Below are 1153433 nucleotides of genomic sequence, written 5' to 3' on the forward strand. Positions count from 1 at the left end.
AAAATTTTGCCACTCCTAGAAAGCGAATATCTTAGACTTCTCCGGCCAAATCTGGATGCCGAGCTTCGTGTCCTTAACACCGCCCTTGTTGTTAATGCGCAGCTTGATTATGATTCCACAACGCTTGTCCTAACATCTAGATAAATGCCCAAATACTTCCACATAGTTTCATGCGAGTGTAATGTAATCCTCCGAGCCATCAGGTTTAGATCTTTGTTCAGTTCGGGTTTTGGGCTGGCCTCCAGATGGTCTTCCATAGGGATCCACCACTTGAATGCATGCCCACTTCGCAGATGAACAGCCGGCAGTGTCCATGGTATCGTCTGCCAGCTTAATCCTCTTTGGTTGCGCAGGATTGTGTTGGAGGTGGAGTGCGAAAAGATGGAACAGCTGTATCGTTCTCAAGAAACGCGTAAGTTCTACAAGAAACTCAATGCATCTCGCAAAGCCTTTGTGCCGCGACCCGAAATATGCCGGGATAAGGATGGAGGTATCTTGACGGACGAACGTGAGGAGACCAATGAATATGCTAGGTAGGGTTGTTGTGTAACCAACCGTGATCAAGTTCGGAGTCGTGGCTCGCCAGGGTATATAGTCCAGACAGAAGCCACTGATGCTTCCGAACATCTAGGGGTGTTTTGAGATGTAGACATACAACGTTGTAGGCTGAGGAGTTTCTGCTGAGGAACAGGCGCACGATTCGAACTTTCTCAACACCTCAACCGGCGCTTGCGACCTTGTCTGACATGTTCCATCAATATTGTTGGTTCAACGTCAGGCAGCCAAATGCGGTGCTCACGCAACTCTAAGCGATTGCTGTACACTTCCGAATACCCTACAGCATATGCAGAGGTGCTGCCGGCTGAACTGCCTTACGCCCGGAAAGGACGTAGAGGTCGTTGGACTGACGTAGGAATTGTTCCTGAACCAGATCTTCCTACTGGGCCCTATCGGGTCATCATCGCGTCGGGCATGTTCTATAAGCCTTCAGTTTTCGAGGATATCCTTGTGACGGTTTCGTCCCTTCCAATCTCCAGGCGAGGTGTCTTTCTCCTATCAGAAACGAAGCTCGGACTGGTGTATCGAAACTCTGCTGAAAAAATGGGCCCATACCTCAAGTGTAAATGCCCTTGTTTGTGGCGTTCAGAAGCTATTCGTCGGCCATCTGTCGGGGACGATCAGCACAAAGGAGCTTCAAGTCTATTGTTCAAAGTACGGGCAAGTTCAGTCGTCGACCGTTATCTACGACACGACAATCGGTTTGAGCCGTGGGTATGGGTTTGTGGTGACCAGTAATCATCCTTCATCACTCCTCCTGAATGAACGCCAAGTCTAAGGCGTCAGTCCAACTTCATAAATGAACTTCTGCATTCCTGTAGGTCCCAATGGTTTAGTTATTGTTCAGTAAATTTTCGACCCCGCTAGTTCTCTCTGGCGTTGCAAAGCTGAGACACCCCTGGTTATCTTCGAAGACGATGGTTGCTTTACCTTCGGGTTCTCCCAACTTGGAAAACAGCCATCTGCGCTGAACGGTCTCTTGGCAAGCCAGCGAACGAGTCTTATACTCGGCTTCAATTGATGAAAGAGCGACAGTACTCTGGCACTTACTGACCTAGTTGATTGGACCGCTCCCATAGAAAAGCTATCTGATCCGACTATCCTTCTCCTGATCCCAATAGAGATCGCCAAGCAATCCGACGCTCTACGATAGGTCAGGCCGAGGCTTCTGCGCTGCGTCGGATCATCGAATCTTTTACTGTCTTCGTTAGCTAAAGTATAACTAGGATCCATCGCTGTCTTGAAGGGGCAACATTTCTCCATGATGAACTTGCCGAGCAAGGTACGCTGACAGCTATGAAGTGTAGAAGCGTCCCTCTTTCCCAATCTCGTATCCCAAGAAGTGTCGTACAAAGCCGAGCGAAGTGACATCGAATTTCTCTCGGAGACTCTCGTAAACTTTGTCTATCTAGGTTTCATTTGTGCCACCTATCAAGTCGTCTACGTAGATCAAAAGTGATGACTGCCGGCTTCTCGTATCGTGTGTAGAGACATGGATCTGCGGTGCTTGGTTTGAACTTCAGTTCGAGTCCGGTTGTTGGTAAGAACAATTTTGTTGGACTGACTGTGTACAGGTTCACGTACTCCGATCCATCCGTGCATACCAAGCAGTTGGAAAATTGGACAGTTATCACCCTGTAATTTTTAAATTAGAAACATGTTTGCTAATTTTATCGCTGGGCATCAATTGGTAGGTAGTCCATAAAGGGCAAAATTATTGCGACACCGAAAATGTCATGCCAATTTTCTTATAATGTTTAGAATCAAACCAAAATTTTAGGGTAGTTTTATACATATATTTACTTCAAAAATCAAAAGGAAAGTTAATCGATGAAGCCTTGAAATTGAAATGCATTTTCATGTCCTTTGGAACAAAATGGACAGATTTGGCCTCATATCACTCCAGGATACTTTTAGAATAGTGGCATGATACCAAATCTGGCCAAAATAACGGAGCTTCGTCGTGCTGCTGCAAGAACGGCAAAAGGCGCCTCTCGAGATACTCAGATTTGTAGATCTCGCCATTTACTGTGCCCTTTGTCACGAAAGGCTCACTCCTCAGTCCGCTAGAGCAGATGGCCTGCCATATGAGATATTTGGAGGTGAACTTCGACATTTTCTTCTTCTTAAATCTGTCGTCCACATCGGACTTGCTCTTGCCGATGAAAAACTCCAACCTCGGAATTTGCTTAAAATCGGCTTTTATATACGTTTCGTCGTCCATCACACAGCAGCCATGTTTGGGAAGTTCTGTACCTTGTATGTAAGTAGTCCTGCTCTCTTTTTTGCGTCCTGGACGTAGCTCTGCGACATGTCGATCTTTTTAGTCAAATCACGGCTTGAGACGTTGGGATTTGCTTTAATCATCCGCTTCACCTTTCCCTCCGTCTTTTTGTTCTCCGGTCCCGGTTTTCTTCCAGCTCCTTTGCCGTGGTCCAACGTCAACCGCTCATGGAATCGCTTCAACACTCTGGAGACGGTTGAATGGTGAATGTTCAACATTTTTCCCAACTGCCGGTGCGACAGATCCAGGTGTTTGGAAAGAATTTGTTCTCTCGACTCGCGTTGGTTCACCTCCATTTTCGTTGAATCAAAAAACACGACTTCGTGTTTGACAGCATGTAGACAATACACATCAATGAGAAAGTGTGCAAAATTTGGTTGATTTTTACCTAATGGTAGAAAAGTTATGCCCTGTTGAATGTGTCACAATAATTTCGTGTTCGCCCTTTAGTCTTGGATTTCAGCCCTATGAAACCTAGGTCTTCATTAGGAAATCTAGTGTCAAAGTATGTAGTCCCTCTGTCAGGAGAATGGAAGTGTCTGCGGCTCGAGCAGTAAAATGGCGCACCTTGGTAGCAGAAATGAAAAATCCGCCGGTATAATTACTGTTGTTGGAGTTGTTCATCTATATGTTGGAATCACAAACAGGGCTATCCATTAACCACGTGGTTATTTTTTTTATCGCATTTTCAGACCTCCCTCGTGGTCTTTTGTCCACACAAAAATTTTCAAATTTGTGTAGACCATGGTGTTTTTGTTACGACCTTCGACTAAGCCCCGCTTCCGCAAGGGCCTCCACCGACCTCCCCAAAAAAATGACCACGTGGTTAGTGGACGACCCCAATGATGATTGATAAAAAACAAAAATGCCCCAATTGTACATAAAATTATGTGAGGTTTTTTTTATCAGAGGCACTCTGACTTGTTGAATTGGGTGTTACTGTTCGCGGTACTATGTTTCAAATTGATAATCGTTCTAGCTGTTATGTCTGTGCTATTACTGAATACCAAACAGAACAGACACATCACACTACCGATGTGCAAGAACAACTTAAGATGACACAAAATAAACCAGAATAGGAATCCAGTATATATGTAAGCGAAACAAACTGCCAATAAATAAGAATAGTGAACAAAACAGTAGATCACTCTTCATCCCTGACTAGAGACTAGAAAAAAAAACAGTCATACAAGCTCACCACAGCATATTCATAGATTTCTATGTCAACCAGGACAAACAACTAACCATTCTGCTAACGTAATATACACAATATGAGCTAATATAACCTCTTACGAACACACCTACACCCATTCACAATCACCTTGATAGAAGCCAACTTTCTGCTCCCCAATAAACGCAATAACCTACCAACACACATCTAGATAAATGCATCTTTGTACTTGTAGTAGGCATCACACTCTTGTATACAATCAATACTTGATATCGTACTGACGAAAAGAATAACATTGTTTCTCGCCTCAAAGTGAGCTATGAACACGATTCATACCTTTGTATATTCCAGAACTTTATAATTTAAATAGTGTTCATTTTTGTAAAAAATCCAACGACAGGAAGTAATGCTACAGTCATCCCACTCACTGATAACCATGATACGTGTACAGAAACAACTGCACTCATTCAAACACACCTCCATGCATATTTTTGACTACTGTTGTACAGATATAGCTGAAATTTGATCGCCAAAATTAAACTCTCCATCCTTTTCCATTAGTTTGTATGTGTATTCTAGTTTTGGATCACCTCCCGTCTGATATGTGTTATAGTGTAATGGTGTCGCACGATGGAAATATTTCTTCTTTTTCTCACACGCAGTTTATTTCTCGCACCCACACATACACACAAATGCACACTTTTTATTTGACAAACTCACACACACACCACCACATAACCGAAAGCATACGAAGAGTAAATTCGCGAGTACGAAGTAAAACACTGTACATTTTGTCGCCGAAAAAGTAAACTGTGTAGCCCTCTAGCTTTTAAGTTTCATTGATGGATGAAAATATCGTTCTCTCACTGCGCGATCGAATTCTACACTAACCAAAATGATGATGCTAAATCGCAAGTAAGGAACAAAACAAAAACATGTGAAAATGAAACATAACAAATGGACTGTATTACTAGTAGACGTAACATATAAACAAGTAAATATTTGTAGATAATGAAAACAAAATAAACAAAAAAAAAAACGAAACAAAAAACGCGAGTCAAAAAAATAAACAGAAACTTCCAATCTTGTGTAACACACGCACCTCAGCTTATGAAATGAATAAAAAAGTGAATCACAAGGATGCGGCAATTGTTTTTTACATTCAAATAAACTACTTTAGATTTATCGGTTTGTCTTTCCGAGACTTTGTTTTCCACTTCCGCTGGACGCCTGAAAATTCCTTACAAAGGATCTTAATGTTTGAAACAGACGGAAATACTCAGCAAAAAGGTAATTTAACCGTATTTTTCGCGCCCAACTTGCACAATTTCGAAATGTTTCCTATTTTTCCACTGCAAAACCCGATGATAGTTGAAAACGACAGGAATGCAAAAGAAAATGTATAGAGTAAAGTTGTTGTGTAGAGAGATCACGAGCTAAAACCACCCGTACACATACCCAATAGTGTAATGATAAAATTGCATACCAACACACACACACAAACATAAGAAGTAAATCACACTGACACAGCCACAAAACACAAAAACACAGAAAAAAGTAAGCAAAATAAAGAATAAACGCGCGCATAATGTATTGCGCGTTCGACGCGAGACAGAGAGACATTATTAGTTTAGCTACAAAACTAGCAGCAATTGATGCAAGAAAGTGAAATGATAATGATGATGAAAAAACCTGTATTGTAAGTGAAGCAAAAAGTATGTATAGAGAAAAATATATGTCGGATGAAAACAGTAAAAAATCGTTGAAAAAATAGCTTCCGGCAGTTTGGTTTACAATGGTCATATCCGAAAATTTCCCTGAGGACTATCTATAGAAATTCATAATTTTTCCTGAGAAAAATAATAAAAAAAGACAAGCTGATGTAATTTTTGGAAGGTTTCCTGTAACAATATCATTTCAAACATTTAAAGAAATTTCTAAGTCTGTCCTACCTTTTCAAACCACGCTTCGAAGTTTCAGAATCAATTTTGAGCAGCGGGCCATTTTTTCCGGTGTACAATAAAGTTTTTTTTTCACTGATGGTGGTATAGTAAAATCGAAGATAATACGCGATTGGCGTATTAACTTCGATGGAGCTTACCACCATGAGTAAATTTCTTTACATTTTATGCAGCTCACAGACGCTCAAACGGTTTGACCAACATTGACTCCGCCCCAAGTTAGTCAAACCGATTTATGTTGCTGCAACCGTTTGACCGACTGTCAAAGTTCTTTACAGCAACACCCTATTTCTTCGTATGTTTTGAATGCTCTCGGCAAGTGAATATGTGATTGTTATTATTTTCGATTTCTGTGGCTGTGGGGGTGATTATTTCTACCGCAATAATCGTAGTGAGGAAGAGCAGAACTTTCAGGATTAAAGTACCACAAGAAATGGATATTGATGAGGAATTCCAATTAAAATTTGCACGAAGTTTTCCGGCAAAACTCTAAGATTATGAGCGAACTCTGTCAGGGATTATTCTGAACAGTCATCGATATGATGGCTATGGCAATTTCTTCAAAGATTCTATCCAGAGTCTTTAGTGGTTTCATCTAGTTATTCTACTTTGAAGTCTTTCCAGGAAACCATTGGTTGTACTCGGGATTGCACCAGAAATTCTTCCTGGGATTCTAACAGAAATTTCGTCTATTCGTCAATTCGTCTAGAAATTTATCCACAAATTTACCCAGAAATTCCTCCGGCGAAAATTCTGCAGGCATACCTTCAGGTGGCTTTCTTCCAGAGATTCCTTCAAAGGTTCCACTACTAATTATTGAGGATTTTCTCCACTGATTCCTTCAAAGATCAAAAAAAAAAATCCTCAAGTGATTTCTTCAGTAATTTTTCAGATTTTACTCTAAGGCTGGATTCAAGAATTCTTCCAGAGATTGATATAACAATTCTTCAAAGATTTCTTAAGGAATTCCTCCAAAAGTTATATCCAAGGATTCTATCATTATTCGGGAATCACATAACGAATTCTTTCAGATACTTCTTAAAAATAAATAACCAAAAATTCCCGCAAGGATTTCACCAGAACTTTTTTCAGGGCTTCTCCTAGGAGTCATCCTTAAATTCAACCAGCAGTTGCTTCAGAAATTTCAAAAGGAATTTCTTCGGCGATTCTTCATTTTTTATACAGGGATTTATGTAAAAACTTTCCAAGGGATTTATTCAGTGATTCATCCAATGCTTCCTTCAAGAATTCCACCAAAATATCCTCCAAAGATTGATTTAGGAATTCCTCCAGCGAAACTTCAAGATTTTCTATACAGATTCTATAAGGTTTTATGTTTCTGCGATTCTACCAGGAATTTATCTAGAATTACTCAATGAATTTCTCCAGGAAATTCTCTGGTGATTTCTTTAAAGGTTTCACAATAAATTGTTCCAGAAATTTTCCAAAAAAATCCTTCAAGGGATTCAACCTGAAGACATTCAGAGAAGTGCTTTGTTTAATCCTCTGCGTAAATATGAGTGGAATCCCTGGAAGAATGATCTTTGTAGCTGCCTTCCTAATGGGATAACTAGAGTAGAGAAAGGAAGAATTTCTAGTTCAATCCTTCGTCGAATTCCTGGTCGATTATCTCACGGATATATTGGTGGTTTTTAAGAAAAAAAAAAAAAAAAAATCTTGTGAGCTTGCGGATTTTTTTTTTGTTAATATTTTGGAGGAATTTCTGATAAACCTTAAAAAACTGTCGGGAAATCCTAGTCAAACCATTGAAGTATTTTCTGGTAGAACTTCTGACGTAGCTGTGGTAGCTTTTTTGCGGAATCTAGCAAAACTCTGGTGATATTCCCAGTGTTCACCCTGGAAGAACTCCTGACGAAATTCCTTTAAAAAATGGTGAAAAAAAAAAAAACTGATGAAGTCTATGAAGAAACTACTGATGGATTTTAAATAGGATTATTTGAGATTATCTTGGTGGAACCATTGGAGGATTTTTTCCGGAATGTTTTGGAAGAACCCCTAGAGGATTTTTTGAATTTCCGGTAAAATTACCGGAACGTATTGGTGAAGTTTCTGAAAGAATTTTTAGTGAAATCCCCATGAAAATTTCAGCTGAAATCCTTGCAGATTTCCCTAATTGAAATCATGGAAAATTACCTGGGCAAATTCCAGATGCAATCCATGGACGAACCTCTGGTGGAATCCTTAGGAAATCCCTGGAGGATTGTTAGTTGGAATTCTTAGAGATAATCCTTGCGGAAACTTCCTGGTGGAATCACAGAAGGAATTCTCAGAGGAATCCCTGAAGGGTTCCTTTTTCAAATCCTAGCAAGAACTCCTCATAGAGTCACTGGAGGTTATACTGGGGGATTCCCAAATTATTTGTGAAATCTTTATAAGAAATTTTTAGTAAAATTGCTGGATGAAATCCTGTAAACCCCCAAGAATCCCTGGAGAGGTTCCGCGAGAAATTCCGGAAGGAATTTCTAGAGTAATACCGGTGATAAAAATCCTTATAAGAAATTTCTGGTAAAATCTCAGGAGAAATTCCGGATAACCCTTGACGATCCTTGGAGATATTAATTCCTTGAAGAATATCTGGAGGCATCCCTTGATTAATTCCGGGAGGACTCATTTGAAGAATTCTCTCTAAAAAGATACCCCTGAAGGAAAATTCTGGTAGAATCCATTCATAAATTCCTCGAAGAATCCGTAGCACATAGCCTGATGAAACCTAGAATAACCCTAGAGGAATTCCTGAAGGAACCTTTAGAAGAATTCCTGATAGAATTTCTAACAGAACTTCTGATGGAATATCAGAAGCTGTCCATGATGGAGTCCCAGGAGGACTTTGTAATGAAATCTAAGAAGTATTTCGAAAGGAATCCATGGAAGAACTTCTGATGGAATCCCTGTGAAACTCCTAATGAAATCCAAAGAGAAACTTTTGATGGAATTCTCGGAAGAACTTCTGACGTAATCCCTGGTGTAATTTATGACGGAATTCCCAGAGAAACTCTTGATAGAATTTCTGTAGGAATACCAGATAGAATCTGTGAAGGTAGAATGCAGAAACTTATACTATTTTTGAAGGTATTTCTGATGAAATCATTGGAAGAATAAATCAAATCCCTAGAAGGACTCCTAATGTAATCCCTAGAGAAACTCCCGCAATAATCCATAGATGAACTTCTGATGTAATCCCAACTTCCAATAGAATCTCCGATGGAACTCAGGACGGGATCATTATAGGAATTCCTGATAAAATCCCTGGAGGGATTCCTGATAATATGTCTGGCGGAACTTCTTATAAAATCCCAAGAAGAAAACCTGATGGAGGAATTCCATCCCTGATATGATCTCTAAAGAAATTCCAGGTGCAATCACCGAAGGAACTCTTGATGGAATGCCCAAATAAACTTCTGAAAGAACCCCTGTAGGAATTCCAGGTGGAATCTCTGAAGGAGCTCTTGATGGAATTTTTACAGAAACTTTTGATAGAGTCCCTGGAGGAATTCTAGGTGGAATATCTGAAGGAAATTCTTATGAAAACCTTGAAGGAACTCCTGATTGATGTGTTCCCCAGAAGAACTCGTAATGTAACCCTCAGAAGAAATTACGATGTAATCCCTGGAGAAGTAACAGGTGGAATCTCTGAAGAAACTTCTGATGTAATCTCTAGAGGAACTCCTGAAGGAATCTCTGGAGGAATTCCTGATAAGCTTCCTGATGGATTCTCCTGATAGAATCCCTAGAGGAATTCTTTATGATATCCCTAGAAGCAATCCTGAAGAAATTTCTCGAGGAACTTCGGTTATAATCTCTGGAGGAACTCCTAATAGAATTTCAGTAAGAATTCCAGATGGAATCTGAGAAGGAGCCATTGATGAAATCCCGGGAGGAGCTTCTGATGAAATCCCCAGCAGAAATCTGATGGAAACTCTAAAGGTTCTCCTTATAGAATCCCTATAAAAACTTCCGATGGAATCCTTGAAGGAATTCCTAGAGATATTATGGAATCATTGGAGGAACTTCTGGTGAAATCCCTTGAAGAGCTCCTGATGGAATCCCTATGGAAACTCCAGATGAATTCTTTGGAGGAATTCCTGATAAGATTTCTGATGGAACTGCTGACAAAAAGAGGATTTTTTTATGAAATGCCTTGAAGAAATCCTGATAGAATTCCTCGTGGGACTCCTGATATAATCTCTAAAGGATGGATGATGGAATCTATGGAGGAAGTCCAGGTGGAATCTCTGAAGGAACTTTTGATGGAATCCCAGGTAAATATCAGTTCCTTCAGAGAATCCCTGGAGGAATTTCTCATATAATTGCTAGAAGAACTCCTAGAGGAGTTCCAGGTGGAATCCCTGAAGGAACTCCTGATGGAATCCCTGAAAGAACTCTTGATGAAGTCCCCAGAAGAACTCATGATGGAATCCCTAGGGAAACTTCCGATGGTATCCCTAGAAAAATTCCTTAGGGAAACCCTGATGTGATCCTTTGTGGAATTTATGATTGAATCGTTAGAAGTACACCTGATGGTATTCCTGGAGAAAATTTTGATGGAGTTCCTGGTTAAATCTCTGATGTAATTCCTGGTGTAATCCTTACAATAACTTCTGAAGGAAATCTCCTGATGGAATCCTTGGAAGAACATTAAAAGGATTCCCATTACTTGGATGAATTCCTGGCAGAAATTCATGATTTTAAGTTCATATCGCATTATTAATATCCTAGATTCAAGCTTTAGATTCAAAGCTCATTGATAGAGTCAGTTGTTCGAGAGCTTTCAAAGTCTCGTTTCCAATGCATGAACATTCCAGTCTGCTAAATATTTATTTCATCATTGTTGAAAGTAGATCCATGTAAAATCCAAAATAGCTCAATTTAAATCAAATGTTTTAATTGTCATGCTGCTATTGACAGGGCCACCGAACCGGGAATAGCTGGGAATTTGAGATGGTCAACAGGAAAATCATTTTGAACGATTTTTTTAAGCTCTAAATCTACAAACCACCAAAAGTAAGATGTAGAAAGTTGTTATGGTTGATGATATTGCCATTAAGCATCTGAAATTATGGACAAATAACTTTTAAACATTAATGAATTAATTTCTTGTAGAAATAGTCTACTTTGCTACACTACATTTCTTGGAAGTGCTTCACTACTTCACTTACTAGTTAGCAATATTTTGAAATATTTTATTATTTTTTCTCTTACTATCAGGGATTGAATTTTACTCTAACTTATCTGACTCGAAGTTTAAAATCAAAGTTTCAAAACATCTTGCAGAAATTTTAAGCACATATTGGATTATTATTTTTTCTTCAGTTACTCAATTTAATAATAAATTTAGTTAGTTAATAATAAATCCGAATATTTTTGAAAACAATCCTTCATTCATAAGAACTGTTACTGTGGCATTACCCGAGCAGAAGAAAATAACTACTGAATACCAAATTGAGGTATTCCATACCAGATAATTTCCAATACTACATACCTGAATGAGGTATGAATTAGCCCTGCATAAGAGGTAAAATACCTCAAATAATATCTCAAGCATATTCTACGAACACCAAACTGATAACTAGATCAGGTATTGTAATACCTCAATAATACTTGATGGATTTTCATATAAAAATGAAATTTTTCAATTGTAGTTCAATACCTCCAGCAGACCTCAATAGCTGTTTAATACCTCAATGAAGTATTTTTAATTGTTTTAAAGATTTTTTCAATACCATTATAATACCAAATTGAGGTATTGACAACTGAACAATGCCTAATTTTGGTATGATACCAAAAAATGGTATGCATAAGTTATTGGGGAGTTATTTGTTCCTCCTCGGGTAGTTAGAAAAAGTAAGATGATATACAAAGAGATATAAAAATTCAACATGTGGGATTTGTTTCACCCTTGTCTTAAATTCCCGTCCCTGTAAGTGACAAAAACCTAGTTGTAAAAAATCCACTTTTAAGTTGATTTTTTCAATAATTATTCATTCCAAACAAATTGTATGAGAGCCAAAAAACAAGCCAGTCTTTAACGAATAAAATTATTTTTCCTATTGGACGAAAAATACCATTGAAAAGCATGAACTACTGTTTTTTTAGTATATTCAACTTAATAGCGACCAAAATGTCACACCTCTGCGTTTGGGCCTCCAATTTAAAACCGGGACAATTTTGAAAATTATATCGACAAAAAAGCGGGAAATTCAAATGGATATATGGTGGCCACCCTGTTTTTAACCCGTAAAGTGGCAGGACGGACCTTAGTTCACAAAAATGCTGCGATCTCAGTCAATAGTCATCTGAATCCAATTCCTTAAAACGTTATGGAAAGGAAATTACTGTACCTACATTTTGGGGAATGACCCATCCCTCCATACCCCTCCCCGCTTTCCCTTGACTAAAAATACCTTGGCTTCTTAGTGTTTTTCTATAGCAATTTTGCTAAGCATCATATGAAAACAAAAATTCCAATCAGATTTTCGTTCTCCAAACTGGTCAAAATGATGAACTTAGTCCAACCATTATGGTCCTCCGGGAAAAGGACACCAGTGAATCCAGGGTATTTTTCGATTCAGATAAAGAAAATTAGAATCAAAAGGCACTTTGGACTTTCGATAGGAGTTAGTGTTAGTGGAAGTTTGGGATTCTAGTGGTTCATGGTGCATGTTCTAAGTTTTTGAATGTTGATTCCCAATTGATGATCCGAAATCCTGGACGGAACTCTAAAACTCCGGTATGAATTCTGAGATTGCAATGGAAGTTCTGAGTTATCAAAACTTCGGTTTAATTAAATTTCCGGTGATAGTTCTGGTTCTGATTTTGGTATTCTAATTCTTAAAATTTAGGCCAGGATGCCGAAGATTTAAAGAGTTTCCTTGGATTTCAGTAGGAATTCTAAAATACCTATGGAAATACCTGTGGGAACTCTGTAATTTCGATGTACCCTAAGATATATTGAAGAGAATCTACGAACCTTAAGATATATTGGGGACCATCGTTGAGTTCCGCTTGAAAATCATGATTTCAATTACAATTCCCTTGGAATTTTGGCAATTCCCTGGGACTCCAATTGGAATTCTGGTGAGAGTTCAAAGACCCTGAAAGCAATTCTGAGTTTTCTATGGTGGGAGTTTTGAGAGTTTGTAAGGATTCTGGAGGGATTTCGGCAAATTAGGATTCCTATATGAATTCTGGGTATTCGATGAAAGTTCTGGGTTTCTAGTAAAAATTCCAAAATTTATTGTAAACTACAGAAAGCGTGCAGGTTTTATTATGGGTGTTGGAATTTTTTGGTGAGAATGCTAGATTTCAATGGGTGATCAGAAATTCCAGCGTGAGTTCTGGGCATCCAATTGGAATCGTTGAATTCCTATAAGACTTCTAAGATTTTGATGGAGCTCTGGAACATCAGTAGAAATGGAGAATTCTGATTCTATGGGAAGTATTCTGAGATTTATGGGAGATTGCTGTAGTTTCAGAGATTTCTTAGACTCTGGAAAGAACTCTGGTGTTTTTGTGGGAATTCCGGAATTCCAAAGATCATTTTGTAACATTGGAGAGAATCGATTGTGCATTGAAATTTCGGAAGGAATGATGGAATTTGGAAAAAATCTTTATATTTCTATAGTATTGGTATTTCGATGGAAATTTTTAGATTTCGGTTTTAAATTCCACGGTTTCAGGAATTTCCGGGAATTTCGGTCCGTAAAAATTCTTGTAAGCTGGAAGAAATGCTGGGATGTCGACGGGGATTCTGGAATTCTGGTAGGTATTCTTGGGGTTCAGTTGTACTACACAAAAAGTTCGGGTTTTATGGGTGGTTGTCAATACGTTCGGAAGACTGCTATAATTTCTACAGAATGTTCTAGAATTTGAGAAGAATCCTGAGATTTTAGTACGAATTCTCAGATTCTGAATGCGAAAATTTTAGTTTTATGCTAAAGTTTCTATATAAACGAAATCAAGAATTTCGTAGGGTATTTCATAATCTGATCAGTATCCAGGGATTATGGAGGCATTTTTAAGATTTCAAAGAGAGGTGCGCCATTTCAATAGGAATTCTGGAACTATGGGAGAAATCCTGGGCTTTCAATATGTGATTTCAATCTTAGATTTTAGTGGGAATGCAAATAAATGTTCTTGTTTATTTTGTTTTTGGTGGGTATAAAGACATATGTTGGAATGTTGAAATTCGCATTATAACTGGAATTTGGATATTATATCGAAATCTCATCAGAATTTTAAAACTGAAATCTGGAAGCCTAAACCTGTGATCCCCACATCTTGAGGATCTGGGTTTTCGATTAAAATTGAAATTTCGAGAAAGTGCTGATAATGGTACCCAGATTCTGGATATTGTTTATTACGTCCAATCATTTCAATATGAATTTTGGAATTCCGGAAAAATCGATTGCATGCTTGGTTTCCTTATTTCAAAAGGTCCAATACTCAAACCAAAATACTGGAATTATGGTTGGAAATCCATGATTTCAAAAGTAGTTCTGATATTTTGATGGGAAACCTGATAGAAGTTCTGGATTCAACATGTGTGTTCTGAAGAATTCTTGGAATCCGAAAGTTATGCTGATATTTTGATGGGAATTTTCAGTTTCGGTGAGATTTTTATGGTAACTATGAAATGTTGGATGTTATCGTGAGTATCAAGGAGAGAATGCTGGAAATCCTATAAGCATTACGTGATTCAGGATGAAATCCTTTTATTTGGATAGAAACCCTGAGTTCTGTATAGGATTCTTTATAGGGGTTTTCAAGGGAATCCTGGGTCTAAAATTTCAGGTTGTAATAATTGGATATCGAAAAAAATATTGAATTCTGGCAGGGCGCCTAATCCCTAATCCACAAATTACGTAACGCTCAAGAGGGAGGGGGGGCTCAAGCGTTACGGCTCATACAAAAATTTAAAAATTTTCATACAAAAAGCGTTACGGAGGGGGGGGGGAGGTGGTCAAAAATTTCCAATTTTAGCGTTACGTAATAAATGGACGCCGAGACGTATGAAAATTAGATGAAAGTTCTGGTTTTTTTTTTGTAAAAGTATTCTGGGATTTCGACCTCTCTGGGGGGTGGATTCATACAGTAATGGTTTAAGTGTTCGATAGGAAACGATGGAAATAAGAAAGAATCTTGAATATATAAAAATGTCAAGAAAGTATTATGATTTAATCATTTCACCTCATGAGTTGGCATTCCAGCAGGAAAACTGGAAAATCGCTTGCATTTTGGTGGGAATTTTGAATACATTGGCAGGTATATTTTAGATGTCGAATGGCATATGAAATTTGGTGTATAACTATAATAGGCATTCCTCGAAAAACGGTCGAAATTCTGAGTCCAAGAATTTTCACCAAAATCTCAAGCGGATGCCGTTTGAATTTTCAAAAAATCATTATCATTGGGAATACAAAAATCGTATGCACGAGATTTTTCTAGCGCATCTCTAAATTTCTGTTTCATGCATGAGCATGAGCATAAATGACCGCACAATTCGTAGTTGCTACTCCATGATTGACCAGAGCAATCGAAGTTGCACAATGATTTAGTGAATGGGGCTTGGGATTAGCTTACCATTCTTCAATGTGCACAAATCGAGAGCTCAAACTTTAGAAGTCAATAACGGCGCCGGCCACGTCCTTACGGTCATCGGGGAAGGGAAGGAATGTTAATTAGACAACCATTGGTTTTAGAGACCGAAGAATCTTCTGCATCTCCATAGTTGTCATGGAAAGGATATTGGGTTAGTGGGATAAGGTAAGGATCTGGGAGTCATCTTTAGTTGATGATGCGATCCTTGATATATTCACGCCTGACCGGATTCGCGATATTATTCGATAAATGAATTGTATGCCGAACAATTGGTCATCGTTCGCCTTCGCAGGAGCAAGCAACGCGACCAAAGGATCAAACACTACTAACACTAATCACGCGATCCGCGACTCTTATATACTATCGTGCAACGCGAGCGACGCGCAACACGATTGATCCTGTCCGCATCACCCGTCCCCGCAGGAGCAAGCAATGCGACCAAAGGATCAAACACTACTAACCCGAATCTCTAAATTTCTGTTTCAATTCCAAAAACCATTACCATTTAATTTTTAATTTTTACGTTTCTGTCGAAATTGTTGTATACATAGTAGAAAACCTGAACTTCCAATGCAAAATTCCAATCGCATTCTTATCTAAATCTCACAACTATAATTTTCCCTGTAGTAACGTGGAATTATAACCAGGACTCTCTATCAAAATCCTAGGATTCCTACCACAATCCTAGATATTATATTATATTCACTACTTATTTGTATTCCATCATACCTACATTAACCTCAAAATACTCATCATTGAAAAAATGACTATCCTTTGAATTTCCTTTGAAATCGCAAATTGCAAGCGCACCTCGAAATCCTAGGAATTTTCCCAAAATTCCTGGATTCCTATTCAAATAACAGTATTCTCTTTAAAAAAAGACACAGACACCGTCTTCAGCCATTTAGCTGCACAGACTGTAACTTAACACTAGACAACGGACAAGAATGCTCCAATGGTACAGCCGAGAAATATTCCTGACGAAAAGTTTCAATGACTGCATCGGGAATCGAACCCACACCCCATGACACGATGCGCTCATAGCCTGACGACACCAACCGCATGGCCACGAAGCCCAAATCTTGGCATTCCCTCCAAATTATCAGGACTCTGATCAGAATCATAAAATATCCTGCTAAACTCTAGTTTGCTATTTATACAGAAACTGTAGCACAGAACTGAAATTTTCCACGATACACCAGGATTACTTTCGGAGTCCAGTGGTTTCCAAAGAAATCAAAGAAGCTATTGGATTTTTTGAACACGTGATAGAACTCCTTTTTGTATTACCTGAAAACTTTAAAAACAAGTTAAACAAGCTTCAGATAGAATGTCCAACAGATTGCATGCGTTTGATTGTTCTGTTTGAATTTCAAATAATGTTGCCAAGAAGATATTGATTAACTAAAGTAGAAAATAGAATAAACTTTTAGGAAAATAAATATATCTTCTAAGATTTTTTTTCTTGAAAAATTGTATAACATAAATCTGTTCCAATGACTTGCGAGACGTTCGCAATAGTTTCCTAAAGTTATGGTGTACATATTTGTTGAGGAACTCAAAAGAGATAATAATGGAAATACTGCAAAGATTTGCTGCTGAAAGTCTAAAGTTATTAATAAGTTTATATTATTATAAGTATACAGAATTATTAACATTCAGGTCGTCGCGCGGTTTGCCACCGTCAGAGCCACCGCGCTGCTGTTCTAAACGAAAAGCGAGTTTTTTTTCAGCAATTTTTTACAAAATACAACAGCGCAACGACTGTTAAATAATGCATGCGAAATTGATAAACATATCTGTCTGAAAGATTTTACAGTAAATGTTAATTTGTCATTGAATTACCCCTCTCTTTCCCAAGGTGGCTCCAGAGCTCCACTGGTTTTCGAAGAACTCGAGATAAACTGAATTAGATTAATGATTAGCAATAGTTACGAGAATATGATTATACAATCATCAGATTGATCCAAAAGTTAACTTACTGTTTCAACAATAAAACTATTGATGAACCATTAATTTACTATTGAAAACAATAAAAATATAAAGCGATTTCGAAAAATTTAGACTATTTGTAATATTGTTTGTTTAATTACTTTTCATAAACACGCTTTTTTTTTTGTAAAGAAATAGTCGATCAAAGTCGTGGGGAAGAGAGGGTTAAACATATTTTTCTAGAATTCAACCAATAATGTCTGCTTTCGGAAAAATTCGCAGCGACCCAAATATGTATAATGTTTTTGACTATATATTTGCGGGATTTTCTATAACATCTGTAGAAATTAAGACGAATTCCTGAATAGAAAAGCAGAGTTTTTGCGTAATCAACAATGTCTATAGAATTTCGCACATGGATTCTTCCACGAATCGCTTTTATAATTCGTTTATGAAGTACAGTCAACTCTCCCTTACTCGATATTCTGTATCTCGATATTTCCCCTAACTCGATAGAATGCGTGGTCCCTTCAATTAAAGCATATTTTGATCCTCTCTAACTCGATGCGATCTGTTTGAGTTTCCCATGCGAGTTTACCTCTCTAACTCGATATTTGCATAACAAGGTTGAAATATCCTGCAAATGTGAATGAATTTCATGAATTTGCATATTATTATTATTATGCTTGTAGTACAATGAAGGGTTTTAACTTGTTTAAGGATGATAAAACTTTAAATTTTTGTAGACTTTTCAAAAAGTGTAGAGAAGGTGAATGTATTTAGTAGAAACAACGAAAATGAGAAAATTTGAAATATATGTGTTCTGTATCTCAATACCTTACTTACTCGATGGTCCCTTCAATATTGGGTTAGGGAGAGTTGACTGTACCTGTAATGACAACGTCAAATTATTCTTAACTTCTGTTGAAACTGGCAATTATGCATAATTAATTAGAGGAACATTCTAACTGAAATGCCTATATAAATATCTAAAAGATGGATTTATGGATTAGCTAATTAAAGTGAGTCAAACATCTTTGTTTGCGGATGAACGAAGCCTGCGTGTCATCTGTAGTATATTGCAAAAAAAAAGTTTGGAGTCCAAGATGGCCGCCAATTATTTCACTTATATAAATGCTCTTATTCTTCACTCGACTCGAAGAAAACACCAACGATTGAAAATTTTAACTTGTTCCTTTGTTGTACAAAAAATGATGTCTTCATTGATTGCATTTGCCATATGCGTCAAAATCGCAGAACATGATTTAGAAAAACGTTCATTTCATAGGGTAAATACCATTGCTCACCTAGGTTTTGTAGCCTATCTTACTCAGTTTTTTTTTCTCAGGGGGTCGTCTCTTAATTATGTAAGGATTTAAAGGGGGAGGGGGGGGGGGGGTTGAGATTTCTTACGCGCCATACTTACAATTTCTTTTTAGTTTTCAAACAAAAATTCTTACCATGGAGGGAGGGTTTTTTGAAAAATGCTCAAAATTGACCGCCCCCAGATTTCTGATGGTAACCTCAGAATTCTAAACGAGCGGTGCGCTAATGGTAAAAAAAAAACGGGGTTTCTGGCCGCCAATTTTTTTTATTCTCAGCTTTCGCACGATGCTTACTGATTTTAAAATGGCTTACTCAATTTTCACCACCTAATAAAATTTCAATCTTGTCACTCCCTTGCGACGCCTATGCACTTATTCATTTTTATCATTTGAATCATCTATAGACTCCCTTTTCCTTTAAGTCACACGACCGATATAGCCATGAACAAAAATAATATAAAACATTCACGGTCGATACCTTTCTCCTATGTAGAAAGTAAAGCGAAAAGTTTTCAAAACTGAATTTGGTGGGCAATGAATCTGAAAAGGGGGCAAATATGCTACTATGGGATAAATTGAGAACAAACGAATTACACTGGTTTTGGCCATATGCCAATCAGCATGAAATATTTTTTGTACACACGGATAAAAATCTGATCCCCACACCATGATTTACAAATCATGAAATTCATAAATTGGTTAGGTCATAATATCAGGATCACAAATCATGGTTCCTGGAGTCATAATCATGATTCCTCATAAGCGTAACATCCAGTGTGAAAACACTAAGCGGCGCACTTTGCTTCAACTCATTCGTATCGATCACTCTAAATTCAAGACGACAAAGCGGTTGAGTGGTAGAGCACGTAGCTCACAATCGGAAGGTTCTTGGTCCGAATCTCAATGTATGCTATTTTTAACTTTTTTTTTATTTTGTCGATCATAAACGGATGCGCGACTCAGCATTTTTGGCATTTGAATCATGATTCCGAGCAATCAGTTACAAAAACCTAACGCGTGTGTTGCGTTACGGCAATCTGGCTCATGATATCATGAGTCCAAATCATGGTGTATTTTCATAAGATGAAAACACGCTGGAATCATGATATCATGAGTCATAATCTTGTTTTTGGATTCTGATTTCTACCCGTGCATGGTGGAGATATATTCAATCACTCGTCCGAATCAATTCAAAAATATCAGTTTGGTTGAAGGTTTTGAGTGGGAAACATCGTTTCATCGTGCGCTCTTCAAGCTAAAGCTCTTTTTTTCATACCGCGGAGACCCTATACAAATTAAATTAGTGGTTGTTGAAGCAAATCGTTACAAATAATTTAGCGGACTGGTCGGTGACATGGCAGAGGATTCAGGCGGCGGAGGAGGGCCATCCTGGGCGTTCGGGTCCAGGTATAATGGCCTTGATATAGATCAACAAGAGTTGGAATGGACAACAAAAGAAAGCAGTCGTGGCAACAATGGGAAGAAACGAACAGCGAATCGTTTGACGCAAAAGGAGATCCAGTTCACAAAGCTGATGAAAGTGGACAGTTACAATGGACCACGTTTTTTGACCCTGAAGCGAACGGACCAGGACGAAACTATGAAAATGGTATCCCCGTTTTTCATCAGGAAGGCAATGAACAACATAACCCCGAATATTACTATTGTTAGGACAAAAGATGGTGGCCTCTTACTCAAGACCGTTGACCGACAACAGGCAGAGAAACTGAAGAAGCAAAAGGTTTTCGGAGGAATCATCAACATCGAAATTTCCGAACACCCTACCTTGAACAGTTCTCGCGGAACCATATTTTGCCCTGATCTCAAAATGCACACTGATGAGGAGATCCTTGATGAACTGAGCTCCCAACACGTGACTGACGTGAAAAGGGTTCAGCGTCGCAACAAAAAAGGTGATTTCGAAGATTCCGGAGTGTTCATCTTAACGTTCGACCTTGGGCATCTACCAAACTCGATCGACGCTGGCTTCCATTGCTGCAAAATCAAGCAGTACATTCCTCCACCACTACGGTGCATGAACTGTTTGAAATTCGGCCATAAGAAATCAGTTTGCAAAGGAACCAGACAAGACCCAGTGTCAACAAGGATTGAAATGCGTCGTATGTCGTGGAGATCATCACACTTTGTCAAAGGGCTGCCCTGTCTACAAAGATGAAATAGAGATTCAACGCATGAAGGTCACCGAGAAGATAACTTATCGCGAAGCCAGACAAAAAAGAAGACTACAAGCACCCGACCCTAATTCAAATCTCAGCACAATGAAGCAGATTAACAAAAGAACAATGAAATGACCAATCGTTCCAACGAAGATCACATCACCTCAACAGAACGTAACTCATCCAACCATCGACCAAATCAGCAACGGCCGGTAGCAAGCCGAGCAATCAGCAGCACTCAGATGAATTCTACGAGGACCTCCGATAATACATCAATACCCATCTGTACAACAAATGAGAGAGATAACAATCTCAATGACCAAAACAGCGTACCACCAAGTATGGAACAACATCTTCCAAACCAACTTGGTATCCCAATAATGAAAAACAGTACAAACACCACCAATAACACATCAAACGAAAATGAGAAGAAAATATCTAATTCTAACACGACTAACATTATAACAGAATCAAACAATCTCAGCATACTTTCACAGTTTATTACACAATCGATCAATATCAATGAAGAGCAATTCAGTGACAACACAATGTAATTCTTTGTAATAACACTACACATCTCTTGAACAATTTCTCGTTACAACCATGGATAGTTGCATATTACAGTGGAATTTAAATGGATTCTACAACAATTTCAATGAACTTAAATTGTTAATAAGTAACTTCAATCCCTTTGCAATTTGTATCCAAGAGAGTCATTTTAATCACTCTCGAAAACCTACGCTTAAAAATTACTCAATATATTATAAACTAGACCAATTTCACATGCGAGCCTCGGGTGGAGTAGCGATTTGCGTTAAAGACGGATTTCACTCAAGAGAGTTAGAACTTAATAGAAGAATGTATTACCCGCTTGAATTCACACTTGTCTCATTGTATCTACCTCCAGATCAGCAGATACAAAGATCACAGTTAGATGACTTCAATCAACAGTTGCCGAGTCCATTCTTAGTAACTACTGATTGTAATGCACATAATACGATATGGGGTAGTGAGTTGGATAATGCCCGGGGAAGAATGATTGAATCGACAATCAATGACTGGAACCTTAACATCTTTAATGACGGTTCACCAACCCACTTTAGCGTGGCGTACAAGAGTTTCTCAGCCATAGATATTTCATTCAGATCTTCTTGTTTATCAAGACATTTTAATTGGATGGTACACACTGATGTATGCTCAAGTGACCATTTCCCAATTTTAATTTCACCACTTTTAGATGAACAAAATCCATCAACTCCTTTAGACAAACTAGACCACTTTTCTTTTAGCGTTTTACATTCAGCGAAACAAACGATCCCTCAAACGTCTAGTATAGTCAAAAAGTGTAAACCACCATGGTGGTGCAGCGAGGTCTCTGATTGTATTAAAGCCAGAAATAAAGCGCTCAAAGAATTCAATCGCACTTTTAATTCTGAGACAGAAAAAGCGTACAAAATTGCAAAAGCGAAAGCACGACGCGTTATTCGTCGTTGCCAAAGAGAATCGTGGCAAAAGTTTGTATCATCTGTCGATAACTCAACACTTATAAACGAAATTTGGTCGAAGGTACAAAAAATTTCAGGAAAAACTAGCTTCCAAGGTATAACATGCTTAAAAGGTCGCTCAGGATTAATACGAAACTATCTTTTACGACGAAATCGACCAAAATGACCTTAATAAAGAATTTACGATGCAGGAGTTACAGATTGCGCTAAAGAGTTGTAAGGGAAGTTCTACTGGTCCAGACAATATCCATTATGATATGTTGAAAAACCTTCCATTTGATGCTTACTACTATATACTTCAAACATTTAACAGAATATGGAACCAACGAGTGTTCCCTGACCAATGGAGAGAGGCATTAATTATTGCCATTAAAAAGCCGAACAAAAATCCTCTAAATCCGACAAACTACCGGCCTATTTCTCTAACATGTTGTGTATGTAAAGTTTTTGAAAAAATGGTGAATCGATGTCTTACATGGTACCTTGAATTAAATGGCTTCATTGATAGCTGCCAATCCGGTTTTCGAAAATATCGAAGTACCGTTTTGTCTCAAATTCCGAACAGACTCATATTCCGAACACTCGGTTTTTGTATGGCGATTTGGTTGAAATGTTTCGCTGAAATATGTCACCAAATAGCAAGGAAATGGCAATCGATTGCTATTCAATTTTAACGACTCCAATATAATTTATACCGCGGGAGTAGTGATGATTCTCTTGTTTGAGGCCAGTAGAACAAGCTCAGATAAATTTATTTGCAAAATTATTCATTTGAATGAGATTTATTCGTGCTGTTCGGAATTTGAATCAAGGTGTTCGGAATATGAGACAGAATGAACACAGTGTTCGGCATTTGAATCAAAATGTTGTTCCATACTTTTACGTGAAAACAATACTAAAACTAATTAAATCAACATTATTACTGGTACACCCAACACCTAATAGTTAAAATTTGCGAAGAAATTAAAATTTACACAAATATCAGCCAATTTATACCAATCAGATGCATTTGAAGTCACTGTTGGCCTTAAGTGTTCGGAATATGAGTCAAAACGGTACTCTCGATAATTTAACAATATTAGAAAACGACATACAAGAAGCCTTTTCGAAAAAGCAACATTTGGTTTGTGTCTTTTTCGACCTTGAAAAAGCTTATGATAAGTAGTATCAAAATTCTAAAAACCCTTTCAACATACGGGATTCGAGGAAACATGCTTTATTTCATCGACAACTTTCTGCAAGATAGAAAATTCCAAGTAGCAGTTGGTAATACCTTTTCGTCAAAATTTTCGCAAGAATCCGGAGCCCCACAGGGATCAGTCCTAAGCGTGACTTTATTTCTAGTGGCCATCAATTCTTTATCAAATTACATCCCAAATGGAGTTAAAAAGATTAAGTTTGTAGACGATGTAGCAGCGTATATTTCGGGATCATCTTTAATAGAAATTCAAAGAAACCTACAATCTACCATGAATCGGCTAGAAAGTTGGAGTGAAGAAACAGGTTTCAGATTCTCAGTTAATAAAACTAAAATTATCAATTTCTGCCGGAAGACCAGCTGCATCCAAGATCCTCAACTAACGCTATATAATCAACCTATCGAAGTAGTAGATACCCACAAATTTTTAGGCATGATCTTCGATAAAAAACTAAATTGGAACTGCCATATAAGACAAACCAAAGCGAAATCCATGGGAGCTGTGAAGATAATTCGAACTCTTTCTAACACGACTTGGGGATCTAGTAGAAAAACTCTTCTTACACTGCACAATGCATTAGTATTATCGAGATTAGAATATGGAAGTATCATATACAACTCAGCTTCTGCAACACGCTTGAAGTAATTAATCCTGTCCACCTTGGAGTCAGATTGGCAATAGGAGCTTATAGGACAAGTCCTACTGTAAGTATCCTTTCTGAGGCAGGTGTATTACCGTTATCATACAGAAGAAATATTCAAACGTTGGTTTACGGAATAAAAGTAATAACTTTACATTCCCATCCTTTAAATAATAAAATTACGAGTACAGGCCATTTGACTCCAAAAGCCAAAAATTCTTTTTTATATCGATTTAAGAAACTTTGTTTGACTTTCCAAATCAATACTGAAAGCATCTATAGTCGGGGATATCATCGCGAACCCCCGTGGACACTTGGTGAAAAAAGTTGATTACTCAATGGCAAGCACTCAGAAATCGAATACAAATCCAGCGCTGTTCCAAAAAGAGTTTCCACGCAAAATATCTGAGTACGTGGGATACTATTTTATTTATACTGATGGATCGAAGTACGCCAATAACATTGGATGTGCTATTTACAGCACACTTCACACCAAAAAAAATACGTCTATCGAACCAGTCCTCGATATTTTCCGCAGAATTGATGGCTATAACCAGTGCAATTGAATACGCTCTCGATGATCAATCGCATTACAAATACCTAATTATATCAGACTCAATGAGTTCACTCCAAGCGCTACAGAACCCATTTTCTGAACAACCATTAATCCAAAACATCCAAGAACTTCTTATGACAATCCGTAGAATAAATAAAATCGTACATTTTTTGTGGGTTCCAAGCCATGTGGGTATTTCAGGTAATGAAATTGCCAATCAATTGGAAAAAGAAGCCACTCAATGCCAAAACTATTTAGATAATATTGCCCATAATGATTTGATCGTTTCTATAAAACAAATTGTTAGAAACACATGGCAACACTATTGGGAAGCATTGGAGGGCAACAAACTACGGTCAATTAAACCAACGATATCCCAATGGAGCACCTCAAATTGCTCACGAAGAAAAGACTCGGTTATCTTAGCTAGACTAAGAATCAGGGATGAGAAAAGTACTGGAGCAAACATTTACCGCCTCTACATTTACATCTTTCTACACGACCATCAAAATCCAAAGCAAACCATGACCGTTCGAAGCAAAAAAATGTCATTGCTTTTCAAAACTGTAATCTTCTTCTTCCTAACGTTTTTCAACCCCGAATGCGAAATGACTCGAGCACAGTGGTGACACGATTTTTGCGGTTTTCGGGGTTTTGCATTTTTGCTCGATAAAGGCAGCATGAAGTTGAACTTGTTTATATGTATCGCAACGGAATGATTGTGCTCTTTCTGTTAGAGCTAATAGATTTCAATTAGTTGAAAACACAAGCGAAATATTAGCGATCGAATGATTTCACACTTTTTTCAATCATTCACCTTGGAATGGCTGCCCGAAAACGGTCATAGTGGAGAGACAAAAACAGTCAAGCAGTGTGTGAACCGTCGGCAGCGCAACGCCTGATGGTATTGATGCTGTTGCTGCTTTGTGTTTTGGATGAATGGCAGATTCGATGAACTGTGGTGAATTGTGGTCACAGTTCCCAAGACTGCTAAGAATTGGTCACACGAGAATAACTCGTGAGTATATTTTCAAGCGTGAGGACCCTCCACAGTGTTCAAATTGCAATACAGCACTTACTGTTGAACATTAAGTAGATTCTTGTTCAGTATATGCAACTATCCGAAGAAAATACAGTGTTAATATCCAAAATTTAGGTAATGATTTCGATAAAATTGAAAATTTATTCAAATTCTTAAAGGAATCAAAACTTTATAATGAAATTTGATGTAAAATAACATGTAGAATTAATCATTAGGCTTAAGTATGTGTTGTATATCATATGTATTGTAACGTTATATTCTCTGGAGTAGATGCAAATAGCCATTATAGTGCTATGCATCTTAAATAAACCAATCAATTAATTAATTAATTCAAAAATATCTTTTAATAATTGCTTTTCCTTATAATTTTAACTCTCATACACCTAATTTGACCAGTGTACTCCTAATTTGACCACTCTCAATCAATGTGATTGGCCATTTTAGGTCAATTTAAATCTTTGGCCGAAACTGTTTATTGTGGCCTTTATACACCAACGAGATTTTTAAAGCGAAGACAATTTCCTATTTAATAGTTTCAGCTTACTAAGTAAGCTTACTAAGTCTTCAACTTCCCATATATTTTTAACGACTTTTTTTCTTAGACTGGCCAAAACCGGTGTTTCCACTCTATTATCCTATTGTGTAATTGTACTGATTTTGTCCCTAGCCCAACGCCAATGATCGTCGCACATTTTCTATTTATGTTTTCAACTTGCATAGGATTCCTGCCCCAATCTGCATCCACCCACCCACAGTACGATTGAGCTTTCTCTCCTGTAGAGCTTTTCTCTCTCGTTCGCCCAAGCTTGCGAGAGAGCAACTCCGATCTGTTTCGTCCGGTCAGGTCACAAGAAACGCCGACTCCCAGCCAGCCGAGCCGGTTCCATTCAGTTCTCGGTAGTACCTCGTCGTAGTTGGATCGTAGTCGTCGTCGAGATATCGCCCGTTCCTCCCAGAAGAGCAGGCCCCAAGAAGGAGACGTGAGTTCCGGACGGTTGGTCGGTCTCGGTCGGTCATCGCCGCCTTCTTACCGGGCTTTAGTGCAGCAAGTCCAGTTTTCTCACCTCTTTCCACCTTTTGTTTCTCGTGGTGGCTTCCCAACGCGATCAATCGGTGCTTGTTTTTGCTCTTGGATCTTTCTCAAGTTCTTCGCGATGATGGAAGTGGATCTGGTTTCTAGAAAGAGAAGAAGCCATCGTGCACAATAACATACCTGGGGATAAAGGCAAAAGCACACAGAATACACAGAAGTGAAGCCAACGCAGATGTGAGTGTTGGTCGAAGTGATCGTTCTGAAGAATACCCCTATAGTGCCTGTAGTGGGGAAACGGTGTGCAAAACTGAAGAACGAAATTCGCGATCGCGCGCTGGATCTTGATGACGTGTGCGTGTGTGTGTTGGTGCGCGCATAGAAGAAGACGGCAGCAGTGGCAGTGAACCTAGCCAGAAGAAGAACATAGGAGGGCTCGACAAGTATTTGGCGATCGCGACTTGATCGCGTCCGAAAGTAACGAAACCCTTCTGCGACAAATTCAAAGGTTTCGCGGTTGGTGTAATTTCGCAGTGGAGTCGAGTGGACCTCGGATTTCAGTGACTTCGTGTGTTGGTGAAGGAATTTGATTCATACGGAGTCGAAGACAAATTCCTCAAAGTCTACAGAGGTGGACAAATTCTGCAATCGCATCAGTTGTCCGTTCGCAGTCGATTCTTGTTGGGGGCTGTTTTTGTTCCGCATTCTGTTTTGTTATAACATAAGCATAAGTGATATACATATGCGATCACCGCAAGTGCCGGACAGGTATCCAACGAAAGGGTGCGAAAAAGAAGAACACAGAAGAAGGAAAACCCGCAACACGAAGGTGCAGCAAGCAGGCAAACAATTCATAAGTTGTGGCCGGTATGTGCAGTGATTGTTTCTGAATTAGTGCCGATCAATAGGCGAAAAGCCGGGAGTGAGGCGGTTTTATAAATACTTGGAGTGTTTTCGAAGTGTGAAAAGCGGCAGCTACGATCACTCATTCGATCGCATTAGTAAAAGGTGTGAAGAATTTTCCCAAACAATTTGGCTGACGGGCTAGTTCGATGGATGTTTACACTAATTGGCTGATTTTGAGTGGAAATCGATGGTTTCGAGCAAGCGTAGCCCCATAAGTGGATGGTTTTGAATTCATAGTGGACTTCTTCTGCAGTGGAGACCAGATTGGCGTCGTCAACCTTGCGAGACGAAAGTGTAAGTTTCCATTCCACACTGCGGTTTATGTAAGGTTCTAATAACAGAGAATGGGAGAGTAAACGAAGCTGAATGCTTACCTATAACGTAGCTGAAGGTGGGTTCTCTATAGGCGTAGCAGCCGGAGATGCAAGGTCATACACTTTTGTTGTTTTCTTTCTTTCGGTTGTCTTCGCTGTGGTCATGGATCGTATAGGCTGTGCCCATTGGACCGCCGTGGATGTGACTGGGCACTGAGAAGTTCGTTATGATGACGGTTGGATGGAGCGATTTTACAGAGGATAGAAAAACACTGTCCTTTTATGTTGATAGAATTAGACAATTTGGGCTTAAGCTTAGGTTTGCCAAACAAACATTAGTCGATGAACGTTAATTAAAAATAGCTAGCTACTTGTTTTGCAGAAGTAATATTATTATCTTAATAATGAGATTTGCTGCCCGAGGCGGCTTTATATAAGTATTTTCGGTCGCAATAATCACGATTTTCACAAATTTCGTAGTTTTAACAGATTTGTATTGATTTCATTTATTTTTTATTTTGTCTCATTTCGCGGCACATCAGTGATATTTGTAAATTTGTTAAATGTCCTTCGTGTTTCTTCCTTGATCTTTTCAGATATTCAATCATGTGCTTTGAAAAGATTTGACTGAGAATTCCTACGGGAATTTCTTCATGAATTATGCTCGTATTTTTCAGTATTTTCACCAAGAACTCCTTTACCAGTTTTCACTGAGTTCATCCTGAAATTCCCACGGAAAATCATTCTCAGACTTTCTGATCTCACCAGAATTTTTTTCAAAGAATCTCTATCGAATTCATTAAAAAATTTCTTGATGGATTCGGCCAGAGATTGCATTGGTAATTCTTTTAATCATTTCTCAGGGAAGGTCTTCTAGGTACTTATTACATATAAATTCCAATTGTGAATTTAACGTATCCTCCTGTTTTCATTAACCTTCCAGTCGTCGCGCGGTTTGCTACCATCAGAACCACCGAACGAAAAGCGAGGTTTTTTTTTCAGCAGTGTTGTACAAAATACAACAGCGTGACGACTTGTTGTAATTTTGTTAAGATTTTCATGAATTTCTTAGGATTTCTCCATCGATCATTCCTTGAATTTTCAGAGTATTCGTCAACAGTTTTTCCAACGTTGCTTTTGAAGTTATTTCTAAAATTTCTCTACAGGATTGTTTGAAAAAATCGCTGCAAAAATAATCCAGACTTCCTGCAAAAAAGTTAGTGACTGTCCCAGGTGTCACTTTAAGAATTCCCCGTAATTTTGCACAAGAATTTCATGAGTATTTAAATAGAAATAAATTGGGAAAATGTTATACATGATTTCTCAGAGAAGTTCTACGCAAATCTATCCGTATGTTTTCACAGACTATTATTTTTTTGGATTTATCGAAAATCAAGGAGCAACATCTCGCATTCCTTCAAAACTCTATCGTATATTTTTATTTTTTCAAAATTGCTTAACAATGAAACATTTCAAGAACTTCAACATTTCTATAAAGTTCATAGCGGAATACGTTAAACTGTTCTTTCAAAAACTTTTCCGTGAAAATACTCAGTGATTCTCCGAGTGATTTGTTCAGGGATTTCTTAGAGAATTATATTATTGTTTCCCTAAAATTCTACTGAAAAATTTCCCAAAGATTCATCAAAGTATTTTCCAGAGATTTTTTTGCTTCATACCGCACTAACAATTCTTTTGGGATTTTTTTAACAAGTTTTTCACCTAATTTACTAAGATCTTGCAATTCATTTTGGAACTTTTCAAAAAAAAAAACTCCATAATTTTCATAAAGTATTCTTTTAGATTCTAGAAATAACACCATTTTTTAGCGAATGGTAACCTCAGGTTTCTTTCTTTAATAACATTTAAAAATTTATCCAATTTCCATATTTATACAAAAAGTACTCCATGAAAATCTCAATATTTTTTAGGGATCGCTTCAAAAATTCCTCTACGAATCACTCTATATTAGATTTCTAAAGAGACACATACAAAGAAAGGTTTAAAAAAACTTTGTTGACAATTTTTTGAATAATTGCAGCTTAAATATTATTCGGAAAAAAATACTAATTTTCTGTCGTAAAATTCTTGAATGTATACCGCAGAATTTCTGAAACTTGTTGACAATTTACCTTACAGAAGAGCTGAAGTGGTCCTTAATGAATTTAAATTGTTGAGAAATACCAGATGGACTTTCAGGAATCAGGAACCATACGTATAAGAATTTTGCAATTTTTCAAATCTCATATAATTTTCCTTTTTTAGATACTTTAAAGTGTTGCTTTTTGGAGAAAGGAAAGGTTTTTTTACGAAGTTCCCCAAAGCGTCATACAAAAAATGGAGGAACAACAAAATGTTGGAGCAGGTAGAACAACAGATGATGTTTTTTCTGGAGGTCAATTACAGGATAGTTTAAACATATCTAATGAATTAACGCATAAAACGAATTTCTCAAGAAGGTCCATCAGAATCTTCTTTAGAAATATTCCTTGAAATCTATCCTTTCTTGATTTCTGGTTTTTTAGAATAATGCCAGAAAGTCCCTAGGAATTCCGCCCTCGCATCGTATCGAATTCAAACCAAGAATATGAATTGCCAATAATTGTAAAATTAATTCTCGTGAAGTGTTATAAGGAAGATCAATATAAATTACTTTTGTGAATATCTTAATAAATCTTTTCATCCTCCCAGTTATTTTGCTACATGTTTCCCTACAGATTCCATTAATACCGCTATGCTAATTTCGGAATCAAAAGTTTTCCTGGGGATTTTCAACATATTTCCTCTGAAGATTCGAAGGCAAGAGACATTTGAAAAAAATTGAGGCAATATTTCTTAAAAAAAACAGAAGTATTTTTGAAGCAATTGAAGTATTTTGGAAATATTTCTTAAGGACTTTTGATGAACTTCGGGGAAGAATTTGTAATAAAATTTCTGGGAAAATTATTGAATTTCTAATAGAAATTTCAGTGAAATATCTCTCTATTAGATTTGATAGAATTAATGATTTTTTTGGAGGAATCGCGAGGGAAAACTGAACTTTTGAAAGATAAAGTAACATTTTCCAGGTAAATCCTGGAACATTTTCCGAAATCGAATTGCTAATAAAAAGTAGACATAGAAGGAACGGATGTCCACCAGGAAGAATTCGCTTTGAAAGTATGAACAAGTCCCACAATATCATTTGACTAACTTCAAAAAGGTTTGCAAAAGTTCTGAAGCCACCCTTAAATATTACTTGAGGAATTTGATTTAACTTAAATTCTATCTATCTATCATCAAAAACGGCTCTATGACACTACCTTGAACGTCACTATCCCGAATGCCATTACCCCGAACGCCATTACCCCGAACGCCATTACCCCAAAAGCCATTTACCCGAATGGGTCATTACCCCGAACGCCACTACCCCGAATGGATAACATTTTAAGACTAATTATGATTAGAAAGTAAGGACATAATTGTACGTTTTCTTTTGACTATTAAACTGGTTTACCTTAACAATGTATGCATTATTTAAATATAAGAAAATAAAAAAAGGAACAAGCTTTTCGGCAAATAATTTTTACATAGTAAGTTTTGTCTGGATTTTTTCCTCTAATTTTGGTGAGCTTTACTCAGCCACATTCAAATGCACTGAAGAACAGTCTATTTTGAAAAGAAGGGTGAATTTATTATGAAAATGAAAGCTTTAACATGCACAAAATTAGGATGTAGTAAAGTCTCCAATTGGACGCTGGTATACACTTCCTTCACTGATGTCACTAGAATTAAGATCTTCTAAAAGATTTTGTTTCAAGCGTGCCACTGTGGCCTAAAACCATTAATACAATTGTACATGTTAGAAAAATAGGGGCAAAAGTCACCGCTAGAGTAAAAACTTTCGTTGGTTCTGGGATCATTCAGCTGAATTTTGATAAAATAGTCACAAAAAATAGTTTTGTTTTATTCAACACAATGAAGAAATTATGATAGCGGAAAAGCGACCTAACTGTTACAATACAAGTAGATAAAAAAGGACAATTTTCTGATTAAAATCGTAACAGTATTTACTTCAATGAATGCCCTGGGGATACACTGCTTTCAACAAAAAAAAAAATGCTGTTCTATGTGAAAATATTAATGACTAGCTCATCCAACGAAAACATAAAAGAACAGGCTTTTTAAGAAAGAAGGGCAAATTTCTGGTGAAATGCAAGCAGTTATGACATGAACAATAACTGTAATTACGTGATGCTATGGCACAACCTATATTCATAAGAAAAAAATCTTTGTTAAAAACCAAAATTGAAATATGAACAAGAAGCCCAAATACCGATGAGTACGCAGCTGTTCAGTAAGAACATTTTGAAGGTTATGGGTTCGAATTCCTCCTGTGGCAGATCTTTTTGCATTGAAAATTTCCTTGAAATTCCTAGACATAGAGGCAGATGTACAAGAATGGCTTATTTTATTCAAAGCCCATTTACAAATTTCATAACGTTGAAAAGGGTAACACATGTTGTGGGTGGTTGTCTTCAAAACGTTACAGCTCATACAAAATTTCTAGCATTTCCATACAAACAGTGTTACGGGGTTGGTGTCATTTTTGGAGTTATGAAATTTGTGAATTAAACCTTGAACTGTGATAGTGCCCACTGAGCTAAGAAACAGTCACTGTATCAGAGAGAAGAATATATTAGCGACAAGATATTTTGAAAGAATAGCTGACATATGAAAGAAGGGAAAATATATGATGAACATTTACCAACGAATTTCACGCACCATTAATTACCATTTAGCATTAGGGACGCATACATGAATGGTCGATTCTTTCTTATGGTATGACCAACATTTTCGTTAAAGGACATTAACCACATAATTCCCTTAACGGGAAGAGTGGACGTCTGTCTATTTGGAAACAAGTGTATCAAACCATATAGTATGTTACTCTGATGGCTCCTTTCTTGAAGGTAGAGCTGGTGCTGGTGTATATTCTCGTGAACTAAGGCAGACTCAGTTTTCTTCACTTGGTAAACACTGCACCGTTTTTCAGGCAGACCTTTTCAGATAGGCAGGCTGCTCAGTGCTCTTGCTTCGGCTAACTCAAGGTCGATGCATGTTATTGCATGTCAAACTTCAATTAAGGAACTGAATTCTTTTTTTTATTAGTATCATTCCATTTGGCTTGAATGCCCTCAATGAGATTTTTGAAAGTTAAATTCTTATCTAGCATGAGCCCTACATACTTAACATCACCCCTCTCATCGTGACAACATGTCTACTTGAAGGTTTGAAATAAAGAGTTTTTGGTTTATGTGGGAATATTATTAGTTGAGTCTTGGAAGCATTCGGAGAAATCTTCCATTTTTGCAAGTATGAAGAAAAACTAATTCAGATGTGAAAATATTGTATAATATTGGTCCCAAAATGCTGCATTCTGATAATTAACCTGAAGTGTACGATTTGACAGATAACTTTGAATTATCCTAACAATGTATGTTGGTAAAATGAAGTTTTTTAATTTTATAATCAAGCCTTCATGCCAAATACTGTCGATTTTTTTTCTTTGTCTAGGAGAGCAAGACCAGTAGAATAGCCTTCAGATTTGTTGGAACGGATCAAATTTGTTACACGTAAAAGTTGATGAGTGGTCGAATGTCCTCCACTATGGACAAACTGTCCATTGGCAAAAAATGTATTTTCGTTGGTGTGGGCCATCATACTGTTCAAAATGAACTTTTCAAAAAGTTTACTGATGGAGGAAAGCAAACTGATTGAACGATAGCAAGAAGCTTCTGCAGGATTTTTGGTTTTAAAATTGGTACATCCTTAGCATTTTTCTATTTGTCAGGAAAATATGCTAATTGAAAACATTTGTTAAATATATCAACTAAGAATGATAAGCTACTTTCGGGAAGTTTCTTGATGAGGATGTGGAAAATTGCATCATCGGCAGGAGCTTTCATATTTTTGATTTTTTTAATAATAATTCTCACTTCTTCCAAATCAGTATCCCAGGAATTTTCGAAAACGTTCTCTTGTTTAAGAATGTTTTTGACATGCTGAGTTTCGTTATGGTCTTGATTTTATTGTATTTTATTGGTTATCAGAATATCGATTTTATTTTATTTTTTGATTGGCTTGCTTTTACCATTCTCGATGCTGGTTTAATACAAAAGTCAATTAATTTGTTACTTTGAATAACACTGCCAAGAACACCGTTAAAGTTTTCCTGTTCCAATAAAATTCTCCGACTTTGGTACGATTCGGTACAAAGTAAAAACCACGAAGGTTGCCTTTCGTACCAGAGAAAACTGTCGCCTTTGCAAATCGAATTTTATGGCGCATAAAACTATTTGCACAGAACATGGATTGTCCATAATACAATCTTCAATTGTGCCAGCCCAACTCCGGTGCTCTTGAGTGGTTTATTTTTATTGAAGTAATATTGCGACAAATAGCCGGCGACGAGTCGCTCGTGCCTCGGAATGCAGTTTTATGTCCCATGTCCTGAAACCTCTCCCAAGCCAAACCCCCGTCCTTCCCAATTCAGGTCTGACGTTGTTCTACGGCGCGGTTAATTCCTACATAATATACGATTCGTTGTTCGCCCACCTTCGAAAAAGCCAAACTGGATCAATGCGCGACGACGACGACGAACGAGGCGACATTCGTTTGGGATCTCGCTCGTTTGAGTGTTCGTCGTCTCGGAGGCTCCTGAGCTCAGGAAACATGTTCATTCCGAATGCGATCGGGTGAGCCGAGTCAGGGTTCCAATGAGTGCAACTTCGTGTTCTTCTTCCTTTCCGGGGCAGTCAACCACTGCTCATATTAACGCTGCACTTTAGTAATTTCGATTAAAAGCATGAAAAGTCAAAGAGCGAAACCATTCGGGAAGGACTTGTGGTGTGGTCGGATGACACGCGGCCGACAACCGCCAGACAGCGAAACATGATTTTCCAATTCGAATCGGAAAGCTTAATTTGCGCGGTTAGGCTGATGGGACCAAAACATCCTCCAAGTCTCTGGATCTCCGGATCGGATTCCGGTTCGCGTCCAGTTCGTATCCAATATGTGTTCTTGAAGGAGGAAAAGGCGTATTTGTGAACTCGCATGGGCGCACTCAAAAACCGCATGGAAAATTTATCTCGACAAGTCACGGTGCGGTGACCACTGTCATTAATATATTTTTGGAATGCGCACATGGGGTAGATGTACCAATTATGGTTGGAGTGCGCATTATGGCAAAAGTGCGAATTGAATTCGTTCGTTATGAAGTGATCTTCAACTTTATGTTATATCCACTATGACGATAATCGGTACAAGAAGTGTATGGTGATCAAGGATTGAATTCAGAGAGAATTGAGAGTATCTCTCACTCATCGCTCTTTGTATCAATCATAATCCGTAACACATCATGAGAGTCTGTTTATCATCTTCTGCTACAGCTGTGATTAGATCGGAGGGATAATACAGTTTTGATAATTGAGTTTATTTTGTGCAAATTATTGATAGTCCATAATTGGATTTTTTTGTGTAGAATTCCGGGAACACTATTGCCATAAGTGGTACAAAGAAAATGATTTTTAAAACCAGTTTTTAGAAGATTTAAGTCAATTCAATACTAAAACTGTTCATTGGTACACCTACCCTGCATATTGAAAGGTTTTCGGTTTTAACCGCACGACATCGACGAGTTGCAGTGGGATTCAGTCCGGGAGTTTCTGACTGACGCGTCACCACGAATGAAATGGGGGCCACGCCACCAGTGCAGAACTTGTTCGCCCTCACACCAGATCGCCGGGCGTTTCGGTTGGTTTGGGCATTCGTCGCAATGCAAAAGCCCATTCGGATTGGAACTTTTGTGGATGCAAATCGGCATCGGGGCAGGACCAGTTCAACCGATAAAATTTGTTGGTTTAATACTTATGAAACAAGCAACACTGAAGGAAACAGTTTCATTTGCTCGTTCAGAAAATTGTCTCGATACTGAAAATTGAGAGTACACCGTGTCCAATATATTCTCATACACTTTTTCTTTTCTTTGGTATAACTTCACTGAATGTAGGATAATCCAATGTCGTAGTATTTCATTGTAGTCTGGTAGTATTATACTAACGTAGAATAGCTTGTTTTATGAATAAGAAAAAAATAATTGCTATGATAAGTGATGAAATGTCCATTGAAGTCGTGTTTTGCACTTAAAATTAATTTTTGTTCATATTGGTCTGGTTAACAAAGTGAAAATCAGAGCATTCACAAAAAAGTTTCAGAAACTTTAAGTTAATTATATTGCGTTTTGAATAGATAAATATTGATAAAATTTGATAAATATATGTGCGATAACTGCAGATTGAAATTGGGCTCTGCCTATGAGCGTGCCGCTGGAAATATTTTTCGTAAATTCTTAAGTTGATAAAATAAGTTTATAATTGAAATATTTCCAAAATATTTCATGTAGTGAATCAGTATTATAACCACTTTCAAAAAATATTATCACCAATGATGTCAGTTAAACAAGCACAAAGTAATGTTATCTCGAATTTGTATGAGAATATACTGGACACGGTGTATCTCTCACTTATCACTCACTGTAACAATCATGATCCGCAACACATCATGGGAGTCTGTGTATCGTCTACTGCTGCAGCTATGGTTATATCAGGGTGACAGTGAATGATAAAACTCATCTAAACAAGCTCAAACCTAGGACCACAATTGCCGTAGGATCTTCGGGAAATGTATATCATGCTAGTAAAGTAGATCACCTACCCTAATGATAAATAAGCGAAAAATATGGGCTTTTTCATCGCTCTCTTTTTGGAGCTGTCTTTCGCTGCTGCTGTTTATCAAGCATGTTAAAACTTGCGAAACATTGCCGATCATGAACCGATTTGTTTTTGTTTTGCTCATTTATGACTTCTTGTGGTCTCATTTTGTTTTTTTTTTAAGTCTATACGGTAAGTTTTCAGGATAACTTCTCGCTGTTTTTCTCAATTTGGCTTTTTAAGGCCCTCGTTTTCGTCTCATTTTGGTTTTCTTGTAACCTGTTTTTGGTCTGATTCTATTAGGCCTATACCGATTTCAGTAGATTCACTTTCACTACTTCTTCCCTTAGGGTCCCTATCTATTCGGATACATTTCTGATTCTTTTCGGTTTTTTGTTGATCTCATATCGGTCTCATTATGATCTCGGTTTCCTTCTGGTCTTTTCTAAGTCAGTTAATATTGGTCACTGCTAAGTCTTTGGATGGTCACTTTTACATCTCTTGACGTTCTCTTATAAGGACTGTTCATTTTATAAAGTGGACACCTTGTTTATGCTATATCTTTTTTATTTATTGATGAAATCGTAAACGGTTTTCTGTGTATCGTTCAACTATTATTCTACAATGTTATGAAAATACAGAAACTTACAAAATGCTTTCGGTTGAAAAACTAAATAGTTTTTGCAAAAACTCCTAAGAAAAACTGTTCGTCAAGTTTAAGCATTATTTTTCGCATGAAAAAAAATCCTAAATTTAATGAACAAATTGTATGTGGGTATCCTTTACTATTCAACTTAAGGTAGAGCTTTTAAAAACATCAATAATATTCTATCAGTTCCTGACGCTGAGTCACTTTAGTGATCTATTCCTTATGGTCAAATTTGCTGATACACCATCTTTTTACTACCAGCAAAAAAGTAAAGTAATAAGCGTGTTCAAAACTGGTTTAGATTACTAAAGAAACTATATATGTATAAAAAAAAAGCAAAATCATGAGTTTTAACCGCATTCTTGGGTACCAAGTTTACTCTTTATGGTCGTTTTATTGAAAAATCCCATACTTTTAAAATTATATACGCATGTTTATCGATCTAGAGCAAACTGTAAGCGTTTTTCTCAAAATATTTTGATAGGTAGTCTCAGAATAACACATTCTGAAAATAATACATGCAAAATAAATTTGATTTAATTCAAGCAGTGTTCCCAATCTTGATGATTGTCATTGTGCTTTGAGTGGTCTTCTGAAAATAAATTATTTGTTTTTCTATTGTGCTTAAAATATGACGTGGGGACTAAATCAGCAACTCTATGAAGGCGTAAGTTATTTTCATTATAAATACTATATTATTACTTCCGTCTGGACGTACTTTGAACCTTAAAATTCTACTCATAGCAGTTCCATTTAAATTTAAGATATTTTTCTTTAAAAAAAATGATAAAAAATGATTTTATGATATCTGCAAAATTGCTTCTCCAAAAATAACTTGATATTTTTTGGCAAGCTTCTAATTGATGATGCTTTCTAAGTACAACCATTTTTTGAAAATAAAAAAATATAAATTGTCGAATTTTCCTGCCGATTTTTAATAATCCTTGATTTTGATTATTTACATTTACATATACATTTGCCTTATTAGTGTGAAATCATATTATTTTGGTAACTTTTTTATTACCACAACATTGTACAATATTAGTCGAACGATGTACAGAAAACCGATTTCGATTTCATTGATAAATTAAAAAGATATTGCATGTCCAAAGTGTACAGTCCTTATGTCTCTTTTGGGATTCTTTTGCTGCTTATCTGTTCTCGTTTTTGACTCTTGCTGGTCTATTCTGTGTTCCTTCTTTTTTTATCTTATTTATTTCTGTACTTTCCTATTTTGTCCTTGTCCTATTTGGTATTTGGTTTTGTTGTAAACAGATGTGTCTTGAAAAATGAAGAAGAAAAATGACAAAAGCCACTATACAGCGTTAATTCTTTTACAAAGTAAATAAACTTGAGTAGATAGAAACCATAAACCTTTTTGACTATCTGCTACTCAATCCAATAACAGTGTAGCATGGAATAATAATTAAATTTGTACGTTCCAAGAGAAAAAAGTGCAATTGACGTTTCAAGAGTAAACCGGTGGTAAAATGTTTCAATCAGAGTAAACATACAGATTTGTTCGTCAGTTATGCAGAGAGCAGCGACCTTTTAAAAAATCTTCAATCCATTTATGATCGTCTCCGGTTTCTCTCAGCTTTGTTTTAATATCACTGTTCTCTTTGTGTTCTAATCTTGTTATTTTATGTTTTTGAATTCTTAATTTTCGTCTGTCTTAGTTTGGTCTTTTTCAGTCTTTTATTTTTCGCTTTTCAGACTTTTGGAGGTCATTTCTAGTTTCTTTCTTATCTCGTCTTGTTAGTTCTTATTGTATTTTTTGCTGTGTTCTTTTCTGTTTGTTATGACTTTTTTTTCTTATTTTGATCTCCTTACAAGCTTTGCCAAATGTACAAATATTTGGCTAGGCATACATCAACAGACATCAACACTGACGCAAAATCTTTGCGATCCGAATCAATTCAAGGCAAATAGTTTCCATAGTGTACTGATAGTTGGTCTCTTTAGTCTCTTTTTGGTCTCAAGCAGGTCTTCTTTCATTGACTTCTTGTATCGTTTTGTTTTCTTCAATCTCGTTTTGTTCTGTTATTATCTTCTTCTGGAATTTTTTAATTATCTATTGGTCTTTTCTGGACTCCTTCTTATCCTTTTCCACTTTTTTAATTTATTTTGTTCCATTCGCGATCTCTTTGATTCTTAATTTTTGTGCGCTTCTCGGTCGCTTTAAGGTTCCATTTTGATCCTTCTTTGGGCTCTTCTTGACGTTCTTCTGGTTTTTATTTTTTGGTTCCTTTCATTTTGTTCTTTTCTGGTTTCATTTTGTTCTCTGTTCCATCGCTTATTATTATTTTGTTCCATTTAAGGTTTTCTTTTAATCTTCCATTGGGTTCTTGTTAACGCCTTTTTGGTATTTTTCTGGTTTCTTTTTGTTTTCATGTTGTTCTTTTCTGGTTCTATATTGGTCTCTTTTCCGTCGCATATTATTGCCTTCTTTACTCGATTGGCAATCACTCGGTCTCTTCTTTGGAATTCTCTCTCATTGTCTTCTATCTTGGTCTCCGTTTGATTTCAATTTAGGCATTCTTATCTCTCTTTGGATTTTGTTTTTGCTGTCCCTTTGCTGTCCTATCTTATCTTGTTGGTTTCGCTTCGGTTCTTTTTTATTATTTTAATTATATTTTTATCACTTGGTTTCATTAGGCTCGTTTTCGTTTTAAGATCTCTTATTGGTCTCTTTGTAACCTCTTTTTGGGTTCTTTTTCAATCTCTTGTTTTGTGTTTTATTTGGTCTACACAGTTTCCAGTTTATTCAATTTCAGGTGCTTCAAAACCAATTGAGAACAAATTCTGCAGTGCCTGCTCATTACAAAGATCGCCAATGTATCGGTCCATGATCGGCAATGTTTCATAAGTTTTAGCATGCTTGATAAACAGCAGCAGCAAAGGTGAGCCCCAAATGAGAGAAAAAGAGAGAGAGAGAGAGAGAGAGAGAGAGCAAAACAAACAAATCATTTATCTCGCTTACACTGCGGAACACGTTTTTGTCTCCAGCATCAAAATACTTCTATTTACTCAATTAAGGGTTGCTGAATCCATTGCCGTTTATAGAAATATCATAGCACGTCTAGTTTTTGCGATATTGTTTGTTGAAAATGTAAAAATTGTCTATTTCAGCCAACTTGCATGCAAGTTTGCCAGTTTGTAAGGCAATTGATTTGCTTAATTTGCCACAGAATTCAAACTTTATGTGTTTGTTATACTTATCATCAAAGTTTATAATACTTTATAATACGGAAAAGTTATTTGTTGATGGTTTAGAAAAGTATTGTATTTTGCCATATAAGAGAAACAAAGAATTATGTATGGAGACTGCAAGCATGTTGAAAAAATCGGTTTAATCCGAATTTAATCGTGAAATTTCAACCAAAATATATCTAAAAGGAAAGTTTAAGTCCTCTTTTGCATGCTTGGTGAATAAGATCACAAAAAAGTTGTATAAAAAATACTTCAAATTTAAAGTCAACTTCAATAAAACCAATGTTTTATACAACTTTGGCGACCTGTAGCTAAAAATTGTGACGTGCTGGGAAATTTCTGGGAACGGCATCAGATTCAGCAACCCCAAATCTACTAGAGACACATAATTTCATTCTTGAGACACGCAAAAATGTAATTTTTGTTGCTGCGCTGTGTTATTTACCACTGCACAGTGGGACGGACTGGGGTTTTAGGAGGAAAGATGGAACTCACACCTTTCCTATTTTTAAAACAATTTTTTTTTTGGTCGGAATGGAAATTTGGGTTGTCCCATGTGAAAAAAGATAATCATCAAAACTTTTTTATTTCAAAGAATATCGGTATAGTTTGTTCTACAAATATGAAGATCAGAAAATTTTAGGCTGATTTGACTTATAATGTTTTTTTCTATCTTTTGAATTGACCATTTTAGAGCATTTTCCCTAAATTGATGTAGGGTGGCCCATCAAAAATAGGTATTTGTGTTTTATTTTTTCATTTCAAGTTTCTCAGCAAAGTTGTCTTCCTATCAGCCTTAGAGCTTATTGAAACAATTTTTTTGAGCCTACAGATTGATACAAGGATCTTCTCGCAATGGAAAATTTCTTGACTTTTTGGACAGAGAGTATCATCTTACCTGCCACGCGATGAACGAATGTAATATGCTAACTAAAAAAAAAGTGCGGAGCTGTTTTTATTGCTATTACTACATGAGCCTCTCACTTTGGACGCGTTTGGTACCAAGTATTTTATATTCCAATGGGAACTCAGATTTATGCGAGTCCACAGATGGACCAGGACCAGGTTCCCGTTAACTAGAACAATTTTCTGAATATTGTTCTAATTATTAAGCTACTAGTGGCACTCCATCGCACATTGAATTTTACGGGATAAATCAACTATCTCGATATTTTCTTTTCCTAGTTCAGTTTTCCGGATGTTCCGGGTTGATTATGGAACCATGTTTGGCCACATAACCTCACATGTTAGTGTGATGAGTTGTCACACAAAAAATATACAATTTGCTACAACTCTGAAGATTAAATTATACGATAATATATTTACAATCGTACACCGTAGGAAAATCAGGTTGGTTCCGGGACTCTAACTGGCCAGGTTGAAGTCTCCGGTCAACGGGACCGTCACTAATCGATTCAGCAGGCTTTTCCCGATCTGAAATGGTTCAAACCGTTAACTGATTCTGTTACCCAGCTGAGATATTCTATTTAGTCGCGTTTTGGACCTCGTTTTTCCCACTGTGTACTGTGGCATTGGGGGTAGGTGTTTCATTTTACAGGCATGATAAACAATCCCAAAACATCCGATACTAATAGTGTCCTCCATGATTGGAACTTATTTAGATGGGTTTTACCATGATCTGCTGTCCTCCCGATCTAATCAAAGCTGTAGCAGATGATGATGAACAGGCTCTCATGATGTGTTGCGGATCATGATTGTTACAGAGAGCGATAAGTGAGAGATTCTCTCATTTTTTAAGGATTCAATCACTGCCTACATAACGAGGCTGAGTAGAAATAAGAAATCAGATTTGGCAGACATTAAAAAGAAGTATGTTGGTTGCATCTATTTCTTTCGCTGTTTAGAAACTTCCGAAATCATTGACGCGTTTCAGCTGCTCCACAAGCTGAACTCTGTCAGAATCGAACTATCGAGAGCAGTTTTCGAACTGCAGCATCAGAACCCTACTTTGTTCCGATTTTTTCCCCCAATGACACGACAAGTTCTCGCATCGCAGCTTTCGCTTCGCTGAACTTGACATCCAGCTCTCCGCGCGGAGGCTGATTCTTGGCGGGCAGCAGTAAAACCAGTCTTCGGCCGGCCAGTAACTGGCAGCAAACGGCAGCCAGTTCCAACATGGTTTCAATAAGAACCCAACCCCAATACAATCTTAGAAGTGGCAACGATGACGACGACATAGGCGTAAATAGCAATCGGACCTGGGGGCCACTCTTCGCATTGAAGTCTTATTTCAGTGGATACAGACATTTTAAATATTTGTTACATTTGGCTTGAATACCCTCAATGTGATTTTTGAAAGTTAAATTCTTATCTGGCATGAGTCCTAGATACTTAACTTTATCTGACCAATTTATTGGAACCCCTCTCATCGTAGCAACATGTCTACTTGAAGATTTCAAATAAAGAGCTTTTGATTTGTGTGGGAATATTATTAGATGAGTTTTGGAAGCATTAGGAGAATCCTTCTATTTTTGCAAGTATGAAGAAAAAGTTTACAAACTTTTTTTGCAATCGACTACAGACTACACGCAGACTTCGTCCTTCCTTTGGCGGGGAGGCCTGTGTCATCCGCAAACAAGAATTTTTGACATCCCTGAGGTAACTCAGGTAAGTCAGATGTGAACATATTGTATAATATTGGTCCCAAAATGCTGCCTTCAGGAACACCAGCTCTTACAGGAAGTCTTTCAGATCTGGAGTTCTGATAATTTACCTGAAGTGTAGGATTTGACAGATAACTTTGAATTATTTTAACAATTTATGTTGGAAATTTAAAGTATTTTAATTTTACGATCAAGCCTTTATGCCAAACACTGTTGAATGCTTTTTCTATATCTAGAATAGCAAGACCAGTAGAATAGCCTTCAGATTCGTTGGAAAGAAACAAATTTTTTACACGTAAAAGTTGATGACTGGTCGAATATACATGGCGGAACCCGAACTGTTCATTGTCAAAAATTTAATTTTCGTTTATGTAGCCCATCATTCTGTTAAAAGTTTACTGATGGAGGAAAGCAAACTGATTGGACGATAGCTAGAAGCTTCTGCAGGATTTTTGTCTGGTTTTAAAATTGGTTTTAAAATTGGAAAAATATTTGTCAGGAAAATATGCCAATTGAAAACATTTGTTAAATATATCAACTAAGAATGATAAGCTACTTTCTGGAAGTTTCTTGATGAGGATGTAGAAAATTACATCATCGCCAGGAGCTTTCATATCTTTGAATTTTTTAATAATAGTTCTCATTTCTTCCAAACCAGTCTCCCAGGAATTGTCGAAAACGTTCTCTTGATTGAAAATGCTTTAGAAGTCCTGAGTAACTTGATTGTCAATTGGACTAGTAAGTAATAAATTGAAATTGTGCGCGCTTTCAAACTGCATAGCAAGTTTTTGAGCTTTTTCGCAATTAGTTAGTAACAATTTGTTTTCCTCTTTCAATGCCGGTATTGGCTCCTGAGTTTTTTTTTCAAAATTTTAGATTATTTCCAAAAGGGCTTAGAGCCAGGGTCCAATTGAAAAATATTATTTTCAAATTTTTTGTTTCTTAATTGTGAAAATCGTTTTTTTAATTTCTTTCTGCGAATCCTGTCAAATAATTTTCATAGCAGGATTGCGAGTGCGTTGAAATTGCCTTCTCCTCACGTTTTTAAGACGGATCAAGAGTTTAAGATCACCGTATATAATCACAGGTACTTCACATTTTGGAATTGCAATGCTCCTGGCTTCAACAATGGAATTTGTTAAAGTTTCAAGAGCATTGTTAATATCAAGTTTCGTTTGTAAAGAATTGTTAACATCATGATTAGAGTGAATATATGTTTCATATATATTCCAGTCGACTAGAAAATAATTAAAAGTGGAGTTGATAGGATTGAGAATCGCTTCATGAAATATTTGAAAGGTAACAGGGACATGATCAGAATCAAGATCAGCGCGAGTAATCGGTTGACTACAAAGGTGACTAGAGTCGATTAAGGCCAAATCAATCGCAGAAGAGTTTCAAGAAGAGGAAAAATAAGTAGGGCTATCAGTGTATTGAATTCAGAAATATCCTGTAAAGCACTCATCAAATAAAATTCTGCCGTTGGAATTACTTTGCGAATTATTCCATGAGCGATGTTTTGCTTTAAAGTCACCAATGACAAAAAAAATGACTTATTGCGAGTCAATTCTCGCAAGTCAGTTTGAAGCAAACTAACTTGCAGCCCAGTGCATCGAGAAGGCAAATAGGCACCTATGGAAGTATATTTACCAAACTGTGTTTCAACAGAAACACCCAAATTTTCAAAAACATTGGTTTGGAATGACAAAAAAAGTTGATGTTTTATACGTCTATGAATGATGATAGCAACTTCACAATATGCTGCATCCAGTCGATCATTACGATAAATAAAAAGTATGGATCTCTTTGGGCTCATTCATTTATTTCATAACGCTGAAAATGGCCATTTTTGACACCCACCCACCCCTTCATAACGCTTTTTGTATGAATATTCTACAAATTTTGTATGGGCCGTAACATCGTGAGAACACCCACCCACCCCCTTCAGCGTTATGAAATTTGTGAATAAGCCCTTTTGAGTTTGGGTTCAGGTTTCGAATAAGTTTCTGTAATAAACAGCTCGTCCTTTTTATGAATAGATCACGACAGTCAAACAATGATAATCAACAATTTTTGAAAATATATACCTTCCTAGTACCTAGTTCAACTATCTCGCCTTTGCTTTTTCGAAAATATCTGGGGCCCTCCTGCCCCTCCCCCTTACTTACGCCAATGCGACCACGGTCCGTCAGCAGCTGAAAAGCACACAATCCCATTTAGTAATAGCAGGAGTGCAAAACCTTCTTTTCTGCACGATCGCCGCGAAGCGGCCAGAAACCAGTAGAAGATGATCTCCGAAAGTTGCGTTTCTGCACCACTCCCCACGTTCAAGTCGCCGAACATGTTCCCCCTAGCCCAGCAAAAGTCGCAAGGCAAGAGCCGGTCTTATGCCATAGGATGACGTTAACCCTTTCCCAACGAGCGCGCACGCTCGATCTCGGCCGGTTAGAACTCGGAGAACAAGTTGCATTGTACCAATACACTTGTGACGACTGGGGATCACACACGGACACCAACACACTGGTAGATCGCAAATGTGAGTGAGTGAGGATCGCTGCTGTTCTAAGTCCTGTCTAACCGAGTTGTTGTAGGACTTCTTCTCTGATTCAGACAGGCTTGACTTTGTGATGTCTCCAAGTCTGTCCGACTTGGTCCGTCGAAGGCATTCGAAGATCGCGCGGATGACGCAAACCGATCAAACAACTAAAGCAATAATCTATGTCTCTTTGTCTAGAAGAGTACGAAACGAGAGAGAGATAGGGGGAGAGGAAGCCCCTGTGGGCATTATTACCCATCGGGACCGCTGCTGGGTTGGGTTTGGGGCAATCAGCCAGTCATGTTTTTGATTTGGTCTTTTTTGTTTTTCCTCTCTTGTTTTCACGGATTCGGTCGGTAGACATTAGCCATGTGCCTCACTTTCGGTAGGATTTCTGATGTTATGCATAAATGACCAAATTACTAGTCGCGTTCTTGACCGGTCGGTGTGGTTTGCTTTTTGGCGGTTGATTTGGCAGACAGCCTTAAGAAGAAACATTGAAAGAATGGGGCATGGCGAATGGATATGGATGTGAACTTAAGTCAAATAAAAGGAGCATGAGGTTGATGCCGATCCGATGCGAAGGATTTAGAAATACTGTTTTAGTTTATATTCCAATTATCTTCTTCCTGATATTGTTGGGCATAGCCTGTTATTTAGCTAAGGTATTTTTTTTCCTAACACAGACGCATTTATTATGATTTTAATCGGCTCAGCGTATTTAATCACACAGTTAAAGAAGGCGGCTGCATCTAGTCTATATCTAAAGCTGAAAGAACAATTTGAGTAACTACAGTCATTATTCGATATTGAAGGGACCATCAAGTTAGGGAAGTATCGAATAACAGAACACAAAACAAGTGCAAATGTGATCTTTGAGACCATCGAGGTAGCCATGAAAACCAACTTTTACTATGGTGCTCTAACTCGATATCGAGATACGATATATCAAGTAAGGGAGAGTTGAATGTATATTGAGAAAGGTCACGACGTATACGACAAACTGGAGAAAGCTCTTTGTGACCCTGAAAATTCAGTTACCGCATCAAAATTGAGCGGAACTTGATCACCAACCTGTCAAAGCCAAACACTTTTCTCCGGGTTGACCTCCAATGAATCAACAAGATCATCGCTTCCAAATCCCCAAAGTGCCCCAATCTCCGACAGCCGCCTAATTGCCCAATTGATCCAATTTTGACCAAATCAGCATGCTGCTGCTGCCGTTGCTTTTGCCTATTTCCGATCGGATCGAAGTTTGAGCAAAAGATCTTTCCTAGAGTACGGAACAACCTTCATCATGTTCGCTGACATTTCGGCTGGCGACCATCTAAATTGAAACGCGCGAACAAACACCCACCATCCAGACCCTCGAAATGGTTGGCGGTTGCTCATTATGGACGCAAAGATCTATGATCGTCGCTACCCGAGCAGAAACGAATAATCCACACCAATCTTGGCGTACCTATATCTAAAAATCCGAGCAGGTGGAAAAAGCTGACCAAGATCATAATTTGTTGTTCTAAAATAATTACTGACGATCATAATCAGCTATTGGTTTGTTGGAGATAGGAGATAAAAGATCAAAAATAATATGGAGAAGTATTAAACAATATATAACACGTCATCTATAAGATATTATAAGATCGAAGCAATATCTGGCAAGTTTATTGATTGACCAACAAATCAATATCAAAATATGATCTGACAGATGGCGGAGAATAAAAGTAATCAAAATAATCAACCAGGACCGAACCCCTCACCTTCAGATCTATACAGGGTGTCCGCAAATTATCCGAACAGCAAAATATTAAAAAGATTATCTCGCATTGAAAACAATGAAAAATTAATGTCCATGTACCTTTTATAATACATCTATATGTTAACACAAAATACAACTTTAAAAAATATCTAAATGATTGCTTGTTACTGAGATAGGCGAATTTAAACTATTCGGGGACGTTTTGCCTGAGGGCCGCTAGTCATACTGGAGATGTGCTATCTCTAAAACCTAAAAGAAATGAATCAAAATGTCCTATTATTATTTGAAGTAATCTACAGATCAGTGGCTTCAAGTTAGACTAAAAATAGAAATTTTTATGGTTAAAATCCAGTGAGTTCTATGGACATTTCTCTTCCGTCATAAAGCTCGGAAAACAGCTCTCTTCAAGACACCTCAATACATTTGGGTTGGTTTTGCAATTATTTGAAATCGGAAATGTGTCAAACTTACTTCTTAAGAATATAATAAGCCTATGTTTAAAACCATGCAAGAATATTGAATTTATTATGCTTGATTGTATAGAGCCATGTCTTCAAAGTTTGTACGGATAATTCACGGACACCCTGTACACAGACATGCTAACCATTCGGCTATGCCTATCAGATGGCAGATCAAGGAAATAAGAGCATCATTTTCATCGCTTTCTGAGACTACATTTTGCTCCTAGAGGTTGTCCTGACGTTGCACTGTTCAGGTCCGCCATATTGCTGTCGAATGTGTTTTATTCCATGGCAAAGAACTTATTTTGATCTTGTTTACATATTTTCAGATGTTGAGCTATAGCGCTGAGATTTCTAAAATTTTCTAACATCTTTTCAATATCAAATTGAGATATGCGATCATAATGTGATTTTGATTATCCCGGGATTCAACGAGTTGCTAAATTTTCAGTGCAATCGGTAGTTTTGTTCTCTATATTTGTACTCTTGATAATTCTTGATAATTCGGTTTGCTTTGGTTTGATCAGGTCCGTCACACTCGGGCTCAGATTGTGTACCACTTCTAGTACTGCATTTGGTCCCTCGGTAGTACAAAAGGTACCCAAGTTTGACAGATCGCAGTACACTTTTCACGGCATTCTAGATTACCTTATGAGCTATAAAATTTTGGGCAACTGCATGGGACATGGAGGTCTTTAATTTGTCTTTGGTTTGATCAAAAACGTATGTATAAGCAAAAAGTTAAGATTTTTCAAAGAAGTGAAGAAAAATCGGACAGTTTGATATTCATATTGTATTGATATGGCTTAAGACAAGTTCCATATTAGCCACATCCTCCAAGGCCTCCAGATAAACTTGGAGTCTGCTATTAACTGGAAAATAACTTAAAGCTTATCTTATCTTATTTAAAAAGAGAACAACAACATTAATTTTCGGTTCCTATGTTACGGAAAATATAATTATTATTATCTTTTATTTTAATTTGTATTTTGAAAGAGGGAAAACCCCTTTGAGTGATTTCTTCTGGAAATCTTTCTCAAAAAGGTACAAAACCTCTTTATCTTTTAAACAACATTACAAACAAAATTATTAAATACTAAAGGCACATCCGGAATTGATCCATATCGGAGCCTTCGGAGTCATCATGAGGGTCCTCGTATACCGTTTTGATTCATATTACGGACACTTAAGGCCTCAGTGAAGTATAACCCAGCTTGGACCATACAAAATTTTCAAATATAATATTTTCAAATCAGGTACAAAATCTGACATACGGAACTATCGCGGAATTGCCATTATCTCATGTATTCCCAAACTCTTTGAATCTCTCGTAAACGACAAAATTTTCCAGCAAGTAAAAAACCAAATTGCTTGTATGCAGCATGGCTTTTTTAAAGGCCGCTCAACATCTTCCAATCTGCTAGAATTTGTATCTTTTATTCTCAACGCAATGGACAATGGCAAGCACGTAGAAGCCCTCTACACTGACTTCAGTAAGGCATTTGACCGAATCGACATACCATTATTAATCTTCAAATTGCAAAAAATAGGAATGGAGCCAGGACTCTTGAGTTGGATCCAGTCATATCTATCACATAGGAAACAAATTGTGCGCTTTCAAAATAAATTATCAGCACCCATTTCTGTAACCTCTGGAGTACCCCAAGGTTCTCATTTAGGCCCACTTCTTTTTATTTTGTATGTAAACGACATTTCCTTTTTACTTAGAAAAATAAAATTTCTTATATATGCAGACGACATGAAGCTCTTCATGGAAGTAAGTAATTCTAGCGAAGCAGAAGAATTCCAGAATGACATTAACTTATTCTTCACTTGGCGCCAAAAAAGTTTACTTCAGCTAAATATCAAAAAATGTAATTCAATAGCATTTAGTCGAAAATATGTAACACCACCAATTGAAGTATTTTTAGGAAATCAAGTAGTGCAGAAGTGTAAAATTGTAAGGGATTTGGGCGTAATCCTAGACTCTAAACTCACTTTTGTAGAACATTATAATTCCATAATAAACAAAGCAAACAGCATGCTTGGCTTCATTAAGAGGTTCAGCAACAATTTTCAAGACCCATATACTATTAAACTATTGTATACTACATATGTAAGACCAATTTTGGAATACTGTCACCTAGTATGGAACCCGTATCATGTCGTACACGAAGAACGCATAGAATCAGTACAGAAGCAATTCCTTTTATACGCCCTTCGGAAATTGAATTGGACTGTACTGCCACTTCCGTCGTATGAAGCACGCTGCATGCTCATCAACTTGGAAACACTTAAGCAACGCCGGGAATTCGCAATGATTCTCTTTATAAACAACATTATTTCGAACCGTGTAGACTCTGCTGCACTTCTTTCTCAACTAAACTTCTACACACCCTCTCGGCATTTAAGAACAAGAAAATTATTTTCAGAAAAATCATGCAGAACGCATTATGCTCAAAACGGACCAATAAACCGTATGATGCGTCAGTATAATGTACATTGCGAATTCATTGGCATTACTATGTCCAAAGAGCAGCTTAAAACACAGCTAAAGAACAATAGAAGTAATCCATACATGTAAGAAAGTATTGTAATTATTGTATGTAGTCTACCTATGCTTGACGAAATAAATAAATAAATCACTAAAATAAATCATTCTGTATGATTTTTTAGCGTTATCGAGCGTCGGAAGCCCTTAACTTTCGGATGGTAGGTAAAGAATACGCGTCCGCAACTTGAATAATTTTAAATAAATCAAAACATGTGGCCTTTTCATGATTCTTATTCCGGACGCTCCCTCACTTTTGCCTCATATTCCGGACGCTTTGATTCGAATTACGGACAGCTCATGATAATCATTAATGGAACAGTTAAATCATCAATTGAAAAAGTTCAACCAATTAAGAGACGTCTAAGGTAGTTGGGCATTATACATTTTAAAATATATTTATGGAAAAAACCTAATAAAACAAGCCTCGAAAATGAGAACTTTTGGACGGCGAAAATTGAAACATTTCGTGTGAAATGTTTCCCATACAAACGAGAGTGTCCGGAATTTGAAGCTGTGCGTAGTATGAATCAAAACGGTATCCAAGTTACTTGAGTTAAAACAACAATCTTGAATTTTTTTCAAAATATTTTTTCTTGTTGAATCAAAACGAGTACAGTTAAAGACAATATGATCTATATCTTCATATGATTCACCACATTCACAAAGATTAGAGTCATTGATATTTATGCGGTATAAATGATTGCTACATATATAGTGATTAAACATAAGTCTGGTATAATAACAAATACAATTACAGTGGAGCGGGGAATGGGTAGGACAGGTATCTTGAAGATATTTAGTGGCATTATTCATTATCAGTATTTAGAGCGGGTTATGACGATTTCTTAAAAGATTTCTTTGCACAATTGTTGAAGAAATTCCAGTGAAATATTTGTTTGAGTTTCTGCGTGATGAAACATTTTTAGAACATCTTCAGTTTCTCCTGAAAAATTTTGAGATTATCCGGGTTACCTCGGAACAAAAAAAAAAATGCATAATTTCACATATATTTTACTATTTATCCATTTGTTATCTAAAAATTGCAAAGGTAAGCAGTTTGGTCTATTTTTATCAAATTTGTTTAATGCAATTGATTTAAAAAGGATATACAGTGATACCTCCATGTGTCGATGTTCCATGATTCGATATCGACTCATGGAGCTATACTAGAAACAAAATTTCATGGTTACTATGATGGTTGGTAAATGGCTGGGCATGGCGTACCATTGGTACCTCGCGTATCTGAAGGAATAAAATAGACCCCTTTGTGCGGTCCTTAGCCTCTTGCCCAGCAACTCCTATCCCTACCTCCTCGCGGTACTGGCCGGGGTACGAGTAACCTTAGGGAAGATCGGGTAACCAACCCCCGGTGGGAACTTTGGTCGTATGCTGACAGGGAAGGGGGGTTTGCTTTTGCTTTTGCTTCTGCAAACCTTGAGCGTCTGTACTCCATGTTAGGAGCGGCTCACAACAGCGTCTGTTCCCCATGTCAGGGGCGGCTGATCATCATCCGAGTGCCAGAGAAGGACTCTAAGCTAAACTGCGCACTATGGTCCTCCGAACATTTAGGGGGAATGGTCCTCCGGAAATCTAGGGGGTTGGTGTCAGGCCCTGCAAGCCAGCCGTAAAAAAATCAAGCAACGAATAATCAACGAGAGAATACGAACCGGGACAATCGGCGAAGACCACAGCGACGTAAAGGGACTAGCGATTGGAAGCTCGGTACGTGGAACTGTAAATCTCTCAACTTCATCGGGAGCACACGCATACTCGCCGACGTGCTGAAGGACCGTGGATTCGGCATCGTAGCGTTGCAGGAAGTGTGTTGGAAGGGATCAATGGTGCGAACGTTTAGAGGTAACCATACCATCTACCAGAGCTGCGGCAATACACATGAGCTGGGAACAGCTTTTATAGTGATGGGTGATATGCAGAGGCGCGTGATCGGGTGGTGGCCGATCAATGAGAGAATGTGCAAGTTGAGGATCAAAGGCCGGTTCTTCAACTTCAGCATAATAAACGTGCACAGCCCTCACTCCGGAAGCACTGATGATGATAAAGACGCTTTTTACGCGCAGCTTGAACGCGAGTACGACAATTGCCCAAACCACGACGTCAAAATCATCATAGGAGATCTAAACGCTCAGGTTGGCCAGGAGGAGGAATTCAGACCGACGATTGGAAAGTTCAGCGCCCACCGGCTGACGAACGAAAACGGCCTACGACTAATTGATTTTGCCGCCTCCAAGAATATGGCCATTCGTAGCACCTACTTCCAGCACAGCCTTCCGTACCGATACACCTGGAGATCACCACAGCAGACAGAATCGCAAATCGACCACGTTCTGATTGATGGTCGGCACTTCTCCGACATTATCGACGTCAGGACCTATCGTGGCGCTAACATCGACTCTGACCACTATCTGGTGATGGTCAAACTGCGCCCAAAACTCTCCGTCTTTAACAACGTACGGTACCGACGGCCGCCCCGGTATGACCTAGAGCGGCTCAAGAAACCGGATGTCGCAGCGGCATACGCGCAGCAACTCGAGGCTGCATTACTGGAAGAGGGTGAGCTGGACGAAGCCCCTCTTGAGGACTGCTGGAGAACAGTAAAAGCAGCCATCAACGATGCAGCTGAGAGCAACGTCGGGTACGTGGGACGGAGTCGACGGAACGATTGGTTCGACGAGGAGTGCCAGGAGGTTTTGGAGGAGAAGAATGCAGCGCGGGCGGTCATGCTGCAGCAAGGGACCCGGCAGAACGTGGAACGCTATAAACGGAAACGGCAACAGCAGACCCGCCTCTTTCGAGAGAAAAAACGCCGCCTGGAGGAGACGGAGTGCGAGGAGATGGAACAGCTGTGCCGGTCTCAGGAAACGCGTAGGTTCTATCAGAAGCTCAACGCATCCCGCAACGGCTTCGTGCCGCGAGCCGAGATGTGCAGGGATAAGGATGGGAGCATTCTGACGGACGAGCGTGAGGTGATCGAAAGGTGGAAGCAGCACTTCGACGAGCACCTGAATGGTGCTGAGAGCACAGTCAATGAAGGACGGGACAACGGAGGAAATGCCTTCGTCAGTACTGCGGAAGATGGAAACCAACCAGCCCCCACTTTGAGGGAGGTTAAGGATGCCATTCACCAGCTCAAGAACAATAAAGCTGCTGGTAAGGATGGTATCGGAGCTGAACTCATAGAGATGGGTCCGGAAAGGCTGGCCATTTGTCTGCACCGGCTGATAGGCACAATCTGGGAAACAGAACAGCTACCGGAGGAATGGAAGGAAGGGGTAATCTGCCCCATCTACAAGAAAGGCGACAAGTTAGATTGTGAGAACTTTCGAGCGATCACCATTCTAAATGCGGCCTACAAAGTATTATCCCAGATCATCTTCCGTCGTCTGTCACCCGTAGTAAACGAGTTCGTGGGAAGTTATCAAGCCGGCTTCGTTGACGGCCGATCGACAACGGACCAGATCTTTACTGTACGGCAAATCCTCCAAAAATGTCGTGAATACCAGGTCCCAACGCATCACCTTTTCATCGATTTCAAGGCGGCATGCGACAGTATCGACCGCGTAGAGCTATGGAAAATCATGGACGAGAACAGCTTTCCCGGGAAGCTCACGAGACTGATAAGAGCGACGATGGAAGGTGTGCAAAATTGTGTGAAGGTTTCAGGCGAACACTCCAGTTCGTTTGGATCCCACCGGGGACTACGACAAGGTGATGGACTTTCGTGTCTGTTGTTCAATATTGCGCTAGAAGGTGTTATGCGGAGAGCCGGGCTTAACAGCCGGGGTACGATTTTTACGAGATCCAGTCAATTTGTTTGCTTCGCGGATGATATGGACATCGTCGGCCGAACATTTGAAAAGGTGGCAGACCTGTACACCCGCCTGAAACGCGAGGCAGCAAAAGTTGGACTGGTGGTGAATGCGGCCAAGACAAAGTACATGCTAGCTGGCGGGGCCGAGCGCGACAGGGCTCGCCTAGGTAGCAGTGTTACGATAGACGGGGATACGTTCGAGGTGGTCGACGAGTTCGTCTACCTTGGATCCTTGCTGACGGCTGACAATAACGTTAGCCGTGAAATACGGAGGCGCATCATCAGTGGAAGTCGGGCCTACTATGGCCTCCAGAAGAAGCTGCGGTCAAAAAAGATTCACGCCCGCACCAAATGTACCATGTACAAAACGCTCATAAGGCCGGTAGTCCTCTACGGGCATGAAACGTGGACGATGCTCGAGGAGGACCTGCAAGCACTTGGAGTCTTCGAACGTCGGGTGCTTAGGACGATCTTCGGCGGTGTGCAGGAGAACGGTGTGTGGCGGCGAAGGATGAACCACGAGCTCGCCCAACTCTACGGCGAACCCAGTATCCAGAAGGTGGCCAAAGCTGGAAGGATACGATGGGCAGGGCATGTTGCAAGAATGCCGGACAGCAACCCTGCAAAGATGGTGTTCGCTTCGGATCCGGTTGGTACAAGAAGGCGTGGAGCGCAGCGAGCTAGGTGGGCGGATCAAGTGCGTATCGATTTGGCGAGCGTGGGGCAGAACCGAGTATGGAGAGATGCGGCCACGAACCGAGTATTGTGGCGTGAAATTGTTGATTCAGTGTTATCTGTGTAGATGTTAACTAAATAAATGAATGATGGTCCCTAGAAACTGCTTTTTAAAGGATTGTTGTTCCATGACTCGATATTTCCATGAGTCGATGGTCCCTTCAATATTGACTCATGGAAGTTTCACTGTACATCTTCTTCTTCTTCTTGGCATTAACGTCCACACTGGGACAGAGTCGGCTTCTCAGCTTAGTGTTCTTATGAGCACTTCCACAGTTATTAACTGAGAGCTTTCTATGCCAAAGTTGCTATTTTCGCATTTGTATATCGTGTGGCAGGTACGATGATACGCTATGCCCAGGGAACTCAAGGAAATTTCCATTACGAAAAGATCCTGGACCGACCGGGAATCGAACCCAGACACCTTCAGCATGACTTTGCTTTGTAGCCGCGGACTCTAACCACTCGACTAAGGAAGGCCCCAACTGTACATACAAAGGATATTAATTTTTTTTAAATGTATGTTATCAAAAGATGATCTAATGAATGATCCTTCTGACAGGACTGGTAGTAAATTTCTTTTTGAAGACTTGGTCTCTATTTTAACGGAAGTCTCTAAAAAGTCTCTTTTTTTCATGTAAGGTCTCTAAAGTATTTATTTTAACAAAAATGGTCTCTAAAGCAACTTTTTCATTATTATGCTTACATGAAATCCTGATGCAACATTGTCCATGCTCTAATGAAACCTTCAGACACTATAACGGGTTCAACATCCAATGAATGATCCTAATAAAATAATTTAAGAACTTAGTCTCAGATTCCCCGAGGAAAAGCTTAAGGAATTATCATTGTAATTTTATTTAGCATACTTTCAGCGTCTCTTACAAGGATCTCTTCATCCAATTTTCCAGAGATTTCTCTACCAATTCTTCCTGAAATTCTTCCAGCGATTTTCAAAGAATGTTTAGGAGAATTTGCGCAAGGAAATCCTTGAGATCTCTAAAGGTACTACCTCCAAATATATTTCCTCAGATATTACTTAGATTTTTTTTTTCCAAAACTATCTTAGAAATTCTTCCAGATATTTTTTCACTAATCCTTCAATCGAATTATCCAGTAGTTATTGTAGGATATCTTTCAATGATTTTTGAAGTATCTCTTCCGAGGTATTTCACAAAGGTTTATTCTAGAGTGTTTGAAAGAATAGCTCAAGAAACCCTCCACCTGTTCATGTCGATTCCTTCAAAAATTCATCAACGTTCGATCTCAGAAATCCAAAATTCCCTGATGGTTTCTTCGAACAATTTATAAATATTTTAGGAATTTTCCAGCATGCAGTTTAATTAGAAATTTATCAAAAAAAAAAAAAACCCATGCAGTTTTAAAAGTTTATTCGAATATTTACACGATTTTCCATGAAGATGCTGTTCAATGTTTTTCGAGAAATTTTTACAGAAAATCCTGTGGAATACCCGAGATTCGATTGATTTTTGTTCGATTATCTTAGCAAACTATCTAGAAAATCATTCAAAACTTCCTCAATGATCCAGGAGTTATTTCAGCGATCCTTGTTCGTTAAGGTTGACTTTGACACTTACGCAAGTTTTATCAGAGGTTACCCTAGGATGTCCCTTAGAAATAGCTCTCAGATTTAATTTGCAGAAAAAATGGCTTTTCCCGGGAATCTTGGAGAATGTCCCAGGGAAATCGTTGGATAAAATCTCTGAGGAGTTAAGACTTTCTTGAAAAATGTTACAAAGATTTTTTCGAAGAAATGGGTTGTTTAGCGAAAAAAGGTTACAGTTTTTTGTAGCTTGATAGGAAGATCAAATTTTTCTAAGTGAAACACAATTTTTGTGGATCCAATTTCATAATTTTGACATTTTAAATGATAAATAAAGTTTTCAATATATGACTCAATGACATTTTAATTCACATAATGACAGCTCGTCCCGTAGCAAAATTTGCATCACCAAAAGTGATTTCCATTCCAAAAGTGTTTCGAAAATAATTACAGGGCACGGAAAATTATGAAACTTTGGATCCTGATTCAAGGTGGCATTCTTGAAGTACCCTAAACAAATTTTTTGGAGAAATTCTCTAGGATAATTCGTGGAGAAATTCTTTGAAAAATAATCACTAAATGAATTCATTTAGTAAATTGCCGGAGTTATATCTGATCATTTGGACAAATACCTTAATATATTTCTATTGAAATTCCTAGAGTAAATCATGAAAAAACATACAGTAATACTTGTCGTAATATCACGAGGAATTCTCAAAAAAGTCTGTGATCTTAGAGTAATGTTTGTTCTGAAGCTATGAAGAGTCAAACTCTTCTCTTATGGGCACCTATTAGTCTTTGTTTAGATTTTTCAGTCCCTGCTTAGTCTTTTTTCGGCTTTTTTTTCCTTTTAGGTTTCTGTTTTCTAGCTAGAGGTCTGTAAAGACGAAACGACGAATTCCATCCAGAATGAGTCGAAAAAAATGAAAATCGTGCTCGATAGTCTTCGATTTGGATTTAATTTTGCACATGTTTTTGGTATGGTAGAATAAGTGTTTTCCATAGAAAAATTGATCATTTTGACTCAAGTGTAACTTTTGAAAATGGCCTATAAATTTTCGCATGCAACTTATTTGAAAAATTCTAACTCCGAAACTGTTCATTTTAGAGAAAACTGTTCTATGAAGAGGTTGTAGTGAACCGTTTGGACTATAAGAAAAAAATATACACCGAAAAAATATTTTATTTATGTTCATGGAAAAATCAAAAATAAAATTTAAATTTTAAATTACACAAAAACCCAATTTTTAATAGTTTTAAAATTTTCACCATAGAATCTTGATAGTAAAAAGATGTTTAGGACAAAGTTTCATGATGGAGAAATTTTTAATAAAAAAATTTTTCTAAGAACAACTTTTGGTTGATTTTCAAAATTTTTGTCAAAATAAATACGTTCTGATGATACAGGAAACATCATGAAATGATTCTAAGCCATAATGATAAAGAATAATTTCTCTAGAAGTAGCCATTTTCGAATTATATCGAGTTTATGCAAAAAATATTGTTTATATATTAGAATAGGCAATTTTCATTAGTTATTCGTGATTCTCCATCAAGGAAAATAAATATGAGGAAAGAAATATGGTCTTTACTCTCGAAAACGTATTATTATTAATGGAGAATCGCGAATTAAAAATGAAAATGGCCTATATTAATATTTAAACACCATTATTTTTTGCTTTAAACTCGATATAATTCGAAAATGGGTACTTCTAGAGAAATTATTCATATCATCATTATGACTAAGAATCATTTCAAGATGCTTCCTGTATCATCAGAACGTATTTATTTTGACAAAATAATCAAAATTTTTAAAATCGACCAAAAGTTGTTCTTGGAAAAACTTTTTTATTAAAAATTTCTCCATCATGAAACTTTGTCCTAAACATCTTTTTACTATCAAGACTCTATGGTGAAAATTTAAAAAATATTAATTAGGGGGTTTTTGTGCAATTTAAAATTCAAGTTTTATTTATGATTTTTCTATGAAAATAAATGAAATATTTTTTCAGTGTATATTTTTTTCTTATAGTCTTATCGGTTCACTACAATTTCTTCATAGAACATTTTTCTTGAAAATCAACAGTTTCGGAGTTAGAATTTTTCAAATAAGTTGCATGCAAAAAATTATAGGCCATTTTCAAAAGTTACACTTGAGTCAAAATGATCAATTTTTCTATAGAAAGCACTTATTCTATCATACCAAAAACATGTGCAAAATTTACGAAGATGGTCGAGTTCTGTGACTGACCGATTTGACATAAAATCCGTCAAAAGCTTTCTTAGTATTGTGGTAACTACTAACATGAAAATAAAGGTGTTATTTTTTTCTGTTGGCGCTAGAATTGCTAGAACGTTTGAAAACAGTAGATTTTTTTCAACTCAACTAAAAACCGACCAAAATGTTAGATCCCTATGCGTTTGAACACCTCAAATATAGTAAACTTCAATTTCATGTTCAGGGTTAAAATTCTTTTTAGCTTCACTGTGCACAAAAAATATGCCAACATTTGTCCTACCCATGGTTTCGAACGTGGTCGCGCCTCTGCATACACACAACTGCGATGGAAACTTCCTTTTCAGATATTCCGGATTTCCGGAACACTGTGTCAATATGGAAAAGATTTAAGAATCTCTATTCAAAGTCCACGTGAATTGACAAAATATGAACGGTTCATGTATTTGTTTGGTTTCGGAAGTGCAGATCGTCAAAGTAACAAAGAAACTTGTTTTTTTTAGATGTTGCAAGTTCCCGGTGGTCACAGTGATCTACTCCGGATCTCCCGGAGGGTTTCTAAAATAAGACATATTTGCCTTTCATTTAAGTCCAACAGAGCTGAAATCGGTCAACACTCCAACTTTTTACGAGCACCAATGGCTGCCCTCAAATAGCCTCGCTTTCTGGTAGGGATCAAACGATATGACGTTTGGCTTGGGTCCGTTCAATGGGCATGACCCAAGCCAAACGTCAAATCGCTCGATCCCTACCAGAAAGCGAGCCTACATGCGGCAGCCATTAGTGGTTTTGAAAAGCTGGATTGCGAGCTGTTTAAATTTTCGTGTCGAAAACGACCCTAAGTTACAATTTGTAACATTTTAATGGATTGGATATTGTGACAGCATTGCTGTTCTGTCTAACACACAAATCTACGGTGGCGCTATCTATGCCTTTCTAGCGGTCATTTTAGTTATTTTAATGATCCATTCTCATCGAATGAATGTTGGTCTTATTAGACAAACAGACGTAACACTCTAATTATTTTTGTCGCACAGCAAAATAGCGCCCAATTCTAATATTTGATAGTTGACCGACGGGCCACTCGTGGCGCTCGCATCATTTTTGTTCGAGTTTGACGTTTGCTCGCTACCGCCACCTAGTTCGTGATCGGCCAAATGAAGTATTTTTAGCATTGGGCGTTAATGTTCACGTGACTATGTTTTAAATTGATAATTGTTCTAGCTGTTACGTCGGTTTGTCTGTGGTTTAATGCAGATATTGAAAAAAAAACATATGAGAACTTAAGCAATAGATTAAGATCTAGTGGGAAACAATGGAAGTGGAAAAGAAGGAGAAATGTAAAGTGATGACCTAGGATCGTACGCAATAAATTAGAAAGGTATCCATTATATTCAATAGGTTCAGCTAATTTTGTTTTGCATTGCAAATTTGAACTTTAAAAATAATATTTTCTTTTTAATTTGTTGTAATTGGAATTTTTACAGCAAGTTTCCTGAGAAAGTTTCACAAATTACCCCTTACCGCCTGAAACTCAATATAAATTTGCACAAATTATTCAATACTTTAACGACGAAATCCATCGAAGAGTATTAACGCGTTGCGTAGCCTTAACCAAGTGAACACAGTAAAAACGCATATTTTTCGCAATATCAACTTCGTGGAAAGCATCTGAACTGTGAGCTCGCATCTCGGACCGGTCGTTCGCAGTATTTTTTTTTTGCATCGTCCAAACGACGATCGCCAGCAATGATAGCCAACATTCTGGTTCTGGTTTTACGAGCGAGCATGACGGCTGGGGTTCCAACCTGGGGCTGTGTGTCGTCATCCTTCGATGAATTCATGCTGAAATTTCTTTCCTGCCTTCGTCTTTGTCGATTGTGGTGGTTTCTTAGGCCTTTCAGTTTCTGCGTGTTTAAATTGTGAGGAAGGGTTTGAGAATACCTCTCATCGGACTCAGAGCAAAGTTAAATGTTTCTGAAGTTTATTGGCCACTTGCCGAAGGCAACGACGTTATCACCATTGCTTCGCATTCACCTATATTCACCTACCTTGGAAAGGTAGTTGTTTGGGCGAATCTGACTTTTTAATGGCGAAACGTGACGGAATGGTTTTACTGCGCGCTACAAGTGAACGATTAGAGCGCTTGTGGCAATGTTCTCTACCGAAGATTTCGCGGAATGTTGGAGTTTCTGGCTTTATCTGGTGGAAGAGATACCGCGATTCTGATGAGTGATAGCGATTTTGCGCGTCTTGAAAGTGAAATACACACCGACTCTGTGTGAAACTTTAATCTTTTACCTCTGATGGCAAACGCTGATAACGAAGAGCCTTGAGGTTGCGCCTTAATAAGCTGTTGGATCTTTGATTAAGAACAGTTTGCAGCCCAAATAAAAACCAAATTCAATCCCAATCCAATCCAAATCCAATCCAAATCCAATCCAAATCCAATCCAAATCCAATCCAAATCCAATCCAAATCCAATCCAAATCCAATCCAAATCCAATCCAAATCCAATCCAAATCCAATCCAAATCCAATCCAAATCCAATCCAAATCCAATCCAAATCCAATCCAAATCCAATCCAAATCCAATCCAAATCCAATCCAAATCCAATCCAAATCCAATCCAAATCCAATCCAAATCCAATCCAAATCCAATCCAAATCCAATCCAAATCCAATCCAAATCCAATCCAAATCCAATCCAAATCCAATCCAAATCCAATCCAAATCCAATCCAAATCCAATCCAAATCCAATCCAAATCCAATCCAAATCCAATCCAAATCCAATCCAAATCCAAATCCAATCCGTTCAAAGTTTAACTACAATTTTATACTAGATTCAAACATCAAATTTAATTTTTGGTTTCTTCTAAAATCATCTTCCAATAACGCATACATTCCGCGTTTGATCCATCGGTCGGAAGCGTTCATCAGATTGTGCGTGTGCTAAATCAGTCTCGATGTGCAGCATCAGAATAACCTTTAACGAGAGGTTCTTGGAAGCCCAAAAGCTCGTAGAACTCAAGTACCCATCCGCACGCACATCAAGAAGTAGCTCTCGCGAAGCCGCCGACCCATAGCAAAGAGAACAATTTTTTAATCGCTTAAAACAAACAGAAACTCGCGATGGAGGGGGCGGTGGGGGAGTTTGGTTCCGAGTATGCTTCTTCTGCCTCCTGCAGCAGCCGTACGTGTTTATTCGAAAGATTTCTCACCGGTCCTTGAACTCTTCCATCGCTCACCGATGAATGCGCGGGTCGCGCGGCGAATTCACGTTTAATTATATAAGGCCTAACCACCTACCGGCGGGCACTGACTCGACTTAAGTACAGAGGCTTCCATGTGTGCGGCGGGGGCTCTCCCATCATTTTTTTTCCCCGCTGTATGTGGATGGAACGGTTTTCATTGTTTTTCGGTTAATTTTTATGAATCACATGTCGGGTCTCTGTGATGGAATCGCCGGCCTGAGCCCGCGCCGTGGGGCCTTGCTTAGCATAGTGGTGAAGTCTGCGACTACGGAGCAAAGCCATGCTGAAAAGGTCTGGGTTCGATACCCGGTTGGTACAGGATCTTTTCGGAAAGGCAATTTCCTTGACTTCCCAGGGCATAAAGTATAAGATATACGAATGCGAAAATGGCAACAATGTACTGAGAATCACGCTCTGTTCCAGTGGAGTCGTAATGCTAAGAGTAAAATTACTCAATTGGTCGGGGCTTCTCTTTTTGAGTGCCAATTTTCTTCTAACTGCTAGTCGGTGCCAATAAGTCAAATGAAAGTTTGGAAACCCTGATTTAGCGAGGGAGAGATCGAAATTCGAAGTAAGGTGACGAGCTCACGTGTTCGTTGTTAGAGGGAAAAGCTATCAATTTGAGAAATTTACATCGAAACAGAAATCCTAAGTCAATATTTACATAGCTAGTCGAGTTTGCACACATTAGGTTCTGCTATGATAAAATCTTCTAATATTGAATCACTTCTAGATTACTGTTCTGAAACATGTCCAGAATAGAACTTTATTCTTTTACTTAGTTTCAAATAATTCGGACAACATTCCGTTGTAACGTAAGTTATGATGTTTCTTCTTAGAAATTGATTCCTGAGTAGTGTTTGGTCCCATGATCGTGTCGCTTACACCCTGCAGGAGATCCCACTAACCCAATATCCTTACCATGGCAACTGTGGAGATGCAGAGGTATACTCGGTCTCTAATAACATTGGTTGTCTAACTAACATTCCTTCCCTTCCCTTCCTACACATTGAGCTCTTTTTTATCTCTATTCAACTGCAAAATTGTGCAATCACTAGTTATACTAGTTATGTAGAATTGGTTTATTCCTTCTACGGTAGGTAGCTTTCCTACAGTAAAAGAAAGGCACCCCTTTATCATAGATGGATTCATCCATGATCGTACCTCCTATACCTGTTCATGTGACCGCATCCCTTGTCAAGTATTGACCCAACTGCACCAGAGTGCCATAAGGAACGGCCGGACGGATCTTCTCGTTTCACTGTGCACACGTGAACAAGGATTATTCTTTTATACGGGCTCTCGTTTCCTTTTCATTCTTCCTAGAAGTCCTCCAGCACCGAATGTCACACACCGACCGAGGAGAAGGTGATAAGAGGTCTATCCGGGTTTGTGTGTTGTTTTTACGACTACCACCTGAATGGGTCTAACACAAATGCATCAATGAGGAATGCAATGCAGAATGGCCCACCAATCGAGAGGAAAAGATCGCTTTGGATTGCATTTTTTCGACAGAGAGAAAGGCTGGAAGGTTGTATAGCAATTGAGATGCGTAAAATTTGTCAGGTTCGGATAATATGTTTTATTATTCGAACTAAGAACGAGAACTGAAATCGTTTTGCGAGTTTGAATTGTTTTAGTTACGCCACGGGTAGGCATTCCCTTGAGAAAATTTATTACCTTGATGTTATTCTGTGTCTTGTTTCAGAGGAAGAAAGTTGGCGCCAGTAAAGAACTGTTCCTCTTTCGAAGAATAGGTGTGGCGGAATTTTTTAAACATGTCGATTGATTTATTTGGACAATGATAATTAAGAGGAGCTGGTGCAATAGAAATTGACGAATGAATGTGAGGTTAAATTTTACAAAGAAGATATCTTCGGCAAAGTTGTTCAGCAAATCAAGGACATCCGGAAGGCAATCAGTTTCGTTCGATATTATGCCGCTAGGTGGCGCTAGATAGCCGTAGCGGTAAACACGCAGCTATTCAGCAAGACCAAGCTGAGGGTCGTGGGTTCGAATCCCACCGGTCGAGGATCTTTTCGGGTTGGAAATTTTCTCGACTTCCCAGGGCATAGAGTATCTTCGTACCTGCCACACGATATACACATGCAAAAATGGTCATTGGCATAGTAAGCTCTCAGTTAATAACTGTGGAAGTGCTCATAAGAACACTAAGCTGAGAAGCAGGCTCTGTCCCAGTGGGGACGTAACGCCAGAAAGAAGAAGAAGGTGGCGCTAGTGAGCATGTCTAATTGAGCGTTCTAAACTAGTTCTACTAGTCTGAACAATTTTTCCGAATACTCGAACTTGCTATTTCATCAGTGACGGAGATGAACAAGCCAAGGGCTGAAAATCTCCCTAATAAAGATAAATGATAATAATTTCATCAGTTTACAATACAGAACTAGCTAAAAATTATCAATTAAACACGTTCACTACCGCTACCTAGTCGAAATATTATGAACTAAACTATCTGCCTTTTATTTTTCCAAGATCTTCCGAAAAACTTTGAACATTATTTCTTATCAAAATTATAAGATAGAACTAGTATAAAGTACTCATTTAAACATAATCAATAGCACCACGTAACGGCAAAATTATAAATCAAACTGTATACCGGATGCCCTTGACTTTCTGAACAACTTTACTGAAGACTTGAACTTTCTATCTCATCTGGTTTACAAGATTGAGTTTGTCTCATATGCTTGATTTAAATTGTTTAATAATGCCATCTAGCGACAAAATAATAAATCAAACGGCAATGCCTTTTAAATGTCCTTGACTTTCTGAACAAGTTTGTCAAAGCCTCGATCTTTCTATCTCATCTGGGTCACAAATAGAAATATTAGTGTTCTACTGAGTGGCGCTGTTCTCACAAAACTGGTTTTAACCCGTATAGGCCTGAGTGGAAGCAAAAATACTGAAACCCTCACCACTCAGGGAATTCTTAACGGATTCCAATGATATTTTGTCAGTTCACTGGCCCACATTTCTAGTTTCTGGAAGTAGCCAAAGGAACTCGGAAATATTCCTGTGGCCAGAGTTATTTCGGTGGGTGACTGGGTCAAGTCGGGTAAAAAAGGGCTATTTTTTGAGACATGCCAAGTTACCTAAAAGTAGAAATCAAATATAATTGTGCACCAAAATGCGTTCCCATAAGCTTGGCACAGATGTTCAGATACAAATTGGCCACTTTATCTTAAGTTTGAGGCGTCCCGGGATCCAAAAATGGTCATTTGTAGGATTAATCAAATGCAAAACTCAAAGTAATACAATTTAAGCGTTTCTCAAAAGGTTCACACTGATGCAATTTTCTCAAAACTCCGTCATGTAGTGGCCACATTACAACCGATTCCGGAAATTATCTGTGACATGAAATCTGCCTACCTCCAGGGGCACAAACGCACAGTACCCTTCTCACCTGACCTGACCCAGTGATCCACCGAAATAACTCCGACCACAGGAATATTTCCGCGTTCCTCTGTTCACTTCTGGAAACTAGATATGTGTGCCAGTATACTGACAAAAAATAGTTTAAATCCATTAAGAATTCGCTGAGCGGTGAGGGTTCTAGAATTTTTGCTTTCACTCAGGCCTATACGGGTTAATTATTATTAACTTTATGTGTACTTATTCATTGTCATTTTAATGCCATGTTAAAGAGGAATGTTTATTATGATTTTTAAAATTTATTTGGCACTTTGAGGCCCGGTACTCAGGCTGTCAGCGCGTGGCAAACATCTGTTGGTAACACGAACAGTCGCAACATTAACATTCTACGGTTAATGTTTCTACTGGATCACATGATAAAACTAGTTTAAAATGCTCAATTGCTCACCAGCGCTTCCTAGCGGCAAAAATTCTAATCAATCTGTTTGCATTTCGAACGTCCTTGACCTACTGAACAACTTTGTCGAAGACTGAAACTTTCTATCTTATCTGTATGATGAGATAGATAGACTCGATTTCTCTATCTCATGTGAATCACAAGATAGAACATGCCTTCAATGTTCATTTTATATGCCCACTAGCGCCACCTAGCGGCAAAATTGCGAAACAAACTATTTGCTTTTCTTAGAGTGCACGAATCTTTCTGAAAGAGAAAAAGTGTTCAATTTATTCCGTTGAACGAGTTGTTTGAGCTTTTGAGCGTGTACAGATTATTAAGCTGTGAATGTGTGTGGGACCTTAGTTATATGGGATTTGGTTTTAATAGTAGCAGTTGAACAGGTTGAATGCACAGTAGCGTTTTCCGACGGCATGTCTCTCCAACTTTTGCGCTGCTGTCTTTAGTGAAGTACCACGCTCGTGCTGTGGGTATCAAGCGAGCTTTTTACATGGTGCGAGAACTCAGCACACTACGCGATCGATCTAGGCGCCTTGGGACAATTGCTATGCTACTTTCTATGTAGTGCTATTTTAAGATTTGTTGAATTTAATTTAGTTTTTTAAATTAGTTGTACGATTTTGATTCAAATGGTTTACCTGTTCAACGGACAGGTTGACGCCTTGGGACAACTGCTATGCTACTTTCTATGTAGTGCTATTTTAAAATTTGTTGAATTTAATTTGAAATTTTTTAAATTAGTTGTACGATTTTGATTCAAACGGTCTACCTGTTCAATGGACAGGTTGAACAGGCTGACCAGACGCCTCTGTTCTTCTGAATATGTTTTGAAGATTCTTCGAGAAATCGATCGAGGATTCTTACAAAAGCTCCTCGGGTTTCTTCTGGAAATCCATCCGAAATTATTATATTAATCACTTTGAAATTTTCTCAGAAATCCTTCAGTAGTTCTTCCGTGAAACTCAATGGGACTTCTTCGAATATGCCTCAGATATTCTTTCAGAAACATGTCTTAGATTATTCCGATTGATCTGAGATTCTCTCATAAATCCGCCTGAGACTAAAATAAAAAATCTATTCTCCTGTCTATTCTTACGAATATTCCCCTGGGACTCTTTCGTAAATCCCTATGGAGTTCTTCCAGAAATCCCTGTGGAGTACTTTCGGAGATCCTGTTGAAAAACTTCCAGATATCTCTCGGGGACTTATTTGGAAAATTTTGTTCATGAAAATCGTGAAATTTCTCTGAAATTCATCCGAAAATTCTTACGAAAATCCTGCTTAATTGTCTACAGAAAACTTGTGATAATTTCGAAAATCCCTTTTAAATTTTTCCCGGAAATGAGTTTTTTTTTTCTAAGGTTCTTTGGAAAAATACCTCTAAATTCTGCATTCTGTGATCCTTCTGGAAATTCATCGAGAAGTGCTCTTAATTCTTTTTTTGTGATTTGTCAGTTAGTTTCCAATGAACTTTCCAAAAATCCTTGGTTGAATCTTCTGGAAATCGCTCTTGAATTCAAATGGAATCCCTTAAGAAAACTTCTGGACGGTCCTCGGTGATATTTAAAAAATACCTCTGCGATTCTTCCGGAAATCTTTCTGAGAATCTTCTAAAAGTTACTCTTAAATAGTTCCGGAAATTCCTTTTGAAATACTTCCATTAATCTTTCTTCTGGACATCGCTCTGGAATTATTCTGGAAAACATTCATGAACTCTTCTGAATAGCTGTGAGTTTCCTGAGAATCTTTCAGGGATTCTTGTAAAATAACTTCTGGGATTCTTTAAGATATCACTGTAAAATATATTCAAAATCCATTTTGAATTCTCCCAAACATCCTCATGGAATTCTTTCATTTTTTTTTCGAAAATTCTTCAATAATTCCTCCTTAAAATCTACCTGAAATTTCTCTGTGATTCTTTTGGAAATCGACCTGAGATTTTTCCAGAAATCTTTCTTTAATTCAGAAAAAATCTCAGAAGAATTTTCAGAAAGATATTTTAAAGAATCCTAGTTTTTTTTTCTGAAGAATACCAATAGTATTTCTAAAAAAGAACTATTTGTGATAGAATCTCAAGGAAACTTCCGGTTGAATCCTTGCATGATGTCCGGAAGTATTTCAGTCGTATATCCAGATGAATATCATTAGGTATTACGGAAGAATCCCAGCAAAATTTCTTGAAAAATTCCAGAAAAATGTCTGGGAAAATCTATGAAAGATATTTTGAAGCCCTCCAGCAGGATTTCCGAAAGCAATCTAGAGATATACCAGGAGAATTTCCGAAAGACTGCTAGGGAGATACTCGAAAGAACATTCACAGAGTTTTCTTGAAAAATTCAGGATGCTCCTGGATCCTAGAAGTAATCCGGGGAGAGTTTTTGTAAGAATCCTCGGAAAAATCTAGTAGGAAGGATTTGTAGGATCCTCAAAAAGATTTCCAAATGAAGGTTTTCTGAAAGAATCCTTTAAAGATATCCGGAAGAATTCCAACAGGATTTTTGGAAGAGTCCCAGAAGTATTTCAAGGATATTGAAGTATAAATCACAGTGGCATTTCTATAAGATTTTCGGAAGAATCCTCGAAAAATAGCCGAAAGTATTACACAAGGTTTTCAGATAGCATCTCAGATGATTTCCGGAAGAATTTGTAAGAATCTCAGCAGTATCTCCGGAAAAAATCCAGTGTTATTTTTGGAATTATTCCAGAGGAATTTCTAGTAGACTCCTAGTAGAATTTTTGGAAAAATCCTCTAAAAATATCCGGAAGATTTGCATCAGGATTTTTGGTAGAATCTTCCATAGTACTTCCGAAAGAATTTTTAAGAATTTCAAAGAATTTAATTTCCAGGATTTCAAAAGTAATCCTCACAATACACGCAAAAATCACAGAGAGATTTCTACAAGAATTCCACAAAGATGTCCAGAAGAACTTAGAGAGATAATCTTAAGATTTCCAGAACAATTTATTCAGGTGAATTTTAGCACATCTTCATCAAATAACAGTTCAAAGAGTAATATACCATTCTCATGAGTTTTCAAGAACATAGATATGTTTGTTATTTAAACACTTGAATTATGTTGTATCAATATTTACAAGTAATTATAAAAAATATGTATGTAGGGTTTTAAATTTAAGCATTAATGATTGTCAGAAATCCCTATTAAATGAATTGTATCGAACACAATGAAGATGAATAAAGAAGTTGTTGTTTAGCGTTGCGTTTAGAGTTTCCAATCCCGGGAACATTTCCCGGGAAATGAGATTTCCCGGGATTCCCGTTTCCCGGGAAATGATTTTCTGTTTCCCAGGATTTCCGTATTTCCCGAGATTTCTGTAGTTCCCGGGAAGCTCTATTTAAATACAGAATAGATTATTTATTTTCAAATAAAAACATCGCACAATTTACTTTTCATATCATATCCAATAATGTCCTCACTAGAGATGCGATGTGTTTGTAAATTAAAATTTTGGGTAAAATCAATCGAAAAAAGGGAACAAATTGGAATGCATTTCACTGACATTTTGTAGGTCATTTTTGCATGGCTTATTTCACAGCCTACTGCTTGGCAGTACAAGTTTGCAATACAATATAAAGAAACTTTTGAGGAATCTATTTCATTATTTGAGTAGGGTTATAAAGCTTTCAAGGTTTACATTTGTTTGTTTTTTATTCTAGTGTTGAAAAGATTTATTAAATGCATGGGGCAGGACACTAGATCCAGAATTAAAATATTAATATTTATTAATGATATTAATATTGATATTGAGAAGATTATCAAGTATGCATGGAGTTTTGCTGTTTACCTGTTGCCGGAGTTGCCAAGGCATATTGATTGTTTATATGAAAAAACAAGTTGTGTTCAGATCGTCTGAGCAAAATATATGAGAAATACGTCCGATGCAACATAGACCTGTTTGATGCCAACATCCATCTGGTAGTCTGGCTAGAAGGAGACTGGCACCTGTACGATGCATCACATTCAGTGAAGCTCCATTGTCATCAATGCCCCACATCATTCTACGATTTCCGGGTCATTCCGCAACTCGATTCCGATGCAATTTGTCTCCTATGGTATGTCAGATCTAGAAGATCGAGGGGCCCAGATAGCCGTAGCGGTAAACGCGCAGTTATTCAGCATGACTAAGCTGAGGGTCGTGGGTTCGAATCCCACCGGTCGAGGATCTTTTCGGGTTGGAAATTCTCTCGACTTCCCAGGGCATAGAGTATCTTCGTACCTGCCACACGATATACGCATGCAAAAATGGTCATTGGCATAGTAAGCTCTCAGTTAATAACTGTGGAAGTGCTCATAAGATCACTAAGCTGAGAAGCAGGCTCTGTCCCAGTGGGGACGTAACGCCAGAAGGAAGGAAGGAAGGAAGGTATGTCAGATCGGCAACCCGAGCAAAGCTTGAGATCAAATTGAAAACTTATTTTGATGTTGTGCTGTCGTGGATTTTGATAACTCAGTTTGTTGTCATTTTGGTCGTTTTAACGGTTAAAATATCAAAACTGACAGCAGAAAAATGTTCCCATGAAATCAAATTGAAAACTCTTTTTGCTGTCAGTGAAAGCAAATTGAAAACAGTTTCTGCTGTCATTGAAAGTAAATTGAGAACTCGCTGAGATATACATATTTTCGATTGATATTGAAACATGGCTGCGACTAGATAAATGCTTTATTTTTATATTTTCGTAGTATTTAAACATGTAGCACGAATAAATTTATAATTAAATAAAAAGAAAATATAAGTAAAAATTTAAAATGATATCAGAAAGAAAACAAAATATGATATCGAATATTTCATTGATAAATTGATATCAAATTATGATATCAACTTGATGCTGAAAACAATATATGTTTTCAACTTGCTTTCATTTTGATGTTGGACTTTGCTCGGGAAGACATACAATCCACAATCCCTAACCTCTTGTTTATAAATCCCCACCATTGACTTAAATTCAAATACTTCTGTCAGATGCCTTTAGGAAAACCGTAGGTAACTCGATGATATCATAAAAATAATATATATTAATCCGTATTAACGGATATTAATACCAATATTAACGAGTGTCTTACCCCATGATTAAATGTTTGCAAATATTATAACTTCATACGATTGGGTTAAAATGACCTCCACATATAATTTTACTTAATTTTATTATTTTTTGTTTATAAAGTCCAGCAAAAAACAAAGCCAACATTCTATAGGACATACAGTATTGGACAAAACATTTGCAACTTTTTCGATTTTCCATACAAAATGGTCAACTTTGGTAAGCTAGATCTCAGTTATTCATGGACCGATTTAAATCAAATTTTCACAAGACATTAGGCATAACTTAAATTTCGAAATATATATTTCAATGATTTTTCCAATCACGAGTTTAAAAGTAATAACGATTTTGCTAAAGAGTAATTTTCGTCGAAAAATTCGAAAAACTGTTTTCAGAAAAATTGTTCGTCTCGTCAAAATCTACAACTTTGCTGAAGATAAAGGTATTTCTTCAATTTGCTTAGTTATCACAATTATAAAAATCGTCAAAAAAATCACTTCAGATAAATCATTATTGCTTTTAAACCCGTGGTTGGAAAAAACACTCAATAATGTATGTTAAAATTCAAGTTATTTCTGAAGCACGGTAAACATTTCATTCAAATCGGTCCATAAATGACTCAGATCCAATACTCTGAAATTGACCATTTTGTATGGAAAATCTAAAAAGCAAATGTTTTGTTCAATACTGTGCTGTAAATAAATTACTCACAAAAAAAGAGAAAAACAATCGTACAAATGCAATGGGCTAAAATATAATATACATAAAATATAAATTATTTGAAAAAAAAAATCCATCAAATAAGCAGTTTATACGTTTTAAGAATTTCCCGGAAATTCCCGGGAAATGACAATTTTATTTCCCGTTTCCCGGGAAGTCAATTCCCGGGAAAATTGGAAACTCTAGTTGCGTCAGAGCACAAGTAGAAGTCTGCCCGCAATATAGAAGTTGAAATGTGTTTTCGCGTTCTATAATCCGAGAAGATGCTTGGCTGGAGCAATTTAAATGGGATCCCCACATGTATGTATGGAACAATAGCAATTCTTATTTCTACCCAAAATTAAACGACAGGTTTAATTAGAATGAGCTGCGTCTACTTCCCTCTTAGGAGGAATTTGATTTTCTATGTATTGTTTACACATTCTTTGTAGTATCCTGAGTTTGGTGAAGATCGATCACTAGGCTATCTTGACATTTCACTGGAGAGCCTGATATTAAATTGAAGTGAAATCGAATGATAATTTACACGTTATTAATCGAACGTAACGATGCATATATTCAGCATAACTTTTCCGGTCAAAATTATTAACATAATTATCCCAATTACCTGTAGCGTGAAGCAACCGTTGATGCCGGTCAGCTATTTAATCATTACATAATGAATGCCCACAAGTGGACCCTTCAATGACGCTGTTTCGCCCAACGAATTACCCATCAGAGCCACTGATGAAAGTTGATGTGCTCCAAAACTGTCGAAAAGAATAGGTGATAAATGGCGATTGATTGATGCCTTTTCCGTCTCGTTATCTTCCGTTGTTCCCCTTGTACCCAAGTGCATCTGCCTCCGAGTATGTGTAATGTGTAATGCTTAACATCGATTTCATTATCAAAAAAAAAAAAAAGTGATAAGGGGATCGATATCTCTGGTATTCATAACTCATTAATTTCCTGTCTCTCTGTTTATTTCGCAGATTGGAACAATCCACAGGACAAATATCCATCACCGTTCATAGTCGGATCGTTTTAATCAGCTTCGAAGCAAAAAAAAGCGCAGTTGGACAATTTCCTGACTCGCGTTTGCGGAGGAATTCCATTAGTGAACGCACACACACGAGAGAGAGAGAGGGGATATCAATAACCATTAAAAGTTTTGTGTGCATACATATCGGCGAGTAATTGCGACCCGAATCAATCAGCCGAAAACAGCTGCGCGGCAAAAGTGTGTGTGCGGAGTTTTTGGCCTTAAAAGCTTCTATCCGATTCGGTGGAGTGCTCTAGCCTAGGCTTATCGGGGCCAATTTTCGCGGAGTGTGGCCCCCTTGGCCAGCGTCGAAAAGAGGCGTCTCGAAGAAAGATAGGAGAAAGTGAAAATTCGCGCCATAATGCTCTAATGCTTGCGGGGAAAAGTGGTGCGCGTCAGAGTAATTAAACATTATTAACTAATAAAGAGAATAAAATTATAATCATCCAGCAAGAGAGTGAAAAACAATTGCTTTCCCCCCTTTCTGGTGTGGTATCATCAAGTATCGCGTATGGGCATTACGAAAGGAAAAGCTGTGTGGTGCCGCGTTAAGACAATAACATGGAAATTGATCTGTTATTGTTAACTAATGTCCATACGAGCAAATCCACTGAAAGCTGCTTCATCATCGCCATCACCAGAAACAACAATAGTTACAGCATTCCCAATAACCAACGCCGGTGCAGAAATTCCGAAGAGGACGGCGACGACGACGACCTCATCAACACCTAAACCAGCCTCAGCCGGGGGAAAACGAAATTACACAACCCTCTCTTCGACAACATCATCATCATCTTCATCTTCAACGGTTGGGGGCAAACAAGATCACCCCCTTTCACCCCTTAACTAATGCATAATCACAAAGTCGTCGTCGTCGTGGGCCGTGTTTGGCGGCGAAATTTGATTTAATTAAGCGCCCGCCACTCGGGGAAAACAATAGTCTCCCCCTTTTAACGCCCTCTTTCCCACCAAAACACAGAGTGGGGGGGTTGAGCGCTCAGCAATTATCACCGCCCCAATCTACCACCCCTCGGAAGATCCGCGAAGAAGTCCGGAAAGTTTCCGTCCATGTGAAGCTCTCGTGACGCGTGAGCGGCTTAAAGTGCGAAAAAAGGTCAAACCCTGGATGTGAGCCGAGTTCGCAGAAGAAAGCTCGACGTGTTTGCGTGCGAGGGAAAAAATGCTCCCCTTTGTGCAATCAACTCGAGAGTTCCCCCCAGTAGTGTGAATAGCGTGAAGCGCGCTCGAAAAAAGTTTTTTTTAAGGTTTTCTAAAATCTCGAAGAAGTAAGCAAACTGCGGAGAATAAGAAGAAGAAGCAACAGTTTGCGAATGTGTACAGTGTGGAGTGTTATAGTGTCTAGGCTTGTTCGTTACGGGAAGATATCTCGCCTCTACTAAACAATGGATCGGTTTAGTGCGAACAACGGATCGGCCAGTGCCAGCGTTGGTGGTGCGACTTCAACTCTAGGTACTCAGGCCGTCAATAGCGGTAACAATGCTGCAAGTATCCCCCCATCCAGTGCTATCACCAGCAGTAACAACGCCACTTCGACCGCCGTCGCCAATAATAGCAACAGCTCCAACAATAGCAATGTGAAGTTGCGCCCTGATCGTGGTAATGCGTCCATTGACTCGACGCTTTCATCGGCGTCATCTTCGTCGTCGTCGGTGGCGGCGGCTGCTGGGGTCGCCGGAATTGCATCCAGCTATCGGCGCTCGTTCCATCACCGGCTGGGACCGGGCAGTGCCAGTGCAACGTCCGATTACAGCATGTCCACCGTGGCCGAATCGATACAGGTAAGGGGGATTCGTTTGAGAGATGTAACGTTTTTTCAGATCATAGGTTGAACAGTGTTTGACTCATGAGATTCTCAAGTGGTAATGGACTACAAACAAATTACAGCAAACTCTCCATCTACGTGCATACCGCCCTATAACCTTCCACCGTGTTTTCTCAGTTGAATTGGATCCGAAAAGCACCTATTTTCTAATTTAGGACTTGTTGTATTTTTTGCAGCTTTGTTCTCTTCGTCTTAGGTGGTTTTTTAAAACCTATTGGACTCTAATTTTGCGCCAAAACTTTTAGCTTATTAGCTCATCTTGCAGTCGAATTTAGAAACATTTAATAATTGAATAAAATTAAATAAGTAAACCACCTATGACCAAGAAGACAAATCAACCATAAATACGTAAGTTCCCCTTGTTAGAGGCTATATGACACTTTTTGGCCAGGTAAGGCGCAGTGCGCTCCAAGGGGAGGGGTAGAGTAGCCTCAAGCGTTACGGCTACAAAAAATTAAAAATTTTCATACAAAAAGTGTTACGGAGGGGGTGAGGTGGTCAAATATTTTCAATTCTTATGGCCGGTACGCTGATCATAAGTACTGTGCAAAAGGATAGGACAAGAAACGGTCAAGGAATGATTCCGGTGCCGAAATTACTTGAGCTGTACGCTGCTGATAAGTAGAGCTGATGTCATAACGTCAGTAACGCCTGCCGTACATATCAAATGGAGCTGTCACTTTTCCGTACGGAAAAATGTGCCGCTCAATTATTCCGCAAGTAAAAGTGACACTTCGCCCATACTGGATCAGCTGTCAAAATTACTTCGGTAAAAAGGAGAAATTTTACTTGAGTGCTTTACGTTTCAGGTGCATACTACGCATTAGCGTTACTAATAAATGGATGCTGCCTGAATAGAATCATTTGATTAGAAAACAGCTAAGATACGGTGGTGGAGATAATAAATAGGTGGTACTGTCCCACATGGTGGGTTGTTTTTTGGTATAAGATACATGTTATGTTATATCATGATCATGTTATTCATGAAAACACTTGATTTAGTGTATGCAATTTTTTAGTATAATTACGTTGCCGGACTCATATACACGGGTAGAAATAAGAATCGAAAAACATGATTGTGACTCATATCGATTGAGTCAGAATGCCGTAACGCAACACATGAGTTACGTTTTTGTTGCTGATTGCTCGGAATCATGATTCAAATGCCAAAAAAAGCTGAGTCGCGCATCCGTTAATGATCGACAAAATAAAAAAAACACTGCACTCAGATTCGAACCAAGAAGCTTTCAATTGAAAGCCACACGCTCTATCACTGCACCGCTTCGTTATCTTGAGGTGATCGATGCAAATGAGTTGAAGCAAAGCGCACCGCTTAGTGTTTTCACCATGGATGTTACGCTTATGAAGAATCATGATAATGACTCCAGGAACCATGATTTGTGATCCTGATATTATGACCTAACTAATTTATGAATTTCATGATATGTAAATCATGATTTCCCGTGTAAGAATTAAAACTGAAACCGCGATGGATCGTAAAGATGATTTCGCATCTTGCTTAAGTTTATTTTATCGGATGGGTCAAGCTTTGAGTTCAAGTTACGCTAATGAAGATAACCCTTCGACTTATCAATCAGCCAAAATTTTTTTCTGTAGCAGCTTCATCGAAAATCAAACGCAGTAAAGTGGTCTCTAAGTAATTCAGGGTTGGTAGCAAAATCACTTTTTCCGACCTGGTCACTTAAAAGTCACTGTTTGCCCCATTTTTTTTTTTGGAAAAAAAGCCTTTTTTAGAAAAATGATTACAAAAGTCATTATTTTCGTGATCTAATGATAATGAAATTTAAGGCTGATTTAGCTTTTCCAATTCAAAATATTTGTTATATATAAAGACAAATATACAGTGATTGGGAAATCACAGTGTCAAGAAAAATAGGGATTCCTGGCTAATATTCTGATAGAATTCAGATAAATATTCTGAGAAAATTTTTCGAGAAAGCATCTTATGCCTGCCTTCTAAAAGAAGAAAGAACCTCTTCAAAACTCCCCTGGAAGATTAGCCAAAGCCGATATGAAACAGAAAAAAAACAATCGAAGAGATTGTGAAAAACTCGTCCAGAACTTCAATGTTTTTCTGCTATTTTTGCTAGAAATCATTTTAGAAATTACATTAGAAATCCCAACCAATAAAATATATTTTTTCATTCATTAGCCCTTGATGCTGTTTTTACACGAATTTTGTCAACTATTTTTGTACAAAAAACACGTTTCTTTAATCAATGCTTGAATATTGTTGGATAATAATTAAGACATTTTTTGAACTTTCAATTGTGCTCATTTTCGCTGGAGCCACCAAAGAGCTATCTCGATTATTTGACAAGCCATGGACGTTATTCGTTAAAAAAAAAACAAATTGTTTTCAAATTTCAATTATTTTCTTCAAAATAAAAAACAAGCTCACCGATTTCTCACCATTAGCCAACAAAAAAATAAAAGATAATCTTTCTAATGGCGTCAGAATATTTAAGATCCGTTGTCGCCTTCCAGAGATATGGACATTAGAAAATAATCATTTTTTTCGAAGAAAATCTCTGATAACTCTGCAACCATAGAACAGTAGTTTCTTCGGCAAAAGTTGAGCAAGCAAGTTCTGTAAGTGCTCGGAACTTATAGAACTTAGGACTGATTTACTGACTTAGGACTTATTTACTGAAAAAAATCACAATTTGCGAACCATAAGAGATATAAATTCGGCATTTTGGGCAAAGTTGTTCCTATTCCGTTATTTTAAAACATTTTAGAACATTGTAATGAGACCTTTACAATGTTCTAAAATGAACATTGAAATGGTCCAAAAAACTTACATTGTGATCTCGCAAACCATTCGGGCCACCCTAATGTCACATCACTCAAATAAAATGTTCGAAAAATATGGAGAATCTTTCCCGAAGATACCATAAATCTTTTAGGCGTTTAGACTCAAACATTTTTATTTTCCTGGATATGGCTTTGGGGCCAATGTGCATTGGCGATTCCCTTACGTCAAATCCACCTGTTCATGAATTTCAGCAACAATTTTGCGATTACAATCGTTCAATTGCCGCCGCTAATTTGTACATCATTCATATTAAAAATTGGTTAGAAAGCCATTCGGTTCATGAAATGGAGTAAAATGGAACGTTGTGAAACGGAACGCAGAATCGAAACAAAACAGCTCAAGGGATGACCAGAAACACGGATTTAAGGTGAAGTTCAAATTGAAAATGAAGTCCGGTGGTTTGGATGAGGTACTGTTCAAATTAGCAGGGGTGCACGGTATGCCAAATTTGTTTATTTCAGGGTCGTAGAATAGATAAAGCGTGAGGTTACAAGTCTCACGATATGTTTGTTTTCTGAAACTCATTTATTGGAACGTTCAGTTGAAACGTAGGTCTTCGCGTTATTAGTGTTTATATAGAAGCAAAAGTTTAATTGTACAGAAATTCATCCACAAATTTAGCCTGTGTTTCTATTATTTCGCTTGCTTTGAGTTTTGGATTCAGTCAGGATTTTTTTTCAGAATTAATCCACTTTTTGAAGAAAGAAGTTAAATCTCTATACACCATCTTCTAACCCATTTATAGCAATCAAGTCGTATTCTAGACAGATAACTGTTAAGAAACATTTCTGATCAGTAATTCTTCTGTTCTGTTCTTTACACTCTAACTTCCCCCAAAATGTACATTTGTTAATATCCATATAGAACGTATTTTCATTTCTAGTCTATTTTATAACTAATACTTGTAGTCTTGAAATCACTTTTAGATCACTATTTTGATCATTTTGGTCACTAAAGCCACTATTATTTTGCTGTCTGACCGCTACCAGCTCTGGTAATCTGAACTGACCGTGATATAAACCAAATTTTGGGTCTTAAAGTATACTTACTTTGTAAATTTGCAATTAGAAGACTGTTTGTGTTTCATTGACGCTTTTACCAACTAAGCTACAGTGCACCTTATGATTCTATAGCGTTCCGGAATAATATATGTAGCCTAGTTGGTTAAAGCGTGATCTAGCAAACATGGAGTCGTGAGTTCGAGTCTCGCTATAACGCGTTTATTTCACAAATTCATGACTCAATTTGTTAATCACCTTCTGATTACAAGTTACCAAAGTTTGTTTAAAACATGATTAACAAAAATAATGTATAGCATATTCCTTCAACATTAGGATTACTCAACTATGAAGAATTAATTTAAAATGGGTCAAAAATCTTGTCGATCATTCAAAAGATGCAAACTCTTCGATTAATCAGGAAAAGTCCCATTACTTTCCCATGAACGTTATGTGAACTGATCTGAAATAGTAATGATTAGTATTCTCCTGTAGATTGATATGAAACGATACGTTTATCGCATCGATAATTCTAAAAACAGCCAGATGCACAACATGTTTTGATTTTCGAGCATCTCAATTGATTATATACTGCTACGAAACTTCTAAGAGAGGCGAAAGTTTTCATAGGCTATCGAACTGTCATCTTTCTCGCTGACCTGACACTGATGTAGAAGCAAAGTATAAGTATTGCATAAAAACAATGCACATTATCACTTAATCTTTAGTTCATCCTGTAGCACGGTGTATAACCAATCATCACTCATCAAGCGTATGGTCGTATGTTCGAATCCCAGTGAATTGACAAAAAAGAGTATCATCACTAAAACATGTTAAAATAGGAAGAGCAGCGATGTGAGACGAACAGAAAGAACAGTGATAAGACAGAGAAGAGAGAGGTACAAAAGATGAATGAGAAGGAAAGAGAAAGGAGACAATTTAAGTCTTGCTCTACGAGAGACGTTACGATCTAGATGTTATCATTTTGACTGCCGGATACGAAATCTCTGAAGGGTTGGTATTTAAGCAGCCGTATATTGGGTTAAAACTTGCATTTTGATAGCATTTAAGGCGCATACACGGCTTGCTAGCATTTAATGACCTGCAGTATAGGCGCATATACTGCCAAATAAATGCTTTTTCAACTGCTTACTGGTTACCTGGGTAGCCCAAGCAACTGAAAGTTCAGATTAACGGGCAAGTTTTAGCTTAAGCAGATCACTTTTTAAGTAATTAACTGCACTTCGGTTCACAAAAAAATGGTTTAAGTTCCTTAAACAGAATGCTATTCAGTATAAAATAGAGAAAAGTACGACTCGAACTTGTTTTTAACTTTCTAGTTGTTGATAAGTGCATGGGTTACTTTTTCGAGAATCAGAACTTGTTAGTTTCCGTTATGTTTTCTTGTTCAGCGATATAGTTTCATTGAAAGTAAAAATCTACTAGAAGTGAACTTTTGAGTTCACTACTTCAGTAAAAGCCGAACTTTTGTCGATATTTTTTTCGGTCCCTTCATTCTGCATTCTTATCTCGATATATCCCTATCTCGATGTGATTTTCATTCCCGATTGTTTCTCCGTATGACGATATGTACATTGTCAAAGGTCACTAGACTAGATTTTAAAGATTCAGAACGATTTGGGAAAATGAAATGACGTCTGTTAGTTTTTAATTTTCCTGGTAACGATGTGAATTTCAATCTAGTATTCATTTAAAAATTTTCTATGTCTCGATCTCTCCCTATGTCGATGGTCCCTTCGATGTGAAGAGTCGACTGTAAGAGTGTGATGAGAATGAGTGAGCCGAGAATATATCGTATTACATGAGATGATCTTTCTCTGGAGAATGAAATATTACAAAAAAAAAATATTAAAAAGTATCCCTAAACCAAGATGTGTATCAAGAAAACGTATTTTTTATGAAAATTTTATTGCAGTGATGATATAAAGCCCATGTATATTCCCAGTGTGGCTGTTAGGCGGTTACATTTTATGATGTAACAGTACAATTTGGTATATATAACAAACAAACTTTGTGATTTGATTCAATTAGTTATGGGCAGAATCAGGGGTTGAATTCTGCGAAAATTGAGAGTATCTCTCACTTATCGTTCTCTGTAACAATCATGAGCCGCAATACATCATGAGAGTCTGTTTATCGTCTACTGATAAAGATCTGATCATATCGAGGGGATAACAGGGCATGATAAACAAGCTCCAAGGTGGTAGACACTATTGCTTCAGATGTTTGGGGATTGTTTATCATGGCAATAAAATAAAGCACCTACCTCCAATGGTAAATAATCGAGATAAATGGGTATTATCATCGCTCTTTCTTTGAGTTTCTCGTTCGCTGCTGCTAATTATCAAATTTGTTACAACTTGCTATACATTGCCGAACATGGCCCGCTATAGATGGGATGTTTTTCTCCACTTGCTTTGATCGTGCTTCTAAATCAAATAAGCACGAATTCTGCAATGCCTGGGCAAAATACATAGGACGTAAATTATCCTGAAAACGCTTAGAGTTCGTGAATAACCGAACTAGTTGAAAATGGAAAATTCCTAACTCTTTTTACAGATCAACATTCATTTTGAAACCGAACCGCATGAACAAAAGTCAAAATTTGCGTCACATCCTCATCGCCCGCGCCAAACAAGGTTAATCCCGTCGTAAACCCCTTTAGAACTGGCCCCTGTACCGTAGTTACTTTTTGCAACACATCCCACTTCCTGGCAATCTACGACGGCTACCGTGTTGTTAGTGGCTAAAAGCCTTCCCCCTTCAACGGGGCAATAACATGTTATTTGGAAACCTGCGGTGGGCTAGAATTACCCACTAAAACGAACCGAAATATGAACAGTAGTAGAACCCGGTGGATAGGTCATTCATACACCGAGGCTGAAGCATCGATGAGCTAAGAATTACACATTTTAGTTGGCCCTATGTGCTTTTCCATTCCACTTGCACACTCACCGTCAGCGAACATTCGAACTGGAAGCTAATTTCCTCCGCGAGAGCTTTTAATAAGTAGACCGTTGTTCTTCGCGTGCGCTTGGGCCGAATACGAAATGCGGTGCTCTCCAGATCGTTATTATAAGAGAAACAATTTTCATCACATCTTTTCTCATCAGTCAATTTCTATAGCTAAACTGCATGTCTGGTCTGGGCAATATTTGAAATACTTATCCCCTTTTGAAGTTACGTCCTATTGATCTACTTCGTCATAAGCGCTATTATTCGTCGTATTAAACATGAAATGTTCCATTACGGTGGATACTGAAACATACCTGCAACATAGATTCATTTTCCTAGTGTAATTTTGTGAAAGCCGTCCACCTGTAGACCAAAAATGCTATGAAACGACTGTATTTCGATAAATAACTTCAGTTCAATCATCCACTTTGCACTTTTCCACCGAAATCGCATGAACGAAGACGTACCGAGCAAAATCTAATAAGCGATCGACTGAGCCACACCACATTACGATTCAAATTTCTTCCCGCTTCCGTGTGGTACTTACTTCACCGGGCACTTATTTAAATACACTCTCGGAAACCTTCGTACATCTTCACTAAAAAATTTCATGCCGTAAATTTCGAAATTTTGCGAAATTTTCTCAACGGCCACATATTATTGAGAACGTAAACAAAGTTTTTCATCCGTCCGAAGTGAGAAAAAAAACGTAGAGAACGATTCCTTTGATTGTGATTGTTTTCGCTGTTCTCTAAGTAGCTGTCATGATTGTTCGGTCGAATTGGGCAATGAAATTTAAGGAAATTCCATACATTTCATCGTGCTGTAGGAATGGAGGGAGATGTACGTAGATCTAGATATTCAAGCAAAATATTTTATTTTAACGATGAAGTGTTGTATTTTGAGAACTCACTACATCACAATGAGCCGTTAGTTGTGAGACGAATCTGAAAACTGATTGGGACCGAAATGAAAATGGATACGACGAATAGAGGCAACGGTTTGTCATAATTGCATTGTATATTTTTTCTGACAATAGCGTTCTGGGGAGCATCGTGCAAAACCATTGCGCGAAAGAAGAGAGTCCAACGATGGTAGCGACGAAGCGAAGCAGAAAAAGTGCACAGACATGACCCAAAAAAAAAACTCAACAAACATCGACGGAATCTACAGTTAACCCCTCCCGAATTCGGCATTCCCGGAGGCCGTGGCCATTAATGCGTCGTCCATGTGCGCTCATGTTTTCAGCAGGGCTGTTTTCATAATCCAGCCATTACCCGAGCATCGCATAATGCGTTGACACGCCACTAGACCGGAGCGCCTCGCGCAAAGGGGCTCGATCGTAAATTCAGACCTTGAGCGAAGGTCTTCCGCTCGTTGGGTTTTGTTTCATTTTTTTTGGTAGCCAAATTAACGGGCATTTAAAGTAGAGGAAAACTCTTTGTTTTATTAATTTGTGGTCAATAAAATAATTATACATAAGCAATACTTTGAATAATTTTAGCATCCCAAAATATGTTAAAAAGTAGTATGGTTCGATCTACTTCGTCGCAAGCGCAATTATTCGTCATATCAAACTTGAAATGTTTCACAACAGCGGATATTCGAACTTACCTACACTATAGATTCATTTTACAAGTGTTATTTTGTAAAAGCTGTTATGGTTATCCGACTTGTCCATCGAAAATGCAATAAAAATACTGTATTTCGATGAAATCGCATGGACGAAGACGTACCGAGCAAAATCTGATTAGCGGTCAACTGAGCCACGACACTTCACTGGGCACATATATACACTATGGAAAACCTTCGTAAATCTTCACTGAACGATTTCATTCTAATCACACGTCGTAAAACTTCTATAATTCGCGAAATTTAAGGAAATTGTGGAAAAAAAAAATATTGACTGCTCTTGGCTAATTAGTGATGGTTATCCTTTTCCTATGGCATGACAATATTTTCCCCCATTTTTTTCTAGGTTGGGGAATAGCTGGCTAATGGCATCATCATATGAGTGGAACAGCATAGAAATAGGCCATTAGCGTACCGGTTATTCCGACGGGCAGATCCGAACTGAAGATCTCGATGATGATGGATCGGCGATCGCCTGTCAAAGCAAGTGCAGATTACGGCATTTGGAAGATGGATCAGGAAGACCACCTCGTCGTGTAAGGGAGGGAGATCGACGCGATCTTATGGGGAAGATCTGTCTGTCCATCTGCAAATGGGAGAAGATGATGATTTATTGCTGGATATAAATTGAAGATGAGGATTAAGGTGGCCCATTTTTATATAATATAAGTAAAACTTCGAGAATCTTTAGTTACACCCCTCTTTTATATTGATTGGAGAATCTTGAAATCAATTATTAAAGAAATTCATTGACTATTCCACCATTTATGATCGAAAATGTATTTGGAACCGTTTGGTCGATTTTCACTACACAAAACTCAAACTCGAATTTTGCTCAAATTTTCCCATGAGCTTCTGGGGTCCAATTGAACAAATTTAAGAGGTTTAACTTAAGGTTTTTGTAGTTTGGTCTCATGGACCACCCTCATCAGGATTTGTGTATATCAAATGGATCAGGCCTCTTGGAGTTTTAACCAAATGCGTGAATTTGAATAATCAATTGCCTAATGTTATCAAGACAGAATTTAGCTCTCTTGTGATGAGTTGTTGACGACTAGCGCACATTCCTTGGATTGGAATATGATGAGTAGCTTCCCCCACTATCTCCAGGCTGCAACAAAAATAACCTTGTGTATGCTAATTGAAAACCAGTTTTTGCGCTCCAAAACGTCAAAAACACTTTCAAACGTGGTTCGTCTCCGCATGTGTTTAGAATTCTAGCAACGAAACTTGTTCTGGAACACAGTAAAATTAGGTATAAAGCCGAATTTACGACCGACACTGCCGACTGCCATGGGGCAGGCCATCCATTTCGCATGGAATTCAGATTCGTTAAGAACACCTTCCTGGAACGATTCTCGAAGTACTTTGGAAGAAAACGAGATAGCTGCTGCTAGACACGACTCGGTACTTCCGGTCATCTTGCGATTATCATCTGCGCTGCCTCCTCCTTCAGCATGGTTCTGAACGTGTGTGTTTGCTGCAGGTGAACACAGTAATGAATGGGCGAAAGAAATCGTAAATTTAATTAATCTCTCCGAAGGGAAGTACCACAGTAGTGCTGTGGAAGTACACATTCAATGCGAGGATGGGAATTTCTTCGGGGGCATTCTCATACCGCTGGTGGACAGGAGAGGTCGATGATCGATAATAAGGGCACTAGGTCCGGAGTAGATCGGGAGCTTACTACATGAAATGGATATGGATGAAATGATCGGAGTAAGAGTTTACTTCAAAAATCAGATCAGAAGTTTAGATTTGAAAGTCCTAGGAAACTCATCAATCTTCAAATTTATGCCTGAAGATCACCGCAAATTTATTCGAATCCTAGTTGGCTTCACTCATGACTAAATCTGTTGATAAAAAATGGAAGTTGCATGTTTCTTAAGTGCTAAGAAGCATTCTTGAATAACCTGCTAATCCAAATTTTCAGATATTTTTTTTGAATTGCATACGTTAAATCTACGTCGTGTTCTAGTTTGTCAAGTTTTATCTCTGAGCAACCATAGATTCAATGCAAATTAGTGCAAAAACACATAATATGGTTTTTTCTTACTTGGATGAATACAGGTCGGACTCGATTATCTGGGATTCAATTATCCGGAATTTTAGACTCGATTATCCGGCATTTGTTCCTAGAAAAAAATTCTGGCTACGCCACCGCATCATATAAATAAAATAGCGAAAACAGATAATATATAATTTCTTTTATCAAAGATTTCAATTTTTTCTTAGTGATTCGATTATCCGGAGTGAAACAAAAAATCAATACTCCATATATATTCCATTTGAATTTATGTCTATTAGTGCTCATAAAAAATGTTTTTAGAATGAAATATTATTGTTTAATAATTAAAAAAGTATAAAACGAGCTCACCACTTGTTTGTCAAGTGTCCGGATTTTGTAGTGCAACGTTCTATACTCTCAATTTCCCATACTACCATGTCTTGTGTGTCCGATAACATTTCAAGAATTCTAAATGACGGGCATTCAATCATGCTGAAGATTTGTTCGATTGGTTGTTGGAGATGATAAACTGATCAAATTTATTTTGTTTTTGTTCCTAAAATTTATGCTCACAATATTCAAGATATTCCAAGATTGTTTTTAAAAGTCTTGTAGTGCTGCCTCGAATTTGTATTAATTTACAACTATCAATACCGGAAATTCTTGCTAAACTTTAATAATTTCAAAAATATCATAACTATGTCGTCGGTATCTAAACGGATGCCAATGAACTCTTTCGTAATACCGGGTACCCCCGTTGCAACAACGTTGCAACGCGTTGGTTTGACCACATTTAATCTGAACACTTTTTAATTTGTACCCCGCTAATTTGCACGTCGTTCAGATTAAAAATGGTTCTAACGTCATTTAGCTCATGGAACGGAGTAAAGTGAAATGAAACGCTGTGGAACGTAACGCAGAATCAAAACAAAACAGAGAAAGAGGTTACCAGAAACACGATTCTAGGGTGACTAGATGTTCAAATTAAAAATGAATCCCGATGGTTTGAATGAGCTACCGTGCAAACTAGCGGGGGTGCACGGTAATACAGAGTGTATCAATTGGGTTTAAGCAATATTGTTCGATTGATTACTCTTGGACCAATTAAAACAGACGAAATCGACCAGCTGTCAGCAGGTATATTTCGTGTGACGAGTTCAGGGTTAGTCAGACAGCAGAATAATAGTGATTTTAGTAACTAAAACATCAAAACTACAACTACATACAAACATAAGTTCAAAAGATGTGTTCAGAAACAAAAATATGTTAATTAACTCATTACGCGTGGTAAAGATGGACAAATTATGGGTGAAATTATGAAAAAAAAAAAAAAAAAATGGATATGGTTATGAAAGTGCACGGATAAAAATCTGATCCCCACACCATGATTTACAAATCATGAAATTCATAAATTGGTTAGGTCATGATATCAGGATCACAAATCATGGTTCCTGGAGTCATAATCATGATTCCTCATAAGCGTAACATCCAATGTGAAAACACTAAGCGACGCACTTTGCTTCAACTTATTCGTATCGATCACACCTCAATCAAGATGATGAAGCGGTTTTGTGGTAGAGTACGTGACTTACAATCCGAAGGTCATTGGATCGAATCTCAATGTATGCTATTTTTAACTTTTTTTTATTTTTCTCGATCATAAACGGATGCGCGACTCAGCATTTTTGGAATTTGAATCATGATTCCGAGCAATCAGCTACAAAAACCTAACGCGTGTGTTGCGTTACGGCAATCTGACTCATGATATCATGAGTCCAAATCATGGTGTATTTTCATAAGACGAAAACACGCTTTAATCATGATATCATGAGTCATAATCTTGTTTTTGGATTCTGATTTCTACCCGTGTGGTCTGCGTGATCTGTGGGGATTTGGCATTCTAAACTTGTAACCAACTCAGTTATTGGGTCACAAAGTGGCTCGGTAGCTTAATTGGTAAAGCGCTCGTCTAGCATACAAGAGTCCTGGGTTCAAATCCCAGCCGAGCACGTGGATTGTTTTTCATAATTTCACTTGTTCATTTTTACCACGCGTAATGAGTTAATTAATTTAATAACCATGCGGATTGGATTACCAAATAGCTCAATACAAGTGTCAATTTTAACTTTCTTGCTTAGGAGTATTATAATTGCTAATTTAACTCTCAAAATATGTCCCTCTTTTACAAAATTGCAAACTTTTTTTTAATTTAAATATAAATATAAATCCTTAAAACAGGAAGCAGAAATAAACACATAAGCAGATTTTCTCTCAAATAATTATCAAAGTTACCCCGTTTTAAGCTTTGCTATACACTCAAATCAGTGCATCTTCGCTAAGAATGTTGCAGATATTTCCGATGAAATCGGTAAAGGATCATGGGAGAAATCTGTCAAGATCTTCAGTAGCGGTTCTTTAGATCAAGGTTCTAGCTCTGATACTGGGTCGAAAAATTCCTCGGAAACGTTTCATGAAACTACTCTTTGATTTTCATTTTTTTTAGATCTTATCAAATACTTATTCTTCGTAAATCATACCAAGTTCGATATCGTTAAGATTTAAACTCGTTGGAAATTCATATCTCATCAAAAATTACAAACGAGTATCGCTTAGAATCTTTTAAGGAATTAAGAAATTAATTGAGAAGAATTTTCCAAATTTCCTGCTAGAGATCTTGCAAGCAATCCGTCAGAAGGCTCTCGACAATCATGTCATCGGCCAAGAATTTGGAAAATTACTGATGGTTAGAGGCCTTGAAATGGATCTGCTAAAAACCTTTATCAAGAATATACTAAAGACATTGAACTACTACTTTGGGGCCTTCCTTAGCCGAGTGGTTAGAGTCCGCGGTTACAAAGCAAAGCCATGCTGAAGGTGTCTGGGTTCAATTCCCGGTCGGTCCAGAATCTTTTCGTAATGAAAATTCTCTTGACTTCCTTGGGCATAGAGTATAATCGTACCTGCCACACGATATACCGTTTTGTCTCAAATTCCGAACAGACTCATATTCCGAACACTCGGTTTTTGTATGGCGATTTGGTTGAAATGTTTCAATGAAATATGTCATAAAATAACAAGGCAATGGCAATCAATTGCAATTCAATTCCAACGTCTCGAATGTAACTTACACCACGGCAGTAGCTATGATTCTCTAGTTTGAGACCAGTAGATGAAGCTCAGATACATTTATTTGCAAAATTATTAATTTGAATACGATTTTTTCGTGCTTCGGAATTTGAATCAAGGCGTTAGGAATATGAGACAGAATGAACACAGTGTTCGGGATTTGAATCAAAATGTTGTTCCATACTTTTAGGTAAAAACAATACTAAAACTAATTAAATCAACATTACTATTGGTACACCCAAAAGCTAACAGTTAGACTTTGCGAAGAAATTAAAACTTACACAAATATCAGCTAATTTATGCCAATCAGATGCATTTGAAGTCACTGTTGGCCTTAAGTGTTCGGAATATGAGTCAAAACGGTACGAGTGCGAAAATGGCAACTTTGGCATAGAAAGCTCTCAGTTAATAACTGTGGAAGAGAATAAGAACACTAAGCTGAGAAGCAGGCTCTGTCCCAGTGGGGACGTTAATGCCAAGAAGAAGAAGAAGATTGAACTATATCGAAACTTCTTTCATTCAAAATCTATTAAGTATTTTCCCATGAATCCAAATCCCAATAAGGATTCAAAACTGTTACTTTTAGCTGCTACTAGCTCGGAATGGCTCTTGCTTAGAATTCCTTACAGAACAAGCTTTAAAAAAATAGTCTTGCAATGCTTCCAAAATGAGCTTTTACTGCGATCGTCCAAGTTACGACCGGTTTTCATATTAGGAATTTTTAGATTCGTCTTTCAAAACTGACTTCAAAACCAAATTTTTAATAAGTTTCGAGTCCTGGAACTATTTTGAAAAAAATATTTGAAGATTTCGAATTAAGTTAATTCCAGACAACATGGCATTGACAAACTGCATTATGTTTGTTCAGACAACCTACTGTTCATCTTCGCACCATGACCTGGACCATGCATTGGTCTTATCCACCAATGAACTGAATTCGCTAGACGGAATAAAACACTTTACCTAATTTTTGAGTTGACTACCCAATGGGGACAGTTTGGCCCAATAAGCCAAATTTGGGTAAATGCATTATACCTACCCAAGCTTGGGTTGAATGAAACCAATTTTGCATTAAATCAAACCAAATTTAAGTATTTTTTTCTTACGGCTTCAAAGGCAAAGTACCTAATGGAGGCCTTGGTAATTTAGCCGAAATGGGGTTATTGGGCTAAACTACGATTTTGCTTTGAAACAACTCAGATTTGAGAAGATTTTCCATTGTCGTGTAGGTCCATGAATTTTGACAGCAGGGTCAGAACCAAGGGAGGTACTGGTGGCTCTTTACTGCTACCCCAAAGTGTCGCTGGTTCTAAAAAGTAAACAACCACACAAAACTACGACCAAACAATGGTTGAGGCGTAATCTATTTTCTCGAAAAAATTCATTTTGGGAATTTAGCAGAATTTGCTAATTGAATTGCCAACAGCGCACTGCAGTAGCAAGTAGCAATTAATTGCTTGCAAACAATGTCTTTCAAGCGCATTGATTCCCTGTAATTTTTGCGAATAATTATTTTTACTTTTCCAAGCTAAGTCATAAAACTGATTCTGGATTTAGATTGGCGGCTTTTCAATTTAACTCTCAGTTGACCGCCGCCCTCCACCTTTGATCAGAACACGTGGGCAGCATACAGAAGCGTGCCCCGCTTTAGTGTCACAATTCTTGGACCTAGTGAATTCAGTTCATCGGTGGAAAAGTCAATGCGTAAACAAACCGTGCATGATAAACCGAAAGCATTCAATGTTATGGCACACACTCCGAAAAAATCGTGCGATTTTACGTCTTTTGGATGCACATAAAAGAAGCGAGCCAAATGACGTGAATTTGTGTCACATTTTAAATACGATGGTGTCTGATTCGGGAAATGTCAATCATAGCGGCGTCGTTTTCATGTCCTTCATCAAGTAAAATTACATTTTTCTTTCAATACATCTTTCAGAACCCATTTTTCGTCATTTCATCACTTACATCATGTGTCATTCAGTCATAATGTGAATTACGTACGGAGTGATTGTCATTATTTTTAAGAGTGCATAAAGCGAGCTGTCATTGTGTTATCCGTCTTTCAATAGTGGTTATCACGCCCAATGGTATGGGTGCCCTAGCGTAGATGTAGTTGTGAACCTTAGAGGAAAACAATATGCACTCAGTCTCGGAAAACACCCAGAATCCGGGTTTAAATTTTTCAAATTGGGTAATACTTCCATATGAATTTTGATGAGTCTGGAAAGCGTGTGCAAGTTTCTTTGAGGAAAATAAAAACAAACTGTGTATGACGAGCGTATGCTAGTCTACGTGTGTTCAAATGTCACTAAGCTCTATGAGCGAAATTTCATTTTTGGGACATATATTGTTTTTTCCGCGATTTGGTCGGCGTTAAGTCAGAGTGGACCAAGTGAAATTTTTGATATTTTGAGAAAAATGGGTTTGAAGTCTAACGCTATGTATTTTTGAACTCGTTTAAATTTCGGTTCAATATTTTTACACGTCTTTATGTTACTTTCAAACAATATAATGTGAAGTGATAATCATGAAAAATCATAATCCAAACCTCTGATAGAACGACTTTTTGATGGACTATGTGTACTTGGTCCACTCTGACGGCTCCATCCCATTACCCCGAACGCCATTACCCCGAACGCCACTACCCCGAACGCCACTACCCCGAATGTGTCACTACCCCGAATGCCATTACCCCGAATGGGTCATTACCCCGAACGCCATTACCCGGAATAAACCATTACCCCGAATAGTATGAGATACAGTACAGTATCTTGTTTTGCGTGCAAAAATGCGTCTCTAATGAAGGCTGGTAATTATTGGCACGTAAAATTCGTCGGTAAAATGTTCATCATATATTTATTCTTTCGAAATATCTTGATGGCAACTATATTCTTCTCATTCTTTCTGAGACAGTGCCTGTTTATCAGCTCAGTGGGCAGCTTCGCAATTCAAGGGTTGATTCACAAATTTCATTTCGCCAACAATTGTCATTTTTAACACCTACCCACCCCCTCGTACTTTTTTTTGTATGGAAATTCTATATATTGTGAATGGGCTGTAACATTTTGAGGACAACCACCTATAAACTTGTTTGCTCCCTTAAGCGTTACGAAATTTGTGAATGGGCTTTAATAAAATAAGCCTTTTATTAACTGAAAGGAATTCGAATCCATAACCCTCAATATGGTATTGCTTAACAGATGCGTAATCACCGGTATTTGGACTTGTTGGTGGTGTTCATATTTCAATTTTGTTTTTGAACAAATATTTTTCTTTCTTATGAATATAGGTTGTGTCATAGCATCACGTTGTTACAGTGATCATTCACGTCATAGCTGCAAACATTTCACCAGAAATTTGCCCTTCTTTTTTAAATAGGCTGTTCTTCCACGTTTTTGTTGGATAAGCTAGTCACTAATATTTCCATATAGAACAGCTTTTTATAAAGGAATATATCTTGAAGGCATTCACTAAAGTGATTCCTGCTATAATTCGGAATCGGATATAATCGGAAATTTTCCCTTTCTTTTATCTTCTTGTATTGAAACAGACAGGTCTCTTATGGATTTACTCACCAATTTTCTGCCATCATCATTTCTTCATTATCTTGAATCAAAAAAAAAAAAACATTTTTTTGTGGTTATCTCACAGAAATTCAAATTAATGATCCCACAAATCAACAAAAGATCTTACTGTAGCGTCAATCAGAGGCCACCGATTTTTCTAACATGTACAAGTGTACAAGTCGTATAGCGGAACGGTCGTCTATTAGGTTGGTTTTTAGGCGGGTTCCATAGAAAAACTTTTGCAGCGACTATCTCAGGGTAAACTTCCATTACCATCGTTTACGAAACAAAATCTTTAAGAAGATCTTAATCTTAATGCCCGACACCTATAAAATGAGTAAAGGAAGCTGCTACCGACGTCCAATAAGAGACTTTACTACATCCTAATTTTGTACATATTATAGCTATCCATCTCATAATAAATTAACCCTTCTTTTCGAAATAGGCTGTTCTTCAGAGCATTGCAATGTGGTTGTGTGAATCTTCCCAAAATTAGAGGACAAAACTTAGTGTGTAAAAATTATTTGCTGAACAACTAGCTGCTTTTTTATCTTCTTATATTTGAAAAATACATTTTTGAGCCAAACTCGTGAAATACTCAAAAAGAAATCGTACAATTATCTCCCCACTCTCTAACTAGAATATGTCTCAAAATGTTATCCATTCGGGGTAATGGCGTTCGGGGTAGTGACCCATTCGGGGTAGTGGCGTTCGGGGTAATGACCCATTCGGGGTAATGGCTTTCGGGGTAGTGGCGTTCGGGGTAGTGGCATTCGGGGTAGTGGCGTTCGGGGTAGTGTCATAGAATCACTCTGACTGAACCTAAGACCACCGTTCAGTGAGCTGGTTCACTCTGACTGAACAATTTCTTGAAAAATAACAATCATTTAATGCTCGCATGATCAAACTGGGTGCATATCTCTAAGATAAGCAGATTATCAAGACCCTTCGACACCAGTATCGTGAATTCTTCAATAATTCATATAGTAAATACCAAAATCAGTGGCATTACGATAGCTTGAAAAGTAAGGTTTCGCAGGGTCAGGGCGTTGAAGACCAGAAATATTCAAATATGCGTTCAGTCAGAGTGGACCAAGTGAAAATCTTGAGTCCCGACCAAAATATGCTGGTCCAATAAGCGGATCGTAGGACATGCCATACATACACCATAGAACTACCGTAAACTTCTATCGGACTCTGAAATTGACTCAAAAAATGCAGTAATCAATCATGTTATTGCTTTTCAACACTTGGTCCGCTCTGTCTGCACAGAATTTGTTGCAATTTCTGACCACCCATCCGAATATGGTAAATGTTCAAAAATCAAAATCAAATGCATCAAATCATGTAATGTTTATAAATTTCTATTGATGGATAAGTAGAATAATGATTCAATGTCGAAAAATCTGACAAATCTCCTGAAATGTCTTTCATTTCCTTGCATTCCTAAGCGCGCTGATCATTTTCGCTGTTATGGTAATAAGCACTTGGTCCATTCTGTCTGCACACTTTTATCGATTTTTGTTGATCATCCAAAGTAAATTTATTACATATCTCTCGCAGTTTACATCATTCTTCAAATCTGATCAAAGTGTAACGGAGGTAAAGTAATTTTGCATCAAATGAGAGAATAATCCAATTTTCTCAAGTTTTGTACTTGGTCCCCTCTGACTTAACGGCGACCATTTAGAAATTGGAAATATGGGAAAAAATAATTGTTGTGCTCAAAAAACTACAATGTGAAAATGAAATTTGACCACTTAAAAAAAAATCACAGTCGGCATGGGCACCCTTTTTCAATCCCCACTACTATCCAATGCCCCCTAATAGATAATTTCGCCATAGCTATAGCACACTGGCACCTAGATCACCTTAGACAGAGAATGTGTACTTGAGCATTGTGCCAAATCGGTAAACTATGCCTTAGCTCCGCCAAAGGCAAGTTCACAGGAAAGCCGCTTCACCAGACACAAAAACAAACACCCGTGCGTCGCCGGAATCGGTGTGGGGGCCGGGCGGGATGCGCGACTATCGATGCGTTTCAACCTTGGAAGCCGATGATAGAGAGGCTCGTTTGATCGTTTAGCTATAGCCACAACCTCGCGATGAGGCGCATTTATTGGCTATAGCTCCAGCGTTAGGATGGGACGACGCACAACGTCAACACGGGGCGGCCAAGATCGATCGATGAGCCAAGCAAGTGCATCATCTGCGGCGGGGAGGAGGAAGGACCAGCGGACCTCTCGATTACTACTGTTACCACTCATCAATTATGGATGCGAACATTGTTTACAGTTATGTTTACCTGCGCGCCGGGCAGCCATCGGTTGAACACCGCTCACAGTGGTGCGTGGCCGGACCAAACTTTTAAAAAAATAAGGTTTTTCTTAAAGATTTCTCATTTTTTATAGATTGAAGGATCTTTCTTAAAATTTTCAAGAGCACAAATCTGGAGAACCCATCACCCGTTTAATCTGAAAACTTAATCGATTGGTCACCCCCAGCTAGTGACCAATCGATTAAGTTTTCAGCACAAACGAATGTTTGGTTTTCCAGATTTGTGCTCTTGAAGTTTTTCGATTCATCTTCACCTTAAAAACGTCATTTGCATAAAACACATCGAAGAATCTGCGATGGCTTCCTTAACCGAATGGTTAGAGTGGCTACTAAGAAAAGCCATGCTGATAGTGTCTGGGTTCGATTCCCGGTCGGTTCAGGATCTTTTCGTAATGGGAATTTTTTTGACTTCCCTGGGAAAGTGGCAACTTTGGCGAAGAAAGCTCTCAGTTAATAACTGTGGAAGTGCTCTTAAGAACACTAAGCTGAGAAGCAGGCTCTGTCCCAGTGAGGACGTTAATGCCAAGAAGAAGACATCGAAGAATCTAAATTACATTTTTTGTGTATCTCCAATGATTACTTTGAAAATCGTGTAAAGTTAGTAAAATATATTTTTCGATCGATTTGAAACACTTTTGAGGTTTTGTCCGTATGAAGGTGCACCACTGTGCGCTGGACGTGGACGACGAGCCCAGGAAGAGATATAGGTGTCGATAGGTGTGCATTTATGTGCAGTTTGTTTAGGGCCAGCTCGGTGCACTCGGTGCTACGGTGACCGAGGTGAGGTGCAGAGAGACGCATTCCTACAACTGATTACGGTCATCCGAAGCCCACGACGACGACGCGTCGGATACGTCTCTCGTAGCGGCGATGTGTCACTGCCGATGCCGGCTTGACGAGGTTGGTGGTCCATTTTTGAAAATTGACTTCTTGACGCTCGGTGGGATTACTTCTGATAACGGTTGTGGATGTGATTGGAAGTGGTTCAAGTGCATGTTCTACTCTGGCATGATGGGTTTCTACGCTGTAGATGAGCCTGCTCGGAGGCTTCAGCTGTCGGATTACCAATGGCCGAGCAAAATCAAATTACGAGCAATGCGTTGCTTGGTCAGATCTTAATCGCCCAGGACTGTAGGAGGGCTACCCGTTTTCCCACAGTGCTATAGGCATTCCTTATTACTGTCCTGAAAGGTGTAATACAGTGATGCTCAATTTGTGGCCTGCGGGATCGAACAACGCGATCAATTTAGTTAAATTGTAGCATACACAAATCAGCTGATCACCATTTAAACTTAAATAATCTTACATTTTCTGCCTAATATGTTCCAGGATCGCTTTAGAAATCCTCAATAGTCTGCTGAAAATTCTTAGAATTGCAATATTGAAGCGTACAATTCCATTATTTTTTTCAATATCTTGCTAGTATTTCTCAGGATCTCACATGCCTATGTTTGAGCACCACTGAGTGTAATAGAAAGAGTTATTTTCGGATCTCAGATCCAGGCGACCAGAGCCGGATACTTCATGACTTGCAGAATCTACTTTTCAATTTCTCCCACCATTCTCCTTCTAACGTTAGAACTCCTCATCGTATCTATGATTCTGTGATGGAATGTGTTCATTAGAGATGTTTAGCGGCAATTTAAACTTCTCACTCGCATTTCATCATCCTCGAATGCACCCCTAGCCGGGAGATTTCCTCCGTGTTTCGTCGGTTCCATTCTTGATTCGATTTCCTCAGAATCCTCCACGATTATGTGGAAGGCCATTCAGAAAGCCTCTATCGCCCTGCGCATCCGATAAATGAAATTAAGCCATTAGAGATGGACGTAATCGGGGGAGAGATTGGTTCCCCGCGTACCAACAACTTGAACGTGTTCAAACGCATTTCAATTCCATAAGGGTATGGTGGGGCAATAGTTTGACCTTAGTGGAATAATCAACATTTCCAGGAAAACTTCTTCTTCTTGGCATTACATCATCACTGGGATAGAACCTGCTTCTCAGCTTAGTGTTCTTATGAGCACTTCACAGTTATTGACTGAGAGCTTTTTTTGACGATTTACCTTTTTTGCATGCGTACGGAGGTACTCTATGCCCTGGGAAGTCGAGAAAATTTCCAACCCGAAAAGATCCCCGATCGGTGGGATTCGAACCCACGATTTTCAGCTTGGTCTTGCTGAATAGATGCGCGTTTACCGCTAAGGCTATCTGCTGTAATATGGACATTATGAGCAATTTTAAACTTTTTACCTGAGATAATATATAGCTCGAACTTTTGCCCGCTGATTTGCCCCACTTTACCCTACCTAAGTTGAAATGAAACTATTCGCGCACCTGCCGCCATCTATTCCGAAGTCCGCTGCAGCTTGCCAGTTAGAGCGGTGATTGCAACGGGCGCACAAGCTAGAACCCCGTCCACCTTTCAGATGTTGGGACCACTTCTCTCTCTCTCTCCTGGTTGTGACCTTTATCTCCGATTCCATTTGCATATCACTGGGATTTCATCTCTTCGCTCGGGTCCGTCCAAAGTGAATTCATCTTTGTTGGTGTGTCTATTTCCCTCTATCTTCCCAATGTGGTAAGACTGACAGGCTGAGTTCTGATTTTAAGATTATTGATGATGGGAGGGGGTGTGCAGAGGGCAGTTCGGCGAAACGACCGGAATGAGAAACATTCTTGAGGCTGTCGGATGTCGAGATACACAGTCGTGGGTTTGTGGTATGTGGAAGAAATTCATTTCATTATCTGATTAAGAACTGTTGGCATAAGGAGAGCTAGTTTGCCCGTTCAGAATTGGCTGCGAAGTGAACCAAGGTGTCTGTTTTTCTAAATTTAAAAGAAAAAGGCGAAGTTACGCCGAATGACATCAGAGAAGTTCATTTGTAATCGCATATTTGTTATAGATGGATATACATTATTCGACGTTTGTAAATTCAGAGATGTATTTAAAGAGAATTCTTGAAGGAGTCTATCGAAGATTTCTGTCATAGATCAATCCAAGGATTTGTTCAGAAATTATATCAAGATACCTTCTTCGACTCCCACAAGAATTGTTTCATCCCCATTTCTAGAAACTTTTAGGGATTCTCCCAAAAAATCATTTATAAAAACTGCATCAGAAACTCGTTGAGGTGTTCTTTTTGAAATCCACAAGATTTCCTTCTTCTGCTAGGATCTTTTTCTGGATTGTGCTACTTTTTCCCGAATGTCGTTTCTCCGAACGCTAGTTCCCCGAATGACCTGTTTCCCCGAAAAGTGGAGCAGTTCAAACAGATGCTATAATCGTTTTCAGTGGCAGGATGGTGAATTAGAAAGAACGATAAGCAATTAAAAAAGGAGCTATTTGGTCATTTTCGACTATACAAATGTTGCTTAAAATTCTGAGGATGGTAAAACTCGAAAGAATCGCCCATCAAATAAAGAAGAGTGCATATCAGATAACCAGTATATTCATCACTTGAAAATGTATGAAGTAATGACAAATATGAGAGCCAAAAACTTTTCGGCGAAGTGAACTGTTCGGGGAAACGGGATATTCGGGGAACTGGCGTTTGGGGAAACGACATTCGGGGAACTGATATTCGGGGAAAAGTAGCACAACCCTTTTTAGGAATTAACTACTTCAAGAACATCTTGCAATAGTTTTCTCTCAATCTCCACAATAGCATACGTAAAGTACTCTATGACGGAAGTAATGAACCAATTCCTGTATAAATCACTGTCAAATTCTCTATTTATCTCTTAGTAAGATGGATGTATCGCTGAAAAAAATACCTGGAGAAATTACTAAAGCTATTTCTCGAGAAATTCCACGCAGAAATTCCTTCAGAATTACTAGTTTTCCACAATCTTACAGCAAGACACGTGGTTTGAACAAAAAAAAAACAGTTTAACCCTTGGCTTTAATTAGGATCCCAACCGGAATAGCATATTTTTTTTTTATTGAATTTCAAGTTTTTCCTCAAGAATCGTAAAAGTTTCAACCGAAATTCAAAAGATTCAAAGGATCCCTAACGGCACTTCATCACTCCTACAAAAATTTCAATAGAGTTCAACGTAAGTACCAGGAAACTATCGAAATCGAAGCAAGCATTGCAGAATTCGGACTCATTTGGGTTTGGAGTACCGTAAAACGGGGTATCTTTGATAATGCGGGTAACTTTGATAGTGCGTAACCCACCACATACTAAACGAAATATCATAATTTCTGTTAATCGGTTAAGCAAAAAGAATGCAAAACTGAAGAATATTAGTATGACACTCCATAAAAAAAACTGTTTTCATTTGAATCGAGACCATTTGAGGCTTTTTACACGAATATTAAAAATTGACACAATTTTAGAATTTTTGAAACGCTTACAAACAATCTGTTCTACGATCACTATTTGATGTACTTTTGAATAGTTGGCCACTTATATTTGGCAGCCTAGTTATCATAGAACTTGAATATGGTCTCAAATCTCTTAGCGAAAAGCATTTTTACAAACTGGGACCATTTTTGTAATCTAAGTCAGAAATTTCCATATAACGTTATTCGCCTATAGGTATGCAATGCCCTACAAATGTTCGTAATTCATTCAATTTTGTTCGATGCATACTTCATTATCAAAGTTACCCCAAAACAGAAAACCGACTTTCGATTATATGAAAAATTATATATCCATTCAAAATAAATCTTTTGGCAATCTATCAACTGCAATCGATAGGTAGGATGCCAGTACTTGTTTTAAAAATATAAATTATGATTCTTTGAAACAGCATGCATAAATATTCAAGTTTTCTTCGAAAAAACTATCAAAGTTACCCCTTTTTACGGTACGATCAAAGCAAGCGAAGAAAAACATACCATCTGTATCGGTCCATGATCGGCAATGTTTCGCAAGTTGTAGCAAGCTTGATAAATAGCAGCAGCGAATGAGAGCCCCATAGAGAGAACGATAATAAAACCCGTTTCTCTAGCTTATTTACCATTGGGGGAAGCGTTTTATTCTACTGATATGATAAACAATTTCCGAACATGCTGTAGTAATATTGCCTTTCAAGACACTCATGATATGTTGCGGATCGAAATCGAAAACACTAGCGAGGGGCACCGACCTTTTAGCAAGGCAATAAGAACAACAACTTAGTTCAATTAGCCTATGCTGTAAAGCTGTAATTTATTAATCAGCAAGTTACAATTTATACATTAGTTATTAATTAATACTCACAACTTCGGTGTGTTTTCCCAAAGGAACAAATTGGTTCCTTTGCGCCCGTGCTGTATCTTGTTTTTACAATTTTTATTTTGACAGCACGGGTGCAGACATAAAACACACGAAAAATGACAGACACAAACATGACAGTGTACAGGGGTTCACAAAACATTTCTCACGTAACAATAATTGTTACAGAGAGGGATAAGTGAGAGATATTCTCAATCCTCTCCGAATCCAATCCCTGTTCAAAAGTCTTACAGTAATCTCAGCACTATTGTAAGAATCTTTTAGTTCCTCCTACTGAAAAAAAAACAGATTCCAATGAAAATACTATTATGCTTTTCGGAATCCTAAGGCTTTCTGTAATATCTGTATCTTTACCGAAATTTCAGTTTTCGAGCAGCAATTTCAGATTTATCACCTGAATTCCAAAATTATATTATTCTCACAAAAATTCCATATTTCTTCTCAAAGTCTCGTAATTTTACAAGAATTTTGGAAATCATTTCATTATTGATCAATCTTCATAAAAAACTTAGAATTTTTTCGTTCTGAGTCAACTTGCCCAACGTTTCGACACGAGGTTGGTGTCTTTTTCAGGGGGAAATCAGAACGAGTAAGAGTTACAGTCAAACCCCCGCCAGATCCTTGACTTATTGTAGTCTATTTGAATATTTACTTAATCATTGAACAGTGCAATTCGAAAACAAACAAAATTATTGTTATCTGAGCCCTCGAATTCTCATGGGACTTTTGGAAATCTCATAAGTCTCACGGGAAACCTAATTATTGTACGGAAATTTGAGGAAATATCGGAATAACAATTCTTGCTACTGTAATGTCATATTTCCCAATTCCCGAGTTAACCCCGAAGCTTCAATACTCCCACCGAAATCTCAAGGGATTTAATTTAATTTAATTTAATTATTCCCACGAAAATCCCGAAACGACAATCGTTATGCTAAATACCTGAATTACCAATCGAATCTCAAGATTCGTGCGGCTATGCTGCTTATCAAAATTATACAGTTCTAATTGGAATCCCAGTGGTCCCACCAAAACCCTGAGCTTTTACCCATTACCAACATTCTCACAAGTTTGAATTTTATTTAAGAATCCTGACATTCCGCATGGAACTCTGAGGCATTTTTGAGATTCCGTTCGGAATCTTTGAGATTTCAATGTGACACATAGAATTTCTGGTATGAAGCTTCTGTATTTCCGATGTAAATCATCTAAATTTTGTTGATAATCTTTGAGATTCAATTGAGACTCTGGTATAAACCTTTTGAATACCGGTGGGGCATCTTTGGGATTCTCATTTTTGGATATTTTTGTTGTTGAAACTTCTTCTCTTTTCAAAAACATGTTATTGTGAAGGTGTGTCGAAGAAATTTTTTGAGTTGGTAGTTGAAGTGAGCCTAGAATTGGGTCCTAAAATGTTTAATGAAATCTTGTTTTTATTTAATGACACGAAAGAGCATGTTACTGCAACTATTTTAGCAATTTTTCCCGCTCAAATAACGGCTACATCATATTTAAACTTTAATTTAAAAATTGGGTCCATAAATGAACCTTGACACTTTTGATCATGTTTGACGTTCGCTTAATCGACAAAAACACCACAGGGCTTATAGTTTTAACACTGGGGTTGTTTCTATCTGACATTTCGGAAGGGACACGGAAAGCAAAATACACCCAAAATTTGAGTTTAACCCAAGGAGTGTGACAAAATCTAAAAAAAAAAGTTTTTTGGACTTAAACAAAAGAAAAACATTAAAAAATTGAGTAAACATGTGTTTTTGGCCTAAACTTAAGCGTTTGGCATTATAATTGGGACAGGCCTTTAGGACCCTATTGTCAAAAATCATGTGTCCTCAATAACTGTTTCGATTGTAACTACCGATTGATTAATTGATGGACCCCTATCAATTTGACCAACCGAGTGCAGCTCCTTTGCTTACTCGACAGGAGGTTTCGAACGAGCATAAATAGGCAGGACCAAGTGTAGCAATTGTAGAGTAATATGCTAATATCCATCGTGTTAAGCTTTGATCAGTGAGAACTGGTAATTTCCCCAGTATTGCTGTGAATAATGCGGATACAAACCAATGCCAAACTATTCTTCCTTTAGATGGCTTTCGCATTGTGTAATAAGGTTGTGATAAATTTTTATCGTTTATTGGAAATAATGCAATTAATTTCGGTCACAATCAGTTTTGATTCGTCTCACAACCGAGCCGTTAGTTGTTATAAAGTGAGCGGTCAAAATACAACACTTCAACGTTACAGTGAAATCAATTTTGACGGAACAAATGCATGATAGCTCACAGTGCAGTGAAAACAATCAAAGGAATCGTTTTCTACGCCGAACGTAACTCACACATTGATGCGTACAAGTTATTTTTTCGAAGTCCGGTCGGATGCAAAACTTTGTTGACATTCTCAATTGTATGCGGTCTAGAGCAAATTTCTTGAAATTTCGTGATTTATAGACGTTTTACGGCGTGTAATTAGAATGAAATACGTAAATTATAGACTTTTTGCCGTGTGTAATTGAAATTCAGTGAAGATGTACGAAGGTTTTTCATCGCTCATCAAATTGTGCTCGGTACGTCTTCGTCCATACGATTTCAATGAAAAAGTGCTAAGTGGATAATTTAACTGAATTTGTTTATCGAAATACAGTAGTTTTATTGTATTTTTGGTGTACAAGTAGACGAATTATAACAGCATTCACAAAATTACACTAGAAAAATGTTAAGCTCGAATATCCGCCATAATGAAACATATGATCTGACGAATAATAGCGCTTGGCACGAAGTAAATCTAAACCCTAAATATTGTGCCGGTCTCAACGACAATTACTCATTGTTACCTTACCAGAAGAACAGACGATACTGTATGCAATACTCAGTGCCGTAGCGTGCGGTTGGCCAGGTTGGCACCCGCCAAGGGCGCCAGCCTAGAGGGGGCGCCAAAAAGCGTTAATCACTTGCTAAAATTTTGGAAAATGCATATAGAATTCGCCTGTCCACGATCACAGGGTTTGACGGTGCCAAAGTAGAAGGTGCACCATAATAATATTCGTCTGTGAAACATATCACCTTTCCAATACTTTGGCACACATCTAACGGTTCATGATTTTCATGAAACGCCTGCATTCAGGCGGAGGATCTGTTAATATGTTCGGCATATTATCAGGTCCTCTTCGAACGGAGGGACCGCCAGGGCTCAGTAGTTACTTATAAACCAGTGCTGGTTGTTGGTGGTTCAGTTCGTTTACACGAGCTGTAGCATTCTTTGTACTAATTAGTAATGGTGGTTAAGTTTCAAAGCTAACGTGTGATCAATCGTTTTATAATGTAACATAAGAATGGGTGATTGGTGAAATTGCGAGTTACACTCATCGTTTTAAAATAAGTGATTGTGTAAGTGCTAATAACGATATTTGAAGAAATTTATGGTGATGAAAATGGCATTAGAAGTGATTGTGACAGTTTTGTTTAAAGAACGTACATAATAATGATAATATGAAATCTACTAGTTCATTGATGGTTATAATACATTCTGCAATCATTTCTCCGAATTCGTGATAAAAGTGACAGCAAGTGCAGTAGAATCGATCGAAGTAATTTTATTTTTTCTGTAACTTTCTTAATCGTAGTTCGATTATCTTTGAATTATTTATTAATGATAACAGATAGAAAATGGTAATAAAAATGAATTATGAAAGTATTGTGACGTTATTGTGATACTAATTGTAGTTGTTATAGTGAAGTGATAAAATGGAAAGTATGCATTTATGATGTGTATTACGGTAGTTAATGGGTGATAATCGGTGGTATAAGTGATAGTGTCAAGAACAAATGTGTGGTAATTATGTGACAGTGACTGATGAAATTAAATGGGGAATGAGGAACTTTTAATAAAACTATTTCATTCTTCGCTTCAACCACTTTAGTAGCATTTCAGGTCTTATCATAGTTTTATAGTAGTCTGGAATACTAGAGTTCAAAACTACGGCAAGGGCTGATTGCTGCTAGGGTACACAGTGACCATTTGAGCAACATTTCTTAGGAACGTCTGTGTGATGAACGTAATAGAGGCTTATAAAGGCAAATGTAGGGAAGGAGCTTAGGGTAGAATAAAAGTCCCAGTACTACCCCTATCGCTACTGACAAAAAAAAGGTTTCTTATTAATTACAATTTCAAGAGGATTTCAACCATGTCTGAAAAGCTTTTTACTAAATATTCAATTAGCATCTCAAAAGTTTTTTCGAGTTCAAATAATTACACTTAAATTAAGTTTGTAAATGAGCAGAAACAAAAATTTTCATCATGCAGATGGGAGTTAGAGTGTATGTTTCGTTCACTCGATTTGTTCATTAAAAATACAAGAAACCCTTTCTCACTTACGAATCTTTGATAAATTGACAGGTAAAATAGGAATTATACTGTGCTTAGGCTGCTGCACAAAAACTAAATTCGTCGAACAAGATTTCACTGAATCTCAAGCTGGATCATAAAAGAAGTGAATGAATGAATTGCCTTTATTATCGAGATTTTCAGCCATATAAAAGAAGTTTTCATAGAATAGAAAACATGAATCTAACACTTTCCTGGGCGGGATCCATGAAACTCTGGACAGGGTTTCTACAGAAAATTGGACAAGATTCTCACATAATCAAGCAAAGGATACTGATAACTTTGACCATTATTTTAAACTGCTTGACGGATTTTTCACAAAGTTTTCAGAATTTTCGAAAATGTTAAACCTGGCCAAAAGCTTTGTTTTGTTTTTTTTTGAATATATCATCGAAAAATAAATGGGGAAATCGCATTTGATAGATCCTTGACAAAATTTCTCTCCCACCATGAAGTAAAATTTGGTTATAATATTCTTAAAAAAGTTTTTTAAAGATTTCTAAAGATTTCAATTTTCTGGTTACTTATTGTACACAAAGTTTTTATTTTCAAGAATAACAACAATTCCTTGAAAATTAATTGAGAACCCTTTGATATTTTTCAAGCCATTTTTTATTGAATAATGACATAATATATGATTTACATCAGCTTGCTATTTTGCAATGAAACAATCTTTTTTTTTTTATTTTTCCTAGAATTCCCAGAAAAATGAAATATTCTATCTATCTCGAAGAATTTTATAATTTTTACTTTACTATGTACAGTTAACTCTCCCTTACTCGATATTATGTATCTCGATATCGAGTTAGAGAACCATAGTAAGAGTTGGTTTTCATGGCTACCTCGATGGTCCCTTGAATTGCATTTGCACTGGTTTTGTATTCTGTAACTCGATACCTCCCTAACTCGATGGTCCCTTCAATATCGAGTTAGGAAGAGATGACTGTATTACCATATGAGATAAGTTTTGGTGAAACACTCTAAATTTTGAAGGAGCTATGGCTTTCAAGTTCTATTTCAAGCATTAGTACTTCAATTCTCTCCTGTTCATCCGAACAAAAAAAATTAAAACACTATTTAAAACAAATGTTTTAAAGAATATACATAATATGTATCATATACATATATCCTTTCAGGAGCTCAGTCAATACTTGAATGTGAGTTTTGACAAATGATCGATTCTTACTAGAGCCTTAAGAAAATATGTTAGCTATTTATGGTACTTTTGATGACTTTCATAAAAAAAAAACATGTAGAAGTCGTTCTAGAATTCTAGGAAGAATTTTAATTATATGTTTTAATAAGATTTGACTAAGGGGCGCTGAAATGAAGGTTTGCCAAGGGCGCCATGAGACCACGCTACGGCTCTGGCCAATACTATCGCTAAAAAAGTAACGGGAGATTTCGGGTCATCATGCTTCACGCCTAATTGAACCCAACTTAATGACACCTCGAAGGCTATAAATTACAAAATCCTCAATTGATGACATATCGCGCTTTATCCCCCGTCGGCGCAAAATCCCGGCTAAAGAGATGGAAACTTATGTCCCTGATTGTGCGGCTGAGGCGGCGGCGTCAAATAAACCGCTCGCGAACCTGAATCCATTAATTTATATCCTTCTCCGTCATATGATTGCGACGACGACGACGACATTACGCCACATAAGCTCGATGATGATCAAAAGCGAAAATCCGCGGACCGTCGAATCGAAAGCTTAATCATATTATCATAGGTCTTCTGAAACGATCTTTCTCGAAGGAAACAGAACGAGTGAGAAGAAAACTTATCTTTGGTCAAAAAACGGGGCAGGTTCTGCGGACCTCATCGATTGGCAGTCGGTATTCATCGTTCCACGCAGAGTTGAAATATGATTTATTTCGGTTGCGAAATTGATTTATTCCGCGAGAACGAGATTCCGCTCTCTTCGCGATGCTTCTGGCCTATGTCGACGACAGTCGCGTGAATGGCTCTACTACAGGGATTCCCAACTAGTGTTTCGCAGACCCCTAGGGGGCCGTAACGGGTTCTTGGGAGGTTCGCGTTTGTTTTAAGGAAGGCCATCAAAAACTAGGTTCAGATTTTTTAGATTTCAAATATTTAAAAAAGGAATACTGTCGGAAACCTGTGTATTGTTCAATTTTGTTCTATTATTAAATGAATGTTGCAAACTGGGAGAGATATGTAACAAATTTACTCTGGATGATCTATAAAAATCAATAAAAGTATGCAGTCAGAGTGGACCAAGTAATTTTTACCATAACAACGAAAACGATCGATGCGCTGAGAAAGTCTAGAAAATGCAAGACATTTCAAGTTATTTTCCAGATTTTTCGACATGGAATGATTCTTTTTCCCATCCATCAATAGAAACTCATAAACATGTCATAATTCGATGGATCTTATTTTGATATCTGGCCATTTACCGTATTTGAGTAGGTGATCAGAAATTGCAACAATTTCTGTGCAGACAGAGTGGACCAAGTGTTAAAAAGCAACAAACTGATTGATTATTGCATTTTTTGAGTCGATTTCAGAATTCGATAGAAGTTTATGGTAGTTCTATGGTGTATGTATGGACTGTCCTAGAACCCGCATATTGGACCAGTATATTTTGGTCGGTACTCAAGATTTTCACTTGGTCCACTCTGACTGAACGCATATTTGAATATTTCTGGTCTTCAACGCCCTGACCCTTCAAAACCTCAATTTCCAAGGTATCGTAATGCCACTGATTTTGAGATTGAAGATATGGATTATTGAAGAATATACGATACTGATGTCGAAGGGTCTTGATAATATGTTCATCTTGTAGATATGTACCCAGTTTGACCACGCAAGCATTAAATGATTGTTCTTTTTCTTGAAATTGTTCAGTCAGAGTGGACCAAGTGCACATAGTCCATCAAAAAATCGTTCTATCAGAGTTTCGGATTGTGATTTTTCATGTTTATCACTTCACATTATATTGTTTGAAAGTAACACTAGGATGGGTAGAAATATTGAACCAAAATTTTACTGAGATAAAAAAATACAAAGCGTTAGACTTTGAGCCCGTTTTTCTCAAAATATGAAAAATGTCACTTGGTCCACTCTGACTTAACGCCGACCATTTATGGACAATTTTGGCATTCCAAATCGTCTGGAATTCGTCAGCAAGATTAAGATCCTTCATGTGATTTTTCAGCATGTCTGCCAAGAACATCTGTTGTTTCATAATGAGATCTTTGGAAGGCTTCTTAAACTTTCACTTCGAGAATACTCGTTTTCAGGAGTCTGCGGCTTCCGAGGCTCTTAGCTTCAAAAAGGTTGGAAACCACTGCTCTACTAGAAGCGCACCGATTAGATTGTTAATACTTCTTACACCGATTCGAGCAAGCTTTCCCCTCCTTGTTCTTGATCTTCTTCTTGGAGGGAATTATACCGCGAGCCCGTGATGTCAATACTCTTTTAAGCGAATTAAAATCATCGATAAATCAAATCGAAGGTGAACGAGATGCCGGTTCTGGTTCTGTCGCTTCGTAGATTCTTACTCTCAGAACAAGATTTGCTTCGAGGACGGCGAATGAAGGGGGAACCAAATCATCTGTATTATTAGCTACGTCTGCTTAGCTCTTTGAGCCGATGGCCTGCTCGTTTTAAAAGGCGGCCATTAGTGCGAGCGGATTAGCACTGGGGCCGGCTCTAAGTGCTTCCTTAATCAGCTGATCGCCGCAAAGACCGGCGCAAAGCCACTTTCCCTCCGGGTCTTCCCCAATCTTATTGAAACGAATTACATCGCTCGGTTGGCATCCTTGCGTGAATACCGATTCGATAAGTTCCCTGACCTTCCCATCGGCGAAGCTGGCAGTCGAGACAATCCTAGAGATGGTTAGTCCCACGCAGACTTACACTGGCGGGCTGAGAGACGAAGAAGCTGATAAATCATTTTGCATGAGCACAATCTTGAATCCGCATGAATCCACATGATTTCACACGTATACGGCGTAAACATTGGGAAAGGTCTCCCCACGAGTGCACTGCGAAACGAATCGCGCCAAATTGAGCTTTTCATGAAAACACGAGTTGGTATCGAAAGGCTGCTATTTCACTTCAAGAGATGGTGAATTAGCAACCGCTAGGTGGATTATTCCGGATTCAGTTGTTTTATTCAATTCTCGTGCATAAACATACATACCAACGATCGTCTGGCTAATAACCACTTAGAGATGGTGCTAATTTATTTTCATTTGGGCGCCACCGCACCGTGCATTTGCAGATGTAGCTAGAAAAAAATAAATAAAATCGAAGGCGCATGAGTTGGGCGCCGTTGCTGAGTAGAGATTAGAGGTCATACCAGATGCACATAAATTTGCCTCAGGACGCGATTCGGGCAAATGCAGGCTGTTGGTTGGGCTGGCATTTGGTGGTAGGTAATGCAAATTTGGCCACGTACTGTGTTTTGTTAGATCCCGTTTGAATGGAGTGACGTTAGTGCTGTAACGGGTATCTAAAATGCATGCACGGTGCGTCGAACGTCTTTCACGGTTTACTAATGCTGGGTACGCGCAGTGGGGCTGTACAGTGAACGAAACTTGAGCTATTAATTGCTGTTCACGATAGGAACAAAATCACATCGGTTCTAGCTTTTGACAAGGGTTTTCCAACCGGTGGACCCCTAGGAGGCGGTAAAGACTTTTCAGGGATCCGCGAAGCATGATATTGGTTTTGCTAAAAAAAATGTGGTTTGGTTATTGAATGCTTTTATTTTCGCAAGCTCACTTACGAGATCCTAAAACAATCCTCTGTATTCAGTTATTAAGTGGATTGAATAAAAGAAGTTTGTAACTTGCCCTTCCGAACCACTGTGTTGGCACGCCACTCAGCTCGCGTGAGATATTAAATGTGCTCTAAATCTCTGAAGCCAACACAGGAGTTTGAGTTAAACTACGATCATGTTCAAGTCACTACACAATCACAACACAATACCACAGAACAAATCTTCGTCGGATCAATTGTAGCCAATTAACAGTTGATCTCACCGTAAGCCTCTCAGTCTCCACTGGGTGTATTACCACTGCTTGAAGTATATAGGTCATAGTGATAGCGATGGGTCACCACACAGCACAGTGATTTATTTCATCGATTTCACGATCAAAATAGAATAACTTCAAAACTATTGGTTCTAGATGTTTGGTGTCTTCGATGAAGTTTCTTGATATTAAAAGGCGCTTCTTTTGGTATTAGGGGTAAGATGATCAATCCACCCACAAGTGAGATAAAAAAAATATTTTTTCTATAAATTAAGTTAGAGATTTCAAGTCTTCGACAAAGTTGTAGAGTATGTAATTATAAACAACTTTGCCGAAGACGCAAAATTTCTATATATTCGCGGTAATGAGATATGGAGCATTTTGTCTTCGACACCCCTTAAAATTTGTTTTTTGTACATAACTTTTCAATAGAATTTTTCACATTTTTCAAATCTTCTACAAAGTTATTTGGATCGATAAAATACACATTTTTGCTGAACATGAAAACCTTGTATCTCTTATCGTTCAAAAGTTATAAAGAAATTTATGTTAAATTTTAGTCCACTTTCACCTTAAAAATCTCCATTCTACGCAAAATGACGCAGCTAGTTTCATGGCAACTTCAAGTTCTAACTTTCTACTTTTGCATGCAGGTAATAACTTTTGGAAACAAAAGGTTTTTTGCAGTGTTTTTCACAGATGATATATCGTTAATTTAAAATTTTAAGTTATAAACCCTCCCTGTTAACTACAATTTTTTTTGTTAAGGTACATCGGAGCAAGTAAGAATGCTGGACAATAAAGACCTTGAGACACAACTTCAGTGAAATCAAATTATCGAGTATATTTTACAAGCTTTATAAAGCTATGATCATATATTTAATACAAACATTTTTTGGTTTCAATACAATGTATAACATGTACCAGTTCTCACTGTTGTACCATTTTCAAACGCAAGGAGAATTAAAGCATTATGCGTTTGTTTGCAATGCCACTTTAATTATTTTTTTTTAGTGAGACTTTTAGCCCTAGTAAACTAGTTTTATAAGTTTCCGGGTCAGAAATTTGGCTGTGTGTAGTTATTAATTTAGTTTTAGATTCTCGAAAGTGAATTCTACTACCAAGATTCAAGAAATGGAATTAGGAAATTTTGAATGAAATGTTTGCAGGGCCCTCTTAGTCTATGTTAAGTCCACAGCTGCAAAGCGAAGTCATACTTAGGTGTCTGGGTTCGATTTCCCGTCGATCCATGATTTTTTTGTTTTAGAAATAGAGTATCACCGTTCCTGTCACATGTTGGGATGAATGGATTCAAGTAAATGCGAATAAATACTTGATACTTTTAATTCAAATAGGTATTGAATGAAATTACTTGAATCGAATGAGTACTTCCTCATGTACGTTTTTGCAAAGGGTGGTGCAGCCTTTGAAAAATCTTGTTTTATTCACGAAAGTTTATCAAGAATTTTGACTCAAAAGTATGTTTATTTTATGAAAAAATCATCAATGCGATTCCTAAAAAAATATCTATCGCAATCGTTTTAGTTCTATGTTTCCTTCATAATAAAAACTATTCAAATGATTCGAGTAGGTATCGATACATTCCTTAGGTAAACTTATGACATTGTTGACGGTGTTGATTACTTCAGGTAAATAGCAGAATTTGCAGTGGAAGCTAACCATTCAATACTATGAAAGCACAAAAAATAGTTTGACCTATCGAAAGGCCGGCTCCAAAGGCACGTTTCCCGCCGATTGGTATATTTGTGCCGTTGAGGAAATTGTGCTTATTCTGTAAATCGGGTGAGATCAGACGAATTGAATGAGGTGACAAAGTTCGGCTTGCACCCATTTGAGATCAGCTCCTCTACCTATTAGATATTTTGTAGGTATCGATACTTTTCTATGACACTTTTTTTCATATAAAAGAAACGATGCCTTGAAGATATTATATTATCCCTAAAACAAAAGCAAAAAAATAATAACTTTAGCATAGAAAGCTCTTAGTTAAGAAATGTGGCAAGTGCTCTAAGAACAAGCTGAGAAATAGGCTTCGAACAGTTTGTAACGAAATGATTCCAAAAAGAAGAACAATAAACATTCACTAAATTTCGAGAAAGTGTTTATATTGCCCCAATACCTTTTAACCAGTCTTGTTTTCGAACCAATTATAGATCTTGTTTTCTTGACATTTCATATCTTGCATATCTAGCATCTAGCATAATTGCAATGATCGATTTCTTTCCTTCGATTTTCTGTTCGGATTAGTACACATCAGTTCAATAGATTTTCGTAAAATTTTACAATGCAGTCTGATGAAGGACGATGAACTTTCTACCTAAAAAATAATGCGCTCTCGGGCTAGGCATTGGATATATATAGAAAGTGTTGTGTTTGGTTGGACATCTAATTCTTCCGAAAGAGGTGCACTTTGCGAAAAAGGACCACGTGATTATTGAGCTGAAATTGAATTCAGGTTAACTTCTGCTTCCATGAGTCCTCTAGTGGCGTAGGTGTAACGCGCCCTAACTAGAGTTCATGGAGTCGTGAGTTCGATTCACTGAGAAGACGTGTAACTTTTTCGCAAAACTTCACATCAATTTGTCCATTTAGTCCAATTGCAAAGTATATGTAATGTTTAGCTTTTCGGTAGTTGTTAAACTTCCACTCGGCTGGTTAGCCGTAAACCACGATTCATAATTAATAACAAGTAAAAACATTTTCTTAATTTTGTATACTAAATTCATACTTAAAGTTGTGACCTTTTTTTAAAAACTTACTGAAAAAACATGGCTGATTTCCTCAGCATTGGATTGGTCAAAATTGCAAATCAATGTGTCATTAGATTCGTAATGTTATATTCTTTGAAAGGCGCTTACGAAAATTTGGTGGAAAATTCTGAAAACTATTCAAATTCAATGAAACCGTCATTCAAGTCATCGTGCAAAAGTTTGGGTTCACCTGAACTTACTAAAAACACGATAGTTCTGTGAAATCTCAAGCCAATCATGAACGCGCCATTATTTTCGTTTGGAAAAGTTATGAACTATTGAAATTGGTTGAAAAATGGTAGAGATATTGACAAAAATGATTTGCGTGCGGCTCAGGTGATCCCAAACTTTTGCACGATAAGTATCATACTGAGGGGTGAACCCAAACTTTCGCACGATAACTTGAATGACTGTTTCATTGATATTGAGTAGTTTTTACATTTTTCCTCCCAAATTTCGTAAGCACTCTTCAAAGAATATAAGATTACAATTCTTATGATACATTGATTTTTTTTATTTTTATCGATCCAATTTTGAGGAAAATGGCCATGTTTTTCCAGTGTGTTTTTTTGAAAAATGTCACAACTCTAAGTCAAAATTTAGTATACAAAATTCAGAAACTGTTTCCGGGAAAATACTTACAAAGTGAGAATAACTCATTGGCTTTCAAATGCGCTATAGAGAGTTTCAATTCGACGTGTAATCACAGAGATGTGGCAAAACAATTGTTCATGTTTTTTAGAGGGTGATGCCAAACATTTGCACGGGAGTGTATCATCTGTGAAAAACACTGCAAGAAACCTTTTGTTTCCAAAAGTTATTACCTGCATGCAAAAGTAGAAAGTTAGAACTTGAAGTTGCCATGAAACTAGCTGCGTCATTTTGCGTAGAATGGAGATTTTTAAGGTGAAAGTGGACTAAAATTTAACATAAATTTGTTTATAACTTTTGAACGATAAGAGATATAAGGTTTTCGTGTTCAGCAAAAATGTGTATTTTATTGATCCAGACAACTTTGTAGAGGATTTGAAAAATGTGAAAAATTCTATTGAAAAGTTATGTACAAAAAACAAGTTTTAAGGGGTGTCGAAGACAAAATGCTCCATATCTCATTACCACGAATATATAGAAATTTTGCGTTTTCGGCAAAGTTGTTTGTGATTACATACTCTACAACTTTGTTGAAGACTTGAAATCTCTAACTTAATTTTTAGAAAAAAATATATTTTTTATCTCACTTGTGGGTGAATTGATCATCTTACCCCTAATACCAAAAGAAGCGCCTTTTAATATCAAGAAACTTCATCGAAGACACCAAAAATCTAGAACCAATAGTTTTGAAGTTATTCTATTTTGATCGTGAAATCGATGAAATAAATCACTGTGCACAGGTAGGGATCCAACACAACCCGTTCTATCTGGATTAGTAACAAACAACATCTCTTCGCACTCACTCAGAGTAGATCTCATAGTCGGACTAAAGAGAAGAGTACCATCTACGTAGATATAACCCGTACCTACGGAGCAATCAGCAGCAGTTTCTGGTTAACTACCAAGCAGAGTGCATGTAAAGTGAAAGTTGAAACAAGTGAAAAAACAAACTCTGACCAGAGTAAGTCCGTTCTAGTTCCAATTAGAAGGTGATAATAAGTTTAGCCATTTCTAGAATATAGATCTGTGGTGAACTATGGGCTAAGGCTATATGGCCAATCTGATCACCAAAAGCGATAGGATGGTGGTACCATTGTAAGATGATTAATTACTAGAGATCGGTGAGTGAGAATGACCAGTTAATAGCGAAGTTTGAAACTAGATCCGAAAGTGTGTGACCCTAGCTAAAGTGCTTGTTTTGTCGCCTATTCAGGCCTTCTTTTCTTCCCACAAGCACCATTTGGGAATGGCGGTTGCAGTAGTGCGCCCACAGCTAATGGCTTACCAAGCAGTGGAGAGGCCGGCATGGTGCCGGTGGTTTTGGTCCATCTGCCCGGGCGGAGCATGCTGGATATCGCCGAGGGATACACCGCGAGACACTAACACCACACAACAGACAGTAGGATAAGGACATCTAGGCTAAGTACACAATAAATCGTAAGTAGAAAATCTCATCTTCTTTTATGTGAAACCCAAACTTCTATTTTGTCCCCTGAATGAGTCGAATTAAGGGTTTTGGCGTCATGGTTCCGCTAATTGTTCGAACCATTGTGGATGCTGCACTTTTGTTGGTTGGTCAAAGAATGATACCATTATCGCAGCTTCTTTTAAATCATTTTTGTCTCCGTCTCATGCGGCCTTTCTTTGGAGAGGTGACAAGTTCTTTACGGTTTCCATTCACCCGTGGAATTTTCTCAAGTCTAGCTCAAAGATTTTTGGAGAGATTTTCGACTAATTATTGATAGATTTTTCAGAAGTTTGTTAACAGATATCTGACAAGGTTTTCGAAGAGGACGAAGAGAAATTTTTGACAAATTCTTCCCAATGCCGATTAATGGCTCTTAAAAATCCCAATCGACAACTAAGAATCCCATTCCTTACACTACACTCTTACAGAACAGCTTCGAAAGTTGATGCTTGCTGAATGCCCAACAATATTATTGATCAATAGTTTGGCGAGCTCTTCTTGAGTTTCTGATGAAATCTTTGAGAAAATCTCCTCAATAAGCTTCTGGGAATCTCTTATTTTCTTATTCTCGGCACTTTTGATTCACTTTGGCAGCGAGTTCTCGAAGGATTACTGGGCTCGTATTTTGCAACAATGTGCCATATATGCATCTTACCTCCGAATTCCAGACAATATTAACTAGAACAATTCCCATTGTCGAAGAGAATCATGGAGCACTACTTGCCCTGCATGATTCAGTGTTGATTTTTATCAAGATCGTTTGTTGTAACAGACTCGTGCCTAAAGTCTTAAAAGACTTCTAAAAAGGATCTTGAGGTTACAAAAGTGATGGAATCGTCACCAGGATTACATTGTTATCATTAACCTCTATGTTTGGCGATCCGTAGTTTGCTTGTAGAACTACAAAAGGAGGTTGCAGCTATAAAAAGGTTGGGATCCACTGCGTTAGACCTAATACATCTGTGTTTTTGGATGATTAATAAATCAAATGGACGATTTGAAACATAACAAATGGTGAAAGGTTTGCTTAATCTATTAGAAGCGGAACGCAGAATCACAGCAACAAATAAATTGTAATTGCACCTCAAAATTGATATGATCGGAATCACTTACGTCCGATTATTGTATATTATATACATAGACAAAAATCATGTCGACCAATATGAATTTATTTTTTGCAGTGTTTATCCTTGTCAGTTAGAGGCACGTTCATCATATGTTCCTGTTGGTATATGACTTAGTAGTATTTAACTATAGATTCCCTTTTCTTAAATTCATTGAAGATTTCTAAAAGATACAATTCTCGCATACTCTGAGATAACGCCCTAAAAGCCATTAGTAGCCACGTGTGTAGCTCGTTGTTTCTGAGCAAAAGATAGAATAACCATTCAAATCAACATCACGGGCAGTTAGATAATGATCCTTTCTTTACCATAGCGTTGTTAAATAACATGAAAATCCATTCAAATGCTCAGAAACAACGAGCTACACACATGGTTACCAATGGCTTTTAGGGCGAGATCAGAAGTTATGCGAGAATTTTATTTTTTTTTAATTTATCCCGAAACTCTTCTACGAATTCCTCCAAAATTTCCTCAAGATGTTCCAACAGATTTGAACTCACGACTCCGTGTATACTAGACCGGCGCTTCAACCAACTAAGCTACAGAACATCTTATGATTCTGTGGAATGGAAAGCCAAACGGAATCGGAGTATTAACCATTAACACGTTGCTTTTCGCAACTCCTAGTCTTTTATGGTTTAGATGCCAATCACAGCAAGCTTTTCCAAAGCCAAAGTTTCCATAGATTACTTTTCTCTTGTCTTCCGAAATTCTTCATAAGGGATGACGTTGATACTGTGATGGTCGTTCAATTCAAGGCATGTTTCTTTATACAATGTGTTATTCTCTATATAGCAATCAAAGAGGATATTCATTCAATGGCATCGATCACCTTATCATATTATATTGTATTATATTATAGACCCTTGAAATGTGGCAGAGCGCAAACAAAGGTAAACTAATATCTCTTAAGTCTCTTTTTTTTTTTACAAAAACAGTATCTAAAATCTCTTTTTCCTTTTTTTTGCATTGCAATAAACCTTGAAGAACATTTTGAAGCTCCACAAATTACTACGCGACTATTCTTTGTGGAACATCTTCAGGAATTATGCTAATGATTCATTCAAAACATTAATCAGGAATACGCACAAAAACTCCTCCACGGACCCCTTATAAATTCTTATAAAGATTCCTCAAGCGATTACCCCAGGAATTCGTCTTGAAATTCTTCAAATAATTTATAAAGACATGCTATGAGAAATTCTTTCAAAAGGTGCTCCCTAAAATCCTTCATTAGTGCAATAATTGGATTACAATAGAAATTATTTCAGAAATTCTTATAGCACTTCCAACTTTCAGAAATGTTTGTATAGATTTCTTTGATAATAAATCTTCGAGCTGTTTAGTAGAATACCTATAAAAACCGAATTTAGTACTACACCATTTAATTCCACTAGAGTTTGTGTCCTTTGACAAATACGCGTATTTCGACCTCAACTGTAAGGCCGTCTTCAGTGTCGTGTACTAGACTCGACTAGATTCCTTAGATTTTTACTCTGAGATATTTTGAAATTATCTCAGAACTACAGAAATTCTTCCAAGCAAATTAACGAAATTTGAGAGTAATTTGACATTTTTATACTTCCAATCGTTTTCAGAACCAGATCATCCCAGAGATTACTCCTTAAATTCTTCCATAGACCATTCCTAAAAATGTATTAGGTTATTTTTCCATGAATTTCACAATAAGATATCCTAAACTTTCGAATTTACAAAGATTCCCTGGATAATTTTCAGAATGGATTCTCCATGGATTCATCATTTAAAATTTATTTAGGGCTTAAAATCACGAAATGCAACAAATATCAAAATATTCCAGTCATTCCTCTATGAGTTCCACTCGTGATTTTCCAGCGATTTCCTCTGGAGAACCTTGCGAGAAATCATGCAGGGTTTCCTATTTCATATTGAAATTTCATCATGAAATCTCTCAACTTCATCGGAAGCACACGCATACTCTCCGATGTACTGAAGCTCCGCGGTTTCGACATCGTAGCGCTGCAGGAGGTGTGCTGGACATGTTCGATGGTGCGAACGTTTAGAGGTGGAAGTGTTCATAAGAACAATAAGCTGAGAAGCAGTCTCTGTCCTAGTGGGGATTTGATGCCAATAAGAAGAAGAAGAAGTAGACGAGTAAATGCAACATCCTATTACTTCCTTTCCCAGCATTGACCTGCATTCTGAATTGACAGACGTCATTGTTGTCGAGCAGGCTTCCTTCCTAACTAAACATCGAATAATGTTGTGGCTCAGAAGTCCAGAAATATATTTTTGATATTATCTTTAGATCATTTAACTATTTTACCAATCAAGTCAAGATCACGTTCTGATCGTCAGTATTTCGATCCACTTCTGATCGGGATTGGTTGCACTTGTTCACTGAAAATGCTGTTATCCGTCATGTGATTAGTTCAATATACTAAATCTTTGATAAATACTAGCCATATTTGAAATATCTGCATGTGAAACATCACTATTGCCATTCTGAAGGTATAAGAACTCCATTCTGCCACAGGTAATCAAAGTTCGCTGACTTACGTTCGCCTTCCCGTATTGTCTTAATTAAAGTACAAATCTATCGTGGAGGGTCTGATTTGGCAAACAAGTTTGCACTATTGCCATTCTCTCTTGTCGAATTAAACCCAATTTCGGACTTGAAGCAAAAAACCTTCATCCACACTGGTCGAATCCTGCTGCGTTTTGCTACCTCCCAATTAGACTGCTCTCGTTCCATCCCCTCTGGATTCTCGTGAAAAAATGTTATTTCCCCACCAGATCCAGAGCCAGCTGCTGCCTTATTGGCTTTTGATGTGTGAGTGTTTTCGATGAGATCAACTCTCGATCATCATCAACGCCTGGCGGCAGCCAGCCCCCCGTCATCAGTGTTGGGGATGCTGCTGAGATGTTTTTGCACAAAACAAAACCCGAAATAAAAAGTATATCTGCTGGTTGGTCGGTGGATTCGATGAAGGCCGGCCATTGGTTGCAATAAGCAAGTGGTTCTACTCGTCTGTTTCTCAAGTTCAATGACTGGCAGCCGCCGGCCGGCTTGGCAAGTTGACGACGCGACAGTCGCACACTGGACAGATCCATACAAAAATTGACCAAAATTATAATTCATTAAGGAAACAAGATTTTTTGGTGGCATACATATTGAAATAACCAACAATTTTGAAATAAACCAACACTTTTGAATAGAAAATCATGATATATTCAAAAGTTTAAAATTGTACATGATTGGAATGATCTGCGGGAAAAGGTATATGGTATTTTCTTTCGAATTAAACCGATCCAGCTTGAACTGGAAACAACGTTTTTACACAATTGAAATAAAAAAAAATGCAAGAAGACCAATTTATATTCATAACTTAACATTTCACATGAAAAATTAAAGTGTACATCAATCGATCCTGAACTTTTGAGAGATGCTTTTCCGTGTTGAAGAAATCAAGGAAATATATCATTGGAGACAAAGACAAACATAATTTTTATTAACTTTTTCAAATTTCTTAACCACTGTAGGTCGAGGATCATTCCATGGATGCTGTGGTGGCTCAGCGGCTGTTATCTCACCAGCTCTCATCAACTGCTTCCATGGACAATGGATAATTACAGGTCCCTTTGTGGCAAACGATGTCAACTGACGGAAAATGCACAATTTTTTTTTAAAATTGATGGAATATTTTCGAAGAACTCTCCGCCCGTCTCACCGTGACTTCAACCCGGTCAATCAAAATTGGCCTCTTAAAAAATATGAAAATTCCAGTTACGGGTCGCGAAGCCAGAAATACTTGTCGTGGAACAGCACTGAATGAAGATTGGCAGTTATAATATTCGGTTCAGCAGCCGGTTCCGCGAGATGGGCCGGTAATGAGTGTATGTGTGTGTTCTTGATCTTCATAACCGTTATTGTCCTTGCACTGGAAAAGTGGTAATGTGATCATGGAAGCGGAAATGAAGATATGAAATTGAAACTTTCAATTGAAGTTTTGAATGTTTCAATCGAAGTTCACCTATGATAATCGAGGAAAACGATGAAATGTTGAAAAAACTCCTTCAAGGTTGTAAGATTGTAATTTTACAATAAATGATACTTGTTCTCACTATAAGATCCAAGTGAAAACCACCTGACCTCTACAAAGGTGGATAGTCAAATAATGTTTCACTACAGTAACCTTGCCTCAGGCAATTTGTCAGTTGTTTTAGCTCGCGGTGCTTTCTCGAACAACGTTGGAATGCTGCTGCAATTTTCGGAAAATTTTTATGAATCTCTTCTTGCCTTTCGCCACGCCACTACTCATCATTTCACAGGACGATTTTCTTTCCGTGAAACTGAACCATTTCGGCCTCTGTCTCCTGTCCAGTTGTTTTCGGTAATTATCATCTAATTGGCTGACAGTGAATTAATGCAACTAATTGTATCTTTCGGCCTGTGGTTGAAGACGATGACCAGTGGTAATCGAACCCTAAAACGGGGTATTTCAGTTGGGCAATTGTTCAAATAACATTTATCTTTTCAGCTTGATTTCCGATTAGTTGTATTTGGAGATTCCCGAAAAAATTGCGATTGTCTCATGGATGACGTGAAATTGGGAATACAGCTTTGATTTCCTTTATTTACTATTTCGTGTCGTTCACTCTGAGTTGACTTGGTGATTGATGATAGCTTTCATCTTTAAATTATTTTGGGAAAGTTTACAAAATAGGAAATATTAACTCCATAATTCATTCAAAAATACCCTTATAAGCAAAATTCGTTCTCATTTGATTTCGAAGCACGATCAAAGCAACATCACATCTGTATCGATCCATGATTGGAAACGTTTCGCAAGTTGTTAGCAATATTGCTCCCCAGGATTTGAGCTCGTTTTTAGATGGGTTTTATCATACACTATTAGCCCTCCGATATAATCTGAGCTGTAGCAGTAGACGACAAACGGACTCTAATGATGTGTTGCGGATCATGATCCTCTGTTTTCTCAGAATTGCATCCCTGAATAAACGCTAAATTTGAAACAGATACATAAGAGATGCTTCCAGCAGTATTCTTTTTGTTTTAAGATTTCTCTAAAACTGTAATAAACTTAGTCGTTGCTGAACCATTTGGTTGTGTATTCTCCGGTATTCTTGATTTTCTGGCTGATTTTTGTATCAATCTTTCTTAATTCCCTGTTTCAATACCTTTCATTACATTCTGAGAGTTCTGGAAGGTAGGTGAATTTTAATCGGAACGTTGTGGGTTAAATTTTGTAACATTTATTAGTATTTAATAGTATTTTATGAGGCTTTTCGTAGTTGAGTGGTAATGTTCATGGAAAAAGCCATGCTCAAGGTTCCTATGTTCAATTCCTAAAATGGTTTAGAAATATCAGGTTCTGTTATTTTTCCTGAAATTCATTTGCATTAAATTTCACAGTTTCTACTTGGGGAGAAACAGCTCTTATTTATCAACTGGACAACTTATATTTAAGCAATTTTAGAACATAAAGCTGATAAGCAGGCTCCGACTCGGACGTCATAACAATCCTAGAATCTTTAGAAGATTACTCTTGGAATCCTTCTAGATTTTGTCTGCAACTTTTTCCAAGAATTTCTACGAGGATTCTCTCAAAGTTTTCTCTTGGAATCATATCTTTGAGGATTCCTACAGGAATAAGCTAAAGAAGACTTTCTGAAATTTTCTTGATATTGTTTCAGGTTTTTTTCGAGGATTATTATCGAAACTGATGTAAAGAGTATTCTCAAATTTCATCTGTGATTTTTCTTTGATTATTGTTGGTTGGAAATGTGCAAATATTTCATTAAAAAGTATTTCGGAAGATGTTAATAGTAGTTTGCAGGGAATGTCTGAAAACTCAGTGCTGTGCAAAAAATGTGCGTGCTGCTCCGAAATTAGTTGTGCGTCACCCAGTTTTTGAAAGGTGCAGGAGACAATTTGTTTTTGTGCGAGACAAAGCGAAGCACAATGCCTTCAATTTCAATCTCACTCGTGTCAGCACAAAACTTTACTCTAGAAAATTTCAGTAAGGTATGCTTTGAAGGCGGTCAAGCTTAATAAGTACTCTGCAAAAATTTATAGTCGTGAATCTTAATAGATTTCGTAAAGTCAGAATTACAATTATGTTCAAATTATGTGTTTAAGAGGTTTGACAGTCACATATCAATGAAATGAATTCAAGTAGAATTTTTGACGCGTGTACGAAGCGCAAAGAGTGAAAATGAGGCAACTCGGATACCACGACTTCATGAGATTAATTAGAGAGATTCATCGAAAATATTTTTTTTAATATTCTTCTCAAAATCGTACTGAAATTTGATGGTTTCCTAATAATTTTGTATTTGTTTTTCAAATCAAATCTCTAATTGCGTACAATATATTTGTCCTTGATTTTTTCATTCGCAATACTCAACCTATCCAATGGTTTTATGGACAAAAGGTCGAAAGACAAAAAGTCGAAGGACAAAAGGTCGAAAGACAAAAGGCCGAAATGACAAAAGGTCGAAAACAATATGCATGGTGGGAATTTTTTCCTTCTTTGAAAAAAGTCGTCCTTTTGTCCCTTCTTTTTTGTTCTTCGACCTTTAGTCCTTTCCACCTTTAGTCCTTTCGACCTTTTGTCTTTCGACCTTTTGTCATAGCTCTATCCAATGTCTCTACATCTCCAGAAAAACGTATTTCTTTCAGAATCTTCAACAATTTTTTGATAATTTTAGCTTCTTCCAGTTTTTTTTTCTGAAATCCCTCATTTCCTTTTTAAAATGCGTTTCATTCAATGAACTCGTTATTATTATTATTTTCATTTTAATCTTTGTTGGAATTGCTTAGAAGTGTTTTCCAAAAATTTATCTGTGTTATTTCTCTGATAACTCTTTGGATATCTGGAGATTATGCCAGAAGTTCTTGTTGTGTGTTCTCCATCCTAAAAAAGGCTCTGGAGACGCAGTGGATCATTTCACTATGTTCCTGTAATCCTGTGCAAGGCTCCTCTAGAAAGTTTTCAGGATTTTTTCGAGGAATTCGTCAATAATTACTGAATGAATTTCAACCATTAATACTTTTGAAACTTGTTTTTGAAATTAGTTAGAGAATTTTTCTGGAAAATCTTCCTGGGTTCCGTTTGAATTTTGGTCTAAATATCTTTCTGCTTTTTTTTTCAAAAGCTCTAACACTATAGGATTTTTACAATAACCTGATGCATTTCTGGTTGTGTAGACCTTGACTAACTTAGCCACTTTGCATACTTAGTAGTTTCCAAAATTTATCTGGACTATCTTTTGCAAAGGACCAGACTTTTTTATCCCTTTTTTTTTCAAAATAATGTAGTCGAAAAATAGCAACTCCTACTAAAAAGTGTAGAAGGGATGACTTGTAGAAAATTGCATAAATGTTTGAATAAAAATACTGGATAAAATATCATTTGAGGCCTACATTGAAAATCAAGAGTTTCAAAATTTGAGGTCGATTAAAAAAATTGTCATTTTTTATTTTTATGGATTTCAGTCTCAAGATAGGTTATTATGTTCACTGCCAAACGTCCATACATCGCAAAGTGCCCTTTAAGGAAACAAAGTTGTTCTAACAAAAATTTTGTCTTGTCTTAAAAAATTAAAAAAAAAAAATAACAAGTGGAAGTCACAATTTCCCAGAATTCAAAGAAAATTTATGAGCTAGTCATTTTTGAATGCACAGTTCAGTTTGAATTATCGAGAATTTGATATAACAATCGTCTCATTTGTGACCTACACTGAAAAAATTGATTTTCAAAATTGAATGTCGATTAAAAAAAATGTTTTTTTTTTTATTTGAATGAAATTTTGTCTTAAGATAGGTTATCGTGTTAACTACCAACCCTTCATATAGCGAGAGATGGGCATTTTTGGAAAAAAAAACTTGTCTGGTTAAGATTTTTTAAGTTTTCTGGTTAAGATTTTCCTAGTCGTAAATAATTTTTTAGTGCGTCATTTTCAGTCAAAATCCAACGAGTGAAAGTCACAATCATCTCAGAATTCGTTGGAGATCGAATAAATTTTGTCTAATATGTTTACTTTAAATTATCGAGAAATCCGTATAGAAAGGGCTCATGGCGCGTTTTTCGCTACATTATATTCGGAGTTGGCAGCGCTCTTCTAAAATACATAAAAAATGGACATAAGACCCTATCTGAAATATTCCTTTATTGTTTTCTCTCATACCGATTAGATTTCTTCAATATCGGTTTCGGTGATATATCGGATATAAAATCATCGATATCGAATCGATATCCGATTAAAGAATATCTTAAATGTTATCACATTTTCCCTCGGTTCTAGACAAAGCAATAATGGAATAATATTTTCGATAAGGTCTCATCCATTTTTTTTATTCAAGGAGAGTGCAGCTCCGAATATAGTGAAGCGAGAAACGCGTCATGAGACAACATTGACTTGCGTATTGATATTAATTAAAATCTGAGATAATTGAGACTTTCACTTGTTCACTTGTTCACTTGTTCGCTAAAAAAGTATATTCAAGACAAGACAAAGTTTTTGTTAAAAAAAACTTATTTTCCTTATCCCTTAAAAGCCCGAGACGAACCTTGATTTTTTAATTGACCACATTACGGAGACTAGTAGATCAATTAGTTTGAAATAAATTTTAAAGTAAATGCTGCTAGTTGGTCTTATAATCCTTGGCTGAGACATCCCCCCTGACCCCTCCCCCTTCTCTTGGTAACGGAAAAAGCGTGGACAGAAGGGGTCCAAAATTGGTTTGAAACGGGTATCTCAACATCCAAATGAGCTTATAGGTTGGTGTCTTCGGCAAAGTTATGCAGCAGATCAAGGACTATCTGGCGATAAACAATCTGATTGAGAATTCATCCGGTAGGTGGCACTAGTGACAAGTTTTATTGACATCTATGCCTTAAGATTTTTATTAGCTAGAAGGTCGGTATCTTTCACAAAGCTGTTCAGCAGATCAAGGGCTATCTGGCGGTGAAGTGTCTGATTGAGAGCTAGGTGGTGCTAGTGAGAAATTTTCTTCAATTGTCTGTATCTCAAGATCCTCAGTAGATAGTAGGTTGGTATCTTCGTCAAAGTTATTCATCAAATTGAAGACTATCTGGTGGTAGAGGGCATGAATAAGAATTTAACCACTAGGTGGCGTTAGTAACAAATTTTCTTCAATTGTCTGTATCCTAATATGCTTATCAGCTAGAAGGTTAGTGTCTTCCGTAAAGCTGTTCGGCATATGAAGGGCTATCTGGCGGCGATTCGAAATTCTTGAGACACAGGCAATTGAATAAAATTTATCACTAGCTTAATTACGAGTAGATGGTTGAAGTACAATTTTTAGCGAGATGTATTCTCAATCAGACTCTTCTCCGCCAGATAGTCCTTCATATGCTAAACATCTTTTCCGAAGACACCAACCTTCTAGCTTTCAAGATTCTTAAGATACAGATTATTGAAGAAAATTTGCTGCCAACGCCACCTATTGGATAAATTCACATTCAGGCCCTCTACCCCCAGATAGCTTTCAATCTGGTGAATAACTTTGCTGAAGACACCAACCTTCGAGCTGATAAGGCTTGAGGTAGAGAAAATTGAAGATTTGTTTCTACTAGCGCCACCAAGCGGATAAATTTCCAATCAGACTCTTCACTGCTGAATAGCTTTGTCGAAGACACCAACCTTCTAGTGTTTAAGGATCTTGAGATACAGACAATTGAAGAAAATTTGTCACTAGCGACAGCAAGCGGGAAAATCTCAATCAGACTCTTCACCGCCAGATAGCTTTGATCTACTGAATAGCTTTGTCGAAGACACCAACGTTCTAGCTAATAAGGATCTCATGATACAGATGATCAAATAAAATTTGTCACTAGTGCCACCTAGCGGATGAATTCTCAATCAGATTCTTTATCGCCAGATAGTCCTTGATCTGCTGAATAATTTTGACGAAGACACCAGCTCATTTGGATGTTGAGATTCCCGTTTCAAACCAATTTTGGAACCCTCCTGTCCACGCTTTTTCCGTTATCAAGAGAAGGGGGAGGGATCAGGGGGGATGTCTCAGCCAAGGATCGTTAGACTAACTAATCGCATTTAATTTAAAATTTGTTTCAAATTAATTGACCTACTAGTCTCTGAATTGTGGTCAGTTAAAAATTATACGTCTGCCTCGGGATTTTAAGGGTTAAAAGTGCCCATCTCGTGAAAATTATCAAAATATCTGATATGGCCAAATAGGGAACTACTATGGACATACCTGGTACACTTTTCCTAATTCTCTTTTAAAATCCTTAGATTGAAAGAATGTTTTTCGCTATATGGATGGAATTTTGTTACATTCATACTAATTTAGTATATTCAGCTTCTTGTGCTGTTGTTGAAATGTTTCGTTCAATTTGCCTCCTATTTTGAATCTACACCTTGCAATTTCTTCTTGGATATCATGCTTTTGTTGTCTTTAGTTTCATGTCCAAATTTGTATCTTTCTTGGGACATCGTCATCAACTTTCTTGAATCCTTTTTTCAATAATTTAATTCATTAATTCATTTTTCAAGTTGATTATTACCGCAATTTCCTTTGAAATTTGCGATACTTCACCACGAGCTCCATGATAATTTTGCTCATTGCAATGTGCAAGAATGTCATGGTTGGAAATTTCATTAGGAAATAAATTTTCAAAGGTTCTTCGGATTTGCTCCGAAATTATGCTTCTTTCCGCAATGCCTAGTTTGCTTCGTCGAATCCGTTGGTTGCTACAATCTATGATACGGTGCTCCAATTACCGTTATTATCAAATAAAATATACCATCCAAACGGCAGTCGGCAATTGGTTCCTGACGTTGTTCTGCACCTCTGAGCCGAATTTGAAAAAAATCCTTAGGCAGAATTTTGAGTTACGCCCTTTTGAAGTTTATACGACAAAAATCACATGATGTATACCACTTTAACTTGCTTAAACAAAGAGATTATTATAAAATTTTGTAGTTTTGTTTTTTTATTTTTCATCTGATTTAAGACACTGAAAAATACTTTTTTTCTTAAATTTATCTAGACTGACATGCGAAAAGGGCCAATGCTATGTTTAGTTATTACTAATCAGCCAATACTCGAAACATGATATCTAGCAATCAACTCCTGATAGTGATTTTAAGAAATGGTCCAAAGCATTCAAATATGTTTGAACAATTCTTGGACAGGATATCTAGATACGCCCTTTTGAAGTGTAAGGAAAGAATATTGCATGGTGAATCTCGTCCCATCTATAATCAACAGTTAGGTGCATACATAAGCTTTACACCTTTGCGGTTGTTCTTATTTCATTAAATTTAGCAAGTTGCAGAAAATTTACACGTACACATATTTTCTAGACTGACATTAGAAAAGGGCCAAAGTATAATTGAAATACATACAAATCAATATACCTAAACAATGACTATATCAAAGTTGATCGTAACACTCGAACTTCACATAGCTGTATGTATATCGTATATCTGTATTCTATTCAATTCTGTTTAATTCATTTCTATTCTAGTCTGTTCTGTTCTATTCAATTCTTCTCTACTTAAATTTATTTTATTCAGATCCACCCTACTTGTTCTAATACATATTTTTACGAATAGCCACTGTTGTAATCAACAACTGCGTGCGAATCATTTGAACGGTACACTTTCGAAGTTTGTACGACTTTAACACTTCAGTCGTCGCGTTGTTGTATTTTGTACAACAGTGGTGAAAAAACCTCGCTTATCGTACACAGCATCAGCGTGGTGGTTCTGAAGGTAGCAAACCGCGCGACGTCTGAAAGGTGAAAGCGCTGACAGGTCTGTGAAAAAGCGCTTCGCACAGACTCCGACACCTGCTCATTATGTCAGCCTAGCCCTCGACCAGTAGCATTGCAGAAGTATACATGAAACATGGTTATTTGATATTTCGAAGATTTCGGCAGACTCAGCTCCTCGCAGCTCCCGACAAACATGTTCATATTACCTTCAAAACTGGGATCCAGCTCGAATAAAAAACATTTAATACAAAATGCTTCAATTCTCGAAAACTTATTCAAATAGTCTCAAGTCAGAAAAGTGAACAAACTTACTTTATCGATCTACCGTGTTTCGCAGACGAAATTGCACACGTTCCGCTCTTATCCAACTAGAATTTTCACTTTTGGAACGTTTAATTCCGGAGTTACAAAACGGCGTAAGTAAGAATTTCAACTTTCAACAAAAAAACTACTTGAGCCGATTTTACATTGGTAGAAAAACGTCGAAAGTAACTGAATGAAACGGCTTATCATTTTGTAATATTTTTTTTATGGAAATAATAGAAACTACCTAGTTTTTGGATTCTACCCCATTATCCCGAATCCCATTACCCCGAATGCCATTAACCCGAACGCCATTACCCCGAATTCCAAAACCCCGAAAGACTTATCACCCCGAATGACATTACCCCGAATTCCAAAATCATGGGAAAATGTCATCAATATCATCATGTCCAGATAATTGTGAATTCGGGGAAATAGCATTCGGGGTGATGGAATTCGGGGTAATGGTACATTCGGGGTAATGGTACATTCGGGGTAATGGAATTCGGGGTGATGGGATTCGGGGAAATGGCATTCGGGGTAATGGGGTAGAATCAGTTTTTGAACGCAAGCTGATAGTATGCAAAATTTAAACGATGTACATGGCGAAAAAAAAAATTAAAAAAGTGATTCATTTTAAAACAGTGTTAAAAGACGGGATGTGATGCTACTTAATTAATTTTCTCAAAACCGTATGAAAGTTACTTACGTCGATTTGAAAAAGTAATCGAGAATTCCTTAAAATACATAAAAAATTAACATATGTAAGTTAAAACCCTTATTTCAACTTACAGTGAAATAACCATTTGAAGCTTCATTTTCTTAGAGCATATAAGAAGCACGGATGAGGAGTCAGAATCTGTGCATAGCTATTTTTCACAGACCTGGGAGCGCTTTAACCATACAAACATCGGGTATACCTTCGAATCTTTTGGGCGCAGTTGTTGATTAATACAGTGTCTATTTGTAAAAATATGTATAAGAACAAGTAGGGTAGATCAGAATGAAATAAATTTGAATAGAGTAGAATTGCACACAATAGAACACACTAGAATATAAAAGAATTGAATAGAATACAGACATGTAATACATATACAGATATGTGAATTTCGAGTGTTTCATCAACTTTGATATAGTTTGTTCAGCTATATTGATTTGTATATATTTCAATTATACTTTGACCCTTTTCTAATGTCAGTCTAGAAAATATGTGTATGTGTAAACTTTATGCAACTTGATGAATTGAATGAAATAAGAATGATGAATTGAATGAAATAAGAAGAAGGTAAAATGATTGTGTATGCACCCAACCGTTGATTATAGATGGAACGAAATTCACCATGCAATATTCTTTCCATACACTTCAAAAAGGCGTATCTAGATATCCTGTCCAAGAATTGTTTAGACATATTTGAATGCTTTGGACAATTTCCTAAAATCACTATCAGGCATAAGATTGGTAGATATCATGTTTCGAGTATTGGCTGATTAGTAATAACTAAACATAGCATTGGCCCTTTTCAAATGTCGGTCTAGAAAAATTTTAGATAAAAGATTTTTTCAGTATCTTAAACCAGATGAAAAAAAAACAAATCTACAAAATTTTATTCTGTTTGTTTAAACAAGTTAAAGTGGTATACATCATGTGATTTCTGTCATATAAACTTCAAAAGGGCGTAACTCAAAATTCTGCCTAAGGATTTTTTTCAAATTCGGCCCAGAGGTGCAGAACAATGTCAGGAATCAACTGCCAACTGCCGTTTGGATGGTATATTTTATTTGATAATAACGGTAATTGAAGCACCGTGTATGAGCTACACAACTACCAAAGCACCTTAGTGATTCTAACTGTTCATCTATAACATCTGCTTGAGATTCCTAAAATTTCGACAGCTTACTAGAGAATGTAGAGATCTACTGGTGAGGGTCGTGAGCTTGAATCCTGCTGGTCGAGGATCGTTCAAGATGGACTTTTTTCCGACTTTCCAGGGCATGGAGTCTACTCGAGTTTGCTACACGATATACAAATAAAAAACAATCTTGGCAAAGACAGCTCCTGGTTTATAACTGTGGATGGTCTCATCAGATTTGGACGTAATGTCAAAAAGAATAAAGAAGAAGTCTATTCTAAGGAAGCCCAACTATCTACGTTGCCCAATCCTCACATATCACATAGACTTGGCCATGTCAAGATTTTGATTATTGAAGAATCCGTCAATCTTGCTTAAGAGTCAGGGTTTAGTTCCAAATCTCTGACCTATCTGAATATCCCTAATATAAATAATCATAATTTTTCGAGCATATCTATAGTATAGAAGCCAATTTTTCTCTTGGAATAGTTTGTTATTGATTTCAAATTCAACAAAAACCTATTTATTGTTAGCATTCTCTTCAAAGGAACTTAGAATCTCACAACAACGCGTTAGCGAAAGTCGCACAAAGTTCAAACACCTTTCCCGTAGACCGTACCTTCCAAAGTGATCATGCTGCGAAGACAAATAGCACACACAACTCCTCTCTCTCTGCTCAACGCTGTACTCCACCTCCACCTTAGCGGGCGATTGTAAGTAAAGTACCTTACCAGCGAGAATAGTTCTTCGTTTTCACCAGGCTAAAGCATAGATGGCTGCCCAGCCCAAGGTCCCGGGAGGTTCGTGAGGTCTCAGGGGGTGGAACGATTGAAATAGGAATGCAACGCAAACCGAATGGTTACGACGACGAACCTCACTAAGAAATCGCCTGAGAATAAGAATGGGGAGAATGTGAGCTGCACTTGTTTTGCGTCCCTCCAATGTTCGATCCGGTCCAGAAATTCGAATGGCAACCATCGACCAGTAGGTAGATAGTAGGTAATACTCGGTGCAACGCGCCTGGGTCTCAGAACTGTAGACTGAATTCCATACACCGGCTCCAGATTTCCGAAAACAAAAATGTTGCCTCTCTTTCTCGGTGGTGTTTCTTTCTGGTGTGCAGTTGGACGGAAAGATGGGTCAATTTCGAAGAGGTTTGGGGAAATCGGGTGAGTGAAAGACCCGGCAAGCAAGCAAAACAGAAATGATAAAAATTGAACTCCAACTCAGTCTCAGGAGAGGTCCGAACAGCGTGGAAGAAGCGAAGGGAACCCCCGAAGGCGGGAGGAAAGATCATTCGGATGGTGGTGATCATTGATTTATACGAAAACCTGTTTTTTTTTCTTCTGTTTTTCTTCGGTGCCCGTGTGTTCTAGGCGTATTGCCCAGCCAGCGACTCTTTGGAATTGAATGCACAGTAATGGGAAATACATTTGCAACTTTTTCGATTTTCCATAAAAAAATGTTTAACTTCAAAGGGGTAGTTCTGAGTGGCTTATGGACCAAATTAAAAAAACAGTTCTTCAGACATAATTCGAATTACAGCATATATTTTTGAAAAAAGTTAAGAAGTAAGTTTGTCTTTTAATTACGCACTAATTGATTATCATTTGACAGATACACGTATTTCAACTACCACTTTTTTATTCTTCTCCAGTGTCAGCTACTCGCATCCACTAGTTCTCTTCCTTGAGATTCTGATCAAAGAGATCAAATACGTAAAAGAGATACATTTTTGAGCAGACTTATCATTCAGATTGATTCAAAAAACAGTGCTCTTGCCTGCCAGAGGTAATCTTTTTGTATGGGAAACCTAAGAAGTCGCAAATGTATTGTCCAATACTGTACCGCTACAGCACACGTTTCCCTTACCCTGATTTCTTCTGGTGGTAGTGCTGTCGGAGAACATTGCTTGTTGAACGTGTTTTTACCCCTTCGGGTGGCTTCCAGCTCTCCTGCACACCCGGGGTTAGAGTTCGATCCGTGGGCAAGTAGATTCGACTCGGAACTCCAAATTCTGACGTTCGAAACTGGAAGGAGCGCTCAGAGTGAAAGGAGAAACGGGAACCTTCGGTTAGCGGATTACGTAACGTGAAATTTTAGCAACCAGAAAGAGTTGAAAGCTTTTTTTTCAGCATCTTCGGTAGAAAAGAACTTCATCCGGGGAGTGACCACCGGTTTGTGGCAACAATGATCCATTTGTGGCAAGAGTAGGAAGAAGACGATACTCCTTTGGGATGGTACACAAATTATGTCACGCTAAAATTCGACTTTTTTGACCCCCTCCCCCCCTTTGTCACGTTTTTTGTATGAGTCCTTCGAAAATTTTGTAAGGCTTGTCACACTTGGCTTGACCCCCTCCCCCCCCTCGGAGCGTGACGTAATTTGTGCATGACCCCTTTTGGCAGTATCATAAATTTTCCGTGCCACAACAACACACGCCTGGAGCGGCGGAATTGTTGGTTTGCAACTTTTACTATGATGGTCATGATGGCAGAAGAGCTTGAGTCTGGTTTTGAAATTGTTGTTGGCGAGCTGGAGTCTTATTTCAGAACGATGGAGTGCGAACCAGCCGTCTCGGATGAGTAGGAAAAGGGTTGGGAGGGTGATCGATACAGTCTGCAAATATGAGACACTAGATAGTTATTGGTTTTATATCTATATATTATATATATTTGATTCATTATGGGCTTTGAATTATATTTTATGGGAGCGATCATTTTAGATATTCGTTCGCTGTATTTTTATTACAATAATCAAATATTTTACCTTCTGATCTAATGATTCTGGTTAAACTTTTGCATAATAGAGCGATCATTCATCTAAGTCATCTATACTCCGGGTAAATACAATTTAAAGTTGGTGAGAAGATTACTAACAGAGGGCGGATTAAGAGCACAATCAAACCCTTAAATGTGCAACGTTGGTTAGTATATAAGAATGCCATTGACGGTTTGTAATCCTCTACGAAAGTTTTCGAGACCCAACTGGGCGCGTGCATCGAGTTACGAATAGGCTGGCTTGAATGCTCCTCAAAATCACCGGAGTTCGGTTGCATGTGCTGCTGTCTTTGCCTCTTTGTGAGGGAGCGAAAAAATATTTAGCAGAGTGGCATCAAAAAACGAGCGAGGATAATGTGACACAAAACACAACGAGAGAAAATTTCATCAGATAGAAGTGACATCACATCCGCGAGGCCTGGGTGAGCATAGAAGCAAGAGAGAAAGAATTCCAAAAAAATAAATCATCGCATATCGATGCACTCTCACTCGAATCGTTTGAGAAATTCATGTTGTGAATTTTGAGTTCAATATTCACTCCTCATAAAAACCTCGAAATCGTTCCATTTTTGCATCGCAGAAGTGTTTCAGTCAATCCTGCGAATATGTTGGTGATGTTATGTGATCTAATATGGTGTAGTAGTACTATAAAGAAACTTACTCTTTGAGAATTACCTATTGAATCAGCTAAGTCCATCCATATACAAATGTCATGGCGATCGTGTGATACGTATGGTATTGATTGACTCTTATCTTATCACCACGTGGATAATTCAGAAACAAATTATTTCTATACATCAGTCTTACGATCCGAAACACTCAGCTATGCTGTAATGCAATTTCTTAGACAATAGTAGGTTTGAAAACACTCCTCAAAATCACCAGAGTTTGGTAGCATGCTCTAGAACAGCGTGCTTTGCTTCTTTGTGAGGGAGCGAAATAATTCTAAGCAGAGAAGCAACGAAAAATGAGCGCGGAAGGTGCGACACAGAACACAACGGAGGTAGATTCTATCAAAAAAGAGCGCCACCACAAATCGGCGAGGACTGTTTTGTATGGGCGGGTCACTTAAGTGTTCTTTCAAGGTGTGAGTACAGATGAGCATAGAAGCTAAAAAGAGAAAGAGTACCAAAAAATGACAAAGGGGTCATTATGGTGAAGATGAACCGAAGCCGAACAGCCGTTCAGGCTGAGAAGTTGATCAATTGGTCACTCGCTGATAACCAATCGAGAGGGTTTTCGGCATCAATGCTTGCCTGAAGAAAGCGCTAGTTCTTGATGCCAACCACCAACTGTCTGGCGCTAGTGCCCCGCGTGGAAGCGACAAATATCGTATGAAAAAAAAAAAACTATTGTTAATCGTTCATCATTTTGCCTAATGAAATGTGGCTAAATTATCTTGAAATTACAAAACACTGGATAAAGTAATACTCACTTAATACCTGAATGATAGGTAAAATACGAATGTCGCATTCCAAAACTAGTGTGTTTCGTGCCTAGAACAGTATTATCAGCACCTTCTTCAGCATCAAACCATTGGCTTCACTCCAGTTGTTCGTTGATGACAGCCGTTTCAGTCCGTGGGTTCTCTAGGTACTCTTGAGGGGTTGTGATTTGACTTCGATTCATCTTCACCGTAATTTCACTTCAAAGACCTTGAGCGACAAAAACACATTTCAGGTTCAACAATTAGTTACACAGGTAAATTACTTGATTTTCACCAATTAAGCATTTCTCCATGAAGGTCCTTTACGTACTTATTACAAATAAATACTAATTGTTAGTTTAAAATATAAAATATAAAATATAATAATGTAATAATCATCAATTTAAAGCACCAAGCAAGGATTCTTTCCACAAATTCTTCATTGATTGTCCCAGATTGCTCCAGCAGTTTTTTCCAACTTTCCCTTTGAGATTCTTTCTAATCTTTCTCTTTAGATTCCATCAACAAATCTTTCAGAGTTTTTCTCAGAAATTCCAAAAGGATTGTATGAAAAATTCACAGCGTGCAGGACTTCCAGCAAAAACAAACATTAAATTATTCTTCCAGATTACTCTATGGATTCCTCCTAATATCTCACAAAATTTTCAGAAAAAATTTGAAAAAGATTCGATTGGGAAAATGTTTGCGATTTATCAGAAAAGTTCTCCACAGATTTATCTGCATTTTTATCACAGAAAATTATCTCTAGATATTTTTTTATATTTAGGTATCTAAATATCAATTGATCATTGATCCACACATTCCTTCAATTTCTATCTCGCAAATAATATTTTAAAATTTCTTCAAAATGCCCACCCAGGAAAATTTTAAAAAGTTCAAACATTCCTATGAAGTTTATAGCGATATACGTTCAAATGTTCTTTCATAAACTCTATCGCAAAAATTATAAAAAATTTACCGAACGGTTGGTTCAGAGAATTCTTCAGAGAAATATATTATTGAATCGTACTAGGATTCTTCCGAAAAATGCACCAGTGATCAATCAAAGTATTTTCCAGAGATTTTTACTTAAAACAGCATCAGAAATTCTTCTGAGGATTGATTTAAAGAAAATGTAAGAATTTTAAAATTCATTCTTGAACTTCTCGAAAATAAAAAATCTTCAGAAATTCCATCAAATATATTTTTCTTCCAAAAATAATATCTAGAAATCTATCCACTCTCCATATTTGGTTCAAAAACTACTTCTGGAATGCCGCAATTTTTTATAAGGGATTTCTTCATCAATTATTCTACGAGCCTGTCCATACCCTTATCAAATTTATAGAATTTAGGAAGATTTTCTAAAAATTTATGAACAATGGACACGTTAATAAGGATGGAATTTTTACTGAATTTATTTGTATCTAACATATTAGAAAATGTTTTGCATAAACTCCGCAATTTGATGATACTATGGCGGACAGATTAATGTAAAAAATAATTTCTTTCTACTTTTAGAAATTGAAAACAAACTTTTTTGGACGGACTATATTCAGCTTTTTTCGGATAAACTGCAGAAGTTTGACGTGAAGACGTGAATTGACGGTATTTTTAATAACATTACCAAAGATGTCTTAAGGTAAAATTCGCAATGTGATATTTTACCGAAATTAACTCTTAGAGGAAATTTTTCCATTGCATTGAACATTTGTTGCGCAATACCTGATGGACTTTCAAAAATCATGAACCATACGTATGAGAATCCTGCCATCCTGCAAAAATGTTGCTTTTCGGAGTATGAAAGGATTTTTTGTATGAAGTTTCTTAAGAAAGCGTTTTATGGAGGAAAGAGAAACAAAGAGAAAGCGTTTTATAAAGGAAATGTTGAAGTAAGTAGAAACAACTGATGGATAACGGAACAACTAAAGAAAAGTGATCATTTATAAATTTTTATCTTGAGATGAATAATTACAGGATAATTGAAACCTTTCTACTAAATTAATAAAAAAAGTTTTTTTTTAAAGAAGTTTTATCAGGATTTTCTGTAGAAATTATCCTTGATATCTAACAGATTCCTTTACCGCTATTCTAATTTCGGGAGCAAAAATATGCCTGGGGTTTTAAGCAAGTTTCCTCTGAAGATTCGAAGGTAAGAGACATTTCAAAAATACTTTTCGTATACAATTCCTGTATGATCCGGGGAATTGAAGTAAAATTTACAGACAAAAAACATAGGAACTTGTGATGAATTTTAAAAATATTTCAGAAGGACTTCTGATGCACTTCTCGAAAGAATTTGTTATTTTTTTTTTGGGAAAACTACAGGAAGAATTAGACAGAATCAATGATTTTTTGGAGGAATTACGAAGGAAAAGTTTGATCTTTTGAAATGTTAAGATTTTTTTTAGTTGAATTCGGGAACGAATTTGTGGGTAAAAAAACAGACAAAGAGGAATGGTTGTCCTCCAAAAGAAATTCACGTTGAAAGTAGTTCATACTTTGGAAATCACACAATATTATCTGAATTATTTTCAGGACATTTTTAGCTAAAGGTATGAAGCAAGTCTCCGATATTCCTTGAGGAATTTGATTATACTAAAATTTTTAAAAACACAAAACATTTTCTTTGGAAAACGTTGTTTAAACTTTAAGCAATAAGATTATTTATGCAAAATTATGTTAATACATTGTAGCGAAATCAAAGAGAGTATTTAGTACTAGAATAAAAAAACTATTATCAACTTCTTTGGATTTTTCTTAGAAGCCTTAGCCAGGCTGAACACTTCAAGAACCTAACTGTGAAATAATCAGAAGAAATTCGCTGACTCGTTCTCAAGCCATTTCGTGAGACACAAACACCATTTCATTTTCATTTATATAGATTAAACCTTATTTTCGCCAAAAAATCCAGATATGTTTTGTCTAAGAAGTTCCTTTAGTAATTTTGCCTACTTATTTTAATTAATTTTGTCAGACATTTGATAATGTATGGATTTAATAAGAAAATTTTCATTTATTTTGCAACAAAAGTGTTGAAAAGTTACGCTTATCGCACCCAACAACCAGCTGGTAATCAACTGAGCGACAGCTGATGTTAGAACCGCCAAACTGATGCTGTGCACGACAAGCGAGGTTTTCCCACGGCTGTTGTACAAAAAAATACATAAGCACTAAAGAATATTTGTCAATTCTGTCAGGAGATTTTTCGTCATGTAAGAATCATCTAAATACACCCGATTCTACCCGATACCGTGCAAAAAAAGTTTTCAGTTCAAAATTTCAAAAAATGGGCAAAAAAGTAACACCATTTCTCGACGTTTCATGCAAAAATAAAGTTTTGGTGAAAAAAAAATGTACTAATCAAATTATTTCTTTTTATTTTCAGGTAATTGTACACATTACTCATCCAATCATACATAAAATAAATTCCCAGTTGAACCAAACCGGTTTGCACGTAAGTCGGAGCCATATTACCATTATTATCTGTTGTTTTATTTTGACCGATTTTGAGTTAAAGATAATGTTTATCACAAAACACCTGAACTATTTTTTGATTTCTGTTTGATCCTTTTTTTCATATGTGATCTCTAAGCTTCATATATACAGACACTGTCGATGGATGGAAAAATTGAAATATCTCAGCAAATATTGGAAATATTAATGTACAATGTACAGTGACGTTTGCTTTCCAGATGACAAAAACTAACAACAAAATGTAGATCTCTGAGACAAGTAGATTATCTATCTATCTATATACAGCCATTCCATGAAAAACCGATCTAGTGGGCCTCCGAATTCCGTGAAAATTTGCTATTTTGTTCATTATCCGAAATAAAGATATACGTATTTTTGGATTTTTTGATTAGGGTGACCATGTCCGAAATAGGGTGACCAGAAAAATCGCGATTTTGCAAAATTTTTATTTAAAAAAAAAATAACTTTTGAACCGTTCGACCGATTTTCAATCTTTTTGGACGAAATGAAGGCTTAAGATTTTGACTTTTAAAAAGCATAGCATAAAAAAGCATAAAGCATAGATGACCGTACAATTCGTAGTTGCTACTCCGTGATTGACCAGAACAATCGAAGTTGCACAGGGAATTAATGAATGGGGCTTGGGACTAGCTTACCATTCTTCAATGTGCACAAATCGAGAGCTCAAATTTAAAAGTCAATAACGGCGCCGGCCACGTCCTTACGGTCATCGGGGAAGGGAAGGAATGTTAGTGTGACTACCGTTGTTACTAGAGACCGAGATCACCTCTGCATCTCCACGGTTGTCATGGAGAGGATATTGGGTTAGTGGGATAAGGTAAAGATCTGGGAGTCACCAATGTTTGGTGATGCGAGCCATGATATAATCACGCCTAACCGGATTCGCGAAATAATTCGATAATCGCATTAAACGCCGAACAAGTGTTCGTCACTCGCCCACGCAAGAGCAAGCGACGCGATCAATAGATCAAACACTACTAGCGATCCGCGGCGCTTTTTCATTTCTCTGAGCAAACGACGCGCGACAAGTTTGATCCTGCACCCATCGCCCGCCCCCGCAGGAGCAAGCGTCAAGGTCGAAGGATCAAACACTACTTACGAACCGATCACTTTTTCACCGCTTCACTACCGACGCGCGACATGTTTGATCCTGCCCTCATCACCCGCCCCAGCAGGAGCAAGTGTCAAGGTCGAAGGATCAAACACTACTCTATTCAAAAGATGTTTTTATTAATGACGAAAACTGAAAATTACATGTATATATTTTAAATTATATGAAACAGGAATAATGCCGACACTTGTAGTGACGAACTATACATAATTTGTTTGAAAATTACATATGAGTATTACTGTGCATCCCGTCTCGATATGGTACAAGTTTTAAAAAATACGTCAACATTCACAATGTCGAACAATTCAAAAGATAATTTTTAATAACGTATAAAAGAGACAAATATATGTATATTGAAATTGTATAAGAAAAAAACATAATGCCGACACTTATGGTGACGAACCATACAAAGTTTGTTTTAAAATTACTTAAAAGTTACGCTTTCAAGAAAATATGTGTTATCACAAGAATGAAACGAACTCACCAGTTGGTAATCCATCCTCGACTGAACACAAAACTGATACTGACAGCAAAACTTCTTGGCGTCCCGAAAACAAACCGTCTTGCTTGTGCCCTCCAAATACCTACCCAGCAAGACGCTCCAAAACAGAAAAAAAAAATCTTAGGAGCCGAAAACTCGCGCGAAACCGTGAGCCAAATCTATCGGACGACGCAAAACCGAACTGTCCTGCTTGGGCTTCACGAAGCATTACCCAGCAGGACGCTTGAAAACACGAAAAAAAAAAAATCTCCGGCGACGAAAACATGCGCGAAACCGTGAGCCAAATTTATCGGACGACGCAAAACCGAACTGTCCTGCTTGGGCTTCACGAAGCACTACCCAGCAAGACGCTTGAAAACAGGAAAAAAAAAAAATCTCCGGCGACGAAACCATGCGCGAAACCGTAAACCGTGAGCCAAATTTATCGGACGACGCAAAACTGAACTGTCCTGCTTGGGCTTCACGAAGCACTACCCAGCAAGACGCTTGAAAACAGGAAAAAAAAAAAATCTCCGGCGACGAAAACATGCGCGAAACCGTGAGCCAAATTTATCGGACGACGCAAAACCGAACTGTCCTGCTTGGGCTTCACGAAGCACTACCCAGCAAGACGCTTGAAAACACGAAAAAAAAAAATTTCCGGCGACGAAAACATGCGCGAAACCGTGAGCAAAATTTATCGGACGACGCAAAACTGAACTGTCCTGCTTGGGTTTTACGAAGCACTCTGAAGGCTTAAGATTTTGACTTTTCAGGAAAAATATAAAATTTCACAAAAATTGTGTTTTTTACACGAAAAAACTCAATAGTTTCCGTTTTTTCGTGTTTGGAAGGCCTTGGGACCAAAGGGGCTATCGCTGTTCTCATTTTTTCTTAAAAGTTCAGAAAATTTTACGTATACTGTCAAATTTTCAGCGATGTATGTTTTTTAGTTTTTGAGATATATTTTTTGAAAATAAAAAATCAGTCATTTTTTATCGGCACACACTGTAGGTCTCAGCGCATTAGATTTGTAATGTTTAAAAAAAATTATAACTTTTGAACAGCTTAATCGATTTCCAATCTAGTATGGGGTATGCAATGAAAGCTTAAAATTTCAACTATTCAGACAAAATTGAAAAATTTGATAAAAATATGTTTAAACGTGAAAAAATATAAAAATTTCTAGTTTTCTTATATTTTAATGTGATTTTTTTTTTTCAAAGTTTTCCATTTTTTTCTGAAAAGTTGAGACCTTAAGCTTTCATTCCATAAAAAAAGATTGGAAATCGGTTGAGCTGTTCAAAAGTTATGATTTTTTTTAAACATTACAAATCTAATGCGCTGAGATCTACAGTGTGTGCCGATGAAAAATGACTGATTTTTAATTTTCAAAAAAATATATCTCAAAAACTAAAAAACATACATCGCTGAAAATTTGACAGTATACGTAAAATTTTCTGAACTTTTAAGAAAAAATAAGAGCAGCAATAGCTCCTTTGGTCCCGAGGCCTTCAAAACACGAAAAAACCGGAAACTATTGAGTTTTTTCATGTAAAAAACACATTTTTTGTGAAACTTCATATTTTTCCCGAAAAGTCAAAATCTTTAGCCTTCATTTCGTCCAAAAAGATTGAAAATCGGTCAAACGGTTCAAAAGTTATAATTTTTTTAAAAATAATTTTTTTGCAAAATCGCGATTTTTCTGGTCACCCTATTTCGAAAATGGTCACCCTAATCAAAAAATCCAAAAATAAGTGTATCCTTATTTCGGATAAGGAACAAAATAGCAAATTTTCACGGAATTCGGAGACCCACTAGATCGGTTTTTCATGGAATGGCTGTATATATAAATAAAAATAGAATGGTTTTTATATGTCACAAATTACCATCCGGACGGTTAAACTGATTTAGGGTAATTTACGGCTTCGGCACCATTTGACTATTATCGGCAACCGAATTTCAAACGTCAAATACACAGTGTTTTTCTATCAAAACCCACAAATGAAAACATTCAGATGATTCTTTGTTCTGTGAGCTTCCTGCTGACGAGATTTCAGAGACTGAACAAAGAATTTCGCCAGAAATGTCATCAATTCAAATTGCCTCAAAATGCGACTGATTTGAAGCTGCCGAACAGATTCGCCTGCAGTTCTTATGGGAAGACTGCCGTCAATAGTTACACTGACAAAATATGTTTGAAGCGTTGTAAAACGTTTCCAAAAAGCTTTTATCAAGTTTGTTGGTGTGAATCTAATCGTGATTTGTCTGCTGATGTCCGAGAAGATTACAAAAGAAGACTGCCGAGAATTACGTAAATTCCTTTGCATAATAATTCATTTACTATTGCGTTCATATGAGGTTAGAATTTGGCGAATTTATGGAAGAAATAATATAAAAAATGTTCCCAAAAACGTCGGATGAAAATTAAACATTCATTACAAATGAGAATATTTCACTCCACACGTATCACATTTCGGTTTTGTTGTGGTTTGAAGAGCAGCTTAAAATGAACAAGTGGTTTTCTAACCCATATTAAAACTAAAAATGCTTCTGGGATAGAACAAAAACCATGTTTTTTATATAAATGTCATGAAATTACTTTGCCTAGCAATATGGTGATAGACAAGATTTTCTTAGGACTCCGTACATTTAGGTAGATCCATATTAATAACAAAGCCTTGATGAACCCAAAACCGTACTTTTCAGATGTTGAGAACGTATTTTAAAAGTTATTTAATGTATTCTTAAGTAGAATTCTTACCCCTTGAAATCTGGGTGTGGACCAAACCCATCGAATTCCATCCCCTACGTTACGCTCTGTGCTCAATTTTTCATCGAATAATTCTCAGAGAGTCTTTGAAGTACTTCGTATACATTTGCCCGATAGGACGTGACTTCATATAATCAACAAATAAAAACTATAGAAAATCATCGTGACTAAACCGTTAATAAGTCAGTCAATAAATGTGGTAGAGTGCTAAGAACACTAAGTTGACAAGCAGGCTCTATACTGGTGTGAATATAATTCCAAGAACGAGAATAAAACGATATTAGGAATACTCTCAATCGCTATGATTCAAAAGTTCATCATCAGCTCGCTAGCTTTAGCACGCGGTATCGCTGACTCCAAATGGAGTTCACTGTTTTATTTTTGGAAACTGAACCTATTAGCCGAACCACACCTCCCTCAGATGGCTTCATTTCCATTCAAATTGCGCTCGATCAGCTGTCTTTTGGCATGTGGATATTGACTTCGCTCGCACTCGATTAGGCAATAAGCTGCGTGCTGCACAACCCCGCACCCCCTCGATACGGTTCATCGACATCACCGCGATACTGACTTACCTAGACTACCCAATGGCGAGGACTCAGTGTTCCTTACATGTAGCCTAGGGTGGCCCCGAACGATCCAAATACAAAAATCTTTAATTACACCCGTAAGTTCGTACATTTGGAGCCACAGAAGCTACTTTGAAAGTTTGAGCGGAAACCGTCAACCCCCCTGTTGACGAGTTCAAAGTTTGTATGTAGAAAATTGACAAAATAAACAGGAAATACTGTTTTAAATACTTCACGTTTGTTTAGCCTTAAAGGACATTAGGGATTTCACTCAAACTTTCAAACTAGCTTCTTTGGGTCCAAATGAACAATTTTGAAGGGTGTAACTTAAGATTTCTACAGTTTCATTTTTCTCATACCAAAATGGACCATCCTACTGCAGTCGTTCGTTTCAGTCAGTGTCACCAACCGGCGACCGCCCCGTAGGCAATTTGTTCATTGGTCGTCCGGTCGCATTTTGGTCCGGACGGCAAGGCACAGTAATTTCGCGCAGAATTTGCACCCGCCGGGCGGGCAGTCCAAGCAAACCGAGAGGCCCATAATATGTACCGTTAGCTTTGAGAGTGGCCGCTGGCCGGCATGTGACCCGATCGATGCACGTTTTCCCCGTCACTTTGTCGCATTTTTGCACACCGCTCGTAAGTCGTGTCCGGTTTTTCGACTAAACTGGTTGTCCTACAAATTAGTGGGGTCACTTGATATGATAAGGTTCTGGAAGTTCTGGGACTTGAGTGGATTCTGCACGTGTCAGGTAAATTATATCTCCATAAAGAATTAACGTTGGACATTACACTACAACCTCTCTTACAAAGTCTTTTTTACGTAAATTCAATTCTAGATTTTTTTTACGAAGTTTGTAAATTGAGTTAAGTTTTTCCTGAATAATATCGGTCATAACTACCCCAATCTCAAGAATACCATGGAATATTGTCTTTAGATCTGCAATTGATACAAGATATGGCTAAGCTTCAAGAATTTAAAGGAAAACCTTCACTTGCATACATTTGAGCCTGAGTAAGATACACTGAAATTATGAATATACTTAGCATATTTTTAAGCAAAAGCTCGTTTAACGAACCAATTCCCCATATAGTTTGTGAATTGAGGTTCTAGTGTATTTCTAAAACCTGTGTCAATGAGGAATAGATAGCATGTGACGGTCGCACCTTAACCCGTCCAATTGGATTAAAAGTTACGAACAAATGGCACGCGATAGGTCAATATCTATGCAGCACAAGGACAGCCTAAGCTTTGTGATTATGACGATCATACGAACAGTTCTTTTCTAGCACAGTTTGTAAATCATGTGCACAAAAATAATTTCCCGTATAATTTATAAATAAAATGCACTTTAATTGAAAACTCATTTCTCCTCGTGTTCCATAAGCTACTGTGAATGAAACAAACACTTGGCATATATCGGTCACTACTACTCGTAAAGTGGCGGTAAATTAAATTATGCAGAAATTCTATTCCACCCGCTCCTCCCGACGGAGTGAGTGACTTGGGCGGCTTTTGCTTTCAGAAAAACTTCAACACACAAAGAACTATATAGCGACCGCAAAGCAACTTGGTTGGCAGACAAATCGCGACCGAATGCCTTTTCAAAAGTCCCGTCCCTCTCATTTGAAGTTCGCGTCGCGATTAATCTGCCGCTGCTGCCGCAAAACGCACCGCTTTTAGCAGTTAGTTTATGGATCAACCTCTCCTGATTTGCTGCACCTCCTCTCTAGTCTCCGTTTCTAGTCTAAGTTAGAACACAAAGGGAGCGGTTCTGCGGCGATGTCAAAGTCGCTGATCGAAACGAATGGATCTGGCTAGTATGTGGACTTGGTGGAATGATTGGTCATGTGGCAACGGATTTGGAACCGAATTGCGTCGATTATTTGTAAATAGCTGAGCTGAGATCATTGGTTGAATATTCAAGCTAGAATTCATTTAGGATAGATGTTCCATTCGTATAAATTAAATTAAATCAATCGAAAGGCTTTGAGTACTGTCAATACGGTTCCGGGTCATTTGGCCGAACGCCGTTTGGCCGAATGCCGTTTGGCCGAACGCCATTTGGCCGAAAGGGTCATTTGGCCGAACGCCATTTGGCCGAATGCCGTTTGACCGAATTTGAAAAAAATAGTGAACTACAATTACCATGCATTTTGTAATTAATTTCAAAGCTGAATTTCAAAGAACAGTTCAGAGGAACATCCTAGATGTAAGCAATTTTTCACTTCTTTGCTAGCGGAAATAGCTGCCAGCATAGGTTTTCGCATTGCATTTCTAGTCAGTCAGCTTTTGACAGTTACTTAAACGGTTTACGACTTATTCGTCCTTCTGTAGCTTTCAGTTTGCTTCAATCATTCTGATCGTACTTAGTAAATAAATTAATTTTTAGCACCCACAAGTTTGGTTTCTACTCCACAACTGTGAAACAGTGAGCATATTTGATGTAAGTATTTTCCGACTCGTCCGGTTTACTGATATACGCAGTCAACGGTGCAGAGTTCAGTTAACACTTTGTAATATCAATCTTGGTGGAGAATGACATCACATCATCCCTTGTATTCAAAATTATATGTTTTTAATAAAACTCTTTACTTAGACTGAATTCCAATAACTATGAAAAATATTCAAATATGAAAAAACAGCATATGATCAAAAGAAGGAAAAATCTCTTATAAATTTTAAGCAAGTGTAACGCAAATAATTGTCATATCGGTATAACTAAAAAGAACTGCCGATGATTTAAAGAAGGTAAAATTCCCTTTGAAAATATAAGCTAAATAATTTCCGATAGTAATGAAACCAGTACAAATCGAAAGAAAAGCTTATGTTTGAAAGACGGAAAAAAATCTGATGAAAATATAAAAAAAACTTCAAACCCCAGCACACCGTTGGTAATCTACAGCTTAGAGCCTTGACGCGAGCTCACAACTTCGTCCGGAATGAACGGATCGTATTGATTATGCTCTTGGAGCACTTATATATCGACAAACATGATATCCCGCCTCATCGTAAAGATCAACAAATTAATTAGTTGATCAATTATTGGATCACACTTATGATAATGCTACACATCAGTGTTGAAAAAAAAAGAGATATTTTTGTTCGTTATTCGGCCAAATGGCATTCGGCCAAATGGCGTTCGGCCAAACGGCATTCGGCCAAATGGCCGGACACCTGTCAATACATCAAACAGTAGCTGCCAGTCTAGGTTTAGAAGCAAAAATATAAAAACGATTAGGAAATTTTGTATTTTAACTGAAAAAATGGTACTGTGAATCACCTGCAACTTGGCAAATTTCTGAAAGTATCATAGTCATCGTTTGCTGTTTCAAAAAATTGTGGTGAAATTCATACCAAATCATTTTGAACTCTCAACAAGATGCTGAGAGATCATATTCCTGTTGAAAATTTCGGCAGATTACATGGACAATTCTTAGTATTAGGTTCTTTGTGGACTCCTTGTCATCTGTGTCTGTAGCATACCTTAGTTCTTTGGTGTATTTTGATTTTATTCTTGGGAAATTCCAACCCAAACCGCTGACGGTTTCATGGTATATTCAATCTGGTAAACATTTTCAAAAACAGTTCTTAATTCTCGTAGTCTTAGATAGCCTTGAAGGCATTTTGAATGAAATGCATTCACTTTCCTCTATTTGAATATTTGGCAGATTACTCTTTTCGATAAAAACGCCTAGAACGTCTAGAGAAAATAAGCTGAATAAATATAATTAACTTTATATTAACCTTCACTGTACCAACATAAAAATTGATAAACAGTTTTTCTCTAACTTGCAATAACTTTGTCAATTATCAACCGATTTTGAAGATTCACCACAGTTAGATCGGAAAGCCAATATTATTTTCCGAAAGTTATGCATGATTTTTAAAAAATTGGCGTAGTTTCAAAATAGGGCCAAAGTTGCGTGGGGTATCTAAAGCAACCAAAACAGGATACTCAATATTAAACACATTGAACCACTCTAAAACATCGATTAAATCATTATATGGTGGACCCCTAGATATAAAGATACTATTTTGAGCAGCTTAGGATCATATTGGACTATTGTGGGTATATGGTCATCTGGTACAGGTTCCGATAGTGAACCCAAGGGGACACTTAGGGAATTTTACATCTATTGGTAACGTTCGACGGTTTAAATTTCATGGTTTTCATTTTTAAGTAAATAGATATGGATGTTCCGATATCGGATCCGGTATGACTCATATGGGACACTTATCTACTTTTCGGTACCAGAGTATTCTGACGGCTTGGAATTCATGATTTTTCATATTGTATTGAATATGCATGATGGTATGAATCAAATGGCGGACTTGAATCCATCCAGGTGTTCAAAATTCGGTTCCGATAGGACATTTTTTGAACCACCATCCAGAAATTCCTCCAGGACTACCTCATGAAATACCTCCAAGAATACCTCCAGAGATTCCAACAGGACTACCTCCAGAGATTCCTCCAGGACAGGGTTTCTCAACCAGTGGTCCGCGGACACATAGGGGGCCATAACGACTTCCCAAGGGGTCCGCGAAGCCATTTGTTAATAAATTAAAATAGATGAAAAACCGAATTTAGTACTATACCATATAATTCCACTAGAGTTTGTATCCTTTGACAGATACGCGTATTTCGACCTCAACTGTAAGACCGTCTTCCGTGTCGTGTACTAGACGTTTTTTTTTTTAATTGATCAATAAATGTGAGGAATCTCTTATTTTGCTTTGTTTGCTAGATCATATTATTAGTTCAAATTTTCTATGTGGGGATTTTTTTTTATTATCGGACAATTTGGGCCGGAGATTTTCCGATTTGCATGAAATTTTCACCAGAGGTAGAGCTCGTGGATACATGACCAAAAGTGAAATTCAAAAAAATTATAGTGGCCTATTTTCCCGGAAAACTCTAGATGAATTTTCACGATTTCTCTATATACCTCAAACTTTGAAAATTCATATCTCCTGAACTATGCATCGTAGAACAAAAGTTTTTTAGTGAAATCGAAAGGAAATTTTCTCAGCAATCTATTTAAAATATAAAAAGAAAAACATTTCTCGGAAAATTTTTCACCATGGAGAAAATTGTCGGGAAAATAGCGAAAAAACTATCGTCTGTATCATGAAAAATTTAAAAAAAAATATTTTTTGTTTTATCAATCCATACCCTAACTTTCGTCCATAGACGCCAAAGTGGTATCTTTTACCGTTTAGGCGACAGAACTGAAAAACCGATGACCACCCGCACGCTTCCCATAGGAAAATGTGTGCTAATAATAACCGTGCGCTAACGGCGGCAGTAATTTACACGCATTGTAAGTGTAACGCAGTAAACCATCCTTTCCTTTCCAGTCAGAAGAAGCTTTTCGTCAATCGGAGCACTCTCCTTTGGTCTGTTGGTCCTTTATTCGTAACGTTTACTATTGAGACCAACAGTCTTTAATTGAAAACGATCCTAACATTTAATGATATAGGTAATAGGAACTGACCCTCAGCAAGCATGGGAAAATTCACTCACTCACCAGAATTCCACCGATGAAAACAAATCTGCTGCTATCGAACATTCAGTCATAGCTGAACCGTCCTAGGCGGAGTGTAGCATGAAAGCGTCGAAACCGATTGTGTAAAAGCGACAATCGGAAGGAACGCGAAGAGAAGTGAATACCAATACACTTGTATCTGCGAGGCACGAGTTAATGCACTTAGCATCCATTCGCCGAATGCATTAAACTGACTGAGAGAATTCCTACTCACTGAATCATTCCGTGATGTGGACTGCCAGTCAGTGAACGCTCATTAGCACTCAAACCCGAATGCCATCCGAACAGAATCAGAATGTAAACAATCATTCCTGGACAAACATTTCAAAAGAGCACATCGACATTGGTAAACATTGGCTTTGCAAACCGCTGTTGAACCCAATTCAACTCGATCACGCTCACCAATACCACTATCAGGAAGAGCTAACACCAATCTTTCTGATAGTGGGGTTAGTTTGCGTGGGCGGGCTCAAAAGGGCTCAACAGCAACGTTTCTGAAAAAAGCTCAAGACCTCTTGGGCCCTTTTCAAATGTTTGTCCTTTGTCCGAATTTTGGTATTGCATTCGACTGATCAGATGCCGTTTTTTGTTTCGCTTAGTGCTCGCCGAAGAAGCAGAATGGGCACTGGAAATTGAAACGTTCGGCTTGGTTGAAAAAACGGCTTTCTCGCTCCCGACTGTGCGTAGAAGCGAGCGAGGGAAACACAATAACTGAGTGAGTGTTTCCCATGCTTGACCCTCAGTATCATATAGTTGCAAAGCAAAAAGGATATTTATGCATACATAAAGTGCTATTTGTAATTTTCTTGCCTTTTTCAAATTTTGTTCAATTTATCAAATGATTAGATAATTAACTAAAAACGCGCGAATAAATTTACAGTTTTGTTTTCTATACAAAGTGATATATTTGATATAAATTCTGATTGTTCCTTGGAAGAATATAGTATAGTATTTGAATGTTAATAATATCAATCAACTGTATAACACTCAGGGACGCTATCTATTGTTCCATTGATGGCTGCTGTGGAATATTCCACTGCCAGTCAGCGTGCAGCGTCTACAGTTGGCGCCAATCCAACAGCGCGCCAAACTGTATTGAGAAGCGTACGCGCGTAATGAATAATTATTGTATGTTTTGTCAGGCCGTATCGTGCGCCTATATAAGGCGCACCCATTGAATTAGTAAGAATGTACACAGTTAAAAATAATGAATATTACACGTCATGTAAACTTCATTTATGTGATGTAAACATGACGTCATGTAAATTTAAGTCTGAAATCATGTAAAAATGTGTTATATGTCATGTAATCACACAGAATCCTGCTGGATTACATGACATATAATTGAAGTTTACATGACATATCATGTAAATATCCATGATGTTCCACGCTCCAATTATGTGCATTATATGTCTCAGAAATTTACACGTTTCGTTCGAACTGTGTAGTTTCTTTCGTTTCTCCACTGAGTAGGCATGCTGCCTCTCAGTGGTAATAAATCTGTTAAAGTGAAGCCGTTCGCTTGATTTGCTGTCCGTTGTATCGTAAAAGACACAAAGTAGGAAAGACGTCCTGGCCGAAACAACATATTAACAATATATTCATAAGTTTTCAAAGAAAGTGGATCTTGAGATTTGATCCTTCAAACGTTACCATAATGATTGATTGTAACAAGAACTTCCCGTGCGGCTTTCATAGAGGCTGTTAGCTTTAATACTAAATAACAATGCTGATGAAGGGCACACAAAACACCCAACTGACCAATGGAGAGTGGTCCGATTGACGAAAAGCTTCTTCTGACTGGAAAGGAAAGGATGGTTTACTGTGTTACACTTACAATGCGTGTAAATTACTGCCGCCGTTAGCGCACGGTTATGAGGCCCACAATAGCACACATTTATTGGTGAGATATATCAAGTGGCGAACTCGCCAAGGGCAAAAAGCTACTTAAACAAAAATGAATAATAATTTGTTTGGTGAGATTTCTTGTCAGTCTTTTAAAAAGATGTTTGGTAGAGAAGCCTGATTAGATTTTCAGTGGACTTACTGGACTCCAGAGAATCAACGGGTGGCCTGCCAAGGATATCATTATAAGATCTTTTTATATACATTAATTTCAAGAACATCCATTTAAAGGAGTCCATGACATGTTTGAAATACTTCAAAGAAGGACGTAGCTTCAAAAAGGTTGAGAACCACTGTTCCAAGACCACCTCAAAGGATTCCTCGAGGACTACCTCCAGACATTCCTCCAAGATCTTTTCCAGCAATATCTCTAATTCATTCAGGAATACCTCCTTACGCTTCTCCAAGAATAACTCCAGTAATACCTCAAAAGATCTCTCCAGGAATACCTCCAGGAATTCCTCCAAGAATACTTCCAGGGATTCCTCCAGGAATGCCTCCAGGACTACCTTCAGATATTCTTCCAGGAAAATCTCCAGGGATTCCTCCAAGAATACCTCCAGGGATTCCTTGACAAATATTCCCATGAATTATTTAAGGAATATCTTCAAGGGTTGCTGCTGGATTGTCTCCTATGATTCTTTCATGAATTCCTCCAAAGATTGCTCCAGGAATACTTTCAGGCATTCCTCCTGGGACTCCATCTAGAATTCTTCTGGGAATTTCTCCAGGGATAGAGCATTTTTCAATAACTACTCAATGTTTTCTTTCTGCAGTAATTTCTTCAAAGATTTGTTCACGAATTTCTGCATCGATTCCTCCTGTAATTCCTCCAAAGATTCCTCTAGGATATCGGTGATTCATCCTAAGGATTCTTCCAAAATTCTCCTAAGAATTTCATCGAAAGCCTGAGACTATTAAAATAAGTGTTGTAACTATATTATCGGGTTTTCTTTGGAAACAAATTTTGACCACTCTGCAAAAAACCTGCTCTGGAAAGATTGTTCCAAGGTCTATAAATATGATATCATATTCATTTTAAGACATGTTTAAAATAAATATGATATCATAGTTAAAGGTTTGCCTGAAAATTTCTTGCCACCAAAAATAGTACTCTCAGTTAGTATATGCTCACAAGAATACTAAGCAGAGAAGCAAGCTTTGTCCCAGTTGGAATCGTGAATTTCGAAACGTCAGAATACTCGGGTACCGAAAAGTCAATAAGTGCCTCATTTAAGGCCTACCGGAATCGATGTCGGAACACCCGGATAGGGTCATGTCTTGTTATTGGTCTGAAGAACAATGTACAGTTTTCAAAATCATTCATTACTTACTGACAATTTCATTAGATTCCCGATCTAACCGTGGTGGAATCATTAAAATCGGTTGAGTGTTGACAAAGTTATTGCAAGTTAAAGAAAAAAAATTGATTGATATTTTATGTTGGTGAGCAATTCTCACTGATTATTTCTTTCTTATTTTATCTTATATCATGATTGTGTATTTCTATCAACGGTTTTAGACCAAATAAATGTAAGAATGAATGCTATTCCGTAACTCGAAAACATATTGAAGAATCATTCTGGTACTAAATTAGCGTTATAAAAGAAAATTTCTATTTAACTACTTGTTTTTATAGCTGAGAGGTAGCCTCTGTTCCAGTTGGGATGTAATGTCAGGAAAAAGAAGAACAAGAAGAAGAGTAAGCGTAACGGCAGCAATAAAATTCAATATGTTGAGTGCTATCAAGGTGAAAAACTCATTCTAATATTTGAAATCAAAATGGCGCCAAAATCCAAGATGGCTGCCAGATTTTTTCACTCAAAATAATATTTCTATTCTTTACTTGACTCGAGTAAAACATCAACGTTGAAAACTTGTTTCTTTGTTGCAAAAAATGATGTTTGCATTGATTGCACTCGCCATATACGTCAAAATCGTAGAACATGATTTAGAAAATCGTTCATTTCATAGAGTAAATACCATTGCTCACCTAGTTTTTGTAACTTATCTTACTCAGTTTTTTTTTCTCAGCTTTCTGATGGTGATCTCAGAATTCAAAACAAGCGGTGCGCTATCGGTTAAAAAATGTTTTTTTTTAAACGAAATTCAAGATGGTGCCCAAATTTAAAATGGCCGCCAAAATTTGTTTAGCTTCAAATGAAAGCTATATCCTTTCTATATACGATGCCATTAAGGGAAATATGAGACATATTACGCGATGAAACACCTAAGATTTATCAAAAAATGGGCTTCTCGCAAACTGTTCAGCTAGGGGTCCGCCAATTCGAGAAAACCGAAAGGACAACCCTTAAGTTTTATAAAAAACTAACGATCAGTGACATAAAATTGGAATTCTAACGATGGGTTCCGATGGCGGCTTGGTTTCAGCGAGCTAACTGTAAAGGTTAACCCCTGTATCTACCACTCAACTGCGAAAGCATCAGAAATTCTAAAACAGACCGGAATTCATCGATCAGAGCTTATAGAAGAGCACAGAAAGATATAGAAATCACAGTAAAGTACAGGCCACAGCACTGGACAAGGCACAAAATAGAACATTGATCAGAGCATAACACAAAACGCAAAGCAAAAGAACACAGAACGGAGTACAATTCTAGGCACAGAACATAACACATATCAGAGCACAGAAGAAAACTCAGAACAGAGCACATGCACAGAACACATCATAAAGCAAAGAACAGAGCATATCAAGGACCAGTGAACTGATCAGAGCACAGAATAGAGAAGAAAAGAAACCATAAAACGAATCTATGACAAAAGATCGAAAGATAAAAGGTCGAATAGACAAAAAGTCGAACGACAAAAGGTCGAAAGGACAAATTGTCTAAAAACAAAAAAGAAGGGTCAAAAGTTTAATTTCAAAGAAGGAAAAAATTCCCATATAGCAAATCATTATCGACCTTTTGTCCTTTCGACCTTTTCTCCTTCGACCTTTTGTCCATAAACCAAGAAGGTAAAATGAATGGAATTGTTCAGGAGTTTCATTTAACATTATATGATTGAATACCAAACTAAAAACCTTGAAATGATCGGTCAACAGAAATTCAAAATTATGTCAACCACTCAGAGATGGCCCACGACCCAGAAAGTTATCGCCGAAACCAGCAGCAGATCTTTCCGTTCCACCCAGTTTCAGTACACGCATTCAATGTCCCCCGGAAGACACAAACCAGCAGCCAACCGTCCGAAAATCTCCGCTCACCCAAAGACGGGACCACTACCTACCCGTTGAAAAGCGCTGTCCGCTAATTATTATTAAAAATAAAAACCTCCAACTTAGCCCCGCACCTGATTTATGGATTTGACCCAGTTCGAAATCTTCTTCAGGGAAATTACTCTTCCGGTGCACATCCACATGAACGCTGGGCTCCATGCACAGTGAAGGACAATACATTTGCAACTTTTTCGTTTATGCATAAAAAATTGTCATCTTTGGAGGAATACATCTGAGTTATTTTTGGACGGATTTGAATGAAATTTTCACTGGACTTCAGACATTACTTGGATTGCATCATATATTTTTCAATGTTTTTTTCTTTCATGAGTTGGAAGTTATAAGTCTTGACAAATATCTGTAATTGACATAACTCATAAAATTGAAGGAATAGCTTCGTGGTAATTTCAGAAAACTTGTAGAATAAGACGATATAGAAAAGTTTGCTAAAGACACTTGTTAAGGAAAAACGTTTTTTATTTTTTGGACAAAAATTGTTATAACTTTTGCACTTGTGTACGGATAAATTATTCCAAAATATATGTTGTAATTCAAAGTTGACCATTTTGTATGGGAAATCGAAAAAATTGCAATTTTTTTTATCCATTACTGTAGATACTGGCTCGCTCGTACGTTTGCTTCGTTGGCTGCGTTGACTTGTCTTGGTAATACTCTGTTCCGCCGGCTGACCACCGCCACCACGCTGCTCATTACATGCGTACTGCACGAGTGTTTTACCACCCGGCCGACCGATGTTTGAGTGGTTGTAATAATAATAAAACATTGAAATTAACTAGCGTCTAATAGATGCTGGCGCACACTGGGGGTATATCGCTGTTTTCGACGGCCAAAACATCCTATACATGCTTACTCAGCTTGACCAAGCTAAGGGTCGTCGGTTCAAATCCCACCGGTCGAGGATCTTTTTGGGTGGGAAATTTCCTCGACTTTCCAGGGCATAGAGTATCTTCGTACCTGCCATACGATATACATATGCAAAAATAGTGAGCGCCAAAGAAAGCTCTCACTTAATAACTGTGGAAGTGCTCATAAGAACAAGGCTGAGAAGCAGGCTCTGTTCCAGTTGGGGCGTAACGCCAGAAGGAAGAAGTTTTTACATAATAATTGACCGAAGACACCAAAAATTTTGTAAGTATATCCAGAGTACTAGAGATTTTGGCCGTCAAAAACAGCTATCTGTCCCAGTGTGAGGTAATTGTCGGCGTCGGCGTAGGTGCTTTTGGTGTAGATTGCAAGGCCTAGATTAGTTAGCCGTAGTCGTCGTCGTCGGTTTCCATGATCACTACAGCACACGCCTCATAGAGCACCGCTGTCCAGTCTTGTCTGGTTAGTTCACCTCGCCCCATGATCACCGCTCATTTTGGAGAGTCAGATTACTCCTACTGTTGTTGGCTATTGGCTGATTTCGAGCTCTTCAAGATAATAAGGTTAATCGACCTTCAAAAACAAAACCGTAAGCTCGCAGACTATCCGAGAAGCAGACGCGCATTCCTCGAAACAACCGAACAAGATGAAGGTTGATGTGCAACCAAATTGATTGGACCTGTCCGAATACAGTGGAAAATCGCTCGAGAAAGGCTTATGGCAGTGCGAGGAAATAATGAGACCGTTTCTGCCACGGCCAGGGTCGCGAGGGAAATTTGACGACCTCGGTTCAGTGATAATGACCGAAGATGGCGACGACGAAGACGATGATCAGGACGGCCTGGTGTCGCAAACTGCTTCATTAAAAAATGATTGCTCCCGCTCCGGTGAACAGGTTTTCTCTTTTTTTTTGGAGGTTTTTGGAGGAAAATGGGAACATTTCCGGAACAGGTGTGTTTTTTTTTGCTTTTATACAGTAATATTGAAAAGAACCTTGATACGCATAATGTACTTTCCAGTGCTACAGAGCTCGAAGAAAATAATCCTACTTGGACATTGTCTCTGAGAAAAAATTGTATAAGATCACCTCTGTGAAAATGGTTTCTGCCACTAACTAGTTCCCTCCAAGAAAGTAGTTTTGAAACTGTCGCTGTCGGAAGGAAGCACATTCGTCCTTCTAATGAAGACATGTAAAATGTGCATAATTGTATCGAACTGGACAATCAATCATATAAATTTTCCGACCAACAAATCAAAGCCTTTAACCCAGACTCTTCGATTCAGGTGAAGAAGCAAAGGGATCGACCATACGTTGTCAGTATTTCCGAATTTGGGATTCTAAATTATCAATTGTCAAGCTCAGACGGTCTCGAACTTCTACGGATCACATTTTTAAAATCATCTCAAATAGTTAGTATTTACCTCCAGACCTGAATTTAAAAAAAGGTCTTAGTTGTAACCTCTAAAATACATTTAAATCAATTTTCTCTCGCTAAAATCCGATCCATAAGTTCGGCCGCTAGTGTCCGTTATTTGGCCCAGTACCTCCATTCAGTCGACCAAATAACCATCATTAGACCCATCAATCTTCCCAGCAGCACTCCCACAAGCGCCCAATGCTTCCCGAATCCAGCAATGAAAGCGCGCTGAACCGAAACAAACATTTAATTCAACACCTTCCCCGAAAAAATGGCTTTTGATAAAGTAAAGCGATGAAAGATGTCTGATTACATTGTACTTTCGGATTTAGCACGCGCGAAACAAAATGCTCCGATCTGATTCTCTATCAGGTTCCCGCAAGAAAAAAAAGTTTTTCTTCGTACTGCAGAAGATATGACTAATGATCGAGCTTCTTCCGGACCGGCAATCCATCCATTCGATATGATGACTAATGGTGAACGCGCGCGCGCAGGCAACAAGTGTAACGGTTGAACGAACGAACAGCCAAATCTTCTCCGCGGTTCATTACCATTGGCGGCGGCGGCGACGACGGTGAAGTCTTCCCAACACTTGAAGATATGAGCTCCGAAAGTTTGCTTTCTTGCGAGCACGCAGATTGAATAATCACAATGCAAATATTTCCTCTCACTCATCATAATCATCGACGAAAATCATCAAGGTGTCGTCGTCGTCGGTCAGGAAAACATTCATCCCGCGTCGTACGGTTTTGTTTACGATGCGCTTTTATCTTCCTCAATTGTGTTTCTTACGGTTTTCGGGTGGAGGAAGAGTGCTGAAATCTGAAATTGGTTCATTCCGATTTCTTACTTTTGACTTCTGATTCCTGACTTCTAACTTGTGATTTATGATTTCTGACTTTTAACATCTGACTTCTGACTTTCAATGTTTCTGTTCTGATTTCTGACTTCTGATTTTTGTTTTCTGAGTTCTGACTTCTGACTTCTGACTTCTGACTTCTGACTTCCGACTTCTGCCTTCTGAATTCTGCCTTCTTGCTTCTAGCTTCTCGCTTTGCTTTTGAGTTCTGACTCCTGCGTTTTGACTTCTAACTTCTGGCTTCTGACTTTTGACAATTGACTTCTGATTTCTGACTTCTGACTACTGATAATTGACTTCTAATTTCAGACTTCTGGTTTCTGACTTATGGCCTCTGGCTTCTGGCTACTGGCTTCTGATTTCTGACTCCTGACTTCTGAATTCTGACTTCTGGCTTCTGACTTCTGACTTCTGATTACTGACTTTTGATTTCTGACTTCTGACTTCTGGTTTCTGACTCCTGACTTCTGGCCTCTGGCTTCTGGCTTCTGGCTTCTGATTTCTCACTTCTGACCTTCTGGCTTCTGACTTCTGAATTCTGACCTTTGGCTTCTTGTTTCTGACTTCTGATTACTGACTTTTGATTTCTGACTTCTGACTTCTGACATCTGATTTCTGACTCCTGACATCTGGCCTCTAGCTTCTGGCTACTGGCTTCTGATTTCTGACTCCTGACTTCTGACCTCTGACTTCTGGCTTCTGAATTCTGACTTCTGACTTCTGACTTCTGACTTCTGATTACTGACTTCTGACTTCTGGCTTCTGACTTCTGATTTCTGGTTTCTGAGTTCTGACTTCCGCCTTCTGGCTTTTGGCTTCTGACTCCTGCGTTTTTTGGTTTCTGACTTCTGACTTCTGGCTTCTCATTTCTGGCCTCTGGCTTCTGATTTCTGACTTCGGACTTCTAACTTCTGACTTCAAACTTCTGACTTCTGACTTCTGACTTCCGACTTCTGCCTTCTGACTTCTGCTTCTTGCTTCTAGCTTCTCGCTTTTGAGTTCTGACTCCTGTGTTTTGCCTTCTAACTTCTGGCTTCTGACTTTTGACAATTGACTTCTGATTTCTGACTTCTGACTTCTGATAATTGACTTCTAATTTCAGACTTCTGACATCTGATTTCTGACTCCTGACATCTGGCCTCTAGCTTCTGGCTGCTGGCTTCTGATTTCTGACTTCTGACTTCTGATTTCTGGTTTCTGAGTTCTGACTTCCGCCTTCTGGCTTTTGGCTTCTGACTTCTGACTCCTGCGTTTTCTGGTTTCTGACTTCTGACTTCTGACTTCTCATTTCTGGCCTCTGGCTTCTGATTTCTGACTTCGGACTTCTAACTTCTGACTTCAGACTTCTGACTTCTGACATCTGATTTCTGGTTTCTGAGTTCTGACTTCCGCCTTCTGCCTTCTGGCTTTTGGCTTCTGACTTCTGACTTCCTGCGTTTTATGGTTTCTGACTTCTGACTTCTGACGTCTGGCTTCTCATTTCTGGCCTCTGGCTTCTGATTTCTGACTTCTGACTTCGGACTTCTAACTTCTGACTTCAGGCTTCTGGCTTCTGGCTTCTGGCTTCTGATTTCTGGCTCCTGACTTCTGACTTCTAACTTCTGGATTCTGACTTCTGATTTCTGGCCTCTGGCTTCTGGCTACTAGCTTCTGACTTCTGATTTCTAGCCGAGTGGTTAGAGTCCGTGGCTGCAAAGCAAAGCCATGCTGAAGGTGTCTGGGTTCGATTCCCGGTCGGTCCAGGATCTTTTCGTAAAGGAAATTTCCTTGACTTCCCTGGGCATAGAGTATAATCGTACCTGTCACACGATATACGAATGCAAAAATGGAAACTTTGGCAAAGAAAGCTTCCAGTTAATAACTATGGAAGTGCTCATAAGAACACTAAGCTGAGAAGCAGGCTCTGTCTCAGTGAGGACGTTAATGCCAAGAAGAAGAAGAAGAAGACTTCTGGTTTCTGACTCCTGACTTCTGGCCTCTGGCTTCTGGTTTCTGATTTCTGACTCCCGACTTCTGGCTTCTAACTTCTGACTTCTGAATTCTGACTTCTGGTTTGTGATTTCTAGCTTCCTGACTTCTGATTTTCTGATTTTCTGATTTCCTGATTTTTTGATTTTCTGATTTTCTGATTTTCTGATTTTCTGATTTTCTGATTTCTGATTTTCTGATTTTCTGATTTTCTGATTTTCTGATTTTCTTATTTTCTGATTTTCTGATTTTCTGATTTTCTGATTTTCTGATTTTCTGATTTTCTGATTTTCTGATTTTCTGATTTTCTTATTTTCTGATTTTCTGATTTTCTGATTTTCTGATTTTCTGATTTTCTGATTTTCTGATTTTCTGATTTTCTGATTTTTCTGATTTTCTGATTTTCTGATTTTCTGATTTTCTGATTTTCTGATTTCCTGATTTTTTGATTTTCTGATTTTCTGATTTTCTGATTTTCTGATTTTCTGATTTTCTTATTTTCTGATTTTCTGATTTTCTGATTTTCTGATTTTCTGATTTTCTGATTTTCTGATTTTCTGATTTTCTGATTTTCTGATTTTCTGATTTTCTGATTTTCTGATTTTCTGATTTTCTGATTTTCTGATTTTCTGATTTTCTTATTTTCTGATTTTCTGATTTTCTGATTTTCTGATTTTCTGATTTATTATTTATGATTTCTGACTTTAAACATCTGACTTCTGATTTATGACTTTATTTTTTTCTTTTCTGATTTTAGAAGTCAATTTCTGTTTTCTGAGTTCTGATTTTTGCTTTCTGACTTCTGACTTCTCACTTCTGACTTTTGGCTCTTGGCTTTTGACTTCTGATTTCTGCTTTCTGACTTTTGGCTTCTGACTTCTGACTTCTGACTCCTGGCTTCTGTTTTATGACTTCTGATTACTGACTTCTGTCTTCTGACTACTGACTTCTGAATTCTGATATTCTAACTTTTGATATCTGACTTCGGATTTCTGTCTTCCGACTTCTGACTTCAGTCTTCTGCCTTTTAACTTCTGACTTCTGGATTTTGACTTTTGACTTTTGACTTTTGACTTTTGACTTTTGACTTTTTGACTTTTGACTTTTGACTTTTGACTTTTGACTTTTGACTTTTTGACTTTTGACTTTTGACTTTTGACTTTGACTTTTGACTTTTGACTTTTGACTTTTGACTTTTGACTTTTGACTTTTGACTTTTGACTTTTGACTTTTGACTTTTGACTTTTGACTTTTGACTTTTGACTTTTGACTTTTGACTTTTGACTTTTGACTTTTGACTTTTGACTTTTGACTTTTGACTTTTGACTTTTGACTTTTGACTTTTGACTTTGACTTTTGACTTTTGACTTTTGACTTTTGACTTTTGACTTTTGACTTTTGACTTTTGACTTTTGACTTTTGACTTTTGACTTTGACTTTTGAATTTTGACTTTTGACTTTTGACTTTTGACTTTTGACCTTTAATTTTTGACTTTTTGCCTTTTGACTTTTGACTTTTGACTTTTGACTTTTGACTTTTGACTTTTGACTTTTGACTTTTGACTTCTGATTTCTGCTTTCTGCTTTCTGATTTCTGACTTCTGGCTCTTGACTTCTGTTTTCTTCTTTCTGATTTCTGTCTTCTGTCTTCTGTCAACTGACTTCTGACTTCTGGTTTCTGGCTTCTGACTTCGGACCTCTGTTTCCTGACTTCTGATTTATGACTTCTGATTTCTGACTTCAGACTTCTGACTTCTGGCTTCTGGCTTCTGACTTCTGACTTCTGTTTCCTGACTTCTGATTTATGACTTCTGACTTCTGACCTCTGACTTCTGGCTTCTGATATCTGACTTTTGACTTCTGAAATCTGACTTTTAACTTTTGTACTCTGACTTCGGATTTCTGTCTTCCGATTTCTGACTTCAGTCTTCTGATTTTCAACTTCTGACTTCTGGCTTTTGACTTTTGACTTCTGATTTCTGATTTCTGACTTTTGACTTCTAATTTCTGCTTTCTGACTTCTGTCTTCTGACTTCTGACTTCTGATACCTGACTTTTAACTTTTGATTTCCGACTTCGAATTTCTGTCTTCTGACTTCTGATTTCAGTCTTCTGACTTTTGACTTCTGACTCCTGGCCCTTGACTTTTGTCTTTTGACTTCTGATTTCTGCTTTCTAACTTCTGACTTCTGGCTCTTGACTTTTGACTTCTGATTTCTGCTTTCTGACTTCTGGCTACTGGTTTCTGACTTTTGACAGCTGACATCTGTTTTTTGACATTTGATTTTTGACTTCTGACTTCTGAATTCTGACTTCCGACTTCTACATCTGTCTTCTGACTTCTGAATTTTGACTTCTGCTTCCTTACTTCTGACCTCAGATTTCTGATAGCTGACCTCTGATTTCTTACTTCTAAATTACTAATTTGTCTTACCTAAATTAACTAAATTTATTACCATTTGATATGTACAAATATAAACTTATACGAATGATTACTCCAAACAAAATGTGTGAGAAAGACACGATTCGACCGCAGTTGGATCAATCCACATTTCTGACCCATCCCGCCAACAAACACTTTTGTGGGAATTTCGCGCTTTATTTGCTTTCCAAAAACCGTACAATGAGTCGCGTATTTTGCCACGGTATGCCGTTGTTGACACAAGTGGTTCGCCGTCAGTTCGTGCAGAGGAAATTCCAATGAGCTCGTTCTAATACTTCACCATATCAACGTCGACGATTGGCCTCCGTTCTTCAAAGCACTCTCAAGAGCGCAAACGTCTCAATTAAAGTATTTAGTTCGACTGAAGGGGTCTCGTTTTTTTTTCGAGTAATCCGATACTTTTCCCCAAAAGCCACACACCGAGCTCCCGTTTTGGGTTCGTGTTTTGGGAGTTCCACCAAATCCCAGATTCGCCATATGACAGCATGACGTGGAAAAACGTCAAATTGTATCACTCGAGACATCCGTCAAGGTTGTACGAAAAAGGTTGGACAACCGAAAGAAACGAGGTCGGTTCAGAGCTGAACTCACCCCCCGTGTATTAATAATTTGCAAAAAAAAGGGTTAAAATTCCCACTCGATGCAATGGATGGATGCCTTACACCACTACCACCACTCATAACTGCACTTAAGGTAAGGTGTTTTCGTACGTCTTCGGCGGCTTCTTCCAGTCCGATCGTCGTAAGTGTTGTGTGATCTTGCGATTGCCTGCACCTGAGTGTGGAGAACCCGCTGATAATGGATCCCATTTGCAGCGGCAAGTCGCCGCCATCCAAGAGTAGCAAAAAATAAACCCGAAAATGAAACTTTGTTCAAATACTTCACTCCCATCCTCTCGGAAGCCAACGATCGGAGGGGAGGATCGGTGGCCGAATGTGGGTAACCCTTTCCCCAAAAGATGTATTTGTATGCATTTTTTCATACTTCCTGCACGTTTTGTTTGCGGTGTCAGTTTTACTTTGGCTGGTCGTTTATCTTCATTTTTTGAGTTATCGTCGACATCGGAGCTGCATTCCGGATCGATCGATCACCGAAATGAGTCAGAACCTGTTCCAGAATTGAAACTGTTACTCTTTTACGTGTGATGCTGCTCGTATTCCCTGAAAAAAGTGTTTTGAACAGTTCTAAGATTTGATACAGAATTTTTGTTTTTTTTTTTTTTTTTTTTTTAATATTTCGCTCTGTAATGCTTCCAAGTTTGACAATGACGGGTTTTGAAACAATCTTAATATTTTATATGAGCTTGACAATTCAGTTATGCTAAAAATAAGTACGATTTGATGAAGTTCAAATCCAATCCAATCCAAATCCAAATCTAATCAAACTCCAGCTATGATTCCAATCCAAATCCAACGAAAAAACAATCCAAGCCCATTCGAAATACCAAGCCAAATCCAATATTACAATCAATCTTAATCCAGCAACAAAATATAGCTAACAATCCCCTAGAAATTCAACCTATAATGCCATTTGATTTCAGTGAAAAATATTATATATCCTAATCTAATCATCGATATAGGGTAAAGAACTACTTTGTCACTTTCATAATTCTCTTGGGTTTGAGGAATTTTTCACGGCCGAATCGTCTGAAGCTTTGTAATAAGAATTTTAATACACTGTAGTGGCACACTACATTCAAATAAGAAAAAAATAAAGTGAATCAAACGTGCCTAATATAGGATCCGGCTCCCTATCCGTCCCTATTTGAAATTCTCTTACGTCAACGTTAGGCCAGATGACAAATTATGTTCGAATGTCTGCCAACCAGATTATTCAGAATGATTAATTACCTACTCTACCGTCATTTATCAAATGGATTATGATCTCAAAGATTAGCCCCATCATGAATCCGCACAGGTCGATCACCTGCGCACAAGAGCCCAAATTGAACTCAAGGTCACCGCAACGATTGAAATGTCCAGCAGAATTTAGTGAATAATTCGGCCTAATGTCATCCCAAATGACAAAAGATTCATTTCGAATCGGTGCTGAAATCGTGACCACATTGACCCCGTCCATCCGAACCGTCAACGAGCCCTCGAGCGGTCCTCCCTGTCGAAGCTAATTACCCCGCAGCATCATCTTCATCGTCATCATCTCGAGTAAAGAGTGTTTCGTAAACATTTCATTTGTCCGACATAACTGCCGGTCATCGTCAACTCTTCTTCGTTGGGTAACGAGACCGGCACGATGGCACTTGGTCTCCAGTCGAAGGTCATTCCCGGTGCTCTCCGAAGTCTTGAATCAATTTGTTTGTCCCGGTTGATCGCTCTTCGGAGTCTCTTCAGCTTCGTCATCATTGTGTGAAGTAATTACCTTTCAGCGAGGAGCAGACTGACAACCCTTTTGTCGCGTTGACGACTGTTACGGTGGTGAAGAGATCTAGATCCGAGTGAGGACGCCCTAGGAGACTTCGTCAACCCATACATTGTATTACAACATCTACCCAGAGCATGACAACTGACAGACGGCCTCTTGTCGAAGTTACGTCCCTATTCCACAGCGACTTCTTTTCTTCGGCAACAAATGAAAGTGAAATAAATAAACCACATGACGACGACCGTCGGCCTTACCGGCGACTACCTACTGTAATACCTATACGATTAATGTCTAACAAAAGAAACCATAAACAATTTGCTTCGAATAGGAGACTTTGCCATCAACAACATCCTCCTCTCGCCCGTAGACCGGAGTCTGGGTTTGCTTGGCAGTTGTTCCTCTTTTTTTTGCGCCACTTGGTTCCATATACCCTCGCAATGTCCGCTCGCTCTTGGTGTAACAAAAGAAACAATCTTTTCAGTCGTCATTTTTTTACGCCAACGTCCACGACGATGAAGACTTGGGACCAAAGATCCGAGCAATGTCACACACTGTTGAAGCTTGCTAGGTAGTAGGGTGCGGCTTATTTTTTCAGAATCTTAAGTTCTCAAAGGCAAAAGCTCTTGTGAATTCAAATCACATAAAAAGAAATATCGGAAATTTGGAATCAAACATATCATGATTTAGAAGTTGCGCAAGTGACTTGAAGAATTTTTAAATTATAAAACATGATCTCTAGTTAAATTCACATAACTTTGTTGTTTTTAAATCATTTTGAAATATTTCTTCAAAACTAGAGTTATGAAAAGTTTATTATAGAAATAGTTATCTATCAACTGTTTATCCTATTACTAAAAAAAATAAATTCGTTTGACCGTAATTTAATAAGCACTCAACCGATTAAAAATATATTTACACCTTATGAAGATTGTTTTTAAACAAAGTGAATATAAATTATTGTTAATGACGAAGTTGGTGATCTAATGGATACCGCTTATGATTCATAAGCAGAAGGTCATCACAGCTCCGTCCCTTTCCACGTACTTTGTAGTTGTATCTTTCACTTGCATCTATATTTCACTCTAGACCTATCATGGTCATCTTATTAGTTAACAGCATTTGCTAGAACCAGAAACGGACAAAACAAATTGGGGTGGGTAATGTCTGTTACATTACATTGTTACATTGACGTAGGACTACTATGGGCACAACCTCGATCAATTATGGGTCAGACTCTAACAACAGTGCAGATGATAAGATGTTTGATGATAGATGATAGGTACTGTGATTGTAAGTATTCAATTACGTCATGGTTTCAAGGGAGATCTGTCATTTGGTTTCGAAGCTTTTTCAGCGTTTCGGATTTCAAAGTAAAATACTTTAAAAAATCAGTGGGGGTTGTTTACAAGACACGACCGCATGACGTTAACTCCGCCATGTGATTTGATGCATTTGAATTTAAGTCAAATGTCATAATTGCAACCTTTCTTTAGTTATAATTCAGAATGTAATGGTTTGTGAATTTAAGAACAGTGAGGAGCTCTCCGTTTGGAGAAGTGCCCCAGTCAATTTCGATTTGCCGTATTGTCAATTCTTCTTCTTCTTCTTCTTGGCAAAAATCCTGGACCGACAGGGAATCCCTATTGGCAATTGGCAATTATTCACAACAAATCAGATATAGTATGATGCTGCGAGAAGAATGAAGAGATTATAGCAAGTATGTTGTATATCTATTAGGAAATATTACACAAATAACTCTTTAGTACACATTTGTAGGCCCTGAAAAGGGCCGATTGAACGGTGAGATTCGAATAACACGAACACACGTTTTGACGGCGCACATGTTGAAATCCTTCTCGCCCGATGAGGTTTGCGGTGGCGATGACGATGCGTGCTTCAACAAGCGGCTTTGGCTGATTTTCTTCAGCCATCTCGTTCAAATATTGCGTTAGTCCACAGATTCCTTCTGGAAGCGCGAGTCAATTTAGAAATCTTGAACGATTTCACTAACCAGATGCTGGATTTGCAGAAGCTTGATGATCAAGAGCTCTGTGGCACAAATAGCGAGGAGCTGAGTAAGTTCGGCGGAGCTCTTACCAGCTCGAAGGAAATATGCTTTATACCCTTAGAATAGCAGATGATGCTCCTCTCTTTCGTATTCTTCGCTCTCTGATTCGGTAAATAGGCTATATGAAACTGATGTCTTGGCAAGGGATGTACAAGATGAGCATTATGCTGTTATTGCATCCCGACGGCACTCCAGCAGCGTCCTCGGAAACATCATCAAATTGCCGTATTGTTGCTTATTCGTAATAAATCAGATATTGTATGATGCTTTGATGAGATTATAGCAAGTATGTGGTATACACATTAGAAAATATAACACAAATAACTCTTTAGTACACATTTGTTGGCCCTGAAAAGGGACGATTGAATTGTTGAACTCGAGTAACACGAACTCATTTTGACGGCGCACTGGTTGAAATCCTCCTTGCCCGATGAGGTTTGATGATTCACGGATGCCAGCCACAGTCACAGTTTCCCGGGATTTAACTTCAGTTGTAGTTTCCGCCGATGTATTTCTCGATCACCTGCAGGGAGGACCCGTTTCGTTCATTTAGGGCTGCGATGGCGGTCACAACGGCGACAGCGGTGATGGCTTAGGACGACATCTTCTCTCGGTCGGTCGATGGTCAGTTTGATTTGAGCGAAGCAAGACAAACGGGGGTGGGATGTCCTTTGCTATCGATGTCTGTGCCTGAGAAGCACGCCCGGTCAGAGCAAGCCGATCTGTTGCCTGCTAGGATGCGATCCAAGCGGAGAGTGAAAAGCACATGACGTCAACTTTTCTCTAGCACCCCTATTTAAAGAAACCGACACGTTAAGGCTCAAACGCAATGTTAGCGGAACGGCAACGGAAAGCGGAACCGGTTCGCCAACATTAATCACACCATCTCTACTGAGCTGTCAACGAATGAAAGTGAACCAACACTGAGTCGACAAGCATGTTTATCTTTCATGCTGGCGAACCGGTTCCGCTTTCCGTTGCCGTTCCGCTATCATTGCGTTTGGGCCTTTAATGTTTCCAGTGGACGATTTGCCCTTTGAAGGAAGCACCACACTAGACAACGGACTAGCATGCAACTACTAACCGCGAGGCCACGAAGCCCACTATATATAGATTTGCTTGAAATTAACGTTATCTTTTGAAACAGTTATTACACTATTTGGACATGGGATTAATTAAGTAAACGACATGAACTTTTGATGCCTTGTCCTTTAATTGAGGAGCTAATCAAGGAATTTCGTGAGGCCAGCAAAAAATTATAAACGTTTAAAATATGTCATGACAACATAACGCTCTTGGTTTTTAAATTCCAATTTCACTCATGTTTAGAGAAGAAAGACGTAATCCTACGTCAAAAAAAACGTTTCTCTACGATTTCATTTCATTCATAGCACGCCTTTTCTTACGCCTGATACATATGCAGACTGCTAACCAAACAGAATGGCCCCTGCCATAAAATTAACAACCCCATACCTTCTTGCATGAACTGGCGTAGAAAAATTGTCAATCAAATATAAGTGTATATATCGTACACTTATATTTGATTGACAAGCAAAATCTAAATCGCGAGAAATTAATAAAAACCACAAAAACGAAATTTCGTTCAAAATGACAGCTCACTTCTTACCATAAATTTGAGTGGTTTCGATTTATCGTGCACAGTTTATTTAGAAATTGCCAAAGAGTCCATAGTGCGAGAATGAACACTAGGTTGTCTGAACGAACAAAAATGAACTTCCTAGTCTAGTTTGAAGCAGAGTTGCTCGCTGTCACTATCAACGCTTAAAATTTGCTGATTTGCACACTTAAATTATTTTACGGATTCCTGTAAAATCTCAACAGCTGAACAGTTCGGTGAAATAAATTAACGGAGTACGGTAAATTTTTACAGTATTCGGTAAAAAATCACCGTTATCCGTTAAATTCCGACGAAATACGGTGTTTTATTTCACCGAACTGTTCAGCTGTTGAGATTACGGTGAAATTCACCGTAGTGTGGTTAGTGTGTGTACAGGCCGACTGCGATACAATTCGGATCAATCTATATAACATCAACATCATGCTGTCTACTCCATCACAAGTGCATTGATGGCGATAGACTATGGATATCACTGATGGGTTAAGTTTAGCCTTAACTTAAGCAGTTAAAATGGCAATTTATCGGTACGATATTTTTGACAGTGTTGCAGATAGATTGAAACTCTTTGTTGGTCACTGAAAAACAGTAATAACATGTATAATTACCACGTGATCACTCATTCCGTAGTGATTATGATCTAGAGTGCGATGTCGCATCACTGTTGTTGGTTGTCAAATCAAAGTGATATTGATAGCTCGCAAGTGATAGTGATAGTTTTAGACCATCAGCCATCAGCTGATATGATGGATATTAAGCAACTCTGGTTTGAAGTGGAGTAATGGTCCATTAAAATTCAACCTTTTAGTGAAATAAGGAAATTTATTGAAGAAAACTACTTTTATAGTAATAGTTAAAATCCGATTAGATGTTCAATAAATAATAATAAAATTAATTTTGAATAGTATACTGCAGCGAGATTCAAAATTGATTGAAAAAAAAATGAAAATTATTATAATCTTCATCTTTAAGTTGCTCACGTCACCTTTAAAATTGAAAAAAAGTTCGGTATCGATCATCTGGGTATATGCTCAAGTATTCATTTCAAGTTATAACTTTATCGTTTACCATAACGAATCTTTTCCCACATCCAAACTGTCACTGTTTTCTTGTGGAAGTGCAGAGGACTCCTCGGCTCCCATATAGTAAGTGTCACGCCAACTTTGCCCTCCCATCCCCAAATTGACCTGCATTTGGATGCAGCCGGCGCCATTATTGTTTGTTATAATAATGAGATCACTAGTACTTACACATTGTAGATGCTAGTGATCCTGAGTAGTGTCGGTTGGTTCCCTGTGAAAGTACAGCTATTCTCGCAATAACGGAGTACCTCATGCTCTTGCTCTCTATTTATGTGATTCAAATTCAGAAGACCACGCGAACTTTTGGTTTTGAGAATTTACGAAAAACAAGCCGCACCCTACTAGATAGGTACCTGTTGTGTGGCTCATGTTCTCAGCTCTTGAGTCGCTCAGGTATTTGTGTGTTCACCTCCATCATGGCACCGAAACAGAATGTAATAATGGAATCAATTGTTTGCTTACACAAATAGATACACTTTCGTTTTTTTTTTTCCACTGCCTCCGTCGTTCGTTTGGACAGAAACACGTGACGCAGTCCCCTTGTCTTTGTGTGGGAGCCTCCACCAAAATTTGTGACCAATAAATCTTTCGAGCAAGAATTTGACGAACGAAATCGAAAAGTGATCCATCATGGAGAGCAAACAAGGACTCCCACGCAAGCGTCGTTGAATCCGAATGCTTCTCGCGAGAGTTCAAAACCATATCATTTGGCGTTTTCACGGGCATTTGGCTGTACGCGAGATTTATTACAATTCTGCAAGTGCGAGTGGTTTGAAACATGAAACGCGTATGCCAGTCATGACCAATGTGCAACGTAGTTGCTTGTTGCGCACCATATATTACATAGCTACATTCCTTCTTCACCCATATGGTTAAGTGAAGAAGGGTACGTGCGTCATAGGAGAACTGCTACAATCGGCAGAATTTATGTACCTCATAATTTATGGGCCGCTGGCTGGAATATGGCAATGAGTTTGTACAAAAACAAAAACACACACACCAGAACGAATTTATTGCAAAGGTATTAAGAATAGTTCGATGTGAACGGCTGTTTTGATCTTCGGATTTGTGCTTTCGAAAGTGTATCCAGAACTCTAGTAGAATTAAATGGTATAGTACGAAATTCGGGTTTTCATTAACTTATAGGTGCTCCACTAAACAGCTTGAAAATTTATTATGGTTTTCATAGTTACCTCAATGATCCCTTGAGAAGCATTTGCACCGATTTCGTGCTCTATAAATCGATATCTACCTAAGTTAATGCAAATATAGTCAATTGGTGAAGAAAGGTCTCAGTAATAACAGTTGAAGTGCTCATAAGAACACTTTGCTGAGAAGCAGTCCTGTCTCAGTTGTTTGCTATTTGTGTGTCTCTTTGAATCTGTATTATATATAATCGCCTACATTTCATAAACCTAATAGTTTTGTTTTCTTTCTTCCACAGGTATGTAATTGCAGTAAAACATAAAGAATTATGCTAAATGGTATGTACTTCACTTTCAGTTTATGAAAGTTCTAAATTGTGATAGAATGCGGTTTTATTTCCATATGAGTATGAGAGTTAGATTGCAATTATTCTTTGAAGAGGAAACTTTGAGCCGTAGTTTACAGTCTGCTGTTCTAAACTTTAAATCTTGACATTGCCGTCGAAAATTTACTGTAGCACGTAGAAGAAACCACACAGCTAAATAAATTACAGTTACTTGGAGCGGTAAATGAAACTAAAACATACATTTGTTCAATTCGAACATTAACTCTAGTTTGCTATTCAGAGAACTCTGAAGTTTCCCTTTTTACTGTAGTCGACTAAAATGAATTCAAGAGCATATACCCTTGTAATTTACCCCTGCCTTGATTCCAATGTCAATATCTATAATAACTTCACATGACCATGCTGTGCCCTTGGCCGCATTCGTTTTTTTTATTCAACCACAAAATTGCTACCCAACACCGTTTGTGACTGATCTGCAGTTATTTCTCCGCCATACAAAGTAATCTCACTCTGTCCATATTCATATTAACCCCCAAAACTTACAACAATCAACCGATCAGGGCAAAAAACGCAGCTGCCCAATAAAAACATAAAATGTAACAACATTATAAAAATCGTTATAAAAATTATACCCGTCGTCGTCGTCGTCATCGTCGAGAGCTGCAAATCGACCCGACCCCGTATAATGTCTTGTTCGATGATCTGTTTTTTTTTGTGCCACAGCCACAGCAACATTCATCAGCATAATTTCGGCCGAACCGAACTAGAAATTATGAATGACCCGATGCCGCGCAAAAAAGCGACCCGACCAAGATCAGGGCAGATGCCTTTGTCCGTTCGTTCGTTTTCGTCGGCCATGCCCCGTAAAGATCAACCAACTCTGATACGGATCGCAAGCCGGTCTCTCATGATACGATGGGTAGGATGTAGGAAGATCAAGGTCAATGCTGCTCGGAGCAGCATTCGGATGGACGAAAGGCCTTCACGAATCTCCGTTCGTTGGTCGCTGCTAGCGCGAATGTCACCGAGCACAAAGTTCCGAATCCAATCCATCATCATTCCGAACACGTTCCGGTTGGCCATATTCGGCGCACAATGGAACGCGAAACCGCTTGTGTGCAAAATAAAAGAACTCGATTGTTGCGTGTGCGGACGCGATTCGATCAGTCGTCGTCGTCGGAAACCATTCGGTTTTAAGTTTTATGTTTACCGAGAATTTCTTGTTTGGTAATACTCCGGGTGTAACGGTGGATGTGAAGCAATGCAGTGGGTCAAAAACGGACAAAAAACATCAACTTTCGGAAGATGCTGGTTTAAATATTATGAAATACCTATTTGCATGTAAGAATCATGAGGAATCGATTAGTGGTAGTCATGCCTTGTGTAGACTTTGGGAAGTTTTCCCTATTTTGATCATCACTCCGAATGACATCACCCCGAATTTCATATCCCCGAATGACCCATTGACCCCGAATTCCAAAATCACGGGACAATGTCATTCAAAGTACTTATACATTCGTGGAAGAAGCATTCGGGGTGATTGAATTCGGGGTGGTGGCATTCGGGGTAATGGGGTAGAATCTCCGTAGCATCGTATCTTCAACTTTTAAGAGGAATACTCTCTTTATTTTTTCCTTAATGAGCTATGACGAAAGGTACCACTTACCCTGGATTTTCACTTTTCCCGGGGTACCTTAATTAGACCAATGAAGTATATTCAGATTAATGGTTCTCAACGATAAAATTACATACCATAAAATATATATTTTGTGTCCATCTTGCATCGCATTATGCCTGTGTAATAATGCCCCTTCTTACACCACATAACTAAAATACATGAAAAACCAAACACATTTTTTTTTTTGCTTTCTCAAGCTTTGTGTGTGTCAAGATTGATACAGTGGGATTCTGTTTTTGTCAAAATAGTGCATAAATATTTGATTATGTTCAATGTTTTTGCATTATTGCTTTATTTTATGTTATATTCTTACGTCCACACTAATACTATTATAAACCTGGTACTACATGGACACTAACACAAGCAAACTTGATGGCAGCAAAAATCAATTTATTTTAAAATTGTTTCCCATCAATCAAAAATCTATTGTATCTCTGTCTAAAATCGAATATTATTAGTTTTTTCAACACATGCTTACCTTTCAGTTCAAATTGAATGATTCACAATGAAAAATATATGATTTTTATAAATAAATACGGATATATTGGACATTGTTCACTTACCCCTACTTTTGAATAGGGTGGGGTAAGTGGATCAAGTATTATTATCATTTATTGGCACACTGCTTACGAGAATTTGAATAAGTTTTAATATCCGCAAATGTTGTTGTCCTTTAGCTATTTTCATCCCTAGCTTAAATTTGTCGAATTGACTATTGTATAATTGACTATTTGAATTTATTCTTGTATAAAACATATTGAAGAATGAATATTGCTAAATTCAAACAAAACTTTTCGTGGTTTTTCTAAGATGAATTGCAAAATAAGCAATATATACATTTTTTTCAATGGAATGTATAATATTGCACCTTATTTGATCACATAAATTGATATAGACAGATGATACAAACATATACATTAATAGAATAAAAAGCTTTAAGTTTTTAACACAAAAATATATGTAACTAATATCTTTAAACTACGAGCATTTTTCTAAAACATCGTGAGGAACAATTCAACAATACTTTTGTATAACCTATGTGTATAAATAGATAAATTTTCTCCAAATTATTCTAGCTACAATGTTTTTTTTGTTCGAATTATTGTGAACTAATGTATAAATATGTTAATACTATTTTGATGAACTAAAGATACTTATTTTAATTTTTATGGTATCAAAATGTAACAAAACAAGCACTAATAACAAGAACAAAAGTAATATCATTCATTCTTTACATAATTACACCACCATTTGTTATCCACAGAAAAAAAGTTTGAATTACATTATTCACATTAGCTGTACATAACAATGAAGTTGACCATTGATTTTTCTGTATCCACTTACCCCACGGTACCTTATATTAGATACAAACCACAATAATTACTTGACCAACTGGTCAGTATTTGCAACACCCGGTGGAGAAAACAATGAATGATAGAAATGGTTGCCAAGAGATGAATAGTGCACTGTGATCAAACAACGCCAATTGTTTGAACTTGAACACGGCTTTCGAGAGCACAAGCTTTGAACAGAACATAAACAGAACGTGTTCAAATGCATCTCTGATGACCGGACCACGGAACGGTCCACTCCGATGCAGATTTCCTTACCAGACTTCCTTAGGGTAGGACTGTTCTATAAATATATTGACATGTCATGTTAATTATGACAGACGGTCCATATACTTTTTATTGCCTATACGCCCTCAATAATATAGCTAGCTAAGCTCAGCTAAGCTAAGCCTAAGTATCCTCAATAATGTTTTATGAGCTTTATGTGAACACTCTTTGTACGAATGAGCTATTGAAAAAATAATATTCACATGAGTGGCCTTTATTCAAGAACTGGATAATTCCTCAAAACTGTGTTAGAATACAGAAATATAATAAGTGAGTTTTAATTGTGTTTAAGAAGTTGAGCTTATATGTTAACCATATGAATTCAACAGAAATTCGCCATATCCAACTGTGGAACCCCTAGAATCCGATAGGAATCTTCAGGTGATCGGTAATAACTTACAGGAACCCTCTAGGACTCTGAAGTAGATCGCTTGGAAACCACAGGATTTAACCTAAAATTCTCAAGGTCGTGCGTAGAATTCAGGTAGGAATTGACATCTGCCCAAGAGTCCGCTAAGAATTTTAAAGGTATCGTTTAGAAATTGAGGATTGCCCTGCGGCTGCGATATTGCTGAAAATTCTTAAGGAGGGTGTCAAAAACGGAATCCCACGGTACATTCTTTTCTTAGCATTTCTTAACACTAATATATTCTTGTATTAGGTCACCCTAATATCGATCAACATATTTCAAATTTCTGATGGGGTGCATAATAGGGAGTCTGAAAAATTGTATTACTGTGCACTCAAATGATCCTTTATACATTCTCTGTATTCAGATTGTTTACACCTAAAGTTTCTGTATCGTGTGTAGTAACCCTAATATTAATTAACTTGATGTTCAATAGAATCAACATCAGACCCGGATTTGGGATATATTATGGCATTACTTCATTACATTTCGATTTTTATCTGAATTTTTCAGTTTTAATGAAAATTCTTCTAGTTACTTATGAAAACAATTAAGGTTACATCAAAGCTCTTCTCGGATTAATATACAGAAAACTGTCACAGAATTTCAGAAAGATATGTCGAAATTACAGTGCTATATGTCTTGGAATGAATCTTAAAAAGACGAATATTATCGGATTCTTGATTTTATCATGAGGGGACTGAAACTACTATTCTATCAGATACAATTTAAATTCAGAAGGAAGTTCGATGTTTCCAATGCTACTGTAAATTTTAGTGAATTTTGAAATTTTTATTTATAAGTTAAAATTTACTATACATTTGATTAAAATCTTCAGAATTTGTTTAAATAAGGCAAATTTTTGTATGAGGCTCTCTGTGGCGTTGGGCAATTTAGAATCGAATCACTGAAAATAGTTTTTTACTGCGTTTAATCGATATTTTAAATCGATGTTAGGAGCACAAAAATCATTCGATCTCTTTCACTCTTCCATGAAATTAGTAAACAACAAGGCCAGTAAACGTCAAAATCCCATACCAAATCAAAACAGTGCAGAGGCCTATTACACCATTTTAAATGCTTTCTGTCAATCAAAGCAGCTTGGTTGTTTAGCCGTCTCAAATCAGCAGAAGCACTGCTATTCTAAATACAGTCAACTCTCCCTTACTCGATATTGAAGGGACCATCGAGTTAGGTAGGTAACGAGTTACAGAACACAAAACCAATGCAACTGCGATACAAGGGACCATCGAGTTAGCCATGAAAACCAACTTTTACTACGGTTCTCTAACTCGATATCGATGTATGGAATATCGAGTAAGGGAGAGTTAACTGTAACCCTGTTCTTTAAAAACATGTTAACTGCAGAAGCTTTTTTTTTGCGCTCTGAGTAACCGAGATGCTTGTTTGTTGCTACCCAAGTAACCAGTAAGCACGATAATGCGGCACGGTAACAGCATTATATGCGCATACAGGGTGTCTGCAAATTATCCGAACAGCAAAATATACGAAAGATGATCTCGCATTCAAAACAATGAAAAATCAATGTCCATGTACCTTTTATAACACATCTATATGCTAACACAAAATACAACTTTAAATAATTTCAAATTGATTGCTTGTTACTAAGAAAGTCCAATTTAATTTTATCGGAGACGATTTTCCTGAGGGCCGCTAGTCATACTGGAGATGTGTTATCCCTAAAATCTTAAAGAGATGAATCCAAATGTCCCATTGTTATTTGAAGTAACCTACAGTTTAGTGGTTTCAAGTTAGACTGGAAATAGAAAATTATACGGTTGAAATCCAGTAAATTATACGGACATTTCTCTTCCGTCATAAAGCTCGAAAAACAGCTCTCTTTAAGATACTTCAACACATTTTGCTTGCTTCTACAAATATTTGAATTCGGAAATGTGTCAAACTTACTTCTTAAGAAAATAATAAGCCAATGGTTAAAATCATGCAAGAATATTTAATTTATTATGCTTTATTGTATAGAGACATGTCTTTAAAGTTTGTACGGATAATTTGCGGACACCCTGTATAGGGTAATCATTTCATGCATGTCAGTATTATATACGCATATAATGCTATTATAATGCCAGAAAAGGCGAAATAGCGTGCCATTATAGTGCCAAGATATAACCGTGCTTCTCTGCACCACTAATGCTGATATAAGACCACGTGAGAAACGTCAGTTGTTTTCGCCAGGTTTTTAGGGCGAATATTTTGTGCTTTCGCGTACGCAGCCAGAAAGCTTTCGCGTATGCGGCCAAGCAACTGGTACACTAGGTAAATAAATGAATGAATGAAAACGGAAACCTCTAATAGTATGCAAAAAATGTAATAAAATGATACAGATAGTACTTCTCCGTATCAGACATATTCGTTTTGGTAGTTTTCATCCTTTTGAGGACTTGCAATTGCCACATTTTGATCCTCGTTTTATGATGATGAAATTCCTCATTTTGCGTCTCGAACCTGCGACACCCGTATTGTTGAGTTGTTGTCCTGCTCCTTTGTTCCTACGGCCACATAAGATGAATAGTATTGGAAAGAAAAGTGACCAATTTAAACCATCACTTTTCCCCGTCATAAAACCTGAAATTGTAGTAGTGAGAAGATTTATGTTTGACTCCCTCTTACCACTATATGCAAACACAAAACACGTGGTATATCTGTCAAAACACTGGATGGCATTTAAACATGCCCTGTATTCGAATATAAAGCCAATATAGTGCTTATTTAATGCCTGTATGCATCAGGCTTAGAAGCATTAATGATGCTGTAATAGGGTTTCTATGCAGCGGAAGTGCTGTTATAAGGTGTGGAAGCATTTGTGGTGCTATTATAATGAATGTACGCATCTATGATGCTGATTAAGGGCTTATTATTAGTGCTTATGGTTACTTGGGTATATAACTGCCAAAAAAGAAGAGTAAAGCATATATGTTACGATTTGTCAAACCATTTCGTCTCTCTCATACCAATCGCTATTTGCTATACTGTTTCGGTCATCTGACACAATTGTTCATGAAAGCACTCGAAATTACGGAAATCCTCACATCATACTGAAGAAAACGTCGCGAATGGGTCTCATGTTTTGGAGCAAACTACCTCATGTATCGTTTGTACACCCCAGACTCTCATTTTTTACCAAAAATATACACCGGTAAACGCGCAGCTATTCAGCAAGACCAAGCTGAGGGTCGTGGGTTCGAATCCCACCGGTCGAGGATCTTTTCGGGTTGGAAATTTTCTCGACTTCCCAGGGCATAGAGTATAATCGTAACTGCCACACGATATACGCATGCAAAAATGGTCATCGGCATAGTAAGCTCTCAGTTAATAACTGTGGAAGTGCTCATAAGAACACTAAGCTGAGAAGCAGGCTCTGTCCCTGTAGGGACGTAACGCCAGAAAGAAGAAGAAGATACACTGGTAATAAATACTATCATCTTCAACTCGTACTCTCTTTCTACCTTCACTTTCATCAATGCCTGTCAGTATTGATCATGTTCTGGTTGTACAACATTTCCGAAGCTACACAGATAAAAATATTAAAATTTTCAATGTAGTGTAAACTGATGCCTATAGTAAAAATGAACCAAATTCATTTATTGTTACGGCATCACGTTTAATTTTCAACTAAAGATGCTTGAATGCTACATCATCGTGTAAATTCAAGTGAATTTGATTGAAAAATAAGAATTGTATTGTTGACATTTCATTTTATTTTGATGCTCCAAATATGGGTATGAAAAAACTTATATTAACAACATTTTTTAAGTTGTGTAGCTTAGGTAGGGCACAAATTTATTGCTCGACCTTACGTAACATTTCTTACTGCGCGAAGCATCACCAATAACTTCCAATCGTTAGGTTCTAATCACGAATCTCGATCCGGGACGTGAGCAAAAAAGTCTCCACAACTACAAAAACATTAAATGACAAAAACGTCGGCACGAGAGGAAAAGAAGAGGGAAGGTCTACGTTCTGTTTTTGTTTCACCACCAAGGCGTTACACTTTTTTGACAGTTAGATGCAACGTTCTAGAAGGTGTAGAAATGAAGCGTTATTTCGCCGAAACCTGTATTAGAAAATCACTAGTGATGGCTATACGCTCGATAAGCATTTAATGCTTGGTCGTGCATATAATGCTGGATATATGATATTTTCAGTATTGCAATAAGCACATCTTGGTTACTTGGGGAGTTTGGTTTGATTCAACGCAAAATTGAGTTCATTCAACCCAAGCTTGAGAATAATGCATTTACCCAAATTTGGCTTATTGGGCCAAACTACACGGGAACAAATCCATTCTCAAAATCTGGAATCTGAGTCATGATTTTGGGAATAAAGTGTGTTTTTATGTTATGAAAATTCACCATGAATTATATTCACGAAATCACGAATTATATCTTCGTAACACGCACCGTGCGTTACGATTTTTTCCGTTGACAGCAAATCATGACTATGATTCCTAAAATCATAGTTAATAATCGAACTTGGAATCATGAACAGAATTCCGGAAAAAGAAATTATTATTCATGAATACGGGTGCAAATCGTTTATGATTCCATGGCTTTTTTGTAGGCCATGAATAAAAATCATGTAAATTGGTATCCTATTCATGAATCTGGATGGATTGTTTCAGCTGTCAGTTTGCGCGAGTGTCAAAACTCAGAGGTCGTCATTGTCGTTTACTCGTAGTGCCCCGAGCAAGATTCCCGTTTCCCTCTTCAGGCGAAGTGGTGTTTTCGACGGAAAAAGCGGTGTGGTGACGGAAAACGGATAATACAAAGAGTCACCTCCATCAAGCAGCACGGTGGCGGGTGGTGCATCTGAAAACACGGAACCCCCTGTTCAAATATCGTCAAAGTCCGTGGCAAGTGTTGGCAGTAGTGCACCGGATGAGGAACCACCACCTCCCGGAACGGAAGATACGGCATCGGTCCAAACGACGTCGCTGAATACCCTGAGGTCACCAACAGTGATGCCATTGACGATAAACATGAAGAGGGGGAATCGAAAGCGACGACGATGAAGAGGAAGGACGGTTGGAGTACGAGGACATCAGTTCCAGAGAAAAGACCAACATTCGGAAGCGAATCGCACAGCTTGAAGCCATGGATGATGAGTTGGGAAAGATCCATCAGATTACCGGTGCCAGCAGCGATGACCTGGGACATTGCGGTAATGTATTTGTGCTGTGTGGAACAGACTGTCGACTTGCTGGTGTTGTTGAGTCCATCCCTGGAAAAGATGGTCAAAACAGCATTTGGTATTTAAGTATTTGTTCGTATAACACTGCGAACATTTTTTATTTTCGTCTCAAGCACTAAAATACCGCTATCTTCCTAATTAAGGGTTGCCGTTTTCAAAAATATCACGTCTGCTTTTTTGAGATATGGCACCGTGGGGTAACTTCATTTTTATGTACAGCTAACCTGAATAATGTAATCCAAACTTTTTTTTTTTCTGTAGAAAGCAAATGAAATTTCACATTTTTTAATTCTTACGAACAACATTAATATCACCATCGACGCAGAAAATTTTCAAACCGGTTCTAACTGACAAAACTGACAGATGCGCGTAACGCCCAAAATGTTTATGATTATTATTCATGGAAACGTTCGTGTTTGTTCATGATATTTTGTATTTTCATCATGATATCATGAATTTGATTCATGATTTCATGAGATATTTCGTTTTTCTTTTCATGAGTTTTTATTCATGATAACGGGAACAGATTTTTTTTCCGTGTACCCCCATTAGGTAGGTGCAGCTCTCTCTATTTTTGACAAGATTGGTGGGGAAGAGAGAGAATACCGAGAGATTTTGGGTTGAGAGAATAATCGATATACTTAATTTTGGGTAAAGTCAACTAAAAAAATAGGTAAACTGTTTTTCCCGCGTACTGTTTTACCCAGTGTTGTAACCAATCACGGTAGTCGACACGTTTTCGCTGACAGTTGGCAGTGCTTCTCTTAAACATTCATAACACGAGCGATCAAACAAATCATCAATCAAAAAAATAAACGAGCAATCAAAGCGAATGTTGGAAAAACAAATGTCAATTGAATGCCTCTGACCACGACAGCTTCGCGGGGAAACGTTACGGTTTTGTTTGTTTCTGTTATTTTTCGTAATAGGCGCTGCTTCCATTGTATGTTTGACACATTCGATCTAGCAAGCAAGATCAAACTACTCATGTTTCTTATAGACAATTTACACCGTCTTCAGCCGAAGGCTGCACAGACTGAACATTCACGAACATTAGGCAACGGACAACACGGAACACCCAGTAGCCCAGTGATGAATTTTTCGTTTGACGAAAAGTTTCCACCGACTGGAGCGGGAATCAAACCCACACTTCGTGGCACTAACAAACCGCACGGCCACGAAGCCCACGTTTGTGATCCGATATGTCTGAATTCTATGTAAAACTTATGATTTAAGTAAATGTCATCTTGTCAGGCGACATTCAATTGACAGATTTTTGTGTTTCTCGATGTTTATTATACCGCTTGTATTGTGAGAGGTGCAGATGAATGATGAAAAATAAAATGACTGCTGACCATGGCAACGAAACGAACGTCGCGCAAGCTGTGGAACCCCTTGAGACACCTCGACGCTTGGAGACGAACTAAAGTCGATTACCCCAAAGCACATGGTATCATCTTTTCACAGTCTGAACCTCCTTCGGATGTATGAGATGTACATTTCACACATACACGATCGTGTTCGATTACGTTTGGAGTAGTTATTATTGAAACAAAAAGTGAAATCAAAAGAGCAAACTGCCTCTGCTACAAATATCTATCAGTTGGATTAAAGAAGTTACATCCTGAAATCTAAACCTGGACAAGAACTCCTAATATTCCTCTTCAAATAAAAACAGCAATTGTTTGAATAAAAACATGTGATAAAGCGAAAAAAAAAATATAATTTTGCGTGGCTTTCGATCAAAATGGGCAAAATAGTCAGAATCAAAAACGTGCAAACGTGTTTAACAATCACATCAGATAGTAGTAGTTATGTATTGCATAAAAATATGAACAAGATCAAGGAAAATTATGAAAATTTTGGGATTATTACAGTAATACCTCGATATAACGTAACTCGATTTTTATTTTCGTTACGTTATATCGAGGTTACGTTATATCGAAGCAAAAAAATTTTTTTCTGAATTTTGTTCATCATGTATTGTTTGGTGAGAAAATGGGTCTTAAATTGATGTTATTGAACTAGCAGGCATTTTCAGATTATCTCACATATTTTTTTAAAATATTTTTCCGTATGAAATTTTCTTATACTTTTCTTTTTGTTTTATTTTTTACTTTTACCTTTTTATTTCAGTATTCCCTAATGAAATGTAATCAGGAAAAAACTTTGGAGGAATCCTTGAACACTCGGAGAAACTATACAATAAATTTATAAATGAGATCTTTCAGAAATCTTTAAAAATGTTAATGTTGAGCAATCCATGAACATTTCTAGCAAGCAGTTATGGAATTTCAAGAATTTTGTTATGAGGAACTCGTGGTAAAACGCTTAAAGCAAATCTCTTTGTAATTTCTGGACAGAATTTTAGAATGAATGTCCCAAGAATTCTTTGAAAAATGTTTTTTTTTAATTCATAAAGAAATCACTAGAAAACTGTCAAAAACAAGAACTATCTTCGAGTAATTTTTCATGCGAAAGTTTCTGAACGAATACGTTGTGAATTTTCGGTAGTATTTTAGGAGAGATTTCTTGAGGATCTCCGGAGGAGGATGTTCAGTTTTTGGAATCCCTGAATATATTTTTGTAATAAAAAAATCCATAGAAAAATTTCTAGACTAATCGTCTTCAAGAATTACTTGAACAACCCAGTGAAATCATTGGAATCTTTCTTTAGAAATTCGTGTTGGAATCAATGAAAGATTTCATTTCACAAGAATCCTTGAAGAACCTAAAGTAGTATATAGAATGGTTTCTGCATAAATATTTGTAAAAAGTTCTGCAGAAAATCATAATTAAATTGGTGGAGAAATGTCAAGAAAATTGTTCTTCAGGTTTTTGGACGAATACCTGTACGGTTTTTTAAATAATTTGTAGAGCATTCTAAGAATTATAACTGGATTGTTCTTTAAAAAGGCCGCTGGAAGAATTCATGAAAAAATGCTGAAATAATTTATAAATTTCGAGACTCCGGAAAAGTATAAGGTATCATATGTAGAATTGTTTGTAGAATGCATAGTTGAATCCACTTTGTATCCTGGAGAAATAACATGAATAACATGAATATCTGGAGGGTCAACTTGTAGAATTTCTGCAATATCGCTGTCGAAATTATTTTAAGAATAGGTTTGAATACCAGGACAGTTTAAGATAAACCCATGGAGCAATTATTGTCGGAATATCTGGAGGCATCATCAGAATCCGTCGAGAAATTTCGATATCGATTTATGACTGTATTCAGCAAAGGACTGGCACGACTGTCTATATAAATAAAAATGGAGTGGTGTTTGTATGTCACGAAATGGCTCGAGAGCGGGTCATCGGATTGACGCAAGTTTTTCACTGTTGCCCTCCACAAGAGATGCGACGTGTTCGTGCGAGGAAAAAGTTCCGAAAAGTCTCTGGAATAATGGGGAAAACGGGAGAAGACTAAGGTATCATTTTGTATAGGGGATTTCTTGACATTTTCCATCAGCCTACTTGATGGCAAGACAAAGTTTGCCGGGACCACTAGTCCTGCATAAATTCCGGCTCTTCCTCACATCGATTTTGGTACTTCACGTTTTGGTACCCACTTTCTGGTCGGTTTGCCCTAACGTGCTCTTGATTTTTGAGTATACGTCTCATGTGCTGCTAATGCTAGTTTCTGGCAATTAAATATATTGCGTTGAATCGTCGTATTTGATGACGCTTTTCCTTTTTTCAACATTTTTTTTTTAATGTTTTACGCATCAGTGAGGTATCATTGATGTCTCTTATCCAAAAAATCATATGTTTTGTCAGTCCCAAAAGAATCAAAACAAAGACATTGGACCCAATGTTGAATCAATGTTGGGTAGCTAATTATAGGCTCATTTCACCCCCCTGGTATTCAGTGATAGTAAACGCACAGACAAACATACGTCACACTCTTACCGTTGTCTATCGACCACCTTTTCAACGGTCGATTCAAATATATTGTAGGTGGTCAGTCCACCACGGGCAGCGCTCGCATAGTTTTTGTTCGTGTTTGACGTTTACACACTACCGCCATCTGTTGGTCTACCGGCCAAATACATCAATTTTAGCATTGGGCGTACATGCTCTCTCGACTATGATTTTGATCGCTACTTGTTATAAGTGTTACGTCTGTTTGTCTGTGGTAAATGCTTAAATTGCTTTGATTTAGTATTGGTTGGTGTTTGAATCTTGAAAAATGTTTATAGCAGTTCATAAACCATGTTTTTGATAAAAATTGTAAAAATAAATGGGGTCAAAAAAAAGTTACGTTATATCGAGGTAAAAATTACGTTATATCGAGTTACGTTATGAAGAGGTTACGTTATATCGAGGTTACGTTATATCGAGGTATTACTGTATATGATTACTATGTTATATTACATAATGTCATTCTTAAGCGAGGATATGCGACAATAATATGAATAAGCTCAAAATATAACAGAATAATGCAAAATAAAGTACTTACAGAAGTCTATCACCAATAGATTCCTCGTGATTTTTACATGACAATAGGTTTATGATAACGTATTGAACCAGCAGCTTCTAAAAGTTGCGATGTCCATTGTGCAATCGATAAATGTTGCCTTCTGTCCAATTTGCGACTTTAGTTGATCATGAGGTGAAGATTCGATAACCTTTCATCTCATTTTTCACACTCTTCGATGACCATAATCGTCAACACCGTGCAATTCAGCCGACAGTCCATGTGCTCGGATTACACAATGTTTCCAATAATCACAGCACGGAGATGCTCAAGTCCTGCCTGAGTCGACCAAATTCGATTGGCAGAGCTGATGATGGCAATTTGTTATGCGGTCGATATCGATTCATCGGTTGATTCCGCCCCATAACGTCACATCGGCAAACGCAGCTTTGGCAGAGCACACTTCGACTCCGAAAGTGAATAATTGCATTTTGAGTTTTAATTACTGGTAAGCAGCGAGAAACCATTTTACGTCACCCGCAAACTAATGAGACAGAAACAATCGCTTGGGGGATGAATGTGGATGGGACTCGATGTGCTTGGAGGCGATGCAAAGTCTTAAGTGCTCCTCGGTCGGATTTATTTGCATTGCATCACCTAATGGGGTGTTGTTGGTCGACAACTTCCCTGACCGCAAGTTTGTCGATTCGAAATCATCAGCTCAGCAAAACGCAATCCAGGAGTAGTGGTGCTCAACGAGATGACCCGATCGAGATTGTCAACCGCGCTCGATGCAAATCACTGGATGCACTTCGAAGTGATCGTAAAATTTAAATTGGTCTATAAAACTAACTCTGTAGCCGAGCATTGCAGGTTTCATCAGAGTGTTCGCTCCGTCAATGCGCATTTCCCTTAGCGTGAGAATCGCTCATTTTACGGATTCGTGTCGATTGGGATCAGTTCTGCGTGGCTTACTTACATTGTTGGGTACTGTTAGTCGGAGTATCCACAGAGTCATAAAACAAATCGCCACTATCTTGCATTTTAGCATTGGTAATTCCTGTGATATGGCGGTGGTCACTGACTGGATAATTGTGAGACCGACGTTTAGTAGGAGATTTTTTATATGGCACTGAATTAGAAAGTATTTCATTTGAAGCTCTTAAAGAGTATTTTAACAGAATTGAAGTAAAATTGAGCCATTGGTATTTTCTGTCCCAATATCTTTTGACTAGTCGAGAATTTTATGATAGTAGGATGAGAGAATTTCAAAATTTTTTGTAAAAGATACAACTCCATTGGACTTGGATTTAAAAATCGATTCTAATTTTTGTTCATAAATCTAGCAAGCGCTCCAGCTAGATGATACTGTGAATAACCCCAACTCAACAACCGCTCTCGCAACAGCCTTCCTTCAATCTAACGGTCTCAACTGCCTGCGCCAACAGCGATCGAAACCCGACTTGCATCGACCTTGAAACATTAACCGTCCCGCAGTCGTCCGTTCCTTCATCTCCTCCCGTTCTCCAGGGTGCACCACCATATTCCTTTTCGACTATGCAGCTCCACATAAACCGCAGTAACTAGTTCTCCGAGATCTTGCCATCAAACAGATGACGAAGACGACGACGACGACGGCCATCCGTCCCGTACCACAAGAGGAAAGACGAGACAATCATGGGAAAGCCCAAAAATGGAGATGCGAGAGAAAAGAATCACTTTATTATCTCTTAATTGCATCGCGTGTTACTCGCCGTACTCGTAGAGGTGGATGGATCATATATAGAGCTTGGTAGATGTTGTCTTAACCCTACTGGCGGTTGTAGAACTCTCGCTTTGGCTACGACGAGACATGGTCGTGATATGAATAAGGTTTGATGGTATTCACCTACGGTTGGTTGTGACTTTCTTCATAATTGTTGAAACTAGTATAAACTGAGCTCACCAATTTGATTATGATTTTGTTGATAGAATCTAAAATCAATTTTCAGGCATATTCAGTGCTTGGCAACGAAAAATTGTTGATACCTAAAAAATGGTGAGCTCGTTCCATTAAAATTAATTTTTTGAAACTTATTTTGTGTCAGTTTTACACAAAACTCCTTTGCACTCCGCCCAATAGTTTTAAGAAAACCTAATACCTTTCCGAGGATCAAAACCATACAAGTTGATCCAGACGGACGGGTTATTGCTACAGTTATGTTTTGATAATGATACAGAATCTACACCGTCGTCGTCGTCGCCTTTCTCCCTCTCATACACGCATCCACAACCACATGGATCACTCGCAGCGAGAGAGCGGATGGAAGACAATGAATGCCTCTCGGCCTCGTACGAACAGCGGCCAAATCTAGTTCTGCGCCGAGAAGAGAGCCAACCCATCTGCGGAACTAGCCGTGGATGATTTATAGGTTAGGTTCGCTAGTGGGGAGATGCTGCAAATGGCGAAAAAAGGCAAGATCAACTTCTGCACATAGGACTGCCCTTTCTCCGCGCGAGACGACTTGGACCAAGACCAGCATCCCGGCATCGTTAACTGTTGGTTTATTTTATTGAATTGTAAATGTAATAAATTCCAACCATTATTGATTAATTGAGCGGATTGGCCGGCACTCGGGATGTTGGAACGGTTTCTAACGGCCGTTGCCTGTGGTAGGCCGCCATATTTCATCGAACGTGTGTAGAGGTACATCACCGACCGCGATCGCGACGAGTGGACTGACAGCCGAAGCGCAAATGTCATTCAATGCCTTACTGCTCTCTTGGACGAGCGCGCGCGCCCGCGGATTAACGGTTTCCAATCCATCATCCAATGGTTCAGACGGATGGACATTGATGGTCGTCATCGTTGTCGTCGAGGAGAATATTATTAGTTCACGATGTTGACCGTGCAAACGTTCGAGGGGACTCTACAGCACGCGGAATAAAATATGATCGATTTATTGGTGTTTGGACGTTGCTCTCGTTATCCTCAGGCGTGAGTGGCAAACTGTTTTCAGACCTATGTAGGCGTTTGCAGATCCACGAATAAGAAAACTAATTTTCAAAAACTAGGTCCATCCCAGTAACTCAAGTAAGAATTAGAATTGAGTAAGAGTCATTGAAGAATTTGATTGATATAGAATCTGATCTGGGAATTTTCAAAAAAATATTTCATTTATGTTGGAAAGCAGGCTCCGTTTCAGTTGGGACGTAACGCCAACAGAAATTTTCATTTGGTATAATTATATATTCTAACAAAAGATTTAAATTTACTTGGAAATAAATATTTTGTCCGTTTTTGTTTTGTTAAATGCCGTTTATGGCAATTATAAGGTACCATTTACATTTTTACTTTCCTTTGACCTTTTGCATTGACGGTAAGTGCAGATTGACCTACAAATGTCAAAGAGCACCGCCTAAACCCAAGGAAAACGTTCAAAGCAGCAAACAATTTATCATACCTCTGTTTACCGCTGCACCAGCACAATCAACAACCGGTAATAACTCTATTAGTCACCTCGCATTAGGTAATGAGAGATGTGGTGCTAGCCAGTGGCAAGCGCCTTCCGGATTCCGTAATTACTCACCCAAGCGCTCCGCCGGAATTAATCCTCAGCTGAACGGCTTACTGCACGTGCCACTGTTCGTTCGCCGGCAGCGAAAATGTTTAGTTGTTAGTAGCAACAACCAACGGTCTCTGAAAGTGACCTGTTAGGGGCAACAAAACAATCCGCAATTGCCCAACGACTACAAACTAGATACGATCATCTGTGGTTGGACCCGCCGGGAATGATATCCTCCCCTAATGAGCTTCTATCTGTCAATATGCGAGGCTATTGACTTCCTCCTGGTGTATTAGCATTTCAGACCCCTGGAGAGATAAACGGAAATTTCTTACCTTGCAGCTGATAGCGACTCAGTGAAGCAACGAACGGAAACACCACTCACTTGCTACCGTTGGAAAGTTGCAGGCGCAGTTTGCATCGTTGATAAGATGTACTATCGGGTCGATGACTGTCGCTTGAATTGTTTGGTTCATTGTGAAGTGGTCCGAATTAAGAACAAGTATACAGAAAAACTGTATGCAAGTTAATAATTCGATCGGTTGAAACCTTTAGAAGAATTTATGTGGTCATGGAAAGAACGACTCCTACCTTCAATATAGCTAAAGATATTCTAGAGCAGTGTTTCCCAAACTTTTTTGACTTTCGCCCCCTTGAGACCAATATTTTTTGGAATCGCCCCCCTGATATGAAATTTAAACATTTGTATTGAGCGTTAAACTTACGTTGAAGTATTTTGAGTGATACTTTTTAAGCTGTTCTGTAAATAGTCCAACTTATATTCAAAACATAAAAAAAATCAGTAATCCCAGACTTTTCATCTCTTTATTCACGTATATGATATTCAGTGATTTTATCATTGGAACCCGATTTTTGTCCACCAAAATCACATAAATTTGTTTATGATATGATTTGTACTATAAAACTGATACTGTTAACAAAATATCAAAATTACAGTCGACTCTCCACATCTCGATGTTCTACATCTCGATATCTCTCCCTATGTCGATGATTTCATAAGTCCCTTCAATCTGCATACATTTTCACTCTCCATATCTCGATATGTTTCTGTTGATTTTTCGTTCTCAATTTTCTCTCCGTATGTCGATATGACCAATATCGAAAGTTACTAGACCAAAGTTTTGGGATTCAAAACAAATTTGGAGCGCAAAATGACGTTTGTTTGTGTATTACTTTCTTGGCAACGGAGTGTTTTTCAATCTAGTATTCATCAAAAATGTGTTCTTTGTCTCGATCTCTCCCTATCTCGATGGCCCCTTCGATATCGAGATGTGGAGAGGCGACTGTAGTATTTTGACAAATTAAGCTGCCTCATTCTAAAAATCCCCTAACAAAGTTGAAGACTTTTACTTTACTTTGGACTTGGAAATAAATTTCAAACATCACCATAAGATCTTACATATTTTCTGCTTTCAAAATGCATGCAATATTATTTTTGGTAAAAAATATTCAGGTCTCAATGACAATCGTCAAACTTGTCAATCATAATTTAAAAACTAGCGCGTTTAGAGGTAAACAACTGAAGAAATAGTTAGGTGTCAAGTAAATTCTTACTCAGATGTATATGCTATCATTAAAATATTACTGTCTCTTACAAACTATTATTTATCAATGAATCTATTTTTGTTTTTCAATTGCTCTCACTTTCGCCCCCTTTCTAGCATTTTCGCCCCCCAAATTCAGTTTTACAAATTTTCGCCCCCTTGGACCTGAAAATCGCCCCCAGGGGGGCGAATTCGCCCACTTTGGGAATCACTGTTCTAGAGCATATCAGTCCTGAACTTAAGAACTTTCGGGAATTTTAGATGGAGGAGCGTTATCAACATTTTTTTTTAAAGAACTTTACGTTTTGAACACATTCAAGATTTAAAGATTTTTCAGAGTTCCTTGGAGTATCCTAGAGCATCTCCAGCGTTTCTTCAGAATTTCTCAGGGTTTCAATGCGTTACCCGAAGGCTTCTCGGGGCATCTCAAGAGGTATTCGAAATTCCCAGGATAAGGTTTAGATTTTGGGATTTGCAAGAAGTTTTCGAGAGTTTCTCCAGGTTCTTTTCTATTAAGTAGTTTTTCTAGGAAGTTTTCAGGTATTGTATAGATTCCTGAACGATTAAAATAATTTTCAACCGATTCTATGTTCATTAGAAGGACCTTTCAAAGTTCAAATTTATTTTCAGGGGTTCTAAACAGGGTTGCTTACGGGACTCCAGAGTTTCCCAGGGTTTCTTTAAGAAATCCTGGTGTATCATAAAAAAATTGCAAGATGATTCCAAGAGTTCTCAAGGGATTATATATGATTCCCAAGGGAATCCTAGATGCTTCCAGCGATTTCTTCATGATTCTCAAGAGGTTTCTTGTGCATTAATAGGATATCTTAGTGGTTCCGATTGGCAAATCTGGTTTTCAAGTGTTTTACAATACGTTGAGAATCCCTGTGCACCTCTGGAAATCCCATGAGAATCGTCAGGGATGGGGCCAATATGCGTACGTTCCAAAAAATCTTAAGAATCACATGGAAACCGTTAGGAAACCCCTGAGAAAATCTGGAACCATTTAAGAACTTGGAACTTTCAAATACATCATGGAAATTCCTGAAAACCACCAGAGAAAACTACTTGGGAACACTTCTGTACGCCGTGGAAAATCTAGTATCTTCTTGGGAACCTTTGTTATCCCTCAAAAGCCCGGGACGAGACTTGCGTGCTTCGAATGACTCGTTCTCACAAACTAGCCCACGGAATTACGAACTTTTTGAAACTACACCCCAACCTCTTTTTACGACCGTTATCGGGGGGTCGTAAAAAGAATCGGTCGTAAAAAAATCAGGGTTATAATTATGTTTTTGAAAAATGCAACGTCAAGATGTGGAAATACTGATTCGAGATATTCGGCAAAGTTGAAGTATGGGTTGAGAACTTTCCAAAGTTTTCATATTTTGGTAATAGATGGCAACACTGCTCGATTGTTATCAATAGAGCCAATTTTATGGGGGTATGATATGCAAATACCATTTTTTTTTAAGATAACGATACCGAATGTTCACCAAAGTTGAAGGAAGTGTTGCGTGTCATACAATCGGCTGAATCACAAATGTTCATGTGACTGGCAACACTGTTTAAGAAGAATAAAGAAAAGATCAAAGCCCTCAAACTTGAGCGGAATAGAAAATAGAATGCTTAGCAAAATAGCAATACTCTTCAACTGTAATCCAGTTTTTCATAAAGGGTTCATAATTTTGTCGTAGCTGGTCACACTGCTTGAATAAAATTGCGCCACAGACAGTACAAGTGTGCATGCAACTTTTGTTTTGTGGATATCTCAGGATCCTGACCACTTAGAAATATGGCGTCTTTGGCCATGTTGTTCAGTAGTTCAAGGACTATCATTATTCTAGCCAATAGATTCGAGATTTTACCACCAGGCGGTGCTAGTGAGCATAGAAATTTTGTTTTGCGGATAGCTCAGGATCTTTACCACTTAGAAAGATGGCGTCTTCAGCAAAGTTGTTCAGTAGCTCAAGGACTATCATTAGGATCCTAAGATAACCGCAAATCAATTGTTTCATGCTCACTAGCGCCGCCTGGAGGCAAACTTTTGAATCTCATAGCTTTTATAATGATAGTGATTGAACTACTGAACAATTTTGCCGAAGACGCCATCTTTTAAAGTGGTCAGGATCCTGAGGTATCCGCAAAACAAAATTTCGATGCTCACTAGCGCCACCTAGTGGCAGCATTTCGCAATTCAATGACCACCATATGTTAGCCCTTGAACTATTTTGCTGAACATTATGACCTTCTATTTTGAATACTTTTTAAGATATTGATCATTTATAAAAACGGTCGTTAATCTGAATTTCGGTCGTAAAAAAGTGGTCGTAAAAACAACCGTCGGTAAAAGAACGGTCATAAAAAGAGGTTGGAGTGTACTTCAAGGGAAAGAGGGGAACTAAAAGATGCCCGGAGTGGTTCCTTGACCCTTCCCCTTTTTCTAGGGGGCGGATGAAGGTGTGGCATGATGCATTATTTCAATTAATCTTGATTTTATGATCATGCCAACAATAAAAGATCATATTTTTCCAAAGGCAAATCATTTTGAACTTGAAATGCTTTCCTTATGTTATCAAAAAAAGATACATTTTGGCCTTCCAGAGGCCCTTGAACAGGTTTTGGATGTCCTGGAAACTTGGTCTTGGGTGTTGGTCCAGGGTGCCCAGGAACCCTGATAGAGGAGGACGGAATCTCCAAGAAGGTGACTACTTTTAGAGTAATTCCGAAACCTTCTTTGCGACACATCAAACTTAATGATTTCGCAAAACAAGTTACTTCTTTGCGACACACCAAACTGCATGGCTATGTAAAACAAGATCAATAGAAAACATTCAAATGGCTTCTGGTAACATTGGCCATCCACTGGTATATTTCTGGGATGTGATGTCGCCAGGGAAGTGGCCACTTAGAGAATAACTCTGAAGTTTTTGTGACACATCAAACTTCATGATTTTGCTGAACAAGTCAAAAGAAAAAATATCAATTATTTCTGGCGACACTGGCCACCTATTAGCTTATACTTGTTTTCAAAATCATGAAGTTATATATGTTGCAAGCAAGGCTTCAGATTTATTATAAAAGTGGCCACTTCCCTGTTCAAGCAGAAATAAAATATTTGATTACACTCAACAGTTATTTCACTTTGAACTGTGACTTTCATAGTTTTAAGGTATTTTTTTTTGTGTGATCAAAATTTTCTTTTTTATTGCTTAAACATGTTCACTGAACTGCTTTAAATAAATTGATCTTGGAAAAACCTTAATTAAACGCTTTAAATTTCCATTAACAGGCAAACAGTTTCATGAAATATTGTTGTTCGTAGTTTCTTAGATAATACAAATTTTGAGTGTATTCAAAATTTATATTTGTACTCAATAAGTTTCACTTGACTTCAACAATCAATATAATTTTAATACAAAAACTTAGATTAGATTTCGATTAAAAGGCATCAAATTTGAAAAATTGATTTTTTTATTCTATTTAGGTATAACTATTTATGAGAGCAATCAAAAGTTATATTCTAAACTTAATATCACTTCTATTAGTACATATATAACGTAAAAAAGGTCATCGCTTTGAAATATGATTTACAGGAAAATGAGCCCATGATGCAGGGTTTTTCTTAGTTTCTTATGTGAAATAAATTTTGAGTGTAATCAAAACTTCCCTTACTTCTTGAACATATTTATTTAACTTCTACAATCTATTTGAAGTTAAAAAATATTATTGTTATGATTATTTCTCAACAATCATGAATGAATGTTGGACTAGGTTTCACGTAGTTAACATGTCATCGCTTTGAATTTTGATTTTCAGGCAAACATGCTCATTAGATAGGGTTTCTCGTACACGCAGCGAACTGGACTATCAAATTTCATATATTTTGCCTTATGAAAGGTGGAACGATTATTGCAATACAAAACGCTTTATGTATTGTTTTAGCATCATTCCATATCAAGGTGTCAATAGGCGCGTGGTGTACGCTCGGGCCTATCGATCGCAAGGTTCTTGGTTCGATTCCAGGTTGCCGCGAAAACGTTTTTTGTTTTCAAATTCTGGTTTCATAAGGCAAATTAATGAGTTTCAATCCGATTTCTTGTGGCGAATTTTCATAAGGGGTCTATTTGCCTGAGTGTAGTTTCTTAGGTTGAATAAAGTAGAAGTGTTATAAGAAAACGTCTACTTCTTCTCAAACGTGTTCACTCAACTTGTATAAGCAAGTTCATGCCGAAACAATTACATCTTCTTCTTCTTTCTGGCGTAACGTCCCAACTGGAACAGAGCCTGCTTCTCAGCTTAGTGTTCTTATGAGCACTTCCACAGTTATTAACTGAGAGCTTTCTGTGCCAATTGACCATTTTTTCATGTGTATATCGTGTGGCAGGTACGAAGATACTCTATGCCCTGGGAAGTCGAGAAAATTTCCTTTACGAAAAGATCCTCGACTGGTAGGATTAGAACCCACGACCCTCAGCTTGGTCATGCTGAAACAATTACATGTTACATGGATTTCAAATTACAGGAAAACATGATTTTTTTGATGAAAAAAGAAAAAATGGAGAAAACTACTTTCAACTAAGACTAGTTTTAATTTTTGACAAATTAAATATTCTACAAACTTTTCATAAACTTAATTTTGAAGAAAATGATGCTTAGAGCTTCAAAGTTGCTTGGAAAATAACAAAGTTATGAAGACTTTACTGAAGGTTATATTTCATAACTTGAAAATTCACCTTCAAGTCGCTTGCGCTACCTCTAAATCTTAGTATATTTGACCCAAAATTTGAGGTTTCACTTTTTATGTGATTTGAATTCAGAAGAGCACTCGAATTTTCGGTTGGAAGAAATTTTGAAAATAAGCCGCACCCTAATAACGATAATGAAAAATGGTAATGAGGGAATAAGAATTAGAGAATAAAAATGAGAATGGAAGAGAAGAAGTGGATGCAGAGAATTATAATGCGAGCGAAAAATTAAATAATGCAAAAAGGAGAACGATAACAAGTGAATGAGAGAATGGATGTAATACAGTGAAGATGAGATTATAGTATGAGTGAAAAAGAATATGCAAATAAAAATAAGATTTGAAGAAAGAAAATGATAAAAGAGAGTTTGATATTAAAAGTAGAGAGTGATATTGAAAAAATAAAATTGAAAGGTAGATGAAGGATTGATGGTGACAGAAAAAGTATGATATAATAATACAACTATTCCATGAAAAACCGATCTTGTGGGACACCGAATTCCGTGAAAATTTGCTATTTTGTTCCTTATCCGAAATAAGGATACACGTGTTTTTGGATTTTTTGATTAGGGTGACCATTTCTAAAATAGAATGACCAAAAAAAATCGCCACTTTGCAAAAAAAAAAAAAAATAATTATAACTTTTGAACCGCTTGACCGATTTACAATTTTCTTGAACGAAATGAAAGCTAAAGATTTTGACTTTTCAAGAAAAATATAAAATTTCCGTAATTCGGGGTGTAGTTGATCAGTGGGGAGAAGTTGATCATTCACATACCCGCATGTATAAACTGTCAATAGAGCTATATTTCGATTTCAATTAGCACAATTTCTGTGATGTCGCATAACCTAACAGCTGCTGATGTTCCTAAATTCAATTTGACATTGAAGATAATTATACCATGGAAAAACAGATTTTTTAGGAAATGTTTGATGAACTATTGGAGGATTCTTCTCCAAACAATCGATAATTGTCAAGGTTATATGAAGCCACCATTAAAATTAACTGTTTCATACATTCCAGATATGTTCTGTGAATCCAGTTTCGAATTAGCATTGTGGATAATCATTTTCGGAGAAAAAAATGTATATTTTGTGAGCGAGTTGCAAATTTCAAAGAAAATTGCATACCTTTAGGCGTTTATTGTGGTGTATTCTGAAATTCTTAACATTCAATTCTAAAACTGACCGATATATCAACAAGTCGTAAGATTTTTGAGACTTGATTCATATTCAGTGACCACAAATTTAGTGTAAATCATATTTTTTTATTTTAGGAAACCTATCACAATAATTGATCAACTTCAACCCGGAATAAAAAACTAGAATTTTGAATTTCTAAATATTTGTTTGTTATTACGAGAACATTTCGTCAAAATTCCGTTTGTATAATTCGATAAACATCCAACCAGTACAGGTTTTAAAAATATTTGGATGACATTACACGCATCCTACTAAGAGTTACAGAGCAGAATCGCTCAAAAGTGATCAACTTCCCCCCATTTTACGGTATACAAAAATAGGTTTTTCACATGAAAAAAAAAAAATATCCGGTTTTTCGTGTTTTGAAGGCTTCGAGACTAAAGGGACTATTGTTGTTCTCATTTTTTCTTGAAAGTTCGAAACATTTTACGTCAAATTTTCAGCTATTTGTGTTTTTGAGATATATTTTTTTGAAAATAAAAAATCAGTCATTTTTTATCGGCACGCACTGTAGGTCTCAGCGCATTAGATTTTCATTAAAAAAAAAAAATCATAGCTTTTGAACAGCTCAACCGATTCCCAATCTCTTTTTTATGGAATGAAAGCTTAGGATTTCAACTTTTCAGAAAAAATATAAAACCGTGTAAAAATTTTGTACATGAAAACATATAAAAATTTTTATATTTTTTTTCATGTTCAAATTTTTTTTTTCATAGAAAAAAATATATTCTGAAAAATGAAATGATCAAAAATTATGAATATTTTTTTTTTTTGAAAAGTCGCGATTTTTCTGGTCATCCTATTTTGGAAATGGTCACCCTCATCAAAAAATCCAAAAACACTTGTATCCTTGTTTCGGATGAGGAACAAAATAGCAAATTTTTACGGAATCCGGTGACCCACTAGATCGGTTTTTCATGGAATGGCTGAATAATAAGAGTGGTAAGAGAATGAGAGTATCAGAAAGAGAATATGATGATGAAAATGGGAGAATGAAAATGAGGAAAATTAAAAGAGAGTATAAAAATGAATTAAAGAAATCGTATGGATATGAGCGAAACCAAAAAAGGGTTTAAATGGATAAAAAAAAGCAAGTGTTCTCCTACTGGAATCGAGGATCTTTGAAATAAATTCAATTATTTTCACTAATAGGTTGTGTACTATGAACTTTTGAAGAGTTATGGAAATTTGGTAATTTTAGGGTAAAGGTTTCGAAATTATTAATTGCAACTTTCGATTGATATATTGTCTTTGAATAAAATGTTGACCGATGAAGCACTTTTGAAAACCCTTCAGTATGGGCTCACACGCCATTAGGCATTAATGAGCCGAATTTTGAAACTAAATGAAATGTGAAATCAAAAATAGTAACGTTTTGAAATAAAGCGAACTGTGAAATTAAAAAGTGCCACATTGATCATATACCCATGAAAAGGACAATCATCTGGATTCACTTGATTCAATATATGAGAATGGATTTTGATACTTCAAACAATCTTAACCAACTTGCATCAATTCCTAACTTACCTAAGACTGCACTGAAAACCGCTTGTAAATCTGCACGACCAAATCAGGCCACCCATCACCCACCGTTACACCGAGATATATCATGCAAAGACTCGTCTCTGTTGCTGGTACTACCACTGCTGGGAAAAAAAGTCCATCTCGCCGAACGTGCCAGTAATTCATGATTCATTCAAAATCATAACATTGAATTTTTATTAGCTCCCATTTCGCAATCCAACATCGCATCGTCAGCACCATCTCCTCAACGGGGCCTAACCGAAGATTATGAGGAGCAGCAGCCTCACATATGGGAGCTAATGGGCAGACAGCAGAAGGGCGCGATCACCTATGGCAATCAAATAAGCAAGAATTTAAAGAAGGGGAACAGTCTGTGTTTTAGCAAACAGAAGTCAATAGAACCATTAGACATCGTTTGAATATTTTTTAATAAAAATATAATATTAAAAATAGCACAAATTTAGCAATACGAAATCTAAAATTTTTGATAAAAATATTAAATTAGTATTTATAAATTTAGGATTTAAATAACCTAAAAACTTCTAATAAAATTGAAACTTAGCACTTCAAATTTCGTAAAACGCAAATGAAAACTTAAAGATTAGCGCTTAAAAATTGTAGAAGTTGATTGCTAATAATATTATTTTAAGTGCTATTTATTGTTTTTCCTTGTAAAAAGTTCAATATTCTAGTGCTTATTTTCAGTTTTTTTAATATTCTATTTTTAAATGTTAGTTCCTGACTTTTTATTCCTCTTTTTTTGCGATTCATTCGGCGTATAACATGTTCTTTATTGCTTTTTGGAATTTTAAATTGCTTTCACCCAATTATTGCTTCTTTGGAATCATTTTTAAGCTGTTTTTGAAAAAAACTTTCGATGATAATCCTTTTCCTAGGCCATGACATTTCTCCCATAACCAACTGTTTTGTATTTGGCGCACCACATGAAACACGACTCACACACGAGAAGATGATTGTGGTTGAACCCTTTCGATGCGTCGTCGTAATTTATTCTTCAATCGAGGCTACATATCGCTCGCGAGCTAGGCTACTACTGTCTCGTATTTATTTGTTTATGCAAAAATTAAGCATCATAAATGCGAACATTTTCATAACGTGCCCATCGACCCGCATGGCATGGCGTCGGTTTTCGATGAGAGAAGTTGGGGTATTCCGCTTTTAGCTGAAGGATTGTTGCGAAACAGAAAATAATGTATGGTAGGCTGGATTGCGAAGTTTGATGGCTGATCCGATAATGTCTAGGTGAACATCCGGGGTGGAAGAACGGTGCCAATTGAAAGTTACGTACATTGTTGTGAGAAGGGAATCTGCACAATTTATCAGAAATTGAATGGATCAAATTTCAATGGATCATCAAATTTTGCGGCGTGAGATTTATTTCAATTAGTTGACCACCACGAGAATTTTCGAGGACTAGAGATGATGACGACACTCTTTGACCTGTTTATTCTGTCTTGCAATATTATAATGCAAATTATGTGACTAGATGGTTATATTCCATGACTGTTGTAGTGCTCTTCAAAATGGAAAATTTTAAAGTACATTTTGGTAAAAATAAATTTGTTTAAAAAATCAAAAATTGCAATGAAACGAGCTCACCAAATTGAAACTGTTATACTATAGTCAATTCTGGAAAAAGATGATTCCAAGTCAAAAAAGAAACATTGTGAGTACAAGAAATTATGTAAGAAATTTGAAAGCAAAGGAAAGTTCTGCAATAAATTGTAAATAGAATAAAACGAGCTCACCAAATTATAACTGTCATACTAAAAATTATAAGTATGATGGCTGGTTTCAAGTCTAAATAGTGTGGAAGAATCCTTTCGGATTAGATGATTCAGTAACTTTAAAAATTTGACTCTTAGTTGATATCTAGAGTAGTGGAAGATTATTCGAATTCAAGGTTTCTTCCATTTTTCCACTGTCTGTAAGTCTATAGATGACCGTTGCGATTCCACTGTTTCTGAGTTCGTGCCAAAATGCAGAAACATCCCGCAAGCAACTGGGCATCCTCGACCGGGAGCTGAAATCGAGAGAGAAACCGCTGCCGCTTGTCCCAGAATCCCGAATCATCGATTTCCCATTAAGGAAGAATGTGAATCGTGTTGTGGTAGTTTTTTTTTGTTTTGCGGTTCGACTCATCATCCATCCAGCGGCGGTGGAAGAGAGTGAGATAAGCTCACGCCACCGCCGGATCAGATTCAGGCAGGTTGTCCGACGAAAGACCCAGAGCGGCATAGATCAAAGTGTCGGCATTCGGACGGAATGGGGTTTTGGCTCCCGGATGGCTGGTGAGGACCTGGCCGAAGAGTGTGAATCTAATTGGTACGGAGCTCCCGGGAGTGAGAAAGCGTGTTTGATTTTTATTAGCTGAACGTTCTGTTTTCCACGAGTGGAGAGTGTGGTGGAGATTTACGCAATTGGAAAGGCTTTATCGCGCCATAAATGGGATAAATATTGATCGACGGAACAGGTTATTTCTAGGGGGTATTTGGAGTGGAATTATCCGAGAGAATAAATTTTGATAATTCATGAGGCGTAATGGATTTAACCTATGTAGAACTGGGAAAATCATCGTTAGATTTTAGTACAAAAGAAGCGAAAAATATCAGCATTGAATAATTGGATCTTAACCATCATTTATGACAAATTGCTTCAATCAAGACCATTGCCTTTTGTCTCTTAAAAAAGTAATCAGCATTTGATCATAATTAACCTTAAGGAATTATAGTAAAAATCAGACTGCTCTGATCGTAGAAAGTTCTAATGACATTTTTGATTCTATGTTGGGTTTAAATCAGTTGTAAAACATAGATAAAACCTGTTATGTTACTTGGGAGTAGCGTGAAGTAATTTGAGCGAATCAAACATGAAATTGGTGAGCTCGTTCCATGTTAACTTTTAGCTTCGAATATTTTTGATGAGTACAACAGCACAAATTGATGTCCCCAGAATTCTGAATCTTTCATGCAATAGTTTTCTGGTTCTTCTTTCTGGCGTTACGTTCAACTGAGACAGAGCCTGGCTCTCAGCATAGTATTTTGAAGCACTTCCACAATCAGTAACTGAGAACTTTCTTTGTCAAGCTGCAAATCAGTCCTCACCCTCAACAAAAGATCCGCATTTCCAATCCAGCGTCTTATCGAATTGAGACGTTACGTGACACAGCTTCGCCCCATAAATCCCAGCCCCAAATACCCTCCAATCAACCCAAAAAAACCGCAGTTCCACGGCGACTTCGTGCGTCACAAACACTGGCACCCACACCCATAACCCATGATAATGAACCCTTTCTTCGTCAGCTGCCCTCGCGATTAAGGCCGCACCCTTTCGTTAAAACGCCACACGCAGACGCCAGCAGCCCAGTCGTCTCCCCGAAATGGCCTAACGAATTAAGCTCACCGAAGTCGTCATCTAACTCGGTATCATTTCTTCGGTGTGCAACAACACACAATCGTCTCCCTCTATTTGGGTTAAGCCGACGAAACACAACAGCGACGGCCTTCATCAGTTGGGTTGGATTCGAACAGCAAAACAGGCACCAAGGGTGTGTTTATGTTATTCAATCGTCACCATTAAATTGGATTAGTGAGACACTTTGCCAGCAGCAGCCAACCCGAGGGGCGATGTGTTTCTGCCTGCCTTAGGTGTCATTTCCTGCTTCTCAATGATGGTTGAGAGCGATGATGACTAAAGTCAGTAGGATGAATCGGTGGAAAAAATGGGCAAACAGATGCTCAAAAAATGTGTGCGGTCTTTGTTACGAAATTTGTAAGGATTTTCGTAGACAAATTTAGTGCTATTTGGCCTATTAGTTACAATACTGGTTCGATTTTTTCGAAATTCTACAGAAATTTTTCGTTTGAATATTGGTTTTGATTGTATTTGGATTTGGATTTGGACTTGGACTTGGACTTGGACTTGGACTTGGACTTGGACTTGGACTTGGACTTGGACTTGGACTTGGACTTGGACTTGGACTTGGACTTGGACTTGAACTTGGACTTGGACTAGGACTTGGACTTGGACTTGGACTTGGACTTGGACTTGGACTTGGACTTGGACTTGGACTTGGACTTGGACTTGGACTTGGACTTGGACTAGGACTTGGACTTGGACTTGGACTTGGACTTGGACTTGGACTTGGACTTGGACTTGGACTTGGACTTGGACTTGGACTTGACTGGACTTGGACTTGGACTTGGACTTGGACTTGGACTTGGACTTGGACTTGGACTTGAACTTGGACTTGGACTAGGACTTGGACTTGGACTTGGACTTGGACTTGGACTTGGACTTGGACTTGGACTTGGACTTGGACTTGGACTTGGACTTGGACTTGGACTTGGACTTGGACTTGACTTGGACTTGGACTTGGACTTGGACTTGGACTTGGACTTGGACTTGGACTTGGACTTGGACTTGGACTTGGACTTGGACTTGGACTTGGACTTGGACTTGGACTTGGACTTGGACTTAAATTTGTATTTGAATTTGTATTTGCGGTTGGATATTACTCAGTGTTCTTTGGCTTTAGCTTGAGCTTTTGTTCTGCCTTTCATTTTCAAATCTGGCTCTAGCTCTGGCCCAAGGTTTGCTTTTGATTCTGATTATAATTTTATCTTTTTTGGCCATGACTTCAGCTCTTGAAGAGGAAGAGACTGACCTCTAGCTCTGCCTCTATATGTTGCGTTTGTTCTTGCTCTGGTTCTGACTCAAAATCTGGCTCTAATTTGGAACTCCAATTTGAACCTCCAATTCGGATTCCAGCTCTTGCTTTGATTGTGGCTTTTGGTGTCGCACTAACTCTATCTTTTAACTATAACCTTGGTTTTTTCTATGGCTCTATATCTGGCATTGGTTTTGCCTTCATTCTAACTGTTGCATTAATTTTAGCTCTAGCTCTAGTTTGTTTGGCTCTGACTCTGGTTTTAGTTCTGGATCTCACTTTGAATAAATTCCAGATCTTACTTTAGCTGTAACTTTGGTTTTTAGCTCTGGCTCAAATTCTAAGTTCTCGCTTTATATTAATTCTGACTTAAGCTCAAGCTTTTGGTCTTGCTCTAACTCGGGCTATAGTTTTTGCACTGACTTCAGGTTTTAGCTTAGTTCTAGCTCTGGTTACGCCTCTGGCTCTGACTTTTGTTCTGGTTATGATTTGATCTCTTGTTCTAACTCTACCTTTGTGTTTTTGTCTAGCTCTAGCTGTGGCTGTGGCTTCTAGTTTTGGCTCTATATAGAGTGTTGGCTTTAGTTCTGGCTCCGATTCTTCTGGCGCTTTCTATAACCTTGGATTTTAGTCTAGCACTAGCTCAAGCTCTTGCTTTACTTGTCCTTTTACCTTGATTTTGCCTATGGTAGAGCTTTAGTCTCTTGCTTTGGACTTTTTTGATCGTTTTGCTCTAGTTTTGGGTCTGGTTTTGCTTCTGGTTCTAGCTGTAGTTTTGACTGAGATTTTGCCTCTGGCTTTCGCATAAATCCAGCGCTAGTTTTAACTCTGGTTTTGATTTTTGCTCCCGCTCCTGTTCTAAGTTCTCGCTTTGTCTTGATTCTGACTTAAGCTCTAGCTTTAGGTTTTGTTATAACTCGGGCTATTATTTTCGCCCTGACTTCAGGTTTTAGCTTAGTTCTGGCTTTGACTCTAGCTCTTGGTATGCCTCTGGCTAACTTTAGCTCTGTTTTTTTTCTGTCTAGCTTTAGCTGTGGCTCTGCCTTCTAGTTCTGGCTCTGTATAGAGTGTTGGCTTTAGTTCTGGCTCTGATTCTTTCTTTCTATGACCATGGATTTTTGTCTAGTGTTAGCTGTAGCTCAAGCTCTTGCTTTACTTGTCTATTTTGCCCTAACTTTTGCCTTGGTTTGGCCTCTGGCTCTAGCTTCGTATTCATTTCAAGAGCTTTAGCTATAGCTCTGATTTGGACTCATCTTCTTCTTCTTCTGTCGGGTGTGGGATCACTGCGTCCATTTTTTAGGACTATTGTGATATACCCTATTACTCTATGTACACAATGTTTTCCAGTAGCAAATGTGCCTCCGGAATACTTTACGCATTTGACTGAACTTTGAACCATCTGCCATTGATGGGCAGAAGTCCTAGGTTGCAGTGTTGTAGTTCCCCCAATCTGGCGTGATCAGCCTAATAAAGCTAACCACCTCCCTGGGGGATGCGTTCCAAATATCAGCTGGCTGTAAGTAGTGCTTGCCAAACATTTTGAACCTACGATGGATGTGTGCACTGCAAGAGCAGAGAAGGTGTTGTGAGGTTTCGTCCGTCTCGTCACAGAAACGGCAATTTGTGTTTTGGACGACACCGATCTTGTATAAGTGGTATCTGCTTGGGCAGTGACCAGTTATTAGACCGATGTATGTTCTGAGATCCCTTTTGTTGAGACCTATAAGTTTTTGTGTTTGTGTCGTGTTTATTGTTACGAACCTTTTGGACTGATTCGCATTGGAAACTGTATTCCAATTTAATTGAATTTGACCGAACAACCAGTTGTTCAATTCCGTGTTTAGTGTAGAGTTTGAAATGCCAAGGAATGGCTCTGGACCAATGAACATATTGGTTGATCCATTCCTTGCTAGCTGATCGGCAATTTCGTTACCCTCTAGACCCGTATGTCCTGGGATCCAATATAGTTTAACTCGATTGCGTTCAGCTAGGGATTTCAGTGCAAGAATGCATTCCCACACAAGTTTTGAGTTGCAAGTGAAAGCCTTCAAAGATTGAAGCGCTGCTTGACTATCAGAGAAAATACATATGGTGGCATGTCTGTAATTTCTTTTCAGACACAGCTGCGCACATTCCTTGATTGCATAGACTTCTGCTTGAAATACTGTAGGCCACTGTCCAAGAGAGACAGAGATTTTGGTTTTCGGTCCGTATACTCCAGACCCTGTCAAATTATTCATTTTTGAACCATCTGTGTAGAATTTAATAGATCCCGGTGAAATGGTGGGTCCACCTCCTTCCCATTCCTCACGAGAAGGAAAGACCACCGTGAATGGCGAGTCATAGTTTACCACTTTTTCCATCCAGTCACTACATTTTTCAACAATAGGATTTATCGAAAATTCGTTTAATATACTGAGGTGACCTGTTAAGTCCCCTGACAGTAGGACTGTTGATCGTTTTAGCCGAAGAGCACTTTTCTCAGCATCCAGCTTTATGAATTGATCCAGCCGGGGCAGATTGAGTATAGCATCTAGGGCAAACGAGGGGGTACTACGAACTGCACCGGTTATGGCAATACAGGCAGTACGTTGAATTTTGTTCAGCTTAGCTCTAGCCGTAGCTTCCTTTGTCTTAGGCCACCAAACAAGGGACGCATAGGTTATTCTAGGCCGAACGATTGTTTTATAGATCCACATGATCATACTGGGTTTTAGACCCCATGTTTTACCACAGGTCTTTGAGCAAACCCAGAGTGAATTGAGACCTTTGTTTATGATTGTTTGAAGATGGGTGTTCCAATTTAGTTTTGCGTCAAGTGTGATGCCAAGATACTTGACCTCATTTGAGTAAACTAATTGTATTTGGTTCAAGAAAAGAGGGTGGAGTTGTACCTTTCGTCTTTTTGTGAACGGTACAATTGTTGTTTTTGAAGGGTTTATTCCTAGTTTCTCTTTTTGACACCAGGAGAGTGTGTGATTGAGAGCAATTTGCATCCTTGATGAAATAACGCTGTCAAATTTGCCTCGTACAATAATGACTACGTCATCTGCGTATCCAACAACTTCAAAACCCCTTCTTTCTAAGCTATCTAGCAGTTCGTCCACCACTAATGACCACAATAAGGGAGATAGTACTCCCCCTTGAGGGCATCCCCTTGTAGCCATTACAGTAATGCGCGAATCACTCAGCTCAGATGAGATCTGTCGATTTGCTAGCATAGCATGTACCCAGGTTGCAATGCATGGGTCGAAGTTTCTCCTCAACATTGCCGAACCTATAGACGAATAAGAAGCGTTATCGAACGCGCCCTCAATATCAAGAAATGCTATAAGAGCGATTTCTTTTGCATCAAAGGTTCTCTCGATCTTGTTCACTAACGTGTGCAGTGCTGAGACCGTTGATTTTCCGCTTTGATAAGCAAATTGGGATTTAGAAAGAGGCATAGTTTTCATAAATTTAGAATCTATATACTCGCATAATACCTTCTCCATGATTTTAAGCATTACCGAGGATAGGCTTATCGGTCGGAATGCTTTAGGGTTGGTTTTGTCCTTTTTTCCTGCTTTTGGAATAAAGACAACTCGAACTTGACGCCAATCATTTGGAATGTGTCCCAGAACTAAACTTGCCTTAAAAATCTCTACCATGTGTGGAATCAGTGTCTCTTCCTCTTTTTGGATAAGCGCTGGGAAGATTCCATCCATTCCAGCAGATTTGAATGGCTCGAAAGATCTCACTGCCCTAACAACCCTATCGCGAGTAAAAGCTTCTTTGGCAACCTTTATTGCGTCCCTTTTTGCTCCTGAGTCCCCTGATAGGAACCCGTGTGGAACTGAGACGTCAAGTCTGGCACCTTCAGCATTTAGACTCGTTTGTGGGATTGAATCAGGAAAGTGAACTCTTAGCATTTCACTCAGTGTTTCACGAGGTTCCACAGTGAGTGAACCGTCAGTCCTTTGAAGACTTCCCAAACCATTGGAGTGATCCTTCGAAAGAGTTTTATGAAGTCGAGCAGCTACGGGAGTTTTCTCAATGCTTTCACACATGAGAACCCATGATTTCCGTTTTGCTCGTCTCATTTCTTTGTTATACTCTGTCAGAGCCTTTCGGTATAGACTCCAATCAGAAGTGCGTTTGGCTCGGTTGAATTCCTTCCGAGCAGTTTTCCTGAGTTTATCAAGGTTGAAGTTCCACCATGGAACATCTCTGTTCGAACTAACTGTTTTGATCGGACAGCTCTCTTGATAAGCATTTAGAATTTTGTTTTTAATAGAATCCGAAGCTGCTTCTAACTGTATAATAGTCTGAATATTCGGCTCTATTATATAGTCTTCAGAACGGAGAATAGCTGAGTAGGTTTCCCAATCAGTTTTCTTGGGATCTTTAAACGACTTTTGAATCATTAGACCCCCTTCCCACTCGAAGACTATATGTTTATGGTCTGACATAGATATTTCATTAGAAACATGCCAGTTTTTTATTTTATCCGAGATGGATTGACTGCATAAAGTCAGATCAAGGACTTCTTGTCGTAAGATGTTTTCAAATGTAGGCTTATCACCGACATTGCATATGTCAATATTTTTGGAGGAAAGAAACTGCAAAAGATGCTCACCTCTGATATTTGTGTTTGTACTTCCCCATACAAGGTGATGAGCATTGGCGTCACAACCGATGACGAAGGGGATGTTGTGTTTTTGACTGTAAGAGACAAGAGCAGCCATCTCTGGAGGAGGAATGTCTTCTGCGTCGCCAGGGAAATACGCCGAAACCATAATGATCTCAGTACTGCCCCTAGCAGTAGAAACCTCCATCCTGACCGCCACGATGTCCCTTTTGATGAATTCTGTAATTGGAAAACATTTAGTATCATTGCGTATTAGAATAGCTGCTCTGGGAGAGAGCTGGCTGTCATCATATACCAACCTACACGAGTTTAGTTGAATACCTTGTATTCGAGTTTTGTTGACCCATGGCTCTTGAATCAGTGCCACGGAAAGGTGTTCTTTTGTGAATCTCCTGCAAAGCACATCTGTTGCGCACTGAGCATGATGGAGATTCACTTGGAGGATTTTAATCATTGCTGAGGCGTTCCGCATTTTCCGGAAGTTTGCCGTCCTTCTTTGGATGTTGCGGATCATCAACTTTTGATTTTGGGGGATGTCTTAGATTTTGGTTTTTGTCCTTTCCCTTACCTAGGCCTGCTGGCTTATCCGCTGTGGTCAATTTTACACTTTTGACATTTCCACTGCCTTTATTGGGAGCCATTGAGGTGACACCGCTTGGGCCAGGAAGTGAGGTCAAATATGCATCTTTTCCATCAGAGGAAGACAAGCTAGCCTGTATGGTGGGAGTTGGTTGTGGGATGCTACTAGAGGCCTCCTCAGATTTCTCTTGGGTCGGCTGTCCAGTTGGATTGTCATTGGAGTTTGGGGTTGTGCTCTTTACTTTCCTCAACTGTATTTCTCCAAAGCGGAAGTTGAGGATGAACTTGGATTGAATGAGTTTTTCCATGGACGGTCCATCTACATTAAAGACCCACACCACATGCTTGTTGTTAGGAGTGAGCCGTTGCATGACACGCCAGTTGTTGGTTATCAGATCGTTCTGACTCTCGATGAGAGCTTTGATACGATCATCGGTGTATTGTGCGCTTTGAGGGAAGAAGGCTCGAATCAGTTCTGGACGTTGAATCTTATCCTCATCCATTGCAACCAACTCAACGCCTTCCAGGGGATTTAATGCAGGTGTTATCTCCTTTACCCATTCCGCAGTCTCCTGATCCTTACAAATAAGAACCATATGGCCAGACTTGTAGATAAGGTTAGAGAACTTGGGCTTCATTGTCGCGTTCCGTTGTTGTTCAACCCGAAGCAGCAGTGCCTCCTGGAGAACGTCCAGCTGAGTCGTTGAAAGTTGGGTCGTGGGGAAGTCTTTTGGGATTATTCCGACTCTCCTGCGACTGGTAATTTCACCGTAGCTTAGACTAGTCTGTTTTTTATCTTCTGGAGGGGGTTTGTTGATCGTCGAGGCTGTTGAGCTGTTGGTTTCCTGTTGCCCAACGCGCTTTCTCGGATTCAGGTGTTGTTTCATCCGTTTCTGCTTATGTTCTTCTTCAGCATTTGTAGACTTGTCAAGGTCCTGCCGAGTGCGTTTCGAAGGAGTTGACACCATAGCCTCACCCCCCGTGATTCTGGATAGGGCCTCAGGGCGGCTTAAGCCACTTTGTCGGAGCGCTTTTAGCTGCTTCCTTTGGCTCCGAGTGATCTTTTTGGTGCCAGTAGGTTTTTGTTTGTTCGCGTCATCTGTTGGATGTTGATCGGTCTTCCCATCAATAGGACCCGAGGTGACGTTCGATCCTGTGATTGATGGCTGCGATCCTGACAAGTTTATTGTGACTGTAATTCCATCCTCTTCGTCGTCCATTGGTTCAACCGAAGGATGGAGTCCTGGGTCGTTCGGGAGTGTCAGAGGGAGGTCGGTTTCCATGTTTTCATGCGAACTACTGAGAAGCTCATCTTCGGTCAGTCCAAGCTTACCAAAAGCATTCTCTGTTTCCGTTTCGTCCGACTGGGAGAGGCAGTCGTCACCTTTTTCGAACTGAGGGAGGCAGTCGACACCTTTTATTTTGGTTTGATTATTTGCACTCATTTTTTGGTCCCACGAGTCGCTGGGGAAAGACGGTCCGCTGCATCATTGCCCCGCCCTAATGCAGTAAGAGCTACATACTGGAGAGTTCGCCCTGGTGCTCTCCAGGCTCCGTTAGCGATTGAGCATATTTTAAACCCCCTCAACCATTCATCCATCAGCACGGGTCGCATCACACCTTGGGATTGGGGTTACCTGATTAGTAGATTTTTACTACAGGATCAGGCAATCCGTAGTGTTATTCTTAGCCAGTTGAGACAACCACTACCGACACTACACGGCTATCTAGGCTGCTTGGAAAAGAAGATAACATTGAATATTAACTTCTATGAACGACCAAGCAGCCGTGACTCATACTTTGGTTTGATGTTGATCTTTCGCTCTAGTTCTGGTTTTCTTTCTGATTTTAGTTGCAGATCTGGCTCTAACTAGAGTTTTGTCTAAGAGTTTGCCTTTGGCTTTCGCAAAAATCTAGCACTAATTTCAATTCTTGCTCTGATTTTTGCTTTTGCTCTGACTTTTACTCTGGCTCATCATATGACTATGATTGTAGGTCTTGCTCCAGCTCTAGCCTTAGCTCTGGCTTAAATATTCAATTTGGCTCTTGCTCTGGCTCTTGTTTCTGACTTTGTTTATGGCTTTAGCTTTAGCTCTTTTTTTGTTTCGATTGTATCTCTTGCTCTGAATCTATCTGTGTGGATTTGTTTATGACTCTAGCTATACAATCTTACTCTGAGGCAAAACTCTAGAGCTAGTGTAAACTCTGACTTTGATTTTTATCATTTTGCTCTAACTTTGACAATGGTTTTACGTCTTGCCCTAGCTCTAACCTTAACTCTGGCTTTAATATTTCATTTGGCTCTTGCTCTTTTCTCTGTTTTGCCTGTGGTTCCAGCGTGTTTCTGACTTTGTTTCTGGGTCTAGCTTTAGCTCTTTTCATGGTTTTGATAGTATTTCTTGCTCTGAATCTAGCTGTACGTTTTTTTAAACCTGACACTGACTTTAGCTCAAGCTCTTGCTCTGACTATGGCTCTAGGTCAGTGGTCGCCAAACTGCGGACTTCTATGTTCAACTCTTATACTATCTTTGACTCCAGTTTTTTTTTGACTCTGTTTCTGGATCTAGATTTGACTATGTGTCTAGCCTTTGTTCTAAATCCGGCTTTTCTATCTAATCTAGCGTTGCTTTTAGTTCTGGCTTTGATTGTTGTTCTGAATTCAACTCTTATTCCAATTCTTGCTTTTGCTTTGGATTTGGATTTGAATTTGCTATGCCTCTACTTATATTTATAACCAATCTTTTATTTATATATAATCCCTAGCTTTTGTCATGGTTTTGCACTTGGTTCTAGCTTTGTATCTAAGTCGTATTGTTTTCTAGATCTGATTTTGCCTCTTACTTCGGTCTGCCTTTGATGTTTAGCTCTGATTCTGACTCGGGACTCGAGTTTTGGCTAAGATTTTGCCTCTGGCTCGCAGAAATCTAGCGCTAGTTTCAATTATAGCTTTGATTTTTGTTTTTGCTCTCCATTCATTTAGCTATAGTCTTAGCTCTGGCACTACGATTGGTTTTTTCTCTGGCTCTAGCGTATCTCTGGCTTTGTTTCAGGCTCTCAATCCAGCTGTATGGTTTTGTATTTGACCGTATTTTTTTTAATCTGACTTTAGCTCTAGCTATTTTTATGATTATGGCTCTTGATCAGGCATCGTACTGTGAGCTTTTTTTTGCAGTGGTCTATAGAATGTGTTGAAGAATTTGTGTTCAGAGGAATGTTTTTTAGTATTGCACTAGCATTGGAAGTTTTTATGTTTTGATTTCCTCAGATACATTGAGGCTCACGCTATGTTTTAAAAGCTTTAAAATGGTCAACATTTGCTCATGAGCTGAGGATCACTGCTCTAGCTCTAGCCATGACTTTATGACTTCAGCATTACTTATGCATCAAATTCCAGCTCTGGGGTAGGATATGCCTTTCAATTCTAATTAAAGTTTTTTTTCTTTAGATTTATTTGGCTTTACTTATAATTGATTAAAGTTTTTGAATCCATATTTTGCTCTTTAGCTGATTCTTGCTCTAGTTCTGGCCTTCGTGCTAGCTGTAGCTCTTGATCTAGCGATAGTTCTAGATCTGGCTTCGATTCGGATGTTCTGGGTCTGACTTCCAACTTTTTCTTTTGCTCTAATTTAGTCTGTAATTCTGGGTTTAATTCGGAATTTCAAACTTTGGACCAGAGTCTCTTGTCTCGGTTTTGCCTCTGGCTTTTACGTAGTTTTAGCTCTTGTATTGCCTCTAGTTCTAGTTTGATCTCTGGCTCTTGATTATGACTCGGATTCTGGCACTGATTTAAGATTTTGTTCTGGCTTTGGCTTAAACTCTTTTGATTGTGCAAATATCAGCTAAAATAAATCTAGATTCATCATTTTAAATGAAGGGTGTGATTCTAACTTTGCCTATAGCCCTTTCTAAGACTTGTTCAAGCTCTTGTTGTAGTTTTGCTCGTAAATTTGGATTTGGCTCTTGATTCTACCTCTGGATCTGGCTTCAGCTCTTGTTCTAGCTAATTCTTTTGCTCTGGATCTAGATTTGCCTTTGATCCTTGGTTCTAGGGTAGGATCTAGCTTTGGCTGCTGACTTTGCCTCTGATTCTGATTTAAGCTATGGGCCCGGTATTTATTCTGTTTGGCTCTAGCTCTTGACCTAAATCTGACTGTACCTTTAGCTCTGGTCCTATTTATGACTGGGTCCGATTCTGAATTTTGCTGTCACTCTCACTCGAGCTCTATTTCTGGCTCTAATTTTGACTCTATATCTAGCCTTTGTTCTAGCTCATGCTCTTAATCTAGCTTTAGTGTTAGTTCTGGCTAAGATTGTCATTGGATGGTCAATCGACTCGGATTCTGGCCCTGACTTTAGATTTTGTTCTGGTTTTAGCTTAAGCTCTTTTGATTATGCAAGTATCAGTACCTTTGGCTCTTGGATCTACTGCTGCTGTATGGAATAAGATGCATTATATCAAAATGACTTTTGCTCTGCTCTAGCTCTAGCTCATTTTTTGGCTCCCTATCTTGTTTTGTTTTTGGATCTGGTTTTGAGCCAGGATCTAGCTTTGGCTTCTGGCTTCTGGGTCTGGTTCTTATTCTGTTTCTTGCTCTAGTTCTTGTTTTAAATCTGACTCTAGCTTTAGCTTTAGTCCTGTTTGTGACTGTGACTCGAACTCTGGCTCCGAGTCTGACTTTTGCTCTAGCTTCAACACGACGAAGTGGTTGTGTTGTATAGTACGTGGCTTTCAACCGAAAGGTTCTTGGTTCGAATCACGCTAGAGCATTTTTTTACGATGATAAACGGATGCATGGGTCATGATATTAGACATTTCATTCATGATCCCGAGTAATCAGCATAAAAAAAAATCGTCTGTTGTGTTACAGTTATCTGACTCATGGTGTCATGAGTCCAAATCATGACGTATTTCATAAGATGGAAATGTTCTCATCACGAAGCACCTTACAAGTGTAACCAGGGTTGCGATGGATCTTCTTCGTGAACAATGATCGACGCATCTTCGCGATCAAACATTCGCCAAAATTCATTTTTCATTTTTGCGTCACGAAGAGCATCGCAAAAAGCGAACGGATGCAACGTCGAAGAAACAAAATGAACACACCGATAAGTGGTTCGCGAAGCCTCTCCCCTCGTAGGATTCATTTATCCACGTGCTGTTCATTCTCGTGATTCATTGCAAGGTTGCTTCTTCTCGTAAAGTCAAGCAAACACTCCACGCTAAGCCAGCTCCACGCAGCGCATGTGTTAAAACTACACAGAATGAGGCAACCAATGCAGAACTGGCTGACTGAGTGAAAATTCTGAGTAGGTCGCACTAATTCTGTGAGTTGCCGACGTTTTCGCCTTCTGCTGTCCGAGATCGATGGAAAGGAAACTGTCAATGATATCCCGCGTGGCAGCAAACAATTGGCCGTTGGTAAGATGGGGAGTTTTCTGAGATGTTTTCAAGCGAAAAGCCGGAAGGTGGTCGCAAATGCGAAAGTTTTTTCCCCATTTGCTTCCGCTTCGGCTATTCAAATGAAAAAATCTCTGAAAATCTTTAAAATTGGAATGTTTTTTTTATGTTTTCAGAAGCAAAACAAAAATGGAAACGAATTCCGCATTCCAAGCGTTCCTCCTCTGTGCGCAATTCACTTATTCAGTTTTGTTTACCATCCTTTGCACAAAACTGTGTACAGCCCCTTTGCACAGAATCTGTGCTGCACGAAAAAAGGCCAATTTTGTGCGCTCGGCACTCATTTTTGAGCGGAGCAAGTTTAGCGTGATTGTTGCAAGCCAACATGAAGATGATCGAAATGAATATTTTTCTGTTCTTCGCGAAGAGCAGGCGGCGTGGATCGTACCGTTCACATTACCAAGCGATGGAAAATCACCCGATGATAGCGTCGGGAGAAACAGCGATCCGAAAATGAAACACGAACGAATGAAGCGCCCGAACGGTTGTTTGTGTTTATTCGCAGATTCTGTTTTGATGCCTACGAAAATTCATCGTGCCTCGCGTTTCCGATCGTTGTTCAGCAACATTGAGTGTAACCCAACGCAAACCAAACATGTCAAAAACGCGAACAAGCTTTGTATGAGTAGGGGGGCATGGGGAAAGAGTGACACCAGGGCAATAGTGCCACCTATAATTTCACGTAGTTCAAATCAAGTTTTTGATGTTAAACTCAGGATAAGAATAAATTGAGTACTAATTGAGGGTTATGTAAATATTACAGTTAAAAATGTTTAGCACAAAAAAATAGAAAAATGTCTTTAACTCACCAACGCGAAAAATGCGAAATATTATAAGAATGTAAGACTGGAAAACAAGGTTTGACTCCCAATTAATACAAAACATATTGATTTTTCCGCACAGTATTGATGATTTTCAATTATTTAATATAGCTGTGAGGATTTTGTTTTCGAAAAAGTCCTTTTGACATTAAGTTTTACATATATATAAACAGTATATCTTATGGGGCAAGAGGGACACCGCAATTTTCTCATATAAAATCAAATGAACTTTTATTTTTCTTGTTTAATATTGCATTAAATCAATGTTTCCTACTAAATAAAATCAAAATAAACCATTTTGGACATTCAAAATGGTTTCTGAAAATTTTTACTATTATTGTTACAGTCAAATAAGATGAGAACTAAATTTATTTCGTAAAATTACTTTTTAACTATAAGTCAACTTTTATCCCTCAGTTTTTATCTTTACTTACTCTAGAATTTATCGTTTTGGCGTATACAAAATTTGTGGCATATTGCTCTGGTGGTCTTCTTGTCCCATACGAGTGGCACTCATGCCCCGTGCCTCGTTTAAAAACCTCATAAGAAGGGACATTTTCAAAAATCTCAAATCATCATTTGTTTGTTTGTTTCTTATATTTTTGAAATCTATCGATGACATCATTTAGAACAAGAGGTAAGCTTGCCCCTACACTGGAATAATCTTCAAAAATTGTGCTAATCAACCATGATTTGAACCTATATATCTTAAGGTGTCCTTCTTGCCCCCAGCCCCCCTAAGTTCGCACTTGCTTGCTCGGGAGAACACCCAAAAAAAAAAAGCAAAATGTTTGCCAACTTTTACTCGGGAGTAACCGAATAAGGTGTGATTCATTATGGTTTTGACAGACAAATCAATTGTATATCCACAAAACCGACAGTAAACTATTAGTTAGTAATCTAAAACCCTTGAAAAACAGAAATCTCGAAGGAGAGCTTTTTCTCAAAAGCGCAATTGCCTCCGAACAGCTTCGAACATGTTCACGAATGTTTTGTTTTTGTTTCGGTCATGAGTCACAATCTTGTTTTTGGATTGTGATTTTACAAGCTTGAATAAATAATCAAATGTACTCAACAATTACCATATCTCACGCGACAGACCCATAAGATAATCGGTTGTGTAATTTTAGTGCACTGCACTAAACAAATCTGCATAGTAGGTCTACTGGTTCCACTCCAGCACTACATCACATCTTCCGCACGAGACTCCAAACGTGAAATTCCCCCGGCGTTCCGGGTTGCTGACATTTTCCTGCCGATCACTCACCCGTGGTGGGCGCCCCAAATTAGTGCGATCAGCCCCTTGTTGATATTTTGATCGCTCCAACAGCAGCGCCGCAGTTCAATCAATCAAAAGTCCGCTCGATGAATGGCTGGGCAAGGAATCCTTAGAAATGCGGCAAAATGCTGAAACCTGATTGTGCAAATGTGCCGAACCAGGAAAACACCCGGAGCTCGCTCGCTCTACATTACGTCAGCGAGAGAAACAGTCACAGCAGCAGCTGTGGAGGTTTGTGCAGTTCAAGTGTTCGAGAGGCGGACATGATTTACGACATGTCACACTAACGGATGACGCCTTCCACCGAACGGACACTAAGCTCCGGGGTTGTTTAAATATGTATGGGAGCATTCGTCATCTCTGGAAGGAAAGTGGGTTATAAGACAAGGAAGGGATTCAGAGGACGACCTCTGACTTTCAAGTGGGCCCCTTTTGGGGGCTGGTTGTTGTCACCTGAAGAAGAAAAGTTTCTCACCCATAACGATAAATGAGAGCAGGGGCCCTCATGACTGTCAAATGACACCCACGCGAAAGCACGGAGTTTTTCGTGTCATGAGCCATGACTGTAGCGCGTGTCACACTCGATTGTTTACACCTCTTTGAACGGCGACGGCGACTTCGACAGCTTGGCGGCACGTGATGTGATGATGGAGAAAAGGTGCACCAGTAGGGTTACCATATGTCGAGTAAGTCGTTTTGGGATGGCCGAAGTTATTCTCGTGAGATAGGCCATTTTGATGAGACGCGTTTAGTAGGATTTGCTATCATGAATACAGTACATGAACATATTTGCACTGTTCATGAATTTAGATGCATGTCATTTATGATTCCGATTTTAGTGATGAAAAGTCACAAATCATGAAATCGTGAAGGGTCATGAATACAATTCAGTGGAAAAAGTTATTTGTGTATAGTCTAAGCGTTCAAATTATGAATTATTATGAATTATGATTATTATGAAAAATACGATATTACGTGTATCAAGTGAATTTCTGGATACCCTAACAGTGCATGGAAAATACAAAACTCAATCGCAACCATCCGCCTCCGCAACTCAATGAACAAAGTGACGACGGAGACCGACCGGTTATGCGGTCCTGCCAAACCCCCAATCTGACCGGATCAATATGTATTACCTGCATACTGTCCACCGAAAACCGACCACAATTGCATAATTCATAGCTCACTGCTAGCTCATGTTAGTAAACCAGATGTACTTCTCAGAGTTTGAACCCTTTCTATCTCTAACTTCCTCTGCGCTGCTGTCGCCGTCTCGAATGGTTGGTCCGATTGACCCAAAATTGGGTCATCCATCCACCCATGACTGACAAGTAGACAAGCCGAAGCACACGCACACACGTGCTTTTAAGGTCACTAGGCCCAAATGCCATCATCATCACCAACCGCTTTGGGGGCCTTCTACTCCCCGGGTTTCCATGTTTGGCGCTGAAACGACACGCGAAAGACGAAATCCAATTTGTCTCTCGTGTTAATTCCTCCGGTTATTTATGATTCCCGGTCTTTCCTCTAGTCACGGTCGCCAACGTTGTCGTCGTCGTCAAAGCTTAACAAATCTCTTTAGTGACCCATTATGCTCACATCAGCATTCGCTGGGTAAAATGGAAGGCAGCTACAGGGCCAGAGCTTTTACACACCTATCAATAACCTATCCCAATTTGTCGTCGTCGTCGTGATGGGCACCTTTCGAAACCAATTAGTGGAGCAGATTAGGGCTTTGAGGGTGATCTTCGGAGGTCTATTCTTCGACGAGCGATGGAAAATCGAATATTTGACGATCGTAAAGATCTCCCATTAAACTGTGGACGTTTCTAATCAGGTGACCGTGCTATATCGAACACCGGATTCTGAAGACTTTGAGTTGTGATTTTTATATTTTATAATTTGTCTCTTGCCAGACACCAAAGCTAGTTTTAGTACTAGAAACAGAGCAAGGAGTAAAATAGAGTCAAAATCAAATCCAATGCTACAGCCAAAATCAGAGAAAGAGCTAGAGCAATTAGCATTAAGCATTTCGCACAAATTCGTAGGTGGTACAGTCCTAGACCATTGTATGAGGGTTGCCTCCTTCCCGTCCGTTACCAAAGTCAGAGATTTGGGACTTACCTCTAACTCTTAGACAAGATTGACGCATCCTCCAATAGTCGAGAGCTGTCCTGGCCATGTCCTTGCGAAAGCTGAGGAATGGGAAAGGATGATTGATTGAACACCTACTTAAGACAGATGCAGAGAACTCTATGATGTCTCATAGGTGTTACGGGATGTTGTGGAATAGTGATGGAAAGGGTAGTGCCATAGGATACGTTCGGTAGACGTTCTTGCCGAAAAATGGTTAATATTTACGCATTGTGGTCATGCGCTGCTGATCAGAACAAACTCACCAAATTCCTGTTACTAAAATCCTCTGCAATCTGTCGCTCCTCTAATAATGAACAATAGCGTGAGCCGCACCTTAGCTCTGCCCATCACGCGAAACGAATTCAGTTGGTGGCACCACCAGAGCACTCTCGAGCAAAACGCAAGCAAATCGAATAAAAGTAATAAACAAAACTTCACAAAACATCTTTAGATAACCTCACTAATTTTTCCAATACTCGGATCATTTTGACACATAGTGTATTGACAAGAGAGAGATAACTTTCTTTTTTTATCGTTGCGGAATGCTGTAACTAGAGGAGCTAACGATAGAGCTAGAGCCAGAGGTAAAGACAGCTCTACAGCCAATGTCAAGGCAATAGCTAGAGACAAGGCTTAAAAGTTAAAGCCAGAGCCAGAACCAGAGCTTCAACCAGATACAATATTGAAGGCCAGGGTAGATCTAGGACAAAAGCCAGCACCAGAGCTAACACCAGGACTAGAGCCTGACAAAGAGATAAAGTAACATAAAGAACATGAACTAGTGGGCTATTGCTGAGCTGAAGTTACAATCAGAGCCAGAACTAAAACTAGAGCTAGGAACGGAGTCAGACAAAGCCAGAATTTGATCTAGAGTACAAGCCAAAACTAGAGGCACAGAGAAAATCAGAGAAAGCTCTACAGCGATAAAAGCTCTGTTATATAACAAGAGAGTCAAACCAAGAACTAAGTACAGTCAGGTCTCCTATTAGACACATGGTTGGAGGGCGTTATAGAAATACGTGTTATAGAAGACCCAGGCTTTATGGGATTTTTGGGATCAGTTTGGGGGTGTTTTTGAATATCTCGTATGTGTTAAGAAATATCCCAGTACTGTCTTCGGCGAATTTACAGTACGATCAGTTTCTATCTCTAAATTCCTTCGGAAAAGTTGTTCCGTAGCTTGAAGGCTTTGTTCAGAATCACAAGACATCACATTATATGAGCCAAAAGTTTCGAGATTTTGCCACCAGGCACCAGGCAGCGCTAGTGAGCATGGAAATTTTGTTTGTATCTATATACGCTCTAATGTGTCTTCATGGGTTCATCGAGGAAGCGTGTGAGACTCCAGAGACCCACAAAAAAGCCTCGGAATCTGCCTAGCAGTGATGACCCACCAGCCATGAAAAATACTAAGCCTGTCGCGAAAGTCTCAAAGCTTTCACCTCCTGGATTCAAACTCCAAGAGGAAAGAGACTTTCCGCCGCTACCGGGAAAATCTAAAATTCCAAATATCCCAAAATTTCAGACTGCTCAGCCAAAAGAAAATTCGCATTCGGAGCCCCTAGGACAAACTCAGGGCGTTCCTATGTTTTCGCTTTCTGGCATCGTGGATATCATCCTTAACTTCTTCAATGCTTCCGACCCAGTGAAGAACATTGTCAAAGGATTGCTTCCATGCGTGACTCCTCTTTTGTATGGAGGAGTGCTTTTGGGATCAGAAAGCATCACTCGTTCTACAGAGTCGATCTGCCGCCGATGTCAGGCATTGAAGTCGTTGCATGTCAGGTGACTATCCGAGGCAAAAGCCTCAGTGTCGCCTCCATATATCTTCCTCCGAGATCTGCGATATCTCGCAGAGATCTCTCTCATATCTGCTAAGTTATGCCTGAACCACGATTGTTCATTGGGGATTTCAACTCCCACGGAACAGGCTGGGGGGAACTGTATGACGACCACAGATCAACGTTGATATATGACCTCTGCGACGACTTCAATATGACAATTCTCAACACTGGGGAAGTTACACGAGTGGCACCTCCAGGTCAAGATGGAAGTTCTAGGGATAGCCGTTTAGACCTCTCAATATGTTTAAGCTCATTATCGGAGGAGTACAGCCCCTGACAGCCCCTGACAGATCGTTTCGCGGAGTTAACACTCAGGTTCCTCATCCGTTGTGAGGTTCTCAATCCATTGGTTATTGAAAACTACGAAAAGCTGCTGGTACATGACGCTGGAGGTTAGCCAATCTTCGGTTGACATCAATCGTGATAACTTCCTAGACTTCGACTGTTCCTCTGTAGTATTTGATTTGTCCATGAAGCAAGATATCCATGGTATTCCAGATGACTTTCGTTCAAAGTTTATCCCTCCCGTGTTTGCAAGTAAATTCGGGCATGTCAGCGAGAACCGGCAGTTCTTCACTGATGGGTCAAAAATGGATGATATCACTGGTTTCGGTGTTTACAACGTTTTTCATAGCGTCTTCTTCATGCTTCAAAAGCCATGTTCTGTATATGTTGATGAGCTAGCAGCTAGTGAGCAGAGGTCTAGTGAGTGACGTTGGTGGACTATGACGTTTGTGTGAACTGCAGTGCATCACAGTCAACAAAAAGTGCTATTTTCGTTACGTAAAATCACCAACCATCGATGAATCACTAGATTGCAACAACTTCAAAGTTGTACCGTTGAACTATACCGTCTCAACCACGATTTACGGTTTATTTTTGCTGGATTCGTTACATCTACAGCCAGTCTGGGATATCTTCAGCCATCTTTTTGTGTTTATCGCTCGTTAACATCAATATGTCCGAGGAAGACGTGAACTCTATGAGACTCAGAAGTAACTCTGTCTCACAACAACGGAATACAAGCACTCCCGACATGACTGTCGCCGATCTAGGAAACTTGTCAAATCACAGTTTGCGTCGTTCCAGAGGAGTACGAAGGATGATATACAGAAGATGGGTGACAAGCTCTCGTCACAGATCACTCAACTGCGCTCTGAGCTCACTTCTGACATAGACAAGCTTCGCGAGGAAACTAACAAAACTGTAAGTGAGCTTGTTTCATCCGTCGAAGGAACAAAAACCGATGTTTCTCACATGGTGGATAGATCTACAAAGCGAAACGATCTTATCATCAGCGGCGTCCCGTATACCAAGGAGAAAATCTCTGCAGCTACGTTCAGGCTTGGTGTCGTTCTCTGGGTTACCCTGAAAATAATATCCCACTGGTTGATGTACGTCGATTGTCGAAACCCGGATTGACATTGGGAGCGGCACCAATTATTCTGCTCCAATTTGCGTTTAACACCCAGAGAAATGAGTTCTATTCTCGCTATTTGCGATCTCACAACCTCTCTTTATCGCAAATCGGTTTTTCGGTCAACAAGAGAGTTTACATAAATGAGAACTTAACACCAATTGCCAGAGAAATCCGCTCTAAGGCCCTGCAGTTGAAAAAGAATGATATACTCCAGGCAGTCTACTCAAGGGACGGAATCGTTTTCGTGAAACCGATGAATGGAGGAGCAGGGAAAGCGATTTCATCTATACATGATCTGGAGCTGTTCACATCACGCTGATTAACCCTATCCAATGCTATTCGTTTTCCTGTCACTCCTTTCCTTGCAAATCCATGTATCCTTTTCCTTTTTATCAGATTATGTTATACCTCTCCGAAAAAGCTTTTCTTTTTCCTACCAATCCGATCCCAACTTTATTCCTTGTATCCTTCCTGAAAGTTACTTCATCAACAAGCTGTTGCTACTGGATGGTGCACTACATGGAGACAACCGTGCATGGATGACGATGACTTGCAAGCAGATATCATGTGTGATTATTATGCTATGTTGATCAGTGTTGCTAGTTTGTTGGTGGTTTTTTATTTGATTTGCTAAAGAGAATACTTTTTGTTCATGTGATTTTTGTGAATAATGTATGTTTTTGTGAATATTGTTTGTTTTTCTTTTATCAGTATAGTGCTCAAAATGTTTTTCCTTCTTCAGATTGCTGTTCATGTTTTTGACAATGGATAATCTCAACTAATGACACTACCATGCATTGGTGTATCCCCAGGAATAGTAATGAAATCCGCGTTTTATCCTGGAAAACTTTCAATTTGCTGTTTAAACGGCCAGAGTATTTGTGCCCGTAGGTTATCAAAATTGGATGAACTGCGTAGAATAGTTGCTGCATCTAATGTTGATGTTATATGCATCAACGAAACTTGGCTCAATGATAACATTGATGACAGTGTTATAATGCTTGATGGATATCAGTCAATAAGATGCGATAGAGTTGGTCGTTTAGGAGGAGGTGTGATGATGTATATAAAAAATACTATTAGATATAATGTGATCGAAACAACTAGCTGTGATAATGTTGCCCGTACTGAGTTTATTCTAGTGGAACTTATTCTAGTCAATTTTAAAATACTTTTAGGAACTGTATATAATCCACCAGACGCTGATTGTTCTCTAGTATTAGATGAACTGCTAAATAAATATGGCAGTTTTTATGACCATATTCATTTCCTAGGTGATTTCAATACAAATATGCTACTGGATTCACCTAAAGCTATGAGACTACGTGAATTGCTTGTAACACACCATCTTTACAACATTGGTAGTGAACCTACTTTTTTTCATGGAAGTGGCTCTTCGCAGTTAGACCTCCATATATCAAACAGTTTTTCAGAAGTTTTGCGATTCAATCAAATTGAAGCACCTGTTTTCTCGAATCATGATGTTATTTTCAGTTCGTTGAACTTTGACACAGCGCATATGGATAATGTAATATCCCATCGTGATTACAGTAGAATTAATTCTGATCGTTTAAAACACGATATTGAATCCATAAATTGGGCTTATTTTTATTCAATCAATAGTCCTGATACACTTACTAATTTGCTTAACAGCCATTTAGAATGTCTTTTAGATCGCCATGCACCATTGAAAAACGTTCCACTGCGGAAAATGTATAATCCGTGGTTCAATAGTTATATAGGCAGAGCGATGGTTGATCGTGATTTGGCTTTTAAGCAATGGAAGGTTACACGCGATGTCACGCATCATAACTTGTTCAAGCAACTGCGTAATAAAGTAAATCTTCTAATTCGTAAAGCCAAAGAAATTTTCAATGGAGAACAATTAAATTCTGGGTTATCTTCAACTGAGCTATGGAAGAGACTTAAATCATTTAATATGTCCAATACAACACCTGAAAGTACTAATAATTTTACTGCTGATGAGATTAACGATTGCTTTTACGAAAATTTTTCAAGTTCAATTGATTCTACCCCATGTAGTACTGGTTCAGCGTGGGGTTCTTTTCATTTTAGTGAAATCAGTGATGTTGATGTTATCAACTCTTTATACGAAATAAAATCGAACGCTGTTGGACTCGACAATATACCCCTAAAATTTATAAAAATGGTTTCACCTCTGATAATTGACCCAATTGTTCACTTGTTTAATGCAATCTTAAGATCTAGTCAATACCCCACGGCATGGAAAAAGCTAAAATAATTCCTATAAAAAAGAAAGCTTCAATAAACTCAATTAACAACTTACGCCCCATTAGCATACTTTGCGCCCTATCAAAGGTTTTCGAAAAAATTATTAAAAAACAGATTTGTGGTTATATTAACGAACACAATATGCTTTCATGTTATCAATCTGGATATCGGGCAAAGCACAGCACAAAAACAGTGATGCTTAAGGTACTGGATGATATTGGTATAATTTTAGATCAAGGAAAACCGGTGCTGCTAGTCCTATTGGATTTTTCTAAAGCCTTCGACACCGTTTCCCATAGCATAATGTGTAGGAAACTAAGACAAATATATGGATTTTCTTTTGATGCAGTGAATCTTATAAAATCATATTTAGAGAATAGATTTCAAACAGTTCTCAATAATGGAGTTTTTTCTAAATTCCTACATACTGCCTCAGGGGTACCTCAGGGGTCTATTTTGGGTCCAATATTATTTTCTCTATATATTAACGATCTTCCATCCATCTTGAAACACTGCTATGTTCACATTTTTACGGATGATGTACAAGTATACATAGAACACTCCGATGCTTCCGTTCGCAAAATCAATGAAGACCTAGATTCCATATTCAAATGGGCTACAAAAAATAAACTTTCGTTGAATACTAATAAATCACATGCTATATTTATAAGTACCAGTAATCAAAGACAAATGAAACCTGATATAAAACTCAACAATGTATCTCTAAAATATGTGGAAACTGCTGTGACTCTTGGTTTCAATATTAAATCTAATTTTGAATGGGATTCTGTTATCTTGAGTCAATGTGGAAAAATATATGCTAAATTAAGAACGCTCCAATTAAAAGCGGCATTCCTTAAAACGGAAGTTAAAATAAAACTTTTCAAAAGCTTAGTTTTACCTTATTTTATTGCATGCGATCTTTGGCTCATGCAATCATCTGCATTCGCTGTACAGAAAATGCGTGTTGCGCTCAATAACTGTGTACGTTTTGTGTACGGTCTAGGAAGAATGTCTCATGTATCTCATTTACAACATCGTTTAATAGGCTGCTCGTTTGATAATTTTTGTAAAACGAGATGCTGCTTATTTATGTTTAACCTTGTTAACAATAAAATGCCTGGTTATTTATTTGAGAAATTGTCTGTTTTCCGAGGAAGTCGATCCAAGAAATTCGTTATTCCACGTCATCGCACTGCTAAATATGGTGGTACATTTTTCGTGAGAGGTGTCGCTTTCTGGAATTCCCTACCCAATGATGTAACCATGATTCAACCTAGTGGATTAGTAAACTTTAGAAGGAGAATTTTTGAGCACTTCGAATAAGATACCAGTAATTCCATTATTTGTAAATCTAAATCAAAATTATTCAGTAAACTCAATGTCAAATCCACCATTTACCTAGAATGTAACATTATAAGATGTGAATCTTGAGTTACGTATTTGAATAAATAATAATAATAATAATAATTATAATAATACATTACGCCTTAGAGTACATCAGTTCTCTCCCACCCGAGCACTTCTTCATTTTTTCCGACAGTCTTAGCTCTCTGGAGGCTGTTCGGTCAATGAAGCCGGTGAAGCACTCAGCGTACTTCCTGAATAAAATACGCCAAGCATTGAGTGCTTTGTCAAATCGCTCTTACACTATTACCCTAGCTTGGGTCCCTTCCCATTGCTCCATTCCGGGCAATGAAAAAGCGGATTCTCTGGCTAAGGTAGGCGCTAAAGAGGGCGATGTTTACGAGCGTCAAATCGCCTTCGATGATTTTTTTGCATTGGCCCGTCGGGAGACCTTGATCAGCTGGCAACAAGAATGGAGAGACAGAGAAATGGGTAGATGGCTGCATTCCATATTTCCACAGGTGTCGAAAAAACCATGGTTTAAGGGGTTGGGCATGAGCCGTGATTTCATTCGTGTCATGTGTCGGCTTATGTCCAATCACTATTCGTTAAGCGCGCATACCCACCGTATTGGGCTCTCAGAAAGCAATCTCTGTGTTTGCGGCGTGGCTTACCAGGATATCGAACACGTTGTGTGGGGATGCAGTGAACATCGTGGCATCAGATCTGAACTGACTGAAACTCTCCGGATCCGAGGAAAACAGCAGAAACCTGTCAGGGAAGTGTTGACGGGCCTTGATTTAGAATATATGAATTTTATCTATCTGTTTTTGAAGCGTATCAATGTCCGAGTTTGATTGTCGTTCGTTCCCTGTCTTTCTTTTTCCCCTTCAAATTGTCCTCTTCTCGTCGTGTCTCCTATAAATCGTTTTTGTTTAGATTCGTTACAGATATGGACATCCTGTCCCTTCAAGCTTCATCAGCAAAGTAGTCTAAGTAGCTTAAGATATCCCGAAAAATCCTTTCCTTTCCTGATGTACAAATGTATTCCCTAACCTTAAAACTTCCCCAAACTAACATAGTTTTTTAAAATAAATACAAATTTCAAAATGTATATAATGTAAACAAAAAGTAAAGTTTTCGGCTCTGTTATGCCATACGGCGCCCGAGCCTACCAAATAAACGAGATAAGTAAAAAAAAAAGTGAGCAATTCGTTTTGATACACCTGATTTCAGTACATTTGTAGAATATAGAAGGATGAAACGATAGAAGGATAGAAGGGTAGAAGGATAGAAGAATAGAAAGATAGAAGGATAGAAGGGAAGAAGGTTAGAAGGATAGAAGGGAAGAAGGATAGAAGATAAAAGATAGAAGATAGATGCTACACACTCCCAAAAATCATGCACAAAAAAGAAGCGACCCGATTGACATAAATTTGTGTCGAATTTTAAATACGTTAATGTCTGATTCGGTAAATGCCGATCATAGTGCTCTATCTTTTGGGTACTTCAACATGTGAAATAACATGTTTTGTTTAGTGCATCTTCAAGAACTCGTTTTCTAGCAAGAAGCTAGAAACTAGAAAGTAGAAGCTAGGAAACTAGAAGACAGAAGCTAAGATTATTATTATTATTATTATTATTATCTTTATTAACGACTCAAATCCAGAAGCTAGGAAGCTAGATGCTAAATGCTAGATGCTAGATACTAGATGCTAGATGCTAGAAACTAGAAGCTAGAAGTTAACAGCAAGCAACCAGAACCCAGAAAGTAGAAGCTAGGACGTTAGAAGCCAAAAACCAGAAGCTAGAAACTAGAAGCTGGAAACTAGACACTAGAGGAAGCTAAATGCTAGAAGCTGGAAGTTGAAAGCTAGAAGCTAGGAGCTAGAAACGAGAAGTTAGAATCTAGAAGCTAGAAGCGAACTTGAAGTTAAAAGATGGAAGCAAGAAGCTTGATGCTAGAAGCTAGATGCTAGGAACTAAAAGCTAGAAACCAAAATCTAGGAAGTTTGAAGCTACAAACTAGATGCTAGATGCTAGAAGCCAGCAGCTAGAACCAGAAGCTAAATAGTAGAAGCTAGAAGCTGGAGCTAGCAGTTAGAAGCTATAAGCTAGAAGCTTGATGATAGAAGCTAGAAACCAGAAGCTAGAAAGTCGAAGCTAGGAAACTAGAAGTGAGCAGATAACACCTAGAAGAGCTATAAGCAGGAAGCTAAACACTAGAATCTAGGAGAAGATAGAAGTTAAAAGCTAGAAGGCAGGAACTAGCAGCTAGAAACCAGAAGTTATAAAGTAGAAGCTAGGAAGCTAGAAGCTAGCAACTAGAAGCTAGAAACTATAAACTAGAAGCTAGAAGCAGGAAGCTAAACGCTAGAAGCTAGGAGCTAGGAGCTAGAATCAAGAAGCTAGAATCTAGAAGCTAGAAGCTAGGAAGCTAGAAGATAGAAGCCAGAAGCTAGGAATTAGCAGCTAGAAAGAAGAAGCTAGAGAGCTTGAAGCTTGCCAGAAGCAAGAAGCTAGAAACTAAAAGCTAGAAGATAACAGCAAGTAGCTAGAAGCTAGAAACCAGAAGCTAGGCAGCCAGAAGCTAGCAGCTTGAAGGCACACACTAGAAGCTAGAAGGTGGAAGCTGAAAGCGAGAAGCTAGAATCTAGAAACTAGGAGCAAAAAACTAGCTAAAACCAGAAACTAGGAAGTAGAAGCTAGAAACTGCTAAAAACTAGAAGCTAGAAGATAGCAGTAAATAGCAGGAAGCTAGAAAGTAGAAGCTTGCAGCTAGAAGCTAGAAGCCAAAAGCTAGAAGCCAAAAGCTAGAAGATAGCAGCAAGTAGCTAGAAGCTAGTAAACTAGAAGTTAGCAGCTAAAACCTAGAAGCTAGAAGCAGGAAGCTAAACACTAGAAGCTAGAAGTTTGATGCTAGAAGCTAGAAACTAGGGACTAGCAGCTAGAAACCAGAAGTTAAAAAGTAGAAGCTAGGTAGCTAGAAGCTAGCAAGAAGCTAGAAACTAGAAGCTAGAAGCAGAAAAGTAAACGCTAGGAGCTAGGAGCTAGGAGCTATAATCTAAGAGCTAGAATCTAGAAGTTAGATGCTAGAATCTAGAAGATAGAACCTAGGAGCTAGAAGCTAGAAACTAAGAAGTTAGATGATAGAAGCTCGAAGCTAGAATTCCTTGGAAACTAGAAGTTAGCAGCTAAAACCTAAAAGCTAGAAGCAGGAAGCTAAACGCTAGCAGCAAGGAAAAGATAAAAGCTTGAAGCTTGATGCTAGAAGCTAGCAGCTAGAAAGCAGAAGCAAGAAAGTAGAAGCTAGTGAGCTTGAAGCTTGCCAGAAACCAGAAGCTAGAAACTAAAAGCTAGAAGACAACAGTATGTAGCTAGAAGCTAGAAAGTAGAAGCTAGGCAGCAAGAAGCTAGCAGCTAGAACCCAGAAACTAGAAGCTAGAAGGTGGAAGCTAGAATGTGGAAGCTAAAAGCGAGAAGCTGGAATCTAGAAACTGGAGTTAGAAGCTAAAAACCAGAAGCTAGGAAGTAGAAGCTAGAAAGCTAGAAGCTTTTCAGAAGCTAGTTGCTAGAAGCCAGAAGCTAGAAACTACTAGAACCTAGAATCTAGAAGATAGCAGCAAGTAAGCTAGACAGTAGAAGCTTGAACCTAGAAGCTAGAAGTTAGAAACCAGAAGCTAGAAACTAGAAGCTAGAAACTGGTAGCTAAAAGCTAGAAGCTAGCAGCTAGAGCTAGAAGCTAGAAGCTGGAAATAAGAGCTAGGAGCTAGGATCTAGGAGCTACGAGCTAGAACCTAGAAGCTAGAATCTAGAAGCTAGAATCTCAAAGCTAGAAGCTAGGAACTAGAAGTTAGAAAATAAAAGCTAGAAGCAAGATGCTAGAAGCTAGATGCTAGATGCTAAGAACTAGAAGCTAGAATCTTGGCGCTGGACACTAGAAACTAGAAACTAGAAGCTAGAAAGTAGAAGTTAGGAAGTTAAAAACTAGAATCTCGAAGCTGAAAGCTAGAAGCGAGAAACTAGAAGCTAGGAGCTAGAAGCCAGAAGCTAGAAGCCAGAAGCTAGAAGCTAGAAATTAAAAGTTAGAAACGAGAAGCTACACGCTAGAAGATAGAAGCTAGCAGTTGGGAAGCTAGAAACCAAAAGCTGTGAAGCTAGAAGCTAGAAGCTCGAAACTAGGAGCTGGAAACGAGAAGCTGGAAGTTCAAAGTTAGTAGTGAGAAGTTAGAAGCTAGAAAACAGAAGCGAGAAATGAGAAGCTAGAAGCCATAATCTAGGAAGATAGAAGCCAAGAGCTAGAAGTTAAAAGCGAGAAACTTGGAGCTTGAAGTGAGAAGCTATAAGTTTAAAGTTTGTAGCGAGTAGCTAGAAGATACAAGCCTGAAGCTAATTAATTACTTTTTATTGGTTTCATTCTGAGTCTATCCTAATATGTTGTCTTCTCTTTCTTTACAGGTAATGGAAAACGGCAACGATGCAGCAAATGAGGTGGTTTCATATTATTTTTCATAAGATTTCCAATATCAAACGTGATGACATAGAAAGACAGTAGAGAGATATAATTTTCATAGCTGAATATACTTGATAAAAAAAAATGCATATATTGAATGGAATTTGTATTTCATAATTAGAAAAGGATAATTGCCTATTTTGATTTTATTACTGCTGCTGAATCCATCCATCAACTTTCAATAGTTTATTCCTAAGAGTGAATCAAACTAGCAATACCGAGTGATGGACTAAAGTAGCAATATTGCGCTAACTATTTTCTAGTTCAAAATACAAAGATATATACGTTTAAGTCACCAGTCACCGTGCGGCCTCCATTCACCGTAGTAGTTTTTGTTACAAAGCGTTTTGAAATACCTAGTTTATGTAGTCAAAATCTTGTGAATTCTGTTTGATTATGAGATTTTTCAACACCCTTAGTAGAAACGTCAAAAATTCACTTCTTTTCATTTTAACGTTAGAGTATGAAATTTTCCAAAATTTCAACAAGTTTTTACTGTGCATGAGTATGAGCAATGAGATTTTATGCAATTAAGGTGAAGATAAATCGAAGCCAAAGTTCAAATTTTCAAGAGTACGGATCTGGAGAACCAAACACCCGTTTGAGCTGAAAACCTAATCGATTGGTCACCACCAGCTAGTGACTAATCGATTAAGTTTTCAGCTTAAACGGATGTTTGGTTCTCCAGATCCGTGCTCTTGAAAATTTGAACTTTGGCTTCGATTCATCTTCACCTTAAGAATTTCTTATAATATTTCAGTCGAACCTCAAATGCACGGTAAATGGACCCTTTTCAATATGTATGGTTCCTATCACCGTGCATTAGCGTAAAGGGCATGAAATTATTCGGTAATGTTATATCAAACATTACCGTAAATCAAAAATTTCCATTCAAAAAATCAAAAAGAGCAATAGCAGTAAATGCGAAGTTGCAATAAACAAACCCAACTGAGCAATTCAAAATGACAATCAATACATGCAAATGTTGTAGAAAATTCCAATATTTAAGTAAAACTTTCCATAAAAATAACGTAATTTTCCAATAATGAGTAATAATGTGTGTAATGGATCTCATAAATTTTCAGTCAAACTGAAGCATTGTTTTCACAATTGGAGCTAATTAGTCGTCGTATGTAGATGTAGTAATTGCATTTTAGAGCTCGATAATTAATTACGTAAGAATTTAGGGGAGGGGAGAGCGGGGAGATTGGCCGGGTTTGAAAAAATATTTCTTGCCATATAGAAAAAAATAATGTTTCATACAAAAAATCATACATGGCGGGGAGGCGAGGTTTCGAAAAATCACAAAAAAATGTTTTTTAATACACCCCATCGTTAGGCGCTACAATTTTAATTATTTCGGCAAAGTTGAAATGAAACATGGAACATGGGATATCTAATCTTCCAATATTAGGAACACTCATGTCACTGCTTGGGTTATGTCCAACTACATTGATGGTTATGCTTATGCTTATGCTCTCATACCCCACCAGCCAGGGAACTACTATTGAGAGAATTTTACTTTTATATGAAAATCCATCATGTATTATTTAGGTATTACAATATCTGAACTATTTATTAGTTTGATGTATGTAGAATATGCTTGATATACTATTTGAGGTATTTTATCTCTCATGCAGGGCTCATATATACCTCATTCAGGTTGCAAGTATTGGAATACCTCAGTTTGGTATTCAGTAGCAATTTTCTTCTGCTACGGTAAAGCTTCGGATAGATCATCTATCCCCCAGGGAGAAGCCAGATACTTTAATCCGCTTCAGCCCTCGGATGATGGTGACTTTCCATTTTCATGTGTCAGATAAGGTGTTGATGCGTGACAAATTGCAACCGCTGGAGCTCTCTGGGAGCAACCTTCCTACAATTACCCACCGAAGTCGTCGTCGTCGTCAGCTGCAGTTTGCACAGTTTAGGTTCACTGATAATGAAGCAAGCAAGTGGGTACTTATTCGCGGTCGATCGGTAGTAGTAGAAAGCGCAGGCTGCGGAACCCCATGCTGGTTTTGGAGTTCCTCTTGGGAGTCCGCGCGAAAGTGTCTATAAGTTTACCAGCGCAGCCCTCCTCGGAGGAGCACGCAAAATGGTTAATTGTCCGCTGCCAAGTTTGGATTGCGTGGCTAATGGCAGTGAATGCAAAATAGATATCCGATGTGGAGTTTGGAGGGCCTTACTTGGGTACTTTACTTGGTTGAAATGTGAAGAACTACTTTCAGCAGCAGGACCCATAATGCAAGCTGGGCCCCGACACGACACACGTCCGCTGTGATAAATGGTGATAAGGGAAAGTGTATTGAGGTCTTCAAATTCTGAGAAACCCACACGGCTGAGAGGCAGTCAATGGGTGATTTAAAATGCCATTTTATTGCAGGCCAGTTTCCGAGCTCCGAAGAGGCAATTAGCCCCGCACCAAATCCAAGCATCTCACCGATCGAGGTGCACTATTTATCTGTAATTATCGATTCGAGAGGGAAATGTGAGCTGGATTCGATTCGAGTTGGATTTTAATTTCGATATGTATCTATCAGGCAGATAAAGGCCTTTAATGGTGAACCGACCGAATCCGAGTGTACTACATTCCCGCCCAAATGCGCCGCCTTCGTGAATGCAAAGCAAATCGATCGCGCAGCTGGTTCGAACTTATCGCGATCGATCACCCAATCAAATGTGTGGAAATGCGCCAAGGCAGGCTATTAGTGATCAATCATTCGGCGGTCCCGCCAATTGGAGTGTTGATGCTAATTACCACATTGTTTCGCGTCTTATCGAGCACCACTCGGACTGAATTGGGTGTGAAAAAGCTCTCGGTGCACCGATAATTACATCGATAATATTGGATCCATTATAGGTCCACGGGGCAACTCCACGCCAACACAATCGCTTTGGTGAATTAAGTGTCTCCTTAAGATTGTGCGGCAATTATCGATCGGTGCCGATTTCACACCTCCCCCGTCTCGCACCAACAACTGTCCTATCGTGACGGGTGATTGACTTTTGGATTTGGGACATGGCGGATTGTGTTTTTAAATACAGCGTGAAGAAGCTTTCTTGTCAAAGGCGAGTCAGTCATTAAGTCAACAGCCATCAAGGATGCTCAAGCCCTATAACGGTACCCTGAGCGATAAATTCTCCCCTTTCCTGTACCGGTAGATTGTTTCCGTGTCAAAATCGTGTGTTCTACATCTTTCTACCATATGCAAACGAGGCGGGCTGAATTTATGCAATCTCATTCGTTTCGCGAGTCACCGAAGAGATCACTGAAGTCGTTTCTTCTACAATGTTGCATCCTTGTAGGGCGGACGCGCGCACAGACGTTAGGAGAAAGCAGAAAGTTCTCACAGCCTCACGATCATCACGAGCGACGGCGACGACGACGATCGCGACAACCCACTACTGTTTAGGACTCTCTGCCAGGGGTGCCAGATTTGAATTAGCATTTTCCCTTGAATTATCTGAATCTCCTCTCATGTTCTAAGTGTAATACTGAAGCTTTTGGGAAGATTTTCACTATAGATTGAAGGACAATGTCTTTCTAGTGTTTCATAAAAAAGCATCAAAAGGCATCGAAAGAGTTTCATGTTGGTCAGTTTTTATTTAAACAGAAAGTAAACAAAGAAAGCCTCTCAATGCTAGATAGGTCCTTTCGAAAAGTTACGCGAGAAATGTCATTCATTTGTAACTATACTAGAGCATTGTCAAATTCAAGTTTTTTTTTCGTGTTTGCTCAAAAATTTGTATAAATTTGTATAATTTTGACGAAATTGAAGAAGACTGTAATCTGTGTATACAGATTCATTGTCACAAAAAATTCGAGAAAATCTCATGTGGCAACCCTGCTCTCTGCACAACGGCATAACAATAAACTATAGCCTGGACTGGCGACAGCTCGGTTGCTAATAAAATTCAAGTACCTCATGCCGCAGTTCCCGATCGGTATGTGCACTTATAACGTAAAATAAACAAATGTTCTCGGTTTGAGTTTGAGTTGGGTCGTGGCTCGTGAGTAGAGTGTGTCTTGCTTCCGCGATTACGGTATTGTTTTTGAGCTCTAAGGTCACCACACATCTGCGGTCGGAGCTCCGCCGAGGCCAGATGCGAAATATTGACGACGCCGTGTGACGCTTTCTACAGCAGATCACGGTTATGACAGCTGGTAATGAAATCGATCTTACCAAACTGTACTTTTAATACTGAATCTCAAAACTTTTTCTCGTTTGTATTACGTCCCAATTAGGACTGAGTTCTCATTTTTTTCTATCTTTAATATCGTTATTTTTAGCCCAGAGCTAAGCTAGTTCATCTCGCGATCAACAGCCTAACTTCCCTTTCGAAGGAAGTTGTCACTTTTATCTTTTTGACATAAGTGACTATCTCGGGGATGGGGTTCGATCTCAGGTCCTCGGCGTGAGAGACGTGAATTCTTACCCCAGGCCCGTACCCTACAACTGAGTTGTCATATTATTGTTCTAATAGCTCAACCATGATATCCGTTCATTAGGCCGAATGACTTGAGGCCGAAATATGTTAGGACGAATGGGATATTAGGCCGAAGTACGTTAGGCCGAATAGGTCATTAGGCCGAAACCTTCAAAGCTCAATGTATTTTAAACAAAATGGTAAATTTTTACATAGGTTCAACATTTTTCCCTTGGAACAGTTACTAATATCTTTCGAATGAAGTATAAAGATCATATCTGGGACTTTTCTTCGTTTTTATACATCCATTTTAAAAACTGCTTCCATCCGTTGGTCCACTACTGGAACACGACGGCAACTATTGGTGCAAGGGAGCAAATTTTTTGCGTTAACTTAATTATTTATATGACTTTTTGATAAAATAAAAAGCTGAAATTTGGCAAATCGACTAAACTAGAGAAGATCCATCCACCAAAAATAGCCCATGCCGTTTTTATCGAAAAATGTACGTTTTATTCCATAGTCCAATCTACTGGTACATTACAACCATTAGCTCCGGCACCCTATCTAGTAGAATTTTATTTTATTTCTAAAAAAGATTCGTTCCAGTAGAGACAATCACTTCTATGAAGCTAAGGGGTCATGCACAAATTACGTCACGCTCCAAGGGGGGGAGGGGGTCGAGCCAAAAAAGTTGAAATTTAGCGTGACATAATTTGTGTACCATCCCTAAGTGCCAAGAACGAAACATTTAAAGGCGAGTGCGAGTCTGTTCTTGATCATTATGGTAAGTTCGCGTTTTCATCGGAGATTCTTCGTTTTCCTGGAAATTGTAAGCGCCTTCGATTTTTACTCTTGTTACATATTTTGTCCTTGTCGCCAGGTATTGTTATGTGTCTCAGTGACTTCTTTTTTTTCTTTTGTACATTGGTTATTCTTCAGAGCTATACGTTCATACTAATTGTTGAAGTTATGGCTACCTACGATCTAATATGAGATTTAGTCTTTTTATAAACATTGGTCGTTATTGCGAGTAATGTTGCTTCAATGAACAGCTTTTGGCATCAAAGTTGCCGTCATTTTATCTAAAATGTTTCCTTTTTTTCATATGCTTTTCTTTCAGATAACATTCTTACCTTAATTATTAGCATTGTTTGTACTATAAAATTGGAATCATTTCCTTTATTCAACGAAATGTATCTAATATTATTGTAAAAATTTGGCAATAAATGATTAATTATGAATGCAGATGTGTATTATCATTTTTCAACCCATTCGGCCTAATGATCCATTCGGCCTAACGTATTTTGGTCTAAAAAACTTCGCCCTAATGACCCAGCACTGCAACTATGACCTTTTTTTGCTACACTTTTTTATTAAATTTAGGGGATTATTAGAGTATGTTTAAGAGAAAAAACTACTAATCTTTCGAGCGAGAAATTAAGAAGATTATATATATATTGGGTCTTTCACGAATATTTAGATTTATGTGATAGTTTTGATATTCCTTCAATCATAACTTCGCTGCAACATTTCCCGCCGATTAGACTCAACGATTATCACAGGATAGCTGGCCAGCTGTCAAAAAGCTGAAACAACCTATCTTATGACGGATCTTGCTTGTGTACATTTGCACTGCGAAATCATGTGCGAGATTCGACTGTGATATTTTGGGTGAGTCTAAATGGGTGCAAAAGTCGCAATTTGCACAGTTTGTGGGAAGAACAGTATACTCAAAAGTTTCTTTTGAATGTTAAGGTACCACGGGCATGTGGGACCTAAAAAATGGCAGTTTAGACAAATGGTTAAATATAATTTCCAAGCATCATTTTTTTTTTTCAAATATAACGGCCCAATCATCTTACAGTAGCATATTTGTTGATGTTTGCAAGAATGGCAAATTATCTTTCGGAAATGTTGAAAACTGAAAAATGTAACTTTTTAGTGTCGGCCACAATTTTCTGCCTGCATGTACCAAAACTCAGTTTTATGAGTAAAATCGTAACTGAAGTCTCTACTTTCAAAGATCAGATAATAAAGAATCTTTTTAAGCATAAAAAAAAACAAGAAAATGGTAGATTTATATTATTCAAAAGACAGACATAGTGTTATCTGAAAACCTTATAAAAATAAATATGTTAGGGATTTCTGATTGATTATTCTTCCAGAAAAGGTGAATATTTCGTAAAAAATTCTGATGGATTATGTCAACATTTTTTGTAGTGAATCTGGAAAACATTTGTAAAAAAAATATCTGACAGATTTGTTCAATGAAACTATCTACAGTAATCTCCAACCTGCTTTCTGGAAGATTAAAAAGAGAACTCAAACGGAAGGTAAGAAATAAACTCTCAGTAATTTATACCAAAATATACTGAAGGATTACGTTATTAGTTCAGTGATAAATTTGTCCAGTAATTTTGCTAAAAATAGTTTCAAGAATTACATCACTACAGGTTTCTCCGTTGTTTTGGCCTCAATCCTGTCTCTCTCTTGGCTTTGATCGACAACTTCTTTACAAAAAAAGATTGTCTGTCACGAATGCTTTTTAAATATATACAGCCATTCCATGAAAACAGGATCTAATGGGCCAAGATAGCCGAAGCGTTAAGCGCGCCGCTATTCAGCATGACCAAGCTGAGGGTCGTGGGTTCGAATCCCACCGGTCGAGGATCTTTTCGGGTTGGAAATTTTGTCGACATCCCAGGGCATAGAGTATCTTCATACCTGCCACACGATATACACATGCAAAAATGGTCAATTGGCATAGAAAGCTCTCAGTTAATAACTGTGGAAGTGCTCATAAGAACACTAAGCTGAGAAGCAGGCTTTGTTACAGTTGGGACGTAATGCCAGAAAGAAGAAGAAGGAGAGTCACTGAATTCCGTGAAAATTTGCTATTTTTTTCCTTATCCACGTGTTTTTGGTTTTTTTTAATCAGGGTGACCATTTTCAAAATTGAGTGACCAGAAAAATTGTGATTTTGCAAAATTTCTATTTTTTTCAAAAATTATAACTTTTGAACCTTTTGGCCGATTTTCAATTGTTTTCAACTAAATGAAAGCCAAAGATTCTAATTTAAAAAAAAAAAAAAATAAAATTTCACAATTTTTTTTTACATAAACAAACCTATAATTTCCGTTTTTATTTTGTGTTTTGAAGGCCTCTGGACCAAAGAGGCTATTGTTGTTTTCATTTTTTCTTGAAAGTTCAGTAAATTTTACGTTTACTGTCAAATTTTCAGCGATGTATGTTTCTTATTTTTTGAGATATATTTTTTTTTTTGAAAATAAAAAATCAGTCATTTTCCATCGGCACACACTGTAGGTCTCATCGGAATAAATTTTTTATTCAAAAAAAAAAAAAAATCATAACATTTGAACAGCTCAACCGGTTTACAATCTTTTTTTTATGGAATGAAAGCTTGGATTTTGTTGGGCAATTTATGACTGTGTTCTTGTTGTTTTGATGTCTCTTTTAGTCACTATTTTGATAACATTAGAAACTTAAACCACTATTATTTTGCTGTCTGGTCACCACCGGCCCTGCAAGTGGGACATATCACTTGATTTTGTTAATCTATCTCACAATATTGAACGTTACTATTATAATGAGAAATCAATCATAGTATTTCATGTTTCACACATGTTTATGCTATTAAGGGGTCAATCATGAACTACGTGACGCTTTTTGACGAAAATGGTCGTTGGATGCATTGTCACATCACATTTGGTATTAGCTGAACATTATTTATAGAATGCGGCAAGAGGTGTACGAGATGGCTATAAATTGTCTTTTTTAAGTTGTATTTTAAACGCAATACTGTTCGCAACAACTAATTTTGACTGATAATACAGTATGAGCGAAATGTCACTTTTACTTGCGGTATAATTGAGCAGCACATTTTTCCGTATAGTTTCTTCAAATATCTTCAGTAATGCCTCAAGACAGTTTTTGAAATTGATCCAGAAAAAACTCATTCGGAATTTGGCTTTCGTTGTCTTCATAAAGTCCTTAGAAGTCCCTTCAAAAATCAATTTTCTTATTTTTCTCTTTCTGGAAATCCTTGAAATAATGCAACCTGCGATAATCAAAAAAAATCCTCCAGGAACTTTTTTAATAATACTTTTAGAAATTTCATTTCCGTTCTGGAATTACTACTGAACTTATACCAAACCAGAAATTTGAATTGAATAGTTTTAAGATTGAAGATTGCAGAATTCTTCAGATAATTGGGATTTGTTGAAGGATTTCCTGTATAATTTTCAAGCATTCCTTTTCAGATTACCTTAAGAATTACATTCCTGCCGTACCATAAAAATATCTCAAATCAAACCTTGAAAGAATTTCTCCTGGCTTTTTTCTGGCTTATGTCTAGTTAGGAATATTTTAAGGATTTCTTTAAAAAATCCTAAAGAAATTGTAAAGATTTTCAAAATTCGAAAATTGACAAATTTTCATTAATTTAACCAGTAGTATCTACAGTGTTATGTTTTGATTTCCTGCTGATACTATTTCAAAATTTATCTAGGTTAACTATTATCTCGCATTGATTTTTCCCGGAATTAATCCTGTGACTTTGCAAGAATAGTTTTTTCTCAGAATTGTAGTAAGTATTAGAATAAAAATCTCCCTAATAAAGATAAATAATAAATAATAATAAGAATTAGAAGGATACATCAAAGAATAGTTCAGATTTTTTTTTTCCAATACCTAATCTATTTATGAAAATTTCTAAGAACTCTATCAGAAATTAATCTGCAGAATCCAATGGAAATTTCTTAAGATGTTTCTTCTAAGATTTCATAGTTTTCTGCAGGAAACAATTTTAGGGAAAAGAAAATCTTCGATAAATTCTTAGACAACTTTTTGAAAGAAATTCTGAAGTATTGTAGGGTAGAAGCACTAGATTTCGCCCCCCTAAACCATGTAATCGCAGGAATAATAAATTTCTGACTCTATTAATCAATATCAAATAATGTTATTGGGTTTATTCAACTATTCATCTATTATTTTAGGATGATCAAGCTGCAAAGTTATCCAAAACAAAGTTTTACTATTGAAAAAAGTATAATTTTTGGATTGATGGTGTGCTTTAATTTTCGTCCCCCAAATTCAATCTTCGCCCCACCCATGCTCTAATCTTCGCCCCCATTAATTGAAGTACAGGTTTTCGATAGTTTAATCAAGTACTTATTATCTTCTCACTTTTCATCTTCACTGGTACTTATCCTGCCTATTTCCACTATGTCTTTTTCTTTTTGGCATTACGTCCACACTAGGACAGAGCCTGATTCTCAGCTTAATTTTCAAAGAGTACTTAGTTCATAACTAAATGGTTTCTTTACATAAGTTGCCATTTCTACAGTCGTACCGTGTGGCAGGCACGATGACACTTCATGGACAAGGAACTCAAATAAAAATTCCATTACAAAAATATCCTGAACCGATAGGTAATCGAACTCAGACACCTTCAGCATGGATTTGCTTTGTAGCCGCCTACTAACGAAGGCTATGGAAGGTCCTGATTTCCACTATGTATTGTTTTTATTTATTGCAAAGTAATTATTTATGCTCTTGTAGCATTTATGTGATATATGCAGGGTTCTGAATTTTCGTATCAATGATGCGAAATCTACGATTTTTCTCACGTAAGGAGAATGCTTTTTTCGCTTCCTCACGTGAACATCTTTTATCGCTCACACTAATTTTCCCTGGAGCTACGATGGTGGATAACCGAAAACCACTCCACTCCGGGGATAATTTATTTTTCACTCCATCATATTTTCGCTCACCAACTGCTCCCGAGAATTATCACTATGTGGATAAACAAAAACTAGTGCCGGCGACGGGATTCGAACCTAGTACATTGCTAAAAACAACCGCGATGCGTGCACGCTAACCATGCTACCACCCCAACTTGACGAAAGGAGTGGTTAATTTGGTGCATAAAAGCAACTGCTGCTTGTGGCGATGGATACAGGAAAAGTTCTCCATGGATCGGAGAAAGAGGAAACAAACTTCTCACAGCTGCGGAAATGTGCAATTATCTATTTTCGCTTTGTTTTGTGGACGGATAAAATCGCAAGGCAGCTAATCGCTGAAAATTGCTGTGAGGGATAAATCCATTATCGTGAGAGTGAGTGAGAATTCGGAAGCCTGGATATATGTTATTATTCCCAGGAAGTCGAGAAATTTCCCAACATGAAATAATCCAATGTCAGAATATCGGAATCAACCCCGATATGTCATACATTAAAGTTCTCCAATATTTTTTAAATAATTATATCAAGTACCGTTATTTCGGGAGAAATTTATCATATTCAGCGTTTTCAATAATGTTAGCAGTGCCAAAAACTGAATGCGGAAAAAAAGTACTGCGGTAAACCCATTAACTCATGTAGTGGTAAAAAAAATATTTAATATTAAAAATCGGTTGATCATATTTCGTTTCTATTCCATTCTTGCTGAATATGGTGGGTTATTTGATTGACAATAATAAGTTCAATTTGTTCTTCGTCACAGACTATCAGTATAATGATGAGCAACAAATATCATACACTGAAATGAATATTATTGTAGAAACTACTGAATGCATGGTAAAACTAAGAACTACACCAACAATTTTCAAGACTACATAAATCTGTTAACTTTTTTGAAGTGTAGTCAACATCAATACACAAGAAAATTTATTTATTTAACCAGAATTGCAATATTTATGACTAGAAATAAACTTGATTTGAACCACACTGTGCTGTACGGTAGGTGTCACGGATTTAAATGCTTTGTAGTTAATGCTACTATGGAAATGGTCACATTTACTGCACAGGATTTTTACCAGATTATGGTAAACTAAACAGATTTTAGTAGTTGGTTGAAAAACGTTGATGAAGTTCTTAATCCCACCTAATTCTAGTGGTAACGTCCGCGTCTACAAAGTAAAGCCATGCTGAAGGTGTCTGAGTTCAATTCCTGGTCGGTCGAAGATCTATTCTTAACGGGAATAATATTGACTTCGTTAGGCATAAAGTGTTTTTGTGCTTACCACAGAATAAAAGAATACGAAAATGGCAGCTTATGCAAAGAAACCTCTCAGCTAATAACTGTGCAAGTGCTCATATGAATACTGCTGAGAATATATAGCTAAGAACAGGCTCTGTCCCAGTGAAACGTAATACGAAGAAGAAGGAACTATTCGGTACATTTAGAAAATCCTTTAAACTTCCTGTAACCTCCTGTAAACAGTTAATAAATCAATGAGTTTGTTTTGTTTTTCGAACAATTTCGAGGAGGGGCGAAAATTAATGCACGCACCACTGAAAGAACGTTACAGGTAGTTTCGCCAGGGGCGAAGATTAGAATCGTACGAAAACGTGCTTTAGTTTTCGCCACCCTGAAAAAATAGTTTAAAACTGGTTATAATTGCTGGAATAGTTGAAAAAATCTATTCGTGTCTCTTGCTGATGCATGTCTTATCAGAACTATTCATTTTTTAAAGATGAAATAGTTATCTTAATATGTTTTCCTTGCCTTTTAAAATAGACGCTTTTCTCAATTAACGCAAAAAATAGCGTATCATTTTTTCCACATTTTTATATGTGATTATTTGGCGGTTTAGAAGATTACTTTAATTAGTAACATTTGGAAACTAAGTATATTTTATTCCAATCTTTTATATAAGTTAAAAAGTAAAACATTTTTATTTTATTACAATCTAGAACAAGCTAATGTTCTACCAGGGGGGCGAAAACTAGGGAGGGGGCGAAGATTAATACATCTACCCTACTTGTGGATCGATTTTTCAGGAGTTTTTGGGAATATTTATGTCTCTGATTAACATTATGGAAGAATCTATTATATTATGCTCAAAAGTATACCATTTTATTAGACTAACTAATAAAAACTGTGAGGAGTTTTTAAAGAAATCCACAGATATAGCTCTTATTCTTGATTCTTAGAGTAGTTGTTGGTGAAAAAGCATGTCAGAAAGAATTTCTGGCAAATAAAAAGAGAATTTTTACAGTTTTCTATCAACGATGATTTTTTTAAAAGCCCGATAAAATGAAATTCGACCTACCCTACTACTGATTAGATACCGAAATCCATTGAGGTTGGTTTCGCCCTACAGTTCAAGCGAAACCAAAGAGGAGCGCAGTTTGGAACTCCAAACCAAAACGTGGAATCGATTTCGTTTTTCTTCTTTCAAGGCGAAGTTTTCATTAAGCATCCGCGCAGGGAAAGGGCGCTTTAGTTTAAGAGGTGAAAATTTGGTGCTCCGGATAATGAAGGGAAATTTTTGTGGGATCAATGGTATTTATGCGTGAGATTGAAAGGTTCAGGAAAATTAATTGCTTTAGCTTGATACCGCTCTCGAGTGCGGTTGGATCAGCTTTCGTTGGGTTTGTTCATCGATTTCAGTAGCACAAATGACCGTTACGTTGAAGGATGGTTTTTGGCACGAAATAAGCGAAGTAATGTAAGAGATTTAAAAAGTGAGAAATTCACGGAAGCAACAGTCACTGAAAGGCAATCTAGTGCATGGTTTACAAAACGTTAATCAGATCACCAAAAAGCTGAAGAGCAGGGTTTGTCCCAGTTGGAACGCAGTTCAAAAAAAAAAGAAGAAGAATGTAATAAATTCTACAACACACTTCTAAGTTCCTAACCATTTCTTCAAAAATAATGATATCAAGTCCGTTTTGATTCTGAAGAAGAATACAAACTCCCTTTATCGAATCAACAATTACTGCACCTCAAGCAACTGACCCACAACGTCATCTACAGAATAGTTGAGGAAGCAAAAAAACCCAAATCTTAAACTGCCATTTATTAGCGTTCATCGCAACCGACTTCCACTGGAGATTTGGACCCACAAAAAATAGTCTAACACAATTCGCGTCATGCTGGACCGCCGCGCCGTCGTCTTCGTGTTTGCTCCGATTCGTGTTGACGTCTTTTACGATCCCCCCGAAAACTTATTTTCCTTGTTGTCTGCTGTGAGGAAAAAAAGAACAGCAAAATACGCCTCTTTCTTAGCCCCCTCCTCGTCTTGTTCTTTTCCCAAAGTGGGGAAATCTTTTGTTGTGCCAAGACGCTGGGGATAGGGCTACCAGATCTACTCTTTTCAAAGTAATTTCCAAACAAATTATGGATGGTTCGTCACTACAAGTGTCGACATAAACCCTTATCCTTGTGTTTGTTTTTCGTCCGCGATGAATGTGAAGATGCAGAGGTATTCTCTGTCTCTAGAAGCAACAATCATACACTACCCGAGTAACACACATGTTATAATTGATGCATATTAACTCTTATATGACAAAATCTAGTCATATAAGAGTTATTATGCATCAATTATAACATGTGTGTTCCTTGGGTAACATTCCTTCCTCATCCCAACTGACTTGTAAGGACTTGACCGGCGCTGTTTTTGATCAATAATATGGGAACTGCTAAAATGTGCACTCGAGAGTAAGCAGAGGGTCCCATTCCTTATTCATTGAGATCGAAGTGCAATTGTTTTTATTTTCATTTCAAACAAACATGGTTACCCTAGACTGGGGACGACGAATTGGGTCAGCAGTGCGCGTCCGGGGCGCTTTTTCACAATGGGAATATTTCTGTTTCTGGGCGGGGACCACGAATTTAAAATTGAATAACATAACCGAACAGAAAAAAAAAATGTGTAAGGAATGATTTCCCCCCGGGGGGAAACTAGCATCCGAAATTAGAACAACGGCCGCGAGGAGGTTTGGGATTTTTTGTGGGATAATTATGTTTTCAAATCGCATTTGACGGAGCGGTGTCTGGAAGAGTTGGACAAATGGAAGCCCGGTGAGAAGAATGACTAAACGCCCAGACGCAGACGGACTGGTCGGTAGCGATTAGGGAAATTCTGACAACTGCAATTAATTTTATCTAAAGAAAATGCACGAACCGTTTGATGATAGTGATTTTAGTGGTTTTTAGGTGTTGTTGAATTAAAGAGATGGCAGCTTTTTTTTGGAATACATTTTTAAGCGATCTTGAATTGAATTATTCTAAGAGAGATGTATTTTTTTACTAGTATCATTGCACATGTTGATTCATTTCATCTATAAGGGTTTCTAGAGGAGGAAAAACAAGAAGGACTATCAGGGTATTGAATTGAGAAATATCCTGAAGAGCACTCATAAAATGAAATTCTGCCGTTGGAATTGCTTTTCGAATTATTCCATGAGCATGAAAGTCACCAATGTCGTTTTTTTTTTACTTATTGCGAGTCAATTTCCGCAAGTTATTTTGAAGCAAATTAACTGGCTGCCCAGTGCATTAAAAAGGTAAATAGGCATCTATGAATGTATATTTACCAAGCTCTGTTTCAGCAGAAACACGCAAAGTTCCAAAAAAATGGTTTCAAATGACGAAAAAAGTTGATATTTTTCTACGCTTATCAGTGATGATAGCAACTCCACCATATGCTCCGTCCAGTCGATCATTACGATATATAAAAAAGTTTGGATCTCTTTTGATTGGGATCCAGATTTCAAACAGGTTTCAATAGGAAAAAACTACTAATTGAACTTCAACGCTTCACTTCACTCTTGCAAAATAAAAAATAAAATACTAACTGGTGATTTTAGTATTTTATTTTTTCTTATGCAAAAGTGAAGTGAGGCGAGCAAATACCTGTAAACTTCTAAGGTTTCAATAATAACTGCTTTGTGTATGTTATAACTTGTTTGTAAATATTTAGGACTTACTGAACAACTGTAGCAGTGATCTTGGAACAATAAACTCAAAAACAGGCTCTGTTTCAGTTGGGTTTTAACAGACTTTGTCTCAGCTCAGTCAAGAAGAAGACGAAGAAGGAATTCTTTACTGCAGTATCAATTTTCAAACACCCGAACTGAACCCTCAATCCAGCCGAAATTGCACTCCGCGACTCGGCACTTTCGCGATCACGTAACGATTGATCTACTTTCGGTTTGAAACTCTCATTTTGCGACCGCCCATCGAGTTCCGCCAACAACAGTCCTCTGAAACAGTCCTCCCATCATCAACTTCAACTTCAACACGTCCAATTACCAGTGACAATCGCATCCGACCCGACCCCCGATGATCAGACGGCGGCACAGTGGCCACACTCCATACAAATGTTGGCCTAAAGTGGAAATTTCAGTCGAATCGTTCAGAAATCATAGTTGACAACGAACACAATGGATCATTTGTGACGCATTGAGGGGAAAAGGACTACACTGTGTCCATTTAGCTTAAGACCACCTACATTTTAGAACAAATGATACAAATTTTGTTGAACTTCAAAGTAGTTGTGAATGTTTTATTGAGTACTTCAGTTGTACAGTATTTTGTAATGATTAACTTACGACTAATGAATAAATCTAATTTTTTAGAGCAACTTTATTGATTTCTGCTGTCCATTTTATTTAGGACCATTTCATATATTGTTCGCTTTTACACAGTAAAAGCTATGTAAACAGTGAAATTAATGTGTCAATAATCGGTCACCTTATCATTCCTGTTAATAACCTGGAACATTCGGTTCGGCATACTGTTAACCAAGTTTTCCAGTACAGTCTTCTCAATATTTCCCCATGCCTCCAAAATAGCTGATTTGAGCTCATCAACAGTGGCGTACTACTTACCTTCAGCATAAATCCTGCGTACAAGGATTCCCCAGAGGTTTTCCACAGGATTTAGGTCTGGGGAGCGCGCTGGCCAGTCCAGCAGATCGATTTTGTGGTCCTTTATCCACTGTTTGGTTTCCTTGCTTGTGTGGATAGCAGCATTGTCCTGCTGAAAAGTGAACTTTTTGCGTCGAAATCTGCGCAGGAATGGTAGAAGATGCGTTTCTAGCACCTGGATGTAGTCCTTGCTGTTCATTTTGAACGACGTGAACGCAAGGTCCAGCTTTCCAGATGCACAGAATCCTGCCCAAACCATGCATGAACCGCCACCAAAATTTCTTGTGGTGAAATATTGTTCTTCTTTCAGCAAATCTCTCCAGTATCCATTAAATCCGTCGGGACCATCCAGATTGAACTTCTTTTCATCACTGAAGATCATCTGGAAGTAAACAAAAAAGAAAACATACTTTTTAATAAACATTCCTTAATCACGCTGAAAATTGCTTTAAAATAATACGCCCTTTTCACAACTTACCATGGTCCACTGTCGATTCATGTTGGCTTTTGCAAAGTTCAAGCGTCTCTCGATGTGGGATGGAGTAAGGTTTGGAGCTTTTGCCTTTTTGGCCCTTTTTATGTACGGACTTTGGACCAAAACTTGACGAATAGTCTCCCGGCAAACGTTCAAATTCAGCTCCTGCTTAATCTGCTTCAGCGATTTTTGGGAGTTCGAAGCGGTTCTAACGATTTCACGTTTCTCTCGTCCGGAAAGCTTCGATTTGCGAGGTTTCTTCCGATTTTTGCCATATCCGGAAGGATTTTTCAGATAAGTTAGGACCACTTGATGTGACCGGCCAATCCGACGAGCAATTTCTCTGGTTCCAACTTTATCCCGGTGAAATGCTTCTATTTTGCCTTTCTCCTTATCCGTCAGTGCTTTTCCCTTCGACATAATGAACTTTTTCTTCTTAAAAATTTCAAAACACACGTAAAACACTTGTGGTCTTAACTTAAATGGACACCGCAAAAGTATGCGAAGGACGAATAAACACTGATCCTTCATCATCATCCACCACTACTCGTACATTCGACTGCTTACACAAATACAAGCAAAGTGTCATAGGGTGGGTCATAAATATAAACTGTTTTCCTATTGGATCTGAAAAAAATCAGGTGGTCTTAAGCTAGCTGGACAAAGTGTATTTCAGAGAACCTCGATATATAACGTATGATCAATAAAAGTACACAATTTTTTGAATACAAAATTTTTGGTATTACACCATGTTATACACTTGTTGACATTCTCAAATGGTAAACATGTCACATATGATCCAAAACATCTCTAAAACTATAAGAATTGGATTTTTTATTTTCAAAGAAACCGCTGGTTCAAACCAAATATAGCTTTCGTTGAAATTTAGTACAGAAAGAACGATTTCGATGAAACAATCAAGAAATATGAAAATTCAAAGGAATTAATTTTAGCTGACATCTACATCTATAGTTCACATAATGAAAAAAATTGAATTCTACAACAATTGATCTAAAACATAGAGTTACTATTGAATACCGAAGGAAAACAAGAAGAAACTTTGGATCACTGTGAGACCCTGGCCACGCGGGACCTCGCGAGCTCAATCGCTCAGCTTCTGCGCGATCAGAAAGAAAGCAACCCGGACCGTCGTCATAACAACCGAGCCCGAGACAAATTGATTTCGGCCCTCTGCCAGTGCGTGGCCAACCACTGCTTTCGGACTTGCCACCGAAATTCAACCCAGAGACGGCAGCACCACTTGTTGATCGTCAGCTTGATTACAAATCAATTTTCAGCTCAGCTGCAATTTCCCTGTCCAATTTTCGAGAGCTTTCAATTTCCTCTGCAACACGACGACGAAAATCGTTCATCTGCTCCAGTGGTGTTGGATGGACCACGCAGTGAGAGTGCGGTTGAGTCGCTGCAGGTTGTCGGGAAACTGGGTCTCCGAAAATGTGTGTCGGGAGAGTTTGAGATCTGTTAAAAGTGTTGCAAAAAGGTCAATCTAAATGTGGACGATTTCACTGGTTAGTTCAAAGCGTGTGAAGTGCAGTTGTTTTCTGGATGGTATGTGGAAGTAATTGAAATCTTCACTCATTCTGGTAGGCCTACAGGTTTTGTAGCTTTGATTGACTTTCAAATCGAACAAACTACAGTCAACTCTTCATAACTGGATATTCCATATCACGATATCATGTTATAGAACCATTGTAGAAATTGCTTTACATGGCTAACTCGATGGTATCTTGAACCTCATTTGCACTGCGTTTTTGTTCTACAGTTAACTCTTCCTTACTCCATATTTCGTATCTCGATATCAAGTTAGAGAACATAGTCATAGTTGGTTTCCATGGCTAACTCGATGGTCACTTGAACCGCAGTTGCACAGGTTTTGTGTTCTGGAACTCGATACCTCCCTAACTCGATGCCCTCTTCAATACAGAGTTTTGGAGAATTGGATGCACTGTACTTCGAAAACTTAGATTAAAACACTTTAGAGTTGATAATAAATCTTCGAGCTGTTTAGTGGAATACCTATAAGTAGATGAAAAACCGAACTTAGTACTATACCATTTAATTCCACTAGAGTTTGTATCTTTTGACGGATACGCGTATTTCGACCTCAACTGTAAGGTAACTCAACGTCTTCAGTGTCGTGCACTAGACTAGACTTTCTCAATCCTCATTTGTTGCTCGCTTTCAGCTACTTTGATTTAAACGTGTGTCTAAATCGCACGTTCCAACGACAGTAGGCGGTAATCTGCAGCGGCTCATTGGTGAGTAGATGTTAAGGGGGCAGGATCCGTCATTGATTTCGGAATTTTCATGAGCAGTTTATTCGTTAAAAATCAAGAAAATTTACAGGAAAATGTGTTCACTGTATTCTATTCGCCATTCTGAACACAGTGAACACATTTTTATCGAGTGGTTTTTAGTTTTGGACAGAAAAACTGCTTTTGAAGTTTCGATGATGACGATGATCACGATGACGGAGCGTTGAACGTTAAGCACTTTTCATTATCATCGTTGTCTATGAGCCATTTTACCAAGCAGGTCAAATGACAGGAGACCTGGGACTTTTCAATCATCGTCGTCAGTTTTCGCGATGATGATGGCTGATGACTGTGCGCATTTCTAGCGTAGCTTTTCATACAGGCAAAAACATAAATGGAGAAAAAATATTAAAATATTTCTGATCACAAACATGCCTTTTTATGTGAAATATAGGTGAGAAAGAGATAGCTTATACAATATCTAGGTGTAATGTTGCAGTAACGAACATTTTTAGATCTCTTTTTTACCATTTTCTCCATGTCCTCGTTTAGTAAGATGAGGCGTTGTTAGAGCAGGGTGGCCACCGAACCGGGAAAAACGGGAAAAGCGGGAAAAAGACGGGGATTTGAATCCACCGGGAAAAAGACGGGAAAAACCGGGAATTCGAGAAGATCACCGGGAAAATCGTTTTGAACGAACATCTTCAAGCTGTAATCTGCAAACCAACCTCCAAGATAAGTTATAGAAAGTAGTTATGTTTAATGACATTTCCATGAGACAGCAGCAATTTTGAACAAGTATATTTCAAACACCAATGAATTAATTTCTACTATGCTGCACCATATTTCTTTAAAATGTTTCACTATTTTCTTAGCAATGTTTCGAAATATTTTTTTGAATTTTTGTTCTCGAACTACCAGGGCTAAAATTTTTTGAACTTTTCTCTAACTTGTTTTACTAGACGTTTTAAACCAAGGTTTAATTACTTATTGCGGATTGGCTTAGCACTCTTCGGTAATTGCTGAATACCACAACGAATCTTGAAAACAAGTCTCTATTTATGAAAGCTTCTAATATGTCACTACTTATCTAATTGACGATGTTTTAAATATTGGCTCATTTACGATCTTAATAACGATCAAACCATTACAGCTCATATAAAATTTGTAAAATATTCATACAAAAGGCATTACGAGAGGGTGGGTGGATGTCAAAAATGATAATTTTTGGTGTTATTAAAGTTGTGAGCACTTAGCTTCTACGTGTTTGGCCTTGTTTCATTCATATCTTGAACTTATTTGCTTTATGAAACAAAATTAAAAGGATTAATAGGGTGATCAAAGTATTTTGGACAGACCGTTACGCGTATATAATTTGACCATTTACGTCAAAATCAAATGGAGGTGGCCAAATTATATACGCGTAACGCTCTGTCCAAAATACATAGAACACCCTAATTCAAATAATTTCAATTACGGCAAAGAACTACTTGGGCATCTTGATGATTTACTTAGGCACCTAGGGCTTTTGTTGGCCAAATTATCTCAAATTCAGCATTAAGATGCATTAGAAGATGATTATAAACCAAAGCCAAAACTCGAAATTTCAAGAGCATGAGTCTAGAGAGGCAAACAAAGGTTTGAGCTAAAAATTTTGATCGTTTTATCATCACCAGAATGCAACCAACCCATCAAATTTTCACAGAGTTGCACAATATCGGTCATATCAGCTGATGGCTGATGTACTAAAACTATCAATATCAGTTGCGAACTATCAATATCACTTGGATCTGACAACCAACAGCTGTGATGCGACATCGCACTCTAGATCACAATCACTGCAGAATGAGTGATCACGTGGTAATAACCCACGCTATTAATGTTTTTCAGTGACCAACACACAGTTTCAATCCGTCTGCAAGCACTATCAAGGATATCATACTGATAAATTGCCATTTTATTTGCTTAATTTAAGGCTAAACTTGAGCCATCAGTGATATCCATAGTCTATCGCCATCAATGCACTGGTGATGGAGTAGAGAGCATGATGTTGATGTGATATGGAATGATCCGAATTTTATCGCAGTCGGCCTGTACAAATCAGCAAATTTTAAGCGTTGATGGTGACAGCAAGCAACTCTGTTTTCAACGCGAACGGTTGTCAGGTTCTCTAGATTCTAAAACTTGAACTTGAAATTTCGAAGTTTGGCTTAACCCTTTCTTTCCCACAGCTTTGTTCGACAATTTAACTATCAAAATGGCGTTTCTAAAAAAAGTGCTTGAACAAAAGTTGTTCCAAATAAGCTATATTATTAAAAATCACAATAAAAAATTTTGATTGTTTTTCAATAGTTAGTTGATTGTTTTTCAATAGTTTGACCCTTAGGTCACTTATTTCGATGTTTGATAAGACAAATGAGCGTATAAATTTATTCCAATAATTATTGAGCTACTCGTACCAATTCGGTTTAGCTAGCGTTCGTTGAAAATCGGTGGATCACCTGTGCTACCATGGGAAAGAGAGGGTTAAAGGGCATATTGTTGGTAAATATGGTTCAGATAGCATTCAAATTAAACTCCTGTCGTTATAAGAGTAGGATCTGTTTTATTAGCACAATGGATCATTGAAGGTAGTTTTTGTCAGTGCTCACCGCATCAAAACAAAGGCGCCACTGTATATGCGATTGAACATTGTGACAGCATTACAGTTCTGTCAAACACACAAGGCTACGGTGGCGCTATCTATGCTTTTCATAGCGGCAGTTTTGGTTATTTTAATGATCCATTAACCATATCTTTCCCATGATAGATAGCTCCAGCGCTCCATGGATTCTCGATGAACGCGAGACAAATCGATTCAGCTACTATACTAAGCCATAGTTTTCAGAATAAGATTCTATACAGATTAGAACACTCAACATGTTTCTCCAATAGTGAAACTATTGATAAACAATCAAATTACTATGGAAAAACAACTACAGTTAAACCTCCATGAGTCGATGTTTCATTACTCGATATCGACTCATGGAACCATACTAAGGATCAAATTTCGTGGTTACTAGGAAGGTCCCTTCAAGCAGCTTTCCATAGCATTGCTGCTCCATGACTCGATATTTCTATGAGTCGATGGTCCCTTCAATATTGACTCATGGAGGGTTGACTGTAAAAAAATTTAAACAGATTTAAAAAAAAATGTTGCGGTGCTTTCCATAGAAAAGATTTTTGATATAGAAAAAGTCAATTAAAGTCGTTGGAAAGAATAAATTATAAACCGGGAAAATTATGTAAAATATACCGGGAAAACCGGGAAAAAAGCGGGAATTTCAAAACCGAAATTTGGTGGCCACCCTGTTAGAGGGATTAACAAGGTCCCCCAAGGAGCATCGTAATATCTTTAAAACCAGATCACCAATAATGAATATCGACACGGATTCCTAAACTAGAAGAGTTTTTTGAGAGCTTGTGAAAAAATGGTGCAAAAATATTGAAAAACAAAAAAGTTATAACGATTTGAATTTGAATTTTGGGGGAAAAAATGAAGCTGCCGGTAGAGGGGTTAAAAATCACGCTGGATTTAATCCCAGGTCTCCTGTCAATTGATGCCGCTTCAGCGATCAGCTGTTCCGAAACGTCTCGTAAAATGGCTTATTAGCTACTGAGTAAGATCAGTCGACAGAAGACTCCGGCATGAGGAGTTATTATAATCTGAGTAATTCGGCGCATTATTGTGGTTGGTCACCAGAAAGAAATCAACAATGAGAGCCGGCTTTCTTCGTTGATTTTATTATAGATGCCGCTTTTTTTTTTGGACGTCGGCAGAAATGATCATTTCTACGTCATCCTTCGGTGCGTAGAGTGAGTGTGCGGATGGATGGCTTTGCGGCGGACGGAGAAATTATGGAATTAATTCAGTTGATGTGCACATCAACAATACGATACAGAAATGTGATTTTGTTTTCTTTTGCTGCATCCTTGATGAATGCGGTAAACTCAAGTGGGCCATACTCAAAGCTTTTTGAGATGTCGTTTTTCGTTGGTATTTTCCAACGTATGAGGCGAATTATACTTGTAAGGAACTATAAAACTTGTTAAATTCGAGAGGGATTCGCGATAAGGGCCTATCTGACAATTCAATAACAATGAGAAAATAACCAATGAAATTCTCATGTGCAATTTTTAATCCCAATTGGAGAAAATATACTCAAACTTTAACCTTTTCACTTTAATACACATTTTATAAACCTAGTTTTGAAATCCTCATCAATACCACACACATCTCCTACAATTTCCCTAGCTATTTAGTACTAAAAAAATATTATAAGGTTTCGCCTTAAACGCACTCAAGAATGCCAGTATCGCCCAATGTTATGAGCCTGTAATCGATATTATTTTCAGTGTCGCCTATTACTTTTGCGCCGTGTTTTCATTCTGGTTTCAATTAAGCCCGCCATGTACGCCTTGTTTATTTTTTGTTTGCAGTGTCGCCGTTTACTCTCGCCGTGTTTTTATTTCGATTTCAGATGCGCCCATCACTTTGATAATCAAAAACACAGGCGTAATCAATAAAGTGTGTAGTTTGGCATGAGGTGAAGTTTCGTCTTCTACAAATTTGCGTTTTTTTAATAGTTAAATTAGCACAAATAATAATTCCAAACTCAGCTTAATAGATGCATACATGTATTAAAATAGCACTACAAATGCAGACACGACTCATAACAGCATTACGACCGCATAAAATCCTATTACTTCATCGTAATAATCTATACCTGATGCAAACAGGCATCGAATCAGCACTATACTGGCTCTATTGGCATATTCGTATTGAAACTTGAAGCTTTTTGACAGATGTACCACGGTTTTGTGTTTGCATGTATTGGTAAAACTAATCAAAACATAACCCTTCTGGTTAACGTTGGCCAATTTTCTCCACAATAATGTTCATCTTCTGTGGTCAGGCAATGCAGAATTCGTCATCAACTAATTCAGAAGCACGATCAAAGCAAGCGAAGGAAAACATCGCATTTGCATCGATTCATGATCGACAATGAATCGCAAGTTGTAACAAGTTTGGTAAATAGGATGTGAGAAAGAGAATCCCAAAGAGAGAGCGATGATAAAACCCATTTTTCTCACTTAACTATCTACCATTGGGGTTAGGTGTTTACCTTTATTGGCATGATAAACAATCCTCGAACATCCTAGAGCAATAGTGCCTTCCAGATTTGCAGATTCTTTATATGGGTTTTATCATGCACTGTCATCCACCTGATATAATCAGGGTTGTAGCAGAAGACAATAAATAGACCCTCAGGATGTGCAGCGGATCATGATTGTTATAGAGAGTGATAAGAGATATACTCTGTATTTTCGATTGTATAACATCTTGCGGTAATCCACTTTGCGGTTTCGAGAATTGAAACGGTTAAGTATCCATCAAAACTATAGCCGGTTTTTCAAGGCATTAGGTCCGAATGGCCACATCCAGTACATTCTAAATTGAGCTTAAGCTTGAGCTTGATTAGCCACCCGTGGTTGCTACTCCAGTATCGCCAGATCAGCTGCACTTACACAAGAAATTAACCGAATGACTGCTTGGGACTAACAGACACCCTCAGTGTATCCAGCTTTTTACGCTCGCCACGCTATAAAATATCTGACAAAAGCTAACTACCACCACTGAACTGAAACTTGAAAATAAATCCTTAGTAACCCATCACTCACTGAAATAATTTTCATTGCTTTTCTGTCATTCAAACTTAAATCTAATTCCGATTTGCATTGATAATGTTTTAATCGCTTAATACCTAATCGTTCCTTTTCTTTTTTAGGTTTCCTTCCTGCTATATCTTTTGAGCTGTAGGCCAAATCTTGAAAACAATATAGTGCGGTACAAATCTTCCGTAAATCAAATAAAAATCAGTCAAGGAATTGATGTCTGAAAAATTGAATGTAATTTGTCGTGAAAATTTAAATCTGTACTACATTGCAATTTGCACAAAATATTGTGAGAACATCTTCCAGGGTTTTATGATAATATAACCCACATTTAAAATCGTGCTTAATATTACACCAGACTCTAGCTCAGAATTCTAAGAAAAATTCTTGCCAATCTGTGAGAATGATTTCCAGGATTTTGCAATAATTCTAGGATCTCGCCAAATAACTTAAATAAAGCTTCGAATTTTGTAATAATATTGTAAAGAATTTTGCAAGAATCTTTTTCGTCTATTTTTCTTATTCTTTTCTCATAATCCCTAAAAACTTAAGTAACAATTTTTCTTAAGATTAGGTGAGAATCGTGTACTGGAATCTGTAATAAATTTTTCATCAGACATTGTCCAAAATTCTTAACTACAATCCTATCATGGAATTTGTAAGGATGTAATCCAGGATTTTATCACCCAGAACACACCAGAAATATGTGAAAACTATGCTTTGAACTTTGTGAGAATCACGGCATGACGACATGCTGCGTAAACTCCTTCCAGGTTTGTTTGAATGTAATAAAACTTTCAACATGATTCTTTAAGACTTCCTCCTATGAATTGGTGAGGATATGTTTGATCTATTTGATTCTGTTTTTGAAAATTTGTAAGCCTTGGTCTTGCGAAATTTGAAAAGCTAAGCCGGGTCTTTTAAATACTTCTTCTAGCTGTTGTGAGATATGGAAAACCAACTTCATCATCATCAACTCATTCAAGCCTAAAATAAAATAAAGAATTTTTTGTAACTAAATTTAACTTGAGAAATATAGCAATAACAAATCATGATTATTTTCGCAAATCAAAAAAAAAAAAATCATTTGTTTGACAGAAAAAAGAAAACAATGAAATTCGACTGTTCGTCACGGCATGCTGAGGATATATTTCCAAGTTTCAGTTCAGTGGTGGAAGTCAGCTTCTGTCAAATATTTTATAGCATATTGTTTTTATGGCGAGCGTAAAAAGCTGGATAAGTGCTGGTGATCATCTATTTTTAGGCAACAATGGCGCCTGCTACGTCAGAATGCAGACCAATGTGGGGAAAGGGGAGGAATTGATGATGCATTAAACTGGCTCCCACGTAGACCGTATATACCACTGCGTCTACACCAGTTCATGCGGAAGTTAATGGGTTGGGGAAAAGGCATGGCAGAGAGGTTTGCTCTTTAGTTAGCAGACTGCCTATGTATCGGGCGTAAGGAAAGGCTTGCTATAATGATGATAGAGTGAAAGCGTTGGGAAACGGTTTCTTGTCCGTCTATGGTTCTAGCTTTTGCTATGAACAGATAGTGAGTGTGATAGATTGAGGAGAATGGAAGATAGAAGCAAGTGAAAGATACAACTACAAAGTACGAGGGAAGGGACGGGCCTGGGATTGAACCCATGACCTTCTGCATATAAAGCAGAAGCGGTAACCACCAACCCCGTCTATCCAGTACATTCTAAATGGTGCATAACTCATTAATAATGTTGAATATCATATCTTAATGATTTTTGCAATTTAAAATGACTGTCATTACAAATAAATAAAGATAACGTGGCATGTCCCTAAAAATAGCCCTTTTTTTACCAACTAAACCCACCGGAATAACTCCGGCTACAGAAAATATTCCCGAGTTCCTCTGGTCACTTTTAGAAACTAGATATATTTACCAGTATATTGGCCAAACTTAGGCCTATAAGGGTGAAAGTGATTCCTTTTATAACTCCTTTCGAATTTCGGATGAATCTACCTGAAGAATTTCCTAAGGAGTACATGGCTTAAATAACTAAAAACTCTTGAAAAATTTTAAAAGGAATTAACGGATTTTGAAAAAAAATTCTTGATTCAAATATTTTAGAATCATCCTAAGGAATGATTGACAGAAGCCCTAAAGATATAGCCTATTATAATTTGTTAGAAACCCATGTGAAATTTTTATTCCTAAACTTTTTCCTTCCTAGAAAATTTCTTGTTATTTGTTAACACTTTGACAAATTAGGTACAAAACACTTGCTTAATTAGAATAAGTTCAGATTTCTCCACAAATCTGCTTATGTTTCATTTATCACATTTATCAAAGTTTAATCTCTTTTCAAAACCTTTAAGGCATTGCGGTCTTCGTTAGCCCGTGAATGTTTTCAAGGCATATTTCAACAATCAGCGATCACCACTCCTCCAGCGAAACACCCTCGAAAAACTCCAAACAATGCCGCTCATAAATCCAAAAAAGTAAATTTGCATTTGCGCATTGCTAGGATGCCCAAAAACTTAACGACCCTCTCGGCAGCAGTGACGGACGGTACCAAAACTAGTCAAGCCGGTCGTAAAGTGCATGCATTCTTTCCAGTTTTAATGTCCATATTAAAATATTTCGCTCACGATTAATGAGAGCCACTTGGTTTATCTGCTGTGCACGCCTTCGGCTCGGTAATGAGGTTATTGTTTTTCGGCAGCCAAATAAGCTACCGAAGTAGCTACTTCTTCTTCTGCTTCGGTAGCCTTTTATAATTGGCGTGTATGCAAAACCGGCCAAACCGGAATTGGCGATTGTTTGTTGTGTTGACAGAGCGCGTCAATGCCTAGGTATTAAGTCACACCGAAGAGGAGGACGTAATAAAACTACCGGTCGGTCGGAGACGGAAAGTGCATTGACATCTGCCGACTCCCGGAGCGAATTCCTGTACGTTTCGTTTGAATTAGCACCATTTCCCAGGAATCATAATTGCTTGGGCAGAGCGCAAAAAAAGTCAGGCCTCACCGAGCAAGCGCAATTAGCATCGATTTTCTGCACCTCGACGTCTAATTATCGGCAAAGAATCTAACGAATATGGGAATGGGCGGAGCTAGGATTCGAAGTTTCAAATTTCAAATTTCAAATTTCAAATTTCAAATTTCAAATTTCAAATTTCAAATTTCAAATTTCAAATTTCAAATTTCAAATTTCAAATTTCAAATTTCAAATTTCAAATTTCAAATTTCAAATTTCAAATTTCAAATTTCAAATTTCAAATTTCAAATTTCAAATTTCAAATTTCAAATTTCAAATTTCAAATTTCAAATTTCAAATTTCAAATTTCAAATTTCAAATTTCAAATTTCAAATTTGAAATTTGAAATTTCAAATTTCAAATTTCAAATGGCTTTAAATGGCTTAAAGTGGCTGAACATAGCTTTAAATGGCTTAAAATGACTCTAAAATAGCTTAAAATAGCTTAAAATTGCTTAAAATGGCTTCAAATAGCTTAAAATAGCTTTAAATACGGCTTGAAATGGATTAAAATGTACTAAAAAGGCTTAAAATGACTTAAAATGTCTTAAAATGACTTCAAACAGCCTTAAATGGCTTAAAATGGCATGGAATAGCTTGAAATGGCCTAAAATGGCTTTAAATGATTTAAAATAGCTTAAAATAGCTTAAAACGGCAAGAACCGTTATTGACGAAATCTTGCTTGTCCCCTTCTGACTACACCCATGAAATACGCTGCACGGTGGCCGTTAGCTGAACCAGTAGCGCAACCGAGGAGCTGGAAGGGAGCAGAACAACATCTAATTACACACGTTCAGCGTGTCTGCCCCGGGTTTCGCTCCCCGCAGTCTAGCCGGGTTTAACATATGGCAACCGGACCCAGAGAGATGTCACCAGCCCCAGAGAAGATCACATCGCTGCTATAGCGATTAAGTACAGTTCTATCGTCAGGTATACGCTTCGGACGCTGCATTCTTCGTCAAAGAACAGGTTGATTGCTGCTGGCGAGCGATCTTCAGCTGTACGATCTTGATCGCCGTTCCCGTCTGAACCAGTCGCGGTGAATTATTTGAGGAAGAAGAAGCATCGAAGATCACTCGGAAGATCTGGACGAGAAAGGCGAATCAATAATCATTAATTTCGGTAACGGTAGCCAAGGAAAATTTAATTAATTTGCGATCATTATTAGACCTTCTGGGGGCAGCCGGGACAGGTTTCCCGGGAGAAGGGCGGGAGTCTACGCACGTAGACTGACTGGCGATGATCTAAGAGTAATGATCGCGAGCACGACGGGTCCATATGTGAGAAAATTCTAGCAAAGATTACGATGTTCTGCTCTCTCAGTGGAGTCGTTCCATTGAAGTCGAACCGCAAATCGACCACGACGGTCTTCCTCAAGCCTCAAGATAGCGGACCACGAAGAGATGACCAAGAGACGGTGGCTGAGGTTCGATTGCCTCACTTAAGGGTAATTTGAAGGTGTTTGAGTAGATAATTGACCCATGGCGATCTGCTGGTATGATGCCGAAGCGAAGTCGCGTCGAAATGCTGAGTGGTAGATAGATAGAAGATGCTGTGGTTTGGCGAGGTTAGTGCGCCACTTTGCGGCTAATGCCCTTTCCGGAATGGGATAATTTTCGGGTGCGAGGAAATTGCGCGACTCTCCGGACTGGGGTGAATGACCAGAGGGCGCCGTGTCGGAGTTAGTTGGTACGACAGATGCTGGGCGATTTCTTCGCAATCAATTCGGCAATTTTCTTGCCGTATTTGGAAGGGAGATTTAAGGCGAAGTTACGTAAGAGATCCTTGATTAGATTAAGCACCTGTTTTGGAAAGGAGAAGAAAGAAGATGAATTTAAACCATTTTAAGGTCGAAGCCACCAACGAAGCTTTTTTAAGTAATTTTAAATAGCACGAATCTGGCGAACCGAAAAAAGCTTTTCGCTAAAAATTTTATAGGCTGGAGCGAACGACCATGACCAGGTTTTCAGCGCAAACAAATGCCTGGTTCTTCAGATTTGTGCTAGTGAAAAATTCGGTTTGTTGCTTCGATTTAGCTATTTTAACCCATTTTTGCAGGTTTTAGCCAAAACAGGTAATTTTGGCCATTATAAGTCATTTTTAGCCGTTATCTTTGAAGCCATTTTGACCCATTTTGAGTTATTTCAAGCCATTTTAAGCGATTTAAAGCCACCAAAAGCCATTTTAATTCATTTTAATCCGTTTTAAGCTATTTAAAACCGTTCAAAGCCATTTTAAGCTTTTTTAAGCCATTAAAAGCCATTTTAAGCGATTTAAAGCCATCGAAAGCCATTTTAATCCTTTTTAAGCGATTTAAAACCGTTTAAATCCATTTTGCTATTTAAATCCATATAAAGCCATTTTAAGCCTTTTCAAACCATTTAAAGCCATTTTATGCTATTTTAAGCTATTAAAAGCCACTAAAAGCCATTTTAAACCATTTTAAGCCATATTAAGCGATTTTAAGCCATTTGAATTGAAATTTGGACAAAATGTCAAAGTTTAGTTCCCATTTCTCCCACTTCCTCGGTGGGTTTTTTTTTGCTAATATTATTCCACACAAACAAGTCGCACTTCTTGAGGAACGCAAATGCAAAAGAATCACGCACATTGGTTGGCCCGTTCTCGAGCCATTTCGTGACATACAAACACAATTCCATTTTTATTTATATAGATAAAAAAATCATAAAACGAGCTCACCAAATTTAAGATAATGCAAGTATTCTACCCGTTTGAGTACAAACTGCCTCGACGAAAATGGCAGTCAAATTTCAAATTTCAAATTTGAACCAAATGACAAATGTATATGAATTTGGTTTAAATTATTTAATTGTTTGAAGTTATTTAAAATTGTTTCGAACTGTTAAAAATTGTTTGAATTTGTTAGAAATATTTTGAAATTGTTCTAATGTTTTGAAAAGTAATAAAATTTGTAAATAAAAACCGCTGAAAACAATAACTTCAAGACCTTAGAGTTAGAACATGTTTGAAACACGGATAAACCCACATTTGAAGCACCTGCCTCATCTGCCTCCGCAATATATGTGACGCAATATCTGCAAAACGAACATTATCCACATATTACACAATCGAGCAACACATGCCTGCTTCACCTGTTGTCGTTTTCCGAGAAACGCGCAAAAAACCTACGATGAATTATGGCAAACTACCGGCTCATAAAAGCTCATCAGTCGCTAGTTTTACCCCGACCAACTGTCGTCGTGTCGCTCTCAAGTGCCTGCACCGAAAATTAATTTCAGCTTCAGCACCGAGTTCGTAACGGTGTGACACTTCTTCGTCGTAGACCAGCAATTGCTGAAGGCCAACCTTCAATATACCTAGCTACCGGCCGGCTTCTTCATCATTTTACTCGATCAATATGTTGTCGTCGTCGACTCGCATGACTGGCACCTCGCGGAGGAAGCACCGGTAACCTGATCCGAGTAACTGCGCTGATGATGGTTCCACCGAAAAAGCGAAAACAGCTGAAACCGGACGCCTTCCTACTATGTGCTTGCAAATGTTGAAGGCATGTGGAGTAGGGTGCGGCTTATTTTTCGAAAATTTTCGAAACCAAAAATTCTTGTGCACTTCTGAATTTAAATCACACAAAAAGAGAAGCTTTAAAGTTTGAGCTAATTTAGCTTTAGAAAAGTTTTCATGTTATAAAATATGGCGTTAACTTTAACGTAACTTTTTTTCTTCAATTAATTTTGAATCTTCTAGCATCGTGTTATCCTTAGAATTAAAATTCATTTTTGAAAAAAAATGACAAAAATTCAAACTTGTCTAAGTGAACAGTAGTTTTCTTTCAATTTTCCCTCATTTTACTAGAAAATGAACTTTGTTTGACCTTAACTTCATGAATACTTCATCATTACCAATTCTAAATTTGGGGAGGTTTTTGTTAAAAAACTAGATCAAATTGACTTAAAATGCCCTCAAAAAAATTTGGAATTGTTTGAGTATTTATGAAGTTATGGTCTAACAAAGTATTTTGTGCATAACTTTTTTTTTTTTAAATAATACAAGTTTTGATTTTGACAACTTTGAAGTTTTACGTACTTTTTATGTGATTTAAATTCAAATAAATATTCAGTTTTAATAAAATATCGAAAAATAAAGTGCACTTTAATGTGTAGGGTATGTTTAGAGCAACAGTGTATGCTCGTAGTAGGTAAAGGTCTCTTAATCGGCGGAACAAAGCTGTTCATGCCGTCCTTGATTCGATCGGATCAGCACTGGCCAAAAGCGACATCACCGTACACAAACTGGAAGCATCGGACAGGAAGTAACACACGTTCGATTACGGCAATTTTGTACATATTAGCTTCGTACGAGTGGATTGGGTTGCGATGTCGGGGAACAGCTGAAAAATTAACTTTTTAAATAGTTGAGACTCATAGTTACGGTTAGTATGAATGTTGATCGATCCAAGGGAATTTGGAGAACATGCAGATGACCTCCTCCGAAATGTCAAACGTGTTATTATTTTCATTTTCGTCAGATTCGGCTTTTTGATTGAGAAGTTCAGTTTTCGTGGCGATTCAAGGCATTCAAATGGAGGTGTCCGGCCATTTGATCGAACGCCATTTGGCCAAATGCCATTTGTCCGAATGCCGTTTGGTCGAATTACGAAAAAAATCAAATTGCTACACACTGATGTGTAGGATTCATAAATGTGGACTAATAACTAATTTAATTGTTGATTTGTGTGATGTGGCGGGTCGATAATGATTAGATTGAACCGTCTATTCGGGACGAAGTTGTGGACACCAGACATCATGCAAGATTCTAAGCTTTCTGGTTGATTCATCTCTGGGTTATCCACGGTGTGCTAAGGTTTCAAGTGTATTTAATGATTTCATCATAATTTTATCCCTTTTTTTAAACATAGGCTTTTCTTTCGAGTTATACTGGTTTCATTCGTATCGGCAATAATTTAGCTTATATTTTCATTGGGAACTTCACCTTCTTTAAATTATTGGCAGTTCATTGTAGTTATACTGATAAAACGAATATTTGCTTACACGTGCTTAAATTTTCGTAAGAGATTTTTCCTTCTTTTGATCATAGGCTTTTCTTTCAAGAGTGAAGTATTTTTCATAGTCATTGGTATTTAGGCTAATTTATAAAAGTCTTTTTGAGAATACATTCTTTTAGCACAACGGTTAACTTAGGAGATGATTAAGAGAAGATTAAGATGGTGACGTGTGAACTGAACTCTGCACTGAACAAATACTTGTGGTTGCTAGAACTATGAAATATTTTACTAAGCACGATTTGAGAGATCGAAGCAACCCGATCCAGTAGAAGGACGATTAAGTTGTAACTCATTTTAGATACAGAGGCCTTCAAGGCTACAAACACAATGCAAAAACCTTTGCAGTCAGCTATTATCCCTAGCAGAGAAGTGAATGATTGCTTACATCAAAAACGTTCTACTTTCAGCATTGACTGTTTCTCTAACTAACACTAAGGAGCTAATAATTTGTATGTCAATGATGATTTATCTTTCTTTAATAATTAGCAGAATAATTTCATTGAAATTCATTACATTCGTTTCGTGCATGCCAACTGTAGTTCACTATTGTTTTCAATTTCCGCCAAACGGCATTCGACCAAATGACCAAATGAGTTGTTCTAGCAAACAACCTTCGATTGGCCCCGCTCCCGCTAGGGCTTCCACCGAACGATCGTTAATCGAAATTAATTAGTTTCGAGCTAGCCCCACCAAGCTCGATCACAAGACCGTGATACGAGAAAACGACGCGACACGTTTGAATTCTGAGTTGAGACCTCAGATGGACGGGTTTTGTTATGATAGGAATTGGAAACTTTCGGAAAACTCGGAAAAATTACTCAAAACATTTCCATGGAGTCAGTTTGTTTTTAAACGGGTGAAATAAGTGAAATTCACAATTTTGGCGAGCCTATTTTATGTTTTTTATACATACATCATTTTATCAAGGTTTGTGACGTAAATGACATTGTGAAAAATGGAATATTTTGATCAAGACATCTTGTACCAAACGGTTATAATTTCTCTTTTTAACATATTTGGTGAGCTCGTTTTATAATCATTTTTTTTTAAATTATTCATTTCTTCTAACAATTAGTTTCATTTGTTGGTACAATGATCATAGAACAAAAAGCTCAGCACACCGAGTCTAAGGAATAAAGAGAACAAATTCTTTAAGGAACAACTGGAGGAGATGTAGAAGACAGTATCACAATTTTGGGCTGAAGGAATTCCTTAAAAATTGGAATGTTGGATGGAGCTCCTGAAGAATTTTAAGAGAAACCTGGCAACATTTAAGCAGAAGTTTTTGGATAAGCTCTCAAAAGACGTAATAGATGAACCTCGGTAAAAGTCCTTGGAAGAAACTCTTAATAAAATAAAACCTATTATTTTCATTTCAGTCAGATTTGACTTGTGAAGATAATTTCTATTTTTCACGACTATTCAAGATTATTTTTACAATTAAAATTAAAAAAATTAGGAAAACTCGGAAAAATTGCTCAAAACGTTTTTATGGAGGCAGTTCGTTCCTAACGGATAAAATAAATGAATTTTACAAATTTGGTGAGCTCGTTTTATGTTTCTAATACAAGTGTCACTTTACTCAGGTTTGATGTAAATAACATTGTGAAAAATTGACCCTTCTTAAGAATGTTTTAATCCAGACATCTTGTACCAATTCGGGTTTATTTTCTTTATTCAGCATATTTGGTGAGCTCGTTTTATAATCATTTTTAAAATTATTTATTTCATCTGACAATTGAAGAAAAAATGTATCAACTATTTGTGTTTTCCTTAGCAGGCGATCTAAATCCTTCTAACAATATATTTTTTTATTATTTTGGATTTGTAACACTACTGAAACACAGTGCTCATAGAACAAAAGGCTCAGAAGCACGCTGAGTCTCAGGAACATTGAGCAGAATTTCTTTACGGAATAACTGGAGGAGATTTTGAAAACAAGTTTGCGCTGAAGGAATTGCTGAAAAATTGGAAAATTGGATGTAGTTCTAGAAAAATTTCAATAAAAACCTGGCAAAACTTAAGCGGAAATTTTTTAATGAGCTCTCGAAAGACATACGGGATTAACCTCGGTGAAAGTCCTTGGAAGAAATTCTAAACAAAATACTATTTTTTCATTTCCGTCAGATTTGACTATTTGATTATGAAGTTAATTAAAAAAAAATCGGAAAAATTACGTAAAACATTTTCATTGAAGCAGTTTGTGCTTAACCTGGTAAAATAAGTGAATTTCACAAATTTGATGAGCTAGTTTTATGCTTTGTTATTCATATAATTTTTAACAAGCTTGTGACGAATGTAACTTTGAAAATATTACATTATTTTTAATATTTGTATTGAAAGAACGGTTAAATTGTCTCTTTTTACAAATTTGATGAGCTCGTTCTATAAAAATAAAAAATAAAATTATTCATATCATTTAACAATTAATTTGATTGAATCAAATACTGTAACATAAATATATTACAACTCGTTTGATTTTCGTTACGTTATATCGGAGCAGAAGTTTTCATTCCTTGATTTTGGTGAACATGTATTCTTTTAAGAGAGAGTGAACTAGAAATTTATGTTATCTACCTAGTGGGCGTTTCTCACCCTTCTATAGTATTATTTTCCTGTTTTAGATTTTATGTTTGATTCAGGTTTTTTGATTTCCGGCTTAAATTCTTCAACTGGAGGAAATTTTGAAGAAAGTGACACAAGTTTGCGCCAAAGGAATTCCTGAAAAATGGGAATGTTGGATGCCTCTGAAGAATTTCTAAAAAGAACCTGGGAAAAATCTAGCGAAAATATTTGGAGACAACCCCGAACAGACGTGCTAGATGACCCTTTGGAGAAATCTTTGAAAGAAACCGTAAATAAATTCCTTAAGTTATTCCTGGAAATCTCTTGGGATCATTATTTGAAGTTTGATTGGAAAAGTTGAGGGATGAATTTTACGAACAAGGCTTATAAAAATTCAGCATATTTTGGAAGAATTTCTGGAGATACGCATAGAGGTAGATATTATAGGAGTGGACCTTAAAGAATTGTGTTGAAATATCCCTGGCAAAATTCTTTGAGCTTCAAGGATTTCTCAAAGGATTTTTACAGTGATGTTTCAACACAATTCTTTAAGGTTTCCTTCTATGATATCTAGCTCTATGCGTATAATTCTAGGAGTAACTTTAAATACACCAGAAACCTTTCACAAAGTTGATGTTAATGCAGTTCATGAACAATTCTATTACATTTTAGTCAAGTTGTTTGATGGTATTCCTGAAGTAAGTTCTTCAGGAATCCTGAAACAATCATGATGGAGCTCTACGAGAAACTCATACAAGAATCTATAAAAAACCAAAAAAAAAAAATTACAAAAATTTTCAATAAAGAACTTTAAAAAAAATTAAAAAAGAAAAGAATATTGGAGAAATAATAAAAAAACAAGAACTCTTTATTATAAAATAGAAACTAAGACTAGAAAACTCCAATAAAAGCTAGAACTCTAAACTTGAAAACTTTTCCATTGAAATGTTTCAGAAAGAACACTAGGTAAATTACTACCAGAGTTCCTAGATAAATTTCTGGATGAGTAGTTGATAAAGGGATTCCTACACAAATCCTTAAAAAAATGTTTTAAAAATAAACCTGTATTAATTCGACAGACTGTCGTAGGAGATATTACTTGGAAAAATTGTGATTTATTTAAATTTCTGCAGAAATTAGTTAACGAAGTTCTTGATTAAACTTCAAGTAGATTTCAAAAAACTACTGTAGAGATTCAAAATCTTCGAAGAAAATTTCTCTGGAACAGTTCCTGAATAAGATCTGGGCAAAATTGTTCAGAGAATCCCTGGTGGACCCTGGTGGAATTACCTGGTGAAAATCCTGAACCTCGAATCATATCTTGGAGGAAGCCCTGAAGAAACTTCTGACGAAATTCCTCGAGTCAAAATTGATGAATCTTCTCGTTCGCAGTCAGAAGATTTTTTGTTACGATTTAAGTACGAACATTTTGGAAAAGTCGGGAAATCGCTCCAAACATTTTCGTCGAAATAGTTTGTACTTAAAAGAGTAGAATACCTAAATTTCTTAAATTTGGTGAGCTCGTTTTATGTTTTTTTTTTATTATAACTGTTTATTTTTCTAGTTTGTGTCGTAAATAGTGTTGTGCAAAGGTAGAACATCATCATGACACTACACCAGGTCCGTAGTGGTTGGAACACACGACTCTCGCGCCGAGGACTTGGGATCAAATCCCATTCCCGAGATAGTCACATAAGAAGGGAAGTAAGCCATTGGTCCCTAGATGAACTAGCCCAGGTTTAAAAATCTCGTTAATAAAGATAGAAAAATCATCATTTTTTGTAACAACTAATATGTCTTTTTTCACAAATTTGGTAAGCTTGTTTTATTGTATTTTGAATGGTTCGTCACCTCAAGTGTCGGCAAAATTTTCCTATACATAGAAATTGTTCATATCAAATTAAAATATTACATTTACATATAAGCATGTATATATCTCACAAATCACTATTTATCATGGTCTAATCGCTTATCAAAGTGAATCCTGTGACCCAACGATCCTTACCATTAATAAACATCCCTCCCAGTAACCTTTGTGGAGATACAGAGGCAAACACGGTCTCCAAATAGCAAAGGTTACACACTAACATTCCTTCCCCCAATCCCACCTGACTGCAAGGACGTGGCCGGCGCCGTTATTGACCCTGTATAATGGAGGCACTGAATTATGTACATTGAAGAAGATTATGGCCAATCCCAGCCGAACTTCTAGTTGATTCTTTGTGCATTTTCACTGTCTTCGGTCAATCACGTTTTTTTTTTTTAATTTAAAATTCAATGTGACCTGGATCAATTCCATTCATTATAATACAGTAGATCATACCAAGATGTAATGTAAATCGATATTTATTTTGGTTGTGCCATATTAAAGTTGCGTTATATCTAAGTAGGTTTTTATTTCTTCATTTGGTTTAACATGAACCTAAAAGCAATCTTATCTACCTACCAGGCGTTTCTAATCCCTATTACAATTTTTATTTTTGGTCCTGTTTTGAGTTGTTTGCTTTGTTTTAATGTTTCATATTGATTAAAATTCTTAAAAAAAAAAACATTAAATGCGTTTAAAATTGTTTAAAACTGTTTAAAATTGCGTTAAATTGTTCAAAATTGTTAAATATTTATTAAAATTGTTAAAAAATTAAAAAGAATGGAAAGTATCAATAAAATTGTTTTAAACTGTTTGAAATTGCATAAAAATGTTTGAAACTGTTTAAATTTATTAAATTTTTATAATTGTTTAAAATTGTTTGAATGATTTAAAACTGTTTAAAATTGTTTAAAATGGTTGAAAATTGTAAAAATTGTTAGAAATTGTTTAAAATTAATAAAAATTGTTAAAAAAATTTAAAAATTAATAAAGATTGTTGAAAATTGTTTATAACTATTCAAAATTGCTAAAAATTGTTGAAAATTGTAAAAAAATTGTTTAAGCTTGTTAAAAAGGGTGTAAAACTGTTTAAAATTGCACAGAATTGTTTAGAATCGTTTACAGTTGTTAAAATTTGTTTGAATTTTTTTGAATTATTTTCAATTGTTTGAATTTTTAAATTTGTTAACAATTATTGAAAATTGGTCGAAATCGTTGAAAATTGTTCGTAATTGTTTGAAATTGTTTAAAACCGTGTGTTATTGTTGAAAATTGTTTAAAATGTTTAAATTTGTATGAAAATGTTTAAAATTCTTTAAAACTGTTAAAATTGTTTAAAATTGTTTAATATTTTTAATAATGTTTAAAATTGTTTAACATTGTTTAAAATTGTTTAAAATTGTTTAAAAATGCTTGAAATTGTTAAAAACTATTTGATTTTTAATTGATTGAAAAAAAATGACTTATTTTAAATTGCTTAATATTTTTGTAATTGTTTATAATAATTATTGGGGCCTTCCTTAGCCCAGTGGTTAGAGTCCGCGGCTTCAAAGCAAAGCCATGATGAAGGTGTCTGGGTTCGATTCCCGGTCGGTCCAGGATCTATTCGTAATGGAAATTTCCTTGAATTCCCTGGGCAGAGAGTATCATCGTGCACCTGCCACACGATATACGAATGTGTAAATGACAACTTTGGCAAAGAAAGCTCTCAGTTAATAACTGTGGAAGTGCTCAGATGAGAAGCAGGCTTTGTTCCAGTGAGGACGTAATGCCAAGAAGAAGAAGAATGAGATTAGTTAAAAAAAAATTATGTCATTTTTTTAATTGTTTCAAATTGTTTCAAATTGATTAAAATTGTTCAAAATTTCTGAAAACTGTTTGAAGTTGTTTGAAATGATGTAAAATTGTTCATTTTTTTTTTAAATCGTTGTTGTGTTTTATGTGGTCTTTACGTTTCTATTATAAATAAGCCTATTTTTCAGCTAAGTATATTTTGTGTCCTTTCATTTCGTAAAGGAGGCCAAAAACTTTAAGTTGTGGTAGTTTTCTGGATTTCCCTGGCCTAACAGCATCGTGCCTGCTATACGAGATATACAATGCAAAAATGCCAACTTTGTCAAAAAGCCTGCAATAAATGACTGTGAAAGTGCTCATAGAACAACAAGCTCAAAAGCACGTTATTTGTAAGAAATATGTTGCAGCTTGACAGAACAAATTCTTGGAAATAATTTGAGAAAAAAAATTAAATGATTATGAACCTTGAAGAATTTGAGAAAAAAACTCTGATCGAATACTCTAATAATTTTTGTCGAAATCTCTGGAAAATATTGAAATATTGAAAAATAAAACTTGTGGAGTTGGTGGAGAATTCCCTATAGGATATTTAAAACATCAAATAATTCATGGAATGGGTCCTGGTTAAATCATTGGGCAAATTCCTGAAAAATCCTGTTTTTTAAGGGTTTCGGACGATCCCCAACTTCTATTGACAGTAATGTCTGGAGGCATTCCACGATCATGGAGTCGCTGATAGAATTCTTGGAAAAAACCCTCGAGTAATTCATGAAGGGATCTTAATACAAATTCCTGCAGGAATTTCAGAAAAAAATTGAAAGCGTCGAAGGAGAAATTTTTTGAAGAGTTGATTATCCATATGAAGTACTGGAGAAATTGTATGACGAAATTCTTGTCTAAACGTCAAAATAGAAAATTCTTGAAGAGAATTCCTCGGATACAGTTTCTAGATATAACGTAGGTGAAAGTGACTAAAAAATCATAAGAGGAATTTGATACCTTTTTTTAAGAAGCCTTTTCAAAACTTCTGATGGAGTTCCTCGAGGAATCTTTTAAGATATTAATAAAGTCAAAACTACTATATATCTCCATGGGAGCCCTTTGTAAGAATCTGATGAAGCTCACAGCTGAACTTATGAAGGATTCTTAAAGTTATGGTGGAATCTCATGAACCACCTAAATTAATTAGAGTATTTATAGATGAATATCCGGAGGATTACTTAGAGGAATTATTGGGAAGAATCCCGTCGGATTTCTTCGAAGAATACCGGCTAGATTCTTCTGGGAAAATCTCTGTAACACTTCATTGAGAAATTCGTACAGAAAACACCCAGGAGGAGGTGTTATTGGAAAAGGTATTTCAAGATAAATCAAGTAGGAATCTCTGAAGCAACATCGGAAGGATGATAGATAGAATTGATGATGCGGAGAAATGCAGTACATTCACTCCAGTGCATATATTCGCAATGGGAATTTATTATCATATGATATACGTTCCTTGTACAATGATGTCATTACGAATAATATTGAATTTTCATATATATCCGAGGTAAACTTATGACACCATAATGGATTTTTGAATTATTACATATAGACGATTAGTTGGCATACTTTTCTTGCGATAAGAATGAATCAATGATGGAAGAACAAATTTTTGTCAAGAAATTTGTGAAATAAACGGGTAAAACCAATTAGTTACACAATTTGGTGAGCTCGTTTTATTTATTTTTTTTTTTTTTGTAAAAATTTTCAATTTCATCATTTGTATATGAAAATGTCACTTTTTTCAATTAATTTCAAATTTATGGTACATTTACATAGAGATCTTCTTCTTGGCATTACGTCCTCACAGGGACACAGCTTGTTTCTCAACTTAGTGTTCTTATGAGCACTTCCACAGTTATTAACTGAGAGCTTTCGATGCCAAAGTTGCCATTTACACATTCGTATATCGTGTGGCAGGTACGATGATACTCTATGCCCAGGAAAGTCAAGGAAATTTCCATTACGAAAAGATCCTGGACCGACTGAGAATAGAACCCAGACACCTTCAGCATGGCTTTGCTTTATAGCCGCGAATTCTTATCACTCGTCTAAGAAAGGTCTCTCATGTTTCATTCAATTTAATTAATTTGGTGAGCTAGTTTTATATTAAATTTAAAACAATTAATCAAATCAGTCAGATTCCTTTTCCCTGAGCTCAACAACCGCGCCAGTTAACCTTCACTTTGCGATAACTCCTGTCTACCGTTTCTAACGGTGTTGAACTTCTTGGCAGTCCGGCCCCGTAGAAGGAAGCCCTCACCGACGATCGCCTTCCCTTTGCCTGCCACACACCATCGTAAAACAAACTAAACGAGGTGACTAGGCAAATAAGGCGCGTTTGTTTTGCCGTAGTTCGTGGCTTGATTGGAACCCGCCTAGTTAGAATCGTGGATTGGTGAATTCTAGACAGCGCTCGAAGAGGAAGTCTCTCGAAATGGCCATAAAGAGGGAGTTGGGGGAAATTGATGAGAATTTCACCGGATTACAGTTAGGCGAAATTGGCGGATGGACGTGATTCGATCAGCAACAGCAGACTTAATATGGGTCAGCACACATAGGAGATCGAAATTGAATTTCGATCTCTAAGATTCTGAATCAAATTGGCTTTTAAAAGCCTCCATTTGATTGGCATCCGTGCACAAGCGGGGGAAATAACCATAAACGTGCAAACAACCCGACTGTTACTCAACTTTTCAAACATCTACAACTCGATCACAGCAGCAGCAGCAGCAGAAATCCAGCTTTGGAGCTGTTTCTTGGCGAGATCAATCGATTCGAGACTCTCGAATCCGATCCAACAGTTGTATCCAACGACATGCATCTATTTCAACATTCGACGATTCCATAAATTTGACTATCGCTTGGCGGTAATCGTGCGCGTAAGAGAAGTGATATTAATCTACCTTACTCCAATCTCGCTGCTGCTGCTCGCTATAGTGAGACGGTGACTGGTGACGACTATGGTGGCCCCCAGTCGACAGTGCACTGTGGGCGATTTCACTATGGTCTGATGGCTAAAAATAATTTTGACTTTCCTGGGCATAAAGTATCATGGTACCTGCAATACGATATACGAATGCGAAAATGGCAACATTTGCAATGAAAGCTCTCAGTTGATAACAGTGTAAGTGCTCATAAGAACACTAAGCTGCGAAGCAGGCTCTGTCCCAGTAGGGACACGATGTCAAAAGAAAAATGCACAGGTTTCTGCAAGGGATTTTCTTTAAAAATCCTGGGAAAATCCTTGAAAAGTTCCAGAAAGAATTTCTAGATTATTTCCTAAAGGAACTCTTCAAGAAATTTTCGGATTCTCCACGAAAAATATGTTGAAATTCTTAGGATGAATTTTTATACAGCATCAACAAGACTATAAAAGATTATGCTATTATATTCCAAGAATATCTTAATAAAAGCCTTGAATAAGGGATGGTGACCTTCAAAAACGACGCAGAAGATTTTTTTGGACAATCCTGACTGCCCATAGTGCAGTCGTTGGCGGCACTTGTTTTCGAGTAAACGAGTAAATCCATAACGCAGCGGGGAAAATCGATCCGCGGTGTGAATGCGGAATTTTCGTTTTGTCAGGCGTCGAAAAACAAATCGAAAAATGATTATGCAATCGGAGAGCAGCGAGGTGGTCACGGATGACCGGAGGCTGCAAAACCGTCGCGGTGGTGTCAAGATGGTGCGTGAAGGGAATTTGATTACGTTTCTCTGTTGGGCAGTCATTCGACATGAACTGCGTGCGATGACAAGGCTTCGTGTAGGGTTAACATGTAACAGTAATGAACTACATTGGCAATGCTCTGGCTACCGGAGTATCGTACAATTATGAAATGGTGAACTCGTGTAAGGAATTTTTACCTTCAACTTTATCAATCTTTTGACCTTTTGATTTACAAATATTTTGCAACGAAAATTGTGTTCGAATCATTAAATAGTTTCTCAAGATCTCATAAAAAGCTGAAGGAACTATCCGGACAAGGAAACATATGATAGAGGGTAGAAGACAGATAATATAAAGTTGGAACCTGAAAGATTGAAGGTGGAAGGTGAATTATATAGACGAAAAGTAATAAGATCAAGTCTAGAAGGTAGAAGCTGGAAGCCAATAACTAGAATCCAAAGAACAAAATTGCTTAGAAGCTTCAGTAAGTTGGAACTAAAAGCTAGAAGTTGGAAACTGAATAATATATTAATAAGAAGTAAAGGATAGTAGCTGCAAGTTGCAATGTAGAAGCCAGGAGCTAGAAGCTGGTAACTAAGAACAAGTGACTAAAGGTGGAAAGCTAGACAATGAAAGACAGGTGCTTGATACTAGAAATTGATGTTATCAAAAGCTAAAGACATAACGCTGAAGTTAGAGGCTAACAGCTTGAGGTAAAAACTGAGAGTTGGAAGCTAGAAATTGCAAGCTTGAAACTATGTACAAGCGAGGTGCTAAAATTTAGTAATCAAAAATTTTAGGTTAGGTACTTAAAGAGAGATAAAAGTTAATCAATTGAAAATACTAATATTCATTAACAATCATAAAATTCAGAGACTAATGATATTTCTTTTGTTTCTTTACAGGTAATGAATGATTGGAACGCTAGCTGGAGTAAGTAATATGATCTTCATAAATATGAAATTTCAAAAAAAAAAAACCTGAAGTTCGTAGACACAAATTTAGACAAATTGAGGTGTAAAATTGTGAAAAATAATGGAATCGTTCTGGTGGGCTTCGATCCCACGACTCCCAATACGCTAGACTGGGTGCGTTAACCAACTACGCCACAGAACAGGTAACGGTTTGAGTGGTGACGAGACCATTTATGACTCTTTTTGCTGTACATTCTTGACCATTATCAGCAGTCATATATAGTAAGATTTATGACAAACGCATTTTCCATATCTCAGGACATTTTTTTCTTTAGTCTAGGGTTGTCTGATTTTCCTTGGACATATAGAATATTATTGTATTTCAAGCAATGTACGAATGCAAATCCCAATCCAATAATTGAGGGAGAGCTCGAAGTATGAATTCTTCTCGTTTTCTACACTTTGTTTAGTTTTTAACGCTCCATTTTCTATAGCGTCTAGTGTAGACTTCCGCTGAAACTTGTATACTTTTGTGCAGACTTCTGTTGAAGCTTCTGTGAACGCCACTGCGAAGATTGTTTCGGGGACTTTAGCGGATACTTTGGTGGAAACTCCAATGAAAACCACTGTAGAGATCCCTGGTTTGTGGAGTCTACTTTTAAGACTCATGCAAATTCCCGTGAAAGCCTCTGAAGCAACATTTTGCCCTGTGAAGCTGAAGATGGAGGCTTTTGTGGAGATCTCTGAAGAAACTTCACCGCCATGCAAAGCCGTTTGAGAATCTCTGGTTTGATTTTTTGTAGTTTACAATTTTCTGGATTTTTTTTTGGACTAAAAGTATACTTCTCCGAATATGAAAAGTGGTCATCAAAAGCTTTCTACACTTTAACCTTCCTTTTTCATAGGGGTCATTTTTGGTCAATTGGCACTCTAAAGAAGCTGTAACTTTGTAGAAAAAAAATTCTGACTTTTCATAACTTCTGAAAACGAACATTTTCGTGCTAAAAACGCTTTTAGCGACCTCTAGGATTGGCGCTACAAAAAAAAAAAAATACAAAAATGACCCATGACTTTGAAATGCTCTCAAAAATCCATTTTTGAACTGGTTGTTGCTGTTATAAGGTTTTAACGTTTTGAAGTTTCATTTTGTACATTTGACACGTGTTTCGTCGTGTACATGTAAACTTCAATTCGTTAATACCTTATAACAGCAAGTATACTTAGTCGGGAATTTCCTACATAATCTTTAATTAACTGTGTAAATGATTTTTGATTTTTTACTTTTATTTGAAAGGTATGAAACCGGAAAATGGAACCCTGGACATTTTTTGTTAGTAAGACCACTCTGGACACAAGAGCACAAGGACACCTGTCACCTGTTTTAGAAGGTACATACCATACCATATTCAGAAATACTTCAAGTATTCCTTTTAATTTATCCCAGAAACTTCTCCAGACACTTTCTGAGGTTTCTCCAGGAATTCCTTCGAAGGTTTCTCAAGAGATTTTAGATTTAGTTTTTTTTAGATTCCCTAAATACAAATACAACTTTTACTGGCATTCCTCCAGGAATTTCTCCAAGGATTCTTTCAGAAATCCATCCAGATATTCCTCCAGGAATTCTTCAAGCGGTTTATCCTAATATTCTTTCAGAGATTCCTCCAGAGACTCCTTGAAGGATTCATCCTGGAAAAACTCTTTAGGAATCCAAGCAGAGATGTCTCCGAGTCTTTCTTCTGGAAATACACTAGAACAATCTCTTCAAGTATTACTCTTGACCAGTGATTCTCAAAGTGGGCGAATTCGCCCCCCTGGGAGCGGTTTTTGGGTTCAGGGGAGCAAAAATTCGTAAAACTGAATTTGGGGGGGCGAAAACGCATTGAAAGGGGCAAAAGTACTAGTACTGAAATTAAAGAATCATGCACATTACACAGCGTAACAAAAATGACATTTTTGCGTGTCTCAAGAATCAAATTACAGTATTGGACAAAACATTTGCAACTTTTTCGATTTTTCAAACAAAATGACCAACTTTGGTAAGCTATATCCCAGTTATTTATGGACCGATTCGAATGAAATTTTGGCAGAACATCAGACATAACTTGAATTTTAACATATAATCCTGGGTTTGCTGGCGGTTCGGGCTTTTTAAAAAACACTTAACTGATTTTCCTCACTAAATCACTTTATTACTTAAGCCGAAACGCAATGAAACACGGATAAAAATAAACTGAACACCGGTCACGGTCAGTCCGGTGGTTTTGTAGAATTGAACTGCTGACCTAGCAATTCCGGCTGTTGGGCATAAAGGTGTTGACGTTGCATAGCACGTGGCAGTGGTCCGATCCAAAGGTGATGACGGTGCATGTGACGTTGCACCTGTGGTGGCTGGTTCATGTCGTGACTCCTCCGGGGGGTGAAAAAGTGTCGTCCTCGATACTCAGCTCCTGGTTACCATGTCCTGGTGATTTGGTTTCAGGCTTCCTTTGGTGGGTTTTCCTCGATGTCCTTTTGTGGGTAAACCTTAAATGAATGAAGATAAGGTAAAGGGTGAAGAATAGTAGAGTCGACATCAGAGCGGTTCCTCCTAATAGACTCCATTTCCAAATCTGGTCGGTTTCGTGTTGAAGAGATACTTTTTCCAGTTTGCGTCTGTTCAGAAGGGTGGCTTTTTCTATTTTTGCAACGTCATGATTTTGCAAAATCTCGCTGTTTATCTGCAGATTGTGTAATGCTCCTTGAATAGACTCGCTTTCACTTATTTTTTCGGTAGATGTGAAGTTTTGGTCCATAAATTCGATTGTACAATTTGAGAACGATACTATAAAATTTCCAGATAAGTATCTGTCGCTAGGACCGCAATTTGAGCGTAATTCTCGGTTTTTTGCATTTGAGATAAGAATTTTGTTATTGGTTATTAGTTTGGTTGTAGTTTTTGCGTTGATTTCCATGAGACATTGTGGCTCTGTTCCCATGATGAGTGGATAAATACACAGATCCTTGAATTCTTTGATAAAACTGTGTCTTTGGACGTAGTCGTCTGGTTTTGCAGTGGTGAAGAGTTGTTTTGCTTGTTTGATAAGGAATTGAGGGTAAGTCTTAATAATCGAATCATTTTGACTCAATGGGTGGATTTGCATGATTGTCGATTCTTCTGTCTCCAATTCTGGAACATGTAATATGTAGAGTAAAGTATTTTCGCTAGTTGCCATTTTTGGTGTAACGAAATTGAGTGCTTCTTCCGGGATGTCTAGCTGGACTCCTTGATTTCTGAGTATATCCTTGATCAGATGAATTTCTTTGCCAGATAACATTCTGCTGTTTGTGACGTGCATTTTAGAAAAGAGTATCGCTTCTTGAACGCTTGTTAGAATTTTGTTGAGTGTATCTATGTTCAGTATGGTGGTGATGACGTCAAGTTCATCGAGAATGATTTGATTGATTTGTTGTTTTTCGATTAGTTCGTTGATGGTGGTTGTAAGTTCCGAAATTCTTTTGCCGATTTGGTGATTAATTTTTACTTGATGATTATTTTCGTTGACAAGTTCGTTGAGGCTTCTGTCGATTATCCGTAGGTCTTGAGCATCTGGGCTGCCCGCTATCCACTTCCACGCTGTGCCGATGATGTCCCATCTTTTGGACCGTTTGTGCGATATTGGTTTGATTTGCATAAAATTAGAGTACAATTCTCGTATCTTGTATTTACTAATTTCATATAAAGCGTTATTATTTTGTTTACGATACACCATATTTGTGAGTTGATTGATAGTAATTTCTATGTCTGTTAGGTTGATCGGGTGTACAACTCGGATATTTCCTGTCTGAATTCTACATAGGCTGTTTTTTTGCATCATTATCAAATCGTTATGAAGATTCCTGATAGTTAGGTCTTGACATGAGATGTTTGTGAGAATGAGGGTGAATGTGATAAAGTAGTGAAGCATCTGGAAGCAAAAAGTTATAAAAGTAAATGGTGTTACATTTTTTTCGGTCTTTTGATTTTGTTTTTATGTCTTTTAATGTGACGGTTGTTTTTGAATGTTCTGTCTGTGACTTCATTTGCATTTGTTTTATTGGCTCTGGGTTGAGTCTTTGTGCGAATATTTGGAATAACATAAACTTCTTGCCCATCATTTATAATTGGAGGGTCTTCCTTATTAGAATTTTGAGAAATCATTTGTTTTTGTGCTTTACCCATGTTCAATTTTGCTTTAAGGAATAGCTCTTGGGCGTCTCTTATAATTTCTTCCGGGTTAACAATATTATTCTGGTTGAACAATATTTCATTTGGGGTATATTTAGTTGAAGAGTGTACAGAGTTGTTATATAATGCAACGGATAATTTTACAATTGATTTTGTACCCATTCCTCTGAATTTGTGCTTGTTGGTATTAAAAATTTCTATTATAGTAGAATGTGTACGCTCTATTTGTCCATTCGATTCAGACGAAGCGGCGTAATGAATTTGTGCCCCTAGCTGACTAAGGAAATTTCTTAGTTGAATTGATTGAAAAGTAGTTTCATGGTCGGTGACAATTTCTCTGGGTACTCCAAAGGAGCTGAAATATTTTCCTAGTGCTTTCTGCACATGTACAAGATTTTTCGATTTCAAAACTATTAACTGTAAATGTTTAGAAAATGAATCTATTAGAGATAAGAAGCTGCATTTGTCCATGATGAATATGTCCATGTGGACTCTATCTAATGGTTTTTCTGTTATTGGCCTGGGTGAAATTTTTATGTTAAATGGTCTGCGTTCATATTTGTGAGTATTGCATATTTCACATGAGTTTATAAAGGTTCTGATTTTTGAGTAAATATTTGGGAAAAAATATGATCTTTTAATTTTGGCTTCGACTTCAGTTATACCTCGGTGAGCTCTATTGTGTTCATTTATTATTATTTGATTCTGTCTTTCTTCATTTTGCACGTCTTCGACCATATTGTTAGTAAAAACGAAATGACCTTTTTGATTGAAGTTTTCTTTAAAGGACTCCTGTACCGTCTGGATAAGATTTTCTGGTGCCATAAGGGCTGTTTGTCTACCATTGTGGAAGGTTTTCAAAAGATGTGTGATATTTTCTTTTGTGTAGGTTTTCTGAGATACTATTGTTCTATGGTAGTTCTGGAAAAGGGTTTCTTGGATAATAGTATCTATACGGGAAATACGGAATATTATCTGATTTTTGAAATAATTTAAGGGGCGTTCCGTGAAATGAATATAGTTATTAGCTGAATCATCAGCTGAGTGAACAGTTTGGGAATCAAGGGAATCATGGGATTCAGGGGAGTTATTGGCAATGGAATCTGCGTCATCTTCAAGATCTTCGGAACCTGAAAAATAAGGAATTTCATCATTATTGGTTTCATTAATATTTACTTCAACAGGCCTTCTGCTTAGTGCATCTGCTACTACATTTGATTTGCCTTCTCTGTACTTGACTTCGTAGTCATAATCTTCCAGATCTAGGCGCCATCGCAAAATTTTTTGATTTTTCTCTGAACTTTTAATAAAAGTCAGAGGTTTATGGTCAGTTACTAAAGTAAATTTAGTCCCGTAAAGATATGGTCTGAATTTATTCACGGCCCATATGATTGCCAGCGCTTCCTTTTCGTTGGTAGCGTATCTGGTTTCTGCATCGTTTAGTGTTCTGGATGCAAAGGCGATTGGGCGTTCTATATTGTCTTGTATCTGAGATAGAACTGCACCTAATGCATATCCTGAAGCATCTGTTGTTACGATGAAAGGCTTATCGAACTGAGGATAGACTAAAACTTGATCTGTGGCAATTATCCCTTTGAGCGTATCAAATGCTGTGTGATACGATGAATCATTTATATTGATTGATGAATCTTTCTTGAGATATTTGGTCATAGGTCTAGTTATTTTTGAAAAATCCTTAATAAATCTTCTGTAATAACCTACTAAACCCAGAAACTGTTTAATTTCTTTCTGCGTTTTTGGTAGAGGCCACTTCAGAATTTTATCTATTTTTTCGGGGTTAGGTTTGACACCTTCATTTGAAATTATATGCCCTAGAAATTCGGTCTCTCGCTTGAGAAATTCACACTTATCGAGTTGGATTTATAAGTTGAAATCCGATAAGCGTTTCAGAATAAGGCTAAGATTTTCTAAATGGTCTTTTAGATTATATCCGATAATAATTATGTCATCAAGATAGACATAACATTTGGTGCCGATATAATCTCCTAGGATATTGTTCATTGCTCTCTGGAATGTAGCAGGAGCATTCTTTAGGCCAAAGGGCATTCTCGTGAATTCAAAATGTCCTTTGTCCGTTGAAAAAGCTGTTTTTTCTATGTGGGCAGGATCCATCGGGATTTGATGGAAACCAGACTTTAAGTCGATCGTTGTGAAGTACGATGACTTTCCGAGGCTATCCAGAATATCCTCTATTTGAGGCATAGGGTATCTGTCGTCAATAGTGAGCTCGTTCAGCTTCCTATAATCTATTACGACGCGTACCTTTCTTTTGCCTGACGCGTCAAGTTTTTTCGGTACTACCCATATCGGTGAAGAGTATGGGCTTTTCGAAGGCCTAATGATGCCATTGTCTAGCATTTCTTCAATTTGCTGTTGGATATCGCCTTTAAAGTGGTGTGGGTAGCGATAGTTTTTTGTATAAATGGGAGAATCGTTTGTTGTTATAATTTTATGTTTTGTAGCTGACGTACATGAAAGTTTTTCTCCTTTCTTTTGGATCACTTCTTGGTGTTTGAAGAGAGTGCAAAGCAGTTCTTGTTTCTCTAGTTTCGAAAGATGATTTGTTCTAATTATAGACTCTATATCATTTTTGGAAATATGTTGAGAGTCAATCTTTTCTGGGAGAATTGTTTCAAAATTGTTTACTGTCAGTTGAAGTTTTGGAAGATTTTCTATGTTTTTGGTTGCAGAAATAACATGGATGGTCGATTTATTATTATGTGCTTTATATAGTCCTGGTTGAATGAAAACTTTTTTATGAAGTTTTTGGTATGTGGGTACCAACCAGTCTCCGTTGTTCATTGTATCGATAGTTATGAAATGATTGTAAAGTTTTTTTGCAGGGTAGAATTTTGAATATGAAAATTGTTTATCCCTTAACGTAATGGTTTCATTCTCATAGTTGATTTGTGCTTTAAGTTTTGCAAGGGATTCTGACCCCAGAATTCCATCAAAAAAATAATGAAATTTCATTACGTAAAATTGCAAAGGTTTAAACGTATTTCCGAAAAGATCGAGTTCTCCTTTCGAAGTGACGTTGTTGACTCCGCAAACATTACTGATTTGTGTATTCGGTACGGTTTTAACGGATTCTATTATGTTTGGTGAAATAATATTTTTGTTTGCCCCAGTATCGATTAATATTTTTAACTGCTTTTTTGTTTTAGGATGATTCAGTTTTAAATATGGGAGGTAATTTAGGTTGTTTTTTGTGTAGGGTTGACCAAGTGAAAATTTAGATCTAGGTCTACTTCTTCATCAGATTCAGTTTCTGAATTTAAATGTGATTGAGTTTCCTCTTCTTCCGTTACATGATTATTTATGGTTAACCGACTCCGAGTAGTTTTTGTGTCCATTGGTTCAGTTGTATCTTTATGTTCGGTTTTTATAAAAGGTTTCTTATTTTGATTGAAATTTGATGATCCTTGGGATTTATTTTCAAATATTTTGTTTTTGTTGAATTTTTGGTCTTGATTCAGGTTTCGAGCTACAACTTGTTTAGATTTGAATTTGCATAAGAATGCGTATGCATCCTCAATATCCTTTGGTCGTGCAGCTTGTGCATAACCAAAGTACGGTTCTGAGAGTCCAGATATAAAGGCTGCTAGCGCATCCTCTTCAATGAACTCGTTAATGGCGTCCCAATGATTTTTGTATGTATCTTTTTGTTTTGCTAGAGTCTTAATATTTTGAATTATTTCTTTGGATTTTTTGTAGTAAATATGGATAGACATATCTTCGGTCATTTTACAATGCCATAATTGGCTCTTGTATGTTGACAATTCGTGTCTATCTCCCAACGCGTTCGTCAATATTTCTTTTAAATCTTCAAATTTGTCCGGATTTCCGGCTAAGCAAAGAATGTCTTTTGCTTTGCCTTGGACTTTATTAGATACCGCAGTAAAGTACATTCTAAACTGCTGAGCTGATACATGTGGTTTTAAAACATTAAGGGTTTCTTCTGCTGTTTCCAGCCATGAACTTAATTGTTTTCTATTGCCGTCAAATATGGGGATCATTTTGATCGGGTCTGGAATTTTGAATAGCTGGTCGATGTTACTTATAGGTTGATGTGCGATAACGTTTTCTTGAGTTTGATTTGTTTGCGTTTGAATTTGACTGAAATACGTGGCATGTTCTGTTTGTTGTTTTGCCAGTGCCTCCATCATCTGCATCATCGTTTGCAGTTTGGCATTGACTTCTTCCATATTGTTGTTGTCGTTTAGAGAAAGGATTTCTAGTGAAGGGATGTTCTTTATTGGAATATGTGCTAAGTCTCCCGAATCGGTAGACTCAGAGCTGTCTGAATCTGAAGACACGCACGCGCTGTTTCTAATTTTAGATAACAAGTGGTGAGTTTGCTTCAGACTGTTTCTTATTTTATGCTCCTTTGGCATGACATGCACTTAGAAGATAAAAGCAAGCTATATTTTTGTTTGTTTTGAGCCGTACGATCTCTCGGAACTCGTATGACTCCCGAAATGTAATTCTCTTAGAACTTCACAATTTCGGTTGGAGGGGAAGCTCTCTTAGAACTCTTCTCACTCCAGGGGTTTAGCAAATTTTAATTTCTTAATGAGTTCGAGCCTTTCTCTTAGAACGGGCTTCAAACTCACGGAAAAATAAAACGCCAACTTAGGCGATGTTTTCACTTTCACTCGTATTTCGGTGTGGAATAGAGGATAAAGAAAAAAAACACTCACCTTGCAATCGTTGTGCGTGGGTTCTCTCGACGTCCAACTTCACGCGGTGGAACCTCAACTCCGCTGCACCCTCGATGTTAGCAAATGCTTTCGCGGGTTCACTTCGATTCTGGCTGGTAGACCAGAGTCACTACACTGTTTTTCGCGAAATTGTTTTTCGAGCACTGCACGGCTGCGCCAATCCTGGATTTGCTGGCGGTTCGGGCTTTTTAAAAAACACTTAACTGATTTTCCTCACTAAATCACTTTATTACTTAAGCCGAAACGCAATGAAACACGGATAAAAATAAACTGAACACCGGTCACGGTCAGTCCGGTGGTTTTGTAGAATTGAACTGCTGACCTAGCAATTCCGGCTGTTGGGCATAAAGGTGTTGACGTTGCATAGCACGTGGCAGTGGTCCGATCCAAAGGTGATGACGGTGCATGTGACGTTGCACCTGTGGTGGCTGGTTCATGTCGTGACTATATATTTATGAGTGATTTTTCCCATCACAAGTTCAAAGGCAGTAACGATTTGACTGAAGTGAATTTTTTGACGATTTTTAATAAATGGCATAACAAATAATATTGAAGGAATAGCTTCATGGTATCTTCAGCAAAGTCGTAGATATTGACGAGATGAACAAGTTTGCCGAAGTCACCAACTCCAAATAGCAACACGGTGTGGTTTGTGTTTGTATGCTTTTAGCTAGAAATAGAATTTTATTTTAGTATACATTTAATTGGTTGTTTTAGTTCACATACAAATTTGGTGTACTTATCGATAAAGTGGAGAGTAATCGAACGTATTCCCGCTATGAGTATTTAGGGATTCTATAAATTTTACAAGCTCATTAGCATTCCAGACAATTTTAGAGTTCATTTTCGTACTTACGATAATTAATTATGGAATTTCAATGTTAATTTAAGAAAAAATGATTATAGAATGGGAGATATGAATTAAGCCTGTAAATATCAAACGTTAAGTAAGAATAAACTATCTTATAGTAGTAATATAATCACTGTTTTAGATAATTTCTGATGAACCACGTTTGCCACTAACTGTTTTCAATTTTATCTTTTCTGTTTTTGCCACCGCTTTCTTATCACTCTTATCGAATGACATTTCTCCGCAACTTAGACCAGAGTCAGATGCAGGACCGTCCTCGTCAGTGTTGCCATGACAGTAGGGCTATCAGATTTTGAGAAAAATAGTTTGGAATTTTTCGTCTAAAATTACACTTTAGTTAAACCGTTATTACTCATAAACCCGTGATTGGAAAAAATATTCAAAAATATATGTTAAGATTCAAGTAATATCTGATATTCTGTGAAAATTTCATTCGAATCGGTTCAAAAATAACTGAGATCTAGCTTACCAAAGTTGGTAATTTTGTATGGAAAATCAAAAAAGTTGCAAATGTTTTGACCAATACTGTATGTACCTCTAGTAGATTTTGGGTCGCTGAATCCGATGCCGTCCTCAGAAATGTTCCAGCACGTCACAATTTTTAGCTACAGGTTGCCAAAGTTATATAAAACACTGATTTCATTAATGTTTACACAAGATTCAATGTATGATTTATCATACTTTTTTGTGATCTAATCCAACAAGCATGCAAAATAGGACTTAAACTTTCAATTTAGATACAATTTAGTTGAAATTGCACGATCAAATTTAGATTCAATCGATTCTTTCAACATGCTTGCAGTCTCCATACAAAATTCTTCGTTTCTCTAATATGGCAGAATACAATACTGTTCTGAATCACCAGAAAATAAGTTTTAACCATCGAAAATATTAGGAACTTCGCTGATTAGTATTGTTTTACACATGAAGTTTGAATGATTTGGCAAATTAAGCAAATAAATTGCCGTACAAGCTGACAAACTTGCATGCAAGTTGGTTGAAATAGTCAAATTTTGCATTTTCAACAGTCAGTATCTGAAAATCTATACGTGCAATGATATTTTTGAAAATGGTAATAGATTCAGCAACTCTTAATTGAGTAAATGGCGGTATTTTGTTGCTTGAGACGTGTTTCGCAGTGTTATAGGAGACTTAACTATCTTACCTCTTTATTTGTACTTTTAAATATACTCATGTTTGAATTCTGATTGAAAAAACTTTATGAATGTCAAGTGTTTGTATTTTCGAAACATGAACCAGACACTGAGATTAATCAAAAGATAACGTAAATTTGAATAGTTTAGTCACAGATATCATTGAAGTATTTTCAAAGTGAGAGATTTGTTGAAGCTGTTGGATTTTTTTTGAACGTATTTCAAAATCAGAACAAATATTTAGTAACTTTTTTGTAGGTACTTACGATTAGGCAGCGTAAGTATTTATTGGTGGAATCTGGTTTTTCACCAGAAAAAAAGAACATTATTCATTTTGGAATTTTGGTTATGTTTATGATTTATGATGATACCAACTATTCTAAAACTTATGGCAAATTTGACTGATAAAAATCGGGTGCTTTAATCACCTATTGCCAAAAACGAAAAATTTCAAATAAGGCTGATAGAAAAATGTATTTTCTTTTATGTTACACACAAGCCAAATCCTTCAAAAAGTCGAAAATTATTAAAATTAGAAAAACAAACTTCATTATGTTTTCGACTCCCATAAGTTATTTAAACTTTTAAGTCACTAAGACCGGTAAAACGACGATAAAAAATTATGCAAATAAAAACGCTTTTTTTTCATGAATTTCATCCATAGAATTTGAAAAAAACAGCTCATTGAATTAGCTTTTGTTTTCTTTTATTTTTTAGTTACTTATTTATTTTTAACACGTTGCGGAAATCTGTAATGTGATTGATATGCGGATACGTTTCGTTCCGGGACAATTTGATTTAGTGATTTTTTTTGAATCTTACTAAACAAATGTTGTGATATTGTTAGTGCAGCTGGACAATACGTTTAAAAATGACATCAACGCAATTTTGATGAAAATGCATCGGACTAATTTGTGATTCACGACCAAATTACTACATTAGTAAACCTGATAAATTGATCAACTTTAAAAATTCAACTCAGAATGGCGATTCTGAAATTAGTTGGCCTCAAGGGGGCGAAAATCAAAAAAGTTTGGGAAACACTGCTCTAGACATTTCATAAGAAATTTCTCCATGGATTCAACCAAATAAATGCAGGAATATCTCCAGGTAGTACTCGTCAGGGCTCCATGGATTCCTTCAGGAATCGCTCCAGGGATCGCATCATCAAGGGGTTCCACCAGAATTCCTGAAATTACTTTACCAATTTGTTGTGGGATTCCTACAGGAATTCCCGAAGGAAAACCTCCTAGAAAATCGCTATGTGAATTGCCCCAAGGAATTTTCCGGGTAATCTCCATGGAGTATTTCGGAAATTTCTTCAGCGATACTTTCTGGCTTTTTAAATGTTTTTCCTGGAAAATCTCTCCAGGGATTTCTCCAAAGATTCACTTAGAAATTTATTCACGAATTTCCCAACAATTACTCCAGAAAAATCTCAATATTGGTTCCTATAAAAACTGTTCCAGTGATTTCTGCAGGAATTCTTCCAGAGATTTCCTCGGATATTCATCCAGAGACTCCTGCAAGGGATACTCCTAGATATTACTCTTAAGATTACTTCCTGAAATTTTTCTAGAGGCTCCTCAAGGGATGGCTCAAAGAATTTCTCCTGCGATTCCTTTAACATTTTTTCCAGGAGCTTTTCAAAAACATCTTCAGCAAAGGAGTTCCTCGAGGAATTCCTGGGAAAAATTCCTGGAGAAATCCCTGGAGGCACTCTCAAGGTAATTTCTGATTGAATCATTGGAGAAATTCATGAGGAATTTGTACAGGAATAACGAATCTTTAAAAAAAAATCTCGAGGAAATTCTGGAAAATTATTTAGAAAAATCCTAGGAGTATTTCAAGTAGCGATTCTACGATCCTGGATAAATTCTTGGCGGAAACGCAGAAGAAGTTCCTGGTGGAATCTTCTTCTCAAGGTGACAATTTCTGCAAGTATGCCGGTAGGAGTTTATGCGGAAATCACAGAAGAAATAACAGGATTAGTTCTTTAAGATCTCTGAAGGAATTCCTGGAAAAAAGCTGGTTTTCCTGGTGGAATCCTTGGAGGAATCTCTGAAAAGATTTATAAAGGAAGCTCTATAGGAATATCCGAAAAAAAAAAAACGTTTGAAGAAATCATGAAGGAATCCCTGGAGCTTGAAAAGTTCCCGGAGAAATCTTTGGAGGAATTCCTGTAGGAATCCCATTAGAAATTATACTGGAGGAACTTATGGAGGAATCAATGGAGAAACTGCTGATTAAACCTTTAGAAGAATCCTTTTAGAGATTTTCCTGCAAATACATGCAGGGATATTTAGTCCTCGTCAGGGCTCCTTGGATTCCTTCAGAAATCGCACCACCCAGTCAACATTTTGGTTGGTATAACTTTTGTTATACATCACTCTATATGAATCAATTCAATCGTATAGAATGCACGAAAAGGCTAAATACCTACCAAAGTGGAGGCTATATGCGTACTTGGCACGACTTTTTCAGACTTTCTGCGATCAGATATACGATGCCACAAAATTTGGATGAAAATAAAAAAAATGTTCCCAGCGAGTCTCGATTACGGGACTTCTGGATCAGGAATCGGGCACCTTACCTCTGTACCACCAAGGGTTACTTGTCCGATGGGTGATTGTTTGCCAACCTTAATACATGTTTCATGTTCAGTGACACATACTTTGTTGTTCTTTGAGGCCCAGATAGACGAATTTTGGGTGGCAATTTTTGCTAAGTTATTGCGATTTCATACGATGGTTACTGGATTGATATATGATCTGTCAGTTTATATAACATAACGTGATTCTATGTTGCACTATTTACGACATGTTTTGTTGTCAACACAGATTGTCGTTTATGAATCGTATTGGGGATTTAAATACAACTTGTATTGACATTGATAACGCTTAATATGGCATATTATGCAATTCTGATTTTGGACACATGAATATGTGATTTTGGATGCACATTCTTATACGATACGTGGTTCACTGGGCAGGGATCGCATCATCAAATTCTCCGGGGGTTTCACCAAAATTTCTGAAGCGATTCTGCAAGAAATTACTTTACCAATTTGTTGTGGGATCCTCCAGGAATTTCCTAAGGAATGCCTCCTGGAAAGTCGCTTCGTGAATTGCTCCAAGGAATTTTCCAGGTTATGTCCATGGAGTCCTACAGAAATTTCTTCAGAGATACTCAGCATTTTACCAACAATTACTCCAGAAAAATCACAATATTGGTTCCTATAAAAACAGTTCCAGTGATTTTTGCAGGAATTCTTCTAGAGATTTCCTCGGATATTCATCCTGAGACTCCTGCAAGAATTGTTTATGGAAACTCACAGGGATTATGCATGGATTGCGCAAGGGATACTCCCAGATATTACTCGTAGGATTACTTATGAAATTTCCAGTTCCTCGAGGAATTCCTGGAAAAATTCTTGGAGAAATCCCTGGAGGCACTCTCAAGGTAATTTCTGATTGAATCATTGGAGAAATTCATGAGGAATTTGTACAAGAATAACTAATCTTAAAAAAAAAAACTCTCGAGGAATTTCTGGAAAATTATTAAGAAAAATCCTAGGAGTATTTCAAGTATTCTTCAATCCTGGAGGATTTCTTAGCGGAAACCCTAAAGAAATTCCTGAAGAAATCTCCTTATTAATTTCTAAAGAAATCTGGAGGGCTTCTCGAGGGGACAAATTATGCAAGTAGGAGGAGTTTCTGCGGAAATCACAAAAGAAATAACAGGATTAATTTTTTAAGATCCCTGAAGGAATTCCTGGAAAAAGCTAAAAAATTTTGTAGAGATTTTCCTGGTGGAATCCTTGGAGGAATATCTGAAAAGATTTCCAAGGGAAGCTCTATAGGAATAAACGTTTGAAGAAATCATGAAAGAATCTTTAAAGCTTGAAAAGTTCCCGGAGAAATCCTTGGAGAAATTTCTGTAGGAATCCCAGTAGAATCTATACTGGAGGAATCAATGGAGAAACTGCTTGCAAAACCTTTAAAAAAAATCGTTGTAGAGATTTTCCTGCAAAAATCCCTGGAATAATCTATGTGGGAAAACTCCTAAAGGATCACCTGACCGCATGGCTGAAGGTATTCTTGGAGCCTTGTCGGAACCGGTCTAAAAATCTGGTTACGATCAAAACTTCTCCCTGGAGGAATTCTCGGATGAATCTCTCACGCAATCCCTAGTGGAATTCCTAGAGAAATCGCTGTAGGGATTACGGTACAGATTATCTTGGAGGAATTTCTGGTACAATCTCTGGCGGAATCTTCTAAGGAATTTCTGGAGAAATCTCTGGAAGAGTGTCTGGAGAAATGGCTAGTGGAAACATTGGAGATTAGAATGGTTCAAAAAATCATTTTTGCTCCACACCGCTCATTCAATTCTAGACCAAATTCTGAGTGTCCTCCCAAAATTTGAGCTCATTTGGATGAAAACCGAGACCCTTTAAAGTTTATATGGGAATTACTATGAGAAAAGCAACCAATTCAGTCCATCGGTCATAGTGTTTGCCCATGTGCACTTGGGGATTGGAACTACGTTGATAATGTTAGATACATTCATCAGCTACAACTTTGCCGAAGACCGTTTTCAAATCGGACGACTCAGTAATTAATTATTGATTTATATCCAGTCGCAAATTCTTCAGCAGTGCTCATTTAACTTCTGAACAGGCAACATTTTTTTTTTTTTTTTTACTAGTTCGTTTATTTGGGGCTCAAATGCGTGTAACGCTTTACGGAGCCGAAGTTCATTTTTGTACTATTTACAATTTATTTACATTTTCATTACCAAAGTTAGTATGGGATGGAGCCAGGGTACTCGTGGCAACTCGAGGTTAATGGTCACAATTTTGAAAGGGAAGGACATGGTAAGGATTGGGTTTAGGGTTCTCTGCAGCTCATCCGGGAGGTATAGCGTGGTAGCTCTATTATCGTGTCATGGCGTTGGTACCAATTTCTTGCCGGTATTCGTCTGCCGGATGGCCAGGATCCTCAATCCAACACAAAAGGGACAACACAGAGAAAAAAAAAAACTGGAGAAGAGAACACAAGAGAATTAAACTTTTATACAAGACAAGCGAAGGAAATCGTAAATTGCGACCATATAAGTGAAATCGCGGGTGCCCAACACATCTCTAACTGGAACATAGGGTTGTCTACCTCGGGCCGCAAGGGTATCCAAAAGTTGCGCTCTGGAGGCGTCCATATCCGGGCACTGCCAAACTACGTGATCGATGTCATCATAACCGGAACCACACCTACTACAAATATTGCTCAGCGCGAGGTTAATCCTATGTAGATGTGCATCTAGCGAGTAATGGTTGGCCATAAGTCTTGACATCACGCGAATGAAATCTCGACTTATGTCCAAACCTTTCCACCAGGCTCGCAAGGAAACTCTAGGAATTATGGAATGTAACCACCGTCCCAGTTGGTCATTTAGCCAATCGCTTTGCCAACCGTGAAGAGAATTTTGACGTACTAAATGAAAAAATTCATCGTGTGAAATTCGTCTATCATAAATCTCACCTTCCTCAGCGCCCACCTTTGCGAGAGAGTCCGCCTTCTCATTGCCATAAATTAAGCAATGTGAGGGGACCCATACAAAGGTAATCTTATATGATCTTTCGACCAGTGCACACATCTGCTCTCTTATTTTTGTAAGAAAGTAAGATGCATGCTTTACAGGTTTCATCGATCGGAGAGCCTCAATAGAACTGAGACTATCCGAGAAGATGAAGAAGTGGTCTGCGGGCATGTTTGAGATCATCCCCAAAGCGAAGTTGATTGCTGCCAGCTCAGCAACATAAACCGTGCAAGGTTCCTGAAGTTTTCGGAAGGCGGAAGAGTTTTCATTGAAGACACCGAAGCCAGTGGATCCATTTATACGGGACCCGTCAGTGAAATATCTCCTGTAGGAATCGACATTCTGGTACTTTGCGTTAAAAATACGTGGGATAGTAATACATCGAAGTTGATCTGGAATTCCATGAATAGCTTGTTTCATGGATAGATCATATTCAACAGAGGAACTGTCATTGGTGAAGCGTACACGTGGGGGGTTGTAACATGGAAGGCTAATGTCAGATGACATGTAGTAGAGATAAACTCTCATGAATTTTGACTGAGCATTCAGTTTGAGCAATTCTTCGAAATTTTCGATAACGAGTGTGTTGCTCACTCCACACTTAATCAGTATTCTTAGCGAGAGCTCCCAGAATCGGTTCTGTAGCGGTAAAACCCCTGCCAGAACCTCTAGGCTCGCATTATGTGTTGAGTGCATACACCCTAAGGCGATACGCAAACAACGATATTGAATTCGTTCCAATTTAATCAGGTGGCAGTTTGCTGCTGAGAGAAAACAGAAAGAGCCATACTCTAGAACAGAGAGAATGGTTGTTTTATAGAGTTTTATGAGGTCTTCCGGGTGAGCACCCCACCATGTTCCGGTAATTGTTCGTAGAAAATTGATCCTTTGTTGGCATTTTTCCGTTAAATGCCTAATATGGGTTCGCCAAGTGCCTTTTGAATCAAACCAGACCCCAAGGTATTTTGAAGTCAAAGACTGGTCGATGTCTGTTCCCAAAAGCTTAAGCTTCAGTTGGGCAGGATTCCGCTTCCTAGAAAATACAACCAGTTGAGTTTTTTGCGGAGCAAACTCGATCCCTAAGTTTCTAGCCCAAGTGGATAGATTATCAAGGGAATTTTGCAATGGTCTTTGCAGGATTTCCGCTCGTGGACCCTTCATAGAGACCACAGCATCATCTGCAAGTTGTCTAAGCGTGCATGGTTCTTCCAAACAGTTGTCAATATCTTTAACATAAAAATTATAAAGCAAGGGACTCAGACATGAGCCTTGGGGAAGGCCCATATAGCTAATTCTGGAAGTTGTCAGTTGACCGAGAGTGAAGCTCATGTGTTTTTCTGACAACAGATTGTACAAGAAATTATTCAATATTCCAGGTAATCCACTATTGTGCAGGCTTTCTGACAATATTTCTATGGAAACTGAATCAAAAGCGCCCTTAATATCCAAGAAAACCGAAGCCAATTGCTCCTTGTCCGCAAAGGCTAGTTGAATATCTGATGAAAGCAACGCTAGACAATCGTTTGTTCCTTTGCCCTTGCGAAAGCCAAATTGTGTACTGGAAAGCATGTTGTTTGATTCGACCCAGTGATCGAGTCGGGATAGGATCATTTTTTCTAACAATTTCCTTAAACATGATAACATAGCGATCGGGCGGTACGAATTATGATCAGACGCTGGTTTCCCAGGCTTTTGAATAGCTATTACTTTGACCTGTCTCCATTCAGGTGGAACAATGTTGTGTTCCATGAATGAGTTGAACAGGTCAAGCAACCGTCTTTTAGCGATATCAGGGAGATTTTTAAGAAGATTGAACTTAATCATATCGCTTCCCGGAGAGGAGTTGTTTGATGAAAGAAGAGCCATAGAAAATTCCAGCATAGTGAATGGTCTATCCAAAGCATCGTCTCTTGGAGTTTCCCAAAAAGGCGGATGAGCTGGAACTGAGTCTGGACAGACCTTTTTTGCGAAGTTGAATATCCAACGATTGGAGTATTCGTCACTCTCATTTGAGGATGAGCGGTTTCGCATGTTGCGAGCCACTCTCCAAAGCGTCGTCATTGAAGTTTCTCGTGAGAGGCCATCGATGAAACGCCGCCAATAGCTACGCTTCTTCGCTTTAATAAGATTCTTCAGTCTTTTTTCGAGCTTCGAGTACTCTAAATAAAGTTCTGAGGTACCATATCTACGAAAAGCTTTAAAGGCATTAGATTTTTCTCGATACAACTGAGTGCATTCATCATCCCAACCAGGTGTGGCTGGTCGTCTTTTGAAGGATGCACTTGGAACTCGTTGCTTTTGGGATTCTAATGCACTTTTATAAATCAATTCTGTTAGGAATCGATACTCATCCAACGGTGGGAGAGTGTTGAATGATTCGATACCAAAAGTTACCGCTGATGCAAATTTTTGCCAATCGATATTCCTAGTGAGGTCAAAAGGAACCTGAATTGACTGTTCTGACCTTTCACAATTAGTTCTGATAGAGGTTATTATGGGCAAGTGATCACTACCATGGGGGTCATCGATCACCTTCCACATGCAATCGAATGATAGTGAACTTGATCCTAAAGACAGGTCAAGACGGCTTTCTTTGCCGTCGGATGAAATACGTGTCACTTCACCTGTGTTCAAAATGTTCAAGTTGAAATCGTCGCATAAGTCATAGAAAATAGCCGCTCTATAATCGTCATAAGATTCGCCCCATCCAGTACCATGTGAGTTCATATCACCCAGTATTAAAACTGGAGATGAAAGCATAGAGACTGCATTCCAAAGATGACGGCGGTTTATTGAAACTCTTGGAGGAATATAAACAGAAGCTACGCAAAGATCTTTACCCTTTACGTTTATTTGGCAAGCAACGATTTCTATGCCTGGATGAGTCGGGATGGGGATTCTGTAGAATGAATGGCACTTTTTGATCCCTAAAAGCACACCCCCGTAATTATCATCTCGATCCTGGCGTATAATGTTAAAATCGTAGAAGTTAAGATCATCTTCAGAAGAAAGCCATGTTTCACAAAGTGCAAATATATCACAATCTGAATTGTGAAGCAAAAACTTAAATGTGTCTAATTTAGGTTTTAGACTATGACAGTTCCACTGTAACACAGTGATCATATCTTGTACCTCACTCGATGAATTATCCATCGAAAGATATGATCGAAGCAAGGAGGGGCCACGAGATAGTCAATTCCCTGAGATACTCTTCTATTGCGGGGAGAAAAAGGTCGAGTATGCCTCTGAATGAGTCTGAAACTCCGAGGGCATCACATATGCGATCCACAAGGGCCGTAAAAGTTATCAGTCCTCGCTTGGCCCGGGGGGTTTTCGAGGAAGAGCGAGGAACTTCAGTAGCTTTTTTCTTGCTATCTTGTCTAGAGCATCTTTTCGAAGTATATTTAATCGGCGGAGGCGGGGGCGGCAGATCTTTGCTGCAACACGGAACGGAAGCATCAAAGACCTGTTTCTTCGGGATTTTCAAATTTGCCCCACCTCCTTTAGAATTCGCAAACTTTTGAGGGAAGATTTCATTACCTTACGGCGCAGTCCCGGAGAAGATGGAGACTTTCGTTTTCCGGGTGCGTGTACCTCCGAAGAATCTCCCCCATCGGTTTCGTCGTCGTTCGCTTCGTCGGAAGACAACTCTTGAAAAGAGTTACCAACTGGGATGGCTGATGAAGACTCTTTTGCAGGCGGATTTAAAGCTTTCACCATTTCCGCATACGTCTTCTTGGAGCGCTTCACAATGGAGCGACTCTCATTTCGAATGCGCCTTTTGTATGCCGGGCACTTCTGCAAATCATGAAGATCCTCACGACAGTAGCTGCATTTTTCAGCTTCCTGTGTGCAATCATCTTCCAAGTGAGCTTGGTTGCATTTGCCACAACGGGGCTTGTTGTCGCAAAAGCTAGCACTATGACCAAGCTGTTTGCAGTTGGTACAATTGAATACCTTCGGCACGTAAAGGCGCACTGGGTAAAAAACACTATCAATGCAAACAAATTTCGGGAGAACGGAACCAGGAAAAGTTACACGAAACGAGGCTGACGGCGAAAACACTTTTTTATTTCCTTCCATGGAAACTGATTGTAATTGTTTACAATCCAGTATAGCCACATCAGGAATGGACCGGTTCTCAAAAACACCTTTGCCAGTCTTAATGTCTTCGCATGTCAGACTCGCGTCGATAATTTTCCCTTCCACCTCGACCTCTCTGGCAGGTATGTAGATAAAATACTCCACAGTAAAAGCCTCATGCTGAGCAATCTCATTCGCTGCTTTGTAACTAGGTGCAGTTACACGCAGCTTGGATTGCTTCACTTGGTGAATAACGGTCCCAGGATATTTACGCGTCAGCTCTCTAGAGATCGAGAGCACATTCAAAATCTTATTTTTGCGCCGGAAATAGACAACCCAAGGCCCAGCCGAAGACGGTTGATAAAACCGCGTTCGAGCAACGAGATCTTTAGGAGGCGTATCGCCTCCATCCGATTCGTCCATGCGGGATAAAAATCAACCGCAACCAAATAATTATAAAAAAAAAACAATAAAGTAAAAAAAAAAAAAGAAAAATAATAATAATAAAGTACAAAAAAAAAAAACAAAAAATGCTTAAAGTTAACTTATCAGTGGGCTATTTTGTACACACCTCCCCTATACGGGCAAAAAAAAAAATAATACCAAAAAAAAAAAAAAAATATATATCGAGAAAAAAAAACTTAACCGATTAGGGCTGTTTTGTACAAGCCTCCCCTATTCGGGCAAAACTGGCACCGGGAGAGAGACAGAAGTGAACCGAAAAACAACCTTGAACTCAACCTTGTTTGTTCGGAGATGCGAAAGCAATTCAAAAGGATGTGGAGTAGGTATACAATTGATACTTATCCGTTCCCGTTCGATGACCGCAGCTGGTCTTCTACACCGTAGGTAGGCAGAAAAAACGTGTCGTCGTTTTGCTGCTGATGCAAACGGGGAATCCAATCACCAGGGGATGATGGTGACAATATCTTCTCGTGGCACGATACCAGTTGACCCTTGCCAATCTGGTTCGCTTCCTTCACGATGCGCGGTTTAAAGCACTACGGTACAATACTGCACTGGTAAAAACCACACGGGCGGTGGAAGAAAAAACCAAAAAACTACCGACTGCCAAAAACTGAACTGGCTTGTTCAAGCGCACAGCAAGGAATGAACAGGCAACATTGCTGCACCTGGCGCGAAAGATAGCACGCACAAACCATGGCTACTATGCATTATTGCATATATCCAGTGATGCCTGCAGATCAGCCCAAAGTTTTACATCTCATTCAAAAATCAATAACTAATTACCGGGGCGTCCGATTTAAAAACGGTCTTCGGCAAAGCTGTGGCTGAATATTGTATCTCACAGAATCAACATAGTTCTAATCTCCAAGAGCACATGGGCAAACACTATGATCGATTGAATGAATTGCTTGCTTTTCCCATAGTATTTCCCATATAAACTTTAAAGGGCTTGTGCAGTTTCAGTTTTCATCCAAATGAGTTCAAATTTTGGGAGGATACTCAGAATTTGATCTAGAATCGAATGAGCGGTGTGGAGCAAAAACGATATTTTGAACCATTCTATTGGAGATATTTCGGGAGGAACTCTAGATAGAATATCTGGAGGTTTTGCTGAAGGATGTCCTGGAGCTATATGTGAACTGGTCTCAAAATTGCATTTGCGGATACAAAACACAAATAATGGCTTTTCGAATGATGCCGATTCGCGGTATTACCAAATTTTCTTAGTTGAGCTAAATGGACATAGTTACGGGTTTACGAATACAAAAATGTCACGTTTGTGAGTGGTTAGCACGCATTTTTTTTAGCTAGACCAAGCTGAGGTCCATGAAATTTTAGAGTTGGGATGTTTATCGATTTCCTAGAGCATAATGTATCTTCGTACGATATACGAATGCGAAAATGGTAGCTTTGGCAAAGAAAGCTCTCAACTAATAACTCTGGAAGTTGAGCAGCAGACTCTGTCCCAATTGGGACGTAACGCTAGAAATAAGAAGAAAAATTTTGTATTTGGTATTTCTCATGATGATTTAGATGAAAAAATCATGAATTTTGAGCTGTCGCATGACGGGGCTATATTATGGTCCGAAAATGTCCACATCACACCCTACCGGAACTGGTTCCGGAATTTTATGATCAAATCCGGCTAAATCTGATTATTAGTACCCTGTGCTCTTGTGAATTGGAATGAAAAATCATGAAATTTTAACTGTCGTAGCATGCGTATAAACTACTGGATATGATTTGTACCATTTCCTTCTGAAACAGGTTCCAGGTTCCCTTGTGTCCAGAGTGGCCATACATAGGGTTCCGTTCTCCGGTTTCATATATTTCACATAAAGCTGAAAAAACAATTATCGGAGAGCGTTTCAATGTCATGGGTCATTTTTGACCCTTAATGCATAATGTGCATTTTTTCTTGATGCCTTAGGAAGGCTTAACTTTAATCACCCAACCTTTTTGACGCGCACAATTTAAATTTTCTACGCTCTGAAGAACTCTGTTGGCACTTTCGTGGAGACATCTGGGAATATTTATGTAGAGATTTCCTTGAAAACTTTAGAGTAGATTTCTGTCAGAACCTCTCTAAAGAGCTATGTGCGGAACCTTCTATGCATTTATCTAAGTAAGGAGAGGCTACTGAAAAAAATTTCTGTGAAGACTTTTGTGGAGACTGAAACCTCAGTGAAAACCACTGTGGGAAATTTTGTGTTACCGTTTATTATTTCGTGTGGAGACCTCTGTCGGTGCACTTCTGTTTCTAAGGAGACATCTGTGAAGAACATATTTGAAACCCCTGTGGAGGTTTCTGTTAATAACGGTGTGGAAATCTTTGTTGATATCACTGTGAAGATTGTTGTGAAGATCCCTGAAAAGACTCCATCTCTGAGCAGTGCTCTTCGGAAATTTTTTTCTTTGCTTAAAACATGAAATCTTACTCACTGTTTTCTTTTGGCTCAAAGCTTGTACTGACAGCAGTTTGCTTCCTTGGTTTCTTCTGTTTAAGTTGATGAAAAATCCGAATTTAGTACTATACCATTTGATTCCACTAGAGTTTGTAACCTTTTACAGATATGCGTATTTCGTCCTCAACTGTAAGGCCGTCTTCAGGGTCGTATACTAGACTCGACTTGCCTTACAGTTGAGGTCGAAATACACGTATCTGTCAAAGAGTTAATGTAACTCTAACGGAATTAAATGATATAGTACTAAATTGTTCCTATAGAAACTGAAGGTCCTTGTAGAGATACCAATGAAGAATCTTGTAGAGACTTCAACTACTTGAAAACTTCAACCAAACTTTCAAATCGAAAACTTATTCAACAGCCACATGAACCAGACCATTGAAAACCCATTGAGTTTCAGAGATTAAAATGTTCTGATAAAACTCATGTATGTCAAAGACTTGATCGAATCGATCTAATTTGACTTCGGTTCAAAGAGCATCGTCCACATGACTCAACGGTCGCCATGACGCAACCCTTCGATCACCCAAGGTGTCGACGCCATAACGGTAAATCAATTATCATTCCTACCGGCAACACCTGGCTCGACCTTGACTGTTGCTTTCGTTTTTTTCTCCCGTCCGCTAGGTAAGTGGTCCTAGTTGACAACGATCATAATTTGCCCCACCAAGGCCTTGGGCATTCCAATCGGATCTCGACAACTAACATGTGGCACCGTCAATCGTTCGAGTCGCCCCTTTCATAATTGAATAATCATAGTGATTAAAATAGGTGCTCTGAACTTGGACGACCACGTGTCTGGGCCCATAACGCTCGCTCTTCGCAACAAACGTGCTCTCAAATCTGTCAATCAGCCCCGATCAACGGCTTCTCGATCGATTGAACCGGTTCAACACGGTACCGTAGATGCTGCGCTACTGGCCACTGTGGTACTGGGTTACCCCAACATGATTTCCGAAGCCCCATAAGCTCGGGGGAAGGTAACTTTCCTCCGCAATGGCTCCGGCGTGGGTCGATGATGGATTCGTTACGATCGAATGTAGCTACAAATTTCCCTGGCCCCGGTAGCGTACCCTGTGCTACCGGGTACTCGGAGATCGTTCGGAGATGGTACATGATCTTCCATGTTCTGGCCGGATGATGGATGGATAAGACGTGACGGTGGCAACGCTATCGATTAGGACCGGTTTTCCGCGATCCGTGCCATCATTCGCCGGGAAGAGAGTTTCATTAGCGTATCTAATATGTCGAAAAGTGTAGCGAAGGGGCTTCGAAGACGACGACCACGCGATCCGATAGATATAAATGGTGGGTAATCAGTTTGGGGGAACCTGCTGGAAGGACGGTTGGGGATTAACGAAGATGTTCGCGATTGCAACGTTGTGAACTTCTGAATTGTGTGTCCGAGCAGGCAGGAAAGTCAAGAGACCCGCGCCTGCCCGAAGCGATTGCAGAGAGTGATTAACCGTGCTGTGATTTGAAGAGACCAGCGATCGGATGATCGATTGGATCGTGATCTGATGGGCTTCATTAGCTTTGACACGGAAGGAAGATCAAGATCGACACATTTTGAACGATGGATGGATGGGTTGAGCGATGGAACAATGTTTGCGGGTGTTTGATGGTGGGATGAATTTATCGATTTGGTTTTATTGAAAATCAATTTATGACAGATGTCAATTATATAACTAAAATCTGCTGATTGGTGTAGATTAACGACAAATAGTTAAAAGCAGAATCAAAACTATCTGAATTTGTTGTAAAATACCTCAAACTAAACAGTTAACGGCCTAATATCCCCGAAGGGTTAAAGTTACATAAAAAGTTACCCCTAGGGGTTATTTCCCCTAATCGGTTAAAAACCAAAGCTTGAAAACTCGTTCAAAATCTCAAATTCTCCCCATATGTTAGCACACCTTAACGCCATATGCCAAAGTCTCAAGGTTCCATTGAAATAGCCATAATTCACTCAACCACCTCAACGACCCGATACCGGGAAAAAAGAGCACGACCTTCCGACGAGTGTTTAGCAAATTAGCTCGGTCCGAAAACGGCCTCTAATTTACCCGCAGAAATTCCTGACCATCGTCGTCGTCGTCGTCGTTGGAGAAAAGGCCACCGAAAAAACGACCAAAACAAGAGACCAACCAAATCAAACCATTATTGCTATTAACCTTGACAGAATGTTTGTTGGCCGGGCCAAATATGTGAAGTCTGGGTGAGAAACTTTGTTTCTCACGTCTTCGCGTTGGTCACCGCCGTCGCCTTCCAAGAAAAACAAACAGGTAGCTAAGCCGAGACTCCACCTCCTAATGGCATTAGAAGAAGAAAAAGCAACAATTGCTCCAATATGTGTACTTAAACAACACTCAACTTAAATCGCTCAATCATGGCGCACGGTGTGTTGGCAGCGTGTGCACGTTTACTATGAAGGAAGCACGTGAAAAACTAGCACTTTCATTGAACTAATTAAATCATGATCGATTTGAATGTAAGTCTTTACGTTTCGCACGCGGGCAAGGCGCAATTTCAATGGATCCTTCGATCAAACTGATAGTAATCTCTGTAACGGGGCTGGGAAAGTGGTTCGGCGCTTCATTCATGAAGCTTTATCGAATTGTTGAAGTGGGGCTAGAGATGCACTATGGGGAACGCCAACTACAGTCGACTCTTCCTTACTCGATATTTCGTATCTCGATGTCGAGTTAGAGAACCATAGTAAAAGTTGGTTATCATTGATAATAAATTTTCGAGCTGTTCAGTGTAAAACCTCAAATGTAAATGAAAAACCGAAGTTAGTACCTCACCATTTTATTCCACTAGAGTTTGTATCGTTTGACAGATACGCGTATTTCGACCTCAACTGTAAGGCCGTCTTCAGTCCCTTCAATATCGAGTTATGAAGAATTGATTGTACTTAATTTCGCGAGTTGATTCCAGCACCGGCTTGGCTTTGGGTGAGCAATCGGAAAGGTGTACGGAAATCACTCTCGACACACGGAACGGCGATGAATGGCTTTATTTGGATTCACTTTCGATTTTCAATTGAGTGAGATGGCTGCGATGATAAATGTTTGCTGGTAAATGTAAACAATTGCATTTCGAGTGCATAATTCGATGAGTTGAAGTTGAATCAGTGCGCCGACTGGCCATAGATAAAATAAAACTGGCGTTTGATTGAGCATTAGGGAATGATCAAATGAACACTGAAGGAGATACAAAGCATTTTAAAGATGATTTGATTGCAGTTTGACAATTTATCAGATCAACAAACTTGATAGACTAAAACCTCGTTTATTCAATACTTTTTATTCGTCCATTCAATATACGTAACTACTTTTTATTTAAAAGGTAACACTATGTACAATGTACATCCAGTAGTGTACAGAGAAGCTATTTTAGTAAGGCAGACTACAATAGGCTGGTCAACAGTATAGCATGCCTTTAAGGGTGAACTATTTTTCTCGAAATGCAAAAAAAAATGCATTTCCCACTTTAGATCATTCGGATCCATAGAAGCTGCGTTGAAAATTTAACTGGAATCTGGAAGCCTTAAAAGATTGGCCTTAAGTATCTTTCAGTTTGATTTTTTGCATGTATAAATGAACTAGTTCAATGTGTAATCTTACATATTTTCCAAAATTTACCAAATCTTTTAATCTAATTCCTCAAGATAGTGAGCTGAGATTGAATCGAGAATGAGTCGATAATAAGTCGAGAGAGCTAGTTGAGAGTGAGATCCGGCTCATCGGAGAGTGAATCAAAAGCGGTCAGAAAGTGGAGTTTTTGACTCGAGAGCGAAAGAAGAGTGTGAACCAAAAATTTGTCTAAAATAAGTCAGAAACCTTCTCTAGTGAGCAGAAAAACAGTCAATCGTGGATCAAGCAAGCATCAAACATAACGCATAACACGAGATATGAATGAACGAAAATGAAGGAAAACAAATTGATTATGAGAGGATCGATACAAAACTACGAATGAGTTAAGCAGGAATTGAGAGCAAATTAACCATTAGTTAAGGAATAATCGAGAGCGAATAATCCTTTCGGAATACATAAGAGGAAATTAATAGGGCATCAGGAGAAAGATAGGTGGAGTCAATCAATCAAAACGATTGTACGAGATTTCCCCGAAAAACTGATATTGATTGTCAGAAAATCAATAAAGAAGAATGTTGTCTTATAAGGTGAAGATGCATCGAAGCCAAACCAAAAATTTTCAAGAGCTCAAATGTAGAGAGTAAAATAGCGATTTGAACTGAAAACTCAATAGATTGGTCACACGCTGATGGTGACCGATCGATCAAGTTTTCAGCTTAAACGGCTGTTTAGTTTTTTAGATTTGTGCTATGAAATTTGAGGTTTGGCTTCGATGCATTTTCACCTTAAAAGTATCTAGGAAAAAGACTCGAGGTTTAATTATTCAAAGCAAGATATGATAGATTCGAAGAATCAATGAACTCACTGTAGCCACTGTCACTGGGTATAATGAATAAAATTACGTTTAACCTAGTGAACATATGCCATGAGGACGTTTGACTGAACAAGGCATCTTTGCGTTATAATGCAAAACAATGTGAAAGAACAGCCTATTATTAAAAGAATGGAAAATTCAAATTGAAATATTATCAGCTAAGTGTCACTAAATATTGTAACAGTATAAATATAAAGAACAGCCTATTATTCTAAGAAAGCCAAACTAAGCCGAATGTTCATTCGGCCAAATGTTCATTAGCCAAATACCTATACGCCAAAGATACCACTTCCAACGAAACTGCCTCTCATGTACTCGTTTATTCATCAGGTTATCACAAAAAAATTGCACTAAGTTGTTTTTTACACGGAAGATGCGTTCCGTGCAAAAAGAAACCGTGCAAAAAGAAACCGTGCTAATTCCGAAATGCGTGTAGTAAAAAACCGTGTTAATTCTGGAATCCGTGTTGAAAGAACCACTTTAATTCTTAAATCCGTGTAAATAAGAAAAAAAACCCGTGTTAATTCCGAAATCCGTGTAAATAAGAAAAAAAAGTGGTTATTCCAAAATCCGTGTAAATAAGACAAAAAATACTGTGCAAATTCCGAAAGCCGTGTAAAAAACATCAGTGTAAGTTGTTATGTGTCAAATGCACGTTTCACTTTATTTTGAACATCAAGTACTTTAAACTCAGGGATTTTATAACAAATTATCCAATTTTCATCTAATCTCACATCATCTAGTGCATTAAATACTTTTAAGCAACAAAATCATGAATAACTTTCAGTATGTCAATTACATTACGACTTTTTTCGGGAAAATAATTTTCGGGGAAACAGTTCATTCGGGAAAACATCATTCGAGGAAACTGCATTCGGGCAAATGGTTTTCGCGGAAATGGCGGACAATCATCAAAACGGCTCCATCCCCGAACGCCATTTCCCTGAACGCCACTACACCAAAAGCGATTACCCCGAACGGATCATTACTCCGAAAGCCACTACCCCGAATGAGCCATTACCCCGAATAGTATGAGATACGGTGCAGTATCTTGTTTTGCGGGTAAAAATGCGTCGCTGATGAAAGTAGGTAGTTAATGGCGCGTAAAATCTCGTCGGTAAAATGTTCATCATATATTTTCCCTTCCTTTATATGTCAGCTTATTCGAAATATATTGTTGGCAACTATCTTCTTCTCATTCTTTCTGAGACAGTGCCAATATTTTTGACCCCTTCAGCGTTACGAAATTCGTGAACGGACTTTTAATAAAATAAGCCTTTTATTGACTGAGAGCTTTCCTTGTCAATTTACCATTCTTGTACAGTATGCCCAGGGACGTCAAGGAAATGTTAAATGCAAAAGAAGGAGGAATTCGAACCCATAACCCTCAATATGGTCTTGCTGAACAGCTGCGTGATCACCGGTATTTGGACTTGTTGGCGGTGTTCATATTTCAATTTTGTTTTTAAACAAATATTTTCCTTTCCTATGAATATAGGTTATGCCTTGTCACAGTGATCATTCACGTCATAGCTGCAAACATTTTACTAGAAATTTAGCCTTCTTTCTTATATAGGCTGTTCTTTCATGTTTTCGATGGATTAGCTAGTCACTAATATTTCCATATATAACAGTTTTTTTTATGGAATATATCCTGAAGGCATTCACTAAAATTCGAAATAGGCTGTTCTTCAGTGCATTGCAATGTAGATGTGTGAATCTCACCAAAATTAATCCAAATCCAAACAAAACTTAGTATGTAAAAATTATTTACTGAAAAAACAGCTGCTTTTTTATCTTCTAATATTTGATAAATACATTGTTGAGCCAAACTCGTTAAATACTCATAAGGAATCATACAATTATCTCCCCACTGTTTAACTAGAATAAGTCTCAACATTTTATGCAGTCGGGATAGTGACATTCGGGGTAGTGGTTTTCGGAGTAGTGTCATAGAGTCCATCAAAACAACTCCAAGCTCAAAGAGTGATTCAACCGTCTAATATCCATTTTTTTTTCTTGCGATCTGAATATTGTTTTTTTGTTATCTATAATCTAAGTGAAGAATAGATAACTATAAGGATCAATCGAGGGAATGTCTAAAGTTAGTCAAGTAGAAATCCAAAATAGATTGAGAGAAAAATCTTGATACCCAGTAAACACACCATCGTATATGATGGTATATAAGAGTACAAAGGTGGAGGCGATATACGTACAACTTGCATGCAGCTTTATGGCGCATGTACGTATATCGCCTCCACTTTTTTACTCTTATGCACTATCATATACGAGTTTGTGTTCACTGGGTATAATCTAGACTAGACAATCTAGTATAATAGGGTCCTAAAATGTTTAATGAAATCTTGTTTTCATTTAATATTACGAAAGAGCATGTTACTGCAACTACTTTAGCATTTTTTCCCGCTCAAATATCGGATAAATCATATTAAAACTTTAATTTGAAAATTGGATCCATAAATGAACCTTGACACTTGAGATCATAGGTCATATGAATAAAACCGAATACTTGCTCATGCTCAACCCGATTTGAACAAAGTAAAGTCTCTGAGCATTTACTCAAAACGGTATGAATAAAACGATACTTTGCTCAGAGTAAGTTCGAATTTCGAACTTAGCATTTACTCTGTCAAAAATGTTGTTTTGTTTTGACCCGCGAGGAAAAAGAATCCCTGCGGTGGAACAATTTAGTGCCTTTGTGGATCTTTTCCGTCTTTTTTGTTGTTGCCGGCTACTGGAGCCATACACAAAAACGGGAAAACACAACCGGGGAGAATTTCGAGCCATCCTGTGCCACCTGTGGGAGTACAAACGGTATACCAAATTCTGCAGTGTGACGGTAACTGATTCGTCCGCGCATCGATCCTACTTTGCTCCGCATAATGAATAATTTAAAATGAGTAATTCAAAAACGTTACTACAAAGATCTTGGAAAAAGTTATGGAGAAATCTTTGCAAGAATTCTTTGACAGGTAATGAATTTTTGAAGGAAGTCTCAAAAACTCCCTGAAGAATTATTATTGGAATATCTGAAAATATGCCATTAAAAATATCTAGAGGAGATTTTAGAAAAAATCCTTGTTTATTTCCTTTGGATTTTTTTAGGCAATTGATTTTTTGTTATAAAAGAAGCAAAAAAATATATTTTATGATTTTTTTCCACTGAAAAGAGCAGGTATAATCAAAAAGACAAACAATCGTTTTTGTCATAAATTTTTGAAATTATTTCTGAAGTTGTCCGCTATTTAAAAGGAAATTCTACAGTCTTGCCAAGATAACTAACGTGCTGCGGTCAAATTTTTAAATATTCTCATCGGGTTGATAGCATGAATGTAGGTCCAAAGATCCGGCATTTCCAATCATATAAATAAGTACCTGATTTACTTGCAGGTACATCAACACTCTTTCCCCTGTTGCAGAATTTGGAAATAAATCTCCATAATCCAAACGAGGAAGAAGTACTTTCAACTTTCGCGTTCGTTTGTACTCCACTGAGCATGGTCAGTAGGTGACTCAGAATTTTCTGAGCATTTACTCAGCTTTTACCACTTTATTCATACGAATTTGGATGTTCGAAAAGTACATGTTCAAATGCTCAGTTTTATCATACCAACTTGAGTAAATGCTCAAGAAAATTATTTGACAGGTGGATTTGAATAAAGTAAAAGCTTTTGCTCAGTTTATTCATACGACCTCATGTTTGACGTTCACTTAGTCGACAAAAATACCACAGGGGTTCAACTTTTTAACACCAGGGTTGTTCTTTTCTGACATTTCGGAAGGGACACGGAAATCAAAATACACCCAAAATTTGAGTTTAAACCAAGTGGTGTGACAAAATTTTAAAAAAACTTTAAAAATGTTTTTTGGGCTTAAACCATCGGAAAACATTAGAAAATTTAGTAAACATATGTTTTTGACCTAAACTAATGCGTTTGGCACTAAAATTGGGACAGGGCTTTAGGACCCTATTCAGTTGAGCCTCATTAGAGAGGTCATCAGAAGTGAATCAAAACCGATGTTGCGACGCCGCGCCGCTTGAACAAGCCTATTGTCTGAACAGTTCTAACGCCGGAGCATACACGCTCGTTCAAATCTTCTCAAAAGAGAGTAACTTTCACTCACTTTTGAAGTTTCAAGTTAGCTGTCAAAAGTGAGTAACTTTATTTTATCAAAGTGAGTAACTTTTCACTCAACCAGGAAAGAAAACGACTTTACTCACTTTTGAGTAAACACAAACATATTTGACTCACTTTGTAAACGTCAAAGGCTTGTGAAAATTTCGCGCGCTCGAACTGACAAGTCCTCCGTTGTGGTGAAATTTCTTCCGTCGACGTGATGTCGGACTGTTTTCAAAGTCAGTCGAGACAAAAGCCGAGCCGGCACAGCAATGAAGTTAGTTTGCTTGAAACTTCGCTTCCGAAGTCCAACCGGCGAATTCCAGATTGGTGCTGCGAAGTCAGTAATCCGATATCTAGTGAAGCGAGGTCGGAGTGAAAATGACCAGGTCCTGGTTTTGATCGAACAACCGCAAGAATAAATATAAACAGTAAGTTTTACCGTTGTACTTTTTAGTGGACTTATTATCAATTCTTTACAGTCTAACTGGGAAGGCTACTGGCTCGGTCAAACTACATCCTCCATGACTTTCATCAATCCGCCAGAGATTTATAGCATCCAAGGATCCATTCCAGAGCAGCGAAAATTTCAACACAAATATAATATTTTTTTCACTTGTATCATGTATTATTCATATAGTTATATAAGAGATAATAAATAAATGATATACTTTTTGTATATTTCTTCTGATTTTATGAATAACATAATACATTTATTTCCAAAAATATTATTTCCTGAAGTGAGTGACATCTACTCACTTTCGCAAATTTCAGATTAAACGAAGTGAGTAAGTGTTACTCCCATATTGACATTTGACAATGTTACTCTAAAGTGAGTAACGATGGTGTTACTCACTTTTGAGCAGTTCCACTTTGTTCCGAAGTGAGTCGAAATCTACTCACTTTTGAGTAGATCTGAACGAGCGTGTAACCGCAGCATGACAGCTCACGTGAAGTGGTAATGTAGGTGGAGAAGGAGAAGGCAAAACAAAAAACATAGTTTGTTGAAGTAGAAGATGCGAATAACTGTGTGATATTATTGCAATTGAAATAGTTTGTTGTATAGATAGTAAACACTAAACAGTTTATATATTTCGTAGTGCCTTAATTATAGTTGAAATAATTCATTTGAGCGAGGATTTCTTCGTATTATAACAAGAGACCATAGGTAAGGACCTGAAATAAGAAGAATATTAGTGAGAAAATCAAACGTAACAACTTACCAAATATCTTACTGTTGTGGTGAACTTCTGCATATCCACACTGTAAAACACCTGTATAGGAAAGGCCTCCCACCCACCAGGGTTAAACGATACCCTGTAACTGTAAGTAGAAGCGATAGAGAAATCGAGTGATTATGTAATAAGAAATCGTTACATGTAGAAAAAGGCATCAGTGAAACAGCTGACTGTTTAGGGTAACTGTACCTAACATCATCCCACGAGTAATACTGATAAGGAAGTCGAGTGAGAGGAAACCACTTCTTGTGAGTATCCATTAGATTAGTAACTGAGTAAAACTCGGTTAATCGATTTAAACATAATTTAAAATGGAGGAAATAATGTATGAGGAAATTGATACTTTACTGTGAATAAGTCAAGTAGGACTTTTTTGGAAATAATGGAAACATTAAGGTTGAATAAGTGATAATATCAGAGATTGCTTCCACCTAATAAATTATCATCCTCACTAAATTTATCATACGATACTATGCTGCACAGATTACTTCTGTGCAAGAATATACACCGAAATGATCTAACTAATGCTTGATCCTGAGCTTGACTGGTTGCATTTTCTCGCCCATTGAAGATCGTGGAGTCCACTGAATCTGCAAATTGCAGTGGTATCGAAAGTAAGTGGTTTATGGCACAGGTTTGCTTCCGTTTAGTTACCTTCATAAATGTCAGTCCCAAGTGTTCTATGGAAGTCAACAAAAGGATCAAAAATTCTAGATCTCAAGCTTCTTAAACTTTTGAAAAGCAGTGGAATAGATCGGAGGCCAATCAATCACTTTTTATAGGGACAAATGTATACGCTTATGAGCTTTTCTCGTTTGTAGTAGAATTAAATTATCTTATATATGGTTTAGTTATTTTCAAGTAATTGTATAGACATTAGAACTTCTCAGGTACCATGCAGGTTAACATTTAATTTAACCACATACACTGAACCAAGCACCCGTGAGTACTTAACATATTTTGTCACCAATTGGCCCGTCGTTGTCATGGTGTAGGTCCACATCGTCGTCGTCAGCATTCATAAGGCTTCCTCGTCACGAAATGCCATTTTCGCAATCGCCTTCACAGCCGGTATTTTACACAGACCTGTTCTGTCTCCTGCTGTTGATTGCAATTCAAACCAAACCGTGGTGGACCCCACCTCTTCTCCACACGGGACCTAAAGGTAATGGGTTGGTGCATGTAGAAACGCATTCCCAATAATTTAGTTCAACCGAGCGAGTTAATTCACCGTCGTCGTCGTCGTCGTGTAACCCGGAGTTAATTTAGAGTCAGAAGGATTATCGCATTTCATCCCGGACCAGCAACATAGCAGAGGTGCTCAACGACAACGACACGGGAAAGCGATTATCCTGTTTGGGGAGTTAGTGGGTTTCACTTTCAACCAGACGACGACAAAGCGTAAATTGACTTACTGACTGACAGATATAGCCTTTCAGCAGCACAGCAACAGCAGCGTCGCATAGTGGTTTCATTTGTTCTACGAATTGGTTATAAAGAATATTATTAAATATCTGACGAAGAATACTATGCTCATCTCTCGAGGTCCTTAATATGGACTCGGATCATTATCTCGTTGTCGCTTGTCGACTGATAGGGGCCCAACCCCAACAGAGCCCTAGTTTATATTAAAGAAATTATGTTTCTACATTCTTGAGATCATAATTTATTCAAGAAAAGGTAAGGGAGTGAAAAACAGTACAACTCATTTTTCGAATTTTGGCCTATAGGCGGTACCAATGTGCGACCTTTTTTCGCGGTCGCTGCTACGGAAGAACAAACCGCGCGGTTCGGTTGATAAACTGTTTTCATAGTGTGATGGAATTTATATTGCACAAATAAAACTTTAAGTCAAACTGAGCTGAGAGGTGCTGGATAAGAGGGTGTTTGCTTTATCAACCGCGCCCTGCAGCAGTCGGTGGTGATGGGCGGTGGACCTTGGATTTGGTTATGACCCCACCATCATCCTGGCTGGTGGTGTTCCTGATCTCTCGCAGATGGATGATTCAATTGAATCGCTGGTTCTGATTACACTTCAGCAGTCGAAGCCTCGACCTTTTCAACTGGGGGAACTCTCTGAGGGTGGTAATCAAATCTTCGGCCCAAAGGTGCTCGCTTAGCGCCAATCGACTTAGACGCAGTGGTGGTCAGTTGGTGGCTGTTTCTACTAGATCGGAAAGCAATCACCTAGCATTCAGCTTCATTATCTGAGTTTGCACGATTTCCGATTAACGCATTGCTGCACTGAAATGTCGTTGAGTGGATTGGATTGCAAGGAATAAAGAAACCTAGAGCAGCAGGATTCGGGACGGGTTTCAATGTGGACCCATGGGTCGAGTGTTACTGGACGATTAAGCTCCCACTTATCCACACTACAGTGGGTTGCCAAGTCCGGGTGGGTAAACTTGATAATATTGTTCCCCCGTCTCAGTGGGGAAGCAATCGTCATGTTTAGTGCGACGTGATGCAGTGTCCAGCTAAAGGTCGCTGCAATCAAGATGTTCTCCTGGTGAGAAGCGTGTAAATATACTATTATTCACCTCCTGAAGTGGTGAAATTAAATCTGTGTCTTTGTTGAAATCATCATATTATGCTAGAAGAAGTCTTTAGACGCCATCATTGAGCATTGCACTCGCTTGCTGTGCGTACACAGCACATTTTTGCTGACTGAAGTTTTGATACTTTCTCAAGCAATAAGACAGCAATTTTCAGTGTTACTTATCATAACTATAAATCCCTTAAACTGTATTTGTAAGGACCCTTGCCTTCGAATTTCCATTGCACCCGTTGACGGAAGAATTATTGGAAACCGCTTTAACTCGCTTCAATAACTACGGTTTTTTACGGATTAGGATTCATTTTCCGATTGCGGCCCAGACTCTTTGATTTAAGTGAAAAGCAAAGAGTTCCGCTATTTGTGGTCAGTATTTCCGAATTTGGTGAGTTTGGTATTTTTTAGGCGAATCAATGCTTTGTTCTTCTAAATTCGTATTTTGCCGGAACTCTTCGAAAATGGCGAACTACTTCTTACACATCTTGAAGAGAAGAAGTGCGATTTGTTCTCACATACTACGACAAAACTGAATGTTCATTTCAGGTCGTCTTGAAAGGTCTCGTAAGTAACTATAAATCACCAAAAGAAAGCAGAAGTGAAATTATTGATTTACTTGCTTTTTCTCCAGTCTAAGTAAACAACATTAAACAGAGAACTCAATCTGGAAATCACCGGAAAGTTCTTACTCAAGAATTTTATTGAGTTATAAGCTACATAAAAGAAAAATAATGTTGTCTGTTTATGACACAGAAACATTTCCTATAGCCTGTAGGTAATTTACGGAACCCCATTGCCAACATTGCCGCATATATGCTGAATGCGTGATTTGTGAAAGTTCTTCTTACTCTAAGGATGCTTTATGAAAGATGATTCCGAAATATTTATTTGTACTAATTGCAGAGATGACAGTCGAAGGTTCGCGCCTTAGAAGATATCTATTATACCAATAGCATTTAAGCTCCGGCTTGTATAAAAAATTATAGCTCAACGCATTACATTTTAAACATTGTACAAGATCCACTCATCCACCTTTCCTGACCCCAGAATTCCAAGATATTCCTGGTATTACGTCCCAATGGGACCAAAGGATGTTTCTTGGCTTAGTGATCTTTCAGCGCTTTCATTGACAAAGGTATCAGTCTTTTGATCCTATACTGTAATCCTGCCAAACAAGGAGTGCCAAATGAGTCAATGATCAATTTACAGGTTTTCGGGACGCCGGGAGTTTGGATTTCAGTTCCCGGTTTTGCTGGGCAGTGTTTTGTAAAGCCCAAACAAGACGCTTCGTTTTCGGGACGCCGGGAGTTCGGTTTTCGGTTTGCGGGTTTTGCTGGGCAGTGTTTTGGAAAGCCCAAGCAAGACGCTTCGTTTTCGGGACGCCGGGAGTTTGAATTTCAGTTCCCGGTTTTGCTGGGCAGTGTTTTGGAAAGCCCAAGCAAGACGCTTTGTTTTCGGGACGCCGGGAGTTTGGTTTTCGGTTCGCGTGTTTTGGAAAGCCCAAGCAAGACGGTTCGATTTCGAGGCGCCGAGAAGTGCCGCCGCGCTGTGTGAGTGCGAAAAGATATTCGTGTTCAGTCGAGGATGGATTACCAACTGGTGAGCTCGTTTCATGCTTATGATAACACATTTTTTCATGTAAACGTTATTTTTTTGTAATATTCAATCAAACTTTGTATGGTTCGTCACTACAAGTGTCGGCATTATGCCTGTTTAATACAATTCTAATAAACATAGAAACTTTTTGACATTACTTAAAATATTTTTTGAATTGTTCGACATTATGAATGTCGACGTTTATTTTGAAACTTCTACCAAAGACTTTTCTTCTTGAGGCATAAATGTTCAGTAATACTTTTATGTAATTTTCAAACAAACTATGTATGGTTCTTCACTACAAGTGTCGGCATTATTCCTGTTTCATATAATTTAAAATATACGCATATATATTTCTCTTTTCGCCATTAATAAAATCTTCGTTTGAATGGTTCGACACTACAGATGTTGACGTTTATTTCAAATCTTCTGAAAAAAACTTTTTGAGACAAAACCAAAAACTAGCTTTAAGTATAAACTGTATTTTTCTTCCTTATCCATGGATCGCATCACCGATCAAAGGTGACTCCCAGATCTTTTCCTTCTCCACTAATAAACACCCTTTCCGTGGTGATTGTGGGGATGCAGAGGTATTCTCGGTCTCTAGAAGCAACAATCATTACACCCTAACATTCCTTCCCTATCCTAACTGACTGTAAGGACTTGGCCGGCGCCGTTATTGATCAATAATATTAGATCTGCTAAAATTGCACTCCGAGAGTAAGCGGAAACTCCCATCCTTTACTCATTTGGATCGCAGTGCAATTATTACCAGTTCCGATCAATCACGGAGTAGCAACCATTGACATGTACAGTCAGTCTGTGCTATGCTATGCTATGCTATACTGTAATCCTGCCAAATAACTTTACAGAGAGAATCCATTATCACCAGGGTAGCTAGAAAAAACTTGAATTGTGATTAAAATGTTGGAATTTTTTTTTTCATTCTATAGGCGAGAGTAAGTCAGAATTAGTCAATTCAATTTACAAATTTGCAGAAACATAACGCAACTTTTTTCGTCAAATATTTCCTCGCTCATATTTTATTTGCAGTGACAATGACAATGAATCTGGACCATTTGGATGACCAATTTGACCAAAATTTCTGGGCTATAGTACAGAAGGCTGGGTAGATTGTGCCTGCATCGACACCAAAATATGTGATCACAAAATTCCATCGTAACGGTAATGAAGAAAAAAAAACGTTTTGGTATGAAGAATTCTGTAGCTGAATTTTGAAAAGAAAGAAATTGTTTAGCTGAATTCCGATAACAGCTGTTGAGCAGCTCTTTAAGAGAATTTACATATAACAAACAGAACTCTATGTTCAAAAGAAACTAAATATTTTGATCGTAAATATAATAAGCACCGAGATAAATTAATCTTAAGCTGGAAGTCTCGGTTAGAAAGATAATAACAATGACAGTAAGCACGACAAAAGAATTGATAGATCGGCCAAAGGAAAGTAAAGTCTCTGATAAAGATAATAGTGGGATGGTATCCACCTACAGAATATTTCGAAAAAACAACAAAAAATATAGGTCCGATTTTCCACATCATTACAGATGCATACATACAAACCATGCTCAGTCCCATTTTATTGTCCACAAAAATATACTATGCTAAATTCGGGGTAATGGCTTATTCGGGGTAGTGGCGTTCAGGGTAATGGGATGGAGCCAGTCGTTACCATGATAAACTGTTATTGAACAATTATTAAGTATCCGATCAGAAGAGCTCAAAACACAACTTGATATTTAATTTCATAGTGCTTTTGGTATTGGTTGAAATGGTTATGATTTTTTTTCTGTGAACAGCAGACCTAATAAGGTGTCAAACCCTTCATACAGTGTTGCCAGGATCAAGCAGACAATAATCGAAAAACTGACTGTTTTATATAGGATTTTATAGCACATCACTACATAATAAACATTTATTTAAAAATATTGATGGAATACAAGAGTAAGATCTTTTGTAGTTTCATTGATACAGTATGTCAAAGTTAAAGTTTTGAAGAAAAAAAAAAAGACAATTCAACGCAAAAAACAGGGCATATTTTGAATGAAATAAATAATTATTCATAAAACTACAACTAATAGTGAAGCAATCCTCAAAATTTCATTAAAAAATATTGAGTTAGGCTCAGTTACGAAAAAAATGAATTTTGTATGTAAGCAGGTTGAACGATGGTAGGTCATTTGGCATAAAGTCTTTTGGAATAATGGTCGTTTGGAATAATTCGTTTTTACGTTTCTATTAAATCCCTCTGACGACTTCAGGCTTATTTTGGAGTGATGACACTTTGACACTTTACTCAACAATCATATGCTCTTGAATAAACTAAAGCATATAAGGAAAATTATTGCCAATAGTATTTTATGATTATCTAGAAATTACCCTTTTTCAATTATTAATTCTTCGTTTGAGTTTCGCTATTGGTATAAATTTTTACACTGCAGATTATGAAAAATTTTGCACAAATTTACCCTTTTTTCAAATATTGGATGTTCTTTCTAAATATAATGTAACCATAATAATAGGTATGAAAACTGTTGATCTTAAATTAAAATAAATTTCACCTTCTTTTATTTATGGCTGTTGTTTGGCTCAATAGTTTTTAGATATATTTTTTTTATTGATATGAGTTATAAATCGAATACTGTGATTGCTTAGATGATTCTGAACTCAATTTTGATGATTTGATGTCTTTTCGTTTTAGTATGCCACAATAATTTTTGGCGTCAAATTTCTTTTGTTTTAATTTTTCTTCTTTTAATTATAGGTTATTCTTTATATTGATACTATTATAAGATAAAATTTAGTAAAGCTAAATGATAACCATTTTTATATTTTGCTGTTTTATGAATTCACAAGCCGTGCTGTTAAAATCATCATTAACTTAGAACCTGCTACGTATTATAAAAGCAATGACATGATCTATAGGATTTCGAAATATGTTGGAAAGATATTATTTCAATCACAAATTGTCCCCTGTTTCGATAATGACAGTGTTTTTGACGTACACTTCCAAAATTAAAATGATTATTGAATCGTTCAACAGTTTTGCACATGTATTGTTTGTTTGAGTAATGCTGTGCAAAGATTTTTAAATATTAAAAAATAAATATATATTTGAAGTACGAATATTTAGAAGACGGTATATTTCTACAAATTTATATGGAATACGACCAAATTTACGCGCACACTAGCGCCACGTGGCATTAAAATTATTAACCAAACAGTGCTGTCTCAAATTGCTTTCAAATTTCTGAACAACTTTTCTGGAGACACAAATATTCTAGGTGGCCAAGTTCATGAGTTAGAGTTTGCTGATATATGACCAAATTATAAGGACACAGTGGCGCTAGCAGCAAAATTGTTCACCAAACAGTGCAAACTCAAATTTCTTGCTGAGCACACGAACTTCCTAAGTGGCCAATTTCATGAGCTAGTCTACTGAAATATGGCAAAACTACGTGTACACTGGCGCCCCGAAGCGGCAAAATTGCTACCTAAACAGTGCTGCCTCCAATTGTTTTCAAGCTTCTGAACAACTTTCCCGAAGACAGGAACTTTCTAAGTGGTCGGGATCATTAGCTAGAGCTTGCAAGAATATGATCACACTACATGCACGCTAGCGCCACGTAGCGGCAGAATTATATTTTAAAATTTTGCCTTATGAACGCCTTAAGGCTTCTGAAAAAGTTTGCTGCAGACCGCAACTTTGTAAAAAGTAAGGATTCCGAGATATTACATAATGAGTATAATAGTTTTAGGTGATGCTAAACTTTTTGTGGGGTGTTGCAATATTCAACTGAAGTGTTGCAATATAAGGTGATTCCATACTTATGGTGGGTAGTGTATGTATACTAGAATCAACTTTTTCGTAATACAATGTTTACATGTGCAAAGTTTAACGTATAAGATGTGGTCAAATACGAATAAAACTGAACGCAATATACGTGCATATTTTATATGATGAAATACAACATATAATGCGAGCGTATGGATTTTAATGCGATCTAATATGTAACCTCATACGACTTAATGTATGATTAAACAGAAGATTTGACAGCTGCTTCGAATTGTTCCGACTTACTTTGAACATGTATACTGCCGCTCTACAGATATTGATCCCGCGGTCCATAAGGTTTACATAGAACATGGGACAAGTAGGCGTAGAAGGGCAGTATACAAATCGAAAAGAAATGTAAAATTAAAAAAGATAGCATCTTATGTGAAGAAACTCGTCAAGAAACTCGTCGTCGGTTCCATCCACTTTGTAGTGCGGGTATAATTAAATTGCTATTTATGTCAATTTGTATCCCACTTCTGATTGTTTGGGTCTTTCCAGAGATCCTTTCATTCATTCCTTTGAAGATTTGTACATAAATTTCCCAAGGAATTTATTCAGGAGTTTTATCTGGAAATTATCAACGAAATTTGTGATCATTTTTTTTCCAATTATAAAAGAAGTATTCCTAAAGAAAATCACAATGTATGTATTAAATCAAACATTTTGAGAAACACCTGCTTTAGTCTGGAAAGGACCTTGAAGAAAACAATCGCCACTTGGATAAGTCTTGCAGAATAAACAGGGTTGGTGGTCTAATAGCTACCACTTCTGCTTCATAAGCACCGTCCCTTCTCTTATTTTGTAGTTGCATATTTCACTTACTACTCGTTCATCACTAGAACCAGAATCGGACAAGAAACCGATTCCCTACCCTTACATACTTCCATCATCATAGTACGTATGTCTTTACGCCTGATACATAGGCGGTCTGCTAACCAAAAGCAAGCCTTTCTGCCATAAAACAATCACCTTACCCCTATACATTCTGGCATGAACTGGCATAGATGCAGGGGTATATCCAGTCCACTGTGGGCCAGTGTAAAGGTGCAACAGCTTGGAATACTGCTTCCAATATTGCATCAAAATTTCAAAGGCCTAATCTCTCGATGGAAGCATCCAGTAATAGTGCATATTTTTATTTATTTTGAGTAGGAGTAGTGAGTAGGGATGTGCAAGTCGGCTATTGTGACGACCATTTTTGGATTCCTGGATATTTCGCCTTGATGGAAAATCAACTCCTCCCAGTTCTCTTCATTGGTCAGCATTTTGACGTGGCAGCCCGACCAGTGGATTACAACAAAATTATAGCACAATTATATCAAGATTTGTTACAAGTAACAAATTTTGTTTAATTTTTTTTAGAAGCTTTGAGTTGATAGAAAAAAATATTACAAATTTAAAAAAAAAAACAGTTATAATAACAAAGGCTGTTTTCAAATTTGCTGCAATTCAAAACATATTTATAACACAGTTTGTTATAAAAAAAATTGAGCAATTGCCAATAAAAAATGTTGTTATAACTCTATTATGAAAAAAAAAAAAAAAAGATGTAATATTATGTTTTGATTTGAAACATAATAAGTTGCATTTTTGTATAAATTATAACATATGTTGTTACAATTTTGTTTAGTGTAGAGGAAATTGTGTTATATTTTTTTGTTATTTTATCTACTTACCAGCCAAAATTATAACATATTTTGTTAGAAAAATGACCTAAGTGGGTAACAAAATCTGTTACAACTCTGTTGTAATCCACTGGTCGGAAGGCGCCATTGTTGCCTAAAAATAGAAGATCATCAGCACTTATACACTGAGAATGTCTGCTAGTGCCAAGCCGTTGTCTGGTTGGTTCCATGTACAAGGGCAGCTGATCTGGCAATACTGAAGTAGCAACCACGGGCGGCTTATCAAACTAAAGCTCGAGCGCACTTTGAAAAGTCATGGAGAATTGTGATGTGATTATTGTAAAAAAATTCAAACGGTATTCGGGTAATATACTGGAAGAATTGAAATAAAGTTCGGGTGAATCTTCCGAAGAAACGTAGGTATTAAGGATAAAATGGAGATATCTCCAGATAAATATTTGTAAGAATTCCTAGAGGAACTTCAAGAAGAAACAATGAACGCATTCGTTAAGACATCCTGGAGCCTGTGGAAATCCTCGGAATACCTCCAAGAGTATTTACTAAAAAAAGTCATCCGTAGACAAAGGTTTCTAATTTTTTTCTCAAAATTATGCCTGGTGAAATTTTTAGAACAATACCTAGGAAAACCCGAAGACATTTTGGAAGAAAGCTCTGCGGATTTAACTGGAATAATTACTGAAAATTCCCGTGTATCTATTTAAGTTACTAGAAGAATTTCGTTACAAATCACCGGGAGACTTAAAACAGGAATTTCCCTGAATCAGTTCTGTTTTCAACAGAATTATTATACACATCAATGAAAATCAATTTTTTCCAATGAACAGTACGGAATCCGACCACTCGCCAACTTTTACGTGTAACAAATTTGATACGTTCCAATAAATCTGAGGGCTATTCAACTTCTAGACATAGAGACAGTTCGAAAGTCAACAGATTGATCATTCATAAAACTAAAAAAATATATTTTATTTTCCTATATACATTGTTGGAATAATTCAAAGTTATCTGTCAAATCGTACACCTGAGTATAATTATTAGAACTCCAAGTCTGACAAACTGCCTGTTTCTCAAGACAGCATTCTAGGATCGATATTGTACAATAATTTCACATCTGACTTACCTGAGTTACCTCAAAGATATCGAAAATGCTTGTTGGTCACAGGATTTAATCTAAATCTATTTCCACGAGAATCAATCGTGTAATTACACAGCATTCCGGATTTTTAGAAATTGAAGTCACGGCTATTACCAATCCAGTTACAAATTCCGTTACACTTCAGCTCGGCAGCACAGCACATCGGTCTCCAACTACGAATCCATTTTGCGCTCAAGCACGAGTGAAAGTTGTAATTTCCATAGCCATATCTTGCGTGACATCCACAATTAAGGTACGCATGTGACACGAACATCACCATCATTGAAAGCTCCGATTCCGGTACAAGTTCCCACGTTCATCTCCAACAACTCTCGTCTCAACCGTCGTCATTAGAATAAGTGGCCTTGTAATGTGACCTATTGAGTCGACCCGCATGGCAGTTCTCGTAATTATGCGCGAACATTAGAGACCCCAAAGCCCGTTGGGCGCCATTTGGGCGCCAGTCCCTGAAATAGAATTACAAATGAGCCAAACATGACTTCGATGACCATCGGATAGAACCTTTTGGAGAGCTGCATCGCAACGACAAAGACAGTTTATCGCACCGTCCATCAAGATACAGATCGAATCCGATAGCAAAAAAAAAAATGAAACCCCATCTACCCAAGAAGCGAACGACGGTCGTGAAAAGTAGCGAAAAATTAAAATTGCTAATAGCCAGACACCGAACGGAGCCAACCGTGTTCCGCATCCGACATTGGACAGTCGCCCCGATCCGATCCGGGATGGAAATTAATTAACCATCTCACCGATAATGGAAACAGCACCCGAACACGCGAGATCTCCAACGAAACAACCAACAGCTCAGACACAGACCCAGAAGGTCCTTCTCGGTGCCTGAGACCCCAGCGATCAAAACAGCAGCAACAGGACCACAAATCCGCCTCCGCAACAAGGTTTCAATACAAATTTTCGCCTGTCTTGTCGTCGTCGTCGTCGTCTTACACAGCGAACCGAGGAGAGATCGAGCTAAATTTATGAAACAGTTAACAAACTCGCGATAATTTATGGATATTATTCCCGAATACTTTGTGCCTCGGTGGGCAGTTGTGGCGCTTGCTTTAGTGCCATCGACCAGGATAGCCGGGCTTGTCTTGTACGGTGCAAGACTTGAACTGCCCACCATCAGCTAGCACCCGAATCCGGACTAATGGTCATCAGCTTACGGAGGGGAAGGACACGAAGCTGCTTGAAGGGACCATGTTGACGTAGGACTACGCCTTTGGTGTTCTTATTTGCTTGCATGATTAAAAATCCCCGAACATCCTATAGCAATAGTGCCCCCAGGTTTGGAGCTTATTTAGATAGGTTATATCATGCACTGTTATCCCTCCGATATAATCAGAGCTGTGGCAGTAGATGATAATCAAGCTCTGATGTGCAGTGGAACTTAATTGTTACAGAGAGCGATTAATGAGAGATACCCTCAATTTTCTCTAGAATTCCATTCGCAGTATGTGGATGGCTACAATGATGGATTATCAATTGGTGAACTCGTTTCATGTTTCCATTTCAATTGAGTTATATGAATATGTGAACAAAGATCTCTTTTGTGACGTTTATATATTTATTGAAAAAAAAAAAATGAATAATTTATCACTACGAGTGTCGGCATATTTTAATTTATGTTTAGCATCACACATTGCAGTAAACATTCTTGTTATTTTAAACAGAAAACTTTGAAAACTTCTATAATAGAAATGTCCGTGTTCTCTTTGACATCGATAAAGGGCTGTCTAATAAAACTGTGTGATGTATCTTGCGAATCCTCCCTACCAACAGAAGCCTCTTCCTGTGATAATAATGGATAACACAAACATTCCTTTCTTTACCTAACGACTGTTACATACATGAAAACTCCACACACATGTCTGTTTTTGTATTTGCAAAATATTTGATTCGTCATTTACCATCACTTACAAAGTTGTATCCAGATTATGTAGCTTCTCATCAATCCTTCTCACTAACAAAAACTCCTTTCCATGACAACCATGAAGATGCATAGGTATACTCGGTCTTTAGTAACAATGAATGTCACACTAACATTCCTTCCCTTCCCTGATGACCGTGAGGACGTGGTCGGTGCCGTTATTGAGTTTAAAATTTAAAATCGCTGAATTGTACACTGAGCGCCCAAGCTCCGTCTGTTGACTCTTTGTGCAATTTTGATAATTTTGGTCACTCACAGAGTAGCAACTACGAATTGTACGATGATATATGCTTAGGCTCATGCTCATGTTCAACGACTGTTCAAAATTGTCACGAACTCTTATAGATTTTGTTATACGTGTCCAGATGGATGTACGGAATTACTTCGAAGATTTTTTTTGTCACGAATGGAGTTTTCGAAGTTATTCTTTTGGACATAATTAATCCTACACAAATTGAACCCAGTAATTTCACGAAAAATTGCTCAAAGAGTTCTCAAAAGGGATTCTTCCAGGGATATCGCCCTTTTTTACCACTTCCAACAAAAAAATCAAGACATATAATCAACAGATTCCTATAAAACGAACCAAACTTCCTTTGGAAAGAGTCTTATCAGGGAATTCACCATGAAATTCCTCCATTAATTTGTACAGGAATTTGTTCGAAGATTTTTTCATTGATTTCACAATTATTTCGTTTAAAAGTTTTCTATATTTATTTCCCTAGACGTTCCTCGAAATAATTTCTTAAGCGATAATTCTACTAGAGGTTTCAAAAAAATCAACTTATTCTGAGATGTTCCTAAGGGTAACTTTATAAAATTTCATTAAATTCGTCAGAAGTTTTCATGATGAATCCATTAGCAATTTCATATTGGACAAGACATACATCTAAAGTTCCTCCAGAATCCTTTAATTTAATCAACGACCCTCAAAACTTCCGCCACTTGTATCTCTACCAATTCTTTTTTTTAGAAATTCCTCGAGGGATCGAGGTAGGATGTTTCCCATGAGGATGTTTCGCATAATTTATGGTTGGACGTTTCGCATAATTTTATGGTTGGACGTTTCGTATAATGGATAGTTCACATAATAAGATTTGAATATTTTATCTAAATGCTTCATGTTCTTTATTGAAACTTCCATTATGTAAAATGTCTTTATGCGAAATAGGTTACCATCCCCTCTGGAATTACTGCAGTCATTGTTGTTAACATTCCTCCACTGTTATTTTGAAATATTTCAATGAGTAATTCAGAGAATATTGTCACTTTTTGTAAATATTCCATTGCACAGTGGGTGATTTCGTCATCTATTGCGCTCCTAGCGTTTTGGTGTCTTCTATGAAGTGTTTAGGAAAAAAATCAATTTTACGTATCTTCAGCATTTTGATCTATCTCCCTAAAAGAAAGAGAGAAATTTGATTTTTTGATCTTTTCAATATACAGGGTTGGTATTTCCACAAAAAGTTGTTAAAAATGCTCTTTTGAACAATTTAGTTGAAGACACCAAGTTCATTACTTCATCACTTTTTGACATATAATAGATTTCTGATAAAACCCCTTAAAAGTGATTTTTCTACGTAACTTTTGAACTTTCGATTTAACAGTTTACAATGTTTAGGAGCTTCTATATATCATTAAAATAAACAATTTTGCAGAATATGTAATCTAACTATGTTTTGAAATGAACAAGCTATTGCAGTGTGTGTAGTATTTTTGAGTATATTTCACATACTTCTAAGTAAACAAGTGGCAAAAAGATGCAGATCAAATTATGTGCATATGAAAGTACAAGTTCTTGATTATAAGATAACGTTAAAATGATCAAACTTTAAGAGCATTTAAGGTCAGTTTAACCATACAATACGTAGTTAAGATGAACAATAAATATATCCATATGCAAAGTACTTTAAATAATTTATCAATTATACTCACTTTGAATCACTGCTGCTGAATACCTTGAAAAAGCGCATTTACTTACTGAAAAATTTTGTAAAAGACACTAAAATGGTAGGATGCAAAATTAAGGTGCTAATAAATAAGAGCGCTTAAATGACGATATCTCCCACAGTTCATTGCAATATTCATAGCAGAATCTATGACAAAAAGTCGAAAGACTAAAGTTCGGAAGGATAAAAGGTCGAAAGACAAAACGTCGAAAGGACAAATTGTGTGATTTGCTTTCGTTAGATCTTTAGATCTATTATTTTGTTTTGTCCAACGTTTTGGTCCGTTTGAGACCTTCTTCAGGGACACGATCTACCAGGCAGTTACATTATTATTATTATTATTATTATTTATTAAGGACACTTTACCACTTTAATGACATTCGTGTCAGCGAACCACACGGGACAAATGAACTGCAACAATTGAGTCCCTGAAGAAAGTTCCAAATGGACCGAAACGTTGCACGATATAAAATAACATTTTTTTATTTTGTCGAGACCAAAAAGCCAATCCAACGTCAGCAAGAAACTACAGTCAAACAATCACCTCTCGCGAAACATTACGAAAGGACCTATGTACAAATGAGAGATTCTCTCCTCTCTCGCTCTCTTTCGATTGTAACAATGGAATACTAAAGCTTTTGGGAAGTTTTTCACTACAGATCGAAAGGCAATTTCCTTGACTAGCGTTTTATAGAAAAAACGCAACAGAAGAGGTTAATGTGACTCAGTTATTGATCAAAGAGAAAGTAAACAAAGAGAGTCTCTCATGTGTACATAGGTCTTTTAGTAATGTTTCGCGATAACTATTGTCCATGAACAATTAGAATAATAGTGGTAAAGTTAATAACATGACAGTTTTCAGTATGCTACCTATGGTAGTTTTGAGCAGCTCGATAATAATATAAAATCTTCAAATAAATTTGAAAAAAATGCATTTTTATTCCAAAATTGGGACAACATAATGCTGATACTAGTTCTGGTTTGGTTTCGGTTGGCTGTGACAATTATAATTGGGAGAATAAGAAGTTTTCTGATGCATTGGTGAGTTCGTTTCATATTTTGTTATTACCTAGTAGACTTCAATTCTAAACAACAGGTGGACAATGCAATAAATTTTCCATACATTCGTTACCTTCGTTTGAATTTCGGACATTACTTTAGAGATCGTACATATTTTGGTACATTACATAGATGACGTAACATATTTTGGTGAAAGAAAAATTAAGGATTTTGTGACAAATGATTATGTATTAGATATTGTAGAATAAACTAAAATGTGGAAGAGGGCTGTTAAAGATGCTCCCCTGCAATTTTTTCTGTCTAAATTTTACAAAAGAAAACTTTTTTCTTTTTCACAAATAATGTCTTAGAAATTGTCTTAAACATGTATTTTGGATATTTCTGTATCTAAAAGGAGCTTGACAGGAATATGTAACAGTATTATCAATCAAATTTGGAAATGTTAGAAAAAAATATTTTTCAACTAATTTTTCTAATAGGCACAATTTCCGAGTTCTATATTATTAAATTTTCGTCAAAAATAGAAACACCATAAACTGGGAAAGCTTTGAGATAGGTTATTTCTTAAAATAAAATTCGTCGTGATTCATAGTGACAATTAAAGGATTTTCAGCTTATCAAAATTGTAGTACACAGCACCAGCGACATATGGATGGTTAAATACTGTAGTGTAACTGAAAACACGTATGGTCGATGAGATAACCAAACTAATCATTTTTTTTTTCTTAAACATCAATCAACGACTGTTTTTGCAAGGACTGGCAATGACAGCTCAATAATGTTCCGAGGCTTATTTTATAATGTTTTTTTTTTCATATAACATAACTTTTTTGCACCTTATGGGCTTTAAAATGACTGTACATTAACTCTTGAGCTATATATTAATTGTGTTTAATTGATTTTAAATTCATTTATAATTGTTCAAGCTCAAATCGAATCATGCTGTCTCTAAGAACTCCAAATGAATCCGCTCCCATTAGCCGACACACCGAACCCGTTCTAATCTGTGTTCTCCAAGTTCAACTGGCTGCAAATGCTAATTGAATCCCATAAAAAGTACACCGTTTCATTATTCATCATTACTTCGCTACGCACCGAGTGATTTGCTGTGTAGAAGACACTGGTTTTTCGTTTTTGCTTCGGCCAGGCGGCGGCGGCGGCGGCACCCGCCAACAAATTAGAACCGTTGAATAATTGCCACCTCTAAGTGGCCAAGAAATTAATTTCTCAATTATAGGTAGCTGGTGGCTCGCCAATGCTTCTTTTAGTCGATGGAGTCGAATGAGCAGATGATGAATCTGTCCGCACATCGGTTCCACATCTAAACTAGGCGCAGAACATACGTTGAATGCGCGCAAAAAGTCCCGGCTCTCTTTATAGCAGCCAACCAGGGCTGGTAGCGGATCTCTTTTTGGCGTCTTGGTCACTATTTTCATGCAAGTCTCTAAAACTTTTCTCTATTTTGAATTGATGATCTCTAAAGCTACTTATTTTTAAATGTTATGTTGAATTGCCTTCTGATATAATCATTCTCACTAAATTTTGTTAAGTAGGGGCATGTGCTAATATCCATGGTATTGAGCTTTGATCAGTGAGAACCTGCAATGTTCCCAGTACTGCAATGTTTGATGCTGATACAACCCGATACCAAACTATTCTTTCCCTAGACGGCTGTGGCATTGTGTAATAAGATTTTGATAAACCCTGATCATTCATTGGAAATAATGCAATAAAAATATTACTTACCGTTGCCTCTATTCGTCGTATCAATTTTCATTTCGGTCGTACTGAGTTTCGATTCGTCTCACAACTAACGGCTCACTGTGATATAGTGAGTAGTCGTAATACACCACATCAACGTAACAATAAAATGTTTAACTAGATTATTTAGATCTTTGGGCATCCCTCTCCATTAGACCTGTTCATATTTTTAAAAATGCCTGAAAATCTACCGGTCAAGCAGTATTCGAAATTCTCATGCCAACAACAATGTCTGGTAAAATTTTCAGCTCATTTGATAAAGATTTCAATAAGCCTCGGGCTGCAAATCTCGTTAATAAAGATAATAATAATAAAGATTTCAGTATGCTTCAAGTTGAAAATGTGTTTTTGGGCTTATTTCAAGGTTTGAAAAATCATAACTAGCATGTGGAAAATCAAAACCACTTGCTATTACCACTATTTGAAAGCTAATTCTATTCTGTTAAAGTTTCTCGAACACGCTAATAAGATTAAATTGAGTTTTAACATTGTTTGATCCAAATTTGTACTCCGCATTACCCAGAAATTACAGTTTTCTCAATATACATGGTATATAAAACACCCATTGGCATTATTTTTTCAGACCCTAGTCAACGGGAATTCATTGACCATCAAAAGACTACATGTTGCTTAAGGCAATAAATTACAATAAATGCCCAAAGATCGAGCACCGCGTTGCAACCTGATGATAATCAAATCATGCATGACACATGTACCGGAAACGAATGAATTGAACAAGTTAGCATTGCTTTTTCTTTCCGAGTGATGATTGTTTTGATCGCATTTCACTGATCATTTAGAACGATTTGAAAACAATCATCATCATCGACTGAGAAAAGGCAGTGCTAACGTGTTCATTTTTTGTATTCCTTGAAGCTCACGGTGGTGTTCTTGGCTCACCTACACTGCCCATAACTGCATAATTGTAACATTCGACAAAAGTAGGCATTGAGTAAATGGAATACCAAGTAGGAATTTTATGGCAGTATGGGAGAAACTAAACTTTCTAAAAATTACCAGGAACTCAAAAGTGCTTATTTGAGATTGATATTTTGTATAACTCATATCGCATACGAGGTGAATTGTCAGAAAATAATTCTGAAAGAAATTTCATTGCTATCACATTATGAGGCCCATTTATAATCTCAATGTGACTGTTATGCGGTTATAATTACCAATGTGACAAAACAACTTGGTATTTTTTTCGAATTTTCTAAAACAATCTCTAAGATTTTAGTAAGTTGATCGAAAGTATTTATCATTTGATGACTCTCCATGGTATTAACTCAATTTTGTCAAAATTGTCGAATGTGAATGTTATGCAGTTATGGGCAGCACAGTGGATTTACAAATGCGCTTTATAATTACTTATTTTTTACAATTTATTTTCGTAAGATAAATGGTAACTTTGAACGGGATTGACTGTAAGATATGCATTGTCATCATGTCTGGGAATTAAAAATACGAAATTTTCATGCAGGTATGTTTTTCAGAGAGAAAACTCCATAAAAACAGCGATTTTCAAGAACCTCGAGATACAAACCTCAACCAAACTATGTTAAAACTTGCTCCAATCATAAAATCGTGTTCGGCAAAAGTTCGTAAAATTGGATAAACTACTATGTAGAGGTATTTCCGATAAATTTTGATGTTTCGTTCGGTAGTTATGATTTTTCAAAGCTTTAAAATAGCTTAAAAACACATAATTGATTTGAAGCACAACTAAATATACTCTAAATTGAATGAAATTTTGGCCAGAAGTTCATTTCGCAATCAAAGTATTGGTTGACTGGGGAGTTTCCAGACATTTTTGAAAATATGAATAGGTCTACTCTCCATGAAATATGTGAATTTCCCTTAAAATTCATTGGCCCCATCAAAACACACCTCAAAGCACAATTACTTTTGACCAAACAAATGCATGACGATTGTTTTCCACGCCGAAGATGACGCACACATTGATTCACTCAAGTTTTTTTTCAGTCCAGACGATTGAAAAACTTTGTTTGCGTTCTCAATTATATGCGGTCATTAAAGGATTTGCTTACAATTATAGAATTATAGAAGTTTTACGGCTCGTGATTGGAACGAAATCCCTCAGTGAAGATGTACAAAGGTTTTCCATAGAGTATGTGTGTGAATAAGTATATAACAAATAAGTCCCCGGTGAAGTAAGTCACACAGGGAGCGGGAAGAAATTTGAATCGTATTTTGGCGTGGCTCAGTCAATCGCTAATCGGATTTCGCTGGATACATCTTCCTCCATGCGATTTCGTCGGAAAAGTGCAAAGTGGATAATTGTACTAGAGTTATTTGTCGAAATACAACAGTTTTATTGCATTGTTGGTCTAAAAGTGGACAAACCATAACAGATTTCACAAAATTACGCTTGAAAAATGGATCTATATTGTAGTTAAGTTCGAATATCCGCCGTAGTGGTACATTTAAAGTTTGATACGACGAATAATAGCGCTTGCAACGAAGTAGATCTGAACCCTATCCTTTAGAGATTTCTTCACCCATTTTCACAGGGATTTGTCTGAAAATATTTCCAGCGTTTTTTAAGGTATTCTTAAATAATTCTTCTTGAATTCGCTCCAAAAGAGAGATGTGTGGTCATGCAATATATCCTGGTTCCTGTTTGACCTGCTTCTGCGTTTTGGTTTCTGTTTGGTCCCTTTTTGATTTTTCTTGGTCTCTTTTTTCAGGCACGAGGAATCTAAAGTTCCTTTTTTCGGATAGTTAGTCTCTACCAGCCCTGCCACACATTGACTAAAATCTCCCTCTCTCTCTCTCTCTCTCCCATTCGCAGGACGAGCAGCACGCGGCGTCGAATAGCGCACAAGGCGTTGGGCACCACCCGGCAGTTGGACCTACCGCGGCCAACCACAACACCCCTGGGCTACCGGGAATGCTACCGCCGGGACCGCACAACAACAGCAACCTGACGCAAGCCGGCCTCGAGGAGTACAGCAGGTCCTACTACGAGCAAACCGTCCAGATGTACCACCACCAGAAGCAGTCGTCGTACGCCCAATCCGAGGGCTACCACAGCTACGTGTCCAGTTCGGATTCCAGCTCGACGCCGTTTCTCGATCGGTAAGTTGTCAATCCACCAGGAACTTGTTCCATCATTCACACTGATGCTCGCTGATTGGCAATCGTGCGTTTCAATTACATCAACATTCTTGCAAATCTCCGACCCAGCTCTTCGGAGCGTCCGTCCATACAGAACACCCCAGAAGTGAATGGTCACAGATAAAGGCAAAACATGATCATAAATCTACGTTCCGGTGAAGGTTGTTTTGCTGTGGTTGTGCTCGGGCGTTGCTGGGTCGCCCCAAGTGAGCTGCCAATTTACATACCGTCGAACCGAATCAAAGAACGAACGAGTGCTTCTGATTACACTGGGGAACAAATTTTTGTCTTAATCATAAAAATATTGATTCTAACTTAATTAAGAGTTCCTTTGGTGAACTTGCTATGGGCGTAAATCCACTTAAATAAAGATAAATAATAATAATAATTGTAATTAAGAGTGGCTGAATCCATTGCTGTTTTCGAAAATATAACAGCACATCAAGTTTTTCAGATGTAGCTGTTGAAAATGCAGAAATCGTTGATTTGAGCAAACTTGCATGCAAGTTTATTATCTTGCATGGTGATTTATTTGCTTAATTTGCCACAGAAATCAAACATTATGAGTTAAAGAATACTTATCAACAATGTTCATAACACTTTCAATGCTCACCAGTTATTTTTAGATGATTCAGAGAAGAATTGTTTTTTTTTTTTTCATACTAAAGAATCGAATAATTTGTATGGAGACTGAAGGCATGTCTTGAAAAAGTCGATTTGACCAAAGTTTTTCCATGAAATTTAAACCAAACCATATCCTACATGGAAGTTGAAGTCCTATTTTGCATGCTTGGTTGATTAGATCACTAAAAAGTTTGATAAATCTTACCATAAATTGCACTTAATTTAATAGAGGCTCATAGTTTGATCATTGAGACACACAAAAATGTAATTTTTGTTACACTGTGTTACTGGGAATGGGTATGGTTTTACAATTTATCCATAGAGGCGATAAGCGATAAAATTGGTGAGTAGTTTGCGACGGGTGGTGTAGCGCAGATCAATGTTCATGATAAGTACGATTGTTGCAGGAGGGGAGAGAGGTAGGAATGTAACTGTTGCTATTTTTTCTACTATTTAGGTGCTGTTGAGAACGATCTTATGATACAATGTTGATCTGCTGGACAATGTTGTGCGAAATCAGATAAGACAGTGGAACGTATAGAGGTGTATTTATTAGGATTGGATTATTAAATTCAGATGGATATTTCATGTTAACGACAGATTGTTGTAAATTGTAAGCCATTTCGTGGTATCGCAGGTTGATCTTATCGATTTGAAGCAAAGAAAAATATTACTGTTTCTTAATGAAATCAGAATGCACATGATTGATAATCATTCAATCAATTTCAGCAAAACTGATTTTAATCTAATTCGACCCCAATTTTCTCTTCCTTGATTGCGATGAAGCAGTTTGGAATCCCGAATTTCGAATCCTCTATTCCCGCAAAGTACAAAGCAGGAAAAAACAATTTTCCCTGTGTCGTTGATTTTGTAAGTATGATTTCTTCAGAGAAGTTGTTCGTAATTAAGTTTTGCACCTTCTAAGAAAAAAGTGAGATAGTGATTTAGTTTTTTTTGTTAGCGTTTTGTTCAGAAAATGTTGTTATGCTTATAGTTATAAAGCCTCAATCAATTGAAGTAGAAATCTTGAGATGCTAATAACTCATAAAGTTGGTTCGATTTTTTTTAATAAATAAAGCCATAAAAATTTGAAATTCACATACAGTCATCTTTCCCTAACTCGATATTGAAGGGACCGAGTTAGGGAGGTATCGAGATACAGAACACAAATTTTTCAATTTTTGAAATTTTGATAATTTCGACAAAGTACATTCAAAATAGTAAATTAAATGTGAAAAATTGTAAATTTTCAGTATAGGGAGCCGGATCCTATTCTTGGCACTTTAGATTCACTTCGGCAGTTGGTTTTTTTGAAAGCTGCTGAGCTCATATTTGGCCACAATGAGCGTCATATTGAAATGCTTCTTATTGCAAAGTTTCAGAAAGTTTGGCCGAGAAAAACCCCCCATGCCAAAGTGAATAATGAAAGTGCCCAAGTAGCTCTGCACCCTATTTATCAACGTGACACTTTTTGCATAGTCTTCAAAAATTCAATTCTTTATCATCTTGAAATGACTTGTCAACCTTCATTTTACTATCACTATAATCATAATTATCAAATTTATGAAATTTATTAACATTTGGAGGATATTTGAAAATTTTCATTGAAATATCGAGTTAGAGAGGTAAACCTGCATAGGAAACTGAAACAGATCGCATCGAGTTAGGGAATATCGAGTTAGAGAGGTATCGACTTACAGAGGGATCAAAGTATGCTAGATTGAAGGGACCGTGCATTCCATCGAGTTAGGGGAAATATCGAGTTACAGAATATCGAGTAAGGGAAAGTTAACTGTATAAAAAAATGAAATTATCGACGTACTGATATTCAGCCAATGCTTCATTAGTAATCGTGACAATCAAGTAATAAGAGAACAAGAAAATGCTTTTTTCTGGTAGCATTTTTCGTTGAATTTCTGCCAAGATCCGGATTAGATTTATGCTAGCTAGATTCATTACGGATTTCAGGATGGGTTTTATATGAGATACTTAAAAATTCATCGATAATCTTGACAATACCTAATGTGACATTTTTTGCGATGATCTTGGGCAGAATGCTTCAAAAGATTCGCTATAATTCTCCGCATAATTTTAAAAACTGAATATTTTGTCCAAATTTTATCGAGTTCAACCAAGGATATTTAAAACCATTGAAAGTTATCAATCAAACGGTCTCTGGAGTTGATTTGTTGATTCAACAAAACAATCATTCCGCTACTCTCCCACCGAAGAAACCAGACGCATTTTTTCATTAGTTCGATACAGAACATCATGGATTTGATCAACAACAATTTTGTCCAAATTCATCTAAATTATCTGGATTCCACTGTGCTTTTGGAATCTTTGTGTCTTCCTGGTGAATATTTTGCCTTTTATCGATATTTCTGTAGAAACCATTGCTTAAAATCCTTTCTATAGAATTTTTGATAAAAGCCTTTAGCTGTGAACTGTTTCTGTGAAATCCTTTTGTGAGCAGAAGTTCTGGAGCAATTGATAGCAAATATTCTGGATGAACTCCTCAAAAATTTCAGAAATCTATTTGTGGCGGTTAACTTTTATTTATTTAATTTTTTTTCAGGTTTTTTTTTGCAGTACTTGTATAAATTCTCACCAAAATTAGAATAGGATTTTTTTACAGAATTTTTCCTAAAACAAAAAAAATGTCAAATTCTATTGCTCAGAAAGACGTTGTGGAAGAAGTTAGGTGTAATTCATTGAGGACTTCTTGGCGAAATCCTATGACTTTTTGATAGATGATAGTTGCAAAATAGAGAGAATGAAAGCTAAGTTCATTCTAGAGATATCATTAAATTATCAGTTATATGTTCTACAGAACCGTACTCTGAATCTTGTCTGTTGGTTACTTCTTCTTCTTCTTTTTGGCGTTACGTCCCTACTGGGACAGAACCTGCTTCTCAGCTTAGTGTTCTTATGAGCACTTCCACAGTTATTAACTGAGAGCTTACTATGCCAATGACCATTTTTGCATGCGTATATCGTGTTGCAGGTACGAAGATACTCTATGCCCTGGGAAGTCGAGAAAATTTCCAACCCGAAAAGATCCTCGACCGGTGGGATTCGAACCCACGACCCTCAGCTTGGTCTTGCTGAATAGCTGCGCGTTTACCGCTACGGCTATCTGGGCCCTATATTTCGCTAATAATTTCTGGTTACTATATTTCTGGTTACTATATTTCGCCAATAATTTCTACTCCAGACTTCGAAACTAGAAAATCAGTGTATATGATAATCTCTTTCTGACTAATTATTGATTCTTAATAATGTTCGAATCCTCTGAGCAGATTACCTACATTTTGGTAATCGCTGTCAGATGTATCAATATTAAGTATGCTAAAATGGGTTCAGTACATTTTGACCTGAATTATATAGTATAAAAAGAAAATCGCTTCTGCTTCAGAGGAGCAGTAGTTTATAGGTTCAATCATAGACCCGTCCGTTTCTCAGAAGCTACTTGCTCTATCCATTCTCCATCTTTTTTCATTAATTTAATTAGGTTGCATCTAAACAGATAACACTTTGCCTAAAATTATATGTCACAATGATTGTTTACTACAGGAGAGACGATCTGGGACAACAATTTGCCCTATTTCAATTGAGGATCACTTCTAATTTCACCAGGGATTAAATTCGGAGAAAATTGAAAGAATCTCTCACTTATCGCTCTCTGTATCAATCATGATCCGCAGCACATCATGAGAACCTGTTTATTATCTACTGCTACAGCCATGATTGAATGGAGGGTCTAATATTGTATGGTAAAACCCATACAAACTAGATCCAAAGCTGGAGCAAACTATTGCTATCAGATGTTCGGGGAATTGTTTTTCATGGCAGTGAAACAATATACCTACCCCTATCATAGCAGCTTTTATTTGGCAAGCTCGGTACAACTTGCGATCATGGACCGAAGCAGATGTGATGTTTTTCTTCGCTTGCTTTGGTCGTGTTTCGAAATCAAATGAGAGCGAATGTTGCAATGTCTGAAATTCTCACAATACAAATTTTCATTCTCTTTGTGGATGGGGCATATTCCCCGTTTTCTTTGCTCCTCCGATAGCTGATCTGTTTCTCAGATTGAACATCATTTCCAGCTGCTTAATTGCCCTGAAAGATGTTGAACGGCATCCTTGACCTCCCTCAAAGGGGAGGTTGATTCCGCAGTACTGACTTACACATTTCCTCCAATGTTTTGATTCGATGCGATCCCAGCACCATTCATGTGTTCATCGAAGTGCTGCTTTCATCTTTAGACGACTTCAAGCTCGTCCGTCAAGTATGCTGCCATGTATCCCTGCACATCTCAGCTCGCGGCATGAAGCCATTGCAGAGTGCGTTCCAGTAAAACTTTCGTGTTCGGCTCAGCTACTCCATCTCCATGGCGTTTTTTCTCCTGAAATTACGAAATTCAGTTCCAGCAAACAAACGTGCACACGTGGGTTCCTTCATTATTGAAATCTCGCAGACAAAGACAAAGACTAAATAAAGACCGCCATGTTCCTTGCAGTAGCCCAAAATTTTAAAGCACATAAGGTAATAAAGCAAAATCTATATTTTGCCAATAATTTCTACTTCATACTTCGAAACTAGAAAATCAGTGTATATGATAATCTCTTTCTGACTAATTATTCATTCTTATTAATGTTCGAATCCTCTGAGCAGATTACCAAAATGTATATCGCTGTCAGATGTTTTGATATAAAGTATGCTAAAATGGGTTCAGTACATTTTGACCTGAATCATATAGTATAAAAAAGAAAAAGGAGCAGTAGTTTAAAGGTTCAATCATAGACCCGTCCGTTTCTCAGAAGCTACTTGCTCTATCCATTCTCCAACTTTTTTCATTAATTTAATTAGGTTGCATCTAAACAGATAACACTTTGCCTAAAATTATATGTCACAATGATTGTTTACTACAGGAGAGACGATCTGGGACAACAATTTGCCCTATTTGAATTGAGGATCACTTCTAATTTCACCAGGGATTAAATTCGGAGAAAATTGAAAGAATCTCTCACTTATCGCTCTCTGTATCAATCATGATCCGCAGCACATCATGAGAACCTGTTTATTATCTACTGCTAAAGCCATGATTGAATGGAGGGTCTAATATTGTATGGTAAAACCCATACAAACTAGATCCAAAGCTGGAGCAAACTATTGCTATCAGATGTTCGGGGAACTGTTTCTCATGGCAGTAAAATGAAATACCTACCCCTATCATGGCAGCTTTTATTTAGCAAGCTCGTTACAACTTGCGATCATGGACCGATGTAGATGGGATGTTTTTCTTCACTTGCTTTGGTCGTGTTTCGAAATCAAGTGAGAGCGAATGCTGCAATGGCTGAAGTTCTCACAATACAAATTTTCATTCTCTTTGTGGATGGGGCACATCGCCCTTTTTCTCCGCTCCTCCGATAGCTGATCTATTTCTCAGGTTGAACATCCTTCCAGCTGCTGAATTGTCCTGAAGAAGTTGAATGGCATTCTTGACCTCCCTCAAAGGGGAGGTTGGTTCCGCAGTACTGACGTAGACATTTCCTCCGATGTGTTGATTCTCAACCTGCGATCTTAGCACCATTCATGTGTTCATCGAAGTGCTGCTTTCATCTTTCGATCACTTCAAGTTCGTCCGTCAAGTATGCTGCCATGCTTCCATTTGTATCCGTGCACATCTCAGCTCGCGGCATGAAGCCATTGCAGAGTGCGTTCTAGTAAAACTTCGTTCTCCTGAAATTACGAAATTCAGTTCTATCAAACAAACGTACACACACGTAGCTTGTACCGTTTTGTCTCAAATTCTGAACAGACTCATATTCCGAACACTAGGTTTTTGTATGGCAACTTGGTTGAAATGTTTCGCTGAAATATGTCACCAAATAACAAGGAAATGGCAGTCAATTGCAATTCAATTTGAACGTCTCCAATATAATTTATACCGCAGGAGTAGTGATGATTCTCTAGTTTGAGACCAATAGAACAAGCTCAGATTAATTTATTTGCCAAATTATTAATTTGAATACGATTTATTCGGGCTGTTCGGAATTTGAATCAGGGTGTTCGGAATATGAGACAGAACGAACACAGTGTTCGGCATTTGAGTCAAAATGTTGATCCATACTTTTACGTAAAAACAATACTAAAACTAATAAAATCAACATAATTATTGGTACACCCAACAGCTAACAGGTAGACTTTGCGATGAAATTAAAATTTACACAAATATCGACTAATTTATGCCAATCAGATGCATTTGAAGTCCCTTTTGGCTTTAAGTGTTCGGAATATGAGTCAAAACGGTATCACTATATAAATCTCGCAGACAAAGACAAAGAATAAATAAAGACCGCCATGTTCCTTGCAGTTGCCCAAAATTTTAAAGCACATAAGGTAATGAAGCAAAATCTAGAATGCCGTGAAAAGTGTACTGTGATCTGTCAAACTTGGGTACCTTTTGCAGTACCAAGGTACCAAATGCAGTACTAGAAGTGGTTCCCATTCTGAATCCGACTAGTATGTTTCCATTCGTTTCTGATTTAGAAAAAGGAGGTCGAAAGACAAAACATAACAAATTGAAGGGTCAAACATAATCTTTTTGGAAGTAAATGTTCTCTTGTATGAAAAATTTTTGACCTTCTGTTTCTTCTATTTCTATTCTTCGGCCTTTTGACAAAGATTTTCACGTAACACACTAGTCCCCCATGAGCTTGAGCTTGATTTGCCGCCTGTGGTTGATACTCCAGTGTCTCCAGATCAGCTGCACTTACCTAAGGAACCAACAGACACACTCAGTGTATAAGTGCTGGTGATCTTCTTTTTTAGGCAACAATGGCACCTGCTACTTTGGAATGTTGATCAATATGGGGGAGGAGGTGGAATTGATGTTACATTTCAAACTGACCCATAGTAGACCAGATATACCCCTGTATCTATGCCAGTTCATACGGGAAGGTATAGGGGTAAGGTAATTTTATGGCAGGAAGGCTTGCGATGATGAAATGATGGAAGGATTCTTGTCCGTTTCTGGTTGTTGCGATGGCTATGAACGAATAGTTTGAATTTGATAAATCAAGAGTGGAAAATAAAACTACAGAATATGAGAAACGAGCACGGCCTGGGATTGAAGTAATAAGCTTCTGCTTTTGAAGCAGAAGCGATAGTCATTAGACCACCAATCCCGTCTCTTACAAAATTCTGTACATGAGTGTCACAAACTCTTGGAAAAATTCTCCAAATAAATTTAAGTGAATCCTATGCGGCTTTCTAACAAAGTTATGAGTAGGGTATTTGTTAAATCCAAGATACCAATTTCAAACACTCAAGGTCGAATTTTTCAAAGATTTCTGGGATAGACACTGCTGTTATCCTGAGCACATATCTCACAGAATCTTGGGATATTTTTCTAGTGAATCCTCTTGGGATCAGCAGAAATTGTAGATTTTTCACAGGTTACATATCACTGATTTAAGTTATCTTTTGCATTGTCCAAGATACTCCAACATACTAACGAAATATGACGATGTATTGTTATTGAAACCTCCCAAACCTTGAGGTTATATTTCTAGATTCCTCGCTAAACATATGTAGATTCCTTGTAACATATTTGATACATTTTTGAAGAGATTTCTGATGACTTCCCTGTGGAAACCTTGGATTACTGACAAGATTCATGGAAATATCTAAGATTATCTTTTATTAGTTTTCTTCAGATATTTTTTTCAAGATTCTTATCGAATTCTAGACAATACTCGTTCTGGATTGGTTGATAAGCGTGTAATTTGTATGAGATGTTCGATGAATCACTTTCCAAAGCGTTTGTTAATACCTGGCAAAACTTTGAGTGGTTTCCAGACATTAAGATTCCAAATAATTGTATCGTTGAACTGAACATATCATCTCGATTCTTTGGCCGATAAGGATCACAAATCCCAACGCGCATCTAAGTTTTAACCCAGTCGAAATAACAGTTAGTGTAAAAATTTACAGCAGAATGAAAGAGAAGCAGATAGAAAATTATCATCAATGCATAAATTTTAGTAATTCGGTGACTATTTTTATTTCTGAGTGTACAAACAAACTGCCTCGAATATCAATTTTACACAAGTCGATTTTCTAAGAATGAAAACACAGTAAAAGTCAAGGAAACAAATGAATTATAGCGGAGCACACAACTTAATAAGTCATATGTTTGCAGTTGTACACATTCGTCGGTTTCAGCATTGATCGTAACAAAAAAGCTCTCGGACACTCACTTTAGATTCATTGGATCATTGAAGGTTACTCATTTGGCTCTCACCGCATCAAAACAGCGCACAGTATTTCGATCGGCCGAAATCGTGAACTTAATTCTGTAGCACCTTTAAACGTGATTTTTTCGGAATGGTGTCTCCAGACGAAAATTTTCTAAAAATATAGCGCATATATTGACGGTAAATTTTAGTTCGCAACTTTGCCACGGGCGGCGCTGTGAAAATATTTTTTTTGAAATGACAATCTTTAAATATGATGTCTTCGGCAAAGTTGTAGATAATTCAAATACAAACAACTTTGCCAAAGACACCTAGTGTGTATTCAGCCGCATTTCCAAAATACGGGAGTATTTTATGAACGACCCCCTAAAACTAGTTTTTCTTCGATATTTTGAAAATACGAAGTTTCCGGTAGCAACAATGTTCTACAAAATTATGTAAACAGTCAATATGAATCATTCTCTGGAAGACACTAGTCTTCTAAAGATCAAGGAAAAGCAGTTATAACCGTTTAAGTGCAAAAATCAGTCATTTTTGGGGTCCGTGTATATATTCGGGTGGCAGCTGGTGGCAGATGAAACCTAGTAGGATTCAAAATACATCATTCGTAGTTGTAAATGTCGATAGTGTCATTAGTATCCACGAGTATCCCTTTTACCCAGAGGAAGTTTCATCAATGACTCTTATTACCCTGTAGTACTTGATTATATGATGGGTAGAGGGCTATGTGGCTCCATACTTCTTCTTTTTCTTCTTTTTGACACATTCTTAATCATTACGCATAACCAGTAGGTTCCGAATACATTTTTGAAGAAGGTTCTCAATCTCCTGAAAAGACGCTTTACGAAATGACTCGCCCTACAACTATTTTTCACTTGAGATTTTTGCGTTTTTTCGTTTATCCCAAGTAACCAAATAGCACTTTAATTCGCTCTGCGTGCTAGCATTATACAGCTGAAACGCTTAATTGGTCGAATAATAGCACTAAAAGACCAAAAAGATAAACTAGCAGGCTAGTGTTTACTACATGACACGTGCAAGAACGATGCGGTGAGTAGAAAATTAAGTGATGTATCAAATTCAAATCCAAAATCAGGCAAGTGCCTCAATATCAGATCATATTGTAAATTAGTGTCGCAGCCATAAGAACTGCGTTAACATTTAAACACTGATTTGATTCACAGAATAGTGATTCAATGATTTATTCTTTTCTCAACAGAATATTTCACCAAATTTGCATAGCTTGCACTTACTATAGTGTCTATGTACGAAAAATAGCTAAAATTGCAAGCGAAAATAGTTGTTTGGCGAGTCATTTTGTAAAGACTAATTGAGAGCTTTCTTCATAAAAGTATAGAGTAACCTATTGAGTGTGTGTATAAAGATGAAAAATGTGTCAAAGAGAAGAAAAAGAAGAAGTTTGGAGTCACATAGCCCTCTACCCATCACATAACTAAGTACTTCAGGGTAATAAGAGTCATTGATGAAACTTCCTCTAAGTAAAAGGGATACTCGTGGATACTAATGACACTATCAACATTTACAACTACTAATGGTATATTTTTAACCCTACTAGGTTTCATCTGCCACCAGCTGCCACCCGAATATATACACGGACCCCAAAAATGACTGATTTTTGCACTTAAATGGTTATAACTGCTTTTCCTTGGTCTTAAGAAACCTAGTGTCTTCTAGAGAATGATTCATTTTGACTGTTTACATAATTTTGTAGAACATTGTTGCTACCGGAAACTTCACATTTTCAAAATATACGAGAAAAACTAGTTTTAGGGGGTCGTTCATAAAATACTCCCGTATTTTGGAAATGCGGCTGAATACACACTAGGTGTCTTTGGCAAAGTTGTTTGTATTTGAATTATCTACAACTTTGCCGAAGACATCATATTTAAAGATCGACATTTCAAAAAAAATATTTTCACAGCGCCGCCCGTGGCAAAGTTGCGAACTAACATTTTCCGTCAATATATGCGCTATATTTTTAGAGAATTTTCGTCCGAAGACACCATTCCGAAAAAATCACGTTTAAAGGTGCTACAGAATTAAGTTCACGATTTCGGCCGATCGAAATACTGTGCAGCGGCACCACCGTATATGGGATTTAACATTGTGACAACATTGCTGTTCTGTCAAACACTCAAGACTACGGTGGTGCTATCTATGCGATTCATTGCAGCCGTTTTGATATTTTTATGATCCATTGTCAATTCTATCAGTCTCTCAGTCGGCAATAGCAAAATTTCATTCTCAGTTAAAAAGCGAGAACTGATTATCACGGGTTTTTGTTTTGCACAATCAGGTGATAATTAGTTGCCATGAGTGAAAAAAATATAGCTTTTGAGAGATATTGACAGCTTTTCAGAAATATTTGCTGGTTTGCTGGAAAGATTTTATATCAGATACCCAAGAGACATCAACCCGAACGACATTTACCCGAATGTAACACTCTCCCAAGTGTGACATTCACCCAAGTGGTTAAAATCATTTTGGTTTCGCTATAAATTTGATGCAATAATTACTAGCTGCTTGCGTTCAATACATAAAATATTCAGAGCAAACGACTGTTTAGCAAACAAATACTCGAAAAACATTTTCCAGAAAACCATTCACTAAAATCCGACACTTAGCGGAATACTATTTACACGAATGCGACATTTACCCGAATTATATATAAAACTGTGAATAACACACGATATCCAAAAACTTCTGCTTCAGAAGAAATGTCGCATTAGAGTAAATGTCACATTTAGATGCATGTCGCATTCGGGTATGTGTTACATTTGGATAAATGTTGTTCGTGTATTTATTGTTCGAGTAAATTATTTTCGGGTGTTTGTTAGAGATTCATTTAGTGTAACAGAAATGAGTCGACTGAGAGCTGTTGTCAATCACACTATTTGTTAGCTCAAAAACTAGAGCACTAGTTTTTGAAGATCGTGTCTGACGATACTATATATACAATCCGAGTAAATGTCGCAATCGGGTAAATGGCGTAATAGGTTAAAAGATTTACGAGTAAGTGTCGCATTAGGGTTAATTGTCTTTCAGGTAAATGGTTTCGGGTATTTGTTATATAATCGCTGGAAATGATACGCAAGATGCCTAAAAATTCCGTACGGCGAATGCTTCAGGAAGGAAACAACCGCGATTGATGAAACATCCCTATAAAATGAAGTGAAATGGGAGCAAAATCGATATGGTTCCTTCCCTCTAGGGAGCACCGCGTTTTTTTTTTTTTTTGTATCAAAAACGCTAATGTATTTACAATTTATAATAAGATCCTAAGCTATTGTGCGGCTATGAGGGCAAAATATTTCTCCAGCTAATTTTTCTGTTCTCAAAACAAGAAGCGAAGCTGAAAATCAACACGAATCTTATGTTTAATCCTAAGCATTGAACGAGTAACTCAGTAATTTACAAAAAGTTCATTCAACTGTCTCTTAAATAAACATAGGAGCTTTTATTCTTAGCATGAACATTCAAACTATTTGGCAATGATCCAAATATTGCAGCAATTGTGAAATTTATCACGTATAATCAACTTTGACCGGCAAGATTTTTTGCCGATCTACCTGAGAATTCTAAAAACCAAAACTTGTGCAATTATGGTTGCTATTCATTATAAATTTACACTGCGAGTATTTCGTAGATTGCATACTGGAAACTATAGTAATGAAATCGGAAGTCAAAGATATAAAGACATGACAACTCCAATTGCCGGTCACGCCAATCAATGTTCAATGATGGCAGCTCTTATAACGAAAACTGATAAAAATAAACAAAGCCATAGAGTAAGGTGGGGCAAAAGTTCGACCTTAGTGGTATAATCAAAGTTTCCAGGAAAATAATAGCAGATGAAACAAAACAAATACCATACAGCGAACCTTCATCATATTGGCTATAACTTTGCTGAACAAACTTGTGTCAAAATATTTACCCATTTTTAGTTATAACAGTTTCAAAATTGATTGTCTTATTCGAACTTTTGCCCCACCGGTGGGGCAAAAGTTCGAATCTAGTGTGGGGCAAAAGTTCGTTGGCTAAAACACAAAATATCAATACTTTTATGCCAGGCATACTTTCTACCGGCCGTAAACTTATGTTTGCCGGAAAATACACACTAAATTTTCATCAAAAATGCCCAAAACAGGGTTAATTGTAATACACCCAAAAAATAGCAGTTTTTCGCAAAACAAAGTGAAAATGTAGAATTTTTGTGACATTTTTCGCACGATCAGGCGAATTTCGCTAAATTTGAAGATAATATGTAGATTTCAGGAAATTTGAAAAATTTTCCGTGGGTTTATACATGGGTCGAACTTTTGCCCCGCAGATTCGAACTTTTGCCCCGCTATGGGACAAAAATCGATTCCAACTATTTATGGAAAAACTAATCCACGTCAAAGCACCCTTATGATAGGCCTAGAAACGCCCTTACATAAAATATTGAAAAATATTTTATCTTCATTTGGTTCCATGCATCGAAAGTTTGACCAAATATTACAATATTTAAGTCGAAAAACAACAAATAGCCATAACTTTTCCAAATCTCTATCGATTTTTATGATATTTGGAGTGAAAGTCTCTTACTTGAATAGCATTCGAACCAACATGACATTTCTAAGTTTTGATTTGATTTGAGCTATAAATCTTAAAAAGAAACTCTTGCCCCACTCGAACTTTTGCCCCACTTTACTCTACCGTTTTCTAAGTGACACCATCGTGGTCAGCTGCATTCAATTGATTTTTTTTTCGTTCATTTGATCGCTGGTGTTGTGAATGCTGAAGGCAAAGGCTGTTGAGTGTCACCGAAAACGTGTCGACTGCCGTGATTGCTAACAACACTGGTGAGAACAGCCACTCACAGACGCCCTCTGTGACTCTCTTAAGATTCTATGTGATTTTCTAGATAAATAAAGAAGGAAATAGATCAAATTGAATAAAAGCTAGATGAATCCCTCGCCGATTAGCAAATTATTTTTGGTTAGTATACTGGCCCACATATCTAGTTTCTAAAAGTGGCCGAAATAACTCGGAAATATTCCTGTTTCCGGAGTTATTCCGGTTAGTCACTGGGTCAGGTCGGGTAAAAAAGGGACATGCCAAGTTATCTTCATTTATCTGCAATGATAATCATTTTAATTTGCATAAATCATTAAGATCTGGTATTCAACATCATAAATGGTGCAATTTAGAATGTACCGGATGAAGCCACTCGGATTTAATGCCCCGAAGAAACGGATTTGATTTTGATGGATACTGAACCGTTTCAATTCTCGAAAACTAAAGATAAAATATGATAGTTGACTAAAATGCATTCCAATAAGCTTTGCAAGGATGTTTAGATACGAATTGGCCACTTTATCGTAAATTTGAGGCGTGCCGGGGACCTGAAAATGGTCATTTGTAGAGTCAATCAAATGCAGGGCACATGGTTATCCAATTGAATCGTTTCTCAAAAGGTTTAAGCTGATGCGTTTTCCTCAATTCCATGATATAGTGGCCACATTATAGCCGATCCCGAAAATTATCTGTGACTTGATATTTGCCTACCTTAGGGGCACAGGAGCACAGTACCCTTGTCATCCGACTCGACCCAGCGAACCACCGGAATAAATCTGACCAGAGGAACATTCCCGAGATTCTTCGGCCACTGTTAGAAACTAAATGTGTGTACGAGTATACTGACAAAACATAGTTGAAATCCGTTAGGTATTCGCTGAGCGGTGAGAGTTTTAGTATTTTTTCTTTCACTCAGACCTGTACGGGATAAAGAGTGAATAGCCCAGCTTCAGATGTGCCCACCTGCAATCTCTGCGATCATAAACCGATACCTTCATCGCTTGCTTTGATTGTTCCTTGCCCTTAAATATTGCAATCCCTGATTGTAATAAATTAATGCTTTTACATTATGCTTTTTCAGCAATTTGTGTTTAGGATGATAATTCCATTTTGTTCCAACGAATAATGAAACAAGCGATTCAACTATCCGTACTCCAGTTTCTGATTTCATTATTCATGATCATCCAGCAAAAAATAAACTGCTCATCAGACGAAATCTGAGCTTCGCCTGTCTTGTTCCTACGCTTTTCAAAGTGCAGTTTTTTGCAGCATTCATTTAAACGGCAGAAACATTTGGCTCACAGTCGGATCTAGAGATTGTAAGCCGGAGGCTTGAACTTTGACAGAAGCGATGTCTGGTTGCAAGTTTGTGATAAATGGTTTCATCAGGTTTGGCGCTTTGCGTCGGTTTTGCACTGATGAATCAACAACGCTCAGCGTTTGAGTGAGGGAAACATTTGAAACTAATTTCCGAGCATATGCGCATCAAGCGTCAAACCAGTTCAGACGCAATTGGGTTATTTTAGAGTTTCGATTACTATCTGGATTTGGATTGGCTTGGCCTCACGTATCGGAAACAGTCGACGGGGCAGCAGTTAATGATTATCTTTGTTCAGTAGTACCATCAGGTATCAGAAGGCCGGCTCCAAAGGCACGTTCCCCACCAGTTGGGAGATTTGTGCCATCGCCATATTTGAGCCTATTTCATCATCTACCCGATGGGAGAGGAAAGGGAAGGGAAAGATGGGAGGAAATAGGAGTGGGGTCCCTTGAAGAGGGAAGATCGCATAAGCGAAATGAGAGCATGTAGCTCCATACCACAATGGGTTCGAACAGCGCCCTAAAAAGGGCACTGCAAAACGCATGAGCGTAAAGAGAGTCTATAGCTCATTACCACAGCGGGTTACGAATAACAAGATGTCCTGAAGATTCAGGCTTCTGTATTCAGTTTCACTTAATAAGTGTTTACCAAGTAATTGGAATCGCATTTGCGCAAAAACTGGACAGTTACATATCAGGTGATACGAAGTTCCATAATCGGAGTCACAACTATCACACACAAATGAGTCAGCACGCTGAATATTTGCCATGTGATAGTTGAGTCGGCAGTGGCCTGTCAACGCTCTGACCAAGAGACTGCAATTCTGCTTTGACAGATTTGTTAAATACTTCGCCACCTTTGGAGATGGCTCAGTAATATACAATTTTGTTTGACGACACGACTCCAAACTATTCCAATATTGCTTGTGCTGAGTTGCTGCCCAAGAGTTTATCTGAAGCTTCACCCAGCACTTCGAAATTGGAATAGCCGGCTCAGGGCCAATGAAGTCATGCGATGCTCCATCGCGAGCTAGCTCATCAGCCAATTCATTTCCAGCGATGGAAGAATGGCCAGGTACCCATACAAGGTTTACAGAGTTGACTGAATTCAGTTCCTCAATTTGAGTTCGACATGCGATAACAAGCTTCGACCTTGAGTTGGCCGAAGCGAGAGCTTTTATAGCAGCCTGACTATCTGAACAGAAGTATATGACTTTACCCATTACGCGCTGTTGAAGTGCTGATTGCACTCCACACATAAGAGCAAATATTTCCGCCTGAAAAACGGTGCAGTTTCTACCAAGTGAGTAAAACTGATTCAGCCTTAGCTCACGAGAATATACTCCTGCACCAGCTCTACCTTCAAGAAGGGAGCCATCAGTGTAACATACTATATTGTTTGATATACTTCTTTCCAAATAGCCAGACGTCCACTCTTCCCGTGAAGGGAATTGTGTGGTAAATGTCCTGTAAGGAAAGTTACAAGCAATTGTGAGATCACTTGGAGCAAGGACCATTTTGTCCCAATTCACCAAAAGTGGAAACAACGAAGTGTGTGTAGATCTACGATTCACTGGATTTTTCTCCAGTTGATCCAGTACCCATAAACGGTAAGAGCAAGAAAATGCTTCTTGTTTAAGATATATGTGTAGTGGCGCAACGTCGAAAAGGGCCTCGAGCGCTGCTGTGGGAGTTGTAGAGAACGCACCAGACATCGCCATCAAGCACATCCTTTGGAGATGGCCCAATTTTGATTGGATTGTTCTCACTTCGCCCTTTTGCCACCACACAAGACATCCATATGCCAATATTGGTCGAACAACTGTTGTGTAAATCCATTTGATATATTTGGGTTTAAGGCCCCAAGTTTTACCAAAGGTTCGCCGGCATTGACCGAAGGCCATACAAGCTTTTTTGACTCTGAAATCAATGTGAGCTGTCCATAAAAGTTTGGAATCTAGAATGACTCCGACATACTTTACTTGATCAGTCACATTAATCTCAGTGCCAAAAAGACGTAAAGGTCGAATTCCATCGCGGTTTCGTCTTTCCGTAAAAAGAACAATAGATGTTTTATTCGGGTTAACCGAAAGGCCATATTGGCGACACCAACTCTCGACTACCTGAAGAGCACTTTGCATCAGGTCGAATAGGGTGCTTATGCACATACCAACTATCAGAGCTAGATAGTCGTCGGCAAATCCATAAGTTGGAAAACCGCTATTATTGAGTTGTCTCAATAGCGTATCTGCTACGAGATTCCACAAAAGTGGTGACAAGACTCCCCCTTGGGGGCATCCGCAAACACTCAATTTTCGAATCGCTGCTTGACGCAATGTCGAGAAGAGATGTCGGTTTTTGAGCATTTGATGAATCCAATTGGTAATCATTGTAGGTAGCCCATGGTTTCGTGCGGCTTCCAATATGGCATCGAAAGACACGTTATCAAAGGCACCCTCAATATCCAAGAAAACACCCAAGCAGGATTGCTTCTGAGCGAATGCTTTCTCGATATCGTATACAACTTTGTGTAAAAGAGTCACAGTGGACTTTCCAGATTGGTAAGCATGTTGATTCACATGAAGAGGCATGTTTGCCAAATAAACATCACGGATGTGATGATCGATAATGCGTTCCAGACATTTCAGAAGAAAAGAGGTCAGACTGATTGGTCTAAAACTCTTTGCTTCCTCATACGACGCACGTCCTCCTTTTGGGATAAACTTTACAGTAATATCACGCCAGGATTTGGGAATGTACCCGGTAGCAAAACTGCTTACAAGTAGCTTTTTCAAAACATGTTTGATAGACTCAAATCCCTTTTGGAGCAGAACAGGATAAATCCCATCCGCTCCTGGAGATTTGAAAGGAGCAAAACTATTAAGTGCCCATTGAATCGATTCAGTAGTTACGATACTGCGAGCCGAGGCCAGAGACTCGTAACTACATGAAAAGACATTTGGTTCATCCGTAGATGCTATGTCCACACATCCGGGGAAGTGTGTATTGAATAAACATTCTAAAACTTCTTCATCGGAAGAAGTAAAGTCACCATTAGGTAAGCGAATTTCGTTCACTTGGAAATCCTTAGATTTTGCAAGAATTTTGTTCAACCGACTGACTTCACTCAAACTGGAAACATTTGTACAAAGGTTTTTCCAGCCGGATCGTTCAGCAGAACGAAGAGCCTTCTTGTAAGCCTTGCGAGCTGACTTGAACGACTCTGATCCAGCTGAACGGCGTCTGTTCCAACTCCTTCTACATTGTTTCCTGAGTCTAGTCAGATCGGAATTCCACCATGGGGTCCCTCTTGTAGTCTTTACAGACCGCAGAGGACATGCTTCTTCAAAAGCTTCCATAATGTAGGATGTTGTAGTATCAACGGCATCATCCAGATCACTTGGATTTTCAATGGACGGAGAATATCCATGAAATTTGGTCGCAACCAATTCAATGTAGAGTTCCCAGTTTGTTGACCGGGGATTCCTAAAACGCAAAGTCTGCGCAGTTACATTTGAATGTTCAAAGAAGATGTAGCGATGATCAGATAATGATTCCTCATCTGATACATGCCAATTCGTCAACTCGTGACTGATTCTATTCGAGCAGAGCGTTATGTCTAACACTTCTTCTCTATTAGAAACCATGAAGGTTGGGCGATTGCCTATGTTAAGTAATCCAAGGTCTGTACTACTTAAGTATTCCATCAGACTGGAGCCTCTCAAATTGATATCCGAGCTGCCCCAGATGATGTGATGAGCATTGGCATCACTGCCCACAATCAGCGGAAGGCCTTTTGTTACGCAGTGTACGACAACTCGTTTGAAGTCATCCGTTGGGGATGGTTCATCATGTGGTAAATATACCGAACAATAGACGTATTTCCTGTTGAGGTCACCAACAGAAACATCGATTGTGACAGCACATACATCTCTGGTAGTTAACTCAGAAATGAGTGTAGCAACGATTGCTTTATTAACGAGCACGCATGCGCGGGGCATGGAGCGCGAGTTTGCCATTTCAAGCTTGCTAAAAGTAGCAAAAACTAGGTCCACAAGGTTACCTAGATAGAAGTTCCCTCTACGAAAGTAGGGTTCTTGAACTAGCGCCACTTGGGCTGCACCATTTTGCATGAGTCTGCAAAGATTGATCGTTGCTGTTCTTTTATGCTGAAGATTGATCTGAGCTAACCTAACCGTAGCCACTACCCAAACTAGGCAGGATTAAGCTTTTTGCAATCTCAGCACGAAAAAGACCAGCAACGAAAAAACCAGATCGGTATCTATTTAAAGTCGCCAAAGGCGAAAGAGCACAGAATACACTGTGTAAAACGCATAATGCGAATCCATATAGGTGATAATTTAAATTAAATGTCAACATATTCATAATCCCACCCTTATTAAGCCTCAGGATAGAGACTGAAGAAGGGCAGCCGATTATCTCGGAGAAACACAAGGTCACCTGCACCATTGCTCCGGGTAGCACAGGAAGGACTCAATACTGTGGAGGGCGCCCTGGTACCCCACAGGCTCCGTTTGCGGTTAGGTTTTATTTAGACCCCCCTAACTATTCATTCTTAGGCACGGTACGCATCACACCATAAATTAGGGGTCACCTGTGAGGTGGACTTTTACCACCGGAACAGGCAGTCCGTAGTGTTAATTCTTAGCCAGTTGAAACAACCGCTACCGACACTACGCGGCTATCTAGGCTGCTCGGGAAAAGGAGGTTAATATTGATGATTAACTCCTGACGTGCCCAAGCAGCCAACTAGATTTGGATTGGCTTGGCCTCACGTATCGGAAACAGTCGACGGGGCAGCAGTTAATGATTATCTTTGTTCAGTAGTACCATATGGTAGAGGAAAAGTACGACGCTCAAAGGGATGATTTTGCTATTTGATGATCTTCTTCTTTCTGGCGTAACTTCCCAACTGGGACAGTACATGCTTCTCAGATTAGTGTTCTTATGAGCCTTTGGGGCCTTCCTTAGCCGAGTGGTTAGAGTCCGCGGCTACAAAGCAAAGCCATGCTGAAGGTGTCTGGGTTCGAATCCCGGTCGGTCCAGGATCTTTTCGTAAAGGAAATTTCCTTGACTTCGTACCTGCCACACGATATACGAATGCGAAAATGGCAACTTTGGCAAAGAAAGCTCTCAGCTAATAACTGTGGAAGTGCTCATAAGAACACTACGCTGAGAAGCAGGCTCTGTCCCAGTGAGCACGTAAATGCCAAGAAGAAGAAGAAGAAGAAGAAGAAGAAGATGAGCACTTCTACAGATAATAACTGAGAGCTTTCTCTACCAACTGACCATTTCTGCATTTGTATATCGTGTGGCAAGCACGAAGATACTCTATGCCCTGGAAAGTGAAGAAAATGTCATAGGCGAAAAGATCATCGACCGGTGAGATTCGAACCCACGACCCTCATATTGGTCTTCCTGAATAGCTGCACGTCAATCACTACGGCTGTCTGGGTTATCTAATAATGATGTTGCAATTTATATGATTTGAAATGATTCACCTGCAAATTGTGAGATTATAAGAAAAGATGACAATATTACAAAGCCTCATGATCTTTTCCAGATCCTGCCTGTTTAATATGTAAGGTTGATTTGCTCACACGAATATTTTTCCACTCGACTCAAAACCCCCATTTCCCTTTTGTTTGTGCAACTTCCCAATAGAGAGCTTCTTCCTGCTCGTTTTCATCGTGCCCACCCACAGCACATTCAACTATGTAGCGATTCACACTATGATCTAATCCATTACGCAACGATTAAAACATCCACCTCCGCATTCACAACTCGGGGGTTGCATCGAATCTAACGCACTCACCAATGGTGGTGAGTTTAAATATTTGCATATTAAATCTCACTCATTTCCACCGCTCAATTTCCTCGATTTGTTTCTCCCGAGCGTGTGTGTTGTGTGTGAATCGTCGATGGATCTAATGAATCCGAACGGAACCCGATCAGAGGGGAATATCAAAATTATAGCAACCAGAGATATAATTTTAAGCAAGTTTTATAACAGAATGTGTTATAAGTTCTAGCAGGTTAGGTGTTTAACGAAAAATAATGTGTATGTAAGTGAAATGAGGGCTTCCTTGGCTGAGTGGTGAGAGTCCGCGGCTACAAAGCAAAGCCATGCTGAAGGTGTCTGGGTTCGATTCTCGGTCGGTCCAGAATTTTTTCGTAATGGAAATTTTCTTGACTTTTCTGGACATCGAGTATCATCGTATTTGCCACACGATATACGAATGCGAAAAATGGCAACTTTGGCAAAGAAAGCTCTCAGTTAGTAACTGTGGAAGTGCTCACTGAACACTAAGCTGAGATTCAACCTCAAAGAGATATTTTTAATGGTATGTAACATGCTACTTAACATTTTCAATATCCAATTGAGGTGTGGACAATATCTGGAATAATACCAAAATATGGCATGCATAGCTAGGTGCGCGTTATTCGTTCCTGCTCGGGTTTCCTAACGGGACCCGACTTGAACCACATAACAAGATTATAACACATTCCTATCAGCAGCAGTGAAAAATAACAGGAGTTGATATAATTGTGTTATCAATATGGCTTTATTCTCAACTCGTTATATATTTAGTAACACATTTATAACAACAGTTGTTTTTTTTCAACATCGCATTTATAAGTTTTTTGCAAATAACATCCGATGTAATAAACAGTAACATGGTTTCCCGACCAGACGGAAGAAACAAGATTATAACAGAATTCCCCTGATATGATTTTTTATACCACCAGTTGTTATAAAACATGTACCGTTAGTAGTTAAAATAACAAAAATTCTAACAATATTTGCACCAAATTAAACTAAAATATAACAAACCATGTTATAATCATATCAAAATTATTACAGAATGTGGTGCAAGGATGTTACAAAATAAGAAAATAATTTCAAACCATGTTACTGTTTATTACATCGGATGTTATTTGCAAAAAACTTATAAATGCGATGTTGAATAAAAAACAACTGTTGTTATAAATGTGTTACTAAAAATATAACGAGTTGAGAACAAAGCCATCTTGATAACACAATTATATCAACTTCTGTTATTTTTAACTGCTGCTGATAGGAATGTGTTATAATCTTGTTATGTGGTTCTAATCGGGTTGCAATTATTTTCTTATTTTGTAACATCCTTGCAACACATTCTGTAATAATTTTGATATAATTATAACATGGTTTGTTAAATTTTAGTTTAATTTGGTGCAAATTTTGTTAGAATTTTTGTTATTTTAACTACTATCAGTACATGTTTTTTAACAACTAGTGATATAAAAAAATCATATCATATCATATCATATGTTCCCCCATTGTTTCTTCCGTACGGTCGGGGAACGCGTCGAAGCAACCCTAGATCGGATTACCTCACGCTTTCACGCCGCGGCGACCAAGATGTAACCCTTAAAACGGTCAAACGATCGGGGATGCACGCTAAAAGAGCCGTTTCCGATGCGAAACCGTGCTCATCCGATGGCCGAATGGAGAAGAGGGAGAGAGTGATGATTCGATTTTTCGACCATCCGAATGGCGCCCGAGCGTGACGGCAAAGAAGAATACGCACGACGAAAACGGGAAGTGGCCGCTAATAAGAGGATCGTTGTTTATTTTTCGCGGAATGGTAGTAGGCGGTGTGGCTCTCGAAATACGGTCGATCATCCATCCACGAAGCATCCGAGATTCAAGAGTGCCATGTGGCGCGCGAAGGTGAAAATGGCGAAAATGATTGATTGAATCGGGTGATTCGGATCGGATGAATCAGGGGATCGATCGATCGATCGAGTGTGCGAGTGGCAATTGAAGTGGAAGATAGTGTGTAGGATGAATGCGGACAACGATCTCTGTTAAGGTGGTGGCAGATGGTCACTTGAACTTCCTCCACCGAAGAGCGGAGTTGGATTGAATATTTATTAGCGATGGAGGTATGTTAATGATTTCTTCAAGTACTATGATTGACTATGATTGGTAGAATTACGTCCGGTTAATGGGGGATGCGAAACTAGGTATGCAGGTTAAAATAACTTACGGAGGTGTTCAGTGAATAAATTGTTGAAGAAACTTTGTTTCTCATTTGGCGGTCCTTCATTTCCATAACTAGAATGGAAATAAGTAGGAATGGAAACAGGAATAGGAATAAGAATAGGAATAGGAATTGGAATAGGAATAAGAATATGAGAAGGAATAGGAATGAAAGAATAAAAAAAACAATTATAAATGCTCGCAAAGAATAACAACGAAAAATAAGATAAGACCAAGAAGAAGTAGTTTAGCGTAATATTTATCTGCATCTATCAGTTAATGACCATTTACCAGCAGCAAATTAACGAAGCGTCATTGAATCAAAACCAGTTGACATTACTATGCTTTTCAGCAATAAAATCCAATGACCCGATTATTAACAGTCTACCGATTATCGATCGGATCTCCAACTGATTGTTAAATACCACTTCTGATCGCTTCTTGTACCCCTGATGAACATAAGAACCGCACTTGAACCGCAATTGATCTTGATAGCTTCATTATTTACTGGCATTCTCGACCATCCCCAACGACGTCGATGTTGTCGCCCGGTGTCAAATCCGAGCAACGCTCGTAACTTCTCCTAATTGCCGCTTTCAAAACAATTTAACAGTTTGTAGCGCCTCGGAGGCATAAATTGCACTTGCGTAGGACGACCCAATCCGGACGACAATCGCACGCAATTGTTTTCCTCCTCGATTGACTGACTCAACTGGTCGTGGTGGTGCAACCGAGGAACTAATTAAACTCGATCGATCCGCACACTTCGGGGTCCCATTACGAGACGACGGGACGATTTAAGAAGCGCATAAAACTAGTCTTGCAGGGGGGCAATTCTCGATGGAGAGACACTAGATAAGCTCGATGAAGCATGGTCGTCTACTCAGGAGGCCATGACAATGTTGCAGAAGAACATTGTCGTCGAATGCTTGAAGAGTGTGGGCTGCTGGCAGCCTTGCCTTCGTAGTTTCTGCTCTGAGTTGGCATTGATTGGTGGTTCGATGACAACAATGTTGCACCGTGGTCGTTTTTGCTGGCTTTCAGTTAGATTAAAAAATAATTTACGCTTTTGATGACCCGGATTGGACGTACCAAAGAGGGTCATAAATTTGGGGGTGGAAGATCTGGATAAGCTTGGGTTCGTACTGGGCCCGGAAAGTGTGGGAGAGTGGGAACCTATTTCATACGAATAACAAAATGTTTCTTTTGTTCAGTGACATTTGTTTTACCCATGCAACACACATGTTGTAATTATATATTTCCAGATCTGGTAATGTGTCTGTTGATAACTCGCAATTGTAACATGTGCGCTGCTCGGGTACACTTCAAACTGTTCTATAAACGTTTTTTGACATTTCGGTTAACGACCACTGTTTTACGGTCGAAATTCAGAATAACGGCAATTTATATCGAATTACGCAAAATGATGCTTCGCAATGTCGTGAAAAAAGAACTTGAATTCCCTCTTAAGCTACTAATAATGGTACATATATTTGTTGTTAGATGACAACACTGTTCCTTTAGATTCAAGTAAATTCTTACAAATTGTAATTACAAAGAGAAAGTAGACTGGGATATACAGTACTGATGGAGTGGATAACCAAAAGACATAGTTGTCGGGCTATATAACTTGTGGGCTTCCTATTGATTATATTCAAAAGTTGGTAGCTGGCAACACTGCTGCATTTCATTCCGAAATATCGGATTTACCGTACAAATCTAAGGTGTGTGCCTAGTTAAGATCAGTGCTGTTGCTTTGTCCCTTCAAATTGCCATACATCATAAGTCTTCATGAGTTTATATATAGCGTAAAACCAATGTGATATAACAACACATTGCCGTAAAACGGGGTAACATTGATAGTTTGTTCAGAAGAAAATCTGGTTATTTTTGCATTCTATTTTGAAGATTTTTGTTTTGTATTTTTGAACAAGTAGAGTAAAGTGGGGCAAAAGTTCGAGTGGGGCAAGAGTTTCTTTTTAAGATTTCTAGCTCAAATCAAATCAAAACTTAGAAATATCATGGTGGTTTGAATGCTTTTCAAGTAAGAGACTTTCACTCCATATATCATAAAAATCGATTGAGATTTGGAAAATTTATGGCTATTTGTTGTTTTTCGACGTAAATATTGTAATATTTGGTCAAACTTTCGATGCATGGAACCAAATGAAGGTAAAATATTTTTCAATATTTTATGTAAGGGCGTTTCTAGGCCTATCATAAGGATGTTTTGACGTGTATTAGTTTTTCCATAAATAGTTGGAATCAATTTTTGGCCCATAGTGGGGCAAAAGTTCGAATCTGCGGGGCAAAAGTTCGACCAATGTATAAACAAACGGGAAATTTTTCAAATTTCCTTAAATCTACATATTATCTTCAAATTTACCGAAATTTGTCTGATCGTACGAAAAATGTCACAAAAATTTTACATTTTCACTTAGTTTTGCGAAAAACTGCTATTTCTGGGTGTATTACAATTAACCCTGTTTTGGGCATTTTTTGATGAAAATTTAATGTGTATTTTTCGGCAAACATAAGTTTACGGCTGGTATAAAGTATGCCTGGCATAAAAGTATTGATATTTTGTGTTTTAGCCAACGATCTTTTGCCCCACACTAGATTCGAACTTTTGCCCCACCGGTGGGGCAAAAGTTCGTTTAAGACAATCAATTTTGAAACTGTTATAACTAAAAATGGGTAAATATGTTGACACAAGTTTGTTCAGCAAAGTTTTAGCCAATATGTTGAAGGTTCGCTGTATGACATTTGTTTTGTTTCATCTGCTTTTATTTTCCTGGAAACTTTGATTATACCACTAAGGTCGAACTTTTGCCCCACCTTACTCTCTCGGTTTTCGGTTATCGGGTGACTTTGATAATGGGTATGTAAACATATGGAAGTCCACAACCAAATACTGTTTGACATCATAGCAATTGGAGCTGGATTGGAGAATGTTTATAGAGAACGTGGATTAGTTTTGATGAACTAAAGAAGAAAATGTATATAAAAGTCACTTATGATAGTGTTTTAAGTTGAGACATCTATACCAAACACCGTTATAATTTTATGAAAATTTATATAAAATAATATTTCTGCATAAATATCGATTCATTCTCATATTTTGACATTTAATTCAACATGAATCAGTCGTTTTTGGAATTAAAATGAGAATATATCGAACAAAATCGAATGAATCATGCAAAGTATATAGGGCGTATCCAACGGCGTTTATATGGAAATTTATATTTAGGAATGTTAGTTCAACGTCTACTTAAGAATGGAACCTAAACTATCTTCATAGACGTCACAGGATAGGGAGATTGTGTTAGTAGGGTAGGGTGTATATGAGGATCAGCTTAATTCGACATTTTGGAGCTTTATTGGTAATAAAAATAATAACAATTGTATTTTGAATTTACCTGATCACAAGGATGGTCGTCCCTTCAAGACTAAGGTTGCCAAACAAAGACACGTAACACGATTGATCCTACTTCTTCTGTCCAAGGGGCAAATGATAATATTGAAGGATCATTCACAACTCATAAAGCCTCAAATGTTATTGATTTCAAGAAAATAGTTCTGACATGAAGTGCTATAATTACACTATTTACCTTGCATTCGTTTTGCTTAATTGATTAACAGAAATTAAGTTATTTCGTTGAGAATATTATCAAAGTTACGCGCATAATCAAAGATACCCCTTTTAACGGTACATAAATCGATCTCTTCCCTTGTCAATATCGCGATTGAGGTTAGTTTCTCTTCATATTTCGATATCTATTTAAAAGTGCATCTTTATCTATGACTCAAAGACTTGCAAGACAGTGGACAACTAGAATGCCAGAAAGCGAAAAATGCCACAAGTCGGAATTTCAAAAGGCTGAAATCACCAGAAGACAGAAGGTACTAAAAGGTGGAAACCTTGAAGGCAGAAAATACCGTAAAGTAGGGAGTACAAAAAAACAGAAAACGTCGAAAGGCAGAGCAGACCGAAAGCCAGACAATCAATCGGGAGTATGCTTCACTTTATGGAGATTTGATATGAGATTTCCATACAGTCAAAACTCCATGAGTCGATATCGACTCATGGAAATATCGAGACGTGGAAACAAATGCCTTGAAAAGCTGTTTAAGGGGACCATCATAGTAACCACGGAAATTTGTTTTAGGTATGGTTCCATGAGTCGATATTGAGTCATGGAACATCGACTCATGGAAGTTTCACTGTAGTATAAAATATGAAATACTATCTAGTTTAATATAATCATCTGCAATCAAACCCAACCTCACGTACGCCCCTACTAGAATTTTACATAATCCCTCTGAAAAGTACCGTATAAGGACCTGGAACGCCATTTTGACAGACCATTTTGGACACTCTTACACTTTTCCTGAAGTTTATAAACCCCCTATTTACACATGGGGTCATAACGGAACATGAAAGCGCCTAGGGAGTCATAATGGAATTGAAGGGAAAGTAAACTTGAACACAATTTACGTTCAAAGTTTATATAGAGACTGTTATAACTTGATTTTCCAATAAATACTTTATATCTTTCCACAACATTTTTAAACAAAGGTTGGTTATGTTTACAAGCGTAGTGAAGAATTTATTTATGTTTGAAGTAAATTCTACTTCTTGGCATTAACGTCCTCACTGGGACAGAGACTGCTTCCCAGCTTAGTGTTCTTATGCGCACTTCCACAGCTGAGAGCTTTCTTTGCCAAAGTTGCCATTTTTCGCATTCGTATATCGTGTGTCAGGCACGATGATACTCTATGCCCAGGGAAGTCAAGGAAATTTCCATTACGAAAAGATCCTGGACCGACCGGGAATCGGTCACCTTCAACATGACTTGCTTTGTAGCCGCGGACTCTAATCACGCGGCTAAGGAAGGCCCCAGGAATTCTACTTAAATCCATCAGTTTAAAAAATTATTTTATATTTAAAGGCACAAAATACTACAGCAATTATTCTTGTAATTCCTCCAAGAGTTCCACTCGAGATTTTCAAGGAATTTCCACTGTGGAATTTTGGTTTGGTTAGTTTTTCAATAATTATTTTATTAGTCTCTGTGAAGACTCATCCATGACTTTCTCAAAGTCCAGAACAAATCCAGAGATCTTTGAAAGACTTCTCTCTTGTAGGAATGCAAGTATTTCATCAGTGATATATGATGGACTTCGTTCAAAGATATCCCCAGGATTGTTTTTAGAAGTTTGTGACGGAATCGTTCAATGTACTCCTGAAGAAATTAATATTTGAAGGAAACTCTAAACAAATGTCTGATGAAATTTCAGAAGAAAATCATTAAATTTCGCTAAAACTTTTATAAAGACTTTGAGCATGGTCTGGCCAGATTACTTTGGGAATCCTTATTGAAACGTGATTCCTGTTCATTATCTGTTAGGTCTCATTTTTCAGACATAAGGTTTCTAAAGTACACCGAAAAAATATTTAAATTTCAATGTAGTGTAAACTGAAGTCTACAGTAAAATTAAATCAAATTCGTGCGTTGTTACAGCATCATGTCAACTCCAATGAATACACATTTAATTTTAAACTAAAAATGCTTGAATATTACATGATCGTGTAAATTTAAAGTGAATTCGATTAAAAAATAATGGTTTGGTCGTTGAAATTTTGGTTTATTTTGATGCTCCAAATTTGTGCATGAAAATAAACTTAAATTTACAACATATTTTTAGTTGTGTACTACACTTAACTGCTATCCGTACTGAAGTGGGTGTACACAAAAAGAAAAATCCATGTAATTTTCAGTATAAAACCGAGATGAGCCAGCCTCGGGCTAAAATTTTCGTTAATAAAGATAATAATAATGATAATCAGCATAAAATCATGCAAATAGAGGGAATGCAGGATGCAGATTAGTCTCAAATTTACATGACATGACATGACATGACGTGGGTGTGTTCGTGTGGCTCACAACGCTGCTAGACATCCCGCTGTTTGAGTGTTAAAAAGCATCAGCATTTGCTGCCTGGCATGGCCCGCGTTTTCGACCTGTGCTGTTTGGGCCGACCCGCGTGAGAGATGATTGTTAGGCGAGCTTTGTTTGTACACAGCTAAAAATATGTTGTAAATTTAAGTTTATTTTCATGCACATATTTGGAGCACCAAAATAAACCTAAATTTCAACGATAAATCCATTATTTTTCAATCGAATTTTCTTTAAATTTACACGATCATGTAATATTCAACCATTTTTAGTTGAAAATTGAATGTATATTCATTTAAATTTACATAATGCTGTAACAACACACGAATTTGATTTATTTTTACAGTGCACTTCAGTTTACATCACATTGAAAATTAAATATTTTTTTCTGTGTAGTTCACAGCCGTACACCCACGGGTGGCGGAAACTTACAATATGTGATTGTAATTTTATACGATGTGATGTGTAAACTGGCGACAAATATGGAATTCACTTAATGTACATGATTTGTTGTGGCCAACAACAAGCCACCGGGGTGCATCATACCGCACCACACCGGTGGACGAACATGCCTCATGTTGAGGCCACAAACACACCACAAATCTGCCATACTAGCAACACTTTACACAACACTGAAACTACTTACCTGTAGAGCATACCATAACAATCGAGCATACCTGAAACAAAACAGAAAACATCAGTAAACCATTATAACTTCATCATAAGCAATCAAATTACCTTTCGATCTTTCCAGACCGAACACAATCCAACGATTGTTTATTTACATTTTCATTCTCTCTATTGTCCGACAGTTCCAGAATATTCAGTCCGTCAATTGTATAACAGTTTAGACACAACACATTATTGTATACAACAATGCACATCGAGAATATTCTATGCAAGTACAATAGGGTAGAGGACTATAAATACACCATGTGATATACCAAATCAGTCTGAAATAAACCGTGAATTCGAACACATCTCTTTCGTATAATTATTTCCTACCGGATCGTATCCGCGGGAACATGATTTGACGCTGAAATTTACATGGATTTTCTTTTTGTGTATCGGCGTATTTATTGACATTTCGATTACTAAATAAAAAATTGTAAAACGACTTCAACAATAGATGAACACATGGCCCATTTCTTTCAATCCCAAATATTCATGTTTTTTTTCAAAATTATTGATTAAAATAAATAAATAAAAACTATTAATGTTGCTTGATCAGAGGAATAAAGAGGGGATAAAAGGTCAAAAATCTTCTTTCAAAGATGATTAAATTTTCCATAATGCAAATCACTTTCAACCTTTTGTCCTTTTGACCTTTTGCGTTTTCGACCATTTGCCTTCCAACCTTTTGTTTTTCGACTTTTCGTCCTTTCAACCTTTTGTCTTTTGATCGTTTGTTCCTAAACCAAGTCTCTTGAGTTACAAATTAAAATTGAAAAAAGGTTGTTTGACATACTTAGTTGTAAAAGTAATGCAAATTTCAACAATGAATGAAGCAGAGAAGAGACAACTCTGACCCATGCCTGTGAATTTTAGGTATAGGGCAATCTAGAATATAATCTACAAGATATTGACACTAGATTTTTGCACCATTTTCATCTAAATCCGTTACAACAGTTCACCTCATCAAAATTTATTAATTTACGGTGCATGTAAAATGATATTACAAACAACAAAGCTTCAAACTTCAAAAAAGTTGCACTAGACCATAGATGGATTATTTTGATTTTATCAGCAAATGAAAGAGGAAGGTCTTGCCTTTCATCGGTCCAAATTTGAGACATGCTGATTTTTTTGTTATAAATTTACATGAAAAAGACACCGTGCTTGAAACTAAAGATTGGACTCGGAAGAAATGCGACACTTTGTTTTGGGTGTAACTTTTAATCGCGTGGGTAAAAATTAATGATATTTTGGATAATAATAGTTTAGAGTGTTATGTTTATGTGTGCAAAATTTTATCGCGATCTGTCAAGTGGTTTTCAAGATGCAATCGAAGCAAGAAGAGCTACGCCAGCAAATCTTGGGCGCGGTGATCGATAATCCTGGTCAGTCGCACAGATGGATCGATAAAAGGTTTAGAACCCACCATTATACCGTGTCCCGCGTTGCGAAGATGTCCCAGGAGACGAAAACCATCGAACGAACCTTTCCACCCGAGACGTTATTATTATTATTATTGTCTTTATTAAAGAGACTTTCAGCCCTTGGCTGGTTCGTCTCTTATACCACCCGAGACGTGGCCAAAAAGGTCAATTCGTCGAAGTGGTTCGTCCAGCAAACCCTGAGCTGGCTGGGCTACGTGTTTTTAAGGTCAAGAAGACGCCAAACTGGACAGACAGGCAAAATATTGTGGCCAAATTGCGTGCGCGGAAGCTGTACCTTGAGTGACTGATCAAGCCAAGCTGTCTCGTCATGGACGACGAGGCGTACATCAAGGCGGACACGAAACAAATCCCCGGCCTTGCGTTTTTTGTCGGTGCGTCCCGCATGGACGTTCCGAAGGAGAAAGATGGACAAATTCGCGAAGAACTACCTGTTGTGGCAGGCGATCTGCGAGTGCGGACGGTACAGCAAATCGTGTGTTACAACCGGCACCACAAACGGGCAGATTTATCGAGAGGAATGCTTGTAAAAGCGCTTGCTGTCCTTCCTCTGCTCTCACCGTGGTTCCACACTGTTCTGGCCGGATCTCGCTTCGTGCCTTTACGCCGAACTTCGTCCAATCGAAAAGTTTTGGGCGATAATGACGAGGAAGTTGAAGAAAAGCGGATAAACATTCAAAACCGATGAAGCCTTGAAAAAAATAAAACTGTGAGAAATTGTGTAAGAATGATGGGCTTATTATTTGTTCTGTTTGAACAGTGTGGCCAGCTCATAAAAATCTCTCTTGCTTTCCCAAACGCAATAGATTACAAAACATGGTTACATCGACTATGTTGAAGATTCAATTTAAATAATTGGAAAAATTTTGAAATACTGAGCTATATCGATAGTACTTGAGCAGTGTTGCCAGCAAGCAAATAAATATAAGTCCTACAAAAGAAGTTTATTATATGACCCTTCAAATGCGGTTGTAGAACGAGGTCGGAGTGAACAATGGTATTAAGAATACCACACGGTGTGTTTCGTAGAACAAGTTTATTGCAAAAAAATAGGTAAGCCTGAAACTTCTCCACAATAAAGTCTAGGTTTCTCGCGTTCATTTGCTGCTAAACCAAAATAATCGGTCGGGGGTTCCAGAGTAATTTTGTTTGTTTGATTTCGAGAGACTTGCACTTATGTTTGAATTTGCCTTTCTATGTGTTCATCAGGGCGGTTCAAAATTAAAAAAATGTTTGAGAATTCTTTACTATCATTACTATAAAAATAGTGTTCTGTGAAATTCGCAGCTTCCTAGGTGGTGATTTAAGGTGGCCCAAAGACAATGTAGGTTTATATGGAAATTACTATGAAGAAATTTTGAGGTATGTTCCAAACACGCTTGTACTGTAATGTAAGTACAAACTTATTATACCATTGTAAAAGCTCGTTCTTCAAACCATAATAAAGAAATTTGCTGAAGAGAGAAATTCAATTCGACAGATAGCAGAAGAGATATTCATGAGTTTGTTTGCTATTATTTAGCTTAACTCCTCTACCGGCAGCTTCATTTTTTCAGCACAAAAATATATTTGAATCGCGATAACTTTTTTGTTTCTCTATATTTTTCCACCATTTTTTCACAACTTCTCAAAAAACTCTTCTACTTTTGGAATCTATGTCGGTATTGACCATTGGTCAACTGGTTTTAAAAATATTTCGGTGTTCCTTGGGGGACCGACACTTCCCATATAAAATTTTAATATGATGTTTTAAGAAGTTTTCAAGATCTTGGCTAGAGTGGTACCAAAACATAAAAGCTCATTGCTCAAAAACAGTTGCACCGATTTGTTTAATTTCATCACAATCAATAGACTTTCATCAAAGTTTAGTTTTGAAAAGCGAATAACCGAATATGAGAAAAAATCTGTAGCCAGAGATAATTACGAGAGTTATGGCTATGCGTCGGTCCCTAAGGCATTTTGGAATATCTCTGAATATAGTTGACCAATGCTCAAAACCGATACAGATTCTGAAAATAAGAGAGTTTTTTGAGAAGTTGTGGAATTTTTTTTTCAAAAATATTGAGAAACAAAAAAGTTATCGCGATTTGAATATTTAAAAAAAAATGAAGCGGCCGGTAGAGGGGTTAATATGGGGTTATAGTACTGCAAACAAGTACAAAAATCCCAAACCCATTTTATCCTCATGATGTTAGATTTTGATCTTTTCATAAGCACTGTGCCATTAAGAAAATAACATAAAAAATATAAGATTTGAAACTTTTCAAATACCATCCAAATTAGCGTATTTTTCAGCACCATGGGGCAAGTATATTACATGCCTTATAACAAGGTTTACCACATGCGAAGCCCTCTGCTAGTTAATTCGAATAACTGAAATTGTGTATCTAGGGGTTATGCACAAATTATGTCACGCTCCAAGGGGGGGGGGATGGTGTTAAGTCATGTGTGACAAGCCTTACAAAATTATCAGAGGACTCATACAGAAAGTGTGACAAAGGGGTGGAGGGGGTCGAAAAAATTGAAATTTAGCGTGACATAATTTGTGTACCATCCCCTACGAGTAAAAAGAGAAATCTCGCATAATTTATGATCTCGTTCTAAAAGCCATAGCTTGATATTACTGCGCAAACGAATGGATTTACACTTTATTTCACAATGCTACGATGAAGAGAAGATCCTCCTCTGTCTCCCAGCGGTGACAGTTTTTATTTTGGTCCGTTTATCTGCTTAATAACAACGAGCTACACACTCGGTTATCAATGGTTTTAAGGGTGAATATACATAAAAGTCAAACCTCGAATTTTCAAAAGCACAAGTCTAGAGAAGCAGAAAACCGGTAACTCACTGGTCACTCGCTGGTGGTGACTAATCAATAAAATGTTCAACGCAAAAGGTTGTCAGGTTCTCAAGATACAAATATACAAACAAGCTCTTGAAAATTCGAGGTTTGATATCGATGCATCTTCATCTACTAAAAATATTTCCTAATAACTTCATACATTATTATGACCAATTTAAGTACGATTCTCAAGGTTTTTCGTGGACAATAACTAAAATGACGTTTGAGACAGTTTTGCAATTATGCGTATATCATATGTCATATATGCTTATTACAGCTCTTTTGAGCAAGAACAACTTTACCTTCCAAGCCAAGGTGTTCAAATGGTTTGATCTTGCAGTTTGTCCCGTATCTATGTTCAACGCAATGTGTGTCGGTACAAAAACACATATCCATGAATACTTCACACAAAATAAAAAAAATGTTCTAGACCCCCCGACCGATTATTTTGATTTTGGTCGCAAATGAAAAAGCAAAGTCTAATTGTTTTTAGTTCGAAATTTCAGACTTACCTATTTTTTTATAATAAAGTTACTCCACAAAGACACCGTGTACCAGGTTCAGCAACTTACTTCGCTGAGACCTTTTACAACAAACTGAAACTTCCTCTTGATTAATATTCCTTTCATTGATTATGAAAATACTTTCGATCAAACGTCATTCAACTCGAAGTTCCAAAGCTTATAATCATGGATGGATGGAAACCACCAAAACCGTTGGTTCCCAGAATTGTGCAAACGCTCTTCTGTGTGCATTTCGATCAAATCAAACCGAGAAAAGCCACTTTGCGGGACGCAAATTGCAGAACTTTCTTTCGGTGCATCCACGATGGTGCAACGAGGAAAACCTCGAGATCGAGAAACCCTTGGGGGGAGAGAGAAAGTTTTTCCGTCCATCCGTCGTCGCACGTTTGAACACCGGATTCATCTTTGATGGGTGAGAAGTACCAGAGTCAACTTTAATTAGATTTTCCTCAGGTCACGAAAACTGCTGAAGACGAGTCTCGGTAGGGAAATTGTGACGGTTTGGACGAGATGAGATTTGAATGTGACGTGAATGAACTTTCGATCTCGCGTAGGGATGACGAAGTGAGGTCTTCGTTCTGGTTGGTTTTGACAGGCTGGGAAAGGGTTGTGTAATGCTGAAAGAATCGGTTTTGGAGAATCGTGCACAGAGATAGATAGCTTCATGGTTAGAAAAAGTCCCTGAATGATGGATGAATCTTCTTTAACTCAATTGAAATTATATCTTATGCAAAATCAGTATGAATCTCACGACAAAACCAAGTTTTCTTCTATTCAAATTCACAAACCTTACGTCAATTTTCTTTAATTTGATTTTAATTAACTACGGCAGTCCTCGAATCTCTTTTTTCTCTTCGGTCAATTTTGACAACTAACCACCGCAAATTACCAACTCTTCAATCACATGTAAACCCTTACCTAACTAGTATAGTTGATCGTTATTTGCTAAATTTCGTGTGAAAGTTCCTAGGCTTCGAACTTTACATAGAAAAAAACCTTCCAAGTTGAATGGCACAATTAACCGATCGTTTCCAACTCCCTTAGGTTCAAAACCCAAAGCGAATCCATTTCAGGCCACATTTAAAACCAATCATTTGTGTAGTGTTTTACTATTATTTGATCGTTCCCCTAACTGATCAAACTGCTCCTCGTTTATGGACGAAAATAAAACCCCGTTATGTAGTTGCCCGTGCCCGTCGTCGTCCCGTATGATATAATAACAGTTTTAAGACCTAATATTCCGTGCCACACGCATCGCAATAGTTGCCTACGAATCGGTCCAATCATTTCGGGCTCTCTTCTTCCATTCGGGTGGTCAATAACTACCCACAGCTCGCTCTTATATGATGCGCCTTTTTGATCCAATGGGCAAACAATCGTTACTCGTACTCCGAAGATTCGACCCCCTCAGGCTGATTCTAGTGTTTTTCGCCGCACCGCTAAAGGGCGGAAGATGCTCTTTACTGTGCGCCCATTAGAGCGATCGTAATATGTTTTTACCCCAAAATTAATTAGCCTTTGGGCGGGCGCCCTGAGAGTCGAGTCAGTATTTGGCGTTGATGATCGTTGCTGGTCTTTTGTTTGACCAAAACTCATACAAGTTCAAGTCAAAATCACCCAATACTATAGCAAAACGAAGTAAGCATTCAAAATGTAATGGTTTGACCAACAATTCATCGGGTACACCCCGACTTATGCCGTGCAATAAAAGTATTACCTTCGATTCAAGTCGTAAATAAGCGGGGCTGCCCTGTTTAATAAACTCATAAATATTCCACATGCAAAAGTGGTTAAGTCCATCCACCTTCGTCGTGGCGCCTTACTCTCCAAAGACGACGATTCACCGTGCTGCCATAGTTAATTTGTACGCTTTTGACGTTTATTTCTGAAACGATCGCGTTTCTTTTCCGTGCTGCTAGGCAAACTAGTAGTTGCAGCTTCGTATTCCTACGCTAATTGAAGGAACGGAAAAGTTCAATAGCTGAACTAGATAATTTGGTGGAGATCGTCCCCGATCGTAGTGATCGTCGCTCACGGCGGTAAACCATGCATCGAAGACCGCTCACTGAATTTATTATGAGCTGATTTTCAATTAATTGATGTGTTTTGCATGGGAACGTGATTGCCTGTAATGCAATGCGTTATGCCTACGACTGTTGCGTATTATATTTCTGTGTCGAAAGTGAGAGAGAACGACCTTTTTCCTATTCCTATTTTAATTTTTATTCCTATTCCTATTCCCATTCCCATTTGAGTGATTCCAAGCAACAGCACCAAAATTTGGTAAATTTTTTAATTCATTTTTTCTATTGAGCTGAAACTTTGCACAGTTTTCCAGTTCCATCTAAATCGTCATTTTCCGATATCAAATCTTCAAGTTGAGTCACGACTAACTGTTCAAAAGGGTGTATGTGAAAATGGTTCAAAAATATTCAAAAAGCTGCACAGCAAAAACGGTTCGTTCGATTGTTAGACAACTAAAGAAACAAAGTTAGACAACTAAATAAAGATTCCAAAAAAATACACACAGTAAAAAAAAATTTTTTTGCATTAAAAAACATAATTTTTGACACAAAAACTCAAATATCTCAAAACCCTATCGGAATACCAACGTAATTTTTTGAGGGAAAACGGTCCATTATATTAGCTATCTACCATAAAAATTTGGTGATGGTAAGCCAATAAACAAAAAAGTTATGACATTTCAAACATGTCACAATTTTCACATTTAGTAGAAAAAAAATTTTTTTTTTCGGTGTAAATTATTACGGGAACCGCAGTTTGTTGCTGGTTTTATTGTTAAGGGCCTTGCGTGAATTAAACAAGTCGTTTTCATGTATTCATTAGTATTATGTATATTATATGTATAAATATTATGTATATGTATAAATATTATATGTATATGTATATATGTATAAATTAAAATGAATAAACAGATTACACGAAAATAAATTTTTTTTTTACCAGGATATTTTTTTTAGAGTATGATCGATAAGTTTCTAAATGTTATATATAAACTTTAAAAGTTTTGGATTTGGGTATGCGTTATGAGATCATGAAAACATTTTATTAATACTTATTTATTTATTTATTGTTATTCAATTTTTTTACAATATCGAACACTTTTGCATCATTATCAGTACAGTTCGAGTATAGTTTTGCTTTAATTTTATTTTCTGGCAATGGAATGAAACAGTGAAATTTTTGGGTTCCTTGGATCGTTTTCGCGTTATTATATTGCTCGCTGAGCTCTGATGCCGTTAATTCGTACTCTTCAGTAGTAGTAAAACAAAATGATAATTTTGTTAAATCTTCTTCTTTTCTGCGATTCGCCCAATCAAATAGTTCTTTTGCAGTTTTAATTGGATGCTCACGTTCTTTGGCTAAACTTGCTCTTGTGGCCATGCGCTTTATGGTTCCTCCAATAGCATCACAAGGACCTTTGCCATGTGACGTAGCAAAGAAATGCCATTCTGCATCAATTCCGTACTTTGATTTAAATTGACATAGGCTCGAAAAATTCTTACGGTTTTTGTACTGCGATGCTGCTCCATCAGACATGAAATATATCTTTCTGATTTCTTTATCCTTATCAACGCGTAAGAAGTTAATCATTTTGGCAATGAACAAATTTACAGATACTGAGTCGTGTAAAACTAAAATGTTCAATTTGCGTACTTCCATTGAAATAAATAACGAATGGATGAATTGTAGATTGTTGTACGTTCCAGTGATGGGACTGCACTTCATCTTGCAATACAAAGCTATAGTTTTCAGAAAAATCACAAATGACTAAAAATTCACCATCTTGTAATGTATTTTTCGTATTTTTTTAAAAAGCGGGATTGCTCTGTTTTAATAAAGTCGTGAGGAATTAAACTTTCTAATTTCAAGCAAAAAAATGACACAAACTCATCTACAGGTTTTACAATAGTTTCTAGGTCACACCTATCCGTGGTCACCCATTGCTCAAATGATAACTGATCAATATAATTTTCTTCAAACTCAGCGAATAAAGTATTTTCCAATGATGAAGAATCTGGACAATCCGAACAAGATCGTAGATAGCAATTTGATGTTGTATTTTCACACAAAAGACTACCAGTTAACATTTTAATATCCTTTGATAAATTGATTCTTTTCAAACTATGTAAGATTAGGTTAATATTTTCGTGTGTTGTGCACACACAAACATTATGTGTTCCTGAATTGGATAGAAGCTTGCATTGCCTTGGACGAAGGCTTGCAAATGAGGAAAAACCTACCTTAATATTTTCGTTAATTTCCTTGAAGCGTGTATACGCTTCTTTCAAAGTAGTCATCATTAATCGTTTTTGGATTGCTTGACGCTTTCCATCTTTTTTTACAGATACATAATCTTTTTGGCCAGGCATAGCTCTACTTACATCATCGTCTTCAAAATATTGAATTATTTTTTCTTTTGTCTCATATGTTAATGAAGTACTCGACCTAGCATTTTTGGTTGCAAGACAGTTATTTTTGAATTGTTTTGCCTCTTTTGCTGTATTTTTATTGGTTTTGAACTCATCAATGGCGTCTTGAATAGACCACGAGCTTGGCAGCATCGACAAAATCAATAATTTTTCTTTCCTTGTCGTGGCTACATTCGAGAACCTTTCCTTCATATTCATAATTACCTCATCGTAGTCTGTATTTTCCACATCCTCAGGTCCTAATTTGAAGAGGTTTCTTCGTACAGCTTTGTTGATTTCACGGTATTTTTTCTCGGGATAATTGACGTAACCCATCTTCGTCCATTTAATCGGAGTCACTTTTATTCCAGCTATCCCTTCGTTGAAGCGTTCGATGTTGACCTTCTGGATGCACTCATCTTCTGATTGATTTGTTGAAACAGATGTCGCTGATGGTACCGTGGCAAGACTATCTGCACTTGGTACTTCTGGTAACTCCTCAGTTGTTGTCGGTGCATCTAGTAATTCCTCAATTGTTGTTGTTTTCGAACTTCCTGCAACCTGATCCACCGATGATGTACAGATTGCCCGTTTGTCAACGTTTAAACGGCAGGACGTACAAATGCGTAAATTTGTATTCAATGTAGACATTGGAGCATAACCAGCCGCTTTCAGTTTATCTATGGTGCTTTCGGTGAGATTTCGTAGCTCTTTCGAACACTTTTTTTCTGCAAACGGCCTGCAACAGTTGAGAAAGCGACTACTCATGTTGCTCGTTAGATTTTAATAAACAAAATCACTTTTAAGTTTTTACTGACTAGTTTGGTGTCGTTTGCTTGACTGAAGAAAAATTTTACAATTAAATCTTTTATAACCATAGTGGTAGTATATTTTTAGCTTTTTCGTGAGTATGTTCATGGTATGTACCTATCATGTTTTTGATGTTGTTGAAGTTACTCGCTTTCTCCCAAATATGATTAACAAAGTCTATTCTCTACCAAGGCGGGTCTATACCCAGGTGTAATCAGATTTTAACTTTGTGGAGAAAACCAGCGCCGAGAAAATCGACCTGCTTTACGTATACTAGATCACCTGGGTATAGACCCGCCTTGTTCTCTACGAGGTAAACTTTTTGCAGGTAAACTAGTCGTATACCTGTATAGAAAACTTTTTTGTAGCTTTTGTCTTCAATATTAGATTTCTTATAGGTTTCTTTTATCAAAAGGTTTCAACACTATTGAGAGAATTTTTCTTCAGTTACGTACAATAAAAAATATGACACTATCAAGACTTTAGATCACAACACTGGATCGCGTCAAACTTTCTAATAGATGCTATAATAGTTATGAATAATTAAATAAAATATCATGAAAACAACTTGTTAACCTCATGTGGTACCCTTAACAAAAAATTCAGCAACAAACTGCGGTCCTAAAAAAAAAAAAATTAACAATGAAAAAAAAATTTTTTTTCACTAAGTGTCAAATTTGTGAAATATTTGAAATGTCATAACTTTTTTGTTTATTGGCTTACCATCACCAAATTTTTATGGTAGATAGCTAATATAATGGACCGTTTTCCCTCAAAAATTTACGTTGGTATTCCGATAGGGTTTTGAGATATTTGAGTTTTTGTGACAAAAATGATGTTTTTTAACGCAAAAAAATTTTTTTTTACTGTGTGTATTTTTTTGGAATCTTTATTTAGTTGTCTAACTTTGTTTCTTAAGTTGTCTAACAATCGAACGAACCGTTTTTGCTGTGCAGCTTTTTGAATATTTTTGAACCATTTTCACATACACCCTTTTGAAAAGTTAGTCGTGACTCAACTTGAAGATTTGATATCGGAAAATGACGATTTAGATGGAACTGAAAAACTGTGCAAAGTTTCAGATATTTTTGAAATGGTCGATCAGAATCGACTTGCATGCCTCCGTGGAATCCCTCATTTGTATTCCTATTCAAATCTGTCGAAAGCGTAGCATAAAAAATCTACATCACTCTCATATTTGCTGAATCAAACTTTTACTTGTCGTGAAGATTGATTTCGCATCGTCATGAGAGCCATTCACTCATTATCGTTTGAAGGAGGCGAAGGGGCAGTTGTGGCGCAAACCGTCACCTAACTGGCCAGCAGTACAACTGTTGAAAATAGTCGCTTCCTCACAAGCAGCTCGATTAGATTTGTACTAGAACTAGGTGGACAGAGAGCGAGCGAGCGAGCAAGGGGGGACCTAATTCACGACATTCTGAGTCTGTGAACCAATCGAAGGGATGGCAGTCAGAAGCATGCGCACGACTGACGGCCGATGATGACCGAGTGACGGATGGCGACTGATGTCACTCTTCTGCGGTAAACACCGAACCATCATCCCTTCGGGGCGGATGATTGGCTCATCTCCTGCCTGTTTTCGCCAGTCGGTCGTGTCAACATTTTTTTTTTTTTTTGCGATAGAGCTTCTAAGGCGCATGTCGGTCACCAGCCGCAATAGAATCGCTCTCTTTATTTGCCGCCTGTGGCCAATCAATGCAATATGCTGGACGTGGTCAATGCACATCGACGTCGTTCGTTTGTCGGCGTTGGGACTTGTCACTATGGGCCAGAAATCAAAGTTTTGCGATAAAAGTCCGAAAAGACGAATTCCATCCAGAATGAGTCGAAAAATATAAAAATCGTGCTCGATAATCTTCGATTTGGATTAAATTTTGCACATGTTTTTGGTATGGTAGAATAAGTGTTTTTCGTAAAAAAAAAATTGATCTTTATGACTCAAGAATTTTTTTTTTTTTTTTTTTATAAAAATCGTTTATTTGTCATTGGTATAATTACATTCATATTAAAAACTATAATCTACAGGTTTTCTAGGTGAAATTTGATTGCACTAGCATCTACAGTATTATTAACATTATTAATAAACTTGACATAGTTTATGAACAATTTCATCGTTTTTGTCTTTTTTTCTCTTGAAGTATTAATGTTTGAGAATAACAATTCAGAGAAACTATAAGCTCTACCTACTACGGCCTCAATCATCTGTGTTAGTATTCTCCACGAATCTCTTACTCTCTGACATTTGGAAAAAAGATGTTCTAAGTCTTCATCTGCAGAACTACAATGTAGGCATGTAGCTGTATCTGCCAGTTGCATTGATACCAGAAGAGTACGATGCATGACTTTTTGGTTAATTAGAATGTAATACAGGCTCCTCTCATCAGAGCTGAGTGTTTTAGATGCTATACTACACCAAACATGTTTCCAACAAACTTCTGGATGTTTCTGCATGATTTTCGGAATAGTTACTTTTTTCAAAAATGCGTACATAACCTTTTTTGGTGAGGGATGACTTTCTAATTGCTCTGGCAAATAAGCTGCTTCCTGCACTATTGACTGTAGACAAGGACAGTTAGAAGGAATAATTCTTACGTTAGGAGGGTTACCTACGTTTTCTAGGTATGTAGAATAGAAAGGCATCGACTCTATCTCTTTCAAGTGTCTACTTATTAGCAATGCTTTGCATTTAAATCCTGGAAGCTGTAACTTCAAACCTCCTTCCTCAATATCCAGAGCTAATTGATTGATGGGAATTCGATTCCTGCAGCCTGACCATAAGAATGTATTCATTAATGTGGTCAGTTTTGCTATATGCAATTTGTTAATGTTCACAATGGATGCGACATACCAAATTTTGGAACTAACATAGCTGTTTAGTAACACAATTTTCTGATGCAACGATAGTAGACGCATTTTGTGCATCCAAAGTTGCTGAGCGAACTTGGAGATCAGTGGATCCCAGTTGAAATTGGTCATCAGACGTACCGAATTCGTGAACACAATACCCAGGATCTTGACTCTGTCCGTTGTCGATAACCACGATATTATCAACCGATTGTTATCGCTTATTAAACCGATATCCAGCGAAATCGTTTTGGAGATGTTAAGGCAAGCTCCAGATGAATTACCAAATTGCTCGAACAGCAGTCTGGCTCTCTCGATTTTGTTTATATCAGTGGTTATTATGGTTACATCATCTGCGTATACAACCAACAGATCCTCTGGGTCGTTGAGACAATGTTCTAGCTTTGTTATCAGTGGTTGTAGGTAAATGGCAAATAAATGCATAGCAATCGGGTCGCCCTGACGAACTGACCTCTGCACAGGGAACTCACGAGAGAGATGACCGTTTACTAATATACGGGAGTTTGAAAGAGTACCTATCTTAGAAAGCAATTCTATAAGATTCGCATTAAAACCAAGAGAGCTCATGGTATCGAATAGAAACGTTCGGTTGACGCGATCGAATGCACTCTCTAAGTCGAATGAAACTAGCTTGCCGCAACTTTTATTCTCTCGGAGGTGTGCTATGCGATCTTTCAAGCTCAATGTGGCTTGGTATATGTTTCGTTTGTGATTGGAGCATTTTTGAGAGCTACTGATAACCGAATGTTGCGTCATCACACTTTCTACCCGAGTTTTCAGGATTCGAGATAATAGTTTGAAGTCTACGTTTAAAAGAGAAATAGGCCGATAGGATTTGAGTGTGTTATTGGTGCCTTTCTTTTTAATAAGGACTACCACACCGTTAGTGAAATCAGAGGTGAATTCACCCCTTAGTGCTTCGTTTAGTATGAGGTTAAGATGAACGTGGATAATATCAAAGGCCTTAGCGTAAAACTCCTTCGGCAGTCCATCTGGACCAGCGCTCTTTTTAGAAGCGCTTCCTTTTATGGCAAAGTAAATTTCCTCCGTAGAAATAGGGTCCATGCACTTTGCATTCGCCCTACTATCGTCTGGAATACATTTGACCATGTGAAATTCGGTGTTTAAAGTTTCCTCTCTTTGAGAGTACATCTCTCGGAAGTGTTCGTAGACATGATTTTCTATCTCTGTAGAATCTTCTATGTATTCAGTGTCGGATAGATCAAGTCGATTGATAATTGTTCTTTTACGTCTACTTTCTCCCACCTGGAATGCTGAGATTGGCTCACCAGATACAAAGCTTTCATTTGCATGTACGAACATTTTGCTGAACTCACTTTGCAAACGTAGCATCTTACCTTTGATAAGGTTTATTGTTGGAAGTACCGAGCGGTCGCCAAAATAGCGGTCGTATGCTTCACGAAGCTGCGAATACAAATACTGGTATCGATCGTGAAATTCATCATACTTAAGTTTGGTTTTCCATCGAAAAAAAGATCTTATCTTATGTTTTGCAAAGGTTAACCACCAGTGCATCCACGAATTATAATTGTGCCTTCGACGTGTCCAATAGTCCCATTTTAATTGAAACTCATCCATGTTTTCAACAGTTAAAACATGTGGTCTGATTGACCAGTATCCTCTGCCAGTCGCTCTACCAAGATTTGGTAAGCATAGTCTAACTGTCAACGCATGGTGGTTCGTAAATGAACACACATGTGTATCTACGTTTCTCAGATGTTCCAACAATCCAGTTGACACGTATATACGGTCGATTCTGGAAGCTGAATTATGGGTGATGTATGTGTGCTGAGTGACCCTTCGGCGCAAGCGATCCCATACATCATGAATCTGAGCTTGTTGTACTGTATTTTTGAGAGAGAGGCTGAAGTTACTTTCGCCAGTAGCGTCTTTTGGATGTATTATCGCATTAAAATCCCCGCCAATAATCACTTGCTCTGTAGCACGACGCAGATAATAAGCTAACGTTGTGTTAAAAAAAGATTCTCGAGATGCCCTGTTCTGTGTGCCAGAGGGAGCGTAAATGTTAATAATGGTTACTTTATCATGAATCCTAACGGCGATCAGCCTTGTATCTAAGCTTCGTTCTACGTGAGTGTATTTTATGTGACTTTTTAGCGCGATCGCAGTGCCTCTGCGAGTATGATCCACATTAAAAATAATGTTAAATCCTTGAATTGAAATACTACTGTTTTCCACCTCTTGGAGAAGTAGGATGTCCACATCTTGTGATCTCACAAAATGATGAAGAGCTTCTAATTTGGTTTTGTTAGTAATGTTGTTAATATTAACGGTACCTATGATGTAGCTTGAGGAATCCATTTTAGAAATTCGCGAGTGTCATGTTTTCTACTGTTTAAGTTTCTTTGAGCGACCTCGACCACGCTGCTTACCAATGATAGTGAATGCGCTAGAATCTTCACTGGTACTACCGTCTTCCTGTTTGTGCTTACCTTTCTGGGCCTCATTTTCGTTCGATGTGATACTTAATAGCGCTTGCATAACCCGACCAGGTGACGAAGGACCTGCCTCTGGTTCTGGCTGCTGTGCTGGAACGGATTGATGAGAGGGACCCGATCCTTCTACAGATCCATATTCGGACGCTGTATCAGTACCATGCTCATCAGGTACCGTGCTGGCCTGAGCGATGTTGTCGATGTCTGGAGCTTGATTTGAGCGATTGCTTGGGTCATCCGCGCTCTCGCCCGCAGCGTTGTTGGTGTTGTCCGTTTCTATTTCTACGTCTGTTCTCAATCCAACGGACTCTCCTGAAGCTTCCTGTACAGATGGAGCCTGCGTCGATGTATTGGTAGCCTGTGCTGAGATCAATGCTGTATCGTTTCCCTGATGTGTTGATGCTGCTTCAGCCGGGTTGCCTCTCACAGCTCCAGCATACGAAGCTTTCTTGAGCCGATCGTTCAAACCGGCCTTCTGTGCCAAAAGTTTTTTATTTTGGACACAGGATATTCCTGTGTGGAGGTATTCTCCACAATGGCGACACGTTTGTCTTTGTCTGGGGTAAGTGACCAGCGTAGATTCTCCGTCTATCGTGATATACGATTTTATTGGCTCTCTGAGAACCATCCTCACTAGGCGGATACCTGATGAGAGTCCTGGAAAGTGGTGTTTGTCACTCCATAACAGTTCCTGTACGGACAGAACATCACCGTAAACCTCCATATGTCTCCGGATCTGTTCGTTTGTAGTGTTTTCTGAAAGATCGTGGAGCCTCACATCCACGCATCCGTCCGCCATACGGAGCCGTAGCTTATATTTGACACCCTTGACGTCGTAATCGAGCTTGTTGTCGTATTGGTCCACTACCCGCTGAGCGATAGCTTGTTCTGTGACCTTCACAAAGGCACATTCGTCTGTGTGACTCAACTGTATACACACCAGCTGAGACCGTGTGATGCCGAGCTGAAGCCCGACCATTTTGTGTACCTCTTCCGAGGTTGGTTTTTTTGGTAGTTTCGCGAATTCCACGCGGAACGTGTTTTCGCGGATTTTGCGGTTGTTCATCTTCGAACCGTCGTCCGAGATGCTCACGCTGTGTAACGATTTTCCGGCACCGGATTCCGGGCCAACTTGCACGTGGTTCACCAACGACACTTCACTTAATATCACCGATTGACGAGCTATCAAAACGACGTGTTAACGCTTCGGTAGTCGAAGCCTTACTGAAGAATAACTTTTGAAAATGGCCTATAAAATTTTGCATGCAACTTATTGGAAAAATTCTAACTCCGAAACTGTTGATTTTAGAGAGAATTTTTCTATGAAGAAGTTGTACTGGATCGTTTGGACTATTAGAAAAAAATATACACTAAAAAAATATGTTATGTTTTTTTCATGAAAAATTTAAAAACAAAAACTTAAATTTCGAATTACACAATTTTTATTTCTAATTTTCACAATAGAATCTTGATACAGTCATCTCTCCCTTACTCGATATTGAAGGGACCATCGAGTTAGGGAGGTATCGAGATACAGAACACATCTTTTTCAATTTTTGAAATTTTGATTATTTCGAAAAAGTGCATTCAAACTAGTAAATTAAATATGAAAAATAGTAAATAGTAATTTTTAGTACATTTAGCAACGTGACACTTTTTGCATAGTCTTCAAAAATTCAATTTTTTATCACCCTGAAATGACTTGTCAATCTTCATTTTATTATCACTATAATCATAATCATCAAATTTATGAAATTTAATAACATTTGGGGAATATTTGAAAATTTTCATGGAAATATCGAGTTAGAGAGGTAAACTTGCATAGGAAACTGAAACAGATCGCATCGAGTTAGGGAACATCGAGTTAGAGAGGTATCGACTTACAGAGAGATCAAAGTATGCTAGATTGAAGGGACCGCGTATTTCATCGAGTTAGGGGAAATATTGAGATACAGAATATCGAGTAAGGGAGAGTTAACTGTAGTAAACAAATGTTTGGTACAAAGTTTCATGATGGAGAAATTTTTGATAAAAAAAAGTTTTTCTGAGAACAACTGAATTCCGAGATTTCCATAATTCAGCGTGGCGACCATCAACCCGAGATAATCAGCCTACTCCGTAATTTACTGTAAACAGCTTGAATCATGTTCCTCAATATGCAATTCATTCCTATCTTATTTATGTTTTTGTTCAATCTGTATTTTTGCATTGGTACTTCGGTATTTGTTTGTGTGTTATTTGATTATACTTGTAAGTGTTTCATTAATCAGTAGTCTGTACGATCTTGTAGGTCGAAGACGAAATGAATAAATCAACAAATACACTTTTGGCCGATTTTCAATTTTTTTATTTTTTGTCAAAATAAATACGTTCTGAATCTTGAAATTATTCTGAATCATAATGATTATCATGATCACTTCTCTAGAGGTAGCCATTTCCAAATTATTTAAAGTTTAATGCAAAAATATTTAAAATAAATTATAAAATAGGTCATTTTCATTAGTTATTCGCGATTCGCCATCAAGGAAATGAAGTAAGTGGAAAGAAATAAGGTCTTTACTCTTGAAAACGTATTATTATTGATGAATAATCACGAATAAGTAATGAAAATGGCCTATTTCAATAATTAAATCATATTTTTTTTTTGCATTTTACTTGATATAATTCGCAAATGGTTAGTTCTAGAGAAGTTATCCAGATGATCGTTATGGTTTAGAATCATTTTAAGATACCCATTGTATTATCAAAACGTATTAATTTTGACAAAAAAAAACAAAATTTTGAAAATAGACCAAAAGTTGTTCTTATAAAAACTTTTTTATTAAAAATTTCTCCATCATATAACTTTATCCCACACATCTGTTTACTATCGAAAGGCTATGGTAAAAATTTAAAAAATATTAAAAATTGAGTTTTTGTGTAATTTAAAATTTAAGTCTTATTTTTAAATTTTCCATGAAAAAACATAAAATATGTTTTCAGTGTAGGGTAGGTGTACCAATTATGGATGCAATATGTCAATAGTATGGGTAAAAATCAAATTTTTACCGCGTGTCTTAAACGTAAGCATGACTTGTTGATGTTAATTACTAGTATGAAGCGTTGCGAAACAGTTGAATTAAACAGTTTTAGTACTAAATTGACTTAGAGCTTTTAAAAAATGGTTTCAAAAAGCGTTGTCTTTGTACCAATTATGGCAATAGAGTACCTAGCATTCGACATAAAAGTGTACCAATTACGGACTATCGAATATTTGCACAAAATGAACTCCATCCAGAGCGAATGATAATGCAACGCTAATAAGTAATAAAGTGATTGCTAAAGAATTTTTCCAAGCATTTTGTGTTAAATAGATTAATAGAGTGTTAAATCAATTGATTGCAATGGGTTCATGGCAGCAAACGAATTTTCGAAAAGGAGTCAAAATGTAATGTAAATGCGAAATATGATGCAATACAGCATTAATGACCTCATATTATCTATCTAGCGCCTAATTTTAACGAAAAAAGAGCGAAAATTCGATAATAGAATATCGCTGAAAACCCCTCTCTACCATGAAATTAGCATCTTCCACTTGCGAGAGTTTTCGAACGTGTGATTAAAAAATCTTAGTAAATTAGTACAACACATGTAGATAATGCCTCACCGAACCGTCCCGTCGTGGATGTCACCCGTAAAATAGCTTTAATTCTTTTAAATCACTGATCAAAAAATGTAAACAAACTGCCTCCAGAGTATCGCCATAATTGGGCTAACACGATTTTCAACTTAAAACAGTAGATTTAGTTGCTCATCAGATAAATTTGTTCATTTGTTCTCACTAGGCAATATACATTTATCGGTTGAAGCAGTTTTAACGGAAGAAAATATACATTTCGTAACGGGCAAACTACTAGGAAGGTGACATATGTTTGAGGCAAAATATTCAAATGTTCATTTTTCGAAGCTTATTGCACGAATTTTCTTATCAAGGTTTAGTTACCGTCAAAAACAAATAGGTTTATCATTCCTGTGAATATTAGTTATATTCTAGTGAAACAATAAGAAATATCTCTTTTTGTTCCCACTCATGCCATAATTGGTGCTATAGCTATAATTTATACTTCTACCCTATATTTTTTCTTGTAGCCCAAACGGTTCACTACAACTTCTTCATAGAACATTTTTCTCTATAATCAACAGTTTCGGAGTTAGAATTTTCCAAATAAGTTTCATGCAAAAATGTATAGGCCATTTTCAAAAGTTATTCTCGAGTCAAAATGATCGATTTTATTACGGAAAACACCAAAAACATGTGCAAAATTTACTGCAAATCGAGGATGGTCGAGTTCTGTGACTGACATGGAATTTGACATGGAATTCGTCAAAACCTTTGTTTTTAGATTGAACTAAATGATGTGTAAATTTATTTATTTTTTTTTTCTAATAGATTCTTCTTTTTTATTTTTTTTCTGTCTTGAGATTGAGATTGAGATTTGAGATTTGAGATTGAGATTTACATTCAGATTCAGATTCAGATTCAGATTCAGATTCAGATTCAGATTCAGATTCAGATTCAGATTCAGATTCAGATTCAGATTTAGATTCAGATTCAGATTCAGATTCAGATTCAGATTCAGATTCAGATTCAGATTCAGATTCAGATTCAGATTCAGATTCAGATTCAGATTCAGATTCAGATTCAGATTCAGATTCAGATTCAGATTCAGATTCAGATTCAGATTCAGATTCAGATTCAGATTCAGATTCAGATTCAGATTCAGATTCAGATTCAGATTCAGATTCAGATTCAGATTCAGATTCAGATTCAGATTCAGATTCAGATTCAGATTCAGATTCAGATTCAGATTCAGATTCAGATTCAGATTCAGATTCAGATTCAGATTCAGATTCAGATTCAGATTCAGATTCAGATTCAGATTCAGATTCAGATTCAGATTCAGATTCAGATTCAGATTCAGATTCAGATTCAGATTCAGATTCAGATTCAGATTCAGATTCAGATTCAGATTCAGATTCAGATTCAGATTCAGATTCAGATTCAGATTCAGATTCAGATTCAGATTCAGATTCAGATTCAGATTCAGATTCAGATTCAGATTCAGATTCAGATTCAGATTCAGATTCAGATTCAGATTCAGATTCAGATTCAGATTCAGATTCAGATTCAGATTCAGATTCAGATTCAGATTCAGATTCAGATTCAGATTCAGATTCAGATTCAGATTCAGATTCAGATTCAGATTCAGATTCAGATTCAGATTCAGATTCAGATTCAGATTCAGATTCAGATTCAGATTCAGATTCAGATTCAGATTCAGATTCAGATTCAGATTCAGATTCAGATTCAGATTCAGATTCAGATTCAGATTCAGATTCAGATTCAGATTCAGATTCAGATTCAGATTCAGATTCAGATTCAGATTCAGATTCAGATTCAGATTCAGATTCAGATTCAGATTCAGATTCAGATTCAGATTCAGATTCAGATTCAGATTCAGATTCAGATTCAGATTCAGATTCAGATTCAGATTCAGATTCAGATTCAGATTCAGATTCAGATTCAGATTCAGATTCAGATTCAGATTCAGATTCAGATTCAGATTCAGATTCAGATTCAGATTCAGATTTTGATTTTGATTTTGATTTTGGTTTTGATTTTTATATTGATTTTGATTTTGATTGAAATTGAAATTTTACTTGAAATTGAGATTACGATTTAGATTTAGATTAAAATTGAGATTGAGGTTGAGATTCAATTTCAAATTCAGAGATTCTAAGTAAAAAAAAAAAACTCTGGCCACCATATCCATATGCATCGTTTCGTATTCACCCAACAATGGTTTATGGATCGTCGAATTTCACTTGCTTCCATCAGCAGCCTGTGAGCAAAAATTATGAATAAAGTAACTCTTCCACAAGGATGGGAATATTCTGTCAAAAGCTTCGATAGAATGAGGGTGGTAGCAGTCTTGCATTCTTTCCTTTGAGGGAAATCATATCAACTGTCATATCACTAAAATCAATTTTCTTATTCAAACACGTACACTTTCCTAGATTTGACACGACGGGGGTCTGCTTCTATCCCTTGGTTCGACCTCGAGAAACTGTCATTGTGTGACACAAATCGTACGGAATATTGGATTGGATAGGATTTCGACTCGTTTGTCACGTCCTTGACAGCCCCAAGGATCGAGATCGATCGAAAAATGGCAGTTACCAGAAGGGAAATCCCAAGATCCGACTAAAGTAGTAATAGCTAAATAATGATGTTACAAGATTTTCTTTTCACTTCTGGGTCTGGGGCTAGATTTAGCTAACCAAAATTTACTAGATACACATAATTTAATCTCGGAGACACGCAAAAAATTTTATTTTTATTACGCAGTGTTATTAAACAGCTGTGAAGTATCGATAATAAAAAAAATATAGATCCTAAGCGAGAAATATAAATTTTAGAAATTAAATTAGACAGATATTATTTAATGTTCACAATATAAAAATCAGAGGGTTTGGTAATCTTGCTTATTGCTTGCAATATTCTGAAGTTCGCTCATACTGCATTTTTTAATACTTTAAAATATATGATCTAACCTTTGTATTTCATTTTATAAAAATAAGCGAATTTCCAAAAAAAAAATCGCTCTTGAATTTATGTCTAAATTGTTTTCAAAATACAAATGACTCCAAACACTAAATCTCTATCTATATTTGAATTCGAATAAGTTTGGTTTTTGCTTGTTTTGAAAGGGCTTGAAATTTAGTCGCTCAATTTTGACGTCTGGCCCATAGTGCCTTTGACGTGCGATTCGAGCTTAGATCAAAGACCAGCTACTAAGAATTCGTCATGCCTTTGCGCAAAATCGTTGGACGAGTTTTCAATTGGTTCCAACAATGCCACCCTAAGAGACGGCGGCATCGGAGTGACCGATCGTCACTCGTGTGGTACCGATGACTCATTTTTTTGGTGCACTATTATACAATCGTCGAGAGTTTTACGTATTTGCATGCCGGGAAATTGAAAGTTCACTCGAGTAATGCCATTTTCGGTTTAAATGCGAGTTCAAAAAGTCATCCACTCGTCGTTGCAAAAAGAGGTCACATTCAGAGGCATCGATCCGTATCGAAATGACTTTTACTTGACCCGCAGTATGAATTACGACCCCAAGAATATGATATTGAGTTGAACCTCAGCGTATTAATGGTGGCACCAGGATATCTTGGATGATCCCGAACTGCGAAAGTAGGACACCACCGTTGAGTTGCAGTTCCCCAAATTTCGTGAAGGCTGCATGGATCCTCGTTTAATTTAATTTATGCCCCCGCAAATTTAAATGACACCGATACTATATTTCGATTCAATTTCACGCCACATGTAATCTGCCATCGTAATTTCGGTGTCCGGGCGGCGTTTATTTACGGCCACGCACCGGGAAAGTTCATGACCCGTTCTCACTTTCCATCTCGTTGCGCTCACGCCGGCCGTTGAGGTCCCTTCATTGATATTAATATTTGAACGAAGATTATTTTTCCTTGGAATTTCTTTCGCTTCGCGTTGGACTTCTGTGGGGGGTCCTTCGATCGCTGCCTGCCAGATTCATGCGCCCACGCCTCAGTGCGGTCAGTGCCGTGCTTTCCATTTTCAATTATTATGAGTGGACTTACACTTTCGGACGACGGGACCATAAATTACACCCGAGGAATAATATCATCGGGCTGCCATCGGAACGATTTCGATAAGGGAGTTTTTTTTGCATTGGATGGTGATTATTAGGTGCAAAAATTGGTTGGACCGGAATTTACAACTGCGTGATCACGGAGTTTTTGGCAGATTTTTGTATTCCAAGTATCGACATCGCGTACAATCAACCAACACTTTGAAACCAATTTTAAATATTTTAACCAATTTTGAAACTAATATTTAATTTTTGTTGAGAATTGATTGATATCAAAAGCGTGTTATAAACTTTGTATTTTTCAGCAGATAAATTTTTAGCGCGATACCTTGCAAAATGGTGATACTTCCTATCAATATTGGATCACTTTCACTCATGATACGGCCTCAAATTATTTTTGACTAATTCTAAACTCGCTCGAATTGCTTTCGGTCAATTCTAGCTGAACATTACCAAACTATATAAAAATGAGAGATTCTTTGCTCTCTCACTGTCTTTCGATTATAACAGTGGGAAAGTTTAGGGAAGTTTTTCACTATAGATCAAAAGACAATATCTTTGGCTAGCGTTTCATAAAAAAAACGCAACAGAAGAGGTTTATGTGGTTATTGATTAAAGAGGAAGCTAGCAAAAGAAGCCTCTCAGTGTATGATTTGAAAAACTACGCAAGAATTGTCGCATCACTTTTGTTTCATTATTGATTGACACTGGATTCGTTATCGACTCAATATACACTAATTCTCTTGAAAAAATAAATCCCTTTCATCTCAATTCTCGATCGACTCTACACATTGTTTTCATTCTCGAATTTCTCTCGACTTTCATTCTTTTGTCTCAGCATCGATTGGTTTTCGATTCATGCTTATCTCTATCTATCGGATAAAATGCTAATGCCTAAGAGAACTGGCAGTGATCTTTTATTGGCGTTGTAGTCTGTAGAAAAATAGAGCTGATTCGTTTATATGTTCAACGTTTCGATGTATTTTACACCTTTTTCGAGGATTCAAGAAGCATATTAGGAACATAAATACATATAAATTAGTCAAGGAATTTTACACACTATACACAAATATTTGCTTTTTCGTCAGGTGGTTCCAACTATCGTTCGAACTAGTCCTACAAACCTTACAGAGAATATCAATCATTTATACTAAGTTCAAATATTTCAAATTATTATAATTACTGGCATCAAAACACATTTCACACTTCAAAATCAGATTCTAATTTGGCCTCCTTATCGTAAATATACTTGTCTAACTGTCGTTTCTCTCTTAATTTACTATTGTTTTCAATATTGTATACAAGCTGGCTGTCAAGTTTGGTTGTTTGTTCTTAATATTCTTCGAACAAATGGTGTTCATCTCTTTTTCTCTGTGTTGTGTTCGCTTCTTTTGTTTTTGATTGTATGTAAAACACCAATATACTGTAAAGGTAAGCAGTCAACATCTGATCAATTGGTTACCGTATGATCAGTGTTGACTATATGGCAAAATTCCAATATGGGCAGTGCAAAGGAGTTTAACAACATTAAACGATCAGATGTTGACTTCCCGAGGAGGAACAAATAACTCCCCAATAACTTATGCATACCATATTTTGGTATCATACCAAAATTAGGTATTGTTCAGTTGTCAATACCTCAATTTGGTATTATAATGGTATTAAAAAAAATCTTCAAAACAATTAAAAATACTTCATTGAGGTATTAAACAGCTATTGAAGTCTGCTGGAGATATTAAACTACTATTGAAAAATTTCACTTGTATATGAAAATCCATCAAGTATTATTGCGGTATTACAATACCTGATCTAGTTATCAGTTTGGTGTTCGTAGAATATGCTTGAGGTATTTTACCTCTTATGCAGGGCTCATTCAAACCTCATTCAGATTGTAAGTATTGGAAATTATCTGGTATGGAATACCTTAGTTTGGTATTCAGAAGTTATTTTCTTCTGTTCGGGTTCTTATCTTCACAGTATGCAGGTGCAGTAACGCAGCCCACAGACACGGAGCCAAATGTTTGACGAACTGATCGAACTGTATGTACACAGAGAAATCAGACTATCCAAAGATTAAGTTCTTTCAACTTTAATGGGAGTGAACTGCATTTAGTTTTTACCCACGGTTGGGTTGTTTTGTCGAAAACTACCTACTGAGATGCTAGTTAAGCCAAATTTTGATTATCATACGGAACAGCAGAATTGAGTCAAAAGGAGTCAAATTTGTGGCTCCGTGTAGGGATGCTGCACATACATCGCCGTCAGCATGTTAAATTGTCAAAATGCGTGAATTTACGCAGTGTCGACGCCGTGGTGTCCTAGCAAATGTGCGCTCTTGAATTTTTTCTATTACTTCACAAGCGTTTACCCACAATCTTCATTCCATTTATTTAGCACATCTACCACCAGATCAACAAGGAAATCCATCAGGAATTCTTCCAGGTAATGCTGCAAGAATTTCTTTAGGAATTCTACCAAAATTCCTTCATAGATTTTATTGGTAATTCTTTCATGATTCCACCGGACGTTCTCCAGAAATTTAATCAAGTTTTTATCCAGTGATTTAACTAAGAGTTTCTGTAAGAATTCCTTTCAAATGTTCACCTGGAATTCCTCACAGGATTTCATCAGAAGTTCCTCTAGGGATTCCTTCAAAAGTTCTTCCAGGGATTGCATCAGGAGAACTTTAAATGTTTCCATCAGAAGTAATTGTTAGAATTCCACCAGGAATACCTTCAGAGATTCCATCAAGAGCTGATGGAATCCCGTGGAGGAAGTTTTGGAGAATTCTTTCGAAGTATTTCTTATGGAACCCCTGAAGGCTTTCTGGTGGAATCCTTGAAAAAAAAAACTCTTGGTGGAATCGCTGGAGGAATTCCTTGATGAATCCGTGGAGAGATTCTGGGTAGAATCGCTGTAATAATTCCTGAAGTAAATCTCTGCATGCATTTTTGTAGGATTTTTGGAAGGAATTTCTAGAGAAAATCGTCTAGGAATCCCTGAAGCAATTCCTGGAATAATGTTTGGGTTAATCGATGAAGGATTTTCTGAAGGGAACTGTGGAAGAATTCGTAGGGTAAACACTAGAAGAATCACTAGAAGCTTTTTGACAGGAGAAATTCCTGGTAGATTTTTTGATGGAATCGCAAGAAAAAAAAACCTGAAAGAATCTGTCTAGGAATTCCTGAAGTTTTTCCGGAGGAGTTCTCCAATCAATCTTTTGGGTGGAATTCTTGAGAAAAGCATTGGAAGAATCACTGAAGGAATCCCTTAGAGTTGTTAGATAAATCTCCGGAGGAATCTGTAGAAAATTTACTAGGTAGAATCGCTGAAGAAAATCCTGGCGGAATTTCTGATGGAACTCCTGGTGGAATTTAAGGTAGAATTTTAAATGATGGATATCGTGAGAAATCCCTGGAAATCTAGAGGAAATCCTGAAAGAATGTTCGGAGACATTTTTATAGCAATTTCTGGAGGAATTCTTGGAGGCAGCCTTGGAGTAAGCCATGATGAATTACCGAAGAAATCACTTGAGGATTGTTTTGGAGTAATCTTTGAAGGAATCAGTAGCTGAAATCCTGAATATTTTGTGGAAAACACATGAAGAAATCTCTGGAAGAATGCCAGGATGAATTCCTGAAGTATGCCTGGACCACGGAGGAATTTCTGGTTAAATCTGGAGATATTTTTTTAGAGAAATTATAGATAAAATTCCTGATAGAATACCAGGCAGAATTTCTAGCTAAATCCCTAGTATAAGCCATGGATTTCTGAAAAAAACTTCAAACTACAAAAACTAGAGGGAACTACTGAAAGATTCTGGATAGAATGTTTGGAAAATTCCCATACCCATTACCATATCGATGACTGTTCAGAATGATCCCCATTCAGAGACCTGTCATAATTTTTTTATCCATATCTTCCGATACTTAAATTTTGAAAGTTCCGCTCTCCATTGCTACAGTTATTGCCCAAAACCACAGAATTTGAAATAAATAACAAACACATATCTACTAGACTTGCCAAGATCATTCAAAACATGCGAAGAAATATAGTGTTGCTGCAAAGAACTTTGACAGTCAGTCAAACGGTTACATCAACATAAATCGGTTTGACTAACTTGGCTCAATGTTGGTCCAACGGTCTGGGCGTCTGTGGGCTGTATTGTATTACATACATTCAAAAACTAAAGAAGATAACATAATGATAGAGAAAGAGATGAACATTTGCTCGAAGAAGATCGAGAACAAAAAACAACAACCAAACGTGACAGCCGGCTTTCACACAATATTGAAAAGTAAATTGAGAACAAGACGACAGTTGGACAAGTAGATTACGAGCTTGAGCTTGATTGGCCGCCCGTGGATGCACTCCAGTATCGCCAGATCAGCTGCACTTACACAAGGAACCAACCGAATGACTGCTTGGGACTAACAGGCATCCTCAGTGTATAAGTGCTGGTGATTTTCTACTATTTTTAGGCAACAATGGCACCTGCCACGTCAGAATGCAGACCAATGAGGGGAAGGGGGAGGAATTGATGATGCATTGAACTGACTCCCACGTAGACCGTATATTCCACTGCATCCACGTCAGTTCATGCGGGAGTGTATGGATTGGGGGAAAGGCATGGCAGAGAGGTTTGCTTTTGTGGTTAGCAGACTGCCTATGTATCAGGCGTAAGAAAGGCGTGCGCGTGGAAGTAGGAAGCGTTAGGGAAACGGTTTCTTGTCCGTCTCTGGTTCTAGCGTTTGCTATGAACGAATAGTTTGAGTGTGGTATATTTAGAATGGAAGATAGAAGCAAGTGAGAGACATACAACTACAAAGTACGAGGAAAGGGACGGGCCTGGGATTGAACCCATGACCTTCTGCATATGAAGCAGAAGCGGTAGCCATCAGACCACCAACCCCGTCATCAGTTGGACAAGTAGATTACGATAAAGAAAACTAAATTATAATCAATTTCTGTACCCGAATATTCATATGTGTTATGACTACAGCTCGACAGTTAGAGCCACCTGACAAAACAGCTATAATTTGAAAAATTCCTTGACCGATTGGTATTTATTATTATACTTCTAGAATTCATGATAAAGATGTTAAATTTATCGAAACGTCGGAAATTGAAACAAAACAACTTTTGATTTCTTCAGGCTGCAACACCAATAACAGATATTCATCTCTTCCTTTACGGAAAAAATAAAAAATTCTTTGGTTTTTATACTTTTACGATATAATGGACCAATATGAAACTCGACTCATTCTTGATTCACCCTCGACTCTAACCTGTTTCACTGTGTGCTCAATTTTAACTATCTCTGGAATCATTCATAATTCGCTCTCAGCCCCTTCGCGAGTCACAATTGATATTTATTGATGGTGTAGATTTGTTGAACGATCAAAGCACGTGAAGAGAATCACACTAACTTTTTTTTGTTCAAAATTCAGGAAAGTTTGCAAATTTACAAACGTTTCAAAGCAAGGCAGGGTTTTATCGTGAAGTATGACCCCGTTATCAGTTGTCCATTGCAGGAGGACAACAAATTTATCATCGTTTCAAATTTTCTAACGACAGTATCCACATCATCCGCGAAGCAAACAAAATGACAGGTTCTTGTAAAAATTGAACAGGTTGGTGAACTCGGCGCTACGTAAGACATCTTTTAGAGTGATCTTAGATTTTGTATAGAATCATGTCAACAATCAGTATAAAAAAAAGACAGACATCTTCCAATAATCCAATTGCTCGAGAAACGTTCAAGAATTTGTCAGTGCTCAAATAGAAAGAATCCAAAATGAAATACTTACTCTTTATTAATATGCTTAGAAAAAACAATTGTAGCACAACCCGGTTTTTCTACTGTTCTATAAAAACTTTTCAATCTATTTTTTCGAAACCCACTTTAAAAAGTGCGCAAATTTGCATACTAGATTGGAACATAGGATAAGTTTATGAGCTGTGAATATAATGGTTCCCTATTTTGCCATAAGTGTTAATAGCATTTTTTTTTTCATATTTTGAATAATATTTTGTGTTTTAGTAGGAAGATATCAAATATGACTTCGCGTTAAACCATTAAAAAAGACTTCAAATGCGAATGTTTTTGAAATTTTAAAATAGGGAACTACTATGGCCAGAACTGGTACATTTTCTCTATTTGGGACAGATCTAGAGGATCACGTACATTTCAGCAAAATAAAAAGAGAATCACTCAAAAGTTAGGTTTCTGAGTGCTGTTGAGATTATTTAATTTTAGAATTCGTCGTTCAAAATTGACTCCAAAACCAAATTTTTATTGGTTCCGTACCCCGGAACTATTTTGAAAACATATCTGAAATCTTTGAGAAAAAAGTGAAATCCAGCAACAAAATATAACTTAAACCAACTCAAAAGTCCATGATCTGCTTCTTTCTTTAACCATTTTGAAAGTTATATGTTGGTATGTCAATTCGGTTAAATGCTTTACTAAAATCAGTGTAAAGTCTTCTACGTGTTTGCCTTTATTGATTGCGTTATAATTGAAAGTGAAAAATTCTTAAAAGTTCGAAGGTTGGTTGGAAATCCGTGTAAATGACTTTGGACTCACTCTTAATTTTTTTAACAGAAAAAAGAGTTTATATTTTGGGAGTCATCTTATACGAAATCTAGTCAAGATCTCAAGATAGAAATCTATCAAGCATTATCCAACGATTCTTCTAGAATTTCGCATATCACAAGTAATCTGAACAAAAATCTGAAAATTCAGGAAGAATAGATGGTTTTTATAAGCCATATGATAACAAATTACTTTGTTAACTGAGACAAATATATTTTTCCGAGGAACTTATACAAAGTCTTGAGAATAATCATCCTCGAATTAAAGAAGAAAATGGTCCGTCAATTACTTAAGAGAGAATACATCTTTCCCCAGGTATCTGTATGAATCTGGATGTAATTCACTGGAGATGTTGAGAAGAATCTGCTTATTGTGATTATGATAGTGGCTTTTCCTTGGATAAAAGCCACTATCATAATCACAATAATGATAATATTGATAGAAATCTACTTATGGTTTGTCAAGTACCCGAGCTCAAATTTTACCTTACCAAAAATACATAAGAAAAAATTTACCATGATGGAGTCCACTTTCTCGTACCAGTAATATTTCAAAAATCACGAAAGATATGAATGAACATCTCGCAAGAAATTAACTCTTTTCAACGATCCATCAAAAATCATAAAGAATTCGTTCTAGTTTCACCAGAATCTCACTAGCAAAATTGAACGAAATTCGAAGCGGTCATGAGCATTTCAATAATTTAAACCAGAAAATTGGCAATAGACCAACTAAGATTCTTAAGAGCAATTTGCTAGATAATGTGACTAAGATTTTTGTAAAGCTGTTTACGAATACTAAACTAGTAACTTTGGCAAAGCACTTAGTTATATTAGAATAATAAATATATATAAAAAAAAACATTAAGCGTACGATTTCGCTCACTAGCATGTATTTTGTTCAAGATGCATCAATTTTCAATCCGGAGTTTGTCAACTTCACGTTTGTACATCCCTCCAACACCGTTTGAATTATCTATCCTCACTGTTGAAGTCCTCGTTGAGATTCGAACAAACTGGAATGTTTTTCACAAATCATTGCTTCATGAACATCTTGGGAGCATCTTTGGAAAAATGTCTTGTCTCGAGAACAAAACATAATGCAATTGAGAATGATTATAAAAGTTTCAGAAGTTCAGAGTTAGAAGTGGAAGTTTGACATGATCCATAATACATTTCCTCAGAACAGAAATTTGTTCAAAATGTTCGATGGAAAAGAAAATACAGTAAGTCAAATAAATATCAAACTCATAAACCATTAATTTATGAAAAAAGTCTCACGTAAACTAAATTCTGTTCTCTCTTTTCATTTCAGGTACGTATAATAATAAAATACTTTGGGGGACAACTGAATTTCGATTTGGTAAGTTATTCATATAGGATGGAAAGTATATTTTCCAAAATTTAAGATAGACATAATCGTTAAGACTTATGTAGTGCAGTAATGGAACGTTATCGCCGATCCGGTTAACAGGGCTTGATTCATTACTGTTATCTATGGTCCAATCACTTTTCAAAGTGAATGCTGTGACCCAATAGACCTTCCCACTAACAAATATTTCTTCCCGTGACCTTTGTGGAGATCCAGAAGTTAACACAATTTCCACACATCAACATATTTTTCATTATTCTCGCATTCTGAAGAAAATTATGGACGCTAGCAAGATTGTCTTCTAAATGGTTCTCCGTACATTATCACTGACTCCGGTTAATCACGAAGTAGCAACCATCGATATTTGCAGTTAGTCTAAACAAATTCAGGACATAACCCTGAAGTCTAATGAATTGTTGAAAACTATACATTTTCATTAGAACACCATCCTAGAGCATCACAACAATGTTGTGAAATCACTGAGTTTGCATGAGCTGCTAAAACAAATTAAATTCAAGGTTAGACTTACTAGGTACTTCAAAGGACTTCAAAGCGCCTCAAATCTTGATCTTGGTCGGTGGCCCAGATTTCTACCACTGCACAATTAGGCGGCGCACAAGAACATAATGCTCAAATGCTCACTCGACTACGCATGTTCGTCATTATCGCCCAAACGGTGTATGGTGGTGATGGATGGGCCCCAAACCTAGGCGAAAAAATCACATTCTCCGCTACTGTGGTGGCTACCCACTTCAACGGCCCGTTTCGTCGACGGTCGACGAAGGAGCATGAATTAAAAGCGCTAATTAAATTAATTGAATTTTATTAGACCACTTTAATGGTGCTACTAGCTGCCAACTTGCTGCCGCCGGCGAAGCAATTGCAATCGCTTCAGGTGCAACCGAGCTATGATCATCATCATCATCATCATTACCGCAATCATCATTACCTGATGTGTGTAGTACCTACATATGATGCGCTATCGTCGCGTTGGACAGTAGCCCTAAGCTGGTCAAAAGTCATAAAATGAAGCTTGTTATTCTATCACTGATTTGTTTTTCTGTCTTTCTTCAGTAAAGCATCTCTTCAAAGTTTTAGATCGATTGGTGTATATTTAGATTTTTTACATTAGGTGAACAGTCCGTTAAAACTAACACTTTTGGATTTTCCGAATTTATTGTTTCATCTAAATCGCTGTTTTAGTACTAAAACTCAACCAAATATAGCTCAGCCGTTCTCATTAAAATGAAAAGTTGCTATTCTTTGTCTTGGAGATGTTTTGAATCGTATTCTACATGTTTACCATTTAAGAATGTCAATCAGATATGAGAATTTATGTTAGCAATCATTTTCATGAAATTGTTTAAAAAAAACATGTTTTGTCAATGAACAACTTGAGTGAGATTTGCACTTTTGGTCATCATTTGTATTGAGTGCAACCACTGTGCGTCCCGAAGAGACAGTCACTTTATAAGCCATATCATAGGGCTGATTATCAACTCATTTCTGACGGGGTATAAATTGATTTCATGATAGGATGCACTCGGGTGAGTTTGGGGGAAGTGGTCCACGACCAGTCGTTTGCCTTTTCGGTTCTGACCTTATTCTCGCTGATCGCTGCACGCTCGCCGCCACCATCGTTAAAGCTCAGCGTTATCCGCCCGGCAACAATGGGTAGGCCTGTGCCCAATTCTTCATGATTGACCTTTCCCGGCAGCCGAGAGCCGATCCCTTTCGCGTCTTCTACCAGTTCGCGAATCGAAATATCTGGGCACGTTCCTATTTACAGAGCTCGAGAGCTGTAATATTTGGAGCAGCACCTCCTTGATGAGCGAGCGCAGTCATTCGAAGGAAAAGTTCACTGATACAATTAGAAGAGTGTGGAGTAGGGTGCGGAATATTTTTCGAAACTAAATGTTTTGGTGCTTTTCTGAATTGAAATCACATATAGAACGAATCCTCAAAATTAGAGCCAACAATTTAATTACTTGAAATTGAATTTTCAAGTTATTTTCCAATTGGTTATTTGGTTATTTTCCAATACATTGTAAATCTTTTAGAACCATCCACTCAAAAAAACAAATAGTCGGAAATTTGTTGAACACAGCAGTTTCATACAAAATTTTCCTCATTTCACAAAAACAAATGAGCTTTGTCGACCATAACACCATGATTCCTATTTTTTAGTTTTTATAGAAAAAATTTATTTGTTTTAAACAATGTGAAGAAATATCGCATTCGTCCCGACAGACGATTTTTCATATTAGAGATCAAAATTGTCTTCATGATGTGTCATTGTAGCTCACTGGCTATATAGAATTCACGCGTTTCTCAATGCTATATAACAATAATAGATTCTCTTCTCTCTCGATCATAAGTGTGACCCAGGAGAAACGTATTTTTCATAGTTATTAAAATTGAGGCTCATACGTTCATAAAGAGTCTTATTCAAAGCATAATTTAGGTTACAAAGAAGCTCACTGTATCTCCGTTATGAAAAAAAGAAGCCAGAATGAGATGAACCAACCTAGGTGTAAAAAAAGAAAAACAGAAGCCAAATCTTCTGATCGCTAGAACTACGAAATAATTTACTCACTACGATTCGAGGGATCGGAGTAAACCGATTCTGCCGAAAGACGAATAAGTCGTAGGCTGTTTTAGTTACTTTCAGAAGCTACAAACGCAATGGAAAACCTCTGCTGTCAGTTATTATCGCTAGCAGAGATGTGAATAGTTGCTTACATTAAGGATGTTCATCTTTCAGCACTGATAGTTTCTTGAACTAACACTTATATGCTAATTTTTTGTATATCAATGATGATAAATCCTTCTTCGAGAATAAGCTGAAAATCAATGCTAACTGCATGTTAACTGTAGTTCACTATTGTTTTCAATTTCGGCCAAACGGCATTCGACCAAATGGCATTCAGCCCAATGACCCTTTCGACCAAATGTCATTCGGCCAAACGGCATTCGGCCAAATGGCATTCGGTCAAATTACTCGCAACCGTTTCAGGAATATTTGTCTACGTGGTAGTCTCTACAGAATTCTGACAGGGATCTCCTTTGAAATTCCTATAGATATTTATTTAAAAATACTTCGAGGAATTTCTACAAAAATGTTTCCAGGGATTTCTTGAGGAGTTTTATCAGAAATTTCCCCAGTGGTTCCTTCAAGATATGGTTCAAGTGTTGGTACATGGATTTTTCTAGGAATTTCACCAGGAATTCTTCAAACATTTTGCTCATATTAAGTCCAGGAACTGTTTCCAAAAAATTTTTTTCATGGATTTTGATTTTCTTCAGTAGTATCTCGGCAGATAGTTCCGAGTTACTAATAACACTACGGAACACATTTTTGTATAAAGAACCAAAATACCGCTATTTACTCAATTATGAATTGTTGAATCGCCGTTTTCAAAAATATCATAGCACGTCTAATTTTTGATATATTGAATGTGGAAAATCCAAAATTTAACTATTATAGACAACTTGCATGCAAGTTTGCCAGCTTGTATGCTCAATTTGCCATAGAGTTCGAACTTCATGTGTATAACCATACAACAAAGTTCATAATACTTTCGACGTTCAAAAGTTATTTTTCAGAAAAGTATTGTATTTTGCCATATAAGAGAAAAAAAATGTATGAAGACTGCAAAATTGGTGAAAAAATCGATTCAATCTAAATTTTATCTTGAAATTTCAACCAAATTAAATCTGATATGAAAGTTCAAGTCCTATTTTGCATGCTTGGTGAATTAGATAACAAAAATGTTTGATATGAAATGATACAAGTGTTTTATACAACTTTGGCGACATGTAGATAGAAATTGTGACGTGCTGGAACATTTTTGAGAACGGCATCCGATTCAGCGACCCCAAATCTACTAGAGACATAATTTGATCCTTAAGACAAGCAAAAATAGCATTTTTGTTACGCTGTGTAATATCAAAAAATTAAACTGGATGTTTGAGCACCAATTTCATAAAGTAATTTATCTCGGATTTCAAATGGATTCCATTATGAATTCGTTAAGGGGTGTCAGGCCTTTGGGCCGAATAATGATAAGCCGAAGTACGTTAGGGCCAGTATGACCCAGCCGAAACATTCTAGACTTCAAATGCATCAAAAAGGTTTCCTTTTTTATTATAGGTTATTCTTCCTTTGTTTTAAACTCATTTGACCGAATGCCGTTAGGCCGGAAGGGTCGTCATTTACTACTATTTCAAATGGCCAACACATTTCCTTCTTTTGATTAAAGGCTGTACTAACTCATTTGACCCAAAAAAATCTTTTGGCATTACAACTATCGGCCATTTTCGGCCTAACGGCATTCAGCCTAATGGTTTTCGGCGTAACGACTTTCAGCCTACCCAGTGAACACTAACTCGTATATGACAGCGTATAAGAGTACAATAGTGGAGACGATATACACACATATGCCATAAGGCTATATGCAAAATGTACGTATATCGCCTCCACCTTTGCACTATTTTATCATATCATTTACGATCGTGTGTTATCTGAGTAACAACATTCGCCCTAAAAGGATAGAACCTTCTAGACTCGCAATGCACCATAAAAGTAACCTTTTTTTATTATAGGTTATTGTTTTCTCGTTTTACACTCATTCGACCTAATGGCACGTTTAGCCTGATGATCCATTCGGCTTAACATACTTCGGCCTAATGACCCAGCATCTTTAAAGGAATGTCTTCCACGATACGATCAAAGTTCTTCCGGGATTCCTGTGGAAGTTTGTCTTTATGTCTGCTAAAATTACTCCAGAGACTTTTCCATGCATTCTTTCAGCGAACCCTCATAATGTCTCCTGTAATTAAGTCATTTAAAAACATTTTAAGAAATTTCATTATGAATTCCTGTATAAGTTTTAAAAAAGGGTGTATCCAAGAACTATTGCACAATCTTGAAGGATCTTATATAAAAGAAAATCCTCCACTGGTTTCGCTAGAAATGTGTTAAAGTTTCCAATGATCCATCCAGTGATTTCTCCACGAAAATTTTTAAGTTTTCGAATTCTTTATGTTTTTTTTTTTCTATTACAAAATTTGTTTCATGGATTCCTTCAAAAACTGCTAAAAATCAAAGGTTTTGGGGAATTCTTGTAGAAATTTTGCAGAGAACACCTTCATAATTGTTTTCAGTTGTTTTCAGCAGAACTATAATTTTTTTTCGTAGATCCCATCAATCAAATTGGCCAAAGCTGATTACAATTCACTTGTAAAGTTCATGAACTGTTCCACTTTAGGTATTTTAGGTAGAACTCATCAAGCTATGTCTGTGAAAGCCTGCCTGTGTCCTTCCTCAAGGATTCTTCTATTTATTTATTTTTAATTTTCAGTATACTTCTTGATGGACCACTCTAGTAAATTCTCCAGTAATTCTATAATGAGTTTTTCTAAGTTAACCTCTTACGATTCATCCCTGGACTTGTTCAATATTTTTTTCACAAATGCTACAATAGATATCCTCGGTTTTCTTGTGGGATTCCTTTAAAGTTTTCGCCCAGGAAGCATTTTTGGGATTTCTTTTATATTCCTGATATATTTTTACTTAAACCTTCTTTTCGGTGATTTTCAGGACTTCCATCTTAGATTTTATATTCCTGAAAGGATTTAACATAAATTCCTCCAGCGCATATTTCTACATATTCTTTCAAAATTCCCTCGAGCTATTCCTTAAAGAATTGTTGCTGTAAATCTGTAACTAATTCAGAAGAAAGTCATGAAAATCATAAATTGATTAGGTTATGACATCAGGACCTCAAATCATGGTTCCTGTAGGCAAATTCCGTCGAACAATGTCTACGAAGAGGAGAAATTTTCTTCCATCACTCACTACCAAAAAACATACTGAAGTCATAATTATGATTCTTCATAAGCGTAACACCCAGAGTGGCAACATTATAAAAATGGAGCAATCTATACTTTTAAACGACCTTATTTATCATAACAAAGAGGATTTGAAAGCTGCTATGGATTGATCCGACTTATATTGTTTTTGTATATGGTTTAAAACGAAATATGCAAATGAACTCAGAAAGGAGTATCTTATGCGAGAAACTGGTCTATCAAGCGATTTTATTCACCATGCAGTGCTAGTATGAAGTAATGTGTTAAAATAAGATTTTCACGTAAATTCTAGTAAGACTTTTTGTTGGAGGAGAATTACATGTACGGACCTAGTGTAGTGGTTAGAACACACGCCTCTCACGCCGAGAACCTGGGATCGAATCCCATCCCAGAGATAGTCACTTATGACGTTTAAAGTTAGTGTGACAACCTTCGGAAGGGAAGTAAAACCGGTGGTCCCGAGATGAACTAGTCCAGGGATAAAAATCTCGTTAATAAAGACAGAAAAAAAACACTACATGTAGAGTAAAGTGGGGCAAAAGTTCGAGTGGGGTAAGAGTTTCTTTTAAGATTTCAAACTTCATTTAAAACAAAACTTATAAATGTCATGGTGGTTCGAATGCTGTTCAAGTAGGAGACTTTCACTCCAAATATCATAAGAATCGGTTGAGATTTGGAAAAGTTATGGCTATTTATTGTTTTTTGACGTGAATATTGTAATTTTTGGTCAAACTTTCGTTTCACGGAACCAAATAAAGATAAAATCTTTTTCAATATTTTATGTAAGGGCGTTTCTAGGCCTACCATAAGGATGCTTTGAGGTGTATTAGTTTTTGCATAAATGCTTGGAAACAATTTTTGGCCCATAGTGGGGCAAAAGTTCGAATCAGCGGGGCAAAAGTTCGACCCATGTATAAAATCACGGAAAAAAAATTCAATTTGCTCAAAATCCACATATTATCTTCAAATATAGCAAAATTTGCCTGATCGTGCGAAAAATATCACCGAAATTTTACATTTTCACTTAGTTTTGCGAAAAACTGCTATTTTTGGGTATATTAAAATTAACCCTTTTTAAAGCAATTTTTTGATGAAAATTTGGTGTGTATTTTTCGGCAAACATAAGTTTACGGCTGTTATAAATAATGCCTGTCATAAAAGTATCAATATTTAGTGTTTAGGCCAGCGAACTTTTGCTCCACACTTGATTCGAACTCTTGCCCTACTGGTGGGGCAAAAGTTCGTTTAAGACAATCAATTTTGAAACTGTTATAACTAAAATGTGTAAATATTTTGACATACATGTGTCAACAAAATTATAGCCAATATGTTGAAGGTTCGGTTTTCCGACATTACCCGGAAAACCATTACCCGGAATGCAATTTACCGTAAGACCATTACCCGGAAAACCATTTACCGGAATGAACCATTTACCGGAAAACCATTACCCGGAAAGACCATTTACCGGAAAAATATATCTCCATTTCTCGACTGTTTCATTGCCGTCCTTGTAACCGTTTTACGGTCATTCAGGTCAGTATGTTAACTTAAAAATATTTAAAATGACTACCAACGATAAGGTTCTCATTTCAATATACATAAGCACCAGGGAGAAGTCTAAGATATCTTCATGCTTGATCATGTCAATATGCACCATCTTCATATATTTGCATTTCAAAAATGATTCACCCTTCTTTTAAAAATAAGCTGTTCTTTCAACTTATATTTTCAGCTTGTCTTGGCTGAACTGGCTAAATTTGGCTACAACTGCAGTATCGGACATATAAAATGCACCAAAGTCGTTTTCCCTTACAAAATGGTCAACTTCAGATAGCTATATTTCCGCCGTCTCTTACCGATTGTTTTATTTTTTTCTGTAACGAACTACAAATTTCCTCATTTTTTGATAACTGTTGAAAATTTTTTGTGAAAATTATTGATTCAAAAGTTACAGATAGGATTAATTTTGACATAAAAAATGCACCAAGACACAAAGTAATGTAGCAGAAAAACTAATTTCCCGTATATCCCTTTTTCTAGAATGACCTATTTCGGGTCATCTGTTATTCACCCTTCTTTATTTGGTTGGCGGTTCTTTCGAGTTCCACTGATCTCGACATTTTTTACAAAATGTGTTTAGTCGAAAATTACCAAATATCTTATTATTTTGATTGCTTATTGTTCTTTCTTGTTTATTACACTGATATTGAATTCGAGTACAGACATTCAGAGTTATGACATTCGGAGAAAAATAGCACAATCAATCAGAATCAAAGGAAAAGTAGATCTATTGAGGATCCAAAGATGGACGTTACAATGGTGAATAGTGTTCCTACTCTAAATCACCAAGGCACTCCTAGTTTTCGTCTTGATTTTTTTAACTTTCCCCAAACCATAAAGCTGACATGAGAATTGAACTGTTGTATGTTGCTTTCTTCGCAAGATAAGTGTTTTTTGACGTTAACTACGTCTTACGGCAATATACTGGGTGTCAATTGAAAATCTAAAATGTTGCGACCGTCACGAAATTATGTAAGATTTTGAATACTAATAATTCAGCCATTTATCGGTAGATTTTCAATATTTTCCCACCATTCGGTTGGAAATTTATACAACATTTTAGTCAAATTAAGAAAACTTGATTTTTGACGATAGACTGTCGAAAATTGGGAAAATGTCGACCCCTTTCTTACGCAACCAAACACGTTTAAATTGTCTTCCACGATTCTTTTGGGTTGGTCAGTGCACTATAAAAGCAGACCGATTTCTGCTTCTTTGCTCACTCTTCTTTTGACGTTAACTACGTCTTACGGCAATATACTGGATGTCAATTTAAAATCTAAAATGTTGCGACCGTCACGATATTTTGTTAGAGTTTGAACTAAAGGAAGGCTGCAACTATGACAATCGAATAAAATTAAAATGTAGAAAATCACTTGGCGTAGTTAATGTCATGCGGTCGTGTCTTGTACACAATCCCCTCTGATTTATTTTAATTTTGATACAATATTGAAATTGGATTCTGATCAGTTTTAACGTAAGGAAATAAAAAAACCATTAAAATGCTAAACATTTTTAAATGCTGGGATGTTCCATTTACTAAATGCAACCTACCTTTTTTGTTAGGCTTTTTTTGATTTCGATTTATAATTATGGTACCTTTCAAGTGGTCTCAGACATAAAATAAAATTAAAAATTCTTTTCATTCATTATGTCCTTGCCTGTAATGTTTAGTTTTATAGCCTAAATATGAAGACATAGTTTTCCGATCTATATCAGGCGATTCTTTTTTAATTAGGTCGCCAACAAAATTACATGCTCAATGAAATGTTGGTATCGTGATATTCGTAAATAGTTTAAGGCTTACGTTGCGGCAAAGAAATAATCTAGCTGAGGTTGGTAGAATTAAATACCGCTGGTTCAAAATTATTTCTGGTTGACATATTTGACAACGTTTCAGAGCTAGAGTACTTACATACTTGTCAAACTAAGAACGAATGCAAAAATGGTCGGTTGACATAGGCTCTCAGCTAATAACTGTAGAAATGCTCCTAGAACAGCTGAGAAGCAGGTTTTGTCCCAGTTGAGTCGTAACGCCGGCAAGAAGAAAAACATATTTGGTCCATAGCTGTTTGGGATGTATATTGAAATAGTGTTTATGAAACCGAGGGAGTCGAGAATGTCCATGGTTAGCGTGACATAATTTGTACTACGCATCAATGAAAGGTCGTCGAAAATGGAAGATTTGGCTTTCCGGGTAATGGTGCATTCCGGTAAATGGTACAGCTGGGTAAATGGTTTTTCCGGGTAATAGTACATTCCGAAAAATGGTCCTCCGGTAAATTGCATTCCGGGTAATGGTATTCCGGGTAATGGTATAGAATCGAAGGTTCACTGTATGGTATTTATTTAGATTCAACTTCTATTGGTTTTCTAGAAAACTTCGATTATACCACTAAGGTCGAACTTTTACCCCACCTAACAACTACTCAAAAACAAAATCCACAAAGTTTACTACACTTTCGGTACGAATGAAAAACCTTTCGAACATGTAGTACGTACTACTTTCGAACATGCGCTTGTACTACATATGGGTAGCAGTGAATGATGCATCACGTTCAGAAAAATCAATTCAGAATGCAGAGTGATGCTGCACGTTAAAAAAAATCCATTCAGAGTGCTGCGTAAAATCAATAAAATCCAAATTTGTCGCTTATTCACACGATAAATCATGTGAAAATATGAATATTACTACATTTTCACTATACCAAGTGTAACCGATTTTGGACACATTCATGTAAGTTATGTAATTTTGCACGATTTGAAGTGTAAATTTGCGATAAGTCTGTTTTTTTTATTTATGTTCATGTGAATTTTTTGATGATTTGATAACCAAGAGTTTTCTGAGAATTTTGGAATTTTAGCATTACAGCAACATAAAATTATGAAATTTCTAGACTTTTTTAGATTCCAGTATTGATATTCTGATGTAAAATCCAAAAAATCTTAGAAACACATTCTCAAAGATACAAACAAAAAGTCAAAAGATCAATAACCGAATCAAATGCCAGATTTTTAATATTATAACAAGAATCTCAGAAAGGCTTAAAAAATCCCTGAAATATTAAAATAAATCTAAAATGTCTATCAGAAACCCAGAATTCCCTCAGAAATTCTGGAAGAAAATCCGACAATCTTGGATGTCACAATACTCACGTAAAGTTCAGTATTACTATATAAATACCTGAATTCCCACAGACATCCAAGGATTCCTAAGAAAAAACATAATTATTGTAATGTCAAAACTCACGCGAAAATTTAAAATTCCTACGGAATCTTACCGGAATCTCAAAACTTTTTTTGGAAACTCTGATTTTTTTTTTAAGGAAAATTAATTATTTCATTCAATTCAACAATCTTAAAGCATGAGTAGCAGCCTCTGAAGCTAACTATCAGTAGCTTTGTAGTAAATGCTACTTTTGTTCATAACAATGCGATGTATGTTCGAAAGGAAAATGACACAAACATGTTCCACTCGTGTTCCACATGTAGCATTTACTACCGAGAATGTAATACTTAAATACAACTTTACTACACTTTATTCATACCGCCCATCAACTAATACAAGTTGAGTTGTAGACAAATCTGATGTTATAAACTTTAAATTTAATTTTGAAGAGAATGAAGCCTAGAGATTTGAAATTGGTTCTATAATTAAAGCTATGTCCTAGAATCCGAAATAATAAAATCATCTGTATCTCGGTAATGGATTGACGTACAAATAAGGTTAATACATCAAAACACTTTATTTTGAGGAAAAAAAAATATAATTTATTTTAACTTTTTTTGCGATAATTATTGCGAACCACGTTGGAAATTTATACCACTGAAAGTGGGCGCATAGGAAATCAAACCGATGTAAAAGAATTCTTGCAGCGGTCACTTTCCGCGCCGCTGCAGCACAATAAGTGATTCTGGATTCTTACCGGACAGAAGATTTATAAAATTTAACCAAATTTCACTAGAGATCTTATTTTATAATTTACCTTCAAATCGCTGGCGCCACATCTTAATCTGCATATTGTTGGATAAACTTCGAAGCTTCTCTTTTTATGTGAATTAAGTTCAGCACAGCACACGAACTTTTGGTTTCGAGAGCATTCGAAAACTAAGCCTCACCCTAGTGTTGAACCTCGAATCGGACCAATATTGGTTTTCGTTGGAATGAGAGGACTTACTATCGCTCCGAAAAGGGGAACCTCCTAGGAATTGAGGTTAGATTTTATCCCGAAAAAAAAAAACGAGTCAGGGTCTTGTCGTCAGTTCGCTCTCGTTAAGGTCACAAACCAGCAAGCAACCATGTGCTCTCGTTTTTCGTGCGCGCACAATTACAATAGCGAGGCGCACGAAAAAGTGGGCTTCGCTCGCTGCTCCCCTTCCAAGCTCCCGAGGATGGGTTCAAAGTTGATGATTTGACAATAAGGTCCGCCGAGATCTGGACCGGGGATTGTGTGCGAGGCGAGGAGCGTGAAGCGAAAGTATCTTCCATACCATCCCAGAGCAGCATCTTCGTCGTGGTTCGTCTCGTTCTCGGAGTGGAGCTGCTGGAGGATTGATACTTACTTGCTAAGGTTGGGCGGCTCGTGAGGTTTATTAATAAACGAATTGCGATGATCGCAAATGGAATCGAGGGCACGAGATGAAAGCGAAATGAGGTCAGATAGGGAAATGAAGAACCATGAGTTGAGTGGTGATGGTTTGTGAAGGTTCGATGAGCGCATATTTTGTAGATAAAAACAAATGGTGGGGAAATGCTAGTAGAGAAATTTACTATGCTTATATATCCTGCGGCTATACTTAATTACTTAAATCCTAAACAATCGCTACTAAGGATCAGTTTGATCCTCAATGTGTAAGTATTGGTACTCTCATAATTGAAACAAACAATAACGGCGCCGACTGCGTCCGAATGTAAGTCAATTTAGGGATGGGAGTTGAGTCCTCCGCGCACTTCTACAAGAAACATTAGGAGTTTGTAAATGGGAAAGGGTTGTTTCTTAGCAAGATTCGTCTAAATAAACATAATTTAAATGAATGCATGATCATGAGCAACTGGATTTCTGAAACGAAAAATAATTGGCATTTCACACATATACTTTGTGAAACAATGTGATCAAAAATAAACCTTAAGAAGTTGAAAAAAAAACAAAACGTATTACTGTTTAACTGGCCAATTTTCGTCATCAAAAACTCGATAATCCGATCGAATCATCCAGCCAATCAAACCGCCTCGAGTGCAAAATCCTACTTTTGCGGTACAATCTGCATCACTTGCAAATTACCAATCCGGCCGCGGCGACAGCCGATCGCATTCCATCGCTGAAAACGAAACTGCCCGACGAGCTCTGACGAACGTCGAATCGTGGACCCGGAGGGAGGAAGCGCCGCCGCAGAGTGATCCTACATGATCGTTAGCGCAACAAAAAACAGTTTCGAAGTTTTCCGGTTACGATTGCATTTCCATCGATGATCGTGACATTTGACAGTGATCTTCGGAAGAAAGTGATATCACGTCCAGTTCGAGAGTGAAAACAACCATTATTGGGGGAATCGGCGTTTCGTTGCTGCTTCGGCTAATGCTGATGGTTCGTGATCTATTGTATTGGGTTTGCCAATTTGAATCCAGCGGCGGCCGAGGCGAACACTAACGATCGATTGTTTTGTTATGTTTCTTGGTTTGCTGTCAGCAAAAGAAGTCGGGATCGTTGTCGATCGGTGATGGGAAAATCTTTTCGCTGGATTCCGAGGAAAAAGTGCATTCGCATTGATGGCTGGGAATGACTTCATTTTCCCTCCGAGAGGGCCATACGAAGATTTGCATCCGTTAGTTGGAAACTGGATTTCCGAATATGTCGACATGCAAATATGGTGGGAATGGTCGCGAACAGCTGTTCACTTCGGACTTCGGACCAAGCGCCAGCCGAGCGCCATATGGCACCATTTGGGTGAGACAATGGCTTGGTGCTGTCAAAATCCACCCACTCGGACTCAGACACGGGTTCAACCGGGGCGCGTCTTCTTGGCTCTCTGCTGATGCGTGGTATGACCTGAAGAGCCGCCACACAGTTTTGATTGACTGATCCGGCCAAAATCCTCTCGAACAAGACTGCAGTACTCCACTTTTGGTTCAAGAAGCGCGTTGCATAACTTCCAAGTAGAGTCTCTTCTTTTCGAACGTGCCGCTGCTTACTGCCCTCCGTCGTCTTCGTCGAAGGTGATCAAAGTTGCAGTACTCTGTGTCCCCCTTGCCAAGCTTTTAGACACTGCGCTTTCATCATCCGTTTGGAAGTTTCGGTCCAGCATCCATGGACGTAGGTAGGTATCGTAGGTATGTTGCGCCAAATTTTCACATTTTTTAAATGGAAGTTCTCAAAATCTCTCTTTTACCAAAATCGTCTCTAAAGTCATTTTTTTCTTATCGTTGTAAATAATTATGGTTCGACCCCAACCAGGAATATCCACCTATATCCACAGGGCTTGCTCTGATTATTCTACAAAATGATACTCCGGGATCCTCCAGAGCAAGGTATCTAAAAGGGAGGTAATTCAATGTGTCATTTAGGGCGCTCCGCCATATTGGGAAAGAATCTGACAACTGGCATCGGATCAGCAAGCCTTGAGATCCTAGCAACTTTTTCCCCTCAATTTTTATTTTGTTTCTTAAACGTCATTCAACAACCAAGTGTAAAACTTCACGTTCTCAAATAGATTCAAACAATTGCCTAAAATCAATGATTATATTTATCCAAAGAAGAACCCATACCATTTTGAACCAGTTGACTCGTAAAAACTAAGAAAATAATAGGTCACGATGACAATAGCTGCCTTTTTTCCTTCAGCTGTCCCTTCGACGTATCTACCGTGAAAAAGAAAAAGAGAATAAGAATCTTCTACCAACCCATCGCTTTCGGGGAACATGTAATAAAGGAGTGCTCGTCCCTAAAATTACGGAATTTTCTGATTTAATTCTGAATATAACTTATTTATTTTTACATTATGTGTTTTGGAAACATCAGTGGAATATCGCAGGAATATCACAGTCCTCCATGACATCAAAGTTTCGTTTGATCTAATTTTTGTCTTCGAAACGTAAGTTGAGGAAATGGTCTGAAAGTAACAAATGTTAGTTTTCTACTGTGCATAATACCGTTCACAGCTGAAGCTGTCCTTATCGAGACAAGAAGTGAGGCACATCGGTCTTGAGCTACGCTACGGAGTTGAGTAATTTTTTATCATTGTGGAATAATGCCATCCCGAAACAAAACTGAAATTGAATTCAAACCTAATCTGAGGCACTTATGTTGTTCCTACATGTATCCTGAAACTGTTGTTAGTATATGCTGAAATTTTCAATTCCTTTTGAATTTTCAATCCGTGATAATAAACATTTTGAAACTATGGAAACGATAGCAACCATTTGAGGGGAACATTGCATCAACAAACTTGCCAGCTCGTTGACTCGCCAGCTGTCATTTTCTTTGCCCCGCTGTTTCCGACCCCCCGCATCCACTGACTGCTTAGATTGTTGTACCTCTCTTAAAAATATCTTGCTCCAGAGATTTTTCCACTTATTCCGGTTTTCCATTGTTTTTTTTTTTGCGGTAGTTACTCTAGCAGATCGTGCTAAGTTCCCTACACAGGAGTTTTTTCCAGGAAAATTGATAATGGCTCAAGAGATTTCAAAAAAAAAATGTAAAGGGTTTTTCCAGGAACCCCTACCATGGTTTTTTAAGTAATTGCTACGCCTATTTTTCCAGCCATTTTCATATAAATCTTTTCGTGAAATTATCTAAAAATTGCTTAAAAATTCTTCTAAGGAAAGTTAAAAAATAGAGACAAAAGAAATTCTGCTTGGATTCCCTTTTGTCTCTATTTTTTAACTTTCACATGGAACTTACCATTATGAAAGGTATAAACCTGAGAGAGAGGATACAGCTGGCTTAGATTGCGAGCTCCCAAAAGTCAAGGGAACCTGTCATCAACTGTCACTGAAAAACCGCACATTCAAAGGGCAGAGCGTGAAAAACCGTCAAAATTTGGCCAAACTAAAACTGGATGTGATTTAAAATTCAAGTTGTTTTTATGTGCTCTCGCATTTAAAATCGTTGATTATTTATCTATTGTCGATTGGACTCAAATAGCTATAATTTATTATAATTTTTGATAACAAATGGGATGTGAAAATGGTTTTAACCCAGTTTGTGTTCTCCGAACCATTGTGCACAACCCAAATATGAGAAGAAAAAATCAAAGAAGCCAAGAAAACAAGCCAGTTGTCAGTGAGCTGTCTCCTCTCTCTCAGGTATAAACTCTCCTCATTCTTCAAAAGTGGACAAAAGGGAGTCCAAAATTGGTTTTGGACGGATTGGAGAAAATCTAACGAATTGATCTGTGGCCAAAAAGTTTCAAATTCAAACTAACGAAATCTATAGGGGAGATTCCTCCAGCGTTTTATCCAGTAATAGCTTAGGAATAATTACAGGAACCTTTCGAGTAGTTTTGCAACGGATTCCTCAAGGGAATTTTTCATGATTTTATATCGAGATTCCTTTAGAAACCATCTCCTGGAATTCTTCCAGACATTTCTCCAGAAAACCAACATTTTTCTATATATTCCATCAAAAGTTTTGCATTATTAAATACAAAGAATAACTATATCTATTGTCCAATGAATTTTGGTAAAGATTTCTCAACAAAATACCTTCAAGATTTCTCCTAGAATTTTGCAAAAATTGCACAATGCCTTTGTCTAAGAATTCCATTACTAATTCCTCACAGATGTATCTTATTCCCTCTTGAATTTCCTTAGATATTACACTCCACATTCCCTGTATACTTATTTTTCGAAAATATCTTCCAAAGTTAATTCAAAACTAGTCTTGGGAAAACCTCAAGACATGTCTTAAATATTATTCCAGATGATTCTTTCGAGATACTGCCATGAATTGCTCATGCAATCTCTTTCCTGAAGAAATACCTCTGAGATTTCCTTCAAGAGTTAATTTTGGGATTTATTCTCATATTCTTTCAAAATTAGCATCATAAACTATGTGGGACTTCCTTAGTCTAGTGGTAACATCCGCGGCTACAAACAAAGCCAAGCTGAAAGTGTCTGAGTTCCATTCCTGTAGGCAAATTTCGGCGCGTATTTTCTTCGAAGAAAAGAAAATTTTCTTGCTGGTGGATTATGGAAGAAAATCTCTTCTCTTCGAAGAAAATGTGCGCCGGAATTCACCTGCAGGTTGGATCTTTTCGTAATGGAAATTTCCTTGACTTCCCTGGGCATAAAGTAGCATCCCGTCTTCCACATGATATACTATTGCAAGAAAGCTCTCAGTTAAGAACTATGGAATTACATTTAGAACACTAAGCTGATTAATAAGCTCTGTCTCAGTAAAAACATAGAGAAGAAGAAGAATAAAAAAAGGAAATGAAATAGAAGAAGAACTTAGCTAGAGCACTCTAGAGAGATCTCGCAATTCTATAAAACACTTTGGAAGAATCATTAATGAATATTCAAGAATTCATTCAAAGATAATTTTGTAAACTCCTCCAAAAAACGTGGAACAGTTTCTTTGGAAGTTCCTATTGTGATTTTTTAAAACAAACTGCCAAAAATTCCATATAAATCCATTCACATTCATGAGTTCCAGCAGGTATTATTTAAATGTCTTCCATATCAACTCCATAATTCCTAAATTTACATATAATACAGTTCAAAACAAACTATTTCGAGAAACTTTATGCGCTTTGTTCAACATTTCTCCATCATGAAACTTTGTCTCAAATATCTGTTTTCTATCAATATTCTATGGTGAAAATTTAAACAAATAGTTAAAATGGCGTTTCTGTGTAATTAAAAATTTAAGTTTTATTTTCGAATTTCCCATAAAAAAAATATAAAATATTTTTTCTTGTAGTCCAAATGGTTCGCTATAACTTCTTCTTAGAAAATTTTTCTCTAAAACCAACAGTTTCGGTGTTAGAATTTTTCAAGCAAATTGCATGCGAATACTTATAGGCCTTTTTCAAAAGTTATTCTTGAGTCAATATGATCGATTTTTCTATGTAAAACACTTGTTCAACCGGATTATGAATAAAAGGTCTAAAGACAAAAGGTCGAAAGGACAAAAGGTCGAAAGACAAAAGGTCGAAAAGACAAAAGGTTGAAAATGATTTGCTTGGTGTGATTTGTTCCTTCTATGAAAAGAGATTTTCGACCTTTTGTCCCTCCATATTTTGTTCTTCGACCTTTTGTCTTTCGACCTTCTGTCCTTTCGACCACAGATTCTTCGGCTTATTCTGGATGGAATTCGTCAAGAGATATCTGCAGAAGAACTTCTGAATAATTTACTGAAATGCTTTCCGGGGAATTGAATAGGTATCTCAAATCTTGTGGTTGTATGACAAAACGTCAAAAGACAAAACGTCGAATCCCAAAACGTCGAATGCCAAAATGTCCCTAAACCGGTTATTTCATGAGGAACTCTTTATAAATTTCTAAGGACAGCAGCAGGAATAAATCATAGACGAGAAACTACAAAACCTTTGGAGGGTTTTCGTAAAAAATCCTTGACAAGAGAAATGGTAAAAATCGTGGTAGAATTTAAAAAAAAAAAATCCTGCAAGAATACTTAAACAATCTTCGAAATAGTTCCTGGAAGAATGTTCAAATGTATTCGTGTTATTTCTAAAGGACATTCTCGTGGAATGCTTTGGCAAATTTTCAAGTTTGTCTAAGAGGAACTGCTGTAAGATTATGTCAGCTTCGTTTTATTTTTTTTCCAAACCTTATGCCTTGTGGAAAACACATTTTAGAAACCCTTGTCACAAATTTGTAATGAAAAGAAGGAATTTCAGAAGCAAAATAAAGAATTTTCTGGAATCTCTAAGCAACTTCTTCAAAGAATTTCAATGGATTGTGGATTTGTTCTCTGGAAAAGAATTTTCGAAGGGATTTGAGGGAAGAATCGTAGAGATTTTTAAGCAGGAATCACTGAAGAATTACAAAAGGCAATTAAAGAAAGACATTACTTGAGATATCTTAAGAAAAACATATTTTGCATATAAGCCTTGAAGTTGCAGAAGAAACATGATTAATCACTTTAGAAATTTTAAATGTAGTTTCAGAACGAGTGAAAAAGGGGATTTTTTTCTGAAATATAAGTGAAGAATTGTCTAAAGGCAACATTTGTGGATTTGCAAGATGAATAATAGAAACAATCTAGTCCTAATCTTAGCAAAGGATAGAAATATGTAGATAATATGTAGCTTCTTTTTCTGTTGGCAGAAATGTATCCAGGAGCTCCTTGACGAATTTTCAGAAGTGTCAGCGATTTTAAGCGATTTTTTCACTACCTGTTTGTTGATGGTGTTACATTTTCGGAAGCTATCAGTTATTAGTTTTGCACAAATCGCGATATATCTGAGCGACTTTATTTTACGAAATTTATTCTAGGACACAAAGTACCGTAATCCTGGGAACAAATTGTAATGTAAACAACTTTTTGTAATGTTATCCTTAGGAATTCAATTTTTTTAAGGCGCTCTGTGCTCGTGGCCACTACTGTGGCGGAATCAGTGGATCTGTAGCTTCTTTACCGATACAGATCTATTTTCAACTTATCTATATTTACATATACTTTCACTCTCTCCTACTTTTTTACTCTCACACCGAGCAGGTAGGAGAGAGCTCTGCTGTTTGTGAAGCCTAGCTTCCTGCGAAGAGGGTCAGTTTGTCTCAGTCACCATCTGATACTGACGGAGGATGGATGTGCTCCCCAAAGCACGGTCCTCCGTGAGGCGTCTTCTGGTGGCTGGACGGGTTTTTTGTGGAGGGGCTGGGAATCGAACCCATGACCTTCCGCTTATGGAGCGAAAGCATAACCTCAAGGCTACAGTCCTCCCTAAAAATTCAAATATTGTCAAATTTATTTCGGTAAAATCAGTACTTCATTGATCTCTATCAGTTTATGTAATAAATTTTTATTAAATAAAATTTTACATATCATAAAATTAGTTTTAATATCAAAAATTTGAAATGACACATTGGGGTGAAATTGATCGCTACATAATAAAGCATATTTTAGAATTTGTAATTTACCTATCTACTAAATTTGGGTTTCCTGAATCCGAAAATGATGTCAAAATTCTTACAACTCGTGTATATCATAATTTTATTGCAAAATTAAACCTTGAAATTATGCATATTACGCCTAAATGTATGCAATTTGCTTTGAAATAAGTACATTACTCAACAATGAACGGTATTATGAGCAAATAAAATCTTGTAATGCTGTACGATTTCAAAAATGAGTTTAGCAGTTCACACTGAAGCTTACACAACATTTTTAACACTAAAAGTTTGCATACAGGCTTAGCACCAGCAGATTGTTTAGTACCGACATTTCCAAAAATATTGTTAATACCTTCAAAAACTGTGTGTGTATTTCTATGCAAAAATGACCAAAATTAAAAATAAAATAGTTTAAAATCATCATTAGACAACTATTAACTAGAAAACATTGGATGTCTGTGATGCCAACGAAGTATTAAGTATCCTTGAAAGGAAATGCTATTTGTTACCGATTTGATCAAATTCTGATCTGATCAATTTGCCCCCGGATTAGGGAACGTAAAATAAAAATCTGCAAAAATAGTTTTATCATTGCCGAAACGATAAATGATCTGAATATTTTATTGAAAATAATAAACTAAAGTAAATGAAATTTCAATAGAATCCAAAAATCCGATTTCACCTTCGGTCGATTTTTAAAAGGATCAAAACCAAGTCCTAAACAGATAAACAGTTGAAACATGTAAAAATCTTTAATTTTTGTTGCCTATCCTAAAGTATAGATGTTTGACATTAGTAAACTTGGTATATTAAAAAAAAATCTGAAAAGCTATGATTGCGTGATAGAGAGTAAAATGTGTAGAGAGAAAAACTAGTGATTTTTTAGGATTTTACCATTTTGTCGAATATTTCCTGGCAAATTAAATAAAATTTTAAACAAAAATTCATTTGGAACATCTAGTACATAGTATCTATTTGAACTCACCACACCGAAGGATTTAGATAAAAATATAAATCACAAATTAAGTTTTAACTAATCACAAAAGTATGGTCTGTGCTTGCTAGATAAGAACTGATTTTCTAGAATCAAAAATTTCTATGTTGAAGGTATTTTATCAAACACAAATTTCACAGGCAGCAATTAAAATGCCCCAAGGAAAATACAAAATTATATAATTATGCGTATGTATGAAAAAAATTGAGTTTCTTGTTATTAAAGTCGTGCCCTTACTTTCTGGGACACCCTGGACACATCTAGAAAATTTCATTGAAATCTGAGAGGGTGCTGCCAACATCTGTGTTCGAGTTGACGTTTCTTGTAGTGCGTTTTTATTAGAAGCCTTAATTTATACTCCAAGAATTTGACGCCCCCCCCCCCTCCCTTACTACGCCCATGTCCCAACATCTCGGCCATAGGTATGAGATAAGTACCGAAAGATCGAAATAAAGGGATTGGCGCAGATGGTCCCCCGCCGATTGTGAGTGTGGCGCAAGAAGCTCCACTAATTAGTTCAGTTGACCCACACTCCGATTCAAGGCACGCAAAAGTACTTGAAGCCAGCAGCAGCAGCAGCTGTGCGATAGACTGACTGACTGACTGTTTAGAGACCCACGAAGAGCCCACTTCTTGCTGAAGTCGTCGCATTCACGTTACGCATCAACCAGAGTCGACCCCGCCGATTGCGGAGTTTTATGGGATCCCATTAGGGCGGTCTGCTCGGAACTGGGTCAGACCACACGGCGACACTTTTCCGGCTTTACGACCACTAAAAGCTCACACCGAATGCTGCATAGATTGCGGCCCTCCTCGCGGGCGGATCTTCTCGTCGTGACTCTTCCGCGTAATGTGAAACCGATGACAAAAAAGCACCCAGCGCGCAGCGAGATAGGGTGTCCTACAAAAATCGATGTTTGGAAAGTCATGGTGCTTAACCGTAGAATGGAAAATTTGCTTGTTTCTAGCAATTTTGTAGAACAAGTCAATTTTCTAAAATGTTTTTTAGAGGTTCTCCCAGATCGTTTTGAGAAAAAAAGCCCAATTTTGTCATTTTATGCACATATTTTCAATGCTTATTTTTTTCAAAGGACTTTTCACAGCGTTGGTTTGTGCTAGAAAATTGCTATAAATAAGCATACCTTCAATTCTAGGATGCCACCCTAATGCTCAAGTCCCTAGTCTGAATCTATCTTAATGGTTATGCTTATGGGCTTTCGTGGGCCCACGACTTCGGTTGGACTTCATTTCCCAACGGAACAGAACAGAAAAGAAAGCACACCATTCGGAACGATTATGATCATCATCACCATCAGCGGGGCAAACCCGGGCCCGATGGTCCGGTGACGACCTCTTCTAACAGCGGTAATGGAGCAACTCTCCGAAAAGCCTAAACAACACTACTGGAGGAAAATCACGGCCATATTGCGGCTCACAGCAGTCACACCGAGCCACCGATCGTAGCCGATATTGGTAATTATTTTTTATGGACCAGCTCGGTTACAGTTCCGTGGGAAAAATCTATGGCGAAAAAAGGGCTCAATTGCTGGATCGGTTGAGTACTAGGGGTCATCTTCTCAGTGATGTAGGATAAAGCTGTCCGAGCAATGAGCAGTAAATTTGTGACAATTTATGAAATTACGCAGCCAGTTCGATTTATGTTTGGGAAACAGTGGAGAAGTTGAGGACGTTTTGAAACTTCATTTATTTTATTTCAAAAAAACACCTGGAAAATTCTTAATCCTTCTGGGGTTAATCATATTCAGAATATAAAATTGAAGTTTGGAGCATTTTTCCGACAAAATTTTACTAATCCTCAGAAAGCAAGCTCCCCTAAGCTTACTGAGATTTATTTTCCAAACTTTAAGCTAAAACAAAATATTCTTAAACTCTTTGGTGGTTTTCCAAACCACTGGAAAAAGTTTCCATAAACTACATTTAAAGCAATTTATTCCTGCAACCTAAAAATAAAAGAAAACATTTACTTAAATTAAAATTCAGTTTTAGCCTAGACTCTTACTAAAACATTTATCAAATGTATCAATTTTCTATCAGGGGATGTTCTCTTAACGTTTCATTGAAAATTTCGTCCAACTTCTGATATAATTTTCGTTAAATATTAAGATATAATTCTCCAAGACCTTCAGGGAGAGAAATCATTCCATACGTGAGGAAATTTTTCTTTACTTTCCGGAGAAGTTTCACTAATCTACCTCTCGCAGCGTCTTGAAGGTGAATTTTCAAGTTATAAAATATGCCCTTCAGTGAAGCCACCAGAACTTCATTATCTTCTTCTTCTTTCTGGCGTTACGTCCCAACTGGGACAAAGCCTGCTTCTCAGATTAGTGTTCTTATGAGCACTTCCACAGTTATTAACTGATAGCTTTCTTTGCCTGGGAATCGAGAAAATTTCCTTTATGAAAAAATCCTCGTCCGGTGGGATTCGAACCCACAACCCTCTGCATGGTCATGCTGAATAGCTGCGTGTTTACCACTATAATTTTAAAACTTTTAGCAACATTATCTTCAAAATTAAATTTATGAAAACTTTGTACAACAACAAGTTTTTCTTAAATCTGAACTAGTCTTCTCAAAAAATTGTCCTCATTTTACTACAAAATCATGTTTGTTTGATCATAACTTAAAAAAAAAAAATACAACTGCTGAGCGGTTCTACAGAAAATGACGACTTTTTTCCCAAATTTCAATTTATATTTTTTGATTTGGATGAAATTTTGCACATGCTTTCTTTATGCCCAAAAATGCCTTTTTGCATCATCGGCTCCCCATTTTGACTCTAGCCTTACTTTTGAGAAGGGCCTAAGAAAAAAATCCTTAATAATTTTCAAAAAATTATAACTTAGAAACGGTTTGTCCGATCAGTTTGGTGCCTTGCGCAAAGTTTTAGGTTATTGTAAGGACTATCTGGAAAAAAATATACACTGTTAAAAAAATGTTGTAATTTTTTATATTTCGAAAATTAAGCTTAAAAATCAATTTTCTCGAAAATCGTATATATGATTTTTTTTTTTATTTTTTTTTTATATGTTAAAGTAGACAAAAAATGAAGTCTTTTGCACAGTGGGTCAAGATGGAGAAATCATAGAAAAAAAAGTTATGATTTTTTGAAAATAGGTGAATTTTTGAAAATGGTCATAATAAACTTTTTAAATATTTTTAAACTTGATTTTATGAAAGTACGCAAAATGTACAATAAAAAAGGTATACGGAAAAATCAGGCTAACTTATACGGTTTTAAAGATACAGCGATTTTAATACAAAATTATGATATAATTTTCAACCTTCGGTCATTATAATATAACTTAGAAACGGTTTGTCCGATCAGTTTGGAGTCTTCCGCAAAGTTTTAGGTTATTGTTGGGACTATCTGGAAAAAAATATACACTGTAAAAAAACGTTGTAATTTTTAATATATCGAAAATTAAGCTTAAAAATCAATTTTCTCAAAAATCGTATTTTTGATTTTTTTTTATATTTTTATATGTTAAAGTAGACAAAAAATGAAGTCTTTTGCACAGTGGGTCAAGATGGAGAAATCATGGACAAAAAAGTTATGATATTTTAAAAAAAGGTTGATTTTTCAATATGGTCTAAATAAACTTTTTGAATGCTTTTCGACCCGATTTTATGAAAGTACGCAAAATTTTCAACAAAAAAGGTATATGCGAAAATTTTGCTAATTGCTATCGAAACATTTGAAAAGTTTATTATGACCATTTTCAACAAATTCACCTTTTTTTAAAAAGTCATAACTTTTTTGTCCATGATTTCTCCATCTTGACCCACTGTGCAAAAGACTTCATTTTTTGTCTACTTTAACATATAAAAATATAAAAAAAATCAAAAATACGATTTTTGAGAAAATTGATTTTTAAGCTTTATTTTCGATATATTAAAAATTACAACGTTTTTTTTACAGTGTATATTTTTTGTCCAGATAGTCCCAACAATAACCTAAAACTTTGCGGAAGACTCCAAACTGATCAGACAAACCGTTTCTAAGTTATATTATAATGACCGAAAATTGAAAATTATATCATATTTTTTTATAAAAATCGCTGTATCTTTAAAACCGTATAAGTTAGCCTGATTTTTCCGTATACCTCTTTTGTTGTAAATTTTGCGTACTTTCATAAAATCGGGTCGAAAAGCATTCAAAAAGTTTATTATGACCATTTTCAAAAATTCACCTATTTTCAAAAAATTATAACTTTTTTGTCCATGATTTATCCATCTTGACCCACTGTGCAAAAGACTTCATTTTTTGTCTTCTTTAACATATAAAAAATAAAAAAAAATCAAAAATACGATTTTTGAGAAAATTGATTTTTAAGCTTAATTTTCGATATATAAAAAATTACAACAATTTTTTTACAGTGTATATTTTTTTCCAGATAGTCCCAACAATAACCTAAAACTTTGCGGAAGGCACCAAACTGATCGGACAAACCGTTTCTAAGTTATAATTTTTTGAAAATTATTAAGGGTTTTTTTTCTTAGGCCCTTCTCAAAAGTAAGGCTAGAGTCAAAATGGCGAGCCGATGATGCAAAAAGGCATTTTTGGGCATAAAGAAAGCATGTGCAAAATTTCATCCAAATCAAAAAATACAAAAGTAAACCGACATTCGAATTCAAATAGAACCGCTCTGCTTCCAAAACTTTTAACATGTTTTTGAAGCAAATTTAGTTGTTTTTAAACTGTTCATACAATACGTATTTCTAAAAATGGTTTTGACTTAGTTATTTAACAAAACTACACAAAAACATAGTTTTTCAAAAAAAAAAAATCATTAATTTTTTTTTTTTCAAGTTTTTTTTTGTCAAAAATTTTACTTTTTCTATAAAACTTAAGTTTATAAAACATCTTGTTTGAATTAAGAGTTGAATAGTGCATATATTTTTAAACATGTGCAAAAATATGTTTAATTTTAAATTGTTTAAAAATTGTTGCAAAGTTCTTCGCAAAATTTTAAAAATTGAGAAAATCCAAATTCAGCTTTGAAGATAATGTTCAACTGGCGAAACTTTGAAAAAAAAACTCGCATTTTTCGTTAATTTTTTTTTTTTTTGCAGTTTTTGTTGATTAACTTGATCAAAACATTTTATTTGTGAAATGTGTTGAATGAACAGTTTGTAAACAGTCAAATCAGCTTAAAAAGCATGTAAAAAAAATTGGAATAAGTTCAGTATTCATGCAGTTATGTTCAATCAAAGATACAAATTTTAGTAAAATGAAGAAAGAATTTTGAGAAAACTACTTTTAACTAAAACTAGTTTTGATTTCAGACAAATATGGTTTTCTACAAAGTTTTTATAGGTTAAATGAATGAATCTTTGGCTCTAATTTTGTAGTTTTTTTATGTGATTTGAATGTTGAAGAGCACATGAATTTGAGTTTTTGAGAACTTTTTAAAAATATGCCGCACATTTTTCGAACTTCCAGTAAAAGCCTTTCTTACTTAGAATCTTGAATCCGATCGGATGGTCGTTTACCGAAAAAATATGTTGATTTTTTATGTATGAGTGTTTGAAAAGTTTACCAAACTTCTGAAGTATTTCAAAATTTCGATACTTTTACTTACACTTTCATTTGAATTTTTTTAAATCCGGGAAGGAGTTTCCTGAAACTCCCAGAAAAAAAGTTTTTCCAAACATTTTTTTTTCAAATTAAAATTAAATTTAAAAATTTGCATCTTCAAAATTTCAGAACAATTTTCTTTAACTGTCATGGGAAATAATGAACTTTTAGAGACATATTTCTTAAACTTCCAGAAAAAAAATCTCCAGCACTCAAAGAAAGTTTTCAGCCTTCCTGCGAAAGTTTTCTCCATTTTCAAGATGAAGTTCTTTTAACCTTTGGAAAGACGTTTTTTTTTTCAAACTTCCAGAGGAGGTTTGTTCAAACGCGAAACTTGTAACTTTCTAATTTATTGGGTCATCAAGTGGCTCGGAGGCTTAGTTGGTAGAGCACTCGTCTAGCATACAAGAGTCCTGGGTTCGAATCCTAGCCGAGCACGTGGATTTTTTTTTCCAAAATTTCACCTACAATTTATGATGAGTTGATGACGCGAGATGAGTTGATTAATTTAATAGCCATGCGTATTGGATTGCATTGGATTACCGAGCATCTCAATAAATATGCCAATCTATTTTATAGGAAGTTTTCTCAAAATTGCAGAACAAGTTTTTTCAAATTTCCAAAGGAAGTTTTCTCAAATTTCCAGAGGGAGTTTTGCAAACAACTTAATTATTTTTCTCAATTTTTTTACAATTTTTTTTTCTCTAAAAGAAATATTCCTTAACTCCTAGAGAAGTTACAAGTTTACAAGCATTCTGACAAAGTTTTCAGTCAAATTTCAGAGAATGCTTTCCCAAAAAAAAATAACGTCAATAATATCCATATTTCCAAAGAAATTTTCACGGTGGTGTTATTATTGGCTTAGGTCAGTTTTAAAACCACGACAAATCTTAAAATGTTACATGAGCTTTTAATTTGTTTTGACTCCGTTCAATTGCTCAGTGACTCTTAGAGTCAGCCCTTTTCGCCGTCCCATCTAGTTACATCAAGTCATTACAACGTCCAATCAGTGACCCACAAACCAACGCCCACCCTCAGACATCAATTCTCATTACCCACCAAACAAACGCCTCCCTTTTTCAAAGCTTCTATTGCCGATCAGTGACCACTACACGCCAGGGAACCGATTTTTGAAAGTATTTTTTCCTAATCAAAACTGACCGTGTTGCGACACACAGCGTAATGCCCTGCCCATAATGTGCATGCATGCATGCCACCACACAGTGGCCCGAAACTGGTCAAAAGTTTCGCTGATTTTTTTCTGTCTTTCTTCACTATTGAATACCAACATTTGGATGGAAATATCGATATTTTTAGCGACTATTTCTATCGAATCGTCTTCAAAAATTGTGATTTATCAATGAATAAGGATTCCTAAACGATTTGAGTGAGATTAATACTTTTGGCCTTCATTGGTGCGGCGTGCGATCACTGTGCCCCTTAACGCAAATAAACTCCTATCAAAGTGCCGCCAATGAACACGCGTGAGCACAGCTTGATCACTTGATCGGTGTGGGTTAATCAACCGGCGTAGATTGGAAGTCACGATCATTATGCGCGGCGACATTCAGATTCAGATTCAACCGACGGACGGATGAAGGATGACCTAAATTGAGCTATTGCGTGAAATGCGCGTAATAATGGCGTGATTGCAGAAACGATCTTCTCTCTACAGGAGGAGATCTTCAAGATCGGTTTGAGCATACACAAAGAAATCGCGGTCGATTTCCGTGTGCATACATTTCAATGTCAATCGTCCGGGGGAGAAAGACCGGTGCCACTCGAATTTCGCCCATATCTATGTTTAACCTCGTTATGTCAGTTAATTTCCCTCCACACTGCTCGGGCAACCTTTGCGCGTCAAATTGCAGGCGTAAAGATCAAGTCTCGCCTCACTGCTCGCCATCCGAATGGGCATTAATTTGCTCGTTCACTTAATTAGAGCATATTTATCTTTCACTCTGTGTCTCTGCGCTGAACGGCCAGAGAGATTCGTCTGTCTGTTTGTTTGACTGAGCCATTAGGGTGCGGCTTACTTTTCTGAAGTTCGCAGAACCAAAAGATGTAAAACTCATTCGCCAACTTAAAATCAAAATGGCGTCAAAATCCAAGATGACCGCCAGATTTTTTTTACTGAAATTATTACTCTTATTCTTCACTCGATTCGAAGAAAACACCAACGATTGAAAACTTGTTTGTTTGTTGTACAAGAAATGATGTTTACAATGACTCGTCATATGTGTCAAAATCGTAGAACATGATTTAAAAAATCGTTCATTTCAAAGGGTAAATACTCACCTAGGTTTTGAAGCCTATCTTACTCAGTTTTTTCTCAGCTTTCTGATGGTGATATCTGAATTCAAGACAAACGGTGCGCTAATGGTGACAAAACGGATTTTCTGACGAAATTCAAGATGGCGGCCAAATTGAAAATGGCTGCCAAAATGTTTTTAGCTTCGAATGAAAACTATATCCTTCCGCTATACGATGCCACTAAGCTTGCTATGTTTTCCAAAGGAAATATAAGACATATTACGTGACAAAATACGTATCATCGAAAAAAATACTTTTTCGCAAACTGTATAGCTAGGTGGCGTACGAGGGATCCGTCAATTTGAGAAAACGAAGAGGACCATCCTTAAGTTTTAGCATATACTAAGTTTCAGCGACAATTGCCTAATGCATGTCTCTAAAAAGTCTTATTTTAAATAGTATTATATTCAATCAAATTGGTTACTACTGCTCTTCTACTTGCTGAGAATCCTGTGAGGCACTACAAAAACCTTCAAAAGCTCTTTCATGATTATTGTAAAATTATTAAGAAGTTTCTTCTCAGATTCTTCGAGGAAAAACCTGAGGAACTCGTATAGCGATTTTCTCTGAAGCACTCAAGTAAAAGCCAGAGAAATTCTAGGAGTGATTTCTGCGAGGTTTTTTTTTCTGGATTTTTTCTAAAGACTCCTTCAGACATATGCCTAGATTTTATTATCGAGATTACCCAACAATTGTTGCAGGATTTCATCCAGGAACTACCCTAGTGATCAAGAGATGCTTAGAGGAATTTCACTAGAATTTGCTAAAGAAGATCACTGTTACCTTCAATCATTTCTTGCAGAATTTTCTCCAAATATTTTAACCCTTCAATACCCAAATTTTGATTTTCGATCTAAATATAATTTATAGTTATTTAGAATCATTCTAAACACGTTTTGGGCAATGATTTATTTTTATTCGCAAATCTATGAATTATGGTGTTGGAATTATCCGTTTGGGGCAATCGAATTATCCTTTCTAGCAAAAATTGATGTTTCCTCTCGGAGGAACTGATTTACCCTCCCGTAGGAATTGATGTAACCTGTTGGGGAATTGATTTGCCCTCTCAGAGGAATTGCATTACTCTCTCGGGGAAATTGATCTACCATCTCGGGGGAATTGATTTATCCTCTCCCTGAAATTGAATGATCCTCTCGGGGGAATTGATTAAACCTCTCAGGGGGAATTTATCTACTTTCTCGGAGGAATTGATTTACCCTCTCGGGGGAATAGATTTACCCTCTTGCAGAGTTGATGTACCCTTTCGGGAGAATTGATTTCTTTCGGGAGAATTCTTTCTCTGGGGAGCTAATTTACCCTTTCGGTGCAATTGATTTCCCCTCTGGGGGGAATAGATTAATCCTCTCGGGGGGAATTGATTTATTCTCGCAGAGAAATTGATTTACCTTCTCGAGGGAATTGCTTCACCCTTTCGCGGGAATTGATTTACTTTCAGAGGGGAATTGATTTACTCTCTCTCTCTGGGGAATTGATTTACCCTCTCGGAGGAATCGATTCACTCTCTTGGGGGAATTGATAGACCCTCTCAGGGGAATAGATTTATCCTCTTGGGGGAATTGATTTACCCTCTTATGGAATTGATTTACTCTATCGGGGAATTTGATTACTCCTCTTGGGGGAATTGATTTGCACTCTCGGTGAAATTGAATAACTCTCTCGAGGGAATTAATAGGGAATCAATTTACACTCTCGGGGAATTGATTATGGATTATTGATTATTGATTTACCCTCGTTTTCCCCACTCGGGGGAATTGATTTACCCTATTGGGTAAATTAATTTGCTCTCTCGGGGGAACTGATTTACTTTCGGTGGAATTGAATAACCTTCTCGGGGGAATCGATTTACCCTCTCAGGAGGAATTGATTCACCCACTTTTGTGAATTGATTTACCCTTTCGGGGTAATTGATTTATCCTTTTGGAGTAATTGATTTACTCTCTCAGGAGAATTGATATACTATCTCAAAGGAATTGATTTACCCTTTTGTGGAATTGATTTCCCCTCTCAGGGGAATTGATTTACCCGCTCAGAAGAATCGATTTACCTTCTAGGGGATTTACACTCTCGGGGAATTGATTATGGATTATTGATTATTGATTTACCCTCGTTTTCCCCACTCGGGGGAATTGATTTATCCTCTCAGGGGAATTGATTAAGCCTATTGATTTGCTCTCTCGGGGGAACTGATTTACTTTCGGTGGAATTGAATTACCTTCTGGGGGAATCGATTTACCCTCTCAGGAGGAATTGATTCACCCACTTTTGTGAATTGATTTACCCTTTCGGGGTAATTGATTTATATTTTTGGAGTAATTGATTCACCCTCTCAGGAGAATTGATTTACTCTCTCAAAGGAATTCATTTACCCTTTTGTGGAATTGATTTCCTTTCTCAGGGGAATTGATTTACCCTCTCAGAAGAATTAATTTACCTTATAGGGGGAATTGATTTAACCTCTCAAGGGAATGATTTATCCTCTCAGGGGAATTGATTAAGCCTCAGGGGAATTGATTAAGCCTATTGGGTGAATTGATTTGCTCTCTCGGGGGAACTGATTTACTTTCGGTGGAATTGAATTACCTTCTGGGGGAATCGATTTACCCTCTCAGGAGGAATTGATTCACCCACTTTTGTGAATTGATTTACCCTTTCGGGGTAATTGATTTATCTTTTTGGAGTAATTGATTCACCCTCTCAGGAGAATTGATTTACTCTCTCAAAGGAATTCATTTACCCTTTTGTGGAATTGATTTCCTTTCTCAGGGGAATTGGTTTACCCTCTCAGAAGAATTGATTTACCTTATAGGGGGAATTGATTTAACCTCTCAAGGGAATTGATTTACCCTCTCGTAGGATTTTTTTTACCCTCTCAGGGGAATTGATTTACCCTCTCGGGGGAACTGATAACCTCTTGAAGGAATTGATTTACCCTTTCAGGGAAATTGATTTACCATCTCAGGAGAATTTTTTTTCTCTCTAGAGGGAATTTAGTTACCCGCTCGGGGGAATTCATTTACCTTTTCGGGAAATTGATTCCTGATGAAATTCCACAAGAAATGTCTCTAGGAATTCCTTCAGTATTTCATCTAAGAATTACTTCTGCAGTTCTTTCAAACATTTTTCTAGTTATTCAAGTTAATTCTCCATAGTTTCTTTAAACATAATTTCAGAGAACACAGTACTAAATACTGCAGCATTTATTCCAGTGAACCCTCCGATCGTCAATTCACAAGTTTCTTCAAATATTCCGTCCGATGTTTTTCAAAAAATTCTTCGGAAAGACTCCGGGAATGCTGTTTATTATTGTAACAAAAATTTTCTTTGTAAATTAAACTAAAATATCCACCAATACTGTCTCAAGAGTCTAGGATTCCTTTCAGAGATCTCTGCACAGGAGTTCATCACAAACAACTGCAGAATTTTCGCCAAAAATTTCTTTTCGAAACATCTTTCAGGTTTTTTTTTTCATGAATTTCTCCAGTAATTTCTAAAAATTTCTCAGAAAAGTCTTAATTCAATCCTTTAAAGCTTTGTTGGGAAATTATCAAAAAAGGGAAGGACTTTCTCAAATAATCCTTTGAAAAAATATTGATTGAAAACTTGAAAAGAATCTGAACGAATATTTTGGGGTTAATAAAGTAACAAATTGGAGGAAATAGGACATCTCTAAATCCTAAAGATGCCAATGGAAAAAAAATCCTTGAAAGTATTTCAGGACTTCTTAAAACTTTCCTTAAAAGTAAAAATTAAAGAACATTAAAGAATTCCTAGAGAATTTTCTTTTGGACTGTCGAGAGTAATTTCTGAGGTTATTCTTAAATTCAGCTTAAATACTTGAAGGAACTTTGAACGTTTAATAGCCTTTAAAGCTCTAAAAGGCGAATCAGCGAGCTATTGGATATTTGGGTTACTGTAAATATCTCAAGCAAAAACATTTTTCTCATGTTCTGCTATTTGCTTTTCGAAGCAATTACCTAGATTATGATTAAACAAATTCGTGCAACCGTTTTCGAGTAATGAGCATTTATATTTCTGGTACCACTCCGGCCGAAAAAGGTTTTGTAAACGTAGTCTATTTTTTTTATAAACTGGATAAAAAAATGGCGGCCAAAGAATATCGGAAAAAAAATCGGAATATCTTCAAAACCAGATGACTGATGATCAATATCGACTCGGATTCATAAAATAGAAGCTTTTTGAGAACTTTTGGAAAAATTATGCAAAAATTTTGAGAAACAAAAAATGTTTTCGTGGTGAAAAAAATTAAGCTGCTAGAAAAGGGACTAAAAAGTTGGTGTCATAACTGTTTGAATAATATTTTTAATAATTTCTGAATGGCCATACATTGGTGCCAATATTTTTCACATCAAGATAGCCCTCAATCTGCTGAATATCTTTGCCGAAGACTCAATCAGACTCTTCACCACCAGATAGTCCTTGATCAGCTAAACAGCTTTGCCGAAGACACCAACTTTCTAGCTGATAAGGATCTTAAGCTAAAGACAATTGAAGAAAATTTGTTAGTTGCGTCACCTAGCGAATGATTTCTCAGTTAGGTTTTTCACCTCCAGATGGCCTTCGATCTGCTGCATATCTTTGCCGAAGAATTATTTTTAATAACGCCACCTAGCGGATGAATTTCCCATCAGACTCTTTACCGCTAGATAGCCCTTGATCTGCTGAACAGTTTTATCTGAGACACCAACCTTTTAGTTGATAAGGATCCTGATATAATAAATAAAATTTGTTACTAGCGCCACCAAGTTGATAATTGTCAATCAGATTTTTTACCTCCAGATTGCCTTCAATCTGCTGAACAGCTTCGCCGAAGACACCAACTTTCTAGCTGATAAGGATCTTGCGATACAGACGATCAAACGAAATTGTTCATTTGCGCCACCTAGCGGATGAATTCTCAATCATCGCCAGATAGCCCTTGATCTCTGCCGAAGACAAAATCCTTGTAGCTCATTTGGATGTTAAGATATCCGTTTGAAATATCAAATTTTGAACCCTTCGTGTCCACGCATTTTCCGTTACCTAGAAAAAGATGAGTAGTCAGGGGGGGATTGTAAGACAAACTAACCGCATTTATTTTAAAATTTATTTAAAATAAATTGATATACTGATCTCCGAATTGCGACCATTTCAAAATTCAAGGTTCGTCTCGGGCATTTGAGGGTTAAGACCAGCAGTCTATACATGGAAGGAATGTGAGTTTGTAATGATTGTGGCTGCTAGAGATCGAGAATACCTCTGCATCTCCACAATCACCACGGGAAGGGTATTAACCTTTCGGTCGTCGCGCGAATTTTTGTAACGCGAGTAGTCGCGCGTTGTACTTTGTACAACACCCTTGGTTTTGCAAATATCCCAGGAGTCTGACCACTTAGAAAGATAACGTCTTCGGCAAAATTTTTCAGTAGCTTAAGGGCTATTATTATTATACCCAAGAAATTCGGGATTTTGCCACTAGGCGGCGCTAGTGAGCATGAAACTTTTGTTTCTCAGATCTCATGATCCTGACCACTTAGAAAGATGACGTCTTCGGCAAAGTTGTTCGGTAACTCAAGGACTATCATTGTTTGAGCTAGTTGATACAAAATTTTGCCACTAGGCGCCGCTAGTGAGCATAAAACATTTATTTCGCAAATATCTCAGGAGCCTGATCACTTAGAAAGATGGTGTATTCGGCAGAGTTGTTCAGTAGCTCAAATTCTTTCTTTGTTCAATCCTTAAAGTTCAAGATTTTGCAAAATAATGATAGTCCCTGAGCTTCTGAACAACTTTGCCGAAGGTGCCTGTCTACAAAATCGAGATCCTGCAAGTATCCACAAAACAAAAATGTCATGCTCACTAGCGCCGTCTGGTGGCAAAATACCCTATTTCTTGGCTCAAATAATGATAGCCCTTGAGCTACTGAACTACTTTGACGAAGACACTATCTTTCTAAGTGGTCAGGCTCCTGAGATATCTGCAATCAAAAGTTTCACTGCTCACAGCGCTTCACCTCCAGAACAACTTTAATGAAGACCCCAAGTTTCTATATTATCTGGATTTTAAGATATAACGATTTCAAACTGTGGTTTCCTCGAACCGTACATAGTGCGTTCATTATTATGCGACTTCCATGTACATTTGTTGATTTTACCGTATTATAAAGGGCCATACTGTAAATAAAAACTGTCGAGTATTGTTCTTAAGAAGATTCTTGAAGAATACATTTTGGTTTGGTGTCGATAGATATCTTTGTTGCAAAATGATAGCATATAAATCACAACTGTTGCACAAAGTACAACAGCGCGACAGCCCGAAGGTTAATAAGTGAGGGACGAAAAAGATCTAGTAGTTACTTTTGATCGGTGATGCGATTGATGGATGAGGAAGAAAAATAAGACTAATGCTTAAAATTATTTTTGCATTGTTGTCTCACGGTCTACTTTCATAATATCAAACTATTCAAGGGTTATTTTTGATAATGACAATGAAAGAGGAAAGGGTCGACACTTGTGTTCATGAATCAAACAAAATAGTTTGTTTGCAAAATATATAAACCAAACTTAACGCAATGTCGCCATAAAAATTGTTATCCATAGCATGAAACGAGCTCACCGCTTGGTAATCCATCCTCGACTGCAAAAGAATGTATACTCGCACTCACACAACGCGAACCGGATACGACTGATCTTGATTCCGTCGTTCGCCCCGCAGAAGCATGCAAACGAATCAAAAGATCACTCACTATTCCCTTTTCAACCGTTTTAAAGAGTAGAATAGAAATTTTTAATATTGACATTCGACTGAGAAAAAAATGAAAAATATAACATTTTTGGTTACAAATGCCTAATTTTCGATAGATTTTACCAATTAACTAAGCTTAACAATTTTTTAAACTATGTGTTCCTTCAAACTGTTCGAAAACATCAAATACTAGTGATAGTTGTAGATAAAGGATGTACAAAATTGATTGAACGATAACAAAGTTTTTCATATTGACTAGGGACATATTTCATAATTTTTAAATTCGCCTTCCTTGCTCCACCTCTGAAGCTAATATTATTGGTCCGAACTTCGACATTTCTCTTTTTATGTGATCTGAACCCAGAAGAGCAAAACAAGTTTTAGTTTTGAAAAGTTTCGAAAAATATGCCGCACCCTAACCTGCATGCTACTTCATGCACAGCAATTCACTTTGCATACCGTCGATCGCACTCGCTCCACATGCAGCGATTATACGCGCGAGGATCGAGGGCGATCATGGTCAAACACACCCCAGTATCGGAGGCAGTTTTTCGTTTCGAAGGTCACCCTGAACCGAGAAACGTTTTTTTGATGGCCGAAAGGTGTAATTTTCAAATTGGCGATCGCTTCCGAGTTTTTTTTCCTCGGGTTTTGGTAATCGATTACGTGACTTTGAGCTGGGCTTGATCGTTTTGGCATTGCGCCGGAGGAGGTCAGATTCGAGCAGTTTGGAATTTCCATTTCAATGATAAGCAGGAATTGAATGCAGAGAAAATTAAGAGTAGCTCTCAATTATCGCTCTCTGCAACAATCATGGTCTGCAGCACATCATGAGAGTATGTTTATCATCTTCTGCTACAGCTCTGATCATGTCGGGGGGATAACAGTGCATGATAAAACCCATCAAAACAAGCCTGGGGGATAGTGTTGATATCACTAATCGCTCTCTCTTTGAGGCCCTCGTTCGCTAAAATTATTCATCAAGCATGTTACAACTTGCGAAAGATTACCGATCATGGACCGCTACAGATGTGATGCTTTTCTTCGCTTGCTTTGATCATGCTTTCGAAATCAAACGAGAGCGAATCCAGCAATGCCTGATGATAAGCCACGTAGCAACTTCTTCCGAGAGCAGAACTTTCTCCACATCGAAATCATAGAAATGCGAAAGAGTGGCGTACACGACTTCCCAGCAGCGTGAAATGGGTTTCTGTTTCATTGAGGGGTTGACCTCCAGCGTCTCACGAGTCCGTCCACAGAGAACTAATCTTGACGGGGGCATCTTCATCCGACACGACTCATGATTTTGAAATTGAAAACTCGATTTGGTCGTTCCCATCCATCCCAGTGGGTCTTCGTCAAATGCGATCCTCCAAGAATCTAGACGACTCGGGGCGTCGTCGTGGCTTTCGGACGCGTTCATCCATTCCATTCGATAATGACTGTTTTCACACCATCGCAAACTTGCGCCGCTATCGTCAATGACGTTTGTGAAGATGGTAGACGGCAGCGGTGCCGAAATTCATTCACCTACAGGACTTGGACGAATGTCTTAGGTATTGTTTTCCGTGTAAAATTATGAAACAGTAAAAGATAATATTTGAACTATCATTTTCTTTAGTATTACAAAATTTTGATTACAAATTATTGTAAATTGTAAATAGTTGAGAATAGGAAATTGTTAGAGATTAGAATTTGGAAATTGAAAGTTGTTGAAAATTGGAAAGTTTTCGAAATAGCTGTAAAATTTGAAATTTGAATTTATTGGAAATTATAAATTGGTAAAAATTGTGATTTTAAATTTTTGGTTATTCAAAATTGATAGAAACTGGAAATTTGAAATTCTAAAAGGTTGGAATTCCACCATTTAAAACATTTCTCCAACAGAGAACGCCATACTTTTCTCCACCACTTCTTCTTTCCGCGTCAAACACCGATCGATCAACGGCAATTTGGCAACATTAGCTATGTTGAAGGCGGCTGTAAACCTCCGCCACCTTCCAAGATCATGTCGAATGCGAGGCGAGAAAAATCATAAAAATCGATAATTATTCCTCCGGTTTCCCCCTGATTTTTTTTCTCTTACCGCTAGTTGGCCAATTTATGAGAACCGACGAGCGACCGTTTCGTCCAATTCGCACCTCCATCGAGTGCTATTTAATTTTTGCTCGGATAAGCTTTGGTGGCTTCGACCGCGTTATGATTTATGATCGGTTCGTGTGGACTTTTTGGGGATTTTTTCTTCCTCTATTGTGGTCCGTTTATGGTCGGTGTTCAAAGTCACTGAGCATGGTTATCATTATCGAACGGCGGCGTGGTGGTTTCTGGTGACCTTGATGAGGAAGGCTCCCAGAAATGTGTGCCAACCGTGTGTATGTGTAACTGTGTTCGATCAGCGGGGGTAATTTCCGGGCTGAGTCCCAAACGTTGAGGTGTGAACAATTTATGGCATGTGTTGAAATAAAGCATCTTCGAAGGTGGAGTTTTTGCAAGCCTTGTTTGGGGTTTTTGCAAGTGCGTTCAATTAGTATTTGTCTCGAATTGTTTGTTGGAACCAATCTTTGAACTAGTTCATTGTGGAGCAGAAATTTTTCTCGTCAATTTGCGAGCAATTTGATCAATAGTCAAACGGTGTTCATAAAATAAGTAAAGTGTCAGACACAAGGACAGGTGTACGGAACAATCGGTTGGAAAGATTATGAGCGACAAGCAATCGGAGCTCATTCGCTCGTGAAAATCGAATTCTATTTATAAAGCCAACGAAACAGTTGGCTAAAGGTAAAACTAACGAAAGCAACATTTGAGTACTTTGGATTTATTCGATCATTGTGCTGAAATTTTGATTCCATTGAAAATTCTAGAAGAAAGGGTAAGAATCTTAGAAAGTTTCTGATGAATCCTCTCACAACTGGGGATTTTTTTTATTATCGTACAAATTGGGCCGAAGGGTCTCAGATTTTCATGAAACTTTTTCCACAGGCAGGGCTCATGGATATATGAATAAAAAAAATTTGAGAAAAATTCAGGGTCGCCTATTTTTCCGGAAAACTCAGGTGGAAATTTTTTGTTTTCCCTTGACACTACTTACTTTGAAAAATCATAACTCAAGAACGAAGCATCGTAGAAACAAAGTTTTTACATGAAAATTTAAGCAAATTTTCTCAAAAATCCAAAAAAAAATATGAACTGCAAAAAGTTTTCCACAACATTTTCCACCGTTGGGAAAATTCGTAAAGAAAAGCCGAAAAAACTATGCCCGAACTCGTGGAAAATTTTCAAAAAAATATTTTCGAGAAGGTAATTTTATAAGCTTAAATCACTGAAATTTTTGGAATGCACTTTTTTTCGTTTTTGAGTTATGGCCAATTTTGTGAAAAATGTCCAGATGTGGCATATAAGACCTTCCTTTGAAAAATCATAACTCAAGAACGAAACATTGTAGACACAAAGTTTTTATATGAAAATTTAAGCAAATTTTCTCAGAAATCCAAAAAAAAAAATGAACTGGAAAAAGTTTTCCACAAAATTTTCCACCGTTAGGGAAATTCATAAAGAAAAGCTGGAAAATCTATACCCGAACTCGCGGAAAATTTTTATTAAAATATTTTTGAGAAGGAAACTTTATAAACTTCAATTCTAGTAACTTTTAGGATGTACTATTTTTTGTTCCTGAGTTATGGTCAATTTTGTAAAAAATGACCATATTAGCCTTTTCTTTGAAAACCCATATTTCAATCGAAGCATCAGAAAAACAAGGTTTTTTTATCCAGGCAACTGCAAATTTTCTAAAAGATGCTTCGTTCGTCTTTTGGAATAAATGAATGATATTTTTTTGTTCCAGGAATCGGAACAAGGTTAGAAAATCTCTCCACAAGTAGCCTCTGAATAGTCATTTTTAGTTGCATAGATGAATTCCCAATCTTTTTTAAATTGGTCTTTCACCTTTTGCGACACAGCCCAGTCAAAATATTGTTTGGCGTTATTAATTTCCGCTGACTTTCTAATACTAGCATCTCTAGCCATTCGCTTAATATTGCCACCGAGGTGGGGAAGGTTGGGAAAAAGTGCCATTCTGCTCTAATTTTAAAATCATTTCCATGGTTGCATACATTTTTGAAATTTGATTTATTTTTGTACTGCTCTCCGCAACCATCAGAAAGATAAATGATTTTTTCAAGCTCAGAAAATTTATTTTTCAATCTTGAAATTAGTTTTGTTTGAAAAGCATAAACTGATGTCGTGTTATGCTTTTTTATGTCAGCAATTACAACAAAATTTAAGACTTAAATCGAAGATTTGTCTTTGTAATAAATAACAAATGGATGTATTGTTACTAGAGGTCGTACAAAGTAATTGTGGAAAACTTTTTCCAGTTCATATTTTTTTTGGATTTCTGAGAAAATTTGCTTAAATTTTCATATAAAAACTTTGTTTCTACAATGTTTCGTTCTTGAGTTATGATTTTTCAAAGAAAAGTCTTATATGGCACATCTGGACATTTTTCACAAAATTGGCCATAACTCAAAAACGAAAAAAAAGTGCATTCCAAAAATTTCAATGATTAAAGCTTATAAGATTACCTTCTCGAAAATATTTTTTTGAAAATTTTCCACGGGTTCGGGCATAGTTTTTCCGGCTTTTCTTTACGAATTTTCCCAACGGTGGAAAATTTTGTGGAAAACTTTATGCAGTTCATTTTTTTTTTGGATTTTTGAGAAAATTTGCTTAAATTTTCATATAAAAACTTTGTTTCTACGATGCTTCGTTCTTGAGTTATGATTTTTCAAAGTAAGTAGTGTCAAGGGAAAACAAAAAATTTCCACCTGAGTTTTCCGGAAAAATAGGCGACCCTGAATTTTTCTCAAATTTTTTTTATTCATATATCCATGAGCCCTGCCTGTGGAAAAAGTTTCATGAAAATCTGAGACCCTTCGGCCCAAACCCGTACGGTAATAAAAAAAATCCCCTCTCACAGAGATCTCATCAGTATCCTCTGAGGATTCTCATTGGAATTTATTTATGATTCTAATAATAATTCATCAAAACCATCCCAGGATTGTCACCAGAATTCTCTCAGGATTCTTCAGAATAGTCTTAGGATTCTCATTAGAATCCTCTCAGGATTCGCATCAGAGATCATCTCTCAAGATTTTCGATAGAAATCATAATGATGGTCGATAGATGATCGAAATCAGAATGATGATCAAGATGTTTCGTAGAAGTCTGAAATTTTCCAGGATACTCATTATAATATTTCCGGGTTTCTTATCAGAATTCTATCAGGATTTTCATCAGACACCTTCCAAGCATTTCATCAGATGTCATTTAAAGCCCTCTTTAGAACTCTCATCAACTTTTTTAAGGATGTTTATTAGAATCCTATCAGGACTTTAATTGAAATCGTTCAAGGATTCGCACAAGGACCCTCCCAGTATAACAGGAATTAAAAAAATAAAGCTATGATCTTTCGAAATCAAAAAGTCGAACTTTGTTACTGAACACAAGATTCGGCATTATGTTCGACCATATCCTAAATACTCTTACTAAGCTTCCGAGAGTTTTACATTTGTATCCCGGAGTTATTTATCAAATCTTAAAATGGTTCCCATAAGTTCAGAATGTTCCATTTGTATAAGTTCCAATTAGCTGAAACAGTGTTATTTGATGTTTCGCATAACGGGTGTTTCCTTAAAATAAAAATCGGTCCTTTGGGCCAAAAACGTGATTCGGAAACTGGACTTAAATTGGTCAACTGTATTTAAAATTACCGGAGATGCTTGAAATGTCCATATTTTGTCGGATAAACAAGATTTTATTTGGTACAGTGTGGTAATCAAGAAGAAGAAAGGTGGGTTCTAAGGTAGTATACTAAGACTTCCGATATCAAATATCCAAGTTATTTTTGTGATTCAAAAATGTTTCACATGAGCTCGCCAAACTTAATACTTTAACATAAATACAAATTTTATCATAAATCACTGGTGAAATAGGAGGTGTACACTATATTTCCAGCTACATTTTGTACCCGGATTGGCCACCGGTATCGAAATCTTTGTGAACGCATTTAAAAAAAAATAGGCACGGACACCGTCTTCAGCCATTTAGCTGCACAGACTGTAACTTAACACTAGACAACGGACAAGCATGCTCCAGTGGCACAGTGGTGAAACATTTCTGACGAAAAGTTTCGATGGCTGAAGTGGGAATCGAACCCACACCCCATGACACGATGCGCTCACTGCCTGACGACACTAACCGCTCGGCCACGAAGCCCACAGTTTGGAGGTGCAACCAATCCCCTATACAATGCTGTAGAAATTCTGAGAATTGATCAATGGAGTCAAAAGATATGGGCAAAACACTGCAAAAAGGCCATCCACGCCTTTCATGGGTTATTATTACGAATAGTTGTATAAATAGACAAACAGATCAACCTCATTTTTTTTTTGAGGATTTTCAAATCTTTAATCAGCTGTTGAAAGTCTGCCACATTAAAGATCTGATAGCTGTATTAACTAACTCACCTTTTTTTCTCAAATTATAATTTTATCACTATTGCACACAAAACAGTATTCAAACTTTAACAAGTGGTACCGACACAAACTTTTCAAAAGGACGTAATCATTTTTATAAACAACACCTTCTACGTCGTTATAGAAGCCCACTCAAGTATAGTCTTTGGAAACTTGCAATCAGAAGACACAGTGTGTTTGTTTGACAAATTGAGACATGAATTTGCGAAAAAATACGCGTTCTAGTGAGACTCGAACTCACGACTCCGTGTACGCTAGACCGGCGCTTTAACCAACTAAGCTACAGAACACCTTATGATTCTGAGGAATAGAAAGCCAAACTGAATCCGAGTACTAACTATAAACACATCTCTTTTCGCAAATCCATGTCTCTTTCGGACTTAGATGCCAAACCCCCAACACGCTCACGTTTGTATCTCCCGATCGCAAGTCAGAGCGAATTGTTTATGGATACTGAGTTCTTACGCTCTACAGCCGCATACCTATAAGCCGAATGCTTGCAGGCACGCGTACTGAATTTCGGCAATATTTTTTCGCAAATTCATGTCTCAATTTGTCAAACAAACACACTGTGTCTTCTGATTGCAAGTTTCCAAAGACTATGTTTCAGACATACCAGCAAATCTGGTTTATGCCAGTAAAAGGGCAAACATTCATTAATGTATCCCGAGTTGCGTCCTCCTGGCGCAGTTGGTCGTAGAGCGTGCGACCGCACTGAGAGCTCAACGCATACTGAATTTCGTGCCGGCAAGCATTCGGCTTATAGGTATGCGGCTGTAGAGCGTAAGAACTCAGTATCCATAAACAATTCGCTCTCACTTGCGATCGGGAGATACAAACGTGAGCGTGTTGGGGGTTTGGCATCTAAGTCCGAAAGAGACATGGATTTGCGAAAAGAGATATGTTTATAGTTAGTACTCGGATTCAGTTTGGCTTTCTATTCCTCAGAATCATAAGGTGTTCTGTAGCTTAGTTGGTTAAAGCGCCGGTCTAGCGTACACGGAGTCGTGAGTTCGAGTCTCACTAGAACGCGTATTTTTTCGCAAATTCATGTCTCAATTTGTCAAACAAACACACTGTGTCTTCTGATTACAAGTTTCCAAAGACTATGTTTCAGACATACCAGTAAATCTGGTTTATGCCAGTAAAAGGGCAAACATTCATTAATTCATTCAAGTACTCCACATGAACTATTATAAAAGAAAGGTTTATGGACAAAAGGTTGAAAGACAAAACGTCAAAAGGAAAAAGGTCGAAAGGGATAAAGGTCGAAAGTGATTTGCATGGTGGGAAATTTTTCCTTCTTTTAAAAAAGATTTTCGACCTTTTGTCCCTCCTTGATTGTTCTTCGACCTTTTGTCCTTTCGACCTTTTGTCTTTCGACTTTCTGTCCTTTCAACCTTTTGTCTTTCGACCTTTTGTCATAGATACTAAAGAAAATACCTTCATCTTTTTGATAATAAGGTTAGATTGCATAAAGTGAGTCACAAAATCAGTTACGCCTTTTTGTAATGTTAATGCAGATACGTCCTGTCAAGTACAATATTTTTAGCATAGAGTTTTGGAAGTTTGTGATAAGATAGCGTGCATTAACTACATAACGCTCATATTTTAAATTTTTTAACACGTACCTTTCTTCCGTAACACTTTTTGTACGAAAATTTTAAAATAATATTAATATTTATATAGTGTGAACCGTAATGCTTAAGATACCGAGTGTTACGTAATTTGTGGGCAGTGCCTAACATTTCTTGCCTTTTCTCATCATTTACATTTAGAAACACTCGAACAACTAAATCCGGACCCATCACTAAATCCAAATATTTTAAACAAGCATAAAAATGTAACCCGTTTTTGGTTTTTCCTCAAAAATTCCATCAAAATCTCTCAAAACTTCTTTGACCGCCATTTTGCTTTTGTCAATTTGTCAAAAAGCTAAAATGTGGGCTACACAGTTAAAAATAATGAAGATTACACGTCATGTAAACTTCATTTATGCCATGTAAACACAACGTCATGTAAATTTAATTCTGAAATCATGTAAAAATGTGTTATATGTCATGTAATCACTCAGGATCCTGCTGCATTACATGACATATAATTGAAGTTTACATGACATATCATGTAAATATCAATTATATTCCACGCTCCAATTATGTGCATTATATGTCTCAGAAATTTACACGTTTCGTTCGAACTGTGTATAAAATCTCTGAATTTTCTCTGAAAATAACCTACAAATTGGTTGAGATGTCTCCATGAAATTTGAAAACCACAAAGAGTGTTTTTTGAAGTTTTCAAGATCTTCATATGGCCAGATTGGTATCAGATACAAAAATGTTCAATACTCTTATACGGTTGCACCAATTTGTTGAATTTTTCGTAACAGCAGATTCTTATTGAAGTATTGTTTCGAGCAGCAAATTACCGATCATGAGAAAAATTCTATAGACTGAGATATTTTCGAAAATTATGGCAAAATGTCGGTCCCCCAAGAAATTTCTGAATATCTCCGGTTCCAGATGACCAATGATTAATATTGACACTGATTCTTAAAAAAGAAGAGTTTTTTGAGGGTTTGTGAAAAAACGGCGCTACAATATCGAAAAACAATAAAATTATGGCTGTTTGAATATTTTTTGTGGTAAAAAAGTTAAAGCTGCCGGTAGAGGGGTTAAGGTTTATCATGGCTTACCAATGAAGCAAGTGTCCGTTTTTGATTAGATTTTTTTTTCTCTGTTCGGATGCGCCACTGCGACTAGTATTTAGATCTATTGTGGCGTTACCCGTATCCTTAGTGTATAGTGCATGTCGCATTACTCCATTTCCATTGATAGGTAATGAAGCATCGATTTCTGTACAGTTTTTGTTTTGATTCCTCAGAAATTGATAAAAATCGTCTATGATGAAAAGGTCCCGCTATTTACACCCTTCATAGAAATTTACATTTCAGCGAAGGTGCGCTCCTTAGCAAACATAATCGATTAAATTTCTGAGGAACCAAATCGGTACTACTGATATTTGACCATGCAATGGAACTCTAGTCACATCCTTGTTTCGCTTTTAGTTTAGTCCCAGAAAAATACTAGGGGCTTTATGCTAGCAGCAAAACCGAATCAAGCTAGAAAATTTGTTTAGTAATCAGAATTCAAGTGAATCCTTGAATTACCAGTACTTACAGTCCTTGTTGAGTTAATACTCATGATTGTTATCCTGGCTTCAAGTGTAGTCTCGGGACTGACCAACTCCGAGTCTTTAACCATCTGCTAGGTAAAATAGACTAATTTTCAGAAACTGTTGCCAGTAACAAGGACTTTGTACCGCGAATCCTTGAATTACCAGAACATATTACCCTAGCCCGACAAACAAGATGAGACTAGAGTTCAAATAGGTAGATCTTACCCCGTAACGCACCACGAAAAGGTGATCTACCCGCGTTACGGGTTTTTGATTAGATAGAGAATATTGTAAACACACAAATTTCAAAAATTCTGTGTGACCTTGGCAACCACTTAAGGCTCAAGAATCCTTTTTTCAGTGAGCTTTCCACATGATCGGAGATTCGCAATAATAAAATAAAACATAAATGTTGGATGTCCATAAAATTAAGGTAAACGTTCATATAATGTGTAACCCGTGAAAATGATGCATTAGTTTTAGATGATCTCTTAGGACTTTATTATCAAACCTGACGTTTACCAAGACGAATCCTCTAATTCTACGCTTTCCCATTTTCCAAGCTCCTAGTGTGGAAGTGCAGAGGACTCAACGGCTCCATTAAAATGAGTAACACGTCATCATTTGACCTGCATTTGAGTAAGATATTATGTTGAACTGCATTCGGACTAAGCCAGCTCCGCTATTACTCAGTACAAAGAATGGGAACTCCAATACTTGCACACTAAGGGTGCAACTAAACCCAAGAAGCATACATTGGTTCCTTGTGCAAGTATAGTTCAATTTCATCTAGGCATCCGGAGTATGTCTGGTGTGCCTTGGTCCTGAATGGTCATTGAGGTCCGGGATGTTTGTAATCGTTATTGTTTCCACAAATCATGGAGTTTGATATGTCGCATGAACAGTCAATATCCAGCGCTCATCAGCAGAAAATCAGCAGTGAAACAGAGCGAGAAAAGATAGGTACTGCTCTAAGGCGCCCCAGAAGCGGATGGTTCGACGAGAAGTGCCAGAGGGTGACGGATGAGAAGAACGTGTCCAGACGTCAGATGGTATTGTCTGGTACCAGGCTGAACAGAGAGCGAGTATCTGCCGAAAAGCTAATCCATCGCATAATGATCAGCGTTATGTTTCCTGTTCACAAAAAAGGGAATACATGGGACTGCGGAAATTATCGCGGGATTCCCTCATTAAGTGCTATCGCCTAGCTGTTCGAGCTGATTATCATGGAGCAATTGTTCTTGCACTGTAAACCGTGCAGTATCGATCAGCATGGTTTCTTGGCTAGTCGATTCATGGCTACTAACCTTTTATGCCTAACTTCGTATATCATGGACAGCATGTCTGAACGTGCGCAAACAGACGTTATTTATACGGATTTGACAGCTGCTTTCGACAAATTGAATCACCGCATAGGTATTGCAAAGCTAGATAGACTGGGAATCCACAGCAGCCTTTTGCAATGGTTTCTATCGTACCTCATCAATCGTCATCTGATCGTCGATTTAGGAAACTGATGGTCACCTACTTTTGCGTGTAGAAGTCAATAAAACACTTGTTACTTCTTAGAGCTCTGGATCTAAAGTGACATTTATTATAACATATATCTTACGTGCCTCCTATGATTGATACATGTTTCTCGGCCTACTACACCCCTCCTCAACTTTATATAATTTTAATTTATTTCAATAACATTCAATATAAAAGTGCTTAACAGTCAATTTCTTTTATATTATAATCTTTCAAATACTCAGGCATTCTTCGTTCTCGTCTTGGTTTCTTAGTTATTCTGCTGGTATCATCCCGGCCATCTTCTTCACGATGCTTAGGATTACTAGAAGCTGTGTTTTGATTCGGATCGAACAGATCTTCAGTAGCAGCTGTTTCAGAGTTCTGAAAAGGCTGCTTGATGTTATTCGTTTAGCATGGTTAACATGTCTGTCACTTTCTGCTCCGGTTTTGAGATCCTTAACCGTAAGCCTCGTCCCGTTTCGTCTTAAAACTATGTTAGGCGCCGACGTCAATTTCCGAGTATTTAGCTTTCCTTTTAAAATCGCCATATTGTTTTCCTTTATCCTTTTTAATTTGGTCAAAACTGGTTACCACATCTTTCTCATCTTTTTGCGTATTCAGCGCTTCAGGTAATTTGTCCTTCAACGTTCTACCAAACATTAGGACCACTGGTGATTTTCCAGTAATGGAGTGGGGAGTGTTTCGGTAAGCCAAAAGAAAACTGTATAGATCATTTTTCCAATCTCTTCCCATAGCTACACTAATCCGTATAGTTTTCAGTATGGTCCTGTTCTGTCGTTCCACTAGACCATTCTGAAATGGTGCATAAGGAATTGAATGGTTAATACGAATATCATTTGATGTGCAATAATCCTTAAACTCTTCTGACTGAAATGGTGGACCATTATCGCACACAATTTGATCTGGGAATCCGTATCTTGAAAAGATGGTGCGTAATCTGAATATCGTCAGATTTGCCGTTGTAGAAGTCATGATTTCAATCTCCGGAAACCTTGAATGGTAGTCTACTGCAACCAAAAGATGAATGTCATTCAATACTTCCATAAAATCTATGGTAATTTTCCTCCATGGTTTAGATGGCATTTCAATACGAGTCATAGGTTCTACCGATGGTTGCGAAACAAGCAAACATCCATGACATTCCTTAACAAAACTATCCACCATCGTGTCGATACGCACCCACCAAACTTTCTCTCGCAATCGCCGCTTCATTGCATCAATACCAAGATGTGGTTCATGGGCCAATTGTAGAATTTTCTTCTGAAGGCTTCTGGGTATAACAATTTTCTGATTCTTCAATATTATCTGCCCGTCTGTTGATAGATCATTTGCAACTAATCTGTATCTAGCTAATGTCTTCGGCCAGCGTTTGTGTGGGTAAGGCAACCATTTAATCAATTCCAGTAAGTCTAAATCTTTTTTTAGTGGCTTCGATTATTTCAATAACTGGAATTGCTACAGGGGAAACGTCAGACGAAATCAACCTTACAATTCTCTCACTTTCCTCATCGTAGCTACTTGGGCATAAGGTCTGATTTTGACACATTCTAGATAATGGATCTGCAATGTTGGATTTTCCAGGTCTATAAATGACTTTGTAGTCATAAGACATCAATCTTAACTTCCATCTGTCAATCCTAGCACAAGGTTTCGATCGGTCTCCGAATATCGTTACAAGTGGTTTGTGGTCTGTTATGAGCCAGAAAAACTTCCCATATAGGTAAAAATGGAACTTTTCTGGTGCTCATACTAAAGCTAAAGCTTCACGTTCCGTTTGGGCGTATCGTTTTTCTACATCTGACAGTGTTTTTGAAGCGTAACTAATTATGTTGTATTCTCCCGATCTTGTTTTCTGAAACAGAACTGCACCTAAGCCGACTGGGCTGGCATCAGTAACTACGAATGTTTCTAACTCCGGATCGAAATAAGCCAAGGTGTCTTCTTTTAGTAAACTAGTTTTCAGTAGTTCAAACGCTTTCTGGTGTGCTGCCGTCCAATTGAATATTGTGTTTTTCTTCGTAAGAGTTACTAGCGGATTGGCAATAGTTGACAAATTTGGAATGTGACGACTTACGAATGTTACTAAACCCAGAAAGCTTCGAACTTCTTCGGCAGACTGCGGTTCCCGAAATTCTCTGATAGCTTGTAACTTCTCTTGTGAAATGCGAACACCATTCGATGTTAAGTTAAATCCGAGAAAATCAGTTTGAGAGACACATTCTACTGTTTTGGAATCTTTTAACATTATGTTCCTTTCGGTTAGTCGATGTTTCACAATATCAGTTCGAATCTGTAAAATCAAATTATCAAAACCTAACATTTAAACATAATATTGTAAAGTTTAAAATACCTTCAATGTTGCTATATCAGGAGCATGTATCAAGATATCATCAATAAACACAATAACCCATGGGAATTCTCCCAATATTATATCTCATAAGACCCAAAGGAGAGATGAATGTGGTGATGTAACGGCAATCTTCACGCAACATGAGTTGGTGGAATGCTTGCTTAATGTCGAATTTTGAAAATACCTTGCTTCCTCGCAGTTGGCAAGCCATTTGCTCCAATGTTGGAAGAGGATGAATCTCTCTTATTATAGCTTTATTAGCTTCTCGAAGATCTATTATGATTCTCACTTCAGTCGAACTTTTCCGTTTTACAATCATTGGAGATACCCATACTGACGCATCTCGAACACGCTCTATAATGTCCTGTTTTTCTAGTTCTTTAAGCTTCAAAAGAGTTAATTCTTCTAAAGGAATAGGGATCCGACGATAAGATTGTTGAACAGGAGAAATACTTTTATCGATTTTGATCGATGCGCACATATCTAATTTTTTTAATATTTATTTCAATAATTTTCCAATGGTAATATAAATTTAAAGCACAATTTTTTTACTCACCTTTAATTGCAGGCAGTGTATCATCAGACAACGATCTGAGGAATTTTACCACTCCAAGCTTTACGGCAGTGTTTCCCGATAGTAAGGAACATTTACCATCTTGGATAACGTAAAGCGTAGTGAAGCAGGACTGATCTTCGATTGCGATTTTCACATCAACTTCACCTAGTACAACTAGGGCTTTGTTTGAACCATACGCATGAAAAATCTTATCACTTCCTTTGCGAATACCGAAAGTTTCAAATCCAACTTGCTTCAAACGTCTCCAATCCATTTCGCTTAGTACATCTTCATCAGCACCTGTATCTATGATGAACCTGATATTGACACCTCCTACTGTTGCTTGAACTGACCGTTTGCCTTCCAGATGAAAAATTTCTCGGATCTCCACGGGCTTGGTCACATCATCAACTTCGCAAATGAATTTCGGTTTTCTATCGAATCGAGACTTTCCGTTCGTCCTCCCAGTTTCTTGCTTCATCGATCTCTTGAATCTTGATTGCTGACTTTCGAATTTACGGAAACGATCACAACACCGGGCAAAGTGTCCTTTAGACTTACATTTGTTGCAACGTGATGAACGGGCTGGACATCCTGGATCTCTAGAGAAATGATTACCAAGACACCTAAAGCAAGTCCGACTAGGTTTATCTGCATTTTTGTCAATGCTCTGCATGGTGTTCAAATCACCAATCTCGTTTGACTTGCCACGAAACTCTTGAACCTATTTTATTTTATTTTTTTAATTGGTGAAATTACATATATATATATTACATGGGATACATTAAAATAATTTTCAAGTAGTTTAACATTACCTGTGCTCTTACTGACTCATGTGTTCGACCAATTTTCAGCATATCATCAAGGCAAACATCAGCCTCGAGATATTTTGCTCTCAGTTTATCGTCATTTTGTGTAGCTACAACTATCTGGTCCATCAACATTTGATCGAGCTGGTCATCAAAATCGCAAAGGGCGGCCTGTGACCTCAACCGAATGACGAATTGATCTATCTTCTCATCAGGATTGACCATCATCTGTCTGAATTTGAATCGCTCGTACCGCAAAGACATACGAGGCGCATAATAATTGTCCAAAACCTCCATCGCGATGCGGTAAGGATTGTCCATAACATTGCTGACCGCAGATGGCGCATTTTGAGCAATTTTCCGTACATCCGGACCTCCAAAACACATAAGAGCCTTGTACATTTCTTCATGATCCGTTACGTTTTTCAACGCAAGATATGCGCAGAACTGATCTTTCCACAGATCCCAGCGTGAGCTTGTAGGACCAACATCATTCTCAACAAACGGGGTAATTGTAAAATTGAACTGTGGAATAATATTATTCCAATTATAATTTATAAAATTATATTCAAAATAATCTTCTATTTGACAGTTATTTATTTTCTTTGTGAATTGGATCAACTTTTCATTTGCATCCATTAGACTCAACCGTTGCATAACAACGGTCCAAAGCGACATCAACAACAGCGTTGATTTTTTTTTCAGACGGTCTTGATACAATTCACTACGTCTTCACTAATTTTATTGGACTGGAACCTATGTTCCCTGCAATCTTTTCAATTCGGAGACAGGCTGGAAATTGATTTCCCTTTGTCTACCTGGACAGACTGGATTACCTTTAATCCCTATGTGTCAGGATTTTTCCAGAACAGACTAGAATTTTCCGAATTCTCTTTGTTTCTAGTCACTACTCAGACAGACTAGAACATTCTTTCTCTATGTCTGAGATTTTTCCTGGCCAGACTGGAATGTCTTCCCTTTGGCTCAGGTCAAAATTTGAAACAATTCACTCAATAAAACTGTCAAATATTTTTCTCCACCTGAAATTAACATAAGGTATAATTACCGTAGCCATTTTCTGTTCCGCTCAACGATGATTTCCAAATAATTCTCACTCTCGAGCCTCGCGATTCTCACTTTTTTCCTCTTCCGCGGCTGGAACTTTCTGCCGGCGGCCAAACGTCCTTCACTTTCGTCGCCAATGTAGAAGTCAATAAAACACTTGTTACTTCTTAGAGCTCTGGATCTAAAGTGACATTTATTATAACATATATCTTACGTGCCTCCTATGATTGATACATGTTTCTCGGCCTACTACATTGCGATCACATCTGGAATCCCACAGGGAAGTCATCTGGGACCTCTGTTATGCCTGATTAACTTCAACGATGTCAACTTGGTGATCAAAGGATCACGGCTTTCTTACGCAGATTACCTTAACCTTTTTCTTCGAATCTGTTCAATTGATGACTGCGGCTTTCTTCTTTAACTTTCGCTTTAAACCAGATGGATGTTAACCTTTTAAAATGGTCGATAATATCGTTTTTGCGCAAATAAACAAACGATTGCCCACCAGTATGCCTTATTTGGTCAGGACATAGAGCGTGTTAACCAAATTAAGGACCTGGGAGTTATCCTGAATATCCAACTCTTATTTAAGCAGCACATCTCGTTCGTCGTCGACACCTTGTCCGTCCGCTGAGATACAGCTAAAGCTTTGTATATTGCCGATATTCTGCAAGGACAAATAGATTGCCCTGCCCTGTTGGAGCAAGTCAACATAAATGTGTAGCCCCGAGCCCTTCGCAATAACGTAACGATTAGATTATCTCTTCAACGAACGAATTATAGCATGTTTGGCGCTATTTGGAGTTTCTGCTCTCTTTGATTTCAACTGGTCTCGCCAGCTACTTCGACAAAGATTTTTTTTTTGATAGGTTGTAAGAATGACCATTTTTAATGTGTTTAGTTTCAAGATGACTGCCAGGTGGAGAAAACACTTCGAAACGTTACTGAATGGAGGGAACGAAAGAACATCGATAACGTTGGTCAAGCTGTGGAGTCTCCATCACTAGATGAGGTTAAGACAGCGATTAAGGAGCTGAAGAACAACAAGGTTGCTGGTATGGATGAGCCCCCTGCCGAACTTCTCAAGCATGAAAGTGAGTAGCTGCATAGAATAATTCACCATATACTACTAAGGATATAGAAGGAAGAAGAACTGCCTGCTAGCTGAATGGATGGTCTCATTTGTCGGTGAATACCAATCTGGTTTACCCTGCGACAGATCCTTGATAAATTCCGAAAGTAAAACTTGCAGACTCATCATCTGTTTGATTTGAAGGCGGTGTACAATTCAGTGAAAATAAATAATAATGGAACATGGTTTTCCAGCGAAGCTGATTAGACTGATTCGCGCAACATTGGAAGGATCGAAATCAAATACACGGGTTACGGATGAGACTTGCGATAATGATATTAACCTCGAGGTAAAAAGGTGTATTGCAGCTGAGAGTAGGGCTTTTTACCGACTTCGTAACCAGCTAAAGTCCTACAGCTTACAAACGAAGACCAAACTCGCGTTGTACAAGACTCTAATTCTTCCGGTGTCTCTGTACAGTCTCAAATCTAGGATGTTGAAAGAGGTCGACACGAGAGTTTTTGGGTTCTATGAACGGAAAGTGTTGCGAACTCGGCGGTAAATTGGACAAATGCATTTGGCGCCGTCGCATGAATCGCGAGTTATACCAAGTCCATGGTAAAATGGATATTGTTGAGCGTATAAAACACGGCAGGCTGCGGTGGGCTGGGATGTAGCTCGCATGTCGGAGGAACGTCAAGCTAAACTAACATTCAGCAAAGAACCAGAAAGAGGCCGTGGCAGATGGCTTTTTGCAGTTGAAAAGGATTTATGGTCGCTCAAAGTTCAGAGCAACTGGAAGCTGGGCCAATGCACCAGGAGAAGTATTCTTCATTTGGTGTAGATTCAACGCTATAGCATTGTTGCCCACCAAGTATCAAATATCACTAGCGCGAACAAGTCTCATTTAATTCATCTTTGTCGAAGACACCAATTTTGTATCTCATCACTGGATTGAGATTGCACACTTCAACAAACATGCTGCGGAGCCCATTAAGAGACCCAAAGCACATGCTATCATAATATCACAAGTTAATGAAAAGCCGAATTTAGTACTATACCAGTTAATTCCACTAGAGATTGTATCCTTTGACAGATACGAGTATTTCGAACTCAACTGTAAGGCCGTCTTCAGTGTCGTGTACTAGACTCGCCTTGAAGCAAACCATCCAATGCACACATTATATATTTAAACAAGGTATAGCCATAATTCTCTACCCTTTTTTGTAGAAACTTAAAATTTAAGAGCTGTTAGGTACATCACGGGAACGATTAGTATAATTTCGCGGTATAATAATACTATTGAAAAACTGGTAAAAAACGTACACTAACACAAGCAAACTTGTTAGCTGCAAATATTAATTAATTTCAAAATTGTTTTCCAGCAATCAAAAATCCATTGTATCTCTGTCTAAAATCGAATTCTATTAGTTTTTTCGACACATGGTGGCCATTTCAGTTCTTATTGAATGAATCAATATAAAAAATATGTGATTTTTATAAATAAATACAGATATATTGTACATGGTACACTTACCTCTACTTTTAAATGGGGTGGGGTAAGTGGATCAAGTATTATTATCATTTATTGGCAGACTGCTTACCAGAATTTTAATAAGTTTTAATATTCGCAAATGTTGTTTTCCTTTATTTTTTCATTCCCAGCTTAAATTTGTCAAATTGACCATAGAGAATTTGAATTAATCCACCTAAAAGTTTTTTTTTACCCTTTCTGGTATAAAAAAATATAAAATAATAATAATTTCAAAACTCACACGAAACTTTTTGTGGTTTATCTATGCTGAGTTGCAAAAGAGCACAATATACTGATTTTCCAATTGAAAGCATATTATCGTACCTTATTTGACCATATAAATTATTCTAGACTTATGATACAAACATATTCATAAATAGAATAAAAAGATTTCAGTTTGTTATTCTAAAATAAATGTAACTAATATTTTCGAACTACAAGTGTTATTCGAAAACATCGATAAGAATAACCCTACAATACTTCTGTGTAACTTATGTGTATAAATTGATGAATTTTCTCCAAATTATTCTAATTACAATGATTTTTTGTTGTGCGAATTAGTGTGAACTAATGTATTGAGGATTTTGCCCTCTAATAGACTCACACCGAAATAATTTTCTCACACCAAAATATTCTCCCACCATGTTTGCCATATATTGGATGGCGTCGTAGCTAACAAAACTAACACGTAACGCACATGTAACGCATTATGTTGGATTGTACATTGAATGCAAGTTGCGTGCTTCTATGAAAGTGCCATAGAAACTGACGTGTGAGTATTTATTTTTCCACGTTCAAAATGTGCATGAGAATCTATTCCTCAACAAAACGAACAATATGCATATTTTTAAATATATTTTGATTAAATAAAGATACTTTTTAATTTTAAAGTATTAAAATGTACAATTACTAGCACTTATAATAATAACGAGAGTAATATCATTCTTACTATACATTTTTACATCACATTTGTTCTGAGAACAGATTGTTTTCTTTTGGTGATCCACTTACCCCAACATGGTGGGGCAAGTGGATCATTTGGCGCAAATTTTTAAGTCCCTCATACTCAATAAATAACAATCAGAAAAATCAAAATATTCGTTTATTTGAGTCCCTCCTTTGTAATCCACAGAAAAAAGTTTGAATTACATTATTCACGTTAGCTGTACATAACAATGAAGTTGACTATTGATTTTTCTGTATCCACTTACCCCACGGTACCTTACTCAATTTGTTTTGCGTAACAAACAAACATTTATCAAGCTTTGTTTCAATCAAACTAGTCTTTAAGAACAAGGAGCAATTGCTTTCAGAAAAACACATGAACATCACTCGCGGTGTAATAACATCTTCCAGAACTAGCTACATAAGCTTTCTCCAAGGCTCATGTTTTAGTTCTTTTCTTTATAATTACTGTTTGAGATATTGACAACAGTTTGGAAAAACTATGCTCGCTTAGACAACCTGCAGATGGTGCTATAGTTTTTGTAAATAGCTCTCGAGCAGAAATAACCTTGATATTTTATCCACTAGGGCTAGTAATTTAGGGATCGGTTTAAATATAGTTGTATTTAAATTCTGTAGATTTCAGTCAAAACTAAGGTCACTTTTGAACTTTTAGTAAAAATTGCAATATATAAACAAAACCATGAAAATAATAATGCAAATTAAAAAAAAACAGACACGAACGGAAAAGAGTAAAAGTAAAATATGGAAACATCAAATTTCTGGTACAATTTCGATGTGTTTGATAAGTTGGTAGTTTTAGTACTCTGACAGTAAAATCAAGAAAATGTATGAATTACCGAGTATCTTCGATTTTACAGGATCATTCCAGAACATAGAGCACTGTAATTTAATCCAAAAGGCTGTTACTTGCTTTATATTAACCCGAGAAGATTTTCAAAGTTTTTGATGGTTTTCATTGGATCAAGGTTTTTTTCCAGCCTTGTTTCTGAAAGTCTCGATGAGATAATCAAACAAAACATTAATGTTGCTAGTATTCAAGGGGGGTGCATTTGCATTTGCCCCCTCGCCCCCCCCCCCCCCCCAAATCCGGGCCTGCACACGGTACACTTTTCGTAAAACCAAGCGACCAAGAAAGTAATAACGTTGTTATGGACCACCCACCAATAGTATTCGAAGATCCTCCGTACTGTTCCGTCTTCGTCTTCAATCCGGTAGCACATCCACCGGACGACCGGTCTCGACTAACCATCGTTCAATACCCACTTCAGGAAGCCCACCGTCCACGTTTCAAAACGGTCCATTATTTATCTATTAGCATGCAACTATTTTCTTTTTCTCCGTTCCTCAAATCTCTTCATCCTTCTAGGGTTCTCCTCATTCAAATAACCGCCACCACTCATGCCTATCATATCGACGACGAATATTGGCATTTGAAAGAAGCTTGGATCAGCCGAGCAGTCGGTTGTTACTCGAGGAGATTGCCACTGTCCGAATCGATGTCCCCTGCGTCTACTTAAGCGCCTGTTTTGCCTTAAAATAATGGGACAAATCAATTTTCATTAAATCGGATTTTCCTCGACCCGGACTCGGGGCGGTAGTTGTCCGGCTTCTTAGTCGGTGAGTTTAGCGTAACGTTCAGTATTGTGTGAATGTCGAAGACTTCGTATCAAAAAAATTACTTAAAATTAAGTAAGCCAGAATTTCACATGTTTAATTCCAATGGAAGTCACCACTCCACCAATTCGTAGTCTTCGGTGGGAAACCCACCCGCAAAAGATTGAATGGCCTCTGATTACCTACCAAGAAGTTCTGCGGAGCGTATGTACGTGGATCAATCGATATCTATGAAGGAAGGGGGGGCTGGGCGTGCGTCCTGAGTCTTGCGAGGGGCACTGCAACCATAAAGGTGAGGGTGGTCGAGCTACTGCAGCGAAGGAAAACTCGAAACGGGGTCAGCATGTCGAATCGATTGATCTTTAGCTGGGCTCTCTGCTGGCGGCATACTGCGACTTGGTACATGCACTACCGTTCCTCGCCTGAGTACCCGAGATTAAAAATATGGCAAACGATATGAAAGTTAAATACTAGCATACTTTGGTATGCTTTTCAAAAGGAGGTAGTTAGAGACAAAATACAAAAAATCAATCAATTTTTTTGAAAAACATATTAATTTTATTATATTAAAACAAGTCGGATATACTAGCTCACTCTGGTATGTGATTGTTACAGGTTTAATATTCTCTTCCGATCGGGTAGTAGTAGCAGAGTTCGGAACTGGGCGGAACGTGATTGCGATTATGATGGCAGCCAGCCTCTACACTGTGTGCGCGATGGTTGAATTGAGATGGAGGGTGGATCACAAGGGGTCGTTGCTGCTGTGTCGTTGTCCGTTTCTGGTCCTACGCCAAGGTATCGAGTGTCAAATGAGGTCTTTCCAGTGGCCCCTAGATCAACACCGTGCGGTAGCTACCGGAGTTAGGATTTGTGCTTCGTGGCGCCAACGACGTCAACGAGGGATTTATCAGCCCTCATAATAAAGAGGGGTTTTGAGTGGGATTGACGTAGGAGCATAATTGGTGATGTTAGCGAATCAATGAGAGTCAGGCGCTATGTTGTTGTATCGATCGCAGATATATTGTGATTGAGGTATCATATCGGCAATATCTTCTCTCAACTTTAAAATAAAATAACATACCGTAAAATGGGATGATGCTGCTCACTTTTCAGCGATTCTGCTCAATAAGATCTGGTGGGAAACATGTATGGAGCCTTCCTTAGCCGAGTGGTTAGAGTCCGCGGCTACAAAGCAAAGTCTTGCTGAAGACGACTGGGTTCAATTCCCGGTCGGTCCAGGAACTCTTCGTAATGGAAATTTCCTTGACTTCCCAGGGCATAAAGTATCATCATACCTGCCACACGATTTACGAATGCAAAAATGGCAACTTTGGCAAAAAAAGCTCTCAGCTAATAACTGTGGAAGTGCTCATAAGAACACTAAGCTGAGAAGCAAGCTTTGTTCCAGTGAAGACGTAATGCCAAGAAGCAGAAGAATAAGATGTATCATTGCTACAATCCAAAAAGATTCCGTGTAGATCTCCACATAAGTCTCCAAAGTGATAAAGTGATCTTGACGTAGGTTCCCATAAACGTCAAGTCTACAGAGGTCTTCATATTAGTTTTTATAGAGAACTACCACAAAGATACCTACACCGAAGGCTATCGCAGGGGAGATCTTCGTCTTCTTTCTTAATCAGGTTGACTCGAGTGCCAACGACCCGATGCACACGGGACAGAACGGTGACAGCGCGTGGTCGAATCGATGAAAATACTGTTTGAAGCAACCGTGACCTGACAGGAACCGTGTCAGGTGGAAGTTCACTTCGCCATGCTCCTTGTTTACCCAGGTCGACACATTCGGGATGAGTCTGTGGGTCCACCTACCTTTCTCAGAGGCATCCCATTCTTGCTGCCACTTGACCAGCGAGCCGATCCTCACCAATTTCCTCACTTGTCTAGTGCCTCTCCACTGATAACACTCGATGTCTTCTCACAGGGTGATACAAATCAGAATCATCCCGGTGATCACACATATTGCCTCCGTCAATATTGTTCTGTATGCGTTTGCTACTCTCATGACCATCAGCCGAAACGTGCCGTTAAGCTTGTCCCGATTACGCTTGGCTTGCTGTGCTCCACTCCAAGCCGGAACTCCATGTCTCAGTATCGACGATGATACGCTAGCCAGAAGACGCCTCCTACTGCTTCTCGGACCGTGAGCGTTCGGCATGATCCTTGTAAGTGTGTTGGTCGCCTTTGCCGCCTTCTCACACGTATTGTCCACGTGGCTGTTGAAGTTTAGCCGATCGTCTATCATCACGCCTAGGTGTCTAAGTGATCGCTGTGATGGTATGACATGTCCCCCGACGACAATCTCAGCGTGTTGAACCGCTTTGCGATTGCTGACTAGTATCACCTTTGTTTAGTGGTGGGCTATCTTCTGCTTGATTTCATTCATCCAGTTCTCGATCGTACCCATTGCTTCCGTGGCTAGCACTTACTCTTCCTCCAGCGTTTCGCCTATTACTGTTTCTGTCAGCAAAGCCGACGATCTCCACACCCGTGGGTAACTCTAGTGATAGGACCCCGTCGTAAATCCCATACCACAGCGCAGGACCCGGTATGGACCCTTGCGAAACTCCCGCCGTTACTCTTAACTCTTTTCGGTCAGCGTCGATTGCATACACCAACACCCGATTCTCCAAGTAGCTCTGAGAATTCGGCACAAATATTCAAGAACCCGCATTCGATAGAAACCGCTGTGACGATAGCCTCCCAACTGCCCCTATTGAACGCGTTCTTAACATCTACAGTAACCAACTTCGATGCTTTCGCCGCTACTACAAGCTCGCTATCGAAGACCTGAAGGTCGTCGGCGTTTGCTTCTTCCTCGTCGACATACGGTTTAGGTAGCCACGGTGTCAGATCATGCGTTGGGAAGAGACCCTCAGCTTTTCAGCACACGTTTCAACCGGCATTGATGAACCCTTAACTTTCGCCATAACCACCAGGAGTTGGCGTCAGCTGTTCTGCGTAGCTCCTTGTAGCGCTCAAACTTGCTTAGCGTTATCTCGCATTTGAAGGCATCTCTGGCTGCTTGGAATACGACCTTTCGATCCTCCTTGACTTTTACGTTCCTTGCTCTCTGGTAACGTCTATTGACTTTTAGGCAAGCAGCACGGAGGGCGTTGAGTGCCTTGTTTCACCAGTACGCGGGACGTCGATCGTTTGCTTGTATCACATGCCCTTGCCATCGCTGTTGTCAGCCCTTCCGCATCCAAGTTCAGATCATCGCTGTCGGTGCGAAGTGCCTCAACGAAGAGATCTTTTTTTTTTCCTTCTAAGCAATGGGGGGATAATCTGCTCAACAGACTCCGGACCGAGGTCCGGGAGTGTGGGGTTGGGGACCATTTACTACGTACAAGCAGTGAACAGGACTACACCCCCGACCCACTAAACCATTTCCATTGCCGCCAAACCCTTCGTCTCTCCGGGACCACCAAGAAGGCATTGCTTCGGAGAGGGGCTATTGCACATCGCATCCTCCAGGTTAGCTGCGTAGCCATGCAGCAACGAACATCGATGACACGCTTTGGGGGGTCCACCAAGGTAGCATGCTGGGGCATTGCCAGCTTCCCGGGTGTTCCTCACCTCCCGTTGTCCGCTGAAAGCGGGCAGGGTCGACCACTAAGCCATCGCCCAGCTGCACCGCAGGTATCAAGAACTGATACTGCGGGCTTCGCAATTTGACCTACTGAAAGCTCAGGCCCTATCAGCTAGCACCAGCTGGGATTGCTGACGAAGGGGCCTCCACCTGCCCCGAACAACCAGAGGCTCGTATCCACCCAGTAGGCCGGCGCCACGACAGCAGCGCTACCAAGATGTTTTCCCCGCGGCCATTTAATCGCTGTAAGGGTCGATTTCGACCGTAGGGCACCGGTATGACCTACGTAGCCGACTGCGAACCTTTGGACCACCTGTTGATTAGCGTCTGCACTAGTCACTCCTCGAGTCCACACGCCACCTCCTTTGGAGTTCCGAGACGATGTGGGTGATAGCCGATGAAACGGCATTCCAGCCAAACTCGTCTGCACACATCCTCTGGACCAAATTGTCCGGAGTCGTGTCCCGACCGCATGTGGCAAACATGCGGTCACGCATTGTGCGGAAACGCGGGCACACGAACAAAACGTGTTCCGCCGTTTCCTCTAAACCTGCACAAACTGGACATTCGGGAGAACCCGCATGACCGAAACGGTGTAGATACTGTCTAAAGCATCCATGGCCCGAAAGGACCTGTTTTAGGTGGAATGTTAGTTCCCCATGGCGCCTATTGACCCAGATATCTAACCTCGGAATCAACCTGTGAGTCCACACTCCCTTGGTGGAACTGTCCCACGCACGCTGCCATTTGACCATGGAGGCCAGTCTGGCAGTCCTGCGTATGCCTCTTGTGCCGCGCATTTCGAAGCACTCTATGTCTTCCATGATAAGGATACCAATAGGCATCATACCGGTGATGACACAGAGTGCATCGTGTGACACGGTACGGTACGCGCTCGCAACCCTCAGGCACATTAGCCTATAAGTACTCTCTAGCTTGCTACGGTAGTTATCGGTACTCAAAGCCGTGCCCCAAGCCGGGCCACCATACCTCAGTATGGACGAGGCGACACTGGCCAGAAGCTTACGCTTACTGGCGTATACCGCAGAGCTATTGGACATCATCCGGGACAGTGCCACAATAGCTTTGGAGGCTCTCTTGCAGGCATAATCGACATGGCTACCGAAGGTAAGCTTGTCGTCGATCATCACCCCCAAGTGTTTGACGGAGCGCACAGTATTTCGATCGGCCGAAATCGTGAACTTAATTCTGTAGCACCTTTAAACGTGATTTTTTCGGAATGGTGTCTTCGGACGAAAATTTTCTAAAAATATAGCGCATATATTGACGGTAAATGTTAGTTCGCAACTTTGCCACGGGCGGCGCTGCGAAAATATTTTTTTTGAAATGACGATCTTTAAATATGGTGTCTTTGGCAAAGTTGTAGATAATTCAATTACAAACAACTTTGCCAAAGACACCTAGTGTGTATTCAGTCGCATTTCCAAAATACCGGAGTATTTTATGAACGACCCCCTAAAACTAGTTTTTCTCGTATATTTTGAAAATGCGAAGTTTCCGGTAGCAACAATGTTCTACAAAATTGTGTAAACAGTCAAAATGAATCATTCTCTAGAAGACACTATGTTTCTAAAGACCAAGGAAAAGCAGTTATAACCATTTAAGTGCAAAAATCAGCCATTTTGGGGGTCCGTGTATTTATTCGGGTGGCAGCTGGTGGCAGATGAAACCTAGTAGGATTCAAAATACATCATTAGTAGTTGTAAATGTCGATAGTGTCATTAGTATCCACGAGTACCCCTTTTACTTAGAGGAAGTTTCATCAATGACTCTTATTACCCTGAAGTACCTAGTTATATGATGGATAGAGGCCTATGTGACTCCAAACGTCTTCTTTTTCTTCTTCTTGACACATTCTTCATCTTTAAACACACACACACTCAATAGGTTCCAAATACTTTTATGAAGAAAGTTCTCAATTAGTCACAAAATGTCTCGCCATACAACTATTTTTCGCTTGCGTTTTAGCTATTTTTTGTACATAGACACTATAGCAAGTGCAAGCTTTGCAAATTTGGAGAAATATTCTGTTGAGAAAAGACTAAATCATTGAATCACTATTCTGTGAATTAAATCAGTGTTTAAAGGTTAACGCAATTCTTATGGTTGCAACACTCATTTACAAAATGATCAGATATTGAGGCTCTTGCCTGATTTTGGATTTGAATTTGATACATCACTTAATTTGCTACTCACCGCATCGTGCTTGCACGTGTCATAGTGTATATCTCAAGTAAACACTAGCCTGCTAGTTCAACTTTTTGGTCTTTTAGTGCCATTATTCGACCAATTAATCATGTCAGCTGTATAATGCTAGCACGCAGAGCGAATTAAAGTGCTATTTGGTTACTTGCGATGTACGAAAAAACGCAAAAATCTCAAGTGAAAAATAATTGAAGGGCGAGTCATTTCGTAAAGCGTCGTTTCTCGAGATTGAAAACTTTCTGCAAACATGTAGGGTCGGTGTTCCCTTAGTAAACGGTCCCCTATAGTCGCACTAGTGGCTTTTTACGGCCGTTTCGCTGGTAATCGTAGCAAAATAATTTTTGACATGAAGATCAGTAGCTATTTATCTAAGTACCATTGACACACAGCTCGATTTTGTTCAAAAAAATGATCGAAATGAATAGTTTTGCTTAAAATTTTAGCTCCCTTGCACCTATAGTTAACCTATTGTTCCTATAGTAGCACTACTAAGAGAAACTATTTTGTTATTAAACAAAATAGTTGATAAATTAGGAACTTTTTTACATCAATCGAACGCTTTTTATCCACACTTCAAAGGAAAAATATAAAAGTTTTGTAAAAATACGGTTTTGATTTGTGTTTTGCCTATTTCATGAGGCTAGTGCTACTATAGGAACAGAAATTAGGAATAGTGCTACTATAGGCACATGTGTTCCTATAGTGGCACAAGCGATAATAAATACAAAAACATGAGTTTTCGTATGTTTCATAATTTTTCCACAAAGCCAAGATAAAAAGCTTTCAGATAATCTAAAAATAATTCCGCAGACTTTATTTTTCGATTTTATACGAATATTAGTTTTTAGCTATGCGGCTATTGGTACATCGACCCTATTTGAAACCTATTGGTTGTGCGTAATGATGAAGAATGTGACAAGAAGAAGAAAAAGAAGAAGTATGGAGCCACATAGCCCTCTACCCATCATATAACTAAGTACTACAGGGTAATAAGAGTCATTGATGAATCTTCCTCTAAGTAAAAGGGATACTCATGGATACTAATGACACTATCGACATTCACAACTACTAATGATGTATTTTGAATCCTACTAGGTTTCATCTGCCACCAGCTGCCACCCGAATAAATACACGGACCCCAAAAATGACTGATTTTTGCACTTAAATGGTTATAACTGCTTTTCCTTGATCTATAGAAACCTAGTTTTATCTAGAGAATGATTCATTTTGACTGTTTACATAATTTTGTAGAACATTGTTGCTACCGGAAACTTCGTATTTTCAAAATAAACGAGAAAAACTAGTTTTAGGGGGTCGTTCATAAAATACTCCCGTATTTCGGAAATGCGGCTGAATACACACTAGGTGTCTTTGGCAAAGTTGTTTGTAATTGAATTATCTACAACTTTGCCAAAGACACCATATTTAAAGATCGTCATTTCAAAAAAAATATTTTCGCAGCGCCGCCCGTGGCAAAGTTGCGAACTAACATTTACCGTCAATATATGCGCTATATTTTTAGAAAATTTTCGTCCGAAGACACCATTCCGAAAAAATCACGTTTAAAAGTGCTACAGAATTAAGTTCACGATTTCGGCCGATCGAAATACTGTGGAGCGCTTCGAAGTGATTGTGCAGTCGCCTACACTGATCACCGCTTGCTGCACCGACTTTCGGTTGTTGACAACAACAGCCTCAGTTTTGTGGTGAGCCAATTCCAGTTTCTTGGAGCTCATCCACTCCTCCACAATTGCGATTGAGTGGGCTGCAGTCAATTCCACTTCTTCGATCGATTCACCGTAGACCTCCAGCGTAATATCGTCGGCAAAGCCAACGATGACCACACCCGCCGGGAATTTTAATCTCAACACCTCGTCGTACATGACATTCCATAACACCGGACCCAGGATGGAACCTTGCGGGACTTCTGAGGTTATGTGAAAGCACTTCCGACCCATCTCTGTGTCATAGACTAATACCCGATTCTGGAAGTAACTTCCGAGAATCTTGTACAGGTACTCGGGTATCCTCAGACGCAGGAGCGCATCAGCAATAGCCGCCCAACTGGCACTTTTAAATGCGTTCCTTACATCCAGCGTCACTACTGCGCAGTAGCGAATACCCCTTCTCTTACGCTGGAGTGCTGTCTCAGCGGTTTTCTTAACCGTCAGAATAGCGTCTACGGTGGACCTCCCTTTCCGGAAGCCAAACTGGTTGCTTGAGAGAACATTTACACCCTCGGTGTACCTCGACAGTCTGTTGAGGATGATCTTCTCGAGCACTTTCCCCACCGTGTCAATCAAGCATATTGGCCTATACGCCGACGGGTCACCGGGTGGTTTCCCCGCCTTTGGCAATAGTACCAGGCTCTGCCTCTTCCACGCATCTGGAAATACTCCCTCGTCCAGGCATATCTGCAAAGCAGATCTAAACATACCGGGAGCCTCCAAGATTGCGACTTTGAGGGCCAGGTTTGGAACTCCGTCCGGACCTGGTGCCTTCCCCATGCTTAGGGATTTTTCAATCCCTACAAGTTCCTCATCGGTTACTCTATCCTCATCGCCAGCCCCAATCCCCGGCTGTCCTACAAAAGGAGGCCATGGGCTAGGGTTGTGGCGCGGGAAGAGCCCCTCGATGATCCCCTCCAGCATCTGTGGAGATTGCTCCGTAGGAGCAATTGCACCTCTTGTCTTCGCCATAACGATCCTGTAGGCATCACCCCACGGGTTCGCGTTGGCACTCTGACAGAGTCCCTCGAAGCAGGCCTCTTTGCTTGCCCTTATCTCGGACTTCAGCGCGACTTTGGCGAAGAGATCTGTGGCGAAACCTTCGTCTTCCACTACCGGACGCCAATTGTGTTCCTCTGCATTGCCGCAGTGTTTCGTTGGCCAATCCTGTAGCGTATCGCCTGGTGATCGCTATGGGAGTACTCTTCGCTTACCCTCCAGTGATGGGCTGCAAAATATTAGATCGATGATCGACTCCCGTCCGTCCTTCAGAAATATTCCTTCGTTGCACAATCGTCCGCTACAGCTTCCAGTAGGTTGTAACCCTGTTAACTCACTCTACGGCCCATGCATTGAAGTCACTTCCAATCAGCAGTGGTGTTCGACCAACTAGCTCGTCGGTCAACTACTCCAACATTCGACTTAATTCTTCGAGCGTCCATCTTGGAGGCGCGTAGCAGCTGCAAAAGTAGTTTCCGTCTATTTTGGCGATAACGAGCCCTGTGTTTGAGCAGGCAACCACATCCTGGATAAGAAACCTACCCGTAACTTGTATCGCCGCTGCGCCTCTGCTATCCACAACCCAATTAATTAAGGTTGATCTGCGTTACCTCCGTCACTGTTGGGCTGCGATCGGCTTTTGGTTCACACAGCAATTGAAGCTGCCCGTAGAATGGGTGTTTCTTTCCTCCGGTAAGCAGAGCAAACACCTTGGTTGATTCTAGCAGTCTTTTCCAAAGTGACCTCTTTCTCCACATTTCCTACATAGTTCGGTTCTGTACGGATCCTTGCAGCTCGCCGCCGGGTGTCCGAAGGCCTTACACTTGACCACAATTCTCATCTTGCCCTTCACCACCGGAATGTTCGCCGTGTCAACTGAATCGTCGTTGACAGTGTGCCGTTGTACGACTTCCTCAGACGGATTGCCATGGGCTCCTCTCCAAGACTGTATTGCTTACGCAGCTCCTCACGCACCTCATCCACGGTTGTTATCTCGTTCAGATATCTGCACTCCACAACTGTTTCCTGAGTAAGTGTTCTAACGTACGCCTCGTTCGCCGATTTCGTGACTAGCTCCTGATAGGCCGAGCTCTTGATCGCTGGGTCATTCTTGAGCTCTTTCTGGGTGCGCCGCGTTCTAACCACGTTTTCCCCCATGTCCTTCGGGTTCGGATCGTCTTTAACTTATCGAAGGATATCTGCGTACGTTGTTTAATCGTTTGCCTTAACAATTATGGCATCCCCTTTCGACCACTCACGCTGCGGGCGCTCGCTTTCTTCTTCCTGTCCTTTCTCCACCTTCTCTTTCTGTTTTCTTCTTTATCTTTGGCGAATCCCTAATCCTCCTTGTAGTTCTTATGTCTTATAGATTCTCCGTGGTATGCACCGGCTTTCGTGGCCCCTTACCGCTTTCCTGGAAAGCGCTCGCGTCTTCGACTCCTGCTGTGTTGAACTCCATTGACTATGCTGACAGTCTAATGCTGATTCTAATGCGCTCCTGGTGATTTAAAGTATTTTGAAAGCGGTACGGGTCGCTTATACGGAGACGTGCTTGTGGACCTGTAGATTTTTGTAGCAATTCAATAGAGCCCTGCATTGAACCCGCGTCACGTCCTAGGCAACCTCCCCTTGGGCTGGCTGGAAACCGGTAAACCGGATCCAGGCCCCGGTCAAGCCAACTGGTGGTTCTACATTGGCGCTAGGGAACAAGTCCCTAGCTTCTACCGTACACACTGTGAACCTCTACAGAGATGTATCAATGACCACATACATCTTCACATCACTATAAAATCCACAGTGGTTTCCATATAAGGTACCGTGGGGTAAGTGGATACAGAAAAATCAATAGTCAACTTCATTATTATGTACAGCTTACGTAAATAATGTAATTCAAACTTTTTTCTGTGGATAACAAATGAAGGGCTTGTTTACTTCAAATCGTCATTTATTTAGATTTTTCTGATTTTTATTTATTGAGTACGAGGGACTTGAAAATTTCCGCCAAATAATCCACTTACTCCACCATGGTGGGGTAAGTGGATCATCACTAAAAAAGATCTATTCTCAAAGCATATATGGTGTAATTATGTATAGGGGAACATGGTCCAATTCGGACCTAGTAACAGTTTTTTGGCCATATCTTTTTAGTACGATAAATGGCATGAAAAGTTTTATGTTTGCGTAAAAGCCTGATTCAGTGCGCACACTTTTCTCTCAGAAAGTTTTGTGATATCTTCTAATAGGACATGACTAGAGATGTTTGAACAAAATTCTTCAGAAGGTCCGAATTGGACCAACACTGTTCCAATTCGGACCCCCCATGTTCTAAATAGGACCACGTTATATTTTATGGGGTTTTGCTTAGGTAGTAATAAAATATAACTCTGATTTGTGTGGTATCATGCTTTTTGAACTTCTCCTGTAAACGGAAGCTCAAAAAAATAAACTGAATGCACGTCAAATTTCAATTGAATTAGAGTCAAAACTAGCTCAAGTAAAATGTGGATTTTATTAAAAAAAAGAGGTGATATCCGAAACTGGTAAAAAAATTGGTATTGTGTATGGGATACTGAAGCAGACAGCATCGAATCTGGAAACATAAAGTTGGAGAAGTTTAGACTTAAATTTAGGAGTCAAAGTATGCTATATTGAAGGAACTGCGCATTCCATCGAGCAAGGGAACAAAAACACAGAGAATCACGTAAGGAAGAGTTGACTGTATTGTTCTCAGCACTCGTAAACGTGTTTTGTAACGTATTGTCATACTATTTTGGATACAGCTTGGCTGTGGTATTCATAAAGATACTCTCTAAGTAGATGATTTATTATTTTCTCTATTTTTCAGTGGTCTACCGTATTTCTTATTTTTCCGAATACTTTTTTTGACCACAAAAGAAACAAAGACACCATCGATCAATATTGCAACTTCTATGATTTTCTACCAAGTCGAAGAAACTCTCACGTGATGGAGCTCTTGGAATAGGCTGTATTCTCGTTGGAATTCGAGAGGTCCGTATTGAACCATATCAAAAGGTCCGGTTTGGACCAACACACATTTTGTGATTTACAAACTAGTTGAGCACAAACAGTGCATAGATATTTCAAAACCATATGGTCAGGTGAAAGTTTAGGCTGAGGGGGTTCGATTATAAGATAACACAGAAAAATTGAAGTATTATTGTCGCTTACAGAAGCTTGGAAAAAGTGCTAACCGACAGTACACTAGACCACTTCAAAACAACAAACTAATATAAAAAGCAAACGAAATAACTAAAATGGGTCAAATTTATTGTGTTATATCCCAGCCAGACGGTGAGTAGAAAAACAGTATACACGATCTTTACAGTAGCGGCTGTATGAAGAAATGATTGATGGTCCGAATTAGAACAGGGTCCGAATTGGACCAGGTTCCCCTACTAAGAATGATATTGCTCTTATTTTTGTTATTAGTGCTAGTTATGTCATGTTTTGATACTTTAAAAATTAAAAAGTGTCTTCATTTTATTATTGAAAATATTAATACATTAGTTCACACAAGTTCATACTTATTCAAACAAAAAAAAAAACATTGTGGCTAGAATTATTTGGATAAAATTCTTCTATACATTTACAAAAGTTAAACTGAAGAATTGAAGAATTATTCCTAACGAAGTTTTTGAAAAACACTGGTCTTTTAAAAATATTAGTTACATCTATTTTTGTGTAACAAACTGAAATCTTCTTTTTCTATTTATGAATGTATTTCTATCATCTGTTTAGAACCATTTAGATGGTCAAATGAGGTAAGATAATATGTTTTCAATTGGAAAAGTTGTATATTTTGCTCTTTTGCAACTCTGCTTTATTAAACCACGAAAAGTTTTGTTTGAGTTTTGCAATATTCGTTCTTTTATATTTCCTTGTACCAGAAATATTAAAATAAATTGTAGGTGTACTAATTCAAATTTTCTATAGTCAATTAGACAAATTTAAGCTAGTAATGAACAAATGTAAAAACAAAACAATATTTGCGAGTATTTAAACTTATTCAAATTATCGTAAGCAGTCTGCCAATAAATGATAATAATACTTGATCCACTTACCCCACCCCATTAAAAAGTGGGGGTAAGTGTACCATGTCCAAAATATCTCTATTTATATATAAAAATCACATATTTTTCATTGTGATTCATTCAATTAGAACTGAAATGTTCACCATGCGTTGAAAAAACTAGTAGAATTTTATTTAAGGCAAAGACACAATGGATTTTTGATTGACGGAAAACAATTTTGAAATTAATTGATTTTTACAGCCAACAAGTTTGCTTGTGTTAGTGTACGTATAGTACCAGTTTTACATTAGTATCAGTGTGAACGTAAGAACATAGCCTAAAACGATGCAATGGTGCGAAAACATTCAACATATCCAAGTATTTATGCTCAATATGGACAAATGATCCACTTATCTCACTGATACACTTCCCCCACTGTACCTTACATATCCACTGAGATCTTCAAAGTAATCTTCTTACAGGTCTACACAAAATTGGGATTTTTGCAGATAATAAGTAAATCCTCACTTGGACCAACATTAGTACAAATCCACTATGGTCGAATACGTTTCAACTTGTAATTCCAATTTTGTCTGAAAAGCAGATATACATTTCCTACCTTCTTATACAAACCCTAGTGACTCATATCTTCGAAGTAACAGTGCTCGTTTCCTCTTTTATTTTTCCGGAATGCATATATCTACCTGCATTTGACCATAATCAATCGCGAAATATCGCACATTTCACACTCCAGATCAATTGTCTCGTCGTGCGATCGTTCAACCGATTGGTGTAAATTGATGAGATAAATTTACTCACCGCCGTTTTCCGCGACAAACCTCTCAGACAGACAAACAGCCCCCCCCCTTATTTTATTAACACCCCCGAGAGCTGGCAGCTCTCGTTCAACAAAACGAGGGTAAATATTTGCTCACACTAAATTTGGTAAACAACAACAAATGTAAAAAATCGAATCCCACAATCAGCTCGCGACGATCTCTCGGCTTAATTGATCATCGAACGAAACCGAACAATATACAATGCGAACCGAACCGCGAAGTCGGAAACGCAAATATATGATCGCAACAACGTGGTGCACTCGGGGGTGACTTTTGCTTATCGCCCTCCGACTTGACACCCGCCCGGGATCAGGGTCCTTTTGAAGTGCAAACAATAAATATTGGTATTAATAATAATGGCCAATCCGAAAATGGTGTGCCGGGGTGAAAGGTTCCTTGGCTGTCGTTTTGGGCAATTGTTCTGTTGCTGCTGCAGCTGAAGTAAAATTTATTGGACTCGTATTCAACCAGTTATCGACCGGCGTCCTGTTTTGAAAACAAATACATTAAAAAATTGAAAATATAATAAAAGTATATTTATTCATGAATTTTTACTATTTAACAATTATTTACTTCTTTACTTAATTAAATGTCCATAAAATTTAGGTGTATCCAAATTTAGACAGTTATCAACATTTCGACCTTCTTTTTTGTTACTATTTTCTACTTCCCTATTGTTTGACTAAAACAAAAATAAATTCGTTTTCCCTAAAATTTGGGTGTTAATGGGTTACCCATTGGAATTCTACCTAAAGTTTTCCTCCATTTCTTTACTTTCAGATTGCGTCAGGACAGCGAACTGCTCCTGTCCCGAAACTGGTCCCAGCAGGACCTGCAGCAGCTGTCCTCGTCCAGCAACAGCATCGCGGACAACAACAGCTCGGAGAGCACATCGTCGACGGAGACGCTCAAGTGGCTGGGTTCGATGAGCGACGTTTCGGAGGCAAGCCATGCCACCAGTATGTCCGCCCTGTCCAGTGCCGGTAAGTGAAAGAGCCATACATTTTAACAGCTTTTATTGAAATCTTTTGGATTCTTAAGTATTTATTTTTTCATTGACGTTTTCGAATTTTTAATAGTTTGGTTTCAGTTTTTTAATGGAAAAAATTGAGTTATTTGAAATTTTAAACTTTTAGTACTTTTTTTTTTTTTAATTTTTTTGAGTCTTTATTGTCATTTTTTTTATAAATGTAGATTTATTTTTCATTGCTAGTTTCCAACGTATCATTGCTTTTTTATATCTTAGTAAATAAATGAAAATCCGAATTCAGTACTATAGCATTGTATTCCATTAGAGTTTGTATCCTTTGAAAGATACCTGTATTTCGACTTAGGCCGTCTTCAGTGTATTTCTTAGATTTTTTTTTTTTTAATTTGTTCATTGCTAAAACTGTCCAAACTATTGCTTATGTCTTATTATATTATTGGCTATCATTTGATAAAACAAAGAGTACTATTCCCCTTTTTATAATGCTTGTCGATTCGACAGCCATTACTTTTACTTTCTGTATCAGTTCGAGGGCGATTCGATGATCGTGAGAATTCGAAACCGACACCAGCGACTTTGGTGCGTCGTAGGTGCATAATCATCGATCGAGGTGTGCTAATTGACGCCGCCACGTTGACGATAGCTGATTGCCCACGCAGATTTTGCTCTCCAACAACGGGTCAAATTAGTCCAATCAGTTGCGCACAATTGGGTGGACAGTTCATTACGTTATGGCGGCGATTGGACGGTGGATTGTAGCTTGTCACCTGGGAAGACCACACACATGTGGACTGAGTTGATCGTCGTCGTCGGGTTTTGCACTGGTTTTCAAGAGGGAATGATGCTGTGGATGTTGCATCAGTGACGTAGTTAGGGGTGCTCAAAGAATTACAATATTGTCTTACAAAGTCATACTAAATTCTAGTAAGATATTATAAAAAATGTGAAGCTCAAATCGAAATTCCTCAGGATTTTCCAGAAAATATATGTTTTATCATCAGGAATATTATAATGTTACAACCAGAATATCACCAGATATTCGCAAATGTTCTCTTTAGGTATATATGATAGATCTTGAAAGGAATGACATTCTATAATATATTATGATTCATCAATAACACAACGTAACAAAAATGACATTTTTGCGTGTCTCAAGGATAATTTGATGTGTCTTTAGTAGATTTGGGATTGTTGTATCTGATGCCGTTCTAAGAAATGTTCCAGCACGTCACAATTTTTAGCTACAGGTCAACAAAGTTGTATTAAACACTATTTTCAATGATGTTTACATGATATGTTAAGTATGATTTATCAAAGTTTTCTGTGATCATTTTTTGTGAAATGTGCAAAATATGAATAAAATATTCGTTTCAGACCTAATATTTGGTTGAAATTGCACGATATAATTTGGATTAAATCAATTTTTTCAACGTGCTTGCAGTCTTCATACAAAATCTTCGTTTCTATTACATGGAAAAATACAATACTTTTCTAAACCACCAAAAAATGGCTTTGAGCTTAGAAAGTTTTATGCACTTTGTTTATATGAATTATTATACACATTAAGTTTGCATTATGTGGCAAATTAAGCAAAAAAACTTGCCATACAAGCAGACAAACTTGCATGCAAGTTGGCTCAAATAGTCAAATATTACATTTTCAACAGCCAATATCTCAAAAACTAGACGATATTTTTGAAACGGCAATGGATTCAACAACCCTTTTTTAAGTAAATAGCGGTTTTTTGGTGCTTGAGACAAAAACGTGTTCCGCAGTGTAAGCTACCCTTAGAAATGTGAAAATTACCTAGAATATACACAAAGGAACCCCCAGATGAAATCTACCAATTTTTTCATGAATTTCCTCGCCAATTAATCCACCTTATTTACGCGTGGAATCTACTAAATTGTTTGCAAAGGATTCCAGCAATACCCTCTTAAGCTCTCTCAAAGAGTTGCAATTGATAGGTGGATAGGGATGAATTTATCAAGAGTCTTAATTACAAGAATACACCTACTCGCTATCTGGTTATCCTAGCTAGATGCAAAAATATTGAAAATCCAAAAAAATCGTTTTTTTATTTTCAAATATTTTAGTTTTTAATTGTGATAACTTTCTACCTAATTATGTTCACAGTATTTTTTTTTGTAGAAGTGAGTAGGGTTCTTCTTCTTCTTCTTCTTCTTCTTGGCATTAACATCCTCACTGGGACAGAGCCGGCTTCTCAGCTTAGTGTTCTTATGAGCACTTCCACAGTTATTAACTGAGAGCATTCTCTGCCAAAGTTGCCATTTTCACATTCGTATATCGTGTGGCAGGTACGATGATACTTTATGCCCAGGGAAGTCAAGGAAATTTCCATTACGAAAAGATCCTGGACCGGCTGGGAATCGAACCTAGACACCTTCAGCATGGCTTTGCTTTGTAGCCGCTGACTCTAACCACTCGGCTATGGAAGGCCCCTAATACCTATAATCTTAACTATTGAAGATGAAAAACTCAAACTACTCTTTCTGGGAGCTAATTCATTTATCAGTGTTTTTACGGTGGTAGGTCATTTGGCATAAAGTCGTTTGACATAATGGTCTTTTGGCATGATAGTCGTTTGGCATAATGAGTCTGAAACCAAGAATTTCTCAATTTTTCGTTTTTACGTTTCTAATGAATCTTTCTGATGACATCAGGCTTGTTTTGGAGTCAATGAATACAAAATAACACTTTATTCAACAATCATTCGCTCTTGAATAAGTTTAAGAATATCATTAAAGTAATTGCCAATAGCATTTTATTATTTATCCAGAAATTATCCTTCTTTCAAATATTAATTCTTCTTTTGAGTTTGGCTATTAGAACAAATTTTTCCACTGAAGATTTTTATATATTTAGCACAAATTTACCCTTCCTTTGACTGTTCTATTTTTTTCTAAATATGATGTAACCATAATAATAGGTATGAAAAATGTTGATTTAAAATAAAAAAAAATTCTCCTTTTATGCATAGGCTGTTCTTTCGAGCTATATTTTTTAAGTATATTTTTTTTGATTCCAACTGACAAAAAAGCGGCAATAGATAACATTGATCAGCTCAAATTATCAGCGAAAAAAAATCAATTACTGCAGTTACTTCAATGGGTTGTGTTACTTTTTTCTGAGTGCCAGTTCCCCGAATATCCCGTTTCCCGACTAGCCCACTTCCCCGAAAAGTTTTTAGCACTCATAATTGTCGTAACTTTATACATTTGGTGGTGAACGAACTGGCCATCTAATATGCACCCTTCTTTATTTAATTGGCGGATTCAGGAGCAAATAAATATCTAACAAATATCAAAATTGAAAACGCAGTTTTCTCTTTTAAAATAAATAAATCGAATAAGATAAAAACAAACAGATTATTTATATATCGCTGTGTGTTTCTATTTTTCTCGATTTGTTGGTTTTTAAAGGGAAAACTGCCTTTTCAGTGTTTACAGTTGGACGATTTATGCTTAGACCTTAATACTGGTGAAATTATTTAAAAAAAAGCATGAATTGTAGAAGAAATTTAACAATGAGCTTTGGGAGCAGTCTGAAACATGCTTCTCAAAAAAAAGACTTTTGTTTTCAGGATTTCTGAGAAATATTTTAAAAAAAGTTGTTAGGTTTTAGGGGATAAATTTCTTAACGAAAACGCCTAATGTGTTTGCCTAATAAATATGCTTAACAAATATTCCGGGGAATTCCTGTACTATAATTTAAAATTTTTATATGAATCACTTAAACTTCTTAACACATTTTTTGGGGCACTTCCTGTCAATAAGTAAATTATATTGAGAACTTATTTAAATAGGGACCACAGGCGTCAAATTCAGAAAATTTTTGGAGAGCTATAGCTTACCATTCGATATCGCGGAAAAAAAAAGTTTGAGATTTAATTTAGTTTTAATTTTCGTTTTTGACAATTGTATTTATGATGTATTTTTGTCTCAACGAATGCACATTTATCTTGGAAAGCAATCATATTTTGTTCGACTCCGCAATGTTTATCTCAACTGACGTAGTAGTGGGGTAGATCATGTATTTTGGACTTGTCAAGGATATGTCTGGAAACGGCGATTGATTTTCTGCATAAGCTATTAATACATTATTACACAATGTTACGTATATTCTCAAAGTCTTACTGTGCTTTGAGTCTCTAAGGCAAAACAACTTATAGATTACAGCAATAGATTTCACAATCATTACAGCAATTGATTACAAAATAACGTTTTTAATTTGCTTGTTTGTTATATATTTCAAACATCAAATATACATTATGGACACCTTCATATGAATATAATTTAGACAGGGTGTTAAATTCATAAAAATGACGGTAATATGATAAAGTTTTGAAATTTTACATGTAACGTATGAATTTTTCCGCTTATCGGATGTGTATTTTAGTGATAATCAATAATTTCACTTAATTCAAGCAAATATCATCAGATCCACAAAAAATATTTGTGTTCAGTCAAGGATAACAAACTGGTGAGCTCGTTTCATGCTTATGATTACATATTTGTTTCGAGATAACGTTACGTTTTTTATTTTTACCACAAACTATGGATAGTTCGTCACTATCAGTGTCAGCATAAAGCCTTATTCTGTTTTAAATAATTTTTATATACATATACCAAAAATTACCTTTAATACATTCTATATATAAGTCAATGTACTGCAGGGTTACGTTTTCTAAGAGATAACCTATACGGTTTCTTTTATAACATTTTCATGACTTTTTCACTAATTAATATAGAACTGCAATAAATTTAGAAAATTGATTAGGGTTTTTAACTTATTTTCCAAAATTCTATCATTATGTTTTTTTTTAGAAAATTTGGATGGTTTTTTACTTTAAGTTTCGGCATAAACTCTTATTCTTGAACTGGCATAGACGCAGTTGTATATACGGTCTACTTTGGGAGCCTAATGCATCATCAAATCTACTCCCCCTTCCCCTCATTGGTCTCCAGAAGATCACCAGCACTTATGAGCCAGTTCGCGAGAGCCGCAACCCCTTCTTGTATTGATGTTCTTCGATCAGGCTGAAATTTTCAGGGATTGTTCTTCTATATAAAAGATGATGTTTTGCAAAATATTAGATTTTTATATTAGGGGGAAGTGGGACAAAATGACCCCCAATGATTTCATGTCACTAAACATGCAAAATCACAAAAACTGATATAACTATAGTAAAACTGCACGGATTACGTTGAAACTTGGCTTGATTACTCTACGTTATATAAACTTTGAGATTGGCATGGTATATGAATTTTAAAAGTACTTCAAATCGAGAAAAATGAGTTTTTCATAAAAAAAATAGTGATTTTCAAATCGATTTTTTTCTTACCAACCGAACTAGGTCAAAGAACTAAATATGACGTTTTGTAGGGTAACTCATGGGCTTTCATTTGAGGTGTAATCCAGATATGCCGTTTCAAAAATTTTCGAAAAAAATTTTTTTTTCGGGGTAGTGTTTGAACTTGAGCTATTTTGCGAGTACCGCAACCGCCTTAAGTCTAGAGAGGTTGTATTGATGTTCTCCGATCGAGCTGAAATTTACAGGAGTTGTTTTCCTATATAAAAGAAGATATTCCGCAAAATTTCAGATTTTTTTATTAGGGAAAAGTGGTACAAAATAACCACTAATGATTTAATATATAAAAACATACAAAATCAATGAAAGTGATATATTAGCAATAGTAAAAATGCACGAATTTGCATGAAATTTGGCATGTTTAATTAACGTTATATGCTTAGCTTAGCTTAGCTTAGCTTAGACTGACTACACATATCAATGGTTGCTATTCCGTGATTGACCGAAGTCAGTGAAAATGCACAAAGAATCAACTAGAAGTTCGGCTCGGATTGGCCATAATCTTCTTCAATGTGCATAATTCAGTGCCTCTATTTATACAGGGTCAATAACGGCGCCGGCCACGTCCTTGCAGTCAGGTGGGATTGGGGGAAGGAATGTTAGTGTGTAACCTTTGCTATTTGGAGACCGTGTTTGCCTCTGCATCTCCACAAAGGTTACTGGGAGGGATTTTTGTTAATGGGAAGGATCGTTGGGTCACAGGATTCACTTTGATAAGTGATTAGACCATGATAAATAATGATTTGTGAGATATATACATGCTTATATGTAAATATAATATTTTAATTTGATATGAACAACTTCTCTGTAGAGGAAAATTAAGCCGATACTTGAGGTGACGAACCATTCAAAGTTTGTTGAAAAAATACCTAAATGTAACATTCCTACAGCTATCAGGACGAAAGCATGATTTACTTATTTGAAAAGAAACACAAAACTCGAATGGTTGGAACATCATAGAACACTCTTATTCTTATGCCAACACTTACAGTGAAGAACCATCCAAAGTTTGTTGAATAAAGTGACCTTTCGCAAGTCTACACTTGTAGTGTCGAACCACTCAAAGTTTTTTTTAATTACAAAAATAAAGGTAAAAAAGGGGTGTTCTGAAAATAAAAAAATGTTAAACATTAATAATTAATAAATCAGAGTTTGTGTCGATACTCACAGTGACAAACCATTCATAGTTTGTTGAAAAATCATATTTACGTCCCACAATTGTAACGATTAAATGTGCAGTCATACATATTTTATAGATTAGAAATCATGAAACGAGCTCACCAATTGATCCTTGACTGAGCACCAAGTTATCCTTGACTGAGCAGCCACAATCCACTCTCAGCTTCACTCAAGAAAAAAAATTGTGCACAGTTACCAGCAAAATCCATCTGCGTCAACTCGGGAGTTGGCGAAACTGCTGGATTATCCCAAAAGTATCGTGGCGCGAGTGATAAAAAAGTTCAAGGAAACTCTAACAACTGCTCGCAAGGTGCAAGTTAAGCGTCGGAGTGGAACCGTTGATCGCCAGCTGCAGGTGAAGGTCTTTCGGATGATCAAGAGTAATCCCAACATCTCGGATTACGACTTGGCGAAAAAAACTGAATGCCGACCGTTGTACCGTGCGGCGAATCCGTCTCCGAGGAGGCTATAAATGTTACAAGGCAAGTAAACAGCCCAACCGAAGTCTTAAACAGCAAACAGTGGCCAGAACTCGGGCCCGTAAGTTGTACGACCAAGTACTCACGAAACTCGATGGATGTCTTTTGATCGATGATGAAACATACGTGAAAGCCGATTTTCAACAAATCCCGGGGCTCAAGTTCTACAAGGCTCCTGCTCGTGGCAAAGTTCTTGCACGATTCAAGCTTGTTTTCGCGGATAAGTTCGCAAAAAAGTTCATGATTTGGCATGGTATTTGTTCCTGTGGGAAGAAAACCAGTGTTTTTGTAACAGATAAAACAATGAACTCGGAAGTGTAAAAGAGGGAGTGCCTCCAGAAACGGATTTTGCCCTTCATTAGGTCCCATGATGGTCCAGTAACGTTTTGGCCAGATCTAGCCAGCTGCCATTACAGCAAGGATGTGCTACAATGGTACAAAGATAATGGGGTCCAGTTCATCCCAAATGAGAAGAATCCACCCAATTGTCCTCAGTTCCGCCCAATAGAGTAGTATTGGGCGATAGTTAAGCGGAAACTCAAGATGAAAGGTGCAGTCGTTGGTGACATTGGTCAGATGAAGAATTGGTGGAATCGTCTTGCCAAAACCGTGACTGAAGAAGGTGTGCGCCGGCTGATGAGCGGCATCAGCGGAAAAGTGCGAGAATTTCTTCGAAATAATGATGATTAATTTGTTTCAGATTTTTTTCATGAAACAAAACATTATAAACTTTGTTTCACTCTTGGAAAGTTTTTTGATTAAAAGAAAAGTTTAAGAAATACACGCATTTGAAAGTGCCCCATTTCTAAATGAACTAGGCTTTAGGGACCACAGGCGTCAAATTCAGAAAAATTTTGGTGAACTATAGCTTACCATTCGATATTGCGGAAAAAAAATGTTTGTGACACTAATTTAATTTTTTTTTAGTTTTTGACAATTGTATTTATGATGTATTTTTGTCTCAACGAATGCACATTTATCTTGGAAAGCAATCATATTTTGTTCGACTCCGCAATGTTTATCTCAACTGACGTAGTAGTGGGGTAGATCATGTATTTTGGACTTGTCAAGGATATGTCTGGAAACGGCGATTGATTTTCTGCATAAGCTGTTAATACATTATTACACAATGTTACGTATATTCTCAAAGTCTTGCTGTACTTTGAGTTTCTAAGGCAAAACAGCTTATAGATTACAGCAATAGATTTCACAATCATTACAGCAATTGATTACAAAATAACGTTTTTAATTTGCTTGTTTGTTATACATTTCAAACATCAAATATACATTATGGACACCTTCATATGAATATAATTTAGACAGGGTGTTAAATTCATAAAAATGACGGTAATATGATAAAGTTTTGAAATTTTACATGTAACGTATGAATTTTTCCGCTTATCGGATGTGTATTTTAGTGATAATCAATAATTTCAATTAATTCAAGCAAATATCATCAGATCCACAAAAAATATTTGTGTTCAGTCGAGGATAACAAACTGGTGAGCTCGTTTCATGCTTATGATTACATATTTATTTCGAGATAACGTTACGTTTTTTATTTTTACCACAAACTATGGATAGTTCGTCACTATCAGTGTCAGCATAAAGCCTTATTCTGTTTTAAATAATTTTTATATACATATTCCAAAAATTACCTTTAATACATTCTATACATAAGTCAATGTACTACAGGGTTACGTTTTCTAAGAGATAACCTATACGGTTTCTTTTATAAAATTTTCATGACTTTTTCACTAATTAATATAGAACTGCAATAAATTTAGAAAATTGATTAGGGTTTTTAACTTATTTTCCAAAATTCTATCATTATGGTTTTTTTTAGAAAATTTGGATGGTTTTTTACTTTAAGTTTTGGCATAAACTCTTATTCTTGAACTGGCATAGACGCAGTTGTATATACGGTCTACTATGGGAGCCTAATGCATCATCAAATCTACTCCCCCTTCCCCTCATTGGTCTCCAGAAGATCACCAGCACTTATACACTGAGGGTGTTTGGTTATCCCAAGCAATTATCTAGTTGATTCCTTGTGTACCAAAGTGCAGCTGATCTGGCGATACTGGAGTAAGCATTCCAAAAATATGGATAAATTTAATCAAAGCGCAATCTTATTTGCACAATCATTAGTCATTATTTTGATCATTATAACCACTAAAGTTACTATTATTTTGCTGTCAGGCTGCTACCAGCCCTGATTGTACCACTTAAAAAAAAATTGTTTAATATTAAGTAATCAACATAAAATATTAAACTTTGTCCGCCGTGCTTGACATTCTGGATGATGTTCAAACATTCCAATTAAAACATATCCTGATTTTCACATGATCTCTTCTTAACCCTTCTACCGGCATCTTCATATTTTACCGCAGAGCAATATTCAAACCTCGATAATTTTTTTGTTTCTCGATATTTTTGCACCATTATTTCATTAGTTCTCAAAAAACTCTTCTATTTTAGAATCTGTGTCAGTATTGTTCATTGGTCAACTGGATCCTGAGATATTCCGTAATTCCTTAAGGGACCGACGCGTAGCTATAAACCACGTAAATACCTCAGGCAACAGAAATTTTATCGTCTTCGGATATTGACCCATCGGAACAATAGGTACATCAATGAGAGTATGTTGTGAAGCAATGAATAAAAAATGAAGGAATGCAATAATGAGCATTCATGTGTCTGGTATAACGCTGGCCAAATATAGAACTTAAAAACTTCAAAAAAACATCATATAGTAATTTTCAGATATCTCCTAGAATACTTAACCGATATGTATGATTTTTTCAAAGTAGCTTCTTATATCCTAGCTTTGTGGAGCCCACGCCAAAGACATTTCATACGAAGAAACATCGGAATATCTTTAAAACCAGATCACCAATGACAGATATCGACATAGATTCTGAAACTAGAAGAGTTTTTTGGTTTAATGGTGCAAAAATATCGAAAAACAAAGTAGTTACCGTGCTGCATCAATACCCGGACGCTTAAGCAAGGGCAATTCTTTAATCTTTAATTTCAATATGTTTCCCATAGATTTATATGAAACCACATTATGTTACCAACAGTTTTGAACCATTTTGTTATAATAAAAAGTAATTTGACGGTGAATATTATGATTTTATCATGAACATTGTTGAATTCAAAAAAGGCATGTCTTGTCCTTAAATCCGGACACCTGAAGAAGCTTTGTTTTTAAATCCGGACACTATGGAATCAAAATCCGGACAGTTATGTAATTATATGAAATACCGTGCTGCATCAATATCTGGACGCTTAAGCGAAGGCAATTGATTAAACTTCAATTTCAGTATGTTTCATTTGGATTTGGATTGTTACCAACAGTTTTAAACTAAATCATTGCAGTAACATACAATTTAATGGTAAAAATAACGATTATGCTACGAAAAACATTGAAATAAAAAGGCTAGTCGTGTCCTTAAATCCGGACACCTGAAGCAAGCTTTGTTTTCAAATACGGACACTTTGGAATCAAAATCCAGACATTCTTGCTTTGATACGAAATTATCGTAAAAAATGATTCAAGAACATCTTCATTGAATTGATTACAACATCAATAACATTTTCATATTAATATGTGGTCTATGCTGCTTGAAAGAATGAAAAATATGCGTATTAACACATAGTTTACCTCAATTGCAGCCAAGATCCAGAATCAACTCCTCGCGGTTCAAACTACAGCAAAAATTTGAGTTTTTTCCGCAACAAAGGTATTTTGAGCACTTAAAACACTTCTTTATGATAATATTACCATGTTTCTTAAATCTCACTTACAAATATTCTTTTACATAAAAAATAATTTACTATGGTGTCCGGATTTAATGATACTAGCACAGTTTCCCGGACAGCCTCTATTCACGCTTTAAAATGCATGTTTACACTATAACCCACTACTGCCGTGTTTCCGAATTGTTAAACTACCGTTTTGTATACAATTGCTCCGAAACACTTCGTAAATATTATAAATTTGCACACATTATCGCCAGTTGAAACTTGTGGTGGGCTCGCGACGCTACAATCACAATAACTTCCACTTCAAGAAATTTACGTCTAGCTTTAGCAGCTTGTTGCTTTTTATTTTTTTAATAATTATCGGGCAATGGTTACTAGATTGTAACTGATAGTAATATGTTTGAAACTCTTGTAACTAGAAGTTATGAGTAAAATTAAACATAATAATATTATATATTTCGTTTATTCAATGAATTTCACCGAAGTGTCCAGATATTGGTACTGTCCGGATTTCGATTCACCACGGTATTCGTAAAAATGCTTAAGGCATGTCTTTATTGAATAGATAATAAAATTTATAAGATTTTAATACTCACATGTGATGCATATTGCTTCAAAGAATGATAAATATGCACTTAAACGCATAGTTTACCTCTACTGCATCCTAGACATATCCAATCAACGAATCTATGACATTTGGTCGAAAGACATTTGGTCGAATGACATTTAGTCGAATGACGTTTGGTCGAAAGTACATTTGGTCGAACGGACATTTCATCGAATGGACATTTGGTCGAAAAGGTTTAGTTGAAACAGACAGCAAATGATATTTGATCGATCTGACATTTCGTGGAAAGAATAGTGCTCGAGTCTAAATAGTATGTAGCATTGTGTCGCCTATGCAAGAATGATTGAATAATTGAAAAAGTAACAGCCATTTTACCAACAATCTATATGCGATTAGAAAACCATTGATATTCAATTTGATGGACGCTATTCCAAGGTATCAATCTATCTCTTACGTTTATTTTATGTTTCATGCTGCTTTTTCGTTCAGGCATGTTCTGAGATTCGAGATGAGCTGATCTTTAATGGAAACACGCCATCATCACCTCAGTCAACTCGTCTTCCCTTACGCGATACACAGAACTAGCACAGTTTTTATTTTTAATAATCCAAAGCTTCTACTGCAAACTCTGTTATTCACCCGAGGTCATCAACACTGTCAGTAAAGCCATATATTTGCTTGAGGAATGTTATTAAGCTGGATGTCACAATAAGCCAATTCTGATTTCCGCAATCAAAATTTTTATCCAAGACCCGGAATTCAAAGAAAAATCCCGAGCACTCTCTCCGAATGCTTTCATCAGATGAGCTGATCTTCATTATGACAAACAATGATATTTCAAAAGAATAATAAATGAAAAAAAAACATTAAGTTCACATCGATGAGTAATAACATAACTTGTTGAGCAGTTTTTCAAAGAATGATTATTATTTAAAAGAATAATAAATTATTAATAATTCTTAATAAATTAAATAAAAAAAAACTACTGATAAGTACATTTAAATAATCATTGAAATCCTAGATTTTCGCATAAATTCAAATTACAAATAATAAGGTACAGTCATCTCTCCCTTACTCGATATTGAAGGGACCATCGAGTTAGGGAGGTATCAAGTTACAGAACACAAAATAAGTGCAACTGCGATCTAAGGGACCATCGAGTGAGCCATGAAAACCAACTTTTACTATGGTTCTCTAACTCGATATCGAGATACGGAATATCGAGTAAGGGAGAGTTAACTGTATATTGAATTTAAAAATAAGACTACATAAAATGTCCCACTATTTAACAACAGTGAATGATTCAGATTATTCAAAAGAATACGTTATCTTATCAACTTTGCGAACCTTAGGAAAAAATAATCAATTTTACCAAATGATTCCGTTCAACTAAACATCATTCGACCAAAATAAATTTTCCAAAGCCATTCGACCAAATGCCCATTCGACCAAATGTCCTTTCGACCAAATGTACTTCCGACCAAATGTCATTCGACCAAACGTCATTCGACCAAATGTCATTAGACGAAATGTCCCAAAGCCCCAATCAACCGCTTGTGGTTCAAACTAAAACAACTTGCACTGTAAGAAAATGACGTCTAACTAAAGCAGCTTGTTGTTATTACTTTTTAATGATTATCAGGCAATGGTTACTAGATTACAAATGCTGATAAAATGTTCAAAACTATTGGAAGTAGAAGTTATGAACAAAATTCTAAAGAATTATACAATATTTTCCTTCTATTCAATGAATTTCATCAGAGTGTCCGGATATTGGTACTGTCCGGACTTTTATTCACCACGGTATCAAGGTTTGAATATTTTTATTGCGGTAAAAATGAAGCTGCCGGTGGAGGGTTTAATAACGCAAAAACTTAGCAAGTGTGTAATTCAATCCAAACAATATTCTTTCTCAGTAATTTCCCATACTAAAGTTCTTCTCAATTTTGGGATATTACTTCTGTGGTCTTTCCTCAGCCCAATAATAACGTCCTTAGCTAAAAAGCAATACTATGCTGAATGTGTCGTTGTTCGATCCCGGTCAAGGATCTTTTCGTAATGGAAAGTTCCTTGACTTGAGAAGTTGTGTTGTTCTGGTATGTCAATATTTTACAAAAAATCTCGACAAAAGGACCATCCCTTAGCACGTCTCTGCCCAAAACCCCATCCGAACAACAACCCTGTTTGTCGATTCCGATTCAATTGGAACCAATCAGCAAAGTGTGGCCGCCCGCCAGTTGGTATCTATAGTTGTTGTCGTTGTCCACGCATGATCGCACACCGAGACGGCCACCCCATCGCGCTTATTGCTTCAAGCAAGCTACCCGATCAGCGGATTACAACAGAATTGTAACAGATTCTGTTACTCAGTAAGCTTGTTCTTTTTGATTAAATTTGTTATTATTTTTGGCTGCTTAGTAGTTAAAATAACAAAACTTCCTCTAAAATTAACAAAATTTCTATGTACAATATAACTCAATGAGATTATTGATAACAAATTCTGTTGAAATTAAATTAAATTTGAGACATACTATGTTATTATAGTTGATTTTGTTGTAATTGTATTATAATTTGCTCAACTAACTCAAAGTGCTTCTAGCAAAAAAAGGTACAAAATTTATTTTTTGTACCTAAATAAATAAATGAAACCCGGAATTTAGTACTGTATCAATTAATTCCACTAGAGTTTGGATGCTTCGACAGATACGCGTATTCTGACGGCCTTACAGTTGAGGTCGAAATGCGCGTATCTGTCAAAGGATACAAACTCTAGTGGAATTAAATGAAACAGTACTAAATTCGGTTTATCATTTATTTATAGGTATTCCACTAAACAACTCGATGATTTATTATTTGTAACTATGTTCGATAGAAGAGTGCTTCAATCCCCTGGTCGGGTTGCAAGCTCACAGGGACTCCAACTCATTTCATACACACACACATTTTTTCCCGCCTCGTCAGGCAGTGAGATAAATTTGCATTAACAGCTCAATTCATTTTAGGTCCAGTCGTTGGTCGTTGGTCGTCATTCGAGATTTCTGTACCCCATACTCAGATGCTTGCTTTTTCCCGCTTGTTTGCGCTTCCCAATAGTTCAAGTCTAGGGGTTCCTCATTAAGCACCGCGCCGGATTGCTTCTATATGTATGTGGTGACCAGTTCAATGCAGTTCATACTATTTTATTTTTTGTTCAGAAACATGAATGCGTCTTGTTTCGTCCTCAGCGAGGGGTTTCTCGCTTTTGACCATGTTGAAGTCACTTGAGTGGGGGATATTTGCTTTTCCCGGATTGAAAGATTCTTTCGAGCGTTTTTGTCAGTTGGTCGTTTGAATTGTTGGTTTGAATAGTTGAAACGACCTTTGTTTAAGATTGACAGAGAATCTATTAGTGTTTGAAAGGATTTCTGTTTCTGAAAAGACTTTCTCTGCATTAATTGAGAAGGAAATTTCAGGCATTCAAATTACCACGTCAGCCTTATAAGGCGTGAGTGATATTGAAGTACAATGACTAGAACCTTATGCCCAGAAACTGAAAATCATACTCACATTAGCCCTAATTAGAACAGCTCCCGTCATCAGCTTGTTTGCTCTGCAGCCAATTGGACTGACCAGTGACACTACCCAGTAGGGTGAGGCTTATTTATCATAACTTCTCAAATTCGAAGTTTCGTGTGCCACACAACATTGCCAAAGCTTCATGAATTTTTAATACATATCAAATCTTTGTTCATTCTTTAGAAGATAATTTGATTAAATAAATGGAAGCCGAATTTAGTACTATAACATTTAATTCCACAAGAGTTTGTATTTTAATATTGTTGGCTTCTATGAGGTTTCTATTTTCAAGTGATTTAAATTCAGTTCGTTTTTGGGAACATTCGAAGAATAATCCGCACCCTAGTGTACAGTTGTGCTCGCGTCGGCATCGTTCGCAATATGAATAGAATTCCTCACGGGGCAGAAAAGGCGCCTTCAGGGTCGCCGTATACAATTTTGCGCCACAAAGTGCGGTTTGCGCAGTACATTTCCGAGATCACTGACACATGATGGGTGTGGTCGCAATTCCGAGCTATGTGCCATGTGGTGTGCACTATACTTGAGCTTGGTTGGGCTGGTCAGTTCGCTGGAATGTTATCAAAGGATACGGACAACGAAACGAAGAAACTTTGTGTGCTGGGTGGTGCCTTGTGCTGAAGGAACTTCAGCAGCCTTCCTGTTAGAATGTTCGAGACTGGAGTTATGATCTTGTTCATTTAAGGTTGGTTTCTATACATTGCTAACAGCAATAAATCATAAGGTAATCAGCACTAATTTGGTGTATCGGCAGGTAATCATATTTATTTTGCCACCCGTGGCAAGTGTAGCCATGAAGTAAGCTTGGGAAGTTGAGACTAATTATGACAGCCAAAAATTACACCCAGTTCCTCACCGAGTTTCCAAATGATTATCAATATGGAATGACCTTTTTTAAGAGGTATCCATTTATCGTTCATCTGAGTATTTATTTTTCAGAACTCTGTCAATCTTATTATCAACTGACCGCTGAACTGCGACTGCCCAATTGTTTTTCAGCCAAAATCTCTAATGGCATAAATGGATTGTCCCTAATGATTTGAATAGCATGATAAATTATGAAATATGTGATTTTAACGTATCAGTTGATGGATTGCAAATCTTTCTATCATTGAAGTGTATGAAAATCGCTATTCATTCAAAATTTCCATGCAAAAAGCCTTGCACCAATAATACTTTTTTTCAGAGGCAGCATGTTTTTAGAATGGTTCCTTCAATGGCACTAATCATTGATTTAATAAAAAAGTTTTTCTAAGAACAACTTTTGGCCGATTTTCAAAACTGTTCTTAGAAAAACGTTTTATTAAAAATTTCTCCATCATGAAACTTTGTCAAAAACATCTGTTATTAGGATTCTAAGGTGAAACTTCAAAAAATAATAAAAATGGGGTTTTTGTGTAATATACAATTTAAGTTTTAATTTTGATTTTTTTTATGAAAAAAACATAAAATATTTTTTCAGTTTGTTTTTTTTTCTTCTTTTACTACTTTATCATAAAACCTTTTTCTCTTAAATCAACAGTTTTGGAGAATTTTTCAAATAAGTTGCATACAAAAAATTATAAGGCATTTTCAAAAAATGTTCTAGAGTTAAAATGATCGATTTTTCTATGAAACACTAATTGTATCATACCAAAAAAATGTGCAAATCGAAGATAGTCGAGCTCTGTGACTGACCGATTTGACATGGAATTCGTCAGAAAATGATTGGTGTTAAAACGGTTCGTACTAAAAGTATTTGTAACTAAAATCTTAGATAATTTATTTTTCCTACCTATAGAAACAAACTTTTTTGAACGATCGATTATCGATTTTTTTGTAGCACTGTAGAAGTTTATCTCGAAGATATTGCCGGCATTTTTTAAGAACATTGCCGAAGATGTATTGTAGTAAAATTCATAATGTAAGATTTTAGTGAATTTAAATATAGGGGGAAACTTTCGCATTAATAAAAAAAATGTTGAGGAACTCCTTATGGACTTTCAGAAATCAGAAACCATGCACATACGCAAGAATTCTGTAATTTTTTAAAACTCTATTTTACCTTTGTTTAGATTCTTTAAAATGTTTGTTTTGAGATTTTTGAACGACATAGCTCATAGCGTCATGCGAAGGAAGGAAAAACACCAAGTTCTAAAACAGGTAGAACAAAAAATGGGCAATGGTGCAATGAAAGATAATTTATAATCTTTTCTGTAGGTAATTTACAGGATAGTTAAAACCTCTTCAATGAACTTACAAATAAAACATTTTTTCTTAGAAGTTCCATCTGCAAACATTAGTCTTGAAATATATCCTTCCTTGCCTTCCGGTTTTCTAGAATTCGGCCAGAAAGCCTGTAGAAATTCTGCCCTCGTATCGCGCAAAAATACAAACCAAGAATATGGATTCTGACTAGAGATGGGCAAAACGACTAATTTTAGTGAACGGATCCGATCCGAATCACTCATTTTAGTGAACCGGATCTTTCGAACAGTTCAGTGGCTCAGCGGCTCGCAAAAGAAGAGCATCGAACTGAGCGCACGGAAAAAAGAGCGGTTCACTCCATGTTGCGCGACGTACCTTTCTTATCTTCCGCTCTCTCATATTTCATACATTCTCCCCTATTAACTCACGGTATCCTACTCGGCTGATTTCCCCTACCCAAACCAAAAGGAAAAAGCAAAATGTGCTTTGCCATTGAAGTGGGCACTTTTTCTCTATATTTCATCTGCCTGTATGCAAGAGGGCGGGGCAAATTAGTTGCTTGGCTGTGTATGCTGAGAGTACGAAGCTGCAGCAAACTGTGTTTGCATGTGTGTCATGGCGCGCAAAGCAAGGCACATGTTATGCGTTATAATGAAGCCGAAAAACGTGAGAAACGAACGAAAGAGAACAGGAGAAAATAATCGATTCGTTCTTTGTCCGGGTCACTTTTTGTCTGATCTGTGCTGATCAAATGAACCGACTCTCGCCAAAAAAGAGCCACGAATCACTCGTTCTTTTGAGTGATCCGGATCTTTTGAACGGCTCCTATTGTTTTCGCCCATCTCTAATTCTGATAATAATTGGTGGGTATTTAGACAGACTGGACCAATTTTTTCTAAATGGTTTTTGGAAAACGTATCTCAAGCATTTCAAATAACCAAATATTTGCCTTGTTTGCTGTATTGTTGGAGTTTATCAATTTAATAATCAAAATCGTACCGAAAAGATCAAAATTTATACACTTCTTGACTCATCTTTAGAAGGCTAAAATATCATCTAATCCGGTCTGTCTGAACACTGACCAAATGGTGACCAAATCTAAGGATTTCGTGGCAGAATGTTCATTAAAGGAAGAGTACCCAATGTCAGAAAGAATTTATTTATATCGGTAAATAAAGAAAGCTTTTGTAAGATTTACCTGAAAGATAATTTCGTTGAATTTCTGAACACTTGTTGGAACTTTTAAAGTGTTTGGAAGGAGGAATCTTGAATGTCTCATGAGAGATCGAGGATACAGCGTTTCTCGTAAAGAAGCGAAGATTAAATAAAGGAGAGCCGTGATTAAGTCAAGAGTGCTTTAAAAATGATTCGTGCACAGTGGCTAGATCTCAAATACAGTTAACTCTCCCTTACTCGATATTCTGTATCTCGATATTTCCCCTAACTCGATGGAATGCGCGGTCCCTTCAATCTAGCATACTTAGATCCCTCTGTAAGTCGATACCTCTCTAACTCGATGTTCCCTAACTCGATGCGATCTGTTTCAGTTTCCTATGCAAGTTTACCTCTCTAACTCGATATTTCCATTAACATTTTCAAATATTCTCCAAATGTTAATGAATTTCATAAATTTGATAATAATTATTATAAAATGTAGGTTCATAAGTCATTGCAATGTGATAAACAATTGAATTTTTTAAGACTATGCAAAAAGTGTCACGTTGCCAAATGTACTAAAAATTTACTATGTTTCACATTTTATTTACTATTTTGAATAAACTTAGTCGAAATAATAAAAATTTAAAAAAAAAAAGAAAAATTTGTGTTCTGTATCTCGATACCTCCCTAACTCGATGGTCCCTTTAATATCGAGTTAAGGAGAGATGACTGTAATATCGAACTCTTATTATTGTCCCTAGACTAAACAAATTCAAAATTCAAAAGTCAAAAGTCAAAAGTCAAAAGTCAAAATTCAAAATTCAGAATTCAAAATTCAAAATTCAAAATTCAAAATTCAAAATTCAAATTCAAATTCAAAATTCAAAATTCAAAATTCAAAATTCAAAATTCAAAATTCAAAATTCAAAATTCAAAATTCAAAATTCAAAATTCAAAATTCAAAATTCAAAATTCAAAATTCAAAATTCAAAATTCAAAATTCAAAATTCAAAATTCAAAATTCAAAATTCAAAATTCAAAATTCAAAATTCAAAATTCAAAATTCAAAATTCAAAATTCAAAATTCAAAATTCAAATTCAAAATTCAAAATTCAAATTCAAAATTCAAAATTCAAAATTCAAAATTCAAAATTCAAAATTCAAAATTCAAAATTCAAAATTCAAAATTCAAAATTCAAAATTCAAAATTCAAATTCAAAATTCAAAATTCAAAATTTAAAATTCAAAATTCAAAATTCAAAATTCAAAATTCAAAATTCAAAATTCAAAATTCAAAATTCAAAATTCAAAATTCAAAATTCAAAATTCAAAATTCAAAATTCAAAATTCAAATTCAAAATTCAAAATTCAAAATTCAAAATTCAAAATTCAAAATTCAAAATTCAAAATTCAAAATTCAAAATTCAAAATTCAAAATTCAAAATTCAAAATTCAAAATTCAAAATTCAAATTCAAAATTCAAAATTCAAAATTCAAAATTCAAAATTCAAAATTCAAAATTCAAAATTCAAAATTCAAAATTCAAAATTCAAAATTCAAAATTCAAAATTCAAAATTCAAAATTCAAAATTCAAAATTCAAAATTCAAAATTCAAAATTCAAAATTCAAAATTCAAAATTCAAAATTCAAAATTCAAAATTCAAAATTCAAAATTCAAAATTCAAAATTCAAATTCAAAATTCAAAATTCAAAATTCAAAATTCAAATTCAAAATTCAAAATTCAAAATTCAAAATTCAAAATTCAAAATTCAAAATTCAAAATTCAAAATTCAAAATTCAAAATTCAAATTCAAAATTCAAAATTCAAAATTCAAAATTCAAAATTCAAAATTCAAAATTCAAAATTCAAAATTCAAAATTCAAAATTCAAAATTCAAAATTCAAAATTCAAAATTCAAAATTCAAAATTCAAAATTCAAAATTCAAAATTCAAAATTCAAAATTCAAAATTCAAAATTCAAAATTCAAAATTCAAAAATTCAAAATTCAAAATTCAAAATTCAAAATTCAAAATTCAAAATTCAAAATTCAAAATTCAAAATTCAAAATTCAAAATTCAAAATTCAAAATTCAAAATTCAAAATTCAAAATTCAAAATTCAAAATTCAAAATTCAAAATTCAAAATTCAAAATTCAAAATTCAAAATTCAAAATTCAAAATTCAAAATTCAAAATTCAAAATTCAAAATTCAAAATTCAAAATTCAAAATTCAAATCAAAATTCAAAATTCAAAATTCAAATTCAAAATTCAAAATTCAAAATTCAAAATTCAAAATTCAAAATTCAAAATTCAAAATTCAAAATTCAAAATTCAAAATTCAAAATTCAAAATTCAAAATTCAAAATTCAAAATTCAAAATTCAAATTCAAAATTCAAAATTCAAAATTCAAAATTCAAAATTCAAAATTCAAAATTCAAAATTCAAAATTCAAAATTCAAATTCAAAATTCAAAATTCAAAATTCAAAATTCAAAATTCAAAATTCAAAATTCAAAATTCAAAATTCAAAATTCAAAATTCAAAATTCAAAATTCAAAATTCAAAATTCAAAATTCAAAATTCAAAATTCAAAATTCAAAATTCAAAATTCAAAATTCAAAATTCAAAATTCAAAATTCAAAATTCAAAATTCAAAATTCAAAATTCAAAATTCAAAATTCAAAATTCAAAATTCAAAATTCAAAATTCAAAATTCAAAATTCAAAATTCAAAATTCAAAATTCAAAATTCAAAATTCAAAATTCAAAATTCAAAATTCAAAATTCAAAATTCAAAATTCAAAATTCAAAATTCAAAATTCAAAATTCAAAATTCAAAATTCAAAATTCAAAATTCAAAATTCAAAATTCAAAATTCAAAATTCAAAATTCAAAATTCAAAATTCAAAATTCAAAATTCAAAATTCAAAATTCAAAATTCAAAATTCAAAATTCAAAATTCAAAATTCAAAATTCAAAATTCAAAATTCAAAATTCAAAATTCAAAATTCAAAATTCAAAATTCAAAATTCAAAATTCAAAATTCAAAATTCAAAATTCAAAATTCAAAATTCAAAATTCAAAATTCAAAATTCAAAATTCAAAATTCAAAATTCAAAATTCAAAATTCAAAATTCAAAATTCAAAATTCAAAATTCAAAATTCAAATTCAAAATTCAAAATTCAAAAAAAATTCAAAATTCAAAAATTCAAAAATTCAAAATTCAAAATTCAAAATTCAAAATTCAAATTCAAAATTCAAAATTCAAAATTCAAAATTCAAAATTCAAAAATTCAAAATTCAAAATTCAAAATTCAAAAATTCCAAAATTCAAAATTCAAAATTCAAAATTCAAAATTCAAAATTCAAAAATTCAAATTCAAAATTCAAAATTCAAAATTCAAAATTCAAAATTCAAAATTCAAAATTCAAAATTCAAAATTCAAAAATTCAAATTCAAAATTCAAAATTCAAATTCAAAATTCAAAATTCAAAATTCAAAATTCAAATTCAAAATTCAAAATTCAAAATTCAAAATTCAAAATTCAAAATTCAAAATTCAAAATTCAAAATTCAAAATTCAAATTCAAATTCAAATTCAAAAATTCAAATTCAAATTCAAAATTCAATTCAAAATTCAATTCAAAATTCAAAATTCAAAATTCAAAATTCAAAATTCAAAATTCAAAATTCAAAATTCAAAATTCAAAATTCAAAATTCAAAATTCAAAATTCAAAATTCAAAATTCAAAATTCAAAATTCAAAATTCAAAATTCAAAATTCAAAATTCAAAATTCAAAATTCAAAATTCAAAATTCAAAATTCAAAATTCAAAATTCAAAATTCAAAAATTCAAATTCAAAATTCAAAAATTCAAAATTCAAAATTCAAAATTCAAAATTCAAATTCAAAATTTAAACTACCAAACTTCCAAACTTCCAAACTTCCAAACTTCCAAACTTCCAAACTTCCAAACTTCCAAAGTTCATATTTATAAAATTTTAAAAAGTCTCAGCTTTTGAACCAAATAAATTATGTAAAAATCGAGCACATATTTTGATTGGATGTTCTAAAAATAGAAACAAAACATGTAATACGCATATTCCAAAAACCATACATTTCCATACAACCCTCCATAACTCGATGTTGAAGGAACCATCGAGCTAGGAAGGTATCGAGTTGTATAACACAAACCAATGCAAATGCTATTCAAGGGTCCATCGAAGTAGCCATGAAAACCATCTTTTACTATGGTTCTCTAAATCGATATCAAGATATGGAATATCGATTAAGGAAGAGTTGACTGTATTATAAAATTCGAATTTTTCTTAAAATTTTAAGTGAGGATTTAACACTCGTCATACAAAACATTATCAAGCAGTCAAAAACTCATTTAAACTCACATGAACTTCATATGATCGCATTTCCTGTTAAAATTGAAGGGGTCAAACCTCCCAGTGCACCTTTTAAGGAACACTCTTCCACAAAAGAAGACGTTCTTGGACCGCGTAGACAGACGACAGCCACCCGCCGATCGATTTCCTTGCTCTCTTCTGACTAGTCGAACGTAGCACATTATAGATGAGGTGCAATAAAATCTGTAATTACAGTGTCTCCCTCTTCTATCTCTCTGCCTGAAGCATCCCACTGTGGTTGGAGGTGTCGCAGCGTCTGGTCAGTGACTTCGTCGAAACGTTCGACTATGCCACAGTGGTCGGGATCCGTACAAATAAGAGGTCAAAATTTTCAAAAATGATTTTGACATTTTTACGTTTCTTATTATTTAAAAACTTGTTCGATTTATTATATTTTTATGATTCTTGATCGAAATGCACTTACTAAAATGTATATGATAGTAACATAAAGTATACAATTTCTATATATGGTAAGAATTATTTTTCTAGGGTTATACACCATCATGAAAGTTTATAGTTTAACACTTTAGTGCACATCAGGACGAACAAAATATGTTGTAGCAGTTTTAGTATTCGACCAAAGAAATTTTGATATATTTTTTTTATTTGAAAAGCAACGCATGTCGCGTCATGTCTTCATCATTTTGAAATGTACACATTGAAAATCATCCTAGAAGTATTTATTCAATTTTCATACAAACTTTGATCAAATTCGACAACTGATAAAATTAATGTTTTCAATCAAATTTGATTACATTTCTAATAAAATCCTTTCTGAAACAATAAAAATAACAAAAAGCATATAAAGAATAGGTTCTTCTTTTTCTTCTTGGCATTACGTCCTCACTAGGACAAAGCCTGCTTCTCAGCTTAGTGTTCTCACGAGCACTTCACCAGTTATTAACTGAGAGCTTTCTTTGCCAATGTTGCCATTTTCGCATTCGCATATCGTGTGGCAGGTACGATGATGCTCTGTGCCCAGGGAAGTCAAGGCAATTTTTCATTATGAAAAGATCCTGAACCGACCGGGAGTCGAACCTGGACACCTTCATCATGACTTTGTTCTGTAGCCGCGGACTCTAACCACTCGGCTAAGGAAGGCCATAAAGAATAGGTATTTCTTAGATTAAGGCGACAGAACTAGTTTTGGCCAAACTTTTGTTTTGACCATTGTCCATGCGAGAGACGATAGTCTTGGCGGATGGCACCGCACATCTTGAAGAAGAATCGCGCGCGCACTACACGACACGAGACACGGCCCGAGACAACGCATGACATCCGGAGTTAAATCATCGCACTTAAATCATAAACTTTCCCGCGCGCGCTCGCGATCTTCACAGGGCGATCAATCGGTTCGAGGTTGTGTGTTGCGTCGTCGTGGTCAAGAAGGGAGATAAATGTTCCTGCAATTTATTGCCGATTTACATGAAAATAGTATTTTCTAGGATTTACCGGTTGTTTATCGATGAGAAATCACTTTTCCTAGATTGGATTGTAAATAAAGAAGAAAAAAAGCGGTAATTGTTCGAGAGGAAATCAGAGATTGATTCATGTTGAATTTGTTGTCGGTTGGAACGAAATAGAATAAGTGGAAAGTTGAGTGACCCTTCGTCAACTTATGCTCAATGTAATTAGTAATGTAATGTGCAATGGTATTAACCATGTGTGTATCTATGAACGTTGATCATGTTTCCATTGATTGGCTGCGATCCTTAATTATGTATTCAAACAAAAACTCGATCAACCTTGACCCTTGCACGTGGATTGACAAGTTTTTCACCCTCACTTACATGCATCCTTTGTGCTCTGACACAGCAAAACCAGCCTTTTGTGCGTGGCTGGCATTCGATTACCCGTAGATTAGTCACAGCGTTCTACTCGATCGCGTTTCGGTCGCACAGCCACCGAAATCAACCTCGCTGAATGATCACATTGTAAGTGGTCACTCAATTTATTACCACCTCTCGTCATCACCCGAACGGCACAATGCAATGCGCTCTCGTAAGCCATTATCTAACGACCCTTTTCTTCGCCACCCCAGCTGATCGTAGCCACGAAAAGAAAAACCATTCTCAACCCCGATCGATTTGCTCCAGAAAACTCGTGCCAATTGTCATGCCCTCGGGCACCCTCGCGAGATTGGCGCTCACGGTTCACGGTATGCAAATTTGGACCTCCGATGCACAAAGCCTCCCCCCTCTTTTCTTCACACCCCTCCCCCCAGTGAGCGGATTAAATTGGACCGCATAAATTCAACAAGTCACCGATCGCCATTCCTTGTCGTCGTCGTCGTCACCCCGCGAGCCTTTTGATTGATTCATTGTTGGACGATTTGATCATTCGGTTTCGATTTCCTTCGGATCTGGATCACTCTCTCGAGGGCATTTCGTTGTGCGAACTGAAACTGGCCGATCCTCTCGTCGACGGAGATTTATTGCACCATTCGGGTGGGATGTCTCTTTGTTCGTGCAATCGAGAGCGAGAGTTTCCGATGGTAGACGACGAATTAAAACGGATAGGATTTCGATTTCATGTCCGGAATGTTCGCATCCGATTGTAGCAGAGGATGTCAATGCCACGCGAGTTCGGCGCTCGAGGCGAATGATTTGCGTGTCAGATTCAAGAAGAGGATGTTTGGAGTGTGAATTCGACGAGTGGCTAATCCGACACGAGGGAATGAGCAGGCGGCAATAGATTTGAGCGAGCTATGCGGATTGTGTTGCGAGTTCCATTTCAATAGCATTACTGACTAGATGTTTACAATAAGTGTAGAGCGGATATTGAAAATCTTAAGACGTCAAGAAATCATCAAAATCTTGATTTTGATTCAAAGTGGGCGTTGTCTCTCAAATAATTATCATATTTTTCTTCATCTTGGCATTACGTTCTAACTGGGACATAGCCTGTCTGCTTTTCAGCCCAATGTTTAATGAGCACCTTTACAGTTATTAACTGAGAGCTTTGTTTGCCAAGGTTGCCATTTTCGCATTCGTAAAATCGTGTGGCAAATACGATGATACTCTGTGCCCAGGGAAGTCAAGCAAGTTTCCATTACGAAAAGATCCTGGATCGACCGGAAATCGAACCCAGACACCTACAGCATGGCTTTGTAGCCGTGAACTCTAATCACTAGGCTAAGGAAGGCAAAATGTAGGCTACCACAAACGAATCTTGTTTGAAGGTTACGAAACTAAAGATAACATTTAGACATAGACGAACAGATGTAACAATCTGGTAGCTGCCCATCGATCACATTTTTAACGGTCGATTCAAATATGGTAAGAAGTCACGCTTTTGCTTGAGTTTGAAGTTTGAAAACAATGTTTTTCTCCGTAGTCTTGAATCTGAGTACAACGAATGTGTGTCAAGGCCGATCCTTTCTCTTTTTGGCGATTTTTCAAAAGTAGAAAAGATGCGCAGGAAATACCCTCCGAAATGTCGTATGGCGACACATTAAGTTACGACATCGAAGGGTCAGTCGAACTTTTCGCCGACTATTTCAAATCCGTTTATAACGTTGAAACTCCACCGGATCCGCATGAGATGCTGAAATCCCTGCCGTCTTTCGACATACATTTGCCATTTCCAATATTTGCCGTAGCAAAAGTCATAAGTGCTCTCAACACTGTCGATCCTTCCAAGGGTCCTGGACCTGATGAACTCCCTCCGGTCTTCATTCAACGACTGGTTGGTCAAGTGGCTTCGATCATATCTACGAGACAGAACCTCCTATGTTAATCTACGATCCTCCAAATCAACTAGTTTCGCTACACCATCTGGCGTGCCGCAAGGTAGCCACCTCGGTCCTTTGATTTTCATTTTGTTTATCAACGACTTGAGTCATCGACTGAATTCGAAGCACCTATGTACGCAGACGATTTGAAATCATATCGTATCATCAATTCCATGGTCGACTGTGCTGCTCAACAGCAAAACATCGACGTTGTTGCAAGCTGGTGCATAATGAACAATAGAGATGAATGCGTTGAAGTGCAAAGGGATAAGTTTCACTAAATTCCGGTCACAGTTGAGCTGCAACTACACTGCAAATGGATCAGCTTTGAACATGTAACGTCGATAAAAGACCTGGGAGTGATAATGGACCATAAGCTGAATTTCGCTGAACACACCAATAATATTCCGATAGAAATTTAATAGTCCTGCTGCACTTTTACTTATACCCAGCATTAAGATTCTTGGTAGAATCATCAAGAGTGCTTCCTCACAATATTCGTAGCGGGTTATTACACCGATTTCTGACGAAAAGCTCCCCAATTTACAGCACATGTTCTTGCAGGAGTCTTTGCGAATCCCAGATATTTTATTAGACGCATTCACTGGTGTTTGCATCCTGCTTTATAGCAGATTCTCTGTCAAGATTACTAATAGAATTTGGGCCGGATCTTAAGATGATGTCTCTCGCCATCCTATGCGGATTATTTGGAAGACGTTTGGCAAATGTGAGGTGATGATTATGCTACTTTCCACGGAATGTTGTTTCGTGTTACGACCGAAAGTCATTTTCCCAAACGCCAGTTCTCCAAATGACCCGTTTTCCAGAATTCCATTGGGTTCATGCACAAACAATGTCACGCTACAAGGGGGAGGGGGTCAAGGGGGGAACGCCATTTGGCATAAAGTCATTTGGCATAAAGACATTTGGCATAAAATAGTTTGGCATAATAGTCATTTCGCATAATGGACATTTGGCATAATCATTGAAAACTGAGTTGCTATGTTTTTACCGTTACCATTGCTAACATTCTCATATATGATTTTCCCTTCTTTTGGTCATAGGCTGTTCTTTCTCATTACGTTGTTAAACTAGTGGTTTGCATTGTAACTAATAACATTTTCATTGACAATTTTGCCTTCTTTCCTACGTTGGCGTTATGACTACTAACATTTTCATCGATGATTTTCCCTTCTTTTGATAACCAGATCTTCTTTTAAGTAGCACTATTTAAATTTATAATTTCTTTTCTTTTGTGCCAAACGTCCATTATGCCAAATGACCATTATGCGAAATGACCATTATGCCAAACGACTTTAGGGCAAATGGCTTTATGCCATATGACTTTATGCCAAACGGGGTAGCCCCCAAAAGAAGAAAAAAAAATTAATATTTTTGAATAAACACATATTGCCAAAAAAATGCTAAGAACGGTTAATCTCGAAAGAACCGCCAATCAAATAAAGAAGGATGCATATTAAATAAACAGTCCATTTACCACCTTAAAATGTATAAATATATGACAAATATATGCCAAAAACTTTTCGGGTAAATGGTCTATCCATGGAAACATGGTATTGGAAGAACTGACATTCGGCGTCCTTTGGTTGGATTCTTTATGAAGTCTTAGCGAACGCCGCTAGCAATCGTTTACAGTATAGTGATGAGTTATTATTACTAGTAATACCATAGGTTAAATTGTTCTAAGAAATGATAATGAGAAAAGAAGTGTGACTATAGTCTTATTTAAACTCATCAGATAATCTCTTATAATAACCTTTATGGATTCTCTCGAATGATAATTTGAGATACTCTTATCAAGATACTCTTATCCCCACTGTACTCAACACGTCAACACGATCTGCAAATTTCAGTTTGGGGTCGTCCATAAATGACGTAGCATTTTAGGGGGAAGGGGGGTCTTTACGGATTTGTGACGTTGAGTAACGAGGGAGGAGGGGTCCCGTCTAGTGGACGTAGCATTTTGAATAATTTCGGTAAAAAGAGTAGCGCCGAAAAAACTTATTGAACTTGGGTTGTAGAATAATGATTCAGCTTCAAAAGATTAATATGATAAGATTGAAAATTTTCTGAGAAATCCAAATATTTACTTATAAATGAAGCCTTTATGAAGCTTTAAATTTTGATATGAATATTAAATTGTGCTCGTGTCTAAACTACTTTATTTATAAATCAAGAAATTATAAGTTTAATAAGTTCAGTGAATATCAATGCTTAATCGACTTGGAAAATATTAATTGATATTAAAGATATTTATTCAGTGCGTTCAATGTTGCAGGAGATCTCCACTCAGTCAACTCATCGATTTTTTTCGATACATCAATGCTCTTGATGGAGCAGCTTAGATAATAATGAGTAGGGGGGCTGGGGCAAGAAGGAAAGATATATAGGTTCAAATCATGGTTGATTTGCACATATTTTGGAGATTATTCCAGTGTAGGGGCAAGCTTACCTCTTGTTCTAAATGATGTTATCGTTAAATTCCAAAAATATAAGAAACACATGATGATTTGAGATTTTTAAAAATGTCCCTTCTTATAAGGTTTTTAAACGAGGCACGGGGCAAGAGTGCCACTCGTATGGGGCAAGAAGACCACCAGAGCAAAATGCCACAAATTTTGTATATTATTATTTCCCCGCCTAAACGATAAATTGTAGAGTAAGTAAAGATGAAAACTGAGGGATAAAAGTTGACTTATACTTAAAAAGTTATTTTACGAAATTAATTTAGTTTTCATCTTATTCGACTGTAACAATAATATTAAAAATTTTCAGAAACCATTTTAAATGTCCAAGATGGTTTATTTTGATTTTATTTAGTAGGAAACATTGATTTAATGCAATATTAAACAAGAAAAATAAAAGTTCATTTGATTTTATATGAGAAAATTGCGGTGTCCTTCTTGTCCCATAAGACATACTGTTATTATATATGTAATATTTAATGTCAAAAGGACTTTTTCGAAAAAAAATCCTCACAGCTATATCAAACAATTGAAAATCATCAATACTGTGCGGAAAAATCAATATGTTTTGTATTTATTGGGAGTCAAACCTTGTTTTCCAGTCTTACATTCTTATAATATTTCGCATATTTTGCGTTGGTGAGTTAAAAACATTTTTCTAATTTTTTGTACTAAACATTTTTAGCTGTAATATTTACACAACCCTCAATTAGTACTCAATTTATACTTATCCTGCGTTAAACATAGAAAAATTGATTTGAACTACGTGAAATTAGAGGTGGCACTTTTGCCCCGGGTGTCCTTCTTGCCCCATGTCCCCCTACATCAAATTCGAATGTTATCGAAATTGTCCTATCATTCAGTTTTCAAAGTTACTAGCTAATTCAACGAAAAGGCATCTTTATTATGTCATTTGTTTTCATTATAAGTTGTGTAAGAATATTTCAGTATAGTATACGATGCTGCAGTTAAAATCTTAATAAAAATGATTGTATAAAAATCGCTGATTTTTGAAACATTCCAAATATAACAGTTGTTATTTTTTCTCTATCTGACCACTATTTTCTGAATGGATTTGCATTTATAGAATAAAGACGAAGATCTATTCCAAATTAAGGTATTTTGTTAATCATAACCACTGAAATCTGTTTCTTAACCACGAATAATATTAAAAATTCATCAAATATAACAAAATTTCTGTTTAATATAGGGTCGATGTACCAATAGCTGCTAAGAACAAATATTCGTATAAAATCGAAAAATCACGCTAGCGTTATTATTTTTACATCATCTGACAGCTTTTTATCTTGGCTTTGTGAGAAAAATATGAAAACTACGAAAACTCGTATGTTTGTATTTATTATCGCTTGTGCCACTATAGGAATACATTTGCCTATAGTAGCACTATTTCTAATTGCTGTTCCTATAGTAGCCCTAGCATCACGGCGTTGGCAAAATACTAATCAAAACCGTATTTTTACAAAGATTTTTTATTTTTCCTTCAAAGTGTGGATCAAAAGCTTTCGTTTGATGTAAAAAAAATTCTTGATTCATTAATTATTTCGTATAATAAAAAATATTTTCTCTCAAAAGTGCTACTATAAGAACAATAGGTTTACTATAGGCGAAAGAGAGCTCAAATTTTAAGCAAAACTAATTATTTCGATCATTTTTTGAACAAAATCAAGCTGTGTATCAATGGTACTTGAATAAATAGCTCCTGACCTTCATGTCAAAAAATATTTTGAAAAGATTTATAGCAAAATGGCCGTAAAAAGCCACTAGTGCGACTATAGTGGACTGTCCACTAAGGGAACACTGATTCTATTATAAAATATTTTGAACCCTTGCTCATTGCTGTTATATTTATCAACCCGTACAAGATTTTACCTGTTTTCTACATTTTCAGCTGTAAACTTGTTTAAGGTTTCAACAACAGCAAAAGTACCACAAATTAAATTTAACCTGTATGAACTGAGAACCAAAATAAGTCAAAATAAAACAGGAAATAATTCAGTCATACTATCATTCGTCAGATTATCCTGACATTTCCGACATTAATTAATATTAGTTAAAAATAATTAATATCAAATTTTGCTTTGAATTTCTGGATTTAAATGTTTTGTTGGGTTGAGGAAAACAAATAAAAAAATCAGGGAGGGATGTACTTGACATGCTACGTATTTTCCAAGGGGGGGGTATCAGCATTTGTGTCTAAATGCTACGAGGGGGGAAGGGGGTGTCAAAAATCAGTGAAAAAATACTACGTCATTTATGGACGGCCCCTTTAGAAAAACAGATCCATGCCAAAATCAAAATAATTTTCTTAGACAAAATATTTTAGAAATCTGAGACAAGATGTGGCCAGAACCTCATATTGGTTCATGATCAGCATAAAAATCATGAACTTTGAGCCGTCGCACGATATAAGTTAGTAGGATTACAAAAGTGTCCCTCGGAGACCCTATCGGAACCGATTTCGGGGTATCCGGAAGTGGCCAGAACCTAATATTGGTTCATAGCACCATAACTATGATGTTCAAGATAAAAAATCATGAATTTTGAGCCGTCGCACGATATGAGTGAGTAGGATTACAAAAGTGACCGGAACCGATTCCGGGATATCCGTATGTGGCCAGAACCTCATATTAGTCCTTGGCATTATATCTATGATGTTCAGGATAAGAAATCATGAGCTTTGAGCTGTCGCACGGTACTATTCTCTAAGTTTTAGAAAATGTCTTCTTTGGGTACATTCATGAAATGGACAGAATCAATTTCTCACAATGTTATTCGAACTTCTCATAGCTTTTTACTAATAGAAAGTACACAATGATTTTTTTTTATTCACTTCCGGAACGAATATACTTCATTTGCATCCGAAATAACTCCGAAACCAAGTGGCCAATCCCATTTCTTCCGAAACATAGTAGATCTTGATGAGTATGCGGTTTGTCTGAGACCAAAAGATCCAAAATCGGTACATAACTGACCAAGTTATGATGTTTTAAAGTTCATTTTTAATGATAAGTTGGGGGTTTGAGAGTTAAGGAAACCCCTGGCGAAATTCAAGATGATACACACAAGACAAACACCACACTTCTCTCGGACTTCACCTCAGTACTTCGGTAATTGCTTAGTGGATGTATCGTTATTGCAACGTAAGTGAGATCGTCATGAGTTAATTGGATGGAAGTCTTGATAAACTTATTTGTAGAATGTTTTAGATGCAACCACCGGAAATATTTCTGAAGAAGCTATGATGGAAATTCAGGTTACTTATTGAGCTTTCGAAATACTTCATTAGAGAAAATCTGAAACTATTATGATTGATCTCCGACGGACTCCAAGGCAGATTTCCAAGAGATGCTTGATTTACAAGATCTTCAATGAATTCCTGAAGCGATACTCAAGGGGTCTCACTAGTCGTCAATTAACTAATCCACCAAGGATTTGTTAAGCGAATATTAAAATTTATTGTCCTTGAGTGGAATTTTTTTTTGAGCTTTCATCACAAATTTAAATAACCTTGTTCTCAAATCTTCGAAGAAACTCAAGATGGGTCTCTAAATAGATTTTCAAATAATTGCTTTAATTAGCTGTATGATTGCTTGAATCATTTGACTTCTAAAGAACTCATTTCAACTTGAAGAACCTACAAATTGCCACAATAATGTTTTAAATTCAGAAGAATAGGTGCAATTATTTAACTTATTTTGAAACAATACATTTGTAATCCTGCCCACTTACAATCGTGGACAAATTCATCTCTTCCGCAATCTTTCGACCTTCTCTAAATCATATTACCACCACATGTCTTGTTTTGCGGAAACTAGTCCCAATCCATCATTTAGTTTACAACACCTCGCAAACACAGAGCATCTAATTTGACATTTATGACTATTGGTAGACTATTGGGCAAAAACTGCGTACAATCCCCCGCCATAAGTAAGTGACGACTTTTTAAAGGGGGCGCGAAGGAGTTTCGACAACTGTGCATTATTCACTCACTTAGTTTAGTGCCCAGTTCCTTTTGCTCCTATACACGCTGTATGCAAGCGGACGTTCCTTCAACAGCGTTTACAGTTTGCAAAATCAATTATTTCGCCTTCGCACGAGACAAATTTATTGCCTTTCCTGAGTATTGCCGCGGCTGTTGGGGTCTGAGTATATTGGAAGCGACAAAACGATCCGCTTATTAAGCTCTACGCTTTTGTCGCTTTTAAGTACTCATTATGAACTGACCTTAAAGCCCAAACGACTGTTTAGCGCTAGATCCTATTATGCAAATCCGCCAATTTTATGGCGTTGCTTCACCTTGAACCCTTACATTCACTCTCCACGTCTCCAGGAAGCCCTTGAAATCGATCATCAACGCCCTCGGCGATCTTATGTCGTAATACAGCTCACTTTCAATATGACTAATTACTCATAAAACCGTTCGATTCGGCGGCATCAAAACTCGATGACTAATATCTGTCCAACCTGTTCCTCTCATTAATCATCAACAGGTTCCAGCTCGCAGCTGATTGCGCATAGTTCGCGGGTGCGGACGCCTCAACGCCACAACTCGGAAAGCATTCTGTTCATGACGAGTGACGAGCAGCAACAGCACTTGCTGCACCAGCATCAGCACCAAACCTTGCTCGGAGGCAACGGCGGAGGCAGCGGTAGTCATCCAGTGTCTTCTTCGGCGTCGATGGGATCGCTTCATCACCATCACCATCCACACTTGAGCAACGGCCTCCAGCATCAGCAAGCAAGTCCCACCAGTTCCAGCTCCGGGGGTTCTCCGGTGGGCGATGATCTCCGGTTTCAGCATAGGACGGCATCCAATGCGTCTTTGGCATCCTCGAATGGGACGGGGAGTGGCAGCAGCAATTCGGTCCGATCTAGTCGTAGCAATAATCGGCTGTTTCCCATCAGCACCTACACCGAGATTCCTAGCAGCAGTAACGGCGGCAACGGCAGTGGCAACGGTGCCAACCTTAATAGTAGTAGTATTAGCAATAGCAGTAGTAGCAACATTCAAACCAGTAGTCAGCCGGCTACCCCCAGCGGGACGACGAATTTAGCTGATGGATCCAAGTGAGTATAAGACATCTTTGAACAAGACTAGAATATCTTACTAATTTCTAACCCACATTGCATGCTCAAAGTTGGAATTACTACTATTGGTGGTATTCGGAATTAGAGATCAAATGGTAGAATCATTATTCACACAAATTTTCCCATTTTAGGCAACTCAGTCCGCACAACTGGCAATCGGTAGCCGAGCGCATCAACGAGCTTGAAAAGCACCAACAGCAGAGCCTATCCATGCTCAACAACAACAGCATCGGCAACACTGGCATCAGCAACAACGCCCACGCCAATCCTTCCAAGAATCTAAGTCAACACGCGGCACCCCTAACAGCGACAGCCCAGTCTAAACCGCCGCACCAAACCCCTCCGAAGTATACGTATTTCGATCCGTCCAAAACGCACCGGGTTTCGAACCCCTCGCTAAAAGCGTTCCAGAAAAACGCTGTGATATCCTACTTCGAGCGACAGCAGGCCCACGCCCGCGAAAGCAACCACAACCTCTCGCGACCGACGACCCTCAACCTGAACCACCATTCGTCCGGGTCGCCCCCTAATCTAAAAATGGCCTCGCAACGTTCCTCCATCTCCAGTGCGTACTCCTCGTCCGGCAGTACCATGGATTTGACCCCGTCCTCGCAATCGCCAATCGTTGGCAACTACCACCACCACCCGAGCATCGTCGTCCAGCAACAACTGGACAAGATCGCCGCCAACAATCTCCGGAACCAGCTGGCTTCCGTCCACACGATGAATCTCCTGAACAAAGTTCAATCACCGCCGTCCCAAACCCAAATGGAATCGCAAATGATCAGCAACGCCACGCTTATTCTCGGCGATCAAACCCCGGACGATCTTCATCACGTGGATGCTAATGGATCTCCACCACCGCCTCCGCCGCGATCGCGCTCGATCGGAATGCCCGGCCTGAACAGCAGCGCCACCATGTCAACGGCAGCCGCCACGCACGCAGCCCATCTGGCCACGGTTCGAAGGTAGGTTGTCTAGCTGTGGCACGAGCCTCCGCCGAAGGGGCTTATGTAAATCTACATGTCACGAAAAGTTTGTTGCAAATGTCTCTTGCTTCTCGTGCCTACCGGTTTGCGGTTCCAGACGCGGGGGATGGCAAACAAGTTGTAATAAATCATTTTTGCGACTTCCATGTTGTGGCTATATGTCGTTTCTAATTTGCTTTTTTTTCAACCGTTTTAGGACCTCCTCTGCATCGGAGTATTCTTCCGTTCGGGACAAAATGGTTCAACAGCGGCAGCAACTGTCCAAGGATCTCCTCGGACCGATGATCATGGGGCCGATTATCGCGCTAGACGACTGGGTGCCGGAACGGCCCCCGAAAAATCCCATGCTTCGGATACCAAGCCCAGAACTGCCACCACCTCCGCCGATGATGAGCCCTACCGAAGACGTGATCCTGTTGAACCAAGACGAACCTCTCCCTCCGCCACCCCCGGAAATCCTACGACACATTCGTCAACTCAGCGATTCCGGAGAACCCAAATCTCAAACAACCAGCCGTCGCAACAGCTTCGCCGGTCAAACCAACAAGAAGTCCCTCTACCGGGCGTCCACCATCGAGAACCTTTCCCCACCTCCTCCGGGAGCTCCCCCACCACAGTCCCAAATCAGTCAGCTGATCATTCCTCCCGCCGTCCCCAAAAAGCCCCAGCCGATGGAACCGCAGGTCATCTATCGACGACCTTCGTCCAGCATGGCCAAATCGCAACCTCCCCCTCCCTCCAATGCCCTTCACCAGGCGCACAGGATCATGGTCAACGGCAAAACTGACCAGCGACACTCGCTCCCTATGCCCCTTCAATCCTCCCCACCTCTCCACCACCAGCAACTGGTTCCCCGGCAGTCCGATTCGCGCCTTTCGATGCGCAAGCGATCGCACAACTCCCAGCAAATCCCGGTGGCGGAGTATCTGCTGAAAGCGGCCGCCGTTGCCGTTGCGCATCATCAAACTCAGAACCAAACCAACGGGGGTGGTGCACCTCTCGGTTCGAATGCAGTAAATGGTGGAGTGGCGATGACATCGCCTCCGCCGCCGCTGAAGCCTCGGATGTCGCTCCAGCAACAGCAGCAGCAGCAACAGTGCCAACAACAGCCGTTATCACCGCTACAGGATCTCCAGAATGGACCGCTGTTATCCATGGGCAGCAAAAGGTGAGTGATCGTTTGCTTTTTGTTGTTTAACTTGATGATGATCGTGCGTCGAAGATAGTCTAAATTTCGGCGATTTACGCCGCTCATGATGAGATGCGCGGATCACTTTGTGTGAGCTTCGGATGATTTTTCTGTGAGAATGGAAAATGAAGATCATGCGATGAGATTTTGCTTGGTGTTCCGTATTTTTCGAATTTAGGGTGCCGGTGCCATTAGTGGACGCTTAGCTTGAGGGGGGTTTGAGATTTCTTACGTGCCATACAATTTATTTTTAATTTTCATACAAAAAATCTTACCGGGGGTTGAAAAACCCCGAAAATCCGAAAATTGTCTTACGTAATTAATGGATCGCCCCTTACACCATCCTGCAGGAACGTTTTTAGTGTTTTCCCAAATAATTAAAAGTTCGAATAAAAGGGCATATGTTGGCTTAATCAGCTCACTTTTTAAGTAATTTTCTAGAACTCAATTTACGTGAAGTTCAAGAAAGAAGTTCAAATCAAACTTGTTTCAAACTTGCTAGTAGTTGAAAAGTTCGTGGTTTACTCTTCCATAGTGTTCTCTTAATCAGCGATAAAGTTTTGTTGAAATTAGATTCATAGCAAAATTGAACTTTTGAGTTCGCTGCTTAAGTACAATCCGAATTATTGGTCGCTTGGGTTCAACCAAAATTATTCCTTGGATTTCGCAGTATTTTCTGTAAAAAGCCCTTCCGACATTTCAACTACAAGCCCTGTACTGCCTTTTTAAAGAAATAAAACAACTTTATGGCAGCCGAAGGCCGGCAGGCTATGATGGTCCGACTTATTTTGTTACTTTCACAGATCGTTCCTTCAAAGCCTATTTTCAAGAATATCCAAAGGGCCGCCGGTGAGTCAAGATATTGTAGATTAACAAAAAATAGTATAACTTTTACTCAAGTTCAATGTTTTACAAAGTTACTTAGCATTATGAAGATAAAATTTCTGAACAATTTTTGTTCTCGCAAAGAAGAGCCCTGTTCAGTTCAATCGTATTAAATTTCTTCAAAGAAATGCTACAGTAATATTCGGAGAAGTCTTTTAGTCTCTGAAAGAGTTCTCGAAATACATACTATACTTAAAAAAATGCTCGAGAAGGAACAGCCAACAGATTTTTTGTTCACAAAAAAAAATACTGTTATCTTACCTGGGGCTCTAATGGAGATCACGGTGTGCCAGAAACCGTTATTAACGTAAAAAAATGTCCAAGAATTTGGCACCTACCATTCGAAAGATATAGTATTCAAGCATCTTCTCCGTGAATTTGAAAATATTTTAACGAGGGAATCGAAAGTTATCGCGATTTAAAGGGTTTGAACTGTTTTGGAAGGGATTCTTACATACTTCACAATTTTCCCCACCAGTGCATCATTATTAATTTGTAAACTAGCCAAGTAACTATCAGCTTTGCATTGAGCATTCAAAACATATGATATCCAAGCATCTTCTCTGAAATTTTGAGACAATTTCTTCGAGAAAATCAGAAGTTACAGTGATTTGTATGTTTACCATTATTTCTATGAAGATTAATTAAGAGCTTATTTATATGGCTTTGCTATCAAGGATGGAAATCTAGTGATCATGATAAAACAAATGATGCATCGTGGTTGTTCTTTATCATGCGATCATAGCAACACCGATAAACCCTTAGTCGTCAAGCCATCATAACAAACTTCGCTCCGCGAAAAATGAATCGCTCGGCATGTGTGCTAACGATCAATTGTTCGCAAACCGAATTCATAAATTTTGGAAGATTTTCACGCTTTCACTCTACGATATGACTTCTAGCATACCATTTTTGATTCTAAAGTCAATCGTGCATGGAACGTGAGAAAGTTTATCCGTGAATTTTAAATTGATTCGCATTAATCGCAACTTGTTACAATATCCGACAAACCCTTTGTCCTACGACAAACAGTTTATCGGATGCTCGATGTATCTATGATTAGCACGCGTGGTGAGGTGTTGAAATCATGTTGCTGCAAGAGCGATGGCCCTCTTGGACCGTTCAAATACCGTGTTGTTTGTCGTTAGAGCTGATTTTTTTCCATCCTTGTTTGCTATATTGATGCGCATAATTTACAAATAAAAATGTCTATAGGACTGACACTCGGTATCCAAAAGATATAGTAGAATCTTCACAGTTAGTTTGATAAAATTTTATGGAAAAACAACATAACCGGAGTACTTTGAAGGTTTGGACATGTCTTTAGGATTTATTTTCAATCATCTAAAATAATGTGCACCATACGCATTTGATCATTTCGATACAAATTAACTTAACAGATTTTTGTATTGTCTTTGTGTTGAACTTGTTTTGACTTCTTTTTCATTCAAAAAAGGCAGTGTTTCGTTACAGCATAAGCAAATGTGATCATTTTCGGCGTTTTGCTGGGCAGTGATTCGTTATGGCCCAAATACGCGTATTGGTTAATCTGAATAATTTGAAAATGGTTCTTTGTTGCTCAGTCGAGGATGGATTATCAACTGATATCGTTTTATGCTACTGTTTTAAATGTTGTAAATACGATTGTTCAGAATTTATTTGGACAACGTTTATTTTTGTTCAAATAATAGTTCAATAGTTGTTCAAATTAATTCAAATAATAAGTCGGTTATTGTAGAAATAAACCTTGTTTCATGTTTTTCAAATATTTCAATGTAACAAGTCTCATATTCGGATTTGTTTTACATAATAACACAAGATCCTTGAATTGTTAGGTACTATAAATATCGACTTTTCATTTAGATACTGATAGTTTACGTTTTAGATTGATGTTGCATGATTCGCATCATGCAAACTTTTGAATGGTTCGTTATCAGAGGTGTCGTCATATGAGTCTCAAGTCAAGCTTTGTACATATGAAAGAATTACTTTTTATTTTATTTATTATTTTGTTGAAATTATTACGCTTGTAAGGAGGTGTCACCAGTGAATATGATGCGATGATCTCTAGGACTCTTGTAATTAAGCGTTATGTTTTCCAAGACGAATCCTGTAATATAACCTCTTTCCATTTTCCAAATTCCCAATGATTTCTAGTGGAAGTGCAGAGGATCCCAACGGCTTCGTCAGAGATAGCAACACGTAATACATTTATTTCATAACCCAAATTGATCTGTATTCGAACGCAGGCGGCGCTGATATTGCTTAGTACAGGAAATGAGAATTCCATTACTTACACACAGAGGGTGATGCAATAAATCCTAAGTAGCATAGCATCCGTTGGTTCCTTATACAAGTATAGTTGCTCTTGTAATGACAAAGAAGCAGCAGAGGGCGGTCAATCACGCTCTTTTATCACATTGATTAACATATTGACAAGACTTTGTTGGATTTAGTAATAGTAAAACATTGAACATACTAATTAAAAATATTCAAAATTTGCTTTTCCAAAACTTCAAAGTACTCTAGCTATGTTGTCTTTTGATAAAATTTTCTCTAGCTAACTGCGAAGATGCTAGTCAACTAGTGTGTAGTCAACTAAATCTTCTGAATGCCGAGTGTCAGTTCTATAGACACTTTTATTTGTAAATAATGCGCATCAATAAAGCAAAGCCATATAAATAAGCTCTTATTTAATCTTCATAGAAATAATGGTAAATATACAAATCACTGTAACTTCTGATTTTCTAATAGAAATTGTCTCAAAATTTCAGAGAAGATGCTTGGATAACATATGTTTTGAATGCTCAATGCAGAGCTGATAGTTACTTGGCTAGTTTACAAAATAATAATGATGCACTGGTGGGGAAAATTGTGAAGTATGTAAAAATCCCTTCCAAAACAGTTCAAACCCTTCAAATCACGATAACTTTCGATTCCCTCGTTAAAATATTTTCAAATTCACGGAGAAGATGCTTGAATACTATATCTTTCGAATGGTAGGTGCCAAATTCTTGGACATTTTTTTACGTTAATAACGGTTTCTGGCACACCGTGAGATCTTTCTGAAATTACTCAAGAAAAATCTCCAGAATTTCACCCAAAAATTCTTACAGTAATTTGCTCAAAAAATATATCCACTGATTCCTTCATTTAATTGCTTTCATGGATTCATCCAGACATTTCTCATTGAGTTCCATCATATTTTTATCAACAATTATCCTACTATTCCCCCCAGATAACCCTACAGGGATTTATCTCTGGATTTCTATTGGGATTGTAGAAAAAAAAAAAACTTCAGAGATCACACCAATATTTTTTTAAGCGTTCAGTCATGGAATCTCTCAATAGTTTTGCTGAGAAATCTTACAGGATTTCGAAAAGTAATTACAATCATATCGTTTTACTGAATTTTCTTAATTTTTACAACGATTCCTGCATAAACTCGTTCAAGAAACCACTCAGAATTTTTCTAACAATCCCATAGGAAATTTTTAAAACATTCTCAAAGTTTGTCTATAAGAAACTTATCTATGAGTTTTAACGAGATATTTCTCTGCAAGCTTTAGGAACAGTCTCCATCACAAATTCTTCAAAGATTCTGCCATCTCTATAATTTCTTAATTGGATTATTTTGAACTAAAATCCTGCTAATATTCCTTAGGCATTATCTTCAGAGTTTACTAAAGAATTTATTCTAGGGATTAGTTCATAGAATAATTAGAGATAAATCCGTACGAAATTTATGTGCAAACTTTTGCGAAACATCGAACATTAATTTTTCGTAGTTCCTTCTAGAACATTCCCAAATAAGTCTGTCGAAGATTTCTTTAAGAATATCATCAGAAATGTTATCGGAAACAAGTGGCTAGCCAAGATCCAACGGAATTTTGGTAGCAAAAAACTTGCTTGATGCGATATGGCAACTTAACTTTCGAGATTGTAAGCTTCGTGGCCGTGCGGTTAGTGTTACCAAGCATTTAGCCGCATCGAGTCAAGGAGTGTGGATTTGATTCCCGCTTCAGGCCGGTAAACTTTTCGTCAGGAACGTATTTCGACTGTGCCACTGGGCGTTGCATGCTGGTCCGTTGTCTAGTGTGGTGCTTCTTTCAAAGGACATAACCGTCCACTGGAAGCATTGACGTGTCCCCGTGTCTTTCAAAATCGCTTGCATCACCTCTAAATGTTAATATTCTTGGCTCAAATTTAGTAGTTCAGCTTTTTATGTGATTTTAATTCCGAAGAGCACACGAATTTGTGGTTTTGAGAACTTTTGAAAAATAAGCTGCATATTTTTTTAAATATCTGTACATGGATTAAGAAATCTATCCATTTTTTCGCAAATGATTCCTTCAGGCGTATCTTTAGTGATTCTTCCAGGGAATCGTTTAAAGCCCTTTCAAGAATTATCTAACAAATTCTAGAATCTCGAATTTCTCCGTGCATGCCATAGAGATGTTTTCAGAATTTCGTTGGGAATTTTCTCAAGTGTTTCACCAGACTAACGATTTTTCCAGGGAATCCTTCAGTCGCTTCTGCACGATGTTGCTTTAATCATGTTCCATAGTGATAATGGTAATTGTACCCCTTAAAAAATATTGAAAACTAGTTGTCCCAGCGAACATTATATTGCCCAGTAGGCCGTGTAGCATGCTTTAAGACAATCATGTACATTATCGAAAACTGGGGGGAAGTTGATCACTTTTGAGCCAGTGGCGCGGGAAGTGGGTAGGACAGGTAGGACATGTACTAAGCACAAAACAACCTGGGTAGGACAGTCAAAGGGCTGTCCTACCCACAATTCAACAAAAACAAAATCAGTAAAAAGCTTGAAAAATAAATTAAATTTATCATCTGTTCAATATACATACAAACTCGATCAACGTCGCACTTATTCTTATGGAGAATGGAAAACATGAAGAGGTTTTTCATAGTTTCTCATGCCTAGTGACATAATTTTTGCATGACCCCAAAACATTCTAGCTCGTGTGAAGAACGATTGAGAACATTTATATTAAAAATCTTGGGAAACTTGTTACAACTTGTTACTTGTTGAACAGTTACAAGAAACATCCTTAATCGGCATTTCTGATTGAATCAATGGATGGTTTCTTAAAAAATATCAATGACCAACTCTGTATATGTTCTGTAGAGTATACCCAGTCAACATTTTGGTTGGTATAACTTTTGTTGTACATCATTCTATATGAACCAATTCAATCGTATAGAATGCATGAAAAGGCTATATACCTACCAAAGTGGAGGCTATATGCGTACTTGGCACGACTTTTTCAGACTTTCTGTGATCAGATAAACGATGCCACAAAATTTGGATGAAAATAAAAAAAAAATATCCAGCAAGACTCGAACGCGTGACCTTTGGATCAGGAATCGGACACCTTACCACTGTCCCACAAAGAGTTACACATTTGCCGAGTGATTATTTGCCAATATTAATACATGTTTCATATACAGCGACACATACTCTGTTGTTCTTTGAGGCCCATCGTCAGCAGATACAAAGTTTGGGTGGTAATTTTTGCTAAGTTATTGCGATTTCATACGATTTTTTTTTTTTCCCTCATCTGTAGAGCCTTTTAACCACTGCTTCCATTATTTAGGAATATTGTGGTATGACCCATATTTTATTTGGTGCTCATCAAATATCCTTTCACAATTGAGATGTGATAGACATTGGTTGATGTGTCACACTGTCCCAACTGGGCACAACTCGTTTTATAAAGTCTATTACCCTATTAGGACTACCTTGCCAAATTTCCAAGGGCTCTAATAACCCTTTTCCAAATGTTAACGTTCTTTGATTAAGCAATGCTCCGCAGTTGCAGAGTAAATGCTCAGCAGTTTCGTCTTCAGCTTGACAAAAACGACACTCAGAGGATTGTATTTTTCCTATATTTTTAAGATGATACCTGCTTGGGCAGTGACCGGTCATCAGGCCAGTTATTACCCTAAGATCTCCTTTATTAAGATTCAGTATAGCCCGGGCTTTAGCTAGACTGGGTTTTATGAATCTTTTCGCTTGCTTGGATGTATCCGTGGCGTTCCAATTGGATTCTACCATGGACATTTCCCAATTTTTCAGTTTCATCCTGAGAGTGCACTCAGGAATACCACAGAACGGTTCAGGGCCGACAAAGCTCGAAGCTGCACCCTGTCTTGCTAGATTGTCGGCGATTTCATTCCCCTCAATTCCACAATGGCCGGGCACCCAGTACAATGTAACTTCGTTCCTACTGGCCAATTGCTTCAAAGAAAGAATGCATTCCCACACTAACTTTGATCTACATGTGAATGCCTTTAGAGCATTCAAAGCTGCTTGACTGTCTGAGAAAATACAGATCTTTGCAAACCTATAGTTTCTTTTGAGACAAACATTTGTACAGTCAATGATGGCTTGTATTTCAGCTTGGAACACGGTGGGACTGCGCCCCATAGCGATTACCTTGCTGATACCAGGACCGAAAACTCCAGCTCCGGTATTGTCGCCCATCTTTGACCCGTCGGTATAAAACACAATAGAACCTGCACGTAAACTTGGCCCACCAGAATCCCAAGTATAGCGGCTTGGTTTAACCACTTTAAAGGGAACATCATAGTTGGTCTTCGTTGTCATCCAATCTTCTATTGTTTTGTTATCTGAATTCAAATTGAATTCCTTGATGATTTTCATGTGACCAATCAAATCACCATCTAGTATTTTATTATAACAAATAAACTGCAAGGCATTTTTTGCAGCTTGCAGTTTAATGAATTGATGCAAAGGCAGTATATTAAGAAGGGCATCCAAGGCAACCGATGGTGTACTTTTCATTGCCCCTGTCATTGATATACAAGCAAGTCTCTGCAACTTAGCCAGCTTCTTCTGAGCGGTTACCTCATTTGTCTTGGGCCACCATACCAGTGAAGCATAACTAATTTTTGGTCGGACTATTGCTGAATAAATCCAGTTTACCATATTAGGTCGCAGTCCCCAAGTTTTTCCTAGGGCTTTATTGCAGACCCATAGGGCATTAGTACCCTTACTTATGACCTTGCTCAGATGAGAGTTCCAGTTCAATTTCTTATCCAAAGTAACACCAAGGTGTTTAACTTCTTCCGAAAATTGAATTTGAACTCCATTCAAAGAAGGCTGTATAAGCTTTACCTTTTTCCTTCTGGTAAAAGGCACGATAGTAGTTTTTGAAGGGTTTACGTTTAACCCCTCTTTCCTACACCATTTGAGAGTAATGTTTAACGCAGTTTGCAACCGATCGGAAATCGTGTTATCAAACTTTCCACGAACTAAGATGGCCACATCGTCGGCATATCCTATTACCTCAAAACCTTGATCTATTAAATTTCTAAGGAGTTCGTCTACTACAAGAGACCACAGTAAGGGCGATAACACTCCTCCTTGAGGACATCCCTTCGTAGATCTTATAGATATTTGCGCACCTCCTAGATCAGCAGAAATTGTGCGACCCTTGAGCATGGTCATAACCCATTCGATAACACTTTTATCCAAGCCCCTTGCTTCCATGGCTGAACTCATAGAGCTATAGGATGCATTATCGAATGCTCCTTCAATATCGAGAAAAGCAACCACGGCTATTTCTTTGGCTTCAAGAGATTTCTCGATTTTATTTACCAGCGACTGCAGCGCCGTAATGGTAGATTTACCTGATTGATACGCAAATTGGTATTTACAAAGAGGCATTTCTATTAAACTTGTTGACTTGATGAAGTCATCAATTATTTTTTCCATTGTCTTTAAAAGAACAGAGGAAAGGCTTATAGGTCTAAAGGCTTTGGGAGTTGTTTTATCCTTTCTTCCAGCTTTTGGAATGAAGACAACTCGAACCTTTTGCCACGCATTTGGAATATATGAAAGCGCAACACTTGCTTTGAATATTTCGGTTAAGAGCGGACAAAGCGTCTCTTTTCCTTGTTGCAGTAAGGCTGGTAAAATATCATCTTTCCCGGCAGATTTGAAAGGCTGAAAAGAACTCAATGCCCATTCGACCCTCGAAGGCGTGAAGATTTCACAAGCTTTCTGATAGGCATTTATCGACCATACATGTCTTGCCTCATCTGAGACCTGTTCTTCATCCGAATATGGGATCGATTCAGGGAAATGAGTTCTCATCATTACTTCCAGTGTTTCAGAAGAGTCAACAGTATAACTGCCGTCTTCTTTTTTAAGGCAACCTAGACCATTTGAATGGTCTTTTGAAAGGACTTTGTGCAGCCTTGCAGCTGCAGGAGCGTTGTTGATGGTTTCACATACCCGTCTCCAGTCCTTACGTTTGGCGTGCCTTAGTTCTCTGTTGTATTCTGTTAGGGCTTTTTTGTATTCAACCCAATCTAAAGTGATCTTTGCTCTATTGAACAACCGCCTGGATTTCTTCCTCAATCCTGCCAGCTTGTCATTCCACCAAGGCACATCCCTGTTAGATGACCTTTGTTGAATAGGACAGCTAGCATGATAAGATGAGACCATTTGGTCAATGATCCCATCAGAGGCATTTTCCAGTTGTGAAACAGTCGTGAACTGTTCACCGTTATACGAATTCTTATTCGTTAAATGAAAACGATAGAGATCCCAATTGGTTTTCTTCGGGTTTCTATAGCTTTCTGTTATTTCTGATCCAGCTTTAAAATCGAACCGGATTTGTTTATGATCTGACAATGATTCTTCATCAGAAACATGCCAGTTCACAATCTTCTCCGATAACAAGTCGCTACAGATCGTGAGATCAAGAACCTCTTGTCGGATAGAGTTTACAAAAGTAGGAGAATCACCTCTATTACATATGTCTATGTTGTTAGACGACATGTAGTTTAAAAGATCTTCTCCTCTTTTATTAATATCGGTGCTGCTCCAAATTGTATGATGGGCATTTGCATCGCACCCTATTATAAATTGGGCATTAATTTTCTTACAGTAGTTGACAAAATGAACGACAGAGCATGGAGGCACATCTTCAACATCTCCAGGAAAGTAAGCAGAAGCAATACATACCTCCGTTTTCCCACGGATAGTTGGCACCTCTACTTTGATCGCAACAATGTCTCTACGGATAAATTCTGTGATTGGGACAAATTTTGTGTCCCTATTTACAAGAATAGCCGTCCGTGGTTTGGACTGAGTTTCGTCGTACAAAACTCTACAACTGCTCGAAGGGCAACCAAGTACCCTTCCATTATTTACCCAGGGCTCTTGAATTAGTCCCACATTGATATTTTCCTTGGTGAACCTTCTGCTGAGCACTGCTGATGCGCCCTTTGCATGGATAATTTTGATTCGATTCATATTATATTAACATGCTCCCACTCGTATCAAGCCTCTGATTTGAGGCTAAATATGAGTAGCCGATTATTTCGGAGAAGTACAAGGTCAACTGCGCCATTGCTCCGGGTAGCACAGTAAGGGCATAATACTGTGGAGGGTGCCCTGGTACTCCACAGGCACCGTTCACGGTTAGGTTTCTTTTGACCCCCCTAACCATTCATTCCTAGGCACGGTATGCTTTTAGCCGCATGACACCATGAATTAGGGGCCACCTGTATGATGGACTTATACCACCGGAACAGGCAATCCGTAGTGTTATTTCTAGCCTTGTTGCAATCGGCTACCGACACTACACGGCTATCTAGGCTATTCGAATATAGAAGCTGATATTGAGGATCAACTTCCATTGAGGCCGAATAGCCGTCATTTCATACGATGCTTTCTGGGCTGATATATGATCTGTCAGTTTATATAACATAACGCGATTCTATGTTGCACTATTCACGACATGTTTTGTTGTCAGCACAGATTGTCGTTTATGAATCGTATTGGGGATTTATATACAACTTGTATTAACATTGATAACGCCTTGTCTGGCATATTGCGCGATTCTAATTTTGGACGCCTGAATATGTGATTTTAGATGCACATTCTTATACGATACGTGGTTCACTGGGTATCGGGTTCAACAGGCTTTTCAAGAATTTCGTCTTAGATTCCCCGAGGAAAAGCTTCAGAAACTATCATAGTGATTTTATTTAGAGTACCTTCAGGGTCTCCTAGAGCGATATCTCGTGAAATTCTTCTAGAGATTTCTCTGCCAATTCTCTCAGAAATCCTTCCAGCGATTTTTCAAAGCATAATTTTGATTATTTTTCCAAAACTATCCTAGAATTTCCTCCAGATGCATTTTTACTAATCCTTCAACCGTATTCTCCAGTTGTTATTGTAGGAGATCTTCTGAAAATTTCTACCGAGGAAATCCACAAAGGTTTATTCAAGATTTTTAAAAGTAATAGCTTTTTTTTAAGAAATTCTGCTAGAATTTCTCCACTTGCTCATGTTTCCTCCTAGGGACCCAGAGATTCCTGGACGTTTCTTCGAACCAATTATTTTTCTTCCTAGGTTTTTTTTTCCTGCATTTCATCCAAGTCTTTTCCAGCATTAATTTCTAACATTACCCTCACATTTTTTTCAAATATTTCTTAATTTTTTCCTCAAAGCATTCCCATGCAATCTTCAAAAAAGTAAATTAAAGTTTTTATACCAGTTAATACTACAGTAGTTTCCCAATAATTCCACCAATCATTTCCGTACAATTTCTCTCGAGATGTTGTCCAATGTTTTTCAAAAAAATCCTTTAAAAAACCCTGCGAAATACTATCCCAAGATGCGATTGATTTTTTATTTCGATTATCTCATCTAATTCTCTATTGAATCATCTTAAACTGCCTCGAAAGTCCAGGAGTTGTTTTAGAGGTCCTTGTTCATTTAGGATGACTTTAAAACTTACATAGAATTTATCAGGGCTCACCTTTGGATTTTTTTTTCTCAAAAATACCTTTCAGATGCATTATTTAGAATATTTTTCTTGGAACTTTCCTGGAGACATGTTAGAAAGAATACTCATAGAGTTGGAGGAAAGTGGAGGAATTTCTGTAGAAATCTTAGAAGGAATCTCTGGAGCAATTGCTGAGGGTATCTTCAGATAAATTTCTAGTTAGTCGAGTCTAGTACACGACACTGAAGACGGCCTTACAGTTGAGGTCGAAATACGCGTATCTGTCAAAGGATACAAACTGTAGTGGAATTAAATGGTATAGTACTAAATTCGGTTTTTTCATCTACTAATATCTTATATAAATCTTGACAGACATATAGGACATAGCGAATCCCTATAAACTCCTGGAGAAGCTATCGATTTAATTTTAGAAGACCAGGAGTCTTGGAGGATTTCCCAGGGAAAACTATGGATGTATCACTGGATAAAATTGTGGAGAAATTAAGACTTTCTTGGAAAACTTCTCAGAGAGTTTTTTGAGGAATATATATGATTTCCGAAATATTCTTTAAAGAAATTCCATTTCTGTGGTACTCCTTGGGAAAATCCTTGCTAAATCCTTGAGATATCATAAGCAAAATTCTTGGAGAATATACGTGCAGAAATTCCTTGGGAAATAATAGCTAAATGTGCTCCTTTAGAAATTTCTGAACATACCTGAAATAATTTTTGATGAAACTTCTGAAGAAGATCCTATAAAAAACACATACAGTAAATAATACGAGCAGTAATAGTTTCTCAAACAAGTTTTAGATCTTAGAGAATTATCTGATGGTTTAAAGAATCAAAATCTTATTTCCTGGCTCCTTTTAGGTTTCGTTTTGTTTTCTTGCTTTCTGTTTGGTGTCTTTTTGGCCGTTTTTTGTTTCTTTTAGGTACCTTTTTTCAGGCAACAGGACATTAATATCCTATTTCTAAGGTACTCAGTCACCTTGTAAAGACGGAAAGCTTTGTCTTGTGGTAACGACTGACGCCCTTTGGGTTTGCGTCTCTTAAATACAGTAACATTCAATTTCCAGTTTAGGATTCCATAGGGTTAACATCAACTGTAAGGCCGTCTTCAGTGTCGTGTACAGTAGAGTGTAGTACATGACACTGAATACGGTCTTATAGTCAGTGTTGCTCAGACTCATTTCCCCGAAAATAACATTTTCCGAGCTACGAAGCCACGAACTACTACAACCATGCTCTATCCTCCTAAGATAGAAAAGCAGATGGTTAAGCTTGAGTACTGCACACTAAATCGATCAATTTTGATCTCAGAGAGCCACAATTCAAGTTTCGGTGAAATAAAATGAGTGAGTGCGAATCATTTCACCGAAACTTGAATTGCGGCCCACCGAGGTCGAAACTGTCGGATCCCATGTGCAACACTCAAGCCCAACCACCTTCCCCTCCATCTCAGGAATACAACGCACAGTTATAACAGTTCATGGCTTCACAATTCGAATTTCGGGGAAATTAATCTGATCAACACTGGTTAACATTTTTCTTAGCTTCACTGTGCACAAAATATTTGTCAACGTTTGTCCTACCCATGGTTTCAAACGTGGACGCGCCTCTGTTTTGAGCGATTCTGTGCTATAATTCCTAGCGGGATGCATGTATTATCAACAAAATATTTTTAAAACTTGTACTGGTTGAATGTTTAACGAATTATATAAACGAAATTATGACAAATTACTATTATAATAACAAAAACATTTTTTGGATATCAAAAAGTGGTGTTTTTGATTCCGGGGTGAAGTTGATCAACTACTGCGATAGGTTTCCTAAAATAAAGAAGTATGCTGTTCACTAAATTCAGGGTCTCTGAATCTGAACCAAGACTCAAAAATATTACAACTTATTGATAAATCGGTTAATATTTTAATTGGAAGTTTTGAATTACAGATTGGGGCCCAGATAGCCGTAGCGGTAAACGCGCAGCTATTCAGCAAGACCAAGCTGAGGGTCGTGGGTTCGAATCCCACCGGTCGAGGATCTTTTCGGGTTGGAAATTTTTTCGACTTCCCAGGGCATAGAGTAGCTTCGTCTGCCACACGATATACACATGCAAAAATGGTCATTGGCATAGTAAGCTCTCAGTTAATAACTGTGGAAGTGCTCATAAGAACACTAAGCTGAGAAGCAGGCTCTGTCCCAGTGGGGACGTAACGCCAGAAAGAAGAAGAAGAAGAAGAATTACAGATTACACCACATTAAACGCCTTAAGGTAGGCAATTTTCTTTGAAATAAGCAACCCTCTTGCAAAAAGATTTTTTTTTCTCTACAAAAAGAATTTGTATCCTCAATACAAATTCAAAACTGGGTAAATAGAACATATCTGGAATGTATGAAACAGTTTATTAAAATTGTAGCTTTGTATAGCCGTGGAAATATCCGATTGTTTGGAGAAGAACCCTTTAACAGTTGTTTGATTAACTGTTCTGTTAATCTGTTTTTCCATGAAATAATTATCTTGAATGCCTTGAATTTATGAAAATCATGAGTAGCTATCAGGTAATGCCAAAACTCAGAAATTGTGATAATTAAAATCGGGTCATAGCTTTTATAACAGTCTAAACATGTGGGTCAACTTCGCCCCGCTGATCAAATACACCCCGAATTACGGTACGTCAAATTTGCATTTCTCGTTTCTTCAGCTTTCTTGGTGATTTATTTCATATATTATTCTACACAAACACGTCGTAGCCTTTGACGAAATCAATTGTGCAAGAATTGCTCAAATCGGTTTTCCCATTCTCAAGTCAACTCGTGACACGCAAACACCATTCTATCTTGATTTGTACGAAGAAGATAGGAGAGTCTTCATGAGAAGCTTCCCAAAGATCTTTCAGCGCTCGGTTGATTCAGGCATACATACACACAGCGTTGCAAAAGTCTCAAATTCTCATTTTTCATGATTGAGCTTTTTGATACATGAGATGTAGCTCACGCAACTCAACAACCAAAACATCATGCATGATTTGTCTCATCCGTTAGACTCATTGGCTTAAATTCCCACTTTTTCACGAAAAGCACTAATTCCTTGTGTTTCAGCTAGGTATCTAATATAAACAGCATTATTGGGTTTTGACGGTTTTTCTATGAGTTTTATGATCATTTTTAACGGCATAGGTGTGAGCGAGCGATTTTGCATCAAAATCTTATGCGTGAGTTTTTCCAAGTGGATCTCAAATGAGTTTGCTCTTACGGGAGAACTCAGCGATTGAAATTTAAGTGTGAGTCTACCAAAACTGTATTCAGAGATTCGTTCAAAGATATCTTCAACGAATTCCTCTAGGGACTCCTTTAGAGCTTTTTTCCAAGAATACCTCTGGGTATTTATTCAGGATTTCTTTTGAAACTTAGGATATCCATGACCAGCGATTCCTGGAAAAAAAATCTTCCAAAGTTCCTTCACAAATTTTCATGCCTGTTCCTTCAGATTATTTTCAACTAGTTTGTATAAAAATGCTTCAAAATGCCTCCAGTTTTGGAAAGGGAGATATTTCATACATCATTTTCCAAAGTTTCTTTGAGATATTTCTTGCAGAAGTTCCAATTCAATTCAATAGAGTATACTCAGAAATTTAGGTGCTTCCACAAATTTTTTTCCAGAGGTTTGTTCAAGAGTGGATATAAGTATATTTGCTGAACTTATATATTAGTTACCTACGGAATACCTTCTGAAATAACTCAAGAATTTCCTCGCGAATTTCATTCAGAACTCGTCCAAAAAATACCTTCAAGATGTTTATTTTTTTCTGGGAATACCTCAATGCCTCAATATTTTTTACAGTATTACTCAAGAAATTCTTCCAAAGGACAGCCTCTGATATATGCTTCTGAATTTATAAGAAATACCAATAATGCAATGAGCCTTCTAAAGATACACCCTGAATCTTTCAAGAATTATTTGCGTTCTTACGTAAATCTCTCAAAGGATTCATCCATGGCTTTCATGGCTTGATGCAGAAATTTTGATTAGGGGTTGGGTAGTTCCTCCGCACATTTTTAAGATAATTGATACAGAAACGTTTCAAGGACTCTTCCTAAACTATCGTTAACTGACAGAACGACGTGATCGAAATTGTAAACTTTAGTTTTTTGATGAGTGGGACTTTAACCCGAGGGTCATTTGTCCCTTTAAATTTCAGTATATTTTGACGTATACGTGTCTGGTGAAATCATAAACATGTTTTTGTAGCTCAGAGCCCAGAGATACAGGATCTGAAATGACTAAGTAGAAGAACATGAATTAATAGTGTTTCCTAGTGGTTGAAGCTTGATATTCTGAAATGTATCAACAATCTCAATGGAGCATACGTCACTTTAGCAAATTACGGCAAAACCCCCTCTCGAGGTTACTTACAGACTTTTCAAGATATTTGTGAATATTGATAATAAAACGATGGTAATTTGAACAATCTGCATAGTTGAATAATATAATGAATCAATTTTGGGTGCATAGAGATGGATAAGTCATGAATAAGATTTAGAAAAAAGAAAATCTTGTGTTCAGATGGGATTCGAACCCACGACTCTTGTAACCTAGACGCATCCTATACCAACTAAGCTACCAACTAAGGGAAATTGAAAATTGTTTTCTTCTGAGCTATTGAATCAACAACAATTTCATCAGGAATTCATGGGGCTATTCCTTTATGACCCTAACCAAATGTATGTACCGTAAAACGGGGTAACTTTGATAGTTTTTTCGAAGAAAACTTGAATATTTATGCATGCTGTTTCAAAGAATTACAATTTATATTTTTAAAACAAATACTGACATCTTAGCTATCGATTGCACTTGATAGATTGCCAAAAGATTTATTCTGAATGGATATATTATTTTTCATATAATCGAAAGTCGGTATTCTGCTTTGGGGTAACTTTGATAATGGAGTATAAATCGAACAAAATTGAATCAATTACGGAACATTTATAGGGCGTTGCATACCACTAGGCGTTTAACGCTATATGGAAATTTCTGAGTTAGCTTACAAAAATGGTCCCAGTTTGTAAAAATGGGCTTCGCTAAGAGATTTGAGACCGCAATCATGTTCTACTATAACTAGGCTGTCAAGGATAAGTGACGAACTCATTATGACGTCATCAAATAGTGATCGTAGAACAGATTGTTTGTAAGCGTTGCAAAAATGCTTAAATCTTGTTATTTTTTAATATTTGCATATAAATGCTCAAATGCACTTGATTTCATTGAAATTAGCATTGACATGAAGTGTCATACTAATACTCTTTACTTTTGTATTCGTTTTGCTTAACTGATTAACAGAAACTACGTTATTTCGTTTAATATGTTGTGGGTCTCGAACTATCAAAGTTAACCGCATTATCAAAGTTACCCCGTTTTACGGTAATTTTTTCTCAATATAGTGGGCTTTGTGGCCGAGCGGTTAGTGGCTTCAGTCGTTTAGGCGTATTATGTCACGAAGCGTGGGTTCAATTTCCGCTCCAGTCGGACTAAACTATTCGTCAAACGAAAAATTCTTCACTGGGCTGCTGGGTGTTCCATGTTTTCTTGCTTAATGTTAGTGATTGTTTAGTCTGTGCAACTTTTGGCTGAAGAGGGTGTAAATTGTCTTTTTAAGGATTTCCTTTTAAATGTCTTCGGAAATCCTCTTTAGATTCCTTAGAGAATGATTGTTGAAGATTTAGCAGGAATTATGTTTTTTAGATATCACTTCCGGGATTCTCCAGGGAATTGATTTCTCCATAGGAATTGTTCCGAGTTTTTTTTTTCTGAAAATTTATCAGGGAGTTCTTTCAGAGATACATTGAAAAATTCATCCTTAAACTAGACTAAAGATTTTTTTTCCATTAGTCACTTAGAAATTGAAAAGATATCAACAAGAATTCAAAGAAGCATTTCTTCAGGAATCTCTGTAACCAAAATTCTGAGTACATCTCAAGATTCCTCCTGTGGAGGAATATCCGAAAAATTCGATCGAGTTCCAGAAGTTTACCATCAACCGCAAACTTCAAGCAACAAATGAATCAATGTGACTCTACCCTTACTTGCATTTACATCCATAATAGGGGAAGCCAAGTTCCGATCCAGATCGCAGTTCGATTTCTGCTTCTCTCTCTCTATCGGCAAAGTTCAGCCAAACGAAATTTATTACACCCATCGAAACTGACCCAATCTGCCGAACTCGATCGGCACGGCCGCGGGTAGGGTCTCTTTAATTGAACCACCCCCGCCATAGGAATCAATACTTTAAAGACTCCAGCAGAAAAAAAACAGTTTTTTTGCGAAGGAAAACACCAACCGTAGACCCCGCAAAAGGTGAGAGATAAAATCTGGCGGTGATTTATTCAATCAATACCAGTCGCTCTCCTCCTCGGTCGACGGTTGGTCTTTGAGGACTGTATTGAAAAGAAATTTGTACGATTTAAAATTCTTTTTGTGCATCATCCTTGTTGATACTAGTACTAACTACCGAACCACTTTTTAAAATGCTAACTCAAAAACGATCCAATTTTTTTTTTATTGAAATGACCGACTGGATGGAGTTGCTATCATCATTCATAGGCGTCAAAACATAAACTTTTTTCGCAATTTTAAACCAAAATTTTTGAAACTTTGCTTGTTCCTGTTGAAACTCAGCTTTGTTAATATACTTCCTTAGCAGCTTATTTGCCTTTTCTTGCACTGGGCAGCAAGTTAATTTGCTTGAAACTGGCTTGCGGAAATTGACTCGCAATAAATCATTTTTTTTGTCAATTGTGAAGGTTTAACTGCCCTAATGTACACAGTACTTAGAACCGTAAAAAAAAGTCGGTAAGATCGACCAAACTTTCCGTGACCAGTTGAAAATGTAGCTCAGTACTTTTCAATACAGCCCTTATGCAAACTAGGCAAAACCGTTCCGCGGACGGGGTCGACTCGCGATCTTTGTTCCGAATGGTGGATGCCATTTCAGCACACCACGACCCGTTATATTCGTTCTAGCTTTTGGCGTGTGTCAGGGCCTAATTATAGAGTCGCCAATTATTTGCTATTAACTATGGGCAATTAATCCGATCATAAGGGTTCGATGAATGGGGTACACAAAAAAAAGGTCGCCGGAGACCTTGGAGGACCTCGCCAAACCAAATCGCAATGAGATCAATTAGTGTAAATTTCTTGCGGGCGCAAATAACGCACCTTTGGGTCGGGTCATTAATTTGGTTCTCGAAGAAATCCAGGCAAAGTCCGGGTCGCATTGAACGATTGGACCAGGCACAGTCGTTCTGAGCGGCGAATTCGTGATCAATTGGCGCTAGATTAGTTCGAATGGTTGGCACAAAAAAAGAACGAACCACAAATGTTCTGGTTGTGTCGAGAGCAAACGGGTACATTTGTCAATGGGTAATTAGAAGTGATAAATGAACTGTAGTCATTCGGAATGAAAAAGCATTGTGGTTTTTATATGCAGATAAGTTTCGATTCGGTTTGGAATGGGTTATGATGTTGGACAACATTGTTGGGTGCTTTCAATGGACAATTCATGCCGAAGTCCTTCGATTTAGATAAAATCGTGTAGTTTAGGAGGTAGTTAAGTTCAAGACTAACAAGTAACATGTTTGTCCTTTATCTCAATAATCTTTTTTTATGCACTACTGCTTTGGGAGGTATGCTTGAAATCGTGATTTAGATATTGATATAGATTGATATTGCATGCTCCTGAGAACTGATAGACGGAATAAAGATCAATCGTGATTGCCAACCGGTGAGCTCGTTTCATGCTCATGATAACAATTTCTAGCGTGGCAACGTTACGTTTATGTAATTTTCAAACAAATTATTGATGGTTTGTCACTACATGTGTCGACATAAACCCCTATACCTGTTTCATATATGTAATTTTCTTTATTCATGAATCGCATCAAAAGGTGACTCCCAGATCTTTTTCCTCCTTCACTAATCAACACTCTTCTCAAGGTGATTGTGGAGATGCAGAGGTATTAGATCACTAATTGAAAACCTTCTTACCAAACGAAGTTGAAGAAACGTGACTCCCATCGTGTACCGCAAGCCCTTCACACATCTCAATGAAACCCTATTAACATTTAGACCCTTGCCATGTATCTTCTCGTCTCTCTAAAATGTCCACCACACCCGCGCCGTCAAAAAGGGCACACTCTGTGTGTCAAACGCCGCTTGCAATAAACATTTCACGTCCTTATTGGCAGCCAAACTCGCTCCCATATCCACTTAAAATTTTCTTCCATCTGGATCGGCTGCTGCCATGGAGAGTGACCGGAAAGACCTATCGATTCGAACTTTGATTGAAATTTCAGTTCGGCTTACAAGAAAAGTGGTACGATCACATATCTGCCTCGGTAGGGGAAAAAGTCAAACCCGAAAAGTTATGGCCACATTTACCTAGATGGGAGCTTGCAGCAGCAGCAATAGCAGCAAGAGAGGTGATTGAATGGCGCACGCTTTTCCGATTGACAGACCCTCAGCTTGTAAAATGTTAAGTGGTTGCAAGGCGGTCGCGGAAGAGTGACGAAAACAAGACACACGTGCCCGAGACAACAACGGCACAGTGGTTCAGGTTTAGAAATCGTGACAAAAACTTATAATTCTCAATTTTTTTATTATTTTATTATTTTAGCCGAGCGGTTAATGTCCGCGGCTACAAGGCAAAGCCATGCTGAAGGTGTCTGGGTTCGATTCCCATTTGGTACAGGATCTTTTCGTAATGGAAATTTCCTTGACTTCCCTGGGCATAGAGTATCATGGTACCTACCACACGATATACGAATGCGAAAATGGCAACTTTGGCAAAGAAAGCTTTCAGTTAATAATTGTGGAAGTTCTCAAAAGAACAGCAAGCTGAGAAGCAGGATTTGTCTCAGTGAGAACGTAATGCCAAGAAGAAGAAGTGTTTTGGAGCATGGTAAGTGTTGAAAACCATATTTCGAAAATAGTTGTTCATAAGTAATTGGAATAAGAGTGGTCAAGTTACCAGCATAAAGACAATTTTTAGTATGCGATCTACGAATGGGTAAAAACTGAAACACTGTGCGCCGGTTGATGGCCCAAAGCTTGTTACAGAGCCCCAGAAGGGTCGTTTACACGTTGGAAGACGAAGACAGCGACGACAACGACGATTGCAGCCAATCGATGGTGAGGATTTATGACCGATCGTGGTCAAACCGGAGCACGTGTTGTGTTGAGGTGCCTTATGAAGCGTCAAATGGATCTGGAATTGATCTCACGAGAACTAAAGGTCAGAGCAGTCGGAGTGAGATATTCCTAATTGGTCCCAACAACGATCCCTCACTTCCATCATTATTCTCCAATCACCGCGGTCTGTCGCCTTAGGGCCAATATTGGCATCACCCTTCTCCGTCGTCACTCCAAAGGCCATTACTGTGTGCCAAAACCCAATGTACGCAATCAATCACCGCGCGTGTAATTGGTTCGACTATTTTACGATTCCGAGGTGTACTTAGCCGGCCCAAAGGGATAGCACATTCAATTATTGCTAATAAATCATAACTGCCTTTCATTCGCTCGCAAGCTTACAGCACGGAATCGAGCAAGAGTAGGTATCCCTCAGCTGTATTGCCCGGTGGTGATGGTGATTGATAGTGATCAACACTTCAACGAAGGGAGCAATGTTTGACGATTGGCGCCCAACCAACCAACCACCATGATCTCTTGCTAGATTGGCTCCGTTGGATACAGCTGCTGTCAGTTATCACGCAAAAAGCAGTCAAACGCCTAACTCTAGACTACACGCGAAGCAGACAGCTCACGACTCACAATGGTGATCGCGAGCTCGCGATCATACAGTGAGAGAAGTCGCAATGCGAAGCGAGAGCGATGCCGATTTTCTCGTTTGTCACTCGTGAGTCCACGGGAAATCGACGCAAGGCAAAGGGTTCGTCGCTTAAATGTCAGCGTTCAAATACACAAAGCAACAGTGCACAGTGGACTTTTTTGCAAAAAAAAATTCTTTAAATTCAATATCTCTGGATGCCGCCGGAATTAAATCAATCTTTTTCCTGCAAAGAAAGATTTTTTCATCGGCAAAACGATAGTGAGGTAAGTGTTCACTACACGTTATTTTTTCGTACAATTTTGACCTATTAAAGGTAATTTTACCCTAATATCAATGGAAATGATATATTCATAATTCAATATCTTTGGATTCCGCTGGAGTAATATCGATATTTTCATGGACCAAACGATAGTGAGGTGAGTGTCAACTGCACGTTATTTTTTCGTACGGTTTTGGCATATTAAAGGTCATTTTACCCTATTGTCAATGGAAATGATACATTCATCAATCAATATCTCTGGATGTCGCTGGAATAAGATCGATCTTTTTACTGCGAAAGAAAGATTTTTTCATGGGCTAAATGATAGTGAGGTAAGTGTTCACTACACGTTATTTTTTCGTACGGTTTTGGCATATTAAAGGTCATTTTACCCTAATTTCAATGGAAATGATATATTCATAATTCAATATATTTGGATTCCGCTGGAATAAAATCGATATTTTTACCGCAAAAGAATGATTTTTTCATGGACTAAACGATAGTGAGGTGAGTGTCAACTGCACGTTATTTTTTCGTACGGTTTTGGCATATTAAAGGTCATTTTACCCTAATTTCAATGGATATGATATATTCATAATTCAATATCTTTGGATTCCGCTGGAATAAAATCGATATTTTTACCGCAAAAGAATGATTTTTTCATGGGCTAAACGATAGCGAGGTGAGTGTCAACTGCACGTTATTTTTCTATACGGTTATGGCTTATTTAAGGTCATTTTACCCTATTTTTAATAGAAATGATACATCCATAATTCAATATCTCTGGATTCTGCTAAAATAAAATCGATCTTTTTACAGCAAAAGAAAGATTTTTTCATGAACAAAACGATAATGGGACAAGTTTTCACAGTACGGTATTTTTTCGTAAGGTTTTGATCTAATAAAAGTCATTTTACCCTTTATCGAATGGAATACAGTTAACCCTCCATGAGTCAATATCGAAGGGACCATGGACTCATGGAAATATCGAGTAATGGAACAGCAATGCTATGGAACGGCGTTTGAAAGGACCATCATAGTAACCATGAAATTTAATTTTCAATATGGTTCCATGAGTCGATATCGAGTAATGGAACATCGACTCATGGAGGTTTAACTGTAATATGGAATTAAATAATATGGAATGGAATAATATATTCATAATTCAATATCTTTGGTTTCCGCTGGAACAAAATCGAAATTTTTACCGCAAAAGAAAGATTTTTTTATGGGCAAAACTAAGTGAGCAAAGTAAATGTTCACAACACTTTTTTTTCGTACGGTTTTGACCTCTTAAATTATTTAACCTAATTTTAATGGAAAAGCTTTAAACATAAATCAATATCTTCGATTTCCAGTGGGATAGAATCGATTTTTTACCACAAAAGAACTATTTTTTCATTGGCAATACGGTAGTGAGGTGACTATTCACGTTACGTTTTTTTTATGTACAGTTCTGACCAATGGAAAAACGTTTTGCCATATTATTGCTGGGAAATAGATGTTTATAAATCAATTCTCTTGACTTCACAGAGATGATTTCATGATCAAATTAATGGTTTGTTGAATAATCTCGACACATGATTTATTTGCATAAGTTTGTTCGACTGATGGTCATATTACTCTGTTTTGTTAGAACTGATATTCATTTTTCATAGAAATGAGATTTTTATAAATATTGTATTTGGTTCCGCTGAGATACAAACAAATTTTTTACCTCAAAAGTAACTAAGTTTTACGAGTAAATTTGTAATTGGGTGAGTAATTAGGGCGCGCGATTTTTCTTAGCGATTTAGTTATTTTATGGTCATTATACTCATTCTCAACAATATTTTTAAGTGCAATTATTAGATTCTTCTGGTGTATAATCGATTTGGGACTTTTAATGAAAAAATCCTTCTTATGAGTAGGTTGAGGTCGAATTTCAAGGTGCTAGAATATTTTTATTATGGACGAGTTACACACTTGCACTCAGTATTTATTATTTGCAACGAAAAGGATCAAAAAAGTTGATATGATTATTGTACCTTTTAATTCCAAATTGATTACTTATCTTTTGACAGACACGCGTTTTTCAATTACCAGTTGTCTTTTTCAGCGTCAGTTAGGCAGCGTCCATTAATTATGTAACGCTAAAATTGGAAATTTTCGACCCCCTCTCCCCCCTCCGTAACGCTTTTTGTATGAAATTTTTTAATTTTTTGTATGAGTCGTAACGCTTGAGCCTACTTCCCCCCTCCCCCTAGAGCGTTACGTAATTTATGGATGCCGCCTTCCTCGCATCCAATGAAAAAATCATTACACCTTTCTACTTTAACCTTCGGGCTGTCGCGCTGTTGTACTTTGTACAACAGTTGTGATTTATATGCTATCATTTTGCAACAAAGATATCTATCGACACCAAACCAAAATGTATTCCTCAAGAATCATCTTAAGAACAATATTTGACAGTTTTTATTTACAGTATGGCCCTTTATGATACGGTTAAATCAACAATTTAACATGGAAGTCGCATAATAATGAACGCACTATGTACGGTTTGAGGAAGCCACAGTTTGAAATCGTCATATCTCAAAATCCAGATAATTTAGAAACTTGGGGTCTTTAGTAAAGTTGTCCTGGAGGTGGAGCGCTATCTGATGGTACCTCATTTAATTCGAAATTTGACCGCTAGGTGGCACTAGTGGGCATGGTAGTTATACTTTTGTTTTTGCAAATATTTCAGGATAATGACCATTTAGTAGGATGTCGTCTTCGGCAAAGTTGTTTAGTAAGTTTAGGACTATCATTTTTCGAGCCAGTTGATTCAAAATTTTGCCACTTGGCGGCGCTAGTAAGCATGAAACTTTTGTTTGCAGATATCTCAGGAGCCTGACCACTTAGAAAGATAGTGTCTTCGGCAAAGTAGTTCAGTAGCTTACGGGCTATCATTATTTGAGCCAAGAAATAGGATATTTTGCCACCAGGTGGCGCTAGTGAGTATATCAGACAGACAGGCACCTTCGGCAAAACCGTTCAGAAGCTCAGCGACTATCATTATTTTACAAAAACTCGAACTTTAAGGATTAAACAAAGAAAGAATTTGAGCTACTGAACAACTTTGCCGAAGACGCCATCTTTCTAAGTGATCAGGCTCCTGAGATATTTGCAAAACAAATGTTTTATGCTCACTAGCGCCGCCTAGTGGCAAAATTTTGAATCAACTAGCTCAAACACTGATAGTCCTTGAGTTACCGAACAACTTTGCCGAAGACGCCACCCTTCTAAGTGGTCAGCGCTGGCTAGTGGCAAAATCCCGAATTTCTTGGCTATAATAATGATAGCCCTTAAGCTACTGAACAATTTTGCCGAAGACGTCATCTTTCTAAGTGGTCCTGAGATATTCGTGAAACCAAGGGTGTTGTACAAAGTACAACGCGCGACTACTCGCGTTACAAAAATTCGCGCGACGACCGAAAGGTTAAGTATTGACAACGACCAAGTATCGATTAGTCTTTCTAGAATGTTTAAACATAACAAAAAATCAGACCATAAACCATATTAATAACTATTTGATATATAATAGGGTGCCAAACGCTTAAGTTTAGGCCAAAAGCACATGTTTACTCAATTTTCTAATGTTTTCCGTTGGTTTAAGCCCAAAATTTTTTTTTTAAATTTTGTCACATCCTTTGGCTTAAACTCAAATTTTGGGTGTATTTTGTTTTCCGTGTCCCTTACGAAATGTGGAACAACCCCAGTGGTCGAACTAAACCCCCTGTGGTGTTTTTGTCGACTAAGCGAACGTCAAACATGATCAAAAGTGTCAAGGTTCATTTATGGACCAAATTTTTAAATTAAAGTTTAAACATGATATAGCGATTATTTGAGCGGGAAAAAATTGCTAAGGTAGTTACAGTAATATGCTTTTTCGTGTTATTAAATAAAAACAAGATTTCATTAAAAATTTTAGGACCCAATTATCGATAGTAAGGTTTATATTGAGGTATTTTTTTTTCTAACAAATACAGGGTAAAATTACCTTTGATAGGACAAACCTATGCGAAAAAAAAAAACCGTAAGTACTCACTCCACCATTAATTTACTCATGAAATTTTTGTTTCTTTCGAGGTACAAAGATTGTTTGTATTTCAGCGGAATCAAAAGAAACGATTGATGAATATCTCATTTCTATAACAAATAGGATATAAAAAATAACCTTCAATTGGTAAAAATCGTACACAAAAATCACGTTCCCCACCTTCTCACCTCAATATTGAGAATGTCTTTCTTTTAAAGCAAACATATCGGTTCTATCTCTGCAAAATTCAGAGATATTGATCAAGAAGTATATAATCTATAACAAAATCAGTAATATGACAATCGGTCGGACAAACTCGTTCAAAAAAACTCGTTTGCCGTGAATACTCATCCCACCTACCATCCATTTAAATATGGAACAATCTTTCTTCAGAAGCAAACGGATCGATTCTATCTCAGCGGAGTCTATATATCTATATAAATAAAAATGGAGTGGTGTTTGTATGTCACGAAATGGCTTGAGAACGGCTCGACGGATTACAATGATTCTTCCATAGTTATGTTCCTGAAGTGTTCCGACGTGTTTGTGTATATAAAAAGCAAAGGATATTTAACGGGAAAGTTGAAAAAAATAGGAGTGAACGGAACTTCCATTTTGCACGGAGCGTTCCATGGCGTTTTTCAACAGCCTACTTGATGGCAAGACGAAGTTTGCCGGGACCACTAGTATTTATATATTTATAAACATCTAATTCCCATCAAAAATAGGGTAAAATGACCTTTAATAGGTCAAAACAGTACAAAAAAAAACGTAAAGTGAACCCTTAGCTCATTATCACTTTGCCCATGAAAAAATCTTTCTTTAACGGTTAATAGATCGATTTTTTGCAGCGGAATCCAGAGATATTGAATTATGAATATATCATTTCCGTAGAAAATAGGCTAAAATGGCCTTTAATAGGTCAAACCCGCACAAAAAATAACGTGCAGTGAACTCCGACCTCACTATCGTTTTGCCTTAAAAAGATCGATTTTATTCCAGCGGAATCCAGAGATATTAAATTATGAATATATCATTTCCATTAAAAATAGGGTAAAATGACCCTCAAAATTGTACAAAAAAAAAAATATAATGTGCAGTGAACACTTACCTCACTGTCGTTTTGCCCATGAAAAAATCTTTCTTTTGCGGTTAAAAGATCGAGTTTTTTCCAGCGGAATCCAGAGATATTTAATTTAAAGACATTTTTTTGCAAAAAAGTCCACTGTGCAATGGCCCAAAGTTCATTTAACATGTGTGTGTTTGAACTTTGAACAAATCGCTCGACTTCTGTTGATTGCCGTTCGCGTGAATTATGGGGACATTTGCTAATAAGAGAACGCGGTCCAGTTTTGGGCATTTATGTGTCGATTGTCCGGCTTTCAGCGGAATGTCACGGAACTCTGATTCACGGCGTCATAGACTTTCCTTTTCAGCTTGGCTGTGCCACTTAAAACATAAGTTTGCGTCCAGATCTGTGCCAATCGCTAAAGAACTAATCAACCTCAATGACCCCACCAGTGATGAGACTCCGCGTTGAGGACGCCTCATCGACCGCAATGCGTAAATGGGCAGCCTTACTGTGGTGGAAGGTGGAAGAGATGATGAAAGTGATCTCTCCGGGCGATGCACATTCATTCAATGCAGTGAAGATCCTCACCTCGGGAAAACGCAATCATCTCTGATCTCTGATCGTCTTCTTCGTTGTCTGATGAATGATTTAGGGGTTAAGTGGCGTCACTTTTCCTCTACCGTTGGTAATTGTTTGGGGCGGTCGGGAAATGGCTATGTGGAAATGATCGGCACACAAACACACACCCATGCACACCGATCTTATGAAGAATCTCCAGAGAAAACTTAATTGAAATTAGATGAGCAAGCCATGAGGGGCGCACGATCGCGATCATTTCATCAAAATTGCACCGCACAGTGGTCCAGATTTGAAAAATCATGATACAAAATTACATTTTGGCTTTGTTTTTAACCAAAACTTGTTTGAAAAATGATTTTAAGATAATAAATTATTGAACTGTTTAGTTGAATACCTACAAATAAATGGAAACCGAATTTAATTCATTTATTTATTGAATTTTTGCCAACTATTTAAAAATCTGGATCTCTGTGTCACCGTAGCTTTTTATCCGGAACAGCTGTTTAACGATTGTTTCATTATTTCTCTCCTTCCAGGTATGTACCGACCAGCCGTGGAGATCACGCGTCAATTATCGGTTTTTCTATTTATGGGTCCGGTATTGTACTAATGATCGCCCGCCTCAGATGAATCGATCGATCCAATCAGGTAATGGATACTTCCATCTATGAGATCACGATTTTTGTTTTCGGGAGGGTATTATTTTATTTATTTCGGGGTGGAACTGAATTAGATGATCAATAACGAGTTGTATGCGATTAGTTTTATTCGATTTTGAGTTGCCTTGACCGGAAATTACATTTAGCTGTTTATGGTTAGTAGTTATACCGAAAACTATGATAATTGTAGATTGAATTGTTCAAAAGAACAATTGGCTCATTTTTTGGACCAAATGATTTTTTTTATAGAGTTCACACTCATTGCTGAATAACATATTTTTATATTGAGTTTCGAGGTTATGTCAGGTCTGGTGGGCAACAATCTGCAAGAGTAAGTTTGCTAAGCCTTCTTATTTTCCGTGATAAATTTCTCGAATGGCGAACGTAATCCAATAAATCAAATATTATCATCCCCTCTCACGCCGAGGACCTGGGATCGAATCGCATCCCCGACATAGTCACTAACAATTTTTCAGTGGCGTCTTCCTTCGGAAGGGAAGTAAAGCCGTTGGTCCCGAGATGAACTAGCCCAGGGCTAAAAATCTCGTTAATAAAGATAGAAAAAAAAAATATTATCATCCAAAATAAATCGAATTTGTGACAAAAATGCTCTCGTCCACCACATTACCCAACCATCGGGAAACGCCTATCAATCGACATACCTTGCCACGAACAGGTTACAAAGCCTATCGATCACATTAACCTCAATTCGTAACCATACGGACCACAATATGACCGTACAGAAAAAACGAGTAGCTGCAAGCCATAAATATTCACTTGAATCCATCTCGGAAACAATTCGCATAAATCATCGCACTCGACTCGACGCGGTTCTACGACTACACATACCTATACCGAATGGATCCTCCTCTCGAAAACCACTCAATCAATCGCGAGCTCGCGATCGCTACTCCAGAAGACTCTGTTGCAAACGCATGGCAAGCTAAACAGCATTAGAAATCGACCCCATCATCTTCGGAGGAAACATCGCCAGCTGACAAACGACCGGGGCCGCCGAAGTCGGTGCCGGTGTGATTTACGACCAACTCACCAACCAATCGGCCAATTTTATGCTCCAAGCCCCATTTTCAACACCTCAAGCAGCGACAGACCGCGAACAGAAGATCTTCACCCAGTACTAAGACAGCAACAATGCATTGGAAGAGGAAATTTGCATAACAAACCTCAGATAGAGAGAAAGAGTCCGACGAAGCTATCGATACTCTATCGCTTCTGGTTTTGATTTCTTCGGCCGCAACGGCAACGTCCCAGCGAGGTGAACCCTACAATTGCGGCGTTTGATCGGCAGAGGGACTCCCGGAAGGCAGTCCACGAAATGGTATTCCCGCGATCCACCACCATCATCATCACCACCGCGGCCAGCAATCTTCGGTGAACGAAAAGGAAATTCGTTTGTTTTGCGATCTAAATTGGCCGTTTCGCGCAGCTCAAACTAATGGCCAGGGCCTACTTTGATTATCTAAGTCAACCGGGTATGACACGGCCGTCCAAGGGGCAGACAGTAGGCTATGATGATCATGGCGGATGCTGGATTCGGTTGCGAATAATGGGACGGTAGTTCCCAACTAGCCTAGAAAGATTAATGGATATGGCGAAATCTAGTTAGTTCGTTTCCAAAACGCCCGTTATGAAAAGAACAGATGGCGGCATTGTCGCGTTCAATACTTTCAATAACCAAATTTCGCCATATTATACAATATATAAACAAAATATTACCGTTTTGATCGTTTCCCATCACCCATACCGTTGATTTTGTTTATCTGTCAAGCTCAAAGAATAACGAAAAGCATGACGAAGCCATGGGCCGCATGTTCAAAATTGAGAAACAAATCCAACAGAAGAATCCATAACAGCGGGAAAAGCAAACATCTTAATGATGGACGCTGGAGACCTACACGCGGTAACCAACGTTTGCAGCGGTCAGTAAAAGATGATCTGTTGCCATTTTGGGCCCTGCGGGGAAAGCATTATTAAGAGGAAAAGGAGTGTGCAGTATGGCGTCTCGTCGTAACCGATTGTCATAACGAGCTCATACTCTCGCTTTTCGCTGTCGTTGCTGCTGGCATCTGGATCGCGAACGAATGGCAATTAATTTCCAACACCAAATTTCTCACAAATGTCCCCCTTCAAGGAAAATAAGCATATCGCTGAATGCTGATCATGCCTATCTAGCGGGGATTGATCCAATCAAATACCGGGCAGCCATCAACAGGGTGTGGGCAACAAATTAAAACCCAATCTCAATGTCACCATGAGTAGATCAAATCGGTGGAACGCTTGCGCCTTCAATCGATCGGTGAGCAACAACGATCACTATAATCAAAAATTTGGAGTAATTCACCTAAAGATGGTTTGATAACTTGTAGCTATCCAGCAAACGAACCATCGATCCAGCATGTTTATGACAAGCATTTTGACGTCTGATTTCTATTGGTTAATAATCACTCAAAAAGTATTCCAGAAAACAAATGCAAACACGGACCTGGAGAATGAAAATGCCTATTCATTTTTTTACATCGGTTGAGGGGGGACTGTCATCTCAATAGGCCTTTTTATGTGACAGATCCGTCTATGCATTTATTTACATCGGTGGAGGAACGGTGCAAACACGAGGCTTTCTTTTCCATAGAAGATCTGTCAAAGAGCTTCCCGATCAACTGACTTGAAACGTCTTATGAAAAGGCCTTTTCACAAGACGTTTCAAATCAGCTGATTTCGAAGCACTTTGACAGTTCTTCTATGGAAATAACAGCGTCAGCACCGGTCTTCCACCGATGTAAACAAATGCATGGAAGGACTTGTCAAATGAAAAGTCCTATACTTGATCGATAAGATCGTTCTTATCGAATAACTGTCAAACGAAATAATCTAGAGGTCTTGATCGTGTGCAAGTCGTTAGTTAACCGGATTTTGAGACCCTTATTTGTTTTAATGAATTCAAAACCTTTCGGTGCAACTTCCAACCACAAATAAATAGCAAAACAAGCTTCAGTATCTCACCCACCCCTCTTCGGCAAAGTGTCATGATCCGATCAATTTTCCACCGTCAACTTTGTACCTCAATGATGACCGCGTGGTAGCGCACCAAACCGGTGGCAGCTGCGAACATCGTAACAGCAGCCAGGGTTGCCATATTTAAATCTGTATTTTTTCTTTCAATTATCTGTATTTCTGTATCCTAGAACAAAATATCTGTATTTTAAATCTGTATGCTTCAAATTTGAGATAGAAATTAAAGTTATGCAAGAAATTCGTGAAAATACCAATCATTTATAACTACATTGCGAAATTGTCACATCAAAGACTAAATTATAATGTTTTCGAAAATAAAAATTTTCATTTTACTCAACAATCTGTATAAATCTGTATAATTTTGGCCAAATTCTGTATACAGAATCTGTATATCTGTATTTTCACAAAAAAAATCTGTAATCTGTATATACAGATTCTTGGTCACAAAATATTCGAGAAAATCTGTAAAATACAGATAAATCTGTATATGTGGCAACCCTGACAGCAGCTGACCTCGCGCCGTCTCCCAAAGCGACGACGGTGCGGCAACAAAATGCTGCTAAAGGCTCACAACCCATAGCCTACTGCTCAGCAGCCTTACTGCCTGCCACTAGTTTGTATCTGTTTGTATCCAGTGGAAACCAATTAAAGAGTCTATTTACACTATCATTAGAAAAGCAACCTACGCTCGACGCCACCTTCGCCCGAGTGCTGCCACCTTTGCGTCAGGTCGTGGTCGTTGGTAAGGTCTTTCAAACAGAAAGATCCAAAAGCGCGGTGGAAACTGCTGCAGACAGCTGGTTATGAGGCTTTTTTTGCTCGTTGTCGAGGGGTTCAGAAGATCGACGTCTGTGACATTTATGAGAAAAGCATGCGGTGCACGCCCACATGACGTGGCGTTTGATTCATCCTTATTTTTTGGATGAGGGTTCTTTGTAGGCCCTTCACACGTCTCTAGCAATTTGTATATGGAAGATTGTAATTTCAGTCGGAAAGCTAAAGAAGTGAGGCTTCGAAGGTCTTATAATCGATGATCATTATAGCTCGTTTGCTATGATCTACACAAAATTTTGGATACATAAGTCTTTCCACGAGACGTTTCAAACCAGCTGATTTTGGAGCACTTCACCGATGTAAACAAATGGATAGACAGGTCCACATGAAAAACCTGAGAAAATGTCTGTACACGGAGAAATATTTTTACCTAATTTTTGAGTTCACTTTACCCAAAATTAAGTATATCGATTATAGTTTCAACCCAAAATCTCTCGGTTTTCTCTTTCTCCCACACGAATGTTGTCAAAAATAGAGAGAGCTGCATCTACCCAATGGGGGTACTTTGGCCCAATAAGCCAAACTTAGGTAAATTTAGGTAAATGGGTCGAAAGAACTCAATTTTGCGTTAAATCAACCCAAAATTGAGTATATTTTTCTAATGGAATTAAAGCCAAACTACCTAGTGGGGACTTTGGAAATTTATCCAAAATTGAGTTATTGGGCTCAATTACGGAATTGCGTTGAAACAACCCAAAATTGAGTTGAATTCCGTCTCCGTGTAGGGATCCAACGATCTGCCATCCGAGTTGCGTCGTTTAACAATTAATGAATAAGGTAACGACTGTTTATATCGTTCTAATGTGCTAACAGTTGGCGCCAGCGGCAAAAAGTACACACAATTACCTTTCGAACATGCAGTTTCTCTCACTGGCCGGCGAGCGGCGACACCGATGTTCGCATTACACGCTAAGAAAATATTATACTAGATGGCTTAAATACCATTCTAAAACCATATTCGGTCTATTCACTCATTGTAATGCATTTTGAATCATTAAGCTTGGTTAGTATAAACAGATTTTATATCCGGAAATGATTTTTCGTAAATTATTTAACTCATGCATAAAGATCTATAATCCTGTACAATCAATAAAATTATCCATTTTCTCTTGTTGTGAACAAAAACAAATAAAAATGAAACAACAATTAATATTCGCATGAAGCGCATTTATTTTCAGTCAAATCATGTGAAAAGTGTGTGAAAGGGTGAAAGGGTCTCATTATATTGCATTTGATGATCATCGTTGATTTTAATTCAGATCACTTCCACTTTTACGCCGCTTCGAACAAGATTCATTATCCACAAGCTTGCAGCTGTTCTTCCCACACATCTGTCCGGAAAACTCCCGACGATCGTAATGGACCTCTTCTGGAGAATTAAATTGAAAAAGTTAGACATAATGATTAAATAATACCGAGATCAGACAAACGAACTTACCTTCATATTCATTGCTACCACTACGTTTTTTTATTTATTAATGTTGAGCCCCCGCCGCTGGTGGCGGTCGCGGATGGTTTGCTGTGGAGCAAATTGTGTAGGGAACTTTTTCCACATTCTTATATTACTTTAAATAACTTTCACGCGAAGGAGCTTCGACTATGAGTTTAATGTTTAAGATCAAACTTCTCAGAACGCGTGCTATTCGGGAAACCACCGGAGTTCTTAAACGCGACGAGATTGCAATATGATACTGTAGAGCAAACTAAGACAAAATTATTTTGGTTAAGTCCCAAGAGTAGCGTGATTCACCGCATATGCACGTCCAAAAATAATTCATGGTTAAGCATGGAGAAGTATAAAACATAATATTTCGACGATTAATTTTTAAGTTTCTCAATGATTAAAAGGGAATAATGTTGGTGGATTAATAAATCTCATACTAATTAGTATTTTCGATTTTCTCCGTGTATACTTGCTGATCGCACTACGCTCGTTTTTCGAATTTCTCAAACTTCCAAAACAAGCGCATGGAAGTATAGTAGTCGAGAACTGTCAAAACGTATGGGAAAAAAATGGAAAACGTAAATTACAGTCATCTCTCCCTTACTCGATATTGAAGGGACCATCGAGTTAGGGAGGTATCGAGTTACAGAACACAAAAGCAGTGCAACTGCGTTCCAAGGGACCATCGAGTTAGCCATGAAAACCAACTTTTACTATGGTTCTCTAACTCGATATCGAGATACGGAATATCGAGTAAGGGAGAGTTATCTGTATTTGCAATTGAGAAACTGGATCGAAAAAGTAGTGATTGGAAATCAAACGTAATGTGAATAGATAACCTTTTGTGTTTAGTTCATCTTCCGTGGTTCTTTTTATTTTGCTTCATGATTTTGTTTTTACTACCACTGAAAACGAGCCATCAAACAAATCTTAACTCAAGCGTGTGCTAGAATAAGGGCGTAAGTCGCATGATCGATTTCTCTTCATCGATCCTCTCTTCTGTGAATAAAGGTGACAAGATGCGGGTTTGTCAGCATTTCTTCACCTCAGGACGCAAGATTGCATCGTTGCCTAGCGTCCTAAAGTGAAAAAATGCTAACAAACCCGCATCTTGTCACCTTTATTCAAAGAAGAGAGGATTGATGAAGAGAAATCGATCATGCGACTTACGCCCTTATTCTAGCACACGCTTGAACTATTCTTGACGAAATGGCTCTAGAACCATTTGGCAAATTATACTGGGATTCTTTCTCTTGAGTTCACCTAAACCCCTTTGGGATTGTTCTGGTAATCGTGGGAATATTCCCGATAGCTCTCTAAGTTTTTCTGGAATGCTCAGTATTCTTGAAGCTATCGCCCTGAGAGAATTTTATAGAACCCTTCCGGTATTACTTCTAGGACTCTTCTTGATATCCCTCTGTAATTCATCTGAACATATTTTTGGGATTCTTGTAGAAAGCCCTCTGTGATTTTTGCGTGTATCTCCATGGGATTTATTTTAAAATCCTGGAAATTAAATTCTTAGAATTTTTTTCGTAGGTATTACGAAAGTTTCTACTGCAAATCCAGATGCAATCTCTTCTGGAATTCCTCCAAACTCCGAGATTCTTCCGCATTTTTCAAGATTATTCCGGTAATACTCCTGGGATTCTTACGAGAACGCCTCTGGATTCTAACGAAAATCATCTGAGACGTTTTCGGAAATCCTTTTGGAATACTTTCAGAGAGATCTCTGAATGGATTTTGGGAGATTTCTGTAAAAATTACTTATGGATTTTCGTAAAAATCTGAAAGAGTCCCATGAGGATTTATGGAAGAATTACAAATAGGTTTTTGGATGTATTTCATAGTGATATCCAAATGAACCCCAGAACTTATTTCGGAGGAATCCCTGTAAGATTTTCAGGAGATTTCCAGGGTTTTTGGAAGAATGCACTAAGGCATCCGGAGGAATTCCTGGAAATTTTCCGGAATAATTCCAGATCGATGTTCGAACTCCAAAAAGATTTACGGAAGAACAAACCGAAATTTTCGGAACTATTCCTGGGTAACTTTTATAAGAGTATCACAAAAATTTCCGTAAGAATCTCAGTTGTATGGTTTTATGGAGTCTCGGAGAACTGTCCGGAAGTTTTCTCATGGAATATCCATTTGAACTCAAGAGGGATTTTCTGAAGTTTCACCAAGAATTTTAGAAAATTTCCAAAGAAATTAACTTATTAGTCACAAAAAAATCAAAAGCATTTCCCGAGGATTCACAGAGAGATTGTTTCAGAATATAAAAATTCTAAATAGATACTCGAAAATTTGCTACAAAGATTTTTAGAAAAACTGAAGTAAGATTTCCTTTATAATTAAAAAAGGATTTCTAGAAAAGGGCCTAGAAGATTTTCGAACAATTTCTGAGCAGTTGTTAGAAGAATTTCTGAGAAAAATTTTTAAAAATCGCATGTCTGTCCCCTTTTTCATGGGAATCTGATGGTTTTCTGGAAAAAAAATCAGATGGTTTAATGTAATAATTTAGGATGGATTTTCAAAAGAAATCATGAGGGATTTTTGTAAGGAACCCCGAAAGATTTCTGGAAAAATTTTCAAAATATATTTAGGAGATTCCCAGATCTTTTTAAAGAATTCCATCCCTCTGGAAAGCAATCATAGAAACATTTTTGGCAGAATTACAGGGAAATTTCACAGATGAAACTCGGAAGATTTCCATATAAATCCAAGAGGAATTTGCGGGATAATCCAAAAGAAAGTCCCAGGAAGATTTTCGGAAGAATCACAGAGCGATCAGAGAGATAACTATAATAATTTCAGAAGGATTTCCGAAAGAAACTAAGAGGACTTTCCGAGAGATTTTTGGAAGAATCCCAGAAGGGTTTTTTTTTCTGAAGAATCTCACAGGGATTCTTAGAAGAATCTCTGAAAGATTTTCTGTAGTATCATAAAGAAATTGCAAGAAGTATCCCAGAAGCATTTCCAGAATAATCCTTACGGATTTTTGGACGGAACAGCTCGAGATAGGTTTATGAATGAGCTACAGAGGGATTTCTTGATAAATTTTAGAAAGATTTCGTGTAAAAGATTCCATGAAGATTTCCGGAAGAACTTCAGAGAGATTTTTGGAATGATCCGAGAGAAATTTACGGAAGAATTTATGAGGGATTCCACGAAGAATCTCAATGATTTTTTTCTGATTCCCTGAAGAATTTTCAGAATTTCTTGAAGACCCCTAAAGTGATTCAATTTACAATCATAGATGTTCTTCCGGAATGGGATTCTTCCCATTAGAAGAATAAAATTAATGGATCATTGAAGGTAGTTTTTGTCAGTGCTCACCGCATCAAAACAAAGGCGCCACTGTACATGGGATTTAACATTGTGACAGCATTGCTGTTCTGTCAAACACACAAGGCTACGGTGGCGCTTTCCATAGCGGCCGTTTTGGTTAATTTAATGTTCCATTGAATGAAAGAAGAATAAAAAATAGTCATTGATGCATAAATTTTAGTTATTCGGTGACCATTTTTTTTTTTCAAAATCATTTTGGTGAATATAACAACACGGCTCTAGTGTTTCAACTAAAACCTCTGTGACGTTTTTATCGACTAAGGGCCGATTTCTTCACCTTCGCTTAAGCCGTAAACCACGTTTACCCATACGATTAAATCAGGTTTAAGGTCTAAGCGGTGGTGAAGAAACCGCTTATAAGTGAACGTCAAACACGATCGAAAGTGCAAGGTTCATATATGGACCCATTTTCAAAATTAAAGCTTAAATATGATATATGTATTCGTTATTTGAGCAGGGAAAATTGCTGAAGTTGTAGCAAGAATATGCTCTTTCGAGTTATTGATTGAAAACAAAATTTCATTTAAAATTTTAGGACCCTATTTCACTAACACTGTCTTATCACTATCCCATTTAGATGCTTAGCCTTTCGTGCAAATCTGAAACTGTTTCAAATGGTCTATCAATAAAATCCATGTCCTACACAAAGCAAATCATCGATTTAAAACGTGTCTTCAGAAAAGTTATTTGTTATTGAGCTTTGCATCTCATACGAAAAATGAGTTGAATAGAATAACGTTTATTAAAGTTTAAATTTCGACTAAATCTTTTAAATTTGTGGTTGTGCTTTTCTACCAACTTTATGTTTTTTGTTCGGACATCTTTGTCGAAGACAATTTGATCTCACTCTTCATTTGAGCTAAGTGAATTGATTCCGAATGTTTTAACTTAGGGTGGACCCGAATAATCAGTCTGTATGGTCTAACTTTTTGATTTCAGTTTTACGTGAATGTGGTCTTCAGAAGAATTATAGAGGAAGTAAAGATACACATTTTTTCTGATAATTGCAATTTTGTGATTCTTGTAGTTTTGGAGCTTTCTACGCTAGCCATAAAACTAAGAGGGGTGATTCGATTTTGACGTTTGCTGCCTACAGATTTTATGGATTTGTTCTCTCAGGCTGTTATTCAGAATTTGTTGATTTGGCTATCAACAATTTTCACTTTACTTGTTTTAGAGGGACCATTTCTGTGTACTCGAGTTATTTTTATTTATCTCATTTTTTAGGTACAAAATCATTTAATTTACTTTACGCTATTTTTGAAGCTCAAAACCCGTGAAATTGATTGAGACAACAGCGAGCATCAATAATCATAAAATCTGCTTGACTGTAGCCACTCATGTGCGTCCTGACCAAGAGGCTATCAAAATCACATTTACTTCAAGGAAATAAAGCGTTGCAAAATATGTCATATTTTGCACAAATTGCCAAGAATTTTGCAGAAAATTCTACAAAAGAAGGATGGCCTGAGGGGTTTAAAATTATGTTTAGAATATTTCTATGTAAAACGTCAACCATTGCATTTCTTTGTTTTGACAGAATATTCCTCTAGTCTGATTGGGATTTGTTTGAACATTCGGAATTTAGAAATTTACGAGAAGTTGGATATTTTATTGCATACATCGTTTTACTCCCGAATACTTTGCAGAAAAAAACGAACGTTAAAACAAAAGCAATCTCTAGAAAACTACTCTTAAACGGTTTAGCCGCGTCGGTCAATTATACTCCATAATCTGTCTTCTAAATGAATGTCACGTTTTTTTCAGCTTGATTCATGGATAATCCAATCCATAATATCTATTATTAGGATTTTGATTTACTTCGAACACACGAACATATTCTTTCGAATAAGTCTAATCTGATGCAATAAATTACTGCAGTTTTCCATTTAATTGACCTTAAATTAGGAAAATAAAACTTGAAAATTTTTGGCATTTCCATATATGGTATGGTTATGGTCTTATATGTTTTTTTCAGCTATAAAAATTTTGGTGTAGGCAAGAAATGTCAGAAAGGAATAATTCAAAATTTATAGCATGCTATCGTAAAAAGCTGGATAAGCAAATTTAAGTAAAAAACCATTTAATCTATAGATGTCCATAACTCATGGAGTTGGTTCGATGAAAACAATTCTTTTAGATTAGATGGAAGCAGCATTACGATTCAATTATCTTATAACTATCAAAGAATAAGGTTGTTCGTACAAAATAAAGGGCGAACACGAAATTATTGCGACACCGAAAATGTCATGCCAATTTTCTTATGATGTTTCGAATCAAACCAAAATTTCAGGGTAGTTTTATACATATATTTACTTTAAAAATAAAAGTTAATCGATGGAGCCTTGAGTGTAAAATTGAAGGCATTTTCGCTTGATGCCCTTCATCAAAGTCTTTACAGTGTCATCCGGTACCAGTTTCTCAGTTTTTTTTTCCATTTTCTTAACATATCCTTCTCGTCTTTGACTGTCTTCTTGCTCTTCCAAAGTTCCCGCTTCATTATTGCCAAGTACTGCTCCACCGGACGCAGCTCCGGACAGTTTAGCGGATCAATGTCCTTTGGAACAAAATCGACAGATTTGGCCTCATACCACTCCAGGACACTTTTAGAATAGTGGCATGATGCCAAATCTGGTTAAAATAGCGGAGCTTCGTCGTGCTGCTGCAAGAACGGCAAAAGGCGCTTCTAGAGGCACTCAGATTTGTAGATCTCGCCATTTACTGTGCCCTTTGTCACGAAAGGCTCATTCCTCAGTCCGCAAGAGCAGATGGCCTGCCAAATGAGATATTTGGAGGCGACCTTCGACATTTTCTTAAATTTGTCGTCCACGTCGAACTTGCTCTTGCCGATGAAAAGCCCCGGAATTTGCTTAAAATCGATTTTTATATACGTTTCGTCATCCATCACACAGCTGCCATATTTTGTCAGCATCTTCTCGTAGAGCTTCCGTGCCCGAGTTTTAGCCTTCGTTTGTTGCAGCTCATCGCGGTTTGGAAAGTTCTATACCTTGTATGTATGTAGTCCAGCTCTCTTCTTTGCATTCTGGATGTAACTCTGCGACATGCATTTTTAGCCAAATCACGGCTTGAGACGTTGGGATTTGCTTTAATCATCCGCTTCACCATTCCCTCCGCCTTTTTTGTTCTCCGGTCCCGGTTTTCTTGCAGCTCTTTTGCCGTGGTCCAACGTCAACCGCTCCTGGAACCGCTTCAATACTGGTAAATGTTCAACATTTTTCCCAACAGCAAGCAATTTCAGGTGTTTGGAAAGAATTTGTTCTCTCCACTCGCGTTAGGCCACCTCCATTTTCGTTGAATCGAAAAACACGACTTCGAGTTTGACAGCATGTAAGCAATACACATCAATGAGAAAGTGTGCAAAATTTGGTTGATTTTTACCCAATGGTAGAAAAGTTATGCCCTGTTGAATGTGTCGCAATAATTTCGTATTCGCCCTTTATTGAAATCCACACGATATTATGACTATGCATATACAATATGTTTTTGTACGCAAATTACAGCACTTTGACCAATAACGACTCATCTTTCTATACCAATCCAATAAACATGAACTAAGAACGACTAAACTTATAACGAATCCAGCGAATTACACCGCCACCGCTTAAGCTTTGTCCAGCTTGCGCCGAATCTCCGATTATCGAATTTTCTCTCTCCCTAGAGTATTCTCTCGCACGCGCTCTCTCGCGCTTTCCCGTGCATCTGTTTTCGTTTTTCTGTTTTGACCATCTTCGTCCCTGGGCTAATGACGCCTACTACCTATACCTGATGATGATGCTTCGTTCAATGATGATTGCTTGCGGCTTTGCTCTCCTCCGCACGTTGTGACCGCGCACTGCTGCGGCGCTGTTTCTGCGGTCGTGGTGTGGATAACTTTAATGAGAAAATTGCTCATTTTTAGTGCTCGCGACGCGATTTGTTTGCAGACTCGCGTGCGATTCGCGAGAGAAGATTGGAAAAATGAGCTGAGAGACATGACTAGTTCTCTCTCTCTCGGCTACAACCCTGACTTAGCTAGGGAGGGCCTCCCCAGGTCTGTGCATCGGCGAACACCTTGGATCCCGTTCGAAGTTAGTCTTTCGCGTAACTGCCCCAAGAGAGGAGGTCCTCGCTTCATACAGCGTTGTGCTGTTCATGATCCGGATGTTTCATTGTGCAAAACTCAAAACGCTCGTCGCGCCATTCGTCGCCTTCCCGTTGTCGCCGTGTTCCTGTTGTTGGAAAATGCAATCCACCGCCGCGGCCAATTATAATGCCATGAGCGCCGCTTCTGCTACTGCTGCGCACACAATACAGCAGGCGTAGAGCTTTCTTTCTGTGGAAAATGAAGAAAAAGTGATCGACTACTTGGATAGGCGGACGACGGAAATGTGATAGCAGTGTGTTTTCGTAGCCTACTGCTGTGTTTGAAGAATTTGGAGTTTTGAATACCTTGCGTGGATTGACCTTGGCGTTTGCGATATCCAGGTATCTGGGATCAGGTTGAAGTGGAGTGTGTGTGATGTGACTTCAGTAACCAAACTCCGAAGAAGTCAGTGAGCCCATTTAACTAGTCAAAACGGTGAAATATAGGATTTATCTCCTCGGAGAAGTCAGTGCCATGTGAACAACCGCCTCACGAATCGTCAAAGAGTTCGGTGGGAAAGTCCAGTGAAAAAGGGGTAAAGATCCGGAAGAGAAGGAAACCGAGTGAAGTCTGTCAAGTTCCGCTCCGGAGACGGGAATTAATTGAGCTTTAGTGTGAAGTGATTGGATTGGATCTATTTGGTGTGTTTAGAGTGTCGTCGCGTCGAGGGGTAGAGAGATATCTGGGTCATCGACGTCGTATCTTCGGGTTCCAGGTCTCCGGCTGTCGTGCGCAGGAAATTAGACACGATCATCGAGCACCGCATCAAAATGGTTTTCGGCAACCGGTTCCGTATTGGAAGGTAGGCCAACAATGCTTCCGAGTTTGTAATCCAGTAGTTGTCGTCTGTTGATTGGTTTGGGTCATGGACGTGTTCGGGACTTTCAGCAGAGAAGTGGAAGTTCGTTCACGAATTTTCCACAATAATGATCATTATACAGCCTCTCGCTTTTTAGCCTTGGCTTCAGTGCATACGTTGGCTGAAAATTATTGAGATGGTTTCTGTAGTAATTCTTCGAGTTCTGTAAGAATTTCTTTAGGAAAATTAGAGGATTTTTTTTAAAGAATCTCTTAAACAGTTCTTCGAGGAGTTCTCATTATTCAAGAATTTCGAAAAGAATTATCGAGAGCAGTTTCTCAAGAAATGCCTTGAAAATGAGCAAAGAAATCCACGGATAAGTTTTACAAGAATTTCAGAAGACAATCATCAAAGTAATCACTTAGAATCATTTTTACTAAATAGGTATGCGGGGTATAAAATTCTTGAATCCCCCCATTCTGACTACACCCATGGTTTGAGTAGTGAAATTTAATCACTCAATGGGGTTGCGTTGATTAAGTCCCTTGTCGCGGCGGCTGACTTACTTCTCAATTGTTGGACGGACCAGTTTCCGTGGCCCTGCATTCGAGGAACTCTTTTTTGTCGAACTTTTTTTTTAGAAAGTAGAACTTCTGGTTTTCCTCTCTCTCGTTAAGCGAAGACAGACGGACAGACAGACCGGGACAACCTTGCCGCCAGGCTGCACGGGTTGAAAGGAATGTAAGTACAGCGAACGAAGTCATTATGCAATGCACAACTGAAGGAAGACCTGTTGCTGCCGCCACGCAACGACGACGATGACTCCAACATTTTTTTGCAGAAGACATCAAAAGAACTATCAAGAGATGTGCAGTTTGCGCAACCAGTGGGAACCTGAACTGTGCGCTGCCTAAATATATCCTGCTCTCTAGGCAGTGGGAGCGATTGTGCGGTTCAAATTCGCTGCTAATGGATTGTTTGGCGATCGAGAGAATGCGAGTTGACGAGTCGCGTGGAGATATTGAAGGACACGAAGTGCACTTGTTGGGCCTCGATGTGGGAACGTGGGAATTCTCGCTGATTGGATCCGGATGGATGGGTTTTGGGTACAAGGTTTTGTTCCTTGTGTGCGGTAATGGTATTACTTCATTAAGTAAAAAGGAAGCAGTATAATGCCGAGTAATTCGGTGGTATTGATGCTTCGAGTATAATTTTGGACCTAGGAGAGCTAACAAATGTGTATCAAAGAAACCGTGTGAACAATTTGAAAAAAAAAAATGCCCTAGAAATCGTTTTAGCTATGCAAGAACAGTATTAAAAACAGATAATTTACCATTATTTTTTTTTCTACGCGAATCTTCTTTAAATCACAGTGCTTGTAGAATTATAATACAGTTAAACATCCAAGAGTCGATGTTCCATGACTGGATATCGACTCATGGGACCATATTTAAAACAAAATCTCATGGTTACTTTGATGGTCCCCTCAAACAGCTTTTCAAAGAATTTCTCGATATTTCCATGAGTCGATGCTCCCTTCAGGTATCCACTCAAGGAACTGGCTGGTCTAATTTGATATTGGAAGTACCATCAAGCTGATTTGTAGAATTCAAAATCAGTGCAGCAGCGATTTGAGGCACAATCGAGGTAGCTATTACTGGGAATGGTAATAGTAGTAGGCTTTAATTTAGCGAAACTCACGTGGCTCTCCTCACTACAGTAGTTTTGAAGCGTGAATCTCGTCAAATAGCCTTTTTTGGGTGAATGGATTTTCTAAATCACTTGTGTCATTACAGGCTGTAAATGCGGGAAATGCGACGGGAAATAGAACAATTTTCTATAGTAGCAGTGCTACTTTCAAGGCATTTTGTTCACAACAGCGATGGGTTTGAGTTTTACTGGCTTCTCTGACTGTGATTTGCTTGCTTGACTACTGCAGAGTGAATCTCACGAGTTTCCCCAACTTTGCGCAGAAATTAAAGCAATATCCGGTAGAATACTTGTTGGAGTCCTTCAACAAATTTCTGATATTATGATCTTGAAACATATTCAACAAGTCTATATAGCAATAACAGAATCGTTGTAAAACTTTCCTCGGGAATTCTACCTAGATTCACTTCAGAGATTCTTACGATAATTAATCAACTAATCTGTTAGTTTTTTCAGATCTTCCAAAGATTCGTACAGGATTTTTTTCTCAAGAAATCATGCAAAGCTTTATTATAAGTTTTTTTTAAATTCGGTTAGAACTTTTTACTGGTAGTTATTTAAGAATTCTTCCAATAGATCTCGTTAAGATTTTTCAGATTAATATTACAATTATTTTTACAGGTTCAAATCTTTCCAAAACAATTCCCAGGCATTGGTCCAGAAATTCCTCTAAGGATTATTTCTCGAAATCATTCACGAAATGTTTTTGGGACTTTAAACCGACTTTCCAACTATTTTTTTCCAGAATCTCTTGAAGAAGAATCTCTTCCAGATGTTACTAGGAGTTACCTTTTTCTTCTTCTGACTCGATCCCAATTCGGACGTTATGCCAAGAAGAAGAAGAAGAAGAAGAAGAAGAAGAAGAAGAAGAAGAAGAAGTGAACTTGGAGAATGATTTCTACAATGTCTAGGATTTATGTCTGAAACTCTGTTCAGATTTAAACAGCTTTGCCAAACAGCTTCTACTGTAACTTGTTTCCTGATAATTTGTTGAGAGAGTGATATAATTTTAAGCTTATTTTGGAGTTTGATGAAGGTTTCCAAAGCAAATAAACTCAAAAAGTTTGTATCGAACAAAATTTCTTGAAAATGATTTAGGATCTTGTTCTGTACAGTGAAAATGTTACTATATGTTAGCAATACTTTTTGAAGTTTGATATCTTAGGTCTTCAGAAGAGGAACATTTAACTTCTCATGAATTCCAAAGGCAACATTCAATTAATTTTCAGGTAAAACTTCTAAATATTTCATGCATAATAGGGAAGAGGGCATTATACAAAACTTTCGATGAATGTTTTTATCAAAAAAATCTGGAATTTGAAATTTGTTACTGGATTTGTACTGATTTCATGTGAATCCTTTTGACTATCAACCCCGAAAGCTGCCATTCCCCTTTTTTCTTGATAATAACCTAGTCTAGATAATAACCTAGTCCGTACCCCGACTCGAACATATTTAATAGAAATGCGAGCCTAGTGGATAGTGATTGGACATAGAGTGACATTTTACTTTGATAAAATTTGAACTCATGTCCAAACCCTTTCTTCGATTATTGCGAGAGAATAAAATGTAAGTACCTACCATGCGAGTCCACTTTCTTACTGTCCAGAATCGAGCAATGAGGGGGGACCCAGACCAATGTGGAGGTGTATGATTGATTCGATAAAGCACTTAGAGTAGATCGTATTTCGCATAGAAAATTAGAGGAGTGCTTAAACGAATAGCCTGTATGGAGCTAAGGCTATCCGTGAAAATTAAGTAATGATCATAGGAAAGAGAGGATACTCATTCTAATGCGTAATGTATAGTCGCTAATTCTGCGACATACGGTACAAGGGCTCTGATGTTTGTTAGCGGCGCTATGAAATTCGTTGAATACACCGAATCAAGTTTTTTTTCTCTTGCAAAAGTGAAGTGAAGTGTTAAAGTTCAGAGTGATAACAAAATTTGTTATAATTGTATCTGTGACAGACATGTTTGATAACAGGTTGAAAACAATTTTTTTCCATAACATTTTTATAAAGCGTGTGTTAATAAACAAAGTTGTTTTTTCGTCATACAAAATTTTGTAAAATTGTTTGCAGCGTAAGTTTGATCCAAAACACTCATTTCCCCAAAAAAATCCGTGATTTATGGCCATTATCTTCAAAAAATATGGTGATGCAATTTTAGTTATCTACTTGAACTCAGTGATAACATAATTAATTATTACTTTGTTATTCGACAAACAAATTTGAGTTCTCATTTTTGTTATGTTGGCTTAAAAGTGTAGTGCATTTGTTTTTGATCCGTCGCCCCTCCTGTCGCAACTAACGTGGCCGAACTTGTTTGTAAAAATATTTGGTGTGTGCTCCAAGCGAAGTAAACCTTGAATTCCTTGGATTTTTCACCTCATTGACCGTTCCAAATCTGCAGTTCAACTGTAGAAGTCTGGTAAATAGCTACGATTGGAAACATTCGTAGAAGGATTAACCTCCAGATTCATGTACGAATAGTACAACTTTTCAAAGTTCTCAATTGGCAATAGGTTAAACACTTTACCACGCTTGTTGTACACAACATCAGCGAGGCGGTTCTGACTTTGGTAAGTCGCGCGACAGCCGAAAGAGTAATCGTCCGGCTGTCGCTCGATTAGTTACCGCTAGAACCAGCTCGTTCTTGTGTGCGGTAAGCGCAATTTTTCGATATCTTAGTTGCAAAGGCTATTGTGATACGAAATAGTGTCAATCTCCTGGAAATGGAAACATGGATGGTGGAAACCTAGTTTGAAAAAGTTTAACAAAATCGACACAGTTTTTTTTTTTGTTATAACAATAAGATATTTCTTTGATTTTGCTTCCCACAAAAATTATTAGAGATTTTTTCGCGAAGTTCATCAAAAGTCTTCCAGAAATATTTCCAAAATATGTCACAAATTAAGTCAGAAATTTTGTTTGGTTTTTGTTTTCTGGAAATTGTGCTTCAATTTTTCGGATTATACAAAAATCAACTACGAAAAATGTTTTTGAATTGGTCGGTGTTCAATCAGACTGGACCAAGTGCTTTTCCATGGTTTCAGAAAAAACGCACGCCAGACATTCAAAATATCTAAGTTTTTGCATTATTTTCTGTAATAATGGAACTTATCTATTTGATAATATATCGGTATCAAAATAACTTCGAAAATATCACAATTCATGGAGTCTTGAACGTATCTTTAGAACGCCTAAATATCAGCTAGTCCGGTCTGTCTGAACACCGACCAATTGTCTTTTGCCTTCGAATGTTCAGAGGAAATTTTGTTAAAAAGAAGAAAAAAGTTCTAACACAACAATTTAATTTAAGAAGTTCTGAGAGTACGGAAAAAATGGTTTCTACATCAATGTGTTCGCCACAGTATTATGAACCTTCGGAAATCATGCAAAACATTTTCATAAATATTAAATAAAATTACATCTGTTTAACACCAATCATTGTTCATTATAAAAAAAACGAAGAAAAAAGAACTATTTTTTTTGTAGTAAATTCCACAAAAACCTCTTAAGCTTTTCTGTGACATATATCGTAAGGAATTTCGTCAACAAGTTTCAGAAATTCTACGGTAAATTTTTGAATTTTCCGAATACAGTAAATTTTTCGAAATCAATTTAGGCTGAAATTATCCAACAAATGTAGAAGTTTTAGAAATTTTTGTACCTGATATAAATTGGATATGGAGTAGATTTATTAAATCCCTAGAAAAAAATCTTGAGGTTTTCCTGTGACGTATTCTCTTCGAAGAAAAGAAAATTTTCTTCTCTTCGAAGAAATTGTACGCCTGAATTTGCCTTCTGGAGTAGTTTTTGGACTTACAATGGGGAGTGGATAAATTTCCAGAAGTTATTTATGGAAGAATCCCGGAATTAGTATTCAGAAATTATATTAAGTAATTTCTGAAACCTTAAACTGTAGCAAATGGAATTTTTGGATACATTTTTCGAGATTCGCAAGAACGAATTGCAAAATCATTTATTAAAATTGTTGAAATTTTTTTTGAAAAAAACCCCAGAACAAACGTTAGTGCTGTTCAACGAAAAAAAAAAACTCGGGATAATACTTGTGAATCTTGCGAATTTTTCGGAAGAACCATAGGACGACATCCCAGGGGAAACATGGACACATATAATTCTCTGAAGAAATCCCTGAAAAAATTGCTCGTACATTCGTGGCAGAATTTTCGGAAACAGTTGAACGTATTCCACTACAAACTTTACAGGAATGTTTGATTGTTTTACAATTTTCTTAGGTAGTTTTGATTTATAGAGAAAGCTTATCATTTAGAGAATTTCCAATGAAAAAATCTGTGGAGAAATTTTCTGAGTAATCGCTAAGAACATTTCCTTAATTGAAATCTGTTTAATTGCCTCTACAAAAATTGTAGAATATTAGAAGAATTCCTTCGAATAACACTTTTAAGAATCGTTTGATGTTTTTCGTAGGAAACCTTGGATAATTGTTTTAAGCCATCCTTGAAGAACTTCGTAGAGATTTTCTGAAAAAAATTGTTAAAGGAAAAGCTTTAGGAAGAACCTTATAGGCAAAGTTAGAAAAAACTGTTTGTGATCTCTCTGAAAAGTTTAGTGATCTTGAAGACAATTTTGGCGAGACTCCTAAAATTTATTGTACTCTTTCTGAGAAATCCTCTGATATTAAGGAACAAATGGATGATAGTTAAAAACTAAAAATTGTAATTTATATGCTACAAGTACGTAGAGAACCTTCCCGCTGAAATGTTCAAAAGAATTTCTAAAGCATTCTCTGGCTTTAGATTTTAGAGTAATTTGATAGAGATTATTTAAGAACTTTTCTGATAAGATCACAAAGCATAAAAAACTTCAGGGAAGTACTACCAACCTTGGGAATGGTTTCATTGGGAATCTTAGGAGAAACTGAAAACTGGTAAAGAATTTCTTGTAAAAAGCTTTGAAAAAGTACGGATATAACTCATAAAGAAATCACTGGGAATTCACAGAGGAATCTCTATAAAGCACATGGTTGAATACCTGAAAAGTTCGTAGAAGTATTTCAAGGGTATTCCTGCTGAGCTCTTAGCAAAAATTCTATTATTTTTCATTATTTTTCATTTTCCGTAGTGAATTTTGAAATTCACATGTATCACTGATATGTAGCGAAATGTTATGAAATCACAAAAACATAAAATCAGTACAAATCTCCGCAAACCGCGAAATTTGTGAAAATCATGATTATTGCGACATTACTTTTGTAAACCAGGAATTTGCTGGCCCCCAGTAAAAAATCCTAGCTACGCCAATGGTAAATAACTTGTTAACCTCCAAACATCAACCAATTTAAAATTTAGTAAGTTAAATGTATGCCCAACAGCGTTGTGGAATATCCGAAATAGGTTGAGCATAGGCTCTATTAGAAGTCTAACCAAATTTCACCTGCGAGAGCCCTCAGGTTTATGGTAATCTTCATGGAGGTTAATTATCAGAGCTCCAAGTCTGAAAGACTGGTGATAGAGCTCTGGTGTTCCCCAAGGATGAATTTTGGGACCAAAATTATAGAATATCTTCACTACATACTTACTGTGAGTCCGCAAAGTCTTCGTTTGCGGATGACACATGTCCCTTCGCAAAATGACGAAGCCTGCGTGTGATCTGTAGTAGATTGCAAAGCAGTTTAGATATTTTTTCTTCACACTTGTAAAAATGGAAGATTTCTCCTCATGCTTCCAAAACTCAACTAATAATATTCCCAGAAACCCATCATAAACCAAAAGCTCTTTATTTGAAACCTTCAAGTAGACATTTTGCCACGATGAGATGGGTTCCGTAGTATTTACTATCAATGGGATTCTCTATACGATAGGAACTCAAGAGTATCTTGTGATATTCTTGTAGTATTCTATACAAGAGATTGAAGAAATTATTGTTGAAAATAATATTGAAGGACTAGGCTGTTTGGTGTATTGTACAGAATGTCTAGCTTATTGTTAGAACATCGATAGATTACTGAAGAAATATATGATAAATTACTTGAAAGATAATATTATATTTTTCCAAGATCTTAGGAAAGTTCCTTAGGTGGAAGAAGAGTTTTTGTAGAAATATGTAAATCTTAACAATTTTTTGTACGATTTCAATGAAAGATATATGGGAAATGTCCGGTAGCAACGTTATTGGTCTCCCGGTATAAATATGTTGAACAGAAAGATGCTTTTATAGATTCGTGGTGAGGCTTTTATGTATATATTCGTTTTTTTTCATTAATAGTTGACCAAATGTTTACTTTTTTAGGTTCTTTACGAGATTTTTTTTGTAGTTTACTAGCTGTCTTGCTTCGGTTTCGTGCTTTTAGATTGTACGTAAGTTATTAATTTACTGCCTTTTGCCAAGTTCTTCAAAGACACTTAAGAAAGTTTGACCTAAAGAAAATTAAAAAAAAAATACAGATAATGTTTAAAATTATAAAAAAAACAGGAACGATGGTCGAGAACGACGAAATGTAGCAGAAATTCTTACAGATGTTTCACACTGTCAATATTAAAAATTAAAAAGGGAAGCTGCAAAATGCAATTCTTTGCTCTGGAGGAATCCCAGGAAAATATTAATTTTCTGCTGAGCAATCTAACTGCACTTTCAGTACATTTCTGGTTTCCTAGTATAATGGTAGGTTTTGTGATAGTTTGAACTGAAAATTGCTGATAAAACCATAATAAACCCAAATTTTTAACTTCGGCTTGGACAATTCTTCTAAACTCATTCGTCGCTGTCGCGAAACAAATCCTCGATTCGAATTATTACCAATTTCTTCACACATTCATGCTCGAGCACACAGTTTCTACACTGTACCACAACTGGTTGCTGGTATTCCAAAGATTTGTATTGGTGCACGCCCTCCCCAGAGAGGGTTCGCTATTTTGGTTTTCATTTCAATTATTTTTGCTGACGCGAAGCAAAACATTCGACCATTCGAGCGCACAACCAGACACACGAGATTCGCTTACTTACGAGTACTATAAGCGTTTTGTTTGCGTTTTCGTCTTCGCGGAACCATAACTCAATATTTCGGGAGATGCAGTTGTTGGAACAGCTGGAATTCGCTCGTTGGCAGAAAAAGCGAGGAGGAATGAATGTGTTCGTTTGTTGATGATGATGATGGTGTTTTCTGGTAAATTTGAAACTGGAATTTTCCAATATATATAATTGAGCCGCTACGGAGCGAGGTTCGTGTCGGAATGCTCAAGGTCGAATTGGGAGGAACGGACACTGTGCGAATTGATCTATCCCATTGTGATTCTACATATTTCGATAGGGATCTAACTGAATTGAGAATCATGTTAAGGATGACATTTAAATTCACAAAAATGACACCTACGAAGTAAAATTTACCGAAGAGTGATTCAGAAAAGACTTAGGAAATTATTTTTTCTAGCAGAGTATAACTATCTAGCTTTTTAGATTATGCTGGTCTAATTTAGTTCCTATCACCAGTAGAAACTAGGAAAATCGTTCCACCTCGACCGTCCAATATCTCTCGCTCTCACGCTTTCAACTTGGTCACGATGTTGCACCACAACATACTTTCCCGGAACGAACCGACTGGATCGGTCGAAATTTTAAATTTAAATCGAACCAATTTCCGTGGAACCATTGTTCAAACATCATCATCATTGTCCACCGAACCCGAACCCTAAACTGGAAAACTACCCGCGCACGGTCCAGCTTCAATAACGATCGCGATCGTCTCTTTTCCATCCTCGTCGTCGTCATCATCCCACAAATTGACGTATGTGTGATGCTGAAGAGCACGCTCTCGATCTCACTGGATCTGCCGATGGTGACGACGACGACGACGAGAGGTGCATTCACACGCATGTGGAAATCAGAGCGTGTCGTATAGGATTGCTCCCTCGGACGAAGACGACGAAGACGTCTAGTTTCACACGAGGCAATGAAAAGCAGCTTCGGTACGGCTTGTACCGACCAGACAATGATCTCATTATTGGCACTTTTACTATAGATATGTACGATGTCGGCAACAAGCGATCGATCGATCACGCAGCAGCTTCACGATCACACATAAATCATAATATTTTACCGGAGTTGGTAGGATGCGGCGAGTTAGTGGCAGTGATGCCAGATCTACGTAAATTGTCGTGTCTACGGATTCCATAGATAAAATGTTTACAAGACGTTTCGGAATAGCCAATCGCATATATCACGAATGAAATTTTCTTGTTGTGGATAGATCGTTAAAAGCAAAAATGTCATTACATACAATGACATGTAGGGAGCCGAATCCTATTCTTGGCACTTCAGATTCACTTCGGCAGTGGGGTTTTTTGAAAGCTACGAAGCTCATATTTGGCCACAATATGCGTCGTATGAAAACGCTTCTTATAACAAAATTTCAGAAAATTCGGCCTAAAAAAAACCCTCCTGCCAAAGTGAATCATGGAAATGCCCAAGTAGCTCTGCACCCAATGTAGTAAGATCAAATCTACGGAATCAGTGCTCTGAAAATCTGGCATCACTTTCGCGAAGAGAAGTCTTCATCTGTCGCAAAAACCAAGTCGATCGTGAGGCGATCTTGCGACAGTCGAACGCGATCGGACGCAATGCTAATGCATGCTCTGCTGTCGATCATTAATGCGGTAAGTTGCTGTCAAAACTGACCCGATTGTCAGAATCGCTTACAGTGATCGTGATCGACCTTGATCGGTTCAAATGGCAATCAACACAATTCCTGGAAGTATCCGCAATTGTGCTCCGTCGCTCGATCATTCGAGTTAGCGTCGTTGCGATCAGATGACCAGAATACCAATTTATTGATTACAGCGACAGTGCAATCGAACCCGAACCGGTTGCGCCGAGCTGCAGCCGGATCTTTCACCAGCATAAAAGACATGAGACGTGCGGTGAAGGAAAAGTCCGACCACACGATCGTGCGCGCGCACGCCTCGGCCTGTCAAGAAAGTGCGAAAATCCGAACAGCGAAGCAGTGAAACTTATCAAAACCACGCAACGGAGAGTGACACACACACGCTGCTGAAACCATATCGATCGGGGATGCGAGCGATCGAATTAAAAGAGGAAAAATCGCACGCTTTACGCGCGATTGATGACGATGGTGCAACGAAGCACAGTGGTTCCATTTTGGTCTACGAAGCGGTCATAAAACTTCTCATACAATATCCGATGCCAAATTTCATCAGAAATTATCATATAAGTTATGCTTGAATAATACCAAAATCATTCTCGAAAATAATGTCATTGTCATCACTATAACATTTTTGTAAGGATTACTTCACATATATTATCTACGGTTCTATACCATTTCTCGGAAAGACGTTTCCCGGAAATCATTTCCCGGATACCCCATTTCCCAGAAAGGCATTTCCCGGAATGAGCCATTTCCCGGAATAACCCATTTCCCGGAAAGCTACTCAATGATAAACAAAATAAGTGATTTCCGGTTCTATACCATTTTTTTTAAAGCAGAGTTATATTAGAATCATGAAAGAAATGTGGCAATCTCGTAAAAAACTTTGTAAAGACCCACCAGATTATCATAGATTAGTTTTTTGACGTTCATACCAGAAACAAAATGCATCGAAAACCCCTATGCCCAATGTCATGGCGTTAATATTTGAATGATATATCAATGCCTAATTTCACCCTCCTTTTTAAGTTGAATAAAACTATTTATAAATTTAAAAATTCACAACATGCAACGTGGTTTTAGCTTTTGTCCTTATATTTGATATTATGATTTGAAATGTTTTACCGGCTTATTTAGTAGCATATTTATTTAACATATTTTTGCGAAAGCCGTAAAAAAATATTTGCAAAAGTAATTTTGAATTAATTTGAAATAATATATAATCATGATGCTATCCACCATATTTACAGTTTTTTTTAATGGATCGAAATTTTTAACACTTAGGATATTTTTTTCAAACAATTTGACTTCAAGCTAGTTAAGTCTACTTATATATCATGTAGACCAATTTTCTAGATTTCATTTCCCTTCGAAAGGTTTCCAACTGTAGATTTCAAAACTAAATGAGCTCAATACATTTTAAGCCTCTATATTATTTTTGTGCAGCCTGTGAGAATGTTTTTGCCCGGTCCATTTGAGTGTTTTTCTGGTATAATTATTGTTGTCACCACTGTCTATATTTTCATTGGATGGTTGCCCTTCTTTCATACATAGGCTGTTCTTTCGCATTATGCTATTTGAATAATTAATAATGTTCAAACTGATAAAGAAATCCATCAACATGAATTTCATTTAAATCTACTGCGATTTTCATAGAAAATCACCCTTCTTTTGAAAATTTGCCGCTCTTCCGAATCATACCGACAGAAACATTTTTGGCAAGAAGGCTGCTAATATTACACATAATAAATTTTCCCTTCTTTCAAACTAAGGTTATTCTATTGAGTAATTGTATTATATCAGGGCTGAGAACGGTAATAGCCTACTAGCTTGAATGTCGCGAAACTCACGTAGCTCTTCTCACTACAGTAGTTTGAAAACGTGAATTTCATCAAGTAGCTTATTTTGGGTGCATGATATTTTCTAAATAATTAGTGTCATCGAAGGCTGTAAATGCGAGTAATGATCCGGAAAATATAAAATTTTTCTACACAGCCAAAAATATGTTGTAAATTTCAGTTTATTTTCATGCACATATTTGGAGCACCAAAATAAACTGATAGGTTAACGACAAATCACTCGGCTTTCAATCGAATGCACTTTAAATTTAAACGATTATGTAACATTCAAGCATCTTTAATTAAAAATTCAACGTGATGCTGTAACAATAGATGAATTTGGTTTACTTTTACTATATTCTTTTGTTTACACTACATTGAAATTTAAATATTTGTATTTTTGTACATTAGTTTTGGGTTGCCTTTAGCAACGGGTGTTTTACTACATTCTAGGCATTTTGTCTACAGCACCAATAGGCTGAATTTCACTGGCTTCGCTGGCTGCGATTTGCTCTGCTTAGCTATTGTGGCGTGAATTTCATGACTTTTTGCAATCCTGGATTTACAAATTATGTCCGCACAATGTTGACACATTGGACCAACTGTCTTCTTGTTAATTTTATAAGGCTTGTGATTCCTTCCGTACCATTGGAATGAGACACTAGCTTGAACTTTATGATGTGATAGTGTTTCAATTGGTATCATATTTATTTTTTCTTTCTGACATGACGTTTCAACTGCTTCTCGACTCTATGTTCATATTAGCACTCCCACAGTTATTAACTGAGAATATTCTTCGCCAATTGACAAAGAAATTCTATGCCTTCAAAAGAAGAAAAATTTTCCAATCCTAAAAACCCTCGATCGGCGGGATTGGAACCTGCTATACTTAGCTACGGTCTTGCTGAATAGCTGCTCGTTAATCGCTACGAATTTTCGGGTTCCGAGAAAGTTTATTTTTAGTACATTCCGGGAAGTGGCATTCCGGGAAATGGGTTTCCGGGAAATGGGTTTCCGGGAAATGGGTCATTCCGGGAAATGATTTCCGGGAAACGGCATTCCGGGAAATGGTTTTCCGGGAAATGTCATAGAATCATTATATACGATATGCAACAAAAAGTGACTACTAACATTCAAACACTTATGTTTTCTGAAAGTAAATGAAAAATATAATTGGGTCCTAAAATGTTTAATGAATTCTTGTTTATATTTAATAACACGGAAAAGCATGTTATTGCAACTACTTTAGCAAGTTTTCCAGCTCAAATAACGGCTATAACATTTTTAAACTTCAATTTTAAAAATGGTTCCAAATATGAACCTTGACACTTGCGATCTTGTTTGACGTTCACTTTTTCGACAAAAATGCCACAGGGCATATACACTGATAGGAAAAATAAAGTCCCCACCTCACCAGTTTTCGAATTTTTCTCTCTTGATTTGGTTCAAATTAAAGTTAACACACTTAAATCTTTTTTGATATTTTATTTTTGATATTCTTTTAAAGTTGCACTTACGAAAATTTGATAAAAAAGAGTTTTACTTAAAGAAAAAGAAAATCAATTTGTATTGAAAAAAAAAATAGTGACAAAATAAAGTGCCCACTTCCTTCTTGGCCCCAGAGAAGATGATTTAAGAAAAATAAAAAGCAATTTAATAGTTAATGTGTCCTCCTTTGGCCTTAACGAATTGCTGGAGGCGCTTCGGCATGCTTTTCACCAGGTTTTGTAGGTGTTGTGGTTCTAGTTCTTCCCAGGCGCGCTCCAAGGCCTCAAAATAATTATTTTTGTTGGTAACACCAGTTTTGTCAACCCTGGCATCGAGAATCGCCCACAAATTCTCGATGGGGTTGAGGTCTGGGCTATGTGGAGGCCATTCCAGCGGTTTAATCCGACAAGACCGGAAGAAAGACTTGGTCTTCTTGGCAGTATGCTTCGGGTCGTTGTTCTAGAGAAATATGAATTTCTCTTCAAGGCCCATCTGGATCAGCTAAACCTCCAGATTTTCCCGCAAGATGTTGATGTAGGAATCTGCCGTCATTATTCCGTCGGTTTTCACGAGGCTTCCTACTCCACTCCATAAAAAACACCCATAGTCGTCGTTATTTTGCCTATCAGTGTAGTTCACTGGGGTTGTTCCTATCTGACATATCGGAAGGGACACGGAAAACAAAATATACCCAACATTTGAGTTTAAACCAAAGGGTGTGACAAAATCTCAAAAATCATAAAAACATGTTTTTTTGTACTTAAACCAATGAAAATCATATAAAAATTGAGTAAACATGTGTTTCTGCCATAAACTAAAGCGTTTGGTACTAAAATTGAGACAGGGCTTTAGGACCCTATTTACTACTATACCATTTAATTCCACTAGAGTTTGTATCCTTTGACAGATACGCGTATTTCGACCTCAACTGTAAGTCTTAAGTGTCGTGTACTAGACTCGACTTACGTGTTTCTGGCCTAAACTTAAGCTTTTTTTTATCAAAATTGGAACAGAACTTTAGGACCCTATTGATGAATGAAATCGCATTGAAGTGAAAAAAAAAGTTATCTTATTTTTCGAATGTTGAAACCACTGTTCGACGGAGTGACCATAGGTAAGAAGTGTCGTCCAGCGAGTTCGGGTGACGACGATTTTTGCAACAACAACATATCAACAACCTCGCCAAAGTTAGTTGAGATGCGGAACGGGTTTCCCATCCATCCATCGAGCGAGTTGTGGAAGAATTTGATGCCAGTGCGATTTGCAGCGGCGAATTGAATGTTGTGACATGTGGTGGCGCGCAGTCGAGTACCCACTTGTTGTAGGTAGGTAATTGTCTATTGCTGTTATGTGGCGCAAATGATATGACGACGATTAGTGCGACTGAACCAGCGAACGAAATGGAAAGTTGGTAACGTTTGCGGGGAAAACGTTTAAAATGGAAATCGGACCGAATGCGATAATGTGTGCGCGGAGAAGCTGTCAAGGACGCTCCGATTGCGGTGGATTTGCGGTTGGGTTTTTGGCAAATGCGTTTATGTTGCGATGAATGTGGAATTGCAAAGAGGTGAGCCGGGGTCGTAAAGTTTGTTGGCTCACACCGTTCGTAGGTGAATACCAATCATGTGCGATTGAGACACATTGAGGAATACTCTTGAGCGCTTTGTGACTTCGAATTGTATGCTTTTCTTCTATACAAGGTTGTCAATCAAATATAAGACAAGGTTGGTGGTCAATGGTGGTGGCTATGGTTTCAATCCCAGGCCCGTCCCTTTCCTAGTACTTTTGTAGTTGTATCTTTCCCTTGCCTCTATCTTCCTCTCTTAATCTAACACACTTAAAACTATTCGTTCATAACAATCCTTAGAACCAGAGACGTACAAGAAACCGTTTCCCTACGCTTCCATTCTTCCATCATTATAGCACGCCTTTCCTTACGCCAGATACATAAGCAGTCTGCCAGCTAAACGGTATGCTGTGAGCCAGTTTTGAACTTTCAAAATTTTAAAACTTTTCATTTTTAAATGCAACGTTTATTCTTCCCGCTTCCCCGCATGGGTCTACATTCTGTCGTGGCAGGCGCCATTATTGCCTAAACATAGAAGATCACCAGCACATACACACTAAGGGTATCTGTTAGTTCCAAGCATTATTCTGGTTGATTCCTTATGTAAGTGCAGTTGATTTAGCGGTACAGGAGTAGCAACCAAGGGCGGAAAATCAAATTTGAGCTTTTTTATGTGTCATTGAAGTTTCACTATACATCAGCTTCTTAATACGCTCTTGCTACGCCAGAACCTGCTTTCCAGTGTTCATGATGTTGTCAAATTAATCGAAGAGCTCACCAAAAAGTACAATGGACATTTATTGCTATTAAAGGCCGAGAAATCTCTGCATCTTCTGAAATGTCACCGGATGGGAATGGTGTTAGCAGGCAAGATAAAATATTGAAGTTCGCCGTGATAAGAGATAAAGAGATAAACATTTTAGGTAACCAACGTCAACCAAACCATGAAGATCATATAAGATTGTGTTAGATCGAGCGATACTTGATCAATCCAGAACCTTAGCTGTTATCCGAGAGGCACCATCAATGAACAATCAAATGTTCCAATTTTTATCGAATGAAATCATATTGTCAAATGAGCATTGTCTTACTTCTTTTTTCCCAACATGTTATCAAGAAATCTACGCAGCATTCTGGTTTTTTAGCAAATATGAATGCATTATTATAGAGTGCAGACCATCGGCGCCTGCTTCCACATTTACATTAAATAATTATTTTCATCCGATAAACGTATGCTTTTAAGAACGTTGTAACGTAGTAATCTCGAAGTGAAGCAATTCCTTCAATACATCACGATGGATTAGTACAGAAATGCTTCTTCTAAGTGGTTTCTTCGTGTTAATTTAAATAGTGATGTTTTATCACCCAGCATGAAATTTTGATTATAAATTACACTTTTTGGATTATATCTGGTGATGAGATGCGTTCTTCGGTGATAGGTAATCGCCTCCTTATGATTTGATATCTACAAAGAGCTGGTAGCAGTCAGACAGCAAAATAAAAGTTACTTTAGACCAAAATGATCATAAAGTGACTTAAAACTACAAGTATCAGTCATTAAATAAACTAGAACTGAAAATTTATTCACTATGGATATTAACCAATGTCATATTGGGTGAATTTAGAATGTAGAGAACTGCAGTAATTATTAGAAACTAGGGGTTCCGGCGGTAAGCTGTTGAAAAACGCTATGGATCATTCCGTACAAAATGACAGTTCCATTCACTCTCGTTCTTCCTACTTTCCCGGCAAACATCCTGGGATTCTTATACACCCAGTATAAGACTTGCTTGCTATAAATAGTCAACAAAAGTCCTGTTTGAATCCAAAATTCAAAACAAGCAACAAAACATAGAAATTCAGGCAAAATTTGTGTCAGGATTTCTGTAAAACTTAACATTTTCTTCTATATAAACACTAATTACCTCAATAGTTACATTTCAACTGAACGTTTCACTTAATGAACTTCTGAAAACAATCGAAACCTCACGCTTTATCTGTTCTACGACACTGAAAAAGACAAATGTTGCATACCATGCACCCCCACTAATTTAAACGGTACCCCATGCAAAGCATCGGGGCTCATTTTTAATTCGAGCTTCTTTTGTTGTGATTCTGCGTTCTGTTTCACAACGTTCCATTTCACTTCATGGCACTCCATGAGCTAAATGACTTTTTAACGATATGAACGATGTGCAAATAGGGTCCTAAAATTTTAGATAAAATCTTATTTTCATTGAATAATATGATAGAGCGTCTTCTTGCTACCAGTTGGGCAACTTTTCCCGCTCAAATAACGGCTATATGTTATCTCAATTTAATGTAAAAAACGGATTCAAACATGGATTTTGCTTGGACACTTTTGATCATATATGACGTTCACTTAATCGACATAAACGCCACAGCGGTTCAACGTATCAGCGCTGGGGTTGTTCTTATCTGACGTTTCGGGCGGGACACGGAAAACAAAATTTGGGTTTAAACCAAGGCTTGTGACAAAATTTCAGAAACCGTAAAAAATTATTTTTAGACCAACGAAATACATTTAAAAATTGAGTAAACATATATATCGGCCTAGACTTCATCGTTCAATACTAAAATTGCAACAGGGCTTTAGGAACTTATTAGCGGGAGTCAAAATAAAATAATGTCAGATTAGAAGCGGTCAAACGGGGGGTAAAAGATTCAAATCGCATATGTGTTGCTGAAGTTCGTGAACAGGTGGGTTTGACGTTAGGGAATTGCCACTGATATTACGTTATTGTCCAACAATGTTCAAGCATAGGAACGTGTTTTTTGTACGGAAATATTTGAACAAAATCACGTAAAAACAGTTTTAAAGGTTAATGGATGGAAAAATATAAATTATATTGGTTTGAATTAGAAATGATTTCTAGCTTAATTAGTACCGTAATCCGGGGTAACATTGATCATTTTTTTGAATATTTCTCAAATATTTCGTTTGAAAATGCAAATGTTGCAAATTTTATATTTTTAAAACAAGTACTGCCACCCATAGCTTGTGACTTTATGCTGTATTTTGTTTTTTGAAATATTTAAGCATGTTTAAAAAAATGTTTTAAGCGATTTTTTGATTTAGCTGATATGGGGTAACATTGATCACCTATGTAAACAATGTTCGGTAATATTGAAAATGTCGTTACTTACTTAAATAATGGCCCCCAAAGCCGAATATGAAGGCCAAACGCTTACAAGTCATTTAATTTTTAAGCTATTTCAAAATTAAAAACACCTCGAACCACGGAATACGCCTAAAGGAAGGCAATTTCCTAAGGGAATTCTATATTCTTAACAGTAATTCGTTAATGTTGCCTAATTGAGCATACTTAAGAAAGTTTTGACAACGGAATCGTTTTCAGCGATGCCATTTTTAGTAAGAACCTCATTCTCCTTGCTCATATCGTTTGCAGAACTTATGTGAGACATGAATGTTCGGTAGTGTTATCCTTACCCATTGAAATAATTGTTTCGAAAAGTTGATAAATTTACGCATAAGGTAAACGCAATTTACGCAAAAATCTTCATTTTCATTAGCTTATGAATATAAGAAAGAGAAGAACCATTCATGATTTGAAAAGGTGCCATCAATAAATGGCGATACGAACTTTTTATGAGATGGGTCATTCCGATCAATGTTACCCCGCTGATCAATGATACCCCGGATTACGGTACTCACTTTTTTAGTTCTGGACGTGTTTTTTTTTTCGTTGTTGTTTTCCAGAGGAGTTTTTTTTAGAAGGCAGGCTTAAGATTCCTGCTTTAGTTATAGATTACTACAGAAGATTCACCAGTAATTTATTCAGCATCTATCAGATATTGGTCTTAGTTTTCGCCAAAGTGTGTTTAAATATTTCGGCCATCGAATTCAGTTTAAAGTCGCTCACTAAGTTTTGTCAGAATCTTATTTAGGGCAAATGTACCATTAGTGGTACACCTAAGGGAAAGCTGCTAAAACATGGCGATAAAATCATGAAATATATGATTCTAACGTATCAATCGCTAGATCTCAAATCCTTCTATCATTCAAATGTATAAAAATCACGATTCATTTGAAATTTCCCTGCCAAAAACCTTGCACCAATCATAGGAACACTGTTTCTTTAGTGGAGGTATATTTTAAGAATGGTTCCTTCAGTGGCACAAATCATTGATTTCTTATGGGATCCTCCACTATGGGTACTGATGCACCACTATAGGTGCAAAGGAGCAAAAATGTTAAGCAGAATAATTGTTTTCAACAGTTTTACGGTTAAATTTCATGAATATTTTTCGATAACTTGTATCATTTTCGCATCGTTCGTTGGCTGATTTTATGCGTAATTGTACATCTTATTTGCGAAGGGGCTGATTTACAGCTAAAATTATGTAATATTACAGAATTGCGTTCACTCATAGGATTGTGGTATTATTTCTTAATTAAAATCTTTCACGGTTATTACACTCTAAAAAAATCCCCTTGAAATGCTTCCAAAACTTTTTTTTTTCGTAAATTCCAGCAAAAAATGTTCGATTTTCTTCACATATCACAGAAAAAAATCTGACAAATTTGTCTCAACAAGCTAGAAGCTGAATTCTAACCAGAAATCCTATTTAGTCCTATTCTGCTAGATTCACTCAAAAAAAAAAAAAAGTTTAAAACTCTTCTACAAATCACACGTAAAATGTCCTCAGAAATCCGTCAGAGATGGTCATCGAAAGATCACCAAAAAATATTCAATGATTTCGCTATATTTTGTGAAGAGATAATTTCCCCATGAAGTCTACGTAACATCTTATGGCTTCATAACATTTTGAAATTAAGACATGTTTTCACATCCTGCATACCTTCCGCTAACGCTATAGATGATCATTTACGGACAACGCACACTGGGGCAAAATCGAAAAAACGCGGAAACAACCGGTAGTTCTTCGGAATGAAGAGATAGACGTTTGATGTCTTCTGCGAAAATGATCCATCCAAAGAGGTCGACGTTTTGAGATGAAGTCATATTTTTTACTGTTATTCGCATAAATGACTCAAATGCCATTTCGGTCAAATGGCCGTTTAGGTGTATGGTTTCTTCGGCAAAGTTTATCGTTATTTTATGCTGAAAATAATTGCTGAAGACGTCAAATTTCCAAGGCCTATTATTTTAGAAAAAAAGGCATTTTTTTCAAAAAATATTTGCTCAAAACCGAAATTTTTGAGTTTTGCTTGTAATTTTTTAATTAAAATACCATATATCACCTATGAATATCTCATTAATTAACATAAAGCAGATCTGGTGAAAATTTGATGGTAAAAATAATATTTTGTTTGATTTTTTTAGGTAAACATTGCAAAAACAGGGATATTGCGTATAGGCCATTCTTGCGATCGGGCAAATTTGGGCAGGTGTTTTTATCGCCATCAGAGGTCAGAGCATTCGTGTATAATTTGTTCAAGGATATGATATTTAATATATTTTTTCCATGCGATCTGGAAGTATACTAAGTTTACAAATTATTTTATATGACAATGTAAAAGTTTTCCAATAAAAACAAAAGTTCAACATAATGATGAGCATTCTTGCGGTTTACTGGTAGCTAAATGACTTAGATATTTGTTTTTTACATTGCTTGTATATTTGCTATTCGTAAAAAGGTCCTAAGCGCCTGCCTCATTATATCACACCATTTCGGTCGATTTTAAATTTAGATATATGATTTCTTCGGCAAAGTATATCGTTATTTAAGCTGAAAACAATTGCTGAAGATGTCAAATTGCCAAAGCCTACTATTCTTATTAATAAAATGTGCTAAAAACTGTTATATACATAAGTTTTGTATTTTTTTTTTCAGTTTAAATTTTATCGGTTTAAAGTTTTATCGCCTCTGATTGTTCAATTCATTGGTATAAGGCAGAGCTGTTAAAAATTTTATTGTTAAAACCAAAAGAAATATATAAAAAATACCTCATAAAAAATAACAGGTATATTGCCTATAGGCTATTCTCGCAGCAATCAAACAATTTTTTTGTTTTGCCATCAAATTCTTACCAGCTCTACCTTATGCCAATGAATGACATAATCAGAGGCGATAAATGGTATTTGCACTGAAAAAAAAATAAAACTTATGTATATAACAGTTTTTAGCAAAATTTATCAATAAGAATAGTAGGCTTTGGAAATTTGACATCTTCATCAATTGTTTTCAGCTTAAATAACGATTGACTTTGCCGAAGAAATCATATATCTAAATTTTATATCGACCAAAATGGTGTGATATAACAAGTTTGGCGCTTAGGAGCTTTTGCGAATAGCAAATATACAAGCAATGTAAAAAGCAAATATCTAGGTCATTTAGCTACCAGTAAACCACAAGAATGCTCATTATTATGCTGAACTCTTGTTTTTATTGGGAAACTTTTACATTGTCATATAAAATAATTTTTAGCCTTTTATAAACTTAGTATACTTCCAGATTGCATAGAAAAAATATATTAAATATCATATCCTTAAAAAAATTATACATGAATGCTCTGACCTTTCGTAAGTGGATGGCGATAAAAACACCTGCCCGAATTTGCCCGATCGCAAGAATGGCCTATACGCAATATCCCTGTATTTTTTTCAATATTTCCCTAAAAAAATCAAACAAAATATTATTTTTACCATAAAATTTTCACCAGACCTGCTTTATGTTAATTAATGAGATAATCATAGGTGATATATGGTATTTTAATTAATAAATTACAAGCAAAACTCAAAAATTTCGGTTTTGAGCACATTTTTTGAAAAAAAAAGCCTTTATTTCAAAAATAGTAGGCCTTGGAAATTTGACGTCTTCAGCAATTATTTTCAGCATGAAATAAAGATCGACTTTGCTGAAGAAACCATACACCTAAACTTCCATTTGACCAAAATGGCATTTGAGTCATTTATGCGAATAACACTAAAAAATATGACTTCTTCTTAAAACATCGGCCTCATTGAAAGGATCATTTTTGCAGAAGACATCAAACGTCTATATTTTAATCCTGAAGAACTACAGGTTGTTTCCGCGTTTTTTCGATTCTGCCTCAGTGTGCAACGGTTTGACTTAGAAGGACCTGTAAGGAAGAGACCGATGCAAAATTTCTGTACGTCAAAGTTAGAGATTCTGCTGTCACTGTGAGCCGGGATCTCAGACAATAAACAAATATGACAAAAGCGCGTAATTGATCGAAACAAAATTTTATATTTCATCAAAGGTGACGAAAATCTGTTCATTTTTTTTTTCAATAATTAAATGCATAGAAAACTATTGTCCTTTTCTCACGTTTGTTCGGATAGATCGAAGGTACATAAAATAAGAAAACTAGCGATTTCCATCAAGTATGCCTAGATTGTCGTTGGAAGGTTGGGTTTATCTAACAGTTTGAAAAATTGTTGTTTCATATTTTGTGTGTAGTATCTGTGCCTCACTCCCTGGTCCCGGCAAACGTTGTATTGCGACAGTGAAAGCTTGACGTCAATTTATTGGCCCGTTCTAAGCCATTCAATGACATACAATCACCGTTCCATTTTTAGTCATATAGTAACTGCACAGCTTAAAAAATGTTGTAAATTTAAGTTTATTTCCATGCACATATTTAGAGCATCAAAATAAACCTAAATTTCAACGACTAATCCATTATTTTTCAATCGAATTCACTCTAAATTTACACGATCATTTAATATTCAACCATTTCTAGTTGAAAATCAAATGTATATTCATTTAAGTTTACATGATGCTGTAATAACACACGAATTTGATTTATTTTTACATTAGACTTCAGTTTACATCACATTGAAAATTAAATATTTTTTTCTGTGTGTCAGAAATTGATCCAGGTGAATCTTTTAGACAGAAATTCGTTAGTAATTCAGTGAAAACACCATATTAGGAAATTCTCACTATCTCGGGAATGGTTCGATGACAAAACGTCGAATTCCAAATTGGAATTTCCAATACGTCGAATGCCAAAACGTTTAAAGGACAAAACGACAAAAGGCGGAACGAGGGAACGAAGATTTCCTAGAAGAATGATCCTCTTCCGAAAGAATAGATAATTCGACGTTTTGTCCCTTTCGACAGCCTGGGCTTCGACGTTTTAACATTCGAAGTTTTGTCTTTCGACATAATGTCTCTCGGGAATCCCTATTTAAAAACTTTACTTCTATATCTAGCTTCATGATTTTTTTTTCGAAAATCGGACCAGAAATGTCCAATATTTAGGGTACAAACTTGAACTCCAATATTTAGGGTACAACTTGAAAAATATCTTCGAAGGATCTTGACAACATCATAACTTATAGTCAAAATGAAAACTTCATGTATTCAAGTCTAGCATCCGCCAAGTTCGTTGTTTCCAATGCAAGTTTTCTGAACATAGTTGAGAAAATGAACACATTGGCAAAGCAAGAGAAATATTCTTCAAACGACCACCCAAATTGTTTAATTTATTGGGGTCAAAAAACAGAAGTTCTCTAGTTATCAAAACAGTCGTCTAATTATGCATCGTTACCTATCCGTTCCGTGTCAGCAATTACTCACGGTCACGCATTCACTATCTGCGAAACCTATTTCTTTAGTTATTTCTCTTCAACGTCACCACACATACGCACAATATGAGTAACAAGCGGAACAATGACACCATCATTGGTCGGCCATAAAGTCACATATCGCATGTCACTTTCTGCCGGTGGACCCCACCGCGACAATATACACTGTCAAAAAATTCAAATAAATTTTGATCTGCTCTGTTGAAATGACGAAATCTCGCGTAGCTTTCAAGAGGGCCTTTCTAACATTAAGAGGCTCTTTCTGTTTACTTTCTCTTTAATCTAAAACTGAGCCACATTGACCTTTTCTGTTGCATTTTTCTTGTATGACATGTTCCTTGGCTATAGGGACATTATTTTTCGATCTATAGTGAAAAACCTCTGTTCTTATGGAAAGAGAAGTTGAGAGGAGAGAATCTCTCAACATTAGATAGGTCCTTTTAAAAAGTTACGCAATCACCAGAAATTTTTATCCGTGCCCAGAATTACGGTACTCAGTTCTAATTAGCCGACATCGAGCTAGTCCGACCGAAAAAAAACCCGACGACGTGCGCTATGGCTATAACCCGCATAAAAATGGATCCCTTTGTTCTAGGGGCGGCGGCGGCGCAGTGGCAACTCCACCGATCTGTGACACTTTAAAGGCGGGAGCTCGTTTTCGGTAAAGTTCGTCCCCCTGGCCCTCCCTCTCATCACCACTCACCTATGTAGATCGGAAACACGACTGCATGCAGCACTCAGAGCCACACTATATTGTACGAATTATGGCACGCTGTAAAATCTGACATGCGCGCTTTACATTGGTTTTATTGTGTCGCGCTTAGTCAGCGATTGTATTGGAGGGGGAGGAGATCTGACGAAAGTTGAGTCATGGCTGCGGGGTATTCGGGACAAGACTCGGGGTAACAGAACGCTACGGCGACAATAAATGGTTGGTATCAAACAGGAGGCGATATTAGCTACCATGTACCAAACCGTGCAGATTAGGGTGGCACGTAATGATCATATTGTAAGAATCTGATATTCGGACCATTTTCTCCATACAAACTCTTAGAAATGACGAATTCTGCTCAAACTTTGAAAGTGGTCGAAATAAGTAAATTTGGGGGGTATAACTTACAATTTTTATAGTCTGATTTTTCCCATATAAAAATGGTTCACCTTAATACAGAGCCAGCAGCTGCTGAGCTCTGCACACACTTTGTGGAGCTCTTTGTTGGATGTTGGATCGAAGAAAAAGAACAAAAAGGGGGGAAATGGTGATTGGCAAAAGTAAAAACAATACAACGACGACGACGATGACAACGCGTTGAGCCGCAAGCGGTACAAAATGGATTAACCGTTAGATTTGTGGGCCATCACTCAAGTTTTGTCGGCGCTCAAGGGTCGTCGTGTCGTGCTCAGTCAGTCAGTCAAACCTGATGGATGGATGCGGTTACTTCTACTCTTCCAGTAAGGGTATGATGGGAGGAAGAGGTAATGATTGGATCACGCGTTTGCGCGTGCAATAGATCACAGCCGAAGACAGACGTGTCAATACATTGGAATTGGAGAGACATTTGACTCATAGATTTTTTTTTTCTAGGAGAACAAAAAAGCTGTAATTGGAGAAAGGATTGATCGTAGTAACCTGATCAGGGATTGAACTCAGAGACAACTGAAAATATCTCTCAATTATCGCTCTCTGTAACAATCATAATCCGCAACGCATCATGAGGAATTTCGGGGATTGTTTATCATGCCAGTAAAGTAAAACACCTACCTCCAATGGTAATTAGGCGTTTTATCATCGCTCTCTCCTTTGGGCTGCTGCTATTTATCAAGCAACTTGCGAAGCATTGCCGATCATGAACCGATAAAAATGCGATGGTTTTCTTCGCTTGCTTAGTTCATGCTTCGAAATCAATTGAGAACAAATTCTGCAACGTCAGACCCTTATACATATACATCATTTCCAAATTTCAGTCGATCTAAGTTCTATTCCTTTGATAACAAATAAAAAATACTCTCAATTTCATCGCCATCCTTCCATCTGGAATAAACTCGCGCTCCATTTACGTCAGTCGGTTTCATTTTCCACTCGCATCCATCCATCCAGCACCGAAAAGCGAACGCTAATTTTGCTTTATGACTAGTATTATTCCGACGTCTAACAACGCGAGTGAAATTGGAATCCAATTTACGACGTTTGTTCTAAAATTAACACCATGCCAAAGAAAACAGCGACGCGCAAAAACTCGTTTTCCGGCCGTGTGTGTGTCGATTTGAGTCATAAAACAAAAGTAAAGTTCTTCAAATCAAACAACAACAGCAACAAGTGAAAGAAGAAAAACTTTCGGTGCGAACTATGTGTCCATCCGATAGCGAATAACCGGAATTGTTTTACGAGCACGTACCGGTCTAATCTAACGCTTGGACAGCGGTATCGAATGTCAACAACTACATTTCCATCCGTACGGAGACGCGTGCCTCAATTTCGGTTTTGACGGACAATGACTTACGGAAAATTTTTTGTAAGATAAAACCGAAAAACGGGAATGACCCCATAAAAATTAGACCACCGCTGGGGAAGTCATTGTTCCCGCGTTGTATGGAGGAAGATCGGCGTTCCACTTTCCGGGAATCGACTGACGACCTTTGGCTACTGCGATCTGTCTGTCGTTAACGAAAAGAGTTTATGGCCAATCTCAACGATGGAAAACCGATTGCTTGGATTGCTAGTGAACACGAAATTGCGATGTTGGCGGAACAGCTGGTTTTCACGAAAAAAAAAAACAAACGGTGGACGGTCCTCTCTGGATCTTCTGTTCTCCAGGGAAATCTCTTCGTTTGGGTTTACAGCAAACCGGAAACAAAAGAAGAAAGTTGTTTACATGATTCACACATGACAGATGATGGTGGAAAATGTATGGGTGCAACCAAATAAAAAATTAATACCTCCATGTTTCTTGCAGTTGCCTAAAATTTTATGGCACAAAAGGTAATAGAGCAAAATCTAGAATGCCGTGAAAAGTGTACTGCCATCTGTCAAACTTGGGTACCTTTTGCAGTACCAAGAAATCAAATGCAGTACTAGAAGTGATACCCATTCTGAACCAGACTACTATACTTGCTACTATATCTCTATTCGTCTCTGGTGCAATTTCGATTGTTCTGGTCCACTACGGAGTAACAACTACGATTTGTTCGGTCATCTATGATCTTACTCATACTCATAACAAATTTGATTGTTAAATCCTAAAAACATAATTTATCAAAGTGCAAACTGCTGTCTTCACATTAAGTATCTGAAAGGGACCATCGAGACAGGAGATATCAAGTCACAGAACACGAAATCAGTTGCGGAATCAATAACTTTAGTGATAGACCTTAAGGATAAGTCGCCTGTCACTCATTTCAGCAGCCATGTTGACATAGTAGCTTGCTATTTTAAAGTAATAAAACTCAGTCCTCATAGTTCACATTGATCCGGAAAAGTATCACTATATCCGCTGACATGCAGAAAGTATGATGATGTATTTTACGGATGCATCAAAGCAAAACCTGCTAGTTTTTATTAATTTGAAATTGTGATATGATTTAGCAACAATCATGATTGACGCGTACAAATTTTAATGACGGCCCACTTCGCCTTAAAAGGTTCTTTAATTCGATATCGATTTGGCTGTATTTTGTAGTTAAGATACCTTAAAAATCGAAAGTTATCTCGTAGTACTTCATTAGGTGTCATCTATAATCATCCTGAAACGATATAAACTCAGAAAAAAATGTTTCTGGATAGTGGATATCGAACTATAATTTCATTTCTATACGTTTCCCAGCTGTGTGCTGAATTATGACTAATATATTCTCTTTTATCGTTTCAGGTACGTTCTTGTTACATCACGATAGTTATGGCACCGCTGGTAATTATATTCAAATCGGATGAGGAGATATTCAAATTTAAGTAATGATTGTAGTTATCGATTCTGCATCAAACTGCGATGGAAACTATACTATTCAATCATTTGAGTGACAAATCTTTGAGTAAATTAGTTAATTTAGATTTCAAGACCTAAATCTAATAATGAAGTTTAAATCTGTGGATCATACACACTTAAATTATTTTACGGATTCCTGTGAAATCTAATCAGCTGAACAGTTCGGTAAAATAAATTAACGGAGTACGGTAAATTTTTACAGTATTCGGTAAAAAATCACCGGTATCCGTTGAATTCCGACGAAGTTACGGTGTTTTATTTCACCGAACTGTTCAGCTGTTGAGATTACGGTGAAATTCACCGTAAGAGCTTAGTGTGTACCAATTTGATGATTTTTTAGGGACAATTTCTATTTTATTTTATCTTTTCAAAAGTCAAATCATGCGTTTCTGCATGTCTTTTTTTCCTCTTTGTAATATTAAATTTGAAAACTATTCATGCAGAGAACACCTTATATAAGGGTGAAAAATGTATGCTTTGAATGATTTGCTGCAATTTTTTTCTTCACTTTTGATGTGTTTTTTCTTACCCAAATAACAACATACAGAGAACACCTTATATTAGTCGTTAAAAATGTCTGATTTAAATGATTTGCAGCAATTTTTTTCCATACCCGTTACAGTGGTTCGAAAAATCGTTTTTGCTCCACACGACTCATTCGATTTAAAATCAAATTCTGAGTATCCTCCCAAAATTTGAGCTCATTCGGATGAAAATTGAGACTGCACAAGCCCTTCAAAGTTCATATGGAGTAAGGAAAGGCAAGCAAATCATTCAATCGGCCATAGTGTTTGCCCATGTGCTCTTGGGGATTGGAGCTACGTTGATATTGTAAGATACTTCTATCAGCTACAACTTCGCCGAAGACCGTTTTCAAATCGGACGCCTCAGTAATTAGTTATTGATTTTTATGTGAGTTATAAAACTTTGCCTATAATAATTGGGCTGATCTGCAGGCAAATTTGTAGCTGATAAAAGTATCTCTAATACCCATATAATAATTGATAACTTTTGATGTGTTTTTGTCTTACCGAAATAACAACAATAACGGTTGATTTACAGTTGGTTATAAAACCGCAATTAATCTAAAATGATAGTTTTGAATCTCTTGGGAATAGTCTTTTATTTTTTTACGCAATTTCCCTTTGCCTTTTGTTAAGAATCAGGATAGTTCTTCAATTGTTAAACAGTACATAACTACACGCTTAATTGGCGAGTTACTTTACAATGCATTTTTTAACATGTTTTACATGGACTCGAGCAAAAGAGAAAAGCAAACTTTTAACGAGTCCTTACAAACTATTACTCTTATTTATAACTGATTGGTAAAGTATCTTAAGCATTATCATACTCAAATCCAATGAGTTTCAAATTTTGTTGTCATAATGAAAAAAATTTACCGTTAAGGTTTTCTTGTGACCTTGGTGAAAGTCAAAGTCAAGAATATAACAAAATGTGTTTTCCTGATATGTTTTTTTTAATTCATAAGTTCTTATAAAATATGTACTGTTAGTAGTTTAAACAACAAAAATTCTAACAAAATTTGCACAAAAAAACATGAACATAACAAATCCTATTAAAATTATTTTTTTCCCGTAGCTTAGTGAGGCTAGCTGCCTGCGAAGAGGGTCAGTTTGCCTCAGTCACCATCTGATACTGACGGAGGATGGATGAGCTCCCCAAAGCACGGTCCTCCGTGAGGCGTCTTCTGGTGGCTGGACGGGTTTTTTTGTGGAGGGGCTGGGAATCGAACCCATGACCTTCCGCTTATGAAGCGAAAGGGTAACCTCAAGGCTACAGACCCCCCTAACCTGCAGTAATGGCACATATACTGCTGAATAAATGTTTTTATAAGTGCTTACTGTTAACGTGGGCCGTCTTTTACAACTATAATTTCTACAATTTTTTTGATAATTTGAGCTTATCATATTTTTTCTCGTTTTCGCAAACATCAATGAAAGAATTAGTTGTGAGATTGTTCTTCGATAATCCTAAATGTAGTGTTCTTTGTTTCTAACATATTTTCCTATGATCCAGCAAAAACTAGATGTCAGTTTGGAAACTAATATTAAAACAACAGATACTTAATGATTCCGGTATAAATATCAGCATTTGACTAGAAATTCGGTAATAAATCTTTTAGAATTTCGTCTGAGAACTTCAAATAAACTATGAAATTTAAGCAGAACTCAAATACCTTGAAAGGCTTAAAACTGAAGTTCTTCTCCTACAAAGATAGCAAGATATGTAGTGATCCCTATAGAAACAAAAAGTTTTGAACTAAACTCTGATTGAAACTGTGAGAACTTGATTTTTTTGTGACTGCTATGCAAAATGGCAAATAATGCAGTTGATTTTTCATTTGCACATTGCCCATGATTTATACATCATAAAACTAGCGGCTTAGGGTAGAAAAATATGTTCACTGCGAAATAATGGTGGATGACAGATAATGCCTCAAATGGTTGCAGAAATTCAACAGTCTTGTCCCAAATTACACGAATTAACAGAAAAATTCCAAGTGCTATCAAAGCAGGGTTTCCCAACCAGTGGTCCGCGGACCCCCGTTATGTTTTTCCAGGAGGTCCGAGAAGCCATTGTAGCAAGAGTCTCTAACCTTGCTCATTATTACCGCATTGCAATTTCTTGATACTTCACATATTTTTATATTATATATATTTTTTTTTTAACTGTGGAATATTTGTATTGCCTTCAACGTCATTATGTCAATAAAATATTTCAAGTCACGTACTTCTTCCTTACCGACGTTGTATGAATATTATTCCAGTGTGAGCTTAAAAATTAATCTTAGATCATTCCTGGAGGCATTTACGGAAAAATTCTGGCATATTTCTAGTTTTTTCTTGCTAGATCGCCCAAAAATATTTGTCGTCAACTTCATGGCCAGAAATTATTCACTCACCATTGGCGAAATCTTCTTAAATCTATCATATTTTTGTAAAAAAAAGCTGGTGGGACATTCTTGAATTATTGCTGTCTCAAGTAATATCTTCAAATATTCAAATCTATTCAAGCTGATTATTCTTGGTGAAAGAATCTTCAACAAATTTCTGGGAATACCGTTGATGAGTTGCTGACAGAATTTTTGTTAGAATTTTCCCAAGTAATCGTTTTTTTCTTTGTTTAGAGACTCTCCCATCTTTTTTTTTCCTCGCACAAACACGTCGCATCCCTTGTCGAGTACAATGATGAAAAACTTCGTCAACCCGTTTGATCCGTTCCAAATCTATTTCGTGACATACAAACACCACTCCATTTTCATTTATACAGCTAGTCCAAATGAGAAATTTATGATTACTTACAACTTCTCATTTGGAATACTTGGGGGCCGCAACTTCTAAAAAGTTCTAATCACTATATTGAAGACTATTTTTTAGAACAAACGGCTTACATTTGATTTCAAGAAGTTTCTTTCAATATGAGTTCGATTTCAATAAATAGTTAGAACAGCTTATAGTTTTGTCTCAAATTTCGAACACGAATCATATTCCAAAACCCTCGATTTCAATTCTTCTATGATTAAAGTCCTCTGCATTTGAAAGTCGTGACGAAATCAGTTCTCATTTTTGAAATCGACACTGTTCGGAATATGAGTCAAGTTCGGAATTTGAGACTTAGATATACCGTTTTCTCGCATATTCCGAACAAAACTAGAGTGTATGAAGATTTCGTTGGAACATTTTTATCAACTCTGTCATTTAATTTCCCGTAGAGGATGGTCATTTTCATCTCAAGTTGAATGCCTTTAACTCTAATGCAGACTCTAGAAGTTGTAACCATTCTGTAGTTCAAGATCGTTACAAGCAGCTGGAATGAAATTATTTGTAATATTTTTAGTTTGAATGCTAACTGTAGACAGTGTCCGCAATTTGAAGTAAAATGTCTTTTCATACTTTTAATAGAAATGAAAGAGGGGACGGACCTGGTGTAGTGGTTAGAACACACGCCTCTCACGCCGAGGACCTGGGATCGAATCCCATCCCCGAGATAGTCACTAAAAATTTTAGTGACGACTTCCTTCGGAAGGGAAGTAAAGCCGTTGGTCCCGAGATGAACTAGCCGAGGGCTAAAAATCTCGTTAATAAAGATAGAAAAAAAAAAGAAATGAAAGTAAAAGATGATAATTACCAATGAATAAAACCCATTAGGAGCACTGTTTCTGCACGAGTTCATCTAGATTAAATAAGTCTTGAAGGAAACGTTGTTTAAGCCATAAATTCACTTTGGATACAAGTTGGTCAATTGTGTTTTTAAACAATCTTTTGCTGTCGATGTTCATGGTAAGCAGAGTCGTTGGTTCCGAGATAAACTTACTCTCAGAGATGAAAATCTCGAGTTTGAGCTTGTTTGGCCGCCCGTGGTTGCTATTTCAGTATCGCCAGATCAGCTGCTCTTACACTAGATGAATGCTTGCACTTACACCAAAAGAATGCTTGGGACTAACAGACACACTCAGTGTATAAGTGCTGGTGATCTTCTGTTTTTAGGCAACAATGGCGCCTACCACGTCACAATGCAGCCCAGTGAGGAAAAGTTATAGTTGCATTTTAAGCTGGCCAACAGTAGACCAGATATACCCCTGCGTCTACGCCAGTTCATGCGGGAAGGTATAGCAGGGTGTCTACTACCTGGAAAAACCTGGAAAACCTGGGATTATCAGGGAATTTTTTTCAACCTGGAAAAACCTGGAATTCTCAGGGAATTTCGGCCATAATCACTTGAATCAGTGATACAAGGTAGAATATATCCTTTTTGTGACAGAAAATCTTTTCAATCATAAAAATTTTCGGCTGCGCCGCTATCAAGAAGCTACTAGATATGTTCAGTCCTCAAATTTTGTTTAACGATTTTTATTTATCCGACATAAAACATGCGTAGATAATTGTATCCTTATCTTAACTTCTTGCTTACCTCTAATCCTAACTTAAGATTAGAAAGTTGGGAAAGGCAAGTACAGTTCCCATTTACAGTTGGGTTTTGTTCGTGAGCATATGAAACTTGTTTGAATACAAACTAAATTTGTTCAGAAAAATGTTTTTCGACTATTCCACAAATTCTGAAGGAAATTTCCAGGAATGCTTCAGGTATTCTAGTAATTATTTATGAAAAATCTTTATAAACTTCTCGAGGGATGCTATCAGCAATTTTTCAAGGGATGCTCAAATGAATTTCTTTCAAAAATTTTGTCAAGAAAATCGTAGAGCTTTGCAACATTATTGCCTCTAGTAATTTTCACAAAGATCACTCTAAAAAAAATAACAGTTATTATCTCTGGATTTCTTCCAAAAGTTTTTTCCACTGATTCATTCAGCGATTTTTTCAGTTGTTACTTCTATGAGATTTATCACACATCTTAAGTTCTTCTACAAAGTTTTTTTTCATAGTTTCGATAACGCCGATTTTTTCATTTTTCATATGTATTCTATAAAATTGCTTAGAATTGTTTCTTTCAGACATTATTCGATGAAATATTTTATGATTTTTTTCCAAGAATTCCTCAAAAAATTTGACCTGGAATTCCTTATTAAGTTCCTCCAGAACTTTCTCTCAACATTTCTATAAACTATTATCGATGTGGTTCAAACATTTGTCTAATAATTTTTCAAATAATATTTCCAATCTCCATGGATTCTTCAAAACTTCATTCAAGGTTTCGTATTAGAAAATCCTAAGAATAATTTCATCAAGAATACATTAGTATTTTCAGAGATCCTCGTAAGAATTCATCAAGGCATACTTAGAAAACAAACAAAAAATTTCTTTAGAAATTCCATGCGGATTTTTCTCAAAATTTCTTCCAAACTAATCTGAATCAAACCCTTCACATTTACCTAGAGAAATTTCTGGAAGACAGACTAGATTTTTTTTTAGATTTCTTTGGGAAATAAAAAAAAATAACAGGAATTACTGAATGAATTTTGAATTTTGAAGATGCTCTAAACGGGAATGTTGAAGAAAGTGCTAGGGAAATCAATGGATATATTTCTTGAGAACCTCAGACTTCCTTTGAAAATTTCTCCAACGGTCTTTGGAGGGAGTCCTGATAGAATCTCTGAAGTAGTTTCTATGGTTATTCCCAGAAAAGCTCCAGATTGAGTTCTTGAAAGTATCCAAAACTAAATTCTTGGAATAGCTTCTTAGAAATTTCTTGAAAATGTTCTCTCGTGAGATTGTTGGAGTGAGATGTGAAAAAAGTCCACAGTAAAACAAGCAGGATAACTTGTCGTAACGTCAAAGGACTCCCAAAAAAATCTTAAATTCATTCTTAGAGGACTGTCCGTTCAAATGAGGAACCAAAATCTCATGACGTGGTTCAAGTTGGGTTTCTTTTCGTATTTATGATTTATGACTGTTTTATATTCATTTTGGTTCATGTCTGTTTTTTTCAGGCAAGAGGTTTTTAAAATTCTATTTCCAAGACGATCAAACGCTACCAGACCCAATTTCCCCAAGACAAAATCTAAAAAAACAAAACGCCCTCTAGAGAACTTTTGTGGGTGTATCGCTGATGTCCATAATTTAAAATCCCATTTCAAGGGAAAGATTTTTTCCCTTAAGTTCGGATAGACTATTTTCTTCATCTCTGTTTTTGAGGTATTTTTAGATCATTTGATAAAAATAATTGTTTTTTGTGAAAATAAAAAAAAAATCATCAAATTTTAATTTTGTTTTTCTGATGCTGTTTACACGTTTAGAACAAACCGAAAATAAAAATTTTGTTTATCAAAATGAAAAATACATTTTAAAAATAAATTTTAGTCATGTAAAATGAACTATTCGTTAATCAGTTATGCATTTTGGAGAATTTATACAACCTGCATTTTTTTACCTGGAAAAACCTAGAAATCTCAGGGAATTTCATTTCTGTAAATGAGTAGACACTCTGTATAGGTGTAAGGTAATTTTATGGCAAAGACGCTTGCTTGTGGTTATTAGATTGCCTATGTATAAGGCGTAAGGAAAGGTGTGCTATAATGATAGAATAATGCAAGCGTAGGAAGACGGTTTCTTGTCCGTCTCTGATTCTAGCGATTGCTATGAACGTATAGTTTAGGTGTGATAGATTAAAAGAGGTAGATAGAAGCAAGTAAAAGCTACGAGGAAAGGGACGGGCCTGGGATTAAATCTATGACCTTCTGCTTATGAAGCAGATGTGGTAGCCATTGGACCACCAACCCCGTCAATATTACTCTCAGGGTTTAAAATTTCGTTAATGAAGATAAAAAAAAGTCTTAGAAATAACTGGGAAACCCTAGAATGAACCTGGATTGCAGTTTTTATTTAGAAAGTTCAAAATATACGTCAGACTCTCATACTTCTGCATGTATTATAACTCTATTGTCTATTGGTCATAAAATTAGGAAACATGGCTTGTGAATAGATTCATAGGGCTGTTAATCTTCCGGAGGTAAAAGTATTGCAAAATTAAATTTAGCACGCGAAACACAATTGACCAAGCAAACATATCAATCTCAATTTTCACTGGCCTAAGCTTCCTCAAATAAAATCCCATGTCCATTGATCGCGGTTCTCCCACGGCCATCGCCAAAAGTGCCGCGAAAACGTCCACAACGTGATCTTCCCGATTGTGCCCTCCGCGCCAATTCGGTGTCCAATCACTGACAGAGCGGAGAGCGACGGCCATCTTTGGGAAAGTTCCTTTCGCCAGTCACGTCCGCCGAGCGCTTTAAATACTTTCGGAACGCGTCACATCGACCGCCCGTTTCGATCGAATTTCCCAAAGTCTTAACCGTCGTCGTGTTGGCCGGATTTGGACCGAACTTGACTTGGCTTGACTTGACTTGAGGTGGCGAGCGCGGGTTTCCTTCCGATTTGGTTCGGCACGAAAAGATGCGCGCGATTTTATGTCGGATCCCGAGCAGTAGCTAATAACAAAATTGTAGTCGAGTCTAGTACATGACACTGAAGACGGCCTTACAGTTGAGGTCGAAATACGCGTATCTGCCAAAGGATACAAACTCTAGTGGAATTAAATGGTATAGTACTAAATTCGGTTTTTTCATCTACTTGAATTATACCGTTTTGATTTGAATCCAATTCAATTCTGTTTAATGTATAAATTATTTTGTATTACATTTTTAGAAAAGAGCATGCCAACTGGGTTTTAAAATCTGTCACAATTATGTTATAATTCACTGATCGGGATGCAGCTTTCGCCGTCGGTACAAGTTTCGGACATTATAAACAAAAGTAACGAAGGTGAATCCGACTTGGGATCTCTCAGTGAAAACAAACGAACTCATTGTTCGGAAAATGGAGCCCCGTCCCGTTGCGGCGGATGTCTATGGTAACAAATGGTGCTCGCTTAAATTAAGTCTCGCTCGCTTTACTACTTTTGTCCGCCTGGCGATTCAATAATGGCGCTGCGGCCACTTTTTCTCTTAATTTTATTTGTTCAATCTAAACGATTGGCGGCAGGTGAGAGTCTACCTTTTGATCGCATCAATCAATTTCAAGGTAAAAGACCTTCCGAAGAGCTCGTGGTAGGCTCTACCGCCTAGCCAATCATCGTCAACACAGCCTACTTTGTTCGGATGTCAGCAAACGCTCAATTGAGGAACGTGGAGAATCCCCCGAAGGGATCCAGCTTAGGAGGACTCATCCTCTCGAGACACACGACTCCAACAAACCTAGCCTTTAAAGCGCCAACACAGCTGAAAAAAGTCTCCGCGATTAGTCGAATTGGCTGTCAATGGCAACCCTCCTGGGCGACCAGAGATCCAGAGATAACGCCAGTTGAGATGTCCGCCGGAGGCCATTGCGATGGCCTCCAAAAATCCGTTCAAGAACCAATCAATCTTTATCGCCGCGCGGACCAGAGCTGTCAACTCTCAGAATGCTTTAGCGCCGCAGTGTTTATTGGACCGTTTGAGCTGTGACGGCTTGTTAGTCGTCGTTTGGTTTTGGGGTGGTTGGTCCAAATGGGAGATTTGAATATTAAAGGATTTGGACGCAAGTCACGGTAAAGGTCATTGCAAATTGGTCGACGATCAATTTACTTGATGTCTGACGGATGTAAGAATCGCACGGAAAAGGCTCATTAGCGATGAAAAAGGATCTGTCTTTATCTTGAAAGAATTCTTTTTTAGCTTATCTAGGTAATGGTGCCTGAACGCAAGCCTCTCTGAAATGTTTAATTCTCGCATAACTTTTTAAAAGGACCTATGTAACAATGAGGAGTTTTCCCCTCTCTCGGTCTCTTTCGATTTTAACAGTGTTGTACAATGTTTAGTATAACACTCGTAAAATGTACGGAAGGTGTCAAAAAGTGTTACTATCTGAGATTGTTAGCTCATTACTGATAACACTAATGAAAATCCTAGCTACGCTCTTGGTAGCCTTTGAACGCAACAAACAGCTGACATTCTCCTCCATAGACGTTGGAACTCGACCTAGCTTACCTTTCGGTATCTCAGTCGTCATCGTGAAAGGCACGGTTCAACCCGGCGTGACAAATCTCCTGTTACACTTTTTTTTGTTTTCATTTTCAATGCCACACAACACAATCAACATCTAGTAGATCGGAGTGTGTGTGGCCCAGCAAACGGCAGCCCAGCAGGACAGAGATGAATCTCCAGCCGAGCTTTGACGAAGCGGTGGCGGCGGCTTCAGCGCATATCCCACGGTTCGCTGCCTCGATCCGTTAGAAAAGCGCTCCAAGCTGCAGGGCGGGAACTAAACTAATTACCAGAACAAGTTCACGGCATTTCATTGTGCGCTGTTCAATAGCTAGTTGGAATGTCAACGCTTTTCTGTCTGCGGCTGCGTACAATTAGTCGCGATTTGTGAAACGATTAATCCCCCGCCCTTCGCGCGCCGAAGTGTCTCTTTGCTATTGTCTCCAACTCGTCGTCGTTCACGGGTCGATATTTTGTAGGTCACAGTCACAGTCAGCACTCCACAAACATTTGAACAATCCACACAAAGGCACGCAGCAGCAATTGGAGCATCACCACCCGCTGCCGTCTTCGTCTTTGTAGTTGTCGTGGTCGCGGTGAGAGGTCTGATCTCTGCTCCATCTCTCATGGGCAGATGACGCGAGGACAGACGACCTTGACTATTTTCGGTCTTTTCGACTTTGACGCGTTGGCATCGTCCATAGAGGTATGTGATGCATTCGGACCACAGCGGAGGGGTCCGGGAAAAGGGGGGTTTGTTTGAGCGAGGTGGAGTGCCCTCTCGGGGGTCGTTGAGATGATGTTAAGTGGATGTTTCTTGCTGGAGTGGCGCCTTCGAGCGAGGAACGACGATCGGATCAAAAGTTAGGTACTCGAGGATTACCGTTTCAATGTTGGTGCATGAGGTGGATTAGTAATTGTTTGAAAGCGCAGTGTTTCTTGACCGAAGGAAAGGGTGAACTTGAGGTTTGGAGTCTGGTCAGGCCAACAACAAGCTCGAGAAGGTTGAGCCGAAGTAGAGCCCTTCTTCGATTGAAGCGTTGGCCTGAGCAATTATAATTTGTTTCAATGGGAGCTAATTTGCTTTTGAATTCGAGTGATTTGAGATGTATCTACACAGAAATGACTGTTGGGACATAGGCTTTAAGGTCCCCTTCCCAATCGCCAAACTCAAAGATTCAAGGTGAAGATGAATCGAATCCGAACCTCAATTTTTCAAGAGCACAAATCTATAGAACCAAACACCCGTTAAGGCTGTACACTTGATCGATTGGTCACTCGCTGGTGGTTACCAATGGATCAAGTTTTCAACTTAAACGAATATTCTGCTCTCCAGATTCATTCACTTGAAAGGTTTGGCTTCGTTTCACCTTTACCTTAACAGTTCTTCTTCATTTTGCCTGATCAGGGACTGGAAGACTCCGAGTCCTTAACCATCTGCTTGGTAAAATAGATTCAATTTCAGAAACTGTTTCCAGTAACAAGGACTTTGTACCGCGAATCCTTGAATTACTAGAACATATTGCCCTAGTCCGACAATCAAGATGAGATTAGGGCTCAGATTGGTAGATCTTACCCCGTAACGCACCACGAAAAGGTGATCTACGTGCGTTACGGGTTAAGCTCTAAGTTACTATACTTTGTAGCATTGTAGCAGTTTGTTTTCAAAAAGCTACTGATTTTCAATCATGAAATACGCCTTGAAAAGCTCATCAGTTTATTTCTGAAAGATTCCTGGAATTCGTCAGCAATTTTACCTAGGTTCTCTAGAAGATCATACATTCATTTTGTTCAATGTCTGTCAAGGGTTCCAGCAGAAATTCAAAACAGATCTTGTTGAGAATATTTCCGAAATTTATCATGGATCTTTTCAGGATCGATCCAGAAATCTACCAAAAATGGTCTTGCCTGCAGACAAATTCCATTCAGCACGTCTCGGAAGGAATCATCATTTACAATATAACGTTATAACACAAATTCTTATTGTTTTCGACCTTATGGATTTCTCAAAAAGGTCCTCAGATAACCTCCCAGAAACTTTTCCAATCGCTCCCTCTGTGTAAGTATATTTTTGTAGATACTCTTCTAGAAATTTCTCCTCTCGTTTCCAATGAAGAGTAAGAGAATCCCCAACTTTTTTGGTTTAACGTCTTGAAAAATCTGTCTATACCTTTCTCTGATTCCCAAATCACCAGTGGCGTAGTGGGGCCCGGTGCGGAGTCGAATTCGGGTGCCGTTCCAAATAGAGATTTGTGTCAATTGAATAGCCAATTAATCGAAACAATTTCAATCAATATTAATATTTGGGATTGGAAATAATGGACCTTGTATTCATCTATTTTTGAAGTTGTTTTAAATATTTATTTAGTAACCAAAATGTCGATCAATAAAGAGTAATATACCGATACGACTACTTCAGGGCAGATAGCGGTTAAGTGTTTAGAAAAAAAGAAGCTTTAGATACCTCATGCCTGAAAAATGAGACTGAACTGCAACCACATTTCGATTATAATTCCGCAAGTTATCTGACCAGACAACTCTCAAAGCGTCTTTCTAAAAGTTTCTGTGGGATTTAGTGATTTTCTTCAGAAATTCCATCTGAATATAATTCAGGTATTTGCTAAAAGTTTGCTTCAACTATTAATTCAAATATTTCTTCAGGTGTTCAAGACTTTCCAAGGAATTCCTCCAGAATTTTTCATCGGGGCACCTTGAAAACTCAACCAGAAGTTCCAATGGAACTATATCGCTGAGGAGAACGCAACGGAAACTAACAGAACTGTATTTTCGACAAAGTAACTCATACACTTATCAACAACTAGAAAGTTCAGAACAAGTTCGCATCGAACTTTTTGCTTACTGTATGGTAAATATCATTCTATTTAAGCAATTTCAATGAACTTTATGTGAACTAACGTTTGGTTAATTACTTAAAAAAGGAGCTGCTTAAGCTAAAACATACAATTTTTTCGGAACTTTTGGTTGCTTGGGTAGAAAATCTCCAGTGGAACTCTTTGAGGGACTACAGGAATAAGTCAAGCGTGTGCTAGATTGAGGGGCCTAGATAGCCGTAGCGGTAAACGCGCAGCTATTCAGCAAGACCAAGCTGAGGGTCGTGGGTTCGAATCCCACCGGTCGAGGATCTTTTCGGGTTGGAAATTTTCTCGACTTCCCATGGCATCAAGTATCTTCGTACCTGCCACACGATATATGCATGCAAAAATGGTCATTGGCATAGTAAGCTCTCAGTTAATAACTGTGGAAGTGCTCATTAGAACACTAAGCTGAGATGCAGGCTCTGTCTCAGTGGGGACGTAACGCCAGAAAGAAGAAGAAGCTAGAATAAGGGCGTAAGTCGCATGATCGATTTCTCTTCATCGATCCTCTCTTCTTTGAATAAAAAAGACAAGATGCAAGTTTTCCAGCATTTTTTCACCTTTGGACACAAGATTGCATCGCTGCCTAGCGGTTCGAAGTGAAAAAAGGCTGACAAACATGCATCTTGTCACTTTTATTCGCAGAAGAGAGGATCGATGAAGAGAAATCGATCATGCGACTTACGCCCTTATTCAAGCACACGCTTGAATTATGTGTTTAAACTAAATAAAATTTAAATTGAAGAATCCTAGAAGGAATAACTACAAAAATAATTCCAGAAATCTTCGAATGTAATTCTTATGTTCTTACAGGGTGTCTACTACCTGGAAAAACCTGGAAAACCTGGAATTATCAGGGAATTTTATTCAACCTGGAAAAAACCTGGAATTCTCAAGGAATTTCGATCACAATCAGGGAAATTATTTTGAAGCAGTAATTCATGATAGAATATGTTCACGACAAAGGATTTTTGCGTTATAACTCAGAGCTATCATCAATTGCCAGAAAACTATCTTCATTCGAAAAAAATTCGGCTGCGCTGCTCTCCAAAAACTATATGAGCTGTTCAGTGAGAATTCTTTCGAGTATGAAATTTCTTCAGCTTATCAAAACTTGAATGATGTTTTTAATGTATCTAAATTTATTCGGTAAACGATTAACATATCTAGGGTTGGTAGCAGGTTTCTTTTTAGGTACCATTTTTTTGCAAGTCTCTAAAAAGTCTCTATTTTTGATAAAAGGTGTCTGAAGTCTCTATTTCAACCAAAATAGTATTTGAAATCTCTTTTCTTTCCTTATCTTGCTTGCAGATAACTGAGATGCAAAATTTCTTCTCGTATTTCTCGAGAACAGCCTCAGGAAATATCCTTGTGGTTTCTCCAGAGATTTTATTATGAATTCTTCAAGAAATTGCTTCAGCATTTTTTTTTTTTTCATAGGATGCTTACAGGAGTTCCTCCATAATTTGCTTCAGGAAATCCTTGAAGATTTCAACGTTAATACCTCTAGAAATTTTTCTCAGGCAGTACTTTGAACAAAGACTATCTTGCAACATCCTCCAGATATTTTTTCACTAACTATCCAACCGAATTCTACAGTCGTTAATCAAAGAGATATCCAAAGTTTCCCACAGAATTTCTCCCAAGAAAACTTGACAAGAATTTCAACGCCATTTCGTCTACGGTTATTCCAAAGAATAGATCCAAAAGCTCCTCGAGGGGTTATTCGAGTCAATATATTGAGAACATTTCAAATAATTCCCTCGATTCGATCTGTGTTTCATTAAGTTTCTTTAGACTTTTTTTTTCTAGGAATTTCTCCAGGATCACTGGAGTTCATCCAAACATTTTTCAATGAATTTCTCAAAAAATCCCCATGGAATATTGAAAAGTTCTTTTAAGGTTCCACACAATTTAACACCACAGTAATTTTTTTTATGAAATCCTTCGACTGTAGGAATGATTATTTCTACACAATTTTCTAGTAATTTCGTCCTGTATTCCAGGAGATCCTGCGCTATATCCTGCGAGATATTATGATTTTTCTTTTTTTATTTATTATCGTAGCAATAATCTTGAAAATCTTCTAAAAGTTCTTCAAGAGTAAGTCTTCCTGAAAATCCTCTTTCATCAAGGGTGGCCTAAGAAATTACATAAGTAACTGTAACAGAAGATACCCATAAATTTACATCAAGGATTTTTTTTTTTAATTTCTCAGCTTTCTGGGAAATTACATTCAAATTTCCTTGGCGAAAACTCCTGGAAGAATGCTTGAAAAAAAGGTTTTGAAAACTTCTAAATATCTTAGAATTAATAGAAGAATTTCCGAGAAGAAATCCTAGGAGCAATCCTGAAGGTATCCTTAGAGAAATTTGTAGTCAAAATCTTATAAAAATTCTAAAGAACAATTTTGTAGAAAACCCTGAGAAATCCTTGGAGGCATCTGGATAAGTTTCTAGTTGAATATTACAACATGTTTTAAACGGGAGACTTGGAGGATGTTCTAGAAAAAACTAATTAGAGATTCACCGGATAAAATCCTCGAGGACTAAGGGTTTTTTCACAAAAAATATCTGAAATAATATGTGAAGGAATTTCTGATGCAAGCCTTGTGGTATTTTTTGTGATAATGTTTGGAAAAGTCTTGATTCTATTTTGAGGTCTAAAAAACAAAATTTTTGGAGGAATTCCTTAGGAAAATTTTTGGAGGGTGAATATTTTAAATATAGATATGAATCCATCCCTTCCGTAATGTCGTTAATCTCTTTTTTCCTGGAAAGAGGTTTCTAAATTTTATATTTTCAAGAAACTCATTCATTTTTAAAATTATTGGAAATTTATTTAAATATAAATAAATATTAAAATATTCATTTTTTTTTTTCGAAAAGTAAACTGGAACTTGAACAACAATCAATTCGAAATTTCGAATCAATCATGACTAATTTAGAACTTTTTCGAATGAAATGCAAACATTTATAATTTAATCATATTACCACAGTCAAATGTTAAACGGTCGAACGCGATTACCCAGGGGCTTGATAATCCGTGTTTCTATCATAAAAAATGGATCCGGGATCCGAAAGTTTTTCGAATTATTTGTGTTAATTTAGATTGTAGATATATTGCCACATATCCAAATAAAGATTAATTTAGCGCCCATGAAGCTGTCTAAGTTATCCAAACGACCGATGGAAATGAATGGTACATAATCTGTACAAAAAATACTTTCAAGAAGACACATACTGATGCACTTGAAAGTTCCGTTCATTAATTTGTTTTAGACATATACAATTACGATAATTCTTGAACCTGGAAAAAACCTGGAAATATCAGGGAATTTCATTTCGCTAAACGAGTAGACACCCTGTCTTATGTATTATGTATTGTTCTTATGTATTCTTATATCTAGAGAAATTTAGGAGGAATCCTTGATTGGATTTATTTGAAATTCTTGGAATTTTTTTTAATGATTTTGCGGAATAATCCCTGGATGAAATTATGGTGCAATTTCTTGGATAATCTGTGAGGTAATTATTAAAGGATTGATTCTGAAAACGGCTGGAAGTATTTCTGAAAATTTGCCATGATAGATTTCCTAGGAATTCTTGTATGATTTCTCGAAACAATTTTTACACGAATTTTACAAATCGTAATAAACCTTTGTTATTTTTGTGTTCATTTCTGTAGGAATATTTTTAGATATCTCTGTGCAATACTTGAAAAAAAAAACGTTACAAGAACAAGAATTTCTGAAAGAATTTTCGTTGTAATTCCTTTGTATCCGTGCTGAAGGACTTTCTGGAGCAAAATTTTAAGGAATTCCCCTTAGAATATCTTAAGAAATCATTCAAAAAATTTCAAGACAAATTCCTATGAGAAATTCTGGAGGCATCTCCATAATAATTCTTGTGGGCAATCCTCGAGAAGTCGTACGTATACCTAAAAAAAAGGCTCTGAATGAATCTCTAGAATGATTCTTGTAGATGAAAATCTATAAAACTATGGAGTGGTCGTGTACTAATTTCTGGAGCTTCCAAAATTTAAATAAACAATAATTGCAATACTTAAAAAGGTAAAGGATCATTAGACAGATAAGATGCTTTGCCTAAAAAAGAGTTGTTCTATAGCGTTGAATAAACACTATAAAATCAATGTACTAGATGATAGAAGGGTCCCTACTCATTAATTTAGGTCCCCTCTGAAACTGATTTTTCTGGCCCGATACATTTCAGTTTGTCAAATACTCAATTTCTTATGCTATGAGGACCGCACCAACCGCACCCCCCTAGCTACGCTACTACAAATCACGTCTACCTTTAGCTGAGTGTTTCAGAAATTCTTATAATATTAAAAAAAAAGAAATTTTTGAATTGTCAAAAAATTTCTCCAAGAGTAAGTTAAGCTCAAGTTATTACTGAAATGGCTTCAAAATTCGTAAAATTCAACTTTAAATGACTCTGCTAACTATTAGCAACAATTCCGTCGAAAGCACCTCGAAATTTTGAAAAGTATGCCTATAGATATAGATACATCTATGAGTTTTTCAAAGCTGTTTTTTTTATACACTACATTTAATTGATTTGTTCACAAAATTCCACAGAAATGTGTGAAAGATTTCCAAAGAGTCATTTGAAGTTATCTTGATAAAAGGGATAAATTTCACTTAAAAACTTCTATGACTTCTTAACGATTATCCATAAGATCTATGGCAGCAAATATTTTGAAGTATATATTGTATGTTTCTTAGAATGACTATATCTTACAATTGTTTTTAGAGATGCTTGTTTAATTTTTTATAATAGTTGAATCCCACAATAAGGCAGTATGGTAGCAACACGATTCCATGAGAACTCCTATTCTTCTTTTTAATGTTACATCCTTTCTGGAACAGAGTTTGCTTCTCAGCTTACTGTTCTTGTAAGTATTTCTAGAGTTATTAACTGAGAGCATTCATTGCCAACGATCATTGATAGCTTAGTTAACCAATGAGCCTTTTAGTGGTCTAAAATGTTGATTTGTGGCTGATTTAATGCCAATAAACCACTAAATAGCTATATAGTGACATATATAGCCATTTACAAAAAAGAATAGTTGTTAAACAGTTAGATAAGTTTTTTCACATTTTCTAGAACATCATCCAACAAAACCTAACAAAAAACGTACCTTTACGACCCTGTCCCGCTAGCTACTTAATTGGAAAACACCTCCTGCGCATTCCCGGGCGGACTGACGGGGAGGACATCGAGGAAATCGCTGCCGGGCACACTCACTCACATGTTTATTATTGAGTTTCAATTATTCGCGCCACGAAATGAGCTTTTAAATGCATCGCGTCCGAGAGTGTCATTGCAATGAATAACGCAAAGTAGGTACGAACACCCATAACTCTCTTCTGGTGGTCGGCCCGCAGCTTGCCCGAGCGAGGATGATTGGATTTACGCACTAGGTACTCGTTCGCATGATTCCCAGGTGAACAGTGGTCTTGATTTAGAAAATTATTGCAAAAATTACGCTTCCCATGTAATTTTTTTTTCTCAATAATTGACTAGTTTTGATTATGAAAAGTGATGTGAAATATGTTTTGGGGTTGCTGACCCTGTTTTGGGAGTACCACCTGTATTGAGTAGTCACCATTTTTTTTTCTGTTTTCGTAGAGCAAAAGTTTAACAAAATTTCCTTTTTTTTATATATTTTACAGACATCGATACATACATTTTTAGACTCTAAGCTATTTAAAAATACGATTGTTTTGGTAACCTTATGCAAGAGAAGTCTTCGCCAATCGATTCCTTAGACTTAAAAGAGCATTTGGGCAATATATTTTCGCAGGGATTTTGTACGATATAAAAAAATTACATGGGAAGAAGAAAAAGTTTTAAAGCAAAAATTAAGGTTCCATGGACATGTGTACCTAAATAGTCTTCCAACTGAAACACGTTTCAAAGTTGGGATTTTTACCTTTTAAGAAAACTGAACCTCTGTGAGCTGCAGAAGAAGGAAGTCTCCGGCCATTCAGTGGCCGTCGTCTTCGTCTTCGTCGAGTCGTGGTGCGATACGGACGGATGGAATTTATGAGTCGCCCTCTGCATAAGAGCCAAGAAGAAATGGCAACAGGCGTGTGTGGGATGATGATAGTCTGCAACAGTCTGAAGTCCGGGACAGGACCGTGATTATGCGAATGGCACTGCGAATGATTTACGTCTTACGTCGTCGGCGAGATGCGGGATTTCCTCGTGTTGCGGAAGTCTCAGAGCAGAATGGGAGATGCAATTCTTCATGAATTGTGAGGGCGAAGACGGCTCGAGGCGGGATTAACTGTTGTTTCCTTAGCGAAGGATGTTGGCCCATATCGGGTGACCTGTTTTTAGAGATTGCGTTGGTCTCTTCGTTGTTGTCAAAGTCGATTAAATTTCTAAGTGGTTCATGAATCATAACGATCTTCACTTCGAACATGATGGGGATCGCAGTCGTGGATGCCAGGAGATTTATCTCAATGTCTTTCAGTTGCCCGCAAAATGTTTTCCAATTTCTTCCACTTCAAAATGTTCAAAGATCAGGACCACTTCTCTCAATGATCTAGATAATGTACAAATTTTGGGTCAAGTCAGAAAATCAAGCTTTCCTTAACAAATCTTGTCGCATATTGCTTAAAAAAATCAAATTATTGTTGAGTTGAAGATTCCGATATGAAACTGGTACTCTCAGAAAGAAGAAAGGAAGGAAACGGTTCAGGAGGAAGCTATACATTTTGAATAGTTCCTTATGTTCCGGAAGACAGTCGAAGTTTTCTAAAGAATTGATGAATTTTCGGTAAAGAGAGATATTAATTCTAGAAAACCAATCGGAGACATCCGAAAAAAGCTGCATGTTCTTAAAAGATGTCTGGCTTGTTGAAAAAACAAATCAGGCATTTTATAGAAATGTATTCTGGGATTTTTCTATGGGATCCTCGAATAACTATCACAAATACTTCTTCAAGAATTATTTCAGTAAATCTTCTAGAAAACATTTCAGAAATGTGCACAAGATTTTTTGCTGAAATTCCTCTAAGAGTTAAATTTTCAATCCTTCTTCTAGAAAATCTGTTACAGATGATTCTGCTAGAACACCTTATTTTTACTCATAAAGTTCCACATTGTTTTGCAAATTTCCTCACATTTTTTAAATGTGTTCCTTTTTTTACGCTCTACACAAATGTCTTCCGCTGGGATACACGTCTCCCAACCTGGCATTGCTGACCACAGGCATACTATTGCATTCCGCTTGTGCATGTATCCATGCGGTAGATAATCGCAACTCGACCTACAAAATCCGGTAAATCGAAATAATTTAATTCAATTCAATTACCAATCAACAATAACAACAACAGCAAAACAACAACACTCGGCACTCGGGCACGGCGTCTGATTTGGCCCGAGGGATGATGCAACCACGCGCGCGCGGCGGCTGCTGATGGAAGACCGAGGTCGGTCAAGTCCGTTTCGGCAGTCATGTTTTGGGCTTCGCGCTCTGGTTGTTTCGCGGCGATACTATCGACGCTCCCCGTCCGACCGACCGACCGACACTCACTTGCTTGTTTTATGCCAAACCGAAGTAGGCACGAAATCTGGTGCAATCGGCAACCCGCGCGCGCATCGAAGAGCGCCTTGGATTGAAGCTTGGAAGCATGTTTTTTTCGGGTGCGCTTTTGAGGTTATGTAATTTGGCACAAGGCGCCCATCATCCGCCCGCCGCGCCGTTCGCAAAAGAAGCCCTTGTTCGGATTCGAAAACAAATGCTGGCACACTGGAAGATCCATTTACGTTTACTCTATTCAAGTAATTTCAATTTACGTCAAACAACGTAAAAAGAATTTTTATGCATTATCGGAACTGAGCATAAACCTTATTTTTGCATTGGAGACCGCGTTGGTTAATATAGGCCAATAGAACCAGTTTCAGTCACATTCAGTTGTGCACATCGGTTTCTTAATTAGCAATTCACATTGACTTCTCATAAGAATGGCCAAATTAAGTGTATACAAGTTTAAACTATAAGGAACATATTTTTTTTCCTTTATGTTTTGGATCATTTTGGGCAAATCAATGAATGTACCTTTCTCATTTGAATGAGTTCAACGGTGTGAATGTGTAAAACGGTGTACAATTCACTATATGTACTATTCGCGCTATGGCCAAAACCAATGCTTCTATTCTATGATCCAACCATAATTAAAAAAGTAGCTGACACTGAAAAAGACAACAAGAAGGGGTATAAAAAAACGGGAATCTGTCAAAGCACAAAAAAAAAGTTTAAAATAAATTCACTTCCTCTTATCTCCCTAATGGAATTCTGCTCAGAGTGCTCGAAAACGTAAAAGAAGTGACCTATTATGTTTTGAGTGCAATGCATAATTAACCCGTAAAGTGGCAGGCCGGACCTTACTTCACAAAAATGGTTCGATCTCAGTCAATAGTCATCCGAATCCAATGCTTTAAATAGTTATGGAAAGGGAAATAGTGTACCTACATTTTGGTGGATGACCCTTTCCTGCCCTCCCCGCTTTTGTTTTACTCGAAAAACTTTGGCTTTTTAGTGTAGTAATTTTACTAAGCATCATGAGAACAAAAATGGCATGCTGATTTTTGTTCTCCAAAGTATTCAAAATGATGAACTCAGACCAATATAGGCATTTTGGACCATTATGGTTCTCTCGGAAGAGGACACCGGTGACTCCGGAATCATATAAAAATCAGTCTATACAATCTAGAGCACTTTTTCCTAATCATCGCAGGGTGGTCCAACAAAAATAAGTTTTTTAACTCTAGTTTTTTAGTTCGTCAAAGTCATCTGTGAACGACTTAAAGAACTTAACAAAACTCAAATTTTTATGCAAAAATATTGATGATATCTATTTTAGTTCAAAAGTTATTCAAGTTTTTCTGCTTAAAATCCTTTGTTTTTCAGGGCATTTAATTAGAGTTACAAAAATAACACATCTGTATTTTTTTTGATATAATATACAATTTTATTTTGTCTTTTGAATGCCGTCAAAAGATATGTTTTATGTTTGCCCCAATCAGAGATATTCTCAATCAAAGTAGGTATGTTTTTGAGAGTAAAACAACAATAACTCCCAAACGGAAGGAGATAGAGAGTTTCTTCACTCACCAAATTACGCATTTTTCAAAGCTCTAAAAGTGTTTCACAGACTACTTTGATGAGAAATTTGAATTGAAAACTCTAGAGCCAGAATACCAGTTTTGTTCGGACCACCCTATGTAGCCGTAGGAAAAAAGCTCTAAATCGGTCAATTTAAGAGATACAAAAAAACTTTTTTTGGCAAAGTTGCTTGAAATTGAATGGTGTATAACTTTGCTGAAGCATGCATAATATAATTTCTACAAATAAGAAAGTTAGTTACACAATTTCTATGAAAATGTGGTCCACTCTAATTTTCAATAACACCAAACAAAGGGCCTTACTAATAGAAACAACTTTGTAGAAGACCGTTTTTGTCTAATGTTTCATTCTAAAGCTAAAAATGCATCTTTCCGCGTAAAACTGATTCCTAGACCACTGTGCAGTGTTTATGTGAAAATGGCTGTAACTCAGTCATATACGAATCAAATCGAATTCTGTAGCATTCGGCAGCAAACCCTTAGGCTTATGTTTTTGGTGGCGCTGGAAGTTGACGCATCCCTCCTAGGCCCATCCTCTCGATGTTTTGTTTGAAATGTTTATGATTTTTTTTTTTGCAAAACTATAGAAAATTTGCTTACAGCGCAAAGAAAGTGTTTTCAAAGCAGTTAGCATCTTCCACATATATCACAATGATGAAAGAATTGCTTCCTGGCTTACAATGTCCTGGCTGGCCCTCTGGAATTGATCTGGGCAGCAGTTAATACAATTTTTTTAGAAGGGCTTTTATAGATGGCTAAATATTGGCCATAAGTCAGTCCAAAAAGCATTCGACAGGTGCGTCGTAAGTCTACTTTTAGAAGAGCGTGATTCAATAGGGAGTATCACATCCGTTGGGGAATCTGTGATTTCAAATGAATGGGGATCCTAAGATGTTGAAGAGATTATCAAGAATCTGGCAGAAGTTTTTATTCTTGGAAATCAGTGGAATTTCTTGGAATCCTAAATCCTGGGATTTCAGTAGGAATACATTTTGGATGCATGTAGATATTCCAGGGTATTCTGCGATTCTAGTAAGAAATATTAGAATAAAAAGGAATTTTAGACTTTCGATAGGAGTTAGTGCTAATGGGAGTTAGGGATTCTAGTTGTTTCTGGTGCATATTCTATATTTTTTGGGTTCTGGATACCAATTGGTGTTCAGAAATCATGGAGAAAGCTCCAAGACTCCAGAATAAATTTTGAGATTGCAATGGGAGTTCTAAGTTATCAATACTTCTGAGTTCTCAGATTTTAGTTGAAATTTCGGTGGTGGTTTTTTGTTGGTATTCTAAGATTTGGGCTAGGATGTCGAAGGTTCATAGAGTTTTCTTGGATTTCAATAGTAATTCTGAATGACCTAAGGGAACTTTGTAATTCCATTAAACCCTAATATATATTTAAGACATCCTAGTAAGGGTACTAATGCCCTATGGGTCTGCAATAAAGCCCTAGGAAATACTTGGGGACTGCGACCTAATATGGTAAACTGGATTTATTCAGCAATAGTCCGACCAAAAATTAGTTATGCTTCACTGGTATGGTGGCCCAAGACAAATGAGGTAACCGCTCAGAAGAAGCTGGCTATGTTGCAAAGACTTGCTTGTATATCAATGACAGGGGCAATGAAAAGTACACCATCGGTTGCCTTGGATGCCCTTCTTAATATACTGCCTTTGCATCAATTGATTAAACTGCAAGCTGCAAAAAATGCCTTGCAGTTTATTCGTTTTAATAAAATACTAGATGATGATTTGATTGGTCACATGAAGATCATCAAGGAATTCAATTTAAATTCAGATATGAAAACAATAGAAGATTGGATGACAACGAAGACCAACTATGATGTTCTCTTTAAAATGGTTAAACCAAGCCGCTATACTTGGGATTCTGGTGGGCCAAGTTTACGTCCAGGTTCTATTGTATTTTATACCGACGGGTCAAAGATGGGCGACAATACTGAAGCTGGAGTTTTCGGTCCTGGTATCAGCAAGGTAATCGCTATGGGGCGCAGTCCCACTGTGTTCCAAGCTGAAATACAAGCCACCATTGACTGTACAAATGTTTGTCTCAAAAGAAAATATAGGTTTGCAAAGATCTGTATTTTCTCGGACAGTCAAGCAGCTTTGAATGCTCTAAAGGCAGTCACATGTAGATCAAAGTTAGTGTGGGAATGCATTCTTTCTCTGAAGGAATTGGCCAGTAGTAACGAAGTAACATTGTACTGGGTGCCCGGCCATTGTGGATTTGAGAGGAATGAAATCGCCGACAATCTAGCAAGACAGAGTGCAGCTTCGAGCTTTGTCGGCCCTGAACCGTTCTGTGGTGTTCCTGAGTGCACTTTCAGGATGAAACTGAAAAATTGGGAAATGTCCATGGTAGAATCAAATTGGAACGCCACGGATACATGCAAGCAATCGAAAAGATTCATAAAGCCCAGTCTAGCTAAAGCCCGGGCTATACTGAATCTTAATAAAGAAAATCTTAGGGTAATAACTGGCCTGATGACCGGTCATTGCCCAAGTAGGTATCATCTTAAAAAGATAGGAAAAATACAATCCTCTGAGTGTCGTTTTTGCAAAGCTGAAAACGAAACTGCTGAGCATTTACTCTGCAACTGCAGAGAATTGCTTGATCAAAGAATGTTAGCATTTGGAAAAGGGTTATTAGAGCCCTTGGAAATTTGGCAAGGTAGTCATAATAGGGTAATAGACTTTATAAAACGAGTTGTGCCCAGTTGGGACAGTGTGACACATCAACCAATGTCTATCACATCTCAATTGTGAAAGGATATTTGATGAGCACCAAATAAAATATGGGTCATACCACAATATTCCTAAATAATGGAAGCAGTGGTTAAAAGGCTCTACAGATGAGGAAAAAAAATACTTAAGACAACACAGCAAAAATTTGTGAATTTTAAGCAGCACGCAATTTGGACAACGACGGAAAATTGTGGCAGGCAATTGAAAATTACAAGCGTTAGCCAACAGCTGAAGCAAATATGACCATCTGTCAACCAATGAGGGCCCTTCCAACTATATTTCAGTTAAATCCGCTAGAAATTTACATGAATCTGCCACAAAACAAACCCAGCCACGCTCAACAATCACGCGACCGAGAGAACGCTCCGCATTGTTGACTGCTCCTTCAATCACTTCTCGATGAAACCGCCAACCGTCGAAGCGATTCTGTGATACACTCATTTTATGCAACAGCTGTTCAACTTTTGTCAGCCGCTTGTTAAGGTGGTGAGACAGCCGAAAAAGCTCGGGCGTGTAGCTGTCGCCCCAGAGGTCGTGAGTTCGACTCCCGTTCGGAACTTTTTTTATATATTCATCTAGTTTGGTAGCTAATTATAGCTCATTTTCAAACCAGCAGTAATGGAATTTTAAGATCGCACATAAATATCTATCTTATATGATGGAGTCCTTTTGTTACATTCGAATCGCTATAATTTTACAGGTTTCGTTCGTACTGTGAATCTACGATTCCAGAAGAACCATGATTTCAATGACAATTGCCCAATGATTTCGTATAGGGTTTCCTGGGACTCCTGGGAATTCATAGACCCTGAAAGCAATTCTGAGATTTCTATGGGTGGGAATTTTGAGATTTTGCAAGGATTCTGGAGGAATTTCGGCAAATCCTGTAGGCACTCTTAGGATTTCTATATGAATTCTGGTTTTTCGATGAAAATTTTGGGTTTTTAGCAAGAAATCTGGGATTTATTGGAAATTAGTGGTCCCGGCAAACTTCGTCTTGCCATCAAGTAGGCTGATGAAAAACGCTTTTGATCGTCCCATATAAAATGACAGTTTCGTTCGCGCTCGTTTTTCAACTTTCCCGGAGAATATCCTGGGATTTTTATACACACAAACACGTCGGAACCCTTGACGAACAAAATTGAGTAAGAATCATTCAAATCCGTTGACTCGTTCGTAAGCCATTTCGTGACATACAAACACCATTCCATTTTTATTTATATAGAAGATTACAGAAATTGTACAGTTTTATGGAGGGTGTTAGTAATTGTTGGTGCGAATGCTGGATTTCAATGTGTGATCAGAAATTCCGGCGCGAGTTCTGGGCATTCAGTTGGAATCCTTGAATTTCTGTAAGAATTCTGAGATTTTGATGAGAGTTCTGGGATGTCAGTAGAAAGTGAGAGTTTTGGTTTTATGGGGAGTATTCTAAGATTTAGGAGAGATTGCTGTAGTTTTAGATTCCGGTAAGGATTCAGGTGTTTTTGTGGGAATTCTGGAACTCCGAAGATCATTCTGGAACATTGGAGAGAATCCTGTCTTGAAGTTCTGGAAGGAATGTTGGAATTTGAAAAATGATCTTTCGATTTCTGAAGTTTTGATATTTCGACGGAAATTCTTAGATTTCAATTGAAAATTCCACGTTTTCAGTAGGGTATTTCGGGCATTTCGGTATAATTTCTTGCAATTTATGGTGGAACTCTTCGGAGTCCTTATTTATTACCAGTGAAAACCTTTGGATTCTAGAAGAAATTTTGAGATGTCAATGGGGATTTTGGGATTCCGTTGAACTTCACAGAGTTCGGGTGTTAGGGTTTTCAATAATTTCGGTGAGACTGCTATAATCTCTATAGAATGTTTTAGAATTTGAGAAGAATCCTGTTTTCAATACGAATTCTCAGATTCCGACAGAATTACTAAGATTAGAAAAAATCCATCCATTTCAATAGGAATCTTTGAATTATGGAAGAAATTCTGGGATTTCAACGTGTGATATCAATCTTCGATTTCGGTGGAAATCAATATAAGTTATGTTGCAATGCTGGAATTCCGATTATAACTGGAGTTTAGATATAATATCTAGGATTGCAGAAGGAATAATCCTGGGTTTCTGACCGATTCTTGATTTCTTCAGGAATTTCGTATTGCGGTTAGAAATCTGAGATTTCCACAAAACTGCAGCGAGAATTATGGAATTTCGGTGAGAATAATGGAAATTCTATAGATTGGAGAAAATCGTTTTGATTCTGGGGGGACAGGGACTCCTGTGATTTTTCAATGCGTTTCTTGGAGTTTTAGATGAAAATCAGGTAATCTAGTTGGAACTACTAGGATTCCAGGATCTTTGGGGTTCCGGAAAAAATCTTCGAATATGGTAAGATATCACGAATACTGGATTTTTAACATTTCAATTATGGATATTCTGAAATTCAGGAATACTGGGATTTCCATGGCATTTACGCTAGAAGCTTTTTGACTTTAGTGGTCGAGTTCCGAATTTGAAATTGTCATTGAATCAAATATTACATTCGAAATTGTTGGATTTCGATAGGAACTTTGAGATTTACAGAGATAAAACAATTCATTGCAGTATATATCTTGTACGTTGTAGCAAATTTTAGATTTCTTAGAGAAACCCCTGCAATTACAATGGATGAAATTACTGTGATTCCCATAGCTAATCTGTGAGTGGAAAGATTCCGGTAGGTGTTTTCAGTAAAAGAAATAGTTCTGAGATTTCTAAGAGTGTGTTGAGATTTAAGGAGGAATTTCGGCAAATTCTAAAATAGAAATCTCAAGATATCGAGTATCTGGATTTTCAATAAAAACATTTGGAGTTCGGTTGAACTGCAGTGGCAGTTAGATCCAGAATGTCTGTTGTATTGTATTTCGTGTCAAACGAATGCGCAAATCTACTAGCATCACCAGTGACCTATCTGACGTGAATGGAGTAGTATTTATATTAAATTTATATAAAAAAGGTAGAATGTTAGAAAGGAGAATAAACGAACATAAGACAAACATAAGGAAAAAATAATCAAGAACCGGACTAACACGACATCATTTGAACGAAGAAAACAACTTAGATTTTGAAAAAAAAAAAACGGAGATCCTGGAGAAAATAGAAAACCAGGAGAGCAGAACCATTGCAGAGGCCTTCCACCTCAAGCTGTTGGGCGATGAACGAACAGTAAACTTGCAGCGTGAATGTGGAGGAATCGACTCGGCATACAACGGTCTAGTGTGCAAGCTGGGAAGCCTTGCACACATACAATAAGCTTGAGCCCAATGATGTTAAATTGACGAACACTAGACAACTGAATATAGATATAAGGGAGATAGACTTAAGTATCGAAACCACACTGGTTAATGATCGATCGATTTATATAAAAGTGGGTGTTAGGAAAATTGTATCTTAATTTATAAATTGTATAATTATCTATATAAATAAAAATGGAATGATGTTTGTATCTCACGAAATGGCTCATGAACGGGTCAACGGATTTGAACGACTCTTTCTCCATTTTGTGCGTAAAGGGTTCCGACGTGTTTGTGTGTATGAAAGTTCCAGGATATTCACCGAAAAAGTCGTAAAAACGAGAGTGAACGGGACTGTCATTTTATATGGGACGATTCATAGCGGTTTTCAACAGCCTACTTGATGGCAAGACGAAGTTGCCGGGGCCACTAGTTCTAAATAAATATTGCAGATCTCATGATGATCGAATGTCAGTAGGCCGAAACGTCATGATAAATCGTAATCTTGTGTGTGTTATCATCACCAAAAATTACCAATAATCGAAAAAAAAACGTCAACGAAGAAGTTTTACATTCGAAAGGACATGATCATAAATGCCGTACCAAGTTTTGAGTTCAACGATTGTTTGCGGATATCCAAACACATATTTGATTACAGACGTAACCGAAGCTCTCTCGAAAATTTAAGAATAAGGTTCATGCTTAAGCAGACTCGGACTAACATAATCTATAAAATTTGAAGTCCAACAACTTTCTAGGGTTATCAAGAACTTCGTTCAGTACAAAACTTCGGATTAACTTGTATAACTGATATTCTTTTGAGGAAAAATCAACAAGGATTTTTGCCAGCTCACACCAGCTAATTTCAGCTACGCTTTCAGTTTATTCATGAACTTCAACAAATTTTTGCCTTCATCTTCAGTGTGGTTAGGTACACAGAACTGTAACAAATGAGTCCATGAAGAAGGTCTCGAACGGACCGAAACGTTGTACAATAGTAAAGAAAGAAGTTTTCAATTTTGTCGTGAATGGAAAGCAATCTAACAACCAACGATATTCAGATCTTAAAGCGTAAAAGTATAAACCTTATTATTAAATCTTAAGAAGTCAGCCGGTTACAGGGGTTCTAGGATGACTTTTATCAGTACTAGGACTCGAAAATCGAAGTAACATTGCTGTATGGCCCATTATGATTATAAACTTAATTAGAAAACCATAGAGAAATTACTAATTATGCTTGTAGGTTTTGGAACCTAGATCTTAGATAATATGAAACGGTTGTTGAATTCAAAATTTGGAACAAAACTGTATAAATTGTATGAGTATCAACTTTGTTCAAAAACTTTCAAATATTACTAGTTATGCTCGTAGATCTGAAGACCTGTACTAAAAGGAGTTATCAAATAATTACTTTATAAAAAAACGTGATCTGTTGTCATGTAATGATTACGAGCCAGGTGGGAGAACTTGCATACAAGTTGAAGGAGGTGGATACTTGTAGGCGATAGGTAAACCATGTGGATGCAAGGTTAAGGAAGACAAATAATAGTAAGAAGAAGTTGGGCACATATCACAAGATTATTGATTTTAGGCGTCCACATAACAACTCGTCTTTTATAGTAGTTGAGCTGAAAACTTGGTAGAACTACATGATCCAGTTTGGTTATTATTCTAGTTCGTAAGATTCTAAAAGATCATTCGTTATCATTGTAGATCTGATGTCCTGTACTCCAAGTTGATCTTGGATAACATCAAATAGACATTCTACTCAAGTCTTGGTAGAACATAATTTAAAAAGGCCATATAAGTTTCAATCTGGTTCATAAGACTCGGAAAGATAACTGGATACGCTAGAAGATCTGAAAGCCTAAACTCAAAAGAATTCTTGTATAATCTTAAACGGTCGTTGAACTCAAAAATTTATCGAAAAAAAAGTTCATGAAACATCGAGAGATTATTGGCTACGCCTGTAGATATGAAACCCTGTACCAAAAGGAGTTGATGTATATCCTTGAAAATTGTCATTGAACCTAAAACATGTTGGAAGTTAACTACATAAGCCTGTAGGTTTATTATCCTAGATCTCAAGGTTCTGAAGTTTTCCATATATCAAATAAGTCTTGTTTTAGATTGTTTGAATTCAAACTACGTTTTGTCATACAAACGAAATTACGAGGGCAAGAATACTATTTACGTAAAATTCTATCCACAAACCCCCGACGCATTACATAAACGAAGATTTCGGTGTACACCGTCGAAACAACGATTTTGATATGGGAAACAGCCATTTTGCAGTTGCAACACAACGCACTCATGCCAAACCAAGCTGCTCGCGTGCATGTGCGTGTAGACACAGGGGCATTGGAATGCAGGTTTCGAAAGGGAAAATCTCGGACCGCTCCGATGTCCCTTAAAAGTACACACCGAGCTTGTTCCGTGCCATACCGGTCTCGTTGCTGTCGTTGTCATCGTAGAGAACCACTCTCACTTACGAGGCGGCGACGACGATAAACTCTGGGTAAATGTAGGCCAAATCAAGGTCGTTCCATGACCACCAGCCAACTGCACCATAATGAGCAAGGGACGACGACGCGAACAGAGCAATTTCAGTTTTTTTTTCTGTCCGGTAAATGTTTGCTTTTCTACTATCTCTTGATTGCTTTCTTTTGAAACTACAACCGATCGCGACGTAGATCACTTTGGACGAACGTTTACGCAGCATTTGCACAATGGGCCACACAATGGGCCACTCTTTCCCTCGATCCCTCTATCTGTAATTCTGTAAGCAAGGTGACAAAACTTGCACACAAGTTAAAGGCGGGTGGTATACTTGTAGGCAAAAGGCAAAACAAGGCAAGGGATGAAGTAGACTAATAATACTAAGAAGAAAAAAATCAAAAGTAAATCGCACTGTACAAAAAAGTTGTCTTTGGGAGCCATGGCGTTCACATTCCAATTCGTAATCAAGTCCTACGTAATTTGGCTGATTTTTAACTTGAAAAACACATCTATCCACGTCGTGTTGCCGCTTTTTTGTAGTCATTAAGAAGCATCCTTAGATAGATCTCAAAAAAAAAAATTAAATCTGTTGCAGAAATTTGCTGATTTTCAAACAAGAGCAGCTTGATAAAAAAATCAATATATTTCGAAAATTTCAACGAAATTATTATAATAAATTTATAAAAAAAATGTTTGTTGTTATATAAATTTCGATCAAACATGGTAAAATACAAACAAAATTTATCTTTTCAATAAAATTTCTAGCATTTCTAATTAAATAATCAATCTACTGTTCAAAACAGTTATACAGTATGGTAATTACCTCAACTGAACCATTAAGGTGAAGATGAATCGAAGCCAAAGTTTAAATTTTCAAGAGCACGGATCTGGAGAACCAAACATCCGTTCAAGCTGAAAACTTAATCGATTGGTCACTAGCTGGTGGTGACCAATCGATTAGGTTTTCAGCTCAAACGGGTGTTTGGTTCTCTAGATCCGTGCTCTTGAAAATTTAAACTTTGGCTTCGATTCATCTTCACCTTAAGAACATGAAATAGCTTAACATGCATATATTCGACAACGGCAATAAAACTAGTTTTTGGCCAAATTTTATTTTTATTCCGACCATGGTGATTCGGCTAGATCAGCTCCGTTGGAAAACGGGTTCGAGAAAACGTAAACAGCGCGCCGCACTTGAAAGCAAACAACGTTTAGCGTTTGAATCGTTTCTCTTCAAAAGTCGTTTCAATAATTGATCCATTTCTCGCGAAAGACAGCGATTAAGAAATCGGTGGCGGAGACAGCTCCACGGAAAATCGCGCTCCCGCGCCCTTTTGTTGCAAGAGATCTTAGTAACCGGCGTGATCTGGCGATTTGGATGATTGCTGCCAGTAAGGCAACTAGTGGAAGAAATTGGACGTAGTAAGCTGCGCGGCCGACGTCGCCAACTGCGTTTTTTCTCTGAATAAATGAGCGTTCGTTTATAATTGTTTGTGCGTGGCTGCGTTTGAGCAATTTTTGCGACGAAATTTTTGCTGGTAGAAATGACAACCAGCCATCTTTGCGTGTTTTTTGAGAAGCTTCGAACAGATATGAGTCAGTGGCAGTTGCATTCAAAGGAAATTTCAATTCAAAAACTGCTTGATTTATGTTGCTTTCTATTATAGTTAACGTCTTAATTGAAAGATTGCTTCAATATTACCATTGTCAGCTGAATTCCAATTTCTGCTGCTCATCAGCAACTTTTCGCTAGAACTTTCAACAATTCCTTTTGCTAATGTTTGCCAAGCTTAACTGTTAATCAAACTTCAGAGAAGTTTGCTAAATTGTTATGTAACTCGTCCAAAATGTTTTGGTAATCACTACCAGCAACGTTTTGCTGAACACCTCGAGTATTGTTTTGCTGAATACTTTTAAGAACTTTTACTTGAGTTGAATTGTTAATTGCGTTAGAGCAAATTCAGCTTTGATGATCAGCAACTTTTTACCTGAACTCAGCAATTTTCGCCGACACGAGTAGAAATCAGAATCTCAAAATCATAATTATGACTCAGGATATCATGATTTTAGTGTATTTTTATCTCATCAAAATACACCATGATATGAGTCAGATTGACGTGAGATGCATCACACGCATTATGTTTTATAGTTGATTGTGCGGAAATATGAATCAAATGCATAAAGCCATGAATGATGTATCCATTCATAATCAACGAAACATAAATCAAAAGAACGGGATCCGAAGAAAAACCTTCTGATTGAGAGCCACGTACTCTACCACACAACCACTTTGTCGTGCTGGATGATCGATATGAATGAGTAAAAATTCAGTTCTTCAAATAACAAACGTAGTACCTTCCTCCTTTAGTGCCATACTCTGCTACCAAATGGCGCCTTACCTATCTCCAATCAATGACCTTGCTGAGGAGAAACCGATTGATCTTGAATCTACGCCTCCACTCTCCTTTGCAAGCCCTTCAATCGATACCTTCCAACATCCCACGCCTTCACAAATCGACAGCATATCAAATCGCGTAGCTAAACACCACACCAGTTGTCACTAATTACAACCGATGACGGTCAACTGCTGAGCTGAGAGCATCGATGCCTACCCACGACATGTTCCACCACCACTGGACCGTAAACCGTTGAGTTGTGGTCATACTCTCATATAATTAAGCCCAGCTGCGGTAATGAGCAACATTGTTGCCGAGTGAACTTCATAACCAGATGACGAAGACGACAGTGCGCATCGTACCTTCGTGCTGTGCGTACACGAATTCTCTCTGCTCTTGGAAGTTTTCTTAAAAACTACCTAAAGCAATAAAACAGTACTTTTCAGTGCTACAAAAACAGTACTTTTCAGTGCTAAAATTAAAAACGGTACTTTTCAGTGCTACTAAAACAGTACTTTTCAGTACTATTTTTCTACTATTGATCCCTTTACGATCCTTGTTTGGACCCGTGCCTTCGATTTTTCGTTGGACCCGTTGGCGAAAGCTAGCGGTGGTAATCCTTCTTGGACACCGTCTTGGGAAAAAACCTTTCGAAGGTCACGTCTTCTTTCGTTTATTAATTAAACATGGTATCAACAACTAACAAAAGGAAGGGTGAATCTCTGAATTCACTACTTCCTTCCAAAAAAGTGGGTTTTAAAACTGTCACTACACGTGGCAAGAATGGAAGAAAGGACGTTTCCCCGGAATGCGAACTTTCTTCCAAGGGTGAAATGAATAATTGTATCGAAATGAGCAATCAGTTCGATGCTCTAGACAAATTTTCCGAACACCAAATCGAAGCAGCCTCTAGCCCAGGCTCTTTGATTCAAGTGAGGAAGCAAAGAGTGCCGCCTATCGTGGTCAGTTGTTCCGAATTTGGGGGATTTAGGCAGGAGATCTTGAACTCCATTAGGGGAATCAAGGTTTCCTTCCAAATCGCAAAGAAAGGAGACTGTCGCGTTTTGCCGGAAACTCTTAAAGATCGTGAGCTTCTTCTCAAACATCTTGAAGAGAAGAAGCACAAATTTTTTACTTATGACGACAAAACTGAACGTTTGTTCAAAGTTGTCTTGAAAGGTCTCTCAAGTGACTATAAATCACCTGAAGAGATCAAAAATGGAATAAATGATTTACTTGGATTTTCCCCAGTCCAAGTAATCATTATGAAAAAGAGAACCCAATCTGGCATTGTTCGGAAAGGGCTTTCTCAAGAATTTTATTTAGTTCACTTTAACAAAAAAGAACTAAATAATATTAAAGCTTTAGAAAAAGCAAAACTTTTGTTTGATGTCCGTGTGACATGGGAACATTTCCAGAAACCTGGAGGAAATTACCAGAACCCCACTCAGTGCCGTCGGTGCCAAAAGTGGGGTCATGGTACAAAAAATTGTCGCATGGATGCTAAATGCATGATTTGCGGAGGTTCTTCTCACGCCAAAGACGTCTGTCCAGTGAAGGAAGATACCACCAAATTCATATGTTGTAATTGCGGGGCTAACCATAAGTCCAATTTTTGGAATTGTCCTTCACGCAAAAAGGTCATTGAGGCTCGTGCCAGGCAGATGAAAGATAATATCCGTTACGATAACGGTCGTTTCCGGAATTTGCCTGGTAGAGTATCGAACAATGCTCATTTTTCAGTTAACGATCGCTTGATCATGAATCATACCCATCAGGAAGATCATAATCATGCTCATTCACAAACTAATTTTATTCCGTCGGGTAGCCGTTCGAATCTTTCTATTTCGAATGTATCTACCCACGGTAAATCCTTTGCCGATATCGTAGCAGGAAATTCGATCTCCTCCCCTGTTCGATCCATGGGTACCCATTCTACTTGTTTCAAATCAAATGGAAAAAACCCTACCGCCACAGGTAATTCCGCTTCTTCGTCTACCGGAAATTCCAATGGGAAATCACATGACATGTCTGCCTCTGATTTTAATTTTCTAACTGAACAATTGAATCTAATGATTGATGCAATGTTCAAAGCCACCACTATGACTGAAGCAGTCCAAGTAGGTGTAAAATTTACAAATCAAATTGTTATTGGATTACGTTTTTCTAATGGATCCAAATAATAATTTAAATATTTTAAATTGGAATGCTCGTTCTCTGAATGGTAAAGAGGACGAGCTGTTTAATTTTCTTACGGTTAATAACGTGCATATAGCAGTTATTACCGAAACGTATTTAAAACCTGGATCTAAACTCAAAAGAGATCCTAACTTTTTTGTTTATCGTAATGATCGACTTGATGGGGCATGTGGGGGAGTTGCAATCATCATTCATAGGCGTATAAAACATCAACTGTTTTCATCATTTGAAACTAAAGTTTTTGAAACTTTAGGTGTTTCTGTTGAAACACAGTTTGGTAAATATACTTTCATAGCTGCCTATTTGCCTTTTCAATGCTCTGGACAGCAAGTTAATTGGCTTCAAACTGACTTGCGAAAATTGACTCGCAATAAGTCAAAATTTTTTGTCATTGGTGACTTTAATGCCAAACATCGGTCATGGAATAATTCTCAAAGTAATTCCAACGGCAGAATTTTATTTGATGAGTGCTCTTCAGGATATTTCTCAATTCAATACCCTGATAGCCCCACATGTTTTTCCTCTTCTAGAAATCCATCTACGATTGATTTGGTCTTAACCGACTCTAGTAATCTTTGTAGCCAAATGATTACTCATGCTGATTTTGATTCTGATCATGTCCCTGTTACATTTCAAATATCCCAAGAAGCGATTCTTAATCCTATCAGCTCCACTTTCAATTATTTACGAGCCGACTGGAATATATATAAAACGTATGTTGACTCCAATCTTGATGTTAACATTTCTTTAGAAACTAAACTTGATATTGACAATGCTCTTGAAACTTTAACAAATTCCATTGTTGAAGCCCGGAGCATTGCAATTCCAAAATGTGAAGTAAAATTTGAATCCGTGATTATAGACGATGATCTTAAACTCTTGATCCGTCTTAAAAACGTGAGGAGAAGGCAATTTCAACGCACTCGCGATCCTGTTATGAAAATTATATGGCAGGATTTGCAGAAAGAAATCAAGAAACGTTTTGCTCAATTAAGAAACAAAAATTTTGAAAATAAAATTTCTCAATTGGACCCTGGCTCTAAGCCCTTTTGGAAATTATCTAAAATTTTGAAAAAACCTCAGAAGCCAATACCGGCATTGAAAGAGGAAAACAAATTATTACTAACTAATTGCGAAAAAGCTCAAAAACTTGCTATGCAGTTTGAAAGTGCGCACAATTTTAATTTAGGACTTACTAGTCCAATTGAAAATGAAGTTACTCAGGAGTTCGAAAATATTCTCAATCAAGAGAACGTTTTCGAAAATGCCTGGGAGACTGATTTGGAAGAAGTGAGAACTATTATTAAAAAATTCAAAAACATGAAAGCTCCTGGCGATGATGGAATTTTCTACATCCTCATCAAGAAACTTCCAGAAAGTAGCTTATCATTTTTAGTTGATATATTTAACAAATGCTTTCAATTAGCATATTTTCCTGACAAATGGAAAAATGCTAAGGTTGTTCCAATTTTAAAACCAGACAAAAATCCTGCAGAAGCTTCTAGCTATCGTCCAATCAGTTTGCTTTCCTCCATCAGTAAACTTTTTGAAAAGGTTATTTTGAACAGAATGATGGCCCACATCAACGAAAATTCAATTTTTGCCAATGAACAGTTCGGATTCCGCCATGGACATTCGACCACTCATCAACTTTTACGTGTGACAAATTTGATCCGTTCCAACAAATCTGAAGGCTATTCTACTGGTCTTGCTCTTCTAGACATAGAAAAAGCATTCGACAGTGTTTGGCATGAAGGTTTGATTGTAAAATTAAAAAACTTTAATTTTCCAACATACATTGTTAGAATAATTCAAAGTTATCTGTCAAATCGTACACTTCAGGTTAATTATCAAAACTCCAGATCTGAAAGACTTCCTGTAAGAGCTGGTGTTCCTCAAGGCAGCATTTTGGGACCAATATTATACAATATTTTCACATCTGACTTACCTGAGTTACCTCAGGGATGTCAAAAATCTTTGTTTGCGGATGACACAGGCCTCTCCGCCAAAGGACGAAGCCTGCGTGTCATCTGTAGTCGATTGCAAAAAAGTTTGGATATTTTTTCTTCATACTTGCAAAAATGGAAGATTTCTCCTAATGCTTCCAAAACTCAACTAATAATATTCCCACATAAACCAAAAGCTCTTTATTTGAAACCTTCAAGTAGGCATGTTGTCACGATGAGAGGGGTTCCAATAAATTGGTCAGATGAAGTTAAGTATCTAGGGCTCATGCTAGATAAGAATTTAACTTTCAAAAATCACATTGAGGGCATTCAAGCCAAATGTAATAAATATGTGAAATGTCTCTATCCCCTAATTAATAGAAAATCAAAACTTTGTCTTAAGAACAAGCTGTTGATATTCAAACAAATTTTCAGGCCAGCCATGTTGTATGCTGTACCAATATGGACTAGCTGTTGTAATACCAGGAAGAAAGCTCTGCAGAGAATTCAAAATAAAATTTTGAAAATGATTCTGAGGCTTCCTCCCTGGTTTAGTACCAATGAGTTACATAAAATATCCAATGTTGAAACATTGGAACAAATGTCAAATACAATCATTAATAATTTCAGGCTAAAATCGTTACAATCTTCTATTGCCACGATTAATGCGTTATATGTTTAGGTTAAGTTAGGTTAAGTATATTAAAAACGTTTTTTTTCTCTTATAAGCAGGTGAAATCAACTCACCTGTAAAAAAACTGAACTGCTACGGCAAATGAAATGTAATATGTTGTTAACAAAATGTTAATTAAATCTTAAATTTGTTTTACCAAATTAGGATGATAGTGTTGTCAAATAACACAGAACACCTAGATATAAAAAATGAATGTAATGTTTGGAATGATACTAATAAAGAAATTAAAAAAAAAAAAAAAAAAAAAAAAAAAAAAAAAAAAAAAAAAAAAAAAAAAAAAAAAAAAAAAAAAAAAGATGACGAAGACGACGAGTTCACTGACAATCTTCGCCGACTCGATATCGCACTCGATCCCTTTCGCATCGCACGTTTCACTTTCACCGACTTCGGATGAAAGCCAATCAATATCGATCACAGATTAACCAGCCTAAACCAAATTTGAGCTGACAGTATGCTCGGCCGCTGTGCTGCTGCTGTGTGAGAGAGTTCTACCGGGCTGCCGACTTTACGCTTGACCTAGATCCCATACACACACCTTCCGAACGAAACACGAGTAGCGCCGATCGAGATCATTTAGAGGCGCGTGTTTTGCTCGAAATTGGCTTGCTTAGGAAAAGGCGTAGAAGAGACCACTCCCCGAACCCTAACGGCGTATCTCGTCCAGAAAAGGCCATTTGTGCACACACACGACGGCGATGACCACCGGTACCTACGAGATGCGATTCGAAGCGATGTCGTATGTGGCCAACATTAATATTAATGCAGGCGTGTGCAATAGAAGAAGCGGAATCGGCAATGGGGGGAGATGAAATATGTGTGCAGTTGGATCGCCCCCTGGGGTGGCTAAATGTCTCCAATTAATGAGCAGTTTCTAAAGTGAACGTTTAGAGTCGTGGAAGTTTGTGGAAGGTGTGAACCTAGAAGAAAACGATACTTCTCGAGAATGGCATTGGGTTGGGCTATGATAGACGTTTTGAGGATTTTACTAAACCATCAAGTCTTCTAACGCCATCAAAATCTGCTGCTAATGCAGTCATCCAGAAGTTTTAACGGTGAAATGGTTAATGTTAATAATTACATCGAAATGAGCAATCGGTTCGATGTTTTAGACAAATTTTCCGAAAATCAAATCGAAGTAGCCTCTAGCCCAGTCTCATATCAGTTAATCTGAATTTGGGGGATTTGGGCAGGAGATCTTAAACTCCATTTAGGGAAATCATGATTTCCTTCTAAATCGCAAAGAAAGGAGATTGTCGTGTTTTACCGGATACTCTCAAAGATCGCGAACTTCTTCTCAAACATCTTGAATTGAAAAAGCACTTTTTTACTTATGACGAAAAAAACAGAACGTTTGTTAAAATTCGTCTTGAAAGATCTCTCAAGTGACTATAAGTCACCTGGAGAGATCAAAAGTGGAATAAATGATTTACTTGGATTTGTCTCAGTCCAAGTAATCATTATGAAAAAGAGAATCCAATCTGGCATTTGTCGGAAAGGGCTTTCTCAAGAATATTATTTAGTTCACTTTAACAAAATTGATCTCAATAATTTTAAAGCTTCAAAAAAAGTAAGATTTTTTTCCAGAAATCTGGAGGAAATTTGCAAAATCCCACATAGTGCCGTCAGTTCCAAAACTGGGGTCATAGCACCAAGCATTGACACATGGATGCTAAATGCATGATTTTCATAGGTTCTTCTTACGTCCTGTGAAGTAAGATACCAACTAGTTTGTATGCGCAAATTGCGGGGGCATCCATAAGTCTAACTTTTTGGATTGTCATTCGCGTAGACGAGTCGTCGAGGCTCGTAGCTGAAATTCCACAGTTAACAATTACTTGCATACCCATCAGGCAAATTATAATCATTCTCATTCACAGCTTATTTTCTTCCGTCGGGAAACCGTTCGAATATAAATACCAAAGGAAATGCCTATGTCAATGTTGTTGCAGGTAATTTCAGTTCCTCCCCTTGAATTGATTTTTTTACGGGTAACAGTTTGAAAAATGAAATGGAAACCCCATAAATAGGGGTAGTCGGGGCGGTTTGGACAATGGAGTGGAATGAGCATCCCTTGAAAATTGCATAAATTCTTGAAATTTCATCTGAAATAACATGCAACCCCAAAGCTGACAAGGGAATGAAGTAATAGACACGCTACAAGTCAATATTCTAAACTCAAAAAAAGAAAAATAAATGAAGGCCGAAAAAACTGCACATATTGCCCCGAATGGCTCTTTCAAATTTCATCATTTTAGAATGATGAAATATTACTGTTTGATTTTTTTTTTTGATTTAATCTTTTTTCACTTTACTAATAAGTGTAGTGAAAAAAATTGAATTTTTAGATTATATGAGATAATTTTTTGACCAAAAACAGGGTGCTCATTTCACCCCATTAGTAAAAAATCGACTCGAAAAATTAAAAAAAAAATGAAAAATCTCTCATTCATTCGGGAACTCTATAAGGCATCAGAAATCATACAGGTCCAGTGTGTTGATCTGAGAATTGTTGGAAATCACGCTAATATTCAAAGTTTCCATAATATTTTCAGCACTTTTATCGACTTTTGGCTAAACTGATCCACTTTCCCCTATTTTAAATTTAACAGCTTATAACATACATATAGCAGTTATTATTGAAACTTATTTGAAACTTGAATCCAAACTTAAAAGAGATCCAAACTTTTTTGTTTGTCGTTATGATCGACCGGATGAAGCATGTGGTGGAGTTGCTACCAACATTCGTAAGCGTATAAAACAACATATATTTTTCCTCATTTGAAACCAGAATTTTTGCAACATTGGGTGTTTTTGTTGAAAGTTGGTAAATATACATTCATAGCTGCCTATTTGCCCTTTTAATGATCTGGGTTGCAAGTTAATTTTCTTTAAACTGAATTGCGGATACTAACTAGTAATATGTCTATTTTTTTTGTCATTTTCAATTTCATGTCAAATTCGCAAAGCAATTCCAATTGTTGAAGACCTCTGTGGAAACTTCTGTTAAAATTTCTACTCAGATCTCCGTTGAACCTTCAACGAAGACTTTTAGGGTGTTTTCTATGATGCTTTCTTTATAGACATTAATTTGTGATTTGTATGATAATTTCTATTGAGACTTGGTTTCGACTTCAGTAGAGACGTTCAATACTTCTTTTGACACCTTTTTGAATACTTCTGAGAAATCTTCTGTGATAATCTGCAGAAACCTTTGCAAAAATATCTGGAACTAGGTTCTTTTAGATTCATGTGGAGACACCCATGGAAACCTATGTAGTAACATCTGTCCTAGTGGAGACTCCTGTGAAGACCACTTTGGAGATCTCTGGAGAAAACTCGGCTTGTGGAGAAATCTACAGAGATCCAGTGCTGTACCGAACTCCTAGAAAGCCGTTGTTTTTAACGTTCTTGTTTCTTTGAAGGAACCTTTCCTGGCCTCATAAGTATTTCAATTCCCAATTGCGACATTTTCTTACTATTATTTCTACAAGCCATGTCGATAAAGTTTCTCCTTATCTGGGACATCGTGGATTGATGATGAATCTTTTCCTCTGGAAGGAGCTGACTTAGCTCAAAAATAATCCTTACAGGATGATATCTCCAAATAACAACCAGTTTTTTGACTGATTTTACTTAAGGCTACAACAGTATCCTTGAAGTACAGCACTCGAATTTTGAAACAGTTGCATCTTCAAACCCAGCTTCATTTGCTCTACTTTCCATCAAACAAGAACAGATAATTTTGGTATTGCTCTCTCGAATGGAGCTTTCCTGGCTCTAGAAGCATTCTTGAAACAAAAATCTGAAATTTCAAAACAATAATTGTTTTAACCCTTACTTTACAAGTTCCTTCCCTCATTACACAGCAAGAACTTATTCTGATTTCTCGGATTAAATGTGCCCGGCCCTACAAGGGTCCTTGGTGTTTGAAATCAAAAAATGCTAAATATCTTTTTTAGAGTAGTATTACTTTGAGCTTCTGAAATCCCCTTGATGTACAACATCAAAACTACAACTCCGAAACTATCCTAGAAGCACAATACACCCGATTCTGTTTTTGCACGGTTTGTTTTACACGGCCATGCATAAAAAGTGTCCATACATTTTTTTCTACCAAAACCCTATTTTTGCATATTTTTGCATGAAATGAGAAATGGTGTTACTTGTTTTGCACGGATTTTGAAATTTTGAACTGAAAACTTTTTTTGCACGGTACGCATTTCCCAGTAGCATCGTGAAAGAAAAAAATCGGAAAATTGTAATACTGCAAGTTTCGCTTTACATTTTCTGTTTTTTTTTTTCTGTTATAAAACAGCTAATTTTGTTCTCGTTTTCTTAGTTCCCTGGAGCTGGAAGAACCATTAAATCAGAAATTGTATAATAGTTCATTCATCTGTTTTTATTTGAGGCTCCAAAAATGTCCTCGAGGTTCAGAAAATCACATGGCTTTCTTAGACGCAGCTAACCTGATTCTGAAAGTAAGCATGAAGTTTCTTACAGCAGTTGGTTCACACGCACTGCCTTTCACGATCCGACAAAAGCTCATTTTGTTTTGTTTTTCGATTGAGCTGAACAGGCTCCAACATGATCTTTGGAGCAATAAATCGGAAATATTTATAAGATTACTTACTCATGTCTTTTCATACATAGTCTTCCTTGGATTTCTCTCGCCTTTGAAGCTTTAGAATTATTATCTTTGATAAATCATTGGTTTACATGTTCTACCTCTTATAGCACTACACAAGTGGATACTTATGTATCTTACTATCTTTAATTGAGCATACCAGGCTCCAGAAGCATCCAGAACCAGAAATTTTCTACAATTGCTTCTTTAATCCTTGTTTTGCATATACCAGTACCTGTTATACAACTTATTTGGATGGGACTTACCGGGATCAAAAAGTACAAGTTTGGCTTCAAATATTTTATAATTTCAAGACACAAAAATAAACTAATTTCGATTTTGTTTTCCTACCTGCCTCCTGTAGTATCAGTGAAATGCAAAATAAGTTGTTTTCAACCACTACCTTCCACCAGTTATGTGATGCAAACTTTTTTTACCTTATAGAACATCTAAAACTGGCTTCCCATCGAGAGAGATTACCAGTCTCCAACAGTTTCTGAGGAGCATATGACCGAAAAACTTCTAATTTTTTTTTCTAATGTTCATTACATTTACACATTCTGGTTTTCATGTTGCAGAAAGCTATTTTATGTTGCTGTTTTGGAAGAAGCGTATCTGGATCTAGAAGTATCATAAATTTTCGAACAATTGAAAGTGATTCAATTTCTTTTCTTTTGAATGACGCACTAGTCTGAAAAAGAATACTTTAGGCAAAACATCAGCAAATTTCAAACAATTCCATCTACTGCTCATCTGGTTGCTTCTTGTTTAAGTTCAGCTGATCTGGCGATACTGGAGTAGCACCCACGGGCGGCCAATCAAGCTCAAACTCAAGCTCAATTTTTATTTTCCCTCCTGGCCTGCTCTGTTCTATTGGAGATCTTGCAAAGCCTTTTGTAGAGATTGTTATGAAAACTTCAGTTGGAGATCTCCGTGAAGTTGTATGTAAAGACTAACGTGCACACGTTTGTGGAAGTTTCTATTTGAACCTCTGTTGAAACTTATGTGGAGAAATTAGAAGGGTACTCTTTGAAGTTTTCTGTTGATAGGTCTATGAAGACCTTCATTGAACACCTCTATGAAGCTTTATTAGAGATTACGATTATACGTTAGCTTCGGTTGGAGGCCTATACTGCCCATAAACGCATAACTGTCCCATGTGAATAGGATGGGCAGTATATGAAACTTCGGGTAGATACTTCTATGGAGGCTTTTGTGGAAATTTTCATTTAGCAGTTTTTTTGTGACTTTTGTAGAGACTTTTGTGGAGCCTTCTGTAGCTACTTTTATTATAACTTTTGTTGGAGAACTTTGTTAAGCTTTTTATGGAGAGTTCTGTAGAAATTTCTACTTAGAACTCTTTTGAGACTTTTGTGAAGACCTCTAGGACTCACTGGGACAGAGCCTGCTTCTCACAAGGGAAGGTCACGATGGTGTTACACGGGGTTTTCAACCGGACTATTTTTGTTAGATTCTACATGTTCAAATATGAAAAACCCCAAAGCCTTTCGGGTGATGGACCAGTCCACTGGTGTAGCCAGGAGGGGCTCAGAAAGGGTCGATTTTGTACGAATATAGTATTATTGAGTCAATTTAAAATTTGTCAAAAAAAAATTTTCTCAGTATTTATTACGATAATAATAAACAAAATTGACATTGATGTATTTTTGTAATCTATTTTTATGCCCTTGGCGTAACTAACATTGAATATGGACACCAAAACAAATTTGATTTTATTGAAATAGTATACCAACAAGAAACCCATCCTGATTGCGCCTATGGCATGGAAAAATACATTTTAAACATACATCAATGTCAGTTCTGTTCTCTACCATCACAATAAATACTAAAAAAATATTTTTGTCAAATTTACAATTAGCTTAATAATATTATATACGTATAAAATTGCCGCTTTTAGAGCCCCTCCTGGCTACACCACTGGTCAATCACTCGAAAGGCTTTGGGGTTTTTCATATTTCGACATGTTGAATCTAATAAAAATAGTCCGGTTTAAAACCCGTGTAACACCATCGTGACCTTCCCTTGTCAGCTTAGTGTTCAAGGAGCACTTCCATAGTTATTAACTGAGAGCTTTCTTTGCCTAAGTTGCTATATTCGCATTCGTATTTCGTGTGACAGGTACGTTGATACTTTATGCCCAGGGAAGTCAAGGAAATTTTCATTACGAAAAGATCCTGAACCGACCGGAAATCGAACCCAGACATCTTCGGCATGCTTTTGATTTCTTGCTGCGGACTCTAACCACTCGGCTAAGGAAGTTTTGTAGAAATTTCTATGTAGGTTTCTGTTCGAGAATATTTATTTTGAGTCATCTATAATGACTTAGGTTTAAGTTTCTATTGAAACTTCTGTAAAATCTTCGGCGAAGACATTTTTTTTTAATTTTATGTTCAGGGTTCTGTTTAGACTATTGTGGAGACTTATGAAGAGCCTTCTGTAGTGTAGATGTGGAGATTTTTTTGGAAATTCGAATTTTTTCGAACCTCTGTTGAAAATTCTCTGGGGCATTTAGTCGGGAACTCCTTGAAGAATTCTATGAGCACCTCTGTGAAGTTTTATGTATTGATTTCAATGTAAACTCGGTTGGAGACTTATTTGAAGGTTCGTGTTGATACTTCTATGGAGGCTTTTGTGGAAATTTCTATTTGGACCTCTGTTGGATACCTCTGTGGAGACTTTTGTGGAAATTCTCAATTAAATGTTTTTGTGACTTCTGTAGAGACTTCTGTGGAGCCTTCTGTAGCTACATCTATTATATCTTTTGTTGGAGAACTTTGTGAAGCTTTCTATGGAGACTTCTATGGGGACTTCTATGGAGACTTCTGTAGAAATTTCTATTTGAAGCTCTTTAGGGGCTTTTGTAAAAACCTTTAGGAGCCGCCTGTAGAAACTTTTATGTAGGTTTCTGTTGGAGAACTTCGAGAAGGTTTATGTAGAGTCATCTATAAAGGCTCAAGTTTAAGCTTCGGCGAAGACATTTTTGTGAAATTTTATGTTTAGGGTTCCGTTTGGACTATTGTAGAGACCTATGAAGAGCCTTCTGTAGTGGAGTTGTGGAGACTTTTATAGAAGTTTCTATTTGAATCTCTGTTGAGACTTCTGTGGAGAAATTGGTAGGGTACTCTTTGTAGTTTTCTGTAGATATTTCTATGAATTGAAGACTTAAATTGAACACCTCTATGAAGCTTCATTAGAGACTTATACGTAAGCTTCGGTTGGAGACCTAACTTTTATGGAAATTTCTGTTTGAACCTCTGTTGGAGACCTCTGTGGAGACTTTTGTGGAAATTTTCAGCTAAACGTTTTTTGTGACTTCTGTGGAGACTACTATGGAGCCTTCTGTTGCTACTTCTATTATGACTTTTGTTGGAGAACTTTGTGAAGCTTCCTTTGGAGACTTCTATGAGGACTTCTATGGAGACTTCTGTAGAAATTTCTATTAAGAGCTCTTTTGAGGCTCTTGTGAAGACCTCTAGGAGCCGCCTGTAGAAATTTTTATGTAGGTATCTGTTGGAGAACTTCTAGAAGGTTTATGTAGAGTCATCTATAAAGACTCAGGTTTAAGTTTCTATTCAATCCTCTGTTGAGACTTCTGTAAAATCTTCGGCGAAGACATTTTTATGGAATCTTTGTTCAGGTTCTGTTCAGACTACTGTGGAGACCTATGAAAAGCCTTTTGTAGTGGAAACGTGGATACTTTTGTAGAAGTTTCTATTTGAACATCTGTTGAAACTTCTGTGGAGAAATTAGTAGGGTTCTCTTTGAAGTTTTCTGTAGATATTTCTATGCATTGAAGACCTCTATGAAGCTTCGTGTAGAGACTTATACGTAAGCTTCGGTTGGAGACCTAGCTTCGTTTTAGATACTTCTATGGAGAACTTTGTGAAGCTTCCTATGGAGACTCCTGTAGAAATTTATATTTAGAACACTTTTGAGACTTTTGTTAGGACCTCTAGGAGCCGCGTATAGAAACTTCTATGTAGGTTTCTGTTCGAGAAGGTTTATGTTGAGTCGGTTCTAAAAACTTAGGTTTCAGTTTCTATTCAAACCTCTGTTTAGACTTCTGTAAAATCTTCGGCAACTTTTATGTTTAGGGTTCTGTTCAGACTATTGTGGAGATCTATGAAGAAACAAACTATGGATTCAATAGCTCATTCAGTGCCTGCTTGCGTGCGTTCAACGAAATCGCAGATGGCTTTAATTTTAACGTGTCGAAAACAATATTTGTAAATAGGATTAGGAATCGTTTGTAATAGTTTTACTAAGTAGTACAGTCTGTACGTAAATCGAAGACGGTGATTACATAAATAAATAAAATTTTGTGGGAGTTTCTTTTTGAAATCAATGTTTTGGGATCGTCGGGTGTTTCTGTAGAAACATAGCTTGGTAAATATACTTTCCTAGCCGCCTTTTCACCTTTTCAATGCAAAATGGAAAAATGCAATGGAAAATTACTCACAATAAGGCAAACAATTTTGTCATTGGTGAATTTAATGCCACTTTATTAAAATTTTTTATTTATTTTATTTAGAAGCCTAGGATGCTAAATTTATGACTCAAAGCTTATACCTAAATTTTGAGCTAAACACAGTCTTAAACTTACTTCCACCGGACCGACTAATTCAATTAACATGTGTGTCAAGCATTTCGCGCCATTTCCTGCCGGACATTAAATTTAACCTCAAACGAAGAAATTGCCGTCGTCTTTTCGCATCGCAAACCAAATTCCCACGACACTTTTTCGCCCAAAGCGCAATTCGCAATCACTCCTCCGAAGCAACCAACCCACGAACAATGCTATCAAAATGGAAAGCACACCACACCGTACCGTACCGAACCGCCGGTGTCTTGTACGGCCGATAACAACCAAAACCGACGGCTTGTACTTCCGTCGTTTGCCCACGCCTTTCTTCGATCGCCGTCGCTGTCTTAGGAAAGCAACGGAAAAGACGAATGGAAAACACGTCAAAACAGACCCATTTTCCGCTCCGATAGGCAACAATGTGTGTGAAAACCGCCCACTCGTCCATGGGCGGTCTAATCAGAGATAAATGGACGTAACTGTTAGAAAAATTACCAATTTAAATCATAGTACTACGAATATTAACGCCCAATGTGAAAAATACTGCGTTTGGCTAACTGAAAACTAGATGGCGGTAGTGCGCAACTGTCAAACTCGAACGAAAGCGATGCGATCGCCACGAGTGAGCGCTTACATATTTCAAAAGGACCAATTTCAAATTGTTTACTTTCTTTTTAGTCAATAACTGAGCCACATTAACCTCTTCTGATGTTTTTTTTTTGTATATTTTTGTAACATTCTCTATCGATCTGTAGTGAAAACTTGGCAGAAGCTTTGGTATTACACTGTTATAATCTAAAGGGGAGAGAATCTCCCTTTATTAGATGGGTCCTTTAGCGGCAAATGATATTAGAAACGATGAACATATTTCAAATGTCATGTCCGTTTGTCTGTGGTCTAATCGGATTGCTGCGTCAGCCTACGGGCTACAACAATGGGCGCTTCACCTAATTTCGTCGCCTGCCTTAACAGCACTATGTCATAGCAGGCTCAGGTTTGTTGCCGGTTGAGTGCAATTTTTGTGGCTTGGACCGATTAGCTCGGCATTCGCAACACAGACAAACAGACGTAACACTTAGAACAAATCGCGATCAAAATCATAGTCGCGAGAACATGTACGCCCAATGCTAAAATCACTGTGTTTGGCCGATGGGCCAACAGGTGGCGGTAGTGCGTAAACGTCAAACACGAACAAAAACGATGCGAGCGCTGTGGGTGGTGGATTGGCCACCTACCATATATTTGAATCGACCGTTAAAAAGGTGGTCGATGGACATCGATGAGAGTGTGACGTCTGTTTGTCTGTGTTCGCAACATATTTGCGGCTACTGCGATGAGAAATTTGTCGCTGGGGATGTTCAAGATTGATAGAAATGAGATCCTCTCTTTTTTGGCATTATCGTCCCCACTGGGACAGACCCGGCTACTCAGCGTAGTGTTCTATGAGTACTTCAACAGTTATTAACTGAAAGCTTTCTTTGCCAATGTTGCCATTTTCGCATTCGTATATCGTGTGGCAGGTACGATGATACTCTATGCCCAGGGAAGTCAAGGAAATTTGCATTACAAAAAGATCCTCTACCGACTGGGTATCGAATCCAGACACCGTCAGCATGGGTTTGCTCTGTAGCCGCACTTGACTAAGGAAGGCCCCAAAAATGAAAATGAAAGCTGTGAAGCGAAACTTTTAAGTACGATAAATTCAAATTTATTGATTTTGAATCTAAAATGTTTCAAATTTACTCCTCGATTTGTAGTCTCCTATGACAGGTTCATCTCCTAGGGATGTTCAATCTGTTATAGCTTTAGCATTCCTTACGTCTAGTCATTATTTGAAGGAAATTCCATGACTTTAGAGGTGCTCAATATTCAATGCAAAGATTCAAGGTCTGTTCAATGCTTATAAGACGAAGAATTTTAAAGAAGCGATGATTTTATTCGACTGAATCCATTCATTGAGCAGCTCCAACATCTAACAAACTTCAACTTTAATTTTAGAAAAATATCGAAATGTACTCAGTGATTGAACATCTATTCGGCCGGTTTGTTCTAAGAAGATAGTATGTTCAAAACATTATGACAAGAAAATCTTCTTCAAGTAGAATTTCCATAATTGTAGAGGTGTTCACAAGTCGACATTCAACATGTTTAGTTTTGGTATAGGGTTGTTCAAGGTTCATCAATCGAATATTTTCAAAAAATTAAAATTTTCTGCCAATGGTTTCTTCCACTTTTCGACTAAATCAGTTGACTGAGCATCCCTAACATCACACCAACTTATCTCCTCAAGTACCGGTACGCTCGTCTCTATCTTCGCCGCACATTTTCCCAATTCCTACTAGGCAATTACGCCGGTAGCGATGGCGGTGGCACACATCTTTTGTTTTCACAAACGTAACCGACAATCCAATTCGTCGAACAATAAACGAAACGTGTGTGTGTGTGTGCTCGGTTACAATGGAAAACTGAAATTGGGACCACACAACAGCAAAAAAAAAACAGCAAACCCTTCTTCAGAGTCGCTACAACTTGAACTAAAATCGAAACCATGTCGGAATTTGTTGCCTTTAAATTGCATTCCTTCGCCCGCCATCATGTTAGAGGTATTTGCATTTCTGCCAACTTAACAGAAACAATTCGAAACCGTGAATCGAAATACCTCTCTACTAGCATCTGCTGTTGTTGTTGTTGGATGCAGCTGCTCAGATGCCCGAACAAAAGAGGATGGTGGTGTTGATGATGATGAAATTGAAAGTGAGAAATCCAGTCCAGTATCAATTTGTGTGTAAGGAAGGTGGACCCGACCCGGAGGAGAAAGGAGGCAAAAATCTGTTTGTTTCTCTAAGGTTTTTGCATAATTTGAAATTGGCGATCGAGATGAATGCTTTTGTGTTGTTTCGTTTTATTGGTTTGACATTTCCTTGTCTAGTCCATTGTGGTGTTGGAGTTATAAAATAAAGGGTGTGCAACAAAAGATGGTCAGAAAAAAGTTATTTATTCAAGATTTTCATAGAATTTTTATATATAACAAAAACACGATTGGTCTACAACTGTGCTGAAGCATGTGTACTTCAATTTCTACTGATAGGAAAGTTAGTTATATTATTTCTATGAAAATGTAGGCCACCCTAATCTTCAATAAGGCCAAACAAAGGGTCCAACTGATACAAAAAACTTTGTCGAAGACCGTTTTCGTCTAATGTTTCATTCTAAAGCTCATAACGCATCTTTCTGGAAAACGCGTAAAACTGCTTTCTGAACCACTGTGGACTGGTGAGCTCGTTTCATGCAGTTTTTTTTTGCTTCACTTTTTCTATCAGTTCTGAAGAAACTTGATTTCTCAGAGTATGTTCTCTGCATAGTTACAAAAAATGTTCCCAACGATGCACATCCAATTCTGTGTGGATTGCAGACTGATGTACAGATCTCAAGAATGAAATAGTTTTATTTTAATAAACTCACAGTGTCGAATGGAAATTCAATCGATCCTGATCCCAAGACGCTATAAAACACGTGTAAATTAGTTCCATCACCTCAACCGTTTTTCAAATCCCAATCTCTTCTTTCACCACGCGACTCTCTGCACAGCCCCATCAAATATTATGCAATTCGCTTGCCTCCTTTTCCAAAAAAAAAAACTTGTTTATCAGCCAGTTTTTCGGGTGACAATTCGGCACGCGGTTCGCCACGGTTCACAGTGGGGAACTTCCTTCCGAGATTCGAGATCGAGGCTGCCGCGATGATCCACTGACCGACCGACCAATCGCATTTGGGCGTATTTGGCTGCGGGTATTATCTAAGACCCGGGAGAAACTCGTTTGATCGCCGTTATAATCTTGTTTTTTCTTCGGTTTTCTTATCTCCTTGTAGGTACGTAATCGGGTCCGGTTTTCGGGGAGGACGTGAGTCGGATTCGAGAGGAAATGTTTCGAGAAGTTTGTTGTCGTTTGGGGCCGGCGGATATGGGAAAGGATTAAGATTAGTATGAGGATGGTGCATTGGTAATTCGATGATCAAATTTGGAGCACATTTATTGGAAAATTGGAGGCGAAGTGGTAAACGTATTTAGGAAAAATATAGGAATCGTTGTGTTTGGATGGACATTTAATTCTTCTGGAATAGTCTACTTGAAGATTTCTATAAAGAGCTTTTGATTTAGGAGAAATCTTTAATTTTTTTGCAAGTATGAAGAAAACATATCCATTTTTTTTGTAATCTACTACAGATGGCACGCAGGGATTCTATAAGAGGAAAGGCTAGTAGGGCTATCAGAGTACAGAATTGAGAAATATCTTGAAGAGTACTCATCAAATAAAATTCTGCCTGGGGACGGACCTGGTGTAGTGGTTAGAACACTCGCCTCTCACGCCGAGGACCTGGGATCGAATCCCATCCCCGAGATAGTCACTAAAAATTTTTCAGTGACGTCTTCCTTCGGAAGGGAAGTAAAGCCGTTGGTCCCGAGATGAACTAGCCCAGGGCTAAAAATCTCGTTAATAAAGATAGAAAAAAAAAAAATAAATTTCTGCCGTTGGAATTGCTTTGCGAATTATTTCATGAGCGATGTTTGGCATTAAAGTCAGCAATGACAAACAAAATTAATTTATTGCGAATCAATTGCCGCAAGTCATTTTGAAGCAAATTACCTTGCTGCCCAGTCTATTGAAAAGGAAAATAGGCGTCTATGAAAGTATATTTACCAAGCTGTGTCTCAACAGAAACACTCAAAGTTTCAAAAAAATTGGTTTCAAATGACAAAAAAAAATGTTGTTGTATACGCCTATGAATGATGATAGCAACTCCACAACATGCTTAATCCAGTCGATCATTTCGGCAAACAAAACTGTTTGGATCTCTTTTGATTTTGGATCCAGATTTCAAACAAGCTTTAGTCACAGCTGCAATCTGTAGGAGTTGCCTGTTAGAAAATTAAACAGCTTTTTTTCTTTCCAAATAAAATAGCATTCATCAGGCTCCATTAGAGAAATGTAATCGAATAGCAAGTTTATTCGATGATTTAACATCAACTTGGACTGCTTCCATTGTTCCAATCGTTAGTTGCAATTGTTCGTATAAGAAATCAAATTCATGGAAAGACAAATTTTATTGTTGGAAATATTGCCTACATAATTTTTTGTCATAAAATCTCTTCTGATCTGACTCGTCAACTTCAGTGCCCATCTCTTCCAGATAAGTTTCAATTCCATTGTGAACATTCACACAATCATCCAACTGACTCAAGTAGCCATTCTCATCCCGATCCAATCGGTAGCACAATTAAACTTCTAACGAAACGAAGTCATTCACCCATTCGAGCTAGCTACCAACTTTTTTCCCCGCGAGCTGGTTCTGTCAAGTGGCCAAGTCGCCACCACACCACGCCAACAAGTGTATCTAATCAAATTCAATTAATCTGCTCGGGCAGAATGGTGAAGAAGTTGGTGTGGTGCCGTCAAGATTTTCAAGAAGGTGACGAATGAATACATAGTGGTCTAGATTTGGAAAAATCATGACAAAAGCTCTGCATGCGATTCCCTCAAACAGTCCATTCTCTCGTCCAGTTTTATGAGAAGCTTTCAAAAATGGTACCGGTTGCGTGCGAATGCAGGTCAATTTGTGGATGTGAGGAAAATGTTGACGTGTTACTCACTTTACGGTAGCCGTAGAGTCCTCTGCACTTCCACAAGAAGTTGTTCTTGTGGCAGTTCAGAAGACTCTCCATCTTGCATAAAGCAAGTAACACGTCAACATTTTCCGCACGTCCCAGAATTGACCTGCATTTGGACGCAGTTTTAAGGCTTAGGCAAACTTAGGCAAGTGGAATCTTGTCTAACTTCAGTTTAATAAAAGTGTTAAGGTCCAATTTCAATAAAAGTTGGCAAAACGCTACTGGCTGCGTTCGAATGCAGGTCTGTTACACGCTTTATAGAAGCCGAGAAGTCCTCCGCACTTCAACAAGTCCAACTTGTTGAAGTGTAGAGGACTCTCCAGCTTCCAAAAAAGCAAGTAACACGTCAGCATTTCCCTCACATCCCAGAATTGACCTGCATTCGAACGCAGCCGATTCCTTTTTTTTTTTGGTTTTCGCCAACTTTTCATTAATATGAACCTCTGTGCGTCTTGAGAACAGTTATCTCCTTTAGGGTCGGCGATGTTCTCGGTAAACCACAATCCAGAAGACGGAGAAAATGCCTCCAAATGACGAATGGAATGCTTCTGTTCATTTGAATCGAAATTTCTTCCGGCTGCCCAAGAATTTCCCTGTGCTCTAGCTCATTTGAACACGTTCCACTTGATTTAGAAAGGCCGAACTCGAAGCTCAAGAGAGGGACACCGATTCTCAGAAGCAAACCGCCGCGCGAATCGATAACGGGATTCGATGATGTTTGATGGACAGAAGTCGACGAACACCATTTCGGACTGGGGTCCGTTAGATTTCCCCCTGTCTGAATGTGTTCTCTTAAGTCGTTCGTTCGTTTTTTGTTTTTAGTTTGAGTGAGTGAATGATGAGTTTTTTTTTTTGTTGTTGCCAATCAAATGCGAAAATAATTGGACTCGGTTTGATTAGCCAATTGAGGGAAGGTCATCCAAACATTGGATAATCGGGATGAAGGGGTTCTTAGTTTTGGACCGAAATGTGGTTGATGGATCTATTATGATGGATTTGAAGTTGACTTGATTGAAGGATAAGAGAGTGAGAGACAGAGGAAGACTTGGATGCGGCGAAGATTTGAGTTTTTGCTACTTTGACGAGACGTCGAACGCGTAATCTCATCAATATTCATACACTGGAAATTTTTGACCCAATTAAGCTTCGAAGAGATACCTTTTGATCAGTACTAGATTTGAAGGGGTTCAAATGCTTGACCTATTGCGTTTTGTGAAGAACTGTATAGGAAAAAATCGTGGTAATGAGGTCTAATCCAGTGTCACTGACTGAAAACTGACAGAAAATTGACAGAATACTGACTGAAAACTGACGACTGAAAAATGAAGACTGGAAACTGACTGAAAACTTATTGAAAACTGATTGAAAACTGACAAAAACAGACTGAAAACTGACGACTGAAAACTGACGACTGGAAACTGACTGAAAACTGACTGAAAACTGACTGAAAACTGACTGAAAAATAACTAAAAACTGACTAAAAACTTATTGAATACTGACAGAAAACAGACAGAAAACTGACAGAAAACTGACTGAAAACTGACTGAAAACTGACGATTGAAAGCTGTTTGCAAACTGACTGGAAACTGACTGAAAACTTATTGAAAACTGACTGAAAACTGACAGAAAACAGACTGAAAACTGATTGAAAACTGACAGAAAACTGAAAACTGACGACTGAAAACTAACGATTGAAAGCTGTCTGAAAACTGACTGGAAACTGACTGAAGACTTTTTGAAAACTGACTGAAAACTGACGGAAAACTAACTGAAAACTGACGACTAAAAGCAGACTGAAAACTGACTGAAAACTGACTAAAAACTGACTGAAAACTGACTAAAAACTTATTGAATACTGACTGAAAACTGACAGAAAACTGAGGACTGAAAACTGACGATTGAAAGCTGTCTGAAAACTGACTGAAAACTGACAGAAGACTGACTGAAAACTGACTGGAAATTTATTGAAAATTGACTGAAAACTGACAGAAAACAGACTGAAAACTGACGACTGGAAACTGACTAAAAACTTATGGAAAACTGACTGAAAACTGACTGAAAATTGACGACTGAAAGCTGACTAAAAACTTTTTAAAAACTGACTGAAAACTGACGACTAAAAAATGACTGAAAACTGACTAAAAACTTTTTGAATACTGACTGAAAACTGACAGAAAACAGTCTGAAAACTGACGACTGGAAACAGACTGAAAACTGACGACTGGAAACTGACTGAAAACTGACGACTGAAAGCTGACTAAAAACTTATGGAAAACTGACTGAAAACTGACGACTGAAAAATGACTGAAAACTGACTGAGAACAAACTGAAAACTGTTTGAAAACTGACTGGCTGACTGAGTGACTGGCTGACTGACTGAACTGAAACTGAACTGAAACTGAACTGAAACTGAACTGAAACTGAACTGAAACTGAACTGAAACTGAACTGAAACTGAACTGAAACTGAACTGAAACTGAACTGAAACTGAACTGAAACTGAACTGAAACTGAACTGAAACTGAACTGAAACTGAACTGAAACTGAACTGAAACTGAACTGAACTGAAACTGAACTGAAACTGAACTGAAACTGAACTGAAACTGAACTGAAACTGAAACTGAACTGAAACTGAACTGAAACTGAACTGAAACTGAACTGAAACTGAACTGAAACTGAACTGAAACTGAACTGAAACTGAACTGAAACTGAACTGAAACTGAACTGAAACTGAACTGAAACTGAACTGAAACTGAACTGAAACTGAACTGAAACTGAACTGAAACTGAACTGAAACTGAACTGAAACTGAACTGAAACTGAACTGAAACTGAACTGAAACTGAACTGAAACTGAACTGAAACTGAACTGAACTGAAACTGAACTGAAACTGAACTGAAACTGAACTGAAACTGAACTGAAACTGAACTGAAACTGAACTGAAACTGAACTGAAACTGAACTGAAACTGAACTGAAACTGAACTGAAACTGAACTGAAACTGAACTGAAACTGAACTGAAATTGAACTGAAATTGAACTGAAACTGAACTGAAACTGAACTGAAACTGAACTGAAACTGAACTGAAACTGAACTGAAACTGAACTGAAACTGAACTGAAACTGAACTGAAACTGAACTGAAACTGAACTGAAACTGAACTGAAACTGAACTGAAACTGAACTGAAACTGAACTGAAACTGAACTGAAACTGAACTGAAACTGAACTGAAACTGAACTGAAACTGAACTGAACTGACTGATTGAACTGAGGCTTCCGGAAATACTGACACACTTGTTCATCTATTTACTTCTACTGATTTTTTACGTTTTGAATAACTCACTTGTTTTCTCATTGTCTTACTTTATTTCTTAATCACTTGTTTTGTGTTTACTACTCATTTGCTGTGCTTCTTAGCTACTTAGCTACTTGCAAATTTATTTGTTTTTAAAGAACTGTAGACCTCGCTTCCATGACTTGAACGCTCTCCAAGATCAGAAGCCTTCTGTCCTGACGGCGTCCAAAACACCCATAATATGACGCACAACTAATTGCTATTACTTCATCGATAACCGATCGCTCATTTCGACCACATTCCGCTCCGAACGTGGTGGAAACGGTGACAAAACTTTATACACTATTTTCGACGCATATAAATGAGCTTTCGTTCGCCTTCAGCTAGCAGCTGATTCCACCAGAGCGACAGCATCCCCGGCCAGCCGGTTGGCATAATCTCCGTTGACGGTAAAAGTGGTTAAACGACTCGCTAATCCCAATCTATGTGTTATGATCGGTCACCACTGAGCTTCGTACTTGTCTCTCTCTCTTTCTCTCGCTGACGTATATCTGCGTTCACGTCCACAAGAAAGGTCTTATTATGCGTCTCAGTGAATAAAGGCTCGCCAAATGTAAACAAGTCGAGTGACGTTTCAGCACGCAAACATATGTCAAACGTTGGTGCTGGAAATGGACAGGTTTCAGAAGAATTCAATTGAACTTCATTGCAGAATATAATCGTGAACTTGAATGATTTTTAATTTTCTTTGTTTTTAATATCGTTTTTAATGATTATCTTTTCGTTTTATTTGTTTCGAGTAATAATTTTGAATTGCAAATAAATAAACATTTCAAATTTTACGTTTATTACTTTTGGTTTAATTCTATATTTGGAAACAACTTTTTTCAAAACAAAAAAAAATGGATTTTTTTCAGTTAAAAAAAAAGTTTTAGAAAAATTATATAAAAGATGCATGAGTTGGGCATGTCATTTTGTATAAATTGAAAAAAAAAACGAAATAAAAAAAAAAAACGGCCAGAATACAAAAAAAAATGTTTTTCGTACTACGAAAAAAATACAAACAAACCACAAATGGTACCCTGCCAAAGGGCGGTGTTGGGCACTGGATGTTAAAAAACACCTATGAAAATGATTTGTAAAACATACATTCGAAACTTAAAATATATTAAATATTTTAAAAATTACAAAAAATACGAAAATATGATGAATATGAGAAACTGTTACTAATTGATAATTATGCGCTGCCCAAGTTTCTATGTATGAGTTCCTGTTTGCTTGTACTTCTTCAGCAGTAGCACCAGTGGACCAGTGTTAAGAGCCCCAAGCAGTGTCGTCGGGCAGCCAGCGCAGTCAACCTTAGATTGGAGGAGGGCGGGCATAGTATCGAGACAGGTGATCTAAGCATTGGTGATAATTACCATTAGTTGCGGTTTTTGCGCCATTTCTCCATTACTCCTGGCATCAGGCATCAGGAGGGGGGAATCTCCTATTTAGTAGAGTAGTGGCAGATGCAATATTTTGCTAACCACCTTGCGAGACGATTGCGACTCTCGGCCTTACGAGTTATGATAATTATGTATGCAATGTTTGAACGTTCGGGTTGGCTGCGTTTTATTGGAAGCAGTTTGTCATATGGCGGAGTTGTTTGTCTAACGATTTGGCCCTGTAAATATCCAATCCTGCCATAAGATACTACTCTTCAGAAGTTTTAAATTTTTTCGTACTACTGAAATAAAAAAAATGGTGGGATCAAAATAAACATATCACAAAATTTACTGTGCGTATTTCATTTTTTTTATCTTCAAAAATTTTCCAAAAAAAAAATGGATAACCTGCAAGAGGTTAAGCCTAAGTATCACAGAAAAATATTTTACATTTTTGACAATCATCCTATTGCAGAAGAGATGCCTAGTGATTAAATCTACTTAAAAATATATTTTTCGTATATAACACGAAAAATAAAATATTTTGCAGAAAAAATAGGAAATTCGGAAAAAAAACTCCAACTATTATTATTATCAAAAATCTATGACCAGAAGAGACTTCACGAAAAATAGAAAAGAATAGGATATTCAGAGATAAAAATTTGAATTTCCTACACATGCTGATATATTGAAAGATAACGGAAAATGATATTTTGATCCGAAAGAAAAAAAATGGTTTTTGGAGGTTATATGAATAAATGTTCCAAATCCAATCAAAAGTCAATCGTAAAGTCAGATCTCCTACTAGCGAAAATCTAAAAATGTCCATTTATTTTGTCTTCAACATGCGTAACTCATTTAATCATGATCGCGATCTGTCCCACTTTGCAAAACTCATATTTCACACAACTCATAGAATCGTTGTCTGATTTGTGGACCAATAAAAATTCAACCGCTTGATTGCCATCTAAGTTGGACAAGTTTGTGATGACTTTTCGAAAAATGTTCAATAATTCAGTAACCCAAATACTCCAAGGCCTATGTTCACAATCATTAATCTCATATGAACAGCCTGGCATTAAAAATGTACTTACCAAATATCTTACTTGGTCATAGATCACATATCTTGTCATCAAAAATATATCCAAATTTTTCCATGAGTAACACGAAAATAAAAATTTAAAAAAATCGAGGAAAAGGAAAAAAATTAAATTTAAAAAAATAGAGGAGAATGTTAGAAAAATTCAAAAAAACTTGCGTTCTAAACTAAGTATTTGAAAAATCTAAAATCGTATTAAATGAATTCGCGAATATCTTGATCGGTCTTAGATAACGAAAAAATGTAATTGAACCAATAATAAAACCAAGGTCTTCTTCTCTTGAGAATCCAAAAATTTCCATTCATTCAGCATTCAACATTCGTAACACATTCTTATCATGATCGCGATCTGTCCCACTTTGCAAAACTCATATTTCACGCACCTCATAAAATCGTAATCAAATTTACGCACTATTAACATTTCAATCGTTTGATTACCTCCTCGCCTGGAGGGCAAAAATCTGATCAGAGATCTGATGTGATGCCTCCAGCAAACAAGCAAAACAGACGGAGATTACCAAATCGAGCAAAACAAACGCCGAAAAAAAAAACAACAGGTTCATTTCGCTTCTCTTACTGAATCTTGTATCCATGTGTATGTGATCGAGTGTCATAAAACGCGAGGACCGGATGCGATTGGTTACTCAAGCCCCTTTTTATTTCGGATGACCTGCTGCTCGGCATTGATGGATCGTGTCATCGATATCTGTTTTTTTTTCGCTCTAGCAACTTTTTTCCAAAACAATTCAGCGAAACAAAACGAAGTAACTGTACTGTGCCCTTGTGTCGTGGTTACATGCATTACAACGATTTATCATTGCCGGAGTTTTCGATGCATCATTGTTGGATTTCTCCTTCTTGTGTCGGAACAGTAGTGAAAAGCATACAATTCTTTAAAAAAAATTAACTTTTTTCGAAATTCAAAAAAAATTGTTTGATTGTTACAAAAATTCTTAATTACATCAACCTATGCAAAAATAGTTGTTTCGAAGTCACAATCATACTTACTTTCAAAACTATAATATTTTTGAAATTCAAAAAGCTTTGTTTGACTGTAACAAAAAAAAAATACTTTACGCAAAAAAAGTTGTTTAAGAGTCAATTTTATTGACTTTTTTTCAACCCTATTGAAGATCGTTACTCTCGAAGAGCGAAATATCTCTGTACGTGTTTTGACCTTCCAAATGAAAAGTGATTGACTTCGATGACTTCACTAAAAAAAATCGGCAACAACCCCAACACAATACCTACCAGTCGAATGAAAATTTTCTCATTACCCAGATTCCGGCTCGCTGAACCGGATCGAAAGCTCCGTCCGACTGTGTGTGCCAGTTTTCGATCAATTGCCAAAATTGCATCCCCTGAAACCCTGCAACAACAAAAAACCACAAAAGTTATCTCACATGGTCCGTCCGTCTCCAAAACCGACAACCGACAGCTCGCGATCATTTTTCAAATTTACATTTATTAACTTGGCCGTAGTATAGTAGCTGCAAGTAAATGATCTCATCACTACTGGCACACATCCCAGCTCGGCTCGGCTCCCGGTTCGTCGTCTTGGCTGGCCGATTGTGGACTTTTCAATCGGAAGCTTTGTTGTTACCGACGGTGAACCGGCAACTATTTGAAGCGCGGATGGCTACATATAGGATGCCGCGTGTTGAACATTATACAAATGAGTGTCTAAAAAAACATAGACTTTCTTTGAGCGGTGTCACTGATCTGACAAAAGGAAAAAAAATGGCGTTTCGTTATAGTTTTAAATAACCCGGTTTTTCACACGAAAATTAGAAAATTTTCTAGTCTCGTCACTGATACTCATTCTGTTATATTTTACTTTCATAGCCCTTATGACAAATATTTCCTGTGGAATCGAAAAGTTGAACAAAGTAATGTCTTTCCACATTTCCCTTGAAGCAATAGAAAAAAAATGGATTTCGATTTTATTTTTGTAGTGGTTTCATTTGATTTGCACTCTTTGTAAACTTTCACACAATACAAATGTTTATAGAAACACATGAAGTGGTTGTTAAGACTTTTGTAATGGTCGCTATCGGAGAAAATTATGGTGTTTGACATGTTTCTAGGAGGGCAACAATTTACTGACGTGAATCAAATTAAGTCTATCGCTCCAAAATTGCATTCAAATTCGAGAATGTTGACGAAAAAATCAATTTCAATAATAAAAATAATATCTTTAAAAACAATCATGTAAAACTTTGAAATTTCTTCAACGATCCGTATTCACTTTTTTATTACATTTGTTTTGTTGATTCAAATTGCTAAAGATTTTGACACAAAAATTGTTTTTTACATAAAAAAAATCAAAAATTTCCGTTTTCTCGTGTTTCGAAGGCCTCGGGACCAAAGGGGCTAAAGCTGTTCTAATTTGTTCTTGAAAGTTCAGAAAATTTTACGTTTACTGTCAAATTTTCAGTTTTTAAGTTTTTGAGATGAGAATTTTTTGAAAATAATAAATCAGTCATTTTGTATCAACGCATTAGATATTTTATTTAAAAAAAAATCATAACTTTTGAACACCTCATCCGATTTCCAATCTTTTTTATGAAATGAAAGCATAAGATTTCAATTTTTCAGAAAAAATTCAACTCTGAAAAAAAAATACATGATAAAATAAAAAATTTCCTAGAATACTAGAAATTTTTATATTTTTTCATGTAAAAAACATTTTTGTGTTTTTTTTTTTCTGAAAAGTTGAAATCTTAAGCTTTCATTCCATGAGAAAAGATTGGAAATCGGTTGAGCTGCTCAAAAGTTATGATATTTTCAAATAAAAAAATCTAATGCGTTGAGACCTACAGTGTGTGCCGATGAAATATAACTGATTTTTTATTTCAAAAAAATATATCTCAAAAACTAAAAAAAACAAACATTGCTGAATGTTTGACTGTAAACGTAAAATTTTCTGAACTTTCAAGAAAAAATGACCCCCTTTGGTCCCAAGGCCTTCAGAATACAGAATAAATGGATTTTTTTTTATTTTTTCCAAGTTAGTAACACAATTTTGATGAAATTTTATATTTTTCTTGAAAAGTCAAAACCTTTGGCTTTCATTCCGTCCAAAAAATTGAAAATCGGTCAAACGGTTCAAAAGTTGCAATTTCTAAAAAAAAATAATAAAAAATTTGCAAGGTCGTGATTTTTCTGGTCACCCTATTTCGGAAATAGTCAGCCTAATCAAAAAATTCAAAAACACATGTATCCTTATTTCGGAAAACGAACAAAATAGCAAATTTTCATGGAATTCGGTGAACCACTAGATCGGTTTTTAGTGAAATGGCTGAATTTATGTAATTTTAACAACTAATCATCCAAAATAAAAACTTTGTTAGAAAAATCGCGCTAACAGAGTAACAAAATCTGTTACAACTCTGTTGTAATCCACTGCTCGGTTTACAACATTTCTGGCAAAATCTGACAACAGTTAGGATGCTTGGACTTTTCTACTTTCAGGAACGATCAATGTTGTATTTTCAAACTCGCGCTGGAAAACTATTTAAGGTACGCTGGTGAGATAAATTTACCTGGCCAGCATTCTCAAACATTTTCAGTAAAAAATTTGCAACTCGAAAATAACACTCTTTTGAAATACGAACAAGGTTTAAAATTCGTTACATTTAATTAATTATCAATCACTAGTGCTGTTGAATGTCAAAATTTTTGAAAATTTAAAATGCTTGTAACATCCTTCCAAGTGAAATATCGCATCAGCAAATATTGCCAATCGATAATAACTTTGAAAAATCGCCGGGAAAAACACACACATAATTACAATGGCTTCGCGGACTCCCTGAAGGAACGTTACGGCCTCCTTGGGTTTCTACGGACCACCGCTTGGGAAACCCTGGATTATTCAATTTAAGATTCAAGTGAAGGTTTAGTAAAATTATCCTATACAGAACTTGACAGAATAAAATTGGTGGGGAGCAGAGCTACTTGGGCACTTTCATGATTCACTTTGGCATGGACCCTGCCGAAGTGAATCAAAAGTGTCAAGAATAGGATCCGGCTCCCTATCGGCCGTTTTTTTCTGAATGTAAAATTTTCACTTCGGCTATGAAAGAACAAACAATTTTCAATAATTAAAGTTTGAAATCTTGTTAAATTTGGTAAACTTCTAACAATTTTCAACACTAAGCTAAGGTTGTGGAAGCTTAAGCCACATCTAAAATTTTCAAGAGCACAAGACTTGAGCATCAAATAAGGTAGAAGCACCGGTTTTGGCCATACGCCAATTGTAGCCATAGTGGATTATCCACCGTTTTACGTAGCCAATCAGCATGAAATTTTTTTTGTTCAGTAGATCACATTCACATGATAGAGCTATTTATTTTACTTGTTCAAATTGATTCAAAACATAACAAAAACAATTTATATTCCTTATAATTTTAACTCCCATACACCTAATTTGGCCAGGGCACTCCTAATTTGGCCACTCTCATGATAAATCTATGCGGTTGGCCAATTTAGGAACCGAAGTTAAATCTCTGGCCGAAACTGGTTCCGATGGCCTATATTGGCCAATGGGATTTTCAAAGCGAAATTATGTTTTAGCACAGTTTTGATATTTTACACACATAATATGGATTGATAGCTTGCATTTGACATATTTGTAGTATAAATACGGCTTTCAATTTAATTTTTATAAACGTTTTCTCTTAGGCTGGCCAAAACCGGTGCTTTCACCCTAGCGGTCCGCGTTGAAAATTTATCCCATTGGTCAGCACCAGCAAGCAAGCAATTTGATTGATTTCCAACGCGAACTGTTGACAGATTCTCCAGTTTTGTGCTCTTGAAAATTTAAAGTTTGGCTTTAATAATCACCTTAACTACACTTATTCGAGTTCATCCATTTTTGTTCATAGTTAATCATTTTTTTTGGGTGCATCAAACGGTTTTTTTGGAATTTGTGGATTTTCGACTTTGTTAATGAATCATTCTACCATTTTATCTAAACTAACCTTGAAGGATATTTTTTGGATCCAATTCACTATTAATATTGTTTCAAAATTTCACAACAAAAATCCGCTTGATTTCGGCATGATTTTTTTAGGCAACAAGATTTTTTGCTTTAAGTTGCCAAAAACCGAACGGACACTATATTGATAATTTAAATTTAAAACTTATGTAAAACTTATAAAATTCCAGTACGTTCAATAATGATTAATTCTGATTTATTTCTTCTTTTTCAGGTATGTGAGCTGCCAACTATTCTATATGATGAACTTGATAACAACACCTAGAATAACTAACCGGTAAGATGACTTCGAATGAATTATGCTACTTATTTTGTAAGAATTGTCGACGACGCATTTGGAGACACTGCCCTTTGAAAACTGGATTGAATCAATCGAAACATCGATTGAGTTTAAGCTTGCTTTTTATATGCTGGACCTCACTCAAAAAAATTTGTGCCTACAATTTAAAATAACATATTTGGCATTATTAATGTAAATTCGTTAGATTCGTTGGACGCATTTGCCATTTAAGTGTTCATTAAATCACCGTTTTCAGATTTCAATCACCTCGTGTTTTCCGTCAACGTGTCTTTAAAGGAATTTTCATACATTGTGACTCGTGGTGAGCTCCGAAGTCAGTTATTTAAAAATTCAAAATTATTGTTATTTTTTTGTGCAATTTGAAATGAAGTTTGACTAACATTTGCTTCACATGTGTTGCAATATATGCTTTTTTGGGTTTTCGAAATAATAATTTACATTGTGTTGATCCGTCAACGTGTCTCTGAAGAAATTTTCATACACTCATACACTCATCCGAAGTCAAAATTTAAAAATCTTGTTTATAACTGCAATTTTAATGGAATTACATTTTGTCAACCTTGTGTCTTGAGTTTTTTAAATATTAATTTCACTATATTTTTGCTTAAATTCAATTTAAATTTTATTTAACAGGAACAACGCATTTGGAGACATTGCCATCGAAAATGGTATTGAGTCGAACCAAACATCATTTGAATCGACGCTTGGTTTATATATGCTTGATTTTTTTTCAAATCATCTTAGATTCTCTCGTTTTGGAAAGGCCAAAAAATCATGTGCCTATAAGTACAAATAACCTTTTTTAATATTATTAACAATAAACGCTGTATCTAACAATGTATTTTTTTTTGGATTCGTTGAACGTTATTTTCCATTTAGGTGTTCAATGAATCACAGTGTCCACCTTTCAATCACTCAAATTCAATAGAAGTTTGTCTTAATTCTTCTTCCGTGTTGCAATATATGCTTCTACAGTTTAGTCTTTAATATAACTTCACTTATTTTGTGCTAAATTTCATTTTGTAAAACGGGAACGAGTCAATCCAAACATCGATTGAATTGAATCTTGCCTTATACAGGGGATAGGCAAAATGGTTGAGATAGGCAACATTTTGCCTAAATTCAAATGCTTATAACTTCATGAAAAATGGATGAAATTGGATGCATCTGGAAGCAGTCGACGCCAAATTTGGTCCAGTTTTAGGAACTTCCTTGGCCATGCATATTGGCCACTGGACACTGGAGATGTTCCGGATTTTCTGAGGTCATGTCCAAATGTCATTTTTTCTGTCGCTTGTATTTTCCTAGAAACTGGAACTAATAGGAAGTTGAATGCCACTGGATGCATTAAGATTGGTTGGAAATCTTCAGAAATATGACCATTTCCGTAAAACTGGTTCCGGAAAGCATGGTCTGTCATGTTTGTATTTCCAATCATGTAAATATTATCCAGAGCTATATCCAAGTGGACATTGACCTTAAAAATGATGTTTCCTGCAGCATATTCAGAACCATTAGATGCACAGACCATTCTATAGAAGGATCCAGGTGCCCTGGGGGAAGTGGTCAATGAGGAATATATCTGGAACCATATCAATGTGGGCATCAACCTTCATGATTTTCAAAGGTTATGCTTTCCGAAGCATTTCTAGCACCACCGGCTGCCATGACCACTTTATAGTAGATTCCAGGTGCCCCGGGGGATGTGGCTAATTCAAAACATGCCCGAAAACACATCTATATGGGTATAAACATCAAGATTTTTGAAGGTGATATTGTATAGTAGGGGCCCAGGGGGTCATGTTTCGAATTGACCACATCTCTAGGAGCCCCTGGAATCTACTATAGAGTGGTTATTACATCTTGTGGTTCTGAAAATGCTCGCCATTTTCCAAGTCACATTGATCTTACGGTTATGGTAGAATGTGATCCTAAACAGATGAACGGACATGTTCCGAATTGGCCACATCCCCCGGGGCACCTGGAACCTGGATATAGATCCGGATAATATTTACATGATTGGAAATACAAACATGACTGACCATGCTTTCCGGAACCAGTTTTACGGAAATAGTCATATTTCTGAAAATTTCCAACCAATCTTAAAGCATCCGGTGGCATTCAACTTCCTATTAGTTCTAGTTTCTAGGAAAATTGCAAACATGTATCTAACTTTACACCGCACAAAAATACAAGCGACAGAAAAAAAATGACACTTGGACATGATTTCAGAAAATCCGGAACATCTCCGGTGTTCAGTTGCCAATATGCATGGCCAAGGAAGTTCCTAAAACTGGACCAAATTTGCCGTCGACTGCTTCCAGATGCATCCAGTTTCATCCATTTTTCATAAAGTTATAAGCATTTAAATTTGGGAAAATTTTACCTATCTTTACCTAGTTCCGCTGGGTAGACTTGACATAATTGTAACATTTTTTTGGTGCTCTACGTTTAAGATGATTTTATTAATATAAGAATTGTTTTTGAGATTTGAGCTTAATATCCCTATGCTTTCCGCACCTTCAATACAAATACAATACTCTTTGGGTACCTTGATTCGGGCCAACACTCCAGTTGATTTCTATTCATAAACCAATCCGTATGACAGCTTCTGAAACCCGCTAACAGCGAATCGTCCAATAAAAATTATGATTACCATTCTGTGGCGCTAATCAGCATAAGCTCGGTTCAATCGGCCGAAGCTTTAAAATCCCATCGAATTATGCAACCTCACGCCCGGACCATTTTGACAACCGCGTCCATTAGTGCAAATTTATGTGATCACCACAATTTCCATACTATGAATGCGTTGCGAGTTCATAACATCTCTGCTCCAAGCAAGCGCCATGCCATGCCACGAAGTTTGTTTCCTCTCCTTAAGTGATGACACCACCATCGTAGTAGACAAAGGAAACCAGACTTGTCGTAGGAGATCTGTGACATGACAATGCGGGATACTGACAAAGTAGCATAGCATCATCATCATGATCGTCTTCAGCGGTGGGTGAAAGTGACCGACACCTCCAATCTCCGGTCTATGAACTGTAACACAGTGGGATCTGCTAGTCTCAAAATTGTATTTTGTATCTAAGGATGTTACATACAAACTTTTGCATGGGGAACTCTGAGAAATGACCAAGATTTTTAAAGAAAGTATGATTTGTATGACAAGTACCAATACATTTTTTTAGTTCTGCAAAATTTTATAATATACATTATTTTCAATTTTTTCGCTTGAAGTCCAAAATATCTGCACATATAACATCATTCATTGTATGATTAAAAAAAAACTCTTTTATGTCTTTTAACTTTACCTACAATTTTTAGGCTGAGCCTCAAGTTAACTTTTTACACAGTCCAGTATTGGGCCAGCCTACTTCTGGTGGCGGGCAGTTGTCATCTTGTTATATTTTGAGAGAACAAGATCCGCCTGCATCACGTCCAAAACGAGATCCATTGCGTCGTGTCGGATGTCGCGGTCTATGTTTTGGGGTTTTGTTTTTAATTTGGACTTTAACATGATAGTGGCGGTGTAGCCAGCAGCAGCGATGAGATCATGATCCATTTCGAAATAACTCACATTTGGTTGAGTAACGAACTTGCGGATGGATGGATTCTGCAAATCCATAGACCGTGAGAAATACGCCGCCGGCCGCGAAGTTTTCACTTACCCCGTTGACCTCCAGAAGAAGAATGTCTCGGTTTTGTGAAAGAAATTGCACGGTTGGCTAAACATTTCATTGCCGTTCACCATCTTTCATACCCCAGTTGAGTGCAGCAAGCCAGCGTACCAAGAGTTTGTGGTGGGGTCACGCTTCAGTGACCTTGGTCTACAGATACAGAACACTACATTCGCCAAAACGTCAGAAAGTTGGTGAGGAGACGAGAGGCCAATTAAAACCGGGCACTGTGTCGGATAGTGATTGGATTGCCTCAATAAGTACCGCTTCAGTTTTTGCGCACTCACGTACGCCGATCCACACGATGATATGATATATGAAGAAATGATGATACGGTTAACGACCCGTAGTGGTATTTGGTGGAGAAGAATTTGTTCACCGAACCGTGTTAGAATGCTTTCGTGGTTGTTGCAACGCCAATCCGTTTTTTTTTTTGAGTATGAAGAAAGCAGATGATCCTTGGTTGGAGATCTTTGCATTTTACAATACATATGCGGTGGAATACCACAAGCACATCTACACTAGCGAACCCATACCATTGAGCGTGATAACCTTTATGTAGTTCTTTATGTTATGTACCGGAAAACGGGCTATCTTTACGGGTAACTTTGATAGTGCGGAACGAAATAAGATAATATCTGTTAATCAGTAGCCTCCTGATTGAAAAGAAATAGGCAAAATTAATGAAACAATTTCTTAAATAACAGATTATGAGAATTTTTGGCCAGAAATAAGGCTTAATTCATGACAGATCTTTTAAAAGATTTTAAACCTAGCTTTCTTCAGACGGATGGCAGAAATTTACCCTGGTGTGAAAAAGTCGAACAAAATCGCCCTCAGTTTATTATTGAAGCAATAAAATTGCTTCATTTAAACTCTAAACTATTTTTTTTTTCAAGAAAACTTATAATGTTTCAAATTTTCAAGAAATTAAAAAAATGGACTAATTTTAAACAGATTTGTAGCTAAAATTTTGAAGCAACCAATCGATATTGCTGGAAGAATTTTAGTATAATTGAATTCCTCAAAGAATATCGAAGGGTGAAAATAGTCTCTTGCAAATTACAAAAGTCGTTCATACTTTCGTTAATTCTTCCTGGAAGACAACCATTCCTTCTATGTCCACAAATATGATTCCGGATGCTCCCGGGTAGAACTGAAAAAACAAATCATTCAAAGTTCAAAACTTTCCTCGTAATTCCTCCAAGAATCATTGGTTCTTTCAAATCATGTGCTGAGATATTTCGTTGTAAGACCTACTAGAAATTCCTTTGCGGATTTGTTCAAATAATTTTCCCAAAAGTTCCTAATTTTAATTTCAAAATATATTGCGTAAAAATAACTCTAATGTTATTTTTTCTGGAAATTCTAGTCAGAATTATCTGCTGAAAGTGTTTTGAATTGTTTGTTGCCTTTGTATCTTCAGAGGAAATTTGTTGAAAACCCCCAGGTAAGCTTTTGATTCCGAAATTAGCATAGTGGTAAAGCAGTGGTTCCCAACCTTTTCAAAGCTGCGTCCCCCCTTTGAAGGTCTGCAACCATCCCGCGGACCCCTTAAAATGAATATTCTTGAAATGCAATGTAATGGAAGCCATTCAAAGATCTCATTATTAATCTGAAGATATTCGCACGCTATGTTTGAACCAGACGATTATAAAAATCAAATGAACATCGTGTTTTTTCTCGCTAGAGCTCAGTATTCGGGTTATATTTTCATAATCGGAAGGTTTTAAAATATTTTATCGGTGAAATTTGGATTTTTTTTGTTCAATTTTTAGCTATTTTTCACACTAAAACTTATGAAAACCCCATTTATCGATTCACCGATAGAATATTTTAAAACTTTCCGAATATAAAAATATAGACCGAATACTGCTCTCTAGCTGAAAAAATCCGATGTACATTCAATATTTAAAATCGTCTGGTTCAGACATAGCGTGATTCGTAGTAGGCAATCCAAAAGTCACGTCTGTAATCCACTAAAAATGAAACAAAGATCTTACTATGATCATCAGAATCCAGTAAAAATCATGTCAAAAAAAATTTAGGAGGTTTGGTGAGTAATCTTCAAAAGCAAGCTGTTTTGTATATTTTAAGAAACTTTCTATTTGGCTTCTTAGGAGCCAAATAACGATTTTTGGAAGAATTCACCAAATTTATCAAAAAAAAATGTCAATTATTGGTCAAGAATTTTCGTAGAAATCTTTGAAGGATCACTACTTGAAAACCATGATGATAGATTCGTCTATATTTCGCCGATGGTTTTGGGGAAAATAGATTGTCGAATCGATTCAATTCCAACAATAATTTGTCATGCATCTTCCGAGATTGTTTTTTAATGATTTCGCCAGAAATTTTGTGGAACTCTGGCAAGGATTAAGTCGAAATAATGCAAGAATTTTTTCTAATGAACATCTCTAGTAGAGTCACACTAAAATCTCAATCAATGAGCTCTCTGGAAAGGAAAACATCATTCGAGTTGTGCCTCACAAATCTCATTATTGAGTAGAGGTGGAGGTATTTACTTCATGAGGCACCCACAAGTGTAAACTATCGCAAACATGATAGATTCGCCAACAAGCTTGGTGTGAGTAAGTTTGCACCCGTCTGCTCGTGAGAACATATTAAAAGAAATCGCGAACATTTACTCGCGAGTGACCGAACAAAAACTGGTTTATTATAGTTTTGATAGACAAATCAATTGTATATCTATCAAATCGTCACGAAAACCAGAAAAGGAGGAATAGCTTTTTTCCCGAAAGCGTAATGGATCATTGAAGGTAGTTTTTGTCAGTGCTCACCGCATCAAAACAAAGGCGTCACTGTATATGGGATTTAACATTATGACAGCATTGTTGTTCTGTCAAACACACAAGGCTACGGTGGCGCTATCTGTGCTTTCCATAGCGACCGTTTCGGTTATTTTAATGATCCATTGACACTTAACAGCTCCGAACACGTGAACGAATCACTTAAGCTTCGTTTGTTCGCGAGACCGACAGATGCGATTTATTCAGCACTCTGAGGCTCGCGAGCATTATGTTTTGTTTTTATTCCTGTTCAGCAAACATATTCGTTGTTTTCCATCACTGCTATTGAGCTTTTTATGCCAAACCCAATTATGCTCAAAACGACATTTTTTTTTATTTTAAGACAAACAAGGAATCGTTGCTTGACTAGTTCTTCACTCAAATCAGTAAGGTAAAATTTGGCTTTTATTCGCTTATCGACAGAGTGACATTGAATAATCAGAAATTAGGTAAATGAAAAAAAAAAATAGATAACGAAAGCCTGAACCCGCTAATCATAAACTTTTGTAAGTAAACGAGATAAGAGATTAATTTCACATTTATTCAGCAATAAACAAAACCGACATTTATCTGCAATGGCTTCGCGGACCCCCTAAAAAGTCGTCACGACCCCCTAGGGGTCCGCGGACCACCGGTTGAGAAACCCTGCGGCAAAGGAATCTGTGGAAAAGATTTAGCTGAATAGCTGGGATTTTTTTGTGATTCATAAGAGAGGTTTTAATTATCCTGGATTCAAAGCTGTTAAACATCATGAATTTCACGTGACTTTGACATTTGAATATTGCTAATATCATCGTTAAACTGAAACTATCCAACAAATTTCTTAAGAAAAGTTTCTTCCCAAACTTTTTATAAGTATTACTCTAAACATCTTGTTGAATATGGTTGAAGTGTTTCGTAGAGTGATTTGTGAAGAAATCCTAAAAAATATTGAGGAGTTTCTGGAGTGGATTTTGTACCAAAAATGGAGACTGGATAGATTTTTAAATGTTATTTATGGATCATTCCCGGGATTCACATTCGAAAAAAAAATATGGAGTAATTTCTAGAATTAAAAAGAATGGACTTTCTGGTGACATTTTTTGAGAAGTTCAAGAATGAATTTCATTTTTTTTAGTAAATCTGTTTATATTTTTTCTAATCCCAAGTTGAATCGCAGTTGCTGTTTAAAAATCACTGGAAAGTTCTTAGATGAATCTCTGGTGATTTTTTCGAAAGAATCCTTGGACGACATCTCAGAGGAAACAACAATAACATTCTATACAATAAAAATTGCTTTGGGTATTGTTGACTATTTTTGCGTAAGAGTTTTCGATAGAACACTTGTACGTATTTCTCTAGAATCTTCATAAAAATGTTTGAATGTTTCAAAAGTTTCATTGGCAAGCAATTTTGAAGAAATTTTCATTAACTTCGATAAAGTAATCTAAAGAAACATTGTAAGTAATATCTGTACAAAATATGGAGAAAAATAGATCTGTGGTTTGGAAAACCACTAAGAAATTTTGTCTAATTTGTCCAACTGCTTGAAATTCTCTGGCAGAATCCTTAAAAAGATTTTTCTTAGCTATTTGATAGAGATTCTTTGAGATTTTTTTGGTAAAATCATTGAACGTATAGTCTTGATGGAGCTGAGGCTATCCGTAAAAATGAAATATCGATCAGAGGGGAGTAAGGCTAATGCATGGTGTATAGCCGCTGATTCTGCGGCGTATACTGACCAAGGGTTAACCCATATCCGCCCAGCGTCCTAAAAATAGGACAGAAGCCCCGAACGCCCAGCGTCCTATAAATAGGACAGTACTTGTAGTGCAAATATCTTGAAAATAAAGAGGTTTAGGAGAAAACTATCTTCTGAAAAGTTGATCACAGGAATGCTGACTTCCACTTGGTAACTATTTTAATTCAGAATTAACTCACCAGGTGGCGCACAGACGCGAACAATGTCGCATATATAAAAATACATATGAAACAACTTTCTAGCGTACAAATATTTGCTTCGTTTATATCTCAGTCCAGCGATGAGATACAAAATTGGTGTCTTTGACAAAGTTGAACAACCAAATAATATCTATTCGCATAGAACCTTATAAATTCGGAAAACACTCCCAAGATGGCGCTAGTGAGCCAAATTTTTATTGCTTATATCTTAGTCCAGTTATGAGATACAAAACTGGTATCTGCGACGGTTCCGGGTCATTTGGCCGAATGCCGTTTGGCCGAACGCCATTTGGCGGAATGCCGTTTGGCCGAAATTGAAAACAAAAGTGAACTACAGTTAGCATGGATTTATTATGAATTTCAAAGAACTTATTCATAAAAATAGAAAATATCATCATTGATATACATAAGCTTTTTAGTGTTAGTTGAAGAAACAGTCAGAGCTGAAAGAAGAACATCCTAAATGTAAGCAGTTGTTCAATGCTATGCTAGTGGCAATAGCCACCAGCAGATGTTTTGGCATCGCGTTTGTAGTTAACTTTTGACAGTAACTGAAACAGTTTAGAACTTATTCGTCCTTCTGCTGGATCGGCTTGCTTCGATCCCTCGAATCGTACTAATATATGTCATAGTTCTGCCATCAACAAGTCTTGGCTTCTTCTTTTCACAACGGAGAAACAGTGCACTTCTTTGACGTAAGTGTTCACCGAGTTGTTTATTGCTATATTCAAGAAACGGTGCAGTGTTCAGTTCCCAAGTTGTAATTTAAACTCTTAAAAATAATGAAAATCTTTCCGGACGTAATTCACATTATGACTGAATGGCACATTTTGTAAGTGATGAAATGACGTAAAAATGGGTTCTGAAAAATGTATTGAAAGAAAAATGTAATTTTTATTATGAAGGACATGAAAACGATGCCGCTATGATTGACATTTCTTGAATCAGACACCATCGTATTTAAAATGAGACACAAATTCACGCCATTTAGCTCGCTTCTTTTATGTGCATCCAAAAGACGTAAAATCACATGATTTTTTCGGAGTGTGTAAGTTAACTTACTTGAAACCTTATTACACCATTGGTAATCCAGTGGCGAATCAATCATCACCTCAGAGTTTTAACGTAAAGTGTGGAGTTCACAACATCGTCCTGCATAAAAGGGTCGATGTTTTCATTCTCTTGGAGCTCTTATCTAGTGACAAACATGACGTCCCGTCACATCATAAAAATCAACAAATTAATTAACTTATCAGTTATTGGGTCACATTTATGAATCCTACACATCAGCGTTGTAGCAATTTTATTTTTTGTTCATGATTCGGCCAAACGGCATTCGGCCAAATGACCCTTTCGGCCAAATGGCATTCGGCCAAACGTTATTCGGCCAAACGGCGTTCGGCCAAATGGCCGGACACCGTCTGCGACAAAGTTGAACAACTTAATAATACCTATTCGTATAGAACCTTATAAATTCGGAAAACATTCCCAAGATGGCACTAGTGAGCCAAAACTTTATTTGCTTATATCTTAGTCCAGTTATGAGATACAAAATTGGTGTCTTCGGTAAGGTTGATCAACTAAATGAGACCTATTCGCCTAAAACCATATTAGTTCGGAAAACACTCAAAAGATGGCGCTAATGGTCGAACATTTTGGTTATTTATATCTCAGTTCAGTGAAGGCGGTAGTGGGCAAATATTGTATTTGCTTGCGTCTCAGTTCTGTTATGAGATACAAAATTGGTGTCTTCGACAATGTTGAACAACCAAATGATTCTTAGTCACATAAAACCTTATAACACTCAGAAGATGGCGCTAGTAGGCAAAGATTTTATTTGCTATTATCCCACTCAAGTAATTTGATACAAAGTTTGAGTCTTGGACAATGTTGAACAACTAAATGAATTCGCCTAAAACCTTATTAGTTGGGAAAATATTCACAAGGTGGCGCTATTAGTCAAATATTTTATTTTTTTATATCAGTCCAGCGATGAGATTCGAAGTTGGTGTCTTTGACAAAAGTGTTCAACTAAATGGGATCTATTCGTCAGGAAAAAAATAGTTTAGAAAACTCTCCCAAGGTAGGAGTAGTAGTAGACAAACATATTATTTGCTTGTATCTCAATCCAGTGATTGGATACAAAGTTAGTGTTTTTGACAAAGTTGAAGAACTAAATGAGACCTATTCGCCTGGAACCTTATTACTTTGGAAATCACTTAAATGGCACTACATGGCACACATTTTATTCGCTTATATATCAGTCCACTGATTCCAAAGAAAGCTATTCGCCTAAAACCTTCTTAGTTCGGAAGTCATTCTCATGATGGCGCTAGTCGGCAAATATTGAAGTCCAGTGATGAAAAAATTGGTATCTTCGAAAACGATGATCAACTAAAGGAGATATTTTCGCAAAAAAAAACATATTAGCTGGGAATAGCTTTTATATACGAAACAACAATGAAACAATCAATAAGAAATTGGTCTGCTTAGATCAAAACAATGGATACTTACTATCGATTCGAGCAACCATTGCTTATTTATTGAAGGCTAAAAAATGAAAACACGTGTTTTCTAGCCGTCGAATGAAGAAGGTGATCTTTTGAAGGGAGTGAAGAACGAAACAACCGACAAATTGACTTATCCATCCATGAACTGAACTCCAGAGGTGAAGGGCGGCTGTCAAATGAGAGTAACATTGAATAGCCGCGAACCTAAGTCCAGAACCAGTTTTATGGCTTAACATGGAAAAGTAAAAATTATTGTTCTCAAAATTACAGGTAATAAATGCGCTAGAAAGATATTGTTTGCAAGCAGTTATTTACTACGCGCTACTGCAGTGCGTTGTTGCCAATTTAATCAGAAAGTTCTATATAATTCCCAAAATGAATGTTTTCGAGAAAATTGATTTCACTTTCACCATTCTTTGGTAGTAATTTTGTATGGTTGTTTACTTTTTAAAACCAGAGACACGTTGAGGTAGCAGTAAAGAGCCTCCCTTGCTGAACTCACTAGGTCCAAAAATTATTACATTTGAGCGGGCACGCTTCCGTATGCTCCCCAGGTTTTTCTGACCCTCTCTAGTGTCAAAAATCTAGGACCGCGTGGATTCGGTTCCATCGTTGGATAAGGCCATATGCATCAGTGATGCAGTAACTTAAACGTTATAGACGAATAATGTTGCCTTCAAATATTCACGTCTGTAAGGCATGTAATAGTTGGAGTCCAATATATGACTGTCATTGGACTAAAGGACTAACTTTATATTAGCACTAACGAAATTATGATATTGCCAAATATATATTTCGATCGCTGTCATATCTGAGCCACATTGTATACTAATAACTTGACCCAGAAAAAATATTTTGATAGTTATGTTTTCATTATCAGCTGGCAAGTTTTATAGAATCTTTTTGAAGACTATTCTGAAACATCTGTAGTTTTTTTTTTTAAGTATTTGACGTTAGATTTTATTTTGTTTTTGGTATGAAGGGTGTAAGTGTGGATAATTGTACATATACATGTATGGAAATGTATGTATGTCTGTATCTTACATACGTGGTAGAGCAGAAAATTGAATTGAAGTCACTAAATGATTTAGTTCTGGCATGCATCTTTCGCCTCTGAAATTGCAATTTCTTAACCAGGGTACGTCCATAAATTACGTCACGCAAAGTTTTGCCATATTCATTCTCCTCAATTTTCCTCTATATCACACTTTTTGTATGGATTTCAATTTTTATATGGGTAGTCACGTTTCCTTGTAACCCCCTCCTTCCTCTTCTGTACGTGACGTAATTTATGAATTACCCCTCGCCTGCAGTTTTTTTTCAACTTGTTTACAATGCAATGGATTGAAGAGCATGAAAATATATTTGATTTATCTCGAAAATAAACTTATAGAACAACTAGATATGGACGGCACACTTTCAAGAATTTTTTTGGATCCCCACCATAGACTTGAATTTTTTTAGTGAAATAAGGTTTAATTTATGGGAATACGACTATGAATAACAAAAACGGAGCTGAATTCCAAATGTGAAATACCTTGGGCGTTAACGGGTTAAACGAAGTCTCTTATAAATTGTAGAGAGATTGTATTAAAATTACATAATTTTGTGCTAGAGCTAGCTACACTCCTGATTATTTCAATCCTTTCTGATTTTATTAATAATACAGATTAACAAAAATATAATCATTAGATATTGCAACATTTACCGACCAACATCCTATAAATTTCATATTTTCTGGTGTAGTTGGATATGTTCTTCAACTCTTTCTGTGCGCGTTTGCCGATGTTGCCCATTTAAAGTATTGTTCATAATATCTATCCATAAATACTGACCAACAGCGCCCTCCGACCCGACACAATCGCTAATCAGAGTTCATTCCGCGTATTGAGATCTAGCCCATGAACCGCATCCTAATCCATCGGCGTCGAACGAACGGAACAACAGTTTAGCTGCGCTTACGTTCCGTTTAATTCTGACCAGTCATGCAAAACTGACCGCTGACCAACGAGAGTAAAAAAAATCCGACAAACCAGCCAATAACGAGACATTGATGAGATTATGCGGTCAAAATAGGCGGGGTGTGTCAATTCCAAATCACAAACCAGCTCCACTGAACTGAAATCTGCATTGTCGGGGATCCAAGTAGCCTCTGGCTATCTCGTCGAGCGTGAGTGGCAGTAGTCAATAAATATTTCGATTAACGGTTTAAGGTTTGTCGGTCGTTTGTCTCCATCATCATCGTCATCATGGTCGTCGGTATCCCATTTGGCCGTAAAGAACGAACGCGATCATTCTCCGTTCGTTTGGTCCACACCGTTAAGAAATGAAGGTCACGTTCTTTGCATATCCATACAAAGTTGAATTTAGCTCGACTTTGACGTGCATTTTTATAGCCCTGACGGTTTTCGTGCAAGCGCCGCGGTTCCAAGAAGCTTTCGTGTGAGTGCCGTTGCCCATTGGTTGGCCGAACATTGGGTTTACCTTTTTCTAACAATGTGAATCTCAAGATATTGATAATATTTCAGACTGAAATGTGTGGAAATAATAAGAAACCATTCTGAACACGATAACTTTTTATTAGAAGATTAATTACAGATTTGCTATTGAAATTTCATGACTTATTGCGTTTTATTTATTAGATTTTGGCCCAATCTAGCTTAAAACCTTTATAAAACCTGATTTCCAGATTTGCGTTTGGATGTACAAGATTATCAAGGGAATTTCAAGGGATCAATTGAATGATAATATAGTTTTAATCTTGTAATCGGCTTGAAGCAATCTGCTCCGTCATACATTCAAACGCTTGAGCCTTTCAAATAAATAATATTATTTCGATTTCGAGTCATGGAACACGGTTTGATACATCTCGCTATTGAGAAAATAATGACAGCTCTTTTTGATCTAGTAGTCAAAGACAAAGAAGGTTACAATTACCTGTAGGTGAATGCATTCTAGTTTTCTTTTTCGGGTGATCACCCGAAGCAATTAGTATTCGCCATTGACCATGGTTTGGTTTCATGAATGGATCACGAGTTGCATTATTTTTGAGTGTCTTTTTCGCGAATTTGTTATGGCGTCTTTCAAGCATGATAATGACCCTTGCATTATGAAGAGGACATTTTGACATTTCAAAGCTTACCAAAACCATCTCTCATCCTATTCGATCATCCTCCAACGTCATAACACATAATAACATAGCTCAGTCCCAATCAATCAAAAAACCTCATCAAACCGTGCTTTTACAACATCCGTTTTGACATTTGACGCGTGATCTTATCACCATGGCGACGCAACTGTCAACCGAGTTACATAACCTCGATCGCGCATCGCTTTCGCAGCGAAATTATGACTCAACTTTTTTTTCTGCTGCTGTTAAAAATGCACTACAACAAGAGAAAAATGATCGCCGTCTCATCAAACAGCTAGTAATCACCTTCCGGCAGCCGATCGGCCGCTGCACCCGTTCACCATTTTTTCCCTCGAATTTTCGGGGGCTGCCGCCGGAGGGCGACCTTCGCCTTATCTCCACCATCTTTCCTCAGTCCGTCGATCATCCGACCGACGGACCGGAGCTCAGTAACCTTCCCCAATGTCGATCACCAGACACGTCAGGCGTGCACACGATCGTTCCCCTGTAAGTTTCGCTTTCAATCATCCGATCGCGTTCACGATCACGCACCGCCGCCACGAGATTACTTCATCGATCGGGCCCGAAAAACGATCGCTCCCGCCTCTTCGTTCGGCTGTCTGTTGTTTTTGTTTTTCGAATCGTCGAGCGTCGCATCCGAACTTAACAATGACCTGTGATCATCGATCCTCGATACCGATAGGTGGTATTCGATTCACGCCAAATCGGACGATCGCGATTCGGATCTCTTGTTGGTTCGTAATTAAGCGATAATCATCTTCGTTTTGGGAATGCGGCGACCAAAGACGGGTCGGGGATCGAGGCGGTAGGTTCAATCGAAGGTTTATTGAATTGTGATCCCTTTGGTTTTCGATCGGTCGTCCGTCCTCGGAAGGGTCAAGTCCAAGTGATCGACATGGGAGCCATTTCTTTGCGCGGCACTCGGAGGATGGTCGTTTTCTAAGATCCGCTTTCGTGACTAAGTCGCGCGTTTGGCGGAGGTGTGACCAATAATATTACGTGATGCCGTTGTCTGGGCTTTGTTTCCGCGTTTTTTCTTCTTTCTCATCTCCTCTTGAGGTATAAAATTTAATTATTTAATGATGCGAAGGGTTCGATGGGAATCGAGCACGACGGGTGACCGCCACCAAGAGGTTAGATAATGCAGTTTTGGAGATTGCACTTTGAAAGGGGTGTTTCTCGTTATCAACAGCTGCCAAATGGATCTGGGAAGTGTCGTTTTTACCATTTAGGTATTCCCATAGGCCTATTGCATTACGCAAAAGAATCAATGTGCTTATCTAACTAAATAAGGTTTTGTGATGGGCTCCAATCAACGTTTTTCAATAATTAATCATATTCAAATACATCCCGTTTTTCTGGCGTTGTTCTCTCCATCTCGTTTTCTGAATTCTCAATTCAATCATTGTTCTCTGAATCATGGATTAAATCCTGAGAAAATTGAGAGTATTTCTCACTTATCATTCTCTGTAACAATCATGATCCGCAGCACATCATGAGAGCCTGTTTATCATCTTCTGCTACAGTTCTGATTAGATGAACTCATTCAAATAAACTCCAAACCTGGGGGACAGTACACAATGATAAATAAGCGAGAGAAATGGGTTTAATCATCGCACTCTCTTTGGGACTCTCGTTCGCAGCCGTTGTTTATCAAGCTTGTTACACCTTGCCGATCATGAACCGATACAGATGTGATGTTTCATTCGCTTGCTTTGATCGTGCTTCCGAACCAAATAAAAGCTAATTCTGAAATTCCAGCTCTTGATAAAAACGCATTTTACAGCCACATTTTGTACGAATGGACGATGAAAACTTCATCCACAAGTTTAAAAGTCGCGACTTGATCCTTGGTTGTGTACCATTCGAAGTTGCACGTATCGACCTGATCAGAATTGGCACATGTTCGTATTTCTCATCGAATCATACGCCAAATTCGCTAGAATCTGTTATGAACTTCTAGAAATCTTTTCTATTATGGAAACTTCGTTAACTTTCTGGAAACTAACGGATATCCATACGAATTTTAAGAGAAACGCTGAGAATTTTACAAAACCGTGCGGTGTTTTAGATCATCCCAGAGATCTCCCAATCTATGTGCCTAACCAATGATCTGTTCTTGTTTTTTTATGAGGCATAGACTTTAAAAGTTACATAAAAGTTAATGGAATATTGAACTGAGTTGAACGGATGTTCTATGTTTTCTAAGGACGATATGGGATACAAGAGTCAGGATCTTCAATTACAATCAATTGACTACCTACCTTGTACCTTGATGGCTCCTGCTTAGCGTCACGTAATTGCCGGGCGTATTGTAGAGCTTCATCTTTGTCGGTCTGGGGCGATATTTCTCCGGTTGCCCCTAACGTTTAGGGTCGCCAGGTCCTCTTCCACTTTGTACAGCTAACGTATTCGTGGTCTCTCACAAAGTTGCCAACCTCTACCTGTTTATTTCTTCCGACATTCGCACTAAGTGACCAGCCCACTGAAGTCTGCCGTATTTGAATCGCTCAATAATATTCGCAATTGAGAGAACCTCTCAAAAAATCATGAAACTCGGCCCTGTGTTTCATCATGGAGTTCTTCTAGGTTTTTTTTTTCTAGAAATTTCTCCAGAATTTCATCGAAAAATTTTAACTGCAATTCTTCCAAATGTTTCTCAAAAAAAAACCATGGAACTTACAAATGATTATTGAAGGTTCCATACTAAATCCTACACATTTTTGTTGCTTTTTGTTCTCAAATTTCTGAAAAATGTCATTCACATTTCATGGAGAAAAGCCTCTAAAATCTCCTAGAAGAATACTCGAACAAATCTCGAAAGACTTTCTTGATAAATCTTAAAGAATTACTGTAGGAAAGTGAAGAAATTTCTGAGTAATTCCAGGCGATAACAAAAAACAAAAATTCTCAGTTAAAATCTTAAAGAAATTATGAAGGACATTTATTTGAAAAATCTCTAGTGGCATCTTTGGAAAAACTTCTGGTTGAATTTTTTAAGAAGTTCTAAACGGATGTCTTAAAGGATGTCCTAGAAAATCGATGGAAGAATCACTGGATAAAGTTCTGGAGGGCTTACGGCATTAACTACTTTAGAGGTTATGGTAGGAGGGTGGGTTTGAGATTTCTTACGCGCCATACACCTTGATGGCTACAGCGTAGCGTCACATCATTGCCGGATCTTCGTCAATCTTTAGCGATACTTCTCCAGTTGCCCCGAACGTTTAGGGTCGCCAGGTCCTCTCCGACTGCGTACAGCTACCGTATTCCTGGTCTTCCCGAAGTCGCCGACCTCTATCGGGATCCCTGTTATTTTTTTTGCAATGTTTTTCTTCCGACATTCGCACTAAGTGACCAGCCCACTGAAGTATACCGTATTTCACACGCTTAATAATACTCTTTGTACACTTGATACAACTCGTGATTTATGCATCTGCGCCACACACTGTTTTCGAGTTTCCCACCGAGTTTTATCCGCAGCACTTTATGCTCGAGAAAACCGAAAATCGAAGTAGTTTTTCTTCTTGGCATTAGGTCCTCACTGGGACAGAGCCTGCTTCTCAGCTTAGTGTTCAATGAGCACTTACACAATCCAATGAGGTTTATTCCAGAGTTTTTGAGAAAAATAGCTTAATAGCTATTTTAAATAAATTTTTAATAAATGCAAGAAGTTTTCCGCCTGTACATGTGGACTCCTTCGAGAATTCATCTACGATTCCTCACAGGGACCCAGCATCCTTGAGGGATTCTTCGAACAAATCTTTTTTTAGGAGTAGCAGTTCCAAGTATTCTCCAGCATTCAATCCAAATATTGTTCCTGCAGTTTTCCTATATATTTCTGAAAAAATTCTCAAAGCAATCTGCAAAAGTCTATTTAAGTTTTTACTCCAGTTTACACTAAAGTAATTTTTCCAAAAATTCCTCCAATCATTCTTGCACAATTTCTTTCGAGATTATGCCCAATGTTTTTCGAAACATTCCTTCAGAAAATCCTGTGAAATACTATCCAGAGATTCGTTTTTTTTCAAATTATCAATGAAATCTTTTGGAACTGCCTTGCAAGTCCAGGAGTTCTTTCAAAGGTCCTTGTTCATTAGGGATGATTTTAAAACATATTCAGGTTTTATCAGATGTTACTTTAAGATTTTCTTCATAAATACCTCACAGATTTATTTTTCAGAAAAAAAAACCACGACGTACCCTGAACAAATATCTGAAAACAAAAAAAAATAAGACTTACTTTAGAAAATCTCATAGAATTAGCGGAGAAAATTCTGTATTATCCTTAGAAGGAATCTCTGGAGCCATTGCTTCAGATAAATATCTAGTTGAAATTTTATACAAACCCTGATAGAAAAATCCTTAGAAATCTTGGAGGTATTTCTGGAGAAGTTATTGATTGAATTTTAGAAGATGTTCTTACCAGCAATCTTGCACGATTTCCCAGGAAAATGTATGGATAGAATGTTTGAGGAGTTAGAACTTTCTTAAAAAAAACTTAAAGAATTTTCATAGGAATTTTAATGTTTTCCGAAATAATCTTTGTAAAAATTCCATTTCTGTAGTACTCCTTGGGAAATCTAGGCTAAATTCTTGAGGCATCCTAAGCGAAATTCTTGGAGAAGTTCCCCAGTAATATTCGTAGAAAAAAATCTTGGGAAATAATAGCTGTGTGTACACCTTAAGAAATTCCTTAAGTTATATCTGAACATACCTGATTTTTTTCGGATGAAATTCCTGGAGAATATCGTGAACCTACACATACAGTAATACGAGCAGTAATACTTGTCGTAAAATCACGAGGAATTCTCAAAAAAAAGTCTTAAATGTTAGAGAAATATCTGCTCTGATGGTACAAGAATCAAAATCAAACTCATACTTTCTGTCTCCTATTACGTTTAATTTTTTTTTTTGCTTCTTGTTTGATGTCTTTTCTTCTTTTTTGATTGAGGTCTCTTTTTTTCAGGCAACAGGTCTTAAATATCCTCATTATTTTTAAGGTACTCGATTGCAGCCCTGTAAAGAAGGAAAGCTTCCTTAATTTTGTGGTAACGTCTGGCACGCTTTGCGTTTGGGCACCTTAAATATAGAAACTTTAAATTTTCAATTTCGAAATCCATAAGGTTTAATTTTTTCTTAGCTTCACTGTGCACAAAATATTTGCCAACGTTTCTCCTACCCATGGTTTCAAACGTGGACGCGTCTCTGATGTTAATTCGAAAGTGCGTCTCCCTGCTTCAATCCATCTAACGTCACAAACGATGTTGACACCTCGTCTGCAATTTGAACACTTGATTTCGAACCATCCAGCGTAGCACGTATCAACCTAATCAGTTTCGTCGGAAAACCATGTTCCGACATTATCTACCACAGCTCATTTTTTTTTCACAGAATCGTACACCGCCTTGAAATTAATAAACAGATGGTGAGTCTGTAATTTATACTCCCAGAATCATCTAGGATCATTTGCAAGGTAAACATCTCGTCCGTTGTCGAGCGGCCCTCACGAAAACCAGCTTGGTATTCGCCGATGAAGGACTCCTCGAGCGATGTCAGTCTGTTCAACAGTATACGCGACAGTATTTTGTATGCCGAATTCAGCAGGGTAATTCCTCTTTAATTGGCTCACTCTAGTCTGTGCCCTTTCTTGTAGATTGGGCGTCAAGTCAAGATCGACTGGTCAATATGCTATTATTAGTATTAATGTGTGGTAGAAGATGCATTGAAGCAACATCTCGAATCTTCAAAAGCCCAAATCTGGAGAAACTGTTCATGCTGAATACTCGCTGATGGTGAAACATCGATCAAAATTTTAGTGCAGAAAACTTTCTTTTCTCTAGATTTGTGGTCTTGGAAATTTGATGTGTAACAACGTGTTATCTCAATCTAGAAAGGTCTTTACAGAGGAGAGCACAGAAGTCCATACAGATGTCTTCCCAAAGGTCTCCACAATGGTCTTCACAGCGGTCTTGATGAAGATTTCCATCCAAATATCCACAAAAATATCAACATGGCTCTACATCTGAAGCTTCCATAGAAGCTTCTTCAATTTTTTTTATAGTAGTCTTTACAAAAGTTTCCACAGAGATCATTGTTTTCGATAATTTGATCAATGAAGAGCATATTTTTGAATTGCGTATCGTATGTTGCTTTATGTATATGCTCACGTATTAATTTAAAATTTTATCTTTATCCTTTACCAAAACGAATCCCTTTCCCATATTCAAACTTCCTGTGTGTTCTTGAGGACATGCAGAGGACTGCTCGGCTTCCATGAAACAAGCAACACGTCAACATTTCCATCCCATTCCCAAATTGACCTGCATTCGCGCAAAGCAGGATGGTACTGATTCTGAGTAGCTTCTGTTAGTTCTCTGTGTGCGTACAGCTATTTTCGCAATAACGGAGTAGCAACTACGAGCGATCAATCCTACTCATGCTAATACCTGTTTTGCAAAAAAATATTAGTCTCTTTGGTACTGATTCTGCAGTCCAAATTATATTTTTTGTAACGATATTCTGAAAGATCCTGAATTCGCACTGTTCCAAGCATCGTGTCCTTTCTCTTTCAAACGCCAACACCTAAACCAACTGCATAAATCCACTCCTCACATCACGTTCCACGTCTCCCCCGTCAATCCCCAAGCAAAGTGATTGATGACCATCGTTATTACATATGATCGTCGCCGTCATACAAACATATCAGCTGATACCCCGCCGCCAACCATTTCTCAAGAGAGCTCTTAAACCATCGCATGCTCCATCAACCCTGCGCCACCGTTTTTACCATCATAGCCGAACGTTTTGCAGCCCATGATTCGGAAAAGAAAAAAATAATGAGTTTATTGTTGTTTCACGTCTGAAATTTCACACTTGGGACTTATCGACGGAAAACTCCTCGCCGGGAGGTGGGCTTCACGCTTTCGAGACAACCGGATCGCGGTCTACCTCTATTTTTGCCTGGAGGTTATAATCAATTTATCAATTACCAATCTGCTCGGGTCCACCAGCAGATATCTGCTGCTACCTATTTGAGTGGATTTAGAGGCAATGTTGCATGCATCCGTCATCCATCCTGGCTGTGGCAGTGCGTTTGAAACGCTGAACATATCCAGTGACATGAGTGTGAAAAGTTTGGTTTTACCTTTCTTGCGCAGTGGATTTTTTTCTGGGTGCAAGAGTATAGATAATTTCCTTTCAAAAATTGTGTTAACCAAAACCTTAGGGAAACATTAATTACTTTGAAGAAACATTGTATAATCAACTTTTTTTGTACAAAAAACTTGTTTTATAGAACTTTATGCGTTCATTACATTACAAACTGAAACTCCATTTTTGATGGTGTCTGTTTTTTGTGCTTTTATTGAGTATTTTTTTAGTGCAAGAGTGATACTGATTTTCTTTTCATAGAGTTGAGGGAAAAACATAAATGTTCCAATAAATTTGCGAAAAACGTTCTTACAAAATAAGATACAAAAAAAAAAAAGAAAATTCAAAACAGATAACGGTCGAATTGAAGTGAACATCGACCTCAACCTTCTCTCAGGTGGATAGACTCCACTTTTTTCGGGGTTTTCAAATCACGCTGCACCACAATGGCCCTTGGCAGCCTCCTTGAGCTGAATTGTCCCGCTGAACTCGTGCAGCACGTAATCACAAACGGTGGTCAGGGTTGCCTGAACGATCTATCAAACCGATCAAATGTCGTCCCAGTTTCAGTGTACATTGTTCAGTGTACAGCTCCGAACAGGAAACTGCCCTCCATGTGAGATGCACTTCGTTTGACAAAGTGGTCGGTCATGTACCGGCAAGGTTGCGTAATCACTCACTGTTTGAACTCGATTGTGCAATCAATTGTGGACGGTTCTGATTCGAAACGTGGACTACACACCCGAGCAAGCGCGGCGTATTTCTGAAGGAAGCTCATTTTCATCGAAGTGCTGAATCACGGCTCATCTTCTCGAGTGTTCCACGATATACAATAAAAACAGTCGACCGAAATCAACAAATTCAAGATGATCACCGCGCGCGGAAACAACGCACTTGCTGCGTTTGACCGCTGTTGACTTGCATCCCAAAGGCGACCTGAACAACCCTCCTTGGAAGCAAGGCTACCGGGCAATCACCGGATTGTACCGTGATGTTTTCAGCCAAGCTAATGAAACAACGAAGTTCCTACCCAATACACAGTGGCGCGAAGATGGCCAAATTATCAGTGAAAAAAATTACAAACTTTTTTGACTATTCAAAAAAGATTGTAATTTTTTTCACTGGTAATTCCTTTGTCTTTCTTCAGTATTGAATAGCAACTCTTCAAAGTTTTAGATAGATTGGTTTATAATTCGATTTTTACTTTACATGTCAATTGTAAAAAGGTTAGCTAAAACAATCTTTTTTGAATTTTTCAAATTTCTTGGGTGTTGTTTTACCGAAGACACTGTTTCTGAACTAAATTTCCTCCAAATCTAGCTCGACGTGTTTCATTAAAAAAAAAAAAAAAGATTTTTTTCTGTATTTGGGAGATATTTGAGTTGTATTTGACATGTTTACCATTTGAGAATGCCAACAAGTATATAACATGGAGCGATGTCAAAAATTTTGGATTTTTCGGAGCTTATTTCAAGGAAACGATCAAGAATGATCCTTTTGCCCTCAATGCGTCACAAATATTCCTTAGTATTGGGTGTACTATAGGTTACTTTGTACCAATATAGGAAAATCCTGCAAATATCGATAGTTTTTAGCAACCATTTCCATCAAATAATATTAAAAAAAAAATCTTGTTTTGTCAATCAACTTGAATATTCGAGTTTGACTTTTTACTTGACCATGGATGTAGTGCAACCACTGTGCAATGATGACGACGCGATCGCGCACTCGATCGTCGTCGAACTTGAGAGCACCGCGCACCGCATCGCAACGCGCTGCTGCACGCACGGACATCATGTTAATTCAGAATTTTAACAAATTATTATCGTTATTGGCAGGCTTGAATTACGGTTATTGGTGCACTCGAGGAGACGGACGTGCGCGCCTGGCACTTGTCGTGGGATGGACATTTGGCATTTTGGCTGGTTTAGCGTATAAATTTACAATTCCTTTCAACCTAGGCAGTAGTGATAAAAGTAGTTGCTTATAATAGTTATGTTTATTGAAAACGACAAGTAATCGGGGTAGTTTATAAAAAAACCTCTTCTATTTATAGAAATTGTGTCGATTTCGAACGCTAATAATCTGGCTTTGCATATATTCCGAAGTTCCATGGAGTCCCGATTCCCTATATAAAGTTTCTTCGATCGACACAAATTCCCAAACGATTTAAGTAAGAGTGCATCGAAATGAGAGAATTTTGTCTGGTTCTCTTTCTCTCTTGCTGCTATGCTCACTTTTACTCACACTTCAAAAGAACTCTTGAGTGACCCTTCCGAACAAAAGAGGCCTCGCGAGTTTATGATGGCTCTCTTTTTTTTATGGAATTTTCCTCCGTTGTGTTTTGTGCCGCATCTTCCTCGCTCATTTTTCGTTGTTGCCTCTCTGCTTAGTATTTTTGCCGCTCCCTCACAAAACAGGCTGAGACAGCACGCTGCTCTAGAGCATGTTACCGAGCTATGATGATGTTTAGGAGTATTATCAAGTATTATTATTGTTCTAAAAAAATCCAATCGGTTGAGTTGTCACATAGAAAAGTATAAATTATGAAATCCCGTTTAGTTTTTGACGACCAGAGTAATACCAGAATCAAAGATGCTCATCTCTCAAAAATGATTGAACCAATGTTCTTTATTTCTTCACAACAGACTCTCATCGAAGTTTTGTTTCGAAAAGCAAAGAATAAGAATGATGCATTGACACATACATTGTTTTAAATAAGAAAAAATCGCTACCACCTGACCAATGACCAAAACCAAGACAGAATCTCAAAACAGAAAAAGTTTTGAAATTGACGGAAAACCCCAATAATGTTAATCTAATTATCATTAGTTTTGTTCATAGCCAATGACGTTGATGTTAGAGGGGTTCATATAGCTTATAATTCAACTTTTAAACTATCAAAAATGAATTTGGAAACTTTTAAAAGTATCTCTGAAAAAATAGAGGCGATTTCTGAGAGATTTTTCGTAAGATTGCCTATTCAGGCCAGCAGCAAGCTACTACTACCTTTCATCATTATTTCATGCATTTATAGATGAAGCACGCCTAGAATCATACAATAATGAGTATAACGTAAATAAAATAGTTATTCAGAAATTTACCTACCGATCTTTCCAGATCGTCTCAACAAGCTACAACATTGTTATTTACCTCTGCTACTTTTATATAAATTCATCTGATGTTTGCTCTAGAACAATCTAAAAAGAACTTTTACAAAATTTAAATAATGTTGTATACAATAATGCACTTCTAGAAAATTCTAGACAAGTAAACAGGTTAGAGCGGAGTATAAATAGGACACACTTAATTGTAGCAAACCAGTCTGAAATAAACCGTAAATTCGAACGTATCTCCTTACCTAAAAACACTATCGATAGCCTAGATCTAGAAGATCTCTAGACATATTTGGAAGATTAGGGTTCTAATTTTAGTACCAAACGCTTAAGTTTAGACCAGAAACACATTTGTACTCAATTTTCAAGTATTTTTCGTTGATTTAAGGTGATTATTAAACGAAGCCAAACTTTGAATTTGCAAGTGCACAAGACTGGAGAATCTGACAGTTCGCGTTGAAAATCAATCAAATCAATCAATTACCTGGTTGTCGGTGGTGACCAATGTGACATATTTTTAACGCGGAGCGCTGTTTGGTTCTAAAGTCTTGTGCTCTTGAAAATTTGAGGTGTGTCATCGTCGTTTTATAATCAGCTTAAGTCCTAAAAAATATATTTTCTGTGTAATGAGATTTTGTCATTTCTCTTGGTTTAAACTCAAGTTTTGGGTGTATTTTGTTTGCCGTGTCCCTCCCGAAATGTCAGATAGGAACAACCCCAGTATTAGCACTTTTTAAAAAGTATAACCCCAGTGGAAATTTATTGGCGAAATGAACGCCAAACATGATGAAAAGAGTCAAGGTTCGAATTTGGAGCAATTTTAAATTTGCCAATTTAGTTTTAATATGTTGATGAATTTGACAAAGTAGTAGCTCTGTACACGCTCTGTTATTTATCGAAATTTTCAGAACCCTATTCCTGGGAAACCAACGTTACTTCCGTTGGCTGGAATAATTCTTGAAAAATCCTCTGTAGAATTTGAGAAAATTTCGGGAAATACATTTTGAAGAATTTCTAAATCAATCATGTAAAGCATTTAAAATTCTGAAATCAATTCAAATTATTTCTGGAGGATACCATGGTAAAATTTCGGGATCAATGGCCTTAGAAGAGTTCTACAAATTCCCAGTAAAAAGTTATGAACAAAAATTATTTTAGACAATTTTTTCATACAATTTTGTATACATATTGTTAAAAAATTCGTAACTGTTTAACAAGATTTTTTACATTTTTCATGTTTTGTACAAAGGCATGTCTTGTTACAAAGCAAAACGCGTGTTTTTGCTGAACATCGAACCTCTCTATCGCTTAACGCAACGGAATTAACGATCGAATTCGTTTCAATAAGGCTTATTTGTTTGATAGTAAAAACCCATGAACAGACGCTTATAGAATAAAGTTTTTATCAACTGCCGAAAGAAAAGATATGAAACTTTCATGTTTGTACAAGTCGTGCCGAAGGCAGTTATAGGGGCTAAACTACCCCTTGAGAAATGAGTAATTCATAAAGAACTTTGTTACTTCAAAAGATAGTGTGAAGATATCTTCAGCAGGTTCAGGGATTTCCATGACAAACAACTTTGTAGGAAACATAAAAAAAGTTCAAAATCTTGAAAAAAAGTTATGGTAAAAAGTATGATTTTCAGGGGCCATTCACATACAACGGCATATATCTCAAAAAGTATAAGAGATAGAAAAATCGTGTCTTCGACAAACTTGTTTCAAGTTGTCAATCGTTCAACTTTGCCGAAGACACAATATATCTATCGAAATGTTTTGAAAAAATAGTTTTCCTTTTTCACTGCAAGGTGGATTGATTACAAAACTTTTTGCATCAAAAGATGCTCTTTAATATACCAATAAACTTTTCGGAACAAACTATATCGCTGAAATCAACGGTTTGGGCGCTATTCAAAAAGCGCATGAAATCGACAAAATCCAACACAGTGCAGTGGACGCAGCTTTCCTCAGGCTACCGGCCACAAACACTCGAAATCCACTTTATTAGCAATGCTATACACTACTTTATCATTATTTCATGCATTTATAGATGACGCATATCTAGAATATAGAAACTTACCTGCCGATATTGTATCTATTCATTTGACACCTGCTCTAGAACAATCGATAATGGCCTTTTGCAACATTTCAAACAGTATTGTATGCAACAATACACTTCTAGAAAATTCTATGCGAGTAAATATGGAAGAGCGGAGAACAAATAGGACACGCTAAGTTGTAGCAAATCAGTCTGAAATTAATCAAAAATGGAAACTCCTTTCGTATTAAAAATAAAAACCGATTGATAACCTAGAAAACCTCTCGGAATTTTTAGAAGAACCAACGGAAGTAACAGCTGTAATAATTCTTAAAGTATTCCTCTGTAGAATCTGGCAAAATTTTGGGAAATACATTTAAACATTTAAAATACTGAAACTAATTACATCAAGTTCTGGAGGACACCCTGGAGAAATTTCGGCAGAAATGGCCTTAGAAGAGTTCTGGTATAAATTCCTAAATGGAAATCTACAAATTCCCAGTGAATGGCTGGAAGTATTTTTGATCAATTTCATTGCTCAACAATCATAACAATTTTGCGTATCTCAACGATCGTGTCTCTTGTAGATTTGAGGTTGCTGAATCTAATGCCGTTCTCAGAAATGTCCCTGCACATCATAGTTTAGAATTACAGGTCGTCAGAGATGCATAAAAAACTAGTTTCATTGATGTTCAAATGAAATTTCAATTATGATTTATTTAACTTTTTGGTATTCTGATCCACAAAAGATGCAAAATAGGACAGCAAATTTCATTTAAGATACAATTTGGTTTGAATTAAACGATCATATTTTGATCAATTCCAATTTTTCAATATGCTTGCTGCCTTTACACCAAATTTTTTGTTTCCCTTATATGGGAAAAATACAATACTTTTCTAAATCATATAAAAAAAACTTTGGTGCATCGTAAGCATTACGAATTTTGTTGATAAGTATTGTGTTTAAATTGAAGTTGAATTTGAGGTTTGAATTCTGTGGCAAATTTAGCAAATAAACCACCATACAAGCCGGCAGTCTTGCATGCAAGTAATATGAAATCGCAAATTCTGTATTTTCCACAGCCAATAACTCAAAAACTTGACGTGCTATGCTATTTTGGAAAACGGCCGTGGATTGTGCAACTTTAACTACAGTAAGTAGCAGTAGTTTGTTACTTAAGAGAAGAAAAAGTTTTTATGATAGAATCTCTTAACGAATCGAACCAAAAATGTTGAATGGTATATCATGGAAACAATAATTTTTGTAACACTATAGAAGTTCTTAAATCTTTTCCCACCCAATTATCGTGTGATTGTTGTAAGAATCCCAGTAAAATTTGACCGATTGCGGAAGAAATACGTGGAAGCACTTCTGAAGAAACCCTGAAGAAATTTATTAATCCATCCTTGCATGAATGACTAGAAAAATCGTAAAGGAAATTGCTGCAAGAATTTTTGAAGAAATTTTGGGAAAAACTCTTTCAGAATCAGGGCTTTCTTGAGTTTCAAGAGGAGCCTCTTGTTGAATCCTTGGAAGATTTTTGGTGTACTCTGTACAGTAATCTCTCTAAATATTCCAGGAAGGAGTTCTAACGGAATTTTCAGAAGGATGTGGATGCAATAGCCCACTTTGCATAAAGACGATTCACAAATGGTCATTTGATATGTCTCCAGTAGTTTCCTGGCAATCACAAGATAATTTCTTTAGACGTTTTTTAAGGAACTTTTTAGAGAAATTTCTTGGAGAATCTATGAAGAAACTTTGAAGGAACCCTGAAGAAATTTATGCAGCAATCCTTGCATGAATGACTGGAAAAAACCGTAAAGGACATTTCCGCAAGAATTTTTGAAGAAATTTTGGAAAAAATCTTACAGAAGGCCCTGTTTGAATTTTAAGGGAACCTCTTGGTGAATTCTTGGAAGATTTTTGGAGTTCTCTGTACACTCCAAATATCCCTAGAAGAAGTTCTAACGGAATCCCAGAATGATATGGATGAAATAGCCCACTTCGCAAAAAGACGGTTCACAAATGGACATTTGGCATGTTTCCAGTAATTTCCTGAAAATCACAAAATAATTTCTTTACGCGTTTTTTTAAGGAAATTCCTAAAGAAAATTCTTGAAGAATCTATAAACATACTCTGAAGAAACCCTGAAGAAATTTATGAAGCCATCCTTACATGAATTACTGGAAAAATCCGTAGAAGGAATTTCTTCAATAATTTTTGAAAATAAATTGGGAAAAATTCTTGCAGAAGGCCCTGTATGAGTTTCAAGAGGAGCCTTCTGGTGAATCCTTGGAATATTGGAGTACTCTGTACAGTAATCTCTCGTTGTTTCACGAAAATCACAATATGATTTTTCAAGGCGTTATTTAGTTCTTAGAGAAATTTCTGTTGAAATATCTAAAGAAACTCTGAAGAACCCTGAAGAAATTTATAAAGCCATCCTAACATGAATGTTTGGAAAAAATCTTGAAGGAAATTTTTACAAGAATTTTTGAAGAAATTTTGGGAAAAATTCTTACAGAAGGCCCTGTATGAGTTTTAAGAGGAGCCTCTTGGTGAATCCTTGAACAATTTTTGTACAGTAATCTCTCTAAATATCCCTATAAGAAGTTCTAAATTTCACCCAAATTTTTCCATATCCTGATGAAATAGGCTAATTCGCAAAAGACGTTTCACAAACAGCGTTGATAGACTCACACTCAAATCTCAATCAATACGCTCTCACGTGAGAGCAAACTCATGAGAGATCTGCTTCGCAAATCTCACGCTTGAGATTTCGATGCAAATTCACTCAATCAATTCAAGCCGTATGTGTGTAAACTGTGGAAATATGAGACAATGAGTCAAAAAGGTGAGCCAACTCATCCATGATTTTTTGACTGCTGAGTTGCGTGATTGACAACTCACGCATGAAAAATATCAAGCGTGAGTTATTGGAAATTGCGTTTTTCACAACACTGTTCACAAATAAACATTTGCTATGTTTCCAGTAATTTCCTGACAATCACAAGATAATTTCTTTAGGTGTTTTTTAAAGGAATTTCTTGGAGAATTTTCTTGATGAATCCTTGATGAAACTCTGAAAAAACCCTGAAGAAATTTATGGAGCCATCCTTGCATGAAGTAATAAAAAAAAATCGTAGAGAAAATTTCTGTAAGATTTTTTGACAATCACAAGATGATTTCATTCGGCGTTTTTTGAATATTTCTAAGAGTATTATTATTTGAGGAATCCATATAATAACTAATTGAGATATCGTTTGCAAAATTTTTGGAATAAATGAAATTCATGAAAAAAATCTGTGGAGGAACTTCAGACATAAATTTGCTTTTAAAGAATTCTAGAGCATCGTTTCCCAAACTGGGCTTTCGCGACCCCCCGACCTTTCATAATTTCGCTCATTTTATCATTAAAAAGCGAGCTGACAAGACGTTGGGGGGTCGCGAAATACAACTTTGGGAAGCTATGTTCTAGGGGAATTCGAAGAAAAAAAAACTTCGGGGAATGCTTTATACATCTTCAAAAATTACTTAGATTAAATCCCTGGAGGAGTTTAACGAATTGATTCCAGAGATAATCTTCTAATTACTCAACGAACTCCTGCAATAGTTTTAAACGACCTCTTAAATGTGATCTCAAAAGAATTCATGAATAATATAATGAAGATTCTGTTGATTCTATTAATAATCATATAAGTATTATGGAATAATTTCTGAGGCAAACATTTTTTGGTGAATTCTGGTACCGATTCACGATATTTTTTTTTTATTTTGAAATACCTTTCCCTAAGGTGGAATTCGTTTCTGAAAAAGAAATACCTGGAGCAATACTTGGTAGAATACATGAAAACATCCTTGTTTGCATCCCTCGAAATATTCCTAAAGGAATTCATGGAAGATTACTAGAAGCATTCTTGCTCACCGTTTGTCTCGAATTCCGAGTATGACTCAATTTACTCAACGGTGTCAATTTCAAAAATAATAACTAATATTTTACAACCTTTGAATGTAGGTAACTTGAATCAAAGAAAAAATTGTCATCATAAGTAAAATTTAGAGTGGTTTTCTTGTAAAATCGCTATAAAAAGTCGAATTCGATGCAAAACGGTACATAGCTGGCACGGTTTTTGGAGAAATTCCTGGAAAATGTCTTGGAGCACTCCCTATAGGATGGAGGAATCCCTGGAAGATATCTTGCAGAAATTCCTAGGAGATATGTGGAGATATTATTTGAAAACTTCCAATAGGATATTTTTGAATGGCCGTTTGAGGCTTCTATGAATACTTTAGAAGTACTCAATGAGGTTTCAGCGAGTTTCAGAGGATTCCCCAATGTAAGCTAGAGGTTACAAGGGACATTCAAAAGATTACAGAGATTCCCAAAGTTTACAGCAATCCTTTAGGTCTACAGCGATTTTCAAGAAAATTCCGTGAAAATTAAGTGTATCTCTCACTTATCGCTCTCTGAAATAATCATGATCCGCCACAGATCATGACAGTCTGTTTATCATCTTCTGCTACAGCTTTAATCAGATCGGGGGAATAACAGTACGTGATAAAACCCATCTAAACAAGCTTCAAACCTGGAGGACAATATTGCTACGAGCCAGTAAAATAAAACACTTCTTCTTCTTTCTGGCGTAACGTCCCCACTGGGACAGAGCCTGCTTCTCAGCTTAGTGTTCTTATGAGCACTTCCACAGTTATTAACTGAGAGCTTACTATGCCAATGACCATTTTTGCATGCGTATATCGTGTGGCAGGTACGAAGATACTCTATGCCCTGGGAAGTCGAGAAAATTTCCAACCCGAAAAGATCCTCGACCGGTGGGATTCGAACCCACGACCCTCAGCTTGGTCTTGCTGAATAGCTGCGCGTTTACCGCTACGGCTATCTGGGCCCCAAAATAAAACACCTACTCTCAATAGAGAACAAAAGAGAGAGACTGGTTTTAACATCGCTCTCTCATTGGGGCTCTCTTTCTTTGCTGTTTTTTTTATCAAGTCATCGCCGATCATGGATCGATACAGATGCGATATTTTTCATCGCTTGTTTTGATTGTGCTTTGAAATCAATTGAGAATAAATTCTGCGATCTCTGTCCTAGATGCTTTTAGGGATTCTTATGAGCTTACCAGTGATTTCCACGAAATCAAACGACATGTTCTCAGGGTTTGCCAAGGATTTTCTGAAGTTTTACAAACAGATCATCAAGGTTCCCAGATTCTCATGGATTCTGAATGGGTTCTCTATAAAAGAAACAGAAAATGGGTTGAATTCCGAGTATTTACTAAGCTACTTCTTCTTCTTCTTGGCATTACGTCCACGATGGGACAGAACCTGCTCCTCAGCTTAGTGTCACTTCCACACTTATTAACTGAGAGCTTTCATTGCCAAAGTTGCCATATTCGCATTCGTATACCGTGAAGCAGATACGACAATACTGTATGCAGAGGGAAGTCAAGGAAATTTTCATTACGAAAAGATCCTGGTCCGACCGGGAATCGAGCAAAGACACCTTCAGCATGGCTTTGCTTTACAGCCGCGGATTCTAACCACTCGGCTAAGAAAGGCCCCTATTTACTAAGCTCCTACTTTAATTTTAACAGCTTCATCCTCTAAAACTGCATTCTTATAACAAATTTATTTGTAATCATAATGTAATTGCATACCATTCCCGTCAACAAGTCTTCGGTTCATCGATTCCTGGGAAACAATCGACTGCCGGACCACCTTTTCCGTTGCACTTTCAACAAACTGCAACACTGTTGAAAAACAATCAATTGCCACTATCGAGGCCAATCGCCTAGCCCCCCCTTTAATTCCTCTTTCTGTTCCTAATCCCAACCGATAGAAGTCTGCGGCACTCCCAACCCGTGGAAAATCTCGTTCTCGAAACAAATCATCATCAAACATCCGCAAAACCTACCATTAAACACACACAATCGGAGATTGCATCTCGCTTGCATCACGGGCCAGCTAGAAACCGAATCGAATCCAAGCCGTAGTTCCTTCCCTTGGCGTATTAATTGAAGTCTTCCACCCAACCAGCCGAACCCCCGTCATAGAAAAACCACAATTGTAAACTAATTTTCTTCGTTTTCCTCCTTCCTTCCAGGTAAGTCCCGAACAAGGTGCAATTGGTGCTCCATCAGCCGTCCGTGGCAACAAAGAGGTGCGAAAGGTAAATGTACTTTCAGCCATTGAGCGGCCAACCAACCAACCGACCCACCTGTTGCACGTTGGTTTGTGTTCTAGACCAGCGATTTCTAGATTTCTGCGGCTCCATGGTAGGCTTACGGAAGAATGCGCACTTCAGGAACCTCCACTACCACCACATAATAAAAAATAAATAAATTGTTAGATCACGTCGTTTGCCCGTAATATTATATCTTTCTGTGTACAACAATTTTAATTTATCTGAAAATTGAAATCTTGTAAAATTGTGTTATTTGTTACGTAATCTTACAGACACTGCTGGATTACATGAAATATTCGTGAATTTTATATGGCATATGATGGAAGTTTATGTGACGAATAATATAAAAACACAGTTAAATATTGTTACATCGAGTTGCATGTAACAAAAATGACCTGTATCACATGCAATACGTTTTTCCATAAAAAAAATAAATTACAGGTTGGCCTCAGTATGAAGCTTGAATGCAATATTCCATGCAAGAAATCGTATAAAATGAAATTAAATATAATATAAATTCACACGTTCTATATTAACGTTAGGTGTATAATTCAGACTTTTTATATTTGTGGGCAATGTCATGTGATGTGCACCAAAAACGTCGTATTATTACAATTTATTTTTCACTGTGCGCCGCGAGTTCAATCACTTTGATCTAAATTTGTTTCGTGCACTTTGGGGCTCGTTGAAAAGTGTTTGTGCACTTGAAAGCCCCCTCGAGATGTTGCTAAGTGGTGGCGCGCTATGACAAGACAATTATAAATTACCTACCTTCAGGTGTAACGGACGAATTGCGGTGCACCTGTCAGCTTCTGCCGCGGCTTAACTGACTGACTGACTGACGCGAGATGATCATCATGGTGCTGGTTGCTAATTGCTTGGTTCAGTTCCATTGTCAATTGTTGGGGCCCCTCTAAGAAGGTGCTATACTTCTTAAGGAGTGGGCTTTTAAGAGTGCGAATCGCGACATCTCAAGAAGGCCAATTTGGTGCTTAGTATGTTGGGCGATCGCGTTTTTCCGATGCTGTCGGCGGAACCGGAAGCATTATGTTAATTTTCATGTTTCTGGGAAGTGAAGTGCGTGGTTGTGGTTTGAGAGCGGGACTTGAATGCGTCGTTTAATTAGTTTTGATGGGCTTGAAAAAGGTGTCTTCATGTCCGAGTGTTATAATATTTTTTTCGGATTTAGGATCCTATGAAGCTTAGCTTGGGTCTGTGAACCTCCTTGAATAGTAATTGTTTAATGCATTCTTCATTTTGTTCGTGGTAGCATCCATATTCAGTGGAAATAGTTGTTGCAAATGGGACCAAAAAGCATCGAAGAAGGATCAAAAAGTATAAGTTTCTCTGTGTTACGGTACGAAGATAACGAATCCTATCTTCATCTTAGAATAGAAACCATTCTCCCTTACAAGCTCAGAATTTGCTTAATACCTCATTAACCATGACCTGCTTGAACTAGTTCGAACCACTTTCAGTATAGCATGACCGACGAATAATTTGTAGCATTCCAACGTTCACACGATCTCCCGCAAATTACATTCTCATTATCAATCAGACCTTGAAGCGGCTTTAAAGCCAGCTTCAGATCACAAACCGCTGCTATCCGCCGTAACCTCCAATCAACCAATTCGATCGATTGACCACTATTTCGCCGCCTCAGCCTCCACTTCAGCACTGCAAGCTCCTCCCATCCAATTTTTCACATATGATTATGCACACGCTCTACTGTTGCTGAGGCTGCATGATCTTAAATTACTGTTTGCACTGCTGCACCGTCGGGCTCATTTTTCACTCGGTGCATTGCAGTTATCTGCATATCGCAGAAGCAACGAGGTGTGTCTCAGCGCCCTCCGGCATTCTCGTACTCCGATATGCACTCGATCACAAAATAACGGACCCACACCTTAACAAGTAGCCTCTTAACCGATGCCTCCGAGTGCGAAACGAATTTGATAGAATTTTTACACGATTCATTACGAAGAATAGTGCGCGTTCTGATCGAGAAGCTAATAAGATCAGGTCTCATTTTGCGAAGGTGGAGTTTCCAGTAGCTTGCGGAATGGAATATCGTTACACTTAAACCTCCATTTAGGTGAATTCTATTCACGTGAACAGAGATCAATGCCTGTCTATGGTTAACCAAATACTCATTTGGATGTAGTACTGCAGATCTACACATGGAACCAGTGACGTTACTGACGCTCTAATACCCAAATTTTTATTTTCGATCTAAATATTTTTTTTCGTTATCTAAAATCGTTCTAAACACGTTTTGGGTAATAATTTATTTTTACTCGCAAATTTTTGAATTTTGGTTTTTAGTTTTTATAACAGCCATTCCATGAAAAACCGATCTAGTGGGTCTCCGAATTCCGTGAAAATTTGCTATTTTGTTCCTTATCCGAAATAAGGATACACGTATTTTTGGATTTTTTGATTAGGGTGACCATTTCCGAAATAGAGTGACCAGAAAAATCGCGATTTTGAAAAATTTTTATTTTTAAAAAAATTAGAACTTTTGAACCGTTCGACCGATTTTCAATCTTTTTGGACGAAATGAAGGCTAAAGTTTTTGAATTTTCAGGAAAAAATAAAATTTCACAAAAATTGTGTTTTTACATGAAAAAACTCAATAGTTTCCGTTTTTTCGTGTTTTGAAGGCCTCGGGACCAAAGGGGCTATCGCTGTTCTCATTTTTTCTTGAAAATTCAGAAAATTTTACGTATACTGTCAAATTTTCAACGATGTATGTTTTTTAGTTTTTGAGATATATTTTTTTAAATAAAAAATCAGTCATTTTTATCGGCACACACAGTAGGTCTCAGCGCATTAGATTTGTAATGTTTAAAAAAAATTATAACTTTTGAATAGCTTAACCGATTTCCAATCTTTTTGTATGGAATGAAAGCTTAAAATTTCAGACAAAATTGAAAAATCTGATAAAAATATGTTTAAACGTGAAAAAATATAAAAATTTCTATTTTTTTTTAGAAATTTTCATATATTTTAATGTGAAAAAAAAATTGAGTTGAGACCTTAAGCTTTCATTCCATAAAAAAATATTGGAAATCGGTTGAGCTGTTCAAAAGTTATGATTTTTTTTAACATTACAAATCTAATGCGCTGAGACCTACAGTGTGTGCCGATAAAAAATGACTGATTTTTTATTTAAAAAAATATATCTCAAAAACTAAAAAACATACATCGCTGAAAATTTGACAGTTTACGTAAAATTTTCTGAACTTTCAAGAAAAAATGAGATCAGCGATAGCCCCTTTGGTCCCGAGGCCTTCAAAACACGAAAAAACGGAAACAATTGAGTTTTTTTTTGTAAAAAACACAATTTTTGTGAAATTTTATATTTTTCCTGAAAAGTCAAAATCTTTAGCCTTCATTTCGTCCAAAAAGATTGAAAATCGGTCGAACGGTTCAAAAGTTATAATTTTTTTTAAAAGTAAAAATTTTGCAAAATCGCGATTTTTCTGGTCACCCTATTTCGGAAATGGTCAAAAATCCAAAAATACGTGTATCCTTATTTCGGATAAGGAACAAAATAGCAAATTTTCACGGAATTCAGAGACCCACTAGATCGGTTTTTCATGGAATGGCTGATAATTTTTATTTTTGAGCATCCCCATCCCCTTTTTAATTTATTTTTGAAGCCTCTTCCGGTCATTGATTTTTGACTTTGTTTTTTCAATTTTTATGCATAAATTTCAGAAAATTTAGTATTGCAATATACAATATGAATGGTTTATCAGTTTTGGACGTAGGTAAGAAAAGGGGGTTTGAAAAAAGGGTTTTTAGTGTATGCTGGTCAAAAGCTTTTTTTTCTCAAGACCTTTAATGTTCCTAGAAATAATTCCTGGCAACGTCACTGCATCATAGAAATAAAACAAGGAAAAAAAATAATATTTAAGTTCTTTTATTGAAGATTTGAATTGTAATTCTTTTAGGGATTCGATTATCCGGAGGATTCGATTATCCGGAATGAAAAAAAAAATCGATACTCCGGATAATCGAGTCCGACCTGTAATAAATATATAATTATTTACGATGCTTTTGAAAATATTAATTTTTTTTTCTGGAGCATATTTTATTTTCCGTGTAATTAACGGAAAAACTGGTTTGAAATTATTTGAATACCACTAGGATCTTTTTTTGTGATACATTGATTGTGAAAAAATATAAAAGGCATGATTTTTTGTATAACACGTTACATGAGCCCCAGGTTACAAAAATACAATTCTTCAAAAAAATTTCAAAAATACAAAAAAGTTCCAACAGTTATAAAAACTTTCCCCATGTGCGCGTTATGTGCCAAGGCTGAAGCCAAAAATAATATCATTTTGATTTCTGAGCTACAAACAAATATATATAATTCCATAGTGTACCCCGTCTAAAGGCGGGGTTGAGTATTATAGGGTTAATCCCTCTACCGGCAGCTTCATTTTTTACCGCAAAATAAATATTCAAATCGTTATAACTTTTTTGTTTTTAAATATGTTTGCACCATTTTTTCACAAGTTCTCAAACAACTCTTCTTGTTTAGGTATCCGTGTCGATATTGATCATTGATGATCTGGTTTTGAAGATATTTCGATGTTCCTTGCGGCCATTTTGTTTTTGGTCAATTTATCAAAAAAAAAAAAAATGTGGTCTATATAATGACAGATAATAAGGAGCTTCTCTGAAAATACCATACAAATCAATTAGGTATTCTTGGAGATATCTGAAAATTACGATATGATGTTTTGGAAGTTTTTAAGATCTTTATTTGGCCAGCGAGGTTCCAGAAACCTAAATGCTCATTATTTAAAGACGGCTTCACCAAAATGCTTCATTTTTTCAGCTCTCAGATAATAACTGTGGAAGAGCTCATTGAATATTAAGCTTAGAAGCAAGCTCTTTCCTAGTGTAGACATAATACCAATAAGAAAAAGAAGATGACGATGTTTGTTGGTCTCTCGAAAGAATTATTGAATAACCGAAAACTGTCGATGAACTTAAAACATGACAGGAAATGTTTCCAAGAGCCTGTGTGGGAATGAATACTGTTCATAGGCCTTCGGGATATTACTGGTTAGGCTTGTAGATGTGGAGGCTTATTGTGTACGGAGTTCGTTGGTGACCTAGAAGAATGGATTCAATTTACCTGAAATTCCATTTAACGCAAATGGAGCTTTCAGTGTATCACATCAGATCCAACCCAAAAAATCCAGGGCGACACCTCGATTATCATTTTTCATAAAACCCCTCGGAGCGATTTCGCGCGAGTTTCGTCACGGTTCTCAAAGCGGCCTCTAGCTAGAATGGTCACCTACCCTGTGCCTTCGCCAAATCTAATTCGAAACCAACACAGAAGTAGCACCACCGCGCGCTGCAATCATTGCAATCATTGAGTTGAAAGAATGCACCGATGCAAGTCGCTTGGACTCGTGATGCAGATTTGATTGGGTTAGTTACTGTTCATTTTCATTATTTCCATTGAAAATGGGTTGCTTTGAATTGCCGCGGCTCTGAATTCGTTTCGACTGACCATTATCACGTGCTTTTCTACGAATGCCCATTGTGGAGCAGCAGGTCGCGCTGCGGTGGCTTCTGGTCTTTCAGTTTTTTTTATTCAATTTTTTTGTGAGGGAATGCGGCACACAGAGGCACTTATGCAATTTTCCGAGTCAGTTGTACAGCTAGTTGTAAGTCTTTCAGAAGGAAGTCTCGGTGTGAATTCAATAATCGAATTATGGTTTCACAAGCTGCGGCAGGCTTTGGTTTTGGTCGGGACGTGTTACGTGGTTTGTAGATAATGAGATATTTAGTTGAGATTGGAATTGATCTGATGAGCTGATTGAATTCGTTCTAGAAGCGATTACCTAATGAAGATATTTGAGGTGATTTCATCGGATTGAAAAAGCCATGAGGAAGTTAAAAGGTCTATTATAATATTTAGATAATTTTCCAACCGCAGTTTTTTAACTGTAGGATATCGACTCTATTGTTCAAAAATCCACCAATTTGAGTTTCTATTTGCAAAACATTGATAAAGTTCCAGTGAGACAACATTAAACTGGTTTGAAGCTCAATTGAAATTTTCGTGGCATTACGTCGTTAACTTCGGTGTTAACCTGCGTGTGCAAACATCGCGAGATCACTTCCTCCTAGTGACCAATATGCAGCCTGTTGATCCACCTGCCGATTATGTTCCGTTAGAGCCACACCGTATAGGTACACTCCCGTGCAAAAGTTTGGGTTCACCCCCTCAAAAACATACAAAAGTGTTCTGTCCATATCTCTGTAATTACATGCCCAATTGAAACTCTTTAAGCCGCATTCGAAAAGCAAAGACTTATTTTTACTTCGTATGTATTTTTCCAAAAGCATTTTTTTTAATTTTTTATACTAAATTTTTACTTAAAGTTGTGACATTTTTCAAAAAAACACACTGAAAAATCATATTTAATTTCCTCAGCAATGGGTCGACCAAAATTTTAAATCAAAGTGTCATTAGAATCGTAATCTTATATTCTTTGAAGAGACTCCACGAAATTTTGGCTTAAAAATCTGGTAAGTATTCAAAATCAATAAAACAGTGAGTCAAGTCATCGTGCAAAAGTTTGGGTTCACCCCTCAGTATGATGCAAATCGTGCAAAAGTTTGGGTTCACCTGAGCCGCACGCGCATCATTTTTGTCAATATCTCAGCCATTTTTCAACCGATTTTAATAGCATGAAGCTTTTTTGAGCGCAAATAATGGCGCGTACATGATTGGTTTGAGATTTCACAGATTTAAGTAAGTTCAGGTGAACCCAAACTTTTGCACGATATACCATACTTAGGGGTGAACCCAAACTTTTGCACGATGACTTGACTCACTGTTTCATTGATTTTGAATACTTACCAGATTTTTCCGCCAAAATTTCGTGGGGTCTCTTCAAAGAATATAAGATTACGATTCTAATGACACTTTGCATCAACATTTTGGTCGATCCAATGCTGAGGAAATTAGATATGATTTTTCAGTGTGTTTTTTGAAAAATGTCGCAACTTTAAGTAAAAATTTAGTATGCAAAGTTCAAAAAATATTTTCGGAAAAATACATACGAAGTAAGAATAACTCTTTGCCTTCCGAATGCGGCTTAAAGAGTTTCAATTGGACGTGTAATCACAGAGATATGGACTGAACACTTTTGCATGTTTTTTTAGGGGGTGAGCCCAAACTTATGCACGGGAGTGTATGTGTGCATTATGCGCCTCAGCTCGGGTACTTGCACGCAACTCATCGTCGCCATTATCGCTGATCCCGTACCGTAACGTGCAGGCTAAGTACACAATCATCATCATCTTCTTCTTCGCGAGCCAAGCAACTGTTTCTCTAATGTCATCGCGTGAAATGTTTGCTTTTGGTGCGCATCAATAACCCGTGAAGATCGAACTTTCTTCCTCGTCCTAACACTCACCGTTGGATCGATCGATCTGTTGATGCAAGAGTAGGAGCAGGAGGAGGAGGTGGATATTTATTGAACGACTAAACGACCCCGTGCTCGCGACCACAACGGGACACGATAAGCAAACACAGACCCCTGTGGCACAGTGTATTATTTTGGGAGAAGAAATGGACGCAATTCAGCCGGAACTTAGTGGTAGGCACGAAGATACTTCTTATGCCCCGGGAAATCAAGACAATTTCCTTTACGAAAATACCTTTTACCGGTGGGGTTCGAATCCATAGCTTGGTCTTCCTAAATAGCTGCGCGTTTACCGCTAAGGCTATCTACAGCTGAATTGCGTCCATCTTCTCACCTAAAATAGTACACTGTGCGCTGCTTGAGCTTCTTCCTTCACGTGGTCAGCGCTGATAAGCTGCACCGTCATCACCTCTCCTCCTGGGGGCCACTTGGCCACACTCTTCAGGAAGGTGAGGAATGTGGGACAACCGCGCGCGCGCGCCGGAGAGCATATGTTGAGGTTATGCAATGTCACTTTGAGCAGCCCATCATGATGCAAGGAGCAGAAGGCGTCGGAGGAGGAGGAGTTATCTCGCGCAACTCTAGCATCGTTTGTCTGCCTCCGTATTAGCAGCGCAAAGGCGCGAGTACGCGATAGCAATGGTCGTTTGCCGAGGGTACCTTAATGAACCTAGGGCCATTAAAAAGTTGGCAAAACAGGAAACCAAAGTCCTCTGCGCCATCATCGTGCGAGGCTGCTTTTTTCGTAGTTGCACACCACTGCCTGATGAAGATTTGTGGGACTCTCTGCGAGAGCCGGTTGTCGTGGGCTTAATGTGCGTTTGTTTCCGTGCTGGTTTGATTACACTCTCTCTCTCTAGCATGGCGCTTGAACACCCGCAGGCTATCGATTATATCTCAAGGTCGAGTTAGATAATGATGGCTTCTGTGACGAATGGTGATTCCAGTCGTAGATCTTCGGGGACCGAAAGCGGAAACCCAAGGCCTCTGGCGCTTGGATTTCACTTTCGCCTCTTAATGCGAGCATCATAAACCTCGTTTCTGTGACAGTTTGACTAAGTAAAGGGGTAGACATTTAAATTACCGCTGACTTCGAGAAACTGATATGGAAATATGACCAACGGCTTCTGTTCGGATGCTACCTGGCTACTGCTGCTCGCGTAGTCTGCTATTGAAATGCCCATATCGAGGAGAGCAAGAAATCATAAGTAACGACATGACGTGACATAATGGAAGTGAATAATGGTTCGACTGCACTAAGTTTGACATACGTAATGGCTTCTGCGACGGAAGATGCGTGATCAGCCAATAACCGGGTGACTTGCCTGTGGAACGCTAGCGGTGGTGTCCTCGTCGTGGAAAGGGGCCTCAGTGGGAACTCATATCGATGTTTCCTATGATAAACTGTAAATAATGATGTTGTATAAAGCTATTTGGCTTAAACCTATGATTGCTACTGTCAAAGTTTATTATCTTCTATGTTTGGTTGAAACAAAATGTAATGCAAGCTCATAGAAAAAAATAACACCCTCTGGACTTCACCAGCATGAAACTTAAAAAAATACAGCTGAATCTCAATTTCATTAAGAAATAAAGAATCATCGTGCAGTGATGAAAAGCAAAGAATTCCTCCAACAATACCTCCAAGAGTTGTTCCAGAATTTCTTCGAAAGCACGGAGATTCCTCTAAGAATTCTTCTAAGAACCTTTCATGGATACTTGCAGGAAATCTCTCTGAAATTCCTTTCGTCTTCGATTACTTTTGCTGGAATTTCTAAAAAGGTTCAACTAAGTGTTTCTCCATGAAGTATTTCCTCTAGAAAAGGTTTCGTTTAGGTGTTCCTCTCGAAATTTTTCGTAGAATTCTTCCAGGAATTCTTGTATCCAGGGGTTTAAACTTGTCTGTTAATATCGTATGCCTCTAACGCCGTTGACTTGATATTGAGTTACACCAACGAGGTAACCATTACTGCTAGAGTGTCCATTTCCCGGCCATTTCGCTAGTCCCGGGATTCAGGACAAAAATATTAGCTTGTCCCGGGATTTATGAAATTTTCAATAAAACTAGTATTTTGGTAGAAATGAAAGTTCAAATTCAACAATACAATGTTTATAAATTGAAATAAAAAGATAAGGTAGCTTTCCACTAATTATAACAACTAATATTTCATACATGGTTTTCGTATTCTTTTGAAGTAACCTAACACAAATCAAAACTTAGCTTGACTAATTATGGGTTTGCTAGGGATTTTTTTCAAATTTTCTATAACATTTATGAATGGAAGTATGGTTAAAAATTAAGTCATAATATTAAAGCAATTTGCTTCAGACATTTGAAAACTCATTAAAACTTTAGAACAAGAGAAACAATTAAAGATAATTGAAAGTATTATTATAAGAAAATTATTGACTGAAGTTTAGATGTACTTTCAAATTTGCTTTCTCACAATTGGCTTATAAAACTGGTTAATGTTGAAGAGAAAATCATAAAGGCTAAGACGCCCGTCATTCCTTTCGGCAGCCATGTTGGTTTTGCAGCTAGCTATTTTATCAAATAAGAAAAATGTCATTGTTTTTCATTGAAATTTAGTGGTATTCATCAAATTCTACGTACATTTCGGGAATCCGTCGGGAAAATTTGTCAAAACCCGGGATTTGTTGTCCCGGGATGGACACTCTTATTACTGCTTATTGTAACACTCACATACTACCATTATGCTTATTGTTACACTTAGATTTGGATGCCTAGGGCCATTGATGGTTTTTCAAGAAGAATTTTTGGGGAAATGACTTTCATTGTTTTTTAGGAGTTTCCGAACAAAAGATCCGTTAGTGAAGGTTTACTGTTAGACATCTCTGGAGGAATTATTACAAGAGACCCGTAGATAACTCAAACAATTTATTCAGGGATTGATCAAGAGTTCCTCCAAATATTAAATTAGGACTTCTTGCTGGGGAAATCTTTTAGAATGACTTCTGTGATTTTTTCCGAGAAACCATATAAAGTACCACTTGAAGAATCGGTGTCCGGCCATTTGACCGAATGCCATCTGGCAGAACGGGTCGTTTGGCCGAATTACGTACAAAAAGTAATCAAATTGCTACAATACATCAGGTTTCATAAGTGTGGCCCAATAAATGATCAGGTAATTAATTTGTTTATTTGTATGATGTGACGAGACGTCATGTTTGTCGCTATGCAAGTGCTTTTGAAGATTGATAAAATCAACTCGCTAATTCAGGACGAAGTTATGAACTCCACACATCGCGTCAAGACTCTAAGCTGATGGTTGATTTGTCTCTGGGTTACCAACGGTGTGCTATCAAGTGATTTACAATGATTTCATTAGACATTTTCCTTCTTTTAAACATAGGCTATTCTTTCGAGTTTCGTAAATGTTGGCTATAGTTTAGCTTGTATTTCAATAGGCTAATAGGCAATAGGCTATTCTTCCAACATAAGTCGTAAACTGTTTTAGTCATTGTCAAAAGCTGACTACAAACGCAATGCGAAAATCACTGCTGGCGGCAGCTATTGCCGCTAGTAGAGAATGAGTAATTGCTCAGATTGAAGATGTTCTTTCAGCACTGATTGTTTCTTGAACTTATACTCAAAAACGAATTGGTTGTATATCAATGATGATTTATCCTTCGTTCAGAATAAGCTGAATAAGTTCCTTGAAATTCAGCTTTGAAATTCATTACAAATGCATGCTAGCGTAGTTCAATATTGGTTTTCAACTTCAGCCAAACGGCAGTCGGCCAAACGACCCTTTCGGCCGAATGACTCGGAACCAAAGAATCGCAAAAAAAAACTCCTAGAAATTGTCTACGAAATCTTATGAGGTCTCAACAGAAACTCTTCTACCAATTCCTCCAGCAATTACGTCAGGGACTTCTTCATAAGATCTTCCAAAGATACTCCAGCAGATTCTACTAGAAGTTCATTTGTAGTTCTTCTGATTTTTTTCAGTTAACTTTGCAGGGATTCTTCCAGGAGTGCATTCAAGGTTTCCACTTGAAAATGCTCGAAACATTTGAACAGCAGTTCATATGGAGTTCCTCCATACAATTGAGTTGATTATCTGTGACTGAAAGCTGCAAATGACAAGAAAGCCTCTTAAACTTGAAGTATTTCACCAGAAATACTTCCATCATTGCTGATCGATTTTCTTGTAGAATCTGTTATAAATCCTGATGGAATTCCTTCGATAATTTTTTTTATTGGCAAAAAGACAAAAATAATGTAGCATACAAACTTTCGATTGTTACGCTGATTGCACAGCAGAACAAAAATAATCTTGTTGGACTACGATCTATGGTTTTATTTTGGTAAATCAATTCTCTGAACATGCAAAATAAGAATTAAACTTTGGTTGTTTGTTATGAAACATATATACATGATATTTCCCGATTCTTTATTGATTTTATCTAACATTTGAATATGCTTGTAGCCTCTACACAAAATTCGTCGTTTCTTTTATAATGTCATGAACAATACTTTTTCAATAATCAAAAAATACCGTTTTAGTAACGACATATTACAAACTTCGTTGATTTATATTCTTCAGAACTTGAAGACTGATTTCTGTAGTAAATTTAGCACAACAATCAGCTAACAAGTTGGTAAACTTAGGAAATCGAATCATAATGCATTTTCTACAATCAACGGCTCAAAAACCAGACGTGCTATGATATGTTCGAAAATGGCGAAAATGACAATGGTCTCATCCATCGGTGTACTAAATTCACTCGGTCCAAGTATTTTGACACTTAAGCGGGGCACGCTTTCGTATGCCCCCCTCGTGTTCTGGCTCCGCTCAAGTGTCACAATTCTCGAACCGATTGAATTTAGTACACTGATGGATGGTCTAATCCACCAGTGTACTAAATTCACTCGGTCCGAGAATTGTGACACTTGAGCGGGGCACGCTCCCGTATGATCTCCACGGGATCTGGACCCGTTCTAGTGTCAAAACTCTCCGACCGAGTCAGTTTAGTACACCAGTGGATAGGACCATAAGTAAATAATGAAAAGTTCATCCACTTTGCCTGATCTATGGTCTAATTCACGCTAGAGCAGGCCAGAACAGATGAGAGCTGAATATTAGCTTATTCAGCTGAAAAAAGGCTGCATAAACAGCATTTTAGCTAAATAAGCTGTTATTCAGCTACCAGTGTTGTAAGCAATCACGGTAGTCGACACGTTTTGGCTGATATTCGGAAGCGCTTTCCTTAAACACTCTCAAAATGAGCGGTCAAACGAATGTCGAAAAGAAAAATGTCAATTGAATGCCACTGACCACGATACCTTCGATAGGAAAAGTCACGGTTTTGTTTGTTTCTGTTCTGCTTTCACTTTATGTATGCACATTTGACATAACAGGCAAGATCAGACTATTCATGTTGCAAAACTTTGATTTATGCAAATATCATCGTGTCAGACGACATTCAGTTGACACTTTTTTGTATTTGTTGACGTTCATTCCAAAGCTCGTGCTGTGACTGCTGACCATGGCAACGAAACGAACTTCGCGCAAAGTATCGAATGTTTACAGCACTGTCAGCTACAATTGTTACTTGGGTTACTGATTTTCAATATTTCGGAATATCGATATTCGATATTTTTGTATAGATATTTCTTATTCGATATCGATTTGTTCATTCAATAATATTTTGATGTAAGTTATACAGAATTGCTTAGGGATTACCAATATATTCTGTCATGGACATTTAAAGCTGATTTTTTTTTTCAGATGAAGTGCAATAGAATTCAGAAATTGACATGGTAATACTGGTGAACCTCAGCAGTTTTTGTGGATCTATACAAAGTTGGGACACGCTTCTACATGCTTCCCACGTGTGACCGAGTGAATTTAGTACACCGGTAGATCAGACCATAGAAGCGTGCCCCACTCAAGTGTCAAAATGAGACACTTGACTGAGGACTGAGTGAATTTAGTACACCGGTGGACTTGACCACACGTCCATTGACTTATCCGCCGCTGTACTAAATTCACTCGGACCAAGAATTTTGGCACTTGAGCGGTCGTTTCTGTATGCTCCCCACGTTTTCTGGCCCGCTCTAGTGTCACAATTCTTGGACCGATCAATTTTAGTACAGCGGTGGATAAGACAATTGTGAAGCTTGAAACAAAAACGCAGTGTTAAGGCTATGTAGCCCGTCATTCATTTTGACAGAAAGCTTGCAATTTCAAAGTGATAAAACTTAGTCATTATAAGTAATATTGATTTGGAAAATCACTACTGCAGAAAGTTTTCTTATACTTTTTCAGCGATGTCAGTGCAAAACCAAGTGATTTTTTTAATTCGCCTTTCTTACAGATTCGATTCGAATCACTCATTTTAGTTAGCCGGATCTTTTGAACGGTACAGGGGCTCAGCGGCTCGCAAAGAAAGAGCGAACTAAACCGAACAAAAAGGAAAAAAGAGCGATTCACTCTCTGTTGCGCGACATGCATCACACGTTTCGTATCTTTTGCTCTCTCATTCTTAGTACATTCTTCCCCAGAAACAAACTCACGATATGCTCGGCCGATTTCCCCTACCCGAACCAAAAGGAAGAATCAGAATGTGCTTTGCTTTACACGGAGCCACAAATCAATCCAACTTTGACTTCTTCTGACGCAATTCGGCTCTTCCTTGGGATAAATAAGATTTGAAGAAATTAGAACTAAATTATATTTACTTTTAATTGAGGGCTCATGCAGCATATGGCATTACGGGGCCGAATGAATTTTGATATTTTTTATATCAATCATTGTGTCATTGTAATAAACTAGAAGTATAAGCGAACTTTATACATACTCATGACGATCAAAATCAAGTTGTTTAGGACAGGCTAGGATACGAAATCAAAGATTCCAATAATTATTCTATTCTTAACTACGTACATTAAACTTATCAAATGTTTGTATAGTTTTGCCTTGATAATTGGTTCTGTTGTACAGTGAACATTCGAGCAACGCTATTTCTTTAATTGCAGTGCTTTCCATTGCAAATCTTCAACATGTTGCAATCAAAAAGTTGTTGAATGCTAATTTTCATCCAAACACAACTTTAAAATGCACTTGAATGAAGTTTCCAGGAAAACAATAGCAGTTAAAACAAAACAAATACCATACAGTGAACCTTCATCATATTGGCTATAATTTTGCTGAACAAACTTGTGTCAAAATATTTACCCATCTTTAATTATAACAGTTTTAAAATTGATTGTCTTAAACGCACTTTACCCCACCGGAGGGGCAAGAGTGCGAATCTAGTGTGGGGCAAAAGTTCGCTGGCTAAAACACAAAATATAGATACTTTTATGACAATCATACTTTACACCAGTCGTAAACTTAAGTTTGACGAAAAATACACACTAAATTTTCATCAAAAAATTGCCCAAAACAGTGTTGATTGTGATATACTCAAAAATAGCAGTTTTTCGCAAAACTAAGTGGAAATGTTAAATTTTGGTGACATTTTTCGCTCGATCAGACAAATTTTGCTGAATTTGAAGATAATATGGGAATATGGGAACGCAACGAAAGTTTGACCATAAATTACAATTTTCACGTCGAAAAACAACAAATAGCCATAAGTTTTCCAAATCTCAATTGATTTTTATGATATTTGAAATAAAAGTCTCTTACTTGAATAGTATTCGAACCACCATGACATTTGTAAGTTTTGTTTTGAATTGAGCTAGAAATCTTAAAAAGAAACTCTTGCCCCACTCGAACTTTTGCTCCACTTTACACTAATGTAATCATGTTGCAATGAACAAATGATCACTGTATCGTTATAGTTAGTAATTATGTCTACCTTTTTTAGTAATCTGCAAAAACATAAAAAACATAGCTTTTCTCTAGCAAGCTCGTTCAAAGTCGAGTACGTGTTCAAACTAACGACTAAGATGCCGAATTTGCAAAGATTAAAATAGCAATAATTTAAAAATTTATTCAGCTCCGTAATGCCGTATGTTACATGAACCCTTATTTAAAAGCAATAAAATATCCGGTTTAGGTTTCTTCAAATCTTATTTGCATTGTTTAAGATTTTTGAGGAAATTGAAAGTATTTTCATTATCTATCTGAAGAGCCGTCCACCTAAAACTTCTACATATAAAATGTTAAAACTCGAATATTTCAATTTTCCACCGATAGAATATTTTGAGGCAAGGATTTTCTGAATAGTTAGACCATAAACTAAAACCTTGCGAAGGTGAACTTTAGGTTTAGGCGCCGAAATTTGCATTGATAAGGGTGACTGCATTTTCAGAAGGTCGTGAGACGATCGAAAGGTAGAAGCAGCACTAAGACTAACATCTGAATGGTGCTGAAGGCACAGGTACAGATTAAAGTCAGCAAAGGTCTTCTCCCACTACCACTTTGCAGGAAGTTAAGGATGTCGCTCAATAGCTTAAAACAGTATGAAATCGCAATGCATCGAAGCTGAGCTTTCCGATATAGGCCTGGAGAAATAGGTCGCTTGTCTGCATCGGCTGACAGTCAGAATCCAAACAGCTACCGGATAAGCGGAAGTAGGGGATTATATGCCCTATCTACGGTAGAATGTGGACTGAGCTGCGTGAAGACCTCGGGTAAACACTACAGTTCGTACGAATTCCGTCGGGTGCTGAGACTAGATCTTGAACATCGGGTATTTTGGATGATCATGGTATGGTATGGTATGCAGAAGAACAATGTTTTACGGCGAGAGATGAATGACGAGCTTGCAAAACTCTATGGCAAACTTCTGTATGCTAAAGAAGTTACTGACGGTTTACTTCGGAGTTCCTAAGTCAATCTATCTGCCATAATACATTAAGTTTCACATGAATCTCAATTTTGCATTACGAACATATGAGATCATCGATCAAAAGATGATATGTTTGAATTGAGAGTAACCAATCTGAGAACAATGTCATGTCATGTAACACACAATGCCTCGTTGTTCAGTGTAGAATTACGCGACACCACGCCATAAATTATGTTTGACGCTCGCGGCTAGACATAAACGGGCCACATGTTATCAGTCACATGTCAAAATCGGAACCCACGGTAGTGGCATAATATATTGTAATGTAGTCAGTCGCTGGAGGCCATACGACATGTAGATCAACGTCACATCCACTCCGCGCGTACCAATCAGCAACTGTTTTGACCAGACCGCGAAACCGGGGCTGGAAAATGTCAACGGCAATTGGGGCTTTGCGCAATTTCGATACGGCTCGATCGAGTGATCGTTTTCGCAGGTTTTCCGCCAACTCGTGTTCGACCTGCCTTAACGATGTCAAAACTCAATGGACGGCTTAATTACTTTTCGGCGCAAACATTCGATGGAACAAGGGTTGATCGCGATACGCGATCTTTTGACCCCATTCGGCAAGGGTTGATAAGAGAGCAGCAAAAGGGCAGTCCTTGGCGTTATCGACCGCTGCGAAGTTGACCCCGTTTCTGGGATGGCATTTAGTCGATCGGATCGGATTGACCCATGTGGGTCATTAATCAACGGAAAATTGCAAAACGTGGGGGTTAAAATTTGATCGATGCCTCCGACTTGGGATGGCGAAGAAGCGCGTGATGAGTTCATTACCAAGCGGTGGAGCCGTGCAAGATCAATCATCTTCGCGTGTGTGCCGCGAATTCATCTTCATCGCAGCACGGAGTCCGGAGGAAGTGTTCAACGCCACACACAATTCAAACGATCGTCACGGAACATTCGTGTACTGCCAATATGCTTCAATTTGCATTGGATCGGAGGTTTTGTAGTCTTTGATAGACGTGTGACGTCTCTCTGTGGTACTCCGGAAGAAGGGCGCATCAATATTCAGAGGGCGCACACTTTGAGTCGTCGATTTGTTTGTCTGGAAGTCCAAAGAGTGAGAGTGATGGGTTCAGGCACCACCTTACATGACTGGCGTGCCGTTTATGCTGAAGAAAATCCGGCTCAATGAACTTGGTGGCAGGTGATCGCGATCTCCGTGATTCCACTTCATTAGTTCCAGCAGGTGAGAAAAATGTCTTATTTGAAGGTGTTCCATAACTTGGCACGCAACTTGACATGAGTTACGATTCCATTTGTTTCAGATGTGACTTCTGACATCGTCGTCAGGTCCAGGGTATGATCATTTGATGATCATTGTGTGGGAGTCTGCCATGAAGTGTGAATGCAACCAACACACGTTCGAGGAATTAAATAATTGCTAGCTTATCCTGAGGCTCTCTTAAAATGGAATAATGGCATACAATGGATGCTCGCTCAGACAATGAACATCGATTTGAATAGAATGCAAGGTCAAACTCTACGAGCAGCTAGACAGAGCCACTTTTGAGCTGAACGCGGATGAATGGAGATTGCTGGTGAATATGCGGCAAAGGATTGTCTTGGAATTCGTATCAAGCACAAAGTAGTGAATAGATGGTAGAAAAAAATAATTTCAATTTGAAAATATTTAAATAAAACTCCATAGACACCAATCAACCTTAAAAAAAACATTCTGTTAATAAATGTTCAAGCATATAATGATTCAAAAAAATGATTTTCGATCAATGATTTTTTCTATAAAATAATATGTTGCTTTAATCAGAGGTTTTCTTTTTAATCAACTAAATATGCCATGCGAATCTGCTTGTAGTCTGTCTAAAATTTAAGCTTCTGTCAAATATTTCACCAGATATCATACATAGGTTTCTTAAGAAATCCTTCATTATTGTAAAATTGAAAAATTTTAATTTTCCAACATACATTGTTAGAATAATTCAAAGTTATCTGTCAAATCGTACACTTCAGGTTAATTATCAGAACTCCAGATCTGAAAGACTTCCTGTAAGAGCTGGTGTTCCCCAAGGCAGCATTTTGGGACCAATATTATACAATATTTTCACATCTGACTTACCTGAGTTACCTCTGGGATGTCAAAAATCTTTGTTTGCGGATGACACAGGTCTCTCCGCCAAAGGTCGAAGCCTGCGTGTCATCTGTAGTCGATTGCAAAAAAGTTTGGATATTTTTTCTTCATACTTGCAAAAATGGAAGATTTCTCCTAATGCTTCCAAAACTCAACTAATAATATTCCCACATAAACCAAAAGCTCTTTATTTGAAACCTTCAAGTAGACATGTTGTCACGATGAGAGGGGTTCCAATAAATTGGTCAGATGAAGTTAAGTATCTAGGACTCATGCTAGATAAGAATTTAACTTTCAAAAATCACATTGAGGGCATTCAAGCCAAATGTAACAAATATGTAAAATGTCTCTATCCCCTTATTAAAAGAAAATCAAAACTTTGTCTTAAGAACAAGCTTTTGATATTCAAACAAATTTTCAGGCCAGCCATGTTGTATGCTGTACCAATATGGACTAGCTGTTGTAATACCAGGAAGAAAGCTCTGCAGAGAATTCAAAATAAAATTTTGAAAATGATTCTGAGGCTTCCTCCCTGGTATAGTACCAATGAGTTACATAGGATATCCAATGTTGAAACATTGGAACAAATGTCAAATAAAATAATCAATAATTTCAGGCAAAAATCGTTACAATCTTCTATTGCCACGATTAATGCGTTATATGTTTAGGTTAAGTTAGGTTAAGTATATTAAAAACTTTTTTTTTTCTCTTATAAGCAGGTGAAATCAACTCACCTGTAAAAAATCTGAACTGCTACGGCAAATGAAATGTAATATGTTGTTAACAAAATGTTAATAAAATCTTAGATTTGTTTTACCAAATTAGGATGATAGTGTTGTCTAATAACACAGAACACCTAGATATAAGAAATAATGAATGTAATGTTTGGAATGATACTAATAATAAAAAAAAAAAAAAAAAAAAAAAAAAAAAAAAAAAAAAAAAAAAAAAAAAAAAAAAAAAAAAAAAAAAAAAAAAATCCTTCATTAATATTGTACAAAATCTGCCATTTTTCTCAAATGTCTCTCAAGAGTTCAGCCAAAGAGATTGCATGTTAAACTATTAGTAATCTTAAGCTTGGAAAACGATTCTTCCAGAAATATCCCATTGAAGATCTCTACAAATTCTCTTCAGAATTTAGAAGATTTATTTAAGGATTACTCTAGGTCTCCTGAGATCCTCCCAAAAATTCAGTCAATTATGTCTAAAGGTTTTTTTCCTGGGGTAGCTTCTCCACCATTATTTTCCGCAAGAATCCGCTCAAATATTGTATCAGACGTTCGGCGATACTACAGATATTCTTCTATTAGGGAAAAAATATTCCAGGGATATACCATATTTTTTATAGTTCCAATAGCGATTCCTTAAAATATTTTTCCAGCAACGGCTATTAGTAATAAATTATGCGGAAGCTCTCATCTGAACTATTTTGAGGTTTCCTTCAGATATTTATTCAATGATTTATGCTTGAGTTTCTCGACAATCCTTTCTGTTCGTAAATAACAACTTTAAGAATTGCGCCAGAAAGACTCCCAGCAGCTTCTCCAAGTAGATTGCCATAAGAAATTCCTCACATTGTGAGTGACATTTTGGTCGGGTTTGAATCAGATGTACTGATAATTTCTTGTTTTATTTTAGTTTCTATAAACTGTATAGTGTAAAAAAATGCTGGAGAACTTCAAAGCCTTTTTTCCCAAATGAGAGTTACATACCCCCGTTTGCTTCAGGCCACCTCATTAATTCTGGGATTCTTTAAAATTACCCAAGAAATTACTTTAAGAATTTCTTATGGATTTTTCCAGAGATTTCTTCAAAGTTTGTCAAATTATTTCTCAAAGGATGTCTCTTTGCACTCTGGAAGAAGTTCCCAAAGATACTCCTACATTTTTTTTTATATGAAATATTCCTCTTGAGTATCTGTATATATCTTAATATATCTAGAACAGGGTTTCTCAACCGGTGGTCCGCGGACCCCTAGGGGGCCGTGACGAGTTCTCAGGGGGTCCGTGAAGCCATTGAGAATAAGCGTCGATTCTCTTGATATGAGGAATCTGTTCTTAATATATTAGGCGCCGTTCACAAATTAGGTAACTCTCTAGGGGGAGTGGGGAGCAGGCTCAAGCGTTATGGCTCATACAAAATATTTAGTAAATTTTTTATACAAAAAGCGTTATGTACGAGGCCAATTTAAGCATTACGTAATAAATGGATGCTGTCTTATTTTGTCTTGCAAATATATTTAAGCCGTAACCTTTTTTGTTTCATTCAACGGTGATAATACTGGGAAATAACCTTCCATGCCATTCCTTCGGGTTACATAGCAAGCCAGAGATGATTACTTAACGCGGATCCGTTCTACTTCAATTCATTGTAATCTTGAAAATAGTTTAATTCTTTTCAGACTTTGCCAGCATCCTGGCAAGATCCTCATAAAATTTCTCAGAACTTTGTTGGTTATTGGAAGTAGTGAACAATACAATATTTTTCACAGCTTTTACAAAAACCATTCGCGGAACTCTTGTGAATCTTTAATCAAGTTCTCAAGTAAAATTTTCGATCGATATTTGTCGCAGTAATCTGTGGTAGACTTCTGCGAAGATTCCTTACGGATATCTGACAAAGCTTTCGAAGATTTCCTGGCGAAACTTTTGAAAACTTTTCCCCACAGCAGAATATAGCAAAGCATAAAGGCCCATTTACAAGTCTTTTAAAACATTCAATGCAGCGCATCCAGAGCTGGCGATTTATGATGACATCTTCAATAAGGTCCTAAAATTTGTGGATAAAAACTTAGTTTTATTAGGTAGGGCCGAATTCTTGTTACTATTTCGGCAAATTTTCCCGCGTAAATAACAGCTATATCATCTTTGAAATTTAGAAATGGGTAAAATTTGAACCTTAACACTTTTGATCATGTTTGACGTTCACTTAGTCGACATAAAAGCCACAGGGCTGAACTTTTTAACCCTGGTTTGTTCCTATCTGACATTTCAGAAGGGACAGGGAAACGAAATACACCCAAAATTTAAGTATAATCCAAGGGGTGTGACGAAATATTATAAATCAGGAAACATGTTTTTTGGCCGTACACTAGAGATGGACAAAAAGAATCAGAGCCGTTCAAAAGATCCGGATCACTCCAAAGAACGAGTGATCCGTGGCTCTTTTTCGGCGAGAGTCGGTTCATTTGATCAGCACGGATCATACAAAAAGTTACCCGGAAAATGAACGAACCGATTATTTTCCTCTATTTTTCTTCGTTTGTTTCTCGGCTTTATAACGCTTGACACGTGCCTTGATTTGCGCGCCACGCCACACATGCAAGCAAAGTTTTCTGCTGCACCGTGCTCTCTGCGCTCTCAAAATAGACAAACAAATTTGACCCGCCCATTTGCATACAGGAAGATGTAAGATAGAGAGCAAAATGTCCGCTTGAATGACAAGCACATTTTGTGCTTCTTTCTTTTGGTTCGGGTAGAGATCGGCTGAGCGTATTATGAGTTTCTGGGGAAGAGTGTACGAAGAATGAGAGAGAAAGATACGAAAGGAACGACGCATGTCGCGCAACAGAGAGCTAACCGCTCTTTTTCGGTTAGCTCGGTTCAGTTCGCTCTTCTTTTGCGAACCGCTGTGCCACTGAACCGTTCCAAAGAACCGGCTCACTGAAATGATTGATTCGGATCGAATCCGTTCACTGAGATGAGCCGTTTTGCCCATCTCTACCGTACACCAACAAAATTCATTTAAATATTTAGTAAATATGTGTTTCTGGCCTATACTTGAGCGTTTGGTACTAAAGTTGGGACAGGGCTTTGGGACTCTATTGAATCTTGGGATTATTTTTTGTTGAGAAGCTAGTGGGTTTTGGAATATTGAAGAAAATTTATTCTTCACTAGTGTTTCACGACGGCAGGATATTTTGAAAGCTACTGAGCTTATATTTTGCTAAAATTCGTAGTTTTGAAGAAACATTTTAATTGCAAAGTTTCGGCCGAGATAAATTCACCATCTTAAAGTGAATCGTTTTGTCCCAACTTGGGAATGAACTTTTCTACACGGTAAAGCGAAGTGCTTGTATCTCACTGGATGAGACATAAACAAAATATGGGAAGGTGAATTGTATCAGGAAGTGAACGTCAATGAAAGAAATTCAGTTCCCATGCTTGGTCCCAAGTTTTTCTTTACTTTATCCTAAAACCGGACATAAATGCCATTTACTGAAAAGTTTCAGACCTTTGGATGGAGAAAAATCCACAATGTTGAAGAAAAATGAAAGTGCCCAAGAGGTTTATCTAACTTGCTCTGCATTATTTTTTGTTAGATTTTATCAACATTGAATATGCGGGTTCCTTGTAATGCTTTTTAAAAGATGCTAGTAGTCAGAATTCTACATTCCTGGCTTAATTATTAGTAAATACCACCAAAGGATCATAGCAGGATTCTTGCATTTGATTTCAAGAACATTCACTTTTGAGGGCCGCGATACGATTGTAAAACTTCAAAGGGGGTCACAGCACCGAAAAGGTTGAGAACCACTGATCTAGAAGAACTGAAAACATTTGAGTATAGGAATCTTTTTGGCTGAAAAAGTAGCTAGAGTAGGTTTTCTAGGATTTTCTGAGAAATTTGTTTAAAAAACGGTGGCTTGATTTCTAAACGAATTTCTGCAAGGAGTATTAAAATAAAGAACTTATGAAATAATTTGACTCATTGTAACTTCTAACACAATCTGAAATGTATTTTTCTACCGACCCGACATGAATTCTTAGTTTTTTTTTCAGAAAATCAAAGGAGAGAATCAAGATAAAATATTGAATACCTGAAGTAACTACATGGCTGAAGAATCAATCCTGAAAATCCTGACGCAAATATTTTGCATTATTACTGAAGTAATTCGAAGAGATAAACCGGGTATAAAACATAGATTAATCCAAGATGGAATATATGAAGTCAAATAATTTATGAAATATTTAGATGAATCTGTGGCAGTTTATCACACTGGATTTTTCTCATCTTATTTGCGATAAATTCCTGGCAAATACCTGGAGAATTGCTTAACTAATGAAAAAATATTGGCAAACCCTTCTGGAATAACTTTGGCACTGTTTTGCAAGGCCATGCTTGTCTTTTAAGGACCCATAGATTTCATTGAAATTTAATTCGTTTTATTTTTCATTTTGCATAGTATTGTGCTACAATTTTCTCATTTTATTTTTCTGAAATGTATTTCAGAAGTCATCTTTTCTACTACAATACCTTATTTTTTTACAATTAGATATAATTCTATCTCCGATTTACCGTAAATGTATCTTACATTACTAATAAGTTTGTGTCCACTTTATATTGATCATGACCGCCTCCGTTTGTCTTAAACTAAAATGCTCTAAACTTAACGAAGCACGAAGCATATGGGATTCGAACTCACAACCCTCCATATGGTCTTGCCTAATATGTGTACGTTTACCGCTACGGCTATTTGGGCCCTATTCGGTTATCGACCTCAAAAACGGAAGTGTTCCTCTCTAGACACACATGACCCGCAGTGCAACGGAACTCCCCCGCAAGGTGCTTCGATTGATAGCTACGAGCTGATCCCCAGACCCGATAAATTTATAGATAATGATCAATAAGTTGACAGTAAACACGAGTTAAGCCCATTCAAAACGGCGAATCGCCATACGTTGCCGTAACTTCACTCCATCATGGCACCATAAGATGTCGCCTTCTTGCAAGGGGGTACCATCATCGGCTCTTCGCCTACTCCGATGGGTATAGCGGCTAATTGAAGGACAACTGTCACCCGCTGCGTTGTCATCGTGTTCGTTTCCGAACGTCAATTACGATTACCGTTTCTCGGGTGATAATGGGTCTCGTCTGTCGTCATCCGTCAGTCTGGGGGAAACTATCCATGAAAAAACGTCTTGGGGATTTCTTCGCGATCCGCGTCCGGTCAGTTTGGGGTCAAAAGAACACCACCACCGAGCAATGTCCTTTTCGGTTGTTCAACTCCACCGATTCATCCAAGCAACTGGCTGGAGAACAACAGCAGGCGGAGCTTCCTCATCCACGGGGTTTGATTGAATGGAATTGTTTCAGAATTGAGACATCAACGGGCGCAATTACGCGTGGAATGTTCTCATCTTTTCTCCGGCCGCCGCGGTTGATTCATAATTGCGGCAAATTCTTGGGAGAGATCGATTTTGCGTTTTTTGTTAGCGGCGGCCTAACATAGCCTACACTCTTAAAAATAATGAAAATTACTCTGGACGTAATTCCGGTTATGACTGAATGACACATGATGTAAGTGATGGAACGGCACAAAAACGTGTCCTTGAAGATGTATCGAACAAAAAATGTAATTTTAAATGTTAAAGGACACGAAAACGATGGAACTGTGATCGACATTTGCCGAATCAGACACTAACGTATTTGAAACTCGACACAAATTTACGTCATTCGGCTCGCTTCTTTTATGTGCATCCCAAAAGACGTAAATCACATTATGTTTTGGTACTGTGTAGCTTCCTTGCCCTTCGCAGACACGACTTTGCAAGTGCAATGAGGCGGCGTGGAATTTTGCGCCATTCGCCATGGTGACGACGACAGCACAAGCGTCATCGCACGGGAACAAAGTGATTTATTCAGCTGCTGTCGGTCGGATGGAGCTTGCGAAAACAAAGATGTTCTTTTTGCTGGTTAACCATCTAGATCAAAGCACTCCGTGTGGTGGTGACATGGGCGTAGTCAGGGTTTTCATCATTCACTTTCTCCCTCTGGTTACGCCCATGGGTGGTGAGATGTGCGGCGTTGCGTGATGTGGTTCTTCGCCACTAACTAAGGCGTGAATCGACTGCGACGACGACGACGATAACAGGAATGTCATGGGAATATTCGTCAAAGACGGCGGCGGCCGTGACAGGTCGTGGAAGGTTGCCCCTTTGCTAAAAATGACGACGACAACCACGTCTGTGGGAATGAGCCAAGCCAGAAGAAGAATTGCTCAATCTTGTTTTGCTCGGGCGTTCTTGCATCGCATTATGCTCCATTTAAGTCCATACACCCCTTAATCATATGTAGATCAATTCCAGTCTACTTTGTTGCTCTTTTCATTAGCTCGATCGATGCCGCTTCGTTACTCCATAGGTATCTACGATTGCCCAATGCCCATATTGGTAGCTCATTCCGAATGGACGAAAATTGTTCCTTCAACCATTCAAAACCATTAATCATCGGGCGATTTCGATCGGACGCCATACTGCCCTCGTATGTAGCTTTGGGGGCGCGAGGGTGCATAATTTGACAGCTACTTTGCGCGCGCCACATGTGCAGAGGGCGCTCCGAACTCCGAACAATGAGTGACCGTGCGGTTATTGGGCCCCGACAGAGCTTGCCGCCGCCAATATGCATTTCTTATTCAAATTGATAAAACACGGCTAGAGGTGAACTCGAACTGGGTTACAAAATGGTTCGGCCCTTCGGTGCCCTTAGGACTGCAACTGATTGGAAACCAAGGCACCGGCAAAGTGTAACTTGAGACTTCACGTGAAGATCTTGATTCAGAGATCAAAGTAACCGGAGAGCGATTATGAGTTATGTGACACTTGTCGAAGGCCTTGGGCTCGAACTTTACACAATTAAAAATAACGACTAGATTAGTCTCGCGTGGGAATCGAAGGGTGGAGGATTTGTTTCTATCAATTCGGAAAACTGTCAAGCAATTTGATTGGTCGACGGATGATTGGTGCTGACAGATCGGTTATGTGATTTTGGGGAAAAGTTGTTCTTTCAAAACAAATCGAAGTTATAACGGACATGCTGCCTATCAAAATAAACGGAAAGTTTTGCGTTAATCGATGTTTAAAATTGCTTCATAACTATGTAGTCCTTTGAGGTGACAGAAAATTGGGTCATTTGACCTTCTAGTTTACGTAAGCTTCGAGTAGGCAGTATTAGGTGGGAGCATCATAGAAAAATACTCAAATTTCTATTTTGTATTGTTTTGAACTAAAAATATGTTTTCAATTGTCAAACATGAGTCAAATTAGAGATCACTTGAGTCATTTGAGAAAAGCATTCTATAGAATATATTCAAGATATACTTTAAATCTATCAATGTCTTATTAAAGCAAGATCAAGATAGCCTCAAGACAAAAAGACAAGGAAAATTAGAGAAAAAAAAATATTTGAGATAAATTTAACAGAACAGCTGAGAGGTTTACGCTGAACTGTTTGAAAATAAATTAATGCAGAAAGATTCTTAACAAACACTTTCCTCTATTTCATCGAATACAGTTCGAGGTTAAACTTCTGTTGGCTTCTGTAAATTTTCAAATTATTTCACACAACTCATCAGCTTCGTTGGCGTAGACTTAAAGAAAAGCCAGCTCTCATCACACAAAGTTGCAGTCAAAGACCCTTCGAGGTACGAGGTGACTGATGATACCTCTCCTTGACAGCAACAACAATAATAAAAAAAGGTCTAACTTTCATCGTTCACTTTTCCCTCGAGGGGACTTACTACCGATCACCATCACAACGTAGTAGATCGCATATCGCAGATCTGACCGTACGACCATAAGACTACCTTACTGGCTGGATATGTTGATAGGCCTAAGATTAACATCTCAATCACTTGAAAGGAAGCAGCATCGAGCAGAGTACAAACGTGTGCGGTAGCTGCAGGCTGATTGTTGGGTCTCCTCACTTGAATTACGATCATTATTCGGAGGGAAAATGCTAATTTTCTCCTTCGGCATTCATCTGGACCCGGCCGGGGCGGTTGTCCGCCGAGGGACCCTATTGGGTATCAATTAGATGCAAACCACCCATTTGAATGGGCTTTGTACGAGAGAGAGAGGGGGGCTGAATGTTGATAAATGTTGCATTGGGGAACAGGTTGGCATCGCTCAACCGTATCGAAATCGTTGGTAATGTTGAACGATTACTTTGTAATTACGGAGAGTTTATAATTAAATTTGAAGTTTTCCTATCACAACTGCGATCATCACCCAACAGTCACTAAACCTCAAATAACTGAAACAAAGCATTATCATGTTACTCATCAGCAAAAGTCACACAACTACCTGCTAGCTCATCGGAGATTAACGATCCAAATGACGAAACTACATTCCTGTTGCATTTGAATTTTCTGCCTCATTCTCGACCTTCATGTCGACCGCCGTTCGTCCAGTCATCGCCACTGCACAATGGTAGAGATCTATACAATGAGGCGACCAAAACTACCGAAATTGATACCGATTTTAAAATATATCTAATGTATTATATTCTTATGATAATTCATTCCAATTGAAATGAAATAAAAATTCCTTTGACTTGATAAATTTTCAAAGTATCTATTTATTTATTTATTATTTATTTGTCATCGTCTTGAATCATAAAAACAATTCCCCAGACTGTAGCTTATTCTAAGTTCCTTATCCTATTCTTGAACACAAACTTTGAGATATTGAAATCAAAAACAGCACTCACATTATTAAACGAACGAAAACATTTATCCAACGGATTATTATAACCGTAGGAAGTCCTATGACGTCTAACAAAGATTCGTTATCGTTATAAAATACAGTACAAAATTCACATTTTAGGTATGAAATACAGTAGAACTTCCATGAGTCGATGTTGCATGACTCGATATCGACTTAAGGTACCACATTAGAGCTAATGTTATACGGTCACTGTGATGATCCCTTGAAACAGTTTTCCAAAAGATTTATGTTCCATAATACGAATCGATCTGCCCATAATTGTTCCATGTGGATTTTTGGACCGATGCCTTTTTTCATTGCAACATTCATGATTAAAATATATACTTAACTACAAACATAAAAACTAACACACTTCGTTTGAACATGTTTTAGAAAAATATGAGATTTATGAAGTCCCATGTTGAAAAATAAAGACATAACCAGTGTTGTAAGCAATCACGGTAGTCGAAACGTTTCCGTTGACATTCGACAGGTCTTTGCCCCTAGCATTCACAACACAAGCGGACAAACGAACGTACGAAAGAAAAATGTCAATTGAATGCTGCTGACCATGATGGCGTCACCAGAAAACGGTACGATTCCGTTAATTTCTACCTTTATTCGTAATAAGTGCTGCTTCCACTGATTTTGTGTCACATTAGACATAACAAGCAAGACTTAACCATGTTCTAAAAACAAACTTATGATTTATGAAAATGTCATCGTGTCAGGCGACGTTCATTTCACAGTTTTTTTTTTGTATTTCTCGATGTTAGCTCTACCGCTCGTGCTGTGTGAGAGAAGCGATGGTATCGGATGAGTGCATAAAAGTCATTTGATTTCTTACCATGGAAGCTATATATATCTAATGTATTATATTCTTATGATAATTCATTCCAATTGAAATGAAATAAAAATTCCTTTGACTTGATAAATTTTCAAAGTATCTATTTATTTATTTATTATTTATTTGTCATCGTCTTGAATCATAAAAACAATTCCCCAGACTGTAGCTTATTCTAAGTTCCTTATCCTATTCTTGAACACAAACTTTGAGATATTGAAATCAAAAACAGCACTCACATTATTAAACGAACGAAAACATTTATCCAACGGATTATTATAACCGTAGGAAGTCCTATGACGTCTAACAAAGATTCGTTATCGTTATAAAATACAGTACAAAATTCACATTTTAGGTATGAAATACAGTAGAACTTCCATGAGTCGATGTTGCATGACTCGATATCGACTTAAGGTACCACATTAGAGCTAATGTTATACGGTCACTGTGATGATCCCTTGAAACAGTTTTCCAAAAGATTTATGTTCCATAATACGAATCGATCTGCCCATAATTGTTCCATGTGGATTTTTGGACCGATGCCTTTTTTCATTGCAACATTCATGATTAAAATATATACTTAACTACAAACATAAAAACTAACACACTTCGTTTGAACATGTTTTAGAAAAATATGAGATTTATGAAGTCCCATGTTGAAAAATAAAGACATAACCAGTGTTGTAAGCAATCACGGTAGTCGAAACGTTTCCGTTGACATTCGACAGGTCTTTGCCCCTAGCATTCACAACACAAGCGGACAAACGAACGTACGAAAGAAAAATGTCAATTGAATGCTGCTGACCATGATGGCGTCACCAGAAAACGGTACGATTCCGTTAATTTCTACCTTTATTCGTAATAAGTGCTGCTTCCACTGATTTTGTGTCACATTAGACATAACAAGCAAGACTTAACCATGTTCTAAAAACAAACTTATGATTTATGAAAATGTCATCGTGTCAGGCGACGTTCATTTCACAGTTTTTTTTTGTATTTCTCGATGTTAGCTCTACCGCTCGTGCTGTGTGAGAGAAGCGATGGTATCGGATGAGTGCATAAAAGTCATTTGATTTCTTACCATGGAAGCAAAATGAAAGTCCCGGGAAATATCGAATGTTTACAACACTGGGCATAACTGTCTCTATATGAACATTCAACCCCAATAACAACTGTAAAACGTGAATTATATACAAGTTTTTTGCTGATTAATAGTGGCAAGGAGATATATGGATGAAAATTATTAACATTTGTATGAGAAGATAAAGTTTATTTGCTCACTGCATTTTTTTTCCATATGAACAACAATTCAAAAGGGCCAATCCTTAGATCGTTAGTTCTGAGATAAGTCCATGTGCATATTGTTCATTACATTTTCAGTTCCTATTTCTCCGAATTCAAATCAATCAATGAGATTTCTTGCTCGTTGAGTGACGATTAACTATAAATACACATTAATAACTAAAAATGTGGAAAAAATATGACTTTAAATACTTAGACCATTTTCGATTTTCGACCAAACATTAGCCTTTTTTAAAGACCAACTTGATTTTTGCTAGCGTGCATTGGCCCAAGGCTTGGCCGTTTCTGTTTACTTCGAATGAACAAGAGAGAGAGAGACAGTCTTTGACCTCTCACCATGCTAAGGCCAATGAGTTTTATCGAAATTTATCGATTATAGGCCCTCTTGATGGAGAGACATTCGTCCATTGGCCGTTTTGAGCAGGGGGGCAATGACTTATATACCGTCGTGCGGGGTGACATTAGGCCATAAGGGTGACTTTGGGCCAATATTTTTACAGCAATCTAATATCAGAATAATGAAAACAATGTGGCAAACTTAAAGAATACATAATAAATAGCCAATAGATGGTCATAGATAAGTTTTACGACGTTTCTATTAGCCATGAGATGCATCTAAAGAGGCGGTCAAAGTCACCCTTTTGGCCCAATGTCACCCCGCACGGCGGTATGAAAAAAAAGCAATAGGGTCCTAAACCCCTGTTTCAATTTTAATGCCAAACGCTTAAGTTTAGGCCAAAATCACATGTTTACTCAATTTTTTAATGATTTTCGTTTGTTTAAGTTCAAAAAACATTTTTTTATGTTTTTTGTAGATTTTATCACACCCCTTGGCTTAATCTCAAATTTTGGGTATATTTTGTTTTCCGTGTCCCTTCCGAAATGTCAGTGTTAAAACTAAAAGCCCTGTAGTGTTTTTGTCGACTAAGCGAACGTCAAACATGATCAAAAGTGTCAAGGTTCATTTATGGACCCAATTTTTAAATTAAAGTTTATATATGATATACGCGTTATTTTAGCGGAAAAAATTGCTAAACTAGTTGCATTAAACATTTTACGACCCCATAATTGGTTATTTTTCAAATCGAGTTCATAACGACAAGTTTATGATTGTGTTGACAGTGTTAGCATGCTTGGTGGGTTGATGCCATGTTGATGTTGGGAGATGCAATCGAACGGTATCAGAACCCGATTTGTTTACAATTTGGACATTGGCCCTTTTGCATTGTAAAATGTGAGTTCTCGCGTAACTATTCGATAGCATTTCCCAACACCCACGAGCATGAACATTCTCAACATAACTAATCATTAAACTTACTGTTATAAACCCGATTTTAAAAACAGACGATAACCACTTTTTTGAATCTTGCAAGTAATCTGCAAAAGATTATTAGTATTCTCAAATCTCCAGTAGTATCGAGAATTCTGCCAAGATTTCCGTAATCAAGGGGTTTCTTAAGATATTCCTCCAACTTTTCCCCAGAAAAATCCTATTGATTTCTTTTTATATTTTCTAAGAAACAATAAGAATAATTCAATGAATTCTATGAAAAAATTTTAAAAATTTCCACAAGATTTTTCTAATGACTGCACATAAAATTTTTAGATGTTTTTTCTTCAACAACTAAAAGAAGTTACGTTATGAGATTATGCAATAACACAGCGTAACAAAAATGACACTTTTGCGTGTCTCAAGGATCAAATTATGTGTCTCGTGTAGATTTTGGGTCGCTGAATCTGATGCCGTTCTCAGAAATGTTCCAGCACGTCACAATTTTTAGCTACAGGTCGCCAAAGTTGTATAAAACACTGGTTTAAGTGATGTTTACATGAAATTTAAAGTATGATTTATCAAACTTTTTTGTGATATGATCTACCAAACATGCTAAATAGGACTTGAACTTTCAATTTAGATACAAATCAGTTGATATTTAATGATAAAATTTAGTTCAAATCGATTTTTTTCAACATGCTTGCAGTCTTCATATAAAATTGTTCGTTTCTCTTATATGGCATAATACAATACTTTTTTGAACCACCAAAAAATAAAATTTTACCATCGAAAATATTATGAACTTCGATAATAATTATTGTTCTATACGTGAAGTTTGAATTCTGTGACAAATTGAGCAAATAAATTACCGTACAAGTTGGAAAACTTGCATGCAAGTTGGCTAAAACAGTCATATTTTGCATTTTCAACAGTCAATATCTCAAAAACAAGACGTGCCATGATATTTCTGAAAACGACAATGGACTCAGCAACCCTTAATTTAGTAAATTGCGGTATTTTGGTGCTTGAGACAAAACCGTGTTCCGCAGTGTAATTTATGCAAAAACACCTTCGAAACGTTTTATGGTCCTTTAAACGAATCTTCCCAGTATTCGTCTCGCAATTCCACTAATTACATATTATTTACGAAGTATTTTCAAGTATTCCCTGTCGAACTCGTCCCAAGAGTAGCAGTTGGGACTAAATTTAATGTTAACAATATTTTTTTAGGTGATTCCTAGCGAGTATTGCTTTAGATATATTGCTCCTTTTTAATCGAGGACAGTTCCATGAATGGGATGTTCAATGATTTCTGACTTCAAAATTTTTTCTTCTTTTTTGTTTTATTCGAAGAATTTCGTCTTTCGTAATTTCGTAATTTTATGCAGAAGACGTTTTAATCCATCGATTTCTATAGGAATTAATAGTACATTTTTTTACGATCCAAAAACAAAAAGAACAAAAAAAAATCGACCGAAAATTCCCTTAAGGGGATCCGTTATTAATTTTGGAATTTTTAAAAGCAGTTTTTTCGCTCAAATCAAGAAAATTTACAGGAAAATGTGTTCACTGTATTCTATTCTCCTACCGCAACTTAGTGAATACATTTTCATCGAATAATTTTCAGTTTTGAACAGAAAAACTGCTTTTGAAGTTTCGATGATTACAATGACGGAGCGTTGAACGTTAAGACACATTAGAATCAAATCCAGCGAAGGAGATTCTTGTATTTCATAAAATGTTCCTTCAGAAATTCTGGAGTAATTCTGAAATAAATTCCTTAAAAAATTCTGTGGTTTTTTTATGAGTTTTTCGGAGAGTGTATGTAGAAATTGTTGTTTGGACTTTCTAAAAGTGTACTTAAAGAGGAGCTTCCATGCAAGTTTATGTTAGTACCCTGGAACACCTTAAGTTATAATTGAAGAAATTCTGGAATAAATCTCTGCAGAAGTTTAAGAGACCTAAGAGGATTATCACTGGAATAGTGACTTGTGTTAATTCTGAAAGAATTCAAGAAGTAAGTCTTAAATGTACTCTTAAGGATGTTCTCATATGTAACTTCGGACTAACGTTTGAATGCGATCTAGGATGCATTTCCGGGAGAATCTCTTGAGAAATTACTCAGGATAGAGATTTAATGAAACATTAGAGCAGTAAAATATCGTAAGGACAAGTGTTATATGAATGTTGATAGATATTCTTTAAAAATATTACAATGATTTCTGAAAAAATACCGCATGAGCGATATCTCTGACATAATTCCTAAATAGATGCAGGGTATAACAAAATATATTCGACGATGATTTTGTACAATTCTTGGAAATTCCAAAACAGATCCCTGAAATATTTTATGAAGGAATTTCCCAAAGAAGTCATGAAGTTGTTCCATCAATACCTCTGGGATACTTTGTACCTAGAATACCCTCAAATTCTTCCTTTGAAGAAATTTTTATAGCATTTCTGCAAAAGTTCTGGAACTTTTGCTGGATGATATTTTCAAGGTGTTTCTCTTGAAGCTTTTTTTTCTTCATTTCAAGACTTTTTCAAACTTTCAAGACCCTAAAAAAACAAAGAAGAATTTAATCAAGCCGCATGTTGAACTCCACTAACCCACTGTAATATAAGGGACTCATTTCCTTATGGCTCATGCAAAAGTTCAGTATAACTAGTTAACCGCAAACAAAAAATGTAAAAGGAGTCAAAACGTGTAATATTTTGTGAAACTGGCGAAAATCAGCTTTGGGGTCGTCCATTAATTACGCAAGGGTTTTTGGGGAAGGTGAGGTTCGAGATTTCTTACGCGCCATACAAATTATTTTTGTTTTTCATACAAACAAATCTTACTATGGGGAGGGGAGAGGTGGTTCTAGAAACCGCCAAAATGGTCTTACGTTATTAATGGACAGCCCCTTTGAGGTCACTTGGCTCTCCCTGATAGAAATCCTGACTACGTTTATGGTGAGAGGCCAATGAATCTCTCTTGCAAGGTCACTGAAAACCAAAAGGGCCTAGCCTTGGTTCAAGGCACGCTAACAAAATTCAAGTTAGTTCATGAAAATCGACAATGGGCCAAGCGCTTAAACTCATTTTTCCACATTTTTTGCAGTTCAGGACAAGCGTTTCAAAAGGGCATATCGACATTGGTAAACATTGGCTCTGCAAGACGCTGTTGATCCCAATTCAACTCGATCACGCTCACCAATATTACTATCATGGAGAGCTAACACCAATATCTCTTATAGTGGTGTCAGTTCGCGTACTAAAAAGGGCTCAACAACAACGTTTTTGGAAAAAAGGCTCAAGACTCTTAAAGCCCTTTTCAAATGTTTGTCCAGAACTGTTCACAGAACAAAATCGATTATTAACGTGTAGGGGAAGTGGTGGTAAAATGAACAAGGGAGGTAAAATGAACTCCGTGACTTTTACCGAGAAAAAACTAATTTCGATGATTTTTTATTACGCACGAACGATTTAGAGCATAGATCTGAGTGTTCGAGTTGACACGTAGGTCAATTGAAGTGAAAATATCAACGAAAACTAAGATTTTTGAAAATCACGTTTGAAAATTAAAACTGACGTAACTTTCAGCCCGGAAGACTTAAGGTTTTTCAGTGAGGTGAATATCGTTATGATATGATGTCAAATCTGATACCTTTAGAATTCTTTTTGAATGGGTTACAATCATTAATTGATGTATTTTCGGTGGGGCAATGAAAATTTTCAGAAATATTTGTTTTGCCCACGTTTTTTGCATGGTGTTCATTTTACCCACATAGTGCAGGTAAAATGAACATTTGCATCGCTTTTTGATAGCGATGAAAATATGTGAAAATTCTGCTATTTTAGTCTGAATCCATGTCGCTGCTATAGATTACATCCCTATTTTTGATGTTGTGCGTTAAAACTATACAAATTCCTCGTTTTTCTATCAGAAACAAGATGATTTCCTTAAGGTGTTCATTTTACCACCCCTTCCCGTATTAATAATGGTTTATGGACAAAAGGTCGTAAGACAAAATGTCGAAAGGACAAAAGGTAGAAAGACAAAAGGTCAAAAGTACAAAAGGTCGAAAATGATTTGCTTGGTGGGAAATTTTTCCTTCTTTGAAACAATATTTTTGACCTTTTGTCCCTTCATTTTTGTTCTTCGACCTTTTGTCCTTTCGACCTTTTGTCATAGATTCGAACAATCTGAAGGATTGGCCCTTTTGAATTATTATGCGAGAGTTGTGTGAGTGGAAGCGATGGTCTCTTCAGCATCGACTCATTGAGGTTAAGGTACCGTGGTGAATCAAAATCCGGACGGTACCAATAGCCGGACACTCCAATACAATTCACTGATTAAGCTATGAATTTGAATAATTATGTGTTTTAATTATTCACATCAAAGTTGTGTACCATCAATTATTACTTTAGTACGATTTATCATCTAGTAATCACTGACAGAAAATTGATAAAAACAAAAACATAATTGTAACCCCAGTCTGACAGTGTATTTCCTTAGTGCAGTTTTTGTGGTTCAAGCTTGCCTGCAAACAAATTGCAAGTTGAGTGAACGATAATTCGTTGAAAAATGCTTTGTTTGTGATTTGTAGTGAACATTAGTGTGTAAAATAGTAGTGATATACAATTAAAACATGTCTAAGTGACGAAAATAGTATAAAATAATAGTTTTTGAGCCATTAGCGAGTGTCCGGTTATGTGAACCATGGTTTTAAAATCCGGACGCCACACGTCCAAGCTAAATTTTGATGGATAAGATATCTATTCGTGATGAAAAAGGCGGTGAAAACTTAAAGTAAAGTGGGAAAAAGTGTATGAACGGCTGAAAAATGAGATAATTGCTGAAAATTGCTCCAACAATCTTGATTATTACAGGCAATCCTGAGTCTAACTACATCCACAGAAGATAAGTAAACGAAACATGAATATTGTTAACAGGTCATCCTTGAAGGCATTATTTTGTGTTTCCATGTAATGAACTTCAAAAATTGTAGTCAAATAGCCGCATTTGAATGTGTTTTTTTCAACTCTAAACAAATTTAACGAGTTTAAGTACTGGTGTCCGGAATTTGATTCAAAAGTGTCCGGTTTTTTGATTCATGTAACCGGATTTAAAAACAAGACTAATGCAACTGATTTCGTTATTTTTGTATCAAATTCTTTATTTTAATATGAATACTTGTTATTTTCATGAAAATTCATGTTGAAATGGTGGTACTTTCAAACATTCAAAGAATATTGATTGAAATTAGTATCAGAACATTTGTCACTGCTTAAGCGTCCGGGTATTGATTCATCACGGTAATTGAGGGTAAGTTTAAATTTCATTACGATCAGTGGATTAGTGTAAGCATTTTTATGTTAATTCTAGTTTAAACGTGTGGGACATTCAAATATCTAATGAATCAATTTCAGATGCAGTTAAAATAAATTTAAAACTAAATGAACTCAAATTTTAATCATATCAATTTCAAGCTTAAGGCAAATAAGAAACAAATTGAATAAAGCTAGTGTTATATTCGAGACAAATATAAATTGTGTGCTTTATATTTGTCTTAAATATGTAGCAAAATTGTGTACAAAATAGAAAGAAATTTAAAGCCAATTCAATAATAGTTCAACACAACTTAAAACAAAAAATTGTTACTCAGACCTCAGACCAGGCCTTAAAAAGATGCACTTCTGTTAAACACCATTTGCAAGCATATGGCTCTACACTGTTACTGCGCACGAGTTTAAAAAAAATTGGTCGGAGTTGTGGTTCTACTCAAAATTAACGGTTATATGGTTCTTCAGATATGTGCTTTTAATATTTTGAGGTTTGGCTTCGTTGCATCTTCACCAACAACCTTACCAATTACTAACTGGTTTCTTACTTGAAAAACAACTCATGTCGCATCATGTCGCCGTCATTCCAAATAGTACACATCATCAACCATGCTTAGGTATAACGAATTTGTTTTTTTTTTTTTTTTTTGAAGCTCATTTAATCATTGTTTTTAAAAACAATCATTAATAATCAATGATTCATCATTCATTGGTCATTAATAAAAGGCTCGTAAGTGTGCCTTGAAGTATGCAACAAATTGGTTATACACTAGATAATGAAGAATATTACTCATGATTAACGAAAAATGACCTACAAAAATCTTTTGAATAATAGGGGAAAAGCACTTATTTTCGACCCACAAAAATTCTGTGCCAATTTTCGGATTTTCATACATCGGATGGGTTGAAAACTAGTACTAGGTGCTTTTCCCCTAAAATTTTTCAATCGGATATCATCTTCAGCCAAGCCGTTATTGCTTTTGAATTCATGATTAGAAAAATCGTTCAAACTAGGTATATGTTAAAATTCAAGTTATGTCTGACGAGCAAATAAAATTTCATTCAAATTGGTCTAGGAACACCTGAGATCTAAGACGCCAAAGTAGACCATTTTGCATGAAAAATCGTAAAAGTTGTAAATGTTTTGTCCAATACAGTATATATTTGTCCACTAAATCAAACTAGATCATACACAAACACAATTTTTATTTTAAACAGTTTTGTCCAAATTTTGTTTCTTCCCCGCCCATTGTGCACTGCTGCTGCTGCCTAATCACGCGCCGGCACTTAATTTGATTTGTGTAATTCTTCATCGATTTTATCACCCTGCGCCTAACAATGACGATGACGGCGACGACGCCGGCGATGGGTCATCGGCTACCGTCAAGGTCGTAAAAGTGCTACTTTATTACAAAATTCCTAAATCAAATTATTACTGGACCTGGAGCGATTGCAACTAAGCGGCTATGCGCAAAACCCGATTTCCCGCGTCGTCTTCATCAAATTACGAAAGCGATCGTTAAAGTTTTATCTCTCCCTTCGACGACTACGACGACGACAAGATTAACATGTTCGAGAACCGTCAAATCTCGATCCACGCCATGTAATTTTAATCATCTCTTTGTTGTTGGGTCATAGATTCTAGATTCTCCCTACCGTGACGATGTCCCGCGACGCAATTGCAATTTAATTATTCCAATAAATTTCTCCAGCAATTAAATGCACGTCAGCGACGTTTGGGGTCTCTGGGTTGAGTACCGCCTAGAGGAAGCTCTGCAAAACCAGTCGAACCAACACTTGATTTTGTAATAAATATTGTCTTTCATCTCTTGACGCGATCGGTGGGGCCAATTACACGGGGTGCGTCGCTGCGTTCCATTGGTAGTGGACCCTCGGGGATCCACATTTGGTTTATGACCTATAATAGTGGACATTGATGATGCATTAAACGAGCCAATTTTATTCAATTTGTAGTCATTAATGAAGCAAAAGTAAATTGCAAGAAGATAAATAAAGAAGCGGATTCTAAGCACTTTTGGGAAAAATCACTAAGATTTACTTAGATTTTTTTTATAACATTTATTCATAGGCGAATATTGTTTCAAAACTTCTTCCAAAGTATTGAATGCCAATTCTAATAGTCACAAGTTCGCTTAAAGATTTTCGTTAAATTTCAAAAAAATTGTTTCGATATTTTTAGACAATTTTGAAACAAAAATTGAAATTGCAGAGAAAATTTTCAAGGGACCTCATGACATTCGATAGAATTGGAAATTTGGCTCATTTTGATAATGTTTCAAATTGAGTTTCAAATTAAGTCAACAACCTTCAAAACTTATTCCCATTTTCATTAAATTCGACCTAGAGTTACTATAAATTTGTTGGTAGTTCGTTTGGTTTTTAACTTTGTCAAATTATCCATGTGTAAAATGCAGAGGTTTTCTGGGGTTTCGACAGTAATGACAATCCTTGTTATTCCTTAAGCCGTTTTTATTTTGACTAGTTTGGATTAGTTTAATTGTATAAGAAAGATTAAGAGTCAATTCCCAACTCAAGTAATAAAATCATCGAACTAAATCTCGCTATCGTAAGTGCATTGCCCTCAAGCTGCAACAAGTTACGACTTTTCCTATCCGCACAAACGATAGCAAATACATTGTAACTAATTCCAAAACCCCCACTTCTAATCCAACCACTCATCCCTTAGCTTAGAAATGCACTTCTGTTTGTACTCTTTTACTCTTACCCTCGCTGTCTTCAATAACCACACGGCAAGACCCTTAATTGGGTGTGAAGAAACGTAACCAACCGGCATTCTAGGCAGAGAGAGAGTCCATCCTCAGCAGTTGCTTATCTAACTGCAAATAATCGCGCACCGAACTGCAACTGTTGCACGCCTATTCCTATGGAGCTTCGTTGGTTGCATTCTGCTGCTGTTCTTTCTCCAGTTGAACGACCAATCGACACGCCAAATAAGTATTGGTACCGTCAGGTGGGGTGAAATTGATCAGTTTTTTTTTCTCAGTTCTGAAAAAAAAATCCAATGAAAATCAAACGCTTACAAGTCATTTACTCATCAACTTATTCCTATTCTTATTATTATTTTTTTCATTATATTTATTTTACTTATTATTTTGCTTTTATTTTTTTGTTTATATTTTTATTATTCCCTTTATTTTCTTTTTTCTTTTCCTTTTCTTTTACTTTAACTTTTATTTTTTTATTCTTGTATTCATTTTCCTTTTCTTGTTCTCTTACGGGTTCGGTCATTTCATTTTCAACTAAAACAATTGTTTCCTGGCCTAATTTATTTGAGGGAATTCATGTGAGACATTAATCTTCGATACGATCATTCATAATCACTCATATCATTGTTCTAAAAAGTTAGAAAGTTTACACATAAAGTTAACTATCTAGTTTGTATCCTTTGACAGATACGCGTATTTCGACCGCAACTGTAAGGCCGTCTTCAGTGTCGAAGTCGACTCTAGTACACGACACTGAAGACGGCCTTACAGTTGAGGTCGAAATACGTGTATCTGTCAAAGGATACAAACTCTTGTGGAATTAAATGGTATAGTACTAAATTCGTTTTTTCATCTACTTAGTAAGATTCTTGTTTTAATAATATTCCAAGTTTTTAAAGTCGTTTAAAGGATCGTCATCCCTATCAATTTTACCCCGTTTTACGGTCACTAAACCTAATGCTACCATTGGTCGTCGTTCATCGTCGAAGAATGCACCACCGCTCAAAGCCCCTATTTATTTGTTTTCATTCCATTGCCGGCCCATAAGGAAGTGGTCAAAATGGAACATGGCTCTAGTTGTCCAGTCCTACACCGCACCAGTCGGCTCCGAATAGAATTCAAATGAGCCACACGAATAATTGAGTTCGCAGTCATTCACAGAACTGCAGAGAGCTAGGCTGGAACTGTATAAACCAGGTTCGAGGTGAAGGAACTCCAAACTCGTAAATTTTGCACTTAATTTCGCACAGATTCAGATTAGAACAGCAACTGTTGGGCTTCGTTGTTCTCTATTGCAGTTGCACTATGGGCAGTGAGGTGGCCAAAAATTTGAAAAAACGACTTGTACTGATCCGTTTTTCTTATTTGTCATTTCAGACTTAAGTTATTACTGAACGCTACCATTAAGGTATTATTGAAATATTGAAGCAAGATCTATTGTACTTTTGTTGGCAAGTATACGAAAGTTAGAGTTTTAAAGATATATCATGTATTTTTATTTGTTGATTAGCTATATACATAATAAAAAGGATAAAATCAACCATGGGCTCTACTAAAAACTACTACTTATCTTGGAAAATTTTTTGATCACCATTTTTGTGGAACCTGTCCACAGTGAGTTGTGGGGGAAGATTCACTAATAAAGTCATAAACTTATCACGCCGGCAAACAATCGAACACATAAAGGAACCCAACGAAACGATGGACAGAGACGCAGGCGTCATCGTAAGAAAGTTGAATGACAACAGCTGCGCTTCGCAACTAGATTAGTCACGTTTCTTTTTTCTCTCTTGGTATGGAAGCTTGAACACTGAGAAGTCTTTCGGTCGTAATTAAATTTTATTGCTTCTGGTTTCGCCGCGTTGGCTTTGTTGGGTGCAATCGAGGAGTTGTTTGATGATACTTCATTCAAGAACGGATCACAAGGTGCCAAAAAAAGTTATCCGTTGTCTGTTTAGAAGATGCTCTAGGGAGTTGTACGAAACTAAATCGTAAAAGTTTAATGTTGGATAAAAAATAGAGACAAATAAACACTAAACGTTTCCAAATTTTCACCGAGGATTATCGACTTTGTCTCTAGACCGAAAGTGTAACTCTTAAGGTAGATTGAGATAGAATTTTATGAATGGTGGTCAATCAGTCGAGGGAAATTGTTATTCATGCATCATTCCGATGCGTTTTATGATCATCGTAACGAATCACATTCCCGAAACCGATACGGATTTAAGTCAAGATTTTATGAGCCACATTAAATCGCTCACTAGAATAAACTCAATAGTTGGAGTTGATACTCTTGTATAGCATACACGAAACAAGAAGCAGGTGCTATCAATAGTAACGATTCTGGTTTTATTTCGATTTTAGAACAATCCTTTGGTAATTAAAAAGTCGTAATAAAATTAAAAATGTAATTGAGTTTCCGTTCTCTTAAAATGTTTTCCTCTGACAAATCCTAAATATTCCACCATATCGTCACGTTATGATCTAAAATCCGTTTCCAGTTAGTTGTGCCTCTTTTCTTTAAACGTAACGAACATGCTTATCTTTTGAAAGATACTTGAATTTTGACTACTACTACTCGCATTAACTCAACAAATCTAAAATGTTGTTATTTCAAGCTACATTGTATTTTTTTTTAATTTAAAACCGTGATAAAGTACAATCGTTTCCATTATTTTTATAATAAGATAATCAATACAAACTTTTTGTTTTTCTTCCAGGTACGTATCGATTTTGTACAAGAACGCTACTAAGGTGGAACACATGTATTGGTAAGGTTTTTCTATGCAGTATGCAAAATTGTAGATGGACCACTCCTCTCACGCCAAGGACCTGGGATCGAATCCCATCCCCGAGATAGTCACATGACGTAAAAAGTTATACTGACGACTTCATTCTTAAGTAAAGTGAAGCCGTTGGTCCCGAGATGAACTAGTCTAGGGCTAAAAATCTCGTTAATAAAGATATAAAAATGTATGGAAAAATCATATGAATGTTCTATAAATCGGCTTCCTTGTGGTCGTTTTAAAATTACGAAATCTTTTGGAAAGCCTTCCGAAAGATCACTGTCTTGGGAGATTGTTGAATAATCTTCCAACTCAATATCAACTGACTCTTGACTAAATTGACGCTTATATTGAGCTGTTCGGTAACTCAATCCGCATGGTGTTTAAATTAATTAACTCATTAGGCGTGGTAAAGATGGATAAATCATGGGTGAAATTATGAAAAAAAATCCACGTGCTCGGCTGGGATTCGAACCCAGGGCTCTTGTATGCTAGACGAGCGGTTTCACCAACTTGGCTCGGTAGCTTAGTTAGTAAAGCCCTCGTCTAGCATACAAGAGTCCTGGGTTCGAATCTCAGCCGAGCACGTGGATTTTTTTCATAATATCACCCATAACTTATCCATCTTTACCACGCGTAATGACAGTGGCGTAGCTAGGGTTTTTGAGGCCCGGTGCGGAGTTTTATTTAGGGGCTCTCAAAATTAAGGGGAACGCCGTCTAAAAGTAAGGCACTAATGTGAAATCGACTGTTTAAATAAACGATGACCCAATATCTTATATAGAATTATGACTAAAGTTATGGAACTAGTGTTTATATGTTTATATGTTGCAGTAGTCGATTAATGACAAAAAAGTCCCTTAAGTATTCTTAGCCTACAGTTCTTAAGTATTCTTAAATATTGTTCAGAAATACAGTATTTTACTGAAAATAAACTGGAAGACTTACAGTGAATTGCCAGGGAAGTGGAACTACAAGCTGACGAAGTAGCTCTGGAAAGCAATGATTCATATTCAGCTTTAATTGGGCATTTGTGAGATTCCGTTTTAGATACCTTCAGAAATTTAACATAGATTTTTTTCTAAGTAAAACCATAGAAGCTAGCTTAGAGATTCCATAATGTATTCCTTCAGAGATTTTTTCAGTTTTTTTTTTAAAGAAAATCCTTAGTTCTCCAGGAATGTATATTTTCTAGAATTTCGTCCAAAATTGTCGGTTAGGACTTTTTTAAGATTTCAACCAGAGAATTCCTTAAAAAATACTCCAGAGATTGTGCTCCTACGATTCCTTGATGAACTACCAAAAAGTTCTCTGAAAGAACTCGTAAAATTGAAATGCAAGATTTCGTAGATAAATTAGTTATAAGAATGCTTAGTTGATTGGAATAACTAGAATATTTACTGTATTATTGGCTGGTGTAAAACATCAGTTGAACTTTTAAAGAAGTCATGAAGATTTTACTTAAAAAAAACAAAATAAATTGTTTGAAAGAACAGCAGGAGTAATTTGGCATGAAATGTTGAAGAAATTTCTGTAGGAGCTTCGTGAAGAATCCCAAGTTAAATTTGAAGAGGAATTCTCGGAAGAGTATTAATAATCCTGGAGGAATTATTTGGAGCCATTCCTAGGGTAAATATGGGATGAATCCTTAAAGGAATCAATATGAAAATTTCTGGCGAAATTCGCGTAGGAATTCTCGTAGAAGAAAAAATCCCCATATGAATTTCTTTAAGAACTGCAGAATGTTTTTTTTATTAGTTTTTTCAAAAGAAATCCTTAGGAAACTTTAGAAGATCTCTAATACTGCCCATAAACGCATAATTGTCCCATGTGAATAGGAAATCCAGCAATCATGGGACTGGGAATTATAATTGAAATAAAATCAGTTCCATACACGATTATGCGCTCCGCACATTTAGGTAGATCCGTTTGAATTACAAAATTAAACCTAGTTATCGATAAAGAATTTTGAATAAGTATTTAGGCTACTCTTATCAATAGAACCATTGATCATGGGGCCCCTACACAATGCAGATATAGGTTTACTTAAAACTGAATTTTTATCTGCTAATTACTTACATGTTTCCAGAAATCAAATTCATAATATTTAATGAAATTCTCTCCACGATTTGGGGGCCCTCATTAACTCGAGGCCCGGTGCTACCGCACTCATCGCTTCCCCCTAGCTACGCTACTGCGTAATGAGTTAATTAATTTACTCTGGATTGTCTCTTGATTAATTGTTTACTTATTTTATCTCATACTCGATTCTCTCTCGACTCACATTGGGTTCACATTAGCTATGGTCGTTGAAGCAATATGAAAAATGCTATTCATCAGACTGACAGTCCAAATATCAGAGAAAGCCAACTTAAAACAACTTTTGAAAAACTAATTATTTTACTATTAAGTAGTACATGAGAAGTTCTTTGAAAGAGATCAACGCTACTGATCGGATTTTGGAAAGTGCCTTTTGGAGAGATAAGATTTGTAATAATTGTTTGTAAATAGGCTGAATATCAATGCATTGAATCGAATAATCATTTTAGCAGTATCTGTATGGCTCTTGTTGTTGACATCATGACTTAACACATTTATGAATTTCAAGACTTGTAAATCATGATTTAAGAATCAGGTTTGTCCATGTTAATAATGTTCGCGGAATAGATTTAATAGCAGGGAGAGATAAAGAAAAAGTGTCAAATGAGAGTATGCCACTAGCAAGTCAAAATTTAGTTGAAAGTTGAATGCCTCAATTATCAAAATTCCTTATCCTGAAATGGGTCGTTTACTTTCATTTTACTATAAGTTAAGTCAAAATATTAAAATTTATGAATTTTATTATTATTTGAAGTATATATAGAACTTTCAATGAAAATTTCGTGTTGGAGAGGTAAACTTGCGTAGGAAATTGAAACAGATAACATCTAGTTGAAGATGTTGAAACGAGTGTACTGTATTTCAGTGCCTGATGTACGCTATACACAGAGAAAATCTGTTCATTTTACTGTCTGATCGACTTCTCTTCTCTTCTCTTCTCTTCTCTTCTCTTCTCTTCTCTTCTCTTCTCTTCTCTTCTCTCTTCTCTTCTCTCTTCTCTTCTCTTCTCTTCTCTTCTCTTCTCTTCTCTTCTCTTCTCTTCTCTTCTCTTCTCTTCTCTTCTCTTCTCTTCTCTTCTTCTCTTCTCTTCTCTTTCTCTTCTCTTCTCTTCTCTTCTCTTCTCTTCCTTTTCTTCTTTTCTCATTGTGTTGTCAAAACCTGTACCAGTCTTCTTGTTCGCCACTGCAAACAATCGACAAAAATTAAATGCTGTTTTGGGAGTGAGAGCTTATCGCCCTTAATCTACTTCAAATCTGCTGGTTGAAGAATACGGATTTCTACGGAGCTCTCCGCATACAAGAAAACTAGTTTAAATGACAAAAATCTTTTGAGAAAAATCTGATGTCAGCATCATTTTGTTACTCCAAAAAAAAAAACAAACTAAACATTATTTTCGGTAAGTTCCTGAAAAACTCTTCTATTTTTCGAATCGGCCATGGTTGGTGATTTCGGTTAATCTGTTTCTGGAGATATTCCGATCATTCTTGGGGATCTTTTTTGTGGTCATGTTCTCACGATTCACACTAGCGTCTACCACTACTGTCGACCATCTCTCGATTTCTTTTCGATTCATTCTAAACTATCTTTTGACGCACCACAAAGCACTCACTCTCGACACTAATTCGAGTCACGCTGAGTGCGTTCCCAACTCCGTTGTCAACTCATCCTCGATTCCCTCTCGAATAACTTTCGACTGACTATTAATTCACTCTTGATTCTCACTTTGACCGGAGGACATTTCATAGAAAATTTCGGCGCCTTCTTTAGCCGAGTGGTTAGAGTTCGCGGTCACAATTTATAGCCATGGTAAAGGTTCGATTCTTAGCCGGTCCAGGAATTTTTCGTAATGTACATTTCCCTGACTTCCATTGGCGTAGGCAGGATTTTTATTTGGAGGGGGCCTAGGGGGCCTTGAAAATTTACGGAAAAGTCATCCAAAAACTTACCGAATTGTAATTCTTCCACGAATTATTCAGGTATCGGAGGCCTCTTCACGAATTATTTCTGTACATTTCCAGGGCATCTGTATAAAATTCTAAAAATTACTCCATATTTTCAGGGATTCTTTTACAAATAATATCTGAAAAATCTATCCACTTTCCAAATAGGCTTAAAAATTACTCCAATAACATTTCATTTTTTTAAAGGATTTCGTCACAAATTACTATGCGAATCACTCCATATCCATATCCGATTTATATCAGTTTTTTATAGTTTTGGATGAAATTCCAGATTTTTTTTTTTTTGATAAAATACTGCCCGTAACTACATATTTGTAACATTCGACAAAAGTAGGCACTGAATAAATGGGATATTAAGATTGCATTTTATTACAGTATGGGAAGAAACTAAAATTTCAAAAAAATCATTAAAAATTCAAAAGGGCTTATTTGAGGCTGAAATTTGGTACAACTCATATCGCTTATTGGGTGAATAGTCAGAAAATAATTCTGATAGAAATTTCGTTGTTACTACATTATGAGGCTCATGTATAATCTCAATGTTACTGTTATGCGGTTACAATTGTCAATGTGACAAAACAACTTGGTATTTTTTTTTTCGAGTTTTCTAGAACAATCTCACAGATTTTAGTAAATTGATCGAAAGTAGTTATCATTTGATGACTCTCCATGGTGTTAACTCCAATTTGTCAAAAATGTCGAATGTGACTGTTTTGCAGTTATGGGCAGAATAAGCTTTGAATGAATTTGGAAAAAAATACTTAATTCTTGTACGAACATTCAAAAAATCACCGTAAAATTTTTGATGAAATTTCTGACGATGTACCTCACAGAAAAGCTTAGGTGGTTTTTGTAGGATTTACTACAAAAAATCTTGTTCTTTTTTTATGTGTCTTTTAAAATAGACAATGAACGTGGAAATGGATGGAATTTTTACTGAAGTGATTATTGAGTGAGTATTTTCAACTATCGTGGTAGAACTGTAAAAGTTTAATTTGAAAATATTGGCAGTATTTTTAAGAACTTTGCCAAAGATGTCGTATGGTAAAATTTGAAATGTATGATTTTACCAAATTTAAATCTTGGACTTTCAGAAATCAGGATTCAACGTCTAAGTATCTTGCAATTTTTAGAAAATTCTAGATTTTTTTTTCCTTTAGATTCTTTTAATGTTGCTTTTTGGAGTATAATAAGATTTTTTCAAGAAGTTGCTTAAGAAACCGTAAGCAAACGAAGGACAAACAACAAAATGTTGAAGCAGATAGAAACAACAGATGGATAGCGAAACAACTAAAGAAAAGTGATTGCTTATAATCTTTTCTCTAGAGGTTAATGACATCAGGATAATTGGAATCTCTCTAATAAATTAAAAAAATAAAAACAAATTTGTCAAGGAGCTCCATCAGATTCTTCTTTGATGATTATCCTTGCAATCTAACAAAATTCCTTCTTTGACTTCTAGATTTCCCAGAATACTGCCAAGAAGCCTCTTGTTTTTTCCGCCCTGGAATTGCACAAGAATTCAACCCCAGAGTATGAATCATTGGCAGAATTGATAAAACTATTTCTAAATTAAAGTTTTAAGGAAGATCCCTACAAATCTTTTTTTTTTTTTCAATTAATTAATGGTTTGCTAAAGACGAATTCCATTCATAATGAGCCGAAAAAAAAATAAAATCGAGCTGGAAGATCTTCAATTTGGAATCAATTTCACATATGTTTTGAGTATAGTAGAATGAGTGTTTTCAATAGATAAATCGATTATTTTCTTTCATTTGAAATTCCACGGTTTCTCACAGGAATTTCCCTGAAAATTACGTCAGGTAATATTCCAGAAAATCTATTTGGAACTCTTCCAGCCTTGATGAATTTTTTTTGAAACGTCTCTAGGAATTTCTTTACCGTGCATCCCCGCTTATTTGAACGGTACCTCATGCAAACCATCGGGGTTCATTTTTAACTTTTATTTTTTCAACATCTAGTCACCCTAGAACCGTGTTACCTGGTTACCTCTCTCACTGTTTTGTTTTGATTCTGCGGTCCGTTCCACAGAGTTCCATTTCACTTTGCTCTGTTCCTTGAGCTAAATGACGTTTGAACCATTTTTTAATATGAACGATGTGCAAATTAGCGGGGTACAAATTAAAAAGCGTTCAGATTAAATGTGGTCAAACCAACGGGGGTACCCGGTAGTATTTTATCTTGAAATAACTTTTACAGTACTTCCTAAAATTTCTAAAATGGGTTATACAGTCATCTCTCCCTTACTCGATATTGAAGGGACCATCGAGTTAGGGAGGTATCGACTTACAGAACACATAACCAGTGCATCTGCAATCCAAGGGACCATCGAGTTAGCCATGAAAACCAAATTTTACTATGGTTCTCTAACTCGATATCGAGATACGGAATATCGAGTAAGGGAGAGTTAACTGTACTAAAATTTATGAGAATGTAATTTTTTTTTCTTGGTAAAATTTAGTTAAGAGTTTAAGCAAAAAGTTTATTCTTGCGATTTTTTTTTTTTAATTTTTTTTTAGATGTCTTAGCCAGATTGAAATTACTTGAGAAGATCTGTTATGAACTGGGCCTTATTTTTCACCGCAAATTCCGGTTATTTTCTGTTTAAGATGTTCCTTTAGTGATTTTTCCTATTTTTCTAATGAATTTTGTCGGACATTGTACGAGTTGTAGTTGATGGATTTCTTCAGAGAAATCTTATAAGGGCAATCATCATCACCGGACACCTCGAGCAGGGCACCCTCCAAAAACATGGGAAATCTAAGTGCAGTTAACATGCTGCTTCATGCTAAAACAATTCAAACAGTATTGTTTGTATTATTCCGAAGATACGAATTTAAGTAACCGAATTTTCAAGATACGATTAATCTTTCGATTGCCACACTGATGCTGTGTAGCGAGGTTTTCCCAATATTGTTGTACATAATAAAAGAACGTAACTACTGAACAATATTTATTCTTCACTTTTAAATCATCCACAGGGATTGATGCACGAACACCGAATTAATGATTTCTGATAATTAGATATATTTTGCCAAGAGTATTAATAGCTATTCCTTTTTCTGGAACTATTCAGTTATAGCACCTAAACTATGCATTCGACTGTTCAATATTCCTGGTGTTTAGAGCATGTAACCCATCTCATGAAATAATAAGTGAAAGACCTCTTTAATTCTTTTGAGCCATCGAAAAGCCTCAAGAATGTTAAAAAATCCATATTATTGGATCATTGAGGAAGCTACAGTGGTTCTCGTTCGGAATGTGATGATGAATTCCATAGTGGACAGTTTTCTCGCAAGTAGATTTACGAGGAAAAAGAACTTCGAACTTTGAAATAAAAAGTAGTTTGTATTAGATAGACCCTTTGTTTGGTGTTATTCAAATTTAAGGTGGTCTACATTTTCATAAAAATGGTATTACTAATTTTTATGTATAGAAGTTATGGTATACATGCTTCAGCAAAGTTGTAAGCACCTTTGCCAACAAAATTTACTTGAAAATTTGCGTTTTCTATGTTTTAAAACTCGTTCATAGACTACTTCATGCATTGTTTGTCTTCCAGTTTCAAATGGACATTATTGACACGATTGAAAATTTGAGGACCATCCATATTCCCAGACATAAGGTCGGAACAAAAATTTCTATGAACTGTCAAGACAAGAATTTGCAGAAACTCATCGAATACAAAAACAGTGGATTTCGGGGGCAACTTTAATTTGATTTTCCCACAATACCGAATTTTCGGGTAAAAGACTCCATTGACCTTTGTTAATTTGATTTAGTATTGCAAATCAATTTTCCCTGACACTTTAACGTCACATTCGAAGAGCACGATCCTCCCCTGCCGTATCAATCAAACCTCTCGACCAACCCTCTCGAGATCAATTGACCCCATTCGTTCCGGTCAATCAAACGGTATCTGCTTCCACTCACGACTCGAAATCAGATCAATTTAGCAATTTCCCTCGGTGGCAAGTTCTCGATTGAAATGACGTTGCAGAATTCTATCCCCCCTTCAAAAGAGGGTCCCAGCCAGCCGGCAAGCACTTTGCATCGAAGTACTCAATCATGACCGTTGTCATTAGCCCCTTTCGGGGTCTTGGTTAGAACCATCGCCAGTTCCAACATAGAAAGAAGACACCTGCTGTCACTACTAAAACCGCAACCGCGACGTGACTAGAGAAAGATGATGATGATGCAATTAAGATCCAATTATCGGATTCTCCACAGGAATCAGCCCCCCACTTCACCTATCGTCTTGGGGATTGCATCGGACAATGTCTCGCTGTCCGTTCTATCATCATCATGTTGACTTATCATCGGAGAACATCAGCATTAGCAACTCAGCCCAAGTCCCCAGTCATCCGTCGTCAGCTCATTTGTCCATCATCGTTAGCTTGAGGTTTTCGTCGCGCAGCGCACAAGTCACGATCTCTCCGGCTAGAATTGTGCGCAAAATCAACCGTGTAAAACGGTACCTGAGCCTGCATGTATAGCTGTTCGATTCTACCTTAATAACCGTACGGGGGGCTTCCGAGTCAGAGAGTTGGAAGAAAGCATTCCTTAGTCGGTCGGTGGGTCGGTCATTTGGTTGGGATGATTTAGAGGAAGATGGGGCAAAAAATTGACCTTGTTGGAGTAATCGACTTTGCTAGAAATCATATTAAGGTTTAAAATACATATACCACACAATAGACCTTGGAACGATCGGGGGCCTTCCTTAGCAGAGTAGTTAGAGTCCGCGGCTACAAAGCAAAACCATGCTGATGGTGTCTGGGTTCGATTCCCGGTCGGTCCAGGATCTTTTCGAAATGGAAATTTCCTTGACTTCCCTGGGCATAGAGTATAATCGTACCTGCCACACGATATACGAATGCGAAAATGGCAACTTTGGCAAAGAAAGCTCTCAGTTAATTACTGTGGAAGTGCTCTTAGAACACTACGCTGAGTAGCCGGCTCTGTCTCAGTGGGGACGTTAAAGCCAAGAAGAAGAAGAAGAGACCTTGGATCTATTGGTTTCAATTTTGCTGAACATACTTTAGTCGCAATATTTAACCTATAACAAATTTAAAATTCATTATTTGAAACGAATTTTTACTCAAAAGTTCGCTGATTAAAACACATTATTGATATTTTTGAAACTAGAACATGTTCGGTGGCAATGCTATTTACATACTCGCTAAATTTAATTCGGAAAATTTTTCAAAATAAGGTTAATTGTAATATACCTACCCAAAAAATAAAACAATTTAAAGTTTGTTTGAAAATTACATAAACGAAACGTTGCCAGGTTAAAAATGTGTAATCATAAGCATGGAACGAGCTCACCAGTAGGTAATCCATCCGTGCCTGAACACGAATATCTTTCCGCACTCGCACAACGCGAACCAAACACGATTGAACTTAATTCCGTCTCTCACCCACAAAAGCGTGCAACGGAATCAAAAAACCATATACCTAATACTGACGTTTTTGTTTTCATTTTGTTGCATTAGAATCACAATCACATTCGTAACATTTGTTTTGAATTGAGCTAAGAATCTCGAAAAGAACTTTCGCCCCATTCGTACTTTTGCCCCACTTTACTCTACGTGTGTACACAGCAGGTACTTAGGGAAGATGATGATGATGACAGAGGCCACAACAGGAATGCCAACAACAGCAGCAATAACAACGACGATTATTGCTAAGTGTAGGATTCCCAGCGCAAAGTGCAGCTCTCCTTTATCGAAAGGTAAACAGAACGACCTGCGAAATGGGAACGGTTTTGCGGAATTTATCGATTTGCACAGCAAACATTTTTGCAACTGAGATATCGATACCTGGGGAGTGAACCACATTTAGTCAGATGTTACAGTTTTTATGGGTTATTTTGAAACAAAATTTTTCAGAGCGATTTAAATCATTGGTTATTGAATTATATCTTCATAACGAATTTTAACTATTCACTTTAGGTTTGTTCCTAGGTTCAAATCACGGTCGGTTCAGAATGTTTTCGTAGTAGAAGTTTCCATAACTTCCCTGGTCATATAGTATCCTCATACTTGCCACACGATATACGAATGCGAAAATGGTAACTTTGGCAAAGGAAGCTCTCAGTTAATAACTGTGGAAGTGCTCATAAGAACACTAAGCTGAGAAGCAGGTTTTGTCCCAGTGAGGATGTAATGTCAAGAAAAATAAGAAATTGCATTCAAAACGTGTTAAGCGTCACACGCAAAATGTATCAATGCTTGTAAATCTTCCTTCGCAGTTATAACAAACATAACGAGATAAGCTCATCGAGCAGTTATCTTCTACTGCAGTCACCTTTATCGCAACACGATATCTAAATTCCAATAAAAGGCCCGCCAATATTCAGTCATAAAGCGCAGTGACTCAATCCAATCGCCTCACGTGTTTTGTTTTTGCGCCTAAACATATTGCCCATTCGATTGCATAAAGCCTCTCAAATCATCGCTCAACTTCACCCCCGTCATAGGAAAGTGACATCAGTCCACTACACCGACCGGGTGCCGCCTGTCTTCACTTATGCGCAACGCATAAAGTGCGGTGTTTACAATTCAACCGGCTTCCCGATCATTCACCACTCTCTGCGGTGACAATGACTGTTCGATTCGATTCGATTCGGTTATAAATATGCGAAATTGCGTATTTACATACGTGCAGCTCAAGACTTACCGACTCTCTTGAGCTGCCTGATTAGGATATTGATTTTGTTACGCACATCTGTCACTGGCTTCGGAATTAGGCGAGAAGAAGCGCGGTTAGTGGTGTCAGTATTTTAGGGATGTCGACCCTCTTCGTTGATTGATAGTTAGATTCTTATTGCATTAGTACTTTCAATCAATAAAAATTTAATAAAACGAGCTCACCAATTTTCAATGTATAACTTCTAGCAAATTATTTCCCGGATTCTTGACGATTTTTTTCTATCGAATTTTGATAGCAGAAATTCTGAATAGTTCATATCGTAATTCTTTCGAAATGCTCGGTAGGTGTTACTTAGATTACACCTCAGATTTTTTACGTTTTTTTTCTGAGATTCTGTTATCTCAGGATGCTGACCACTTAGAAAGATGGCGTCTTCGGTAAAGTTGTTCATTGGCTCAAGGATTATCATTATACAAGCCATGAGGTTAAAAATTTTGCCGCCAGGCAGCGTTAGTGAGCATGAAACTTTTGTTTTGCGATTATCGCAGGATCCTGACCACTTTACGCTATGTCCAAACCAGCAGATTATGAAAATTGAATGTACCTCGGATTTATTTCCGCTACAATTCAGTATTTGGGTTATATTTTTGTAATCGGAAAGTTTTAAAATATTCCATCGGTTAAATTTTGATATTTCCCTGTTTTTAGCTATTTTTTTCATATACAACCCATGAAAATCACGTTTTCCTACATATTTCAGCCCATACAAAATGTATGCATAAATTTCACCGATAGAAAATTTTAAAACTTTCCGATTATGAATTATTAGACCAAAAATTGATCTCTAGTGGGAAAAAATCGAGATACATTCGATATTCATAAGCTGCTGGTTTAGACATAGCGTGCACTTAGAAAGATGACGTCTTCGCAAAAATTGTTTATTTCAGCCAAGAAGTTCGAGTCTATTGGCAAAAAATCATACTCACTAGTGCCGTCTGGGGGCAAACTATTGAATTACATGGCTCGAACAATGATAACTCTTGTCTTAATGTACAAGTTTTCCATGCTTTATGCTCACTGTTATGCCAGCTGTTTTATGCTCACTTGCACCACCTGATGGCAAAATCTCGATCCTCTTGGCTAGAATAAATATTTTCATTCCACCACCGAATGGCGTGATGATACAGATCTTGAGATATCTGAGAAACAAAAAAAACACCGTGCTCATTACAGCCACCTCGTGGAAAAATCTTGAATCTCTTGACTAGAATAAAGATAGCCCTTGAGCTAGTGCACAACTTTGCACAAGATGCCATCTCTGTAAGTGGTCAATATCCTGAGATATACGCAAAACAAAAGTTTCATGCACACAAGCACGACGGAATTTTACTTGAGCAGTGTTGCCAGCTGCGACAAAATTTTGAATTCTTGATGAGAACCTGGATTACAGTTGAAAGGTATTGCTATGTTGCTAAGCATTATATTCTCATATTCCGCTCAAGTTTTATGATTCTGATCTTATCTTTATTCTACTTAAACAGTGTTGCCAACCACATGAACATTTGTTCTTCGGCCGACTGTATGGCACGCAACACTTCCTTCGACTTTTGTAAACATTCGGTATCATTACCTTTAAAATTTATTGATATTCAGCCATTCCATGAAAAACCGATCTAATGGATCACCGAATTCCATGAAAATTTGCTATTTTGTTCCTTATCCGAAATTGACTGTTTAACGATAAACTTGCGACGATCGACGCGCCTCCATATTTCATACAACGGAGGTTATTAGAACTAACTTGGAGGTGATGATTTGTAGGTTATTTGGCAATTTGGAGGTTAAAATCACCTCCAAACACTAGTGATTTTGCGGTGGGATGTTAACGTTTGATGACGAATAAGGATACACGTGTTTTTGGATTTTATGATTAGGGTGACCATTTACAAAATAGGGTTACCAAAAAAATCACGATTTTGCAAAATTTTCATTTTTTATCAAATATTACAACTTTTAAACCGTTTGATCGATTTTAAATTTTCTTGAACAAAATAAAAGCTAAAGATTTTGATTTTTCAAGAAAAATATAGAATTTCATCAAAATTGGTTTTTTACATGAAAAAAAAATCAAAAATTTCCTTTTTTTCGTGTTTTGAAGGCCTTGGGACAAAAGGGACTATTGCTGTTCTCATTTTTTCTTGGAAGTTCATACAAGTTTACGTTTACTGTAAAACTTTCAGCGATGTATGTTTTATAGTTTTTGAGATATAATTTTTAGAAAATGAAAAAACAGTCATTTTTTATCGGCACATACCGTAATTTCGGGTGAAATTGATCACTTTTCACGGTTTTTCTTGTCTGATTTCTATAATGTTGACAATGCCAAACAACTGAATGCAGAAAAACAAGTATGAAGGGGAGCCTCATTGACTCAAGTACCGAAATTTTCTAACAAATGTAATTTTAGTGCTAAAAAATATGTCTAAAATAAAAAATCGGGAGATCTCATTTCGGGGTGAAATTGATCACTTATCAATTCCATTATTGTAAGTTTTCAAAACAACTTTACTTAATAAATTTAAGCTCCCTGAATCCGAATATGTTTTCCAAATTCTTAACAACACAATATTTATAGAAATAATGAATGTTTAAATTTCAAGAATAATGTAGAAAACGCCTAAATGTATGCAATTTCCTAAGGAATTTCCTGGTATATAACGGAAATTCAATTATTTCAACCAAATCAACGAAATGGTACGAGTATTGGTTATGAAATCTAGTTTGGGGATATATCTTCAGTATCCTCACAAACTTTCAGGATTATACCATGTCCAAATCCTTGTCTAGAACTAGAAGTTAATTGATGTTTGTCAACACTGCACCGTCCAAGATTTTGAAATTTTTCATTATTTTCATAAAAATAAACCTTTTTGAACGCAAAAAACTTCACAACACACAATTTGGGCATACTTACGACAAACAACGTTCATTCACTGCAGGTTACATTGATATTTGTGCTCCATTAGGAAGAAATAAAATCGAGTGACACAGTGATCAATTTCACCCTACTGATCAATTTCACCCGAATTTACGGTACTATAGGTCTCAGCGTTGTTAGATTTTTTATTTAAAAAAAAATCATAACTTTTGAACAGCTCAATCGTTTTCCAATCTTTTTTTATGGACTGAAAGCTTAGGAATTTAACTTTTCAGAAAAAATATAAAACTCTGAAAAAAAAACTTTTTACATGAAAAAATATAAAAATTTCTTAAAACACTAGAAATTTTTATATAATTTTATATAATCGTTTTTCTTTTCATAGTTTTATCTTTTTTCTAAAAAGTTGAAATCTTAAGCTTTCGTTCCATAAAAAAGATTGAAAATCGGTTGAGCTGTTCAATAGATATAATTTTTATTAATAAAACTCTAATGCGCTGAGACCTACAGTTTGTGCCGATAAAAAATGACTATTTTTTTAGTTACAAAAAAAATATCTCAAAAATTAAAAAACAACATCGCTGAAAATTTGACAGCAAACGTAAAATTTACTAAACTTTCAAGAAAAAATGAGAACAGTAATTATGGACGACTTTTTATAAGAATATTGTTAGATGGCATACAAAATTATAGATAAAGTTTTCCCGAGTTTCTCGTTAAATGTTTATTAGATTTCTCATCAATACGGTTTTTGAACGTTTTAGTGGATTCTTTAGAAGAAATTCAGAGGATTCTTATGGTAAAAGATTGCACAATGTGGATAGAATCCTCTTAATTCATGGTTCTTTAGGTTAGATCAGTGTTTCCCAAACTTTTTTGACTTTCGCTCCCTTGAGGTCAATCTATTTTAGAATCGCCCCCTCTTATGTAATTTATATTTATGTATTAAATAATCGCTATACTGTGTTAAGATTCTGATCAACATCTTATCATAAGTGAACCAAAAATTTATCATATTATCAACTTTACTGGAAGAGTACAACAAAAGTGATCAAAATGTTAACAGTTTATGGTCGGTGTTCCGACAGACTGGAGAAAGAGTTATTTTGGCATTATTAATATAGTCAATAACTCCATCAATTCTGACCTCTTTGATGCCAATTTGATACAGATGTTTTATCAATTATGTAAGTTGTGATCATCTTAGGGGCGATCCATTAATTACGTAAGACAATTTTCGGGGTTTTTCAACCCCCCCTCCGCCCATTGTTAGATTTTTTGTATGAAGATTAAAAATAAATTGTATGGCTCGTAAGAAATCTCACGAAAAAAACCCTTACATAATTAATGGACCGCCCCTTATATAATTCGTAAATTTTTCATTTTGAGTCTTCTGCGATTTCTGAAATTGTTGAAAAAAGTATAAGAAACTTTGAATTTATAAAGCTTGACAATTCTGAAGACGCTTCTCATCTATTCAAAAACTTTTAAAAATACCAATATAAAAATTCAGAAAACTTTTCCACTTGTATTTCACTACTACATAACATAAAAAGATAATGTTTTTAGAAAATTCAGGAGAACTCGGATAGTATTTTTTTCCTTTCTCTAGCAATTTCAAAATAAGTAGTGTAAATAAAATTGTGCATGAAAACACGAATTCCAACAATAAGCACAATACTAAATTTTCCTTATGAGAAAGTCATCAAAGCATTTCCTACAATTTTGAAATATTTGTTTTTGTTTAAAAAAATTTCACTTCAAAGAATATCTGTAACAACAAACTATTCCGATCTACTTTATCTTTCAGTTACTGGTAAATGTTGTTTAAACCACATTATGAGAAATGTGCAATTGATAAATTCTAAATATTCTGAAAAATCTCAAACAAATTTTGAAAATTTATTCAATTTGTTTTTAAGATCTCTGGAAGGTGATACAATGAAGAATAAACATTACATCGGAATCTATGAGGCGAAGTAGGCCGTCATTGCAATTTGTACGCGTCTTTGACGATTGTCGCTAATTTATCTAACGATTGTGAGTCAAAGAAAATCAGTTGGTTTTGCACTGACACAGCTGGAAAACTATCAGCATACTTTATGCATGTTAGCGCGTAGATTGATACATTTTCAAGTTAATATTAACTATCAAGACTTAGTTTTATCACTTTGAAATGCAAGCTGAAAAGTCATCATTGTTGCCAAAACTAATGACGGACTACTTAGCCTTAACATTCCGATGTTTTGTCATGGTTTTATGACTGACTTAACTTCCAACATAGGGGTATAAGACCATAAAAGGACCAAAATTATTTCCGGATTAAAAAAATGTGTAGATATTCAAACAACCAACTTTTTTACGACATTAAATTCGGAAAAAAATTAGATACAAACAAATCACAATGAGAACCACTAACAGAGCCACACCATGACAAATGGCTCAATCCATCCATATTAACCGGGTGGCAGCTGCTAACATCCGTCTGCGGGCGCATAAGATCCGCACTCGCCGGATCACGTGGGAAATCCATAGGCAAAGGAGAGCGTTATCCCTCAAGGCTCTGGGAGATTGATGCTTATCTCTGTGGAGGCTACAGGCCCTCCCCAAGCTGTCCCATCGCTCCGTCGTCATCATCGGTCTAGATCAGAGCTTGGGACCTCGATGGAAATAGAGTCGTTTGTTCAACTACTGCTCTGTGCTCCGTTGTTGATGATGCTACGCCGTTTCCCACAGACCCATAATCTTGACAAATTTATTTTCCTGCCTTCTAGTAGCTAGGGTACACATATTCAGACCGGTGTGCGGTGTCGTTGAAGTGATCCTAAGGGTGGCAGGCAGACCGATCTTCAACCGATCAGGGGAAGGGGCATGGAGATTGCGGCGAGTGCAGTTTGCAAACTAGTGATAGACACACAGGGAGAGGCACATTAATGATAATTGCATCGATCTTCCGTGGCTTTCGGAGTCACCACATGTGCGCGGTGCGGGCTCTGAGTCGGCTTGCTCAACCAGCTACATAGAGCTAGGCAGTAGGAAGCGTTCAACTCTTCTAGTTACTTATGAGTGAATTACATACACAAAGCAGCGGCAGCTGTTTCAGGGCTTGTAGCGACTGAGAATCTTGAAAATAAGAGACCTCTTACCTTAAAATAGTGACTAGACACGTACCAAGAAGAGATCAAATGGAAACTCAAAATAAGAAAAAGGAACTTAACAGACACCGGATGACAAAAGTTTGATTGCTGATTAAGTTTGATCAGACATTTTCCTAAGAATATTCTAATACTTTTTTTGGGAATTCTTCGAAACATTATAATAATTAATAAATGTATGTAGTTTTCCATGATTTTGTCCAGGTATTCAGAAAGTAATATAAGTACTCTCCAAAGATTTTTTTCATGTATGTCTCCGAATTTTTTTTTCGTTGTTTATTTAGAGATTTTTACGGACTTTCTATAGAATTCCTAAAAGATTTTTATTTTAGATACCTCCAAATAGGGAAAAGTGACTTTACAGATCATTTTTATCTTTGGAAACCTTCCATTGAGATTGGAAACTTGCATTGAAATAGTAACGAAGTCTCTAAAAAGAAACCTGCTACCAGCCCTGTTATTACTTTGGCTTCTGGTTTGGGTCAGCTCCCATCAAGCGCCCCTAGACTGGTTTTAATTTGAATTTTAAATCGTTCCTTCACGAGACAGAACAAAGGAGGTCATCGATGTGGCTTGGCTAGTAGATACGGGCCCCTCAAAGCGACTGTATTCTCACATCGGCACCAAATAGCAAAGGTTCCGACGACCGCAGCACCGCACCCACCTCAAAGTGACACATTCTAGACTCGCGAGAGTCTAGAAATCGTCCCGTTTGTTTTATGGATCACGAACGGCCTGAGAAGCGCCCGTTTTTTTCACGTAGCGATTGGGAAAGCGAAAGTGGGGAATCGATCACGACGATCTACCAGGGGGACCAAGTCTTCATCAACATCAACTCGGTGAAATCGGATCAACTCCAAACATGAATCGGGCATTAGCCGTCGACGTCGTTTTCGTCTTAATCGAGAGCATGACTGCGGGATGAAATATTAACCTAATAATTGAGTCGTGTGTAATGCGAAGTGATACCCTCGAACCAAAACTCGGGAAGAGACTGATGATGAAGTAGTTGGTATCCGCTCGAAGCTGTTATTAGTTCATTTTTCTTGGGTCGGTGGCCGTGGGTATGAGTCGAAAACCGTATATTTAGTACGACGATGGAGCTACCCTTACCTGCCACTACTTAAGACGGAACGGATGATATTGAACAGAAATGGAGATCTTTTTCGGATTTCAATGCTGGCCCGCGTTTAACGACTTATGGATGGCGGTAAAAATGGCATCGTTAGATGATCTGCGACCTTCCAATACCATAGATAAATACATACAGCTGTGGAAAAACGTAAAATTTTGACCAAGGTCTGACTTCAAATGAGTACTGCGATACAAACGATGTTATTGAATGTAAAATTTGAACAAATTTCGAAACTGAAAAAGGATTTCCAATGGCAAAGAAAACTCTCAGTTAATAACTGTGGAAGTGTTCATAGAACACTAAGCTAAGAAGCAGGCTCTATTTCTGTGAGAACGTAATGCCAAGCAGAAGAAGAATCACATTGCACCATCCGTTTGATCAAGTTTGACGGTTATATCAATCTTTAGAAAATCAATATGTATTTAATATCGATAACTTCTAGCAGTTTTTTCTGATAGGTTCACCTTAGATTTTATAGGAATAGCTTTTTTGTTCTTTTGCAGCACCAATTTCCGTGTTCTCAACATTTATCTGAAAAGATATTCATATATTCATTTATAATCCTATTTGAAATTGTACAAAAGTTATTGTTTGGCTTTAAAGTTTTGAATTAGTACAATTTTCGAATAAGTGATGTTCTCGGTCGAACTTGTATGGTTCCTGAATCAATTTTGCAACAAAGTTCATGTGAAACTAATTGAAAGCCACAAAGTATACTTCATTTCCGAATGTTTTAGGTATAAATTTGGCAAAACAGCAGTGGCAACACTAAACAAACGTTATAGACTCGCGAACAGGCTTGTTGTGCGTAAGTTCCCGAGGAGGAAAGAATAACTCGCCAATAACTTATGCATACCATATTTTGGTATCATACCATAATTAGGTATTGCTCAGTCATCAATACCTCATTTTGGAATTATGGTGGTATTTGAAAAAAAAATGTTTAACACAATTAAAAATACTTCATTTTGGTATTCGATAGCTATTGAGGACTGCTGGAGGTATTGAACTACTATTTGAAAATTTCACTTTTATATGAAAAACCATCAAGTATTATTGAGGTATTACAATACCTGATCTAGTTATCAGTTTGGTGTTCGTAGAATATGCTTGAGATATTATTTGGGGTATTTTACCTGTTATGCAGGGCTCATTAATACCTAATTGAGGTTGTAAGTATTGGAAATTATCTGGTATGGAATACCTCAATTTGGTATTCAGTAGTTATTTTCTTCTGCTCGGGTTCGCACCCCCCGAGCAGAAGAAAATAACTTCTGAATACCAAACTAAGGTATTCCATACCAGATAATTTCCAATACTTACAACCTGAATGAGGTATGAATAAGCCCTGTATAAGAGGTAAAATACCTCAAATAATATCTCAAGCATATTCTACGAATACCAAACTGATAATTAGATCAGGTATTGTAATAACTCAATAATACTTGATGGATTTTCATATAAAATTTAAATTTTTCAATAATAGTTCAATACCTCCAGCAGACCTCAATAGCTCTTTAATACCTCAATGAAGTACTTTTAATTGTTTTGAAGATTTTTTTCAATACCATTAAAATACCAAATTGAGGTATTGACAACTGAACAATACCCAATTTTGGTATGATACCAAAATATGGTATGCATAAGTCATTGGGGAGTTATTTGTTCCTCCTCGGGCCGCCTGCTCAGGAGACCAAACTAGAGATGGGCGACTCACTCACTAATCGTTCAAAAGAGCCGACTCCCCAAAATGAGTGAACGAATCACGGTTCTTTTCAAAAGTGTCACGATTCACTGGCACCGCGATTTTTGGAAGAGAACTCAAAATAATCTCTCCAAAATGTATAAAGTGTATTCAATATTTTACCTAATATATGTTTTTCAGTTGTACTTGTCTTATTCAAAAACTGTTATACTTTTCGTTACTTAGATATGTGAGACTGAAAAATACCAGTGTGTAGTCAAAAACCCATGAAAACCATAAATCTCGGAGGGATACTAGCTGTTTTCCAAAAGCGCAACTGGCTCTCGTTTACTCGCGAGCACGACAGATGCGAGTAATTCAGTACTATGATGCTCGCGAGCATTTTGTTTTGTTTTTATTCTGTTTCAGCAGACATGTTCGCTACTTTCCATCACTGCAAACCAGATTGTTCGTATAAGCCATTTTACGAGACGCTCGATTGGCGTTTTCTGGCGGGCCGCTCATTGTTATTGTTCAAAAAACTAGCATGATATGTGAATTGCGCTAGTCACATTTTTGTTGGTGATGACGTTTTCATCTCTTCTACCACCTGGTTAAATGTTTGATGGTACCAGCAGATAAAATAAAATCTTCCTTGCCTGCCGATTTTAATTTTAACGGAGAATATTGAAAAGCTCGTTACACGCCATTATTGAATGAGCTCCTCCCAAATGTACCGGTAGAAGAAACGTAAATAAATGGTCCCGCCTGCAAGTTTCAAAGCTGGTAAACAAACAAAAAAAATGATTCGAAACGTCTCAAAAAATTCCTTTTACATGAATAGTGCATCGTAGTGCCATCTCTTTGTGATTTCTTATCGACCGTCTCCAACAGCTATCTCGTTTATCAGTTATGCATGTCTTCGTTAAAATCGTTATCTAGTCTCCCGGCAACATTCACAAGATGGGGACAGCTGCAGCACGCTCGTGACTTGCTCCCTGTTTCTGCTACTACTCGATGCCTGCCATCATCGATCAACTACGAATCCCTCACCAACAACAAATTAGATGAACTTGGAACGTAAAAGTATTGTAGTATAAGAAAATTAGAAATTAGGTTTGCTAATAAAGTGATGTAATGAAATGAACTTTCCAGTGAATAAAGTAAACTAATGAATTTAAATTACCTATGGACTAATGCACGAGTTCATTATTTGACGTTTTAACGGTCCGTGTTTTTTATGTGACCATGGAAACCAGTGATTTCGGCACCGCTCAAACATCAAATTAGTGAACACTGGTCCATGGACCAGTGCACGAGTTCATTCGTTGACGTTTGAGCGGTGCTATGTTATTCACGTAACCATGGGAACCAGTGAACTTGGCAACGCTTAAACGTCAGATTAGTGAACTCGTGCATTGGTATCAGTACAAGAAAGAAAAAAGAAGAAATTATGTACTTACCTGATTGATACCGATACGCATGTCCCCGTTACACCTACCGTGCTGTGGTAAAATTGTGATTTGAACACAGAAACACAGTTCTGCACCGAGAAGTTGAACACATATAAAGTATATTTTCAACTTATACAAACCTTTCGACAGACCTGTGAGCTAAATAACGCAGCGTCAATATCAACTATACTTGGCTTAGTGGGTTACGTTACTATAGTATACTTTTTCAAACTATGTTTCTCCAAAAGCCCGAGTAGCCTGTCATGAAAAGTTTTTGACTCACAATAGCCATAATTTCATACTTCTCAAGGTACTAAATTACAGGTTTCAAGTTTTATTATCTTTGCCGTTGCCAGGAAATGATTCGGATTTTTTTTCCTATCTTTCTTTGTAATATTCTTGTTGTTTATGTTCGGACTTTTTCAAAACTCATAAAAATATGCGATTTATGAAAATGTCATCATGTCAGACGACATTCATTCCACACTTGTTGTGTTTTTCTGTGATCATTTTACCGCCCGTGCTGTGTGTGAGAGGAGACGGTAGCGGATGAATGTAGACAAATCAATTGACTGCTGACAATGGAAGCGACACGAACGTCGTGAGAAATGTTTACAGTACCTACTGGCTGCGACTGAACAGTGTGATGTTGGGACCTCCTCTAAGAGTAAAAAGCAGTCTCAGACAGCGATGAAAATCGTACTCTTATTGCATTGCCCTTTCAGCTGCTGAGCATAGCCGAGAGGTTAGCGTCTCAAGCAATGGATCTGAAGGTCTAGGATTCAATATTAGTTGTCAACTTTTTGTATTTTTATTCTTCGTTGTCTGTTGGATCATATTTTTATATTGATTTGTTGATCAAGCAAAAAACCTGTCAGATATTATTTAAATCGTAAGATTTAATATTACAATAGCTTAACAAGATATTGATCAATACCTCTCCATACTAAATTTAGATATTATTTTAGACCTTCTATCTCCAACAAACCAACAGCTGTTCATAATCTTCAATAATTCACTTTAGAACAACAAATTATGACCTTCATCAGCTTTTTGTGTCGGCTCGATCCCAAATTGATTTAAAATGACTTGAAACAGGATGGGTCATCTAGATATTAAGATTTAGAGTTAAAGAGTGCGAAATCAGGGCAGATGCGGCTGAAGAGACAACCAGCATTGCCAATGAGGCTCGAGGATTGGTACGCTTTTGCCTTCTTACTAGAGTTTTACTACGTGATCTGTGAACAACTTGACAACGATTTAGAGGAATGGATTATATGTAAAAGTTTCATTTTTTTTATAATTTACGAATAGAATGGGGAATATTGGACAAGCACTAAGATTCTCATTATTCTATTTGTTGGATTATACCATTGGAAGAAGATTATCTTTTTACCGCAGATTTCGCGTAAGTGTCTCTGCTTACGAGTCCGTCACCCCGCTTTTGGCCCTTCATACGACGGTATTATGATTACACATTAATAATGAAAATTTACCTTGCTATCCAGTGAAACCGCATGCAGAGCCAAACTCAAGCTAGGACGGTGGCTATCTATGCACGAATTGGGTTATTCATGAAATGTGGTTGAGGAGACCATCGGCTTTGCTAATGAGTCTCGAAGATTTGTTCCTAAGTAATGGACGGCCTCAAATTATGCTCATGCGGAAAAAACTTCAATGTTCAAGTCATATTCCAAGTAACATCTTTGGCAGTTTTCAAGCTTAACCCAAGATCGATCGTATGCGTACTGAGTACTGAGTACACGCACCCTGAAAAAAACTCGCTTTTCATACACAGTTCGTCTCCAAAGAATCTGTCTGATCAGAAATCGATTAAGGGGTCGCCCATAAACCACGTTGTCATTCATGGATGAATTAGAGTGTGTCTGGCCAATGACCACGGTCCATACAAATTTTATAATTTTTGTATGGACGAAAGACCGAGAGTCCAAAATAAAAATGACCACGTGGTTAATGGACGGCCCCAAGCATTTGATAAGATATTAATGAAACATTTTACCTGAAGTCCTTGAAATTATGTTATTGTGACGTGTTTGTTGCAGTTTCAGGATCATCCACCAAGAGTTTTAGTAAATATTATTCAAGAATTCTATGGAAATGACGACATAAAACAACTCTATGAATCAGGTTTAGGGACAATGTGTCGAAAGACAAACGTCGAATGCCAAAACATCGAATCCCATAACGCTATTAACCATATCGTCCCCTTGATGATAGATAACTAGATGACTCGAAAGTTTGATTTTTGAAGCTCAATTTGTCGAAACATAAATCTTAATAAATTCTGCCAGATATTCACAGATTATAAGCGTGTACACAAGTCAAAGATTATTTTTTAATCATATTCTCTCTGAATCACGTTAAACGGTGAAACTTTCAATGTTGAATAGTTCAAAATTTGGATTTTTTGGGTAATCTAGTTGTAGCATATGTATATGAGCTCATTCGTTTATTTCATAACGATGAAATTGGCTATTTTGGACATCCACCTACCCCTTTCTCTCTAAAACGTATTGTTTACGATAGATCTTCAAGGTTTGAGAACCACCTTTATAACCTGTTTTAGATCTGTGGTGACGAGTGCCTTACATGTGGTGCATCACCTTTATACACACATGCGTCTGCATGTTGGCACCAACGAACGCTCTGCAACGCAGCAGCACAAGTCAGTCTCTCGTGCACACTGAAGCTTAACACACGCGGCTACCACAAGTGGCGACGAGGATAAAAAAAAATGTGGACAGTGTGATATACAAAAAAAAAATTGAATTGATGAATCAAGTGTGTGGAATATGAAAAGGTTTTTTTAAAGTGGAAAAATATGCGGCAGAATAGGAAAGAACAAAATATATATTTAGGTTTGTGATACACGATTTTTGGAAAGAAAACAGTTCAGTGAAAAAAAAAAACAGAGTCAAAGAGAAATTGATCTCAATTTTTGATGATGCTGTATTAAGCAGTGCAGACGGTGACCTTGGTTTTTTTCGCACGCGTAGAACAAAAGAGAATCAGTGATTGTGCTGTGTGGCTGAAATGAAAAGAAAATCGCGCATGCATTGTGGTGCGGTTTCAATTTCCAGAGTGTTCTAATGGTTCGAAATAAAATGCCTCGTTGGATGAAAGCTGATTGTTGGTTGCGTTGTGTGGCATCAAAATTTCCCTAGGCCTAGGCATCAGCTTAGATCTGGCAAAGGTATGGTAGATCATTTAGCATGCTGTACAGCGTAGATCGGCACAAAAAGGTACGTGTTCCCTTGAAATGAAATTTTCATATTATCTGTCCAAGTCATCACTGCAAAGTTACTCAAGCGTCGCATCGCTGGGTTGGTGGTTCCAACAGTTTAGTCAATGTTTTTTTTTTAGTTTTGTTTAGTGCTGCAACAGTGCATTGAAATTGTCAGTGCCGCTCGAGCATTATAATGAAAAGTCGCCATCGACCAGCGAGCTTGAAATCGCGCGAAAAAATTGTTGAGCGAAGTTGATACTTGTACGTGGTTTTATCAACACTTACAATGGCATAGAACTGCTTTGATGTATCAAACTTATTAGTATTTATACATTGAAGGATTTAAATGTACATTACTATGAAACAAAAAAAAAAATTAAAAAAAACTGAATAATGATAATGTGAGCTAAAATATACAGAACATTTCGTGTTAAAAACAATGTTCAGCAAAAAAATCGGGCGGCGAATCAGGAGTAACAGTTCTAAATCATTCGAGATTTTCAAAGAAATGTTCGACTTGTGCTACATTAAGAAAAGAGAGCTTATCATAAGAAAGATGTAGTGATTCAATTCACTGTAAATGCAGGGTGAGCGGTGATTAAATTCGCTGTTGATTTGTAATGGTGATTACATATAGAAGTCGCTAAAATTTGCTTTGAAATCTAAATTTATTACAGTAGGTATTACAAAAAAAAATCGTCAAATAAAAGAGGTTAGAATATATCTCGGGTCAAATCGTAAGAGACTACATTCTACAAGATTTTTATAGTACAACAGCTAAACGATATGAATCCAATAGATCTGTGCCGCAAGGGAGAGCTACACATTTTTATTAATCACAGTGATTATCTGTTGCAGTGTATTTTGTATTAATATTTTGTTAAAAATGAAAGCAAACATCGCAGATAAATACATATTTGTGCTATGGGCGGATAATCCGTATAATCATAGAGCCATTCAACATGATGTTAAAAACAAAATTTGTTCAATTCAATCAACTTGTGAGATTGTAAATAGTTTTATTCGATTTTAGAGCATATTAACATTTCGTTCATTAGTACCGACGAAAATATGCAGAAACGTTTTCAGCAATCACGCGATATGATCTTCACTCAAGATTCACCATAAGTATTTGTTTCGTTTCTCATATCTATCTTGTGCGTACTACCAAACAGTACACTTAATTATCAGCACACTTTTTAAAATACAACTGTTGCCTACAGTGTAAATTTTCTTTAAAATTGTGTTTTTGGACGATTTCAAAGTTTGCAAGTACCAGAGGTGTGTCCAGTGACTTCTTATGCAAGTATTCTGTCTTCTGCATGAAGCATGTCACGTTTGTTCATTTTTGCAGAAAAAAGGTTAGATACTAGCAAAGCAAAGGTGGTGTTTAGGTCTAAGATTGTTCTCGACTTTTGAATCAATAGCTGCGCATGACATTTTCTCAGATTTCAAAGGTAGAATCGGAGTTACGAAGATCCATCACTTTGAGAAGGTTTCCGGGAATGATTTTTTTTGGTCGAAGCCTTCAGTATTACATACTTGCTATACAGTGCACTGTATGTAGATGCTGTGGTAAGACGCCTAATAGGTAATAAATACGTTTTGTTATCGGATATCAGGCAGCTTTGCAAGGATTGCTATACGGGATCAATCTGTCATGTTGTAATTGGTCAAATATGCATATACGTAGCTACAAAACATGAACTTTTGAATGAGCTGTGATTAAATTCACTAGAAGCGTATTGCAACAATAGTTTTGAGCTTATCAACGAAAAAATTAAATGGAAAAGATTACTATAATCTTAATGTAATTGTATTCACTGAAGGTACATAACATATGATTGAATTCACTGAGATAGCAATGGATGAACGGTAATAAACTCTATGAAAGTGGAATAAGAGGACTGTGATATAATTCACTACATAAGGTATTATCGGGTGCAAATAGACGAAAGCACGAAAAAGTTGTGATTAAATTCACTGAGAGCGCAATGAAAAAGGAAATAAAGCAGCTGATCATAAACATGGAAAACCGTGACCAAATTGGTTAGATGCACATGAAAAGTATTGTGATTCAAATCACTTGAAAAACACAGAATGAGCTGTGATTTAATTCACTAGTACTACAATGAAATGAGGAAACAAACCAGCTGAGCATAAACATGGAGAACAGTGACTGAATGTGCATACATTGAAAAAGTTGTGCTTCAATTCACTTAGATAGCCAGAAAGAGCTGTGATTAAATTCACTGATAGCATGACGGGAAGCTAATCTGAACTGTGATTAAATTCACTGAAACTCGGAGAACTAAAGTAATGTCTAAGAGCTTTTTTTTTGCCAAAGCTACCATTCTTCTGTCGTGTGGAAGGTGCGATGATACTATATGGCCAGGAAAACAAGGAAATTTCTACTACGACAACATCTGGACCGGCCGGGATTCGAAGTCAAGCACCTTCAGCATGGTTTTGATTTGTAGCTCTTAACGTTACCTCTAGGCCAAAGAGGCATAGCATAAATTTAGATAGAATGATCTAACCCTTGTCGTGGTTTATGTAGTTTAGTTTAATTAAAAACATGGTGATAAGAAAAAAAAAATACCATTCCTGGCAGTGTTTTTGCATTAGAATTGCTTAACTTATAAACATACAGCCTGATTTATCTTTTGACTATTAATCTAAACTTAAAAAAAACTAAACTCCTACTCAGTTACCGTTTTGATTCGAATCCCGGACAGCTTCAAATTCCGGCACTCTACTTTGTATGGAAATGCTTCAAAATGCGCCGTCAAAAAAAAAAGTTGAAGTTCCCAAGTTGAATGATGATTTTTATAAACATTTTACATAGCAATCCATGAAAATTTACAATGTTTAACTAGTTTTGACGTCTTTCTTACGGATTAGTGCGTTCACGGCATAAAAATTAACAAGGCAGGCTCTTTACTGATGTAAATATCAAGTTTGATTGTAAACATGTGACGCCACTCCTATCGTACCATATACCCTGCGGATCACTAGATCATTTTTTTCGCAAATTTGTTCGAGGTAGATAGGAATGACGTCGTCTAGTAGCTGTCAGTTTTCGGATTATATCACCTTCTTAATATAGTACACCGTGAGTGCGTTTAATTAATGATTCGATTATTCTGATTGTGTTTTTCAAGAGCTGTCCGGAATTCGAAATAAAGTGTCCGGAATATAAAGCGAAAGTGTGATTGTGTCCGGGATAAACATCATGAAGAAACCGAACATATTTATCGATTAAAGTGAATTAAAGATGTGGAACCCACATTAGTTGTACTTTACTGAAGCCTTAAGTGTCCGTAATATAAATCAAACGGTACTCAGGAATTATGAATTTGTCGAAAAGGAAAATGGCCATCAAAAGTTTTTGTTTTTCCTTGCGACATGTAAGAAGCTGTGATTCAATTCACTGAAAGTACTCTAGGATAGTAGAGTATCAGAAAACTAACTCTGAGTTCGAATGAACTAGATTAAGAAAAGAGTTCATTCACATAATAAACAAATAATAGAACAAATAATTGAATAAAAAAAGTGCATTGATGGAAATTACTAAGAGCACTCAAACAATGCACGGAGGTGAATCAACGGGTATGCGTAAAACGTCGCGGAGCCTGCTATACTTGCGTCGGAAGAGGCACTACATTTTCTCCACCTCGGAAACAATATGTTTCATTGTCCGTGTTCGTGCCATGGTCATAGTTGTAGTCTAAGGTGTCGCCAAGACCTCAGACTCTTCGCTGAGGTTTTTCATTCAAAAGAGATCGTGTGTGCCTGGTTGCAGTGTTCCAAAGGAGGCTTCATTATTATTGTTTATTATTGTTTTTTTTTTTCATGAATTATTACACTTTCATGACGGAATTGAGAAGCCGTCAATAATGTACTTACGGTACATTTTCAAATACCTTTTACATTTCATTCTTGACTTCAGTCACTGCCAACTGGTTTTGACATGAGTACACGACCAGCCGGTGAGCCGAGAACAATTAGAAAATAGTTAACACTGACTCAGCCGGAGAAAACTGTCATGAACATCAGGATCCGAAAAAAGACGAAATTCATATCACTGAAGTCCAAGTGAAAAAAAATCGCAAAAGAATAAAACAAAATTTCTCAGAATTTGAATTATATTCATGTGAAATATGATGAAGCCGTACGCCACAAATCTGCATAGAAAAGGTTTATATGGAAAATTAATGGATGATGATATTACTTGTGGAACATGGTTACTTCTATAAGACATTTTGGTTTATAACTCAAAACAGAGTTGACGATTATCTCAGCAACAACTTGTACTGTAGGACAGAATTTGGCTTTACTATCGAACATTATTTATGAAATTAGTGTAATAAAATCTTGGAATGTTAAATTACAAAACCAATAAATAATTTCTCAATGGTCCGAATGTTCTATGAGCATAACAAAGCAATAACCATGCGATTTTAACATGACAATCCTTAATTTGTATAATGCATCGCAAGGAGAACCAATCCAGATCTGTAACAGTTTTTTTTTTAAAGTGAGATATAAATTTTTAATTCTCAAAGCAATGTAATATGTTTGAATTAAGTGTAGTAAGAATATCTTTATGAACAAAATTGAATTAAATTATGAAAGTAATTCATATCCTCTAAACATGTAATGAAACAGAAAGACTATGATTAAGCTTGTATTACCATTGAGGAGAGAAGCAGATTGCTTTAGTTCCTTGATAAACGAAAAGGAAATGAGATCGATAGACTAAGAGTCTTGTTGCAGCAATAACCTACAAATAGATGCACTACAATTATTTGAATATAAATCACGTCATAAGACAGTTTGCTTGTATGATTGTTAGAATAAAATCATACTTGAGTTGTTTGACATAGACAATAGAAATTTATAATAAAGAAAGGGGGATGTGGTGACGAGTGCCTTACATGTGGTGCATCACCTTTATACACACATGCGTCTGCATGTTGGCACCAACGAACGCTCTGCAACGCAGCAGCACAAGTCAGTCTCTCGTGCACACTGAAGCTTAACACACGCGGCTACCACAAGATCTACCGATCAAGTGAATGTAGCCAACACTATACCTTGTCAACAACGTCCACCTCAAACGCACCGTCGTCGTGAGCCTACGATCAAGGACCCAGCATGATAATCGGATCAGAACTTCGACCGATTTACGATCTTCTAGCACGTCATCGAGCAATCGCTCGATGGGATGGAAGTTGATACCACAAAACAACCAGATCGTTCAGGATGTGAAATTCGATTCCCCACCTTTTTTTCAAAGGTCAACCTTAGGAACCCCAACCACGCCCCATTCGATCACCTTTTCCACGAATCGAACTCCGCATTTGAGTTTGCGCGCTCGCTCTTATAAATTGACCCATTGTGTGGCAGCTCTTTATCACCTCATCGCTCATCACGTTCACGCTTCTCTAAACGGCGCAAAACGAGGTGGAGAAATGAAATTAATGCCAAGTTACACCCCCATTCCTACATATAACCAATAAACGGTGCCTGAAAGTTTTGTGTTTCTGTCGAAGAACAATAAAATAAAAGCTATCTGGACGTTGCACAGTTGCCCGAAACTGGCCAAAATAAAAAAAAAACTTGAGTGCAAATTCTTACATATTGTATATTCATATAATATCTACGAGCTGTTTAGTGGAATATCTATAAATAAAGCAAAAGCCGAATTTAGTACTATACAATATAATTCCATTAGAGTTTGTATCCTTTTGAGAGATACGCGTATTTCGACCTCAACGGTAAGGCCGTCTTCAGTGTTGTGCACTAGACTCGACTTCAACGAGTTTAGTACACGACACTGAAGATGGCCTTACAGTTGAGGTCGAAATACGCGTATCACTCAAAAGGATACAAACTCTAGTGGAATTATACAGTAGTACTAAATTCGGTTTTTGATGTATTTATAGGTATTCTACTGAACAGCTTAAAGATTTATAATCGTTCATTTTTGTTTCAGTGACTATTTATATCGAATTGCTTACAAAAATCACATTTTGTCAGTGAATTAGAATTTTGGAACGATTCATGTCAGATTTGGTCAAGTTTTATATGAAATGATACCGCTGTGCGTCGATCACCGCTCCGTTCTGTTACATGGCCAATTGTCGAGATCAGCTCTGGGACGATCATCCTTCGCGAGTTTGGGTGTGCTCGTTGAGCACAATTTTTATGTAACTCGACCTCTCTCTAGTGCTAGCGCTTTGTGCTAACAGCGGAGAGGTCTCGTCGTCTGAACCAACCGCACCAGAAGGTTGAGCCCGAAGAATTATTGCTTTCGTGTGACATTTAATCTTTGGGTTCTATAGGTACCAACTGGAGGAGGCTAGTGGGGAGATCCAGCGCGCTCGTGCCAAAGAAAGAACAGGTCTTGGGGGCCGAGTCGTGGTCGTCGGCGTCGTTGGCGATATGGCGCCCCAATTGCTCAAAGATTTCTCGTAAAGTTCAACACTCTTCATTGGTAACAGGTTTAGAGTTTAATCGATGTGCGGAGCTACTGTATTTGTACCTCAAACATATATAACCCATTGATTTATTATAATTTTCATGGTCCAATTGACAAATTTTTCATTCACTTTTGTTTCTTAATTGAGAAACCCGTTTTTTTAATTCCTTTTTGCAGATCCTGCCATACCATTTTCATAGCAGGATCACAAAAGCGCTGAAATTGCCTTTTCCTCACGTCTATAATTACGGATTCAAATTTTACTTCACATTTTGATTTTGCAATGCCCTTGGCTTCAACAATGGAATTTGTTAAAGTTTCAAGAGCATTGTCAATATCAAGTTTTGTTTGTAAAGAAATGTTAACATCAAGATTAGAGTCAATATATGTTTCATATATATTCCAGTCGGCTCGTTAATAATTGAAAGTGGAGCTGATAGGAATGAGAATCGCTTTATGGGATATTTGAAATGTAACAGGGACATGATCAGAATAAAAATCAGCGTGAGTAACAATTTGGCCACAAAGATTAGAGTCGGTTAAGACCAAATCAATGGAAGAAGAGGTTTTAGAAGAGGAAAACAAGTAGGGTTATCAGGGTATTGAATTGAGAAATATCATGAAGAGCACTCGTTGAATAAAATTCTGTCGTTGGAATTACTTTGCGAATTATTCCATGAGCGATGTTTGGCATTAAAGTCATCAATGACATTTTTTTTTATTTATTGCGAGTAAATTTCCGGAAGTCAGTTTGAAGCAAATTAACTTGCTGCCCAGTGCATTGAAAAATGCAAACAGGCAGCTATGAAAGTATATATACCAAGCTGTGTTTCTACAGAAACACCGAATTTTTCAAAAACTTTGGTTTCAAATGACGAAAAAAGTTGATGTTTTATACGCCTATGAATGATGGTCAACACATGCTCCATCCAGTAGATCATCACGATAAACAAAAAGTTTGGATCTCTTTTAAGTTTTGATCAAGGTTTCAAATTAGTTTCAGTAATAACTGATGTATGTATAATATTCGCTGTTAGAAAATTAAACAGCTCGTCCTCTTTACCATTCAAAGAACGAACATCCTAATTTAAAATTTTTAAAAAAATATTTGGATTAGATAAACGTAATCCAACAACAATTTTATTAATAAATTTTACACCAACTTAGACTCCTTCAGCCATAGTGGTGATTTTGAACATCATTTGATTTAATTATTCAGGTAAAAATTCAAAATCAGAAGATTTTCATAGGCATTTTTTGGTGTAAATTGTAATTGAAACACTAAAAATTTCGTTTTTGCCTTCAAGTGCTCAATATTCCATCGAATGCTCTTCAAACTGCATCCATCAATTACTCATCCCGTTAATTACCGTGCTCCCAGTCTCAATTGGCCCGATGACGACCACGACGTCGTGGATGGATGCCGTAATCGTAGGTCATCAATTCTTAAAACCCGGCAATTAACTTCAGTCGTCTTTCGTGACTTCTCTGTTGTGTCGAGTCCGGGGGAGACGTCACATTTCTGCCTCATTTTCACAGCTCTCCGAATCGACGACTTACAACTGTAAGCTGACGGGGAGCGGACCCCAAGCAGCAGAGTCGTCACTTCATTTAACTGCCAAACCTTTGAACCTCATTGAAATCATTTGCGACATCTTCTCGCTCGTTGCTCTCGGTGACTCCGAAGATCTTTCACTTCAAGCAGACTAAATTGGTGAGGTGGTAAGGGTTGGCGAAGCCGACGGATTACCATCGACGACGAAGTGCGATCAGTTGAAACACGAAATCTCTTCTTATAAGTGCATCAAGGAAGAGAAGGCAGCCAAGCCGAGAGTGACTTGTTTGCAATAAATAAGCAATTAAGCTTTGCACCCTCCCCTGCGAATCCTCCCGCCAAACTTACTAGACGAGGTAAAATCGAGAGTGCATCGAACGACACACGAGGATGACACTTATAGGTACCTAACTCTAGTCGGATTAGTTTTCGTGTCAAAAGGATTACGATCGGTCGATTACTCACCCGCAGTCTCGTCACTACTATAGGGCAAAGTGGTTCAAAATGCACTCTTGGGGTAAAATGATCACAGCTGATTTTCCTTTTTCTGTTCCTCTCAATGCTCCTCATGTTAAACAATTCATATTCTTTATGAAATATCTTTAAATTCTCATAAAATTCATTATGACCCCCCTTCATTTTTCGTTATGACCCTCTTTATTGGCCCCCTCATGAGGTTCTTCCTCTTCTTTTTGGCTTTACGTCCTCACTGGGACTGCTTAGTGTTCTATGAGCACTTCCACAGATGATATTAACTGAGAGCTTTCTTTGACAAAGCTCCCATTTTCGCATTCGTATATCGTGTGACAGGTACGATGCTACTCTATGCCCAGAGAAGTCAAAGAAATTTCCATTACGAATAGATCCTGGACCGACCGGGAATCGAGCGCAGACACCTTCAGCAAGGCTTTGCTTTGTAGAAGTGGACTCTAACCGCTCGGCTAAGGATGGCCCCCAAAATCCTTCTACACTGAAAACATCTCTTCGTATTTTATCCAAAATTCATTTCGTAAAACAAGATTTCGTACATATAACGCTATTTTCATTCATTGTACGAATTATTTGTACTTGACAGAATTTCGCGATTCAGTGACTTTACGAAATAATCGTAAGATGTACGATATACAATTCGTAGATGTGCGTTATCGTGTTGTTCGTATTACGAATTGTTTAGTATTACGAAACTGATCGTTTAATCTACGAAATCATTCGTTGTTTTCTGTAACGAAAGGTTTCGTAGACACATTTCGTAAAATACAACATGGCACGACCGCAGCCGAGGAAGGTAAGAAGAAGCGCGTATAAATGTTCGTTCTGAATACGAAACAAACGAATTTCGATTACGAAATGTTTAGTACATTATAACAATCATTGTTTGTTTTGATTTCGAGGTTGAATCATATTACGAAGCTGGTTGCATACATTTTACGAAACTGTTTCGTTGCAGAAAACAACGAATAATTTCGTAGCTCAAACGAACGGTTTCGTAACATAAAACAATATATAGTTTCAGTGTAATTTCAATTATGACCCCTCTCCATTTTTCCTTTATGTCACGCTTCCGAGGTTCAGGGGAACATTGTTAGTGTCCGAGAGGGTTTGTTGGCGTTTTAAGCCATCTTCCCCTACGTAACCGAGATGTGAGTCGAGTTGTGAGCGCGTTGAAAGTGAATTTCTTTCGATCACTGCTTGCGGATCGCAGGATGCCTTCGCGTCATTACCTCTACTCACTCGCTTTCGCCCTTTTTTTTCTCTCTTAGCGGTGATGCACTCTGATAATGATCTCATTTCGGAATCCGTGAGGACGGGCCTCGTTGATGGCTTTTTGGAAACGGGGACGTATGTAGGATTGTTGGGATAGTAAATGAGAGGGCTTTGAGTTGACAATTACATCATCTGGTGTAACAGAACTTTTAAGATCAAAGTTTTGCAACAAGGCGTAAATTTTGAGTAAACTGATCTGAGGCGCTCAACATATTTTGAATATGTACAAAAGTCCATTGGAGCTTTATCTGTGACACATAAATTGCTCTACAGTTTGTTAACATTTTCAAGGATATATCTCAAGACGTGCGAGATTATCCGGATTCTAGAGCGATTACTTATAATTTCGATCATATGTATGAATGTTTATTTCCCAAGTATTTTCGGAGGTTCTGATTGTATTCTGAGAGATCCTTTTTTTTCTGTCTTTATTAACGAGATTTTTAGCCCTGGGCTAGTTCATCTCAGGACCAACGGCTTTACTTCCCTTCCGAAGGAAGTCGTCACTGAAACTTTTTTAGTGACCTTCTCCGGGATGGGATTCGATCCCAGGTCCTCGGCGTAAGAGGCGTGTGTTCTAACCCCTACACCAGGTCCGCCCCATGAGAGATCCTTCTTTACAATTCTGGATCTGTCAAGAATTTCAAAATTGTAATACAATTGTTTGAGGTAAGGTAGTATATAAGAAAACCTGAGTTTGTTTTACGAACTCTTCTAATTGAAGATACAATCCCGATGATGGTTTCATGCCATGTGAAATCCTGATTTGATGATGTTTTTGTTAAAAAATGAATCTTAATCTGATATTATTTTCAACATTCGCAGTTAGGTGTGGTTCGAGATGGATGTTGAAGAATATTGTGGGATTTTTTTTTTTGGATTACGAAATTTCAAGGGACTCTTAAAGCTAAATTTTTCTCTACAATTCTTGTTGCTTGTTCAAAGTTTTTAATGTTATTTATAAATATTAAGATATCTAATGTTAATTCTAGGTATCTAAAATTCTAATCAGCTATCAATAAGATTTTGATAGAACTCATGGAACATTATTCGTACATACGTATTTTGAGTTTGTTGAAGGAGATTGCTGCAAACTTCATATTTTAATTATGACTCATGTGTTTCATTCAGTCCATACAACTCAAATTCCTTCATTATTGTGTTAACAGGGTATCTACCACTAGGAAGAACCTGGAATTATCTAAAAATCTCGGTCAGGGAAATTATTTTGAATCAGTAATACATGTCCTATTGGTTGCAAAAAAAAATCTAAGACAAAAATTTAAGACAAGTCTTTTTCTTCTTCAAGTTTAGATTCATATTAAGAGCACAAGATCCATCATTGATTTTTAAAATTTTTAAAAGCAGTTTTTCCGTTCAAAATAAAAAAAAAGCTTTGCATGAAAATGTGTTCATTGTATTCTATTCTTCAAGCGAAACATAGTGAACTCATTTTAATTTTAAGTTTTGAACAGAAAAGTTACTTCTGAAGTTTCAATGATGATGATGATGATGATGATGATGATTACAATGGCGGTTCTTGAACGTTAAAGGGCATATCTGATAATATTCGTCTAAAATTTCTGAGAAACTTCAAGGAATTTGTATGAATTTGAAAAAAATGTTCTGTACTAGCACATTAATACTAGAAGTATGGCAAATACAAGCAAATTGTACATAAAATTGATAATATTAGTTCACAACAATATTTTTTAAGCAATGATGAATTCATTCTTAAGGAAAATGTAGGCATGTTGTAACTTCAGATTACCACTGAATCTGGAATTGAAAATTTAGTGTCTGAAGTGATGTAATAAACATAGATTAATAGATGCATAAACATATTATCAAAATATTCTTTTAAAACCATTATTTTTGTAGAAAAATTGGGATTCTGGCTAGTGTTGTCTTGCCACCATTAAGTACGTTGTTGAAAAACGCCATGAAACGTCTCATACAGAATGACATATTGATTTTCTACCTATTTTACTGATTTTCCAAAGAATTTACTAAACATTTTTTCACATGAACACGCTGCAATACTATACGAATTCAACTGTAAAAGAATCCGTTGACTCTTTCTCACGTCAAGTCATGACTTACAAACACCATTTCATTTTTATTTATATAATATATTATATATAGATAAACAGACGAAAGAAGATAGACATTTAAATAAAACAACTTAAAATATGTTACTACAGTCAAACCTTCATGAGTCGATGTTTATTAAACATTATATATTAAATATCGAGTAAAGAAACAGAAATGCTTTGGAAAGCAATTGAAGGAGCCGTTATAGTGATCATTAAAGTTTGTTTTTAGTTTGGTTCAATGAGTCGATAGCGAGTCGTGAAACATCGACTCATGGACATGGTCGGTTTGACAGTATATTTTTGACTTATTTTTTTATATATTTCATATTTGATTTAATTTTTCAAAATCTATTAATGCAAATTAATTTTTAGACTCATAATATTATTTTTTTCGTTGTGTAATGCTTAAATTTGCATGTTCAATACTTTTCGCTTCCAAACTAGCACAAAAAACCTAGTGTACATGGATCTAATTTGAAACTCGTTTTCGTTAGTGTCACGAAAATTATTGCTGTGTGCGTTTGCCGCATTTGAAGCCCAGTTAGATTGGATTTGCACGTCAAACGCAAACAGCAATATAATATTTTCCACAATAAAATATGAAACCATTAAATTTTCACAACAATTTAATTACTAGATTTTTTGTCATCAAAAATCAACGAAATGGGTTCTACAAAGCCTAAAAAATACGACGTTACCTCGTTTTCTTACATTCATTAGCTATTAGAAATTGATATTTGTTCAAAAATTGCATTTAATTCATGACTAAATTCAATGATTTTTATCATTATGAATGACACTATTGAAGATTTATGTTCTGCAAACGGTATGAGCAAGGAAAATGCAATTGTTACTAAAAACGGCATCACTGAAAACGATTCCGTTGTCAAATCTCTCAAAAGTTTATTGAATTCAGCTACATTAATCAAATACTCTTAAGAATGCAGAATTTCCTTAGGCAATTGCCTACTTTTAGGCGTAATCCGTGATTCAGATTGTTTTATTTTTTTAAATAACTCAAAAATTCAATGACTTGTAAGCGTTTGGTCTTCATATTCGGCTTCAGGGGTAAGTGAGTTTAGTAAGTAACGATATTTTCAATATTACCGAAAGCTGTTTACGTGGGTGATCAATGTTACCCCATATCAGCTATATCAAGAAATCACTTTAAACATTTATCTAAACATACTTAATTTTTTTGAAAACTAAAAAACAGTATATAGTCACGAGCGATGGGTGCCAGTACTTGTTTTAAAAATATAAAACTTGCGGCATTTGAATTTTTAAATGGAAATTTTTAAAAAATATCCCAAAAACTGATCAATGTTACCCCGGTTACGAAGCTAAACATTATGTAAAGATTACAAATTTTGATTTACAGTGCGGAAAAAAATATAAAATAACATAAAACGTGTCGCAATTATTGAAGCTTCCGTGGCGATTTTACCTAGAAAAAATTTGATCGATTCTTTTATAACTCAGTTTGTAGTTTTAAAGATGAAACCTTACAGAATTCCTTAATCTAAAAAGTTACTTCCAATTGAAATTCTTCCTGATGTTGAAGCAATCTTTTGAAAATTGCAACTCTTGCTCAATCCTACACACGATCCTGTCTCACTTTCAACGCGAGAACCATTATGCAGGTAAATGACGACATTTTCGCGGTATCCATCGTGCTAAAAGTCTTCACTCCTTCGTCGATCCAGAGTTCTTTCACTTTTGTCCATTGTTGTGCGGTTTGCCATTTACATCTGCCACGAAAAAAGGCACCATCGTTGTTTGTGCTATGGACTTCAGCCGTAACTGTTTAGGCAGAGATTTCACTCAACGTCGTCGAAACCAAGTGAAGTTTCGAGTGATTCAATTGTTGTGACAACTGTTCCCATATATTACCGAATGGAGAAATATTCCTTTAAGATTTTTTGACTATTGCTAGTGTAATCTTTGGGAAAAAAGCTTAGCAGTCTTGATAGGAATTGAAAGCAAGGTTTTTGAATCTTTCATTGGGTTTCGCACTAAGAATGCTAAGCTATTTTCTCCAAAAATTGAAATAATACCCCAGTTGAAGCTTAATAAGTAACTATTGTTGGTGGACAAAACAACTCAATAATTTAGAAGGGTTAATATTTTATGATTAAGTACAATTTTACTTCATCAATCACCATCACTATAGGGAAAGTGTACCAGTTATCGCCATAGTGGTTCCCTATTTGGCCATATGCAAAATTTGGATAACTTTTACATTTTTAATCTTTTTGAATGTTTTAACATCAAGATTTATCCTTTGTTTTACTGCTAAAACACAAAAGATTTTTCAAAATGTGAAGGCATTCAAGATATCACGTATGGCGAAATAGGGAACCACTATGGCCATAACTGGTACACCTACCCTACATATTACCCGATTCACTAACGTATGTTTCTCTCTGTTTACTTTCAGGTAACGATCCGTGACTCAAATCGCCTTAATTCCTTCTCCGTGCCGCGAGGTAACAAATTTGTTTCACTTAATTTTTCGCCATATTAAGACATGAGATCCGGCGCGCAGTTCTCCGATTCCAGACTCCAGTCAGTCTCTGTTTCCCATATGGTCTTACCCCGCGCTTAGTAGCTACTGTTTCGATGTTCGCTTCGTACGGTGTAGATCCCTTGGTTGTTGGTCAGCTCAGCTCATAACCCAGTCACGATCAACTTGCTCTCATTGGCACTTAAGTCGGCGAGTATCCCGAGCTAGGCTGTTGTCAGTGGTCATATTTGGACCCATAATAGCCATAATCGCAGTTGATCCATCAATCTTGACAAACATATCAACTGACGGTTGAAGTCGGTTGAAGTAGGCTCCACATATCCCCAATTGAACTCGAGCAATAATTGCTTGACAAAGGTTTCCGTTGGGTCCGCAGTGTTTTAATTGAAATTGTCTACCTCCCGAAAGCAAGAACAGCGAGTTGATGGAATTGAGATAATTTGGATTGATTCGGCTTCAAACTGATTGAACCTTTCTTATTCATCGATTTTAAGCTTGGGTGTTCATTATTAGACTTCAGGGGTTTCAAATTGATCCAAAAAAGTTGTTTCAACGGTTATTTCAATCAGTTGAACAAATTTATGTTAGAAAACATTTTAGGCTCCCAAAGCGTTCTCGAATTTTTTAACTTCAATTAATATAACTTTTGACAGTTCAACATGTTCTCCAAATGTAGGTTCTCATAAAATTAAGATTTTAACTAGTCCTTAATTGCATAACACCTTTTTAACGATAACTATACGTTTCCAAGTTCAATCTGAAGTAAACCCCACATTTGTTATAACAAATTGACCTAGTAGCTTGTCCAAACGTGCAGCTTCCGGTACACCTGGGATTTGCCGTGCAGCAAATCGACTCCAATTCTTTTTCCAAATTTAATTGTCCTTGTCACCTATGAACAACGAACACATGCAACTCTGGTGTTGAACGCACAAGAAGTCTTTTGTTTTTTAGATCGGACCCCCTTCGGACAAGGTTTTGTTGGCACAACGGTGGAATAATAATGCAGTGTGTCCTCAAAGAGGGCACGAGATTTTTCAACCGAACGACTACTTATTGGACACCGAAGGTGTCTCATAAGCCGGTAGTTCTCGAGTAGTTTGCCAATGCATTTCAGTGTCGTAAAGTTCCGTATCATTCGATCCACGGAGTACCTCACCCTCTGAAAAAGTGAAACCGTTCGCAGCTTTAATGGCGTCGATTAACTTTGACCCGCGACGCATAAATTCGCCAATTGATTGGCGATATGGGATCATAGTGGGGTCGTTGGTGGACCTCAATCGCAGGACACGCATGTTGTGTGCGATACAAAAACGAAGAAATATTGACTCAGACGATTTGATGGAAAACCGGCGGTCGAAGAACGCCAATCGCAGTCGATCTCACCTTGGTACCGTTCGGCCACAATGAGCGTTCCCTTCACAAAATTTGTTTGTAAAGACCCCTGCTGCTACTGTTGTGGCGCTTAGGGTCCACAGTATAAGAGAATCAAAATGATCTTTGGAGTTTCAATGGGGTCTAGATAACTTATCAAGAGGTTCAATTGTAAGTTTCTGAATATGGAACATATTCACTCATTATTTCAATTGTAATTTGCTTTGTAGCCGTGGACTCTAACCACACGGGTAAAGAAAGGTCCCCATAGTAGTAATAAAACCGATTTTCTTTTATCACGACTGTAATAACACCGGCATAATTGAGGCAATATCTTCACAGAGGCTTCTGAGGTCTGTATTCACACATGCAACAATAATTTCACTCGTTGACAAACTCTCTGATCAAAAAATCTTCCCAACAATCAATCATTTTCCAGAAGATGCATTGCTGGATTGTTCAATAATGGAGCTCTACAAATGTTTCTAGTTATTAAGTAATCGAAAATTGTTCATATCTTCAGACCGTGCAGCTGCCCAGTGATTGCTCTGATGTATTTGGACGAAACATTTTAAAAAAGTTGCAAATGTCCAACACTTTACTTCCTAGCATCCTTTGCATCCTAGTGAGCTAGCTCTAGACTAAAGAAGGTTCCATTCACTGAATGATCTTAAGTAAATTTGTAACGTTCTTTATGACATATTGTTGGCTATTTTTTTGACTAGGTGACTAGGTGAAAACTCCAGTGATTCCTGGTAGCATCAAGTGTTTCTGAAGAACCTCATCCCAATTTAATTTGCGACTTGTTTGAAATTCGTGATAGACATGCTCATCTCTCCGAATATATTTGATACATTCACAACAAACATTTTTGCTAAAGAAGAGTTGAACAAATCATTTTTAAGTAAATGCCAATTTAATAAACTTTTATTCAGCTACCAATGTTACCTGGCTTGCCAGTTAATTTTTGCTGTCCTGACTGGATCATTGGGGAATTTCTGGTGAGAGATTTTGGAGTTTTTCCTTTCAAATTATCACGATGCATTCTTCATGAGATTTATAGTGAATTCTTTAGAAGACTCATCCATAAATTGAGTTCCTTTCAGTTAGTTGTTTGGTTGATTTACAGAACTTCTTCTTGTCCCCAGGTAGGGTGACAGAACGTCGTAGGAACAAAACGTCGAAGGGACAAAACGTTGGAAGGGAAGAAATGAAGAAAAAAAGAAACGATTCACTTCAGAAAGAATAAATAATTCGACGTTTTGTTCCTTACGATCTTTTGAAATTCGTCATTTTGTCCCTTATTCCCATCCCCAAGCATTCATAAGTACGTGATTTGAATAGTTTAGGGACAAAATGTTGAAAGATAAAACGTCGAATGCCTAAATGTTAAATTCCCAGGAAATGTCGAAAGGGACAAAACATCGAAAGGACAAAATTACACAGCGTAACAAAAATGACATTTTTGCGTGTCTCAAGGATCAAATTATGTGTCTCGAGTAGATTTGGGGTTGCTGAATCTGATGCCATTTTCAGAAATGTTCCAGCACGTCACAATTTTTGGCTACAGGTCGCCAAAGTTGTATAAAACACTGGTTTTATTGATGTTTACATAAAATTTAAGGTATAATTTATCAAACTTGTTTGTGATATAATCCACTAACCATGCTATTTTGCACTTAAACTTTAATTTTGGATTAAATTTGATTGAAATTGCGCGATTAAATTTGAATTAAACCGATTTTTTCGACATGCTTGCTGTCTCCATACAAAATTCGTCGTTTCTCTTATATGGGAGAGTACAATACTTTTTTAAACCATCAAAAAATAACTTTTCCGCATCAAAAGTATTATAAACTTTGCCGATAAGTATTGTTATACACACATAGTTTGAAGTCTGCGGCAAATTAAGCAAATAAATTGCCTTACAAGCTGGCAAACTTGCATGCAAGTTGGCTAAAATAGTCTTTTTTTAGAATTTTCAACAGCCAATATCTCAAAAACTAGACGTGCTATGATATTTTTGAAAACGGCAATGGATTCAGCAACCCTTAATTGAGTGAATAGCGCCATTTTGGTGCTTGAGACAAAAACGTGTTCCGCAGTGTTATTTATTTTGTTAAGATGAGAATCATTCTTTGAAGAGAATTTGTTCCTTCCCAATTATCGCCTTTAGACGCATTGTCCTTTTGACTTTTTCTCGATTCGACGTTTTGTCCTTTCCGCGCTTTGGCATTCGACGTTTTGTCACCTAACCAGCTAGAACAGCTCCCGACTGTTGGAGCATTCTTGTCAAAGAGTCAGGGTTAGACCCAAGTCTTATATTCCTCAATGATTTCTTACAGAGTTCTCAGAATTTGGCGACAATCCCTGATGGATTCTCAGAGATAGCTTAAATTCTCTGAAAGTAGTTTCTTGTCATCATGGTTGATTCCTCAAATATCTCAATATCATATCATAAATACAGACTCGCTTGAAAAAGTATTGCCACACTCAGCTGAATATTGAATCACCCGGAAAAGTTTAGCAACATCTCAAAACTAGAACGTTCATGGGACCAAATCTCGAAATGCTGATTATCTACAATGATGCTGTCTTCAGTAAACTAGTTCAGCAGATCAAGGACATCCGGAAGGCAAACAGTTTGGTTCGAACATTTTTCGCTAAAATTGAGCAATTCAAGCAAGTTTAATCTTCTGATCCATATAAGATAGAATGCTCGAGTTTTCGGTTGCAAAAAATGAAGAAAATTGGAAAGGTAAATAGCTCGGTTCGAGATTTCGTCGCTAGGTGACGTTAGTCAGCATGTAAAATTGAGCATATTAAGAAAGTTCTATCTTCTGATCCACATCAGAGTTCGAGTATTCAGCAAAATTGTTCAGAAAATCAAGAACATTCGGAAGGCAAACAGTTTGTTTCTTAATGTAGCCGCTTGTTGGTGCTAGTTGGCATGTAATATTGAGTATTTTGAACTTGTTCAACATGGTATAAAAAGTTAAAGTCTTCGGCGAAGTTACCCGAGCAGTGGATTACAACAGAGTTATAACCGATTTTGTTGCTCAGTTAGCGCGCTTTGTCTACCAAAATATTTCATAATTTTGGCTGGTTATTAGTTAAAATAACAAAAAAAAAATATACAATTGTAGAGGGAATTGTGCTAAACAAAATTGTAACAAAATATGTTATAATTTAAACAAAAATGAAACTCATTATATTTCAAATCAAACAAAAATATAACTCATTTTGTTATTTTGCATAACTGAATTGTAATAAAATTTCTTATAAGCAATTATTCTAAAAAAAATATAACAAGTTTTTTCATAATAATGTTTTGAAATGAAACAAATTTTAACTGATTTTGTTTAAATTATATTATAATTTCCTCCACCAACTCAGAGTGCTTCTAACAAAAATGAAACAAAATTTGTTATTTGTAACAAATCTTGATATGATTGTGCTACAATTTTGTTGTTATCCACTGGTCGGTTATTGTGTAGTTTTGGGGATGTGTAGATTTGGTGGTGCTATTAACCATGATTGAAAGAGTAATGTATACCAGTTCTATCCTATAATTTCAATAAGAGAATGTTCAAGTTTTTGGCAAAGTTGTTCAGAAGGCGAAGGACATCTGGTAGTGGATAAGATCTGCTTTGTGTTCTAATGATCCAGGTATGATTTCCTCCATGTGCGAGTGGGTTAATGCCTGACTAGCATCATGTTCGAATTATTCAGGTCAGAGCCACTTCATATCCAAGTTTTCCAGTATTAAAAAGACAATTTACATTTCGCTTTATATTCAAGTGATTTAGGTTTGATTAACGACATATCCAAGTGATTCATGTCAGATTCTCTTCATATTCATATTCAACTGTTTCAAGTTTGATTTACTTCATATTCAAGTAGTTCAGGACTGAATCGAATGATTCAGGGCAGATAAATCCCATAATTCAGTAATTCATGTTTGATTCGCTCTAAATCTAAGTACTTTATGTTGATTCACTTCATATTCAACAGTTTCAGGTCTGGCTCACATTGTATTCAAATGATTTAGGATTGAAATACTTCACATTCAAATGTTTCAGGTCTGATTTCCTTTAAATTAAACCAGTTTAAGACTGATTCACTTTATCTTCAAGGTCTGATTTACTTAATATTAAATACTGCAGGTACAATTCACTTCATTTTCTAGTGACTCAGGTCTAATTCACTTCATAGCTGAGGAAATCAGGATTGATTCATTGAACCTTTAAGTAATTAAGATTCGATTTACTTCGTTTTCAAATGATTCATGTCTGATTTACATCTTAAATGGATTAGAATATAGAAATAGATTGATATGGACATTTTTATATGCTCACTAGCGCAACCTAGCGGCAAACTTAGGAACCAAATTGTTTAGCTTTCGCATGTCCTTGACTTTCCGAATAACTTTGCTGAAGACTCAAAATTTCGATCTCATGTGGATCACAGGATAGAGCTCGCTTGAAATGCTCAATTTCACTTACTCAGTAGCATCACCTAGTGGTAAAATTTCGAACCAAGCTGTTTGCTTTCCAGATGTCCTTAACTTTCTGAATAACTTTGCCGAAGACTCAAACTTATTATCTTGTATGGATCAGAAGATAGAACTAGCTCAATTTTATACGCTCACTAGGGACACATAGTAGCATAATTTGGTAAAATTAGTAAATGATCATTGACAGATTCTACTAGAAACCCTTAATTTTTTATGCTAGTTTCGGATACGGTGGAGAAAATTCGTTTAAACGCATAATCATATGCGGTCATTTTATTATGACAAAATGATTGGACATGGTAAATGATGTTTCGATTGGTTAGTCTTCAAAGTTAGGGAATACACAAATATTACTTTCAAAGTTAGATAATTTCTCTACTTTTTTGAAACTAAAATTGTGTTTTATAATAGGGAAACTCGTTTAATAAGACATTTTTATTGAGATCAAATAAAAAGTCAGTTTTTCGTTTATATCCATTTATCAATACTTGGTTTGCTTTCCATTTTTCTTGATAATTTCAAAAATTCGGCTCGGCATGGAGGATACCAGATTTTCCAGTGTTTTAGAAGGAATTGATTCCCAAGCTTCTCTCATGGCTACTTCTAGTTCACGAACTGTTCTAAACTGCCTTCCTCCCTTATACACAAGTCGTGCAAGAATGCCCCAAAGATTTTCGATCGGATTTAGATCAGGACAGGACAACGTGCTGTCCATTCCAATAATTTGATGTCTCGATCCGAAAACCATTCCAAATCAGTCTTGCTGACGTGGATAGCAGTATTATCCTGTTAAAATATGAAGTCTTCAGACATAATACAATATAGTTTTCTGAAGTCATTCTCGTTGAAATCTTAGCCACAGGGGTATTTCCGGTACGAGAAAAGACAGCTCAAACAATCATTGAGTGACCACCAAAGTTCCTGCTTAACTTACGTTGCGGATCTTTTCTCAAACCTCGCATAATTTCTGATCTCGTCCTAAAAGCCATTGGTAACCGAGTGTGTAGCTTGCTGTTACCGAGCAAACGAATGGATTTACACGTTATTCAACAATGCTACGATGAAGAGAAGATGCTCCTCTATCTCCCAGTGGTGATAGTTTTCATCCTGGTCCATGCATTTGCTTAGAAACAAGGCGCTACACACTCGGTTACCAATGGCTTTTAGGGCGAGATCACAGGTTATGCGAGAAATGGTGTCAGTAATATATGCAACAAAGATCTGCTGATCTTTTTCAACTGGCCAGTCCCACGCAGTATCTATTCGATACACTTGTTTGTGATTGGAAGGCTTAGTTCTTACTGGATTCGCGCAGCAGAAAAACTACCAGTCTCACCCGATTGTGTGATTCGGTTCCGATCACGGTTTGACACCTTCAAATTTCCTTTGGTTTTCTTTTTAACTTCATACTTGTAACCTTTCTTCAGCATGTTTCTGCTTACCGCTACAGGCCTTTTCATGTGACAGATCCGTCTATGCATTTGTTTACATCGGTGGAGGACCGGTGCTAACACTGGCCTGTCATTTTCATAAAAGAAATGTCAAAGTGCTTCCCGATCAGCTGATTTGAGACGTCATGTGAATAGGCCTACTGATCTATGTATCCTACGGGATATTTCATGATTACACAGCGTAACAAAAATGACATTTTTGCGTGTCTCAAGGATCAAATTATGTGTCTCTAGTAGATTTGAAGTTGCTTAATCTGGTGCCATTCTCAGAAATGCTCCAACACGTCACAATTTTTAGCTACAGGTCGCCAAAGTTGTATAAAACACTGGTTTTATTAAAGTTTACATGAAATTTAAAGTACAATTTATCAAACTTTTTTATAATCTAATCCACCAAACATGCAAAATAGAACTTGAACTTTCATTTCAGACATAATTTGATTGAAATTGCGCGATTAAATTTCGATTAAACCGATTTTTTCAACATGCTTGCAGTCTCCATACAAAATTCTTCGTTTCTTCTATATGGCAAAATACAAAAATTCTCTAAACCATCAAAAAATAACTTTTCCGCATCGAAAGTATTACAAACTCTGATGATAAGTATTGTTATACATATAAAGTTTGAATTCTGTGGCAAATTAAGCCAATATATTACCTTACAAGCTGACAAACTTGCATGCAAGTTGGCTGAAATAGTCTTTTTTGCATTTTCAACAGTCAATATCTCAAAAACTAGACGTGCTATGATATTTCTGAAAACGGCAATGGATTCAGCAACCCTTAATTAAGTGAATAGCGGTATTTTGGTGCTGGAGACAAAAACGTGTTCCGCAGTGTTACTTTTACCATATTTCTTCAGTTCACGAACCACTGCCTCTTTCGACTCGGTCAAATATTTTCCACTAGCCATTTTTCCGAAAAAAAAAAAAAACGAAAAATCCGCGCTTGTTAACCTGTATTTTTTGCGGTGAATAATGAACAAAACAAAAGTAAAATGACAGTTCCACAAGAAAAAGCAACATAGGTGTGCACATTGTGACTTTGCAATGGTGTGAGTTAAAACGAATTTCCCTTGACAAATTACAAATTTTGATCTTATACACATGTATAAACATTTGAATCCAAATAGCATTGTTAATAATGTGATGTGTGATAATTATCTCATGATTTACCTTTAGAGTAACGGTTTCATATTATACTGTTCGTTTAAATAAATTTATCACACTGCACATTGTAGTGCATATCTGGCGAAGTCTTAGAAAGTTTGCTCCCAAAATTTCTAAGGACTCCTGGTGAGATCATTTATCAATACTTTACTAATTCCTGAGGATATTCCTCACGGATACAAAAAAAAAATAATGGACAAAGGGGTTGAAGGGGTTTTTGGCGTTATCCAAGAATAATCATAAAGGCCCTTGGTGGATTCCTGATGAGATCCTGATCAAAGCAAGAGCAGACATGCAGACACAGGTATTATCACAGAAGCTAACTCCCCACTTTTTTCTGGGACACCTACTGAGAGCTTCATCGGCAATCCAGCGAAATGCCGTTATCTTCGACTAAGTGCAATGCTTTTTTCACCACATCACCGTCATAAAAGTGTTAACTAATTAACAAAATACGAACGGTAGGGAAAGAAATCCTTAATCATCTTTATTGGCCTTATAGTACCATCTTGATCTCCCACGCATATATTGAGGTTATTGTCGTTAAAAGAACTTGCAGTAGGTTGTTGACGTGAAATGAGGTCACTTAAATCATTGATTCAACCTTCCCGCAAGTGAGCTTAGAAATAACCTCGTTCTCTGCTTGAAGAAGAGGTCTCTTTCAAGTGACATCTTCATATGTGCCATCAAAGCGAGGTCACACACACCAAACAATCCATTATTGCCCTCAGGTCTTCCTTTTCGATTGGAGGCGTGAAGAAGTTTCACACATTAGCCCCCCTTGCCATCATGCTTTGTCCATCAGCGTCAGATTTTACTGAAAGCTTACATAAAACGCCGAAGATTAATCTCATTGCTCGACACATCGTGAGCGTGTCTCGTCATTTACTAAATTTTACGACCTGGGGAGATCGTCTTCCCCAAGGGGAACAGATGTGATCGCCTTAATGGGCGTCCCAAAAACAAAACAAAAAACTACAACCATTGACGATGATGGGTCCCAAAGTGGGACATCTGATAGCGCCGAGTGACAGCTTCTCTGGAAACAAATGTGGGACAAATCGTTGTCTCCTGTGCGGGTCTAATGGGTTGTAACTGCATTTCACTGATTCGGCTGGAGCAGAGTGATCTTGTATCTAAAATGTGAAATGCGTTTAGGGCTATTTTTAATTTCAGATATAAGTAATAAAACGTTCTTTTCGTCATAAAAAAATGCAATTACTAAAACAACCTTAACTTATGTTTGATATGACTAAAAAATGACAACCACTGATGATGACATGACAATTTTTGTCACAAAACAATCATTAAAACAGTTGTAAAATTCGACGGAAAGGTCAAAGGTTAAATTTTGAGGCAAATCTAACATCTTATGGAAAGTTTTCAACTCAGAAAATCGCAAAGAAAGTGAACCTTGAACAACTTTCTTCGGTAACGGGTGTTGCCATTCTGCTCCTTTGGCTAGTGGCTCCAGTTTCACGGTAATCAGAAAACAAGACTAATGTCAGTCAGTTAGTCAGTCTGCGTCAGAGCGCCAAAGGGCACTTTAATCAAGTGGAAATGGGCCTTAACCCGACCACATGGAGGGAACAGTGTTTCTCTGAAATAATTTTCTTTTTCATATAACTATGTTATGTTAATATGTTATGAAACATGTACTGTTAGTAGTTAAAATAACAAAAGTTCTAACAAAATTTCTACAAATTAACCAAAAATATAGCAAGTGTTTTTATTATTACAACAAAATTATTAGAGAATGGATGTTCCATGGATGTCAAGGATGTTTCATAAGAACGAAATTCTTGCAAGTTATGTTACTGTTAATGACTTCGAATGTTATTTATAACAAACAATAAATGCATTGTCAAAAATATAACAATTGTTGTTATAAATCTGTTACAAAATATATAACAAGTTTGGAAAAAGACATGCTGGTAACAAAATTATATCAACTTTAGTAATTTTTAACTACGGTTGATATAGATTTGTCTTAATCTTGTTATGAGATTCTGATCGGAAAGGGATCGTTTTATTATTACGAGAGGGTCGCCTGCATTGATTGAGATATCGCAATATCGAGACGGCGCGACGGAATTTTAGGCCGCAGGAAGGAAGTCGATAAGCAATCAAGTGTGTAAATGGATTGCGATCGAAAGTGAAATGGTTGGTGGTGAAGAGCGCCACCGGGGTTAATCTGGAGATAAATTGTTTCGATTAATAGCATGGGAATGGAGAATTTGTAACAGGTGCGGGAAAACAAGTTATCTTGATGAATCACTTGTCGGCGCCGGCTTCTATCGGCACAGAAAAGGGAAAATTGGAACGAGTTGAACTGGAGTTGAGCTCTATTGTAGAAAAAATGGCTTCATTATACCTCATCCTAACGGGTGAAATTCAAGCAAAAGCCGCTAATTTTGCTTGCATTTTTGGTAACATCGTTGCAAGGTCCAAGTAAGATTCTTGGTAAGATCTTTGTCTGATATTTTCAAAAAATATTGTTGTATTCCTAATAAGTTATCCTCAACTGATTCCTGTTGATACAGGGAAGTATTGTGTTTTTTATTCCGTTGTGTCTGGTTCACGTTACGCGAAAAGATATTCGTGGATGGATTTCCAACTGGTGAGCTCGTTTTATGCTTATGATAAAACATGTGTATCATGGTAAAGTTACGTTTATGTAATTATATAACAAACTATGGATGGTTTGTCACTAATAATAGTGCAGTAATGTCGTCAGTAATGGTCTAATTCACTCAACCAACTCAGAGAGCTTTCAACACCAAAAAAAAATATTTGTAACAATTTTGATATATACAAGATGCAATGTGTTGAAATCTGCACTGGTTGAAATCTTTGTTAAAATTCAGATTCAAGCTAGCTACTATGTGGTAGTGAAGCAATCTTCTCAACTTATTCACGATTCAATCTTCAAGACTCATCTCAAATAACCCACATTAGGTCAGATAGTAAACCACACACATCGTTGACCTTTGCGTATCTCTCTGTCCGTCTTCGAGCGCGTGCCGCCATAAAACTCTCCGTTTATAATTTTTAATTAACCATCTCCCAATCCAAGCGACACGTAAATGCTTTCTTTGTATCTTCGTCGAAATTAAACCGAGTTTGGGAACGTAGGCATTCACAAGGACGTCCTCGCCGCTTCGCTTCCGAAAGTTGACATTCGCAAACGTATCTACCTACGGTTATCTATGATTTACGACTGAAGTGACCTCAAGGACTCCTCCCCCCCCCTGGTTGATGATCCCTCCATTCATCCAACTCGACCTCACTATCTAACCTACAATCTCTCTTTCTGTTTTACCGATGATCTCTGCACCATCAACACCGTCACCTCTACGTTAAAAATCTCGCTCACGATAACTATAAAGCTGCACCGGTCGGGAGCAGTACGACTACCAGGTCACCAGCACCGACCATAATAACAACGTGTCCAAAACTCCCTTCACCATGCGGCGACATGTCCACAACCTCCAAGCCTCCCAAGAAGTGGACAGCAGCGACGAGGACGAGAACGGTGTTCTGGACTGCCGCCGTCGAACTTTAGTCTTGAACGGTGGCAGTTCTAGTTCCATTTCGACCTCGACGTCCAGCAGTGGCGGAGGAGGAGGAGGCCGTTCCGGATGGTTGGAGTACTTTAGTGCCAGCAGATGGCACCTGCCGCCCCCGGTCCGGAAGACGCTCTCGTTGATGTAAGTCCTTGTTCTTGCCCTCTGTGTGTGTGGAGTTCGCTGTTTTGTTGGCCAACTTTCGCTTTCTGCTTCTCTAGTAGGGCGATTCTGATCGCGTCGTCGTCGTGTTTGTCCACTGCTGCTCGCTGATCTTGTTACTATTGCTGCCGTGTTTTCTGTCGCTGAGCAGGTCGTGGGAAAATGATTCACAATCATGCCGCGGCGATTGGCCGACACAACACCGAGATGGATCTCGGACCTCGGCAAGGGTTTGTGCGCTATAAAATAAAGTGACACAAAATCGAGTTCTTCTGGATTAACACACCATGTGTGTAATTTCCACGCATCATCAATTTCACGACACATAAATCGGCCTAGTATTGCAAAGCTTATTCATGTGTCATATACTTTGTGGAAATAGAATAAGACATCAGACCAGAAGCAGTTTACAAAATGTGTTAAAATTACATAAATGATGATGTTGATCCGGAAGAACTTGATTTTGTACGATTCGTACTCAATTCTGTATAACTTCGTTTTAGCGTGAGTGTTTGGGTAGCTAGGTATGTGAGCGCGCGCAATCCGCAATCCGATACCCCTGTGATACGTGATGGGGATCTAGATGAGCTTTCGCGAGGCCGTTCAGGTTTAGGTTTAGGTCAAACATGTGCTTGCGATTTTGTTGTTTTAGTTTTTTTTTTTTGCGTTTGTGTGTTTCTGCTTTAGATCGCTTGTGTGAAACTTGTTTTATGACTTTCCATATATCTGTGCCTGTTGACATTGGTTATCAGTTTCGTATTATGAAGCCAGAAAAGAACATTCGTACATCTAAAACTCAAAAATATCTATGTATATTATGAAAATGAGGAAAAACTATGTAAATTGTTCTTCAATTTTAAAGTATTCGTTGTCCATCGTTATGCTGTCATGCCTATTATCTAAGGTAAGTAAGATAAAACAGAAATAAACCACAGTTTCTTCATTCCCATTCATAAAAGGGATTATTCAAGATTTAACTTCTATGTTAGTTGATCATAACAATTGATGATTAATCAATTCTTCGATTCTAATTGTGAGTCAAAAATTTCCCAAAAACCTGCACAGAATCACAGAAATCGTTCTCGTATCCTTGAACAGCAGACGCGAACTCGTCAACAAGCAAAAAAACACCGTGAAATAGATCATGTTTATGTGAACCTGTTGCCTAGTTCCGAGAACGTTCATGTAAAAATGATGGTAGTTCATGGTATATTGTTGACAGTTCACGTTTTCCAGAACTCTTTTTTGAGCGTGTGGCTTTAAGGTACTAGATTCGACTTGAGTTCCAATCCAATTTTCACGAATCCGACTGAACTCTCTCAGCTTACTGTTCTTATTACCAAGTCCACAGTTATTAACTGAGACCATTTTTGCATGTGTATATCGTGTGGCAGGTTCAAGATGATACTATATGCCCTGGGAAGTCGAATTTCCTTCACAAAAAGATCTTAGGGACAGATATTCAACGGTATAGAGCCTGTTGGACATTTTAGAAATCGCAAATCCATATCCTAGAATTCCATATAATTTATTGGAAATCATTGAGAAACTATGGAAACTTTTGGCAGCTCCATAAAATAATGGGCCCCTGATGCAAAATCTAAGAGATGTATCTGTAAACTACTGTCAGCATGATGAAAATTACTATAAATATTTTGGAAATGCACAAAATCTCTTGGAAAATCTCCCCGAACAAAAGAATTCCGGGATCCTATTAAAACTTTTTAAAAATAGCCATGAGCGCCTGGAATCTACTGTGATCACTTTGTTTAATTCTGGAACTTGCTGAAGCCTCCTTAGAAGCATTTGAAAATCACTTAGAAAATCCTTGGGAACTCCTTTACATCAGTGGTGGAACCGTTCGCTTCACAGAACACCTCAGGAGTGTAAACCAACGCAAAATAAACATGACAGACTCGCAAACAGGCTTGGTGTGAGTAAGTTCGCACTCGCCTGCTCGGAAGAACATACCAAAAGAAACAGCAAAAAGTTCGCGAACATTTACTCGCGAGTGATAGAACAAGTTGTGATTTATTACGGTTTTAACAGACGAAAAGCGCACGTGAAGTCAGGGAAATTTGCATCACGAAAACATCCTGGAACGACCGGGAATCGAACCCAGACACCTTCAATTTGCAATGTCACAAGCTAACAAAAGGTATAAATATAATATGTATATAGATTTTGGCGGTCTTATATAAAATTGCCAAAAGAAGGTTTCAAAAAACATTTGCTTCTATCTATAAACCCATTATTAAAAGCTAATGGATAAGTAATCTTATTTGTTTCATGGAAGCTTTTGTAAACGATTTGATCTATTTGTACTATAAAAATCGCCTTTTTAAAGCCAACTTTCATCAAGCCTAAGCCTTTCTTCATTCATCATCATATATATAAAATCCCAGAGTTGTTTGTCTGTCAGTAACGCTTCGAAATGTTTCATAGAAATAAAGCGCTATAACAGAAATTTAAGAGCAGTCGATTTGAATGGTAGTAAAACACAACTGAAAATGTTAGAGCAATACAATTTGATGGAATATTCCTGATATATTATAATATATCCTGATATTACCGACCAAGTTCCTGGAAACGAAAACGACATATGATGGTCCCCTAGAACAGCTTTTCAAAGCATTCCTCTTCTATGATTCGATTTTTCCATGGATTAAAACAACTGTAATTTCGAAAGACGACAATAAATTTTAGAACACTTTTTAGAACTATTCAGTAGATGATTCGAGTAATTTCGGTCATATTCTATTCTCTGATTCATAGAATGTTCTTGCACTTTTGAAATGTTTCACAACATAAGAAACACTACAACAGCATTGATGACCATCATTTAAGATAAGAACATTACAACAGCATTAAATTCAAGTGCTCAATGACGTATCGTAAAGAGCATAAATTCAGACGATTTTGAGCCCCTAGTATTATGCATATCGGTGTCGGGTAATGTTGGTAAAATTATAATCATTATTCTCCACTTCCACTGGGGTACTGTCATTTTGCAGTTGAACATAGACATAACCAATTTTTGAAAGATTATACATAGTTTTTCTCTTTTGAATGTCGATAAAACGTGGCTAGCCACGTTGGGAAAGCTAGTTGGAAATAAAAATCGAATTGATGCTGTTGCGATCATAAAGTTATAAAGTATTAGTTCACTTTTTCACATTCACTTACGAATCAATGTGATTGAGATCCAAAACAACTCTAATTTGAGAAATGGTTTGTTTTTCCAAATATTTTCATCGTGTGGTGGTGCACGACATTTCTGCATAAATACGTTAGGCATAAGAAGGATAGGCATAAATATGATAAGCATAATATACGTTAGGCATAATGGACGTTAGGCGTGAAGGACGCTTCCCATAATTTTCAAAATAAGTTCATTCTAGCGATAGATGTGAAAAAAATGACTACTTGTAATGGTTTTTGTGAACGGCTTAAGAAGTCCAAAATTACCTCAGGGTCAATCTTCATAAGAAAAAAAATATGATAAGCATGTATGGTGATGTATACAATGTATACGACTAAATTACCGCTTTAACGTTGCATAATACTATGACTTTGTGAGAGATGTGAGTCAACGAAGAAGATGTTATTCTCTAACTTCGACCAAACCGCGAGTCTTACGGTTCCCCAAAACTAACATAGTATGTTAAGAAGCAATTGAATTTGTAAAACAAATCAAAATGACAATAAATCTTCGAGCTCAAAATCAAAATGAAATCGGCTCCGCTACGTCTGACAGCGCTTGAGCCTATTAAACAAACGTTTATGTGAAAAAATCGAAAAAGAATTCAATAATTATAAATATCATACCACAGAAGATGTAATAAATTTTGCTGGTCATCTTTCGAGTGTGGTAATATTATATCATTGTTAATATTTTCATCAGAGGTTTTACCTTCTTCAAATCAAAGGCTGTTATTTTATAATGAACTGTCGATGTATGAGAGACGATAGAACTGTTCATAATTCAATAGGAAGTTTTACATTCTTTGGGCATAATAAGGTATACTCATCGTGTGATGTCTGTCCAAATAATTAAGAACCGTACAAATATTGTTTGCCATAGTATTTACAACCATTTGTGACCGTAGCTGAATAATTTACAATTACATGCCAAGCAACAATAAACAATTTAATCAGTTTGGGTAATGGAGATAAATGGACAAATAACAATGTGAGTAATAGGCTGTTAAGTTTGTTACCCTTTAAAAACGACAATTTTCTGGTGGATATACTCTGCATATTTTGCCAAATCCAGTGTAAGCCAAAATGTTCAGAAATAATTCAACCATAAAATTCCACAGCAAAAGAATAACGTATTTGTAATTGTTGATTCATAGTGTTATGTGGTATTATAACCTTGTACTAGACATTACATTTTTACATTACATTTTTTTACGTTACATTTTTACTGTGAAAGAAAATATGAGGGAAGTAGAGGAAACAATGAATCACGTAAATGTGTAGAAAAAAACTCACTTCAAATATAAGATTTTCACATCTTCATCGATAGATTTTCACGATAAATACGTAATTAAAGGTTTAATTGTTTTTAGTACGAAGATAATTTACACCACACATGCTCCTAGTTTCATTGCTCATTAATCACAATATTTTTTTAATTTTTTAGCTGAATTACTATTATTGCAAACTTGTCTTCTACAATTTCTTTGTTTTTTTTTTATATTATCACGTTTGTATATAACACGGATTCAACACACTATGATGAAACCTTTATGATGGTAGTTTCTTATCTGGCAGCTTTGAGATGTCCCAGCACCATATAACAATTCCTGGATTTCGTCCGGCTGCATATCTAATGATACGTATCCGGTAGGAGAGAAGTGATCAGCAACGTCTAGGTTTCAAAAAACGGCCCTTTTTCCAGGTTTCATAAGAATCTGTAGCTTACCGCATTCCGTTTGCTAGGGTCCGTTAGTTTCGTATACAGTTCCCGTCGTGGCGGAATCTGTATTAAGGCCTGTTTGTTAAAAATGAAATGACTCGGGTGTTTCATGTGATTAGTTGGATTTATTACTTACCCTTACTACTATTAAACCATAAAATCTGGGAATCCTTCGCGATAACTATGGATATTTTTCAAATCCAAACCAGAAAAAGGATTTTTTTTCATTTTTTGTTGTTATTATTGTTTGAAACACACGTCAGAAATCTATCTCATCAGCTTTGCAAATTTTACAGCAATTATTATTGTTCTTTTTTTTTATTATCTGTTTTCATGCAATTCGTTAAAAAGTACTAGAATTCATAAAAAATGTTTTCAGATCAAGTTGATCAATAAAACCAGATGCAAAGCGGCAAAACAAGCATATCTATCTGGTTGGAGGATTTTTAAGAGTGGGTGCTATGACACGCTCGCTAATACTGCAGTGGGTAACTGTTTGCCAAACTGTAATTCAAAGGTTAAATATACAGTCAGGTGGTGGGTGGCAGCGTCTTATAGGAAAACTGGCTGTAATAACATGTACAGTGTGTTGCGCAAAAAAAAAATGTGTAAGAGCGTTGCGCAAATAGGATCGTGAATAATTTTACAGCATGTTATTTTGTATTGCTACTTACTACTTCTCATAAGTTTTCGCTCCCATATAATTTAACAATGGCTGAACAATATCATATAATGTCACTATTTTCCATAGATTACAAAAGCAGTTTCAAATAGTCTACAGTTGTGGAATTAATTTTGTCCAACGAAAAGCCTAACGTTTTTGATATATTGACAGAACTACCTGTGATTTTTATAGCGAAGGCCATTTGTTGGTGAAAAGCATAAACCTTTCAATGTTTAACGTTAAAAAAAGCAAAGCGCTTTCCACAAATAGTGTGTTATATTGGCGATCAAATGTGAGGTTGCGAAAGCTTAGCAAATTCAAATGAATATTTACGGTTCCCTGTGTTTTGAAATGCCTAAGTTATCGCTATTACTAGATTGGGATGCACTAATAACCATTCTAGAGGTGATCGGCCATTTAGCTGAACGATTCGTTTATTCGAATGTCGTTTGACCGAATTAGGAACAAGATGTGTAGGATTGAGAAGAGTGGCCCAGTACCTGTGATGGGAAGTTTTTTTTGTTACCGTTCCGGTGTGCTGAAGTTCAAAAAGGTGTTCAATTATTTCATCCGAAATTTTTCCTTCTTTTGAACATAGACTATTCTTTCGACCCAGATGACCAAAATGTACGTATAACCAAATCACCTGGAGGTCTTGCATGTGCAAAAATTCACTTATAAGATGTCGCGAAAAGGCCTTCTACGTACAGGTGTGGAGGCGATATACGTACATATATTATGTGATGAATAGTAGTATACCATGCCCACACAGTTACGGATCACCCACAGTGACGGATCACTTTGGCGCTTAACATCGGATAACTCGCTCAAAACATAAACGTTGACGTAAAACATATTTTTCCCATGTTATACTATTTGTCTTCTAGCATTTGTAAAGTTAAGCACAACATTCAACCGCTTCAGAAACCGATGCAATTTTTAATTTTTATGTAATCCCATGTAAATATTACACTCAAAACAGTTTACTAACCGAAGTTCCAATTTGAAAAGATTCAATTCGTGCTTTTCAATTACAATTTTACGTTTTCCATGTCGTTTTATTGAATTTTGTAGGTTGGACTCCACACTATTTGATCCATAACTGTGGGGTCATGGTACAATGTGAGTGTATGAATTTTCTACCGAACTAACCTGTGATCTTATGCGACTTAACTTATTATATCAAATGCTGATTTGACAACTGTTATGGATTGTTTCGACTTACTTTGTACGAGTGTACAGGACGAAATAAAATGTACAAATGAACTCAGAAAAAAAGCGTTTTTTGCGAGGAAACTCATCAATCTGACAATTTTATCCACCACGTTTTGTGGGTTTGATGTAATTTGTATGAATGAACGAGTTAATACGTTAGCTTTAATGCGATTTCTGGTTTTCTGGGGAGTTCTACAGGTTTCAAAACTGTTTTACCTTCTTTAAATCATAGGCAGTACTTTGTAGTTTTACGCAGAAAGACGAATAAGGCATAAATTGTTTTAGTCAATGTCAAAAATTGATTACCGTATTAACTCATATTCCAAACACTTAATGCCAACAGTGACTTCAAATGCATCTGATAGGCATAAATTAGCAGATATTTGTGAAAATTTTGATTTCTCTATAAAGTCTAACTATTAGCTGTTGGTTGTGCTGATAAAATTGTTTGTTCAAACTTGTTAAGTTATGTTTTTACGTAAAAGTATGGAACAACAATTTGATTCAAATGCCGAACACTGTGTTCATTCTGTCTCATATTCCGAACCGAACATCTTGATTCAAATTCCGAACAGCACGATTAAATCGTATTCAAATGAATAATTTCGCAAATAAATTTATCTGCGCTGGTTCTACTGGTGTCGAACTAGATAATCGTAACTACTCCCGAGGTATAAAATAGATTTGAAGACGTTAAAATTGAATTGCAATTGACTGCTATTTCCTTGTAACTTGATGACATATTTCAGCGAATTATTTCAACCAATCCGCCATACAAAAACCGAGTTTTCGGAATATGAGTCTGTTCGGAATTTGAGACAAAACGGTACATACGCAATGGGAAAACCCCCTACTGGCAGCTACTGTCGCTAGTAGAGAAACGAATAGTTACTTACATATAGATGTCCTTCTTTCAACTCTGACTGGTCCTTGAACCAGCACTGAAGAGTTAATTGTTTGTATATGAATGATGATTTTTTTTTTTTTAAGAATCAGCTGTTCTTCGAAATTCAACTTTGAAATTCATTGCAAATGCATGCTAACTGTAGTTCACTATTGTTATTATTTTCGGCGAAATGACCATTTCGGCTAAATGGCATTCGGCCGAACAGCATTCGGCCAAATGACCCGGAACCGTCCTAGAACAGCGCCACCTTCGATCACAAATTGAATCAAAAGCTTCAATAATCGCGATGAAAAAAGGAAGTTTCATGAGAATTACAAATGATATGATAATTATTTGAACCGTTTACGATCATTATGACAATGTTTACACAAAACGGCGTCTAAATTGAATGGCTTATTTTAAATAACCCACATTGAAAACTGTTGCATTGCATACATTGTAATCAACTGTTATCATTGTTTCAAAGGCTTCTCCACTTCTAAAATATGACCGCAAGGACATGGCCTGCAACGTGATTGACTTTCCAATTTTGATCTCTGGGTTTATGCGTATGTATCGAGAATGGTTAACTAATTCCAAGCCTCATTTATTGGATCTCTGAGCAATTTCAATTGTTCTGTGCAAACTCAGAGTGGCATCTGCGAACTCTACGATCATCAATGCTAATAAGCGTGGGATGATTATATGTAAAATATAAAGTCATTCTCCTTGGGGCCTTCCTTAGCCGTGTGGTTAGAGTCCGCGGCTACAAAGCAAAGCCATGCTGAAGGTGTCTGGGTTCGAATCCCGGTCGGTCCAGGATCGTTTCGTAATGGAAATTTCATTGACTTCCCTGGGCATAGAGTATAATCGTACCTGCCACACGATATACGAATGTGAAAATGGTAACTTTGGCAAAGGAAGTTCTCAGTTAACAACTGTGGAAGTGCTCATAAGAACACTAAGCTGAGAAGCAGGCTCTGTCCCAGTGAGGACGTTAATGCCAAGAAGAAGAAGAAGAAGAAAGTCATTTTCCAGTCCGTTACTAGATATCCTTTAGATAAATTATTCAACTAGAGTCTAAGGCGAAAACGACCCAAGCGCATGGTATTTTGACAATCATTTCTCATACATTTCTAGTGGAATTGGCTTTTCTGATGATATATTTTAGAGATTCATGGGAGTCATTTGCAACTTTATAATGAGTTTCATGAATGATAAGCTATATCATTATAAATTCACAAAAATAAATACGATCAAAACTATGAACTAATAGCATAAAAATCACCTGGTTTTCGTTTAACCTCATTCGATCTCTGCAACATACTTTTACTTGCTTGGGTCTAAAAATTTTGTTATGATTGCAAACCAGTTTAGTTTACCGAAAATCGAATGCTCTCAAAATTGACACATATCGGTTTAGAAGCTTTTTTAAAACCATAATAAAACCAGGAATATTACTTCTGGCATGATTATCTCATATCGGACAAAACCATTCCAACAACTAAATCAATCACCCTTCAGAGTTGTCCAACGGAATGGCACCGCTCACTTTTCAACCGCGGCAACCAGAGCAGAATGGTTAATAACCGTGAACTAACCAAATCCATCACGCAACTATTTCGTACGTAGTGGCAATTGGAATCGCGGTATTAATTTACTCAATCTGCCACGCAAATGCAAACCGCGCGACTATCTACTGCTGATGACTACCGTCCGTGTGGTGACATCGACCAACTTGCAACTTTGTAAATCTTTACGAGCTGCTACTAACCATGTTTGGAGTTAAGTTAAGGACCGATTAAGTGGACTCTGCCGGCTCTGAGATCGAAAAGATTGCACGCAATCGCGCAACACTAAGTAGTTGGATAGAAGTCACGCAGCTGGCACGGGAATCGATCTTAGCTACTTGTTTAATTGCTTGCCGAGCCACGATCATCACTTCGCAGGTGACAGCGTTTCATTTTACGTACGTACGATTGTGCAATAAGTTTAATTCGAGCAATTTTGTGTCGTGGGAAGATGATGATGGACCCGCGTGTAATTGGCACGAAAATTTCGACCCTCGTCCGTACAAACAGTCCAGTTCTGTGACAAGTAGCTGCAATTCGCTTAATCCCATGGGTAGGGTGATATAATCCTCACCTGAGACGGGATAATTGCAGCGACTGCGATGCGAAACAACACGAATTACTGTAAATTAGGGTGCGACTTATTCTTCTAAGAGTTTGAGCCAAACATATTGAGATTTAGAGGTGAAGCAAGTGCAAGATTCTTCACCTGAAATTATTCAACGAGTTTTATTAATAGTACATACTAATTTTTTCAAGATGTGGTTCAAGGAATTCTGTCAGAGGTACTTTTAAAAATAAGACGCACCCTATTATGCATACTTGCCAGTGGCGGTTCGAATGGCGACAATTAACTTGCACACGATAAGCCATCTGATATCAGTCGTTTATTGCGCGATTCACTTTGCCTTCATCATTGTTGTCCGGCTGTGCAAGTACGATTCAAATCCGTTCCGGGTCTAGTTCACCTCCCGTCCCGTCAGTCAGAGGAGGTTGGTTGCAGTCAGTCATCAGTAGTGGCCAGCGAGATATTACTAAACCGATCGTTTTAGCTGTTTTGCAACGATTGCGCGTGTTCACCTCTGACAGGCTCCTCTCCTGACAGACTCCGAGACAAGTGCCCCCAAAGTTTCCTCCATAAATAAAAATTCAAATTAGCCGACAGACTCACACACTCATTGGTGGGGTTGGCTTGATAACAGACATCCAACCTCGACTCAAAGTACCTTAACTGAACTATTCCCGAAATGGCAAACGCGCAGTTCGCCGTTTTGCTGAATTTGCGTTTCTAACGCGATTGGCACGATTTGTATTAACTCGGGGCCGATTTATGAACCCGCCCGCTCCAGCTGCTGGTCCTCCCTGCATCTCAAGTGGCTTACTACAATTTTGTAAATCACGCAGACATGGCAGGTAGATGTCTGTGCGACTCTTGGGGCGTAGGAAACCACGATTTGCCGGAGTGCGATTTATTACGCGCGCATGCGCACCATTTCGTCTCAGTGCACAGTGGGCAAAAATTGACCTAAAGAAGTGAAAAACTCAATATCTCGGGTTGCTTTTGAGTACATAGAGTGATTCGGGACAAAAGTTCGTAGTGGCTTTTTTTCGGCTCACGCAACTGAAATCATGGCAACACTGTGAGGGTTTGACACCTCTTAGGTCAGCTGTTGACAGAGATAAACATAAACAGTTTCATCAAAGTACTACGAATATAAAACGAAGTAGTGTTTCGAGTAAAGTTTCGTTCTGTTCTAATGATAAAAAAGTGTTCAATAAATGTTTGGAAAAAAAAAAACTCTAGTACCTACCTTGTAACCTATTCCTCTTACTGGATTGCTGTGATGAGTTATCATTGCTCGCGCATACCGGGTCCCTCTGAGTGCCCATGGCCATGCCAATCAATACAAGAGTTCCGGTCAGATACTACCATGTCAAACCATCACACTAATACAACACTCACAACAGAACATTATCATCGGATCGATCGTTATCAAGTGTCGGTCGATCGCGCCGCATGCCTCAGATGTATGCTCCGCTGGACGCATGCTGCTCTTGCCTTCAAACTACGACCAAATCCACTTCATCTAAACACACCTTACCATACCACCCGATTCTGCCAAGAGGCAGCTTGCCATAAAAACCATGCTCCGGTATCAGGAACCCTAGTATCGTTGCACTCATTCTCTGATAAGAGATCGATATCATTCTCGTGAGTATCATCACGACCGATCGAATGTAAGCTCCACACGATCGCACACCAGTCCAATGCTATAGTGCAGTTCAAGAGTTCGGTGTGCAGTGCTACGATTCGGTTTCAGAGTCTGACCGACGTAAGTGAAGACTTCATAGTAATTGTGCATATGTGCTTATCATGTCTCATAGCTTAGCTTAGCTTAGACTGACTACTCATATCAACGGTTGCTATTCCGTGATTGACCGAGGTCAGTGAAAATGCACAAAGAATCAACTTGAAGTTCGGCTGGGATTGGCCATAATCTTCTTCAGTGTGCATAATTCAGTGCCTGTATTTATACATGGTCAATGACGGCGCTGGCCACGTCCTTGCACTCAGGTGGGATTGGGGGAAGGAATCTTAATGTGTAACCTTTGCTATTTGGAGACCGTGTTTGCCTCTGCATCTCCACAAAGGTTACTGGGAGGAATATTTGTTAATGGGGAGGATCGTTGGGTCACAGGATTCACTTTGATAAGCGATTAGACCATGATAAATAATTATTTGTGGGATATAAACATTAGACCTGTTCACTTTTTCTAAGGTACCCTTGCCACATCAAATTCTGAACTTATTTATCAAAACAAGTTATCTGTCAAAAAATGAGCCGATTTGGTAAAGTTTTAGAGGTGTATCAAATCGATTTTGTGGTTTTTTGGACTTTTTCTCCGAAATGCGTTCCTGAAACCCAGAAATATCAATGAAAATGATTCGAAAATACCGTTAGCCTTTTGCTAACACAATAGTCTATCACTTTGCCGAAGACACAAGGGTGTTTTGACCGCTTCTTCATTATGCTTTTAACTTAATTAGTATAAAAATCTCGAGAAAAACTATATATTTTTCCAGTTTGCCATATAAATTCCGATAAAAATCTTATTATATTTTGTATCCAATTCAACTATCTATTTGATCTGCGGGTTACGAACATATCGTTCATACATCATTTTCATGTGAGAATTGAATTTCACTTCGAAATAACAGAAAGTGTATCACTCTATACCCTAAAATCTTATAGGGTTGCCAACACAAATACACTCTATGAAAACCACAGTTAGAGTAAGGTGGGGCAAAAGTTCGACCTTAGTGATATAATCAAAGTTTCCAGAAAAACAATAGCAGTTAAAACAAAACAAATACCATACAGTGAACCTTCAACATATTAGCTATTGCTGAAAAAACTTGTGTCAAAATATTTACCCATTTTTAGTTATAACAGTTTTCAAATTGATTGTCTTATTCGAACTTTTGACCCACCGGTGGGGCAAGAGTTCTAATCTAGTGTGGGGCAAAAGTTCGCTGGCTAAAACACAAAATATCGATTCTTTTATGACAGGCATTCTTTACACCAGCCGTAAACTTAAGTTTGACGAAAAATACACTCTAAATTTTCATCAAAAAATTACCCAAAACTGGGTTAATTGTAATATACTAAAAAATAGCAGTTTTTCGCAAAACTAAGTAGAAATGTAAAATTTTGGTGACAGTTTTCACACGGTCAGACTAATTTAACAAAATTTGAAGATAATATGTGGCTTTTAGGCAATTTGCAAATTTTTCCGTGATTTTATACATAGGTCGAACTTTTGCCCCGCTGATTCGAACTTTTGCCCCACTATGGGCCAAAAATTGTTTTCAAGCATTTATGCAAAAACTAATACACCTCAAAGCAACCTTATGATAGGTCTAGAAACGCCCTTACATAAAATAATGAAAAAGATTTTATCTTCAATTGGTTCCATGCAACGAAAGTTTGACCAAAAATTACAATATTCACGTCGAAAAACAACAAATAGCCATAACTTTTCCAAATCTCAATCTATTTTTATGATATTTGGATTGAAAGTCTCTTACTTGAATAGCATTCGAACCACCGTGACATTTATAAGATTTGTTTTGAATTGAGCTAGAAATCTTAAAAAGAAACTTTTACCCCACTCGAACTTTTGCCCCACTTTACTCTACCCATGATTTAGATGTCATGTCTTTGGACCCTACAGTCCATCGCCATCGGCTCAAAATAGAGTTGATGGTAAAGTTTGGGTCTAAGGATCAGAAGATCCACGGTTCAAGTGCAAGGAATAATCTTTTTTTCCATAATCAACAGTAATCGTAGCTTATCATCACTCCCCATCGTAAAGATTTTTGTATGAATATTCTACAAGTTTTGTATGAGCCGCAATATCATGAAGTTACCCACGACCCCTTTTCAGCGTCATGGAATTTGTGAATAAGCCCGTGCAGTTCGATCATTGATGCGATGCTTGATAGAATATAACTATTAGCTTTATTTAGGTTTTTTAGTACGATGTTGGTTTAGTCTTCAAAGACTGGAAGACTCATTAGAGCTCTAGTTCTCAAGGCTGTTGCTACGCTGATTTAACTTGAGTCATCACTTGTAGTTGCCTTTATATATTAAAAAGTAGATCTTCCTGTAACGTGCTTTGTAAAAATGATGCTGTATTAAGGAACAAAAGATTTCATCCCGTGTGAGTGAAATTTGAACATGCAAATGTTTCAAATCAGGTCAAATAATTACAAATCTTAGCTTGGTGTAAAAATAAAGAAAAAAAGATTATCCCTTGTACTTGAACCATGAATCTTCTGATCTTCAGGCCCAAACCTTACCATCAACTCTATTTTGAGCCGATGGCGATGGACTGTAGGGTCCAAAGACATGACATTTAAATCATGGGTAACTGAGGTTTTCATAGAGTGTATTTGTGTTGGCAACCCTATGAGATTTTAGGGTATAGAGTGATACACTTTCAATTATTTCGCAGTGAAAATCAATTCTCACATGAAAATTATGTATAAACGATATGTTCGTACCACTTAGATCAAATAGATAGTCGAATTGGATACAAAATATAATAAGATTTTTATCGGAATTTATATGGCAAACTGGAAAAATATATTGCTTTTTTCGAGATTTTTTTACTAATTTCGTTAAAAGCATAATGAAGAAGCGGTCAAAACACCCTAGTGTCTTCGGCAAATTGATAGACTATTGTGTTAGCAAAAGGCTAGTAGTATTTTCGAATCATTTTCAATGATATTTCTAGGTTTCAGGAACGCATTTCGGGGAAAAAGTTCAAAAAAACCACAAAATCGATTTGATACACCTCTAAAACTTTACCAAATTGGCTCATTTTTGGACAGATAACTTGTTTTGATAAATAAGTTCAGAATTCAATGTGGCACAGAGAGTCAGATAACTTTTTTCAAAAAGTGATCAGGTCTAATAAACATGCTTATATGTAAATACAATATTTTCATTTGATATGAACAATATCTATGAGGAAAATAAATATGCCGACACTTGAGGTGACGAACCTTTCAAAGTTTGTTGAATAATGTGAACCTTTCGCAAGTCTACACTTGTAGTGTCGAACCATTCAAATTTTTTTAAATCACAAAAAAAAAAGGTAAGAAGAACGTGTTTTGAAAAAAAATAGACATGAATAATTTATGAATCAGAGTTTATGTCAACACTCACAGTGACGAACCATTCATAGTTTGTTGAAAAATCATATTTACGTCTCACCTTTGTAACGATTAAAGGTGCAGTCATACATATTTTATAGATTAGAAATAGTAGCATGAAACGAGCTCACCAATTGATCCGTCATCCTTGAGCAGCAACAATCCACTTTCAGCTTTACTCGTTTGCTCTCAGCACTCAGCACTCAGAGAAAATAGGCGCGCGACCCGAGAGGGAAAACAACTGACGACTGCTCGGGCTTTCTTGACGCACTGTCCAGGAGCAAGCGTCAACGTCGAAAGATCAAAAAGGACTAATCGAACGCGGCACTTTTACACTTTACTCGACCGATGCGCGACATGTTTGATCTTGCCCTCATCGCCGGCCCCCGCAGGAGCAAGCGTCAAGGTCTAAGGATCAACCATAACATGGTTGATTCCTGAATTGACGGTTGATTTGATTGATTTCAATATTATTAGACTGGACCGAAGCGATGGCTACGGAGGGGTTTTAATTGGTATTAAGAAATGTCATTCCTTTTATAGAATTGGTGTTTCTAATAAATCCAAAATAGAAGTTATAGCATGTCATGTGAATATGAAAGGTAAGGACTTTTCTCTAGTTTCCTTTTATATACCTCCAAAAGTAACTTTTAGCTACAATGATCTTGAAACAATACTTGATACCATTCCTGCGCCTTGGGTAATCGTTGGTGATTTTATTTGTCATAGTACTGCATGGGGTTCTGACCACGATGAGAAAAGAGCGATGCCAATCCATGACATGTTAGATTGTTACAATTTATGTATTCTGAATACAGGAAATGTAACAAGAATTGCAGGTCCACAAAAAAAGGATGCTATTTTAGATTTATCATTCTGTTCTTCTTCAATGGTTTATGATTGTTCATGGAAATGACAATCCGCATGGAAGTGATCATCTACCAATAGTTATTTCAATTCATAATGATAATCAAAGAATGAGGGAATATGTGAACATTGAATATGATTTAACTAAAAACATTGACTGGAAAAAATATAGTTCGATAATTTCAGAGGCTCTTGAGAATCTGGTAGATTTATGTTTAGAGGATGAATATGATTTTATTGTGAATTTAATTATAGATAGTGCCATAAAAGCTCAAAACAAACCGATTCCAAATAAAAAAATAGTAAATCGCATACCAAATCCATGGTGGGATAAATAATGCAATACTGTTGTAAAAGAAAAATCTGCTGCTTTTAAAGTTTATCGAAAAGTGCGTTCGAGACAATCTTATGAGAAATATATTTCACTTGAACGTAAGTTTAAAAATTTAGTGAGAGCAAAGAAAAATCCTATTGGAGAAAGTTTGTCGGAAAATTATCACATGAGACCTCTATGACTGCTCTTTGGAAAGCTGCTAAAAATATGATAATGAAGATAAAGAGTATTCACATGAATGGATCAAAAAGTTTGCTAAAAAAAATTTGCCCGGATATTGTTTCAGAAACCCAAATTTGTTTTGATACTTCTGAGGATAGTGTACCAATGTTCACAATGATTGAGTTTTCATTAGCTCTTCTATCAGGGAGGAACAATTCTCCAGGGAAAGATGGTATAAAATTTGATCTATTAAAACATCTTCCAGGGGTAGCTAAAAAAAGATTATTGAATTTATTTAATTGGTTCCTAGACCATAATGTTATTCCAAATGATTGGAGAAAAGTCAAGGTAATTGCGGTCCAAAAGCCGGGTAAGCCACCTTCTGATCACAACTCTTATCGTCCTATTTCTATGTTGTCATGTATACGAAAATTAATGGAAAAAATGATTCTGAACCGTTTAGACAATTGGGCTGAATCAAATAAGTTGATTTCAGAAACACAATTTGGTTTTCGTAAAGGGACTACCGATTGTCTTAGTTTGTTGACAACTGAAATTGATAAGGCGTTTGGTAGTAAACAACAAATGACCTCTGTATTTCTAGATATAAAAGGGGCCTTTGATTCAGTTTCCCTTGACATTCTTACTCAAAAATTGCATAGGAAAGGACTTTCTCCAAAACTCAATAATTTTGTGAATAATTTATTAAGGGAAAAGCACATGTATTTTTCTAGTGGCTCAATCTCAGAATACCGAGTAAGTTATATGGGTTTGCCTCAGGGCTCTTGCCTGAGTCCACTTCTGTATAACATATATGTAAGTGAGATTAATAATTGCTTGGCTGAAGGATGTACTCTCAGACAATTAGCTGATGATTGTGTTATTTCTGTAATAGGTAAAGATAGAGAAGATATGCAAGCTCCGCTTCAAGCTACATTAGATAGTTTGTTTCCATGGGCAACTGATTTAGGAATCGAATTTTCACCAGAAAAGACTGAAATGGTTGTTTTTTCTAAAAACATCATCCAGCAAAATTTGAACTACAGCTATCAAGGAAAAAAATTAATCAATCTTTATCCTACAAACACTTGGGTATTTGGTTAGATTCCAAGTGTACATGGAAAAAACATGTTCAATATATAAAATCTAAGTGTGAGCAAAGAATAAATTTTATCAGGTCCATTACTGGAAGTTGGTGGGGAGCTCATCCAGAAGATTTAATTAGGTTGTACAAGACAACGGTACGATCTGTGATAGAGTATGGAAGTTTTTGCTTTTATCCAGCTGCACGTACACATATCCTTGTTCTAGAAAGGATTCAGTATTGATGTCTTCGTTTAGCATTGGGATCTATGAATTCTACTCATACTAAAACTTTGGAAGTCCTAGCGGGTGTTCCTCATTTAATGATTAGGTTCTATGAGCTTGGGAGTCGGTTTCTAATTCGCAGTGAAATCATGAATCCTTTTATCAATGCAAACTTTGAAAAACTTCTGCAATTAATGGTACAGTCCAGACGAATGGCACTTTATTATTGGCACATGTCTGAAGATATTTCACCTGATACAATCGATTCTGAACAGCTCAATATGAATTTCCTTCAGTTAAACAACGATAAAGTTACATATGACATTTCTATGAAACAAGAAATAAATAATATTCCAGATTACTTGAGATCCAAAATAATACCTTTAATATTTTCATCGAAATATGGAAGACTTTCTTCTGACAAATGTTTTTACACTGATGGCTCTAGCATAGATAATAATGTAGGTTACGGTGTTTTCAATGAAAACGTTTCTACATATCATCAGCTTAAGAATCCATGTTCAGTATTTGTTGCGGAGTTGGCAGCGATATGTAATGCTTTAATTATCATCCTTAATTTATCGGTTGGCAGCTATTTTATATTTTCCGACAGTCTTAGCTCTATTGAAGCTTTAAAATCAATAAAACCATAAAATGCAACATATTTTATTATTGAAATAAGAAAACTATTGAATACATTAACAATGCACTCTTTCAGCATCACTTTCATATGGATACCATCGCATTGCCATGGTAATGAAAAGGCAGATATTTTAGCCAAAAAAGGTGCCACAGTAGGTGAAATTTTTGAAAGAAAAATTGATTTTAGGGAGTTTTTTCAAACATGTCGTCGGAAAGCAATTGCTGAATGGCAAAGATCTTGGGATGAAGGATCTATGGGACGTTACTTATACGGTCTTGCACCAAAAATATCAAAAAAATCATGGTTTAAAGATTATAATCTGACTAGGGACTTTATTAAGATAATAAATCTTCGAGCTGTTTAGTAGAATACCTATAAGTAGATGAAAAAAAACGAATTTAGTACTATACCATTTAATTCCACTAGAGTTTGTATCCTTTGACAGATACGCGTATTTCGACCTCAACTGTAAGGCCGTCTTCAGTGTCGTGTACTAGACTCGACTTAGACTTAGACTTAGTCGAGTCTAGTACACGACACTGAAGACGGCCTTACAGTTGAGGTCGAAATACGCGTATCTGTCAAAGGATACAAACTCTAGTGGAATTAAATGGTATAGTACTAAATTCGGTTTTTTTCATCTACTTTATTAAGGTTATTTGTAGACTAATGTCGAATCATTATAGATCTAAGGCTCACCTTAAGCGTATTGGTTTAAGTGATACTAATCATTGTGACTGTGGTGAAGGATTTGAAGATATAGAACACGTTGTTTGGGTTTGTTCTAAATATGAAGTAAAAAGACAAGAATTGATTGATTCCCTTCCTGTTTTATGGAAACCACCCAACGCAACAGTCCGCGATGCTCTGTTTTCTCGCAATCCCAATTTCCTAAATCCTATATATAAATTTCTAAAAGATATTGACTTTCCTATCTAATTATTGCTTTTAACAGTGAATTACTATTACCTGCGACTTGAGTGATTGACGGATGTCTTAAGCCACATATCAAACCGATTCCGTGTCCTCAAATTTTCCTCAAGCCACCATTTTGAACTGCACGACGCCTCCAATAATACCATTGAGCTGAACATCACCATCTCATCTGAGCAACTTCACAAATCCATTGAGAAGATGGAGTGACAAGAGAACAGTCCTACGATGCATCCCAAGCCGCGAGTTTAGAACTTCTAACTTGTCGTGAAAGTATGACAAGATGTAGAAGCTAAACAAAATTATTACAAACATTGTATATAACGTTATTGAATCGGCCCCTAATACTTTATGGTAAGGGCCTTAATAAAGATAGGTTTGAGGGTTTTATGCCTATAGGAGAAGAGATTTTTTTTCACTCCTACAGACTTTCCCTCATTAAAAAAAAAATTATCAAATGAGCTGACAATTTGACCAGACACTGTTCTTGGCATGAGAATTCCGAATACTGCTTGACCGGTAGATTTCCAGACATTTTTTCAAATATGAACAGGTCTAGTTCAGGATATAGTTTTAGATAGGAGTGAAGATTTTAGGTCTATGCGAAAGATAATGTGAGGCTCTTGTCTAATACTAGTACCGTCAAACGGGGTAACCTTGATAGTTTTTCCGAAGAAAACTTGAATGTTCATGCCTGCTGTCTCAAAGAATTACAATTTATATTTTAAAAACAAGTACTGGCTTCCTAGCTATTGATTGAAAAATCGCAAAAAAAAATATTTTGAATAGATATATAATTTTTCACATAATCGAAAGTCGGTTTTCTGTTTTGGGTTGGCTAAGAGAATTAAGACCATATTCTATGATAATTAGGCTATCAAATATAAGTAACGAACTATTCAAAACTACATCGAATAGTGATTGTAAACGTTTCGAAGGTTCTAAAGTTGCATCAATTTTCAATATTTGTATATTAAGTTTCAAATGTTCTCGATTCAAATGAAAATAGCTTTGACATGAAGAGTTATACATATATTATTTACTTATGCATTAGTTTTGCTTAACTGATTAACAGATATTATCTTAGGCAGCGTCCATTTATTACGTAACGCTAAAATTGGAAATTTTTGACCCCCTCCCCCCCTCCGTAACGCTTTTTGTATGAAAAATTTTAAATTTTGTATGAGCCGTAACGCATGAGCCTACTCCCCCCCTCCCCCTAGAACGTTACGTAATTTGTGGATGCGGCCTTATTTCGTTTAATGAAAATTGTTCAAAGAAGGCAGGTAAAATACATAAATACATATGCAATCCATTCCCTCCAGTACAAAACTAGCCTCAGGATTGAAATTTACAGAAAGAAACACTAGCAAAATCTCATTGTTTCTCTGTGAGGGGAACGAAGCTTGTAAAAATATAGAAACACGGGTACGGTCTGGAAAAAAGCTGAAAACCTCTGATATACAGTGAAACGAAAAATTTTGGTTCCGAATCGTCTGAACATCGCCCATAAGATGCAATTTTATTTTAAAATGTTTGCTCTGCTCTGAAAAGATTATGATTTTAAATGTTTAAGGAATACAAGCTAATAAATGTTCAAATTATGATGCTATTGTCTGAATTTTCAGTTTTTTTTTCGATTTAAATGGTGTTTTGTTCCATGTTTAAGTGTCTATATCCAAATGAATTCCTTCAGTTTTTAAAAGAGTTAAACGATATACATGAAAAGATTTGAACTAACGAGAAGAAACTAATCCAGAAAATAACTGTTTCTATGATTGGATTCAGTATGTTTTGTTATCACAAAAACTGCAGTCTAAAAAGTTCCATTTTGTAAACAAAAAATCTTTCGGAAATGGGTTAAATCGCTTTCTGCACTCCACAGCAACGCAAAGTGTAGAATTTTTCCCTGCTTTTGGCACAGTTTTTAATTAGCCAAATTGACAGATTTATTTGCAAAGCACCCCTTTGGGCGGCGAAAGAGTCAAGATAAGAGTGGTGGCACGCCAACAACGCGAGGGCGAGGCAGGTGTCGGCGATCGGAAATGACAGGTTGAATTAAATTGTCTGCGGTTTGTTGAGTTGGTAGATTTGCAACGGGGACTGGCGAGGTCTAGACATGTGGATATCATGGAATTTCTCTGAAATTTACCGTTTCTCTTTACAAACTCATTTGTTAACCTTTTTGAAATCTCAATTTGCGACCCTTGCTCAGCCATTACTCAGTGGATCTCATAATCAGACCCAAAAGCATTGAACTACATACATTCGCTTCAACCCCATAAATGATTCCGATCCATCACCCCTCATAACTAACGATTACCCGAAACTGGGTCACCAGACGATGGATGGTACGTCTAAAACCCCCTCCCCGCAGGCGTTATCCCTATATTACGGCCTTACGTAGGTAGCAAGCAGTCCCATCAACGCAGGTAAACACAACCAATCATCTTCGAATTAGAATCCTCTCCGCCTAACCGTAGCGCAAAGTGCCGTAGCAGACCCTCCTCCTACTCGGAAAACCTCCGCTAATAAGCCGGCTCATTTTTCACCTATGAACCGCCGCAGCTCGTAAATTTAGGGCCCACTCCGGCGGATCTTCTGTGGGCTGCGAGGTAACCTCGTTTCACGTTTTCACGCTTCTTAACACGATCGTTAGCTGGAGAGCTCCAAGCGGTTAGCAATAAATAATTCAATTATTCTGTGAGCTGTGGATCTGATTTATGTCGGCACGATTTCAGGCGAGCGATATTTTAATTTAGAACATCTGCCCAGATGGAGTCGAGGTCAAGAAATCAATGCAGCTGAAGCTGATCAAACGGTTTGATGTTCGGCGGGGTCGACTAATTGGTAATCCAATCCTTTGGCTAGTTGGAGAATGTTGAGAATTGTTCCGGATTGAGATCGAAAGGTTTCAAAGAGACCCGAGCAAAAATGCTTCATCATTTTTAGTCGTACATTTTGGGTGAAAAATTCCTTGAAGTATAGACTCTGGAGTGTCCATCCAAGATTTTTCGTCGGCTCAAGCATTGTCTGAACCTCATTACTCTGGAAATCCAATCCAAAATGCACATTGCATTCTCACTCACACTGTGCGTGACTGAGCACCAAAACGGCCATTCCGTGGGCGAACCATACTGGTTCAATAATTGTAATTCATGCTACTTATTTCAAACCGCAGCCGTCCTCCACTTGGCACGAGATTCACTCAATTGGCGGTGGCACGGGTCAGCAGCATCACCATCAAAGGGAGCTCACATAAATAGTCAGAGTCGGCCATCATATGCTCATGAGCGTCCGTCCCTCCCATTCGGCGTACCTAAACGGTTCAAAATGTGTGTTCATAATACAATAATTATACACATTTCCCGCCGAGGATAGTGGGAGTGGACCAAGGGGCTTCAATTCACCAAACAACGCAGTCAATCAGTAGCGGCTCTGTAATGCCGAAGAAAACCCATGAGCCGTTGTTGTTGCACTGGGGTTGAACCACAGCTCACTGACTCCACGGCTGGCACGCGAGATGCGGTCGTATATAATTTAGGAGGAGATCTTTGAGGAGATGGCATTTTCGAAACAACAGCAGATCAAAGCAGGCGGGCGGACAGGCTTTGAACTTCGAATCCCGCGCTCAACTTGAATCCCATGTTAGGCGAATCGATCGATCGAAGTTGCGGCCGTCTATCGGCGGCGTGGTTAAAACAAGTCGAAGGTTACACCATTTGAGTGTGCATTTGGTGCTTCTTCTGCAATATTGAATCCAGTGCATCGTGGGGGCGCAAATAGCCGGAACGGTGAATGCACAGGTATCTAGCAAGACCAAGCTGTGGGTCGTGGGTTCACTTCCCACCAATCTAAGATCTTAAAAGAATTCGATTTCCCAGGACAGAGTATCTTCGTACTTGTCAATTGGTCAATTGGAAAAGAAAGCTCTCAGTTAATAACTGTGGAAGTGCTCACGAGAACAGCTGAGAAGCAGACTCAGTCCCAGTGAGGACGTAATTCCAGAAAAAAAACAAGAAGTGCATCGTGATCCAGGTTGAGTTCAATTCAAAAACTCGCAAATTCAACTTCCAAACCTCTGTACTTGGCTAGTTGTTATTGAGTCACTATGTTTCGCCCGTCCAAATGTTTCTCCACAGTTCTTCGCAGAAGGTGCACTGGGCGAGGGGTTCTCCCTCCAAGAAAGGATCGATTTATTTGAAAGTATAATTGAATGATTACGTTGCCGGCGTTAACGCCCCGTTTTCAGTCCACAACCAGACCCGATCGTTCGGTGGGCGATCGAGATCGCCAAACAGTAGCTGGTTCGCTGAATTGGGCGTCCGGGGGTTGAAAGACATCGTAAATGTCATGTAATTGACGTTGCTGGCGGCAAGGGTGAATAACACTGTTAGAAAATAGACGTTGGACGTTAAAAGCTTTCCTATGCAGAATTGGTTTGAAACAGATTAGAATTTTGTAGATGGAGATCAACACAGAATCGATACTTAATACACTTCCAGTATCGATAGGGGAAGACGGGGTAAGAGCGCCCGCCGGGGTAAGACGGACCACCTTCAGTTTGGTATGAAAATGGCAATTTTCTTAAAAGTTCATCAAGCACTTTCCATGAACAAAAGATTTTTGACATTCCGGAGCATTTAGTATGATATTTACATCAAATTTTTCATAACAAATGTCAAAAGTTTCTGCTTGTCGATAGTGAATTTGATCTAAATTTAACAGATGCTCACTTAAGGATTTCGGAAGGGATTGTTTTTTGGAAAAACAAAACAAATTATCCGTCCATGCTTTAACAGAAATGTGAAATATGCTTCGGTGAAGTGAAATATGAATTGTAAATATTAAGCTTTGAAATAAGGCCATAAATGTGAAAATTGCGTAAGCGGAGTAAAACTGACGACTGTTGACGGGGTAAGACCGCCACCCCTGATTTACGGCGGTTTTTACCCCGTCGCTAAAAATAATCGTGATAAGACATCACTTTTTTGAAGCTTCAAGAAATAAATATATTTTAGGAATACAACACGTGTGATATTTTTCGATCATGCCTAAGGCTTCAAAACACGATATGCTGCGTCGAAAAAGGATTTATTGATTCTTGGTTTTGACATATGAATTAAATTGCTTAGGCGGGCGGTCTTACCCCGTCTTCCCCTACTTGTTACAATTTCAGACCGTTTCCTATCATTTTTTACTTATTGCTCAGTCATTTTTAGTCCTTTCACAGTTCATATTCATTCATTTCTAACACTTCAATTATATTTTATGTCCTTCGATTATTTATTTATTTCCTTCCATTATTTAGTTTTATTTTTACAGATTTTGTTTTGATTGTCTTTGATTTATTCTTCAGTCCAATAGTGTTTGATCCGTTGAATCTGTCTGTTGCATGCTTCTGTGGTGCGAGCAACGAAATCAGGTTCATGTCCAGTTCGCTTAGTAACCGCACTATCGGTTTCGAGCATCCGTGTATATGCTTACGTATTCATTTAAAATTATATCTTTATCGTTTACCAAAACGAATCCTTTCCCATATCCAAACTCCCAGTTTTTTTCTTGTGACGAATTCCATCCAGAATGAGTCGAAAAAGATAAAAATCGTGCCCGATAGTCTTCGATTTGGATTAAATTTTGCACATGTTTTTGGTAAATTGATCATTTTGACTCAAGAATAACTTTTGAAAATGGCCTATAATTTTTTGCATGCGACTTATTTGAAAAACTCTAACTCCGAAACTGTTGATTTTAGAGAAAAATGTTCTATGAATAAGTTGTGGTGGACTGTTTGGACTATAAGATAATAATTTTAAGCATTTTTGAATTATATCGAGTTTAATGCAAAAAATATTATTTGAATATTAAAATAAGCCTTTTTTATTAGTATTCGCGATTCTCCATGAAAGTACGTAAGTGGAAAGAAATATGGTTTTTTACCAGTGTTGTTCAGACTCATTTCCCCGAAAATAACATTTTCCGAACTACAAAGCCACGAACTACTACAACCATGCTCTATTCTCCTAAGATAGAAAAGCAGATGGTTAAGCTTGAGTACTGCACACAAAATCGATCAATTTTGATCCCAGAGAGCCACAATTCAAGTTTCGGTGAAATGAAATGAGTGAGTGAGTGAGTGCGAATCATTTCACCGAAACTTGAATTGCGGCCCACCGAGATCGAAACTGTCGGATCATATGTGCAACACTCAAGCCCAACCACCTCCCCCTCCATCTCAGGAATACAACGCACAGTTATAACAGTTCATGGCTTCACAATTCGAATTTCGGGGAAATGAGTCTGGTCAACACTGGTTTTTACTCTTGAAAAAATATTATTATTGATTATTATTATTTAAATTTTGAAATCGATCAATAGTTGTTCTTAGAAAAACTTTTTTATTAAAATTTTCTCCATCATGAAACTTTGTCAGAAACATCTTTTTACTATCAAGATTCTATGGTGAAAATTAAAAAAATATTGAAAATGGGGTTTTTGTGTAATTTGAATTTAAGTTTTATTTTTCATGAATAAACATCAAGTTTTCAGTGTGTATTTTTTCATGTAGGCCAAACGATGCACTGCAACTTCTTCGTAGAACATTTCTCTCTAAAATTATCAGTTTCGTAGAATTTTTCAAATAAGTTACATGCCAAAATTCATAGGTCATTTTCAAAAGTTATTCTCGAGTCAAAATGATCGATTTTTCTATGTTTCATACAAAAAGCATGTGCAACATTTACTGCAAATCAAAGATGGTCGAGTTCTGTAACTGACCGATTTGACACGGAATTCGTCTTGTGGAAGTGCAGATGACTCCTCGGCTTCTATAAAGCAAGTAACACGTCAACATTTCCCTCCCATCCCCAAATTGACCTGCATTCGGACGCAGCCGACGCCGTTATTGTTTGTTATAATAATAAGAGCACCAGTACTCACATTGAAGATGCTACACTTTTTCGGCCTGATCACTAAAAAGTCACTATTTCCAACAAAAAGTCACTAAAGTCATTATTTTCGTGAACATATGAAACCGAAATATCAGGCTGCATTAGCTTTTCGAATACAAACAGCAAGAAATAGATATTTGTCATAATAAAGATAACGACAGTGTGAATCAAAGTATCAAAATTCTTGACTAAAAGGACTAAATAAGAAACTTCCGGCTAACTCTCTGGGAGAATTGAAATGAATATTCCGTAGACATTTGCAACGGAAAATCTTAAAAAAAATTCTGGGAAATATTGGAAAGCGAATTTGGGATGAATTGTTTGACCGAAGTATTTTAATGTTTTTTTTTAAACCAGAGCCAATATCTGACAAACTACTATTTGTATACAAAAACACGTTTCTATATAGAATGCTTCAACATTGTTTGGCAATAATACTTCATCAATAGTAATATAAGTGACTATTCCCTAACGTCAAATCCACCTGTTCATGAATTGAAGCAAGAGATATGAGATTTCAATTGTTTTATATTTGGGTCATAAGTATGCAAAATTAGTCATTTCCAGGATGTATATTAGATACGTGGGGTTAAGAGTCGCCACTGAGTGATATGATTCTTCTATATAATTCATTTATTGAAAGGGTCAGTTGAAATATAGATATATTAAGAACGCATTTCTAATTTCTTATGTATTCAGGTTTTGTCTCAAGTTCGTCAATAATCAATTGTGTTCTGGAGCTGTTCATTTGCCAAAAATGGTTTAATTTTACAGAAATTCTGACACAAATTTAGCCTGAATTTCTATTTTTTTTGGTTAGTTTTATAATTTTGAATTCTGTCAGGTTTTTTTTTCAGAACATTCTGTAATTTGTACACAATTCGCCACAATTTTTCCTACAAACAACAAATTTGATAAGAAATGTTTCAAGTAATTCGTTTAGTTCGCAATAAATCAAAATTTTCAATGAATTTTGCCAGTAAGTTACTCAATAGTTTTGCTAAAAATTCTATCTTGAGCGTTTTTCGGAGTTCATGTAGTTACCTATATCAAGCTAATGTTCAACTCGTAACTTGTAATTTTGAAGTTACTTTTGGGTCACTTTTTGGTCAATATTTTGATCATTTTCGTCACTATTTTTGCCGTCTGACCGCTACCAGCCCTGTTTGTCATTTGTCTATCTATTTTCCAGTCCACTTTCAGTACTTTTTCAACCTCTAAGCCTACTCTATTCATTTTCTAGAACCTTTTGGAGTTATTTTCTGTAGAGCTTTTGTGGTTTTTCCGTTCTTCAGCGATCTTTTTCTAGCCATTATCCCGTCCCTCCTCAGCCTTTAAACTTCCCAGTTATTATAAAAACCGTTCATACTATTATTCATTTCTGGTATCCAATCAATTCGCAGTCGTAGTACAGACCTTCTCCAACCAATTTTCAATATTTGTGTAGTCTTTCTGCCGCACTTTTCATGTCTGTCATTCTGATCCTTGTTTAATCATTCTCAGTCAATAAATAATTGCCTTCTTCGATTTTATTCTAATCCATTTTTTAAACTTTGCCAAGTTAGTCATTTTTTAGTATTATTCGAGGTCTTTGACAGGTTTTCCTGTAGTCATTTTTCGACTCTTTTGATTTTTTCGTTTTTTATTTTCTAAGTCTTTTACAAGAGGCCCTTCGTAATATTTTTCCTACTCTCCTCAGTATCTTTTCTCCAGTTTTTTTTGTGCTGTAACTTCAGCTTTAAGTTATAGTCCTTTTTCATTAATTTGTTGTTCCTTTGTTTAGTTCTTTTGCAATCCCTTCAATGTCTTTTCAAACTTACCAAGTCCTTCACTGTTGTTTTCAGTACTTCTCCAGACCTGATCATGTGCTATTCCACATGTTTCCAGTTCTACAGTAGCTTGTTGGAATTATGTCATGCTCTTGTCTACTTCTAGTGCTTTTCATTCATGAGTTCTTTTCAGAATTTTGGAGTTTTTTTTTGTGTTATTTCAGTCTTCTCTAAGTTTTTTTTATTTTATATATTTGATGTTTTGTTGTTCTTATCCCTTCTCCAATCTATTTCATAGTTCTTTTCGGACATTTTTTTTTTAATTTTATTTTATTTCATACCAATTCTTCTCAATATTTCTAATCCTTTGGTGATATTTCCTCTTGCAGATCATCTCGAGGTTATTTTTCATTTTTTGTAGCTCTTATTATGTCCTCCAAGTTTTATCTAATCGCTTTTTATTTTTTTTTTTTTATTTAGTCAAATCTCTTTGGAGTACTCTTTTAGGATTTTTTTCGGTGGTTGATACTACTACTCAATACTTTTCTCCTTTTATTTGTAGTTATTCTGTAAGTCACTCCAAATCCTTATTTTCTGTTCTTTTCAGTTCACTTATATTTATTTCAAATTCTTTTCCAATTTACTTAACAATTTTTTTTCTATCTTTTACAACTTTTTTCAGTCTCTGTCGACTGTCTCTTTTGGCAGTCGCTGTAGAAAATTTCTGCAAGGAATCGGCGAGAAATTTCTTTAGCGATTCCTTATCAGTAGCAAATCAGGCATATTCGTTTTATTTTTCGGAATGTTTTCAATCAGATTCCAGGATTTCTTTTTTGTTTATTTTTTTTTCTTTTTGAAATATTGTTGTTCCTTTAACAAGGGATGTATGTGACAAAATTTGTCGTTTCCGTTATTTTAAAGTCTTTTTTCGTTCCTTTACAAAGCTTCTACAGACGTATTTTTTCTAATCCTTTGGTAGTATATCTTCTTGCAGATCATTCCGAGGTTTATTTTCATTGTTTTGTAGCTCTTGTTATATCCTTCAATCGTAGTTCCTAAATCAAATCCAGTTTCTTTGGAGCACTTTTCTTTTTTTTTCAGTTGTCAATACTTTTTTCATTCAATTTCTAGTTGTTTTGTAAGGCAGTCCAAATCCTTATTTTCTGTTCCTTTTCAGTCCTCTCACAGTTCTTTTCAAGTTCTTTTCCATTTTTTCCAATTTATTTGACAAATCTTTTCCTAACACAAACTCTTTTCTATTTAGTATCTGTTCTTTTTCGGATACTTTTAAATGATTTCCCCAGTGTTTTTTTTTAATTTTTTATTTTTTTTTTGATTGTTATTCTTTTTCTATTTAAGGGAGTTTTAAAAAGAGTGTAGGTGAAAAAATCTTGGTGTTGAAAAAATTGAATTTGAAGCTTCTTCAGCGATTTTTATTTTCATACAAATTATATGTGAGCCTAAAAATAAGTTTATCTTCTACAAATTATGTTATTTTTTTCTTTTGTACGGAAAAGTCTTTGAAAAACACTGTAGGGAAGCTTGAAAACAGTAGATTTTATTATTATACTTTTTTTCAAAATCGACCAAAATGTCACTTACGCCCCTTTGCATTTGTGCCGCTCATCTGATTCACTTAGATAATTCATTTATTGCGTTTGTATAAAGATAAAAGAAATATGGGTGAAATAATGAAAAAAGAAACATGTTCAGGAGGGATTCCAATTGCTAGACGAGTGCTTTACCAACTAAGCTATTTGTTTACTGATAAATATTGTGTAAAAGAACTAAAAATGCACAGTCGTGCTCTTGTACAGAATATGATGCAAAGCTTTTCATTTAAATATAATGCATAATGAATCACTCAAAATTTCCCACCGTTTGCTTTCCACCGTCAAGGTGGATCCTTAAAGCAATAAAACAATGTGAAACTTTCGCCCTTCGTTACGTACATGCACTGTTCCGTAACAACGGAGGCTCATTCCATTCGTCAGCTATTCGCTGCGTAAGTGTCAATCAAAAACGCACCTCGTATTGTCGTGCAACTGACGTCTTGCATTTCCAGCATGTGCTGGGATAAGGGCGTAAGTAACATGATCGAGTTTTCTTCATCGATGCTTCTTTGAATAAAAGTGATAATATGCAGGTTTGTTAACATTTTTCCACTTCAGAACGCTTGGCAGCGATGAAATTTTCCGTTTCGATATGAAAAATGCCTACAAACTTGCATCTTGTCACCTTCATTCATAGAAATCGATCATGTTGCTTACGCCTTTATTCGAGCACACGCTTGATTTATTTGGTTCACCTAATTGCCTATCATTGAACCATTCATTATGGAGAGACGTCCACTTTTTATCTTTCTCAAGTCTTATGAAGAGATTCGATAGATGGATAGAAACGCAGCAAGCTGAGCTACAACTGTGGAAAGCAAAACTCTCGTTGCCCATGCCCAATCTAGTAGCCTTCGTCTCAATCAAATCGAGATGAATGATGTTGCGTAGCAACAGCCCTTTCGATGAAGTCTTCGATCTTTTCTGATCTCTTAATGGCTTTTTAATTTCCCAAAATTCAGTAGCTGTAGCTACTGAACCATCCAAAAAGCGACACGAGGAGGAAAAGATCATTACCAAGGTCATTGTCGCCTATTTTGGGCGTCCTCTCGTTGCCGAATTCGGTTTGACAGTTAACGATGATCCCAAAAATAAAAGTGAAACCCACAGTCGGCAGGGCAATAATTCGTGGTAAATTACCGCACCTGTTGGAAATCCGACGCCCATCTGAGCAGGTGCGGCATTTTCGATCAGATTGGGGCTAGTTCGGTCTCCACAGACAGGTCGGGCACCTGAATCTACGAAGCGGTGAACGTACTTTTAAAGTTCGATCTCCGCAATAGCGCGTGGGTTTGTAATGCCGAACCTTACTCAACATTGTTGACGGTTTGGGAGCCTGAGAGCGTGACTATCCCGTTGGCGCTGGTGGACTACGGAGAATACTGGAACTAATTCAATCATGAACGCCTTTCAGTCACACTTACCTACTAGTCAGATTAGCGGTTGACACTCAAGCACCTATTGGGCATTCACGGGATTAGAAGACGGTGGGTTGACGGATCTCCTCCGCGTTGTATGTGCAAATCTTGCGTGAAGCTTCTGCCCATGCAACCATTGATTTGACACGCTGAACGAATGTTTAGCGCATAATTCAAACATACAGACATTCACTAGTCGATGTTAATCTGTCAAGCCTTCTACAGGGAATTCATTTTCGTCATAGACTTCATTCTGTCCAATTGATTCAAAACGAAGAAAACACTATGTCCTCCGTTCTTCCGAGTCATTCATCATTCCTAACAGTAGCCAAAATTACAATTCCATAAATCGCTACTAAACGTCACCCTCGGATTCCCGAATAACTCAAACGAGACATTCCATGAGCTGCATTCAAATTTCGGTAGCCATTGCCGATCGAACCCACTCAATCATAATCGATCAATTCGGTAATTAATAACCCGGAGGCACATGCGAAAACAACCGAATCCGGCAACGCAGACGATGTACAATACAATCGAATGAAACATCGTAAACAAAACACTCACAACAAAGCTGTCATAATCTTTTATTTGGGTTTTGTTTTCGTCCCAGTTTACTCTTCTCTCCTCTTTCTCTACCCAGTTTAATAACAACAAATTTTGAATTGCTAATTCGATTGAATTGGGGAAGACCTCTCAGTAGGCGTTGATGAAAAATCGCCAAATGTATGCAACCAACGGAGCACAGACGAATAAAACGCATCAAGCATTCATCGTGTATGAATCGCAAGCGAATCAAGAAACAGACGAATGAAAGGGTTCCAACGAACGTCTTAATTTTCCCGTTCTCCTCGTAAAGCCCATAAATTTGATGTTCGACCTCGAAAGAGTGGTTCGGTTCTGTAACACCTCGTTTTGATTGGGGGCTTTCTCACCTATTTGCGCACAGGGGAACTCAAAACTGGAAAAGAAATCTGATCATGGCAAGGGAGCCCCGTTAAAACGATGCGTCATCGAAGTTGGCGGCGTCGCCTTCGTTTGGTGCCATTGTCGCATACCGATCGACGGCATCGACGAATCTAACAACAGGTTGCATGATTTGGATTTCATTCAGTGCTAGACGCGTCGAGGTTAATAAATTGGGGACAGGTTTTACTTACCATTTGGTTTGATTGGTGGGTGTTTAGTGGTGGTGCCCCAGCGATTACGAATCGATCTATGACGCTGGTGGAAGTAGGTTTTTTTGACTATGATTTCTTGCATTCGATATATCGTGTTTTGTTGAGCTGTTTTGCAGCAGAAGTGAACTTTAGAGCATGACTAGATTTACGATATTCTTCTAGAGATTTTCTAAAGTAGCTCAATACCTCAAGCAGTCATGAATAGATGTCGAATACCTCAATGAAGTATTTTTAATTGTTTCAAACAATATATTCAATACCAAATTAAATTAATGTATTATATAGTAGTCAATAATACTGAACAATACCTAATAATGGTATGATACCAAAATATGGTATGCATTGTTTTTTGCCATTTATTTGTTTTGCTCGTGTTCAAGTTCGTTAGAAAAACAGGCGTAGACAATTTGAAACAATATACTATTAGGAAATTTGTTTTCACTAGACCTTTCTTGCTTGGTTTCGAGCTATATACCGTGGTGCATCAATACCCGGACGCTTAAGTCGACACAAATCTTCAAATTCTAATATGAATGTGTTGTTTTAGAAAATTGTAAATGCCATAGTGTTTTGAACATTGTTTCAATCCAGATCTTTACGAGAGTGATGAACTTCTTGATAAAAACCATGATTTTTACTTAAAAATTATTCAAATATTGAAGCATGTCTTGTCCATAAATCCGGACACCTGATGCTAGTGTTGTCTTAAAGCCCTGTCCCAATTTTAGTACCAAACGCTTCATTTTAGGCCAGAAACACATGCTTACTAAATTTTTAGATGCTTTCCTTTGGTTTACGGCCAAAAAACATTTTTTTATGATTTTTGAAATTTTGCCACACTCCTCGGTTTAAACTCAAATTTTGAGTGTATTTTGTTTTCCAATTCCCTTTCGAAACCCCGGTGTTAAAAAGATGAACCCCTGTAGCATTTTTGTCGACTAAGTGAATGACAAACATGATAAAAAATGTGAAGGTTCAAATTTGGACACTTTTTTAAAATTAAAAGTCTAAATATGAATATAGTCGTTATTTGAGCGCGAAATTTGCCAAATTAGTTGCAAGAACGCGCTCTGTCGTGTTATTTATAAAAACAAGTTTTTATCAGAAATTTTAGGACCCTGTTCTGGAGGTTTTCGGAAATTTCCTGACGATTTTTTGATAATTCTCCAAAACGAACGGTAGTTGGCCTTCTAATAAACCCGCGAAATCTGCAATTAATTCCTGGGAATATTTTGACGATTTTTCAGGCGGAATAGGAATGTTTGCATGAGAGTATTTATTCTTTGCACTTCTGATTTACTTGGACAAGGTTTTTTTGAAGTGCTGAGCTCAATATTTGGTCACAATATTCTATGTTTTCAAGCGTTTCTTATTAGTAAGTTTCATTTCGGCCGAGAAAATTCCTCCCGTCAAAATGGATCCGGGAAATGCCAAAGTTCTTTACTTTATTCTGAACCGTACATAAATGTGACTTTATGTGTTCCTACCTGCCCTGCATTAATTGTTGATTTCTGTCAAGATCCTTTATGGAAGTTCCCTTGTTGTATTATTGGAAAAATATTAGGCAGATTTTTTTACTCAATTCCTTAGTGAACTCCTCCGAAAAATCACAGCAAGACTCTAAATTGACGATTCCTTAAGATCTGTTGTGGATTACAATCACGATTTGTGGGAATGCCTGCCCAGGACGTCAAATAACACGTCCACATTTGCATTGTGTATTTTATACAACACAGTTGAGAAAAGCTCGCCTCTTCGTTCTCAGCAGCAGCGTGGTGCTTCTGGCGATGGTCAACCGCATGACAACCGGAAGGGTAAATCATTCGGAGATATAAGAGGGGCCCGCGAGACGTTTGTAAGGTGCAAATGGGGTCGCGGCTCCGAAAATGTTGAGAAACCACTGGTCTAGTCTAAGATGCTTCAATTTTGAGTATCCAAAATATTTAAATAAATATAATGAAAAATCTTATTGTTCTCATAAAATTCCATTATATACAGAGTTGCCCAAAGAAGGGTCAATCATGCGATGAAGATGAGTAGTTCGAGACGGGCAGAATCTGGTAAATCAGAAAAGGGATCTTCATTTGAACATGAGAGGAATCATTGTGTGACGCCAAGTAGCATGAGTCAATGATGAATATGCATATAATAAGTTTGATGTTCACCTCTTTTAACATTGCAATATCAGCATCACTATGATGCTGCTGCTTGTGTAGTCATTCCACACGACCGTTGAATATCTAAAACACTTACACTCAGAAGTATTGTAACACTGCATACTGAATAGTGCCTTAACTACCTTAAACACGTTTAGAATCAATTGAAAAAGGATAAACCTCAGGATCATTATATGCAAATTGATTATTATCATGTTCATTAGCTCAATAAATGTTGTTTCATCTTCTGAACGTTTTTCTTTTCTGCAAAAAGTATCTAAAATTAGTCGTCATTGGATGATTGCAAAATTTTTAAGGTATTGCAATATTCAGTATTTCGACGAGTTCATGCTTCACTTCAAGTGGACCAAAATGCAAATAACTCGTTTTGTTTCTACTTTGATTAACCTTTACGTTACCGATCCCCTACAAGGTATTTTCAAATAGCTGGCATTTCGTCAATTTCCATTCGACTTTTTTTTAAACCACGCCCAGTTGACTTTAAAAAGGTACCAGTTATTTGTCATAAATGGACAATGCTGAATTCAGAACCATGACGGAGATATTTCAGGATGTACTGGGGTCACAATGCTGCCAAATTGTGGAATTGTGATTATTTTTTTTTATTTATTGTGGTTGAAACAACGAAGTTTTTATGTTGATCGTTAGATAATGATCAATTGTCATCATTTAAACAAAATTTGAATAAGTGGACCGTTCCGGAACACCGAAGACGGTTCTGCCAGGGCCACTTTGGAGACATTTCCGTTTTTTTATCCAAAAAATACCGAGCGACGTCTTAATCTTCATGAATTCGGGAGAACATATCAGTAAAAGAAGAAAAAACTCGGTACGAACAGATGTGGCTACTCCAGAGCTCCTGGTACAGGTTCCACGGGGGCCTTTTTGGGGACATTTCCTTCCTATGTCCAAAACATACCGTGCAACATCTCAATCTTCGAAAATTCGAAAGAACATACGTTGGATTTCTGATAACACAGCGTAACAAAAATGACACTTTCGCGTGTCTCAAGGATCAAATTATGTGTTTCTAGTAGATTTTGGGTCGCTGAATCTGATGCCGTTCTCAGAAATGTTCCAGCACGTCACAATTTTTAGCTACAGGTAGCCAAAGTTGTATAAAACACTGGTTTTATTGATGTTTACATGAAATTTAAAGTATGATTTATCAAACTTTTTTGTGATATAATCTATCAAACATGCTAAATAGGACTTGAACTTTCAATTTAGATACAAATCAGTTGAAATTTTACGATAAAATTTAGGTTAAACCGATTTTTTTCAACATGTTTGTAGTCTTCATATAAAATTCTTCGTTTCTCTTATATGGCATAATACAACACTTTTCTGAACCACAAAAAAATAACATTTTACCATCGGAAATATTATGAACTTCGTTGATAATTATTGTTCTATACATAAAGTTTGAATTCTGTGACAAATTGAGCAAACAAATTGCCGTACAAGTTGGAAAACTTGCATGCAAGTTGGCTGAAACAGTCAAATTTAGCATTTTCAACAGTCAATATCTCAAAAACTAGACGTGCCATGATATTTCTGAAAACGGCAATGAATTCAGCAACCCTTAATTTAGTAAATAGCGGTATTTTGGTTCTTGAGACAAAACCGTGTTCCGCAGTGTAATCTAGTTAATACAGATTGAGACGGAATTTTGGCACCTTCGTAACCCCAGTACAACCCGGAATATCTCCAGCATGGTTCTGAATACAGTATTGTCCATTTGTGACAAAAAACTGGTACCTTTTTAAAGTCCATTGAGGATAATTTCAAAAAAATCGAATGGAAATTGACGAGATGGCAGCTATTTGAAAATGCCTTGTCGGGGGTCGGTAACGTAAAGGTTAATGTAGAGATTAACCTGATTACGTACGAAGAAGTATGAGTAAGTCAAAACCTGCGAAGAGTGTGGTGTAAAATTTATTGATATTGAAACTTTAGAGTTTGCCTCGTGGGTTGATGGATTGAGTGACAGAACGTCGAAAGGAGAAAATTGAAAAAAAAAGAAAATTAATTGGAAGAATGATTTGTTTTTGAAAGAATTAATAATACGCTATGTGCCAAACGTTATTCAATTCACATTTAACTTTTTTGGTGAAAATAATTTCTGAAAACAATTCCACTTCGATGTTGGAAAACGGTGAATGAATGTTAGAACTATCTTACCTTGCTCGTTTAGAAAGATTAAATTTTTAAGTGAGGTTCAGATTTAAGCTGTTTTGACTTGTATATCGTTCTGCTCTTTATGAGAGTTTTTGCTGGCTAATTCGTCTGAAATTGTTCAGTAAGATCAACTTTTTTTGTTTTTGTTTTAAAAAATTTCTAGCTGTCACTGACAGATTTTACCAGCTGGCGAGACCATCGAAAAAACTTCTTGAAAATTCTTTGGCGAACTATTAACGGGATTGCAGAGTCGAAATTAATCACTTTTTCCGCCTATGGAAGAATCTTTTCGAATACATCAGTAGGATTTTTGACGAAATTTACGGCTGATATCTGCTATAGAGCGATTCACGCTGAAACCAGGCCGCCATCGGCACCCATCGTTGGAATTACAATTTTATGTTTTCGATAAAACTTAAGGGTGGTCCTTTCGGTTTTCTCAAATTGGTGGACCCCTCGTACCCTAGCCAGCTAAACAGTTTGCGAAAAAGCCCAAATCAAGATGGCGTCAAAATCCAAGATGGCCGCCAGATTTTATCACTCAAAATAATACTCTTATTCTTCACTCGACACGAATGAAATACAAAGGATTGAAAACATGTTGTTCACATTCATTGCTCTCGCCAAAAAGCCTGTCCACGTTAAATTTCGGACACCCAAATAATGGCAGCAAAAAAAAGTTACTCATAATTCAACAAAAACAATTGTTTATTACAGAATAAAAGAGTTATATCTACAAAATAAACAGTTGACAAGGATGTTAATCCTTCTTTCTGTAAAATTCTCGAACTTTCTGTGGTACACCCGCCATCCGTGTCCGAAATTTATCGTGGACAGGCTTTATACGTCAAAATCGTAGAACATGATTTAGAAAATCGTTCATTTCATAGGGTAAACATCTTTACTCACCTAGTTTCTGTAGCCTATCATACGCAATTTTTCCTCAGCTTTCTGACGGTGATCTCAGAATTCAAAACGAGCGGTGAGCTAATGGTAAAAAAACGATTTTTTCTAACCAAATTCAAAATGGTGGTCACATTTAAAATGGCCACCAAAAAGTTTTTTTTTAGCTTCAAATGAAAGCTATATCCTTTCTCTATACGATGCCACTAAGTTTACTATGTGTTCCAAAGGAAATATGAGACATATCACGTGATGAAATACCCAAGATTTATCAAAACATGGTCTTTTTCGCAAACTGTATAGCTGGCTGGCGTGCGAGGAGTCCACAAATTTGAGAAAACCGAAAGGACCACCCTTAAGTTTTATCGAAAACTAGCGATCAGTGACATAAAATTGGAATTCTAACGATGGGTGCCGATGGCGGCCTGGTTTCAGCGAGAATTGCTCAATAGTGATCCTTAAAAAATTTCAGCAAAGCATCTGGACTGATAACCGACAGGGTTTTTGAAGAGTCACTAAAGAACTTTCTTCAACGCCTCTTAACAAACACTTCAGCAAGTTTCTTAAAATATTCAAAACAGCTTGCCGAAGTGATTCTTGTTGGATGTCTAACATATTCTTAACAAGAGCTTAGGTGATTCTGGGATTTTTTATCGTACTCCTCGATAAAAAACTTTGACAAATTGCTTGCAGGAGTTTCTGCTGGACGCTTTTCAACTACTGGATTATGTGTTGGATTTTGACAAGATCATATTCAGAAGTTTCTTATCAGACTCTTGAAAGATGTTTGTTGAGCTTCTGGTCAAATTTTTAGAGAACTTAAAAGTAGTCTGATCTGAAGATCTTGGCAGAATTCTTGCATTACCTGTGGTGGATTACCGATGTGGGTTTGCTTTGCAAAGATATCTGTAGGTTCACTATTAGATCTTTGGAATATTTTTATAAATTTTCATTTCAAGAACAACTATTTTCAGGGGTCCATGAGATGTTTTGTAGAACTTCAAAGGGTATCGCAACTTCAAAAAGGTTGGGAAACACTGTTCTAGCGAATAGGATTTTTACAATTTAGGGCCATTTTAGTATTCAAAGTAAGATATTTTAGAATAACGTATAAATGCCTAGAATAAATCTTAGTTTTGTGCTAATGCCGTAGCTACAAATAACAACCCTCCTCAAGGTGTCTGACGATGCAGGATCTCTCAAAATGAAAATTTTCCCAACTTTCTGAGTTAAAAAGTATTATCGTGCCACATAGTATTCGTGTGCCAATATTTCAATTTTGGCATAGAAAAGTTTCAGTTGGTATGAGATGTGGAACAGCTTGTAAAATACTAAACTGAGCAGAAAACTCTGTCTCAGAAAAGAATAAGGAGAAGAATAAGAATATGAAGAAGAACAAAAAGAAGAGCAGCTGTTATCGTAGGAAACTATAAAATACTGATAAACAGTGGAACCCAAATGGGAGTTCAAGATTCATTTATCAGTTCCTATTCCAGAGGAAAACACCTTCGCCAAATTTCACAATTTTCACCCGCTAACCGGATAAACGGATCCCAAAATGGAGCGCAACAGATGGGCACTGCGCGCGCTCCACCAAAACATTAATCCACTAACAGCCCAAAACTCGTCTACTCTAGACGTCTCTAAACAACCCCCCTCCAGCGACGCGACGCTAACCAACCTACCAACTATCCGGTTTCCCTTCGCATATAGCGTCCGTCAATCGAAAAGCCCACCATCACGTCGCAGTGGTCCAAAGCTAGCCAAAAGGCGAAAAAATGAAGCAAACAATTCTGACTTTTCTTTTGACTGTTCAAGACTCAGTGATACTCCAAAATTTTAGTTCGATTGGTGTATATTTTGATTTTTTACATCAGGTGAACTGCAGAGGTGTCAGATAAAATTGACTATTTTGATTTTTTTTTTTAATTTCGTGGATATTGTTTCTTCAAAACCGTTTTTGAAAGTGTACTGCTTATCAAACGAAAAGTTATTATGCTGGTTGATATTGTAGAGCTTAGAGCATATCTCTCCGGAATTTCTTGGATGACTTAGAACTTTTGTTGTATTCACAAAGAATCGCAGTTGAATCTTTCAAATATTTCTGGGCAAGTAGTGAATTCTATCAACAAACTTCCTAAAAAAGTTATGATAAAAAAAGACTTCGTATCTAAATCGAGGTTTTAGTGTTCTTTCAAAAACCAAATTTGGTTAATGAATTAGGAATTTTCAACGATTTTAGAAAGATTCCAACACTGTTCCTTCTTAAAGACTTCTTCATCGATCCTCTCTTTCGCTTGTAACTTCGTCAAAATGTTGTACTTTTGGACGACATTTGCATGAAGTGCGGCCACTGTGCCAAGCCATGCCGCCGTTCATCGGGGCGCTGGATTGGAACGCAGCACTCAAACTCTGACTCATCCATTGAACTCGCGGCGGCTCCCTTCGATTTGGGGCTCCTACCAACCTACCTAATCAGATATATCTACATGTACGTGCGTCAGTAATCGTTGTGCCACAACCGCGATCGATTCGCGCCCTCCGCTCAACATATACCTAAGCCCCCACATTTATGTATTTCATTTTCGCCGTTTTGTACGTGTTGCGCTTCCTTCCTACCGCTGAACAGCTTTTATGAATAATTTCGCTTTGAAATGTATGGATTATTAATGTGTTGTTTCCGATTTATTTTCTCTCGTATTTTTGCAGGAGCAATTCCAAGGCCTCGTATCTGCCGCGGCAGCCCCGAGATAAGCTGCACTCGGACCCCGATCATGGTAGCTACAAACTGACATTGACCTCGAACGAGGACAGTATCAACCACAACGACGTCTTCCCGGAGGAAATCCTGTCCCCCTCGCCCAAGTGCAATCTACCGGACGTGTTGCCCCCTGGGGTCAAATATTCGCTCTATTCGAACAACAATAACAACAGCGTTAGTAATAATAATAATAACAACAGCTGCAGCCCCACGGGAGCCAATGGAAAGCCATCGAATGGAGGTAGTGTTGGTGTCGGTGGAAAACCACCGAAAACGATTCCCCACAGTGCGCCCATAATCTCCAGCAATAGTTTGAAATCGATGTTCAATTTCACGCCCCAGCAGTCCCAGCAAAATCAGGTCACACCTCCGAGTGCGTCCTCGCCGGTGACCTCATCGCCACCTCCCCTCACTGCCTACAAGCCATCATCGCCATCGGGAGGAGGAAGCCCCACCAATCAAGCTATCAGCCCCAAATACACGTCCCAGTCGACTTTCGATCTGAAGAAGACGCAAATTCTCGACACCAAGTATCTAACACAACAGCAACAGAGCCCGGCCCAGATCGGACCACTGCCTCCACCGGCCACCGGCCCGTGCAATGAAACGATCAATAATACCAATTATCTCAATCATCCGGCCATCGGTGGCTGCGGCCAGCAAACTGTAAATAATTGTAACGAAAATTCAGAAAAATCCGACTGCTTCGAAACGAGCACGACCACCACCACGATCACTGGCACGATCACCGTTTCCGAGCCAGCGCCAGTGGAAGCGAACCAAAACGGAGGCACCAACACCACCAGCAACAGCTCCAAACTCGATGCGTTTTCGGTCCCGGAGCTCGAAGAAGATCCGTCGTCGATCAGCAGTAGCAACAACACCTCGATCTGTGCGGAAGCAAACCAATCCACGGCGGTTGATTCGTCGATCGCTGAAGAATCGATCATCACCGCGCTAGAACGTGTCACCAAGGAGATCAACCTCGAGCCGGCTTGTGTCCTCCTCGAGTCGCCCCCGATCGCACCCAAAGTAGTCCAACGGACGGAGATCGTCCTGCGAGTGGGAGCCCCCACTTCGGAAGCATCCTCGCAAACCGACGACGAACCCGCTGAGTCATCGTCGTCCCCGTTGATCACACCTCGATCACCCACCCTCACTAGCAGCTCATCATCGTCGATCGCCCTCGGAATCGCCGAACTGGTCCTCGATCCTCACAGCACCGGCAGCAATAGGCACTCGGTGGGTACCTCGACATCCCCGCCCAGTACACCGACCGGCGTCAAATCGTCCGGGAGTTTCCTGGCCAAGGCGTGCGCGGCGGCACCCCGGAAGGTGCACCCGGAGGAAATCGACTGTGATAAGCTGTCGCACGATCTGATCAGTCAGCTGTCGCCCTCGGATAAGCTGCACACCATACTGGGTGAGTGTAGAACAACGGCGGGGAGGCCGATTGCGGCCACCTGCTGCTTTCTTTTTTTTTGCGTGTGTTTTGTGTTTGTATTTGCTAGGAGCACGTGTTGGGGGGATTGGTGATTCCATTCCCGTCATGGGTTTTTTCAAGGTCAAATTTTTGTGAAACTTGAGCTTGGATTGAATTTGAGTGTGATTCAATTACTAATCAGTTATTCTATAAGCCAAACAATTAAGGAGTGAAATTGAATGAAATTCTTTGGAATTTAGAAAATTAGGGACAACACGTCGAAAAGACCAAATGTCGAAAGAAGAAAAAATGTGTTATTAGTGTGCTTGGTGGGAAATAAAGCAATAAAAAAAACAGCTGATCGCAGTTGCCTCATGGATTGCCTTCGGGGCTAGAGAACACACTCTCTAGAAGTTCATGGCTGATTCAGAATTGCCGTATAAAGTTTTAGAATTAGTGATTAGTAAGTTCAGGAAAAATTATTTGATCAAGTTCCCACTCAGTGACATTATTTATAAAAATATTTAGAACAGATCATTAAGGTTTTCTGAAAGATTTCTGACGAATTGTTGAAGAAATTCCAGTGATACATTTGATGAAACATTTTTTAAGAATCGTCAGTTCCTTTTGAAAATCTTGGTATTAGCCGGTCGTTTCGGAGCAAAGAAAAAAAAAACTACACAAAATCACAGTGTTTTTGTTGTGCATCAATATGCTATTCAGGAAATTTCAAAAATATAAAGGATATTTATTTGTTATATGAATGATAACACTAGCTTATCCAATGAATGATCTTAGAGACATGCAACTGGCGGGGAAACTTGCCTTTGGAGCCGTCCTTCTGATAAAGACAGTGCTGGTAGCAGGTTTCTTTTAAGAGGCTCCCTATTTTAATGCAAGTCTCTGAAAAGTTTCTATTTTTAAGGGGTCGTCCATAAATGACGTAGCTTTTTAGGGGGGAGGGGGGTCTTCACGAATTTGTGACGAAGTGTGACGAGGGGGAGGGAGGGGTCCTAGCTAGTGGACGTAGCATTTTGAATCAAGTCCGTAAAAAGAAAGGCGCTGAAAAGAAATTGCATACAATTATTTTTTATGAAACTTCTTTTTTTTACTTATAAACTTGGGTTATTCAAAACATTCATATGACAAGATTGAAAACATATCTATGAAACTATAGATTTTCTTGATAAATGCAATCAAACAGATGTTTTGGAGCTTTAAATAATTATGTAAATATTATATTACATTCGTGTCCAAATTATTAAATTTATAAATAAACAAAATAAGTTTAATGAATTGATTAAAAATCAATGCTCTAAATACTTGGAGTACATTTTTTTGCCATTTGTTAAGGGGCTGTCCATTAATTACGTAAGGGTTTATGGGGGGAGGGGGGGTCTGAGATTTCTTACGCGCCATACAATTTATTTTTAATTTTCGTACAAAAAATCTTACCATGGGGGAGGGGGGGTTGAAAAACCTCGTCGTGTCTTACGTAATTAATGGACCGCCCCTAACATGACAAAAGTCAGCCGTTTTAGTTTTATCCATATTTTCTGTTGGGGCTTTATTTCTCCAAGGAAATAAAATATGCTCTTCTTGGCAAATATTACATTTAAAGCAAGATATTTATTCCGTGAATTATGCCTTCAATGTTGCAGGAGATCTCCACCCAATCAACTCATCATTTGTTTTGATATATCAATGCTCTTGATGGAATAGCCTGAATATTGATGAGGATAATAGATTCGAGTGTCAACAAAATGGCACTATCATTAAATTTTGTTAATAACTCGGTAATTTGAAGAATTTTTATTATTTAACGGTTTCATTATAGGTTGTATAAGATTGTTTCAGTATGGAACCGATAATGAAAATCAACTGAAATATTAATAGAGATTATTGTATTTGTATAATAATCGCTATAATTTTCTAAACATTCCAAATTTTTTCAACTGTAATCTATTATGTACACAGTGGCCAGTTTTCTAAAATGATTTGAAATTGGATAATATTAACGATGATTCATTTCAAATTAATATATTTTCTTGATCATCTTCATTGAAATCTATTTTCTAACAACGAATAATTAAAAAAACAATCCTCAAATATAATGAAATTTTTGTTCAATATATTATAAAATATATTGGACCCTAAATCGACAGTAACGAGCTTCATCAATCCAATCATTTTTTTTACATTTTTTTATAGTAAACTTGTTATTTTATGGTAAGAACAGAAATATTAATATAATTTAGTCTATAAGAAACTGGACACCAAAACCAAGGAAAATGTTTATTTAAAACTTTTCCAAATTACTTTTGAGCGCTACTGTATATCAAACTGTTAGAATAGATTATCCTTTCATTTCAGTCAGTAATTAATATCAAACTTTGTATTGAACTTGTCAATTCCATTTTTTTGTTTTAACCCAGTCGCTAAGGAAAACAATACTTACTTCAGAGAATTAATGGAGTTGAAATCTTGTATAAATTCTGAAAGGCAATTTTATAGGAAATCCCCAGAAATTCTTGGAGAAAAAAAGGTAATTAGAGGTTTTGACCGGGAATCTTGCAGGATGTTCCAGGGAAATCGATGGATGAATTACTGAATAAAATCTTGTAGGAATTAGGAATTTCTTAAACAATTCAACAAAGAATTTTTGGAGGAATTATGGTGATTTCTGAAATAATGTTTGAAGAAATCCCATTTATGTGGTTTTTCTTGAGCAAATTCAACCTATATTGTAATTATTGTAGTATCCTAAACAAAATTCTTGGAAAAATTTCCTTGAAAAAATTTCTTTGGAAATTTTGTCGAATTCCGGAATAAAATCTAAACATTTGATCTGAAAAAATATCTGATGAAATTCCTAGGAAAAATGATGAAAAATCATACAGTAATACGTAATTACAAAAAAGTCATACATCTTAGAGAAATGTCTGCTCTGATGCTGTGAATAATCGAATCTAACCAGGCTCCTAGGTTTCGTTTTATTCTCTTGATTCCTCTTTGCTCTCTTTACGGTCTCGTTTTGTTTCATTTTAGGTCTCTTTTTCCTATTTTCAAAGCACTCAGTCGCTACCAGCTCTGTTAAGACGAAAAGCTTTCTTAGTCTTGTGGTAACGACTGGCAAGAAAATGAGGAGGTTAGAAGCAAACGGATGTCAGTGAAAAAAAAACTAGTTTTGAGAAAATCTACTTTGTCTACTGTTTTTTCAGCATTTTTTTATTTCTATACAAATTGCAAGCTGGTCTTCTAAGAATTATGTTATTATTTCTGTTGAGCGGAAAATTCATCTAAAAAATATCGTTAGAACGCTTAGAAATTATTTAAAAATTGCTCATCTCAAAACCGATTAAATTTCACTTACACCCCTTTGCGCTTGAACCCTCAAATATAGTAACTTTCAATTTCCAGTCTAGGGTTGCATATGGTTATAAATTTTTCTTAGCTTCTCTGTGCACAAAATATTTGACACAGGTTGTCTTACCCATGGTTTCGAACACGTACACGCCTCTGATTTTGATCCATTTACCTTTCTTTTTTCCTGTTCGTTTTTTTTTATCCTTTCGACCTTTTTGTCTGTAGACCTTCTGTCCTTTAGACGTTTTGTATTTCGACCTTTTATCATACATTCGTTTTAGAGCATCCACCCTATGTATGTGAGTTTCTGAGTAGTTTGCTAATTTATGTATTTCTTTTTTCATTTTCTTAATTTTTTATTCTTTTTTCAAAGTTTTTATGCCGGTTTTATCTTTAGTTTGTTTTGCATTAAAATACCTAGAAATACTCCTCAAACAGCGTCAAAAATTTAAGCTGAACTATCTTCAGGAAAGTCGTCATAATTTTTGTCATCCTTTTTCAGAAATCCACCAGAACTTCCTTTAGAAATTCCGTTACAGATTCTCCTATGATAAATCCCCTTCCAAACATCAGGAATCCTTGATGAAGAAGTCACAAAAAAGGTGTGAGTGATCTTTAGCAAAATGTTGATGGGAAAATTCCTAGCTAAATCGCTAGACAAACTTATAAAGTACTTATTCTAGAAAAATGCTGGAAAATTATTGGTGATATTTCAGAAATAAACTATTGCATGACTCCTCAAAGTGTTTTGAAAGAATTTATAAAATAATATTTGACGTAAATCTCAAAATGACTTCCTTTTGAATTTTTCTAGCAAGTTGCGACGGCCTTTTAAAAGTATTTTCTATAATATATTTTAGAAAATTATGAACAAAATTTAGTGTTAGTACTATTGAAGGAATTTCTGTCAAAATTCTAATGCAAAACTTCTAGCAAACTTTTAAACTTTTTACGAATACATTTCAATGTTTTTCAAAATCAAAAGTTTTACCAAAATTTGTTATATTTTTGCCATATTTATCAGCAATTTCTAGAATTTAATCAAAACCAAGGTTGCAGAACGACTCACACTGTAGCCGTCGCTGAAAAAAACGTGATCGAAATTGTTTTGACCTTGAAAACATGATTTTAGTACTATAGTGTCTTCGGGAAAGTTTTTCCATAAAATAATCGCTATTTTATGAAAGTGTCAGTTTGGTGATTAATCCACCTATAAATGAGAACGAAATTTTATTTTTCGTATTTATGAATTTAAAAATAAACTTTATTCGGGAAAGTTGTAGGTAATATTAGAAGAAACAACTTTGCTGAAGACACCGTATGCATATTTTTTGATTTTCATGTACATTTGTGGAGTTTTTTGTGGAACACCCCTAAAAATCACTTTTTTCATCATAACTTGGTTGGATGATTTTGTACAATTTTCAATTGTTCTAGTGTTATTTGTTACTTGCAAAAACACATAACTTTCTCCAAAAGAGCATATTTTTATCTCTCATACTTTTCGAGTTATTGAAGGTTTTATATAAAATTTTGCACCTTTTTGACACTAAAAATCATTTGGACGCGCACATTTCCGCAGTCTGAAACATGTTCATCCAATGGTTTGAAACTAATACTATGAAATGCAGAGAAAGCCGTTTTTAGCCTGCTTTAGCCTGACGGTCAAAAGAAAGTCTGAAAAAATGTTTACTTACATGCAGATATAATTTACACCTATTCACTACCCCCTATATTGGCTTAACTTGAATATCTGGCATCACTGTATCGAATTTTATGCAATCAAATCAACAATGACATCAATCAACAACAGATCGGAATAATCTGTTCAGACAGGTTTACCACAGACAAACAGACTAAATATCATACACTCTTTTCATCGTTCACTTTTCTAACGTTAGTTTCATTTATGAAGTAGGTGGTCAATTAGGGATTCCGGCTCCGACTACTTTTGCTGAATACCGATTCAACGGTACTACATCGATCAGAATCGGTAGGGTTCATGGACAAAAGGTCGAAAGACAAAACGTCGAAAGGACAAAAGGTCGAAAGACAAAAAGTCGAAGGGACAAAAGGTCGAATATGATTTGCTTGGTGAGAAATTTTTCCTTCTTTGAAAAAAGATTTTCGACCTTTTGTCCCTTCTGTTTTGTTCTTCGACCTTTTGTCCTTTCGACCTTTTGTCCTTTCGACCTTTTGTCTTTCGACCTTTTGTCATAGATTCATCGGTAGTACTAGTAAAATACCGATAATGAAATTTTTTCCCACTAAACCAATAAAAAATAATATAGTTTTCGTTTGTTCATAAGAAATCCCTATATTTTAGTTTTATTCACAATTATAACATTTATGCATTTTACAATAAATAGTTGATGATTTGTGGAGAATGAAAAAATATACATTTGTTGAAATATTTTAGAATATTAGTAATAGTTATCGTGTCATGTGATTTGCCATCACCAGAACCGCTTGATTGATGATACGATTGGCGAAGGTTATTTATCAGCATCATACAAAATAAAACAGCGGAATTACTGAAATCTTAAGATGATCATATTAAAGATCATGTAACAAAATTTGTTCATACATTTTTCTATGATAACATTTTGTTGAATTTGTTCATTTGTGTTGATCGAACCCATGTATAAAAGGGACCATAAATAAATTACAACCTGCTTACACTGCTCATCTACACTTACTTGTCCCATTTTCTATGTAAACCTTATGAGCTGCGAGCCAAATATGCGTAGAACGGCAGTACACGAAGGCGATTGTGGATTGTTTCTTCATAATTGTGTAAATATGTTTTAATGCGAGAAAATCGGTAAGTATGCATTTCAAACTGTTTAATTGCTTTTTGGTTTATATGAGTGGCACCCAATATCAGCATCCGTACTAGCTTTGGCTGAGTTTAAATTGATATTTCGAATATTTAAGTTGTCATTACGATTAATCGAAAATATCGAATATCGAATCGATGTTTGGAGCATCTAGTATCGAATGAATTGATTTCACTGCGGAACACGTTTTTGTCTCAAGCACCAAAATACCGCTATTCACTCAATTAAGGGTTGTTGAATCCATTGTCGTTTCCAGAAATATCATAGCACGTCTAGTTTTTGAGATATTGGCTGTTGAAAATGCAAAAAATGACTATTTTAACCAACTTGCATGCAAGTTTGCCAGCTTGTATGGCAATTTATTTGCTTAATTTGCCATAGAATTCAAACTTTATCTTTATAACAATACTTATCGGCAAACTTTATAATACTTTCGATGCGGAAAAAATATTTTTTGATGGTTTTAAAAACTATGGTATTTTCCCATATAAGAGAAACGAAGAATTTTATATGGAGAGAGAAAACATGTCGAAAAAATCGGTTTAATTTAAATTTAATCGCGCAATTTCAACCAAATTTATTCCAAAATGAAAGTTTAAGTGCAAAATAGCATGCTCAGTGGATTTGATCACAAAAATTTACAATAAATTATACTTTAAATTTCATATAAACATCAATAAAATCAATGTTTTATACAACTTTGGCGACCTGTAGCTAAAAATTGTGACGTGCTGGAACATTTCTGAAAATGGCATCAGATTCAGCAACCTCAAATCTACTCGAGACACATATTTTGATCCTTGAGACACGCAAAAATGTCATTTTTGTTACGCAGTGTTTTCTTAATTCGAGTTTTTGGTTCGATTTATTTTGTAGAAATCGATAAATGTTTCTTAATGAATTGATGGGAGAGAAACCAAATTTTCAATTAGTGAATTTGTTGTATCGAATATGAAAACTGATTTTATTGAAAGATGTTGGTGTCGACTGCTAATTCATTTGATCCCATCCCAAACTTCATAAATTTCAATTCAAATATATAGATGCAAAGGATTCGATTAAATCGATAAATAGATTCGACAGTTCAAATGTGAATCGATTCAGTAACATCGATGCTATGAAGAAATTTGCTCAACGCTTTGTACACTGAATCCTTATACGAGGATGCGAGATAATTGTTGTTGTTGTTGTTTGAGAGGGACTTTAACCCGAAGGTCATTCGTCCCTTTAATACTAGTGAGGTAATTTCTTTCTTGGTCTCTATTGGACAGTTTACCGAAGAGGCTCAAGAGGATGTAACAAGGATATTAAGAATTGCAGGGAGGATCTCCAGAATTGATACTGACTAAGAATTATTACACTGTTTGTTGGCGACATCAAATCCTGTGATTACATCTATTAGAGCATTCCCGAGAAAAAAGTGTTTCCTTATCAGGATGGGAAAATCTTTTGGTTAAAAAAGATAACGAACAAACCAGTGATAGCGAAGCTAAAAATAATGATGATAATCTTAAACATTAATATTTACTGATTTATGGATTGCATATGAATTTTAAAGGAAAAAATAAATGTTTCATAGTTATATTATACATTTTAGTTTTTGCTGCGAGCTCCGAAAAATTCTTAAGAAAGGACTGAGACTTCCTGCAGAAAAAATAGCAATAAGTGTTTTTCTGCAAAAAATAAACAGCTAACGTTGGAAAGGTGAACGACGAAAAGTGTGTTGGATATGTTGTCTGTTTGTCTGTGATAAACTTGTCTGAATAGATTATTCCGACCTTTTGTTGATTGATTATATTGTTGACTTTATTGCATAAAATTCGATACAGTGATGCCAGATATTCAAGTTAAGCCAATATAGGGTGTAGTGAATAAGTGTAAATTATATCTGCATGTAAGTAAACATTTTTTTCAAACTATCTCAGGCTAAAGCAGGCTAAAAACGGCTTTCTCTGCATTTCATAGTATTAGTTTCAAACCATTGGATGAACATGTTTCAGACTGCGGAAATGTGCGCGTCCAAATGATTTTTAGTGTCAAAAAGGTGCAAAATTTTATATAAAACCTTCAATAACTCGAAAAGTATGAGAGATAAAAATATGCTCTTTTGGAGAAAGTTATGTGTTTTTGCAAGTAACAAATAACACTAGAACAATTGAAAATTGTACAAAATCATCCAACCAAGTTATGATGAAAAAAGTGATTTTTAGGGGTGTTCCACAAAAAACTCCACAAATGTACATGAAAATCAAAAAATATGCATACGGTGTCTTCAGCAAAGTTGTTTCTTCTAATATTACCTACAACTTTCCCGAATAAAGTTTATTTTTAAATTCATAAATACGAAAAATAAAATTTCGTTCTCACTTATAGGTGGATTAATCACCAAACTGACACTTTCATAAAATAGCGATTATTTTATGGAAAAACTTTCCCGAAGACACTATAGTACTAAAATTATGTTTTCAAGGTCAAAACAATTTCGATCACGTTTTTTCAGCGACGGCTACAGTGTGCGACTTTGTAATTCAACTCACAATAAATTCGAGAGAACTTTGCGATTAGGGCTTATCTGACAAAGTCACAACAATGAGAAAACAACGGTTGAAATTTACGAGTATAGATTCAAATCGTATTTAAAAACATATTGACTAATTGTAAGTTTAATACCGTGCGAAGAAGCACAAAACAGCTGTCTTATAGTTTTAGAAGAGTAATGATAAAATTTTGATCATTTACTGTATAAAAACGACATTTTTCTGATTACGCCAACAAATTTTGTTCGATTTGAATAGGCCCTTTTTCAAATTAGCCCTGTGCTTTTTCAAATCACAGTGTCGCCCAATGCTATTCGCCTACTTCTGACAGAAATGTTAATTTCGCCACGTGGTGTTCGCCCGTGTTTTGTTGTCGGTGCAGTTTCGCTTTTTTTGTCACTGTGTTTATGTTTTGCTTACGCCTATGTTTTTATTTTCATGTAGTTTCGCTCTTTACTCTTTCGCCTTGTTTACTTCTCAACTTCAGTTAAGTCTTCTACTATTTTAAAGTAAAACAGATCAAATTTATGATAAATCAATCAAGTGAAAAAATCAGCCCTGTCGTCGTAAAATTTTAGCTTCTTAGTCGTTTCTTATTGAGGGGGGCGTTGCTATGGCTCAGAGGGCGCTTTTACTCCCAGGCGTTAATGATGTCTTCGCATAAGAAATATCACAACTATTTTAATACATAGGAATCAACTGTGATGAAGGTTATGTTGCTATGGGTTTTCGACTTTCAGTCTATACAGATCATAAACGAAAATCCAAAAACCCTTAGCAACGTTTTAATATATAAAAATTACAAATATCATAAATACTTCAATATACATTCCTAACAAACGAAAACCAATATTCATTTGCACGTATTCAGTTTGTGTGCCATTTAAATTAAAATATGGAATCAAGAGATCAATCACCATTGCTTTGATCGATATTGGATCAGGTACTAAATTCCGGTGCGCAGCTTTAAGTTAGATTTCCCACCGAAAAAGCATTCTAAACTGGCTGCGGTTGTGCGGAAAAAATCGATCCACCAGACAGTTGCAGGTTCTACCGAACCACACTGGACGAAAGAACTGTAACAATTGAGTCCCTGAAGAAGGTCCCAAACGGACCGAAACGTTGGACAATAAAAACAAAAATCAGTTTTTAATATTGTCAAGACTGAAAAGCCAATCTATCAACATCGGAACTACAGTCGAACTACCAAGGCTCAAGAATCCATCATTCAATCATCAATAAAAATTTAAAAAAAAAGTTTTTACGTTCAAATTCAAATCAATCCTCATTAAAATCTATCATTGCATTACGGATAGCAAGTACAATGCAATGGTAGATTTTCATGATCATTGCTTAGATGTTGAGCAAAAATACTGGTTTTGAAAATTTGTAAAACGATGATGGTTATTTGCCTCTTAATTAAGGTATTGTGCTAGTTTGCCCTAAATATTGTTTCCTCGTCGTTTCCTCGAACGTCAGTCCCTTGAATGTCCGTTCTCCGAGTATCCCGTTTCTCGAATTTCTACATTTCAGAGTAGTGAACGGACTAGTCGTCTGGTACGCATCCTGATTCTGAGAACTATTTTTGCACCTTCATGGACTGCATCGCTTCTCGAAGTGACACTTCATTCGGAAAAATGAGATTCGTGGAAAAGGATTATTCGGGGAACTTTCATTCGCAGAAACGACATTCGAGGAAAAGTAGAACAATCGTTTGATGAATAGTATGGAAAAATCGTATGAGAAAAAATATAGATATTATAAACAACATATAAAACGGAAAGAACTTCCCAATATAATAAATGAATTGCTTGACATACACAATACGCTAATCAACATTGATCCTAATTGCATCGCTCGTTCCCACAAGAGCAGACGACGTAACTAAAGGACCAAGCAACTACTACTCTTCACTTGATATACGTTAGTTAGGGACATAAAGCAAACACAATTTAATTGATTTTCTAGAGGGCGTCAAGATGCAGCTGATCTACGTGGAACAAAGTATAATCACTTCAGGGCGTTGATACAGATTAAAAAATATTCATGGGATAAGGTCAAATTACTCCAGGGCATTGATGCATATCGGAATTTTCGATTCATGCCCTACATATCGTAAATTTGTACCTGATCTACATAGAATTAGGTCAAATTACTCCAAATCGGTAACACAGTTTGGAATATTCCCTGAAGGGCGTAAAAATGCACCTGATCTACATAAGATAAGCTTGAATTATTTCAGGGCGTTTAAAAGGCTAGAATTTTCTATTGATGTCCTAGATGACGTTAAGTTTTACCTAATATACGTGAGAAAGGAACAAATTAATCCAGGGCGTTGATATATTTTGAAAAATTCTATGACATCAATCAGAGCGTTAAGATGCACCTGATCTTCAAAGGATAAAGTCAAGTTACTCCCGGGCGTTGATTCTGCTATTGAAATTTGAAATTTCTATTGATTTTCATCAAGGCGTAAATGCCCCAGATCTCGCAAAGATCAATATGGAATAGAGTCAAATTACTTCAGACCGTTGATCTAGCTTGATCGGTTGATGTTATACAAAGCGTAAAGATTTTTCTGAACTACGTGAAATAAGGCCAGGGCGTTGCTAAAGCTTGGAATTTTCAATTGATGTCCTATACGGCGTTGAGATGTACCTGGTCTACAAGGAATGTGATCAATTTACTCCAGGGCGTTGATACGGATTGAAATTTTCAATGGATACAGGGCATTAAATTGCACCTGATCTACGTAAGACAAGAAATATAGATATCGAACAGGGCGTTAATATGAAGTTGATTTACATGACACGAGTCCAAATTGATACAGCATGGAATTTTCAATTAATGTCCTACGGTGCGTTAATATGCACTTGATCTGAAATCTACGTGAGACAAGGTCAAATTACTCCAAGGCGTCAATACAGATTGGAATATTCAATCAATACAGTGCATTGAGGTACACCTGATCTACGTAAGACAAGGTCAAATTAGTGGAGAGCGTTTATGCATCTTGACACTTGTCACACAGGTCGTTAAAATACAGCTCATTTACATGAAACATGGAACTTCCGGAATCTTGGAATATTCAATTGATGTTCAACAGGGCGTAAAGATACACTTGGTCTACGTAAAATGAGGTCACATTACTCCAGGGCCTTGATAAAGCTTACATTTTCTATTGATGTCCTACAGGGCGTTGAGATGTATTTGATCGATATAGGTCAAATTACTCCAGGGCATTAATACAGCTTTGAGTTTCTATTGATGTCATACAGGGCGTCAAGTTGCACTTGATTTACATGGGATGAGGTTAAATTAATCCAGGGCATTTATATAGCTTGAAGTTTTTAAATAATGCCCTACAGAGCGTTGAAATGTAGGTGATCTATTACTCTAGACCATCGGTACAGATTGAAGTTTTCAATCCATGCAGAGCATGGAGGTGCACCTGATCTACGTAAGACAAGGTCAAATGAGTCAAGGGTGTTTATACATCTTGATATTGTCTCACAGAGCGTTAAGATACAGCTGATTTACATGGCACTAGTCCAAACTACTCCAGGGCGTTAATAATGATTGGAATATTCAAGTGATGTGGGCGTAAAGATGGGCGTCTACATAAAGGAGGTCAAGTTACTCCTAGGCGTTGATAAAGCTTGAATTTTTAATGATGTCGCACAGGGCGTTAGGATACTACGGATCTATATGGAACAAAGTAAAATTACTCCAGGGCGTTGAAACAGCTTAGAGTTTTCTTTTTTGATCTACGTAGAATAAGGTCAAATTACTCTAGGGTATTGATAAAGCCTGAAATTTTCAATCGATGCTCTACCGGCCGATAGATATGGTGAAATCATTCTAGGGCGTTGATACAGGGCGGTAATATACTCCTGTTCTATATGGAGTTCTATATGAAATAATGTCAAACTCTTCCAGAGCGTTGGAAAGTACAGGTTGGAAATTTCGATTGATATTTTATGGGGCGCTAGATTTTTGTTGATTTGCACATTATGTTTATGACTTCGGGTGAAAAATTCTAAAAAAATCTGAGAAAAGCTTCTTAGTCGTCGACTAAGCGCGACTAAGCAGGACGACAGGGCTGGAAAAAATGATCAGCATCTTCCGTATGATAAAATCAAATCAATGCAGGTAATTTGATATAAATAAAGCATCTTATTGAATAGTGATAGTGAAACAATAATCTCATTCAAGGAACAACTTTCTACGAGGTTTCTCCCAAGGATCACGTCTAGAACCAATCGTTTCCAGTTGTTCCTCAAGGACCCTAAGTCCTTCTGAACTACAAAGAATGTCGGCAGTACTACCATACAGCTCTTTGAAATTCTTTTGAAGGATATCTTCGTTCGTTACTCCTCTGCCATACAAACTACGTGCCCAGCCCAATGCAGCCTACCGTGTGCACCAGCAGAACGCTTTCTCCCAGTTATTATACTAATGCAAGACTTTTCAAATTAACTGTTGAACGGGAAAATCCTAAATTTGTGTGTTCACCAGTTGCTTAAGAATATAATAGATGTATTTTATTTGAATAGTATGACAAAATATTATGGAAATCACTCATTGATCATGACCCATGACATCTATAGCTCATTACACAGGGGACCCAAGTAGACAAATCAGTAAAGTGCAGCAATTCAGTAAGACTAACCTGAGAGTCATAGGTTCGGATCCCGCTGGTCGAGGATCTTTTCGGGTTGTATACATTATCTCAACTTCTCAGGACATAGAGTATTTACAGCAGACCAGCCCAACCTTTCTGAACCGCGGGCCAAGAACATTTGAGGCGCTTGTAATTCCAGCATCCACTGAACAAAAATCAATCATCTCGTTCAGAATTCTACCAAAACCAGATTTGGCATCAACACTGCCCAGGTTTTAAAGACAAATGGGCCCTAAATTTAGTGGCTAGTATTCTGTGAGAATTCTATTTTACATCTTGTGAGAGTTGTGTGTCATGTCAAAAATATTGAGAAAAGTCTGTTCAGGATTTCGTAAGAAATCTGTCTTATTTTTGTAAGAGTTCCACACATCATTTTCGACAAATCTCGGGATTATATGAATTTATATATGCCAAGTTTCCGTGAGAACCCTGCTTATGATAAAATGTGATTGTGTTAATTTGGCCTTTTCGCAACATCTTTTGTTCAATCTTAATCTGAATTTAATTTTGTCTATCAAATAGTTGGAAAAGTGATGGAAGAGAATTATTGCATTTTTTTTTAGAAATTAATCAAAGTAATGAAAAACGTGTTTTATCAGCTTCAAATAGATTATATTAGTCTAGAATTTTGAGTAGAACAATTCCAAGAATGCTTAAAATTTCAAAGGAGCATGCTTTGAATTTAGCTTTGTGTATATTCAGTATTTAATATTCAGTTTTATGTTTATGTTAATAATGTTTGAAATAAAGTGTATTATGAGATTCTAAACAATAATAGAAATAATATAATATATTATATCTTCTCTTCTACTTGGCATTAACGTCCTCACTGGGACAGAGCCTGCTTCTCAGCTTAGTGTTCTTATGAGCACTTCCACAGTTATTAACTGAGAGCTTTCTTTGCCAAAGTTGCCATTTTCGCATTCGTATATCGTGTGGCAGGCACGATGAAACTCCTGGATCCTGGACCGACCGGGAATTGAACCCAGACACCTTCAGCATGGCTAATATATTATATAAGACAAAGAAAACAATCAGTTGATAACTTCGAAAGTCTCTGAAAGCTCTGTCTCACTACGAATTTATTGTGAAGTAGATTTATTGTGGTTGTCGTGTAGGGAAGGTTCGAAAATTACGTCCGTCGTTTTTCGGGATTTGTAGAATCTCTCTCCTCCCTCTGTCACGTTATTTTCAATACATACTTATTATATGTAGTGTCACACTTTCGTAGACTATCCTGCCCTAAATGATGCACGTAATTTTTGAACGTTCCGTAATCAACCAAACTCCTTTCGAAGTATATTAAGAAAACTGAAATCGCTTGCAGCTATCGAAACGCTATTTTGAATCCTTTTAGTAAATAGTGTAAGCGAACCTTCGAACAATTCATTAAATAAATACTACAAATAAATAACTCTCATGGTCTACCATTGTTTCATTTATTTTGCAACTTTTTTTAACTCTGTTCGGCAAACATTTTCATTTTCACATTCTTATAGTTCATTGACATATTGTTACATCCGAAATCATTCATTTTATTTTTTATTCGATTTAACAGCTTTTTTCTTATTTTATCATTTAACAGGTTTTTCTTTGTATAACTTTTTTTACTATAATTTTGTAGATTTTTGTACATTTCCCCTCAAATTATTTAATATTCCCTTCCATCTCCTCGTCACTAAGCTGATCTAGATCCGCATCAAAATCTCCCTCGTCGGTTGTATGAGCCCTTCTTCCCCTCTTTTTTGGAACTAGGTGCTTAAGAAATGTCTCGTAATATTCTTTGTTCGAAACGAATTTCATCAACTTTTTCAAATCCTGCAACTTTTCCTGCGAAAGTGGAAGCGGTTCCGTCGCAATCGGATTTAAAATCGGCATTACAGTAGCTGTCTCGATTTTCATTGTAAGGAAGTCTTCATCCAAATCGTATTTATATCTTATTGTCGTTGGATCGTCCGTTCGATATTCAAAGAGAGAGATTTCCCTAATTCTGATTTTTTCGCCAATGGTGTTCTTTGTGGGCCTTTTAAAAAAGTGCTCCAACTCTTTTAGGGCCACAAAATCGGTCTGCTTCATCTCGGTCACAATGAATGGAATTTTCCGTTCTATTGAGCCTATAAAAATTGCCCAATCTCTCGGGGTTTCGATGCTGACTGTAGTTTTGGACTTGGCCCTCTCAATAGCTGCATGAACGGAGTCCACTTCCATGTGGCTGTGTCCGGGAATCATCAGCTTATGTCGAATTATCAGTTTTTTTCCTGCGTGCCGTGCATCTCTCACCGCTTTTAAAAAAGTGCAGCACATTATGAAGTTCAGATTTTGACCGGGACAACGATCAGAGAAATAATTTACCTCTTCGGTTTTTGGGTCCATTTTTGCTAAATCCTGAAGAACACACGATCCTATTTCCTGCGCACCACGTTTAGCCTTGGTCTCGTCCCATAGGTAGCAGTCCGCCACACTTCGATTGCAGTCTGTGCTAAACATTGTAAAATTCAGCGTGTACAGCTGCCTCGAATAATATGCTGTTCCACATTGGAGGTGAGGGGTAGCCAAACATTTTTGCAAATCGAACGACACCGTTCGGACTCCAGGTGTTGTTTTTGCAATTTTTACATCCGTCTTCTTTTGCTGGTACATACTATTTGCTTTGGCTTGATGCATATCCCGGAGCACTCGTATCTCAGCCTTCTTTTCATCGTCTGATTCTGCTCTAAGTTGGATTGAAAACTTATCGCATTCATTGCAGGTATCTTTACTCGGGCGACGGAATGCCAACTTGAAAGAGCGAAATATCAATCTATATGAATTGTACTGAACAGGCTCCTGACTATCCTCGGCACATTTTGTTGCATACATTCTATACAACTTGGCAATGCTCAAGTCACTGCTCAAGTACAATTTCGTAGACTTTTCCCGACCATAATGCGACGTATATGCCGGGAACGATTTTATGTGGTCTTCGATGTACAGTATATGATCCTTGGGAATTCGATTCTGTCCACCGTTTTCCGCTCTTCTGTTATCGTAAGCCACTCCGGAATTCGCAATGATTTTAGTAGCTAAGATACGAGTCTTCTTATCCGTTATGTTCAATGTGGACAAGAACATCGTTTTACATACTCGCATCCTACCATTTAGCGCCGGTAGATAATATTTACGCGTAAATGTTCGACGTGAGTTTACCACCTGAGAAAAAGAAGAATTGAAACAGAATGTTTAAAAATTACAGCAAGATAATAAATTGATACAGTCAGGTCTCCAATAGACACATAATCGGAGGACGTTAAAGAAACTCGCATTTTCTTGGAATTTTGACTACAATGAGAAAAATATGTTGTACACTTCAATAAAAAGAAACACTTCCATGCTTCAACTGTTCAGTAATATGTATTGTTCAGCCTAGTGGTAACATCCACGGCCATAAAGCTAAGCCTTGCAGACGGTTCGATACAAATTTGTAGCAAATGTATGTTGTTACAAAAAAAAATCCGTTCATAGAGTACTTTAATGAGAAGTAAATATTAGTAAAACTAGATTTAAAAAACATATTTTTCTTATACCATCTTCTTCTTTTTCTTTCTGGCGTTACGTCCCCACTGGGACAAAGCCTGCTTCTCAGCTTAGTGTTCTTATGAGCACTTCCACAGTTATTAATTGAGAGCTTACTATGCCAATGACCATTTTTGCATGCGTATATCGTGTGGTAGGTACGAAGATACTCTATGCTATGCCTATGTTTAAATATCAATTAGTTTTAAAGTCAAGTTGGTTTACCGTTGGTCGAGCAGATACGTTGATTGTCATATGGTTGCTGATGAACTGATCTTGACCAGACGACGCAAGCTGGAGTAAACATTTCAGAATTTTCTGACGAGTTGGATCATCGTATTTCTCATTGCATTTCAATTTACTACAGCTACAGGAAGCCTGTACTGCTCTTGCGGGCACAGTAGAGCCGTTTGCTTTGGTATACTCGTGTCCGCGTTCTCTGGCAAGTTTATTAACTTGCCACAAAATAGGTTTTTTCTTCGCCTTTCTGTTGTTATCTTTATTGATTTCTTCAAATCCCAGATGACCAACTGTACCTGAAATGAGATGAAACAACGAAATATAATAAAATCAAGCCTCACCTAAATAAAACAAAAACAGTATGTGCAAGTCTAAGAAGGGACTTCTGAGGTTCTCGAAGCTTTTTTTTGGTCGAATTTACGATGGAGAACAGTTCGATTTTTGAAAATCTTTGCTTGTAATGCAATTGTTTTTTTTTTTTTTTTTCATTGAGTTATAAAACATGCGTAGTGGTAAATAGCAGCGTTGTTAATTGTAATTACAAAAATTATCTAATTGATAAAACATCGACATATTCCGCTCATTTGATTTTACATACAAAATGGTCAACTATAGAGAGTTAGATCCGAGGTATTTTATTTATGGACCGAGTTGAGTGCAATTTTCACATTTCTTCAGGCATAACATGAATTTCAACATATACTTTTAGTGATTTTTTCCAAATGAGGGATTTGACTAGTGATTTTCCATAATTGGCATAACTTAACAAGTTCAAGGAAATAGCTCCATGGTATCTTCGGCAAAGTTGAAGATTTTGACAAGATGAACAAACTTGCTAAAAACACCTACTCATACACATACTAAAAATACATTATTTATATTTCAAAGCTGCTGATAATAGAAGATATTTATCATTCGGGCTACTGGTGAAACAGGTTAAAATAGTTACCTTCGTTTTCCTTGTCTTTATCCGACTTCATATCTCCATAATCATTTAGATCTTCGTCACTTATTACAGATTTATTTCGATATTTTTCGAAATATTCGTTGAGCGTGAAATCTGTCAGCGAGTTTGCGTCTCCAATTACTATCTCCATAGCATCGTTGTCGATATCTTCGTCATCTATTTCTTCATGATCAGATTCGAAAATCAGATCGTTATGATCTTTAGTCGGTATAACTACTGATACCGACAAGTCTTGATCTTCACCTTTTTCGGAATCCGTATCAGTTGGAGGTACATAATCCGGGTCACTGTCACTTTCAATGTCGGATACATTTTCTTGGTTCGAATACGCAATCTTACGTTGCAACGTGCTGCTTGGACGACGTTTCGGGGTGCTGCTTTGAAGACGTTTGAACGATAAATCTTCGTAGAAAATCGAAGAAATGCCTGTTTTGTCCAGAGATCTAGTCTTGTTCTCCGGCACAGACATGGTTTGATGGTGAAAAACTGAACATTCAGATATTTCCGGTAGCAGCAACGTATTGAGCTGGTTTCTTGAGCTTAAACCTGTTTCCTGTTGATTGACATCTTTTAGCAAATCTCTCGATGGAAGGGGTTTTGCTGAGCCTTCGCTTGTTATAATCGGTATTATAGGCTTCGTTATATTCGAGTTACTGTTAATGTAAGATGCATTCACATTTCTTTTTTTTCCTTCATTAAATCGTTTATCACTTCGCTTTCTTTTCAGTAACAAGTTTCCACCGGAATATTTAGCCATATCACCTACTGGAAGCGATTTACTAAATTTTCGGCCACTCATTTGGGACAAAAAACTTTCTTCTCCTGGTTGTCGATTCAATAGTAAATTGCCACCGGAGTAATCACGGAGGATGTTCGATGGAAGTGACAAGCTAAGCCTTTTTCCTGGAGAATACGATAACTGCATGTTTTCGAGACCTCCTCGTCGTACGTTGCTTCCTTCAGGAGACGCTAGTCGTTGACCCAGGTCAAAACTAGTTGAACGGAAATAGTTGTAAACTGGTTTGGTTGCGACTTCATCGCGTGCATCATTCTGATGATCCGAATCGCCGCTTGTTGAGTGGACAGCTAAAAAATATAAAATAACGTTAGGGTCACGTAACCTAATTGGGTAGTAAGTAACAAAGTGGTGTAAGTGACAAAAAACTAGTTTTGAGAAAATTGACTAAAATTTTTGCAGTTATTTCTCATTCTATACAAATTATCTGGGAGTCAAAAAAAATCTAACCAATCGGATACAAATTATTTTATTTTTTCGGAAAAAATACCAGAAATACCAATATGTATAATAATCCAATATGTAATTAATAGACTGTAAGTAAAGAGACGTATAGTCTTTCTCGCAGTTTATGATTCACTTTGACAGGGTCCAATATAAGTGCATCTTATGTGCTTATTCTGCGAGTTGTACGAGGTAAGCTTTCATTTTATTTGGGCTTATTATATTACAGGAGTACCATAAGAGGAGGGTTCTTCGTCTCGTATAGCGAGGTGACAACATTCGACTCGGAAGAGGTGAGACCCCATTTGATTTAATCGACTAGCCACTTCATTTAAGTCGCGTATTTTCACCTCGCTAAACAAGATCGAGAGTGAGACCCACTTGAGGAATAAGCCTAATTAACATTAGTCTTACCTCACTGGAGGTGAGAGTTACTCGTCTCGACTCACCTGATTCGTCGAATAAGTCTGTTAGTATTTATCCAAGACAAATTTCCCATGTGAAAGTGAATCATGGAAAATCCCAAGTAGGGTAGGTGTACCAATTATGGATGCAATATGTCAACAGTAGTGATAAAAATCAAGTTTTAACCGCGTTTCTTTAACGTAAGCATGACTTGTTGGTGTCAATTACTAGTTTAAAGCCTTGAGAATCTGTTGATTTAAACAGTTTTAGTACTAAATTGATTTTAAGCTGATAAAAATTGATTTTAAAAAGCGTTGTCTTTGTACCAATTATGGCAATAGCGTTCCTAGCATTCGACATAAAAGTGTACCAATTATGGACTATCGAATATTTGCACGAAATTAACTCAAACGCCATCTAGAGGGAATGATAATGCAACGCTAATATGTAACAAAGTGATTGCTCATAAAACCTTCCAAAAATTTTGCGTTAAATAGATTTTGAATCAATTTATTGCAATAGGTTCATGAGAGAAAATTATTTTTCGAAAAGGAGTCGAAATATAGTGTAAATGCAAATTATGATACAAAACAGCATTAATGATCTCACATTACTTTTCCAGTGCCTAATTTTAGCGAAAAAAAGAGGGAAAATTCAAAAATCGAGTGTCGCTGAAAACCCTTCTCAATCATGAAATTAGCATCTTCCGCCTGCGAACGTTTTCGAACGTGTGATTGAAAAATCTTAGTAATTGAGTACAAAACACGCAGATAATGCCTTACCAAACCGTCCCGTTGTGGAAGTAACCCGTGAAATAGCTTTACTTCTATTATTTCACTGGTCAAAAAGTGTAAACAAACCGCCTCCAGAGTATTGCCATAATTAAGCTATCATACACTCTTTGTACCAGTTATCGACATAGTGGAAATAACACGATTTCCAACTTAAAACAAAAGATTTGATTGCAAACCACCTATGTTTATTCATTTGTTCTCACTAGGCATCATGCATTAATCGGTTGAAGCAGTTTTTCCGGATGAAAACATACATTTCGTAATGGGTGTCCCTTAGCAAACTGCTAAGAAGGTGACATAAATGTGAGGCAAAATTTTCAAATGTTCATTTTTCGAAGCTTATTGCACGAATGTTCTTTTCAAGGCTTAGTCATCATTAAAAACAAATAGTTTTATCATTCCTGTGAATATTAGCCGTTATATTCTAGTGAAACAATAAGAAAAATCTCTTTTTGTTCCCACTATTGCCATAATTGGTGCTATAGCCATAATTGGTACTTCTACCCTAGTGATTTGCTGACCATGTTCGCAAAGTCGACGTATGCGCTAGTGTGATTTTCAACATACCATTAGTGCACCATATTCCACTCATTGAAGACAAGTTAAGTGTTCAAATGTTCAATAAAAATAAGTATTGAGTCGAATCATACTATTTATATCTCCCTATGTTGCTTAAAGTATACGGAACCAGCGGCAAGTAAAGGTTAACTTAAAAAACGTTTGTTACTGTATCTAAGAGTTATTATTGGTCTTATAACACTTTTCCGAATACCATTACCCCGAAAACCATTACCACAGTTAACTGAGAGCTTTCTTTGCCATAGTTGCCATTTTCGCTATCCCCTCGGCTAAGGAAGACACACAACATCATGTGAGCGGCTATTGGATAAGTAGGGTAGGTGTACCAGTTATGGACATAGTGGTTCCCTATTTCGCCATACGTGATTACTTTAATGTCTTCAATTTTTGAAAATTTGTATGTGACGTAGTAGTTAGATTTAAGACATATCTTGATGTTAAAAAAATCAAAAAGATTCAAAATGTGAAAGTTATCAAAATTTCAATCTCCTGCGTAATGGACCATTAAAATAACCAAAACGGCCGCTATGAAAAGCATATATAGCGCCACCGTCAACCCGGTGCTAGGCAGCCATGTTTTCGTGGTCACCATCAAACTCAAGAGCAACAACGTACAATGGCCTAATCATATTAGGGATTTTTTCCTCCAATACGAAAATGTGTTTCTAGTTAATCACTTCAACCCAAATTGACTTGCTGTACTGCAATCCAATAGTTTGCAACCGTTTGTTTGTTCGAATAACTGTTGTTATTCGGGAAAAGAAATTTTTCGAAGAAAAAGATTTCGCCATCATCGTTTATTATTCCTCAAACGGTTATTTGTTTACAAACATTGAGCTGTCAGTGGGAACCATTTCCCATTAGGAACCAGAGATGTTTGCTCGTTATTTTTCAATTGGGTTGTATGGGCGGTGTCAGTAGGCTGGCCACCGTAGCCTTGTGTGTTTGACAGAACAGCAATGCTGTCACAATGTTAAATCCCATATACAGTGGCGCCTTTGTTTTGATGCGGAGAGCACCTGCAAAAACAACCTTTAATGATCCATTAATTGACGACCCCTTCACGGTGTGCTGGAACACACATATTATCGAAGCCTTGGTAGTCAAAAAAAGATTGCAGCATTTTAAAAAATCTTTCATCGGCAAAACTTTGAGAAAAGTCTTTTTTTGTGTTTTTGACCGTGTCTCATACATGGATTTATAGGAGAATGAAAGAGTCACACTAATTTTGATGAATTTCAACCGCTCAAAGCCCAATTTGACGTATCGTGAACTCACATGAATTATAAAACGTTTTAAATTGAGTATTAATTGTATTCACACTCCCATAATATGTCCAGCCCATCGCAGTATGTCGTATTTTATCGTTCAGATTTTTATATAAATTATTAGTGAACATTCTACAACACATCATCATCATTTTCATATTTTTCCTTTGTAGAAGAGGTTGAAGTCTTTGTTTTGTTGCAATAAGATCATCTATAGGAGATTTCTTTATTATTATTTATAAACATTTTTTATTATTAGATCATCTTTTATTGATACCAGCAACCAAGCTGTCCTAATATGTGAAATGTTTTTTTTTATTATGCAGCATACTACCATGGGCTGGTCATATTGTGTGAGTGTAGGTAGAATTTTCAATTTGGAATGTCTTATAATTCCTTCAAGTTCACGGTATGTCAAATTGGTCTTTGAGTGGTTGAAATTTATCAAAATTAGTGTAACTCTTTATCTTTCATTCTCCTTCAAACCCATATATGAAAAAAAGTCAAACACACAAAAAACGACTTTTTTCAAATTTTTGTCGATGAAAGATTTGTTAATATGCTGCAAGCTTATTTTGACTACCTAGCCTAGTTTTCAGTGAAAAAAGATCGGAGGTTCATGCATGGTGCCCTTACCGTGAGAGGAAATAATAACGGTACTATAACACTTCCCCGAATACCATTACCCCGAAAAACAACTCCCCGAAAACCATTACCCCGAATGCAACGTTACCCCGAATTCAACGTTACCCCGAATGACACATTACCCCGAAAACCAGTTCCCCGAATACGACACTTCCTTGAAAATAAGTGATGCACTTTAAGAAATTATTCAAAGCAGCTCGCGAATTTGAGCCTAAAAGTTTTCGGCTTAATAACTACTACTATTCCTATTAGTGAATTTTTATTCTTCAAACATCGGCTGTTTATTCGACTTTGTATAATGGCAGTGTAAAAGGAATAATCAATGATTTTCTCTTCTTTGAGTTATAGGCTATTCGAGCTGTTAAAGTTTGAGCGATAGCGGTAAGAAAATCGACTGACAAAATTGTCTTGAGCAAAATTCAAAGTTGACAGTGACTTCAGACGAGCAACCTTGAAAATAAGCCCCTGTATTACTTGTCTGTATTACATCTTATCAATATAACAATTTACAATAAGAGATTTGTCCTTCTTTCAGTTATCGGCTATACTTTCGGCTAGTGCATCATAAGGGTTCATTCACAAATTTCATAACGCCAAAAATGGGCATTTTGGATACCTACCCATCCCCATAGTAACGCTTTTTGTATGAATATTTTACAAATTTTGTATGAACAGTAACATTTTGAGCACACCCACCCACTCCCTTCAGCGTTATGAAATTTGTGAACAGGCCCTAATTATTGAATCAAAAGCACTTCAATACGACGCATGTTTTGGCCAAATATGAGCTCAGTAGCTTTTGAAAAACCCCACTGCCGAAGTGAATCAAAAGTGCCAAATACGTACGTATGTAAGAATATTTGAAATCATACGCTGCATGAAATTGTTAGAATGCTGAAATTGTTACCTGGCACTCACTTCAACTATGCGAACATGGACAGTTTACTATATACAACATTTAAAATATGAACAAAAAATATCTCTTACTTTTCGACCGGGTGTTGTTCAGCTTTTCTCGATGCTTCTGTGGTTTCATTTTCACCGGCACTGTTGTTCCTGTGTAGTCGGAAACACTGGTTGATTCATTGCTAGCTGGAACTGAACTGTCCGTAGTAAAATCGAATTTTTGAAGGGAAGGGTGATCAGCGGTGGTAGTCTCCTTTAGGTTTTGATCGGAACAAGCACTGCGATCGAAAAATGAAAATTGCTTTACGCTCCGTTGTCCTTGCGACAGATTCAATTTTGTTTCGGTAGGGCTTGGCGTGTAGGCCACTTTTTCCGATAGGCTACCGTCTTTCTGATCTTGTTTTGGTGATAATCGGTGAGTTGATGAGAATCCTGCGTTGATATGCAAATCAGCTGTAAAATATATACATAATATATACATTATATATTTATTAGAGTATTAAGATCTGGAATAAAAAGTTGTACCTTCTGATCGGTTACACAGGTTATTTCGTTGCTTTTGAGGTATAAAAGATGGCATCCGTATGATTTTGGAATTTTTCTCTCGCACGATACTACCTCCGAGAGCTGCGTGGCTCTTTGGCAAAGGTATATCGGAAGAGTCGTGAGCTGATTTGATTTTTTGATGATAGCTTGTGCCATTTAGTTCCCAATCTATTGACACGCTTGCTATAGGAAAAAAAACATTAAATTGTATTATCAATAATATCAAATAGTTTTAAAAATTGAGTACTTTTTAATCGGTTACGCAGCTGTTCTTGGTTCTTCCGTGGTGTTACTTCAACAGCAGAAAGTGTTGTTCCTGTCACGTCCGATACTGTAGTCGAATTATCCAAGGCTGAGAAAGAACTGTGAAACCCGGAATTGAATGTTTGAAGGGATGGATGTTCAGCGGTTGGCAGTGGTTTGTGTTTGCTCTAGCAGACTTGGATCTGAACAAGCACCATAACTTTTTTGACTGCAAAAGGAAAGCTGCCTATTTTCCATCTGTGCAGCCGCTGCTGCATACCGGTGGTCATCATTTCTTTGTTTGTCGTACCCGTGTTCCGGAAACCGGTTCGTTGCAGCATCTAATGATTAAAACAATCAAAATAAGATGCCTTGTTTCTCCAACGAGCAATATCAACAAACACTTACCAATCAGCAGCGAGAAATCCATATTTTTTCTGTTAGTCTGATTACATTTACAAGCTTTGAACCTTAAAAGCACTTTTTATAACGAAATAACAACGAATTAGACATTGTTTAAAATTTTACTTTCGATTACACGCGTTCCATGTTGTATTGTGATCCAGATAATGAAAATGACAACAATGACAATGAAAACAAAGAAGATAATTTCGCCCGCTCGTTGGCAAGGAACGACGATGCGCCCACTGCTACTGTAAACAATGAAAAGGGCGTCATTGAAAAAATAAATTTGTTTTGACATATTCATAATATCGCCTATTACTAAAACCCATATTATTTTTGAAAATGTTTTTTTTATTGAAAAACGGATTCTAGCTAAAGGTTTTGTAAGTCATGCTGTACACGTTGGCGTAAAAAAGAGATTTATTTACATTTTGCTAGTTACGCCCTAATCGCGAAGTTCTCTCGAATTGTGTTGCGAAAATGCAACATGAAAAGATCGTTCAATTTTGACATCATTTTATGTTGGCAACAGGAAATTTTTTGAAAGTGTTGCCAGAATCGAATAGAATCCTAAAACCAAGGGTAGAGGGCGGCTGTTAAATGGTAATAAAATCGAAAAGCCGACACCCTAAGTCCAGAACCAGTTTAGAGGGTTAACGAAGAAAAGTGAAAATTATTCTAACTAATCAATACGCTTGAACGATACTGTTCGAAAGCAGTTAAATATTTCGTGCTAGTGCAGTGTGGTATGGACGATTTTGTCAGAAAATTCTGTTGAATTTACTAAACAGATGTTTTCGGGAAAATCGATTACGCCTTTACCATTATTTGATCGTTATTTTGTATGGTTGTTTACATTTTAGAACCAGTGACAAGTTGGGGTAGAAAGAAAGAGCCGCAAGGGAGGTAGCCTAAAACTTATGATAAAACCTTGTTTTTATTGAATAACACGTTAGAGCGTGTTCTTACTACTACTTTGGCAAATTTTCCCGCTCAAATAACGGCTATATAATATTTGAACTTTATTATTAAAATTGAGTATAAATTTGAACCTTGACACTTTTGATCATGTTTGACGTTCACTTAGTCGATAAAAACGCTACATGGGTTCAACTTTTTAATACTGGGGTTGTTCTTATTTGACATTTCGAAGTGACACGGAAAACATAATACACCCAAAATTTCAGTTTAAACAAGCGGTGTGAAATAATCTAAAAAAACCGGAAACAATTTTTTTATACTTTAACCAAAGAAAAACGTTTAAAAATTGAGTAAATATGTGTTTCTGGCATAAACTTTAGCGCTTGGTACTGAAATTGAGACAGGGCTTTGGGACCCTATTCACACTAGACAATTCTTCGAACAAAGTTCGGCAGAATTTATGTCTGTTCTGGAATTTTTAAAAAGAGCCTCGAATACATCTTTAGAATTCTAAGAATACCGAGTGTAACCCGTTAAATCTCTTGAAATTCCGCCAAGCATTTTTTTTCTGACACTTCGTCGAAATTTTGGAAATCTGTAAAATTTTCCAGAAATTTCTTGAGTTCATCAGAAACCATACACATTAAATTACTGTAATTTACATTAAAATGCAGTAATATATTACAAAGGTCATTGATGCTTTTAGTTAAAAGTTTCAAAAGCTTTAGATCTTCATCTTGGCATTAACGTCCCCACTGGGACATAGCCGGCTACTCAGCGTAGTGTTCTTATGAGCACTTCCACAGTTATTAACTGAGAGCTTTCTTTGCCTAAGTTGCCATTTTCGCATTCCTATATCGTGTGGCAGGTACGATGATACTTTATGCCCAGGACTCTATTACTCTAGAAGTAACACTTTAGAAATAATAATTCAAAATCCTAAAATGTGCAAGCTTTGCGTAAGGAATTTCGTTAAGACATCGTAAATTTCAATGTATTCTCCAATTCCAAAAAATTATTACCAATCCCCAAAAATAAATAAAGTTATTTCGGTAAAACAGCAACACAACACGAACATTATGTGATGATTTACATTGTGTTCAAAATTTCTAAGGTTGTTTTTGAAATTTATCGTATATAATATGCGGATAATCTAACCGAAAATTTGCCATAGTGCTCGTAAAAAAACCTCGTCGTCTGCAAAAAAAATGACTGAGAATTCACGTCAAATCATTATGTTCAATGGAGATCAACCAACTTCTAAAATTAATAAAGGAAACCCGTGAAGTACATCGGGAGTAATGCTTCAGAAATAAAAAAAAGAATTTAAAAAAAATCGGGAGACGTGGAGGCTGCCAAAATTTCTACATTTGGAAATTCTCCAAGGAACGTTATTTTATTAGGAATCTGTATATGATTCTACCAGAAATCCATCTAAACGAAAGTGCTACAGAAGTTGGAACCACAACAACTGTTCATTGATTTGACACTACGAATAGTTCTTTCCTCTGCTGGAGAACTGTTGAATCATCTTCCGTGGAAGTTCTCTAAGCTTCTCCTATACAACTACTTCTGGATATCCTTTTGATTTTGTTAAATTTCGTCTGAAATATCTTCAGTTCCTTTTTAATTTACCCTGACTCATAATGATGATTTATCAAATGGTGAGCACGTTTCATACTTCTATTTCAAATGAGTTATATATGTAAAAATAGATCTCTTTTGTAACAACGATTTGAATGTTATGCTTATGCATTTATTGAAAAACTTTGGTTAGTTCGCCACTAAAACTGTAGACATATTCCTATTCATGTTTTACATAACAAATTGAATTGGAAAACCTTTACTGTCATTTTCGTAATTATAAAAAAAACTTTGATAGGTTCGATACTAAGAGTGGCAAAGTTTTCCTGAGACACTGATTCCTAAACTATTAAAATATTAAAACTATATTATGTAACTTGTGAATCTTCCCTACCAAAGAAGTCTTTTCCTGTTTTCCTGTTTGTACCCTTTGACAGATACGCATATTTCGACCTCAACTGTGAGGCCGTCTTCAGTGTCGTTTACTAGATTCGACTTGCGACTCGAAGTCGAATCTAGTACACAACATTGAAGACGGCCCTACGGTTGAGGTCGAAATACGCGTATCTGTCTAAAGATACAAACTCTAGAGTAATTAAAATGTATAGTACTAAATTCGCTTTTCATTTATTTGCAAAATCATATTTACATCATATTTTTCAATCCTTGATTGATATGCAATCAGTCCAGTAAAGATCATAAACTAATCAACCTCAAATATCGTTCGATAATAAGCTTATACAATTCACCATATTGCAAATTCAATTGTCGCAAAAACTACCTTATGAGTTACAACACACTTAAGTGGTCAGATTATTCCATCTCTGGGAGGGTTATTTTCCAATTTCTCCCCGTGCTCCATCTCGCCAGATTAGGCAAACCAACAACACCTTTCACTCTTCCTTTTCTCCTAGCATACTCTCCTGCTCTAACCCATAGATACCCATGGAGTATAATTCGCATTCGCCCAATCAATTTACCGATCGCCAAAAAATCAGATACCAACTCGCATAATAATGGCGCAAATGGTGGCTGCGTGCTTCCACATCTTCTAAGCTAAACCAGAGGGGCGTTAGCGTGCAATTCTCCCGACAGTAAAAAGCATCTCTACTTAATTCAATTTGCTCTACTTTTAATAAAAACGAATTAATTTTCACCCAATTTTAATTATCCTCTCTCTCCCGTGTTTCCCACTCTTCTCGAGCTTCCAGGCTGAGAGCACACTAGAGGAGTTTTCCGTATATCTGGTGGCCAAAATTATGTTTGCCATCTTCTTTATGAGTTTTGTAATATAAATTTGATGTATTTGGTTTGATGCATGATAAGAGTTTAATATTCGAGAAATGTGTTAATAGAAAAAGTCTCAAGTAACGATTCAGGCTATATATCTGACTTAAAATCAAAAATTGGACTATATAATCGTAATAAAACCAAAGTTGTTACAAGGGTTTACCAAGGAATGAATCAACAAGGAAAGCTTATTAGAGCATGCAAGTTTTTCGACTTTTGACCTCCTGATAGCCCATAGTAAAACACCCAAGTATAGTGCCGTGGAAGCATCGCTGCAGAATCTTAAGCGACGACCTTAGCCAACTTGATCGCCTCAAAGCCTACTGCTGGCTGCTGCGTGAAGCTCTCCCCGTGTGAACGTGAAAGTTGCACTCACTCGCTTACTTCGATTGATCGGCGATCTATCGATCGATCATTCACAATAACAACCTTCATACCCCATCAACCAGAGACCCGAGATAATTACTGGTCGCTTTTCAGAAAATACTATCAGTTCCGGTGGTGCTCTAAAGCATAAATGCGCCGACAAATATTTAGGTCTTTCCGTACTTTCATCTTCGATGCACGTGCTCCGTTTTTACTTTTTTTTTTCGTTTTTTATTTCTGCATTATAATTTTCGTATGTCCATTTATCGCTAATCGTCCCTCAAATCATTCCCTTTGCTTCACCCTGGTATAGCTCCCAAAACGTTCAAATCGTCCTCCGATTATGTTTCTGACCTGTTCAACATTCAAATAGCGCCCCGACCGATGAAGAAGGATGCCTCGACGGCGATGCCGGAAGTCAGTCCACAGAAAGGTGAGATTTTTACTTCGTTCATTTTATGATATTTTGCTTAATTAATTTTTCCGTGTTCACTTTTAGCCCGCTGGATATTCTGACCACCAGTTCGACCTACTTTCAAGTGTCGGAACCGAAGGCCAAGCTGATGACCCGCTACAGCCGCGAGATGACGCTAATCAATGGCGATTGCTGTGATCTGACCAAGAAGAAGGTGAGTTTTTTGTTCTCAATTGTCGATTTTAACACTAAAAGTATCTATTCGTCAGTAAACTAGCAGTCCACTGAAGCTGAATATAGGATACGTTTTAAATTAACATGAAAAAGCGCCCGCCCGTAAAAAAGATTTGCTTGCATTTTTACAATCCGTTTTTTATGGAATTTGCAAACTATTATTGCGTCAGACGGGGCAAGGTGAGCACCCCAAGAATTGCCTCGATTTAAGCCTACTTAAACATTTTTATTGTGGTGAAATTAGTAATTATCCTTAAATTTGACATCATTATTTCAACTCTAAACTTTTAGCTATTATTTAATAAGACGTCCAACTTCCAATAAGTTTTCGGATTTGATATATTTTTTTCTTCGTTAACTATCTAAGCCCCAGGAAAGACTTTTTATTGTCAATCGACTGGTGCTCCGAAACTAAAGAGTTAATTCAAATGCAGTTTTCATGGGATGGGATGAGTAAGACTTCCTACAAGTGGGGTTTTCTAACCGGAAGTTCAGGTCTGGACATGTTTTTCAACCGGAAATAAGTGTTCGCTAGCCAAGTTTTTTACAACTTCAGCAATGCAACCAATATTTTAAGACTTAAAGTAACAGAGCAATCGAAGAATAAATCATTTGGTTTATGGACCGATGCACGAGTTCACCATTTGACGTTTGAGCGGTGCCGAATTCACTCGTTGCCATGGTAACGTAAATAACACGGCACCGCTCGAAAGTCAGATAGTGAACTCGTGCATCGGTCCATTGTCTTGCATATGGTGATAGCCGGGACCTAGTTCCGGAGGTACTTTCCGGGTAGAAGCTGAGGCCAAAGAACAGATGTTAATTTGACCCGAAGCAACATATACGGCTACTTGAAAGTCTCATCTCGGAAACCCAATGCAAGACATTAACTCTTAATACTGTCAATTTTACCATATGACCAATGCTGGATTTTAGAATCACTTCCGGTATACCAGGAAACAAACATGGATAAAGCGAAAAACAAGGCATGTGACTGCTCAAACTTCATGAAATAACCTCAGCATTATTGTGAGAACATGCTTGTTGTCTGTATGGACACTCCGGCCAGAAGACCAGACAATGGCCTGATTCTGAGGTTTCCGGCCTTCACCCGATGCAAGAACATAAATTAAATGATTTCTGAGCACCAATTGATTAAAAATAAAATGAATTATGGAAAAATTGATATAGTTTTCAACTTTGATAAAAATTCTGATTCAGATTATCCACAGAAGTTTGTTCTACAACTATACAGCCAAAAAATATCACTTTCAGTTGATCAAATCAAATCAAATCAAATATGAAGAAGTAAATTTTTGGATCACTATGTATATACTCTTGACAATATTTACTTTGTGATTTTCATATTTTAGTTGAAATTTTTGACCGTCATATCAGTTCAATGTTTTTCATCAGAACCTCAAATTATTTACTCAAAAACTTCGGTAAGAACGTCACAAACAATGCGTGCTCATCTTGCTCCGCCTAATGGGTTCGAACAATTCTCCAAGAGTTCACATGATTTCCCAAGATTTTTCAAGGAGCTCGCAAGTGTTCCAAGAGGGGTAAAGAGGGATACTCAAGGAGCTTCTAGAGGTTCACATTACAAATCAAAGTGTTTCCAACATGACACTAGTTTACATGTTTTAACTTCAAGTAGGTAGACCAGCTTCGGGCCAGATATGAGTAAAGTGTTCTAACTCTTCGTTAGTCGCAAAAAATGAAGTCCCGGGTCGAATGTGGCCTTGTCTTATATGCTTACAGAGGTTTCCTAGTGATTTTCAAGTGCTTCTCAGAGCCTCCAGCTCAGAGGATTACCAAAGACGAAATAAAACCTCCAATTTTGCCACCCTTACTAATCAACACCCTTCCTAAACCATGATGATCAATTCATCTTCAACCGGGGCTGGCATTAAATTGGAGGCAATAATGTAACTGAGAATCATCGACAGAAATTTTTAGTGTAATTATTACTATATAGCCTCCAGAATACTGCCATATCAAAAAGAATGGATTTATTTCCAGTTGGATCGAGCTAGAGTATATTATGCTGTTATGGTCTAGTAAAGATAGACAGAACGCTCATTTGTTTGCTTTACCTGTTTTAGGCTTCAAATTGTTTGAACTAAAGCTCTTTTCAACACTCAAAACTAACACAAAAATGCCCGTTCGTAAAAAAGCCCTGCTTTCTTTTTTAGAAACTTGGGGAAAACTTTTTGGGGGTTTTCAACCTTGACATGGATTTCTTGGGTCAGGTCTCCAGGAGTCTTACCCAAAATTCTGGTCAATAACATCCACTCAGAGCTATGTCAAAAAGTTTATAGAAAAAAAGATCGAAGAACAAAAACTTCGGAAGGACAAAGGGTCAAACATGATTTTCTTGGTTATAAAATCTCCCATATTCTATTCTATTATATTATGTTCTAAACGCTTGCACAGCCAATGTTGAAAAGCATTCTGGAAATTCTGTAATTTCTTCCAGAATTTTCTTGTCAGCATTAATATTTGCAGCAAATCGGTAATATGATGCACATATTAAAATGGCCAGGACCACTGTGCAGACTTTGTATTGAAGACAGTTTAGAAATAGGCGGCGATCAGATTGTTCACTCATGAATAATATGATAGACGAAAATTTCAAAACTGTTCGAAGGAAGAAACGGGGACAACCGTACCAAACGATTCATTTCAGGGGATAGATAAAATCGGTGGGAGTGATTTTGCTAAGAGTGTTAGAGGGCACTCTATCGTAGTGAACTTTCCTATTCCTGGGATGGGACATAGATATTTCTGCCTCATGCCTTGCTCTAGAGCCTTTGCTTAAGCGCCATTACTCGCTCTCTGTAATGAAAAGAAAACATTCTCAAAGTAAAAAAAAATGTAGGTATGGAAAACACAGGAACAAGAATAGGTTTTCATACATAGTCAAAAATCAAAATTTAGGCTTTTCAAGTAGCAAATGTGATGCTGTCTCGAAGAAACTGCCGCTATAAAATACTAATCCACGGTTAAATCCATACACAAATTTGTCACGAAGCTAGAATTAACTTGTTCACTGCAAGCATTAAAAAAATCAAATGGAATTCTCTCACCAAATTTATGTTTAACGTCTTCTTTCTCCAATCGTAAGTCCAGGCACTTCTCGTTGATTAAAATAGGGCACCTGCTTGAAGTCTTGTTAATCAGGATCATCTGCTTCCAAATCAAGTGATTTTTTCGGGTCGGCTTTTCCCACTTCATCAAATTTCTCTAGCTCTTCAATTTACGAACAAGCTTCAACCAGCTGAAAAAGTTAAATCTTTCTTCAAATATCATATTTTCACTTCACTTTCACTGATGAAACCTTGCACAAAAATCATGTATTTTCGAAAATTGTAGGAACTTGAAATATGCATGATAAGCCAGAACTCTACCGTAACTAAATTCAACATTTAGTTCGCAAAAAAATGACCACCACATTTTTTGAACGTCCGTCCACGCGCACAGATTGCTGGGATCTCTTGATTGTAAATTCTCCCATATTTAATAAAAAATGGCCTTTTTGGTTAAAGCGAAGTACACCCGATTCTGTTTTTGCACGGGGCATGCGTTTTCAATTCAAAATTTCAAAAACCGTGCAAAAAAGTAACATCATTTCTCGACGTTTCATGCAAAAATAAGGTTTTGTTGGAAAAAAAATGTATGGAAACTATTTTTGCACGGCCGTGTAAAAAAAAAATCCGTGCAAAAACAGAATCGGGTGTATGCACTTCAACAGAAAAGTAATCGCCTATCTCGATGCGTGAGAAATTTCTTGCAAGAAATGCTCAAGAAAAGCATTTTTCTTTGATCGCAGTACGCAGTTGAAAAAAAATGACAATTCAAATGGAGCTCACTGTAGAAAATTTCTTGTCCATTTCTTGGGCAGAAATTTTTACTCTTCTTGAGCGGAACAGCATACTTAGCTTAAGAATCAAATTTGCTCATCATCTGGTAGTTCTTGATTATGGATGAATTGGTGGGCGTTAAGTCAGAGGGGACCAAGTACAAAACTTGGGAAAATTGGATTATGGTAGTTCTATGATGTATTGTATGGCATGTCCTAGAACCCGTTCATTGGACCAGTATATTTTGGTCAGTACTCAAGATTTTCACTTGGTCCACTCTGACTGAACGCATATTTGAATATTTCTGGTCTTCAGTGCCCTGACCCTGCAAAACCTTAATTTTTTAGCAATCGTAATGCCACTGATTTCGGGATTGACGATATGGATTAGTGATGAATTTACGATACTGGTGTCGAAGGGTCTTGATAATCTGTTTATCTTAGAGATATGCACCCAGTTTGACCGTGCAAGCATTAAATGATTGATATTTTGTTGTAAATTGTTCAGTCAGAGTGAACCAACTTACTGAACGGTGGCCTTTCGTTCAGTCAGAGTGGAAAAAGTACACATATTCCATCAAAAAATCGTTCTATCTGAGGTTTGGATTACGAATTTTCATGATCATCACTTCACATTGTATTGTTTGAAGGTAACACAAGAATGTGTAGAAATATTGAACCAAAATTTTACCGAGGTAAAAAAAATACAACCCGTTAGACTTTAAGTCCATTTTTGTTAAAATATAAAAAGGGTCACTTGGTCTATTCTGACTTAACGCCGACCAATTGTGAATGAATTCAACAGAGAAAATCAGACAAAAAGTTTCCATTGCATGGTTGGGTATGAACCTATGCACGAGTTCACTATTTGACGTTTTAGCGGTGCCGTGTTATTTATGTGACCATGGAAACCAGTGAATTTGGCACCGCTCAAACGTCAAATTAGTGAACTCGTGCATCGGTCCATAGGTAGCGTTATAGTCGAAGAATTCTTTCGTAAGTGACTTGAAAATTCTCCAATCAAAAGGGAAAAGCCTGCAATAAATTGAAAGCCTCTCTTCTTATCGGGAATTTTGAAATCACTAACGAAAGAAATTCATCACTGTAATCGATGTCAGTTCTATGCAAATATGTAATTATAACACAAATTTTCTCGATAAGCACTATGAAACTTCAAGCAAAGATCACAAGTCACGATATTAAGGGACTAAATAACATCAGACAGCAACTCTGTCCTGTTTCGAATTGTCCATAAAACCTGTTAATCTGATAAAACCTTTACACTGTTTTCAGAAAACTGAGCTTCTCGGGTGCTGAGCAACATTCTGAAAGCTCAGAGAAGACCTAATAAGTTGTAGATACTATTCCAATTCTCAATTGCAGATAGATCTGCTAAGTGGTACTGCTGAAATCTGCTTCCATATTGCCAAATAGTCAATGTCTTCTTTGGAACAAAAAACACGGACGAACGAAATGAAATTTAGGAACATTACATATTGCTAGATTACACTAGATTGTTTCTTGATATTTTTTACGGTGAAATCGAGATTTAAAACGGGAATTGTCAAATTTAGGGTCTAATGAATTACAGAAGCTGAGCAGATTTTGAGTTTTAGGCAATGCCATACAAAGGTCGTGCATACAAAGGTAGGTCAAGCATTGAGTGAAAAGGCTTATAATATTTTTGGAGGTTTCATACAAAAAGCGTAACAAAAAGCGTAGAAAGCATGGGGTCCCAATTGGGTTGGTTAGCGATCAAAAAGTTTCAGTTTTTCGTAATTCGTTCGAAAGAGCACATTCTTTTAAGTATTACACTATTTAATTGCACTTCAATATCTTAATTTTGACATTATAAATAATTGATGAAGATTTAAATCTGTAGACTCAATGACATTTCAATTCACATAATGACAGCTCATCACTTAGTAGAATTTTCCGAGGGGTGATTCAAAAGTGATTTCCATACTAACTTTAAACGTGTTTGAATTATAGTTCCAGGACATGGAAAATTTAGAAATTTTGGGTTCTGGCTCAATATTTAGCGTAGAATCAGGAAATGTATAAAACTGGATACCCTTAAACAAGCCAATTTAGCTTATTGACATAATGTGTGTGGAGGATGGACCGGGTCAGAGAATATTCCTAAATCTCTGCCTTTTTATATCTGCCGGAACAGCGGCAACCCTTATATAATAGACCTATAGGAGTATATTCTTCTTCAACAACACTATCGTTGCTTCTTTTATTTAAATCATTGCCAGTCTGTAAATGAAGTTCTACTATCTTAAATGATCAATATCGATAATCGTTCAATTCTTTAGCTTATCTCAGTCCCAGTTTATCTGAACACGGCGGCATTGGTTTTTGATATTATCCACCTTTCTCTAATATTTTTCGACCGCCTAACACGCGGAAGCTTTGTCGATAAATATTAAACTCTGGTATTCTTTGAACTACCGCAAAACCTGAACAGCGAACCACATTTTTCGAATGGCTGAAGTGAAAATGAACAACCCCGGGACAGTTGATAATTACATCTAATCACGTTTACGAACAAGTTTTCCCAAACACTATATCGCTCGATCACTTCAATTCGTCATATACCTGCACCGAGAAGATCATGAAGCCACACGAGAAGCATAACTGCCAATTACTAATAGTTCACCAGTTCTCTTTCTTTGCTCTCTGAAGCTTCATTAGCCATCGTTGGCAATGTCATTGGTTCAACCCGCAGTCAGCTAATCCACCTGCTGCGACTGATGGATAGCACGCTATAAGCGCGCTGATGGTGATGAAGATGAAGCTTTCGATCGCGATGGTTCCTGAATGGATTCTCACACTCCATTCACTTGTATGAGAGATGTTGTTGAACCACCCATCATCTTGAGCACATTGTCAACAGCGCGCACAGGAGAAATTTGAGTCAATCGTGGTCGAAACTATTGAAAACATTTAAAAAAGGCCTATTTTCGAAAACGTTGCTGTTGAGCCCTTTTTAGCCCGCCCACGCAAACAAACACCACTATCATGAAGCGTTGTGTTAGCTCTTCCTGATAGTGATATTGGTGAGTGAGATCGAGTTGAATTGGGCTCAAGAGCGTCCTGCAAAGCCATTGCTCACCAATGTCGGTGCGCCCTTTTCTATTGTTTGTCCAGATTTTTTCAAATCTGGTATTATGGCCATTAATTTGTTCTAGTTACTCCTATGTGTAGCAACGAGAAAAATCACTCCCATCGTCGATCGCAAAATATTGACCCAAAGCTCGATTAGCAGCTTAATGAAAGTCTCGTTGAGCATCGGCAACCCAATGTTTACCTTTCCATACTCGAACGCGTTGTGAGTGGCTCCTTAGATCAACAACAGAGCATCTCTCATAGGTAGATCGCCAAGTGCATCGATCGCCTCCTACATATTTAACACCCCAACCATTGTTTAATCACCCTCTGATGTCATAAACTTTGATTGCTCTGCGCGTTAGTCCCTTGGTACGTGGCCTTCGACGATGTACTTACTGATTTTTTGGGATATTGTCCGTGGCAATTACCACCCCTGCCGCGGAAACGTTAGATCTCCACTTCTTCGAGCCCGCAGTACAGATCAAACGCGATCGCGACCAGTCGCACACTAACCGCCGTCGTCAACGAACACGTGTTCAATTACAGTCTCGCGCGCGATCTTTTGTAAACGCATCTTCCCGAAATTGGCCGGACAAAAAAAGAGAAACACGCCGCTGATAGGTCAATTAACGCGTGCCAGCGCATCTTCGTTGAGATAATGGCCAAGATCGGCCACGATCTGCACTCCCATCGGCGACACGATCTTCCGAAGTCACCGTCCTCGTCGCCGTCATCGGCTTCGCCAATATGCAGTGCACGGGATAAGTTGGTACGAAGAATAAGAGTTTTTTCTTCGCTTAGCAGCCGAGGTTGATCGAGTGTGGGGCGGCGGGTGGTGATTGTTTGGGTTTGGGTCATTTTGGCCTAATTCGGCATATCCGAATCCAATTTGTAACAATCGTTTGGCGGGCGCGCGCGCATTCGGGTGGCGCTCTTCTTTGGAATAAAATGTGTGTCGGAAAATGTTTTGTGAATTGTTTGTGTTTGGTCGAGAGGTTGGCGTGGCGCGGTTCGTCCACTCGTAATGAAGATCGTTGAAGGAGAATTTATTGCATAATGATTCGATACGGTTCTATAGTATACTGGAGTCAATCATTTTTATGTCAAGGGAATGTGTCTTTTTGTACGGCTAGGGGATTTAACTTGTGTGTTGTGATTAAATTGCAATGAACTTGTTGTGATTTTGAAATGATCTGAAGAATGAGCATGGAAAAGATGACCAAGGTGTCAGAAAGTTGAAACCACAGGAACTTTCCCGACGATTGGGTGCCATCGCCACATTTCGTCATCTTACCAGATGCAAAAAAGAAGAGGAAAATGATCTGATATACTCTGTGCAATAATGTGACTAAAATTCAAATTCAGTAGGTACTATACCACTTATAACACTTGAATTTTAATCTTTTGACAGAAACGCTTATTTCGACCTGTAAGGCCGTCTTCAGGGTCGCGTACAGTAGAGTGTAGTACATGACACTGAATACGGTCTTATAGTTAAGATTGGAAAACCTGTATGTGCCATAGGATACAAACTCTAGGCGGATTAAAATGTAGAGTACTAAATTTGGTTTTCACTAGGTGTTTCACTAAACTGCTTGAAGTTTTGAACCATATCTTATTAAGATTACCTATAATATTATATTATAATATGTTTACTAAGCCTACAGATGAAAGGTGGAGGAAATTAGAGCATCAGGTTCTTCGCCCTCTTGGTCAATTTTTGACATTTCTTCTGAAGACACGCATACTGTACTGTTGACATGGATGACGTTGTATGACATTTTACTAAAAACAGTAAAAACATCGATTTTAACCATTTTTTTTTAGAAAAAAAATTGTTATCAAATTTTTAAAGCTTAAGCAAAATTTTCGCGCCGTGATAGGGGAAAAGCACCAATTTTCGACCCAGCTCTAATTTTCGACCCATCCATACAATTTTGGCCTACTTTGTATGGAAATCCGAAAATTGGCACAGAATTCTTGTAGGTCGAAATTTAGTTGGTTGGTTGGTTTGACTTTATTAACGAGATTTTTAGCCCTGGGCTAGTTCATCTCGGGACCAACGGCTTTACTTCCCTTCCGAAGGAAGTCGTCACTATAACTTTTTACGGCATAAGTGACTATGTCGGGGATGGGATTCGATCCCAGGTCCTCGGCGTGAGAGGCGAGTGTTCTAACCACTACACCAGGTCCGTCCGAAATTTAGTGCTTTTCCCCTATTTATCAAAATTTCAAACATCTTTCCAATCTCAGATTAAAAGATGAGATCAAAATTTGTTCGATTCGAGATACAATTTTGAAATTCTTGCCTGTCCGGGTATACTGTGTTGAACCTTATTTAATCTTAGTCTGAAAAGAATAGGAGCGAGAAAATCAGATCAGTATCTATTGAAATACACCAAAAAGCAAAGAGAACCGAATACACAGGACCCATGACGTGGTTCTGCAAAAGATTATAACATAAAATTTATATCTTACACAGATAAAAATCTGATTCCCAAATCATGATTTACAAGTCATGAAATTCGGCACGGTAAATGGCTGGGCATGGCGTACCATTGGTACCTCGCGTACCTACAGGAATAAAATAGACCCCATTGTGTGGTCCTTAGCCTCTTGCCCAGCAACTCCTATCCCTACCTTCTCGTGGTACTGGCCGGGGTACGAGTAACCTTGGGGAAGATCGGGTAACCAACCCCGGTGGGAACTTTGGTCGTATGCTGACAGGGAAGGGGGGTTTTGCTTCTGCAATCCTTGAGCGTCTGTACTCCATGTTAGGAGCGGCTCACAACAGCGTCTGTTCCCCATGTCAGGGGCGGCTGATCATCGTCCGAGTGTCAGAGAAGGACTCTAAGCTAAACTGCGCACTATGGCCCTCCGAACATTTAGGGGAAATGGTCCTCCGGAAATCTAGGGGGTTGGTGTCAGGCCCTGCAAGCCAGCCGTAAAAAAATGGACGACGACGAAAGTGGACTTGCGATTGGAAACTCGGTACGTGGAACTGCAAATCTCTCAACTTCATCGGAAGCACACGCATACTCTCCGATGTACTGAAGACTCGCGGTTTCGACATCGTAGCGCTGCAGGAGGTGTGCTGGACAGGTTCGATGGTGCGAACGTTTAGAGGTAATCATACCATCTACCAGAGCTGCGGCAACACACGTGAGCTGGGAACAGCTTTTATAGTGATGGGTGATATGCAGAGGCGCGTGATCGGGTGGTGGCCGATCAACGAAAGAATGTGCAAGTTGAGGCTCAAAGGCCGGTTCTTCAACTTCAGCATCATAAACGTGCATAGCCCTCACTCCGGAAGCACTGATGATGATAAAGACGCTTTTTACGCGCAGCTTGAACGCGAGTACGATAGTTGCCCAAGCCACGACGTCAAAATCATCATAGGAGATCTAAATGCTCAGGTTGGCCAGGAGGAGGAGCTCAGACCGACGATTGGAAAGCTTAGCGCCCACCGGCTGACGAACGAGAACGGCCTACGACTGATAGATTTTGCCGCCTCCAAGAACATGGCCATTCGCAGCACCTACTTCCAGCACAGCCTCCCGTATCGATACACCTGGAGATCACCACTGCAGACGGAATCACAAATCGACCACGTTTTGATCGATGGACGGCACTTCTCCGATATTACCGACGTCAGAACCTATCGTGGCGCTAACATTGACTCCGACCACTACCTGGTGATGGTGAAACTGCGCCAAAAACTATCCGTCATTAACAATGTACGGTATCGACGCCCGCCTCGGTATAACCTAGCGCGACTGGCTCAACCGAACGTCGCTGCCGCATACGCGCAGCATCTCGAGGAAGCGTTGCCGGAAGAGGGCGAGCTTGACGAAGCCCCTCTTGAAGACTGCTGGAGCAACATAAAAGCAGCCATCAACAACGCAGCCGAGAGCATCGTCGGGTACGTGGAAAGGAGGACATGTGACGATTGGTTCGACGAAGAATGCAGGCAGGTTTTGGAGGAGAAGGATGCAGCGCGGGATGCAATGCTGCAGCAAGGAACGCGACAAAACGTGGAGCGATATAAAAGAAAACGGAAGCAGCAAACCCGCCTATTCCGGGACAAAAAGCGCCGCCTGGAAGAAGCGGAATGTGTAGAAATGGAACAGCTGCATCGTTCTCAAGAAACGCGAAAGTTCTACGAGAAGCTAAACGCATCTCGAAAAGGCTTCGTGCCGCGAGCCGAAATGTGTAGGGATAAGAACGGAAGCATCTTGACGGACGGACGTGAGGTGATTGAAAGATGGAAGCAGCACTACGATGAACACCTGAATGGCACGGAGAACAGAGGCGACGAGGGTCACGACAGCGGAGGAAGTGACTACGTCAGCACGGCGGATGAAGGAAACCAACCTGCCCCCACATTGAGGGAAGTTAAGGATGCCATCAGCCAGCTCAAGAATAATAAGGCCGCTGGTAAAGATGGTATTGGAGCTGAACTCATCAAAATGGGCCCGGAGAGGTTGGCCGCCTGTCTGCACCGGCTGATTGTCAGAATCTGGGAAACCGAACAGCTGCCGGAGGAGTGGAAACAAGGGGTAATATGCCCCATCTACAAGAAGGGCGACAAACTGGAATGTGAAAACTATCGTGCGATCACTATCCTGAATGCCGCCTACAAAGTGCTATCCCAGATTATTTTCCGTCGTCTATCACCAATAACAAATGAGTTTGTGGGAAGTTATCAAGCTGGTTTCATCAACGGCCGCTCGACCAAATCTTCACTGTACGGCAAATCCTCCAGAAATGCCGTGAATACCAAGTCACAACGCATCACCTGTTCATCGATTTCAAAGCGGCTTATGATAGCATCGACCGCGAAGAGCTATGGAAAATCATGGACGAGTACAGCTTTCCCGGGAAGCTCACAAGACTAATAAGAGCAACGATGGACGGTGTGCATAATAGCGTGAAGATTTCGGGCGAACATTCCAGTTCGTTCGAATCCCGCCGGGGACTTCGACAGGGTGATGGACTTTCGTGCCTGCTGTTCAACAACGCGCTAGAAGGTGTCATGCGGAGAGCCGGGTTCAATAACCGAGGTACGATTTTCACAAGATCTAGCCAATTTGTTTGCTTCGCGGATGATATGGATATTGTCGGCAGAACATTTGGAACGGTGGCAGACCTCTACACCCGCCTGAAACGTGAAGCAACAAAAGTCGGTCTGGTGGTGAATGCGTCAAAAACAAAGTACATGCTAATAGGCGGAACCGAGCGCGACAGAGCCCGCCTGGGAAGCAGTGTTGCGATAGACGGGGATACTTTGAGGTGGTTGATGAGTTCGTCTACCTCGGATCCTTGTTAACGGCTGAAAACAACGTTAGTCGTGAAATACGGAGACGCATCATCAGTGGAAGTCGCGCCTACTATGGGCTCCAGCAGAAGCTGCGGTCGAGAAAGATTCACCCCCGTACCAAATGTACCATGTACAAAACGCTTATAAGACCGGTGGTCCTCTATGGACATGAAGCATGGACCATGCTGGAAGAGGACCTGCAAGCACTTGGAGTGTTCGAACGAAGGGTGCTTAGGACGATCTTTGGCGGAGTGCAGGAGAAACGGTGTGTGGCGGCGGAGAATGAACCACGAGCTCGCTAGGCTCTACGGCGAACCCAGTATCCAGAAGGTTGCGAAAGCCGGAAGGGTGCGCTGGGCGGGGCATGTTGCAAGACTACCGGACAACAATCCTGCAAAGATTGTGTTCGTGTCGAATCCGGTTGGCACAAGAAGGCGGGGAGCACAGCGAGCGAGGTGGCTTGATCAGGTGCAACAAGATCTGGAGAACGTGGGCCAAAATCGAGGTTGGAGAGACACAGCCATGGACCGAGTAAATTGGCGTAACATCGTTAACGAGGTTTCATCAAATTAATTGATGTAACACCAACAAAATAATAATTTAAATTATTTTACGGATTCCTGTGAAATCTCAACAGCTGAACAGTTCGGTGAAATAAATTAACGGAGTACGGTAATTTTTGCAGTATTCGGTAAAAAATCACCGGAATAAATTAACGGAGTACGGTAATTTTTTACAGTATTCGGTAAAAAATCACACGAAATTACGGTGTATTATTTCACCGAACTGATCAGCTGTTGAGATTACGGTGAAATTCACCGTAATGAGCTTAGTGTGTAGGTAGAGATATCGAGATGTAGAGCGATTCTACCCCATTACCCCGAATGCCATTTCCCCGAATCCCATCACCCCGAATTCCATTACCCCGAATGCACCATTACCCCGAATTCCATCACCCCGAATGCTATTTCCCCGAATTCACAATTATCTTCACATGATGATATTAATGACATTTTCCAATGATTTTGAAATTCGGGGTAATGTCATTCGGGGTGATGGGTCGTTCGGGGTTTTTGAATTCGGGGTAATGGCGTTCGGGTTAATGGCATTCGGGGTAATGGGATTCGGGGTAATGGGGTAGAATCATGTAGAGCATCTAGATGTGGACAGTCGACTGTAGTAACAAAATTAATATCATCAATGACTATCTTTACATCTTGTAAAGGATATTTCTATGTCATAGAGATGATCGTTAGTTGATGTTGATCTTAGACTCAATCGCTTACTTGTTCCCACTGAAAACAAACATCATCTGCTTTCCGATATATGGCCAACATCACGTTCTGATCGATTACCGCCGCTGTGGTTTTTGAAACATCAAACATAATTAAGTGTTGGCGATTAGATCTAGTTATGGGCCCAATAAATGTTTAGATAACATTCAGATTTATCGCCTAATCCGATTATTTGGTTGATTGAAAGTTTTTGATTGGCTATTGGGATGAAATAATACATGATACTTATAAAAATCAAAAAGGGGATGTACAATTCTACAATTTAAACCAAAAGAGATCCAAGTATGAACCATTCTAAATATCTCCCATTTCCATTCTACCATTCCAGGAGGAGCTCGTCCAACGTCTTGGCAAAAAGTTACTAGTCCTGTCGAACGAGCAAACGAGCATCGCCGAGGAGAGCAACGCCAACGACATGCTCGGCAACGACGTCGCTCTGAAGGTGGCCCAAAAGGTTCGGCCCAGCGATGCGTCCAAGTTCCGTTCCTACGTCGACGACGTCGGCTACATCACCATGCTGCTGTTGTCCCTCTCGGGACGGCTGGCACGAACCGACAACGCCCTGCACTGCATCGTTGACGATTCCCACCCGGATAAGGTTTGTACTCCTTGTCGTCAAAACTTGATCACGATCACTAAGTATCCTCTCGATTACAGAAAATCCTCGAAGCCAAGCGGGATCGACTGCTGGAACAGTTGGACGAAGCCAAACAGCTCAAGGACGACATCGACCGGCGGGGGGCGATCATCTCCAAGATCCTGGAGAAGTCCCTCACGATCGAGGAGTACGCCGACTACGACTACTTCATCAACATGAAAGCCAAGCTGATCGTGGACTCGCGGGAGATCGCCGACAAGATCAAGCTGGGCGAGGAGCAGTTGGCCGCCCTCAAGGACACCCTGGTGCAGAGCGAATGTTGACCGTTCGGGCTTCGGGTTCCGTGATCCGTGTTTTGTTTTGTGTATAGATAGGATATACAAGTGATGTTACTCATGAAGTCGTTCGTTTCACCTAGGCACTCTAGTATTAGACCAGTGTAGAATGTGTAATTTGAGTTTTTTTTATTAAGGAAAACCGAGTTAACTCTTTCGAGAGGTAAAATAATATTCGACCGGCTGTTGAGTAGAGTTAGGATTAAGGCGGAGAGGGGTCTACCCCGTTTGGCATAATGCCATTTGGCATAATGCCGTTTGGCATACAGTCGTTTGGCATAAAGTCGTTTGGCATAATAGTCGTTTGGCATAACAGTCGTTTGGCATAACAGTCGTTTGGCATAATAGTCATTTGGCATAATGGTCGTTTGGCATAATTTGAAAAAGGAAGATACTGCAGTGGTACAGTAATATGCCGTAACATAAGATGCGTCATCAAATTCCATGTTCCTTTTTTTTTTTCAAATGACATGGAATAACTTAGGCGTTGGATATATTTTTGTTAAGGTGAAGATGAATCGAAGCCAAACTTCCAATTTTCAAGAGCACGGATCTAGAGAACCGAACACCCATTTGATATGAGAACTTAATGAATTGGTCACCACCAGCTAGTGATCAATCGATTAAGTTTTCAGCCTGAACGGATGTTCGGTTCTTCAAATCCGTGCTCTTGAAAATTTGAGGTTTGGCTTCGATTCATCTTCACCTTAAAAATGCGCCATAATATCCCGGGCTTAATGACCCCGAAAGTCATGTATGATGAAATTCCAAAAGAGCTTTATTGGATATTGGTTTCCTTGAAAAATGATGATTAGAAGTATGTCCTATCACTAACTGATAACGGAATGTACGATCGTGAGCAGTTTATACACACCCCTTTGCTTAATGGAAGGAATTTGATCAAATTCAATGTTTTTCACAATTATGCCAAACGGCTATTATGCCAAATGGCGATTATGCCAAACGACCGTTATGCCAAATGGCATTATGCCAAACAGCTATTATGCCAAACGACTGTATGCCAAACGGCATTATGCCAAACGGCATTATGCCAAACGGGGTAGACCCGGCGGAGAGTCGTTGCAGTTAGAGCGACTCTCCGAAAGAAACTCCTGTACATTTTCTGTAAATTATGACAATTATTTTATTTTGTACCTATAACTTAGCTCGTTTTTTTGTCGAAGTAAGTGTCTTTCGTGAACCGTTTGGAAATAAAAATCAAAGATCACCACAATCAATCGTTTAGGCCAAAAAGAATCTAGCAGGTGCGGAATTATCTGTAGTTTATAGTGAGCAGCAACTCGAAAGGTTCGTTTCAGTGGCGATCCTGCAGACTGCTCTAAGAAACGTTACAAATTTGCAATTAACTTTTGTTTAACAACACATTTAACCCCGTTTTTCAAAGAACTAGTAATAACTGTATGATAAGGCGGAAAGTTCTTGCATTTCAATGTATGATGTTGAAATTCAAAGAGTTTTTTAGTGCACCACATTTATCAGTTTGTTTCTCGTGTACGTTTTTAGTGCATTCCGTTTCTATTTTGCACCGCTTTCCTTTGATTTTCTCCCACTTCCGACTTTTCATTATTTCTTTCTTTATAAGTTTTGGTTTTGTTTTTGTGTGCAGTGCCTTATGTTTTATTAATCCTCCCTAATTCGTGTATTTAAAACATATTTCACCAGAAACCAAATGTTGGAAATTTGGTTGAAGGGTGTGTAGAATAGTTTTTGTGATTTGTTATCTCATATAACCAATTCTGTCCTTTCAAAACTCCAACCATTTTCAATAATTACTATCCCGATAACTTCACATGTATGTTTAGAAATCAATTCAAATCGTAAATCAATCCGTCGATTAGTCCTATTTTAACAAATAATTGTTAGTACAGACAAACCTAGGTGCTTAAACGATTTACTTAAAATAATCCAATTTAAAATGCTAGCGAACGCATCGAACATACTTTATTCGCGCTAGGTGGGAAAGGTGGGAAACTTTTCTTTCCTCCGTCTCGCTCGCATGGCAAACTGCAATAATCGATTATACCCGCAATCCTCCTTCTAGAGTTACACTGTTGATTGACTTTTAGTTTCCTCATCGTTTAGCGCTTAGACAACTGTGTATAGTTTTTGAACAGTAGGAATTTTTTCAAATTTTCGCGTTCAGGCCCAACAGAGACAGAGAGAGAGAGAGAGAAACGTTGGGCTTTCAAAAAAGTATTGTGATTTTACGGTGAATTTTATTACAGTGTATCATTTCCGTTTTAGACTTAATTAGGATCTACTTTAAAGTTAAATCTCGTAACCAGAACTGTTTAATATGTAGAATGTTCTGTCCCCTTCCGGTCTGCTATGTGTGCAAATAATCAATTTACGAAGCAACTAGATTCTTCCACGGTTATTACCTAACATAAGTGTACGACGTTCTCAGTGTCGAAAGTAAAGGAATAAAAATTCGCTTGAAAATTTAAATCCTACATGTGCTCAGTTCAATCTCACATATCCTTCTTCCTCGCAGCGTCAAGCCCTTTCAAGACCCGCAGCTTCGAGTAGATCTCGTCCCAATCAAGGTACGCCCCCACGATGTGGCGGGTATTGACCTCCGTGTCGGTATACCCCGTACGTCCATGGACCATCCGAACGTTACTGAATGTCAGGATATCCCCAGGCATCGTCTTGAACTCCACAGCCTCCTGATGAATCAACTTGACAAATCGGGCCATTGCGCGGTACCAAGGCTGAACCCGATCCAGCGGCACGTTGAAGAAGCTATCCCGCTGCGGAACGCTGTGATTGATTCGCTCGAGATTCCCGTCTCGACCAACGCTGAAATGATCATCTCCAATCAATTATCTTTTACTTCAACAACAATCCCCATACTTACCAAATGACCGGCGCCCTATAAATGCTATGGAATTGTCCGCCTTCGTCCTCGCCGATGTCCGTCCAATTGACCAACGTTTCACTCAACAACCGGAAGTCCTTCGGGTACTCTCGACGCATCAGATCAGCCACGTAGAAAGCATCCGCAAGTAGATTTTGACCTCCCTGAGAACGGGATTGAACAAGACAGTGCAGCAGGTTGCAGCCCGGTTTGTAGTCGTAGTAGGGCAGATCGGTGTGCATCTGAAGCGGAGTGGACAGGTACGCAACGTTGCTGGTGCCCTCCTTGGCTTTGACGATGAATTCTTCGCTGGAATGGAAAGCAGACAGGCCATTATTGCTATACTCGCTTCAAATAATCTTATGAGTTTTATTGCTGTTAGCGTTTGACGTGCAAATCTAGTCTAACTGAGCTTGAAATGCGGTAACACAAAGTTACCAAAGGATACTTAGCAACCATAATGCATATCACCGCCAACCTACCAAAGAAAATCAAATTTTGACTTCGCCTTCCTTGTTGAAAATCTTATCGCAATTGGTGTTCCCGCATTTGATATTTGCATTTCAAACGCACACAGCAATACTTATAGCTTGCATAGACGTTCAACCCGAAACTCTTAGTATAATTGTTTTGGATTCTTAAGGTAATTCAACACGAATACAGGCAGAGCCGTAGCGTGGTCTCATGGCGCCCTTGGCGAACAACCATTTGAGCGCCCCTTATTCAAAGCAAAGTTTATAATGTTTTCCTTTATCTCTTTTTTAACGGATTCTCTGTCGAAGGCATGTTCATCTCAGCAAAACATTGTACAAGCTAGTGTTAAAAATTTCAGAAAAACAAAAAAATTTGAATGTCTATGGAGGCTTAATGATAAAGCTTAAGCATTAACTAAGAATTAGATATTCTAGAGAACCAGATAACCGTTTAAGCTAGTGATGACCAATCGATCAAGTTTCGAAACGCTAAAGTTTTGAAGTATACCTTTAAAACATCTTAACCTTTAATAAATAGCTAATAAAATTACCGTTTATATGGTCAGAGGTGAATTCGTAACAACTATTGTATTTTTATCATCGTTAAAATCTTGGTAAAACTCTTTTTCTTAAATAAATTATTGTAGACATTGCCAAACCATTTATTTTGCATAAGTATAATACATATGGTCAATATTCCAATTTAAATGTTCAATAAATCTCTTAATGTAGTTTATTATTGACATTGTGTTAACATGAAAAAAAAAACAACCAGAAAATTGTCAATGAGTTTCAACTTCTTGAAGAATGAACAATAAATAAATTAATTCTAAATTAATTTTCAAGATTTTGATTTTTATGAAAGTTGTTCAAAGAATTTGTGTAAAAAATAGTTGATGTTTTATATTTTATGAAATATCACAAAATTATCATCTAAATATTTTATTAAAAAATGAAGCATGAAATTGAAGTTTTGAAGCTAATCAGTTAAACCTTTTTAAAATATTAGAGAATTTTGCTCTGATTCCTAGAAAATTCTTATTAAAATATTTTTATAAATTCGAGCTGTTATCAGTCAGTTTGAAGCATTTGTTTGGAGGAATGATTATTGTTACGAATAATAACCAACTTTAGGTTCTTTCAATGGTAAACAATTCTCTGCGAATTTTATTTACGATTCATTTATAATTGTGCTTAGTATTTCATCTAAATTTTGAATAAGACTCTATGAGAATTTTGTACAAGTTCCATGAGAACACCGTATAGCAATACTAAAGCATCATGTTTAAATTTATTATTTTTTATCAGGGTTATGGATTATTTGACATGACTGTCAATGTGAATTGCGTCTTGAGGATTGTATGAAATTCAAGGCAAGATTTCTGTGACGTCCGCTGTATTAGCTTCGATTTGCCCGTATTCTACACACTATTTTTTGACACAGGCACAATGCGTAAACTGATTTACAAATAATTGTCATGAAGAACTATTTAAAAAAAAGACAATTTACACCGTCTTCAGCACATAGGCTGCACAGACTGAACGAACACTAACATTAGGCAACGGACAACACGAAACACCCAGTAGCCCAGCGATCAATTTTTCGTTTGACGAAAAGTTTTCTCCGACTGGAGCGGTAATCGAACCCACACCCCGTGGCACAATACGCCTAGACGACTGACGCCGCTAACCGCAAGGCCACGAAGCCCACAAAAATCTTTAATAAATTTGAAATGATTTATCTGAAAATTCTTTTCAATTAAAGCATCCTTCAACATCTTGTAGGATGCTTACAATATATTTTGTTATAATCGATTGTTATAATTCGAAATTTCTTTCAGAACTTAAAATGTTCATGTTTTCAAACATTGAATTTGAAGATGCCCTTATTTTATATGTGTTTCTAAAACATTGACCAAAGCGCCACGTATTTTGGCGCCCCCCTGATCGCTTGCGCCCTTGGCGGATGCCAACCTGGCCAACCGCACGCTACGGCACTGAATACAGGATAACTGCAGGATGAAATAGCAAAAAGTATATTCCGTAACAGAAAATTGATTTAATTTTTAAATTTATTTAAGACCATTCCTTGCCGTTTTAGACCGTTTTAAGCCATTTGAGGCTATTTAATGCCTTTGCCAACCATTATAAGCCATATTTAGACATTTTAATATATTTTGAACGGTTGGCGAGATCTGGCGGTAAACTACCATCAGTGGACCAGTAGCCGCTCATGGCCCTTTTACCGCTCACTAGTGTAAACACGGATTGTTCGTATAAAAATGCAATATTTTTCGCACGGATGTAGTCTTGCTACATCAACAACTTTCAATGAAGCCGACGAATATTGTTTTCATTAGTTAAAATAATGCTTCAAATAAGAAACACAAGACCCTGTGACCAGTAGGTATTTTTGTGTGTTTCAATAGCCGCTCATGCAAAAAAAACAAGATTTTAGAAAAAAAAATCGATTTTAGTATACAGCTTTCTTTATTGTTGTTGTAGATATGGTTGGACCATAAAAAGTACCAGGATAAACAACAAAATTCAAAATTATGCGTTATTTAGCATGTTCGTCAAGAAATTTGTTTACCGTGAGCGGAAACAGGATCACTTAGATGCACAGACAAATGCAATTTAATATTTTTTATGAAATTCAAATTCATTTTATGCTGCCTGTAGTAAATGAGATGAAATATTCTAAATTATAATATTAATAGCAACAACTGTTTTGTTTTTTTGTGGCTGCTTGGTCGTTCATAGAAGTTAATATTCAATGTTATCTTCTTTTCCAAGCAGCCTAGATAGCCGTGTAGTGTCGGTAGTGGTTGTCTCAACTGGCTAAGAATAACACTACGGATTGCCTGATCCTGTAGTAAAAATCTACTAATCAGGTAACCCCAATCCCAAGGTGTGATGCGACCCGTGCTGATGGATGAATGGTTGAGGGGGTTTAAAATATGCTCAATCGCTAACGGAGCCTGGAGAGCACCAGGGCGAACTCTCCAGTATGTAGCTCTTACTGCATTAGGGCGGGGCAATGATGCAGCGGACCGTCTTTCCCCAGCGACTCGTGGGACCAAAAAATGAGTGCAAATAATCAAACCAAAATAAAAGGTGTCGACTGCCTCCCTCAGTTCGAAAAAGGTGACGACTGCCTCTCCCAGTCGGACGAAACGGAAACAGAGAATGCTTTTGGTAAGCTTGGACTGACCGAAGATGAGCTTCTCAGTAGTTCGCATGAAAACATGGAAACCGACCTCCCTCTGACACTCCCGAACGACCCAGGACTCCATCCTTCGGTTGAACCAATGGACGACGAAGAGGATGGAATTACAGTCACAATAAACTTGTCAGGATCGCAGCCATCAATCACAGGATCGAACGTCACCTCGGGTCCTATTGATGGGAAGACCGATCAACATCCAACAGATGACGCGAACAAACAAAAACCTACTGGCACCAAAAAGATCACTCGGAGCCAAAGGAAGCAGCTAAAAGCACTCCGACAAAGTGGCTTAAGCCGCCCTGAGGCCCTATCCAGAATCACGGGGGGTGAGACTATGGTGTCAACTCCTTCGAAACGCACTCGGCAGGACCTTGACAAGTCTACAAATGCTGAAGAAGAACATAAGCAGAAACGGATGAAACAACACCTGAATCCGAGAAAGCGCGTTGGGCAACAGGAAACCAACAGCTCAACAGCCTCGACGATCAACAAACCCCCACCAGAAGATAAAAAACAGACTAGTCTAAGCTACGGTGAAATTACCAGTCGCAGGAGAGTCGGAATAATCCCAAAAGACTTCCCCACGACCCAACTTTCAACGACTCAGCTGGACGTTCTCCAGGAGGCACTGCTGCTTCGGGTTGAACAACAACGGAACGCGACAATGAAGCCCAAGTTCTCTAACCTTATCTACAAGTCTGGCCATATGGTTCTTATTTGTAAGGATCAGGAGACTGCGGAATGGGTAAAGGAGATAACACCTGCATTAAATCCCCTGGAAGGCGTTGAGGTGGTTGCAATGGATGAGGATAAGATTCAACGTCCAGAACTGATTCGAGCCTTCTTCCCTCAAAGCGCACAATACACCGATGATCGTATCAAAGCTCTCATCGAGAGTCAGAACGATCTGATAACCAACAACTGGCGTGTCATGCAACGGCTCACTCCTAACAACAAGCATGTGGTGTGGGTCTTTAATGTAGATGGACCGTCCATGGAAAAACTCATTCAATCCAAGTTCATCCTCAACTTCCGCTTTGGAGAAATACAGTTGAGGAAAGTAAAGAGCACAACCCCAAACTCCAATGACAATCCAACTGGACAGCCGACCCAAGAGAAATCTGAGGAGGCCTCTAGAAGCATCCCACAACCAACTCCCACCATACAGGCTAGCTTGTCTTCCTCTGATGGAAAAGATGCATATTTGACCTCACTTCCTGGCCCAAGCGGTGTCACCTCAATGGCTCCCAATAAGGGCAGTGGAAATGTCAAAAGTGTAAAATTGACCACAGGGGATAAGCCAGCAGGCCTAGGTAAGGGAAAGGACAAAAACCAAAATCTAAGACATCCCCCAAAATCAAAAGTTGATGATCCGCAACATCCAAAGAAGGACGGCAAACGTCCGGAAAATGCGGAACGCCTCAGCAATGATTAAAATCCTCCAAGTGAATCTCCATCATGCTCAGTGCGCAACAGATGTGCTTTGCAGGAGATTCACAAAAGAACACCTTTCCGTGGCACTGATTCAAGAGCCATGGGTCAACAAAACTCGAATACAAGGTATTCAACTAAACTCGTGTAGGTTGGTATATGATGACAGCCAGCTCTCTCCCAGAGCAGCTATTCTAATACGCAATGATACTAAATGTTTTCCAATTACAGAATTCATCAAAAGGGACATCGTAGCGGTCAGGATGGAGGTTTCTACTGCTAGGGGCAGTACTGAGATCATTATGGTTTCGGCGTATTTCCCTGGCGACGCAGAAGACATTCCTCCTCCAGAGATGGCTGCTCTTGTCTCTTACAGTCAAAAACACAACATCCCCTTCGTCATCGGTTGTGACGCCAATGCTCATCACCTTGTATGGGGAAGCACAAACACAAATATCAGAGGTGAGCATCTTTTGCAGTTTCTTTCCTCCAAAAATATTGACATATGCAATGTCGGTGATAAGCCTACATTTGAAAACATCTTACGACAAGAAGTCCTTGATCTGACTTTATGCAGTCAATCCATCTCGGATAAAATAAAAAACTGGCATGTTTCTAATGAAATATCTATGTCAGACCATAAACATATAGTCTTCGAGTGGGAAGGGGGTCTAATGATTCAAAAGTCGTTTAAAGATCCCAAGAAAACTGATTGGGAAACCTACTCAGCTATTCTCCGTTCTGAAGACTATATAATAGAGCCGAATATTCAGACAATTATACAGTTAGAAGCAGCTTCGGATTCTATTAAAAACAAAATTCTAAATGCTTATCAAGAGAGCTGTCCGATCAAAACAGTTAGTTCGAACAGAGATGTTCCATGGTGGAACTTCAACCTTGATAAACTCAGGAAAACTGCTCGGAAGGAATTCAACCGAGCCAAACGCACTTCTGATTGGAGTCTATACCGAAAGGCTCTGACAGAGTATAACAAAGAAATGAGACGAGCAAAACGGAAATCATGGGTTCTCATGTGTGAAAGCATTGAGAAAACTCCCGTAGCTGCTCGACTTCATAAAACTCTTTCGAAGGATCACTCCAATGGTTTGGGAAGTCTTCAAAGGACTGACGGTTCACTCACTGTGGAACCTCGTGAAACACTGAGTGAAATGCTAAGAGTTCACTTTCCTGATTCAATCCCACAAACGAGTCTAAATGCTGAAGGTGCCAGACTTGACGTCTCAGTTCCACACGGGTTCCTATCAGGGGACTCAGGAGCAAAAAGGGACGCAATAAAGGTTGCCAAAGAAGCTTTTACTCGCGATAGGGTTGTTAGGGCAGTGAGATCTTTCGAGCCATTCAAATCTGCTGGCATGGATGGAATCTTCCCAGCGCTTATCCAAAAAGAGGAAGAGACACTGATTCCACACATGGTAGAGATTTTTAAGGCAAGTTTAGTTCTGGGACACATTCCAAATGATTGGCGTCAAGTTCGAGTTGTCTTTATTCCAAAAGCAGGAAAAAAGGACAAAACCAACCCTAAAGCATTCCGACCGATAAGCCTATCCTCGGTAATGCTTAAAATCATGGAGAAGGTATTATGCGAGTATATAGATTCTAAATTTATGAAAACTATGCCTCTTTCTAAATCCCAATTTGCTTATCAAAGCGGAAAATCAACGGTCTCAGCACTGCACACGCTAGTGAACAAGATCGAGAAAACCTTTAATGCAAAAGAAATCGCTCTTATAGCATTTCTTGATATTGAGGGCGCGTTCGATAACGCTTCTTATTCGTCTATAGGTTCGGCAATGTTGAGGAGAAACTTCGACCCATGCATTGCAACCTGGGTACATGCTATGCTAGCAAATCGACAGATCTCATCTGAGCTGAGTGATTCGCGCATTACTGTAATGGCTACAAGGGGATGCCCTCAAGGGGGAGTACTATCTCCCTTATTGTGGTCATTAGTGGTGGACGAACTGCTAGATTGCTTAGAAAGAAGGGGTTTTGAAGTTGTTGGATACGCAGATGACGTAGTCATTATTGTACGAGGCAAATTTGACAGCGTTATTTCATCAAGGATGCAAATTGCTCTCAATCACACACTCTCCTGGTGTCAAAAAGAGAAACTAGGAATAAACCCTTCAAAAACAACAATTGTACCGTTCACAAAAAGACGAAAGGTACAACTCCACCCTCTTTTCTTGAACCAAATACAATTAGTTTACTCAAATGAGGTCAAGTATCTTGGCATCACACTTGACGCAAAACTAAATTGGAACACCCATCTTCAAACAATCATAAATAAAGGTCTCAATTCACTCTGGGTTTGCTCAAAGACCTGTGGTAAAACATGGGGTCTAAAACCCAGTATGATCATGTGGATCTATAAAACAATCGTTCGGCCTAGAATAACCTATGCGTCCCTTGTTTGGTGGCCTAAGACAAAGGAAGCTACGGCTAGAGCTAAGCTGAACAAAATTCAACGTACTGCCTGTATTGCCATAACCGGTGCAGTTCGTAGTACCCCCTCGTTTGCCCTAGATGCTATACTCAATCTGCCCCGGCTGGATCAATTCATAAAGCTGGATGCTGAGAAAAGTGCTCTTCGGCTAAAACGATCAACAGTCCTACTGTCAGGGGACTTAACAGGTCACCTCAGTATATTAAACGAATTTTCGATAAATCCTATTGTTGAAAAATGTAGTGACTGGATGGAAAAAGTGGTAAACTATGACTCGCCATTCACGGTGGTCTTTCCTTCTCGTGAGGAATGGGAAGGAGGTGGACCCACCATTTCACCGGGATCTATTAAATTCTACACAGATGGTTCAAAAATGAATAATTTGACAGGGTCTGGAGTATACGGACCGAAAACCAAAATCTCTGTCTCTCTTGGACAGTGGCCTACAGTATTTCAAGCAGAAGTCTATGCAATCAAGGAATGTGCGCAGCTGTGTCTGAAAAGAAATTACAGACATGCCACCATATGTATTTTCTCTGATAGTCAAGCAGCGCTTCAATCTTTGAAGGCTTTCACTTGCAACTCAAAACTTGTGTGGGAATGCATTCTTGCACTGAAATCCCTAGCTGAACGCAATCGAGTTAAACTATATTGGATCCCAGGACATACGGGTCTAGAGGGTAACGAAATTGCCGATCAGCTAGCAAGGAATGGATCAACCAATATGTTCATTGGTCCAGAGCCATTCCTTGGCATTTCAAACTCTGCACTAAACACGGAATTGAACAACTGGTTGTTCGATCAAATTCAATCAAATTGGAATACAGTTTCCAATGCGAATCAGTCCAAAAGGTTCGTAACAATAAACACGACACAAACACAAAAACTTATAGGTCTCAACAAAAGGGATCTCAGAACATACATCGGTCTAATAACTGGTCACTGCCCAAGCAGATACCACTTATACAAGATCGGTGTCGTCCAAAACACAAATTGCCGTTTCTGTGACGAGACGGACGAAACCTCACAACACCTTCTCTGCTCTTGCAGTGCACACATCCATCGTAGGTTCAAAATATTTGGCAAGCACTACTTACAGCCAGCTGATATTTGGAACGCATCCCCCAGGGAGGTGGTTAGCTTTATTAGGCTGATCACGCCAGATTGGGGGAACTACAACACTGCAACCTAGGACTTCTGCCCATCAATGGCAGATGGTTCAAAGTTCAGTCAAATGCGCAAAGTATTCCGGAGGCACATTTGCTACTGGAAAACATTGTGTACATAGAGTAATAGGGTATATCACAATAGTCCTAAAAAATGGACGCAGTGATCCCACACCCGACAGAAGAAGAAGAAAACAACTGTTTTATAATCTAATGGGTGTTTGCAATATGGAATATGGAAAAAAAAACTTATTTTGAGAAAGAAATCGAAAGCATTTGGCAACCTTGATTTTAGTAACGCATGAGGTTCATAGGAGGTTGAAGTTTATAGGAGTAAGGGAGAAAGAGAAAACGCAGCGCGAAAGAATCGAATAGGCAGCGAATAGACGCGTATCGGGTACCTGTCATTCTGTATACTACTTTTGTGGATGAAAGACGTTGTTCTGTGTGCTCCCAAATTTTGGATTCGACATGGCGGAGCCGGTAGGTAAGTAGAGTGCTAAATTATTAATTTCTTTTCGTTTAGAATTTGTGAACGATGAATCAGTACAAATTTAACAATGGAGAATATTGAAAAGTCTATTGGAGAAGTGATAAGGTAGAAAAAAGGCAAACAGACAAAAAGTGAATATTCCGATTGCAAAAAAAACATGGCGTCTTGGGGGAATGGTGTGGCGTGATCTCGATACGAGAATAAAAAAAATATATGTGCACGAGCGATGCGGTCTCGGCATGAAAAAAAATAAGAAGAAAAAAGGTGTTTGAGCGATGCGGTCTCATCACAAAATAATAACAATAAAGGGCAAGAGCGATGCGGTCTCTTCGCAAAAAAAAAAAAAAAAAGTATGTGCTCGAGCGATGCGGTCTCGGCACGAGAGAAAAACAAAAAATAATAACAAGGTATGATAGAACGGTGTGGTGATGGTGGTAATAATGTAGACATGACGTCAGCATTTTTCAACTGTGTAGTGAGAGAGCAAAATAAGGATTGAAGTGTATGAGCTGAGTGGACCTCTCATATTTTAACGGACGTTATCAATTAAAAACAAAAGAAAGACATTTTAGTAGATTTATGTTGAAAATGTAGCGTGACGTCAACAGAGATATAGAAATCTAAGAGCGTTTTTTTCACGTTTCGCAGAAAATACAACGCAGTGGAGAAAAACACAGAAATGCTACAAAATGAAGGATTTGACACGCCAGCCAAGGGAGGAAAACGCCTCCGGCAAAGTGCGGGAAGAAGTATCATCAGTCCAAGTACAGAAAGAGATTGAAAAGGAGAAACATTTGTCTCGGAAGCCAACGACGGAAAAAGCACAGAATATGCAACAGATGGATTTGATCCGGGAATCGGTAGAAGAGCTCGCCACCCGGCAAGTGAGTGTGGAGACAGAATCAGCGTCGGCGAATAAACAGAAAAAGACGAACAAAGCGAAAAATTTGTCTCGTGAGCTGGCGGCGGAAAAAGCACGTAATGCACGGCTTTTGGAAGAACTCAAGCGAAGCCAACAAATAAATGAGGAGCTAATGGCGAACCAAACGGAAAGGGACGGCGATGTTTATGAATTGGAAAGAGAAACGCGTTTTTCAAGCACCCGTAGGACTCCAGGTGCACCGAACTGGGAAGAATCAAGATTCTACACGTCCATGAACCAGCTATCAATTGCATCCGTCAGCATTCCAGAGTGCAAACCAGCGGAGGATGGCGAGATCCATCGTCAGTGCTTCGAAGCTTGGAAAGATCTATTGCTGGATTCAATGGTGTTGGCAGGGGTGAATGATGAAGTTACCATGTTCACGATCTTCAAGGTGAAAGCAGGACCAAAGCTGCTTGAAATATTCAAGAACACCAAGTCGTCGAAGGAAGATCCGAATGCTGATTACTTTCCATTCACAAATGCGATGTCCAGGCTCAAGTCGTACTTCGGATCAGGATCTGATGTTATGCTTTTGAGGCGCAGATTAGCACTACTGTCCCAAAAACCGGATGAGTCTGATCTATCGTATATCACGCGAGTAGGATCAATGGCCAGACTGTGTGAGTTCGACGATTCAAAGGAGTTCGAACAGATAGTTGCAACAGTTTCCGAACATGCAACGAATCGGGAAGTTCGCACGGCGTCGTTGAAAATGTTGAGTCGCAATCAAAATTTTACAGATTTGGTCGACAAAGTGCGCGAAATCGAGGCTATAAAGTTAAACGAAGATTTTGTGCGGAAGAAATACGAAAAGTCTGAGCAGGCGTTAGTAGCAACAGTGGGTGCATCCTTTCCGAAGGGCCCCAGTCGCAAATTTGATTATAAGCCTCAGAGGGTTTCACAAAACTACGGTGGCAGGTCTTTCAGAGGCAGTTTCCGAGCCCAACGAACTGGACAGATCTATGCTGGCAGCAGTCCATCGTTCCGATCAACACGTGGAGAAAAATGCTGGCGTTGCCACAGCCCGTATCATGGAGGTAATGATTGCAGCCACAAAGATAAAAGGTGTAATTATTGTGGCATTCTTGGTCATATCCAACGAGCTTGCCGCTCGCATCGTCATGTGTCAGGAGTCAAGCGTCCAACTGACTTGATGGAAGACGCGCCCCAGACACGGAAGATAGCCGCAATCGAAGAGGTTAAAGATGATGCAGAATCTGATCAAACAGTAAGTGAACCCAATGGTTTTTAAATTCCTCTTTTTTTCTCATTTGAATTCGCTTATCGGTACCTAAAATGAGAATAGAATAACGAAAAGTTAAAGACCAGAGAACAAAGTTAAATTTAACTGAAATGTTGGAGTTCCCTTTTCCTTTTTTATTTTAATCAGTTACTGATCATTAAAAATCAATATGTATGAGATCAACGTGTAAGAAAAAAAAAACAAATAAAGAAATCTATGAAACGCATTATATGTTTTTATAGACACATCTGAAGCCGGAACGAGCCATAAGACAAATCGCAAATGCACCTCATGTTAACAAAATTCCGATCAGTAACAGAGAAGAGGTAATAGTAATCACAAATAAAATTGTAGAATGTATAGTTCATCAATCGTATCTCCGTTTTCAGACAAGACAGAAATCCGTACGAATAGCGATCGAAACGGCGAACATTTTGGATAACAAGAGTGGTTTGCTAAAGTCATCCAAAAATGCTTCAAACTCAACCGCAGAAAATGATTTGAATGCTCAGAACAGCGGAAACGAACAGGTACCGTCAAACGGGGTGACTTGCAACACTTTTCAACTTCAATCTTCCAAAACCATGATCTAAACGTAATCTAAAAATCTAAATTCCTTGTAGAACTTTGAATGGCCGGCTCGCCTACAGAATGAGATGATAAAAAATTGAATCGAATTATTTTGTCATATCAAAAGTCATCAAAAAGGTGACATTTTTTAAATGTCCTTGTGCGGGGTGACTTGCAACACTCACTGCTAATTTAGTTTTTTTCCAACAAAATGTTGATATTTTTTATTAGTCACACTTGTTAAGTATTGTTATTCATGTATTTAAAGCATTCGAACTAGTACAAGAACATTTAGAATCCATTTTTGTAAGAATATAATTGAGCTATTTTTGTATGGGAAAAGAGGTGTTAAATCATCAAGGTCCAATATCTTAACTGAACAATATTTTTAACGAGTGTTTGTAGTTGATTGATGAATAATTACTCTTTTGATTATAAAGTAGATCTAACACAAAAGTTTTTAACTTTTATAAAACTCTAAAATGCTTAGAAATAAAGTGTTGCAAGTCACCCCGCATAGATACATGTGTATAAAACATATTTTTATTAAAAAGTTGTTGCTACAATTTCGTAAAATAAAGTTCGTCATATTATCACTTATTAGTTATAGAAACATCATGTAGAGTATTACTTTTGTACATTAAATCTATCTCATGTTTTCAGGTCACGATTTCGAACCTCCATCAAGTATCAGTTTTCTAGACATTTAAAAGAATTATGTTTATTGTACGAACATATTTATAATAATAGTTTTAATCGTGGCCCCTACTTGAATTGTGAGTCACACGTATTGAAGCACCGATTTAAAACGAATTTTCTATCGAAAATTGTGTTTTACAGTGAAATTTAGTTGTAAATTACAATGTGTTGCAAGTCACCCCGCCGTTGCAAGTCACCCCGTTTGACGGTAACAAAACACAAAAAAAAGGGTTTGAATGATCAATTAAACTTAACTGTTTTACAGAACCATACTGAGCCCACGAAAACAGAAACCTCCGGGCTCAGTACGGTGTTTCACATAGCATCAAATTGTCAACGTATTGGCGTAGATGAGGCTATAATCACTGCTACAGTATCAGGAATGCCGTGCGGTTTCATGATTGATTCAGGGGCGCAAGTAAACACATTTACTGAGGATATGTTTAAGCAACTGACAATGAACGCGAACTATTGTAACGAAATCCTTAACGTGCAGCACAAATCGGATAGACCACTTAAAGCGTATGCGACGGAAGGCAATATCAACGTTGTAGCAACATTTCATGCTCCCTTGTATGTGTCCAGTGACAGACCAGTCTACATAGAAAAGTTTTATGTAGTCAAGGAAGCTCGTGCTTTACTTGGAAGGCCAACTGCTTCGCGTTATTGCATATTGATGTTAGGCCTACAAGTCCCTGTGCAACCTACAACGAAGAACGTATTCGAGGAACCGTTGTGTGGTGGTGAAATCGCAGCAATAGCTCTCGATGGAGTGTTTCCCAAATTTAACGTCCCACCTGTTAAAATCACATATGACACGTCAAAGCCACCATGTAGAAATGTGTTCACGAATATTCCTCTAGCAGTGAAACCGTTAGTTGAGAGAAGATTACAGAACCTGGTGTCGGCTAACATTATTGAACGGGTGGTGGATGGAATGGACACCTCGTTCTGTTCGTCTATGTTAATAGTGCCCAAGGGTAAAGACGACATACGCCTAGTGATCGACTTGCGGGGACCGAATCGATACATACAACGAACACCTTTCCCCATCCCCACATTAGACAAGATAGTGTCTGAATTACATGGCGCAAAATGGTTTTCGACTATTGACCTCTCGAATGCATTTTTTCATATCGAATTGCATCAAGAGTCGCGCCACCTCACAAATTTTTATACCGAGTTCGGTATGTTTCGGTGCGTCCGACTTCCATTTGGTCTATGCAACGCGCCTGATATATTTCAGGAGACGCTTCAAAGAACCGTGTTGGCCGATTGTAAGGGATGCATAAACTATTTGGACGACTGTTTGATCTTCGGAAGAACTTAGGAGGAGCATGACGAGAATTTGGCGAAAGTTCTGGCATGTCTTGCCAACCATAACGTCAAATTGAACAAGGATAAATGTGTGTTTGCTAGTCAGTCCGTCAAATTTATCGGTTTCCAGATCACATCAGATGGTTGGCAAATCGAGGAAGAAAAGGTACGTGCGATTAAAGATTTCAGGCAACCAAAAAGCTGTGCTGAAGTCAAAAGCTTCTTAGGACTGCTCACCTTTGTGGACAGATTTATTGTACACCGAGCAGCTAAAACTGAAAATCTGAGAAATCTTTCAAACTCCCAAACCTTTTATTGGACCGATAAGGAGGATAAGGAATTCAATTTGCTCAGGAACGAGATCTCTAATTCCATTGAGAGGCTTGGATACTACAACGTAAATGATCGCATTGAACTCTTTGTGGATGCCTCGCCTAGTGGTTTAGGAGCGGTACTTGCGCAAGTTGACGATAATGGTGTCCCAAGAATCGTAGCTTGCGCGTCTAAAGCGTTATCTTCAGCGGAAAACGATACCCTCAAACGCAAAAGGAAGCACTTGCGGTCGTTTGGGGGGTAGAAAGATTTTCCTATTATTTACTGACGAGGCATTTTATTATTCGAACGGACGCAGAAGCCATTCAGTATATATTCAATGTCAATCACCGTTTGGGAAAACGTGCTATCTCACGCGCAGAAAGTTGGGCACTAAGGTTACAGCCTTATGACTATGAAGTCCAGAGAGTGCTGGGAAATCTGAATGTTGCTGACGCATTGTCCCAACTCATATCAGCAGCACAGGAATCAGTACCCTTCGAGGAAGAACGCGATAGCCACTATCTCTACTCTTTGGACTCCGGTAGCATGACTATTACTTGGGACGAAATAGAAACAATTTCGGAAAAAGATTGCGAATTATTGTCCGTTAGAGAAGCGTTAGCTTCTAACAAATGGGCAGCTGATCTGAAAGCATATGAGGCGCAAAAACACAGCCTTCGTACATTCGGTTCCATGGTTTTTAAAGACGACAGAGTGATTCTACCATACCCGCTAAGAAGGAAGGCACTTAATTGTGCACACGGGGGCCACATCGGAGAAGTTTCAATGAAACGCGTAATGCGTGAGTTTTTCTGGTGGCCCAGAATGTCCACCGAAATAACTCGTTTCATGAAAGACTGCACCACCTGTATCCAGCTCTCCAGACGAAATCCTCCACTACCCTTGTGTTCAAGGAAGCTACCGGAGGGACCATGGCAAACGCTGCAAATAGATTTTCTAGCGGTTCCCTCATTCGGATCAGGAGAATTCCTGGTAGTTACAGATACGTACTCGCGTTATCTTTTCGTCGTAGAAATGAAGAAAACCGACACTTCAACTACCAATTCGGCTCTAAGTGAAATCTTCAGAATGTGGGGTTATCCAGCAATCATACAGAGTGACAATGGTCCTCCATTCCAGAGTTCCGGGTTTGTCTCACACTGGGAAACCAGAGGTGTGATAGTAAGGAAATCTGTACCTCTTAGTCCTCAAAGCAATGGGGCTGTGGAAAGGCAAAACTGTGGAATCATCAAAGCCTTGTCTGCTTCAAAACTGGATGGTACGAATTGGCGTGTAGCACTTGAACAGTATGTGCACAGGCATAACACTTTAATTCCGCACTCGCGATTGTTGGTGACCCCTTTTGAACTTATGGTTGGGTGGAAGTTCAGAGGAAATTTTCCGGGCCTCTGGAATTCAAACCATTCGGATGATGTCAGCGACCTCGACCGCTCCGATATTGCAGAGAAGGATGCGGAAACTAAGCTTGTATCCAAAAAATACGCCGACCGCGTACGTGGAGCTAAGGAGAGTGAAATCCAAATCGGCGACACCGTCTTTTTAGCACATCAGAAAAAGAGCAAGACAGATCCCAACTTTTCGTCGGAACGATTCGAGGTTGTAGCTAGAGATGGAGCAAGAGTGGTGGTGATGAGCAGATCAGGACTCCAATATGCCAGAAATATACAGGACATGAAACTGGCACCAACAGCGGTACAGTTCCAACCAGAAGAGTTTTTGGACACACACATCGGAAATAGGGAGGGATCCAAGCCCCAAGCTTCTCCGAGAACGAACGAACATAAAACGACCAACGAGATTTGATGATCAGTTCGTCTATAGGGTTTTCTACTGAACTTCCGAAAACCAGCAACGCCAGCAAATCCTGTAAAGAAAAGTGCATAAATGCGGAGAACTTTTAAGAAACTTGTTAGTGCTTTTGTAACCTGAAGTAAATAATTAAATGAAAACAAGTAAAGAACATTAAACTTTGTTAAACCATTAGAAAAATTACACTTTGGAAGTTGAATTTGTATGTCAGTTGAAAACAAAGGAAACAAACGTCAATATTTACACGCTTCAATAATTTTCAATAAGATCCGTAATAAATTTACCCAAATGAGTTGATGAGAACTGGCCGAAAATGAACTCGCCGAAAAAAAAATCAGATCTATGTAAATCATAATGTTTCACACATCGGCAATTTTTTTGTCGAGTTTTACCATATGTGCGAATTATTGATCATTGCATATGAAGAGTACGGATGGGGGCAGATGTAGTAAATGAGATGAAATATTCTAAATTATAATATTAATAGCAACAACTGTTTTATAATCTAATGGGTGTTTGCAATATGGAATATGGAAAAAAAACTTATTTTGAGAAAGAAATCGAAAGCATTTGGCAACCTTGATTTTAGTAACGCATGAGGTTCATAGGAGGTTGAAGTTTATAGGAGTAAGGGAGAAAGAGAAAACGCAGCGCGAAAGAATCGAATAGGCAGCGAATAGACGCGTATCGGTTACCTGTCATTCTGTATACTACTTTTGTGGATGAAAGACGTTGTTCTGTGTGCTCCCAAATTTTGGATTCGACCCTGCCGTCGATTACACTGCGGAACACGTTTTTGTCTCCAGCACCAAAATACCGCTATTCACTTAATTAAGGGTTGCTGAATCCATTGCCGTTTTCAGAAATATCATAGCACGTCTTGTTTTTGAGATATTGACTGTTGAAAATGCAAAAAATGACTATTTCAGCCAACTTGCATGCAAGTTTGCCAGCTTGTAAGGTAATATATTGGCTTAATTTGCCACAGAATTCAAACTTTATGTGTATAACAATACTTTTCATCAAAGTTTGTATTAGTTTCGATACGGAAAAGTTATTTTTTGATGGTTTAGAGAATTGTTGTATTTTGCCATATAGAAGAAACGAAGAATTTTATATGGAGACTGCAAGCATGTTGAAAAAATCAGTTTAGTCGAAATTTAATCGCGCAATTTCAATCAAATTATGTCTGAAATGAAAGTTCAAGTTCTATTTTGCATGTTTGGTGGATTAGATTACAAAAAAATATGATAAATTGTACTTTAAATTTCATGTAAACATTAATAAAACCAGTGTTTTATACAACTTTGGCGACCTGTAGCTAAAAATTGTGACGTGCTGGAACATTTCTGAGAATGGCACCAGATTCAGCAACCCCAAATCTACTAGAGACACATAATTTGATCCTTGAGACACGCAAAAATGTATTTTTTGTTACGCTGTGTTACCTATACTTGGAGCTGCATTGTGACATAAAAATAGGATTGATCGACTCAATAGTTCTTCTTCTTCTGTCGGGTGTGGGATCACTGCGTCCATTTTTTAGGACTATTGTGATATACCCTATTACTCTATGTACACAATGTTTTCCAGTAGCAAATGTGCCTCCGGAATACTTTGCGCATTTGACTGAACTTTGAACCATCTGCCATTGATGGGCAGAAGTCCTAGGTTGCAGTGTTGTAGTTCCCCCAATCTGGCGTGATCAGCCTAATAAAGCTAACCACCTCCCTGGGGGATGCGTTCCAAATATCAGCTGGCTGTAAGTAGTGCTTGCCAAATATTTTGAACCTACGATGGATGTGTGCACTGCAAGAGCAGAGAAGGTGTTGTGAGGTTTCGTCCGTCTCGTCACAGAAACGGCAATTTGTGTTTTGGACGACACCGATCTTGTATAAGTGGTATCTGCTTGGGCAGTGACCAGTTATTAGACCGATGTATGTTCTGAGATCCCTTTTGTTGAGACCTATAAGTTTTTGTGTTTGTGTCGTGTTTATTGTTACGAACCTTTTGGACTGATTCGCATTGGAAACTGTATTCCAATTTGATTGAATTTGACCGAACAACCAGTTGTTCAATTCCGTGTTTAGTGCAGAGTTTGAAATGCCAAGGAATGGCTCTGGACCAATGAACATATTGGTTGATCCATTCCTTGCTAGCTGATCGGCAATTTCGTTACCCTCTAGACCCGTATGTCCTGGGATCCAATATAGTTTAACTCGATTGCGTTCAGCTAGGGATTTCAGTGCAAGAATGCATTCCCACACAAGTTTTGAGTTACAAGTGAAAGCCTTCAAAGATTGAAGCGCTGCTTGACTATCAGAGAAAATACAGATGGTGGCATGTCTGTAATTTCTTTTCAGACACAGCTGCGCACATTCCTTGATTGCATAGACTTCTGCTTGAAATACTGTAGGCCACTGTCCAAGAGAGACAGAGATTTTGGTTTTCGGTCCGTATACTCCAGACCCTGTCAAATTATTCATTTTTGAACCATCTGTGTAGAATTTAATAGATCCCGGTGAAATGGTGGGTCCACCTCCTTCCCATTCCTCACGAGAAGGAAAGACCACCGTGAATGGCGAGTCATAGTTTACCACTTTTTCCATCCAGTCACTACATTTTTCAACAATAGGATTTATCGAAAATTCGTTTAATATACTGAGGTGACCTGTTAAGTCCCCTGACAGTAAGACTGTTGATCGTTTTAGCCGAAGAGCACTTTTCTCAGCATCCAGCTTTATGAATTGATCCAGCCGGGGCAGATTGAGTATAGCATCTAGGGCAAACGAGGGGGTACTACGAACTGCACCGGTTATGGCAATACAGGCAGTACGTTGAATTTTGTTCAGCTTAGCTCTAGCCGTAGCTTCCTTTGTCTTAGGCCACCAAACAAGGGACGCATAGGATATTCTAGGCCGAACGATTGTTTTATAGATCCACATGATCATACTGGGTTTTAGACCCCATGTTTTACCACAGGTCTTTGAGCAAACCCAGAGTGAATTGAGACCTTTATTTGTGATTGTTTGAAGATGGGTGTTCCAATTTAGTTTTGCGTCAAGTGTGATGCCAAGATACTTGACCTCATTTGAGTAAACTAATTGTATTTGGTTCAAGAAAAGAGGGTGGAGTTGTACCTTTCGTCTTTTTGTGAACGGTACAATTGTTGTTTTTGAAGGGTTTAGGACTCAATAGTTATTTTATAATGAATATTTGAACAGATAACTTCCCTTAAATGAGCAGAATCTAGTGCACTGATGGTAATCCGCGGTTAATCAATTCGCGGTGTACCATTTCGCGTCTTTTTTATCATTTTGCGGTTTACCGTTTTACGGTATGCCTTTTCGCGGCCTGTACCATACGTTGTTTTTCTTGGGATTATAAAGTATTTTTTCAATGGTGTCCAGCAATTTGATCAAATGTCGTTTGGCCGATCGCCACCTGGCCGGAATAGTGGGTTGGTCGAATTGCGAATTAAAAATTAGTCAGATAGCTACAACGCTGATATGTAGGATTAATAAGTGTGGCCCATTGACTGATAAACTATTTAGTTTCCTCGTTTTATGATGTTACGGTCGTCATGTTTATCAGTGGGAGAGCATCAGGTGAAAGATAAAATCGAAGAAATTGTGAATTACGCACATCATATCAAGACTCTTAATCGATGGCTGGTTAGTTTTAGGTTACCAACGAAATGCTAAAGTTGATTTGTTTATAATTTCATCAATAATTTTGACTTTTTTTAAACATAGACTGGTTTTTTTTTAATTTTTTTAGTATTATTGCTATGTATTGGTAAAAATTTGCTTATATTTTATCTAGACATGGAAAAAGCATTCGACAGTGTTTGGCATGAAGGTGTGACCAATATTATACAATATTTTCACATCTGACTTACCTGAGTTACCTTATTGATGTCAAAAATCCTTGTTTGCGGATGACACAGGCCTCTCCGCCAAAGGACGAAGCCTGCGTGCCATCTGTAGTCGATTGCAAAAAAGTTTGGATATTTTTTCTTCATACTTGCAAAAATGGAAGATTCCTCCTAATGGTTCCAAAACTCAACTAATAATATTCCCACATAGTGGTTATCACGCCCAATGGTATGGGTACCCTAGTGTAGATGTAGTTGTGAACCTTAGAGGAAAACAATATGCACTCTGTCTCTAAAAACACCCAGAATCCGGGTATAAATTTTTCAAATTGGGTAATATTTCCATATACATTTTGATGAATCTGGAAAGCGTGTGCAAGTTTCTTTAAAGAAAACAAAAACAAACTGTGTATGTCGAGCGTATGGTAGTCTACGTGTGTTCAAATGTCACTAAGCTCTATAAATCAAAAGCTCTTTATTTGAAACCTTCAAGTAAACATGCTGTCACGATGAGAGGGGTTCCAATAAATTGATCAGATGAAGGTAAGTATCTAGGGCTTATGCTAAAATCACATTGAGGGCATTCAAGCCAAATGTAATAAATATGTTAAATGTCTCTATCCCCTTATCAATAGAAAATCAAAACTTTGTCTTAAGAACAAGCTTTTGATATTCAAACAAATTTTCAGGCCAGCCATGTTGTATGCTGTACCAATATAGACTAGCAGTTGTAATACCAGGAAGGAAGCTCTGCAGAAAATTCAAAATAAAATTTTGAAAATGATTCTGAGGCTTCCTCCCTGGTATAGTACCAATGAGTTACATAGAATATGCAATGTTGAAACATTGGAACAAATGTCAAATAAAATAATCAATAATTTCAGGCAAAAATCGTTACAATCTTCTATTGCCACGATTAATGCGTTATATGTTTAGGTTAAGTATATTAAGGTGAAGGTCCATTGAGCACGTAAACATAATGTTGCCACCCACTCGAGCCACCCGCTAAACCACCCTCTCGAGCCATCCAACACGGTGGAGCACAATGTTATGTGCGTCGGCCAAAAATAAATCATCATGTTCCATGTATACCTCGACCTACAGAATTATGTAGGCAGTATTACTTGCACACGTTTAATACAAATGTATTATTGTCGATATGAATTCTTCAACAACTTCCTTAAAGCTCAAAATCACAATTTATTTCATTTCGTAGTGGAAACATGATTTTTGACCAAAATTATAAGCATTTTTCACACCATGCGTGTGTTGTTTACTTTTTTTGGCAGTTTTCTCCTCTCTTCTCTCGCTTCTCACGGACGGAGAAAGTTGCCATCAGTATGCATTTGAATTCTACAGTCAATTGTACTGTATAATATCTAATATTCATTTTTGCTGTTAAATTGCGTCGTACATTGTATTTCTCATGCATAAAAATGTTTTGCAACGCTTGTGACATTGTACACCTTCTGAGTGTTGTGAAATTGTAAAATACGTGGTTGTAGCAAGTGTATGAATATCCAAACAATTTTAATTCCAAACATAAAAACTGACATCACTTCCAATCAGTGAGAGCTGCGCATCCGATTCATAAACAATGTTGGCCCAGTGAATTAGTATTCCGGTGTTATTTTTCGAGCACAAATCGGTGAATTTAAGTGTTTTATTGCTCCCAGGAGTACGGCGCGAGAAAACATAAAGTGTTACAAGTATCGCATCAGATTTTTGAATTGTCACGGTGAGTAGAAATACCATGAAAAGTGAATTTTAGAACAGGCACCGAAAAGCCTTCAAACAACAACACGGTGCGTGAAGAAGAAGTGATTCGGTAGTGCGTGATATTTAACAACACAAATCACAGCAATAACTACTTGTTTGCATTCAAAAACAGGTAATTTGTTAAAAACACATTATGGAATGCTTTCAGTTAAGAAACCACCGCTCTACAATAAGGTTAGTAGCATCAAATAATCATTTTTTGTGATCGCTCTCCAAAACACTGTGAGAAGCGTGGGAGGAGGGAGTGGAAAGTGAAGGGTGAAGTAAGGTGCCATATTAGAGGCCATTTGGGTACTGATGGAGATATGTCCTTAAAAACGTTTTTTTTTTTCTCTTATAAGAATAAGTTGTCCTATGCAATGTAGCTTCGGAACTTATTGGTAACAATTGCTGTTTTCTTCGGCCAAATTACCCGGAACCACACATGTGCATATATTCATGCTTATTTCATTGTTTAACTTGTGAATTGAAGTGTAACTATTCATATTTATTTGCCAATTTTGCCTTCTTTTGAGCATAGATTTTTCCTAAAAGTTGCATGGGTAATTTTTGGCATTATCACTGATAACATTTATATCGGTGATATTCCTTTTTTTTATTGAACACAGTTTGTTTCTTCGAATTACACTGTTAAGATGAAACATCTCGGTACAAACCGTCAAATGGTACTAATTGCGATACGTCATACCGCGAAATATTATACAATCATTTTGAACCATTCGAAGCCGTTTCACACAACATTAAACCATACTTAGACAATTCAAAGCATGGAATGCCAATTGGAACCATTAAAATCGAATTTACATACATACTAAGCCATATTATATTATATTGAACCAAGTTTTAAGCCATTGTAATCCATTTTAAACCATTTTAAGTCGTTTTAGCCGGTTCAAGCCGTTTAAAGTAATTTTATTTGCAATTTTGCTATTTAAACACTTTAGTAATTTCAAGTCATTGCATTCAGTTTGAGCTATTTCAAGCTGTTTTAAGTGGTTTAATCCATTTCCAGCCGTTTATATCATTTTTTTTTATAAAGGCACTCCGTGCTCGTGGCCACTACTGTGCCGGACTCAGTTGATCTGTAGCTTCTTTATTGATACAGATCTATTTTCAACTTATCTATACACTGAGAAAAATCTACACGTCAAGGTCGTGTGTTTTACTTATAGATTTGCGCAATGAGGAAAACCACATGATTTGAGTGTGGTAGCCATATATCATTGATTTCACGGTATAATAACATGTGTATCGACATTAGGTTGTCATGTGAAACAAACATGAATTTCCAAACATTAAATCATGAAAACCAACTGATTTGCTTATTGAATTCGATAGGTAGTAGCTTTAGATAGTCATGTGTGATAGAACATAAATGTCATGGAACTGAAAGAAGAAATTTGGTAGAAGAACTTTTGCTCCCCAAAATATGGATCCGAGGCTCCTCTGCTTGTCGCAAGCTCTCTTCATTTTTTTTTTCAAACCCGTGAGCCAGCAACAAGCGGGACGCCGCAAATCCATAATTTGGGAAGCCAGGGATTCCACTTTTTTGAAACTGAAAGCAAGGAAAATCTGTTAGTGGAATCCGATTTTTCTACTAAACTATACATTATAATCAATGTTTTCTTATAGAAAGGTAGAATTCTCGTATATCGGTCAACTTCACTAATAAAAGATAAATCGAATTCACAAATTTTCATCTAACACTTTCAACTTCAAATTTGCTTCTTCTCTTTGGAAGCATGATGATGACTGTCGTTCGACACGAGGTCCAACCGCAATTCAGTTCACTATGCATCCCATGGGTTGATCACAAACAATTTAGAAGCTTTGAACATAGAAATCGATAGCATAGCTCATGAATTTCATCATAACAATCTCATTGCGCATATCAATGAATCGACCAACTTGAACATGATGATTATGACACAAGATAACCATAAGCAAAACACACTGAATCCGTGTTGGAGTGATGATCTATGCGCCCATAGGTTGACACATACGAATCTGAAGAGAAGGCTTCGGGAACTTATGTGGAAAAAATATGGAATCCCTGTTATCGGTTGATGAATCAATCCATGAAGCAAAACAAAGGAATTTAATGTGTAACACACACGAAGTTTGCAAGAAAATCATAGCAAATCGATATGGACGTTCATGAATCGATCCATAATTTTAAACACACAGATCTAGCGTGTGGATTTTTATCAGTGTATTTACATGTAGTTTCACTCTCTCCTACTCTTTTACTCTCACACCGAGCAGGTAGGAGAGAGCTCTGCTATTAGTGGCTGCCTGCGAAGAGGGTCAGTTTGTCTCAGTCACCATCTGATACTGACGGAGGATGGATGTGCTCCCCAAAGCACGGTCCTCCGTGAGGCGTCTTCTGGTGGCTGGACGGGTTTTTCGTGGAGGGGCTGGGAATCGAACCCATGACCTTCCGCTTATGAAGCGAAAGCGTAACATCAAGGCTACAGACCCCCCTTATGTGTGTACAAATTAAAGAGACTGGATTTGATAAAGAGGCGCGCATGTACATTAGGGTGTACTCAACAATTCTGTTACTAAGTACTAAGTAAATTAATTAACTTCTAGCAACCACAAATCTGGCTTCTTCTTCTCACAACGGAGGAACAATGAGCTTCTTTAACGTAAGTGTTTACCAAGTCCTTCGGTTCAATTTTTAATAAGACTATCTATGAACGTATTGTAAGCTTTAATTCCAATAAGTATGTAAAGCAATCAAATATTAAAGAACAGCCTATGATCAAATAAAGGGAAAATCTCTTATAACAATTTAAGCTAGTGTAATGCAAATAATTGTTATATCAGTATAACTATAAACGACTGCTGATGATTTAAAGAATGTAAACTTCTCTTTTAAAATATAAGCTAAATTATTGCCAACCAACAGTAATGAAACCAGTACAAGTTGAAAGAATAGCCTATATATAAAAGAACGAAACATTTCTTATGAAATCTTCAAACAATATTTTAAACCCTAGCACACCATTAATAGCCTGAAGACAAACCAACCATGAGCTCAGAGTCTTGAAACAAGTTCACAACTTCGTCCTGAATGAAACGATAGTTTTAATTATTCTCTTGGAGCACTTAGCGACAAACATGACGTCCTGCCACATCATAAAGGTTAACAAATTAACTAGCAGATCAGTTAGAGTCCGTCCATAAATGACGTAGCATTTTTTCCCTGGTTTTTTACACCCCTCCCCCCTCGTACCATTTAGTCACAAATGCTGATACCTCCCTTGGAAAATACGTAGCATATCAAGCAACCCCCCCTTCCTCATTTTTTTTATTACTTTTCCTCAGCGATTGGGCTAAAACGAAACATTGAAATCCTGAGAGTTAAAACAACGTTTGATATTAATTGACATTAACGTCAAATCTAACGTCAGGATAACTCGCCAATATCAAGCGTGAGTTATGAGAAATTGAGTTTTTCACAACACTGCTACAAAACATAATGCAATGCAATATTTTTGAACAACTATGGTAAATTGGTATTTATTGGTATCATGCATCTTTGTTATCTATTCGTAAAACTAAAAAGCTGGAATAACTGTCAAAATTCAACACAAAATTTACACAAATATCCTCCAAGTTAGACTCTTTAATCGTTTTTGCTCCACGCCACTCATCCAATCTAAATCAAAATCTGAATGTCCCCCAAAATTAAGGCGCGTTTGGATGAAACCTGAAACTGCATATGGCATTCAAAGTCTGTATGGGAATTACTATAGGAAAAGCAAGCAGATCATTGAATCGGTCAGTGTTTTCCCACGTGCCCCTGATGGATGGAACTACGCTGATACTGTTAGATACACTTGTCAGCTACAACTTTGCCGAAGACCATAATATCAAATCAGACGAGTCAGTAATTCGGAAAAGTTAGAGCTGACAAAAGTATCTAACAGTATCCGCATAACTCTAATCCTCAAGGGCACAGTGGCACATAATTGAATTAATTGCTTGCCTTTTTCATTGTAATTCCCATACAAACTTTGAAGGGCTTGTGCAATCTGAGTTTTCATCCAAATGAGCTCTAATTTTGGGAGGACACTCAGAATTTAATCTAGAATGAGCGATGTGAAGCAAAATAACAATAACAACTACCGAAAAGCTAAACATTACATATACTTTGCAATTCAATTAAATGGACAAATTGATGTGAAGTTTTGCGAAAAAGTTACACGTCTTCTCTAATTAATTAAAAACAAGAAAATAACAATAGTATTTGTATTTCTTTCTGAAAAATGTTTTTTAAATTATTTTATTGGCTTTTCTTCCGTTATAGATTGAATGTGGGAAATGTACAATGTACAAATTTTTGTATAACACATTAAATGAGACACAGGTTATTGTAGGTTATTCAATCTTCAAACATTGAAAAAATATGTTTCAAAAGTTGAAAAAAAAACTTTTCTGATAGAGTAGATGTACCAATAGTCGAGGTACTAAGCACGATTGATTTAACCGCCTAAATTCAAGAAGCGCAATTAAAGTACAAGGTAATGTTGTAACGGGAAGTAACGACCAGGGTTGGGAAAAAATCTGAAATTCACTCTACAGTAGCCAAACAAAGCCAATCACAGTCAGCGAAGCCAGTGAAATTCAAACCCATCGCTGCTGTAGGCAAAAAGTCTTGAAAATTGCAAAACACCCGTTGCTAAGAGCAACCCAAAATTACTGTAGAAAAATGTTCTATTTCCCGCTGCATTTCCCGCATTTAGAGGCTTCAATGACACTAACAATTTGGGAAATTCATTTACCCAACCTAGGCTACTTGATGAGATTCACGTTTTTGAACTACTATGGACCAATGCACGAGTTCACTAATTTGACGTTTGAGCGGTGCCGAATTCACTCGTTGCCATGGTCACGTAAATAACACGGCACCGCTCAAACGTCACATAATGAACTCGTGCATCGGTCCATGGGGCTCTGCGCTGTTTTCATTTTGCATAGGATTTTGACGTTTACTGGCCTTGTTGTTTACAAATTTCATGTTAGAGTGAAAGAGAGAGGATGATTTTTGTGCAGAAATCCATATTGAAAGAGACACGTGATTTTCGCGAAATTCAAGCATTCCCAACACTGGTAACGACTATTAACTTAATGAGAAAAAATATTTCATCGCAGTAATCCACGGCATGTCAGTGAAAAATAATGGACCTATGCACGAGTTCACTAATTTGACGTTTGAGCGGTGCCGAATTCACTTGTTTCCATGGTCACATAAATAACACTGCACCGCTCAAACGTCAAATAGTGAACCCGTGCAAAGGTCCATACCTCCAATATTGGTTCACTGTTCCTTTAGCTGCGGTATATTTTTAATTCGTGTTGCTATAGTTGCGGTATCCGTTGTTTTCTTATGGGATCCTCCACTATGGACGAATGCACGAGTTCACTAATTTGACGTTTGAGCGTTGCCGTATTCACTAGTTGCCATGGTCACATAAATAACACGGCACCGCTCAAAACTCAAATAATGAACTCGTGCATTGGTCCATAGGAACACTTTACCGCAACTATTGGTACAACTAAGACAAGTTTTAGTTATTTTAGTGATATTTCATCAGTTTTAAAGCAATGAGAGTGAGTGTGAGAGTGATCAATCTTTTCAACTGTTTCGTGTATCAATAGGGGTCTTCCTTAGCCGAGTGGTTAGAGTCCGCGGCTACAAAGCAAAGCCATGCTGAAGGTATCTGGGTTCGAATCCCGGTCGGTCCAGGCAGAGCCGTAGCGTGGTCAACAACCATTTGAGCGCCCCTTATGCAAAGCAAAGTTTACAATGTTTTCCTTTATCTCTTTTTTAACGGATTCTCTGTCGAAGGCATGTTCATCTCAGCAGAACATTGTACAAATTAGTGTTAAAAAATTCAGAAAAACAAAAAAATATGAATGTCTATGGAGGCTTAATGATAAAGCTTAAGCATTAACTAAGAATTAGATAATCTAGAGAACCAGACAACCGTTTAAGCTAGTGATGACCAATCGATCAAGTTTCGAAACGGTAAAGTTTTGAAGTATAGCTTTAAAACATCTTAACCTTTAATAAATAGCTAATAAAATTACCGTTTATATGGTCAGTAGTGAATTCGTATCAACTATTGTATTTTTATCATCGTTAAAATCTTGGTAAAATTCTTTTTCTTAAATAAATTATTGTAGACATTTCCAAACCATTTATTTTGCATAAGTATAATACATATGGTCAATATTCCAATTAAAATGTTCAATAAATCTCTTAACGTTCAACGCTCCGTCATCGTAATCATCGTCATCATCGACACTTCAAAAGCAGTTTTTCTGTTCACAACAGAAAATTATTCGATTAAAATTTGTTCACTGTGTTGCGGTTGGAGAATAGAATACAGTGAACACATTTTCCTGTAAATATTCTTGATGTTGAACGAAAAAACTGCTTCTGAAAATTCCGAAATCAATGACGGATCCTGCCCCCTTAATGTAGTTTATTATCGACATTTTGTTGACATGAAAAAAAAACAACCCGAAAATTTTCAATGAATTTCAATTTCTTGAAGAATGAACAATAAATAAATTAATTCCAAAATTTTGATTTTTATGAAAGTTGTTCAAAGAATTTGTGTAAAAAATAGATGAAGTTTTATATTTTATGAAATACTCAAAGCAAATAGGGGGATTCTACTATAAAGAAATTTCACAAAATTATCATCTAAATATTTTATTAAAAATAGAAGCATGGAATTGAAGTTTTGAAGCTAATCAGTTAAACCTTTTTAAAATATTAGAGAATTTTGTTCTGATTTTTAGAAAATTCTTATTATAAATTTATAAATAATTTATAAATTCGAGCTGTTATCAGTCAGTTTGAAGCATTTGTTTGGAGAAATGATTATTGTTACGAATAATAACCAACTTTATGTTCTTTCAATATTAAACAATTCTCTGCGAATTTTATAATTGTGCTCAGTATTTCATCTAAATTTTGAATAAGACTCTATGAGAATTTTGTACAAGTTCCATGCAATACTAAAGCATCCTGTTCAAATTTATTATTTTTATCAGGGTTATGGATTATTTGACATGACTTTCAATGTGAATTGCGTCTTGAGGATTGTGTGAAATACTAGGCAAGATTTCTGTGACGTCCGCTGTATTAGCTTCGATTTGCCCGTTTTCTACACACTAGTTTTTGACACAGGCACAATGCGTAAACTGATTTACAAATAATTGTCATGAAGAACTATTAAAAAAAAGACAATTAACACCGTCTTCAGCACATAGGCTGCATAGACTGAACGATCACTAACATTAGGCAACGGACAACACGAAACACCCAGTAGCCCTGCGATCAATTTTTCTCCGACTGGAGCGGGAATCGAACCCACACCCCGTGGCACAATACGCCTAGACGACTGACGCCGCTAAACGCAAGGCCAAGAAGCGCACAAAAATCTTTAATAATTTTGAAATGATTTATTTGAAATTTCCTTTCAATTAAAGCATCCTTCAATATCTTGTAGGATGCTTACAATTTATTTTGCTATAATCGATTGTTATAATTCGAAATTTCTTTCAGAACTTATAATGTTTATGTTTTCAAACATCGAATTTAAAGATGCCCTTATTTTATATGTATTTCCAAAACATTGACCAAAGCACCACGCATTTTGGCGCCCCCCTGATCGCTTGCGCCCTTGGCGGATGCCAACCTGGCCAACCGCACGCTACGGCACTGGGTCCAGGATCTTTTCGTAATGGAAATTTTCTTGACTTCCCTGGGCATAGAGTATAATTGTACCTGCCACACGATATACGAATGCGAAAATGGAGGGATTCCACGGAGGCATGCAAGTCGATTCTGATCGACCATTTCAAAAATATCTGAAACTTTGCACATTTTTTCAGTTCCATCTAAATCGTCATTTTCCGATATCAAATCTTCAAGTTGAGTCACGACTAACTTTTCAAAAGGGTGTATGTGAAAATGGTTCAAAAATATTCAAAAAGCTGCACAGCAAAAACGGTTCGTTCGATTGTTAGACAACTAAAGAAACAAAGTTAGACAACTAAATAAAGATTCCAAAAAAAAAATACACAGTAAAAAAAAAATTTTTTTGCATTAAAAAACATCATTTTTGTCACAAAAACTCAAATATCTCAAAACCCTATCGGAATACCAACGTAATTTTTTGAGGGAAAACGGTCCATTATATTAGCTATCTACCATAAAAATTTGGTGATGGTAAGCCAATAAACAAAAAAAGTTATGACATTTCAAATATTTCACAAATTTGACACTTAGTGATTTTTTTTTTTTTTTTTCATTGTTAATTTTTTTAGGACCGCAGTTTGTTACTGAATTTTTTGTTAAGGGTACCACATGAGGTTAACAAGTTGTTTTCATGATATTTTATTTAATTATTCATAACTATTATAGCATCTATTAGAAAGTTAGACGCGATCCAGTGTTGTGATCTAAAGTCTTGATAGTGTCATATTTTTTATGGTACGTAACTGAAGAAAAGTTCTCTCAATAGTGTTGAAACCTTTTGATAAAAGAAACCTATAAGAAATCTAATATTGAAGACAAAAGCTACAAAAAAAGTTTTCTATACAGGTATACGACTGGTTTACCTGCAAAAAGTTTACCTCGTAGAGAACAAGGCGGGTCTATACCCAGATGATCTAGTATACGTAAAACAGGTCGGTTTTCTCGGCGCTGGTTTTCTCCACAAAGTTAAAATCTGATTACACCTGGGTATAGACCCGCCTTGGTAGAGAATAGACTTTGTTAATCATATTTGGGAGAAAGCGAGTAACTTCAACAACATCAAAAACATGATAGGTACATACCATGAACATACTCACGAAAAAGCTAAAAATATACTACCACTATGGTTATAAAAGATTTAATTGTAAAATTTTTCTTCAGTCAAGCAAACGACACCAAACTAGTCAGTAAAAACTTAAAAGTGATTTTGTTTATTAAAATCTAACGAGCAATATGAGTAGTCGCTTTCTCAACTGTTGCAGGCCGTTTGCAGAAAAAAAGTGTTCGAAAGAGCTACGAAATCTCACCGAAAGCACCATAGATAAACTGAAAGCGGCTGGTTATGCTCCAATGTCTACATTGAATACAAATTTACGCATTTGTACGTCCTGCCGTTTAAACGTTGACAAACGGGCAATCTGTACATCATCGGTGGATCAGGTTGCAGGAAGTTCGAAAACAACAACAACTGAGGAATTACTAGATGCACCGACAACAACTGAGGAGTTACCAGAAGTACCAAGTGCAGATAGTCTTGCCACGGTACCATCAGCGACATCTGTTTCAACAAATCAATCAGAAGATGAGTGCATCCAGAAGGTCAACATCGAACGCTTCAACGAAGGGATAGCTGGAATAAAAGTGACTCCGATTAAATGGACGAAGATGGGTTACGTCAATTATCCCGAGAAAAAATACCGTGAAATCAACGAAGCTGTACGAAGAAACCTCTTCAAATTAGGACCTGAGGATGTGGAAAATACAGACTACGATGAGGTAATTATGAATATGAAGGAAAGGTTGTCGAATCTAGCCACGACAAGGAAAGAAAAATTATTGATTTTGTCGATGCTGCCAAGCTCGTGGTCTATTCAAGACGCCATTGATGAGTTCAAAACCAATAGAAATACAGCAAAAGAGGCAAAACAATTCAAAAATAACTGTCTTGCAACCAAAAATGCTAGGTCGAGTACTTCATTAACAGATGAGACAAAAGAAAAAATAATTCAATATTTTGAAGACGATGAAGTAAGTAGAGCTATGCCTGGCCAAAAAGATTATGTATCTGTAAAAAAAGATGGAAAGCGTCAAGCAATCCAAAAACGATTAATGATGACTACTTTGAAAGAAGCGTATACACGCTTCAAGGAAATTAACGAAAATATTAAGGTAGGTTTTTCCTCTTTGCAAGCCTTCGTGCAAGGCAATGCAAGCTTCTATCCAATTCAGGAACACATAATGTTTGTGTGTGCACAACACACGAAAATATTAACCTAATCTTACATAGTTTGAAAAGAATCAATTTATCAAAGGATATTAAAATGTTAACTGATAGTCTTTTGTGTGAAAATACAACATCAAATTGCTATCTACGATCTTGTTCGGATTGTCCAGATTCTTCATCATTGGAAAATACTTTATTCGCTGAGTTTGAAGAAAATTATATTGATCAGTTATCATTTGAGCAATGGGTGACCACGGATAGGTGTGACCTAGAAACTATTGTAAAACCTGTAGATGAGTTTGTGTCATTTTTTTGCTTGAAATTAGAAAGTTTAATTCCTCACAACTTTATTAAAACAGAGCAATCCCGCTTTTCATTTTAATTTATACATATATACATATACATATAATATTTATACATACACATAATATTTATACATATAATATACATAATACTAATGAATACATGAAAACGACTTGTTTAATTCACGCAAGGCCCTTAACAATAAAATCAGCAACAAACTGCGGTTCCCATAATAATTTACACCGAAAAAAAAAATTTTTTTTTTCTACTAAATGTGAAAATTGTGACATGTTTGAAATGTCATAACTTTTTTGTTTATTGGCTTACCATCACCAAATTTTTATGGTAGATAGCTAATATAATGGACCGTTTTTTCTCAAAAAATTACGTTGGTATTCCGATAGGGTTTTGAGATATTTGAGTTTTTGTGTCAAAAATTATGTTTTTTAATGCAAAAAAAAATTTTTTTACTGTGTGTATTTTTTTTGGAATCTTTATTTAGTTGTCTAACTTTTTTTCTTTAGTTGTCTAACAATCGAACGAACCGTTTTTGCTGTGCAGCTTTTTGAATATTTTTGAACCATTTTCACATACACCCTTTTGAAAAGTTAGTCGTGACTCAACTTGAAGATTTGATATCGGAAAATGACGATTTAGATGGAACTGGAAAACTGTGCAAAGTTTCAGCTCAATAGAAAAAAATGAATTAAAAAATTTACCAAATTTTGGTGCTGTTGCTTGGAATCACTCAATGGCAATTTAGGCAAAGAAAGCTCTCAGTAAATAACTGTGGAAGTGCTGATAAAGAACACTAAGCTGAGTAGCCGGCTCTATCCCAGTGGGGACGTTAATGCCGAGAAGAAGAAGAAGAAGTGTATCAATAAGCCAATACGTCGATTAGCAGTGTCGGTTTTGTGGATAATGTAATCAAATCAGTGAAAACAGCACTACCGCAACTATAGGAACACACACAACTAAGGGAACACTTACCCTATGCGTGTTATGGTCCAAGGATTTAGCCAAAAATAAAATTATTTTGATATCCGAACCACGAAGAAATACACAAAATTTCAAACGGTACCCCCTCAAAAGATGGAGTTGGGTATTAAAGGATAAATTTGACTTGAAAAACTTATTACAGCAAGAGAATACGTTCATCGGAAATGCATTTGGGAATGTTGAGAAAATAATCGAAACTTTTGAAAACTGACACTATCGTGCGGATGACATTGGGATTGGGTTAAATAAGCATTGATATAATGCTTCAAATATTTGCTTAGATATTTCAAATTATGTTTTGAACTATTCTCACCCCTTTGACCCAGTATCGCCTCCATCAACGGTAATGAACGATCCACTCAAAATGAGCATACTTCTTCTTCTTTTCTGGCATTACGTCCCCACTGGAACAGAGCCTGCTTCTCAGCTTAGTGTTCTTATGAGCACTTCCACAGTTATTAACTGAGAGCTTTCTATGCCAATGACCATTTTTGCATGTGGCAGGTACGAATATACTCTATGCCCTAGGAAGTCGAGAAAATTTCCAACCCGAAAAGATCCTCGACCGGTGGGATTCGAACCCACGACCCTCAGCTTGGTCTTGCTGAATAGCTGCGCGTTAATGAGCATACATAAACTCTCAAAAATATTCGAACCTTACCCGTAATGCGTCTTGCGTATAAATCCAACGCGTTCTGCCAATCGCCGGCACTCCTGCTCCGTCAACGGTGCATTCTTGATCATCACGGTACCATACCGTATCAACGCTTCGATCCACCCGCGCAACGCATCATCACTATTGATAACATCTTTGAACTCGAAATTCTTCATAATTCCACTGAATTCCTCCTTTCGCCACAATTGAGGCGGAGGTCTGTACCACTCGTCCAAATATTCCTTGGTGTTCTCTCCAGTGAAGTTCCTGTCGAGCAACCAATCACTGGTGAACTCTGACCTATGCCCATCGCTCCATAATAACTGCACTCGTCCTCCATCATCACTCACTGAACACCTCTTCAACTCCACACCATCCACGTCGAACAACTCCCAGTTCAGGATTCGACTGTGCGATCCCGGATGAAAGCACTCCGAACATTGGCAGTTATCGCGTAGCCAAACCAGCGGGAACTCGTACCGTTGACCATTGACCAACTCCACCACCAACAACTTATCACCTTTCTGATCAAGATAAGCGACCGACCTAATCGTTCTGGAAGAGTTCCCGATAGGCTCACTGACACTGACACTGACCGCCTTTCGCAAATGCTTTCCTTGGTGAATAGTGCGAAAGTGTTGCTGCTGGCAATGACCTGGTGAAGGCGTTATCAGTGCCGCAGATAACGGTTCAGATTTGATAGCGGATGCAGTGTACCCTCGCAAGTGATGCAGAAACCTAGTCTTCGCGAGTGATCGAAGTGCCATATTTCTAAAATTAGAATGCGTTGGTCGACCGCGAATTGAACGATTCGACAGCGTAATGGACTTTGAACTTAAAAAGGAGTTATTAGTATTCTCGTTGCTTTCCACAGTTCGAATGGCAAAACTCGTACTGTTCTGAGGTGAGGTTCAAGTAATACTGATTATGCCGGTAGCAATGAGACAACTAGGAACCAACAGTGTCTACTTTCGCTGCTATCTACGCAAACAATTACACGGCCGCGTGTTAGGTCGCGACCGTCGGCGCGATAGCTGGCGACAATCTAAAACCGGTACCGAACCCGCGTAGAAAAAAATCTCAAAACAACGGCAAGTTTTACAATTAGAACGAAATAATTGAACCGCAAAATTTTCGATTGGCTTGTTTAAGGCAAAAAAGGTAAACATTTTAATTGATAGTTCGATGAATAATAAAGTTTGAAATCCAATTCAAATAGTAAATTTTCTCATAATTTTACTATTAGTTTGCCATCCACCTCAACTCGGGAAGCGCGTTTTAAACGAAATGTAAGCAAGCAGAAAGAATGTGTTTGAGGCGTCATGGTTGATGACCGAATTCTTAGGTCGATGATGCTGTTGGGGAAAGAGAGATGACTAGACAAAAAGTGGCTATTTGAGAAATGTAAACATTGCTTCTTTTTGGAACTTTGGACTTTGGTTCCTTATTCATAGGTCATCCAAAGTCCATTTTCACTTGCGATCATAACAATAATAACATATGATAATAACTGAATTATTATTTATTTTTTGTTGTAGCTTCAAACGTTTTTTTGACGTTGGATAATGTCTTACGGCAACATACTGGGGTACAATTTCGAAAAACGAAAATCGCTCGCGTCACGGAAAGTGGTTAGATTTTGACTGTTAATAAAAGACTAACGCCTGGATAGATTTTCGAGATTCTTGCCCGCATAATCATGAACCATACTAGTACCGTTTCCCGTTTTGTCCATAACAATTTGCCACAATATGTGAACAATTTCGTACAGTATCGAAAATAACAATAAATCTACCCTACCGCAAATGTTGTTTACAGTTTGATAGATGGTAACTGAGAAAATAACAATATGAGGAATAGGCGGTTAAGTTATGTAACCATTTGAAACCGACGATTTTCGCGAACAAAATTTTTCGTTTACAGTTTACCAAACGTTAGATATATTATCCATTTTTTGTACAAATCACTGTTATGCAAACAGTTTGAAAACTGTATAACTATAAAATTGGAATAAAAAAATACTGTATGTGTAATGATTGATTCACGGTTTTTTATGGTACTTTAACCGCTTACTGTACTGTTCTTTCACTATCATACAATATAATAAGTAATAGGTTCGTGTAGGTTATTTTTGTTTAATTGTTTATTATTGAAAAATATTTGGTTTTCTAAAACTCACTTTATCTACCCTGAAGTGCCATGCGATGGTTTATAGAAAATATCAAAATACAGTTCCAACACCAGTCCTATAATTTCTCCCAACTCCTCCGCCATCCATGTGTCTTAGGCATTTTTCTTTCATCAGCTTGATGAAAAGTGAATCTACTCCGTAGATCGTAGAACTTCCATTGCCTTCGATCACCATAGAAATGTTGTCATACCGGCACCGACAGTAGTTCGTGGTTCCATGAGGGTTTTTGTGCTGCCATGCCACCTGGAATGTCGATGAGTATCAGAACTTCAGACGGGATTTACGGCAGAGCGTTAATGATTAACGGGTCGCAATGATTGATTACGTGATTAATGATTATATTCATTTTTATCATGGTTAATGATTATGATTATTGATTAAAAATTTTCAAGTCATGATTAATGATTGTGATTGATTTTTAAGCCAGAGTATGATTAATGATTATGATTAATGATTAAATTACAATTTTAGATGATTAATGATTATAATTATTGATTAAACTCAGTATGATTAGTGATTATGATTAATGATTATGATTAACCCTTATATGCCTAATGTCAAATTTGATCAAAATTTTCAATTTCAAAACAATAGTTTTTTTTTTAAATTATCATTTATCGTATTTATATTGAAAACGTCACGACCCATTGTGTGCTCCAAATAAAGAAATAAAGAAATTGAAATAAATCTGAGCTTGCACTATACAAATCTCGTCCAACAAGTCGTTGGCAAGTAGTGTGTGATTACTGAGTTGAAATCGAATTCAGGTTAACATCTGCGTCCGTGAGTCCTCTCGTGATGTAGGGATAACGCGCCCTATCTGGTGAACAGGGAGTCGTGAGTTCGATTCTCACCGAGAAGACGTGTAATTTCATCGCAAATTTCGCATATTGTTTCCTATTTAATCCATATCCCAACTAACATTTAGTGCAAATGTAAACATTCTCTAAGCCCTCTTTATACGGCTTCATGCTGAGTAAAGGCGCTGTACATACGAACGAAAGCTTCTATGCTATCCTTTTACCAACAAATCTGGCGAATCTACTCAGCTATTTTTAAGCTGTGTTGGCAGCTCTTATTCATACCGATTATTGCTCTAACTCGACAGTTATACGACATGTAAGCTGTGTAACATCTTCGAAAGACGCTTTCTCAATTATGTCGCAACTGTTGAATAATTTTTATACAGCTTCGCTGTATTATCGATTAAATATTATTTCCAAGCTGTTTCACAGCTTCCACAATTTATATCATAAGTATCTGAAATTAATGTTCCCAACGTTACACAATTAAAGTATCTGCCACCGCCTGGAATCGAACTCACGATCTCTGCATCCACAAGTCTTGACGTTGTCCTTGCTGCCACCACAGTATATATCAAAGGCAAAGAAAACATACCGTTTTGTTCTTCATCGAAAACGGTTCATATAATATTCTATAATGACGGTAAAAGATGTTATAGCCACGCTTACACCACTTCATCAGGCTGTAAAAGGGTGTGAAACGTCAAACGCAATGTTTACATCGAACAGACTGTGTAAATTTGCGATCGAGTAAAACTGCTGCTGAAAAGAGTGCGCGATGATTTTCGGTAATTATCCGGCGGAGTACAACCCGAAGATCCACGGACTTTACGATCCTGTCCGTTACTACGGCAAGCCGGATACGCCAGGTGAAGTTGTTCGAATTGGGTGCTTGGTTTGGCCGCCGTGACAAGAACCCAAGGCTGCCGCTGGAGCCGTGAGCCGTGCATTTTGGAGATGGCAACAGAAATACTGGAAACCCAAGCGGCCGGGAATTGCCCCGTTCTTTCAGGCCATCGTCGGCGGAATGGTGTTTTTCTATGCCATCAACTGCGGCAAACGGAAGCACCACAGGAACTACAAGTACCATTAAACGAAGTCACCCTGGAAGCAGGGCAGTGAGAAGCGGAACCTATCCACAGTTCATTATAGAAGCGCGATCCGCGGAGAATAATTTTGGCAGGATTGGAGGGTGGTTTCGGCTTGTGGAAGATAGCAATTAGGCATAGATTGGCAGACGGATGCTGGCATACAGTGAAAAGCTGCTAATTTTGTTCGGAGAGTAAATAACATAATTAGCGAGAAATAAAATGTGAAAATCTAGGAAATTTCGTTTTTCTGTTAAATGATGGTCACTGCTCCTGAATTGATTCTTAGAAAATTAAGTATGAGGTTAATAGAACTGCAATAGATGCGTCACAAGTTGTTGTTTTACAGCTCACAGCTGTATATTCGCTGTATAACTAACGATAAAGCGCTTCTTAATTATATATTGAGCAGCATAACAAATCATATTGTATAGAAGCAGCCGGAATAACGATGGGGACTTTTATTTCACATCGTTGGGTTGCTACTTTTTACGGTGTTGAGTTACAGCTTAGTTAAAGCAGCAAAAGCGATAACTGACGAAGTTTATTCAGCTAATATTTGTAGCTGCAAATCGTTTGCGATACAGCTGTATTAACGCTAATAGTTCAATTTTTGACGGCTTTCAATTTTTGCTGCGTTTGCTGCTTTAATTCAACTGTTATACAGCACAAAGCAAATAATCTTGGCTTATAGCGCTAAAATTGTTACTTGGGATGCGAAGTTTATGTAATGTTTAGTTTTACGGTAGTTTTTCAAAATTATGTTTTTCAGTCGTCTTCTAACAAAATTCCGTAAATATCAGGATTTATGTTTATCTTTGAAACTGTGGGTATCGATTCGTAAATTACGATTCAATAGACCATTTCCGTCAGATCTAACCCCCAGAAAGCATATAAGCCAATGAAAAAAATTCACGGAAATGGTCCATTGCTCTGCTTCAAGAGCCAGTATCCTGGAAATAGTGGTCAATATATTGGCTCTGTGAAGCGTAGCTTGCAACACATCCAACTTCATAAATTATGAAGTTTTAAACGGAAGTTTCAAGCGTTATTGATAAACTTGAACATATGCTGGGTTGTTAAGGATTCTCGATTTCCCGGGGAAAGTATTCAACATATTGGTGTTGAAAAAATCATTAGTAAGGCGAGCGAACCCCGGTTAACTCAAATATACTGCTAATCTTGTGATATATTATTATTAAACATTTAAATGTTTAATAGTATTTACTCGCCTTTCTAGTGATTTTTAGTAATCCTTTTGAAAAGCGAAATGTTAAAATTTAATAAGTTGTTTATTCATACTCCAAAAGTTTCCCCAAAAAGAAAGTTCTGAAACCTAGCTTTCTATACATTAAACTTTATGAATTTTGCAAACCAAGCATTTGAATTCATTATCAAGTGAATTATTGAAGTATTAGATATTAGATTTTTCCGAAGAATTGGCTTGTTTAGGAGTATCCAGTTTTTTGGATTTTCTGAATCTACATATATAAAAATTTCAAAATTCTCCGTACCCTGAAACTATTTTAATAACGGGTTCGATATTAGTATGGAAATCCCTTTCGAATCACCCCCAGAAAATTCAATTTCGAGCGAGCTATCATTGTTTAAATTGAAATGTCTTTAAGTCTACTGATTGAAATCTTTTTGATATACTTGATACACTCAGAAAATGTGATCTTTCGAATAGGTTACAAAACACTGCAAATATTTCATCGATCAACATCCCAATTCTTGGATATATATTGGGCGAAATCAGTTTGAACATTCGCTAGGAATTTCCTAACGAGATCTTTATGAAAAACTTGAAACATATTTTTTAAACAATATTTAAAGAAATTTCTTCCTTGATTTGAATCTAAATTTCAGTAAAAACGGTTTGCGATTAAAAATTTGCTGTAACGAAGTTCAAAAGATTTTATATCAGATTTATTGCTAATCAAGGGAAAAATTCATCATTATGTATATAACTTGTTTGTTGCATACTTCAAGGCGTTTAGAGCATACTCTGGGGCATTTAATCATTAGCTTTTGAATGATTAACCATTAATCAATGATTATTAATAAAAATAATAATTAAATAATCTTCCTAAGGCTCCGTCCACAAATCACTAATGCTCGAAAGGGGAAAGGGTAAGCTCATACGGTGCGACTCAAACAAAATTTTGAAAAGCATTACGAAGAGGGGAGGGCTTTCCCCCAGGGTTAAAAAAAAACTCAATTTTTAGCGCTACGTAATGAATTGATGCTACTTACACGCCTTGACGTATGCAACGAATGAGTCATAAACATGAAAATAAATGGCTTTACTCATTATTGAAGAGAACAATTCAAATTGAAAAACTTTAAGCATGGTTTATCGTTTTATAATCATCGAATGTTTAATCAAGATCAACTTAACGCTCTGCTACATTCAGTGGATTTCTGCAGGCGATGTTAGATTGCAAACATCAAACGTGAACAAAAACAGCGAGGAGCTATTGACAGAAATGCCACAATATTGTGCCAATTTTCGGGTATTCATACAAAGTATACAACAATCTTATGAACGGCCAAAAAACTAGTGCTAGGTCGAAATTTTATGATCTGCCCCTATAAACAGCAATTCTTCATGTAGAATGGTACCACTCACAAGCTTTCAACCACGTCTTCGGATTCGGACCATATACAACTAAGAAATGCACCGTCTTACGTGGAGGATATACTTAAGGGTCTTTTTAAATCTTGTGATAACGTCTTCGGATACAAAGCAAAGCCATGCTGTACTTGGTTGGATTTGGACGTTCCTTGAGCATAAACTTTCATTGTTTGTGTCACAAGATATAAGAAATGCAAAATTTATTTATACATTAGAAGGCAATGTTGTAAAATTTGTAAAATTTGTAAAATTTTGTTCAATGATTGATTGATGATTGATTAAATGTTTGACTTATGATTAAGATTATGACTACTGAATAAAATTAGCGATCTTTATGATTATGATTAATGATTCATTATTAAAACATAACATTGCAATGATTATGATTAGTGAAAAAAAGTTTAGCATCACCCCCAAAAAGTTTAGCATCACCTCAAAACAGGTTAATTCACATTGCTATATCTCGAGATCCTTATGACTGGCAAAGAAGCGATCTTCAGCAAAGTTGTTCAGGGGATCAAGGACATCCGGAAAGGGAACAGTTTGGTTCGCGATTTTGCCGCTAGGTGGCGCTAGTGGGCATGTAAAGCCGAGCATTTTAAACTAGTTCTAGCTTGTGATCCATAAGAGATAGAAAGTTCGAGTCTTAGGCGAAGTTGTTCAGAAGGCCAAGTACTTCCGGAAGACAAATAGTTAGGTTGTAGATTTCGCCGCTAGGTGGCGCTAGTGAGCATGCAAAATTGAGCATTTCAAACTAGTTCTAGCTTATGATCCACAAGAGATAGAAAGTTTGAGTCTTCGGCAAAGTTGTTCAGAAGTTCAAGGACATCCGGAAGACAGATAGTTTGGTTTGAGATTTTGCCGCTAGGTGGCGCTAGTGAGCATGTAATTTTGAGCGTTTTAAACAAGTTCTAGCTTGTGATCCACAAGAGATAGAAAGTTCGGGTCTTCGGCAAAGTTGTTCAGTAGATCAAGGACATCCGGAAGACAGATAGTTTGGTTTGAGATTTTGCCGCTAGGTGGCGCTAGTGAGCATGTAAAACTGAGCATTTTGAACTAGTTCTAGCTTGTGATCCACAAGAGATAGAAAGTTTGAGTCTTCGGCAAGTAAAGAACAGAAATAAAGTAAAGGACATCCAAATATCATTTTTTTTGGTTCCTAATTTTGCCACTAGGTTGCACTAGTACGCATATTTAATTAAATATATGAAACAAATTCAATTTTTTGAGTCAGATGAGATAGAAAGTTTGAGTCTTCGGCAAAGTTGTTCGGAAAGTCAAGGGCATCCAGGAAACAGTTTACTCTGGAGGGATGACTGTACCTAAACATTATGTATTTGATGAGATAGAATTTCCAGAATGCTGTTCAGAAATCCTTTGGCATTTGGAAGTTGAAGTGATTAGGGACGGAATCATATTAAATTAAAGTGATGCAGGTCTGATCAAATGTATATTCAAGTGTATCATATCTGATTCATATTCTAGTGATTGTGGCATGACATACTCCATGTGCGAGTGACTCAGTCAGGACTCATATTCATAATATTCAAATTATTCAAGTCAGAATCTTTTCATGGTTCAAATTTGATTGACTTCATATATAACTGATTGATGTCTGATTCTTTTTATATTCATGTCTTTCGGGGTTGATTCACTCTATATTCAAGAAATTCAGGTTTGACTTGAATATGGAGTAAACAAAATCATGTCAAATTCACTCCATGTTCAAGTGACTCAGGATTAATTAATTTTATATTCAATAGATTCAAGTTTAGTTCTCTTCATACCCGCAAGTGTTTCACGTCAGATTCACTTTATTATTAAGTGAATCAGAATTGATTCCTTTCATATTCAAGTGATTCTGTTTGCTCCATATCCTAGTGTTTCTCATCTGATTCACTCATATTCGACTGTTTTAGGTTTGATCCATTGATGTTCAAATGATTTCAGCTGATTCACTTCATTTTCAAATGTTTCAAGTTTGATTCACTTTATGTATAAGTGATCCAGGTCTGATTGATTTCATATTGAACCCCTGAGCAACTTTGCCGAAGACCCGAACTTCCTATCTTTTATGGATCACAAGCTAGAACTAGTTTAAAATGCTCAATTTTACATGCTCACTAGCGCCACCTAGAGGCAAAATCGCGAACTAAACTGTTCCCTTTCCGGATGTCCTTGATCCCCTGAACAACTTTGCTGAAGATCGCTTCTTTGCAAGTCGTAAGGATCTCGAGATATAGCAATGTGAAATTACCTGTTTTGAGGTGATGCTAAACTTTTCAGGGTGATTCAATATTCAGCTGAGTGTTGCAATACTTATTTTAGTGAGTCCGTATTTATGACGGGTAGTGTACCGTAATTTCGGGTAAAATTGATCATTTTTCATGGCTTTTCTTGTCTGTTTTTAATAATGTTGAAAATGCCAGACAACTGAACGCAGGAAAACATGTACGAAAATCAGCCTCTTTGGCTCATGTGCCAAAATTTTCTAACTAATGTGTTTTTAGTGCTAAAAATCATCTCCTAAATAAAAAATCGGGGAATCCCCTTTTATTGTTATATTTTGAAACGACTCTACCTAATAAATATGAGCTCCCTGAATTCAAATATGCTTGCAAAATTCTTAATAATGCAATATGTAAAGAAATAATGAATTGGTAATTTCAAGTATTGCAATGAAAACGCCAAGGCAATTTCCTAAGAAAATCTTGGATATCTAACAGAAATTTAATTATTTCAATCGTATGAGCTAATTGGTACGAGTTTAGAAGATGAAATTCGGGCTCATAGTTTAAGCATCCTTACAAACTTTCAGGTTGATACCACGATCAAATCCTTGTTTAGAACTAGAAATTTATGGATGTTTGTGAATACTACACCGTACATGATTTTTAAATTTTACATTATTTTCATGGAAATAAACATTCTTTAACACAAAAATAAAAACTTCATAACACACAATTCGACAATAGTTACGACAAACACCATTGATTCCCTGCAGGTTGCATTAATATTTGCATCTGTTATGGGCTTGTCAGATGATTATGCTGATATCTGCGCTGTCGAGATCACTAATGAATTGTCGGGCACTACTGACAGATGTAGAGGCACATTTTCCCGGATACCACGACGAAGCAGAAGTAGTTCTTTATGGCGTAGAACTTCTTCGAGTATCAAAAGGAGACCATGCCAATCATCGTGACAGGCAGCTTCAACATCGATATGAGCAAACAAAAGAGCATGGAGTTCGCGGACTTCATGGACAAATACCTCAACCTCAAACTGGCTTCGGAACCCACTAAAGCAACCAATCTAAGTGAATCATTCAAGGACCTAACATTCAACTGGAATATTTGTTTGGAGAGCAAGAGTTTCCGCTCATGCTTTTTTTTCCATCGACCAATTCTATCGGTGTTGAATTGAATCAAGCAAATAATAACACACAATGTCCACCATAATACGTCAAAATTGCCATGCAACCAATGGATCAATGCACGCGTTCATTATTTGACGTTTGAGCGGTGCCGTGTTATTTATGTGGCCATGGCAACGAGTGAATACGGCACCGCTCAAACGTCAAATTGGTGAACTCGTGCATAGGTCCATGGACAAATGCACGTGTTCACGAATTTGACGTTTGAGCGGTGTCGAATTCACTCGTTTCCATGGTCACATCAATAACATTACACCGCTCAAATGTTAAATAATGAACTCGTGTATTGGTGCATAGTGTGAAAATTGATGTTTTTTAGCAGTACAAATCTTTCATAAGTTCGTGACGGTCTCAAACCAGTAAATAAAAGAAGCTAATCGCCGGAGATCCTGCTCCACTTGATCAAACCACCTGCGCTCCTCTTCGTCTTGTACCGGCCGGATTCGAGGTGAAAACCATTTTTGCGGGATTGTTGTCTGGCATTCTCACGTGTCCCGCCCATCGTATCCTTCCAGCTTTGGCGACATTCTGGATACTGGGTTCACCGTAGAGTTGCGCAAGCTCGTGGTTCATTCTTCTCCTCCGTACGCCGTTCTCACATACTCCACCAAAGATCGTCCTAAGCACACGTCATTCAAAAACTTCTAGCGCTTTCAGGTTCTCTTCGAGCATTGTCCACGTCTTATGTCTGTAGAGCACTACCGGTGTTATCAGCGTCTTGCACATGTTACACTGAATACGGAGGTGAAATTTACAAGACCGTAAGGTCTTGTGGAGTCCGTAGTAAGCACCACTTCCGGCAATGCTACGTCTTCGAATTTCTCTGCTGCAGTTGTTATCCGACGTTGTCAATGATCCGAGGTAGACAAATTCGTCCACCACCTTGAACTCATCCCCGTCGATCACCACGCGTCTGCCAATGCGAGCTCTATCGCGCTCGGTTCCTCCAGCCAGCAGATATTTCGTCTTCGACGTATTTACCTTCAATCCAACCCGGTCTGCTTCATGTTTCAGCCTGGTATAATGTTCAGAAACCACCTGGAACGTTCTTGGACATTATTATCGCGCTTGTTCCAGAAACCTGGAGGAAATTACCAGAACCCCACTCAGTGCCGTCGGTGCCAAAAGTGGGGTCATGGTACAAAAAATTGTCGCATGGATGCTAAATGCATGATTTGCGGAGGTTCTTCTCACGCTAAGGACGACTGTCCTGTGAAAGAAGATAGGGCAAACGCTCCCTTAGTGGAGGTAGCTCCAATAGTGGAGGTAGTGTGTTTTGGCATGTTTCGCGCTAATACCGTCAAGCTACCATTCACCGTGCATTTAAGAAAAATTTGCACTTCAAAAAAATCTATAACTTTTCCAAATAATTTGAAACGTACTAGAATACCACTACGTAGCGTGCAATTATATCATAATTCAGGGAAAAATCTAAAACTAGTGATACATAACAAAAAATTACTCAAAAATTATGTTTGCAACTGTCATGTTAAGGTCGCCTCGTACCGTTCTATGTCACCATTTACCGTGCACACTAGTGCACCATTCACCGTGCGTATAGTTTTCGTCATGATTTTATTTCGTATCTTGAAGAAACGTTGTTGATGGAGCAACTATGTTGCTAGTTGTGTGCGCAATCATTTTTAAGTGCATTCAAATCTTTATTTACAATAAAAACATAAAAAGTTCAAAAATCGGCAAAATATTTATTTTTTCACTAAAATCGTTATAGGAGCTTTGACTGTATTGTCCAAACCATTCCATATTCACTCAAAAACTAAATATGAAGTAGTTAAATCACGACACAACAATAAATCTAATATTATCGAATAATTTCATGCCTTTTACAGTAATGCACGGTAATAGGAACCATATATACTAAAATGGGTCCATTCACCGTGCATTTGGGTTTCCACTGAGACGCAATAAAAAATTCTAATTTGCATAAAATCTCATTGCTCATACGATGCAATACATCTTACTATTAGTATCCACAGTGCAAATTTGTTGAAATTTTGAAAAATTTCATAATCTAACGTTAAAACGAAAAATGTGAATTTTTGGTGTTTCTACTAAGAGTATTGGAAAATCTCATTATCAAACAGAATTCACATGATTTTGACTGCATAAACTAGGTTTTTCAGAATGCTTTGTGACAAAAAACTACTTCATTTCATCAGTTTCATCGTATTTTGCTGACAAAAGAATAATTTGTGAAAATTGTATGAATATTCTGTAAGAATTTGTATATGTGCACGGTGAATGGAGGCCGCACGGTGACTGGTGACTTAACGGTAAATGATTATGTGATATTTTTGTATAATGTACGATGCGAAAATGATACAAGTAATCGAATAATATTCATGAAATTTAACCGTAAAACTATTTAAAACAATTATTTTGCTTAATTTTTTTAGCTCCTTTGTACCTATAGTGGTGCATCAGTACCCATAGTGGAGGGTCCCATAAGAAATCAATGGTTTGCGCCACTAAAGGAACCATCCTTAAAATATACCTCCACTAAAGGAACAGTGTTCCTATTATTGGTGCAAGGCTTTTTGCAGGGAAATTTCAAATGAATCGTGATTTTTATGCATTTGAATGATAGAAGGATTTGAGATCTATCGAATGATACGTTAAAATCATATATTTCATGATCTTAACACCGTGTTTTAGCAGTTTTCCCTTAGGTGCACCACTAATGGTACACTTGCCCTACCAGAAAGTTTGAATGCGCCAATTGCAAGGGCCCTCACAAAGCTAACTTTTGGGAATGCATTTCACGCAAAAGAGTCGTTGAGGCTCGTGCCAGGCAGATGAAGGATAATATCCGTTACGATAACGGTCGTTTCCGGAATTTGCCTGGTATAGAGTATCGAACAATGCTCATTTTTCAGTTAACGATCGCTTGATTAGGAATCATACCCACCAGGAAGATCATAATCATGCTCATTCACAAACAAATTTTAATCCGTCGGGTAGCCGTTCGAATCTTCCAATTTCGAATGTATCTACCCACGGTAAATCCTTTGCCGATATCGTAGCAGGAAATTTGAACTCCTCCCCTGTTCGATCCATGGGTACCCATTCTACTTGTTTCAAATCAAATGGAAAAAACCCTACCGCCACAGGTAACTCCGCTTCTTCGTCTACCGGAAATTCTAATGGGAAATCACATGACATGTCTGCCTCTGATTTTAATTTTCTAACTGGACAATTGAATCTAATGATTGATGCAATGTTCAAAGCCACCACTATGACTGAAGCAGTCCAAGTAGGTGTAAAATTTACAAATCAAATTGTTATTGGATTACGTTTTTCTAATGGATTCAAAAATTATTTAAATATTTTAAATTGGAATGCTCGTTCTCTGAATGGTAAAGAGGACGAGCTGTTTAATTTTCTTACAGCTAATAACGTGCATATAGCAGTTATTACCGAAACTTATTTAAAACCTGGATCCAAACTAAAAAAAGATCCTAACTTTTTCGTTTATCGTAATGATCGACTTGATGGGGCATGTGGGGGAGTTGCAATCATCATTCATAGGCGTATAAAACATCAACTGTTTTCGTCATTTGAAACTAAAGTTTTTGAAACTTTAGGTGTTTCTGTTGAAACACAGTTTGGTAAATATACTTTCATAGCTGCCTATTTGCCTTTTCAATGCTCTGGACAGCAAGTTAATTTGCTCCAAACTGACTTGCGAAAATTGACTCGCAATAAGTCAAATTTTTTTGTCATTGGTGACTTTAATGTCAAACATCGATCATGGAATAATACTCAAAGTAATTCCAACGGCAGAATTTTATTTGATGAGTGCTCTTCAGGTTATTTCTCAATTCAATACCCTGATAGCCCTACATGTTTTTCCTCTTCTAGAAATCCATCTACGATTGACTTGGTCTTAACCGACTCTAGTCATCTTTGTAGCCAATTAGTTACTCATGCTGATTTTGATTCTGATCATGTCCCTGTTACATTTCAAATATCGCGTGAAGCGATTCTCAATCCTATCAGCTCCACTTTCAATTATTTACGAGCCGACTGGAATATATATGAAACGTATGTTGACTCTAATCTTGATGTTAACATTTCTTTAGAAACTAAAATTGATATTGACAATGCTCTTGAAACTTTAACAAATTCCATTGTTGAAGCCAGGAACATTGCAATTTCAAAATGTGAAGTAAAATTTGAATCCGTGATTATAGACGATGATCTTAAACTTTTGATCCGTCTTAAAAACGTGAGGAGAAGGCAATTTCAACGCACTCGTGATCCTGCTATGAAAATTATATGGCAGGATTTGCAGAAACAAATCAAGAAACGTTTTGCAGATTTAAGAAACAAAAATTTTGAAAATAAAATTTCTCAATTGGACCCCGGCTCTAAGCCCATTTGGAAATTATCTAAAATCTTGAAAAAACCTCAGATGCCAATACCGGCATTGAAAGAGGAAAACAAATTATTACTAACTAATTGCGAAAAAGCTCAAAAACTTGCTATGCAGTTTGAAAGTACGCACAATTTTAATTTAGGTCTTACTAGTCCAATTGAAAATCAAGTTACTCAGAACTTCGAAAATATTCTCAATCAAGAGAACGTTTTCGAAAATGCCTGGGAGACTGATTTGGAAGAAGTGAGAACTATTATTAAAAAATTCAAAAATATGAAAGTCCTGGCGATGATGGAATTTTCTACATCCTCATCAAGAAACTTCCAGAAAGTAGCTTATCATTTTTAGTTGATATATTTAACAAATGTTTTCAATTAGCATATTTTCCTGACAAATGGAAAAATGCTAAGGTTGTTCCAATTTTAAAACCAGACAAAAATCCTGCAGAAGCTTCTAGCTATCGTCCAATCAGTTTGCTATCCTCCATCAGTAAACTTTTTGAAAAGGTTATTTTGAACAGAATGATGGCCCACATCAACGAAAATTCAATTTTTGCCAATGAACAGTTCGGATTCCGCCATGGACATTCGACCACTCATCAACTTTTACGTGTAACAAATTTGATCCGTTCCAACAAATCTGAAGGCTACTCTACTGGTCTTGCTCTTCTAGACATAGAAAAAGCATTCGACAGTGTTTGGCATGAAGGTTTGATTGTAAAATTGAAAAACTTTAATTTTCCAACATACATTGTTAGAATAATTCAAAGTTATCTGTCAAATCGTAAGAGCTGGTGTTCCCCAAGGCAGCATTTTGGGACCAATATTATACAATATTTTCACATCTGACTTACCTGAGTTACCTCAGGGATGTCAAAAATTTTTGTTTGCGGATGACACAGGCCTCTCCGCCAAAGGACGAAGCCTGCGTGTCATCTGTAGTCGATTGCAAAAAAGTTTGGATATTTTTTCTTCATACTTGCAAAAATGGAAGATTCCTCCTAATGCTTCCAAAACTCAACTAATAATATTCCCACATAAACCAAAAGCTCTTTATTTGAAACCTTCAAGTAGACATGTTGTCACGATGAGAGGGGTTCCAATAAATTGGTCAGATGAAGTTAAGTATCTAGAGCTCATGCTAGATAAGAATTTAATTTTCAAAAATCACGTTGAGGTCATTCAAGCCAAATGTAACAAATATGTAAAATGTCTCTATCCCCTTATTAATAGAAAATCAAAACTTTGTCTTAAGAACAAGCTTTTGATATTCAAACAAATTTTCAGGCCAGCCATGTTGTATGCTGTACCAATATGGACTAGCTGTTGTAATACCAGGAAGAAAGCTCTGCGGAGAATTCAAAATAAAATTATGAAAATGATTCTAAGGCTTCCTTCCTGGTATAGTACCAATGAGTTACATAGAATATCCAATGTTGAAACATTGGAACAAATGTCAAATAAAATAATCAATAATTTCAGGCAAAAATCGTATCAATCTTCTATTGCCACGATTAATGCGTTATATGTTTAGGTTAAGTTAGGTTAAGTATATTTAAAGCGTTTTTTTTTCTCTTATAAGCAGGTGAAATCAACTCACCTGTAAAAAATCTGAACTGCTACGGCAAATGTAATGTAATATGTTGTTAACAAAATGTTAATAAAATCTTAGATTTGTTTTACCAAATTAGGATGATAGTGTTGTCTAATAACACAGAACACCTAGATATAAGAAATAATGAATGTAATGTTTGGAATGACACTAAAAAAGAAATTAAAAAAAAATATCGCGCTTGTCTTAAATTTTCATTTGTTGACGGTCGTAACGCGCCAGATCAGATCCCGCCAGACCGCGCCCGTAAGATTTACACAGGGTTCGCATCCAGGCTAAAAATATTAAAGCAGCCGCCGAGTTGAGTTGTCAGCCGCCTTGTGTAAATCAAAGGGGCGCGATCTCATCGCAGTAAGCAGCGGCTGATTGTGATCATCAGGATCTGAATGTTTATTATGGGATGTACAATATTAACTGAGAGCTTTCTTTGCCTAAGTTGCCATTTTATATCGTGTGGCAGGCATCACTCTATGCCCTGGGAAGTCAAGGAAATTTCCTTTACGAAAAGATCCTGGACCGACCGGGAATCGAACCCAGACACCTCCAGCATTGCTTTGCTTTGTAGCCGCTGACTCTAACCACTCGGCTAAGGAAGGCCCCTATAGTTAGTTAGTTCTCAAGCATCTTCCTGATAAAAATTCAACTAAGGGATAGTTCTTTCGTATGAAACCGCGTTCAATGTTACTTTTACACATTTTTATTACAAAAGACAATAATCAATCACTGGTTTTGTTTGTATTCTTACCACGTTTTTTTTTTCAGTTTATTTTTTTTTCTTTCTTTGTTTCACTTACAATTCTAGGGTTCAGAACTAAGACTCAAACTGGGTTTATTTTTATCCTTCCTTTCAGCTCATCGTGTTTGTTTTTTGAAATATGACTTGTGTTCCTCTTACATCTTGAAGACTGTTTGTAATTTGCTCGTTCCGCTAACAAGTCGGAGAACAGTTTATGTTTTTATTTTTATTTCATTATCGTTTTTTGGATTGTTTGTATGTTTCTGTTGCATGCAATCATGAGACTTTGTGGATGTGTGTCTAAGACCTGTTGTTGTCCATTTTTTTCGTTAATAATGTGTACGCGTAATATACTCAATTAATCAAGTAATATAATGATAGCATTGTATTGTATGAGTAATAAATGGATAATTATAATAATGATAATAGAACGTTTAACTGCACTCGCGTCTCTTCGATCCGCCTACTCGTGTATTACCGTTCCAATTTGCTTTGCTCCTATACGATGGTGCCTTTTCTAGTAAAGCGACTGAGCCGCTCAAAAAGAAAGTTTCGCTTTTAGCGATTTCTAATGTTTTTTTCCTCGAATAAAAAACAGACTTTTCTCTTCGTCTCCTTTTCGCTGCACATCTCTACCGTGTTTCATTTACGTTTTCCGTATCGTTCTACGTACGCTCGTGTTTGCTAGTGTGAGTAGAATAGTAGTTTTGAAAACTTTTTTTTTTTTTGACTGATCAGCCTAATGTCTCGAACCGAAAATATCAAACCATGATCAAATTGAATCAAATCAATCGAGAAGATGATAGGAAAGCCGATAGATATCGTGTTTAGTTAACTCTCTACGAAGAATCAAGATACTGGTTTCGAATGGATTAGATTTGAATCACTACGCACGACTTTTAACTTATCCTAAAAGTAATTAGTTGTGTTAAAAATTCTCCGCTTTCACCACTGGTTTTAGATTTTTCTTTTAGTAACTGCCAAGCAATATGATCACAAAGTTTTAGTGTTCTTTTTACTTTGTGTTAATTTTATGTTTCTTAATCCCTCAAAACTTTACAAGTTTCTTTATTTTGGTTAGAATTTACACGATTTCACTTCCTTAAAGGTCTCTCTCAAAATATATAATTTTCCCCGATTTTCTGTTTTGTTTCGGTTATTACTGGATTTTTTTTCTGGTTATTTTATTGCCTTCAAAATATCTGTTTATTATTTTCGATTTTCTCGCGTATTGTATATTTTCTTGTTTGGAAGGTCCAATGATCAGGGGGAAACAGAAATCGCACGCGAATAAGGATTGGGGGGGGGGGACTGTGAATTGGTTGCGCAAATCACGTCTCTCATCCTAACATACTGCCTTAACACGCTAAATTTGTTCTGCTTAACCATAGTTCAAATGTTACTTGTTATCTGATCTTACTTATTTAAAAATATCCGTTTTACTCGGTGTCGTAACCACATTCTCCTTATCTTTTTACAGAGTTCCTTGTTATATTTCTTATACTTAATACTTTACTTGTTTATTTAAAAAAAGTTACTAAATAAATGAGGTAGAAAATTATAATTCATATCATGTAACTTATCGACGTTTTTTTTAGTTTGCTCGTTTCTTTGCCTCGCATTTACCTTGTGTGTGTATTTCTTATATTCATCAAACTGTTGCAAAACCATTTACTTTTAAAGGCTTCATTACAGTTAGTTTTAGTATTACACTGGTCGAAAAGATAAACTGAATCTGCAATGATTTGTTTGTAGAAAACGATCAGGTAAGCCAGGCGAAACTGAATTGAGAACAAAGGGCTAGGTATAAACAAAACCATTGCATTTTGGGATATCGGTGACATCTCAATTGTTACATTGCTCTGTTTCTCGCTATCTCTGCCTCAATCTCAAACCCAAAGATAGGTTATAGACTACTGAACGAGGATAAAAAGATTCTGTAAACGGCAAGTTACTTGCTAAGTCTCTTTTTATGTGGTAGTGACAGTCGGCTTGAGCAAATAATGTATTTCGGGTTCTTCAAGTTGGTTGGATGGTGGTTTGAAATAAGATTTTCGTCATTCATCATTCGCGAACAAAACAGTCAACGTTGCCATTTCAAAGGTAGATTTCACACCATATCAAGTACAGTACACTAAACGCCACTTAACAACTTGCTCTCGATCTCTACGAAATTACTTCTCTTTCTGTCCCTCTTCACATCTAGAATCAAATAAATTTTATCTGTTCCATTGTTCTGTATATTTCACATATTCAACCATTTGTAAGTTTATATTCTCTTTACACCAATACCTTCATTTTTGTCACTTGCGGTTGCTGAGTTTGTATCTTTCAATGTTTGTTGATTTGTTTCTCTCCTCTCTCTCTCTACTACTGTCGCCACACATAACACTGCTTAGATGCTCTGGTTCACTTTGCTTAGTTTATCTGTTTTGTAGGTTTTGTTTGTAATGTTTGGCTATAGCAACACTGTTTTCCAACACTTCCAACTTTCTCAAACGTTCTCAGAATTTGTGTTTGTTTGTTTGTTTGTTAGGTTTTTCTTTTGTCAACAAAGGTCAGGTTAGTTGCTCATGTAAATCTCTTTCGGATTTTGTTTGTATGTTTATTTGTATGTATTAGGTTTGCCCGCAAAAAAACAATTGCAGTTTGTATATGGTGATACAATAAATTTTACACCGCACACTGCGATGAGTACGCTGACGATGCTGGTAGTGACTATAAATCTAACGGATTTGATCAAAGTAGGCCATCAAATTTCAAAATTTTTGTTTAACACGCAATTTAAAACAATTGAAGCATTTCCTAGTTCTCCAGCAGGTTCCATATTTTACGTAATAAAATTGTTTTATAAAGCAAACGGTGATCATTGAACCATTTTTGATAATTTTGCTTAAAGGTGAGAGATAATCTTCCTGTGTTAAAAATGCATTCCAAACTTCTTGGAAGAAACTTTTCGAGAGAAGTTTCTCGAAGCAAGCTTTTCAAGATTCTCGACAAAAATCTTTTCAGACTTATCGTAGGAAATTTATGAGAGGCTGCATTATAAGCTTCTTTAAAAAAGCTCAAAATTGTATTTCATTTTTTTTTCTCGGAAGCATTTCAAGCTTCACGAAAAATACTTTCAAAATTTCTTAAAAAAGCTTCACAAGCTTATCGAAGAAAGCTTTCCAAGCATCACAAAGGAAACTTTCTTACCTGATGAGCCACTCGAAGGAATATATCAAAGCTTCTCGAGGAATGCTTTCTACGCTTCTCGAAAGAAGTTTCACAAGGATGCTTTCCAAGCTTTTTGAGGAAAACTTTCAAACTTCTCAAATGAAGCTTTCCAAACTTCTTGTCGAAAGCTTTCAGGCTTTTCAAAAAAAAACTTCCCAACCTTCAAGAAGCAACCTTTTCAAGCTTCTCGTGGGAAACTTTCTAAGATTTACAAAGGAAGCTTTCCTAGCTTCTAGGAGGAAGCTTTCCAACTTACCGGAACGAAGCTTCTCAAGCATTTATAAAGAAGCATTTCACGCATTTTATAAGAAGCCCTAAAATTCTCGTAGCAAGGTTTCCTTTCTTTTGGAACGCTTTCTGTGAGGAGATTTTCATAACTTTTTGAATGAAACTTTACAACTTTACAAGCATCTTTCCAGGAGCTCCACGAAGAAGATTTTCCAAATTTCTTGAAGAAGCTTCACAAGCTTTTCGAGGGAAGCTTTCCAAGCACCACAAAGGAAACTTTCTTACCTTGTGGCGGACAGCTTTCCAAGCTTCTCGAAGGAATATATCAAAGCTTCTCAATGGTCGATTCCCAAGTTTCGTAAAGCTTTCCACGCTTCTCGAAAGAAACTTCACAAGCTTCTCAAAGAAAGCTCCACAAGCTTCTCAATGGAAGTATTTCAAGATTCTCAAAAGAAGCTTTCAATCTTTACAGAGGGAGCTTTCCAAACTACAGGAAGCAAATTTTTCAAGCTTCTAGTAAGAAACATTCCTTTCGAAACTCAAACTTCTTTTCAAGCATCTTGTAAAAAGCTTCCTGAGATTCTCGTAAGAAGCTTTCCAAGCTATTCAAAGTAAGCTTTCCAAGCTTCAGGAATCAAGCTTTTCAAGTTTCTCGTGAGAAACCATCCTTTCGAAACTCTTGGAAAGATTCCCAAGCTTCACAAAGGAAGCTTTCCTAGTTTCACAAAGGAAGCTTTTCTAGCTTTACAAAGGCTTTCCTAGGTTCTACAAGGATGTTTTCCAAGTTTTAAAAAGAAGCATTCCAAGCTATATGAGATTCTCATCTTTTCTAGCATCAGGTAAGAAACTCTCTAAGCTTCTCTAAGGAATATCAAACCTTCTCAATGGGCGATTTCCAAGCTTCTCGAAGAAAACTTTTTAGGCTTTTCGAGAAAGGCATTCCGCGCTTCTCAAAGGAAGCTTTCCAAGCTTCTTGTAGAAAGCTTCCAAGCTTTTCAAAAGAAGCTTACCAGGAAGCAAACTTTTCAATCTTCTCGTGAGAAACATTCCTTTCAAAACTCTTAGAAAGAAACTTTCCAAGCTTCTAGAAGAAAGTTTTCCAAGTTACTGGAAAGAAGCTTTCAAAGTTTCAAGTTTCAAAGAATGTATCGAAGTAAACTTTCAAAGAATACTTCTCAAGTTTCTTGAAGAAAGTTTTCATAGTGGATTGAAGGTAGATTGCCAAGCTATCCAAGCAACTGAAAAAAGTTTTTCAATTCTCTCGAAGAAATAGGGATGCTTGTCTTTCTTAATTAAAAAAAAAACTTTCTCAGCATACACATTTTTCCATTTTCTTTCAAAGGAAGCTTTCAACGCTTCACAATGCAATTTTTCTAAGTTTTATCAAGCAAACTTATCAAGCCTCTTGTAAAAACTGTCGTGCTTCCAAAAGTGAGCCGTTCAACATTTTTAAAAGAATTTTCCAATCTTCTCCAAAGAATCTTTTGGACTTTCTCGAAATACGAATTCTAGGCTTATGTAAGGAAGCTTTCCAAGTTTCACGAAGTAAGCTTTCCAAGCTGCTTCGTAGGGCATTTTCAAGCTTCTCTGAAAATACTATCCTAGCTTCTTGAAGCATGTTTCCTCTAAAAATATTGCCCTAGCTTCTCTGAAAATACTGTCCTAGCTTCTCGAAGCAAGTTTTCCAAATTTATCGAAGAAAACTTTCAATGGATACTTCCCAAGCTTCTTGAAGAAAGCTTTCATAGTTGATTGCTAAACTTTCCTTTCTAAGTTTCTCTGATGAAGCTATCCATCCAAGCATCTAAAAAGCTATTCAAGTTTCTCGAGGAAATAATAACAAGCTTCTGGAAAGGATGCTTCTGAAGCCTATAGAAAAAATCTATCTAAACTTTTTTAAAGATGTTTTTTCAGCTTTCATCAAAGAAAGCTATCAAAACTTCCTTTCGTAAAAACGCTTTCCAAGCTGCTGGAAGAAAAATTCCTATGTTTTTCCAAATAATATTTTCAAGTTTCTCGAAATAACCGTTCCAGGTTTGTTTAAAAAAGCTGTCCATATATTTTCCAAACTTCTCGAGGAAAGCTTTCCAAAGGAAACTTCCAAGCTGCTCGAACTCGATGGACATTCAAGCTTCTCGAAGGCAGTTACCAAGATTATTTTTCGGACAAAAGATTTCAAACTTAACGAAGAAGTTATTTCAAGCTCCTGGAAGAAATTCTTCTAAAAATTTCGAAGAAATAATTTCGAGCTCCAGGAAGAAATCATGTCAAGCTTCTAAAAAAAAGTTTGTCAAGCTTCCCGAAGGTAGGTTTCCGAACTTCTACGCTGTGTAAGCGTAGACAAATACGAGCATAAGCTCAAAAAAGCTTCTCGTAGAAAGCCTTATCGAAGGAAACTTTCGAAGCTCTTTGCAGAAAGCCTTCCAAGTTTCTCCTAAGAAGCTTCCGAGATTCTCGAAGTAATGGAATGCTAACTTCTCGTAGAAAGCTTTCTGAATTTCTCGGAGCAAGCTGTCCAAGCATTTCGGAAGAAGCTTCCCAATCTTCTCGAGGAAAGCGTTCGAAGCTTGTTGGAAAAAGCGTTCCAGGTTTCCTGAAGAAAAAACAAAAATAGGCTTTATAAGCTCCTTGAAAAAAAATTTATAAGCTTCTCAAAGGAAGCTTTTCGGGCTTCTTAAAGGAAGCTTTTCCAGCTTCTTTAAGGAAGCTTTTCGAGCTTCTTTAAGGAAGCTTTTCAAGCAACTCGAATGTTCATCATGAGCTCGGCTGTGCGAACTCAGCTAACAAGTTGTCTGGTTGCTTAGCAACGAAGCACGATTTACTGATTCTCGGTTTTTATTTCCTGAAAGGCCAGGAAATTTGTTTGCCGACTACTCGACTGTGCAAATCTCGGTTAAATGGGTTTATTCTACGACTGGCGTGAGGTGACAATTCTCGACTCGAGTGAAGTGACTCTCCATTTGATTTACACGGCGAGTCACTTCACTCGAGTCGAGAATTGTCACCTCGCTATACGAGACCGACAATTGTCATCTCACGCCAGTCGTAGAATAAACCCAAAAATCAACCGAGATTCAGAATTACAAATTAAGTGTGTAGCTTTTCAATCTTCAGAAAGAATTTTTTTTTAGTTTTTTCGAAGAAAACTACTTTTCGTGAATCTTCAAATGAAGATTTCGAAGCATATTTATGGAATGATAGTTAATCTTCGAGCTGTTTAGTAGAATCCTATAAGTAAAAAAACTACTAAATTCGGTTTTTCATTTACTTATATTTAAGAAAGCCTTCCGAGCTTCTCGAAGGATGCTATCCAAGGTTTTAGAACGAAGCTTTCCAAGCTTTTAGAAGGAAGCTTTTCATGCTTTCCAAGCTTCTCGAAGGAACTCTTTGAATCATCTCTTAGGAAATGTCAACGCTTTTCGAAGAAAGATTTCCAAACTTCCCGAAAAAATCTTTTTCTAAGCTTCTCGACAAAAGTTTTTCCAAGCTACTCGAAAATAATTTTCTGAGCTTCTCAAAGAAAGCTTTCTATAGCTCTCGAAGGCTAAGCAACTCAAAAAAAGGAAGCTACTAGAAGAAAGCTTTCCAAGCCTATCGTAAAAAGCTTTGATTTCAAAAGGAAACTTCCAAGCTTCTAAGCAATTCGTAGGAAATATTTCAACTTCAGAAAGGAAGCTTTCAAAGCATTCCAGAGGAAGCATTTAAGCTTCTTGGAGTAAGCTTTTTAAGCTCCTGAAAGGAAGCTTTTTGAGCTTCTAAAAAAAGGTTTTTAAGCTTCTCGAAAGAAGTATTTAAAGCTTATCGAAAAAAGCATCGTTTTCAAGTATCTAGGAAGGTGTTTATTTCCAAGCTTCTAAAAAAATGCTGTCCAAGTTTCTAAAAGAAAACATTCCATGTATGAAGCTTGGACGTCGTAGAAAGCTTTCCATGTTTATGAAAGGAAACTTCTTGGCAGAAGCATAAAAAGCTGCTTGAAGGAAGCTTTCCTACCTCCATAAAGTTAAGATTACCAAGATTTCCAAGATTCAGAAGCTTTCTTCTTCTTTTCAAGCTTTCCAAGTTGTTCGTAACAAGCACTCCAAGCTACTCTTCAGGCTTCAGAAAATTTAACAATCATTGTCACACGACCCATAATTTTATTCATTTATTCGACCGCTTTTCGAAGAAAGCTTTCAAGCCTCGCGAAGAAAGCTTTTTAAGCACTTTGAAAAATATAAATCTTTCTAGAAGTAAGCTTTCCAAGCTCCTCGAAGAAAACATTCTAAGCTTCTAGAAGGAAGATATCCAGCTCCAGAAGGAAGCTATCCAACCTTCTACAGGGAAGCTTTCCAAGCTTATGATAGGAAGCTTTCCTTTCAGAGCGAAACCTTCTAAGCTATTCAAACAATTCGTGGGAAGTTTGTTTAGCTTCAGAAAAGCAGGTTTTTAAGCTTTATGAAGTTAGCTTTTCAAGCTTCTCGAAAGAAGCGTTTGAAGTTTCTCGAAAAAATCTGTCCAAGTTTCTTAGTTCGAATATTTCTAAGCTTCTTGGCAGAAACATACAAAGCTAGCTACTTGAAGGAAGTTTTCGAAGATTTTCTTAAGAAACTATCTATCCCAAGCTGCCGTGAATCGTAAGTCAATCCCATCTGTAAAAAGTAGGCATTGATAAAATGTGGTGTGAAGTTTTCAAACTCGTTTTCCATACGAATATTCCAAAAATTCCAGGGGATTGGAACATGTACAAATCTTAATAGAACTTTCACACTTTCCTTTTTACTACGATATCTTTTTGAGAAGAATATCAAGATATTCGAAACATTGTTCAATTTTGTGATACACTTTGCGGAGATCTGTAGTGGGACTGATATGCGGTTACTTTTCATTATGGGACAATTTGACTTGCTGTTTTTCCTACTTTTTCCGAACAAACCTTATTATCTCATTAGGGCAGCTGGAAGAGCATTGGAAGATATGCTGTAAACTGAACTCAACTCAATTTCGACGAAAATGCAGATGGGACTGACTTGCGATTCACGGCAGCAAGTTTCTCGTAACAAGCACTGCAAGCTACTCTTCAAACTTCGGAAATTTGGCTATCATTGACACACGAACCATCATTTTATTCCTTTTATCCGACCGCTTATCGGAAAAAGCTTTCTGAGCTTCTCGAAGGAAGCTTTCCAATCTTCACGAAGGAAGTTTTCCAAGCTACTCGAAAGATTTCTCTAATGAACATTTCCCAGCTTTTCGCAGCAATCATTGTAAGCTTCTCGAAGGATGCCTTCCAAGCTTCTCTAAGGAAGTTTTCCTTGATTATTGAAGAAAGTTTTCCAATCTTTTAGCGGAAGATTTTCAAGCTGTTCGAAGCAAACTTTTTAAACTCTTAAAAAGAAACTTTCCCCGATTCTTGCACGAGCCATATCAAGGTATTCTTATGGGCCTATTTTATAAGTCGATTCAATCTTCATGATTGCCAATTGGTACAACATACAAAAAACATGATTAATATCCAGCATCGTATAGAGTACTCATCTTCGTGTATCACTCCTACCACTTAGGTCCAACGCATCTTTTTTTCCTTCAAACTATTATTGATTGTTAGGTATGTATATGTAGTGTGCTATTTACGATTACTATTGATGACTAAATCAAACATTTCTCCTACCGTTTCCGTTTCGTTTCTCGTTGGTTGACTGATAAAACTTCGAAATAATTAACTGTTACTTGAGAGAGGTTTTAAGTAGGAGACTGGCTCAACTACATTTTCTGTGAAATTAATACTACTTGGAAAAGGAAAACGAAAACATCCTCGAGCTGATGCAGCTGTTCATGATGACTACGATGATAAAATATTTAGTCCAGCTAAATAAGTAAAAACGACAATTTGATCCATGATCGAACAAGAAACGAAAACATCCACCCATCGCTTCAATTCAACTGGTTAAATTGCTATTGACCCCCTTCAGGTTTTAATCTCACAACTTTTACACATTTAACGGCAGTTTTGTTGTTTCAGTAAAGTTTATGACTGTTTTGTATTTGAGTTCGTCTTGATTCTGTATTTCCATCTAAAAAAATCAACTCTCCAACTACGCGATCATCTCTGAGACTGGATTATCTAATGGGAATTTCTTGGATAAAAGATATTTCTGTTATGAGGGAGATATATCGCACGAACTGGCACGTTCTCTTTTTTTATGGGGAAGCCTTTTTCATTTGTTTCGTTACAAACCGTGAGGAGTTGTCTACTATACTTACTGAGGAGGGGAATGGATTATAGTTTTTTTTTTCGTTATGTTTTGTAACAACTTTGTAGTTTATCACCTAGTAATGCTAGTAGTCCTATGTGTGTTTGCTCTTACAATCTGTGCACGTGTGTGTAGATGAGGAGGGGATGTAGTTTCAGTTTCAACAGGAGGATGGAGACCGAGCTCCACTAGCCTGAGTTCGTGTATTTGTGTATGTTTTCTCTGTAATCTCACGCTGGTTTCTCTTTAAACATATCGCTTTGCGGTGTCCACATTATGTTTTTACATTTTCCATTCCATACCTATGTAACTTAGTGATTTGTGAAGGAAATTAGGGACAATATTAAATGATTGAGTTCATACAGTCTGAGAGGCTCGTAATTATAATACACTAGAGCAAAACGATATATGCAAACCATTTGAAACGCTGTAGCAAATCGTTTCTTATTTCATTTATCAAGTTATTTTTCCTTCATTGTGGATATAACCATTTCTGTTTAGTATGTATACTGTTGGCTTCTGATTCCTATTTCACGGTATGTGAGAGTGTATGCACGTTCAGCTAGTGACTTGTATGTTCAAACGTTCTTGGAAGCAATGCTAAAGATCAACGGTAAAGCCAGTGATGCCACATACACAGATTTATCTGTAATTACACAGATTTTTTCCTGTGCTTGCCTACAGATATCTGTGATCACAGATCACAGATTTATGAGATGAAACAGATTTTTGAGATTTTAAGATATTTTACGAATTAAGGACACAGTTTTGAAAGATATAAAGCTAAAAATCCATTATGCTGTTTAGTTTTTCTCAAAAACCTAAGTATTTTAAACTTTTAGAAACAATTATGCTCACTTTTAGCAGAATTAGTTTAATTTAATGATTGTTGACCAAATACTGCCATAATTCGTTTGCAAAGGTTCTTTTTGATCTAAAAAAATAAATTTTGGATTTTTGCATAACACAGGTTTTTATCAAGATTTTTGGAGGTTGACCCAAGATAAAAAAAGATTTTTTCAGTCGAAAGCACAGATGAGATTTGGAAAACATGTGGCAACACTGGGTAAAGCCATAAACGGTTCGCAATCTATTCCTTTTGTTATACATCGATAATAACTTCCTGAGATATTTTTATAGGAATTATTCATTATCTTCATCCAGAATTTTCTTCAAAAAATCCTTGTATCCCTATCTGACGACAAATCAAATTTTTCTTCCGAAATTCCTTCAGACTTTCTCTTTGGGACTCTTCTAGAATCTCTTCTAGAAGGTATCACTGGAAGAATTATTTGGTGTACTTGGTGTGCATCCTGTATGAATGTTGGAAGCTATTCCTAGATGAATTATGAAGGAAGCGTTGAAACAATTACTCGTAGAACCTCTGGAAGCTTACAAACTTTTGGAAGTTCATCTGGAGGAACTCCGTAAGAATTTCTGGTAAATCTTCAGAAGCCTAAAAGGAATAATTCATACATACGGAAAATGCGGACATTGAATTGTTCTATATGCAAAAGTTTTTTAACTCTCAAAAAAGCTAGTTGTCGTTGTTTTCGGTGCGTCAATCGGGGATCGCAATTCGGAAATTAACAAGAATTGTGATTGGCAAAAACTCAATAGTGAAAAGTGAAACGAAGCTTTGGGAACTACGAATTGGAAAATTAACCAAAGGGTGTGCCTACAAAAGGATTTTTTTGAAATCACATAAATTTGATAACCTTGTTTGTCCCAATTTGGCAAGATGTCATTATTCAAACTCGCAAAACTTAAATTCGACTAAAGGTGCTACTGGGAATTTCTCTTAGCGTTTTTTCAGAAAGTCCACCTAAAGAATGATAGATTCCTACGGAAATAGTTTAAGAAGTGGCTCTGATGAGGTTTCCACAAGTTCCTAAAGAAAGGCCTTAGCGATTCCACAAGAGTTAGCTCCTAGAATAACTCCAGGCATACTTCCAAAAAATCTTTAAAGTACTTTTCATCGATTACCCTGACAAGAACTTACAAAGTAATTATTTTACTAGCACCTCTAAAAGTTGAATTAGGCAGTTCTTAAACAAAACTTTCAAAGGCTCAATACATTCCTTTTTGGATTACTTCAGGGACCTTCGCTGCTATTCCTATGAAAAATAATTCGAAGATTTTTCCAGAAATTGTCAAAAGATGCCTATAATAATTCACCTCAGTTAGTTCTTCAATGGTACCCCAGAAATTCCTCCATAGATACTACCGAAAACTGCTGCACTCCACCAAGGACTTATCCCATGAATTTCTATTTGGATTACTTCAAAAATTATTTCACAGATTTCTTAAGGCATCACTTTAATAACATCTGCAGTAATCACTCTAATTTTTTTTTTTTTGATAAATAAATCCATCGTTGGCGTTTGAAATTTAGTTGCCGATAATAGTGGAAGGGTGCCGAAGCCGTAAGTCTCCCTATGCCAAGGATTTTTAAGAAACTTCTCTAGGGATTTTTTTAGAGAATGCTTTCAAAGATTTCTTCTTTAGGACACAATCCAGCAATTTTTCAAGGATTCTACCAACAATTCCATCTAGAACACTTCCAAATACTGGTATCATTTTATGGTATTCTGTCATAAATTCGGTAAAAAAAAACAGGAAATTTTCCAGATATTCACAGGAGAGGTCCATTTGGCATAACAGCCGTCTGGGATAGTGGTCGTTGATCTTCTGAAGGAATTCCGCAAGAATTTCTAGTAAATCTTCTGGAAAAAGCGTAGAGTAGATATTCTATAAACTTAAGGAATAATTGCTGTAAGAAATTTAAGAGCTCTGATGAAATTTTCAGAGCAATTCCTGAGGGAAATCTTGGAGAAACTTCTTGAATAATTCTTAAAGGATTTTCTTCTCGCCCTGAAAGCCATTGGTAAAGAATTGTGTAGCTTGTTGGTGAATAAACGAATGGATTTAGACGTCATTTAACAACGTTAGGATGGAGAGAAGATCCTCCTCTATCTTCTAGTCCATTCATTTGTTTAAAAACATTAATTTGCTTCCACAGAATATTTGGATGGAATTCTTCAGGAACCAGTGGAGGAATTTAGATAGGAAACTTTGAAAGAGTATATGGAACCTCCAGGAATTAAATCAGGATTTTTATAGCAAGAAATTTGTACAGAAATTTCAGCAGAAACCGCTCTGGAGTATTTCCCAGATTTTCGTTGAAATTTCATGCAGCAAATTCTCTAATAATAGTTTGAAAATTTTGTTCAAAAATTCTTGCAACGTTACCTCCAAAAACCATTTCTCTTCTTGGCATTAACATCCTCACTGGGACAGAGCCTGCTTCTTAGCTTAGTGTTCTTATGAGCACTTCCACAGTTATTAACTGAGAGATTTCTTTGCCAAAGTGCCATTTTCGCATTCGTATATCGTGTGGCAGGTACGATAATACTCTATGCCCAGGGAAGTCAAGGAAATTTCCATTACGAAAAGATCCTGGACCGATCGGGAATCGAATACCAGAATATACTTCCGAATTACTTCAAGAACTGTAGCACAACTGTAATAGAAATTTCTTCAAAGGGTGCTTTAGAAAATTTATGACGTACATTGACAGTTTGTCCCTCAAAAACCCCTCTTGAAATTCATCGGGAGGGTATCTCCCGAGATTTTGATGAAAATTTTTTGCAATGGGGCCACAAAAAATTATCCGTGCCGTTCTTTATCAATTTTGCAAAGATTACTCCAAAAATGCTTCCATGAAGTTCCTCTAGGAATCGATAGGAGTTCCTCAAACAATATCTTCCATGTCTTTCCTTTTTTTTTTTTTTTTGGAGGAAAATTTTTAACAACTCCTAAACTGCCCATACTCGCATAACGGTCCCATTCTATATGTAATTTCCTGTATAAATGGGACTGTTAAGTGAGTAAGGGCAGTATCTAAATGTCTCTTTAGTAAAACTTCCATAGAAATGTGTGGAGAAACTTGGTGAGAAATGTCACCGGGAGTTTTACCTTGAGAGTATTTATGTAGATATTATATCCTTGCATAATCCATAATAAACTCAAGTTGATCTCAGACCTCTAATTGATCAGATAAAAACCCTGGCTACGCCTTTAACAACGACAATGGAGTCACTACATCAAATAGTGCAATCTGAATAATACTTCAGAGCTAAGGCTATAGGTCGACGTTATGGATCCAAGAACGATTGAACAAACAAGTCACCTGTTCCTAAAACGCTAGAAAAGTATTTTTTGCTACATAATTTTACATCGGGGTGGCACCTAGCCAACTGGAAAGAAATGCAATCAGGTGATAAATAATGTTTGACAAACATAAATAATAATATATTACTATCTTCGCCTGCATCATTCGCAATAGAAAATTAATCATATTCAACATATTTCCGGTTAACCAGTTTTCCTATGATTACATTAGAAATAAAATCTAACCACAAAACATGGATTGATAGTACGTACGGACAGGGTGACCCAAACATTTGGGCTTATATATAACCTACTACACTCCTCGACTCGAATAATCAGATTATCATCTCACGTCTACTTTCTAGTTTCGTTACCCCTTTTTTGTTACCCTATATGTAGCTGGTTTGTGGCTCTCTCTTGGCTTGCAAAAGATCCACCCACGTTCCCTTCCATACATTTACAATAAACTGTAAACTTATGCAACCAGATGATTTTATCACACTCATCCACTTTCTTTCTATCTCTCTCACCCATTAACTCGAATAAAGGCTCTATCTCCTGTAGAGCCATCATCATTCGTGCAAATCCTTTTAAAAGATCATCCTTAGTAGCCTATAAAAAGTGTACGACTGTGTATGTGTTTGTGTTAATTCCTAAATCGAGAGTTCATCTGGTTGTTCACACCTCGGGAAGTTCCCCACACAAACTTCCGCCTTTTATCTAAAAGCCGTTGCAGTAGTACATTATGTAGTGGTAGTAGTAGTAGCAGTAGTAATAGTACATCTGGTTTCTTATTGTTGTTACAATAGTAGAAATAGTTAGCTTTTAGACCCACGACGAGGAATCTCCCCGGGTGGCCCACCTCTAGCGAATGTTGGCCAGCGTTTTCTTGATCCTGAGTGCGGTTAGGCGGGCTGCCGGATTCTGGTACCAGCATTCCTTCATCACCTTGGAGATCGAATGGAGCGTGTCGGACGCGATCCACCGGTTCGGTATGCTCGGCCGTTGCCGATCGGTGCAGACAACCTGTAGGCGATCAAGAATGTTAGAATGCTGATCTAAACCATTCTGCATTCGAAAATTACTAAAAAAAACTATATTACAAGATATTTTGAAGCATAATTAAAAAAAACTTATTATTGCATGAAAAGTTTGACAAAAAGTTACCGCTATTCAAAATACTCTGAGGGCATATTGACCCCAGAACAATTCCAACTTACTTTTCTCATCTCCTCGATCGTTGGATCCGGCTGTACTACATCGTAGAAAGGCAGCTGATACTCGTCGTAGATGCCACCCACATTACATCTCCGGGCAATCTCCCATAGGACCAATCCAAATGCGTACACATCGGCCCGCTTGAACGAGTCAAACTGGTTCACGTTGATCGTCTCGTCCAGCACTTCCGGAGCCATGTAGCGTTTCGTTCCGACTCGGTGTGTGGACGGTATATCCACCGTATCGGTTGCCACGTTGTGACGCACCGCCAATCCCAGATCTCCAATGCAGCACGTGAGGTTCGATTTCACCAAAATGTTCTTCGATTTCAGATCCCGATGGGCAATTGCTGGTTTTCCCTGAGAGCCTACGATATCCATGTGCAGGTGGGCCAAACCGGTGGCAATCGAATAGGCCATCTCGACCATCGTCTTAGTGTCGATGCTGCGTGAAGTGAGGAAATCGAACAACGATCCATTCTCGTGGTAATCCGTCACCAACCACAGCTGAGTCCACGTGCCATTATCTAGATGGGAAACAATCAAAAGAAATTATTGACAAATCCTCTATCCCCAACCACACTTACTAAGGTGGCCTATTTTTGTATGAAAAAATCAAACTGTAATAATCTTAAGTTTATCTATTGGTTGAGGAATCTTCAAATCAATGATGAATATAAATCATCGACTACAGCGCCTGTGGTCGAAAATGTAATTGAATTCATTTTTTCCATGTTTCCGGTTGTTTTTCTACATGCAATCTTGAAACTCGTTGAGAACACCCCGCTTCACAGTCAACGTATTCTTCGCAAATTTTCACAGTACCTTCTGGTGGTCTAAATGAACAAATTTGGGCAACTGTAACTCAAGATGTTTGTAGTTTGATAATTATGGGCCACCCGAACCCTCACTCACCTTTATTATCGGCAGCAATAAATCCGAGTATGTTCTCGTGTCGCAGCATAACCGTCTGGTAGATTTCCGCCTCCCGGAACCAGGAGCACTCCTCGCGGCTGGAGAAAATCTTGACGGCCACGTTTTCGCCGCGCCATTTGCCACGCCAGACCTCACCGAAGCGACCCTTGCCGATGACCTCGACCAGCTGAATCTGACGGGCAATCGATCTCTGCACCAACAGCGGCAGTCCGGCTAATAGTGGGAGAGGACGTGGAAAAGCAAACATAGAAAAGAACGTTATTAATACGGATCAAAGTGAAATGCGGTATGAGTTTTTGTATGACAGCTTGGACACTAATGCTAAGCTGGATAGGCTAGTGATAGTACTGAGGACACTTATTAAATTATGGCGATTCGGAGAAGAGTGCTATTTGACATTGCGAGAATAGTATTTCCCTGATAAAAAAATCCACGATTCGGGGACTATTTTGGCCACAAACTGGACTAGAACAATTATTTGTAGCGTCGACGTAACCACAAACTGGTTATCTCATTTTATCCAAAGCTTATCAAACCCACCGATTTAACATCATGATGTGAGCTTCTCATTTTTTCAAAAGTATCGTGTCATTTTGAAATAAAAAGTAGTTCTAAAATTATTAATTTTTAAGCTTTTCAAATATCATCAAAAGAAGGGTATTTTTCAGCACTATGGAGCAAGTATGCCAGTGGGGCACTACACTATTACATGTAAAATATAATTTCTCGGGAAACTATAATTTACGCGCCTAACTAGAGATCAGGGAGTCGTGAGTTCGATTCTCACTGAGAAGACGTGTAACTTTTTCGCAAAACTTCACATCAATTTGTCCATTTAATCCAATTGCAAAGTATATGTAATGTTTAACTTGTCGGTAGTTTTTAAACTTCCACTCGGCTGGTTAGCCGTAAACCACGATTCATAATTAAAATTAAGTATAATTTAGCGCCAACCTCTCCAAGTATCTATAGAATTTACTATAAGAAAACTCACTTGTGGAAAGTAAAATCGATAGGTATGTTAACGATGAAAAACATTGCCGGTGACCGCATTGCAATCCGATGCTTAAATGCAAATGAACTTTGATTCCCAGTGCGCATCGTACCTTCGTGCTGTGCGTACACGAATTCTCTCTGCTCTTGGAAGTTTTTTTTTTAACTACCTAAAGCAATAAAACAGTACTTTTCAGTGCTAAAATTAAAAACGGTACTTTTCAGTACTATTTTTTCTACTATTGATCCCTTTATGATCCTTGTTTGGACCCGTGCCTTCGATTTTTCGTTGGACCCGTTGGCGAAAGCTAGCGGTGGTAATCCTTCTTGGACACCGTCTTGGAAAAAAAACCTCTTAGAAGGTCTCGTCTTCTTTCGTTTATTCACTAAACATGGGTGCAACTACAAACAAAAAAGTGAGCCACTAAACGTGGCAAGAATGGAAGAAAGGACGTTTCTCCGGAATACGAACCCAATCTGGCATTGTTCGGAAAGGGCTTTCTCAAGAATATTATTTAGTTCACTTTAACAAAAAAATCTAAATAATATTAGAGCTTTAGAAAATGCTAGACTTATATTCGATGTCCGTGTGACATGGGGACATTTCCAGAAACCTCAGTGCCGTCGGTGTCAAAAGTGGGATCACGCTACAAAAATGTTCCGCATGGATGCTAAATGCATGATTTGCGGAGGTTCTTTTCACGCTAAGGACGACTGTCCTGTGAATGAAGATACCGATAAGTTCATATGCGCAAATTGCGGGGCAATCATAAGTCAAATTTTTGGGCTTGTCCATCGCGTAGGCGAGTCCTCAAGGCTCGTGCTAGGCAGATGAACGATAATATCCGTTATGATAACGGTCGTTTCCGGAATTTCCCCGGTAGAGTATCGAATAATGCCCATTTTTCAGTTAACGATCGCTTGAATAGGAATCATACCCATCAGGTGGATTATAATCATGCTCATTCAAAAACATGTTATTCCGTCGGGTAGCCGTTCGAATCTTTTAATTTCGAATGTATCTACCCAAGGAAAATCCTTTGCCGATATCGTACCAGGTAATTTGAACTCCACCCCTATTTATACTATGAATACCCATTCTAATTGTTTCAATTCAAATGAAAAAAAAACCCTGCCGTCACAGGAAACTTCTACTCCGCCTCTTCGTCTACCGAAAATTCTAACGGAAAATCATCAGATAATATACCCACTTCAAGTGATATGTCTGCCTCTGATTTTAATTTTCTAACTGAACAATTGAATCTAATGATTGATGCAATGTTCAAAGCCACCACTATGACTGAAGCAGTCCAAGTTGGTGTAAAATTTACTAATAAAATTGTTATTGGATATTTTCTAATGGATCCAATAAATAATAATTTAAATATTTTAAATTGGAATGTTCGTTCTTTGAATGGTAAAGAAGACGAGCTGTTTAAATTTCTTACAGTCAATAACATGCATATAGCAGTTATTACTGATACATATTTAAAACCTGGATCCAAACTAAAAACGATCCTTACTTTTTTGTTTATCGTAATGATCGACTTGATGGGGCATGTGGGGGAGTTGCAATCATCATTCATAGGCAAGGATGGAAATCTAATGATCATGACAAAATCCACGATGCATCGCGGTTGTTCTTTGTCGTGCGATCATAGCAACAACGATTAACCTTTTGTCGTTAAGATATCACAACAAACTACGCGAATGCGCCATGATTCAAGTTGATCGCTACTTGTAACAACATCCGATAAACTCTTTGTCCCACGACAAACATTGCATCGGATGCTCCGTATAAGTTTCTTAAAAATGGAACTGAACAACTGGCTGGTTAGCCAGACCTCATCAAACTGGGATGCATCTCCTAATACAAGTCAGTCAAAAAGGCTTGTAAATATAAACCCAAAGAAAACCCAACAACTATTAGGTCTCAGCAAAAGGGATCTCAGTTTATACACTGGTTTAATAACAGTACACTGCCCCAGCAGATACCATTCACAAAAGATCGGTGTTGTTCAAAACTCCAACTGTCGCTTCTGTGACGATGAGCGAGAAACATCAGAACACCTCATCTGCTATTGCAGTGCACAAATCCATCGTAGGTCCAGGATATTTGGTAAGCCCTTCTTAGAGCCTGCCGATATAAGGATCGCAACCCCCAGCAATGTTATAGGCTTTATTAAGCTAATTGCACCAGACTGGGGGAATTCTCACACTGCAGCTTAGGATAATTATTTCTCAATAATAAGGTGTTCACGAGCTCAGAAGTACATAGATCATTTAGTGACATACATGTCACTGGATAATGTATGTACTATACATACAGTAATACACAATAGTTCAAGTTAATTGGACGCAGGAAAGGAAAAAAAATAGGCGTATAAAACATCAACTGTTTTCGTCATTTGAAACCAAAATTGTTTGAAACTTTAGGTGTTTCTGTTGAAACACAGCTTGGTAAATATACTTTCATAACTGTCTATTTGCCTTTTCAATGCACTGGGCAGCTAGTTAATTTGTTCCAAACTGACATGCGAAAATTGACTCGCAATATGATGATCTACTTTGATTAGGTGGTTTCGTTCAATGATACAATGATTTTCAAGCCTGCGTAGAACTTTGACAGCTCCGGTAGAACTAGGCGGCTACCGCAGAACGGAAAATTTTCAAAATAACCGCAATACAAGTCCGATTGAAAATCAAGTTACTCAGGACTTCGAAAATATTCTCAATCAAGAGAACGTTTCCGAAAATTCCTGGGAGAATGATTTGGAAGAAGTGAGGAGTATTATTAAAAAAATCAAAATTATGAAAACTCCTGGCGATGATGGAATTTTCTACATCCTCATCAAGAAACTTCTAGAAAGTAGCTTATCATTCTTAGTTGATATATTTAACAAATGTTTTGAATTAGCATATTTTCCTGACAAATGGAAAAATGCTAAGGTTGTACCAATTTTAAAACCAGACATAAATCCTGCAGAAGCTTCAAGCTATCGTCCAATCAGCTTGCTTTCCTCCATCAGTAAACTTTTTGAAAAGGTTATTTTGAACAGAATGATGGCCCACATCAACGAAAATTCAATTTTTGCCAATGAACAGTTCGGATTCTGCGATGGACATTCGGCCACTTATCAACTTTTACGTGTAACAAATTTGATTCGTTCCAACAGATCTGAAGGCTATTTTACTGGTCTTGCTCTTCTAGACATAGAGCAAGCATTCGACAGTGTTTGACATAAAGGTTTGATCGTAAAATCAAAAAACTTAAATTCTCCAACATACATTGTTAGAATTACACTGTTCGACAAAAAAAGTCGATCTGAATGCACAGAGACCGGACAACCCGGGCTTGAAAGTATACAAATAAACAAAAATAATGGCGTTTTCAGAATGTTCGTGTCTGTCCCAGGTCATTTTTAAACTATACTTGAACTTTTTGCATTTTTTATTTAAAAATCTAATCTAATCAATAAACCGACACAGTGTTTTATATTCAGGACAGCGGAATTCATGTGCCATATAATGTTTAAAACGTTAAGTCCAATATGAAGAGTTGTAATAAGATTTGCAGGAAGCCCTCCCCCTTTTTTTGCACACTCCCCATTTTTAAAGTATCGCAAATGATGGAATATTTGATATACAGGGGGTTGTCAAAATAACTGGGACAGGCAAAAATTGGGCCAACTTTGGAATGCTGTAACTTTGACAAAAATTGACCGATTTCAATTCTTTAAGAAGTAATGGACGGGTCAACTAATCTAGTTTTGAGGTGAATCCACGGAGATGAAACGAAGATGAACTATGACCACCGGATACCGGTGATAATCCGGATTTCCGGAAGCATGTCTTATGCAGTAAAATTATGACATGTTTTTAGTAAAGGTCTCGGCTAAAAATTCAAAATCTTACTACACATGGAGATAGAAGATCAAATTCTAAAGCGATTGGTGCGCCAAGTATTAAGATCGATCCAGAAACAACCAAGATATGGCCATTTCCCCGGAATCGGTGCCGGTAGTGGATCCGAATTGGGATCAAACAATTTATTCACTCAAAATATGTCGCGCAATATTGTTTTCTCCCTAGCTTATCATAAAATACCCTATTATAAATTGAGAAAGAGTCTTGTACAGATTTGGCCACTCATGGCACCGCCAAGTGCCCCGGGGGAACCTTGCATAGGGGACATTTCGATTTCGACACCAAAGCATATTATGCGACGGCTCATTCTTCATGTCTTGTCGTAAATAGGGCAACTGTAGACTCAAAACGGATAGTTGACTACAGTGACTACTTCCGGGACCACCGGATGTTCCAGAGGGAACCTGTAATTAGGGACAATTGAAATTGAACTCCAATACACATCGTGCGATGGCTAATTTTTCATGTCTTGTGCTAAATAGGGCTATTGTAGACCTAAAGTGGATATTTGACTACAGTGGCCACTTTTGTGACCCTTCCCTAGGAGACACCCGGTGGTCCCAAAAGTGGCCAATTCAAATAAATTCCCATTTTGAGTCTACAGTTACTTTATTTACGACAAGGCATGAAGAAAGAGCCGTCGCATGATATGTTTTGGTGTAAGAACAGAAATGTCCCCAATGACAGGTTCCTCCGGGAAATTCCGGTGGTCCCAAAAGTGGCCACTGTAGTCAATTATCCATTTTAGGTCTACATTAGCCCTATTTAGCACGAGACATGAAAAATGAACCGTCGCACGATATGTATTGGAGTTCAATTTCAATTTTTCCTAATTACAGGTTCCCTCTGGAACATCCGGTGGTCTCAAAAGTGGCCACAATATTTAAATATACACATTGAGTCTACAGTTGCCCTATTTACGACAAGACATGAAGAACGAACTGTCGCATGATATGTTTTGGTGTAAAAATCGAAATGTCCCCAATGATAGGTTCCTTAGGGAACTATAGGAGGTCCCCAAAGTGGTCATTCTAGTTAAATATCCATTTTCGGTCTAAAGTTGATCTATTCATGACTAGACATGAAGAATGAGCCGTTGCACGATGAGTATTGGAGCTCAATTCCAATTGTCCCCGATCATAGGTTCCCTAGGAGACACCCGGTGGTCCCAAAAGTGGCCAATTCAAATAAATTCCCATTTTGAGTCTACAGTTACTTTATTTACGACAAGGCATGAAGAAAGAGCCGTCGCATGATATGTTTTGGTGTAAGAACAGAAATGTCCCCAATGACAGGTTCCTCCGGGAAATTCCGGTGGTCCCAAAAGTGGCCACTGTAGTCAATTATCCATTTTAGGTCTACATTAGCCCTATTTAGCACGAGACATAAAAAATGAACCGTCGCACGATATGTATTGGAGTTCAATTTCAATTGTCCCTTATTACAGGTTCCCTCGGGGACATCCGGTGGTCCCGGAAGTAGTCACTGTAGTCAACTATCCGTTTTGAGTCTACAGTTGCCCTATTTACGACAAGACATGAAGAATGAGCCGTCGCATTATATGCTTTGGTGTCGAAATCGAAATGTCCCCTATGCAAGGTTCCCCCGGGGCACTTGGCGGCGCCATGAGTGGCCAAATCTGTACAAGACTCTTTCTCAATTTATAATAGGGTATTTTATGATAAGCTAGGGAGAAAACAATATTGCGCGACATATTTTGAGTGAATAAATTGTTTGATCCCAATTCGGATCCACTACCGGCACCGATTCCGGGGAAATGGCCATATCTTGGTTGTTTCTGGATCGATCTTAATACTTGGCGCACCAATCGCTTCAGAATTTGATCTTCTATCTTCATGTGTAATAAAATTTTGAATTTTTAGCCGAGACCTTTGCTAAAAACATGTCATAATTTTACTGCATAAGACATGCTTCCGGAAATCCGGATTATCACCGGTATCCGGTGGTCATAGTTCATCTCCGTGGATTCACCTCAAAACTAGATTAGTTGACCCGTCCATTACTTCTTAAAGAATTGAAATCGGTCAATTTTTGTCAAAGTTACAGCATTCCAAAGTTGGCCCAATTTTTGCCTGTCCCAGTTATTTTGACAACCCCCTGTATATCAAATATTGCATCATTTGCGATACTTTAAAAATGGGGAGGGTGCAAAAAAAGGGGGAGGGCTTCCTGCAAATCTTATTACAACTCTTCATATTGGACTTAACGTTTTAAACATTATATGGCACATGAATTCCGCTGTCCTGAATATAAAACACTGTGTCGGTTTATCCCTTTCGGGACGGACCATATTTGAGTGATTATTTCAAAATTTACCTTATAAACTCATCATCTCGTAGAACAAAACATTCCTTATTTTGGCTATTCTATCACTCCATGAACTTTTTAGGGTCAAATTCAGACCAGCACAATTGTGCTGGTCCGTCCCCAAGGCGGTCGATGTTCGAAAAAAAATTTTTTTTTTTTATTTTTTCAGAAAGTTGTTCAAGTCATGCCTTTTTAAAACATTTTGGACCCGTATTTTTTTATTTCGTCATTAGGGTGCTCATTCGTGAGATAGGGTGACCCAAAAATCCAGAAATAATTATGTTTTTTAATGCACATTGAAATTTAAAAAAATAATGTACTTTAATTAATATGATTTTTTTTATAAATGGAACGAGAACAATGTACGAAAGATAAAAATACTTCATATTCTCTCTAAGATTCAAAGCATCACGTGACGATGACGTTTATCGAGATTATTCAAGAACTAATCTACGTCATATAAAAATGGGTAACCATACATGTGTGAATAACTTGAAAACTAATTGGCTCAAACAAATCGTCTTTGTTTTGCTATGTTTGTTTATATCCTCCTAAATTATGTGGGATTTTTCCTCAAAAATAATTATGCAATGCAAATTAAAATTGAAAATTATAATAAACCTTCGAATTGTTAAGTGGAATACCTATAAATAAATGAAAACCGAATTGAGAACTATATCATTTTATTCCACTACAGTTTGTATCCTTTGACAGTTACGCATAATTCGACCTCCACTATAAGGCCGTTGTCAGAGTCGTGTACTAGACTCGAAAATTAAATTATTTTTGTAGAGACTCCCTCCAACCTCTTTCACTCACTTTACCTAACATATACACTATCACTTTTGAAATCACATAGCCCTCCTTCAAATGATGCTTGAACGATGTTTTTGTTAAGGTTGGTAACATGGAACTAAGTTATTTTAAATAAGTGGAATCATTCATTTTATTCCTAGAGCTAAAATGGAAACGTCAAAATATTCAGTCTGCGTAAGCAGCTTTCCTAAAAATTCATGTAAATTTACGTCATATGTGCCCAACAGCTTGGACGTTTTTAAGTGCAAATAATTACCATTCTTCTTCTTCTTTCTGACGCTAAAGAAGCCTGCTTCTCAACTTCTCATGAGCACTTCCACAGATATTAACTAACAGCTCTCTTTGTCAATCGACCAATGTTGCATGTGTATATCGTGTGACAGGTACGATCATACTCTACGCTCAGGGAAGTCGAGAAAATAGACTCTAACCTACGACCCTCAGCATGATCTTGCTTAGTATCTGCGTGTATACCGTATGGCTATCTGGCTCCCAATATCAAATTTACTTTATTTTATTTTTTTACATCGAGTCTAGTTTCTTAAAATGGAATTCAAGTCATTGTAATACAGTAGAGACCCGATTTTGTCAGCCCCAGATGAATTTTAGGCTTACAAAATGGGGAACCTGACAAAATCGGGACAAATATTTTGTTTCTGTTTTTCAAATTTTAACGTTTACGACCTAGCTTTTAAAGGGGGCGAGGGACATGGGCGTAGTCAGGTTTTTTTTTTGTTTATCAGGGGGAGAAAAGCGGCCCTCACAATTTCATTCTCAAATTTCACACCAAAGGATCCCTTTGATCGGCAATTTTGCTCTGGCCTGTAAGACAACCGGCATCAATCTGAATCTATGTTCTACCTAACCGTTGAATTATCTAAGCAAGAAAAATCAATCGAAAATTTCTTTAGGTTTTTTCCCAGAATTTCTTTTAAAATGGCATCAGTAATTGCCTCGAAGCTCTTCTTGCAATTCCTTTAAGTATAATTCATAGAATATTTCAACTGGAGATTTTTAAGTAAATTTTAAAACACTTTTAAATTCATCCAGAACTGTTTTGAGAGTTTTTATAGAATTGTTTTAAAAGTTTTATCAAGAATTTGACCTGGAATTGTTGTAAAAAAAATGTTTCCAGTATGAAAATTAAAAAATAATATTTTAAGAAGCTCTCTTTAGTTTGCGATTTTTTTGTGTTCTTAGAGGTCATAAATGACATTCGATAAAGTCGTGAATAAATATCTGAAATTGTTTCCATACCTATGGGATGATTAAATGCTTGAAAAAGATCTTCATGAAATTCCTGGTCGAATCAATGAAAAATCTCGTAAGATGATTCCAGTAAGAATCCTTCATAATCGTAGCAATTTTGCAAAAAAAATAGAAGTGAAATTAGAGGAATTTCTGACGGAATATCTAAGACAGTTTTAAGAGGAGTTATTTGAAACTATTGATGAGCCCTAGGCCAAACTACGTTAAGAATACTGTGAGCAAATTTAATCAAAATGTAGTTTTGAAGGGATACTTTCAAGAGCTTATAGAGTTATTCAAGGCAGAAAACCAATAAAACATTAGGAGCAAAGTTTAAAGGAAATCTTCGAGATATTACTTTAAAAAAAAAACCTGAAAGAATGTAACAAAATGTGACCAATGAGTTAAATTTCCAGTACAAACGGTTACCTGGTTCTCTAGATATGTGCTCTTGAAAATTCGAGGTTTGGCTTCGATGCATCTTAACCTTTAGAAAAATGTTTAGAGGAATTCATGAATGAACCTACATACCAAATTTCTTTTTCATGAACTCGGCTGTGTTTCTCGGTTTTTCATTTTTAACAAATAATTGCCAGGTTGCCAAGTAACGAAGCACGATTTACTGATACTCGAGAATGTATGTAATTCGTTTGTCGACTACTCAGCTGTGCATATCTCCATTGCGGACTGTTGATAAAACCTTCGAACAATGTCTGGCAAGATGTTTTCAAAAAGTCTGCTGTTTGGTAGACTTTTCAAGTTTTATAATCTACCATGACGTAACTACTGCATAAATACGAGTGCTGGAGACAATCTTTGAAGAATTCAAACACAAGAATAATTCTCATAGTAAAATTGTTCTTTTGTACAAAGGGAAAGAGGATTGTCATTGCCCCCTCTGGCTACGCCCATGACATCGAATATCGTCATCAGTATTAATGTAAACGGATACTACATGACGAAGACAATTTTTGGATATATTCAAGATAGGCTGACAAAATCGGGTCAAAAAGCTGACAAAATGGGGGCAGACAAAATCGGGTCAGTACTGTATTAGTTTTTAGTAGTGTGTAGGATTGAAAGAACTATGACGGATAACTTACATATAACAGGGAATTCAAAAACCCATTTAAAAATGATTGACAAAATCAGGTCAACAACCATATTAAAGAATGAATTTAATTTTTGAAATTATTACATGCATATTCCAGCTAATTTTAAAATTACATAGAACAATCAATTTTTTTAATGTATTTAAATATTTGGAAACTTCCAGATTTGAAAATACAGACACTGACAATCATTCTAATAAGACAATACAGAAGACAGCTGCAAACAGTAGACTTTTTGATTTTCCATGAGCTTTTAAAGTTTCGCAATCGGTGAGACCGTTAGATTACTAAGGAAAATGTAAAGCTCGACCATACTCGTAAGTTTTGTTTTCCCTTTCGTTTCGGTTGCATGTACATTTTTAGCTGTCAATCCTACCGTGGAAAGTTTCCTGGAAAGCATTATGTACGATTATGGCCTTTAAAGGAAGCATCACACTAATCATCGGACTAGCATGGAACGCCAAATGGCACAATCGTAATACGTATCTGACGAAAAAAAATACTGCAGCGGCAATTGAACCTATTCGCACGGCAATAAAGTACAGATTTTTATTTTTAATATATCAGCTTATCTAAGTCTCAAAATTCCAGATTTAGACAATATATTTTTAAACGTAAAAGGAATGAAACGATATTTTTATATGAGCGGATAATCTAGACTTCATAACTTCATACATTGTTTAATAGTTAAGTAGACTATTTCAAACGCATTTCATACATCATAAACAACATATTTGCGAGTAATACCAGCAGGGGCCTTCCTTAGCCGAGTGGTTAGAGTCCACGACTAAAAAGCAAAGCCATGCTGAAGGTGTCTGGGTTCGATACCCGGTCAGTCCAGGATCATTTCGTAATGGAAATTTCTTTGACTTCCCTGGGCATAGAGTTTTGTCATACTTGCCACATAATATACGAATGTGAAAATGGCAACTTTGGCAATGGAAGCTTTCAGGTAATAACTATGGAAGTGCTCATTGAACACTAAGCTGAGAAGCAGGCTCTGTCCCAGTGAGGATGTTATGCCAAGAAAAAGAAGAAAAAAAGACTAGCATGGGCTGCATACATCAATAGTATGCCATTTAAAGGACTCTGTGGTTCGGAAGCAAATAGTAAGTAAAGGGTTTCAGCTTCAGTTGTCAAATTTCATAAATATTATGGCAGAAATTGAACCGGCATACATTGTAGAACACCAAAATGGATTATCGCGTCAACATGGTATTGATCGATTATCAAAGCAAGGGGAAATTCAAAAATTACGTCCATTGTTTTTAAGTCAATCTAAATCCTCCCCATGTCCAGTGTCCACCATCATGCTTTTGCCCACATGCACTGTCGCACTTTCATACACCTCTACTCCCCTAAATGAATGACGTAGTTTTTGAACGTTCCCCTAAACTTTTACTTTGTCTTAAACTTTGCTAAAGGAGATTTAAAACATTAAATGTGATTCCCAATCTATTTCAAATATGGACGTATAAAAAATAAAAGTTTTTAAACCAAAGCTATGAGCTTCTGTTACATAGTTTTCGAACGGTACATCATCCTTATGATTCGTATGAAATCACTCATTCATGTTTTAATGCAATATTATGCACTATTGTGGACATTAGAACCAGATTCGGCCACTTAATTCGATCAAAATACTGAAAATGAAAATTGGTAGTCTACAACGAACATCGACCGGGTAAGTGCCGGCACCAGCACAATTGTGCTGGTCCCACTTTGTCCCTCCAGAAATATTTGCTGTGTGAATCAATTCTCATTTGGTCTTCACCATTTCAAAGAATGACTCTTTCACTCTCGATTCGTATCTGTGCATACCTAGAAATAACGAATAGTTGAAAAGTTGCGACAGATAAAACTTTTTCAATTCTTACGGTGTTTGTTTACTTTTTGTTTACCCTGAGCTGGTGTTTTCTAAACACGATGTAAACAAAAGCTGTTGTGCTTGATTACAAGTATCAATGATAATTCAATAATCGAAATCGAAAAAGTTTAGTAAAACAATGATTTATTGGCTGAAATAGTCATGCGATGTCAAGGGTGCCGAACAGCACAATTGTGCTGGTTCGTCCCGAAAGGGTTATTGATCAGATTAGATTTTTTAATAAAAAATGCAAAAAGTTCAAGTAGGGTGCCGGTACCAATGGTTGTAATGTACCAGTAGATTGGACTATGGAATAAAACGTACATTTTTCGATAAAAACGACATGTGCTATTTTTGGTGGATAGATCGCCTTTAGTTTAGTCGATTAGTCAAATTTCAGCTTTTTATCTTATCAAAATGTCATATAAATAATTAAGTTTACGTAAAAAATTGGCTCCCTTGCACCAATAGTAGCCGTCGTGTTCCAGTAGTGGATCAACGGTTGGAAGCAGTTTTTAAAATGGATGTATAAAAATGAAGAAAAGCCCTAGAGATGATCTTTATGCTTAATTCGAAAGATATTCATTGCTGTTCCAAGGGAAAAATGTTAAACCTATGTAAAAATTTACCATTTTGTTTAAAATTCCTTGTATCATTCCCGAACGTCTACTACTGGAGCACTAGCGCAACTACTGGAACACGTGTACCAATAGTGGCTCAAGCGATTTTATGTTAAAAAAATAGTTTTATCACTCTTTTTATATTTTTCCCATATATTAGAGGTTGAAATCTTTCTGTTGACGCCAAAAGATCTCTGTTAGGGCTTTTCGTTATTTTGTTATGATATTTTATAGCTTAGGTAGTCCACTAATGGCACCGGCACCCTATATTTTAAAAATGACCTGGGGCAGACACGAACATTCTGAAAACGCCATTATTTTTGTTTATTTTTATACTTTCAAGCCCGGGGTGTCCGGTCTCTGTGCATTCATATCGACTTTTTTTGTCGAACAGTGTTATTCAAAGTTATCTGTCAAATCGTACACTTCAGGTTAATTATCACATCAGATCTCCAGGTCTGAAAGACTTCCTGTAAGAGCTAGTGTTTCTCAAGGCAGCATTTTGGGACCAATATTATACAATATTTTCACATCTGACTTACCTGAGTTACCTCAGGGATGTCAAAAATCCTTGTTTGCGGATGACACAGGCCTTTCCGCCAAAGGACGAAGTCTGCGTGTCATCTGTAGTCAATTTCAAGAAAGTTTGGATTTTTCTTCTTCATATCATTCATTTTTCATGGAAAATTTCTCCTAATGCTTCCAACTTTCAAAAATCACATTGAGGGCATTCATGCCAAACGTAACAAATATGTAAAATATCTCTAATAGAAAATAAAAACTTTGTCTTAAGAACAAGCTTTTGATATTCAAACAAATTTTCAGGCCGGCCATGTCGTATGCTGTACCAATATGGACTAGCTGTTGTAATACCAGTAAGTTCTGCAGAGAATTCAAAATAACATTTTGAAAATGATTCTGAAGCTTCCTCCCTGGTATAGTACCAATGAGTTACATAGAATATCCAATGTTGAAACATTGGAACAAATGTCAAATAATATACAGTTAACTCTCCCTTACTCGATATTCCATATCTCGATATCGAGTTAGAGAACCGTAGTAAAGTTGGTTTTCATGGCTAATTCGATGGTCCCTTGGATCTTAGTTGCATTGGTTTTGTGTTCTGTAACTCAATAACTCCCTAACTCGATAGTCTTCAATATTATCAACTTCAATATTGAGTAAGGGAGAGTTGACTGTAATTAATAATTTCAGGCAAAAATCGTTACAATCTTCTATTGCCACGATTAATGCGTTATATATTTAGGTTAAGTTAGGTTAAGTAAATTGAGAACGTGTTTTTTTTTCTCATATGCAGGTGAAATCAACTCACCTGTAAAAAAAAATCTGAACTGCTACGGCAAATGGAATGTAATATGTTGTTAATAAAATGTTAATACAATCTTAAATTTGTTTCAGTAAATTAGGATGATAGTGTTGTTTAATTACACAGAACACCTAGATATAAGAAATGAATGTAATGTTTGGAATGATACTAAAAATAAATAAATAAATAAACATTGATTAACCCCTATACCGGCAACTTCATTTTTTACCGCAATAAACATATTCAAACCTTGATAACTCTTTTGTTGCCCGATATTTTTGCACCATTTTTTCTCAAAAAACTCTTCTAGTTTAAGAATCTATGTCGATATCTGTCATTGGTGATCTGGTTTTGAAGATATTCCGATGTTCCTTGGGGGACCAACATTCTCCATATAAAATGCTTTGGCGGCCATTTTGTTTTACGTCAATTTATCAAAGAAATAAAATGTAGGCTACACAAAATTACATGATAAGGAGCTACTCTGAAAAAACATACAAATCGATCAGATATTCTAGGAGATATCTGAAAATTACGATATGATGTTTTTAACATCTTTATTTGGCCAGTATAATACCACCCTAGTAGCACACATGTTATAATTGAGGCAGAATTTCTCTTATGTAACCAGATTTGGTCATATAAGAGTTATTCTGCCTCAATTATAACATATGTGTTACTCGGGCAGATACATAAATGTTTGTTAATTAAATTATAGTTCTAATTTTGCACAGTAGTTATGGGACCCAAATTGAATCCAAAAAGGTAGACTGGAGTGATAATTTGAATTTTGCTTCAGATGAATCGAAGCCAAACCTCAAATTTTCAAGAGCACAAATCTGGAGAACCCAACATCCGTTTGAGCTGAAAACTTAATCGATTGGTCATCACCAGCTAGTGACCAATCGATTAAGTTTTCAGCTCCTACGGATGTTCGATTCTCCAGATTTGTGCTCTTGAAAATTAGAGGTTTGGCTTCGATTCATCTTCACCTTAAAGCGAAGAAGCGTAGTTATTGGCGACGTTTCATTGATGGCCTCTCACGAGAAACTTCAATAACGACGCTTTGGAGAGTGGCTCGCAACATGTGAAACCGCTCATCTTCAAATGAGAGTGATGAATATTCCAATCGTTGGATATTCAATTTCGCCAAAACAATTTCGTTCAGACTCAGTTTCAACGCGATGCGTTGAACAGACCATTCACTAAGGCTCTTCTTTCATCAAACAACTCCTCTCCGGACGCGATATGATTAAACTTAATCTCCTTAAAAATCTATCCGATATTGCCAAAAGACGGTTGCTCGACTGTTCAAAATATTCATGGAACACAACGTTTTTCCACCTGAATGGGGACAGGTCAAAGTAATAGCTATGCCTGGAAAGCGAGCGTCTGATCACATGTTATCATGTTTAAAGAAATTGCGGGAAAAAATGATCCTATCGCGACTCGACCAATGGGTCGAATCAAACAATATGCTTTCCAGTACTCAATTCAGCGTTGCTTTCAACTAGCCTTTGCGGACAAGCAATTGGCTTCAGTTCTATTGGATATCAAGGACGCTTTTGATTCAATTTCTTGCACAATCTGTTGTCAGAAAAACACATGAGCTTCATTCTCGGTCAACTGACAACTTCCAGAATTAGCTATATGGGTCTTCCCCAAGGCTCTAATGTCTAAGTCCCTTGCTTTATAATTTTTATGTTAAATATATTGACAATTGTTTAGAAAAACCACACAGCTAAAAATATGTTGAAAATTTCAGTTTATTTAAATTTTTTTTAAATAAATTAAAAAAAAAAAAAAAAAAAAAAAAAAAAAAAAAAAAAAAAAAAAAAAAAAAAAAAAAAAAATATTATTTAAATTGGCTTGTTTAGGGGTATCCTGTTTTTACATTTTCTGATTCTACGTTAAAAACTGAGCCAGAATCCAAAGTTTCATAATTTTCCGTGCCCTGGAACTATTTTTAAAACACGTTTGAATTTTGTATGGAAATCGCGTTTGAATCACCCCTCGGCAAATTTTACTTCGGGACGAACTGTCATTATGTAAATTGAAATGTCATTGAGTCGACGGAATGAAATCTTTTTTAATCATTTATTATATTAAAATTAAGATATTAGAGGGCAATAAAACCGTGTTACACTTAGAAAAATGTGCTCTTTAGATCTAACTACAAAAAACTGTGAATTTAGCATCACTAAACAACCCAATTCCTGGGCAAAGGCACAACCTTGTGATCAGCTTGACTGCTGTCAGGTTTCGGGGCTTAAATGTATCTTTACTCTGAAGAGAAAGATGCACACTAGTGGTGCCAATGGTGATAATAATCAAGAGTGTTTTCTAATGAACACTATTGATAAGCATCACCGAGAACCGATACTTTACGTGGTCTATGATGAAGCGGTCCTTGTTTGTTTTTTCTATACGTTTTTTTTATTTATGCTTCCAGACACTCATCCGGTAACAGTTTAATCAAAACCTCCTAACATTGAAGAAATCGTGCTGAACAGGAACACGCATCGACGTACAAGGATACAACAAAATCTTATTAAACCCGTTTCTTTTACTAATAATACCACTATTTACTAATTTACTAATTATATCATTCTCTTCTCGTCAACAAGCGTCATTTCAGGATTAGGGTTTTCATTAGGCAGCGTCCATTTATTACGTAACGCTAAAATTGAAAATTTTCGACCCCCTCCCCCCCGTCCGTAACGCTTTTTGTATGAAATTTTTTAAATTTTTGTATGAGCCGTAACGCTTGAGCCTACTCCCCCCTCCCCCTAGAGCGTTACGTAATTTGTGGATGCCGCCTTATAGCATTGAATATACTATAAGAATGCCGTCAGATTAAAAAACGTGTGACTAATCGCTATCTCTATTTATAGGTACCCGTAACCGTGAATAGGAATAGTAACTCATGAGAAAAATACTAGGATATAAGTGAGTACGAACTAATCACTAACACCCCCAACACTGAAAAGGTAAGCACATATTATATTCACATATTATTTATAACACCAAATTATCAGAGATTACTACAATTTTGATAAACTGATAGTGTCGGTTAGAGTTTTCAAACAACGTAAAGAACAAATTTCTTCTTATAACAGATCCTAGTAATGACATATTATCGGCGCGGTAAAAAAAACAGTTTATTCGCTGAGGTTGAATTTTTGTAAGTGTAAGTGATTATAGTATAATCTGTACTTGTGATTGCTGTGCGATGCGCTTCATTGTTGCAGGACATTGTTCTCATGATTATACGGCCTTCAGCCCTCGGCGGGATCACCTTAACCCGTATAGGCCTGAGTGAAAGCAAAGATACTAAAACCCTTACCACTCAGCGAATACTTTACGGATTGAAATAAGTTTTTGTCTGTTTACTGGCTCACATGTCTAGTTTCTAGAAGTGGCCGGAGGAACTCGGGAATACTCCTGTAGCCGGAGTTATTGCGGTGGGTCACTGGGTCAAGTCGGGTAGAAAAAGGCGATTTTTTGGGACATGTCAAGCTATCTTTGTTTATTTCTAATGGCATTCATTTTAATTTGCATAAATCATTAATATCCGATATTTAACATAATAAATGAATAGTTTAGCACCGTTTAAAGTGTACTACATGCGGCCACTCGTGCTTAATGTCCTTAAGAACCGGCTCTAGATTTGTTAGGTATTGAACCGTTTCAAATCTTTAAAAGTATAGTTCGAACATAATAGTTCACTAAAATGCATTCCCATTAGCTTTACAAAGATGTTAAGTTACATATTGTGCATTTTATCATAAATTTGAGGCATCCCGGGGACCCGAAAATGGTCATTTGTAAGATCAATCAAATGCAGTTGACATAATTATTCAACTTAAACGATTATCAGAAGGTTTACGCTGATGCGTTTTTCTTAAAACTCCTTGGTACAGTGGCCACATTATAGCCGATTTTTGAAATTATCTGTGACTTGAAATTTGCCTACCTCCAGGGGCACAGAAGCACAAAACCCTTGTCACCCGATCTGACCCAGTGATCCACCACAATAATTCCGGCCAAGGGAACATTCCCGAGATTCTCTGGTCACTTTTAAAAACTAGATATGTGTGCCAGCATACTGACAAAAAATAATTGAAATCCGTTAAGTATTCGCTGAGCGGTGAGAGTTTTAGTAGTTTTTCTTTCACTCAGGCCTATACGGGTTAAGAAGATATATGAATAATTCCGTAGCTGGTTTTGATCATGTTACTAAGAAAATAGTGATAATGTGATATTATAGTGAGATGACGTTATTGTGTCGAATAATTTTGTGTGGTTAAAGGTAGTAAGCTACTAAGGTTGTGATTATTAGAGTGATGATAGTTTGTGATATTTTGAATATTAGTGATATAAGAAACGAGAATCCAACTTTTATTTTAATGAAGATAATGATATTGGTGTTGATGTGATTTATTTATTACAGTGATTATTTTCAATGAGAAGTTTTATACTTTAAACATGATGAAGCAGTAGTATTGTGTTGTGGCTGGGTTATAGATGTGATGTTAATAATAAAATTAATATGGATAATGGTGACGTTGTTAGTAGAAATTCTGTTGATAATGAAGATGGTGATATCAATACCAGTGAATAGTGCTATGAAGTAATCTAATAGTTATCAAGTGAAGTGATAGTGTGAAATGAACGTTTCCCACCTTCTACCGTAACCTTCTGAGACAGATCGCAACAGTGTCTTCTTGGAAGCCATCTTTCCGTGCACGTCTGGTGAACTGCTTCAGAAGGATTACGTCCTCTTTACTATCTAAAGTCTAGTTTAGAGCTTTGAACAGTATTCACTGTACGGCTAGCAACATAAAAAAAAAAAAAAAAAAAAAAAAAAAAAAAAAAATCAATTTATTTAAATGCTTAAATTGAATACTCAGTCAAAATTCATGAGAGTTTATCTCTACTACATGTCATCTTACATAGGTCTTCCATCTACAACCCTCCACGTATTTTCAACGCATAGTACCAGAATGTCGATTCCTACAGGAGATATTTCACTGACGCCTTCCAAAAACTTCAGGAATCTTGCACGGTTTATGTTGCTGAGCTTACAGCAATCGATGATCTCTAACATGCCCGCAGATCAGTAAGTCTTCTTCATCTTCTCTGATAGCCTCAGTTCTAATAAAGCATTTCGATCGATGAAAGTTAATACATTGTAAATAATACAAAAATTAGTTTGGTTCTCAAAAGCGTTAAACGCAATTGAGCCCCAATTAAACGAACTAGTTATAAAAAAAAGTGTCCTGAAGTGAAAAAAACCGAATGTGTTCCTTTTAACCCCTAGATAAGGGCGTAAGTAATATGATGAGTGAAGAGATGAGTGCATCCATCTTTGCTGAATTACCCACAACTCAAAATGGAAAACTTTGCATTTGGCAATGCCGACAGGCAAACACTCACCTGAACCCGATCCGGAAGTGGTCATCTCGATGAAGTCCTGTATCGTGGTGTGTCCGTTCAGTATCGGGTAGCTCGCTCCGCACACCGAGTCCTCCGGCAAGATCTGCCGGGCTCCGCTGTTTCGCTTCCGGCGTCGCATCACAAACATGACAAACATCAACCCGACGACTGCCGTCATGGCCACTCCGGCACCCACGAAGAGCACTATCACGAAAACCACGTTGTCCACCTTGTCCACCTCGGGAGCTGCTTTTCAATTATTCCGAGGCACGTAATCACGCGGCGTGTTGCAGAGATGCGAAATTAGATTTTTTTTTCGTTCAAAACGTCGTCAGGTGAGTCAGCGACGTCGAGGCACGAACACAGCAGCAATAAAATAAAAGTTGGGAGAGGAAAAAGTTTTATTAGAAAATCAGCTAGATAAATCAAAGTTTATGCTACAGTTTTTTGTTGCATTATCTGCTCTCTGGCCCTGTGGACCAAAGAGCAGAGAATTCTGTTTTTTTTTTGTGCTTTTGGAATGAGGAAGAAAGTACGGATGGGAAGAAAGCAAATCTTTGGGAAGGATAAAAACTCGCAAATCCTGTTTCGCTAGTTAGTGAAGCGTAAAATAAACTCTATCCGGATGGCAAGCAAGCATTCCATGCATAGTGAGTGGCAAACACATATCGAGCAAGCGGAAAAAACGAAAGATTAGTATCATGCACAAGCATACATATTTTGTATTAGTTTTTTTTTTTACCACCACCTGATCATAAGCGGAACCAGTTCACACGAGAGGACGTAACAACCCCTGTTACCCGTATGCGATTTTTTGAATTGTGATTTCAAAGTTTTGAATGATTTTATTTGTATTTTCTTTTTTTCTGTGTTTGTTGTAAATTTTGTCGACCAATGCATTCATGCTTCTAGACTTTGAATAATTTCATATTCTTATACCTCTTACTTCACTATTTAAAAACTTTTTTTATTGTACATCTTCATAAAGGCGCCCAGAACAATAAAATCAATGTTCTATAAGTCCTTGCAGTTATGCTCAACCCTGGAATGGAAAATATGGTTATTTATATCATTTTTGGAGAACAAATCAACATCCCAAAAGAACCGTTGAGTTATAGGTTCTGCCAGAATAGTTGTATGGAGTATTGTACCATTTAATTTCACCCTAATTGCATTATCTTTTGACAGATACTTGTGTTTTGACTACCATTTATAGCCTTGTAGGATTCTTGAGTGGATACGAGTAACTGACACCGAAGAAAACTACAAGTGGTAGTCGAAATACGTGTATCTGTCAAAAAATAATGCAATTAGGGTGGAATTAATAGGTACAATACTCTACTTTACTTTTTAGATTCTCTTTTTTCATAAAATTAATGAATGAAAAACGAATTTAGTTCTGTATTGTACTAAATTCAATTTTTATTTGCTTTTAGGTATTCCGCTACACAGCTCGAAAATAAATTATCTTCAAAATATGTCAATTTTCATAAAAAGACCCTTTTTATAAACTGATTTGGCGGAATCCCTGAAAGGTTTTATTAGAAAGTTGATTGGTTCAACAAAAATGCTATAAATAAGCATATCTTCCATTCGAGAGTTGAGCATAATGATTTTTCGAAACATTGTTTTTTTTTTTGGGTTCTAATCTACATTCAAATATTGCCGATAGCAGAGAGTGTCTGCCTCTGATAAATTGACGAATCTAGAGAAGAAAAAAAAACACGCCAAAGATGCAGAACGAAGTTTTTTTCGTTTCACCCCCAATCGACTTCCATGTTCGGTAAAGAACCCATCACACACATATTACTCTCGTAAAACAAACAACTTGAAAAGCTCCACATAAAAAAGCGTCGTTTTTCGCATTATTATTCCACATGCAACATTTAGTCCTGCACACAGATGGGGAAGCGAATATAATAAAATGAAACATGGCACCCTACCCCCGCGTCAATGTGCGACTCTCGAGCGAGAGTAGAAGCATGAGAGTTAGTTAAGGTGAAACGTCTCGGAATCCAACTTTCAACTGAGTTTCTTATTTTAGACTTTCTGCTAGTGCACAAAGGCAAAATAAATAGCAATAGTGTTCTTTGGATGATTCATTTGCGGGATTAGTGCCTTTAAAGCTTTGGTGCAATACTGGAAGTTGGATTCCAAGCCGTTTCACCTTAAGTGCTTCTCCCTGCTTTGTCTGTTGGCTCACTGAAACCCCAGAACTTAATAACGCTGTTTGGGAGTTACTACAACAGTTTGAGCGGAAAGTTCAATAAAAGCGAACTGTGCGGCTAGGACAGGAAAAAATACGATGTTAGATTTAATATTTATTTAGTGCTTATTTTTATCATCACCATGCATAACAAATAACTCGGCAGCGTACATGAATTCTACGACTGCACATTTTTCACAAGTGGAAGGTTTATTCGATGTCAACGAGGAATGTACAAGAGATTTTTTTGTGGAAATTGAACGACATTCAATTTGAACTAAGCATTCCAAAGCACAGAGATTTGGCTTTAGTACCACTTACAGTAAATTTTACACTGTTCATGAAGGAAATCGACAGATTATTGCTATTATTGTCAGTTCTAATAATAAGATCACTAGCTTATGGCTGGTTCAACTGCATTGTCGCCAGAAACTTTTCAGGCCATTACTCGATATCACTTTAAGTTCTGCTCAAAACTTCACCAACATTACATTCATAATTCTTCAAGTATTCAATATATTTTATTTGAAAAAAGGTGACATACCACACCTAAGCTCCTCCAGAATCATCGCCAAAATCACCAATGAAATTTTTCATCTGTATACTCACTATCTATTATAAATTGTAAAGGAATTTCTTAAGAAATTCGTTATGAATTTTTATTTGAAATTTCTTCAAGATTCTGATCATTTTTCACATTGGAAATCAGGTCATTATTCTTCAAAGTATTGTACCAGATATTTTACAAGAAATGTGTCCTTGAGTTCGTAAAAAAAATCTAAAAAAAAAGTTCACAGGTTTACGCCAAGCCTTGCTCATGTTTTCGTTTAAAAGCTGTCTCAGAAAATACTTCAAGATTTCATCGAAAATGAAAGGTACAAAGAAAAAAATTCGTTCTCGTATCCGTGGACAGCAGACGTGAACTCGTCAACAAGTAAAAATACACCGTGAACTAGTTCACGTTTTCCAGAACTCTTTTTTGAGCGTGTAGAGGCAGCAGTTTTTAGCCATACGCCAGTTGTAGCCTTAGTGGATTATACACCGTTTTCAATAGCCAATCAACATCAACCCTTTTGTGTTCAGGAGATCACATTCATATAATAGATACATTCATTTGGCTCTTTGGCTGTCCAAAACCGATGCTTTTACCCTATATGAAATCTACCAGGCACACGATAATCCTTTCATAAGGATTGTCGCCAAAAGTATCTCTATTGTTCAGAAGCTTACTAGAAATTGTATCCAGGAATTTCAATTCATAATCTCAAAATACTTTAAATTTTTCGTTGGCAAGCATCCATGTTGTCTATTTTCGAGAGAAGGGAAAATTTGTGACTGAAATAATATTTTTTCCAGCATATCTCGGAAGGATGACACGCGTTTGCCCTAAAAAAGTATATATTGAATATTGGTAGGTTCTAAAGTAATTATCATTCTAACAACACATCTGGCAATAATTGATAAAACAGCAAAATATAAAAATGGTTAACATTTAGCTTTACAAAATAATAAAATTTAAAACTGTATAAATATAAAGAACAGCAAATTTTTAAAAGAAGGCAAAATTTATAATTAAACCAATAGAAGAATGAACGCCAAAAAATATTGCGGCATAATAAAACAAAAAGACGTAAAAAAGTGCGTTCAGAATCATCGAAGTGATTGTGCTACTACTTTCAATGTTATCGATTGCCGCCCTTTTGTCAGTTGGAAACAAAAAAATATAGCTGCAAAAAAGAAGGAAAAATTTATTAAAATTTAAATCAACAGTTTTCATACCTATAATTATAGTTACATCATATTAAGAAAAAAAAACAATCAAAAGAAGGGTAAATTCGTGCTAAACATATAAAAATCTTCAGTGCAAAAATTTGTTCCAATAGCGAAACTCAAAAGAAGAATTAATATTCGAAAAGGGTAATTTCTGGATAAAAAATAAAATACTATTGGCAATAACTTTCCTACTATGCTTAAATTTATTTAAGAGCTAATGATTGTTATATAAAATGTCATTTTGTATCAATTGACTCCAAAACAAGCCTGATGTCATCAGAAATATTCAATAGAAACGTAAAAACGAAAAATTGAGAAATTCTTGGTTTCAAACTCATTATGCCAAATGACTATTATGCCAAACGACTTTATGCCAAATGACCATTATGTCAAACGACTTTATGCCAAACGGCTTTATGGCAAACGACTTTATGCCAAATAACCTACTACCTCTCAAAAGGTTTGTCCAGAAATTGCAAACGAAAATTCTCGGTTTACATGAGTATAAGAGTATAAGGCTATCCATGAGGACTTTCGCGATAAGACTGACAGCTAAAAGCGTGCATAAAAACGAAAGAGAGTGGTAAACAAAACATGCGAGTGTTACCAGAGCTTAACATTTTTCTTTGTAATCGTACGGTCACTCCGATCGCGAAACGTCAAAAGCTTATGGTCGATCGCATCTGTCTCATGGATTGCCTTATACGCATAGCATGCTGCCAAAAATAATACAAATGATTTAGGGTGCGGCTTATTTTTCAAAAGCTCTCAAAACTAAATATGCGCGTGTTCCTATGAATTTAAATCACAAAAACGAGAGACCTCAAAATTTAAGCTAAAAATATTAAAATTTAGAGGTGGCGCGAGCGACTTCAAGGTGAATATTCAAGTTAAAAAAATACCTTCAATGAGCTCACCATAACTTTGTTATTTTATAACCAATTCTGAAACTTTTGGCACCGTTCTCTTCAAAATTAAATTTATGAAAACTTTGTAGAGCACCAAATTGGTCTAAAATGATAACTATTCTTAATTAAAAATAGTTTTCTCCAATTTTACTGAAAAAATCATCTTTGTTTTATCATAACTTCATGAATACTCAACCGATTTCAAATCTTTTCGTGTTTTAAAGCTAGCTGTTTTCAATCAGTGTGTGTACATCAAATTTGACTATAAAATGGTTTTGACTTAGTTATTTAAAAAGGCATGAAATTGTAATGAAACAATATAATTTCTTCGGATAATTTCAGTGCTTTCGCCGGAAATTGCATTTTTACCATAAAACTGAAGTTTAAAAACCATTTTTTTTTTAAATAAGAAGTTGAATAGGGCATATATTGTTTTACACATGCAAACATAATTTTGTTACAGCATAATTTAAAAATGGTTTCAAAGACCTTTCCAAAGGTTAAACAAATGTGAAAACACAGTTTTAGCTTCAGAGATAATTTTTGTGCAGTTTTTGGTAAATAACTTGCTCAAAACAATTTTTTAGTTAAATGTGTTGTATACACAGTTTGAAAACTACTAAATTATCTTCAAAGGCGTGTAAAAAGATATGGAATCAGTTGTGTATTCATGGTCAAACGAGGATGATGTTTTTCAGTAAAATGAATAAAAATCTGAAGTAAACTACTTCAAATTCAGACTTTACACAAATTTAGTGTTCTAGAAAGATTTCATGAATTTTATTTTAAAAAGAATGATGCTAAAGGTTTTGAAATTGGTTGAAAAATAACAAAGTTATGTATACTTCACTGAAGGTCATTTTTCATAACTGGAACATTCAAGTCACTTCCGCTACCTTCAAGTCCTTCAAGTCACTTCCTCTACCTTTAAATGTTAATATTCTTGGCTCAAATTTTAAAATTTCTCTTTTTATGTGATTTGAATTCAGAAGAGCACACGAATTTTTGGTTTTGAGAACTTTTGAAAAATTAGTCGCACCCTTATATGAATGGATTGACAGCTTGGTCATTTCATGTGCATTGTTTATGATTGAATCTTCTTCTTTGCTTTTTATATTTAGTATTTTGTTAGCAATGTTGAATATAATAGCTGTGTTTGTAAGAATTATCGTTGAATTGCAAAGGCTTTTTTTGGTGTGTATAATGCCTAGGATTAAAAATCAGTTGCCTTAATTATGGTTTCATTTTGGTACGATTCTTAGGTAAGTTCTGAAACCTTTGGACTCCCACCGACATCTCTGGAATTTAAATGACAATCAACAGAATTCAAGAGATTTCTACGAGCACTCAAACGCCAATGATAGTCCAAAAAATTTCGAACATTTCGACTAGCGTCTCAGAGATTCCAAAAAATGTCACCGGAATCCCAGATTTTTTACCGGACTTCTCAGATTCCAGTTTCCTTTGCAAGCTTAGGAGCCATACATGAAATACAAAAAGGGTTGTGGGTTTGAGATTAGTTAAGCGACACACAATTTATTTTTAATTTCCATCAAAAAATCTTAGCATGGTTGTTAAAAATCGGGAAACAAAAATCATAACTCAATTAATTGTACTGGTAAATTCAATCACCATCAACATATTTTACTCCTCCAATGTCCTCATGTATCCAATCTTGTCGACGTATTAAGCTATTGAATTCTTCCAAAATTATTAATATAATGGTATGTGGATAGTGGATAGTATAGTGAATGAAGATGGAAAATTGTTAAATCCTTCTTTAATTAATATTTTAACAAGATTTTTCTGAGAATTTCCCGAAGAATTATTTTTCAAATTCATCCTCAAATACTTCTCAAATTTCTTCCAGAGCGTTTTCAGAAATGTATAAAATATTTACCCAATCGGTTCGAAGATTGATTCCCACACCGTTGTTGGTTGGGACTTTCAGGGAAATATTTTGAAGATAAGAAGAATCCCAGAATGGTTTCCGAAATTCTAGAATTTATAAACAAAATCCAAAATGCTTATCAGAATCTCAGGAGTTCGACAAGGATTCCGAAATTCCAAAATCATTTACTACCAAGAATGTAGCAAATTCAGCATTACTACTTTTCATTCATCCTATTGTTGGAATTTTTGCCTATAATTTTTCAGGCAGTTTGTTCAGAATATATTCTGACATATTTATTTAGCAGGAAATTGGTAGCTGAAGACACAAGACAGTCATTAGTTTTTTTTTTTTCAATCATTTCACCAAAGCTCTTCAAGAGGTGTCGTCAGTAGCTCTATTGAAACCCTTGAAAAAAATTGCCAATAATTTTGACAACTCTTCTGAAAAAAAGAAAGACATATCATATGATTTGAAAATGTATTTGATGTTTTTTTTTCAGGATTTCTGTTGAAAATGTTTCCATAATTATTTACAGTAATTATCCAAAAAATGCCAGCAGAAAACAAAAAATATTCAAAAAATTTCAGAATGTGTTCCGTTAAACATTAACACTTCAGATTAAAATTAATTAAAAATAAAGACAGGCTTGTCTATCTGACAACCTTTCTTAGGTCAATTATTATCTTGCAATCATCGTCCTTAGTTTCCTATGTTTTATAAAAAGATTCCTCAAGATTCCGTTCGAAGACATAAAAAAAACTTATATATGTTATTATTGCTTGAAAAAATCTAGTAAAAACTGTTGAACTTCTGAAAACATTGCAATCTAATGGTGTAGAAACACTAGAACATTAAATTGGTCTCTTTAAAGCCATAATAACATGAACGATTATTGAGGATCTTCTGTTTTATAGTGCATTTCACACATAGTGACCGAGAGGAATGTATGCGAGAGGAATGAGTAGCGTAAAATATCATAACGCAACGCTTATGCATACCCGGGTAGAGGTGAATAACAAAATTAAGGTAAAATAAGAACAAATTTTGCAATCATATCTGGTTTAACCATTATTATGTTATTAATAATTTATGTCATAAATATCTAATCAATAGCAAAACTTACAATCATAGCAAAATTTGTCATTGGTATGTTATCCTTGAAAGTCATGTAATAACTAATCAATAACAAAATATACTATCATAGTAAAATTTGTTATTTGTGCAAACATACTAAAAAAACATTAAATATTTAAAGAATAACAAACATCGCTATCACAGTAAAATATGTCGTTATTTTGATTTTAAAACTTTATTTAAATAATTCATGAGAACAAACCAATATCAAATTTTGCCATAATAGTTCATTTTACAATTCGTATGATAATCATTGAAGATTTAAAAAGCAAATGCTTTTAGCAGAAAGGCAAAAAGTTTATTTTTCAATCATGCTAAATTAAGATATTAAAGTCAAAGAACTAAAATACCATTATTTTAATCTACAAGTGAATAGCTTATTTTGTTATTATTATTTTGTTATCAATATCTAAATAAAAACATATTTTGTTATTTACGGTTGCCTATATTTTTGCTATTATGTTGTTATTACAATAGCAAAATATGATATTATTTAGTATTTATGCCATATAAACTTAGTTATTATTTTTGTTATTTTATCTCTTATTTCAAACAAACAAAGAACAAATTTTGCTATTTTAACATTCTATTTTAATAGTAAGTTTTGTTATTCTTTTGCAATTCCCCTCTACCCGGGTAATGCATCTTTTCAGTCTTATACAAAAGTTTTCAAAAAATGCTGTGTAAATTTCAATATGATTTCTGAAATCTTCAGATGGTCTTCTACAAAAAAAAACAAACATTGTTGCACGCAACTAACTTGGAGCAGAACTAAATTCATACAGCACATGTAACTATACAAATTGGCAAGCATCGTAACGTAAATTTACAGCTCGTGCTGTAAAAACCATCATTCTGCACATTGTTGCGTTAACAGCTCTTATGGACTTCTTACAAACTAAAAATCATTATCTATCGAAAAAACCAACTATTTTGTTTTGATCAGCGGTTCAATCGTGAACCAACACGCTACAACAAAGACATTGTCCTCCCCTATTCTTGTTGCAACAATATTATTCTGCAACAACAGTTTGTCACAACTTGAACAAAATATGACAAAAATCGCTCTCCGCGTGCGCAGAGATTTTCTAGACTTTGCGTTGCAATTTTCGAGAACTTTCTCCATGTTGGTAAACATTGTTACATTATAGAATAACAATCACAAAATAAATTTAATTTTGTGTTTAAAACAACTGAATAATCACGAATTGAAAAGGTTGCAAATGTTGCCCTTTGTAGTTGTCATGACAACTTTTCTTGAGATTGTATCCCAATCCGCAAAAGTTGTGACAAACAGTTTTGTGCGCGCTAGCTTTGTTGTTCGCTTTGAGTCTGTTTCAAAAACAATTTGAATCACTGGTTTTGATCGAACCACTACTTAGCCAATGGAATCAGTGTCAGTTATTTTCTGCTCCCTGTCTTATCCATAATCGCACGTGGCTTCGTGTAAACTGAAGAGATAATCGCTCAGCGGCCTATTATCGCATCATTTATCTTACTTTCCTACACTCTCTGTCCCATCAGCGTTCTGCGATACTCTGATGCCCTACTAAATATGTACTAACTTCCTTTCGGGTGCACATAAACCAGCAAGAGCATCGAAACCCCAAATCATTAATCTTTTCCAGTGGGGAGACGACAAGGCCTTACGAAAGTTGTTGCGCACGTGTCGTGTGGGATTTTTGGTTTCACTGCTGGTGCTGAATGTGCTTTCCAAAATCAACACTCTCATCGTATATCTAAGTTCAATTTAGTTCGTTCTTGTGTAGAATTGTAAAGTGGAATTCAAACGACTGTTTAGTGATAATCGGAAACGTGACATCACGCTCTAACATAGGGTCAGACTTTCAATGATGGGATAATGATTTTTTAAGTTTCTAATCATTGCAGTGACCTTCGTATTGATTCCATATGATTAGGAAAGACAAACGATAGGAAGGACAAAAAGTTGAAAATGATGTGTTATTTTCGAAAACCCTTCAACCTTTCGTTTCTTCTAATTTTCCTCTTCGATCATTGTTTTTCGACGTTCTGTCATAGATTCTCATACAATTCATAACTGAAGTGCAGATTTCAGATTAGGCTGAAATCAAATATTTGTTTAATCATAATCAAATTTGATAACTTCCCTCATGTATTGTCGGTATGGTGTATCTAAGATAAATAAACATTTCCATCAAATATGGCCTTTCCATACGCAGTCCAATGTTGGTCGCCATTCGTTAGAATCCCAGACACGTTACGAGCAATTTTGGTGACAATTAATCAAAGCAAAGTGCTAGCAACAGTCTGTGCGCAGAACTGAATCACACTTTGCCCGGGAATATCTTCGCAAACTGTTTGCGAAATCTGTCGCAAACGACGTAACTCAATGACCGATGACGACGTCGACCAGCTTTCGAGAAATTCTCTTTTCGCTAAGGCGAAGCTTTTTCCGTTTCTCGGATGTACCTGAGCGTTATTACTTCGGCAGTAAATTATTGAAACCTACGATTTTGGTTTCCTATTTCACGATCAACAAACCACCGAAAATGGAACCAAACGATGCCATTTTCTTCACCCATGCACGAAGAACTATTTTTTTTCGTTAGTCGAATCCTGGCAGTTGGTTTCCGATTTTTATGATGGCGCGCAACATTGTCGTCCACAGGTTCAGAACATAGAGCCAGGATTCTAAATGAAGGAAAATGCTGGTGTGTGGGACGAAGTTTTTGGCCGAGATTCCCCAAAAGTTGGTCGTTTTTCACGTTCGTTTTTCGACGCACAACGCTACATAATCTGATACCGACATCAAGTTGGTGGGGGAGAAAATGGATATCAAGAATGTATCACCCTATCGATAAACAATATTAGTGATAATGCTAGAAAACTGCTTTTGGGTATAATGACTGTTCAATTTATGAATCGGACATGAATGCCACAAAAAGAAGATGATCCAGTTCAATTCGATGGATTTCATAAAATGTAGTAAATCGAGTTTGAAATACCATAGTTTGTTTTAATAGAACAGTTTGATATCAGAGAAATGCGCAGAAAGAAAATGCATGTATAACTTATCATAAAATAATGCACATAAAAAGAATTCTAGATTTACGCGACACAATAATTCTCTATACGTATACTTACATTGCCGAATCCATTTAATTGACGGAACTGATTTTCCAAGTAATATGAACTGGATTAAAAGAGTAATCTTCCCCGAATCTCCAACAACGCGAATCTCAGCTGTAAATCCCAACATCACCCAAACCCTCACCCAAATGTGTCATCCACTGGGACGGACCCAACGGCAAAGGAGGCGCATGATGATATGTGGTGCTCGTGATTTTGACGTGTGACCAAAGTTTAACCAAACGGCCCATTAGAGACGACCCTCTCCTGTGAGTCAAGGCCCACCGACCAGACACACACAATCGTACAGATTCCACGAAGATACACAGGAACACTAGGGTGGTTCAAAATTCGAAAAACTTTTAAAATCCGATCTTCCGCACTATTCTTACGACGAAAACAAAGTTCTGTGAAATTTTTAGCTTTTTTGGTGGTGATTTAGAGGTAGTCCAAATCATTACCAGTATAGACTAATATGGAAATTGATGTGAAAAAAAATTGAAGTATGTTTCAAACATGTTAGTACGACATGTAAGAATAAATTTATCACCTCATAGCTGAAATTCATTTTTCAAACCGATTTATATTTTTAACAACTTTCTCGATTACGGGTTGAAAAATGACTTTTTAATATAACATGACAAGTTTATGTTTTCCAAATTTGACCATAGTTATTTTCATATAAACCTTTGTTGTTTTTGGGCCATTTTTAAATCACCACCGAAAAAGCTAAAAATTTCACAAAGCTTTATTTTTATTGTAAGCATAAATAGAAGATATGGGAGATTAGATTTTCAAACCTTTTTGGATTGTGTACTGCCCTAACACACATTTCACGAGAAAAAAAAATTGTCGGACTTTTGGACGACGACACTAGGTATGATGAGGACGGTTAATCCCAAGTTGTTGGTATCTCAAAAGTGCTTGTTAGCTTGTTCGGTGCTCAGTTATGATGATGATGGCGATGGCAGACATTTTTCCCCTGCGAAGGACAATAACTGATGGCGACAATAATATCACAGTAAATGAGTCGAAACAAAAAAAAAGGCACAAAAGGGGCCGACTAACATTTGGGACGCCCGCAAACTTTTCTTTGGGTGTGCTCGAAGTGCGTGTGCGAGAAAAGCTACATTAATTCGGTGTTATTTTTTATCCTTTTGGGGGACTCCTGGGAGCTCGACATGGACACACACGGTGCGCCCCATATGATGCAAACGAACCACCCATCATCGTGATCAAACAAACAAAATGAGTTGTGCGAATAAGAGTTGAACAAGGACACTTTTGGAGATTGTGATCCCTGCGGTGTGGAGCCTGTTTGGCGTGAGGCCTCTGTCTGGAAGCAAGACTACTAGCAGAAATAACATGTCAACTAAGACCCAGCATTAACGAATGCTGGGATTTTGAGTAATGACAATCAAAAAAATCTAATTGGGGATATACTGCAACCTAAATTTACGTTATGTTTCGGGAGTTCGTAAATAAAATTTTACGTATATAAGATTATAAGCAGAATAAAGATTGTGTTACAGTCTCATATTCTATCAAGTTTATAGTTCAACAACCGTTTCAGAATATACCACCTACAAGTGTAATCAGAGATCTTTCGGAGAATTATCAACAACGTTGATACCCATACAGGCTCTCTTAACCCGTATAGGCCTGAGTGAAAGCAAAAATACTGAAACCCTCACTGCTCAGCGAATATTCAACGAATTCAAATATTTTTTGTGAGTACACTAAAAACTCTTTTTTGGGACATGCCAAGTTATCTTTTTTGTTTGTAATGATAATTATTTAAATTTGCATACATCAATAAGGTCCGATATTCAACATTATAAATTAAGAGTTTTGCACTGTTTAGAATGTACTCGATGTGGCCACTCGGACTTAATGCCCTGAAGAACCGGCTATAGATTTGATGCAACTAAACCGTTTCAATTCTCGAAAGGTAAAGATCATATATAATAGTTCACTAAAATGCGTTCCCAACAGTTTTTTACAGCTGTTTAGATACAAATTGGCCACTTTGTCGTGAATTTGAGGCGTCCTGGGGACCTGAAAATGTTCATTAGTAGGATCAATCAAATGCAAGAAACATGGATTTCTAATTCAATCGTTTCTCAAAAGGTTCACACTGATGCGTTTTTCTTTAAATTCCTTAACATAGTGTCCACATTATAGTCCATTCCAGAAACTATCTGTGACTTGAAATTTGCCTACCTCCAGGGACAGAAAAGCACAGCGCCCTTGTCACTCGACATGACCCAGTGATCCACCGGAATAACTCCGGTCACAGGAACATTCCCGCGATACTTTGGCTTTTAGAAACTATACATGTGTACGAGTATACTGACAAAAATAATTGAGATCCGGAAAGTATTCGCTGAGCGGTGACAGTGTAGAGTTTTTCAAGAACAACTTGGCTTATAAATCATAAAATCTACAAGCGTAACGAGTGACCTTGTTGAGTTCAACAACTGTTTATTTTTTTTAATAACTTCTTGAGTACAAACTTTTAAATCTACAAACGTAACAAGTGATCTTCTTCTTCTCTTCTCTCTGGCGTTACGTCCCAACTGGGACAAAGCCTGCTTCTCAGCTTAGTGTTCTTATGAGCACTTCCACAGTTATTAATTGAGAGCTTTCTTTGCCAATGACCATTTTTGCATGCGTATATCGTGTGGCAGGTACGAAGATACTCTATGCCCTGGGAATCGAGAAAATTTCCAACCCGAAAAGATCCTCGATCGGTGGGATTCGAACCCACGACCCTCAGCTTGGTCTTGCTGAATAGCTGCGCGTTTACCGCTACGGCTATCTGGGCCCCAACAAGTGATCTCTCGATGGTTTATAAACAATATTTATAACCTCTCATGAAAATATATTCCGTCAGACTTTGATTTAAGGTTAAGCCCATACAAGCTTATTTAATTATATTTTATCAATGTTTAGCTCAACGTCTGTTAAAAAGTATCCAAGAACTACTTGGAGTACAGATCATCAGATCTACCAGCGTAACGAGTGACTTCCCAGGAAATTACGAAAACAGGCTCATATAGTTGAGTTAAACCAAGTTTGGAGTTCAACGACTATTTAAAGATATCGACTTCTGTGAATGTATAGTCAGTGACAAACATTAGTAGCCAAATGCTGTTTTTCCATACAAAACGCCCAAGTTTGAGGATCTGTATCTGAGCTTGTGGTGGTCCGAATTGGCTGAAATTTGAATGATGAACTAAAAATATCCTTATATATAAACAGTTGCATTGAATATAGCTCACGACCGAAAATGGCACTCACACTTCTTTGTCCCACACTTTCACATTTCGTTCGAAACTCAATACGTTAGTTTGTGGAATTCCAAAACGTGCTGAACTTTGTATAAAGGGGTCCCTTGGACCTAAACTTTCATTTCAGATATAATTTAGTTGAAATTGAATGAAAAAATTTAGATTAAATCGATTTTTCAACAAGATATCAGTCTTGACATATAATTTTTCGTTTCTTTTATATGGCAAAATTCAATACTTTTCTGACCCAACAAAAAATAACTTTTAAGCGTCGAAAGTATTATGATTTTCGTGATAAGTATTGTTAAGCACATAAAGATTGAATTCTGCGGCAAATTGAACAAAAAAAAATGCCATAGAAGTTGGCAAACTTGCATACAAGTTGGCAGAAATAGTCAAAATTTTCATTTTTAACAGTCAATGTCTGAAAACCTAGACATGCTATGATAGTTTTGAAAACGGCAATTAATTCAGCATCCCTTAATTAAGTAAATAGCGGTATTTTGGTGCTTAAGACAAACACGTGTTCCGTAGTGGTATAGGACTAAGATCTACAAGCGTATCCAGTGCTGTTTGGAACTGGGTTTCCCAACCGGTGGTCCTTGAAGCCATTTTAAAGAAATAAGGCATTTATTTCGATCTTTGAATATTTTAGTAAATTCTCAAATACTGATGAAGTATTTTCAATGTAATTCTGAAATTTAAAATTCATAGCCAGGTATAATGTCTCGACGTGCAAACGTTCAAAATTTCTTACCCAACGCTGTCTTAAGACGAAGATGCATCAAAGCCGAACCTCGAATTTTCAAAAGCACAAATCTAGAGAAACTGACAACCGTTTGCGCTGAAAATTTTGGTTACCAAAAAGATAATTTATTTATTTATTTTTATTTTTTTTAGGTCCATGCTTAATAACGTTTATTGGAAGTTTGAACTACAGTCATCTCTCCCTTACTCGATATTTCGCATCTCGATATCAAGTCAGAGAACCATCGCAGGACACAAAACCAGTTCCTGTAACTCAATAATCCTTTCAATATCGACTTATGGAGAGTTGACTGTAATTCCATTTCTGAAGATATCTACAGAAAGCTCTTTACATGGTTTCAGCTAAATCCTTGACAATTCTCTAAACAGGTCTGCTCCGGATTCCTAGCGAGATCATTGAAAAAAAAATCATCGGGGACTCTTTGACGAACAATTGGTAGGATGGAAAACAATCGAATCCTCTCGAAATTTTTAACATATGCATATAGCAGTAGTCTGGAAAGACTCTTGACGGATATGTATGTTTTTTTCGAATATAGGGAGTCCAAACTTTTTCTTGGCATTTTTTATTCACTTCGGCAGTAGGGATTGTTGGAAGCTACTGAGGTCATATTTTGGCTACAATATGCGTCGTATTGAAGGAAAATCCCTATATGTCAAAATGAATCAAGGAAATGATGAATTTCTAACAATATCTTTCAAAAATCATTGAGAAGATCTTCGCGAATTTCTGATGAACATCTTTGCAGACAATTTTCGATAAACCATTTGAGATAAAACCTTTAAAATTTTACCTGGAAAGTCTTTGATAAATAACTCACAAGATTTTTCGATAAAATTTCCCACCAAAAATTGTTTGTTGGGTTTTGTAGAATTTGGGCAACATTCTTTCGGGATATTTTGCAAAACTCTCAGTGACAGGACAGAGGATCAAATCAGATCTCTCATGGACTTAAGACGTGATCTTTGGGTGTGGGTGGTCCGTTGATTCGTTTCTCGATTTTTGGCACATTTTCCCTGAACTTCAAAATAGCTTCCTTGATATAACTTATGTTAAGATTTTTTGTAATGGATTTTTTGAGAAATCCTTTCTGAGTTTCTGGGGAAAACTTTTAATCAGTTCGATTTGATGCTTAATTTCAGCTGTATTCAATGCTAAAATTTCAGACCAATATCTATTTTGTTTCTTTAAATTTGTATATCAATGAAATTCGTTTTCAGGGGTCAACGTGACGTTTAAAATACTTCAAAGGCGGTCGCAGCCTCAAACAGATTGGGAACCACTGGTTTAGAAGGATTATGAACAAAATTAATTTAATTAATACAATGAGTATTTAAGATTACCCCAGAGCTATCACTTTATCACTTCTCAATAGTGATAAGGTAACACGACATACACTAAACAATGGACACGGGATATACTACAATAGATCAAATATTGGTCGCAGTGGTCAGAAAAAAAAATCCCAGAGCTATTTAAGTTTTCAATCTACAACCATAAGTGACATTTTAGAACATTTCAAACAAGGGGGATGCACATAAAGGCTCATATAGTTAAGTTGTACCAAGTTGAACTAAGAGAAATTACGGGTTACTATTTGAGCTGAAGGCAAATACTTGTCAGATGTCATGAACAACCTGAAAGCAAAGTTTAAATGGAAACGAAGTATAACATAGAGGCTCATGCATAATTGTATGAATGGAATTTTCTTATATTTTTAAGTACAACTGAATTAAATTCCAAAACAGCAGGAAAATCGAAATTTGATTAAAATTGCATAAAGTTATCACGATTTGAATTTGGGGTCAATATGATACCAAGGCACAGACAGAAGGTTAACAATCTCTAAACTCACTTGGAAGGACAATTATTTTGAGCCTGTTTGGCTGTTAACCTTAATAATTGGCGTCAATAAAAGTTATACATGAAGATTTGAAGCCCTATTTTCAGATGAGTTGTGGGATAGCTTAACACAATACTTTGACTAATAATTTGATAGACTATATTTGTTTGAGCCTGCTTGAGTGTGGACCTTATTCAAAGAAATCGCTGGTAACGATTGTAAGTTCGAGGTCCAGTTCTCAATAAAGTTCTCGGACTCGAATATGGGTAGGGTATATTATATTGGGCACATTGGGCAAAACTTGATAGATAAGTCTGCTTCTCTGTTGTATTTTATTCATAATCCTTCAAGACACTTTTGTGAACGCTTCTAGATTCGAAGGACTTGTAAACGATCGTTGAGTGTGAAACTTGATGTGACATATTTTGTATCACCTGTTGTTTATAGTTCTATTTTAATTAACGTAAGAAATTTCACTTGTTACGCTTGTAGATCTGAAGTTCTAAATTTGAGTGAGAGCTTCGATAACCTTTAATCCAATGATAAGGCTACCTATAATCATTAAACATGATTATAATCATGAAAATCAATACCAGCTCGTAACTTCAAGAAGACTATCATTACGAAGAATATTGTTTCGTTTCAGTTTCATTGTTCCACTTTAACAAAACCTTCGTAAGTATGTGCCAAACGTATGATGCATAGCCTGAAATGAATTCATATCTCATATTTACGTAAATGAAGGTTTCAGTATATCTGAAATTGAGGTATAAGTTCTTCACCTTCATGACGTTACCTAGACAAACAGAAGGTCTTCAAACAACCTCACGCCAAACAAATTTCCACAGAAGACAACACATTTTCAACATCATTAAAAGACTTTGGTACTCCACAAAAAAAAACAGGACAACTGTGCTTAAGATGATTGTGACATTGTCGTATAAGGAAACACCGCAGATGTGCGTTAGGACAGAAACAGCTGGCAGACAACATTGCGACGACGCTCCCACTCGCTGCTGACTGTTCCGTTCCAAGATTTTCCCGACATTCCTGACGGATGCAATGATTCGGACAGACAATACACACGAATGAAAAAAAACGGCCCCAAGTAGCGCTGGATGATGTTCACCCCCTATAGGTAAGTACCAGTCTTACGTGCTTGGTGGGAACCTAGCGGGGCATTACCGATCGGTTTCACGTGCGGAAAGGTAATCTGCAGATTACAGAAACTCGAATCGCAACAGGCCATCGTGTGGTGAGGATGGACCCCCGCTACAGTGCTGGTCAAGGTGCCGATGGTGGTCACAGGACTGGCCACTGGTGACACCAGTGCTGCCGCCGTAGGTTTCATCGGTTCGGATCCAGCCGCTTTCTCCCGGCACCATATGGGATTGTCCGGTGGGTTGAGGATACGTCGTTCGATGCATCTAAGTACACACACATAAATTGATAAGGGAATCATCGATTGGGCGTTCTTTTTTTCATCGTGAGCGTGATGGAGCATGAAATGTGATTTGAAAGATACTTGGTTGATGACAAATTCGTTCCGTTTCGTATAGAAACTGTTATTTTCAAAGCATTAGTAATATTTAGAACTCACATTTCTCGGTGGAAGATATAGGAACATCGACAAATGTAGCATGTTTTCCAAAATGTACTTTTCACAAGTTGCGCTTTGCATATAAATAAAACATCCAAATTACGAGTTTCGGAAATTTTTACTAAAAATATCTAGCTATTAGCAACATTACCCCACTAGCTGTCGAGTCTAGAGAATGACTTTCGAGGATCATGCCGAAAAAATTGTTTGATTGGCTCTTGTCGATGTCGATCAAGTTTTGACAGCACAACAATCTTTGTTTTTTTTATTATTTACGCCGCTAAAAAATTAAAACATGGCTCAGTTTAAAATTTCTATTAATATAAATTAAATATGAACAGTAAACTAAACTTTATACGGAAAGTTAACACTGTAATCAAATGTCTAGCTTAGACTTGAAATCAAAACATTAAAACTTGTTAACATTCAAATTACTTTACTATCCGTACAACGATTTTACTAAGAGAAAATTGCGCATAAATCTACAGTGTGTTGGTAGACAATTTACGACCACACAAATTAAGCCATAATCCGCAAATAGATAGCAGAAAAGCATTTCCAAGAGTGTATCCACTTAAGTGCACCTCCTCCGTCCATCACCGACGGATAAATACCAAACAGAAGCCAATTATTGTAAAACACCATTCCGCGGCGCGTTACCACCATCCATTTTTGCTATAGATATGATTATGAGCCATTGGTGATGGCTAACATTTCCACGGTAGGCCCATAAAAAAAGACAGACAACTTCGCAACTGGACTGACACCCACAGGTGGGTTGCATTCATTTTGGCGCGACGGATTACGGTTCCATTCTCTGCACGGCCAATAAAGATCTCAATAAAATATTAAATAAATTTCGCGGGACGATCCGGCTGACCTTACGCTATTATTGCTGTAAATCAAGGGGGGGACACGGGCTACTTTCCAGTCACCTTTCTCATTTGTGCAAAGTGGCTTATTTATGGAGCCGACACTTATCGGTGACTTCGACGATGTGGTTCGGGTTCTATTCGGTGGTTTGAATTACTGCTGAAACTTAATGAAATGGAATCCAGTTGTGAGTTGACCATCTTAATAATATGTACATTAGACCTATTCAAATGTCTGGAAGTTCCTCTGTCAACCAATATTTTGATTTTTCATGTCGAAATGAACTTCTGGTCCAAATTTCAGTCAATTTGGAGAAAATTTAGATGTACTTCAAATCAATTATGTGTTTTGGGACTTTTTTCAAGCTTTGAAAATTCATAACTACTGGACGGAACATTAAAACTTATTGGAAATACCTCTACATAGTAGTTTATTCAATTCAACGAACTTTTGTCGAACACAGTTTTGTGATTGGAGCAAGTTTAAACATAGTTTGGTTGAGGTTTGTGCTTCAAGGTTCTTGAAAATCACTATTTTTAGGGAATGTTCTCCCTGAAAAACATACCTGTATGAAACTTTCGGATTTTGAATTTCCAGAACATGATGACTATGTATTTATAAAACTCAATCCCGTTCAAAGATACTTTTTATCTAACGAAAATAAATTGTAAAAAATATGCAATTAGGATGCACATTCGTAAATCAGCTGTGGGTGAGCCAAGAACACCACGATGAGCTTCAAGGAATGTAAAAAATGAACACGTTAGCACTGATTTTTCACAGTCGATGATAATGATTGTTTTCAAATCGTTCTGAATAGTCAGTGAAATATGATCAAAACAATCATTACTCGGAAAGAAAAAGCAATGCTAACTTGTTCAATTCATTCATTCAACGGTACATGTGTCATGCACGATTTAACTATCATCAGCTTGGGATGGGTTGTTCGATCTTTGGGCATTTTTTGCAATTTATTTCCTAAAGCAACATGTAAGCTGTTAATGGTTAATGATTTCGAAGGGATATTGGGTTAGTGGGATAAGGTAAAGATCTGGGAGTCACCAGCGATTGGTGATGCGATCCATGATACATTCACGCCTAACCCGTTTAACGCCACTATTTATTCATGCCGCGCGAGCGACGCGCAATACGATTGATCCTGCTCACATCACCCGCCCCCGCAGGAGCAAGCGACACGAGCAAAGGATCAAACACTACTGACCCTATCCGCGAATCACGCCACTATTTATTCATGCCGCGCGAGCGACGCGCAACACGATTGATCCTGCTCACATCACCCGCCCCCGCAGGAGCAAGCGACGCGAGCAAAGGATCAAACACTACTAACCCTATCCGCGAATCACGCCACTATTTATTCATGCCGCGCGAGCGACGCGCAACACGATTGATCCTGCTCACATCACCCGCCCCCGCAGGAGCAAGCGACACGAGCAAAGGATCAAACACTACTGACCCTATCCGCGAATCACGCCACTATTTATTCATGCCGCGCGAGCGACGCGCAACACGATTGATCCTGCTCACATCACCCGCCCCCGCAGGAGCAAGCGACACGAGCAAAGGATCAAACACTACTGACCCTATCCGCGAATCACGCCACTATTTATTCATGCCGCGCGAGCGACGCGCAACACGATTGATCCTGCTCACATCACCCGCCCCCGCAGGAGCAAGCGACGCGAGCAAAGGATCAAACACTACTAACCCTATCCGCGAATCACGCCACTATTTATTCATGCCGCGCGAGCGACGCGCAACACGATTGATCCTGCTCACATCACCCGCCCCCGCAGGAGCAAGCGACACGAGCAAAGGATCAAACACTACTGACCCTATCCGCGAATCACGCCACTATTTATTCATGCCGCGCGAGCGACGCGCAACACGATTGATCCTGCTCACATCACCCGCCCCCGCAGGAGCAAGCGACGCGAGCAAAGGATCAAACACTACTAACCCTATCCGCGAATCACGCCACTATTTATTCATGCCGCGCGAGCGACGCGCAACACGATTGATCCTGCTCACATCACCCGCCCCCGCAGGAGCAAGCGACACGAGCAAAGGATCAAACACTACTGACCCTATCCGCGAATCACGCCACTATTTATTCATGCCGCGCGAGCGACGCGCAACACGATTGATCCTGCTCACATCACCCGCCCCCGCAGGAGCAAGCGACACGAGCAAAGGATCAAACACTACTGACCCTATCCGCGAATCACGCCACTATTTATTCATGCCGCGCGAGCGACGCGCAACACGATTGATCCTGCTCACATCACCCGCCCCCGCAGGAGCAAGCGACACGAGCAAAGGATCAAACACTACTGACCCTATCCGCGAATCACGCCACTATTTATTCATGCCGCGCGAGCGACGCGCAACACGATTGATCCTGCTCACATCACCCGCCCCCGCAGGAGCAAGCGACACGAGCAAAGGATCAAACACTACTGACCCTATCCGCGAATCACGCCACTATTTATTCATGCTAATTTATTATGGTTTTTCCCGTTCACTAGTGCCTGGCAAAATATTTTCAATGTGTGTGTTTTTACAGCATACATATTCAGAAAACAGTGATTTCTGGGTACTGTGGAGAGCAAATCTCGATCAAACGATGTCAGGGTGGCCACCAAATATCCATTTTTAAATTCCCGCTTTTTTCCCGGTTTTCCCGGTATAATTTTCAAAATTTTCCCGGTTTTAATTTAGGGGCCCAAACGCAAAAGGATGACCCTTTGGTCGTTTTTTTTATTATTTTTTTCATCCAATAAGAAAAATAATAATATTCTTAGAAGATCGATTTGTTTTTATTTTTTTGGCTCCTTACAATTAGTATGGAATGAACAATGCTGAAGAACCTAAAACTCAAAACTGTATTCTGTCATTTATACCCCTTTACTTCTAACCCCCTCATTTGTGCCAATAGGATGGTTTCTTCTCTTGAGTATTGGCACTTTTTAAGCATAGAATGCTGTTTCGTCCAAGAAAAGTGAAAAAACCCGTTCAAGAAAAGTAAAAAGAACCAAATGGGTCAAGAAATTTTATACAGAGAGCTCCACTCGAAATGACACTTCGTCTCAGCTGCGTACTGCGATCAAAGAAAATTCTTGACCATTTCAGGCATGTGATTTCTCACGCATCGAGATAGTCGATTACTTTTCTTGTCAGCAGCAAATCAGCCTTTATTCACCTCAACAACTAGCAGTCCCGGCGAACGTAGAGGCTTCGAAAAAAAATCTTGAAGTTTATGTCAAATTTACATATCACGTTTCCTCAAATTTGGACGATTTTCAAAAATATAGTTCCACTCAAACACGTCGGAGCCCTTGAAGAAAACAAAAGTGAAAGAATTGTTTAAATCGGTCATCCCGTTATCAAGCCAACTCGTGACATACGAAAACCATTCCATTTTCATTTATAATTGCAAGTATGCCCCTTTTGTGCATCCTATTACCCTGTTTAAAGTATTTTAATTTTTAATCTTTCGATTTTGTTCTTCAAACATTAACAACATAACATAACATTTCTAAGATAAGTGTAGCAAAGTAAACTATTCCTACAAAAAAAAAACAAATCACTTCTGTTTAAATGTTATTTTCCCAAGATTACAGATGCTCAATGGCAATGGTACTTTATGGTACTTTTTACAACTTGTTTTTGGTGGTTAGTAAATTTAGAGCTTGTAGATGTTCGTTCAATATGGTTTTCCCGGTGATCATCTCAAATTCCCGGTTTTTCCCGTCTTTTTCCCGATGGATTCATATTCCCGTCTTTTTCCCGCTTTTCCCGTTTTTCCCGGTTCGGTGGCCACCCTGGATGTTTAAACTTAATTTAATCTTATTGGCATGTTGGACAAACTTTAACAGAATAGAATTAGCTTTCAATAGGTGGTAACAGCAAGTGATTTTGTTTTATGAGTATTGAGTTATGATTTTTCAAACCTTAAAATAAGCCTAAAAACACATTTTCAACTTGAAGCATAGTGAAAACTCTATCAAATAAGCTGAAAATTTGACCAGACATTGTTTTTAGCGTGATAATTCGGAATACTGCTTGACCGGAAGATTTCCAGACATTTTTTCAAATATGAACAGGTCTAATGTACATGAAACATCAATGCTGATAACGCTCCATTTGTTCAGTTATGTGCTTAAGGTGGTTCTCAAATTGGTATCCTATGGTTTTACGGCTTACTTTCGTTTTTGACTAATCGACACAGTGCTAAAACAGAATTTGCCTCAAGAATTACTACAGGAAATCCTGGTATCAGGTATCAGAAATTCTGCCAGAATTACTTCAATATTTTTTCAGGGATTATTTGGTGTTTTTTTTCTCAAGGATTTTTCAATGAGTTTTTCCAGCAGATCCTCAAAAAACTTCCTCAGGGATTCTTTGGAGGAATCTCAGGACGAATGACTGGATGAATTCCTGAAGAAATCTCAAAAAGAATAACTGGGAGAATCCTATTATGTATTCCTGGGCGATTTCCTGGGAAAACTTCGTCTAGAACTCCTGAAATAATCCCTGAAGGAATTGTTGAGGGAATCTCTGAAAGGGTGGTAGAATTCTTAAGGAATTTTTAGAAAAATCTATGTACGTATCTCAGGAATTCAGGGATAATCTCAGGAAGAAAACCCACAGGCATCTCTAAAAGGTTTTCAGGAGTTATTCCTGGAAAGAATCCGGTTCATATAATTAGAGCAAACCCTGAAGAAGTCCTGGATGAATTTCTTGAAGAGAATCAGAATCATCAGAACTCTGAAGAATCTCAAGACGAAATTCTGGAGAAATCCCAGGTAAAAAATGCCTGGAGTAAACTCTGGAAGATTCAAGAGAAATAACTGGTAAATCCCTTAAAGAAGCATTGGAAGAATTCCTAGAGTAATTTCTGGAGGAATATTTGAAGGAATGTTTGTAAAAGTTCCTGGAAGAATTCTTGAAAAAATCTGTCTAGGAATTTTCTAAAAGAATCTCTAAAAAAATCCGGAAAAAAATCTCATAAAAACAATAATTTGATAGAACCTTAGGGAATTTCTGGAAGGCTTCATGAAGACATACCAGCAGCACAAACCAAGCATTTAGCCGCATCGAGTCAAGGGGTGTGGGTTCGATTCCCGCTTCAGTCCTGAACAGAGTTGCTTAATATCAATCATATCAGCTGATGGCTGATGGTCTAAAACTATCACTATCACTTGCGAGCTATCAATATCACTTTGATTTGACAACCAACAGCAGTGATGCGACATCGCACTCTAGCTCATAATCACTGCGGAATGAGTGATCACGTGGTAATTATCCATGCTATTACTATTTTTCAGTGATCAACAAATAGTTTTAACCTATCTGCAACACTGTCAAAAATATCGTACTGATAAATTGCAATTTTTACTGCTTAATTTAATGCTAAACTTAACCCATCAGTGATATCCATAGTCTATCGCCATCAATGCACAATGGTCGGGCTCCATATAAAGGAGCGGCCAAAACTACCCAAACACTGTTTTGAGATTTTAATGGTTTTTATCATTTTAAAAAATACCTCATGTATTATTTTATTATGATTCGTAATTGAAATTTAACTAAAATTGCAATTTCTTTGACTTTTATGACGTCAAACTGACTGAAGTAAATTGAAAAATGTAACAATAAAATAAAGTACAACATGCATATTTAAGGAATGCAATATTTTCCCAAAGTTACACACTATCTGAAAGCTTATGGTTCAACACTTGTATCGAGCATGAAGATGGAAAAAAATATTTGGTTGAAGCTTTAATACTGTTTAATATTACACTTTAGTAATTTTGATGATTATGAATATGAAAAACAACTCTTGCCGCGTCATGTCGCCGCCATTTCGAATATTACACTTCAAAATGCATCCTTAGATCTTACAAAAAACGTTTATTTTTTTTGCAGAAATTTGCTGATTTGCAAGTTGGAGCTTTTTGAATAATTCAATATTTTCATACATTTTGACGATATTTTTCATACAAAGTTGATATAAAATATATTTAACCACTCTTCATACATATTTTGATCAAACTCGTTAAAATACAAACAAAATTGGTGCTTTCAGCCGAATTTTATTGCATTTCTAATAAAAAAAACCTTTAAATAAAAAGTAACGTAATATGTGAATAACCCCTTCTGAAACAATAAAAACGCCAAATAACATATTCAGATTACATATTTCATCGATTAAGGCGATAAAACGAGTTTTGGCCAAAATTCGTTTTTTTGCGACCATTGTGCAATGCACTTGTGTTGGAGTAGACAGCATGATATTGATATGATGTAGATTGATCCGAATTGTATCGCAGTCGGCCTGTACAAAATAGCAAATTTTAAGCATTGATAGTGACAGCGAGCAACTCTGGTCCTGAAAACTTTTCGTTCGGAAGGTTTTTCAACTGTGCCACTGGGCGTTGCATGCTAGTCCGTTGTCTAGTATGGTGCTTCCTTCAAAGGGCAAATCGTCCACTGTAAACATTAACATGTCGGTGTCTTTTTAATAACATAAAAGCAGTAAGAGCTTAATTAAAAAAAAAAAACATTTTGAAAATTGTAGAGGGATTATTTTAGGAAATTTCGGTCTGATTCTTTGAGGAATCCCAAGAATCGCCATCTCCTTGATGGATATTTAGGAAAAAATATTTTTAGATCGTTATTCTGGAGGGTCTCCAGATTTGTACTCTTGAAAATTCAAGCTGTGCTTTCGATTCATCATCCATGACTGTTCTTTTGAGTTGTTCCGTCATTGAAAAATTCACAGCAAATCGATAAATGAAAAACACTCCCAAAACAGTACTGAGAAGAACAACTTTTCGGTACCGTTATTAGTGCTGAAATGAAGCCTTATTTTCTTGCCAATAAAAACAGTACTGAAAAGTGCTACTTTTCAGCACTGTTTCAAAGAGGTGCAGAAAACTAGTAATTTACAGTTTCGTTTTGAGAGTTGGCAAATCAATGTCTAAGTGCCTTCATTGAATTGCTCTGGATTTCTAAATGACTTGGTCAACTAGCTTCAGATGCTATATCCATTGGACAATCCAAATTCGACTCAGGTGAGAGATTCTGAGTGAAGATAAGATCGATGCTCCTAGAAATAATCCACATATAACGACAATTTTCGTAATTGAAAAAAAAATGTGTGCGTATCATAGATAACTATTTCACTTTTGACTATTGTTAGAATTTTACTGGGGCCTTAAGCTCATGAATTTTACTATTTAGCGCCCCTGTAACTGACACCGAGGAACACTGCAAATGGTAGTTATTTGACAAAATAACGCATTTTTGACAAAAGGCTAAGAATATTGAGCCTTCAATAAGCGATAAACTAACCAAATCGTGACCGACTCGATGAGCGATAGACCATACCTTGGCATCATTTTAGAAACCGTCATCGAGTTCGGTTTCAACGGGAAACAACAGCCATTTATGAGCATAGTCAGCAGTGCCAAAAAGCGCGTGTCTCACAAACTAAGGCTATATTTTATTGATATCAGACGGCGACCGAACGATCATGTCGCACAGCTGTGAACAGTCAACAACATCTAGAGACGGCGGTGCGAAATCGAAAGGGAACGTCCACAAATTATGTCACGCAAAATTTGACAATTTTGGAGACTTAGAATATATCGTATGGGTAGTTACATTTGGCTTAATCCCACGCTCCTCTAAGAGCGTGACGTAATTTATGGACGACCCCAAAACGAAAAGAATGTAAATGGAGCAGCCTCAGACGGCTCAGCTCGACTAGGTGTAGAATTATCCAATGAATAAATGTGTCCGAATCGCGTGCATAATTTCATGACACATGCAATAAATATTCAACACAATCCACGTAGACTGATGTTCTGTGGACCTCACCGTTAGGGGTGAACGCATTTGCTGGACAAAATTGGTTAAATACTTTTATTTGAACTCAATATTATTTTAGCAGAAATAGATGGACTCCAAATCGAGCGAACGCTTGACCGGGTCAAGGAAACAGACTTGTTATGACCATCCCTCGATGGAGCTCAAGTGGTGCTAATTCTGCCTATAAGCGATAATCATAATCTAAACCGAGCCTTAGATTTGGTACACTCCTTTGTCTGAGGTACTGCACTCCTCGGGTTAATTTTGTTTTAAAGTTCAACGTACCTTGGCCTTGGTTTATCAGCAGGTCGTTGTGGAAAACATTCGAACCCCAATTTGCAAACTAGTTAGGTGGTTCGTAAATTGAATTGGTTAGTACATTGAATTAGTCTTTGTGTTGGGTTTGGATTGGATTTGGATTGGATTTGGATTTGGATTTGGATTTGGATTGGATTGGATCTGGATTGGATTTGGATTGGATTTGGATTGGATTTGGATTGGATTTGGATTGGATTTGGATTGGATTTGGATTGGATTTGGATTGGATTTGGATTGGATTTGGATTGGATTTGGATTTGGATTGGATTTGGATTGGATTTGGATTGGATTTGGATTGGATTTGGATTGGATTTGGATTGGATTTGGATTGGATTTGGATTGGATTTGGATTGGATTTGGATTGGATTTGGATTGGATTTGGATTGGATTTGGATTGGATTTGGATTGGATTTGGATTGGATTTGGATGGATTTGGATTGGATTTGGATTGGATTTGGATTGGATTGGATTGGATTTGGATTGGATTTGGATTGGATTTGGATTTGGATTGGATTTGGATTGGATTTGGATTGGATTTGGATTGGATTTGGATTGGATTTGGATTGGATTTGGATTGGATTTGGATTGGATTTGGATTGGATTTGGATTTGGATTTGGATTGGATTTGGATTGGATTTGGATTGGATTTGGATTGGATTTGGATTGGATTTGGATTGGATTTGGATTGGATTTGGATTGGATTGGATTGGATTTTGGATTGGAATTTGGATTGGATTTGGATTGGATTTGGTTTGGATTGGATTTGGATTGGATTTGGATTGGATTTGGATTGGATTTGGATTGGATTTGGATTGGATTTGGATTGGATTTGGATTGGATTTGGATTGGATTTGGATTGGATTTGGATTGGATTTGGATTGGATTGATTGGATTGGATTTGGATTGGATTTGGATTGGATTTGGATTGGATTGGATTTGGATTGGATTGGATTGGATTTGGATTGGATTTGGATTGGATTTGGATTGGATTTGGATTGGATTTGGATTGGATTTGGATTGGATTTGGATTGGATTTGGATTGGATTTGGATTGGATTTGGATTGGATTTGGATTGGATTAGATTTGCAGTGACGGATATTTAGTTGTGAACCTTAGAGGAAAACAATATGCACTCTGTCTCGAAAAACAACCAGAGTCCGGGTGCAATTTTTTGCAAATTGGGTATTATTTCCATATGCATTTTGATGAGTCTGGAAAGCGTGTGCAAGTTTCTTTGAGGAAAACAAAAACAAACTGTGTATGACGAGCGTATGCTAGTCTACGTGTGTTCAAATGTCACTAAGCTCAATTCACGCGACAAACTGTCAAGTCACTTTCGCTTCAAGCTGTCACTTGTGCACGCTCGAAAGATTCATGCGATATAATAATTGTATTAAAACGAACTAAACACGCCTAAACAATTCTTACACGCTCAAATAAATATAAGAAGTAGTAATGATTATAACTCATAAAATCGATTATTCAATTCATCAACTCTAGCTACCACATCACTATTACTTGAACATGTTCTAGAAATGGAGGAAATGCTTTTTCGAAAGATTCAATGATTTCATCATTCTAAAACTATTTTTTACGGGAAATAGAGAGCTTTCGAAAAACGTATTCAGACGTATGAAACACGAGCTTCTGGAAGACTTCCCGCTTCCAACCAAAAAAAAAACCTCTCGGTGGGAACGGGAATCAAACTCACCGTTGCTGATCGACGATTCAAAATCTAGCTAGCTAGGCTAGTTGAAGATTCCTTATCACACAATTAGTAATTTTTGAATGTTGAAAAATCGTGTTGTTTATAATAAGCGAACATTTTCATAATTTAGTGGCTCAGTACATGCGACCGATCTTGGCAAAGTGCTGACTTATTAACACATATAGAAAGCTTGATCGTTATGACCAATCATCTATTAGCATTTTGAACTAGCCATAATCATAAAGCTTGGGACCACTCAAACATGGAAACAGAGCTAGATATTCATACTGAGAAGCCGGGCCTCCACAACCTCCGAGCACTGAATAATATCTTTATTTGATTTTGTAATCGGGCCGGCAATTTCGCCATACCGTCTCATAACTGCCGGGCCCAAAACTGTTCTATATGTATAACACCGAGCAAACACATTGCCTTTCTGCTATGGAGCAACGAAAGCATCGCCGTCGTCGTTTGCTTGCTTGCTTGCAGCAAAACAAGAGCAAATCTGAATCTCGTTAATAAAATTCAAATTTAAAATAATTTGAACCCTGAATGGGGAAGCAGACGACGACAACACGACACTAACGGCTCAATTCGATCCGACGCTAACTGATTGCGGAATTGTTGTTTGCTTAGAAGCGGCGACCCCGAACAATGAATTGTAACAGATTTCGATACTTAATAAGAGAGTTTTTTCTAACAATATGTTGAATAATTATGGCTGGTTAGTAGTTAAAACAAGAACAAACAATATAACAAAATTTTCTCTACCTTTAATAAAATATAAAGAGAACTGTAACTCAACAGGATTTAGATCAAACTAACGTATAAGTCATTGTGCTATTTCCCATATAAAATCATAACGAAATTTGTTAAACAGAATCACAAAAGTAGATTTGAGTATTGTATCTTTTAAGTCCGCCCCAATTACTTATCCATTGAGAGATGCACATATTTTGACTACAACTTAGTCGGAATATGCGTATCTGTTAAAAGATGAACAATTTAAGCAGAATTAATAATATACTCAAATCTGCTTTTCTATTCTCTTTATTGAGATATGCTCAGAGGGTTAGAATACGAGACAAAATTTGTTATTTTCCTTATATAAAAATATTACATTCCATTATAACATATTGCGTTCTAATTAAGTTTTATTAAAAAAAACAGCTTATGCTAATAAATCTTCGAGCTGTTTAGTGGAATACCTATAAGTAGATGAAAAACCGAATTTAGTACTATACCATTTAATTCCACTAGAGTTTGTATCTTTTGACAGATACGCGTATTACGACCTCAATTGTAAGACCGTCTTCAGTGTTGTGTACTAGACTCGACTTCCGTCTAGTTCAGGTCGAGTCTAGTACACAACACTGAAGACGGTCTTACAATTGAGGTCGAAATACGCGTATCTGTCAAAAGATACAAACTCTAGTGGAATTAAATGGTATAGTACTAAATTTGGTTTTTCATCTAGTTTATGCTATTGTAACTTGTTTTATTTTGATTTCTTCCCGTAACTCAAAGTGCTTCTAATAAGAATGAAACAAAATGTGTTATTTGTAACTGTGATACATTTTTATTGTAGTCCACTGGTCGAGACATTCTTCGTCGGGTTGCAGCTTTAGGTTTCATTTACAGAAAATTTATTCCTAGATCCGCCATCCGTTTCCGGGGAAAATGGGGTTTTTCGTGTGCGTGGAAATTTATCCGGACCGTTAAAGGAACAAAAGAAACAATCGTCATCGGATGTCGCACCAGACCAGAGTCGTCACCATCCGAGGAAGGTCGAAATCAAAAAGTCAACGAACGGCCGTCCAAGAAGTCAACGGTGCTTCAATGCGTAGTGGTCCAGATTAGGAAAAATAACGGCAAAAATTACGCATTCCTAATATTTTACCTTTTTGATCGTGACAAATGTTGTGAGAAATGTTTTGGGATTGCAGTCCCTGTTTAGGGCATAGTATGGTGACTTTTGGTTTCCATGGAACAATCTGCTCGAATTTTGGTGGAGATGAAAAAAAAAATAGATTTAAAGCTAAAAAATATGTTTTTAACTATCTGGTATTGTAGGTGAACGTATGACTTTTGTTTTCAACAAAATCATGTTTGGTAATTTGATTTTTGACAGCTTCTCAGAAAACTGAACCTCTGTGCAACGGTTACCTGTTTAGCAGGAAAAACGGAATCAGGGGATCGGCTGGAGGCGACGCCAACAAGGACAATTTTCTTCGCGCCTTCTGTTTCTATTCAGTCCGACGAGTGGGTCCGGTATAGGAAAAAGTGAAACGCTTCACTGGGCGGAAGGTGATCGATTGGAACGGTTCAATGGGAAGTGACACCCCAGTCATCAGTCAACTGGTAACGAATGGTTCACGATGCGTGCCGATTGTTTTCTTTGAATTAGAAGGAATGGATGGCAAACGCACGAGTCTTCCAATCCGACGACAGTGAGAGTTTGCTTCTTTCGGAAACCATGATTTTGACTATGCGTCAATGCTCCAGCCTTAACGAATTCATGTTTATTTCTGTTCATAAGGTTTGAAATAGTTTGTTTTTCCCTCGCATCAAATATAATTTTTGTTATAAGAGATCGAAACTTACTCTCCTAAAATTCCATCGATTTTGAACCGCTTATTACGTCATTGCCTAAAAGTAAGCACTGAGTCTTGTGACTACAGTGCCTCTTGTTTTGGCATCATATCATTGGTCTGAAACGACATCACTTTCTTCTTCTTGGTATTACATCCTCACTAGGACAAAGCCTGCTTCTCAGCTTAGTGTTCTTATGAGCACTTCCAAAGTTATTAACCAAAGAGCTTTCTTTGCCAAAGTTGCCATTTTTGCATTCGTATATCGTGTGGTAGGTACGATGATACTCTATGCCCAGGGAAGTCAAGGAAATTTACATTACGAAAAGATCCTGGACCGACCGGGAATCGAATCCAGATACCTTCAGCATGGCTTTGCTTTGTAGCCGCGGACTCTAACCACTCGCTTAAGGAAGGCCTCTGACGACATCACTACACTGAAAACATCTTTTCGTATTTTATCCAAAATCCATTTCGTAAAACAAAATTTCGTACATATAACGCTATTTTCATTCAATGTACGAACTATTTCTACTTGACAAAATTTCGCGATTCAGTGACTTTACGAAATAATCGTAAGATGTACGATACACAATTCGTAGATGTGCATTATAGTGTTGTTTAGTATTAGGAAACTGATCGTTTAATCTACGAAATCATCCGTTGTTTTCTGCAACGAAAGGTTTCGTAGACACATTTCGTAAAATACAACATGACACGACCGCAGCCGAAGGAGGTAAGAGGAAGCGCGTAGAATTTTTCGTTCTGAATAAGAAACAAACGAATTTCGATTACGAAATGTTTAGTACATTATAACAATCATTGTTTGTTTTGATTTCGAGCTTGAATCATATTACGAAGCTGGTTGCATACGTTTTACGAAACTGTTTCGTTGCAGAAAACAACGAATCATTTCGTAGTTCAAACGAACGATTTCGTAATACAATAAAACAATATCTATTTTCAGTGATATCACTTAAGTCAAATAAATAAGATCTAGCTATGGAGTATCAAAACATGAATTCTTCGTACATCTCAATACCACCATCAAATACGTCTTAAGAATTGTACTCATAAGCGTCTTGCTCCTGAATTAACAATGGGGCTGAAACCGGGAGATTACCTACATTTTAATTAGTCTATGGATTGCCTATACGAAGACAGCGGGTTCGATTTCCGTCTAATTGAGAATATGTTGGGTTAAGAAACTTCTCGACACAATATACAAATCCATGCAAATTCATGAAAATCTTACACCAGGATTTTATGTATGAATTACTCCAACAATAATAATATCCAATAATTCCCACAATGATTTTTTGAATCCTCCATGCCTTTGTTCTTTCCGGAAATTTTAGGAATTAGTTCAAAAATATTACCAAAGTTTCTACCAGGAACCCTAAAGGTGTCTAATTTATCTAAATATGTGTTCAGATTATTTTTACTAAAAATCGTTTCTGGGATTCGTAAGGTTTTCCTTTATAAATTTCTACGATTACTTGGGGACTGATGTAAATTATGTTATAAAGTAATTTTCATAATTCATAATTCATAATACATTTTGAATCTTTCAAAAATAATCTCCTCTAGAAAATATTAAAAAAACCGTTTGGAATTTTAGAAAGCAACCTTATCAAATTCAGAATGAATGCTTGAGGAAAAAACTATGGAAGAATTGGCAATTATTTATGAGTTGTAACGTTCATATTGATTTATTTCAAAGTAAATCCAAATTTCCCCTCAATAACTGTTCTAAGAATTTATCCAACTTGTTCTCTGGGAATATCTTAAGGTATTTCTTCAGCAGTTCCAGGGATTATTTCTGAAAATGTTTTAAGAGAAATCAAACTTTTGAATAAATTGCTACGGAAAAACTTCATAAGTAATCTCTGGAATTCCTGCAGGAACCGCAGAAGAAATATCTGAAGGAACAGCTAGATCTATATTTTGAAAAGTTTTTGAGCATAGCTCTTGACAAACCTTCAAATAAACCCTCCTATGGAAATGAATAAAAGAGTTAATGAATTCATGAAATATCCGAAAAAATCTTGGCAAATACTCAGATGTACAGAAATAATAGGAGAAACTTCTTTTAGAGCTTCAAATGGAAAACCTAGAAAATTTCGTACAGAAAAAACAATTAGCAATTACTGGGAAATATCTTAAATAATAATTGATGAATTTCTTGGATGTATTTTTGAAAGAATATCTTAAAAATGAAAAAAAACTACTAGGATACTAGCAGACACATTTCAGTATCATTAGGGCGTAACTATAACGATCGATTTCACTTCATTTACTTTTTTAAACTCATTACTTGGCCAGGCAAATGTTATCGACTGATATTTTCGATTCAGTACAAAGAACTCATCGTCCTTCGTCATGTTGCGTCGTAAAATGATACCAAAATCGATTGAATGCAGTGTTGAATTTAGTGGACTGTTCCAAAAAATGGGTGCAGGTCGTTAATCCGAATGCCGTTAGGCCGAAAAGGTCGTTAAGCCGAAAAGGTCGTTAAGCCGAAAAGGTCGTTGGGCCGAAATAACATTTGATCATTTACTACTATTTCAAATGGCTAACACATTCATTAGTGTTTTTCCTACTTTCAATCATGGACTGTTCTTTTTATTAATATTGTACAGAGGATATTGTGAACTTCTAGGTAATTCAAATAATCCTGATCTAACAACTAACAATCCATTCGAATTGAAAATTCATCCAGCCAGTAGATTACAACGAAATTGTAATACGATCATATACATATTTGTTATAAATTACAAATTTTGTTTCATTTTTGTTAGAAGCACTTTGATATGATATTTTTTGTTAGAAGCACTTCGATATGATGGAGTAAATTAAAACATAATTAAAGGAAAAGAAGTTATAAAGGGTTGTTTCAAATTTGTTCTAATTTAAAACATAATTATAACACAATTTGTAATAACAAAATTGAGAGCAATTGCTTATAACAAGTTCTGTTATAATTTAGTTATTGAACATAACAAAATGAATTATATTTTTGTTTGATTTGAAACATAATAAGATATTTTTTTGTTTAAATTAAAACAATGTTTCAGTTTTGTTTAGTGTAGAGGAAATTGTGTTATATTATTTAATATTTTAACTACTCTGCCCATAACTGCATATTTGTAACATTCGACAAAAGTAGGCATTGAGTAAATTGAATACAAAGTGTGCATTTTATGGCAGTATGGGAGGAAACAAAAATTTCAAAAAATTACCAGGAACTCAAAAGTGCTTTTTTGAGGCTGATATTTTGCACAACTCATATCGCATACTAGGTGAATTGTCAGAAAAAAATTCTGATAGAAATTTCATTGCTATTACATTACGAGACTCATGTACACCCGATTCTGTTTTTGCACGGGGGATGCGTACCGTGCAAAAAAAGTTTTCAGTTCAAAAATTCAAAAACCGTGCAAAAAAAGTAACACCATTTCTCGACGTTTCATGCAAAAATAAGGTTTTGGCGGAAAAAAATGTATGGAAACTTTTTTTGCACGGCCGTGTAAAAAAAAATCCGTGCAAAAACAGAATCGGGTGTATAATCTCAATGTGACTGTTATGCGATTATAATTACCAATGTGATAAAACAACTTGGTATTTTATTCTAATTTTATAGAACAATCTTACAGATTTCAGTAAGTTGATCGAAAGTATTTATCATTTGCTGACTCAAAATCGACAAAAATGTCGAATGTGACTGTTGTGTAGTTATGGGCAGTACTAACCAGCCAAAATTATAACATATTTTGTTAGAAAAAACGCGCTGACTGAGTAACAAAATTTGTTACAACTCTGTTGTAATCCACTGGTCGGGTAGGTTATGCAAATAACACTGACCTTTCCATGTTAGTTACCCATTCAATTCTACGATTCTTTAGAACTTTTCGGCTTAATGACCGTTTTGGCCTAACGGCATTCGGCCTAACGGGATAGAACCAGTTATCTAGAGTATCCTTGTAAAAATTACTGAAGAAAACCATTGAAAAATTACAGAAAAAGCCCAAAATGAATCATTCAAAAATCTCTGAGTAGCTGAGTAGAAAAATCGTTAAACAACTTCTGAAGAAATTCAATTAGAAATTTCGGGAAACAGACTGGTGAAATATTTGATCTACTTTGGAGTAATGCTCGGAATTTAGAAAAAAAAAAACTCGAAAAAATATCGAAGAATTCAGAGAGCAGGAATCTCCATAAGAAATCCCTAGATCAGGTCCTTGACAAATTCCATGAATTCCATTTCTCAATTTCTGAACTTATCATGTTTTTTTTCGTGTGAATTCCTGGAGATACTTTAAAAAAAAACAATCGCTTCGTCTGGATCCCAGCTAGAAAAATTATCGTAATCATTTTACAAATTTAATAAATCTTAATTGTTGACTGCTGATGATTAAATGATTGATTCTTGAGTATTAAGAAATGCCTTGAAGATTGTTTAGGTTATTTTTTGGCGAACTTTGTGCATGCAAGAATCGCATTAAGAATCGGGAAGACACTACTGAACAAAAAAAAACTAAATATGGAGGTTTCTGATGGAATTGCTGAAAAAACTATTTCTGTAAAAAATCTGGAATAATTATTGGAAGGAAATCCGAAGGCATTCCAGAATAAATAAATGAAAACCAAATGAGGATCACTAGTCCAAGTAATTGCGTAAGTAAAAGTACGTGATTCCTTGAGGTATTCCTGGAGAAATGCCTTGTAAACTAAATAAACGAAAAATCTAATTTAGTACTATTCCATTTAATTCCGAGAGTTTGTGTCCTTCGACAGATACGAGTATTTCGACCTCAAATGTAAGAAGACTCGACTTCCAGTGCACGACACTTAAGACGGCATTACAATTGAGGTCGAATTACGCGTATCTGTCAAAGGATACAAACTCTAGAGGAATGAAATGGTATAGTACTAAATTCGATTTTTCGTTTATTTATAGGTATTCCACTAAACAGCTCGAACATTTATTATCGCCCAGATTCCTGAAAGAACGCCTGGAAGAATTCATGAAAATATTTCTAGTGGAGTTCCTAGAGAGACTTCACGAATACTCTATTAGAAGATCTCAGAAGAAATTAGGAAAAAAAGAATGAAGGGATCCTGTAAAAAGCATATGTGGAACATATCCTGTAGATATATTTTTTTTAATTCTCGAACAAAATGTTTTGGTTATTAGACTATTCATTATACCTTACAGAAAACCTTTTATGGAAATAAACCAAATTCTTGCAGGATTCGCCGCACAGATTAACCGACTCACTGCTGAAGCAGCCAAAGCAATACACGAGACGAGGAAAATGCTTTTTCCTGGAACAATTTTCTCTTTATGCAAAAATGTGAATAAAGCAGCTAACGCTCAATCTTCAAGTCACACAAAAGGAAGCAACCGTTGGCTGTTTGCTCTGTCAAATAAATATATTTAACGGATCGTAATAATATTAATAAAAATTTATATCAGCTGCAATTTACATTTTTTTTCTCCTTTCTGTCGATCTGTTCTGTTCGTCTTGTCGAACCAAGGCAACCGTCCATCGTTCACAGAGCTGAGCCAAATCAAGCCAGTCGGGCGGCCCAGGGTTCGTTCGATTCCATCATCCACCGTTGATTGCGAAGGTGGAACATAAACTTCCCAGAAAATCGAACTCGGTGCGCAATGCTTATTGATTTTATCATCCTCATCACGAATATTACCGTCGTCATCAGCGCCATTTCGCGACCCGTTTCCATTCGGCGAGAGCCGCCAAATTTTGCGTACGTTCCTAACACGGCTGATGACGGGTAGCGTGGGGAAATCGATCGTTGATTTTTATGGCTTGTCAACGGCGATTCCCTGCCTCCCTCGCCAAGATTGTCGGAAGACAGAAGGAAAATTGTATATTCTCCATTGCAAATTGCCAAAAGACAAAAAGTAAATCGTGTGTGAAATTAGAATTCGAAACGACAGTCAGCGGAGTTTCAGACATGTCTCAGACGATCCTCGCTCCTTCGTCGTTGGAAAATTCATGAAGGAATGTAAAATTTGCGGAATTAATCACGGTCACCTTAGTGCTTAGTGGATGGATCACCCATTTCCCAAGATAGCGCATCCCAAAAAAGGAAAGCCAACCATCTTCCATCGGAAGCATTTGGCCCTCTTTGGTAGGAAAAGGGACCGAATACCCCTAAAGTATTTACGGACACTTATATCCTTTTTACTGCCGGATTCCAGGGATTCACAAAGGAAGGAGCGTGTCTTCTGGCAATATGGACACAAATTTGCTCCTCTCACCACCGCGTGCTTTCCTTCTTCTTTTGTATCCTTTGTGATAGTGAAGTTTGGTTAGTATCCAAAACCATCCAGGGACCCGAACATAAATTACCGTATAAAACATAAATATCAACATAAAGCTCGAAAAGGGTACAATTCAAATCCTTTACTTTACGACTTGTAATAGCCCAAAAATCACCAAAAGCAACGTTTATTCTGTCCTGCAACCACCCACGGCCACTTTCACTTTCCCCACTTTTTCCTAACTAAACGACGCGACGACGTTCGAATTGATATTCCTCCGGGGATTCCGAACGCCGAAGAAAGGAGCCGACCCGCTAGATTCCTTCGACATTGCCGAATTGGTCGATCCTGTTGAACACAATCGACCGCACCAGCATTCAATTCATGCCGCAACCTGTGGCGGGGTTCAGTAGTCGTTTGCTGCACACAATGCGAGCTCTCATATGTAAGGAGCCGCTCTGTTTCTCGACCCGAAAAGCTTCCAGAATACGAAGGAGAAAAAGGCCAACTGGCGTCAACAAACGAACGAAAGAACGGGGTGGAAAACGTGTGCGTGGCGTATTTGCTATTTCCGTTCACTTCATCACCTTTGGTTGAAGAAGTTGGGATATTCAAACGACTTTCTTTTGGGTAACCAACGGGAGTTGATTTCAATTATTGACTTTAAACATGATGTCCAAAGAGTAAAGCTAGATGGAAAGTTATCTTTTTTGAGAACTTCGCAACCAACGGCATGCATATCTCTAAAAGAAAAGCTTTCATATTGATTAGCTCGTTTCATACTATTTATATTCTTAATTTTGCAACATAGTACATTTCAACATCTTCTGTCAACGATTCCGTTCACGGCAAAATGTTCAAGAATTGAAATTTCAATAATTAGGCTGATACAAATATTAATTTTCTTTTATGGCACCCCCCCTTCAAAAATTCAAAAATTTTGAAGGGGAGAAAAAAAAGATTAATCATTTTTTTGACATCAGTTAGGTTTTTTGTGTAGAAGGACGTGTTTATTTCCGCCATCTTATTCTGATAGTAGTATGTTTCGACTGGATAGGTGGTAGATATTTTCGGAGTTTCGGCTTTCAGTCTAATTAATTGCGTTGACTAATTTCTTATCATCGCCGACGTTTCGGTCCGGCTATTGGACCATCTTCAGGGCCTAAAATTTATTGAAAATTGGCACAAATTTTAACATTTACAAATTGGACAAACAAAAAATCCTGACACAACTCACTCGATATGTAAATCAACAAGTTAAAACTTTTTTGGACAAAATTAAACTGTCGGGTTTGAAAGGGTCACGCCGTCTGCTACAATTTTGGGCCATCCGTTCTTGGTGGGTTTGGGAAATCCCTGGTTGGTGCTGAAAACACTGTCTACCGGTGGATTATTTCCTCAACTGACTAGCTGTTACGGTGATCTATGTGTAGTAGTGTTAGACATTGGTGGGGGATCTATTGTGGGTCTTGTATCTGTGAGTCGGATCTGTCTGAGTTTTCGTTTTTTCTCCGGAGATTGCCTATCGTTGTTAGTAGGTGGCTGTAGGTAGCACTCATACCATCTGTATCGGTGCGACGGTTCACTGTAAGTGGAGTAGTGAAAATGTGACACATCTCCAAAACAGATAAGGCCTGTGTTTTGAAACAGCAGTCAACTATTCGTGGGTTATCCACATCGAATCTGTGTTGCTGTGTTATGCAATGCTCCATCAGTGCAGTCTTCTGTGATAGTTGTTGTATATCAGGATCACTGTATGTACTGCCTGCTGATAACTGTCTCTCAAGAGAGTTCATCAACGTTTGATGCCCATACATTCTTGTGCGAAGTTGGTTCTTGGTCATGCCAATATAGCAGCCGGGACAGTCTCTGCATACTATTTTGTAGACGACATTGCTCTTCTGCATATGTGGTATCGGATCTTTTGCTGTTTTGTACAGTTGTTGGACCGTATTGGTGTTGCTGCATGCAATACCAACAGTAGGGATATTCTGCCTTAGTATTTGCTTGATACTTGGCGTTAAACCCGGGATGTGTACAACAGATCGATACGTGTTCGGTTTTGCTGCTGTATCGGGCGGTCTTGGTTGGTGGAGCATTCTGTTTATCAGATGACGTGGATAGTCATTAGTTGATAGTTGATCCCGAATGAGCTGATTCTTCTCTTCCTCTGATCGAACGGTGCTTAGGGTGCGAACTCGATTGATGAAATTCGTTACAACACCAAGCTTTTGATCGACGGGGTGGTAGGAGAAGTAATTCAATATCCTACCAGACGATATCGGTTTCGAATACCAGTCCGTTTTAACTCTTCCTTCGTTCGTCCGTATCAAGAGCATATCAAGATATGGTAACCTCCCGTTTTGTTCAATCTCACAAGTGAATTTTATATCCTCATTCTGCAAATTGAATGTTTCGAGTACCTCCTGGATCTTATCCTTGTGGATCAACAAAAACAGATCGTCCACATACTTCCTGATATGATGTGATGGAATGTTAGCTGCGTTGATTGCTCTGCTTATTATGCTGTCCATGACGATGTCTGCTAATACCGGTGACAACGGACTCCCCATCGCGGTACCGAAGCGTTGACGGAAAAATTTTCTTCGGAAACAAAAGAAACTAGCATCCATACAGAATGAGATTAATTCAAGGAATAAATCGAGATTGATGTTGGTTCTTCCTCGGATTTTATCCCACGTCATAATGACGTCATGGATGACAGCAGGCTTGGTTACGTTTGTGAATAGCGATACAGCATCAAGTGAAACCATTATGTGATTGGGTGGTACATTTAACTGATTCACGTATTCGCAGAAGGTTTTTGAGTCCCTGGCTTCATACAAACTGGTGAACGATTGTTGTAATATTTGGGCAATGAACTTGCAGAGGTGGTACGTCGGTGCCGTGACGTTGGGTACCACTGGGCGTAGAGGCATCCCTTGCTTGTGTGCCTTTGGTAGCCCATATATGCGTGGACACACTGCGTTGTAGCACATCAATTGGTATTTCGTTTTGCCATCGATTAATTTCAGATTGTACAGACGTTGCACAATGCTGTTGTTTTTCCGCTGATATTTATCCGTTGGGTCAGCTCTCAGTGGTTCATATGCATTGGAGTCGTTGACGAGAAGCAACATTTTGGTATCATACTCTTCCAAACTCATGATCACCGTCCTGTTTCCCTTGTCTGCTTCCGTGATCAATATGTCTGGATTGTCTTTGACAAACTTCCTGGTTTTCACTTCTGCGTTATGACAAAATCTTTCAAGCTGCGATGGGTGGTTACCAGACGATCTCTGCACAAAGTTTTGCATTTGGTTCACAACTTGGCACCTCGTGCGTTCACGTACGTCTTGGTCCTCTCCTAGCGATAAAACGTTTTCAAAGTCGGCTATTAGATGAAAGAAGGGAATGTGCGACAGTGCTCTGTGCGGCAAGACGAACTTGGGACCCATACTCAGTAGTATCATAGTCTCCGGTGGAATATCTTTCGTTGTCGTGTTGAGGATTGCTCTTTCGTTGACCGCCGGGAGGCGACGCTGGTTATCGTCCACCGCTCTCGATAGCATGCGTTGGAATTTCCTGTTCGTCTGATCTGTCCTGTTGTGTAGATTAGTGTAGAAGGCGAACTCTTGACTCGTAAAGAACTGCTTATATATGGTCGCCTCCGTTTCGTTGACGATTTGTGACCTCGCTTGTGCTAATTCGCGATGTAATATTTTGATACGGTAGAAGGCATCCTCGATTTCGACGTTGAGTAGTGTCTTCTGAAAGCGCATGATGTTGTTCGCCAACTTACGAGCGTATGGGCTTCTTGTTGCTAGTAGTTCATAAACACATTTTAGCGAATACACAATATGTTGAGGAACGAATCCATTTCGTCGGCATTCGATGAGAAAATTCTTCCAGCTCAGCATATTTCCCAGTTTTCGGTTGTTACTCGCGTACTCTTTGAATATTTTCTGGACCGAGGGTCCATAGTCTTGGCCAATTTTCATGTTTATTTCCGCCATCTTATTCTGATAGTAGTATGTTTCGACTGGATAGGTGGTAGATATTTTCGGAGTTTCGGCTTTTTTAGAGTAAAAACCAGGTAAAATAATGATCCAGATGACGATTGAAAAAAGTTTTACAACAATCGTTAAAAATAAAAATTCTTAAAAACAACTTTTTTTTTCATCATTTCACCTTCCAAGTGGTCTCGGACATAAAAGAAAATTAATATTTGTATCAGCCTTAAACATTTTTTCAATAAGGTATAGATTTGGCATTCCGCAAAGTTGTGAGCTATCTCAGGGTTTCTACAATTTTCATCAATGTGTTTTTTTTTGGCATTGGATCCAATAATATGAATTTCCAATAACAGTAAATTAAACAATTAGTGCTACCCAATGCTGAATAGTATTTTAATGTTTTTCGATAGCATTACTTTTCAGGTATAAAAAAGTGAATATCGATATATTTGAACAAGACGACAAAATCCAATGTTGGGCATAGTTGATATCAAATTTAAAAGTTTACATCGTTTCAAAGTTGCAAGATGCATATTCTTGCAACACTAACCGAAAGATTTAGAATCATCACAACAGCAACGTTTTATTATACGTGATTCTCAACGAAAGTTTCCATTTATGATGCTCAAACTATTGAGTAAATGATAACACTGCTGAATCGGATCTACTGCAAGCTGTAAAATATGTATGATAAATAAAAGTGCGGAAGAGTGTCATGTAGCGTTGTACGAAGTTAATGTCATAACTAAAAACTAATCAAGACCATCAATTGAAAAGGCCTTATCTTCAAAAAGTAAACAAAGAGAAAAACGCAATATTGTCTTGTCAAACAATAAATCAAATTTATATTATAAATTTAAGCATTGTTTGTTATTTTATCGTTCAAAAAGTCGCTGCACAAATTGATTCACAACAATGTAATAAATATTTTTTTGCCAAAAATCCTACTAATAAAACGAGTTAAAGGATAAGAGGCTTTTATTTCATCGAAAGCTATTGAGCCCATTTCATTTGTGCCCATAGACGCCGGCCGACGCTGATGATGCCAGTGAGTTGACGCCTTTGTTCACTCTAACATGTGTTTAGGCCTTCAAGTTTTGGCTTATTTTTTCACCATCTTCAGATGTGGCCTTTTGAAAATAAACAAAAATTGATGATGAAATAAGAAAATTTAAGTGTAGAAGAGTGTAAAGTTGTGAAGTAAGGTGCAAGGAAATCTCTACAGCAAGAGAAAATTCATGCTGTCGATTAATTATGTGATTTATTGAATCCTTTGTCATTCATGAACATAATGCATGTGCTACGCGAGTTTGTCGTCAAGAAATTGATTCAATTGAAATAATTTTGCAATTGAAAGTTATTTTTCATGCTATTGTAACCAAATCGTGTTTTTGTTGATAAGTTGTGAACTCCAGACAGGCTGATACAGAAATTATTAGGTAGTATGATACAAAAAAAACATCAGTCTACATGAACCCGAGACAAGCGCTGTGTCAAATAGCATAACTTACATCTATCTGCAACGAATTTCGTACAACATTCTTCTTCTTCTTTCTGGCATTACATCCTCAATGGGAAAGAGTCTGCTTCTCAGCTTAGTGTTCTTATGAGCACTTCCACAGTTATTAACTGAGAGCTTACTGTGCCAATGACCATGTTTGCATGCGTATATCGTGTGGCAAGTACGATTATACTCTGTGCCATGGGAAGTCGAGAAAATGTACAACCCGAAAAGATCCTCGACCGGTGGGATTCGAACCCACGACCCTCGTACAACATATTTTTTTAATTTTCTTATAATAATAGGCTGTTTTTCATCACGCTAATCTGTCATGAAACGGCCTACTTTCCTGCACTGAATTATGCAGTATCGCTATGGCCATTACGCAACGCTTTTCTATTATGCAACTGTTTTGATTTGCGTATTGAATGTTCATAAATTGCAAAACAGTAATGAATGTATCCCGGAATGATTTCTGATATCATCAAGTTATGTTCTACGAAATTGCAAAAAATGATGTACACAACTCATTGCAGAGCTCGAGTTTTACAGCACTCGTCGGAAATATCCAACTCGGCGAGTCTCGTTGGACAAGTATATGACTCGTGCTGTAAAAATCATCATTCTGCGTAGACTACTATAGCAATTTCGTAGAACACCACTTAAGGGTATCAAAAATCACATCTGGATGCATGCACCATCATTTTGCAATTTCGGAAAATAGTTGGGTAATGACTCATTACGCGACTCAAAACAGTTGACTATTACCATAATGCAACTGATTTCAGTTAGGTAATGACTATTACCACTCTGCATTATTCAGTGCAGGAAAGTAGGCCGTTTTATGACAGATTGGCGTGATAAAAACAGCCTATTACGTTGAGGAATTGCAAAAAATAATTGAAGGTACTGTAGTTATTAACCTGTATGAACCGGTTCATACTGAAAGTCAACAATATTGAGAATTTAGGTGTACTTTTAGATTGGCTTTCTTAGTCAAGGGTTATGAAAACATCTAATGTTGTAAAGAAACGCAATAAAAGTCCTTTATACAAGACTAATAAAAACATGTCTTACTCATTTGATAATTTAACCATTTCAAGAAAAAATACTCATTTATTATCTTTCCTTTATGATACTTTTATATTTTATCGATAAAATGTATATGTCGGGGAACGAACAATCCCGAAATTTATCAAATTCCTGGATTTTTGCCTGGGATGAACACTCTAGCCCAACCGATTTTTTATGTTCACGTAGGTGCAAGTTTCTTTATAGTACAGTTCTGGAGAAATCTCTGGAAGAAAAGCTGAAGAAATCTTTGAAATATTCAATGGAATTCCTAAAAAGTTATCGAATAGATTTTTGAAGGGATTTCTAGGGAAACTGCCAATAAAAAAATTAATGAATGTATTAGAAGAACTTCGAGAAAATTCTTGTAGCCCATTTAGAAGAATTCTTAGAAGAACTGAAGAAGATTTTTTTAGAATTCCAGGGAAGATTGCTGGAGGAAAACTCCTAAAGTAACGGCCTCAACAAATTCAAGTGAAATCTTTAGCGAAACACATGGCAGCATCGCAAAGCGTATTTCTTAAAGTAAACTCTCTGGAGGTTTTTTTTTTATCAATTTACTTATATTCTAATTTGTAGCTCATTTCGCCATTGGGCATCACTTGAGCGAAGATCAATTCGACTGTTGTACTAGAGCACAACGCCTAAATTCATACTGTTCTATAACTTAATCTATTTTTAGATCTGATGCTACGCTGTCTCTTTGCGCCTTTTACTTTTCGCAGGTAGATCGGAGAGCACACAGGGATGCTTTTCTCAGTCCAAGAGAGGTCCCATTGCCCCCTAATACTCTCTGGAGATTCTACTGAGAAATTTTGGGTGGAATCTCTAAATGAATTCTTGGATCTACTAAAATAATCCTAGAACCAACTTTTGGATGAATTTCTAGTGAAAGTAAAGGAAACCAGTTTAAAAGAAGTTTTAATTGGAATTTCTTTTAAAAACTTTAAACAAATAAAAAAGGAAAAGCTGCATCTGAAAAAATTGCTGAAAAACTTCCTCATTGAATTGAAGAATCATTTAAATTACTGGGTAGGGCCGTTGAAAATTTGTATTCGGTACTTCTGAAGACTGAAGAAATTCTTAGATAAGTTCAAGATAAAAAATCCTTGCGAAATTTTTGAAAAAATTGTAGAGTAATATCTTGGTGAATCTTTGCAAGAACTTTAGAAAAAATCCTGTGGAAGAAGTACTCCCTATTCGCTAGATAGGCGCTTCAACCTACATGCTGCGGAGCCCCTTGGGAGATCCCGACGCTCGGAGGCGAACTCAACTCAATTACCGATAAGTGATCGTTAGGTCACGATGCCGATGTCTAAAAATAACATCTCTCTCGCTTCGATGTCTACATATACAGTATTGGACAAAACATTTGCAAATTATTCGATTTTCCATACAAAATGACCAACTTTGGTAAGCTATATCTCAGTTATTTATGGACCGATTTGAATGAAATTTTGGCAGAACATCAGACATAACGTAAATTTGAACACATATTTTTGAGTGATTTTTCCAATCACAAGATCGAAAGCAGTAACGGTTTGACTAAAGTGATTATTTTTACAATTTTTTTTAAATGAAATAACTAAACATATTGAAGGAATAGCTTCAAGGTATCTTCAGCAAGTTGTAGATTTTAACAAAATGAACAATTTTGCTGAAGACAGTTTTTATGTAGGGGTATCAGATTTCGAGGTAAATAGTTTTGAATTTTTCGTCGAAAATTACACTTTAGTTAAACCGTTATTACTTATAGACTCGTGAGTGGAGAAATTATTCAAAAATATATGTTAAAAATCAAGTTATATCTGATGTTCTGTGAAAAATTCATTCGAATCGGTCCATAAATAACTGAGATCTAGCTTACCAAAGTTGGTCATTTTGTATGGAAAATCGAAAAACTTGAAAATGTTTTGTCCAATACTGTATGCATGTGTCAAATGTATATCTCATACATCATACATTCATCATATTCAGAATCATTTTTCAGGCGATACGTAATTTTTAATTTGTTTTCAAACATCTCTACTTTTCCAAAAATACGTGCACTTTACAAGCATGTGTTATTTTGCGTAAACATTGGTCTCTATAATAGCTTATTTTGCTTATAATACACCGTCTTGGTCGGACCATGATTTCTCCATTTTTCGACGATGTCCGGTATTGTTGAGAGTTGAGATGAAATATAAGAAAAATCTTTCAAAATCTCTGAAGAGATTCTACAGTGATACCTCCATGAGTCGATGTTCCATGACTCGATATCGACTCATGGAACCATACTAAAAACATAATTTCATGGTTACTATGATGGTCCCCAGAAGCAGCTTTCCAAAGAATTGCTGTTCCATGACTCGATATTTCCATGAGTCGATGGTCCCTTCAATATCGACTCATGGAGGTTTCACTGTATAAGAAATCTTTCACAGCATTAACACTTGAGGAAAATCCTTAAAGAATCACTAATTCAACTTCACCAAGTATCATGTATGGATAGTTCTAATTAAATGGTATAATACTAAATTCGATTATTTATTTACTTACAGGTGTTCCACTAAACAACTCAAATATTTATTATGATCTGGCAAGCATTTTTTCCAGGACCTGAAATATTGTTTGCCAAAGACCTCGTGGGAAATTTGTCAAGAATTGTGTAAAAAAAACTATTAGGACCTTGGAAGAAAGGTCTGGACAATGACTACTGTCACAAATTTTAATTTGTTTGTATGGACAAATGCCTACGAGAGACGAGGGGAGGGGGGGGTCTCCTTTGCTATATATTCCACCAATTTTCATCTGAGAACGCTAAAATATGTTTAGGAATTATGGATTAGTTCATGTCTGTAAATCACCAAGCAAGCTATTTACAAAGAACCTCCACCATGGAAATGTCGGGAATGCTCGGGAAATGTCATTCATAGCGGCATCGTTTTCATGTCCTTCATCATGTAAAATTACATTTTTCTGTCAACACATCTTTCAGAACCCCTTTTTTACGTCATTTCATCACTTACATCATGTGTCATTCAGTCATAATGTGAATTACGTCCGGAGTGATTTTCATTATTTTTAAGAATGCACTTATGTACGAAGCAGTCGAGATTTTTGTATGAAGTTTGTTATAAATTAGGCCGAGGTTGATTTCAGATTTCATCCGGATTCTACCAAACATCAAAACAGAAGTCCCTCAAAGATATAGAGTAAAGTGGGGCAAAAGTTCGAGTGGGGTAAGAGTTTCTTTTTAAGATTTCTAGCTCAATTCAAAACAAATCTTATAAATGTCATGGTGGTTCGAATGCTATTCAAGTAAGAGACTTTCAATCCAAATAGAGTAAAGTGGGGCAAAAGTTCGAATGGGGCAAGAGTTTCTTTTTAAGATTTCTAGCTCAATTCAAAACAAAACTTATAAATGTCATGGTGGTTCGAATTCTATTCAAGTAAGAAACTTTCACTCCAAATATCATAGAAATTGATTGAGATTTGGAAAAGTTATGGCAATTAGTTGTTTTTCGACGTGAATATTGTAATTTTTGGTCAAACTTTCGTTGCATGGAATCAAATTAAGATAAAATCTTTTTCAATATTTTATGTAAGGGCGTTTCTAGGCCTATCATAAGGATGCTTTGAAGTGTATTAGTTTTTGCATAAATGTTTGGAAACAATTTTTGACCCATAGTGGGGCAAAAGTTCGAATCAGCGGGGCAAAAGTTCGTCCCACGTATAAATTCACGGAAAAATTTGCAAATTGCCTAAAATCCACAAATTATCTTCAAATTTAGCTAAATTTGCCTGATCGTGCGAAAAATGTTACCAAAACTTTACATTTCCACTTAGTTTTGCGAAAAACTGCTATTTTTGAGTATATTACAATTAACCCTGTTTTGGGCAATTTTTTTTATGTAAATTTCATGTGTATTTTTCGGCAAACTTTAATTTAGGGTTGGTATAAAGTATGTCTGTCATAAAAGTATCGATATTTTGTGTTTTAGCCAGCAAACTTTTGCCCCACACTAGATTCGAACTCTTGCCCCACCGGTGGGGCAAAAGTTCGAATAAGACAATCTATTTTGAAACCGTTATAACTAAAAATAGGTAAATATTTTGACATAAGTTTGTTCAGCAAAATTATAGCCAATATGTTGAAGGTTCACTGTATGGTATTTGTTTTGTCTCAACTGCTTATGTTTTCCTGGAAACTTTGATTATACCACTAAGGTCGAACTTTTGCCCCACCTTACTCTACCATAAAAATCGATTGAGATTTGGAAAAGTTATGGCTATTTGTTGTTTTTCGACGTGAATATTGTAATTTTTGGTCAAACTTTCGTTGCATGGAACCAATTAAAGATAAAATCTTTTCCAAAATAGTATGTAAGGGCGTTTCTAGGCCTATCATAAGGTTGCTTTGAGGTGTATTAGTTTTTGCATAAATGCTTGAAAACAATTTTTGGCCCATAGTGGGGCAAAAGTTCGAATCATCGGGGCAAAAGTTCGACCCATGTATAAAATTACGGAAAAATTTGCAAATTGCCTAAAATCCACATATTATCTTCAAATTTAGTTAAATTTGTCTGATCGTGTGAAAATTGTCACTAAAATTTTACATTTTCACTTAGTTTTGCGAAAAACTGCTATTTTTGGGTATATTTCAATTAACCCAGTTTTGGGCAATTTTTTGATGAAAATTTAGTGTGTATTTTTCGTCAAACTTAAGTTAATGGCTGGTGTAAAGTATGCCTGTCATAAAAGGATCGATATTTTGTGTTTTAGCCAGCGAACTTTTGCCCCACACTAGATTCGAACTCTTGCCCCACCGGTGGGGCAAAAGTTCGAATAAGACAATCAATTTTGAAACTGTTATGACTAAAAATGGGTAAATATTTTGACATAAGTTTGTTCAGCAAAATTATAGCCAATATGTTGAAGGTTCACTGTATGGTATTTGTTTTGTTTTAACTGCTATTGTTTTCCTGGAAACTTTGATTATACCACTAAGCTCGAACTTTTGCCCCAACTCTACTCAAGATCATTCCAAGAATTCTCTAAGAATCCCGAAAAGAATCCGTCTAATCAATCACGGAGAAGCATCGCAAATCTAATCTACCGTACATCGATCAAATTAAAATTGTTCGACTATTTAACGTTAATTGCTCCGCAATCATTAAAAGTCGAAGACAACACTCCTCGAGTATTATGTCCAATAAAAGCAAAGCTAAGTAATGTATTTTCCATGCTAATGGCGCCTACGCTAGAACAAAGAGACGTGGCAAGGAAGATTGTCACCACCCTCACAAAGTGTGAACAAAAACAAGCACAACCTCCAAACGTGAGCGGAAAACGCGTCTATGATCCTCAACTGGAGAAGGTGAAAGCACACACACACATGTCTGCAACAATTTCCATCGAATTACGCGTTTTCGCTAAACAGCTCAACTGATTAAATATGCAAGTCAGCGATTAGGAAAACCTTCGAAATACCAACGCGTGTGCCAGTCACACGCTCCGAGCTGTATTTGTGAGACAAGTCCTAAGTCTGTCAATTACTCCGACAGATAAGCTGGTGTGTTTTCTATTTGGCAGAAAATTTACGACCCAAAATCCAATTCGAGCTCGAGTACTCTTAGTGGAAATGCAACGCAACAACAGCATTACCACCAGTTACCATGTTTCTCCACCGTTTCTTCGGAGAATATTGACACCAATTGGTGAAGCACCGCACTTTTCCCCGGCACACAGCACACAGATTCGCTATTGCACAGTACCCGAGCAGGAGAAAGTTGCTGCAGAAAGCAAACTAAGGTATTCCATACCAGATAATTTTCAATACTTGGATAAGGTATGAAAGAGCTTGCATAAAAGGTAAAATACTAAATTGAGGTATGGGCCAATAACTGGACTATACTGAATAATACCTAATTGAGGGATTATATCAAAATATGGTATGCATAAATAAGTACGAGTTATTCGTTCCTGCTCGGGTAGCAACAGCAGCAACAGTAAAAGGAAGGAAGGGTGGGATACCATCATCATCAGCGTCACTTTCGGCTGTCGAGGAAAAACAACCAAATTTCCGCTGAAATAAGAACCTTGCGTTTTATTTTTTTGGATGGAATCGAAGCGGAAAATTTTAGCAACAACCAACACTTGCTTCTGATGTTACGCGAAGTAGATAGAACTTTGTTTAATTTAATCTTGCTGATGGAGATGGAAATCCTTTCTTGGGACAGCAAAGACATCATCAGTAGAATTAGTAGCTGCAAGCACTGTCCACCTAAACCCAAGTAATTAGAAGCCGAAAGAAGTGGTTAACATTCAGTAGATGTTACGTGGGAATAGGATTGCGCCCATGATTCATGTTATATTATTTTTGACTCGCGTTTTCTAGAATTAGCTTTTTTGTCGTTGGTTTATTTAGACGCCCAACGCTGAGCTTTTGTATGCTGAGAGGAAATATGTAATCAGTGATATATTTAAGGGGCGATCCATTAATTACGTAAGACAATTTTCGGGGTTTTTCAACCCCCCCTCCCCCCATGGTAAGATTTTTTGAATGAAAATCAAAAATAAATTGTATGGCGCGTAAGAAATGTCAAACCCCCCTCCCCCCATAAACCCTTACGTAATTAATGGACAGCCCCTAACTGTGAAATTTCCATCTTTACTGTTATTTTGAGATTCAATTCTATAGGTCATTGTGACAGACGAAATTAAATGCCATTTTTAGGTTTATAAATCCTAATTATGTTTATCCTTTCCACTCATATGAATGATAATGTCGTGATTTTCGTAGACTGATTCGTAGCTTAACCCATATCCGCCCAGCGTCGTATAAATAGGACAGTACTTTTAGTGTATATATCTTGAAAATAAATAGGTTTATGAGAAAACTGTCTTCTGCAAAGTTGATCACCGGACTGCGGACTTTCACTTGATAAATGTTGGAATTCACTTACTAGGTGGCGCAAAGAATCCAACAAATTTCCTTCGTAGAAGCAACATAGACCAATCCAGTTGCCTGCGTAGTAGTGCAATGTTGAAAAAATTTACTTTGTTTGCTGTGATAACTGTCATAACATTCCTTTTGTTTACTGTGAGAATGCAAATATAAACAGAATTGCTGCAAAACATCCACTTCCTTGTTGGACTGACGTTGACCGAAAGCTTAATGACGTCAAACAAATATCGATACGTTTTCATTTTGTCTAATTCATTAATATCTTTGAAAAATTTGATCAACTAAAGGAGACTCGCCTAAACCATATTACTTCAGAAAACACTCACAAGATGGCGATAGTAGTCGAAGTGATAAGATATAAAATATGTGTCTTCAACAAATGTGTTCAAGTAAATGAGAACTATTCGCCCAAAATCTTTTTAGTTCTGAAAACGCCATCTTGTGCGTTAGTGGGCAAAGATTTTTTTTGTTTGTATCTCAGTCCAGTTATGATATACAAAATAGGTGTCTCCGACAAAGTTGAACAACTAAATGAGACCTTTTCACCTAAAACCTTATTAGTTTGGAAAACACTCAAATATGTTTTATATCTCACTCATTTTTTTAAATCTCTGTCCAGTAATAAGATAAACATAGACAATTTCCTCAACAAAAGTGTTCAACTAAATGGAATCTCAAAAAAAGGTGTCTTTGACAACTTTGAACAACTAAATGAGACCTATTCATCTGGAAGCTTATTAGTTCGAAAATCACCAGAATGGCTGGGATTCTGATAAATCATAATATTATGACAGTGAAGCAGTGGAACACATTTCTAACACAATATATAATATTTAAACACGTCGAACCACCATTTCCACGCAAAACTACAACCCACTGTAAACCAATTCCTGCATCGGAACCCTTTTCAAAACCATCACTAAACCATCCTCCCAATTTCAAATTGAGCTTCCGCTGCTTTTTGCGCCGTTTCCAATTTCGAAACTCACGACTATCACTTCTCCCACCCCTCCTGCAACTTTCCCATTAGTCTGGGCGGCGCGGGATTCTTGAGCAAGCAAAGAACTGTTGGCGTAAACATTTTAGTGCTGTTTTAATATTTTATCTAAGTTTTTACAGCTCCCGCAACAGCATCGGCAGTCGTGTTGGTTTGGGGTCTCTGGAAAAGCTAGCTGAAATGGCGCGGAATAACTCCTCCTGAAGAAAGCACGCAAAACCAGTCAGTCACAGTCGGGGTGAGATGGATTTTGTGAAGTGGTAGTATTTTCGCTGTTTTTCTTTTCCTTCTGAGGCTCTGTCAGAGGATTCTAGAACAAGCAACAACACTGGGCAGTAAAAAGAGCTTATCTACGAAAGTTGAGTTCGATTTTCGGCATAATGATACTGATGAACGCGATCCGGTGAAGCGAAGTTTTTACTACCATGTACAATGTTCGGATTTCAAACAGAAAAGCAGCCAAATCTACCAAGAATTTTTTTGAGATTTAAGCTCATTTAAAATAAATTTATATTCTCTTAACACATATTTTGATCGAACCAAAATTCTTGTTTTCAATCGATTTTGATTGCATTTTCTATATCAGGTTTATAAGCGTACGGTTTAAAAAAGTTACGTGTTCTGTGAAAAGTCCCTTTTGAAACATATAAAACATCAAATGGCATGCTAGGGCATGATTTTAGTTAGAGTTCGCGGCTACAAAGCAAAGCCATGCTGAAGATGTCTGGGTTCAATTCCAGGTCGGTGCAGGATCTTTCCGTAATGGAAATTTCCTTGACTTCCCTGGGCATAGAGTATCATCGTACCTGCCACACGATATACGAATGCGAAAATGGCAAATTTGGCAAAGAAAGCTTTTAGTTAATAACTGTGGAAGTGCTCATTGAACACTAAGTTAAAAATCAGGCTCTGTCCTAGTGATAACGTAATACCAAGAAGAAGAAAGCATGCTAGATTTCCTCTATGAAGGCAATAAAACTAGTTATGGCCAAACTTTATTTATTTTATCGACCATTGTGCCAAGGAGGACCACGATTGCGTGGGCTTGGGTGGAAGGAATCGAATCGGCAGGTTTTACACTTCCCGTAGTCGTCGATTTCGCGCGATTCTTTTGTCCGTAAGTATATTGTTACTAGTGAGGATAAACAGAACGGTGCGGTTACCGGATTTTATTGATGCTCTTGTTGATGCGGTCGTAAACATCTGCTGGCGGTGGCGAAGCGGAAGCTGTAATTCGTTGTCCTTGTTTTAGGAGGGAGAAAGAAAATCCAGTGGCAATGTCAAGTGGATTAAAAAGACAACGGAAATGGAATTGGATGATACGGCTTAGCGGCATGGACACCAATTTCGAAAATACTGCGCTGGAAAAATTGGGAAAAGTTCCTGAGGTTCTAAATAAGGGTGCTCTAGCTTGAGGTTAAATGAGGGTGGGATTATAAATATGCTGTTATTTAATTTAAATTATCACCTATATGGTTGTGCATTACACCGTGTATACTTTGCTTTTTCACCTTTGGCGACTTTCAATAGATACCTATCTGGCCTTTTCGTTGTAGGTCTTCTCCGTGCTGAGATTGAAAAAAGCATAATCTTGCCTAGTTTAGGTAGTGACTACGTTTAAGATAATAATAATAATAATCAAATAAATCTTCAGCATAAAATAATAGTAACGATCAATCTTTGCAGACTTATGCCGAATGGTACAGCCCAAGTGGCACTAGTTCAAGAACCTTACTTTTATAATGGGAACTTTTATCTTGGTAACCTTGGGGACACATTTATTGCTACTTTCAGCAAACATGAAATGACAAACTCGCGTGCCATACCCCGTGCACGCGTGTTCGTTAGTAACACAATCGTTGCTACGCTCATTCCTGAGTTAACTACCAGAGATGTATGTACTGTCACAATCGATGTTTCTGTTGGTGACCTCAATAGGAAATACGTATATTGTTCGGTATATTAACCACATGATCCCCAACGGATGATTTCAAACAAGTTGTCGTACACTGCGTAACAAAAGGAAGATTGTGGGCAGTGATCACATGGGGCAGCTCAGACATCACTTTTTAGAGGCTTCAATCTGATAGAATACTTAAGTAGTACAGATCTTGTAATACCTCATAAAACCAATCGCCCAACCTTCATGGTATCTACTAGAAAAGAAGTGTTAGATATAACGATCTACGCGAATAGAATCAGTCACGAGTTGACGAATTGATATATATCCGATGAGGAATCTTTATCAGATCATCGCTACACCTTCTTTGAACATTCAAATGTAACTGAGCAGGCTTTGCGTTTTATGAATTCCCGGTCTACAACTCTACTTTGATTTGGTTGCGACCAAATTCTATGGATACTCTCCGTACATTGAAAAGCCAGGTGATTTGGTTTATGCCGTTGATACTACAACATCCTACGTTATGGAAGGTTTTGAAGAAGCATGTCTTCTGCGGTCTGTGAAGACTACAAGAGCGACCCTATGGGGGGATTTCGATCAGACTAGACTCAGAATACAATGTAGAAGGAGTTGAAACAGACGCCGTCAAACTGGATCAGAGTCGTTCAAGTCGGCTCGCAAGGCTTACAAGAAGACTCTCCGATCTGCTGAACGATCTGGCTGGAAATTTTTTTGTACAAATGTTTCGAATTTAAGTGACGTCAGTTGGCTGAATAAAATCCTTGCAAAATCTAACAATTTGCAAGTGAACGAAATTCGCTTACCTAATGGTGATTTACTTCTTCTGATGAAGACGTTTTAGAATGTTTATTCAATACACACTTCCCCGGATGTGTGGACATAGCATCTACGGATGAACCAAATGTCTTTTCATGTAGGTACGAGTCTCTGGCTTCGGCTCGCAGTATCGTAACTACTGAATCGATTCAATGGGCACTTAATAGTTTTGCTCCTTTCATATCTCCAAGAGCATGTGGAATTTATCCTGTTCTGCTCCAGAAGGGATTTGAGTTTATCAAACATGTTTTGAAGAGCTACTTGTAAGCATTTTTGCTACCGGGTGTATTCCAAGATCCTGGCGTGATATTACTGTTAAGTTTATCCCGAAAGGAAGATAAGCATCGTATAAAGAAGCGAAGAGTTTTAGACCAATCAGTCTGACCTCTTTTCTTCTGAAATGTATGGAACACATGATGGATCATCACAATCGTGATATTTATCTGGCAAATAAGCTTTTTCATGTGAATCAACATGCTCACCAATCTGGAAAGTCCACAGTGACTCTTTTACACAAAGTTGTATACGATATCGAGAAAGCATTCACTCAGGAGCAATCCTGGTTGGGTGTTTTCTTGGATATTGTAGGTGCCTTTGATAACGTGGATGTATCGAATGCTAAAAAAACGACATCTGTTCTCGGCATTGCGTCAAGCTACGATTAGGAAATTGACTGTTTGCGGATGCCCCTAAGGGGGAGTCTTCCCGGGCAAATGGGAATTTCAAAATGATTTCTCGAAACTGAAAAATTTTGAAATCATATCTCAATCTGATATTGAAAAGATATTCGAATATTCAATAGAAGTCAACGCGATAGCGTGACATCTGATAATATATTCACAAGATCAAAATTAGTTCTTTGACATGAAACAAAACACAGAATGGCTGCACTGAACAGTGAGACGTCGGAGCAATCTCTAGGAGCACCTAGTAGTCTCATTCAACGAAATACATGATGCTCTTATTTCTTTCAAGCCCCAGATATGCGGTTAAGCCGAATGGTCAGCGTCTCTGTTAATAAATCCGAAGGTCACGAGTTCGATGATGATTGTTGACAGTTTGTTTTTTTTTACTCTTGGTCATCTGTCAGATCATATTTTGATATTGAATGTTGGTCAATCAAGATCTTGCCAGATATTGTTATGATCTTATAATATCTTAACAAGATATGGATCAATACTTCATCATGCTAATTTTTGATATTTTATTTCTTATCTCCAACAAACCAATAGCTGATTATGATCGTCAGTAATTACTTTAGAACGACAAATTATGATATTGTTGAACTTTTCCCACCTTCTCGGGAACTATAACCACTTTTGTGGAATTTCGTAGTAGATACGCTATTGAGGCTACTCAATAATAGTGGTTTCCATATTATGGATTTATCGACGACTATCTAGCTTTAATAGTTGGTATGAACCTAAGCACCCTTTTCCTCCTGACGCAAAGTGCTCCTCAGGTAGTCGAGAGTTAGGGTCGCCAATATGGCCTTTCGGTAAACCCGGTTCTTTTTACGGAAAGACTAAACCGCGGTGGGCTACGACCTTTATGTCTTTTTGTGACTGATCAGGTAAAGTATGTTGGAGTCATTCTAAATTCCAAACTTTTCTGGACACCTCACATTGAATTCCCAAAATTGAATTGAATTCACCTTCCTTACAGGACATTTATTTCATGATTTCCTTTACGGGAAGAGTGTACGTCTGGCTATTTGGAAAGAAGTGTAACAAACAATAAAGTATGTTACACCGATGTCTCCCTTCTTGAAGGTAGATTTGGTGTAGGAGTATATTCTTGTGAGCTAAGGCTGAATCGGTTTTACTCACTTGGTAGACACTACACTGTTTTCAGACGGAAACATTTGCTCTTATGTGCGGAGTGCAATCAGCACTTCAACAACGCGTAATGAGTAAAGTCAAATATTTCTATTCAGATCATCAGGCTGCTAGAAAAGCTCTTGCTTCCGCCAACTCAAGGTCGAGGCTTGTTATCGCATGTCGAACTCAAATTGAGGAGCTAAATTCAGTCAACTCTGTAAACCTTTTATGGGCACCATTCTTGCATCACTGGAAATGAATGAATTTCACCATTCTTCCATCACTGGAAATGTATTGGCTGATGGACTAACTCGCAATGGAGCATCGCATGACTTCATTGGCCCTGAGCCAGCTATTTCGATTTCGAAGAGCTTGGTGAAGCTTCAGATCAATTCTTGGGCGACAACTCAGTATAAGCAATATTGGAATAGTTTGTAGTCGTATCGTCAAACAAAATTGTACATTAGTGAGCCATCTCCAAGGATGGTGAAGTATTTAACAAATCTGTTCAAGCAAAATTACCGTCTCTTGGGCAGAGCGTTAACTGGCCAATATACAGCGTACTGACTCATTTGTGTGTGATAGTTGTGATTCCGATTATGGAACTTCGTATAGTCTGATATGTAACTGTCCAGATATCACGCAACTGCGATTCCGATTACTTGCTAAACACTAGTTAAGTGATACGAATTTCAGTAGCCTGAATCTTCAGGATATTCTGTTATTCTTAACCCGCTGTGATAATGAGTTACAGGCTCTCTTTCCACTCATGTGTTTTGCAGTGCCCTTGTTAGTTCGCTGTTTGAACCCATTTTTGTATGGAGCTTTCCTTTCTTCTCCCATCGGGTAGATGATGGAATAGGCTCAAATATTACGATGGCACAAATCTCCCAATTCGTGAGATTTTGGAGATACAGTCTGTTTTTAAATTTTCTTAAGAAATTTGTCCTGGCATACCTTCTAGAATTTAATCGGCATTATTATCAACAACTACTTCGAATGTCTAATATTTTCTTCCAGGTGAACCACAGAATTTCTACGCAGATTGAGAATTCCTGCAAACATTTGTTTAAGACTTCTCTAAAGCACTAACATTGAAGTAACTAAACATGACCATAAATCCCCCAGAAGTTTCTTTCGTGTGGGGTTTCGTACCGCTAATCTTACAGGGCGTCTTTTGACGTGTTCTGAGTGACACGAAACGTGGGTTCAATGCCCGTTATAGTTGAAGGAAACATTTCATCAAACGGATTTTTTTTCTTTGGGATATTAGGTGTTTTGTTTAATGTTTGTTGCCTAATGTTGCAGATCGTTCAGTATGTTTAATCTCTGGTTATTATTATTAAATTAAAATTTAAATTAAAATTTTGAGCAATTGCTCCAGAATTTTTAGTAGTTGTTTCTTCTTCTCTTTGACATTAGGTTCTCACTCGGTGTTCCAAAAGCACTGTCACAGTTATCAACTGAGAGCTTTCTTTGCCAAAGTTGCCAATTTTGCATTCGTCGTACCTGTTGATACTCTATTTCCAAGGAAGTCAAGGAAATTTCCATTAGGAAACATTCTAGACCGACCGGGAATCGAACCTAAAAACCTTCAGCATAGATGTGCTTTGTAGTCGTGGATATTACCTTTAGGACAAAAAGAAATTGATAGGGGAATTGATAGATATGAAAAATATCACTGATAAGTACACATTCAATAGAAAATAATAAAACATGCACTTCAAGCACCTAAAGACATCAGGTTCATGTCATGTCAACCATAATTGCAGACAACAAAAACAATGAAAGGAGGGACAATTCACCATTGAATTTCGTTTACCTTGTCTACTCTCTCATTTCCAGCAGTTTCAATTTCCTAACACATTCTCCAAACAGACAGCTCAATATTGTCCATGGTAATTAGCGAAAATCTGATAATTATGTGCTTCTGCTAAACAAAGACATTTCACCTTCATGTCTAACAGGTGCTCACCGGTATACCCAGAATCGACCCGATGATGGTGAAAGCAACGCGTTCAAGCGATTAACGATCCATCCGTACCGGCGGCGGGTGAATCCTTTCCTCTTCCGTTTCCCCACTAGGGAGGGGGGTCGACAGCTCCAAATCCAACCACATTAACCAAAACCAGGTGATTGCCGTTTTCTTTGTGTCATCGAGCTTGTAGGGTAGGGGTGACAATATTCGCAGCATTAAGGAAAATATATGTTTTTAATCAATCAAAAGACTTGAATACTGTTGATACGCTTAACGAAAACTTTCAATTCGAAAGTAAATGAAAAACCCGAATTTAGTACCATACCATTTAATTCCACTAGAGTTTATATCCTTTGACAGATACGTGTATTTCGACCTCAACTGTAAGGCCGTATTGAGTGTCGTGTACTAGACAAGTCTATACCAACTCCAGTGAAATTAAATGGTATAGGGAAAATGTACCAGTTATGGCCATAGTGGTTCCCTATTTGGCCATATGTGATATTTCAATGATTTTCACATATTTAATCTTTTTAAATGTTTTAACACCAAGATATATCCTATATCTTATGGTTAAAACACACAAAATTTTTCAAAATGTAGGGACATTCAATTTATCACATATGGCGAAATAGGGAACCACTATGGCCATAACTGGTACACCTACCCTAGTACTAAATTCGGTTTTTCATTTACTTATAGGTATTCCACTAAACAGCTCGAAGATTTATTATTTGAATTCGTGTTTAGCTGGAGAACTTGGAGAAGACTGGACCACCTTCATCAATATTGGACATGTTTTTAATTTCGGTTTTGAGACTTAGGAGATTTGACCACATTATTCCAAATTGATTTAATAAAGGACTGATGCTTATTCGTATAATTCGGGCTGACAAATACCGGTAATAGAACGAATACCGGCCTATTCACCCTACATGCATATTACCGTTTGCATCAAACACGGTATACTATACTGCATTATTATTATTTTATAAGTCCGACGGGGTGCTCACCCGCACCAGTGGCACTTTTTGAGGCGTTATCGACAGGCAGCCAACAAAGCGCACCGTCTCATCGTACACAAAGTGTGTCGTATGCAACCACCGCCGCCGGTCGAAACCCAAACAACAAAACAAGTTAAATATTTGTTTTCATACATGGAATGGTAAACATTCGAAGCACCTGCTGAGAAACAACAACCGAGCGCTGCTGCTCTTCCGGCGGTGATAAGAATGAGCGAGAAGGGGTTGTGGCCGGAAAAGCTTTCTCGAGTGTCTGCGCTAATCTTAGCTTGTTATGCCGTTGTTCACCGAATGTGGGTGGCCAGCTTGACTAGGTTGATGAGAATTGGTAACGTGTAACGAGAAAATAGGTGCAGAAATGAGAGATAAAGGTCTTATCAAACAGTTACTTCAAAGTAATCTAAAACATTGATATATTTTAGGACTACATCAATCAAAAACTCATACCTTTGAAAACTTGAAATATGATTTGACAAAGATATTCTCTTTTGTCCATCGAATACGTATTACGTATCCATATAAAAAATCAGTGGGCTGCGCTGCAAAACGAAGAGACGACAACCAGGACAGCGCGTTCAACATATCTTAGGTCCTCAAAAGTTTCTACTTCTCGCTTCTACGGGTCAAACAATGACAAGGGCCTTCAGCTCAGAGTTGTGTACTTAGCAGGTGGTACAGCCTGGATACTGCTCTGCCATCAGCTAGAATAAAGAGGTATGCTCCGAGCGTCTGTTTACCAAAGAGGTGGGACTTACGCAGCATCTGTTCTAGCATCAGGTGGCTGGATCCGATGGAGAAAGTAGAGTTCGTTGTGCACTAGATCCACCCACCTAGCTTACTTCGCTCCACGCCTTCTTGTACCAACCGAATCCAAAGCGAACACTATCTTTGCATCTTTGCGGCGTTCTTGCCACATGCTCTGCCCAGCGTATCCTTCCAGCTTTGGCTACCTTCTGGAAACTGGGTTTGCCGTAGAATTGAACGAACTTGTGGCATCCTTCGCCGCCACACAGGGTTCTCCTGTACCCCGCCGAAGACCACCCTGAGCACTCGGCGTTCGAAAACTCCAAGAGATTGCAGGTCCTCCTCTAGCATAGTCCACGTTCAATGCCTATAGAGAACTAGCGGTCTTATAAGCGTTTAGTACATGGTACATTTGGCGCGTGGGTGATTTTTTTCTGATCCCAGTTTCTTGTGAAGCTTACAATAGGCCCGGCTTCCACTGATGATGCGCCTCCGTATTTCATGGCTAACAACGTTCAGCTGCCAGCCGTCAGCAAGGATCCAAGTTAGACGAACTCGTCAACATGTACTTGTACTGCAAGTTCCGAAAATGTTCATATCATCCGCGAAGCAAACAAATTGACTGGATCTCGTGAAAATCGTACTGGTGAATGGCATCCTTAACCTCCCTCGAAGTGGGGGCTGGTTAATATCCAACGTCTGCAGTACTGACGAAGACACTTCTTCGTTGCCTTGACCTGCGCTCTCAGCACCATTCCGGTGTTAATCGAAGTGCTGATTCCCCCTTTCAATCACTTCATGTTCATCCATCAAGATGCTCCCACCCTTATCCAGGAGAGTTTCTTCAGGAATTTCTCAAAAAGTTCTTTCAGGAATTCTTCCAGGGGTACCCACATGAATTCTATCAGGAGTTCCTTCAGAAACTGCTCCAGGGGTTTTTTGAGGAATTCTTCTAGGAAATCCTTAAGGAATTGCTTCAGGAATTCCTCCAGGAGTTCCTTCAGGAATTGCTCCAGAAGTTGCTCCAGGAGTTGCTTCATTAAATTCTCCAGGAGTTGCTACAGGAATTCCTTCAGAAATTCTTCCAACAGTTCCTACAGGAATACACTCAGGACTTCCACCAGGAGTATCTTCTGGAATACCTCCAGAACTTCCTTCAGGAATTCTTTCAGGAACTCTTTCAGAAGTTCTTCAAGGAATTCCTCTAGGATTTCCTTTATGAATTCCTCCAGGAGTCCCTTTCGGAGTTCCTCCAGGAATTGCTCAATAAAACCTTCAGGAGTTCTTCCAAAGAGTTTCTTCAGGAAATTTTCCACGGGTTGCCCCATTAAATTCCCCATGAGATTTTCTAGAAATTTCTTTGGGAATTCTTCCAAGAGTTATTTCGTGAAATGTTCCTAGAGTTCCTTGAGAAATACCCTCCAGGAATTCCTTCAGGACGCCTACTAGGAATATCTCCAGGAGTTCCTTCTGGAATACCATAAGGTTTTCCTCCAAGAATTTCTACAGAAGTTCCTTTAGGAACTCCTTTAGATGCTTCTTCAGGAATTCATCCAGGAGTATCTTCAGGAATTCCTCTAGAAGTTTGTTCAGGAATTCCCCAGGAGTTCCTTCAGGACTTCCTCCAGGATTTTCTTCAGGAATTTCTCCAGGAGATTCTTCAGAAGTGTCTCTAGGATTTCCTTCAGGAATTCCTCCAGGTGTTCCTTCAGGAATTATTCCAGGAGTTGCTCCAAGAGTTCCTTTAGGAATTCCTCCAGGAGTTCTTTCAGGAAATCTTAAAAGCGTTACTTCAGGAATTCCTCCCTGAGTAACCCCAGGATTTCCTCCTGGAATTTCTTCAGGAATTCTTCCAAGAGTTCTTTCAGGAATTTCTCCAGGTGTCCCTTCTGTAATACCTCCAGGAGTTCCTTAAGGAATTTTTCCAGAAGTACCTACAGAAATTTCTTCAGATGTTCCTTCAGGAATTCTTCCAAGAGTTCCTTTAGGAATTCTTCCAAGAGTATCTTCAGGAATTCATCCAAGAGTTCCTCCAGTAATACCTCCAGGAGTTACTCCAGTAATTCCTCTTAGAGTTTCTCCTGGAATTACTCCAGGAATTCCTCTAGGTTTTTCTCCAGCAATTCCTATTAATATTCCTCTAGAAGTTCCTTCAGGAATTGCTCCAGAAAACCTTCAGAAAATTCTCCAGGAGTTGCTACAGGAATTCCTTTAGGAATTATTCCAAGATTACCTTGAGGAACAGCCTCCAGCGGTTCATTCAGGACTTTCACTAGGAGTATCTGCTTCTGGAATACCTCTAGGACTTCCTCCTAGAATTCCTTTAGCAACTCCTTCAGAAGCTCCTTTAGGAACTATTTTAGAAGTGTCTTCAAGAATTCCACCAGAAGATCGTTCAGGAATTCCACTAGGGGTTCCTTCAGGACTTCCTTCAGGAATTCCTTCAGGAGATCCTTCAGGAATTCCTCTAGGATTTCCTTTAGAAATTACTCCAGGAGTTCCTTCAGAAATTCTTCCAGAAGTTCCTTCAGGAATTAGTCCAGGAGTTGCTCCACGAGTTCCTTTAGGAATGCCTCCAAGAGTTCCTTCAGGAATTCCTCCCGGAATATCCCCTGGAATTCCTTGAGGAGTTTCTTTAATAATACCTCTAAGAGTTTTTTCAGAAATTCCTACAGAAATTCCTTCAGAAATTCTTCCAAGAGTTCTTTCAGGAATTCCTCCAGGAATCCCTCCAGGATTTCCTTCAGTAATACATCCAGGAATTTCTCCAGGCGTTCCTACAGGAATTCCTTCAGAAACTTCTTCAGGAATTATTCCAAGAGTACCTTTAGGAATTGGAGTACCTCCAATAATTCGCCCTAGTGTTCTTTCAGTAATACCTCCAGGAATCATTTTAGAAACTTCTGTAGGAATTCCTTCAGAATTTCCCCCAGGAGTGCTTTAAGGAATTCCTCCAGGAGTTTTTTCAAAAATTTCTCCAGAAGTTCCTCCAGGAATTCCTCCCAATATTACTTCAAATATTCCTCTTGAATAACTCTTGAAGGAATTCCTGAAGGAACTCCTTTAGAAATTCCTGAAGAAACTCCTTTAGTAATTCTTTTAAGAACTTTTGCAGGTATTCCTGAAGGAACTCTCGGAGGAATTCCTGTACATACTCCTGAAAGAAATCATGGAGGTATGCCTTAAGGAATTCTTGGAGGTAGTAATGAAGAAACTCCTGGAGAAATTCTTGGGGATAGTCCAGGAGGAACTCCTGAAGAAACTCTTGGAAGAATGTCTAAAGGAACTCCTGGAAGAATTCCTGAGGGAACTCGTGAACTTCCTATGAATATTTCCTGGAGGAAGCTCTAAAAGAACTCCTGGAAGAATTTCTGAAGGAACTTCTAGAGAAATTCTTGAAAGGATTCCTGGAGGTATTACTAAAGAAACGAATTATTCGATATGCTTCTAGAAAAAATCCTAAAGAGACTCGTGGAGAACTCCTGAAGGACTCCTGTAGGAAATTATGAAGGAATTCTAAAAGTAATTCTTGAAGGTATTAATGAAGAAACGCCTGGAGAAATTCCTGGGGAAAATCCTGGTGGAATTCCTGAAGGAACTCTTGGAAGAATTCCTGCTCGCGGCACAAAACCATTGCAGAATGCGTTGAGCTTCTGATAGTACTTCCACGTTTCTTGAGACCGGCACAGCTGTTCCGACTCCTCGCTTTTCGTCGCCTCCAGGCGGCTTTTTTCTCCCGAAAGAGGCGGGTCTGCTGTTGCCGTTTCCGTCTATAACGTCAAGGAATCGTGTTCTAACCAATTAACGTAAATCCCATATGCTACTGGTACTCAATCTACGCGGTTTCCATGTACACGGAACAAGTTCCCATCCCACATGGAGAACAGCTGTACTCCTTCTCATGTAACAAAATTTCCACTCTTACCGTATAGACTATAGAGAATCCAGAAAGCTCGATAATGGTTCAACAGCGAAACATTTAAAACAAAAATAGCATCAGCAAATCGCAAGTCAGTCACATTCAACTACCAGAACGGCTTTCGCCTGTCAACCGCACCAAGTACCATCACAATTTCCGCTTGTTTATACAATCGTCGAAACTTTCGGGTAACTTTTTCTCCCTCAGAAGAGATTTGCACATTTGGCGTCCTAAGCCGCGAAGAGGTAAGCTTTGGCAACGCAGCTCACGACAACACCACCGTCGCGGCGTCATCAGAACAAAGAACGGGAAACTTTTCCCGAAAGCTCTTAACTTTGTGCGCCCAAGTTTCGGTGGAGGGAGGAAACAGTTTTTATCAAAATTCGTGGCAATCCAATTCCTTGCCACGTCCCCGACCCATTCCTGTACGGTTTGTCGCCGGAAAAGTGGCACCCAACAGCAGCCCTCTAATTTGGGGTGGATAAAGACAAACAACGAAGGTTAACCGGTCTCCTGGTACAGTGGTTCCCAAGCTTTTGGAAGATGCGAGAGCACCTAAAAGTCACATCTGTAATCCACTACAGATGAGGTAAGAATTCTGCCAAGAAAATCTACTAAAATCCACTAAGTCCATGAAGAATCTTGACAAAAGTCTACCAAAAAGCTTTCCAATAGTTTGCTAAGGAACTTTTGGAAAGGAAATTGTTAAAATCTCACAGAAATCAAATTATTAATTGTCACAGATATTCGCAGGATCAAAAAAAAAAAAATCTTTAAGAATCAAGCTAAAAAATATTAAAAAGATTTGAAGGATTTTTTCAGGTCTCTCCAAAGTTCTAACAGAATCCGTGAAATTCTCGTTAAGCAATTTTTTAAAGATAGGTTAAGTATCTACCAAGCATCGCCTCTGCAAGCTATTCTGGATATTTGAGGAATCTTTCTGATGGAGGAAGCCCAGTTCAGGTGTCAACTAATGACCCTTGGAAGATTTTTTTTTCGAAAATTTCGTCATTTCATAATTTTTCAGATATACGTCAAGATCTGTAGTAGATTCGAAGCTTATTCGAATCAGTCGAAAATCTGTCAAAAATTAAACTATTATCCAGTGATTTGCTACTCTACCTAATTTGCTGCCTTCTGAGAAGTCGTCACGCCCCTTTAGTGGTCCGCGGACCACATTGATTGGGAAGCCCTGTCCTAGTGCAACAGCAAGGGGATATCGCCGCATCGCAACACTCCACAAAGTCGAGAGCCCGGCTGCGAAGGCGACGACGAACGATTACGGAAATTGACTGTCTGATGGGATATCTCTCTCAAGGATCGCTTCACCGAAAACGAGTCCCGAAATTCTCAATTTTCTTCTTCTAATTTTAAATTCCTATAATTGTACCCTTGTCGTCATCGTCGACCCATCGCCTTCCATCGCTTTTTTCCCATTTGGGAAGTTGGAGTTTCGCAAACACTGTGGCAGGTAGCACACAGAGTTCATTTCCTCTTCCAACTCTCGGAGACCACCGACGCCTCCGCCGCCGGCCTTGGACAGACACGAACGAGAACCGGTGAATGCGTGTCTACCAAACTTTATGACGATAGCAAGATGTGATCCGAATCTGTTATCCGAAACCGAAGGAATCGTTGTCGTTGATTCAATTAAGAGGTGCTCTTTTTCTCTTTCGGACGAAACTGGTGTTGTGCTTGTTTGAAGAACACGGTTAGCTTCGAAGTTCTGACTATGTAGCAGATTTTACCGGTGAAGCGTTATTACGGTTGAGTTTTTCGTGCTTTTTCTGGGAACATTGAGGCGACCTCTACTTGTTCTTTTCGGTGATATGACTATACTGAAATAGAACCTGCTTCTAAGCTTGGTTTTTTAGTGAAACTCCACAGATTGACTTAGAGATTTCATTACGTGTTACGTAGCATGTTAAAACCGATAAGCTCAGCAATACTTCATTGTTATTTTGGATAACAGTGCTTTCCCGAAGCTTCTGCGGACTCAGGATTTCAAGACATAGATGTCTTATTGAAGTCCAAGCTCTATCAAACATTTGAAAACGCGACATACTTCAACGAATCTTCAATGCCATCAATCGACCGAGATAAACCCAATGCAAACCTCAGATGTTGTTGAATTTATAAAAACCGGTTAAACTATTCAGTTGAGAGTTAGCTGCGAAATTTAGTCGATTTTTCTCCAATCTCTGAAAATTAACAGTTCTACATGTAGAAACCCAGAGCATCTGTCGATTTACGAACTCCGAAAACTTTGGTAATACCCGAGCAGACAAAAAAGCTTAGTAATAGCAAGTTTTGGTATGCATAGCTAAAAATGATATCAACTTGATAAATATAAGAGATAAAAGATCTGGAAACGAAATCTAAAATTAACTCCTGGAATAACGATGGCATATCATATTTAAAATTTGTAAGATTTGATTAATAGTTCTTCTCTCTGGCGTTACGTCCCCACTGGGACAGAGCCTGCTTCTCAGCTTAGTGTTCTTATGAGCACTTCCACAGTTATTCACTGAGAGCTTACAATGCCAATGACCATTTTTTGCATGCGTATATCGTGTGGCAGGTACGAAGATACTCTATGCCTTGGGAAGTCCAGAAAATTTCCAACCCGAAAAGATCCTCGACCGGTGGGATTAGAACCCACGACCCTCAGCTTGGTCATGCTGAATAGCTGTGCGTTTACCGCTACGGCTATCTAGGGCCCCTGATGAATAGCTGCGAGCAATTAGATATGCAAACATCATTTTTTGTCAGAACGTCTACTCAGGAAAAACATGAGCAATAACACTCAAAAGGCGACACTTTTTTTTTACCACTTTCTTGGACGTCGAAGTCATGTTTTGGACCCGAAAAAACACTCGACCAGACACAAATTAGAGACCTTAGCTATTTGTTAATTCATCATGCTTTGAGTTTTAGTTGTTACAACTGACTCCAGGATGGGGGGTCCTTTAGATCTACATGTGTAACCGGCGATCACTTGTAACTTTTCGAACGCGATAATAACGTATTATATGCTGCAAAAGAATCAATGAACGCTAATTGATGTATTGAGTTCTGCAAATGTTATTTGTACAATATGAGACATAAAAATGCACTAAATCAAACATTCCTATACAAAATTGTCAAATTCAGATGATTTACCTTTACGTACCCGAACTTCATTTCGAATAGCTGCCATTTCGTCAATTTCCATTCGATTTGTTTTTGAACCATCCTCAATTGACTTTAACCTTCCTTGTGCATTGGGGTCATCTTTGGCCAATCAGCACAGTAAATGAGCTGTAACTTTGTAGAGAAAAGATATAGAAATCTAAAATTCTCTGACATTTCCTAACTTCTGAAAACGAGCACTTTCGTGCTAGAAGGAGCTTCCAGCGACCTCTAGGAGCGGCGCTACAAAAAAGTGACACATTATGCACGAAGGGTCAACAAATACCCATGACTTTGAAACGATCTCAAGTTTTGTTACCGATTTTCGTTTTTTAGCTTAGGGTTTTGTTCTTCTTCGTCGTAAGCGCTACTATTCGTCGTATCAAACTTTAAATGTTCCACTACGGCGGATATTCAAACTTACCTGCAACATAGATTCATTATCCAAGTGTAATTTTGTGAAAGCTGTTATGGTTTGTACACTTGTACACCAAAAATGCAATAAAACTACTGTATTTTGGTAAATAACTTCAGTTCAATCATCCACTTTGCACTTTTTTACCGAAATCGCATGGACGAACACGATTTGAGAGAAATGTTTAGCGATCGACTGAGCCACACCACTTTCCAACACAAGTTTCTTCCCGCCCCCGTGGGTGACTTACTTCGCCGGGCACTTATTTTCACTATGGAAAACCTTCGTACTTCTTCACTGAAGGATTTCATTCCAATCACACGCCGTAAAACTTCAATAAATCACCAAATTTTACGAAATTACCTCAACCGCCGCGTATAATTAAGAATGTAAACAAAGTTCAATCCGTCGTACTGAGAAAAAAAAGCTTGTGTGCATCAATGTGTGCGCGACGCTCAACGTAAAAATACGATTCCTTTGATTGTGTTGTTTTCGCTGTACTGTGAGCAAATGCCATAATTTACGGTCAAAAGGAATTGTGTTCATATGTTCGGTCTGAATTTTGATGACGAACAATTAATTTTAAAGGAAATTAGTATATTCCATCATGCTGAGGAAATGGAGGGAGATGCCCGTAGATCTATATATTCTTGTAAAACATTTTATTATAGCGTTGATATGTTGTGTTTTAACCACTCAATACACACAGTGAGCCGTAAGCTGTACGACGAATCTGGAAACTGATTGCGACGGAGTTGAAAACGATACGACGGATTGAGAATACGGTAAGATGCATTTTCTTTGCATTATTTCCAAAAAGAGATCAAGATTTATCAAAATGTTATTGTACAATGCTAAAGCCGTTTTGAGAAAGAATTGTTTGGCATCGGTTTGTATCAGCATCATTCACTGCAATACTGGGAAAATTGCAGTTCTCACTGTTCAATGCTTAATACGATGGATACTAGCACATCACCCTATATGAAAGAGTGGAACCCTGTGAATTGTTTGTGAGTATGGCCATTCTGAGCACAAGGGAACCTGGAACATGTTTCAGAAGGAAATGGCGTTTATCATATTCAGCAGTTCATACACATGTGTATAACTACGGTTTAACTTTCACTTCGATTTACAAGAGCACCGTCTTCTTGGACATTTAGATTTGGCCGGTTTTTCGGAGTATTCCGGAACCGGTTCCGCTAGGGTGTGATGTGGACATTTTCAGACCATCATATATTTCCATCATGCGACGGCTCAAAATACACGATTTTTCATCCAGATGTAAATGGATACTATGGCATATACCTGGCGTTACGCCCCTACTGGAAGAGAATCTGGTTCTCAGTTAAGTGTTCTTATGAGCACTTCCACAGTTATTAACGGAGAGGTTTGCCATTGGACTGTGCCTGTGTATTAGCCTGGGACACGATTGTATGAAAAAAAAATCGATTCTCGCTCCAGTCCACTTTTTGGATTGCATTTAGGTCCCATAACAACTGTGCAAAATTTCAGCTCGATCGGTGAAACTATATTTTAGCGCCAGCCGTTCAAAGTTTGTATAGGATTTACTATGGGAAAACTTTCTTTTGCAATGAAAAATCATCAGAGGTCGCCCATTGCCCTCTATAAAAATTCTGAAAACAGATCTCGATAGGTATTTCTATGATGAACAACATTGCCGAAGACCGCAAAGCAATCCGATGCTTGTGAAAAAAGTTATTCAATAAAAACCCATTTGCAAGGCGGCGTTGATAAATTCTTCTAATTCTTCTAAGGATTTTTTCAGGTAATCTTCCTGGGATTCCCCTTAAAAATTTCTCCAGACTGTTCTGACTGTTCCTATAAACAATAACATTGGGTTTTGACGGATTTTCTATGGGTTTTAAGAATAAATCATTTTTGACTGCATGAGCGTGAGCAAATGATTTTGCATCAAAATGTCATGTGCGAGTTTTGCGAAGCAGATCTCAAATGAGTTTGCTCTCGCGGGGGAACTCAATGATTGAGAGTAAGTCTAACAGCATTGGTTATAAGTGATTTTCATAAACCGGGAGTCGTCATCCTGGATACCAAAATAGAATATGTTACCATTCGATTTTGTTGAAACCACCCTCAGTTGACTCTAAAAAGTCAAACCGTGTTAGGTGCTCTGGAGATGCCACAGCAAATAATACCAAGTTCATTCCTCGTTTATTGACACGTCCTTTCGAATGCTTATAGACTTGGTCTAGTGATTTCTTCAGAATTTCCTCCGAGGATTCCTCCACAGCAACATATAATGTCCTCAAGTAGTCCTCTCAAGATTCTTCCAGGAATTATTCCGGTAATTTCTTTCGGGATTCCTCCCAGGATCGCTCTAGGTATTCTACCAAGAATTCCTGCAGGTGTTCCACAACTCGCAAATTCCTATAGAATTTCTTGCAGGAATTCTTCTAGAGTCATCACACGGAAAATCGCGACTTGAATTTCTATAATGATGTTTTCAGTCCTCCAGGGATTCCCCAGGAATTTCCGCAGGTACTCGTTCTGAGCCTCCAACGAATCCTTCGGGGATTCCTCCAAAAGTTCTTCTTGAAAAATTCGTTGATTCGCCTATGAATTCCTTTTTTAATTTTTTAACCCGTAGGCTACGGGGCTGACAACCAAAATTCAAATTGCTCGTATTTGAGCATAACTCCATATTTTTCAGTGAAATTTTGAGGATTGCTTCACTAATAGTTGTAGTTTCATGAGTGAGGGGAATGTATAGATTCAGAGTATTGTGGACAAAGTTATTCCAGAACATCTCTGGGTCAGGTAGGGTAAAAATCACATAAACTTCCTCTTAGAACTCATTTATTGTTTGGAAACGAAATGTTTTCATACAAAAAGTTAATAGACCCGTTATTTGTAATAAGTTACGATGCTGCAGGATATTAAGAAAAAATCAAATTAACCTAGAATAATGCTAAGGCCTCCAAAACATTCTGAAGTTTTGACCATAATCTACACAGGTTCATAAATTATTTTAGGCGAGTGATGTTCACTTTTAGTGGTTTACAGCACTCATTTAGTCTTAACATACGTGTTTACGAATTTTGTTTTTAATTATGAATCGTAGTTTACGGCTAGCCAGCCGAGTGGAAGTTTAACAACTACCGAAAGCTAAACATTACATATATTTTGCAATTGGATTAAATGGACAAATTGATGTGAAGTTTTGCGAAAAAGTTACACATCTTCTCGGTGAGAATCGAACTCACGACTCCCTGATCTCTAGTTAGGTCGCGTTACCACTACGCCATGAGAGGACCTATGAACGCAGAAATTAACCTGAATTCGATTTCAGCTCAATAATTACGTGGATGGGCATCTAATTCTTCCGAAAGAGGTGCACTTTGCGAAAGAGGACCACGTGCATGATGTTTAGCTGTTGAGTTGCGTGAGTTACAATTCAAGCATGAAACATTTCAAGCATGAGAAATGAGAATTTGAGATTTTCGCAACGCCGCTTATAAATAAAAACCACTTCAAATCGACGCAATTTGGGTATTTTTTAAACAGGACCGATGAGTAGATGAAGAAAATAGAAGTCGGACGCCATTTTGGAATCAAGATGGAGACTTCCGGTTTGTGAAAATTATTTCAAATCCATGCAATATGGGTATTTTTGAAACGGGACCGTTGAGTAGATGGCGGCCATCATCAGTTTACGTAAAAAATCTTTAAAAAGAAATAAAAATAGTTGTTCAGTAATGAACCGAAAACTAAAATCCATGTCTGAATCTTAGGGCCCTATTTTATAAGTCGAGTCGACCAAAAACTACTCGACTGGAGTCACTGTCGACCAATATTTTTGCTCGACTCGGCTCTGTCACTCGAGTTTCTCGACAGTTGTCACTCTATGTGACTGGATTACTATGGGAGCCGACAGGTGACATCTAAAATATGCATGCTTACTTTGATCGACAATGGGTGATATGAATAAAAAACGTTGAACTTTACTACATGTAGCATCTACTCAAAAACAAAATCCACAAAGTTTACTACACTTTTGGTATGAATAAAAAACTTTTCGAACATGTAGTACTTACTGCTTTCGAAAATGAGCAGTGACTGAAGCTGCACGTCAAGAAATTTCCGTTCAGAGTGCAGAGTGATTCTGCACGTATAAAGAACAATCTATTCAGAGTGACGCTTAAAATTAATACAATCATGCATATGAAGAAAATGCATGGAATCTAATCGATTACGCGATAATTTGCACAAATCATGAAGGTGCTGTTATTTGACAAGATTTGTAGTGTAATTTTGCGATTAGTCTGGTATTCTCTTTATGTCTATGATTTTATGATGATGGTACATCAAAGAATTTTCTGAGTGGCTTTCGGTCTTCGCCAATGCCAGTGATTGATGATTTTTTTTATATTAGCTTAACATCTATGAAGAGATCTTGAGACTACAGCTATCAAATTGGGAACCACATATTTTCTAGCACCAGTACTGAGATTCTGGTGAAATTGCGGTAGAATTTTGATGCTCCCCGTGTGTTTTCTTAACAGCATGTTGAATTCCGAAAGTTCTAAGTGTTTCTGTGATATTCTCGTTATTTTGATGGGGTTTCTGATTGTATCCTTGAAATTTCTAGAACTTAGAATGTAGAGATTTTTATGAGAATTGTAGCGATTCCATTAGTAGTCGTTAGAATTCAATGAGGATCTCCCCTAAAACACCAGGGTTCCCTTTGAAATTGTTAAAATTCTCATCGATTTCACAAAAAATCCCATTGAAATCTATAAAATATTTACCGACATTCAAAAGGTTTATATTGAAGCTTTGCTGTGAAATGCAATGGAACTAGAGATCAACGGAATCTTAAAGGTTTTTACAATAATTAACAAGATTGATTTTCAGAATTACAAACATTCACACAATAATTCGCAGGAATCCCACCGCAATCTCATAGATTCTTACAGAAATACCGTCTCAAAGATACCCACAGAATTTTAAGAGATTAATATCCGGAATCCCATCCCCACCCCAATTCTAGAGTTTTTACCAGATTTCTAATATTTCCGCAATATTCCTAGAATGGTATTATCATAAAAAATCCGACATCCCTATCGGAATCCCAAAGTTCCTATAGGAATTCCGGAATTCCAAAGGAAATCTGAGAATCTGAGATGTCAGAATTTACACGTAAAATTCAGAATTACATTATAAATATCTGAATTCCTACCGACATCCTAAAATTCCTAGAAAATAACATAATTATCTTAATGCCAGAATTCACACGAATATTACAAATTGCTACTGCCGATAATCTTACCGGAATCTCAGAATTGGCGGGGCGAATGTTTTCATAACCTCAGAATTCCTAAGCAAAACTCAAAATACCTTCCGAAATATCAAAACTCATATCGTTTTGCCATGATTTTTACTCACAAGTACATTATTCCATTCAATTCCGCAATCTCAAAGCATGTGTAGCAACCTCTGGAGCTAACTACCAGTAGCTTTGTAGTAAATGCTACCTTTATTCATATCAATGCGTTGTTTGTAGTATGTTCGAAAGGTGTAGAAAGGAAAATGACACAAACATGTTCCACTCGTGTTCCACATTTAGCGTTTACTACCGAGAATGTAGTAAACTCAACTTTACTACATTTTATTCATACGACCCAATGACTACAGACGAGTCACATGAATTCGCTCGATTTACAAAATAGACCCCTTAAACTTTTCGAGAGAAGAAAAAACTCCAGGTTCTTAAGTAATTATGTAAGAAGTCTCCAATTTGCCTTGATGTTCCAAGTAAGAAATCATCCTCCTGACATTGTCTGATTTTCGAGAATTTTCTTGTTAGTCAAAGCATTGTTCTAACCAAGAAATTCCCCTACGATCCTGGATAGCAGCTTATTGGCTAGACCACATCCAATCCAGTACCAGAATACAGCATCCATATACCGAGAATTCATCACTTCTAAAAGAGCTCCTTAGCGTCTTTTCCTGTCTTTGACACTCGTATGTCTGCCTGGCCGCCAGCTGATGAGCTTCCAATGCGTATTTTCTGGCATCATTCCTCGAAAAAAAACAACAAAGAATTTGCTACTCACGGCAAAAAAAGTAACCTGGCGGCCAATGGCAATGCGTTTTGAAGTGGGCCTTCGTTGAGAAATCTTCCGTTAAACCACGACGCAATTGCTCGATAATGATTCCGTGGGAACATCTAGAGTTACCATCCTTCCTGATTTAACAAGACGTGTCCTGATTTTGAATTTGATTAGTGTTTCCTGATTGGAAAACGTAATAGTTGTCAACCTTATTTAACTATCAGCGTAATCATAATATTCATATCATTCAAAACTCAACCTGATGGTCACCCCACCATTCTTTTCCATCGAAACAAACAACGCCCGGCAACACTGCTCCCGGATCACGCTACAAAGAAATAAATGAGGAATGAGAGCTGCTCCTTGAGTCCTGCCAGTGTCAGTCAGCCAGGAGGAAAATGTTAAATTGGATACACCTTGGCATTATCTCATTAAGCATTCTGGCTGGCTGCTGCTGCTGCTGGATCCGGAGAACCCACGTCGCCTTCAGCCCACCTCATCGTCAGAACCTGGGCCGACCCGACAGGTGCCTGGCATGGCAAAACACCTTCGCTAAGCTGTTAAGAAGCCCGACGAAGGAGGAAAATTGACGCCCTCGCTCGGGAGGACGGGGACGCGATTCGGAATCTTTTCTTTGTTTGGGAGGACAAAATCCGTGGGATGTGCGCTCCTCAGGGACGGCAAGAATGGTAAAGAACGGAAATTGAGGTTTTCCTTAGGATGGCGATTTTTTTGCACCGAGCGAGTGTCTAAATTTGGAGCAAAGATTCCCGAGACGGACACGGCTTCTCGCACTTTTAGCAAGTGCTTTATTGGCTTTGCTAATTATTCATTGCCACCCGCCTGTAGCCGTTTGGATTCATCAGAAATGTGATATTATTCGAAATTAATTGGATGGATTGCCGTCCCGCGAGAAGCAATTTCGCTGTGAAGATCGGAATCAATTACGGTCAATACTAACAGTTACTAAAATCAACAAGATCCGTCCGAGTGCAGTTTTTGTGTTTCGCTATTCCAAATGATAAAAGTTACGCTTAGATACAGACGGACGGAGATGAAGTTCAATTACCTTGCCGCCACCCACACCGGAGGGAAATCAACGTGGTTCTTATCTCCGTTCGATTAACTCGATGAAAAATGTGATTCGTTCTACGGTTTGCAACGGTTTCCCATTGGTTACAGCTGTATTCATCGGAGTGTGCTACCGGTGAGGGTTTACTTACTTTTTACAGGTGCGATAAATGGAAAAGCATCTGTAGACTGGGAGTTGATTGAACTTGCTAAAAAGCGCATTTTAGTAGAAAGCTAACTTTCCTAGATATAATTGAATGAATTTTAGAGATATATTTCAATACTTATAGGACCCTATAAAAAACTCATTATTTATCAAAGCGCTTTCAGAGAAATCTTAGACGATTTTATAGGAAGACAACAAACCAAATGCGTTAAATTTTATAATGTCAAAATTTTATAATTTTTGATCACCTGAAGCAAAGTAAGAGACATATTTAAGTTGTTTAATTAATAAGATATTTTAATTTTTGTATGAAATATTGACTGAATCATTTTCATCCAATAAACTTATTATAATCAATTGGGACCTTCCTTAACCGAGTGGTTATAGTCCGCGGCTGCACAGCAAAGCCATGCTGAAGGTGTCTGGGTTCAATTCCCGGTCGGTCCAGGATCTTTTCGTAATGGAAATTTCCTCGACTTCCCTGGGCATAAAGTATCATCGTACCTGCCACACGAATGCGAAAATGGCAACAAGTTGCGAGCAGGCTCTGTCCCAGTGAGGACGTAATGTCAATAATAAGAAGACGAAACTTATTTGAACCCCAAAAACATTAGATTGAAAGTAGGATTTTAGTTTAGTTTCTTTGCGATTTTCGACAACTCTGTCTAATCTCATCTGTTTGTAGAAATTTCAAGAGATATTTCATTTCTTTTGAATTTCAGCGTGATTTCTTCCAGGACCACCACTCCAATGTTCCCTTATAATTTGTTTTGGAATGGTATAGAATGTTATTTTAAAAATTCCCCCTAGTCTTCTAGAATATCCGCTTGTTTGATTGATTGATAGATTGGAATAATCGAAATTGCACAAGAAACCAACATAGGGAGTAGCTTTCAATCTTCAATATATAATTTCGAGAATTCCAAATATTCTAAATTGACGGCGCCGGGAATGGAAGGAATGTGTGACATCCTTTGTTACTAAAGGCCGAGTATCCTCTGCATTCTCATGGTTTTCAACGGAAGGAATTTTTGTTAGTGGAAAAGATTCAGAAGCTACACAATCGGGATTCACCTTGGTAAGTGATGCGATTCGTGTAACCTCAATTTAAAAAGTTATCCATTTTACATAGTCATCTTCTTTACCATTCTTCTGTACATAAATTTGTCGTCATCGTTTGATTTGCGTTTGGTAAGTGATTGAAGTAGTTGTAAGTGATTCATTGCACATGAACCGAAACAATCTTCTATAATTCTTTGAAAAAAATACGTCGACACTTCTTGTGCCAAACTATTCATAGTTTTTTTTTGTAATTACAAACAAAAGTAAAAATATGTGTCCTTCAAAATGTATAATTTAAAATATAAATTATGGTACGCCGACACTAGGAGTGTCGAACTAATCATTGTTTTGTGAACAAATACATAAATGCAACATACGAATCTATGACATTTGGTCGAATGACATTTAGTCGAATGTACATTTGGTCGAACGGACATTTCGTCGAATGGACATTTGGTCCAAAAGAATTTAATTGCTTTGAGAAACGTATGTTATCTGGTCAAAGGGGCATTTTAATTGGGATTTCGAAGATTATTTAATTTTGCATTAATACAAAGTTATCGCGTTACTTGCGTTTTTAACGTTTCTTGCTATCATTTTTCTCATTCCGGCTGATTCTGCGAGACCGATAAGTCTAAAGCATTTCGACCAAATGTCCCTTCGACCAAATGTACTTTCGACCACATGTCATTAGACCAAATATCTTTGGACGAAATTTTCGACGCAACATTCAGACCGTTTTCACGATAGGATGTGAAATTAAAACATGAAACGAGCTCACCAATTTTTGAAGAAATTGTATAAAATGTCAGTAAATGAAATTAGGAACGCGGACGAAATAGGGATACTTTACGGTATTTGCGAAGCTTCTATCAAGGATTTCACTGAGAGCAACTTCAGCAATTATTCCAGGAATTCTTTCTAATATTCCTCTTAAGCATTTGTCCAGAAACTATTCCAACGATGTCTTCAGCGAATAGTCAAAATTAAATTCAGATATCGTTTGAGAAATTTCTGAAAAAATCCAAGAATGTTCCTGAAATAAATCTCGTTTTTTTTAAGGCACTCTGTGTTCGTGGCCACTACTGTGCCGGACTCAGTTGATCTGTAGCTTCTTTACCGATACAGATCTATTTTCAACTTATCTATATATACATCTAAATTCACTCTCTCCTACTCTTTTACTCTCACACCGAGCAGGTAGGAGAGAGCTCTGCTGTTAGTGAGGCTAGATGCCTGCGAAGATGGTCAGTTTGTCTCAGTCACCATCATACTGACGGAAGATGGATGTGCTCCCCAAAGGACGGTCCTCCGTGAGGCGTCTTCTGGTGGCTGGACGGTTTTTTTTGTGGAGGGGCTGGGAATCGAACCCATGACCTTCCGCTTATGAAGCGAAAGCGTAACCTCAAGGCTACAGACCCCCCCTATAAATCTTGTTGTGATCTCTGATACAACTTCTGTAGAATTATGCATGAATCAAGTGGCAAACTCGCCAATGGCGAAAAGTCACTAAAATACAGAAAAACAAAAATAATATTATCCACGAATTTCCGAAAAAGCCTAAGACTCAAAAGGAAGTCTTGGAGGATTCTCTAGGAATTGCTGAGATAATTATTGAAAACAATATTCAAACGAATTTCTGGGTCATATTCTGGAAAATTTCTTCAAGGGATTCTTTCGTAAGAAATTGAAGAAATAGAACATTAAGAAACTAGTGGTCCCGGCAAATTTCGTCTTGCCATCAAGTAGGCTGTTGTTATATGGCATGCAATGTCCCATACAAAATGACACATAACATGTCTTCCGTTTTTACAACTATTCCGAAGACTTTCCTAAACTTTTTCTACGTACGAACAAGCCTAGAAGAGTGAAAAAATTGTGAATATCGGTTGAACCGTTCTCACGCCATTTCGTGACATACAAACACCATCCCATTTTTATTTATATGAGATTATCGGAGGAACAACTGGAATACTTGCTGTATCATTTCCTGGTGCATAACCATCGATTTTGGAGAACCGATGGTGACTCTACTAGACAAATTACTCAAGTCGTGTTGGAAGAACCGCAAAAATAAAAAAAATTCTGGTGCAACTTCATGATCCCTGTATAAATTTATTGAAACATACAAAGATTCTTACAGATTTCCTGAAATCAACTTTGCAAGTTTTTTCAAGCAATTCGTGGATGCATTTTTGAAGGAATATCTCTAAAAATGGCCGGAAGAATAACTGAAAAAAAAAAAATCGGTAAAGAAGTTCTTCAGATTTCCTGAAAACATTCTAAATTATTATTTTATTTTTTTTTTTCAAAAATCTGGGATAAACATGGAAAAACTCGTGTAGGAATCATTAAAAGATTTCCTAAAGCATAAGCTGGAGAGATAAGTAGAATAATTATTGGAAAAAAAAACTGGAAGAGATCCTGGGATAATCGCTTAGAAAATTTCAATAGTAATCCCTGTAGAAATTACTGCAGGTAGTAGCGTTGGAGTGGTAAAATTTTGTTTAGCAAATTCTGGAAAAATGTTCATAAGCATATCTTGACAGATTATTGAAAGAAAAAAATTCTGGATGAATTCCTGGGAAAATTGGTGGCAACATCTCTATAGGTATTTTAGGAGGGATCCCTGAAGGCTTTCCAGAAGAAACCTCTGGAAAAATCTCTAGAAGAATTCCTGACGAGCAAATTCCTAAAACCTTTTGGCATTTTTCATCAGGACAAAACAAGTAGAAATCAGAATTCAAAAACTAGGTTATGACTCATGATTTCGAAGTGTTTTCAGCTTTTGACAATACACCATGATTTGGACTCACGATATAATGAGTCAAATCGCCGTAACGCAACACACGTTTTATGTTTATGTTGTGTATTGCACGGAATCATGAATCATGCCTAAAATCATGAGTCATCCGTTTATGATCATAAATAAAGCTAGAACGAGTTACGAACCCAGAACCTTCTGGTTTAGAGCCCCGTATCAAACCACACTACCACTTTATCATGTTGAAATTAGAATATCTTTGGCGTATTATTTTCTTATCAAGTGTACAAGACTTCTAGCCTTATATTACATGAATTCACAAATAAATAAATAAAAAAAATCAGGTGATCAAAACGAATGAAATGATGCAATGCACCCCGTTTAGTGTTGTCACTCTGGATGTTGCGCTTATGAGGAATCATGATTATGACTCCAGGACCATGATTTGTGGTCTTAGACCTAAACAAATTATGAATCTAATGACTTGTAAATCATGATTTGGATTTTTTTTTTGTGTAATTAATAAACAGAGAAAGCAAAAAAATAACTTTAGAGATCATTTTGGTAAAAAATGGAATTGAATGCGCTTCGTAAAGGCAAAGAAAACGGGTTAGCTTTTTGAATCGCTGGAGTGTAAGTTTTATTTCATTTTCGTGTCTTGTTAGACAGTTGAGGATGGAATATCAACTGGTGAGCTCGTTCCATGCTTTTGTTTCATATGAGTTCAATATGCTGATTCACATTATTATCGAAGTAGAGAAGGAGATGCTACTATTATATAGTTTTTCAACAAACAGTAAAGAGATTACTGTCAAAATAAACCTTATTTCAAGTTCGGCTTAATTTATAAATGCAACCTGCTTTATTTTATTTTGTAAAATAATAAAGAGCTTTGAATAATTCGACAATACAAGTATCAACATTTTCTTTACAGACTGATAAGAAACCTTTCAAATTAGCATCATGGTAAATATTAAAATGGTACGTCAGCAAAGTTGTACGCAAAAAAAATAGGAAGTGCAGAAGACTCAACGGCTTCCATAAAGCCATTAACACGTCAACATTTCCTCCACATCCCAAATTTACCTGCATTCGGACGCAGCCGGCGCCGGTATTGTTCAGTACTCAAAAAAAGAACTCCAATACTTACACCTCGAGCGTGCAACTAATCCCAAGTAGCATCCGTTGGATCCTTGAACATGTATAGTAGTTCTTGTAATAACGGAGTAGCAACTGCGGGGAGTTAATCTTGCTCATGCTCAAGCTCAATTTAGTGAAAAGGAAGAATTCAGAGACCTTTCATTGGACATGGAGACTTTTCAAAGATTTGCCTAAAAATGGTGATCAAGTCTCTAAAAAAGACCTGCTACCAGCGCTGTCAAAGGAACTTAACTTCCACTGAAAAACCTCCAATTTCCCGTGATTTCTTCTAAGTAGGCATCAAACTAATCATCCCTTTTAACTCCCACGCATTCGCAATGACCTAGCCAGGACAGCTCTCGACTTTTGGATGAAGTGTCAAACTTGTAGAGGGTTAGTCCCAAACCTTTTCGTAAAACTAATGCGAATGTAAGATTATGGTGAGCATTTGGTAGGAAAGATATAGAATAATGATAATTTTGCCTCATGATTAGTGTAACTTTTTTAAAGTAAGGTCATAGTTAATAACTATTAAAATAAGGACTTTTAATGTTAAGAAGAGATAGATGAATTTGTCTGGTCTAATACATACCAAAACAACGACATGAAGTCGAAAAACTTCCAAAATTGAATCAGCTTTCAGATTATTTTTGCTGAAGAAAATCCTCAGTTACTGTCAAACGCCATTGACCGTCCACCAAACTGGTCAATCAACTGACACCCGGCAGGGCATCGCAATCAATGTCAACGCGTCACAACGGATAAGTGAAGCCTCCAAGGTGAAACCCAATCCGGCGGCGGCCACAATATTCCATCCATAAACAAATATTCAGGCCGCGACCATTTCGTTTCCTCGAGTGGAATGATGACGGCTGCCATTCAAGTGTGGGTGCCGAGAAAATGACGCCTTTCTTGAAGAAATGTAGCTAAAACACAATGCTCGCCCGAGCGAGAACCATTTCTCGCCGATCGAATCTCATCGCCGCAGAAATGGAGGCAAATGGCTTCCAGCTTCAGACTGCTGTGTTGTGTGTATGTTATTGTTATGGGCCCATTATTGATGCCATTTGCTTTAGGGGTCCGAGGGGGGGCCTGGCGGGATGGTGAGAAAAGGACTCGCCGTCGGCTACAATTTTCAAGGAAACACCGAAAAAATGCACGAGTTTCTTTGGTAAGTAACAAGCATCTGGATTGATATGGCGGCAAGGAAAAAGGAATGAAGCTATTATTGAGGATGAATGCAGCATAGGATTTCCTGCTGAACATATTAAATTTTGCTCCCGGAATGGCCTTTAGGAAACATATGGGTGCAATGTCATATTTTAGGAAGCTATACACGTGGAAGAATGAACGATAGGGTTGGTAGCGACTGAGTGTCTAAGAATTTGAATTTTACAGACACCATATTTAGGGAATTGATAGAAAAAAAGCTAAAGTGATGTCTAATGAAACTTATGTAGAAATTCCTGACGAATTCTGTAACGATTCCTGTAAAAAAAACTCCTGGACACTTGAGGAAGTCTTGAAGAGTTTTTTCAAATAAATTGCTAAGATAATTGTTTAAAAAACGAATCCCGAAATCATATCCTGCAGGATTTTTCAAAGGAGAAAAACTACTTCATGAGAAATTCCGGCTCGAATTTATTGTGGGTTGGAATCCCGCCAGTCGAGGGTACTTTCGTAAAGCAAATATTCTCGACTTCCCAGGGCATCGAGTATCTTCGTACTTTCCACACGATATACAAATGCAAAATGCTCAATTCACAAGTAAACTCTCAGTTATTAATTGTGGAAATAGAAACAAAATAAGACAAAGAGACTTTCATCAAAATAGTGGCCATGTCTCTAAAAAAGACCTGCTACCAGCCCTGTAACGAGGGTAAACTCCACATCTTAGGAGCACAGTTGCTTGAATCTAGTCTGGTCTACATGACACGGCAACAGCAGAATCCTTTATCTAGGAGTTAATTAAATCAACAAAAAGGTGTCAAATTACCTTAGCTTCGGGAGCCATTATGATTATACAATAGAAGTTGCTTTCTTGCCAGCCAAATATGTGGAGACACTAAATTATATGCCCTTCTGGTTGGCTTGTACACCGAATACGATCCGGGTTTTGCCATTAGAGGAAACCTGGCGTAAACTGCTACTTCCTTCCTCGTCGTCGAGTACCGACTTTGCACTCGGTGACATTTGGCCTCTTTGTTCTGCTTATCTGCTCTCTGATATCAATAAGCGCCACCCAAACAGCCATTTCCGTCCACCCGACTCTGTCGGATCTCAAGCAAAGATTCACCTGCATGGATTCCGAGATGTTAGTCGAACCATAATCGTAGCGTCTTTCTCTGCTAACAGTACGGCAACAACAACACGAAAACGACCTCCCATTCACTCTCGATAATGGGCTTCTTGACAAGGTGATATGCCACAAGTTATGTAAACCACTTTCGTCCTACACGCTTAGTTCCGATGATTCACAGCTTTGAACAAAAGTCAACAGTTGGAAGACGAATTAGGTGATATTCTCTTATTAGGCTACAATTATAACTCTTAAAATTTGTTTCTCTAAAGTTCACTTTCCGTAACACAATTAAGAGTGAACGAATCTTAGCGTGTCCGACGACGACAACGACTGGGTTTAATGGAATTCGGCTTCCGTCTTCTTCCCCCATCGTACACTACTGTCGCCCCCACACCACGAAGCTCTTTCATCATCCGAATTGGTGTGGTGTGCTCTCCCCAAAATTTGTCGATCGATGTAAGGAACAAAAAACGAGTGGAATCCCTTCGGCGTCAAACTAGGACGGGAGAAATTGCGAGATATGTCGTTTATTTCTACGACCTAGCCCCGATATCAATTTTGAATCGGTTACGTACATATGGGGGGAAAAGTATAATTTTCAGTATCTAACCCATAACTGGGGGCTTATTATTTTTATCGGAAAGTATAAGGAATATAAGAAGATTAGGGCTTCCGTTAACATGACGGTAACGTCTGTGAATTTTATTGAATTTATTTTTCGAAGGCAGACGATTAAGATTAAGATTTGGTAGACAACATTCGGACATGGTTTTCCGGCGAAACAAAATAGGCTTATACAAATGATTGTTTCAAATATCAAGTGCTCGGATATCAGACGCATGAATTGAAATATGAGTGATATTATGAAAAAATGCACATGCTCAGACAGGATTGCAACTCACGACTCTTGTATGATAGACGAGAACTTTACCAACTAAGCTACTGAGCCACTTGATGACTAAATATCTCAGAAGGTTACATATTTCGTATGCAAATCTCAATAGCCCATGCGGCTTTAGTGACCTTTGACGGATTAATATAAAGATATGCTCTTTCGAATTTACTGTTCAATATTGCACTTGAGAGAGTGATTAGGAGATCTCTGAAAAGAGTGTAACTGCACAACAAATCATCTGAAAGGTACACTTTGATAATTTCAGTCGCTTTTGCGCTACATGTGAAATGAATGAAAATATGTTTACATAACTAATATATGAAAACAACTTTTAAACTTTTTAATAAATAAAAAACATCTTTGAAAGAAATTTATGGAAGGATTACAGGTAGAATCTCCGTGGTAATTCAGGTAGGAAGAAAAAAAAGCTTGGAGAAATCCCTGAAAATGTTCTGGAAAGTTCTTTTTTTTTTCAATACGTCCCATCTAGGACAGAGCTTGCTTCTCAGTTCTTATGAGCGCTTCCATTGCTATCAAACTTTTCACGACAAATAACCGTAAAAATTTCAGGATATTTTTTTGAAGGGTTCTCCCAATAAATTTCCAAGGAAATTATATTTACCTGAAAGAGTTCTTGGAGAATTCTTGTAGGAATTTTAGGTCGAATCTTTCTTACCAAGAATAGCAAAACTCGATTTTACCCCATTACCCCGAATGCCATCTCTCCGAATTCCATTACCCCGAATGCTGTTTCCCCGGGTTTACAATTAAGATGACATGATGACATTGATGACATTTCCCAATGATATTGGAATTCGGGTAAGCCATTCGGGGTAATGCCATTCGGGGTTATGGAGTCGTCCGGAGATTTGGATTTCGGGGTAATGGCATTCGGGTTAATGGCATTCGGGGTAATGGTATTCGGGGTAATGGGGTAGAATCGCAAAACTCATGTATAAAAAATACATAACACAATGGAAACATTCCCTACAGAACCTCTTAAAAAATTCTGTAATATAATCTAAGCCCTGAGGAATCGAGAAAACTTCCAACCGGAAAGATCCTTGATCAGTGCGACCCTCAGCATGCCCATTTGGGACGAAGTCCTGCTGCAACTTCGCCATCTTTTTTTAGGAAATTCCTCCAAAACATTATTTTAAAACTCTAGCGTAACTGTTCGAATTTACCTATCTAACATGGAGAATCTTTTTTTATTTCTTATCTTATTAACGCGATTTTTAACACTGGGCTAGCTCATCTTGAGACAAACGGCTTTACTTCCCTTCCGAAGGAAGTCGTCACTATAACTTTTGAATCATAAGTGACTATTTCGAGGATGGGAATCGATCCCAAAACCTCGGCGTGACAGGGTTCTCTGTTTGCCTTTTATTATCAATCTCTAAACCAAATTAACCTCTTTTGTTGCATTCTTGTATGAAACGCTAGCTATAATGAAAACCTTCCCGAAAGCTTCAGTATTTCCATAATGTTCTATGGAGAAGTTGTAGTGAATATACACCACTTTCAAAGAGCTCAAACGGTCCATTGCAACTTCTCCATAGAACCTTTTTTTATCTAAAATCAACCGTTTTTTTTTCTATCTTTATTAACGAGATTTTCAGCCTTGAGCTAGTTCATCTAGGAACCAACGGCTTTACTTCCCTTCCGAAGGAAATCGTCACTATAACCTTTACGTCGTAAATGACTATCTCGGGGATGGGATTCTCGGCGTGAGAGGTGTGAGTTGTGACCACTACACCAGGCCCGTCCCATAAAATCAACAATGTCGGAGCTAGAACTTGCATGTAAAAACTCATAGGCCATTTTCAAAAGTTATTCTTGAGTCAAAATGATCGATACCGAAAACATGTGCAAATTTTACTGCAAATCGAAGAGTGTCAAGTTCTGTGATCGATTTGACATGGAATTTGTCATAGGTCCTTTAGTAAAGTTTAGCTAGAACTCGTTCAAGGATTCTTCTAGGGAGGCTTCTTGAAATTTCACCTTTATTGACGTTAGGATTACTCTTCTAGGTATTCCTCAAGAAACTTATTGCTCTTCATTCCTCAGGAAAAATTTTACAAGAAAAACAAGAGATTTGCAAAAATAATTAAAAAAATTAAGTTATTTTAAGGAGCTTATTTGAGTTCGTAGCAAGAAATTTCTCCACAATCAGGAATTCTTATAGATTTCCCTTCGGTAATACTTGTCATTCATTTTTCTGTCAAATCTCATACAAAATCTACTTTTTCTTTGACAGAAATTCACTCTAGGTGAACCACTTCCCCTGGCCTATTCTTGTAAGGATTCATACGTGATTTTTCCAAGGCCTATGACTGGAAAATCTGCAGGTGCTTTCAAGGCATTCCTCCAGTATTTTTTCATGGATTCAAAGATTCTCTCATGAATTCTTACAAGAGTTCCTCCAGGATTATGTTCAAAGGCTTCATCATAAATTCCTTTAAGAATCTCATAAATGATTCCATCAGGAAGTATTCTGATTCTTCAGAAATCTGTCATTTTTTTCAGAAACTCCGCAAGAAATTTCTCTTCAATTTTCACCTAGGGTTTGAGCGGAGATCTTTAAATCTTGCTAAAAAAAATCGACGGAAGAACTCAAGGATTAATCCAGAAATTGTTCCACCAAGGTTTTTACTGAGAATATCTCTTAGGATTTTTTCGGAAATTCCTCCTAGGAAGCCACTCATATTTCCAGCAATTCATTATGTGATCTTGCGAAGAATTTCTTCAATGAATGAATCTTCTGAAATTCCTTCAGCGAGTCCTAGGGATATAAGGATTCCTGCAGGGATTCTTTCGTTAATTCCTCAAGAGAATACTCCACAGATTTTAACAACGATGTATGATACCCAAGTAACGAAGATAGCGGAATAACAATTTATTCAGCTAAAATACGGTTTATACAGCCTCTTTCCAGCTGAATAAACTGTTATTCAGCTACCATTGCTACCAGGGTATTTCTCCAAGGCTCCTGCGGAGATTTCTCTAGAATTTGTATTGTTTACTTCTCAAATTTCTTCAGAGAAATGGTCAGGAATATCTTTTAAAAATTCTCAGAGATTCAGAGATTCTTTCTGGAATTTGTCAGAGATTCTTTCTGGAATTTGTCTAAGAATTCCTCATTTCTATATTTCCTGGAATTTAACTATTCGGATTTTTCCATTTTACTTCGTGTATTGATTCATTCAACCATTATCTTCGAAGCCTTCAAATGATTGCTTTATACCTTAACCAGGGATTGAAGCCTGAGAAAATTGAGAGAATCTCTTACTTATCGCTCTATGTAAGTATCATGATTTGCAGCATATCGCAAGAGGCTGCATATCGTATACTGCTACAGCTTTGATTAGATCGGGGGGATAGCAGTGCACGATAAAACCCCTCTAAACATGCTCCAAACATGGGGGACACTACTGCTAACGGATGTTCGGGGATTGTTTATCGTACCAGTAAAATAAAACACCTATCCCCCAATAGCAAACAGGCAAGAAAAATGATTTTTATCATCGCTCTCTTTTTGGCTGTCATTCGCTGCTCTTAGTTATCAAACTTGTTACAACTTGCGATACATTGCCGATCATGAACCGCAACAGATGGGATGTTTCTCTTCATTTGCTTCGATCGAGCTTCAAAATCAATTAAGGACGAATCATGCTTGGGCTAAAATGTAACGCTGAATGGTTCAAAATCAAGTGCTCGGATAGCGAACGCTTGAAATGTGAGAGAAATTATAAAAAAAATCACGCGCTCAGGCGGGATTCGAGCCTATGACTCTTGCATGCTAGACGAGCGCTTTACCAACTAAGCTGCTAAGCCATTGATGAATAGCTCAAACGATTACAAGTATCAAACTCAAATTCTAACAGCCCACGCGACTTTAGTAATGTTAGACGGATTGAATCGATGTACTTTCGAATTTATTATTCACCATTGCACTCGCGGGTGTGATAAGGATATTTTGCGATCACACTATCACAGGGCAGGTGATAAATTCCAGATAGAATCTCCGGCGTGATTCAGGTAGTTGTTCAGGACACCTGGATTTCTTCAAGAATCCTTCTCCGGAGATTCCATCCGAGGGATCTTCCACTAAATAAAACTTATGTAAGGTCCCCCTAAGGAATTTCTTTACAGATTTTTTCAAAACCTCTAGGAATCCAATAATTTGTCAAAATGTTCCATTCCTCATAAATTCCACCAAGCATTCATAACATTCTCCCCGTAATACTTCAATGAATTTCTCTACAGATTATTTCAAGAAATGTGCAGGCATTTGATGACGGATTCATTAAAATGTTCTTTCAGCGATTCTTCCAGTTATTTTTACAAAGATTCCGATAGAAAGCCTTCCAACGATTCTACGAGTACTTTCTTCGATGATTCTTCATGAAATTTTTCAATAATTTCCTCGAGGAATTGCTTAAAGTGTTCCTCCTTCGAGTGTATCCGGCATTTCTCTTGGGAATCCACCTAAGTAGGATAGCTTCTGAGATTTTTCAAGAATCTTTCCGAGAGTTTCTCGAAAGATTTCATCAGGAGATTTCTTCTAAGTATTCTCCAGAGATTTATTTTTCAATGATTTATCCAAAAAAATTCACCCCAAGGGCACTTCAGCGGGGAATTTCTAGACTTTTTTGTATTTAATTTCTAAAATACTCTTAGGAAACCTGAAAGAGTTTCTTTGAAATACTGTTATGAAATGTTTCAAAGATTTCTCCATGAGTCTTCCAGGAATTGTTAATAATTTTCTCCGGAAATTTCTTCAGAGGTTCATGAGAAAATTCTATATCATATTGCTGCAAATATTTCACCAAATTTTCTTAACATTTTTTTATGGGGCGAAATTTTACTTGTAATTTGTTTACAAATCTTAAACTTTTTTCAGATTTTTTTCAAGCATATACTCCAAGACATTCCTATAGATCTTACTGCATGTTTTTTTGCACAAATTTTTTCATTTTCTTCCTGCATTTATCTTGATTTTTTAAGATAATTCCACCATAAAATCCAAAATGCCTCTAAAGATTCCCTTATTAAAGCTAGGTTGAATTTCTTTGTAGAATATCTTTAAAAAAATCCATAAGTATCTTTGAAGTATACTCCAGAAATTAATCCAAGAATTCCTACGATGGATTGTTCCATGGATTTTCCAAAAGTTCCTTACGGGGTTCTTACAGTAATCAATCAAAGGATTTCACCAAGATTTTTTCCTGGGATGCCTTGAGTATTTTTTCCACCTTGCATTGCTTCTGGATTTTTTCCAGGAATTCTTCGAATAATTGCATGGCGATTTCTTGTGGAATCCCTCCAACGCTTCATATGGAATTTCCATCAACAATTTCAACGATTCCTGCAGAAAGTAATACAGTAAATAATAAGGGATTCTTTCATTATGATCTCCAAAGATTCTAAGAATTTATCTAAGAATCTAGATATTCCTCTAAGGACTACGAAGGTTTGTTCGGTTTGTAAATTTCTTTCAATGATGATTTCATAGTGAATCCATCGAAGCTTACTGCATGATTTTTTCTTTTTCAGAGATTCCACCAATTTGTCTAGCGATTCATTCCGATAAGCTTAGATTTTTTTCAGGTTCAGTCATGATTCTTCCGGGGACCATTTCGGTAAAAGTTTGTGTTTGAATTCACTCTGAAAATTCTTCGATTTTTCTGTTCGGAAAATTCTACGTAAATCCCTTCAAAAATTTAATTTTGTCCTTAGCATTTTATATACACGATACATGACTGATCTATATAAATCGGTTGAATACTAGTTTTACTTTTTATAAGTTTATCATTTTTGTTTGGCGGTTTTTTTCCAACCTAAAATAGAATATAATTTTAAAAGCTTTAAAAAAAATGAAGTCGGTTTGTAGCCAAATCTGTTAGACGAAAATATTGAAGGCAATTGAGATTTCAAAGAAGAATAAAAATCACATTTTCAAAGAAGTTTGTTTGTAATTTCACGAACTTTTACTGTTTCGCTTTGCTCTACTTAATTTGTGTAATATTAAGTTCGTCTAGCTCAAAAATAATAACAAAAAAAACTCTTTAATGAATGTTCGAATCCTCTGAGCAGAATCTCAAATAGAGAAACTTTAAAGTAGATGGAGTACCGTGTACCTTTTAATTCCGCTCCTAAATGCTTATCTTTGACAGATACGCGTATTTCGACTACCACTTGCAGTCTTCTTCAGTGTCAGTTACTCGTATCCACTGAAGAAATCGTCGCATCTCTCTACCTTAAATACTAACACCAGATAAGTACCTACACAATCAAACAACCTAGGAAACAATTTCGACAGGAGTATACCTGTCATGTCTTGGTCAAAAATTGAAAAGGGGGATAATAATAAATATACAAATCCCTAACTGTCTACCTATGTATTCAAGCTCGTTTATATTTCTTAGGTACAAACTTAAACAGCCTTGATTGTCCGTTTCCTTGATCCCTATTAAGAAGTAGTGAAGGTTTTTGTTTGTAAATTTCTAAACTTTCAGCGACGTCTAGTTTCCAAGATGAAGATACGCTTCGTACGATGTCTATGTTATCGCTTGTCATTTGATGTCCATCCTGGAAAACATGTTCAGCCACTTTTGATTTAAAATCATACGCTAATCCCTTTTCTAATTCCTTGTCCGCTTTTTTTACCTCAGCAATATGTTCTTTGAATCGTATTTCTAGAGTTCGTTTTGTTTGTCCTATATAAATTTTATTACAATGGGGGCATGAAATTTTATATACTCCTGCTCTATTCAGTTTATTGATTTTATCCTTTGTTGATCCTAATCTAGATTTAAGCTGACTACTCCTACTGCTGAAAACCAAATCTACTCCATATTTTCGAAATTTCTTAGCCAAAGGCTGTGTAATCTTGGTATCAAAATTCACCGCTACTCTTTTTAAATCCTCTTTTTCGGCAGTAAGTGTTGTCATACTTTTCCTATATTTATCTCTTGCCCTCTTATCTACTACTGCTTGTATTGTACTATTCCTATATCCGTTAAGCCTAGCCGTCTCAAAAATATAATTTAGTTCTTTTGATTTACCAGTTTCAATTAAAGGAAGGGTTTGCATTCTATGTATCATATGATGAAAAGCCGCCATTTTATGCTGATAAGTGTGGTTGGAAGTACTCGGAATAACTCGCATAGTATTAGTTGGTTTCCGGTAAATTTCAAAAAATGAAGTCGGTTTGTAGCCAAATCTGTTAGACGAAAATATTGAAGGCAATTGAGATTTCAAAGAAGAATAAAAATCACATTTTCAAAGAAGTTTGTTTGTAATTTCACGAACTTTTACTGTTTCGCTTTGCTCTACTTAATTTGTGTAATATTAAGTTCGTCTAGCTCAAAAATAATAACAAAAAAAAGACAATTCTCGATTACTTTATCAAATCGACGTAATATCTTTCATAAGGTTTTGAGAAAATTGATTGACAAGGATCCTAAAACGGTTTTAAAATGAATCCCTTTTTTCGCCGTGTACATCGCTCAATTTTTACATGCATTCAGCTAGCGTTCAAAGTTAAGGAGGTTTTTCTTATTTTCTCAAAAAGATTTGATAACAAAAATTTTACACCGTTTCACTTTTTTACATACGACGTTTTTGTACAGGGTAAGATCAACTCAAGTTGTGTTTTGTTTTGACTAGTCTGGTTAAGTCATTTTGTCTCTCCAAAAAACAGAGCGGTGAAAGCAGTGATTAGTTTTAGAATGTGACTTAAATCGTTTCATAAATACGAAAATTAAACGTTTTAAAGGTGAAAACCGAGTAGGTTCAGAGGGGAATGGGTTTAATTTTGTCTGCGTTGGGTCTACGGTGGTTCACGATAGATCAATAATGTAAGTTCGTTCGCTATCCGGAGATAAAAATGTTAGAATATTTCAGCATTGTTTTTTCATAAGGGCTTATCTGCAATCACCGATTTCTTTTCTTCGTTGCTCTCTTTGCGTTATTGCAGAAAACTGATTCTCTTTTCGTAACATATTTTTGTGCTATAAAACTGCTTCATTAACAAGAAATATTACAGATGTATCTAATTTAGCAAAGTTATTGGCGAAAGAGAGGATCGATGAAGAGAAATCGTTCATGTCAGTTAGACCCAAGCAACACAGATGTTATAATAGAGTATTTTTAAACTATATATGACCAGATTTAGTCATATATCAGTTGATAATGCTCAATTATAACATGTGTGCTACTTGGGGACCCTTTTAAAGTAACTGTAGATTTTTTCGAGAATTGTAACAAAATGCCCTAAGAAACAACACAATAGTAACAAAATGAAGCGTTATCAGCATGGTTATGATCGGATATGATGAAACCTGAAACAAACATTTTCGGATAACAAAAATACAGAGCAACATTTTTCGGATTCATTCGATACCTGAAAATCTAAAAGAAAATGTGTTTATATGTGTCATCAAAGTTTTAAATTTGTCATCGTATTTCACTGTGTTCGATCTATTTACAATCACCTTAACCTCAAATCTACGAACTGATAACAACCATAACCAAGTCTACTAGCGTCGATGATCAAAATAAGGTTTGTAAATTAAAAAAGTTCATCCATTTGGGGTTAGAACAAGGTATTATTTACATTTGCATTCCTAGAGCTTTCAACAACGATAGAATTATTCAATTAAAAAAGAAACAATTTTCTCATAATTAATGCGCAATATTTATAAAGCCATCAACCAACTACGAGGCGTAAGAAAAACCGAAGAAGCTGTGTACAACTATCTTACAGCGGTTTTGCAACTATGCAACAAGCGAGCAAATTAGTGACAGCCATTCTAGTCGGCATCCAATCGGTTGGATTGGATTCGAAAAACTAAGGAAATGTGACAAATTCCAGCATTCCGTAAGCCTACGGGTGAAATAAATAGGGATTACCATAACCGATTCGTTCTAACTACAGTCGAACAGTTAAGAGAGTTAAACAAAAAAGAATGAGAGAAGAGAAGGATTTGCTGAGAGGCAAACTAGAAACGAATTTTGACTTTCAACTCAATAGGATTTTTCTTGAACCGAATAACAGTTTTTTTTTGTAAACTAAAGAGGGAATATTAACAGTGAAGATATTACAGCTTAGCTACGGATTGGATTGATTTCGGTACCTGGCTTGGGCAGTTGCAATAGTTTGTTATGGTTGCAGAAGTCAATGGCGCAGCACTCGATCGTGAACGAGTTACGCTTTTCCTTCGAGGTGAGACAACTCAACGGAAGCCGATCGGCCAGCTCGTACTTTTTCGGCTGGCAGCTGGTATTATTGTTTCGGGGCCGAATTGCGCGCGGGTGTGTGTGTGAGTGTGTTTCGGTTTGGATTACGTTACGATTCGATTCATGTGTTTGTTTTTTTAGGTGAGTAGTGAATGCGTGAGCGTGGGGAGAGAGAAAAAGAGAAAAAAGGGAGAGATGAGAAATTTTGTTCGCTCTCTCGATTATTGGTTTCTTTCTAGCTAAATGGTTTAAATACAGTTTCTGTAAGGAAATTGACCAATTATCGAACCCAACGACGACGGAGACGGTTTTGGGGTACAAATGGCAGATGTTCGCTACTCGCTCGAGGGTTAACTTCCTGGGAGAAAAAAGGGGTAAACACACACAAGTTGGAGTTTATTCTTTGCCGCAACTTACACATTTAAAAAACTCTGTCTACAAAGAGGCTGTTTTGAGTTAGAACAAAGCATAAAAAGTACAAATTTCATCATTCGGTTAACATTGTGTTGAAAGAACAAAAATTATACAGAAGGAAGTTATTAGTAAGCACTTAATTCTGGTGGCAATGGAACCGACAAAAGTGCAAAAATCAAAAATAAAATCAAATTAAAGAAAACTCAACGAGATGTATTAGCGATGCAATCAAAAAATTGAATTTAAAAATATGAAACAAAAAATGGAACGGAACACAAAGGAAAAGAGGGAAACGTTAACTAAAATTAAACAGAAAAAGAATGCAAATCGCACCTTGCTCTAGCGGTAGCTGCGGCTTTAGATAACGGTTACAAAGATCGGGACCGAAGCAGCAATAGTGATCATTGTGTAGTTCGGCGCTTTTATTGCGGCACCAGTTCCAAGTGAACGGGCCGAGGTAGTCCTTCCGATGGAGACACCTTGATTGGCGAAACGATGAGACGAAATCAGTTATGTTTGTATGAGCCATTCAACAAAAGACGAATCGTTTATGAACCATGGGAGAACCCACCATTCCGCAACGAAATCGACTAATACAGGGCTGGTAGCGATTGAATGTCAAGGATTTATTAAATTAGGAGCTTTAAAAAGAAACAAAAAGAAATAAAAAAGACCTATCAAGAAACGATTGTATGACATTCGCCAGAAAATCATTTGCAATAATGATTTTTGCCAGAAAACCCAGAATGTACCATTCGCCAGAAAGCCATTCCCCAGAATGGACCATTTGCCAGAAAACCATTCCCCAGAATCATTTTTTGTAATTCGTTTTCAACCTTGATATCAATTGATCGACATATTTGTGAAGATGCATCGAAGCCAAACCTCAAATTTTCAAGAGCGCAAATCTAGAGACCCAAACAGCCATTCCAGCTGAAAATTTAATCGATTGGTCACCACCAGAGTGTGACCAATCGATTAAGTTTTCAGCTCAAACCGCTGGCTGGTTCTCGAGGTTTATGCTCTTGAAAATTTGAGGTTTGGCTTCGATGCATCTTCACCTCAAGCCTATCGAAATTTTCGATATTTGTCATTTTTGTATCTTGAATATACTCATATTATTTGCACTTATAGCATTAAACATTGTGTAGTTAACTTTCACATTATTTACATCAAAAGGATTGGACTACTAACACTGCACAGCTGCAGCGCAAAATTAATTAAAATTTAGCGTCACTTCTACAGTACTTCACTCGCATCGTAAATATTGCTCCAAATAATGTTTACATCTTTGTAATATTATAACAAGTATAAAACAACGCAACTGATCGATCCGTGTTATTTAGTCTATGTTGTTAAAATCCTTCGCAAACAATTTTATGCAATTTTCACTACTTACATAGCTGGTCTGAGAACAAAAAAGCTGAAACGTTTGACACGAATTAGTTTAGTTGAATAATTTCAGAAATATGAATAGTGTATTTTTGCGGAAAAAAATTGTAAAACAACTAAAAAGAACAGCCTTTGAGTGAAAGAAGGGAAAATTATGTTTGAAATATGATCAGTTTAGCGCCAATAATCATTGGAACTCAAATGACTACCCAATGTTCTTTCGGTCATATATTTAAATACATTATTCAGTCCTTGAAAAAGAACGTTAAACTGTTTTACTCTTAATAATAATTTGAACCACATTATTTATTGTTTTAAAGTAGTTTTACAACATTTGCGACAGGCTGCCGAAAAACTCTTCAATCTTCAGTGTTTACCCTGATTGCTAGTTTTAGCTATCTGGAACCGGAGATATTTTGAAATTTTTAGAAGGACTGCTACGTGGCCATGATTAATGGTGGAAACCAAAAAAACACACATATATTGGTTTCTCATATTCTGTCGCTTGCTCTACGAAACAAGTCGGTTATGAAGATTAATGTTTTCGGAATCACTCGAGTAATCTTCAATGAGAAATTAGATGAAGGTCATGGTAAATATTCCATTATTGAATCACTTTCAATTTAGTTTTTTTTTATTTGAGGATTGTCCATTTTCCGACATTTGCATTTTTTTACATAAATCCTTTTTACAGACATTTTTTTTGACAGCAATCCTATATTGAGATGAAAATATATCTTCGAGCTGTTTAGTAGAATACCTATAATGAGATGAAAAAACCGAATTTAGTACTATACCATTTAATTCCACTAGAGTTTGTATCCTTTGACAGATACGCGTATTTGATGTAGGGTCGATGTACCAATAGCCGCATAGCTAAGAACAAAAATTCGTATAAAATCGAAAAATAACGCTGGCGTCACGATTTTTACATCATCTGAAAGCTTTTTGTCTTGGTTTTGTGGGAAAAATATAAAAACTATGAAAACTCAAATGTTTGTATTTATTATCGCTTGTGCCACTATAGGAATACATGTGCCTATAGTAGCACTATTTCTAATTTCTGTTCCTATAGTAGCACTAGCATCATGGCGTTGGCAAAATACTTATAAAAACTGTATTTTTACAAAACTTTTATATTTTTCCTACAAAGTGTTGATCAAAAGCTTTCGTTTGATGTAAAAAAAAAAATAGCTACTGACCTTAATGTCAAAAAATGTTTTGAAAAGATTTATAGCAAAACGGCCGTAAAAAGTCCACTAAGGGAACACCGACCCTAGTATTTTTTTTCTGGGAAATGGTCTTTCTGGGGAATGACTTTCTGGGCAATGGTCCATTCTGGCAAATGATCCATTCTGGCAAATTGATTCTGGCAAACGGCTTTCTGGCAAATGGTTTTCTGGCAAATGTCATACAACCTCAAGAAACAGACTAATAAGGAACCTATGAGTATTCCTGAGTAATTTCATAAGGATTATATGAAAACTATTCTGAGAAATGAAGCGGAGTTTTCTCAGATGGCACTTCAAAGAATTTCTTTGGGGATTCTTCGTGACATTACGCCAGGTATTAAGATTTTTATTACAATTTCTCCAAAAAAATTATAGGACGTTAATACAGGTATAGGGAATCTTCCAAGATTTACGTTCAGGATACTTTCAAGAATACAACTAGTATTCCTCTAAATATGTTTTCCAAAAGACTACTCTGATAAACACCTTGCAATTTCTCAAGGCAGTCCTCAGGAGTCCTAGGATTTAATTCAGGAATTCCTTCAGGAATGCATCAGAGATTTCTTTACGACTTCTTTCGGAAAAAATCTTCGTTGAGGATTTCTGCAAGATTTTAGCCAGGCTGATCTCTAATGAGCTTCTATCTTCTTCTTCCTGGTAATACGACCTGTTCGCGCCCGAATCGACCGCTCCGGTAGATTTCTCCAACTAATTACTGTGACAACCCGTTATGTCTCATAGAGCACGATGTACAACCCACTTCGCCACCCATCGAACGTAAATAAAACAGCCAACAGTTAACAAACCGGCTGCCTACTCGCCCAGTTGATAATGACAGGTGACGGTGAGTGAACGTCATCCAGTTGCAGTTACTAGTGAGTGACTCTCTCTGGCAGTGTAGCCAGACAAACGGATTTTACCCAGATGTTCTAGAACATTCCATACTATAATTCTTCCGACTGTCCCAGAAGTCTACCGTCCGGCTATATAAGCAGCACAGCAATCGAGACCAACGGAATTTGTTCCGGTTAACGATCTAGTAGTGAATAAGTGATAAGTGAGCTAGCTAAAGCTCAAAATAGTGTATAAGTGAAGTGACATAACGTGTTAAGTAGAAAAGTAATTCCACCCGTGATTTCTTTCTTGCGAGAAAGGAAATTCCCGCATAAGGTACTGCGGCGCCTCAACATTTAGTCCGAACCGGATACCGTACCTGTGGAGTGGAACCGGCCTACATTCCCCGGTTCAGTATCGAAGCGATCTCGCTGGTCAACGAAGCGATCATCCGAGAAATTGGTCCGGTTGGTGCCAGCGGTGACATTTTTTCCGCCGGAAAGGACACCATAGACTGTGGAATCTCTGCACAACAGACCGTGAGAGATTCATACCGATCAGCGAGAGGATCGGTACCGTCGAAGCCTTCAACTAGTCAACGAGGCGCACAGTAGAAGCATCCGTTCTCCCTGTTCAACCAGGCGAGCAGTCGTGGAAATCCTGTCCAAAAGCGAGATCTTCGACACCACCGAAGTCTTCTACTGATCAACGAGGTGCACAGTAGAAGCAGGATTTCCCGCCGATCAACAAGTCGATCGGTAGTACTGTAATTCTTTACTGGTTGAGGAATCGACCAGTCGAGGAAATTCCGCCGATAAGCGAGAAGAATGTACAAAGCGCAACATTCTTGACGTCGGTAAGGATACCAACGAAGTGAGAAGCATCTACCGATCTACGAGGCGATCTGCACCGTTGAAGCCTTCTACTGGTCAACGAGGCACACCTGTCGAGGAAATTTCGCCGATCAGCAAAATCGGTACGAAGCATGACATTCTTTCCGCCGGCAGGGATACCAAAGGAGAGAGAAGCATCTACCGGTCTGCTAGGCGATTGGTAAAAGTTAAGCTTTCTGCTGATCTACGAGGGTATCAGTAGCAGCAAACTTCGTCAATAAGGTGACCATTCGAGAAAGTCCAACTAATCAATGAGCCGACTAACAGTGAACTCCATGAGCTACTACTCGCCAAGAGCTGTGACAACTTCACAGAGCTCTGTGTGAAGCCATTGAGCTTGAGCTGAGCTTGATTGGCCGCCCGTGGTTGCTACTCCAGTATTGCCAGATCAGCTGCACTTATACAAGGAACCAACCTAATGACTGTTTGGGACTAACAGACACCCTCAGTGTATAAGTGCTGGTGATCTTCTATTTTTAGGCAACAATGGCGCCTGCCACGTCAGAATGCAGACCAATGAGGGGAAAGGGTGAGGAATTGATGATGCATTGAACTGGCTTCCACGTAGACCGTATATACCACTGCATCTACGCCAATTCATGCGGGAGTGTATGGATTGGGGGAAAGGCATAGCAGAGAGGCTTGCTCTTTGGTTAGCAGACTGCCTAAGTATCAAGCGTAAGGAAAGGCATGCTATAATAATGAGATAGAGTGAAGCGTAGGGAAACGGTTTCTTGTCCGTTTCTGGTTCTAGCGTTTTTGCTATGTATGTGAGTATGGAAGATTGAGAGTGGAAGATAGAAGCAAGTGTAAGACACAAGTACAAAGTACGAGGAAAGGGACGGGCCTGGGATTGAACCCATGCATATGAAGCAGAAGCGGAAGCCATTAGACCACCCACCCCGTCAATCACAGAGCTCTGTGTGAAGCCATTCCTCACAAAGACTATCACAGACTTCCATACGATTGAGCACAGTCATCCATATGAGGAGGAGGAGTCAGAGTCCGTTCAGGACAAACTCTCTGATCAGTCCTGTGCGACCCAGCTTCTTTCCGAAGAGACATCCGATTTCTACCGTGAAGAGCGTTACCTGGCATCTAGAGGAACTCTGAGGGATGGGACTGCGGCTAATACTAACCAAGTGGAGCCCAATACAGAGGAGCACTCTAGGCTGTCGTTTGTAAAAACATTGAGTGTTACGACAGCTACCAACGAAATGCAGCTTGCGCAGGAGGAGCCCACCGAGCAATCAGAGAACGTAAAGACATCATCAAATCGAATGATGCTCTTCACTCATTCGGGATTTGAAGCAGTTGCTCGTACTCGTCAAACCGGAAAGGGTACCCTACTTCAGAATAATTGGAGTTGAGAATAAGTCCTCAACCGGTTTGAATCGAATGTACGACCCTCAGCGTGGTCTCTAATTTCCCAATAATTATTCCAGAGATTCCTTCTGGGCTTCTTCAAAGATTTCTCCGAAAAATCCTTCAAAAATTCTTCCAGAAATTTTCCAACCACTCCTGCATGAATCTTTGAAGAAATTTTTGAACCACTGAGAAAGTTTTTGGAGGATTTTCGTAATAATTATTCATAAAGCTTATTAGTGGAACACCAGTACGTTAATTAAAAATCAAATTTAGTACCTATTGTTCCCTATCGTTGCATCCTTAAGGTCTGAAAGGCAGTCTTCAGTGTCGTGGACTACACTCTATTTGATAAATTGCTGTAATAATTATTAAAAAAAAATGTCCATACGATTCCATGTATAGTATTCTTGAAGAATCTCCTCCGGCAGAATTTCTAAATAAATGTTTATATGATAAGCATGATTTGGGAAATTAGTAGAGAAATTACTCAGCTTTTCCAGGTGAAAACTATAAGTGAATTTCTTTTTTTATTGTTAAGTGTTTCAGCCCTAGGCTTGTTCATCTCTAATGAACTTTTTGAAAAATTCTCGAGAAATTGGTATGTCTGGTATAATAGCATAATTTATATGTAATGCTGGAATACCTTTATATAAATCTCTGGAAGAACTTCATCAGAAATCTGAACGAATTTATTGAGACACCTTGACAAATTTATGTAGAAATCGCTGGCAGATCTTCAAGATTAGTTACCAAAGCATCGTTTCCCAAACTTGGCTGTCGCGATCCCCGCAATTATCTGAATGTTTCTTCAATATTTCGGTTTAAAATGCAAATGTTGCCGGTTTTACATTTTTAAAACAAGTACTGCCACCCATAGCTCAAGACTATATACTGTATTTTGTTTATTGAAAGATTAAAGCATGTTAAAAAAATGTTTTAGGCGATTTTTTGATTTACCGTCGTTGGGGTGACAATGGGTCAAAAAGGGATGTAAACGAATTATTTATTGAATAACAATCGCAATTTAACTCCAATAAACTTCAAATTTGGTGTTTATGTACTTTGATGGTACATTAACAACTGTTCAAAACATTAAAGAAAAATATTTATTCACAGCGGCACCACAAGTGAATGAAAAATGACCCAATCTCACCCCATAGAGGGGGTGACATTGGGTCACTGTAATTGAAATAACTTGTTTTTGATAATATGGTTGCAAAACCATTCACACCTGAAGAAGATTGATGAAATACGATGCAAACAAGATGAAAAGATATCCAAGATGTTTCACAAGTATGATAAACCCACTTAAAAGAACGATTATACCAAAACATTGAAGAGCTATGAGAAAAAATATGTAAACACAACATTCATCGTCAAGTTTACATAAATTTTCTATTTTTTTCCCTCGAATTGTCTTCAAAGTCTCATCCCCATTCCCCAATGGTGTACTGAAACAGTGATTATTTTAATTATTCGCAAATAGTCAAATTTCGGAGCGATATTCCACGATCAATACATTTCAGGCAGATGTTGATGTCATAATCACGATATTTCAGTGTTCCAACTCCTTTGTACTTCCAGATGATGTTTCTATAATATGAAAACACTGATAAATAATTAAATAAAAAAAAACAATCCATTTGATAAAATTTTACGATGTTGCTGCGCACGAAACACAGTTGCTGGATTGAGAAGTTGTCAAAATGCGTTGCATTGTTATTTAATGTACGGAATCCTCAAGTAGACTAGTTTGATGTTTCAGAGATGCTGTATTTAGAAAGAATAAACACATCTTAATGAGAAAGAGAACTACCGGCACCGTAAAATGTCAAAAAAGTGGACTTGCAATTTCATTTACTGTCGTTCTTGCTTGACCCAATCTCACCCCCATTTTTGATGTTTTAGACACCGTACCGAAAAAAATAAATTTTTTGTTGAAAAATCAAATACATTCCGGAAAATACGTGTGAAGTGTAATGAAAAGACTTTAAACCTTCTACTTATATAACGGTAGAGGTTAAAGTACATGCGTGATACTTTGCACAGGAGAAATTTAATGTTGTCAATTTTATCTAATTTCAACATACAAGTTTATTGATATAGTAAACAAAAACTACTATTTCTAAAAATGTATATTGTGATGAATTATGTGTAATAATATGTTCCCTAGCATATGAATTATTAATTTTAGTAATATCACCGTTATTAGCTGAAATATTTCATAAATCATATTTTTCCGTTTTGACCCAATCTCACCCCCCAGACCCATTGTCACCCCCATCGACGGTAGTTGATATGGGGTAACATTGATCACCTATATGAACAACGTTCGGTAATACTGAAAATGTCGTTACTTACTTAAACCATGGCCCCTGAAGCCGAATATGAAGGCCAAACGCTTACAAGTCATTTACTTTTTGAGTTATTTTAAAATTAAAAACACCTCGAACCACGGAATACGCCTGAAGGTAGGCAATTTCCTAAAAGTATTTTACATTGCTAACAGTAATTCGGTAATGTTGCCTAATTGAGCATACTTATAAAAGTTTTGACAACGGAATCGTTTTCGGCGATGTCATTTTTAATAAGAATCACATTTTGCTTGCTTATATCGTTTGCAGAACTTATGTGAGGCATGAATCTTCGGTAGTGTCATCCTTAACAATTAAAACCATGATCTCGAAAAGTTGACAGATTTACGCATCAAGTAAACGCAATTTTCACAAAAATATCAACTTTTATTAACTCATGAATATAAGGCGGCGTCCATTTATTACGTAACGCTAAAATTTGAAATTTTCGACCCCCTCCCCCCCTCCGTAACGCTTTTTGTATGAAAAATTTCAAATTTTTGTATGAGCCGTAACGCTTGAGCCTACTCCCCCCCTCCCCCTAGAGCGTTACGTAATTTATGGATGCCGCCTAAGAAAGAGAAACACCATTCATGATATGGAAATGTTTCATCAATAAATGATAATACGAACTTTTGATGAGGTGAGTCATTCCGATCAATGTTACCCCGGTGATCAATGATACCCCGGATTACGGTACTTCAAAAAGCGAGCTGACGAGACGTTGGGGAGTTGGGGAAAACAAGGTTTTGAAGGACATGACTGTTCTTTTTATTAGTTTCGAGAAGATTCCTGAAGGATTTTAAGAAGCAATTCATGGAACAATCCAGGAGAATCTATGACAAATGAAGGTCAAAAAGTCGAAAATATTTTCTTAAAAGAAGGAAGAAGGAGAAATTCCTCATAAAGCAATTGACCTTTTGTCCCTAAACCAATCTAGGGGAATCGTAGATAGAATGCTGTGAAAATAGAATTACTGAAAAATTTTCGTTGGAACTCCTGGAGGAATTCTTGTATAATTTATTGGATTTTTTTATTGAACATTACTATAGGAATCAAATGGAGAATTCGGTGGAAAAATTACTCACTAAAAGGATTCCTGGAGGAGTGCATATGGAAAATACTGGTTTCAGCGTTAGACTGCTGAGAAAGGAAACTCTTGAAAAACATCATTCAGCAAAAAATCGTTGAGCGAATATCTGTACGAATCGAAAAGAGATTTGCTGGAGGAATTTCTAGAGAAATTTTTGGAAAGATCCCTACAGGTGTACCTGAATGTGTTTCTGGAGGAAACTCTAGAGTGAGCAGAAATTCTTGAAGCTCTCACTCGAGGAATCCGGATAGAAATTCCTGCAGAATTCGTAAGATAGTTGTGTATGTTTTTTAGATACTCTATGATTTGTACTAGGATTCTTCAGTAGATAATACATATGCCTTAACAATTTATCGAAGATCCCAAGCAGCAATCATTGTAGGAATTTATATAAGAGTTCCTGAAGATTTCCTTGCCGCAAAACCTAAATGAATCGTTCGAACACTGTTAGAAAAATCGAATCTTAGGAGATATTCTTTGAGAATTCGCTACCAGCCCTGTGATTACCCTCCTACGCGACGAATCTTGCCAATTACCTCCATTGATTTTGCACAAATCGTGGATTTAATTGCAAACCCACCCAGATCGAGATGATAGGCCAAGCGAAACCAAAACAAACAAACAAATCATACCCGTTAATTAATTTGATGGCGCTGCTTCCGACCAGGAGACGACCAAGAGAGACTTCCCACAAAGACAAGTGACGAACTTTTGAACCATGAAGGCAGTCCGCTGTTGACGATGACGATGGTATGAAACGAAACGACCAATTCCGATAAATGTTCAACATCGACGGTATTTGTACGTGAAACGATACACGCGGTGTCATATTTGCAATCGCAACACTCCCTTCTTCCTTTCCCAGCTTGATCATCATCACCATCATCAAGACAGGAACTCGACCTTATTATGTCTGGCTGGCGGGTGCTTCGTATTATCGCTAGCAAATTGAACTTCCCGCCGCAAGTCGGTCGTCCGAACGTGAACCAAACGATGACACAACCCGACCAGTAGATTACGACAAAATTTTGAACAACCGTGTCAATCAAAACAAAATCTTTTAGGGTTTCGATCTACTTCGTCACAAGCGCTATTATTCGCCACATTTAACATGAAATGTTCCACTACGGCGCAAATTCGAACTTACAAACAATATAAATTCCTTTTTCTAAGTCTAGTTTTGCGAAAGCTGTTATGGTTCGTCCACTTTTACACCAAAAATGCAATAAAACTACAGTATTTCGATAAATTACTTCAGTTCAATTATCCACTTTTCATCGAAATCGCATGGACGAAGACGTACCGAGCGAAATCTTAGAAGCGAGCGACTGAGCAACACTACAATACGATTCGAATTTCCCGCCCTCCTGTGTAACTTACTTCACCGGGCAGCTATTTACACTATGAGAAACCTTCGTACATCTTCACTGAAAAATTTTATTCCAATCACACACCGTAAAACACAAACAACACAAACAAAATTTTAAGAAATTACCCCAACGACCGCCTAAAATTGCAAACGTAAACAAAGTTTTTCATCCGTCTGGACTGAGAAAAAAAACTTGTACGCATTTATGTGTGCGTGATGTTCAGCGTAGGAAACGATTCTTTTGATTGTGATTGGTTTTGCTGCACTGTGAGCCGTCATGCATTTGTTCGGTCAAAAGTAATTGCGCTTATATGGTTGGATTGTATTTTGATAGGGCCAGTAAATTTTAAGGGAAATTCACATATTTCATCATGCTGTGAGAATGGAGAGAGATGCCCGAAAATATAAATAATCTAGTTGAACATTTCATTATAACGTTCTAGTGGTGTAGTTTTATCACTCACTATATAACAGTGAGACGTTGGTTGTGAGACGAATCAAAACTGATTAGGATCGAAATGAAAATGGATAAGACGAATATAGGCAACGGTAAGTAATAATTTCATTGCAATATTTCCAATAAACGATCTAGATTTGTCAAAATCTTGTTGCACAATGCGAAAGTTTTCCAGAGAAAAAGTAGTTTGGCATCGGTTTGTAACAGCATTATTAACTGCAATACTGGGAAAATTGCAGGATCTCACTGATACGACGGATATTAGAACATAACGTAACATAACAAAGCGTCTTGTTACAAAAAAAACGTTCTAACTGCATAACAAAATCTATCACAATTCTATTATAATCCACTGGTCGGGAACACGATGTATCGATGCGGCAGCAAGTCGTGCCTCGTTAGGTGACTCTATACTGCGCGAAGATCCTTCCCGGGCTCAATTTCCGATTCGGGTTTTAGGGGGAGCGTGGAGATGGGAGGAAGATGTTTTTCGCCTTACACCGGAAAATTACGCCAATATATAACGCCCGGTCGTTTTGTGGGGAAAACACGAATTGCTTTCAATTCAGCACACGTGGAAACGTCACCTATTTTTGGGGCGCAACAGGGAGGAGGTTTAATGCGATAGCAATGGCAGTATGGAAAGGAGGAAGAATATTAAATGAATAATATTCAAAATGGTTTTGATTTGCATTGAAATCTGCATATTGGCTCATTTATCGTTCATCATCTGCTAGACAAAAAGTTTTAGAGATAAACAGCCACGATATTGATTCAGGTACTTGCCTAAAAATGTTGTTATCCTCCTGGCACTGCTCCGAAATTTCTTGAGTTATTTGCCCAGGACTATTTGCAGAAATTTCTCAAAAAATTCATGTAGGGAATTACCAAGGGATGTTTTCAAGAATTTATAAGAATTTCTAACTAAGTTATATTATGGAAACATTTCTCGATTAAAACCTATTTAAATCCTGTAGTAGAAAACTCTAGCAAATCTCTCTGAAAAAACTTTTTGATTTAAGAAAAATCTAGAAGAATACTCTAATCAAATTGTTGGAGTAATCATTGAAAACAATACCAAACGAAACCCTGGATATTCTAGAGAAATCCTTGAAAACCTCGAACTAAATCCCTGCTGAAACTATTAAGCAGAACTAAACAAATGAAATAATCGCTATAGTCTTTCCCTAAATGCAATTTACTCCAAATATACTCCAGATATCTTAAGAAGAATCTGTTGGAGTAGTTCTAGAGGCAATCCCTAGATAAATCTAAGGAGGAAATTTCTAAATCATAGTTAAATTTCTGAAAGATCTACAGCAGGAATTCCTGGAAACCCTTGAAGAAGTTTCGTGGAGGATTTACCGAAATAATTTCCAAGGAAGAAGAATTCATGGAGAATTGTTTGAAGGAATTCCTTTGAAAATGGCTTGATTAATAACTGAAAAAAATCTGAGTAGAAGCTCTAACAAAAAAAAATCGTTCACCAAAACTTCATCATAACTAATGACATATGCACATACAATGTACGTTTGATGATCAATGTACTTTATCGAAACACCAAGCTTCCACAACGCAACTACATTCAAAATTTGAATCAAAGAAATATAATTCAAATTGCAAAATTAATCCAAATTTTAAATTCAATCCCCCCAGAGCGTACCCCATCGAAATCCGAACAATTCGAAGGATAATTTTACAGCTTGATTACATCGTTTTGCAATCCGGCAAACTCGGCATGTCCGTCGTCGGTATTCAATTTGCAAATCCAAATGATCTCGAATATTTTCCCCCTTCCCCCTGCAAGCAATGGAACGAAATTTCCACACTTCCATCCAACAACAACAACGCTTGAAAATGGAACGAGAACAAGGGAATGATTAAATTAAATTTCGAACTACACTCCATTCGAATTGAATTGGCTCTAGCCGGTTAGCTAGATAGAGAGCCGACCCGACCTGACCGGGGTACATAGTCGTCATGCACTCCAGCGACGGTACTGACCTGGGAAGGAAGAAGGGAGTAAATTGCGAAAAAAATAACTTTGAAAGCGAATATAATAATAAAATAAACTATGGAATCGAACCAAAATGAAACGATGGCACGGTGCTTCATTTATCGTTATTGAAGAAAATGTCATTTTTGGGATGTTTTCAATTACACACAATCATTTAATCTTACTAAGACTTAGCATATTGATTGTTCAAGTGCAAACTCAAGCGCTATGAGGCATTACGGAGCCAATTTAATTTTAAAATTACTTACAAACTCCATCTGTCGACTACCATGATAGCTAAAAACACTCTTGAACATACACTCAGCAAGTGCATATAAGTATTATATTTCGTACATCAGAACTTATGATGTTCAAACTATTGAGGTTGATATGATGAAAAGAGAGTTTGTAAGTAATAATAAATAATAATTATGGTAAGTCCTTGAAACATTTGATGTTTGTTTGTAATGGACAATATTGCAAAACGGCTTCAGGCATAAAATAATTCGTTAATTCGTTAAAAACTAACATTTTGATGTTTTTTTTTTATAATAACGGTAAACTAAGCACCGTGCCTGGGATACCGTCAGCAAAGAAGCATCTACCGTCACCCATCACAAACCCCGAGATTGAACTGGGACACGTTTGAAAGGGAAATTCACCGGTAAGCAAACACCAGGAGAAGGAGGAAGCGGCAGGAAACCAACTATTAATATCACAAAGGAAAAACGAACCGAAAATTCAATTGAAATTTAAATGCAGATCACGATAGAGGCACAAAGACCGACTTGCCCGCCATGGTTCACTGTTGGACAAATGGGATCGACTCGGCTTACTACTGTTGAGCATTCGACGATCTACAAGGACCCCAACCCAACGAACTCCACACTTGCCACGCGCATTTCACAAGAAAGCCGATTTGTATGCGTTTGTTTTTTTTCGCTTCGTGCTCTGAAAATTATTATTAAATTTAATTAAAACAGTCCCACGCTCCAATCGTTCTCTCACAATTAGTCGACTTCCGTGTCGTGTCTGCGAATCCGGCGTCTCGGGGGTGCCAAGCTAGGGAAAGAAACCAACAGGGAATCACCGGATTCCAGCAGCCATCCCTCGCTCCTAGAGGGTGAATAACAACAAGGACACACTTCTTACGAATAAGACCCGACGAAAGACGTCGCGAACTGCAACGACCGGCGAGAGATGGTATGTAATGAATGACGATGAGTTGAACGTAATAATAGGATTACAAAAATTAGAGAACAGAGAACCCTGTGTGTTCCCTGTGAGAATCTACCCCGGAGGAAACAAAAAAAAAAACACATCCGGAAGGACGTGCTCCGGTCCGCCTCCCTTATGTCCCCGTCCCTTATTTGTGTGGAAAGGACCGAAGGAAGCATCCGCGAATCTAAGCTGGTATCGTACCTGTACGAGTACTTGTACACGCCATGCTCCAGCGACAGGGAAGTGAAGCACAGTCCATCTGTTTCGCACACGTAGTTCTGGTCCTTGCAAATGTCACAGTGACATTTTAATAATTCTGAAACGAGAAAGAAGAAAAGTCGAAAAAGCAGGATTTAAAATATGACTCCAAAGACATTGCTATTGTGAGATTCGTGAAAACAGTGTGACGTTATTAAAAGTTGGCGGCAAGTCAGGGGCGATGACAGTTTCGTCGCTTCGGGGGCTAGAGCTCCAGCGGAGATTTATGGGTTTTAATTTAGCATTGGTGCGATGAGGAGATGTGGGGGAATGGTAGGTGCCAAAACGAATGATGGTTTGGAGGCATTGTGGAGAAAATGAAATCTTTATAGATTGTAAGATTGGATCGTATCTTGTGGAAGATTATTTTCTGTTAGAATACATAGCTTCCATTAGTTCATTGTTGTGGGACGCAGTGTCAATCGACACAATCAACAGTGATCTCTTATTCAATTAATACTACATGATCCAGAACTCCACTGTCTCACATGTACTTCTGTTCTTTCTAGTAGTGCAAATGACATGTACACTGTTCATATGAGAAAAAACACAACTCTGACTTAAATTTATGACAGATCAAGTAAAATAACCAAGAACATGGTGTTTGTATGCCACGATTTAGCTTGAGAACAAGTAAACGGATTAGCATAGTTCTTTTACTGCTACATTAGTCTAGGACTACAATGTGTTGCAACGAAGAAGTACATAAAGTCCACTGGTACCTTCTTTGGTACCTTCATGGCTGCAGCGTTGCATTACGCCATTACCTAGAACTGAATTTTCGTCGGATTCGGGCGATACTTCTTCAGTTGTTCCGAAAGTTGTCGGTTTCTAGATCCTATTCCACTGTATACAGCTAGCGTATTCGTGGCCTTTCGCGAAGACGTCGACATCTACCGATCCTTTCTTCAATCATTCACAATTTTCGTTGGCAATTTGTGGGACCTAAGCTGGTTATGTAATCCGTAAAACGTCCTATTGGCATTCGCAACATATCTTTTCGCTTCCAAGAAATCGTCATTGTAACATGTCACAAGTGTTCGAAGATCAACAATTTCCTCATCATGTTACAACTTCAGATACATCCCCATCAAACACTAACTTAGTATGAACAGAATTAGGACTAGCTCTATTATCTCTATTACCTGCGATCATGAACTTTGTTTTGATAGACTGGTAAGAAGTTAAGTTGCATGCTAGTCCGTTGTCTAGTGTGGTGCTTCCTGCAAAGGGCTTATAGCTCACTGGAAGCATTAACGTGTAGTGTCTTTTTTTAATTAACTGTAAAGCTTATTCTCTCTGTTTCCTTCTTCAGAGGCACGAAGCGTTCCGCCACTGCACTGCGATTATTTCGATTGGTACGATATCGTCCGTAAAGCCAAGGAGTATATGAAGTCGTATAATGATAGTGCCATTTCTCTGTATGCCAAATACCCGCGTAGCAACCTCGAGTGTAATTTTGAAAAGAAAATTTAGAAGTAGGTACTTCTCATTGCGACACCTCGTCTGAAATTCGAACCATCCTGCGCTGACCTGCACTTATCAGGCTAATTAGTTTCACCGGAAAACCATGTTCAGTCATTATCTGCCAAAATTCTTTATTTTTTTCAATGATTCGATGATGAGTCTAAAACTTGTACTCCTAGGCCGTTGTCGAGTAGCCATTATGAAAACTAGCTAGATACTCGCAGACGGAGGAATCATCGAGCGGTCTAAGTCTGTTAAACAGGTTCCGCGGCAGTATTTTGTATACCGTCAAACGGGGCTTCTTTTGACATTATTTCCACATTCTTCAACTTTGAGGTTTTGTAGCTCTAAGAATTATGGATGGATTGCGATAATTCTTGCATATATCTTAGTTGTATATGTACGTAACAAATGTGCAGAATATGAAGCAAATCCATCAAGAAATAAAAAAAAATACTTGAATAGCGAAAAATATGTGTTCTTCAAGACAAAAATGGGGCTACTTTGGACATATTTAGAAAGCAATACGATTTGATAATACAATGATTATATTCGCATAACTTTTGAACTGATTCTATAGATTAACGTCTATTTTGACGTTGTTGAACGTTTTTCGTTGATAAACATAATTAAGAAAATTGTAAAGCGCGAAAAAATACACATACCTATATAACACTTTCCAGCAAAATATGGTTTTGTAGTGTTTAATTTCTATTATGAAATTTCAGTTTTACTTTCTTTTAAATAAAACTGTCAGCTACGACTGCTTGATTGTTTAAGTTGACACAATCGAATGATGCAATTACCAAGTACTGCGACGATTAATAAGTTCTGATTAATAATGATTAACATCTGTAAAAAATCTTAATGTTATATTAATGATATGTATAAGGATCTCATCAATTGCTGTAACTAAAAGTAATTTTTATTTAAAGTGTAATGCATGAAGTACAAGAATAATGTTTCACAAGATCATAGGCAATTCAAAATTTTACATTTGTAATTATTTTGGTTCTCAATAGTTTTGATATGGCTTAATGGTAGTCTATTTATAGCAGATGAAGAATGAAATTGTTTTGTACTACGGATTCATGTAAAAATGACCGAGAATTATTTTTTCAAGGAATATGGTTTGAGTTTACTACCAATACGTAATAAAATATATATATTTGATGACTATTAACTATCCTGAATCCTTGGTTAATTTTGTTGTTGTTGTTGTTAAATATAGAAACCAACGCTTTAACATAAAATATAAGTCATAAAATTAAGACCTTTGATCAATTATTTTTGTAACACAACAATTTTTAACATAAAATTATCACGAATTTTATGAAACATGACGATTCGATAGTTTTGTGACGCTCCCAATAAGTTTCCACGATATGTGAAAAATTCGAACAATGTTTACATAGCAAATGTTTTGTGCCTTGGTGATATGTGTTCGGAATTTTTAAATATATTTTCGTGTTTATCCTGTTATTGTTGATGTTGTTCCGAAAAATGTTCATGTCTGGTTGTAGAGCATGTTTTGGTCAATAAAAGTGCTGAAGACACAAAATAGCTCAGATTAATATTCATGCTGCAAATAAATCAAAAACACGAATGTCCAAAGTAGCCCCCGGAATCAAAAGTAGCTCCGTTTGACGGTACCGAGTTCTGTAATTCCGGCATTCTTAAAACATGTCCTGTCAACCGTATCCAATCGACTCAAGGCTTCAATTCACTACGATGAATTAACGCCGAATGGATGAGTCTTCTCCACTGGGCTCGCATCTGAATTTTCGTCAAAATTTAGTTTTCAACATATCTTCTTATGACCTTCCAGCTGGACTAACGCTTAGTCGGATTGTCCCATGTTGAAAAGTAATCGCATATCAGTCCCACTACAGATTACCGCAACGTGTAACACTAACGTGAACCGGGTTTTGGTCATCTTTATATTTTTTTTCGGAAAGTTATCGAAACTGCAAATTGTCAAAATTGCATTCAGATTCAAACATATTTCAATCTTCTGCATTTTTTTAAATATTCGTATAGAAAACGAGTTTGTAAAGTTCTCAGTCCATTTTCTCTATGTCTACTTTTTACAGATAGGACTGACCTGGGAAAGAGGCACCTATACTACACACGAAATATAAGACAACGTTATTTTTAACTGCAAGATAACTCCAGCTTGCCAACAACAATCAAGGCAGGCTTCGATAAAATCGGTAATTTCCTTTTGTTGTGCACCTCCGATCTTTCCTGACAAACATGAAAAAAGGGCCACAGTTTTCTATGCACTAAATATTCATTTTCATTGGGAAAAGTAGAACGATGCGTTTTTCAAAGCTTTATGTTCAATCAGATTAAATGGTGCTCACGTCACATTACTTGCGTTATGTGCATTAATTGATTTTCATTCGATTTTTATCACTTTTGAAGAAATACGAAAATGTGTTTTAATCAGTTACGCGCTTTTTTCATGTTAGTCAAATGTTTGAGATCTGGGCTCACAGTGACAGTTCGTGACAGCGGAATCTCGGCTCACTATGACGTACAGAAATTTTGTATTGGTTTCTCCCTCCCAGGGACTGACATGCGATTTCAGAATTTCACAATATCAGTGATATTAACTGATGGCTGATGGTCTAAAACTGTCAATATCACTCTCAAGCTATCAATATCATTTTGATTTGACAACGAACAGCAGTGAAGTGACACCGCCCTCTAAATCATATTCACTGCAGAATGAGTGATCACGTGGTAATTATCTAAGCTTTCAATGTTTTTCGGTGACCAACAAATAGTTGCCATTATTCCACAGTACTGTCAAAAATATTGTACCGATAAGTTGCCGAACTTAATTTCAATGATATCCATATTCTATCACCATCAGTGCCAGAGGTGTCGCGTGCCCTACATGAAATATTTTGCACATTGCTTATTTAAACAGTAAATTGGTGATAAAACTTATCGGAAATAACAAAATGTATCAATGTGTGCAAATATGCATTTTTACATATAGTATGCATTTTTACATATAGTATGATAATGATATAGTGATGTTCTACTTGATTGGGAAATATTTTTAGCTTCACATTATTTTTGTGTATTCAGCAAAACATATTTATAATACATCTTCGAGCTGTTTAGTGAAATTCTTATAAGTAAACCCGAATTAAGTACTATACCCAGGGCTGGTAGCAAAAAGTGATGCCGAAAAAAGTTATTTTAGTGACCAGATTTGAGAAATAAGTGACTAAATAGTGACTTCCGATTCTCGAAAAAGTGACTAAAAGTGACTTGAAAATCAAAACGTAATTAATTTTTTTTTTCAGTTCTACAACACTGTTTTACGATGAAGAAGGGAATTCCCAATATGATCTACTATAGGTAGTAGGTATAGTAGAGTAGATACCAAATTTGGTTATTTCCAAAATTTCAAGATATTGACACCAATTTGTTTAAAAAGAAAAATTAGCATTTACACAAATAATCCTTTTTTTGCAGATTTCCAAACATTTCAAAATTTAAGAAAGATGTTTTGAAGAAGATCACCGTTTGTGTCTTTTATATCACCAAAATATTTTATTTAATAATATAAATTTTAAAAACAACTTGGCGTACCTATTTGTGAAATCAATTTTTTTGTCATTTTACATTTACATTCATACTCCCAAAAAATGACTTCTTTAAAAACCGCTAAAATTGAATTCATTGTAAACTGTATAGATCTCAATTTTTTTCCATTACTCCAAGTCTATAATAATTTAAGATTTTGTTTAGAAAAAATATAAGCGCATAGATGAAGTTGGATCAAATATAAAATGCGCGTGAGGATACTTTCTATTACCTTTATTTTGTGTAACTAGATCAAGATTACGGAAAATATAATATTTGGCCATCAATCAATATTTCAATAAAAACGATGATAAAATCGTACGAATATGATTCTTAAGACCAATGTATCATAGATGCGTCCTACGAACGCCGAGCGAAATTGAAATTTTCCATCAGCAAGTTTGATGGGAGGTACGTTTGGCCGAAATGACATTTGGCATAAAGACGATAGGTTTGATAGGGCGTTCATCTGGGTTATGCTTTTAAAAAAGTTTTTAGCACAAAGCTTCTGATATTTTAATAAAAATTACTAAGACACGTTCATGATTCACTTGGTATTGGTGGTTATAGTTGGTCGAATTGTCATAAACTATATAATTAAAAATACTTTAATACCGCGCATATTATTGTCAAACATAAACTGCGTGGCTTTCTAAAAACCTCCCGCCGAAGTGAATCAAAAGTACCAATAATAAGATTCAACTGCCCACATTTCTTTGAAGAAAACATGCATGATTTCATGAGCGATTCAATGAAATCGATAAATTCTTAGAAGCATTTTTGTATTATGTATTAATCCATTCTCAAACAGCTTCGAAAGAGGTTCTTTCAAAATTTATTCCTAGAAAGAATTGATAATATACTTTCCTGAAGGATGCTTAAATACATGCATAAGAACAACAGAGGAAGAAAAATGCTCATACTCTACCGAAGGTCTATCCGGCCATTTTCAAAGGTTTGGTTTGTAAATAAAAACTATCCTAAGAAGTATGGAAAAGTTTCTAATCCCAAATAGAACATTAAATAATTATTCTTTGTTTTGTTTATTTTTTGTGTTAAATACCTATATAATTGATTTTGTAAAATTTTAAAAAGATAATATGGTTTGGTTAAAAAAGACGAATTTCAAAGACAAAGAGATTAATTTGGATACATATTTTAAAGTGTAGTGTTCGATAATAGAAGACAAATATCTAATAATACACCACAAGAGTTTTTCAGAGATTTTTAAAAAGAATACTTAACATTTCAACCTTTAGTTTTACAACAATGCACTTACCCAGACAACCAAAATGTACGTATAACGAAATCACCTGGAGGCTTTATATGTGCAAAATTTCACTTATTAGATGTCGCAAAGAGGCCTTCTACGTACAAAAGTGGAGGCGATATGCGTGCATATATTATGTGATGAATAATAACATACAATGTGAGTGTATAAATATTCTACCGAACCAACCTGTGATCTTATGCGACTAAACTTATGATAACATATGTTGATTTGACAGCTGCTACGGATTGATGCGACTTACTTTGTACGAGTGTACGAGACGAAACAAAATGTATAAATGAACTCAGAAAAGAAGTGTTTTATGCGAGGAAACTCATCAAACTGACGAGTTTATCCACGGTGTTTTGCGGGTTTGATGTAATTAGTATGAATAAACGAGTTGTAACGTGAACTTTCATGCGATTTCTGGTTGTCTGGGTACACCATACTAATGATAACTTAGATACTCTTATAAATTAAGTGGAATTCTATGAAAAATAAACTTTTTTCACAAGAAAACCATGAACTAAAGTTTCGAACTGACAGGAAAATAAATTAAAACTTAGCCTAAATAGAAAGAAAGCCGATTCGTAATTTTCTCTAGAAAATTTAGCTCAAAATAGTTGAGAAAAGTGACTTTTTGACGAAAAAAGTGACTTTAGTTGAAATGGCTTCAAAAAAGAGACTTAAAAGTGACTGGCTTATAAAAAGTGACTCGCTACCAGCCTTGTATACCACTTAATTTCACTGGAGTTTCTATCCTTGGACAGATACGCGTATTTCGTCCCCAATTGTAAGACTATTTTCAGTGTCGTGTGCTAGACTCGACCTATTTATTGTCCCTATTTTCAAATTTATTTTTCTCATTCTTCAAGCATTGCAGCTTGCATTGTGTACTTGGAAAATTTAAGAATGCAAAAATGATTAGCAATCCAGGCAAGTTCGAGCGCACAATTTTGTTGTGTAAATCCTTCTTCAATCAATAACATACCTACCTTGATACCTTGATGGCTACAGCGTAGCATCACGCCATTGCCGGGCGTATTGTAGAGCTCCATCTTCGTCGGTCTTGGGCGAAACTTCTCCAGTTGCCCCGAACGTTTAGGGTCGCCAGGTCCTCTTCCACTGCGTACAGCCAGCGTATTCGTGGTCTTCCCCGAAGCCGCCGGCCTCTACCTGGTTCCCTGCTGAATATTATTTTCGCAATTCTTTCTTCCGACATTCGCACTAAGTGACCAGCCCACTGAAGTCTGCCGTATTTTACACGATTGATAATATTCGCATCTATGTACACTTGATACAACTCGTGATTCATGCGTCTGCGCCACACACCATTTTCGAGTTTCCCACCGAGTATTGTCCGCAGCACTTTACGCTCGAAAACACCGAGAGCTTTCCGGTCTGACTCTTTCAACGTCCACGCTTCGTGCCCGTAGAGAGCCACCGGAAGAATCAATGTTTTATACAGGGCGAATTTAGTTTCGGTTTGCAAGCTGCGGGACCTAAGCTGGTTACGTAGTCCGTAAAAGGCCCTATTCGCAGCCGCAACACGTCTTTTCACTTCGCGGGAAACGTCGTTGTCACATGTCACAAGTGTTCCAAGGTAAACAAATTCTTCAACAACTTCAAACACATCCCCATCAAACACTACCTCAGCACTTACACCACCATGCCTGACTCTATCTCTACCTGCAACCATGTACTTCGTCTTGGTAGAATTGATGGTCAGGCCTATCCTCGCTGTCTCCCTCTTCAGAGGCACGAAGGCCTCTTCCACTGACCTGCGATCGATTCCAATCAGGTCTATATCGTCCGCAAAGCCAAGGAGCATGTGCGACCTTGTGATAATAGTGCCATTTCTTTGCACGCCAGATCTCCTAATAGCACCCTCAAGTGCAATGTTGAACAGTAAATTCGAAAGTGCGTCTCCCTGCTTCAATCCGTCTAACGTCACGAACGAGGTTGACACCTCGTCTGCGATCCGAACACTTGATTTCGAACCATCCAGCGTAGCACGTATCAGCCTAATTAGTTTCGCCGGAAAACCATTTTCAGACATTATCTGCCAAAGCTCATTTCTTTTCACTGAGTCGTACGCCGCCTTGAAATCAATAAACAGATGGTGAGTCTGCAAGTTATACTCCCGGAATTTGTCTAGGATCATTCGCAAGCTAAACATCTGGTCCGTTGTCGAACGGCCCTCACGAAAACCAGCTTGGTATTCGCCGACGAAGGACTCCTCGAGCGGTCTCAGTCTGTTAAACAGGATGCGCGACAGAATTTTGTACGCCGAATTCAGCAGGGTAATTCCTCTGTAATTGGCACACTCCAGTCTGTGCCCTTTCTTGTAGATAGGGCGGATGAGGCCATCCAACCAGCCGGTGGGCAATTCTTCGTCCTCCCATACCTTCAGAAGTACTCGATGGATCGACTGGTAAAGCTGCTCGCTTCCGTGCTTGAGAAGCTCGACCGGGATCTCGTCCTTCCCAGCAGCCTTACAGTTCTTCAGCTCGCTGATAGCCTTTTTAACCTCTCCTATGGTCGGTGGGTCCACAGCTTGATCGTCATCATCTATGTTCATCCTGTTCCTCGCTACATTTCCATTCTCACCGTTCAACAATTGCTGGAAGTGCTCCTTCCACCTGGCAGCCACCGCCGTTTTATCGGTCAGCAAATTCCCTTCTCGGTCATTGCACATGGCGGGCACTGGTAAGGTATTGTGCCGCGCACCATTGACCGTTGCATAAAATCTCCGCATATCATTTCGGTTCATGCTTTCTTGTGCGTCAGCTACCACACTTTCTTCGTGCTGCCTTTTCTTTCTGCGGTGGATTCGCTTTTCTTCGGCTCTCGCTGCCCTGTACCGCTCTCTGTTCTGTCGGGTACCGGCCACAAGCATACGGCTTCTGGCGACATTCTTCATGTCTGTCACCCTCTGGCACTCTTCATCGAACCACTCGTTCCGTCTTCGTCGTTGACCAGTGCCGATCACTTCCCGCGCCGTAGTTGTCACAGCTTCGTGGATAGGGTCCCACAGGCTGTCGACGTCTCCAGCAACGTTGACTCTTCCCAACTTCTCGTCTAGTTGCTGACGGTACTGCGCAGCTACCCCATCAGTCGACAAGCGTTGTATATTGAAGCGTGCGTTCTGTATGTTGCGGAACTCGTGACGCTGGATAACCGCGCCCGAATTTTAGCTACAACGAGATAATGATCCGAGTCGATATTAGGGCCTCGGAAGGTCCTGACATCAATGACATCTGAGAAATGTCGTCCATCAACCAGCACGTGGTCTATTTGGGAGCAGGCATCGCCACTCGGGTGTCGCCAGGTGTGTTTGCGGATATTCTTTCGTGCGAAGTAGGTACTGCTGATTGCCATCCCTCTAGCAGCAGCGAAGGTTACTAGCCGCAGGCCATTATCATTGGTAACGGAATGAAGGCTTTCCGTTCCAATAACGGGTCGGAAGAAATCTTCTTTCCCGATCTGCGCATTTGCGTCGCCAATGACTATCTTGACGTCTTGTTTTGGGCACTCTCCGTAGGCCTTATCCAGGCTCTCATAGAACTCATCCTTCATGTCATCGGGCTTATCGTTCGTTGGCGCATATATGCTGATCAGGCTGTAGTTGAAGAATTTGCCCTTCATTCTCAACACACAGATTCGGTCGCTTACCGGTTTCCACCGAATAATTCGCTTCATCTGCTTCCCAATCACTATGAAACCAACTCCACGTTCTGCTCTGTCGCCACCGCTGTAGTAGATGTGGTACTTGAATGAAGTGTTGGCGATGGGGTCCACCGCTCGAAATTCGCGTTCTCCGGTTCTCGGCCAGCATATTTCCTGGATAGCTGCCACGTTCACGCCGACATTCCGCAGTTCACGAGCCAGGAGCCCAACACGCGCGGGTTCATTCAAAGTTCTCACGTTCCAAGATCCAACTTTCCAATCGTTGTCCTTTATTCGTTGCCGGGTCTGTTGCCGTAAAATCAATCCGTTTGCTCTACTTTTGCCTTTCTTGGTTGGTGAAGAGTCTTCGATAGGCCACCTAACCAGGGTTGCGCTACCTACATCGTGCTAGAGGGGCTGCCTCCTCGATGCTGACACGATACAGCATCGTCCGCTTGTTCTTTACATGATGACCACGGTCATAGCCATCACAACCATCCACCTTTATCAGGGCTTTGGACCTGTAGCTCTGGTTCTCAATAGTTTCAAGTTCTTTCGGACATGCTACTATGGTGAGCCGTCATGCGCTAGCGGTGTTACACTCTAATAACTTTCCATATTGCATGCACTAAGTTCGCCAGAATTTGCTATTTCTAGCCTATCAATGGGTGAAACAAATTTACATGTATATGGTAGGTATGTCTTTGATTTTTATCATTTTGATTATGATTATTAGTACTTTTCAAGCTTTAATATGGATATCCTTCTAAATTGGTGAACGAACACTCGATTGTTTCGAACATAATATATTCTATTAGGAATCTTTTAAGCGCGCACGAATCTGACTAAATAGTAAAACCTGTTCAATTTATTCGTAGAACAGGTTGGTTCCACACATGTATGCTTCAGAGCGTATACGTATTACTAGGCTGTGAATGTATGTGGGAGCTTCGTTATATGGGATTTGGTTCAACAGGGGCAGTAGAACAGGTTGAACGCACAGAAGGACGGCATGTATCTTCACCATGCTCGTGCTGCGGATATCAAGCGAGCTATTTTCATGATGGATGTATACGACGGGAACGATCTTGGCGTCTTGGGAGAATTAACATGCTATTTTCCATCTAGTGCATGAGAATCAGCACTCTATTGAAAACCCTCATGCTATTTTGAAATTCTGTATTGAATTTGCTGTGGTTCTTTAAATATGTTTGCATATTTTTGATTCAAAGTAGACCATTTGTTCTATGAACAGGTTGAACAGGCTGACGAGACGTCTCTAGTCAGTACACTGGTGATGGAATAACCAGCATGATGTTGATAGCATCCAGAATGATCTGAGTTGTATTGCAGTCGGCCAATCGAAATCAGCACATGGTAAGCATTAATAGTGACAGCGAGCAACTCTGTGCGATTTACGGCAGTTAAGTCCTCCTCAACTGCAAAAAGCTTTTGTGTGCGTGGCCTACTACGAAGCCGACAGCCTAGTCCTAGTTCTCTGTTGAATATTATCTTTGCTTGTCGTTCTTTCGGTATATGACGACAAGGTGAACAGCCCAACGTAGCCTGCCGTGTTTTATGCGCTTGACACCAGCAGTATATAACTTGCGGTACAACTCGTAATTCATAGGAATAGGATTTGAAGCAGGGTAAACTTTTGATCCGTCGTTGATTGGACTTCTCATGCGGTCTCAATCTGTTGAACAGAATTCCAGCATGATTTGTACGCCGAATTGAGGAGTGTTATCCCTCGATAATTGGCGCACTCCAGTCGATGCCCTTTTTTGTACAAAGGGCAAATGAAACCATCCAAATAACTAGTAGGCATTTGTTCTTTCTCCCATATCTTCGGAATGATATGGCGAAAGAGTTCGTGCAGCAGCTCACTTCCGTGTTTGAGAAGTTCAGCCGGGAACTCGTTCTATCCAGTAGCCTTTTTGTACTTCATCCCATTAATAGCTTTCTTTATCTCATCTAGTGTTGAAGGTGGTACAGCCTGTGAATTGTCATCGATTTGAATTCTGCTACCAGATCCACATCCGTTATCTCCGTTCAACTATGTCTCGAAGTACTCTTTCCACCTGGCGGCATTGTTTTATTCGTCAACAATTTTCTTCGTATTTGTTGCACATGGCGGGAGAAGTCGCTGTTTTTCTCCGCACACCATTGACAGATTCGTAGAGCTGTCCCATGTCGTACTGTTCCATAACTTCTTGCGCTTGAGCAATTACTGCCTCTTCATGCTCCTTTTTCTTTTTGCGATGGATCCGTTTTTCGTCTTCCTCTACTTCCTTGTACCGCTCGCTGTCTGCTCTGACGGGTACCAGACACCAACATCCGGCTTCTGGTCACGTTTTTCTCGTCCGTCATTCTCTGGCACTCCTTGTCGTACGAACCGTTCCTTGGTCTTCGTTGAACAGAACCTATCACATCTCTCGCTACTGTGCTCATCGCTCCGTGGACTGATTTCCACTGATCGCTTAGGTAGATGTTCTCGTTGATTACGCTTATCCGCTTGCCGAGCTTCTGATGGTATTCCGCAACTACACCATCTGCTGACACGCGTTGGATAGTGAAACGCATCGATTGCCGATTTCTAGAACTCGAAACGGATGATAAACGCGATCGAATTTTGCTTGCGTGCTAAGTAGGTGCTGCGGATGACCATCCTACTGTTGGTAGCAAAGTTCACTAAACGACGGCCGTCATCGTTAGTAGCGGAATGAAGGCTCTCCGTACCAATGTAATGATAGGACGGAAGAAATCCTCTCTTCTGATCTGCGCATCAGGTCTTGTCGAGACATTTGTAAAACGCATCCTTTACGTCATCCGGTTTGTCGCTTGTCGGTGCATTAACGTTGATCAGGCTGTAGTTCAACAAGTTGCCCCGAATCCTCATTGCGCACATCCGCTTGTTGATCGGCTTCTACCTAATAACGCGCTTCATCTGCTTCCCGATCACTATGGAGCCGACTTCGTATTCAGCTTTTTATGTGGTAGGTGTTATATTTGAATGCAGTGTTAGCGACAGGATCCACCGCCCTGAATTCACGTTCTTCAGATCTTAGCCACCGCACTTCCTGAATAGCATCCACGCAAACGTCAACTTTTCGCAAAGGTCCTGGTCTCAAAGGTACCGAGTTCCAATCATAGTCCTTATTTCGTTGTCAGGTCGGTTGCCGACAATAACGTTCGTTTCGTCTTACTCCATTTTTCGTAGTGATCAATGAATTCGGTATGTTATCTTACCGCGTTATCCCCGCGGGGTCGCGCTACCTACATTACGTAGATGAGGCTGCCACCTTAGATTTAGTTGACGTGATACAACACTTCTTACGTAGCCGCTGGATGTCATACAGTCATCGCTCGGAACGTACCTCCCTTCTAGCTGATGTCAGAAGGACAATAGTGCGCAAATTGCACTACCAGCTATGTACTCAACCCTTAGCTTTGATCCGTGGAAGCTTGAGGTAGGAACATCTGAGGACCAGAGCTGTATTGGACGCTCCTTTCTGATTGTCGATTCACGTCCCGGGACACTGAATTCACCTTGGGGTTAGCGAACTCGTGATGTATTCTTCGCCGCCACACACCATTCTCCTGCAGATGGCCAAAGATGGTTCTTAGCACTCGTCGCTCGAAGACTCCGGATCCTCCTCTCATGACTATAGAGAACTACCGGTCTTATTAACGTTCTGTACATGATACATTTGGTACGGTTGTGAATCTTTCTCGACCACAGCTTCTCTTGGAGCCTATAAGTAATAGACGACGAAAGATAATCTGGGATAATACTTTGTAGGCAGCGTTTTAAATAGTAATTGCACTATAATTTGTCGATATTTTGTAGATAGGGCGTATAACGTCTTGATTCTACTCCTCCGGTAGCTGTTCCGGCTCCCAGATTCTGATACTGACTGAACCAATGCTGCAGTCGGCCTTCTGATACCGTGCTACAACATTGCTGCATTCTTCTCCTGTAAACCTCTTTGCAATAATGTAAAGGCTTCGTTTTTATTCTGTTGTTGTTCCCGAAAAACGGACTAGGTTCTTTTTTTAGACTTCTATACTGCCCATAACTGCAAAACAGTCACATTCGACATTTTTGACAAAATGGAGTTAATACCATGGAGAGTCATTAAATGGTAAATACTTTTGATCAACTTACTAAAATCTGTGAGATTGTTCTAGAAAATTCGAAAAAAATACCAAGTTGTTTTGTCACATTGGTAATTATAACCGCATAACAGTCACATTGAGATTATAAATGAGCCTCGTAATGTGATAGCAATGAAGTTTATATCAGAATTATTTTCTGACAATTCATCTAGTATGCGATAATAGTTGTACGAAATATCAACCTCTTATAAGCATTTTCGAGTTCCTAGTAATTTTTAGAAATTTTAGTTTCCTCCCATACTGCCATAAAATGCACACTTAGTATTCCCTTTACTCAATGCCTACTTTTGTCGAATGTTACAAATATGCAGTTATGGGCAGTATAGCAAACCAAATATTTCATAGGCCACCCAGCTGGTGCATAGCTACTTTTCTCCATGAGACCAAATTTTCGCCACTATTTCCACAAGCATGAACATAGAACAAGACTTTTGTCAAGTGCCATTAAAAACCTCCCGAAAATGTCGCAACACACTCGGAGGTGATAGAACCCAAACAAAACGACAAGAACGGCACTGGGCCTCCCCCACCACCTGCCAGTCAGTGGGGTGAATCCTCCTTCCACTCCAGCACAAACCAGAGAACAAAAAAATGGAAACCACACTGCCGACAATCCAAAGAACTGCTGACTAGAGTGGCCCATAATGTTCAAACTACAAGAATCTTAAGGTGCCCCCCTGAATTTGTATGAATTTGTATTTGAATCCCCAGATTCATCTGTGGAAGTTTGAGCGGAATCCGTGAACCCCACAGAGGGGGGGGGGGGGTGGTTCGTTCTATCTAAAAGCACTCGACTCAGAGGGGGAGATGTCTTGGCTAAAAGAGCTTGAGCTATGGAGGAAATCAACCAAATATATTGGAAGAATGGTTCGCAACAAGTTTGATTTCGTGTTGCCGGTAATAGAACAACAGATTAACCGTCAGTTCTCATGGGACGGTTGCCGAAGAAAATAAGAATGCCGACAATAGTCGCAATCACATAAAAAGTTTGAAGCTTTGTAAAAATGTTGCAAAACAGATTTCGATAATTCTGTCGATGTGACGATAGAGGATTAACTAGCACTCAAGTGTGAACAGAAAAAAAAGTAATTTGACATCGTATGTTCGAGATAATTGCACGAGAAGTGCGGCATCGGCTTAGAATGCCGAGAATAGGTAAATAGCTCTATAAGTTTCTTGTTTCTAAACGAAAAGACTTCTGGTTTATTGCAGTCTCTTTGGAGAATATTCAAATCAAAAATGACAGAAACTCATCAAATTGGTGAAACCTTTTTACTCATATATATTTTATAGTAGCTTCTGAGGGTCCAAAAAACAAATTTGAGAAGTATAACTTAAAATTTATACAGTTTGATTTTTTCTATACAAAAATGGCCCACCTTACCGCTCACCGCCCGCCGCGCGGAACAAACACTTACTTGTTTTATTTTTATCCGCCGTCAGCGTCAATGTTTGCGGCGAATTATGCGACTGCGGCGATGACAGCGAGGATGACAATGATGATGATGCCGAAGACGAGAATAGTGTCGCTCCGGCCGGAGTTTCAATCCCGGCACTGTCCTCGGAGCCACCGTTCTCATTCGAGTTTAAATATTTTCCATTAATCTGCTGCTGTTGTTGGTGGCGATGGTGCTGTTCCTTGACTAACGACCCCGTCGCCGAATCGCTATAATCGTTGGGACTACTACTGCTGCTGCGTTTGCTGTTCGTATGCCGAAGGATTCTTGACGAAGCTGCCGCAGCTGGAATGAGAAACGAGAAATCAAATTGAGAGATTAGTGGTTGTTTTATTTTTCAACTTTTTTTGCAATGGTTTGGGTAGGGGATTGGGGGTTGGATGGCCACCCTGAAGATTAAAAAAAAAAACAAAGGTTAATTATGCTGAACCCACTATTTTCAATGTCTCTGTCACAAAAACAATAAAAAAAATACATTCAATACGAAATGAAAAAAAATGTAAAATGATTGTTGTGTTAAAAATACATTTGATTAAACTGTGACAATTTGCATATTTTTTCAATAGTTTCCATTGAACTCTGACTCAGTACTTTGAAATTTAACAGCAAAATGGACATTTTTTAGAATCACGCTAAATTCTATGATCAGCATTTGTCATTCATGAATTCAAAGGATGCATAAGCAATGTTGACGTTCTTAACAGAAGTTGCTTACAAATCTAGCGTAATATTTGAAAAGAGCCTATCTGTAAAACATAAACATTGAGAAAATCGCGCGCGAATATTCCGTACCATATTCATTAGTCTTATTTCAAACCTATACACTTTTTTGCAAATTTTTATTCGTTTTCGACACTTAGTCTTCACCTGAACCAATCATTTCAAATCTCATACAATACAACAACTCGTGCAAACGATGAAATTTAAACAACATCGCCAGATTAGTATTTTTACGAATCTCAAAACCAGTTATGCCCCTTCACTTAGGCCCTTTGATGGAGCATGATTCCAGTTGAGCCCTTCCAGTTTGGCCCTTTGAAAGAACATGGTTCTAGTTAGACCCTTTTACAATTGAATATGTTGTGGATAATTGAGGTGCTTTGTGTAATTTATGAACGAATAAGGAAGAACACAAATCAATGCCAAAATATCAGGACAAATAATTTTACATAGAGTCAATCTGATTTTGATAAAACATTTCAATTAGGCCTTTTTAGGTATCTCATTATCAGTTAGGCCATCAGTTTTGAATGCGCTAGAAATCATCGACAAACATGTGTTTTGCAAATTCGTAAGGCTTTATAGAGAGAGTTTACGCAGATCTAGATATGAATAATGAAAAATAGTGGTTGGAATAATTAGTAATAATACAGAAAGGTAATTTATGACAAAAACTAAGAGTGTTCATCTTGCCCCCTATTCCCCTATGCGGTTAAACGGAACAATAGCTCTGTTTCTATCGCAGTTTTTGTAAAGGGGTGGGGAGCTTATGAATGGCGGGAGGTTATAAAAGTTAATGGTAAGTGTTATACGCGAGAGTCTTGCGGACTCTGTTTAATTTAAGGACTGATTTCACGCATCGAGTCCACATCGGTGATGACTTCTAATACTAATGCGAATCGTTTTGGTTTGGTTAATGGGGTACCACGGATGTCAACTACAATGATGATTGCGAAGTTGAATGTTATGAAACAGTTTGATAATGGTGATAACAATTTTGAACCAGCCAGATCTGGTGATTAAGTACTTTTAGCCCTGTGCGAATCCAATGGTTTATCGTGTAATCCTTACTAGGATCCATACATGGACACCTTCCGACATCCCTGCACGAATTTCTTCAGCGGTTACTACAACAACTTCTCTAGTCATTTCTCAGTAGGGTGATCCAGAGTTTTTTAGGACTATTTTTTCCATGAACCCTTCAATAATTCCTGTGAACCGTTCTGAGGGTTCATTCAGACCTAATTCCAGGATTCAATCAGGATTGTTTTCTATTAGTTAGTCAGTGTTCAGACAGACTGGATGGACTAGATGATCTTGGTCCTTGTAATAATAAGTCTAGAAGTCTATTTCGATGCAGATGTTTGATCAGATAGATAAGTTCCAATATTACAATAGCTAATGATGCAAAAAATTGGTAATTTTAGTGCTCCAAGCAATTTTCTATAATAATTAAAAAAAAAACACTTGGTCCAGTGTGATTCAACGGCAACCAGTTAACCTACAAATTACACCAGAGATTTCACCGAGAACATCCACAGGAATTCCTTCAGTATTCGTTATTCCTCTGCGGATTCATACAGGAATTTCATCCGAAAAATTCATTTAGGGGTTGCTACGAGATTGCCTTAAGGAAATTCGCCAACAACAATCGTTCAATTATTGGTTAAGAAATTTCTTCAGGAAATCTACCAGGTTTATGTCTAACATTTGTTTAGGGAAATCTTTTCAATATTCTCTCTCATTTTTTTTCAATATTCCTCCAGTGGTTCCTTCAAGAATTCCTTCATAGATTTTCCTATATTTGCATATGGGCTATTATTCAGGAGTTCAAAAAAAATGAATTCTGCGAGCGTTACTCCAGGAGCTTGAAGAGAAATCTTAGAGAGATTCTTCTGAAAAACAGACAAAGATCTTTAAGGAATTCTCCAGAAAGATTCTTTAAGAATATTTTCCATGTGTTCCTTCTGGAATTCCTTCAAGAGTTTATCCAAATACTTATTTAGGGATTTTCTATCAATACATCTTGAAGATTTTTCTACATTCCTTCATATTTTATTTAAAGATATTTTAAGAAACTATTTTCAGAACTTGTCCAGAGATTAGAAAAGAATCAAAGGAATTGAATCCCATGTATTTCTCACAATGTATTCTTTATTAATAGACTATGATTGATATGAGGAAAGCTTATGCATATTTTTGCCTGCCGTAACCGTCGTCTTGTTCTACTGTTTTACTGTTGATTCAACTGAAGATCCTGCACACCTCAGTTCACGACGCCCAAAGCCCATCATTCCCCAACCATCAACGCCCACTAATAACAGCAAATTTCCCTAATGCCACGATTATCTTATCGCCTAGGTCTGTCTATCTTATCGTTGGAAAAGCACGAATAAAACCTATTCTCGATTCTTGCCTTGCAATTTCGCAGTCCATACAAGTGCACTGCAATCGGGCAAACCAAACGGCTATTGTAGGTATCTCCCTTGTCATCACATTCCGGGTGATTGTCGTTGTGCGAGCGCCTGTGTGACATTTCTATATCGTCCGGTGAACGAATGCAGCCACGATATCCACCAGACAATGCAAAGATAATGAGGACTGTGACGAAGTAAACTTGTGAAATTCAAACAATAATAACTTTGAAACCAATGCTACAGTTTTTTTTTGTTTAATAAACATATTATTAAATTAAATATGACTTTCGGCGCTCAAGAATCCAACTGGTAACTCGGTTCAAGGCGTAATTTGACAACGTAAGGTGGTCGCCAGTCTACGATCCACTGACATTACTGTCATCGTGGTGACTAAGCATCTTGTGCCACAACCTCGACAAGTAGGAAGCTTAAAGAAAAACTAATTACAATCTATTAGAATTTGGAAGACTATTCGGGAACGGCCATAGATTCTCGATTAAGAAGTAGGTAATAGTGTGTAAAACGATACAACATATCATTTATACTATGTTTCCATAGGTAGTCTAAATAGCTAATGATCACGAAGTGAATTTGACAACTAGAGTGTATACCACATTATTCAGTAAGCGGGATCTGAATCCCTTTGATACAGATTAGATTCATAATCGTTTCTCTAGTTACAGAGGCCAGAATAGCCTAAATACTGAAACGTTGATATTAGGACAGAACAACTGAAGAGTCTACTGAATTGTAAGATGACAATTGAAATATTTAATATGACCTCCTTATGAACTGCTCACCAATATTTTAAGCTTTGAAGCAATAAATAAACAGCTCTCAAACATCAGTTTAAACCTTCGTCCTATATCAACAATGACAAACTTGCCAATAACGGGGATAAGCTACGCTCATAAGTTCTATTAAAAATGAATCTAAAGGAATGACAAACAAAATATTTCACCGAATTGACAGAAAATCTGAAGCAGGCATGGAGAAAAAGGTTTATTTGACAAATCTCGCGTAACAATTCTGAAGGGCCGATGTTCAAATAATTAACAAGTCCATGAGCAAGTTTTGATGCCCTTCGTTAGCATCTCCCAAAACCGCCAATTATGCAAACATTGTCAACATGAACATAAAACTTACCGATATAAACACGATTTCCATAACACCCAATAATCGCTTTTTTTAATCATTCATTGGCCCCCTGCTTAAAACGGCCTATGATCGGATCTCTCTCCATTAAGAGGGTCTACAATCGGGAAATTTCACAAACTGTCATGTTTTAGCATGGGGAGAGGCCAATGACTCTCTCTCATTCTCTCTTGCTCATTCATTGAAAACTAAAAGGGCCTAGCCTTGGGTTAAAGCAACAAAGTTCAATTTGGCCTATAGAAAGGCATATGCCTGTTTGAAAACCAGAAATAGGACAAGCATTTAAACTAATCATTTTTTACGCATTTTTTGCAATTTTTAGAATAAACGAGCTTGAAATCACATTGATTGATTATTGAATACTGAGAAATAGGAATTGAAAATGTGGTGAACAATATTTAAACCGAATTCAAAATCTCAAAATCAACGATATGTAGATTGGCTCTTTTGAATTATCACACGAGAAATGTTAGACATTTAAAGTTTCATACCATATATGTTGCAAAAACTATACAGAATAATAAGAGTAACATTTGAAAAACTCGAAACACACAAGAAGAAGAAAAACAAAAAGAAGAAGAAACCATTATTTGTTGTGAAGAATACCAAATATATTTTAATTTTAGACAAATACCGCGCCTAGTATTTCCGCAAGAAACCGAAAAGAGATCAAACAAGGATCTATTTACAAATTTCGTAACGCTGAAGGGGATGGGTGGGTGTCCTTAAGATGTTACAGCTCATACGAAATTTGAAAAATAGTCATACAACATGTGTTTCGAGGGTGAGTTTTATGAAATTTGTGGATGAATCCCAAGAATCAAAGCAAAACGAAAGCAAACAAGATTCAGAAGCTTGTTTTGGACATTTCTCGGAGAGTATACCTAAAACTCTTTTTTTAAATCCTCGTGATATTAAAACAAATAGTAAATCTCATATTAAGGACTGTTCATTTTATAAAGTGGACACTTTGGACATGCAATATCTTTTCAATTTAAGGTTTAAAGTACGTCCAGACGGAAGTAATAATATAGTATTTAAAATAAAAATAACTTACGCCTTCATAGAGTTGCTGATTTAGTCCCCACGTCATATTTTAAGCACAATAGAAAAACAAATAATTTATTTTCAGAAGACCACTCAAAGCACAATGACAATCATCAAGATTGGGAACACTGCTTGAATTAAATCAAATTTATTTTGCATGTATTATTTTCAGAATGTGTTATTCTGAGACTACCTATCAAAATATTTTGAGAAAAACGCTTACAGTTTGCTCTAGATCGATAAACATGCGTATATAATTTTAAAAGAATGGGATTTTTCAATAAAACGACCATAAAGAGTAAATTTGGTACCCAAGAATACGGTTAAAACTCAAGATTTTGCTATTTTTTATACATATATAGTTTCTTTAGTAATCTAAACCAGTTTTGAACACGCTTATTATTTTACTTTTATGCTGGAAGTAAAAAGATGGTGTATCAGCAAATTTGACCATAAGGAATAGATCACTAAAGTGACTCTGCGTCAGGAACTGATGGAATATTATTGATGTTTTTAAAAGCTCTACCTTAAGTTGAATAGTAAAGGATACCAACATACAATTTGTTCATTAAATTTAGGATTTTTTCATGCGAAAAATAATGCTTAAACTTGACGAACAGTTTTTCTTAGGAGTTTTTACAAAAACTATTTAGTTCTTCAACCGAAAGCATTTTGTAAGTTTCTGTATTTTCATAACATCTATATAAATAAAAATGGAATGGTGTTTGTATGTCACGAAATAACTTGGGAACGAGTCAATGGATTCACCTGATTCTTTCACAGTCAGATTCTTGAAGTGTTCCGACGTGTTTGTATGTTAAAAAAAACTCTAAATGTACACCGAGAAAGTCGAAAAAATGAGAGTGAATATAACTGTTATTTTGTATGGGACGTCACATGGAGTTTTTCAACAGCCTACTTGATGGCAAGACGAAGATTGCCGGGACCACTAGTTGTAGAATAATAGTTGAACGATACACAGAAAACCGTTTACGATTTCATCAATAAATAAAAAAGATATAGCATAAACAAGGTGTCCACTTTATAAAATGAACAGTCCCTACAGTATGCTTTTTTAATAACTTACTCAAGGAAATTAATCAGAAATGATTTCAGGTATTTGTCCAAAGATTCAGATATTACTCCGAAAATTTCTTCATGTTGAATAGAAGGTTAATCTGAGGACTGAAAACTTCTAGAAATTTCCTTGACTTTCCTGGGCATAGAGTATCATCGTACCTGCCAAACGATATACGAATGCAAAAATGGAAACTTTGGCAAAAAAAGCTCTCAGTTAATAACTGTGGAAGTGCTCATTGAACACTAAGCTGAGAAGTAGGCTTTGTCCCAGTGGAGACGTAATGCCATAGAGAAGAAGATTGTTTAAGACTTCTGTTTCACTCCCGCACCAAATGTACCATGTACAAAACGCTTATAAGACCGGTGGTCCTCTATGGACCTGAATCATGGACCATGCTGGAAGAGGACCTGCATGCACTCGGAGTGTTCGAACGAAGGGTGCTTAGGACGATCTTTGGCGGAGTGCAGAAGAACGGTGTGTGGCGATGGAGAATGAACCACGATCTCTACGGTGAACCCAGTATCCAGAAGGTTGCGAAAGCCGGAAGGGTGCGCTGGGCAGGGCATGTTGCAAGACTACCGGACTACCAATCCTGCAAAAATGGTGTTCGCGTCGAATCCGGTTGGCACAAGAAGGCAGGGAGCACATCGAGCGAGGTGTCTTGATCAGGTGCAACAAGATCTGGAGAACGTGGGTCAAAATCGAAGTTGGAAAGAAACAGCCATGAACCGGGTAAATTGGCGTAACATCCTTAACGAGGTTTTATCAAATTAAGTGATGTAACACCAACTAAATAAATAATAAGACTTCTGTTTAGAACAAAAAAAAAACAATTCAACCAGAAACTTTTCCAGAGCTTCCTTAGTACTTCCTTTTTAAGGGATTTTCTTTGGATTTCCTACAAAAAAATTCCTTGAGAATTTATGCAAGAATAAATATTAATATCTGAGGAAACTTTCAGGAATTGCTCCAAGGATTGCTCCTAAGATTCTTGGGTATTCATCACGTAATTCTTTGTAATTTAAGAATTTGTTGAAATAAATCAAATCTTGAAGTGATGTCTGATGAAACTTTAGTAAGTTTTCAAGTCACTCCCGATGAATAAAAATTTGTAGAAGAACTCATGGACTCTTGAGAAAATTTTGAAAGATATTTTAGATACATTTCTAAGATGATTGAATAAAAAAGCATCAATCGAATCTCTGGATTTTCTGAGACAATTTTCAGGAATGATCGGAGGATTTCATTAAAAAAAATCAGTAGTACTCATTATAAACTCATGAATAAACTATTTGAAGATTACATGGGGATTTTTTAATAAATTCATTGAGTAATTTTTGAAAAAAAAACTGCAGTTTGATGAAATACTATATAAATTCCTAGGAAAAAAACATCTAGAGGTACTCAATAACGAAACACAAGTGGAATTTGAAGAATTACAGACATTTTTAGAGCAAGTTTTTGGAGGATGAAGTCGGATAAAAATGCTTGATCCATGAACGAATTTCTTCGAAAACTCTGAAACTAACCTTTGCGAGTTATCTTAGAGAAATTCCATAAGAATCTTTGGAAGATCCCCTAGAACAACAACTGGAAAATTCGGTTCGGATTAATGGAAAATTATCTGAAGGAAATGCTAAGATGGTTTTTCATTTTCATTTTCATTTTCATTTTGCAGCGTTTGGTGGGGCAATGAGAGCGCAAGTCAGTCCAAAGCCGGGGTAAGGGATAGGTAATGGCCGTAATAGTCTATGCGGACCACTTGAACACCATCGGAAAGGATAAGAAGGGTTGGGGTAGGGTATAGGGAATGGAGAAGACTTGACACAGTAATGCGATTAATGCTGCAAAATGTAAATGTGCTGAAAGCAATTTAATTTGAGTTTTGAAGTTTGATTTGACTTATTAAAATTCCAAATAGATCGGCCATTGTACAAGTAAGAAAGAATATGCTGATCGCTTTCTAGAAATTTTATAAACAACAAAATAATAACAATATGAGAGTGATGCTAAGGGCTGCTGATGGCACAATGCGACGCTTTAGGAGATTTTGATACTGAATGAACATTACTATACAGAGCGCAATTTAATCGATGGTGATAACTTTACAAACTTTATCTGTTTTTACACTGATTGACGATGCTGATTTATATAAAAATATTTAAAAAATATTTGATATTAGTTCATTTGTTTATGTGATCTAGGTGTTAATAATGGAAAAATTTTACATACCCTTGATGAAATACTTCCCTGACCAGAAATATTATATTTTGAGCGCCCTTTTCGAAGCTATTCTATCCAGGTATCCATGTACTGCTTTCAATCCTGAAATTATTCTTATTGTGCATGCTCATGCATTATATTAGTGATGCTCATAATCATGCAACAGATAAGAAGGAGAGAAAAAGAGAATATAGGAACAGTGATTAGTAATGAGTTAATTATGTAGTTTTGTTAGAATTATAAACAATTAAACAGCAGTAATGAATAACTTATAAAATTACTTTGCAGCATAGCTGAGCCTTTCGGAACGTAAGACCGATGTATAAAAATAATTTGTTTCGAAATTGTCCGCGTGGTCTTCTAGTGCCCCTATTAGATCAGAATCAGTCATAGACATACATATCGAATGCTCGCCATGACCCTATGACCAACATTTGTATATGTATAGACTTAGCTGATGTGGCTTTTCTAATAGGTAGTTCTTTCACTGATTGATTGTCTTCAAAACCTTGTCAAGTATAGAAAATTGATTTTATTTCATTTATTACTACATTAAAGCTACATTGTACTTATTAAGTATTAGGTATTATTTTATGTTTTAATCACTATTGATATTATCAAGGCCAGAATTCCCAGTGAGTGAAGAATTTTATAGTACTAGAACACCATAGAAGATCGCTTAACATTACCTAATCATGGAACGGCTTTTTGCTCTATTATTTTAGGTAGATGCTATTGATCTCCCTTTGCTCCTATCCGCAACCCGGTGCACGCGCCCTGTTGGTTTTCGAAAACCTCGTAGAAGATTACAAACCGGCTGTTTATTGTAGCGACACACCTTGCCTTGCTAGCAATTGAAATTGAAACTTTGCTGGCAACCCTGGAGAAAAATCTAGTACCACACTAACACACCCTTTGTAATACAACAGGAAATAAAGCCAGAATTTTTGTATCGTTCACAAGACCAGACGCGTTTTCTTCACGGTCGTTTGGAAGAAAATTTTCTCGTTTACAGTCCACTTATTCCCGAGCTTGTTCATTCTGGTCCTTACAACCCGGATTTAACTAGTTTTCGGAATGATGTGACCGACTTTTGTGCGCAAAAAGTCGGAATTCGCGAAGTGAAAGTGATTTTTCCGGAAGATTTCTTTGGGCTTTGTGTTGAATCAGCCGAATGTCGTCGGCAAACAGCGACGCCATTTGTGATTCGGTTTGATTTCGTGAAAAAGTTAACGCAGCAATATTTTGCTGGTACCGCATATTGGGGAAGTTTCGTCGGCATGCTTGCCGCCAAGTTGTGACGCCAGTTGGCGAATCGTAGTGTGAAAAATCGCCCGTAGCGGCAGAATAGAAGCTTGTGCTTTCGCTCCGAAGAAATTTCGCGACGCCATCTTGGCGAATCGTGTCGTGTGTGCTCTTCCGGTACTCAGCTACCACCGACTTCAGACGCCGTCACGGCGATCCATGTGTGTGTGCATACGGCGCAGCGTCGGCTTTTGTCGACCCAGAAAAATTGTGACGTCATTTTGACGAGTCGTGTTTACTGAAAACAAGATTGATTGTGCTTGTGCTTGCAATAACGAAAAATAAAAAGCATTTGAGAAACGAATCGATTGTGTTTTTGAGCGGAAATCGTTTCAAGGCCATAGTGTAGAGCAGTGTGTGTGCGCGAATGCGTTCTAAGCTAAGATGGCCTATCAGTGTTTCCCAACCGGTTTCGATTCGAGTGTGAAGTGAAGCAAAATGTTCGAAACTCCGTTGACATCGAGAGGTGGGGCGCAAACAGAAGCACAATCAAACCGAGACGGTGAGAACCAAACGATCGAACCGATCAGTGAACAAAAGAAAAAACAGAAGAAGAAATTTCAATTGCGAAGAATGAATGAAGAACTAAAAGTGATTAAAATCCAGTCGAATGCACTGGAGCGAAAATTGCAGCGGGTGCATGCTGCACTTGTAGTGGATGCTGAGGTGCCAAATAACAATTTGGCAAACAAACACTACCTGCAGCTGCAGCTGAAGACCATAGAAGATGCGTTTGCTGAATACAATACGAACCAGAAGCGCATCTATGGTCTCGACGTCGACGAAGATACCCACAACGAAGCGGAGGAGAGGTACATTGATTTCGAGCAGCGATACGGTGAGTTGTACGTTATTATTACTAAACTGCTTGATGATATTGCTCAACGAGAGAGGCCGACAGTGGCGCCCTCGGCATCGACAGCGGCCACGTCGGCGGTCCCAGCTATGGCGATGCACCTGCCTCCACTGAAAGTGCCGCTGCCTACGTTTGACGGTACTTATGAGAATTGGTATGCTTTCAAATCAATGTTCGAAACCATCATGGACCGCTACCAATCGGAGTCACCGGCGATAAAGTTGTATCATCTCCGCAACTCGTTGGTGGGTAAAGCAGCATCATCGATCAAGAGATAATTAACAACAACGATTATGCTGCGGCGTGGGCGACGTTGACCGAAAGGTTTGAGGATAAGCGGCTTATTATCGACAAGCATATCGATGCTCTCTTCGATCTTCCCAAGATGTGTGGTGAAAACGCTGCGGACCTGCGTAAGCTGATAGATGTTTGTACGAGGAATGTTGACGCGCTCAAGAACCTAGAACTTCCTGTTGATGGACTAGGTGAAAGTATGCTGATAAATCGGATCACGAAGAAGCTAGATGGCGAGACCCAAAAGGCGTGGGAGTTGGATCAGGCTGCCAACGAAATGCCAGATTATGAAACTACGATGGACTTCTTGAGAGAACGATGCCGAGTGCTGGAGAAAATTCGCCCTCCGGACAAGCGTATCGTGAAACCAGGAAAGCAGATGGTTGAAACGAGATCCAAGGGCAGCAGCTTGGTAACCACATCTGACAAGTGTCCACAGTGCTCTAGCAACCACGAATTATGGAAATGCGACGTTTTCAAGAAGGCGAATCTCGCGGATCGCTACAATACCCTGCGTCGAATCGGAGCGTGTTTCAACTGCCTCCAAAAGGGGCATCGTACGGTTGATTGCTCATCTGAGCATTCTTGCAAGAAATGTAGCAAACGGCACCACACAATGCTGCATCCGAACGACACCCCCATGAAAAAGAATGATTCTCCGCCATTAATTGCTGGACCATCAGACGGCGATAAACGAAACGAGCAGCAATCATCGAGTCAAAACCGTGATTCATCAGTTGGCGCTGGTACGCCGAAGCCTGACGGTGGCCAGGAACAACAACGTTCTAATTTCTGCACACGGCCACAATCTGGCAAACAGATATTGCTTTCGACAGCGGTGATCCTCGTATATGGAAGAGCGAACAACCCTTACCCTTGTAGGGTTCTTCTCGACTCAGGCTCACATACAAACTTTGTGTCTGAGCACTTCGCTGCTCTGTTGGGATTAAAGAAGTAGCCTGCGAACTATTCGATTAGTGGGCTGAATGAAACACAAACGAAGATTCGGTTTAAGATCCACGCTAAATTGAAATCCCGATTAACAGATTACACCGCTTGTCTTGAGATGCTAGTGGTGCCGAAGATAACCGGAGATTTACCAGTTACGAAAGTGGATTCGAGAGCGATCACCATCCCTGAAGATATCCACCTAGCTGACCCGAGCTTTGGTGTTCCGGATAAGGTTGATATGCTTTTGGGCGCCGAAATATTCTTTGAGATGCTGAAGTCCGGACGTGTTCGACTACCGAATTGTTCAGCGATACTCCAGGAAACGCAGTTCGGTTGGGTCTTGAGTGGTTCTGTCCCCGAAAAGGAGCCTTCAGTACTCCATTCACTCTGCGCGCGAGCGGAAGAAGACATTGGACATCTCGTAAAGCGGTTTTGGGAAATCGAAGCCTACTGCGACCCTATTGCGCAAACTCAAACAGCTAAGGAGGAATGCTTGGATCATTTTCGACAGACTCATGAGCGTACTGCGGATGGACGGTACATTGTCCGTCTCCCGTTCAACGACCTGAAACAACAACTGGGCGAATCACGCACGATGGCTGAGAAACGCTTCCTCGCCTTGGAGAGGAGATTGGACAAAGCGCCTGTATTGAAAGATCAGTACATGTCGTTTCTTCGCGAATACGAACTACTTGGGCACATGGAGTTGAGCAATAATGCGGCCGATAAGGCTCCACAGTCGGCATATTATCTTCCTCATCACTACGTGTTGAAACCTAGCAGCAGAACAACAAAACTCCGAGTAGTATTCGACGGGTCGGCTGAGTCTACTACTGGCGTGTCGATCAACAATACGCAAATGATTGGACCATCCGTTCAAAATGATTTGATTAGCATCGTATCGAACTTCAGAGCCTACAAGTATGGGATAACAGCCGATATACCGAAAAAGTACCGCCAAGTCGAGGTACACGCTGATGACAGGCGATACCAGAGGATTGTGCATCGGTCTAACTGCGATCAGCCGCTCCAGACATACGATTTGCGGACGGTTACATATGGACTTGCATCGTCTCCATTTCTGGCCACGATGGCGCTAAAGCAATTAGCCATTGATGAGGGGACACAATATCCGTTAGCTGCTGTGGCAGTTGAGAAGTCATTCTACATTGACGACGTGCTGACTGGGGCGAATACGCTAGAGGACGCTTTAGAGCTGAAAACCCAGATCATCGGATTACTGCGCAAAGGATGTTTCAACGTGCATAAAATTTGCTCTAATTCGGAAGCAGTGCTTCAGGATGTCCCACAGGATATGCGAGAAAGTGTTGTGAGCATTGAAGATCCAAGCATCAATACTGTAATCAAGACCCTGGGCGTGGCCTGGCGTCCACAGGAAGATTGTTTCACCTTTGTCGTGCTGGTTGATGACGCCGTTGGATCGGATCGTCTCACGAAGAGGATGATTCTCAGCCAGATCGCAAGGATTTTTGATCCATTGGGTTTTGTTGGCCCTGTGGTTACAGCTGCGAAACTTATTATGCGGGAGTTATGGTCTCTCAATCTGGATTGGGATCAACCCGTACCGAGCGAGATGGCTAACTTCTGGATGGATTTTCGGCGTCAACTGCGCTGGCTCAATGAGCTGAAGATACCGAGATGGATTCTTGCTGACGGAGCTCGCTCCGTAGAATTACACGGGTTTGCCGACGCTTCAGACCTGGCGTATGGGGCGTGCTTGTACACCAGAATCGTGAAAGACGATGGATCTGCTACGCTGAAGCTTATTTGCAGTAAGTCTAGGATTCTACCACGAAAGAAGGGAAAGCAAAAGGAAATAACGACACCCCGCGCGGAGCTGTTGGCTGCTCTGCTGTTATCAAGATTGGCAGTCAAGCAGCTGGAGGCACTCGATGTGAAATTTGAATCCGTTATTCTCTGGAGTGATTCACAGATCGTATTGTGCTGGCTAAAAAAATCGCCCGAATCTCTTGCTGTATACGTTGGAAATAGAGTCCATGAAATTCGAGAGCTGACCAACCGATTCACTTGGAATTATATCCCTTCCAAGTCCAACCCAGCTGATTCCATATCCAGAGGAGTGGAGCCGAAAAATCTGCAATCTGATGAACTGTGGTGGCATGGGCCACCCACTCTACGACACACCGACAGTGGTTTTGATGAACCACAACCCATTGAAGAAGATCAGCTGCCGGAGCTACGCAAAATTGTTTTGGTGACAACGCCGGAACATCCTCGATTGCAGCTTTTCGATCGAATCAGCCGATATCCGATCATGCAGCGTACAATGGCGTATGTTGTTCGTTTTTGTGACTATGTGAAGAGTGGCAGGACAACCATTACGAAAGGTTTACCGACAACATCCGAAATATCACGAGCATCTGCATTGATCATCCGATTGGTGCAGAAAGAATCCTTCAAACTTGAAATCAGCGCGTTACAAGCCGGTAAGGAGTTCAACTTTTCGACTCGCAACTTAAATCCTTTCGTCGACGAGGCGGATGGGATTCTCCGTGTAGGTGGAAGATTGAAAAACTCGACGCTTCCATATCATCAGAAGCATCCAGCCTTGCTTCCTAAGAAGCATCCTGTGACGGTTGCATTGATACGGTACCTGCATCGTTCGAACATCCATATCGGACAGCGCAGCCTCCTCGGCATTGTTCGACAAAGGTATTGGCCACTAGACGCGAGGAGCACTATTCGTAAATTAGTTCATCAGTGCATTCCTTGTTTCCGAATGAAGCCAACGAGAGCCACTCAACTGATGGGAAACTTGCCGGACTATCGTGTTCAACCGTCACCTGTATTTGCTAATACGGGACTCGATTTTGCCGGTCCTTTCAAAATACGACCAAATGCGAAAATGAAGAATGCACCAACGTTGAAAGGCTATGTATGTGTCTTTGTATGTATGGCCACCCGGGCACTACATTTAGAGGCCGTCTCCGACTTGACAACCGAGGGGTTCATGGGCGCACTTCAACGCTTTGTGAGTCGCCGTGGAGTCGTCTTGAAGTTGTATTCGGATAACGCGACAAATTTTGAAGGCGCAAACAACGAAATGGAGCGTCTAGCTACACTATTCCGAGAAGAACAACACCAGCTGAAGCTGAACGAGTTCTGCACCCAACGAGCCATCGACTGGTCTTTCATACCACCACGTAGTCCGCACTTTGGCGGAATATGGGAAGCCGGCGTTAAGTCGGTGAAATCACACCTAAAGATGATTATGGCGGAACACAAGCTATCGTTCGAACAATTTTCGACAGTGTTAGTGCAAATCGAGGCTATATTGAACTCGAGGCCTTTGACACAACTTTCAGATGACCCGAATGATGTCAGTGCAATTACACCCGCTCACTTCCTGATCGGACGGGAATTTCAAGCAATCCTGGAGCCATCGTACCAGCATATCCCTCAAGGAAGATTATCGACGTGGCAACTGGTCCAGGACTTGAAGCAACGGTTTTGGAAGGCTTGGACGCATGATTACTTGCACGAGTTACAGAAGCTACAGAGAGATTTCAAGGTGACCAAGTTCCAAGTGGGCGCCTTAGTTCTCATCGTCGACGAGAATAGCCCACCACTTCACTGGTAGTTGGCTCGAATCGTGGAACTACATCAAGGCAGCGACGGCCACACTCGCGTGGTTACTTTGCGTACAAAGGACGGAACTACGAAAAGGGCCGTAAAGAAGATTTGCCTACTGCCCCTGGACAATGAGCGCGACCGTTCAGCCGAGTAGTTTTGAAATTCTGCAATTTCAACGGCCGGCAGGATGTTTATTGTAGCGACACACCTTGCCTTGCTAGCAATTGAAATTGAAACTTTGCTGGCAACCCTGGAGAAAAATCTAGTACCACACTAACACACCCTTTGTAATACAACAGGAAATAAAGCCAGAATTTTTGTATCGTTCACAAGACCAGACGCGTTTTCTTCACGGTCGTTTGGAAGAAAATTTTCTCGTTTACAGTCCACTTATTCCCGAGCTTGTTCACCGTCAATGGCATTCCCAATTACTACCCCACATTGCACATTCAAGGGTCTGATTGTGCTCCTAACCCACCCTCAGTCTGTAATCTTCTCGCCAGTTTGAAATTATATTTTCCCGAAGTGAAAGTAATTTTGATGAGTGATAGCGTAGTGCAGCCCAACTGCATAGTACAGTAGTTTAACCAGAATCTTTAGGTCAGAAGATAAAATCTAAATTTTGTAATAAAAAGGTTGCCATTGCTTTGAAATTTACCCAACATCTAATCAAAACTACTAACAACAGCGATCAATTATCAAAATTCATCGCTCCCTGGAAAATATAATCCCAAGCCCAGGGAGGAAGTGCTAAGATGGTTTTTGCAAAAATTTCCGCAAATTGCAGGAGGAGGTAACGTTTAAATGCTGAAAAATTACTTCAAGCATCTTTTGAAAAATCGCTGGAAGAATATCTGGGATAATAGGTAGAGGAATCTCTAGAAGAATTTCTGGAGAGATCCCTGTAGGAGTCCCTGAAACTATTTCACATGAAATCTCCGAAGAAACCACTAGGGTAATTCCCGAAGCTTTTCCTCGAGATATCTAAGAAGAAATCTGAAGCTTTCTTTGGTACCTGTAGAATTTTGCATCAAAATTCATTGCAAGCAAGACTAGCAAGGTAAGATTTTAGAGACCTTCCATCAAAAATAACAATTTTTGAAGACTTGCATTAAAATAGAGCTCAAGTCTTTGAAAAGAGACCTGCTACCAGCTCTGAGCCAATGATTAAACAGAAATGTTTCAAACCTTGTTTGTATGATGTTTAGTCCAACAATAAAATAGTTAATGCAAATAACTTTAACTCAATATTCACGAACTACAAAAGCATTTGAAGGAGCAAAATTGAGCTTAAAAAAAGGACTTTGAATTTTCCAAGTTTAGTTTGTCACAGTCCTTACCGAATGAAAGGAATGGAACGCCCATAGATTTGCATTAATTGATTGCCCGGCGATATTGTGAGAAGGCTCGGCCAGCGTTGAAATGCACCTCCGGGGTCCATCTTTTCTCGTTGTCGGTTGTGATGTGATTTTTATTGAAATTATAAAGACAGTGCTGCCGACAGCGCCTCAGGCTAGTTCGTCCATTTCTTCGTTCATAATAAATACTGGGAGGCATCGGAGAGATAGTTGGGTTTCCTGAACATTGTACAGCTCGCCTACCTTCTCTCCCTCGCTTTGTCTGGGTAATTAATTTAATTGCGAATTTATGCTCTATTTTCATGATTTGTGGTCTCTTCGATGGAGTGGTGCTACGTTTCAAAGCGTTCCGGGGATACCGCCCACCTTCGTCGCCGCGCCACCTGTTTGACGCTTACAACAAGTGAGGGGTCGTTCAAAAATGAAGAACACGAGTTTCCAACAAAGTTTAGCACGTCATACTTGAATCGCCCCCAAAAGAAAAAGAGGAAAACCCATTAGCTTTAATATTCCCATCGTGTGCTGCTAACTGCTGGTGAAATATTTCCTCCGCCAGTCATTAATTAATTTGCATACTAGTGGAACTCTTCTGTCGTCTCTCTCTCTCTTTTTCGCGGTGATGTAGTGCCAAAGGCTATCATCGACGAAGGTGACGGCTGGTTTCTTTGTGGTTGGTTGTTGACGACGCGACATTGTTACGGAACTTTCCCGGAATGGGTGCTGGAAAATGCGATGAACTTGAGAGGGTTGACCAGGTGGGGGGGATCTCTTTATGTTAAGGAAACAGCCATAATTATGGGAAATATTTCATTGGATAGTGCCGCTAGGCAGAATAAAACTTACGACGCAGTCCGCTATCAATTGTCTAAATGGATGGATTATTATCGCTCTAACAATTGAGTAAATAGAAAGTTTCTAGTTTGCTGCTTCTGGAACTACATCCAAATTAGGACAATGTCACAAAGATTTTTTTCACGTCATCAGGTTGCAAAGTGGCTTAGTTGACAAAGCGCTCGTCTAGCATACAAGAGTCGCGGGTTCAAATCCCACATGGGCACGAATATTTTTATCATAACTTCATTAATGATTTGTCCATCTTACACACCCATAATGAGTTTATTCATTAAATTATTATGCGATTCGGTCCATCAAAAAGTCAATATGAAAAAAAAAAGTTTTCAAAGTGCCGAACATAAAGCCAGCTATTCTTTAAAAAGTGTTTTTTAATCCAAACTAACAGTTTTCCAAGAAAATATTTTATATCAGAAATGTAAAGTAAAATACCATAGACTTTCGTCATTCTTCCAATGCTAGATTCTATTTCCCGCGACAAGGTTGAACCCACATCCTTTTATCCAAATTGCTTGATTCACTCAATTTTCGGTCAAATTTGCTTAACACGGTTTATCAACCAAGTTTTTATCTTCCTCAAGGTGCAACCTTTACCACCAAGCGACAAATCAGTTTGATGTTGGAGTGGTACCGCCTTAAATTAAATTTGCAATAGCTTCTTGTGCTGCTGCTATTCAGAGACCTTTCCATACAACGGCGACAACGACGAAATTCGGGTACCTGCCATGCTATTTGACGATGGCGCGGACTCCCAAACTCGAGTTGATAATTCACTCTTCCATGAACACGGAGTTACACCTACCTGGTACCGACAATCAACTGGAATAACCTTCGTAAAGTGACAAACACCCACCACCCACACTTTGTCAGCATAGATAAGTGTGCTAAAAACTGGTTGTTTCTCCCAGAAGACATCACGATGCGCGACATTTTTTTTTTTTGCTCTACGTTCACTGACAGGATTCTTGTCATTCGTTAATGAACCTGGTTGGCACCTTGACTTGGGACTTCCGAACAGGGAGAGCAAGTGGTAACCGTCAAAGATGCCGGAGATGTAAATGAGGTTTGAAACCTACGAATATTGAAGATTTATCTCCGGCATTCAGCGACGACTATGGTGCAGGGCTGGTAGCGACTGATAGTCTTAAAAATAGAAACTAAAGGTCTCTATCATACTTGAAAAAAGAGACCGAACAAAAAACAATTAAACTGAAACCAAAAGAAAACTATACAGGAATCAAAACAATACAAACTGGAAACAGCAGATAAAAGTTGATTGTTCAACGGCCTTCTTAACTCTTTTACGTTTCCGAACTCAGTAAAGATAATCGAAGAAGTAGATGTGAGTACTGTACCCTCTGATTTCGCCATAATTGCTTGACAGATACGCGTATTTTGACTACCACCTGTAATCTTCTTCATTCGCTTCCACTTCGCCTTAGAATGATTCCTCTCATAATTTTTGTTCAAGCTACCTTCAAGAATTCAAACTACTTTATTTATTTAAAGATGACTCCAGGAATTACACTATAGCTTCCACCGTGAATTTATTTAGGAATTCCTTAAAAGATTCTCTCACAAATTTGCTAAGAAAATCGCAAGTCCTACAGTAATTCTTCCATTGATTTCGATAGGTTTTCGTTCCAGATTTCCGTTTAGGATATCTTCAAAAATTTAAACAGTAGCTGCTCTAGAGATACCCCAGTTTTCTTGGGATTTTATCTAAAACTGTCGTTCAGGATTTATTTACGATTTCAACCAGAAATTTACCGTAGGTCACCTTTAGTAATTACCCCAGGGAATTATTCAGGAAGTTCTCCAGAAATTCTTTGAGAAATTACTCAACGATTTTCTCAAACAACCTTTACGGATTTTACCAGAAATGTCGCCAGGAATTGTGAAAGATATTTTTAGTAATTATTGGAGAAATTCCTGAGAATATCCAAGAGATCTCTAAAACAAACCCAAGAAAATAAATAAATTAAGAGAATATCTGGAAACGATCGGCGTAGGGACTCGACCAGTGAATTACAACAAAGTTGTAACATATTTTGTTACTAACTACGGATTTTTTTACTAACAAAATATGTTATAAGTTTGGCTTAGGGGAATTAGGGGCATAATGGACACGTTAAGCAAATCTTCGTTTTAAGACCATAAATAGGCAATGTTTTTCCGACTAGTTTTCAAGTTTGATGTTAGTACGACGTGCTACATTCATTTATGATGATAAAAATCATATCATATGTCAGAAAAGGGAGATAGAAAATTGGGTCGAAAACAAGGCTGGTAAAATACGATACCTGGGCGAAATGAATACTTGCATGAAATTTAGTTATTCCAATATATTTCAATGACTGTCAATCGTTTCGATATGTAAAAGGGCTCTCCCTCAACCATAATAGCTAAAAAGAACCTTTATGGGTTCGTTACTTTGCTCAAAAATTAGATTTTCCACGGCTTATGTGCCAATTTAAAATTGAGAAAAACTTCAAGACAAATTTTGAAAAACAATTGAAGCAAAATATATACTTTTCTACCGTCAAACATTTCAAATGCAATACAGATTTCATGCAGTGTTTGAACTTTTGATGAAGTATGCGTATTCTCAAATATTGATGGGGTGTCCATTTCGCCCGTATGTTCATTATGCCCCTAATCCCCCTATTAGTAGTTAAAATAACAAAAAATATAACACAATTTCCTCTACACTAAACAAACATTAAACAAAATATGTTATTATTTAAACAAAATGTAACTCATTGTATTTCAATTCAAACAAATACATAACTCATTTTGTTATTTTCCATAACAGAATTATAACTAAATTTGTTATAAGCAATTGATATCAAATGTTTTATTACAATTTTTGTTCAACTCAATGTGCTTCTAACAAAAATGAAACAAAATTTGTTATTTGTAACAAATCTTGATATAATTGTGCTACAATTGTGATGTAATCCAATGGTCGGGAACTCTCATTACAATTCTTTTAGGGGCTTATGGGAAAATCCCTAATGTTATTTTTTTCGGGAGCTCTGGAATACATTCCAATAGTTGGGTAAGAGTCTCTGAAGGTTTCTCTTAAGACTCTAGAATTATGAACCAGCGTTCAATGTAGGTAGCATAGTAAAAAAAGACGAATTTTTGGTTAAAAGCGGTTGAAAATGAGAGTTTTGAGCTCATCAGTTGTAAATAGATTTTTTATAGAAATTTTCATAGCTACCAAGTCTTTAAAAAAAGATCTGCCACAGGTCCTAATGGTCGTAATGAAAAATCTCTGGTCGAATTGATTGAGGAATTTCTGGAAGAGTTTTCAAAAGATTTGGTTAATGATCCTCCAGGGATAATTTTTTATCAATTTCTGGTATAAATTTACGAAGAAATCCATATGAAAATGGTTGGAAGAATAACAGGCAAAATAACGAATAAACTTCTTGTCTAAATAGAAGAGATCAAAAAGAGTCCGAACAGGAATTTGGTTGGGGAATTTCTGAAAGAGTTTTCAAAAGATTTGATTAATACTCTTTCAGGGATTATTTTTTAGCAATTCCTGAGACTAACCTTGGATAAATTTACGAAGAAATCCATATGGGAATGGTTGGAAGAATAACAGGCAAATCGACGAAGAAACTTCTTGTCTGAAAAAAAGAGTCCAAACAGGAACCAAAACAATACCAAAAATGGACCTCTAAGAATATTTTAAAGATATTTTTTTGGGAATTCAATTACAACAAGTTTTACTGCCCGTATTACTGCATGAGTTTTTCATAATTTTCTCCAAAAATTTCTTCAGTAGTTCATTTACGAAATTTCTAAGGCATTTGACCTACAATTTCATTTTAGAACTAGTGGTCCCGGCAAACTTCGTCTTGTCATCAAGTATACTGTTGAAAACCGCCATGAAACGCCCCATACAAAATTACAGTTCCGTTCGCTCTCGTTTTTTCAACTTTTCCGGTGAATGCTCTAATTCTAAACTTTTTATATACACAAACACGTCGGAACACGAACATTTTAGTGAATCTTCAAAATCCGATAGCCCATTTTCAAGCCAATTCGTGACATACAAACACCATTCCATTTTTATTTATATAGATTAAATAATTCGACCAGATTTTTTTCTAATTACCTCAAAGATTCCATAGGTAATTCTTCCACAAAATCGTTCAGAAATTGTTCAAGAAAATTCTAAGACCTCCAGAAATGTATCCATATTTTCTACCATCGTTTTCTCAACACATCCACCAAGATTCTCGTTTAGAATATCTTTAAGAATTCAACCAATATTTTCTTCTTATTCCGGATACTCTACATGGGAAACATTACACTTAAAAGTTTTAAAAATTTACCATTCAAAATAAATCACTTAGGAGGCGTGTTTAATAAGCAATTTACATACATATCCATTAAAACTTAGAATTCCTAACTAGCTAACACGTATCTCTAATGACAGGGTGAGTCTAATTAATAGTTTGACTTTTCTGATTATGTTTTCATGAGCTGTCCAAAAAAATGCTGATTTAAAATTTTAAAACTTTAAGTTTGATCACGCTTAGTAATCATACAGAGTGATATGGTTTATATGCTTTTGGATGAATTATATTGTAATATGAATCAAAACGATACTCCTAAGATCCCTTCAAGATTTTTCCAGAAAATCTTTAGGAATTTTTTCAAAGAAGTCTTCAAGTATTTTTTTTTTCAGGAAAGTATCCAGGATAATTCAAGGATTCTTTTCACAGCTATTGGATATTTTTTAATCCAGGAGGTATTTTAGAAGGAAATCATAAAACAACATCTGAGAAAACTTCAATAAGTTTCTGAAGTAATGAGTTCAACTCGAACAAGATTCCCTGAAAGAACACCTGGACATCCTCAAGTCTTGGAGGATTCAGAAGATAAATTACTTAGAAAAAAATAACAATCAAGTCTCCATATGATATCTTGCATGGATTGCAAACATTATCGGACAAAATCCCTGAAAAATTATCAGAAGAATCACTGGAATAGCTAGTGTAGTGTTAGCTGGTGTAAAACCCTCAATGAACTTATGGAGAGACACTTGAATTTTTGCTAGAGAAATAGCTTAAGAAACTGTTTTGAAAAACTGCAGGAATTCTTCGATGAAATGTTAGAAATATTGATCGTGAAAGAACACCATGAGGACTTCCATGTCGAATTTATTGAGGAATTTCAGGACGTGTACTGAACATATTTTCTTGAACAATCCCTGAAGGATTTTTCGAGCAGTTCCAGTGAGTAGATGTTGTTGGATTCTATGAAAATGTCTGGAAGGAGAGACAAAATTCTTTAAAAAAACCTCTTGCATGATTCTCTGTGGATTTTCATGGAAGAACTGCTATAGGAGTTTTTGGAAGATTTCCTATAGCAACAACTGGGGAAATCAATGGAAGCTCTAGTCAAAAAATATCTAGAGGAAACTCTGAGAAAATCTCATGGAAAACTTTGCTTATGGAAATTACAAAAGATAGAAGCGTTTAACTACTCAAGCATTTGAATAAATATCTGGAAGATTTGGAGGTTGATCACTGGAGGAATTTCTGCACGAATTTCTATGGAGTAGTCCATGAAAGTATTTTAGCAGTAATCTCTGCAGAAATGACTGTAAAGTTGTCACGTAATAGTCTCTGAAGGTTTTTATGGAACAAATTTTAATTGCAGCATGATTCACTGTAAGCAGGGAACATAACATTTTATAGACAGTTTTGGGTAATATAGAGACTTTAGAGACATTCTGTCAAAAATAGAGACTTGCATTAGCCCTCTAATACCCAAATTTTTATTTTCGATCTAAATATCATTTTCAGTTATCTAAAATCGTTCTAAACACGTTTTGGGCAATGATTTATTTTTATTCGCAAATCTATGAACTTTGGTTTTTGATTTTTATAATTTTTATTTTTGAACATCCCTATCCTTTTTCATTTTTTCTTGAAGCCTTTTATAGTTACTGATTTTTGGCAATAATAAAAATTCAAGTTTTTACGGTACTTTTAAAAATAATAAATTTGAAATATTTTTCTGAAAATATTTTTATTTTGCGTGTAATTAACGGAAAATCAGGTTTGAAATTGTTTTAATACCACCAAGCTCTTCTTCTGTTATAGGTTAATAGTAGAAAAATAAAAAATAAAATACGATTTTTTATATTACACGTTAGGGTTCATTTGTAGGTTATATAAGAATACAATTTTTTAAACAATTTTTAAAAATACAAAAAGGTTTCAAAATTTATAAAAAAAAAACTTTCTCCTATGCGTGTTATGAGTCAAGGTGTAAGCCAAAAATAAAAATCTCGTTAATAATGTCAAACCAACCAACCAAAAATAAAATCATTTTGATTTACGAGTCACGAAAAAATACACAAAATTCCAAAGTGTACCCCGTCTAAAGGCGGGGTTGGGTATTAGAGGGTTAAAAAAGAGACCGAGCCTCCATAAAGAGGCTTACTATCAGCTCTCTGTAGGGTTTGCTAGAAATTTCTTTTAACAATTTTCTCTAAAAAGTTCGGAATTAACCTTTGAGGATTTTGGAATTGGATGGTTTGCTACAATATCTCTTCCTATCGGTGGAAAAAATGTTGGAAAAATCTTTGGAATAGTATCTGGATAAAATCAGAGTAATCCCTGTGGAAATTACTAGATGTAGTTTCATTGGATCCTGAGGCCAATTCAGGAAAAAACCCTCAAAACATCTGGAGGTATATCTTCAATATTCCTGGGATAATTTGCGAAAAATTCTCATTTCTGAAGGGATGTCTGTAAGTATCCCAAAAGAAAACTCAAGCGAAATCACCATGAAAATTCCTGAAGCTTTTCTACGAGGAGTCTGAAAAAAATCCCTGAAGAAAAAATGGCATGAGAGTCTCTGGAGGCTTCTTTGGAGCCTCTGCAAGAGGAAAGTAAAATAATGACTGTGATATCGAAAGTTTGGTTAAAATAAAGAAAAAGGTCCTTACTTAGCCGAGTGGTTAGAGTCCGCGTCTACTAAGCAAAGCCATGCTGAAGGTAACTGGGTTCGATTCTCGGTCGGTCCAGGATCTTTTCGTAATATAAATTTCCTTGACTTTCCTGGGCATAGTATATCATCGTGCCTGCCACACGATATACCAATGTGAAAATGGTAACTTTATGCAAAAAATAACTGAGAAGCAGGCTTTGCCTCAGTGAGGCCATAATGCCAAGAAGAAGAAAAAAGAGATTTTAGAGACTTTCCTTTAAAAAATAGACTTTTTAGAGACTTGCATTCAAATAGTTACAATATCTCTAAAAAGATAACTATTAGCAGCCCTGCTAAAGGGAACCGGACGCATTACACTGAACGCCACCAACATTCAGGGAAGGAGTAAAAGTGCTAAGAGATAAATAAAATAAAAAATTTAAGCTCCTATCGTGATTTTCACCGCACTCCAATTTGACGTAACGTACATTTTCGCATTTTCTTCTGAAAGCATCTCACTCTGGAAGAAGAAAAAAAAAGCGAAAGACCGGGGGAATCAAAGTTGAATCTCCTGCTCAGCGTTGTTGTCGTCGTCGTCTTCATTCCCTTTACAATCCTTAACAACCCCAGCGCAGAGTGCCATGGTCGCTAGAATCTGCTACTTATCTCCTCCCAAGACAGGACCCCAACCCACCCTTAGACCGTTTAGCGTCGAAGGGTTGCGCGCCAGGAGGGGAGGAAGTGCATGCGGCAATAATTTCCTTCTTTTTATCTTTCTTTCAACCGGTACCCGACCGCACAGTGCTAGCGAGTTGTCCTTTGCACCATAGTCGCACAGTGGACGCGTTTCGTACAAATGTTGGCCAAAATTATATGACCACTTACGCAAACTAGTAGGTTCAAAATGATAGGGTAGGTGTACGGAACTATTTTAAAAAATATTTGAAAATGTTTAAGAGCCAGTTCGCGAGAACCGCAACCCCCTTTCCAAGGGAAGTTGTATTGATGTTCTCCGATCAGGCTGAAATTTTCAGGGATTGTTCTTCTATATAATAGATGATGTTTTGCAAAATTTTAGATTTTTATATTAGGGGGAAGTGGGACAAAATGACCCCCAATGATTTCATGTCACTAAACATGCAAAATCACAAAAACTGATATAACTATAGTAAAAGTGCACGGATTATGTTGAAATTTGGCATGAATACTCTACGTTATATAAGCTTTGAAATTGGCATGGTATATGGATTTTGAAAGTACTTCAAATCGAGAAAAATGAGTTTTTCATAAAAAATTTAGTGATTTTCAAATCGATTTTTTTCTTACCAACCGAACTAGGTCAAAAAACTAAATATGACGTTTTGTAAGGTAACTCATGGGCTTTCATTTGAGGTGTAATCTAGATATGCCGTTTCAAAAATTTTCGAAAAAAAATTTTTTTTTCGGGGTAGTGTTTGGACTTGAGCCATTTTGCGAGTACCGCAACCGCCTTGTCTAGAGAGGTTGTATTGATGTTCTCCGATCGAGCTGAAATTTACAGGAGTTGTTTTCCTATATAAAAGAAAATATTTCACAAAATTTCAGATTCTTATATTAGGGAGAAGTGGTACAAAATAACCACTAATGATTTAATATATAAAAAATACAAAATTAATTAAACTGCTATAAAAGCGATAGTAGGGGCCCAAATAGCCGTAGCGGTAAACGCGCAGCTATTCAGCAAGACCAATCTGAGGGTAGTGGGTTCGAATCCCACCGGTCGAGGATCTTTTCGGGTTGGAAATTCTCTCGACATCCCAGGGCATAGAGTATCTTCGTACCTGCCACACGATATACATATGCAAAAATGGTCAATCGGCATAGAAAGCTCTCAGTTAATAACTGTGGAAGTGCTCATAAGAACACTAAGCTGAGAACCAGGTTTTGTCCCAGTTGGAACGTAACGCCAGAAAGAAGAAAAAGAATAGCGATAGTAAAAATGCACGAATTTGTATGAAATTTGGCATGTTTACTTTACGTTATATGACTGATCATTTTGGATAAAACATGTTTCAAATCGAGAAAAACCTGTTATTTTGTAAAATTAGATTTTTTTCTCAAATCGACTTATTTTTGGTCAACCGAACTAGGTTGAAGTTTTGTAGGACAACTCAAGGGCTTTCATTCGCGGTGTACCGTGGTAAATCAAAATCCGGGCAGTATGAGCAGCGTATGGAGGCCTCTTGTCGGTTGTTGTAATACCGATTATATCATACCGTGTTGCCGCTGCCGTATCTGAAAGAAATGTCACTTTCTTGCAAAAGTGATGATGTGGATAACAATAAGTCATTGCACCAATGTTTTCGTTAGCAGCTTCGGCGGTTCAGTAGTAAGCGTTGTTTCTTCTCACGCTGTTTGGATGGGAATCAACTACCGCATTTTTTTTTAAATTTGGATAATGTTTGATGGGTTTGATTAGAAGGGTCACATGTGTGTGTGTGTATGATGGTATGTTTGCTAGAGATCAATTTGTAAATAATTGAGTTAAGCTTAGTTTAGACTGACTGCACATATGGCTGCTATGAGACACTGTACTGTTTATATCTTGAATGGAATTTTGACTTTTACTAGCCTTGATGTTTGCTAATTTCTCGAAAGAGTAAAAGAGAGACGAAGATTGTTAAAAATTGCATATTTCCACGGAAAATTGTGTGCTTTTTACAAAAAAAAAACATATTTTTCAGTACAATCCGTTTAAACGGTACAGTAGCTCTTGTGATTTTGTGTGTTTTCCGACACAAAAATATTGGGGGTCATTTTGACCCACTTTTCCCTTATAAAAAGTGTAGTTCTGCCAAATGGGTTTTTTTTTGAATGGTAATGAACACATATTGTGTAAGCAATGTTTGTGATTTAGTTGTTTGGACAGACATGTTGGTGGTTTAAACTGCAATCATCACTGATTGGTTCAATGAACGACGCACAGTATTGTTCTTATTACATACTAGTGGTCCCGGCAAACTTCGTCTTGCCATCAAGTAGGCTGTTGAAAAATGACATGCACTCTCCCATACGAATTGACAGATAAGGTTTCTCCAGTTTTTTCAACTTTTCCGAAGAGTTTTTTAAACTTTTTCTTCATACGAACACGTCGGAACCCTAGATGAATACAATAGTGAAAGAATTGCGCAAATCCGTTGACCCGTTATTAAGCCATTTCGTGACATACAAACACCATTCCATTTTTATTTATATAGATTAGTCATGTTTTGATGATGTTCAAAATATTATTCCAGTTTTATTTGAAAATTGTGTACTTATGGCATAGAAACATACAATTCCAATACAATGTCCGGATTCAGAAACATTGGGCTCCAATTCCGGACAGCCTCTTTTTACTTTTTTAAACCATATTTACAGCATATTTTTTCAATGTGGTGTCACTAAACTTTTAAAGTATAACTTTGTGTATTATTATGTTACAATCACTACTGCTGCGACGATTGCCTCCATCTAAGCGCTCCTCGAACGCATAGGGGAAATGTCAAGTGGGGGAATGAGAATTGAAAAAAATAACTTCTCATTGTTGATTGATCGATGTGAATGCAAAATCGTTTATTAAGTGAATTATAATTTATATATTATTACTATATGCTTATTAAAACTGAATAATTACAGATAGCGACCTGAATTACCCTATATTAAATTTAAAAATTTGAATTTGTTTGCCTAGTAAGAGACCAAATGTAAGTAATAAAAATATGCTATACGATTATCTCTAACCAATAAATTTATACCTTTGAGCTGATCTCATCGGGGACATTGATCAGTTTGTTGAACAGACCTCCGAAAGGCCAATACGTCGTAATAACTACAAAAACAGCTATGTTGTCAATTTAGCATTTTATTGGTAAATATTATCAGAGTGTCCGGATATTGGTACCGTCCGAATTTTCATTCACTACGGTACACCGCGAATGAAAGCTCCTGAGTTTCCCTACAAAACTTCATATTTAGTTGTTTGAACTAGTTCGATTGAAAAAATATAAGTCGATTTGAAAAAAAAAACTAATTTTATTAAAAAAAAAAAACAGATTTTTTTTATCAATTTGACACACATTTCTAATCCAAATACCATGTTCATTTTGAAGTTCATATAACGTTAATTAAACATGCCAAATTTCATGCAAATTCGTGCATTTTTACTATCGCTATTACTACGTAATTGATTTTGTATGTTTTTATATTGTATTTTTTGGTAAAATCCAGAATGCGATCGCAGTTCTGTTTAGAGCTGCGAACTTATTTACACAGTTAGAGAAAATTGCTCAGAACAAAGTATAAAAACTCTCTTGATTTCTTACACCACATGCATCAAAATAAATGAGACTTCACAAAGATTATCAATATTACTTGCCAAATTAGAGTAACACACATCATAATTGATAAAAATAAAACAGTTTTCAGTGAAATTTCGACGTCAGAAATATTAATTTCACCAGCTGTATAACATTTCATTGAAGTTCGTCAATAATGACTTAGTGTGTAAGAGGTCAGTTTAATCGCTTATTTACGTCTGTCAAAGCCGCCCGGAGTCGTCACAGCCGCCGTCCCATTGTTTCGACTTTGACATTAGCTTCGCATCCAGAAAACTTCGCATCGCGTGAGCAGGTGCGAATACGGTTTAGTGCTGCGAAGTCAATATATTAAATCGTTAGTGGTTATTTTGTACCACTTCTCCCTAATATAAAAATCTGAAATTTTGCGGAATATATTCTTTTGTATAGGAAAACAACTCCTGTAAATTTCAGCTCGATCGGAGAACATCAATACAACCTCTCTAGACAAGGCGGTTGCGGTACTCGCAAAATGGCTCAAGTTCAAAGACTACCCCGAAAAAACAAAATTTTTCGAAAATTTTTGAAACGGCATATCTGGATTACACCTCAAATGAAAGCCCATGAGTTACCCTACAAAACGTCATATTTAGTTTTTTGACCTAGTTCGGTTGGTAAGAAAAAAATCGATTTGAAAATCACTAAATTTTTTATGAAAAACTCATTTTTCTCGATTTGAAGAACTTTAGTCATGCCAATCTCAAAGTTCATATAACGTAGAGTATTCATGCCAAATTTCAACAAAATCCGTGCACTTTTACTATAGTTATATCAGTTTTTGTGATTTTGCATGTTTAGTGACATGAAATCATTGGGGGTCATTTTGTCCCACTTCCCCCTAATATAAAAATCTAAAATTTTGCAAAACATAATCTTTTATATAGTAGAACAATCCCTGAAAATTTCAGCCTGATCGGAGAACATCAATACAAGAAGGGGTTGCGGCTCTCGCGAACTGGCTCTTAAGAAAAAGTTGAATCTAGACAACTTAGCATTGACGAACTGCAAAGTATTCGTTCAGACAACCTGGTGTTAATCCTCGCGCCATGGCCTTCATTGCAATCCGTAAATTTATGGTTAAAAGCGAGCTGTCATTTTGGTAGGGAGACTTACGGCTTCTGCACCATTCGACTATTATCGGCAACCAAGTTTCAAACTCCAAATACACAGTATTTTTCTATCAAAACACATCAATGAAAACATTCAGTTTCAGATAATTCTTTGTTCTGCCTGACGAGATTTCCGAGACTGAACAAACAATATCGCCAGAGATGTCATCAAGTCAAATGAACACGCTTAAAAATGCGACTGATTTGGAGCTTCCGAAGAAATTCACCAGCAGTTCTTATGGGAAAGTTGCCGAAGAGAATGAGGCTGCCTACAATAGTCACACTGACAAGAGATGTTCGCAGCGTTGTAAGAACGTCTCCAAAAGCATTTTGACAAGTCTGTCGGTGTGAATCGATAGATGATTGAGCAACGCATAAATGCAAATAGACAAACACGGAATTTGTCTGCTGATGTCCGAGAAAATTACAAAAGAAGCGTGGCATCGGCTTAGCCTGCCGAGAATACGTAAGTTCCCCTATTTAGATTTAGTTAGATGATTGAGAGGTGGAAAAAATCTGAAAATCTTCTGTTGTGCTAAGAAAATGTAGAGCTACTATGTGGAAACAAAATTGGATAACTTCAAGAGAAAATCAAGAACCGAATAAATCCAAAATTTCGGAGATTTGAAATTTAAGGAAGAAAGAACAAATGTTAGTGGAAAAAATTCAAAACTGCTTTTTTTAAACTTTTGACCAGCTTTGGACCACTGTACGTAGGTCGGATAGCATCGTGTCGTCACCATCGGTGGCGTTGTCATCGTCGCCGTCGTCGTCGTCAAGTTCAAGTGTGTTTACACTTGGTTTGATTCTGCCTGCCGGAATTTACACTACGCCGGCCGGCCGCCTAGACTCGGTGCAGAATTGTTGAAAGGGAAACACGAAATCGGCAGCACCGAGAAAGGTAGACAGTGTGTCTCTTGGGCTGATGATGCACCAGGGTATGGCGTCGAATGGGTGAACTTGGCTGCATTGCTTGCAGGAAAGGTTTGGGTAGCGCAAAATTGTGCCATGAGTTACAGCTAGTTTCAAAGTTAACTGTTTTGGCGAGAGTTATCAAATTGAATCAGAGATACCATCCACAACATGTTTGCTTCCGAATGATGATTTTTTTTTTTTTTGAGAACTTCAGATGATTATGTTAGTGTTTCAATCCTTTCCTTTCAGTCATCTACGTAGCTCGTTTTTTTTTCGTTCAGAATTTCTTTAGGATTCCGAACAGAACTTGTTCTACACCTTTAAGAATTACTTCTGCAGAGATTCGTTCCAAAACACCTTCAAAAATTCCTCTGGGGATTGATTGTTCCATAGAAATCCTCGAAGAATTTATCCAGAAATAATTTAGGAAGTTTTATTATGACTTTCTCCCGCAAATTTTTCATAAATTATTGGAGGACCGGGATTTATTCCGGAAGATTATTCTACAGGAATTCTTACAGTAATTGGTAATGGACTCCTGCCGAAATACATAATAAACTTGTGATGGATAAAACTCCTTCAAGAATCGCCAAAGGATCTTCTGGTTTTGGAGAAACGACGGACAATTTAATTAGGAAATAACTCGACTAATTTTTGAACAGACTGCACAAGTAATCCCTGCATAGAATGCTGGCGTAATCCCAAGATGAATTTTTGGAGGAAATTGCTGGAGAAACTTCATGGGAAATCTCTTGAAATTATAGAGAAAGAGTTAGAACTTTTAAGTTTCTCTATTGAGATTCTGCTCAGAGGATTCGAATACATAAAAAAGAAATAAAAAAAAGTTTCTTTGAAATTATTTACCTGAATCTACTAACAGGTCATAAGATATTTCCATGAAAATTTGTGGAGGAAAACTTGAAGTAACGCTAGAACGAATTTTTGAACGAAGAAGAAGCATAAATGAATTCTCGGAGGGAAAGCTAAAGGCGAAGGCTATTCAAGCATTCGAATCCAAATTCCCCAGAAATTTTCCACTGAAATTCCGGGGATAATTTTCTGACTATGTTTTTGTTGTTACTTATTTGATTGAGACTCTGAAAAAAATAGAGAAGTTTTTGGTGAGAAGAATTGTTGGAATACTGCGATACTGGAATACTGAACGATTTAGCGACAGTTCTTGTTTAGATTCCACTAGAAATATTTCCAAGTATACCAGTAGAAATGCTTCCTAAATTCGAACAGGGGCCTCTTTTTGATAAATGGAATAATCCGTGGCTACAAAGCAATATCATGCTGAAGGTTCCTGAGTTTTATTTTCAGTGTGGTGCTTTTCTGACTGGCAATTTCTATGGCTTCCTCTATTCCAAAGTTTATATGAATAGAAGTATGAATAACATTGAGTAGAGGAGGCTCTTAACTGTTTCAGTGGAGAATATATTGTGTAGTAGAAGAGCAATATTCATCTTTAATTCAACCAATCTTGAAAACTTTTTCCATGAATAAATGAACTTCAAATTTCATAGGATTGCTTCTGGAATTACTATAAAAATTGTGAAAAAAAATTTAAAAAATCCTCGAATTTTAGCATTTTCCACACAAAAATATATAAATGTAATTTTATAGAAATGAAGCAATTGTGTTTCCAGGAATTTTAACAGAATTTATATCACTCAAGAAAGTGTAAGATATATGTATTACTGACCGAACTTGCAAAACATATCACCTGGAAATTCTGAAGTGATTTTTTACTTAATTCGAAAGTCTGGTTGAGTTTCGAAATTCTGAATATACTTATTGTAAAGCCTTTTGAAATAATTCGAGAACAATTTTTGATAACACCTGAATAAGTCCAAAAATAAATTTCAAACATGAATTCCTGTTAGCAGTGATGGAAAGTTTCAAACATGTCGCAAGCATCACAGTGCTGATTTACTCGCATGTGTCGTACTCGCGAGTATAAGAAGCTAAAGTGACTCGTGGACGTGTTCGGAGCTGTTGCGCTTTTGGGAAGAAAGCTATTTCTCCTCCGAAATGTCTGGTTCTCAAGTGTTTTAAACTACAAACTGGTAGCTTACTGTCGAATTTATGGTTACACAATTGATTTGTCAAAACCATAATAAATCATATCTTGTTTGGTTGCTCGCGAGTAAATGTTCACGAACTTTTTGCTTTTTTTTTTGTTCTCACGAGCAGGCGGGTGCGAGCTTACTCACACAAAGCCTGTTCGCGAGTCGTCATGTTTGTTCTGCGTTGGTTCACACTCGTGAGGTGCTTCATAATGGGAAAATTTCCACCACTACCTGGTAGAAAGTCTAGAAGAGTTGTTTAACAAATTTCTGACAGGAGACGGGCATGGTGTAGTGGTTAGAACCCACACCTCTCACGCCAAGGTCCTGAGATCGAATCCCATGCCCAAGATAATCACTTATGATGTAAAAAAATATAGCGACGACATCCTTCGGAAGTAAAGCCGTTAATCCCGAGATGAACTAGCCAAGGGTTGAAAATCTTGTTAATAAATATAAAAAAAATCTAAGAATTAAGGCCTACATGTAAGAAATTTCAAAATATTTGTACTCTGATAGCAATAGCAAAATTCCTATGAAAGTTAGTTGATATTTCTTGAGGATATACGATAGTATTTCTGAGGACTTTGATAGTATATCGAGATATATTTCTTTCGCCACTTCTGGTGCCGTTTTGATATAACTTTCATCAAAATTCCTGTAATTTCAAGAGGAATTGCCTTTCAAGAGGATTTGTCTCACACAAATTGATAGTGAATTGACTTAAGATTTGACCAAACTGGTAAAGTAAATTTTGAAATAATTTCCCTTGCATTATCAATGATTAAACCCAAGTAACCACACAGCAGGCTAATTTGCCTTTTTGTGATTAGACGGTTATAACACGGCTAATATAGGGCATGTCAGTTGTACAATAGCACCATATCAGTACCCAGGATGAATTAGAGTACTATTTGATTATTTGGTAATTCCTAGCAAAATTTTGGATAAACGAGCTATTCAGCAAGATCTAGCTGAGAGTCGGGAATTCGAATCCCAACAGTTGAGTATCTTTTTGTAAAGGAAATTTGCTGGGCTTCCCAGGGCATAAAGTATCATCATGCTTACCACACGATATACCATGCCCACACAGCTACGGATCACCCACAGTGACGGATCACTTTGGCGTTCAACATCGGATAACTCGCTCAAAACATAAATGTTGATGTAAAACATATTTTTCCCATGTTAAACTTTTGTCTTCTACCATTTGTAGTGTTAGGCACAACGTTCAACCGCTAAATAGCGGTGTATTTGACAAATGTTTAGTTGGTAACACACAGCTATCATTATATGTTCGTTTTCTGTAAGAAGTGCCGTCAGCATTCATAAGCTCCCACAGCTGTGCACAGATGGTAAAATTCAAATGATATAGCATAAAACATACTCATTCGTTTCGATTGAGTTTGAATTCATCTTTGGAAAACATTTTTCTCGATTTATGATTCTAAATATCGAATATAAGCACTTCTAACTAGTGATCCATAATATGGATCAGGAAATGATTGTTTACCACGGTTATGGATCACTTCCAAAGAATCTAGATTTCTGCCATTTTGAGCATTGGATTCGACATTTTGAGACAATAGCACTAAGGATAAAACTAATAAAACATCAAGGTTTGTAAATTTCATTTTTACCCGACAAAAATGGGTGAAAAACTTGGTGTGGAGCGAAAACAGTTCATGTCTCAGTTATTACAATGCAGGATCACAAACAAAAGGCATTTTACCCCAGCTCGAACACTGATATTTTTTGCGCATTGTTAACTTTCATCAAAATATGCAATACATATGCATTGAGTTGAAAATCTCTTGATTTTGCGCACTGATCCGTAATATGTCACAATTTGATCCATAATATAAACGTTGATTCATAATATGGTTTTCAGAAACCGATACAATTTTTAATTTTTATGCAATCCTATGTAAATATTATACTCAAAATAGTTTACTAACCGAAGTTTCAATTTGAAACGATTCGATTCGTGCTTTTGAATTACCATTTTACGTTTTCCATGTTGTTTTATTGAATTTTATAGGTTGGACTCCACACAATTTGATCCATAACTGTGGGGTCATGGTACGAATGCAAAAATGGTCATTCGGCAAAAAAGCTCTCGATTAACCCGTAGGCTACGGGGCTGACATACAAAATTCAAATTGCTCGTATTTGGGCATAACTCCATATTTTTTAATGAAATTTTGAGGATGGCTTCACTATTCGTTGTAGTTTCATAAGTGATGGTAAGGTATAGCTCCGGAGTATTGTGGACAAAGTTATTCCAGAACATCTCTGGGTCAGGTAGGGTAAAAATCACATAAATTTCCTTTTAGAACTCATTTATAATTTGGAAACGAAATGTTTTCATTCAAAATGTGAACAGACCCGTTATTTGCAATAAGTTACGAAGGCCCAGGATATTTTTAAAATTTATAATTAACCTAAAGTAAGACTAAGGCCTCCAGAACATTCTGGAATTTTGCCACAATTAACACAGGTTCATAAGTTTTTTTTAGCGATTGATGTCTACGTTTGTTGGCTTATAGCACTCACTGAGCCTTAACAGACGTGTCCACAAATTTTGACAAGAAATAAGACATTCGAAGTCATCCGAATCATCCTGGAATTCAGGTCCTTATGATCTACCAAATCTACTACAGTCTATACTAATCCAATTCTCTTGAAACTTTCTCGTTCCTATCCATAAAGCTTCATATGGTTCAAAGAGTGTACTGCTATGAATATTGATAATCTCAAGGCCTTCAGAACATACTGAAGTTGGGGTATCAGCTTCTATACGCAACTTAACTTATTATTCAAATAAAATGTTTTTAACATATCCATACTGGGTCACAAATCTCCGTTATAGATAAAAATAGTTGTTTCCAAGCTTATTGGTGGTACTATGAATTTAAAATTACTCTGATGACAATATTTACAATATCTACTGGATCTACTGGTACTGTTTCTCACTTGTTTTCGACATCTGATATCGCAGTATCTCTAAGGGCATCTTCAAAGCTTTGGAAATGTGACTAAAATGTTTCCTTTCCTTTCTGGCGTTTCGTCCCAATTGAGACAGAATCTGCTCCTCAGCAGAACCTGTTCTCATAAGAACATTCACAGTTATTTACTGGGATCTTTTCATTCACAGTTAGTTACTGGGATCTTTCAATTTATCTATGATTTGCATAACAAAGAGATCCTCAACCGGTTCTACCTTAATTGGGACGTAACGCCAGAGAGAAGAAGAAATATCCGAATCACATTTGCAGAGCTCTGAAGATGCCCTTTGAGATTCTGCGATATCAGATGTTGAAAACAAGTGAGAAACAGTACCAGTAGATCCAGTAGATATTGTAAATACTGTCATCAGAGTAATTTAAAATTCATAGTACCACCAATAAGCTTGGAAACAACTATTTTTATCTATATCGGAGATTTGTGATCCAGTATGGATATGTTAAAAATATTTTATTTGAATAATAAGTTAAGTTGCGTATAGAAGTTGATGCCCACAACTTCAGTATGTTCTGAAGACTTTGAGATTATCAATATTCATAGCAGTACACTCTTTGAACCATATGAAGCTTTATGGATAGGAACGAGAAAGTTTCAAGAGAATTGGATTAGTATAGACTGTAGTAGATTTGGTAGATCATAAGGACCTGAATTCCAGGATGATTCGGATGACTTCGAATATCCTATTTCTTGTCCAAATTTGTGGAGACGTCTGTTAAGGCTCAGTGAGTGCCGTAAGCCAACAAACGTAGACATCAATCGCTAAAAAATAACTTATGAACCTGTGTTGATTATGGAAAAATTCCAGAATGTTCTGGAGGCCTTAGTCTTACTTTAGGTTAATTATAAATTTTAAAAATATCCTGGGCCTTCACAACTTATTGCAAATAACGGGTCTGTTCACATTTTGAATGAAAACATTTCGTTTCCAAATTATAAATGAGTTCTAAAAGGAAGTTTATGTGATTTTTACCCTACCTGACCCAGAGATGTTCTGGAATAACTTTGTCCACAATACTCCGGAGCAATACCTTCCCATCACTTATGAAACTGCAACTAATAGTGAAGCCATCCTCAAAATTTCATTAAAAAATATGGAGTTATGCCCAAATACAAGCAATTTGAATTTTGTATATCAGCCCCGTAGCCTACGGGTTAATAACTGCGGAAAGGAATGATACAAAGGAATACTATGCTGAGAAGCATGCTCTGCATCAGTTGAGACGTAACGCCAGAAAGAAGAAGATGACTAAAAAACTGATTCATGGCGGCGTTACGGGTTCAATCAGTCAGTCGATCAATTTGTGGATGGCTTGATTTTCTCCGAATTTCAATTCTTGGGCTTCGGATTATGTCAGGACATCCGGTAGGATAAGAAAGCATGACAATTGAGCGAACAATTCATTACTAAAATAATTTAAAGTAAGTCTAAAGCTGCGAATAAAACAATAATCATATATCAAAGTAGAAAAGAGATGACCTGTTTCTTAACTTTTCAAGCGATCACAAGACGACCTACCGACCGGTAGTACGAAGGAGTCGAGAAGGTGCGCTCTTAAAATAAAACTTCGCATTTCCTTATTCCACAGGTTCATTGTTGTCAGGGTCGGAGTCAAAGCGTCCCAAGTTTCGTCAAAAAATCTGAAATAACAGCAATCTTTTAGTTGCTTTCGGTTATTCACCTTAGACCTCCACATCAGAGGTGTCACAAGAAATCCCCTTAAAAAAGCAAGTCTGGCCTTGGTCCTGTCAGCTAACTGGGCTTCTCTGTGTCCAGCGTGGCAATTCGATAAAAAAATAAAGGTAAAAGTTTGCACTAACGCTTCGTTTTTCCTCGCAGGTAACAACGGAAGAGATAAACTCGAGTGCCAGCTTTATAGATTGGCGGTTACAGTAATTGCCAAAGTTTTACAACGACCAACAGTGATTCGTTGGCCAGAGAAAAAGTCGTACCAAAGGATTGCGATTAAAGCCGCCGAAGAAGGCGCCTCCCCCTTTGCGTAGTCACATCGCCGTACCAGTTAGCAATGACCTGATTCTTACTCTGCACACTTCTCTGGTGTCGGTCGGTGAAGATTTATGAAGCTTGATTGTGGGAAGAATTAAGCTTCCGGTAAATCTTAAACTTTTTTTGTGGGTTGGGGGGTTATCTGTGTGGCATCGATAATGAATATAAATGGCTTCATTGTAGTGGAAAACGAACGGTGCAGTCGTTGGGCAAACTTTGCAATGAGGTGAGAAATGCGATGTGGCTTCAGGATAGGTCCAATGGCACACATTTTGCGAGGATATCGGTTGATGCATCAAGGCAAGAGGGAGGCTTCTACGCAAGAGCGATTACCAGTACTAAACAAAAGTAGGGAAATATGTTTTCGACTGTTTTTTATGTCTTCGTCTTGGCGGGATTTTGTCAGCCAAATCTTCTGAAATTCGGCAGTAAAAAGCGCATATATGCTAAAAATATTGATGCAATTTTGAAACCCAATAGGTTTTAGAAAACCATCTATGACGAAGAGAACAAAGCTGCCGGAAACACAACAAGTCGCTCAATGTCACTTCATGATAGAAGTTAAAATTGATCAATAATATGAGAGCTGCTAAAATGTGCACTTCGAGAGTAAGCGGAAAGTTTCATCTCTTATTCATTTGGATCGAAGTGCATTTTTTACCAGTTCCAATCGATCAAGGAGCAGCAACAATTGATATGTACATGTAGAAGTCGAGTCTAGTACACGACACTGAAGACGGCCTTACGGTTGAGGTCGAAATACGCACATCTGTCAAAAGATACAAACTATAGTGGAATAAAATGGTATAGTACTAAATTTGGTATTCTTTGCCAAACGTTGGTAAAATATGTTTACCCAAAAGTTGCCGCTACAACCCTTGGACATAAATTCATAGATTTAACCTAAATTTCTCAATGAAATTCATCACTTTTTCGCCTAAATATCAAGGTTTCCCGATTATTTTATTAACGAATAAGCGTTTCCATACCACGGAGCAAACTAATCAACTGTCAAACTGTCAAGTCAAGCTGTTATTGTTTGTTTTGTGCTCCGCTTTTTTTGAGTTGTTTATGCTGTTTTAATCGCCCAAATAATATACAGTCTGCATTATACCGCTCATTGCATCCACCCACGCCACAATCAGCCACAGTTTTATCCGTCAAGCAAAGGTAGGACCCAAAAACTCGCCTCCAAAAGTAGGCTCGAGAGTGCTTAGCTGTGTACACCCAGCAATTGTTCTACCTCGCCTCGCTGCCTCGCCAAACTCCACCACCCACCGCCACCGTCCACCGCTACCGCCGCCACTCAAGCCTCATCAACCCATCCACCAATAATTGCAACCTGCCACTTCTGTCACCAAAATAATTGCAAGTCCGTATCTGCTCCAGTTACTTGCACTTAATAATTGCGTCGTTCTGCCAAAGAGCTGTATCTTCGAAACACCGTTCGCAATAAACATCGCCCTTTGCTGCTGTGTTATCAATCCACCGTTAATCCGAAAGACCCACAACAACATTAGTCTGCATTGTTTCGCACATTCATCGAGTAAACAAACAACGTACCTGCTTTCTCGTCAACCCATTCGCCTCGCTCATCATCCTCCAGCTACAAGTAAGTTTGTCTAATAGTGTGAGAGTCGATACAACGTCAACGTTTCTATCAGTGAATCGTACGCACACGACCCGTACTTCGAAAGGGGTTCGTCGATTGCCAATTTCGATCAGCGCCATCTGTTTGTCAGTCTGCATAGAAAACCACGGATTACGTATCAGAGGTGTGCAGCTTTCATTATGGTTGATGTGTGCGAAAGTTGTGCTCATGAGCTGACTGATCAAATCGTTGTAAAATGTAACGCATTTTGTTCGTCGTAGTTCTGCCAGCGATGCTCGAGAATGCCTGATGAGATACTACGCGCTGTGAATAGCTCTCAAAATCTGTTCTGGGCCTGCAATGCATGTACGGACTTAATGAAAAAGAGCAGGTTTCGCAACGCCATGGTATCTGTGAATGATGTCAACCACACAACGATTGATGAATTAAAAGCAGAAATTCGTGATTATGTGCTGGGAGAAATCAAAACGGAAATAAGGCTTAATTTCAAAAATTTTGCTGACAATATGCCGGTAACTCCTATCGGAACACTTCGTCCGTTGGTGCAAGTATCGACAAGAAGCAAGCGCAACCGAGAAGATGACATCGATCAGACAAGAACACGTCCGCAGAAACTTTTCCGAGGGACTGGTGTTGCAGCTTCATCAGGAATGACTACTACTGACGGTGGTCCAACCATCCACGAAGAAGACCGGTTTTGGCTGTATTTGTCAGGAATTTCTCCTGAGGTGACTGATGATGCAGTATCCAGCCTCGTTTCCAGCGCTCTTGAAACTAATGATTCCATCGTTACGAAGCTCGTCCCGAGAGGAAAAGACATGAGCACGTTAAGTTTCATATCTTTCAAGGTAGGTCTCCACCCCAGCTTGAAAGAAAAAGCTATGACAGCGTCGTCTTGGCCTAGGGGCCTCGTTTTTCGTGAGTTCGTCGACGACACACGTGACAATCGTCGGGGTTTTTGGAAACCGTCGATCACAACAGCAGACACAGGTCCAACTCCAGCGACGATCATTCAGTAATGTTTCCAACTTCGCATCTTTCCGCTACACCCGCCAAATCGAAAATATCCGTGTACTACCAGAACGTTGGCGGTATGCGTAGCAAAATTCGTTCATTTTTTCTAACCTCTGTTTCACTTGACTATGATGTCATCGTTTTGACCGAAACATGGCTGTATGACGGGATACGTAACTCAGAGCTGACTGAGGAATATACGATTTATCGCTGTGATCGCAATTCAGCATCTAGCAACTTTACTCGTGGCGGAGGGGTTTTGATCGCTGTAAGAAAAACTTTGCCATGCTCATCCGTACACCTCCATGATAGCGAGCATCTAGAACAAGTAGCCGTATCCATCAAACTACCACATCAGTATGTTTACGTTTGCGCTATTTACATTCGCCCGAACAGTGATCCAACCATATATTCTACGCACTCTTCATCTATTTGCCAAATTCTTGACATGGCTAACACCGATGATTCCGTGGTTGTCGTTGGTGATTACAACCTACCCCGCTTAACATGGCACTTTGATGACGAAGTTGATTGCTACTTGCCTATTAACGCTTCTTCTGAACAAGAAATCACGCTCACCGAAAATATACTTGCATCTGGGCTTAAACAGATTTGCGACGTTACAAATGAAAACGGAAGATTACTGGACTTGGCATTTGTGAATACTGTTGCCTATGTAGAATGCATTGAACCTCCATCTGCTATTCTACGCGTGGACAGACATCATACGCCATTTGTTTTGAGAATTGACGTTCAGCACAATGATGAGTCTGAACCCCCACCCTCACCGTCCGACGATATTTTCGATTTTAACCGCTGTGATTACGATGCATTAATTGATGCTCTTTCTCAGTATGATTGGAATGTCATGCTACTTGGCTTGACCACGGATGAAGCCGTATCGCGTTTTTACGATACGATCCACGACCTTCTTCGACGATTTGCTCCGCTCGCTCGTCGTCACACAACCCGCACAAACCGGAAACCCTGGTGGAACTCGGAACTTCAACATCTGAAAAACGTTCTTCGCAAGGCACGGAAACGCTTTTTTCGAAACAAAACTGTTCAAAATGGACTATCAGTTAGACGTTTGGAGGATGAACTCAAGAGTAAAATGGACTTGCAATACCGAATGTATTTAGGAAATTTGCAGGATGACCTAAAGGTGAACCCATCCAACTTTTGGAGATTCATCAAAAATAAACGTTGCGCCAATACCATTCCTTCCAACATCACATACCATGGACCAAGTTCGCACTCGACAGTTGAAGCCACCGAATTATTCGCTGAATTTTTCAAAACTGTATACAGTTCTCCTATCAGTACCATATCCGATGACTACCTTCAGAGTTTACCGTCATACAATATTCATCTTCCTCCGATATCCGTGACTAGTAACGACGCACTCGCCTCATTGAAAAGATTGGACCCCAAGAAAGGCCCTGGCCCTGACGGTTTGCCGTCAGTTTTTCTAACACGTTGCGCTGTTCAATTAGCAACACCTGTTTCGCTCATTTTCAACAAGTCCATCGCGGAGGGAACTTTCCCTAGGGCATGGAAATCTGCCGCCGTTACACCGATCCACAAGACAGGAAGCATCCATTCTGCGGAAAATTACAGAGGGATTTCCATTCTGTGTCATTTATCGAAAGTTCTGGAATCGATTATCTACGATAAACTGTATGCAGCTGCTCAACCAATACTCTCAGAATTCCAGCACGGTTTCGTGAAAAAACGTTCGACGGTGACGAATCTGCTTTCATATATAAGCACGCTGAATAGTAGCTTGGAAAAGCGGTTACAAATCGACTCGATCTATATCGATTTCTCGAAAGCCTTCGACAAGGTTCCGCATGAATTAGCATTGAAAAAACTTGATCGTCTAGGATTTCCAGTATGGATTGTACAATGGCTTCGCTCTTATCTATCGGAAAGAACATCGTTCGTGAAAATAGGATGCCACAAGTCAGAATCGTTTCGCACGACATCGGGCGTGCCTCAAGGTAGTCACCTAGGGCCACTGATTTTCATAATTTTTGTCAATGACCTGTGCACTTATCTAGAGTCGTGCAAACTTATGTATGCTGACGACCTAAAACTGTACAGAATAGTAACCTCTGTGTTAGATTGCGTCGCTCTCCAATCAGATGTACAGCGGTTAGAAGAATGGTGCAGCTTGAACGGCATGGAGGTGAATGCCAGCAAATGTAAAATAATTCGATTCAACAGAACCCGATCCGATATAGTCTTTGACTACAAGCTGATGGACAAGACTCTAGAGAAGGTCACATCAATACGGGACCTAGGTCTGATTGTGGACAACAAACTACGCTTTTCTGAACACATTTCAGCAACAATCGCCAAAGCTTTCGTCGTACTCGGATTTGTGCGGCGTAACGCTGCTGACTTCGAAGATGTTTATACGCTGAAAGCTCTATATTGTTCGTTAGTACGCAGCATTTTGGAGTACGCGGTCCAAGTCTGGTCTCCCTATCATGCCATCCAAGCAAACAGGATTGAACGAGTCCAGAAGAAGTTCTTGCGATTTGCACTCAGGAGGCTGCCGTGGAATGACCCGCTGCGTCTACCACCGTATGAGCAAAGATGCCAACTTATCTCCCTGGAGACGCTTGCTTCGAGAAGGACACTTTCTGAGCGAATGTTCGTATTCGACGTGCTGTCTGGCAATTTGGATTGCCCAGAACTTCTCCAAAGGATTAATTTCTCCGTTCCGTCACGTTCGCTCCGTAGACATTCTGCACTGTGGCTGCCCAGGCATCGCACAAATTTCGGCGAGAATAATCCGATAGATCGCTGTTGTCGCAAATTCAATGAAATAGCTCATCTACATGAATTTGGCATATCCAAAAATGTTTTTAAATGTTGCATCCGTAATGTTTTATAGTTTTAAGCATCAGTCTGTAGAGTTTTTTTTTTAACTGAAGACGTAGAACAACAATAAATAAATAAATAATGGAGAAACTTGGTTGCTCACTCCTAGTTCTCCATATTAAATGGCATTCTACCCCATCCATTCGGTCATTTTAAACCACCTCCATTTTTCGACCAACTTTTCTACACAATTTAAAACCGTAAATAAACTCAAATTTCAGAAATGTTTTCATGGTGGTAGCTAGCAAATATTGTAAAGTTACTGCTAGGACTTCGAATGGTGTTAAAATGTAGGTCTCATTGAGACAAAACGACACAAATCCGAAACAAAGTGGCATTTTTGACCATTTTGCCCTACCCTCAATGTATGAGTGCTGGTGACTCTCAGGCAACAATGGCGCCTGCCACGTCAGAATGCAGACCAATGAGGGGAATGGGGAGGAATTGTTGTTGCATTTCAAACTGGCCCACAGTAGACCGGATATACCTCTGCATCTACGTCATTTCATGCGAGAATGTATAGAGGTGAGGTAATTTTATGTCAGAGGGGCTTGCTTTTTGGTTAGTAGACTGCCTATGTATTAGGTGTAAGAAAAGGTGTGCTAGAATCAGAGTGTCCATTCAAAATCAGTTTTCTAATTTTCTGATTTTTTCCCGGATGCCCAAAAAATTAAAAATGAGATGAATTCTGCGACTTGATACATATTTTCTTATTTTGTTTCAAAATGGCTAAACTTGATGGATTTTATCTAAATTATTTGTGAATTATTTTTTGATTAAATTTAGCTACCAGTATGCTCAAATCAGTTTGAATTTCTAAAATGGTTTGAACAAAACAGTTCATATCTATAGTTATATTTGTTGAAATATCTAAAAGATCGTCCAGCTCCTAGAGTTCATAGGAAGTCCAGAGAGGTTTTGAAATTCTATGCACAAATATCTGTTTTCTGTATCTAAATTTAGTATGAGTTCAATAGCCAATTCATTAACTTCTGAAAATGCCTTCGAAATTATGCATTAGACATGCCCCATGGCTGATACCTGGAGAAATACATAATCTGTTAGAACTCAATCCAAGGAGAGACCTATTTAACATAAACAATATCTCGCAAAAAAACATCTTTTAAGCAATTTATCAAAGATTTTGCCGAGAATCTTGCCAAGAATTTAACAAAAATTTGCCCAAGAATATTTAATAGACCTCGCTATTTATTTATCCACCTAACAACTTGCCATAAGTTCACGAATTATTTTACAAAAAATGTTTTAGGAATAATTGGAAGAATGTACTGTAAATCTCCAGAAGTTAATAAAAATCTCGTCAGGAACCTTAAACAACTTTGCCATAAATCTAGGACTAGTCAAAATAGTAATGCTAACAATGCTTCACCATGAATCAGTATCATCAGTAACTCCAGATATACTGTCAAACGGAATTTGGTAAGGATTTCAGTAGAACTTCCATTATATTTTTTTTTGCTCAGCTTTTCGCCAACTTCTACGAATCTACAAGATATATCAAGGAAAATCAACCAACAAGGATCTTTTCTAGAATTCACTAGAAACCTTATTAGCAATCTTCTTATAACCTCTTCAGTTATCTCTCAGAGAAATTTAAAGAAAATGGTCAACTATCGCCTCGATTCCAGCCAGGATTCTTACAATGATCTCATTAAAAATTTGTCATGATTCTTAATGGAAATCTATCAAGCATTGCACCAAAAATCTTGACAGGAAGTGAAAGGTTAGAGATGTGGTAGATGTGGGGGGGCAGATAGCCGTAACGGTAAACGCGCAGCTATTCAGCAAGACCAAGCTGAGGGTCATGGGTTTGAATCCCACCGATCGAGGATCATTTCGGGTTGGAAATTTTCTCGACTTCCCAGGGCATAGAGTATCTTCGTACCTGCCACACATGCAAAAATGGTCATTGGCAAAGAAAGCTCTCAGTTAATAACTGCGGAAGTGCTCATAAGAACACTAAGCTGAGAAGCAGGCTCTGTCCCAGTAAGGACGTAACGCCAGAAAGAAGAAGAAGTAGAAGAAGATGTGGCAATGATCTTATTCATGTTCCATAAGATCTCTTTTGAATATGTTCTTCCCACGAACAATCTCCAAATCATTTCACAAAAATTCGTGAGAATTACTAAAAAAAATATATATCCGACCACTCCTCAAGAATCAACGATTATTTTAAAGGATTTCGTTAAAAATATACTAGAAAGCTTGAACTATTTCTCTATCAACTTAGTTCAACTTTTCAACAGGAGGCTGCCTCTGTCAAAATTTTCTAGTATTATTTTAAATTGAAAAAACGGTATTCTTATGTTTGAAACGCATATTTTTCCGGTATGTTCTCCAAATTCTCGGATATTTCTCGTATTTTTACCGGCCATTTGTAATTCCCGGGTTTGTCCCGGATGGATGGACACCCTGTATAAAGATGGAAAAATGAAAGCGTAGGGAAACGGTTGCTTGTCCGTCTCTGATTCTATCGATTACTATGAACGAATAGTTTTAAATGTGATAGATTAAGAATAGAAACTAGAAGCAAGTTAAAGAAGGGGACGGACCTGGTGTAGGGGTTAGAACACACGCCTCTCCCGCCGAGGACCTGGGATCGAATCCCATCCCCGAGATAGTCACTAAAAAATTTCAGTGGTGACGACTTCCTTCGGAATGGAAGTAAAGCCGTTGGTCCCGAGATGAACTAGCCCAGGGCTAAAAATCTCGTTAATAAAGATAGAAAAAAAAGTTAAAGAAACAACTACAAAGTACGAGGAAAAGGACGAGCCTGGAATTGAACCCATGACCTTTTGCTTATGAAGCAGAAGTTGTAAGCTTTTGACCACCAATTGCGTCTAGTTTATCAAGGAGTTTCTCTAGGATTCGATAAACATAGTACACTGGTAGAAATCAGAATCCAAAAACAAGATTATGGCTCATCATATCATGATTCCAGCGTGTTTTCGTCTTATGAATATACACCATGATTTGGACTCATGATATCATGAGTTAGATTGCCGTAACGCAACACACACGGTAGGTTTTTGTAGCTGATTGCTCGGAATCACGATTCAAATGTCAAAAATGCTGAGTCGCGCATTCGTTCATGTTCGACAAAATAAAAAACAAGTTAAAAATAGCATACATTGAGAACCTTCCGATTGTAAGCGACGTACTCTACCACTCAACCGCTTCCTCATCTTGAATTTAGAGTGATCGATACGAATGAGATTAAGCAAAGTGCGCCGCTTAGTGTTTTCACACTGGATGTTACGCTTATAAGGAATCATGATTATGACTCCAGGAACCATGATTTGTGATCCTGATATAATGACCTAACCAATTTATGAATTTCATGATTTGGAAATCATAGTATGTGGATCAGACTTTTATCCGTGTAGGATTTTACTATGCCTAGGATGCCTCCCGTATTTTTTTGGGTTCTTTCAGGGTTTTTTTAACATCCTTCCGTGAATTACTTTCCAAGAATTCCTCCAACGGTAAAGTGCCCGCAAGCAATTAAATAATTCTTCCTCGGAATTTTTCAGAGAAATTCCACACGAATTGATTACGTCATAAATTCAGTCAAACATTCCTTAATTGGAGGATTAATAATTAATGATTTCATCAAAAATCAATCCAGGGAATTTCTTGTGGAATCCTGTCTTCAATTCATCTAAGAATCAATCCTTGAATTCATCACTGGAAGAAACTCTAACACTTCGAAGATAATTCTGGGATTTTTTCGAGAGTTGCTGAAATTATTGCTCCAAAATTTTTCCAGCGATCTCTCTAGAAATCCCTACTCTTACTTCTGAGAGGATTTATCCAGTTAATTCAGCTTCATTTCTTCAGGTTCGACTAGAACTGCTACAATGATTGTCTATGAAACGAAAACTTCCAGGGGGGTTTCAAACGCGTAAAACAATTTCTAATTATTTTTCAAGTATTCTCCGATAGAATTCCTCCTATTAAGAAACTGTTGAGAAAATTATCCATTAGTCCTGTAAACAACTTTAAAGGAGTCTTTAAAGTTGTTTACAGGACTAATGGATAATTTTCTCAACAGGTTCCTTTTAACATCTTAATACATTAAAAACATATCGCCCATGAAACTCCACGTAAAACTGACAAACATTGTTCACAATGCGTTTGGAGGTTTTATGAATCACTCTACATAAATGCTTCCAAAGAGAAGATATCTGAAACAACGTATCTAGGCATTTCTTTAGATTTCTCCAAGTATTGCTTCTGCAATTCTCTCACGAATTCCTTCAGGAAATTTACCAAGAAATGATTCCAGTGATGCTCACAAATGATTTTGCTTCAATTTCTCAAGAATTAGTTCAGGTTCTCCTAGATTTTATTCAGGGATCAAACTGAATATTTTTCCGAAGATTCAACGTTTATTCCACGAATTCCTACAGGGTGTCTCTAAAACTCCAAATATGTTCCTATTATTAAAGAATTCTCCAGTAAATCTTCCACAGATTTTTGTGTGATTTCTTTCAAACATTCCTGCAATAATTTGCCCAGGTTTTTATATATTTTTTTCAAGAATCAAGAAACTATTTCTTAATTTGAAAGAAATTGTAGAACGAATTTTCCAAGGAGTGTCTCAAGAAATTTCTCCAAGACGAAATCCAAGGATTCCGGCAGGACTGTCCATTCTTATAAGATTATTGCCAGATTTGATTTTTCAGAAATGTCCCAAGAATTCCTTCCATGGGACTTCTACATAAGTTCCTACAATAAACTCTCCAAGAGTTTTTTTTTGTTCGGGGTTTGCTGCATAATTTTTTGAAGTTTCTAAGAATTCATTCAAACATTTTTCTTTAGATTTCTTCACATAATTCACATTCATGTAACAACTCTTTCAGGAATCAAAGGATTTGAATCTCGTGGATTCCTCTTCAAAGGAAAAATTGTCCAAGGAACTACTTTATAAATAGCTTTTTAAACAATAATTGCAACTGATTTAAGAAAACGGTTAAGATTATCCCATTTTGGCTGTAATGCTAGACAGAAGAAGTAGACGCTCAACAAAAATACGTCAATTCTTGATTACGACACCCCAAATAATTGTGCAAGAGGATGATCCACTCCCCCAGATGGTGTGTCAATTTTGCGCTGGAATTTCCCCGAGTTATTTCATCGAAAAGCAATTCCATTCGTCCGGCAGCTGCGGAAGTGACAAAATAAAATACCCAACGTGCTTATGATCCCATCCCCACCAAAAACGTCCTTTCTTGTCCTGTGACACCGATTGGCCGTTGGTTGTCCGGGCATCGAAGTCATGCCCAGAGGCCACCGGGCAGAGTGTCATAGGTCATCGGAATATGCCTGGCATCCGGCATCAGAATAGCAAACACCTTTCATCGATGAGAGACGACGACGACGACGACGATGACCAAGACATCAAAAGCCAAAGAGCAACCGATACCGAAGGAAGCGAAAAATGGAATAACCTGGAAAATACCACCTCTAACTGGTTTTTCTTGGAAAGAAATAAAGAGAAAAAAAAAACGATAAACGAACGGACGAATCAACATCGGCCGGCGGTTTCTTGGAAGGGGTACGACGGAAGGTGGACTTTCCTTTTGCAATTTCCGTCTTCGGGGGAAAAAATTCCTATGGCGAAGCCAATTCCCGCATCCCTGGTGATACCGGAGAAGCTTCTCCAAGAGCTCGGATGGAATGGAGGTTGAACTCGTGAACCGGCTTGTACGTCGTCCTCATGATCTCTCTATCTCGCAGCAGAACGTGACTGCGCGCAATGGAGAACCGTAATAAAAATCGCCTTTGAATTTATAGATGCGATTTTAAAATATTAATTTTTATGCTTTTTCGTTTCGGTTGCGTTTTTCTCGGAAAGTGGAAATTCGTAGGAAATTCAAATCTCCAGCGATAAGCGTGTAGAGCGCTTCAAAGACTTCGTAATAAGATGCAAGAAGTGGAGCTTTTCGGCTGGTTGTTTGGGTTTTGAAAAGTAGCGAGCAATGTTTTATAACGGTGTACTGCCGTTTCATGTGGTGTAAAGAAATGACGTTATAAAGATTAAACTCTCTGTGCCTTGTTTATGGCCACCGCACGTGAATGGTTCTTTCTCTAGGAGTTGCAGCAAGGATTCGGTTTGGTCGTTGTTGTTTAGTTCGCGCCGGGAGAGGAATAAAAGTTCGCTTTGTATGCGGATTATCGTATAACCCATTGCCATCATCATCATCATCATAACCGTAATATTCCGAAATGATAGGGGTTTTCTCTTCCGTCGTCGTCTGTCTGAACTCTGAAGGGAGGAGAAAAAGATCCCTTAAGTTCTGCTGCACAGAATGAAATTGTACACTACTCAGCATTCTTGTGCACTGCCGCCAAATACAAGCCGCAGGGAGTCAGGTCGAAATGATGCTTTCTTCATTTGGTAGATCTCTTCTGGTGCTGGTGTTCCAGAAGCTGAACGGTTGTTGGCGAGAGGAAAATCTATAGACTCAATGGACCCATCCCGTTTCGTCTTCGAAACTATTCATGGGGTTGTTTTGCTTCTTCAACAGCAGTTGCTGCAACAAAGGAGGGTGATTGTCATTCCGAATTCAATGACCTTCTATTAGGCTGCTGTGTGGTGGAAAGTTGAATCTTGAGTAGCAATTTGCATTTTAGTAAAAAGTGCGTTTATAAGAGCAGAAAAAAGTAAAATTAAAAAAAGGCTATACAGGAAAGTATTTCATCATGATTCTTGGATTGTATGGAACCCTGTCCCAAGCTAGAATTTACAATGTCTAACCTGGTTGTGGATTTCTGAGTGCCTGCCATTCGACCAACGAATGCAAAACTGACAACTCTGGCAAAAAAAGGTTTCAGTAGGCAAATGTGGAAGTATTCTTCGAACGGAGAGGTAGATCTATTCCGATGGTAATAAAAGCCAATGATGAGTAGAAGAAAAAGAAAATTTAAAAACAAGATGTGTTTTTAATAAAGCGTTTTCACAGTGTATTCTGCGCTTCTCCGTCTTTGGAGATTTTTAAAAGATCAGTTTTTTTCGCTGCTAGTCTTTTTCATGCTGGAATTGCAAAAACCTAATCCTGCTTAGTTGAGGTAGTGGCTATACGGTTAGGATATCTCAGATGCATCTTCAGCACAAAGGAACAGCAACAGTCAATCTGCAGACTCATGGGGAACTTTTACCTAGATATGTTTTTGGGCCCAGCATTCGTGCTCTTCAATAACGCAATCTACACTCATTTCAACTACCAGAGTTGAAGGTGTTGCCTCATTTGATGTTTCTGTTGATGACCTCAACAGAAAAAACGTCTGTTGTTCGACTTACTTACCACATGTTGAACCATCACCCACGGATGATTTCAAACGAGTTGTCGTACACCTAATATAGGCAATCACCCTACACCTAACTTTATGATAAGAGCTAGAGAAAAAGTGTTAGACATAGCGCCCTGCTCAAACAGAATCGGTCACGAGTTGACCGAGCTGACCAGCGCTACATCTAATCATTTATTCAATTGAATGTAATTTCACAAACTTTGCTATTTAAGAATCCCCGGTTAACAAACTAGGAGTTCTACGTTGAATTGTTTGCGACAAAATTTCGTGAATACCCTCCCATTAAAAACACCAAGAGACTGCTCATCAACTTATGTTCTTATGAGCACTTCCACACTTATTAACTGAAAGCTTTCTTTGCCAATTGACCATTTTTTCATGTGTATCTTGTGTGATAAAAACGAATACACTCTTTGCCCTGAAAAGTCGAGAAGCGATTCTCAGCTTGATCTTGCAGAACATCTGCGCGTTTACCGCAACGGTTATCCATGCACTAAATATTTTAAGACGTATTCCTTCACTAGTTTGACAAGTCTCAAACTAAATATTTTTGATAGACATCACAATGGTAACCTTTATATTAATCTCGTCGTTTGGAATTTGCTCCGTTAAATCTCATAGAAACTCCGACGGCAGAGAATTTTCCTTCCATAAAAGGAGCCAAAACTTGCAACAAATTATCCTGATATAGGTAACAGCTATAACAAGCAACGTGCAAATATATGCACATACGAAAGCTTCCTCCCACGATGGCGTCTGGTGGCATTCTTCCTCAAATTCAAGTAACAAGCCACTCAGCGTGACGACAACGGCAACAATTTTGTCACAACAACATGGCACAATGCACGGAAAATGTAACGCAAAACCTTTTTACCCTTCCAGAGCGTGTAACCACCATGTGGCCTGATCCTCCCTGTTCCTAGGGGCCACCGGGGAATGAATAAAAAGCCATCACCCAATCAGGCAGTAAGTGATCAACGACACGGCAGTGACAATATTTCGTCTGGTACAAGCTACCGCTTCTTACTTCTCCATTGCCTGCCCTCAACTCCCATCCCGTCCGTCAAGCACCAAGACTTCTGTACGGAACATCTACGGGACCATACTGCGATTAAGAAGTCTCCTGCAGAACGTCAGGGGACACTGGGACAAAGTAAGACGGGCGAAAATATGTGCATGAATGAATGAATATTCATTGGAAGAAATTACGCATTGCACACTTACGGTTTAGCGCGCGCGGTCTGGACAAGCCACAGTCCGCGACAGTCCCATGTCATCGTCATCGCCATCAACAGACACACTCAACAGGGGGTATGGGCGTAGCCAGCGGGGGTAGGACCAACATCCCTCCATTGGCCACCAGGAAAAAACCAACACCAATCGGTTCGAAGGTTACGAAATATTACGAAATTCACCTTACACCAATAGCAGAGCTCTTACCAGTCAGTATCGGAATTTGGGGCAAGTGTGTCACCTTAAGCAAATTGTTGTCTTGTTCAAAGCTTATAAAACCCACCAATTTAGCCTTAATTCGTTAGTTTCGCATCTTTTCATACGCACTGCGCCATTAAAAAAAATAACTTCAAAAAGTATTAGTTTTGGAGCTTCTTTAATATCATCCAAAATAACTTATTTTTCAGGGGGCAAGTCTGACAAGTGTGCCCACATCGCATGAAATTCCACTTCAAATGAAATTAGATATTAATACTACTTACAAAGCCGAGGCTAATTGATAATTTAAAAAATATTTTTAAGTTTACCGTCATAAGGGGCTGCTTTATAACAAGGTTTATCACATGCGGAACTCTCTACTAGTCAACTCAAATAACTAAAATGGTTATTTTTGTCTTCATTCAATACGATAGTTGTATTACGACGGATATGTAAAATATGACACTATTTCAGCACTAAATAACGGTTGAATCTTAAGTAGATAAGTGAAATGGTACTTAACACGGCGAATAACATGTTATTATTGACTACCGAAAAGCTAGAAACCTCAGCCAGTACAGTTGCTGGCTAGTGTTGTGTGCTATTTCATTACCTAAAAAATAATGCGCTCTCGGGCTAGGCATTGGATATAAATAGAAAGCGTTGTATTTGGATCGGCATCGAATTCTTCCGAAAGAGGTGCACTTTGCGAAAAAGGACCACGTGATTATTGAGCTGAAATCGAATTCAGGTTAACTTCTGCGTTCATGAGTCCTTTCATGGCGTAGTGGTAACGCGCCACAACTAGAGATCGGGGAGTCGTGAGTTCGATTCTCACTGAGAAGACGTGTAACTTTTTCGCAAATCTTCACATCAATTTGTCCATCTAATCCAATTGCAAATTATATGTAATGTTTAGCTTTTCGGTAGTTGTTAAACTTCCACTCGGCTGGTTAGCCGTAAACCACTATTCTGAAGAAATTATAAATTTGATAGTTTTTCTAGCTATTCTTGAGGAAATGATTGAATAAATCTTTGAAGTAGTTTTATTGACCTGGGAGAAGTATCTAGATTACTGGAGAATAGGACTATGACTATGTAAATTCTGAAAAAATAATCAGGAAGAGATACCCTCAACTAATTGTTACAAGTTCACAAATATAATAGATAACTACAAAATTGTGTGTACACCTTATCAAAATTTGTTAAAAACAAGTTTTGCTTCACTTTTGCTACAAGCATTCTGAGTTGGGTGAGGAAGTTATAACACAATTAAAACAAAACTATTTACAGCTATAGATCATGTGTGTGTGTGTGTGTTTTTACAATCCATCGCCCACTGACCGGCAGTGCTTTTATGGAAGAAATTTGTTTGCATATATTTATCGAGAAACATAGTCTATATAGATGCAGACAACTTTAGCCCTGGAGATGGAAGGTGATAGCTCTACTGCAATTCCAACGACCCATTTCAAGAATGGCTGTTCATACACACACATTCTGAGGTTGTTTTCACTACAGCAAGCCCCACATGAAAACATCTAGATATCAAATGGATATCTAAAATGAGTTCACACTTCCCGAACCGAAAGTATAATTTTCGACCCTGGCACGTATGTATTTACAGCTATAGATCATGTATCAAATTTGTTAATTAATTTCCATACGTTTTGACTGTTTTCGATTACCATTCTTCCATGTGCTTGTGGAAGTTTGAGAAATTTGAGAATCCAACGTAGAGCGATCAGTGAGTGGGATACAAACAACTGTGGCGCCGCTCGACGACCAGTGAAAGAAACTGAATGTTCGAAAAGTTGTTGTCTGTACTTTTTTGTCGCTGGCGCCAACTGTTAGCATTTAAGAACGAAGTAAACAGTCGTTACCCTATTGCAAAACTATTGCAAAATGTATAATGCAGCAGTGACCATTTGATTGAACTGCAACTAAATACGTTAAAGTACGGGGCATCTGGAGTAATATGCAAAACGGGGCAAAACGACTTTTTGTGGTTGCTATGGATATTTTGGAAAAATTGAGACATTTCTCGCTTCCTTGTCAAATCATATGTTGAGGTTCCTTACTATCAGCCCCTGATGAAAAATTGTTCAAATTTCTTTTTTTTTTTTTTTTTTTGAAAGGACACCTCCACGTTAATGCTTCCAGTGCGCCTACTGGCACAATCGGAAAACGTTCCTGAGGAAACTTCAAATTTACAATAGGGGTATTCACTTAAACTTGCGTTAAATGAAATCCTGCGTAACTTTGGCAATGAAACATTTCAAATGAAATATTCCTCATCTGCTTCAATAGAATGTCAAATCAAAGAAATACAATCTAGTTATCCATTATAAACTTCAAACAGTCGTCCAAGGTTTGTTGTTTGAACTCAAGATTGTATTTTATCGTAGGAGGATAATTTTTCAGAACTGCTGTTTATGTATTCATTATTCGTTCAAATGCACTGTTTGTGGTCATTCAGGATATTTTTCATGGGATCGTGTAAAAGGAAATGTCCATGATCTTCATACACTCCCGTGCATAAGTTTGGGTTCACCCCCTTAAAAACATGCAAAAGTGTTCTGTCTATATCTCTGTGATTACACGTCCAATTGAAGCTCTCTAAGTCGCATTCGAAAGGCAAAGAGTTATTCTTACTTCGTATGTATTTTTCCAAAAACATTCTTTGAACTTTGTATACTAAATTTTTACTTGAAGTTGTGACATTTTTCAAAAAACACACTGAAAAATCATATTTAATTTCTTCAGAATTGGGTCGACCAAAATTTTCAACTAAAGTGTCATTAGAATCGTAAACTTATATTCTTTGAAGAGACGCCACGAAATTTTGGCGGAAAAATCTGAAAAGTATTCAAAATCAATGAAACAGTCAGTCAAGACATCGTGCAAAAGTTCGGGTTCACCCCTCAGTATGGTGTATCGTGCAAAAGTTTGGGTTCACCTAAACTGACTTAAATCTGTGAAATCTCAAACCAATCATGTACACGCCATTATTTGCGCTCAAAAAAGCTTTATACTATTAAAATCGGTTGAAAAATGGCAGTGATATTGACAAAAATGATGTGCATGCGGCTCAGGTGAACCCAAACTTTTGCACGATTCGCATCATACTGAGGGGTGAACCCAAACTTTTGCACGATGACTTGACTGACTGTTTCATTTATTTTGAAAACTTTCCAGATTTTTCCGCCAAAATTTCGTGGGGTCTCTTCAAAGAATATAAGATTACGATTCTAATGACACTTTGATTTAAAATTATGGTCCACCCAATGCTGAGGAAATTAAATATGATTTTTCAGTGTGTTTTTTGAAAAATGTCACAACTTTAAATAAAAAATTAGTATACAAAATTTAAAAAATGCTTTTGTAAAAATACATAAGTAAGAATAACTCTTTGCCTTTCGAATGCGGCTTAAAGAGTTTCAATTGGACGTGTAATCACAGAGATATGGACAAAACACTTTTGTATGTTTTTGAGGTGGTGAACCCAAACTTTTGCACGGGAGTGTATGTACATGACTTGGGAGAGTAATGGTATAGGAATACGTGAAGATGGGAATACTAATGGGACCTATATGACAAAGCCAAATAGGTGCAATTTCTATCTCACATGCTACAACAAGCCATGTACCCAGTGTACCCGGTTCAACTACCTTCACTAGACACGAGACCAACGTAAACGGAAACTACGTAGACGTAGAATGGCCAACATGTGATTTTATTTCCAAGTGTACACTTAAGTTTGCCCAGAATCTTCTATTTTAATCTCTATTCTTTACAATTTCCTGCAGTAAAAAGGTAAAACTTTGGGTTTTCAGTCTTTTCCGTTACATAATATTTGTAATTGTTTGGAACTCCCATAGTGATACACTGACATTACCAAAGCATACTTCGATTGATTTTGAACATGATGAAAGGTTTCATTGATTGTTTACGCAGGCTCATGAAACATTTCATATAACCAGTTTAGCATGACTTACGCAGTGATTTACGCTCTTAAGTGAATACCCTTAATAGCACAAATCTGAAAAACCGAACATTTGTTTGAGCTCAAAATTTGATCGATTGATCTATTGCTGGTAGTAACCAATCGAAAAAGTTTACAGCTCAAATGAATGTTCGGTTCTCCAGATTTGTGCTGCTGAAAATATGAGGTTTGACTTCGATACATCTTCACCTTAAACTTTCTCCCGCGTCTCTGCAACTTTAGACGTTAACATTACTTCACGTCTACACATTTTTGCATAACTTATGTCTTCTTCTTCTTTCTGGCGTTACGTCCCAACTGGGTTAAAGCCTGCTTCTCAGATTAGTGTTCTTATGAGCACTTTCACAGTTATTAACTGAGAGCTTTCTTTGCCGATTAACCATTTTTGCATGTGTATATCGTGTGGCAGGTACGATGATACTCTATGCCCTGGGATTCGAGAAAATTGTTGTTTGGTGTAGAAAAAAATGTTATATTTTTAGCGTAGCATAGACTGACTATACATGTCAATGGTAGATACTACGTTATTGATCGAAACTAAAAAGAATTGCACTTAGATCCAAATGAATCAATGAATGCTAAAATTCGTTCAAAGACAAGTGTTGGATAAGTTTTGGAAGATATTCTTGAAAAAGGCAATATCCCGGAAACAAACCTAAGACTAATTACAGGTGTATTCCATGAAAGAATTCTGAAAGAAATACCTTCAAGTATCTGTTAAGACGTTAATTATAGTTTCCAACGAATGCTTCACGAAATTCTTGTATAATTCCAGGATAAATCTTTAAGTTCGAAAAAAAATAATGTATGTAGTAATTCTTTGTGCTTTTGATTAAAAACAAAACCTTCGATTGAATATTTAGAGACTTTCAATTTTATAAAAGTTCCTGGAGGAATGTCTAAAAAAATTCCTGAAAAAAGCCAACTGGAAATTCGACATCAAATCCTGAGAAATTTCTGGAAAATTTATTATATGAATCCTAGGAAGAATTCCGTGCAGGATGACTACTGAAATTCTGGATACATCGCCAAGCCGATAAATTGACTTAAGTCACATTTTAGGCACCACTTTGCAGATTGCCATAGAATGAGAAGTTTCATGCAAAATTTAAGAAAAACTACGCAAAAAGCTCGAAAATTGTTATTTTATGAGAAATTGGTAAGTAATAACCCTTTGATGAAAACCTTGGCTACGCTCATGACAGGAGGGACAGCACAAGTTACTAGGGGGTCCCTCCTTGTTGCGACCACGTTCCTTCCAAGTAGACCCAATTTCGATCCGGGCGGTCACCGTCGGCCACGGCCTACACATTCGCACTCGGGATTGGAACCCGGCGATCAACGAACATATCTTCTGACTGTTGACTTTCACCGTTCCGGCGGGGCTTCCTGAAATTCGTCTGCCTTTGCCCCGTTGAGTGCAAGTCTTGGCCCGAGTTGTTCTTACCCAGCGCAGCGAGTTGGCGGCGGTCGTCGTTGCTGTTGTTTGTGTTTTTTTAATGCTCGTGTCGTCTTGTTTGTGCGGTGATTTAGTCGTTAGGTTGATTGATATTATTAGTTTGTTACTCTGGCGCAGACGGTTTTTTTTTTTCTTCGTTCGCCATAGCGACTTGCACTGGCATAACCTCCGGTGTGTTTGGGGTATTCATATTTAAGAGGCACTTACGAAGAATGACGAACTTTTCGCATAGAATTTTTGCCGCTGCGGAGCATCTGGTTCAGATTGGAGATTGATGGTTGGTAATTTAATTTTGCGGAGATACTTTTCGTAATTTTTCTGCGCTGCAAAGTTATGAAACATAATTTCAAATTGTTCAAGTTTTTGAAATAGAACTCAAAACAACACAATTCTCACTAGATATACTGGAGACACGTTATCTGAACAATTGGCCTCTAAAACGTGACACTTTTACTAAAAAAAGGAATTCACAAAAACCACTAAGAAATTTGCACTGGTGCATCAGTTAAAAACATACATATAGCAGTTGTTACTAAAACCTGTTTGAGTCCTGGATCCGAATGGTTAAAGCCCGTGGCTTTAAAGCAAAGCCATGCTGAAGGTGTCTGGGTTCGATTCCGGTCGGTCCAGGATCTTTTCGTAATGGAAATTTCCTTGACTTCCCTAGACATGATACTCTAGAACTACAAGTTGGGTGATCTTAAACCTCCAGCACGCCACGAAAAAGTAACTTACACTCATAACAAGTCAAGTTCTAAGACTTACACATCTTCGATAAATACTACCAAAAAGGGTACATACCTGAAACGAGTAGAAAAAAAAATACAAATTAATCATTGGAAAACAAAGTTATTTTCTCATGATAATGAGTGTACTGTATGCCATTGAACTCGATAACATTTCAATCAATTTGAAAGTGGGAAGCTTTACTTGTGTCGCATCAATGGTTTTCTCACACTTTTCTGCATTATTTTATTATATATTTTTTTTTTTAATGTACAAATAAAATTTCTTCCAACAGATAATATTTTGTACCACGTAGTTTGATTGACAATAGCAAAAATAGAATGACACCAACGTCCTTTATCACTAGAATTCCAAGAAATCTGCCAATTGTTTAAAGAATGTTTTCTTAATTCAGTGTAATATTCAGATGATGCAATTTGACGATCATACCATATTCCACAGCGAACACCCAATTTAGCTAATGAATCAGCCTGCTCATTACCATAAATATTGGAATGAGAAGGAACCCAAAAAAATTTAATAATGTATCCCTGAGTATGTAGATAAAATAGTTCTTCTTTAAGTTTCAAAATGATATGATGAGTTTTAGAATTAAAATTGATAGTTTTAATTGCATTAAAACAACTCAAGCTGTCTGAACATATGATAAAAATATTGGGTGAAAATTGTTTAATCAAAGAACACGTAAAATATAAGGCTGTTAATTCAGCTACGAAAATTGAACAAGGTGATTGGAGTTTAAAAAATTGGCTGAATAATGATTATACACTCCAAAACCAGCAATACCTTGGGTAAATGATCCATCTGAAAAATAAAACTGTTTGGCATCAAGATTTACGTTTAAAAAATAATGGAGCAAAACGAGAATATTCATTATTTGACATTTGTTTTAATTCTTCATGCAATGACAAATCAATATTAGGTTGAAATGAATGAATATCTATACCAAAACTATGAAAATTAAGAGAATGATTTGAATTTGGTGCCATATTTATAGAACAACAATAATTGAAAGAATTTAAAATTCTACAAGTAGGATTTATGTCATGTAAACATTTCAGTATATTAACTATTGGATGGTTTATACTGAAGCATTGAATCATAAATTTACAATTCAATTCATGTAAACGAATTTTCAACGGAGGAATTCCAGCTAAAACTTTTACAGATTTTGTGTGAGTAGAATTCATCAATTTTAAACAAATTCTTAAGCATCGATATTGTATTTGCTCTTAAATGCTTGTTAATGATTTTTTCAAAATATTTTTTACACTATGTCATGAGAGTTAAGGCACAGAATATATTAGCATAAACAAAAATCATTTTTTCTTAAAATTTAACACATTTATTAACATATCAATTTTTTCAGAGGTGTGCAAGATTTTCATCGACATCTGTTAGTAATTTGCAAAATTATCATGCAAAATGCCACTTTATTGAAACAATATCACCGCATCATCATTTTTAAATACATTGTAAAGCATTTCTAATCAAAACATTGTTTGTATGTTCAACCCATTATTTTTGAGACTGTTTTGAAAGTTTGCGACTACTTTTCGATACACTCCTTATTCAAAAACTTCAAATTTAAAAAAAGTATTAAATGAGTATAATAAAAAAAAACTATGAGCAACAAATTTGTCAAGCTTTGGTCCCAAAAGTCATTACGTCTTCTCCTCCCACCAGGTTGATAACTAACTACGAAGCACCATAATTAAAACCAACAACCGTGACGGTGCATAAAAAATCCGAGAAATGCGTCGCACAAATTCAGGACACCGACCCCTTGCTGTAAAGTATCGCACTCGCATACATACACACAAACCGGCGGGTAGTTCAATAGACGAGTTATTACTTTTTATTACGCATTTTACTGTCTTGCAAACGACCGCCCGGTACGCGTAGATAGATACTACCTCACTCATCCCATTCATAAAATACGACGGCACCCATCCATCCATCCATCCAACAGACACCGGGAAGAGAAGGAACACGAAAGCTCAACCAGGAAAACTCATCTTCCGGCTCCTTCTTTCCCGGTGACGATGCAGCGAAAGAGTCCACCTGATGATACTTAAGCTTTATTATGGCCTGCGGTGGCGTCGCACAATGGCAGAAATTGGGACAAAACTTCAAAAATTAACACCAACATTTCATTTTTTTTAAATATTATTCTTATCTTGTGAATACCTCAACTACTAAATAGCAAAATTTTCAATTCAAACGTGGAGTTCTAATAAATCACCTAAAGTGAACGTTTTTCCAGATAACTTTGGATTATTCTAACAATTTATGTTGGAAAGTTAAAGTTTTTTCAATTTTACAATCAAATCTTCATGCCAAACACTGTTGAATGCTTTTTCTGTGTCTAAAAGAGCAAGACCAGCTGAAAAGCCTTTAGATTTTTTGGAAAGAATCGAATTTGTTACACGTGAAAGTTGATGAGTGGTCGAATGTCCAAGTCGGAATCCGAACTGTTCCCAAAAATTGAATTTTCGTTGATGTGGACCATCAATCTGTTCAAAATGACTTTTTCAAAGAGTTTACTGATGGAGGAAAGCAAGCTGATTGAACGATAGCTGGAAGCTTCTTGCTTTTTCTGGTACAACCTTGGCATTTTTCCAATTGTCAGGAAATTATACCAATGTAAACATGTGTTAAGAATCTACCAAGAATGATAAGCTACTCCCTTTAAGTTTCTTGACGAGGGTGTACAGGGTGATTACTAATTCCTGTCACTAAAGTAACTGATCGTATATAAAAGATGGCACAAATCTCCCAACTGATGGGGAACGTGCCTTTGGAGCCGGCCTTCTGATGTATGAATTTCAATTTCCAGTGTACATCCTGTTTTGTATATCTTGACTCCGAGTTGAGTTTGTTTTGACAAAGTAAAGTTTAAATCTTTTTTCATTTACCTTAGTTTTTAGTCATATGTGTTGTTTTAAAGGCATAACACCTGGCACGCACGTTTTCCACAGATATGTATTTTTGACTAAATTCCGCTGAAAAAATTTCCTGATGAAAATACTATGTTACCACAATCTTTCAGACTTACTAGCGAATAGCATAAGACTGATTATGGAAAATTTAAGCGAAAAAATATGTCTATTTTGGTTAAAATATATGCTTCTAAATAACGTTCGTGTTAACTGTAATGCTTCTGAAACAACGCATGTGGCAGGATATTAAGGTAAAAAAATAAATATGTTATCTATGAACAGTGAAGACAAATGTTATAGATATCCAAAATTGGATATGCACTAGTAATTAAAATTCATCTTTTCTCTATGATTACTTATTTTACTGACAGCAAATAGTAATCACCCTGTAAAGAATTCCATCATCGTCAGGGGCTTTCATATTTTTAAATTTCCTAATAATAGTTCTCACTTCTTCCAAATCAGAAACGTGAATTCCAATTCCAAAATTCGAATCAGCATACTAAATCTAGCCAAGGGTAAAATTTTCATTTTAAAACCTTTTTGGATATTTTTCTTAATGGTTTGTCCGACTTTTGCATGGAGGTTCACCACTGTGCGTCGTCGTCGTTCAACCTGGGCGAAGGTACCGGCGCAATGGAGAAAAAATAATTAAAAGCGTCGAATGCACTCTTCAGCCGGTGTCTATCTTGGGCGCCACCAACCACCCACACCCACCAACATGGACCCGTGACAAGGATAACGAGGTGATAGTCAGATTGTTGGTAGTAAACCGAACGTAGCACGGCGTAACGTAACGAGCGTCGCGTACTCATCGGGATGTTTATGCACCACAATTGGGTCCGTTCGCAGAAGTGAAGCAGACGCATTTTTATGTCTACGACGAACCGGTTTTGGAAAAATCTCAATGACCGGGATGTGTACTATAAGGAGCAGTGTTGCTCAATTACGGAGTAACGAAGCGAGATTTATGTGAAAAATCGAAAAAAAATCTAAATTAATTTCTCCAAAAGCTTCATGATAAACCTTTGTATAAATACATCTTTGAACCTTTTTGGAATCTTTGAAAGATCTCCTAGAATAACAAATTAAGAAATCAGTGGATAAATTACTGAAAGAATCTCTGAAGTAAATCTTCTATTGCTGAAAGACGTTCTATAGAAAAAGCTTGGTAAATTCTTCTACGTATCTATCAAAAAGTCACAGTATCAGAAATTTACAAAAAAAAATCTTCAAAAGTTTATGGAAGGATTCCAACAAGTATTTGTCCAAATAATGATTTGATTTCCAGAATTACATCAGAAATGTTTCCAAAATTTATTTTTTATTCTATGAATATCTTTCAGGAAGTTCCATAGGATTTTTTTTGCAAGAGTTTCTAAAAGTTTTCTTGCAGCAAAACCTAGAAAAAAAAAATTTAAGGCTAGCACAAAGAAACACAATTATATGTTTATGCAGAAACTGTTCTAGAGGTAGACTGTTTAAGGTAAATCGTGCTAATTCAAAGACTGAGATTCACTGTCAATGCTTCAGCCACGCATAAAAATAAACTCATACAAAGGAAATGCGACGCCGTATCTCCATACTACAGCCATATGTGCCACCCATCATATACAAATAGCACCAGCCGTACGTACCCGCACCAGTCGAGTAAGCAGCACTTGATCCTTTCATTCGGGATTTATCCGTTTTCCCGCAGCAACAGCATCATCATAATCATCTTCTTGGCTGACATCATCCCTCCCTCCCTCCGAAGCGTTACGTACCGCATCACTCTACGGAGGAAGAAAAATCCACTGGCAAAAAGGGAATTGACCTCTAACGGCACACAACGCACCATCCGTCATCTAATCCTGCCAGCCACCCAGGCTCTTGAAGCTTCCCTTCAGAATCAGAATCGTAATCAGAATCGGATCGGTCTCAGTGCGAGGCTTTTCGTTGTTGCATTGGGGGGATACGATTACGGGGCTGGTAGCGACTGAGTGTTTTAATTCTGATCAATACTTCGTTTTTACAGATGGACTTAATAATAATATCTCCATAGAAACTATTCGTTCAATGAAATAAGTGAGCGCTCTATCGAATCAATCATACACCTTGGTATGTATCCCTTCTCATTGCTCGATTCTGGGCAATGAGAAAGCGGACACGTTTGCCAACGTGGGCGTTATGGAAGACGACATTTATGAGAGACAAATTGCCTTCGATTATTTTTTCACAATTGTTCGTCAGCACGCTTTGACCAGTTGTCAACAAAAATGGGCTGCAGGAGACTTGGGCAGGTGGTTACATCCCGTTCTCCCACAACTATCTAAAGAAAAGTGTGTGCTGCCACAGTACATTTCTCGCCCTAAAAGCCATCGGTAGCCGAGTAAGTAGCTTGTTGTGTTTCAGCAAATCAATGAACCAAGATAAATATTATCACCACTGGGAGATAGAGGAGTATCTGCTCTTCATCGTACCAATGTTAATTAACATGTATCCATTCGTTTGCTCAATAACAAGAAGCTACACACTTGGTTACCAATGGCTACTAGGGCGGAATCATAATTTAATCGAAATTTGTCCCGATAGTTCCTCCTGCGTCGTTGTTGAACACACTGTAGAAATTACTGTACACTGTACACTGTAGAAAAAATCCTCGATATACCTTTGAAGTAGATTTTTTTTAAATTCCTGAGGGAATCGCTGAAAAAATCCAGGAGAAATGCATGGGAGATCCTTTTTAGGAATCCCTGGACAAATTGAAGGAGTAAGTCTTGGAAGAATCTCTGGAGGAATCCGTGGTGAAACTTTGGAGGATTTCCTGGGGGGAATTCACGAAACAATGCTTGGAGAAATTTCGGAAAAATATCTGAATTATATCGAAGTGAAATATATGAAGGAATTACTGAAATCCCTGGAGGAGTTATCCAAAAAATCTCTGAAAAAATGCCTAGAGCAATTCTTTGAAAAATCACTGAAGGAGTTTCTAGACGAATTCCTGAAGGAATTCTGTAGAGTATAACCTCGACAAATTGCATGAATCCCTGATAGAACCATGCAGGAGTCCCTTTGGGATATTTTGGAAGAATCTCTGGAGCAATCTGTGGAGGTATTCGTGAAGAAGTCTCTGGAGGAATCCTTGTAGAAATTTCTGGAATGTATCTGAATTATTTTAAGGTAAAATGTTTTCAATAATTACTGAAATCCTTGGAGGAGTAGGAATCTCTGAATTATTTGGTGGAGTAATTTTCCTATGGAAATTCCTTCAAGTATACTCTGAAGAAAAATCCCTGATGGATTTTTTAGAGGAATTCCTGGAGAAATTGTAGAAGGAATCCTTGGTAGAACCACGGAGGAATCTCTATGCGAATCCTCGGAGGAATTTTTGGTTAAATCTGTGGAGAAATTTCTTGAAGGAATTTTTGGAAAATGTCTGAATCATTTCTTGGTGAAAGCATTGAAGAAATCCTCCAATAAAACACTGGAGGACCTTGAGAAATTTTCAAAATATATCTCTGAATGATTTCCTCACAATACGTCCCTGGAGAAATTCCTGAGGGAATCGGTGGACAAAATCCTTAAAAAAAATCTCAGCAGGATTTTCATGAGGAACCCCCAGTGGAGTTTTTTCTAGAAAGAATCCCTGGTAGAACTCTGTAGGAATTCCAGGTGGAGTTCTTGGAGAGCCCTGGAAGCATCAGTAGAGAAATTTCTAGAAAATGTCTAAACTATGCCTGAAAAAATCTTTAAAGGAACTAGGAAAAAAATTGAAAAAAAAATCTTTGAATTATTTTGTGGTGGAAATCTCCAACACAAATTCCTTGAGAAAAAGTCTTAAAGAAGGAACTACTAAAAAAATGGACATTCTTTGGACAAACAGCAGGATCATTTCTGGTGAAATCCTCCTCCTCCTCTTTTGAGAATTATCGTAAGAATCTCTCGAGGAATCTGTGAAAAAAATGTTAGAGGAGTCTCTGGTGGTGTCATTGGAAGAATTTTTGAAAAATATCTGACATATTTCTTGGTAAAATTTTTAAAGAAATCATTGTCATCAACATCAAATTGAAATTGACATTGAAATCAACGCACCACTTTCGAAGTTGGATAAATTGAAAACATCGAGAAAATCCATTCTTGATTGATACAAGCAGTAATCGCCGTTTTCATTATCACAGATTGCAGCAAACATGTTTTTGATTTGCTTCACCATCAAGCAGGAGAGCTGATGTTCAATTAATGACAAATTTATTAGAAATGGAATTTAGATCAAACTGCGGTTAAAAATGGAGCACCGGTGACAACGACCTTAGTCTTTGGTAAGTGAACCAAACCAATCGTTTTACTCTGCAAAACAATCACACCCTCTCATTTCTGTCGAATAGGGCTCACAGACAGCAATCGCTGCAGGCTATCAAGACGTCAACTATAGGCATAGGACTGTCCGAATACGGTATTGCCAGATCCGTACCAGAACCTATCCCCTCCTGTTTTTTTTCGATGTAATGCCTAATCTTGGTCAAACTGCTAGTATTCGATGCTCCATTGATTTCTAAATGAACCAGATATCTTTATGAACAATTACCAAAAGAAGTTTTCTTCGTAACGCCTGATGGCAGCCTTAAATAAAGAGTTAGCTAAAAGGAAAATAATCTGAACAGACACTTCTCTAATACTATTTTTTACCAGTTTTTAAAAATTCCTCCTAAATCAAAAGTTTCTATCAGATATTTTAACGGATTTTTCAAAAGAATTCATCCACAAATTTTGTTCTAGATACCTTCGAAAATTCTAGTATTTTAGATTCACTTTCTCAAAAAAAAAAAATCCAATGTTCTCTAGGAATTTTCCAGAATTTTTTTATCGACTTTTCTAGTAAATATTTCTATTTAAGACATCTTCAAGAATTCAACCAGTAGTTTTTGCAGAGATGCGTCCAGGAAATATCTAGAGTTGTCTCAAAAATTATCTTTCAAGATTTTTTTATTATTTCAGTCAGGAAACACTTCAAAACAATTCCAAGAAAGCGCTCTAGAAATGTCTTCAGGCAATTGCTTAATAAAATTTCCAGAATTTATTGAAAAAAATCGGATAGTATTTCAAAGGTAACTCATGATATAATATCTGTAAAAATTCAGTGAAAATTCCTAGAGTTCATTTGACACTTAAGAACTGTTAATTTTGCAAAGTTGACACCTTGTTCATGATATATCCTTTTTTTATTTATTCATTAAATCGTGAACGCATTGCTGTACATTGTAACTTTAATTTAAAAACCATTTACATGTTTTTAGTTGAAGAACTAAATAGTTTTTTCATGAACCCATGAGAAAAACTTTTGCACAAAGTTAATCATTATTTTTCGTGAAATCCTCATCCTCATTTTATGAACAAACTCTACTATAGGTATCCTTCACTATCTTACTGAAGGTAGAGCTTCAAAAATATCAATAATTCAACGAAAGAATACTAACAAAAAAAAACAATAATTGTATAACAGACAGCTAAATTTTGATCTTTATTAGGAATTTCATAACTTTTCAAACAAGTTCGCATATACACCTATCTACAACAATTCGTTAGTCTATTTCAGCCAACTTGAACGCAGCTTTTATGTAGTATTGTTAGCTGATTTATCACAGAACTCAATTTTCATGTTCTAATGAATACTTTTAAACAATATTTGAAATATTTTCGATATTAAAAATTTTTATTTCGATGGTTTAAGTAAAAAAATACAATACTTTTCAATATAGTGAAAATTTGTTGAAGAAATTCCTTGAAAAATATCGAAAAGAATCTTTTAAATAATTTGTGTAGGAATGATAGCAGCAATAAGCAATTTACTGGTATGAAACCTTAAATAGAAGGATGAAACCTTAGAGAGGGTACTCAAAAACTGCATAGGTAATCGCTTGATGAAATTCTGGAGAAATTTCTGGAAGATTTTCATGATGAATTCTTGGTCAAATTTGAAGAATTTTTAGAAGAGTTTTTAATACATTTTCTGAAATAATTTTTGCAGATATTTTTGGGAGAAACCGTGGATCAATGCTTAAAGAATGCATAGAAATATTGCTGGAAGAATGAACAGAAATACGGCGTAGAAACTCCTGGGAAGAATCTTATAGGGTTTGCCGGAAAAATTTCTGAATGAATATCGTCGAAAATTCAGGAACAAACCTATGTACATTTCATTAATAGAACTCCTGTAGGCATCTTTGAAAGATCTCTTGGAGTAAATTTTAGAAACCGGTGGAAAATACTTTGGAAGAAATTCTGGGATAGTCTATGAATAATTCTCGCTGAGACCGGCCAACTTTGTACACTTGGTCTCTCAAAATGCTTTAAATAATGCTCATTCGAAAGCTCATGTCGAGAAAGTAACTATATTCGGTTGGACAAATTGATAGACCCCTTGGTAGTTATGAATAAAACAGTTTTTTGACAATTCTTGTCTCACTCAAACTGCCATAATACGAAAATTCGACAAAAACATACACCTCTGATTTTTTCATATTTTGTGCAAAACTAGTTTAACTTTCCAGTGATGCAAAAACTTTTGAAATTGGTCTTTGCGAACACCATCAAAATTCAGTTTTTTTTTTCGATAAAATCCACTATAACCGCCAAATATTTTTAATTTTGCAAATGGAGCTCCTGTTTTCTCTTTCCAAAACCATGATATTGTGAAGGGGTTATTAGAGAAATTTTCAAGTTATGGCAGTTTGAGTAAGGCAAGAATTGTCGAAAATCGAGGGGTCCTCAAAAACTATTTTAGTTATACCTACCGAGAGGCCCATCAATTTTACCAACCGAATACAGTGCTTTTACTTACTCGACAGGTGCTTTCGAATGAGCATAAATTGAAATATTTTGAAATACCAAGTGTAAATAGTGGGCCTGTCTCAGCGAGAATTAGTCATATGGGACAAATTCAGAATAATCACTGTGGAAAGGTAGTAGCGTTAGAGTGCCCCAGAATTTCCTGAAGATAGTTTTGAAGAAATTCCTCTAAGCATTTCTTGACAAATCGGTGGAGGAATTTCTGGGCAAATTCCAGGGAGCATTGGTGGAGAAATTTAAGGACTGATTCCTGGAGGAGTCTTCTAAAGCATTTCAGAAGAAATCTCTTAAGTAACAGTAGTAGGAGAATTCCTGAAGCTTTTCTCGAGGAATTTGAAAAAAATCTGATAAACGTGTGAAATAGTCATGAAAATGTCTTTTAAGATCTCTCTAGAGTATATGTAAAAAGTGACTTTAGAGAGTATTTTGGTAAAACAGAGATTTTAGTTACCATCCGTAAAAAATACAGATTTTTTAGAAACTTGCCTTAAAATAGTGGCTTAAAATAGCCATGGCTTTTAGAAGAGACCTGCTACCAGCCCTGCGATTATGGCCCGGTACGGATTTGCTGTGCTATGTTTAAGGACAAGACAACGATGATGGCTACGCACGGACCATAATTTTTCCCCATCTCTATGGACGGAGGGAGGGAACATGAAGAAAGTTGATACACAACAGCAGAACCTTCTTCGATACTGGTTTGAACCCGGGTCGGAGAAGGATCGGATCAGGAAAAAATAATCAAGAAAGCGAGGATAATTTTCTGGTTTTTTTTTTCTCTCTCTCATTTTGAGGATTTGTTGGGGCACAATTGCCCTTGCCTTGGAGCGCTCGTTGATGTCGGACAAATTGGTTGGCGGCGCACTGTTGTTTATTGTATAGAGCTGAAGCATGCGGAATTCGGAAGATAATTGAATCAAGTCGATGGGGGATGAACGGTTCGTTGGGTCGATAGAGTTATCAAGTGTGGAATGATAATGAAAATTTTCTGGCGATAGTCAAGCGGGATCAAGTGATAGGAGAGGAGTTCGATTTGCTTTAATTGTTTGTCTTGGCTTTTGTCTCGAATGTCGTAGATATAGCGTACTGAAAGGGTTAGGTTTTGTTAATAATAGGAATTTTCGATACTAGCCTAGTGGTAATGTCCGTGGCTGCACAGCAAAACCGAGTCTGAGTTCGATTCCAGGTCGGTATAGGAGCTTTGTAGTTAATGCTATCTTTATTCATACCAAGGCATTGTTTTTAGGATGCTCGAAAGGTGTGGTAGAGTAATGTAACACAAAGCATTTACTAACGAGAATGAGGTAAACTCAATTCTACTACTTTTTATTCATAGCATTCAATAACTGTGGAAGTGTTAATAGAGAAGCATGATCTCTTCCAATGAGGAAGTAATATCAAGAAGAAGAATATAAGTTAAAGATCGAACCGAGCGGTTGGCCTATTACGGAATCTACAGAACAATTTTCAAAGTTCTAGTCAATTAAGTATAGTAGGCAGGCTCAAGCAGAATAAGCTAAATTAATTAAAAGTGAATCTATAAATTGTAGAAAAGATGTTTTCTTTTTCAAAATTTAAGGCTCAAAAGTAGTTCATGGATGTAGGAAGAATTTATAAAAATCGAGATCATGTTCAATCAAAAAACGAAAGCATCCCTCCGCCGCAGATTAACATAATGCAACAAAGTTGCACTTCCAAGAAACAATTATCGAAATCCAATCATCGAAATTCCAGCGAAGGTATAAAACAACATCGACTCAATTAATTAAATAAAATACCTCCGGATCGAACCAATTACTGCCAACTAGAGAAAACAAAACACGATAAAAAACATGAGCATCAACTTTTCGCATGGATTAACAGAAAATCTACCTGCCTGTTTGCCTGTCGGCAACAATGCCGATTTGAGAGATGTTATCCTCGCAAATCTAATCACTCGCTGGACTGACTGCAGACTTCAAGTTCAAGCTGATAGGTTGTTTTACGCATGGGGCTCTTACAATGTTGCAGCAAATAAAAAAAAATGTATGATAACCATCCCGCAAACATATTAAAGAGGGTAGCTCTCTTTTTTATTCCTGTTTTCTGTTGCCAGCACGAATGAACCTAATTAAATGACCATCCACAGTAAATACGGTGGAGGGGCAGAAGGTGTTGAAAGAATTTCTGACATCTCTCACCTTCACTCACTTCTAGAAACTTTTTATGTGCATTTGTTCTTCTTATTTTTAACATCCCATTTCCACAAGAAAAGAGCTTGCTTCTCAGCGTAGTGGTCTACGAACACTTTGGCAGTTATAAATTGAAAGCTTGCTTTGCTAAAATTATATGTTTGCATTAACTATCGTAAAAAAGGGCCAAGGGATGTCAAGGGAATAAAAAAAACCTGATCCGAATTTAACCGCAACGTATTCAACAAGTTTCAGTTCATTCGTTTCAGAGATGTACCTTACAGATTTTAAATGCAAGAATACCCTGGGAATTCTCTAGAGGAATTCCTTGGAATATGTTTTGCATAAACCTAGACTTTTCTGGAGTAATTCATGGAGAAAATCTTGATGGAATTGCTGTAGAATTGTCTTGAAAATCCCTGTAGAGATTTTTCTTGAGGAATTCCTGGAGTTGTTTCTGGAAAAAATAGGGATCTCTGAAGGATCTTGGGAAAATCTCTGGAAAAAGCCCTATAAATATTTTTCTGAACGAATCATCAAAGGAGTCTTTGGTAGGATTCCTAGAAAAATCACTGAAGGAATCCCTGGAGGAATGAAGAGATCTCTCGGAACTAGTCTAAAAATGCGATCGAAAGTTCTTTAAAGAGGAACCCCTAGAGACATTCTTAGAGGAATTTTCTAGAGGAATTCCTCTAGAAATCGCTACTGTATGGATACGGAGGATTTTTGGAGAAATCCCTGCAAGAATTTCAGGAGCAATCCTTGGAAACTTAACTGCAGAAATCTCTGAGGAATTTAACTTTCAATTCTCAAAGAAATTCCTGCTCAGGGAAGTAATTACGAAAAGATCCTGGACCGACCAAGAATCGAACCCAGACACCCTCAACATGGCTTTGTTTTGAAGTCGCAGACAGCACCACTAGACTACAGAAGGTCCCCAAGCAGTTGTGAAAGTTATTCTTCAAACCATTCAAAACAAATAATAACACCCGTTTCGTCATCAATCACATGTAGTTACGATTCGACAATCAGCTTGACCGCCACAGTAATCAACTTGATAATCTGATTCATTTTTTTTACGATTAACGATTACCGATAAGAAGATCGCACCTCCAATGCAGCAGCAACAAGAACATGCGGTATTTGCGCTGAATTGCAAAAGCTTTGTCGAACTCGCCGCGGTACATTCACTTTCCGATTTCTGTCATCGTGCGTGTAAAACCTACACCTAACTTCACAATCGTACAAAACACAAACAAGTAACACCCGTATTCATTGCTTCATTTCGATTCGATTGAATGTTAGTGGCGGCGGCTTATGGTAACAAACCAATATTATTCACGCTTGACTGTTTACAAACGCATCGTCTTCTTCCTCCGGCAGTGTGTCTTTCAGAGCTTACTTACGTCTGGCAATGCGAACTTCAAATTGGAGCTGTTCCTTCTCCTTCTCGTTTTTTTGCCCTAACGATATACAGTATCTGGCATATAAAATGCACCAAAGCCGTTTTTCCATACAAAATGAACGACTTCAGATAACAATATCTCCACGCTGTTTTTAAACCGGTTCTTCTAATTTTTCTATGACTATGTTGAATTTGAACAAGAAAAAATCAACGAGAAGAATTATGATATCTCGAAAACTTATTCAAAGAGACTCAAGTCAGAAAAGTAAACACACTTACTTTATCAATCCTACGAGTTTCGCAGACGAAATTATACACGTTCCACTCTAAACCAACTCGATTTTTCACTTTTAGGATTTCATTTCAGGATTTACAAAACGACGTAAGTAAAATTTTCAACTTTCGCAATCTAATCATTACTTTCACCGATCCGTTGTATGGAGAGACAAAGTGACTTAACCAAGAATGAAAACAAAACACTACTTCAGTCGATTTTGCACTGGTACAAAAACGTCATAAGTAAATGAATGAAACGGCTTATTATTTTGCCAGCTTATCATTTTGTCATACCATTTTTGTGAGAAATGATAGGAACTACCTAGTATTTGAACGCGAGCTGATTGCATGTAAAATTTAAGCGATGTATACGGCCAAAAAATTAGAACAGTTTTAAAAGACAGTTTGTGATTCTTCTTAATTAATTTTCTCAAAACCGTATGAAAGTTACTTACGTCGATTTGAAAAAGTAATCGGGAATTATTGACGGAGATATATCTAACTGAAGTTTACTATTTGGTGCATTTTATACGTCCGATACTGTACGGCCGCCACTAGCATGCGATCCGTGTTTTGACTGCAACGGCTAGTGCCGGTCGATGGCGAGGAAGCGTCGTCGGCCCGTCTCGAAGTTCGTTTCCACCATCGAAAGGGAAGTAGATATAGTTTGACACATGGCGATCAACTTTTACTCAAAACTTTTTCAGCAATAACTGCTGCGACTGCAATTCTGTGCGAGTTGTATAAAATTATCCCAATCAAAGAACTTATGCTCTCCATATAGGGTAAATTACTACTTGGTCACCTACATAATTCTCGCGTAACTTTTTAAAAGGACCTGTCTAACATTGAGAGTCTCTCTTTGTTTAGTTTCTTTTCAACCAATAACTAAGCATCATTAAACTCTTCTGTTGCGACAATAAATTTAGTCGAATACATATAAATAAATGAAAACCCGAATTTAGTACTATACCATTTAATCCCACTAGAGTTTGTATCCTTTGACAGATACGCGTATTTCGACCTCAACTGTAAGGCCGTCTTCAATGTTTAAGTCGAGTCTAGTACACGGGAATGAACAGTTGAGGTCAAAATACACGTATTTGTCAAAGGATACAAACTCTAGTGGAATTAAATGATATAGTACTTAATTCGATTTATCGTTTATATACTCTTCTGTTGCGTTTTTTGTATAAAACGCTAGACATGGTCATTGTTCTTCGATCTATTATGAAACACTACACAAAAGCTTTAGTATTGCACTGTTACAATCGAAATAGAGCGAGAGAGGAGATAATCTTCCATGGTTACATTGGTCCTTTTGTAAAGTGACGCGAGAATTCACTTTGGCATGAGGGATTTTCTTTCTTGACAAAATTGTCAGAAACCACTTTTTCTGAAACACCCGTTACTACTGCCTTTATCACTGGCACAAACGCCCTATGAGCCTAAAAACTTTAAAAAAATGTCTCTGCCGAAGTGAATCAAATATGCCTACAATAGAAAGCAATAGGGAGCATGCAAAAAATACTATTTTGGCAATTTTCTGGTTTATCGTAATTGGTTCGAATCAAATTGTTGTTGAAAATCTATTTGAATTAGATTTCAATGTAACGTTATACAATTAATGTAACGTTAACAAACTCAGATGCCCTGATGGTTGTTTTTTTCTGTAATAAAATCCAACACGATAACATTCGTATAATAGCTTGTGTAATAATTATTTTTTGTTTGAGCCAGAATCGTACCAACCAACACGCACGTATAGCGTTCGTCATCGTAAGAGTTCCAGGTTTGGTTCGGTTCAGCAGAGTTCAACTTTCCGTTGGCGTGCAGGTTTGCGTGAACCTACTTGTGTCTACTTCTCTACCGAACATGAATCATACCTACGAAACGAAATCGATAAATCTATTTACTTATCTGTTGGGCGTTCGTTCTGTACTCTTTTGGGGGGTTTCTTCTAATTGTAGACGTTCGTCTGTTTTCGTAATATAGCCCTATATTTTTTTCTCCTTCTAAAACAAGGAAGAAAAAAAAACATATTTGAGATTTTTACTTGTTTTTGAATTAATTTTCACTCCCTGTTTTATTCCTTTCAGTCTCACGACGCCCGAAAATTCATTTGTCTTTTTACGCAATTTTGCGTAACATTATTAATGTGAAGGAATTTCTCCAAATATTTTGTTAGTGCTTTCTCAAAAAATTATTGGACATCTTTTGAATATTTCTCTATGAATTCTTTCATAATTCTTCTGGAATTTTTCGGAGGATTTCTTTAAGAAACTTTATATTTCTAGACCAACAATTGAAAAGGCCTCAATTCCAAAATGTATACAAATTGGGTTTCTGCTGATTTAAGTGTATAAGAGCCTATTCTTACTGTATCATACAATAGTCATGCAAAAATATGCATGAAAGTTGAAAAAATATCATTTTTCTAAAAGGCCCCATCTCATTTCTCGATAATTAGGATATTAATCGCAAATGCGGCCTTTTCCCAAATATTTAATATTTAAATATATATTTACTTGAAACCGAGTTGAGGCCTATTAAACAAACATCAAAATTGCAACTAAAATTACGAAAAAATGTTTCAAATTTACTAAGCAGATACAAGTTATACTTCAGCCGCTCCGCTCCATGTATTATTTTACACAGCGATAGTCTCAACAGCGAACATAATCAAATTTTTCGTCGGGTTCCTGTGGAGTGATGTATTTTGTATCATACTACCTAATAATACCTGTGTCAGCATGTCTGTACTTCACGACTTATTGATAACAACACGATTTCGTTACAATTACATGAAACATAACGTTCAATTGAAATATTACTTCAATTGAACAAATATTTCCATATAATTGCTCGACGACACTCTCGCTTAGCACATCCATTATGTTTATCGATGACGATGATTGAATAAATCACATACTTAATCGACCGCACGAATCTCCTCTTGCTGCAGAGATCCCATGTACCTTGCTTTACCACGTAACACTCTCCTACACTTCAATTATCGTATTTTATCATGAATATTGAATGATTTTCAAAAGGCCACATCTGAAGATGATGAAAAAACAAGCCACAACTAGAAGGCCTCAACACATTTTAGAGTAAACAAAGGCGTCAACTCACAGGCCTCATCAGCGTCGGCCGGCGTCTATGGGCACAAATGAAAAGGGCTGCACAGCTTTTGGTGAAATAAAAGCCTCATTTCCTTTGACTCGTTTTTTTAGCAGGATTTTTTGCTAAAATGATAGTAATGAATATTCATAGCTATAAATCAGTTTATCCATCGACTTTCTGGACGATAAAATAACATACAATGCTTAAATTCATAATTTAAATTTGATTTATTGTTTGACAAAACAAGATTGCATTTTTCTCATTGTTTACTTTTTGGAGATGAGGCCTTTTGAATTGTTAGTCTCGATTTATGTCGAAGAACGTTTGAAAGGAATCTACAAAACTAGTCATAAGACTCAAGTAAAAATTACCTTATGGCGTCAATAGCAAGACGAGAGTCGTCAAAAAATTTCTCCAAAAATTCGCTTGTAAATATTTGAAAGCAATCATCTATCAATTCAACTGACTCATTTTCCAAGAGTATTCCAGGGTGCCCTTGCAAAAGTCCAACAGAGATTTGTTTAGAGATTCGAATCTTTGACGGAATTCTACCGTCAAAAGGTCGAATCCCTGTCACCCATGAGCCAAAAAGAGATGTTATTTACTAAATTTCAGCAAGAATTTCACCAGCCATTAAATCAGGATGTACTTCAATGATTCATTTTTTTTTCTTAAAATGTCTTCAGATATTTCTCTAGAAATTTACTTCTTATTATTAGACAAATACTCTAGTGATTCATCAATAGCCTTGACGTACTTTTCCACGAATTTCTAAACACTATTTTTCATTTACCCAATGATCCCTTAAGCAAATTCTCTGAAGATTTCTTCCAAAGAACCCACAATTTGTTTTATGTGATTCTTTCAAAAACTTCTCTAGGGTCTCTTTCGGAAGTTTTCCAAAGAATACATCCAGTAACTTCATAGATTCTTTTACGAATTCCTCAAGTCATTCATCCAAAGATTCCTGAAGGAATTGTTCCAAAGATTCCTTAAGAAGTTTTTTATAAACTTTCTAAAAATCCAAAAAACTTCCACGCTTTTCCAAAAGTTTTTTTTTTCAGATATTTTTCAGACATTTGTCCTGCAGCTTTTCGAAGTATTTCAACAACGTTTTGTGTGCCATGCATTGCTCGGAAATATTTCATTTCAAATTTATCCTGGATTTTCTCCAGATATTCCTTCTAGGACTTATCCTTACTAGTAGTACTTCCCTAGAACAGTGTCCACTCTAGGAGTGGAGGAGAGAGAGGAGTAATATAACGGTTCATCGTTGAATATTTGCAAATTTGTTTGTAGGAATTTGCTTAAAAATTTCCATTAAGTTATATCAGCAGCTCTAATCATCAATCGTTCCTGCAAAAATCAAGGGGCCTTCCTTAGCCGAGTGGTTAGAGTCCGCGGTTACAAAGCCACGCTGAAGGTGTCTGGGTTCGATTCCCGGTCGGTCCATGATCTTTTCGTAATGGAAATTTCCTTGACTTCCCTGGGCTTTAAGTATCATCGTACCTGCCAAACGATATACAAATGCGAAAATGGCAACTTTGCCAAAAAAGCTCTCAGTTTATAATTGTGAAAATGCTCATTGAACACTAAGCTGAGAAGCAGGCTCAGTCCCAGTAAGGACGCAATACCAATAATAAGAAGAAAAATCAAGAAATGGAAGTCGAGAAAATTCTCAATCCAATGCTGAAACCATCGGCATAATTCAAGTATTGATTTCCTGTAGTATTTCCGAACAAAATTGAAGCATAATGTTGAAACGCATTACTGGAAAGAATTATTCGATAAAAAATCAGATTCCTTTTTAATGGAGCGTTCGTTAGGATAAATATATTAACCCATACGAACTGTAGATATGGAGCTCATTCCTGCAGCTTATTTCATACACCAAACTGAATTCCATTCAGGGAAATACCGACTTCATTTCCCTTTTTCAATCGATTAACTACATATCGAACCCTCATCTGAACCCGACAATCTAATGCTGTCAACAAAAAGTGAAACAAGCTTCATCCGATTCCTACTAGTAATGCCAGAGGAGAGCACAATAGCTTGGGTAAGATTGGGAAGGAAGGTAATTCCCAGCCCAGCTCGGGCACATCAATTCCAATCAAACCCTCGTTCATTTGGCGGGGCCTTGTGTTCCTCGATCCGCATCGAAACATCATTGCCGGAACCACAAGAAACTACGAACCGGGGAACGGAAACCGGGGGCAATGACCTTCATTAGTTGTTTGTTAGCGCGCGCCGACTATGACAAGGCTAAGCAACGACACACTTGTTGTCCCCGAAGAAAAAAGTGGCGCAATGGCAATCAGACAATTATCTTCTTTGTGGGACGACGGACCAGGGATGTTGTCGACTTAGTGTTTTGGAAATAGAAACTTTAGAGACCTCGGGCCTGAAAAAAGAGGCCAAGCAGGATTCAGAAACGAGACCAAACAATAACCAAATAACAAAATGTAACCTAACGGCAACTTGATGGTGAAAGTTGGATTCCTCATAGAATCTGACTAGACAACTCTTGAAGTCTTGAGTCTAGTACATGCCACCGAAGACGGCCTTACAGTTGAGGTCGAAATACGCGTATCTGTCAAAGGATACAAACTCTACTGGAATTAATAGGTATAGTACATAATTCCACTAAACAGCTAGAATAATATTTCGAAGATTTGTTTCGGGAATTCCTCGTAACATTACGACAAGTATGTAGTTTGTAGGAAATGTTTGTGAGAGTTATGCATAAACCTTGGAATATTGTCTGTTGAAATTCCTAGATAAATTCCAAAAGGAGTCTCATGACAAATCCCAGGTTCCATTTCCGAAGAGGAAGATTTCTTCGAATAATCCCTAGAGACGTTTTTGAAGCAACATAAAAACCTACACTGGAAATCTTGTAGTGTTCGCAAAATCTCTAAACGTAATTCTTCAAAGACTCTGAAAGAAACCTTTGTAGATTTCCCTGGAAGAACCCCGTAGAAATCGTTGCAAAATCTCCTAAAAAAATAACTGGAGAAATCAGTGGAAGAGTTAAAATCTGGAGGAAATCCTGTTTCAGTTTCTGAGAAAATTCTTAGCTTGATGTTTGTGGAAAGTATTGGAGAAAGTAGTGTCGGAGAGCTCAAGGATTTCTTAGAACAAATTCAGGAGAAATCCTTCTAAGCATCTTTTGACAAGTCGCAGAAACATTATCGGGGAAAATTGGGGGAGGAACAAAATTGAATGAATTGCGTTACATTTATAGGACATTTCATACCTGTCAAATATAAGTGAACAACTATTCAAAACTACATCAAATAATGATCGTAGAACAGATTGTTGCAAGTGTTTCGAAAATGCTATATAGCTTCAAATGTTCTCGATTCATATGAAAACAGCTCTTGCATGAAGTATCACACTAATATTCTTTAGTTTTGCATTCGTTTTGCTTAACCGATTAACAGAAATTATGATATTTCGTATTGGGTGGGTAACGAACTATCAAAGTTACCCGCATTATCAAAGATACCCCGTTTTACGGTAGTAGTTTATAATAAAATTTGTCCACAATGACAGATTCCAACCTTAAGTTTTAGGCTGTTCAGTTCTTTATCTGTTGAAAGACCTTTTGTTATAAAACAGACTAGACTAGAAAACAGTACTTTAGATTACCAAGCTGGTAAAGGCAATGTCTGCTCCCAGTTCAGTAAGGATTTTATCGGGTAAGAATATTGCTACCGATTCCTAAAATATGAATAAAGTTTACGAATGTCTCTAAATTCGAATGAAGATAATATAAACCGCATTCGAAAAGGGCCTAACTGCAAAATGTAAACAAACTCGATTCTTAATTGGGTCCTAAAATGTTAAGTGAAATTTTGTTTTTATTCAATAACACAAAAGAGCATGTTACTGCCCCTACTTTAGCAATTTGTCTCGCTTATATAACGGCTATATCATGTTTGAACTTTAATTTAAAAATTGGGTCCATAAATGAACCTTGACACTTTTGATCATCATGTTTGACGTTCGCTTAATCGACAAAAACACCACAGGGGTTTTAGTTTTAACACTCACGCTCGTTCAGATCTACTCAAAAGTGAGTAGATTTCGACTCACTTCGGAACAAAGTGGAACTGCTCAAAAGTGAGTAACACCATCGTTACTCACTTTAGAGTAACATTGTCAAATGTCAATATGGGAGTTTAATCTGAAATTTGCGAAAGTGAGTAGATGTCACTCACTTCAGGAAATAATATTTTTGGAAATAAATGTATTATGTTATTCATAAAATCAGAAGAAATAAACAAAGAGCATAACATTGATTTATTATCTCTTACATAACTATATGAATAATACATGATAACAAGTAAAAAAATGGTATTTTTATTGAAATTTTCGCTGCTCTGGATCCAGGATCCAGGATGTTATAAATCTCGATGTAAGTCATGGAGGATGTAGTTTGACCTGTGACCTGTTCTCTGTGGTTTGACCTAGTGATCCTTTATATCCTTTATTGCTAAAAAGTGTATTTTGTTTCGTTATCGATCTTTGAGCTACATTTCCAAACTAATAAACAGCAGAAAAAATCAACAACTAAATATTACATTCACAAACATTCAAAAAAGGGAAATATTCCACATTTTTGCTCTATACAAAGCAACTTTTACCAAAATAATTTCAAGCGGATTACATTACTCCTCAAGAAAAGTTCAAAACAAACATAACGCATGTTCGTTTGGCTCACGCTTTGACAGCTCTCGCTGCTCGATTGGCTCACACTTTGACAGAAATGTCAGCTTCCGCGAATCTCTCTCATAAAGGATCACTAGTTTCACCGAGCTAATAGCCATCCCAGTTAGACTGTAAAGAATTGATAATTAATCCAAGAAAAAGTACGACGGTAACACTTACTGTTTATATTTTTTTCTTGCAGTTGTTCGATCAAATCCAGGACTTGGTCATTTTCACTCCGACCTCGCTTCACTTGATATCAGGATTATTGACTTCGCAGCACTTATCTGGAATTCGCCGGATGGACTTCCGAAGCAAAGTTACAAGCAAACTAACTTCATTGTTGTGCCGGCTCCGCTTTTGTCTCGACTGTTTTTGAAAACAGTCCGACATCACGTCGACGGAAGAAATTTCACCACAACGGAGGTTTTGTCAGTTCGAGCGCGCGAAATTTTCACAAGTCTTTGACGTTTACAAAGTGAGTCAAATATGTTTGTGTTTACTCAAATGTGAGTGAGGTCGTTTTCTTTCATGGTGGAGTAAAAAGTTACTCACTTTGATAAAATAAAGTTACTCATTTTTGACAGCTAACTTGAAACTTAAAAAGTGAGTCAAAGTTACTTTCTTTTGAGTAGATTTGAACGAGCGTGCTGGGGTTGTTCCTATCTGACATTTCGGAAGGAACACGGAAAACAAAATACTCCCAAAATTTTGAGTTTAAATCAAAGGGTCTGACAAAATCTAAAAGAATATAAAAAAATGTTTTTTGGACTCAAACCAACGGAAAACATTAGAAAATTGAGTAAACATGTGTTATTAGCCTAAACTTAAGTATTTGGAACTACAATAGGGACAGAGCTTTAGGATCCTATTATTCGAATCAATATATACGTGAATTATTGCTACATACTTTCACGAGCATGTAAAACGCATTTTAGAGGAAATTTCATTCAAATTTGAAAAGGACCTATCTGATAATGGGGCACCTGAAAGGGCCTAACCGAAAATTTACATAAAAATCATGTAGGCCCTTTTGTCATTTTTTTAAATTTTTTCTCGTATTATTCAATATTTACCAATTATATTGTGGTTTTCTCACATAATCGATTGATTTTGTTCAAGAATTATGCAAATCACTTCAATACATTAAAATCAACAAAATGCGGTGGCCTGAGTGAAACCATACTCAACCAAAGGGGCTAACTGATTTGAAGTCTCGTAAAAGGGCCAATCTGCCGATGATGTTTGAATTCAACCGTTTTCACGACTTCTCGCGTATCAAATCTAAAGGGCTAATGATCAAACTGTAAAAAATCGGGTTTTGATTTACCATTCGATAGCATCTCCCAACATAGTTTGTGATATGCAAACATAATCATTTTTTTCTCCTCGTCTGCAGACCTTTTGATTCCAGTATTTAGGAATATTGTGGTATGACCCATGTTTTATCTGGTACTCATCAAATATCCTCTCACAATTGAGATGTGATAGACATTGATTGATGTAGCACTCTATCCCAATTAGGCTCAACTAGTTTTATAAAGTTTATTACCCTATTAGGACTACTTTGCCAAATTTCCAAGGGCTCCGATAATCCTTTTTCAAATGTTGACATTCTTTGATTAAGCAATGCTCCGCAGTTGCAGAGTAATTGCTCAGCAGTTTCGTTTTCATCGTGACAAAACGACATTCAGATGATTGGATTTTTCCTATATTTTTAAGATGATACCTACTTGGGCAGTGACCGGTCATCAAGTCAGTTATTACCCTAAGATTTCCTTTATTAAGTTCAGTATAGCCCGGGCTTTTGTTAGACTAAGTTTTAAGAATCTTTTCACTTGCTTTGATGTATCCGTGGCATTCTAATTGAATTCTTCCATGGACACTTTCTAACTTTTTAGTTTCATCCTTAACACACTCAGGAACATCACAGAAAGGTTCAGAGCCGACAAAGCTCGAGGCTACACCCTGTCTTGCTAGATTACAATTTAACTTCGTTCCTGTTGGCCAATTGCTTCAGATAAAGAATGCATTCCCACACTAACTTTGATCAACATGTAAATGCCCGGGGATTTTCTTAGCGGCTTTCAGTCTCAACGGCAATCAGAACTAAAATATTTCTTCTACGCCCAACGTTTCGATTGTATTTTCAATCCTTTTCAAGGGTTCTAAAGGAACAAATTGGACAACGATGATGATGAAGACCAAATACTTGACCCAAATCCATGAAACACAACCACCAGACAAAGAACAAAATTTTCTGTAAGTAACAGTGTCTTTTCGTTAAAATTATGTATGTAACGTTGTCCAATTTGTTCCTTTAGAACCCTTGAAAAAGATTGAAAATACAATCGAAACGTTGGGCGTAGAAGAAATATTTTAGTTCTGATTGCCGTTGAGACTGAAAGCCGCTAAGAAAATCCCCGGTGTAACTCATAACAGTCGAAAGCATCCAACTAAACCATGTAAATGCCTTTAGAGCATGCAAAGCTGCTTAACTATCCGAGAAAATACAGATCTTTGAAAACTTGTAGTTCCTTGGAAGACAAACATTTGTACAGTCTATGATGGCTTGTATTTCTTGTAAATGGCTTGTAAATCGTATAATCAAGCTTTCCACGGATCACAACGACTACATCTTCTGCGTACCCAATCACTTCAAAGCCTTGATTTTTAAGGAGTTCGTCTACTACCAGAGGCCACAGTAAGGGTGAGGGAATCCTTCATAGATCTCTCATCTCCCAGATCGGCTATTATCTCCCGAGTATTGTGCGTAAAAGTACCCAAGGTATAACAAAGTTCGATAATGTCGACATTTTGGCACCGTGTAAACTGTATTTTCGTCATTCACTATAACGACTTCATAAGATGAAGATGCATCAAAACTACCTCCAAACTTTTAGGAGCACAAATCAAGCGAACAAAACAATGGTCCTAAAGAAAAATTAAATTATTTTTTCGCAATCAACACGTTCCTTACCGATAAAATTTACGGCAGGATCGATTTTGTTCCAGACATTTGTATTTAGAAAAAATCTAAGTATGGCTTGGTTTGGTATAATTAAAAGCGTATTTCAAATAGCGATGGGCGATTTTGAATCGATGTTCCGAAAATCGATTTTTTGTTCCAATTGATCGATTTTTAGAAACGATGTTAGAAGCAATCAAAATCAAGCGAATAAATTTTCGTCATTGGTTTTTTTTTGTTTCGATTCAAAAGGATGAAATTGATTAGAATTTTCAATGCGCTTTTCTCAACGGTGAACATTATCAAATTTTCCGTCGAGTTCCTATGGAGTGATGTATTTTGTATCATACTACCTACCTGTGTCAGCCTATCTGTACTTCTCAACTTATCAACTAAAACACGGTTCGGTTACAATTGTATGAAAAATAACGTTCAATTGCAATGTTATTTGAATTGAATCAATATTTCCACACAATTTTTCGACGACAAACTCACGTAGCTCATACATAATGTCCATGGATGGACAAAGGATTCAATAAATCACATATTTAATAGACCGCACGAATTTTCTGTTGCTGTAGAAATTTCCTTGTACCTTACTTCCCCACTTAACTCTTCTACACTTCAAATTTCTTATTTCATCATAAATTTTGAATCTGAAGTAGGTAAAAAAATATGCCACAACTAGAAGGCCTAGGATGGCTATGAACAGTATAATACGAGTGTTACGGCAGAAACGGGATTCTGTGAGGGTCAAAGCCGAATTCCTCTAAGCAGAATGCAGGCTGCTTGGGCACGTCAGGAGTTAATCATCAATATTAACCTCCTTTTCCCGAGCAGCCTAGATAGCCGCGTAGTGTCGGTAGCGGTTGTTTCAACTGGCTAAGAATTAACACTACGGACTGCCTGTTCCGGTGGTAAAAGTCCACCTCACAGGTGACCCCTAATTTATGGTGTGATGCGTACCGTGCCTAGGAATGAATGGTTAGGGGGGTCTAAATAAAACCTAACCGCAAACGGAGCCTGTGGGGTACCAGGGCGCCCTCCACAGTATTGAGTCCTTCCTGTGCTACCCGGAGCAATGGTGCAGGTGACCTTGTGTTTCTCCGAGATAATCGGCTGCCCTTCTTCAGTCTCTATCCTGAGGCTTAATAAGAGTGGGGTTATGAATATGTTGACATTTAATTTAAATTATCACCTATATGGATTCGCATTATGCGTTTTACACAGTGTATTCTGTGCTCTTTCGCCTTTGGCGACTTTAAATAGATACCGATCTGGTTTTTTCGTTGCTGGTCTTTTTCGTGCTGAGATTGCAAAAAGCTTAATCCTGCCTAGTTTGGGTAGTGGCTACGGTTAGGTTAGCTCAGATCAATCTTCAGCATAAAAGAACAGCAACGATCAATCTTTGCAGACTCATGCAAAATGGTGCAGCCCAAGTGGCGCTAGTTCAAGAACCCTACTTTCGTAGAGGAAACTTCTATCTAGGTAACCTTGTGGACCCAGTTTTTGCTACTTTCAGCAAACTTGAAATGGCAAACTCGCGCTCCATGCCCCGCGCATGCGTGCTCGTAAATAAAGCAATCGTTGCTACACTCATTTCTGAGTTGACGACCAGAGATGTATGTGCTGTCACAATCGATGTTTCTGTTGGTGACCTCAACAGGAAATACGTCTATTGTTCGGTATATTTACCACATGATGAACCATCCCCAACGGATGACTTCAAACGAGTTGTCGTACACTGCGTAACAAAAGGCCTTCCGCTGATTGTGGGCAGTGATGCCAATGCTCATCACATCATCTGGGGCAGCTCAGATATCAATTTGAGAGGCTCCAGTCTGATGGAATACTTAAGTAGTACAGACCTAGGATTACTTAACATAGGCAATCGCCCAACCTTCATGGTTTCTAATAGAGAAGAAGTGTTAGACATAACGCTCTGCTCGAATAGAATCAGTCACGAGTTGACGAATTGGCATGTATCAGATGAGGAATCATTATCTGATCATCGCTACATCTTCTTTGAACATTCAAATATAACTGCGCAGACTTTGCGTTTTAGGAATCCCCGATCAACAAACTGGGAACTCTATATTGAATTGGTTGCGACCAAATTTCATGGATATTCTCCGTCCATTGAAAATCCAAGTGATCTGGATGATGCCGTTGATACTACAACATCCTACATTATGGAAGCTTTTGAAGAAGCATGTCCTCTGCGGTCTGTAAAGACTACAAGAGGGACCCCATGGTGGAATTCCGATCTGACTAGACTCAGGAAACAATGTAGAAGGAGTTGGAACAGACGCCGTTCAGCTGGATCAGAGTCGTTCAAGTCGGCTCGCAAGGCTTACAAGAAGGCTCTTCGTTCTGCTGAACGATCCGGCTGGAAAAACCTTTGTACAAATGTTTCCAGTTTGAGTGAAGTCAGTCGGCTGAACAAAATCCTTGCAAAATCTAAGGATTTCCAAGTGAACGAAATTCGCTTACCTAATGGTGACTTTACTTCTTCCGATGAAGAAGTTTTAGAATGTTTATTCAATACACACTTCCCCGGATGTGTGGACATAGCATCTACGGATGAACCAAATGTCTTTTCATGTAGTTACGAGTCTCTGGCCTCGGCTCGCAGTATCGTAACTACTGAATCGATTCAATGGGCACTTAATAGTTTTGCTCCTTTCAAATCTCCAGGAGCGGATGGGATTTATCCTGTTCTGCTCCAAAAGGGGTTTGAGTTTATCAAACATATTTTAAAAAAGCTACTTGTAAGCAGTTTTGCTACCGGGTATATTCCCAGATCCTGGCGTGATATTACTGTAAAATTTATCCCGAAAGGAGGACGTGCGTCGTATGAAGAAGCGAAGAGTTTCAGACCAATCAGTCTGACCTCTTTTCTTCTAAAATGTCTGGAACGCATTATCGATCATCACATCCGTGATGTTTATTTGGCAAACATGCCTCTTCATGTGAATCAACATGCTTACCAATCTGGAAAGTCCACTGTGACTCTTTTACACAAAGTTGTATACGATATCGAGAAAGCATTCGCTCAGAAGCAATCCTGCTTGGGTGTTTTCTTGGATATTGAGGGTGCCTTTGATAACGTGTCTTTCGATGCCATATTGGAAGCAGCACGAAACCATGGGCTACCTACAATGATTACCAATTGGATTCATCAAATGCTCAAAAACCGACATCTCTTCTCGACATTGCGTCAAGCAGCGATTCGAAAATTGAGTGTTTGCGGATGTCCCCAAGGGGGAGTCTTGTCACCACTTTTGTGGAATCTCGTAGCAGATACGCTATTGAGGCAACTCAATAATAGCGGTTTTCCAACATATGGATTTGCCGACGACTATCTAGCTCTGATAGTTGGTATGTGCATAAGCACCCTATTCGACCTGATGCAAAGTGCTCTTCAGGTAGTCGAGAGTTGGTGTCGCCAATATGGCCTTTCGGTTAACCCGAATAAAACATCTATTGTTCTTTTTACGGAAAGACGAAACCGCGATGGAATTCGACCTTTACGTCTTTTTGGCACTGAGATTAATGTGACTGATCAAGTAAAGTATGTCGGAGTTATTTTAGATTCCAAACTTTCATGGACACCTCACATTGATTTCAGAGTCAAAAAAGCTTGCATGGCCTTCGGTCAATGCCGGCGAACCTTTGGTAAAACTTGGGGCCTCAAACCCAAATATATCAACTGGATTTACACAACAGTTGTTCGACCAATATTGGCATATGGATGTCTTGTGTGGTGGCAAAAGGGCGAAGTGAGAACAATCCAATCAAAATTGGGCCATCTCCAAAGGATGTGCTTGATGGCGATGTCTGGTGCGTTCTCTACAACTCCCACAGCAGCGCTCGAGGCCCTTTTCGACGTTGCGCCACTACACATATATCTTAAACAAGAAGCACTTTCTTGCTCTTACCGTTTATGGGTACTGGATCTACTGGAGAAAAATCCAGTGAATCGTAGATCTACACACACTTCGTTGTTTCCACTTTTGGTGAATTGGGACAAAATTGTCCTTGCTCCAAGTGATCTCACAATTGCTTGTCACTTTCCTTACAGGACATTTATCACACAATTCCCTTCACGGGAAGAGTGGACGTCTGGCTATTTGGAAAGAAGTATATCAAACAATATAGTATGTTACACTGATGGCTCCCTTCTTGAAGGTAGAGCTGGTGCAGGAGTATATTCTCGTGAGCTAAGGCTGAATCAGTTTTACTCACTTGGTAGAAACTGCACCGTTTTTCAGGCGGAAATATTTGCCCTTATGTGTGGAGTGCAATCAGCACTTCAACAGCGCGTAATGGGTAAAGTCATATACTTCTGTTCAGATAGTCAAGCTGCTATAAAAGCTCTCGCTTCGGCCAACTCAAGGTCGAAGCTTGTTATCGCATGTCGAACTCAAATTGAGGAACTGAATTCAGTCAACTCTGTAAACCTTGTATGGGTACCTGGCCATTCTTCCATCGCTGGAAATGAATTGGCTGATGAGCTAGCTCGCGATGGAGCATCGCATGACTTCATTGGCCCTGAACCGGCTATTCCAATTTCGAAGTGCTGGGTGAAGCTTAAGATAAACTCTTGGGCGGCAACTCAGCACAAGCAATATTGGAATAGTTTGGAGTCATGTCGTCAAACAAAATTGTACATTACTGAGCCATCTCCAAGGGTGGCGAAGTATTTAACAAATCTGTCAAAGCAGAATTGCAGTCTCTTGGTCAGAGCGTTGACAGGCCACTGCCGACTCAACTATCACATGGCAAATATTCAGCGTGCTGACTCATTTGTGTGTGATAGTTGTAACTCCGATTATGGAACTTCGTATCACCTGATATGTAACTGTCCAGTTTTTGCGCAAATGCGATTCCAATTACTTGGTAAACACTTATTAAGTGAAACTGAATTCAGAAGCCTGAATCTTCAGGACATTCTGTTATTCTTAACCCGCTGTGGTAATGAGCTATAGGCTCTCTTTACGCTCTTGCGTTTTGCAGTGTCCTTTTTAGGGCGCTGTTCGAACCCATTGTGGTATGGAGCTACATGCTCTCAATTCGCTTATGCGATTTTCCCTCTTCAAGGGACCCCACTCCTATTTCCTCCCATCTTTCCCTTCTCTTTCCTCTCCCATCGGGTAGATGATGAAATAGGCTCAAATATGGCGATGGCACAAATCTCCCAACTGGTGGGGAACGTGCCTTTGGAGCCGGCCTTCTGATACCTTCTGATACCTCTAAGCAGATCGTAAACTCTAATTGATGGGTGCGAGACAGCTAAAAGCTGAAATTTATTATCTTATAATTGTATCATACTCACATAACACATTTTTAGTTCCGATTGCATTAATTAGCCGTTACAATTATCTTAAGAAATCTGTGATAATAGTAATTAAGGTTAGAATTATGATCTGCTAGTTGTTTAAGTAACTTACTGTGATTCTGCTATGATCAATAGCATAATATAACTTTCACTTGATTAAGAGCCTTTTAACTGTAAGCTACACATAGAAATATAAGTTTTAATCAATTATTCAAGTAATTCAACTATAAATCCACACTATTACATTGCATGACTGTTCGTATAACTCAACAGGCTCTATTTGACAGATCTCTCTCATCATCAATTCTATTGCATGACATTCTGGCTTGTTTGACATTGTCATTCTGTTGCTATGATATAACACGGCAGTGCTGTCAGCAACAACGAGTATAAAATCACACGTAAAAATAATGTGTTATACTGTGTTTATCAAAATTGTTTATGTAGTTGTTGTGCTTGTAAGAGATTTCAAACATGTCAATCTAAAATCTAAAATGCCTGAAAAAGTTTTGCAATTGTCTTGTGAACTTAATTGTATACAATATTTTAGAGAACTATGATGTGACTAGTGGTCTCATTTCAGCAAACTTTGTCTTGCCATCAAGTAGGCTGTTGAAAAACGCCATGAAACATCCCGTACATCACAGTACTGTTAACTCTCGTTTTTTTTTTATTTTCCAGTTCAATATTCTGTGCTTGTTTTAAATAATAACACGTCGGAACACTTTAGGAGCATAACAATGGAAGAATTTTCAAAATCCGATAGCACGTTGTCAAGCCATTTCATGACATACAAACACCATTTCATTTTTATTTATATAGATTTTTTACGTATTTATGGAGGAGTAAGAGTTAGAAATACATTGAGCATAACTCTAGATGCAGTTTCAACAGAAGTAAAGGCCGCACGGGACGTCATCATAATCATCCTATCCATATGAAGAAGCAAATCTCAAGTACCTACCACTCCATATAAAAATTTATCACTATAATTCTACAATGTAGTGCACAACCCATTAAATTTTCAGCTTAATTGGTTCATTAAAACTCGAGATTTGCTTCTGTAAAGTTTTGATGATGATTGTTAGAGTGACACAAAAGATAGGGATAATTCCTGGGTCACCTTAAGAATAGTCTTAGCATTGCAAGAACTTTAAAAACATTTATGTATCCATGTTCTAGTTTTATTTTAGTTACAGTCAACTTTCCATAACTCGATATTGAAGGGACCATCAAGTTAGGGAGGTATCGACTTACAGAACACAAAATCAGTGCAACTACGATCCAAGGGACCATTGAGTTAGCCATGAAAACCAACTTTTACTATGGTTCTCTTACTCGATATCGAGTTACGGAATATCGAGTAAAAAAAAACAAAAACATGGGTTAAAATGTGCATTTTCATTGTTTCTGGAATTTGCACCAGGATTCACAGTAAGCAAAATAATAAAAATAAGTTACTTTATGTTAAAATACATCAGCTTTAGGGACTGTCCATTAAAAATACAGCCTTTTCGAGACTTGCATTAAAATAGTGAACGGTTCCCTAAAAAAAGACCTACTACCAGCCCTGAAAGACGACGAAAAAGTTTGATGGATATCGTATGGATTGGGATATTTACCGTTTGCGTAAGATGCTAGCATTGCGAGCGCCAGAAGTCCGATGGTAATCCAGCGGAGACATCCCGACGGCCGTCGAAGGACATGTTTGGAGTTTCTTTTGTTACTGGGCTGCATCATGATGACGATGGCGTGAAGTCCACTTCCCTTCAGTTAGAATATCGTCATTCAACAAGAACAATTCGGAAAGATTGATTCCTTCCCTTTTACAGGTATTGTCTCTTCACCTCCGGAACAAATCCCACCTCTAGGAGGAACCACTTTTGCGCATTTATTCCAACACTATCACACACTCGCTGCTTGAAACTGCGGTTGTTTAACCAAACACCGATGCATAATTTATCTTGCCTTGTGCTTCACGAGATGGCAGTTCTCCAATTCGGCCATATATCACTTTTCGTTACTTTTCGATGATGCCATTTGGGGAGGGGGCATCCAAAAAGTTGTAATTTTCAGCAAATCAACCAACACAGTTGTTCATAACAAACACAATCACTTCCTTTTTCATACGATTTGATGCTGGCAATGACAAATCGTAGACTTTCAATTCTTTACCATTGCCGACAACGAAACATTGACCTCATGTACGGCAAGAATTGAAAAAATATGAACAGGAACGATTCTCTGGATAACTTTCCCAATCACTGAAAATTTTCAACCCTTCTGTTTTGCAATTTCACACTTCGAGCACAACAAACCCGATTTTTGACACTTCTAGCTCTTGTCACTCTTTGATGTTTCTCATCAACACAAAATCCCATCTAGCAAGCTTTGATCGGAATCCTGCACCGGAACCGCTCCCGGTTGCCTTCGCAACCATCGGAAAATTCCGTTCCAAGAAAATGCACTCCACAGCGGAAAAATTCTTCCTGTTTCCCGTATTTTTCGCTCACTCCACCATCCCTCGGATCAGGAAAATGAAACTTTTTCCTCCCGAATAAAAATTCGGCAAAATTCTCACACACCGAAAAAGGGAAACTTCCGAACAAAAATTGGCCTCGATCCGGCACCGTTCCGGAAAAACGTCCACTTCCTTCGGCGAGAACAATCCTTCGCCCACAATTCACAGCAAAATTCACTTGTTTCGAAGCAGCCGCCAATCCTCCCGATTCGCGAATTGTTCCCTCGATTCCTAATAATTTTCACCAACGATGGCCATTTTCTTCACCCGAGAAACGCAACGACGACACGACCAAAATGCACACACGATTATTCCGCAACCTTCTTCTCTTCGCTTGTTCCGAACAAACACTGGTTCGACATCAGAGCAGACCGTGGCAAAAGTGCGATGAAGACGTGAACAAGGAAAGAATTTCGCTGCTGTCATCCAGCGCAGAAACAGACGAAAAATGGCACATAATCTCACGCACACCAACGCAAACCGCTCCAGTCAGTGATCGGAAAAATAATGTGCGGGGTCCATCGGCAGAAAACATGAATGGGGAGTCGTAGTAAATGGCGTATGAAATGCGTCAGTGTTTGTGCAAAACATCACCACCGCGACGCGCGAGTGTGACGCAATTTTTGACAGTTGAGGCGGTGTTTTTGTTTTTAGATGGATTCTGCAAAGCTTTAAAGGCCTTTCGTGTGGGAACAAAGATAAAGGATAAGACAAAGAACTCGCATAAATTATAAACTTAAAAATTATTATATATATATATTATATTAGAAATTTTTATTTTTCTTGAGCGGAACAGCATACTTAGTTTTAACGGAACTGAACCAATAAACATACTCTGGGAGGGAGGCACAGATACTATACACGAAATATGGAACAAAACTTTTCCAAACTGCAAGAAAACTCCAGTTCACCAACGACAATCAAGGCAGGCTTGATGAAAATTGCTAGTTTTCTTTTGTTGTGCACCTTCGATGTTTCTGGACAAACATGGGAAAAGGGCCATAGTTTTCTATGCATTTTTTTTTTTCATTTTTATTTGAAAAGAGTAAAAAGATACGTGTTTCAATACTTATATTCAATCGAAATAAAAGGTGCTATCGTGATATTGCTTTTTGGACGTGTAGGAATTGATTTTACACCGATTGTTGTCAACTTGTATGAAATGCAAAAATATGTTTCGATCAATTACGATGGTTAGCTTATAGAATCACGATCAAAGTTTGAAATTAAATGGAGATTAACGTGTAGCCTCAAACCACAGACAAACAGACGTAACACTTAGAACAAATCTCGATCAAAATCATAGTCACGAGAACATGTACGCCCGATGCTAAAATTAGTGTATTTGGCCGACGGGCCAACAAATGGCGGTAGTGTGTAAACGTCAAACGCGAACAAAATCGATGCGAGCGCTGCGGGTGGCGGATTGGCCACCTACCATATATTTGAAACGACCGTTAAAACGGTGGTCGATGGATAATGAAGAGAGTATGACGTCTGTTTGTCTGTGCTCAAACGTAGAGCTTCATAACGATTGGAGGGAAATTCTCCTTGCTTTGAATCGACGGCATACAAGGGAATCTTGGAGAGCATCGTACTTCTACTGTGAAGGGAAATGCGTAAAATATTGGAGTTACTAAAATATGTACTATTCTATTGCTTCTTCGGGCCATAGTTTACATCGGACAGAATCCTATTTTTTTTTTATTTGTTATGTCGGCTTGCATACACATAAATTAACATGAAAACTAGCACTTTTTAAGTCTATGCTAGCACCGTATAGCAATTAAGTGCCCTTTGTTCATTCGTTGGTCCCACAAGAGCTTCTTGATTAAACAGATCCAGGCCAATTCTTTTTGAAGATTAGGAGAGTATTTTATTGCCCAACTAACATTTAGTGCAAATGTAAACATTCTCTAGGCCCTCTTTATACGGCTTTATGCTGAGTAAAGGCGCTGTACATACGAACGAAAGCTTCTATGCGATCCTTTTACCAACAAATCTGGCGAATCTACTCAGCTACTTTTAAGATGTGTTGGCCAGCTCTTATTCATACCGATCATTGCTCTATCTCGACAGTTATACGACAAGTAGCTGTGTAACATCTTCGGAAGGCGCTTTCTCAACCATTTCGCAACTGTTGAATAATTATTATACAGCTTCGCTGTATTATCGATTAAATATTATTTTCAAGCTGTTTCACAGCTTCCGGAATTCATATTATAAGTATCTGAATTTAATGTTCCCAACGTTACCTGCCACCGCTTGGAATTGAACTCACAATCTCTGCATCCACAAGTCTCGACGCTGTCCTTGTTGCCACCACAGTCTCTATCGAAAGGCGAAGAAAACACACCGTTTTGTTCTACATCGAAAACGGTTCACACAATATTTTATAATGATCGTCAAAGATGCCATAGCCGCGCTTACACCACTTCAACAGGCTGTAAAAGGGTGCGAAACGTCAAACGCAATGTTTACATCCAACAAGCTGAGTAGATGCGCCACAAGTTGTTGTTTTACAGCATACTGCTGTATGCTCGCTGTATAACTAACGGCAAAGCGCTTCTTAAATATATATTGAGCAACATAACAAATACTATTGTATAAAGCAGCCGTATTGATGATGGCTAGTTTTATTCCACATCATTAAGTTGCTATCTTTTACGGTGTTGAGTTACAGCTTAGGACTCATTCATTTATTTCATAACACTAAAATTGGCTATTTTGGACAGCCACCCACCCACCCACTTGTAACTGTAACACTGTAAAACTGATTTTAAAATGCGGCGAGCTGAGGCGCGTCGCGAGTGACAACGGGCGCGATCCGGTTTGGTGGCGGTGCAACAATACTGAACCCCAAAAATGTTTAATGACTGATCCACTGGATCACGCATCAGTTGTAAAGTTTCCAAAAAACACGATTTTTTTCCAAATTCCACGTGGCGAATGATATTATTCCCATAGTTTGTAACGAACTTTCAGTTCGATACATTTTGTGTAAATATGTAGATATAAATGTAGGTTAAGTTAATGAACTATTAAAATGAAATTGAATTTAAAATAAATAGTTTCCCCGTCACATACACCACAATTTGAATTCCTTATAAAAGCTTTTCTAGCTATTGTCGCACCGCCACCAAACCGGATCACGCCAGTGAGACTCGCGACGCACCTCAACTCGCGCGATTTTGAAATCAGTTTTTTAGTGTGGCGCTGCATTCTTACGATTTTTATGAACACAGCGCACTACTCACATATTAGCTGCGACGCACGGGGCCCGAGAAAACAATAATTATAAATAAAATGTTGGTCTTGATTTCTACCGGATACATAATATAAAACCATGCCCTCTCACACAGAAACGAACAAGCGAATTCTTCAAGAATAAGCAGATGAGTACCGTAGAAGATTGGGACCATGTGGAAGCATATGCAAGCGCATGTGTCCCTAACAATGTAGCGTCGGTTGGTGGCCATCGACCTCTGGGAAACCCTTTCAGGATGTATTGACCTTTTGGCTCGTAATTAAGAGAATTTCGGATAGGCTCGGTTGGTGACATTGGTTGCAACCCGAATGATCCTTCTCCTTGCCACAATAGACTGTTAGTCGGGGCAAAGGCAATTTAGAGACTCGGGAAGTCAAATGCGGTGGCGAAGATTTTCAGAATTATCGCGCCTTATCTGAGGGTTTCTGACTGCTACTCGTTCACTTCGATCTGTATTGTGGAAGAGGCAGAAGTAGTTCACTTTCAGTTTTTAGAGGCGTCGTGAGGTGTTTAACAAGTGTGAATAGTGACATAGAATCTCTTCGAATTTATCTATTCAAGTTCAACTTCTCTTTTTAGTTAGCGAAAGTAGTTTGCGATCTCGATAATAGCGATAGGAGGGCGAGTGTGGATTATTTACCGTCAGTACAACGGCCGTACCCCGTTGAAGCCCACAAATCATCGGTGAGGCGCCGTCGGCGCATGAAGTAGTGAGGCGTAGACGTCGGCAGGAGCGCGCATCGCAGAGATGTGCCGTGACTAAGCACCCACCAAACCACCCGTTCAGCAAGTGATCAGCGTCGACCGATGCAGCATCGTCGTTCATACCAACAAGCCCCCACCGTCGTCGTCCGGCGACCACCCACTTTCGTCCTGCTGATATGGTACCGTAAGTAAATGCATGCATAACAGTGAAAGGCCCATGCGCATGGTGTAGAGAAGGCCTGCCCAACTTTTTTGAATCGCGGGCCAAATCTCAGATACAATATTGTGTGGCGGGCCAAAATTTTTTTAGTTAATAAATTTGAAATTTGTTGGTGCAATCAATTATAAACATTTGATTTGAAGAAAATCATGTTATACACGTTGGAAATTGATATGTACGCACAGACAAACAGACGTAACACTGACGAAAATTCCATCGACCACTGATTTAACGATCATTTCAAATTCGTTATGTTACAAATCTCACAACCAGAGGCGCGCGCATCGTTTTTCCTCGCATTTGACGTTTCACACTACTGCCATCTGCCGGTCTTGTTGCACGAAACATCTTTTCGTGCAACATGCTCACCAGATGATGATGGGGTAAACTGGGCGATGGATTTTGAATAAATTTGTTCTAAGTGTTACGTCTGTTTGTCTGTGATGTACGTCTCTTAACGACATCTTTTGAGCAGCGATTTTTTTGTAAACTAAAATGATAAAAAATTTCTTTAGCAGACACTGAAAAAATGAATTTTTCTCTGACAATTTTGCAGAAGATTTTATAAGATTGCGTTCAGGATTTCGTCAAAATTCTTTTAAAATGTTGCTAAACCTGTGAGTATCTTGCCCAAGATTTTTTAAAAATTATTTTAAAAATTCTGTCTCATCTTTTCATTGGAGTTTATCAGAATCTCATCTAATATTATGTCCTGCCCAGGGTTTTCTTAGAATTTAAATCTCGATTCTGTAAAAAAATCGCCCTTAGGATTCCGTCAGAATTCCACCAAGACTCGTTTTACAATCCTATTCTAAGAATTGTACGCAAGTGTGTCCTGCTCAAAGTTTTATGAGTAATTCTTTGAAGGAACCTTAAACAGGATATTGTCCTTGATTCGGTGATGACTAGGATTTTGTGGAATACTACTACGGATTATCTCTTCCCCATCATTAGGTAAGAATCTTTTTTTTTTCCTAAAATTCTTGCTAGATTTATGAGTAATATTGTATAAGCGAATAATTTGTCTGTCATAATTTGTTTGTCAACAATAGGCGATGTTTTAAGCTGTCCAAAATTAGGTGAATTGCCCTAGTAAAGAAAGCTTTTGGAGAGATTTATTATATTTAATCCTTATAAAATTCAGTCTGTACAGCCTTTGGCTGAAGACGGTGTAAATTGTCTTCTTCTTATAAAAATAGGCTATATACAATTTTTTTTTTAAATTAACGTATATATTTATTGAAAAAGAATTCAAGCAAATATAGGAGGATATAAAAATACTGTTAAGAATTTTTAAATTTAAAAGTCAATAAATTGAAAAATCTTAAATTGTAATAATAAGCATTGGAATACTCAAACATCAAGATGCTAGAGCAGCAGAAGGGCCAGATATGAGAAGGGTCTTCAAGCTCTTCGCGGGCCGCACAAAAAGACGTCGCGGGCTGTACGTTGGGCAGGCCTGGTGTAGAGATTTTTTGCCCGCTCCCGATTGATGGTAGGAGACGCGTGGCGGCGGCTAAGCTTTTTTGTCGGACACTAGCCGTTCCCCCAATGTGAATGCTCACACCGCACAAGAGCACGTGAAGAGATATTAGATAGAGAGGTAGAAGATGAAATGGAAATGAATTTGTAAATGGCTAGAGTAAGGAAGGAAGAGAGAATGTCGGTAAAGTAGGCCTACGAACTAAATATAGAAATGAACTCGAATAATGAAGTTGCGTTACGTTTTGAATAAATTCATTAGTGTACCACAGACAAACCGACCTGTGTTGAAGTTATTAGCGAACGAGAAGAGGTAATGTAGGGGAGGTTTCATGTCACTCGGGTTCGTTTTGTAGTCCCTTGCTATTATATTTTATTTTACAGGGGAGGTTGGCTCCGAATCCAACCAAGGAAAACTCTCTAGTCTTTCGGGTTCAGTTTGAGGTTTACGTGTACAGCCAGCCAGTGATGAGAATAGGTGCGAAAGTAGTCTGGACTATCGGCTAGGTTTCCTTTTCTCTGACTAACAGTCTACGGTAATTTAAAGGGGAGTCTTCTTGTTGCAACAACGTAGCCAACCGTGCTTCGTCCTTTCCTTCCACTATTGGACCCCAAAACCCTTTCCCTTGAGAGGTCTTAGGCCGGGCAACCCTGAAAACAGTGGCGCTCAAGCCATCCGCTAATCTTATCGAAAAGCACGTTCGGACGTCCGGTTACAAGTTGAAAACCGAAATTTTCGACACGTGAAAAACTGATTTTTTTTCCAAATCCATGCGTCGGAGCTACGTCGGGCAAGGTGGGTAGCACAGCTGTTCGGCGCATACTATGCCCGACGTTAGATTCAACGGATTCAACACATAGATAAGAGAAACAACGGTTTTCGTTTGTCGATGATTCCGACTTTCAACTAGAGACAAGATACAGTAAAGGAACAACGAATAGAGACATAGTAGTCGGGTTTAGAATGCAAAAGGTACCCAAGTATGACAAATCGCACTGCACTTTCCAGGGCATTCTAGATTTTGCTCTGTTAGCTTATGTGCCATAAAATTTTGGGCAACTGAAAGGATCATGGAGGTCTTTACTGCCATATTCGCATAGATGACGTAAGCGCCAATATGACCAAAATCATTTTATTCATTGATATTCTTTGGGCTTATTCACAAATTTCATAACGCTGTAGGGGGTGGGTGGGTGTCCTCGTGTTGTTACAGCTCATACAAAGTTGGTAGAATTTTCATACAAAAAAATGTTACCAGGAGGTGGGTGAGTGCAAGGGGGAGGTCACTCTGCGCACTTAATTGGGCACAGTTGTGCCTTTAGAGCGCCAAGGTGTGCTATAATACTACATGCCATAAAAACAATAAACTGAAATTATGGAAAACCGGTTTCAGCAAGCATTGTTATGTTTAATTTTCTTCTGGTTTGCCTTTCAAATTTTACATTACTTCCCCGTCATTGTTTTTCATGGGTGGTAGTTTTCCGGGATACATTTTACTTACATTAGGGACCGTCCATAAATGACATTGCAGTTTAGAGGGAAGGGGGAAATCTGCGATTTTGTGACGAAGCATGTATTAAGTATAAGGAAAAGGGACTATGATGGGGGAGGGGATGTCAAAAATCTGCCAAAAATGCTACGTCATCTATGGACGTTCCTTTATCGCCAGGGGAAATAAACGAGAAAGCCAAGACAAGTATATGTAAGACTTTAATGGGGAAGTGTAGAAAAAGGCCTATATGAATTCCAAAACAACATAGACACTGTTGCACATAGCATCAACGGTTATGTACGGAACGGTGGCGTAAGGAAAAGGGTGCGATGAGTTTGGAGAACATTACGGTGAAATCATCGCGATGCATTATGTCATGTGTGGATTACTGTCATCCTCCAAACACACGACGACGATGATATGTCCGAAGACCTCCAACATGCCCATTTCTCCGTCTTAAGAAGTGAACCCGAAGCCAACGCGAAAGTTTTATAAAATTCGTGTTTGACAACTCAACTAACAATTCATAGCCACAAACAAGCATGCATGTTTAATTTTTGTTCAATAATGGTAATGACAGCTGAATAAAAATGTTGCTCTATAAAGAGCTGAGAAGGGTTTTTGTTTAACAAAAACTTTGGTCAATGTTCAACGTTATGCATTAGTGTGAACAAAAGTAGAATCGCCACTTATTAAATGTTTCCAAAGATTCTCATTCGACTAGTCAAGATTGTTTTACTAATGAGCTGAACAAGACATGTTTCCCCCAATTAATAAGCCAATATTCCACTAAACAAATGTATATGGATTCATTCATTTATTTCATAACGCTGAAATTGGCCATTTTGGGCACCCACCCACCCCCTAGTAACGCTTTTTGTATGAATGTTATTCAGTTTTTGTATGGGCCGTAGCATCGCTAGGACACCCACCCACCCCCTCTAGCATTATGAAATTTGTGAATGGGCCTATGTATAAAAGGATTTTCAGAAGACGAACCTACGTTTTACTTGCGTCGCACTTCAGCTATTTCCACATGTTTAACACAAGCATAAATAAGAGCTTAATAAGTATTTAAGTCAACCTCCAAACTTCTTGGTAAAAATCTGTGTCGCGCGTTTTTTTTTTTTTTTTTGAGATTTCTAGACCCCCTTTCCTCCTCTGTCACGCTTTTTCCAATACCTTCTACACGTACTGTCACACTTTCATAGGCCTCCCCCTCCCCCTAATGATGGACGTCATTTTTGGATGATCCCTAAATCTGTGTATGTGGCATCACTGCTTGCTAGAAGGGAGCGCTTTACGATAATAGAAGTAACACAGACAAACAGACGTAACACTTAGAACAAATCCCTATCAAAATCATAGTCACGAGAACATATACGCCCAATGCTAAAATCGGTGTGTTTGGCCGACAGGCCAACAGATGGCGGTAGTGTGTAAACGTCAAACACGAACAAAAACGACGCGAGCGCTGCAGGTGGCGGATTGGCCACCTACAATATTTTTAAATCGATTGTTAAAAAGGTGGTCGATGAACAATGATGAGAGTGTGACGTCTGTTTGTCTGTGGAAGTAATAAACCATGGTTTATTATTTGGTACAATGGTATATTATTTTCACAGACAAACAGACGTAACAGCTAGAACAATCATCAATTTAAAACATAGTCTCGTGAACATTTACGCCCAATGCTAAAAATACTTCATTTGGCCAACCGTGAACTAGGTGGCGGTAGTGAGCAAACGCCAAACTCAAACAAAAGTGATGCGAGCGCCACAAGTGGCCCGTCGGCCAACTACCAAATATTGGAATTGGGCGCTATTCTGCAGTGCGATGAAAATAATTAGAGTGTTACGTCTGTTTGTCTGTGTTATTTCTATTCCTACGATATTTAAATATTTGAACCATTTGTTAAATGGAGCGCCCTAATACAAAGGCCTTTTCGGTTCAAAATCCATCTACCCAGTCCCTGTTGTAAAATAAATTTCGCCACTTTGCACGTTCAATCTGTCAAAATGCGAGAAAAAAAAAAACAAGCAAAAACCCCAAAAACATGACTCATTTTCGCCCGTTTTCTGTCATCTCGAAGGCGAAGCGGAGAAAACATTCTTCCATTCATCACGAGAACGAGGCACTCGCGGTGTGGTAGGTTCCCGTTAGAAAATCTCCGGATCGGAACGAAAAAATTGTAGGATCTTACCCGTTTTTTGTTCCAGAAGAAGCCATCGTCCCCGGGAAGTGATATTGATTGAAGAAGTTTGTGCGCAGCAGAACAGCAGAAAAAAAAGGAAGGCAGACAAGATGATGTCCTTACCGGGAAGTATCGCCTTCGATGAGTACGGGAGACCGTTTATCATCCTGCGGGACCAGGAAAACCAGAAGCGACTCACCGGCAACGAAGCCATCAAGGTAAGACTGTGGGGAACGGTGATAAAAATAAAGCGTTTCTTTGGAGTTTCATCACATGGCTTGAAAATTCTGTGATGGGAGTAGAAATGAGATTTTTTGTGTAGGCTGAATTTGGACGGCGTCCGAATGTTCTAGATTGAGGTGTGAAAATGTGAAGTTTTAAAAGATATTTTTCAGAAAATGTGGTTTGCGACTTCAGAAGGAAGATTTGGTAGGAAAAGTTCAGGAACGTGCACCATTTTCATTAGAAAATCGATTTTCCACAAACAGCCGGATGAATCAACTGAAACCTAACCTCATTCTGTTTTTTTTTGTGATTCAAGACCAACACTAGAGAAGGCCTTAAGTCTAAAATGTAAAGAAATCGGGTTTCTGCTGATTTTCGTATTTAACTCGTGTAACAATTCAAAATGGATCAATCCTCAGATCGTTGATTCTGAGAAAATTAGATGTGAATATTGTTCATCACATCTTGTTTTCCTATTTCCATAAATGCTCGTTGAGTGACGATTTATTATATTACAGGTTAATAATCGATTTTATTTTGAAAACTGCCAACACCGTGGAAAAATATGAGTTTAAGTGCTAGGCCTATTTTCGATTTTCAACCAGGCATGGGCCTCTTTTATAGGCCATATTGAATTTTGTACGCGTGACTTGGCCCAAAGCCCTTTTGGTGTTCAACGAATGAGCTAGAGAGAGTCATTGGGCTCCCACCAAGCTAAGGCCAATGAAAGTTTGCAAAATTTTCCGACTGTAGGAACTCTTGATCGAGAGATTTGAAAAAAAGAAAAAAAAAAACAATTGGCCGTTTTGAAAGATGGGTTTCTAACGGTAAGTAGAGTTTGTATCCTTTGACAGATACGCGTATTTCGACCTCCACTGTAAGGCCGCCTTCAAACTCGACTGACCAAACCGCGAGTGCTACGGTTCTCCAAAACAAACATAGATGTTTAAGAAGCAAACAAGATTTTGTAAACCAAATCAAATTAATTCGGCTCCGTTATGCCTGATAGCGCTTGAGCCTACCCAATAAACGAATAGGTAAAAAAACTAACATCATTCTGTCTTTTTGCTTTGTAGAGTCACATCCAGGCAGCGAAGCAGATCGCTCACATCATCCGGACCTCGCTAGGACCGAAAGGGCTGGACAAGATGATGGTCAGCGGAGATGGCGAAGTGACCGTGACCAATGACGGAGCTACGATCCTAAAGCTGATGGATGTGGATCACGAAATCGGCAAGCTGATGGTGCAACTCAGTCAGTCACAGGACGACGAAATCGGTGACGGAACGACCGGAGTTGTGGTGTTGGCCGGAGCTCTGCTGGAACAGGCCGAGTCCCTGTTGGACCGCGGTATTCACCCGATTCGTATTGCCGATGGTTTCGAGCTGGCTGCTCAGTGCGCCATCAAGCATCTGGATTCGGTTGCCGAGCCGTTCCCGATCTCTCGGGATAACAAGGAACCGCTGATTGAGGTGGCAATGACGACCTTGGGAAGTAAGATCGTGAACAAGTGTCACCGACAGATGGCAGAGATTGCCGTTGATGCCGTGCTGACCGTCGCCGATCTGGAGAAGAAGGATGTCAACTTCGAGCTGATCAAGCTGGAGTGCAAAGTCGGAGGACGCATGGAGGACACTTGCCTGGTGAAGGGCGTCGTGGTTGATAAGACCATGTCGCACTCGCAGATGCCCAAGACGTTGAAGGACGTCAAGCTGGCCATCCTGACCTGCCCGTTCGAACCACCAAAGCCCAAGACCAAGCATAAGTTGGACGTTACCTCGGCCGAGGATTACCGCAAGCTGCGCGAGTACGAGCAGGAGAAGTTCTTGACCATGGTCAAGCAGGTCAAGGATGCCGGCGCCACTCTGGCCATCTGTCAGTGGGGCTTCGATGATGAGGCAAACCATTTGCTGCTGCAGCAGGAACTGCCGGCAGTTCGTTGGGTTGGCGGTCCGGAAATTGAACTGATTGCCATCGCCACCGGTGGACGTATTGTGCCGCGCTTCGAAGAACTGACCGCTGACAAGCTGGGTCATGCTGGATTAGTGCGGGAGTTGAGTAAGTATTCAATAACTAGTTAATAACTGTGAACATGCTGTAAGAATACTCAGCTGAGAAGCAGATTTTATCCCAATGGATATATAATTGGCTTCAGGAACCGAGAAATTCAATGTTCCGTTTCTCTTTTCAGGCTTCGGAACAACCAAGGACAAGATGTTGGTCATTGAGGAATGCCAGAATACTCGCGCCGTCACCGTTCTGATCCGGGGAGGCAACCAGATGGTCACTGCCGAAGCCAAGCGATCAATCCACGATGCCCTGTGCGTGGTCCGTTCCCTCATCCAGGATTCCCGTATCGTGTACGGAGGTGGTGCTGCGGAAATCAGCTGCTCGTTGGCCGTTGCCCGGGAAGCCGACCAGTTGTCCACTCTGGAGCAGTATGCTTTCCGTGCGTTCAGCGTCGCCCTGGAATCGGTGCCGTTGGCCCTGGCCGAGAACAGTGGTCTGCTGCCCATCGAAACCCTGTCCGAGCTGAAATCTCGTCACGTTGCGGAAAGCACCTCCACGTTGGGAGTGGATTGCATGCTGACTGGCAATTCGGACATGAAGGAGCACCATGTGATCGAATCGTTGCACTCGAAGAAGCAGCAGATCATCTTGGCCACGCAGCTCGTGAAGATGATCCTGAAGATCGACGACGTCCGATCGCCAGCCGATAAGTAATTGTCTATTTGCTAATAATTCCTTTCTCATAAGTTTTGTTCCATCATTTTGGTTTGACGTGCTTACTGACATTATACTACAGGAAAGTATGTCTAAAACCATTATACATTTAAATCTTCTACTTTCACGCACCCGTAAAATCGCCTTTGCGAAGGATATCAATGTAAGGACCAGGTGTTTAAGCAACCATGAGATCAAAACACTAATAATTTACTAACTAACTCGGCTAAGTCAGACAGGTTCCCATTATAGATCTTCTAGGTTGGACGGGTTTCGTTCATGCTAAGCGCATTTGCACTTACTCTCACACTCAAACCGCGCATTACATTACACCACCAACAACCAATCAACCAATAAATACGTGATTATGCTTTTGAACGTAAGGAAATGAGTGAGCTGCACTAGGAATAGCTGTGAAAGAAAGCCATTGTTCTAGTTAGCCTATGTTGTAAACGCAGTTTCGCAGTTCACACGTAAGTCTTCTAAGAAGAATCTATTAAAAAAAAATATTTCTTTGTGGGAGCTATCTGCAGATTTCTGCAGAGACTTAAAATTTTTTCAGCGTTTCCTCCCAGAAATTCTCCATCGTAGGCTTTGCCGCGAACGGTCGCATTTTGAACTGCTGGTCACTGTGTTCTTACGGTCGTTTGTTATGGAAATGACAGTTCCTTGTGAGTTCACCTTCACAGTTCCTTATGAAAAATCCGATGACCCTGGAGGGATCGGTTCTGCTCTTATTGATTAACGATAAGCACTATCGTTGAACAGACTGCAAATAGACTAGTTGATCTTGTCCTATTACGCCTCCTAACCCCTCACTAAGTAGCACTTATGGTGCAAGTTCAACATATTCTAAAATGGAACTAGACTATGGTTTGAAAAATGTCAAATGAAAATGTTAACTGATATTAAACTGATTACTTTTTCAAAAGTAAATCGCTAAAGAACAGTCTATGATAAAAGTGTCGCTTAGTCGGTGGCCTCTCATTAAGTAAATGCTAAAACACCATTTCCTTTCCCAAGATACGGTAAAGATGGGTGTTGAATAACAAGACACTACACTTCCTTTTAGCAAATGAAACAGATTCGTTCCAGATCAGCTCAAGCTAAAAAGTATATTTTTATTAGATTTCATAAACATATTGATATCAGAACTGTAATCATACTTACAATTTAGTGTAAGCTTGTTATATTTAAGGTAATTATAAACGGTAACGGTATCAGAGGATGTAACGTATACTGAAATTATATAAGCTCATTTACTCATTCTTAGCTCGATAAATTTCTCCTATTAAACTAACAAATTTATTACAAACCTTTTTAGGTGAGTATCAATTTCAATTATTCCGGCAATATGATTATATTGACCTATTAGGGATCAATTTTAGGTTATTTAG

The 1153433-nt window shown here is 37.5% G+C and overlaps 6 protein-coding genes, 2 long non-coding RNA genes and 1 pseudogene across 12 annotated transcripts; 6 read left to right on the plus strand and 3 right to left on the minus strand.

The window, feature by feature from the left end:
- Positions 1-20203: 20203 nt before the first annotated feature.
- Positions 20204-21294, plus strand: LOC110675239. The gene is made up of 2 exons (XM_021839689.1): positions 20204-20891; positions 21230-21294. The coding sequence occupies exons 1-2, from the start codon at positions 20204-20206 to the stop codon at positions 21292-21294; spliced, it is 753 nt and encodes a 250-aa protein (XP_021695381.1).
- Positions 21295-26861: 5567 nt separating this feature from the next.
- LOC5572054 (protein Shroom) lies at positions 26862-835734 on the plus strand. The gene is made up of 12 exons (XM_021847884.1): positions 26862-28198; positions 72979-74827; positions 322611-322897; positions 454354-454556; positions 488019-488595; positions 488748-489584; positions 489802-490773; positions 789497-790971; positions 820663-820781; positions 820847-820978; positions 834924-835193; positions 835253-835734. Exons 2-12 carry the CDS (start codon positions 74432-74434, stop codon positions 835514-835516), a joined length of 5532 nt encoding a protein of 1843 aa, XP_021703576.1. The 5' UTR covers positions 26862-28198; positions 72979-74431; the 3' UTR covers positions 835517-835734.
- On the plus strand, positions 113204-113717 carry LOC110677133. Its single transcript, XR_002500976.1, has 3 exons — positions 113204-113378; positions 113433-113538; positions 113631-113717. It is a non-coding gene; the product is annotated as an uncharacterized LOC110677133 (long non-coding RNA).
- LOC5572065 lies at positions 808962-816917 on the minus strand. The gene is made up of 5 exons (XM_001653782.2): positions 816192-816917; positions 815788-816124; positions 815520-815723; positions 815076-815447; positions 808962-810243 (listed from the first exon to the last, which is right to left on the minus strand). Exons 3-5 carry the CDS (start codon positions 815572-815574, stop codon positions 809111-809113), a joined length of 1560 nt encoding a protein of 519 aa, XP_001653832.1. The 5' UTR covers positions 815575-815723; positions 815788-816124; positions 816192-816917; the 3' UTR covers positions 808962-809110.
- Positions 835735-836698: 964 nt separating the features above from the next.
- LOC5572067 (gamma-butyrobetaine dioxygenase) lies at positions 836699-873160 on the minus strand. Its single transcript, XM_001653784.2, has 3 exons — positions 872197-873160; positions 838410-838718; positions 836699-838351 (listed from the first exon to the last, which is right to left on the minus strand). Exons 1-3 carry the CDS (start codon positions 872955-872957, stop codon positions 838021-838023), a joined length of 1401 nt encoding a protein of 466 aa, XP_001653834.1. The 5' UTR covers positions 872958-873160; the 3' UTR covers positions 836699-838020.
- On the plus strand, positions 849336-851557 carry LOC110677134. The gene is made up of 3 exons (XR_002500977.1): positions 849336-850162; positions 850226-850366; positions 851371-851557. It is a non-coding gene; the product is annotated as an uncharacterized LOC110677134 (long non-coding RNA).
- Positions 873161-875832: 2672 nt separating the features above from the next.
- Positions 875833-876512, plus strand: LOC5572068 (annotated as a pseudogene).
- Positions 876513-903049: 26537 nt separating this feature from the next.
- LOC5572069 (TGF-beta receptor type-1) lies at positions 903050-1140213 on the minus strand. Of its 4 annotated transcripts, XM_021847886.1 has the most exons (9): positions 1139993-1140213; positions 1138827-1139130; positions 1048556-1048879; positions 1032890-1033004; positions 942889-943130; positions 924773-925018; positions 905075-905308; positions 904163-904686; positions 903050-903968 (listed from the first exon to the last, which is right to left on the minus strand). In XM_021847886.1, exons 2-9 carry the CDS (start codon positions 1138942-1138944, stop codon positions 903807-903809), a joined length of 1965 nt encoding a protein of 654 aa, XP_021703578.1. In that variant the 5' UTR covers positions 1138945-1139130; positions 1139993-1140213; the 3' UTR covers positions 903050-903806. The 4 variants fall into 4 exon arrangements, with proteins under 4 accessions (XP_021703578.1, XP_021703577.1, XP_021703580.1 ...); XM_021847885.1 differs by having other exon boundaries at positions 1138827-1140211; XM_021847888.1 differs by lacking the exon at positions 942889-943130 and adding an exon at positions 1017963-1018105 and having other exon boundaries at positions 1138827-1140211.
- An 8745-nt stretch (positions 1140214-1148958) lies between these two features.
- LOC5572071 (T-complex protein 1 subunit epsilon) lies at positions 1148959-1152424 on the plus strand. Of its 2 annotated transcripts, none has more exons than XM_021847889.1 (5): positions 1148959-1149041; positions 1149113-1149305; positions 1150389-1151370; positions 1151504-1152032; positions 1152191-1152424. In XM_021847889.1, exons 2-5 carry the CDS (start codon positions 1149198-1149200, stop codon positions 1152201-1152203), a joined length of 1632 nt encoding a protein of 543 aa, XP_021703581.1. In that variant the 5' UTR covers positions 1148959-1149041; positions 1149113-1149197; the 3' UTR covers positions 1152204-1152424. The 2 variants fall into 2 exon arrangements, with proteins under 2 accessions (XP_021703581.1, XP_021703582.1); XM_021847890.1 differs by having other exon boundaries at positions 1148964-1149041; positions 1149116-1149305.
- Positions 1152425-1153433: the final 1009 nt, after the last annotated feature.

Source organism: Aedes aegypti, chromosome 2, assembly GCF_002204515.2.
Source record: "Aedes aegypti strain LVP_AGWG chromosome 2, AaegL5.0 Primary Assembly, whole genome shotgun sequence".
Classification (NCBI taxonomy): Eukaryota; Metazoa; Arthropoda; class Insecta; order Diptera; family Culicidae; genus Aedes; species Aedes aegypti.

Coding starts and splice junctions, on each gene's coding strand:
- LOC110675239 (XM_021839689.1), top strand. CDS start 20,204: ATGGCAGAGGATTCAGGCGGCGGAGGAGGGCCATCCTGGGCGTTCGGG. Junction 20,892..21,229: donor ACCACTACGGTGCATGAACT/GTTTGAAATTCG, acceptor CGACCAAATCAG/CAACGGCCGGTAGCAAGCCG.
- LOC5572054 (XM_021847884.1), top strand. CDS start 74,432: ATGGATCGGTTTAGTGCGAACAACGGATCGGCCAGTGCCAGCGTTGGT. Junction 488,596..488,747: donor AATTTAGCTGATGGATCCAA/GTGAGTATAAGA, acceptor TTCCCATTTTAG/GCAACTCAGTCCGCACAACT. Junction 490,774..789,496: donor TTATCCATGGGCAGCAAAAG/GTGAGTGATCGT, acceptor GTATTTTTGCAG/GAGCAATTCCAAGGCCTCGT.
- LOC5572065 (XM_001653782.2), bottom strand. CDS start 815,574: ATGCCATCTTTTATACCTCAAAAGCAACGAAATAACCTGTGTAACCGA. Junction 815,448..815,519: donor CCTGTGTAACCGATCAGAAG/GTACAACTTTTT, acceptor TATATTTTACAG/CTGATTTGCATATCAACGCA. Junction 810,244..815,075: donor GAACAACACCCGGTCGAAAA/GTAAGAGATATT, acceptor TATATTTTTTAG/CTGTCCACTCAACAAGCGGC.
- LOC5572067 (XM_001653784.2), bottom strand. CDS start 872,957: ATGGCACTTCGATCACTCGCGAAGACTAGGTTTCTGCATCACTTGCGA. Junction 838,719..872,196: donor ATACGCAAGACGCATTACGG/GTAAGGTTCGAA, acceptor TTTCCATTCCAG/CGAAGAATTCATCGTCAAAG. Junction 838,352..838,409: donor TATAGGGCGCCGGTCATTTG/GTAAGTATGGGG, acceptor TGATCATTTCAG/CGTTGGTCGAGACGGGAATC.
- LOC5572069 (XM_021847886.1), bottom strand. CDS start 1,138,944: ATGATGCAGCCCAGTAACAAAAGAAACTCCAAACATGTCCTTCGACGG. Junction 925,019..942,888: donor TCCGCACGTGAAACCGATCG/GTAATGCCCCGC, acceptor ATTGAAAAGCAG/CTCCCGAGGTGGACAAGGTG. Junction 905,309..924,772: donor CACTTCCGGATCGGGTTCAG/GTGAGTGTTTGC, acceptor TCCCACTATTAG/CCGGACTGCCGCTGTTGGTG.
- LOC5572071 (XM_021847889.1), top strand. CDS start 1,149,198: ATGATGTCCTTACCGGGAAGTATCGCCTTCGATGAGTACGGGAGACCG. Junction 1,149,306..1,150,388: donor CCGGCAACGAAGCCATCAAG/GTAAGACTGTGG, acceptor TTTGCTTTGTAG/AGTCACATCCAGGCAGCGAA. Junction 1,151,371..1,151,503: donor TGGATTAGTGCGGGAGTTGA/GTAAGTATTCAA, acceptor TTCTCTTTTCAG/GCTTCGGAACAACCAAGGAC.